Below are 1,093,975 nucleotides of genomic sequence, written 5' to 3'. Positions count from 1 at the left end.
ATAATTTTAAATAAAAAAGAACAGGTAAAAACGAGGCATTTTTGCAAATATTTTCTCAACCCTCACTCCTGCTCTAGGAGAGTGTCCCTCCCCTTTTACAGGTAAGAAAACCTGGGCTCATGGAGGTGAAATCACTTGCCCAAGATCACTCAGCTCAAAAGTGGGAGTCCGTGAAATCAACGTCCGTTCCAAAGCCGGAGCACCTGCCACGTCAGTGGAAGTGCCAGGATCCTCAGGAAGGGTGGGCGCAGTGACTGCTGGGAGGGGGGTGCGCGGGAATTAGCTTTTGAAAACGGAGTCATTAGATCACAGGTCAGATGTCACATTTACGGGCGTCTGGGGCAGCGCTTCCTGGTGGCCCAGGCGGCAGACAGCCCTTCCCTGCTCTGCACTCAAGACTCACCTCCTCCTGCAACGTCTGTGAGGATTCCTCATCAAGGACACTTCTGCAGGGAAAATTTGGGTCAGCTGCTACCTTCTAAGGGCAAATCAGCCCCATTAAGCCCAGTTCCCGAGAGAGCCTGACTACCGGGGGATAAAAGACCGGAAGAAGCGAGCTGACGGCAGTGGCGTTTTGGTCTTTTCCTTCTCTGAGGGCGTGGGGTGTAGCAGAAGTGTGGGTACAGAGTCTGTAACATGGGCATTTCTTCAAGGACCATGAGCTGAAGTGCGGACGGGGTCACACGCTGAGCTGATCTGGGATCAGAAGGTAACTCGGTTGGCATCCTCCTAGGAACGAACTTCTCCAGCCAGATCGGGCCACTGAGCTCAGGTCATCGCAATTCACCCTGGAGGAACCAGAGGGTCACCTAGAGAGTGCGACGGCTCCAGGAATGGAGACTCCTCTCCTGTTCCTGTGAGATGGCTTGTCGCTGGGGCAGAACTTGGGGGGTTCCTTGGCTCTGCAGTGGAGTCCTTGAAGCCGGCCGGGCCGAGGCTCAGATTCTGGCTCTGTGCCCCTGGGGAAGCTACCGAATTTCTCCACTGCTCAGTTTCCCCATTCATCCCACGGGGATCACAGCACTTGGCACAGTTACTGTGGTTAGCAAATAAGATGACATAAAAGGACATCCAAGGGGGGGGGGGGCCGGCACTAAGTGGGCGGCCGCTGTTACCTTTGTCCTCACTCTCAAGCCCCCAGGGTCTATGCCACGTGCATATCTAAGTACCTGGTCCGCCCCCGCTTTGTCCCTGTCCCTTTCCTGTTCTCTAGAAGGTAAGCACTCTGGGAAGGAAGCTCCACGTGGGTCAGTGATGCCAAACAGCGCTGGGGGGCAGGGGCTCCGTGGGCGTTGCACCTGTTACAGGGGAGGCAGAACGGGACAGGGCCCAGCTGCGCTACCTGGGGATACACCGTCCACCTCTCTTTCACCTCAGCTTTCACCTAGGGGTCAGCGCGACTGCTCTGGATTTTGAAGCGCTATCTGCCTCCCGACAGGCGGGGCTGGGGGAGGGGGGTGGGGGTGGGGTGCAGCAAACGTGCTGGACCCATGTGTGACCCGTGCAGTACATTTACTGGCGCTTGTATCTTAGGTTCGTCGGGGCGGTGAATCTAAATTCCTGGAGTCCTCTGAGTGCAAGGCCATGGCTCGGAAAAGCACGACAGACCACGACAATAACCTACTTTACGGAGGAGACCTAGGCTCCGAGGTGAGCAGGCGCAGGGTCACCGTGGCCCCCAGGTACTTGAGAGCGCTCTGGCTCGGTGGGGGGTGGGGGGGCGGAGCATAAATGCTGATCCCCACGGGGACCCCTGAAACTGCAGGAAACATTGCTTTTCGGGCATTCAACTGCCTTCATCCGCTGCTTCGGGGCAGGTGTTGTGGCTGAGACACCGCTTTGTCACCCACCGTGGGAAACAGACTAACCTGGTCTTTCACGGACCCCGCCCCCCCTCCAAAACTTGTCCGCATTCCCAGCCAGGCCATAAGCTCCCTGCAGGCAGGTCCTTCTTCTCCCCTCCGCCACCGTGCGCCTGGTGCCCGGGACTGTGCTGGCCAGCCCTTAGAAGAGGCGCTGACACCGCGGGGCAGCCAGCCCCTGTGGGGCGTGTGGGAATTCTGGACCCACTGCCTGACCCCTTCCCCTGATGGTGTTTAGCGGTCGTTGTTTATCCAAAAATTCAAACTTAACTGGGCAACTTGCATTTTCCTTTGCAAACTCTGACGAGCCTGTGACAGCCTCTGTGGGGTGTCCCCTCCTGTCTCTGGTCTGGTCTCTGGCCCAAGACCACTGCTCTATGAAGGTGTATAAAGAACTATTAGGACTCCCACGTACATGAAAGCGAAGCTCTATTGAAACTGATGTTTGGGGGATGGACAGCACCCTCTGCTGAATGCCCAGTGGTCATGGGTCCATCACGAGACCTTCCCGGGGGAGGGGTGGGAGCCACACGCTGGGGGAAGTCCTGGCGCTTCTTCGCTCACTTGCAGCAAATGCCAGTATGTTGCAAACAACGTGTGTGGGTTAAGTGGATTTACACGGTGTGTTATCTGCTCTTAATGAATGTAACCCTCCAAAGGGACAAGCAGCCTAACAGCATTTCTGCCAAGAAACCTGATTGAAGTCATTTCTAATCATGCAAATGTGCATAAACACGAAAATTGGCAAAGCTTGCTGATTGGAAATACCTCCGTCCAATATTATTCATAGTGCCTCTTGACCTTAGAGTTTTGGGGGATGTAAGATATTGATTAAAAATATTATATATAATTTCTTCACATATATGGGGTGTCAGAAACCTATACTGACAAGGGTACGTGGCAAATTTGACGCCACTGGTTTATTCTGCGAGCATGGGCCTTGGTTCCCAGGGGCTGCGGTCACTGTGCTCTCGCACCTACTGAGAAAGGAAGAGATTCCACACCTCTGAAGCCTCTCCTAGCCCCCCTCCCCGTTTACTTCCTCCATCAGCAACATTAGGGATCAGGTCTGACTGGGGGATGCGGCAGGGGACGTGTGGTGGGGAGATCTGAGTCCGGATTCCAGTTCTGCCTTTTCCTAGCCGTGTGACCCGGGTCCATCCTTTTGTGTCTCCGGCTTTTCAGCGGACAAGCTTACTGGGTAGTGTGGCCGAGAATCTGCAGATCATTAGTTTCTAGCCCCAAGTTCCTGGAACAGAGTAGGTGTTCAGGGGACAGTTGACTCTGAATCTTTAAGCCCTCGACAGGCCTAGTCCTACTCTCTTGAGGGCAGGGTTTGCCCAGCCTGGGGGAGAATGGGAACACCCTGGTGTATACCCCAGCAGAAGGCAGGCTTGGGGGAGTGCAGGGGGGAAGTTAGGAGAGGCGAAGTGAAATTGTCTGTGCTGGCCAGAGAATAGCTGGGATGCAGAGCCCTCGGCCGCGATGACAGAAAGCTGGGGGGCGGGGGGAGAAGCGGGAACCACTGCGCTCTGAGAAGAGCTGACTCACAATGAAAGCGTAGAGTGCATCTCCCTCTTGCCAGGATAGATAGTTCCATCAGCCTGGGTAAAGGAGTCAGGAAGGATGTCCTTTAGAATGTGGAGTGGTTCTCTTTAGGTGCTGGGATCTGGAGGTTTCTTTTTCTTTTTTCTTTTCTCTTTTCTCTTCTCTTAAAAAATCCTATGTGTTTAAATAACATTCAGTGTGCCTTTCCTCCCAGAGAAGAGAGATTTACCAAGAAAAGTGATGAAGCCAGGGAGATGATTTCCAATCTGGATTTGGAACAAGTCCATTCTAGCAGGGCGGGCCCTACGGTACCCCCAGCCGCTCCCTCTCCTCCAGTGGAGGACCACAAGGGCTAAGGGGGCTTTTACATCACTCCAGGAAGGTTCCCATCAAGTCCTTGGGGTTGGTCTTTGAAGATGGTCTTGGAACATCTCTGTTCTTTCTTTCCTGTTTTTCTTTTCTTACAACCACCGTTGAGTGTTGGCTATCCTCACTAATGTAATTAGAGCAATTTCTGGTTTTTCAAGTCAGGTCTCTGATATATGTACACGTTTGATCTTTAATTCGTGCCATTCTGCAGAGCATTTATGGTAGTCGAGTGTATCAGAATTTTTTTAAAAATCAGGCTTTGATGTTTGTTATTAAATCTGGATGAATGAAAAGTCCAGGACTCTGTGCCTTTAAATCTAAAAAGATTTGAGCTCCAGAGAACCATGAGATATTTGGGTTTTCAGAACTCGGCCTGGGACGCTACAGTTTTATGGCCTTTCGCACTGATTTAACTGCGCCGCATCCCGTCTCCTGTGCAGGGTGCTTATGTGTCACATTTATGGACACTATTTTCAAAGTGTGCCTCCAGGGGATCTCAGTGAATTTCAAACTCTAACAGAAGAAACCTAACCTGACTGCTTTTCACAGCCTAGTGCAGAGTAGGAAAGAAGTCTATCGCTTAGACCCCACGTTCAAGGCTCTCCACCAACCCCAAAGCACCGCTGAGGACTTCCAAGGCTTTTCTGAGCAGTTTGAAAGCATCAGCGATGCGATCATTCGAATCCACATATGGGAAATGTACTGAGGGGCCATCTTTGAGTTCTTCCACTTCATAGGGTCCTTGTGGGTGTCGTCTCTCCAAGCCTGCCCTTAAACACGTGCTCTGGTCCCCCTACCCACATAGTCTGTGGGCTGTGCCTTTGGTCCGGTCAGGTTCCTTACCTGCAGTCTGTTGCGGCAGCGTGGGGCAGGGGCTGGGGGCAGCACGCACAGGGTGCCTGTCCTTGCCAGCTGGGTGCTCCACATACACATGACCTCATCCTCAGATGAGAAAACAAGCCTACACTGTCCAATGGTGTAGCCACCTGTGCCTACATAAGTTTATTTTGTACATGTTTATTTTGAGAGAGAGAGAGAGAGAGAGAGAGAGAGGGAGGGTTGGGGGAGGGGCAGAGAGGGAGAGAGAGAATCCCAAGCAGGCTCCACACTGTCAGCACAGAGCCCTACAGGGGGCTCGATCTCACAAACCATGAGATCGTGGCCTGAGCTGAAAATCAAGAGTCAGACGCTTAACTGACCGAGCCACCTAGACGTCCTGTGGCTACTTAAATTTTAATTCATTAAAATTAAATAAAGTTCACTTACTCAGTTGCACTAGCCACGTTTCAAATACTCAGTAGCTGTGTGGGGCTCGTGGCCACCATGTTGGATGAGGCAGACCTAGAATGTGCCTATCATTATATAAAGTTCTATTAGTGCTGGAACAGAGGTTAAGTGACTTACTCGTTTAAGGTCAAACAGCCAATGAAGAATAGGATCCAGGAGGGGCGCCTGGGTGGCTCATTTGGTGAAGCGTCCAACTCTTGATTTCGGCTCAGCTCCTGATCTCGAGGTTCATGAGATTGAGCCCTATGTTGGGCTCTGCCCTGATGGTGCAGCGCCTGCTTGGGATTTTCTCTCTCTCCCTCTGCCCCTCCCTCACTCTTGCTCTCTTTAAAAAAAAAAAAAAAAAAAAAAGTAGAATGCAGGAGGGCAAAGAGTGAGAAAGACTAACCCTTGTGGTATTTTATTTCCAGTTATTCCTGAGCCAACTCCAGGATGGTTTTTCTTCGGTTCCCTATTTTTTTAAATACTGACCAAAAAATGAAAATTAAAAAGACTGTCTACTCTGTGAGCCAAGCACTGCTCTAAGGGCATATCACTGAACAAAGCCATCAATTCCTGACTCCATGGAATGTATTTGTTGGTTTGCAGTCACCGAGGGAGCTTCCCAGGTGAAATCGGAAACCAGCCTGTGCGTTCAGAAGGCAGGGAAAGACGGGAAGAAAGGCCAGCCACCCTGGGCTGGTAGGTGGCAGGTTTAGTGAGCAAAGGGAACTTGCACACAAGGCTTGTCTTGGGTGGCAGCAAGATGAACGGATCCTTGCAACTACTTGCCACGTCTTGAAAAGTTTATAAGGGGCCTTACCTGGGCTTGGTCACGTCTGCCATGCGGGTCTTTTCAAAACCACAACGCCGTCTCAAGGCTGTGTCCTCGGAGCAGCCTCTGGGAGTGGGAAGGCAAACAGAACCCACATTCCAAGCACGAGGGAAGGAGGTGAGGAGCCTCTGATTGTGCCGGGGCCAGCTCACGGGCAACGGCGGTCACGTCTCGTTGATGACTTCCCCCGACACTCCACTCCTCGTGACGAGTTCTTACGATCTCGCAAGCCCCACTCTTTTGCAGTGGACACCGAGTGGTCAGCAAGGGATGTCACTAGCGTGGGGTGGCTCCTGTGGCAGTTATCTGGTGCACTGGAGGCAGATGACACAGCAACAATACAGGTACATGCAAGGGAAGTCACAGATGTACACGATGACTCCCCCAAATCAGTGACAAATTTTTCTACAGGAGTCTATAAGCTGAATCCCTGATTTACCAAGTCCCCTAAGCTGGAAGTCGGATCATTCAGGGTGTTCACTTGTGTCATATGATTTAGTAAAGATGACACCTTCGGGGCGCCTAGGTGGTCAGTCGGTTAAGCATCCAACTTCATTCAGCTTGGGTCATGATCTCGCAGTTCGTGAGTTTGATCCCCGTGTCGGGCTCTGTGCTGACAGCTCGGAGCCTGGAGCCTGCTTCGGATTCTGTGTCTCCCTCTCTCTCTGCCCCTCCCCTGCTCCTACCGTCTCTCTCGAAAATAAACATTAAAAAAAAATAAAGATGACACCTTAGCAGACTCATCAGGTATGAACACACAACATTCTGTCTGGATAATGTAGTCATTTCAGTGTTCGGTAAGGACAGGCTTTGTTGGCTATTATTTAAGACTTGATAGGTCACTATAATAAGGGCTTCTCTATGTGTTCCCAACAGGACTATGGAGGGATCAAAGATGGTGGCCAAGTGATCATATCAGGCAAAGACAGAACATTCCCACCTGGCCTTGAGGAGAGGGAGGTTGGCAACTTTAGAAACGTAACCTGGTTGTACCTACCATAAGTGCTGGCCAGGGAAGGCAGCACTGCCAGAGGGGAGGAGATGAACGTGGGGTGAGATAGTCCAGACCAGGACCCCTCCCTTCTCTCTTCTTTTGGTGGTGCGTGTTCCATCAGAGAGGGTACGTTTCAATAGATCTTGAGAGCAGATCCCATTGGAGACTGAGTACTCCCCCATCACCCAGCAGTCCCAAGTAATTAGTCCATCCTGGTGGGACATCCCATTCCACTAGATAACTCCTTCCGCAGGTGTGAGGGGGCTTGGTGTTCTCGGCAGCATAGCACATTCATACGTGGTAAGAGTTGCTTAATGGCTTCCATACCTTTACAGTGTTGTGTGCCTCCATGGGGGTCTCTGGTCCGGCATATGGGACAAAAGGCCCTACTGGTTGACCATTCGAGTGTATTAAGACTGGGACAGAACTTTAATCCACCTGACCATCGTTAGTAATGTGATCTTCTTTTAATATTCCATCGTTTCTCTCTACCAACCCTGCCGCCTGTGTGTCATAGGGGAGATGGAACCGCCATTCAATGTCATGTTCTATTGCCCAGTCTTCCAAGTCACGACTTTTGAAATGTGACCCCCAATGGCTGTCTAGTTGATGAGGGTATCTACCCATGGTCGTTAGTTTTTCTCCCCTAAGGGTGGCAGCTTGGTTGGCATGGCTCCAGGGGAAAGCTTGGCTTAGGCCACATGCAGTGTCCACACAAGCCAAGGCATCTTCGGAGCCCTCCTGCAGAAGGAGGGGGCCCATATAACCAGTTTGTCGATCCCTCATCAGCTGGGAACTCTGCTGGATGGCCCCAGATTATTTTGGTAGTTGCCTTGGGCATTATTGAAAACAGGCAGGACGTGCTTCTACTGCATTAACCACGTCACAGAACTTCAAGGGCAACCTGACATCCTTGCCAACATGCCACCTTACCGGGCCATGTGGTGGCCACTCCTTCTGTGCACCCAGCCTGCTGCATCTACTGAAGAGTCAGCAGATGGGGTTCTTACCGAGTTAGGGCATCAGCTTCCTAATTGCCAGGGGATTTCAACGCCTCGTGAGCTGAGACATTGGGAACAGTGAGGACTGCCTCAGGCTCTTGCAGATGCCCCCAGATGTCTTTCTACGTAGCCTGACCCCATAGGCTTATTCACGGTCATCCATCCTGTGGACGGCCAGGGCTCATGATAATCACCAGCCAGGCCGCTCTGAGCCCAGCCTACTGGCTGCTGTGGGAGAGGCTGTACCCGGAGGAGTGCTGTGTGCACTGCCAGGAGCTGGTCCTCTATGGGGGTATGTGGGGCTCTGTCCCCTTTCAGAGCTGAGACCAATATCCTAGGGGTACTTTCTCCTTCTATGTTTTTCTCTGCCCCAGTGGCCAGTCCACACCTTCTGGAGTCACAGACCCATGTAACTCAGCGACAGCCCTGCTTGGGAGATGCCCAGAGCTTTGATCTGCTGCGCTGGTATTTTTGCTTTCTCAAAGATGGCTTGTTGCTCTGATGCCCTGTCCCATACGTGCCCTCTCTTTCCCAGGGAGCATAAGGATCAGAGGTGCTGTGCCAAGTGGGGATCAAAAGTCCTCCAAATTCCAAAATCCCTACAAAGACATGCACCTCTTTCACATTCTTAGGGATTGGATATGCTTGTACCTTACTAATCACAGCTTGTGGAACAACCCAAGTCTCACCTGACCAGACAACTCCCAGAATGTTATGGCAGTGCCTGGGCCTTGAATTTTCCATGGTTTCACTCTTCATCTTTTTTTTTCTCACAGATGCTCCAACAGGGGCCCCTGGCTGGCTCAGTCAGATGAGCATTTGACTCTTGATCTTGGGGTTGTGGCCTTGAACCCCATGTCGGGTGTAGAGATTACTAAGAAACAACAGCACAAAATGAATGGTCCAGCAAAGCCTGCTAGGTGTCCCACAGCTGAGGCAAATCCTCACATGTCTTTACATCATCCATGTAATGGGCTCACTTTCCTGGTGGGGAAGGAGAATAGGGACAGGTCTCAGACTGTGCAGGTGGCCTTGGGAGAGCACTTAAAAGGTTTATTATTGGGGCTCCTGGGTGGCTCAGTCAGTTAAGCATCAGACTTCTGCTCAGGTCATGATCTCACAGCTCATGAGTTTGAGCCCCATATTGGGCTCTGTGCTGACAGCTCAGAGCCTGGAGCCTGCTTCAGCTTCTGTGTCTCCCTCTCTCTCTCTCTCTGCCCCTCCCCTGCTCGTACTCTGTCTCTCTCTGTCTCTCAAAAATGAATAAAAGTTAAAAAAAAGTTTTTAAGGTTTATTATTATCCCTCCCACATGAGGCAAACTGATCTTAGTTATCAGAAACCTGTCAGAGTATTTTTTTATTGCATTTCCTTGAAGACGAAGCACTTTGACAGGAATAATTTCCCCCCCAAAGCATCAGAGTAAAACAGCAACTGTCTGCAAATGACAAAAGACTTTAAAATGGCTGTGGTTGGGGCACCTGGGTGGCTTAGTCACTTAAGCGTCCAACTCTTGATTTCGGCTCAGATCATGATCTCAGGGTCATGGGACTGAGCCCCGCATTGGGCTCCACACTGAGCTTGGGGCCTTCTTAGGATTTTCTCTTGCTCTCTTTCCATCTCGATGCTCTCTCACTTGCTCTCTCTTTCTCTTAGAAGAAAATGAAAATAAAATTTAAAACAATCTTGAAAATCAATGGATTGTATCATATGTCAGGAGATGATAAATGTAATGGAAAGGAAAAATTGTAAGTAATCCGACCGGGTCAGGAGGATTGGAAGTAGCAGAGGAAACAGCTGGTAAGTTGTAGTTTTATTTTTTTTTTTATTTATTTTTTTTTTAATTTTTTTTTTTCAACGTTTATTTATTTTTTTGGGACAGAGAGAGACAGAGCATGAACGGGGGAGGGGCAGAGAGAGAGGGAGACACAGAATCAGAAACAGGCTCCAGGCTCTGAGCCATCAGCCCAGAGCCTGACGCGGGGCTCGAACTCCCGGACCGCGAGATCGTGACCTGGCTGAAGTCGGACCCTTAACCGACTGCGCCACCCAGGCGCCCCAAGTTGTAGTTTTAAATAGGAGATCTGGTTTGGCCTCCGTAGGAAGGTTCAGTTGAGTAAAGACTTGAAGCCTATGAGGAAGTTAGGTGTGCAGACATCTAGGCAGAGGGAATGCAGGGGCCTCAAAGTCAGAGTGTGTGCCTGGAGTATTCGGGGGAGGGCAATCAGGCCAGGGCAGCCTGGCTGGAGTAGAGTGAATTGGGGACATTCGTAAAAGGTGAAGTCACAGTGGTGGGAGAGACCATGGGGGACTTTGTAAGGACTCTGACTTTGACTTTGAGCTGGGAGGCCGTGGAAGGTTTGACGGCCATGGAGGTCTGGAGGCCATGGAAGGAGGCACGATCTGCCTAATAGTTTAATGGGGTCATTCTGGCTGCTTTGTGAGAAGGCTGGCTGGGAGGAAGGAACAGAATCACCTCAGAGGCTGTGTAGCCATTCAGGAAAAAGGCAATGCGAATCTGGACAATTAGCAGTTGGTGTGGTGAGAAATGCGGTCAGATTCTACAGTTACATATTTGAAGATGGAACCGACAAAAGTTTCTGATGGATTTGATGTGGGGTTTTGAGAGCGACGAGTGAAGGATGACTCCAAGAGTTTTGGCCTGAGCAATTTTGGAGGAATGGAATTTCCACCGCTCCTAGAAGAACAGATTCGGCAGGACTGAGAGGGGTGGGGTAGGGAAACTTAGAAATTCAAATTTTGCTGATTCGATATGCCTAATAGATAATTTTTTTAAGATTTTATTTTTAATCTCTACACCCAAGAGGTTTTAAGTAATCTCTACACCCAAGGTGAGGCTTGAACTCATAACCCCAAGATCAATAGTTGCATGCTTCACCAACTGAGCCAGCCAGGTGCCCCTGCCTAATAGACATTTAAGTGGAGAGATCAAGTGTGCAAATAAATATATGAATCTGGAGTTTAGGGGTAAGGTTTGGGCTGAAGGTATAAATCGGGGGTGGGGGGCAGTTATCAGCATAGATGCAGCATTTAGAGCCATGACGCTAGCTGAGACCAGAAGAATGAGTAGGTCATGAGGAGACCATAAATCGAGCCCAGACACACTTCAATCTTAAGAGATCGAGGCTATCTGGTTAATTTTATGTGTCAACTTGACTGGACCCAAGAGTCCCCAGATAACATTATTTGTGGGTGTGATGCGAGGGGATCTTCAGACGAGATTAGCCTTTGACTCAGCGGACTCAGTAAAGTGGGCTGCCCTCCCCGGTGTGTGTGGGCGTCATCCAATCCATTTAAGGCCTGAATAGAGCGAAAAGCTGGAGGTAGGAGGAATTCACCCCTTTTGCTTCCTGCTTGCCTGCTTGAGTGTGGATATCTGTCTTCCCTCCTGCTGCACTGGGATTTATGCCATCAACCCCCGCCCCCCCAACTCTCAGGCCTTTGGACCTGGACCAAATGACACCACCAGCTGTCCTGGGTCTCCAGCTCACAGAAGGCAGATCGTGGGACTTCTCAGCTTCTACAATTGGCATGAGCCAATTTCTCATCTCTTTTCCTACCAGCGTCTGTACCTCCTGCTGGTTCTGTTTCCTGACTAATACAGGGCAAAGGGAGGAACCAGCAAAAAAGGTCAAGAAGGAGCAATTAGTGATGTAGGGGGAGTCTAATGTCCTGGAAGCTAAGCGAAGAAAGAGTTTCCTTCTTCCCTCTGTGCCTCCTTCGTCCATCCCCTTCTTCTATCCCAGAGGCAGGAGTTGAGAGAAGGAAAGAACAGGAGTCTTGGGCAGGTCTGTGCAAGCAGGATTTGCCTCCCCTGTCTCCCCACCCAAAGGTGTCTCCTCACATTCCGCTTTTCACTCAAAAACCCGGCAGCTGCAGGTGCTCAGAGGGGTGAATGAGTTCATGCATTCCTACTTCTGGGCTTTCTCTTCATTAAGAGGCTGCTGTCAGTGGGGGGCAGGGCTGATATCTAGTTGTCACGGTCTGAATTGCGTGCCCCACACCAAATTCATATGTCAAAGCTCTAACCACTGGGACCTCAATGTGACCACCTTTGGAGATAGATAGGGCGTTTACAGAGGTAACTGCGTTAAAGTTGGGTCATTGGGGGTGCGCCCTATCCAATTTGACTGTTGTTCTTATAAAAGAGGAGATTAGGACACACACATACAGAGGAGAAGGAAGACGGTGTTTAGATACAGGGAGAAGGCAGCATCTACAAGGTCCACTGACACGCTGATCTCAGACTTCTGGCCTCCGGAACCGTGAGAGAAAAAATCCTGTTGTTTTAGCCCCTCCATCCGTGGCCCTTAGTTATGGTGGACTGAGCTGACGAATACACCTTTGGAGAGACATCACACCCGTTCCTCCACAGGCGTGGCATGCATAGCCTCGATGAGGATCGACTCTCAGAGGGGAAGAAAAGTTAAATTCTTGATCTTACTTTCCAAAGCACACTCTTTGTACCCCTCCCCGCCCCCGTTTGTGTGTGTGCTCACATGCTCTCTCTCTCTCTCTCTCTCTCTCTCTCTCTCTCTCTCTCTCTCTCTCTCAAAAATAAACATTTAAAAAATTTTAATGTTTATTTATTTTTGAGAAAGAGCGAGAAAGAGAGAGAGAGAGAGAGCAGGGGAGGGACAGAGAGGGAGACACAGAATCTGAAGCAGACTCCAGGTTTGTCAGCACAGAGCCCAACACGGGGCTCGAACTCACAAACTGTGAGACCATGATCTGAGCCAAAGTTGGACGCTTAATCAACTGAGCCACCCAGGTGCCCCTATACAAACATTTTTTTTAATTAAAAAAAAAATAAAGTCAAGGTTTTGACTTTTAAGAGCTGGCACTCTTGGAAATCCAAAGGCTGAGCCCTGTTCTCATGAACAGGATTTGAGAAGATAAATAAAGGGCTCGACTGTCGCATCCCTGCTGGCTGCATAAAGCCTGGGGAAAGCAAGGGGAAAGGGGAGCAAAAGAGAGCTTAGATTCTAGAGCGTTTCTGTCAGGTCTTTGTGTCCCACACGATTTGGGGCATGAGAAGGCAGAGCGACTCGTTCTTGCGTCCAGGTAAATCCTGTGTAGGTGGCGAAGGTCCAAGAGAAGTGGCCCTGCACCCACAGAAGAGCAAAAGGGAAACTGAGGTCGATCTAGGAGAAAGGGCCTGAGCACCCTGGGTTTCTGGGGGTGCAGGAGAGCTCCTGATGGGACAAGAACAGGCTAGAAGCAGGCCACCTGATGGGGCTGGCCGTCAGAATGTGGAGGACACTGGGACTGGAACTGGATACGGAGACATGCGTGTGGGCAGCAAATTCTGGACCCTGCGCTGATGACTAAAAGCAACTGTGATAGGAAACCCTGGTTGGATTCCTCTCCCTCCGTGCCACCGTGCCCACACCCTGGCTCTCTCGAGCACAGGTGCCAGCCGGAGGAGGAAGAGGGAAAACCCGAGTTGACTGAAGACCTGCTAGTGGGACAGAGTCCGAGCTGAATTGGCAAGACGGGGTATTCTACCATTAGGTACGATGGCACCGCGAGAGGGCGATGAAGTTCGGTTACTGAAAATTAGTGGCATAAGATTTGCTCCCCTGAGGCTGTGGTTTATGAAATCCATGCCCATGACAGCAAACAAGAACCAGCATGGAGACAGGGTGAAGACAGGGTGAGCTGGGGAAAGACGAAAAGACAGTTTGGGAAAGGCCACGAGCACCAGGAGATGGGATGCGGGGGAGGGGTGAATTCCACTGTTTGGCTGGTGTCATCCTGGGTGGCACCTCAAAACCAGGTGCAGGCCTCTCAGTCACGCAGGCACGCGCACACACACACACACGCACACACACACACCCTTAGCATCCGGCAATCACAGCTCCCAACCCAAAGGAATTATCTGATGGTTGGAATCCGTACTCTCCTCCTAAGCAAAGTATCCCACAAAGTTCAAGGTGGATGGTGTGTAAGATCATTTTATTATCCCAGGGCAAAGGTTATGTGACACCCACTGGACCCCCCGCGTGAAGCATTAGAAGCCGACTATGCATATGTTCGGCACAGGTTGCAGGAGCTGTCCCTCCTCTAGAAGTGCCGCTTTGTGTCATGGCTAATGGTAACCGTGTGACGTGCAGGGAATGACCCTGGACGCCACGACGGGGCGAGCTGTTCTGCCCAAACTCTCCTCTTTTAGCCAGGGAGGGCCTTTTACAGAAAGCCTTGTAGTTTTCACGATGAGACGACTATGCGTTAGAGCTTTGGCCCCAAATCACCACCAAACTTGAACCGTTTTGGGTCAGCCGTGTGAAACCTGGCAGAAGAAAAGAATATGTATTGTGAAACCGTCTAAACCCCCCGGTGGCTATTTCCACACAGACGTGGCGACGAAGCGCATTCTTCTGGATTAGTAACGAAAGCTCAGAAAGCAGAGAAGAGCCACGTGGGCTTCGGCTGGCTGGCTCTCCCCTCAGGAGCCCTCCGCATCACCTCCCGGTAGGAGGGGCTTTTCACATCTCGGAGAGCCTGAGGTCGTAGGTGACCATGTTGAAGTTGTCCCAGGCAAAGAGCTTCTTCTCCAGGGGATTGTAGTCCACCATGCTGCTGTACTTGTAGCGGTTCTTGAAGGGGACGGTCAGGGCCCTGCTGCGCCCTGTGCCCGTGTCATACGCAAAGTTGATGGTGGCATCGGGTGCCGAGTAGCTGCTGACGGTGTACAAGTGGCCGCAGATGATGAAGGCATTGGCCACTGACTGCTTTCGGATGTTAGTCTCCCAGGTTCGTTCAAGTTCCAGACTCTCCGGGTTCAGTTTGGAGAGGACGATGGCGCCTTTGGCCTCCTGGGTGCTGTAGATGACCCAGAGGCCCGTCTCGTCCACAGCCAGGTCAATGTCCGTGTAGCCACCCCAGGAGTACGGGAACTGCCCGTGGTAGCCCGCCCCGGGGATTTCCTTCTCAGCCTTCACCGTCTCGGTGTTGAGCTCATATCTGATCACGGTTCTGGACTCGGCCCCCTGGAAGTAGAGGCTCCCCCGGTACACCACGGCGCCCGTGCTTTCCAGCGGCCTGGGCAGCACGTGAACCTTGGAAGGGTAGCCCTGCAGGAACTGGCTGCTGAGGTCGTACTCGAACACCTGGCGGATGTCCGTGCCCACGGTGTCGATTCGCCACGTGGTCTCCTGGGTGTAGGGGTAGGCGGGCTTCGGGTCTCTCATCCACACGCCGTACTTGCCCGTGATTGTCTCAGCTCTTCTCAGGGTGAGCGGCTCCCCTACCCAAACCAGTTCTCCGCATCCTGGTGAATGAAAGGCAAACCGACGCGTAAAACGCCTTTCCACCACCTTTCCACCACGTGGAAGCGGTAAAAGCCAGAAGGCCGGAGACAGAGCATCTGGGTTTGAACTCGGGCTCCGCCAGCGCACCTGGGTGGCTCCGCCAGGTAGGCATCCGACTTTCGATTTCGCCTCAGGTCATGATCTCACGGTTTTGTGAGTTCGAGCCCCAGGTCGGGATCTGCGCTGACATCATGGAACCTGCTTGGGATTCTCTCTCTCTCTCTCTCTCTCTCTCTCTCTCTCTCTCTCTGCCCCTCTCCTGCTCGCACTCTCTCTTTCTCAGAAATAAATAATAAAAACTTTTAAAGTCAGGCTCTGCTATCCACTGGCTGTGTGACTTTCAGGTCCCTCAGCCCCCTCAACCTCGGCTCTCTCATTTGTAAAGGGGTATAGTGTTTTGGGTAGTAGAGATGTTGGAAACTTTAAATGTAATTATACGTGTTAGGTGCTTGGCATAGAGTAAATGCCCAGTAAATATTATGTGCTCAATATGCCGTATGGATTGAACTTCTACCGAGGGCTTCAAACTGTGTTTCTAATATTTGATTTAAGCCGGGTGGGAACTCATGGGTATTCATCATACTACTGTTTATGACTTTCCTGTCTAATTTACTTCATTTTGAAAAATGAAACAAGGGGCTCCTGGGTGGCTCAGTCAGTTAAGCGTCTGACTTCAGTCCAGGTCATGATCTCACAGTTCGTGAGTTCGACCCCACGTCAGGCTCTGTGCTGACAGCTCAGATCCTGGATCCTGCTTCGGATTCTGTGTCTCCCTTTCTCTCTGCTCCTCCCCTGCTCACGCTCTCTCTCTCTCTCCTTCAAAAATAAACAAACATCCCCCCCCCAATTTTTTTAATTAAAAAAAAAAAAGAAACAAAAATCAAGTCATTACAATAAACTCTATAAAATGAAGTTCTTCAAGCGCTAACCAATGGACCACATAGTTTAGGCACCATTTAAATACAATAAAACCTGAACATAATTTTTTAAATGTGGTGAAGAAATGGTTGAAAACTTAGATTCAGTGGAAATAAATGCAACGGATCTCTGTGCTTTTCTCAATGTCCTTCTAGAAAATGGGAAGTCTTTGCTGCTCATGTCTCAGGGAACCCTACTCTGGGTATTTCAAAACTTCCCACCACCATACATGCTCTTCTGCTTGGAATAATTGTCTGTGACACGGATAGTCACAGTTTCTGAAAACCATAGTGTTTTTGCCTTAAAGTCAGGCTTTCAGGAAACACTTGGGAGAGGGGGCAATACCTCAGGACCCAAAGTTCAGAAAAGATACCTTTAGTAACAGAGCCAGTCGGTTAAGCGGTTAAGCGTCCAACTTCAGCTCAGGTCATGATCTCACAGCTCATGAGTTCGAGCCCCGCGTCGGGCTCTGTGCTGACAGCTCGGAGCCTGGAGCCTGCTTGGGATTCTGTGTCTCCCTGTCTCTCTCTGCCCCTCCCCCGCTCATGTTCTGTCTGTCTGTCTCTCAAAAATAAACATTAAAAAAATTCTTTTAAAAATAATTCTAGGGGCGCCTGGGTGGCGCAGTCGGTTGAGCGTCCGACTTCAGCCAGGTCACGGTCTCGCGGTCCGTGAGTTCGGGCCCCGCGTCGGGCTCTGGGCTGATGGCTCGGAGACTGGAGCCTGTTTCCGATTCTGTGTCTCCCTCTCTCTCTCTGCCCCTCCCCCGTTCGTGCTCTGTCTCTCTCTGTCCCAAAAATAAATAAACGTTGAAAAAAAAAAATTAAAAAAAAAAATAATTCTATGTGGCAATCAAGTGGGTGAAATAAACATATCTCTCCTCTCCCCACCACCCCTCACCCCTCCCTAAGCCTCCACCCTCTGCAGCCCAGCTGAGCCCACCCCACCCCCCCCACGTGGGTGATGAGATGTAAGGCTTTGCTAGGGAAAGGCGGACGCCTGCCAGCATGCCCTGGAAAGCTGGCAGAGAGGGGCTCTTCCTCTCCCCCCTCCCTCCTCTCTGCCAGGGCTCATTGATGACCTGCCCTCCCCCCAAAGCGGGCTGACCAGCTCTGAGCACAGAGCTAGTCACGGATCAAGACCACGTGTGTACAAAAGGGAAGAAATTTAATTTTATACCAGGGTCTCCCTCTTCACTCCTGGGATGGCCAGATGGACTCTCCTTCAGGATTCGGGAAGCAGGAACCTCAGTTAACTCTGACTTCAGTTCCTGGAAGTTGATGGTCTCCACGTTCCATTTAGAAACTATATTAAAAGAAAGAGACAAACTCGTACTATGAGGAAGAATGGCCCAATGACTATGTTGAGGATGGTATTTAAATAGGCTTCCAGAGATAAGATGATGTTTGAGATTTGTTTTAAGATAGTGCCTGGCTGGCTCAGTCAGAGGGCCTGTGACTCTTGATCTGGGGTCATGAGTTTGAGCCACATGTTGGGTGTAAAGATTAATTAAATAAAACTTTAAAAGGAGATAACAAGGGATGCTTGGGTGGCTCAGTCAGTTATGTATCCCAGTCTTGATTTCGGCTCAGGTTATGACCCCAGCCAGGGTCATGGGATCAAGCCCCGAGTCGGCTCCACACTGAACATGGAGCCTGCTTAAGATTCTCTCTCCCTCTGGGGCACCCGGGTGGCTCAGTCGGTTGAGCGCCCGACTTCGGCTCAGGTCATGATCTCACGGTTCATGAGATGGAGCCCGACCTCAGGCTCTGTGCTGACAGCTCAGAGCCTGGAGCCTGCTTCGGATTCTGTGTCTCCCTCTCTCTCTGCCCCTCCCCTGCTCACACTCTCTCTCCCTCTCTCACAAACAAACATTAAAAAAAAAACAACTCATCGGACAGCTGTCAGAACTGGGGTTCATGTTCTCTCTACTGTTATGAATGTGTGGAAGATTTCCATGATAAAAAGCTCACAAATAATACATTGCATAGCGACATGCCTAGCACAGAGTAGGGTATTCAAAATAAAATAAAGTAAGCTCGTGCCCCTTAAAATAATTCCCACTAGCGGGTCTAATTTATTAGCAGGTGATTCTGGGATATTCAGAAGGCCCTTAGCATTTTCTGGGACGCCTGAAATTCAACAATTAACAACTCCCTGCATGACATAAGGTTCTTCCTGGTCATGATGCAAATGTTCCTATAAGAAGTAATACATTCAGCTCTACATGGTCAATTGAAATATGCTGTCAGAACCCTTTCTGAGACCAGTTTTGGGCCAGGAGAAAGTGTGCAGGGCTCCTATAGGAATTTGTGGGCGGGGGCGGGGGTTGTGCATAGAGAAGGGAAGGGGGGTGTGGGAGACCCTGGTGAGACCTAAAGTTACCACACCGCGTCACACACTGCTACTCTGGGTTAGGGTTAGGGTTACACAGAGTCCCTGGATCCAACAAAAAAGCAGCAGCCACCGCGGGTACGTCTGGTGAGGCCAGCAGATCAGGAGCTGATCGCTGATGAAAAGAACTGATCCCAAGTGGGAAGGCACACCCACACCCTAAGGCCCACATGGGGAAGTGCCAGGGGTCACTCAGGAGGGAGGGGAACATGGGCAGGAGCCTTTACTGTTTTTTCCTGTGGGAAGGAATGAGCCAGGCCAGGTAAACAGGCTTAGGATTGGCTGGCGTGAATAATTTCAGCAGGCCTGGGGCATAGGGGCTGTCCCTGGTTGTCTGGTACCGGGCTCGGAGGAGACGAGGGCAGGCGGACGGTGCCCTTGACTGTGATCACTGATAGAGGCCGGGTGGGGCACGGACGCTGGGTGGGTGGGCTTGCGTGTGAGAAGCGAGCTGGCAGGTGGGTCAAATGCTGTCTCTAGGAATTGGCTAATCTGCGAGGCCCAGACGTCAGAGCATCAGAATAAAATGCTTAGAATAGTGGCCTGTTCTCTTGCTGACCATCTCAGTCAGTTCTCGGCCCCCGGGGTGACCGCCCCACTCGGGGTTCCCACGCCACTGTCCCCGAGGGCGGTCAGTGTGGTGACTGGGGCTGGGCTCCTGCATAGCGGAGAAGGTCAGGCAGACATTGTCTTCTGTCACTTGTTAGCTCAAGTTGCCTTTCAGGCACAGATTACAATGGAATGCTTAACCCTCTGGCTCTGCCACATTTCATCAGTCTTCAGCCACACATTCTTCGGTGAACGACAGTACCAGAAGGCGGTGGGGAACACTTCCTATCCAGCCTAGAAGCTCTCAGGCTTGGGGTGCCTGGGGAGCTCAGTCAGTTGGGCATCCGACTCTTGATTTCAGCTCAGGTCATGATCTCATGGTTTGTGAGTTCCAGCCTCTCATCGGGCTCTGTGCTGACAGCTCAGAGCCTGTTTGGGATTCTCTCTCTCCCTCTCTCTTTGCCCCTCCCCAACTCAGGTGCGTGCACATGCATAATAAATAAATAAACTTTTAAAAAAAAAAGCTCTCAGGCTTGTGAGGGGCTGTGTAGCTGACCTGTGGCCCCCCCTCCGGCTGCCGCCTGCCCTGCTCTCTGCCGGCCTGTGACTGTCCTGAGGGCCTGCATCCTCCTGCTTGGGTGTCCCCCAGTCCAGAGTGGGCTGTGTGAGCACTTGAGAGCCTTCAGCCAAAATGTGTGGCCAACTGAGGGCATCCTAGCTATGCAGCCCAAACTCCAGGGGCGAGTGGGGACACCCCCAAGGACATGGCAGGTCTTCAGTGTCCCCAGTCTCGGGGAGCTGCCCATCCATCTAAATAGCCAGCCCCTCCGGGACACCTACACTGCAAGGTTGTGCCGGTTGTGGAGATACAGGGTGAATGAGATACACTTGTCCATGGCCTTGAGGAATTCATGGGCTGGCTGAGGAGTCACATGGGTTCACTCCAGGCTGCTTTGGGAACAAGGTCCCCTTGGACGATACAAATGTCTCCGCGAGCGTCTTGGGAAATGAATTTGGTTCCCTGAATCTCCTTCTGTCTGCCTGAAGACCTACGGAGGTGAGGAAGCTCCTCTGCTCTTTACTCCCAGCTTGCCTTGACAGGGCAGAGGCTGATTCACTAGCTCACGGGTATTTTTCCCAGACCAACTTGGGGACTGTCACCAGTCACTCCTTCCTGTCCAGGGCTGGCGACCCCCACACTTGAGCCAGGAAATTGGTGCTGCCTATGGGCAGCATGGCAGAGGGGCGGGGTGTCTGAGGTTCCCTGCTCTTCTGTGCCGCCAGGAGGAGGTAAGAGTGAGGGACCTCTTCCTCTTCGAGGGAAGAGCAGAGCGGTTCGTAACTATTCCTGCTTCCTGGAGCACAGGCCTCCCCGCTCTCCGTCTGCCTCTCCCGCCCCCACGCCTGCTCTGTTAGGCCTAAAACACAGCGAGGGAGCCTTGACCCCTGGCTATGGGGAGCACCCCCCCCCCCCCCCCCGCCGTGCCTGGCTGACCTCTCAGACTGAGCAGAGGCAACGTCTCAAAATCAGCAAACTCCCTGAGGTGAGCTGTTTGCTTTTCCTCTGTACCTTTCCTTGGACCATCACGGACCATTCCTCAGAACAATTCCAAACTTCTTTTGTTTCCATTCATTCTCAGAACACCGGAGCGAGTGTAGGCAGTGTGAGGTGAGAGACAAATACTGCAGTGGCAGCTGTACAAAACTTCTAGAGAGTTCCCTTGCCCCACCGCAGGTCCCCACCTTTCGGCTCCAGGACCCACGGTTGCCATACTAGGGTCACTGTGAGCCACGCGGCCCCTGTGCCGGCCCCTTCCTCTGTGCATCTGGTGCACAGTGCCTTATCCTGTGAACGTGACCGGGGTGATCACGGGGCGTAGCAACTTACTGAGAAATAGACACAGGCCGAGAAAACGAAAGGGACACGCCTGCAAATCAATGAGAAGAAAATTAAGAGAAAGGCCCTCTTTACCCACAGAGGGGAGAAAGTGGGGGAAACAAACCCGAACAGGCATTCTCCCAGGAGACTTGCCCGAAGACAGCTGACATACTGGCCCTGAAATACTGAAAACAGATGCTTTGGGGAAAGGGATGATTAACAGGTATTTATAGCTCTTTCCACCTTTTGAAGCAGTTTCATATAAGTTCTTTATGTGATCTGATACTTTCACAACTTTTAAAAAAAAAAAATGGAAGAAGGCTTTAGGGCTGCAGTCCGCACCTCATGTAATTATTGCCACCACTTACTACGTGCCTCTTGCGAGCCGGGGACTGTGCTAGGAGCTCGCTGTCATTACCTCTCTTCCACTAACAGTCCTGATGTGGACGATATTCTCTTCGTTTTGCAGAAAAGGAAACTGAGGCACAGGGAGGTTAAGTAACTTGCCCGAGGCCACACAGCTGGTTAGTGGTGGGACTAGGATTTGAACCCGGGTCTGTCTAGGCCATGGCAATTGTGAACCTTTCCTCCCTGCGGTGGGGAGGTTGGTCGGTTATAAATTGATGGCCCCTCGGTGCCAAATGCACACTTCCATATATGTTTTCTGAAAAACGAGGCATTTCTCCTTTCAAGTGAGCACGATGTCAGGCTTCCTCAGTAGAGGGCGCTGGGGGGAGATTGTGGAAGGAAGTGGGGGGGGGGGTGTGGAGGGAGGCTGGGTTGGCCGTGTGAGGGTGAGGACATCTGGTGGAGTCCTGCCCCAGCCAAGACTCGGTTCCTCTGCGACCCTGCAGCCTCGGCCCGATCATGACCTTTCCACAGCCCTGTCAACACGGAACCCAGAGTCCCTGCAGAGGCCCTCCGTGCTCTGCCAGCCTCCTCTACAGGCCCCCAGCCGGCTCCGCAGCCGTCCCTGACCCCAGTGTCCCACACCACGGTCACCCTCCGGAGACGGCCATTCGGCTCCAGCCTGGACAAAGTGGCCAGCTTCTCTGCTATCCGATGGGCTGGCCCTCACCTTCCTCTGTGAGGCCTGACTCGGTCCAAGTTTGTCCTTCCTCTGGGACCTTCCCTCAGCCCGAGGGTGCCAGGTAGAGCTTACTTATTCAGCTCATATTGTGCTTTCATTCTACCTGATTCTTTCTATTAAGAGGCCCTGGTGGGGACGCCTAGATGACTCAGCCAGTTAAACATTGGACTTTGCTCACGTCATGATCTCATGGCTCATGGGTTCGAGCCCTGCATCGGGCTCTGTGCTGACAGCTCAGAGCCTGGAGCCTGCTTCGGATTCTGTGTCTCCTTCTCTCTCTGCCCCTCCCCCTCACACTCTGTCTCTCTCTCTCAAAAATAAACATTAAAAAAAAAAAAAAAGAGGCCCTGGGGCACCTGGGGGGCTCAGTTGGTTAAGCATCTGACTCTTGATTTCAGCTCAGGGCGTGATCTCACGGCGGTGAGTTTCAGTCGCCAGTCGGGTTCCCAGCTGAGCTGAGCATGGGGCCTGCTTGGGATTCTCTCCCTCCTTCTGCCCCTCCGCCACTAATTCTCTCTGTCTCTCTCTCTCAAGCATATAAAAATAAATAAATAAAAATTAAAAAATAAAATAAAAACTAAAAGGCCATGACGTAACCCGCAGCATGGAGTCTATGCCCTGACTGGACGCAGACCCGTACCTGAGGCTTTTCCAGCAGCTTCAGACAAGCTGCTCAGAACTGGGGGGAGTGACTCACTCCTGGACCCGAGCTCAGATGCCAGCGGGTGGCACGCACAGCTCCCAGGTGGCACACACTAGGGAGCCCAGGCTTCTGGCCGGCTGCCAAAGAAGAGGTGGCCCCGGTGTGTGGCTGCTGCTGAGTTCCTTTCCTGGTCCCACCGAGGTCCTCACAGCTCTGCGCAGAGGGCCCTTTTCTTCCTCCGTCCCCCTTCCCTCTCTCTCTCTCTCTCCCCTGTCTCCCTGCCCCATCCCCACGCCTCTCCTCCCTCTTTGCCAGAACCACACCTCACTTGCTTTCTTAGCAGTAAACGAGAACCATAGCGAAGCATTAAGTCAGGGAATGGCTTCCAGAACGACAGCAAGGCCCTTTCTCGGTTGGCAGGTGGGATGGTAGGCTGACAAGTCAGCTGGCTGCTTCTAGCTTGTTTCAGCCAGGAGCATCTGGCAATGGTGAGCTCCCAGGGCAGAGCCGTCTGGCATGAGGACAGAGGCCTGTGGGAGAGGATGCATGGGGGGGTGGGGTGTGCAAAGGCTGGGAAGCAGCTGTGTGAAGGAGCCGGGACTGGGACTGGGCCCGAGTCGTAGCTTCCTAGTTCGGGCTTGCCACGTCCCTGCTGTGTGACTTTGGGCAAGTTGCTCGACCCCTCTGAGCCTCAGTATTCTTAGTTCAAACTATAAACAAAATGTCCTCGATAAAAATGTGTCAAAATCAAAATTTCTCCGGAATGTTGAAAAATCGCTCATATTTCCTTCCGTACGTGGGGAGAAAACAAAAAGAGGTTATGAAAATATTAAGGACTGTATTGTATCCAATAGCTAAAAAATTTTTAGGGCTTTTATTTGTTTGTTTCTCTTAAGATTCAGTCCTTCCGTGGTTGAAAAGTTCATGCCTATTGCAAAATTCTGGAAACTTTCTGCATGCTCTGCCCTTTGTCCCTTACCTCTGCTTTGCAGACACATTCTAGGGAGCTTAAGCCAGAAACTCCCAGGAAAGCGAAGATTAGCCAGCAGACTAATGTCCCGGGTGTTACGCCAACACGTACTGTCTCTGGGATCAATGTGCATGCCAAAATATTATGTACGGGTAAACGTTATAATCATTAAACGGCGTTTTAAAACAGTAGGGCAGCAGGAGCGCAAGAAGCCCTTCGTCACGACGCATTTACTGCGCTCAGCGTGCTGCCTGCTTCTGCCCGCTACCTGTCGTCTGCGTGGTCACCCCCACAGGGGATTGCTATCTGCAGCCCTTGCCTTGAACACCTCTGGTGCTCCTCCTCCATGTCCTGCCCACCTTTTCCCAGCCATTGCCGTGGCAACCTGTCGTGTGCAGGTGTCATCGGCCGGGACCTGGCTTCCGCTGCCCTGCCCCAGCTTCTCTGACTCCACAAGAGCCAGTCTGGTGCCCACATCTGTGCATCATGGGAGCGGGATCCACGGATGAAAGCTCCCTCCCTCGGCTGCATTCTTTTTTTCTTTTTTAAAAATGTTTATTCATTTTTGAGAGAGAGCACAAGTGGGGAGGGAAAGAGAGAGACGGGGAGAGAGAGAATCCCAACCTAAGCAGGAGTTTCGCTGCCCGCACAGAGCCCGACGCGGGGCTCGAACTCACAAACCGTGAGATCGTGACCTGAGCTGAAGTCGGACACTCAACTGACTGAACCACCTGGGTGCCCTCATTCTACACAGCTCCCCGGCAGGGCTTGGTGGGGTCAAGCCTCCACCATCCACTGTGGGGACCCACTGGGGAATGCCCCCTCCCTCCTTACGTGCTCGCTTTCCTTCTCTGACTCTCTCTCCCCTGCCCCTGATTCCTGATCTCCCTGGGATTAGACCCACGTAAATCACTGCATAAAAGCCCCCACCCCAGGCTTCTCTCTGGGAAGTACAGACTGAAGCAGACGCAAAGTAAAGGGGAAAGTGGGCTTCTCTTGGGACACTGCTAACTGACTCTGAGAGATCTTGTGGTAATCTGTGTTTTTCTCTTGGGGCTTATTTAATAGGTTTCCAGACACTTTGCTGCAAAATTATTATGACAAAATTGTATATATACTATCTCAACTCTCTCACACACGCACGCGCGCACACACACACACATACACACACATGAACAAGGGGTTTCTGTGATTCTAAGAAGATCTTTTTTCTATGTAACAATTACACCATAAAGACAGTGGTGGTGACAGTCTGAATGGCAGACGAAGAAAAAGTCCACCTTCTGTGGCCTCCCTGGGCTGGGCTCCCGCAGCCTCCCCTGCCCTCACCCTCAGTTCTTGCCGCCCCTGCATCGAGCACAGCCGCACTTAACCTCCAGCTGCCCAGAAAGCCCTTTCTTTACCCTCAGATTTAAGACCTCGAAGCCTATCTTTGGTTCCAAACATTTCTTTCCCTGATGTTTAAATGCACACTTCCTGTTTTTTACCATTAGGTTCTATAAACCAGGGGTCACCTCAGGGTCCCCGAAGGGCCGCTGGACCTCAGGAAGGGGAGGAACTGAATTTGAGTTTTGGCTCTGCCTTTAGCTGGCTAGGTGGCCATGGACCAGCTCTGGGCCTCAGTTTCCACATCTGCACAAATGAGCCAGTGGATCAGATGCTTTCCAGGCCACTTTTGCAGCTCTACGTTCTTGTGCTAATGTAATTTCCTGCTCTTAAAAAAAAAAACCCATGGCTAAAAAGAGTTTCCAAGCTTGGAGTTCACTCTAATGGGCTGTTGTCCTTATTTCAAAAGTAGAGTAGCTGGAAAGAACAAAAAGAAATGTAAAATTAGAGACCACATCTCATAAATTCCCCAAGGCTTGTTAAATGACCACAGGACAATAAAAGGCTGTTTATTTGCCTCTGTTTCCACACACACACACACACACGGGTTTTTGTTGAGAATGTGACTCCATTCACTTCACAGTCTGAAATAAGTAATCTTCATAATGTTCCTATTAATACTAATTCTTTTATTTGTGCTCAAAGACTCGAGTTCAGCAAGTTTTAGTGCGACCACTGATCACCGAGCAACCCGGGGCCTTCGGGCCTCATTTTCTTTTGTTGTAAAATTTGGCATCAAATCTCTTCCAACTAGAGCGATACGGGGTCTTTAAAAATCCTTTCCATCTTAGAGTTATTTCGTGAGCCCCACAAACATCCTTCACAGTAGACATTCTCATTAGCATGTAAGGGGTAAGAAGTCAAGGTCCAGAGGGTAAAGGACTTGCCCAAGGTCACATACAGGCTTTGATGTTTGTCAGTCTCGCTTATTTGCAGACTTTGCCTTTTATGTAGAAAGCCTTTTTAGAAAATAATTTCCCATTGTTTTATTCTGATGATCTCCAAGCCTTTGGAAAAGTTGAAAGAATAGTACAATAAGTCCCCCCCTCCTCGCCACGTGCTGTTCACAGAGAGTCACCAGTTGTGAAAACTTTGGTGCATTTTTTTACCTTCCTTTCTGTCACTCTTTCCATATTTACAGTCTTTGCTGAACCGCCTGAAAGGAAATTGCAACCATTCTGACACCTTTCCCCTAAGGACTTGAGTATGTACTCTCGGAAGATACTCTCCCTAACCACCACACCATCTCTCGCCCAAGAAACTGAGCAGGCATCAATAGCATGACCGTAGAAGCAGCCGATATTCAAATATCATCAGTGATTCCAAGTCTGTCCCTTGTAGCTTTTTTTCCCCTGGATGTAGGAGCCAGTCCAGAGCCAGGCACTGCATTTGGCCACCGCATCTCTCTAGCCTCCTTCAATCTAGAACAATCCACCTGTCCCCTTTCTTTCTTGATGGTGACATCTCTGAAGAGTCTGGACTAACTGTCCCACAGCTGGATTTCCTTGCTTGTTTCCTCCCGGTTGGAAAACTTCTCCAACAGTGAATATTTGGGAGCACAGCTTCAAAAAAAGTGACACAAATACTATCTTCCCAACTAATGGGGAGAGTGTGCCCCCCGTTGCAGCCAACACTCACGGACTCACCTTTAAGCAGGGACAAGGATGAACAGCCCAGCATCTTAGAAAGAGCCACCTCAAGGAGTTGCCTGGTGACTTAAAAGCAGAGGTCCTCGGATTGGGCAAAGAGGCCAAAAATTCACAAAGACAACATATTGAGGAATCCAACAAAGAGTCACCACCTCTTTATTTTGCCAAGAAAGGACGTGAAAAAATCCCCACCGTCTATCATGATTTCATAAATTGATTGTCAGGTCATTTTAACAACAAGAGGCAGGAATCACAGTCTCCAAAGAAAGATCCACCGAAGGGGTAGTTTTCTAAAAAGCCTAGTGGGGAACCTTCTACTGATCATCTACATATACGTCTCACCTGGTCTCCTATTTCTCATTTTACCGTCACTGTGAGAACCGTCCTGGAAGCCACAAGAGCTCGGGACCGCTGACCCGAACAGAGCTCCAAGGAGCGAGATGACTAGTAACTTGTGAGGCTGATTGCTCCCCTGGACTCGTCTGCCTCGTGCTGGACGTGCAGCCTCCGGGAGAGAGGGGAGGGCGGGAGAGCAAGCCTGGACCACCTGTAACAGGTCACTATGAGCCATGCCACCTTCTGGACTCGGGGACCCCGTCACCCCACATTCTTACCTTCCCTGGAACCTGATGGCACATCCTGAGGGGTGCTGCGGGCCTGGGGACACTGGCCCCTTCTCAGCCTTGCCACCTCCTGGCTTCTGCTGTCCAGCCTCCGGGCCAGATCCTCGTTCTCTTCCCTCAGTCGCCTCTTCTCTTCCTCCAGAGCTGACTTGTCCCGGAGGAGGTTGCTGTAGGAAGCCTCCAGCTCCCTGTTTTGGCTTTCCAGCTGTTCTCGCTCCCTTCTCAGGGTGCCCAGCTCCCTCTGCAGCCCCTCCTGGGTCGCCGAGGGCCCAGCAGCCTCGTCCAGGGTCAGCTGGTGGACGAGGCCCTCCAGGGACCTGAGCCGGGCTTTGGTGGACTCCAGGTCTGCCCGCTGGGCACTGCTGTCTCTCTGCAGGTCCTGGATGGCTGACATGGCCTGGCCCTGCTCGGGGCAGCTGGACTCGTTTGGGCTGGCCACACTGAAGGTGTACTGGCATCGGCCACTCCGGTCATTGGCCTTCCGGAGCTGGGCTGTCCTGGCCCCTAAACCCCATACCAGACAGGCCAGAAGTAGCAGCTGGATGGCTGGCATCTCGGGCCTGCAGCGGCAGTGATGTGCAGAGACCGGGCAAGGCTTCCCCAGGACAGCTCTCCTCCTCTGGGAGGTGTCTGGACTGGTGGCCCTGCCGGTGCGCGCCTTGGCTTCACAGAGGTTTATATATACTGGAGAGCCACCCCTGCACTGGAGGGGGGAGGTGGCCACGTGAGGCTGGGTGGGGCCATGCACAGGGGAATTGTTTTCTCACGGCCAGCAAAAACTCTTAGAATATGACACTCCAGAAGTCTGTTTTGAATTTCTTTGAAAAAAGAACGTCTCGCTTTATGCACCCCGTATCCCTCTGACATTCTCCCCCATATCCCCACCCTGTCTTGTGCCCACGCATTCACACGCGCCTACTTCATCCAACGGGAACTACTTGTGTGTCAGTTTCAATAAGGATTTATTTCTGGTTTGTATTTCCATTTACTCTGCAAACTCTATTGAGACCTGCTCTGTGTCACGGACTGTGCTAGAAACGGGGGATGCAGACTGTTCCTAAGACACAGTCCCTCTGTCCCTGTGGCAGTGACAGAGACACCTAACAGCCAGCCAGAACACAAGGGCAGCATGCCGCCCAGCTTCAGGGAGCAGCGATCCTGTAAAAGCAGTTGGAAGCAGAATTCCTCCCTTGCCCCGAGCTTTACAACAAGTGTGGGTGTGTATTTGGGAGAACCTCCTAATTCTGGTCTCAGCACATCAGGCGCCTAAGTCAGTGATAGGCTCTAGACTAGTTCTTACCGAGTGTGTGTGTGTGTGTGTGTGTGTGTGTGTGTGTGTGTGTGTGCAAAAGCAACTCAATTCTCATTGATGAAATCTATGGAACCCTTCTCAGGAAGATGTTTTTGTTATTTTTAAGGTTTATTTATTAATTTTGAAAGAAAAGAGAGAGCACGAGTGGGGGAGGGGCAGAGAGAGAGAGAGAGAGAGAGAGAGAGAGAAGAGGGAATCCCAAGCAGACTCTGGGCTGTCAGCGCAGAGCCCAACACAGCTCCATCTCAAGAACCGTGAGATCATGACCTGAGCTGAAATCAAGAGTCGCATGCTTAACCGACTGGGCCACCCATGCCCCCAGGAAGATGTTTTTAAATGTGTAAAATTTATAGGATGGCAAAGGAAGCACAAGATATTGAAATACTACTATCAAAATATTTTGAAAATTTGAAATATGCATGTCATTTATCAACACTTAATTTTTTTAAGCAGACTCCACACCCAATATGTGGTTGAACTCACAACCCTGAGATCAAGAGTCACATGCTGTACTACTGAGCCAGCCAGCCATCTTTGTTGACGCTTTAAAAACAAGGTCTTGGGGCGCCTGGGTGGCTCAGTCGGTTGGGCGTCCGACTTCAGCTCAGGTCACGATCTTGCGGTCCGTGAGTTCAAGCCCCGCGTCAGGCTCTGGGCTGACGGCTCAGAGCCTGGAGCCTGGTTCCGATTCTGTGTCTCCCTCTCTCTCTGCCCCTCCCCTGTTCATGCTCTGTCTCTCTCTGTCTCAAAAATAAATAAATAAAAATAAAAACAAGGTCTTTTAGGGACTCCTGTATGGTTCAGTAGGTTAAGCATTTGACTCTAGATCTCAGCTCAAGTCATGATCTCGCAGTTCATGAGTTCGAGCCCCAAGTCAAGCTTCGTGCTGACAGCTGGAGCCTGCTTGGGATTCTCTCTCCTTCTCTCTCTCTGCCCCTCCCCTACTCATTCTCCCTCCCCCCACTCTCTCACACACACACACAAACACATACTAAAAAAAATTGAAAACAAAGCCTTTATCTTTTAATGTTTAGCTTATCTCTGAGAGAGAGAAAGAACGTGAATAGGGAGGGGCAGAAAGAGAGGGAGACACAGAATCCCAAGCAGGCTCCAGGCTCTGAGCTGTCAGCACAGAGCCCGACTTGGGGCTCGAACCCACAAACTGTGAGATCATGACCTGAGCAGAAGTCGGACCCTTAACCAATTGAGCCACCCAGGCACCTTGAAAACAAGCTTGGTCTTTAAACACTTTAAAAATAGGAAGGGATGTCTAATTTCAAAGTAGTTTGAGTGTAAATGCTGTTTCTCGCATGGTATCTGTACCAATCGCAATGTAACATAAAATGCCTGTGATTTCTATTGGTAATGATAATACAGGTACTGCTATTACAACTTTGGATTTATGGCTATTTCTATTGTGGAATGAAATGTTAAACCTAAAATTTAATTAGAAGGTAGTGAAAATAAAGATGAGATTTTTTTTTTCCTACCCTAGGCTAACCATTCCCTGCTTTTATTAATAAACCTAAAGAGAAAACAAACAAATAACAAATGACAAAACCCGCCGAATGTGCTAAGAGGAGGTCTGTGCAAATGAGAACGTGTGTAGCAGCCTCATCGGTTACTCAAAAATAATGTTTGCTGTTGAGCGATTTCTGTGGTTTGATACCAAAAACATCTTCAATGTTTGGCAGATTCACCTCGAGTTTGGGAGAATACATTTTGCTCAAAAGAGTCCATTCTTGGGGCGCCTGGGTGGCTCAGTCGGTTGAGCGTCCGAATTCAGCTCAGGTCACGATCTTGCGGTCTGTGAGTTCGAGCCCCGCGTCAGGCTCTGGGCTGATGGCTCAGAGCCTGGAGCCTGCTTCCGATTCTGTGTCTCCCTCTCTCTCTGCCCCTCCCCCGTTCATGCTCTGTCTCTCTCTGTCTCAAAAATAAATAAATGTTAAAAAAATTTTTTTAAAAGATTCTATTCTTATCTGGTTCTAGAGTCAGACTTGAACTTGAGACATTTACAAATGGGTGCCTGTTTACTGCTGACTAGATGGTCCTATTCTCCGTTCCCGAATCCGATAATAAACATTACCAAAATGGTTCCCGAATCCGATAATAAACATTACCAAAATAGTCAGCGAGAACTGGTTCAAGTCTGTTCGGCTCTACTCTCAGGAATGTTTTCTTCCTGTTAAGAGAACTAAGATTGTTCCTTAGGGGAGCGATCCACAGAGGAAAGGAGTTCTGGATAAAGAAAAACATTAAGTAATTTTCCTGCCTTCAGCTTGCTCAGGATCACTCTGCTTGTAAAGAAACAATAGAGACGTCGGGTCCCGTGTTCTGACTTCTCTTGGATTGAGCTCCTTTCCAGGCGACAGCACTGCCTGGTACAACCCGGGAGCGCACAGCCCAAAGTTGCCGTGCCTCTTCCCACTGGTCACTTCCCACTGCGCTTTACTGCAGCTTCATCTTTCTGGCCCACACTCCATCCTCTCCTTTCCTTCATCTCCCCTGCGCTGCAGGCCAGTCCATGGCACAAAAGTCGTGTCACACAGTCGCTGAGGAGCCGCGTGGGTGCCAGTCGGGGGGGTGAAGAGTTGAACAATCCCGGCATTTTCACTTGGTCCAACCCAGGTTTTGAACGCCAGGGGAGAGCTACCATCGGTCCCCCCACCCCCACCCAGTGCTCTTTATGGGCCCTGGCAAATGCTCAGGAAAAGAAAACGTGGCTGTGGGGTTCACATACCCCCCCTCATCCCCCACTGGGCTTCAGCTGCTGGAGCTCTGCCTGGCTGCCTGCCTTTTCAAAGCCTTCATGGGGCTTGAGCCACAAGGACACTAGCAGATGAGAAAACTAAGGCCCAGGGAAGGAGAAGATGTGCCCAGGGTCAAATTACCAACGAGCGGTAGAGCCAGACAGGAAACTGAGGTCTTCTGATTCTGAGGTTTTCCACCGTCTTGCATAAGCCACATCCACCCAAGTGCCCAGGAGTTGCCCAGAAGGTATGAAAGACTCCAGTCACTTCTTCCAGGAACTGACGCTCTAGGAAATGAGCTAGCTTCCTATATGCACATTAAATAAAGGCCTTCATGAGGGAAAACTCATGCACATCCTTCGGTTTTCACAGCTGATGTTATGAAACTGCAGTCTTTCATCAAATCAAATTACTCTCCTAAAAGCAGAGAAAGGGGCTCACTGCAGACAAGCACAGTCCCGGCCCATGAGCAGCAATAAACATCTGGTGTGCTCTTTTCACCCTCCTGCCTGTCACCACCCTCTCGGGGCCAGCGCCCCACTCCCCACCGCCCCCACCTCCTGGTATTGGCCTGGACCTGAGGCCCCTTTTCCTCCGAGGAAACACTGTGCACTCCAGATTCGCTGTTAGACTGTGTTCCACGGCCATTTCCTTTCTGGAGCCTGGAGCCAGGGAGCCTCCAGCTCAGATGCTGCCAGCAGCCAGGAAGACGCTCATGGGGTGTGTCCGCCAAGTGCAAACTGGTGTCCTTTGCTGGAGCAGGCATGGAAGGTGCGGGCCGGGGGCCTCCTGTGCAAGACGGAGGCAGCAGGGGGCGCTAGGGAGCGGCATTAGTAAGGAGCCTCCTTCAGTTCCGTTCAAGGCTGTGTCTATTTTTGTTCATTTAGTGTTGGGTTTCGGCCGGCTGGCTACTCATTTTCTCCTGCAGTTCTTCCAGGAGAAAACCTAACCCCCATGAAAGTAAGGCTGTGACCACTTTGTTCACCATTTTGTCCCCGCTGTCTGCCGGATACAAGCACTCGATACGTTTTCAGTGGATGCATGGATGGATGCAAAATTCAAGCCGGCATAAAGAGAAAGAGGGCCCCAAGGAAGGAACACAAAGCGAGTGGCACCGTCCCGAAGGCTGTTCAGGACACTCTGGGCAGCTCCCTGCTGGCAGGGATCCCCCAGCTGGAGAGGAAACTTTGCCGGGGGCACACTCCCCTCCCCCAAATGCACACAGATAGCCTCAAATGGGATTATTTCGTGGGTACCTTTCCTTCGCTACAGCTATTGATGGGTAGGATTTCCACAGGGTATTGGTAGGGGGGAGGGTATGGAGATACAAGAAGAAGCACAGAAAGAAAAAGTGAGATTTATTCAAAAGAGCAAAGAACAGCCCTGTTTGAGAAAGAGCACCAGGCCTGTGTCCCCGGGACTGTCCTATATCTGGCTGGAAGAGCCAGGGTTGGGGGGAGCAGTCATTGCTAAGGTATTGGGAGCTGGGACACAGTATCCTTGTATGCCTGACTTTACAAAATTGTCACCCATCTCTGAACTGGTGATGTATCCTATATTCATTTTATTCTTAAAATGATCCAAATTAGTTATCTCTTAAGAGTTTCCTGAGATTCCAGGGGCGCCTGGGTGGCGCAGTCGGTTAAGCGTCCGACTTCAGCCAGGTCACGATCTCGCGGTCCGGGAGTTCGAGCCCCGCGTCGGGCTCTGGGCTGATGGCTCAGAGCCTGGAGCCTGTTTCCGATTCTGTGTCTCCCTCTCTCTCTGCCCCTCCCCCGTTCATGCTCTGTCTCTCTCTGTCGCAAAAATAAATAAACGTTGAAAAAAAAAATTTAAAAAAGAGTTTCCTGAGATTCCAAAGAAAAAGTGGACTTAGAAGAGGGTCGTAGCGTCCACGCCGACAGGCTGGGCTGATTTAAATACGTGCAATGTTCTAGTTGCCTTTTTTTTTTTTTTTAATTTTTGTAAGTTCATTTATTTATTTTGAGAGAAACAGAGTGAGTGGGGGAAGGGGAGAGAGAGAAGGAGACAGAAAATCCCAAGCAGGGTCCAGCTCTGCCAGCACAGAGCCGGATGCGTGGCTCCAACCCAGGACACTGTGACATCATGACCTGAGCCAAAACCTAGAGTCGGATGCTTAGCCGACTGAGCCACCCAGGTGCCCCTAGTTGCTTTTTAACTAGATCTTTTGTTTTACTCTTTGTTCTTTCATCTTTTCTTTAGAAGGGTTTTTTTTTTAATGTTTATTTATTTTGAGAGACAGAGAGAGTGCGTGCAGGGGAGGGGCAGAGAGAGAGAGAGAGAGAGAGAGAGAGAAAGAAAGAGAAAGAGAGAGAATCCCAAGCAGTCTCCATGCTTCCAGCACAGAGCCCAACGCCCAGCTTGATCTCGGGACCATGAGATCATGGCCCGAGCTGAAATCAAGAGTTGGCCTCCAGGTGCCCCCTTTCTTCTTTTCTCTAAAGGCCGGGCTTAATCCCGTCAATCGTTTGTGTCCTGACAGAGACTGGGCGATGTTTTGAACATGTTCTACCACCTACTTGGCCTCCGATGTTACCCAGTAGTCCCCACCTGCTTCCTGCATTTGGAGATTTGGGGGTTTGCTGTTATTTTCATGTTCTCTGCTAGCCTGAGCCTCCTGAGCTCACCCCCACACGGCGATGCTGTTTGTTGTTGGTTTTTTAAAAAAATAATGATCCACTTTGGGATCTGATGAGATCACACTGTTTTTCTCATTGTTCTTTCAAGTTCATGTAGAAGTCTCTTCCTAAGGACCAGATATATACCCATTTGGAAATGTCTTTTTGGTCTGTTTTCCTTACTCATTGACCTTTGGTTCTCATCATTTTTTCCTGAAATTAAAAGCAAGGGGAAGTTTATTTTCCATCATTATTTGTGCTCCTAGAATTTTCACTTGGACAAGTGTCATAAGGCAGAGTTGTTTTCCAGTTTCTTAACTCCCCCCCCCCCCCCCATGGACTTACCTTATAGGATCTCATGCTTCTGTCGGGAACAGGGTTTGTTACTACAATAAGAGCAGACACAGCCTGGAAACTTTCCCATAGCTGGCATAACTTCTTCCAGATTCTTTATCACACTGCCAAAGACATACGTCTGAACAAGGGCCAGCAGGCTTCCAGGGCGTTTCCATAAACACCAGCTCATTGCACCCCCTCATAATAACCCCGAGGTAAGCTGGGCAAAGTTTGTAATCCCTCCTTTACAGATGAAGACACTGTGGATGAGAGCAATTGGCCGATCTGTGCAAGGTCACACGGCTGGTATGACCATGACCCGAGGGCTCTGCCTTCTCACTCCATCTGACTTCTGCAGCTACTCCTGCTACAGGGAAGCCTCAAGAATGAACTTTACAAGGTGTTTCTCTTCCACACAATCTATTGACTAGTAGCCTGGGGGTTAGATCAGCCCAAGCGTATGAGGGGATGTCTGCTTTGGGTTGGCCCCGTGGAGGAGGATTATGTAAACTCCACTGTGTGGGACCAGAGCAGAAATGAGGAGCACTGTAGCCAGGGTGTCACTGGGGAGTCCAGGACTAGCCCTGAGGGCAGTGGGAGACTCATCCTGAGGCTGGTGTGAGGGCTGCTGGCATAATCTTCCTGAGCCTGAGCAAGGAGACTCTCCTGTCTTACGTTCAAGGTACAGATTCTCTTTCACGTTTCCTTGAGGCAAAAAGCAAAAGGAGAAAGGGTGGGAGGGCACCCCGCTGGCTCAGTCCGTGGAGCCTGAGACTCTTGATCTTGGGGTTGTAGGTTTGAGCCCCACAATGGGTGTAGAGATTACTTAAAAATAAAAGCCTTTTTTTAAAGAGGAGTATTTTTTTTAAGTTGATTTATTTATTTTGAGAGAGAGAGAGAGAGAGAGAGTGAGCAGGGGAGGGGCAGAGAGAGAGGGAGAGAGAGAGAGAATCCCAAGCAGGCTCTGCACTGACGGTGCGGAGCCTGATGCAGGGCTTGAACTCACAAACTGTGAGATCAGGACCTGAGCTGAAATCAAGAGTCTGACGCTTAAGCGACTGAGCCACCCAGGTGCCCCCCAAATAAAATCTTTTTTAAAAAAAGGGTGGGGGGGCGCCTGGGTGGCGCAGTCAGTTAAGCGTCCGACTTCAGCCAGGTCACGATCTCGCGGTCTGTGAGTTCGAGCCCCACGTCGGCCTCTGGGCTGATGGCTCGGAGCCTGGAGCCTGTTTCGGATTCTGTGTCTCCCTCTCTCTCTGCCCCTCCCCCGTTCATGCTCTGTCTCTCTCTGTCCTAAAAATAAATAAAAACGTTGGAAAAAAAAAATTAAAAAAAAAAAAAAAAGGGTGGGGGTTGGGGGAAGGAAGCCAAATATGGTGAATATTCTCCTAAACTGAGACTGAAACTGGCCTTTTAAAAAATGGTCAAGGGCACTGCTCTCCCTGCTTCTCAGAAGCTGTGAGTTTCACTCATGGCAGCTCTGGTTTTTTTGTTTGTTTTGTTTTTTAACGTTTTTAAATTTATTTTGAGAGAGACAGGGAGAGAGAGAGAGAGAGAGAGAGAGAGAGCAAGCACAAATCGGGGAGGGGCAGAGAGAGGGAGAGAGAGAATCCCAAGCAGGCTCCGCACTGTCAGCACAGAGCCCCATGCGGGGCTTGAACTCACCAACTGTGAGATCATGACCCGAGCCAGAATTAAGAGTTGAACACTCAACCGACTGAGACACCCAGGCGCCCCCCCAGCTCTGCTTCTTGAGGCACCGGCTCCGTCCTCCACTTTAACCCTTATCTTCCCGCTGACCTCAGCTTTGGTCTGGCCCCTTATGGTGGCCCCAGGCCCTCGCCTCCCTCCCAGCCTAACACCCGTCAAGCCTGCTCACCGACTTGGTGTCCTTTCAAGAACACGTTCTCCAGAGAGATTTGATGGGCTGAGCTCCTTCTTTCCAGCGACCACACCATTCAGAGGTTGCCCAGGGACCAACAGAAGTTCTGTTCTTGGGACAGAAACTCAACCATAATTCATTCGGTTGTGTGTTGTGGAGGGGGGTGAGGGGGCTCTTCAGAATGGAACAGCCTATGGGAGAAGATTCCCATAGAAGGAGATGTGGGTTGAGCTACTTAGCAACTCTAGAACTACTAGAACTACTCAGCAACTAAGAACTACTTAGCAACTCTAGTTCAGTGGCCCAAAGTAATCTCTTCCTCGCCAGGTTTAGGCAGTGTTTCTTCCCAAGGAGGGAAAAATTGTGGGACACTCATACAGGAACTGTTCGAGGGCCTTCTGTGTGCCTGGCACCGTCCTAGGCCATGAGAAAGATATTTCAAAGATTGTTGGTGAAGATTGTAGGGGCGGAGGGGGCCAAGGTGAAGATGGAAACAACTTCTAGATGACTTGGGCTTCTCTTCTTACCCACACATAGAAAAAAAGAAATCATATACACGGTGGCTATGCGGCAACAGCATAGGTAAAACAGACTTTTATGGGGCTTTTGGGGGACCCTACTTATTACTTACACTTTTCTGTGGGAAACTGCTTCTCATGGCTTGCATCAAAGGAGAAAAACATACTTCTTTTGAAATGTACTCCCAGACTACACTGGAGGACAATGGGAGAAAGAGAGATAAAGAGGAGTTAGCACGTGGGGCCTTTATTGCCCAGGGGTCCATGCGTCAGTGGGCATTTTCTCAATCGATACGTATTAGAGACCCAGCAGCTGTTCACGTGGGGGCTTATGACAGTTTCTCACAAGCTAAACGTTTATGAATTACAAGCACAATCCACTGGTGATCTTTGGTGTGGAGTCAAGGCTATTTTGGTCTATTGTCAGTTGAATAAAGGGTCGGTGTGCAATGGAGGGACAGTGAGGGCCTCAGAGAGGCCCATGCCACCAGGGCAACACGGTGGGAAATCCACTGAAACCAGAGCCATTGTGGACTGAACTTTGCGTGTAAAAACACGCAAACCAAAACGTTTTGGCTTTTGAGGAAGTTCCCAAGTAGATCCATTGTTGCTTTATCTGTTTGGATAGTCCCGCGTACCTAAACATGTTTTTGCACTCACCAAGTCATTTTTATTTTGATACTTATGGCCATCCTGAGAGAGCGGTACCATTAACCCCATTTTACAAAGGAGGAAACTGTGGAAATGAAGTACTTACCAAGTTCTCAACGGCATCGCCCCCTAGAACCCCCCACGGCACGTCCAACACCACTAACCTCCCTCTTCCACCTCATCAAGGTGACATAAAATTTGTAAAAATTTAGCCCTAATCTATATTAAATTGATACTGATTTGTTTTCCTGGAAAGTATTAGGTAGAGGCTTTACTTTCAGAATGATATCTATAGGGGCGCCTGGGTGGCTCAGTTGGTTGAGCGTCTGACTCTTGATTGTGGCTCAGGTCATGATCCCAGGGTCGTGGCATCCAGCCCCACGTCGGGCTCTGTGGGTGTGAAACCTACTTAAAAAAAAAAAAAAAGAATGCTATCTATGAAGAGTTCACAGAAAAGTAGAATATTTTCCATAGACAATGATGAAAGTTTGTTAAAATATTCCCATTTTATTGTGTTCAGTCTAAGAGTGGAAGATTAATAATCAGCCTGAACTTGTTTGGAGTCATTAGTAAATAACTTACCTTAAAATTTTATTCAGCTTCTTCCAACTGTACTTTTTACTTATTCCGTTTATTTCCACTCTCTTAGGGGTTGGTGTATTAGAGCAGAAAGAGGATGGGACCTAGATTTCTCCACACAGTCTCTTCCTCCTTGTGTCGCTGGCCATGCCCAAGTCGCTCCAGATTTAAAATGCGCCTGAGGGGCGCCTGGCTGGCTCAGTTGGTTAAGTGTCCAACTCTTGATTTTGGCTCAGGTCATGATATCACAGTTCATGGGATTGAGGCCCACGTCGGGCTGCAGAGCCTGCTTGGGATCCTCTCTCTTCCTCTCTCTGCCCCTCCCTGCTCATGGTCTCTCTCTCTCTCTCTCTCTCTCTCTCTCTCTCTCTCTCTCTCAAAATAAGTAAGTAAACTTTAGAAATAAATAAATAAAATGCCCCTGAAAGTTCGTGTGAAGATGGCATGACAAAATGAGTGTCATAGTTCTCAGAGTGTGACAGCAGAAGTTTTAACGCCCGCTACTCCTCCTCAGTCCGTCTAGCGGAGCAAAGGGGCCCCTGGAGGATAAACGTATTCTCCTGAATTCACTTCACAAGACATTGTGTGTGTGTTTTGGGCGGGGTGGGGGGGGAGGGTGATACAAGGTTAGGAATCATTTCCTGATAAAAGAGCCACCATTTCTTGGGCCCTGATTATACACGAGCAGTTTTACATATAGAGTCTATCTATCCTTCCGACCACCCAGATGCCTGGTGTTTCCCCACATGACTTCTGAAGAAACTGAGTTTCTGAGTCTCAAAGAAAGACATGTCGGTGAGTATGGGAGCTGGGATGTGAACCCACCTCTTCCCCAGGGCCCGGGCTTCCTGAGTGACTGGTTAGTTCTTTATTTTACTGAAGTTTAGCAAAAGTACCAGTAGATAATACCTCAGGGTGACATGTATTATTAAGGAGAGGGATTTCATTACTGGAACATTTTCATCTATTCATTTCCTTTCTGAATGCTTTTATTCCACAGAGAACAGAAAATCTCTTTCCTGGTGATCAGTTAAATCCGTGTAACAGATTTCAGTAAGCATGACTCAAAGGGTTTTTAATTAAGAAAGCATTACAATGTATTTCATTTTAAAAGATGGACCTGCGAACTCCCACCGGCAAAATTAAGTGGAGAGAGAACGCCAAGGAGGCAGAAACACACGTTCACTGAAAGTCGGCAATTTGGCTTTAAGTGAGAACAGTTTGTCCTGTCCAAAATCCCCATTCTGGTAGGTTCTAAGCAAAGCTCAGGGCGGAAAATCGTCTCAAAAGAAAGAGCTATCTTCTTTGTGGCTTTTTGCCCCATGTGAAAGTGGAAAGGCATCAAATATGGAAAATCAGGAGATGACCTATGTCAGTGGCCCCCGAACATGTTGCCGGAAATTGTGTGCATTGAAGATTATGTGTGGATATGGTCCAGGTCCAGCGAGCTCCCTGACAGACTAAATCTCCCAGGCAACTTTTCCACAGAGTCTAGCTAGCCTGTGGTCAGGGAGGTCAGGATGATTTTACTCTTAGCACCAGCAAGACTGAATAAAAAGGTAAATCTCCTGAAAACAAAGACACATAAAGACCAAGAACATTATGCAGCCCGAGCTAAATATAACTGTTCTTTTTAAATTTTCTTTTCTTTTCTTCTTTTCTTTTTTCTACAGTGTATAACATTGCAGCATTTTGTGTTGATTCTGTACCCTTTCTGGAATATCGCTTCACTCTTGTTGCAGCAACACTGACATTCGGGGTCTCCTGTGCCCCTCTGATTGTTCCTTCTCCATCTCAGCTGGGTTCTCTTCTTCCTTCCTCCCCATACCTGGGGGTGGCCCACTGCTCCTTCCACGGATCCCTGCCTTTCCCACAATATACATAGTCACCCGGAAAGCTCGTCTGTGGTAGTCAGCCTTCAAAATGGCTCTTAAAGGGGCGCCTGGGTGGCTCAGTTAGTGGTCTCTGACTCTTGATTTTGGCTCAGGTCATGATCTCACGGTTCGTGGGATCGAGCCCCTTGTCAGGCTTTGCGCTGAGAACGTGGAGCCTGCTTGGAATTCTTTCTCTCTGCTCCTCCCCTGCTTGCACTCTCTGTCTCTCAAAATAAATAAATAAACTTTAAAAAAAAATGACTCTTAAAGATCCTGCCTCCTGATTTCCACACCCTTGTGTCTCCTCCCACATTGTACCAGGGCTGGTCTGTATGACCAATAGCACTGGCAGAAGTGATGACATGTGACTTCTGATACTAGGTTATACAAAACTGTGGCTGGGGCGCCTGGGTGGCTCAGTCGGTTGAGCGTCCGACTTCAGCTCGGGTCATGATCTCACGGTCTGTGAGTTCAAGCCCCGCGTCGGGCTCTGTGCGCACAGCTCAGAGCCTGGAGCCTGTTTCAGATTCTGTGTCTCCCTCTCTCTGACCCTCCCCCGTTCATGCTCTGTCTCTGTCTCAAAAATAAATAAACGTTAAAAAAATTAAAAAACAAAAAACTGTGGCTTCCTTCCTGGGCTTCTCAGGCTTTTCTCCCTTGTTCTGATCCCTCACTTGGGGGGAAGGCATGTTGTGAGAAGCCCATGGAGAGGTCTACCTGGTGAGGAACTAGGCCTCTTGCTGAGAGTAACATGGGTGAGCTTAGATGTGGATCCTGCGTCAACCTCCCTACCCCCCCCCCCCCCCCCCCCCCCGTCAAGGACCGCCCTGTGCTGGGATCGGGTGGACATTATTGACCCCTTAAGCATTGACCCAGGCTATGTGTATGCAGCCAGGGGCAAACTGGAGGATATGAACAGAGGGAAAAAAAAAAAAAAACTGGGCAAAATAAATAAAAGTACTATTGAAAGTCTATTACTTTTTTTAAGATGGAAAAACTTAATGTGTTTATATGCTAAAGGGAAAGAGCCAGCGGGGCAGCAGTGGAGGTATTAACGATAATAGGGGCGGACATTTACGAAGCCCGTCCATGTGCCAGGAGCCAGGCTAAGCACTTCACCAGGATTCTATTACTAATCTTTCATAACGCATTTTTAAAGCAGGTACTGTTATTAGCATGATATTTAACAGATGAGAAAAGTGAGTCTCTGTCCAACACCGCTCAACGAGGGTGATTTAAGTAAAGGGAGTTCTGCCCCGCTGAGCTCTGGAATGCAGAAGTCGGGGCCTTTCCTGGTGTGAAAGCCAAGCTTCTGTTTCCCAAGCACCTAGTAAATGCCAGGGGCTTTATTTACATTAACTCTGATGCTTACGCACCCCTGCGGGATGGCAGCTATATCGCCCCTTTCTGCAAGTGAGAAACCAGAGGCTCTCTGGCTGCTGACTTCATCTTTTCTTGACTTTTTCTTTGACTTCATCAAAGTCTTCATCTTTTCTCTTTAAAGACTCTGTCATGTATTATGAGGAGTGTGGGGCTCTGCAGTCTCAAATCATCATCAGCATTTGTTTCCAACACTTCTCATCGAGTGAGACTTCCCAACCCAGGGACATGATGCTCTGGAGAGCAGTTAGAGACACCGCCCTTCTACAAGGGTTTGACTCAACTACCGCCATGGGGACCATACTGGCAATTTCTACCTTTGCTTTTGACAGTGGAACTCTTAGTCCCACTTCCAATGACACGGCCATGGTACTGTTTACAATACTCGTTGCACTGAGTAAAGAACGGATTTTTTTGTGTTTCTTTTTTTTAAAAATGCCATGCGCCGAATAGTGTGGTGTGATCACAAACATTTTCTGAAGATAATCCATTAGTAGTAAATCATTGAAAACATGTTGACAGAGTACAGGAAATGTAAGATGAATGGGAAGCTTGGAGAGAGAGACAAAGATCACAAGTCGAAAGACAGCCACCGTGTTCGGAATTTCGTATTTAACTGACCAGCAAATGTCACCTGAGATGTTTATGCTGGTTCCCATTTTCCAAAGCACAGTGCCATCTGTATTCCTTTGCCCTCCACAACAGCTGGCACATCAGTTAAGAATGCTTTCATCTACTAGTGGCAGGAGACCAGCTTAAATAGATGGAGGCTATTTTTCCCACTTAACAAGAGGCCCGGAGGTGGCATTCTGGACCTGCTGTGGTGGCCCAACAGTGTCACCAAGGATCCAGGCTCCTCTGACCTTCCATTTCACCATTCTTACCATGCTGACCTCTCAGAAAAGTCACCCATGGTTGCAAGACAGCTGCTCCAGTCACCACATCTGTGTTCAAGTCGGGAATGAGGAAGGGAAGGAACGGGCACCAGGGATATCTTTGCTTTATGAGAAAAGTAAAAGCTTTCCCAACAGACCTTCCACTGGTGTACCCGGCTATCCTAGCTTCAAAAAAGAGTGGGAAAGTGGGGCGCCTGGGTGACTCAGTAGATTAAGCATCCAACTTTGGCTCAGGTCTTGATCTCATGGTTCGTGGGTTCGAGCCCCGCATCGGGCTTTCTGCTGTCAGCACAGAGCCCACTTCGGACCCTCTGTCCTCTTCTCTCTCTGCCCCTCCCCTGTTCATGCTTGCTCTCTATCTCTCAGAAATAAACATTAAGAAAAATTTTTTTAACTAAAGAAAAAGAGTGGCCAGGAAATTATGTGGCTTTTCCAGCCTCTCTATAGCAGATGTGAGCAAGAGCAAAGCACTTTGGCAGGGAGGTCTGATTAGCCAACCAACAGTGGGTGGCATAGTGTTGTTTCCATCTCCGGTTTACAGATGAGAAACTAACGTACATAATGGCGACTTGGTCACAAAGGGGCAGAGCTGGGTCACAAACCTAGATCGACTGATTCTAGCACTCATGTTATTTCCACTGTACTACTCAGCCTCTGAATTCTGCTATGGGAAAGTATATGTCATGAAGGGAACAATCCACAGAATTGTATAGTAACGGGGATATATTCTAAGTGGGTTGATTTTAAACCAGTATCATATGATATTTTTATCATTATTGTTTAAAACCCATTATTGCATTTTTACAAATGTATGTAACAACTAAACTTTAAAGATATTGATTGAAGCATTGTTTATAATTGCAAGACACTGTGGGGAAAACTTTACTTTTCTTTTTTTTTAATGTTTTTAAAATTTATTTTTGAAGGAGAGAGAGAGACAGAGCATGAGCAGGGGAGGAGCAGAGAGAGAGGGAGACACAGAATTCGAAGCAGGCTCCAGGCTCCGAGCCATCAGCATAGAGCCCCACGCGGGGCTCGAACTCATGAACCGTGAGATCATGACCTGAGCCGAAGTCAGACACTCAACTGACTGAGCCACCCAGGTGTCCCCAAAACTTTCCTTTTCAACAATAGGGGATTGGTTGAAAAAAATCATATGCCGTGGAATAGAATAGTCAGAGATAAAGTTTCAAAGAATTTTGGTATTTACAATATTTTATTAAATGAAATGAGCACGTTATTTTTTTCAAAGTTTATTTGAGAGAGAACATGAGTGGAGGTGGGGCAGAGAGAGAAGGAGAGAGAGAATCCCAAGCAGATTCCATGCTGTCAGCACAGAGCCCAATGTGGGGCTCGAGCTCACAAACTGTGAGATCATGACCTGAGCTGAAGTCGAACACTCAACCAATGGAACCACTCACACACCCCTCATCTTCGCATTTTTTGCAATATAAGTTAATTTGTAAAAGTCAGATTTGGGGCATCTGACTGGCTCAGTCAGTAGAGCAGGTGACTCTTGATCTCGGGGTCATGAATTTAAGCCCCACATTGGGTGTAGACCTTACATAAAAAAATTTGAAAAAAAAAAAGAATTACAGTCAGGTTTATTGAAGTATAATTTACATACAATTAAATTCATCTTTTTTAATATGTGTGATAACAGTTATATATCCACCACTTGATTCAAAATACAGAATATTTCCTTTGCACCCACCAAGTTCCCTTAGGCCCTTTTGTGATAAATCCCTTCCTCCTTCTCACTGGCCCTCGGCAACCACTGATTTGATTCTGTCCCTACAGTTTTGCCTTTTAATGTCATATAGGGGCTCCTGGGTGGCTCAGTCAGTTAAGCGTCTGACTCTTGATTTCAGCTCAGGTCATGATCTCACAGTTTGTGAGTTTGAGTCCCGCATTGGGCTCTATGCTGACGGCTCAGAGCCTGGAGGCTGCTTGTTGTGGGGCTCTGCATGGACAACACAGAGCCTGCTTGGGATTCTCTCTCTCACTCACTCTCTGCCCCTCCCCCTCTTGCATGCATGCTCGCTCTCTCAAAATAAATTAATAAACTTAAATAAAAGAATTTCATATAAAGGATAATATATGACCTTTAGTTTCTGGCTTCTATCAATTAGCATAAATGCTCTTGAGATCATTCATGTTGCATAAATCAGTGGTTCATTCCTTTTTATTACTGAGTAGTATTCTATAGTATGAATGTACCATAATGTGTTTGTTCTTTTACCAGTTGGTAGACACTCAGGTTGTTTTAAATTTAAAAAAAAATTTTTAATGTTTATTTTTGAGAGAGAGAGAGAGAGAGAGAGAGCACACAAGCAGGGGGCAGGGGTGGGGCAGAGAGAGGGGGACAGAGGGTCTGAACTGGGCCCTGCTGCTGACAACAGGGAGCCCGATGTGTGGCTCAAACTCACAAACTGTGAGATCATGACCAAAGTCAGATGCTTAACTGACTGAGCCACCCAGGTGCCCCGGTTGTTTTAAATTTTGGATGAATACTAACTTATTTGTTGACTAGGTGCCATAACAGGGTACTGCAAACTGATGGCTTAAACAATAGAAGTGTATCCTCTAACAGCAAAAGAATGATAAGAGGGGGGAAAAGTGACCAAAACATTCACTAACACAAGGAAATGGAAAGGAAGCTTGAGTTTGTCTCCTGAGAAATCTCCTGAGACATTGAGACAATCTTGAACCTTGCACATATTTGAGGGTTGAACTGATATTACCTAAGTGGTCCAGAATCCATCAAAGTGAGAAATAATTTTAGAAATCAATCCCTCACAATACTCTCGGAATGCTTGGCAGAAATTATGTAAAACTGGAAAGCAACTTTTATGGGGTTGCCACAGGAAAAATATATCCCTACTAAAGATAACTTACCAATGAAAATGTATAAAACAAGGAAGGAAGAACCCATTAGGCCCACCACCAATGTCTGCTTAAGTTGTGAGTTACACATGGATGGTGATGAGAACAGAGCCGCTGGAGTTGTGTGCTGCAGTGGCTCCCAGAACCATCTACCATCAGCAAGGACCAGCAGGGACACCACAGGGGGAATTAGAGCCCAGGAACATAGGACAGGCTTTGTAAAAATAATTGAAGACTCAGAAGGAGGACTTGAAATCCTAAGAAAATAGCAAGAGGCTATGAAATTTTCTTAATGTTTATTCATTTTTTGAGAGAGAGAGAGACAGAGCATGAGTAGGGGAGCAGCAGAGAGCGAGGGAGACACAGAATTGGAAGCAGGCTCCAGGCTCTGAGCTGTCAGCACGGAGCCCTATGCAGGGCCCAAACTTATAAGCTGCGAGATCATGACATGAGCTGTAGTTGGACGCTTAACCAACTGAGTCACCCAGGTTCCCCAGTAGCAAGATGCTATATATATATATATATATATATATATATATATATATAATGCTGTATTAAGAAGTGATATCTATTTATATATATATGCTATATTATAATATATTATATGCTATATTATATATAATACATATAATATATAATATAGCATATAATATATAATATGCTATACTAAGAAGTGATACCTATATATATATATATATATGATGCTATTATTTAAGAAGTGATACCTATTTTTCAAATTTTCTTCAAATAAATGTTCTTTATATATAAAGAACACTTATTTGAAGAAAATTTGAAAAATAGGTATCACTTCTTAAAATGACAAATATGGCCAAACTAAAAACTCAAATATATAGGTTAAACAGCAATTAGATATAGATGACAAGAAAGCTGATGAGCTGGAAGATAAATCGAAAGATATTCCAAGCTTGCACCACAGAAAATAAAGATAGAAAATGTGACAAAAATTAAGGGGGTCGGGAAGAGTTGACATGTTCTTTCAAAATGTGGCTCCTTAGCAGGATTTTCTTGATAGAAAAGAGACCATCACAAAATGATAAGTTCTTTAGTGTTCTCCATTTTCATCTCTTCATTTCGGAAAACTCTTAAACAAAAGAGCTGGACTTCAGGGATGTCAACACATAATACCCAAAGGGTCTCTTATTAGAGAATTAGAGTTAATAGCAAGATGTTTAAATGAAGAGTGTAGTTGCCGGGCGCCTGGGTGGCTCAGTCAGTTAGGCGTCCAACTCTTGGTTTCGGCTCAGGTCATGATCTCACAGTTGTGGGATCGAGCCCCAAGTGGGGCTCTGTGCTGACAGCATGGAGCTTGCTTAGGATTCTCTCTCTCCTTCTCTCTCTACCCCTCCCCCATGCATGCTCTTTCTCTGTCAAAATAAATAAATAAACTTTAAAAATAAAAAAAAAAAAGGAATATAGTTCTTGTGAAGGCAGGTGTAATGAGGGCAAACAGAAGCTCTGATGAGGCATTTGATATCCCAACTTTAAGTGGAAGAAGTTTAAAAAACTCCTTATGGGAAAATGGGAGAAATAATAGTTAAATGGTAATACTGAATGCTTGAGTTTCGCCAAAGAAGTGAGCCTAATGCAAACCTTGGCGAATATATTTCTTTAAGTCTTACTCCAAACATTTATTTATATTTAGCCAAATGGTTAGGGGGAAAGTGGGAAAATTAGATTCATATTTATTCTTTTTGTTCTTAAATCATCCTGATTAAGTCACATCTGGAGCAAGTTTACAATTGGGGGCCACTGCCAAATACAAGGAGCCAATATTTACTTGGGAATATCAAGTATAATCACAAGCAGAATGCCAAGAAGGAAATCACCGGTCTCTTTAGAGCTGACTTGTACTTTCAATTAATGCAGTACAACAAGTATCTGATCCTGATTTCCTCTCAGAAATAATATAAACTAATGGTGAATGGACAAAGGCAGGAGACGCTGAGGACCATATAGAGGATGAAGACCTTTAGCAAGAGACAACCTGTTTACAAAAATAGGACGGGGCTGTTTTGGGAAGTCATCAAGCAACAATGGCCTGCAACCAGTCTTTCTTGTAATAAAATAAAGAAGGGAGAAATCATTCCAAATTGTAAAAGTAGATTGGTAAATATTTTAGCTGCATACTTCTGGGAAAGCTATTTTCTCTTCCCCTAACCTTCCCCCTTAAGTAGGGCATACTGTTCAGAATTCGAAACCTGATGGCCAAGTTTTTAGGATAAACAAGACTTTGTGGCTCTAGAAGGAGTCCTGTCTTGAAGGCTGATTTAGTTTGAAAATTGGGGTGAAGGTAGAGGAGAAGGGGTTGTTAAATAAAAGGAATGTGGACGTTACAAGAAATGATGAGGTTCAAAATGCCTGGATTTTGTTCCTGGCGCTAGTACTTGTCCAGGCAATTTTAGGCACATATAATAAATATGAAGCCAACTTGGCTAAGCCCAGAGCTGACTGTAGACCTGAAGAAAGTTCAAGTGTGAAAGACATCAACAAGTGGGAACCGAACTGTGTGTATAGAGACAAGTTTTAGAGGACAACGTAAGCTTTTTGGCAAAGCAGGATCCTATAAACTTTTGGGGGAAAACATAAGCTTTTTAGGAAAAAAACTGAGACTACTTAAGAGACAGAATAAGAAAAATGCTCCATTGAATGGATAGAAGAATATGAGGTTAAACACCAGAGATAAAAGAAAATGAAGAGAATGGTTGACTTTGTTGTTGTTGTTGGCTGACACTTGTTGGAGCATTTAAAACTTTTCTTTTAAATCCACCTTTGCTATCCACTGATGAAAAAGTAAGTTGAGAAATGAGTTTTACCTTAACAGAAAATAAACAGGTTCAGTTTGGTGCTTACCAGCAAGATTGAAGTTTAAAGGGGAAAAGTTGCAAAACTATGATAGTTCTCCAATTTTCCTTTCTTTTCTTTTTTTTTTTAAAGTTTATTTTGAGAGAAAGAGAGAGAGAGTGCAAACAAGGAAGGGTCAGAGAGAGGGACAGACAGAATCCCAAGTTGATAACACAGAACCTGACACGGGGTTCTAAATCACGAACTGTGAGATCATGACCTGAGTGGAAATCAAGAGTCAGACGCTTAACTGACTGAGCCACCCAGGTGCCCCATTTTTTAAATCCAATTTTCTTAGAAGCCAGTGTTCAGGATGCCTGGCTAGCTCAGTCAGAAGAGCATGCGACACTTGATCTCAGGGTCATGAGTTTGAGTCCCACATCGGGTATAGAGGTTACTTAAAAAAAAAAAAAAAAAAGAACTTAAAAAAAAAAGGAAACCATTGTCTGCTGAGCTAATAACAGTAATATAAGAAAATTATATTTTATATGATGCTAAAAGATATCCTTTTTGGTCTTCACTTTATGGAAAATAAAGTACTTTGCCTTATTTTAAAAATGCTTTGAAACAGTTCTGGTGTTGCAGCAAGGTGTGGAAATTAATGATTTTTTAAAATCATATAATTTGATGTAAAAACATCAGTGGTCTCCTAAGTTTTTCTTAATGGTGCATGGTTTCCAAACCCTATAAAAGCATAACTGATCTCAGGGTTAATCAACCTCAGCACTCTTGACATTTTGACCCAGGTAACTCTTTGAAGTAGGGGGCTGTTTTCCATAGCAGCAACCCTGACCTTTCCCAACTAGATACCAGCAGCGAGCTGTGACCATTGAAAATGTGTCCAGATATTGACAGATGTGTCGGGGAGGTCACCCCAAATTGCTTCCAGCTGGGAGTCACTGGTTCGTTTAACTGTGTTAAGATAAACCACTTAAGATTCACCTTCTAATTAAAGTAGGAATAAGGTAAGCTTACTTGCTTAATTGATATCTGATATGGGAAACAAAGGCAGAACAAAATGTAGATAAAATTAAATTTCCTTATAATCTGCAGGCCATTGACAAATACTTGAGGGCGGGAGGGTAAGACATTCTTTCAATCTTAATGTTTTGCTAGAGGGAAAAACAACTTTAGCTTGACAATAGCTAGGCCTCCAGGATCCTGGGAGTCTCCTTTAGCATATGAAAGTCCTTCTGGAAACTTCCCTTGGACTTTACCTCCCCCAATTCCTCACAACCCCAGGGCAGCTCTTTCTGCCCCAGAGTCCTGTCCCCGTGCTTTAATTAAACCACATTTTTGCACCGAAGAAGACTCAAGAATTCTTTCTTGACCTTCGGCTCCGAGCCCCAACATTTCCACATCCTCCATAATAGAGTTTGACAAAGTAACTGGTGTTATGATGATGCCTATAAGGCCCCTAGGTTGGGGCACCTGGGTGGCGCAGTTACGCACCTGATTCTTGATTTCATTTCAGGTCGTGATCTCGCGGTTCATGAGTTCCAGCCCCGAGTAGGGCTCTGTGCTAACAGCGTGGAGTCTACTTGGTTTTTTCTCTCTCTGTCTCAAAATAAATACATAAACTTAAAAAGAATAATAAAGCACCTGGGCTGGGCCTGACTCTGGTTTGGTACTTAAACATATTAGTGATGATGATGGCTCCAAAGCGGAAGTGAGGGTAGGAGGGTGGGGGCGGGGAGGGGAGAAGGCGGAAGGAGGGGAGAGAGAAGATGGTGAAGGAAGGACTTGCTATGCTTTCCTTGCTTGGAAATGGGCCGAATCGGCTCACCTCTCACCGTGCACTGGCTCGGAGCCTGTGAACAGGAAAGGAGGTAGGAGAGGGCACGATCAGGCGGGAGGCAAAAGATCTGATGAGTGTTTTATCAAAATAGTGTTTTTCCTAGTTACAACGATCTCTAAGGCTTAATTCCTTCACACAGGGCATTTTCCGGTCCCAATTCCCACTGACTTGGTTTTGTGAGAAAACCAAGTGATGCATACCCATCAGACAAGTAGGATTTATTTCCAGGACAGATTAGAGAAAGTAGATCTTCTGCTAATCACTGAAAAAGTAAGCTTTAAACTTCCTCCTATTTAGATTTCTCGAAATCCACACCCGTTTTGCATACAGATTCAAAAACCAGTTATTGGCTAGGAGGCACTCAATAAATGCTGATTGCCTGCACTTTTATTAACCACAGTGAACAGTAGCAAGGATCTCCTGAGGCCAATAGGAGACTCAGAATGGTAAGCAGGTGAGTTAGGCTAATTAGGCTAAGTGAGTCTGGGATAACTTGAGTTATCTTCACTTGTGAGCGCAGGTCTTTCTTCCCACAGACCCATGGCTCTGCCACAGGTTCTCTTCATGAGCGTGGGTGTTACGGCTCAACACGGGGAGACTCGTAGCTCCTGAGAGATGGCAGATGGCAAGTTTCCTCCTCACGCCTCTTGTTCTTCTTCTCTCTTCCTCTGAAGGCGCCAGAATTCAAGAGGTTGCTGTAGAGCTCCACTCGGACCAGTCTTCTGCACTGAGGTACAACTATTCACGATGTTCTCGTTTGTTTGCTTATTTATTATTTTTTATGTTGAGAGAGGACGTGTGAGCAGGAGAGAGGGGCAGAGGGAAGAGAGAGAGAGAGAGAGAGAGAGAGAGAGAGAGAGAGAGAGAGAAAATCTTAAGCAGGCTCCACGCTCAGCGCAGAGCCTGATGCCAGGCTCAAGCCAAGACCTTGGGATCATGACCTGAGCTAAAATCAAGAGTTGGATGCTCAACTGACTGAGCCACCCAGGCGTGCCCTGAACGTTCTAATAGAGGTGATTTAATGTTGGTTTTGCACCAATCCCAGAGAGCAAGAGGGACCCTAAGGGGTGGCAATAGGTAGGATCTTGCTCTCTGGGCCAGGCTGATACCAGCCCATGGGTGCATGTGAGTATAATTGTACTGATTTGAAATTACTGATATACTTCCTTCCCTTTGGCAAATAGCCACTGCCCTGAGCTCTGGAGGGTCCCCACCCTGGTCCTGGGCCTAGTATTCCCAAATATTTAAAAATATTTTGAATATTGCCTTGCCCAAGCTAGTGCTTTCAATGCTTTTCAACTAGTGACTGAGTTGTATTAAAAAAATTTCATTGAGGGGTGCCTGGCTGGACATGTGACTCATGATCTCAGGATTGTGAGTTTGAGCCCCACATCAGGCATACAGTTTACTTAAAATTTATTTTTTTAATTTTTTAAAAAAAGGTTTATATTTGAGAGACAGTGTGTGCATGGGTGCACAAGCAGGGGAGGGGCAGAGAAGGCGGACAGATGATCCAAGCAGGCTCTGCACTGACAGCACAGAGCCCGGTGCAGGGCTCGAACTCACAAACCAGGAGATCATGACCTGAGCTGAAGTCGGACAGACGCTCAACCGACTGAACCACCCAGGTGCCCCTAAAATTTTTTTCATTGAGCTTGCAGATCATACCAAGATGGATAGAGTATTGAGGGGACAGGTTTGTCAATTGTATGGGATGGATGGCCAATAACAAATGGGAAGAGATTTCAAAGGAGTGGGATGGAAATTTGGTAATAATTTCCTTGTGCCTTGACATTTATGACAATCATCATCACTCCTCCTTGATCTCAAGAGTGAGTGGAGACATAAGAAAGAGGAGGCCTGGTATAGAGTAGGTGTTCAATAAATATTTGTGACTGAACGATTGAAAACATGACTGAGTGACAAGTGGAAGTCGCTACTGGACATTTGTTTCTCTGAGGGTTAAATAAGATAATCGTCAACGCGCAAATGTGAAACACCTGCTCTTTGGCAGGTTTGGGTGAGGATCCAGGGTTGAATCCAATCAAAGACTATTAATCAATTTAGAAGGGAAACAGAAGGTTGAGAAATGAGAAACTATCTGCAGCAAGGAAATCATGAGCCAGAGAAAAGTATTGTTTTTTTTTTAAAAAAGGAGATGAAAGTTAATGAACAGAGAATAAAATCAGTAACAGGGCAGTGGCATAAAAAAAAAATAAAGTTAGCATGACACTGGTATTAAGAGGAGTAGAACAGCTGGGCTCTGAGATAGTCCTTCTACACCACTGCAGCTTACCAAACTTATATGGGCTCCATCTTTAAAGACAGATGTTGATACCATGTAAATAAATGCCCCAGAAGAATATAGCGGATGAGCAGGGATGGCTTCGTACGGGTGTGTGATGGGAGAACTAAGGGAGATGATTTATTTTCAGAAATACCAAATAAAAAGCTGTGCTGTCTAGTTAACAATAGGTTTACAACCTATTGGAAATATGTATGAACCCAGTCCCCCCCCTCAACAATGGAGTCCCAAACCCTTAGATGCTTCACTTCCTGGTTCTTCTTCCCCTCTCTGTTTACGGGCTTATTTTTACGCGCTTTGCATTGAGCATATGCCAAAGGACAAATGGAGGAGGTAGTGAAAGTCTCTGCGTCCCCTCAAGGAATGTACATGTGTTCCAATCAGACTACTTTTTGCCTTACATGAACACAGGCGACCGGTTGAGTAAGGCTGTAAGCTCTGTAGTACTCAGCCAATGAGGAAGCAAGGGAGGGACTTGTATGTGAGCAGATAAATTGTCTGCTGTGAGTGCCCCAGTGTGCCTGTCGCTCACACATCTGTTCTGTTTTTAATTTTTTTAATTTACATCCAAGTTAGTTACCATACAGTGCAGCAGTGATTTCAGGATTCCTTCATGCCCCTTACCCATCTAGCCCATCCCCCCTCCCACAACCCCTCTGGTAACCCTCAGTTTGTTCTCTATATTTAAGAGTCTCTTGTGTTTTGTCCCCCTCCCTGTTTTTATATTACTTTTGCTTCCCTTCCCTTATATTCATCTGTTTTGTATCTTAAAGTCCTCATATGAGTGAAGTCTTTCTTCTGACTAGTTTCGCTTAGCATAATAGCCTCTAGTTCCATCCACGTAGTTGCAAATGGCAAGATTTCATTCTTTTTGATTGCCAAATAATACTCAATTGTGTGTGTATGTGCATATATGTGTGTGTGTGTGTGTGTGTATATATATATATATATATATATATATATATATATATATCACATCTTCTTTACCCATTCATCCATCAGTGGACATTTGGGTTCTTTCCATATTTGGCTATTGTTGATAGTGCTGCTATAAACATGGGGATGCGTGTGCCCCTTCAAAATAGCACACCTATATCCCTTGGATAAATACAAGTAGTGCAATTGCTGGGTCGTAGGGTAGTTCTACTTTTAGTTTTTGAGGCACCTCCATACTGTTTTCCAGAGTGGCTGCACCAGTTTGCATTCCTGCCAGCAATGCAAAAGATCCTCTTTGTCTGCATCTCGCTGACATCTGTTGTTGCCTGAGTTGTTAATGTTAGCCATTCCGACAGGTGTAAGGTGGTATCTCATTGTAGTTTTGATTTGTATTTCCCTGATGCTGAGTGATGTGGAGCATTTTTTCATGTGTCGGTTGGCCATCTGGATGTCTTCTTTGGAGAAGTGTCTATTCATGTCTTTTGCCCATTTCTTCACTGGATTGTTTTTTGGGTGTTGAGTTTGATAAATTCTTTATAGATTTTTGGATACTAACCCTTTATCTGATATGTCATTTGCAAATATCTTCTCCCGTTCTGTCGGTTGCCTTTTAGTTTTGCTGATTGTTTCCTTCGCTGTGCAGAAGGCTTTTATTTTGATGAGGTCCCAGTAGTTCATTTTTGCTTTTGTTTCCCTTGCCTCTGGAGACGTGTTGAGTAAGAAGTTGCTGCGGGCAAGGTCAGAGAGGTTTTTGCCTGCTTTCTCCTCGAGGATGTTGATGGTGTCCTGTCTTATGTTTAGGTCTTCCATCCATGTTGAGTTTATTTTTGTGTCTGGTGTGAGAAAGTGGTCCAGGTTCATTCTTCTGCATGTCGCTGTCCAGTTTTCCCAGCACCACTTGCCGAAGAGACTGTCTTTATTCCATTGGATATTCTTTCCTGCTTTGTCCAAGATTAGTTGGCCCTACGTTTGTGGGTCCATTTCTGGGTTCTCTATTCTGTTCTATCGATCAGACATCTGCTCTTGCAACAACATTGATCAAAGCTTCACTTCACTGTACTCCAAATCGCTGTGTCCCTCCTTTGATTGGGTTGGTGGGCTTATTTCTCACACGTGACACATGCTGTCACACCATGTGCTCTCAGAAGGGCGCTACACTTGGTTAAAAGCTCTGTCACTGTCTTGAAATCCTTAATTATCTTCGAACTTGTGCTTGTAAGTGAAGTCCAAATGGGCATGCGTGGATCTCCACGCCTTGCCATGCACTTGCATACAGCATTCATGACTGGTACTGCTACCTGGCTTCCACAGCACTTCCACCTGCACTTGCTTTGAGTCTCCCTGAACTCCCATTGATGGGGTTGCGGAGTGAGGGGGTCCAGAGCTGATGACCAGGAAATAATTGTTGAGCCGTCTTTGGTGCAAAGAGGTGATTTTATTAAAGCATGGGGACAGGACTCGTGGGCAGAAAGAACTGCACTGGGGTTGTGAGGAGTGACTGGTTTATACTATGGAGTTGGGGGAGGTAGAGGCAAAAGGGAGGCCTCCAGAAGGACTTTGATATGCTAAAGAGGACTCCTAAGATACTGGGGGCCTGGCTGTTGTCAAGCTAAGGTTGTTTTTTCTCTAGTAAGGCATTAACATTAAGGCAGTAAGGAGTTCCTGGAGAAACCTTATACTCTGTATTTGCCTCAACTATTTGTCAGTGGGCAGCAGGTTATAAGGAAAGTTAATTTTGCCTACCATTTCCTTCTTGTCTTTGTTCCCCACATCACTATGGAGAGGAGAGTGATAGCAGGGCTCCAGGCAACTGAGTCTATAGGTTTCTGGAGATTAGACTATTGGTAAGATTACCTTTTTTCTTGTAATTTACTAAGACATTTATAAACTGATGGAGACACAGGTCCTGCATGACTGTGATCTCTATCAGTTAACCCTTTGTTTTCCCCTTTCCTTTGTTGGGCAGCCAGGAGTGCCTGAGGGGTGTCATAATAATCTCCCAGTGGTGGTGATGGTGGGGGTGGGGTTGTTAGCTTGTGCTTTGCCCTCAGCCTGCCTTACGATCCCTCATCACTGTTTGTATCCTGGGCCCAGTGGAATTCTGAGCTTGTGTCCAAATCAGCACAGCTACAACAGCAGGGGTGTTGACAGCCCCAGAGGCCACTCTTTCCATTAGAACCAGACCTTGCTTCCAATGCAGAAAGTGGGTAATGGCATTCAAGAGCCTTTCTCTCCTTCTCATACTTTTTTGATTGCCAATATTCCATTGTGTGTGTGTGTGTGTGTGTGTGTATACACATAAACACACACTACATCTTTATTCATTCATCTATCGTTGGACATTTGGGCTCTTTCCATACTTCGGCTATTGTCAATAGTGCTGCCGTAACATTTGGGGTGCATGTGTCCCTTTGAAACAGCATACCTGTATCCTTTGGATAAATGCCTAGTAGTGCAATTGCTGGGTCCAGCAGTGCAGAGGTCATGATGGCTCTGACAAGAATAAGTTTGGTGGCGGGTGGAAGCAGACGCTCAGCTGTCCTGTTCAAGAGAATGAGTGAAGAACCACAGCAAATATGGGCGAATTCTCCCAAAGACCGTTGCCAGAAAGCGGAGCAAAGGGACGAGGTGGAAGCTGACAGGGGCAGTGGGGAGAAGAGCTGGTTGGGGTTTTTAAGAAGGAAGAAGCAACAGCCGATTTGTATGTTGCTGGGGAGGGTCCAAGAGGACACCCTGTCCCTGTCCCTTGTTGCATTGTGCTCGCAGACCCTGCATGCATCTTGGAAGACTCCTCAGTTAACAGCTAGTCCCCTCACTCAGCACATGGGTAAGCGCACTGCCCGTGGCCCCGCTCAGTTGGCTACTAGTCGGAACCCTTCCTATACCAGCAGCTGAAGAGCAGGCCGATGTTCACCTGCTCCACAGTGCTTTCTAGCACTTAATAGGCATTTTGGAAGTGTGGCTGTTGGATTCAGGTCCTCCGATACGACCTTCCTGACTGGTTCTCTCACACATTGACTGAAGTGTATTAAATACTGTCATTTTCAGAATGCACTTGCCAGGGTGCTCCCCGGCTCCCTAACTACGGCACTTTACTTGTGGAGACTATAGATATCCGGGCACAACGTGCCCCCAAATATCACCCCCCTCCCACACAGTTTTGGAATATTAAAAAGAGTAAATTTAGTGTGTAGGTGGAGGGAGGTGAAGAGAATGAACAATACTCTGGTTGTTTCTACTTTTAGAGACCGGCCGGCTGAGGGATACCTCAGGGTTTCTGACCGGGACATTTACGTCTGAGAGAAATTTCTCCTCCATCCTCTCTTCCAAGTAGACGTAACGGAGGTACATCGTGAGTATTCCACCACAGCTGAGACTCTGTGATTTTTTTTTTTTAATTTTTTTTTTTTCAACATTTATTTTTTGGGGACACAGAGAGACAGAGCATGAACGGGGGAGGGGCAGAGAGAGAGGGAGACGCAGAATCGGAAACAGGCTCCAGGCTCTGAGCCATCAGCCCAGAGCCGGACGCGGGGCTCGAACTCACGGACCGCGAGATCGTGACCTGGCTGAAGTCGGACGCCCAACCGACTGCGCCACCCAGGCGCCCCGAGACTCTGTGATTTTACATGGAGAAATTCCTCCTGGACTCCATCGGTAGGTTGTGCATTGGGCGTGGTTTTTAGAGAACACTTTGTCTCTCGTTTTCCCCTCCAGGTACTCTGTTGGAAAGCTGGGATGCGTTAAATCAGGGTGATCAGTCAGATGTTATTTTAAATGCTTTGAAGGTAAGGCAACAAGTAACACATACTGAATAAGCCAAAGTGCTTAATTTTGTTTTCTACGAAATAGTTTATTGTTTACTATGGAGGGGCTACAAATACAGATCTGATATGAACACAATGTCCTAAACTGTGTAACATTGGTGAGAATGGTGAGGAAGAACTCAGAAGCTAGAGACCAGGGCACATGGCATTTACATTTGCTCATCTCCACCATACATCTTAAAACATCAAAGGCACTTATCAAAATGGGTAAATAAGAGGGTGGAATTTCAAACAATGACACATACCCAAAGCATAAAAATCAAGTGGTTGAATTTTCTTTTGGGTTGATTTTTAACATTTTACTAACATTTTTGATACGCAATTTACTTTGTAGCCTTGAAATCTAATCATTAAGACTTCTTCAAATGAAAACCTGATGGAATACCATAAAACTGGAATTTTTCTATACCCAATTATTATCAAAGAGCACTAATATTTCCTGGTAAGTCCAAAGGCCACTATTATGCGAGTCATGTCCTCTCTATAGTGAGGGCTACAGGAGCTGACTCTCACTAGCACACTGGTGTCTTTGTGACTTCCTAGGCATACGATCTAGAAACTGCCATGTACACAGCATTGTGCTGGGTGCCATGGAGACACAGAAATATGGTTATCATCTGTGCTCTCACAAGCTTACATTTACCCACTTTAGTATATGTGCTGCCGAAGCGAGCACGACATTTACCCACTTTAGATGGGTCGGTCATGCTTTCAATTCCTACTGCCTTGTTCTAAGCAGTTTCTTCTAATAACAGGAACCAAAGAGTTTGTGTCCCCATCCCTTATTCTATTTGATTTTCAGAAAAAGAGTTAAGACCAAATCAAACTTAAAAAGATGGCCCAAGCCCTACATCAGTCCAAAGCGTGGTTCCATTTGCCTACAACATGAAAACAGCAGTGGACAGATTGAGACAGTATCTCAGCTCCACAGGACTGTCTTTACATTGCTTTGTGACAATTTCCTGCACAAATAGAAGCATGCAATGCATTCTACAACAAATGTATAAATGCTTTTGGACTGACTTTGCCCTTACTCCACACTCGCAGAAAAATGGACTTCAATCACATCTCCATGTCAAAACACAAAATTAGACTAGTAAAACAGCAGGTAGCTCTCCCTGACCTAGTGATACTCTGACTCCATACAATTAAGGACCGCTTCTAACGGCATCCCTTCTCAACATGAAAAGCTATTTCCTGAATATCTTTCTTAAAAAAATAGTGGTTATTTTTGAGAGAGACAGAGCACGAGTGGGGGAGGGGCAGAGAGAGAGGGAGACACAGACTCCAAAGCAGGCTCCAGGCTCGAGCTGTCAGCACAGAGCCCGACGTGGGTCTCAAACTCATGAACTGTGCGATCAGGACCTGAGCCGAAGTCGGACGTTTAACAGACTAAGCCACCCAGGCACCCCTATTTTGTGCATATCTTCTAATCAGTGTATACACATACAGATGTAGAGCTAAGTGTGGGCAACAACACTGACAAAGCATCAACCATGTTGAAGAGTGTACTGACAGTGAGAAATTTCTATTTCTTTTTATTCTGGCTTCCTTAATCTATACAAGTATAATTTTCAGGAAATCCGTATGCTATACAGAATTGAAAGATGTCAATTTTTGCTATAAAAATGATTTTCTAATGCAGAGTGATTGTACAGTAAGAATGTAATAAGTGGTCCACAGGAGAGCTAACACAATGTATTTCTATATCTGATGTATGCTAATTATTCTTCCATTTTAGGTAATGTTCCATTTCCAATATTCAACTTTCTTCTCATCAAGGAACCCCCAAGTTCATGAACTCTAAGTGCAACTTGCAGTGAGCTTTATCAGTATAGAGAAGCCAAAGACCACAGGTAACACTGGGTTATAATCAGAGGGAGTTAATCAGTATTACAATCACGAAATTGCTTCTGGGCGATAGACTTTGCTAATTACACGTAAATCATAAGGGTATGATTCAGGCATTATAAAAATAATGACCTGATTTCACTAGGTATCAACTAGTATTTATTAAGCTACCTGAATTTTTCTGTTGATTTTTGCTGCTGTTAAATAATGATAGTTTTGATAGTGGTAAAACTGCATTTTTCAAGTGCAGGATGATCTGAGCTGAATGAGAAAAAGAATGATTAAGGGAAGAAAGGCAGGCAGGTCTGGCATCAATTTGAACAACATATTTCTCTTCTGTTTTTGATTTTAAAAAGGCTCACGTGTCTAAGATTACCACAATAAAGTCATAAACATGCCAGCTATTTTCAGAGTCTCAGGATTAATCAGGACCAAGGAAGACAAAATGGTAAACTGTGAACCAGGCCACCACTAGTATGGAGAGCGACACACCTGCCACCAGTATTTTCGGCAGCAACATATTTAAATACATAGAGAATTAATATATACGCTATTACATAAATCCTCTAAGGTTAAAATTTTTTAAAATAGTTTTATAATTTTATTTTTTATATTTAAGAGTGGCATACTTTATTAAAAGAAAACACTGGAGATGTGGATTCTTTTTGAGAAATAATCACATAGAAACCAGATTTCTACACCTACCAATGGAAAATTAACCACTGATGAATCTAGTTCCAATCCCAAAGAGACACATACATATGTTAGGAATGATTCTGTCCACTCTGTTAAAACATTTCCATTCCTGAACTATATTAGCTACTAAAATTCTAAGATGCTCATTTTCCTGGATATCCCCTATTTTATTAAAGGATTTAGTATTTATGTTATTTACATTAACTGACATTTACAAAGAGAGACCAGTGACAGTACCCTATAGTATGTAAGACTTTTACCTTTTTTAAAATATTCTTACTGGACTATAAAATTTAGTGATTATATTTACATCTTTGTAACTTGTAGGTGTCTTGAGTATCTCTTTTTTGTTGTCGTTGTCTTAGTGTTTATTTTGTGAGAAAGAGAGTGTGTGTGCAAAAAAGGGACAGAGAGAGAGAGGATCCCAAGCAGGCTCTGTGATGTGAGTGCAGAGCCCAATGCGGGGCTCCATCTCATGACTGTGAGATCAGGACCGAGCTGAAATCGAGTCGGACGCTTAACCGACTGAGCCACTCGGGTGCCCCTTGAGTATCTCCTAATATGCTTCCTCCCTTCATATTTCTTTCCATTTAAACAGAACATTTTGCCTCTTAGTACTGAGCCTATAGAATTAAAACAAAAACAGATTCTGTGTTTCATACATCCTGAATTAAAATGACCACAGAAATAAAACCTACACAGGACCATTTTTCTTTCCTAAATACTGCTTCTTCTATTAACCCTATCTCAGATTGTTACATACATACAGTCAACATATCCATGTGCACCAGTGTCTGCAGAACCTCTAATGTTATGATAAAGCTTCCTCCCTGATAGAGAACTATGTATTTTCACTTTGACTTGTTGGCACATTTTAAAGTTAACAATACAGTTTAGTGCTGTAAAAACAGTCTTAGATTAATGATGACTCTAGCTATTAGGTTAGTGACTGATAGATAACTCTCTCCTGGCTTTTTATAATCATTACTGGTGGCTAATTTGACACTTGATTGTACAACATGCATCTCTCAGGGGATGATCAGGAATGCAAAAGTAGCAAATTCTAAGACGATTTTGCTACTTTTAGCACTTCTGGCAGAAGGACTAAAGAGGGAAGCTATCAAAGAAAACAAAATTAAGGAATAAGTTACCTGTGGATTTCATTTACTCACATCAGGATTGTCCCTCCTTATTGCAGGCTAACTGGAAACAGACTGAACCATGCCATTCATGTTCAAACACTCCAATGATGTTCTCCAAGAATTTTATTATCTCCAGTTTTATGGTGCCATACTATGCTTTTCATATTGTTTAAATTTTCCAGTTCCATAATCCAAATGCCAAAAAATTACTACACATTCCCTTATACAGTCAAAAATAGGTTTACTGGAATGTTTTAGTTATAGCTGAAGGCAGCAACATTTACAACATTTAGCTTTTGTTACGCCCATAAACGTGGAAATTGCTCGCAAAGCAACTGTAACGTGTGAAGAATCTTGCAAATACCGATGGAACGACGGTGCGTGTCTTAGCACAATGATCTGGTGCTCTCCATGGGCTTCTTTCTGGACTCCCGGTCTGACCCCAGGTCGATGCGATAATGCAGGTCCTTCTACTAACAGTCTGCAGTATCGTCATCACTGTTTAATTATGTATACAAACAATAAACTGGCAAGTATCCGGTTTCAAATTAGATCCTTGGAATATGGCAAAATAGAGGCTGGCTATCTTTGCCTTAAACATAATTTTTAAAGACACATTTTGTTAGAAGGGAAGAAGATAACTGGACATTCTCAATGCTCCAATTTGAAGTGATACTTGCCTCTTAGTTTCTTGAAAAAGAAGTTTTGAAAGTTATATACATGGGTTTCATTTAAATTATGCAGCAATCTTTTATTATTGTTGTCCCAGATCTTGCGTAATGAAGATCTCTGTCACCAAATCAAGTACGGTATTTCATGACTATAAGAACTGCAAAAGAAAGAAATGGGAAAGGAACATATCAAAATCAGATTCACATGCTATGTTAACAATAGTGCTCCTAAATGTAGCTGTGTCCACTTCTGGAAATAGGCAATGAAGAAGAAAACTCGAGATGATCTGAGATGAAAGGTAACAAATGAGAATAAATAAGCAAAAACATCATAAAACAAAGTAAATGTCTAACATTGGCCATTTAAAAAATTTATTTATTTATTTATTTATTTATTTAGAGAGGCTTGATCTCCCGACCCTGAGATCATGACCTCAGCCGAAATCAAGAGTCGGATGCTTAACCGACTGGCACCCCTGGCATTTTTTTTAAATGATTTTATTTTTAAGTAATTTCCACACCCAATGTGGGGCTCACACTTACAACCCCAAGACTAAGAGTCATATGCTCTACCAACTAATGTATTATCTAACACATGTATTTTCTATAGGGTACATCACAGCCTTCCTGAGGCTGGACAGCACTTCGGCACTACACTTGGGGGCCACTTTGAACAGTGAAATCAACAAGATGCACAAAAATGTGAGAAATGTGGCACTAAATACTTATTTTATGAGCTGAAACTAGAAAGGCAGACCACATGGCCTCACTGGACATCAGCTGGGAACGTGCATGTCAGAAGCCTCAAATTTTTCTCTGCTCTCAACACGGCTGCCAATGACTGGGAAAGCACCTCAATACTGATTTCTGGTTTACCAATCAGTGTCACCCAGTGGGTGAATTCCCAAACACAGAATCCACGAATAACGAGGATCAGCAATATTTCTTTGGGACAAACTGTTCTGTTTAAAAAGGGTATCACCATGGAATTTTTCTTTTTTCTTTTTTTTTTTTTAAATTCCCAACGGGAATTGTTGGGTCAAGGGACATGTGCATTTTTTTTTTTTAATTTTTTTTTTTTTCAACATTTATTTATTTTGGGGACAGAGAGAGACAGAGCATGAACGGGGGAGGGGCAGAGAGAGAGGGAGACACAGAATCGGAAACAGGCTCCAGGCTCTGAGCCGTCAGCCCAGAGTCCGACGCGGGGCTCGAACTCACGGACCGCGAGATCGTGACCTGGCTGAAGTCGGACGCTTAACCGACTGCGCCACCCAGGCGCCCCACCATGGAATTTTTCAAGTGGTTATTTTGAGACCCTTTCTAAATCTTCATAAAAATCCCTGTAAACATAGGTAAAGAGGCTTTGGAGAAAAAGAGATAATAAAAATGACCCGACTTTAATAAGAATACAAAGGAAAGGAGAAGACTAATGCTTAAACGCCTGAAAACAAAAAGCAACAAAACAAAAAACTATCATATGGTGAAAATTTATCTGGATTTGTCTTCCAAACATAGTACAAAATACAAGCTTCCATACCTAAAGTTAGTAATAGAAAATGGGTGTAAGAGTAGCCATATCTGGCCTCAAACAAAGAGCTTAGCCCTGTATTTGTGGGTGGGGGTGGGGGGTAGAAAGTTCTCTTTGAGAATCTGATAAAAGATATAGATTCTCTCCCATAAAAATGTACATATGCCAAAATGCAAAACTTTACATACAATTTACAAACATTGTCAGAGCTACAGATCCTAGGTTAAGAGGTCCTGACTTGGGTCAGAAGTCACTACTCAAGCCTGACATTAGTCATACTGGGTCAACTGAAAATAAGTTAAAAGGGAAATTAAAATGAACTCTAAAACAAATAATGCCCCCCACAAAATTACTAGTCCAGTAAATACTTACTGATAATCACTAGCAAAAGGGTAACAGCAACCAAAGCCATGATGGCTTTTATCTACAACACACAAAAAGGCATAAGATAGATATTAATGTTTGGTTAATAAAGTCAAGATTATCTGTAGTGCTATTTATGATACTAACTCATCAATGAACAGCGTCAATCCTTGAAAGCTTTTCACATTTTTTCTCATGTGAACTTGCTGGCTATTTGCATCTTTTTGTAAATAATCAGAGTTCCCAAATTCAAGCGTTTTGCTTGACTGGATTTTGTCCAAGGCTGTACTTACTGTACAGCAAACAGTTAACAATCAAAGCCCTCAAGAGCCTGAACATTTGTCTATGATTTCTCATGCTTCTTTCTAACAGAGACCAGGAAAAGTATGAATTTTAGCAACTCTGTTCAAAAGTGTCAGGATATGGTGAATAACAAAGGCATTTAATACAACTGATTCACTATATACAAAGCAGCATTTTTTTTTTAATTTTTTTTTCAACGTTTATTTATTTTTGGGACAGAGAGAGACAGAGCATGAACGGGGGAGGGGCAGAGAGAGAGGGAGACACAGAATCGGAAACAGGCTCCAGGCTCTGAGCCATCAGCCCAGAGCCTGACGCGGGGCTCGAACTCACGGACCGCGAGATCGTGACCTGGCTGAAGTCGGACGCTTAACCGACTGCGCCACCCAGGCGCCCCCTTTTTTTTTTTTAATTTTTTTTTTTTTCAAAGCAGCATTTTTTATGACACTTATACTCAAAGTATATGAGAATTCTGTTGGTCTTTGTTCCCTTACTCTCTTCTTGGCATTTTTTGTTTCCATTCTGAGGAATATAATTTCAGTTCTTCATGAATAACCTCATTTAATAAATGGCTTGCCTAAGGGCACTCTGTGTGCCAGTTTCTCAGTTGAGAGCAGAAAATTTTTATTTTTAATTTACATCCAAATTCATTAGCAAGAGCAGAAACCTCTTAAGATTGGTCCACAGTCAGCTGCTTAATATTTTCAGGTCACTTCTCTATAAAATGGTCACATTCCTCATTTAATCCTAACATGCATAAGCTATAAATTGGTTTGATTTTCCTGATGAATTCAAATGAAGGTCTTGTTTTCATCAAACTTTCTCAGATAGTTGATTAAAGATGGTTCATTAATAAAAAAAAAAAGATGCCCAGCTACTATAAACACATGAAACATTAGGAGTATCAGAAATAGCAACAAGAAGTAGCTATTGTTATGTTCCTGAAACATGTTTCTGGTAACATTTTAGTAGCATTACATTTATGAGAAAAGCAGAGTGACCAAGAGAAGCCATGGAAGCTCTGCAATTTGGACACCAGGTGCCTATTAACATTATGATAACCAAAAGATGTAGAAATTCTCCCTCCCCACTTGTTGGACTAATTTTGTTCACTTATTTTTAAAGTCAGATTTAATGAAATACACTTTCTCTAGAATAAAATTCACCCTTTAAAGTTCATTCTGATGGGTTTTGACAAAGATATAGTTGTCAGCCACCACCACCAGTCAAACATAAGGTATTTCCACCACTCCAAAATTCCCTCATACCCAGTTATAGTCAGTATCCACCTCCCTGCCCTGAGCCATTGGCAACCTCTGATCTGTGCTCTGTCCCCATATCCCTTTTCTCAGCCTTTCCTAAAGTTAATCGAGAAAATGGCAGTGACACAGGGACCATTCAGAAATAGAATTTAAAAATATAATTTCATTTTTCTCCTTAAAAGCATACTGTTCCTCTGATCTTCTGATCTGAAATCCAGTAAGTACAAAACCACAATTTAGATATTTAGATATGGCTAAAAAAAGCTAGTCCCAATGCACATTACGATCATCTTTCTGTGGCTACACAAATGGGTCCTGTGTACGTATGGGGAAAGTGAGTGGCTCGTGGACCCTTTGCTCTTCCAAACCAGGTTATAGAACAGAGAATTTCCATAAAAATGGAAAACTTACAAGAAAATGGAAAATTTATTCTTCAAAGGATACTAATTGACAACAAAATTAAAATTCCAGACAAGGGGAACAATGAAACATGTTCCCTTCCTCAGTTCTATTTGTGAAAGTAAGATGACCTAACAGGTAGACAAAAATAAGTAACTCCACAACAACCCTGGGAAGAAATTCTTAGCATATGGCAAAGCCAAGTTTAGAAAGTTATCACTAAACTTGAAAGTGAGAGATTAAAAACAATGAGTTTATGTCTAAGATTTTCAACAAAGCCAAAAATGACGCGTGGAATTGGGAGGAAAAAGAAAACTGCTCGCGTGACATGAAATTCACTATAAAATTTTAAGCATTTTCTGTTCAATGATTAGCAGCCATATTTAAGAGACAAATTCATTCCTATAAAATTTTTGTTAAGAATATATTAATATGTACTTTCATTTTTTTTCCCCTTGTTAAACATTTCTCTTTTATTTCTTATTTCTCTGGAATAATAAAGGATAGTGAGATTTTTTTTTAAGCCCCATTTGTCATAATGGATTCTGACATATAAACTACTTTTATTTTTCTCAACAGAAAATTCTTTTTCTCTAGCTTCCACTCCATCTTTTAAATATTTCTATATAATGCTAGAAGTGGATCCAAAAAGGTACTAATAATAAATCAGATGAAAAATGTATATTTCTTATAAGGTAATAAGTCCGCAAGAAGCTAGATCATTAATAAAATGTGGGTTACTTTCTGTGACGAAATCCATGGAAACATCCCTTTGGGAACTGCTTGATTCCTTTAGGTATTCCTGTCCCCAAAGCTATCAATTATTCAACAAATATTTACTGACTCCCAGCACATCCCAAGTTCAGGAGACAGAAGAAGCAAGGCAGCGGTGGTCCCTGCCCTCCCCCCAGAGCTTCAAATCTAGAGGCCCTATATTCTTCGAAGACCACCTGAGATGCTGGGCCACTTATCCAATAGCTTCTGACTTACTCTGCATCCACGCCACCACATTTGCCTTCGAAGTTGTTTCGATCTGTTGCTAAAAGCAGTTGCATTATCCGATAAGCTTTCTATATCACATAGAGGATGGAGAGAAGGATTAAACGACATAACAGGATTCTTTTATCTAGTCACACAAAGACAAGAAAATATTAATTTCTACTTCTGCAAATGCATTCCCTTTTAAGCACGAAAACAACATCCTCCCTCTCCTCCACCCACAAACTGGCAATCCGTGTTGGGAGAAAAGAAAGAGCACAAAAAGTGCACAAAAGTACAGGTCAGTTTGCTCAGCCCATTTTTACAGTAAGATTAAGAGAAGTCTTCCCAGGGCCCTCAATGTTTTCACATAAACATACGAGTTCTGGTAAGAAAATACTCTTTAAAAATTCAAGTACTTGATACACCTATAGAAAAAAAATCTACATGTGGAGAAGGTTAGATTCTTAGAAGATACAAAAAGAGACGGACTTTGAAGGAAAACAATGAATTTTAAAAGTGGTTAAGTTTTTTGGTTAGACAAGTCTGTCCAGGACTAATCAGGTATTTAGCTATTCATCATTGAAACAATATTTGAATACCTAACATGTGACAGCAACTGTTACAAGAGAGACTAACGTTTGTCAGTAAAGAAATGTTGCTAAGTCGCCAGAAAAAGCATAAGATAAAAACATCAGATTAAATTTGACATAAGTGTTGAAAATAAGTGATTAGACTTCCTCCCTGAGAGTATGAGAAACACAAAGCATATCAACATAATAAGGCAAAAAAATTTCTACTCTATTCAACAATAAATTTAAAAAATTTCCATCTTCAACCAAACAAATAATGCAGTAAGATGATTCAAATAAAGGGAGCTAAAATTAAAGTACTAAAATCACAAACTTAAGGACCAAATATCATTGTCCTAAATCAAGATTCCTAAACTTTGGCTAGAGGAATGTGAGGAGAAAAAAACTATCAAAACACAGATTAACAATATCAAGAAATATATGAAGTAGCTGTACCTGATTTGTCCTGTAGTTCATCTAGTCTCTCCCCTCTTTCAATTACCTTTGTAATATTTTCTTGCATGACATCAATAACTTCATCCACCTGATTCTGAACACTAGTTTAAAAGAAAGGTTTAAAAATTATTTTTTCTTTTAAGAATTTTATAATTGCTGAAACTTTCATTAGAAAACTTCCATGATAGAAAATAGCAAGTTCTCAGACAATTATTCAACTCAAAACATTTAAGGTTATATAGCAATGTCCTTCCATTTGTGGGCTTGAATACCCAGGCAATTAAAGATAAGTAAAAGTAATATTTAACTTAAAGATGGTTTGTTTTTTAGCCCTGTTCCTGCAAATTAAATGTACTGCCAGAATGTCCAGTAATTTTAGAATTTAGTCAAATAGCTTGACTCTAATCCAGTTTAATCTGCTTTTCAACAGGCTACTGGGGCATCACAGACACAGCTATAACGTACTTCTGCTGTCTTTATACACTAAGGCTAACAAAGGAGTTTGCCTAGGATGTTATCAGCTTACGAAAATATTCAGTTTCCAAAATGGAAATGTACACTGATAATCAGGGGCTATAACCATTCACTGCTCATCAGTTTTCTCATAAACAAACAGGGTTTAAGACACTGGCACACCTGGAAAGGTTTTGAAGTGGCCAAGAGCAGAAAGGAAAAATTGTTTTGCTGTTTTTCAAAATGAAAATATAATTTCCTCCTTTATGTCAGGTGATGAGGGCCTGTTCTAACCAAATTTCAGACTGTCTAATAAAGATTTAATCTTTGGGGTGTCTGGATGGCTCAGTCGGTTGAGCATCCATCCGACTCTTGATTTCTCGGCTCAGGTCATGGTCTCAGGGTCGGGAGATCGAGCCCCGTGTCAGGATTCATCTTCACTGGTTCTCAGCTGCCTGCTCTCACTCAAGAGTAGCTTCAAGTACATAAACACAGAAGCATTAAGTAACTTACAGTGTTTAGTTTTCCTCTGTTCTGTTACACAAAAATTACCTTAAATTACTTCTTAAAACTGTCATACCAGTGAAATATTTAAAAGGAGAAATAAAATGAACTCATGGTTCTTACAACTCAAAATATGTTTAAAATGCATTGGATTATATATCTCTTTATATATACTAGGTACATACACTATATAGTGTGTATGTGTGTGTGTATATATGTGTGTGTGTATATACATATATATATATATATATATATGGCATATATAAGGATATGCAATTGTTGTTTCCAGTTGGGGAAGAAAGAACTGTGTCAATTATCACAATTTCACAATGTCACAATTGTAAGGTTTTTAAAAAAAACTCACAATACACCTCTTGTCTCTGTCCTCTATTCCACACTACCCCTCAAACTAACCCATTGAGTCAGGAGTAAGGCATGGATGTGTAATTTTTAAAAAAGAGTTCTATCTCTTCCCTATCACAGAGCTGTATCTTCAAAAAGTTTGCTTTAAAATCAAAATGGAGGCCCCATTAGACATAGGTGGGTTCAGGAGTAGTCTCAGATTCAAGTAGCAATTGCTATGTGTGATGACAGTCCTTCCTTCTTACGGTATACCCACTGACTATCCACACTCAGACTCAGGGTTCACCACAGCTCCCCAGAGTTCTGTGCCTCAGATTCTACTGAATATTAGACTGAAGCAGATCCAAGCTGGGACAAGCAGAACTCTCTTCTGCCCAAAAAGATCTAACAAGTCCCTGGATCCCTAAGATGTCTTGTTGCAATTCCTAACCATCTAAACAAAGAGCTAAAGATGTTCACCCTATCTAAGAACAATAGCACAAATACTTAAGCAACTAATTAATATATCCAATAATTAATGAGAGCCCACTACGTATTGTTTCAGGCACTGAGAAGACAGTACTGAAGAAAGCAGACAATTCTGGCTCTCATGGAACTTAAGTTCAAATGTGCAAGGAGCGTACTGCATTAACTCTTAGAGCTGTGACACAGCCGGTCCCCATCCCACTTCTCCATTTAGAGCATTTAACACTAAGTGAAAGTACATACCGATTTTCTGCCTTTCCCCCACTAAGCTCGATGAATGCAGAAAACGTGCCTATCTTGTTCACTTTTGCAGCCCTAGTACCAGCTACGGTGCTCGGAGCAGATTACCCATTCAATGAACATTTGTTGAATAAGCAAACAATTTGAGTATAAATCCTGCAAAAGCATACCCAGTTACCTGAGGAAGATATAATGAGGCAGTATACCTGGAGGTCTTCATTTTTTTTTAAATGTTTTTATATTTGACAGAGAGAGAGAGAGAGAGAGAGAGCGCGAGCAAGGGCGCACATGAGTGGGGGAGGGGCAGAGAGACAGGGAGACACAGAATCCGAAGCAGGCTCCAGGCTCTGAGCTGTCAGCACAGAGCCTGAGGTCGGGCTCTAACTCACGAACTGTGAGGTCATGACCTTAGCCAAACTTGGACGCTCAACCGACTGAGCCCCCCAGGCGCCCCTGGAGGTCTCCATTTCACTGTGACAACTGTAACAGAAACACAGCTATTGTTCATCAACGACTAGTTTTGAAATACCCAGGTAGCTATTTTCAACATTTGCAGGAGATGACAATAGCCTAAAGTAAGGCGGTTCTGCAGGGTAGGAATGGACAACATGTGCTGCAGCCCTACACATGATCAGATGATGGCTCCTACAGACATTTAATACACTACACGATTCTAAAGCAAAATAAAGTTCACCATCCACTGGTATAACACTCAATCCAGCTACTATAAAACCCTTATTTAATAATGGACAATCTCACAATTGGGTTTCTGTATTTTAAGATGTTCTCATGCCCAGAACACAACTTCCATAGAAGAGAAAATTATCTATTTGTTTTAATATAAAGGGTAATTTTTTAAAAACAAGCAACAACATATTTTGCAATTACCTTTTACATTTTCACAGCAGTTACAGTACTGGGTTCTATTTGTATTTTATGTTGATCCTATCCTCATCATTACACTTCAAATGCCTTCAAAGCAGAGATTGTCCCACTTGTCCTTTTATTTCCTAGGTCATGTGAAATGCGCCCAGTAGGCATTCAACAAATATTTTCGGATCTGAATGAAATATCTCATTCATTCAAAAAACATTTATTAAGGAATTATTATGATACTATTTATTGAGGACACCAATGTGAAGGTTTTAAGTCCAGTCTTTAGAAAGATTACAGTCTACTGGGGAAAACTGGTATCCACGATTATACTACCATGTGTTAAGTGCCACAATGGAAGGAAGCCCATGGTACCAGTCATGCAGCCTAGATGAATTCAGCCTGGATCAGAGAGAGGTGGCGTCGAGATCCTGGTACTGAGTTTTGAGGGGAGAAGTATGAATTGGGCAGAGTAATGAAAGTGGTTGATGGTGGGAAAGTTCTAGGTAAGAGGAGGGGATATTTCAAGTATCAAGTGATTCACTGGACATTGGTGAAGAAGCTGGGGCAAGAAAAGGGTGCAGGACTTCTAGATTTATAATTTGAGCAACTGAGCGTCCATAGATGATGAGCATTAACTGAAAGAAAAAATTAAGAACTCAAAGGAAAAGCAAGTTTGTATAGGAGGGTGTGGAGATTTATATCATTTCCAGTTAAAGGAGAGTCGGATGGTAGAAGAAAGGACACAAGAAAGAACATACCCAGGAAAGGATAAAACATGCAGAAAGGAAAAGGTATTTCAACGTTGACTTAAGTCATCCTTAGAGTCTGACACAACTTGTATTCCTGAAACGTCCCTATTCTAATCATCAACAGGGAAGCTGCGGTGTTGTGGAGTCTGTCACAAACCTCTTGGAGCCTCATATTTTCCCACATGATCGTCTCTCACGTGTGAGAATTAGATGTAATAGTGTTTAAACGCTTAGCACAATGCCTAACCCTTAGCCTGTGCTTACTGTCAGTGTTCTTCCATTAAGAAGAGAAAAGTGCTCAGCAACAAACACTTTTCCCTTATTTTATAAAGAAAATATTTATTTTTACAGTTAACACCCCCATCTTGTGGCTTTTTAAGGTACTGTTGACAAAAGAAGGTTTAAAGTTATGCTGTATTTTTGCAACTATATTGCTGTTACATCATGGAACATTCCTTGGGGGCCTTTTTATAAAGTTAAACTGATTGGACCAAGACTATAGTTAGGAAATTCCCTACCCAGAACAGAGAATGACTGTAATCCATTAGAGTTGCATTTATAAAGCTATTATTTAACTTAAAAGCAAAGAAAACATTCCAAAGAGAATCATACATTTTATACAGGCATGTGATTACTTTAAATCTAACCAGAAAAAAATCTTCCCTCAAACACTGAAAATAATCTGGTGGCAACATGCCAATCGAATTCAAACAAAGTAATAATGTTGCTGATCCATGAGGTCAAGAGACACCCTGTATTAAAATGTTATAAATTACATGGTGATAACAGCTTAAAGAACTCACCAGTGCTAACAGCGCTAACAATTTTGGTTACTCAACTAATGCCAGGTATCTGTCCATGGGCAAGCTGTGTGGTAGATTGTGCTCTGCCATCTTGGGGCATTCTGGGCACACACATGGAGTCATGCCCTGGTTAAATAAGCATCCATGAGTCTGTGCCCACAAGGTTTAGATGACTGACCACCTTTTAAGTCTGGCAAGATTTTAGCTCTAGAGAACAATTATACTTACTCAACAATTCCTTACTTTTCTAAAATTCTGTGATCACCAAAGATATTGTGCTAATTAATATGTACATATACATATTCATGTGTGTGTGCCTGGCACTTGTTCACATAGACATATGCTTTGTTTGCAATGCCCATTTGGTACAACCAGCAATGGTTTGGGGTTCGGCTGGAAAATCATATTCAGAAGACTCAATAGGCCATACTCAGTACTAGGCTCACTCTGCAGAAGGGTATCAGAGAGAAAAGCAAGCATATGGGCAGGACAAAAAACAAGTGTGTCATCAGTGGAGTCCTCTTCTCTTAGAGCAGCTTAGGTATGAGAACTATGTGGGTGGAACAGAAGTCACTCTGGCTCAGTGTAGAGGAACAGCTCTGCCATGGCATCCTGATGACCCTGAATGTTTTGTAACCCTCCCAGGACATGAGAAGATGAATGAAGCCATCTCCCACTCTTTGTGAAGCCATCTCCCACTCATCTCCCTAGAAGACTGTCCACAGACAATTTCTTACCAACTCCCAGGTTCTGATGATGTATGAGGCTTTCTGCAGGGCGTATCTGCCGACTATAAAACCGCCGAGCTACAGTGCAGAACTGGCTCCTCTGTAACAGGGTACCCTACAACTCCTATTACAGCCATGCGGCCCCTTTTGTTTTGGAATCATCATTTTTGGTGTGTCCGAGAACCCAGAGAGTCTAGCAATTCTTCCTTTTACTGCCTACATGTTATGGACTGCCTGAATCTAAGCAGTCCTTTGTATCTTTACTGGCCAACAGAGACTTGGAGCAGCAGACTCTTCTGCTGGCCTTGAAGGAGCAAGTATCATGGGTTCTCCAACTGCAAGGAAAAGAATTCTGTCAATACTACCTGAGCTCAGTCAGTAAATGGATCACAGCCCTGGCAAAACCTTGATTTCAGGCTTGTGAGACCCTGTGCAGACAGCCCACCTAAGCAGTGACTGAACTCCTGACCCATGGAAAACGTGAGATGATAAATACGTATTGTTTTAGACTGTTAAGTTCAGGGCAATCTGTCAGACAGTAAGAGAAAATGAAAACGTCCTGTCCAGAACTCAGTTTGTTGGAACCTTGGTTCTGATTTCAGAATCCATTAGCTAGGATTAGGTGAACTACGGATATTTTTTTCTTCATACCAACGGCTACCTGACTAAAGCCCAAGTATCTTAACAGTAACTTGATTTCCTATCACAGCACCCTTCCCACTATGTGCCACCTATAGCCTGAACTAGAGCAGTGGCTATCCCTCCTGAGATCCTGAATCCATTTAGTTTACTGTCCATAGTTAGTATTCAAAACTTAGTCTGTTTCCAAAGCTGTTTCACTGCTCTGCCCATTCTGTCTCCCTTCTTGTCAGGACTCAGATCCTTCTAACATTAGATACATTTACTACCGCATTACCCATCACCCACCACCACCAACATATATAAAGGTTTAAACGGAAAATTAGTTACCCATAAAACTTAGATCAATGTATGTATTAGAATAAGTAATAGATATGACAACATTCTGGAGGGATATAAAAAACAACTGCACTTTCAAAAACCAAACCTATGATATTACATCTATTATTCTGAAAATGGGACTCAAGCACAGATTTAAACCAAAACTGACCTTGAGATTATGCTAAATAAATGCATCTGACATAAAAGTAATCAAGTTAAGAAAACCAACAAACAGGCACCAGATTCTATGATTCAGAGGTAGCTTTGTGAAAATAGAAAGTTACTGGATTTTTACAATCCTGTATTATAGTCAGTCTACATCTAGGCTCAGCAAAGTTTTTTCTGTAAAGGGCCAGACAGACAATAGGTATTTTAGATTCTGTGGGCCATAAGGTCTTTGTCACAGCTACTCAAATCTGCCATGGTAGTTTGAAAGCAGCCACTGGCAATAAGAGAATAGGCATGGCTGTGTTCCGATAAAACTTTATTTAGAAAAACAGGCAGTAACCAGCTTTGGCTCCTAGGCTGTAGTTTGCCAACCCTGGGTCCACACAGAAATACGATAAAATCACTTAAACAAATGAGTATCTCAGGAACTTACTGCTTAATTTTATCATTTCTAGGTCCAAATCTTGGTCCAGATGGTCCCCTTCTGAAAACAAAATACCAAGCACATATTAATGAGAGCATTAAAATAAAAAATAGAAAACACATACAATCAGGCTTAATTCTAAACACAGACCAGTAATTTACCCCAAGGAACCACACATAACTGGTATTGCTGGAACGTGATGTGTAATCACATCTGCACTTCACTGGCCACAACTAACCTCATTCTTCTGAATGTTAAAACTTTCAGAGAAAATAGAGTTACACACAGGTTGTTGTAATCACTAAACTCTGAAACATCGTAACAAGAGTGCCAGTGACTATGAATAGCTTTCTGATCAGTTATAGACAGAAAAAGTAAATTCACCTTTGAATTAGGTTATAATAAATGCTGATTATCAAAAATGGATACAGAAAAAAATCCATTCAAAACATTCTTTTTTGTTGCTCATCTTAAATTTATCAACAAAGCTAACGGGAAATTCAGGTCTATGAAAATACCAACATTTCTCAAACTGTTATTTGTCAAGTGTTGTATCATTTCAACCAATCCATTTTAATATTGGGGAAATAAAAACTTGTGGATAATCCATTTTGAGTAATTAGCATTCCTCTGATGATTGAGAATAAGGTATAAATTATAAAACTTAAAAAAAATAGAATTGGGGAGACTGGCTCAGTTGGTAGAGCGTACGACTCTTGATCTCAGGGTTGTGAGTTTGAGCCCCATGTTAGGCATAGCGCTTACTTAGAAAAAAAAAAATTACAAAAAAGAAAAGAAAAAGATCTCTACCAATTAATCACTAACTCCCCACTCCTCCTCCTCCTAGCCCCTGGCAATCTCCATCCTGCTTTGTGTCTCCATGAATTTGTCTACTCTAGGTACTTCATATAAGTGGAATCATATAAAATTTATCCTTTTGTGAACAGCTTCTTTCACTTAGCATAGGTTCTTGGAGATTCATCCATGTTGTAAACATATGTCAGAATTTCCTACCCCCCCTTTTTTTTAATATTTGGAAAGAGAGAGAAAGAGAAAGAGAAAGAGAAAGAGTATGTGTGTGTGTGTGTGTGTATGTGTGTGTGTGAGAGAGAGAGAGAGAGAGAGAGAGAGAGCGAGCAGGGGAGGGGCAGAGAGAGGGGGAGAGAGAGAATCCCACGCAGGCTCTGTGCACTCCGCAGGCTCTGTGCAGAGTGCACAGAGCCTGATGTGGGACTCGATCTCAAGAAACGTGAGATCATGACCCAAACCAAAATCAAGTCAGACAATTAACTGACTGAGCCACCCAGGCACCCCAGAACTTCCTTCCTTTTTAAGACTAATATTCTTGGGGCGCCTGGGTGGTGCAGTCGGTTAAGCGTCCGACTTCAGCCAGGTCACGATCTCGCGGTCCGTGAGTTCGAGCCCCGCGTTAGGCTCTGGGCTGATGGCTCAGAGCCTGGAGCCTGTTTCCGATTCTGTGTCTCCCTCTCTCTCTGCCCCTCCCCCGTTCATGCTCTGTCTCTCTCTGTCCCAAAAATAAATAAACGTTGAAAAAAAAAATTAAAAAAAAAAAAGACTAATATTCTACTATATCCATACACCGCACTTTGCTTATCCATTCACCCGCTGATGGACATTTAGGTTGCTCCATCTTTTGGCTCTTGAGAATATTGCTGGGTGTTGATAAACTGCTGGGTGATAAACCTGGATTTTGATTTCTTTTTTAAAAATTTATTTGGTTTGTCTCCTCTTCAACACCCAAACAGACCCACAGTGTGTGGAAGCTGTATTTTGAGCAAGTGTGCTAGCTGCTTGTCAGGCCCTCTGCAAAAGGTACATTATTGGGAGTGGACTTCCAGGGGTACGTTGCAGGTCTGAAGAATTAGTGTTTCTCACAAGGTATCTCGCTGACCTTGAGAGAATCATTTATGTAACCTTTTCAATACAAGGCCTTTTCAATGCGAGGTCCTTTCTGACGGGTAGCTAGTGCTCTAGGTCTAAGGCTTTTTACCATATTTGCCACTGTGGCAATTAGCTTTGTGACTCTTGGGAAATCTTGTCACATGTAGGAGGTATCTTCCCACATCATCTGACCTTGCCAAAATGATACTATTTCCTATTAATGGATTTGTTTCCTATGTTGTTCACTGCTTCATGGCTGTCAACTATTTTTATAAAATGTTTTTATGTAGGGGAAAAGCCTCTACAAAAATCTTACAAAATTATAACAAAGAGGGAGGCCAATGTTTGGGGGGGAGGGGGCACATCTGCCTACACCAATCTCTAGAGAAAACTCCTGCCACATATGTCCTCCTTCCTGCCTTTGCAAATACAACTTAGGCCTATATGATGACAGCCCTTTCTAATTATAACTGTAGATGACTGATCAGATCAATTAACTGACAAAGTATCAAGGCAATTCAATGGGAAAAGGATAATCTTTTCATCAGCTGGATGGATAGCCATATGCCAAAAAAAATAAAAATAAAAAAATAATAATTATCCTTCACCCTTACCTCAACCATACATAAAAATTTACTTGAAACAGATTACAGAGCTAAATGTGAAAGCCAAAACTAGAAAATTTCTAGAAGAAAACATAGGAGGGGATGCCTGGGTGGCTCAGTCAGTTAAGCATCCGACTCTTGGTTTTGGCTCAGGTCTCAATCTCATGGCTGGTGGGATCAAGCCCCGCACTGGACTCTGTGCTGACAGCACGGAGCCTGCTTCGGATTCTCTCTCTCCTTCTCTCTTTGTCCCTCCTATTTTCATGCATACTCTCTCTCTCAAAACAAACTTTAAAAAAATTAAAATAAAGAAGAAGAAAACATAGGAGAAAATCTTAGTAAACGTGGGTTTGGCAAAGATCTCTTAAATAAGCAAAAACAATAAAAGAAAAATGTAATAAATTGATTTCATCAAAATCAACACAAAAGATACTGTCATGAAAATGAAAAGATTAAGTCACCAGATGAAAAGTAAATGTCTGTAAAACACATCTGACAAAGAACTTGTATCCCGAATACATAAACAACTATATAAAAAGACAAATTTAGACCTGGACAAAAGACTTTAACATGTACTTAATCCAAGATATGGGGATGACAAACACACAAAAAAGAGGTCCAACATAACTTGTCATTAGGGAAATGCAAATTGAAACGATAGTGAGATACCACTACACATCTGCAAGAATGACTAAAATTTAAAAACTGACCATATATAGTACTGACGAGGATTTAGAGCAACTAGAACTCTTATACGATGCTGGTGGGAATATAAAATGGTGCATCACTTTGGAAAACAGCTGTAAATATATACCGGCCACTCGACTAACTCCTAAGCATTTTCCCAAGAGAACTGAAAGCATCAATCCACACAAAAACTTGCACATAGACGTTTACAGTAGCTTTATTCACAATAGCTAAAACTTATAAACACCACAAATATCCATCAATAAGTGAATGGATGAATGAACTACAGTATATTCACACAATAGAATACTTCTCAGAAATAAACTATCGATACATGGGATAGCGTGGATAAATCTCAAAATAATTATGCAAAGGGAATGATACCAGGAAAAAAAAGGCATACTGTGGGATACCATTTAAAAAATTCTAGAAAACACAAACTACGGTGATAGAAAGTAGACCAGTGGTTGCCTGGGGATTGGGAGAGTGATAGATTACAAAGGGTATGAGGAAATTTCAGAGGTGACGGTCACGTTCATTACTTGATTTTCGTGATAATTTCACAGGCGTATAGTACATGCACCAAAACTCATATTATATACTCTATATGCATTTTACTGGATGTTAATTATACTCCAATAAAGCTATTAAAAAAAAAACTTACAGAAAAAAGTCTTCTTCTTCATCTGAATCATCTTCCAAAAGATTTCTCTGTCAAAAAAAGAGGGGAAAAAAAAAAAGACGTGAGTTTTCAGATTCAGACGTCTTGCAAACTGTCAGGGAGGAGTAATGAAAGGAGTTCTATTCTGGTGAAATTTCTTAACTCTAAGCTTCCAGACAGAGGGAAGAGTGGTTACATGTGCTTTATCGCAAGCTGAAAGAACCACATTTGCCAACTTTCCGAAGAAAATGCTTACAATACCGGAATCCTATCACTGACAACACGGTAGAAAGGTCACTGAAACCAGCAGGGAACTGAGGAACTGTAGGCAGTCAGGAAGACATTAAGTCCCGTCTCCTTCCCCGCCTTCCAGTCTCTCTCCACTGGCAGAACCTAATAGGAAGCCACGCGGCAAAGGAGAAGTGCAGTTGCTGAGTCCAACTCTAGCATCAGACAGAAGGGTATAGAGGACAGGTTTGGAGCTGAGACACAAGGGTTTAAGAATCGGCACAGTCCACCTACTGCCTTCACAGTTCACAAATAACCTTCGACACATATGTGAACTTCCAAACAAAAACCACTTTATACTTTTACTCTATAAGATGCAACTATTTTCCTTAAAATCAAGATGATCTCACCCTCTCCCCAAAAGGGGAAGACATAAAGTTCCAAAAGGAGCCTAATGAAGAGCAGCAACCAGACTTTCCCGCATAGAAGAACTTCAATAGTACACAGCTTCTACACAGAATAACAGCTCCCCAAGACAGAAACCGGAAACCGTGACTGTTTCCTCACATGCTAAGAGGGCCTCTGCAGGTGCGACTGAGTTACAGGTCTTGAGGTGGGAAGATCAATAAGGATTATTCATGTGGGCCCAACATAATCCCAAGAGTTCTTAAAAGAGGGAGGCAGAAGTGCCAGAGAGAGAGGGAGGGAGAGAGAGGAAAGAGGGACAGACGAGTGGGGAGAGAGACGGAATAGAAGATGTTATACTGCTGGCTTTAAAGACAGTGGAAGGAGCATGAGCCAAAGATGATGGGAAGCTTCTAGAAGCTGGCAAAGAGAAGGAAACAGACCCTCCCTTACAGCTTCCAGAAGGAACACAGCCTGGCCAGAGCCTTGATTTTAGCCCAGGAAGACCCACTTTGGACTTCTGGTCACCAGAACTAGAAGATAATAGATTTGTGTTGTTTTGAGTTTGTGGTAATTTGCTACAACAGCAATAGGAAACAAATACACCACCTATTGCCTTTTCTGAGAAAATTACTCAAGGAATTGCACCAGCCCAAACAACAACAAAACCCAATTAAATCAGAGCAAAGATTCTAAGACAGAGGTCAATAAAATCAATGAACCTAATAAAATGTGTGGTCAGTTTTGAATAAATACGGTAATGTGATTGTGAACTACTTATAGCTACTGAAAAAGAAAAGGTATAATATAAGGAGAAACTTTAAAAGAGCCCCAAACCATTCTAACAAAACCTAGAAGCTGGGAGAAGAGTGAAGCAAGTAAGTAACATAACAGTCACACCTGCTGGGGAGACAAGTGGAGGCAGGGAAAGTGGGCCAGAATGAGGAAGCAAAACAATGGAAGGGACGTGGTGTTTGGTATGTTGACAGAGAAAACAGATTTAAACATCACTGTTAAAATATGAAGTTAATAACAAAAAAGAGAGAGATACAAAGGGAGAAAGGAAGGATACTTTTAAACTGCCTAGTGATACTGAGGCCGAGGAGATGAGGAAAAACAATCAATCTGCCAAAGAAGTCAGGGAAAAGAGGAAAAATATATGAAATATAATGATCTATGCATAATGATATATAACATATCACAGAGAGAAAAAATGAAAATAGGATGTATTCAATACTTTTTTTATTTTTATTTTTTTTATTTAAAAAAATTTTTTTTTCAACGTTTATTTATTTTTGGGACAGAGAGAGACAGAGCATGAACGGGCGAGGGGCAGAGAGAGAGGGAGACACAGAATCGGAAACAGGCTCCAGGCTCCGAGCCATCAGCCCAGAGCCCGACGCGGGGCTCGAACTCATGGACCGCGAGATCGTGACCTGGCTGAAGTCGGACGCTTAACCGACTGCGCCAACCAGGCGCCCCTCAATACTTTTTTTAATAAATATGTCTGAGCATCTTCTATGTGTCAGGCACTGTTCTAGGTATCAAGACAGCTTTGAACAAGACAGACAAAGTCTGAGCTCTCACAGAAAAATATTCGATGGTAACAAATGCTATGCAGAGGGGCGCCTGGGTGGCTCAATTGGTTAAGTGTCTGACTTCAGCTCAGGTCACGATCTCACGGTTCATGGGTTCGAGCCCCACATCAGACTCTGTGCAGACAGCTCAGAGCCTGGAGCCTGCTTCAGATTCTGTGTCTCCCCGTCTCTGCCTCTACCCTGCTCATACTCTTGTCTGTCTCTCTAAAAGTAAAATAAATGTTTAAAAAAAAAAAATGCTACGCAGAGAACTGAAACAGAGATAGGATAGAAAGTGACAGGGTGACTAAATGAGATTAGGTTGTCATGGAAAATCACTCTCAAGAAGTGAAACTTAAGCAGAGATCCAAATGATAACAAAGGGCCAACCAAAGATCAGGGGGAAGGGCATTCACTGGCATCAGAGGGACTGGCTAGCACAGAAAAAGCCCAAATACGTTAGTTGTTGTAACAAATGTGAATGGTATGAATGCTCCCGTGGGGGATAAGCTTAGGAATTCCCTGGGCCTACACCAATGGGTTAAGGAGGCACAAAGAAACACAAAGTCATAAAATGCTCACACCTGAGTTTGGATAACCAGATTGGCACTCCAAGAATAGGGAGGTGCAAAGGCACCCCAAAATAGGGAGGGGTGCTGAAACCCCACAAATATATAGAGAGAGGCAAAGGCCTGAAATAGAATCAGCGCAAAGGTGCCCAATACATAGGAATAACAAGATTAGATGTTCAGGGTGAAAGCACCCCAAGTTTAGTACTACAGCAGAAAGCTGCTTTCATAGAATAGGGCCAGGGCAGGTAAATTGGTGAATTGGACTTTGGAACACTGCACTGCAGGCAAAGCAGCCCAAGGTGGCTTATTAACCCTGAGGTTATTCCCCCTGTCTCATCTCCTAGGCTGGCAAAGATAAACAGGCACAGCGCCTCCTGTCTGCTGTTAGCAACCATCTACCCATCTGCCCGGCACCTGGAATTTATTTTATATTGAGCCAAACCCCAAACACTGTGTATCCTCAAAATCCCTCTTTCCCCCTCACATCCACAAGTTAATGTTCCTTGTTTCTTTGTCTCTTTATACACACCCATCACGTTTGCAAGCCTTCTGATCTGAATAAATATGGGGCAAGGACCCTTATTCGGGGCTCTTGCCTTTTTCCCGGACATTAGCCATCTCTCGTTTTAATCCTGCGTTCGCTCTTTTGCTAGACAAAAGAGAACTTTAGACTTAGAGTCTACGACATGCTCCTATTAAAAAAAAGAACTACATGTGATTGGAGTTCAAAAATTCCAGCCAATATCTGTTTACAAAAAATTCACCTAAAACAAATTATCAAATAAAGGAAGAAAAGAAGAGGTGGGAAAAAATATATCAGCAAATTCTAACAAAAAGAATGTTAGAGTTAGCAATATTAATACAAAGACGAATTTAGGACAAAAGCATTAAACAATCAAATTTAAGATTTTATAATGATAAAATGCATAGTCCACCAAAAAGATTTAACAGCAATGAATGTTTATATATAACATAGTTGGAAAAGATATAAAGCAAAAGCTGCTCAAATTATAAAGAAAGAAATGGATACATTCAAAATAATAGGGAAGATTTAACATACCCTTCAGAGATAGAGAAACTAAGAAGACAAACAATAATCTAGAACTTTATATTTAGCAAATTTTAATTTCAAATATCCAAGAAATAGATGTGCCACAAAAGAATTTTAATAAATTCCAAAAACTAGAAATTACATAGGTCACATTCTCCAGGCATAATGCAGTGGAAATTAAAACAGGTAACAAAAGGGGCACCTGGGTGGCTCAGTCGATCAAGTGTCCGACTCTTGATCTAGGCTCAGGTCATGACCTCACGGTTCGTGTGTTTGAACACAGAGCCTGCTTAGAATTCTCTTTCCCTCTCTATCTACCTCACTCATGCTCTCTCTCTCTCTCTCTCTCAAAAATAAGTAAAGAAACTTAAAAAAAAAGTAAAAATAAAACTTTAAAACACTCTTCTAATTAACACATTAAAATGTAATGGAAATTTAACAGACTATTTAGAAATAAGTGACACCAGGAACACTAGAGAACAAAATCTGTAGGTTATGGGTCATAGCAGCACTTAAAGGAAAATGCATTTATTTATGAAATCACAAAAACTGAATATATATGAAATAAGTATTTAACTCTTAAGATGGCTGAATTATTCCTAAGCAACACACAACTCCAGAAGTTTAAGAGAAAAAGATTAATGGATAACATAAAAATGTTAAACATGAAAAACTATCATAAACAAAGTTAACTGGCAAGTAACAGATTGGGCAAAAAAATCTGCAACATACTTTCAGAAAAGGTCTGACATCTGTATTATATCAAGAGCTCTGAGGAAACAATAAGAAAAAGACGGCAAGGGAGAAAAATAGTCAATGGAGAGAGATAGGCAATTCCAGACAGAAGAAGAAATGGCCAATGATCACATGAAAAGATGTTCAAAGTCAGTAACAGTCAGGGAGATGCATTAATTAATTCCTCCAACAAATATTTCTTGAATGCTATTCTAGCTAGTAAGTTTAACAGTCACTATATTTATGAAACAGTTTATGTGCCTTAAAAGATAATGACACTAATGATAAAATATATTTATTATAGTTGTACTGTAAGAAACACACATGAAAATCAATGTCTTTACACCCATTCATTGAACAAACACAAGGGCTAGTGAGACACTATCAAAAAAAGAGAACAGGACACAATGAGATAACGCTTTACACCCACTAGGCAGATAATAATAGCAAGTGTTAGGAGAAAAAATTGGTGGTGAGGAGAAACTGGTTGGTAGAAGAAATGCAGAGAAATTGGAATCCACATATACTGCTGGTAGGAATGTAAAAATTGTGCAGCCACTCTGGAAAACAATTGGGCAATCTTCAAAAGGGTGAATAGAGAGTTACTATAATACCCAACAATTCCACTCCTAGGTATTCACACAAGAGAACTGAAAACATGTTCACACAAAAACCTGTACATGAATGTTTATAACACTGCTATTCTTAATAGTCAAATAGCCAAGAGTCAAAAGCGGTATGCAAGAAGTCCTTAATATTAAAAAAAAAAAAAAACCCAAATGTCCGTCAAGTGATGAACAGATGTGATATATCCATATAACGGAGTATTATTCAGCAATAAAAAGGAATGGCATACTGATCTATGCTACAATATGGACGAACTTCAAAAACATTATGATTTAAGTCCAAAATGCCAATTACAAAAGACAACATATTGCATGATTCCATTTATATAAAATGTCCAGAGTAGACAAATCTATAGATTGGTGGTTGCAAGGTTGAGGGGATGAAGAGATGGGGGATGACTGCTAAAAGGTACAGTGTTTCTTTCTGGAATAATGAAAATGTCCTAAAATTGACTGCAGTGATAGTTGCATAATTCTGCAAATATACTAAAAACCATTGAGTTGTACACACTTTAAAAGAGTGAATTGTATGGCATAGGAATTTTATCTCAATAAACCTGTTACTAAAAAAAGTGGAATGGGCAAGTGGAATAAAACTTTAAATAAAGGTTTAAAAAGTAATTTATAGATTATTAGAACCAGTTATCAAATTTCACCATCTGGTAACTATTCAAAAGGAGGTCTCTATTTAAACAGTCAATTTTGTTCAATTCTGATTCAATACCCTATTTTTACAATAAATCATAGTAGTAATCAACCAACAACAGTTACAGTTACAAGTCTCAGTGGTGGATTGAGACTCTGTATTTTATAATTTTAAGTCTATACATAAAGTTTATTTTACAAGCAATTAGTTTATTGGTGGATTATACCTCCTTCAAGTAAAAACTACAGAAAGTTAGGATAAAGGGAAGACACATTTCCTGTATTATACTAAAAGACACTTTTAAATTGTAAGATGTTGGGCAGAGTGAATAATAGGAGGTTCAGAGCTTGTACAAAAAAGGAACGTGTAAAATGAAGTCAAGTAGACTATAAGCTCTATATGGGCCCTCCAGTTTTTAGCACAATAGCAGGTGGTCAATAAATGAATCAGTAAATGAAGGAATAGCAATGAGATAGGAAGTGAGCAAGGGCTTTAGGTTGCTGGATAAAAAAGAATACCACTAATTCCTTCCCTAATAAATAGTGAGTGCTTATTCTAAAAGCAACCTATCTACAACATTTATATCAAATGCTGTCTTCCAAAATTCAGATTTATACACATCTGCATAGAATGTTCTGGGATAAATAGGAAATTGAACATTATACAAAAACTACTCTGGACTCCGAGGACAGTTACAGAACAAGAATTCTTTATCTGCAATTTCAAAAATCTAAAAAGTTCTGAAAACCAAGAGGTTTTGTAAGTTTAGAGCCAAAACTCATTTGGAGGAAAACCTGGCGTGAACTGATGTTAGCTTTACTTACTAATCAGACATTTCTCTGAGAAATACTAACATACTTGGAGGTGCTGCTCCAGACACTAAAAAAGGCTGTTATATAATATGCACTTAACTACCTTACTAAAATCTTAAAAACTCTCAATGCCAACCAATTTTGGCCCAGAGTTCTGAATAAGATCCTGTGTATTTAACATTCTCTTTGAAAGACTAGAAAGAAGCAGTGAGCATAATCTGATCAATAATGGATGCAGGATTCAAATGAATCACCAATCTAAGGAACATACACTTTTAAATATTTACTATGAAGAAAAAAATATAAAGTAGAATACAGCCATAAAATTTAGATTTTTCTAAAACAATTTACAAAAGGAATGAAAGCATATTTTTAATCTGTTTAAAAACTGAAGATTCTGAACTTACCCTTTCACTTTTCACAGAACCAGTGACATCATCGTCATTTAGGTGGCGCTTGAACTTGGGAGGCATATTTTTTACTCAAGAGGTACTTCTCTGTTTCCCAGCAGAACAAGTATTCGCCACCTTAAGGGAAAATGCATGTCATTATATTTGAGACTTGAGGGTGAAAGCTAAAGTACTTAAATAGTGTTCAAAGCCTTGTATGGTGGAGCCTCCTTGACTTCTCTGACTTCAACCACTGCCTTCCCACTTGCTTCATTCCGGGTGATGCTGTCCTCCATGCCAGGCCTTGATACATAAAAAAGTTAAAAACTGTGAGAAAATGGATGTAACTTGTAACTTGTGAAAGAGAACATGTGGGGGAAATCAGTGATTTTTTTTTTTTTTAAATATTTATTTTGAGAGAGATGGAGCACATGTGCGAGCAGGGAAGGGAAAGAGAGAGAGGGAATCCCAAGCTCCTTGCTGTCAGTGCAGAGCCCAATTCGGGGCCTGATCTCAGGCACCGAGAGATGATGACCTGAGCCGAAATTAAGACTCGGAAGCTAAAACGACTTCTGAACTACCCAGGTGCCCCTAGTGAAAGTTTTTATAAAACTAAAGAGCAGATTGCCTAGGAGTGCGGGAAATTTGGAGAAAATGAGGCATTAAATGCTTTAAGAGTTTAACCTGGAATTAGAAGACAGAACACTCCTAGTTCTCTAATTTTTAGTTAGTTGATTAAACCATGATTCCGTTTCAAGTGTGAAATAGTGATTTCTAGGCTTCTGCATGGAGTTGGCACAGTCAATCAGATAATTCATGCAAAAACATTCTGTAAATTATAACACCCTATTCTAAAGCACAGCACTAGGCTCTAAGAAAAGGGATGTTTATTAAATACTGTGTTAAACAGAGCCAGGATGCTGTTTTGAAGGGTTTTTTTGGTTGTTGTTATTGGTTTTCTTTGGTTTTATTTCTTTTTTTCCTACAGAAAGTTTCACAGCTTTTCATATGCTAATATGCATTGTGGTTTTCCAAGAAAATGCTTGAGTATGCAGCTTATTCAAAATTTCTGGAGAAAAAGCTGACATGCAAACATGAGTTTTCAGTTTCTTGGATTAGAAGATGGATAAAAAATGAGAATAGCTACTAGCTAAAGTACTGAATCTTTTACTATGTGGTATGCACTGTGCTCAGTGACTTACATGTATTTTCTTTTAGTCTATATGATACTCCTTTAAAGTAGGCACTAAGAAGCTAAAAGAGAATTTAATTTAGGAAAAGTAACTAATATTCCCTCTATCGACTGAAACAGCAGACACATAGACCCAAATTAACCAATGGCTATGCATGATCACTTTTAATATTTATTCAATTAGCTGCCTATCAAGTTACACAGTTCTGTTCTAGAAAGACCACTTCCCTATAAACAACCCAGCAGCTCTCTTTCCCCTTCCATAAGAAATCGCCTCTAAGATCTTTAATTAGGCATCAGTTTGCTAGTTAACATATACAAGCCCAGAGTCCAGTTTCATAAACCAAATAAAAGTAATATTTTAAGGTAGTGTCCTATCAAAACAAATTGATACACTTTTCTTTGATAAGAAATGCTTCTAAATCAGAAACCTAATCACTTGTAACAAAAATCAAATTCTTGCTACCTAAGTAACAGTTCTAGAGTTCATCCCACAATATCTCTGTCATATACATCTGGCCCATTTTATTCCTCATACTTTGATTTCAGAATAATTCATTCACACAGAAATATTAGACTCCAGGAAAAAACAGGAAGCAAGTTTTCTGAGCTTTTAATTATACCTGTATGTTATTTATCTTTTAAACCCAACAAAGGTGCTTCTTTAATATCCCCCAAACAGGCAGACTTACATCTTTATGAAATATACAGTAAAGCTACAAGTTTAATGATGAGCAAACACCATAATCAGGTCCTATAATCCAAGGACCAGCCTCACGGAGACAAGAAAAGTGTCTGACAACAGAAAAGCCATCAGCAAAGCATCAGGCAAGATTAACTATGCAACTGATTTGTGTCAAATAACTAGAAACAAAGAATGCTCAGAAATCAGGCATATATTTCTACCTACACTTTCCCCTGCAAACATTACACATGAATTCAGGGATTTGTGTCTGGGTAAATATGTAAATAAGAGAGCTTTCATCATGCATTTCATACTGAGAGTGGAACACCAATACACAATTCACTCTAAAAATGTCACATCACCATATGCTTATGTCATGACCATACGTTTACAATTTCGTGTATATATATTTTTTAAGAGGCAGTAGTTTTCTATTCAATGTCTTTACATGTAATACACTTCTAACTTGTTTAGTAAACGTTGGCCTCTTTTTTGCTTTAGGCACAGAACAAAAACCCCTATGTATTTCATTTCACACAAAGCTTGAATCTGGGCAGAGGTTTTCCTTTTCCCCGCCTCCATTCCCTTCTGACTCCTCTTCCTTATCTCCATCAACAGCCTTGACTGGTGCAGTTTCACGGAAATATGTGACTTGGACACAGCTTGGAGATGTTACTCACAAAAACTATCAAACTGTAATGATTCACGTCACCTGGACGTTATAAAACACAGCAGCGTTGGCGCTCTTTCTCCCTTGACTTTAAATAATGAAACAAATCCATCCCCTCCAGCAAGTAGCTCGGTTCCCCGCCCCCCCTCCACCCCAATTGTCGCACCAGGCCTCGTCCTCCGACATCTGCTCCTAACTCTGGTCCTTTCTACCCCAAGATACCCACTCACATTCCAGGGTGCCTCCCACTCTTCTCAAACCCTCCCCACGCCCTCCACTGTTCCATCTCCCAGAGCACCCTTCAATTGCCATTCTTCTCCCCCTCTCCCCCCCCTCCCGCACACCCCCGTCCAGGTCGTCCTCCTCCACGACACCTGGCCCGAATCCAGCCTTTCCCCAGTCGGGGGTCCCTCCCGACCCCCCCCCCCCCGCCCGCCCGCCCCAGGCGGGTCTCGCCGCCCAACGCGGACGTTGGGACGCGGCGGAACAGGGGCGTCGTCTCCGTTTCCTTCCTCCTCACATCAGCCCCTCCCGTCGAGAGGGCCGGCGCCAGTACCTGAGTCTCCCGGGGAGCTCCGGGCAGCTCTCCGGGGCCGACAGCGCTGGGAGGGCGGGGGAAGGAGTGGGAAGCGCAGAAAGAAAACGGGGAGGGGGAGACAGTGGGCGCGGACTCGGCGTCGGCCGCTCCGCCGCAGCTGCGCCCCCGCTCATCGAGCCGATCGGCGCTCCGCGGCCTGGCGCCGGGCGAGGGGGCGGGCCCAGGCGGCGGAGATGGTCGAAGGAATCGAGTGAGTGGAGCGCCTCCAGGGGAGGCGGAGGAAGCTGGGAGAAGTCCCTCAGGGCGCGCGCTGTACAAGCCCGGGACTGGGGTGGAAGAGGCTTTTAGGTGATGCTTTAGACGCAGCCCATCACCCTTGGCTAAAGAAACCGAGTAGAAAACAAGGAGGATGGTTCGCAGCCCCGGAACTACTTCGGATTGTCTGGGCCTTTCCGGAAGCTCTAAGTGACCCCTTGTTTATCGATGCAGTTAGACTAGCAGGGAGATATTGAGGGTTGCGAATCCCACCTCATTTTAGACGTTAGGAATCTCTGGTCTAGATTTACTGGCGGCTGCAAGCTAGTTTGGGTAGATTTGGGACGAGGACTCAGTGCTCTTTCCCCTGTATTCTTTTTAACCTAAAATAACTAGGTCCAGACACCGGAGCCTTCAGGTTTCAGTTAGGAAATCACCCTTGTATGGCCTGTCCACTGTTCTTTTCACCCTCCCCCTTCACCCCCTCAGTATCATATTTAAACTTCCAAGCCTGAATTAGGTGGGCATAGTAATCCAAAACCATTCTAGATAATGCTTTTACGGTCCCTTGTTTCACTTAGCCATTCCTCCCACACACGCCGCTGCTGGACTGTTTTACTCATTCCCCCCACCCCGATCATTTGTGCATTACGCATCTTTTTCACTTAATACGTGTGGGTCCCTTGTTGATACAGCGTTGCAGGCATTTTTCAGTTAAAACGTACCTAACTGGAAGATGCCCTGGCTGGGATGACTCTGATTATCTAATGTTCAATCACCTGGAAAGCTTTAAAAACTACAATGCCCAAACACTACTTTGAGATTCTGATTCAATCATCCTGGGATGCTGAGAAACAGCCGTGGGTTGTCAGTTGAAGTTTCTGAAAACCTGGCGTTAGACTCGCTGTGAGTTTACTACTCAGACCCAGGCTGACTTGGACAGACACCACCCACCTAGAAGGAAAGCTTCTTACAGTTTCTCTGCTTAGGCATAATGGTGACACTACCCTAGACCCCACAGATGACCCAAAAGTTATTTCCTTCTTCCACAGGTGATTTTACGTCTGTAAATCTGCTTGTTATGGGGTGTCTCCCTCCTTTGGTGCCTTAGCCAGTTAGAGTCTGAGGCACTTACAGCATCAGCCTTTCTTACTTACACAACTTAAGAGTGTGATTGAGTTGTAGGAGCACCTCACTGCGTAACTTGTATAACTAATTCTTTTTGTTTTAACCATAATTCTTTAGTTCTGCCAACCATTTTGGTAAGACTGCTGAGGGGAGGGGTAATGCCAGTCCCACCCCTTAATCACCTGAACAAAGTCCCTTTGACTCTCCCCTATATTTTGGAAAGGGTAGAAAATGTCACTTTACAGTTACTATGAATCAGATATACCAGTAAGCCTGAAAGGATATAAACAGCACTGGATGTAAGGTCAGAACAGGGTTCCAGGCTCACCAACTTGAATTATTTGGTTATTTTCACCCTATTTTCTCTTTCTTGAGCTTCAATTAATTATTCAGATGTTCATCTTCCAATTTTCTTATAATTTCTCTTTCATCTGATATATTTATTTTCTTGAAGTAGGCTTCCCACCCAGCGGAGCACAAAGTGGCCTGAACTCATGACCCTCAGATCAAGACCAGAGCCCAATTCAAGAGTGGAAGGCCTAACTGACTGAGCCACCCAGGTGCCCCTGAGCATCTGATTGATTCTTAAACTTTCTATTATTCCTTCTGTTTTTTAGCTCACATCATGCTCAGAGTTACCTAGCACTTCTAATTCCCGAGCCTTATTTATGCAGGGTTTAGCCGTGTAAATCAGGTTGCTTCGTGGCCTGCTTAGGATTCTTGTTTCTTAAGTCTGCTAAAGTAATTGTCACTGATTCATCTACTTTGCAGGTTTCAATATTTTGTTGTTGTCTCTGTTCCCATAAGGCAGAAAAAAAAGTACAAAACAATTCTAAGCATGTGAACAACCGTTCAACATCAGCCAAAATGTAAATCAAATACCATTTTTCATCTATCACTGACCGGGAAGGAAGGAATTTACCAGCAGATCTGCAATACATTCTCTCCCCTTATAGAGGAATACCCCTAGAAAAGCAAGCAAGCATGTAATTCTTAGAAATATGGAATAACAGACCTCCTGACAAACAAATTAATAGTATTTGCTAGTAAGGAGAGTTTATCTATGGAATTCCTTCAGTAAGATATTCCTGGGCTGGGACTGTTTATGGTAAACACCCCCGAAATCTGTGGATTTGAGGTGCATGACTGGAAAATATCATGTAATTTATGTAACTCAGCATGTAATGGAGATGTTCCAAAACTGAGTTGGTTGCTTCTGTGTAAGTGAGGTGACTACATATCTTATTTAGAAACCACATCTATGATCTTAGGCAGAGATGCACCCAACGCAGGAAGAAAGGACCTGGGAAACAGCACTGAGTCCTGAACCTCTCCCTATTTTGTGCCTCTTGGTCAGTGGTATCTTTGAAATTAGTAGAGTTTAAAATGGTAAGATCTCTGATTTCTGAGTCTAATTTGAAAATTTGATCCTTTTGCTAGCTCAATGGCAAAGATTAAAAAGTTTGACAACACAGTGATGGAGATGTGTACACGCGGTATTGTGGTGTGGGAGGTGGGAAGAACAAGCTTTCTTCAACACTTGGTGGAAGTATAAATTGGTACAAATTTTTTTAAGTTCAGGGTGGTAAAACACGTCAAAAATTATATTAAGTTCCTTTTGACCTAACAATTCTATTTCTAAAATTTATCCCACTGATATACTTCCCCAAGTTGTATAAAGGCATTTTCTAAGAATATTCTTCAAAGGATTTTTGCAACAAGCATGGAAAAAAAAAGAAGCTTTAACTGTCCAGCAATAGGAAATAAGTTTGAAATATCCATTTAAGGTAACAGTATATAGTGATTAAACTGAAGTAGATATACATGTACTCACTTAGAATATCTCTATGTGGTTTTTAAAATATTTTATTTATTTATTTATTTATTTATTTATTTATTTATTTATTTATTTATTTAGAGAGACAGGGAGAGAGAACACGTGAGCATGAGTGGGGGAGGAGCAGAGAGAAAGGGAGAGAGAGGATCCAAAGCAGGCTCGGCATTATTGTGAGATCATGACCTGAGCCAAAATCAAGAGTTAGACGCTTAACCAACTGAGCCGTGCAGGTGCTTCTCTGTATGTTACCGTAAAGTGAGAAAAGGTGCAGAACAGTACATGGACTCTGTTTCCATTTGAGCATCACATACAAAAAAACCCAGAAGGGCTGAGAATCTGGCATGGAATTTGGCATGAATTGCGTCCTCCCGAACCCCTCCCAATTCATACGCTGAAGCCCTAACCCACAATGTGACTGTATGTAGAAACTGGGCCTTAGGTAGATAATAAGGTTTAAATGACGTTGGTCATAAGGGTGACGCCCTAATCTGATAGGGCTGGTGTCCATGTGTGTGTGGGCATGGAGATGAGGCCATGTGAGGCCACATTGAGAAAGTGGCTTGCAAGCCAGATGAAAAGGTCAGGAAGAGAGGTCTCACCAGAAACCAATCCTGATGGCACCGTGATTTTGGACGTTTAGCCTCTAGAAAATTTCTGTTGTTTAAGCCATCTGGTCTGTGGTATTTTGTTATAACAACCTCAACGGACTAACACAGAAAGGAAACCTTTTCTCATTGTGTGGTATTTTGTACCATTTGTATACTACAGGAGAGATTCTCTTTCCCACTGAAATTGAGACCAGATGTTCATTGGTTAATTTAAAAAGTCAGGAGGCACCTGGGTGGCTCAGTCGGTTAAGTATCCAACTTCGGTTCAGGTCATGATCTCATGATTTGTGGGTTTGAGGCCCACAGTGCAGAGCCTGCTTGGGATCCTCTCTCTCTGCTGCTCCACCACTCACTTGCTCTCTCAAAAATAAACAAACATTTAAAAAAGTCAGTTAAAGTGGTAAGGATTTAAAAAAGCAGATATACTTTAATCTTTTTATTTTGACTCAAAGGTATCATCATACATTTACTCACTAATCTTTGAAATAGGGCCAAGACCTTGTATCTGAAAATGAATCTGTTGGTTGGAGTGCCCCAGTGTCTTTATTATAAATTGCACTGCTTAAATTGTTTATAATTCCCAGAGCATGGGAATCCTCGGCTTCAACTATTATCTCTATGAAGAAGAATCCAAGGAAGAATGTATTTAAGGGAAAGGGCACTTAGGAGAAGGTAGGCATTAGAGATAGGGAGAGCAGTCCATGAGAAGCGGTTGGAGCAGCAGACATGACAAGACAGGACAGTGTAAAAGAAAAAGGAAGGGTTATTAGCATCAAACTTCATGGGTGCCTGGATGGCTGTTGGAAGAGCATGGACTCTAGATCTTAGGGTGGTGAGTTTGAGCCCCACATTAGGTGTAGAGATTAATAATAATAAAAAAAAAACTTAAAAACCCCGTTAAAAAAATAATAAAACTTCAGGGGTGCTTGGGTGGCTCAGTCAGTTGAGCGTGCAACTCTTGATTTTGGCTCAGGTCATGATCCCAGGGTGGTGGGATTGAGCCCTGTGCTGGGGCTCAGTGCAGAGCCTGCTCAAGATTGTCTCTCTCCCCTGGCCCCTCTCCCCAGCTCACGCACGTTCTCTATCTCTCTCTCTAAAATAAAAAAAATAAAAAGACTTCAGAGAAATTGGTGGGGGGTGGAGGAAAGTGGGAATGAAGGCTAGAAAAAGCCATTAGATTTGCTGACTCACAGAACATTATTGATTTTCAAGAAGTATTTCAGTAACATTGTGGATGTGGAATGCATCTTGTAAGAGTTATTTTTTAGTGGAATTGCAGATTATAGATTCCACTTCCAAGAAATTTAATTGTAAAGGGAAATGGCACACTAAATTGCAGTTCAAGCAGCAGCACAATCAAGGTACTATCAGAAATGACCAAGTTATACATAGGAATGGGGAGTAAGGAGCCACAAAGAGAGTGAGACTATAACGCAAAATCAAAACAGAAATAAGGATGGGTGATGTCCCTTGCAGAGGTGGGAGGATCAGGGTTAGAAGAGTACCAGAGGTACGTTCTGGGCAGGATGGAGAGAGAATCCTTTCTTGGAGGCAAGAAGAAAGGAAGTGACTGATAAAGATACAGAGAAATTTTGAAATGGAAAAGAGAAGAAGTTAGGGAAACTCACAAGATCACCTAGAAATGTTCAGTAAAACTCAAGAGTCAATGTGAAGGGTCAAGGAAGCAGTGTTACAGTTGGGAGTGTAAAGAAAATGGAGAAGTTTTGGAACTTAACACAGTGAACAAAAGGATGGCTCAGCAGCTGAGAAGATCCAGGCTAATGGTCATTTTGACTGCTCCTTTAAATCAAGGATGTGGACTTAGATTCCTTTTTATCCTCCATCATATCTTGCACAGTACAAGCACACAATGAATTTATTGAGTGGGTTATGCTTTTTAAAGTTTGCTTTTGAAGGAGCAAAAAGACGCAAGAAAGAAGAAAATAAGAGAAGTGATAGAGAAAAGTTTTAGCATTCCCAGGGCATGGGGATCCTACAAGCACTTAGCCTGCTGCATGACTTCACGGTCACTAACTTTCAATACCAGTTTCATTTCCCGGGCAGCAAACAAGGAGTAATCTCTGCCTCCTTATTATCTTCTAAGAATATCACAAGCTCTTAGTAAAACAATATTGATACATTCTTGTCACCTTATAAGCAATATAGAGTTTTTCCATTTTTACAGATTTGCTTTTCTCTGAACTGTTTCATTGTTATAGCTTGACTAGCAAGGAAGAGTCTGGCCTATTGGCACTGATTTTCTTTTGGCATTTCAAGGTAACAGGAGGGGAAAAAAGAATATGAGCAATGTAAGTTTGTGACTCATAAAAATAAAATCAAGAAATGAACAGAGGCAACGTGATTACTTTAAACCTTAGTCAATATCATTGCCTTTAAATATTTAAATAAATATTGATTTTGGGATTCCACAGTCATTTCAGCTCATTATTCATTCAAGTCAAGTTACACTTGAACTTCATTGGCATTTCAAAATGCATTTCTTGGAGACACTTTATCTTTGTATCTTACTTATAAAGTGTAAACAAACAAAATACTTTAATTTTAATTAGCATTAACTAGAAAACAACTTTCTGAATCATCCATAGCTTGCCATATCCTATCCAATTTTCCCCTATGTTGTGGTAGATTGCATGTCTATTTTTCATCATTAATAATAAATCAGTTTTGGGGTGCCCGGGTGGCTCAGTCAGTTGGGCGTCTGACTTTGGCTCAGGTCATAATCTCAAGGTTTGTGAGTTCGAGCCCCGCATCCAGCTCTGTGCTGACAGCTCAGAGCCTGGAACCTGATTCAGACTGTGTCTCCCCCTCTCTCTGCCCCTCCCCCGCTCATGCTCTGTGTCTGTCTCTCTCTCAAATAAACATTAAAAAAAATAATAAAGCAGTAGTTTTCCTTCTGGCTCTACTTATGCTTGTTGTTTGAGTTTATTGAGCATCCAACTCTCCCCACTTGAAAAGAAAAAAAAAAAAAAGAATTAACAGAAAAATTCACAGTATCTTTTCTGTGACTCTGAATTCATCACATCTGCTTGGAATGTATACTTTAATGTTAAGCAGTCCCAGGACTGGAACATGGCATATGGGATTAAGTATAGGATATCTGTCTGGGATCAAACTCAATGATAACCATCCTTATGGAATGTTTTAAGGAAATTCTTTGGCAATCACTGAACCCCTGTCCCCATCCTTCATAGATAGAGCAGGAAGTTTTCCAATTACTTTCTAAAATGTCATGATAGTATACTTGAAAACATACTTGTGCTTAGAATTATTTGGAGAATTCTTGAGAAATTATTCTTGAAAAAAGAATGCATCTTTATGTTCTGGAACCTATTTACTGCAACACAGTATACTTTTTTTTTTTTTTAAGTTTTATTTATTTAAGTAATCTCTACACCCGAAGTGGGGCTTGAACTCAGGACCCCGAGAGCTCTTCCAACAGAACCAGCCAGGCGCCTCAACAGTATATTCTTGAAGACAAGTGTATGAACTTCTATTTTAAAAGTTTGGTCTTTTCAGGTGCCTGGGTGGCTGAGTCAGTTAAGCATCTGACTTCGGCTCAGGTCTTGATCTCATGGTTCTTGAATTTGAGCTCTCCATCTCTGTGGTCAGCACACAGCCAGTTTCAGATTCTCTGTCCCCCTCTCCCTCTGCCTCTCCCCAACTCGCATTCTCTCTCTCTCTCAAAAATAAACATTAAAAAATTTTTTTAATTAAAAAAAAATAGAAGTTTGGTTTTTTAAAATGTGTGTACAAATCCTCTGAGTCTGCACTAGCTCTTAGGGCTTTGGCACTGACAACACGGCTCCAGAGCTGCAGCTGAGGCATATGCCCCAAAGCAATGGCAGCAGCCACGGGCACAGACAGATTTCTGCTTCCTCACTTCCCAGGCCCCCTTCACTTCAGTTCCTGTATTTTTGGTTCCAGAATTTCCATTAAAAAGTAGATTCTAAGTCTCCAGTGAAATTGTCTGTGTTTCATCTATTTTTATGAACATTTTAATCAGAGTCCTTGTCTGTTAATCTAATCCTGGATTAGTTATGGGCTGGATTCTATTGTCTATTTTTCTCTTGGTTTTTGGTCATAAGACTCTTATCTCGGCATACCTAATAGTTGTGTTTGTTTCTTTTTTTTTTTGAGAGAGAGCACATGCATTTGGGAGGAGGGAGGGAGGGAGGGAATCTCAAGCAGGCTCTTCGCCCAGCACATATCCCCATGCAGGGCTCAATCCCATGACCATGAGATCATGACTAGAGCCAAAATCAAGAGTCAGATACTCAATCAACTGAGCCACCCAGGCACCCAACCTAATAGTTTTTGATATTCAGTACTGATTATTGAGTATAAAATAATTGAGTATTAAAAATGGAATATAAAATACTGAATGTAAGAAATATTGTGTATGTATGTGATATTATCCTCCAAAATCTTCTAAAGAAGATTCACTCTCATCTCTGCTGATAAAGATGCTAAGCAAAAAGCCTCTGAAAAACAGTGGTTTGATCATCTCAGCCTCCCACCCCAAAACAGCTTTAGAATTCAGCAAAATTTTGAGGAGAAAAATATCTGAGTCCCTCAATTCATTACTGTTTCCTTCTCCCTGAGATCCTGGCTCTCTAAGATTGCAGTTTTGTCTTTCTGGTCCTGGGAAACCCCAAAGTGTCACTGGTTTGCTTGTTTGTTTTGTCCCCACAACAGTCCTCGGCCCAGGCAAAGCCCAGATGCTTGCTCAGGAGCTTTCCCTGCACCTGAAATCTGTAAGCGTCTCCAGGGCAAATGCAGACCACCTTTTCGCAGTTCCTTCTCTGGAATCTTGGCCCTTTCTTCCTGCTTAAACAGTCTTCTGACTGCTTCATAGAGATGTTTTTGGTATTTATCTGGTTTTCTATTAATTGCTAGAGGGAGCAATGGTCTGTCTCAATTTACTGCATCATACCTGAAAGGGAACTTTATCTAAGCTGCGCTTAAAGTACTGTAAAGGGATAAGCTCATTTGCTAGCAACTATGCAAGAAAGTAGAGAGGGTTTTCTAAACGGGAGAGTTTCTTAGGTCCTCCCAGACACACCTCAGTAGTCAGAAGTCATCACTTTTCATGGCTTCTGACTGGGGGAGAGTGCGCGTGAGAAGAGGATTCTGGTTTCTTCTGGCAATGAAGGCACGTTTAATCAGAGATCCTTGAACCAGCTCCCCTTCTGCCACATATCACAGATTTCTTAGACAAGAAGAATCTCCTTTTACTTCATATTTCTATCTGTACGTAGGCTATATCTAAACCTCTATATGTATGATATATATGCATTTATCATTCCTATTTTCCTTTATTAGAGTTGTGAATATTATTTTCATTTTTAATCTTTTTCTTTTAAGCAAAGAAAATTCTGCATCACTGCTCACACTCATTTCTAAGCTTAAGACACGATCCTTGAAAAGCTGGGTCTTAGAATCACAGTCACACTTCACTGAGTTAAATTAATATCACAAATCACAGTTCCCCACTTTAGATGCTATGGTCATTGGGGCGCCTGGGTGGCTCAGTCGGTTAAACGTCCGACTTCGGCTCAGGTCATGATCTTGCGGTTTGTGAGTTCGAGCCCTGCGTCGGGCTCTGTGCTGACAGCTCGAGCCTGGAGCCTGCTTCGGATTCTGTGTCTCCCTCTCTCTCTGCCCCTCCCCGACTTGTGCTCTGTCTCTATCAAAAATAAATAAAATGTAAAAAAAAAAAAAATTTTAGATGCTATGGTCACAAGTATACATGAACAGTTATGTAAAAGGAATGGAATTATATCATCCAAATACCTTTAATAGATGTATTTCAAACTTCCTTCAGAGAATGAAAAGTTAAAGTGAAATAATAAATCTCTAACAACGTTTTTCTAAAAGAATGTAATCAGGTTTTCGCTAAGGACCAAGCAAGCCTTTCTGGTTTATTCTTTGCATAATTATAGATTCAAAGCAGTAACAAAAACATAGGAGAAATTCTCTCAACCACGAAGAAACATTCACAATGCTCCTGTTAAGTGACAGGCATTGTGCACCAAGAACCTTTGCCAATCTGGTCAAGTCTAGGGACCTCTTATCAGAGTAACATTTCTAAATGCATCAAAATAAAATACACAGCGGCACCTGGGTGGCTCAGTTGGTTGAGCATCCGACTTCAGCTCAGGTCATGACCTCACAGTTTGTGAGTTAGATCCCTGCATCAGGCTCTGTGCTGACAGCTCAGAGCCTGGAGCCTGCTTCGGATTCTGTGTCTCCCTCTCTCTCTGCCCCTCCCCTGCTTGTGCTCTCTCTCCCAAAAATAAATAAACATTAAAAAAAATTTTTTTTAAATAATAAACTACGCAGAATTGCAAAGCAAGGCAATTTATAATGCTATAAAATATTTTAAAAGTGAAATTTCTGATACACTAAGGTATGTGCTTTATTAACTCCTTAAACCACAAAATCTAGTGTCATACTCAACATCTACCATGATTTTGAATTAGTAACGAGCATAAACAATATTTCAAGATATCTATTTTTGTTTTTTAAATAATTTATTATTTTTTAACTTAAATCCAAGTTAGTTAACATATAGCATAGTAATGATTTCAGGAACAGAATTTAGTGATTCATCACTTACATATAACACCCAGTGCCCTCCCAACAAGTGCGCAACTCCCCACCCAACACCCTGACAACAACCTTCAGTTTGTTCTCTGTATTTAAGAGTCTCTTGTGGTTTGTCTCCTTCTGTTTTTATATCATTTTTGCTTGCCTTCTCTTTTGTTCATCTGTTTTGTACCTTAATTCCACATATGAGTATATTTCAAGATATCTATGACTGTAATGTGATACAAAAATCTTAGTGGTTCCAATTGGTAATAAAATCACAGGTACAGCTAGTACTACTGACAGGGTTTACTTTTGTGGAGAGGGGTCTCCGTCTATAGTTGAAGGAAATGCTAAATTTGTTAGAGGTTAGCGGAAATAAAGATATAATTTTTTCCCCATCGAAGTCTACAGACCCTCTGAATTCTATTCATGGGTCCTCAAGGGTTCCCAGATTCAGAACCCCTGTTTTAAGTATTCCACCCTCTCCCATAAGGCGTGGATGGCCCTAAGGATATCGTGAGTTCTGAGCAAAAAACAAACAACTACTTCTGTACCTGTTTGTCCCAGGCATGAAAAATCCTACTTTTTGGTAAGGTTGCTCTTACTGACTAGAATACAGGGGTTCTGCTTACTAACATGCACATACTTGCCTTGCCCAGGGTCCTGTACCATCCCTGAGAAGCCTGGAGTTAGATCAGACTTGAAAGGTCATCTGGGAAATAAAAATGTCTGTCCCTAGAAACTAGAGGTATGTGCCAGGCCCTCTGCCAATACGTTACTGCATCTGATTCTCACGGCAATCCCATGTTATTATTCCCAGCTTATACAGACTCATTTGTTCACTCACAAAAAGTATACTGGACGTTTATTGTATATCTCTTACTAAATTAAGTTGTGTGCCTTAAATATAAGCACAGCTGCTGTCTTCAGACTTTATAGTATAGCAGGAAAGAAAGGCAGAAATAAATTATATGTTGTGATAAATGTTTTGAAAAGAACAAACAAGTGGCCATTTCAAAAGATAGGGCTGTCAGGGGGGATTTTTCCGGGGGTGGGGGTGGGGGGGGGTAACATTTAGGCTGAAACCAGAAATATGAGAAGGAATCAGTCATGCAAAAAGCAGCAAGAACAAAGGCTCTTAGGCAGGAAAGTTTAGTACGTGTGTGTATGCATATGTGTATTTAATTTCCTGATTTTTAAACCTTTTTTTTTTTTTAATTAATTTTTTTTTCAATGTTTATTTATTTTTGGGACAGAGAGAGACAGAGCATGAACAGGGGAGGGGCAGAGAGAGAGTGAGACACAGAATCGGAAACAGGCTCCAGGCTCCGAGCCATCAGCCCAGAGCCCGACGCGGGGCTCGAACTCACGGACCGCGAGATCGTGACCTGGCTGAAGTCGGACGCTTAACCGACTGCGCCACCCAGGCGCCCCAAATTTCCTGATTTTTAAAAAAAGTTTTTTTAAGTAAGCTCTACGCCCAACATGGGGCTCAAGCTCATGACCCTGAGATCAAGAGTCACATGCTCTACTGAATGAGCCAGCCAGGTGCTGTCCCTCTTAACCACTTTTTTATGTTTCTTTATATTTGGGGCAGGGGAATGGGCAGAGAGAGAGGGAAACAGTGAATCTTAAGCAGGCTCCGCGCAGTCAGTGTAGAGCCCAACATGGAGTTCTATCCCATGAACCCTGAAATCATGACCTGAGCTGAAATCAAGAGTTGGACACTTAACTGGTTGACTGAGCCACCCAGGGCCCCCCTCTTAACCATTTTAAAGTGTACAGTTCAGTAGTGTTAGCAATAGCCACATTACAACAGAGCTCTAAAACTCTATGTAAAACTAAAACTCTATGGCCACTGAACAACTTCCCACTTCCCTCTCTCAAAACCTTGGCAATGACAGTTCTACTTTCTGTTTCTAAGAATCTGACTACTTCAGATACCCCACTCAAGTGGAATCCTATAGTACTTGTCTTTTTGTGACTGGCTTATTTCACTTAGCACAACATCCTCAAACATTATCCATGTTGTAGCATCTGTCAAGATTTCATTCACTTTAAAGGATGATTAGTATTCTACTGTATGTAAATAGCACATTTTCTTCATGCATTTGCCCATCGGTGGATATTTGGGCTGCTTCACCTCTTAGCTATTGTGAATAGTGGGACACATGTGGCACCACTGGGTGGTGGAGAAGCCAGCAATGCCGTCAGGCAGCCAAGCCCAAATTGGGCTGTCTGCCCTCCATTTCCAGCTGCTGTCTCAGAAGGCCTTTTTGGGCTGGGATCCCTGTGCTCACGAGGCTCAGCAGGTGGCTGTGCATGGGCAGCCAGAAGCCAGGAGGAGGGCAACTGTCTGGAGAGGTGGCAGGGGAGCAGGCTGTCCCGGCCACAGGTATGTGGATAAATCCCAGATGCAGCCTACTCCAGTGTGCACACTCGCCTAAAGGGAAAGCTAGAGGACGTCTAGACTTCAGGACCGCCGCCTGGGGCAGTGTTCAACAAGAGACCCCTGGAGACCTGATTACTGGTAAGCCCCAAGCGGCCCCCATTGGCGGCCAGTCCAATGGGAGACTGACTGCTGCCTGTTGAGAGCAGCTCCCTGAGAAAGATTTGTGGTGGCTGGTGGGCTCTCTCGGGGCTGCAGGCTTGGCAGGTGGTCTGAGACCACCCTAAACTCCCCAGGCCTGGAGGGCCCAAACTGCCTTCCGTAAGCAACCTGGGTGCACACTGCGCCCCAGCCATCCACAGCCAAGGCAGAAGGGACGTGGACCTGGACCAGGCCCAGTGTCTGGAGAGGCCAGGTCGCCAGTGCAGGCTCTGAGGGGCGGGGAGGCACGTGCCTCATGCTCCTGGCAAACATAAACCTTCCCAAACGTGCAGGTTCCTCCTGGGGGCAGGGGTAGAGGAATCTGGGCTTCACACCAGGGCAGGGACTACTTCTAAAAGCCCCCAAAAGGAAACAATCCAAATACCAATAGCAGAATGGAGAAATGAATGTGGTACGGCCACACAATGACACTGCACAGCAATATAAGGTACAACTTAAACACGACACTATGGGTGATTCTCACGAACATCATGTTAATGAAAGAAATCAAAGAATATATTCTGTAAGATTCCATTTATACAAAAACCAAAAATGGGCAAAACTAAGCTGTGCTGGCTTAAGTTAGGATAGTTGTTATCCCTGAGAGGAGGATGAGTTACTGGAAGGACGAAAGAGGACTTTCTGGACTTCTGGAAATGTTCCGTGTTTGGTGCCCAAGAGTGGGTGTATTCAATTTAGGAAAATTCATCAAGCTACACACTTCTGACATGAGCATTTTTCATTTGAAAAGAAAAACAAATTTAAAGGACCCACCCCTCCTCCCTCCCCAACCTTTGTCTTCCTACCTTCAGGAGTCAAGATGCTTTTGACCTTCTGCAGGAAAGGCTGGTCCACAAAAGCCGGCGGCGGACAACTCATCCCCAGTGTTGGGTCCTTACTGTCTACGTCAAACATGATGACGCTGTAGTGGGGCCGCACTGGGAAAGAGAAGCAAACAAGGCTCTGCCTGACACCACTTACACGCTTACACCGCATCTCCCCTGTGACCTGTGGGGGCCGCAGCGGCTCAGTTAGGATGACGTGGAGGCTGTGGTTCGCCTGTAAGGGCACTGATGTCACTGTCAGGGGAGTCGCTGTCAGTCAGGGTTCTCCTGTGAGCACCCCACCTGAGAGACAGGGCATTCATCTCATCTTCTTCTACATTGGAAAGCACTTTCCAGGGGCGCCTGGATGGCTCAGTTAAGCATCTGACTTTGGCTCAGGTCATGATCTCATGGTTTGTGGGTTCAAGCCCTGCGTCTTGGAGCCTGCTTCAGATTCTGTGTCTCCCTCTCTCTCTGCACCTCCCCTGCTCGCACCCTGTCTCTCTTTCTCTCTCTCTCTCTCAAAAATAAACACACATTAAAAAAGAGGCACTTTCAAAAGACTTCCAAACACATTAATGGTGTCCTCTAGCTTGATTACTACTTGATGAAGGGTCCATTTGTACCGGTATTTTGACGTAACAGAACATTAGAGACTGGGAATGTTCTAAACACTTAGAAACCTGGGCTCCGTTCCTAATAAACTGAGTCAAAAACACTGGACAGGGAAGGAACAGACGGGGAGGGGAGATGGGAAGCTTCTGGTATTTTTCTTAAACTGCCAGGTCATTCTAAATACAGGCAGAGTTGAGAACCATTGATCTAGGCAAAGCAGCTGCCTTAGCCTTTAGGGACTGACCCAGCAAATGTCTGCAGGACGAAAACGTTCTCAAATTAAAGTTGGTATATCTTTTCTAGTTAATTGAACAACAGCTGACTCAGGAAAGATAGATTTGCTAAATGGGTGAGAAAGACCTGATTATGAACCAGATGCACTCCTTTGTATGATGGGAATGTCTTTTACAAGGGGTAAGTCTGCAATGCTACTGACTTTTAGCAAACTTTGAGACTATGATAATGATTATTCATTAATTAATAAATCTTGACTTAGGACTCCTACAAGCCTGTTAGTATCCACAGCACAGATCTCATTTTGGTTTCTTAGCAGAACATGTTGGCTCATCAAAGTCCAAGGACACCACTGCCCCCATTTGTAGCACTGAGCCCTCCAACAATCTGGAAGGTGGCTGTTAGACATGATCACCAGGCTGTTCAACACTGACCGACAGGCAGTCACAATGGCAACACATCACGCACGAAGTGCCTGCCAGGAGCCTAGCACGGTTTTAAGTGTTTCCCATGTATTGGCTAGGTTGGGCCTGGGCCCCCACACTGGCCCCAGACTCAGGTAAACTGTGAAACTCTGATATAGTTCGGTTCAGTTTGCAATGACCGTGAACGCACCATCTGTCCACCCAGCACCAAAGGACTCACCCCCGGCATCCTGATTTGCCACACCCTCCTGGGAGCTACTCTAATCCAGCGAGAGCCAGAGTATCAGGTATGGAACGGGCAGACCAGGAAGGGCGGGTGGCCTAAGCTCCCCAGGTTCCCTTAAGCCTGGACCAGCCTCACTGACTTCTCCCTGAGGGACACACACTCAGGAAAGCACCAGTCACGGGAGCCTACATGTAAAGTGGCAGAAGGACCGGAGGAGCCACTGCAGGACATTAACATGCCTTTTGTCCTCTGTCTGGGATACGAATCATTAGAGCAAAATGGAGCCTTCACTCCATCAGAATCCCCACCGAGTGGCATCTATATCAGGGTTTCACATCCTCAGCACGACTGCCATCTGGGGCCAGACGATTCTTTGTCATGGGTGGCCGTCCCAGGCGCTGTAGGATGTTTAGCAGCATCTTCAGGCTCTACTCATGCGCTGCCCGGAGCAGCCCTACCCGCTGGTTACAACCACCAAACACCCGTCTGCAGCCACTGCCCAGCGCCCCGCAGGTTTAGTCACCAGGCTACACGAATGCTCTCTCTGGCTTCACCTCCAGCTGAAAGATTTACAAAACACCTCCTGACACACACCCCAAATCCTTTTCCCCTTCTGCTCACCTGACTACAGACGTTAGGTTCCATGGGAAGGTGAGGAAGTGGCAAGGACGCAGGGTCAGAAGAGAATCAGGAGAGAAGCCCACTGATGTGTTAGTGCCACAAGGGCAGAAACGGTGTGGGGTTTTTCATTGTTGTTGTTTTTATTATTTATTTATTTATTTGGGCGAGAGAGAGAGAGAGAGAGAGAGAGAGAGAGAGAGAGAGAGTAGGGGAGGGAGAGAGGGAGATAGAGAATCTTAAGTAAGCTCCACACCTGGCGTAGAGCTCAATGTCGGGCTCGATCTCACAACCATGACATCATGACCTGAGCCGAAATCAAGAGTCAGACGCTTAACCAACTGAGCCACCCAGGCACCCCAGAAGTGAGTTCTTCTAGCACAGTATTGAGCATATGGCTAGCACTCTATATTTACTGAATCAATATGTCAACCAATGAATGAAGAAATGAACAGGCGAAAGACTGGGACGATCCTAACGCTGCTCTCTTACAGAGGAATTCTAGAAGCCCTTGCAGGTCTGCCAAGCTTGGATTACTCTTCCCTCAACATCCCTCCGAATTCTCCAATTGCAGTACCTTCTCTTCCTGCCAGGCCGGTAATATAGTCCAGGCCATCTGCAATGTGGACCTTCATCCGGTCGCTCTGGGAGAAGCCAAACCACTGGGTGGCCACTTCCAACATGGAGGGGTCGATCTCCACAGCATCAATGCAGGACTTCGGGAAATGATCGTGGACAAACAGGGGGAGGCTGCCCCCGCCCAGGCCTACCACCAACAATGCCAGTGGGGTCTCTGCAATAAAGGAAGAAAGCATCATTTTACTATCTTCTCATGAACAGTTTTGTACCAGCCTCGGGGAGAGTAAAGAGGGCAGGGGGAGTCGGATCACTGGCTCTGCCCAGAGGATACAAGATTTAAAGGCCTAGCTTCTCCATCTCATCCCAAAAACGCAGGAGCCAATCTGACATCTACATCTGAAAACTCAACCCTGGCCTCACAATCCTTCCTTTACTAGATCCAGAAGAGGAACCAGTACATGGTTCTTTGGGGACCCTTAAAGTCCCAAGGCACTCAGCTGACATCATACCAAGAGTCCCCACCATGAGCATTAGACTCCCCCTAGGAATTGAGAGGGACAACAGCCAACATCTTGCTCATGATCACAAGGCAGTGTAGATGCAATGCCCTCTGCCCAGCTTTCAACTCAAAGGCCACAACTGCCCTCTCAGACACATCAACCAAGTGAGGGCAATAAATCCAAGTTCCAGAAATCACAGGAAAACAAAGGCCCACATCCTAGTCCTAAGTACAGAGAAACCACAGAAAACACAGGGGGATAGAAGTAGACAAGAAACAAGAAAGAATCACTAAAAGGAAACGTTAAACATAGATTAACGTCTGAGGATTAAACATAAGAACTGACACTCTAGGGACATACAATACCGAGACAGGGTGTTTCAACAAGACATAGTCAGGACTCTTGGTAAAGACAGTGACAATCTAGACAGGAACATGAACATTTTTGCTACTGTGGTTAGATCCAAACCTGTTACTAGTAGTACAGCTATGATTATACTACCCACAATAAGGTTTTTTTTGTTGTTGTTTAAGTAAAAATTCAAGAAAGAATTGCATCGGGTGCTCAAATAATGCATTACCGAAAGCCAGAAATTCTCCTAGTGCAAAGGTATTTCTGGAGTCATGATTCTTAAGTGTTCTACCTGGTTACAGGAGTAGATACATATGCAAACACTCACCAAACTGAAATACTTAAAATCCGTGTACTTCACCTATCTCATTGAATATATTTCATCGCCTTTTTAAATAAACGAACAAAAAAAATTTAGACATCAACACATGCAGCCTTTTCCAGATTACAATTTGAGGGGAAAGTTACAGGAGTAGATACATATGCAAACACTCACCAAACTGAAATACTTAAAATCCGTGTACTTCACCTATCTCATTGAATATATTTCATCGCCTTTTTAAATAAACGAACAAAAAAAATTTAGACATCAACACATGCAGCCTTTTCCAGATTACAATTTGAGGGGAAAGTAACTGGACACTTATGAACTTAGAAGATGGTTGGAAAGAAGAAAGATAAGAATGTATGTGCCTTTGCTGGTCTGTACTCACTGTTCTCAGACCACAAGACAGTTGACGCTGATGACTTCTGTAACCTTACATGCCCCTACTGTCAGAGGCAGTGGCATATGAGAAGCTATAATCCTTTTCTAACTGAGGGTCCCGATACCAGGGTTCTGGCCAGCAAAAACGTCAAAGATTTGCCATTCTATTAAAGAACCTCCTGGGGCCGTTCCATAGATCACAAAACGTTTAATTCACTTTTTCTGAAAACGAGGTGAACGTATAAAGATCCCCCAAACCATTAGTGAAATGCAACTGGTTCTCCCTAAGAAAAACATGAATTTCTCAATTCCTAAAAGGACTTTCCTTAAAAGCTAGAGGTAATACGCAGGAGAGGACTATAACTATGAAGAAGGAATCTGAACAGGGAAAAAAATAACATATCCAGAGGGAAAGCAACCATTCCAAGTGTGGACAGATTTCTCCCCCCAATTATTCTCATCTTTTTTCTCATTTTTCTAAACAGGAGAAAAAAATAGGAGAAAAATACATTTTCCCCATAGACTTTTCCATTTCCCTTCCCAATCTTCACATCTATTTCTTTTTTTTAAAGACCTTATTTTTAACTAATCCCTACACCCAAAGTAGGGCTTCAACCACAAACCTGGTATCACGAGCCGCACATTCCACTGAGCCAGCCAGGCATCCCTCACATCCATTTCTTTGTAAAGACTTTCAAGAGTATTTACCAATCACCAGGGACCCCTTATATCGCAGAGATGCAGGTCCTGGAGAGAAGGTCACAAATGAACTTCCCTACAGGATCTGCATCTCTGATGGACCAACAGCAAAGTCTCAGCAAAGTCTGCCAGGAAGAATCAAACACACATTCATCTGTAAACACAAGTCAGCCTAGTGAGCAGAAGCACAGGCGAGAACCAGGGGTCTAGGTTCATTTTTTTCAGATCTGTCACTACTGCAAAGAGCCTCCAGGCACCTTGGCTTTCCTATCAGGAAGGATAAATTCCTTACTATAAAGTGCCTACAAAAAAGTCACCTGTCAACTACCCTTCTGAGCAGGATGGAACAAGACAGACAGTGTCAATGGACAACACATCACTCTTTTGGCAAAAACTTTCAGTTTCCTTACCAGTAAAATACCAGGCCAGCAATGGTAATGTCCTAAAAAAGAACCTGAGCTGTTTTGGCTCTTTTCCATTCTACACTCGATGATTCTAAAAAGCAAAATGGTCAAGGAGTGGTCAAGGCCTACACAAAGAGGGAAAAGAGAAACACAGTCTGTACAATCCACAGTAGAAAGAGCTGGAGCCTGCAAGGTGGACAGCATTTCCTCCATGCCATCTATGAGGAGTCTCGAGGCCCCCCACACACAGATGCTACCCTGGGTCTCAATGGTCTCAAGAAAAGCCACCGCTCACCTTCCTCTCACTGCCCGGGGCAAGAGAACATAAGCTCTGCCCACTTAGCTCGCAGCTGTTGACATGCCCTCCAGGAATAGACAGGGGCACAGACACTGGTCCTAGCTCCTTCCAAGACACCCTCCGCCTTCCTGGCTGCTAATACGACTTGTCTAGAGATCCGTGTATGCTGCTGCCGAAGCTCTGTTACCTGCTGCTGGGTGGGCATCCCGGCAGGGGCCAGCTCCAGGACTCTGGCTGACAGCTCGGCCTGGATGCTGTCCATGCCTTCGTACTGCTGACCTCGGTGAAGGGCCACGGTGATCAGCCTCTTGAAGCCCACTGATCCTTCAAAACTGTGTCCCAATGTCACCATCTCTGGAAAAGTTTGGTGAGAAGTGCATACGCTGGGACAAGATGGGCCTGAGTTTAAACACCCATGTGACCATACTACATGTATGACCTTGGGCAAGAAACTGGATCTCAGAGCCTCAGTTCCCATGTCCTACAATGAATGAACCTGACAGAATTTAGTATGAGAATTCAACTCCTGAACAGACACACACACACACACACACACACACGCAGCACCCAGCATGTCTGGCACATCCTCCACGAAGGTTAGTTTGCTCCCTTCCTTTTTTCCTACCTCCAGTACAATTCCATTTCTATCCACCCCGTCGTTGCATTTACCACTTGTCACTTCCGGAACGTGCCCCAGGTTTACGCCTTGCTGCTCTTGTTGCTTATGGGCTGAGCACAGTGCCTGAAATTCAGTGTGCCCACAACAACGATTTGGCTAACAGATTCCTGTGTCAGTAAAGCCACAGGTACTGTCTGCTCTACACGGATGGACGGTGACAGAAAAGCACAAGGTCTCTCTAGGAGGCCATACCTAGGTTGCCCAACTAACGAAGTCACTGTCCCAATGAGGCTATTAGTTCAGCGGTGAGCTGGGCGCTGCATGTCTGTTATCCGAAAGCCTTTACAAGAACATTTTTAAATTGCCTACTTTGGGCCGGAATGACGCGGAGAAGCCTCAAAACATGGGCCCAATTAGGGCCCTCACGCCTGTCTCTATCCACCAGGAGTAAAGTTATCATCTGCCACGTTCCCGAGCACACACTCAGGACCGCCAGGCCGCGCGTACCTTTTCCCTGGGTTTGATGTATTTGTGCAGCACGCCGCACAGTTCCAGGTAGGTTCCGTACCACTCGAAAGCTTTCTTGCCTCGCTGCTGGAAGAACTTCTCCCAATAGTCCACGGAGCCAAACTCCTTGGAGCTCTTAGGTAAGAGGTTCATATTCTCACTGTCCGACCAGGCTCGTCTCTCTAGTCCCTGTGAGGTACCATCGGATGGGCTTCCACGCACGCTGGTCCCGGCACCCTCGGTGGAATTCTTTCCACGACTAATGACCACATTGATTTCTCCCCCGCTCAAACCCCAAGGAGACGACGCTTACACACCACCCCCACGCACGACACACTGAACCAAACACACGCTCAGCCCTCCTGCCGGCTGCCAGCCCCAACCCCACGTGCGGAGCGCCTCACACTTGCCCACAGATGGGCTTCAGAACTGGCAAGCACATCCGGGTGCGCAGCGTCGCGATTGGTCGGCCACCTGGGCCCTCCCAGCGTCTCATTGGTCACTGCTTTTGGTTCCTGGCACCTCATTGGTTGCGAGTTGCACGCCGCACGCCTGCGGCAGCGCCGCAGTAGCCCAGCGTTTATCTACGCGCGGCAGCAGGGGGCGTGGCCGCGGGTGTGAGTCCGGGTGGAGGCGGTGTCGGGGCCTCGGCGGCGGGGCCTCGGCGGCGGGGCCTCGGCGGCGGGGCCTCGGCGGCGGGTTTGCTTCCGAGCGCCGCGTGGGGGCAGCCTTCCTGGGTCCCGGCTTCTCCGCCGCCTCTGAGAGCGCGCGCGTCCCGGGCTGTGTGTTCGCCTTCTCTCCGAGCCGGCGCGGTGGCCACTTCTGATGTTGAAGGGCCGAGCCGTCTGACCGAGGGACCCGAGGAAGAGGAGGCCCGGGAAAAGAAAACCCCAAGAGGAGGCCCCAGGAGCTTAGAGGGAGTGAGGGAAGGAAAGAGTACAGCCCGACCTTGGCAAAAGAAAGTAGTCCCAGCCAGGTTACCTGCTGCATCTCCCGCCTCGCCCTCCCTTAGTTTAACCACTTTACTTGTGTCATTGAGGTTTAATTTGGAGAAAATTGGCACTTGGCGGTACTTTTTCTGCACCAAAATGCAGGATCCCACTACTAATGTAATGACCTGAAAATTCAGAAGAGTAACAAGTATGTATTGAGAGGTGCCGGCTCACCCTGTACTCCCCCGAAAGCACGGTATGCAAAATGTAACCCTCCTTTTGAGAAACAGCCTTCTTAGGCTGTCGTTCTGATGTCATCTATCAGTAGGTGCTACCGCCTACTTGGTGTGTTTAATGAATAAACTTTACTTTCAGATGCGCATCTTATCCTAATGTCCTAAGGGAGTTCCTGTAAGGGCACTGGTGCCAAATATGTGCATCGCTGAGCTTTTAACAACGCTGTAAATTGCGGGGGAAACAGACTGAGCAAGGGAGATCGGCTTGGAATGAGCATCTATAGCCAGGGCTATTCTAGACCTTACTAGCATAGGTGGCCAATGTAGAGGTCGCTTTTGGGCAAACAGACTTGAGCAATGGAATGCAGAAAAGGCCATGGTGACCACCTGGCTGAATACAAACCGGCCCATGAGGCAACCCACCCCGAAATATCCATAGGCTTTAACTGACCAATGGGTTACTTACAACTATGCACACTTACCAAAGAAGGGAAAATTCCATATGTCATCATACCTCCTCACTTTCCCTCCTTAAAAGCAGCTTCCTACCAATGCCTCCTTGCAGATTGCTTCTTCGCTACTATCCTGCGACGCCCCCCTGCGGTGTATTCCATAAACTCGTATCTCCTTAGTTTGGCTCAGGTGAATTCATTCACCTCCCAAGCCACTGGCTTCCACCTTAACATGGTCCCATATTTGGAGGCCAAGAGACACCGCATTTGACACCGCAGACAAGCAGACTGTTAATTTGTTAAAATGGGCTTAAACTTTGGTAGGGGTAGTTCTCAAACTTTGGCATGCCTCAGAATCACCTGGAGGACATTAAATCAGATTGCTGAGCCTCAACCCCACAGTTTCTGATTCATCAGGTCTAATGAGGTCTAAGGATTTGCATTTTAATGATGTTGGTGCAGTTTGTAGTCTTATTTCACTTAAACATGAGGTTTTTTGATACCATCTTCAATTGATTGTTGCTGGAAAAATTGGGAAATGAGGCATAGATAATTAAAAGCAGTTCTGATAATGTGGGGGACAGAGGATGGGATAGAGCATGTGGGAGGCAGAATAACATTCCCCGGAAGACATCTCTGTCCAATTCCCAGAACTTGTGAATAAGTTAGTCTACATGGAAAGGGGAATTAAGGTTACTTGCCATCTGACATTAAAATAGGGACACCCTGGGTGGCTCAGTCGGATAAGCTTCCTACTCTTTATTTCAGCTCAGGTCGTGATCTCGCAGTTTGTGGGTTTGAGCCCAGCATCAGGCTCCGTGCTGGTGGTGCTGATGGTGCAGAGCTTTCTTGAGATTCTCTCTGTCCCTACCTCTCTCTGCCACATGTGCGCACGCTCTCTCTCTCTAAAAACAAATAAATAAACTTTAAAAAAAATAGTGAGACAAGTCTGAATTATCCAGGTGTGCCCAATGGAATCACAACAGTCCCTGAACATGGAAAAGGGAGACCAGGCATGAGAAGGATTGGTGCAGCATTGCTGGCTTTGAGATGGAGGAGGGGTTGTGAGCCAAAGAGAGGGCCTTCCAGCCTATGGGACCTGGAAAAGTCGAGGCAATTCTCCCTTAGAGCCTCCGGAAGGAACTCAGCCCTGGAGACACCTTGATTTTAGTCCGGTAAGACCCCATCAGGCTTCTTGACCTCTAGAACTGGGAGATAATCAATTTGTACCGTTTAGGTTCCTAAGTTTTGGTAACTTGTACAGTCATAACAGGAAAGTAGTACAGAGCACACCCATGGGAGGACATGTGTGGTTGGGCAGAAGGTGACAGTGTGTGGATGCAGCAGAAGACAAAACTGGGAACTGAGGTGAGCAGCAGGTTTTGAGAAGTCTTCCACTTTGAGCATTTTTTTTTAACGTTTATTTATTTTTGGGACAGAGAGAGACAGAGCATGAACGGGGGAGGGGCAGAGAGAGAGGGAGACACAGAATCGGAAACAGGCTCCAGGCTCTGAGCCATCAGCCCAGAGCCTGACGCGGGGCTCGAACTCACAGACCGCGAGATCGTGACCTGGCTGAAGTCGGACGCTTAACCGACTGCGCCACCCAGGCGTCCCCTGAGCATTTAGATTAAAGCTGTCAGGCCAGAAGATGCCAGTGGAGAACTAGGGTCATGACAGAAAGAACTAATACAAAAGATGTTCTCGGGAATGACTGAAGCATTTGACGTCTGATCCTATAGAGGGGGTATAAGACCTGAGGACTGAAAATGGCTTCCACATTGGCCTCTGGATGACTGGGGAAATTGCCTATACAAAGGAACAGGGAAGGAGCAAGGAGGTCATGTGGAGAACTGTTGCTTGAGAGGAATTTAGAGGTCATCGTGCTAGCCGTGACTGGGTAGAAGCCAGTATCCCCACCCTGCACGCCTATCCCAGGGCTCATACCCTTCTCAAATTCTGGCAGAGGTATCCAGTTGGGCTTAGTGGCCCAAGTAATGAAAATGCTTCATGAGTAGGGCATAAAACTATTTAAAGGGAATCTCTCCTTGGTGTCTAGGGAGTGACACATATAATCCTGGAAACAATTTCACACTGGAAATCTTTGCAAATGAGTTTGTTTTTCACATTTGAGAAAATAAGAATTGAATGGTCTCCTATGTCTTAGAATAATGGAAGGCAAGGATGACTTTCTTAAAGGTATTATTGACCTGAGAAGTAATTCTCAAGCTGACATTGGATTTGTAAGATTGGGATAATCATAATAGAATTTGTTAGTTTGCATAGCACTTGGGACTTGCCAAGAATTCCCTCATGCAGTATTGTGAATGCACAGGATGGACTGGACACACACACACAGACACATGGATGTACAAGCACACACACCCATTATTGAGGCAAAACTCTAATTGATTAAAAAGAAATTTAAAAGTTAAGTATGATGGAGTGAATTCAGCCATGCCTGGCTCTGAGTATTATATTCGATTCCCAGGTTTCTCCTTGTTCAATAGTTTCTTCTGTCACTGTGGGCACCTGTAGGGGCACTAGTTTCCTGACATGGGTGGACTGCATATCGACTTTGGTGGGGGAAAAGAAGGGGCATAGCATATAATGCAAGTTGTTTGCCTTTGGGGCCAGTGGGCAATAACATTTTGAAAACTAGAAAAGGTGAGGACATGGTGTTAAGGATGATGGCCTGTGCCTGGTGCATGGGACCTCTACGTGAGGAGGCTGACCAGGCCTCTTTCTGGTCCTCATCTTTGTTTTTTTGCAGCCTGGATACTGGGAAAGATTACAAGAGCACACTATTACAATGTTTTCTCCATTATTCTATTCTATTCTAAACTTGAGTTCCCTTGCAGGGGGAAAAAAAAAAACCAACCTTGGAAACCAAGTTGTTTTTTCCATACTCTAGCACTCAGCACATCTACCATGAGATTCTCATGTATCCCATTTTTATTGGATATTCTCTGTCCTCCGCCCGTAACAAAATATTTTGCTCCCATTAAAGAAAAGGACATTAAAATAGCACTTTATGAATAAAAATCCCTGAAGTGTGCCACCCTAGATAATTTTTTTTTTTTAACATTCAGGTCAAGATCCTTGAACAAATCCAGGAGAACAAAATTCCCATTATTCCAAGAAAGAAGTCCTCTGCAATCCTTCTGTAAAACTGAAACACTTTTCTTGCCATGAGGGTGCAAGAAAGTTCTTCTCCTAAGAAGAATCCCAACTTATGGTGCCAGAACTCTTTACTGCCCCTGATCTATCTCATCTCTGGTCAGTAGATCTTCATGCTGATCGTTCTGATATGAAGAAGGAAAGGAGATTTCCTCAGTCTGTCACAATTACATCCAAACAGCAGCTCTAGTGCTTGAAGGCTCAACAGAGAAATGGCCTCAGGAAACATGGTGTGAGTACTTCTGGAGATAGATGGCATGAAAGGGCACCTAAGTGGCTTAATTCAAGGCCCTTTCCTTATGTCAACCTATACAGCATAGAGGTAAGAACATGGGATTTGGAATCAAACATCTAACTGGTTGTCAGTGTGTGAATTTGGTCAGACTTCCTGCCTTCAGGTCCTTTGCCTAACGGCCTCCACTGTTCCTGCCCAACACAATCCATTTGCTACTCAGCGCCCACCGTGAATTTTCAACTATATATCTAATGGCATCTTTTCCCATTGAAATATACCTCACATAACAAAATCCACCATTTAAAAATGTGCAGTTCAGTGGTTTCCAGCATATTCACAATGCTGTACAATCATCACCACTACCTAATTCCAGAACGTCTCCGTCATCCTGAAAAAAAATCCCCTCCCTATTAGCAGTTAGTTGTATTTTCCTCTCCCTGCGCCCTCTCTCAACCACTGATCTACTTTCTGTCTCCATAGATTTGCCTATTCTGGAGATTTCATAAAAAGGAGTCATATAGTATGTGGTCTTTTGTGGCTGGCTTCTTTCAATTAACATCTGTTTTCAAGGTTCATATATGTTGGAGCATGGAACAGTAGCTCATTCCACTTCTTCACTGAACAATACATATTTCATTTCTGGATGAACAATATGTGATGTATCTATTCATCAAAATATGGCCATTTGGGTTATTGACCCATTTTGCATTGTAGTACTGCCATCAATACTTATGTACAAGTTTTTGTATGAATGTGCCTATTTTCAGTTATCCAGGATATCTGCCTAGCAGTGGAATTGCTCAGTCGTATGACCACTCTATGTTTAACTTTTTGAGGAAAACAGTGATCATTCAAACATGTGATTCTGTTTATATCACTCTCCAGTGGCTTCCCCAAGTATGAAATGGAGACTCCCTGCAGGTGTTACAGAGATTTTTTATGATCCTGGCTTTGCCTGCATCTCCAATCTCCCCTTCCACCACTCACCCCTTTTGCCAAATCCCGGGCACACTGGCTTCCTCCCTCATCCTCAAAAATGCCAGACTCCTGGAGCTGGGAAAAATGGATATCTACAATGCAAGAGAATGAAACTGGATCCTTCACCATATACAAAAACTAACTGTAAATGCATTAAAGACCTAAGCGTAAGACCTATATTATCAAACTGAACGAAAACACAGGGGGAAATCTTCATGACTTTGGATTTGTCACTGACTTCCTGCATATGACACCAAAACCACTGCAACTAAAGGAAATATACATAAGTGGATTTATTCAAACTTTGGCACATCAAAGGAAACCATAAGCAGGGTGAAAAGACACCCTTTGGGGGGGACAAATATTTGCAAATTATGTGTCTGATAAGGGGTTACTATCCAGAATATGCAAAGAACTACAATGTAATGACAACCACAAAAACCCAAATAAGCATGGACAAAGGACTAGAATAGACACGTCTCCAAACAAGATACACAAAAGGCCACCAAGCATATGAGAAGATGCTCATCATCACAGATCACTAGAGAAATGCAACTCAACATTACAATGAGATATTACCATAGCCCATTAGGACGGCTGCTAACAAAAACCAAAATAACAACAAGCACAAAACATTCAGCCAGGAGTAGAGACTTGAGAGGGGAGTGAGCCCACCTCCTCCCGGAAAAATCCCTCCCCCCCAAGAGCCCGTGTTTCAAATTGGCAGCAGTCAGTCCCCATTTGGGCATGCTGCCCTATCAGGTCTAGGGTTTCTATGGCAGTCTGGGGCTCCCAAGGAGTCTTTTATTGAAAATTTCAGCTGCCCTTGCTCTGCCCCAGAAAAGCAGGCTAGTATTTTCCAGCTGTGTGTGTGTGTGTGTGTGTGTGTGTGTGTGTGCGCGCGCGCGCGCGTGTGTTTGCAATGTGGAGAATACAAACGTCTGCATAGTTTGTGATTTAGGCATAGGTTTTGTCCACCAAAGCTGGATCCCATGCCGGGCCTCTCCACACCCTTGCTCTACTCCAGATCCTGGGCAATCCTGTCTACACTGCATACATATGCACAATAAACACCCCTTCAGCAAGTCTTGGTTCATCAGTGTCCTGAAGGTCTGGGGAGGTAGGGCCTGGCCGCAACCACCTGCCTAGCCTCCAGGTGGAGGGAGCCCAGCCCTGCTAAAAGTCACTCTTCAGGCAGCACCTAAAAATTGGCAACAGTCATTCACCAGTTAGACTTGCTGCTGATTGAGTCTCTTATTGGAGGGTTCCACAGCCAGCCAGTGGCTAGAAGTAAGGCATCCTCCAGCCCCGCCTTCAAGGGGAATATGCACATTTGTGTTCCCTGCAGCTTGCAGTCAGGCATAGACCTTGTTCCCCAAGAACTTGCTTCTGTGACCTGACCTCTCTAGACCCTTGCCGTCTTCTAGATCCAAGGCAACCCTGAGCTGCTCCGCAGAGTGTGTGCACAGTAACATTCTTTTAGGAAGACTTGGGAAGCTGGGGCCCCCCAGCTGTGGAGCTAATGCCCATTCAGCACCACCTGCATAGACTTAAGGGTGGAGGGAACCCATTCCTGAAATCTCTCTTAGGCAGCCACTGTAATGGGTGAAAGTAGATTTGCTTAGTCCCATGTCATTGAGATGGAACAGTCCTAGCAAATCATGTCCCACATCAGAGGATATTTTAAGTCTTTGATATTTGCTTTAAGGGGTCACTGTCATTAGGGTTAGGCCACATTTGAGTAACAAAATAGCAGTCAGGAAATGGTTTAGGTTGTTTCCTCATCTGGGAACTTTATTAACCACCTGGAGGTCAGATGAATCAACCCACTGAGTGGCCATAATCTTGGTAGTTGTAGAAGTTCTGGATTCCAAAACCACCAGCCTATTAAAGTGGACCTTTCTTACCGAGGTGATGAGCATAAGAGAGCAATTACCAATTATAATGTCTGAAAATCTTATGGACATCGTGCATATTAATATAGATAACTAGTAAATTGTTAAGAATATTGAGTTAAATATCTAAAGTGAAATAGAGTAGATCTAAGGAAATAAAAAGAAAACTCACATCAGTTTATCAATAAACATGATCAGGGGAGGGGCAGAGAGAGAGGGAGAGAGAGAATCCTAAGCAGGTTCTGCACTGTCAGCATGGAGCCTAACGTGGGGCTGGATCCCATGACCCTGGGATCATAACCTGAGCGCAAATCAAGAGCGGATGCTCAACTGACTGAGCCACCCAGGCACCCCTAAAGCATGGTTATTTTGAATAGAAGCAATTAAGAAGCAATAGAAGCCTTCATAATGTCGAAATATATCTCCTTTTATCAACTGTGGATCAAAGAAGCAGGGGTTGGGTGTATTGGGTATCCTGTTACAAGAAGTATAGATTCTTATTGAACTTAAGCTAATATATACATTGTCATGAATAATAAGATATTTAATAAGAGTTTCAGAATTCTGGGACGTCTGGGTGGCTCAGTTGGTTAAGTATCTGACACTAGATTTCTGTTCAGGTCATGATTTCATGGTTTGTGGGATCAAGCCCCATGTCAGGCTCTGCGCTGACAGTGTGGAGCCTGCTTGGGATTCTCTGTCCTCCTCTCTCTCTGCCCCTCCCCTGCTTGTGCTCACGCTCTCTCTCTCTCTCAGAATAAATAAACATTAAGAAAAAGTTTCAGAATTCTGGTGGGATCTGGTAGGGAGAAAAAGATAAATGTTTCAAACTTTGTCGTAAGATACAATTTACCAAACTGATGTAGGTTATAAATGGTTTAAGGGAGAAGAGAAACAGGGATCCTCTCAATCTGGAAAATAAAAGCATTAAATCAATTATTTATCCATTAGTGTTTTAGAAGTTCCTAGTTATATGTTCATAACTAAGTTCAGTGCTATGATCTTAATTTTATCAAAATCTGTGTTTTACCGTATTTATCAAAGTCTTTCCCATGAGATTCTTTGAAGATGAAGCACTTAAAAGGATAACGACCTTCAAAAGACTTAAAAATAGCAATGGTTAGAGATCTAATGAGAATTCATTATGATGTAATTGACAAGGAAATTTGGTTATTTCTGTGACACAAAACATTTTAAGATAATAACTAAAATTGTGACTGAAAACATTATACCAGGACATATCCAAATTTTAGGACTTTTATATACATTTCTAGGACACTTATAAATACACTTGTACAAATACATCATTAAGGTTTAGTATCACTTTTTTCTTTGGCAATTTTAGACAATGCTTCCCACGTAATTCGACATATCAAATAATGCTAATTAGTGTAAGATCTCCTTTTTTATAAAGAGAGGGAACAAATCTTTTGAGAAGTTCCAGGAACCCTCTGAGAATTCTTGTTTACTTTTAGGTCAAAAAGAATTTATTTAGAATTTGATTGTGGAAAGTTTGTCAAAAACAAAAGGTTTTGGACACTTGATCAAATAGGATTATAGATCATTATGAAACAATATTTAATTATCTACTTGACCAAGAGACAAGAAAAGATTTTGGAGGCAAATACAAAGGGTCACATGGTTGTAAACAAAACTTAGCTCTCTAAGTACCCAGAAGGCGCAGTATATGTGAATAATGAAAGACCTGATGAAGACAAAACATAGAATCTTTGTTTTACAGGTAGATCCCCTAAAGGTAAGTAAAAATCATTTACAATTTCTTATTTAGAGCAGACCAATAACCCAAGAAAACTTGTCCTTTTAGCAGAAAGAAAACCAAATTTTGTTGAAACACCAGTGTACTTCTGGTATTAAAACTCACTCTTTAGCTTAAATAAATCCATTCCAATCTTAGCTTGCCTATATATAAAATTCCCTTCTCAATATTCTGTTAACCTCCCTCCTTGAAAGCTACAGTATGAGATTTCGTTTGTCTCTAGATTCATCCTGCTCTGTTAGTCTGAGAATAGAAGAACAGGCAGGCAACACATTCCTCATGGTATTGGTGAAGGGGGTTGGTTGATCTAAGTGGGGTAAGCAGAATAAAGATTTGAAAAATGGGACAACTTCTGAGTTGACGGCAAAGCTATAAATCTTTGGGAAGCCACCATAGATCCCTAGTCTTGCAGGCAGTTACAACAAGTGGAGGAAGCACTAAATAAAGATTCCTGCTGGCTGCAAACCTGAAAAGACAAGGCAACAAAATATGAGTCTATCACAGAGTGATTACAATTTGGCCTTGAGAAGCTATCACCCGGTATGCACAGAAAAGAAAGGGTGGTTTTCATTGTATCGGCCTTTTCAGCTGATTGCACAGACTCTTTCGTGGATCAATTTACTGTGATTTAAGGGCAGTGGCTTTCGAGCATGTTGGATCCTTCCACAGTAAGAAATACTGTATATTTTATGGCCCAGCACACATACCTGCGTGTGTGTGAGATGCATGTGTGTGTATATGACCATATAAGTAACTGAAAAAGGCAGCTCAAGTTCGAGGCTCTGTCAGCGGAACAGGATATTTAATTAAGGTCCCTTGCATCTGCCACATTCCAAGCCATATACCACATTCCCCGGAAGGAGGAGCTGGAGGAAACTGGTTGCCTTGCCAGCCTCAGGTGGGGTCCTGGCGACCCCTGCAGGGCCCTGCTGGCTCAGGCATCCTCCACCAGGGGACACCTGGGAGCATGGATGCTGGAGAGGCCAGGAACGGGCCAGGCAGCCAGGCCGAAAGTGGAATGACTGCCCCCAGTTTAAAGATGCCTCAGAAGATTTTCTGGTGTGGGACTCCTCCACCCGGCAGGCTGTGCAAGTGCTTTGGCACCAGGAGAAACTCTACAGGCCTAAAGGGCCCTGTTTGACGTACGAGGGGTGTGTGCTGCGCATGTGCAAGCCCAGGCAGGGACACGGGGAACATGGGACAAGGCTCAGTAGGTGCTTGCATACCGCCAGGAGCTCACCAGGCCTGGAGGGCCGGGGCTGATGTCCCTGGGCCCGGGGGGTACATGGTGCGCATGTGCGAGCCGCTCACGTCAGAGGAGCCAGGGACCCAGACTGGGGCAAGGGTCTGGGGAGGCCGGGGTACTGGTTCCCGTGGTCAGTGGCCGGGAGGCATGTGTGTCATTGCAGATACCTACATTTCCAAATGCACAGGTTCCTCCTGAGCCCTGACATGGAGGAATCTGGGGGATTCCTGGGGGACTGGGGGGAGGTGAGTGAGATGTCCGCCACTCTCCGATAAGGGACACCTGGAGACACTGACCGATTTCTGGAGGAGTATGGAAACCACCCAGCAAGCTGGTCCCGTTGAGCACTGTAGGTCCCTTGTATCCAAAGGAGTCTCCGACAAGGTTTTGGCGGGTGGATTTTCCACACCGTGAAGCCATTGTGTTGGCCCTGGAGGTGCCAGAGTTTTCTGTGCCCTGGGTGCCCCATGCAGGGTGAGGGCAGCTCAGAAGCTACAGACTGTGTCTGCGGGGGCAGACTCAGCTCTGGGGATGCAAACAACAGTCCTGGGACAGGGCCGTGTGGGCTGGGTCATTTCATGGATTGGGGGCCGTGGTGGATGTCTGGCATGTGCCTCGCCCCAGGCTCCTGCCTACACGGGGTGCATATTCCTGCTGTTGGGAAGCCTGGACGGGGTCTGGACTGCTTTGTCAGGGCAGCGCTGCTACGGATGATCTGGGTGTTCTTGGAGAAACACCCGAGGGCTTGTGTGGTGGCCATGCTTGTGACCCAATCAGGCAGCCAGCCCGATAAGGGACTCTGCGCTGCAAATTTAAACCTGTCGCCTCAGAAGGAAATTTTTGCTGTGGACTTTCCCTTCTCTGAGCCCATTCAGGTGGTTGGGGTTTCCCCTGAACCCCACAAGCCCCGAGCACCTCTTGCAGGCAAAGCCAGCTGAGGTGCTGAGGCCTGCTAAAGCTCAGGCCCCTCGGTCTGGGGAGCCCCCGTACCTGGAAAAGGGCAGATGTAGGGAGAGGCTGGTCACCTGAGCCGGCTATTCGGTGTCCCTGGCATCTGCCTCATTCTAAGCCCTGTCCTACATTCCCTTTGAAGGCAGAGCTGCAGGAAATTGGGCGGCCTGGCCAAGCCGTGTTGTGCTGGTGATGTTCCGGGCTAGTGCAACTGGCCTGGGCATCATTTCATGAGAGGCACATGGGGGCGCTGATTCTGGAGTAGTCCAGGGCCGGCTCAGGTACCTTGTCCAAAGGTGGACTGACTGCCTAAAGTTCACTGCTGCCATCTCACAGGTTTTTGGGGATGGGATCCCGCCCACCAAGGAGACTATGACGATGTTTCAGCATCTGCAGGGGCTCCATTAGCCTGGAGGGCCCTGGCTCACCTCCACGGCTGAGGGAAACACACTGAGCATGCATGAGAGCCACAAGGCAGGGGAGTCAGGGCCACAAAAGGCAAGTGTCTGGAGTAGGGGCTAAGGGGTACACACATGCACCTGATTCCAAGAACTAAGTGACACCCATGTACCATTCCCCCTGTAGGTAAGGCTGAGGAGTCTGGACTGCCTGGCCAGCATGGGGCCTACGATGCCACCTGTGTGTCCTTTACCAAGAGACACCTAGGAGACTTGATGCCCGGGAAGTCTGAGGCCCCATGGGCAGCAGGTCCAAGTGAGGACTGACTGCTGTTCGTTCAAAGCAGCAGCTTCAAAAAGGGTTCTTGGAGGTGGGTTCCCTCTGGCCTGGAGCTCTGCAAGAGTCATGGGACTGACCCAAATTCCATAGGCTTTGAAGCACCCTCAGTGGGTGAAAGGTTGCTCGCTTCATCCCCCAGAGCGGGGCAGTTCAGGGGAACCAGGGATCTGGAACACACCAGTGTATGCTCTTCACCTGGGTGTCCTTTCGGGGTTTGATGCCTCTGCTCGGTTTTAAATGCTTACCTGCAGAAACGGGCACCTGCCTTTGCAGGCTGTTTTGTCTGGGGAAGCAAATTAATGCTTAGAGTGGTAGTTTCTCTTGGCTGGCAATTATTTTCACCCTCTTTCACAAGCCATATTTGCAGGCAGGGTATTGTCTTTTGATGAGGCGATAAACAAATAACGCACTCCAAACCCGTGTTTGATTAACCACTATAGAGGTTAAGCCAGTGGAGACGGAAGGAGTAAACTCCCTGTTAGGTTCCTGTATCATTCCGTGAGTTAATACTGGGGAGACGTAGCTTAGCCAAGTAGCACTCACGTCCAGCCGCCAGTACAAGAGGATAAGTGGCGTGCTGGTGAGGCTCGCTGCTATGGGACGCGGGAGCTGGTGCTGGGGGGCAAGTTGATCATTTCAGGAGGCGGCTGCTGGACAGTCACCACTGCCAGTAAGAGGGTCCTCTTTACCAGGGTAAGAGCGAATAGCCCCAGGGTCTTGAGACAGCTATTTTAGAAACGCAAAATGTACCCTTGCCCAGACTGAACCTTCTTGGAGAGTCCTCAGATGCTCCCGGTATTGATGGTCCATGTCCATTTGCTTCTACACGTTTCCATTGGTAAGCTCCCAGCGAGGCCTCTCGGCAGCTGCAATACTGAGTTCTCATGGGGTAGACCAGAGGGGATGATGGCGTCCTGACACACCTTGCTTCCTGTATCCGAGCAAATTTACTTTTAAAGACCACCCTTTTCGGTCTTTGTCTGAAACAAGTGGATTTGAAATCACCAGTGTGATACACATCCACCTACCCTGGGACTTTACTTACACCCTAATGAATAGTAAGTTAACTCCCTACACAAATCTAAGTTCACGGAAGTACCACTCCTGTGATTCTACATCACGTGCGATCTTAATCACAATCGTATTTTGCGAGAACTATTCCTTTGGTGCCCATTCTTTTCTACCATAATTTAGATGCCAGCTTGTTTAAGCAACCCTATTCCTAATAATATCAGTATAATCATCACAAAGACTCTTAACAAGGTACCATATCCAGTCACCAAATGACCAAAATTTAACCTCCTTAGGTCACTCAGTTTAACTTCCTCGTCAATGACGTTTCCAAGGAAAGATCAATTTCACGAGGAACTAGGGGTACGAGCTTGCGTAGCACTATCAAGCACCTGCTAAACTGCCTTAAGTGCAGAATTCAAGGCTGTCGCTATTTTAGGGAATGCATGTGGGTTTGTTTTTTTTTTCACTTTGAGAGAGAGAGCATGCGCGCATGGGTGTGCGATTCGGGGAGAGGCAGAGAGAGAGAATCCCAAGCTGACTCTGCACTGCCAGCACAGAGCCCAAAGCAGGGCTTAACTCAGGAACCATAAGATCATGACCTGAGCCGATACCCAGAGTCGGACCCTTAACCGACAGAGCCACGCAGGCACCCGGCCTGTTTTTATTCTCTTTCCAATTCCTGCAAAGTGAGTTTGACTTTGTCTCATTTTCCAACTGTTTCTTGACTTAGGATTTCTAAGGTATGATTTCCATTTATTAGTTCTAAGAGGTTCACTGTGAAATGTTTCTCCCATTAGTTTAATACATCCTTTGTTTTCTCTTGACCTTGAATAGCATCTTTTCCTTCTAGTGACCCTTGCATTACCTGGTCTGCATTTACCCGTTCCCTCACGTTGTGTGCCTTATTTTTCCCTTCACTCCAATGGGTTAGGCTGAGGTTTGGCTCAGAGCACACTGTCTTGGTCCAGTTTCCCATATTATAGGTCACTGGCTGAGGAGGCAAAAGGCCACAGTCACAGGTACTTGTATCCTAGGTTTAGAAAAGGTTCTACTAATAGAGACATTTTGGTTCCATTCCATGAAATATATCCTCAGGAACATGTTTTCCTGCTATCATAGGGGGCTTTTTGTGACCTGTAGGCTCCACTCTCTCTTTTGATACTGGGGAACCGCAGAAGTGTGTGAACCCAATGTCATGTGCCTCCTTCAAGTGCCAATGTCCACCTCATAGCTGTCCAAGGAATCACAGCCACCAAGATGTTGGCATCTACTTCCGGTAAGGTTGTCTGTTGTCTCGGGTGATCTGTATTGCCCTGACATTAGACCTGTTTCAACAGTATTCCATATGTCAACCAATTTTAACTGCAACAATTGTCAGTCTATAGAGAAGCATCTTTCATGTTTTTTGATGTTATTTTTAGCATTTTCTCAACTGCTTTAATGTCAAACTTCCCTTGCTCTGTTTACTTCTGTGTGAAATTCATTCATGTTTTATAATATACTACTGATTTTATCCATTTATGTACCAAAGGGTGACAAAGCTGCCATTGCGTGTGTGATTCATTGAGCTTGTTTGGCTTCAAAGAGTTTAAGTTTAGTGTGATTTGATTGAATTGCAATGAGAAAGAGCAGCTTCCATTGTTCCTCCAATAATCCTACTTCCAGTCCAACTAGGAACTATAACAGTCTTTCCTTTTGACACAATTTTTTAGCATAGGTTGTAAATTGGGCATTGACGATGATGGGTAAAATTGAGCACAATTTGGGGACCTATATGTGTCTTGAAACACCTGTATATTAAATTTCAAGGTATAGGCTACTATTGTAGGTTCCAATATGACCTAGAGAGTTTTTTATTGTGGGGGTAGAAATATGTGATCTGAGAGCGAAGCTGATGTATATACCATGAACGATAATGTTTTGTGTTCTATGCTAAGTTTCCTATATGGCTTCTGAACACCTTACAAAGTGTCCCTGTTATTTTAAAGTCTGGATATAGGGTCTATTGTTCATTTTCTAATAGGTGAATATGGATTAAATCATGTACTGAGACTGTAGTAACTGATCAATTTGGGGCCTATTTATATTCAAAGATATAATTGCCCATTCTGCACATTGGACAGTTGGTCTTTCAAAATGGTAGAACACAAAGTAAATCAAGAATTATGTTGGGTTATTTTCACAGCCTCTGCCATATGTCCAATGCTGCACTCAATTCAGTAAGAGAAAAATACAAAGGTTAGTACCTGGGTGTCTTGGTATATATGCTGGGTTATAATACCAAGTGCCAATTAGTAATTGAGGCCAATCTTCATCCTCTAAGTCAGTGTCTAATAGGGACAGTTGTTGTTCGAGACCCTCATTGATTCTTGTGGAGATTGAAGTGAAGATTTCCACTGCTTCATCAGGTTCCCGAAGTATCTGATTTCTCCATTGACTGAAGGTCTCCCAGAGAGTCGATGGTGCTGACATGGAAGGGTGGGGCAGTGCGGTTGGGCTTAGTGATGGCTGGTGAGTCCTGAGTCGTAAGAAGGCGATCAGGGTGGTGATCCATAGAGGAAGACGAGGATGTCACAGACAGTGGAGATGTATCTGAACCAGAAGGTGGCATTTTCATTCAGAACGCTGGCACAATTTCTACTACGGCAGCTGTTTGAAGAATGTCCATGCCTGCAATGAGTATGGTATCCAATAGTGAGCAACAGGCAAAACAGTATGGCCAGCAGGCAGCGTGCTGCACTGACCCACTTAGGGATATGGACAGGGTGAAAGATGCAGCAGATTCATGCCTGTAAACTAAAGACAATGTCCTATAAATTCTAATTCTTTCTTGTTGTTCTTGCCACTTGGGGAAATCTGTAGTTATGATGGGCATTATTGTCAAAATTGCCCCAAGCATAATTTGCCTGCAACATGCTAGGCTATGTATTAGGCATCTACTGTTGATAAAAATAAAAGATGCTGTTCTTCATGTCTGAAATTTTTATGGAAGCATCATATTATTTTCTTTAATTTAATGGGTCCTACAGTGTCTACTGTTGTTATAATTTTTTTAATAACCTGTGGGTGATCAGTTATGAGCTCTATGCTTATAAACCCCAGATTTCCTGTCCATCCGCAATTAGATATAAAACTGCCCAGCTGATTTTCTAAACATGACATTAAAAAAAAAGTCTAACCCTTAGGGCACCTGAGTGGCTCAGTCGGTTGAGCGTCCGACTTCAGCTTAGGTCATGATCTCATGGATTGTGGGTTCAGGCCCTGTGTCGGGTTCTGAGCTGTCAGCACACAGCCTGGAGCCTGCTTTGGATTCTGTGTCTCCCTCTCTCTCTGCCCTTCCCCCCCTCCCCCCCCTCCCCTCCGCTCATTCTGTGTGTTTGTGTGTATGTGTGTGTGTGTATGTGTGTGTGTGTGTGTGTGTCTCAAAAATAAACATTAAAAAAAAAAGTCTAACCCTAGAATCATGGTCGTCATCTTCCTTGCCTTGGCCATCCACCAGACTTCCTCTCTGAACAGATTGTACCTTATTCACCTAATGACCCTGTCCCAACCTCTGAAAGCGCTTCTTCATTTTTCCTTCCCTTTTCAGCCTTCTGTCTCACCCCCCTGCTTGTTCCCCCAAGCCTCTGTCTGTCGTTTGTTGGTTGGTCCTCTGCAGAGGTTGCTTTGCAGAGCCTACATTTTTGTTGTTGTTGTTTGGTTGGGTTTTTTGTTTGTTTTTTAATTTGAGAGAGAGGGCACGATCAGGGAAGAGGGACAGAGGGAGAATCTTAAGAGGCTCCACGCTCAGTGCAGGGATCAACACCAGGTTCATCACGGGGTTTGCCATGGGGCTCCATCCCACAACCCTGGGATCATGACCTGAGCTGAAATCAGGACATGGACGTTCAACCGACGTAGCCACCCAGTGGCCCCAACAGAGTCTAGGTTTTTAATTTTGATGCCTTCCAGCATCTGCATTTCTTTTCATGGATCGTATGTCTGACATCAAGTCTTAAAATCTCTTTGCCTGGCTCTAGGTCCCCAATTATTTCTCTTAGAATCCTCCCCCCACCCTGCTAGAGTGTGTTCTAGTTTTGTTTTCCACAGAAGCGTGTGATCCATTTTGAGTTCACGCTTGTATGGGGTGTGGGGGTTTCGGTAAAGGCTTTTTCGTTGCTTCGTCAATCTGTGTGTCTGCCTGTCTGCTTGTGTATTTTCCCTGTGGATGTCCGATTACCATCCTCCAGTTTGATGGAGAGAAGAGGCAGGCCATCTTTCCTCCCAGGAATGGCTTTTGCATATTTGCCAAAATTTAGTTGAGCTCGGACAGTCTGGTTATCAGTTAGACTCCACTGATGTCTTTCTGTCTGCCAACATCACACGCTCTTTATTACCTCTATAAACATTAAACCAGAAGTGATTGTATCACCATTTTTTAAACTGCTGTAGCAATTCTAGTTCCTTTGCCTGTCCATATACCTCTTTGAAGAGAAATACATGTACTTTAAAAAAACAATTTTTTTTTAACACCAAAGGAAGTGCTACATCTTGGTTTGTTCTTTGTCCTTAATTTCATGAAACAGTTCATCATCGACATTTACCTCTTCTCAAAATACACACAAAGTCATAGCACTGAACTGTACAGATGTCCTGGAACTGGATCTATTTAGTAAGTGGCTATTAACCTCCTCCTCCCTTCCTTTTTTTTTGGATAGTTTTATTAAGGTAAGTAATGCTAAAATCAATATTTCTATCACTACAGGTGCATCTGCACCAATGTTCCCCATACCTGTTTGTTGTCTTTAGACTTCACTGTGGTATATGCAGAGACGGATTTTGTTTAAACTTTTCTGTGGTCAGGTTTATCAGTCACCCCCCTTTCTGTCTCCTGAAATTTGTTTCTGTGCTTCAGAAAAACCTTCCCTTGAGATGGTAGGACAAACGCGGTTCCGTTGCTGTTCTGTGAGTACTTCCATGGTTTAAATTTTACAGTCCCTGCCTGCAAAAAAAGTTTTTTCTAAGCTCCCCTCCCTCCGGAAGTTCAGGGCCGGCCGATGTCCCCGGGGAATCTTCTGCACACGTCCGCACTGGCCAGCCTGGGAGTCATGTAGAGTCCACTCTCAGCCCGGCTGATGCCCAAATTTTCCAAGTCTCCCTTGGGCTGCCCTTGTCACGCTGTGCCAGCTGGGAGCTCCCAATGCAGCCGCGCCACAGCTGCACTCGATGCCCTTCACCTGCCCCAGGCCGAGAGACGAGTTCTGAGATGGGCCAGGGCAAGGGCGGAGTCCGGACGCAGGCTGCGCGCCCTCCCTGGCCCGCGATCTAGATCTGTCCCCTGATGTTCCTGCCACTTGTCGGGCGCCACCTGGTGGCCACTTTTATATAGTTTCTCCCCTCTGGAGCGCCTGTGAAGTCGGCAAGGGATGAGATTTGGCCGTGGTGCACCAGTTGAAATTACAGGAGACCAGAGACGCTAGGGTGATAATTCTGCTCGTGCCAGGGTGTCGGGTAGTCATATGCTTGCCAGAGACTGGATGTCCAGGGTTATGAGAGAGCGGTGTCGCGGCCACCCGCCACGCTCCCAAGGAGTGTTGTGGGGCCACCTGGAGGGGTGGGCCAGCACCTGCTGGTGCCCCTGCCACCCGCGGGGACCACTTGCGGCCCCTCGGAGGAATGGAAGAGGGTGTCCGGCGTCTAGGCGCCATCCTGCCTGTGGCCCTGGTTGTCGGACCTACCAGGCCACCTGTTCCTCCCCCTCCCCCCACCGCTTTCCACTGCAGTGGTGGGGACCTGCCTGAGCTTTTAGGGGAGGCCCCTGGAGGGCGCAATAGGCCAGGCAGGCAGCGGGCACGCATGGGGTCTCGGACGTGAGACTTGGTTTTCTCATCAAGTTTTCCAAGTCCTGCTGCAGAGGTGGGGACCCGCCGGGCCCTGAAGGGAGGCCCACGTAGGGTGCCACACCGCCCAGCCAGGATCTCCCATGAGGTCCAGTCCTCCGGAGCTGCCTCTGTGGATTTTTTTTTTTTCCAAGTCCCAACCCTGAGTCTGGACTGGCATGGGCCATCCTGCGAGGGCCAGGGAGAAGAGTCCCCAGTTCCAGCCGCAGTCCCCTGTGGGGCTTTGGAGGTGCCTCCGCGGAATTGTTCCCAATTCAGAGATGACCAGCAGGAAAGACGTCCTGGGTCCTATCTGCCACCACACTCCTAGGGCTGATCAGATGGCCCTGCGAGCTCCAAGGCTGGCGGTGATGGGGCAGGGCTGGGGGCTAGTAGCTGGGCCATGGCCCCAGGAGGTCCTGATGATCCACTGCAAGGCTCCCTGCCATGTGACAGGTGTCCCCCTCCCTGGGTTGTCCACTCAGGTCCCTGAGGCTAAGTGGTGGCATCATTTCCTATTTCCACCTGGGCCACGCTGTTGGTGGCATCTCCAAAGAGTAGATGGTGGAGTTGGTAAGGTATGCACTCCTGCCCCCTTTTGGGGGTGGATGCCTCATCCCACTGTGTACCAGGGGGACTGACTTGGCGGGGCCCATGCTGTGTGTTCCCTTAGCCAAGCCGTGCACGGGTGTGTGAGTTATCATGGGAGACCAAGCCAGTGATGTGGCGCATGTGTGAGCCTTTGTTCCCTTGTGCTTACTAGAAGTGCAAGCCCTCCCAGGCAACACAAGCATTTTGCTCTCATGAAATTTTGATGTGCTCAGTGAAGCAAATGGGCTGGGCTGTGGCACCACAGGCCGTATGTCCCCAACTGTGAATGTTTGGGATGCCCTATGCTTGCACCTGCTGCAGATCCCCCAAGCCCTGATGTCTTTGAAGGCATTTTTACAGGCCCAGCGGGGGTATGAATGGGTGGGGTTGATGAACCCTCGGTGAGAAAGCCTTGTCTAGCAATCCCAGAGGGTGCCTTGGGGTATTGAAACCCCCAGCTCCTGTCCCTCCTCCCCGGGTAGTGGCCACTGGTCCCTCCGGGCCTGGTGTCAGGTGTAGGGCCCCTGCACAGGAGCACATGCGAGGGTTGCCCACATCATGTGCCAAAGGGGGGCTGTCCCGGTGTGCCCTGTTCCACTCACACCTTGAGCAGCTCTCTCCACTCATTCCTGTCCCAGCTACAGCTGGCGGTGGCCCCAGGCACAGGTCAGGCCGCCTCAATGGTGAGCATTTCCCCTGGACATAACTGCAGAATGGACTGAACAGATAGAGGCTCAGACAGCCCCCACAGTGAGGGTCGCTCAGGGTGGAGGGCAGTGATGGGGTCAGTTGGAGGGAGGCTCACCAAGGCTCCTGAGGCTGGCCAGCGAGCGTCCCAGGTACCAAGGGACTGCCCTTGTGCCTGTAGCAGGGGGATCTTGGGCACGTTTACCTGGTGGCCCAGCTGTGTCTCCACTGGAGCCTTTCCCTGAACCGTCCAGCATGCTAGAGGCCCGCACCTTGAGTGTGGCCCCCCATCACCACCGACCCTGCCTCTCCCTGCCTTGACTGGTGATGGACCATCAGGGTTTGAGTCCAGAGAGGGAGCCTGAGAAATGACTACCACATCCAGGGAGGGCAGCAGTGCACAAATTACCTGACCTGGGGAGGTAGTGATGAAAGGTAATACAGGATTCTTTCCAGGCCTTGTAATTGGAGTGAGTCCACTTTAAATCCTTTAATTAGGATCCAAACCTGCTGCCGGCAGCTGGGGTGATTCCAGCTCTAATAGTGTATGTTAAAGTTGCTACAGTTAAAAAGCTCATAGTTGGATCTTGGGAGTGGGTGGGCGGTCTGCCACAAGGTGAGCCACCCCCTGTCCCTGCCACTTGCCTCTCAGTGCCCCATCAGTGCTCTTAGCTGAGTGTCCCTGGGGCCTAAAGCATTTACTTGGAAAAAATTAGAGTGTTCAAAGCAGGCCTGAGCTGCCTGGGTACTGCAGCTAGGAATAATGGCATAGGACTGCCCCCCACCCCCAGCCCCATGGCGACAACCCATTCTAACATCTGCCCTATCAACTTTTGATGGTAGTTCCCATGCCTACCATGGTCACCGCAGGCCTATTTTGTTGGTTTTCAGAACTGAGGCTATGATTCAGAGGGAGAGCACGGGGATTTGTATTGCACCGCTAGAGGTGAAATTCTTGAACCTGCACAAAACAGACCAGAGCAAAAGCATTTGCCCAGAATGTTTTCATTAATCAAGAGTGACAGTCCAGAGGTTCAGAGCTGGTCAGATACTGTTGTAGTTCTGACCACTACGGATGCCAACTGGCAAAACGGCAGAATTATTCCCCTGACGCACCAGGCAGCTGCTGAGAAACCAAAGTATTTGGGCTCTGGGGGGAGTTTGGTTGCAGAGCTGAAACTTATAGGACTTGATGGAAGGGCACCACCAGGAAGTAGAGCCTGGGGCTCAATCTGACTAAACACGGAAAACATCACCTGGCTGGGCCCAGACAGGACTGATAAACTGACAGTCTTTCTTGATTCCATGGGTGTTGGTGTGTGGCCATTCTTACTTGGTAGAGGGATTTGTCTGGTAAATTCCAGTATCGAATGAGACTCTGGCATGCTAACTAGTTACATGACCCCCAACTCTGCATTTTCAAACTCCTGAGAGGGACAAGTGGTGTTCAGCTATCCGAGATTTAGCAACAGCAGGTTGGTGATGCCCTTAGATGTCTGGGACTGCACATGTGCTACAGTGACCGGTCCCGCCGGTCCTGCCTCCCCTTTGCTGGCAGATGTGGTAACCTGTTGAACCCTGTTGGGGATGGGGATTGGGGATTGCAATTTTTCCCCGTGAGTGAGGAATTCCCAATAAATGTGGGTCATAAGCTAGCATTAAGACCCTGCCATTTGTACATACACTGTACATTGATTTTTTTTTTTTTTGAGCAAGGGGCAGAGAGAGAAAGAGGGAGAGGGAGAATCCCACAAGGGGCAAAGAGAGAACGAGAGAAGTGGGGCTCACCTGAAGTGGGGTTCCAACTCAGGAACGGTGAGATCATGACCTGAGCCGAAGTCAGACACTTAACTGACTGAGCCACCCAGGCGCCCCTACACTGTACATTGTTAATACTGATGGGATGGTTTAGTGGGGCCCTGAGATCAGCCCCACCTTAGCCCTGGAGAAGTGTGAGAAGACAGTGGCCCTTGAAGTAATAAAAGTCGTAAGGAGGTTTCCATGGGTGAGCCTGCAGGAGTTTTACTAAAGAGAGCCCCAGCTCTTTCTACCCACAGATCCTGTCCCCATGCTATAATAAAAGCACTTTTTGCACCAAAAAAAAATCTCAAGAATTCTCTCTTGACCATTTGCTCCCGACCCCACATCAACTGACACAAATGTTTTCAAGTTCGTGTGATCTGAGATATAGTCTTTCATTTAAAAAAAAAATGCTAGTTTAGGGGTGCCTGGGTGGCTCAGTCAGTTAAGCTCTGCCTTCCGCTCAGGTCATGATCTCACGATTCATGAGTTCGAGCCCCTGCATCGGGCTCTGTGCTGACAGCTCAGAGCCTGGAGCCTGCTTCAGATTCTGTGTCTTCCTCTCTCTCTGCCCCTCCCCTGCTCATGCTCTGTCTCTCTCTCAAAAATAAATAAACATTAATTTTTTTAAATGCTAGTTTAAATTTATTGGCTTAATAAAAACAGGCATGTCTTTAGAGTTATCAGCATTGAATATAATGCAGATAAGCAAGTTTTTCTACCTGGGTTTACTAATCAAAGAAACTCATACTATCTTTATATTTAAAAATTGGCAACAAAGGAACTAAGATGACAGCTATTTAATGTCTAATCCAAGTATAACTGTTCATTGCAATAATTTACATAAATATAAATGAGATCCAAGTTAATATACTAAGTTAAACTAAGTAATGGATATTTGTTGAATATCTAAATCATTATCAACTAAGGCAAACATTAAATGCTTAATATGTTTTATCTACTTTTGGCTTTGTAATTTTTTTACACAGACACATAATAAATATGTCTTATGCCACATTGAGAAAAATTTATTTTAAAAATATGTTTCTAAAAATTTTGACATAGGGGCACCTGGCTGGCTTAGTCAGAAGAGCATGCAACTCTTAATCTTGGGGTAGTGAGTTCACCGCCCTCACTGGGTATAGAGATTACTAAAATAAAAATAAATAAACTTTAAAAAAATTTTTGAGGGGTGTCTGGGTGGCTCAGTCGGTTAAGCGTCCGACTCTCGATTTTAGCTCAGATCATGATCTCACAGTTCATGAGACTGAGCCCCGGGTCGGACTTTGCACTGATAGCACAGAGCCTGCTTGGGATTCTTTCTCTTCTCACTCTCTGCCCCTCCCCCTGCTCCCACGCTCGTGCTCTCTTTTTCAAAATAAATAAATGTTAAAAAATAAGTAAATAAATAAGGAATATGAAACAACAGATTAAATTACTAACAAGTAAGGGGCGTCTGCATGGCTCAGTCGGTTAAGTGTCTGACTTCAGCTCAGGTCATGATCTCACGGTCTGTGAGTTCAAGCCCCACATTGGGCTCCGTGCTGACAGCTCAGAGCCTGGAGCATGCTTCAGATTCTGTGTCTCCCTCTCTCTCTGCCTCTCCCCAACTCATTCTCTCTCTCTCAAAAATAAATAAAACTTGAAAAAGAAATTACTAACAAGTAAAATCACCTTGACCGGGTGGACTACCGTGCTGTCCTGGGCTTTGATACACTTGAATGATCATCCAGTAGGGCCTGTTGCCAATATGCCAGACCCGGAACCTCCACTGAGGCACACAATACCATAAATGTATGGACCTTGTGAGAAACAGCCATAACCCTGCCTCTCACCGTGGATCAATGCACTATACTGCTGAGAGCGCCAAGCCCCCATCCCACCTGGGAGAGGAGTTATCCACTGGAATTTGCAATGGGATGTTCCACTGGGATCTGTGAGTTACTTTGCACCCCAGGGTGCGCTTCCCTGGGGAAGTACACAATCACCACTGGGATCTGTTGTCCTGCTGCAAGCTGGACTTGTGAAAGCATACTATCTTTGGAATGAAATAAGCGGCATTCAAAGAGGGGAGAAGGTAGGGGTCCTTGTCTGGCATTATCGCATCCCCAGTCCATCTCCTCACCCATGACGGTGCTGCCTCTACTGGCCAACATGTATGGTATATACAACTGGGTCAACTTTCTAAAGCTGCCAACCTCTCACGCCTCAAGGCCAGGTGGGCACATTCTATTTCCCATTGAGATGATCATTTGGCCACTGTCTTTGTTTCTTTCATTTGCCTGGAGGATGTTATAGCACATATAGAAGAACACATAAATTCACTCAGCAAGCCTTGAATAATAGCAACAAACCCAGTCCTTATGGATCATTAAAATGTCTCTAACGAGAAAAAGCGTCCTCCAAAATAGGATGGCCTTGGACATTGTTATTGCCTCACAAGGAGATACCTGTGCCATTATCCAAACAGAATCATGTGTCTGTTCATACTTGATGGTTCTGTTAATGTGTTGTCTTTATTAAATTATATGAGGACACAAGTGATCCAACCCCCGGCCTAGTGGACTTAATTCGTGGTTTGGATCATGGTGCTCTTGATGAAAAATTTGTGGTTGGTTTTGTGAGTCATTGTCTTAAACTGTGATTTCTCTTGCATGTGCCTACATTGTTACTGTGCCATATGCCTCCGATGCAGCCAGAGAAGTCACCTCCTGGTAACGCACACAGCACTTTGCAGAAGTTCACGTGAAATTGGAAAAGTCAGTCAGGAGGGGTGGAGTGTTGGGATAGTTCACCAAGAAGATGTGACTGTCAGGCAACCCGTGAGCTGGACCCGGGCGATCCGAGGTTCCTCCCCCTACCCCCCGCCCACCTGCCTCATTTTTGGAATGTGGTTTTCACTTGCTTTCCCCACTTTCAGAAGCTCCAAGGACATGGCCTTGAGATAGGGATGTGGTGCTGGGACCACGTGGATGGTATATGTGACTGAAGCCAGGTAAGTCTTCAATATGAACTTTTATGATTTGAGGGGGGCGGGGTGGGTAGAGAGATCTACTGGTCCTGCTGCTGCCCAGGATAGCCTTGTGTGTAAGTTCCCTTTGCTTATTTTTTTTTAATGTTTATTTATTTTTGAGAGAGAGAGAGAGACAGACAGACAGTGTGAGCAGGGGAGGAGCAGAGAGAGAGGGAGACACAGAATCCGAAGCAGGCTCCAGGCTCCGAGCTGTCAGCACAGAGCCCAACACGGGGCTCAAACCCACAAACCGTGAGATCATGACCTGAGCTGAAGTCAGATACTTAACCGACTGAGCCACCCAGGTGCCCCCAGTTCTCTTTGCTTATTAAAACTGCCTCCTACCAACCTGCAGCACCCTGCCTTTTTCTCTGGTCCCTCACTGCCCTCAGTGTGGGGGCCAGCTTCAGATTACACGTGGGACGCTCCTGAGGAGCTTGTGAACTGACATCTGCACCCCAACTGGTGACTACAGCCTCACACTTGTCCCCCTCTTTAAGAGAAAACCCTGCTGTCTTCCTTTGTCAGCCTACTGCAAAACAGGGAAACCTCTCTGACCATTGGATCTGTCACCAGAAATTCCAATCCGTTCACGGTGTCAGAGACCCCTGGGTCTTTCCTATAACTAATTTTTCAGTCCCAAATGCCACTGTTTATTATTCCCACAAGCCTATGGATATTACCTGTCAGGTTAAGTTGTTAACAACCAAGCTGTCCCATACCTCGTTTCAACCTTTCCTCAGTCATATACTGTCTCAACCGAACACTTCCGCCCCTGTCAATCGGATAACCCGTGCCTCCCGGACATTCTTTTCCTAAATACAATCTGTTCCACTCAACCCAAGGTAAATATGACCAGGGTGACACCTTTTTGTGAGGATTTTAGAAAAGACTCCTTTAAGAAGCAATAGCCTTTTATGGAATGTCATCCCATTTGCTCTCACCCATGGCTAGAAGCGGTTCAAAAAAATTCTAGCTCGTGAGTCCAACAATAACTAGACCAAAGTTGGAGGCTCCTATGCTCCATCTAGTTCATTTTGGTTTGTGGTGGACAGCATTTCCCAGGGGCGTACAAATGTTTAGACAGCTGTCAAATCAGAGGTCAACGCATATTGGGATATTTAATCATCCCTGTTAAAATCCATAACAAATCAAAAATCTCCCACTGGTCCATCTCACCGAGCCTCTACAGCTGCCTTAAATGGGAACTTCCATGAGGCACACGACTCTGGGTTTGCCTCCATAGGGAGAGCCTTTCTCCCACAGATTGGAGTAAGGGCCAAGGAGTGCACGATAAATCATCTCTCCCTAACATTAGGGAAGCTAGCCGCAACCCTACAGTAACAGCCTAACAGTGATCACTTGTTGGTTAAAGCAGTTTCAGACAATCACATGGCCCTTGATTACCCACTTACTGAACAGGAAGGTGCTGGTGTGACAGCAAATACCACCGTCGCACATGGATAAATTCCTGTGAGGAAGAAGAAACCCAATGCATAAAATCAAAAAACAAGCATATTGGCTACAACAAATTCCATCCCAATCCATGGTCTTTTTCTCGATTTAGCTGGTTACCTTCAGGTTTGGGCTCCTACTTTCAGAGCATTATTCTGTGCCTTGTCTCATTTTGTATAACCCATTTTAAACGTTGCTACATGCCAAATCTCTGCAGAAGTGATGCACCAAATAGGGTGATGCTGGCTCGGTGCTTTGAGATGATATCCACTGCTTACCACCTTGATGAGAAATAGACATCAGGGGCACCTGAGTGGCCCAGTCGGCTAAGTATCCAACTTCGGCTCAGGTCATGATCTCACAGTCCGTGGGTTCGAGCCCCACATTGGGCTGTATGCTGACAGCTCGGAGCCTGGAACCTGTCCCCCTTTGCCCTTCCCCCTGCTCACGTGCACGCTCTCAAAAATAAACATTTTTTTAAAAAATAATAAAAAAAGGAAAAATGTCTTATAAAAAAAGAAAAAAGAAATCAGGTAGTTTGTTTGAAGAGTCCTCCCTCCTTCCCTTCTTTGTTATTCAAATGTGGCTCCATGGTGTCTACTCTATACACCTTCCCTCCCCCCCCCCCCCGCCACGTGAAACGTGACAACCAGAAAAGGACTTTCCTGGCACTGAGGCGCAAAATGACTGAGTGTGGAAAAACTCACTCTTGATCAGTGATGCTTTCAAGGAAAGACCTTGGTCAAAAGAAGGACATGGGGGAACACCTGGGTGGCTCAGTGGGTTAAGCGTCTGACTTCGGCTCAGGTCATGATCTTGCAGTTCACGGGTTCGAGCCCCATGTCGGGCTCTGTGCTGACAGCTTGGAGCCTGGAGCCTGCTTCGGATTCTGTGTGTGTGTCTCCCTCTCTCTGCCCCTCCCCCCCCCAAAAATGAATAAACGTTAAAAAAATTTTTTTTAAGGGGAGAAATGGGAAAATGAAAGGAAACCTCATAAAATGGAGTTGGGAAGGCCTGACGGGGGTGCTCCCATGCTCTTACCACTCCTTGCAGCCTGCACAACCGGCAGGAAGAAGGGAGATAATTCTTATCTTGACAAGGGAGGACACATTTCGCATAGGAACCTGTCTCCTCTTTTTATGAGAAAAGGAAGGTCTCTCCCAGCAACAATGCACTAACCACCAGTTGGAGCCATGAGAAACCACCACAACCTCAAACTCTTGTTCTCCAATGAATTATGTGCAAAACAACCCTCTCCTATTTCCTCCTAAAACCTAATAAATTGTCTTTTCAGACATACCTGTGGTTTGCCATATTTTGCTGTCCTAAATTGTAATTCTTCTCCTGTTCCTGAATAAACTGATTTTACTAGTAGAATAAGTGGCTACTTTCTTTTTAAGGTTGACAGCCCTAACAGCCCCTTCCTGTGCCCACCCCCCCACCCCTCCCCAGCAGGAAACTGCCCTGTTCCAGACCACTGGCTATCATGTCCTGAGTGTCTTCAGCCACTCTTGGGCTGCAGGGGACACTCCAGATCCAACCACCTGAATTGCCTCAGGGTAGAGGGAGACTACACCCCATTAATCTTTCTGGTGGCAGTGTATAACTGGTGACAGTTTATCCCCATTTAGACTGGCTGCCTGGGGGGCCCTGGGCTTCTCCAGCTCTCAGGGGTCACAAGTGTCTATTATTGGAGTGTAACCTGGCCATCCCACCAAGGCCCACCATGGAAAAGTCTAGACTCCTCAGCTCTGCCTTCAAAGAGCATATGCCTATTTATGTAGAATAAACATTAGAATTCAGCAGATGTCAGGTCCTCCGCCCTGTCATGTGACCTAACATCACCCTGTTCCAGGTTCCTGGCTACCCCGTCTTGTGTGGCCCATGCACACACATCCACACTCTGTCAGTAACACTTGGCTGCCTGGGCCCTCCTGGCCTGTGGAGTTCAGGTAGGACCCCAACCCTTGCTAGCCTCTAGGGTGAAGAGACTTGACCCACAGAAATTTCTGAGCTTCCAGGCTAAACTGGCAACTGTTGTGATTTACCACTCGGACTAGCTGCCTGATAGGGTCCTGGGCTTCTGGAGGAATCCCAGGAATCTCATATTGGAGGGTAACCTGGTAAATCCACTTGGCCCCACTCTGGCAAGGCAGTCCAGATTCCTCTAGCTCTGCTTATAAGGGAAACATGCACATTTGTGTAAGGTACTACCAATAGACCCTCCTGTACCCAGGCCTGCCCAACATTGCCCCCTCAAATACCCTAGCTACCCTGCCCTGCATGGCTACCATAAGCACAGTCTGGATCCTGTCACCTGGCCCATGGCTACTGGATCCCCAGCAGCCTATGGTTCTCAGGTCAGTCCCCCAAAACCTGTTAGCTTCCTGGGAGGAGAAAGCCTACCACCATAAATTTTTCTGAGGCTTCAGTTGTGCTGGTAAATGTCAGCCCCCATTCGGACCGGCTTCCTGTTGGGGTCTCAGGCTTCTACAGCAATAAAGTCTCCCAAGTGTCTCTTACTAAAGGGAACTCTGGCTATTCAGCTAGCCCCGGCCCTGGAAGGGCAGTCCAGATTTTTTCAGCTCTGTCTCAAGGGGGAATATGTGCATTTATGTAGATAAAGGCTTGGAATTAGGCAGCTGCCAGGAACATCCAATGGCCTGCTCTGCTGACTTGACCTCTCCTACACTTTGCCAGGTTCCAGGCTGCCTGGACTTGTGTGGCTCACACACGTGCAGCATGAACCCCATCAGACACCGTTGGACAACACCAGCATTCCAAGACTGTGGAGCTAGGGACCATCCCCAACTACTTCCATAGGCTCCAGGGCAAAGCGAGTCCACCTCCCCCCAGCCCCGCCCCTCCCCCCTCCAAGGTGGCAGCTTTAAAATGGAACAATCAGTCCCTATTTGGACTGACTGAAGGGTCTGGGGCTTCCTCAGCACTCAAGGCTCCCAGGTTCACTTATTGTAAAATGCTCGGCCAGTCAGCCTGGTCCCAATCTGCTCTGCCTTCCAGGGGATTATAGACATTTGTTTAAATCAGTCTAGGAATTAAGCAGATGCCTTGTACCCACAGCAGCCCACTTTCATGATGAGGCTTCTCCTGACACTTTCTCTTAATGGGCCCCTGGCGATCCTGACCTGCTTGGTTCGCACATGTACAGCGTGCACCCAGCGGCATCCTTGGGCAACTGGGGCCTTCTAGGCCTATTCAACTCAGGCTGGTCCCCAACCACCTGCTTGGCCTCCTGGGCATAAGGAGCCCACCTGCCAAAATCTTTCTGATGAGGCAGTTTTAAACTGGAAGCAGGATACATGATGGCTAACAGGTGTCACTGAATGGGGGGCGGGGGGCGGGGGGCGGGGGGCGGGGGGCGGGTGGAAATCTGACCACCCAGCCTGGCCCTGACCTGGAAGCCTTTCCAGAGTCCTCCAGCCGTGCCTTTGGGGGCATATGCACATTTGTAAATGGTAGGGATTAGAAGAAAGCAGATGCTTTACATGCACAAATATTGCTCCTTCGACATGGCTTCCCCAGATCCCTGCCCGTTCCAGGTTCCTCTTTACTCTGAACTGTGTTGCTTGAGTGTGCACAGTGCAGCCTCCTTCAGATTGCCTGAGACAGCTAGTGAAGCCGCCACCTGGTCCCAAACACCTGCATAGGCTCCAGTGTGGAGTGGGTCCATCATTAAAATCACCCTGAAGCACCAGCTGTATATTGGGTACAGTGAGGGAGTCCCCATTTGGACTCAATTTCTGAGGATTGTGGGGCTGCTTCAGCAACCTTTGCTCTTAGGAATCCCTCATTGATGATACCATGGCCAGCCTGGGGGCCCCACCCTGCCAATGCAGTCCATATATTTGAGCTCTGCATTCAGGTGGAACATAAGCCAGGGGGTAGGTTAGGGCTAATAAATCCACTTGTGTAGGTACAAAATACATCCAATTTCAAATTTAAAAATGAGAATTGCTGAAAGTTTAAGTCTTGGGAGTCATTAATGAATAATCCAGATTATATCAAAGCTGACAGATCCTTCCAAATTATGCAAATGATTATATAGAACCTGTATCTAAGAATAAACTATGTATGCACCATTGTAGACACATGGTCAGGAATAGGATTATCCTATTCTTGGAGGAAAAAATGATCAAAATCTATAATCAGAGCATTAGAACTGTGGATGGCTTACAATGGTATCTGAACTATCATAAAAGCACAACATGGCACCCACTCCACAGGAAAGCTAATACAAGAATGGGCTGAAGAACAAGGTACAATGTGGAATTTCCATTCACCCTACAACCCAGCTGCCTCTGAATCAATTGAAGGTGTAATGGCTTGTTTAAGCAAAAATTTATGTTGCTTTCAACACTCCTAAATTACACTGTTTAACCCATACTCCCTACTAGAAAATGAACATAGATCCATGGACCCCGTGTCCAGACTTTGAAAGAGCAAGGACACATATAAGGTATATAGAGGACATACAGGAAACATAGTATAGAACACATTATTATCTTTCATAGTACACAGTATATATCAGGCTTCTCTCTTGCACCAGAGATCTCTATCACACGAATATGGGAACCTATGTTAATAAACCTCTCCCGGTCATACTGGAGCCTAAAATAGTAGCATATACCTTGAAATTTAATTGTTTCAAGCTGGATATCATGCCCAAACTATGCTTCATTTTATCCATCTTTATTGATGCTCAATTTACAACCTATGCCAAAAAGAGATTTGCCAAAAGGAAGGAAATATTTACAGTTCCTTGCTGGACTGGCAGATGATTTAACTGGAGAAACAATGGCAGCCATGTTTTCTCAATAACCAATGGATCAAATCACATTAAAATAAAATTTTTGAGACCAAGCAATCTCTATTTAACAGATATGAAAAGGCACCTTTGTCATCACTGGGTACACAGATGCATAGATCAGCAATAAAATGCACAATGAATTTCACATGGAAATAAATAAAACAGGGAATTCGACATAAAGCCATTGGAGAAAATGCTAAAGATAATGAAACACCAAAAAACCAGCATTTCTCTGTCTGTAGATTGTGCAACGGTACACTTCAGATTGATTGATACGTGGAATACTGTTGAAATAGCTGTAACGTCAGGGCAATACTGATCACCAGTGATAACAACCTTACCAGAAGTAGATGCCACACATCCTGATGACTGCGATTCCTTGGGAAACTATGAAATGGGACATTGGCACTTAAAGGAAGGAACATGCCATTGGGTTCCCACACTTGAGGTTCCCCAGTATCTAAAGAGAGAGTAGAGGGGCGCCTGGGTGTCTCAGTTGGTTAAGCATTGACTCTTGATTTCAGCTCGGGTCACGATCTCACAGTTTGAGAGACTGAGTCCCACGTCAGGCTCCACTCTGAGCTTGGCACCTTGTTGGTGTTCTCTCTCTCTTTCTCTCTCTCTCTCTCTCTGTCTCTGTCTCTCTCTGTCTCTCTCTCTCTCTCTCTCTCCCTGCTCTTCCCCAGATCAGGCATTCCTTTTCTCTTTCTCTCTCTCAAAAACAAATACACATTTATTTTATTTTATTTTTAAAAAATTTTTTTTTCAACGTTTATTTATTTTTGGGACAGAGAGACACAGAGCATGAACGGGGGAGGGGCAGAGAGAGAGGGAGACACAGAATCGGAAACAGGCTCCAGGCTCCGAGCCATCAGCCCAGAGCCTGACGCGGGGCTCAAACTCACGGACCGTGAGATCGTGACCTGGCTGAAGTCGGACGCTTAACCGACTGCGCCACCCAGGCGCCCCACAAATACACATTTAAAAGAGACAGAGAGAATGGAGCCGACAGGTCACAGAAAGCCCTCTATGCTAGCAGGAAAACATGTTCCTGAGGATATATTTCATGGAATGGAACCAAAATGTCTCTATTAGTAGAACCTTTTCTAAACCTAGGATACAAGTACCTGTGACTGTGGCCTTTTGCCTCCTCAGCCAGTGACCTATAATATGGGAAACTGGACCAAGACAGTGTGCTCTGAGCCAAACCTCAGCCTAACCCATTGGAGTGAAGGGAAAAATAAGGCACACAACGTGAGGGAACGGGTAAATGCAGACCAGGTAATGCAAGGGTCACTAGAAGGAAAAGATGCTATTCAAGGTCAAGAGAAGACAAAGGATGTATTAAACTAATGGGAGAAACATTTCACAGTGAACCCCTTAGAACTAATAAATGGAAATCATACCTTAGAAATCCTAAGTCAAGAAACAGTTGGAAAATGAGACAAAGTCAAACTCACTTTGCAGGAATTGGAAAGAGAATAAAAACAGGCCGGGTGCCTGCGTGGCTCTGTCGGTTAAGGGTCCGACTCTGGGTATCGGCTCAGGTCACGATCTTATGGTTCCTGAGTTAAGCCCTGCTTTGGGCTCTGTGCTGGCAGTGCAGAGTCAGCTTGGGATTCTCTCTCTCTGCCTCTCCCCGAATCGCACACCCATGCGCGCATGCTCTCTCTCTCAAAGTGAAAAAAAAAACAAACCCACATGCATTCCCTAAAATAGCGACAGCCTTGAATTCTGCACTTAAGGCAGTTTAGCAGGTGCTTGATAGTGCTACGCAAGCTCGTACCCCTAGTTCCTCGTGAAATTGATCTTTCCTTGGAAACGTCATTGACGAGGAAGTTAAACTGAGTGACCTAAGGAGGTTAAATTTTGGTCATTTGGTGACTGGATATGGTACCTTGTTAAGAGTCTTTGTGATGATTATACTGATATTATTAGGAATAGGGTTGCTTAAACAAGCTGGCATCTAAATTATGGTAGAAAAGAATGGGCACCAAAGGAATAATTCTCGCAAAATACGATTGTGATTAAGATCGCACGTGATGTAGAATCACAGGAGTGGTACTTCCGTGAACTTAGATTTGTGTAGGGAGTTAACTTACTATTCATTAGGGTGTAAGTAAAGTCCCAGGGTAGGTGGATGTGTATCACACTGGTGATTTCAAATCCACTTGTTTCAGACAAAGACCGAAAAGGGTGGTCTTTAAAAGTAAATTTGCTCGGATACAGGAAGCAAGGTGTGTCAGGACGCCATCATCCCCTCCGGTCTACCCCATGAGAACTCAGTATTGCAGCTGCCGAGAGGCCTCGCTGGGAGCTTACCAATGGAAACGTGTAGAAGCAAATGTACGTGGACCATCAATACCGGGAGCATCTGAGGACTCTCCAAGAAGGTTCAGTCTGGGCAAGGGTACATTTTGCGTTTCTAAAATAGCTGTCTCAAGACCCTGGGGCTATTCGCTCTTACCCTGGTAAAGAGGACCCTCTTACTGGCAGTGGTGACTGTCCAACAGCCGCCTCCTGAAATGATCAACTTGCCCCCCAGCACCAGCTCCCGCGTCCCATAGCAGCGAGCCTCACCAGCACGCCACTTATCCTCTTGTACTGGCGGCTGGACGTGAGTGCTACTTGGCTAAGCTACGTCTCCCCAGTATTAACTCACGGAATGATACAGGAACCTAACAGGGAGTTTACTCCTTCCGTCTCCACTGGCTTAACCTCTATAGTGGTTAATCAAACACGGGTTTGGAGTGCGTTATTTGTTTATCGCCTCATCAAAAGACAATACCCTGCCTGCAAATATGGCTTGTGAAAGAGGGTGAAAATAATTGCCAGCCAAGAGAAACTACCACTCTAAGCATTAATTTGCTTCCCCAGACAAAACAGCCTGTAAAGGCAGGTGCCCGTTTCTGCAGGTAAGCATTTAAAACCGAGCAGAGGCATCAAACCCCGAAAGGACACCCAGGTGAAGAGCATACACTGGCGTGTTCCAGATCCCTGGTTCCCCTGAACTGCCCCGCTCTGGGGGGTGAAGCGGGCAACCTTTCACCCACTGAGGGTGCTTCAAAGCCTATGGAATTTGGGTCAGTCCCATGACTCCTGCAGAGCTCCAGGCCAGACGGAACCCACCTCCAAGAACCCATTTTGAAGCTGCTGCTTTGAACGAACAGCAGTCAGTCCTCACTTGGACCTGCTGCCCATGGGGCCTCAGACTTCCCGGGCATCAAGTCTCCCAGGTGTCTCTTGGTGAAGGACACACAGGGGGCATCGTAGGCCCCATGCTGGCCAGGCAGTCCAGACTCCTCAGCCTTACCTACAGGGGGAATGGTACGTGGGTGTCACTTAGTTCTTGGAATCAGGTGCATGTGTGTACCCCTTAGCCCCTACTCCAGACACTTGCCTTTTGTGGCCCTGACTCCCCTGCCTTGTGGCTCTCATGCATGCTCAGTGTGTTTCCCTCAGCCGTGGAGGTGAGCCAGGGCCCTCCAGGCTAATGGAGCCCCTGCAGATGCTGAAACATCGTCATAGTCTCCTTGGTGGGCGGGATCCCATCCCCAAAAACCTGTGAGATGGCAGCAGTGAACTTTAGGCAGTCAGTCCACCTTTGGACAAGGTACCTGAGCCGGCCCTGGACTACTCCAGAATCAGCGCCCCCATGTGCCTCTCATGAAATGATGCCCAGGCCAGTTGCACTAGCCCGGCACATCACCAGCACAACACGGCTTGGCCAGGCCGCCCAATTTCCTGCAGCTCTGCCTTCAAAGGGAATGTAGGACAGAGCTTAGAATGAGGCAGATGCCAGGGACACCGAATAGCCGGCTCAGGTGACCAGCCTCTCCCTACATCTGCCCTTTTCCAGGTACGGGGGCTCCCCAGACCGAGGGGCCTGAGCTTTAGCAGGCCTCAGCACCTCAGCTGGCTTTGCCTGCAAGAGGTGCTCGGGGCTTGTGGGGTTCAGGGGAAACCCCAACCACCTGAATGGGCTCAGAGAAGGGAAAGTCCACAGCAAAAATTTCCTTCTGAGGCGACAGGTTTAAATTTGCAGCGCAGAGTCCCTTATCGGGCTGGCTGCCTGATTGGGTCACAAGCATGGCCACCACACAAGCCCTCGGGTGTTTCTCCAAGAACACCCAGATCATCCGTAGCAGCGCTGCCCTGACAAAGCAGTCCAGACCCCGTCCAGGCTTCCCAACAGCAGGAATATGCACCCCGTGTAGGCAGGAGCCTGGGGCGAGGCACATGCCAGACATCCACCACGGCCCCCAATCCATGAAATGACCCAGCCCACACGGCCCTGTCCCAGGACTGTTGTTTGCATCCCCAGAGCTGAGTCTGCCCCCGCAGACGCAGTCTGTAGCTTCTGAGCTGCCCTCACCCTGCATGGGGCACCCAGGGCACAGAAAACTCTGGCACCTCCAGGGCCAACACAATGGCTTCACGGTGTGGAAAATCCACCCGCCAAAACCTTGTCGGAGACTCCTTTGGATACAAGGGACCTACAGTGCTCAACGGGACCAGCTTGCTGGGTGGTTTCCATACTCCTCCAGAAATCGGTCAGTGTCTCCAGGTGTCCCTTATCGGAGAGCGGCGGACATCTCACTCACCTCCCCCCAGTCCCCCAGGAATCCCCCAGATTCCTCCATGTCAGGGCTCAGGAGGAACCTGTGCATTTGGAAATGTAGGTATCTGCAATGACACACATGCCTCCCGGCCACTGACCACGGGAACCAGTACCCCGGCCTCCCCAGACCCTTGCCCCAGTCTGGGTCCCTGGCTCCTCTGACGTGAGCGGCTCGCACATGCGCACCATGTACCCCCCGGGCCCAGGGACATCAGCCCGGGCCCTCCAGGCCTGGTGAGCTCCTGGCGGTGTGCAAGCACCTACTGAGCCTTGTCCCATGTTCCCCGTGTCCTTGCCTGGGCTTGCACATGCGCAGCACACACCCCTAGTACATCAAACAGGGCCCTTTAGGCCTGTAGAGTTTCTCCTGGTGCCAAAGCACTTGCACAGCCTGCCGGGTGGAGGAGTCCCACACCAGAAAATCTTCCGAGTGGCATCTTTAAACTGGGGGCAGTCATTCCACTTTCGGCCTGGCTGCCTGGCCCGTTCCTGGCCTCTCCAGCATCCATGCTCCCAGGTGTCCCCTGGTGGAGGATGCCTGAGCCAGCAGGGCCCTGCAGGGGTCGCCAGGAGCCCACCTGAGGCTGGCAAGGCAACCAGTTTCCTCCAGCTCCTCCTTCCGGGGAATGTGGTATATGGCTTGGAATGTGGCAGATGCAAGGGACCTTAATTAAATATCCTGTTCCGCTGACACAGCCTCGAACTTGAGCTGCCTTTTTCCAGGTCCACGGCTCAACACGCAGATGTATGCCACACTTAGCCAGCCTTGGCCTGCAGGATGCAGGGCAGGCTTGTGAGGTTCCAGGAGGACCCTGTCCACCTGAGTGGCATCAGGTTGGAGGGAATCCTCGCTCTGCAATCTTTCTGAGGCTAAGGATTTAACATGGCGACAGCCGGTCTCTTTTTGGACTGGCTGCCTGGTGGGGTCACACTTGATATGGAATAAGGCAGATGCCAGGACCCAAATAACTAGCTCCAATGACCCAGCCTCTCCTCGTAGTACCCCTTCCATGCCCTGTGTCACCATACCTGGTCAGACAGCCTGGGCCTACAGGACACACTGCAGGGCCCCTGTGGTTCTGAGAAGACCACCTGAATGGCCTCAGGGTGGAGAGAGTCCACACTGGTAAAATATTTTTGAGGTGACAGGTTTAAATTGGCAGCTGTTAGTCTCCATTTGGACTGGCTGCCTGATGGGTTTCTGGGCTTCTCCAGCCACCAAGTCTCCCGGGTATCTCTTAATGGAAGATACCTTGACCATCCTGTGCACCACTCCCCAATTCCCGTCCACCCATGCAACGTTTCCAGAGTCCTCAGTTCTCTCTTCAGTGATTATGTGCATTTTTTAAAGATTTTATTTTTTTAAGTACATTTGTTGAAGATTTTTTTTTTTTAATTTTTTTTTCAACGTTTATTTATTTTTGGGACAGAGAGAGACAGAGCATGAACGGGGGAGGGGCAGAGAGAGAGGGAGACACAGAATCGGAAACAGGCTCCAGGCTCTGAGCCATCAGCCCAGAGCCCGACGCGGGGCTCGAACTCACGGACCTCGAGATCGTGACCTGGCTGAGGTCGGGCGCTTAACCGACTGCGCCACCCAGGCGCCCCGAAGATTTTTATTTTTTAAGTAATATATACACACCATGGGACTCAAATTCATGACCCTGAAATCAAGAGCCTCATACTCTACCTACTGAGCCAGCCAGGCATCCCAGAACTGTAGGTATTTGTATAGATTAGTACAGATCAGGACCTGCATCCCAAGCGGCTTGGTGTCTGGAAAGGGCCATCCTGATTCCAAGCTCTGAGCCACACAGTGTTTATACTCCCCCTGAAAGCAATCTGCACAGCCTTTCCAGAGCTGGATTAGGCAGGCTGGCTCGGGTATCCTCCAGTAAGAGACCCCTGTGAGCCTTGTTGCTGCCGTGAAAGGTAAAGCAAAATGGTGTACTTTGTATGTCAAGTGGTTTTAAAATGTAAACCTGAGGCCATGATGCAATGGGCCCTATGCTTGTCCTCTTCAGATGAAATGAGCTTAGAACTGTGCCCATCCACAAACATTCCAAGGACTCAGCCCAAACACTTGGGACTTGGGACAGTAAGGTCTTTGTCTAGTGACAGCCTTAGGAAGCAGTTGTACTCAGCCAAGATTAGTTTCCTGCTATCACCACGCATCAGAATTCTTTGTAAAGAACACATACAAACTCTTGTTTGTCTTTGAAAGTCCTTGACTTTTGCTTCCCAGGGGAGGCTACAATTTGGGTTACTGTCCAGATCTGTTCTCTCAGTTGCAACTCTAGACCCCAAGTAAACGCTTTTGTTTTACTTTAGCTCTGCCTTGGTTCTCGGTGGACTTTTCTCATGTCAGCGGATTGGCATCCAAAGCTACACACCGTGTCAATTCGGTGCCACCGCCGGATGCAAGCATGGTACCTACTCGAGCGCTTTATGCTCCGTGCTCCGTGGCCGTGGCTCCGGATCCTGTGGAGACTCCATTAGGCTCTGAGTCTTCCTCCTTGGTTGAGGTTCTCACCTTTCTTTGGGTGTCTTTCTGGCGCCAGAATTGATAGAGGAGCAACACTTCTGTGCCTGGATTCTGTTCCACACAGTTTTTCACAGGGGATTAACACTTCTCTGTCCAGACTCTAACCTGTAAGGGCTTCTCATAAAAGACTGACACTTCTCTGTCTTTACAGTTTCTATAGGGGATTAACACTCTCGCGTCTGGCATTATCTAGTGAGGATTCTCTGGAACTTTTAATCCCAAAAATCGCCACCTAAAGGGCAGCCCCTATCTGGGACTCCAGGTGGTTTTATGTGTAAATATTATGGTTCCTCCGGTGAGCTTTTGTCACGATGGACCTATATTACTAAGAGTGATTTAAAATGACAATGGCTGGGGTGCCTGGGTGGCTCAGTCTGTTAAGCATCCCCCTCTTGATATCAGGTCCTGATCGCAAGGTTAATGGGTTCAAGCCCCACATCAGGCTTTGCACTGACAGCACAGGGAGTCTGCTTGGAATTCACTCTCCCTCTTTCTCTGGCCCCCTTCCCTCTTGCGGTCCAGTGTGCTCACTCTCTCTCTCTCTCAAAATGAATAAACTTAAAAAATATTTTGAATGACAATGGCCACTTTGGGGATCCTTCACAATTCTAAAATTTACTTAATTGCATGTGTAATAAGAACAGGGATACAAAACCAAGCAAAATGAATGAGAAGCCTATTTTCATTGGTATTTTCAGGCCTCTAAACACTCTCATGATGTGAAACTCTCTGGAAACTCTCTGTCACCAGTTAGACTCTAAGACCTGAACTTTACTGCCCACCTGCTTGTACTCACTGACCTTTGTCCTATGTTTTTCCTTAAGTTCTTCCTTCCAGCTTAGCTCTTAACTCAGGCAAATGGAAAGTGAAACCACCCCTTAAGGCATAGTGACTGCCCTGACAGGACCTCCAGCAGGCCCAGACCACCCAGACCAGTGTGAGCATAACCCCCGACTCACCCTGTGCAGATGGACCATGGAGTGACCTCTAGAATGACAGACAACTACCTGTACCTCATTATAATACTAAAATCTTGGCCCAGGGAAGAGCACGAGCCTCATTCACAAAACGTACAATGTGTACAGGCCTGTTTCCTTAAGGCGTCTGTGGGGCCCTATGCCCAGCTCTGCATCAGATGACAGGCCTTCCCTATCTGAATATTCATCCTGAGGCTAAATAAAAGGAACTCATCCACTCTTGCTCTGGGAGTCACGGCTGTGGAAGCCATTCCCCTTGATCTCTTTATTTGCTGCAAAAGAAGTGTTCTTTGTGTGACAGCTCAACCTTGGTGCAGTTTCTGTGACTCACCCAGGAGGCAACGCACATTGGTTCTGTTACAGCTTCCTTACAAGAAGTGAACTACAGGCTCTCTAAAGCCAACTCTGGCCTTTCTCAGATACCAGCCACTGAGAGCTCACTACTCCTTCTCCTCCACCTCTCCCTGTTGTCCATGTCTATACCCCAGCTTAGCTGCATCTGAAACTGTAACAAGGACCTTGAAGTTCTGCCAAGCCCCCCAGTCATTCAAGCACCCTTTAAGGTAAAACCTGGGGAAGGAGATTTAGGAACTCCCTGTCTCTTGCAACCCTTGTACTAAGGCTGATGTGCAAAGTATTATTAAGGAATTTCCTAATGCCCTGGAGGACTCTGTAGGCTTTGCTAAAGAAGTTAACTTGATCACTCAAACTTGTCAACCTGGTTATTCTGACCTCTACCAACTTATTCATATGCTTGTAGGTGAAGGCCATGCTGGGAAAGCTTTAACTTTGATAAGCCCACATGAAGGGGCACCTTTATTTTTATTTTATTTTATTATCTTTTTAAATTAATAATTCATTTATTTTTTAATTTACATCCAAGTTAGTTAGCATATGGTGGAACAGTGATTTCAGGAGTAGATTCCTTAATGCCTCTTACCCATTTAGCCCAACCCCCCTCCTTCAACCCCTCCAGCAACCCTCTGTTTGCTTTCTATATTTAAGAGTCTCTTATGTTTTGTCCCCCTCCCTGTATTTATATTATTTTGGTTCCATTATGTTCATCTGTTTTGTATCTTAAAGTCCTCACATGAGTGAAGTCATATGATATTTGCCTTTCTCCAACTGACTAATTTTGCTTAGCATAATCCCTCTAGTTCCATCCACGTAGCTGCAAATGGCAAGATTTCATTCCTTTTGATTGCCGAGTAATACTCCATGGTACATGTATACCACATCTTCTTTATCCATTCATCTGTCGATGGACATTTGGGCTCTTTCCATACTCTGCCTATTGTCAAGATAGTGCTGCTGTAAACATTGGAGTGCATTCGCCCTGAAGGGGTGCCTCTAAATAAGAGGATTTCAGATCTTTTGGATACAGTGGAATACATTCTTTGATATGTAGAAGCTTGTAATCAACAAAATGACTTCAAGAACAGTTTTGAAGGATCTTTACAGCATACAATAAAGTCGTTAGTAAATGACTTGCCCATCTGAGCAAGTAAGTTTAACTTAGTCCATCTGCCAGAAACACAATTCACACTTTTATTTCAGTTACTTACATGGTCATATGTGTGTGTATATGTGTGTGCTAGGAATATACAGTATTTCTTACTGTGGAATGATCCAACATGCTCAAAAGCTGCTGCTCTTATATCATCATACATTGATGGACAAAAGAGTCTGTACAGCCAACTGAAAAGGCCAATATAAAAAAAAAAAACCACTTTTTCTGTTCTGTATGCACACTGATAGCTTCTGAAGGCTAAATTGTAATCACCCTATGATAGGCTCATACATACTTTGTTGCTTTGTCTTTTCAGGTTTGCAGCCAAGCAGCAATTCTTTTTTTGTTGTTTTTTTTTTTGAGAGAGAGTGCAGAGCAGGGGAGAGGGGCAGAGGGACAGAGAGGGAGAGGGAGAGAGAGCGGGGGGAGAGAGAGAGAGAGGGAGAATGAATGCAGGTTCCATGCTCAGTGCAGAGCCCAATGTGGGGTTCCATCCCACAACCCTGGGATCATTGCCCAAGCCGAAATCAAGAGTTGGACGCTCAACTGACTGAGCCACCCAGGTGCCCCATCCAAGCAGCAATCTTTATTTAAAAGAATTTCAACTTCTTGTAACTACCTGCAAAGCTGGGAATTCTAAGATAGCTTCCCATATTGCCATCAATTCAGAAGTTGTCCCATTTTTCAAATCTTTATTCTGCCTACCCCACTTAGACCAACCAACCCCCTTCACCAATACCGTGAGGAACGTTGCCTGTCTGTTCTATTCTCAGACTAACAGAGCAGGATGAATCTAGAGACAAACGAAATCTCATACTGTAGCTTCCAAGGAGGGAGGTTAACAGAATATTGAGAAGGGAATTTTATATATAGGCAAGCTAAGATTGGAATGGATTTATTTAAGCTAAAGAGTGAGTTTTAATACCAGAAGTACACTGGTGCTTCAACAAAATTTGGTTTTCTTTCTGCTAAAAGGACAAGTTTTCTTGGGTTATTGGTCTGCTCTAAATAAGAAATTGTAAATGATTTTTACTTACCTTTAGGGGATCTACCTGTAAAACAAAGATTCTATGTTTTGTCTTCATCAGGTCTTTCATTATTCACATATACTGCGCCTTCTGGGTACTTAGAGAGCTAAGTTTTGTTTACAACCATGTGACCCTTTGTATTTGCCTCCAGAATCTTTTGTTGTCTCTTGGCCAAATAGATAATTAAATATTGTTTCATAATGGTCTATAATCCTATTTGATCAAGTGTCCAAAACCTTTTGATTTTTGACAAACTTTCCACAATCAAATTCTAAATGAATTCTTTTTGACCTAAAAGTAAACAAGAATTCTCAGAGGGTTCCTGGAACTTCTCAAAAGATTTGTTCTCTCATAAAAATGGAGATCTTACATGAATCACGGTTATTTGATATGTGAAATTACATGGGAAACATTGTCAAGCAGTGATACTAAGCCCAAAAAAAGGTGATATGAAGCCTTAATGATGTATTTGTATAAGTATATAAGTGTTCTAGAAATGTATATAAAAGTCCTAAAATTTGGATATGTCCTGGTATAATGTTTTCAGTCACAATTTTAGTTATTATCTTAAAATGTTATGTGTCACAGAAATAACCAAATTTCCTTGTCAATTACATCCTAGTGAATTCTCATTAGATCTCTAACCATTGCTATTTTTAAAAATGTTTTTTTATATATTTTTGAGAGAAAGAGACAGAGAGAGAGAGAGAGAGAGAGAGAGAGGGAGAGAGAGAGAGTGCACAAGCAGGGGAGGGGCAGAGAGAGACAGAAAGAGGGAGACGCAGAATCCAAAGCAGGCTCCAGGCTCTGAGCTGTCAGCACAGAGCTCGATGCAGGGCTCAAACCCATGAACCATGAAATCATGACCTGAGCCAAAGTCAGACACTTAACAGACTGAGCCACCAAGGTGCCCCTAACCATTGCTATTTTCAGTTTTTTATAGGTAGTTGTTGTAAGTGCTTCATCTTCAAAGAGATTCATGAGAAAGATTTTGAAAAATACACTAAAACACAGGTTTTGATAAATTTAGGATCATAACACTGAACTTAGTTATAAACACATAACTAAAAACTTCTAAGACATGAATGGAAAAATAATTGTTTTAATGTTTTGTTTTCCAGATTGAGAGGATCCCTGTTTCTCTTCTCCCTTAAGCTATTTATAACCCACATTAATTTGGTAAAGTGCATCTTCACAACCAAGTTTGAAACATTTATCTTTTTTTTCCTACTTGATCCCTCCAGAATTCTGAAACTCTTACTAAATGTCCTTATTTTTCATGACAATGTATGTATTTGCATAATTCAATAAGAATCTATTCCTCTTGTAACAGCATGTCCAATATACCTAACCCCTGCTTCTTTGATCCATAGTTGATAAAAGGAGACATATTTTGACCTTATGAAAGCTTCTATTGCTTCTAATTGCTTCTATTCAAAATAACCATGCTTTGGTAGAGCAGTCTTTCCAGTTTGCCTCCAGGAGAAAAAGACCTTAAACACCACACCTTATAACTTGGGGACTTCATCTACTGGAAAAGGCATCTTCAGAAAGACTCTCTTCAACCCCAATGGAAAGACCCTATTCAAGCTGTTAAACAATCCTCATGGTACCAAACTCCAAGGAACAGACTCTGGGATTCAGGGGTCACATTTAAGGAAAGTATTGACCCCTGACTGGATCTGCACACCAACTGACCTGAAAGCAGATTTTTGGGAATTGAAGCAGACAACAGCTGAAAGAGACAATGTTCCCAAGATGACTGGACCAGACCTGCAGAACATTTTCCTTGCTGCTGCTTCTTACTTTTTGTTTGTTTGTTTCTCTGTTTTGTAGAGACAACACTCTTATCTGCATTTCTCAGTAGATTAAAAGAGGGGAGACCTCTGTGTTACATCTGCCACCAGAAACTCCAATCTGTTCATGATGTTTGAAACTCCTTGGTCTTACCTATAACTAGGTAAGTTATAGGTCTTACCTATAACTTTAGTCCCAAATGTTACTGCTGATTAGATCCACAAGCCTATAGATGTTACCTATCAGTTTTAGTTGTTACAATAAGCTATTCCTATACCTTGTCTCAATTTTTCCTAGTCGTAACCATGCTAGCTTAACTGTACATCGTGGGGCAACCCAATCAGGTGGAGTCCAGCAGTGTGGGCGATGAAAGAATTCACCCAAGGCAGAAGAAAGAAGATAGAAGTTTATTGCATATTCTGCAAGGGAGTGATGGGCAGGAGAGCAAAGGAGAGGCTGCCTGCGATGAGGCAGTTGTGGGTGGCTGCAGGTAAGGGAGAAAGTGAGGAGCTATGGGAAGGTATGGAATTGTCCTTCTTTGGTACCTGGTACCTATGTCCAGGTGTAAGTAACCCATTGGTCAGTTAGGGCTAATGGATATAAGGATGTGAGGTGGGTCACCTAATGGGCCTGTTTGTATCTGGCCAGGGGGTCACTGTGGGCCCTTCTACTTTACTTAGGTTTCCATTGTTCAAGTTGGTTGCCTAAAAGCAGCCTCTACATACACCTTATAAAAAGAGCAGTCAGCAATGACTTGCATTTTGTACTTTGGATTCCATCGTATTAAAAATATGGAACTGTACTTTCCTTGCTGACTTACCAAAAAAAGTTATTTCCTGAAGAAGGACTTTCTGAGTACTGTACAAACCATGCTTTTCCTAGTAATGAATGAAATGACCTTGATGAACCAATGAACAGTAACAGATAAATGTACCCTCCAATCTCAATTCTTTTTTTTTTTTTTTAATTTTTTTTTTCAACGTTTTATTTATTTTTTGGGGGACAGAGAGAGACAGAGCATGAACGGGGGAGGGGCAGAGAGAGAGGGAGACACAGAATCGGAAACAGGCTCCAGGCTCTGAGCCATCAGCCCAGAGCCCGACGCGGGGCTCGAACTCCCGGACCGCGAGATCGTGACCTGGCTGAAGTCGGACGCTTAACCGACTGCGCCACCCAGGCGCCCCTCTCAATTCTTGATAAACTGATGTAAGTTTCTTTTTAGTTCCTTAGATCTGCTCTATTGCACTGCCACATTTATTAGGCTGCTTAAGACTTAATTCAACATTCTTAACAATTTACTAGTTATCTAGATTACTATGTGTAATGTCCATGAGGTTTTTAGACATTATAATTGGTAATTGCTCTCTTAGGCTTATCACCTTGGTAAGAAAGGTCCACTTAATGGGCTGGTGGTTTTGGAATCCAGAACCTCTACAACCACCAAGATTATGACCACTCAATGGGTTGATTCATCTGACCTCCAGGTGGCTTAATAAAGTTCCCAGACGAGGAAACTGTCTAAGAACCATTTCCCGACTGCTGCCTTGTTACTCGAATGTGGCCTAACCCTAATGACAGTGACTCTTTGAAACAGTATCAGAGACTTAAAACATCCTCTGATGTGGGACCTGATTTGCTGGGTCTGGTCCATTTCAATGACATGGGACAAGAAAATCTATAGTTGGTCAGTGATGCTTACAGAGAAAGGTCTTGATCGAAAGGGGAAATGTGAAAGGTGAAGTTAAATGTAGTCACTATGCTGACAGGTTTTAATATGGAGATGGGAGATCATTAAGGAAATGGGCCTTACCCATGTCCTCATGGAATGAAACCATAAATTTTGAACTGGGCCAGACTGCAAACGTCCCCAGGACTCCGGCCCAACACCTGCAACTTGCTACAGTAAGAACTTTTGTTTAGTGATAGCCTTAGCAACCAATTATTCAGCCAAGATTAGTTTTCTGCTGTCAACATCAATCCAAACTTTTATAAATAACACATAAACCATTCTCTTTGTCTTAAAAAACCTTAATGTTCATTCCCTGGTGGAGGACATAATTTGGGGTGCTGCCCTAATTTGTGTTCCCTGAATTACAATCCAGAGACACCAAATAAGTGTTTTTGTTTTATTTTAGCTCTGCCTCATTTCTTGTTCCACATTGTAGAAGCCAGGGATTTGAACAGGCAGTCAATCTACAGGGGGACTCACTTCCACCCATTACAGTGGCTGCCTAAGAGAGATTTCAGGAATGGGTTCCCTCCACCCTTAAGTCTATGCAGGTGGTGCTGAATGGGCGTTAGCTCCACAGCTGGGGGGCCCCAGCTTCCCAAGTCTTCCTAAAAGAATGTTACTGTGCACACACTCTGCGGAGCAGCTCAGGGTTGCCTTGGATCTAGAAGACGGCAAGGGTCTAGAGAGGTCAGGTCACAGAAGCAAGTTCTTGGGGAACAAGGTCTATGCCTGACTGCAAGCTGCAGGGAACACAAATGTGCATATTCCCCTTGAAGGCGGGGCTGGAGGATGCCTTACTTCTAGCCACTGGCTGGCTGTGGAACCCTCCAATAAGAGACACCTGGGAGGGACTCAATCAGCAGCAAGTCTAACTGGTGAATGAGTGTTGCCAATTTGTAGGTGCTGCTCAAGGAATGACTTCTAGCAGGGCTGGGCTCCCTCCGCCCTGGAAGGTATGCAGATGGCCCACGCCCTAGCTCCCTACCCTAGAGTGCCTGGACTGCCCAGGCTTGCTGAAGGGGTGTTTATTGTGCATATGCATGCAGTGTAGACAGGGTTCCCAGGGATCTGGAGCAGAGCAAGGGTCTAGAGACGCCCAGAATGGAAGTGAGCTTTGGTGAACAAGACCTGTTATGCATAATATGATGAGCGTATTCCCCCAAACACAAAACTGGAGAATACTAGACTGCTTTAGTGGGGCAGGGCAGCTGAAATTTTCAATAAAAGACCCCTTTGGGGGCGCCTGGGTGGCTCAGTCAGTTAAGCATCCGACTTCGGCTCAGGTCATGAACTCACTGTTTGTAGGTTCGAGCCCCGTGTTGGGCTGCTGACAGCTCAGAGCCTGGAGGCTGCTTCTGATTCTGTCTCCTCTCTCTCTCTCTCTCTCTCTCTCTCTGTGTGTGTGTGCTCCTCCCCCACTCATGCTCTGTCTCTCTCTAAGGTAACTAAGCATTAAAAAATTTAAAAACAAAAACAAACAAACAAAAAGACTCCTTGGGAGCCCCAGACTGCAGTAGAAACCCTAGACCTGATAAGGGGCAAGTCCAAATGGGGACTGACTGCTGCCAATTTGAAGCACAGCATCAGGGTTTGAGTTGCATTGCTCAGGGATCAGTGATGATGAGCATCTTCTCATATGCTTGTTGGCCATCTGTGCATCTTCCTTGGAGAAATGTCCTTTGCCCATGTATTTTTTGGGGCTTGTGGTTGTTGTTACATTGTAGTTCTTCACATATTCTGGATAGTGACCCAGAATCAGACACATAGTTTGCAAATCTTTGTCCCATCCCATAGGTTGCTTTTTCACTCTGTTGTTTCCTTTGATGTGCCAAAATCTGAATAAACCCACTTGTGTAAATATTTGCTTTTGTGGCTGTGGTTTTGGTGTGATATCCAAGAAGTCACTGACAAATCTAAAGTCATGAAGATTGACCCCTGTGTTCTCTTCCACTTTGATTATTTAAGGTCTTACTCTTAGGATTTTAATTACTCTTAGGATTTTAATGTATTTAGAGTTAATTTTTGCAAATGGTGAAGATAAGGGTCCAGCTTTATTCTTTTGCATGTACATGAACGTTCATAGCAGCACTATAATCACCAAAATGGGTCAAAATCCAAATGTGCATCTTTTGATGAATAGATACACTACATATTGTTTATCTGTACACTGAAAATTTATTATTCAGTGAAGAAGTGGAATGAGCTACTGTTATACATTCCAACATGTATGAACCTTGAGAACAGATGTTAATTGAAAGAAGCCAGCCACAAAAGACCACATACTGTATGACTCCTTTTTATGAAATCTCCAGAATAGGCAAATCTATGGAGACAGAAAGTAGATCAGTGGTTGAGAGAGGGCGCAGGGAGAGGAAAATACAACTAACTGCTAATAGGGAGGGGATTTTTTTTCGGGCTGACGGAGACGTTCTGGAATTAGGTAGTGGTGATGATTGTACAGCATTGTGAATATGCTGGAAACCACTGAACTGCACATTTTTTAAATGGTGGATTTTGTTATGTGAGGTATATTTCAATGGGAAAAGATGCCATTAGATATATAGTTGAAAATTCACGGTGGGCGCTGAGTAGCAAATGGATTGTGTTGGGCAGGAACAGTGGAGGCCGTTAGGCAAAGGACCTGAAGGCAGGAAGTCTGACCAAATTCACACACTGACAACCAGTTAGATGTTTGATTCCAAATCCCATGTTCTTACCTCTATGCTGTATAGGTTGACATAAGGAAAGGGCCTTGAATTAAGCCACTTAGGTGCCCTTTCATGCCATCTATCTCCAGAAGTACTCACACCATGTTTCCTGAGGCCATTTCTCTGTTGAGCCTTCAAGCACTAGAGCTGCTGTTTGGATGTAATTGTGACAGACTGAGGAAATCTCCTTTCCTTCTTCATATCAGAACGATCAGCATGAAGATCTACTGACCAGAGATGAGATAGATCAGGGGCAGTAAAGAGTTCTGGCACCATAAGTTGGGATTCTTCTTAGGAGAAGAACTTTCTTGCACCCTCATGGCAAGAAAAGTGTTTCAGTTTTACAGAAGGATTATAGAGGACTTCTTTCTTGGAATAATGGGAATTTTGTTCTCCTGGATTTGTTCAAGGATCTCGACCTAAATGTTAAAAAAAAATTATCTAAGGTGGGGCGCTTAAGGGATTTTTATTCATAAAGTGCTATTTTAATGTCCTTTTCTTTAATGGGAGCAAAATATTTTGTTACGGGCGGAGGACAGAGAATATCCAATAAAAATGGGATACATGAGAATCTCATGGTAGATGTGCTGAGTGCTAGAGTGTGGAAAAAACAACTTGGTTTCCAAGGTTGTTGTTTTTTTTTTTCCCCTGCAAGGGAACTCAAGTTTAGAATAGAATAGAATAATGGAGAAAACATTGTAATAGTGTGCCCTTGTAATCTTTCCCAGTATCCAGGCCGCAAAAAAGCAAAGATGAGGACCAGAAAGAGGCCTGGTCAGCCTCCTCACGTAGAGGTCCCATGCACCAGGCACAGGCCATCATCCTTAACACCATGTCCTCACCTTTTCTAGTTTTCAAAATGTTATTGCCCACTGGCCCCAAAGGCAAACAACTTGCATTATACGCTATGCCCCTTCCTTTCCCCCACCAAAGTCGATATGCAGTCCACCCATGTCAGGAAACTAGTGCCCCTACAGGTGCCCACAGTGACAGAAGAAACTATTGAACAAGGAGAAACCTGGGAATCGAATATAATACTCAGAGCCAGGCATGGCTGAATTCACTCCATCATACTTAACTTTTAAATTTCTTTTTAATCAATTAGAGTTTTGCCTCAATAATGGGTGTGTGTGCTTGTACATCCATGTGTCTGTGTGTGTGTGTCCAGTCCATCCTGTGCATTCACAATACTGCATGAGGGAATTCTTGGCAAGTCCCAAGTGCTATGCAAACTAACAAATTCTATTATGATTATCCCAATCTTACAAATCCAATGTCAGCTTGAGAATTACTTCTCAGGTCAATAATACCTTTAAGAAAGTCATCCTTGCCTTCCATTATTCTAAGACATAGGAGACCATTCAATTCTTATTTTCTCAAATGTGAAAAACAAACTCATTTGCAAAGATTTCCAGTGTGAAATTGTTTCCAGGATTATATGTGTCACTCCCTAGACACCAAGGAGAGATTCCCTTTAAATAGTTTTATGCCCTACTCATGAAGCATTTTCATTACTTGGGCCACTAAGCCCAACTGGATACCTCTGCCAGAATTTGAGAAGGGTATGAGCCCTGGGATAGGCGTGCAGGGTGGGGATACTGGCTTCTACCCAGTCACGGCTAGCACGATGACCTCTAAATTCCTCTCAAGCAACAGTTCTCCACATGACCTCCTTGCTCCTTCCCTGTTCCTTTGTATAGGCAATTTCCCCAGTCATCCAGAGGCCAATGTGGAAGCCATTTTCAGTCCTCAGGTCTTATACCCCCTCTATAGGATCAGACGTCAAATGCTTCAGTCATTCCCGAGAACATCTTTTGTATTAGTTCTTTCTGTCATGACCCTAGTTCTCCACTGGCATCTTCTGGCCTGACAGCTTTAATCTAAATGCTCAGGGGGCGCCTGGGTGGCGCAGTCGGTTAAGCGTCCGACTTCAGCCAGGTCACGATCTCGCGGTCTGTGAGTTCGAGCCCCGCGTCAGGCTCTGGGCTGATGGCTCAGAGCCTGGAGCCTGTTTCCGATTCTGTGTCTCCCTCTCTCTCTGCCCCTCCCCCGTTCATGCTGTCTCTCTCTGTCCCAAAAATAAATAAACGTTAAAAAAAAATGCTCAAAGTGGAAGACTTCTCAAAACCTGCTGCTCACCTCAGTTCCCAGTTTTGTCTTCTGCTGCATCCACACACTGTCACCTTCTGCCCAACCACACATGTCCTCCCATGGGTGTGCTCTGTACTACTTTCCTGTTATGACTGTACAAGTTACCAAAACTTAGGAACCTAAACGGTACAAATTGATTATCTCCCAGTTCTAGAGGTCAAGAAGCCTGATGGGGTCTTACCAGACTAAAATCAAGGTGTCTCCAGGGCTGAGTTCCTTCCGGAGGCTCTAAGGGAGAATTGCCTTGACTTTTCCAGGTCCCATAGGCTGGAAGGCCCTCTCTTTGGCTCACAACCCCTCCTCCATCTCAAAGCCAGCAATGCTGCACCAATCCTTCTCATGCCTCCAATCTATGGTCTCCCTCTTCCACTTGTAGGGCCTTTCTGATCGCACTGGGCATGCCTGGATAATCCTATTTTAATTTCAGATGACAAGTAACCTTAATTCCCCTTTCCATGTAGACTAACTTATTCACAAGTTCAGGAAATTGGGACATAGACGTCTTCGGGGGAATGTTATTCTGCCTACCACATGCTCAATCCCATCCTCTGGGCCCCATATTGTGAGGACTGCTTTTAAATATCTATGCCTCATTTTCCAAATTTGTTAGCAACAATCAATTAGCTTAATATGGTACCAAAAACCTCATGTTAAATGGAAAGTAAGAATACAAGCTGCAAATTATATATTCAGAGATCTAGATTTATACTTTTAGGAAAAAACCCACATTATTGAGTGACTTTTCTACACTGTTTGCATTAAAAAATTTTTTTGTTTATTTAAAACAAATAAACACTCAACACCCCATGTGGGGCTTGAACTCATGACGCTGAAATCAAGAATTCATGTTCTTTCAACTTAGCCAGTGAGGCACCCCTACAATCAATTTGCATTTTAAAACATACTGGTAACCACTCTGGAGATCCTAATAAAACACAAACCATAATATCTACCTGGCTTAAATTAACTATGCTAATGATAACATAGCTATTAATTATACTTATAGTCAAACCTTGAGAGAAATGTTTCAAATATAAGTATTTTAAAGGACAGACTCTACTGCTGTATCTGAAGTATTTCTGCATTAATCATTCATACACTCTCAGGAAACCTCTAGCAAGTGTTAGCTTAAAGTCTTTGGGTGGTCATTGCTTTCCTAGGCTCTAAGAAGGGAGCTGGCACAGGGGTGGACAGGTAAGTCACTTATCCTCTTGGTCTGCAACATACTGCGAACAATAATTGTATTTTTAGGGCATTCGATAAATGGCTGGTGCCTGGGCTACGACAGAAATCACTGCTTACCAACTTTTCCTATAGCAAGCCATGAACAGGAAGGACAACAGAACCAGAGGGAAGAGACCTTCATAGGGTGAAGATGCTTGGTTCTGACCTCCGTCGTGCAGATACTACTGGAACAAGTTGGGGTGTGCGGTGGTACCCAAACTGACAGATGATAGGAACTTTCTGTCCGTTCTTCAGGAAAGCCTTCTCTGGTCAGGCAACAGAGGTCTGGAAGGTGTCTGCTGTTACAGAATCTTATACTTCTCCTTCACAGCATCCATCACACCCTCACGACAGTTTGTTTTTGTCATCGTTCGATGCGTGTCTTCCACGTGACTGCTTTGCTTACCACTGCATCCTTAGCTTTATCACAAAGATTGGTTCATATTAGGCAATTTAAATGTTTGATGAATTGTGTAAATTCTCAGGGGAGAGGGCAGAGTTGTGTTTTTTGTTTGTTGTTTATCTGTTTTTTCCTTTGGTGTTGTGTAGCACTTAAAGCAAATCAGCAGCCTCAACACTCAATTAAGTCCTTTCTGAAAGAGCCCATACCTCACTCATTAGGAACCCTGCATGATGGAGTAGCTGAAGCCACCTGAGAGGCTCCTTCCGTTTCTTTTCTTGCTAGGCTTAAAAGTGAACTCAACAAGTGCTACATGAAAATAGATTTTCTTTGATGTCACCTTGTAGAGGGCTTTTAGACTAACCTTTTAAAGTTGTGGAGAGGGAACTAAATTCATTTTGACTTTTCTCTTATTTATATTTAAGACAGTAGTTCTCAAAGTGTGGTCTTGGACCAACATCATTGAAATGCAAATCCTTAGACCTCAGTACACCTGATGAATCAGAAACCGTGGGGTTGGGACTCAGCAACCTGTGAATTAATATCTTCCAGGTGATTCTGATGCATGCCAAAGTTTCAGAACTACTCTCTCAAACCAAAGTTTAAGTTCACTTTAAGGATCAAGAGTCTACTTGGCTACCTGTGACAGTAAAGCCCAGACTATTAGATGCTCATTCCATGGCCCTATGCCCTGCCTGGCCTGTATATTCCCCCCGCAATTTACAGTGTTTTGGAAAGCCCAGCAAAGCACATATTTGGCACCTGTGCCCTTATGGGAACATCCTTGGGGCATTACAATAAGATGAGCATCTGAAAGTAAAGTTTATTCATTAAACACACCAAGTAGGCGGTAGCATCTACTGATAGATGACATCAGAATGACAACCTAAAAAGGCTGTTTCTCAAAAGGAGGGTTACATTTTGCATACCGTGCTTTCGGGGGAGTACAGGGTGAGCCGGCACCTCTCAATACATACTTGTTACTCTTCTGAATTTTCAGGTCATTACATTAGTAGTGGGATCCTGCATTTTGGTGCAGAAAAAGTACCGCCAAGTGCCAATTTTCTCCAAATTAAACCTCAATGACACAAGTAAAGTCGTTAAACTAAGGGAGGGCGGGGCGGGAGATGCAGCAGATAACCTGGCTGGGACTACTTTCTTTTGCCAAGGTGGGGCTCTACTCTTTCCTTCCCACACTCCCTCTAAGCTCCTGGGGCCTCCTCTTTGGGTTTTTTTTTTCCGGGGCCTCCTCTTCCTCGCGTCCCCTCGGTCAGGCGGCTCGGCCCTTCAACATCAGAAGTGGCCACCGGGCCGGCTCGGAGAGAAGGCGAACACACAGCCCGGGACGCGCGCGCTCTCAGAGGCGTAGGAGAAGCCGGGACCCAGGAAGGCTGCCCCCGCGCGGCGCTCGGACGCAAACCCGCCACCGAGGCCGCGACACCGCCTCCTCCCGGCCTCACGCCCGCGGCCCCACCCCCTGCTGCCGCGCGTAGATAAACGCTGGGCGACTGCGGCGCTGCCGCAGGCGTGCGGCGTGCAACTCGCAACCAATGAGGTGCCAGGAACCAAAAGCAGTGACCAATGAGATGCTGGGAGGGCCCGGGTGGCCGACCAATCGCGACGCTGCGCACCCGGATGTGCTTGCCAGTTCTGAAGCCCGTCTGTGGGCAAGTGTGAGGGGCTCCGCACGTGGGGCTGGGGCTGGGGCTGGGGCTGGCAGCCGGCAGGAGGGCTGAGCGTGTGTTTGGTTCAGTGTGACGTGCGTGCGGGTGGCGTGTAAGCGTCGTCTCCTTGGGGTTTGAGCGGGGGAGAAATCAATGTGGTCATTAGTCGTGGAAAGAATTCCACCGAGGGTGCCGGGACCAGCGTGCGTGGAAGCCCATCCGATGGTACCTCACAGGGACTAGAGAGACGAGCCTGGTCGGACAGTGAGAATATGAACCTCTTACCTAAGAGCTCCAAGGAGTTTGGCTCCGTGGACTATTGGGAGAAGTTCTTCCAGCAGCGAGGCAAGAAAGCTTTCGAGTGGTACGGAACCTACCTGGAACTGTGCGGCGTGCTGCACAAATACATCAAACCCAGGGAGAAGGTACGCGCGGCCTGGCGGTCCTGAGTGTGTGCTCGGGAACGTGGCAGATGATAACTTTACTCCTGGTGGATAGAGACAGGCGTGAGGGCCCTAATTGGGCTCATGTTTTGAGGCTTCTCCGGGTCATTCCGGCCCAAAGTAGGCAATTTAAAAATGTTCTTGTAAAGGCTTTCGGATAACAGACATGCGGCGCCCAGCTCACCGCTGAACTAATAGCCTCATTGGGACAGTGACTTCGTTAGTTGGGCAACCTAGGTATGGCCTCCTAGAGAGACCTTGTGCTTTTCTATCACCGCCCATCCGTGTAGAGCAGACAGTACTTGTGGCTTTACTGACACAGGAATCTGTTAGCCAAATCGCTGTTGTGGGCACACTGAATTTCAGGCACTGTGCTCAGCCCATAAGCAACAAGAGCAGCAAGGCGTAAACCTGGGGCACGTTCCGGAAGTGACAAGTGGTAAATGCAGCAACGGGGTGGATAGAGATGGAATTGTACTGGAGGTAGGAAAAAAGGAAGGGAGCAAACTAACCTTCGTGGAGGATGTGCCAGACATGCTGGGTACTGCGCGCGTGTGTGTGTGTGTTCAGGAGTTGAATTCTCATAATAAACTCTGTCAGGTTCATTCATGTAGGACATGGAAACTGAGGCTCTGAGATCCAGTTTCTTGCCCAAGATCATACATGTAGTGTGTGGTCACATGGGAGTTTAAACTCAGGCCCATCTAGTCCCAGCGTATGCACTTCTCACCAAACTTTTCCAGAGATGGTGACATTGGGATGGAGCTTTGAAGGATGAGTGGGCGATTGCTCCATAGAGAGGGAGGCAACGACCCGTCTTTTAAGCTTGGCTTTGGAAAATAGCGGAATACCTTAGGTGGACCTGAAGGCATGAGTGGAATAGGATTTTGCCACAACTAGGTTTTCAGTAGTAAAACAAGAGATTTGAACTCTACTATATTTTGATTATGTGACTTCCTATCAGTTCTTGAGTAATAAATGCTTTCTTCAGAGAAAAGAACAAGCAGGATTTGTTTGTTTTTGCAGTATGGAAAGTCTATTTATACATAACTTGCATTGTTGTGGCTGAATGTGGTTTTCACTTGTGAGTTTCTCTAACCATTAGTGTTTCAACATAGAGCCTAGAATCACCTCTGTAACGGTGCTCCGTCCTGTGCATAGCATCTGCACCTTCTGAAAACTTGCACCAGCCAAGGCGAGACTCGATCCCGGGAAGTACGTGCAGGTCATTCCGTTGCCTTGATCACTTTCGTCTTGTTGGCTTTTTCCCTCAGGTGCTGGTGATTGGGTGTGGTAACTCAGAGCTAAGCGAACAGCTGTATGATGTGGGCTATCAGGATATAGTGAACATTGACATCAGTGAGGTGGTCATCAAGCAGATGAAGGAACGCAATGCCAGCCGCCGGCCCCAGATGAGCTTCTTGAAGATGGACATGACCCAGATGGAGTTTGCCGACGCTTCGTTCCAGGTGGTGTTGGACAAGGGCACCCTGGACGCTGTGCTGACAGATGAGGAGGAGAAGACCCTGCAACAAGTGGACAGGATGCTGGCTGAGGTTGGCCGTGTCCTGCAGGTGGGCGGTCGCTACCTCTGCATCTCCCTGGCTCAGGCTCACGTCCTGAAGAAAGCAGTGGGTCACTTCTCTCGGGAGGGGTGGATGGTGAGGGTGCACCAGGTGGCCAGCAGCCAGGACCAGGTGTTGGAAGCAGAGCCTCGGTTCTCCTTGCCTGTGTTTGCCTTCATCATGACCAAGTTCAGGCCGGGCCCTGGCTCTGCCCTTCAGATCTTTGAGCTCTGTGCTCAGGAGCAGGGCAAGCCTGTGCGGCTGGAGAGTGCCGAGCGGCTGGCCGAGGCGGTGCGGGAGCGGCAGCAGTATGCCTGGCTGTGCGGCCAGCTGTACCGCAAGGCCGGGCTGGGGAGTGTCTCTCTGGACTTGTGCGATGGGGACACAGGGGAGCCACGCTACACCCTCCACGTGGTGGACAGCCCCGCTGTGAAACCATCGCGGGACAATCATTTTGCCATTTTCATCAGTGAGTTGGGATTGCGCCCTCTCTTCCCTGGAGGGGCTGGCTCTGAGGGGCTGGGGCTTTGGTGGTGGGTATGGCTTGGCTGGTTTTATCTTGCCGGGGGTGGCACTTTAAGAAGTGAGACCAGCCAGGGCGTGAGGGAGGGGGCACAGCAGCTATCCGGCTACCTGCTTAGATTTGGGGCTTATTTCTTCACATCTCCCTTTGGAAAGGCCTGATGACGTGTGAGAATGGATTTGGTAGGGAGGACAGAGAGTGACACAGATAAGTATAAGTACGTCTCATATTGTAGAGATAGGAGTTACTTTGTCACATGGAGTCATGGGAGCGACAGAGTCCCAGCTCTGGAGCCTGTGAGCTGCGTGACCTGGGGACGTTTCTGTGCTTCTCTGTTGAATATAGGGAGAGTAGTAGCTAAAGAAGTGACTGTTTGGGTTTTAGTTCTGGCTCGGTCACTTCCTGGTGGTGTGACTTTGGACATTCCTTTCCTTTCTATGCCTCAGTTTCCTCATCTCTAAAGTAAGATCATCTGTGTTGTGTAGTTTTGAGAAGTGTAAACTCTCTCAGAATGGTGCCTTACACGTGGTAAGTGCTTTATAAACATCAGTGTCATTATTGAAGGGTGTTAAGTGATATCAGATTGGCTCAGTAATGATCAGAAGAGAGAATGAGGAAATGCCTTCAGAAGTAGGAAATTGTGGACAAAATGCAAGATTTTGAAGTCATCATGCTGGTAATTTGCTGACAACTGAGCCATTTTCCCAAGTATTCCATAATTCTACCTGTCCACCAATGAAAACAAATAATAGTACAGCGGATACAGCCATGGAGGGTCGGGCTGGACTGCCTGGGTTTGAATCCCAGCTTCCCCATTTAGTAGCTATGTGAACTTGTGCAAATAGCTTAACTTCTGTGTCTCAATTTCCTTGGAGTCGTAGTATTACTAGGAGTAATAATACTACCTGTATCTTAGACTGTTGTGAGTAATGAATTAGTTTCTGTTTGTAAATTTCTTGAAATAATGTCTGGCATGTAACAAGCGTTAGTATCATTGCTATTTTTTTTTTTTTTTTTTTTTTTTTTTTTGCACTAGGTACCTGCCTCTCTCCCCTTATATACATGTAATGTGGGACCTACCATGTGTCTGATGGCTTCTTTGCTCTGGGCATTGTGCACTAGGGAATTGATAGCCCTCACTGGGTCACAGTTGGAAGGGTTGCTTGTCCTGTGCAGGGCCTGACTCTCTGTCCTGTAGTTCCTATTGGCTGGGGCTTGAACAATTCTTCCCGGGACTTCGTGTCACCAGGTGCCTCTTTCCAGTCCCCCAGGGTCGCGAGACCGAGTGGCTCTTTGGCATGGAGGAGGGTCGGAAGCAGCTGGCAGCCAGCGCAGGCTTCAGGAGGCTGATCACCGTGGCCCTTCACCGAGGTCAGCAGTACGAAGGCATGGACAGCATCCAGGCCGAGCTGTCAGCCAGAGTCCTGGAGCTGGCCCCTGCCGGGATGCCCACCCAGCAGCAGGTAACAGAGCTTCGGCAGCAGCATACACGGATCTCTAGACAAGTCGTATTAGCAGCCAGGAAGGCGGAGGGTGTCTTGGAAGGAGCTAGGACCAGTGTCTGTGCCCCTGTCTATTCCTGGAGGGCATGTCAACAGCTGTGAGCTAAGTGGGCAGAGCTTATGTTCTCTTGCCCCGGGCAGTGAGAGGAAGGTGAGCGGTGGCTTTTCTTGAGACCATTGAGACCCAGGGTAGCATCTGTGTGTGTGGGGCCTCGAGACTCCTCATAGATGGCATGGAGGAAATGCTGTCCACCTTGCAGGCTCCAGCTCTTTCTACTGTGGATTGTACAGACTGTGTTTCTCTTTTCCCTCTTTGTGCAGGCCTTCCTTGACCATTTTCCTTCTTAGAATCCTCATTATCTGATTGGAGAATGGAAAAGAGCCATACAGCTTAGGTTAGTTTTCAGGATATTAACATTGCTGGTAAGGAAACTGAAGGTTTTTGCCAAAAGAATGATGTGGTATTGTCCATTGACACTGTCTTGTTCCATCCTGCTCAGGGTAGCGAAAAGGTGACTTTATTGCAGGTACTTTATAGTGAGGAATTTATCTTTGACAGGAAAGCCAAGGTGCCTGGAGGCTCTTTGCAGTAGTGACAGATCTGAAAAGATGAACCTAGACCCCTGGTTCTCACCTGTGCTTCTGCTCATTAGGCTGACTTGTGTTTACAGATGAATGTGTGTTTGATTCTTCCCGGCAGACTTTGCTATTGGTCCATCAGAGATATAGATCCTGTAGGGAGGTTCATTTGTGACCTTCTCTCCAGGGCCTGCATCTCTGCAGAGTCAGCAGTCCCTGGGATTCTCTTGGAAATCTTTAAAAAGAAATAGTTGTAGGGGCACTTGGGTGGGTCAGTTGGTTAAGCATGACTCTGGATATTGACTCAGGTCATGATCTCATGGTTTGTGAGTTTGAGCCCGCATGGGTTCTGTGCTGATGGTGCGGAGCCTGCTTGGGATTCCCTCTCCCTCTCTCCCTCTCTCCCTCTCTCCCTATCTCCCTATCCCATCTCTCTCTGCCTCTCCCCAACTTGTGCTGTGTCTTTCTCTCAAAATAAATAAAAACTTTTAAAAAATTAAAAAGAAATAGATGTAAAGATTTGGAAAGGTTATGGAAAAGTCTAGGGGGAAAACATAGTTTTCTCTTAATTTTTTTCTCCTGTTTAGAAAAATGGGGGAAAAGATGTGAATAATTGAGGGAAGGGAGAAATTTATTCAAACTTGGAATGGTTGCTTTCCCTGTGGATTTGTTATCTTTATCCCTGTTCTGATTCCTTCTTTCATAGTTAGCCCCCTGCTGTGCATTCCCTCTAGCATTTATGGAAAGCCCTTTTAAGGATTCCTATTGAAAAACTCATGTTTTTCTTTTTCTTTTTAAAATTTTTTTAAAGTATATTTATTTATTTTTTTAAAAAAAATTTTTTTTTTTCAACGTTTATTTATTTTTGGGACAGAGAGAGACAGAGCATGAACGGGGGAGGGGCAGAGAGAGAGGGAGACACAGAATCGGAAACAGGCTCCAGGCTCTGAGCCATCAGCCCAGAGCCCGACGCGGGGCTCGAACTCCCGGACCGCGAGATCGTGACCTGGCTGAAGTCGGACGCTTAACCGACTGCGCCACCCAGGCGCCCCAAGTATATTTATTTATTTTTGAGAGAGAGCGAGAGAGAGAGTGAGCGAGCATGGGCAGGGGGTGGGCAGAGAGAGAGAGAGCATTTCAAGCAGACTCTGTGCTGTTAGCGTGGAGCTTGACATGGGGCTTGATCCCACGAACCCTGAGATCATGACTTAAGCCGAGATCAAGAATTGGATGCCTAACCGTCTGAGCCACCCAGGTGCCCTGAGAAACTCATTGTCTTCTTAGGGAGAACCAATTGGATTTCACTAATGGTTTCAGGGATCTTTATGTGTTCAACTGGTTTTCAAAAAAGTGAATTAAGCCTTTTGTGATCTATCGAAAAGCTGTAGAAAAGTTCTTTAATAGAAAGGCAAATCTTTAGGTTCTTGCTGCCCAGAAGCTTGATAGGAGGATTCCATGACAGGATTAAAATTTCTCCTGTTTCTTGATTGAGCTGGTGTTTGACCGCATCTCTGTTACATCTTCAGGTGCCCTTTCTGTCTGTGGGTGGGGACATTGGGGTCCGGACCGTTCAGCACCAAGCCTGCAGTCCCTTGAGTGGCAACTATGTCGTCGAGGACGTGCAGGGGGATGACAAGCGCTACTTCCGGCGGCTGATCTTCCTCAGCAACAGGAATGTGGTGCAGTCAGAAGCTAGGTTGCTGAAGGATGTGTCCCACAGAGGTGAGGTGTCATCACACATGACCCTAGCAGTCATGGCATGGACTCTCCACTTGGGGTGGTCAGAAAGTGTTGGGAGCTTGGCCGAGTTGTAGGACAGACCTGGGTACGTGTGATCAGAGGCACATGGCTCTTTGAGTTGTCCTGTTACCATCTGGACTCAGTCTAAGTGACAATAAACAGAACAGAGGTGTGTTTTGTTCTTGAGCAAAGACTCTGAAATGATAAGGAGCTAGGGTGGTAGCTTACCAAATAAATGTGATTGTCACTTTAATGCCTTCAGCGTAGAGGCCATCTGTTTCGCACATTGCTCCTTATGCATCTGTATATTCATTCAGTAAGGCTCTGTGAGGAGAGCCACAAGCATGGAGGGTACAGGTGAACCCTGCCCTCCTTCACAGCACCACCCCCTAGCATGTTTTAGAGAGGGCATTAGAGTTGGTGGGTACTTAGAGGTCATCTAGTCCAGTGCTATTCAGTAGAACTTTCTGAAATGGAGGGAGGGTTTAATATCCACTTAGCTGCCCAAATGGTAACCGTTAACCATATGTGGCTGCTGAGCATGTGGAATGTGGCTGGGGTAACTAAGGAACGAATCTTTAATTTATTTAATTGTAATTAAGTTACATTTACAATTCAATGGCCACAGGTGGCTAGTGGCTACAATATTGGACTGTGAAGATCCAGGCCAGGTCCTTTAGGATCCCTTGTAAGCAGTCTCCCAGATGCCACTCAGAAACACCCACTGGTGGGGAAAATAAGAGTTTGTTTCACCTGCTATGTTTGCCAGTTGTGTATGTTTGTATTATAAAAGCAGTACTGCTCAGTGTAATCCGTTCGAAAATCAATGTATACAGTGAAAAATGAGCATCTGTTTACTATATACCAGAGGGAAGGAGTGGGGCCTTTATAGGATTTCTTTCCTTTGGTGAGCACTTGTGATTTCCTCGTCTAGCAGGGCAGTGTGTATTACTGTCTGTATGGTACAGTGGAGGGATGATAGGCGTTGGAGACAGGCAGTCCTGGGTTCACATTCTGTCTGCACCTCCTGATACTGGGACTAATTATTAACTCTTCAGATCCTCAGTTTTTCCATCTGCCTAATATGGGAATTATAAGGTCGTTATAAGAGTTAAATAATTAGAAGTTGTAGCATAGTCATAGAGGAGGTAATTAGTAATTTTAAGTTCTTCTCTAAAAGGATTTGTGAATAGACTTACCCTGTTAGTGGCCTTATATTTCTCAGGGCAAAGGGGCTAGGACTCCTCAGTTTAGTTTTCCCAGGTTTTTGGGTGTGTTTTTGCCATTTTTCCTTTTTTGAGTCTGTGGTATCCAATGGTATGTGTTAAATGTTTAACAATTGTATTTTGGGGGCAAAAAGCCCTGATGTATACTGTTTGCCAATTTCTGTGGCATAATAAAGGCCACCACAGGCAGATTTCAAACTACCAACATGTCAACCATGTCACAAAATTTGTGTATATTTAGCAGTTGGGTTCTTGAGTTGGATCAAGCTAGCTACAGCACAATGCTGCTGGTAAGTCTTGCTTTCCCCGGACTGGGGTGCTAAGCATAGTACCTCATTATCTCTATCTCTCATTTAGCCCAGAAGAAACGGAAAAAGGACAGGAAGAAGCAGCGGCCCACTGACACTCCGGAGGACCTCCCTGCAGCCCCGGGGCAGTCCATTGACAAGAGTTACTTGTGCTGTGAACACCACAAAGCAATGATTGCTGGCCTTGCCCTGCTGAGAAGCCCGGAGCTGCTCCTAGGTAAGCGGGGTGCACTGTCTCCCACAGTCGGGGCAAGTAAGCTTACAGACCACTCTGACAGCAGCCATTGCAGACCAACAAATGCACATGTATTTATATCTTTCTTCTTCCTGACCATCTTCTAAGTTTATCAGTCACTTTTCCCTCAAACTCAAATTGTAATCTTGAAATGGCTGCATGTGTTGATGTCTAAATTCTATTAGAATTCTATTAGAATTCTATTTTGTTCATTTATTTAAAATATTAAGGTATAACATATATTTGGGGAGATACGTAAAGTACACATTATAAGTATTTCAGTTTGCTGAGTGCTTGCATATGTATCTACTCCTGTAACCAGTGGAGCATTTAAAAATCATGACTCCAGAAATGGCCTTTGTACTTTAGGAGAATTTCTGGGTTATCAGTAATGCATCATTTGAGCACCAGATGCAGTTCTTTCTTAAATTTTTACTTAAAAAACCATGTTGTTGGTAGTACAGTAATAGCTGTATTACTAATAACAGGTTTGGATCTGACCACAGTAGCAAAAATGTTCATGTTCCTGTCTAGATTGTCAGTGTCTTTACCAAGAGTCCTGACTATGTCTTGTTGAAACACCCTGTCTCGGTATTGTATGTCCCTAGAGTGTCAGTTCTTATGTTTAATCCTCAGACGTTAATCTATGTTTAACGTCTCCTTTTAGTGATTCTTTCTTGTTTCTTGTCTACTTCTATCCCCCTGTGTTTTCTGTGGTTTCTCTGTACTTAGGACTAGGATGTGGGCCTTTGTTTTCCTGTGATTTCTGGAACTTGGATTTATTGCCCTCACTTGGTTGATGTGTCTGAGAGGGCAGTTGTGGCCTTTGAGTTGAAAGCTGGGCAGAGGGCATTGCATCTACACTGCCTTGTGATCATGAGCAAGATGTTGGCTGTTGTCCCTCTCAATTCCTAGGGGGAGTCTAATGCTCATGGTGGGGACTCTTGGTATGATGTCAGCTGAGTGCCTTGGGACTTTAAGGGTCCCCAAAGAACCATGTACTGGTTCCTCTTCTGGATCTAGTAAAGGAAGGATTGTGAGGCCAGGGTTGAGTTTTCAGATGTAGATGTCAGATTGGCTCCTGCATTTTTGGGATGAGACGGAGAAGCTAGGCCTTTAAATCTTGTATCCTCTGGGCAGAGCCAGTGATCCGACTCCCCCTGCCCTCTTTACTCTCCCCGAGGCTGGTACAAAACTGTTCATGAGAAGACAGTAAAATGATGCTTTCTTCCTTTATTGCAGAGACCCCACTGGCATTGTTGGTGGTAGGCCTGGGCGGGGGCAGCCTCCCCCTGTTTGTCCACGATCATTTCCCGAAGTCCTGCATTGATGCTGTGGAGATCGACCCCTCCATGTTGGAAGTGGCCACCCAGTGGTTTGGCTTCTCCCAGAGCGACCGGATGAAGGTCCACATTGCAGATGGCCTGGACTATATTACCGGCCTGGCAGGAAGAGAAGGTACTGCAATTGGAGAATTCGGAGGGATGTTGAGGGAAGAGTAATCCAAGCTTGGCAGACCTGCAAGGGCTTCTAGAATTCCTCTGTAAGAGAGCAGCGTTAGGATCGTCCCAGTCTTTCACCTGTTCATTTCTTCATTCATTGGTTGACGTATTGATTCAGTAAATATAGAGTGCTAGCCATATGCTCAATACTGTGCTAGAAGAACTCACTTCTGGGGTGCCTGGGTGGCTCAGTTGGTTAAGCGTCTGACTCTTGATTTTGGCTCAGGTCATGATGTCATGGTTGTGAGATCGAGCCCGACATTGAGCTCTACGCCAGGCGTGGAGCTTACTTAAGATTCTCTATCTCCCTCTCTCCCTCCCCTACTCACTCTCTCTCTCTCTCTCTCTCTCTCGCCCAAATAAATAAATAAATAATAAAAACAACAACAATGAAAAACCCCACACCGTTTCTGCCCTTGTGGCACTAACACATCAGTGGGCTTCTCTCCTGATTCTCTTCTGACCCTGCGTCCTTGCCACTTCCTCACCTTCCCATGGAACCTAACGTCTGTAGTCAGGTGAGCAGAAGGGGAAAAGGATTTGGGGTGTGTGTCAGGAGGTGTTTTGTAAATCTTTCAGCTGGAGGTGAAGCCAGAGAGAGCATTCGTGTAGCCTGGTGACTAAACCTGCGGGGCGCTGGGCAGTGGCTGCAGACGGGTGTTGGTGGTTGTAACCAGCGGGTAGGGCTGCTCCGGGCAGCGCATGAGTAGAGCCTGAAGATGCTGCTAAACATCCTACAGCGCCTGGGACGGCCACCCATGACAAAGAATCGTCTGGCCCCAGATGGCAGTCGTGCTGAGGATGTGAAACCCTGATATAGATGCCACTCGGTGGGGATTCTGATGGAGTGAAGGCTCCATTTTGCTCTAATGATTCGTATCCCAGACAGAGGACAAAAGGCATGTTAATGTCCTGCAGTGGCTCCTCCGGTCCTTCTGCCACTTTACATGTAGGCTCCCGTGACTGGTGCTTTCCTGAGTGTGTGTCCCTCAGGGAGAAGTCAGTGAGGCTGGTCCAGGCTTAAGGGAACCTGGGGAGCTTAGGCCACCCGCCCTTCCTGGTCTGCCCGTTCCATACCTGATACTCTGGCTCTCGCTGGATTAGAGTAGCTCCCAGGAGGGTGTGGCAAATCAGGATGCCGGGGGTGAGTCCTTTGGTGCTGGGTGGACAGATGGTGCGTTCACGGTCATTGCAAACTGAACCGAACTATATCAGAGTTTCACAGTTTACCTGAGTCTGGGGCCAGTGTGGGGGCCCAGGCCCAACCTAGCCAATACATGGGAAACACTTAAAACCGTGCTAGGCTCCTGGCAGGCACTTCGTGCGTGATGTGTTGCCATTGTGACTGCCTGTCGGTCAGTGTTGAACAGCCTGGTGATCATGTCTAACAGCCACCTTCCAGATTGTTGGAGGGCTCAGTGCTACAAATGGGGGCAGTGGTGTCCTTGGACTTTGATGAGCCAACATGTTCTGCTAAGAAACCAAAATGAGATCTGTGCTGTGGATACTAACAGGCTTGTAGGAGTCCTAAGTCAAGATTTATTAATTAATGAATAATCATTATCATAGTCTCAAAGTTTGCTAAAAGTCAGTAGCATTGCAGACTTACCCCTTGTAAAAGACATTCCCATCATACAAAGGAGTGCATCTGGTTCATAATGAGGTCTTTCTCACCCATTTAGCAAATCTATCTTTCCTGAGTCAGCTGTTGTTCAATTAACTAGAAAAGATATACCAACTTTAATTTGAGAACGTTTTCGTCCTGCAGACATTTGCTGGGTCAGTCCCTAAAGGCTAAGGCAGCTGCTTTGCCTAGATCAATGGTTCTCAACTCTGCCTGTATTTAGAATTACCTGGCAGTTTAAGAAAAATACCAGAAGCTTCCCATCTCCCCTCCCCGTCTGTTCCTTCCCTGTCCAGTGTTTTTGACTCAGTTTATTAGGAACAGAGCCCAGGTTTCTAAGTGTTTAGAACATTCTCAGTCTCTAATGTTCTGTTACGTCAAAATACCGGTACAAATGGACCCTTCATCAAGTAGTAATCAAGCTAGAGGACACCATTAATGTGTTTGGAAGTCTTTTGAAAGTGCCTCTTTTTTAATGTGTGTTTATTTTTGAGAGAGAGAGAGAGAAAGAGAGACAGGGTGCGAGCAGGGGAGGGACAGAGAGAGAGGGAGACACAGAATCTGAAGCAGGCTCCAAGACGCAGGGCTTGAACCCACAAACCATGAGATCATGACCTGAGCCAAAGTCAGATGCTTAACTGAGCCATCCAGGCGCCCCTGGAAAGTGCTTTCAAATGTGGAAGAAGATGAGATGAATGCCCTGTCTCTCAGGTGGGGTGCTCACAGGAGAACCCTGACTGACAGCGACTCCCCTGACAGTGACATCAGTGCCCTTACAGGCGAACCACAGCCTCCACGTCATCCTAACTGAGCCGCTGCGGCCCCCACAGGTCACAGGGGAGATGCGGTGTAAGCGTGTAAGTGGTGTCAGGCAGAGCCTTGTTTGCTTCTCTTTCCCAGTGCGGCCCCACTACAGCGTCATCATGTTTGACGTAGACAGTAAGGACCCAACACTGGGGATGAGTTGTCCGCCGCCGGCTTTTGTGGACCAGCCTTTCCTGCAGAAGGTCAAAAGCATCTTGACTCCTGAAGGTAGGAAGACAAAGGTTGGGGAGGGAGGAGGGGTGGGTCCTTTAAATTTGTTTTTCTTTTCAAATGAAAAATGCTCATGTCAGAAGTGTGTGGCTCAGTGAGTTGCCCCAAATTGAACACTCTTATTTATTCTCATCAAACACAGAACATTTCCAGCACCCCAGAAAGTCTACCTCTTCCTTCCAGTAACTCATTCTCCTCTCAAGGATAGTGACTATCCTAACTTAAGTTAGCACAGCTTAGTTTTGCCCATTTTTGTTGTTTATATAATTGGAATCTTATGGAATGTGGTCTTTAAGTGTTTGTTTTCTTTCATCAATATGATGTTTGTGAGATTCATCTATGGTGTTGTGTTTATATTGTTCCTTTTTATTGCTGTGTAGTGTCGTCGTGTGACTGTACCACATTCGTGTCTCCATTCTCCTGGTGGTATTGGATTATGTGGGACTTTTATAAGTAGTACTGACCATAACGTTCCAGTAGATGCCTTTTGGTGAAATAGATTTGCAGGTCTGTTGGGCATATATGAAGGCTTGTGATTGCTAGAACATAGATCACGTGTATGCTCGAGTTTTCTAGGTGCTGCCACACAGTTTTACAAAGTGAATGTAGCAATTCACATTTCCACCAGCTTGGTCACGTTAGCTACCATTTGATTTCTTTCCACATGCCCTGGACTAGGCAGAATGGTATTTCCTCTTCATAGCAGCCCATTTTCAAATGAGGAAACTGAAGTAAAGAGACTTTGCCAAGGTGACACAAAGTGACAGCTGGAGCTTCAGCCCAAGTCCTTGCGACTTGGACACTGGAGCTCTTCATCCATATGTTGACAGCCTCCAAGATTTTTTTTTTTTTTTTTTTTTTTTGGTGTCAGGTACTTGGGTGAACAGAGATATTCAGAACCTTAATTGTCACAAGTCAGGTAACATTGGCCCTCTGATTGGCCCCGTCATTATGTACCCTCCATAAGGTACATGCCAAGAACGTAACATCCCTGTGTGTGTTTGTTTTTTTCCCCTTGGGGATATTAATTCTTTCTCAAAGCAATTCTTTGGGAAACTGAGGTGTAGAGAATCATAAAATAATTTGTTAGCAGCATGGAAGAGGAAAAAATTAACTTGAAGTTTTCTCATAGTTCACATATTCCCCACGCTCTTCTCTCTTTTTATGTGGTGTGTTCTGTGCAAACTCAAAGCACTTGTGTTTTCTTAGCCCACCAGTGTCCCTGGGGCAGGAATTGGTATATTTCTAAGTGCGGAACCTTGTCTCCGACGTGTCCCCTGATCTGCAGGATGTGACTCTTTCCTTGCCACACCCTAGGTGTCTTTATCCTCAACCTTGTGTGCCGAGACTTGGGGCTGAAGGACTCAGTGCTGACCGGGCTCAAGGCCGTGTTCCCTCTCCTGTATGTCCGGCGAATTGAAGGTGAAGTAAACGAGATCCTGTTCTGTCAGCTGCACCCGGAGCAGAAACTTTCCACGCCAGAGCTCTTGGAAATGGCCCAGGCCTTGGAGCAGACCCTGCGGAAGCCTGGGAGGGGGTGGGATGACACCTACATACTCTCAGAGATGCTCAAGACCGTGAAGATCATGTGATTGCTGAGGCCGGGAAGTCTGCTCAGCTTCGTGCCGGACTGGCCTTGGGCTCCTGGCCTGTGAGAGATTGAAGAAATACAATGCACCATATTTTTTAAGCCTCATATTTTTCTTGGTTTCATACTCAGCTGCATGCGACCTCCAGCTTAGCGAGGTTGCCTGAAGATCTGGGAAAATAAAAAATGTCCTTCCCGTCTTGTCCTCTTTAGTTCCACTTGGTTGACCCCCTCTGCTTCCCTGTACTGTGTCCTGGAGCAGGATTCCCAGCTGATGCCTTAACGACTATACACCAAGCTCCTTAGGATGGAACACAGTCAACTTTGAGCGCTGGTTTGCTTTTGCTTTATCTTCCTATTGCTTCTGTAGGAATGATCTCCAGGGAGATAGCACAGCATTCTGTGCCAAAAGACTGTAAAAAGAGCAGGATTCCCATAGATGTGAGACAGATTTGACAGAACATCCACTCTGCCTCCCTCCAGATAGAACTGCCGCTGACATCCTGAGTTTTAAGAATCTGGCTAACCCGCTTTACTAAGCAGCTTTCTCCAGCTATCCAAACCTTGTAGCCTAAGCTGTTTGTTCTGTTCCCGGCAGAAGGGGTGTATACCAGTGGCCCCCATAACTGTGCATGTCAGAGACAGAGACTAAAGTCTGTCTAAACCAACTAAAGTCGGTTTACTCACCTTCGCTGAGTGACAGCTGCATGTGGGACCCAGCGTAGAGAGCTGTGGTGGAAGGAAAGGTGGTTAAGAATGGGCAGAAAACATGGATTAGCAATAAAAATTAACATGTTCCAATAACTCCTTAAGTGATTTACGTAAGCTGTCTTATTTAATGAGATAAAGGAAAGTTAAGCCAAAACTACATCTAATCCCAGATCTCACTGGAGCCAGAAGCATCAAGCTTGTACAACTGTGAAACCAGCAGTTCCGAGATTGGCTTGAAGTTCATTTCTCCTAATGATGCCAGGGCTGACTTAATGAGCAGTGCCATGGAAAGTACACCTTGTCGCCCTCCACCACCCCAGCTTGCTTCACAGGCCCTTTAAAATGGACTCTGAGCTCTTGAGGTGAAGCATATTTCAAAGACAGGGTGTCATCCAGACAAAATTGTGTCAGCCCATTGAAGAAGGATGTGAGGACAGAGTAGAATTTTTGGATTTTACCCATTATAAAAACTTGGTGTTCCTTAGGGGATGATCTACCCTGGAGCCATCCCGTGTCACGCCCCTGCACCTCAAAGGGCCCTAGTTTGGGGATCCTCCATTGTTTTCTACTCTATAAGTTCATGCAAGGTTAGGATAGGTGATAGGGGAACAGGGTCTGAGTCAAAGGGTCTAGTCTGACTGCCCTTGAGTCCTCTCTTTCTAGCTGTGCTGACTTTTGAATAGCTCATTTGGGTGGCACAGCCAAACTAGGGAATTACCAGAGTGAAGACTGGATCTCAGCTATGTCTGAGGAGAGTCGTCCTGGGAGTTAGGCAGGCTTGTTGGCGAGAAGCCTCCTTGGAGGTGGGAAAAGGCCTGCAGGTGTGCCGATAGTTGTGTTAAAAATCGGGGAAGTCTGGCTGTGAAAGAAGAGTGAAGCGGCTGATGCGTGCCTCCAAAGGCTGAAGAAAGACCAGTGGGCAGAAATCACAGTTGTGCAGCTCTCAGCCTAATTTCCTACAAAAAGCCTTGTGCCAATGGAGACCACTTTGCTCACTGGATCACGTGGTGGCTCAGGCCGTTTACTCAAACACTAGTCCTGACTCCCCTCACTGTGCTCCCTAAGTTGTGAGGAAAGGGGCTCCTGTGTACAGGCACTGCCCTCGGCCTGTATCCCATCTTTCTCAGTGGAGAGCTATCCTCTCTTTTGGGGGGGGGGGTGGGGATGAGTTTCCATTTTCTTCTTATTTTTTATCGAGATGTAATTGGCCTACCACATTAATTAGTTTCAGGAGTACAACATGATTATTTTTATATATTGCAAAATGATCACCAAAATAAGTTTACTTAACATCTAAGAGCTATTCACTTTTACATGGATGACAGGGAGATGGGTCTTTATGAGAATTTTGTCTAACTAGGCACATGAATTCTGGGGTGGGGGAAGCCCGTGAACTCAGACACCTTCCAGAACAGGCAAGTAACATGAAGTGAGACGTAAAACATAAAGGCTGGGAAGAAGCCCGTGGCAGACCAGAGAGGAAGTGCCCCCATCAAAAGGCAGCAGCTGTTCTGAGTGAGCACTGTCCTGGAGCGCTGTGCCAGCACTGCTAGATCTTTTAAGACCAGCAGAAATCCTGAATGTATCTGTGTGTGTGAATATTAAAATGTTGGCCAATCAGGAAGTATCTTCAAGACCTATTCAACCCATGGGCAGGTAATTTGCATCTTCCACTCTAGGCGAGCGTCTACAGAGCACTTGAGAATCTGGCATACACCCAGCTCTGAGTGAGCATAAAACAGGGAACAAGCTGGTGCCTGGTGGCTCAGTCGGTTAAGTGTCCCACTTGGCGCAGGTCATGATCTCAGAGCTTGTGAGTTTGAGCCCCATGTTGGGCTCTGTGCTGACAGCCAGGAGTTTGCTTCTGATTCTGTCTCTGTCCCTCTCTCTCTGCCCCTCCCCTGCTTATGCTCTGTCTCTCTGTCTCTCTCAAATATAAAACATGAAAAAAAAACATGAAAAAAGGAGGAAGATGATAGCTACCAGTCTCAAAAGTCTGTTAAATTCCCATTTTGGGTTAATGACCTACATTTTCTGTAATGGCTACTCCTGAGTGTAGATCAACTGCCATCCTTGAAGTAGTGCATAATTTTATTTTTATTTTTTGAAAGAGAGAGAGGGGGAGATCATGTGTGTGTTCTTGCTTGCGGGGGAGGGGCAGAAGGAGAGGGAGAGAATCTCAGGCAGGTTCCACTCCCAGTGCAGAGCCCCATGTGGGGCTTCAGGACTGTCGAAGATCATGACCTGAGCTGAAATCAAGGGTCAATCAACAGTTGGACATCTAACCAACTGAACTACCCGGGTACCCCTGGATAGTGTACAATTTAACTTCCCAGATCTATTGGAGGCTGAATGATAATAAATCACCTTACAACCCTCTCCCCTTCCTGCAGGACCAGTTCTGCAACAATGTAAAATTGGTGACGCTGGCTATTGCCCCTTCTCCACCCTCCCCAACACAACAATTCTTCAGTGTGCCTCCAGTCTTCCGTCATGGCTCAGCTTGCTAACTGGGCCACTTCTTGAGCCAATCTTGTGGGTAAACCAGTAGTTCTCGGCTTCACATCGGAGTCATCTGATCTGGTAATAATGGTCCCTGCATATGTCCATGTTCTAATCTTCATAACCTATGAATATATTACATTACATGGCAAAGGGGAACTAACGTAGCAGAGGCATTTGATTTCGATACTGTAAATCAACTAATAGGAAAGTATTCTTGATTATCTGGGTGGGCCCAACACAATCACAGAGGTCTTGAAATGTAGGAGAGGGAGGCAGAGAAGTCAATGTCAGACTGATGCAATATGAGAAAGACTTAACTGATGGTTGTTGGCTTTGAAGATGGAAAGTCAGCCTCTAGAAGCTGGAAAAGGTGAGAGAACTGAGTGTCCCGTAGAGCCTCCAGGAGGGATTCAAATCTGCCAACACCTTGATTTTAGCTCACTGAGAACTCTTTTGAACTAATGCATTATAGATGTATAAGATAATAAATTTATTTTGTTTTGAGCCAGTAAGTTTGTGGTAAATCATTACAGCAGTAATAGAAAACTAATATACCTGGGAAGCTTTTTTGTGTGTCAACTCTTAGTAAGTTTCAAATATGCAGTACAGTATTATTAACTATAGTCACCATGTTGTATATTACATCCCCATGACTTCTTTTATAACTGGAATTCTGTACCTTTTGACCCCCTTCACTCATTGCACCTACCTTCTCAGCCCTTGCCTCTGGCAACCCCCAATCTGTTCTCTGTATCTGTGAGCTTGGTTTTAGTGTTTTGTTTTCTTGTTTGTTTTTAAGATTCCAGGTGTAAGTGAGAGCATATGGTATTTGTCTTTCTGTGACTTATTTCACTTAGCATAATGCTGTCAGGGTCCAGCCATGTTGTCTGAAATGGCAAGATTTCATTCCTTTTTATGGCAGAATAATATTCCAGTGTGTGTGTGTGTGTGTGTGTGTGTGTGTGTGTGTGTGTGTGTCTTCATTTTATCCATTCATCCAATGATAGACATTTAGGTTGTTTCTATGCCTTTGGTATTATAAAGCCACAATAAATGGGGGGGGGTGCATATATCTTTTTGAGTTAGTATTTTAATTTTCTTCAGATAAATACCAAGAAGTGGAATTGCTGGATTGCAAGGTGCTTCTATTTTTAATTTTTTGAGGAACCGCCACACAGTTTTCCATAGTGGCTGCACCAATTTACATTCCCACCAACAGTGTACTATCTGGAAAACTTTAAAAAATACTTAGGTCTAGACCCCACCCCCAGAGATTTTGATTTAAATGGTCTGGGGTACAGCCTATGCATCAGACTTAGCAAAAGTTTTCCAGTGATAGCATGCAGCCAAAGTTGAGGAGCACTGAGGTGATGGTTATGTGAGTGGCTATGTTAGTCGGCTATGCTATTCCCATTTCTGGCTTAGCTCTGACATGCAACCAGTAACAGTCACTTGATGGGAAATGCTCTTCTCCCACCTTGTCTAAAGAAAAACACATTGTGTTTGTTTTTACTCATAACACTCTCCTACCAGATGTGTTGGGGTTCTCCCCCCCCCACACATACCAAGCAATGCTCCAAATCGCCAACACCAATGAAGTGTCATACAGTTCAATTCGGATTGGACACTATCTGCCTGGGGTTAGTGCAGACCTAGAGACTGCCCCGCTCCTTGTGTGCCAGTCTCAAGATTATAAGTCTAAGTTGTCAACTGTGCTTCTGACTAACTGGCCATAAGTCAGAGGTTCCCATGCCCCCTTCAGGTTTGATAATTTGCTAAAGCAGCTCCCAAAACTCAGGAAAACAGTTAACTTAGATTACCCATTTATTTTAAAAGGATATAATTTAGGAACGAGCAGACGGAAGAGACACACAAGGCAAGGTGTGAGGGAGGGGTATGGGGCCGCCATGCCCTTTCTGTGTGTGCCCCCAACCCTTGCACCTCCAGGTGTTCACCCACCCAAAAGCTCTCAGAACCTGCACTCGGGATTTCTGTGGAGACTTCATCATACAGGTAATAGGTATGATTGATGGTTAACTCAATTTCTAGCCCCTCTCCCTTCCCCAGAGACGAGAGGTGGGCTGAAAGTGCCAAGTTTCTAATCATGGCTTTGTCTTTCTGGTGAACAGTTCCCATCCAGGAGCCCACCTCATCAGAACAAAAGATGCTTCTGTCACCCAGGAAATTTCAGGAGATTTAGGAGCCATGTGTCAGGAACTGGAGTCCGAAACCAATTTGTATTTCGTATTATTTCACACACCTGGACACTTGTGCACACCTCAGCTCTTTGCCCTTTGAGTGGATGACAGTAGGGTGAGGAGGTCAGCTTGCTGCATAGGGTGGTTTTCTCCACAGAGCACAGCAGCCCAGTCCCCACTGTAACTGGGCCCTGAGTGAACATCCTGAGGACCGCTAAGAAAACCCAAAGGCTTCAGTAAACCATAGGTAACCCAGCTTTTCTCTTTACTCTTGTGGCTTGTCTTGCCATTTGGTTTCTACAAATCTATCCATAAGTAGTGGTTGAGAAGTAGAATTTTTGAGTTTTTATATTCAATAGGATTTTTTTCTTTCTTCTTTTTTTCTTCCTTCCTTCCTTTTTCTTTCTTTTCTTTTCTCTTTTCTTTCCTTTCCCTCCCCTCCCCTCCCCTCCCCTCCCCTCCCCTCCCCTCCCCTCCCCTCCCCGAGGCTGTTTTGTGCCAGACACCCTGCTTAGGAAAGAGATACAGCTCCTGATGTTACAGAGTACACTGACTAGCTTGCAACACATGATGAGTGTTGGAACCACATGTTTTGGACCCACTGTTTTGTTTTCCCACTGAGCTGGTTCCTATGCTTTCCAGTAGATGGCACTAAAGATCACACAGAAGTTTGGGGTGTCTCTGAATTGGCCCCCGGAGAGCAGAACTCTTTTGAGAATCCTCGTATCTCCTGTTTTTTTTCTCTTGTGCCTGAAGCCACATTCCTACCTTGCCTATTTTCCTCTCTCTTCACTCAATACCTTATCCACTCTGCTTTTCCTCTATTACCCTTTCTGTCTTCCCATCCATACGGACAGATGATTCCTTCCAATCAAGGAGGGCACTGCATGGAGGCAGGGGTCATTTTGCCTCCCATCCCTGATTTTAGAAGCATTGGTGGAAATGGAGCAACGAGATGCTGCTAATAGAATGTAAAAGAGCTTAAATCTAGGAAGCATATAAGAAATAAAAATACCTGAGCTTGCATATCAACTTTTCTGCCAAGAGGTAAGCCATTTTAGTAGTAAAATAGTACATGTAGGAAAGGTTGGAAAAAATATACTTTGATTGAAATAATTGATTTGGATTTTTTTAAGTGCCAACCTGCCTGTAGTGGTTTGACTAGTAGCCTCAAAAAAGTAATGCCCAAATTTTAACCCCTGGGTCCTGTAAATGTGACTTTATTTGGAAAAAGAGTCTTTGCAAGTGTAACTAAGGATCTTAAAATGAAATCATCCTGGGTTAGGGCAATTTTCTTTTATTTCTTTTATTTGAGAGCCACGTGGGAGGGGCAAAGAGAGAATCTTAAGCAGACTCCAGTCTCACAACCCTGAATCATGACCTGAGCTGAAATCAAGAGTCCAACACTTAACCAACTGAGCCACCCAAAAGCCCTGAGGATTAGGGCAATTTTAAATCCAAAGACAAGACCTTAGTAGGGAAAACAGAGAAGTAGGACACATAGGAGAAAAGACTATTGAAGACAGAGACAGATGGGAGAGATGCATCCGTGAGCTGAGAATAGCTAACAGCCACCAACAGCAAGGAAAGAGACATGGAATGATTCTCCCTCAGAGCTTCTAGAGGGAACCAACCCTAACAGCACCTCGACTGAAGATTTCTGACCTCCATAATGGTAAGAGAGTACATTTCTGTTGTTTTAAGCCACCTAATGTGTGGTAATTTGTTTCCGTAGCCTTAGGAAATGAATACACTGCCTAAAAGGGTTTTATCTGTGCTGTTGCCCAGAACCAGAGATTATATGGCCTCTGGGCCACATGCTACCTGCAGAGGTCTTTAGCCTTCATAGGACATTTCATATAAAATCTGGGTTTCTAGTTTCTTTTGAAACCTTGGAACTCTGGCGGTGCTGAGCTCATGTTCACACTTGGTTAGAACTGGTAAGTATCTGTCTCATATAGCCATGTTTGTTACGGTCCCCCGTGCTCCCTTTCTGTCTCCTTCCTGCCTGGCCCTGCAGGCATTAGAGTCTGTAGCTCCTGTATAGGCACCAGGATTTGTTTTAGAATAAGGGGAAAGGAGCCCCTGATTTTATAGTCAGCAGTTTGGGGAGATTTGTATATATGGCAGCACAGTGTACAAGGTGGTTTCTGGTTGCTCAAGAAAACCACCTGCGGACCATTATCCGTATATGGATTCTAAACCATATCCCAGACCTACTATATCAGAATCTTGGGTATGTGTGTGGGGTGACGGAATGGACATGGTAGAGCTCTAGAATCTGCATTTTTAAGAGCTCTGGAGCAATTCTGGTAATAAACAGGCCTTAGAACAGCTGCCAGAGGGCATTATCTTCTAGGACTAAGAAAAAGAGCCAATGTGAGTTTGTTATCCCACTGGAACTCTTTGAAGCATATTTTTATTTTTTTTTTATGAAAGCATTTATTATATTCAAAAAGGTAAATTTATATATTACGCATGAAAAACAAAGCTCAACTTTGTAGGACAGCTTCTTAGAATGTAAAGTTAAAATTACAATTGAATATACAACATTTCCTAGTGAAGTCTTTTCTCAAGAAAATTGGAATGATTTACCTTATTTTATGAAGGCAAGGTTTGAATTCATTAGGTTCTTTCTATTTAGATATCCATTAACCAAGAGCATCAAAACCAGGTAGTTCCTTTAATAAAATCATAGAAATGAACACACAATTAGTATTATAGTGATATATCTTACTTATCTAGGCAATCTGCTCATAAAAACTTTTTTCCCTCTGTTTTAATGGTGGGCAGGGACAAACTGCAGAGATGGTTGATGGGCCTTATTGACCTGCAGGCGGGGCCTGCCGGGCACCGTCTTGTGGGCAGAGTACTGGTTAGGTTGCTATTTAATTCACAGCTCTGAAATAACGGGTTTCCCCGCTTTCTTCTTTAAAATAAGGCTTGGGTCTCTACCAGTCTCCGGATGATGCTAGCAGACCGTTTGAAGGAATAAGTAAGGAAATGTGAAAGTATTCACAGAAAGTTGTTATAGCAAAATGAAGTTACCATTATTTTGATGAAGGAAGGTTACATACATCTGGTGATTCTCCAAAGCATTGCATATAGATTCAGTTCCCAAGTATCTTATTAAGTGATTTCTTTCTCTGATAAACATTTTATGGATAAACACTCAGTGCCAAAAGCCACGCACTCTTCTATTGCGCTAGAAATACTGCAGTGAGCCCGGATGCAGGGCTCGAACTCACAGACCGCGAGATCATGACCTGAGCTGAAGTGGAATGCTCAACTGACTGAGCTACCCAGGCACCCCTCTTTTTATTATTTTTAAATGTTTATTTATTTTGAGACAGAGACAGAGCACGAGCAGGAGAGGGGGACACGGAGGGAGAGAGAGAATCTCAAGCAGGCCCCGTGATGTCAGCACAGAACCCTATGTGGGGCCCGAACTCACTAAACATGAGATCATGACCTGAGCCGAAATCAAGAGTCGACACTTAACCATTGGAGCCACCCAGGTGCCCCAAGACTATCTTTTTTCTGCTAAATTGCCTTTACACTTTTGTCAAAATCAGTTCTTCAAATATGTGTGGTCTATTTCTGGACTCTATTCTGTCCCATTGATTTACTTGTCTATCTTTATGCCAATGCCACTCAGTCTAAATGATTCTAACTTCATAATAAGTCTTTCATTAAAATAGTGTTGTCTTCCAAACTTCATTTTCTTTTTTTGCTCTTCTGTCTTTTGCTTCCATATTAATTTTGAATCTGATTGTGAATATTCACATAAACAAAAGTCTGCTGGAATTTTGATTGGTATTGCATTGGATCTATAGATTAATTTGAGGAGAATTTACATAATTAAAATATTGAATCTTCTGATCCATGAGCACAGTATATCTTTTCATTTATTTAGGTATTCTTTAACTTCTCTCAGTGACCTTTTATAATTTTTAATGTACAAGTAGGATGCATCTTTTGTAAGATTTGTTTCTAAGTACTTCATATTTTAATGCAGTTGTAAATAGTATTTAAAATTTTCAATTTGTCATTCTTGCTAGGATAGGGAAATACTTCTATTTATTCATCTTATACACTGAAAGTTTGCTAAACTCATTTATTCCAGACGCATTTGGTTTTTCAGATTCCATAGGATTTTCTTCATAAACAATCATGTCACCTGTGAATAAAGAATTTTACTTTTTCCTTTTTACTTTTATACCTTTTGTGTGTTTTTCTTGCTTTATTAGACTGACCAGAACCTCTAGTACAATGTCAAACAGAAATGGTGAGATCAGACATCCTTACTTGTTCCTGTCTAGGGGAAGAAAACATTCAGCCTTTTACTATTATTAATGATGTTAGCTGTAAATTTTTCATAGACACCCTTTATCAGATTGAGGAATGCCTTATATTCCCAGTTTACTGAAGTTATATATATATATATTTTTTTTTTTCTGATTATATATATATAAGTATATATATATATATAAAATCAGAAATAGTTGTTGGATTTTGTCAAATATGCTTTCTATATTTATTGAGATTCCCCCCCTTTTCCCCTTTTCTGTTAATATGGTGAATTACATTAGTTGTTTTTTAAAAAGCCAATCATGCATTTCTGAGAAAAGCTCACATAATCATGCATTATTCTTTTAAAATATTGTTTGATTAGATTTGCTAAAATTTTCTTAAGAATTTTTGCACTGATGTTCATGAGGAATTTGAATCAGTAATTTTCATTTTTGAAAAACATTTCTTTATTTACTTTGAGAGAGCAAGAGTACCTGTGCAAGTGAGGGAGGGGCAGTGAGAGAGAGAGAATCTCAAGCAGACTCCATGCTCAGTGCAGAGCTGATCTATCCCACCAACCTGGAGATCATGACCTGAGCCAAAATCAAGAGTTGGCGCTTAAACCAACTGAGCCACTCAGGCATCCCAGTAATTTTCTTTCCTTGAAATGTCTTTGCTGGTTTTGGTATCAGTGCAATGGTTGCTTTGTAGAATGAGTTGGGAATATTCTTGCGCCTTTAATTATCTGGAAGCATTTGTGTAGAATTGGAAATGTTCCGGGGTGCCTGGGTGGCTCAGTTGAGCATCTGACTTCGGCTCAGGTCATGATCTCGCAGTGTGTGAGTTCGAGCCCCGCGTCGGGTTCTGTGCTGAGAGCTTGGAGCCTGGAGCCTGGAGCCTGCTTCGGATTCTGTGTCTCCTTTTTTCTCTGCCCCTTCCCCGCTCATGCTCTGTCTCTCTCTCTCTCTGTCAAAAATAAATAAACATTAAAAAATAAATAAAAATAAATAAAAGAATTGGAAATGTTCCTTCCTTAAATCTTTGATAAAACTTACTGGTGACTTCATCGGAGTCTCGAGTTTCCACGTGTTACAGTTTTAACTGTAATTTAATTTTAATTTCATTTCTCTAATAGATGTAGGGATATTCAGGCTTCAGAACAATTTTCCATCTGAGTGAGCTTTGATAATTTCTGTCTTTAAAGGAATTTCTCTCTTCAATGACTTCAATGATATATAACTTGGAATTCTTGAGGTTGTTCCTCAGTTCACTGATGCTCGATTCATTTTTTCCTCAACCTCTTTTTCTCTGTGTTCTATTTTTAATAATTTCTTTTGTCGTATATTCAAATTTACTAATAGGGGACCCTGGGTGGCTCAGTCCGTTAAGCGTCAGATTTCAGCTCAGGTCATGATCTCGTGGTTCGTGGGTTCGAGCCCTGCGTTGGGCTCTGTGCTGACAGCTTTGAGCCTGGAGCCTGCCTTGAATTCTATGTCTCCGCCTCTCTCTGCCCCTCTTCCCACTTACACTCTGTCTCTCTGTGTCTCTCAAAAATGAATAAATGTTAAAAAGATAAAAAAAAAAGTTTACTAATGTTTTCTTCCACGTTTAATCTGCCATTAATCCCATCCACTGTATTTTTCTTTCATCTCAGGAGTTTTATTTATTTATTGTTTTAATTTATTTTTAATTAATTAATTTTTTAAAGTAAGCTCTAAGCCCAATGTAGGGCTTGAACTCAGCCCTGACATCAAGAGTCACATGCTCTACTGACTGAGATAGCCAGGTTCCCCTCATCTTTAGTTTTCATTTCTAGGGGTTTGTTTTGGGTCTTTTTATATCATACAAATCTCATGTATATTTAATCTCTAGCTTAATGTGTGAAGTACAGTTATAATGACTTTTTAACGTCCTTATCTACTACTTGTACCATCTTTACTTTTTGTAGTTGGTTTTGATTGATTTTTTCTCCTTGTTGTGGGTTGCTTTTTTCTGCTTCTCTGCCTGCTTGTTAGTATTTGATTGGATGCTGAGCATTGTAAATTTAAAATTTTAGGGTGCTGGATACATTTGCATACCTGTAAGTATTCTTGAACTTTATTCCAGGATGTAATTAAGTTACTTGGAAACAGTGTCATCCTTTTGAGTCTTGCTTTGGAGTTTTGTTAGTCAGAAACACACAGAAGTGTTTAGCGTAAGGTTGATTTTATGCCCCACTATTGAGGCAAAATCCTTCTGAGTAGTCTAACTAATGTCCCATGAATTATGGTTTTCCACTTGGATAAATTACTCCTGATCCCATGTGAGCTCTTGGGATTATTTTCTGATCTTTATAGTCCTCTACTGAATACACGAGGAGACCCTCTGCCTTGCACATTCTAGTCCCTTGATTTGTCTGGGCTCTCCTATGTGTATGTTTAACTCACAATATCTACCTATCACAGTGTCATGGCCCAGAAACTCTCTCAAGACAGTAAACTGGCTCAGTCATAGAGCCCACCTCATTTGGTTCCCATCTCCCAGGGCTCATTGTCCTTTATTGCCTGATGTCCAATGTCTTGAAAATTATTGCTTCAGGTATTTTGTCTTGAATTTTATTTGTTTCAAGTGGGAGAGAAAAATCTGATCCCTATTACTCCATTCTGTTGGAAGTGGAAATCATAGCATGTAATTTGATCCTAATAACCTTGTTTTTCAGTGATTTTTTTTTAATTTTAATTTTTTAGTTGAGAGAGAGAGAGAACACTCATGAGTGGGGGAAAGGGGCGGAGGGAGGGAGGGAGGGAGGGAGAGAGAGAGAGAGAGAGAGAACACCCACACAGGCTCCATGCTCAGCACAGAGGCCAATGTGGGGCTCAATCCCACGACCCTGGGATCATGGTCTGAGCAGAAACCAAGAGTTGGATGCTCAACTGAATAAGCAATCCAGGTGCCCCCAGTGAGTATTTTTTACATATGTATTTCACATGAGAAAATTTTGGTTTAGAGAGGTTTAGTTCTAAGCTAATTAAAGGTAAACCCAGGGTGTAAATCTAAGTATGTTTTCTTACAAAGCCTGTGTTCTTTTCACCATGTTGGGCTCATGGGGTTGTCTGAAAGGCATCCTGGCTTCCATGATATGTTTAAGCTTAGTCCAGTCATGCAAGGTGACTCTGCCAGGGAACTCAAGGGAAACTTTCAACTATTATTCGCTAGGCCGTGACTGACTTCTCTTCCTAAAGGTCACACTTTCCAGCCTGATTTCCTGGCTGCAATTCCTTTAAAGCAACAACCTTGTCCTATAAAGTTATTTGTCTTTACAGTTCAGTACCTGGCCCACACAAAATTCCTTGGTAAATGATCATTGAATGAATAAATAAATGAGTACAGGTATGGTTGGCTGAAGAGAGGGGCACAGTTCCCTTCCTTGCCTTTTCCCCAACAACCACAGCACAAGGGTGGCAGGCCTCTGGACACCAATGAAATCACATTAGCATCAGCGATCCGGGGTCTGGCTCTGCTGGCTCAAGCCGGACCTCTAGGCCTCTTGAAACTCTTTGCCCCACTCTGTAACAGCATTTCTAAATTTTTAAGAATTCATGAGAGAATAACTAACAAATACTTCGAGCTGTTGGGGAAAAAAAAGCATTAGCTATAATTACATAAATAGAAAGTGGTAATTTTTTTGTTCCCTCAAGTCATAAACCAAAATTCTGTACTAGCTTTGGACTAGTAAATGTCACCTGTTAGTAAGAAAGCCATGTATCTCATAAAAGGACACTTTTCCTCCTAAGATACCTCCAGCTTAAACAGCTCTCGCTGACCAGGTGATGAGAGCCCCCTTCTGGCACACTCAGCCATGACCAGGAAGCCCGAGCACTTTCCTCTTAGGAAATCCTTTGCAGTCCTTTGGCCTTGGAACGCAGAGGAGGAGCCAGAATAGGAATTTCTGCCCTAGTCCCGCACATTATGAGCCTATGTCCTTCAGGCATGGTGACATCCCCATTCATTACTTGATTCTACAGAATGGTTAATCTTCGAGGCTGCTTTTAGGGCCCTTGGGAATCCAGTTAAATTTAACTGGAGCATATGGAGCATATGCTGTGTTCCCAGCTTGGTGCTCTTACGGAGGTGGTCTTTGGCTTTCTGTTTGGGGGAGGTCTCACCCCTGAACTCCTAGGTCTGAGGAGAGAACACTGAGAGGTGACACTTTGGAGCCTGGGTGCATCAGCTTTAGAGAGAGACTGATAGCTCTGAAGGCTTATGGACCTCTGATAGGTGTGCCAGAAGGTTCTTTGCCCTTTCTAAATCTTTCCCCACCCCCTGCAATACTTGGAGATGCTACAATGTTTGAAATGAGTTCAGGTAAATCCGATGAAATATGATATAGGTGCTGAGTCATGTGCATTTTAATTGCTTTTTAAAGTTCACTCTTAGAGTGGGTGTTTAGTATGTGTTAGTCACATCTAACACATAGATGAATGTTTATTCATTTCATATTTATCGATGCTAGCGTTTTCTCCATTTTCCCCAGATGTGGAAACTGGAAAGGATTTAGGCGTTTACCAGACAAATTAGAAACTGAAATTTTAGTAATATTTGGCGTGATGATTCTAGTTCCAATGCTCTTTTCACCATTGCTTTCTTTCAACGGGACCTCTTTTTAAGCCAATAACATTGGGGTTTTTTGTTTGTTTTTTTAGCTTTTGGATTTACCTGTCAGTGGTAAACAGCATAGGTAGAAGAGAAAGCAGTAACTTTGTGACATTAGATTAACCTATTTTAAGTCCTGGATCCATCACTTAAAAGCTTTGTGACATTAAGGGGCACCTGGGTGGCTCAGTTGGTTAAGTGTCTGACTTCAGCTCTGGTCGTCTCGCGGCTTGTGGGTTGCAGTCCCTCATTGGGCTCTGTGCTGAAAGTTCAGAGCTTGGAGTCTGCTTCAGATTCTGTGTCTCCCTCTCTCTGCCCCTCCCCCGCTCACACTCCGTGTGTGTGTGTGTGTGTGTGTGTGTGTGTGTGTGTGTGTGTGTGTGTCTCAAAAATAAACATTAAAAAAAATTTAAAAAAAAGCTTTGTGACATTGGGCAAACTACTTAAATTCTCTGATTCTCAGTTCCTTTACCTGGAAAGGAAGGATAAAAGCACCTGTCTTCCAGTGTTGTTGTTTTGAATATTCTGAGAGATTATGTATCTAAATGCCTGGCACGATAAATACTGAATTATCTATGACCATCCACACAGGTCTCATTGTTTTCATAATGCAGTCTCTCATTCCAGTTGAAGCTTCACCTCCATAAATCCTTCCCTTATTATTTTAGACTTCGTAAATCTATCTTTCCTCTGAGTTATAGCATTTACAACCTCAGTGTCCTAGTTAACAATTAACTATGTATTGTTCTATGTTCTTAGTCCCTGACTAGATTGGAAGCTTTGGGGAGCCGTGGACTAGATCTGAGTTCTCTGTATATTCTCTATGGCACTGAATATATTCTGGGTATGCAATACATACTTTATGCATACTTTGGGGAGTAATTCTTGTAGTAGAAAAGAAGCTGGGCTATTCCATTGCCATCAGCTTATACTAACATGTCTAGCTTATATTGTTATAGAGACAGTGAAAAGATAGAAGGCAGACTTTATAGGTCCCAGCACACCTGTTTGTGGCAAGATAGGAGACTTTGGTAATGTATCTCTTCTCCAGGTTACCCAACCCATAGTGGCCTATGCACTGAGTCAAGATGGCACAGAGACCAAACCATGAGTTTCAAAGCATCAGAGTTTCAATCTCACAACTATTCTGACTGCCTTTGGGTCCTTGAGCAAGTCTGAATCTGTTTCTTTATCTTTAAAATGGGGATAGGGTGCCTGCATGGCTCAGTTGGTTAAGCATCTGACTTTGGCTCAGGTCATGATCTCACGGTTTGTGAGTTTGAGCCCTGTGTTGGGTTCTGTGATGACAGCGTGAGCCTGCTTTAGATTCTTTGTGTCTCTCTCTCTCTCTCTCTCTCTCTCTCTCCCTCTCCCTCTCTCAAAAATAAATAAACATTTTAAAATGGGGATAATAGTCCTTTGCAGCACTATTGCAAAGATAAAATGAGATTTATTAGGTGGAAGGATTTAGTAAGTGGTAACATGCTATAAAATGTTTTTTTTTTAAATCCTTTTTATTAAGAAGAATTGGATCCTTGTTTTCACCATATGAAAAAGTTAGAGAAGAGTAAACAAAGGAAGCAAAAAGCCCATTTGGAGGTACCCAGACAATGCTCATCCAGAGTCAGGGAAACAGTGAGATAATTTCTGAGAAGGGAACCTGGGGATACTAGTAAGTTTATGAGCCAAGTGCAGAGAAGGGCCCCAGTCAAAAGAAAAAAAAGGGGGCCTTCCTTTTCCAAAGGCCTAGAACACTGAGTCAGCTAAGCATGGGTTGGAGGGATCTGAGGAGGAAGAGTGAGAGACAAGTATGATCTTGAGGGTCAGAACTAGAGAAAGTGCCTGTGGAAGGATCAGAACTGGTGTCAACCCCAGGGTCCCAGGGGGTGATGGTGACAAGATTAGCTGATATTTACCAGACATATTCTATTCCAGGCACAGTGGTAGGTGTTTGACAGGCTGTATCTCATGAGGTAGGTGATGCTGCTGTCCCTACTTTACTGGTGAAGAAACATAAGCTTAGGGAGGGTAAGTCATCACAAGACCAGCTCTTGTCCTGCCTGACTGCAGATCTTACCTCTCAGCCATTGCGTCCTACTTTCTTGAAACTTGTGAACTTACATCACCACTTAGTCTGTTTACCTCTAAACGTTTCACTTTGGAGTAAAAACTAGTTGTGTATGTGAACACACCAAGATATGCAGCAGTTTCGGTCCAGGTTGAGAGGTTGTTGCCCTGGAGAAGAGAAAGCGTTGCCCTGGAGACAGATACACATAGACACATATGCGCAGACCTCATTTTCTTTGATTTCCTGGTCATTGTGGCAGCAAAAATTTACCAGAGGCAGTGACGGAAACTCAGATTAATGGAGGAAAGGGGGAGGGTGGTGAATTTTCGGTTGGGGACTGCCCTGCAGGAGCCCCATTTCTTCTCAGCAGTGTGGCTCAAGATCACAAGCTGTTCCCTGAAGCACATTCACCTCTTCCTGGATCAGTGCTTATTTCCAGAGCTCTGCAGGGCTTCTGGTATATCCTGACTATCTCCTGAGATGTGACCCTAATATTTCACTCTTGATGCTGCTTATTAACCTAACATGACAGTGTAGTTGAATGGGATGGGCCTGTGAGTGAAAAGTTGTTTTGTTTTTTTTTAAATAGCTAGAAGGATCATTAATTTCAATATGAAGAAGAGATTTCTCAATTTATTCCTCAAATTTTTTCTTGAGTCACCTCTTTGTGGTGATCAACTGTACTAGGTACAGAGATGAATAAGCCCCTAGTCCTAAGGAGCTAATGTAAAAGTGTAAATGTGATACATTGTGATTATGACTAGAAATAGAAGTTCCAACAATTAAAGCCTCCCTCAATTAGAATAGATTACAAAACAAAGTCACAAGTTTTCCCATCTCTGAAAGTTCAAGGAGACTCTGAATAATAACCTGGTCATGACTGGATTACTGCATTGGATGTTGACATGGACCATGTCTTGACTATATGATTTGAAAATATTCTCTTCCTGGAATGCTAAGGCTGTATTATTTTATGCAGCAGTTACAGTGCTGTGGCGGTTGTGGGGTTAAGGCAACAGAAGCAATGTGGCAGATGTTCCGGGTTTCCTCCCCCAAATCTGTCCTCTCTTTCTTAAGAGAAATCCAACTTTGTCCCAATTATGTACAGCTTAAAATACTCAGCTTGCAACTTGCACAAGGGTAGCCTTGTGACACCGTTCTGACCAGTGAGATGTAAGATCAAGTCACCAAGTGGAGCTTCTGGGAAGCTTCTTGTTAAAGCTGAGTCATCTGGTAAGTTTCTTTCAGCTTTCACATTTTGCCTTTTGTCCCCTCTGCAGTTTTTATTTTCTGCTAGGAACTTGGCTGTGATGCCTGGAGATGGGATAGCCATTTTGTGACTTTAGCAAAAACCATTTGCTAAAGATAGTAGGACAGAAAAAGAGAAGGAACCTGTATCTCTGGTACCATCCTAGATTCTCTTTACCAGCCCTGATTCCATACATGCAGACTTTTTGTTACAGGAAAAGATAAACCATTATTTAGTTAGATCACTGTAATTGAATTTCTGTTACTTGCAGCCAAATATACTCTTAACTTATATACACAATATAGTGAAAAACATGACTTGGATTCAAATTGCTTTTTCATCATTTATGATCAAGGAGAAATTAGGCAAATTACATGAATCTCATGGAATGTCAGTCTCATATGTAATTGACATGAATAATGCATGAATCTTACAGAGGTTTGGAGGAGGATTAGAGATAATATGGGTGAAGTGGTCCAGCATAGTCCCTGGTACACAGAAGGTACACCTTAATAGATGTTTCTTTGATTTTTGTAGTTGGATATCTTCCCAATGGAGGCCCTTGAAATGATTAAAAAAGATGCTCATGTTATTGATGGGCAGACTCTGTAGTAGGGATGCACAGATGATTCATAGATGTGTAGAAAGACAGGATTAGAGATTCTATTTAGATTTATGTTCATCTTAACCTTTTTAACATTTCTACTTTGAGTACGTTTTATGTGTAAGTGTAGAAATACATGATATAATTTATAAATAAAAAAAATAAATGCTTGGGGTACATAATAAAAAAGGTTTGGAGACCACTGCCAAGTATAACCTACATCATCAGAAAAGATTTCTGGGCCCCATGAATCAGAAACTCTTTGGTGGGACTGAAAATTGCATTTAAAAAACTGCCTAGGTGAGTCTCACATTCACCTAAAATTTAAAACTATACCTAATTTGGAACCTAAGTTTAGAATAGGGGAATTTCTCCTTATATAACCCAAACCTGTGGTGCCAATATTTTCTAGAATTTAGGGCCCTTAATGTTTAGTTCCTTTTTTAACTGCTTATGGTAGCATAAGAGTAGTGAACTCATGATTAGTAGTCAAGATTATTAAGCCTAAATTTCAGACGAGATTGGGCATATTCAGACTGTAGATAAGCCTAACTTTCAAATACATCTGCCTGAGCCTGGAACTGCAAAGGCAAGGTAAGGAAGTAGGTAAAATTTACCTTTTTTGATCTTGTTTCCCTTGTTGCAGGGTCACTAGAGTCTCCTATTCCGGAAGACTCACTATGCTCTCATAATAACTCAGAGTTTCACAGGACCCTCCTTTGCTCCCTCTACTGCCCTCTGCTGAGATTGTATCATGCTCCTATAATTCAAGTAATTCCCTGTGGTAGTTATGGGCTATTTAGGGAGACAGTATGGAATTATGAATGAAAAGATCCGAGTTTTGGAATTTGTTATACAACAAATGCTCAGAAATATATATTGAAGTCTTATAGGCATTGTGCTAAGCACTATGGATCTAAAATTAGAAGGTAAATGGTTCTTACTTTAAAGAATGTGAAGATTAGTGTGGAAACCACATAAACCATTCATTACTGTGAAGTGACTGCTGTTGTACAGGTATAAACAAAAAACACTAGGAGTAAGAATGTGCAGGTCTGCTTGGGAGAGGCAAGAAAGTCTTCCAGAAAAGGTATCACATGAGCTGAAAGATGTAGAGTTTTACAAGAAAGAGTGTTCTGGACAAGAGGACTCAGCTGGGCAAAAGCCCAGAGCAGGAGAGAGCTGGAAAGTTCTAGAAACTTGGAGTGGTTTGGTTTTTGTGTATCATAAGTTATGTAGTGGGACTGTCAGGAGAATATGGCAGGGGCCAGGCCCAACCATGCCATACACAGGAGTCAGGTTTCATACTTTTAGCAACTTTTAGCATACTTTTGTATTTTAGAATGATTGCTCTAGCAGCAGAATGGAGGATAAGTAGGAGGGGACATCAGCCTAGAAAGTAAAAGGTTAGTTAGAAAGTCAGTGTCATTGACAGGTGAGAGATGATGAGGACCATAAAGAAGCTGGTGTTGGGGATAGAGTTGAAAGATAATGAGGGGTCCACACCAATAAGACTTGGTGATTGACTGGATATGAGCAGTGAGGGATACTCAGCTTTCTATCTTAAGTAATTAGGTGAATGGTAGCACCATTTTCCCAAAATAGGATGCTAGAGGAGGGGACATCTTCCTGGTTCTGCCATTCTCTGGTAATCTGAACTTGACAAGTTACTTGACCTTTCCAAATCTCACTTTTCTTCATCTATAAAAAGAAACTGTATGACCATTAGGTGTAAAGTATGTAGGAGGCACTTCATCCATGAAGGCTAATAATAATAATCCATGAAAACCAGTTCTTCAGATATTAAAATGTATAATATTTTACCTTTCCCAAGTAATACAATGCTTTAGTAAAAAGTGCATGTGTGTTTAGAAAGTCCTTATTTATTTGTGTATATTTGGTTGTATTGCTTTTTATCTCATAAAGAAGCAGTGGAAAAATATATACCAGATTATATGAGTACAAGATGGTCCCTGATTTATGATGGTTCGACTTATGATATTTTCACCTTATGCATTCAGGAGAAAAATTAAAACAAACTTTTTAATGTTTATTTATTTTTGAAACAGAGAGACAGAGTGTGAGCGGGGAAGGGGCAGAGAGAGAGGGAGACACAGAATCTGAAGCAGGCTCCAGGCTCCAAACTGTCTTCACAGAGCCTGATGCGGGGTTTGAACTCACAAACCGTGAGATCATGACCTGAGCCAAAGTTGGACACCCAACCAACTGAGCCACCCAGGTGCCTCAGGAGAAAACTTTTTTAAAATTAAAGTTTATTTATTTTATTTATTTTTTTTAAATTTTTTTTCAACGTTTATTTATTTTTGGGACAGAGAGAGACAGAGCATGAACGGGGGAGAGGCAGACACAGAATCGGAAACAGGCTCCAGGCTCTGAGCCATCAGCCCAGAGCCCGACGCGGGGCTCGAACTCACGGACCACGAGATCGTGACCTGGCTGAAGTCGGACGCTTAACCGACTGCACCACCCAGGCGCCCCTAAAGTTTATTTATTTTGAGGGGGGGGTGTGGCACGGGCAGAAAGAGAGAGGGAGAGAGAATCCCAAGCAGGCCCCGTGCTGTCAGTCCCACATGGGGCTTGAACTCACAAACCATGAGATCATGACCTGAGCTGAAATCAAGAGTCAGATGTTTAACTGACTGAGCCACCCAAGTGCCCCGAGAAACTGTGCTTTGAATTTTGAGTATGTACTTGGCCATATTTTTGAATTTTGAGTTGTGAACCACAGTTCCCAGGCAGCCACACAATCATGATCAAACAACCAATACACCACTTAACAGTCTTTCTGTGGCTGTACAACCATTTTGTTTTTCACTTTCAGTATAGTATTCAATAAATTACATGAGATATTCAACACTTTATTATAAAAGGCTTGGTGTTAGATAATTTTGCCCAACTGTAGGCTAATGTAAATGTTCTGAGGGCATTTAGGTAGGCGAGGCTAAGCTATGTGGTTCAGTAGGGTAGGTGTATTAAATGCATTTTCAACTTACAATATTTTTGATTTACAATGGGTTATTGGGATGTAACCCCGTTGGAAGTCAAGGAAGATCTTTAGTTACCTATGGGATGGAGATGGGAATATGGGAAGTGGAGGAGGATAGACATAGGAATGGGAACAAGATTTTTAAATAGGTATTTTGTTTTAATTTTGAACCATGATTGTATTAGCTTTTTAAGACATTAAATTAAAAAAAAGTAAGTCCTGGGGTGACTTTAATGATGTGAATATCAGACATATGTTCAGTGGTTTCCACCAAAAGTCCTGGGGCTTTTTTACCTCCCTGCCTTTGTAGACCTGACCTTTGTCCTGGAATTTTCTTCTAAATCTCCCCTACTTTTCTTTTCTAACTCCCACTTCACCTCAGGTCTTAGCTCAAGCATTAGTTCCTTCCTGTTACAGCTCTTTCTTTACTACCCCCTTTTCATTAGATTCTCTTCTCCTGTTTTCCCATGGGGTCTTGTGATAGCTGTAACCACGGCTTTTCTTCCAGTGGGCTGTAATTATTAATTTATTGTCTTTCTGACCATTATACCATGAGTCCTTGAGGGTGAGAAGTGTCTTATGTGACTGTATCACCAGCATCAGACACTACTCATAGCTTATCATAAGTGTTCAAGAGATGCTTATTGAATGATTTTACAATGTATGTGTAATGATCTCATGCCATGGACTTTTGGAGATTGTTCCTATTTCAAACATTAGGCATTAGTCAGGCCAATGCACTGATTCTTTTTCCCTTCCTTCCTTCCTTTCTTCCTTCCTTCCCCTCTGCTTTCTCGTTTTTCCTTCCTTTCTTCCTTCTCCCCCCTCCTCCCTTCCTTCCCGTCCTCCTCCTCCACCTCCTTCTTTTCTTCGTCTTCATCTCCGTCTCCTTCTCTTCTTTCTCCTCTTCCTTCTCCTCCTCTCTTTCCTTCATTTCTTTCTTCCTTGAATAAATACACAGGTTTTCACCTATCCTGGTCTCTCAGTTGCAGTTGCTGTATATGAAGCAGAAATCCCTTACCTATGAGATTAACATAAACAAAGGCAAAAATCCACTCATATGTAATACCAAGGCCCAAGGGAAACCAAGAGCCTTAAAAGGAATTCAGAAGTTTCTCTGATTAGATTGTGATCTCTTGAAAAGCAGAGACTATATTTTCCACCTTTGTGCCTGCCCCTGGCACTTTGCATAGTGGCTGGTGCAGAGTAGGTACTCAATAAATGAGTGCTAAACTTAATTGAAAAAAAAAATAATAGGGCATGTCTTAGCTTCTCTTGAGAATTTTTATCTGGAGGGGAAGAACTATGAATTTTGAAAAGTAAGTGGTTAAATATACACAGAAGCAGGAAAATGGTTGAGTATGGAACTGAAGGACAGGTAGATGTTGGCTCAGTTTTTCCTTTTTCACCAATAACTGTGTGACCTTGGCTAAATTACTTAAATCTAAACCTGTCTTCACTTGCAAAACATGCACGCATGCACACACATGCAATCTCAGATGGTTACTAAGATAATTGAATGAATTAACCAAAGCAAAGGCCTTAGCACATGCTTGTCACCTTGTAATTTACTCAGTGTTGTTTCATTGAGCATGCTTTTGTTCAACATGATATCTAGCTATTATATCAAAAAATTTTTAAGGCCCTGTCAATAGTATAGGTCTTAAACTTACAAAACCTGAAGGAATCTCAACTAAGAAAGAAATTGGGGAAGAGGCTGGATTAGAAGGCAGTCAGCTGAGGGTACTTGCCTCTCAAATTGAGTTCTTGACTAAAGCTAAAATTGGAAGACAAGAGAAATGAGACTTTGGAGTCATAGATACCATGCAGCACAAAATGATTAAAGCAAAGTGCAGTGCTGGCTTGTGGTCGTGTACCTGTTATCTTGGAAGTACAGCCCATGTGCACCTCTCTCTGCATCATTTCAGCAAATACGCTTTAGTTGTGGGTGAAGTGGAAAGAGGTGGGATGGCAGAGGGACATTGGAGGACTGTCGGAGACAATATTTGAGGATAGGACCAAATGGACTCATATTCCTAGTGCCTTGTAACTCATTGATTGCCAGGAACCTGGCTGAGGCAGAGCAATGGTTTATTCAGCTTTTATTCAGCTCAGCGCCCTGTTGACAACAAAATGTGTCTGAGTCACAGGGGGTCAAGTGACTGCAGCTTCTCTGATGAGTCATTGTCTTGCCTCCACTAATGTCCCAGCAGCTGGGTCTGACTTGTTTACTGAGAGCAAGCTACAGCTGTCTGCAGGTACAGACTGTTGTGCTCCAGATCTCACCAGCAGAGTGAGCATGCTTGGTTTGGGAGTATTTGTATTCCTGGAAGGTCTTGAAGTGTAACAGGCAGGGGCTGCCCAGTGTGATGTGACAATGTTCTTTCCTCAAAATTGGTAACCTCAAAATGAGCACCTGTTTAGATTGGGACTTCAAAGGGTTGAGCAAGAGTTAGAAGGTGTGAATAGGACTGATATATATTGCTTAGGATCTTAGCAAGGCTGGTGGCTAATCTACACTGGGCAATTGAAGAATGCTTAATAGACTATTTACAAAGGTGTGGGTGGGTTCAGGGAAACAACAAGTGATGGTGCAAGAGACCCCAGGAAAACCAGAGTGGGGAGCCATTACTGACAAAGCAGGGGCAGCAGTGGTTACTGGGGTAGGAAGGAGTAGAAATATGTGGAGGTCACCTGGGAGGATCTGTGGCCATCACTTAAAAAGTGCAATCAAATTATAATTAACCAACAGGAAGGGAGCTAGAGGAATAAATCCCAACCTCACTCTCTTTCTACCTTCTCTCCTTATGTCCTTCCACTGGCCAAATCCAACTGGAAGGTAGAGAGCAAAGGAGCTTTTGATGCTGGCCATAGAGATTGCCTCCTAGGGGAAAGGGCAGAGTGGAAAAGGTAGAGATGGGATCTGGGGGCAAACAAAAAGCTTGTGGCACACCTTGCTTACTAGTCAGGTTAGTTTCTTCTCTGGTTCTTAGTTTCATTCATCATAAAATGGAGAAATCACTCTACCCACTGTTGGCTACCCATTGTTGTGAGAATGGAATGAGATAATATAGGTAGAAGGTTTTGAAAAGCCATGAAGGGCTTCGTGAATGTTGAGTATGAAGTTGTTGAATAGCTACTACTTTTCAAGGAGGAAGGAATTACAATGTCACGTGACCAGCATTAATCCCTTACTTCCCAGTTAGTTCACCAGCCCTTCTTTTTTTTAAATGTTTATTTATTTTGAGAGAGTGCAAGTATGAGTGGGGGAGGGAAGGAGGGAGGGAGGGAGGGAGGGAGAGAGAGAGAGAGAGAGAGAAAGAGAAGGTATCCCAAGCAGGCTCCTTGCTGACACTGACAGTGTAGAGCCCAATGTGGGGCTGGATCACACAAAATGTGACATCACGACCTGAATCAGAAGTCAAGAGTCAGACGCTTTACTGCTTAACTGACTGAGCCATCCAGACGCCTCCACCAGCCCTTCCTGAGACCCTAGTAGGTATATAGTCCATACCTGATGCTGAGTGTGAGCATGGGAACAAAGGTGGGTAGGCTATATTAAAAAAAGGTGATACAGGGCGTAGCCACTACTCCTTCAAAAGCTTGTTGGAAAGAAAGATAAGAAGGTATGTGTATATTCCCATACCTACATATGAAATATATGGAAAGTTATTAAGGTATCTCTGTGAGTACATGCACATGCACACTCACAAAGTAATGAAGTCACAGATGCAAATGAAGCAACAACTTCATTGATTAGAGTTGAACAGGGACAATCAGAAGAGGTAACACCAGAAAAATGGACTCTGACTTGGAAACTGAACCTTGAGATGGCAGCCTACTGACCTATTGAGAGTTTCTTCTGTTATTTTTCTTCCAGGTTTAGGAATGGACCTTTTCAAATAGAGGATGAAATATCTGAGTTCTTTGAACTTATGTCTTTGTTTCTTCTTCTTTCTATCTCCAATGCCAGGCATAGTATTCTGAAGGTTGTCAGGAAATGTTTGTTAAATGAATCAGTAAAAAAAATATATATATATATGTGTGTGTGTGTGTGTGTGTGTGTGTGTGTGTGTGTGTGTGTGTGTGTATATATATATATATATATATATATATATATGGTATTTGTGCTACCAGGTTAAGTGAGAGAATGCCTATGATAACAGTGCCTCCCTTGAGCTGTGGTCCCTATGAGAATTCTTCCAAGGGTGTTTGAAGTAGCACTGCATGCAAAAGAGGAGTCTCTGTGAATGAGTTTAGCATACGCTTTTGATAAGTGATTTGCATAAGATTAGCCTGTGCATAGACTGCAATCTTAGAAATTTCCAGACAGAAAATGCTCTCTGGAAGATGTTCCATTTATTAAGAGCCTATGACATGCCAGACATGTTTCTTCAATGTTTCTGAGCTTCTGGGCTCAGTATAAAGTGATGAATAAGGGTGGTTAATCTCCCCCAATAGTTGTCAGGTTATTGCAAAGTTTAAAAACAGTGTCTGGAATTCAAGTACTGTTGCATAAATGTTAATAGTCAAGGACTCAAGAGTGTGACAATGAAAGGGAATGTTAAGGTAACATCGTCTAAACATTGGGCAAATATCAGTGGAAATGATATAGGCGCAGGACTGCTCAGAAACACTGCTGTGGATGCAGAAATCAAGGCTTTACTCCCGTGGGGAATAGCCCAGAGGAGAGCCCTGGAACAATGCCGAGGCTTCTTGGGCTTTGAGAGGAATACGTAAATGGTAGGAGCTCTTGAAACAGGCTGATCATTGTGGATAAAAAGCACAGCCTGCATCTAGTATCAGCTTCCTGCAGAAGAGAACATCACCTGCTCAGAACTCTGAGGGTCACAGAAGAAGGCGTGTTTCAACCCTGCTCTTTTCCAGGCTCAGGGCTGTGGGTGCACAAAGCTGACCAAGGCCCTGACAAGGCCAAAGAACAACTGTGCCCCATCTCAACCTGAAATTCAGACTGCCAAGCCCCTGACAAGGGCTGTTGGTGATGGGGTGTGTGTATACCTAGGTGTGCCCTCCCTGTTGGATTTTTTTCCCCACTTCTTTTATTGAAGTAAAATCTATATAACATAGAATTAACCATTTTTTTTCAAAGACAATTGGAATGTTTTATTTCATAAACTGATAGGATATTTGCTTTATTGCTTTATTATTCCATTTATTTATTTATTTATTTATTAAATTATAGTTGCTTAATATATAGTGCAATATTGGTTTCATAGAATTAACCATTTTATTTATTTATTTATTTATTTATTTATTTATTTTAACCTTAGAATAAAAGAAGTAATTTATTATTTTATAAAATGGGTTTCTTTTGTTGTCAACTTTAAAAGTTGTTATGTTTTGGAATATTTTTTATTTTTTATTTATTTATTTATTTTTTTAATTTTTAATTTTTTATTTTTTTTATATATATGAAATTTATTGACAAATTGGTTTCCATACAACACCCAGTGCTCATCCCAAAAGGTGCCCTCCTCAATACCCATCACCCACCCTCCCCTCCCTCCCACCCCCCATCAACCCTCAGTTTGTTCTCAGTTTTTAACAGTCTCTTATGCTTTGGCTCTCTCCCACTCTAACCTCTTTTTTTTTGTTCCTTCCCCTCCCCCATGGGTTCCTGTTAAGTTTCTCAGGATCCACATAAGAGTGAAACCATATGGTATCTGTCTTTCTCTGTATGGCTTATTTCACTTAGCATCACACTCTCCAGTTCCATCCACGTTGCTACAAAAGGCCATATTTCATTTTTTCTCATTGCCACGTAGTATTCCATTGTGTATATATACCACAATTTCTTTATCCATTCATCAGTTGATGGACATTTAGGCTCTTTCCATAATTTGGCTATTGTTGAGAGTGCTGCTATGAACATTGGGGTACAAGTGCCCCTATGCATCAGTACTCCTGTATCCCTTGGATAAATTCCTAGCAGTGCTATTGCTGGGTCATAGGGTAGGTCTATTTTTAATTTTCTGAGGAACCTCCACGCTGCTTTCCAGAGTGGCTGCACCAATTTGCATTCCCACCAACAGTGCAAGAGGGTTCCCGTTTCTCCACATCCTCTCCAAGAATTAACCATTTTAAAGTGTACAATTCAGTGGTATTTAGTCCATTCACAATGTTGGTAACTATCACCTCTATCTAGTTCCAAGATATTTCATCATCCCAAAGAGACACCCCATACCAATTAAGCAGTCATTCCCCATTTCCTCCCTCTGCCCAGTTCCTGGCAACTGGGTTTTGTCTCTATGGATATATGAATTCTGTGTATTTCATGTAAATGGAGTCATACAATCTGTGGCCTTTTATATCTAGGTTTTTTCACTTAGCGCAATGTTTTTGAGGCTCATTCATGTTGCCACATGTCAGTAGTACATTCCTTTTTATGGCTGAGTAATATTCAGTCTATGTATATGTCACCTTTTGTTTATCCATTCATCAGGTGGTGGAAATTTGGGTCATTTCCACTCTCTGGCCATTGTGAATATGCTGCTATGGAACTTGTGTGCCAGGTTTTTTGGCATACCTATTTTTAATTTGGGGGATGGGAGTAATATACCTTGGAGAGGAATTGCTTGTTGGGTAATATGCTAATTCTATGTTTAACTTATTGAGGAACCACCAAATTGTTATCCACAGCAACAGCACAAGTTTAGATTCCCACCAGCAAATGTATGAGGCTTCTAATTTCTCCACATCTTTGCCAACAATAATTTCCCATTAAAAAAAATGTTAGCCATCCTAGTTTGTGTGCAGTGTTATCTCACTGTGGTTTTGATTTGCATGTCCCTGGTACAAATGATGCGAGGCGTTTCTTTGTTCCCTGTTGAATTTTAACTCAGTGGAAATATTCTAAAGCTACACCTCTCTGCCTATGAGTGGATCTGTAGTACGATTTAGATAGCAAATTCTTGCATATAGATTTGCTTAACTCTCTATGAGTCAGATGGAATAGAAGTATTTGCAAGTAGAGCCTAATAAACACTCCTGGGCAATGGTGTGGATATGGAAATAGATGAAGAACTTTCTCAAAAGCAGTATTTATTAAAACTATGCTACTAATAGGACATTGATTTTTTTCTTTTTTTTTGCTCTGAAGTTTTATTTTAAAATCTGCCCTAAAAAAAAAAATCTGTCCCAGAAAAACAAATGAGACAAATAACAAATCTCCCACTTTATGGACTTGAGTATCTCTTAAAATGGAGCAGCCAAAACTCATGCGTTTCAATACTGCCTTTGTTGCTGAATGACCTCTGACGTTTTAGAAGACTCCTCACTTATATACTATATTAAGACATCCCTCTGTGTTTCATTTCCACTGGCTCTAGTTGGGGGGATGATGATGAACTCCTACCAGTGTTGGCAGGGCTCTTGGGAAATTCTAAGAAGAAACCCACGAGGGAACTCGGGGTGATGACGTTGTGAGGAGCTTCTAAGTAAGCCATCCATTTTGATATACCTGCCTTAGACTGGATTTCCTCCTTCATTAAGGCCATTAATGGCCCTTTTTATGCCAACTTCTTGAGGCAAATGGACAGGGTAATGTGTCTCCAATTAGAGAAAGAGAAAACTGAGTGTCCCCAGAATAGTCTCATATCACAGTTAGGCTTGTTAGCTGCAAAAATAGATCTACATCAAAATAGAGAAATGTGGAAAATGTTATGAAAATAGAAACCATATTGTGCACTACCTTTTTTGATAAGTAGGTTAGCTCTCTAGAATTCTTAAGTTTAGAAGAGATAAGAAACTAAATAATGTAGCACCAGCATTCTTTGACTGATCTGGTATTAGGTTGGGTATTGGGGTCATGTCTGTGATCAGGCTCTGATTAGGTTTTGCTTGCTGGTAATTTTTTTCTTACTGCTAAATCTCAACATCCCATCTCTAATACTTAACTTGAATGTTTTTAACTGAGAGCTGAGACTGAATCTATCAAAAAAAATTTAGTCTCACTCTTGTGAATAGTGATATTCTTCTCATTATGTCAACCATACTTAGCATTCCCTGAATTACCTAGTCAGTAGGATCCTAGCTGGAGGCCCCTTGCAGATAAACAGTGCCTGCCTGTATAAAAATTGTCAGAATAATTATTTTTCCTGGGGGTAAAGGTATGTCAAAATGATTATCTTAGTAGGGAGAGAAGATAGCTAAGGAGAGTTGATGGTATTCAGGTGGGAGGTCATGAAAAGGCTGCTAAAATCTATTGTCTCTTCTCTGCCATCTTCTATCTCCTGTTAGCAACATATAAGGTCATTTTGCCAGAGAAATAAATTAGGTCAGTAAATAGTCATTGGATGAATCTACTTTAGATGGATGAGTTACAAGGTCCTCATCTGTGATCTACAATCACACTGATCTTGAGTTGTTGGAAACTGGTCTTGAGTACTCTGAGATAGATGTTATCATACTACTGGGACATATTAAGAATGTATAATGAATATATTCTTTCTTATTTGGATATTATCTTTTCAACAGAAATGTTCTCTTCTTATTCCTGGTAGGATTTCAGGTAAATATAGGGTGACCTGTTTTGTTTTTGTTTTTGTTTTCCCTAAATCTGGCAACTCTACTTCCTGGGCACTTTCAACTCTACTTCCTGGGCACCTATCATTGTTAGGACTGGCCCATAAAAACCTCTCTTGTATGCTCCTCTATGTTCTTTTCCTTTTGTGGTTGGCTAGAATGGAGACAACTTCTAGGGTAACTGTGGAAGCTGCATGTTGAAGTTAGAAGAAGTTCTGTTAGACTGACTGCCTGGTGAAAGACTACCCCTATTAATTTGTTTACTTTTCTGTACTCTACAAGCAAAAAAAATTTTACTGTGTTTGAGCTATTATGCATTTTGTGATCTATTATATTTGTTATGTAAGTAGTTTACTTAATCAATAACTACGTCAGTTGGTTAAGTCATTTTTATTGGTAACTAAATTACTAGATAGGGAGAAAACTTAGCATGAGACAGCTAACTTAATAAGGTGGGAATTATTTATAAATTTCAAGAGCAATACTCTACAAGTGCCCCAATAGGCTTTTGCTTTGTATAAGTGACTCTGAAACTTAGTAGTTTAATATAACACCAATCCTTTTATTATCTCTCTGAGGTTCCAAAAGTCAGGAGTTTGGGAAGGATGTAGCTGAATGGGGTAATATTACAGTGCAGTTCAATTCAGTAGTGATTTAATGTGGAAACCCATCTTGTGGAAGCCATGATTTGTGCTGTGGAGAGAAGTCAGGAAAGTAGATAGCGTGATGCTGAGCATTAAGAAGCTTACAGTACTTCTAGACTTGCTCACATGGATAGGCTCAAAATCATAGAACCCCTAATTATGTTGCTAGAATCATCTATTCAGCAAATATTTAAGCATGTACTAATGCACCAGGTACTCTACTGGGCACTGGGTTTGTAACTATGAACAAAACAGACAAATTCCTTTCTTCATGGAGCTTACTTTCAGGCGTGCATGCATGCGTGTATGGAACAGATAGCAAACAAATTAAAATTTTAATTATATAGGTTATTAGAAGATAAGTGCTATGGAGAAAACTAAGAGAGGGGAGGAAAACAGAAATTGTGTATGAGGGGGTGCAATTTTGTTTTTATGTAAGCTCTATGCCCAACGGGGGACTAGGACTCATGACCCCATGAGCAAGAGTCAAGTGCTCTACTGACTGAGCCAGCCAGGTACCCTGTAGGAGTGCAGTTTTAAGTAGAATAGTCAGGCCAAGAGTCCCTGAGAAAGTCACATTTGAGCACAGACTTTTAAAGAAGGTGAGCATCTGAAGGATGCTCAGCCTCGTGACCATCTGAAGGATGAGTGTTTCAAGCAGAGGGAAGAACAAGTGAAAAGGCACCCATAAAGGAACCTGTTGATTATTTTCAAGAAACAACAGAGAAGTCTGCAGCTGTAGCAAAGTGCATGAAGTAGAGAGCTGGAGAGAAAGGCAGAGTAAGAGCAGGATGGGGAGCTGGCAGAGAGGATCAATAATCAGGGGCCTCCTAAGTCTTTTAGTCTGAGTAAGATTGGAAACTGGTGGGTGGATTTATTTATGTATTTATTTATTTGTTTATTTATTTAGCAAAGGGGTGACATGATGGGACTTATGTTTAAAAGGATTACTTTGGTTGCTGTATTGGGAATAGTTAACAGGAGTGTAAGGATGGAAGTAGGGAGGCCACATTGGAAGCCATTGTAATAATCTAGGTGCTGGGTGGTGTAATAATCTAGGTGCTGGCTCAGACGGGTATAATAGCAGAGATGGTCAGAAGCAGTCTGATTCTAGAGACATTTTGAAGATAGTAGAGCTAGTAGGATTTCTTGATGGACTGAATGTGTGGTGTGAGAGAAAGAGAGAAGTTGAGAATGACCGTGTGTTTTGGCTTGACCAATTGGAAGAATGGACTTTCCACTAACTGAGATAGGTAAGAAAAAAAATAATAGATCAAGTGCTAGAAGGAAGATAGCATGTTTATATGTTGATGGGATGGTTCAACTGAGAGGTAAAAATTAATGATACTGTTAAGAGAGAATTGCTATAATCAAATAAAGAAGAGAGTAGAATCCAGTGCCTATGTGGAGATCCTGTCTTAGAAGTTTAGATGGTCCATTTACAGAAACACCAGGGAAGGCAGAGTATATGATCTAGAAGCTGTAGGCTGGTATTTGAGATGATAGGAGCTAAGGGAATTTCTTTTCTGATTATTTCTATTTTCTTAATGAAATAGAATACAAGTCACCATTTGAGAATGAGGATGAGGGAAGAGACATGGAGGTCTGAAGTCGTCATCTAGAAGAATGCAGGATTGAATGGACTATGGAAAAGCAGTAGTATTACCGGGTCTATTTGAGGTCCAGTATCGTTAACTTGAAATGGTTTCTGTCAGTGGGTGCCTGGGTGGCTCAGTCAGTTAAGCATCTGACTCTTGATTTTGGATCAGGTCATGATCTTATGGTTCATGAGGTCAAACCCCAAGTTGGGCTCCATGCTGACTGCACAGAACCTACTTGGGATTCTCTCTCTCCCTCCCTCTCTCTCTGCCCCTACCCCACTCTCTCTCTCTTGCTCTCTAAATAAACAAACATTTAAAAAAAATTTTTTTAACATTTATTTATTTTTGAGACAGAGACAGAGCATGAATGGGGGGAGGGGCAGAGAGAGAGGGAGACAGAATCGGAAGCAGGCTCCAGGCTCTCAGCCATCAGCCCAGAGCCCGACGCGGGGCTCGAACTCACGGACTGCAAGATCGTGACCTGAACTGAAGTCGGACACTTAACCGACTGAGCCACCCAGGCACCCCTCAAACAAACATTTTTAAAAATACATGGTTCCTGTCAGCCTGAAGGTGGTTTTTGTTTTTTGTTTTCCTGGTTATGTTCAGCTTCTTGGGTGCAGGCACAGAGTAGGAGGAGAATTGGATTTTTCCAAGGCTGGGTTTTGCTAAATATGATAAATTGAGAGAGAAGCGGGAGGTGCAGGGTATGTTTATAATGATAGATCATGGCATTTAAATAAGGTGAGGGAAGTGAGGACATGGAGGGAGAGAGACAGTAAACAGATGATGGAATTAATTGATTGTAGGTCCTAGTGGGATTGATGGATTATTGCAGGTGGCCTCTATAGAGAGTGATCTTGAAAGAGAGTAGATGGAGGACAGAGTGTGGGATGTTTGGATTTGAGATCATGGATGGTTGTATATTGTGATAATAATGACAGGGACTGAGGATTGACCCTGGGGAGACAGGCAGAGAGAGATAGGGTGGAGGACAAAATCACTGGAAAGGTTAGAAGGACAAAGAGGGCAGTGTTGAAAGTAGCATCCACATGGAATTGAAATCACTAAAAATTAAGACAAGCGTGTTGTTAGAGTGAGTCACAAACTAGAATCTTTGAAACTTGAGGAGAATGAAAAAGAGACTGGTAGATGTTTACAGCAAGGAGAGGCAGGGGTGATAAGAGACTAATGATATAGATTTAAAGCTGGAAAATTTTAGAGATAATGGCTTAGAAGCAGCAATGAGGAGCACTGAGGAAACCTAGTCTACTTTTATCCTGGATTCAGGAGGCATGAGAGAGATGACAGCTACTGTTTGAGACTACTCCAGTAGAAAAAGTCTCCTCCGGGAAGAACCAGGTTTCTGTACAGTAACTTTGGAAAAAAAGTTGAGAATACAAGAGATTCTATTGGTAGTAGACCATGGGGTGCAGAGAGCACAGTGGAGGTGTTTCAGGATTGGGGGAATGGAGACAGAAGAGATACATAGCCTATGAAAATAATGAAAGCCCCGTGTGTGAGGCACAAACTATTAGCAATGGTATTAGTCCTTTCCTCTGCCTGCCTTGGACTGACTTTTCCACATATTGGGGCTCTGCCTGCAGCAAGTAGTGTGTCCCAGTTCTCAGCTGTCTAAAATGGATCTAGCTCCTGGAACAGAGAGGAGAAGCAGGTAATAAAGGAGCCCTCAGCCAATATTGCAAGATTAGACATAACTGTCAGTCAACTCTAACTGATTGCCCTGACAGAGACTTCTCTGATTTTCTCATTCTGTTTGTATTGAGACATCTGGATAGGACAGAAAAATCACTGAAGAGTCCATCTCAATTGCATAATAGACCTGGCAATGGCAAACTTCTGTCTCACTGCAGTATCTAGCCCCTTTGGATTGTGAGGGGTTTGTGTCAGTGAATGGAGAGTCAACACCATCATTTCAACCAGATCCTTCTCAAACCAGCCACTGCCAAAAATTGCTTTTAAAAAGAAGAAAGAAGAAAACAAGAAAATTCATTTTTGTTAGGATAGATGATAAATTGCTCATCTGACACATGTGCACATTGATTCATAGAAAACATAATTGTTTTTTTGCTGTTATCATGGCCTTCTTGGTGGAGCTGTTGTTTTGCAGAAATCAGTGGCCTGAAGGGGAGTGTGTGTGTGTGTGTGTGTGTGTGTGTGTGTGTGTGTGTGTGTGTGAAAAATTCCTGTTCTGCAGCAGGATATAAGTAGAGCATGCCCTAATGGATTCAGAGGCATTCAACACTGGAGTTACAGCTCAGTCTTCACAGCTGAACTTTTATTTTTCAGAACATAGTTCTTTAGCCATAAGGCATTTGGCAATTTTCATCAATAAAAAAATAAATTGCATAAAAGGGAGTTGGGGTTGAACCCGTCTATCACCTTTTTGTGAATTTTCTCTTTCTATTCTCTCAGCGCATGTCTGCCAGCATTTACATTCCTGAAATAATTTATGTGGGGATGGAAGAAAAACAGAAAAGAAAACAACTTCCTCAAACTACTCTACAAGGAGAACATTTGGAAGATCATGTAGGGAAGCACTGGAACCATTTTATCAGAGTGACAGGTCGATGGAATAGTGATGCAGTGGTAAAATTAAAGGTCTTCAGTTTTGGCCTTTTTTCTATGAGACCCTGGGGTATTGACTTTTCAGAATGAGTTGCTTTTTGGCAGTCTTGCTAAAGGACAAGCTCTTAGATCTACAAAAAGTTTTTGAGGCAAATGAGGATGATAGCCAGGAGGAGGGTCAGCAGGCTGAGGGGAAGAGGGTAGGAGTGAGTTTTGCCTGAACAGTCACTAAGGAAAGTCTAAAGAGGACTCTGCAGGGAGTGGACATTTTTGGAGATCCTTGGCTCCAGAGATACTGCATTCCTTTGCATAATTTTTCTGGAGAACCTGGAAATTATACTTGTGTCATTGGCTACCTTTATTCTATTTTAAGTTCTTTTCAAACTGTACATGGAGCACAACAAAACTTGTAAAGGGGCTAAGCTTAAGTGTAATTTCGCCATCAAATTCCATCTCAGCCCATTTTTGCTTCCTCTTAACTCATTGCTTTCTGGATTTTCTGACTTGTGCTTATTTGTGAAAACTTATTTTGCTCTCCATTACTTTGTCATGCTTGATTCCTAGTGAACCGTTACTTTTTTTAATTATTAAATATAATTTATTGTCAGATTGGTTTCCATACAACACTCAGTGCTCATCCCAACAGGTGCCCTCCTCAATGCCCATCACCCACTTTGCCCTCTCTCCCACCCCCATCAACCCTCAGTTTGTTCTCAGTATTTAAGTCTCTTATGGTTTACCTCCCTCCCTCTTTGTAACTTTTTCCCCTCTTCCCCTCCCCTATGGTTCTCTGTTAAGTTTCTTAGGATCCACATATGAGTGAAAACATATGGTAACTGTCTTTCTCTGCCTGACTTATTTCACTTAGCATAGTACCCTCCAGTTCCATCCACGTTGCTACAAATGGCCAGGTTTCATTCTTTCTCATTGCCAAGTAGTATTCCATTGTATATATAAACCACAACTTCTTTATCCATTTGTCAGTTGATGGACATTTAGGCTCTTTCCATAATTTGGCTATTGTTGAGAGTGCTGCTATAAACATTGGGGTCCAAATGCCCCTATGCATCAGCACTCCTTTATCCCTTGGGTAAATTCCTAGCAGTGCTATTGCTAGGTCATAGGGTAGATCTATTTTTAATTTTTTGAGGAACCTCCACACTGTTTTCTAGAGTGGCTGCACCAGTTTGCATTCCCACCAACAGTGCAAGAGGGTTCCCATTTCTCCACATCCTCTCCAGCATCTATAGTCTCCTGATTTGTTCATTTTAGCCACTCTGGCATGAGGTGGTATCTCTGTGGTTTTGATTTGTATTTCCCTGATGAGGAGTGACACTGAGCATCTTTTTATGTGCCTGTTGGCCATCTGGATGTCTTTAGAGAAGTGTCTATTCATGTCTTCTGCCCATTTCTTCACTGGATTATTTGTTTTTCGGGTGTGGAGTTTGGTGAGTTCTTTATAGATTTTGGATACTAGCCCTTTATCTGATATGTCATTTGCAAATATCTTTTCCCATTCTGTCAGTTGCCTTTAGTTTTGTTGATTGTTTCCTTTGTAGTGCAGAAGCTTTTTATCTTCATGAGGTCCCAATATTTCATTTTTGCTTTTAATTTGAACTGTTACTTTCAATTACACTTTCTGTTTGGTTATTTCTGGGCTCTTCTTAAGAGTGAACTCTTCCACAATCCTAATTTACCAGATTAAGGAATCCTAAAATTGATGAGATACATGAATAGTAAGATATGTGAAGATGTTTTTATCACATAGATATTTATCACATAAATCATGTAAAAATTATAGTTAATCAAGACACCCTTTCGGTAATTAATAAAATATATTTACAATCCATGGGTAGATTTGGATAATTATAAGTAAAGCATTTAATAGCCATTTGATACCATGCAGTTTCTAGAATATTTTAGTGTTCATTATTTATTTGATTTCACAATAGTTCTATGAATTAGGAAGAACAGACATTAATATACCCATTTTACAGACGAAATTAAGGGCTAGGAGGGTGAATCACAGAGCCAATAGGATCTTTAATCTCAATCTTCTGACTCTAGGTTATGACAACTGAAATAATTTGTATGAAGATAAAACGTGGTTTTGTTCACAAACAGGAATTCGCCGTGAACTTTTCAGTCTCCACTTGATCTTAGCCAAAAGGCCAAGAAGTGATAACACTTTTCAGTCTCAATATAGGTTTGGCAAATGTAAGTACTATATATCGCAAGGTTCAAGGTTTCTTTAAGGGGATGATCCAAGTATGGTATGCTGTAGCATAGCAGGCAGCATCTTTAGTAGTTCTAGCTGCGTGACATTGGCCGAGTCACCTAACCTCTTCGATTTCTCTCAATTTTCTTAACTATGAGGTGGGAATTGTATTGCCATCTGTTAGTTGTTACTCCAAAAGTAGCTGTGACATGAAAATGTTTTGTGGGTATAAAGCAGTATCAAAAGCTGTCAATGTTGTTTGTTACCACAGTCTTTGGCAAAAGATCCAGGAGGGAGGGAGTTGGGGTTCAATTGGACCTCACCGGTATGCTCAGGGCTTGGACTTTTCCAAGGTTTACATTTTTCCTGTAAAATTAAAGAGAGGAGACCATGTGAAATGGGGAAAGTTGCTTAGGACACTCTCATTCTGGTGTCTTTATGATACCCTTTCCACTCTTGTCCTAGACCCCCCCTTCCTGAGCTGACGCTGCTGGAATGTAATCTTCTCCAAGAGATAGTTTTTAATGGCTTATGTTGTTTCTTTCCCTTCTCTAAGTGATTTTCCCCCCAGCAACATAATACTCAGAGATCCCGAAAGAATGGCTCTATATTGGCAGAATTTTGGAGTCATTGCAAGCTTCTTGGGGGTATGTATATTTAATTTTGTCCTTTCAAAACCCAGCATGATTATGGCTGCACATTACTAAGGTTATCCCCAGACTGAGATGATCATACTCTGTATTACCATTACATGTCATATAGGTGTGTGTCACAAATGCCATAGGTTGTTTTTATTACAGTATAATTTATGCAAAACAAAATGCACCATTTTAAGTTTATGGTTCAATGAGTTTTGGCAAACATATTCAACCACATAGCCACCAGCACAATCAAGACAGAGATTCCACATGCCCCTTGCAGTCAATCCCCTGTCCCCACCCTTAGCCCCAGACTGCTTTCTGTCATCATCCATTAGTTCTGGTTTCTCTAGATGTCATATAAATGTATTCATACAGGATGCAGTCTTTTATGTCTGGATTATTGATACCATAGATTATGGCATGTGCTTTAAGCACACAAAATTCAGCTCATATACCTCCTTTCTATAGCTGTGGATGGTGTGCAGTTTGGGGTGCTTGGCTGGTAATATTTCCTGTGACCGTAGTGGCCAGGGCTTGTAACACTTCTGCTCCTTGAGCCAGAAAGAAATGTTTCCCACTTTAAAATCTTAGTTATCACTTGCCACTTACCAGCTGCCATTGAGTGGCAAAGGATTGGGGGTCAAGGAGCTCGTGGCCTCTCCTGCTCCTATCTGCAGTGTTATTTTAACCTTATATTACACAACACTTTTGTGGCTGACAAGCTGGTGTGTGTGTAAACCAATTATGGGTCAGCCAAACAGCATTTTTATTCAATTTTTAAATTGTAAGAGTAATACACATTCATTGTAGAAACTTTGAGGGAAAAAATGGAAAAGGGCAATAGAGATTTTCGATACTTTCTCATTGAGAATATCATTAAATTTTGGGGCACAGTTCTTTCTAGTTTTTTTTCCCCAGACAGTCTGTTATGCAGATATGATAATCCATATGTAAAATTTTATAACCTGCATTTTTCACTTAATATTTTAGTCATATCATTTCCTGTCAGTGAAAAATCTTCATAAACATATTTAAATGGCCATTGTAGCTTACCTATATATAAAAATATTAGTATGTTATTAATGATACTGTAGAATTACATATAATATGCAATTAATATGCAATTATCCCTATATATCTCTATATGTACAAGATTCATAATTCAATACATGAGAATTAAAAAGCACTAGGGGCCCTCCTTTTAAAAGGAATCTTATGTGCTTTCTGTTCCGCTTCAGTATGTATGGATTTTGCTTACAGCAGAAAAACGGCTATACCTACTTGATAGAAGGAGGCACAAACTGCTAAGTCAAATAGAAGTGATACAGAGACTTCTTCCTAACCCTTCTGTTTTAACACCTTAATCTTGCCTGTTGGTATTTTCTGCCCTGCAGGTGTGGAGATTCAGCCACGCTTCCATGAGACTACTGGTGACACTCCATCTGTCAGATCTCAAATTGACAGAAGTGATAAGGGTAGGAGACTGGAGTAGTTCTTCCAGAGTTATTTTGCTTCTTGATGACAGCAAAGGAAAAATATGGGCAACGAAATTGAGAGTCTTTACTTTCTGACCCCTGCTCTCAGCTGAAGGAGAGAAGCTCTGGGAGACCTAAGTGTCAACCAGGATGGCTACAGTATTGAAAGTCTGTGTGTCTATGTTGGATGTTCACTGGGTTTAACAGAACTTAAAAGATGCCTGCAGACAAACTGATTTGCAGTAAGATCTAAAATCCATCCAAGGGATAACCTTTGGGGAATGAACTGTAAGGCTTGAATAGGTCCTAAATTGTACACAGAGTAACATTATCATTTACTATTGGTACTCACAAAGTACCAACAGGTACTTTGACATGACAAATGCTTACAGTTTTGGTTCAGATCTGCTTCATAAATATTTACTGATTACTGAATGAGGCACTGTGGGAGATGTGGCTCTGCAGTAATGTGACTGATTTTTAAAAACTATGAATTCCTAAATCATATCTTCAAGTATGTGCTCTTCTTTCAGAGGTTAAGTGTTTTTCAAAGATGTTTTCTCTGCTCAAAAATTTCCTACCTCCTTAGAGCTTGCTTTCAGCCTGTAGGATATTTGAAAAATATATGCATACTTAAGATACATCTAAGTATATATGTTTAATTCTTAGAATTGGCCAGAAGTTATTTGGTACCAAGTCCTATGAATGTGGTAGGAAGTCAACACGGATAATATTTTGTTTACCTGAAATGATGTGTGACTGTGGAACAGAGTCTGAGTTTTTGGAGAAGATTTATTAATTTCAAAGGAGGGGTTCCACTGATACTGTGTGAAATGCAGTAGAATTGCAATTGCAATTGCATTGGTGCTTCTCACAATGACTCTGAAGGAAAATCCTCTTTTCAATAAGAGTTCTGATGTGTTCATAAAAAGTTCTAACTTCCTAGCTAGAGAGCCACACCTGAAAATGACTGTTAACCTTTAGGAATCTTCTGCATTTTCAGAAGGTGATGTGGAAACAAGTGTGTTAAGGAGCAGGAATTGGCATTCATCACTTGGTGCTGAAGCAGGGCTGAGGTGATCATATGATGCAGTCAGGAAGCAGGGGCGGCTGACCGGGCTCCCCTTTTCAGCTTTACACCCACCCTCAAAGGTGTAGGTTGTCTTCTTGCCAAGAGTTCCTTTCAGATTTTCCCCTTGGAGTTTTCCTTGCTATTTGTTTTATCCAGATTAATTTATGCAAAAAGGGTGTTGAGTGTGAGTATTAAATTTCTCAGGTTGCATGTTATTGCAGAATTGATTCTGGAAATGGGAAGTAAGAAAGAAAGCAATTAGCAAAAGTAGTTCAGGTTGGTTTCTTGACGTAGGTGGGTGGGACTGATTTGACCTAAGTTCTGGAAAACACAGATGACATGCATTGCTTCAGTGCACTTGAAATTCAAATTTATATAATGATTACACATTCTCTAAGGCATGGTAGCATTGCCTTTTACATTAGAGTGCAAGATACTCAGGGCAAGGGCTAGTGCTTCTGAGTTTTTTATATTCCTCACAGCACATAGCAGAGTGCAGGATATACTCATCAAGGCCTCCCCAGACAGAATGGTTACTCCCAGCTTCCCATCTTGTTTTCCTTTTTTTTCCCCTTTAAACAAACGTGTTATTGTGAGTCTGCTCAGGCTGCCATAACAAAATATTATAGACTGGGTGGCTTAAATAGCAGAAATTTATTTCCTTAAAATTCTGGAAGCTAGGAAGTCCTACATTCAGGTGCTGACTGATTTGATTCCTGGTAAGGACTCTTGTTCTAGCTTGCAGATGGCTGGCTTCTCACTGTGTCCCCATATGGCAGAGATAGAGTGAGCTTTTGTAAGGATATTCTATTGGATCAGTGCTCCACCCTTATGACCTTATTTAACCTTATTCTAAATATAGCCTCACCGAGGATTAGGGCTTCAACATATGCATTTTGAAAAGACACAGTTCAGTCCATACTACCATCGGAACAATTATTACATTGTGTTGTGATAATTTGTTTATGCCTGTTCCCTGGAGACTATGGTGTCCTTAGGTACTAAGCACAGTGCTAGGCATTGAGAGTCACAGAGAAGGATCTTGCCCTCAAGGAACTTATGGTTAGTTGTGTTCATTTTCCATGGCCACTCTAATGAATTACCACAAACTAGTGGTTTAAAACAACACAAATTTATTATCTTACAGTTCTGTAGGTTAGAGAAGTCTGACACAGGTCTCAGTGAGCTAAAATGAAGGTGTCAGCAAAGCTGTGTTCCTTCAGGAGGCTCCAGGGAGAGTCTGTTTCCTTGACTTTTCCAGCTTCTAGATGCAGACAACATTGCTTGGCTTGTGGTCTCCCTTTCTCCGTCTCAAAGCCAGCAAAGTTGCAGCTCTGTGATGACTCTTGTGTAGTCACATATCCCTCTGACATAGCCAGGTAAGGCTGTCTGTTCTTTAGGATCCCTGTGATCAGTCTGGGTCTATCCAGACAATCCAGCATAATCTCCCTATCACACAGATCTTAGCTTTTTTTTAAATTTGCTTTTACTGTTTATTTATTTTGGGGAGGGAGAGAGAGAGTATGTGCGCAGGGGAGGGGCAGAGAGAAAGGGGAACAGAGGGTCCCAAGTAGGCTCTGTGCTGACAGTAGAGAGCCCTGTGCAGGGCTCAAAGTCATGAACTGAGAGATCATAACCTGAGCCGAGGTCAAATGGTTAAGCAACTGAGCCATTCAGGTGTCCCCTTAGTTTAATCACATCTGTAAATTTCTGTTTGTCCTGTCAGGTAACATATTCACAGTTTCTGGGGATTTAAATGTGGACATAGTTGGTAGGGGGGCATTATTCTGCTATCACTTTATAGTGGAAGAGAGAGACATATAAATCAGAGATTCAATGCAATGGGTCAAGTGCAATAATGAAAATCTGTTCAGGTTACATATATATATGGGAAGCATGGAACAAAGTGGTTAACAAATGATAGTTATAAATGAGACACTGACAGCAAAGATGAAAAGGATGAGATGGGTTGTAGGGAGGTACAATGGGCATAATTTGGGATTCAACCTGATGTAGGGGATGAAGGAGAGAGAGAGTGAAAAGGAGTGAGGATGATTTCCAGATTCTGGATTGGGACTGGGCAGACCTCTTGCTGAGATAGGGAGCACATTGGAGGGCACAGTTAGTTGCTCTTCATGCCCTTGTGTCTTCATAAGTATTCTGGCTACAGCCATGTGGTAGATGGAAAGGTGATTCCTGAAGAAGGCATGTTAGGCAGACATCCTACTAGGGATACGATTTGGTGGAGGGGATGATACATTCATTTTTGTCTTTCTCTTTTGGTTTTCAGAAATTTTGAGGTATAAACAGTGAAATGCACAGATCTTTTTAAAAATATTGTTTAATGTTTATTTATCAAAAATTTTTTTTAATGTTTGTCTTTATTTTTGAGACAGAGAAAGAGCATGAGCAGGGGAGAGGCAGACAAAGAATCGGAAGCAGGCTCAAGTCTCTGAGCTGTCAGCACAGAGCCAGACGCGGGGCTTAAACTCGTCAACTGCGAGATCATGACCTGAGCCGAAGTCGGCCACTCAACCGACTGAGCCACCCAGGCGCCCCAGTGTTTATCTATTTTTGAAGGAGAGAGAGACAGAAACACAGAATCTGAAGCTGGCTCCAGGTTCTGCGCTGCCGGCACAGAGCCCAATGTGGGGCTCCAACTCACAAACCGGGAGGTCATGACCTGAGCTGAAGTTGGACGCCCAACCGACTGAGCCACCCAGGCAACGCTGAAATGTACAGATGTTAAATGTTTAGTTCAATGAGTCTATGAATACATACTCGCATCCAAATCAAGACATAGAACACTTCCATCACCTTACAAAGATCTCTGGTGCCTCTTGCAGTCAATCCTTACACCTCAGAGGCAACCACTACTCTGATTTCTATCAACACAGATAATTTTGCCTAATCCAGAACTTCACATAAATGGAAGCATACAATATGTACTCTTTAGTGGCTTTCATTCAACATACTATATCTGAGATTCAACTATGTTATTGCTGTATTGAATGTTCACTCCTTTTTGTTGCTTAGAAGTATGCCCAAATCATACTTGTTCATTCATTCACCTTTTGATGGATGATTGGGCTGTTCTTAGTGTTTTGGTTATTTGGACATTTTTATACAAGTCTTTCTAGGCTTCAAGGGAACTTTATAGCATTAAATGCTGAAATTAGAAAAGATGAGCTCAGTTTTGAATAATTAAGTCAGAGGTACTTGTGGGACATTCAGGTAATGAGGTCCAGGACCAGTGGGAGTAGTCAACAGTAAAGGAGAGAGAGGTGGGTTAGCAATTTAGATTCTTGTAGTCGCTAGTCATTTTGTGGAGTTAAAGCCATTGGAAAGTCCTCAGGTAGCCCTTAAAATGTGAGACAAGGCCCATGAATTAAATCCTGGAAAGCATCGATACCTATTTGTAAAGAGGAACCCTCTAAGGAGGCTGAGCAAAACACGACCATTTATCTTCATGTCTCCATCAGCCGGCACAGGACCCGTCTCAGTCTGCTAAATATAACAGAAAATGTGCAGAGTACACGCTTATATAGACCCTATGAGGAGACAGATGGGTAGGAGAAATGGCATGAAGAGTCGCAAAGGACAGAATGAGTGTGGTAGATTGAAAAGGGGGAGTGGTACGGGGTAAGCACGACCGGCTCCACCTTTGTTTAGACGGGGCTGGGAGACGGAATCATTAGAGTCGAATAATTAAGTAGGGTCAGACTACGCAGGTCCTGAAATGGATGTCAGATGGAAGAATTTAGACTCCACAGGCCGGCCCCCTTGAGAAGAGCTGGGTTCTGGAGCAGGGCGTGAGAATATGAGATCTGCTTTTGGGAAATGACTGTGGCGGCGGCGCAGTGGTGGTGGGGAGATGCTGCTACTACTGCTGGTGACAGGGCTGAGTGGTAATCGGTAGGGCTTTCCACTGGACTTTGGCTTTGTAGCTGCTGCTGACTCCCTGGCCAAGTGCTGTAACTTTGCCTCTGAGCCTTGGTAGCAGAGGACGGAGGTCGTGGCATCTGGCCGCAGCTGGGAGGCAGTGCGTGCGCGCGCGGGGCCGGGGTGTCCGGCCGGGAACCCTCAGGCGATATTACAGCCAGGCGGGGCGCGGAGGGGGCGGCCGAGGAGACAGGCCACGCCCCCTCTCGCCCGCGCAGGCGCGCTGCGGGCCGTTAGCTGTCAGGAGCCGAGCGGCTGGCGGGCGGCGGGATCCGACGTCTGCGCTGGAAGCGGCTGACAGAACCCAGCGCGGCAGGGGCGGCTAGGGCGGCGCGGCCCCCCGGCTCCCCCCGCCAGGTCGCAGAGGAGAGCAGGGACCAACGGGCGGCCGGCGGCGCTGGCAGGATGGGGAACCGGGAGATGGAGGAGCTGATCCCGCTGGTGAACCGTCTGCAGGACGCCTTCTCGGCGCTGGGACAGAGCTGCCTGCTGGAGCTGCCGCAGATCGCCGTGGTGGGCGGCCAGAGCGCCGGCAAGAGCTCGGTGCTCGAGAACTTCGTGGGCAGGTGAGCGCGCGCGGGGCGCGGGGGGCGGGGCTGGCGACCCCGCTAGCGGCCGTTGGAGCGTGCTCCGGCGGCGGCGGGGAGCCCGAGGGCCGGCCCGGGGCTGAGGAGGAATGGAGGGCAGAGCCGCGGCGTCCGCGGGGCGGGCGGGGTCGTCCCGGCTGCGGGCATCCTCCGTCCCCCCCGCGCCCGGTGGCCCTCCTGTCTGCCTTTCATCCTGCGATACAAAGCCATTTCCTCTGCGTCCTCCGGCCGGGGAGTCAGGGGAGGGGGTCCGCCCGGGATCGACTTCCCCCCCCCCTCCCCGCCCCGCCCGGCGCGCCAAGCCTCGGGCAGCCTGGATGCGTAGCGCGCCCGGGAGCTTCCCAGTCCGCGTCTCCTCTGTTTTCCCGGCCCCTCATCTCCCTCTTTTTCCTGTCAGCCTCCGGGAGGCTCTCCGGGAGGCTTCGGGGTTTTATCCCCCCACCCCGGCCTCGCGCCCCCCCCCCCCCCCACTCCCCGGGAGATGCTGTCCTTCTCGCCCCGCTTCTCCGCTCAGCTGTCTACTGTTCGAGACAGTCGTCCCCTGCTCCTGGCAGGGGAGGCGGGGTGCGAGGAGAAAGAAACCGTTTGTTGTGGTGAAGCTTTACCCAGCCACGCTTCCCCACCATTCTCCTCCCTAGGAGTCGGAGAATAAAAGGTGGTGTGTTCGCGTGTGCACCTATTCACAGCGCCAGGCTTATGTCAGAGAAACCGAGGCACACTCTCGGAGGGGGGTGAGCGTGGACTCGTGTTGCCCAGATGCCATGTCATTCCTGCATCATCTCGGGATTGACCAGCGTCTTTCTCGCACTCTCCCCGCGTGCCCCCTCCCCCCAGCATCATCCTCCGTTCCCTGAGCTCTCATCTGTCCGGCGGGTCTTCAAGAGAATATGCTGAGCCTAAATGAGAGTTACGGGTTTCTTCGTGGCTCTTTTAACACAGAAAAAGCTAGAGAATTAATTTTTGGATCGGGAATCAGCATTTCCTCCAGCGAGCAGTGCGTGGGGGATTAAGTTACCTTCACGGCCTCGCCTGAGGAGTGCAGACATTTGCCAAGAAAAGCCCATTTTAAAGCGTTACGAAAGCTGAAATCTGTTTCCTGTAGTAAAGCAGGTAGAAATGGACAGCGGCGACACGGTGGGCCGGAGTGGGGACAATCCCGAGCTGGTACTTTACTCTTTGTATGGGGCTGGCGAGTGTTTTGAGATTCGGAAGGTTCCTGTTCCTCCCGGCCCCACACTTTTTTTTTTTTTTTTTTTTGGTTAGTGTTTGGTGATAGGTAAAATTTCGATATTCCTACATCTCCTTTGGGAATTGTTAGTATCTGTAAAGTGCATAGTCTTTTCTCTCAGACGATGCTCTGTCTGATGATACTCTTCGTCCTCGTCTTTTTTTCCTCCTGTGAATTAGAAAGCTTAGGACCCCAGTAAAAAAGTAAAATTGCTGACAATTGAGTAAATCTCAATCATTTCACTTCGGTTTTATCACTTTGAGTGATGGCAAAAGTGATGGTGAAACATTTTGCATACGTCATCTCAGACTAATGGTGAAGTGAAGGATGAGTGTGATTTCAAACATACACATACAACAGCCATACACTTAAGGGTTTTACTTTGTGTTTGATTTGTCACTAAACTTATAGTGGTATCCATAGGGACAGTGAGGATTGAGGACAGTATACTTTGAATTTTCAGGCTCCAGGACGTCTAACATGGTGCCTTGTCATTTAACTACTTTTATTTTAAACAAATACTTAAAGATTAAAATTGTAAGTAATTCAAATGCAATGGCCATGTTTTTATGCATCCATCACGTATTTACTGGGATGGGGCTGTGTTATAAATGCACTGTTTGCGTCAAGAGCTTTTGAATATGTCAGTTTTATGCATGCATCTCAATTCCATTCTCCAGTTTTCAAATCCTGACACACTTCCCTTTACTAGCTGTATTCTTTTAAAATGAGAATTCCAAAAAAGAGATATGGGAGAGTAAAATATTTTAGCTTAAACATTTTTCATGATAGAACAAAAATTAGGGACATTACAAGTATACAAATCAGAGCATTTAGCAGAATACATTAGTATTGTTATACTTTTTAAAGTTGTGCCAGTAGTTAATTGCTGTTAGAATATCAAATCAAAGGAAAGGATGAACAGAGAGGGAGATCTCATTTAATAAATATATAAAGGCTTTATTATCTGTAGAGATGACACCTGCCTAGCAGAGCTTATATATTAGGAAAAAATTAATTAAAAAGGTCATTTGACTTTAATAAAGGTTTCAGTCATTGAATTATTGAGGAATCTAATTTCTAATTATAAACCAACCTTAGGGAAAAAGGAGTTCTCAATTTTGGAAGGAGATTGGTCCTAGACAGAAAAAAAAACTACTCATACCCCACTATAACCTTTTATCTTTTTATTATCCAGACATTTTGCAATAAAGATAAGATCCTTTAAGGATGAAACGTTCCTCTTTTATATGTTATCTGTTTTCATTTTAAGACTCTGGTGTATGCGCAGTTATTGAATGTAATCATAAAACAAGGGGTCATTGCCTGTGTGAGTTCTGTTTACTCATCATTTAAGCTTGTTCTCTTCAAAATAATGATGCATTTTCCTCAGTATTTAACAATCTGTGTTTAGTGGACTATTTATTTACATTGATTTTTTTTTTTTTACACCACTGAATGAATTTGGTTGTGAATGTGTTTACTTCATTTAACTGTAGCTGTAAACTCCAATTTTGGGGTGACAAGTTTGAGATTGTTATGAATAAAATGAGTCATGAATGAACTACTTGTTTGTGACTTTCTTTCTGAAGTGATGAGTTTACATATTAACGTAATATAGTGTGAGTAACCAGATTGTTCTTTTTGGTTGTTCAGATGAAATATAGGCTGGCAATGAGAGACAATGTAAGGTCTAATGAGTAGAAGCTGAGACTCATGGTGTGAATATAGGGGTGCATTAAATGGTGTGGGGTCTGCCCATTTGTCTGGTTTGTGTATGGAAGAATTGAATTTACTCAACTACTTTCATATCCATTTTTTTTTTCTTTTTTACAGTGCGGTGAGATGATGATGACGATGATAGTGGTTAACATATCCTGAGAGCTTGCTATGCATCTAGTGTTATTCTAAGGGCTTGTAATGGATAATCTCATTTAATACTTATAAAACCTCACAAAAGAAGGTACTCTTATGAGTTCCATTTTACAGAGGAGGAAATTGAGATTTAGAGAGTTTGAGTAACTTGCTGATGGCTAATTTAATTTAACATAAAAACAGTGGAGCTAGGATTCAACCTGAGGTGTCTGGACTCTATACCTATACTCTAAAACCTCTGTGTCATATTGCCCCCTCTGAATTTAGATTTACCAAACCTCTCATGAATACTTTTAACTTCTTTCTTCGATCACGCTTAAAAGCACCACCTAAATAAGTAAGAAGCTGCCACATTAATAGTATTAATCATATTTATTTATGTCTACCTTGCCTCATTTCACAGAAGATTCTTCCTTAGGAAGAAGCAACATTAGTTAAAGGGGAAGTATTTTTCTTTACTGTAGTAGACATTCTTGCGGGGAGCTCTAGCATGTAATTGGGTTGTTTAAGTATGTGTTTAGAGTGCATATAAGTTGTTTATGGAGGTGTTAAATGAAAACTGTACTAGTTGCTAATGTGCAAATGTTTTTTAATGATATACTTGTTGGAAATTTTAGTTCTTCAATGCTAATTATATAGGCAGAGAATTCCACATTATTTTATTCTAGTCTGAGTGGTAAATAGACTTTTAATTTTGTACAAATAGAATAGGTTTTCTGATTAATGATTAAAAGAAGGTTTTTAAAAAAGTGACTGTGTTGAGGGAGTGTGTTTCAGTGTGGAAGTGTCAAATGTATATTTATTTAGTTGTGATGTTTTAAAGATGGATGTTGATTATTAAATTAAAGCTTTTTTAAAATATATTTTTTAAAATTAAGTAGGCTCCACTCCCAACATGGGGCTTGAACTCACGATTTGGAGATCAAGAGTTGTGAGATCAACACTAATCTATTTTTAAATCTTTTGACTAATTTCAAGAGAGTAGTTAAAAATTGAGGGGGTAAGACTTTTCTAATTGCAAATGGGATTAGGCACAGAAGCATTTATATTAGTAAAACTTAATTCAGAAATGGGTTTGTACTGACGGAAAGTATTTTTTTAAATATCAAAGCATCTGAATTAGTGAATATTTTTCAACAAATGGCTTCCAAGTGCTAAAGTTATTAGGTAAATGGGTGCTAACAATTAAAATGCGATAATTTTTGAAAATTGAGCTTCATGGTTCTCAAGAGTCTATTTAAATAAAGTTCCAGACACATGAACTTTTTTCATCCAACAATGAATTGCTAAAACCTGAAATTACGAAGGTATTTCTGCTGAATTAACATACATAATGTACTTTAGCTTATCACAAATTCACAGTTGGTAAGATTTAATTACCACAATCAACTTAATTCTTTTTTATTAATAGTATCAGAGAAGCAGTAAAACTAGACAAACATTGACTGGATAGAAAATCTCTGTTTTGAAATTTGCTTATCATTAACAGATACTTAAAAATGCACTTGTGGGGGCACCTGGGTGGCTCAGTTGGTTAAGCATCTGACTTCAGCTCAGGTCATGATCTCACAGTTTGTGAGTTTGAGCCCCGCATCAAGCTCTGTGCTGATAGCTCAGAACCTGGACCCTGCTTCAGATTCTGTGTCTTCCTTTCTCTCTGCCCCTCCCCTGCTCACGCTCTGTCTCTCTCTCTTTCTCTCAAAAATAATAAATTAACATTAAATTTTTTTTTAAGTGCACTTGATTAACTTCTTTAGGAATGAAGTTGAGCAGGAAGCCTTCCAGAACTTTGGAGGAATGGAAAGCTTAATAGCTAGAGATTAGGCTATTGGGTTATCTACCAATGGAACATACATTTAGTATATTAGGTGTTTTTCTTACTACCTTTTGTTAGGGCTAATAAGTGGAGTTAAATTATGATGTTTTACTTGTTACTATAATTTATTTAACATTGAGGGGACTACAACAGATGATTTTTTTCTCTCCCACCAGAGCCAAGTCAAGAGAGCCCTGAACTGTACTGTATAGAATAATCCATTTCTTTTTCTGTTTGGCCAAAGTTTTGCCTTCCTCTAAGTCTGCTTTGTAATTTCTCACATTGTCAGCATTAATTTAAAATCCCAATGGGCAATATAATACTGAACACATTTTTATAAAGTGGAAGGAAGAAGGAGGCCTTACTGTGTTGCAAGCATGGACACTGTTATGTACTTTCCATGTTTTCTTTATCTTACCTGTCTTCACATCTCCATGTCAATAGGGGAGGAATCTCAGGGTTAGAGAGACCAGTAATTTGCAGAGGGTCACATGGCTAGTAAGTGGCCAACCTGAGATTAAGCCTTGGATATGACTTCCATTGGTACTCTTGAGAAATATGATCAAACGAAGTCAATGAACATGTATTTATTGAGTTCTAACTATTGTGGGTAAATATAGAAGGGAGTATGAATGCATAGGAGCTGATGTATGTATAAAAAGAGAACTGACAGCATAAGATAAGAGATCTCAACTTTCAAGTGGCTTTGTAAAATGAATGCAGTTGTGTGTAATGCAAACTGGAACAAAATAATTTATACTATGTCAATTTATTTTTACGAAAAAGAAAACAACTTGGAAAACCCATACTTCTGAAATTGAATTGGAATATAAGAGGAAAGTAAACAATATATGAGTTTCCAGTGTCATTTGGCAGCTGGTATCATTTTAACTCAAGGTTGCATGTACTGAAGTATCGATGTCAAAGTGGGGAGCGGCTATCTATGTCTCAGTGTCTGACTCGACAACAAAGCATTGAATTTAGACTATCACCTTATCACAAAGAGATACTGTGTATTGGAGAGGGCCTGAGAGAAGAGTAGGAGGAAAGAAAAAAGGTTGGAGAGATTAAAAATATAACTGGATGCAGTGAAGGCTAAGTAAGAGTGGGATGGATCAGGCCAACCAACTGCTTTATAAGGACCTCCAAGGCACTAATGCTGAAAGGAGTGGAATTCTATTTTTCTTTCTTTCTTTTTTCTTTTCTTGTCTTTTTTTTTTTTTTTTGAGAAAGGGCACAAGTGAGTGAGGGGCAGAGAGAGAGGGGGAGAGAGAGAATCCCATGAGGGGCAGAGAGAGAGAGAGACAGAGAGACAGAGAAAGAGAAGTGGAGCTCACCTGATGCGGGGCTCAAACTCATCATGAACCTGATTATGACCTGAGCTGAAGTCAGATGCTTAACTGACTGAGCCACCCAGGTGCCTCTATTTTCTTTTTTAAGAATTTTAAGAATAAGGCATTTAGGGGCATCTAGGTAGCTCAGTCAGTTGAGCATTGGGCTCTTGATTTTGGCTCAGGTCATGATCCCAGGGTCATGGGATGGAACCCCACATTTGGCTCTGTGCTGAGCATGAATCCTGCTTGAGACAGACACACACACACACTCTCTCTCTCTGTCTCTTTCTTTCTCTTACTCCTCTGCCCGCCCCCCCCCCCCCGCCCCTCTTGCTCTAGCTAGCTAGCTAAATAAATAAATAAATAAATAAATAAATAAATAAATAAATAAATAAAAGGTGTTTAGTTAAAGTAGTGAAGGAAATTGAAGACAGAATGTCAGGGAAATGTTCTAAAGGCAAACGAGAGTGGACTGTGTTGTTTATTGTTTAGAAGTGGGGGAGGATAAAGGAAGAGGGTTAGCACTAAATGATTTGCTTTTCTTGAGTTAAACACTGTTCCAACAAATTAGAGGGTTTATGAATACCAAATCGGTGTTTTATTATTTTTTTGTCATGGGTAGCTTAGCTTTGCTTTTGTTAGTAGCAAGGGCAGGCATTCCACAAGGTTCTGGAAGAAACTTTCTTCGTCTTATTTTCTTTGCTAACTTCCTGGAGCTACATCAGGATACAGAGAGACCAAGAGATTTGCCCAAGGTCGGAAACAGAATCAGAGTTGAGTTTGGAACTTGGTGTTCAGAACTGGGAGCCCTGTTCAGCTCATCATCTTCTTTTCCTCCTCTTACTGTTTGTTCTAAAGTGCCTCCCTCTTACCTCACTCTGCCTCCTCCTTTTGTATTTTGTATCCTTAGAGGAAGGCCCATCCATAGCATAGAAATTACTTTAATAATTAATTTCAACAAGCGTCAGTATAGTGTTAAATCCTTAACGTTAATTGATTAGAAAGGCAAGATAGTTGTTGAGGAAAAGGATGGTATATTTAATCCACGAATTAGGTGAATGATACAGGACTGTTTTAGATCTTGTTTTTCTCTAGCATCTCTGCTGAAAGTCCTCTGTTTTTAGAAGTTTCAAGTGTGTGTCAGTGCTCCTTGGTGACAGCATCTCATTTTCATTTCCCACTGTTTCAAGATTATGATATACCCATGAATAACACATACATACCTATTAGAAGTGGGTAGGGCTTCTGAAGGACCTCTTTGTTTCAGTGTCTTGGAATTAAAAGGACAAATCCATTTAAAGAAGTAATTTGATGGGTGACTCATTTTATTTATGATACTTGTTTTCTTAGATTCTCAAAAAGCTAATATTTGAAAAGGACTTGTCATATCCTAGTGATAGAGTGCAGGCTTTGTTCACTGGTGTTTCAGTCCCACCTCTGACTATTGTTAGTAGCATGACTCCTCAGCAAGGTGTTGAACCTCTCTGGGACTTAATTTCCTCATTTGCAGCATAGACATAATAATACAGACTTTAGTTATTTATGTTAATTTATTTTTGAGACAGAGGCACATGTGAAAATGCACGAGTGAGAGAGGGGCAGAGAGAGAAAGGGAGAGAGAGAATCTCAAGCAGGCTCCACACTGTGAGTGAGAAGCCCGACTTGAGGCTCAGACTCACAAACCGTTAGATCGTGACCTGAGCTGAAACTAAGAGTTGGACGCTTAACTGACTGAGCCACCCAAGTGTCCCAGACTTTATTTTTTTTTAATGTGCATGTGGGTTCTAAGTAAGATAATGTATATAGTGTGTGGCTCATAATATGCATTCAATAAATGATGCCTGTGATATTATGATTCATAAGAAAAGCATATATTTGGTTGTTCATACGACCAAAATATATTTCTCATATTTAAAATTTTTTTTTTCAACGTTTATTTATTTTTGGGACAGAGAGAGACAGAGCATGAACGGGGGAGGGGCAGAGAGAGAGGGAGACACAGAATCGGAAACAGGCTCCAGGCTCTGAGCCATCAGCCCAGAGCCCGACGCGGGGCTCGAACTCACAGACCGCGAGATCGTGACCTGGCTGAAGTCGGACGCTTAGCCGACTGCGCCACCCAGGCGCCCCTATTTCTCATATTTATTTGGTCTTCATCCATGGTTCTTGGCTTACAGCTCACAAAACCCTTGGAATTTCCTAAGTGTTCAGAGTAATAAAGGCTTCTTGTTATGTTAATGAGGTGACTTTTGGAAAGCATCTAAGGATGGGGGCTGGTTGCTGGTGGAACTAACCCTTCAGTAAGAGGGTTGGAGTTTTTAGTCCTATCCCCCAACTTCTTGAGAGAAGAGAGGCCTTGAAGTTAAATCAGTTGCCAACAGCCAATGATTTAATCAATCATGACTATGTAATGAAGCCTGTTTAAAAACCCAAAGTTCAGAGAACTTTTGGGTTGGTGAACACGCAGAGATTTAGGGAGTCTAGATTGCCTGGAGAGGGCATGGAAGCACGAGGTGCTTGCCTTATGCATCTCTTCCATCTGGTTGTTCCTGAGTTATATACTTTTATAACAAACTGGTAATCTCATAAGTTAAATGTTTCTCTGAGTCCTGTGGGCCACTCTAGCAAATTAATTGAACCCAAGGAGGTTCAGATTGGCATCTGAAGTGTGGGGGTGCAGTCTTGTGGGAGTGAGCCTTCAACCTGTGGAATATGATGCTATCTCTGGATATGGTGTCAGAATTGAGTTGAATTGTAGGACACCCAGCTGGTGTCCAGAGCAATGCTTGTTGGTTTGGGAACCCCCACTCCCCACATTGGAATTAGTACTAGAACTCATTTAATGGCTGTTCGTCTAACTCTTTAATTTGGACTAGAATTTTTCTGAATACAATACATAATTTTACAATTATACAGAAGTTGTATGGTATGTATAATTTTAACTAATACTGTATTGTTAAATAAATAATAAATAAATAATAAATTTAGGAGAGATGATAGTGATGCATATTTGCAAATTCTCCTTTTTGTGCATGTTGGAAAATTACAGTTGCATCAAAATACTAACTTCTAGATCATACTGACTTAGAGTATATATGGGCCTTCTTTAGAGAAAGCATTGCCCACATTTAGCATTACCATAGTATATCTTTTCTTTAAACAGCATAAAACAACATAAATCCAGTTTGTATGCTGTTTTTTTCCAAGATTTCCAAAGTATTTCTCCATTTATTCTTTTATTAATCCTTCCAATATCCCTGAAAAGAGAGTAAAGTCTTGTTTTATTAACTTCAATTTAGAAATGAGGAAGATTGAGCTGGAAAAAAGTTAAGTGACATGCTAGAGTTTAAGTGGTAATACTAGAGATAATGAACATAATAGAATTAATAACAGTGTGATAATAGAATTAAAAATGAATATTGCTGAAATTTTTCTTCCTTCTCCCAGAGAATAAATTTAAGGAAAATATTTGATTCTATGGCATGGAGTAAACCATTCTTAGTATATCTTTATCTTTTGGAAATATTAGGTGAAATTTAGGCAAAGATGGGGGTAGAGGTGAGAAAAACAGCAGAGTCCAATTGGAGAAACAGGACTACTTAGCAAGAGCATAAGCTAAGCCCAAGTAACAGAAAAGTTCTACAGCCAAGAGATCAGGAGCTAAGTCAGAAAAATAGTTGTGTCTGGTGTTATTAGACCTTAGAGAAGTACTGCAATTCTTGTAGTCAATGTTGACGTACTATCCAGTGACTATTTTCAGTGGAAAGACTCATACTCTGACCTGATTGGCATTCTTACAACTTACCACCAATTTCAGCTCTGAGCTAGTTACCTGGTTTTATTTGGAATTACAGTATCTTTGTGTTACCTTTAAATGTGCCTTAGAATATTTGTGTAAGAATAGCTTTGGGTGTCTTATCTAGAGGAAGCTTAGAACTCCGTGTGTCTGTTTTCTGGTTAATAAAACTGAGATTCATTCTTTTCATATATTTAAGAGAAGGGAAAAGGCCCGCAGTCTTTTTTCACGGATCCTAGCATTCATGATTCTGAATCCTACTTCCTGGACAGTAACCATTGTGTGGTGAAATTTTTGCATTTTCTTCTGGAAATATCAATATAACTTTTTGAATATTGACTGCAGTTCTTGGTAGATTCAATTTAAGAAATTTTACATGATCTGTTTACTTAATTCTAACAAATCATGTGAAATTGTGGGGGGAGTGGGTACTTGATTTGATTTACCTACTATGAATATTGTAATATCCCCAGGGATTTCTTTCCAAGTTGGTGAAGAAGGGACATGGTAGAAGGATCATGAGTCTCTTGCTTCAAGAACAAGAGCAGGAATGGGAAGGAGGAAGCCTTGCTTAGTTGAGTATCTACTATATTGTAAGGAGATATGAAGAAAAAACAGCTGAGGGAGTTAGGAGTATTCATGAGCTATGTAGTTTGAGATGGATGTTTGTTAAAGGATTGCCTCAGGTAAGCTGAGGTATCATGGGGGAAGGCAATGCGAACTGGCATTAGTCCAATATAATCATCACCCTGCTGGTCTTCCTCAGCTCTTCCTGTCTGATTTAGAGGCCCCTCCTTGGTGGTCCTTGTTCATACTTCTCGCACAGGGGTCTTACTGTACAATTGGTTGCGCTGTCTGTTTGCCCAACTATTTGCAGCTTGCATGAATTCAAGAGGTACATTTTATTTGTCATTTTCATTTAATGCTGTCCGAATTAGCTACGTGATTCTGTATACGTCACTTATCCAAGCTGAAGTGTACCTGATTTGTTAATAAATTGGTTGAGGGTGAATGTTGCACTAGATCCATGTTTTTCAAACTGTGGGTGTGACTTAGCAGGACAGGATATCAATATAATGGGTTGTGGCAGCTTTAAAAAAAATATCAGTACATTCTGAGTTGTAATGGTAAGTAGTGAACATTATTGGAAACTTTTGTATTAGTTATATATTTGTTATGTATATCACACTGCAATATGAAATGTATTTCTTACTATGGTTGTACTCAAAATTGTTGAATGCCTCTGGACTAGATTAAATCTAATGTTATTTCTAGTTATTTATTTGATGATTCTATATATGTGATAGGACAGATCCTTTTATTACAAAAGGCATGTTTCACACTATACCATACTATTCCACTAAGTGACTTAAAATGGAGATAATTTTATTATTTTTATTTTGTTAACTGTCTTTTAATTGAAAAACAGAATAGGTACATATGTTAAAAACTCAGACATTTCTAAAGGACTTACAGTAAAAATTGTCTCCCTCATTAAGGTTTCTGCTTTGTCAAGATGTTTCATTTACCTGAATACCTGCCAGATTATTTCTGGGTTTACAGTTTCCTTATATGGCATTTATTTGATTTTTGAGGGCAGAGAGAGTTTAATAAATTTGTTTGGTTGTAGGTAGATGATAAAACCCATTGAGAGAGAATATGTTTGAAAATTCTATTTGCAGATGGGTTTATTCATTCATTGAGTCATTTACAGTCCTATTTTGAGAGTCTCCTCTATGCCAGAAACTATGTGAGGCTCTACATATTGAGAGCTCCTTCAAAAACTTGGTGACCTAGGAGACTACAAGGGTTGATAGGCACTGTGCTGTTATTGTTAGGGTAACCAGGCTAATGATTCTTATGTGAAGCATTTGTTAAAAAGTAGTTGGTAGTGTCACAATGTTGTCTCCAAATATTTGAGGAGCTGTTAATTGGAGAGGGATTAGATTGACTCTGTATGTCCCTAGAAGCCACAAACAGATGAGTGAAAGTTACAGGCAGACAGATTTAAATGTAAGAGAGAGTGCTCAACAGAAGAGTGAAGAATGGAATGAGTTCCTTGTGAACTAGTAAGTATTCCATTACCAGAAGGATAGAGACTGGGAATTAAAGACTGACTAGCTTCTTGGCATGGTGTAGATGGGAGACAGGTTGAGAAAAAGGACTTTGAAGGTTCTTTATAACTTGAAGTCTATGATTTGGCTTGCTGGGTATCAGAGAGTAAGTAGCCTGGCTTTAAAAATGTATGTTTTTGAGATTATCTCTAAGTAGATAAAAAGTGTCAGACATATAAAAGGGTTAAGCCTTCCTCCCTGGGTCCAGTCTTTCTAGGACTTCAAAAATCAGTTGTAGATGTAAAGAAACTAGAATCTCTCACAGAAGCAGTTATGAATAAAAATGTTTTAGTAATAAATTGTATTATTCTTTGAAAAAAAACGGAATAACAGCTTGATTTTAAAATCTGCTTTAAAAATCCATCTTTTTCCAGTGGTATACTAGTCTAAAAACCCATTTTAAAAATTTACACTTAGTCTTTTTCATTTCTAAAATCCTCTTCCTAAATCTAATACATATTATAATTTCCTTATTCAGAACGTTCGTATTCTAGTCCAGGTCCTGCCCTCGTACCTGGAGAACTCAAGTATCCTGCTCTCTCCTTTCCTCCGTTTCTCATTCATCCTTCCCATGCTAACATTGCTGCTGTCAGATTAATTTTCCAACACGCAACTTTCACGTCAGTGTCCTCAAGAACTTGCAGTTACTGTTCACCTTTTCAAACCTATGTGATTTTTAAAACATTCTACCTATCTGGCTTTTGTTTCCACTCCTCTGCAATGTGTTTTCCTCTCACTTTTCTCATCTTTTCTGTGTGTAAAGTGATCATTTTTTAAAAAAGAATTTTTTTTTCAACGTTTATTTATTTTTGGGACAGAGAGAGACAGAGCATGAACGGGGGAGGGGCAGAGAGAGAGGGAGACACAGAATCGGAAACAGGCTCCAGGCTCTGAGCCATCAGCCCAGAGCCTGACGCGGGGCTCGAACTCACGGACCGCAAGATCGTGACCTGGCTGAAGTCGGACGCCCAACCGACTGCGCCACCCAGGCACCCCAAAGTGGTCATTTTTGACTACATAGGAACAAGCATGGCCGGGCAGAACATGATCTTCTGTGACCAAAAGGAATTCCAACAATCAACACATATTTGAGCACTTACTTTGGATGAAAAGGCAATTAAAAAGTATTTGCCCTCAACAGAATCTGATGTAGACTAACATAGAGTGTCCTCCAGAACTTTTGAAGTGTTGTGGTAAAGAACATTCAGTCCCTGGAGCTGGGCCACGTGCATCCCCATCCTAGCTTTGCCATTTAAATAGCTCTTTCATCTTAGGAAATCACTTCACCTCTTGATGCCTTGGCTTCCTCATCTGTATGATGGCGTAATAGTAGGGCCTACCTCCTAGAGTAGTTGTGAAGATTAAATTAGTTAATACATGTAAAGCATTTGGGACAGTGCCTATCACATAGCAACAGTTTTTTACTGGGAATGGAAGTTTAGGCAGAATTTGGGTGCCTTTAGAATTAGAGTGTTCTAGATGATTCAAAGGAAATATCTCATCTCTTTGGAGAGTCCAGGAAAGATTTCGTGAAAGAGGTAGAGTTTGAAATGCACATTAGAGAGGAAGAATTTGATAAGTTGAGAGGGCCAGAGGCAGAGGTCACAGATTGCAGCCTTCTCTGACCTCTTGATGACTCTAGAGGTTCCATGCTGTTCGACACTTTAAGGTTTCTGATTGATTTACATTGGTTTTTGGTCTCTGAGGCTGACTGCAAACTCCTTATTGGTATTCCCTACAGTATTGTGAACAATTCTGTTTTAGGTACTAATTTCTATTGAGTTTTCACTGATTAAATTGTTGGCCCAACTTCAGATGGGTTGGGACTAGGAATGAAAATTACAGCTTTTAGTAAGATATATATATGTATATATATGTGTGTGTGTGTGTGTGTGTGTGTGTGTATATATAAAAACACATAGGATACATATACGCATACATATATGCATATACACATACATACACATAGGATATATGTATATATATGTATATATATATATATTTAAGATTTTATTTTTAAGTGATCTCTACACCCAGTGTAGGGCTTGAATTCACAACCTGGAAATCAAGAGTCATACAGTCCATTGACTAAGCCAGCCAGGTACCCCAGGAGATTTATATTTTATATTTATGAGATGAAATTGTGTTTGATGAACTAGTGCTCTTAGCTTGATAAACTAATGTTCTTAGCTCATGTGCCTTAGATTTTTAGTTATCCCTTCTCTCATCTATACTTCTCTATCCATTTTTTTATTTTTTTAAAAAAAAATTTTCTTTTCAACATTTATTTATTTTTGGGACAGAGAGAGACAGAGCATGAACGGGGGAGGGGCAGAGAGAGAGGGAGACGCAGAATCGGAAACAGGCTCCAGGCTCTGAGCCATCAGCCCAGAGCCTGACGTGGGGCTCGAACTCCCAGACCACGAGATCGTGACCTGGCTGAAGTCGGACGCTTAACCGACTGCGCCACCCAGGCGCCCCTCTATCCATTTTTTTAATGATCTAAATCTATTTAGGATTCTCCCATTTTAACCTCTGCCCTCTTCAACCATTGGCTTAGCTCCTTCCTTGTCTTTACAACCTTTACTATCTGAATTCTTGCTGTCTGAACCCAAGAATCAAATCTGAATTACAAGGTTTAAATATACTTGAGAGACTGGTCCATCCTAGCATCTCCCAATGCAAGTATGTGGATATCTCTGTAAGATTTACTTAAGGGACTTGTTAAAATAAGGGATGGTGGGCTCGACTCGTGGTGACTGACTCAGTGGGTCTGGATTAAGCCAGCATAATCAGTATTTTTCTAAAGTTGTCCTGTTACTCCTAATAAGCAACCAGATTTGGGAGCTCCTAATCACCATCTTCAAAATTCCTGTGATATCTGCAGCCGTGGATAAGGAATGAAATGTGTCTTCCATTCCCATCAGTACACTGACATTGCCCTTGCCAAGGTTGCTGATGAGTTTTAAACAGCTTAATTTACTAAGTATTTCTGAAATTGATCACCTCTGCTTAATGCCTACAACCACTGTGCTCAAGTTGGCATCATTCATCTTCTGGACAACAGCAATGGACTTAATGATTTTTCTATCCATAACCCTCCAACCTAACTTTTGCACAGTCGTCACATGATTGATATGGAATTAAAATTAAATGATGTCACTATCTTGGTGAAAACTTTTCAACCTCTAATGCCAACAGCATAAAGTCTAAGCTTCTTGGCATGACATAAAGGACCTGCATGACCCAGCCTCTCCAGGTTATCTGTTGTCATTCTTTGCCCTGCACACATTCACCAGTGTTTCACATTTCTTTGCCTATTTTATGTAGATCTCTTTATAAGGAATAATGTGATCCTTCACCAGACTAACTCCTGTTATCTGTAACTCAAGTTATCTTTATCTTCTTTTCTTGGATGTCTCAGCTACCTTCCACTTTCTTACCTTTCCCAAGTTACTTGTCCTTCTAGGCATCATAACTCTGAGTAGTTCTCTAATGTTATACTTCTTGCACTGTGTTAATTTATTTTATCTACTTCTGTCATTAAAATGTGAGTTTCTTGGGGGGTGCGTGGGTGGCTCAGTAGGTTAAGCATCCGATTTCAGCTCAGGTCATGAGCTCACGTTTCATGAGTTCGAGCCCTGTGTCAGGCTCTGTGCTGACAGCTCAGAGCCTGGATCCTGCTTTGGATTCTGTCTCCCTTTCTCTCTGCCCCTCCCCTGCTCACGCTCTGTCTCTGTCTCTCTCAAAAATAAACAAACATTACACCAAACTTTTTTTTTTAATGCGAATTTCTTGAGGGCAGAGCCCCTTTTATTTGTTTACTTTCACTTCTGGTGCATAGTAAGTTTTTGAATAAATAAATATTGAGTGAATGAGTCAACAAATACAATAGAGAGGTTTCAGCTTTTGTCATACTGATTTATCTGCAGCATATGATCTTGTTTATTGAACATTCACTGTGTGCCAGGCACTCTTAGGCAGCTGAAAGACGTTAATAAGTGAACAAGCATACTCCTGGTCACTATAGAGCTTGTGGAATAGTGAAAAGATCAACAACAAACAAATAAATAATTATAAATTATAAATTTATATAAATTATATACTTATAATTAAGTATAATTATAAATCAGTGTGGTGCCATGATAGAGATGATCTTAACACAATGCTGGAGCATGACAGAGAAGAATATTATTTATAGGTTTATCAGGGAAGCCTGTCGGATCAGGTGACACTTTAGCTGAAGGAAAAGGAGTCAGCCCTGGAAGAGTTAGGAAAAAGCATTCCATGTAAAAGGAACAGTATGTGCTAAGTCTCTGTGGCATTGAAGAGCTCTGTGTGTTGGGGGAGCTTAAGGTAAGTTGGGTTAGGGGAAAGTATGGTAAGGAAAAGTGGCAGAAGGGAGTTTAGGGGGTTTTGTTGCTGTCAAAAATAGTTTACATTTTTGTCTCGAGTGCAATGGTAAGGAACGGAAGGAAGGATTTTAATTAGGATAGTGACTTATATCTGATTTATATCTAAAAAAGATCACTCTAGGAAAGTGCTGTTTAAGACTTTAGTCATAACCTCATGTGGCTAATGCTACTGAATTTACAACTTTATGTAATTTTAAACCTAAATTTAAAAGCATAATTGATTCAGTTATTGGATAACTCATTCTGTGTTTTGAAACTTTTTCAACCATAAGTTTATAACATTAAATATAGATCAAGTATTTCTGATGAAAATTAAACTTCCAAGTAGAGATGTGCAATAAGATGTAAAATACATACCAAATTTCAAAGTCTTGGTATGAAAAGAAGATGTAATTGTCTCATTAATTGTTTATATTGATTACATATATTGAAATAATTATATTTGTGGTGTGACTGGGCTAAATTAAAATGAACCGTCAGATTTAACTTGACTTGTTTCTTTTCATTTTTTGGTACATGTGGCTACCAGAAAATTCAGAATTATTTATGTGACTCAAAGTATGTTCCCATTATTGGTAGATGCTGTGAAGATAACAGACTGGAGGCAAGCAAAGTAGCATCAGGGAGATGGGTTACTAAACTTTTGCAGTTGTCTAGGTGGGTGATAATGACAGCTTTGATTAGGTGGCAGCAGCGAACATGGAGAGAAATGTCAAGGTTCTGTATGTATTTTGGAAGTGGAGTCATTATGAATTGTTGATGGATTAGATAGGGGAAGGGCGGGATAAAAAATTACTTAGAGGTTTTTAACTTGTGACTAGATGGGCAGTGTTGCCATTTCCTGAAATGGGGAAGACTGAAGAAAAAGTTGGGAGCTACATATCAAGAGTATGGGTTAGGGCATGTTAAGAGCCCGTAAGATATCCACATGGTTGGATATGAGAGTCTGGAGCACAGAAGAGAGTTTAACTGAAGATATTAATTAGAAGTGGTCAGTATTTCATTGATGTTTAAAACTTCAAGAGTGTGCAGTAAAAACTATAAAACATCATTGAAATAAATTTAAAAAGACCTAAATAAATGAAAAGTCTGTATTTATGAATTGGAAGACTTAAAAATTGTTAAAATAATAATATATTCCAAATCAACCTGCAGATTCAATACAATCTCTATAAAAATTCCCTAATTGCGTAACTTACTACAAAACTGCAGTCAGTACTCAAAAACAGTGTAGTATCTGGCATAAGGATAGACATAGAGATCAATAGAAATAAACTATTATATTTATGATCAGTTGATTTTTGACAAGAGTGCCAAGACAATTCAATGGGGGAAAGAGCATCCTTTTCAACAAATGGTACTAAGACAATAGGATATCCACATGCAAAAGGATTTAGACCCCTGTCTCAAACCATATACACAACTAACTTAAAGGGATCAAAGACCTAAATGTAAGAGCTAAAAACTATAAAACTCTTAGAAGGAAACGCAAATGTAAATCTTGGTGACTTCAGATTCAACAGTTGTTCCTTAGCTATGATATCAAAAGTACAAGCAACAACCACAAAAACATTAGATAAATTGGGATTCATCCAAATTGAAAACTTATGCGATCCCTGGGTGGCTCAGGTCATGATCTCACTGTTTACAGGTTCAAGCCCCATGTAGGGCTCTGTGCTGACGCACCTGGAGCCTGCTTCCGATTCTGTGTCTCCCTCTCTCTCTGCCCCTCCCCTGCTCACGCTCTGTCTCTCTCTCAAAAATAAATAAAAAAAAAAATTTTTTTTTAATTGAAAATTTCTGTGCTGCAAAGGGCACTATTAAGAACATGAAAAGACGACCCAGAGAATGGGGGAGATTTGTTTGTAAAGTATACATCTGAAAGAAATAGTGTCCAGAATACATAAGGTGCTCTTATACCTCAACAATAAGAACACAATAACCCAATTTAAAGATGGGCAAGGATTTGAATAGACATTTCTCCAACACTTCATGAATAGAAGATGCCTTTCCATTTATTGAGGTCTTCTTTAATATCTTTCAGTGATGTTTTGTAGTTTTTGCTATTTGATCGTAAAGTTTTAAATATCAATGAAATACTGACAACTACTGTTTAATATCTTTAAACTCTCTGTACTCCAGATTCTCATACCCAACCACCTGAATGTCTTATAGGTTCCAACATGCTCAAATCTACACTCTTGATATTCAACTCCCTATTGGAATAACTCTCTGCCTAACTCTACTTACCTTTCTTTCTTTCTTTTTTTTTATAAAGTATTTTTTTAGTGTTTATTTTTGAGAGAGAGAGGGAGAAAGAGAGAGAATGAGAACAAGAACGAGTGGGGGAGGGGTAGATAGAGAAGGGGACAGAGGATCCATAGTGGGCTCTGCGCTGATAGCAGAGAGCCTGATGTGGAGTTCAAACTCACGAACTGTGAGATCATAACCTGAGCCAAAGTCAGACGCTTAGCTGACTGAGCCACCCAGGTGTCTCCCCTACTTACCTTTCAAGATACAGCTATCACCTCTTTTCTTGGGAGCCTTCACTAAGCTCACAGGTAGAAAGTGTTCACTAATATGTGTTGAAAGACTGGGGATATTCAGAGCCCTGTTGAACTGATGAGCTCTTTGAACACAGAAGAATTATCCAGAGAGGATAATTTTTGTATGTACAAAAAGCCAAAGGCCTTTGTATTTACGTGGCTCTCTGACTTTGTTTACTCATCTGCAGAACAGAAATAATATACATGATCTCAATTCTTTTAACAAAGTCTAAAAAGTGGGTTTTAAACGTCTAGTACATAGACTTCTCAATAAATGATAGTTTAAAAAGTATTAGCAAAACATGCCTAAAAGATGATCTCCATTTCAAGAATTGCAGACACCTGCTTTATTTAAAATGCTGCATTTTTTTGCATATTTAAGACAAATTATGAAGACTTATGACTGAACGCTGTTTTTCTTTAAAAAAATTTTTTTTTTCAACGTTTATTTATTTTTGGGACAGAGAGAGACAGAGCATGAACGGGGGAGGGGCAGAGAGAGAGGGAGACACAGAATCGGAAACAGGCTCCAGGCTCTGAGCCATCAGCCCAGAGCCTGACGCGGGGCTCGAACTCACGGACCGCGAGATCGTGACCTGGCTGAAGTCGGACGCTTAACCGACTGCGCCACCCAGGCGCCCCTGAACGCTGTTTTTCTAAAAGGTAGTATTTCTTCAGAATGATGTGTATGCTTCTTGGTTTAGACCCATGGGTGGGTGAATGGAGAGATACATTTGGTATAGAAGGGAAATATGCATATTTAGACCTATCTTGCACATCTTCCATTAAGGTCTCTAGCTGCCTGAACATTAAGGAGCTGTGCCAGTGAGGAGGACAAGAACCTGATAACTGGTCTTGTGATTAAAAGGAGCTAACAGAGGACCTGGGGGCTCAACTGATTGAGCGTCTGACTTCAGCTCAGGTCGTGAACTCACAGATTGTGGGTTCAAGCTCCACATTGGGTTCGCTGCTGTCTGCCTGTCTGTGCAGAGCACACTTTGGATCCTCAGTCCCCCTTTCTCTCTGTCCTTCCTCTGCTTACATTCTCTCTCTCAAAAATTAAAAAACCATTAAACATTTTATTTAAAAAAAGGAACTAACAGAGCTTATGATAAGACTTGCAAGGGTAGAGAGCCAACTATCAGTTGTCTATAGAACAGACAGGACTTGTGGAAGCATAGTGTATTAAGTGGAGGCCCCTGAGCTTGGAAAAGGGTCTTTCATATCAGGCTGGAACCAAGACAAGCACAAAGAGGTTATAATTTAGATACATGATATGCATACAACAAACACCTCTATTTGGAATGGGGTACAACATTTATTGTTCAGTTGTCATCGTGTGGCTTGTTTTATTCAGTGGCCTCTCTTTCTCTCTCTCTCTTTTTTTTTTTAAAGTTTATTTATTTTGAGAGAGAGAGAGAGAGAGACAGAAAGGGAAAAGAGGCAGAGAGAGGGAGAGGAAGAGTAAGGGGGGAGGGGCAGAGAGAGAATCCCAAGCAGGCTCTGTGTTGTTCATGCAGAGCCCACGAATTGTGAGATCATGACCTGAGCTGAAATCAAGAGTCCAGTGCTCAGCCAACTGAGCCACCCAGGCACCCCTCAGTAGTTTCTTTCTTTCTTTCTTTCTTTCTTTCTTTCTTTCTTTCTTTCTTTCTTTCTTAAAAAAAATTTTTTTAATGTTTATTATTTTTGAGAGAAAGAGAGAGCAAGCAGGGGAGGGGCAGAGAGAGAGGGAGACACAGAATTGGAAGCAGGCTCTAGGCTCTGAGCTGTCAGCACAGATCCTGATGCGGGGCTCAAACCCACAAACCATGAGATCAGGACCTGAGCTGGAGTCGGCCGCTTAACTGATTGAGCTACCCAAGCATCCTGCTTCTCTCTTTAAAAAGTGGTATACAGGGGTGCCTGGGGGACTCAGTTGGTTAAATGTCTGACTCTGGGTTTTGGCTCAAGTCATACTCTCCTTTGTGAGATTGAGCCCCAAGTCAGGCTTTAAGATTCTCTCTCTCTCTCCCTCTGCCCCTCCCCTGTTCTCTCTCTCTTTCTCTTTCAAAAAAAAAAGGCATAAAAATTGAACATTTGTTAATCATGTTTTCTGGGGCACCTGGGTGGCTCAGTCGGTTGAGTGTCTGACTTCAACCCAGGTCATGATCTTGTGTTTTGTGAGTTCAAGCCCCACATCGGGCTTTCTGCTGTCAGCCTTTCAGTGCAAGGCCACTTCAGATCCTCTGTCCCCCTCTCTATACCCCTCCCCTGCTTGCACTCTCCCAAAAATAAATAAATATTTTAAAAAGTGTTTTCTTAATGGTTTGTATTATTATATTAGAGATGCTTTAATTGTTAGATTTTGCTTGCCAAAAGTTTCTAGTTTAAAATTTTTTTATTATGTTGCTTGAAATTCTAATTTAGAGCAAGAATCTTTTTGTATGCCTAAATTGTTTTATAATTGAAAGGAATCATCCCTTTATTTGCCTTTTAAAACACAAGCATTTAATATCTAGCAGGCTTTCTTAATTGAGGAGAAACATTTCTGTAATTCATAAGAAATTAGCTATCATCCCTGCAAATAAAACCATTTTTTAATTTAAATTTATTTATATCCTGCTTTTCCATAAAGGATTTGAGGTGGCATCCTACAAATCATATTCATTCATTTATTCATTTTTTTGCAACAAATATTTATGGAGGTACTGGACATATAAAATAAAACAATAAAGTAAAATAGAAGTGAAGAGGCAGGGCCAAGAAAAAGAAGTAACTAAGACCAAGAAATGAAGAATAGAAAATTTCCAAACATAAAGATTAGCATAATAGTAGAATTGGATACATGTAAGAATTGGATACATGTAAGCACCCTGGTAGTCAGATAGTTTTGTTATCAGAAAAGAGGAAGAAGAATATTCATATAGTTTCCTCTAGAGCAGAACAAAAACAATTTCTTATATTTTATAACTACAAATAGTAGTTTCTTTCCTCTATGATCTCACCCATTATCAGGGTTGAGCTGCGTAAGTGACTTTGGGACTTTGAGCCTGGATCCCATTCTCATATTTTCAGATACATGCTGCAATTTCTTTCAACTTAAATACTCATAGTTTTATTAATAGATTCATATATTTCCCAAATAGCTCATTTCCTATGTGTATTGATGGACTTGGCTGTTCTCACAATCAATAAACCTTGAAACTTTCATATTTTCTTCAATTCTCCTCTCCCTGTATCTACTATATTTTGTGGGTTCTACTTGAGTGATGCCTTTGTTCCCTGATGGTGCTTTTCTATTTCTGTTGCTACTGTCCCATTTCAGGACTTACTTTCCTCTTCTCTGATCTATCACAACAGCTTCTTATTTTTTCAATGGTTATTTATTTGTTTTGAGAGAGAGACACGGAGCATGAGCAGGGGAGGGGCAGACAGAGAAAGAGAGAATCCCAAGCAGGCTCCACACTGTCAGCACAGAGCCCGACACGGGGCTCAAAACCAAGAACTGACATCATGACTTGAGCTGAAATCAAGAGTTGAATGCTTAACCAACTGAGCCACCCAAGTGCCCCCACAGTAGCTTATTTTAATAGTGTGTCTGGTCAACTCCCTTCTAAATCATCTTAAATAGTCTTGCACAACCCTAATCACCACCATTCCCTTTTTCTACATGATAAACTCCTAACTTCTTGGCATGGTGTTTAAAGCTTTCCATGACCCAGCCACCAACTACTTTTCAGCAGTGTCTTCTCTTCCTCTCATTCACACACCATAGGTACCATTTTCTGGAACATTTGTAGTTTCATCCCCTTGTGTCATTACTCATACTGCTTGTTCCATCTAGAATGCTTTTTGCTCTTCTTGTTCCCCCCATTTTATTTTATTAAAAAAAATTTTTTTTTGTTTATTTGTTGAGAGAGAGAGAGAGAGAGAAAGAGATCACAAGCAGGAGAGGGGCAGAGAGGAGAGACAGAATCCCAAGGAGGCTCTGCACCGTCAGCAGAGAGCCCAGTGTGGGGCTCAAACTCAGGAACTGTCAGATCATGACCTGAGCCGAGACCAAGAGTTGGACACTTAACTGACTGAGCCACCCAGGTGCCCCTTGTTCCCCCCATTTTAATTCAGTTTATTAAAACTTTATTGTTTGCTGTATACAAAGGTTTGTACTAGCTAATGTAGATTCAGAGATGCGAATGATGATCCTTTCTCTCAAAGATCTCACACAAGTATAGAGAGGAATTTGTTGGTAAGTTGAAGTTTACATATTGCTTCCCCTATGAAGCCTTCCTAAGGTCTTTTTAAAAAAAATTTAGGTGCATGTGAGTTTCCAATAAAGTCTTTTAAGCTTTGTGTATAGCTGCACATGGAGCACAGCCTTTGAAGTTAGCAGGAACTCCACACGGTGTATGAAGAATGGTCTTCATGGAATGGTCTGGGCAGGAATAGGAGTCAGACCTTCAGTGCAGGCCTCCCCAAAGGATAAGCGGGATGAAGAGCAGGCTTGGAACAGATTTGAAGCAAACACATCCATGTGAGAGGTGATGGCTTTTGAAATTAGATAGAATTCTGTCTAGTCTTGTGGAAGTGGTTACTGCTTAAGTAATTAAATACTTCTCTCACTGTCCCTATCATGATGATTTCACTAGAAAACCTGTATTTCATGTGGCTATTCATGCTCTGAACTTCAAATATAGAAGTCCTGTCTGTACTAAGCTCTGACAGGTCACATCATGTTCATCCAGTCCATGACTCTTCTGCTAATAGGCACCCAAGTAATGTGTTATGGAGAGATGCAGGGCAGATGGTTTTCCTTTCAGATGTTAATTCTGAACTAAGGTTAGATGCTCCCAAAGTATTTTTCATATATTTATGATATTGTCACATAAATTTTTCTGCATTTCCTTTGAATCTACTTTTATTTAAACCTAACCTCTTCTTGGAATAGTATATACTTCATGTTTATAATCTACTTTAAAAATTATTAACAGACCTGCAGTTACATGCTTGAGTGTCAAAGGGAATCCCTGTTATTCTAGTATTTGGCATTTGTGGAGTTTACTTCAGTGGTATCTTTGGTCATGTATCATAAATACATATTTATATAACTGTGTTTTAACATATCCTACCATATTTTATCCATCAATTTTATCCACAACTTTAAGATGCTCCATTATTTTATATATAGCTGAGAAAGAAAAAGAAAACCACTGTCAGTTAAACACAGTGCTTTCTTACCACTTAGAATTTTTGTTTTGTACTTCCTGGAAAAGCTCTCTGACTTTAGAAATAGATTTTTATCATATGTCACTCATATGCATACATAAGTTGTAAGATGTAAATGAAATAAATTGATAATTATTCCCCAAATTTGTCCACATTGGGTTCAACTCATGAATTACTCTTCAATGCATTGATTGACATCTGTGTTTTTCCACCGAGAATCATCCTCATGCCATTAAGAGTGTTGGTGGTGAAGCATTTCTTTCTTTTTTTCTTTTCACATGTTTATTTATTTGCAAAAGAGAGAGCATGAGCAGGGGAGAGGGAGAGAGAGGGGGACAGAGGATCCCAAGTGGGCTCTGCGCTGACAGTGGAGGGCCTGATGCAGGGCTCAAACTCACAAATCATAGGATCATGCAAAGTAGGACACTCAACTGACTGAGCCACCCAGGTGCCCCAAGTGGTGAGGCATTTCTTAAAAAGGTACTTCTTGCTTGAGCAATAGTAGTGTTATTTTTTTAAGAAACAGGATCTCTTAGAGCTGACCACTTTTGCAATTCTTTGGTTCATGCCCTGGGACCTACCCTCCCTAGTGAAGGTGTCAAGTGGTGTCCTGAGCACAGCTCATGGCATTTCAAGCATCCGTCTTTCTCTGTGGTCTGCACAGGCCAAGGGGCAGAAACTGTAACGCCCTGAAGTACTTGGTGTTAAGCCAAGTGATTTTTCCTGTTTTCAACCTCAGCACTGCAATGTGTGTGTTGTGTGAATGAGTGGAAATTTTTGAGCAAGAAATAGCTTCACGCCAGATCTATTTGAAATGCTCAAATCCACCTATTTAATAGGATCTTTGCAGACATGCATAATTGAGTTAGTGATGTCACACTAGACAATTTTTCAGGCAGAAAGAAAGGAGAATTAGCTGTCTTCTAACTCTGGCTTGTTTTATTAAGCAAGAAGTAGCCTCTGTATATTGAGAAACTTAGGTTTTTATTTTCTTTCCTTCACTGATAGAGCATTTGCAATGTGAAAAGGAACAAAAGAAACTTCTTGGTGTCCATTATATAGTTACTTAAATTATAGTTGCCAGGCTAATTGTTCTTGCATGTACTTTTTTTTCTTAAGGCTGTGTATCTGAGCATGATATGTTTGATCTTTGGAAAAGCCATTTTGTGAATGCTTTTGGGCACAAACTGTTACTTTTCCCTCTGAATTAAGGTATGCAAAGACAGCTGGCACGTGGCCCAAGTGCAATTCCCTTTGCCCTCCCCGTGGGTGGTGCCTTCCACATGCCTGAGGAGTTGTCACCTGCTTGCTCAGAGCTTGGTCCCAGAGGATTTTCGCAGAGTTCAACTTTCCTAAGATCTTTTGTGTGTGATTTTCATTCTTGATTCAGTTTGTCTATTCAGAGGCATTTCCTCATGAGGGAAGCTGGTAGTTGTAGCTGTCATTTGTAACTCACTGTTGAATTGTGTTGTTTTACTCTAGAATTCCTCTTCTCTAGTTTATACTAACCATGTTTTTCCTGTACCTATATCCGTGTAAAAACGTAAGCTTTTGACCTGAAAATTTCTGGCCATTCACTTTTTTCTTTTTCCATTTACTTAATTGCAAATGGATTCATATCATGACTGATGATCATTAGTTTTCACTGAAGTATGATGCTGGGTTATTACTACTAAAATATTTTACTGCTCTGCCTTATTTTTATTGCTCAAAAAATTAATGCTCATAGGCAATAATTATTTCATGCTACCTCAAGGCAGAAATCAACTTATTGCCAATTACTTTCAGTTTACTTTTTTTTAATGTTTATTTCTTTAAAAAAATTTTTTTTAACATTTATTATTGAGAGACAGAGAGAGACAGAGCATGAGCATGGGAGGGGCAGAGAGAGGGGAAGACACAGAATCTGAAGCAGCTCCAGGCTCTGAGCTGCCAGCACAGAGCCCAATGCAGGGCTCGAACTCACAAACCACGAGATCATGACCTGAGTCGAAGTCGGACGCTTAATCGACTGAGTCACCCAGGTGCCTGAATGTTTATTTCTTTGTTTTGGCAGAGAGAGAGATAGGGAGTGAGCAGTGGAGGTGGCAGAGAGAGAGGGAGACAGAGAATCCCAAGCAGGCTCTGGGCTGTCAGTGAAGAGCCTGATGCTCATGAACCTGAGTCAAAATCAAAAGTCATACACTTAACTGACTGAACCACCCAGATGCCCCACTTTCAGTTTACTTTAACCTTCAACCAGTTAAAGGTGGAGACTGATAACTTTTACATGGACTCAAGTTAATTTTTAAATATGGAAAGTTCTGATATTTTTATATTTATTATTTATTTATTTATTTATTAAATTCTTTTTTTTTTTAATGCTTATTTATTTTTGAGAGACTGAGAGAGCGCAAGCAGGGGAAATGACAGAGAGAGAGAGGGAGACATAGAATCCAAAGCAGGCTGCAGGCTCTGAGCTGTCAGCACAGATCCCAGTGCGTGGCTTGAACCCACAAACTGCAAGATCATGACCTGAACTGAAGTTGGACACTTAACCGACTGAGCCACCAGGCGCCCCAGGAAGTACTGATTTTTTTAAAGTTTTTATTTATTTATTTATTTTGAGGGAGAGAGAGAGAGAGAGAGAGAGCACATGTGTGAGTGGGGGAGGGGCAGAGAGAGAGAGAGGGAGAGAGAATCCCAAGCAGGCTCCGTGCTGAGCTTGGCTTATTCCCACGACTGTGAGATTATGACCTGAGCTGAAATCAGGAGTCAGATGTTTAACTGACTGAGCCACCCAGGTGCCCCAGTTCTGCTGTTGTCTATAATTTTAACTATAACTTATGTCTCACATTCAGTTTTCTTCACCACTAATTTGGGTTGTAAAGCCATAATTAGGCACCATTGGTGGGAGCTACTGAAAGTGCATATGTAGTGCCTAGGAAGATATAAATGTCCATTGAAGAACTAGCCTTGCAGTCAGGGTTCAGTTGGCTTGTCTCAGGGCCTGTTTAAATACTAGTATCCTGTTATTATGTTTTCCATTATTGTGAAAATATTGAGAAATAATGCTGGTTTGTATTCCCTGATAAAAGGAAAATTGGTAACGTATAAAATTGGTAAGTGATATAAAGTAAAATTGGTAACATATATAATTTTTATGGATTCTCATTATATCCTCATTAAGAAGACAAACTTTAGGTGGAACTAATTTTAAAACTAATGTGTTTATTTTTTCATTGTGAACTAGTTGATGATCAGGGAGTCTTTTGCTCATTTGGGACTTGTAAGCCTTTGAAGTCTCTTATGCATGTTCAGTGTTCAGTTCCCTGAGATAAAATGTGAAGTTGATCTTCAGTTAAATAGGTTTCTGTTGGACACTTACTATATGCCAGTCACTTTGCAAAATAGATTATGTATCAAAAAGCTGTACAGAAGAGTTCCTGCCCTCAAAATTATGTTCTGTTGGGGGAAAGATAAGACATGAAACAGTGAGAAAACAGCATAAGACTATAAAATAAAATGCTAAACTGAAATCAATCAGGTAGCAAAACAGCCTATCTTGTAATGGGCAATTTAAGGGGAAATAGACCACTTAGAAAGATAATATCTAGGGAGAGTTTATCAAAGAGGGATCACTTAGGTGGACCCTAGAGGATGATGGGATTTGGGAAGACAGAGAAAGGTGGAAGGTGTATCTGGAGGAGGAATGGCATGAACAAACACTTGAAAACATGAAAAAAGTCTGGCATGTATAAGGAATAGCTTAATCACAGTGTCGAGTACGTGCTAAGAAGGGAAGATTCTAAATGACCTCAAATGCTGTAAGTCAAAATTTTGCATTGGACATTGTCACAAGTGATGGGGCAGAGGGGGCCATTTAGGGTGGAGGGAGATCAGGGAGGAACCAGTATAGATTGTTGGGAAATGGAGCGACCTGATACATAACTATGTACTCATCACTCTATGCTCAGTGCCTAGAACTACAAGAATGGATGGATACATTGCCATCGGGGACCTGATTTTTCAAAATGCTGAACAATTCTTCATAAAGTTACAAACAAAACAAAGTACAGTCTTCTCTCCGCTCGCATGGTAGTTTTCTTCCCTGAAAATTCCATGTATTGCCTAAATCCTTGTTTATATATAAAACAGAGTTAGGCTTCAGCTCAGATAATTTTACTTACATGAATATGTAGCAAAAGATTGGAAAATCATGCAGGATGCAGGATAATTGTTCAGTGTATAGGACTTTTCTAAGAATTCAGGATGTTTAACACTTCTGGTTCTGCAATCACTGTGAAACACCCCCACAAATTTCTCAGTAGCCCATTGATAACCACTGCTCTATTATTCTATCAGTGACTTATGTAATTTAAATAGCCTAATTTCCTCTTTTTTGTTTAGATGTTTGGTTTTTCTTTTGTTTGTTTCTTACCTGACAAAGAGAACATTTAAAATGTAATTCCCTAATAAGTCAGAGATTATGTATTAATTGTTTTCTCTAGGAAGATAAATTTTGTGGGTTTAAGAGTAGTTTTTTTTTTGTTTTTTGTTTTTTGTTGTTTTTTTTTTTGACTCCATTCAATATAGCCAACAGTTGCTAAGCCCCTACCAACTGCCAGGTACTACCATGCAGGTATGAGCTATGACCTCTGCTCTCACGTAGTTGGCTAATAGCTCATCAGGCAAGTCAGATGTATGATAGAGAGTGTGTGGAAAATTTGAGAGATGACGAAAACCTGGGAGCATTGAGGGAAGGTCAGGGAAGATGACAGAGCTTGTCAGATTTGAGTTAGGTCTTAAAGAACAAATATAATTTTAACAGGATTTTAAGAGTGCACTGCTTTGTAACAAAGTTGAATTTGAAATGAACTTCCAAGTTGTATTAATTATACAGACTTTGCGATGAATTACGAAATGCCAAGTATTTCCTGAGATGATAAAGCTTCTTTTTTGTCTCCTAGTCTCTAGATTTTTTTGTTTGTGTAGTTTACTTTTCTATTGTTTATCTTTACATCTTTCTTTCTGTTTTTTCCAGCTAGTTTTTGAGCATAGAAACTATGTCTTATACTTCACTGGATCTCCCATAGTGTTGAGCACAGAGTAGCCACTTGGTGAATATTAGGTCTTACATATTGTCAAAATAATTTATGAATGAATGATTCTTAGTTGGGAATTGTTTCTGTATATTCTCCATTAGCATTTCCTAGGAAAAGTGAAGTCAAGATGTTAGTAATTGGGGCTAAGAGGACAGCTTCCTCCACTTTTGGCATGCTGGCCAGGCCCAATTGTGCTCTGAGTTTTTAAAACCATGTTGCTTTTCTCCCAGTCCCTTTTATTAGGGAAGAGAACATTTGGAAAGCCAATATCTGCTCTGGAAGTTCTAGAAATTGCCATCAGGAGGTCTTTTTCTAAATATCTGTTTCTCATTCAGGTCTAATTTGGACAAGATTTTTTTTTTTTTTTTTGTCTTTGGAATTGGTTGAAGAACAGGATTTTTTTATAGTTTATGTCAAATTTGATAATGTTTATAAAAGCATGTTATGAAGTATAAAGTATTATAGAAATTATTATTCTTTTTCTGTTATTAAGATTAAGGTAGGAGTATAATCATAGCAAGGAGGACCAAAATCATTCCATAATTACTCTTAGGGTTTGAGTTTTGTGTTTCACATAATTTGTAAAGACACTTGATCAACTTTGTTAACTCACATTTTATTGTTGTAGTTATTGGATGGGATTGAATATTTGAAGATCTAATAGTGTGTTGACTTTAAAAAGTCAAGTCAAATCATACATTAAGATGAAAAAATCTTGAATAAGCTTTGCTTGCTGTGAAGCTACGTAATCTCTGTGACGCATTTTTCATCAGTAAAATATTATGTATTTTGTAGGGCTGTTGTGACTTTTTAAAATCGATATGAAGGACACAGCATTAATGTTTGGTGTGAAGTGCTACTAACATTTAAAAGGTTATTTAAGGGGTGCCTGGGTGGCTCAGTCAATTAAGCGTCTGACTTCAGCTTGGGTCACCATTCATGGGTTCCAGCCCCACGGCAGGCTCTGTGCTGACAGCTCAGAGCCTGGAGCCTGCTTCAGATTCTGTGTCTTACCGTCTCTCTGCCCCTCCCCTGCTCGCACTCTGTCTCTCTCTCAAAGATAAGTATTTTTACAAAGTAAAAAAAATATTATTTAAAACTCCAAATTCAATAGATATTTATTTATTTATTTATTTATTGCCCATAAAACAATAAAAAATTCCTGTTCTCCAGGAGCTCATATTCTAACTGGGGAGTTGAATAAACAGTGGACGTGATAAATAAGGAAATTATATGGTAAAGTGCAGGATGATTAGGGATTTGGACCAAAGAAAAGATAAAACAGGTCAAGGCAGATCAGGACTGTTCAGGGGGAAGAGGCACGGACTTGGAGATGACAACATTAATTGTGTCTCTCCTTCCTAGTTAGGAGTTGGCATTTCAGCTGACAAGATAAATTACTTAAATTGGGAGAAATTTGTCTCAAAGGACCAGGTAGCTTTTGGGGTGAGAAATAGACATGTCTTAAGGAAGCATTCTAAAGAACAGCTGTTAGGCTCTAGAAGCTGTGAAAATGCCTGATACTCTTAAGTGAGGTTTACATATGAAAACGTATATGCTTTTTCTTTTCCTCTCCTCAGAAAGTAAGTAAATGGTGTTCTTTTATCTTTTCTTTCAATGACAATAAAATAAGCATTCCTAATGGTATTATCAAATCTTTCCTTAGGAGCTATTTCCGTTACTTCCTAATGGGTATAGCTGTAATCCAAACCAGAGGCACATTTATGTTGAGCCTCTCATTATGTGACATTATTGTTGTGAGTGTTTTCAAAAGTAAGAATGTTTCTGTTTTTCTTTTGAGTGTCACTTGACCATAGGATAGGAATGAATGTGAGAGGGCCTCTTGCCACAGTTAAAGTATCTGTTAAATTATATTACTTAATAAATGGTAGATAATTCTTTTCCTGGAACTCATTTGAAAACATACTGTAATGTAAGCTCAGCTTTTTCAGTTCCTAATCAGAGATGGTTGTTTTCCATAGTTAAATTTTTTTTTTAATGTTTATTCACTTTTGAGAGACACAGAGAGACACAGCATAAGTGGGGGAGGGGCAGAGGAAGAGGGAGACACAGAATCCAAAGCAGGCTCCAGGCTCTGAGCTGTCAGCACAGAGCCCGATGTGGGGCTCAAACTCAGGAGCTGTGAGATCATGACCTGAGCTGAAGTCAGACACTTAACTGACGGAGCCACCTGGGCATCCCTGTTTTTCCATATTTTAAAATTGGATGTCAAATCCATATACATATATACAAACACATGTATTTTTCAGATATCTAGGTTTTCAGATATTAAAATTGGATGCCATTAAAATATGTGTATATATCATGTATATGTATACATACATAAGCATATTTTAGTGATTAAGTTAATTTGGTTAATTTCTTAATTAATTGAAAGAATTGGGGAAACCAGCAGTTCTTATAATTAAATATTAATTTAAATTAAATAATTTGTGGTGTTTGTGCAGGTCAAAATAATTCAGTGTTTCACTGGTGTCTATGATAGTTCTTACGTTCATATGTTGTAGTCAGAAGGTATACAGTGGTTGATGAAATTGGGTTCTTGAAAATAATTTGAGGACTCTGCTTTTATCATCAAAATATGACATTTGAGTAGTTCATTAGTTGTCAAATGCACATGTGTGATTTGTGAGCCCAGAGTACTTGCACTTTTTCAGGAACTTCTAGAGTTCATGACTATTTTGTCTGAATTGGGTGTACTAAGGTTGCTAAAAAAACCAGTGTTACTCCATTGGAATGTGTGCAATTGTACCTTTCTTTCTTGGTTGCAGGGCTAATAGTATCTCTTTTTAAAGTCAAGTTGAGACATAGCATGTAAAAATAACACTGTGTAAGTTATGTTTGGACTCTGAAGGAGTAAACCAAATGTTTACTGACAGCATAATGTAGTATAGTGTTTAAGACCATTGAGCTAAGTCTGAACCCTTGGGTTCAAATCCTGTTTTGCCACTTATTACTAGCTGGGCCATCTTGGGCAAGTTACGTTTTTATCTTCTGGCCTTTAGTTTCCTCATCTGTGAAATGATAATAATATCATTCTTATACTATTGTTGATTAGAGGGTAAATTAAGTTGGTATTTGTAAAGCAATTAGGACAGTGTGTGTTAGGCTCAGTCGGTTGAGCGTCTGACTTTTGATTTCCGCGCAGGTCATGATCTCAAGGTTCATGGGATTGAGCCCCTCGTCAGATTCTGTCTGCACTGCTTGGGATTCTCTGTCTCTTTCTCTCTTTGTCCCTCCCCCGCTGGAGCTCTCTGTCTCTCTCTCAAAATAAATAAACATTAAAAAAAATACCACAGCAAGTCTAAAAAAAGAGCCCTTACCTTTAAAGGAACATAGTTCAATTTTTACTGATAAAAATAGTATGCTATTTGGGATTGCTTCAAAATAATGTAGTAGGAGAGTGGGCCATGGAGTGGGTGAGAAGAGAGGTGAAATTAGATTGCTTGTGGGCTGATAATTGTTGGGGTGGAATACAGGTACATGTAGATTTATTACACCCTCCTCTCTACTTTTTTTTTTTTAATGTTTATTTATTTTTGAGAGAGTGAGAGAGCACAAGCAGGGGAGGGGCAGAGAGAGAGACACACACAGAATCCAAAGCAGGCTCCAGGCTCTGAGCTGTCAGCACAGAATTGGACGTGGGGCTCGAACCCACGAACTGTGAGATCATGACTGGAGCCGAAGTTGGATGCTTAACCAACTGAGCCACCCAGACACTCCTTTTCTCTACTTTTATGTAAGCTTGACATTTTCCAAATAAAAAGTCAAAACAAAAAAAGGGACAGTTCTCCCCTTCTTATTCTTTCTTTTTTTCTCCCTCCTTCCCTCCCTTTCCTTCCTCCCTCTTTCCCTCCCTTTCCTTCCTCCCTCCTTCCCTCCCTTTCCTTCCTTCCTTCCTTCCTTCCTTCCTTCCTTCCTTCCTTCCTTCCTTCCTTCCTCTTGTTCCTTATGACTCCTTGTCTAAATCTGGCATAAGATTTCTGTCTTTTTTGCTATTCAAATGCCACCTTGTGTAAAGTCTTCCTTGATAACCCCAGCCACATCCCATCTTTTTTCTTGTGACTAATTTAGCCCCCTGGGTCCTTTTTGGGTTTGTCTGCATACTGTATGGCTTTGTGGTTATTCCCGTTTGTGTCTTTTACTTCTCCTAGGCATAAGCTCCTTGGGGGCTAGGTCATCTTTGTAAATCTCATAGCAAACACATTGCACATCAAATCTTTGTTGAATAAATGGCATTTGTTGACTATAATCTAGAAAGAGTCAAAATAAACAAAACAGCACTCCTTTTTTTGTGTCACAGTTGTTACTAACGTACCATGTTTCTGAATGAAAGATCATTATTAAGATTTTGTAGTGGTAATTCCAAATAGGAATACTTATGGCTTTATATTGAAGTATTTTTGCTGTTTAGGCATTTCCTTTTATCCTTTCAAAGTCTTCATTTGGAAAGTTAATGTTGTTGAGGTTATTAGCTAAGTTACTGAACTATCCATCTAATCCTGGCATATTTGGAGTCTGAACATATGTAATACTTGTTTTCTATTTTATGGTTATGGAAAGTAAGATTTTCTTCCTATTCTGGGGACCCACATTATTTTTTTTCCATTTATAGACTCTAAAGAGTCTAGTATAAAATTAAAAAAAGTCTATATTGAAAACCTAAATTACAGAACTTTGTTTCGCTTCTGCATAGGCTCTGAAGCCATAGAAATAAATTTAAATAACCATAATTTTAGCCATCCAACCCTCCGCCATAGCACAGCTAAGCTTTCTTGGAACCATATGTAAGCTAAAGCATTTAGTAAGCTAAAGCATTATTCTATTTTATGTTTTAAAATATTTATTTATTTTTGAGAGAGAATGAAAGAGAGAGAGAGAGAGAGAGCACACGCACATGAGTGAGGGAGAGGCAGAGAGAGAATCCCAAGCTGTTAGTGCAGAGTTTGACACGGGGCTTGAATTTATGAACCATGAGATCATGATCTGAGCTGAAATGAAGAGTTGGGCCATTTAACCAACTAAGCCACCCAGGCGCCCCTAAAAGCATTATTAAAAAAATTTTTTTTTAGGTTTATTTTTTGAGAAAGAGAGAGAAACAGAGTATGAGTGGGGGAGGGGCAGAGAGAGAGGGAGACACAATCTGAAACAGGCTCCAGGATCTGAGCTGTCAGCACAGAGCCTGATGCAGGGCTTGAACCCACAGATCATGAGATCATAACCTGTGCTGAAGTCGGACACTTAACTGACTGAGTCACTCAGGAACCCCTAAAAGCATTTTAAACCCAAGAGTTTTATGTGTATTAAACATAATAGTAAGTGGAATATTTTTAAAGAAGAAAGACTGTTTTAGAGCAAAGAATTGTAATCAACCTCTTATTTAAGTATTTTGTAAATCTGCTTGTTATAAATTGAACTTATCCAAGGTGAAGACTCCACTCACCTTAGTCTTTTCTTCATGATAAATCTTTTTTCCTTAACTTGTTGCCTTGTAGTGAAATTGGCCTACCTTGAGTTTTACTTCAATCTCCTTTGCATTTACATCCTCTATAGAGGTGTAATCACCAGTGAAATAGTTAAGAGATGATACTAAAACAAAAAGAAACACTAAAGGACACAGATAATCTATAAGCTAAACGATTCAAGTTCCTAAAAAAATCACAGCAGGGTTCTATTGCCATGACTTTCTCACTTGCAGTGGAGAATGAATGGTCTCTGCCTTTCTCTGCTCCATCACCACCCCAGCTTCATGCTCTCATTAACCCAATTTCTTGACCTTTAGCTACTACACTGAAGAATTCAAATTCACAGAAGTGAATTGCCTCATTCATATCTGCAAGGTTCGAATCATGGTTAAATTTTAGGCGGGGCCTTTGATTATGAACTGGCGTGAGAGTGGATGTTCTTTAGTGAGGATCAGCACTTGCTAAGCTGTATTGTTTCATTCACTCATTTCCTCAGTTAGCTTTTCCATAGCACCGAGGCAGTGATTCTCCATGTAGTCATTGTGACACATTGTGCCATCTTTGGCTGACTAATGAAGTTCTGAGAGAATTTTAAAAAAGTAAAATTTTCATTTAAAAATATGCTGCATGGAATTAGTGAGAAGAATGAGGGGGCGGGTACTAAAGAAAAGCTGTCTAACAACTCCCCCAAATAAGGATCACTAATAGTTTCCAGAGGCTTTAATGATTTCTTTTCTGTTTGTTTTTTACATAGATTGGAGAGAAAAAAAAAAAAAAAAAGATGTGAGAGCTTTCCTCCCTCAGACTCCTTGGGGATAAGGACCTTGTTTTCTATGCTGTTGTATCTTTCCTTGGCAACTAATAATGCATTTTTCACAAATTGAATAATCAGGAAACATTAATTTAAAATCCCTTTAATTTTTTTGGAAGTTGATAAAAACTTGAATCTGCACATTGATAGGACTGTGGGAATTTATTCGTGAAAAAGGCTTGCAGCTGAGTCTTTCTTTCCTATAGTAGTGATGCTCCTGGTAGAAGGATCTGCTGAAGCATTTCTGTTTTTCCCATGAACTGGAGAACAAACTTGTATTAAGTGACAGAGATAAAAGTAAACCTCAGTTTATCAAACTACTTTTCTGCATAGATGGGAACCGAGGCTGTACTATTCATTATTCAGGGGAAAGTCATCATATTTTTGCATGAAAAGTATGTCATTAGTACCCTTAGGGAAAAAGAGTATTGCTTTGAGTCCTAGAGGTACTTGGTTACTGCTGGGACCTATTATCAAATAGATTCTATCTACCTTAATGAATAGATTTCTGACTTTGAAGGTCAGTTTTTTTAAAAATGGAAGAACCATAATTATACGAAAAAAACAGAAATATGCTGAAGAAATTACTTATCTGATTAGATTCTCTGTCACTCTAGGAAATTATTATACTATTCCATCCTTTATAGAAATTTCCTAAAATTTTAGCATGGAGCCTCCCCTATATTTTCTGTCAGAGTATGTGCAGTTGTACAATAAAGTTAGTGGATTTAATGATAATGTATTTAATTTGATCTGTGACATTTTCATAATTAAACCTGTTGCCCCAAATCAAAATGAATGTATTTTTGGCTTATCTGTTAGTTTGAATCATTTATATCATTCCACCCATACTCATTTGCTAACATATACTCAGGGTCTACCTTATGAAAGGTGCTGCTTTGTTGTTCAAAGAAGCAAGGGTTGGAATTAGAACGTTTTTTGTTTGGTGTAGTTTTCAAATATCAAATAATGAGTTGGATTAAAAAATGACTTAACATGTTGAGTAGCTTTGATTTTAAAATCTAGGCTTCTCTTTGTTACCGCTCAGAAAAAAAATGAAGAATTAATGATATATTTTAGTCACTGCTATCTTTTGAGAGTCTAGATCATTTTAGATTACTTTGACTATTTGGAAACATGAAAGTGTTGAGGCAGTTGTATGTTTTCACATAATTGTCTTAATATCTATCACTCAAGGGTGTGGTTGCAGATAATGGAAACCACTCTAGCTATTTAAGCCAAAAAAACAATGACAAAAGGGATTTAACCTAAGGAATTAGGTGTTTGCTAATCATTGGAAGGGCTGGAGGATTAGACCTTATGCTGGGCCTCAAGAACTGGCTGTCAAGGGAACTACTACTGTAGTTATGTTTGGGAAGCTGGAGACTTGGGAAATCTTTATGCCAACTGCTGCTTTCACCACTTTCACCAGTTCCAGGAATCCTGAAGCAACTGTTGTGTTCTGGAATATTCTACTGTGGCTGTGATTTGTGACCAGACTGCTGTCAGCACTGTTAGCTTCAAAGCTTTGTTGCCTTCTAGATCTACACCAGCAAAACAACGCCTTGAGCACTGCTTCTCTCCCGCTTAATTTGACGCTGAATTCAGGTCTTACAGAAGTGCATCTTATGGTGAAACCTAAACTGCATGGAGAATGCTAGTTACAAGAGAGTCTGGGAAGTGAAGTTGTCTTTTTGGTGTTTTTTTGCTTGTTTGTTTGTTTTTAACATTCTAGCTTCTGCAGTATAGGAAGGCAAATAAAGAGAACCAGAACAGAAGTTGAGCTAGCCACTTGCTGTATCTACCACAAATGCTCTTGTGTTATTCCCTGTGATTGCTAGAAAATAATCTTAAATTTAGAATTTGACTGATTAAATGAAAGAAACAGTTTTTGGATACAGACTGTGTATGTTGCATTTAGGTCTCCGTGTATATTTTTAAAATAGACTTTTTTGTTTTTATTATCCAAGTGCAGAAGAACATCTAGTAATCATTAATTACATGGTCAGATGTGCCAGCTGGAATAATTCAGGTATCTGTGTGTATTTATAGTTTAAATCCCATATGTCTTCTCTTCAGAACTTGGCTATCTTTTGAAATTATAACTTTTCCCACTGGTAATTATGCTAGTGCATTTAATTGAGATTATTTTTTTGGCCTACAGAGCATTAAGTAGAGTAAATGGAGCGTAAGCAACATTGGTTGAGTAAACAATAAATTAAAGAGTCTGTAAAGGTTAAATAGCATACTCTTGAATATTCTATGAAGTGAATTTTCCTTTCCATGGTGCATACTGTCAGAATAACTGGCCTAACCCAAGGTCAGAAAGGCAGAACAAACTAGGATAAAAGAAACATTTGAAATGAACATGATTTATTATTATTTTTTTAAATTTTTTAATCTTACTTATTTTTGAGTGAGAAAAGGAGAGAGAGAGAGAGAGAGAGAGCGAGCGCATGAATGGAGGAGGGGCAGAGAGAGGGAGACACAGACTCTGAAGCAGGCTCCAGGCTCTAAGCTGTCAGCACAGAACCCCATGTGGGGCTTGAACTCGTTTACCTCAAGATCATGACCTGAGCTGAAGTCAGGAGCTTAAGTGACTGAGCCACCTAGGGACCCCAGCATTATGCAGTGTCCTGACTTCTGAGGCCATCTATTAAATATCTTATTTATAAATGAGGAAAAAGATTTGTAGATTCAATTGCTATAAATGTAGCTACTATATTACCTTCTTCTCTGGAATTAGAGAGGACTTCTCAGATTGCCTTTGCTAAAGGTGCTAGGGGGTACCTCTGTTTTATTATTTCTGTTTTGTTAATCATCCTTAAATATTCTCCTAGCACTTAGCAGGATCTTATTTATTTTTGGCTATGCATCTGTCTCTGTACCTCATTAGAATGCAAGCTGCATGAGGATAAGTGCTTCGCTGTGTTCCCTGCCCCCAGAGCCTACAACAGAGACTGGCACATAGTGGGTGCTGAATGTTTGGTTAAATGAATGAATTGTGAAACTACATTGGAATAGCAATCAGAGATCCAGTGTGTCATTCAATAGGAAATTAACTGCCCACCAGCACGATGTTTGTATGCTCCGTGCTGTTGGGAGATAATATCTGTCCTGCTGAGCCTTATATGTGCACAACTGAGCATGGGACCCAGCACCTAGTAAAATTTCAATAAATATTGGTTGAATAAATGTACTAACCATGACTTTGGCCATTAGACCTTTCTTATCATTAGTTTCCTTATTTTAAGAATGACGGGAGAGGTCTGATCAGATAATCTTTAAGTCTCCTTTTAGATTTAACATTCTGTGATCCTGTATCTATATACTTTGGTTAGGTTAGTTGTCTTTTAGTTTTTTGTTTTTTGTTTTGACTCCCCAAGAAAATTTTCTGTGGTCTGTTCTGTCGAGCAAGTTAAGTATTCCATGATTTCTATTATATATATAAAATGAATTAATTAAGGACATAAAATTTGCCTTCATTCAAGAATGTTGACATTAACAATATATGCTTAATGTATAGTGACTATGTGTCTTGAATGGGACAGTACTTTATTTTTCTCTATAAGCACAATTTATTAAATAGACATTTATATGGTGAGTTAATCTCATACTTTTACAAGATTTCTTATTTATAGAAATCACAAACCAGAGGAAAAAAATGCTTTGCCATGCCGTGTGCTGTAATTTTTATCCTGAAAACTAAGGTCCTCATTGTGGCCTACTCCAGCTGTACTATAGTTGGTTGAAGATGGTTGCCCATGGACAGTAGGAAGAGATGCCTTCAGCGGGCATTTAGTTCAGATGCTCCTATTGTGGCAGCTCTGTGATTGTAGGAGATCATTCTTCCTTTAAGAAAGCTTGTCCATAGGGCACCTTGGGTGGCTCAGTCGGTTAAACATCTGACTCTTGATCAGCTCAGGTCATGATCTCGCCACTTATGAGTCTGAGCCCCACATCAGGCTCGGCAGTGCAAAGCCTGCATGGGATTCTCTCTCTCTGTCTCTCTCTGCCCCTCCCCTGCTTGTACTTTCTCTCTCAAAAATAAACATTTTTTTTTAAGCAAAAGAAAGCTTGCCCATGAAAATAATTAATGATGTTAGTGGCTTATAAAATTGTGTATGTTAGAGGAAAATGGAAACAACTAGATGTCAAACATTTGGTATATCCCAATAGACTAATATGGAGCCTGTAAACCTGATGGTAAAGAAGTATATTTAGTGCCAAAGAATCATATATACTGTTAAGTGGACAAAGAAGATATAAAACAATACGTGGAGTGTGACAATGTTGTTATGAAAATATATGTGTAAAAATGTCTGGAAAGGTCTAAGATAAAATATTAAGACATTGTTGGGTGGTGGAATTGGAATTGATTTTTTATTTATATTAAAATTTTTTTATTCAAATGAGTGCATAGTACTTGTATTATAAGAAAATGATTACCAAAAATTAATTCCATGAGTTATCTACTGGGTGTTCTATTCAAAATCCACAGGCAGAATAAATTGTAAAGTACAAAGAAGTACAAAAAATATGCTAAATTTGACAAGGTATCTTGAATTATTTTGTGGATAATTTATTGGGAAGTATTTTTTTGGTTGTGAGTAAAATTAATTTTGTTGGAAACTGCCCAAATCTCCAAGTATAATAATGATTATTGAAATTCTTTTATTAAGAGCAGTTGTATTCATGTCCTGTGACTTTTCTTAGTATTTATGTAATAATAAAGCTACATTCACATTAACACTGGTTTATTTAATTTTTCAACCAGTTCTGTAAAAAATGTTTATTTATTCTACTGACTTATCACTTCTACCACAAAATATTATTCATATGTAAGATGGAATTAATTTTTAATGATGTGGATTTTCTGAGATGTAAACTTCTTTAATTTTGTGATCATGGTATTGAATATACATTAAGTATAATGCAGAATAAACTTAAGATATAGCCCTTTCAGGAATTTAAAATATGGATAATGCTATTTAATATGAAAATTCTTCTGTCTAGTTTTATCTTTTCCTGTAGAATGAGGCAGAGGGCTTAAGGGGTGCGTTTGACGGTTAAGCAGTTGGGAAAATTTATAGGACTGGGACATTTCAGATGAGGTCATAGGAGACTCCAGGCAGAGGGCCTGGCCGAGCCACAAGTGGCATCATAGAGCCCAGCAGGGTCTGAGAGCTGGAGAGTCGGGATGAAGGCCGTGGGTGAAATATTATTCTGTGTGTGCTACTGAAATGGTAGCCTTCTTTCTGCAGTGTAGATATGCAAATGTAAGCATCCAGAGTGCTTGACTTTGATGTGTTGCCAGCACCTTTAGCCTTTAGTGGGTACTGAGTGGGAGAGATTCGAGCGTCAGCCAAGACATCTATTAATGAAGGGATTAATGAACTGGGTTAATGAAGGGATTTGTCCTTTTCCTACCTCAGTTTCTCCAAGGAGACAGTTTTGTTGTTTGGCATGAAAACGTTACATAACATTCTAGGAACCAAATCTTTTCAGAATTTTCTTTTTTTAAAAATTTTTTTTTCAACGTTTATTTATTTTTGGGACAGAGAGAGACAGAGCATGAACAGGGGAGGGAGAGAGAGAGAGGGAGACAGAGAATCGGAAACCAGGCTCCAGGCTCTGAGCCATCAGCCCAGAGCCCGACGCGGGGCTCGAACTCACGGACCGCGAGATCGTGACCCGGCTGAAGTCGGACGCTCAACCGACTGCGCCACCCAGGCGCCCCCAGAATTTTCTTTATGATAATAAATTTACAATTACCAAAGATTTTTTGTCTTTAAATTGATTTTTTTTAGATCTAGAGTTATATTTTTGGCTTTATTTTGAAATCATTTCAAATATAGAGGTGTTGCAAGAATGGTATAAAAACCTCCTGCATACCTTTCACCCAGATTCACCAATTTTTAATGCTTTGTACACATGGATGTGTGTTTTCATGTACGATGAGAGTTGCTGGTAGATCATGCCCCTTTACTCTCAAACATTCCAGAGTGTGTTTCCTTAAAAACAAGGACATTCTCTTATTTTATTTTTTTAATTTTTTAAAATATATGTTTTTAAGTGTATTTAGTTTATTTTGAGAGAAAGAGAGAACGGGAGAGATCCGGAGCAGGGGAGGGTCAGAGAGAGAGGGAGAGAGAATCCCAAGCAGGCTCCATGCTGTCAGCATGGAGCTCAATGCGGGGCTCGATCCCACAAACTGTGAGATCATGACCTGAGCTGAAATCAAGAGTCAGACACTTAACTGAGCCACCCAGACACCCCTTATTTAATTTTTTAAAAGTAATCTCTACACTCAACATGGGCTGAAACTCACAGCCCTGGGATCAAGAGTTGAATGCTCTTCTGACTGAGCCAGCCAGGCATCCCCAAGGACATTCTATTATATAACCACCTAGACATTCAGTCCATATTCAAAATTTGCCAATTGTCCCAATAATATTCTTTAGAACATATTTCCCTTCGACTAGATATCCAAGTCAAAATCACATGTTGCATTTAGTTGCTGTGTCTTTCTAATTTTCTTTAATCTAAAACACTTTCCTAGCCTTTCCTTTTCTTTCATGACATTGATATTTTTGAAGAGTACAGGCCAGTTGTTTTATAGACTCTTAATTTTGGTTTGTATGATTCAATTTTTTAAACAAATAACTTTATATTTTAGTTTGAAAAACATGGAAATATATAAGAGAAAAACATTCACCCATGATCCTGGTACCCAAGGATACTGTTGACATTTAGGCATACTTTCTTTTTTTCTCCTTTGAATTAATTTTTCTACATAATTTTTCTGCATTGTATATGCAATTTTTGTATCTGATTTTGGGAGAATTTGCCATCTCATTGAAGGCTCTTTGAAAGCATATTTTTAGTAGCTTCCTAATGTTCCTTATTATAGTTACACTAACATATATTTAAATATATTTAAATATATGTTGGGCGTTTGCATGGTTTCAGAAGCTCGGGACATTCCAGTCTTGAGTTTTGGGGCCTCTTTCTAGGTAAGGGTTTGCTTTCTCTCAATGTGCCAATCTATTTGTCTGCTCAGAGTGCTTGTCATACCATCTGCAGTGACAGTGCATTGTCATTTTCTCAGCCTGACTTTGGGGAGACCACAGGGAGCTGCATACAGCTGAGTTAAACAGATGTTCAACTTGGCTGCATCTTCAAGGTCTTATTTGGTTTTGGTGTTGATGAAGCTTCCTGGGCTCTGAGAGAGAGAGTTTTCTGGTTGAATGAACATTCTGTGGTTTCTCAGTGGAAACAGTTGCCCATGGATTCTGACTTGGTCCTGATGTACCCTCTAGGGGATTTGTGTTAATGATGGAAGAAGCAGAGCTTGGTTAAGTCTGTCACCTCCTGCAGTGGTTCTTTTCCTCAGAATAAAGGAGAAGAATATACATCATCTTCCTCTGTGATCCTTTTCCTGACAGTGCCTTGCAGCCTTCCACACGGGACCCAGCCTGGTTAATCACCCATTCCTCTGAATTATCCGGGTATCTTGTACTTAGGTGCATTATTACAGCCCTCATACTGGACTGTGTTCTCTTGTATACAAGTCTGGCTTCCCTATAAGCTTTTGAGTTTTATATCAGTTAGACTTTGCACTGCGACAAACCACATCAAAACTTTGTGGCTTAGAACAGCAGCCATTTATGTAGCTAATGATTTTGTGGAATCAGCAGTTTGGTCTGTGCTGAGTAGGGCTTAGCTGGTTTTTGCTGGGAGTCACTTATATGGACAACTGCTGGGTCAGAAGAGGCTGGCTGATTGATGATTGGGACACCTTAGTTATTCTCTTGTGGGCTCTCATTCTTCAATAGGCTGCTTGAACTTGTTGACATGACAGCCACAGGGTTCCCAAGAGCATCAAAAGGGCGAACTTTAATGTGCAGGAACTTATCAAGTTTCTGCTTCTGATACAGTTGCTACTGCCTCATTGTCTAAAATAAGTCATATGGCCAGCCCCAGGGTCAGTGTGGGAGAGAACTATCAAAGGGCATGGATAGAGGATATGTGAGCAAATGGAGCCATTACTCTAGTCAATCCACCACAGTTTCCTTGATGTTAGGATTTCATCGTACCCATCTAGGGTAGAAACCCTAGCTCATACCATGTGTTTGGCATGAGGTAGGTGCTTGGGTAATGTTGAACTGATCTGTACAGTTATTTTGACTCCTTTAGTGTGCCCCCAAACTTGAGTAATCTTTAGGATCCAGGGAGAGTGTTAAGGCAATGCTCTGGTATGCTGAGCTTAGGAGATGGCTGTTGGCTGGCTAGGAGTTGGAGGGGTCAAGGATGTGCCAGTGGGCCAGAGATGTCTCACCTAGAGATTAAATCCTGTTCCAAGTAAAACGGACTCCAAAATTCTCTACCTAGATGGCCTTGAGTTACTTTCAGGACCTGTGTAGGTCTCTTTTCTTCTTCTTCTGAAGGCAGACTGCACCAATGTGTACCTCCTAGGCCCAAGAGGTGGCCAAGGGTTAGAGAGTAGATGGATCTTGGACTTGGGTTATGGTGCCTGTTACACTGCTTTGGAGGTTCCTGAGGGTGTGGAACAGAACGGGGGGTAGGATGAGATGTAGATAGGACCCAGGCTACAGGCCCCTTTGCCTTGGACTGCAAAGGTTGGGAGGTAGCCTAATCTGGGATATTAAAAGGCTGTTGACAGTAGTGGGACTCTGCTAGGGGAGTACAGGCTGGACTGGTCTTAGCCTGAATTCTGGGAGGTTTGATTAAATCAAATGACTTCAGGAATATAATTAAATAAAAAACTGCTAAATAGCTATTTAACTTACTATGTTTTAGGGCAGCAAATGAAGTTGGTGCTTCTTTTGTGAGAGTATGAACTGAAATGTTGGGTTCATGTTAATAATATGTGGAAAAATTTTGAGATTGTAATCTCTTTTAGGAAACATGTCAAGTTGTTAAGCTACTTTTTCTCTATAAGTGGTAGAGTATTTTATTTTTAATTTAAATGATTAGTCTATAGAGCCTCCCAGATAGTAATAAAATGAATACTGGGACAACTGGCTGGCTCACTCGGTGGAACATGTAACTCTTGATCTTGGGGTTGTGAGGTCAAACAGCATGTTGGGTGTAAAGATTACTAAAAAATAAAATCTTTAAAAGAAAAGCAAAGTGAGTACCAATTTATATGGGACTTTAGCACTTATAAATTTAATGGATATAGACTAGAGGGAATGATAAAAGAAGTTCAGCATCATTTAAAATGGTTTTAGGAGATGGAAGACTCGAGGGCAGAGCAGATACAGGCATACCTCTGAGTTATTGCAGTTTTGGTTCCAGACCATTGCAATAAAGTGAATATCACAATAATGTGAGCCAAATGAATTTTCTGGCTCTCTAGTGCATATAAAAGTTATGTTTACACTATGTTGTAGTCTATTAACTGTGAAATAGAATTATGTCTAAAAAATGTGCATACCTTAATTAAAAATATTTTATTGCTGAAAAATGCTCACCATTGTCTGAGCTTTCAACAAGTTATCTTTTTGCCGGTAGAGGGTCTTGTCTTGATGTTGATGGCTGCTGACTGATCAGGGTAGTGGTTGGTGAAGGTGGGAGTGGCAGTGGCAATTTCTTAAAATAAGGCAACAGTGAAGTTTGGTGCATGGACTGAATCTTACTTTCATGACAGTTTGTAGCATGTAATGCTGTTCTATAGCGTTTCACCACAGAACTTCCTTCATAATTGGAGTCCATCCTCTCAACTAAGTTTAGGTAGTGTTCTAAATCCTTTGTTGTCATTTCAACAATCTTCATGGCATCATTATCAGAAGTAGATTCCATCTCAAGAAACCACTTTCTTTGCTTATCCATGAGAAGCCACTCCTCATCTGTTAGAGGTTGATCCTGAGATTCTAGCAATTTAGTTCCATTCTCAGGCTCTACTTCTCACTCTATTGTCTTGCTGTTTCCTCCACATCTGCAGTTACTTCCTCCACTGAAGTCTTCAAGACTTCAATCCCTCAAAGTCATCCTCGAGGGCTGAAATTGATTTCTTCCAAACTCCTATTCATGTTGATATTTTGACCTTTCCTATGAATCACGAATGTTCTTAATGGCATCTAGAATGATTAATCCTTTCCAGAACGTTTTCAGTTGACTTTGCCTAGATCCATCAGAGGACTCACTATCTATGGCAGCTCTAGCCTCATAAAATGTACTTCTTAAATAGTAAGACTTGGAAGTTACAATGACTCCTTGATTTACGGGCTGTATAATAGCTGTTGTGATAGAAGGTGTGAAAACATTAATCTTGTATTACATTTCCATCAGAGCACTTGGGTGATTAGGTATGCTGTCAATGAGCAGTAATAGTTTGAAAGGAATATTTTCTTTTGACCAGTAGGTCTCAACAGTGGGCTTAAAATATTCAGTAAACCATGTTATAAATGGATGTACTCTTATATAGGCATTGTTATTCCATTTCTAGAGCATAAGCAGTAGATTTAGCATGATTCTTAAGGGCCCTAGAATTTTTGGAATGGTAAATGAGCACTGTCTTCAACTTAAAGTCATGAGCTGCATTAGCCCCTAAAAAGAGAGTCAACATGTCCTTCGAAGCTTTGAAGCCAAATGTTGACTTCTCTAATTATGAAAGTCCTAGATGGCATCTTCCAAAATGAGGCTGTTTCATCTACACTGAAAATCTGTTTAGTGTAACCACCTTCATTGTCTTAGGTCGATCTGCTGGAGAACCTGCTGCAGCTTCTACATCCCCAGCACTTGGTGCTTCACCTGCACTTGTATGTTATGGAGATGGCTTCTTTCCTTAAACCTCATGAACCAACCTCCTCTGGATTCAAGCTCTTCTTGTACAGCTTCCTCACCTCTCTGGGACTTCATAGAATTGAAGAGAGTTAGGGCCTTGCTTTGCATTAGGATTTGGCTTAAGAGAATGTTATGGCTGATTTGGTCTTCTTTCCAAACCACTAAAACTTTCTTCGTATCAGCAATAAAGCTGTTTCACTTTTTTATCATTTATGTGTTCACTGGACTGGCACCTTTTTTTTTTTTTAAGGTTTATTTATTTATTTTGAGAGAGAGTGAGAGAGACCGAGCGAGCGAGCGCTCGGGGGAGGAGCAGAGGAAGGGGGAGAGAATCCTAACCAGGCTCCAAGCTGCCAGCATGGAGCCTGACGCAGCGCTTGATCTCACAAACCAAGAGATCATGACCTGATGAAATCAAGAGTCGGATGCCCAACCTCCTGAGCCACCCAGGTGACCCTGGAGTAGCAATTTTATTATTATTACTAAAAAAAAATTTTTTTCTAACGTTTATTATTGAGAGACAGAGAGACACAGAGCATGAGCAGGGGAGGGGCCAAGAGATGGAGAGACACAGAATACAAAGCAGGCTCCAGGCTCCGAGCCCGACGCGGGGCTCGAAACCACAAACCCCAAGATCATGACCTGAGCCAAAGTCCGAGGCTCAACCGACTGAGCCACCCAGGCGCCCCGTGGAGTAGCAATTTTAATTTACTTCAAGAATTTTTCCTTTGCATTCACAACTTGGTTGCCTGGGGCAAGAGGCCTAGCTTTTGGCCTGTCTCTGCTTTGGGCAAGAGTTCCTCACTGAGCTTAATCATTTCTAGCTTTTCATTTAAAGTGAGCAATGTGCAACTCTTTCTTTGACTTTAACACTAAGACACCATTGTTGGGTTATTAGTTGGCCTAATTTCAGTATTGTTTTGTCTTAGGGAGGCCAGAAGAGAGAGAGATTGACAGGGAACAGTCAGTCAATGGAGCAGTCAGAATGCATATGACATTTGTGGATTAAGTTTGCTCTCTAATATGGGTGTAGTTCATGGTGTCCCCAAATAATTACAATAGTAACATCAAAGATCACTGATCACAGATCACTGTAAAAAATATAGTAACAGTGGAAGGTTTGAAATATTTTGAGAATTAGCAAAATGTGACAGAGACATGAAGTAAGCAAATGCTATTGGAAAAAATGGCTCTGATAGACTTCCTTGACAGAGAGGGTTGCCACAAACCTTCACTATGTAAAAGATACAATATCTGCAAAGATACAATATCCTTAACAAAGTGAAGTGCAATAAAAGGAGGTATGCTTGTATAAGAAACAACTGGGGTGGGGCTGGTGTTACTGTGGCTGAAATGAATTTTAATGATGCTTTCTTTTGTCTCCTCCCTTCCGCTACTCTCCTTCCCCCCTCCTTTTTTAAAGAATCCCCTCAGTACCTTCTTACCTGGAAAATTTTACCCTTGCCTTTGTTATTCACATTATACTTTTAGGAATTCTGGAATGTTACGGGAGGCCTTAAAGAAGAGTTAGAATCCGAGCTTATTGTGTTCTGGCTGTGGCTTGAATTTGAAATAAGAAAGGGCAGACATAAAAATTTTAGTCTTCTAATCTGAGGATTAAGTTAAGAAGTCATTAGCATTGAACATGTGTCTAGTAATTTCATTTATAAGGCATTTGATTAATGACTACGCTATAAACATTTCTTCAGATTCACATAGCTCTCTTAAAGCTGAATTGTTTTTGCAAGTCTGCACACAGAGTAATCTTTTCTGGTTTAATGTTTGAAAGACTCATTATGCATCTTCTTACTAGAAAGTTATTTCTCATTGGTTATAGTGGAATTATATTTTAATGTGATATGATTGGATAATAACATATTATCATCAAGAGCAGGAGAAGGTAGATTTATCAGGTAATTGAATTACTGGAGATGTTATTGCTGTGAGGGAAAACCCAATTACCTGTGGGTTGTGGACAAGTGAACTTCATATTTCCTGCTGGAGATCTAAACTTATTACATTCAGGCTAGTAGACTTGTGCTGTTATTCCTGGAGTCACAGGATTTTAGAGATATTAGGACTTTAGAAATAATCCTACACCCTCATTTAAAAAATAAGGATATTCGGGTGAAAGTTTTCTTATCCAAGCACACACTGTAATTGGAACCAAGGACCGTAATATCCCTGAACTAGTGACGATTACTTCTAAATACAGAGAATGTTCCTTCTCTGTTTGTATGGGGTATATTTTCTGGAGGCTGAATCTCTTAAAATTTTGTTTACATGTAATATTTAAAAGGTTTTCTATAGTTTTCATGGATGCATAAACTTAGAAGCCAATTCTTAGCCTTTTTAAAAGTTCTTTGATTATTGTCAGGGTATAACACCTTAGCAAAATCTTCTCTTCTTAACATAGTTGAAACACAATGTTACATTAGTTTCAGGTAGAGAACATAGTGATTCAACAATTCTATATGTTATGCTATGCTCACCACAAGTGTAGCTACTGATGTGATGTGGGACTGGGAGGGAACTGTCAAGAAAGAACTCTTGATTTCAGTGCGAAAAGGCATTTTTATTAAAGCACCAGGACAGGACAGTAGGCAGAAAGAGTTGGGGGGGGGTGGATTATGAGGAACAATTGATTATATACCTTTAAGTTGGAGGAGCAGAGATAAGTTTCCGAAAGGATTTTGATATGTTAAAGAAGATTTATGTACAGGATCCTGGAGGTCTGACTATTGTCTAGCTGAGGTTGCTTCTTGCCTCTAGCAAAGCATTAACATTAGGGCAGTTGTGAGTTCCCTTGAGGAATGTCACTCAGTGTGTCTCAAGTACATTTCAATTGGCTGCAAGTTGTAAGGAAATTTAATTTTATCTACATTTCTCTTGCCTTTGTTCTTATCAACTACCATCTGTCACCATGCAGTGCTATTACTACAATGCTATTACAGTTCCAGGGACTATATTCCCTATGCTGTAACAATCATTGAATTCTTTATGGATCTTTCCCCAGTGAATTGTGGGATCCATAAAAAAGGTAAATCTTGTATTTATTTTTGTGGTGCTTTATTTACTTGGTTAAATAGGTTAAATACATGATTCTTTCACAAGATTTCTACTGTATTTTGAGATTACTTTGATAATTTATAAAAACATTTATGTAACCCCCAGATATACAAATGTGTATGTGTCCTGTCAATATTAGAAAAGATTTAAGATTTATTTCATTCTCTGCTAATTTTTTATAACCAAATTGTGATTTTAAGGTGTCATCTGTTATGTAGTTTTTTCCCATTTTCTTTTTTTTCCCAAGGATACAAATGGAACCTTTAGGGTATATATACAACCAATATTTACAATCTGATTAATTTTTAGAGGTCAAAAAGGGCTATGATTCCATTATGCTCTCTGTGACCTGTCTTCTATTTTAATACTCATATGGTCAAGAAATTCTTGGTTATCTTCTACTCTCTAGTATTCATTTTTTTATTATATTTTCCATAGTTAGAAGTTGGCTGGTTATTATCATTATATGTTAAGATGTAGAGGAATTTTTGTTTTTCTTTATGATTAAGAAAAAAATTTGCTTGTGAAATGTGAAAAAGTACAGTAATGTTATATTTGCAGTTGAGTTTGAAGCCAGTTCCCAGAGTTATACAGTGAAAAGATAGTAGAGCTGGGAATAAAAGCAAGGTCATATGAAATGCATTTTTCTTGGTGGATGGGGAAATAACATCACTTCCCCAGAGAACAAATTCTGTAGCTATTAGAAACAATTAAGAGTTCTTAATATAGATTGTAAAACTGGCATAGATGCAAGAAATAATAGGTACCTGGAACTTCTACCATCCTGTTACTGACTGGAAGTCTGATTCTGCTAAAAGAAGAGGAAGGCATTATAATGGGAAGGACAGCCAAATATGTGTCAATTTCCATTTGGCCTGTGGCCTTAAGTAAATAATTTAACTGTTTTCAGCCTTCAAGTGATAACACCCGTCTTTCCAAACTTCTAAGTTTATTGTGAGAAATCAAATGTGATAATGCACTTGAAAATATTTTGAAAGCAGTCCTGCACAGGTATGAGTTAGCATGAAGCCAGAGCTTCTGATGCATTCTTCTTTTATCTTGCCAATGGTGTCATCTCTTTGAAGATGGAAGAAGCCAGTGGAGAGAATGACAGTGCTGTATCTTTTAATGACTAATAAAGAATGTATTGGTGATATGGCCTTAAAAGGAATTCTTGGAAAGGTAACCTTATTAGAATTTATATATATATTTTTTTTATTTTTTATTTTTTTATTTTTATTTTTTTTGTATTTTTTTTAATTTTATATATGAAATTTATTGTCAAAATGGTTTCCATACAACACCCAGTGCTCATCCCAAAAGGTGCCCTCCTCAATACCCATCACCCACCCTCCCCTCCCTCCCACCCCCCATCAACCCTCAGTTTGTTCTCAGTTTTTAACAGTCTCTTATGCTTTGGCTCTCTCCCACTCTAACCTCTTTTTTTTTTTTTTTCCTTCCCCTCCCCCATGGGTTCCTGTTAAGTTTCTCAGGATCCACATAAGAGTGAAACCATATGGTATCTGTCTTTCTCTGTATGGCTTATTTCACTTAGCATCACACTCTCCAGTTCCATCCACGTTGCTACAAAAGGCCATATTTCATTTTTTCTCATTGCCACGTAGTATTCCATTGTGTATATAAACCACAATTTCTTAATCCATTCATCAGTTGATGGACATTTAGGCTCTTTCCATAATTTGGCTATTGTTGACAGTGCTGCTATGAACATTGGGATACAGGTGCCCCTATGCATCAGTACTCCTGTATCCCTTGGATAAATTCCTAGCAGTGCTATTGCTGGGTCATAGGGTAGGTCTATTTTTAATTTTCTGAGGAACCTCCACACTGCTTTCCAGAGCGGCTGCACCAATTTGCTAGAATTTATAATGTCAAGGCAAGGTGGTACTGTTTATCATTTTTAAAAAGTAGATTTTAAGAAGTTTAAAGAAAAGGGTATTTAAAGGAACTGTGACCTATGAAGATGGTTGATAATAAAAAATGAAATTCTGATGGTTTTACTCATGAGATGATTTAAACAGGAGAGAAATGTTTATGAGCAAGGTGGTTTATATAACAAAGCTAGCTATTTAGACAACTTTCTGACCACAAAGATCACAGAAAATATGGAGTGCCTGGGTGGCTTAGTTGGTTAAGCGTCTGACTCTTGATCTCAGCTCAGGTCTTGATCTCAGGGTCCTGAGAACAAGCTTGGCTTTGGGCTCTAAGAAAAAAACAACAACAAAAAACAACGGTCATAGAAAATATACAAAATATCAAGGAAGGAACATGTAACTAAGGAAGAATACAGGAGAAGCATTTATTGAAAATGTAGTTGGTGACTTTCTTCTAGTAGAATTGCTTTAAAATATGTATCTAACAATATATTCAAAAGCCACAACAGTCACTACTAGTTTCTTCCTGACTGGAGAAGAATTCATATCAAAGTTTAGATAGGATAGTTTTGGGGAGACTAAAACTGAGAATTAGCTGAAGGTTTTTTTTTATTAAAAATTTTTTTTTATGTTTTGATTTTATTTTTGAGAGAGAAAAACAGAGTGCAAGCAGGGGAGGGGCAGAGAGAGAGGGAGACAGAATCTGCAGCAGGCTCCAGGCTCTGAGTTGTCAGTGCAGAGCCCTACGCGGAGCTTGAATCATGGACTGCAAGATCATGACCTGAGCTGAAGTTGGATGCCCAACTGACTGAGCCACCCAGGTGCCCCAAGAATTAGCTGAAGTTTATGAAAATGATGAAGTTTTGGGGTGATGGTGGGGTGGTCCAGAGCCGACGGCCAAGACAGAATTCTTGAAGATGTCTTTGGTACAAAAAAGTGATTTTTATTAAAGCATGGGACAGGACCCCTGGGCAGGAATTGCTGCACTGGGGTTGTGGTGGGTAACTGATTGCGTATCCTTAGGTTGGGAGGGGGTTAGGGATAGAGTAAGTCTCTTAAGGTATTTTGGAAGCAAGGTTTCCAGGACCTTGAGGGGGTAGGTTAGGAAAATGCTCTTTATTACCATTTAGTAAAACCTCAGTCATGAGACCCTTCAGATGTATATCAGGGGGCCATAAGCTTGGAGTATGATTGCCAGCATATATCTCAAGCATATATTCCTTGAGATAAAGGAAGTTTCCAAAGGAATTAAAAAAATTTTTTTAAATGTTTTATTCAGTTTTTGAGAGAGAGAAAGAGAGAGAGAGAGAGAAGGAGAGTGCACGGCATCCGGAAGGGGAGGGGCAGAGAGAGAGGGAGACACAGAATTCAAAGCAGCTTCAGGCTCTGAACTGTCAGCACAGAGCCCAATGTGGGGCTCAGATTCACAAACCGTGAGATCATGACCTTAGCCAAGGTTGGACGCTCAACCAACTGAGCTACCCAGGAGCCCCTCCAAAGAAAATTTTTTATTGATGTATTGTATCATGCTGATTTACAAATATTGAATTACCCTTGCATCCAAGGAATAAATCCCACTTGATTATGGTGAATGATTTCTTAACATATTGTTGGATTTGATTTGACAATATTTTGTTGAGGATTTTTGCAGTATTCATCAGAGATATTGGCCTGTAGTTCTCTCTCTCCTTTTTAAGATTTTGTTTTTAAGTAATCTCTACACTCGAGGTGGGGCTCGAACTTACAACCTGAGATCAAGAGTTACATGCTCTACCGACTGAGCCAGCCAGGTGCCCCCAAAGAAAATTTTTTTATGTAAAAGTAGACTTACAGTTTCCTGGGGGGCCAGGATAATGATTCTCTTTTGCCCCTAGCAAAGTGTTATCATGGTGGCAGCTCAGCTCCTAGAGGGAGGTCAGTCTGCAGGTTTCAAGGACTTGTCAGTGAGCTGTAGGCAGTAAAGGAATTTAATTTTTTATTTGCCTTAGTTTCCCACATCACCATGGCAAGCACTTGAACCCCTTTCCTTTGTTCTTGGGTAGCCAGGAGTGTCCAAGGAATATCACACATATCTATGGGGTGGCGGGAGGAGTGCTGTTAGCCTATACTTTGCCCTCACCTTGCATTAAGACAGGAGAAAGGACTCTTGTTTGTTTTTTTAAAATTAAAACTCCTTCGAGAAGAGAGTAGAGGATAAAGTTGCTGATTAGGGAAGATGAAAAACCTCTTTAAAACTATTCTTTATTGAGGTTCCTGGGTAGCTCAGTCATTAAGCATCTGACTTTGGCACAGGTCATGATCTCACCCTGCATCGGGTGAGTGGACCCCTCCCCCCTCAGGTAAGAAACACGAGCCCTGCTCCTCTCTCCCTCTCTCTCTCTGCCCCTCTTGGGATTCTCTCCCTCTTTCCCCCTTGCTCACTTGTGCCCTTTCTCTCTCTCTCTCAAAAAAAAAAAAAAAAAAAAGAGAGAGAGAGAAGAAAAAACAGAAAAACTATTCTTTTATTTATTTATTTATTTACATCCAAGTTAGTTAGCATATAGTAAAATAATGATTTCAGGAGTGGAATCCAGTGATTCATCCCCTATGTGTAACACCCAGTGCTCATCCCAACCAGTGTCCTCCTTAATGCCCCTTACCCATTTAGCCCATCCCCTTCCCAAAACCCCTCCAGCAACCCTCAGTTTGTTCTCTGCATTTAACAGTCTCTTACATTTTGTCCCCCTTCTTGTTTTTATATTATTTTTGCTTCCCTCCTCTTATGTTCATCTGTTTTATATCTTAAATTCCACATATGAGTGAAGTTATCTGATACTTGTCTTTCTTTGACTGGCTAATTTCACTTAGCATAATACCCTCTAGATCCATCCACGTAGCTGCAAACGGCAAGATTTCATTCTTTTTGACTGCTGAGTAATACTCCATTGTGTATATATACCACATCTTCTTTATCCATTCATCCATCAATGGACATTTGGGCTCTTTCCATACTTTGGCTATTGTTGATAGTGCTGCTATAAACATTGGGGTGCATGTGCCTCTTTGAAACAGTACATCTGTATCCCTTAGATAAATACCTAGTAGCGCAATTGCTGGATCGTAGGGGAGTTCTACTTTTAATTTTTAATTTTTTGAGGAACCTCCATACTGTTTTCCAGAGTGGCTGCACCAGTTTGCATTCCCACCAGCAGTGCCAAAGAGATCCTCTTTCTCTGCATCCTCGCCAACATCTGTTGTTGCCTGAGTTGTTAATGTTAGCCATCCTGACAGGTGTGAGGTGGTATCTCATTGTGGTTTTGATTTGTATTTGCCTGATGATGAGTGATGTTGAGCAGTTTTTCATGTGTCGGTTGGCCATTTGGATGTCTTCTCTAGAGAAGTGTCTATTCATGTCTTTTGCCCATTTCTTCACTGGATTATTTGTTTTTTGGGTGTTGAGTTTAATAAGTTCTCTCTAGATTTTGGATACTAACCCTTTATCTGATATGTCATTTGCAAATATCTTCTCCCATTCTGTAGGTTGCCTTTTAGTTTTGCCAAAAAACCCCTATTCTTCACCAGAAATATGAAATACATTGCAGAGATTGACTGAACATTCATCAGATGAAACATTTGGGTTTAAGTGTCTTTCTTAAGAGAATTACTATTTAATATATCAAGTGTAGCTGCAGTGCTTGTGTAAGTGTCTACATGTGTTGTAGTCCATCCTGATCTTAGTTTAAGCCTTGTTTTGTGTTCCTCTGAGTAGGACTTACCAGTTGCAGTTTCTGGTGATAGTGAATGCTAAGAATGAAGAGATAAGAAAAAAATCGATGAGAAAAACTACATGTATACCAGCCTCTAGTCTACAAACCATCCCTAATTATTTGCAATAAGATGAATGAACCAAACGATGATCATGGATACAGTTCATGGATCTGTTCTCATTGTGGAGATCTATCAGTTACAGGACCAGAGGAAGAGAGAGCATTGAACATTAAGAGCACCTTATAATGCCTGGGGATCCCTTATCAAACTTCTCTTCCAAAGCTGATATGATATGTAGTACCTTAAAATGAGCTATTTATTTGGCTGTGCATTCTCATTTACATTTTATGTTCAAATTCTTTATAGCTCACCTCAAAAGAGAAGAATAGAGCCTGGCAGCCAACCCTTTTGTGAGGCCATATTTAAAGCTTAGTTTGATATTGTACTGTAAGAGGGATGCTAAAAATAATGTTCAGTGAATCTGTTTTTCAGTTTTATTTTAAGATTTGGCTTTTTAAAGCTATTTTCAGTCTTGTATGGAAGTACTTATTCTATGAATTTATATAGAAGTAGCATTTGTGGCCAAGTGGAAACAAATGACTAGTTGATTCATTTTCCTAGAAACCTAGCAGATGCTTTCCTAGAGATAAAACATAATCAAATTTATTTCAAATGGACTTGGTACTATCTGTAGTAAAACTGGCTTTAAAATATGCATTTAACATAACATATTTAAAGTTAGAACAGTGGCTGTCAGCTACTTCTTGACTCTCTGAATTAAAGAGTTCATATGAAGTTTTAGGTATCACTTGAATTAACTTATAAGCAACTTCCAGTGGAAAAAGAAATCATTAACTTGGTCCTTTTTTTTTTTTTTTGACACCATTTCTACAAAATAAGTTTGAGATTTATAGAGGTGACATAGTTCATGTTAGAATAGTGCTAACTCCCAATTTGGGAGAGGGTGTGTATAAATCTTTTTGGTCTTGATTGTTAGGCACTAATCACAACAGCAAAACATGCGCATGTGCGCGCGCACACACACACACACACACACACACACACACACAAACAAAAAACAAAAAACAAAACAAAACCAGTCATGCATTCTGAAATAACGATGGACACAGTTTCTGAAAGTCACTGCATGTGGTTGTTGAAAAATCTGGTTCTTAAAAATACATTGGTTTCTGAAAGTCTTTCTGTATAATTGACTTTCTCTGGTTTTGCATCCAAACTGCTGGGATGACCAACAGTCTACCCAAGAGAGGAAGAATATCAAAGTGAAAAGGCTGCAGTGACCAAAACATAAGATGTAAGAGTTTCCCATTTCCCAAGCTGGAGGTGGTTGATGCCAAAATATGGTCTTAGGGATAGGGCTGGACGTATATATTGGATAATCATCATATGCAGTAGATATCTCAACTCTTCCCAAACTACTTTTAAATATCTTTTAATTTTAGAACAATTTTAGATTTATAGAAAAATGACATAGTACAGAGGGCTCCCATATGTATACCCCATACCCAATTTCCTCTATTATTAAAATCTTAACACGAGTATGGTACATTTGTTACAATTAACAAACCAGTATGCATACATATATATATATATATTTTTTTTTTTTAAGTTCATATTATATTTATACTTCCTTGGCTCTTACCCCATGGCCTTTTTCTATTCCGGGATCTCGTCCAGCATAGCACGCTCCATTTAGTCATGTCTGTTTAGGCTCTTCTGACTGTGGCAACTTATCAGATGTCTCTTGTTTTTGATGATATTGTTAGAGTTGAGGAGTACTGATCAGGTATTTGGTGGAATCTCTCTTAATTGGAATTTGTCTGATGTTTATCATGGAGTTATATGTTTCCTGGGTGAAAGACCACAGAAGGAAATTGCCCATCATACTGGAGGTATGTACTATTGACATGACTTAGTATTGATGTTGACCATTAGCATCTGACCGAGGTATTGTTTGCCAGATTTGTCCCTATTCCTACTGTACTCTTTGGAAGGAAGTCACTATGCACAAACTATACTTAAGGAGTGGGATTTCTGCTCCTCTTCCCTGAAGGTAGATTGTTGACCTAAATTACTTGAAATTCTGCAGAGCAGATTTGCTTCTTCTCCATTTATTTATTTATTTGGTAATTTATTTGTATCAAAATGGACTAGTGGATATTTATTTATTTATTAAAAAGTTTATTTATTTATTTTGAGAGTGTCTGCGCTGGGGAGGGAGGGAGTCAGGGAGGTGGTGTGGGGGAGGGGAGAGCAGGGGAGCGGGGGAGGGGCAGAGAGTGAGGGAGAGGGAGAGAAAGAATCTCAAGCAGCCACCATGTTGTCAGCACAGGACCAAAGTGGGCCTGAAATCCTTGAACTGTGAGATCATGACCTGAGCCAAAACTAAGAGTCAGACCCAACCGACTAAGCCACCCAGGTACCCCTTGTGGATATGTATTCTATACTTTGGATTATAATCCAACACTACTTTATTTTATTGCTCATACTGTTCCCTTAGGAGTTCTTTCATTTGGCTCCTGTATCCCTTTGACAAACTTCCATCATTGTGTGTGTGTGTGTGTGTGTGTGTGTGTGTGTATGTATGTTTTGAGCTCTTTCTTTCTGTCACTGTAAGATGCTCCAGGATCTTCTTTTATATTTCCTGCCCTAGTTCCAGAATCAGCAATTTCTCTAGGGAGCCCTGGTTCCTTTTATGGAGAATAGTATTAGAAACCAAAATCCAGGGGCACCTGCGTAACTTAGTTGGTTAAGCATCCAACTTCAGCTCAGGTCATGATCTTGCGGTTCATGAGTTGGGGCCCTGTGTCAGGCTCTGTACTGACAGCTCCGGGCCTGGAGGCTGCTTCAGATTCTGTCTCTCTCTCTCTGTCTGCCCCTCCCTGCTTGCACTCTGTCTGTCTGTCTCTCTCAAAAATAAAAATATTTCAAAAAATTAAAAAAAGAAACCAAAATCCAGATGGTATAATCATTGCTAGTGGTATGTAGTTACTTCTAGGCCCTCTCAGCTGACTGAGCAGGAATATATATGTGTGTATACTAATCTGAGTGTATATACATATGTATAAATATTTCTGTATATGACATCTATATGTTAAATTAAGCGTGAGTTCATATTGATATCTCCAACTCTAACCTATTATCACATGGGTAATTCTAGCCTACTGTTCTTGCTTATCTATAACTTCTCATTCCAACATTAAGAAACTTGGCTCATGCCGTCCGTTTCTTTACTTCACTGTTCATCCAGGACACATGTATAGCAGTAACAGAATTGTTAACTTGTATCCCTGGGAGGTTACAGCTTTCTCAGCTACAGTACAGTGATTATATATAATTCCTTTTTGCCTTTGGTCTTTCAGCTTTCACTCATTTCCCCTTTCCACCTTTCAGTGAGATTGTTTCACACATTTGTAATACAGATAGACTCTTTTGTCACATTCTGCCTTCCATTCTGGGACCATTAATGATTAAAAAAAGGTATGCATTCAGGTTCACTCTTTTTGCTGTAAAGTTTTATAGGTTTTGACAATGCACAGTGTCATGTATTTATTGCTATGGTGTCATATACCCCTAATTATTTTTAATTGTTTAATTTTTGACCATTTTTGACTAAAAAATCCATCAGTTTTTGGTGATTCAATCTAATATAATTTGAAATGTAAGCCAGTATATTATTTACAGGCAAGTACATAAAGTGGCTAAAACTTAAGTAAGTTTTAAGTTGCCATAAAGATATCTGATAATCTTAAATACATAATTATATTTTATATATTTAGTAAACACTATGATAAAATTCCTATAATTTTTCTGATACAATATTCATGTTAAAAGGTTATGTTCCTTAATCCTTTCTAGATTATTTATATTTTCAAAGAAGAATAGATATTCATCCAAATATATTCTACCCAGTGTTAGGATTTTAGGCAGTGTTAATGATGAATTAAAAACTAGTAGGCAGTGTAGGGAAATCTTACTCTTTATTAAGGGCCAACCTCTCTTAATTCTACTGTAATGTATTGCTTCATTTAATTCATTTTCAAATCTTCTTAGTTCTTTTGGGCCATCTTAGAGTCATCCCCAAGCCGCACCTTCTTTATGAAACAGGGCTACATCTTCATTGAACAAATATTTTTTGAGCATTTCAATATGTGCAACATTGTGTTAGCGACAAAGTTCTAGGTTGTGGATTAGCCCTCTTGTCTGTGGCCGAAATGCTCTTGAAACCTGTGGCTCCCAGACTGCTGAATTTTATTAGTTTGAAAAACAAAACAAAACAAAAACAACAAAAAAAAAACATGGCAGTGGATGTAAAGTTGCCACCTTTTTTATTTTGTCAAGTCTGTACATTAAAGATGAACAAAGAAAGAACAAATAAGACTTTCATGAAGTAGGATTTGTTTTGCCCCCTCCAAATGTTTAATTTAAATTTCATACTCTGTTCCTTTCTCTAATTAATATAAGCTTCTCCCCCCAGTCCTTTATTTGAAGAGTTCTTTTTCTTAAACAATTTAAGCTATTATCCTATTCTACAGATGTCAAAGGTAGACCTTTATTATTACTTATTTTTTTACCTCTTATTTTTTTAAGGGTAGACCTTTAATGCGTAGAACAGATGTCAGAGATTTGACAGTAGTGAATAATCATGTCTATCTCTTGTCAGTCTTTTGATTCTAAGTAAGGGAAATGCTGTGGAGAATTGCTTCTTTGGTTGAAAACCTAAATTAGCACATGCTACTCCATAGTGAATGCTTAATAAATATCTGCTAAATGAATAATAAATGAATCTTTTCAAATCATCTAATTCATTAATGTGAAGATGTATAGAATCTAACATCTGGCAGGAACTTCCTTTAATGTTAACAATCTGGCATTTTCTACATTTTATAGATGATCTTTGTTCCAATTGGCCAGTGGTAAAATTAAACCTTGGTTTTCTGACTTTGTTACAACCTTTTTTCTGAATAAGAAATTATTTTAAAATCAGTACATTTCTTATTATTGTTTTCATTTTGAACCATGTCTTACAAGTAAGCATTTTATTGAATATACCATGACATTTTGTGGACCTAGTGATCTTACAAATCTGGCACCAACATGTGTAAGATCCAGCAAGACTGAGATTAAAAAAAAAACTATTTTAAGTCTTTAGGATATAAATAAAACATGGAATATACTTACGAAGGTTTAGAGATTTATAGAAATTAATCAAGAGATGCCCATTTAATTTTCAGAAACCTGTTTTTCCCTATTAAAGAAATACATATTCATTAAAGAATATTTAGAAAACACAGATAAAATGATAAGAAGATAAAAATCACCCATAATCTAGTCACATAGAAGGCAACCACTTTTAATAGGCAGAGATTTATCTTATGTTACATCGCATCATACTGTTGTGCTATATGATTTAAAAATGTAATGTATATATGTATTAGATATATTGTACATTTAGGTTTGTTGGTTTGATTTTTCACTTAATAGTAGAGTGATTTTTTTTCATGTTATTAACTATTCTTTTACACCCTTCTTAATGATTACTAGTGTTCCCTTGTATGATGGGTCCCCTCTTTGTGGCTGTTTGTCCCTTTTCCACGGCTTCGCTTCTGTGGTTTACGTTACCTACAGTCACCTGTGGTCTTGAAGCAAATGATCCTTCTTCTGACAGATCAGAAGGTCAATAGTAGCCTAATGCTACGTCACAATACCTGCATCATTCACATTCTTCATCTCGTCATGTAGACATTTTATCATCTCACATCATCACAGGAAGAAGGGTGAGTACAGTACAAAGGGCACATTCACATAACTTTTATTATAGTATGTTGTTATAATTATTCTACTGTGTCACTGCTTATTGTTGTTAATCTCTTATTGTGCCTAATTTATAAGTTAAATTTTATCATAGGTATGTATGTGTAAGAAAACAGTATATATATAGGGTCCCATACTATCCATAGCTTCAGGCGTTCACTGGGAGTCTTGGAGTGTATTCCCTGCGGGTAAGGGAGGGACTAATGTATTATTTTCAATCACAATTTCATTTTAACTTTTGTTAGTTGAAGAGGATTTCGTGCTATTCACTTTTTAGGAGAAGGGGGTAATGAGAGGTGTATTTGAAGGTAAAGTGAAGTAGGGCAGCAGAGCCCTCAAAGGCTGGGAACCACTGCTCTGGACTGCTTCTCTGCCCGCTTGCCTAGCTGGGCGGTGGGCTGGCCTGGGCCTGTGTGTCATTAGCCCGGCTGAGAGAGCAGTGGCCTCAGTAAGCGTCAGCAGGAACAGAGCGGGCTTCATCTCTGCTCTTTGTCTCGGGTTTGGTGCTGGTGTGCCGTCCCCGCTGCTGCCATGTGATGGCTCGTAAGCAGCACTACACACAGGATCTGTAACTCCTTTTGAAAGCTCTATTGTGAGATGCTGCTGAGTTTTAGTGCAGAGGAGGTTTTTGCTAGTGTGTTGCTTTTGGTTTCTTTCAAATGTGAATGTGCCTTCCTCTAAAGTAAGCAAAGCCCCGGTTTTAAGGCAACTAAAAGATAAAGTAATTATCCTTTACTTCGAGCCTTCTATAGCAGAACAGTAGCAGAATAGACAAGTGAGTGCTCATCTTTCTTTGTCTACTTTGCATTGCAGTTAATCACCATAAGAGATGTGAGAAGTAAGAGAGTGGGGTGGGAATCAGGGATGGCTTCATAAATGAAATATTTGGGACAATAAAGAATGGGTAGGATTTTGATAATCATAACAAATGACAGGAAGCACAGAAATGTGGACAATGGAAGATACCCAGGTTTGATTTTTTATTCATTAATTCATTGAACATTAATTGAAGGCCTGTGATGTACCAGGAATTATATTAAAATTTGGACACGTGAGGATGCATTAGACATGGTTCCTGCTTTCTGGGAGTTGACAGAGTGGTTGGGAAGATGGAAAATGGACAAGCATATCATAGCTGGCTCTATAATATAGGTTTCTACGAATATTATGGAGTTCGGAGTAGGGGTATCATAGCTCAGGCTAGGCAGAGTAACAGAAGTCTTGTAGGAGCTGATAGCTGAGCTGAGTCTTGAAGGACATGTGAGCAAGGGGAAGGGTACTCCAGGTAGAGGAAATTGCAAGAAGGCAAGGGTGCAAGAAAGAAGATGGAATCTGCAGGGCACTACAAAGAGTTCAGTGTACAGAAAAAGCAGAGACTGCCAAATGGAGGAAGATTGGCAATAAATACTTTATGAGGGCTTGATATAGACAAAGAGGTTGAGGAGGAAATCGAGGAGAACTTCCAGATTTTTACTTAGTTGGTGGTGCCATTCACTATTATAGGAGAAAAAAATCCACAACAAAAAACAAGGAGGAACAGATTGAGACAGGATGAGTTTGGGGTGTTCGTGATATATCGTTATAACAAGTAATAGTCTGGAGCTCAGAAGAGAGATTAGGACTGCAGATTCATGAGTGGCAGCCAGTAGCAGGGAGTGTATGAAACCACCAAGGGAGAACATGTAGAGTGAGAAGATGGCTGATAAAGACCTAAGGAGTAGACAAGGGAAGACACTGAGAAGGAAGAGAGGGAGGAAAAGTGGGAGGGGGTAGAGGGAGGGAGGTTAGCTGAAAAGGCATCAGGAGAGGAGAGGAGAGAGAGGTCAGCAATATCAGATTTGCTGAAAGAAGAAGGAAGATCAATTCTCAGAGTACCATTGCTTTTAGAAATAAGAAGGTCATCATTGATCTTGGTGAGGGCAACTTCAAGGGGAAAGTAGGAGATTGGCCTACATTTTAGTGGTGGAGGCATATGTTAGAAGTCAAGGACGCATGATTTTAGAATCCTCTTTTAGGAAACCTGGCTGTAGGGAGGCAGTGAGGGGTGAGAGTGAGTGGGAGGGGGTGAGAGTGAGTGGGAGGGGGTGAGAGAAACGAGGAATGGAGGAAGAGAGGGGTGGTCATTTCCTTGCTTATTTCCCCCCCCAAGAATGGAGAACTGGAATACTCTTCTAAGAGCCACATAAGAGGGGAGGTTGAAAATGTGGGAGAGAGTCTGAGAGGATGTAAATGGCGGCAAGGAGGTCTCAGAGCAGGCAGGAAGGCAGGGGGTCCTGAGCACAAATGCATAACTACAAAGATCTTACTTTCAAAGCTGTCAGAGTGATGTTACATGGATATATACCAGCACGCAGACTCTATTCTAAGTGGGCTTTTAACTCTGTCTGTGTGCATTTGTAAGGTTATCCTCCCTCCCCTCTCTCTTCCCTCTCTTCCTTCCTTTTCTTCCTTCCTTTTCTTTCTTTCGTTCTTTCTTTCTTTTTAATTTTAACGTTTATTTATTTTTGAGAGAGAGACAGAGTGTGAGTGGGGGAGGGACAGAGAGAGAGGGAAAGAGAATCCAAAATAGGTTCCAGGCCGTCAGCACAGAGCCCATTGTGGGGCTCGAACCCACAAACTGAGAGATCCTGACCTGAGTTGCAGTCGGATCCTCAATCGACTGAGCTACCCAGGCGTCCCCCCCAACCCTCTTTTTTTTTTTTAAGTAGGCTTCATGTCCAGCACAGAGCCCAATGCAGAACTCATGACCCTGAGATCCAAGACCCGAGGTGAGATCAGGAGTCAGATGCTTAGACTGAGCCACATAGGCACCCCTGTAGTGTTATCCTCTTTCTAAGTCTTTACTTTTTTCTCTTTTGCCCCCCAAAATATAAAATCTGAGCCTTTTAATTTTTCCCTCTCACCCCAACTTCCTTCATCTCTCTAGTTTAACCTATGGTCTAAACAAATACTTCCTTTCCTTATGTAAACTGATTAACCTCTGTAAAAAAGTAGAGAATAAAATTTCTTGATATATTCCTTTTAACCTATTAGGGATGTGGTCTTTGAAAGTAGTACAGATCCCCAGAGGGAGAACTTGATGTGTAAGGCAACTTCTTTGGGAGGCAGTTTTTTCTTTAGAAAAAGCTTAGGACTGGGTATCAGAATATCAAACTATAGCCCCAGCTCTGTCACTAGTGAACTCCTGTGACGGCACAAGTCCCTTAGCCTCTCCTTGTCTCTTTCTTCACTTGTAGCAGGTGAGTACTAAGAGCCATTACTTAGCTTCTTCACTGTGAGGAGAACTGAAGGCCATAGTATATGTATATTGTCAATGCTTTGAAACATAGAGAGAGTTCAGTGCATGTATAAAAGATGACATTATTGTTGTTTCACTTCACCTGGCCGGAACTCAGAAATTCAAAAAATGCTTTTGTCTTCAATTTTATAATTTTGACAGTTTAACAATATGGTGTATAATGTTGCAGAAAGCTTTTTACATCCTTGATTTTCCATATAACCCTAGGTGAATTAAATGGGCTGTGAGTAGCCAAGGTAATACAGCAAAGTCCCTCTGGGTTATCCTTAGGTGAACAATGCAGGCTGTTGCCTAGAACACATCAGTTCCAGACAACTTTCCTACATCTGACCTTGACGCCCACACTACCAAGTAGGAGTGGTTAAGAGCAGGTGCACTGGTGGCAGAGAATACTCTGATAGCACCTAATGCTCTGATAGCAAAGGAGAAGACAGGCACCTTGTAAATGCCTCCTAAGGGAATAGCAATAATAATAATAATAATAATAATAATAATAATAATAATAACAATAATAATAATAAAAGCTCACAGTTTGTGCAGGGTTTTCAGGTCTCTTTAATATCCACTGTAGGTATCACTATGTTTTAGCCTACTGTAATAATAATTGATGTTTTAAATGAAGCCTTTATTAAGAGATGTTTAATACTTGATATACTGTGTATTAAGAATGCCAACAAGAAAATATTAATTATATTTTATAGTTTTCCATTAAAATAAAATTTTGGCAGGGCATCTGGGTGGCTTAGTTGATTAAGCGTCCAACTCTTGATTTCAGCTCGGGTAATGATCTCACAGTTCATGAGATCAAGCCCCGTGTCTGGTTCTGCACTGACAGTGAGGAACCTGCTTGAGATTCTTTCTCTCAAAATAAAATAAAAAATAAAATAAAATAAAATAAAATAAAATAAAATAAAATAAAATAAAATAAAATAAAATAAAATTTGGCATTTAAAGGGTTAGCTGAAGCCTTTCTCACTCTGTTATTATTTGTGTATAGGATGCCCAAGAGTTAGTGTTTCTTAGAGAAATTGCTGAGAGAGAGCTGTGATGTGTGGCTGGTGTAGAAAACCTGGTGCTAGATGAAGGGAATGTCAAGGAAGCTTCATATTGTCAGTTCAAGTTTATATTTCTACCACATTTAAAAACATTCCAAGTCTTTATTGCTTTCTGGGATCATAGAAAGGTTAGTAAATAGTCAGTGTTTTTTAAGATTAAAAAAACTCTATCATGGGGTGCCTGGGTGGCTCAGTCAGTTAAGCATGTGACTCTTGATATTGGCTCAGGTCATGATCTCACGGTTTGTGGGATCAAGCCTCACATAGGGTTCTGTGTTGACAGTGTGGAGCCTTCTTGGGGTTCTCTCTCTCCATCTCTCACTGCTCCTCTCCCACTTGTGCTCTCTCTTAAAATAAATAAACATTAAAAATTAAAAAAAAACCTATCCCAGACTGTCCTTTGATCCTCAAGATTACATTAATTTTATCAGCTTTGGAGTAGCAAATATTCATCTCTTTTATTCTGAGATATAGTGTTCTTTCCATTTAATATCTTTAATTGAAATGGTAATCTAAAATAGAAATGATTAAAAATCAAATATGCAAGTTCCATTATATTTCTTTTACCACTTAAAAGAAATGAGTATTTTAATTATACTTTAGAATTGCCAGGGAACAAAATCAGACTATGGTACATTGGAAGTAAAAATGCTCATTACTGAATTGCAGTAGCCCTGTTGACATTCAGGAAGGACAAGCCTTGAAACCTTCTAAGATCCAAAATTCCTGACTTGAGTAATGTTTTTGTCTTATAAGTAAAAGTCTGAAATCTGGACAATGGCTTAAAATCAAAGTAATGACCTGGAATGTTGTTGACTCTGTGGAAGTGTGTTCAGGAGTGATAATCTTTGTTAGGATGAGAAACCTTTTTTTTTAATTGATCAAAGACTTAAATCTCTGATTATTTTATCAACAATTGGTTCAGTGACTGGGTTCACAGGGAACAATTGGTTCAGGGGTCTATCAGGGATAGGGGAATATAAAAGTATCTTATTGGTAAAAAGTGCTTGTGTTTTTTTGTGTTTTGACTGAAAATTTTCTACAACAGTTCTGTTAAGAAAACTTCTTTAAAGGATTGAGCTGGGGTAAAAATAGGGGAATACCATAAAGAGAAATTCTCACTGAGAGAAACAAGATGTATAATGTGACAATTTTTAAGAAAAGTCTTATATATATATATAGTTTGATGTCCCAGAATGGAGAGTAGCAAATACTGTAACTTAAAAATCAACTTATTGTTGATTTTTCCTTTGTACTTGGTTCTGTCTTTCTGAATTTTCTTGTGTTTGGGGGTAACTTTTTTTGTTAAATTTATGCTCCAAGATGGATGTTGGCAATAATACTGCCTTGCATTTTTTTCATGCTACAGTTTTTACAGAGCTTTCCCAAGTGCTGTCTCATTTAATAAAACATGACACAACTATACTGGAGGAAGGCCAGCATACTATTGCTATTTTTTGTTTTGTTTTGCTTGTTTACAAATGAGAGAACAGGTAAAAGGGGTTCAGTAACTTGTTCAAGGCCCTAGAACTAGTGTCAGGACCAAACTCTTTCTTCTTTGTAATCCATTATCTTTTAATTGCAGCACTTTGTTGATGTGGGAATTGATTGAAGAAGACATTTTCATCAGAGGTTTTAAGTGAGCTTGGAACTTAAAAATTTTACTTGTAGACATGTTGCATACTGTTAGAAAAGGGAGCTTAAAAAGAGGTAATAGCTGGAAATTTTTAAATGTTGTATTGTTTTAAATGTTCTACTGTGAGCAAAATAATCTCAGAGTTAGAATTCTTTCTCCACTAGACTTGGGTTTGTGGGTCCTACATTTATTGTGACAGACTGGTACTTGGTAGAAGAGTAATTGTGGAAAATATTTTATTGACAAAGTTTAGGATCTATCAGAAACACAGACTTAATTTTTAATTAGAGATAATGTGATGCCTTTTAATGCTGGACTAAAAAGATAATCCTTATATCTATTCGATAAATTTTGTTGTATCTGTTGTACCTAGCTATACTTAAGGACAGTTTGGTTTGTGATTGTCAAATATATATATAATATATATTTGGGCTTATATAACAATCAACTATGCATGCCTACAGTGACAATTATACCAGGTGCCTGTGATCTCTTTGGTGAAAAAGACTTAAAATTAGTTAGATAAAGGGGTGCCTGGGTGGCTCAGTTGGTTAAGTGTCTGACTTCAGTTCAGGTCATGATCTCACAATTTGTGGGTTCAAGCCCTGCATGGGGCTCTGTGCTGTCAGCTCAGAGCCTGGAGCCTGCTTCGGATTCTGTGTCTCCCTCTCTCTCTGCCCCTCCCCCCACTCAAAAAAAAAATAAACATTAAAAAAAGTCAAAAAATAAAAAAAATTAGTTAGATATATATGTAACAGGGCAACATATCAAGAATTTACTGTAGCAAGATAGGAAAATACAACACTAATGTTTGTGCTTCATCATTGAAAGAAGCATACAATCTGTTCTTGGGAATGGGAGACTCTCTACTCCATTGCTAAAGATGGAATCCTCCTTATTCCCAAGGAAGGTAAACATTCTTTGTGGTCTTAGATTCCATGGTACAAGCTTTTAGGACTATCCTATGTCTAAAGTCTTTGAGAGAAAAACTGAACCCCATTATTATTAAAAGGTTGGGAAAGAAATGCTGGTTGTCTTTAGAAGATTGCCTGATTTCTCCCAGAGAAAAAAAGAAATCTCCAGGGAGAGGAAATCAGAGACAGTTCATTTTTATGGATAGTTGAAGCTGGTACTCTAGTTGAAGCAGTGCCTTGGAGGTTCTGAAGTGAATGTGGTAATATTGGTACTAGGGAGGACTGAACATACGTTGTGAAGGTCCCCATGGTTAACTTGGTATGGAGGCTGGGGAAGGTGGCATGGAGGGTAAGCACTGGATGCCACCAAAGGAGCTAAGTCAGCAAGGCACAAGGGTATAAACAATGAGCATCTCCTGCAGGGGTCACCATGGGCCACTGACTAAAGGCCTTGACTATGTTTTTCTTCATTGCATCACCTTTGGGGTCTGATACAAATCAAAGGGTGAAAGAAGAGTCCTTAAACGTGTGTGATACTAGATTTCTTACTGATATGAATGAATGTTGGCCTGGAAATCTAAACTGGTTTGAGTTTGAGAAACAAAAAGATGTGACATTTCTTGATCTGAGTGTAGTGGAGCAATTCATAGCTTATGTGCATATATGAATGTGTACGTACACACATGTATACATTCATGTATATGTGCTTCTCTTTCATACCTCCTGGCCTTTATGCATCCGTCTTGAAAATGTCCTCATCTTTGTCTAACCACCTGGAAAATGCTTACTCATTATTAAGAATTCATGTCAAATATCACCTCTCCTTTTTGAATAAGCAGAGAGTAGGGAGTCTAAAAATAATTCTTGGCTTCCTAATTTGCAATATAGAGATAATGCTTGCCTTGCTTAAATTACAGACTGTGAGAGTTGAATGAAATGACTTTTATTAAGAAGACAGAAGATATTTAAGGGAGGGAGAGCCACAGTTGCAAAAGCCTTGAGCAGGGGACTCTGGTATACATGGAAGCAGGATCCCTAAGGAGAACTGTCTTGATGGAGCTGAGATTTATTTTTAATTTTTTGGTGCATGTGATAGGGAGGAGAATAGCCATAAAACATTTACTCAGTGCGAGCTGGGTTTAGGGGAAGATCTTCAATCAGGAGGAGGACTTTTAAACATAATGAGGTGGTTATTGAGAAGCAGCTTTTTAATAGGTGAGGGAGGTATTTCGAGTTGATTTTAACTTGGGAGTGGTACACAAAATTAATTTTATTGAAGAATGAAGAGGCTGCACAGACAGGAAAATCAACATGGATACAAGTAAATTGTAAGGGTCAAAACATGAGTCTTAAGACTGAAAATATAATGGGCTGTTTTGGAAATAGAGAGTTTTTAATTTTAGGAGGTGACCTACCTCTTCAGTTTGCAGGTAGAGTGTGATTTCAGTATGTGATGGTTGAATGAAGGGTAGATGTACTAGACTGTGAACCCTCTGAGGGAAAGGATTATTCTAGATTGTTCAATATCTTTACAGTGCCTTCAACCTCATAGCTTTCAAAGATTTGCTGAAGAAATGAGTGAAGTAGCTTGTCAAACATTACTAAGATTTTATAACTGTAGTTCAATTGCACTGTAAAGAAAAACCGTAGTTCAATTGCACTGTAAAAATTGAACTGTAGTTCAATTGCACTGTAAAGTTGTCCTTCTTTAGGACAACTTCTTTTTAAGTAACATTTTTTTTTCATTTCAGAGACCAACAGGCTCTCTTGCCCCTGAGAGCTGTTCTTGATGTTCTACCATTAAGTGGTCTTCTAATGAAATGATGAACCAGATTGTCAAGAAACTTTTGTACAGAATCTCATTGCTGATGTCCTCCAACGTGAAGGATCCGGCATGAGCCTGAATCTTCTGTTTTTGTTTTTTAATAAGAATGTACAAATCTATTTTATTTTATAGATATATAATTTATATTGTAAAAGTTATCATTTTCATCAAAAATTCTTGATTTCCATGAAATGTTCAGTGGATGTAACTTCCTGGGCCTTCTGTATTTTAAGTATGTCTCTAACAAAATTATTACAATAGGAAGGAAGAAAAGCAGCTCACATTTATTGAAGTCCTGCTATATTCTCTATACATGTTATTTAATCCTTTCAGCAACTTTTTAGAGTATGTGATGCTATTTTTTAAAATCATTGAAAATTTTTTTTGTTTATTTATTTTGAGGTGGTGGGAGAGTATGAGTGGGGGGAGGGGCAGAGAAAGAGAGGGAGAGAAAGAATCCCAAACAGGCTCCATGCTCAGCAAGGAGCCCAAGCTTGATCTCATGAACACGAGATCACGACCTGAGCCAATATTAAGAGTTGGACACTTAACTGATCGAGCCACCCAGGAGCTCCATGTGACACTATTTTTATTTTACAGACCTAGACTCTGAGATTTAGAGAGGTGAAATAAAATAGCCAAGGTAATACAGACTCAGTGAGCGACAGAGCTGGAATTTGAGCCCAAGTCTTTCTGGACACAACAAAAAATATCCTACCACATTGTGCTGCAAGGCAGAACTATTTCCGGGTGAGCTCTATTTTTAACTATGCCCCAAATTTGACCACCTTTCACTACTTCTGTCACTATGACCCTGGTCCAAGTCTCCATATTTTGCGTCTATTAGTCTAACATCTCCTGTTTTTCCTCCTTCCATCTTTGACTCCTACAGTTTATTTGTAGTAGTCAAAGTAATCCTTTTATTTTTATTTATTTTTTAATTGAAATATAATTGACGTACAGTATTATTAGTTTCAAGTGCTCAACATAGTGACTCGACCTTTGTACACATACATTGAAATTATGATTGCCTCGTACACCTGTTAAGCATCCAACTCTTGATTTTAGCTCAGGTCATGATCTTGCAGTCGTGAGATTGAGCCCTTTGTTGGGCTCTGCTCTGAGTGAGGAGCCTGCTTGAGATCTCTCTCTCTCTCTCTCTCTCTCTCTCTCTCTGCCCCTTTCCCCCACTCACTTGTTGTCTCTCTAAAATAAAATAAAATAATTATATTTTAATATATTATACTATTATAAAAAGGAAAATGATTGCTTCAGTAAGTCTAGTTACCATTCATCACCAAAGTTAATTCAATATTATTGACTGTATTCCCCATGCTGTACATTACATCTCCATGACTTGTTTATTTTCTAAGTGGAAGTTTGTATTCTTGGTCTCATACACTCATTTTAACCCCCCATATTCCTCCTCTCTGGCAACCACCAATATGTTCTTTGTATCTATTAAATCTGGGTTTTGTTTTGTTTATTTTATTTTTTGGATTCCACATAGAGTGTAAGTGAAATCATGTGGTATTTGCTTTTCTCTTTCTGACTTATTTCACTTAGCATAATAATCTCAAGGTCCATACATACTGCTGCAAACAGCAAGATTTCATTCCTTTTTATAGCTGAGTACTGTTTTATCATACACACACACACACACACACACACACACACACACACACACATCTTCTTTATCCATTCATCCATCAGTGGATTCCTTGGTTGCTTCCATGTCCTGGCTATTGTAAATAATGCTGCAATGATCACAGGGGTACATTTCTCTTTTTAAATTAGCATTTTTGTTTTCTTTGGGTAGATAGCCAGAAGTGGAATTGCTGGATCATGTGGTAGTTCTATTTTTAGTTTTTTGAAGAACCTCCATATTGTTTTCTATAGTGACTGCACCAGTTTACATTCCCACCAACAGTGCTCAAGGGTTCCCTTTTCTCTATATCCTTGCTAATACTTGTTTTTACTTGTCTTTTTGCTAATTGCCCTTCTGACAGGTGTGAGGTGATATCTCATTGTGGTTTTGATTTGCATTTCTATGTTGCATAGTGATGTTGAACATCTTTTCATGTGTCTGTTTGCCATCTGTATGTCTTTTTTTGAAAAATGTCTATTGAGATCCTCTGCCCATTTTAAAAATCAGATTCACTGTTTTTTTTTTATTACTGAGCTGTATGAATTCTGTATATTTGAATATTAAACCCTTATTGGATGTATGATTTGCAAATGTATTCTCCATACAGTAGTTTGCCTTTTCATTTTGTTGATTTGTTGGTTTTAGTTTGATGTTGGCCCATTTGTTTATTTTTGCTTTTGTTTCTCTTGTCTTTAGAGTCAGATCCAAGAAAAACATTTCTAAGTCCAGTGTTAAAGAGCGTACGTATCGCCTATGTTTCCTTCTAGGATTTTTATGGTTTCAGGTCTTACATTCGAGTCTGATGTATTTTGAGTTAACTTTTGTGTATGGTGTAAGAGAGTGGTCTGGTTTCATTCTTTTGCAGGTAGCTGTCCAGCTTTCCCAACACCATTTATTGAAGAGACTGTCCTTACCCCATTGCATATTCTTGCCTCCTGTTTGTAAATTAATTGACCATATATGTGTAGATTTATTTATAATCTATTCTGTTCCATTGATATTTGTGTCTGTTTTTATGCCAATACCATACTGTTTTGATTACAGTAGTTTTGTAATATAGTTTGAAATCTGAGATTATGATGCCACCAGCTTTGCTTTTTTCTCAAGATTTCTTTGGCTATTCAGGGTCTTTTGTGGTTCCATACAAAGTTTAGAATTATTTGTTCTAGTTCTGTGAAAAATGCCATTGGAATTTTGATAGGGATTGCATTGTCTCTGTAGATTGCTTTGGGTAGTATGGACCCAAATTTTAATTCTTCCAATCCATAAGCACATAATACCTTTTCACTTATTTGCATCTTCTTCAATTTCTTTCATCAATGTTTTATTGTTTTCAATATAGTTTTTCACCTCCTAAATTTATTCCAAGGTATTTTATTCTTTTTGATGCAATTGTAAATGGGATTTTCTTGATTTCTTTCTGTGATATTTTGTTATTAGTATACAGAAACGCAATAGAGTTTGTGTATTAATTTTGTATCCTGCAAGTTTACTGAATTTATTTTTTAGTTCTAAAAGTTTTTTGGTGAAGTCTGTAGGGCTTAAACATTTTTTTTACTTATTTTAATTTTTTATTATTTATTTATTTTTAATTTACATCCAAGTTAGTTAGCATATAATGCAATAGTGATTTCAGGAGTAGAGTCCAGTGATTCATGCCGAACATATAATACCCAGTGCTCATCCCAACAAGTGTCCTCCTTAATGTCTCTTGCTCATTTAGCCCATCCCATCTCCCACAACCCCTCCAGCAACCCTCAGTTTGTTCTCTATATTTAAGAGTCTCTTATGTTTTGTTTCCCTCCCTGTTTTTATATTATTTTTGCTTCCCTTCCCTTATGTTCATCTGTTTTGTATTTTAAATTCCATGTATGAGTGAAGTCATATGATATTTGTCTTTCTCTGACTAATTTTGCTTAGCATAATACACTTTAGTTGTTTTGAAGGGGCACATGCACCCCAATGTTTATAGGATTATATATATATATATATATATATATATATATATATATATGGTATCATGTCGTCTGCTAATAGTGACAGTTTTATCTTTTCCTTTCCAATTTGGATGTCTTTTTTTCTTTTCTTGCCTAATTGCTGTGGCTAGGACTTCCAATACTGTGTTGAATAAAAGTGGGGAGAATAAGGATTCTTTTATTGTTCCTGATCTTAGAGGAAAAGCTTTCAGCTTTTTACTGTTGAGTATGGTATTAGCTGTGGGTATGTCACATGTGGCCTATATTATGATGAGGTCTGTTCCCTCTTGAATGTAAGTGAGATCAGTAGCTCACCATTTCACATAGAGAAAAGCCAGAATCCTTACAGTGGCCCCTCTTTCTCCCTCTAACCTAATCTTTGATTTCTTCCCTTTGTTCCTTTCTTTCTAGCATGCCAGGCACATATCTCTCATATCTCTCATATCTGCTAATTCACTCACCCCTTCAAGTCATTGCTCAAATCTCATTTTTTTTCATTGAGCCCTATACTAATCCACTATTTAAAACTGCACCCCTGTGGGACTTAAAATACAATAATCTAGGATTTTCAAGCTCTTGATAAAACTCTTTAAGACTCTAAAATTCTCTGCTTCTATATTAAATGATAACAATTTTTTTATATTGAAGTACAAAATTATAATATATCTAAAATACTACAAACAATCTTACATGGAATGGGGAAGACTCACCTAGTGTTTCTCAAACATTGACTGTATCTCGTTGTAAGAAATATATTTTACATTTTGAACCACTGCATGTTTAATTTTTTTTTTCAACGTTTTTATTTATTTTTGGGACAGAGAGAGACAGAGCATGAACGGGGGAGGGGCAGAGAGAGAGGGAGACACAGAATCGGAAACAGGCTCCAGGCTCCGAGCCATCAGCCCAGAGCCTGACGCGGGGCTCGAACTCCCGGACCGCGAGATCGCGACCTGGCTGAAGTCGGACGCTTAACCGACTGCGCCACCCAGGCGCCCCGAACCACTGCATGTTTATAAAACAAACAGAAGTTTTATGAAATAATTAACATTTCCACATGTGATATGCTCAGATATTTTGCATGGAATTCTATTCCTTTTTACTATAAAAACTATATTAGTCATGATCTACAAAATTGATTTCATGATCTATTTATTGGTCACATCCCATATTTTAAAAAAATATTGGTCTATTGTATCTCAGATCTCATTGACTCAGGAGATAGGATATGAATCTTATATGTTAACTTCATGAAAATATAAACTGTGGGCAATGACAACTGAAATTACACTCTACTTTTGACTATTGACCTATGGCTATTAGTGAATATTTACAGTATTCATGTTCAGGTTAACAAAAGTAGTATAGATTTAGTTTCATAAATATATAATTAATTTAAAGTGCTGCTATTTTGTTAATGTTGTTTGCTAATGTTTGAAATCTTGTGTTAGAAATGCTGCTTTTCAGAGTGCCTGGGTGGCTCAGTTGGTTAAGCATCTGACTTCGGCTCACGTCATGATCTTGCTGTTCGTGGGTTTGAGCCCCACATTGAGGTCCGTGCTGACAGCAGAGCCTGCTTTGGATCCTCTCTCTGCCTCTCTCTCTGACCCTCTCTGGCTTGCATACTCTCTCTCCCTTTCTCAAAGATAAATAAACATTTAAAAAAATTAAAAAAAAAAGAAAATTGGTTTTTATCCAGAGATTTCTATCTTTTCCTCTCTCACTTCCAAATCTCAGTATTTTCATTTTTAATTGATTGGTGTTTATTTTTTTTTTACCTGTATTAATATTAAATACTAACAATGAGGAAAATATTCAAGAATAGAAAATATAATTTATGCTTTCTCCATTCTTAAAGTATGACAATAATTAATATGTAAGCCTGCATAATATATCACACATTTGTTTTTTAGCATCTTAATTTCTGAGGACAGAAAACATTTAATAGATATTATAACTGTAATATTCTTTAATATAATAATATTCTCTGAATTTGAAATTTCCTAATATGCTCTTTCTTAAAAGCAGGAAACCCATATTTCAAGCTGTCTTTCATCACTGTCCTCTTGAGGAGGGAAGCTGGGGCAAGCTGAGGGCAAAGTACAGGCTAAAAGCATCACCCCCACCCCCCAAGGCAGGATATGTATGATGTTCCTCAGACACTCCTGGCTGCCCAAGAACAGGGGAAAGGAAAGAAAGCAAATGATTGACTGACAGAGATCACAGTCATGCACAACAGGAGTCTCCTTCAGTTCATGGATAACTTAGTAAATTGCAAGAAAAATGCAATCTTATCCATAGCCTAATCTCTAGAAACCTATAGACTCTGTTTCCTGGAGCCCTAATATCATCCTCATCAAGATGTAAGGGGGTTTAAGTGCTTGCAGTGGTGATGTGGGATGCAAAGGCAAATGAAAAATTAAACTCCCTTACTGCCTACAGCCCAGTGACAAGTCCTTGAAACAGGCAGAGTGACCTTCCTCTAGGAACTCAGCTGCCTTGATGATGACACTTTGCTGGGGGCAAAAGGGGATCTTGGCTTAACATTATCCTGACCCCCACCAGGATCCTGTGAGTCTCCTTAAACACATAAAAATTCCTTTTCAGACCTCTTTCATCTTTAACCCCCAAGTATATGTTGGCAATTATACTCCAAGCATATGGCCCCTGATATACATCTGAAGGGTCTCATGACTGAGGTTTTACTAAGCAGTAATGAATGACGTTTTCCTAACAACAGTTAGCCCCTCAAGGTCCTGGAAACCTTGCTTCCAAAATTCTTTAAAGACTTATGCTGTTCCTAACCCCCTCCCAACCTGAAGGTATATAATCAGTCACTCTTAACACCAGTGCAGCTCTTTCTGCCCACAGGTCCTGTTCCCGTGTTTTAATACAATCACCTTTTTGCACCAAAGATGTCTTCAAGGATTCTTTCTTGGGTGTCAGCTCTGAACTCCCACCATCACCCCCAAGCCCCATCACTCTTATGTGCAGTGCTGTAGCCAGATTAAATTAGTAAACCAATTTCGTCTCGCCTTCCTGGCTTTGTGTCTTTGTGCCTTCTTGTTTCCTGCCTGCCTCCCTTTTTCTTCTTCTCTTTAATATGTTTAGTACCTGCTATGTGCCATGCACGGTAGTGGGGAGTATATAAGACATAGTCCTTACATTCACTGGACTTAAACTGGATACTAACATTCCCAGTTATGGAAGTAAAAACAAGAAGCCTTAGATTGCTTAGAAAGCCAGTGGTGAGATTAGATTCTGTGTATCTTGATTTACTTCTAGCATTCAGGGATTAATAGAATTTTGGGAGTGGCAGAGGCATCGGAAGACATTAGTTTAGTCCTCACATTTTAATGATGTAGAAACTGAGTCTTATAGATTAAATGGCCTGTTGAGGTCACAGCTGGAACTTAAACTGGTTTCTTGACCAATGCTCATTTTATACCACCTCCTTTCTCTATTTATTGTGACATTGCCTGGCCAGATTCGATGTTGTCATATACTTTTATATCTGCTTTGTGCTGTTAAAGACCTTTTTTTTCACAATGCATACACTGAACTATAGGCTTTTACCATTATTGGTTTTGTTACTTGAAATTATAATTGGAACAATTAGAGATGCGTCAGTGGAAAGGCAATGAAAGAGGGCCATTAAGTGCTAATAAATGCCTCTCCTCATGGGATTGGAGATCTTTTCTTTTCTAAGTATTTGAGCTCTTTTCACTGGTGCTTTTAAGTGGCTAGAAATAACACTTGCCACACGCTTGTGTGAATACTCTAGATGCCAGGGGGTTCATTTCATTCTGTATTTGAATTGAGCACACTGTGGTTGGAATGTGTGTTGATTCTTTTGTTGGTTTAAGCTTTCATTCCTTGTTTTGTATTAACCTTTCTCATGAAAAGCAGTAGAACAGTGGTGAGGGTTCTTAGACAATGAAGCCTTTAGGTAGCTGATGACTTTCTAGGAAGTAGTTGAGAAAGTTAAAGTTACAGGTGTTTATTTTGATATAGTTTCCTTTTCATATCACTCAAAACTTTAGATACACTATGAAAAACTAGATCTAGCTTGCCCTAAAGTCACATGCTTATGGCTAGCCAAAGATAATCACTACTTGTTACTATGGAGATATATTCTGAAACAAATTTGTGTAATTAATTAATTAAATAAATATCAGCATAACTTACTACTATTTCTTCTAAAAATCCTAATGATGACGGTGATGATGATGATGGCAGCTGAAATTTTTGACCACATACTATGTGCCTAGTATGTACTTCAGTCTTCTTGTCTACAATTTCAGAATGCAAAATTATCTGAAAATTAAGTATTATTTTTGTAACTCATTTGGCAAAACTTATATTGACCTGAACCCATTTACTGGCAAACTTGACCTGATTGATGTGAGGCTATTCATGGTGTGCTTTTATTTCTATTACTGTGAATATTCATTTGTTTTGCTACAGAAATAGTATGTTTGATTCCAGGTGCTGAGTCAGATTCCATTACACAGCTTAAGCTTCAGACCTCATTTTACCTTTCTTAAATCTGAAGAAAATTTGAGTTGCATGTCACAGTGCACCCAAAGATAAAGGATTGTATTATTCCTATTATTCTATCCCCAACCTACCTGCAATTTACAGATGAGGAAACTGAGCCAAAGAGTAGTGGATCCTGAATTCAAACCCAGGAATTTCAGTGCTAGAATCTGTGCTCTTAACCACCATGCTTTACTGAAAAGAAATGTTTAAAAGCTCTTCACAGATAGAAATATTACATATTTATCTAATAAAATTCTAGTAAAGGTAGGGAAATTCAAATTTGAATAGAGTTAATATTTCTTTGTTCTGTTTCCCATGTTAAATACTATCTTAAACTCTCATGGCCATAATTTATTAGTAGATCCTGCCAGTCTTGATTATTTTATTTTCAACCTAATGGCCTGTTTTCCTTTGGACTTCTTAAATTTTCAAAAGCTTCTGTGCTTGTTTATAAAGCATGCTACTAGGTCTCAGGAGAAAGAGAAAACATTGCTGCTGAGGCAAATGTGCTTTGTGATGCTCTCCACTCTGAACAAACAGGGAGCCACCCCAATCATTTTAGCACAACAGGTAGTTTGGACTGTAAATAAAGTGTCTTTTCATTCACACACTATCAGTTTACCGATTGTTGGTGGATGTGTAGTTTACATATTATTCTTCATATATACAACTGGGTGATATAGTTTAATTGCTGTACTCAGAGAGGTGTAGATAGAGAAAGTAATTCTTTAAGTTTACTCATCAATATGCCTTCTTTAGTCAGCTGGATGTATTAAGTAGTAAGCAAGAATTTATTGGACTCTGTTATGTGTTTCCACTGGCTACCTTTAGTACATTTTAGGACTTGGAGCTATTAAACATATATTTCTGAACCTTTCATTGGGAATATCATTTCAAGGGTAACCTTTAAGATAAGAAATAGCTAAATATTTATAATATGTATGTTATAAATATATATGAATCTATTTATTAGATATTATTAGATATCTATCTATTAGATATTAAGTGCCTTTCCTTCTTCCTTTTTCCTTTGATCTTTAAAATTTCAAGTCAATGGTACAGGATCACAGAAAAAAGAATCAACTAAATAGACAAAAGAAAATCTTTTTCAGGTAAAAAAATAAAAGAATAGATCACATACATGATACCTATATCTTTAACTATAAATGTTTGCATATTTATTTTTTAATTCTTAAAATTTGTCTTCCCAAGAAATTCACAGTTTTAATTCCTATAATGATGACTTTATTTGTGTCAAGTGTTGTGCCAAACACTGGCCTTTTAGAAATGAGGTCCTTGTCCTAGGATAGCTTCTCTAGGGGAGGGGATGTGATGGGGGTTCATGGTACCTTGGAATAAAGAGGGTGAAACATTTAAATATATTAACATTTCACGAAATGCTTTCTTGAAGGCACTGTAGTGTACAAGTACGAAAGGTCTGAGGTTTCTGTCTTTAGAGTGAGATGGGTAAAGAAAGGTGATGTCTTGGGGAAGGGCTTCTGTGGTAGAAGACTCAAGATAAAGGCCTGAAATTAGTGTGAAGTCACTTGGGAACCTGATGTTCTTGGAATAAAAGGTATGCCTGGGTAAATAATAGATGAGGCTTCTAGAGTATTAAGGGAGATTTAGATCCAAGGATCTAGTTAAATCCCTCTTTGATAATTAGAAAATCAGCTTCCCATTCTTTTTATTTTTTATAAAAAAAATTTTTTTTAATGTTTTTTATTTTTGAGAAAGAGAGAGCAAGCAGGGGAGGGGCAGAGAGAGAGGGAGACACAGGATCCAAAGCAGGCTCCAGTCTCTGAGCTGTCAGCACAGAGCCCTGTGGGGGCTTGAACTCACCAACCATGACATTATGACCTAAGCTGAAGTTGGATACTTAACTGAACTGAAGTTGGAGGCTATGGCTTTCCATTATTTTTTAGTGGAAAAACTGACTCTTTTGGCTTTAAGTTAAATACCTAATTTTTCCCCCAACATCTTAGGAAGAGCGAAAACAGATGAGCATAGTATTGACTATAGAAGTTTCCGTCTACTACTCTTTTCTTCCAGCCCCCTGCAAGGAACTGCTAATAAACAATCAGGACCAAGGACAGTAATTGGGTCATATTTCTCCAAGTCCAGTCTTGGGGCAGGGTCAATTGAAGTGGCTACCTACACTAGTCCTGCCCCTTGTCATTGGATAAGTGTTCTCTTGTCCTAGCTTCTTCTCATGAGGTGTGGTCATCTACACTTGGGCCTTTCCTACCCACTATAGTGTCAACGTACAAAGGTCTGAGTTTCATATATGGGCTTCATGGAAAAGGGGCAAAGGAGGCCTTTTAGCCTTTTTTGGTACTAGGCCTTAAGCCTGCCTCATAACTAGGCCAGATGAGGGTTCCATACAGTCCAACCCATGTTTCCAGGATTCAGAGGAGAATATGTAGGGGTTTGAGGCAAAAGCTCTCTGACCTTTTCTTTCCTCCACATATCTCTCTTAGAAACCCTGCAGGAAAGGATGACTGACAGGATGAATGTTTAGCATTCTGGGTTCTCTTATTCCTCTGATCCATAGCACATATTCTCAGTGGGGGTGAGATTGCTTCCAAGGGGCAAAAGTTGATTCTTGGGGGACAAAAGTAATCTTACTCTTCTCATGTATAAAGCACATATGTACATGCAGAACATTTACTGATATACAGTGTGTCTGTTTGTATTAAATTTAATGGGGGAAAATTTAGTGGAGAAAAATGTATAGTAAGACTCTTTAGGAGGGTAGTAAAAGAAAGAAGGTTGAGAAACACTATTCTAAAATGTAGTCTCTCTGTCTCTCTCTTTTTCTTAGTCATTTTGTTAGGCAGTATGTACCAGTCTGGGTTAGTGACTCATAATGCCATCACTGTATTAGACAGTCTTCTTTTGCTCTGCTATCCTTAGTCCATAGCTTTTATCTTCAAGGTTGCCCTGTGGCTTAAGATGGTTTCTGTAGCTCTGCTATTATGTATAATTGACAAGGAGAAGAAAGCAGAGGGAAGGACAGAAGGTATACATTAGCTAAATCAGACCTGTTTAAAGGAACTATTTGTTAACTTATGTTTTACTGATTAAACTTAGTTATGTGGATACCCCATTTGCAAGGGAGGCTGGGAAATACAGATTTATTTATTTACTTTAAAGTTGGTCCCATTGCCATTCTCAACAAAATTGGGATTCTGTTAATAAGAAATAAGGTATAAATAGATACTGGGCAGGCAACTAGCAGCCTCTTTGGATGTCCCTTTTGTCATCCGTTTGTGTGGCAATAGATCCATCCATGTGATGTGGAGCAGAGCAAGAGCCTTTTGCCTCTCCTTCATGCTGGGACTCACTAATCTGATGCTTTAATTTTTGAGCAAGCTGGCTTTGTGAAAAAGCAAATAAAATGGATTAAATATGAAGGCATTAAGTTATTGAGAGTTTCCCGTTGAAGAGAACGCATGGTATTTGTGAACTAAAAACTGGCTTCTTCATTCAGTTTATAGATCTTGGACTCAGAAATTTTGCATTTTGGATGTTGCAGTGGAAACCATTCATTATTGATTAATTAGATTTAATGAAAAACTTGCTTAGAAATTTTGAGTTTGGTGAATGAAAGGTAAATTTGAATTAAAATTCCATAAATGCGATGCACCAGAAGATGGCGGCGTAGGAGGACGCTGGGCTCACCGCGTGCCCTGATGATCACTTAGATTCCACCTACACCTGCCTAAATAACCCAGAAAACCGCCAGAGGATTAGCAGAACAGAGTCGCCAGACCCAAGCGCAGACGAGAGGCCCACGGAAGAGGGTAGGAAGGGCGGCGAGGCGGTGCGTGCTCCACGGACTGGCAGGAGGGAGCCAGGGCGGAGGGGCGGCTCCCGGCCAAGCAGAGTCCCCGAGTCCAGACAGTCTGTTCTGCTAGTCTTCTGGTGGCTTTTTGGATTATTTAGGCAGATGTGGGTGGAATCTAAGCGATCAGCAGGAGGAGGTGAGCCCAGCGTCCTCCTACACCACCATCTTCCAGTTGAGAATTCTATTCTGTTTATTTCTACTCTAATCTTTATTATTTCCTTCCTTTTGCTGGGTTTGGGTTTTATTTGTTCTTTTTCTAGCTCTTTTAGGTGTAAAGTTAGGTCATTTATTTGAGATTTTTCTTGCTTCTTGATATATGCATTTAGTGCTATAAAATTCCCACTTAGAGAGATGCTTGAGGCGAGAAGTGAAGATGGCGGCGTAGGAGGACGCTGGGCTCACCGCGCGTCCTGCTGATCACTTAGATTCCACCTACACCTGCCTAAATAACCCAGAAAACCGCCAGAGGATTAGCGGAACGGAGTCACCGGACCCAAGTGCAGACGAGAGGCCCACGGAAGAGGGTAGGAAGGGCGGCGAGGCGGTGCGCGCTCCACGGACTGGCGGAAGGGAGCCGGGGCGGAGGGGCGGCTCGCCAGCCAAGCAGAGTCCCCGAGTCCGGCTTGCAAAAGCGGAGGGGCCTGACGGACTGTGTTCCGACAGCAAGCGCGACTTAGCGTCTGGGAGGTCATAAGTTAACAGCTCTGCTCGGAAAGCGGGAAGGCTGGAGGACAAAGGGAGGGTGAGCTGCTGAGCCCCCGGACGACAGAGTTCAGTTTGGCGGGGAACAAAGGCGCTCGCCAGCGCCATCTCCCCCGCCCATCCCCCAGCCAAAATCCCAAAGGGAACCGGTTCCGGCCAGGGAAATTGCTCGCTCCGAGCAAACACCCAATTCTGTGCTTCTGCGGAGCCAAACCTCCGGCAGCGGATCTGACTCCCTCCGGCTGCCACAGGGCCCCTCCTGAAGTGGATCACCCAAGGAGAAGCGAGCTAAGCCTGCCCCCCCTGCCGCCGTGCACCTTGCCTTCCCACCCCAGCTAATATGCCAGATCCCCAGCATCACAAGCCTGGCAGTGTGCAAGTAGCCCAGATGGGCCACGCCACCCCACAGTGAATCCCGCCCCTAGGAGAGGGGAAGAGAAGGCACACACCAGTCTGACTGTGGCCCCAGCGGTGGGCTGGGGGCAGACATCAGGACTGACTGCGGCCCCACCCACCAACTCCAGTTATACACCACAGCACAGGGGAAGTGCCCTGCAGGTCCTCACCACACCAGGGACTATCCAAAATGACCAAGCGGAAGAATTCCCCTCAGAAGAATCTCCAGGAAATAACAACAGCTAATGAGCTGATCAAAAAGGATTTAAATAATATAACAGAAAGTGAATTTAGAATAATAGTCATAAAATTAATCGCTGGGCTTGAAAACAGTATACAGGACAGCAGAGAATCTCTTGCTACAGAGATCAAGGGACTAAGGAACAGTCACGAGGAGCTGAAAAACGCTTTAAATGAAATGCAAAACAAAATGCAAACCACCACGGCTCGGATGGAAGAGGCAGAGGAGAGAATAGGTGAACTAGAAGATAAAGTTATGGAAAAAGAGGAAGCTGAGAAAAAGAGAGATAAAAAAATCCAGGAGTATGAGGGGAAAATTAGAGAACTAAGTGATACACTAAAAAGAAATAATATACGCATAATTGGTATCCCAGAGGAGGAAGAGAGAGGGAAAGGTGCTGAAGGGGCACTTGAAGAAATAATAGCTGAGAACTTCCCTGAACTGGGGAAGGAAAAAGGCATTGAAATCCAAGAGGCACAGAGAACTCCCTTCAGACGTAACTTGAATCGATCTTCTGCATGCCATATCATAGTGAAACTGGCAAAATACAAGGATAAAGAGAAAATTCTGAAAGCAGCAAGGGGTAAACGTGCCCTCACATATAAAGGGAGACCTATAAGACTCGTGACTGATCTCTCTTTTGAAACTTGGCAGGCCAGAAAGAATTGGCACGAGATTTTCAGTGTGCTAGACAGCAAAAATATGCAGCCAAGAATCCTTTATCCAGCAAGTCTGTCATTTAGAATAGAAGGAGAGATAAAGGTCTTCCCAAACAAACAAAAACTGAAGGAATTTGTCACCACTAAACCAGCCCTACAAGAGATCCTAAGGGGGACCCTGTGAGACAAAGTACCAGAGACATCACTACAAGCATAAAACATACAGACATCACAATGACTCTAAACCCGTATCTTTCTATAATAACACTGAATGTAAATGGATTAAATGCGCCAACCAAAAGACATAGGGTATCAGAATGGATAAAAAAACAAGACCCATCTATTGGCTGTCTACAAGAGACTCATTTTAGACCTGAGGACACCTTTAGATTCAGAGTGAGGGGATGGAGAACTATTTATCATGCTACTGGAAGCCAAAAGAAAGCTGGAGTAGCCATACTTATATCAGACAAACTAGACTTTAAATTAAAGGCTGTAACAAGAGATGAAGAAGGACATTATATAATAGTTACAGGGTCTATCCATCAGGAAGAGCTAACAATTATAAATGTCTATGGGCCGAATACTGGAGCCCCCAAATATATAAAACAATTACTCATAAACATAAGCAACCTTATTGATAAGAATGTGGTAATTGCTGGGGACTTTAACACCCCACTTACAGAAATGGATAGATCATCTAGACACACGGTCAATAAAGAAACAAGGGCCCTGAATGAGACATTGGATCAGATGGACTTGACAGATCTATTTAGAACTCTGCATCCCAAAGCAACAGAATATACTTTCTTCTCGAGTGCACATGGAACATTCTCCAAGATAGATCATATACTGGGTCACAAAACAGCCCTTCATAAGTTTACAAGAATTGAAATTATACCATGCATACTTTCAGACCACAATGCTATGAAGCTTGAAATCAACCACAGGAAAAAGTCTGGAAAACCTCCAAAAGCATGGAGGTTAAAGAACACCCTACTAACGAATGAGTGGGTCAACCAGGCAATTAGAGAAGAAATCAAAACATATATGGAAACAAACGAAAATGAAAATACAACAATCCAAACGCTTTGGGACGCAGCGAAGGCAGTCCTGAGAGGAAAATACATTGCAATCCAGGCCTATCTCAAGAAACAAGAAAAATCCCAAATACAAAATCTAACAGCACACCTAAAGGAAATAGAAGCAGAGCAGCAAAGGCAGCCTAAACCCAGCAGAAGAAGAGAAATAATAAAGATCAGAGCAGAAATAAACAGTATAGAATCTGAAAAAACTGTAGAGCAGATCAGTGAAACCAAGAGTTGGTTTTTTGAAAAAATAAACAAAATTGACAAACCTCTAGCCAGGCTTCTCAAAAAGAAAAGGGAGATGACCCAAATAGATACAATCATGAATGAAAATGGAATTATTACAACCAATCCCTCAGAGATACAAACAATTATCAGGGAATACTATGAAAAATTATATGCCAACAAATTGGACAACCTGGAAGAAATGGACAAATTCCTGAACACCCACACTCTTCCAAAACTCAATCAGGAGGATATAGAAAGCTTAAACAGACCCATAACCAGCGAAGAAATTGAATCGGTTATCAAAACTCTCCCAACAAATAAGAGTCCAGGACCAGATGGCTTCCCAGGGGAGTTCTACCAGACGTTTAAAGCAGAGATAATACCTATCCTTCTCAAGCTATTCCAAGAAATAGAAAGGGAAGGAAAACTTCCAGACTCATTCTATGAAGCCAGTATTACTTTGATTCCTAAACCAGACAGAGACCCAGGAAAAAAAGAGAACTACAGGCCAATATCCCTGATGAATATGGATGCAAAAATTCTCAATAAGATACTAGCAAATCGAATTCAACAGCATATAAAAAGAATTATTCACCATGATCAAGTGGGATTCATTCCTGGGATGCAGGGCTGGTTCAACATTCGCAAATCAATCAACGTGATACATCACATTAACAGAAAAAAAGAGAAGAACCATATGATCCTGTCAATCGATGCAGAAAAGGCCTTTGACAAAATCCAGCACCCTTTCTTAATAAAAACCCTTGAGAAAGTCGGGATAGAAGGAACATACTTAAACATCATAAAAGCCATTTATGAAAAGCCCACAGCTAACATCATCCTCAACGGGGAAAAACTGAGAGCTTTTTCCCTGAGATCAGGAACACGACAGGGATGTCCCCTCTCACCGCTGTTGTTTAACATAGTGCTGGAAGTTCTAGCATCAGCAATCAGACAACAAAAGGAAATCAAAGGCATCAAAATTGGCAAAGATGAAGTCAAGCTTTCGCTTTTTGCAGATGACATGATATTATACATGGAAAATCCGATAGACTCCACCAAAAGTCTGCTAGAACTGATACATGAATTCAGCAAAGTTGCAGGATACAAAATCAATGTACAGAAATCAGTTGCATTCTTATACACTAACAATGAAGCAACAGAAAGACAAATAAAGAAACTGATCCCATTCACAATTGCACCAAGAAGCATAAAATACCTAGGAATAAATCTAACCAAAGATGTAAAGGATCTGTATGCTGAAAACTATAGAAAGCTTATGAAGGTAATTGAAGAAGATTTAAAGAAGTGGAAAGACGTTCCCTGCTCATGGATTGGAAAAATAAATATTGTCAAAATGTCAATACTACCCAAAGCTATCTACACATTCAATGCAATCCCAATCAAAATTGCACCAGCATTCTTCTCGAAACTAGAACAAGCAATCCTAAAATTCATATGGAACCACAAAAGGCCCCGAATAGCCAAAGGAATTTTGAAGAAGAAGACCAAAGCAGGAGGCATCACAATCCCAGACTTTAGCCTCTAATACAAAGCTGTCATCATCAAGACAGCATGGTATTGGCACAAAAACAGACACACAGACCAATGGAATAGAATAGAAACCCCAGAACTAGACCCACAAATGTATGGCCAACTCATCTTTGACAAAGCAGGAAAGAACATCCAATGGAAAAAAGACAGCCTCTTTAACAAATGGTGCTGGGAGAACTGGACAGCAACATGCAGAAGGTTGAAACTAGACCACTTTCTCACACCATTTACAAAAATAAACTCAAAGTGGATAAAGGACCTAAATGTGAGACAGGAAACCATCAAAACCTTAGAGGAGAAAGCAGGAAAAGACCTCTCTGACCTCAGCCGTAGCAATCTCTTACTCGACACATCGCCAAAGGCAAGGGAATTAAAAGCAAAAGTGAATTACTGGGACCTTATGAAGATAAAAAGCTTCTGCACAGCAAAGGAAACAACCAACAAAACTAAAAGGCAACCAACGGAATGGGAAAAGATATTTGCAAATGACATATCGGACAAAGGGCTAGTATCTAAAATCTATAAAGAGCTCACCAAACTCCACACCCGAAAAACAAATAATCCAGTGAAGAAATGGGCAGAAAACATGAATAGACACTTCTCTAAAGAAGACATCCAGATGGCCAACAGGCACATGAAAAGATGTTCAGCATCGCTCCTTATCAGGGAAATACAAATCAAAACCACACACAGGTATCACCTCACGCCAGTCAGAGTGGCCAAAATGAACAAATCAGGAGACTATAGATGCTGGAGAGGATGTGGAGAAACGGGAACCCTCTTGCACTGTTGGTGGGAATGCAAATTGGTGCAGCCGCTCTAGAAAGCAGTGTGGAGGTTCCTCAGAAAATTAAAAATAGACCTACCCTATGACCCAGCAATAGCACTGCTAGGAATTTATCCAAGGGATACAGGAGTACTGATGCATAGGGGCACTTGTACCCCAATGTTCATAGCAGCACTGTCAACAATAGCCAAATTATGGAAAGAGCCTAAATGTCCATCAACTGATGAAAGGATGAAGAAATTGTGGTATATATACACAATGGAATACTACGTGGCAATGAGAAAAAATGAAATATGGCCTTTTGTAGCAACGTGGATGGAACTGGAGAGTGTAATGCTAAGTGAAATAAGCCATACAGAGAAAGACAGATACCATATGGTTTCACTCTTATGTGGATCCTGAGAAACTTAACAGGAACCCATGGGGGAGGGAAGGAAAAAAAAAAAAAGAGGTTAGAGTGGGAGAGAGCCAAAGCATAAGAGACTGTTAAAAACTGAGAACAAACTGAGGGTTGATGGGGGGTGGGAGGGAGGGGAGGGTGGGTGATGGGTATTGAGGAGGGCACCTTTTGGGATGAGCACTGGGTGTTGTATGGAAACCAATTTGTCAATAAATTTCATATATATATATAAAAAAAATTCCATAAATGGTAGTAAAAAAAATAAAAACAGTGTTTCCCGCATATGGATTTGTAACTATGTTTTTCAAACAAAATGATGGTGGTATTTATTGAATACCTCAAATTATATAGTGACTAATAACAGAAAAATGTGATCTTTTACAAATCTGTAAATGCTAATATTCATACTGTGCTAAGAATTTAGGGGAAAAAAAGACAACTTCTTTGGAAAATTTCCAATTAAATCTGTAGATTATGGCAAAATTATTTCCTTCAACAGTTAAAGTAGCATTGTAATGGTTGGCAAAGCTCCGGGATTAGGCATAGAAGCACACAGGGATTTTAACAGCACCATTGTGTTCAGCATGTGGAATACATGACCTCAGTGCTTCTTGGGGCAGGAGGTGGGCAATATTTGGCAGGGACCTGTCTGATTTTCTCACACTGTGTCTTTCTCTATCTGTCCTTTCCCTCTTCGCCTCTCTTTCCTTCTTTTCCCTCTAATTGACTTTGAGTTTTATCATTTTAAAGGACTTCAAGATAGTTATCCTTCAGGGATTATTTTGGAACACATAAAATTATATTTTGAAGATAAGGTTTTTGGAAGAGGCATGCCTGTTTTTAAGAAATAATTAAAAAAATTTTTTTTAAATGTTTATTCACTTTTGAGAGATGGTGAGTGGGGGAGGGGCAGAGGGAGAAGGAAACACAGGATCTGAAGCAGGCTTTGAGCTGTCAGCACAGAGCCTGACATGGGGCTCAACCTCATGAGCTATGAGATCATGACCAGAGGCAAAGTCGGATGCTTAACTGACTGAGCCACCCAGGCACCCCTTAAGGAATAATTTTTAAAAGTGTATTGGCTCTGGGAGTTTTTTTAAAAAATTGTTTCCTTCAAATTCTATTCTGTGTCTTTAGGTGGTCAGTAATATTGGCCCATCTGGTATTTTGTATTTTTTACTTGGGGAAATACTGTTGGATCTTAAAAAAAAATTTTTTTTTTTTTTTTAATTTTTTTTCAACGTTTATTTATTTTTGGGACAGAGAGAGACAGAGCATGAACGGGGGAGGGGCAGAGAGAGAGGGAGACACAGAATCGGAAACAGGCTCCAGGCTCTGAGCCATCAGCCCAGAGCCCGACGCGGGGCTCGAACTCACGGACCGCGAGATCGTGACCTGGCTGAAGTCGGACACTTAACCGACTGCGCCACCCAGGCGCCCCAAAAAAAATTTTTTTAAATGTTTATTTTTGAGAGAGAGAGAGAGAACACGAGGGAGGGAGGGGCAGAGGGAGAGGGAGACACAGAATCTAAAGCAGGCTCCAGGCTCCAAGCTGTCGGCACAAAGCCCGACTCAGGGCTCAAACTTATGAACCATGATATCATGACCTGAGCTGAAGTCAGACACTTAGCCAACCGAGCCACCCAGTGCCCCAGTATTGTTGGACCTTAAATGTTCATAATAAAAATGTTAACTTAAATGACCTCAATAAATTATAAATTGAGAGTTTTCTTATCTGTTCTTTCTGTACATGTAAAATGCCACTTAGCTATCTGCTGGTTGTGGAATCAGATAGGACAGTGTTTTCCCTCCATGATATGAATATATGGGGCTATTGGAAATCTTCCTTAATGGGTAGGTAGAAAGTATTAGAAATATTTAATGCTTGGGCACTGAAGGAGGCATTGGAAAGAACACAGGCGTGAGGGAGCAGACATGTAAATAGACCAGTGTAACATGTGTATGTTAAGAGCTTAGATAGAGGTATGCGTGGGAGATTTCAAGGAGGGCTTCTAAGGGAAAATGATATGGAGGTGAGTGTTGAAGATCAAGTAGAAGTTGGCTAGAGGGAAAAGTGGGAGATGGGCATCCCAGGAGGCGAATATGGAGTGTGCCGATGCACTGAGCCCCAGATTGCAGGTGCATATGGAGACTTCCACAAAAGAACACGACTTTTTATCTGCTTTGTTGATGGTTTGAATTTCATGTTAAAGACAATGGAGAATGATTGAATGATTTAGAGTTGGAAATGATGTGATGGGACATGTCATTGTTGATTGGTTTAGATTGGGTTAGAGTATGCTCAATTTGGGTGCAGAGAAATTAATTGGGAGATTATTGTAGTAGCATATATGAGCATTGGTGGTACCTGAAGTGGTTATTGAAATAGAGAAGAGAGCTTTTTTGCATTTAAGAGATACTAAGACGGTAGAATCAGCAGGACTTGGTGACCAATTAAGAGCACGAAGACAGAGGAAAATGAAGGATGGATGCTTTCCATGTACTTCGCTTGGCTAACATATGTGGATACTGATGATTTGGAATATGATTGGGAATGAAGGAGGAAAAGCATGTTGGGTAGACGATAATGAGTTGTAGAGCTTGAGTATGAGACATCTAGGTGGAGGTAACTAAGAGGCTAGTGTGACTTTAGGGATACCTTTGATTTATAGTATTTGGCTTGCCTCTCTGTAGATCCCTTCTTAATCTGTCAGTTCTGTTTCTTTCAGTGTCCATTAAATATTGGTATTTTCCTTAGTCCATATTCATCACTCTTCTCATTCCATTCCTATTTGTGTTTTCTCTTGGATTTAACTACCTGCCCCATGGATTTCTGTCAGATTATTATCTCTAGACAGGATTTTTATTCTGAGGTCCAGTTGCTCAGTCTAACTGAGTAGTTGTCTCCATTTTGATATTCTCCAGACATCTGTGGATCAGTATGTACAAATATATTCCCTTATCTTCTTCCCCATTCCTTTACAGTGTAGTGTAGTCTAATGGTCACATTAGCACAGAACTAGATTCTCTAGGTTGGAGTTCTAGATCTGTCACTTAGTAGCTTTGTGACCCTGAGAAAATTATGTGACCTTTCTCTGTCTCAGCTTCCTCATCTGTGAAGTGAGAATAACAATAGCATCTACCTGAGGATCAAATGAGAATGGTGCTTGGCACATGATAAATACTATATAAATAACAGCTATAATTGGACCTTACTGTATTTCCTGTTCTGGTTAATGGCACCACTATTCAGCCAGCTAACCGAACCAGAACTGTGAGATTTATTCTAACTCCTCCATCTCACGTCATTCCACATCAAAATGATCGTTACGTCCTGCCTATTGTCCGTTCTCTCTGTTGTCTTCTGTCTCTTGCCATTACTGCTCTGAGGTTAACTTTTATTATCTTCATCCTCAGTGACCTGGACAAGCTAGTGACTGGTCTCCCTGTCTTTTTCTTTTTTTCAACATTGTCTATATAGTCCCCCAGGGATTTTTCTGAAATGCCAATCTGATCAGTTAAAACTCTTTAGTGCCTTAGAAGAAGAAAAAAAATATATACAAGTGGAGGCCTCTGAGGTCTGGTCCTGCCTTCTTCTTCGGACTCTTTTCTACCTCATTGTGATCTCTCTTTAATATTTACAGTTCCTTGATATTCTGTGTTACTTTGCTCTTCCATGTCTCTGTACATCCCCTGTGAGTGCCTCCTACCTTGTGCCTCTCTGAAATCGTTTCCTCCAAGCAGAATAGATTATTGCCTGATCTATGTCAATATCTCACCTTGTGTGGAGCTTAATTAATCATATACCTGTCGTGTTTGTTGTATCATTTGCATGCTATTCTCTTCTAAGACTAAACTTATTTATCTTTGAATGAATCAGCTATATGAATTAACTTCTTGGAGAGTATAAGTTATGCCTCGTGTCTTCAGTCTGGGCAGATGTTAAACGTATTTATTAAGTAAATCATCTGGTTAATGATCATTTCAACATCTATCTTTTTTTTTTTAATGTTTATTTATTTTTGAGACAGAGAGAGACAGAGCATGAATGGGGGAGGGGCAGAGAGAGAGGGAGACACAGAATCAGAAGCAGGCTCCGGGCTCTGAGCCATCAGCCCAGAGCCCGACGCGGGGCTCGAACTCATGAACCGTGAGATCGTGACCTGAGCTGAAGTCGGACGCTCAACCGACTGAGCCACCCAGGCGCCCCTCAACATCTGTCTTAAAGAAAAACTTCTCTATATTTACTTTTTGTTGCTAATGGGGAAACTTCTTTTAGCTTGGTTGATACAGCAAGTCTGCTCTCCTTTTTTTAGGCTTCCAAAGGTCAGTCATTTCGTAGTGGTCCAATAACAATATTTCTTGGTAAACTAAGTTTCTGGAAGAGCCAATAAGAAATATTATCAAGATGGTTCTTAGACCATAGAGTGGGAATTGTTCTTTACTTTTTGTGCAGAAGTCAGGAAACCATGAAAGAGCATCGATTTATTGTCTGAAGAGCAGCTATTAAGACCGTGCAGATTAATGCTTTATTAAGGTGGGTTGAGAGAGAAGGAAGGCATTTGAGTTGTAGCTGATATGTGGCATCGAGAGGGAAGTGCTCTTCCTGCCTTAAAATCTGTACAATCCAACCATAAGTACATAAATAAGACATTCAGTCAATAGAGTGAGTTAGTTAAATGGCACTTAGTCTTCAGATTACTCTTTTTTTTATGTTTATTTACTTTTTGAGAGAGAGAACGGGGGAGGGGCAGAGAGAGAGGGAGACATAGGACCTGAAGTAGGCTCTGTGATGACAGCAGGTGGTCCTATGTGGGGCTTGAACTCACCAACCAGGAGACCATGACGGGAGCCCAAGTTGCAGACTTAATGACTGAGCTACCCAAGCACCCCTTCAGATTACTCTTCTTATTTTTTACCTTGAAAGTTCACGTTGGAGAAACATGGCGTGCAAATTTTATATTTTTATATACATGACCATAAATAGAAATTATAGTTTAAATCCACAGTAACTAAAAGCAAGTCATTTTTTTCTGCATTAATTTAGCAAAGTAATTTTCCCATAAGGTATACATACAGGAGAACCAACCTATTGCATAGAAAATAGTAAAATTCAAGTGGATGGTTGCATGCAATGGCTAATGAATTATTCATAATTGTTTGTATCAGTGTCTTGACTCCCTGCTGGAGGCAGCTATAAGGAACTGAGCTTTCTGAACCAGTGCAGCTAGTCAACACCAAGGGTACAGTTCAAGTGGGGTCTGTGGCTCTTCATCTTTAACTTCCATTCATGAATGTTAAAATATTATGTGTGGAGGCTTTTTATGTATTTATTTATTTGAGATGAGAGAATACGGCAACATCAGGGAAAACATGCTGTGGCTATATTATAGCAACAATAATGGTAATAGTACTACTTTTTTCTATAGTGGTTTGGTTTTTAAAAAGTTGCTATATTGGGGGTGCGGGGTGGCTCAGTCGGTTAAGCATCCGACTTCGGCTCAGGTCACAATCTCACGGTTGGGGAGTTTGAGCCCCGCGTCGGGCTCTGTGCTGACAGCTCACAGCCTGGAGCCTGCTTCGGATTCTGTGTCTCCCTCTCTCTCTGACCCTCCCTGTTCATGCTCTGTTTCTCTCTGTCTCAAAAATAAACATAAAAAATTTAAAAAAAAGTTGTCATATGTTGCATTTCATTTGATCCATAGGGTTGTCTCAGTTTAGTAGCAAAAGAAGTTAAGGTTTAAAGAGAATTTTGTGCATTCATTGGCAGAACTGGGGCTCAAAGCCAGGCTCTCTGGGTTTCATTTGAGAGCTCACCCCTCAGCTTTTCACAGCAGCAGTGTGCTGGGCATATGGTCTTCATGCTGCTGGATCATCAGAATGACATGGATTTTCAGGATGCCAGATCAGTCACGTAGTCGTCAGAAGAGAGAAATTTCTCTCCAGTGCTTTGTTGCACTTAGATACTCTTGTGAGGTCCAGAGAGACTTCCAAATAGCAGGATTTGGTTACCAAATCTTTTGATTTTTGGTGAGAATATACGTATCGGAGGTAGGATGGAAGGGGGCCAGTAAGTATGAGTTAGTAAGAAGGGAGGTTGGATACCTGAATCCATTTATTACTTAAAAAAACATTTTTTTTAACGTTTATTTTTGAGACAGGGAGAGACAGAGCATGAACGGGTGGAGGGTCAGAGACAGAGGGAGACACAGAATCTGAAGCAGGCTCCAGGCTCCGAGCTGTCAGCACAGAGCCTGACACGGGGCCCAAACTCACAAACTGCGAGATCATGACCTGAGCCGAAGTCGGATGCTTAACCGACTGAGCCACCCAGGCGCCCCTCCATTTATTACTTTTCATGTAAAGTTCTGTTTGTTTAATAAAAAAAGTAGAGAAAAATGTTAGATGTATCTGTGGGCTTACTTTTCAGTCAAACACGTGGTAATTGTTATTTAAAATATTTGATACATTATATTTTGCTTTAATAATGTTTCAAAGGGATTGTTACTAAATCTACATTATAAATGGATGGCCATAAACATGAGTTGAAACAGATCTCAGCACGAAGGTATTAAGTAACTAAACTTCTTTCTTCCATTTTCCTTTTCCCCCTTCTTCTTTACCTCTTTTTATTTTTTAAGAAAATATTTTATTGATTCATTAAATGGCATTATTCAGGCATTTAAGATGTGAATATTTATTTGTCTTTGGCATCATCTGTTTATACATCCTAAAATCTCATTCAGAGTCCTAATAGCTCAAACAGATTCCCTCCCACTCTGTGCTATGGACTTTTGTTTTGTTTTCCCTTTATCCATATTGATTCTCAAGTTAACTTCTTTTTTCTAGGTTTTGGTTTTAGACACAGAGTAGATGCTGTCCTTGTTCTGATTAAATTTTAAGTGATTATTGAAACCATAAAAACTAGAAAATATTCTAATATAGTTCCTGGAGAATATTAAAAGGGTATTTCATTATACGTATTTAGAGATTATTGGTCTCTCTTTTCTGAACTCCAGTGTAGTTAATCTGTTCCCTTCTTTAATGGTCTTCTATGTGCATGTCTTTATCTTCCCATTAGATTTCAAACTTCTGGTGTGAAACTAGTGTAGGGTGATGCCCACAGCATCTCCCCAGCACGTTTTAGTTTCTCAGTGATTTTTTTTAATGAATAAATAATATTATTTATTTCAGATTGCCATTTTCAGGATCAATACAAGTTTGTAATTTCACTATTATTTATTTTAGTCACGTATGGTATTCCAAATTAAACAGTCCTTGGAATCAAGGAGTAAAGCTTTAATTTAGTTAAGAGGCTGTTCAGTGTCATTTCCTCTGTTAGACTTTACATGAGCATTTGCAAAATAAATTATGTGTAGTAGGGGAAATTTTAATTTTATCTCTGCAACTCTCTATTCTAAAGGATCAGTAGAGCTAAAGTCTTGGGTTCTGTAGCATTCTCACTGGACTTTGCCATTTTTATAAGCTGTTGTTCCTTGAAATCCCACTGTGTTGAAGCTCTGTTCTGCCAGATTTTCTACAAAACTCATAGTATGACCTATGCTATTATCACCCACTGAATTGTTGAGTAATGTATCCTGACTTGAAGTCAGTGTTTCTCAAACCATGGTGGACATCAGAAACCCCTGGAGTTTGTTAAGAGTACAGATACTGCAGGGGCACCTGGGTGGCTCAGTTGGTTAAGCGTTAGACTCTTGGTTTTGGCTCAGGTCATGATCTCATGGTTCATGGGTTTGAGCCCTGTGTCTGGCTCTGTGCTGACAGCTGTAAAACCTGCTTGGGATCCTGTCTCTCCCTTTTTCTCTCTGCCCTTCCCCTGCTTGCTCTCTCTCTCTCAACAAAATCGATAAACATTAAAAAAAAAAGTGCAGATACTGCACATCTTCCCCTGGGCATTCTGAATCTGTAGATGTAGGATGAATCCTGGGCATCTGTGGATATATAACGCTTTCTGGTGGTCCTGGAACCATTTTTGAGAAACATTGCCATTGAGTCAGAAGTTTATTTTGAATGGAATTTTGTGACTTTTAAAATGATGAATCTTCCAGAAGTTGTGAGGCATTCTAAATGCGTTTAGGGGTGCCTGGGTGGCTCAGTTGGTGCGTCCAACTTTGGCTTAGGTCATGATCTCCCAGTCTGTGGGCTCGAGCCCTGCGTCTGGCTCTGTGCTGATGACTCAGAGCCTGGAGCCTGTTTCAGATTCCATGTGTCCTGCTCTCTCTGCCCCTCCCCCGCTCCCACTTTGTCTTGCTCTCTCTCAAAAATAAATAAACATTAAAAAAACTAAATGCATTTAAAAGCTGTGTTATAGGTATATTAATGAATTTGACATTGCACAATCAGTACTGGTTTATGTGGCATTGCAGATGTAATTATAAAATACTTTCTTAGCTGCATTTTTTTATTGGTCTAGTGTATATTAACATGCACTTAAAACACAATTATTATTTGTTAAAAAACTCCCATTTTAAATAAACTCTCACCTATCAGGGACGAGAACAAAAAACCTCAAGCTTCAGCGTTTTTTCTGCTGTTAATTTCTACATACACAATATGTATCTCTACTTAATCCTGCATTTTATGTGTGACCTTTTATTGGAAAAAATTTCAGGATATTTACAAGGCATGGTCTAAAATGCCTTTCTTACCTCTAATAATGGTCAGTGTTTGATGGTGCTAATATTGATCTTTTTTAAAAATTTATTTGTTTTGAGAGAGAGACAAAGTGTGTTGTACACGCCTGTGCAGGTGAGAGTGAGAGTGAATGAGGCACTGAGAGAAAGATAATCCCAAACAGACTCCCAGCTGTTAGTGTAGAGCCCAAGGTGAGGGTCTATCTCATGAACTGTGAGGTCATTACCTGAGCTGAGATCAAGAGTCAGACACTTCTGTGACTGAGCCACCCAGGTGGCTCACTGAATTTTTTAATTACCAAAAGGAGTTTTCTGTATCACATGTTTTTATAAATACTGACTCTCTGAAAATGAATGTGAAATGAAAATACAAAGTAATTTAATGTAAACTTTTATTGATTACAGCTAAATGAATGAGTGACATATTCTAGTGAGGTCATTATGATAATACACCTGGATTAATATTCAATATAAGGGGCCTTCCCCCCTTCCTTTTTTTTACATTGCACATGATTCTTTTATAAAGTGGGCCTAGCATTCTTTGGACATGTGATGCATTGACAGGTTGGGAATTAGGGGAATTACTGTGGAACTTGACTTATAAATTTGTAGGTAATCAGAATTATGTAAAATGCCTTAATCTATTATTTCTTTTCTTTCTTTCTTTCTCTCTCTCTCTCTCTCTTTTTTTTTTTTTTTTTTTTTTTTTTAGGGACTTTCTCCCTCGAGGGTCGGGCATTGTAACCAGACGGCCTCTTGTGCTGCAGCTTGTTACTTCCAAAGCAGGTAATAAATAAGGATGTTTGCCACATGAGTGAGCACATTGCTGTCGTACCTGTTGCCTCCATTCCTGGGTGTTGGGTTGTAGCAACAGAAATGTTTTTGTGAACCCTCTGCTCTGGGTAGTGGCCTGCATTTCTCTCCAAATGCTCTCTTCTTCATTGTTCCTTTAATTCCTTTCATTACATCACAAGGAAAATCTATTTGTGTGTAGGCTTTTAAAACACCTACTATTTTTTATGCCAAGAAAATAATGTATATGTAATTATATATATATATACATATATAATTTTTATTTATATAATTTTATAATACAGTTTAACTACTAATACTTTACTGGTTTACTTTCTTCCACAAGTGTGTGTGTTTGGGAATTTTCTTAAGTAACAATTCAACATCCATCTAATATCTGTATTCATATGTACAAGTGTATGTGTATCTATATCTACGTCTAATGTGCTATGCTTCCCCCACTCCTTAACACCATGATAATTTGGTAGGTAAATGAGCTTTGTTTTCATTCTTATTTCTTAGCAACTGGTGATGTTAGATTTTTTGTGTGTTATTTGGTGTTTATATTTTTTTATGAATTGGCATTTTTATCTTTCCCTATTTCTTCTTGAGGATTTTACTTCTTTCTTACCAATTTCTTTGAAAGTACTCATAAAAACCACACCTCATAAATTGCAAAAACCAAAGTTATGAAGTTTTACCCCTATGTTTTCTTCTAAGAATTTTATAGTTTTCCTCTAACATTTAGGTCTTTGATCCATTTTGACTTAATTTTTATATATGGTATGAGGAAAGGGTTCAACTTCATTTTTTGCATGCGAATAGCCAGTTTGTCCTAGCATCATTTGTATGGTTTTGACACTCTTATCAAAAATCAGTTGGCCATAAACATATGTTTATTTTGGGACTCTCAATTCAATTCAACGGATCTGTATTTCTATATTTGTGCCAGTATTGCACTGTCATAATTACCCTTGTTTTGTAGTAAGTTTTAAAATTGAGAAATGTGAGTCCTGTTTTGTTCTTTTTCAAGATTGTTTTGGCTACCCTGGGTCCCTTGAAATTCTGTATGAATTGTAGAATCAGCTTGTTTTATCTCAGCAATGTAAGATTGGTTTAACATCTAAAAAGCAATTAATGTAATGTATCATATCAGTAGAATTAAAAACAGGAAATCACAGGATCATCTCAACAGATTCAGAAAAGGCATTTGAAAAAGTCCAACATCCCATCATTATAAAAACACTCAACAAAATAGTAATAGAAGAGAACTTCCTTAACCTGATAAAGGTCATAGACTATAAAGCCCACAGCTAACATCATATTTAATGGTGAAAGACTGCGTGCTTTCCTTTTAAGATTAGGAACAAGGCAGAGATATCTACTCTTGCCACTTCAGTTCAGCATTGTGCTGGAGGTTCTAGCTAGGGCAGTTGGGCATGAGAAAGAAAGAAAAAAACCCCATCCATATTGGAAAGGAAAGAGTAGAATGATCTCTATTCATAGAGGATATGATAAAATATGTAGAAATTCCTAAAGACTCCACCAAAAAACTATTAGAACTAGTAAACGAGTTCAGCATGGTTGCAGGATACAAGATCAATGTACAAAAATCAATTGTATTTCTATAAACTTGTCATGCACATTCAAAACATGAAATTAAGAGAATGATTTCATTTATAATGGCATCAAAAATAATACACTCTTAGGAATAAATTTAACAAAGGAAGTGTGAAATTTGTACTCTCAAAGCTATGGAACATTGTTGAAAGAGACTGTAGAATATCTAAATAATTGGACAAGCATCCCGTGTTCATTCATTGGAAGACTTAGCAATGTTGAGATAGCCGTGCTTCCCAAGCTGACCTACTGACTTGATGCGATCCCTATAAAAATCCCAGATGACTTTTTTGGGGGTAGAGATTGTAGATATTTTTAACCACTTTTTAATATAAAAAAAGTCTGTACTAAGTTTGATCCAAAGGAATGGACTTACATGCTATCATTTGATAAAAGTAAGTTACTTACAAATCTACAATACATCAGCCACTATTCTAAGCTCTGAGATATGGCAGTAACTAGGACAAAGTCCCTGTTCTTCTGGTGATTTAAATTCTGTTATAAAATTTTTGACGTATTGAAGTTTTACTCTTTATGGTTGTAAAATCTATACATGTATCTTTCACAAAAAGTAAATACTTAGCACACTTTTATTCCTTTTCGTATGTAAAATTATCTTTAACATTTAGTTCTCTTTTTATCTGAAATTTATTTTCATGTATACTGAACTATTTTTTCAGTCTCCTTTATCTTCTATCACATTCCTACTGCAATCTATTTATGAAGATCTTTTCTGTTTTATTGTGCCAATAACACAGTGTTTTACTTTTGTGGATTTATAATTTGCTTTAATATCCATCTGTCATGTTTGTAGTCTTCTGCCATTACCTATTTTTATTTAGGGGCTCTTTTCTATTTGGCAAAATTTAGGATAATTTTATAAAGACAAAGCTATTGCCACTAAAATTATTTTAAACCTATAGATTCATAAAGAATAATTGATATCTTTAAAATATTCACTTTTTTTCTAGCCCAGAGATCATGCTATATCCTTTCATTTGCTCAAATATTCTTTTTCCTTAGTAAAATTCTTGATTATCTTTATATAGCATCCGTGCATTTCTAGTTAGGGTATTCATATTTAGTTCATTTTGTTCTTGTCATTTGAGTAGGGTTCCCCCCCATTTTCTTTTCTTTTCTTTTTTTAAATATTTATTTATTTATTTATTTTGAGAGAGAGAGAGAAAGAGAGTCTGCATGCTGGGGAGGGGCAGAGAGAGAGAGGGAGAGAGAGAATCCCAAGCAGGTTCCATATTGTCAGTGTGTGGAGCCTGATATGGGGCTTGAACTCACAAACTGTGAGATCATGACCTGAGCTACAGTCAAGACACTTAACTGACTGAGCCGCTCAAATGCCCCTACATTATATTTTCTAATCTCTCATTGCAGATTATGTTAACGCTGCTATTTTTACTTTTAATTTTTAAATTAACCATTTTACTCTACATTTGACATTAAAGTATTTTTTTAATTTTATTTATTTATTTTGAAAGAGAGGAGAGAGAGAGTAGGGGAGGGGCAGAGAAAGAAAAGGAGAGAGAGAATTCCAAGCAGTCTCCATGCCATCAGCGCAGAGCCTGAGGTGGGGCTCAAACTCATGAACCATGAGATCGTGACCTGAGCCTAAACCAAGAGTCAGTGGCTTAATGGACTGAGTCACCCAGGTGCCCTGACATTAAATATTTTTAATTGATTCTCTTGTGTATTTTAGTTATATATATATGATATATAGTTATATATAGTTATATAGATATGTAGATGTATAGTTATATATAGATCTATATAACTATATCTATATACCTATATCTATAGATATAGTTATATATATAGTTATTTAGTTATATATAGAATTTCTTAATTTTTTTCAATAAATGCTTACCATGCAAATTCTGAGGTAGCTGAGAAAATAGATAATCTCCTTTGCACTGGGGATTTTTGGGTGAGTACTTACATGTTGAGCTTTTTTGAGAAGGTACCTCACATGCTTTTTCCTTATACCTTTTTGTTAACAGTCTCCCAATCTTGTCACTTCTAAGCCCCTGACCATTCTGTCATTAGTTAGTGAGGATCATACTTCACACACCACCTCTCTTTTCATGCAAAGTAGACTAGAAATTCTTCCCTTAGGGAAAACCTGCTGTTTTCACAATCATTCATGAACCCCAAATTGAGGTTTTTATTTTGCAACACTATATTCTAGCTGATGCCAGCTAAGAACTCTGCTTATTTTTTTTTTCCACTCTAAGTGAATTGTTCATAGGGGAATCCCACGTATGACTATAGGCTTGGGTTGATGGGGGCTAACAATGGCTGAAAGAAGCAAGCTGGGATAGATGTCACTGCTGTAATTTACTTGTGCCTTTGGCTCCTAATTGGGATCAGTTCCATAAATATTACTTACTGTTTTTTTAAGTTGATTTATTTTTGAGAGAGAGAAAGAGAATGTGTATGAGCAGGGAAGGGACAGAGAGAGGGAGAGAGGGAATCCCAAGCGGGCTCCATTCTGTCAGCACAGAGCCCAGTGCAGGGCTCGGTCTCACAAACCATGAGGTCATGACCTGAGCCCAAATCAAGAGTGGGATGCTTAACTGACTGAGCCACCCAGGTGCCCCCATAAATACTACTTTATCTTGATAGTTTCATTCATTCATTCATTCATTCATTCATTCATTCAGTGCTTATTGAATGACTCCTGTCTATCAGGCAAATAACCCTGGCAACATGGAGCTTACATTCTAGTTGGGGAGAAACCAACAACCACCCGAAAAACAAAACAAAACAAAATAAAAAAAACTCAACGCCATAGAATGTTAGATGATGAAGAAAGTGAGCATTCAATCCATGCCGACGTTTATGTAGGCAGAGGGAAGTTAGAAGATTCTAAGATAGGAGCTACTTGTGTGGTTGAAGTTTAACAAGGATGCCAGTAGGGCTGGAGTGGAGAGAGGAGGTAATGGGGAGAAAATGGGGTAAAGAGAGACAGCATTGCTGAAACAGTTGCTTGGGTAGGGTCTTGTGAGCCCGGTGCCTTGAAGGAGCATGATAGTAGGATTCGGGCCTTCAAGTAGGTGCCTCTGAATGTAAGACAATGAAATAATAGAGTGACTCAGGTATTGGTTACTGGGTTGAGATAATTCTTTTACTCATGAGGAGGATGAAGGGATACCTTTTCTATTGCAACCACATGGGAAGAAGAAACTATGGGAGAAACTAGTAGTAAGTCTGTACTTGTAGTGGTAGAGTTGTGAGATTCCTCGTGTGATGACTTTATTTTTTCCAAAAGGAGATAAGATATTTGCTAATAATGATCATTTTTTGTTCTCATTTCTGTTAATATGTCTGCTATTTCTCTTTAATGTCTGACCACATTAACCAGGAACTCCAGAACCATGTTTTGCTCCCAGTGGTGTGTGTCTTGTGTTAAATTATGCATATACTATTTACTATTTGTTTTTCCTGGTAAAGAACTATTTTATTCCTAACGTTTAAAAATGTTTATTTATTTATTTTGAGAAGGGCAGAGAGAGAGAGAGAGAGAGAGAGAGAGAGAGAGAGAATCCCAAGCAGGCTCAGCACTTTAGTGCAGAGCCGGCATGGGGCTCGATCTCATAAACTGTGAGAGATCATGACCTGAGCTGAAATCAAGAGTCAGATGCTCAACCAACTGGGCCATCCAGAGGCCCCTTATTCCTAGTTTTAAAAATATTTTAAAACCTAATAGGTAGATATATAATTTTAATGAGTGACATTTTGGCATTTATTGATATAATCATTTAAAAAACTCTTTGATATGTTCATTTATAGATTTCTTATTTAAGCATTTAAGATTCTTGCATTCCTAAGATACATTTGATTATAGTAACTTATTCTTTTATGGTACTATTAAAGTAATTTCACCAATTTATCTTAGGTTATTTACATTTATTTATATAAACATATATCTATCGTCAGGTTATCAAATGAAATCTGTACTGGTCAGCATAAAATCAATTGAGTAAATGGGGCACCTGGGTGGCTTAGTTGGTTAAGTGTCCGACTTTTGCTCAGGTCATGATCTCGTGGTCCATGAGTTCGAGCCCTGCGTTGGGCTCTGTGCTGACAGCTCAGGGCCTGGAGCCTATTTCAGATTCCGTGTCTTTCTCTCTCTGACCCTCCCCTGTTCATGCTCTGTCTCTCTCTGTCTCAAAAATAAATAAACGTTAAAAAAAAAATCAAAATCAATTGAGTAACTCTTTTTCTGTCTCTTTTGATTTTTTTCTACTAGGCTTTGAAACTCTTAAAAACCCAGTGATGCATTTTCATCTCTGTTTCCAATTAAGGAGGACTGCTAGCCTGGCTTTTTTACAAAGGAATGTGTCTTAGACTCAGGGGTTCAGAGACAGCAGCTGTGGGCAGTATGAGCCTGGGAGAGGTAGACCTGAGGCTGTGGTTGCACTGGGTCCTGAGGCATGGGATATCAGAGCACACAGGGGGTATTCAAAATCATGTGGATACTTCCTATTCTAATGCAGAGATTTTCCTGCTGTAATTCTAAGAAACTATTATAAAAGTGTAGCTAAACCCTAGACAGTTACTATTTAGAAAGCTATAACACTTAGTGGTTGCCATGTTTTGAGCGTTAGTTATTATCATGTAAGAATCTTCTGAGATAGATGTTATGATTCCCATTTTATTTTTTTTTATTATTATTATTTAATGTTTATTTGTTTTTTGAGACAGAGAAAGACAGAGCATTAGCAGGGGAGGGGTAGAGAGAGGAGACACAGAATCCAAAGCAGGCTCCAGGCTCTGAGCTGTCAGCACAGAGCCCGACATGGGGCTCGAACCCACGAACTGTGAGATCATGACCTGAGCTGAAGTCGGACGCTCAACCAACTGAGCCACCCAGGCGCCCCTATGATTCCCATTTTAGAAAAAGAGTCCCAGCAAAGTTAAGCGATTTGTCAGAGGCCACACTGTTGGTAGGAGTAGGGATTGTTACTAATGTCTTTCTGACACTAATAATATTGCATTTTAAAAATAGGAAACTTGAACTGTTTGCTTTATTTTTTATTAAGTAAACTGTATGCTCAACATGGGGCTAGAACTCATGACCCCCAGATCAAGAGTCACATGCTCTACCAACTGAGCCAGCTAGGTGCCCCTTGAGCCGCTTCCTTTATAATTACAGGATACACTTTATTTTTGTATTGGGCTATTTTTTATGTAAGGAAGCATAAATATGTGAATACTAAATACATAAATTATTTGATTAACTCATAATTATCATTTACATCATGCAACATGATGCTCATTTACTAACATTTGACTGCTTGTCTCCACCTGCTACATATTAGTTGCTAAACAAAGCCAAAAAGTTAGTTACAGACCCTAAGCCTTATTCTGTGTAATTTGTTTTGGGAAATTTAGTACTTAGTACAGGAGAGCATTCTAAGATATCACACAGTGTTGTGAGGAAGGTGAGAAAAAACTACCATCTCTGTTTTAGTAACAAAGATAACATTTTTAAATGATAAGGTCTTGATAGTTTGGATTTAGAGAGAGGGATTTCTGAAGGTTTGGCTTGGGAGGACAAGAGCTGGACAAAGCACTGATGAAGTGTTGGGTAAGGACTGGGGTGTCAAGGGCAAGCGAGTAGGTAGGGGGTCTTGCTAAGACAAGGGAACAGTTTTCAATGCCTGTGGACATTTCCAGTGCCATGCTGAAACTGACTTTTGCCAGCTCCTGAGATCTGATTATGCAACTCTCTTTTCATTTCTGTATTCGGTGACATCATGATAGTAACCTGAAGTTGGTCATGGTAGGAGTACTTACACTACGGAAATTGGCAAATGCTATGAATCAAGACTTTTTCCTCCTTAGGATGCCAGCTATTGTTAAACATTTACCAGCATGCCACTGGTTTCTTTCTTTTCAATAATGAGTCTTGCTGTTCACTGGTTTAATGACATGTCAAACTGAGAAAACAAATGTGTCTGAATATAATATTTTTGATGGTCTGCTGAGTGTGTTGAAAGTGTCACTGCTTTTTTTTTTTTTTCAACGTTTTATTTATTTTTGGGACAGAGAGAGACAGAGCATGAACGGGGGGAGGGGCAGAGAGAGAGGGAGACACAGAATCGGAAACAGGCTCCAGGCTCTGAGCCATCAGCCCAGAGCCTGACGCGGGGCTCGAACTCACAGACCGCAAGATCGTGACCTGGCTGAAGTCGGACGCTTAACCGACTGCGCCACCCAGGCGCCCCGTCACTGCTTTAAGAAATGATCCACTTGGGGGTATCTGGGTGGCTCAGTTGGTTAAGCGTCTGACTCTTGATTTAGGCTCAGGTCATGATCTCAGGGTCGTGAAATCAAACCCTGTATTGGGCTCTGCGCTGAGTGTGTAACCTGCTTGGGATTCTCTGTCCCTCTCTCTCTCTGCCCCTCCTCCACTCAGGCTCTCTCTCTCAAAAAATAAATAAACATTAAAAAATTACTTAAAAAAGAGAAATGATCCATTTGGAGTTTGATATACTTCCTTCAGGAGGGGTGGGTTTTTAAGACAGTAGAATCCGTCACTCTTTGCATTAAAAGTTACTGTTAAGGATTTACAAAAGTAAAGCCTGTAGGTCATGGTTAAGGATAAGTGGTTTTGTCATCTGGAGAACTTTTTTATGTTAAAATGCTTCTCTAAATGCCATTATATTGCTTCATACTCCTTTATTTCAATGACATTGGTATAAGAAAGAAAGATACTACAAATTAGAACTTTCAAAATGGTTAAATTAAAGTTAATTGTTCAAATTACAGAAATATTCTTTTGTGAAAGATTTCCTTGGTATTTCCTCCTTTCATGCATGTCAAATATATTCCTAATTCATCAAAATTTGATTTGCCACCTTTGTATTACATTTACTGCACAATGTAACATGTCTGTGTTTCAAAAATTGCATATGACTTATAATTTATTAGAGAATTATTACTATTCAGTTTTTTGGGGGAACTTGGAATTGCTTTAAGTGTCCATTTTAATAAAGATGTTCAGTAACAGAAGCCAGAGAACTTGTTTCTGAGACACCAGATGACTAACAGGATGAGGTGGAGACACAAAGTTCAGGCAGCAGGCCTGAGAAGCAGCAGGCACAGATCCCCATGTTCTAAGTGAGGGCTCTACCCTGAGGCCCCTCTCCAGGGCCACTCGAACAGCACTGTGAGTCTAGGTGGAACTGAGCCAAAGGGTATTGCCTCCTACCACAAGAGTCAGGGAATAGTTCATTCTAGAGAGAAATGTCACCTTCTCACAGGTGAGCTTTTTGAAGGATTCTACAGATTACTTAGACTTTGAGTCCTGCTATACGTACAGTGCCTCAGGACCTGTTTTCTCGCTTCATAAATTAGACTGATACACTCAAGTATTTTTTTGAATAACAACATTGAAAATATTTTAAAGCTATGTCTCATTCATTTTATATTTAAATATCTGAATTTGATTTGAATTGATATTTTACAATAAGATAGTCTGTTTTTGCAGAGGATTAAATGTTTATTTTTTTTTTCATTGTAACAAGTTAACCTCATGTAAAAACAAATGTGGTTCTGAAAACATTCTTTCTTAACTACAGCTTTGACCTCGTTCTGCTCCATTGCTGGTTCCCTATTGCCTTCCTTATAAAATGCAGGTTACCATATAAAGTGCAGATTCATAGTTGAAAGTCCCTTGAATATAGCTATTTTTAAATTTTAATGTGCATAAGATTCCTAAGGATTTCTGGAAACTTCCTTAGAAGTTTTGATTCAGTAGGTCTGGAGCAAAGCAGTGGGATGCATTTTAAAGAACTATTGTCAAGTTCTTCTGTAAGCTGTTGGTCTTTGATAAACACTTTGGGAAACATTCATAACAGTTTCATCTAATTCTTTCACTGGTCTTTTCTTTTCCTAACTACCTTTCCTTCTTCCCTTTAATAGGCTCTTTTTTTAGGTATTACCTATTATTATTTTTTAAATTGTCTAAATGTTTGGTCATAGAGTCTTTAGACAGGTCTAAGTGCAGTGCTTTGAACATAACAGGCACTCATTCACTGCTGACGGGTATTTTCCTGCTGCCAGGGCATCTAGCTCAGACACCAGCGTATTTGGCTCTGGTATTTGAAGAGCCCAGGGATATTTTCTTTCCAGATTTATTTAGATATAATTGACATATAACATTGTGTAAGTTTAAGGTGTACGATGTCATAATTTGATATATGTGTATCTCAGGATTTTCATAGACTGTCAGAGTTTGAGATTCTAATAACATTTAATTTTGTTGTTGCGTAACTCACTTACTTTCCAGGCATAAATATATAGAGAAAAAAAACATCCAAGTGAAATCTCTGTAACAGCAGAGCATATCCACTCAACCCTTGCAGCTGGGGTCTTCTTTGATTTCTTGATAAGCCCAGGAAGTCCCATTGACCCCTTGGACTGTCACAGTTATCAAGCATCCAATGTTAATTCTGGAAAATATAACTATCAAAAATACATTAGAATATATTAGGGTATTGGACAGTGGGGATGTTGGTTTTTCTAAGAAGTTTGAGGATCACTGGCATAGAAGGGATTAAAGGGTTTGTTTTTCTGGGGGGTGCTTTGAGTTATTATTCCATGAATGTTGGACACAATGTAATAAATAAATGAACTCCTAATGGTTGTAGGTAGAATAACATTCTTGTTAAATGGATAGACATGTAGAGACTCTATACATATATTACGACAAGACTTAGTACACATATTCTCACATTTGTAATCTATTTCATGGAGAGGTCAAATGGCTCTCTTTCAGGATTCTTATAAACCTTATTTATGAGGGAGGAAAACGGTCATTTGTGCACTTTCATTCAGACCTACTTTAAATCTGGTTTGGTTGTGTTTTCCAGATCACTGCTCTTTTAAATATTTGTATAACTCAAGAAATTTAACTGTCTTCATTTTATGCTTGGGTATTGGGATCCCACTGTGAATTACTGGGTTTTCATTTTTCTCCCCTCCCCTCCCCCCGCCCCCGCCCTGTTTCTTCTTATTTTTGCTGACAACACTCTAAAACCATTTTTACCGTTTTTCTTTTGTTGTCCTTTTTTCTTAGCTTAAATATTGGCTACACATTGATTAATAGACTTAGAAGTTCTAGTTTTCAGTTATGTATCTTCCATTATGAAGTCCACAGCAATTTTAGTTCAACTCTCAAAATTTTGAGAGAAGTCAAAAAGCTATTCTAAGCAAACCTGACTTAAATTTTATTTCTTCACAGGTAGATGGCTGCCCTTTAATGCTACATATGTTTCCATTTAGGAAGGAAATGACTAAGTTAAAGGTATTATATTTCTCCTGAAAGGAAATGAAGAAATATATATTTCAATAAAATTCCATTCTTGATCGTGAGGTTAAGACGACTTTTGAGTTGTCAATAATTTGCCAATTATTTTCCAATTCTTTAGGTCTCTTTGTCTCTATTCCATTTTAGAAGAAGGCATTGAGGCTTTTCTCAGCCTCATTTCCTAGCCAGAAATTATAGTTATCTGACCTTAGACTATGATGTTTGCTTAAAGAGGATGGATGGAAGGGAGACAAGTTCCTTCATTTTGGGACTTCTCTTTCTTTTTATGCCCCATCGTACTCCCAGTTTTTAAAAAATGGGTTGTCTTGAAATAATTGAGGTTAAGAAGACTAAAAGATACACTGTGTAGTTGTTAATATCTGTTTAAATCTGAGAGAAGGAGATGTGATTTTTATTGTAAGAAAATGAGTAGACATATTTTATATCATACCCATGACTGTAGTCAACTAATAATTACTGTTTACCTACCTCTTCCCACTCTCATTGTTTCCCCTTGAGCTTCTAACAATGGAAACTGTAGGTCACAGATGTCCCCTGCATTTGCGTTTGTTGGGTGAGTCGTAATAGTCTGGAAATCATTTTCTTGGCCTTCTCCTCCTCCATGTGTCATGCTCAGTCTTCCCTACTGCCACAGCCTGCACTCTTCTTTCTGTGAAACATTCACTTCAGCAGCCACTAGTCCAGCAGGGCACAATGAGTTATCTCACTGAATGACATGGTCCACAAATTTAAGAAATCGGTGGTTCTGTTGCGTGAATGGCATACAGTAGACCATCACTGAGCTACTCTGCTGATTTACAAGATGGTTTTGTACTAACTGAAGGTGTTTATTTTGCAAAGTGAGCTAAATTCACATTAAGTACTTTTAAAGTGATCGTGTTAGTTTAATATTAACAATATCCTGGAGTGCCTGAGTGGCTCATTCAGTTAAGCATCCGACTTAGGCTCAGGTCATCATCTCACGGTTCGTGGGTTCGAGCCCCATGTTGGGCTCTGTGCTGAGCTGAGAGCCTGGATCCTGCTTCAGATTCTGTGTCTCCCTCTCTCTCTGCCCCTCTCCCACTCCCACTCTGTCTCTGTCTCTCTCAAAAGTAAATAAACATTAAAAAAGTAAACAAAAAACAAAAAACAATATCCTGCAAGCCTGGGAGAATTTCTTTTCATTATTTTCCCAAAGTGTATTTGTTTGGTAAATTTTTATCTTTTTGTTTTTGCATTCATTCATTCATTCATTCATTCATTCATTCACCTGTTCATTAAATAGCTTTTAAATGCCTACAGTGTGCCACACAACAGAGAAGTTGCCAGTTTGTGTCCTGTACATCATGTCCCTTCAACTGTCTTCCTGTTACTATTACTTTGGCTAATATTTAAAGAGACCCTGCCCTTTTTTTTAAACCTCTGCATATGTACAGAGGATATATGGATGGAATTTTCTTCCATTTAACTTCAGTTTTTATTGTTTCATTATATAGGAATTTGGGGTCATGCAATACTTTACAAGTATTCAGGCTTAGAAGCACGTATCTCTCTAAGGCATGTCAAAAGCCATTTGTGCCTCTGTCCTTTGGAGGGTCTCAAATCTGAGGCATGTCAACTGTGATTTCCATTTTGTAATTTTATTTATTTATTTAGAGTGCATGAGCAGGGGAGGGGCAGAAGGAGAGGGAAAGGGAGAATCTTAAGCAGGTTCAATGCTGTCAGTAAACAGCCTGACATGGGGCTTGATCTCATTAAGGCACAATCATGACCTGAGCTGAAATCAAGAGTCAGATGCTTAACTAACGGAGCTACCCCACCCCCCCTCCATTTTGAATATCTATTTACTCTTGTTCTTATTCCTTATCAAAACCCGTTTTCTTGGCATGTACATGATATATCTGACTCTTCATCATTGTATTATTTTAAGTTTTCATTTTTCTGTGTACATGTCTACCAGTGTTCATATTAGGCTCTATGTAGACTTTTCCTTGACCAAGTATTAGTGCAGGCTTCAGAATAAACATCAATGACCTTAAATATAATTCAGGTCTATTTTGATTTACCAGGTAGGTATAATCTTGAGATGTCTAAATTGTTTTTTGTCTAAATTACTGCTAACCTTTTAAGTAAATCTCTCAGTTATTTTGTATCTATGCTATCAAGATTGTTAAAGTTGGGTGTTCAGAAATGTACATGGGCAAGGAATGCTTATTCAGCGGTTTATTGAGTGCCTTTTCACTACTCATAAAAGCTATTTCTTTAGGTTATTGAAGGGTGTACAAAGATGTATATGAGACAGAGTCCCTACACTAAAAGGGTGATGCTGTAGTGTCGGATAGGTGAGAAGAGCCACACCCTTAAATAATTCTGGGACAGTATAATAGCAGAGTGTAAAACTATGGGAGTGATGTGAAGCGATTATAAGACTGAGGAAAGTATATGTACTGCAATTGCCAAATGATCTAGAATAATGAAAGTGAATGTTTAGAGGTTGGTCCTGGAGAATACTTTGCACAGGAAAAGTAACATTATGTGTCAACTATACCTCAACTTGAAAATTTCGGGAATAAGAAGATAAAATGGATCAAAATGATCACTAAATGATTATACTTTAATTAAATCATGAACTATGTTAAAACTGTCCCCGTGTTGAAAAAAAAATTCTTGTGTGCAAATTCCATCCCCTTTGTAGTTTTTGTGTCTGTTCCTGCTGAATGACTTTTATCATTCCTGATTATGGCTCATATTTTCCTGCTTCTTTGCATGCCTAGTAATTTTGACTGAACACTGGACAGTGTGAATTTTATGTTGTACTGGGTTTTGTCTTAATAATTTTGGGCTTCATTCTGATATTCAATTAAGTTAATAGGCATCCAGTTTGATCTCTTTGAGGTTCGCTTTTGGAATTTATTTGCATGGCTCCAGAGCAGCCTTTAAATCAGGGCAAATTTGACCTCGTTATTGATTCTACTTGAAGCCCCAGGTATTACTAAGTATCCACTCTGGCTTCTTGGAAGCCAACTATTCCAAGCTTGTGAGCTCTGGAGTAGTCCTTTCTGGTGGTTCTTTCTCCCAGCCTTAATAGTTTCCTCACATGCATTCACTAGTCTGGAACTTTATCTCTGTGCAGCCCCTTTTTCTTCAATATTTGAAGAATATTGCTCCACTAAATTTTACCTGATGGGGCACGTGGGTGACTTGGTTAAGTGTCCCAACTCTTGATTTCAGCTCAGGTCATTATCTCTCATGGTCTTGAGATCAAGCCCCATGCTGAGCATGGAGCCTGCTTGGGATTTTCTCCCTCTTTCTCTCCCTACCTCTCTCTCTACCCCTTCCCCACTCAGGCTCTCTCTCTCTCTCTCTCTCTCTCTCTCAAAATAAATAAACATTAAAAAAAAATTCTACCTGCCTTTGTAGCAGGATGCTTGCAGAGAGTCATGACACGGAGGCTTTTCTTTCCAGGAAGCAACTTTATTCCTGCCAGCACCGCTCAGTTGGGTTTGTAACCAAAGAACTGAGTCCCGAACGCCATGTGGTGTAGTTTCTTATGTATTTTTCACTTCTTTGTCTCCCATATATGGTAACACACAAATATGCAGTGTGATTAAGTGGTCTCATGTTACAAGGTCATGAGGGATGTTGTCGCGTATGCATATATCCAGGTTGCCTTGAGGTTTTTTTCTTTCCAAAGGGAGGGGACCCTACCACATCTTGGCTTCCTTGAACCCTGAATTCTGTGCCTCCATTTCAGTGAGACTGTTGAGGTTTGTATGGATTCTCCCTTCCTGTGCTGCCACATTGACATTTTCTTGAGGCAATTGAAATACTCACCTTGTTGATTTCCCTTCTCTCGGGAATTACTGTCTTGCATTGCCTGTTGTTCAATGTAGAAACCCTGTTCTTTTATCTATTGGGTCCTATCTTCTAATTTTTTAAGGTGGGAGGGTAAATCTGACTCCTGATACTTTATTATGGCTGGAAGTGGAGCTAAGACTTTGCTAACCTTTTACTCTGATAATGGTCAACATTGAGATCACAGTAGTTTTCACTGCTCATGAAAACATTTCCAGGGTCATTTTTGGGCATTGGCTTATGGCTCTGAGGTGATGAAAAAACCTTAAACATTTATATCTCCCAGAGAAAGAGTTTACCTTAAACTATTTCTTTCACATCTCTCTCTTTTTGTAATATGTCTCCCCATTATAGAAGCTCCCAAAGAAATATAGAATACCAGATGAGTCAGTTTTTTTCAAGTTAAAAACACCAATTTGCTAAAATCTTGATGGTGCCTTCAAGCTACTATAGGGATGTGAAATTCAGACATTTTTAGGTGACAGAGGAGGCTGCCTGGTTGCCAGGTGGATGAGTTAACAGGACTTGGGTTTGTAGTTGTCACATTTAGAACTTAACCTTAAAATCTACCTCCATTAGACTCTGCAGATGGTTCCCACTGATATGGCAATGTCACCATATTAGTGGTTACCATTAATATGACCTCTTCGCAAGAAGAATCGTTTTTTTTTTTTTTTTTTTTTAGTGTTGATTTTTGAGAAAGAGACAGAGCATGACCAGGGAGGGGCAGAGAGAGAGGGAGACACAGAATCTGAAGCAGGCTGTCAGCACAGAGCCTGACATGAGGCTTGAACTCACAAACCATGAGATCATGACCTGGGCTGAAGTCGGACCCTTAACTGACTGAGCCACACAGGTGCCTCTCAACAAGAATCTTAAGAAGAATTTTGTCAGGACTGTTTATTGTTGTTTGCTTTTGCTTGCTTCATCTCTTGGAAGTTGCAAAAAAAAAAAAACACCATCCCAATGTTGGTCTTAGAAAGAATAATGGCAAGGATAATAAGGAAAGGGAAATTAGTTCATGAGGCCATCCTTACTGTAAGGATTATACATGTACCTAAAATAAGTGGCCTTGCCTCAGTTATTCCAACTGGTGGGAGTTAAATGTTAGATGATGTGCAGTCTGAGAACCTCACAAGGATAGTTGTTTAAAGGTGTAAACACATTACAGAAGTGTGGGTTCAGATCTATAATTTTTAAGTTAAAATTCAATTACCTTAACTAAATGCCTGTAATTAAATAATAAACTGAGGAAGCAAATGGATAGCCCTTCAGACTTCATAAAAGCCAACTTGTATAGGCTGTTGATACCTGTATATTTCCATAGAATTGAGGGAGACTAGTGGAGCTGTGCTAAGCTAATGAAGATTGATAAGCATCCTTTCCCTGCTGACTTGCTTTTGGCTGGATGATAATGTATTTGTGAAGTTGTGGTAAGTGTGTATGTGAATATGCTAAATACTGTGCAGTTTGGTGAAGTATCCATTGCATTTCCACTTCATTTGGGGAGAGTGGTGGGATTACCATGCAGTGACACATATCAGAAGTCAGACAAGAAGAATAGGGAGCAGCTATCTGTTACTTTGCTGGTAGCATGGAGGTAGACCTAGTGAGGTTTGTGGTTCCTGTGGATCAGGTGGCTGCATTTGGACTGAGTCTTCATTTCTTCTCTTTAAGCCTCTAGCTTTATAATGAGCTTCATAAGAGTTATAATCTATAGGACGTGTGTGTGTGTGTGTGTGTGTGTGTGTGTGTGTGAGTGTCTACTATACTGTCCTTAGGTTAATTTCTCCCAGCAGGTTTTGTGTGTATGCATGTTGGGGAAATGGTTGTATATTACCCATCAAGGCTTCTAATTTGACTGGGCTTAGATATTTTTCAAAAGCAATGCTCAGAGTTTAAATGTTTTAAATTTCATCATAACAGGCTGAGAAAAATCAGTATTTCACAGCAAATAATGAAACACTTTTATTTGACTTCACTTTCAAAAGATTATCAATAATAATTTCAGGGGTGCCTGGGTGGCTCAGTTCGTTGAGTGTCTGACTCTTGATTTCGGCTAAGGTCATAATCCCAGGGTCATGGGATCGAGCCCTGCATTGGGCTCTGTGCTGAGTATGGAGACTGCTTAAGATTCTCTTCTCTCTCTCTGCTCCTCTCCCCCACTTGTATGTTCTGTCTCTCTAAAAAAAAATAATTTCAGGTATATTAATAGCAGTAACTTTCCTTAGTATTTGTATAGAATTTCAGAGTTTCTCTAAAATAGGATATATCAGAAGTAGTTAAGTAAATTAAATTTGTTTCCTTTGGCCCTGACCTGCCGTGTCTATATTCATTTTTACTCTTTGTGCTATCTCATCTCTCCCAGGTCCCCGAATTTTCATATACACTTAGTAGCTCGAAAGCCTTTCCAAGAATATCTAGTAAGCTCATTTATACTCAGATACAAGTAATTGATACAGTTTAAAGTGTTAATACCCCATAGGCCTTTGAATATTAACAAAAAAAATTGAGAAACCTTACTTACAGAAATTAATCTCTATTACTTGAGTTTTCTATTGGAAAGAGGATGGTGTTTGTTTGATTATTTTTAATCTGTAAGGGATTTTCAAGCTCTTAAAACCATACCACTTAGGTGGCTATAGTTTGCTTCTACCCAAAGTTAGCACCTTAAGGTAATTCCATCTTCAGTAAGTTCCACGTTCTTTATAAATTATTTGTAATCTTTAAAACCCTCTATTTGTAATGAACAGACAGCATTTCAATCTGTTGACAGCTGATGAAACAAATATAATATTTTAGAGAAATAAAATAATGTACTTGAAAACACTTTGGAAAGTGTTAATACATTATATGAGCAAATTTTTATTGGTAAATCACTTAATACCTGCCAATTTAAACAGTCTCACTAATTTTTAATGAAGGTACTAATTTATAATGGATAAGGAAAGTAGAAGTTAATACTGAGATGTTTTAAGAATGAGCTGTGTTACCTAGGAATAAACCTAACCAAAGATGTGGAATATCTATACACTGCAAACTGTACAAAGCTTATGAAAGAAATTGAAGAAGACACACACAAAAAAAGGAAAAATATTTCATGTTTGTGGATTGGAAGAACAAATATTGTTAAAATGTTGATACTACCAAAGCATTCTACATATTCAATGCAATCGCTATCAAAATAACACCAGCATTCTTCACAGAGCTAGAACAAACAATCCTAAAATTTGTGTGGAACCAGAAAAGACTCTGCGTAGCCAAAACAATCCTGAAAAAGAAAACCGAAGTTGGAGGCATAACAATTCTGGACTTCAAGCTGTGTTACAAAGCTGTAATCATCAAGACAGTATGGTACTGGCACAAAAACACACTGAGATCAGTGGAACAGAATAGAGAACCCAGAAATGGACCAACCCAGAAATGGCCAACTAATCTTTGACAAAGCAGGAAAGAATATCCAAAGGAATAAAGACATTCTATTCAGCAAATGGTGTTGGGAAAACTGGACAGTGACATATAGAAGATTGAACCTAGACTACTTTCTAACACTGTACACAAAAATAAACTCAAAATGGATGAAAGACCTAAACATAAGACAGGAAGCCATCAAAATCCTCGAGGAGAAAGCAGGGAAAAACCTCTTTGACCTCAGCCACAGCAGCTTCTTACTCAGCACGTGTCTGGAGGCAAGGGAAACAAAAGCAAAAATGAACTACTGGGACCTCATCAAGATAAAAACTTCTGCACATCAAAGGAAACAGTCACCAAAACTAAACAGCAACCAATAGAATGGGAGAAGATATTTACAAATGACATACCAGATAAAGAATTAGTATCCAAAATCTGTAAAGAATTTATCAAACTCAACACCCCAAAACCAAGTAATCCAGTGAATGGGCAAAAGACACGAATCGACACTTTTCCAAGGAAGACATCCAGATGGCTAACAGACACATGAAAAAACATTCAACATCACTCAGCATCAGGGAAATACAAGTTAAAACCACAATGAGATACCACCTCACACCAGTCAGAATGGCTAAATTTAACAATTCAAGCAACAAAAGATGTTGGCGAGGATGTGGAGAAAGAAGAACCCTTTTGCACTGCTGGTGGGAATGCAAACTGGTGCAGCCAGTCTGGAATACTGTATGGAGGTTCCTCAAAAAATTAAAAATAGAACTACCCTATGACCCAGGAATTACACTACTAGGTATTATCCAAGGGATACAGGTATGCTGTTTCAAAGGGGCACATGCACCCCCATGTTTTAGCAGCACTGTCAATAATACCCAAAGTATGGAAAGAGCCCAAATGTCCATCAATAGATGAATGGATAAAGAAGATGTGATACACACACACACACACACACACACACACACACACACACACACAATGGAGTATTGCTCAGCAATCAAAAAGAATGAAATCTTGCCATTTGCAACTATGTGGGTGGAACTAGATGCTAAGCGAAATTAGTCAGAGAAAGATAAATATCATATGACGTCACTCCCATGTGGAATTTAAGATACAAAACAGATGAATATAAGGGAAGGGAAGCAAAAATAATATAAAAACAGTGAGGGGGACAAAACATAAGAGACTCTTAAATATAGAGAACAAACTGAGGGTTGCTGCAGGGGTTGTGGGAGGGGGGATGGGCTAAATAGGCAAGGGGCATTAAGGAAGACATTTGTTGGGATGAACACTGGGTGTTATATGTAGGGGATGAATCATCACTGGATTCTACTCTTGAAATCATTATTGCACTATATGCTAACTAATTTGGATGCAAATTAAAAAATAAACGAGGAAACTGGAAAACAGAAAAACCAGAATGAGCTGCATTAAGAACCCTGATATTTCTTAATTTGAATACCTAAGTTTAACTCTCATTTTTATTTTTTAGGGTTCTGGTGTTTGGCATGGAAGGGTAATATTATACACTGCCAAATGGCTAATGCCAAGTTGAAAATGTCTAATATATGTATATACTATGTATATACTATGTATATACATATACATAGGCTCACATCTGAAAGAGCTTCTCATTGATCTGATCACTTCTGGAGAGAAGAAGGAAGGCACTTGTTCACTGATAACACGGGCAATTGAAAGAAGCGCTGCCAAGGGAAACAGCTACTACATGTTGCCGGTTCTGCTGGAACCCCTGTTAACCTACTTCCTCAAACAGATGAGTTTCCTGAAGGAACCAAATTCCTAAGTGATAATTTAACCAAAACACTAAGTGACTCTTGTTCTTAAAACAGAATCTAGATAAGAGGAAGCACTAAGGTCAAGATGTGTAAACTACAACTAAATTGTGAAGATGATTCCACTTCCTAGTATTCAGGCATTGAAGAGCTCTGCAAAAAATGCAGTATTATGTGACTTCCTCAATTATGTAATTTGTTTAGGCATATTGGTTAGGAACTGAAAATATAGCTCTCTCAGATTTTATCTGTTGTTCTATTAACGAGAATATTCTTATCTGTTACGATTTTTTTTCCATAAGGGAAAAGTATAAAAGTGACTAAAAGATGAATTATGTTATCTTTGTAATTATAGGGAAACCTCAAGAATTTACTGATTTTATGAAATAAATAGCTGTGCCATTTGTAAAATGTTATTAATATGGGGAATTATAGAATTAATTAATTGTCTTTATTTAAATGAAAATATTTTAAATATTATAAGCAAAATATTTCTGTTGTACCCTAATGGAAGAACATTACCTCATAATAATTTGCCCTAGTTTTAGCTAATGACAAATGACAAGTACATGAAAATATGCTCAACATCATTAGCATTAGAGAAATATGGACTAAAACCTCAACAAGGTAATTACTATACACCTATTAGAATGTCTAAAATCAAAAAGAGTGACTCTACAAAGTGTTGACTAGGATGTAGAGGAACTAGAATGCTCATACGCTGTTGATATATAATGTAAAATGGTACACCACTGTGGAAAACAGTTTGGAACTTTCTTAGAAAGTTGAACATACACCTACCATATAACCAGCCAGTCTAATCTTAGGCATTTACCTAAGAGAAATTGGGCATTTGTCTTCACAAAGACTTGTACACAAATAGCCAAACACTGGAAACATTGCACATGGTCATCAGTAGGTGAAGGGATAAACATTGTGGAATATTACATACAATGGAATATAGCTCAGCAATAAAAAGACGTGAACAACTGATACACACTGAGCAATATGGATGAATCTCAAAATAATTGTACAGAGTTAAAAAAGCCAGACAAAAGGAGTATATGTATTGTATGATTCTATTTATATAAATTTCTAGAAAATGGAAACTAGTCTGGAGGAAGGGTGGAGAATGGCAGGAGGAAGGGATTACAAAGCAGCATGAGGAAACTTCTGGATTGTGATGGCTATGTACTTGATCACAATGATGGTTTCACAGGGTTTACATGGATCAAAACTTACCACACTGAATGTTTTAAGTATGTGTGTGTTATTGTTGTGATTGTTAATTTTATGTGCTAAGGAAATGTCCAGAGAGCTGGGAGAGCATTATTTTAGGGTGTGTCTATGAGAGTGTCTTCAGAAGAGATCAGCATTTGAATTGATAGACTAAGAGAATCACCCTCACTAATGCATGTGAGCATCATCCAGTCTGTTGAGGGCCTGAATTTAAATGAATGAACAAACAAATGAATGGCAGAGGCAAGGTGGGTTTGGCTTCACTGCTTCAGCTGAAACATCCATCTTTTGCCCTTGGGCATTGGTGCTTCTGGTAGTAGAACCTTTGGATTCAGATGGGGACTTACTACCTTCTCCTCCATGGTGTTTCAGGCTTAAATGGAATTATACTACTGGTTTTCCTGGGTCTCGAGATTGCAAATGGCAGATTGAGGGACTTCTCAGCCTCCATAACCATGTGAACCAATCTCTCGTAAAAAATCTCTTTCTATATATGTGTATATACATGTATATCTTTATATCTTTTTATCTACCTACCTACCTCCTACCTGCCTATCCATCCATCCATCCATCTATCCATCCATCCAACCATCCATCCATCCATCCTACTGGTTCTTATAATCTAGAAAACCCTGAGTAATACAATTCTGTATCAATTACACCTCAATAAAGCTGTTAAAATACCATTTGTCCATCTACCTAATTGCTATGAATTTGTGGCTTAGTTATATATAGAAACCATTGCTTGTTTCTGGGGTAGGGGAATGAGGATGTGCTATACCATCTTGCTCATGCTTTGATTTTTGTGCTCTGTTTCCCAAAGGTGTTAGATAATAAACAGTGTGACTAATCACATACACATTTTCCTAAGGTTAAATTCTCTTTAAGATATTGTAAACTCTACTAGCCTCATATTTCCTGAGTTCTTAGTTCAGATAATGAAACTTGGTGGTTGCTCTATCAATTGTAAGGATCCTGGTGACTGTTGTGCCCTCCTGTTTTTTTACTTAAAACATGATCATAACTTTGATAAAACTTACATTTAGATCTCAAGGCAGGTCATATCTCGACCTCTTTTGATAAATGTAGGACTTGGTGCCTACTTGGTTATCAAGTGGCAAAGTATTAAAATAGAAACCAGATTTTGAAATATTTTACATGCAATGCTTTGGATTATAAAAGCCTAATTTGTCATCCACATGGCTTTTCTGTCCCTGAAGTGTGCTTATGTTTGGGAAAAACATTCTTATGCTCTAAAGTTTTAATTTATTAGTCAAGGAATATATTTCTGAATAATCAACTTTCTAAAGAGGCAGATTTTCTGCTTAGGCAGCAAAACTGAGTGTCAATAAATGATTTATTGTATGGCCTTGGCCAATGCATAGCCTATTTGGTCTTTAGTTTTCTCTTCTTTGACGTATATATGGTGTCCTAAGCATAGCACTTATAAGCTGACATTGTGAATCCCTAGGCAGTAGTTTCCTAAAGTCTTCTTTAATTCTTTCACTGCTGGATTGTGCATTCTTCACTTGGACAGATCTCTCCTCGTGTTGTGCCATACAAGGATGGCTTGGGTGATAATGACAGTAATGTTTAACTAGAAGTAAGACATTAAAATAAAAATTTGATGTGCTCTAAAATTTAGAAGAATCAAGATTTTCATGTTTTTTAAAAGATTAAAAACTGTTGTTCTCTGCTCCCAATGCCAACCAAAACTATTTATTTGACACATTACCAACTCCATCTTGTACAGTTTGCATAATACTTGCAAGGCCTGATGGGCATATAGTTGAAGTAAAAGCCTTAGTTCCTGTATGGGGAGGCACAGGGTGGAATTGACAACTGAGTGATAAGCTGTGCAGTTGTGACTTTCAGTGTAGAAGGAGTTCAAGGAAAGGAGAGATCAAAGTGGGTTTGAGGAGGTGGAGAAGGCACAGTGGAGGCCCTGATGTGATGTAAACTTCAGAACAATAGAAGGCAAACTGGGTGATGATCTAGGTGGAGAGTCAGATTTGAAGTTAGGTCTTGAGAATGGGATACACAGGAGACAGTGAGCAGACCTCTCCTTCCGCTTTGGTGATGAGGCTGAGTTGGTACAGGGTGAGGCCTGATTAGAGAGAACATTGAAAAGTTGATAGAGGAATTTGGAATTTTGTGGTGAAAGACAGAGTGCCATTCTAGATTTCTGAGCAGGGAAGTATCATGTGTTAAGAAAATGTTTTAAGAATTCTATCTGGAGGACTGAGGCGCCTGAGTGGCTCAGTCAATTAAGTGTCTGACTCTCAATTTCAGCTCCGGTCATGATCTCACAGTTCATGCAATCGAACCCCCACATCGGGCTTTGCGCTTAGCATGGAGCCTGCTTGGGATGCTCTCTCTCCCTCTCTCTCTGCCCCTCCCCTGGGCGTGCAGGTGCTCTCTCCTCTCTCTCTCTCAAAATAAATAAATACTAAAAAAAAAAAAAAAGAATTCTATCTAGAGGACTTACTGCAATGCAAGCTCAAGTAATAGAAGGGTTGACAAGGCAGTGGGAAGTTGTTTTACCTAAAATGTAAATATAATTTAGGATTTAGGATTGCTTAGGTTCCTGGATATTAGTATTTTCCCCCAAAGCCTTCAAAGTTTCATTTCATCTTTCCAGTCTCATTTTCTCTGGTGTTTTTCACTCAGTCCTCTACAGCAACAGTAAATATGGCATTCTTCAGGCTGTTCTTTCTGTCTGGAATTCCTTCAGTCATTTTCTTTTTCTGATGTACTTCTGTTCTCTTGTGAAAAGGGCTTCAGCCAGATGCCACCTCTTCTATAAACCTTATCCAACACCCTCCTTACCTTAATTATTTGTGCTTTTCCTAATATTCCCCAGCACTTTGCATAGACTTCTCTAATAACACCCATCACTTTGTTCTGTAACTTGGTGTTTATCTGACTGCCTTGTCTAGTAATCAGTAAGCTTCTGGAAGGCAGAGATGATTAGATTTGTAGCCAAGCACCTAAGTATAACTCCTGTAAAATGGTAAACAATCATTTAAGTGCTCCTAGAATGACTTAATGGGTTCTTCTCCATCTCCACTGAATGCAGACTTTGAGATCTTGTGAGATCTTACCAGTATAAACTTTAGTGGGTGAAAATACAGTAGAAGTTTGTATTCCACAAAAATTTAATGTCATGAAATTTAGCATGGGCAAGTTAAATGGATAGACCAGTAAATTTATTTGCTATTTTGAAGAGTTATTTTACAATGTGAATTATCAAAAAAAAATTATTTGGTTGTTTCTTTGCTGCTCTTGTAGAAAGCAAAGGAGTTTCTACTACTATTATAGTAATACGTCTACATTTAAAAATTATGGTTCTTTTAGAGAGCTAGACTTTGTATTTATCATCATTAATAGCACTGATTTTATAGTCAAAATATTAATAAAACACTGTCCTGTTTATTTTATTTTCTTCATTCACAGAGGTAGTTATATCATGGTAATTATATAAATGGTTATTGATTCTAGGCATTTAATAATAGTCCTTTTGTGGAGAAAAAGACTTCAAACCTTTAAAACATTCAAGTTTTAACTATTAATAAAGATCACCAGATAAGAGATGATCTGCTTATTTAGTTTGTATTAGATGCATATATCTAGAGGACTAGCAAATTTATGACCTTACACTCATTTCTAGTTCTTGAAGATGTATTTCTTTCAAACTTCATATCCTAGCTGAATGCGATATTTACTATTATCTACAGATTACAAACCTGGCTATTAATTTCCCTTGTAATTATATGCCATATTCACACCCTCAATTTTGACAATTATTTGTGGTTTTAGAAGTTTAGGCAAATTATCTTGCACTTTCAGTGAAGCCAGTTATCCGAGCTTTAAGTAGATGGGAACTTAGGGAAGCATTCAGTGTACCCTGTGCTCTATTTTTTAATTTACAGTACCTTTCTGCATCTTCATTTTTCTTACCTCATTTAAAAAAAAATTTTTTTTTTATTTTTTTTTCAACATTTATTTATTTTTTGGGACAGAGAGAGACAGAGCATGAACGGGGGAGGGGCAGAGAGAGAGGGAGACACAGAATCGGAAACAGGCTCCAGGCTCTGAGCCATCAGCCCAGAGCCCGACGCGGGGCTCGAACTCACGGACCGCGAGATCGTGACCTGGCTGAAGTCGGACGCTTTAACCGACTGCGCCACCCAGGCGCCCCTAAAAAATTTTTTAACTAGAGGAATGCTAATAGTTGGGAGTGGAGTGGTGTCGAGAAGGTTTAGTTTTGAAAGAAATGTGTTCAGAATAAAAGGCGTTGAATCTCTGTTAAGTTTTTGTTTTAATTTTCTTCAGGAAAGCTTTGAATGTGAGGTTGTGTTTCTTCACTATTGTGGTTATTATCCTTTTTCATACATTCCGTGTTTTCAGTAAACACCCTGAAGGATCATATCCAAAACTGTATGTGATACCTGTGTGGTCTACCCAGCACATTATTCTGAAGGACAGCTGCTCCTGTGTTTAGGACACTGAACTACAATGAATGCAGTCTTAGATCACAGCAAGTTCTGGGTAGGGGTGTTTTCTTATTGGTTTATATTGAACTTGCCATCTGCTATGATTGCCAACTCTTCTTTTTTGTACTTTGCCCGGATTCTCTATTTGCAGTCCTGATTTAAGAGCAGGACTTTATATTTATTATGATAATAAATTTCTTTTGTTACATTTCACTGATGATTTCAGCCTGTTGAGAATTTTGGGTCCTGATTCTTTTTTCCAGCTTGTGTCATTCTTCCTCTGCATAATAAGGTTACCATTTTACTTTGCTCAAATGGCAGGGGAAAACAATGCTTCTCAGAACTGGGTCTGGAACCTTCTGAGGTAGCAAAGAACCTTGTTTGTCCTCATACATTTCTTAACCTTCTTTGGTTTCTGGGTGCCTAGTATTATTCCTTGAAATCTTCTTAAGATAGCAAAGTGACTGTCAACGTTAATGCTCTTAAATCACTGTGCTGCTTAGTATTCTCACTGTTGAAATTCAGTTCCCTCTGGGGGCAGTGACATTTTATATCTGATCACCTTTTATTTCAATTAGTGTGCTTGCTCATTTCTACAAGGGGAGGTTTAGTCCTTGGAAATGAGCCCAGAAAATTCTGAGCCACACCAGTAGAAAACACCACCAGAAGAAGGATGATTTTTAATGAAAACATTCTCATATTGTGGCATTTCAAATAGGATAACTACAATTGAGGAAACTGGGGCAACACTTTATTATGCAATTTTTTTGAGATAGCTAAAAATATATTCTCAGCAGAGAATTAATGAATTAGAGTGATTTTATGCTAAGCAGATTGGTTTTAATTAGGGATATTTAGCTTACTAATAAAATGTCACCACAATTTGAAGGTAGAGAAGTTCTGTTAGAACTGCTTAAATTGATATGATCTTTTTAAAACACATGGTTCAGCATGTTAAAATAACAATTTAAAGTACATATATGAATATACTATTATGTGATAGCAACCTTCAATTTTGAAGTTCTAGCTGGATGGACTCTTGGGTTTTACTCTCTTGAATAGGTGAGTTGCTGAATAAATGTTATCTCCTAATCAGGGAGACGTTAAAACAAATGTATTATTTTCATGAATACGTTGGGTAATGAACTGCTTAAAAACATGGAGGCTATGTACTGCTGTGCTTTAGAAAATTTTACAAATATTTGGGGTGTCTGGGCGGCTCAGTTGGTTGAGCATCTGACTCTTGATTTCAGCTCAGGTCATGCATGATCCCAGGGTCGTGGGATCGAGCCCTGCGTTGGGCTCCATGCTGAGTGTAGAGCCTGCTTGGGATTTTCTCTCCCTCTCTCTCCCTGCTCCTCTCCAGCTCAAGTATGCATGCATTCTTTCTCTCTCTCTCAAAAAACAAACAAAAAAGAAAATTTGACAAATACTCATTTATAAAACATGATAGATCTGATCATTTCCAAAAGAAGATAATGTTCTAAAATAAGATCCGGGGTGCCTGGGTGACTCAGTCAGTTCAGTGTCAGACTCTCAGGTCATGATCTCATGGTTCGTGAGTTTGAGCCCTGCGTTGGGCTCTGTGCTGACAGCTCAGAGCCTTGAGCGTGCTTCAGATTCTGTGTCTCCCTCTCTCTGTCCCTCCCCCACTCATGCTGTGTCTCTCAAAAATAAGTAAATGTTAAAAAAAATAAATAAAGTAAGACCCTAACTTTCATAGTTACAGAGAACAATTAAGAAAGGACTAATTTTTGGGATGCCTTGGTGGCTCAGTTAGTTGAGCACCCCACTCTTGACTTTGCCTCAGGTCATGATCTCACAGTTTGTGAGTTCAAGCCCAATATCAGGCTGTGCACTGACTTCTTGGGATTCTCTCCCTCTCCCTCCTCCCCTGCTGGCTTGTGCACTCTCTCAAAATAAATAAATAACTTTTTATAAAGGAAAAAAAAGAAAAATATTTTTTTCAGTATTTACTGAGTGTAATGTTTATTTTAGTCTCTATGGCAGATAGAGAGGAATCAGAGACGAAAGCAAGATAGTCTTGGACCTAGAGGAACCCATAGACCAGAAGGGGAGTCTGAAACTTAAATAGCAAATGTGGCCAATGAAATGAGAAAGCTACTATCATAAGCACAATCATTACGATAATCATAACTATACCTAACATGATATTTTAGAGGAGAGATACCTGATCTCACAGGCGAGGGGCATGGGTAGCATCACACGAAAACTTTGTTGAGTAGATGCTCATGCTGAATCTGAATGAATAGTAGCTAACCAGGTGACTGTGTGTGTGTGTGTGTGTGTGTGTGTGTGTTTTGTGCAGTGATGTGTGTGAATGTGTGTGGAGATGCCTGTATATTTGGAAGAACAAAGAAAAGGGGTGGGAAGTAAGTTGGAATAAAAGTTTGGAGGTGAGAAACACACTGAAGTTGCTGGAGTGTATAGTGTTTGTGTGAGTGAGAGACTGGGGTGGGGTACATGAGGAGCTGTGGACAAAAGAGAATTTTCAAAGGCATTTGGGCAAGGGGATGGTATAGTCATCTTTACATGTTAAATGGATTGCTGTGATGATGATGGGGAAGGTAGACTGAATGGAGAAATACTCAGGGTGCAACTGTGTGGTAAGCTGCCCAGGTAAGAGTTGATGAGGGCTTCCCTCACTTGGCATTGGTGGTAGGGATTTGAGGGTAGTCAAGAAATTTTAAGAAAGTAAAGTCAGATAGATATACCTATCTGACATATCTTTTGCTAGGTTTGTTTCTAAGCATCATATAGTTTCTGATGATATTGTAAATTATGTATTTCTAAAATTATGTTTCCTAATTAATTCTCACGATGAAATAGTATGTAGAACTGGCGAATTGCATCACCATTAACATGGTTAATTGCATTAACATGAATGAATCTTATAAGTGTAATGTTGAATGAATAAGCAAGTCCCAGGGGAGTGACTTCATTTTTATAAAGCTTAAAAACAAGCAAAACCGAATAACGTTTAGAGATACATACATATGAAATAAACCAATATTGAAAAGGAAAAATTAAAAACAAAATTAAGGATGATGATTATCTTCCATGGAGGAGGAGATGAAGGAAGGGATATGGAATGGGGAAGTACATAGGAGGATAGAATGGTATTGGGCGGTTTTGGTTCTTGTGTTGCAAGTGGGTGTATGGGTGCTAGAATTATTATTGTCAGTCATTATATGGATGCCATTCATCATATATGTTTTCTTCTGTATTATTAAACATTATAGTAAAAAGATAATAAAGGAAAAAGTAGATATCCAGGTAGAAATAAGAACAAGGTATTTCCAGATTTCTAGCTTGGATTACTGGGTCAGTGATGGTGATGTCAAGTAAACAGAGACAACTAAAAGTTTATTCAGATAAAATGATGAGCTTAGGTGCTTGAAGCATATTCAAGCAGATGGATATTCAAGTGTGCAGCCTGGGGGGGAAATCTAGGCTAGCTCTGTGGATTTGGAAGTCATAAACATACAGTTGTGTTTCAAACCCAAAATTAGAAATTTTATCTAGAGAAAGACAGTGAATAAGAAGGGCATCAAAACAAGCACCAGCATAATGTCAGGAGAAAAAGAAACCCATGCAGAAAATAAATGGATAGCAAGAATGTGGGGACTAGGGGTTTCGCCACTAATTTTTTCAAAGAGATTTTATAAATGGCATCAGTTATTCTTATCCTTTTATGGTTGTATTTTCAGAAGTGTTAAGGGGACCCAAGAGGTCAAAAATAACTTCTGAGATATTTTCTATGTCAGTTCTTCCCATGATGTCAATGTCTTCCTGAAGATTTCCACGTGACTGTGGCAGCGTGGTATGGTGAAATACACTAGGGACCAGGAGTGAAATCATCTAAATTTTGTATTTCCACCATTTTTTAGTTCTGTGACTTTATAAAGAAATCACTTAGGTTTTTTGATGATCACTTTCCAGAAAATGGTTTTGAAGATCGAATCACCTACGGCACATACAGGTGCTTTGAACACTATACGTGTGCTATACATATGCAAAATGATCTGTTGTTAATTCAAAGGACCTTCACTACTGTTGAGGCTTCTAATGATGCTGTCATTATGAAACTCAGAACTTACCATGTTTTTCCTCTAAAAATATCAGTCTCAAAGGATTGTTATGTTGGAATGAAAGTCCATTCTTATGTCACATTTGTTTACTAAGCTACACTGAGGAAAAATAAGTGTCAATTTAAATACTGTTTTTAATTTTCTATTGGGAAAATAAATGATTGCTATATCAAGGTAAGTTTCAAATACCAAATACAAACTGATGCTGTTGATGTGTTGCCCAAGCATGAACTTCGGTGGTTACAACTGGTGCCTGTGGGAACATTTCTCAGATTCTGCCTGCATTTGGGTCATTTAGCTTTGATAGAGAAAAGCTTTATTTCTAGTTATACAGAAATAATAACTTTTATTATAATTATTTTATTTTGTATATTTCTTAGGTGTTTATTTATTTTGAGAGAGAGTACATGCGTGCATGCAAGTTGGGGAGGGGCAGAGAGAGAGACAGAGAGAGAGAAAATCCTAAGCAGGTTCCAGGCTCAGCATGGAGCCTGACATGGGGCTTGATCTCAAAATCACAAGATCATGACCTGAGCTGAGATCAAGGGTTGATCACTTAACCCACTGAGTCACCCAGGTGCCCCATCATTAGTTTAATGGCAATATTTATATGGCACTTAGCATGTACATACTTACCAGCTACTTGTCTAAGTACTTTGCATATATTGACTTATCTAATCCTATGAGGTAGGTGATATTATTATTGTTTCCATTGTACATAGTGGAAACTGAGGCACAGAGAAGCTATAGTTCACCCAGGATAATAATACCTGCTTCCCAGGGTTGTTGTGGGTGTTAACCTGTGATATGTGTGTCTGCTTGTTAATAAAAGCTTGGTGTATAACAAATTCTCAAGTCATTTAAAATTGAATGCAAGGGTTAAAAGCTACTGATTACACAGTCATCAGTATAATCTTTGGGACTTGCACTGGGGCAAAACCATAGATTTATACTGAAACAAGTAAAAATAAGTACTTTTTAAAATTCGGCCTGTGTAGTTTCTTTCTGCATCCTCCTCCTGTTTTCGCTTTATAGTGGAAACAAATAAAAATCATTATATCTTTAAATAATTATTTAAAGGAATCTAATAACAAACTCAGAATTATTAAAGAATAGTAAATATAAGGTAATATATATTAAAGATTTTAAGGGTAGCACTTTTAGTAAACCTTGATTTTGTGTAGCCTTTAAGGGATATCATCATTATCATCATTATCATCATCATCATCTTCATCATTTTAGTTAGGAAACTAAGGCCTAGAGAACTTGTAGTTTAGCTGGGATAGTAATACAGACTTCTTTTTAAAAAAATTTTTTTTAAATGTTTACTGTTGAGAGAGAGAGAGAGAGAGAGAGAGAGAGAGAACAAGCAGGAGAGGGGCAGAGAGTGAAGGTGACACAGAATCCGAAGCAGGCTCCAGGCTCCGAGCTGTCAGCCCAGAGTCCGACGTGGGACTCGAACTCACGAACCGTGAGATCATGATCTGAGCTGAAGTCGGACGCTTAACCCACTGAGCCACCCAGGCACCCTAGTAATACACACTTCTCAAGATTGTCATGGGTATTAATAGGAGTTCATGTGTGTTAATTCATATCTTAACTTGTACAACAGATATGTCCTAAGAATATGTATGTAAGTTTTGGATTCAAATTCTGTTTTAAATGTGATAGATGAAAATATTTTTGTTGATGTATAAATTACACTTGGGGTGCCTGGGTGGTTCAGTCAGTTAAGCGTCCGACTTAGGCTCAGGTCATGATCTCACGGTCTGTGAGTTCGAGCCCACATTGGGCTCTGTGCTGACAGCTGAGTCTGGAGCCTGCTTCAGATTCAGTGCCTCCCTTGCTCTCTGCCCCTCCCCTGCTCACACCTTCTCTCTCAAAAATAAATAAACATTAAAAATTTTGGAAAAAAAGATGTGTAATTATCCTCCAAATTTTCATTGGAGTGGGTGCCAATACACAGTTCCATCTTACACTGATACTGCATTCTAAAATCATTTTTTAAGGCCAAGACAGGTTTTAGTCAAAATCACTATTAGGACCATAAATTGCAATCCTATATATATAGTTCTGTGTACACAATTATCATTTCTTCTAACCTTCACTGCTCAGTTTTTACCAATGGCTTTCAATTAGTTCTTGAATTTCTATTTTGAAATTTATCAGAATTCAGTTTTGTTTTCTGTGTAAACTTCTTTCCCCAATAGGTTTTAAAAATAAAATGAAGTATGAGTCAAATTTCAGGCACTAGTTTTATTTTTTTATTTTTTTATTTTTATTTTTTTGTCATCTAGCATTTATTAAGTGCTTTCTTTTTTTATATATATATATGAAATTTATTGACAAATGGGTTTCCATACAACACCCAGTGCTCATCCCAAAAGGTGCCCTCCTCAATACCCATCACCCACCCTCCCCTCCCTCCCACCCCCCATCAACCCTCAGTTTGTTCTCAGTTTTTAATAGTCTCTTATGCTTTGGCTCTCTCCCACTGTAACCTCTTTTTTTTTTTTTTCCTTCCCCTCCCCCATGGGTTCCTGTTGAGTTTCTCAGGATCCACATAAGAGTGAAACCATATGGTATCTGTCTTTCTCTGTATGGCTTATTTCACTTAGCATCACACTCTCCAGTTCCATCCACGTTGCTACAAAAGGCCATATTTCATTTTTTCTCATTGCCACGTAGTATTCCATTGTGTATATAAACCACAATTTCTTTATCCATTCATCAGTTGATGGACATTTAGGCTCTTTCCACAATTTGGCTATTGTTGAGAGTGCTGCTATAAACATTGGGGTACAAGTGCCCCTATGCATCAGCACTCCTGTATCCCTTGGGTAAATTCCTAGCAGTGCTATTGCTGGGTCATAGGGTAGGTCTATTTTTAATTTTCTGAGGAACCTCCACACTGCTTTCCAGAGCGACTGCACCAATTTGCATTCCCACCAACAGTGCAAGAGGGTTCCCGTTTCTCCACATCCTCTCCGGCATCTATAGTCTCCTGATTTGTTCATTTTGGCCACTCTGACTGGCGTGAGGTGATACCTGAGTGTGGTTTTGATTTGTATTTCCCTGATAAGGAGCGACGCTGAACATCTTTTCATGTCAGGCACTAGTTTTATATTGATTCTTAAAAAGAACTGTAAGAGTCATAACAATAGCCTACATTTTTTTGGATTGTATCTTTATTATTTAAAACGTTTTTAAAGTTATTTATTTATTTATTTATTTATTTATTTATTTATTTATTTTGAGAGAGAGAGAGAGAGAGAGAGATTGAGCAGGGGAGGGGCAGAGAGGGAGGGAGAGAATCCCAAGCAGGCTCTGCACTGTCAGCACAGAGCCCGATGCAAGGCTTGAACCCACGAACCATGAGATCATGACCTGAGCTGAAACCAAGAGTCGGATACTCAACTGACCAAGCCACCTGGGTGCCCATGTCCCTTTATTATTGTATACTGTACTTTTTTGTCTCTTGTTACAGTTTTTGTTTTAAAATCTTTTTTTGTCCAATATAAGGTAAATATTCCTACGTTGGCTTTTTTTTTTTTTGACTTCTATTTGCCTGATAAATGTTTCTGCATCCCCTCACTTATAATCTGTAGGTGTCTTTAGGTCTGGAATGAGTCTTATAGGCAGCATATAGATGGTCTTGTTTGTCCATTTGGTCATTCTGTGTCTTTTGATTGTAGTGTTTAGTCCCTTTACATTCAAAGTAATTATTGATAGATATATATTTGTTTCCATTTTATTACTGGTTTTGTGGTTGTTTCTGAAGATACTGTTGATCCTTTCTTTTCTTTCTCTTTTTCATGGTTTGCTGGTTTTTTTTAGTGATATATTTGGAATTGTTTGTCTTTATTCTTTGCATATTTATTAGTGGTTTTTGATTTGTGGTTACCATTAGATCTGTATATAATCTTTTCTGCATATAGAAGTCTATATTAAGTTGATGGTCATTTAAACTGGAACCCATTCTTTACTCCTCTCCTCCCCATATTTTAGGTATATAATGTCATATTTTACATCCTTTTACTTTGTGAGTTCCTTGACTGATGTTTTACAGAACTATTCATTTTCACTGCTTTCATGTTTCTTACCTTCATACTGTCATTTTGGTCTTTCCTTTCCACTCAAAGAGTTCCGTTAATATTTCTTGCAGGGCTGGTTTAGTGGTCATGAACTCAGCTTTTGTTTGTCTTGGAAACTTTTTGTCTCTCCTTCTCTTCTGAGTGATAACCTTGCTGGATAGAGTATTATTGGCTGCAAGTTTCTCCCATTCAGCACTTTGAATATATCATACCACTCCTTTTTGGGTTGGAAAGTTTCTGCTGAAAAATCGCTGATAGCTTTACAGGATTTCCTTTGTATGTAACTGTCTTTCTTTGTCTTGCTGCTTTTAATATGTTTGATAGCACTATATTTTGACATTTTAATTACAATATGTCTTGGTGTGGTCTGCTTTTGTTGGTTTTGTTTGGGGTTCTCTGTGCCTCCTATATCTGGATATCTGTTTCCTTTCCCAGATTATGGACATTTTCATCTATTATTTCTTCAAATAAGTTTTTGGCCTCCTTTCTTTCTTTTCTTCTTCTGAGACTCCTGTAATATGAATGTTATTACCTTTGATGAAATCACTGAGTTCCCTAAGTCTACTTGTTTTGTGTAATTCTTTTTTCTCTCTTTTGTTCAGCTTGATTACTTTCCATTACTCTATCTTCTTGGCCATTAATTCATTCCTCTGCTTTTTCCAGCCTGTTGTTCTTTTGATCAAGTGAGTTTCTCATTTTGTTTACTGAGCCCTTTATCTCTGCCTTATTTCTGTGTTAATGGTTTCACTGTCTTCCCATCTTCTCTCAAGGCCAGGGACCTATGACCGTTGCTTTAAATTCTCCATCAGGCATGTTATTTGTTTCTGTTTTGCTTAAATGTCTGGCTGTGACCTTGTCCTGTTCTTTCATTTGGGACAGATTCCTCAATCTTCTCATTTTGTCTAAGTCTCTGTGTCTTTTTCTCTGTGTTGGGAAAGTCAGCTATGTCTCCTGTTTTTGAGGGTAATGGCTTTATGAATAAGTGGTCCTAAGTGCCCTGCAATGTGGTATCTCCTGTTCCCCAGGGCCTAGTGCTTCTAGGAGTGTCTCTAATGTGTGCTGTATGTGTCCTGGCCACTTTATCCTTCAGGCCAGTTGTCTTCAGAGGCTCTCTTTGCCTATTGTGGGCAGTGTTTGGTCTCTGGCCTGTATGTGATGAGTTTTAACTAGGTACATTCTGGTCTGCTTGTAAAATGAGAACTGTCATAATTGCTGCCAGAACTTAGGTCCTACAAAACTCCTGGGTTGAGACACAGTGTGGGAAGGGGTTTGGTTGGTCTCCTGGGGGAGGGGCCTGCCTCACAGGGACTGAGGCAAGTGTGGCTGGGAGGGGCAGTTCTTCTGGAGTGAGGAGGGGGGGCTTGATGTAAGCAAGTTAAGTAGTGAATGTTGGTGCTGTGTTGGTTCACAGGTAGCTCTGTGTTTATGCTGAGGGAGGAGGAGGGAGAAGGCACCTGCCAGTTTCTTTGTTCCCAGGGGGTCTCTCTGTGAATGCTGCCTCTGAGACATGATCTGAGAAGAGCAAATAACCTCCCCACCCTGTGCCCCAGGTGCTCTTCAGATTGCTGTTTACACCCTGTATGTCCACAGGCTGTTTGCTCTGCCTTTTCTTCAAGAGCAGCTCCAATGTCCTCAGTTCTCCCAGAGCAGTTTTAAAACTGTAGGCTTTAAGCTCCATTGGTTATAAGAACTCATGAAACCCAGGCCCTCTTGCTTTCCAAGAAATTGCTATGGGGGTTTGTTTTCCCCAAGCACTACCCTGTGTGCTAGTCTGTCTCTTGCTCTTCTACAGACTGAGGCTCCCTCCCAACTCCTACAGTCACAATCCATTTCTCTGGCAAACAGGGTTTCCACACTACCTACCTTCTTCAGTGTGGCTTCTTCGCTACCTTTAGTTGTGGAGTTTATTCTGCCAGTATTCAGATCGATTTCTGGGGTATTTAGGATGATTTGATAGTTATCTGTGTTCGTGGAATGAGGAGAACCTAGGATGCTCCTACTCTGCCACCATCTTTCCTTCCTAATAGCCTCCATTGTTTACATGCTTAGTATGGAATGAACATTGTGCAAAATGCTTCATGTGGAACATTTCATTCAACATTTATCCACAAAGAGGTGTGCATTCTGTCTCTTATACTCCTCCATAAGTGCCTTACGTTTTCATTCATTCCACAAATATTTTTTAACTGGATATTTTGTTATTATTTGCTGAGCTGATTTGTCCCCAATTCCCATTTGCCTTTTCACTTTGGTAGTTTTATTATCATTTGTTTGTAGTTTTAAATGTTCTCTTTTCTCTTATTGGTCAAAAACCCAACTCTGTCTATCTTCCTAAATCTACTCAGATTCACTTCTTTCCATAAATCCTTTACAGACCACCCCAGCCCAAAGACCCTTCCTTTTGGTAAATCCTCATAGCATCTAAGTACTCCATTGTTTACCAATTATGACAGTGTTTTCTATCTTAAATTTTAAGCTTTTTAGATAATTTCTATATGAAATTTTATTTAAATCTTTTGCTTAATTTTCATACCTTTGTCTTCTTTTTCTAACTTGGGTCAGTTGTTCAAGATTGTGAATGACAGCTTTAACACTTTGTGTCCCCTACAGTTTCTTAATAAGTAATAGATTTTTGTCTGGCCAGAAAAATCAACTCTTATTTGAAAGGATATATTATATTACAGAATGGAAAACAGTCACAGTTCTGTAACCTAAGAAGCACAATGTGTAATTGAAGACTTGTTCACAAGGAAATGGGAAACCTTATCACAAAAGCCAGAACATGTTTTGGGAGACTGAAAATATAATATTTTCATGGTATTAAACTTCTTACTAAAATGAAGTCCAGGGAGCAATAACATACTCTCCAGAGTCTTATCCAAGGCTACTCTCTAACTGATTAGAGAATGGGAGGAGATGGCTCATAAAAAGGTCCTACAGAGAATGTGCAGAAAAAGATTTTGCTCCATAGTGCTGATTCATGCTGAATGCGGAAAAAATACTAGAAATTCTAAAATGCTGAAATAGACATTCAAGTCCTCATGAGTCTTTGAAAAATAGTGAATAGCAGTTTAAAGTCAAAAGTATCCATTCTTTCACTGATTTTTGAAAAATTATTTCTGTATCCTTAAGGGATGTTACACTGAAGATATAGAAGGTACAGTCCCTACTCTGTAAGTACTTTCATTGTTGCATTGGAGATAAGATATATAAACAGTGACTATGCTGTGTCATACATGCTATTTGAATGTTCTTAAACATTGAATGGAGATTCTTTAAGGTTCTTTCTGCCTGTAAAATCACATGAGTAGTAGTACATTCAGAGAACCCTAAAAATTTCAGAGGAGAAAAGCATTTCTCATAGTCAATGAAGTGGTCAAAGGGAGTTTTTAGTAGAAGTGATTTTTAAGTAGGGACTTGTTAGGTAAGCACAGATTATAATCATGAGAATGATACAAACCATTTATTGTTTGTTATGCAGGAGCCAATACTAGGTGCTTTAAGTACACCTGTGAGGAAGAGGGTGGAGTTATCTGTGAATATTGTAAAATTATCCCCCAATTTTTGTGTATATGTAAATTTGTACATTTTTATTGGCAAAGGTTCCAGGGTCCCCAGAAACATGAACCATGGTAGCACATGTAATTTCTGGACTTAGAGAAATGCCCACCTAGGGGGGTGGTAGGTGGAAAGAAGGAACTGTTGAGAATAAAGAAGCTGTGAAAATCTGACAATTGGAAGCTCCAAGGAGGAGAGAACTTAAAATAATGAGAAGCAATTGGGATAGGATGGTTAGCACATTGTCCTTGGGAGTCAGAATGTTTAGATTTAAATCCTGGACTGCCACTCCTAGCTGTGAGACCCTGAATTTATTTAATCTCTAGACTAAGACCTCTGCCATCTAGATTAGCTGTTACATATTCATTTAAAATTTCTTTGAATATTTTTAAGAGAGGTTACTATGTGTCAAATCCTTTAATTCATTTATTCTTTGATGTAATACAAGTTTGTTGAGCTCATATAACCAGCCACTGGGAGAACTTTGATGAAAGAAGCAGAAATGGCCATGCTCTTTTCCTCACAGTAACCTGTGAAAGAGACTCCATTTATAGAGATGGGAACTGAGGTGTGGGCAAGTTAAAGTGACTTTCCAAGTCACGTGATAAAGAAATGGTAGAACCTTCAAACTCAGGTCTGACTCCAGAAAGTCTTAATCAGTCATGTTCTCGACTACAGAATACTGTATAGGCATAGCTAACTCTGCAAGAATGTTAACAAGGGGGAAACTTACTTTACTTTAGGGATGGTTTACATGTAGATTGCTTGGTTTAAAGAGGAAGGATACAGGTATTTTGGATGGGCTCTTCTACCATAATGGAATTACTAAGAGGGGTTTTCAAATAATATAGCATATTTCAAATCAGTTTTCAGTATGATGACACACTTGGATGGTCAAATAGTCAATACGTCGTTATTGATATTGTATTGTTCATTGTGATCCATGCAATGTATTCATATTCCAAGACCCTCTAAAACGAGTGCACTTGTTTTCCAAGCCAGATAATTTTTTTTCCTCACATATTTTTTTATTGATTGTTATTTTTTCAACTCCTTTAATTTTCTGTTTGGCAAAAGTAATTGATTATCCCCATGTTTGAACTCATTTTTAAAGGATGTGAGAAAGTTTTCTATTATTTAAGTTCCTATTGAGATAATTGGTGACTGTTGTAGCTAAATATTAGTTTATGTGCAATCTGAATTATAAAAACCACAGTACTGAGTTTTGGATCAGAACTTTATTTTGTTTTTCTCTGTAGGTACATTTCTGTTAGCATCATTTTAGCTGACCACATAATGCATTGAGTTTTGCTAAGTGCTGGATGATCTTAGAAAATCCCTTAGGATTAAAAAAAAAATCACTTAAGGAAAGCCTTAAAATAGTTTAAATTTATTTATCTTCATTTAGATAATTTATACACTAATCAACCTGTTTTATTAAGTTTTCTTCATACTAGGAAAAATTTTTCCTTTTTCCTTTTTCTTTTTTTAAGTTTTCAAGAACTTGTTGGATTGACTATTGTCTGAGTTGTAGAATAATTTCTGCAGTTTATGAAAGAAAGGCATCTTGTCAGTGGAAGTTACTTTGCAGTTTAGTTTTATGCCATCAATTGTAAATACAAGCATACCTTAAGAGATATTGCAGGGTTTGGTTCCAGAGCACTATAATAAAGCAGATATCACAATAAAGTGAGTCAAATGAATGTTTTGGTTTCCCAGTGAATATAAAAGTTAGGTCTGCACTATACTATTATACTACACTATAGTCTATTATGTGTGCAGCAGCATTATATATTAAAAAAACCCATATCTTAATCTGTGCATATCTTTTTTTTTTAAATGTTATTTACTGTATATTTTATTTACCATTTAATTTAATTTTTTTTAAATTCACTTCCAAGTTAGCATATAGTGCAACAATGATTTCAGGAGCAGATTCCTTAAACCCCTTACCCATTTAGCCCATGCCCCCTCCCATAACCCCTCCAGTAACCCTCTGTTTGTCCTCCATGTTTAAGAGTCTCTTATGTTTTGTCCCCCTCCCTGTTTTTATATTATTTTTGTTTCCCTTCCCTTATGTTCACCTGTTTTATATCTTAAAGTCCTCATATGAGTGAAGTCATATGATATTTGTCTTTCTCTAATTTTGCTTAGCATAATACCCTCTAATTCCATGCATGTAGTTGCAAATGGCAAGATTTCATTCTTTTTGATTGCTGAGTAATACTTCATTGTGTGTGTATACACACACACACACACACACACACACCATATCTTCTTTATCCATTCATCCATTGATGGACATTTGGGGTCTTTCCATACTCTGGCTATTGTTGATAGTGTTGCTATATACATTGGGGTGCATGTGCCCCCTTCATACCTATATCCCTTGGGTAAATACCTAGTAGTGCAATTGCTAGGTCATAGGGTAGTTCTATTTTTAATTTTTTGAGGAAGCTCCATACTGTTTTCCAGAGTGGCTGCACCAGTTTGCATTCCCACCAGCAGTGCAAAAGAGATCCTCTTTCTTTGCATCCTCGCCAACATCTGTTGTTGCCTAATGCCTATTGTTGCCATTCTGACTGGTGTGAGGTGGTATGTTATTGTGGTTTTGATTTGTATTTCCCTGATGATGAGTGATGTTGAGTAGTTGTGAATTCCCTTTTGTGATTTCAGTAATAATTTTCTTTTTTTAAAGATATTTATTTTATTATTATTATTTTTAAATATTTATTTTTGAGAGAGAGCATAAGTGGGGGAGGGGTAGAGAGTGAGAATCCCAAGCAGGCTCCACGTTGACAGCAGCAAGCCTGAAGTGGGGCTTGATCTCACGAACCGCGAGATCATGATCTGAGCTGACGTCAGACATTCAACTGACTGAGCCACCCGGCACTCCTCATTTCAACAGTTTTCATGGCATCTTCACCAGGAGTGAAGAAACCACTTTCTTTGCTCACCCATAAGAAGTGACTCCTTGTCCATTAAAGTTTTGTCATCAGACTGCTGCAATTCAGTCACATCTTCAAACTCTACTTCTCATTCTGATTTTCTTGCTATTTCCATCACATCTGCAGTTCTTCTGTCACTGAAATCTCTAATCCCTCAAAATTGTCCATGAAGGTTGGAATCAGCTTCTTCCAAACTCTTGTTGATGTTAATACTTTGTTTTCTTCCCATGAATCATGAATGTTCTTCATGGCATCTAGAATGGTGAATCCTTTCCAGAAGGTTTTCAATTGACTTTGCCTAGACCCATCAGAGGAGTCACTATCTATGGCAGCTCTCACAAGATGTATTTTTTTAATGTTTGTGTATTTATTTTGAGAGGCAGGGAGGGGCAGAAAGAGACAGAGGGTGAGAGAGAATCCAAAGCAGGCTCCACACTGTCAGCACAGAGACTGATAACAGGGCTCGATCTTAGGAACTGTGAGATCATGACCTGAGCTGAAATAAGGAGTCAGCTGCTTAATTGACTGAACCACCTAGGCACCCCACAAAATGTATTTCTTAAATAATAAGACTTGAAAGTCAAAATGACTGCTTGATCCATGGACTGCAGAATGGATTTTGTGTTGGCAGTCATGGAAAAAGCATGAATCTTGTCTAACATCTCCATCAGAACTCTTGGGTGACCAGGTACGTTGTCAATGAGTAGTAATATTTTGATAGGAATCTTTTCTTCTGAGCAGTGGGTCTCAACAGCGGGCTTAAAATATTCAGTAGCCCATGTTGTAAGCAGATGATATAGTGTTGTATAGGCTTTGTTGTTCCATTTTTCGAGTACAGGCAGAGTAGATTTAGCATAATTCTTAAGGGCCCTAGGATTTTCAGAATGGTGGATGCGCATTGTCTTCAACTTAAAGTTACCAGCTGCATCAGCCCCTAATAGAGTCAGTGTGTCCTTTGAAGCTTTGTAGCCAGACATTGACTTATCTCTAGTTATGAAAGTCTTACATCACATCTTCCAATAGAAGACTGTTTTGTGTACACTGAAAATCTGTTGTTTAACGAAGCCACCTTCATTAATTATCTTAGCTTGATCTGAATAATTTGATGCAGCTTCTACATTAGCACCTGCTGCTTCACTTTGCATTTGTATGTTATGGAGACGGCTTCTTTCCTTAAACCTCATGAACCAAACTCTGCTGTCTTCAGACTCTACTTTTGTAGCTTTCTTACCTCTCTGGGCCTTCACAGAATTGAAGAGAGCCTTGCTCTGGATTAGGCTTTGGCTTAAGGGAATGTTATGGCTGGTTTGATCTTCCATTCAGACCACTGAAACTTTCTTCATATCAGCAATGACACTGTTTTGCTTTCTTCCCATTCATGTGTTCACTGGAGTAGCACTTTTAATTTCCTTTAAGAATTTTTCCTTTGCATTTACAACTTGGCTGTCTGGGACAAGAAGCCTAGCTTTTGGCCTGTCTCTGCTTTTGGCATGCCTTCCTTACTGAGCTTAATCATTTCTAGCTTTTGATTTAAAGTGAGAAATGTTTGACTCTTTCAATTGAACCCTTATAGAGGCCACTGTAGGGGTATTAATTGTCCTAATATCAATATTGTTGTGTCTCAGGATATAGGGAGGCTCATGGAGAGGGAGAGACATGGGGGCGGGGGGGGGGGAAGGCTAGTCGGTGAAGCAGTCAGAACATGCAGTGTTTATGGATTAAGTTGGCTATCTTTTATTTCTGTGGTTCATGGCATGCCAACAATTACAATAGCAACATCAAAGATTACTGATCACAGATCATCATAACAAACATAACAATAAAGAAAAAGTTTGAAATATTGTGAGAATTACCAAAATGTGACACAAAGACACAAGTGAGAAAATGCTGTTGGAAAAGTGGTACCTATGAACATGCTTGACAGAGGGCAGCCACACAGCTTCAGTTTGTAAATAGCAAATCATCTGCAATGTGAAGTAAAGCAAAGCATAGTAAAATGAGGAATTTTCATATATTCAAAATAAAATGTTTATTTTTATTTGTTCGGACTTTTGTTGTAAAAATATGTCTTATCATCCTCAAGCTATACCATATTGACTAGTTAGATAGTGCTTGGGCCATAGCTGATAAATATTTTTGTATGGCCCCCCAGTAACATTGAAGTGATTGCTGTAATGAGACAGAATTTAGAGGAGATGCACCTCCCTGTTTTAAGAATCTGTTATTTTACTAAAGTTAAACGCAGTTAGCAGAGCAGGTGTTCAAAGGAAAATTCTTATACTTTTAGCTATACATGCTGTATGTATATACAAGGTTGGGACAGAGGAGGAAACCTTTTCTGAGTAATGTTGTGAAGACTGCTAATTGGCAGAGATTCAAATATTACATTGTTTTGTAGAAATTGACAAGCTGGTTCTAAAATTCATAGGAAATGCAAAGGAGCCAGAATAGACAAAACAACTTAAAAAAAATGACAAAGTTGGAGAATGAACACTACCTGATTTTAATACTAATTATAAAGCTGCAATAATCAAGATAGTGTGACATTGGCATTAAAGAGAGACAATGAGGCCAATAGAACAAAGTCTAAAATGGGCCTACAGAGAGGCACCTGGGTGGCTCAGTCGGTTGGGTGTCTGACTTCAGCTCAGGTCATGATCTCACAGTCCGTGGGTTCATGCCCCACATCAGACTCTGTGCTGACAGCTCAGAGCCTGGAGCCTGCTTCGGATTCTGTCTCCTTCTCTCTATGCCCCTCCCCTGCTCATGCTCTGTCTTTCTTTGTCTCAAAAAGAAATAAAAACATTTAAAAAAATAAATAAAAATGGGCCTACAGATAAATAGACAAGTGATTTTTGTTAAAGATATAAAAGCAATTCAGTGGAAAGAATAGTATTTTTAACAAATGGCATTGGGTAAATTGACTATCCATATGTAAAAAGTGAACTACTATTCATACCTTTACCATATGCAAAAGTTAAGTTGGCTGTGGTTCTAGCTGACCCTTCATGGCTTTCAAGAATTTGTCATGAAGACGTTTAAAGTGCTTACCTAATACGCTAAGATCTTTCAAAATATTTAGATGGAATACTGTTGCTTACAACTTGTGCGTAGAAGTGTATACTTACAGAAAAGGTTTTTTTGGTCAAGCAGTTAAGATATTATAATATGTATCCAGCAATGTATATTATAGCTCAAATGTTTTCTTGGAGAATATTTTTTTAGTTACATGTTTATATACTTGTAATTCTGGTGTGATTACTACTAAAATCTCATTTATAAGCTTCATTCCTTGTGTATAAGATTTTATGTGAAAATAATGTTTTCATTTTGTAAATTAGACTTTGAATTGTATTTTTTGCATTGAAATCCAGTTATTTGAATTTTCATGATAAAGTCTAGCCATTTCACTTTTTAATAACTCTACAGGTTTTTACTTGGCAGATCACTTTATTTTTTGTGTTATTAAAACAAGGAATGACATTGCATCATTTGCTGTTTCTGAATTTTTATATTCAATTATTCTTAAATATCATTGTAATAACATATTTATTTGAAAACCTCTTTTTTGTATTTTCAATTTCTAAACTTTGCTGATTATTGGAAGGAGGCAAAAAGAGCCTTTGGTAGTCAAAAGTAGTACTACAAAGTTTGTGATCTAAAGCTCATGCATTGTAGGGTCATGGCCTTATTGTGGGCTTTTCTGTTTTTTAGCCTCAGACCATATATACTGAGTTACTGGACTAGAGTCCAGAGTAGTCTACTCAGTCTAGAGTAGAATACAAAGCTACAAGTTAGAATGGGAATATTCTTAAAAGCAGAGCATTGCTAACAGTAAGAAGTGACAATGACAGACCTGATAGCAAGAGAAGAGACACACACACAAGAATCATAAAAAAGATAAAAGAGTACACTGAAACCAATATAACACTGTATGTTAACTTCACTAGAATTAAAATTAGAAACTCAGTAAAATAAAAAAGGTAAAACAGTTTTTAACTAAGCAATCTATAGCAAAAATCATTGAAATAATAAATATGCCAAATGACTTACAGAACACTGTTTAAGGGTACAGGAAACTATATAACACATGCTCAATTTCTGTAAATTCCTGTAGCCATTTGTCAGTACTTACCTTGCCCTTTCAACAGCTTTTAGCATTATCAATTGCTCCTTTTCCTTGAACCATATTTTATTCTTTTGGCTTCCATGATGCCACATACTTCTGGTCTTCCGTCTATCTCTCTGGCCGCTCTGTCTCTTTCATTGGATGCATTAGCTTCTACCTGGCCTCTAAAGTTTGCACCTACCCAAGGATCCTTTCTGTGTCATTTCATATACTCCCTTAGACAATCTCTTATGTGTACAACTTATGTACCTGTGACTCTCGCATTTATAGCTCCTGGGCTAAACTCCAAACCCATGTTTCCAGCTGACTTCTCGACACTCTACTTGAATATTTCAAAGATGTCAAACTCATTATGTCAAAAGTTATTTACAATCATTTTCTTCTCTGCATCCTCAAACCTCATGTCCTCCAGTGTTTATATGTTGATTCATTCACTTATTTACTCATTCTCTTTATTTGTTCATTAATTCAACAAATACGTATTGAGTGCCTAGTAGATGCAATTCACTGTTTTAGGCACTTGGGAGTTTAGCAGCTAATGTTCCTGTTTTCATGGAGCTTATATTCCAGTGGATAAAGAGAGGCAGCAAAAAAAACAAGAAAAACTTCAGTTCATTATTATGTATACTAAGAAAACAAATTGGATGATGTGATAGAGTGTGACTGAGCTGCTGCTTTTCTTTGACTGCCTGGTCAAGGGAGCCTCACTAAAGAGGTGATGTTCTGAATGAGAAGTAAATGACAGGGAGGACCCGACACATGCAGAGGTCTGGCAGAAGGGCATTCAAGAAGAGGAGCAGTTTGTAGAGAGGCCCTGAGCTGGGAATGGATTTGGTGTGCTTGAGCAGAAAGGAGGCTGTTGCCGCTGTAGTGATTTGAGCGTGGCAGGTGGGGATAGTGTTAGGTATGGAGGTCGACAGGGGCCAGACTGTCTAGGACTTGGAACCCCAGGGTAATTAATTTGACTATTTCTGACTGCACTAGAAAACCAACAAAAGGTTTTAAAAGGGCAGAAACACCGTCTGACACAGGGTTTTAGAATGCTCTCTCTAATTGATTGGTGGAGAAGGGATTCACTGGAGCAAGACTGGTGTCAAAAAAATGAGTTGGATGCTTTTATGGTAGTCCAGGTGAGAGGTGGTGCCAGCTTAGTAGGAGGATGGCCACAGTGGAGGCAGTGAGAAGATGTTTGGGAGAGAGCCGAGGAAAAGAAGGATGCAAAAATAGTTCTGTTTTTTTACTTGAGCACCCTATTCAGTGGTAGTATCAATAATTGAAATGTGGAAGACTGTGAGGAGGAGCAGGTATGGATGACGGGAGGAGAACTCAGTGGGGAATTACAGTTTGGTTTTGGACATGCTAATTTTGAGATATCTATTAGACATCCAAGTGGAAATGCTAATTAAGAATTAGAATTAGATACAAGAAGTTCAGGGGGAAAATGAGTGCTTGAGATGAGTTTGAATTTATATGTATGAGTAGATGAGAGAAGATACAGATGACAACGAAGAATGGAAGGTCTAGAAGGAAGTCTGGCAGTCCCTGATATTTGGAAATGTAGAAGAGGAGGAACAATAAGCAAAGAACATGGAAAAGAGCATTTAGTGAAGAAAGAGAAAAGTCAGGAAAGTTGGAATAATGGGAGTCCATGAAAGAGGATGTTTTGAGGTAGAAGAGGAAAATCATGTCAAAGGCTGCTGACACTTAGAATAATTATTCACTTTGCAATTTTTTGGCCAAGAGCTTCACATGCTTCTTATTGGGTTTCTGTATTTGAAATACAGTTTATCTCTTGTGTGTTTTACATGGAAACTATGAGGATGGAATAGAGTTGATTTTTGGTATACTCTTTGAGATCCTTTGAAAAAATATGGAACTAAGTTGGGCTATTTAGCTATTACAGCTGCTGATTCTGAGTATTTTGGACACTTGTGGTGGAATATGTCATATGGATTCCTATTGCTGGTGGGACTTCTGTCAAGTGCTGGCTGGCTTTGGTTTCATGTGCCAGCACTAATTCAGTTATCTGGAGCCACTTAACTTTCACTAGCAGGCTCAGCCTAACCCAGGCTTCAGAACCAGCTCTGCTCTTAGGCAAGAAAACTGTAAAGCCATTATTGAGCTGTAAATATCAAGGCAGCATTGATATTAACTTGTCTTCACCCTAAGGTCTGTGTAAGTGGCTTTGGCTTTGTATCCTACGAAAAAGTCTCGAGTTTGCGTCTTGGTTTTCTACCTGGTATCCTCTGGCTCACTTGGGTCTGGAGTTCTCTTTTGATCTCCTCTGCCTCTGGAAGTACCAGAACCCTGATCCTAAAGGGTAGATTTGCATCTGATCTCTGATACCTGCTCGGCACCCACCTTTTTTTCTACTATGAAATCTTGGCCCTATTTATTCCCATCCCACCCCAGAGTTGTTGTTAACTCCTCTTCTTCTTCTTCTTCTTCTTCTTCTTCTTCTTCTTCTTCTTCTTCTTCTTTTAATGTTTAGTTTTGAGAGAGAGCGAGAGGGAGAGGAAGAGAGAGAGAGAGAGAAAACAAGAGAGAGAGAGAGAGAACAAGCTGGGGAGGGGCAGAGACAGAAGGGGACAGAGGATCTGAAGTGAGCTCTGTGTTGACCGTAGAGAGCACGATGTGGTGCTTGAATTCACGGAACTGTGAGATCGTGACCTGAGCCAAAGTCAGACACTTAACCAACTGAGCCACCCAGGTGCCTGTTCTTAACCCTTCTCCTGAGACTTTCACCTTTCACCCACTGCTGAACTCTCTTAGGTTGTTTTATTTTAGATTTCCCTTTTTTTCCTGATTGCTAGACTTTCCATGTTTACCTTAGGGACACAATTGAATTTTGCTTCAAATCTGGGTCTATATAATTCATATCTAACTCACCCTGTTACTTATTTAACCACATTTCTTAGGATCTTGTCTTCAATTTGGAATGACTTGAAGCGTTAATGGAAGCATTTTTTTTTTCAAAACTGATACTGATCAATGGTATGCAAAGTGGACTGCTTTGAAGAAGAAGGAAGGAATCCACAGATGTTCTTTACTCTAAATAAAGTAGGCATTAGGGAAACACAGATGAGTAAAATGTAGCCTCTTTTCTTGAGGAAATATGTTTTTAAATATAGTCCTACATAGATACTTTACAGCCAGTGAATTCAGCTAGTCACATTGAAAACTATTCCCTGTTTATGCGACCCACGTACTCTATTTTCAGTGGAGCCCTATGCTCACAAAACATTGCTATTAAAACACTTCAGAAGTAAGACCCAGTTAAAGTATTGAGGACACCAGTTCTTAGAATAAAGATTGACAAGAGGTTATGTGCATGTGTTCCATAATTATTCTTTACTTAACCTTGATTAATTGCAACATATGCGTGTTTTTCCACATGGAAGGGGCATATTGGAAATATTTAAATTGTTATGGTCGTGCTGTGCTTTTCACAGATGATTGGAATGCTGCCCGGCATAAACCATCTCATCCTTCCCCCAAACAACTTGTCAGTTGTTTAACCTAGCATAATTTGTTTTTCATGACCATTAGAAATGACAGTGCTAAAATGTTTTACAGGGAAATAAAAATAAAAAAGAGTGATAGCTCTGATTTTTTAATACTCTTCTTTTTTTCCCACATTCTTTGATATAAAAATGTATCTTAACCTTTGCTTCAAATGTTGTCTATTTTCTTTTCTTTTTTAAAAAAATTTTATTTAATTTATTTTTTAAATTTACATCCAAGTTAGCATGTAGTGCAACAATGATTTCAGGAGTAGATTCCTTAATGCCCCTAACCCATTTAGCCCATCCCCCCTCCCACAACCCCTCCAGCAATCCTCTGTTTGTTCTCCATATTTAAGAGTCTCTTCTGTTTTGTCCCCCTCCCTGTTTTTATATTATTTTTGTTTCCCTTCCCTTATGTTCATCTGTTTTGTATCTTAAAGTCCTCATATGAGTGAAGTCATATGATATTTGTCTTTCTCTGACTGACTAATTTCGCTTAACATAATACCCTCTAGTTCCATCCACATAGTTGCGAATGGCAAGATTTCGTTCTTTTTGATTGCTGAGTAATACTCCATTGTATGTGTATGTATGTGTGTATACACACACACACACACACACACACACACACCACATCTTCTTTATGCATTCATCCATCAGTGAACATTTGGGCTCTTTCCATACTTTGACTATTGTTGATAGTGCTACTATAAACATTGGGGTGCATGTGCCCCTTCGAAACAGCATACCAGTATCTCTTGGATAAATACCTAGTAGTGCAATTCCTGGGTTGTAAGGTAGTTCTGTTTTTAATTTTTTGAGGAACCTCCATACAGTTTTCCAGAGTGGCTGCACCAGTTTGCATTCCCACCAGCAGTGCAAAAGAGATCCTCTTTCTCCGCATCCTCACCAACATCTGTTGTTCCCTGACTTGTTAATATTAGCCATTCTGACCGGTGTGAGGTGGTATCTCCTTGTGGTTTTGATTTGTATTTCCCTGATGATGAGTGATGTTGAACATTTTTTCATGTGTCGGTTGGCCATCTGGATGTCTTTGGAGAAGTGTCTATTCATGTCTTTTGCCCATTTCTTCAGTGGATTATTTGTTTTTTGGGTGTTGAGTTGGATAAGTTCTTTATAGATTTTGGATACTAACCCTTTATGATATGTCATTTGCAAATATCTTCTCCCATTCTGTCAGTTGCCTTTTAGTTAAATGTTTGCTATTTTTAACACTGGGTAGACAGGAATGATTTTTAAAACTAGGAGTCTTATTCTGCAAAATGAAAACATACTATGAATTTCAGCAATACAGGTTATACTGAGACCATAGAATTTCATGGATGCATTATCAGGGTTTCAGTGATAATATGCACATAAACTTCATCCTTTATATGAGCCTGTGGCTAAGTTGGGCTGAAGTCTGGAATTGTTTGAGGAAGAGACCATTTCATGTACCCAACTACCAAGCATTTAGAATAAAAGGAACACTGAAAACATGCCAAGAGAAGGTGTACCACTGGACACCGTATCTTTCTATGAAAAAGAATATATCTCAACCACAAGATAAAATTGTTAGGACTTCCGACATATTAGTTTGCCACAGTGTAAAAGTCTCAGGAGACACACATTTACTAGCTCTTAAAAAGTCTAGCTGTTGATCAGCTAGTATAGCCTGTTCTGTAGATTTTGGTTTAGGTTTAGAATTTTCTTCATCCCCAAACTCATATGAACATTCTCTTAGAGGTGAGTATAGTAAGTGATGCATTACTCTTGTGATAATCCTTTTAAGATTTTCATCTACAATTGTATTTTTGGACAGCAGAGAAGTAAAGCTGTCATCTTTTAAATTCTACATTGCTAATAAAGATTTATTTAGGATTCTGTGATGATACAAGCTGACTGATAATCCTCCTCAATAGCAACTGTGGTCAGTTGTTCAAAAACATTCATGCCACCTCTGCTATCCACCTGTTTATGGTCCGCTTGGTAGGGAGCAGGGATCCCATGACAGTACTGGCTTATCTTGTTTCTTTTTTTAAAAAAAATTTTTTTTAATGTTTATTTATTTTCGAGACAGAGAGAGACAGAGCATGAACGGGGGAGGGGCAGAGAGAGAGGGAGACACAGAATCGGAAGCAGGCTCCAGGCTCTGAGCCATCAGCCCAGAGCCCGACGCGGGGCTCGAACTCACGGACCGCGAGATCGTGACCTGAGCTGAAGTCGGACGCTTAACCAACTGAGCCACCCAGGCGCCCCTGGCTTATCTTGTTTCTAATAAGACATACCTTATTGGCAATATAAACCTGTAGCTATGAATTGTAACATATTTTTCTAATGAGGAATTAGGATGTGTGATCTGACTATCACTATACTGTTAGATGCAAGGGGACATAGACCTGGGAGTCTCCAGAACTGGGTAGGGATGGATTGCAGGTAGCTTCCTTCTGGCAGCTCAGAGTAGGTTTTGCCTGAATTCCATCCTGTAGGATGAATTGCCTTCTAAGAGGTTCCTGGGGACCCATAGAAAAGAGGATTTTGTGGGTATTGCCCACTGGTTCTTCTGATATGCTGGGCAGGTATGAATCCCAGTGATGGACATAGATTAGACCCAGTTGACATCCCTGTTATGGTTACTCTTAGGTCACTCATTTTGGATCACTGTGTGTGTGTGTGTGTGTGTGTTACATTTTGTGGTAGAAATAATAGGGTTTGTAGAGTTTAACCAGTAAGAATATATACAGAAATGTTTTTTTTTAAGACATAAAAGGATTTTACACAAATATGGTAAGTCCCTACTCTTACCTAATGAATTTCACCACCATCACCTCTACTTGTTTGTCAACTCTCATTGTTCTGTTTCTTTTCTGTTCCCTTGGAGGAATTGGCGTATTTGTTTCTAATTCCTTTTGTCCCTTCCTTAAGATATCACATCAGCACTTGTTTTTTTCTCAGTTCTGGATTGCCAACTTTTCCATGGTATGGATTAATGCCATCAACCTATGAACATGTTAGTCTACCCATCTTTATAAAGCCCTCCCTTGACCTCACATCCCTCTCTAGTTGCCCTCTCACTTCTTCCTTCTCCTTTACAACAAAAAATGAAAACAATTGTCTACAATCAGTCTCTACTTCTTCTCCTCCCCTTCTCTCTTAAATCTGTTCCAGTCAGGCTATCAGCCACCCCACTCCACTGTAACAGCTCCTGTCAACCTCCTGAAGGACTATCAAGTTGCTCAATTCTGTGATCCATTCTTAGTTCTCATCTTACCTGACATGTTGGCAGTATTTGATGGAGTGGAAGGTCTCTTACCTTCATGAAAAACCCTTTCTACTTAGCTTTGGGTCACCTCTTTTTCAGTTTCCCCCCTATCTTGTTAACCACTCCTGCTCACTTTATCTCCTGACTTCTAAACATTGGAACACTCAGGGCCTAGTGCTCTGGCCCCTTCTCCATCTAACTCTCGCTTAGTGATCTCATCTCTTGTCTGACTTTAATGAATTCCAAATATATATTTCTAGCTTTGGACTCCTCCCTAGATGAAAGACTAATGTGTCTAGCCCCAAAGGCATTTTTGTGCTAATTAGAAAAAGCTGCTCTTTTCCTCAAGCACTTGACTGCCATCTTCTGGAAATTTTTCAGAATAAATAAACACTTAACACATGACTGCAAATGTGAGTGGTATCTCTTACAGCTGTGTAATCCTCAACCATTAGCAGCAGTTCTGTTTCTCCACTTGGGTGGTGTATAGTGGGCAATGCAAGCTTAATAGGTCCCCAGTCAAACTCCTGATTCCCAACCCCCATCTCCCTATCCTCTTCCTTTCAGTCTTTTCTATTTCAAAATTCTTCCTATTGCTGAGGTCAAACTCCTTGAAGTTGTTCTTGATTTCTCTCTTTTGCCTATACCCCATCTTTAATTCATCAGCAAATCCTATTGTTTTTCCTTCAAAGGACACTAGAATTTAGCCACTTCTCACCCCTCCCACTGCTGCTTCCCTAGTCCAAGCTCCATCATCTCTCACCTCCATTATCCCAGTAGTATCCCAGCTCAATAGACAATAGACAATAGAGTCCTTATTGTCTATTCTCAACACTGTAGCCACAGACCTAAAACCTAGGTCATGGGGCACCTGGGTGGCTCAGTCAGTTGAGTGTCCAACTCTTGATTTCGGCTCAGGTCATAATCCCAGGGTTGTGGCATTGAGCCCTGCATTAGGCTCCCTGATGAACGCACAACCTGCTTGGGATTCCCTCTGCCCCCTTCCCCACTCACACGTGCATGCTTTCTCTCTCTAATATGAAATAAAACCAACCAACCAACCAACCAACCTAGGTCACATCAGGTCTCTCCTCTACCCCAAACCCTTCAAGTGTTCTACTATTCAATCAGAGTAAAATTTAAAGTCTCACGGGCTTCACACAATCCAGGTCTGTACCACAGCTCTGACCTCATCTCTTTTCTCTCTCTCCCATATGCTCTGTGATCCAGGCATGTTGACCTTGCTCTTGTTCCCAGATGCTTCCAACTTCACGTATTCTGCTGGGATGTTCCTATATAAAACATTGCTTGCTCCCTTCTTTTCTTCAGTTTTTGCTCAGATATCACTTTGTCATATCAGAGAAACTTTCCTCAACCAAAGCATATAACGAAGCAATCCTCCTGCCCTAGCATTTGATGTTTCCCTTACTCTTCACTTTTCTCCATAAGACTTATCATCTGGCACACCCACATTGTTTACTGTTTCATCTCATGCAGATTTAAACTTTGTGAGGTTAGACACTTATTTTTTTTCCTCCTGCAATTTCTAAAATAGTGCTTGGTGAGTAGTAAAAGCTCAAAATATTACTTGAATAAATAAATGAATACCAGCATCTCTAAATCTTTCTGTGGGACCCTATCCTTAAAAAGACACAAAGGTTTGAGAGTGTCCTGCACAATTCTAATCTCCAAATTTCAAAATAAAAGCATTTTTATAGGAGTCCAAGAATGAATTTAAATATAATTTGAAACTTGCATTGATTTTGCCTCTTTCTTTCTGGAAGGGCACTGGTTTCCTATGGAGAAAGCAGGTAGGTGCCCTCTAGTGGCACCGAGAGAAATCTACATTTGTGTCACTTGAATTCTTGATAGTAACATAATTGAAAATATAGTCCCTGATCCAGAAGCTTATTAATTTTATGAAAGTAATAATTATGATAGCCATAAGTCCTCAAGTGTGCATTTAACACAAAATTTGTTGAACTGAAAAATTACAGTTCCATTTCTTATAAATTATTTATGACTCATTTTTACATATTAATTTTTGTTTTCTGAGATCTGACATCCTTTGTTCCTCTTTATTTTTCTTATTGTTTTATCCTCTACTTATCTCTAACCTCTTATGTTCACATGATACTGGCCAATCCCCTGAGTAGATAAATGAAATAAAGGCTCAATTTTCTGGGAATTTATATGCTAATAAAAATGGTACCTGTGAGGGCAAACATGTGAGAGAACATGCCCAGTGATGCAGTAATCTCCGCAGGCCAGAACTCTGAAGTCTCTTCAACCTTTACTGTGTATACTTCAACCATTGAGGAATGAACTCAAGCCTTAGCTGGCCATTTTTTCAAAAGTGACACATACTATATGGAGAAAGTAAGAAAGAAAAATATTCATGTTCACCTACATTGACAGTAAAGTCTGAAATGAAGTAAAGTCTCTGATTATCATTCTAACTTTTGAAACGTTAGGCCTTTACAGTTCTTTGGGAAATTAAAACTTAAACTAGTTGGTCCAATTCAGGAGCCATGACCTTTCCAGTCCTGAGTAGCAGGGGTGGCTCTGGGAAACCCATGTCTGACATCAGGAGGCCTGAGCAATGATCAGACAAGCATTTTTGGAAGGTGGTAAGAAAAGCTCAGGAAGAAGATGAACTCCTGGTGCTAGAGCTCAGAATAATCCTGGCCATTTTACAGGGAGGAGACTTTGTCTGAATAGTTAGCTCCAGGGGGCAAAAGTTGGACAAAGGAAATACGATTAGAAAGCAGATTTCATACCATCATTAAGAAACGTTTTCCAGGGGCACTTGGGTGGCTCATTTGGTTAAATGATGGACTCTTGATTTCGGCTCAGGTCATGATCTCATGGTTCGTGAGTTTGAACCCTGCATTGGGCTCTGCACTGACAGTGTGGAGCCTGTGCTGACAGTGTGAGCGGGGGAGGGGTAGAGAGAGAGAGAGGGAGAGAGAGAGAGAATCCCAAGCAAGCTCCACATTCAGTGCGGAGCACCAGGAGGGCCTTCATCTCATGACCATGAGTCTAGAATCCCAAATCAAGAGTCGGGTGCTTAACCAGCTGAGCCACCCAGGTGCCCCCAAATGGTAATTTTTTTTTTTAAGTCTAATAGTGTCAGCTTCCTTTTTGAGTTGTGCTATCATATACCTGACACATCTGGAGGTACGAATAGAAATCAATAGCACAGCAGTTAGTAAGATGTTACTGAAACTCAACCCAATTTTCCGTTATTACATATAGTTTAGAGTTTTTCCTACTTCCTACTAATTTTTTTTTTTAGATTGCAGGTAAATATTTTCCTTGATCTAAAACTCTATTTTTGGCCATCTGGATGTCTTCTTTAGAGAAGTGTCTATTCATGTTTTCTGCCCATTTCTTCACTGGGTTATTTGTTTTTCGGGTGTGGAGTTTGGTGAGCTCTTTATAGATTTTAGATACTAGCCCTTTGTCCGATATGTCATTTGCAAATATCTTTTCCCATTCCGTTGGTTGCCTTTTAGTTTTGTTGGTTGTTTCCTTTGCTGTGCAGAAGCTTTTTATCTTCATAAGGTCCCAGTAATTCACTTTTGCTTTTAATTCCCTTGCCTTTGGGGATGTGTCGAGTAAGAGATTGCTACGGCTAAGGTCAGAGAGGTCTTTTCCTGCTTTCTCCTCTAAGGTTTTGATGGTTTCTTGTCTCACATTTAGGTCCTTTATCCATTTTGAGTTTATTTTTGTAAATGGTGTGAGAAAGTGGTCTAGTTTCAACCTTCTGCATGTTGCTGTCCAGTTCTCCCAGCACCATTTGTTAAAGAGGCTGTCTTTTTTCCATTGGATGTTCTTTCCTGCTTTGTCAAAGATGAGTTGGCCATACGTTTGTGGGTCTAGTTCTGGGGTTTCTATTCTATTCCATTGGTCTGGCACATGAAAAGATGTTCAGCGTCACTCCTTATCAGGGAAATACAAATCAAAACCACACTCAGGTATCACCTCACGCCAGTCAGAGTGGCCAAAATGAACAAATCAGGAGACTATAGATGCTGGAGAGGATGTGGAGAAACGAGAACCCTCTTGCACTGTTGGTGGGAATGCAAATTGGTGCAGCCGCTCTGGAAAGCAGTGTGGAGGTTCCTCAGAAAATTAAAAATAGACCTACCCTATGACCCAGCAATAGCACTGCTAGGAATTTACCCAAGGGATACAGGAGTACTGATGCATAGGGGCACTTGTACCCCAATGTTCATAGCAGCACTCTCAACAATAGCCAAATTATGGAAAGAGCCTAAATGTCCATCAACTGATGAATGGATAAAGAAATTGTGGTTTATATACACAATGGAATACTACGTAGCAATGAGAAAAAATGAAATATGGCCTTTTGTAGCAACGTGGATGGAACTGGAGAGTGTAATGCTAAGTGAAATAAGCCACACAGAGAAAGACAGATACCATATGGTTTCACTCTTATGTGGATCCTGAGAAACTCAACAGGAACCCATGGGGGAGGGGAAGGAAATTAAAAAAAAAAAAAAAGAGGTTAGAGTGGGAGAGAGCCAAAGCATAAGAGACTGTTAAAAACTGAGAACAAACTGAGGGTTGATGGGGGGTGGGAGGGAGGGGAGGGTGGGTGATGGGTATTGAGGAGGGCACCTTTTGGGATGAGCACTGGGTGTTGTATGGAAACCAATTTGTCAATAAATTTCATATATATATAAAAAAAATAAATAAAACTCTATTTTTCTTGAGAAATTGTCTTTTCAATTACACAAATTGGTGTGGTATCTTGAATAGTATATTTTAAAGCTAAGATATTCCATATATTGTTTATCTTTAAAGAATTAAGTAAATTTTGTTTCTAAACCATCTTGCCTTCTAAAGGTATCTTTATATAACTTAGCATTCCCTCTTAATAAAATGGTGATATGAAAAAGGACATGCTAATAAGATTAGTAATAAGATTAGGTAGGCTTTGTATGTACCCTAGACTTAATTTCTTTGACAATCAGATGCTGTTTGCTTTATCATTTGGAGGGCCAACATTCTCTTTAAGTCATGCTTAATTGCTTATCTGAAAATTAGCAAATTTAGCATTCTTAGCATTTGTGCTATGTTTGATATTTCTAAAGTGTTAGCTGTGTTTCTTAGTAACTGCTATATTCTCTCATTTTATTTATTTTTTTTTTAATTTTTTTTTCAACGTTTTTAATTTATTTTGGGGACAGAGAGAGACAGAGCATGAACGGGGGAGAGGCAGAGAGAGAGGGAGACACAGAATCGGAAACAGGCTCCAGGCTCCGAGCCATCAGCCCAGAGCCCGACGCGGGGCTCGAACTCACGGACCGCGAGATCATGACCTGGCTGAAGTCGGACGCTTAACCGACTGCGCCACCCAGGCGCCCCATATATTCTCTCATTTTAATGGCTACAGAGACAATATTGGATACTTTGCCTTGTAATTAAAGAAACATTGTTTCCTTATAATTATTGCAAGAATGCATAGATTTTAAGTTGTGCTAATTTGTCTTTTGTAGAGTATGCTGAATTTCTACATTGCAAAGGAAAAAAATTTACAGATTTTGATGAAGTTCGCCATGAGATTGAAGCAGAAACAGATCGAGTGACTGGAATGAATAAAGGCATTTCCTCCATACCCATTAATTTACGGGTCTATTCTCCACATGGTAAGTAAAATAACAAAATTCTAAATTTTTTTCCTCAAAAATCTTTGCATTAATTGACATGCATTATTTGTGCAGAAGATGGTTTGTTCTCTCAAAAAGTACTGGGTTTCTAGGATAGTGTTTGGATACTACCATAAATGGTATGATTCAAAGAGCTCACAGATTTATGGGAAAGCAGGAGATGACTTTTAAAAAGATCAGAATTGAGTAAGTCACTTAAAATTTTTTCTTTATTTTAAACTCTTAGACTTTCTAAGAGGTATGCGTGAAAACTTCTATTTTTTAATATCTTCAGTTTTAGCAAGAATCTTAGAGGTACATGGATGGTACTGTAGTAGAGTCTTCTGCTATTGGATTTTCTTATAGTGCTATATATTTCTATTTATTCTCTTCCTGAGGCATCAACTCTGATTTTTTTCCAGACTATCAGAAGAAACTTATAAATTACATAACCAGTTCATGGCGTATGATATGGAATAACCTCTATCCTGACTAAATTTTCAGTGGGGCAGATTTTCATGTCGGTGCCACCCCTGTCGTGTGCAGAGAACGATAGCCAGGCTGCTGCTGGAGTCACTGACTCAGGGGTAGTTTCCTGCCCTCCTGGTGGTACTCCATGAGTCTGGGCACATAGCCTGCACCGTAACCTCATGGTACCACAAATGACTAACAGCTGTCCAGTAGGCTGAGCGGCTAACCCTCTCTAGATAATATATAATGCTTTTGAAGGGAAGGACAAATCTTACCCTAAGAATTTTTACACTATTTGAAGGCAATTGTACAAGACCAGCAGCCAGCGTATGCACTTTATTGTTCAGTGTTTGAATTATAACACACTAGTTACAGATATGACAGCTCTCTCTTAGATATGCAAATCAGTGCCTTTCAAATTATGTTAAGATAATTATTTGGCATAGCACAATCATGTCACAAAAATAAAGAAAACTAACAAAGCCATTTTGTATTCTGTGCTTTCTATTCTACACACATGAGTTGGAGTTAACTCAACACACAGTATATAAAGCTGAGCTTGTTTTACTTCTACTGAAGAGACTGGTGATTTTTCATTATTGATATTTTTTAGCATTGAGGGTATATGTAAGACTCCTTTTTTTTCCACACAGTGTTAAATCTCACACTTATCGACCTACCTGGAATTACTAAAGTGCCCGTGGGAGATCAGCCACCAGATATTGAGTATCAGATCAGAGAAATGATTATGCAGTTCATCACGCGGGAGAACTGTCTCATTTTGGCTGTTACTCCAGCCAACACCGATCTTGCAAACTCAGATGCATTGAAGCTAGCTAAAGAAGTTGATCCTCAAGGTGAGTGTGTGGCTTTTAGGATGGAAGAGAATTAGTTTAACATGTCAAGAGTTTGGGTATATTTCAAGGTAACACAAATTCCATAACTTAATTTCATTATTAATTTAATTAGCCATTATTAATATTGTTAGATTTTTTTAACTTAAGATGCTGAAAGAAAAATGACTAGGGGATATAGTCTAAACCTATGTAAATAAATGTAAGATTAAGTGAGATCCAAGAAAACAGATATTTCTAATCCTTATGAACTACTTATTTTAAAAAGCAAATAAAATAAACTGCTGGTACAGAAATCAGATAGTCCCCTCAGTTATTGAAAGAGTTACCTGAATATAGGGAGGGAGGGGCATAGAGAGAGGGGACAGAGGATCTGAAGCAGACTCTGCACTGATGGCACAGAGCCCAATGTGGGGCTCGAACTCACAAACTGTGAGATCACAACCTGAGTCGAAGTCGGACACTTAATGGACTGAGCCACCCAGGTGTCCCTAATGCATGTAAAATATTATTTAGCTTATAATTACTTGAAATAAGCACATATTGTAAAAGCAGAGATTTATCTTATTTATGCTGATGTTTTGATTTTTTTCTTTTTGGGAGCTAACAATAGTTTATCTTCAGAGACCCCAAAATGGGGCTCTGTGTGTGTGTGGTGTGTGTGTGTGTGTGTGTGTGTGTGTGTGTGTGTGTGTGTGTGTGTGTTTAAAGTCATTATGGAAGGGCACTCAATGATGTATCTATTCAGTGTGGAGATACATGTTCCCCAATTCTAGGAATTATTTTTGATAACTAATTGCCCCTACTTTCTCTGTTCTCTTTATCTGGAATTCATATTATTAGTATGTTAGAACTCCTGGATTAACCTTATTTTAAAAAAAACCTCCTCTTTTATTCTTTGTCTCTATGTTCTACCATTTGCAAAATTTATTCCTCTAATTAATTTTTCATTTCTGACATCATTTAAAGAAGTCCCAACAGCATTTTCTCATTTTGTGAATGTTATTTTTATTTTTTAAAATAGCATCATCCTCTTGGTTTTGCAAGTACACTATCTTCTCTAAAGATTTTAATGAGAGATCTTTTGAAGCTTTCCTTTTGTAATTTACAATGTCTCTGAGTCCATTTTTTTCTGGTCATTTTTCTTGGTCACTGTCTTTGATGTCACACCCTTTTTTCAAATGATTGGCGATCTTTTGCTGCTTGCTCAGATACAAGAGTAGAGCACTAATAAGCTGACAGAAATTCTGTATGTGTCTGCATGAGATTCATTGACTAATGGGCATTATCATAGGGTGACTGGGCTGGCCATTTTGTTGGGAGCCTTCCTCAGCTGCTATTAGATGCTACAAGTATTTCCACTTGAGCTGGTCTGATGTAAACCTAATGTCCAGTGTTCTCAGATGGAAGAGGAAGAATTGTTGTCATGGCGACATGGGGTGGTTCTCGCTGTTTAGCATGTAGACTCCTAATGAATCCTTCCGTTTTCATAATGGCATTCCTAAAGGTCTTCCTCAGTCCACAGTCCCTCTATCCTCTTCTGAAAGTAAATCTTCAGTATTCTGCTGAGGTTAAGGAGGAGTAGCTATGTGGTTATGCAAGATGGGGGAAAGGGTCTGGAGGTCTAACAACATCATATAGACATTTTCAGCAAATTCTTCCATTTTTAGCTCCTCTTGCACCCTGGCCTTGGTGCATTTAGTTTTTAAACCTTTCCAGAGTTCTTCATCAGTGATTGTTTTACTTCTTTGTGGCTTCCTTCAGCATCTCTGACATTGGTGCTTGCAACCAAGGAGGTGGAAGTTACAGGTGGCTAGATGGGGACCATCACCAGGGCTCTCCAAAATCAGTGGCGCGGGAAAGCCAGACTAAGGAGTGGGGCCGGGGTCTAGTTATAAAAATGATGCTGTAACACCCCTGTCTCAGCAACCTTCTTGTCTCACAGAAGACAAAGCCATCGATATCTTATGGGAGCAGAGGTAGCAATTCTATCGGTGGATTCTAGCAAGTGCAGCACAATCACATTCCTAAAAAGTCCCCTCGAAGTTGAGATGAAACTTCATGGAGAGTACAAATGATATCCCCCAATCTCTGATTCTAGTTTTGTCAGTCTTTGGTTTTGTCTCCTTGGAGGTGGTTCTTTTCTCAGATCTATTCTCCTCACAGGCGGCAAGATGCTTGCAGTTGCCTCTGCCTTACATCCTCACAACTTCAAATATAGTAGAAGAGCCAATTGGAGAATCTTTTGTTTTTACAAATTCTGAATTTTATGAGAAATATAAACTAAAAGAAAATTGGCCAAGTAATATGTCCTGTAAAGTGTCCTCAATTCTTGAGATTCATTTAACATATTCATGTTCTATTTAACTCCTTTTGTATTGAAGGGATTGTTATTTTTTTTAATGTTTATTTATTTTGATAGAGCATGCATGTGATCGGGGGGAGGAGCAGAGAGAGAAAGAATCCCAAGTAGGCTCCGTGCTGACAGCTGCCCCCAACACTGGACTCAACCTCATGACCTGACCTGAAAGCAAGAGTCAGACGCTTAATGGACTGAGCCACCCAGGCCCCACTGTGTAGAAGGGATTATTAATGGCAATGACTATATCTCACTCCTCAGCCTCCTCAAAAGAAAATTCATTTATGACCCAAAGCAATAACTCTCATGTGATGGCATAACATTAGGTAGGAGCAATTAATATTGGTGGAGGGAATCATCAGTTTACCAGAAAGAAATCAGTCTTTACAATCTGAGAGTATTAACAGTGTGTTGTTACAGCATAAGTGAAATACATCGAGTTTTAGTCATGGATTTGTAATAGTATGCTACAAATCTGTATCCAGAAGGTTAAATTTGAACTTTTTTTCTAATTTAGGCCTGGCTTATTTTATAAGCCTGTTGTTATTAGGTGCTACTTAGAAATTGCCATCTGAATGTTCATGGACTTACCAAAATGAGCGTCATTTCTTATGGATCAGTAGAAGTCCTGCTTTGTCAAAGACAGACCTTCCTTATACCAGTTTTTCATATTCTATATGTGGTAGTTCTGAGGACAGATTTTTGTAAGTTTTGCAGATAATTGGAAGATAATTTTGCAAGTAATTAATAATTTTTCAGAAAAGAGAAAACATTCAGTGCTACTGTGTGCCATTTACTTGTCTGACTGATTCCTTCATGGTGATTGCTAAGAAGGACAAATTAATCCATTGCCTGAAAACTCTTAATAAGTATGATTCTTGCGTTAATTACTAAAAGTTCCTTGCTAGCCTCAAGGCTTATAATTTGCTTTCACATCTCTCTTTAAATTCCGTAACACTGTTACGCTCAGGAACCCTGAGAACTATCCAAAGGGTTTGCATGATGATCATGTCTCCCTCAGAGATCCATTTTGGTGTGTTGCTAACCTGTGGCTTTGACTGGTCCTGGACATCATTGAAGCTCCAAAGGAAGAGGGTTAATTCTTTCCCAAACCAATAGAGTTCAAATTCTATGTTTTCATTAGTGGTAGAAGAATTAATAGAGAAAGGAAGAAGCTGGAAAGGCCTTAGAATGTGGTGAATAGGGCTATGTTGTATTGGGATTGACAAATAGAGACTTCCATTTACTTTCTGTGCCTTTCTAGTCATTCTGTGAGTATTTTTTAAATATCTGACTCAGAGGTCTAGTTTTCCTTATAATTACCACTTTGGTAAAAAAGCAGTGACATGTGTTGTTTAGATATGTGTTGCTTAATTTCCACATGTTGGTAAAATTCCAAAATTTCCTTCTGTCATTGATTTATAATTTCATTTCATTTTGCTTAGAGAACTTACTTGGTAACATTTCATTCATTTAAAATTTGAGACTTGTTTTACGGTTTAACATGTGACCTGTCCTGGAGACTGTTCTATGTGCATTTGAGAAGAATGTGTATTCTGCCTTTGTTGGGTATAGTGTTCTGTAGATACTTGTTAGGTCTATTTGGTTTATAGTACTACTCAAATACTGGTATTCTGTCTGGCTGTTCTAGTATTGAAATTGAGACATTAAAGTCTACCACTATTATTGATGAGTTATCTATTTCTCCCTTCAATTGTGTCAGCTTTTGCTTTATGTATTTTGAGACGCTGTTGTTAGGTGCATTTATACTTGTTATGTCTTCTTGATGGATTGGCCTTTTGATCATTACAAAATGTCTTTTTTTGTGTCCAGTAACAATTTTTTTTTAAATGTTTATTTATTTTTGAGACAGAGAGAGACAGAGCATGAATGGGGGAGGGGCAGAGAGAGAGGGAGACACAGAATCGGAAACAGGCTCCAGGCTCTGAGCCATCAGCACAGAGCCTGATGCGGGGCTCGAAATCACGGACCGCGAGATCGTGACCTGGCTGAAGTCGGACGCTTAACCGACTGCGCCACCCAGGCGCCCCAACAATTTTTGTCTCAAAATTTATGTTTGATGTTAGTATAACCATTCCAACTCTCCTTTGGTTACTGTTTTCCAGGTATATCTTTTTCCATCATTTACTTTCAACCTATATGTGTCTTTGAACATGAAATATGTCTCTTGTAGACAGCGTGTGGTTGGATCATTTTTTAAAACCCATTTTCCAATATTTGCCTTTTGACCAGAGTGTTAAATCCATTTCCATGTTATGTAATTACTGATAAGGCAGAATTTATATCTGTAGTTTGCTATTTGTTTCTGTATGTATTATGTCTTTTGTTTGTCTATTTCTTTATTAGGAGTAGAGAAATAATTTTTTGTTAAAAATATATTTCCTGCTGTACCATTTTAATTCCCTTGTCATTTATTTTAATATTTTTAAAGTTATTTTTTACAGGTTGCCATGGAATTATAATTAACATCTTAACTTCTAACAATATAGTTTATATCTAGTACAACTTAATTTCAACAGTCCACAAAAATTTCCTCCCATGTAGCTCCATTTCCTCCCTTTGTTATGTGCTGTAATCACTACCTATCAACACAGGCATATAACTATTTCTTTATGCAGCTGTCTTTTAAATCAGAAAGGAGAAAAAAGAGTTACAAACCAATAATAACACATTTATATTTTCTTTTACCTACATAGCTACTTTCACCAGTGTTCTTTATTTATTTGTGTGGATTTGAGTTACTGTCTAGTGCCCTTTCTTTTCATCCTGAAAGACTCCAGTTAGTATTTCTTTCTTTTTTTTTTAATGTTTATTTTATTTTTGAGACAGAGAAAGACAGAGCACAAGTGGGGGGGGCAGAGAGAGAGGGAGACACAGAATCTGAAACAGGCTCCAGGCTATGAGCTGTCAGCACAGAGCCCGATGCAGGGCTCGAACCCACGAACTGTGAGATCATGACCTGAGCCGAAGTCGGATGCTTAACCAACTGAGCCACCCAGGCGCCCCCAGTTAGTATTTCTTATAGGGCAAGCCTCCTAGTGTGGGATTCTCAGTTTTTATTTATCTGGGAATGTATTAATTTATCCTTAATTTTTGAAGGAAAATTTTTAGTTGTCTTCCCCCTCCCCCGCTACTTTTTGAGTATGTCATCATCTCATTACCTTCTGACCTCTGTGGTTTTCTGATGAGAAATCAGCTGTTAATCTCATTCAAGACCCCCTTGAATATGATGGATTTTTCTCTCTTGCTGCTTTCAAGATTTTCTCTTGGTTTTTGAGAGTTTGATTATGATATATGTAGGTGTGGATCTCCTTGATTTTATCCTATTTGGAGTTTGTTGGGGTTTTGAGATGTATAGATTAATGTTTTTCATCAAATTTGGGACATTCTCAGGCATTATTTTTTCAACTATTCTTTTTTTCTCCTCTCTGGCTCCCATGAAATGTATGTGAACATGCTTTATGTGTTTCACAGGTCTCTGAGGCTTTGTTCATTTCTTTTTTAAAACATTTTTTTTAATGTTTTATTTTTATTATTGAGATACAGAGAGACACAGAACGTGAGCAAGGGAGGGGTAGAGAGAGGGGAGACACAGAATGTGAAGCAGGCTCCAGGCTCTGAGCTGTCAGCACAGAGCCCAATGCTGGCTCGAACTCACAAACTGTGAGATCATGACCTGAGCTGAAGTTGGTCACCCAACCAACTGAGCCACCCAGGCGCCCCTCACTTATTTTCTTTATTATTGGTTCTTTTGTTTTTCTTTTCTGTTTCTTGGGTTGGAGGAATAATCCCGATTGACCTATCTTCAAGTTTGCTGATTCTTCTGCCTACTCAGATTTTCTGTTGAATCTGTCTAGGGAATTTTGTATTTTTATTATTTTAATTTTCACCTCCAGAATTTCTATTTAGTTCTTTTTAAAACTAATTCCGTCTATTGATTGATATTCTGTATTTGGTATAACATTATGCTTGTACTTCTAAAAATTATGTAGATATGGCTTTTTTTAAGTTCTTTGAACATATTTAAAATAGCTGATTTAAAGTCCTTGGCTAGTAAGTTCAATGTCTGGGCTTCCTCAGAGATAGTTTCTATTGAATGCTTATTTTCCTGTGTATAGGCCATACTTTCTTTGCATATCTTGTAGTTTTTTCATTGAAAATAGGACATGTTAAGTAATATAATGTGGTAACACTCAAAAATCAGATTCCTCTCCTCTTCCAATGATTGTTTTTGTTGCCATTTGTTGTTGCTGTTGGTATTTGTTTACTTAGTAATTTTCCTGAACTAAATCTATAAAGTCTGTATTCTTTGTTGTTATGTGGGCATTAGAGCCTTTGCTCAATTTTCTTATTAGTCAGCTAACAACTTGACAGAGATTTTCTTAAGTGTACAGGGCAAATAAGTCTCCCAGCATTTGGTGAAGGTCTTGGTGTGAATTTTGGAATATGCCTTCAATAGCAGGCAGTTTACAATTCTGCCTTAACTTTCACTTCCTGCTTGTGTAGAGGCTTAAGTTTAGCCAGAGTTTGGGGTCTTTTCAGATCTCTCCTGAGAATGTGCACAGCCCCAGGCATGCATGTAGCCTTCTAGATGCTAAATTGTACATATATACAAACCTCAATGATTCTTATCGCCACCTCATTCCCAGCTTTTCGTTTAAATTTTTTGGTCAGATTCTTCTGCCCCAACTCTTATTGCTGCTTAAAGTAGCTGTGATGTTAAATATTGCCACTGATTGTTTTTGACATGCTTCCTGGGTAAAAGGCTGTTGTGCTGAGTATACTCTGAGTCAGATCAAATAAAGAAAAGCTCTATAAATAGGTGTTTTTAGAGGATTGCTAGAGAGGTTAAATAATTACAGTTCACTGAAAATGTTATTTTTGGTGTATTCCAATCCTATTCTGTCCCCTCCAGTGGCTTCTGGCTGCTAGTTTTCACTGTGATTTGGGGGGATTTTCATTTTCAAGACTACTGTAGAGCTAAGGAGAGGGGAATGGGAATTGGAAAAGTTCAAACACCACAAATCTTGCTGATCTTACTGAGATTCAGTCATTTTTGTTGAACAAATGCTCCTCAGTTTGTTACAAGCATTCCGTTAATTTGAGAGTTCTGAAAAGTTGATTTTGACAATTTTTTGCCAGTGTTTTTGTTGCTTTTATGGAGAAATAGCCTTCCCCCTTATTCCATTCCATTATTCTTCATTCTGATCTTATGTAACTTTAATAATTGGGAAATTGTCATATAAAAGACATTTGAATTGGGATGCTGAGGGCAATCTGTTTGTGACATCTGTTACCCTGTTGGTCTTTAGGATTGATTTCACTGCCTATGCAAGTAGCCTATTTTCACCACTTCATCTTCAGCTTTCCTGAAGTTTTGCCCTTAGCTAAAGTGACCTATTTAGATAATAGAGGGCAATTCTTTATTCAAGGTACCTGAAATATAATCTTATCCACCGATGTACATAATTATATAGTTTTCTGAGAGATGGTCTAATTTAGGCAGTCACGATTTTGTACTAAATTAAGCCTCTTTGACATAGATAGGTCATTTTCAACTGGGCAGGACTTGGGTATATTTGAATATATAGTTGGGAAGTTTATGTTTGCCTAATGATATTAAAAATAAAAGCTTTTATAAAATGAATATTACTATAATGCTGGGATGTATTTGTATATGTCTTATATTAAAACAAATGTAATGGTGAATTATTCTCCCTGTATATGTAGAATGTAACACATTTGTGACTAGAGAAAGCTCAAGCTTATCTTTTGTATCATTTGTGAAAAATATTTTTACTGACTAAATGAGGATTTTTAGTAAAACTTTAAGGGGATTGGCTATACTATTTACAAGGTCAAATTCCTAGTCATTAGAACTAAATAATGTTTTACATATAATTTTTCCTGTATCATTCATTGTCTTATTATTTTAAAGTGCTCTTACATACTCTTAGTTTCACCAGAATACTGGGAGGTTCGTTTGTTGAGAGGTCCCATTTTGGGGTGAAGAAGTTTATGCAGATGTTGGTGATTTACACTATTGAATAACATGGCTGTGACCACATAGTGCACTTGTGGTAGCCCCACCCTCCTCATCTAGAGGTAGCCCCTCTACCTCATTAGACCACTTCTCAATTAATTGTTTTATTCAGTGGTGTACATAAAAGAACACAGAGCTTGGAAGGCCTGTCACTTCCCAGCTGTATGTTCTTGAGCAAGTCGTTCAACTTCTTCGAGCCTTATTATCTCATCCAGAAAATAAAACGAAGTTATCATAAACCTTGGCTCAAAAAGTTGCTATAATAATTAAATAAGATAAATGTATCTGTAAAGATAACTCTAAGCTATTAACCAAATGCTAGAAATTATTTTCCTCTTGAAAAGATTCAAAGGACACGACTTTGTTATTTTATTGTACGTAATTTATAGGGATAAGAAACCTATAAAACAATCACTAGCCTTCTGTAACCCAAACTGCTGCCTGTACTAATATGAATTAATGAAGCTTGATAACACATAGAATTATAATAGAATTATTTTGAATATTTTAATATTGTAGCATAAAAATAAAAATAATTTCAGATTCGTTTACAAATTGTTAGATTAACTGTAGGTGAAAGGAGATTTTAGCTGGGTCAGGTTGGAGCTGGGGTAGGGTGGAAGGAGGGGTCTTTACTTTGGCTTGATGGGTTTAAGGCACTGTGCCAGCTACCGCTCATAGATTTAGAGTAAGAGGGCAGACTAGGATTCTCAGCACAGTCTCACAATGATTCCTCTAATGAACACTTCCTCTAACTGTTAGGAATTTCTTCTACTCAGCTACATTAAAAATTCAGTCACTGCCTTTGTTAGTTCACTAATTTCTTGTTCAACAGACATTTATAATTCATCTTTTGAGCTAGGTAAAGTGCTCATGGTCAGTAGTATATATTCTATATGCAGGACCACCTGGTAGGAAACTGGACTATATAGATGCTCAGTATATATTTCTTTTTTTTTTAATGTTTATTTATTTATTTTGAGAGAGAGAGAGAGAGAGTGTGTAAGTGTGTGCAAGCAGGTGAGGAGTAGAGAGAGGGAGAGAGAGAATCCCAAGCAGGATCCATGCTGTCAGTGAAGATCCCAATGCGGGGCTTGAATTCATGAATCATAAGATCTTGATCTGAGCCAAAATCAAGAGCCAGACGCTTAACCAACTGAGCCACTCAGTCATATTTTTGATACATATATCAGCCCCTCAGTATGTATTTCTGATAATTTTTGTACTTTCCACTATTTAAAAAAAAGCTACTTGTTTGCATGGCATCTTTTCTTATGTGTGAGGTCATAGAAATCCCCAGGGAAAAGTATTCCAGAAGATCTGCTTTATGAACTGAACATTTTCATATTTTAGGGGATGTAATTTGGTTCACAGCATATGTCAGTTCAAGTGAAATGAGTTGTGTAGTAACACCATGTCATATGTTATAACCACAAGTGTCCTGTCAAGCAGGTGGCATTACTCAGTTTATATAGGAGGAACTGAGCTTAGAGAACTTGCTCATAATCAAACAGCTGGTAAGTAGCCGAAGCATGATATAAGCCCACATATCTCTGATAACAGCAGGTCTGGTTTGCCAATGTATCATCAATCTTTCTCACACCAACTGTGTTATAGACACTGTATTCAAGGATAATCATGAATACTTCTTAGAATTTTATAAAATTGAAGTGAAACCTGTTTAATGAAGTATTATGGTAGTAAACACAGTAAAACATTGCCAAAGTTATATTGAATTAGATTTTGCCTTACAGTTCTTTTGTAAGGCAGGTATCTATTGGAATATCTCTGCATCAATATGTGTAAGAAATAGACCACTTGGCAAACTTAAAAACTGAACTCTTAGAGCAAATATTATAAATGCTGGAGAAAGAATTGTTTTGGAAGAGTTCATGTTTACATTATCACGTGAATGCTTTTTCATTATTTCCCAAAAGCATTAATGAGCATTATTTTCAACTGGTTTCATGAGATTTTCATTTTTCATACCAGTTTTTAATATGGCTATATTGCTTTAATTTTAAGAGATCATTTTAGTTGCTTTTTCATTTATTCTACACATAGTTAATAAGCAACTACTATATGCCAGGCACCATTCTGAGCATCATGAGAAAATTGGTAAGCAAAACAAAAATTTTAGGCTTATGGGGCTTATATGCTAACAGAGGGAAGAGATGAAAGATAAACAATTATTTTAATATCAGGTTAATATAATGCCAGACACTGATGAGTACTATGAAGAAAACTAAATCAGAATAAGGGGAGAGAGAGAGATTTGGAATGCTATTTTAGGCTGTGGAAGATGCATTTGAGCAGAGAACTGCTAAGTGAGGGAACAAGCCTTGTGAATATCTGGAGGTGGAGCATTCCAGGCAAAGAAAAGAGTAAGCACAAAGGACTGGGGTGGAACTGGTTTGATGTGTTAAGGAGCCACCAGGAGGCCATTGAGGATGGAGCTCAGTGAGAAGAGAGCAGCAGATTCTAGAATCAGAGAGGTAGGCAGGGCCCTTGTCATATGGGTTCTTTTACATCACAAAGACTTCGCATTTGTTCAAAATATAGCTAATGGACGGTTTTGAGTGTAGAGGGACAAGATTTGATTTATGTTTTCATAGGTCAGTCTGGCTGCTATGAGAAGAAATGACTAAAAGAAGGGCATGAATAGAAACAAAGAGATCACTTAGCTTATTCCTATAAAGAGATCCTGTGGGGAGACAGAGGATATGGCTTGGAATAGAGAGGAATGGTACAGAGTGAAGAAGCTGTCAGAGTCAAGATATATTTTGAAAGTAGAGCTGAGAGAACTGATGGGTTGGAGCCTGAAACCTGCTTCAGATTCTGTGTCTCCTCTCTCTCTCTCTGCCCCTCCCTTGCTTGTGCTCTCTGTCTCTATCAAAAGTAAATAAACATTTAAAAGAAAGAAAGAAAGTAGAGCTGAGAGTGTGCTGATGGTTTGCTGTGGAAAAAAAAGAGTCAAGGATGACTTCAAAGGTTTTAACCAAAGGAACAAGTTAAATGGTAATGCCATTTGCTAAGATGGGGATTGTTAAGAGAGAGGAAGATGTTTGGGGGAATCAAGAGTTCTATTATGAACATGTAAAATTTGAGATGTGTATTAGACAGGTAAGTAGTGATGATAGAGACTAGAATTCAAGGGAGAGTTTCATGCTGGATTTAAGAATCTGGGAAACATCAGCCTAGAGGTGGTGTAGTGAGTTGAACTATATCCCCCAAAAGATATGTCTAAGGCCTCATCTCCCATAACTGTGAGTGTGTCCTTACTTGGGAATAGGATCTTTGCAGATGTAATTAAGAATCTTGGGATGAGATCATCCTAGATTGAGGGTGGACCCCTAAATCTAGTAATTAGTGTCTTTATAAGAGAAAAGAGAGGGAGATTTGGGAGAGACACACAGGGAAGGACATGTGAAGATGGAGGCAGAGATTGGAACTATGCTATCATAGCCCAGAAACTCCCGGAGTCACCAGAGGTTGGAAGAGGCAAGGAAGGATCCTTCTCTGGAGCCTCTTATGGGAGTGATTGTAGCACTGCTAGCACTTTAAATTTCAGACTTCTGGACTCCAGAACTATGAGAAAATAAATTCCTGTTGTTTTAAGCCACTAGTGGTCATTTGTTGCAAGAGTCATAGGGAACTAATTCAGATAGTAATTCCTTGAGACTAGTTAAGATCATGTAGGAGATGAATATAGATAGGGAAGAGAAGCATGGTCAAGGAAATAGCTCTGGGGCTCTCCAAGTCTATTTTAGTAGTGTTGGAAGGGAGGAGAAAAAGCAGATGCCACTGAGAAGTGATAGAGAGCCAAGTGAACATGGTACTCCAGAAGGTACAGGAAAAGAGCATTTTGAGAAGGGCATTGTGATGGATGTGCTAAATGCTGCTGACAGATCAAGGAGAATGATTTGGTAGGTCAAAGCTGAGCCTACTGTGAGGAAGCCCAATAACACAGTCAGAAATGGAACACAGGACTTGGTAACTACGGGGTAGTGAGATTTCCCTTATATTGTAATGAAGTGGTACACCCAACCTAATGGCATAAAAGGCAGGGCACCCATATGTCTTTGCCTCTCTGGCTTGGCAGTTTACCCAGTCCTGACAGGGTATATTCAACTTGAACCTTATCGTGCTCCTCTGTGAGGAACCAGGGAGGTGCTGGAAAGCTGCATCCATTCAGTCACTTGTATTCTTAGCCCTGAATTCTTCAAACTTGGTGCTGGAAGATTCAGTAGTAAACAGAAGGAAAGCAGCTTGAACTAGGTCTAAATCATCATTACCTCCAATCTTTGTATCTAAATCAGACTTTTATGTTTTCATCTAATAGAGACAAAGGTAGAGAACTGACCATTGGATGGCTTTGATAACAAGGGCTTGGTAGGGCAGTCTCCTTAGAGAAGGTTCAGAAGGGACTTGAATGTGAGGAAGTAGAGACAGTATATAGGCAGCTCTTTCAAGTTTCACTGTAGAGGGAAGCAGGAAAGTAGGATACTAGTATAAATTCAAAAGAATGTTTTTGAAAGATGGGAGATATTAATAGCATGTTTGTGTGTTGATAAGAATGAGGCAGAAGAGAGATAAAATTGGTGAAGGACAGAGATGAGATAAATGTAGAAGAAATAAGATAAAGATAGGATAAATAGATGAGAAAAATCCTTGATTTTCTCAGGGAGTGGGAATATAATGTAGGGCACCTGTGGGTGCCATAGATAGGAGAGAATTAGATTGTCTCTCTATTTTAATAGTAGTGAAGGTAGAGGATATGGATGCAGATGAGGTTAGTTGGTTAGATTGATTGGTAGGGAGAGCACTTTTTTCATGTTGAGTTTATTTATGATGGTATAATACCCATCTATCCTGGTTGGTTTTAATGGTCTTATAATAAAGACACCATGTTTACACTGCTGTTCAACATCTGCATATTTTTATAGACACTGCTATACCCTAGCTGACAGTTCACCATAAAGAGACACTCACATTTCCTGTAAAGAAAGCAGAGGAGTCAGTCCCAACAGTGGTATTGATTTATTACTTGAGCATGAGTTCATTACCCATGAAGACTCTCATTGTGCCTTTTATTTTCTGGGCACAGCAGTATTTTAGCATTACCCATCAAGTTTGTCGTCTACAATAGAGCACTGTTCAAAGGCCTCACTAGGGAGGCAAATGTGTCTAGAAATTCCCTTCATGGTGATTTATTTCACAGCAAATGAATTTCATTTCTAAATCTAGCATGACCAGAGGTCTTCCTAGAGTATAAAAACACTCCACGAGGACTGTAAGACCTCTGGTTGGGAAGAGAGTAACATCTTCTCTTGAGATGAAATTTGTGAATTGGGTCAGAATTTACCATGAAGCTGGCGGTAGACTTCTTTATTTGTTTTCTGGAGGTGTGTTCAACCAACATCTTTAAGCTTGTGCCTTTCAACAAGTCTCTGTCTTCAACCTAGAAAAAGTTAAAGTCCATGGGTGATGTAAGCTGATATTGATTGACCTTTAGCAATATTTAGCAGACATTTACTTTTCTGTCTGGTCATGGAGGTGCTGTTAACTTGAACAGAAGCTTCAAGCCTCCAGGCATTAAATCAGCATTCAGAGTATGGTGACTGTGTTTATAAAATACAAGTATAAGAGCAATCCATGGAGAAAAACCCATTTTTCAGGCAGTGTATCTTTCTCTGTAGGTATTATTTTTCCCCAGTTGGATTCTCATTTTACCTTGAAATTCTTAGCATAAATATTTGACCATATTAAAAAAATTAATAGATGTTAAATAATTGCATTAAGAGTCCAAATACCACCTGATACTAATTGAATCAATTAATATGTGTGAAGATATCACTCTTTAAGAAGAAATAACTCAGTGTGTATCTCATAGAAGCCATGTTTTAACTTCTTAAGGATATAGTTTTGAGCTTATTTCTAACATGAATGCAACTCCTAAAATCAATCAATGTTTTGTTTTTTTTTAAATGGACAAAGAGCTAAGAACAGAGGCTGAAAACAAAAGCATCTGTGGTCTTTGAAAAAGTTGATTTATATCAGTTCTCTTCAATCAATAAATCTTTTAAATTGAGAAGCACTAGGTACCAGGCTTGAACAATGTCTAAGTTAGACAATTTACTCTTAAGAATTAGGACCCTCAAGTACACATGATCTTGCAGTCCTGATCAAAACTTTGATAGGAGGCTTATGGAGTATATCATCATAATATTATACTCTGAAGTCTGAGAATTACAAATGCACATTTCAAATGCATGTTACTATTTTGCATTGTATGTACTTCAATTTTAAAAGTTACATGCTGGGGCGCCTGGGTGGCGCAGTCGGTTAGACGTCCGACTTCAGCCAGGTCACGATCTCGCGGTCCGGGAGTTCGAGCCCCGCATCAGGCTCTGGGCTGATGGCTCAGAGCCTGGAGCCTGTTTCCGATTCTGTGTCTCCCTCTCTCTCTGCCCCTCCCCCGTTCATGCTCTGTCTCTCTCTGTCCCAAAAATAAATAAACGTTGAAAAAAAAAATTTAAAAACAATAAAAGTTACATGCATATGCAATTCAAGTAAGTTTGCCAATCTTATGTTAGAAATCAGCCCCTTTGCAGAGAGAATCGTGCATCTGTAGATTGGTTAAATGGGCTTGCCAAAGTGTACAGAACTTCCATCTGAGTTTTAAAAAGTTTGTTGAGTCTTAGAACTATATCTAAGATTTATCTACATATATATATATATTACATATAATTCTTTGTATCTATATTTATGTATAGAAATAAAAAGTATGTTGAATCTTAGAATTGGAAACATGACCACAAAAATACTTATCTTACAAGGCTTAAAAAAATCTTTTTTATAAAAGTGTATATTTTTCATATAGAATTTTTATTAGGAAAAATAAAATGGCCTGGATTATAAAACTTACCATCCAAAAGAATAGGTTTAGAACTTGAATATGCATATGTATAGATGACATTTGAATTCTTTAAAAAAAATAGGAATAAAAGAGAAAAATGAGAGGGCATTTTGGCAAAAGTGAATACACTGTTAAAATGTTATTATTGTCATCAAGATATTATCAGTGTAACAAGCCATGGAGATATGGATTCCTAAAACTGACACGTTCATCCCTTTTGCCACTTGGGGTCACTGTAAAGACATTACTTGAACAAATCTCAAATTTCCCAGAGGTGCTCTTTGTGAAATTTGAATGAAATTTGAATGTGGAGAAAAACACTATGAGAATGACTAAAAAAATAAATAAGAAAGCAATAAAACAATTGAAATTAATACCTAAAGGAGCTAAGCAAATTAGAACAAAGCCCTAAGCCAGTAAAAGGAATGAAATAATAAAAATTAGAGCAGAAATAAATGAAAAAGAGACTAGAAAAACATAGAAAAGATCAATGAAATCGGGTACGTGGAAAAGATCAACAAAATTATAAACCTTTAGCCAGATTCATCAAGAAAAAAAGAGGTCTCAAAAATAAAATCAGAAATGAAGGAGGAGAAATAACAACCAATACCACAGAAATAAAAAGGATTGTAAGAGAAGAGAATATGAAAAATTATATGCCCAAAAAATGGACAACCTACAAAAAATGGATAAATTCCTAGAAATATATAACCTTCCAAAACTGAATCAGGAAGAACCAGAAAATTTGAATGGACCCACTGTTAGCAGTGAAATAGAATCATTAACCAAACAAATAAAAGTTCAAGACCAGATGGCTTCACAGGTGAATTCTACCACACACTTAAAGAAGAGTTGATACCTGTCTTCTGAGTGCTCCAAAATATAGAAAAGGAAGAGAAGTTTCCAAATTAATTCTATGAGGCCAGCATTACCTTGATACCAAAAGCAGATAAAGACACTACAAAAAAAAAAAAAAAGAAAGAAAGAAAAGAAAACTACAGGCCAATATCTCTGATGAACATAGATGCAAAAATCCTCAACAAAATATTAGCAAACCAAAATCAACAATACATTAAAAAAATCATTCACCATGATCAAGTGGGATTTATTTCAGGGACATAAAGGTGGTTCAGTACTCACACATCAATCAATGTGATACATCACATTAACAAGAGAAAGGATAAAAACCATGTCATCACCTCACTAGATGCAGAAAAATCGTCTGATGAAGTACAACATTCACTCATGATGAAAACTTTCAACAAAATGGGTTTTGAGGGAACATACCTCAACATAATAAAGGCCATTTATGAAAAGCACACAGCTAATATCATAGTGGTGAAAAAACCAAGAGCTTTTCCTCTAAGAGCAGAAACAAGACCAGGGTGTTCACTGTCACTACTTTTATTCAACATGGTATTGGAAGTCATAGCCACAGCAATCTGGCAAGAAAAAGACATAAAAGGCATCCAAATTGGTAAAGAAGAAGTAAAACTGTTACTATTTGCAGATGATATGACACTATATATAGAAAACCCTAAAGAATCCATGGAAAAAACTATTAGAACTGATACATGAATTCAGTAAGGTCTGCAGGATACAGAATTAATATATAGAATTATGTTGCATTTCTATACACTAATAATGAAGTAGTAGAAATAGAAATTAAGAAAGTCCCATTTACAATTGCATCAAAAAGAATAAAATACCTAGGAATAAACTTAACCAAGAAGGTGAAAGACCTATACTCTGATAACCATAAAATACTGACTAAAGAAATTGAGGATTCCACAAACAAATTCATATTCTATGTGCATGGATTGGAAGAACCAGTATTGTTAAAACGTGCATACTACCCAAAGCAATCTACAGATTTCATGCAATCCCTTTCAAAATACCGATAGCATTTTTCATAGAACTAGAACAAATATTGCTAACATTTGTATAAAACCACAAAAGACCCTGAAGAGCCAAAGCAATTTTGAGAAAGAAAAACAAAGCTGGAGGTATCAGAACCCTAGAGTTCAAGATATACTAAAAACTGTAGTAATGAAAACAGTATGGTACAGGCACAAAAGCATAGATCAGTGAAACAGAACAGAAAGTCCAGAAATAAACCCATGCTTTTATGGTCAATTAATTTACAACAAAGGAGGCAAGAATACACAGTGGGAAAAAGATAGTCTCTTCAACATATACTGTAGGGAAAACTGGACAGCCACATACAAAAAATAAAACTAGACCACTTTCTCATATCATACAAAATAAACTCAATGGATTACCTCCTACAAAAATAAACTCAAAATGGACTACAGATCTAAATGTGAAACTTAAAACCTTAAAATTCTTAGAAGAAATTACTACAGGCAGTAATTTCTTTGACATTGGCCATAGAAACATTTTTCTAGATATGTCTCCTCTGGCAAGGAAAACAAAAGCAAAGATTAAACTAATGGAACTATACCAAAATAAAAATCTTCTGCACAGCAAAAGAAAACATCAATAAAATGAAAAGACAGTCTACTGAATGGAGAAGTTATTTGCATATATTACACCTGATAAGGTGTTAATATCCAAGATGTATAAAGATCTTACACAACTCAACACCAGAAAACCAAATAGTCCAATTAAAAATGGGCAGAAGATAGGAATAGACACTTTTCCCAAGAAGACATACAGATGGCCAACAGACACATGCTCAAAATCACTAATTATCAGTGAAATGCAAATCAAAACCACAATGAGATATCACCTCACACCTGCAAGAATGACTAAAATCAAAAAGACAAGAAATAACAAATGTTGAAAAGGATGTATAGAAAAATGAACCATCATGCATTGTTGGTGGGAGTCAAATTGGTACAGGGACTGTGGAAAATGTTATTCAGTTTCCTCAAAAAATTAAAAATAAAATTACCATATGATCCAGTAATTCTACTACTGAGTATTTACCCAAAGAAAACAAAATCACTAATTTGAAAAAAATGTATGCACTTTTATGTTTATTGAAGCATTATTTACAATAGCCAAGATATGCAAGCAACCCAAGTGTCCACCAATGGATAAAGAAAATGTAGTATATATATATATGCAATGAAATTGACTCAGCCAAAAAAAAGAATGAAATCTTGCCATGTGCAACAATATGAATGGACCCAGAGAGTAAAATGCTAAGTGAAATTAATCAGACAAAGACAAGTATATGATTTCACTCACTTGAGGAATTTAAGAATTAAATGAACAAGAAAAAAAAAAGAGAATCTGAAGGGAAGACGGTGGCATAGGAGGACGCTGGGCTCACCTCCTGCTGATCACTTAGCTTCCACCCACACCTGCCTAAATAACCCAGAAAACCACCAGAAGACTAGCAGAACGGATTCTCCAGAGCCAAGCGTAGAGGAGAGGCCCACGGAAGAGGGTAGGAAGGGTGGAGAGGCAGTGCTCGCTACACGGACTGGCGGGAGGGAGCCAGGGCAGAGCAGTGGCCCGCCGGCCAAGCAGAGCCCCCAGTCGGCTGGCAAAAGCGGAGGGGCCAGACAGAGTGTGTTCTGACAGCAAGCGGGACTTAACATCTGAACGGTTATAAGTTGACAGCTCTGCTCAGAGAGCGGGAGGGCTGGAGGACAACGGGAGGGAGAGTTGTTGAGCCCTGGACGACAGAGCTCAGCTTGGCAGGGAGCAAAGGCGCTCGCCAGCGCCATCTCCCTCACCCATCCCCTGGCCAAAATACCAAAGGGAACCAGTTCCTGCCAGGGAACTTGCTTGCACTGTGCAAACACCCAAGGCTGTGCTTCTGCAGATCCATCCCTCCCAGTGCCACAGGGCTCCTCCCGAAGCGGATCTCTGAAGGAAAAGTGAGCTGAGCCTGCCCCTCCTGCCCCTGTGCACCTTGCCGATCCACCCCAGCTAATACTCCAGATCCCCAGCACCACAAGCCTGGCAGTGTGCAAATACCCCAGATGGCCACGCCACCCCACAGTGAATCCCACCCCTAGGAGAGGGGAAGAGAAGGCACACACCAGTCTGACTGTGGCCCCAGCGGTGGGCTGGGGACAGACATCAGGTCTGACTGCGGCCTGCCCACCAACACAAGTTATTCAAGACAGCAGAGGGGAAGTGCCCCGCAGTTCTGCACCACTCCAGGGACTATCCAAAATGACGAAACGGAAGAATTCCCCTCAAAAAAAACCTCCAGGAAATAACGACAGCTAACGAACTGATGAAAAACAATTTAAGCAATATAACAAGTGAATTTAGAATAATAGTCATAAAATTAATCGCTGGGCTTGAAAACAGTATAAACGACAGCAGAGAATCTATTGCTACAGTGATCAAGGGACTAAGGAACAGCCAGGAGGAGCTAAAGAATGCTATTAATGAGCTGCAAAATAAAATGGAGATGACCACGGCTCGGATTGAAGAGGCAGAGGAGAGAATAGGTGAACTAGAAGATAAAATTATGGAAAAAGAAGAAACTGAGAAAAAGATCAAAAAACCCAGGAGTATGAGGGGAAAATTAGACAACTAAGTGATGCACTAAAGAGAAATAATCTACGCATAATTGGTATTCCAGACGAGGAAGAGAGAGGGAAAGGTGCTGAAGGTGTACTTGAAGAAATAATAGCTGAGAACTTCCCTGATCTGGGGAAGGAAAAAGGCATTGAGATCCAAGAGGCACAGAGAACTCCCTTCAGACGTAACTTGAATCAATCTTCTGCACAACATATCATAGTGAAACTGGCAAAATACAAGGATAAAGAGAAAATTCTGAAAGCAGCTAGGAATAAACATGCTCTAACATATAAAGGGAGACCGATAAGACTAATGACGGATCGCTCCACTGCAACTTGGCAGGCCAGAAAGGAATGGCAGGAAATCTTCAATGTGATGAACAGAAAAAAATATGCAGCCGAGAATCCTCTATCCAGCAAATCTGTCATTTAGAATAGAAGGAGAGATAAAGGTCTTCCCAAACAAACAAAAACTGAAGGAATTCATCATAACTAAACCAGCCCTACAAGAGATCCGAAGGGGGATCCTGTGAGACAAGGTACCAGAGACATCACTACAAGCCTGAAATCTACAGAATCACGATGACTCTAAACCCATATCTTTCTATAATAACACTGAATGTAAATGGACTAAATGCTCCAACTGAAAGACATAGGGTATCATAATGGATAAAAAAACAAGACCCATCTATTTGCTGTCTACAAGAGACTCATTTTAGACCTGAAGACACTTTCAGATTGAAAGTGAGGGGATGGAGAACTATTTATCATGCTACTGGAAGTCAAAAGAAAGCTGGAGTAGCCATACTTATATCAGACAAACTAGACTTTAAATTAAAGGCTGTAACAAGAGATGAAGAAGGGCATTATATAATAATTACAGGGTCTATCCATCAAGAAGAACTAACAATTATAAATGTCTATTATCTGAATATGGGAGCCCCCAAATATATAAAACAATTACTCACAAACATAAGCAACCTTATGGATAAGAATGTGGTAATTGCAGGGGACTTTAATACCCCACTTACAACAATGGATAGATCATCTAGACACATGGTCAATAAAGAAACAAGGACCCTGAATGATACATTGGATCAGATGGACTTGACAGATATATTTAGAACTCTGCATCCCAAAGCAACAGAATATACTTTCTTCTTGAGTGCACATGGAACATTCTCCAAGGTAGATCACATACTGGGTCACAAAAGAGCCCTTCATAAGTATACAAGAATTGAGATCATACCATGCATACTGTCAGACCACAAAGCTTGAAATCAACCACAGGAAAAAGTCTGGAAAACCTCCAAAAGCATGGAGGTTAAAGAACACCCTACTAAAGAATGAATGGGTCAACCAGGCAATTAGAGAAGAAATCAAAAAATATATGGAAACAAACGAAAATGAAAATACAACAATCCAAATGCTTTCACAGGAGTGAAGGCAGTCCTGAGAGGAAAATACATTGCAATCCAGGCCTATCTCAAGAAACCAGAAAAATCCCAAATACAAAATCTAAAGCACACCTAAAGGAAATAGAAGCAGAGCAGCAAAGACACCCCAAGCCCAGCAGAAGAAGAGAAAAATAAAGATCAGAGCAGAAATAAACAGTATAGAATCTGAAAAAACTGTAGAGCAGATCAGTGAAACCAAGAGTTGGTTTTTTGAAAAAATAAACAAAATTGATAAACCTCTAGCCAGGCTTCTCAAAAAGAAAAGGGAGAGGACTCAAATAGATGAAACCATGAATGAAAATGGAATTATTACAACCAATCCCTCAGAAATACAAGCCATTATCAGGCAATACTATGAAAAATTATATGTCAACAAGCTGGACAACCTGGAAGAAATGTACAAATTCCTAAACACCCACACACTTCCAAAACTGAAACAGGAGGAAACAGAAAGCTTAAACAGACCCATAACCAGCGAAGAAATTGAATCAGTTATCAAAAATCTCCCAACAAATAAGAGTCCAGGACCAGATGGCTTCACTGGGGAATTCTACCAGACATTTAAAGCAGAGATAATACCTAACCTTCTCAAGCTATTCCAAAAAATAGAAAGGGAAGGAAAACTTCCAGATTCATTCTATGAAGCCAGTATTACTTTGATTCCTAAACCAGACAGAGACCCAGTAAAAAAAGAGAACTACAGGCCAATATCCCTGATGAATATGGATGCAAAAATTCTCAACAAGATAGTAGCAAATCTAATTCAACAGCTTATAAAAAGAATTATTCACAATGATCAAGTGGGATTCATTCCTGGGATGCAGGGCTGGTTCAACATTCGCAAATCAATCAATGTGATACATCACATTAATAAAAGAAAAGATAAGAACCATATGATCTTGTCAATCGATGCAGAAAAAGCATTTGACAAAATTCAGCATCCTTTCTTAATAAAAACGCTCGAGAAAGTCGGGATAGAAGGAACACACTTAAACATCATAAAAACCATTTATGAAAAGCCCACAACTAATATCATCCTCAATGGAGAAAAACTGAGAGCTTTCCCCCTCAGATCAGGAACGTGACAGGGATGTCCACTCTCACCGCTGTTGTTTAACATAGTGTTGGAAGTTCTAGCATCAGCAATCAGACAACAAAAAGAAATCAAAGGCATCAAAATTGGCAAAGAGGAAGTCAAGCTTTCACTTTTTGCAGATGACATGATATTATACATGGAAAACCTGATAGACTCCACCAAAAATCTACTAGAACTGATACATGAATTCAGCAAAGTTGCAGGATATAAAATCAATGTACAGAAATCAGTTGCATTCTTATACACTAATAATGAAGCAACGGAAAGACAAATCAAGAAACTTATCCCATTCACAATTGCACCAAGAATCATAAAATACCTAGGAATAAATCTAACCAAAGATGTAAAAGATCTGTATGCTGAAAACTATAGAAAGCTTATGAAGGAAATTGAAGAAGATATAAAGAAATGGAGAAACATTCCGTGCTCATGGGTTGGAAGAATAAATATTGTTAAATGTCAATATTACCCAAAGCTATCTACACATTCAATGCAATCCCAATCAAAATTGCACCAGCATTCTTCTTGAAGCTAGAACAAGCAATCCTAAAATTCATATGGAACTACAAAAGGCCCCAAATAGCCAAAGTAATTTTGAAGAAGAAGACCAAAGCAGGAGGCATCACAATCCCAGACTTTAGCCTCTACTACAAAGCTGTAATCATCAAGACAGCATGGTATTGGCACAAAAAGAGACACATAGACCAATGGAATAGAATAGAAACCCCAGAACTAGACGCACAAAAGTATGGCCAACTCATCTTTGACAAAGCAGGAAAGAATATCCAATGGAAAAAAGACAGTCTCTTTAACAAATGATGCTGGGAGAACTGGACAGTAACATGCAGAAGAATGAAACTAGACCACTTTGTTACACCATTCACAAAAATAAATCAAAATGGATAAAGGACCTGAATGTGAGACAGGAAACCATCAAAACCCTAGAGGAGAAAGCAGAAAAAGACCTTTCTGATCTCAGCCGCAGCAATTTCTTACTTGACACATCCCCAAAGGCAAGGGAATTAAAAGCAAAAATGAACTGTTGGGATCTCGTCAAGATGAAAAGCTTCTGCACAGCAAAGGAAACAATCAACAAAACTAAAAGGCAACCAACGGAATGGGAAAAGATATTTGCAAATGACATATCGGACAAAGGGCTAGTAAAATCTATAAAGAGCTCACCAAATTCCACATCCGAAAAACAAATAATCCAATGAAGAAATGGGCAGAAAACATGAATAGACACTTCTCTAAAGAAGGCATCCAGATGGCCAACAGGCACATGAAAAGATGCTCAGCGTCGCTCCTCATCAGGGAAATACAAATCAAAACCACGCTCAGATATGCCTCATGCCAGTCAGAGTGGCCAAAATGAACAAATCAGGAGACTATAGATGCTGGAGAGGATGTGGAGAAATGGGAACCCTCTTGCACTGTTGGTGGGAATGCAAACTGGTGCAGCCACTCTGGAAAACAGTGTGGAGGTTCCTCAAAAAATTAAAAATAAACCTACCCTATGACCCAGCAATAGCACTGCTAGGAATTTACCCAAGGGATACAGGAGTACTGATGCCTAGGGGCACTTGTACCCCAATGTTTATAGCAGCACTCTCAACAATAGCCAAATTATGGAAAGAGTCTAAATGTCCATCAACTGATGAATGGATAAAGAAATTGTGGTTTATATACACAATGGAGTACTACGTGGCAATGAGAAGGAATGAAATATGGCCCTTTGTAACAACGTGGATGGAACTGGAGAGTGTGATGCTAAGTGAATAAGCCATACAGAGAAAGACAGATACCATATGGTTTCACTCTTATGTGGATCCTGAGAAACTTAACAGAAACCCATAGGGGCGGGGCGGGGGAGGGGAAGGAAAAAAAAAGAGGTTAGAGTGAGAGAGAGCCAAAGCATAAGAGACTGTTAAAAACTGAGAACAAACTGAGGGTTGATGGGGGGTGGGAGGGAGGGGAGGGTAGGTGATGGGTATTGAAGAGGGCATTTTTTGGGATGAGCACTGGGTATTGTATGGAAACCAATTTGACAATAAATTTCATATATTAAAAAAAAGAAAAAAGAGACAAATAATAAAACAGACTTTTATTTGTGTATTTTAATGTTTCTTAATTTTTGAGAGAGAGGTAGAAGAGAGAGAGAAAATATGAGTGGGGAAGGGGGAGAGAGAGAGAGGGAGACAGAATCCAAATCCGGCTCCTGGCTCTGAGCTGTCAGCACAGAGCCCAATGTGGGGCTTGAACTCATAAACTGAGAGATCATGACCTGAGGTGAGGTTGAATGCTTCACTGACTGAGCCACCCACGCCCCAGTAAAACAGACTTTTAAATACAGAGAGTCAACTGGTGGTTACCAGAGGGAAGGTAGTTGGGGAGAGAGGTGAATGAAATAGATAAAGGGGATTAAGAGATACAAACTTCCAGTTACAACATAAATAGGTCACAAGGATGAAAAGTACAGCATAGATAATATAGTCAATAAGATGATAATAATGTTGTTTGGTGACAGATGGTCACTATACTTGACTCTGGTAAGTATTAAGTAATATATAGAATTGTTGAATCATATTATACACCTGAAACTAATATAACACTGCATGTTAATTATACCTCAATAAAAAAAGAAAAAAGAAAGCAATAAAACATATTTTCCCTTAATTATAATTGCATACTCATGATCTGAATCTTTTTTTTCTCACGAATTCTCTTCATATTAATATATGGATGAATGTTGCATTGCTAGTCATGTCTTCTTTGTTCCAAAACTCAAAGACATTTAAAACACAATTAATAGTAACCTGTACAATTAAATCTGAATCCCAAATTCTGATAGCATCATGAGCATCTAACATTCTCGTAACATAGTAGTTTTTTTAAGTTGCTATAGAAACATATTCTATAAGCCATTCTCAGAATGTTTATCTAAACCAGATCTATATAGTTATTTTGTGGGCAATATAAATAAAATATGACCATTAAATAAAAACAAAATTCTTCTAAATTTTTGTAAGAACTTCATTCTCCCTGTCTTTCCCTTTCCTTCCTCCCTCTAGCCTACCTCCCATCCTTTCTCTTCATTCCTTTTTTTCTCCTCCTCTGCAACATCTCTTGAATGTTTGCTATGATCCATGAGTAGGAGAACCATTTCTTCCACAGAGACAAGAGTGAAATAAGAAAGTGCATGCAGATAGAGGCTGATTTATATCTGGAGAGGCATTTGAAGAATTTATTGCCTGTTAACATAGATTTTTCTAAGTCAGAGCAAGCCTGTTGGCTGAGAAAGAACTGGGAGTGGGGTGAGGAAGGAGGTTAGGAGAGACGGGGTTGTGTAAGATGTTTGAGAAAAGAGGTATTTTGAACAGCCACTGTGGAGAAAGGGAAAAGGAGAAAGTGGGCCAACAGTAAAGAACTCCACTGAGGCCAGAGTCGATCTGCACCAAGCTTCAGGCTTGTGTGATTCCCAGAAACATTCAGAGCAAGGGGGTCAAAAGAGGCAAATATTTTGATTACTTTTGAGTTAGAATTTTGAAGGGTTAGTTGGATGGAAGACAAAATGCGCAAAAGAGTTAAGGATATTGGAAAAATAATAATTGGGGAGCTAGACTGTAAAATCCTTGCAAGAAGGGAAGAAAATGAAGCCAAAAAGACCTGTAAATTTGGGGGGAATTGGGTGGTTCAGTGATGGAATTCTGGATGAGATTGGAGAATAGCAATGCATTATTCATAGTAGGTGAATAAAAGAATTGGAAGACTAGGAGTTTGTGGTCTTTAGAGTATTGGAGCTTATGATTTACAGCTGGAACAAGTCCAGGTTATAAATGTCCAGGATGTGGTCATGGGAGGAAATTGCTAAAATGGCATGCAGGTGAAAATCATTGAAAAGAAGATCTCAAGAGACTCAATACAGCAAGAGAACTAGCTACATCATCCTCACATACACTGATGCTGCCCAGATAATGGTGGACATAAGGGTAGTAAGAAGTACCATGATTCTAAAACCTTCAATAAAGTGTGTGTGTGTGTGTGTGTGTGTGTGTGTGTGTGTGTGTGTGTGTGTGTAAGATGGATGTCTCGGCATTTGGTAGAAGACAGCAACAAAGTGTAGTAGAGGGTGCTGTAACCAGATGATGTAAAGCTCCAAAGCAATGTTTTTTATGTGAAGGTAGAAGATTTTGGTTTGGAGCAGCACTGAGGATTAAGAAAACTTTATTAGCCTTCATTCTCTTCTCCAACCCTGGGCTCCGTGAAGCCTGGAAGAGTATACAGTTTGCAGTCTCCACCTGAGACACATGAAGGAGAGATCTGGGTTTAAATGAAGGCAAAGAGGTGAGAGCTATTGTTTAGATCAGAGCATAAGTGTGTTGGAGTAATTTGATGACAAAGATGGTTCAGATGGCACAGTGGAAAGGATTGGCAGAAAGGCAGCAAGGGGAGGAAGCGGGAAGCATGTTGGAATGAAGGTACATGCTGTTCTGCTGAAATAACCAAGAATGTTCTTAAGAAACTTTGCCTTAAAAAGAAATTATTAATAAAAGCATAAGACATATGCAATTATATTTTAAAACAGTGCAACCTAGTGGATAATAGCAGAAACTCTGGAGCCAAGCTGCTTGGATTTGAATCCTGGCTCTACAAGTTAATAGCTGTGTCATCTTGGGCAAATTTCTTAATCTATCCATGTCTGAGTTTCCATATGTATGAAATGGGGATAATAATAATACCTTCCTTATTGTTACAAATTTTAATAAATAAATGTCTGTAAAGTACTTAGAAAAGTACCTGTCACATATTAAGCTCTATAGAAGTTTTACATAAAATTAATTTCTTTCATTGATTAAAAAGTGGGGTTGTGGCTGTTGAGTTTCAGGCTTGCAAAGTCATTTTTTTACTGCAGGAATTTCTGTTATAAAAGACCTTTAAAAATCCATAGATAGTTGTAGTATTTTCAGGAAGTGTATAGATGCTAAATTTAAATTTCACTCAACAAAGTTAACCTTTGCTGTCCACTTCCTTCTTGCCTGTCTTTTCTTATGGTTGTCAACATTATCACTTGTCAAAGGTTCCTTGCATTCACGTGTTGTTATCTTTATAACCCATTATGATGCGCCACCCTTTCAAAAAACAGTTGTATTACCTATGTAACTGTGTGCATGTGTGTAAACCACAGTTTTTGGTAATGGTGCCTCTAGCTGTCTATATAATGCAAATCATGTTCCCCGTTTAGTAGATCCCAGCAGAGCAGAAGGAGTTAATGGAAACTTTTGCTGTGGGAGAAATTCTTGTTCAGAGGAGCTTGGATTTGGTTTGAGTGTGAAGAGTGACATTAAAAAAGAGTGATCTGGTGCTTTCAACTAGTCCCAAGTTAACCAGCTAAGATTCCAGTTAAAAGAGTGTCCATGCTGTTGCCAACAGAGTCCCTGGATGGTGTTCTGGGCCAGATCATTTTGTGGTCAGCAGTCAGCAGTCAGCAGTTTGAGTTATCTGTTCAGGATGCCAGATAGATTACTAAGGGCTGTGTGCAGAGCCTGATTAGTTGTTGTCTACAGTAAAAACCATAGGAGAAAGGCAAGAGTAGAAAATACATAATAGTCCCAGGACCACGCAATGACAAAATCCTGCTGGGCAGACACTGTGAAGACTTTCAGGTCCTACCCTGGCAGTGAAAGAAGTTTCTTGATTAAATCCTAAGTGTGCTTTCTTGGAGGAATGCCCTGGTACGTAGTCCATTGTTCTCCCAGGACTCCTCCTTCTGGGAGTTTGTTCTTTGTTTGTTAACCTCTATGACAAATCTGACAAATCTGAAGTGGAAATGAGGGATTTTGACCTACTCAGGAAATGCACAGCTTTTACATCCTGCTGTCTACTTGTAAAAACTTGGGGCCATAAATATTGCTTTAAAGACGAATACTATCAAAATCTCTTTTAGGCCAAGCTTTTTGTTTCTTTGGGAACATAATTTCTTTAAACATTCAGTCAGCTTCACTATCTGTTTCTAGTTAATTCCATGTACAAATAATTCTGTGTACAAAACTTCTTCCTAGACATAAATCCTGAATATATACTATTTCTTTGTTTCCTTGCCACCAGTACCCTTCCCCCACCCCTTTCTTTCTCTTTCAACTTACTGGGGTTACCTTGAGGCTACCTGAGACTATAGGCTTGGAAGGGGAGGTGTGCATTTTAAGTGTAAAGTTTGATGAGTTTTGACAAATATATACACTCACATAACTACCACCACAACCAAGATAAAGAATATTTCCATCACCTATAAAGGTTTTCTTGTATTCCTTTTCATCGTCTCAGCCTGGTCCCCCACTCCTTGCTGCGGGAAAATACTGATCTGCTTTTTGTCACTATAAATTAGATTTGTCTTTTCTAGAGTTTCATATACAATAGAATCATATGGAAAATACTCCTGGTGCCTGACTTCTTTTGCTTAGCATGTTTCTTGATATTCATCCATGCTGCTGCATTTTTCAATAGTTCATTCTTCTAAATTGTTGAATACTATTTCATTATATGGACATGTCACATTTAGTTGATCCATTCACCTGTGATGGAATTTTAGTTTATATCCTAATAGGTGATTACAAATAAAGCTGCTACAAATATTTATAAATAAGTTTTCTCTACTCATATGTTTTCATTTCACTTGGGAAAATACAGAAGAGTGGAATTGCTGGGTAAGTGTATGTTTAGTATTTTCAAGAAACCCCTAACCTCTTCTCCAAAATGATGTACAACTTTTCTTCGTAGCAGCAACATATGAAAGTTTCAGTTGCTCCACATACTCACCAACACTTGGTATTTTTAGTTTTATTTTAGTTGCAATCACTGTAATGTCTGTGTCATAGTATTGATTTGCATTTCTCTGATGACTCATGATGCTGAGCATCTTTACATGTCCTTATAGGCCATTCATAGATTTTCTTTTGTGAAGTGTCGTTCAAATCTTTTGCCTATTTTAAATGATCTGTGTTCTTAGTATTGTTATGAGATTTAAAAAAATATATTTTGACCCAGATCTTTTACCATGTACTATAACCATTTCTTTGTTTATAGCTTGCTTGTAAATTATTATTTCACCATATCTTTTAAAGAATAAGTTTTATTTATTTGTTTCTTAGAGATTTTTATTTTTATTTTTTCAAAGAACAAGTTTTCAATGATGTACAATTTATTAATTTTTAAAACATGATCTACATGTTTTTATCTTGTGGATAAAACATCCTTTCTATGAAATCTTCATCTTACTGAGGTTGGCAGAGATTTTTATTCCTACATTTTATTTTAGAAGTTTTATAGTTTTAGCTTTAAATTTGGGTCTGAAAAAACAAATTTAGGTCTGTGAACCTTTTCTTGTGGATGGTGTGAAGTAAGGGTGGGTCAGAGTTCATTATTTTCCATATGGATATACAGTAGTTTCTGCACCATTTATTTTGAACAGGCTATACTTTCTCCATTGAGTCAAATTGGCATCTTTGTCCAAAACCAGTTGTGTGTGTGTGTGTGTGTGTGTGTGTGTGTGTGTGTGTAATCATTAATTCTGGACTCTTTTCTGTTCCATTTATTTATGTCTATTCCTATACCAATATCACAGTATCTTAATTAGTGTAACTTTATAATAAGCCTTGAAATCAGATAGTGCAAAATTTTACATCACTGCTTTGGTTATAATAGGTACCTTATCTTTTCGTTAAAATTTTTAAATCAGCTTGTCAATTTCTACAAAAAACTTAAGAAGATTTTATTTGGTGTTACATTAAATGTATAGCATTGCTGTCTAATATGCTAGCCATTAGCAACATGTGGCTATTAAAATTACAGTTAAAATTAATTAAAACAAAAGAAAATAAATTAGTTTCTCAGTCACACCTCATTTCCAGTGCTAAATTACCACATGTGACTAATGGCTTCTGTATTGGAAAGCCTACATAAAGAACATTTCCATTATGGCAGAAATGTGATTTAAGCTAATACACTTATTACTTCTGGTAGCCTTTTATAGTTTTTGAGAGAGATAGAGTGTGCGTTGGGAAGGGGCAGAGAGACAGGGAGAAAGAATCCCAGCCAGGCTCTGTGCTTGGTGCAGAGCCCTATGTGGGGCTTGATCTGACAACCATGAAATTGTGACCTGAACTGAAATCAGGAGTTGGATGCGCAACTGACTGAACCACCCATTCTCCCTGCCTTATAGATTTTCAAAAATATTCTACATTAACAGTCTTTCTGTATGTGAATAGTTTTACTGTTTTCTTTATAACCTTTGTGCAATTGAATCAATTTGTCTTTCTTTCACTGACTAGGACTTCCAGTAGAAGGTTCAGTCAAAGAGTGAAAGTAGACAATTTTATTGACCTTTTCAAATAATCAGCATTTAGCTTAATTGATTATATTTATTGTTTGTATTCTATCAAATTTATTTCTACCTTTTATTATTTTCTTATTTCTTCTTACTTTGGATTTAATTTGCTATTCTCTTTCTAGTTTCTTGAGGTCGAAACTTAGATTATTGGTTTTAAACTTTTCTATTTGGTAATAGTAATATTTTAAAGTTACAGGTTTCCTTCTATTTAATTAGTTGTGTACTACAAATTTTGACACATTGTGCTTTTATTTTATTCAGCTTAAAATATGTTTAAATTTCCCTGGGACTTAATTTTTGACCCATGGTACTTTAGAAATATGTTGTTTAATTTCCTAATTTTTTGGAAATTAACTTTCTGATATGATTTTATTGCTTTTATTTTATCATTTTTTAAATGTTTATTATTTATTTTGAGAGACAGAAAGAGAACACATGAGCAGGGGAGGGGCAGGGAGAGAGAGAGAGAGAGAGAGAGAGAGAGAGAGGGAGAGAATCCCAGGAGGCTCCACACTTAGTGTGGAACCCAATGTGGGGCTCAATCTCACCACTTGAGCCAATATCAAGAGTTTGATGCTTAACTGCCTGAGCCACCCAGGCACCCCCGACTTTATTCCTTTTAAATTTGTGGAGATTTGCTTGTTTGTAGCACATACGTTCCATTCGGATAAATGACCAATGTGTATTTAGGAAGGATGTGTATTCTACTGTTGTTGAATGGCTTGCTCTATAGAAGTCTTATAGACATCTTCACATAGACGTCTTCTTTTTATTTACTCATTATCTTCACATTTTATTTTATATCCTTCAGCATTTTGTGCATACTTATAACAGCTTTTTTTAGCATAGCCTGTGAATTCCGCTGTTTCAAAATGAGATACTGTTGGAGGATTTTTCTTCCCTCCTGATTGTGGTTACATTTTCCTTCTTCTTTGTGTTTCTAGTGATTTTTGTTTGAATTTGGATATTTTGAATTTTACTTCATTGAGTGCTGAGTTTTATTCTTTAAAATGTGTTGGACTTTGTTTAAGTGAATAGGTTACATTACTTGCAGATAGTTAGATTTTTTTGAAGCTCATTTTTAGGTTTTTTAAAAAAGTGAGTCTGGAGTAACCTGTGCAGAGGTTTGACCCTTTTGGTGCTTCAAATCCAGCAGATCTCTCCACTCTAGCTGGTGGGACTGTAATGACTCTCAGTCCTGTGTGAACTCTTGGAATTGTTTGGTTTAGAGCTCCCTGAAAGTTGTTTTTTGCTCAGCCAGGTGGAATTTTACCTTAGGCATGCATGCATTCAAAGACTCAAGGAAACCCTTAAGCCCATTTCTAGAGCTCTTTCTATTCATAGCCCCCTTTTATCTGGCACACTGTTATGTATATTCTAGCTGTCTTGGTCTCCTTGAAATCCAGTCTGTGTCTCCTCAACTATGCATGACTGCTGGGCTCTCTTTGGAGTTTTCCTCCTTAAACTACAGTCCAGAAATTTTCTCCATGCAGAAGTTGGTTAATTTTATGGTTATGTTATTTGTGTCTCTACTCTCAGGTATCACAGTTCTGTGCAACCCATTGTTTCCTGTCTGAAAACAATTGTTGCATATATTTTATCAGTTTTCTAGTAGTTTACTAGGATAAAGTCATGTCTGAACTTGTTACCTCTTTTATAGCAAGAAACAAAAATCACTGAGCTCCTTAGCTTAACTGAAAATTATTAGTGACCTTTTTTTTCCTGAGCCTTTTCAGTCTATTCTATTGTTCAAGTTACAAGAATAGTTGGCTTTTTCAAACATTAAAAGACCCAAAGCTCTACCTTCTCTCTAATCCATGCTGTTTCTGCTTGCAAAATGATAAATTTCTTATGTGAACTCATCTGTTTCTTAAATTCCTTGCTTTAAGCAACAAGGAACAATCAATATGAGTTAACACTTTGGCTCTTTCTAATAGCTTCTCCTCTCAGTAGGCACTTAGTCTGCCTCACAAGGTATCACATGAAGCAGCCTTACAAAACATACAGCTATTGCATGACATGAGTCTTGATCTTTTGGACTTGCTATATTTGTTTCCTTGCTACCTAATCTTGGTAAGTTAAGTTTTCATTACAGCAACTCTCTTCTGCAAAGTACCACTATTTTTACTAATATACAGAAATAAGTACAATGAAACATGTAATGGTGCAAACAGTAGAAACGTCCATCCTGGGCAGATTTTCAGGGTAGTGTGGTGTTTCTTGTCTATGAGATAATTCAGATACCCGGATAGTTGCATTTGTTATCCTTCGGGACAAGGTTTTTGCTGGTTTGCATTTGTTACCTTTAGGTGCTTCCTATGGTTAGATCTATCAAGTGGAAGGTGATAGAGCAGGCAGGCGTACATGTGAGGAATTATACAGACCAAGTCTAGAAGTGGCACATATCACTTCCGCTCATATTCCACTGCTTAGAACTCAGTCACAGGCAGATTGTAAGGGAGATTGTAACTCAATTTTAAGGGAGATTTGGAAATATAGTTAAGCTGTATGCCAAGGAAGACGGAAATGGATTTAAATAGACAAAAAATATATGGATTCTTTTTCTTTTGTTTTTTTCATGCCTTAGTCTATTTTGCAGTACTCTATTTCTAAATTTTCTTATCTTTGGAGTAATTCCTTCTCCATTCCCTCCTTATTTTCTTTCTCTCTTTGCCTTCTCTTTCTCTTTTCCCTTCCTTCCATAAATACTAAAACTTTCAAGTATTTTTCTAAACTCTGGGCATACACATTGGTGAGCAAGACAGTCTATGCTATTATGGCAATAGTAATTTTTATGTTTTCTATTAAAATTTAACTTAATATTTTACCTAGTATCACATGTAATAATATTACCTGATGGCTTAAAAATGAAAACAGGGGCGCCTGGGTGGCGCAGTCGGTTAAGCGTCCGACTTCAGCCAGGTCACGATCTCGCGGTCCGTGAGTTTGAGCCCCGCGTCAGGCTCTGGGCTGATGGCTCAGAGCCTGGAGCCTGTTTCCGATTCTGTGTCTCCCTCTCTCTCTGCCCCTCCCCCGTTCATGCTCTGTCTCTCTCTGTCCCAAAAATAAATAAACGTTGAAAAAAAAATTTTTTTTTAAAAAAAATGAAAACTGTTACTCAGAATTGTTGGAAGTAACAATCCAATAATGTTAATGGAAACTTATAGGAGGAAAAAAATGAAACTATTCCTATTCATCACTGATTGCTTTCAGAAATAAAAGATTCCATAATCTTTGCCAAACAGAAACAACAACATTTACTTCAAACTCCCCCCAATCCCACCAAAACCCAAAACAACAACAAAAAAAAATGCATTAACTGAAGGACATGTAATTTCCTAAGTCTGTTTTTAATTTTGCCATATATATGTTTACACTAAGCTTTTCATGGATTTTGTTTTTCATTGCTGTTGTTTCAGTGTACACTGTGTTCTAGATTACTTTTCTGGCAACTGCTAATGTGGTTCGTGGCTTGGTGTTTTCCCATTTCTCCATTAGATGAAACAACACACTACTTAAATTTAGTTGCATATATAAATGAAAGAAATGGCAGTGCTCTTATAGGGAAATTATCATATTGACAACAAACCTAGATAACATGGTAGAATGTTATCATATTTCTTTTTTGAAATTTATATTTTAATTCTTGTCTGAACCTAAGAGAAATAAATATGCTTATTTTTACTCTCATTTATTCATTTAATAAATAAACATTGGCTGAGTTTCCACTCTGTGTTTGGCACCTATATGAATTGCAGGAATGTGTAGAGTAGACGTCGTCCTTATTCATAAAGAGATCATGACCTGCTGGGTGAGAGAGACAAAGAAGCAGATCCTTTCATATAAGAACTATAATTTCAGTGTATACAGAGAGCCTTGAAGGCACAGAGAAAGGGCTCCAAACTTACTCATGTGGGAGGCTGATTAAGGATCTGCAGGACAGGCCTGTAGGATATTTTGAAGGATAGGTAGTAGTCATGGGCTGGGGAGATGGAGTAGGAGGACCCTAAGCTTACCTCATCCCACAGATACAACTAGATAACACTTGCATCAACCTAAGCAACCCAGAAAACAACCTAAAGATTGACAAAACTAACTCCACAACTAAAAGTAGAGAAGAGGCCACGTAGAAGGTAGGAAGGATGATGACACAGTCTGGAAACAGACTGTGGCCATCCACAGTGGGGAGCGAGCTGGTGGCATGGAGAAGGATGGAAAACAGACTTTCACACTGGGGAGCCCACAAATGGGGAGGATGAATCCCTATAATATTTGCCTTTGAAAGCAAGACAGGCCAAATTTCACGAGTTCTTGCAACCAGCAGGACTTAAACCCTGGAATTTAAAAAAATTGGCAGGCTCAGCTCTGGGAGAGCCTGGAGGGTATTAGGAAGCAGAGTCCTTGCCCTTAAAGAGAGAGCATGACAAACAGCCTGTGAAGATACAGTGTAGAACCAGCAGTGTGAAAAATGCTGGGGGAAGATGGGAGGGAGACTGATTTGTTCATTTCAGAGCATGGCCCAGAGAGACATGGATCACAGGGAGACCCCTCCAGGAACAAAGGAGCTGGAAGGTGCCATTTCCCATCCCTGTCCAGCATAAACAACGGCCACCTGTGGGAACCAGCACAGCCTCATCACTCCTTACCTAACTTGCTTGTACCAAGGCCTGCCCTACTGTACTTCACTGGATCCACCCTTACCAGTGATGCTGGCCTCAGTCCCAGCACTGCAGGCCCTCACCCCCATAAACCCCACATCTTTCTACCCATGTGTTTTGTAGGACCTCAATTCTGACAGTGGGGGCAGGTCTTGTTTAGTAGGCATACCACAATACACCTTGTAAAAAAAAAAGTGCCCCACCCCTGCTGGGAACCAAACACTGCTCACAATAGGCAGAGAGAGCCTCTGAAGACAACTATGCTGAAAGAAAAAGGAGCTAAGACTCAACAGCGGAGCATACGCAATACTCATAGGAGACACTTCTTGAAGTGCCAGGCTCTAGGGAACAAGAAACACTACACTTCAGGGCACTAAAGGACCTCTTCATCATAAGGCTATTATCCTTAAGAGCAAGAGAAGTAGCTGTCCTTCCTAACACAGAGAAATAAGCTCAGAAAGTCAGACAAAATGAAAAGACAGAGAAATATCTCCCAAATGAAAGAACAGAACCAAATTACAGCAAGAGACCAAAGTGAAATGGATATAAAAAATATACCTAATAGAGAATTTTTTTTGAGAGAGAGAGTGAGAGAGCAAGAGAGTAATCAAGCAGGGGAGGAACAGAAAGAGAGGGAGAGAGAGAATCCTAAGCAGGCTCCATGCTGTCAGCACAGAACCCAACATGGGGCTTGACCACAAGCACTGTGAGATCATGACCTGAACTGAAATCAAGAGTCAGATGCTTAACTGCTTAATTGATTGAGCCATCCAGGTGCCCCAAGCTGATAGAAAATTTAAAGTAATGATCATAAAGATACTCACTGGACTGGAGAAAAAAGTCGAGGACATCAATGAGACCCTTAATACACAGATAAAAAAAGAACCAGTCAAAGATCAAGAACATAATAAATGAAATTAAAAATACACCTGAAAGAATCAATAGGCTAGATGAAGCATAGCAACTAATTATCGACCTGGAAAATAATAGTAAGTAACCAAGCTGAGCAAAGGAGAGGTAAAAAAAGTTATGCAAAGTGAGAATAAATAGTCTTAGGGAGCTCAGTGACTTCATCAAGCATAGTAACGTTTGCATATAGGGATCTCAGAAGGAGAGAGGAAAGGGAGCATAAAACTTATTTAAGAAACAATAGCTGAATATGTCCTTAATCAGGGGAAAGAAACAGATACTAGATATAGGAGGCACAAGGATCCTCCCAAAAATTCAACCCAAGGAGGTCCACACAAAGATACATAGTCATTACAATGGCAAAAAGCAGCGATAAAGAGCAAATTTTGAAAGCAGCAAGAGAAAAGGAAGACAGTTACATTTAAGGGAAACCCCAGAAGGCTATCAGTGGATTTTTCAGCAGAAACTTTGTAGGACAGAAGGGAGTGGCATAATATATTCAAAATGCTGAAAGGGAAAAATCTTCAGCCAAGAATATTCTATCCAGCAAGACTATCATTCAGAATAGAAGAAGTGATAAAAAGTTTCCAAGACAAAAACTAAAGGAGTTCATGGCCACTATACTAGCCCTACAAGAATATTAAAGGGGACTCTATGAGTGGAAAGGGAAGACCGTAAGTGAGAGTATGAAAAGTAAAAAACACAAAAGCAGTAAAAATAAATATTTATATAAAAATCAGTCAAGGGGTTCATAACATAAAAGTAGGCAAAACATGACACCATATACCTAAAATGTGGTGGTGGGAGTTGGGGGGGAGAGGAGTAAAGAAATGAGTTTAACTTAAGCAACCATCAACTTAATGTAGACTGATATATGCAGAAGATGTTGTATACAATCCGAATGGTAATCACAAATCAAAAACTAGTAACAGATGTGCAAAAAAGAAAGGAATCCAAGTATATCACTAAAGAAAGCCAACAAACCCAGAGAAGAAAGGATCAGAGAAAATCTATAGAAACAAGCCCAAAATGACAAAGTGACAATAAATACATATCTATCAATAATTATTTTGAATGCAACTGGACTAAATGCTCCAATCAAAAGACAGAGGGTGACGGAGTGAATGCAAAATTTGACCCATCTATATGCTGCCTACAAGAGACTCATTTCAGGCTGAAATATACCTGCAGATTGAAAGTGAGGGGACAGAGAAACAATTACTATGCAAATGAATGTCAAAAGAAAGCGGGGGTAGCAATACTTACATCATACAAAATAGACTTTAAAACAAAGACTGTAACAAGAGACAAAGAAGGACAATATACAGTAATAAAAGGGACAAACCAACAAGAGGATATAATAATTAAAAATATTTATGTATCCAAAATGAGAGAACCTAATTACATGAAACAGTGAATAACAAAGGAAATAATCAATAGTAATACAGTAGTAGTAGGAGACTTTAACACCCCACGTACATTTGATGGAGATGGAGAGATCAGACCAACAGACAATCAACAAGGAAACAGTGGTTTTGAATGACACACTGGACCAGATTGATTTGAGAGACATAGTCAGAACATTCCATCCTAGAACATCAGAATATGCATTTGTTTTGAGTGCACACAGAAAAATCTTCATAATCCTAATTTCACATATTAGGCCACAGAATAAATCTCGACAAATTCAAAAACATTGAAGTCATACCATGCACCTTTTCTGACCACAATGCTATAAAACTGGAAATCAACCACAAGGAAAAGTCTCAAAAAAGCAGCAATATATGGAGATTAAATAACATGCTACTAAACAATGAATGGGTCAACAAAGAAATCAAAGAAAAAATAAAAAATTACATGGAAACAAATGAAAATGAAAACACAATAGTCCAAGATCTATGAGATGCAGCAAAAGTAGCTCTAAGTGGGAATTTTTTTTTTATATATGAAATTTATTGACAAATGGGTTTCCATACAACACCCAGTGCTCATCCCAAAAGGTGCCCTCCTCAATACCCATCACCCACCCTCCCCTCCCTCCCACCCCCCATCAACCCTCAGTTTGTTCTCAGTTTTTAACAGTCTCTTATTCTTTGGCTCTCTCCCACTCTAACCTCTTTTTTTTTTTTTTTTCCTTCCCCTCCCCCATGGGTTCCTGTTAAGTTTCTCAGGATCCACATAAGAGTGAAACCATATGGTATCTGTCTTTCTCTGTATGGCTTATTTCACTTAGCATTACACTCTCCAGTTCCATCCACGTTGCTACAAAGGGCCATATTTCATTTTTTCTCATTGCCACATAGTATTCCATTGTGTATATATACCACAATTTCTTTATCCATTCATCAGTTGATGGACATTTAGGCTCTTTCCATAATTTGGCTATTGTTGAGAGTGCTGCTATGAACATTGGGGTACAAGTGCCCCTATGCATCAGTACTCCTGTATCCCTTGGATAAATTCCTAGCAGTGCTATTGCTGGGTCATAGGGTAGGTCTATTTTTAATTTTCTGAGGAACCTCCACACTGCTTTCCAGAGCGGCTGCACCAATTTGCATTCCCACCAACAGTGCAAGAGGGTTCCCGTTTCTCCACATCCTCTCCAGCATCTATAGTCTCCTGATTTGTTCATTTTGGCCACTCTGACTGGCGTGAGGTGATACCTGAGTGTGGTTTTGATTTGTATTTCCCTGATAAGGAGCGACGCTGAACATCTTTTCATGTGCCTGTTGGCCATCTGGATGTCTTCTTTAGATAAGTGTCTATTCATGTTTTCTGCCCATTTCTTCACTGGGTTATTTGTTTTTCGGGTGTGGAGTTTGGTGAGCTCTTTATAGATTTTAGATACTAGACCTTTGTCCGATATGTCATTTGCAAATATCTTTTCCCATTCCGTTGGTTGCCTTTTAGTTTTGTTGGTTGTTTCCTTTGCTGTGCAGAAGCTTTTTATCTTCATAAGGTCCTAGTAATTCACTTTTGCTTTTAATTCCCTTGCCTTTGGGGATGTGTCGAGTAAGAGATTGCTACGGCTGAGGTCAGAGAGGTCTTTTCCTGCTTTCTCCTCTAAGGTTCTGATGGTTTCCTGTCTCACATTTAGGTCCTTTATCCATTTTGAGTTTATTTTTGTAAATGGTGTGAGAAAGTGGTCTAGTTTCAACCTTCTGCATGTTGCTGTCCAGTTCTCCCAGCACCATTTGTTAAAGAGGCTGTCTTTTTTCCATTGGATGTTCTTTCCTGCTTTGTCAAAGATGAGTTGGCCATATGTTTGTGGGTCTAGTTCTGGGGTTTCTATTCTATTCCATTGGTCTGTGTGTCTGTTTTTGTGCCAATACCATGCTGTCTTGATGATGACAGCTTTGTAGTAGAGGCTGAAGTCTGGGATTGTGATGCCTCCTGCTTTGGTCTTCTTCTTCAAAATTCCTTTGGCTATTCGGGGCCTTTTGTGGTTCCATATGAATTTTAGGATTGCTTGTTCTAGTTTCGAGAAGAATGCTGGTGCAATTTTGATTGGGATTGCATTGAATGTGTAGATAGCTTTGGGTAGTATTGACATTTTGACAATATTTATTTTTCCAATCCATGAGCAGGGAATGTCTTTCCATTTCTTTAAATCTTCTTCAATTACCTTCATAAGCTTTCTATAGTTTTCAGCATACAGATCCTTTACATCTTTGGTTAGATTTATTCCTAGGTATTTTATGCTTCTTGGTGCAATTGTGAATGGGATCAGTTTCTTTATTTGTCTTTCTGTTGCTTCATTGTTAGTGTATAAGAATGCAACTGATTTCTGTACATTGATTTTGTATCCTGCAACTTTGCTGAATTCATGTATCAGTTCTAGCAGACTTTTGGTGGAGTCTATCGGATTTTCCATGTATAATATCATGTCATCTGCAAAAAGCGAAAGCTTGACTTCATCTTTGCCAATTTTGATGCCTTTGATTTCCTTTTGTTGTCTGATTGCTGATGCTAGAACTTCCAGCACTATGTTAAACAACAACGGTGAGAGTGGGCATCCCTGTCGTGTTCCTGATCTCAGGGAAAAAGCTCTCAGTTTTTCCCCGTTGAGGATGATGTTAGCTGTGGGCTTTTCATAAATGGCTTTTATGATCTTTAAGTATGTTCCTTCTATCCCGACTTTCTCAAGGGTTTTTATTAAGAAAGGGTGCTGGATTTTGTCAAAGGCCTTTTCTGCATCGATTGACAGGATCATATGGTTCTTCTCTTTTTTTTTGTTAATGTGATGTATCACGTTGATTGATTTGCGAATGTTGAACCAGCCCTGCATCCCAGGAATGAATCCCACTTGATCATGGTGAATAATTCTTTTTATATGCTGTGGAATTCGATTTGCTAGTATCTTATTGAGAATTTTGGCATCCATATTCATCAGGGATATTGGCCTGTAGTTCTCTTTTTTTCCTGGGTCTCTGTCTGGTTTAGGAATCAAAGTAATACTGGCTTCATAGAATGAGTCTGGAAGTTTTCCTTCCCTTTCTATTTCTTGGAATAGCTTGAGAAGGATAGGTATTATCTCTGCTTTAAACGTCTGGTAGAACTCCCCTGGGAAGCCATCTGGTCCTGGACTCTTATTTGTTGGGAGATTTTTGATAACCGATTCAATTTCTTCGCTGGTTATGGGTCTGTTCAAGCTTTCTATTTCCTCCTGATTGAGTTTTGGAAGAGTGTGGGTGTTCAGGAATTTGTCCATTTCTTCCAGGTTGTCCAATTTGTTGGCATATAATTTTTCATAGTATTCCCTGATAATTGTTTGTATCTCTGAGGGATTGGTTGTAATAATTCCATTTTCATTCGTGATTTTATCTATTTGGGTCATCTCCCTTTTCTTTTTGAGAAGCCTGGCTAGAGGTTTGTCAATTTTGTTTATTTTTTCAAAAAACCAACTCTTGGTTTCGTTGATCTGCTCTACAGTTTTTTTAGATTCTATATTGTTTATTTCTGCTCTGATCTTTATTATTTCTCTTCTTCTGCTGGGTTTAGGCTGCCTTTGCTGTTCTGCTTCTAGTTCCTTTAGGTGTGCTGTTAGATTTTGTATTTGGGATTTTTCTTGTTTCTTGAGATAGGCCTGGATTGCAATGTATTTTCCTCTCAGGACTGCCTTCGCTGCGTCCCAAAGCGTTTGGATTGTTGTATTTTCATTTTCGTTTGTTTCCATATATGTTTTGATTTCTTCTCTAATTGCCTGGTTGACCCACTCATTCGTTAGTAGGGTGTTCTTTAACCTCCATGCTTTTGGAGGTTTTCCAGACTTTTTCCTGTGGTTGATTTCAAGCTTCATCGCATTGTAGTCTGAAAGTATGCATGGTATAATTTCAATTCTTGTAAACTTATGAAGGGCTGTTTTGTGACCCAGTATATGATCTATCTTGGAGAATGTTCCATGTGCACTCGAGAAGAAAGTATATTCTGTTGCTTTGGGATGCAGAGTTCTAAATATATCTGTCAAGTCCATCTGATCCAATGTCTCATTCAGGGCCCTTGTTTCTTTCTTTCTTTCTTTATTTTTTTTTTTTAATTTTTTTTTCAACGTTTATTTATTTTTGGGACAGAGAGACACAGAGCATGAACGGGGAAGGGGCAGAGAGAGAGGGAGACACAGAATCGGAAACAGGCTCCAGGCTCTGAGCAGTCAGCACAGAGCCCGACGCGGGGCTCGAACTCACAGACCGCGAGATCGTGACCTGGCTGAAGTCGGACGCTTAACCGACTGCGCCACCCAGGCGCCCCAGGGCCCTTGTTTCTTTATTGACCATGTGTCTAGATGATCTATCCATTTCTGTAAGTGGGGTGTTAAAGTCCCCAGCAATTACCACATTCTTATCCATAAGGTTGCTTATGTTTATGAGTAATTGTTTTATATATTTGGGTGCTCCGGTATTCGGCGCATAGACATTTATAATTGTTAGCTCTTCCTGATGGATAGACCCTGTAACTATTATATAATGTCCTTCTTCATCTCTTGTTATAGCCTTTAATTTAAAGTCTAGTTTGTCTGATATAAGTATGGCTATCCAGCTTTCTTTTGGCTTCCAGTAGCATGATAAATAGTTCTCCATCCCCTCACTCTGAATCTAAAGGTGTCCTCAGGTCTAAAATGAGTCTCTTGTAGACAGCCAATAGATGGGTCTTGTTTTTTTATCCATTCTGATACCCTATGTCTTTTGGTTGGCGCATTTAATCCATTTACATTCAGTGTTATTATAGAAAGATACGGGTTTAGAGTCATTGTGATGTCTGTATGTTTTATGCTTGTAGTGATGTCTCTGGTACTTTGTCTCACAGGGTCCCCCTTAGGATCTCTTGTAGGGCTGGTTTAGTGGTGACAAATTCCTTCAGTTTTTGTTTGTTTGGGAAGACCTTTATCTCTCCTTCTATTCTAAATGACAGACTTGCTGGATAAAGGATTCTCGGCTGCATATTTTTGCTGTCTAGCACACTGAAAATCTCGTGCCAATTCTTTCTGGCCTGCCAAGTTTCAAAAGAGAGATCGGTCACGAGTCTTATAGGTCTCCCTTTATATGTGAGGGCACGTTTACCCCTTGCTGCTTTCAGAATTTTCTCTTTATCCTTGTATTTTGCCAGTTTCACTATGATATGGTGTGCAGAAGATCGATTCAAGTTACGTCTGAAGGGAGTTCTCTGTGCCTCTTGGATTTCAATGCCTTTTTCCTTCCCCAGTTCAGGGAAGTTCTCAGCTATTATTTCTTCAAGTACCCCTTCAGCACCTTTCCCTCTCTCTTCCTCCTCTGGGATACCAATTATGCGTATATTATTTCTTTTTAGTGTATCACTTAGTTCTCTAATTTTCCCCTCATACTCCTGGATTTTTTTATCTCTCTTTTTCTCAGCTTCCTCTTTTTCCATAACTTTATCTTCTAGTTCACCTATTCTCTCCTCTGCCTCTTCCATCCGAGCTGTGGTGGTTTCCATTTTGTTTTGCATTTCATTTAAAGCGTTTTTCAGCTCCTCGTGACTGTTCCTTAGTCCCTTGATCTCTGTAGCAAGAGATTCTCTGCTGTCCTGTATACTGTTTTCAAGCCCAGCGATTAATTTTATGACTATTATTCTAAATTCACTTTCTGTTATATTATTTAAATCCTTTTTGATCAGCTCATTAGCTGTTGTTATTTCCTGGAGATTCTTCTGAGGGGAATTCTTCCGCTTGGTCATTTTGGATAGTCCCTGGTGTGGTGAGGACCTGCAGGGCACTTCCCCTGTGCTGTGGTGTATAACTGGAGTTGGTGGGCGGGGCCGCAGTCAGTCCTGATGTCTGCCCCCAGCCCACCGCTGGGGCCACAGTCAGACTGGCGTGTGTCTTCTTTTCCCCTCTCCTAGGGGTGGGATTCACTGTGGGGTGGCGTGGCCCGTCTGGGCTACTTGCACACTGCCAGGCTTGTGATGCTGGGGATCTGGCGTATTAGCTGGGGTGGGAAGGCAAGGTGCACGGCGGCAGGGGGGGCAGGCTTAGCTCGCTTTTCCTTAGGTGATCCACTTCAGGAGGGGCCCTGTGGCAGCCGGAGGGAGTCAGATCCGCTGCCAGAGGTTTGGCTCCGCAGAAGCACAGAGTTGGGTGTTTGCTCGGAGCGAGCAATTTCCCTGGCCGGAACCGGTTCCCTTTGGGATTTTGGCTGGGGGATGGGCGGGGGAGATGGCGCTGGCGAGCGCCTTTGTTCCCTGCCAAACTGAACTCTGTCGTCCGGGGGCTCAGCAGCTCACCCTCCCTTTGTCCTCCAGCCTTCCCGCTTTCCGAGCAGAGCTGTTAACTTATGACCTCCCAGACGCTAAGTCGCGCTTGCTGTCGGAACACAGTCCGTCAGGCCCCTCCGCTTTTGCAAGCCGGACTCGGGGGCTCTGCTTGGCTGGCGAGCCGCCCCTCCGCCCCAGCTCCCTCCCGCCAGTCCGTGGAGCGCGCACCGCCTCGCCGCCCTTCCTACCCTCTTCCGTGGGCCTCTCGTCTGCACTTGGGTCCGGTGACTCCGTTCTGCTAATCCTCTGGCGGTTTTCTGGGTTATTTAGGCAGGTGTAGGTGGAATCTAAGTGATCAGCAGGACGCGCGGTGAGCCCAGCGTCCTCCTACGCCGCCATCTTCACTTCTCGCCTCAAGCATCTCTCTAAGTGGGAATTTTATAGCACTAAATGCATATATCAAGAAGCAAGAAAAATCTCAAATAAATGACCTAACTTTACACCTAAAAGAGCTAGAAAAAGAACAAATAAAACCCAAACCCAGCAAAAGGAAGGAAATAATAAAGATTAGAGTAGAAATAAACAGAATAGAATTCTCAACTGGAAGATGGTGGTGTAGGAGGACACTGGGCTCACCTCCTGCTGATCGCTTAGATTCCACCCACATCTGCCTAAATAATCCAAAAAGCCACCAGAAGACTAGCAGAACAGACTGGAGCCAAGTGTAGACAAGAGGCCCACAGAAGAGAGTAGGAAGGGCGGAGAGGCGGTGCACGCTCCACAGACTGGCGGGAGAGAGCTGGGGTGGTGGAGGGGCAGCCCCCCCCTGCAAGGCAGATCCCCAAGTCTGGCTTGCGAAAGCAGACGGGCCGGACTGCGTGAGTTCTGATAGCCAGTGGGAAACATCTGGAATATTAAAAGTCAACAGCCCTGCTCTTGGAGAGTGGGGAGAGTGAGAGGGCACCAGGAGGGAGAGTTGCTGAGCCCTGGAAGACAGAGCTCGGCTTGGCGGGAAACAAAGGTGCTGGCTAGCACCATATCCCTCTCCCATGCCCCAGCCGAAATCCCAAAGGGAACCAATGCCTGTCAGCAAACTTACTTGCACCGTGCAAACACCCAACGCTGTGTTTCTGTGGATCCATCCCTCCGATGGGTCTCCCTTCCTCCTGGTGGGGACGGCCAGGGCCCCTCCCGCAGGGGACTGCCAACAGCAAAGCGAGCTAAGCTTGCTCCTCCAGCTCCTGTGCACCTTGTGGATCCACCCCATCTAATATGCCCTTGGCCAGATCCCATCAAAGCAGCACCACAAGCCTGACAGTGTGCAAGTAGCCCAGACAGGGACCACACCACTCCACAGTGAGTCCTGCCGCTGGGAGAGGGGAAGATGAGGTACACACCAGTCTGACTGCGGCCCCAGTTGTGGGCTGGAGGCAGACATTGGGTCTAAATGTGGTCCCACCCACCAACACAAGTTACTCCGGACAGCACAGGGGAAGTGCCCTGCAGTTGGGAGCCACTGCAGGGACTACCCAAAATGATGAAATGGAAGAACTCTCCTCAAAAGAAACTCCAGGAAGTAGCAACAGATAACGAATTGATCAAAAATGATTTAAGTGATATAACGGAACAAGAATTTAGAATAGTAGTCATAAAATTAATCACTGGGCTTGAAAAAAGCATAGAGGACAGCAGAGAATCTATTGTTACAGAGATCAAGGGACTAAGAAATAGTCATGAGGGGCTAAAAAATGCTATAAATGAGGTGCAAAATAAAATGGAGGCGACCATAGCACAGATTAAAGAGGCAGCGGAGAGAATAGGTGAATTAGAAGATAAAATTATGGAAAAAGAGGACGCTGAGAAAAAGATAAAAAAAAATCCAGGAGTATAAGGGGAGAATTAGAGAACTAAGTGATGCAATCAAACAGAACAATATTCGTATAATAGGAATTCCAGAAGAGGAAGAGCGAGAGAAAGGGGCTGAAGGTGTACTTGAACAAATCATAGCTGAGAACTTCCCTGATCTGGGGAAGGAAAAAGGCATTGAAATCCAAGAGGCACAAAGAGCTCCCTTCAGACATAACTTGAATCGATCTTCTGCACAACATATCATAGTGAAACTGGCAAAATACAAGGATAAAGAGAAAATTCTGAAAGCAGTTAGGGATAAACAGGCTCTAACCTACAAAGGGAGACCCATAAGACTAGTGACAGACCTATCCACTGAAACTTGGCAGGCCAGAGGAATGGCAGGAAATCTTCAATGTGATGAACAGGAAAAATATGCAGCCAAGAATCCTTTATCTAGCAAGTCTGTCATTCAGAATAGAAGGAGAGATAAAGGTCTTCCCAAACAAACAAAAACTGAAGGAATTCATCACCACTAAACCAGCCCTACAAGAGATCCTAAGGGGGATTCTGTGAGTGAAATGTTGCAAGGACCATAAAGTACCAGAGACATCACTACAAGCATGAAACATACAGACATCACAATGACTCTAAACCCATATCTTTCAATAATAACGTTGAATGTAAATGGACTAAATGCTCCAACCAAAAGACATAAGGTATCAGAATGGATAAAAAAAACAAGACCCATCTATTTGCTGTCTACAAGAGACTCATTTTAGACCTGAAGACACTTTCAGATTGAAAGTGAGGGGATGGAGAACTATCTATTATGCAGCTGGAAGTCAAAAGGAGGCTGGAGTAGCCATACTTATATCGGACAAACTAGGCTTTAGATTAAAGGCTGTAACAAGAGATGAAGAAGGGCATTATGTAATAATTACAGGGTCTATCCATCAAGAAGAACTAACAATTATAAATGTCTACGTGCCAAATATGGGAGCCCCCAAATATATAAAACAAATAATCACGAACATAAGCAACCTTATGGATAAGAATGTGGTAATTGCAGGGGACTGTAATACTCCACTTACAACAATTGATAGATCATCTAGACACAGGGATCAGTAAAGAAACAAGGGACCTGAATGATACATTGGATCAGATGGACTTGACAGATATATTTAGAACTCTGCATCCCAAAGCAACAGAATATACTTTCTTCTCGAGTGCACATGGAACATTCTCCAAGATAGATCACTTACTGGGTCACAAAACAGCCCTTCATAAGTATACAAGAATTGAGATCATACCATGCACACTTTCAGACCACAATGCTATGAAACTTGAAATCAACCACAGGAAAAGGTCTGGAAAACCTCCAAAAACATGGAGGTTAAAGAACACCCTACTAAAGAATGAATGGGTCAACCAGGCAATTAGAGAAGAAATTTAAAAATATATGGAAACGAATGAAAATGAAAATACAACAATCCAAATGCTTTGGGATGCATTAAAGGCAGTCCTAAGAAGAAAGTACGTTGCAATCCAGGCCTATCTCAAAAACAAGAAAAATCCCAAATACAAAATCTAAAAGCACACCTAAAGGAACTAGAAGCAGAACAGCAAAGACACCCCAAACCCAGCAGAAGGAGAGAAATAATAAAGATCAGAGCAGAAATAAACAATATAGAATCTAAAAAAACTGTAGAGCAGATCAATGAAACCAAGAGATGGTTTTTTGAAAAAATAAACAAAATTGATAAACCTCTAGCCAGGCTTCTCAAAAAGAAAAGACAGAGGAACCAAATAAATAAAATAACGAATGAAATGGAATTATTACAACCAATCCCTCAGAAATACAAGCAATTATCAGGCAATACTATGAAAAATTATATGTCAACAAACTGGACAACCTGGAAGAAATGGACAAATTCCTAAACACCCACACACTACTGAAACTCAAATGGGAAGAAATAGAAAATTTGAACACACCAATAACTAGTGAAGAAATTGAATAAGTTATCAAAAATCTCCCAACAAATAAGAGTCCTGGGCCAGATGGCTTCCCAGGGGAATTCTACCAGACATTTAAAGCAGAGCAAACACGTATCCTTCTCAAGCTGTTCCAAAAAATAGAAAGGGAAGGAAAACTTCCAGACTCATTCTATGAAGCCAGCATTACCTAGATTCTCAAACCAGACAGAGACCCCCACAAAAAAGGAGAATTACGGGCCAATATCCGTGATGAACATGGATGCAAAAATTCTCAACAAGACACTAGCAAATCAAATTCAACAGCATATAAACAGAATTATTCACCATGATCAAGTGGGATTCATTCCTCGGCTGCAGGCCTGGTTCAATATTTGCAAATCAATCAATGTGATACATCACAATAATAAAAGAAAGAATAAGAATCATATGATCCTGTGAATGGATGCAGAAAAAGCATTTGACAAAATTCAGCATCCTTTCTTAATAAAAACCCTCAAGAAAGTCGGGATAGTAGGAACATACTTAAACATCATAAAAGCTATACATGAAAAGGCCCACAGCTAATATCAACTTCAATGGGGAAAAACTGAGAGCTTTCCTCCTCAGATCAGGAACGTGACAGGGATGTCCACTCTCACCGCTGTTGTTTAACATAGTGTTGGAAGTTCTAGCATCAGCAATCAGACAACAAAAGGAAATCAAAGGCATCAAAATTGGCAAAGATGAAGTCAAGCTTTCACATTTTGCAGATGACATGATATTATACATGGAAAACCCGACAGACTCCACCAAAAGTCTACTAGAACCGATACATGAATTCAGCAAAGTTGCAGGATATAAAATCAATGTACAGAAATCAGTTGCATTTTTGTACACCAATAATGAAGCAACAGAAAGACAAATCAAGAAACTTATCCCATTCACAATTGCACCAAGAATCATAAAATACCTAGGAATAAATCTAACCAAAGATGTAAAAGATCTGTATGCTGAAAACTATAGAAAGCTTATGAAGGAAATTGAAGAAGATATAAAGAAATGGAAAAACATTCCGTGCTCATGGATTGGAAGAATAAATATTGTTAAAATGTCAATACTATCCAAAGCAATCTACACATTCAGTGCAATCCCAATCAAAATTGCACTGGCATTCTTCTCAAAGCTAGAACAAACAATCCTAAAACCTGTATGGAACCGCAAAAGACCCTGAATAGGCAAAGTAATATTAAAGAAGAAAACCAAAGTGGGAGGCATCACAATCCCAGACTTTAGCCTCTACTACAAAGCTGTAATCATCAAGACAGCATGGCATTGACACAAAAACAGACCCATAGACCAATGGAATAGAATAGAGACTCCAGAATTGGACCCACATATGTATGGCCAACTAATCTTTGACAAAGCAGGAAAGAGTGTCCAATGGAAAAAAGACAGTCTCTTTAGCAAGTGGTGCTGGGAGAACTGGACATCAACATGCAGAAGGATGAAACTAGACTACTTTGTTACACCATTCACAAAAATAAACTCAAAATGAATGAAAGACCTAAATGTGAGACAGGAAACCCTCTGTAAGCCTTTAGGTAAGTGTGCTTTTCCTCTCCCAATCTCACTTCCTCATCTGTGTAATTGAGATAATAGTACCTATCTCATAGAGTTGTTTCAAGTGTATGTCCACCACATAATCAAGACTCAATTCATGGTCTCTATTATTATTTTTATCTGAGTGTTTAGATTCCCAGTGAAGTGCTTTGGAAACATGCTGCCTTTGAATCTCTTCTGGCAATGGCTTTTTGAGTGTAGGTCTTGAGTCCACCAGCAGGAGTTCATTGATTATTTTTTAAGCTGCCTATTTGTATAACTAAATGTGAAAAGAAATAATCTCCTTTGCTATCTCCTTTGCAGTACACCGCTAAGCATAGACTTCTCTGCCTTTGCAGAAATAAAGGAATAGTAAAGAAAAAACTTTTAAAATTTCACTTTTATTTTTATTACATTATAAATATACATAATTAAAAAAATAAGTTCCAAAAATAAGTTCCACGCTTAACAAAAACTGTTAGTCCCTTGCCCACTCCTCATGACTCTTGATTACTGATTTGTAGAGTCTATCACTTTCAATCCTTTTAGCTTTCTTTTGGTATTTACATCCATATTTCTGTGTAATCTGTTTATACTACTGTTTCTTCATTTTTTATTTTTAGATATTCACTTTTGACTCTTTACTGTAGAGAAGGATTTAGCTGTCTTATGTCTCTCTCCCGTACCCACTTATACTAACCATACACATATACACTTACCTTCCTGTGTTCTACTAATATAATTATATTTAAATATTTATGATTCTGAAAATATCATTTGCAGCTGAGCCATGTGTCAATTATGATTACATTTCCTTTCTTACATGATATTGCTGTCTTCAAGGTTGATAGTTGTCTCTCTTTTTGTTTGTTTGCATAGTCTTCTATATATCCATCACCAGTGCTTTCTCCGTCTCTCCGTCAGGAGTCTATATCTTTTAATACCTTAAAACATTGTAGGCATTAGGTATTCTATCACCTTCATTGTTTTTTTCTTGGTGGGGAAACACATTTTTTCAGTAATCTGAGCCCTCTCATTCTAACAGATATTGATTGTTCTTCTAGCCTAGTACTGGGGTCCACACCATCCTGAAAAGTCCCTTCTTTTCTTGGTTATATTATATTTTTCCTTCCTAGATCTCTTTACTTCTCTGTCAGTTTGCTTCCCATGTTTGGTGGACCACACCTTTTAGTAGTTTCCAAAGAAAAAGAGAAATGGAAGTAAAATATTTTGATATTCTGCAAGTCTGAAAATATCTTTTTCTACTGTCACATTTATTGATAGTTTAGAATTCCAGGCTAGAAATAGTTTTACCCTCAGAATTTTGGAAACAACATTCTATTGAGTTTTAGTTTCCAATTTGTTGCTGGGAAGTCGGATGCTGTAATAATTCCCAAACTTTCTTTTGTCATGCTCTCACCTTAAGTTCATTATGAGCTTATTAGGATATTTCATTTGTTGCCAGCATTTGAAATCTTATACTGATATGCCATATTGTGTGTGTTTTTCATATTGTGTTGGACACTTGATGGGTTCATTCAATGCATAATTTCATCTTTCACTTATAAGATATTTTCTTGAATAGTATGTCCCCACCCCACCAATTATTTCTGTTTCATCTTCTCTGTTTTTCTGGAATGCCAATTATTCCGATATTGGATCTTCTGGATTATTTCTCTAGTTTTAAAGAAGTTTTTCTTTTTCTATTATTTACTTCTATTTCTTTTGTTTTCTGGAAGAGTTTCTAACTTGGTCCTCCAACCATACGACTAACATTTTTTAAAATTTCTACTCATACTTTTAGTTACTGAGAATCTCTTCCGTTTGTTTGAATGTTTCCTTTTATGATATTCTGTTCCTATTCAATGAATACAATGACCTCTCCTTTCTTTCTGAGGATATTAATAAAAATAATAAAGTTTTCTTCCATGTTTTGCATTATCTTTGTTTTCTCCTGTTCTGTTTTACAACTTTTGTTTGTTTTGGTCTCAAAGACTCTCCTTGCTATCCACTCACGTTTAAAATTATTTTTTTTAATATTTATTTTTTATCAAAGCATAGTTGACATACAATATTGTATTAGTTTCAGGTGTACAACATAGCGATTCTACAATTATATATGTCACAGAATGGTAAAATAAGTAAGTCACATGAATGAAAAGTACAGTGTAAGGAATATAGTCAATAATATAATAAATTTGTATGATGACAGATGGTAGCCTACACTTACTGATTTATATTCAAAAGTGAAATAGTAATAGATGATTGGAAACTCTCTGTGGGTGTGCTTAGCCAAAGGAGTTAGAGGCTTTGCAGTAGGATGATTTATTGGGCTGTCTTGATCAGAGTTCCTCTGAATTTCAATATCTATGTTTTCCTCTTAGAATGGTAAATTTCCCCAGACCGAGTTGTTCCAGTTTCCTGCTTGGGGGGTTAAATTCTGCCATCCAGCTTTTTCTTAAACTGGACTGAGGAGAGAGGTCTCGCCATTCAGTATGTGGAATTTCACTTAATCACCCTCTTTTAATACCTGACGCCCTCGAACTGGGCCAGGTGCCCATTAGTTCAGTTTTCCATAGTTCAGTGTTTCCAGAGAGTAAATCTGTGCTCTCCTGCCAAGATGGACCAGGGTGGCTTTTAGCTGTGTTATCCATGGAAATCTTAACTGCTTTCATCCAGCGCTCTTGTTTTCAGCCTCAGCTGCCACCACTGCTCTCCATTATTGTCAGAGCTATTCGTTTCCCTGAACCTTTCTGAGAGGCTGTGATGTAAATTATCCAGCTTCTGGGCTTCTCCTGTCATTGGCTTTCTTGGATGCAGTTTTCCTCTTAGGCTAATCTGTTAAGTTAGTTAGCAGTCATCCTGCTGGGTTTCCAGTTTCAAAATTTTTCTTCAGTTCTCTCCCATTTTTTTTTTTACTTTCTTGTTTTAAACGTTTTTTATTTTTAAAATTCTTTTTATTATGAGAGGCAGTATATTGCATGGGTTCTGGATGCCTAGACCCATGTATGACCTTGAGAAAGTTACTTAATCTCTTCCTGCCTTAGTTTCCTCATCTTAAAAAAATAGTAGTTGGAGTCCTTTTTAAGATTAAATGATTTTTTTTAGAGTAAATGATTTAAGACATGTAAAGCATGTAAAACCATAGCTGACCTAATAAATATTAGCCATTTTAGAGTGCTTTCAGGTAAAAAGATAAAGGTGTGTGTTCACCTTATCATGTTTAACTGGGAGTCCAAAGAATGCACTTAAAGATTTGAATCACTAGGCAAATATTGTTTATTTTATCTAGTGAAGGGAGCAATGGGCAAAGACAATGTATCTGGTGTGCTACGTAAAATGTCTAGGTTTTTACATTATTTTATTACGTTATTTTATTTTATACCTTGGAAATTGTGGTTTCCAACTCTTTATATTATAGATGAAGAAAACTGAGACCCAGAGAAGAGAGTTAAGTGACTTTCCTTGAGACTAGAATCCAAGCCTCAGGATTCCTAGTTTGGTCTTCTTTCTGTTAAGTCATATTTTTTTTTCTGAGGAACAGGGAATGCTGTGAGACTTGAAACTTTATTCTTAGTGATGACACTATCCTATACCTAATTTTCTTATAATTTGTGTGTCAAGTGCTCAGAAATGGATCAATAATCAGCTTTGATTTATGATACACTCTCTTCATTGGTCCATGTGTAGCCTACTTGTTTGTTTTCAGTAAAGTAATACATAAAAAAATTAAAGCACCCATATCATGTGCAGGACCTTGGAGGAAAATTTTAAGTGTATAGTTTCCATATATACATGGTACAAAAATAAACTCATATATTTAAAATTATTGTGGTGATATTATGAATGGGTGGTTTTATTTTATTTTATCTTAAATGTTTATTTATGTTTGAGATAGAGAGAGGGAGGGGCAGAGAGAAGAAGAAGAGAGACAGAGAGAGAGAGAGAGAGAGAGAGAGAGAGAGAGAGAGAATCCCAAGCAAGCTTTGTGCCACCAGCGCAGAGCCTGTTATGCAGGGCTCGAACTCACAAACTGTGAGATCATGCACGACCTGAGCCCAAACCAAGAGTTGGATGCTTAACCAACTGAGCCACCCAGGTGCCCCTGGATGGGTAATTTTAAAACTCTCCTGTTCATCACATCAAAATCTACCAGACTGGGATATCAGTGGATCAGAAAACAAAATAAGAGAGAGGAACAGGAAAAGGACCAGAAATATGAGTACCTTGCATTTAGTCTTGGGACATATATGTCTCTAAAATTTGTTAGTCTTCTGCATACTGTGTAATAAAGTGGGTTGGTTTGTGCTACAGGTTTAAGAACCATTGGAGTCATCACCAAATTGGATCTTATGGATGAAGGAACAGATGCCAGGGATGTTCTGGAGAACAAGCTTCTGCCTCTTCGCAGGGGTAATGTACTGTGTCCTATACAGGATTTGCTTTGATGATGTAGCAGAGAAATGATTGGGAAACCAATGCAAAGCTTGGCTTTATGCCTTCACAGTTGTGAGGAATAATGTATTCATGATTAGTTATACTTTTTATGGAGTGGCATAATGTTCCCAAGTGATATATTAAAAATGATCCAATAGGAGAACTATTTCTTAAAATAATAGGAATAGGAAAACAGGAAAAGGAAGGGTTTGAAGGGGGGTATAAATATTCATCATAGACTGCATAAATATATACTGTTCTAAGTGTGACTTATTTACTTGCCCACCATATGACAAAACTGCTAAGAGACACACTGTATTAAAATGTACAGAGCTTTTAAGGGCAAAAGACATTATTGTGTTAATGCTAAGAAATTATCATTAGCCACACGAACCAGCCTTTGTTAAATACTGGTGTCTCAAACTGAGTTCATAAAGGGTTCAATTCTTCAGTCCTTAAAAATAATTTTGCCTGGCTTATTCAGCCTCAAGAGCCTTGAAATCTTCCCAGAATAAACAACAAAAAGTATTCCAAACCCCATTGTATGTGTTGTGTTTCAGGTTACGTGGGGGTGGTAAACAGAAGCCAGAAGGACATAGATGGGAAGAAGGACATTAAGGCTGCCATGTTGGCGGAAAGGAAATTTTTCCTCTCACACCCAGCTTACAGACATATTGCTGATAGGATGGGGACCCCACACCTGCAGAAGGTCCTGAATCAGGTAAAAATGTTTTCTCAAGCAACAAGAACAATTATGAAATATGTAAGTCACTATTAGAATTCGTATTTCATTTTAATATTCATTTTTTTCCAAAATAAGACATTCAGCTTAAATGATATGAATTAAAAAATGAATGTAAATATTTAGTTCCACATTCCTACTGTTCTCAGTGAGTAGAATCTGCTTTAATGTTATTCAAATAATACTGCTCAAAGCAGAAGTATATACTTATTTAGGAACAGTAAACAAGGGTATACATCAGCGCCCATTTTACTCACAATATGTAGTTATCTTAAGAAATTAAACTTGTATATTTCTGAAAGGTTGATTTGTTGGGATCTGGTTTCAAAATGTCAACATGTAATAGTTAGCTTAGATTTCCCTAAGTTAGAAATCCTTGTAAGCTCATTGATCTCCATTCATCTAAGAAGTTTTTCCAGATTAACCCCTTTCTCTGCACAGATAGACTTGGGTCCCCATCTTCCAACATTCCATGCGCTTACATACTTCTTCCATAAAACCTCAGTACATTTACTTTTTACTTTTTTTTTTTCCATATATTCTCCATCTCCTGGGGAAGTTAAGCATCATCCTTAGTGAGTGCAGGGCTTCCTCCCTGAGTTTTGATTACATTGACCAAATGGTGAGCAGCTGTTCTCACCAACAGAATTATAAGATATGCTTTAACTTTTATTTATGAGTTTTAACAGTCAATTAATCAAGTCATTATTGCATGTTCTGATTGTTTGCTCCTAGAAGGTGTCAGTAGAGACTAACACAATAGCAGGCTACTTGTGACATTGGACCTGAACCATTTAGGCAAAACAATTGAACAAGTTTTAGGAAAAAAAAAAAACAGGCAGTGGTATACTTCTATTTTTTGTGACATAACATAGACTAATGTAAAATTTGTGCTTTTTACTTATGGGTAGATGAGTATTTAGAAGCCATGAGGTGGTGCTGTGCTTGTGTCATTTAACAAATATGAATGAATGTATTTTAGAGAAAGAACATTAGTTTGTCATGCAAAAACCCTAATAGTCCACAAATATATTTAGTATTGGTAAAACTGTCTTTAGATTATTACTTTCATGCCTGGATTTATCTATGAAAAACACAAATAAACTGAAAAAAATCTTAGAGAAAAATCATTAGGATGATTAGGAAGATAAGGTTGGAAATAAATTAGGTTGTGAATACTAGAAAAATAGAAAGAATATGATTGGCCATTTTGTTTTACAAATGACCCCTAAATTATGACATAATTGGATTCTGGATGACTGAAAACTGAATGAATTTTGTACTGAAGATCTCTCATTTCTTGGATAATCACCTTCTTTTTTACTGCTTCAGGGATCTTCAAACTGTTTGAAAATAGGATACTTTTATGGCTGATTCACTGTGTGCACCAGTACCTTGGGCCCTGGGGAACAGTTTCTATGGTGAAAAACTGGAACAGAACATGACACTTTTGAGGAATTCAATGTCATTATGGCTGGAGGGCAGAGAATGAGGGAGTGAGTTATAAGAGATGAATTTGGAGAAGTAGGCAGAGGCTGGATCCTGTAATGTTTGTAGGCAAGTTAAAGATTTTTGTTCTTATCCTAAGAGCAGTAGGGAGTCATTTAAGACATCTGAATAGGCAAATTACACACTTGTATTTGTGGATTAACAATGATCATGGAAGTTGCAGGTAGGAAGATCAAGACTAGACATGAGAAGTTAGGAGTCAAAATGAGAAATGATAGTAGCTTGGTCTTGGTTAGGGCCAGTGAAGATGAAAAAAAACAGAATTGAGAAATGTTTAGGAAAATCAAGAACTTGGTGGTAGATTAGCTTTGGTGAGTGATAGAGAGATGAAGTCAAAGATAACCTCCAAGTTCCCAGGTTGTTATGATGTCTCCAAGATGGAGAGCTCTGAAAGGAAGATTAGGTGCTTGATTTCAGACATGCTGGGGTTGAGGTGTCATTGACACATCTAAGAGAAGTAAAGTCCATGGTCTAATACATATGCCTATAGCAAAAATAAAACGTCTGGTCTGTAGATAACACCTTGGTAGTCACAGTTGTTTGGATATTTATTAAAGCTATGGGTGGAATAAGATTCCTTTAGGAAAGAACAGAGTGTGAACAAAGAAGATTAGGAATCAGATTTGAGGAATGTTGGTATTTACAGGTCTGGTGGAGGGAGATGACTTGGCAACGGAGATGAAGAAGGTACATCCATAAATGTTAGGATCTAGGGCCACAAAAGCCAAGGAAAGAAGTTTTTTAGGAATCTAAGAGTGGTCCACAGTGTTGCTTTGCTGTTGAGATATCTAAGAAGCAAAAAGTGGAAACCATGTGTTTTTATCATTTACCACTCACATGGCAGACAGGTGGCTACTGGTTTCTCGTGGTTACTGTTACTCTTAGACTTGGGGGTTTGTGATGTTGCTACTGGGAATGCAGTCCTCTACATTCTGCTTCAGAGCTATAACAATAGCACATGCTGGGTAATAACATACATCATACTGTGTGCAAAGGTATAATATAGTTACGAACTATCAACAATTAAATAAGTATAGTAACCTCAGATAAACATAAAAAATGATTAAGATGGTTTCTTCAGTCAGTCTGGGAATATTTATTCCCCTTACTTTTTTTAATGTTTTTTTTTTTGAGAGAAAAAGAGAGAGAGGCAAGGCAGAAAGAGAGGGAGACAGAGGGGCCAAAGCAGGCTCCTCGCAGAGAGCCCAAAGTGGGGCTCAAACTCACAAAATGTGAAATCATAACCTGAGCTGAAGTTGGACACCCAACTGACTGAGCCACCCAGGCTCCCCAATTCCTCTTACTTTTAATTTATTAGTCTTTTTCCTGCATTTCTGTGAAGTTGACATTCTCTTTTTCTTTTAATTCCAAGTTTATTAACTGATTCAAGAAGATTATCTTTTTTTCTTTTCTTTTAATTCAGATTTTTGCTTAACTGCATTGTAATAGAAAGAACATGAGGCAGAGAGCTAGCCAATCTGGGTTTATACCCCACATTTTTTTTTGAGAGAGAGAGAGAGTGAGCGAATGTGGGTGCACATGAGTGGGGGAAGGGGAGAGGAAAAGGAAGAGAGAATCATAAGCAGGCCCCACACACAGCACAGAGCCCCATGTGGGGCTCAATCTCACGACCATGAGATAATGACCTGGGCCAAAATCTAAGAGTTAGATGCTTAACCGACTTAACCACCCAGGTGCCCTTTTTTCTTAATTAATTTTCTTTTTTCCTAATTAAGCTTTTTTCTTAGTTAATCATGTACTCATAGACAATCTCTCAGAGAATTTTTCACCCTGCTGAGCTGGAGGTGCCAGCAGATGACCTTCAGCGGCGAAACCAAGTGGATGGTTAGGTAGAGATAGCAGCAGCAGCAGCAGAGAGAGCTTTCCTTTGCTAGTCATGGAGCTTTAATATGAAAACCGCTAAAGGCAGAAGCCCCTGAACACCCACCACTGCACTGGTGCTAGAGGCAGGGCAAGAGGAAACACTGTCTGAGCTGCAGAGTTTAGAAGTTAACAACTGACAGGTACCTATGAGTTCCACCAGTATGGTCCTGAAAACATCCAGCAGCACCTAGAAGTCCCCAATTCCTTCATTTCTAACTAAATTCTAACTTAAGGTTCCATCTGATATATTAATTCATGCAAAAATGTTATTAGGCAGCCTCATTATTAACATTGTGTGCATTTTAACAAGGGTGTTTCCAGGCATAAAGAGGTAGCCCAAGTGAGTGACTCCAACTGAAGGCATTTTGAGCATGTCCTTAAGGCCATGGAGGAGAGAACTGGAGCTTCTTCTCATTATTTACCTACAGAGTTAGTCTCTTCTAAGTTTTGAATGATTAGGGAAACAGTAAAGGTCAATTTTTATCTCATGAGTTAATCTTTAATCTGTTATATCTGTACGATTTTGTTTTGTTTTATTTAGCAACTTACCAACCACATTCGAGATACCCTGCCGAACTTCAGGAACAAACTACAGGGACAGTTGCTCTCCATTGAACATGAAGTGGAAGCCCATAAAAACTTCAAGCCCGAAGACCCCACCAGGAAGACCAAAGCGTTGTTGCAGTGAGTCACCTTTCCCTTCCCTTGTTCAGCATTTGAAACTAATTTCAGTTTGCTTTTGCCTCAGTCTGTTTGTCATGCTATTTTCTAGGTGTAACAGAAGAACCAAGTATATGACACTTGGTGCATGTTAGACAATGGGCCTTAGGTCTTTATGTGGTCTTGAAGAATAATTGTGGATCTTCCTCTCTTACTATAAATTTACCAATTATTCATCCCCATGTCCAATTTCATTGTACTTTTATAACTGGATTCCAAAAATGAGTAAAACCAATAATGATAACTCAGCAGCGTTTTTCCTCTTAGTCCTTAGAAGTGGACAAAGGTCCTGTTGAAAATGTCATTTGTATTGTACAACTCTTTCTATTGATGTCACTCGTACTTATTATCTTTTTATTATTTTAGTCATTTCACATGATTTATCCGTGTGCATTTTTCAGTGGAATGAGAACCAAGGCTTTAATAATAAAGTATGGACAATAAGGGCACATTTAGATTTCTTTTTCCTTTTCGGTTATGATTTTAATGTAGCTGTTTAAAAATACAAATGTGAAAACTGCCACGTATCTTTTTACTCCTTCATGGTCTTTCCATCTTACCCTTGGATTACTAGGTTTATCCCTGAGAGGTCTCAGGTGGTGCAGCAGAGTTGTTAGAGAATTGCCAGCTCCTGTGCCTTTTATCTTTATTCTCTTTTTTTGGCCCTTCCTAGCCTCACCTGCCTTTTTATTCCTGTGCTGCAACTTAGGTCAGGTTCCTCTCGACCAGAAGACTTCCTGCCCAGCTGATATTCTAGAACATCCTAAGTCCATTTACAAAGATAATGCTTGCCACCTCTTATGGCCCCCTTCTTCCTGTGCAGGCTTGATCAAGATACACCCCCCCTTCATTTGATGTTTAAAATTCATGACATAATTCCTGTCTTTGTAGAGATATTTCTAAATGCTCAAATTATTTAAGTAAGATTTTAATGCAACATTCTATGTTTCCCTATTTAAAAATATTATAGGATCATACAGAGGAAAGAGTGGATTCAACTCTTTCCTAGTTGTTTTTTTTTTTTTTTTATTCCTGGCTTTGGTTAAGCTCCTATAAAAACTCTTCAAGTTACAGAGAAAAGAAAGCTATTTCTGTGTAAGCCGTAGGTCATTATCTTAACATCCACCTGAAACTATTCTCCTTACAAATGCTGGTCTTGCCTCTGACTCCATTGGACTCAGATTACAGACTTTTCTATATCTAGATTCTTCCCTTGTAGGGAGCTAATCAGTTCCTTCCTCTCTCCCTTTCTCCTTTCATTCTCCCCTTTCTGCCTACCTCTCTTCTTGCTTTCCTCTCATCTCTTTGTGTTTCACTTGGTGTCTGGTTCTCTGATACCTACTGGAAAGACTTTTGACCTCAAGAAGAGGCCACAATAGAAAGAGGGAAACAGATCTATAAGCAACTGTGTTAAAATCTGATAAATGCCGTATTTCTGGTAAGTATAAAATGTTAAGGGAGCCCAGCTGAGGAAGCAGTTACAGGTGAGGAAGGTTGTGAGTTCACGGAGAACAAGATATTTAATGAGACACTGATGTATGGGAAGAGTTTGTCAGATGGAAGAGGAGGACCAGAGAATAGTGCGAACTCGGGTATGGTTTGTTGTAGTGGGCCAGGGGGCTGGAGTGTAGGGTATGAGGAAAGGAGTGGCCGGAGGTAAATTTTCTAAAATTTCCCAAGGTTTCAGTGCATGTGTCATGTCTATACCTTCTCAGGTGGTTAAAAATTAGCTTAACATTGGCAATGTTGGCATATGTGTAAACATAGCTACATCAAATTATATTCTGAATTTTGTGGCCTGAATAATTTGCAATTTTAATTTATCCAGGATTTCGTTAAAAGAGAATAAAAAGTACGAGTTTTAGATGGTTTGAATTTTTTCCTATGAAATTTTAAATTTGGAAGTAGTACTAGTATATCAAAATTAGTTTCTAAATTTAGTAATCACAAATATAAGTGGTTATTTTCTCCCTATATTTCTTTGTTTTTTACCAACCACCTTAATTCATTCCTTCATTGAAGTTATTGAGTACCTCTCATATTGAGAAGGGAGAGATCAATGAAATGCATGGTCCTTGCCCTTAGGAGAGAGACCGATAAGTGAACAGTGGTGATGTTCTCTGCTAAGCACTATGCTGAAAATAAGCTGAAGAAACAGAGGAGAGGCCCTTCGTCTGATGGCAGTGAGGAGGGGTGGTGGATAGGGTCACGGAAGTTTTCCTAAACACTGATGCTTGACCTGAGTCTTGAGGGACAGAAAAATAAGCCAGGCAAGGAAGCAAGCGGCAGAGAAAATGGTATTCTGAGCAGAAAGGAAAACAGGTGTAGAAGCACAGAGACGTGGTGCATGTAGGGAGCTGCCAATTGCTTCTTTATGATTGGCTTAGAGGTGAATGCGGACTAGTAGTGAGAGATGGAGTTCCAGGGCCAGACCACGGAGAATCTTGGGTGATGACTTCAGGAGTTTTACTTTTATTATTAAAATGTGGGGAATCCTTGAAAAACAAGGCTAGAGCTAGTTGTGGAGGGGATGGTGGTCACAAATTTGCATTGTTCTGGCTTCGAGAGGTCTGTGATCCTGGGGGTGGGGAAGAGAGTAGCTCACAGGGTAATGAGGGGGCTCAGCTGGAGCAGTTAGGACATTAGATGAGTGTGATTCATTTTGATTCTTCTATGCAGTTTTATTGTTTAACTTAGATTCTTATTTTAAGTATTTTTAAGTATTTTAAGTATACTTATTTTAAGTATTTTTAAATACCATTTTATGATTTCAGCTAATTGGACAGAATGCATCTAATGACATAGATATTTAAGACATATATTTTAATTATACACCTCAAATAAATTTTGATAGCATGTATTTCATATAGTTACATTTTTGAGTGCAGGGATCATTCTGCCAGTAGGTGCCACTAAGAACACTAGGAAAAGGACTCTAAGGGATAACCACAGCAAATTGGAATGAGAAATGCAAAGCCTTATAACTTTAACTTGAATTTATTTCTCTTTTACAATTATAGGATGGTTCAGCAATTTGCTGTGGACTTCGAGAAGAGAATTGAAGGGTCAGGGGATCAAGTAGATACGCTGGAGCTCTCAGGAGGGGCTAAAATTAACCGTATTTTCCATGAACGCTTTCCTTTTGAGATAGTAAAGGTTTGTACCAAATATTATTTTTTTTCCCTTTCACTTCATTTCGTTTCCATGTTCTATTCTATATAACTATTCGTAAAATGTTATGTGAGTGATATGGGACTAAGAGAGTTTTTTGAACAAAAATCTCCATACTCAGGTGATGAAATTTAGGAGAGAAGTATTTTCTTACTGATGGTTCTGATTGTATTTAATGGGATCTAGCAACATTTCAACGTATTTCAACAAGTACTAACTGAGTTCCTATGATATTTATTTGTTGTCTAATTAATTTAAAAATATTTCTTGAGCACCTATTCTGTGCCAAAATTCTCGATGCCAGTGATCAAGACAGAGGCACTGTCTGGTGGGGAGTGGCAGAAAATTTTTACAGATAGGCAAGGTAAGAAAACATCAAGTGTTATTATGTAACATAATGTTAGAGGGGTTGGGTGAGCCACTTTTGATGGGATGTTTCAGGCAAGGTCTCTCTGAGTAGGGGACACTGAAAGCATGATCAGAATGGCATGAAGAGGTCAGCTGTAAGGATCTCGGGGAAGAGGGTCATTCAAGGCAAGCAGCCGAGGATGAGGCCCTAAAGCAAGCGTCTGTACAGTGGGTAAGGAATAGATGAAGCTCGGGCAGAGCTGAGGAAGGGGAGCGGGCATGCCATGGATTTAGAGGAAGGAAGCTCCCAGTTTACGTAGGGCCTTCCAGGTTGCAGTGAGGCATTTACATTTAACAGAAATTAGGGGAGAGTTTTAAGAAAAGGTGGACCCTATTTGGTTGATGATTTTGAAAGGAATGCTTTGCAGGCTGGATTGTAAAGGGGCAAGAGTTGTTTCAGGGAGACAAGTAAGGTAAGTTCACCAGTACAGCCAGAGCGGGAGGAATCCACTTTCTGTGGGGCCTAACGTTTATACAGTTTTTTTTTTTTGGGGGGGGGATGTTGAAGAAGAAGAATACAAAATTATAAATACACAGGCACAGGGTCTTGGAAGGTGCTTATGCAAGAGACAAGCCCTGAAACTTAATCTTCTTAGCTTCATAGTCAAAATGCTTCAGAAGAGAGGATAGAGAGAAGTGGATGGATTTGTGATTTTGGTGGTAGGGTCAGTAGGGCTTGGATTGATATGGGGGATGCAAGAAAGAGAAGATTCAGGATGACCCCTAAGGTTTTGGCTTGCACAACAGCAAATGTTAGTGCCCATCTGATGAGGGAAACTGAATAAAACCTGAGTTTGTGTAGAGGTATGAACCAAGAATTTTGTTTTGGATATGTTTAGTTTGGATTGCCCAATAGACAGCTGAATAGTTTTAGAGACTATGCTCCTTGCTTCATATACAGAGGAGGGTGCTTATATCTTGGTGTGGGAGGGAAATGGGTAAATAGTTTCGTTAAAATGTGCTAAGTAAAGTGATAAACTTCAGTACAAGGTGCTATGGAAACACAGCCTACGGACCTGATCCCTGTGTGAGTGCATGACGGAGCCTGGCTTCTGAGCTGAGTTTAGAAGGATGAGCAACTAGTGAAGCAGGAGAAGGTTTGGGGCTGGAATTGTTCCAGACAGAAGGGAGGAACGGTAAAGGCTGAGCTGTGGGCCACAGGGTGTGGGTAGGGAACTAAAGCAATTTATCGTTCTGTGGTATAAAGTGTGAGGGGGGAAATGGATAGACAGGCTGGAGAAGCCAAATCTGAGAGGTAAAAGGCTGAACCAAATGTGCTCTGATATCCCTTTTAGGTCTAAGCTCCATGACACTTTGATCTTAATTCCAAGTAAATTTAAAGTACCTAAAGCTTCTGGGAAATTTTTATGCAGCAATCTGTCCTGCATTGGATTGGTAAAATATTATTAATTTCCTCTTGTAAAGAGGGCTTGAATGCAGGTGGTTAAAATGGCCAGGGAGAAAAGACAGCCATTGTTAATCTCAGCACAGCTGGACTGCTGTTGCATGTCAGGTGACACTTATTTATGCATTTGTCTGTGAATACATTTACTACATTCAGCAAAAGAATGAAGTATTGTATATTTCAAATGAATGGCCAGATTTATGTGCAGAAGGCATCTTTTATGCATAGTACTCCTATCTATAAGAGAGTTAAAATCCACTGCACTAAAACTCTCAGAAATCTCCAATGTTCTACGTTGCCTTGAACTTTATATAAACAGATGTTTTGACCATCTGGGTTTAGGTTAGGAAAGACATAGTATACATTTATTAATAACTAATTCAAGTTATCCTCATATTTTAATATTCAACAATATTATTATTCAAAGGAATTAAGTGTTTTAACTGTGGCTCATTTTGCTTCTGCAGATGGAGTTCAATGAGAAAGAATTACGAAGAGAAATAAGCTATGCAATCAAAAACATACATGGTATCAGGCAAGTAATTCACATTTCCCTTGTCTTCAGTTCAAGCTACTAAGAGAAAATTAATGTTTATAAATGGCTAGTGAAGTAGGCTTTTCATCATCTGAGCAGAGTAGAATACAGAGGTGGGAGTAAGAAATAAGACACTCTAGTTTGAGTTTCGTGCTAATTTCCTGTATTGTCATACTCACAAAAGAAGACTTTTCAGTTAAAAAAGCAGAAACGCTTTCTGCACTCACAGCATTGTGCTCTGCACAGGGATTTTACCAACGAGCAAGATCTTGTTCTCCAGAGGCTGGCATGTTGGGGAAGGAGGCCTGACATGCTCAGAAGTAATCGTTACGTACACAGAGACAGGACAGATACATTTCGGCTGGAGCTGTAGAGTAAGATTGGGAAAGATTAATGAAGAGTGGTGACTTTTGAGTGGAACCTTGCCTGTTTAGAGAACAAGAATGATTTCAACAGGCAACAGTGTGCTGTGTGTTTACACGTGCGTGTGTGTAAAACCTGAGAGTATGGAGATTGTCGAGGCAGGAGGATTAAAGAAAGTACTGAAAGTGGGAGGAGTATTGGGAACAGAGGCATAGAGGTGGTAAAGCGCAGTGTGGAGTTATGGAGCAGAGGGCCTGCTTTTTGACTGGAGTCAGGGATGTAGACAGGAGCATGGTGGGATCTGAGGCTGGGAGTAGAGCTTGTACCTTGTGTGGAAGTTTCCCTTGTATGCAACGGGATTATTTTCATTTAGTTTCTTTAAAGAAACTCAAGACACACATTTCTTGAGTTCATGTACAGAAGGCTAAACAAAATTTAATGGCACATATAGTGTCCTGAATTTAAGGTATTGAACTTAGGATGCCTACTTCATAGATTATCTCCTGTGAAGCAGGTGTCCCCTGTCTATTGGCAGCTGTATCTCAGCTTCTGCCACAGGGTTGAGTTGAGACTATTTTGGGAACAGAGCCTGAGAGGGCAAAGCTTGACGCTGAGTGTACATGTAAAAGGAGTTATGACATTTGAATTATTTATCATTTTAAAATTCAGACATCTGCTCTAAAAGTTGCAAATAGGATAGGTAAATATGCATTCACAAAATAAAAGGGAGAAAACATTCTATAACCAAATCCAGTATTTTTCTGTTACTATCAACAGGATTTCTAAGTTCCCTATTAACTCTATTCTGTCTCGCTCAAATCTAGAATGCATTTGGTATGGAAACCATGTCTTACTCTTGAGCTGGGCAGAGCTGGTATCCGAAAATGTCAATCTGCTAGGTGCAGTGAAACCAAATCACATGTTTTGGGTCATGAAGTATTTTTATACTTACTTTACTGTAAAAGTAAGACATAGTACTTTTACTTGGCTTTTAAAACTCCTTACCAGGGGCGCCTGGGTGGCTCGGTTGGTTAAGTGTCCAGCTCTTGATTTCAGCTCAGGTCATCCATGATCTCACGGTAGTGAGACTGAGCCCTATGTTGGGCTCTGCGCTTTCAGCGTGGAGCCCACTTGGGGCAGTGTCTGTCTGTCTGTCTCTCTCTTCCCCTCCCCTGTGTGCACGCATGTGCTCTGTCTCTCTCAAAATAAATAAAACAAAACAAAAACCCCCAAACTCCTTACCACATACATTTCTGTTGAATGTAACTGCAAAAGCTCAGTAATTCCGTTTTGAAAATTTCTGATTTACTTACATACCAAAAGGAGAGATTGTTATTATTCTGGAGTTAATTTGCCTATAGGATGATAAGAAGTACACAGTGTCCTGAGAATAAGACACACCGATGGCATGATTATTTAGCCTCTTAAATACACTTCATTTGACAAGTTTTGTTTCCAGTTGATTCTGTTAGACATTTGAATAGAAGCCATCTTTGTCCACTGCAGACCTGTGGGTCCTTCTTTGTTCTGCAAGCGCCGTGTGCCGTTGGCGAGCAAGGGAAGAAGACAGCCCTTGTGGGGCAAACAAAGATAAATGCATTAATGCCCTGCCTACCCGTGTAGTAATGGGACTGTGTGTGCTCAGACCACTGCAGTGCCAAATGGGATGCTGGGGTTCAGAGAAGGAAGGCCTTGTCAGTGGAAGGACTGGAGAAGGCAAGCTGTAGGAAGTGGTTGCTTTTGATCTGGGCTTTGAAGCACAGGTGGGATTCGGGACAGGCTGAAATTGTGGGGAGGGTGAAATGAACATCACGGACGAAGGCAAAGACAGGAAACGTTGGTATGAATATGTTTGTGGAAAGGCAAATGGTTGGGTTTGGCTGGAACTTAGGGTGCATGAAAGGGTGGAGGCAAATAACTGCAATGGAAAATCAGGGTCAGACGGGGGAAATGTTTAATATTAGACCAAACGGTGTGGATTTTATTCTATGTCCAACGTGGAGAGATTTCAAATTACTGTATAATATGATCACTATAGTTAGAAATAGAGGCGAACATAGGGTGCTAAGTAAATGGTTAGGAGGGGCAGTATAAAGCTGCTGTAAGGGGAAGTGTTAAATTTCCCAAAAGAGGTACCACAGAACTGAGTGGTCAAGGAGGAGAAGTTAATCAAAGAAGAAGTGAGAAGAGCATGGCAAAAGCATTGTTAGGACACCAATTTGAATTCATTCCAGCTAAGTGAAAAGATACTTGCTATTTTGGTTATCATTTGTTGTTTTTGTAAGTTCATGATTTAGGCATTCTGTGTCCCAAAGTTAGTTCCACTTAACTGTCTTCCTTTTTCCCTAGCACCCCAGGACCTCAGACTGGGAACCACTGAGCTCACTATAATACAGCTCTCCTAGGAAGAATAGATTGCATAGTCAGGAACGCTACCATTTCAGCGCTCACAAAGTGAGGATTATTTTCTGCTCTCTGAAGGGCAAGAGAGGGTTGCTTTTGGAATACTTTAGGAATAGAAATGTAAATTTAGGACCATTTTTATTGTAGCAGTGCTTTTTATTGCTGTGAAACTGTGAGATGAGACAAATTACAGTCAAGTGTTAGTTAGAAGTCGTATTATTAGAGTCCATGAAAACATTTTGGAAACTGTTTTTAGGTAATGCTAGTCATCTATAGATTGGGATTTATTAAGGAATTGTAGTATTGAAAATGTTATTACAAATGATACTGTCTATAGAATAAATCACTATGTAACTTTCAAACTTGGGCATTACATGCTTGCTTTAGGTGGCATGCCAATTGAAACCTTTTTCAAAAAAGTACTGGATATTACTCAATTTAAAAAATCTAATGTGCTGCTTTATTCCTTACATTCAGGACGGGGTTGTTTACTCCAGACATGGCATTTGAAGCAATAGTCAAAAAACAAATTGTAAAGCTTAAAGGACCGTCCTTGAAGAGTGTAGATCTGGTAATACAAGAATTAATCAATACCGTCAAGAAGTGTACCAAAAAAGTAAGTTTGAATTATTTAACTTTCCAACAAGTAACTATTTGGTTTACCCATCTTTCCTATCCTGCTACGTGCCTCTCTTTTCCTGACCCTCACTTCGTTGTGTTTGTCCAAGAGGAAGGAATGTGAAAAGTACTGAGTGGGAATTGCTTTCATGATTGATTGGCAGAGATATTGTCTTCTATGACCCATGTCCGATAGGTTTGCCGAAGCCAGGAAGAGTATATTTAAGTCAGCTATTTTTTTCCTCGTTGTCTTAAACAGGTAAACATCACTTTAGAATAATTAGGTGAATGCTCTAATTTTTCTTACCGTGTGTAGATGGGGATAATGCCAGAGAAGGGAATTATTGACATTGTGTATATCAATGAAAAAATTCTTCTAAATTGTAAATGAATACCACTTGAACCTGGACATTGTGGGAAGCAGCAATGTGGAGTAGTAGTTAAGACCTCAGGCTCTGAGGTCCAGGTGCCTAGATTCAGATCCTGGCTCTGCTATTTACTTTCTATGTGACCTTGAGTATCATACTTAATCCCTTATAGTCTTGTTAATTTATTTGTGAAATGAGGGTGATGATAATAATACTACCACCATGAGAATTAAACAAGATGATGCCTCAAACCCATGGGGCACTTTGCACATTGATTAACCATAGCAAGTGCTCAGTAAATGGTGGCTAATCTATAAATGGCCATTTTAGTAGCATCCAATATTCTCTACCTTGTGATATTTATTGAATCTATGATGTAGAATGATGAGGGAGACACTCTTCGCCAGGGGACTCCTCACTGAGGAACGTGGAGGAATTGTGCTGGATTTCTTCTATTTCATGACTTTCTGCATCACATTAAAAACAATCTTTCAATAATCTTTTACTGTTAAAAGTAGTAACAACAATAACAAAGCCTATTTACTACCTTTACTACCTTATTCTCCTTTTCTTCATGTCCAACCTTCTTGGGGAAAAAAGTAGTCTATGCTTGCTGTCTTTATTTTCTTATCTCCGGTTAATCCATAACCCTCTAAAATGTGGCTTCCATGCCACCACTCTATTGAGTAATTATGGCAAAGATCAACCAGAAGCCTGATTGCAAGATGTAATGCATACTCATTCCTGGTGCTGTATTCTACCCTCTTTTTGAAGCTGACACCCCATTCTCATGGGTTCTCTTCATCTTTCTCATGATCCCTCCTCCATCTCCTTCAGGAGTTTATCCACTTTCCCTGCCTCTGAACACTAGAGTCACACAGAGCTTGCTCCTGGCTTTCTTCTCTTTGCACTGTTCTTTCTCCCTGCCAGATCATATCTCCCATAGCTCACCTACCACTTAAAATGTTGATCCTCAAATCTATAGCTTCAGCTCAAGCCTCTTTACTGAAACCATCTACTCCACAGTCTGCTGCCATTACACTCTTCTTACTTATGTCCCCGCAGATATTTTTTGAACTAAATTACTCCAGAGGACTTCTAACTGGTTTTTCCACCTCCAGTCTGGGCTCCATCAAATTCATCCTCCCCACTGCTGTGAAAGTAGCCCTTCTAAAATGCATCTATTTTGCCCATTCCCTCAAAATTATGCAATGGCTCCTTATATCTTGAGAATAAAGTTCAAATCATTTATGGTTGTTTTTAGTTTCACATCTGATCTCTGAATCCTTCTTTAGCTATATCCGGTGTCACTTTGTGCTTGCTTCTGCCATTCTAAGTGATTTGCACCATTTTCACAGATTTTTCATGCCTTTACCATTTGCACATGTGATTCCCTTTGTTTTGAATGTCTCCTTTTCCTCTTGTCTTCACCTTCCATCCCCTCTTATTTTTTATGATCCAGCTCAATCATCATCATTTTCCTAAAATATCTTGTACGGCCTCTGTGAATCCTCCCCTGATCTCCATCCTTGCTCCCTTTTCAGTGCTTCACTTGACACCCTATGTTTACTTTTATCAGAGCATTTATGATATGGGATTGTAGCTGTTTATAATTTATTTGTTTGGGTAAATAACCTAAATAACCTATAATCTCCTCCTGTTGGTTCTAAACTCCTTTTAAAAAAGAGCTATTTCGGTGCCTGGGTGGCTCAGTTGGTTAGGTGTGCAACTCTTGGTTTCAGCTCAGGTCATGATCTCATGGTTCCTGAGTTGAAGCCCCATGTAGGACTCAACACCACTGATGTGGAGCCTGCTTGGGATAGTCATTCTCTCTCTCTCTCTCTCTCTCTCTCTCTCTCTCTCTCTCTCTCTCTTCCCCCCCACTCCCTCCTTCCCTCCTTCCCTTTCTCTCTGCGCCTCCCCTGCTCTCTCTCTCTCTCTCAAAATAAATAAATGTAAAAAAATAATAATAAAAAAGAGCTATGTCTTATCTTCTTATTCTTGGTATCTAACGTAATGACTAACCCTACAGAAGAGACACTCTATAAATACTTTATAAATTAAGAATTGAGATATTCTAGGGGCACCTGGGTGGCTCAGTCAGTAAGCAAGTTGATTTTGGCTCAGGTCATGATCTCATGGTCGTGAGATCAAGCCCTTGCATTGGGCTCTGCACTGACACTGTGGAGCCTGCTTGGGATTTTTTCTCTCTCTCTCTCTCTCTCTCTCTCTCCCTCCCTCCCTCCCTCCCTCCCTCCCTCCCTCCCTGCCCCTCTCCCAATTGCACATGTGCACTCTGTCTCTCAAAACAAATAAATAAACTTACAAAAAATTTTAGATATTCTAAAGTTATCCTGATGCTAAAGAAATCTGTACTTTAAAAGAATATTTTAGTTTTGACTTCTATTTTTTTTTTTAACTTTTTGTGTTTATTTTTGAGAGAGAGAGAGAGAGAGAGAGAGAGCGAGCACAAACAGGGGAAGGACAAAGGGAGAGGGAGACACAGAATCCGAGGCAGCCTCCAGGCTCTGAGCTATCAGCACAGAACCTGACACGGGGTGCGAACCCACAAACCACGAGATCATGACCTGAGCTGAAGTCATCTGACTTCAGCCACCAACTGAGCCACCCAGGCCCCCCTAGTCATTCCTTTTTAAATGATAAAATTTGAGCAGGTTTTCTTTTCCTTATTTCTCATTTTGATGTTCTTGACTTTTGCCCTTGTTATGTCTACTTTCAAGTTCTTTTACAAGCAAAATAATCTTGATTAAAGTTGAGGATACCTGGCTTTATTACTTGACCCCTTTGAATATGAGCCATAGATAATGTGATTATATTATTTATCATCCAACATAGGACTCTTTTGAGATTGAAAGGGGGAGCTATTAATACTTTCACTGGAATAGGAGTAAAGCAAGACTTCTCCAGGCCATCTGAAAGGCATAGTTACTCTAGCTGTATTGTGAATGTATATATTCACATGTATTCTTAAAACAGTATTTTCATTTACAATGTTTCTCATGTTGAATATCTTATGTGTAAAATACTTAATTTTTTTCTTAAGCCACATAAATAAACATCAGTGGAAAACATGGGATTTATGTGTGTTCAAGTAACAAAACACAAAGCTAGACTTCTAACCTGGGGAAATGCAGTCTTCTCGTGTATTTTCTCACTGTTGTCTCTGGGCCACTGGAGGACAAGACAAGAACATTAGAGCTTTATGAGTGTTTGGCTTCACTCCAGAGACGTGTCAATTTCAGAATTTTTCTTGTGGGTATTAGCTCTCAGCTGCTTTTCTTTACCCCCAATTCTCCAGTGCACCATTGCAGGGTCCTGAGTTTCTTTCAGGAAGCACTGAGAGGAACATCTTGTTTTTTTAGCCACAGTTTAGCAACTGTGCCATTTATTGGCCTCTTGGGAAACCACATTCTTGGATTGCCATCATACCAATTAATTGATTTTTTTTTTTTTACCCTGTTCAGAAAAAGGAAAAAAAAAAAAGAAAAAAAAAGAAAAGCTTTGCAAGGAAATAGAAAAGATGCATTAGTTGGCTGTTAGAAATATAAGGAAAATTTTTTCATTAAAAAGTGCTATTAGAAGAAATGCTGAATTTTGTGGCATGTTAGGTGACTCAATATCTTGCTTTGAGTACACATAACTAATCAGGTGAATCTAAAGTCCTTAGCATGGCTTTCAAGGCCTACATGATCTTACTCCTTTTCACCTCTAAGCTCCTCCCACTTTCCCCTCCCTTGGTCCATTCCAGCTACACTGGTCTCCTCGTTTCTTCAACATGTCAAGGGGATATGATGGCAGGGCCTTTGTACTTCTCATTCTCAGTGTTGGAAATGCTCTGCCTCAAGATACTTGTGCAGATCACCCCCGGCTTCCTTTCAAGTCTCTCCTCAAATGCCATTTAATCAGTCTTTCTCAGATTCTCCTATCTACAGTTGTACATGCCTTCCTTCAAAATGGAGACATACACACACATACACGTAAGTCTTCATCTACATACCAAACTTCATTTTTCTTTGTGGCACGTATGACCACGTGAATTATACTATGTATATCTTTTGTTTTTCTTGTTGTTGGACAATAAAGGGACTTTGAGAATATAAGCTCCATGGGAGTAGGGATTTGGTTTATTCAGCACTCTATTCACCATCTTAAAACAGCCAGATTTTCAATAATAATTATTGAATGAATAATTGAAAGAATAAGTGAATCATGTCTTATTGATGTGGCAGATAATGATGAGTTTGACTGAAGTAGCCACTTGATTACCTTCCATGAAAGTCTATAGGTTGAAGGAGGATAGCTTCAAAGCGTCATGCTCAGATAGGGCTCTTTTAGGTCTGGATAGATCTGCTGTGGTTTTCTGTGAACAAAAAGACTCACTTTTCACCTTCTCTGCCAGTTGGCTGTCAGTCTAACAAACTGCTATGTTCTGCATATAATAGATGCCTCACATAACTCATGTTTCAAATCAGGCTGATTATTAAAGTTTGAACCTCTCATTGGGTATTGTAGAGAATTCAGGCCTGGGACTTAGCTTTTAAAGAATAGGAATTTCACCTTTTTGTTATTGTTACTTGTTTTTAACCCCACCCCCACCTATTTTATTGAGGCATAATGGACATATTTTGTTAATTCCCAGTATATAACATAATGATTCAATATTGTATACACTGTGAAATGATCACCTCATTGGGTCTAGTCAACAGCCATCACCACACATAGTATTAAAAAGTTTTTTCTTGTGATGAGAACTTTAAAGATCTATTCTCTTAGCAATTTGCGAATATGCATACAGTATTATTAACTATAGTCACCATGCTGTACATTACATCCCCAGGATTTATTTATTTTTTAATGATAAGTTTGTACCTTTTGAACACTGTCACCCATTTTGCCCGCTCCTTGCTCCTGGCAACCACCAATCTGTTCTCAGTATCTATGAGCTTGGTTGTTATTATTGCTTTTTAGATTCTACAAGATTCCATGAGTGTGATCATGCAGATTCTGTATGACTTATTTTGCTTAGCCCCTGCCCTCAAGGTCCATCTAACTTGTCCCAAATGATAGGATTTCTCTCTTTTGAATGGCTGAATAATATTCCAGGAATTTCACCTTTTCATCTCATAATTCACTAAAGAATTTATGATCTTTATAATTAATTCTTAATTTATAATTTGCCCTGGCTTCTGCTTTTCCCCTTGATTTTTCTGTTTTTCTCTTTTCTTTTTACTTTAGAGAGAGAGAAAGAGCATGAGTGGGGGAGAAGGGCAGAGGGAGAGAGAGAGAGAGAGAGAGAGAGAGAATCTTAAATGGGCTCCATGTTCAGCACAGAGCGTGACCTGGGGCTCGATCCCATGACCCGGGATCATGACCTGAGCCGAAATCAAGAGTCAGATGCTCAAGTGAGTGAGCCACCCAGGCACCCTGATTTTTCTTTTTAAGCTGTTCATTAATACGTCTACCAGAGATAAACTTGGAAAGAAAGGAAATCTGATTATTATCTTCAGGTGTTGTTTGGGGACAGTGTCAGCCCCACCCTGGGCTCCTGTTTGGGTGTGCTCTGAATTACTTCGTGAGGCTCTCTCTTCTGATTATCTTTCAGCCTTATTTCACTCAAGGTTGGACTTTTGTTTTTATTCTTCAGCATTTGCTAACATTGATGTTCTCATTTCTCTGCTTAGATGAAATGTTATGGTGAGAACATACCAGTATAACTTACATATTCTTCTATCACATATGCACCAATTGTAGAAAGTATCTGAGGTGTAGAGATTTGGGATTTGCCCACTTGGAGGAGGAGGGCCAGCAGCATTTCTTTTTCTCTGACCACTTTACCCAAGGCCACCTCAATGGGACCTGGCTCCCTTCCCCTTCTAACAACTTTACTTAGGTCTTCTAAGACTTCCCATGTGCCACTTCTAAAATACAGAACACTTGATAAAAAAATTTTCCCATTTACACTTGTGCAATCTCTTGACCTCTGTACTAGAATTGTTTCTCACCTTTGCAGATGTTACTGCTTCTGTTTTACCTTTTGTCATAATAAATGTCTTATTTCATAATAATAAATAAATATTTTCTCCTTTCCTGAATGAATCCAGTGTTATGCTATAAACAAATAAAGGATTTCTAGGGACTTGGGGGCAGGTTTTAATTCACAGAAATGGAATAAAATTATTATATGCTTTCATAAGCAGTAAAATCATTACTGTTACTCAGTGGCCAACATTGGAAGGTTTATAGCTTTTGTATCAAAACAGAGTCCATACCTTTAGGTTAGCCAAACCAATCAACTCAAGTCATGTGCATTAAAAAAAAATTGATCTGGTCTTTAGTTTATTTTCTCCGTTTGTGTTTGGTATGGAACTATGAACAGATGGTTACCTAATAACCTGAGTCTTTGCTTAAGGCAGCAAACTAGTTACTCTTGAAAGTGTAGAAATCTTGCCTCATCCTGTGTCTGTTCCAAGAGAAACCTAATAGCATGGCTCTCATGGTCTGATTAATCAATTGTTAGTAAATTTTATAAGTGTGTAACTTTTATTGCATAGAAAGGCCATTCAAGTAATATTTTTTCCTTTAGGGGAAAAATGTGGTCCATGCTTAAAAGCAAATTTTATATTGAAATGCCACCAAAATAATTAAATGCTGCCATAAGTAACACTTAAAATATTGAATTTTATTAAAACATGTTTTGTATTAAAAAATATATGATGCTATTTTCTCTCAGACCATAACTAAAATTTTCTCTCAGAATTACTTCATATATACTGCATTGTTTCCACATTGGATATTCCTTATTACTTAAGATTATTCAGTGTAATTTTAACAATAAGCTGTTTAGGGGCACCTGGGTGACTCAGTGGGTTGAGCGTCCAACGTCGGCTCAGGTCATGATCTCGCAGTGTGTGGGTTTGAGCCCCACGTTGAGCTCTGTGCTGACAGCTCGGAGCCTGGAGCCTGCTTCAGATTCTATGTCTCCCTCTCTGTCTGCCCCTCCCCTGTTCAAACTCTGTCTCTTTCTCTCTCTCTCTCTCAAAAATAAATATTTAAAAATAACAAAACAGTAAGCTGTTTAGAAATAATTTGTCATTTGATTAATGTCCTGCTCTGTCTGGAAGTTTCATTGTTTTGATTTTAAGCATCAGATCCTCTGAGGTCTTCTCTGAGCAGGTTTAGCCATTTATTTTTCATGTGTTTTCTCTTGATTTTTATAAAATATTTCTCTCTGGTGTGACAATATATCTTTGTAGTCAACCTGCCACTCAAGACTGTTTTTAACATCAGGTAGTTTGACAAAAACTGAGTGTTGAGCTGGCTTATGGCAGTTGCCCAATGAATCTTTGTTAAATGAATGACTGATGTGAAATAAATTAAGGAATATAAAATTAATATAATCAATAGCAAAGCTTTAATTCCTTGATTCTGTATTAATCAATTTCTAGAATATTTAAGTAGTTAATAGGGGAATAAATGCATAAAAATGGTATCCTCTAAATCAATATTATTTTGGCATACATAATTACAACTTTGATGATTTGACAAAGTAAATATAGTCTTATAAATGCAAGCTTTCAATTTGGCATTCAGAGCAAAAGAGATAGGAAATTATAATGGTTAATATGGTTGAGGAAACATTGTGCCTTAAATAAGAGACCTAGAAGAGAGGTGAGGAACTGAACTGGGCAATCAGAGTGAAGTATTTTTTAAAACAAAGAAAAGGGTTATGCAAACTGAGCAGGAACTGCCATTGAATGAGCTAATGAAATGAGTGGCAGAAAGCCCGATCAGAAATCAGAAATGATTCAGAATATGAGTGGGACTTTTTTTTTTTTAACTTCTTCCTCTATATATTATGAGAAGAATTGGAACTGGAGTATTATATTTGAGAGCCAGCAATTCAAGCCAACATTTTGATTTTTATACTCCTACAGTCTTTCCAGATCAACCAGCTAGATAGAAACCATACCAGCTTCATTACTGCCTTCCAGCCATGTCTAGGTCCTACACTGCTTAGTGTCTCCTTCAACATTTCTCCTCCTTTGCCTCCATGGGGGCGGTTCTTACAGTGTGTTCTCTTTCCCTTTTCTTCCACTTAGAAATTAGGCTCATTTACTTCCAGTTGTCTCAGTTGTAGGTACCAAATTATGGCTCTGGTGGGCTCCTTTCCTGGTGAAGTTAAGCCCATGGGTAGTAAGTTTGGAAAGATCAGGAGATACACACACATAAAAAATCAATCCTCCCCACAAGGCCAGTAGTGGGAGTGTTCTTAGATGTTTCTGCTTCTTGGAGTACTCTTGTCATTTTGGCCTTTCTCAAGACTTTAATGATGGCTGCATACTAGCTTGGGAACCTTCAGCTATCAAGTATTTTGTTTCTGAAAAAAAATATTTATAGTGCCATTCCTTGGTGTTTTAAAAATAACCTTCTGCTGTCATCCATTTTCTAAATGCTGTTAGAGGCTTGACTTTCCTTCTCAGTAGACCACTATTCCTTGTGTTGTCGCTTTTCTGCAGGAGGACAATTCTATATTTGTGCAGCTGTTGTCAAAAAGCAAAGGTGTGCCGTTAGCTTGGGATGCTCTGAGTGCAGAGGAGAAACAGTTGCTCTGGTGGCCTAGGACAGGCTAGTGGTGACTGTCACATGTACCACCCGGGTTTGCACTAGTGAAGAAGAACGACTGGTGTTGATCAGCTATCTCTTCTCTGCTTAAAACTTTTTACAGGATTCACAAAAAATAACTTACAATATTCTCAGGTATAAAAGGGCTGCTGGGATAATAGACTTTTCCTGGGGAATGTCTCCAAAACTTGAAGTGGAAGTTTCATTTGTGCCTTCAATTATTCATGAAATAATCCCCCAAATGAGCCATACATCTCAGGATTCAGCTAAGGATTTCAAAAAGGGAGTAATGGTTTGGTGATCTCCTGAAGAGACACTGGGCTGTGAATTTTGAAAGTAACGAGGCAGCCAGGTCTCTATGCTTTTATTATGATGCTATGCTCTATGGTCACTGTAGAAAAATTTGGAGAAGGTAGAGATGTAGATAGAAAAAAATGGAAATTATGCATAACCCATGATTCCAAGAGATTATTCCTATTAACATTTTGTAGTATTTCTATAGACCTTTCTCTGTGTGTGGACAGTAGACTTGCAGCCTTAGAGGTTGAATATTTATGTATGATTTGTGATTATGATGGTTCCATGAAGAATTACAGTTTGTTGTTTAGCTAAGACACTAATGTGCATCATGCATACTATAAAGTCGCTGTGTACAGTGACCTTGTTTGACCATGGGGCAGCTATATTTCAGGGAGGTTTAGTTCCAACTGCTTAAAAATTAGGAGACATGTTAGGTGCTACAATATTACCCAAGAATTTTGAGATTTGTAAGATCTTGGATTGTATCCTTGAAGGATATCAAGGGTATATGGTGGCCTATGACTATGTGTATATGTGTGTATGCTTATGTGTAATCACATTTATATATATGTGGTCTGATTTTCTTCACTTACTGTCATAAACACTTTACCATGTTTTTAGATATTATTTAGAAATTAGATAGAATGAAAAAATTAGGTAATGGATATTTTTTGAACAGGTAATTATATCCCATTAGTGGATCTACCTTAACTTATTTAATATCATTACACATTTAGGTGGTTTAAATAGTTTTATTTGTTTATCTTATTGTTGCTATCCCAAGCAATGCTGTGATGAATGTCCTTATTATTTTATCTCAGAATCCTGTGAAATAATTAGGTTGACAGATAAACAGAGGGTTTTAAGATTTTTTTTGATACATATTGCCAAATTGCTTTCCAGAAAGATTATTCTCATTGTCGCTTTTTCAGCAAGTTTAAACTGCTAGTTTCAGTATACCTTCATCTAGATTAAGTCTCATAAAAATAATTAGAACCATTTGACAACATGAGAGTTATTATCTTTCTTTGCATTACTTGGATCATTTATGCAGTTTAATATTTTTCTTTTGCTATTGATCATTAAATTTCTTTTTTAATAAAATCATGTCCTTTGCCTATTTTGTGGGATATTATTATTATTTTCAGGTGCTTTAAATGATCATTGAATTAGCATTTGCCTGTCATAAGCCATGAATTTGCACACTTTTCTCCATTCTATTTCTGCTATCCCAGTACACGTCACCAGCATTTCTCATCTAAATTGCTTCAGGAGACAAAATTCATTGCAGGTCTGCAAGGACCCTTCTGATCTGACCTCTGTTACCTTTCTACTTTCACCATAAGACCATCCTCCTCACTCTCTGCTCTGATCTTTCTTTACTTCTTTTACCATTCATTGTCCCTGTCCCGCATTGCCTTCACACTGTTCTGGGGCGTGGAAAGCTTCATTTCCCCCACAACTGTTCTACACAACTTTACCCAAGTCCTTCTGGATTAGGCCTCCTTGAATATTCTCGTAGAATCCCATTCTTCTTCTTTCTTACATTGAAAACAACTATGATTAATTCATTCCTTTTTGCAAATTAAATTTTTGACAATTACCTGCATAATTTAGATGGGATAAGTGATTGAAATGTATTATTTCTATAGTTTTGCCAAAAAGTATGTACATGCAAACATATCTGTTAGGGAAGAATTAAAAAAATTATGTCAGGGTGCCTGGTGACTCAATCAGTTGAGTGTCCAACTCTTGATTTCAGCTCAGGTCATGATCTCACAGTTGGTGAGATCAAGCCCCCTGTCATCGGACTCTGCTCTGAAAGCGTGCAGCCTGCTTGGGATTCTCTCTCTCCCTCTCTCTCTGCCCCTTCCCACTCAAGTGCACATGCACATGTGTACTCTCTCTCTCTCTCAGGATAAATAAATTAAAACTTAAAAAAATTGACCTCTGTAGTTCATGGAATAAATCATTCTCAAAGAGTAGTGGACAGGACAATGGGCTCTGGAGTCCCAAGGGCTTGGGTTGGAATTCTAGGCCCACCAATTCTGAGCTGTTTACTCTTGGGCAAGTTGCTTAACTTCTCTATGCTTCATTTTCATCCTCTATATAATGGAATTAATAATAAAATCTATCTTTTATGATTGTTGTGGATTTTGAATGAGATAACTCATGAGGTGTTAAGCACACAGCCTAGAACATGGTAAGTACTCTCTAAATGTGAGTCATTGTTCTCTTTTTCATCCTCATTTCTATCTTCTTTATCTTTGAACTTTATTAAGTGCCAACTCTGTAGAGCATAGTACTAGATGGTATTTGGATTTCTGTTTTTGTTTTTGCAGGGAATTTCTCTACTGGTTTTGAAGTGTTTCCTATCAGATAATGTAGTTATTTTGATTATTGTTTGTGGAGCCCTTTCTGTCACTCTGCCATTCTTCTTTAGGATATTTTACTTTCGCTTCTAGATTTGCAATATGTACCTTCTATAAGATAACATATCTTTGCTTCTTTTTTTGCAGTATAACTTTTTGTGTATTAACTCAGATGTTTCTCTTAACAGCTGGCAAACTTCCCCAGACTCTGCGAGGAAACAGAAAGGATTGTTGCCAACCATATTCGCGAGCGAGAAGGGAAGACAAAGGACCAGGTGAGGGGAGGCTTCCTTGTTGAGCAGGGTCTTTGTCAGAAGTGGAAGTTCTCCAAGGCTGTCTGGTGGTCTCCAACAGTTGGCCTTTCTCTGAATGGCAAGAAAGAACACAACCACATATGTTTATTTTTACTTATTTATGAATTTTATACATGTGTTGCTATACTAACATCTTGTGTATGTTGAGAATATAAACGAGTGTAAAAGCTTTGAAGGATGACGTTTAGAAAACAGTAATAGGAATTACTTTTACTCTCGGTGCCCCATGGATTGTCATGTGCACCCCTGGCATGTATACACTCCACTCTGAAAGCCAATAATCCAGAAACATTCCACATGTTTTCTTTAAGCAGAGGTTCTTAGCTTTTAATGGGCCGACAGATGGGTATCAGGATATTCATAAATTCCTAAAATGTCATGAAGAATGTCAGTTTTTTCCCCCTAGGTGAATGGAGAAAGCTATTCATCAACTTATCCATGGAACCTGTGATTAGATACTTAAGTATCTAACTATTTAAACAGTTTGTTTGTCTTATTGCTGCTATCCCAAGCAATTCTGTGATGAATGTCTTTATTATTTAATCTCAGAATCCTGTGAAATAATTAGGTTGACAGATATACAGAGGGTTTTAAGATTTTTTTTTTGATACATATTGCCAGATTGCTTTCCAGAAAGATTATTCTCATTGTCACTTCTTCAACAAGTTTAAACTGTGCTAGTTTCAGTATACCTTCATCTACATTCATTTTCATAAAAATAATTACAGAAAAAAATGTTTAAGAACAGTTCTTTTAGGGCACCTGGGTGGCTCAGTCAGTTAAGCATCTGACTTCGGCTCAGGTCATGACATGGGTTCGAGCCCCACGTTGGGCTCTGTGCTGACAGCTCAGAGCCTGGAGCCTGCCTCCGATTCTGTCTCCCTCTGTCTGTCTCTCTCTCTCTGCCCCTCTCCCTCTTTGACTGTGTGTGTGTCTCTCTCTCTCTCAAAAATAAAAAATAAACATTGAAAAAAAACAGCTCTTTTAAACATTTCTATTTAGTGAATATATATATATATGTATATATATGTATATATATATATGTGTATATATATATGTATATATATATGTGTATATATATATATATATATGTATATATATATATGGCTTGTAAGGAGTGACCTTAAAATTATCTTCTAATCCTATTTAGCTCTTTTAATTCAAAAGGTTATTTTATGCGAAGGTAATTCATTAGAAAAAGCTAAGGACTGTGTGTAAATAGTAAAAGCTTCTTAAATTTAGGTGGATTTTATTCTTAGTTATTTACAAAAATGTTATAATGGGAAGCATGAAGGTTTTCAAATGCTCTTCAATTCCAGGACACAGCTGTGACAGCATGTAGAGGACACTGGACTCAGGCCATGTGTTCTCTACAAAATAACAGCATGTTCTTGTGGAAATCACTTCTCAGGACTGTTGTTTTCTCATGTACAGCTTTGGGATGTTGGTCTATGTCATCTCAGAAGTCTCTCTAAGTTAGAATTCCAAGATTTTGTGCCTCTTAGAATTCCAAGATTTTGGAAAGGCGGAGAGGGAAAGCCAGGGAAAAAGGAGAAGGCAAAATAGAAGAGAGAGAGAAACCACAGGGAGAGAGACACAGGCAAACTGCCACAGAGGGTGCGTGTAGGGGTGGGGTGGGGTGGGGCGGGGTGGGGAGGGTGGAAGGAGAAAGTGAAGAGACAGGATGGAGGCCCAGTAGGTTGGGATATTTGTGACTCAGTAAAACTTGACTATCAGCTTGAGCTGTGGGATTCATTGCTACTACTTTTTATCGTTGTGCTTTGAGAGTTAATTAACCATTATTCATAGTTTTCACTTGTTTTCCAGCTTCCACACCCTTGGATAGCTACAGTAGCCAAAAAGAGGAGAAAATAGGCTTTCTGACTTAGTGGAGATAAACAATCAATGTTAACTCATGAGCCAGTGAAATCAAGCCTGGGGCCAGATATAAAATCCTGACACCAGAAGTTCCCCCACACATCTAATGTCATGGCTGCAGTTGGACCAAGAAAATTGAAGTTCTAGTATCAACTGTACTCCTGACCTTAAGTCAATAAGATAACAATTTTAATTTAGTGTCCATATTTTATAAAATTCAAAGGATAATATTATCCTACTTAACTCTTAGGGATCCTATGTAAAAACAATATTGAAGTAGTACAATTATTATCTTAATTACCTTTGTTTTCCTATCTAAGCAGTTGTTAGCTTCATGTTTCCTGTTTCAGAGTTTTGCTTTACTGAAACAATGTAATCAAACTTAGCACTGTTGTTAAGATTGTGGGCTTCAGGTTCAGACTGCCTGAGTCCAAATTCCACCTCTGCCATTATTTTCTGTGCAAATAATAAGGTGCTTGACATCGTATACTTCAGTTTCCTCATCTTCAAGTGAGATAATAATGGTAGTTAACTCATAGGAATTTTATGAGGATGAAATTAAGCATCCAAATGCAGTTCTGAGTTCTTCATTAATTTTAGTTGTTTTCATTGTTTTTCCTACAGAGCTGTGGTACCTAGTATCTGTGAGAAAGAATTGCGTTTTTCTGATTTTAAGAGAAATTGTCTTTCACCTGCAACTCTGATGTAGTGATCACTTCATTCCCCAAGTGGGAGATAAGGGATGGAGCAGGTGTCTCTACTAAGTGGCCATCTCAGGTGTCCTAGTCTGACAGTTCATCAGCCAACCACTTGAAGAAGCTGGTGCTTGGCACCTATAGTACGACCTGTGCGGTGAAAACATTCATGTTCTTGGACATGTGAAGGTAGCAGTTTGCATAGATCTCAGGTTTGAGTTCCGAACTCCGTGCTGCTTTGGGTTGTATGATGCTTCCAAAGTAGCTGGCCAGAGAGTGACCCATTTTCCCAGGCCTTTGTACCAGAAATGCTTTGAGGTGTTCTTGTAGTTATTTTTCAGTTAAAAAAATTTTTTTAATTTTAATGTTTTTTTTTTTATTCTTATAGAGAGAGAGAGAGGGAGGGAGGTGGAAGAGGGGCAGAGAGAGAGGGAGACACAGAATCCGAAACAGGCTCCAGGCTCTGAGCTGTCAGCACAGAGCCCAGTGCAGGGCTCAAACCCACAAGCGGTTGAGATCATGACCTGAGTCAAAGTCAGTTGCTAAACTGACTGAGCCACCCAGGAGCCCCAGGTTTTAAAAGTTTTTAAGAAATTATTACTGACCTCTGCTCTGGAAGCCTTGTGGGGGGGGGGAATTCTTCAATATTAAACATATAGACAACCATAAATCTGTGAGCTTTTTTCTAAGACATAGGTTTTTTAAAATGTGTGCCTGCTATCATTCCAGGTGCTTCCACACATGTAATTGCATGTTAAAGGGACTGACTTTGTGGGTGATTATTGCTAGCAGGGGTAGCTTTACTTTTTCTTTAACTAAATATTCAATAACTGTGGGTAAAAAGGCAGTGAGAAACTCTGAGAAAGTGAAAAAATGAGAAAAAAATGTACTATTTTCCTTTTCATCCCCCACATGCGACCTGGCTCTTTTCCTAGGATGAACACAGACTCCCAGTTTCCAGGAATATGAATGAGAGCAGCCATAGTTTTTATTTTTTTTCCCACTTTTTTCCTATACTGCAGTCCAAGTTAATGTGCATGAACGGCCAAGATATTCGTGACAACCTTTGGCAATGCTGAGAATTATGTAGATATTTTGCTCTTTATGGTGGCAACAATTTATTTGTGCTTAAACATTATGGTTTATTGATGCAAACTCCTGGCCAAATGGATTTGGGAGTATAACGTTTAACAGAATCTGGCTTTATTGTCGGGAGAATAGAGGCAATACCACAGACAAAGTAATAATGATGACCCCTCCTAACTCTAGAGTTTTGTTCATTAGGACAAGAAATGAAACTGTATCTGAGGATACGAAACTTTTTCATAAAAGTATGACGTTACTGACCTAATAGTGCCTGTACCGTGACTTTATATTTGGTAGTAAGGATGGATTTGGGTGATGCATTAATTTTTTTTGGCCAGGTCCCCTTGGGATTCACAGCAAGACGACCAGCTGAGATTAGCCATAAAAGCAAACCCTCAGAGCCCATAGCATTGGGTAGTGACAGAGAGACAACAGTAAGCGGCCATTTACTGATTATGTGGTAATAAATTGCTCCCTTTAAAGCAAAGTCTTATTCAAGGCTGGTAGACAGTTATCAATTTATAGCCACAAATATTTACTGGGCACCTACTACGTGTATCATGCTACGTTCTGGGGATAAGAGGTGAACAAGACAAATATAACTCCTGCTTCCATGGAGCTTACTTACAGTCTTTTTAAAAAATGTTTATTTATTTTGAGAAAGAGAGCAGGGGAGGGGCAGAGAGAGAGGCAGAGAGAGAATCCTAAACAGGCCCCACTCCCAACGTGGAGCCTGACGCAGGGCTCAGTTCCATGACTGCGAGATCATGAGCTCAGCCGATATCAAGAGTCGGACACTGAAACAGCTGAGCCACCCGGGCACCCTGAGCTTACTTACAGTCTTGCGAGGAAGCAAAACATCAAACAAAATATACACAAAGAATTAATTACATTTGTGGTATATACCACAAATAAAAAGTATAAGGTGCAATATACATACAAAATATAATACAATATGTAGTCTATATGACAGTATTAGCATGATCTAACCTGGTTTGGGGTGAGCGTATAGGGTGAGGATCTGGTAAGCCTTTCCTGAGGAAGTACCCTCTGGGGAACATTACATAGACCTGGTCAGTGAACTGTTATCCTGAGGGCTCTGATGCATTCAAATTCATCTCCATTGAAGGGAGGCAGCATGAACATGCTCATCACGTTTATCAAAAGTTCGTTCAACAAAGTCAAGGTGCAGAGCTCTGGAGGTATGTAGGCAGGGTTTCTGGACTTTTTTTTTCTTCCTATTAACAAGCATTCTAGAAAGAGAAGGGACACACAGTTGGGAGAACAAAAGGAAACTTAGGAAGGGGAACTCAGTTTTGAGTATCTCTGGGATAAAACTCTCTCACAGTGTCTGGTTGGTTGCTCTACCCTCTCTTATCTCCTATTGAAGAATATTTTCTGCAGAGGGACTTTCCAAACCTCTGACTTAAAGTTTCTAAGTATCTCATGATTAGAACATTTTCATGTTTCATGTTTATGGGAACATGCATTCAGTTCATTCCTTGACAAATCTTGATTGAATGTCCATGAAGTTCAAGGCACTGGGGATAGAGCATGGATACAGCAGATGGGGTCTGTATACTGAATAAGTAAAAACTTACTATGTCAGCTAGCGGTAGTGCTACAAAGGAAAATAAGGCGGTATAATAAGGTACAAACAGAGTGCTGGTTTATTTATTTTTAATTTTTTTAAATGTTTATTTATTTTTGAGAGAGACAGAAGAAGCATGAGCAGGGGAGCTGGAGAAAGAGGGAGACACAGAATCTGGAGCAGGCTCCAGGCTCTGAGCTGCCAACACAGAGCCCGACATGGGGCTTGAACTCATCAACTGCAAAATCATCACCTGAGCCCAAGTCAGGCCGACTGAGCCACCCAGGCGCCCCCAGAGTGCTAGTTTAGATAGTAGGGAGGATCCCTCTAATGAAGTGATCTTTTAGCAGAGACCTGACTGAAGTTTTGCTTTGATAACCAGGCCTGTTGATCTTGAGGAAGTTTTCTATTTATTTGTATATTGCCTTTTTGAATTGGTTGATGAGATGTTACTCCTGCTTGCCTAGAAGGAGCTTAAAGAGGTAGAAGAGAAGAGGAAAAACAAGAGATAATATTGTTATTTCATGGCTAATATATAGTGCCTACAGGAACAGGAAGCTCTGAGCAGCCCGTCATTGGTACACATGTATCCTTATTTTGAACATTATGCCTACATTTTAGAGGACTAGAATAATCCTGCATTCTGTGTTAAATTAGCAGAGTCCATGCCTATAAACTATAAACATGTTGTCTTCATGTGGGACTCAGACTTTTCATGTAGATTTTTAATTTCTGAATTTAGAGTAAAAATTGTGAGTCTAATGAAAAAAAATTAATGCAACTTCTCATTTTAACTGAAGCATCCTTTTAAGAATTAAATAAAGATAAATAATTTGTAGGCAATTACTCAGTTCTGTGTTTGAGAATATTTATGATCAGTTTTCACTGAAGGGTTTCTCTTTAACTTATAGGTACTGCTACTGATTGACATCCAAGTCTCTTACATCAACACCAACCACGAAGATTTCATTGGATTTGCAAAGTACGTAAAACAGTTGATTGCCACATGCTTTCCTCCTGATGGTTTGTCTAGAATACACATTGTGAGTTTCCTACTACAACCATATCTCTTTTTGAGAGCACATTCTGTGTCAGGATTAACTCTGAGTCAACCACGTAGGAGGTCTGAGCCTCATGGCCATGAGGCCATGTTTTCTCGATAAAGTAGTTGGCTCCTTCATTGTGCAGCATGTGAAGTCATATGTGTCTTAGATATTCATTGTTTTTGGATGGTGATCTGCAGTTTGTACTTGAACTCTCATAGATAAGCAGTAACAGATGCACATTTAAAATATGTTTGGGAACACTTTCTCACATAAATTTGAAACATCAAATGCAATTCACAGGATACAAGCTATTTTATCATCTCTAATTCAGAATACAGAGGCCTATTTTTTTTTAAACTCTCCTTTGTAAACTTAGATGGAATCTTTTTAGATGAACATTCTCTTTTCTACAAACTGTGTACACTATATAAACTTGTCTATATATTGCTATTCTATCATACATGTATTCTATTATATTCTAATATTCTATTGCTGTTTTCACAGATACTGTCATGTAGATATCCTTTGTTATTCAGGGTTGGTTATTCATCATGTGACATTTTCAAGACCCTGAATTCACCATTTTTCCTGCCCTTTAGTGGAACAAGTTTTTCTTTGCTTTTAAGGAATTTTGATTCTAACTCTAAAATATATTTGGGGCATGTACAGGGTTCCAACTTCAGGTACATAAAACGTCTATTTTATATAAAATATAAGGCAAAGGGGCCTATGTACTGTTACTTGAACCATATATTTAAGAATAAGGACAAATAAGAAATACAACACAGCAGAATGTAAAACAAATTTATTTAATTACACTGACTTAGAAGCAACGCTATGTAGATTATGTGATGTAAACTAAACATTGGCCTGAGGAATAATTTATAGACATGTTTTAGGGAGCAAAGGCCTAATTATCCAACAGACAGTTGTCTCATTCTAAACTTGGCTGTCCTTGTGATGGCTTAACCAAGGGTTTATGTATATTTTGCATCCATTGTGTGGTAGATTAGTTTTTCTCAACTATTTTCTGTCCGTGACCTGTGTGTAAAGTTGTTAGAACACAGTGATTAATATGTTCCTTTGGTCAGTTGTCTTTTTAGCCACACTACCAACTCCAGCTTCGAGATAGGTATTTTCTCCACAGGCGCTTCACACAGACCTGTTTCCTTCCCTTTTAACCCCTGTGGCTGTCACCATATGTACTGCTCAATTCCTTCTGTGAAATCACTGGTGGGAAGAAATCGAGACTCTGATACGCTTCTCTATCCCTGGACTTGGAGGGGGAACCTGAGAATTTCTGCCCGGTTTCCAGCATAGTCTGTGAACTCCATGTGGCCTGTGCCAAGCTCTACACTAGTTGCTAGGGGCAAAATATATAAGAAAAAGAAAAATAATTTTTTTTTTGTTTTTAGGAGCTTGCCCAATAATTGAAAAGTAGAGAGAAACACATGTAAAAAGTTATGCTGACACATTCTCCACTTACTTCACTTGCTTCTTTGAGGAATCAAAAAGAACAGCAAACCCTTGAGTCATTTGAAATAATGAGAATGCTGCCTTTAATATTGATTTTTATTGGTTACAAATGCCAGTTAGGTTCTTATGAAAATGTAGCAGATGTAGATGTAAACTTGACACCATAACTTAAAAGTGAAAAGGATGTTGCAATGCTGCCCTGTTGTGGTACCTGATTTAAGGAGGAAACGTAAAAAAAATCATGAGTTTGGAAGGATTCACGTTTTTTTGAACAAGTTTTGTAATCAGTACTATGATTTAAATTTCACCCCTATAGTCTTCTGGAACCATTTCCCCCTAGATTACTCTTTTATTTATTTTTAAAGATAAATGGTCCAGTGTTTATTTTCTCCAGTAAATTTCAGTATTTTCTACCTCAGAAGCTGTTCAAATACAGTATTATATGGACTGGATTTTCAAAGGCATGTAGTTTTACAAATGTAAATACTGTCAAATTCAGCCTTTTGATGCAGTCTCTCTGTAATCCAGTGACTGCCCCACTTTTCCAGCAGTGACATAGACTATGAACATTTATGATGGAGAAAAAAGAAGCATTGTTCAAACTGCTTTAGAAACCTAGCAACTTTGCACATTTTTCATCTAATTTAAACTACACATCTAAACTTTCTTTTAAGGGACTGATCTGGGTATCAACAGTCTGGATATTTTTCCCAGGGTTTGTCACTGGTGAGCTTTGGGTTTTGGCAAGTCGTTTAGCCTTTCTGTATCTCAGTTTACTGCTCTATCAAATGGAGTAATAAGTAATCCCTGTCTTGTGTACCTTTTGAGGGTTGTTGGAAGATCAGATTATTGAAGTTATATGAAAGTGCTTTTGAAAACTGTGATGTAGCCTGTAAAAGTGAGAGTTACACACACACACACACACAGAGAGTGAGGGAGGAGAGCAAGAGAGAGAGAGAGAGAGATACACAGAGGAATTTGATTACTAGTTGTACCATTTTACTTTATTATGAAATTTATGATGCCTGGAGTATGATTGCTACTGGAATTTTTTTTAGTTGCTGATATTGTCTCCAAATGAGACTCAGAGGTAAATGTTCTTTCCATTTGTATGCTGAGCTGGAGTTTATTTCAGTGTGACATGGGATAATTATGAATATGAAGAAATGTTCATTTCAAAATCACTTAAGAGGTTGTGGTATTTTTTTGTACTTTTAAAAATTAAAAAAGTATGGTTGTAGCTATAAATTTTAAAGTTGGCAGGAATGCTGTTTCCATCAAAGAAGAAAAGTCAAGCCATATTTGAAGACAATTATGTAAGTATTTTTAAGTTCCAAAGATAGAAAATTAAGGTCTGGAGTTGAGGAAAAATAAGCATTTATTTCATGAGATTTTTAGAGAGTTGCCAAAAGAGGGGGGCACCTCTCAGATTTATAGGATGGTGATAGACATAGCATTTTACACACACACACATATACTTTTTTTCAACTGGGATGACTGTTGTTCTAAAAATTAAAAAAAAAATTGTTAAAACTAGATTAACAGAATATTAGTTCTCAGAGTAGCATTCAGAACATCTCAAACTTCTCCCTTCTGCTATAGACCTTATTCTGCTCTGCTGAATGTGTGGAACTTTTTTTTCATCTCCCAGCTATTTGTTAAACGTGGACCGTAAAATATGTACCATGTGTAATGTGTCCAAGTAAGCACTGCTGTAGGCTTGCTTTGGAATTTCCTGATTTCTGAAAGCTTGATCTTTCAACTGTAATATAGTTTCTGAACCTAAAAGTCCTATATTTCAGGAGAAAATGTCAACTTTCCTCATGACTTAAAGATTTTAACTTATCATTCTTCTCTGTTGGAAAAAAAACCAACCCTACATTCTGTTTTTTTTTTTTTTAACACAATACTAGTTCTTGTTATTTAAGAAAGCAAAAGCTAGTCCAGTTGTTCTTTTATTCACTTCTTCTCATTTTCTGTTATCCTGCTATATTTGAGTAGAAAAGCAAACGTGTTGGCAGAATGCCTTGGGGAGTGAACTTTCACGTTCTTGTGTTCTTCTTCGTTTGTTCTATGGGCACAATTTGCCTTTCTGAGTTACTGAGACTTATGAAGTTCAGTGGTTTAAGAGAAAAATGGGCTCCAGATACAGACCGTTAGAGTAATATCTCTATGCCACCAGCAGCAGCCCAAGGTTTGTTTTTCAATCTGCTGGGTGGGTAGATCTCAACACCTGTTTTTTCATGGTTGAAATGATATAGTGTGCAGATTTCAGTTCTTGTTACATGAGTACCATGAAAATTCTGTTGGTTGTAATATTCATTTTATCTCTTTCTTGATCCTCTGGAATGTCTCTGTTGCCATTTTCCTGAAGGTGGTATATGGGAACCTTGTCATCAAATTCCAGAGCAATCTGGGTTTTTCCTTTTTTGTTCTTTTTTTCCCCTCCAACACATAACTGCATTCTATCATAATAGGGTTTCTAGTTCCTATTCTTACATGAGAATGTTCTCTCGCTTGTGGAATCAAAATTTAGGTATTGTAGCAAGATTGTTCTTTTGATTCTTATGCAAATTCAGGAATTGCTTGCTTACTGGGACTAGTACCAGGTAGAAATACAGGGTTGAACAACTCATAAGGGCATCATTAGTATCACCAATTCAAATAAGTTATGAATTCTGTTTCAAGGACCATTTTAAAAATAAGCAGACTTCAACTTTGCTCTTTCATTCTCAAATCTGTTATGTTGAACTTTATCTTCATCCTTAAAATGGATCTTAAGAGGGGCGCCTGGGTGGCGCAGTCGGTTAAGTGTCCGACTTCAGCCAGGTCACGATCTCGCGGTCCGTGAGTTCGAGCCCCGCGTCGGGCTCTGGGCTGATGGCTCGGAGCCTGGAGCCTGTTTCCGATTCTGTGTCTCTCTCTCTCTCTGCCCCTCCCCCGTTCATGCTCTGTCTCTCTCTGTCCCAAAAATAAATAAACGTTGAAAAAAAAATTAAAAAAAAAATGGATCTTAAGAAGTGAGTCATCCTTCTTTGATAAGCCCCCAGGTTCTGGAGGGTGTTCTTGCATAATATTTAGCTTGTGATGACTTCACTAAATACCCTGCAGGGGGAATTGACATCATGTAGTTTTCTTCTCCTTTTGGCTTCAATCTGATTGGATGGAGCCAGGCTGGCATGTGATAAGCTGCACTCTTGGGACTCTCAGCAAGTGTTCATAATCTTCTTGGGATAATGTAAAAGAACATTCTGAAAGAGCTTCTTAACTCCAGAGTGATGTTGTCCAATAGAACTTTCTGAACGGGTGGAAATACTTTATAATCTGTGCTGTCCAATACAGTAGCCACCAGGCACGTGTATCTATTGCATAGCTTAAATGTGGCTCACAAAACAGAAGAAATAAAACGAAATGAAAATTAAATTAAATTTTAATTAATTAAAGTTTTGATTTATATAGCCACATGTAGCTACCAGCAACTGTATTGGATAGTATAGTCCTAGAGTATGGTGAATCCAACTGATTGCTCTGAGTCCTTCATCAGTGAGCCATACTTTATTGGTGGGTTGGTGGTGGTACAGTGGTAGCTACTGGAAGAGAAGAAGGAGATAACTTTGTTAGCTGCTGCTAAGCAAATCCGAAGTTTTAGGAGTATGCAGTCAACTCTTTGAATGCTCTGTCACCAGAGTGTAAAGGATGGGCCTTTCCCTTAAACTGCTTTAGTCCGTATGTTGCCATTTTACTAGTATTTTTTCTATCATCATTACTACTAAAGTTTCATCTAATTCCAAGTCTCCTCTACAATCTAAGCATAGTGGTGCAGGGAGAGGCATACCCTAACATTTGCCATGGAATCTGTGTCTCTGAGGGACTCCATTTCCTTGATTCACTTGAACCCTCTATGGATTGACTTAGAGTCAATCTTTGACTGCGACTCCCCTTTTCTCTTTCTCACTTCTTTTTCACTTTTCAGCCTACTGCAGTCCTGTTTCTACCACACTACTCTACTGAGACTGCTTTTGGCTGAGACAAACAGTTAATCCAATAGAAAATTCTGAGTCATTTTACACCTTAACCATTTCTTGTTGAGGTCTGTCCCTTTGCTTCAGTACCCCTCCACTGGCTCCTGGTTTCCCTTTCTGTTCTAGCCACTCCTTCTCAGTTTTATTTTGGAGCTCTTTATCCTCTGATCATGGCTTAAAAACTGTTTTTTTTTTAATCACTATTTTTTAATAGATCTTCTTTTCTCACTGCACCATCCCTGACCGATACCTCCCACTACAATGGTTTCATTTACCACCTTTTTCTGATGATTCTAAATCTAGAACTGTGTTCCAGAGCTTTTTCCTGGACCGTGTACCATATTCTACTACATACTAGGCATCTTTACTTGTATAGCCTATGGAAACCTCAACCAAATATTCCTAAATTAAACTCATCATGTGATCTTAGAATTTACTCCTCCTCCATTGTTCTTTCTCTCTGTGGATGGTACCTCCCAGTTGTTCAAACCAGAAACCTGAGCATCTCTCTACTCCTTCTTCTCATCTTTGTTTCCCACCATCTTTACCAAGTCCATTTGATTCTGCCTCTGTAATAGCTTTTGAATTTGTCTATTTCTTCCTGTCATCATCACTAATGTACTAAAGTTAGCCTTCTCTTGCCTGGGTTACTACAACAGTCTCCCTGCCTCTCGTCTTGTTCATTATCATTCTTTCTGGGTCGCCCTGTTATTTTCAGAATAAAGTCTAAATTCATTAGTTTGGTTTCCAAGGTCCTGTAGAATCTATCTTCTGATTACCTCTTGAGCCTATTCTATTGTCACTATTTCTCTCTATCCTATTCCCTAGCTCTGTGCTCTAGCCAGACTGACCACTGTGTACTGTACTCTTGCTGCAGCACATGTCTGTGGCACACTTTGTCAAATTATTTAAATTCCCTGTTGCAGAAAACCATTAATAATCTAGTTAAAAATAACCTTGGTATCAAACTATGATTTCATAAATATTTCATAAGAAACCACTCTAAACACTGGGCTAGGTAATGTCAGTGGTGAAAGAGGTAAAGATACTAAGATCTATGCAACACACCATCAGCCATCAAGGAGCATAAGTTGTTGGAGGGGAGTTAGAGACCTGCCTATAATGAAGTCCTGTTTATATAATTCAGGCACAGACCAAGAGCTTTCGGAGTTCCTGGGAAAGAAAGATAACTGGAACCTTCTATGAAGGCATAATCCAGAAATGGTACCTGATTGACAGTTATTGTACTAGATGGCTTTTAAGGTCATTTTACAAACCTGAGTCTATGATTATATAATTCCACCATAATAGTTTTACTTTCCACAACTTCCCTACATGCCTCATTTTTCTACCTCCTGGCTTTGCTAATACTACTCCATTCTCTTGGAATGCATTTGGTTGTCTTCCTTTATTACAGCTTAACCTCTTTTCAAGTTTTCTGTGAAAATCTTAAGTCACATTAGACCAAAATAATCTTTCTTTTCTTTGAACATTTGGAGCAATTACTATGCATAGGACTTATTTGGAAAATGGTCACACGCCCCCTTGGCACTCTCTTTTATTATTTGAATCTTTTATTGTATGTGTATGTGTATAGAAATGAATATGCAGAATAAATTTTGAGCTAAAAGGTAATATGGGTTTTTTTCTTTCAGTGAATTTCATTGTACTCTCATTTTTACAAAAAAAATTTTTTTTCAAAATACAGATATATTTATTTATAAATATTAGGTACACAGTTTATAAAAGACTAAAAATCCTCTCTAGGACACAAAACTATTATAGAACAAAGATAGGTGCTATTGTACAAACGGAATGAGTGAACATAAGACTATGTGATTCTTAAGCACATTTATATTACACACAGTTTTAAAACTAACATATCTTTGAAGCTGTAGAATTGGTAGGCGATGTATTTAAGAATTAGTTCAGAGACTTATAAAACAATTTTATTGGTGATACTTATGTGTGGGGAGAAGAAACTGTTTATCGCATATAACTATCACGTTTCAAGGGACATGACTTAACAGGAAAGTTTTTATAAGAAACTATTATTTTAGAAATTCTACCTACATTAGAATAACATTATATATTCCTGCTCTAATTCCAACTATATCAAGTGAAATGATAAAATTTAAAATTGTAGCATTTTAGATAGTCAAGTTACAAAAGGAACTAAAGAAAGAAACTCAGATTGAAAGTTTCAAATACCCACTGAGTTCGACACCTTTTCTTTCTTAGTACAAAGTATCTGCTCTTAGACATGGGGTATTCAGTTAATTACCCTTCCTGGTGACCTCAGCTACAATAAAAAAGAAAGAAGCCAACAGAGACCACAGACTCAATAGCACTGATGGAAAGCGATAGTGAAGAGCCAAAGCACAACAGACCACAGCAGTCTGGGTAACAACAACTGGGTGGAAAAGCAAGCTAAATCTTCCATGTCTTCACATTTGAAGGGAGTCACTCTACACATTACAATTACTGACTTTTCGACTGATCTATAGAATCAAGGGAAGGCAATGAAAAGTCAGCATTCTGTTTAAAGGCTGGCATGTATATTATACATTTCAAGAACAAGCCTATGCAAATATATCAATTTTATCTAGAACACCTTTTCTGATGCAGCATTACTGTACTTATACTGTACTTATAATGACTAAAAATTTATCTCTAACTTAAGACGATTAAAAGTGAACAAGTCAACATTATGATGAAACCTGTTTATAGCCAAGGAATATAGTAAACTACTTGACAAATTTACCATCTTAGAAACTCCCTCTGCTAAGATCGAAAAGGTAGGATTAGCTCTCTGCTGCCCAGAAGGCAATACCTGCTATAAGGTATTGAACATCAGTAAGAGAGCTTACTGCCATGAATACTTAGGTACTTGGCCCACTCCTAAGAGACATACAAAGCCACAACAAGCAAACAAAATACCCCAGGAACAATAAAAACCCCATTTCTCATCATCACTTTATTTCTCTTCTGCTGTTCCAGGCTCTGAGAACATCGGGCATAGTGCTGAATTGGGACGGCATACGAAAGCATCGGTTTCACCTCCCAACTCTGTTAATTGTTCCAATGAAGACACACAAGGATAATGGTCTTTTAACATATCTGGCAATTTAGAAGTCTTCTCTTGAATACGTCGAGAATGTCTCACTGGTGTTAGAAACTTTAGCTCTTTAAATGTAGAATCTGTATTGTCAAACTGTATCTTCTTTTTTACACTTTGTAGGTATGGTGTAGTAGACACATTATATTTAATTAAGCAACTCCCCCTGGTTTCTGTACTGGGGGTTTTAACATCATTGGTTGAATCGTTTATTTTGTCATCTTGCTCTTTCTCATCATTCTGGAATACCACATTTCTAGTTTTCTTTTCCATTTCTGGTTTTCCTGACTCTAGATTAACCCCTCTATCTTCGGTGCTGACTTCATGGATGTATTCCTTGGTTGCACAAGCCTCCTCAACATTTTCTCCATATTTAACTTTTTCTTGACTCTTCATTGTCAGAATATCTGCTATGGTATGTCGCATCTCTTCAATAGGCTGAGCGCCCGCCAGAATGGCTTTCTCATAGATTGTGATAATGTTTTCAATAGGACTTGTGAGTGGTTCAATACGTGCAAGGCATATCCAATATTTAACAAGCTTTTTTGGCATCCGGAATATTTTTAATCAGGTCATTCAGTATGACCAATATTTCTTCTTTTGGGCATCCCTCACTAATCAGGTTTAGGCATTCAGAAAATGTCTTGTTCACTTTTTCGGTAAATAATCTTTGTTCATCTTCTTCTACCATGGTAGTCCAAAAGGACCCAACTGGGTTTTCGTGTTGCTCTTCAGGCTCCGGCTGGGTAACTCCTGAGCTAGGAGGCCTTTTCAGGACTTTCCTTTTGCCAGCTTTCTACTCACTCAGACGAGCTTTTCTCTCGTCTGCTGTTTCTTTGGGCTGAGCTGATCTATCAATAGTTGCTTTTGCTATTGTATGCCTGCGAGGGTCAACGTTTTTCGACTTTTCTATCAGTTTGGTGTTAGAAGATGAAACAGGCCTGGCTACGATTTCAGACTTCACGCTTCTTGTTAGTGTCTTCTTTCTTTCTATATCCTGAGAACCGGTTTTGGCACTAGATGAAACTGTGTTTAATTGCACTAACTCTTTCTCGCGAGGTCCTTTCCGAATCGTAACATTGGCCGAGCTTCTACCGATGCCTGGTCTCACAGCGTCCTGAGCATTGTCGCGGTGACTTCTAATAGGAGGTCGCAGAAGCTGTCTGTTCTGAATTGTAGTGCTCACAAGTTTAGTGGTAGTCGTCACGTTAGAGGCTCTATCGCTTTTCGCTGTCACACTGCTGCTGTTTGTGCGCAGAGGCTCTGTAGCTTTAGGGACTGTAGTCGAAAGTTTATTGCTGCAGAACTCTCATCTCTGATTTGTAGAGGCTTTCTAAATGAATTAATCTTAGACTGAACAATTTGGCCACGGTAAGATCCACGCACAAGCTTCTTGGACATGTTAGCATCTTGCTTTGGCTTTTCTGTCATTATTTGTTTCTTTTTATTGTTGTTTTTAAGATGAAACACTTGGCTTAATATCATGTGTTGACCTGGAGGGTCACCTTTAATTTGTACCAACTGCCCAGTTTGATTATTATCCTCAGAATTAGGTGTATCAATTGCTATAGTTGAATTGGTTAGTTCATTAGAAGGCCTTAAAGGAATACAATTTTTTTCCATTGTTATATTATTTTTGCTCCCGGGAGGTCTACTGACATTTTCTTTACCAGCCATTTTTCTTTTAAATTTCAGAACTTTTGGGGCGCCTGGGTGGCGCAGTCGGTTAAGCGTCCGACTTCAGCCAGGTCACGATCTCGCGGTCCGTGAGTTCGAGCCCCGCGTCGGGCTCTGGGCTGATGGCTTGGAGCCTGTTTCCGGTTCTGTGTCTCCCTCTCTCTCTGCCCCTCCCCCGTTCATGCTCTGTCTCTCTCTGTCCCAAAAATAAATAAACGTTGAAATTTCAGAACTTTTGTCTCTTCATGGACCTGGCCCTCAGAGGTCATCACTTTCTGGTCTCTACTGGATATGTGATTTTCCTCCTTGTATGCAAAAAACGTTTTTCTTTTTAACATATGTTCCTTGAGTTTCTGTCTTCTTTGTTCTCTGAACTTGGGGCTGGGCCCTCTGGCTCGGGGGCAGTTGTAGCTCCCGGGGCACTGCTGGGGTGCTCATGGCTGCTGTGGGCGGAGGACGCGTCTCGGCCCTGACAGTCCCGCACTGCTCAAGCCAAGGCAGCGGCAAACTCTTTTACAAAAATTTAAACCTCTTATTATACCATTTTAAAATCATTAGGTCATAGAAAATTAAACTGAATAAACCTAATGTGTATGTTTGGCAAAACCTTCCACAATGACTTGTGTGTAATAGAAATTTATATAATTAACAACAAACACACACACAGAGTAAGAAGATATAAGGTAATTAATATCCTACATTTGGAACAGAAGCTTTTTTTTTTTTTAGCTTTCTTTTATATCTTCATATATTTATTCTTTTTTTTAAATTAAATTCTAGTTAACACAGTGCAATATTGGTTTTAGGAGTAAAATTTGGTGATTCATCACTTACATACAGCACCCATTGCTCATCACAAGTGCCCTCTTAGTACCCATCACCCATCTAGCCCATCTCCTACTTGCCTCCCTCCATCAACCCTCAGTTTGTTCTGTATCATTAAGGATCTCTTGTGGTTTGTTTCCCTCTCTTCTCTCCCCCACCCTTTACCTATGTTCACCTGTTTTGTTTCTTAAACTCCACATGTAATAAATCATATGGTATTTGTCTTTGTCTGGTTGACTTATTTCATTTAGCATTATATATTCTAGCTCCATCCACGTCATTGCAAATGGAAAGATTTCATTCTTTTTGATGTCTCAGTAATATTCCCATATTATATATTATATATATACACACACACATACACACACACGCATGCACACACGCATCTTCTTCATCCATTCATCAGTTGATGGACATTTGGGTTCTCTTCATAGTTTGGCTATTGTTGATAGTGCTGCTATAAACATTGGGGTGCATGTACCCCTTTGAATCTGTATTTTTGTATCCTTTGAATAAATACATAGTAGTGCAGTTGATGGATCATAAGGTAGTTCCATTTTTAGTTTCTTGAGGAACCTCCATACTGTTCTCCAGAGTGGCTGCACCAGTTTGCATTCTCACCAATCGTGCAAGCAGGGTTCCCATTTCTCCACATTCTTGTCAACACCTGTTGTTTCTTGTGTTAATTTTAGCCATTTTGACAGGTGTGAGGTGGTATCTCATTGTGGTTTTGATTTATTTTGTCCAGCCATCTGGATGTCTTCTTTGGAAAAATGTCTATTCATGTCTTTTGCCCATTTCTTAACTGGGTTATTTGGTTTTTGGACATTGAGTATGGTAAATTCTTTACAGATCTTGGATGTTAACTCTTTATCAGATACATCATTTGCAAATTATCTTCTCCCATTCTGTAGGCTGCCTTTCAGTTTTATTGATTGTTTCCTTTGTAGTGCAGAAGCTTTTTATCTTGATGCAGTACCAATACTTCATGTATTTATTCTTATAGAGCTTATTCTATGTTATTTGTGTTTTGTGTATGTATCTCACTACCTACGCTAGGAAAATTGGAGGCTTTTTCATGTTTATATCTTCTAGAGTGCCTTGAAGATAACTTGGTGCCCTAAAACTTTTGACTTACGTCAAATTAAAGAATTATATATAGGTATGTTTTCAGTATTGCAGATATAACCAATTAAGGTACCTATCACCAAGAATATCTCCAAAGGCTTAAATTAACTTACAAGTCCTTACATGGTTTCTCATGAGTACATTTTAATTTTTATTTATTTATATTTTTAATTTAATTTAACTTATGTTTTTAGTTTATTTTTTAAAATTCAAGTATAATTAGCATACAGTATTATATTGGTTTCAGGTGTACAATTCTGTACATTTCTCAGGGCTTATCAAGATAAGTGTACTCTTAATCCCCTTTATCTGTTTCACTCATCCCCCACCAACCTCCTCTCTGGCAACCACCAGTTGGTTCTCTTTATTTAAGAATGTTTTTTATTGTTTGTCTCTTTTATCTTTGTGTGTTCATTTGTTTTGTTTCTTAAATTCCATATGTGAGTGAAATCATATGGTATTTGTCTTTCTCTGCCTGACTTACTTCAGTTAGCATAATACCTTCTAGGTCCATCCATGTTGTTGCAAATGGCAAGATTTCATTCTTTTTAATGACTGAGTAATGATCCAGTGTGTGTGTGTGTGTGTGTGTAAAACATCTTTATTCATTTATCTATCAATGGAAATTTGGGTTGTTACCATATCTTGACTTGTGTAAATAATACTGCAATAAACATGAAAGTGCATATATCTTTTCGAATTGTGTTTTTGTTTCTGTTGGGCAAATACCATTTAGTGGAATTACTGGATCATATGGTAATTCTATTTTAAATTTTTTGAGGAATCTCCATAATGTTTTCCTCAGTGGCTATACCAGGCTGCTTTCCCACCAACACTGCATGAGGCTTCCTGTTTCTCTACATCTTCACTAGTACTTATTATTTCTTCTGTTTTTGCTTGGAGCCATTCTGACAGGTGTAAACTGATATTTCATTGTGGTTTTGATTTGCATTTCCTTGATGATTAGTGATGTTGAGCATCTTTTCATGTGTCTGTTGGCTATCTGTATATCTTCCTTGGAAAAATGTCTAATCAGTTCCTCTGCCCATTTTTAAATTGGATTATTTGGTTTGGGGTGTTAAGTTGTAGAAGTGCTTTATGTATCTTGTATACGTACCCTAATAAGATATATCATTTGCAACTATCTCTTCCCATTCAGTAGGTTTTCTTTTCATTTTGTTGATGGTTTACTTTCTGTGCAGAAGCTTTTTATTTTGATGTAGTCCCAGCAGTTTAATTTTACCTTTGTGTCCCTTGCCAAGGGACACATATCTAGAAAATGTTTCTATAGCTGATGTCAAAGAAGTTACTGCCTGTGTTATTTTCCTGGGAATTTTATGGTTTCAGGTCTCACATTTAGGTCTTAAAATCATTTTGAGTTTATTTTTGTGTATGTTATGAGAAAGTGGTCCAGTTTCATTCTTTAACATGTAGTTGTCCAGTTTTCCCAACACCATTTGTTGAAGAGACTATCTTTTTCCCTTTGTATTTTCTTGCCTTGTTTGTTGTAAATTAATTTAACATAAAAGCATGGGTTTATTTCTGGGCTCTCTTTTCTGTTCCATTGATCTATGTGTCTCTTTTTGTGCATGTACCATACTGTTTTGGTTATTACAGCTTTGTAGTGTAGATATCTTAAAGCCTAGGATTGTGATACTTCCTGCTTTGTTTTTCTTTGTCAAGATTACTTTGGCCACTCAGGGTCTCTTGTGGTTTCATACAAATGTTAATATTATTTGTTCTAGTTCTGTGAAAAGTGCTATTTGTATTGATAGATTTGGATTGCATGCAATCTGTAGATTGCTTTGGGTAGTATGGATATTTTAACAAAATTCCAATCCATGAGCATGTAATATCTTTCCAGTTGTTTGTGTTATCTTTAATTTCTTTCATCACCGTTTTATAATAATCAGAGTATGGGTCTTTCACCTCCTTGGTTAAGTTTATTCTTTGGCATTTTATTCTTTTTGGTGAAATTATAAATGGGCTTGTTTTCTAAATTTCTCTTTTTGCTATTTCATTATTAGTTGATAGAAATGCAACAGATTTCCACATATTAATTTTGTATCCTGAGTCTACTGAATTCATCTTTAGTTCTAGTAGTTTTTTGTGGATTCTTTAAGGTTTTTTCTATATAGTATCATGTCATCTGCAAATAGTGACAGTTTTACTTTTTCCTTACAATCTGGATACTTTTTACTTCTTTTTGTTGGATTTTTTTGTCTGGGTAGAACTTTCAGTACTATGTTTTTCGTTTTGGTTTTTTTTTTTTAAGTTTATTTATTTTGAAGGAGAGAGAGAGAGAGCAGGGGAGGGGCAGAGAGAGAGAAGAGAGAGAATCCCAAGCAGGCTTCGTGCTGTCAGTGCAGAGCCCTATGTGGGGCTATAATTCATGAAATATGAGATCATGACCTGAGCTGAAGTCCAGAGTCAGCCGCTTACCAACTGAACCACTCAGGCATCCTCCAGTACTATGTTGAACAAAAGTGGTGAGAGTGGACATCCTGGTCTTGCTCCTGCTCTTAGAGGAAAAGCTCTTGGTTTTTCACCATTGATCGTATTAGCGGTGTGTTTTTCACATAAGGCCTTTATTATGTTGAGGTGTGTTCCCTCTAAACCTACTCTGTTGATAGTTTTTATCATGAATGGATGTTGTAGTTTCTCAAATGCTTTTTCTGCATGTATTGAAATGATTATATTGTTTGTCTCTCGTCAGTGTGATGTGTCACATTGATTTATTTGCAAGTATTGAACCACTAGAATAAATCCCACTCGATCATGGTGAATTTAATGTATTGTTGAATTTGGTTTGCTAATATTTTGTTGAGGATTTTTGCATCTATGTTCATCAGAGATATTGGCTTATAGTTTTCTCTTTTTGTGGTGTCCTTTTCTGGTTTTAACATGAGGGTAATGCCGGCCTCAGAGTGAATTTGGAAGCTTTCTTTCCTCTTCTATTATTTGGAATAGTTTGAGAAGAATAGGTATTAACTCTACTTTAAATGTTTGGTAGAATTCACCTGTGAGGCCATCTGGTCTTGACTTTTGTTCGTTTTGAGGTTTTTGATTCAATTTCACTGCTGGTAATGGGTATGTTCAAGTTTTCTATTTCTTCCTGACTCACTTTTGGAAGGTTATATGTTTCTAGGAATTTATCCACGTCTTTTAGGTTGTCCAGTGTGTTGGCATATAATTTTGCATAATATTCTTAATAATCCTTTGTATTTCTGTGGTATTGATTGTTATTTCTCCTTCATTTCTGATTTTATTTATTTATTTGAATCCTCTTCTTTTTTTGATGAGTCTGGGTAAAGTTTTATCAGTTTTGTCAGTGTTTTGTCAGTGTTTTCCAAGAACAAGTTCTGGTTTCATTAATCTATTCTATTGTTTTTTTATCTCTTTTTCATTTGTTTTTGCTCTAATTTTTATTATTTTCTTCCTTCTACTAGCTTTGAGCTTTGTTTTTCTAGCTCCTGTAAGTGTAAGATTAGGTTACTTATTTGAAATTTTCCTTGCTTCTTGAGGTAGGCCTGCACTGCTATAATCATCCCTCTTTGAGCCACTTTTGCTACATCCCAAAAATTTCGGAACATTGTGTTTTCATTTTCATTTCTCTCCATGTATTTTTGTTTTAATTTCCTTTTTGATTTCTTGGTTGATGCATTCATCATTATTTAGCCTCCATGTATTTAGGTGCTTTCCACATTTTTTCTTGTGATTGATTTCTATTTTCATACCATTGTGGTCAGAAAAGAACCATGATATGATTTCAGTCTTTTTGAATTTGTGGACCCTTGTTTTGTGGTCTAACATGCGATCTTCTCTGGAGAATATTTCATTTGCACTTGAAAAGAATATGTATTCCACTGTTTTTAGATGGAGTAATCTAAATATATCTTTTAGATCCATTTGGTTTAATGCGTCATTCAAAGACACTGTTGCCTTGTTAATATTCTGCCTAGGTGATCTGTTGATGTGAGTGGGTTGTTACAGCTCACTACTATTGTTGTATGACTGTCAGTTTTTTCCTTTATGTATGTTAATGGTTGCTTTATGTATTTAGTTGTTCCTATGTTGAGTGTACAAATATTTACAATTGTTATATCCTCTTGCTGGATTGTTGCCCTTATCATTATGTAGTGTCCTTCTTTGTCTTTTTTATAGTCTTTGTTTTAAAGTCTGTTTTGTCTGAGAAACATACTGCTGCCCCAGCTTTCTTTTTGCTTCCATTTGCATGGTAAATGCTTTTTCCACCTCTTTACTTTCAATTTGCATGTATCGTTAGGTCTGAAGCCAGTTTCTTGTAGTTAGCCCATAGATGGGTCTTACTTTTTTTTTTTTTTTTAACATTTATTTATTTTTGAGAGACAGAGAGAGGCAGAGCATGAGCAGGGAAGGGGAAAGAGAGAGAGATACAGAATCTGAAGCAAGCTCCAGGCTCTGAGCCGTTCGTTGGCACAGAGCCCGACACAGGGCTCGAACTCACGAACTGTGAGACCATGACCTGAGCTGAAGTCGGAAGCTCAACCGACTGAGCCACCCAGGCACCCCGATGGGTCTTGCTTTTTTATCTGTCACCCTGTGTCTTTTGATTAGAGTCCATTTACATTCAAAGTAATTATTGACAGGTATGTACCTATTGCCACTTAGTTACTTGTTTTATGATTGTTTTTGTAGTTCCTCTCTTTTCCTTACTTCTCTTGCTCTCTTCCCTTGTGATTCTATGGCTTTCTTTAATAATATGCTTGGATTGCTTTCTCTTTTTCTCATATCTGTTCCAGGATTTTAGTTTGTGGTTACTCTTCAGCACATATAGAACATTTTACACATATAGCAGTCTATTTTAAGTTGATGGTCACTTAATTTTGAACATATTCTAGAAGCACTAAATTTTTACTCTCCCCTCCCATGTTTTATGTATATGATGCCATATTTTACTTTCTTTTATTTTGTGAATCTCTTGAACTGATTTTTATAGATATAATTTATTTTACTGCTTTTGTGCTTTAACCCCCATACTAGTTTTATAAGTGATTAATTTTTATTATGTTTGTATTTTACTGTGAAATTTTTCCCTTTCACAATTTTCTTTCTCCTGAGTATGGGCTTTTCTTTGTACTCAAATAATTCTCTTCAGTGTTTCTTGTAAGGTTGCTTTAGTTGTGATGAACTCCTTTAACTTTTGTTGTCTGGGAAATTCTTTATCTCTCCTATTCTGTATGATAGCCTTGCTGAGTGTTTTTGGTTATGGGTTTTTTCCTTTCAGCACTTTGAATAAATCATGCCACTCCCTTGTGGCCTGCAGAGTTTCTGCTGAAAAACCAGCTGATAGTCTTCTGGGTTTCCCTGTATGTAACTGATTTCTCTTGTTGCTTTTAAAATTCTCTCTTTATCGCTACTTTTTGTCATTTAATTATTATGTGCCTTCATGTGTACCTTCTTGGGTTGATTTTGTTGGGGGCTCTCCGTGCATTCTGGAATCAGGTATCTGATGCCTTCTACAGATTAGGGAAGTTTTCAGCTATTATTTCTTCAAATAAATTTTCTGCCCCCTTTTCTCTCTCTTCTCCTCCTGGAATCCCTATAACGCAAATGTTATTATGCTTGATGATGTTGCTGAGCTCCCTTAACTTATTCTCAGTTTTATTATTCTTTTTTCTTTTTACTGTTCAGTTTGCTTTCCAGTACTCTGTCTTCCAGCTTTATGATCCATTCTTCTGCCTTCTCAAAGCTACTATTGATGCCTCTAGTGTATTTTTAATGTTATTTATTGAATTCTTCATCTCTGATTGGTTCTATTTGTTTTCTATCTTCTATCTTTTTGTTGAAGGTCTCACTGAGAGCCTCCATTCTTTTCTCAAGTCCAGTAAGTATCTTTACGACCATTACTTTGATTTTTTTTAATCAGGCATATTGCTTGCCTTTGTTTCATGTAGCTCTTTTGCTGTGATTTCGTCTGTTCTTTCATTGTGACATATTCCTCTGTCTCCTCATTTTGTTTCACTATCTATGTTTGTTTCCATGTATTGGGAAAGGCAGTTATGTTTCCTGGATCTTGAAAGTAGTGACATTATGAGGAAGAGGTCCTATGGTGCTCGGTGGCACAACATCCTCTGTTCACCGGAACCAGGAGCTTCAGGGGTGTCTCCTGTGTGGGTTCCATGCACCCTACTGTTGTGGTTAAACCTTGTTTGCCTTCAGTCCAGTCAGCTGCAGTGGCTCACTTTACCTGTTGTGGGCAAGATTTGGTCCCTGTGCTGTTAGGAGGCCAGTTGGAGGTCCCCGTGGACTTGTAGCTGGGTGATGTCAGCAGTCAGGCCAGAGGACTGTTTGTTAGGGCTGCAAAGTAACCTCAAACTGCAGGGCTCTCTCCTCGCGCTGCCTCTTTGGAGGTTTTTGTGGTGGGGGGTGCTGGCAGTGAGACCAAGACCCTCTGCTGGGGCTGCAGATGCACTGATCAGCAGGGCACTCTGTCCAGCCTGCCAGGGGTAAGGCCAGCTGCTGGGGCTGCAGTGGGATTGGTGTGTGTAGTTTCTTCCCCTCTCACCAGGGCAGGAGTCACCTTGGAGTGTTGCCAGCCCCTTTTGCGGCCGCTTGCAGGATGAGATGCAGGAGGAGCCACTTTGGAGGGACCTCTGGTAGAACGAGGCAGGTTGGATGGGCTGAATCCACAGGAGAATGCAGGGGTGAAGTGCACGGTGTCAACAAGATAGGTGGAGGGTGCTCAAGCTGGTTTCCACAGGTGTCTGGCTACCTAGGCTTGGGCCAGGGGTTGGCGGGGCAGTGGGAAGAAATGGCACTTGCCAGCTCTTTTGTTCTTGGAGAAGTCTCCTAAAGCTCTCTGTCACTCCAGCATGCATTCTGAGATTACTAAATAACTCTCCTGCCCATAAACCCCATGCGCTTTTCAAACTGCTGCTTCTGTGCTATATCTTGGTGGGATTGTTTGTTGTCCTGTCTCATTAGGGCAGAGACGCAGTTTCTTATTGCTTTCCACATCTCCCAGAACTAAGCCTGCCGACTTTTAAAGTACTGGAGTTAAGCCCCACTGGTTATAAAAAAACTCACGAAGTTAAGCCCCACTAGTTTTCAAAGCCAAATGTTACGGGCACTTGTATTTCTAGTGCAGGTCCCCTGTGCCTGGGGTGCCTGGGATGGAGTCTGTTTCTCTACCTTCTCCGTGCTTGTAGTGTCCCTCCCATCTGTGATTAGTCTCACTGGGAGTTTGGTTTCCCACCATGTCTTTGCCCCTCCCACCTTTTTCTGATGTGGCCTCCTCTCTACAATTAACTGTGGAAAGTCTGTTCTGCCATTCTTCAGGTCATTTTCTGCTTTGGTTGTGCTGATGTGGCTGTTATTAGGTATGTTAGTTGGACCAGGTGAGGTTAGGATCCTCCTCCTCTGCCATTTTCCCAGAAGTCTTCCCATTTTTAAATAAATATTTTGAAAAGCTTTCAGTTCAATCATCATTGCATATATAAGAGTTAAGATAAAGAATGTTTTCTAACTAGACAGTTTGGTTTTTATTATGTTGTTTATGGGGTAACTTCAAGTACCTAAATGCATCATTAATAAGTATTTTTATGGGGCCAGTTGCTGTGAAAAGATTATTCTTTAGGTCAAAAGTACAGTTAATTTAGTGTTTGTTTTAACACTAATATTTGAGATTGGCTTATAAGATAAATCTCTTTTTCTTTTTGCATATTCTTGGAATATGGTAGATCCTAACTAGGATTGCAGAGTAGATAAATTTCTGTCAGTGCAAAGTCTCTTCACCTAATGTCGGTCATAAGCTTCTGAAAATAACTTTGCATCTCAAGGAATCTTGGATGTAAAAGAAACCTAAGAGGTGCACGTGGGTGGCTTCAGTCTGGTGAGTGTCAGGCTCTTGATTTTGACTCAGGTCATGATCCCAGGGTTGGGGGATTAAGCCCCACGTTAGGCTCTGGGCTAAGTATGGAGCCTGCTCAAGATATTCTCTCTCTCTGTCTCCCCCTCTGACTCTCTCCCCTGCTCATGTACATGTACTCTCCCTCTCTCATTAAAAGAAATAATAAATAAAAGGAACCTAAGAAACAGCTACTCCAGTCCCCCCACCCTTTGTTTCTATCTATCTATACATGCAAATACACACACACACACACACACACACACACACACACACACACACACACTATAAGAGCCATAAGAGCCATATTTTTTTTTATTAAGGTAGCACAGGGAGTCATCAACAATCTCTGGCTTTTGCTTTATGTTCTGTTTTGTTCTCTTATGTGATTTAAGGGGACCTACACATAATTCAAAGGTCCCCAATAGTTTGCCTACTTTAAACACCCATGGACCTATCATAGTTTGAAATGATCATAATAGTCAGTGATTTATTTTAAAACATTTCCCCTTAAGAAAACCCTAAAAGAGAATTATGGTGGTTGGAATGGATGACCATTGCCAGGAAGATGGCATAGTCATACTACAGTAGTAGCTGTCCCAGTTCTTCCCAGAAGAGGAGAAACCTGCAGTCCCTAGAGAAAGAAAGCATCCTAGAGAAAGAAATCTGAAGCCCCAGAGGAACAATACGTTCAGACACACTCCATGCTTCAGGGCCTGGTGAGAAGCCAGGAGTCAGTGTGGAAGCATCAGACCCCTGGCCACAGCCTAACACAAAGTTTGTCTCCTTTAAAATTTCACCACAAAAACCTGAATAATTTAAATTTGGATGATGTAGAGAAATGGTTGGAGAGAGATGAATTTCATAGTGATTAAGGGAAGCAAGCATTTAACTAAAAACTAGTAAAATAACAATAATGAGGAAAGAAGAAGCTGAAACCCTGAAATTAGCAAATTGAAAAACAACTAAAAATACACACATAATATCTTAAGGAATCATATGCTGTGTGACCTTTTATCACTGGTGCCTTCCCCAGACTCATTTGAATGCAGTATATATTTCTTCACGAGTTTGAGTAAGGAGAAGCAGTTTAAGAAGAACTGGAGATTATAAAAGATTGCTATTTTGAACAACTTTTCTGAATGTGTGATTTGTGCTGTGCTCCTGAATCATAATATCCCATCACTTTAATTTTTTGTTTGGGGTGCCTGGGTGGCTCAGCTGGTTAAGGTCTGACTCTTGATTTTGGTTCAGGTCATGATCTCACAGTTTGTAGGTTCGAGCCCTGCATTGCACTGTCAGTACAGAATCTGCTTGGGATTCTCTCTCTCTCTCTCTCTCTCTCTCTCTCTCTCTCTCTCTCTTCCCCCTTCTCCCCTCCCCCACCTTCACTTTCTCTATCAAAATAAATAAAAATAAATAAACTTAAAACAATGTTGGGGCACCTGGGTGGCTCAGTCGGTTGAGTGTCTGACTTCGGCTCAGGTCATGATCTCGCAGTTCATGAATTCGAGCCCTGAATCGGGCTCTGTGCTGACAGCTCGGAGCCTGCTTCAGATTTTGTGTCCCCCTCTCTCTCCACCCCACCCCTGCTTGTACTCTGTCTCTGTCTTTCAAAAATGAATAAACATAAAACATTTTTTTAAATTGTTGATTAATGACTTTAATCTACTTTTTCTCTGTTTTAGACTATTTCATCAATCTCCAAAACAGCTTCTATAAACTATTAAACAACCAGTGAGAGGATTCAGTTATTACTAGTCTTCTCAGAATTACCACCAATGACTTGTGTTTTCTTGTATCAATAGGTGTTTACTCATGGATTAGCTGAAAAGAAAGCCTTCAATTCTTTTGACAGAAACAGTAACATCACATATAAATATCTGGGCTCTGGGGTTAAATTGTCGGGGTCATATCAGGCTCTTAACGCCTCTTTGCTCATGTTATAATGATATCAGTCTCATTGGACTTTTCATTCAGCAGATATTTGTTGAAGCCAAAGTAGTTTCTAGGCACTGGGGATATGGAACAGGCAAAACCCTCTGCTTACAAGGAGCTTACATTCTAATGGAAGGACACAGAAAATAGACACACAAATCAGTAAACTATATAGTATGTTTGAAGGTGAAAAGTGCCATAAAGAAAAATAGAACAGTATAAAGAGGATGAGAGTCCTGGAGGAGGGAGGCATGCAATTTTGAATAGGGTGATCATAGTAGGTCTCACTGAAAAGATAAATTTGAACAAAGACTTGAAGGAGGTGCTATCAAGAGCCATGCAGATGTATGGGGGAAGCATATCAAGGCTTCAGGTGGGAGTATGCTTGGTGGGCTCGAAAAAAAGAACGGAGTCGGTGTGGCCGGACCTCTCCAGTGAACAAGGTGGGGAGAGTTGATGATTCAAAGAGGCAGAGGGCGGGGGTCAGTTGAGTAGGGCCTGTACCATTGTAAGGACTTTTACCCTGAGTAGAATGGTATTGCATAGTAGTATAGAATGTTTTAAGCGGAAGAGTGGCAAGGATCCCCTTTTTAAAAGGATCACTCACTCTGGCCTCTGTGTTGAGAATCAATGTTAGGGGGACAAGTGTGGAAACAGAGACCCGAGTAAGTGATCACAACCACACAAGTAAGAGATGACAGTGGCTTGGACCAATGTGCTAGCAATGAAGGTGGTAAAGAGATGTTGAATTTTATTTTATTTCTTTTTAAAAGACTTTTGTTTTTAAGTAATCTCTACATCCATCATGCGGTTTCAACCTATAACTCCAAGATCAAGAGTCTCATGCTCCACCACCTGAGCCAGCCAGGCACCCCAAGCTGTTGAATTTTATACATTGTTGAATTTTAAATACATATTAAAAAGTAGAGTCAATAGCATATGCTCGTGATTGGATATGGAGTGCGAGAGAGAGAAGAATCAAGGATTTTGGCTTAAGCACTTGGAAATATGGAATTGCCACTAATTGAGGAGGGGAAAACTGTGGTGGAGCAGGTTTTAGGGAAGAGATCATAAGTTCAGTCTTGGCACATTAAGTTTGAGATGTGCATTAGACATCAAGTGGAAAGCGTGAGTTGTCAAAAACATTTATGTGTCTGGAGCTGGGGAGAAAGGTCCAAGCTAGAGATCACTGTAGGAGTTGTTGGAATGTAGAATTCAAAGCATTGAGTTTGGGTAATTTCACAGAGAGTTTGGGATCTGGAATCAGACTAATTGGTACTTATTAGCTGAGTGACTTTGGGAAAGCCACTTTGCTTCTCTGTGACTCATTTTCTCCATCTGTAAAATGAGAAAAATAATAGTAACTATCTCATGGGTTAAAATTGAAATTTAAATCAAAATCACTAATACCTACAAAGCACTTAGAACATGACATTTATTTGATATGTATATTTAATAAGTGTTAACTGTTAATTTTCAGTACAACTATTCTGTATACATACTAGGACATCACAAATACTTGCACAAACTCCTGTCACTGATGTAGCAATACAGCTTTTTATCCTGTGGTGTTATGTTTTTGTTTTGGGCTTGTTAATTGGTACTAATTCCCCTTAGTTGGTTTTGCTTCCAGAATTAAACTGCTTCCAGAATTTCCTTCCTGGAGTTTTGGTATTTGCTCTGCTTCAGTTGTTGATATATTTTGAAAGCCTGTATATATTTTAATATCTGTTACTTGTTCCTAAAGTTTCTTCAGTGCTCTTCTCCTTTGCTTTTCTTAGTGCTCAGCAGAGGAGCAGTCAGGTTCACAAGAAAAACACAATTGGAAATCAGGTAGGAATTTTTAAAATAATCAGTGCATGCACTCTCCCCAAAGTTTGAACTCAGTCGCTTGATTGACTGCTTTTTAATGCAAATTAATCATGTGCAAATCTTGCTGAAAATGCAGCTTTTTGTTTTGTTTTGTTTTGTTTTTGCTTTTAAGGTTTTTGGAGTGTGTTGCATTTTTTTTTTTTGCTACCTTATGCACTTAACTTTATTGATTTATTTTAAATAACTTTTCTGCTACTTGCTCTGCTTTTCAAAATTGACTCCTTGTGTCTTACTTTGCTTGCTTATGTTACCCCTAAATTTGATTTAACATTGAATCTGTGAGTCAGTTCAAGGTTAAAATATGGTGAGTAGTTGCATGAGCTTCTGATGCTGCTGACTAGTTCACACATTTGCACAGCTTGGTAACAGTGAAGGGACAGCTCATAAAAGAAGGCAGTTGTTGGATTTATCGCTGCCATACCAAATTTTTGTTGGTTAATGAAGATGTTAATTCCTAAGAAGATCTGATCTTTTGAGTTTTTGTGTTTTGGGCTGACCAGCTGTCTCTGACTAATAGCGCTCTGCAGAGATTGCATTAACTCTGACAGTTTGCTGTTTCTTTTATGTTTTATGTGATAATGAATATTTGCATTGTTATTTCTTTTCAAGTCAAAACAATGATGATTTTATAGGTTTTTTTTTTAATTCAGAGGTACAATTATTGAACAAATTGAAACCTCTGCTCTAGAAGTTTTTCCATTGTTTTGAAAGGAGAAGAGGTAATAACAGACTTTATTTTAAAAACTTTTTTCTGAACTAAAGCATATAATTCTTTGCTATTTCAGGGAACCAATCTTCCGCCTTCAAGGCAAATTGTACGAGCTAAGTTCTGTAAGCTTTACTGTTGCTTTTTCATTTAGCTTCCCAAGGGCAGAGTTTGTCTTTAACTGATTAACTCAACTAGCGCTTGCTACTAATTTTTTTTTAACTTAGGTTGTCTTGTCCGTAACACTCTATCATTGATATAAAAATCCTCTTAAGAGGGTTCATCCCTTCACTGCTAATAACTTGCTGTGATTGAAAGGTATGAACTAGTAAACTCTAAAATGCTGTAATAATAAACCCTTAACCTTGTGGGTGCTTTGATTATTTCTCTAATTTTAATGGGCCTTAAAATAATTAAAATCATTAATGATCTTCATCTCTGTCCCTTTATGCTCTGTTGTTACAAGGTGTAAGCCTTTCTCTACAGCTTGTATGATAATGTTTCCAATAAATGTAGTTGGTGCTTGTAAAAGGTGGGTATTAAACCCCTGGTTTTCGATGTATTTGTTATAAGTCAACTTAATTATAATTATTTGGATTTATTTAAAAAAATAAAACAAAACCAAAATTACATCAATTCCTATCTTACATGGCTTTAAAGTTGAATCTTTTAAAACCAGATATTGTATCTTCATTTTATGGAAGTGTAAAGATACTGTCAAATTTCTGGCGTAGACATTAAAAAAAGACCAAAAAAATTACACTCTTATTTCTACCATGGATGAAGCAGCTTTAAAGTCTTTCTTCCAATTGTGCTCAAGTTGAGACTGAGATTGGAGCGTGGGCCAATTATTTGCCTCATGATGTTTTGGAAGAAACAAACTTTGGAACTAGACATTCCAGAGTTTAAATTCTGCTCTGTCACTTAGTAGCCATGTGGCCTGGGACAAACTGAACCCAAGTTTGCTCAGTTGTGTGATGGGAAAAAGAGAAAACATTTCTGTAGGATGATTGATTCTGATGAGAATCAGAAATAATTTACCTAATGAGGTTTGCAGCTGGATACTGGGTGTATGCCTGCAAACAGTATAAGCCTTGCTGTTAGCAGGTAGGTACTGTTCTTGAAACTTCAGGGAGAAAAAATATAAAATCTAAGAAAATTACAAAAGTTATAAAATGAGAACAATTAAACACTTGGGAAAATTAGAAGCTGTGGCAAATTATTCTGAAGCTTGCAATGCCCAGATTAAGGCTAGATGTGTGGTATAAAGGATTTATCCATAAAACCTTCCTCATGGTCAGAAGCGCTAGCTCGTAGAAGTTTATACTTATTGGAAAAGCGAGAGTATAGTGGCATAAATGCATATTTTAAATCAGATCTGAAAGGAAACTCCAAACAGTTTTCAATTATAGATTGCTTCCAAATGCTAAAATAATGCTAATTGTGTTTCTGTGACTTACTTTCCCTGAGTACTTAAAAGCCCATACGTTATGGAAGTTTTAAAATTCAAGAAAATAGAATTGAGTGAGTGTTATAATAGAATACAGATCCCTACCCAAAATCCTTACAGTCAGATGTACCTTTAATGCCAGAACTTTTTGGAGTTTAGAAAAAAAAGTATATTGCATATTTCCTATATTACCCAATATCCCTGTGGGGTCAGAGACAGCACCCTTTAATTAAACACATCACGGTTCTACAGTAAAACAAATGCATACTCCCACTAAGTAGATTAAATGAAAGATAAACATATTTTTCTGTCAGGTTAGGTTTCGCTGCTTCATTTTTGTTTTGTTTGTTTTAAAAGAAAAACCTTTTACTTTGCAAGTAAAGTGTTATGAACCTGTATATCTTATATATCAGGATCAAATTCAGTCATTGAATGCAATATAGTATATTTTAGAGAATCTTTTATTGTTTTTAGCTGCTGAGCAGAAATGAACCATGATTACTTGAAATCATTTCTTTATGAATCTGAATGTCTGAGGTTGATTTCAGTTTCTACAAAAAGTTTTGGCCTATCAAAAAGCTCAAAGTCAGGGGCCATTGGAGCCCAGACTGTTAACTGATCCTGGAGTTGATGGGGCTGAAATATCCTGTGCTATCCTAGCAAGTGTTTATCCATTCTGATATTCCCTTCAGGCTCCTGGTTGTAAAAGATTCTAATGTGCAGAATCTGCTCTGAAATATTTTAGAGGGATTTAAGGAAAGTAAAACTCCTCTTTAAAGTCAATCCCATTAGTTTTTGGCTTCCTAGAAATTTGTCATCTTGGAAGTTCCACAAGTTGATGTCAACATATGTACAAAAAAATGTGAGCACACAATTAGCCTAAAGTTGCACTGCCCAGTAATTTAACTGTAACCTTCATTCATCCCTTCACTCATCAAATATGTATCCAAAACTTAAGAGTACCCAAACCTGTGGTAGATGTTTAGAATAGAATGATGAATAAATCATGGGTCCTATCCTCAAGGAGCTCACAGCCCAGTGGGGATGATGGTAAGTAAGCAAATTGAAGTTGGCCTCCTCTTTCAAGGTTAGCTCCTTCTGATCCTTCAGGTCTCACTGAAATATCACTTCTGGAATAGGCTGGCCCTGAGCACGAAGATCTAAAATCACCATCCCGCCCCTCCTTGTTGACATCATCTATTATCTTGTTATCTTATTTATTTTTTCATATTCCTTCACTAGGAACTAAGCTCCATTACAGCTATTTTGTGTGTGTGTGTGTTGCTGAAAGCCGTGGAGTATCATTGTAAGGTTTTAAGCACAATCATAACATCTTAGAAAGATTATTCTGCCTACATGTGAAAGGTTTTGAAGAGAGGATGAGATTAGAAAAAGACTAGTTAGAAGGCTGTTGCAGACAAGAGATGATGGTGATCTGGGCTAAGCTATGTGTGATGGGTTTGAGGAGAAGCTGATGAATTCAGGACATAATAAACAGGAAGAGTCTAAAGGATTTACGATGAATTGGATGTTGAGGAGAGGGCCGGGGATGATCCCCAATGATGTTTAGATATCTGATTTAGGCACAGATGAAAGGAGATGCTGTTCATGGAGAAAGAAATATGGTAAGAAACTCAGATTTGGATTCAGCGTTAGGAAGGGTAGATATATTGAATATGAGTCACTGTGGGAGACAGGAGTAAAAATGTCCAGAGGGACGTTTGATAAAAGTGTCTAGAGTTGAGAAGAGATGGAGAATTATTTATTCCAAAGGTAGTAGGGAGCCATTGAGATATCCAGTAGGAAAGGGATGTCATCTAACTTGTATGGTAGAACGATCTGTGTGTCAGCCGTATGGGATGATTTGGAGGAGTAAAACTAGAGGTTTGGAAATTGGTGGAGATGTTTTTGAAATAATTCAGGTAAGAAAATACAAATGTTGGTAGCAACAGGTATGTGGAAGTGACAGATCCAAATTATATTTAGAGGATGGGAAGAGTTATAAATAGTTGTGTAGCTGGAAGGAGGGAGTCATCTTTCCAGGCTATGGCTAAGGGGATCCATTGACCAAGGGGGTGCAGGCGAAGGAAAAGCAGATTTCAGGGGAGATGGGAGAAGGTGGTGACTTCAGCCAGATACATTTTTTGTGCCTATTGGAAATATCAGGAGGGTTGAGGTTCAAGACTTGTCTAGACTGGAGATATGTTTTATAGCTGTCAATGTATGTACATGGTAGTCATGGAAGTCATGGGAGTAAATGAGGTTGTCTCCAATGGATAAAAACAGAAGAACATAAGGGATTTAAAGGGTAATGGAGAAATAAGAGTTAGGGAAGAACGAGGAACTGAAAAGCAGTCTAAGAAGTGAAAGAGGTAGGAAAACTTGGAGAGCAGTACAATGAGAGCCAATGAAAGAGAAGGTTTCAAGGAGGGAATGCTGATTAGTATTAGATGTTTCCTAGAGCTCAAGAAACATAGGGGAGGTTGTCAAAATAGGTGGACTGGTAGTGTTGGGGATCACCTGAGGTAGTACCAGTTCTTTTGGTCTTATGAATTACTCTTCTACCTTATAGCTAGAAGGTAGCATAAAGCTTAGAAAGCAGACAATGGAATTGATATCCTGAGCTGAGTTTGTTTTTCCAGGAAGGCAGCAAATAAAGTCAAGAGAACAGAAGGGTTACAATTTTGAAAAGACAGGTTGAAATAAAAGATTGTATAATCTCATATGAATAGTTTTGATTGATGTATTAGGACAAGTCAACCAAGTAACAAACAACCCCAGAGTTTCAGTAGCTTAATACAGTAACAGTTTAATTGACCCTGCTGTAACAATCCACTGAAGGTCATTGAGATGCTGGTGGTGAGAGTAAGGGGCATCTATCCCTGGTTTACATGGTCAGTCATGGACTTTAGAATCTTCTTTATCCTTCTAACAGATGGGAAAGAGAAAGAAGCCTGAGTGAGGGAAGTTTTTAAGGACCAGCCTGAAAATGTCACACATTTGTTTGCATTTCCATTCCATTGATTGACCAGAACTCAGTCATTTGGCCTCACCTAACTGCAGGGGAAACAGAAAAATATAATCTGAACTTGTGCCCAGGATAAAGAAAAGAGGAGAGATGGTGTTGACTGAAAATCGAAAGGAGATGGGCAAGCCAGAGCACTTGGGGGGTGGGGGGGAGGAGGTTTACTGAAATTGGAGAAAATGTGTACAGTAGTCCCCTTTTATCTATGGGGGATACATTCTAAGACCCTCAGTGAATGCCTAAAATTGTGGATAGTACCAAGCCCTACATATGTGTCTTTTTCTATACATACATGTGTACATACATACATACCTGTGATAAAATTTAATTTATAAATTAGTCATAGCAAGAGATTAACAATAATAAACTAATAATAAAATGGAACCATTATGGCAATATACTTAATAAAAGTTATGTGAGTGTGACCTCTCTCAAAATATCTTATTGTACTCATCCTTCTTGTGACGATGGGAGATGATAAAATGCCTACGTGATAAGATGAAGTGTGGTGAACAACACAGGCATTGTGGCATAGCGTTTGGCTACTGACCTTGTGATGATAAGTCAGGAGGATCATCTGCTTCTGGGCTGCAGTGGACATCGGTTAACTGAAACCACAGAAAGTGAAACCTCAGATAAGGGAGGACTAACACACCAGGATTAAGGGGAAAAGGTGGTAGGTTGATGGTTGAAGTCTGTGAGTGGGATGCTGTATCTCAAGGTGGGCAAGAGAATGGCACCTGAAAGAAAGTCAGAGATGTTATTGGAATAAGAAAGAACAGACGCTGGAAGAAGGGAAGGACAAATGATAACTACAGATATTTGTAGAGCATTGTTTGTCTTCAGAGGGTGTGGGCAGCTGAAGAGAAATGGAGACGAAATTTCCCAGATTTAAGGTCTAGGATATATTGAAGCCAGGAGGATCACATGATTGTTAATCCATTCCTTTAGTTATAAGAATCTGGGACAGGAAGGCACAGCTGACATGCTCATTGGTCCAGACTGCACCCAACTGTGATTGTACAATTAGAAGGAATTTTTCCTTAGGCAGGAAGAAAGGCAGCTACTTACAGGGGCTTGCATGTCAGGGCACCTTCTGGTCCTGGGCTTATTGTTTTGTTTTCCACCATTGTGCCTTCTATTGCTTTAGATTGGAGTATGAAATTTAGCTTTCCCAAACCTACAAGGCTCTGGATAACTGGATTCGCAAACTTCTTGAATTGTTGGCCACAAGCAGAAAAGACCTTTCTCCTCAGAACAGATGGTGATCTCATCCCTCCCTACTTTCTTGAAAGCTAGCTTCTTTTCTGTAGGTCTCAAAAAATTATCGACATACCCTCTACAGGTCTCAAAAAATTACCCACACACCCCAACATCCTGAAATTTGCCTACTAAGTCCCCTAGTTATTCAGCTGCCATGAGTACATGGTTTGAGACCAATGTTACAAGAGGTGAGAGTTTACTCAGCTATTTTATAATGGTTAAGAAAGATTGACAACTCTTAGGCTACAGTAGAGGGCGCTGCACAGCCCCTCCTCCTCATCCCTCCATTCAGCTTATTCTACCTTTCTGGGTCTGCTGCTCAACTCCCACCCTCACCTGACTTCCCAGGTACTATTATCTATATCAGGATTCTTTCAGGTGTAAATTTCAGAAAAAATTAACTTACACGACCTTGGGAAAAAAGTGAATTAATTCGTTTACATGTTTGAATATTTCAGAAATAAAGTTAAGTACTCTTTAACCCATGGTTCAAACAGTATCAGAATGAACTAGATGAACTCTTTCCATTTTTTGGTTCTGCTTCTTTGCTGTTGGCTCTACTCTTAGAGTCCAAAGGACTGCAACATAACAGCTGTCAGCCCCTGGGGGATTTCCTTCCTACTTTGAATCCAGCAGAAATAAATTAATCTTCCTCCCGGAGGTTTCAAAAAAACTCCTGAGGTTCACTCTGAGTGAATAGGCTTGGATCTGTGCTTATTCCTGAGCCAGTCACTATGGCCAGAGAATGAGGTGTACTGATTGCCTTAGGCCAGACCACCTGGGCTTCTTCACCTTCTTCTGGGTGTGGGCTCTTCACCTCAAAGAGCTGTTGTTGGAAGAAGAGAAAATAGACCCTGGAGGTTGTGTATCAGAGATGATGGCTACAGGTGCTTGTTGAGCATTGTTTGTCTTCACAAAAGTTTAATTTGGATAATAGGATTCTTAATGTATGTTGTCTTCTTAAAGGAATATAAAATGGTTAATACCGCATTATTAAAACCCTATGGTTCATTTACTGATTAATGATTTTTTTTTCCAGTTCATCCTTTGACTTTCTCCCCCCACTTCACCTTCCTCTTCCTTTCTTTTGAAAATACATTTCTGTGAACTATATTAAGATGAGGTGGTAAAGTGCAGTGGTTTTTCAGAGCTGGAGCTCTGAGAAGCCACTGTGTGGCCAGGAGCAAATTATTTAATTTCCTGTTCCTTAGGTATCTAAAGAAGCTGATAAAAAATGGTAACTGCTTCATGAAATTTTTGTAAGTATTAAATGAGATAATACAAGTTAAGTACCTACAACAGGGCCTGGCTGATAATAAGTCCTATATAAAGTGCTTGCTATTATAATGGTTGTTGTTGTATATCTATATTATTTTGTTAGTCTTCAAGAAAGATAGTAAAATAATTGTTTTTATTTTCTAATTGATCCTTTTCCTCCCTTGGAAGTGGGAAGACTGCTACAAAACAACAATGAATTCTGTATATCCAGTAACGATTCATGGATTAATTTTTGAGGATAGATTTCTGAGTACAGAACAAAGAAAAAACTCCCTACCCCAATATTCTAATAAGCAGTTAAATGTATTTTTAAATAGATATTATAATTTTTTAAACCAGTCAACACTTCTTTATCAAATTGTCATTAAAAGTACTAAAAAAACATTTGTAGGAAGAATTGAATTTTTGTTCTACCTCTCTATTGATCTTCAAGGTGGCCAGTTTTAGTGAAAACTCTGTCAATGCTATAACTAGTGCTTTGTTGTTGTTGTTTTTATAGAAATAACTGAATAATTAAAAATTATCAAATATTTGTAGGAAGGTAGAATATATACCTTTAAGAATGTATGATGCGTACCTGTATTCATTATGCATTACATAGATGCCCCTGTCAGCAAAGAAATATTAATGTGATTTTTACTAAGTATACTGGATTGCATTTTAGGAAACATTTTTTTTTTTTTAATTTTTTTTTCCACGTTTTTATTTATTTTTGGGACAGAGAGAGACAGAGCATGAATGGGGGAGGGGCAGAGAGAGAGGGAGACACAGAATCGGAAACAGGCTCCAGGCTCTGAGCCATCAGCCCAGAGCCTGACGCGGGGCTCGAACTCGCGGACCGCGAGATCGTGACCTGGCTGAAGTCGGACGCTTAACCGACTGCGCCACCCAGGCGCCCCTAGGAAACATTTTTAAAATTGTGCAATTCAAGTCAGTGGGAATATAATTTGTTATGCCAATACATGCATACATCACAACTGCTTTCTCATGTATCATATGTGTAAAATGAGATCTGTTGTTCCTAGCTGTGTTTCTTTCCTGTTAGGAGAATACAGCATTGTTTGTTGCCACTTAGTGTGACATTTAAATCTTCAAGTTTATAAATGAATTCTGAGACTGCCATTTTCTGTGATGTGTTAGTTTCCTGGGGCTGTCATAACAAAGTACCACAAACAGAGTGGCTTAAAACAAGAGAAATACATTCTCTCACAGTTCTGGAGGGCTACAAGTCTGAAATGAAAGTGTCTTTAGGTCATATTCCCTGTGAAAGTTCTAGGTAGGCACCTTTCTTGCCTCTTTCTGGCTGTTCATGGCTCTGCATTCCTTGGCTTGTGGCAGCTTGACTCTAATCTGCACCTCCGCTTTTCATGGCTGCTCATGCTCTGTATGCGTCTGCTTCTGTGCGGACGCCAGTCATTGGATGCGGAGCCCACTCTAATTCAGTATGACCTCATCTTAACTAATTACATCTACAAAGATCCTATTTCCAAATAGAGTCACATTCTGTGGTTCCAGATGGAAGTGAATTTTGGGAGACTGGATTCAAGTCACTACACCTTGGCCACTTGTAGATTTTTTCTTTTTCCTTTTTTAAAAAATGGCTTACTATAATAAGACTTTATCTGGAGTTTAGCTATACAGTATGCTGATGTACTTTAATGGTTTATTAAACTAAGAATTTATAAATTGGACCATTGGAGCTTTAAAAGATATTTTCTTTATTCTGTTTGGAGAAAAGACTAATACCTTTTGTTATTGACATAAAGTGGTGCTATTCTTCTGCATGGTACCATTAAAATCTTGTGATTAGTTGCTGTTTTTGTTTTTTTTTTAGGATTGCTTCTTGGGAATTTATCTGTTTCTCTAAAGTTTGTGGCACACAGATAATACATCATGAGGAAAAAAAAGGAAACACTGAACACTTTTAAGTGATAATACACAAACTCCCTTTTTCCTCATTCTTGTTCTGCCTCATCTAGTCTTCTCTCCAGTCTTACCCCCTCAAGAAAGGGAAGAAGTTGGGGGAGGAGAGGTAGAGAGAGAGAACCAAGAGTCAGACAGACAAATATGGTGTGGAGCCATAAATCCATCTTTAGATTTGGGAATTTGCATTTTCGAAACCTACCAAGAAGAAAGTTTTTATCAAGTATTTACTTAAAAAAATAAAAATAAAAATAAATGGATAAAGGGACGAATGGCTGTCCACTCCCATCGGTTCTATAGACATCCTAACAATTAACATTGATTACTTACAGTGTTTCAGGTACTTCATACATTAACTCATTAACTCCTCCCAAGAACCCTGTGAGATAGGTGCCCTTAGTATCTCAGTTTTACAGATAAGGAAACTGAGGCATGGATAAGCCTAGTAATGTGTCCAGTCTTACAGTTTATACATGACAGCATCAGGATTCAAATCCAGGCAATTTGATTCTAATCTTTGTTCTCTTAATTACACTGTTAAACCACTGCTTCTAATAGTTTGTAAATTGCGTCAAGAATCTCAGTCTCAGTTGTGGCAAATCACATTACTTAAATCCATTCACTGTCATTTTTATTTATTACTTAAATTGTTTCTTAATCTAAATCTGATTGATCCTGAATAGAATGAACTTAGGTTTGTATAAATTAATCTGATTGTGGCAGTCAGTTTGGGCTGCTGTAACAAAATACTGTAGATTGGGTGACTTAAACAACAGACATTTATTTCTCACGATTCTGGAAGCTAGAAGTCTGAGACCAGGGTGCCATTGTGGTCGAGTTCTGGGTGAGGGCCCTCTTCCTGGTTATATTCTCACATGCCCTTCCTTGGTGCAGGAAAAGAGAGAGGGAGAGATCCTGTGTCATCTCTTATGTATGTATGTATTTATTTTCAAAGGAGACCCCAGGCCCAATGTGGGGCTTGAACTCATGACCCTGAGATCAAGAGTCACATGTTCTACTAACTGAGTCAGTCAGGTGCCCCTCTTCTCTCTCTCTCTCTCTTTTTTTTTTTTTAGTTTATTTTTAAGAGAGTGTGGCCCCAGGTGTGCACGGGTGAGGGACAGGGGGAGAGAGAGAGAGAGAGAGAGAGACAGAGAGAGAATATCCCAAGTAGGCTGGAATCTCACAAACCAGAACCAAACTGTGAGATCATGACCTGAGCTGAAATCAAGAATTGGGTAGTTAACTGATTGAGCCACTCAGGCGTCCTTCTCCTCCTCTCTTTATAAGGGTATTAATACCATCGTGGGGATTCCACCTGCATGACCTCATGTAACCCTGATTGTCTCTCAAAGGCCCCACCTCTTAATACCATCCCATCAGAGATTAGAGTTTCAATGTATATATATTTGGGGGGAATAATAATGTTCACTTCATGGCACTGATTAACAATGAAAAACTGTAATAGCTGTTAGAACGTGTTTCCTTTTTTCCCTCAATTCCATGGAAATATCTCCAGAGAGGCCAATCAACAGCTTATAAAATACAACAATCTTTATTTTAATAAAATAGAGGATGGAATCTGTGAAAGCCACACTTAGCAAAATGTATGGCCTTCTAAATTGTTCTGTATCTTTTAAAATCTCGACTTCTATTTGGAATAGCACTTAATGTATGCCTCATCATTTTTTCCAGAACATACACAGAGGTGCTTACTGTATTTTTATGGCCAAGTTGCATTTTAATTGAAGGTATAGGGCTTAATATCAGTGAGGAGCAAATCCTATCTACTCAAAATTACCTTGAAAAATGCCTTCAGTGGACAGAATCTAGCCCTGCATTTCAGCTGTGGTCTTTTAAGAATTTTATTTATTTATTTATTTTTTAACATTTATTCATTTTTGAGAGACAGAGAGTGAACAGGAAAGGGGCAGAGAGAGAGGGAGACACAGAATCCGAAGCAGGTTACAGGCTTTGAGCTGTCAGCACAGAGCCCTACATGGGGCTCAAACCTGATCATGACCTGAGCTGATGTTGGACGTTTAACCGACTGAGCCACCCAGGCAGCCCATCAGCTATGGTTTTTTTCTTGGGGCAGAAAAGGCCTGGTTTTGTTTTTCCAGGGAAAAGGGTACCTGGGAGAACTAAGGGCTTCTCCTTCCTCTCTCCTACTAGCTAGTTCACAGCTACCCCTTTCCTCCCTGCTTCCTTCTTTTCCTCCCTCTGCCTCTTTATTTCCTCTTTCTCCTGTTTAATTGCAAAGCATGATGTGTTTGATTCCAGGTAAGTTCAGTGCCTGGGTGAGTTGAATTCTCTGGAATTTTTGTAACATTTAAACATTTTGTTTTCTCTCACTATTATTTTATCAACCACCATAATTTCAGATCTGAATGTTCCCCTGAACTAACAGATAAATGACATCTTAGAGTCTTTCCATCTATGACTAATTTCAGTATTTATGGACATTGGGGTTGTATCATTTCCCAGGTTCTCAACAAGTAGCTCTCACTGTTTTAATTTCTACTTCTTTAATCTCTATTCCACATCTCAGAGAAGTTTCCACTTTATTCCTACATACAGGCTTGTGATGGACACACACTGGTTGCCCTGCCCTCCTACACACATCCCTTCCTGCTCTTGGTGTCTCACCCACTGCACCCCTTCCTGCTCCTGGTGTCTCGCCCACTGCACCTCTTCCTGCTCCTGGTGTCTCGCCCACTGCACCCCTTCCTGCTCCTGGTGTCTCGCCCACTGCACCTCTTCCTGCTCCTGGTGTCTCGCCCACATCTGCTGCAGCTTCAGGTTGCTCTCGTTTCCATTCCTCACCAGTTAAATCATCATCTAGTCCCTTGGCCACAGACACTTTTTAAGTAGTTTGTCAGGATAGAGTTGTAACTCTAAAAAGGCAGAGGGGTGCCTGGGTGGCTTAGTCTGTTGAGCGTCTGACTCCTGATTTCGGTTTGGGTCATGATCTAATGAGTCATGAGTTTGAGTCCTGCATCGGGCTCTGCAGTGTCAGTGTGGAGCCTGCTTGGGATTGTCTCTCTCTCCCTCTCTTTGCCCCTCCCCTGCTCATGCTCTCTCTCTCTCTCTCAAAATAAATAAACAAAAAAAAAACTTAAAAAAAATAAAAAATAAATAAAAAGGCAGAAATGGCTCCTGAAGTGTTTTTTTTTTTTTTTTGCTTCAAGCCTTCCCTTGTGTGCACTACATAGCTCATTTGTAAGTTTCAATGTAGTGTTTGATTTTGAAGTTATAATGTTCATTTGTTACATAAGAAATATAGGAACACATTTTCATTGTGAAGAAATTACATAGTGCTGAACAAGTAGATATATGCTTGACTCTCACTCGATCCCACTCACTTCCATAGATATAACCTCTCTTGTCATTTTAGAGTACATATACATGCATACACACACACCCAAACACATGTGCACGCACATACACACACACATGGTTTGGGATTTTAAAAAATAAAAGTGGTCGCAAATATTGTACGTCTTTTACACTGTAGTTATAAGCTCCGCAAAGGCAAGGACTTTTTGTCTGTTTTGTTCGTTCATAGATCCGTAGCACTTAAACCTGGTGTATGGTAGACGCTTAGTCGATTTTTTTTGAAGTAACTTTAGCCACTTAATGATGTCTTAGAGATTTTTCCATGTAAACACACAGACAGAAGACAACTTCTTTAACTGGTATATAGTATTACTGTATATTGCACAGTGTAGATGTGCCATTGTTAATTTAATGATTCCCCCGAGGATAGGATTGTTTTGTTTCCAGTGTTTCCTAAAAAAAATACAACAGCTGAACCAGTTTATAGACCCCTACAACTATATATGCAAGTACCTGAATTCCCAACACTGGATAATTATATTTTATATAATTTTGGATAATTTGATGGGAACAATAATGTATTATTTTGATTTTCATTTCACTTATTGAAGCTTATAAGGCATCCTTTAAGACATTTAAGAGATATTTATATCCCATCTCCAGTGAAATGTCTGATTGTGTCTCTGCCCATTTTGAAGGGACTGTTATGTTATTTTCTTATTGTGCAAGTATTTTCTGAGTGTCATTTGATTTTATTGTATATTATGAAACAAAAATTGTAATTTTGATCTGGACAAATTTTTCAATTTTTGCAGCATTTATATTTAACTTGCTTATATTTTCTTCTGATAGTTATATGAAAACGAAATTATTTTCTTACTGCTCACATACTTCTATCCTTTAAACCTTAATCATTTATGTCTATAATTTACTAGTGAGAGAAATATTTTTCATGTGTTAACCACTAGTATTCTTTTTTGTAATTAGCTGCTCATGCCTTTGCTAATATTCTCTATTAAATTTTTTGTACTTTTTGATTCATAACAAATTTTATACAAAATGACATTGATAATTTGTTGTATTGATTAGCAAGTATTTTTTTCATTAACTCTTGTATGTTTTAATTTTACTTACAAAGTTTTTGAGGTAAAGTTTAAAAACACGTTTTGTAGTAATACCTATTGCTCTTTTTTTTCACTTTTTTCTACTGCATTTATGTTTAGGAAGGTAGTGTCCACCTCAAGAGAAGCTAAATATTTACCCATGTATTTGTAGCATTTTTATGAAGCCTTTATTGTAATTTGTCCCTGTAATTCATTTGGGATTTATCATAGTAGAAAGTAAGGCAGGGGATGCCTAGGTGGCTCATTCGGTTAGTGTCTGACTTTGGCTCAGGTCATGACTTCACGGTTTGTGAGTTCAAGCCCCGCATCGGGCTCTGTGCTGACAGCTCAGAGCCTGGAGCCTGTTTCAGGTTCTGTGTCTCCCTCTCTCTCTGCCCCTACCCCCCCCCCACACTCTGTCTATCTCTCTAAAAAATAAGCATTAAAAACAGGGTGCCTGGGTGGCTCAGTTGGTTAAGTGTCTGACTTCGGCTCAGGTCATGATCTTGCGGTCTGTGAGTTCTAGCCCTGCGTCGGGCTCTGTGCTGACAGCCCAGAGCCCGGAGCCTGCTTTGGATTCTGTGTCTCCCTGTCTCTCTGTTCCTCCCCTGCTCATGCTCTGCCCCTCTCTGTCTCAAAAATAAATAAAACATTAAAAAATATTTTTTAAATAAACATTAAAAAAATTTATTTTTTTTTAATTAAAAAATGTTTTTTAACGTTTATTATCGAAAGACAGAGAGAGTCAGAGCGTGAGCAGGGGAGGGGCAGAGGGAGAGGGAGACGTAGAATCCGAAGCAGGCTCCGGGCTCTGGGCTGTCAGCACAGAGCCCAACGCGGGGCTTGAACTCACAAACCGTGAGGTCATGACCTGAGCCAAAGTCAGACACTTAATCGACTGAGCCACCCAGGTGGCCCCCCAAAAAAATTTTTTTAAAAGAAAGTAAGGCACTAACTTGGGGAGCAGAGTGTAGGTGTTAAAAGCATGATGGATTATGAAGCCTGACTGTCAGGCTTCAATATTTGGCTCTGCTACTTGCCAGCCATGGGCAAGTTACGTAACAGCTCTGTGCCTTAGTTTCCCCATTTGCAAAAGGGATGTGATTATTGTATCTACCTCTTAGAATTAATGTGATTAAACGCATTTGTGTGTGTAAAGCACTGAGTACTGTGCTTTATACATTATTATTGACAGTGACAATAAGAATATAATAATTATTGTTAAAATTTTATTCCAGAGGAGCAGATGTCCAAATATAATTGAATGATCTATCTCATCACTGTTGATTTGCAACACTTCCTTGATCATATAATAATGTCAATAATAATAGTAATAATCATAGCAGCTCATAGTTCTTGAGAGCTTCCTCTATGGCTACGTATTGCACTAAGTGCAATCCTTACATTTCTACAACACCTTATAAAGTAGGTTGCATTGTTTCTTCTGTTTATAAATGATGTAACTCAAGCTTAGAAAAGTTAACTAGTCCACTCTAGGTCATACAGTGGATAAATGGCAGAATTCTGGCCCCAGTCCAGGTCATAGATGAGCTCTTATCCTAGGATCTGTATCTGGGTTTTGTATCCTGTCCCGCCATTTGTTGATTTTTGTACAGTGACCTACTTTTAAATTATTGCAGCTGTCTAATACATTTTAATATCTGCTAGGTCATTTCCTTTCATTACTCCTCTTTTTAAAAACTGTATTTTCCTTTTGTACATTACTCATTCTTTTAGTTGAAGATTAAAATCTTGTCATGTTCCAACTACAATTCTATTTGAATTTTGATAAGATATTTGTAAAGCCTATAAATTACTATGAGAAAAAATCCTATTGTTTCACATTCTTTTATCCCATCCAATCAGATGGTGATTTCTTCAGTTAATTATTATAATTTCCTGTTTTTTCCCTTAATGTAGGTAAATACACATTTATTGTTACAATGTAAAATAATGTAGAAATACCCTTATGCTGTGATTATGAAGGAAATGTTTTTTAAGTATACTAATTATTTATTGCTATGTGATACTATTGATTTTTAAGCACTTATTGTGTATCAGTGGGAATTGACTGGATTCTCTAATAATTTTTCATTTAATTATAATTTTTATCTTACCTGTTTGTAATGGGAATGTTTAATAGGAATGAATGTTTGTTATCATTTGATTTTAGCTTATAGTTTAAAATAGATTTATTGTGATAAAGAAATGAATTCATCTTTTTCTCTGTATCTGACATTCTCTTTCAGAAATGAGCATTTAATTGAGATTATTATGCTCTTACATATTGAACAAGTTATGTAATGTATTATTTACTAACCATCCTTGCTTTTCTAGCATAAACATGATTTCATCATTAGGAGGTGATTCTTTTGCCACTGAATTAGTTTTCCTGCTATTTAATTAAAGATTAGTATATTCTGCCTATGACATAAAGTTATCCTTTAAAAAATAAATGAATATGTTTAGAAATTAATGAAAAAGAAGATGAGTGAATATGCAATACTATTGAAATTCCTACTGAAAGAGAAATGTCACAGAAATTCCTACTGAAACAGAAATGTCACAGAAATTGAGGAGAAAGGTTGTTATGCCTTATTCTTGATCATCTCAATTTGCTTGATAAAACAGGAAGCTGGGGTGGTTGTTAACTGCCTGGGGAGTGGCAGTTACTTGGGAGCTTTAAGAAGATGGTGAATATAAACCACAATTTCTTTATCCATTCATCAGTTGATGGACATTTAGGCTCTTTCCATAATTTGGCTATTATTGAGAGTGCTGCTATAAACATTGGGGTCCAAGTGCCCCTAGGCATCAGTACTCCTGTATCCCTTGGGTAAATTCCTAGCAGTGCTATTGCTGGGTCATAGGGTAGGTCTATTTTTAATTTTTTGAGGCGGCACCACACTGTTTTCCAGAGTGGCTGCACCAGTTTGCATTCCCGCCAACAGTGCAAGAGGGTTCCCGTTTCTCCACATCCTCTCCAGCATCTATAGTCTCCTGATTTGTTCATTTTGGCCACTCTGACTGGCATGAGGTGATATCTGAGTGTGGTTTTGATTTGTATTTCCCTGATGAGGAGCGACGTTGAGCATCTTTTCATGTGCCTGTTGGCCATCTGGGTGTCTTCTTTAGAGAAGTGTCTATTCATGTTTTCTGCCCATTTCCCGGAAGGTCTTTTTGAAAGGATGTCACTGGTTCGCTATCACAGTGAAAATAGAAAAAGAAGTTGAGAAATTTTTGTATATATTTCCAATAGAGCTCTTTTGTTGTTTTTGTTCATTGCCTCCCATATTGAAATCAAATCTGCTCAACATAAGTATGCTCCCAATTCACCATGACCAAGACAAATTGTAGTTTCTGTCCCTGAAGCATGAATCTTTTCATACTCAGTGCAATAACATTATAGAACTTTTCCTTAGTTAGTGTTTAGCCCAAGATCCTCAAAATACAGAGACATCCTTACATTCTCAAGATATTTCACCAAGAGAATGCTGAAGAATGCTGAGAATGCTCCTAGGAAAGAAAGCTGATGTTGACCATGTCAGTTTAGATACAGGAGGATCTGTGATCAGCCTGTGGGCTCCTTTCTAGGCATCAGTACAGACTTGCTTTATCTTGAACCTCGTTGTCAAGCTACCTAAATGTCAGAGCATTAATCCCAGCATTAGTGTAAATTGCTGGGACATTTTATTGTAATTTTTTTTAAATGTTATTTTGTCATGGGATAATCCTATGTGAGAACAATTTTACTTTTTTCTCAAAAAAGTAGATGAATGGATAAAGAAGATGTGGTTCTTTGGAATATTACTTGGCAATGAGAAAGAATGAAATCATGCCATTTGCGGCAACATGGATGGAACTGGAAGGTATGCTGAGTGAAAGTGAAATTAATCAGTCAGAGAAAGACAGACATCATATGTTTTCACTCATATGTGGATCTTGAGAAACTTAACAGAAGACCATGGAGAAAGGGAAGGGGAAAAAGTAGTTACAAACAGAGAGAGGGGGAGGCAAACCACAAGAGACCCTTAAATACAAAGAACAAACTGAGGGTGGATGGGGGGTGTTGAGGGAGAGGGAAAATGGGTGATGAGTATTGAGGAGGGCACTTGCTGGGATGAGCACTGGGTATTTTATGTAAGTCAATTTGACAATAAATTATATTTTTTAAAAAGTATATATCTTCTGATCTTAGGGTCTCAGATTTCCCAGATTATAGCTATACATGTCAGTTCAAAATTCTACTTGCCGTAAATCCCTTATCCCTTTATGGATTCCCTCCTTTTCTTCTCTCTCCAGACATTTCAATGAGCAGGTCTCTTAAAGCTTCTGTGGAATCATATTAACTTTCCCTTGGGAGTAGTTTGCATGGTGATTGTAATTTTTTTTAATATTGAAATTTCATCTTTATTTAAAGTCAGTGGACATAGGTTTAATAGCATACATTGGTCTCTCATGTTAGTTTGTATTATGTGAAAGGCCAGAGCAATTCTAAACACTAATGTGGCATAACTTTGTTTGTTTGTTTGTCTGTTTGTTTAAAGACCAGGAGGTGTTTCAGTTCAGTGTCTTCTAATGATGCTAATGTTTAGCATCTATTGAGTGCTTTTAGGGGCCAAGCATTAAAACCAAGGTTTCTATGTTGAAATACCAAAGTATTCTTGTTGAATACTTTCAAGAGCTTTATGAAAGTTTGGTTATCATTGTCCCTATTGATTGATGAAGAACGTAGAGTCGCAGTCTTAAAGTGACTTTCTTAAGGTTACTTCATTGCAAATGATAGGGCTGGGTCTTTACTCTGACATGACATTATGAAATTTGCCAAATATACAGAAGAGCTAGAAGGATAGTTCTGTGAATGTCCATATATACTTACTATCTAGATTTAGCAGAGGTTAACTCTTGGTCATGTTTGCTGTATCTGTGTGTGTGTGTGTGTGTGTGTGTGTGTGTGTGTGTGTGTGTGTGTGTGTGTACTATTTGTAAGTAAGTGGCAGGCATCATGACAATTCATCTCCAAATACTCCAGCCCCCACATTTCTTAAGAAAAAGTCATTCTGCTTTATGTCCAAACCACTATTTTCTCAGCTAAGAAAATTAATAGTAATTCCTAATACACTCTTTCATCCTTGTGATTTAATTGCAGTGGTCCTAACAGCTTGAAAGACTTAATCCTGGGCTCAGATTTATCTGAAAACTCCTGGAAAGATCAATGTGGTTTATTTGTTTAGCAGTATATATTTCCTAATTATATAAGTATATAATTATGTAAGACTTTTCAGCGGTGGTCTCTTAACCAAATTGTAAACATATAGAATCTTAGCAAAACTAAGAAATAAAATGTCTTACCCCTAAGGTTCCTATGAAATCTTTTTGACTCAATAACCAACCCATTCCTCTTCTTAGTAGGGAATTCTGTTAGGCTGAATTCTACAGGGTGAATGTTCCCTCTTCACGAAATGAGTGTCCTAGTTTCATAAATGAATCTGAATTCCTTGAAGCTTTGCACTGTGCGTTTGCCTCACCAAATAATTGGCCGAAGTTTTCGTCCTGACTCTGGTGAGGTTATTTACACTCTTAGTGCATGATGGATTATTCCTGTGGGTAGATTTTTTGATGCACTGCCTTTTCTATTGCCTGAACGGAGCACTGCTTGGGAAGAGTGTACATAAATAAAAATGAGCTTGGGAAATGCAAATATGAATCTGAAATGATGTCGTCATCATAATTTAAGTCATTTCTAATACCTATGGTTATTCTTGGTCTACAATGCAATATGAAATCTTTATATATGGACTTCTACCACCGCCAGCTCCTTTTCTAAGTTTTAATTCAAGTCCTTATTGACTTTTCATAAATGTCTTTTATGAGTAAGCACTAACATAAATAAAACCTTAGTATAATAGTAACTCACTTTCTTGTTTCCTGCCCCAGTCTACTAAAAATGATCTTCTTAATTAAGGTAAGGAAGTGTTAGCATACATTTGTATTCTCAGTTTTTTTCTCTTCGAAAGTTTTTAACTTCTCCAGCAACTCTGGTCTTCCTGTTGACCTGCTGTAAAGAGGAGGAGGGGAAAGGAAAAGGAGGATTTGTTTTTGAGAACTCAACTATCTATAAATGACTTCCTCTTGTTTGGTACATCCACTTGTAGGGTTTCATTTTCAAATGCCTGGTTGCAGGATCCACGTCCTAGAGGAAGGAACCGTGTCATCCTTCAGTTATCCTGTGCACATAGCTCGACCACTGCTCCGAATATTATCTCCTATCACTTCTGGTATTTCTTGTACTTCTCCTCTTCCTGAAGTTCATAATTCATGTCACCGATTTCCGGTGCATACGGAGTCAGGTTTAGAAATATGAGACAATTTTTAAATTACACATGCAAAGCCTAGCTGTTTGAGCCAACATCTGCAACTAGTTTACGGGATTAAGCAAAATAGCTGCTCTGGATGACTGATATTTACCAGGGCCTCTCCATTTCCCATCAGAAATCAAAATGCCTGTTACTTATATGTTCTTTGGTTTTCAGTAGAAATCAGGATTTCATCTGTTAGATGAAACTCACTTTATTAAGTTCTCTCACAGAGTATCTTCAGTTACAGCCAATTTTCAATTTGCCATGTTTAAGGAGATCAGGAATAATATGAGTTAATTAAAATCCACAAATAATTATAATTAAAACACTTTAACCAGAATCCAACACTCTCCTAAAACTTTTTGCTGAAATGACAAACGAGTAAAACATCAGATGTTGTTTTGCTTTGTGTTGTTTTGTTTTGTTTTGGTGCAAACAAAAAAAATCTGAATATGTCACACCCTTGCTTACAACCACTCAAAAGTACTTTTTCTTTACTTTTAGGATAAAGTCCAAACTTTAGCATCCATTTTTCTATCCCTTGACTACTTCTAGCTCCTTCTCTTGCCACTAGCATTCCCGAATTCTGTGCTGCAGCAACAGTGACCTTCAGTCAGTGCCCTCAGTGGTTCTGACTCTATCCCAGGTGGGGCTTTAGATGTGCTTTTTTTCTGTACTTGGAACATCTTTTCCATTTTTTGCCTGAATAATATCTTGTTATTTTCCTTAGTTTAAACATCGCTCCCTTAGGAGTAACTTCCCTGACTTCGGCACTATTTTCAGTTCTCTCCTATATGTTTCCATAAGAACATGTATTTTTCTCACCCAGTGTCTGTACTTTTCTTTGTTTAATCTTCTCCCTCACTTGCCCTTAAAACCTGAGATCAGGGGCTGTAGTTGCCATTTTCTTTGCTAAATTCTCTGTGTCTCACTTAGAGACTGCTCATTATAGGTGTCCAAAAAATAACTGTTGAATGAAAGAAAAAGTTACATGTTTTAAAATCTAGAAGTAAATGGTCAGGGATGTAAATTACCTATAAAATAATGACTTATAAACGGTGAGGTTGACATGCAGAAGAGAACATGTAGAATATATCAAAACTCATTAATTTTAATTTTTTGCTAAATTTATTTATTTTTGAGAGACAGAGCGAGACAGACCATGAGCAGGAGAGGGGCAGAGAGGGGGGCCACAGAATCCAAAGCAGGCTCCAGGCTCTGAGCTGTCAGCACAGAGCCCGATGCGGGGCTTGAACCCACAGACGATGAGATCATGACTTGAGCCAAAGTCAGACACTTAACCAACTAAGCCACCTAGGCGCCCCCAAACTGCTCATTAATTTTAAACATCACTTTTTGTCATCCTGAGGGGGAAAATGGATCTTAAGAATGTAGTTGTTACTCACAGTTGTCACTTCAGGCTTGCCTAGAATGACCATTCAAGTTTCCCACCTAAATATGCCACCAGAAAAATAATGCATGATTTAAATTTGATTAACATTTAGAGCTAATCACCCAATTATGGATTGTATTTAGACTCCAGCAGGTGCTATCATCATTTTAGATGGAAGAGCTCTTCATTTATCATTCTTGACCTTTATTTAGTAGATGTCTCCCAGACTGCACTGTCTACCTGTTATGTGTTTACAAAAAGCCCTTGGTGTTGGGTTTGCCCCTGGTTTAGAGCTATTGTACCAATGATTTATTTACTAACCTATGATCTGAGGAAAGTATAAGTATTCCAAAGGAGCATAAAGCAAAATTATGTTACTGGGTCAACCAAAGTGGGTGTTCTCCTTGGTGAACTATAGATATAGACATAGACTATATGAGGTGGAGTTACCTCCCAAGATTACTTTAATTCTACAAACAAGGTAATCACGGGGAATCATGGCCAAAGCCATGACTCCCCCAACAGGGGAAAGCAGGGTCTTTTTATTAGGGTTTGGGATGAACATCCAGAGGGGGATTTTATTATAATGAGTCTGAAATAACTGTTGGGCACTTCTGGCACCTCCTGATTCATCTGCACAGGCGTCATCCTCAAATATTTCTTTTTCGATTATAGCAGTTAGTTAGTTTCTAAAAGGTGAGGTTGAGGCTTCTACTTAGAAGTTTCCTGAATTCTGGGGGTCAGGCCAGTGATAATCTCTACTTCACAATGATATCTACCATTTATTGAACATTTATCAGATCCCAGACATTCTACTGATTGCTTTATGTATATTCATCCAGTACTCACAGTACCTACTTGAGTTAGGACTCTTAGCTCCAACTTTCAGATGAAAAAAAATGATTTGTTAGAGTAAGTACGTGGCCCAGGTCCATGCAGCTAGTAGACAGCAGAATTGACACGCAAACCCAGAACATCCATGCTTTCAGCCAAGCTGTAATCTAATTGGGAAAATGGAAGCAAGGTAAACACGATCGTAAGTAATTCAAGACAAGATGCTATAAGTGCTAAATTCAGATAATGAACAAAATAAATGTCCAGGGAAGGAAGAGATTCTAATAGAACTTAATTATTCACTAAAATAGTATCATAGATTGACTGCTTTTTATTTTTCTCTTAAAGTGTATTTATTTTGAGGGAGAGAGAGAGCATGAAATCAGGGGAGGGGCAGAGAGAGAGGAGAGAGAGAATCCCAAGCAGGATTCCATACTGTCAGCATGGAGCCCAATGAGGGGCTCGATCCCACAGACCATGAGATCATGACCTGAGCCAAAATCAAGAGTCAGATGCTTAACCAACTGAGCCACCCAGGCATCCCTTGATTTCTTTTTCTTAGAGTGTTATATTACCCAGGAATTGTTATACTTCTACCTATCACTCTCTGGCATATTTTTTTATAATCTTATTATAATAATAGCTAACACTTTTTGAATGGCTGTTTTGTATAAGGCAGTGTGTCAGGGGCTTTGTTCTTCAAAACACTTTGGCCTGACTGATTGAATAAAATCCATCTTGTTGCTTCTCTTCATGAGAAAATTTCCAGGAGGTTTTTTTTTTTTTTTTTTTTTGTAATTTTAAAAAATGTTTTATTATTTATTTTTGAGAGAAAGAAAGAGAGCCAGAGGAGGGCAGGGGAGGGGCAGAGAGAGAGGGAGACACAGAATCCAAAGCAGGCTCCAAGCTCTGAGCTGTCAGCACAGAGCCCAACGTGGAGCTTGAACTCATGAACTGTGAGATCATGACCTGCGCTGAAGTCAGACGCTTAATCGACTGAGCCACCTAGGCACCCCACCAGGAGCTTTTTTTTTTTTTTTTTTTTTAAATTTTTTTTTTTCAACGTTTATTTATTTTTGGGACAGAGAGAGACAGAGCATGAACGGGGGAGGGGCAGAGAGAGAGGGAGACACAGAATCGGAAACAGGCTCCAGGCTCTGAGCCATCAGCCCAGAGCCTGACGCGGGGCTCGAACTCCCGGACCGCGAGATCGTGACCTGGCTGAAGTCGGACGCTTAACCGACTGCGCCACCCAGGCGCCCCACCAGGAGCTTTTTAATATATCTCTTTGATAATGTTTTCTTCATTGGACAATTCTTTTTTTTTTTTTAATTTTGGAACAATGTTTTTCTGCATTTAGAAGATGTAAAGGTATGATTTATCAATATGAAATCAGGGTTGCCTGGGAGACTTTCTACTCCATCACTCATGCATTTCAGTCTGGCAGCTTCCCCTCTCCCCCAAGCCACACAAACAATGCTGGGTAAGGTTGTGCAGCCAGCATGTGTTTATTAGTGGAACCACAGTGGTTGTTCAAATATTGAAAGCTTTTATACCAGTTATTTCGCTGCTTGCTCCCCCAAGTGCCTGTCTATTATCAGAGACACTGAGGCTTCTTTCTCAGAATCCCCCAACTTTCCTCTTTATTTAGAAATTAGAGGCAAAGATCAGGTACAGAAGGAGGTCTGCAGTGTTCTGCTCCAGCACTGTGACCCCCACACCTTTTCACATTGGTCAGGATGATCCCATACTGGTTGTTAAATATTTTGAGTATTATCTCTTCAGTAACCTCCATGTTACCCAAATCAATTTTGGGGGGTATTTTCTGAGTATTTTTAAAATTTTGAATTTCACTTTCTCTCACAGTGGCATTTGACCTTTTCCATCCATTTGTCATATTAAATCATTCATTTGATTTCTGTGGGTGCAGTATCCCCTATTTTGTTCTCCCAGCTTCTAGCCACTCATGTCTCCTTTGTGGGTTCATCTTCTCCTCCCAGACTTTACATGTTGGTTTTCCTCAAGCCTCAGTCCAGGGTCGTCTTCTTTTCTTACTCAAACTTACACTTTATGTCATTTTTTTCATACCTATAGCTTCAATCACACCCACAGTCAACAATTACAACTCTGTGTATCTGATCAAGACTTCTCTATAGCAAATGGTTTATTTTACATGTTCACATTTTGACATGCCCACACTGAACCCATGACTTATTTCCTCCATAAAGATGGCTCTTTTACTCTCTCTCAGTGAACCTGCCTCCATAGGCTGTCCAGTTTCAGAAACTTAAACCTTGGGTGTCGTCCTCGACACCTTATTCTCTCCCTTGACACCTTATTCTCTTTCATCTTCCATCTCCAGTTTATCATTGTCGCATTGCCTTTTCCTCCTATATATTCCTCAAATCTGCCCACTTGTCTTTATGCCCATTTCTGCCACTGTCATCAAAGTTACCATTGTCTAGAACTTAGGATTCTATCCACTTTCCCTGCCTCCTTTCTCCTCGCTCTAATCTCTTCACCAAACCAGAGCTAGAAGGGAAATTTTCATGATGCAAATCTTATGTTGCTGCCCTACTTGAAACACTTCAAAGGCTTCCCGTTCCTCTCAGAATAAAGACCAAATCTCTTCACATAAATCACACAACCATGCATGGTCTGCCTCCTTTCCAGGCTTGTTTTGCAAGGGCCCGCTCTTGCTTTCTGTGCTGTGGCCACCTGATCCCATGCTCCCACCCCAAACTCTTCAGATTTTAGTGTAAGTTTTAAAATTTTCAAGTTCATCTCCTCGCATACCCCGTGAAGGTCAGGGCTCTTAAAGTACTGAACCAATTCCTGGCAGCACCAATCACAGCTGTGATAGTACATGTGCCTGTGCGAGTCTTCGCTTAGTGTCTATTCTCCCATTTTTGTATAAGCTCCATGAAGTTCAGGGACTGTGCCTATTTTTATTTTTGTATTGGGGGTGGGTTTATCCTTATATTTTCAGTGTGCTGACACATATAAATTACTCAGTAACTTTCTATTAAATGACCCAATATTTACTAAGGTGATTTCTTCTTTTCTCTCTTAAAGAAGCTCTCTGAATTATTTTTAGTAAAATATCCCTAATTCTACTCAGACCTTGCTAATTATGAGGTATCTTTTCCTTTATGTGTGTATATTTTTGTCCTTGAATGGGAGAAATACATGACGAGCTTAGTTCCCATTCTGTTTTGTATCATTTGGAATCTTTTCCACATGGAGGGCTCCTATTAACTTCAAAGGAGGCTCTGCACATGGAAAAAATACGCAGGAAAAAAGTGAAAAAAGTAGTGCCCTGATTTTCATCATGGTTAATGGCTTAGATCTTGTAGAGCTCTGTTTAGGTAAGTAAACTCTGAGAATAAACAGCTGATTCTTAGTGAACTCTTCAGAAATAGTAGTGCATGTTGCAGAAACAATGCATAAACAGGCAACTGAGAAAATTCAGGGATATGATGAGAAGAGAAGAAATTCTTCATGAGTAATTTTGAGAATCAAGAAGGTACAGTAGCATGCTGAGCCACAAAGGCATGAAAAATGCAGTCGTTATGTGAGCAAAGGCTAATGTTCTGGAAGTGAGACTCGGTGAGAAGAAGTTTAAGGTGTTTTAATGGGGTGAGATGAATGGAAGATTCATGGAGGCCATCCAATGGAGGCACCGTAGAAGTAGTCCTTGTAGGTTTGGGGGGTCCAGAAACAAAATGGAAAAGGGGATCGTCAAGGTTATCTTTGTGAGCTTATTTCATAAAACAATAACTTGGAGTTCAGCTTAACTTAAAAAAAGATTTTTTTTTTACGTGGTTAAAATTCAAACTCATGCCAGTTTTGTTAGGTAAAGGTTGGATTTTACAGAGAAACCAGAAAGTCATTATCTTTTTGGCACCTTTATCTTCATATAAAAGAGGGATTTGATACAGATATTAAATGACATTTCCTTATTTTCAATCAGTTTTATTGTACACTACTAATATGTTCTTAGTCAATCAAATCAGTTCCTTATTTAAAATAGTCAAGCTTCCTTCATCATGGTGATTTCCCATATAATATTCCAGAATTACTTCTTTTTAAGTTGTGCTATAGTTAACTCACTACGCACTTGTTTATCATCTGCCTCAGTTTTCCAACATTAAAGGGAATCTCAAGAAATTGCCTCTTTTAAGCAAGCAACATGTGATGGCAACTTGCATCTTTAATATATTTGTTTAAGTGTATTTATTTTGAGAGAGACAGAGACAGTGGAAGCGGGGAGGAGCAGAGAGAAAGAGGAAGAAAGAGAATCCCAAGCACACTTCGTGCTGCCAGCACAGAGCCCAATGTGGGACTCGAACCCACGAAAGTGTGAGATCATGACTTGAGCCAAAATGGAGAACTGGACACTTAACTGACTGAGCCACCCAGGCACCGCTGCAACTTGCATTTTTAATAGCATGAATACTGTAGGAACAAATGGAGAATATAGGAAGACTGAAGGAGGAAATAAATATAACTTTATATCTTACCACTAATTTTCAATCACAGTTAACATATGGTATATATGTCTTTTTTCTGTCCTTACATTAAAAAATATAAATGAAATAATACACATATAATAATATTAGTAGGTACTGATCTAAGTCCTTTACATTTGTTAACTCATAATTCTCACAAAAACTGTGTTACAGTTGTTATTATAACCCCATGTTACATGTGAGGAAGTTGAGGCAGAGATTCGCACAATGTTACCTGGCCAGCAGGTGTTGGAGCCTGAAGACAATCCTGAACAGTATGACTATATAGAGTCCTGTCTCATATGAGCACTCTTTGACGAAACTATTTTCTCATGTCTTGCATTCAGTGTTTTTGCTCAGCTTATTTTTTTTTAACCATAAGAAACCTTGAGAATTTATTAAATTCCTAAAACAATGGAGGATAGAAAAACTTCAAATATCATCTTATCTGGTTTTAATTAACACCTAGAGTAAGTGCAAAAATTATTGCTATTACTATAATTACTGTATAGTATATATAGTATAATACTATATACTATATATACAGTATATATATGTGTGTGTACTACATATACTATATATATATATATATATATATATATTACTATTATTATTATTATTTTGTAATGTGACTAACCAGGATTGGGTACATTCTGCAACCACAGAACAGAATGATGAACCCATTGGTTGAAATAGGGACTGAACCTTTGACCTTGACCCTATTCCTATATTTTTTTTTTTTTAGTATAGTCGTCACACAATATTACATTGCTTTTAGGTGTACAGCTTAGTGATTTGACAAGTTTATACATTATGCTACCATCTGTCCTATTACATTGTTATTACAGTATCATTGACTATACTCCCAATGCTGCAACTTTTATTCCCAGGACTTATCCATTCCATAACTGGAAGCATATATCTCCCATTCCCCTCCACCCATTTTGCCCAGTTCCCTCAGTTTAACGTCAGATGTTTATATCATACTCTAGTAGCCAGTTTCAATTTAGGCAAATAGGTTGTTTCCGTTTGCCTGCTGTTAGAAACAATACTGCCAGTCAACATCCCTGTATATGTTGTGGGTTAAAGCCTGGGGCTCTGAGATCAGACCACCAGAGAGACTTTCTTTTATGCAAACATTAAGAGGCTGAATCAAGTGGAGCAAAATAGACAATGGTGCCTAAGCTCCTATGAGGAAGGCCTGTTGGCTACAAGGAGGGGCTTGGCAGTAAAACAGGAGCCTGAGTGCAGTTTCCTCATTGGTCGTATAAGGAAAATACTACCTTCCTCAAAGGATTATTCTGTGGATTAAAAGAAATAATAAGCGTGATACTTTTAGCACAGTGCCTGGCTGTGTTTAGTAAATGTTATTATTGTTATTATCCTGGAGTTCCAAGAAATGGAGTCAAATTGTATTCCTAATTTTGCCTATTTTAGATACTTGTGAAATGCTGTTCTGATTTCCTAGAAAGTTAAAACCATGAAAGGAACATCCAAACATACAAATGTCACTAAACAATTTGTCATAAAATATTTGATAATTTCATGTCTCAGTTTGATTATTCTTTCAATATGCTCCACCTTATTTGCTTGTTTCACAGCTTCTTTATCCCAGTCATGAGATTAGTTCACCGGATGTGAAAATCAGTTTGTTACATTGTCAGCCCATGGTAAGACATATCTGGGCGTAGTCACGGTGGTCCTCATTTGTGATCATGGGGGCAGGGCACATAGCACAGTGCCTGGGCCATCAAAGGTATTCAGTAAATACCAGTTGACTGACTTATGGAGTGTCTTAGGTGAGAAAGACCTTTGAACATGGTTGCTGACTTAAACTTCCTCTTAAAACTACAAGCATAAGCCCCTTCTTTTTCTCTCTTAGGTGTGTGTTGTCTGTGGGCAGGTTAGCTCCCAAGATGAATAGGGGAGACAATGGGAGAGAGAACAGTCCTGACTACACTTCCCTATTTGGCCTCCTAGATAAAGCAATCTGAGAAGTCACTTTACTCCTGTGTGTGTGTGTGTGGGGGGGGACGGAGATGAGTGAGTAGACAACAGGAATGCCACCCCACCCCCTACTCTGCAGTACTCTTTAGCTTTCTTCATCTTCTGTTCCATTGGGTTAAAGGGGTAGGTCAGTGGTTAACCAGGAGTGTGGCTAGCCCCCTTTGTGGGAAGAGATCAACAGTCTACTAGTCCTGCTCCTGCTTCTTAAAGCCAGTCCTCCCACACTAACCATGACTTTGGCGTCCTCCAAGCACCTGTAGTGGATAGAAGGCTCTGAAATGGGTCAAAACAGTACATCAGTAAAATTCAATCCGGGACCAGTGTGTACTTAAATGTTTCTTCCTCATCTTGTTTTCTGTTTCAAATTACATCCAGTCATATTGTAGCCTATAGAGATTCTGCAGTGATCATATAGCATCTTAATGTATTATAATGTATTAACACTCAGTAATAAAATATCAACAAAATAGACATGTCCTTAATGCAAATATGAACTCGCTCCTGCTATGAAGTTGTCAGAAATTACAGTCCACAGATTACATCACTGCAAGAGTTTGTAAAGTCTAAGGGACTTGTGGAACATCAAGTTCAAGTACATCCCCAGTGCATACTCTCTGGGCTTCAGGCTAGGAAGGTCTTGCCTCAGTGGAGTTGGGGTTCCTCCAGAAGCTACACTCTGAGCCAGCCTCCACAAAAATGGGTTGTTCTTACTGGACTTCTGAAGCTGAAATCATCTCTTGTGGCCCTTACTTCAGAGATAGAGCAAAGGTGGGCCATGAAAGATAATCACAGCACTAGCTCCAAATCAACCAGATTTATTAAGACAAATAGATTCCTTGGTCTAAAGCAGTTATCCCAGGCTATATTTATGTTCCTCTACCCTTTCTTTTCTTTTTGGTTTGAAGCTGCTAAGTACTTCATATTTTTTATTTCAGTATCATTAACATATAGTGTTATATCAGTTTGAGATGTACAATATAGTGATTCAACAACTCTACATATTATTCAGTGATAGTGGTTCATGATAATTATACTCTCAATCCCCATCACCTATTTCACCCATCCTCCCTGTCCGCTCTGGTAACCACTAGTTTGTTCTCTATAGTTAAGAGTCTGTTGTTGTTTTCTCCTCTATTTTTTTGTTCTTTTGTTTCTCAATTACCACAGATGAGTGAAATCATGTGATATTTGTCTTTCTCTGACTGACTTATTTCACTTAGCATTTATCCTTCTAGATTCATCCATCTTGTTGCAAATGACAAGATTTCATTCTTTTTTATGACTCGGCAATATTTCTTTGTGTGTGTGTGTGTGTATATATATGTGTGTGTGTATGTATATATATATATATATATATATATATATATACCACATCTTCTTTATCCATTCATCTATGAGTGGGCACTTGAATTGCTTCCATATTTTGGCTATTATAAATAATGATGCTATAAACATACAGAGTGTATATCTTTTTGAATTAGTGTTTTTGTTTTAATTTGCGTTTTTGTTAGTTTTGCACCCAGTAGTGCAATTATTTGACCATACAGTAATTCTACTTTAAATTTTTTGCGGAACCTCCATACTGTCACAGTGGTTGCATGAGTTTGCATTCCTACCAACAGTGCATGAGCTTTCCTTTTTCTCCACGTTATCACCAACACTTGTTTCTTTAATATTTGATTTGAGCCATTCTGACAGGTGTGAAGTGATAGCTCATTTTGGTTCTGATTTGCATTTCCCTGGTGATGAGTGATATTGAGCATCTTTGCACGTGTCTGTTGGCCATTTGAAGGTTCATGTCTTCTGCCCATTTTTAATGGGATTATCTGTGGTTTTTGGTATTGTGGTGTAAGTTCAAAATATATAATTTTGAATACTAACCTCTTATCAGATATACCATTTGCAAATATCTTCTCCCATTCAGTAGGTTGTCTTGTTTTGTTGATTGTTTCTTTTGCTGTGCAGAAGCTTTTTGATTTTGGCGTAGTCCCAATAGCTTATTTTTGCTTTTGTTTCCTTTGGCTTAGGAGACATACCTAGAAAAATGTTGCTATGGCTAATGTTAGAGAAATTACTACCTGTGCTATCTTCTGGGATTTTTATGGTTTCAGGTCTTACATTTTGGTCTTTAATTCATTTTTTAAATATTTATTTATTTTTGAGAGAGAGAGAGAGAGAGAGAGAGAGAGAGCGTAAACAGGGGAAAGGCAGAGAGAAAGGGAGACACAGAATCTGAAGCAGGCTCCAGGCTCTGAGCTGTCAGCGCAGAGCCTGATGCGGGACTTGAATTTATGAACCCCGAGGTCATGACCTGGGCCTAAGTTGGAGGCTTAACTGACTGAGCCACCCAGGCACCCCGGTCTTTGAGTTTATTTTTGCATATGGTTTGAGAAAGTGGTCCAGTTTCATTCTTTTGTATGTTGCTGTCTAGTTTTCCCAACACCGTTTTTTGAAGAGACTGTCTTTTTCCAATTGGTATTCTTCCTTCTTTGTCGTAGATTAATTGATCATAAAAGTATTGGTTTATTTCTGGGCTCTCTTCTATTCCACTGATCTGTGTGTCTATTTTTGTTCCAGTACCATACTGTTTTGATTACTACTTCCTGTACCCTTTTGTAGCTGTGGCCATTGACTACAACAGACATTTAGGGGTATCGGGAAGAGAGAGGGTAGACAGAGGAAACCTTTCTGGTTTCAGCCCTACCAGGCTGTCAAACAGTTTTTTTCTAGTTGTTTGTGAACCTATAAATTTACTGGGGGTAGATTCTCTCCCTAAGAAGTTATTCTTGCCACTGTGCACTTAGCCACCAAGGGCAAAGCCATCTGTTCACGTAGTCTGAGAAAAGGACACTGAAACATTGCTGTCTGTTGCAGTGTTCAGGACTCCGCAGTGGTGGCAACCCTAGTCCCCAGGTCTTAGTTGAGTTCCCTCCCTCTACTGTGCAGTGTATTCAAAAGCTCAGAATTTTTCCTATGCCTTTATGTTTCCCTTCCTGCCTCTTGTTACATCATTTCTTTTTTATTAAAAAAATTTTTTTTTCAACGTTTATTTATTTTTGGGACAGAGAGAGACAGAGCATGAACGGGGGAGGGGCAGAGAGAGAGAGGGAGACACAGAACCGGAAACAGGCTCCAGGCTCTGAGCCATCAGCCCAGAGCCCGACGCGGGGCTCGAACTCACGGGCCGCGAGATCGTGACCTGGCTGAAGTCGGACGCTTAACCGACTGCGCCACCCGGGCGCCCCATTGTTACATCATTTCTTGATCTCAAAGCCCTGGCCTTGTAAGGAGACTTTCTCCTGCCTGTATAATTAATCCAGAGCAGGCTTGTGAACTTGTGCTGCCATGAAGGGTGACCCTTGAGTCTGTAAATAAGCCACACGAGTCAAGGTTAGTTCTCTACAGTTTGCCCTGACCTCAGATAAAGAATGGCATTGAGGGAAGCTCACTGAACACTTCCTACTTCCCACCTGGGGCCTGAACCTGGTAAATTAAAGCTAGAACCTCAAGAGGGCTCTGTGATACACATGGGCCTCAGCTGCCTTACAGTTTAGAAGTAGTAAATTGAATTCTCCCTCTTGAGGCCTACTAGGGCCTATATGCAGAAAGACTCTTTTCCCTAATATTGAATCCTTGCCTCAGGCACACCTGCTTAGAAAAATCTCTGCCAGCCAAATTCAAGAAGACTATATCCTGAAGATGCCTGTGCTTGCAAAGGCACATCTCTTCCAGCCAGCTGAGCAACTGGCCTGGCCTGTGCCTTTGCTGGGCCCATGTGTTTGTGCAGCATTTACCCAGATAGGCCCTGCGGTGTATATACACTACCCTTACAGAAGCAGCTACTCCTCTGTGGGTAAAGCCTATATATAAGCTTTTATAATCAGCCAACATCAAAATATGGAGCAGTTGATGATATGCAAACTTTTCTTAGGCTGCAACAGTTAAAAGCCAGCTGCAGAGCTGAGAAAAACTTGTATGGTTTACCATAAGCCAAGGCCAAGGTTAAAATGCCCTGCTCACAAAAGTTCAAGGCCCAAAGCCTTGGCCACATTAGAAGTTTTCCACATGTACTTTTTTTTCTCCCCATAATTTTATTCCTTGTCTGGGTATTAATTTTATGATCCAGGGTGCTGGCCAGATGCTGAGGTCCAAACTCATTCCTGACATGTAAGTTTTGCCATCCCTGACAAAGCCTGAGTTCTTATAGCATGGAGGGGACTGGCTAGAGTAGGAACTCTCTAGAGTAGGCTTGCCGCTAAGAGAGGGCCTGGGCTGTTCTTCTCTCCCCATTACTGGTCTTGCAGTTGCTTTCACAGTTTGTGTTTGGCAAAAGGAGCTTGGGTGATATTGTACGGCAACAATTTTTTTAAATGGTTGAATTCAAGCCTTACAAATATGAACACGCCCTTTCAGCTCTGAAGGTCCCTTCTAGTCATGTAATTATGAGCCTTCTTGCTCTTGTTTACTTGGACGCTCAAAACAGAATTTGATGTTCAAACACCAAGAGGCTGAAAATGGTTACTCTACCGAATGTTGGTAGATTTTTCTTTTGTAATTTTAAATTTGAATGCAAAATTAACGTATCTTTCTCTATGAAAATAATCTACAATCAACCCCATTTGTCTTGTCATTCGGTTCAAATGTTATTATTTTATTTAGTCTTTGTCTTCTTTTTCTCCCATGTTTTCCTTTGTCTTGTTCTTTTAATTTCCCCTCACATTCTTACCTCTTATATTCTGACCATTTTTCCTGAATGCTTGCCTTTTCCTATCTTTTTCTGCTGCTTTACCTTGATTTCGTGATTTCTCTCACCCCTCAATTCTTTTGTGAAAGAGTACTTTAGGAATTGCCTTTCCTTGATTCTTATTTTGACTGTCATTGGGAAGACAAAAAGCCCATTTGTGGCAAATATGCTTCCTTTTCCAGAAAGGGCTGGAAGTGGGCCAGAGCTTCTTAAATATTTTATGACAGCAACTTAACTTGCTGACAGCATTTGGTACTGACACACTTCCATGGGTGCCTGTGAAGGAATGTGGGCCATGTGCATTCACAACATGCTAGCTGTCATTCTCTCTTTTTTTTTCTCCAAATGAGAAAGCCTATTGCAATGCAATGACTGTCGTTTCATAGAATGTAATATCTAATTATTTTTGTCAATTCTTTGCAAATTTCATTTTAACTGTGATTAGTAACTCATAATATCCATATAGCACAATTGAATATATCCACTGGACCAAATCATGTTTTCTAAGTATCCTATTTAGCTATAACATTCAGCACTTCTAGAAATAGTGGTGCATCCTTGAGAGATTAATCCAATGGTGCCAGTAGGATCAGGCCAGTTATTACTTCACATCATCTTAAATCCCCAAAACTCCATTCGTGTCTTCACTTACATGGTGTGCACATTTTTTTAAACCTCCTTAGCATCTCCAGTCTCTTCATCTTTCCATTTTCTACCTTTCTATTAGGCCCCTCCTGGTCTCATTTCTCTGCCTGGGCTGGATTGAATGGATGATCACCTGAAGTAGTCCTTTGCCCCAAATCTTCAACATCTTTACACCCATGTACTTAGATCACGTGGACCTAGAAATTCAGAACGCTAGATCAATTTCCATTTATCTTCTCTTTTTCTGCTTCTAGTGTGTAGAGCACTGCTGGCGATGATAATACAACTATGCACATTGTATCCCTGCAATCTATGGCCTTCATTCTCAGCTTTCCACCATTTGTTTTAAAGAATTTATTTTTTTATTTTTATTTTTAAAATTTTTAATGTTTATTTATTTATTTTTTATTTGTTTTAATTTTTTAAAGTTTATTTATTCTCAGAGTGAGAGTGAGTGGGATACTGGTGCAGAGAGAGAGAGAGAGAGAGAGAGAGAGAGGGGAGAGAGCGAGGATCCCAAGTAGGCTCTGCACTGTCAGTGCAGAGCCTGATGTGGGGCCCAAACTCACAAACCATGAGACCACAGCTTGAGCCAAAATCAAGAGTCGGATGCCTAATTGGCTGAGCCACCCAGGCGCCCCAAGAATTTGTGTTTTTAGAGAACTTTTAGGTTTACAACAAAATGGAGTCAAGGTACAGAGATTCTTCATACACCCTCTGCCTCCACGTATCCGTAGCCTCCCCTATTACCATATAACTCATCAGATTTTTTTTTTTTAACCAGGGATGAATGTACATCCTCACGCAACATACATAGTTACCTTAGGGTTCACTCTCAGAGTTGTACATTGTATGGGTTTGGAAAAAGGTATAATGATATATATATCCTTCATTATAATAGCACACAAATTCGTTTTAACCCTAAAAATCCTCTGTGCTCTGCCTATTCATCACTTCCCCCACCCTTACCCTCATCCCTGACAATAGCTGATTTTTTTTATTGTCTCCATAGTTTTGCCTTTTCTAGAATATTCCATTGTTGAAATCATATACTCTATAGCCTTTTAATTTATTTTATTATTTTATTTTTTAACATGTTTTTTTAAATGTGAAATTTGTTGTCAAATTGGTTTCCACTCAACACCTCAGTGCCCATCACCCTCTTTCCCCTCCCTCCCACCTCCCATCAACCCTCAATTTATTCTCAGTCTTTAAGACTCTCTTATGGTTTGGCTCCCCCCTCTCTAACCTTTTTTTTCCTTCCCCCTCACCCTGCCATGGTCTTCTGTTAAGTTTCTCAGGATCCACATAAGAGTAAAAACATATGGTATCTGTCTTTCTCTGGATGACTTATTTCGCTTAGCATAACACTCTCCACTTCCATCCACGTTGCTACAAAAGGCCAGATTTCATTCTTTCTCATTGCCACATAGTATTCCATTGTGTATATAAACCACAATTTCTTTATCCATTCATCAGTTGATGGACATTTAGGCTCTTTCCATAATTTGGCTGTTATTGAAAGTGCTGCTATAAACATTGGGATACAAGTGCCCCCATGCATCAGCACTCCTGTATCCCTTGGGAAAATTCCTACCAGTGTCTATAGCTTTTTTAGATTGGCTTATTTTACCTAGTAAAACGCATCTCAATTTCCTTTATGTCTTTTCATGGCATGATACCTCATTCTTTTTAGTGCTGAATAAAATTCCACGATCTAGATGTACCATGGTGTGTTTATCCACTCATCTACTGAAGGACATCTCATTTACTTCCAAATTTTGGCAATTGTGAACAAAGCTGCTATAAACATGCATGTGTGTCCATAAGTTTTTAACTCCTTTTGGTGAATACTAAGGATCACGATTTCTGGATCACATGGTAAGAATATATTTAGTTTCATAAGAGACTGCCAAACTGTCTTCCAAAGTGGCTGTACCATTTTGCATTCCTGCCAGCAAAGGTATGGGAGTTCCTGGTGTTCCACATCCTGCATTTGTGGTTGTTAGTTTTCTGGATTTGGGGCATTTTTATTAGGTGTGTAGTGGTATCTCATTGTTTGAATTTGCATTTCCCTGATGGCATACGATATGGAGGATCTTTCTGTATGCTTATTTGCCATTTGTATGAGGCATCTATTAAAGTCTTTGGCCCATTTTTTAATCAGGTTGTGTGTTTTCTTATTATTGAGTTTTAATATTTGAGTTTTGTATATTTTAGATAACTGTCCTTTATCACATAGGTTTTTTGCAAATATTTTCTCCCAATCCGTGACTTGCCTTCTAATTCTCTTGAAATTGTCTTTTACAGAGCAGATGTTTTTTAATTTTAATGATTCCAGCTTATCAGTTATTTACTTCATGGGTTATGTCTTTGGTGCTGTATCTAGAAAGGCATCACTATACCCAAAATCATCTAGATTTTTTCTCCTATGTTATCTTTTATGAATTCTGTAGTGCTGTGTTTTGTCAGCCATATTTTACTAACTCTTGTTATGTTCACTCTCTTTCAATTACTGAGGAATTGTTTCATGCTCTCATTAAGCCTTCTTTCCAACTTCTCACCCTCACTCTCCTACAGATAATTTAGTCTCTGCTCTTATCAAGAGAAATGGGAAGATAAAATATAACCTTCCCAAACTTTCTACCCTTTTCCTCACAAAGGACGCACATCTGCCTTTACTCTCCCAACCTCTCCAGGTTCACAAAATGAGGTAGTCCCATTTCTGTTGAAGGACAGTCCCTTTCTGTACTCTTTATGCTTCATTCCTCTTCTTTATATTATTTTTTTTTATATCACCAATCTCTTATTCTGTACTGTTATTTCTCTTCAACCAATAAATATGCTCAGTACTTGACTATCCTTAAAAAAAAAAAAAAAAGAATCCAAAACAACAATAAAATAGCAGCAGCAGCAACAATGCCACCACCTCCTTTGCTCCTGTGTCTGATTTTAACTGTCTTTCATCCTCCTCTGGACAGAGCTCTTTTCAATTATTGTCTCCATTTTTTACTCCCCATTCACCTTTCAATCCAATGAACTCTGATTTATCCTGTCACAGCACTGCAACCGGCATGGCTGAAGACACCATGATGTCTGCATTGCACTTTACACATCCCTCTCTGTGTTGAATTTGACACTTCCAACTACACTGTCCTTGAAGTTCTCCTTGCCTTTGGCCTCCATGACCTTATTGCTATTATTTCTCTGACATTCCTTTTCAGGCTCTTTTCTGACCTCTTCTTAAATGTTGGTATTTCTCCAGGATTCCACTGTGAGCCACTGCTGTTTCACTCAGTTTTAACTGACATATCTGTATCTATCTATATCTGCCTATATCTATATCTATATCATCTATCTATGTCTATATCTATATATCTGTATTTATATCCAGATGTAGGACTTGGAAGTCTTCATTTCTACTCCTAACATTGCCATTTTGCTTCAGAGGTCGGGTCCCTTCTATGTGTGTTTTCTACAGGTACGTCAAATTCAACATGACCTTGGCTGAATTTATCCTCAACTCCTCTACTTTCCAACACTTGGCTCTTCTCCTCTGTTCCTTATAGGTTGGTAGCCCCAAGAGTTTCAAAATCATTTTAGAACAGCACAACGTCCAATAAAAATATAATGTAAACCACATATGTAATTTAAACTTTTCTGACAGCCACATTAAAAAATAAAATGAGGGGTGCCTGGGTGGTTAAGTCAGTTAAGTGTCTAACTTCAGCTCAGGTCATATCTCATGGTTCATGAGTTGGAAGCCCGTGCCAGTCTCTGTGCTGACAGCTCAGAGCCTGGAGCCTGCCTCAGATTCTGTGTCTCCTTCTCTCTCTGCCCCTCCCCAACTCACGCTGTGTGTCTATCTCTCAAAAAATGATAAACATTGAAAAAACTTTTTTAAATAAACTGAAACAGTGGAATGAATACTAAAAACCAATTTTATTTAACCTAATGTATTCAACATAATATTATTTCAATACATGATAAATCTTAAAACAGTTACGAGGTTTTTGTTTTTGTTTTTGATACTAAGTTCTCAAAATCTAGGTTGCATTTTACACTTCTTGAACACCTGAACTGAAACTAGTCACTAGGGCCCAATGACCATGTGTGGCTACTGTAAAGTACAGTTCTAGAGTCTTTACATTCACTAATCTCTCTCTCATCTAGTTATAATTCCTGTTGATTTTATTTCATGGGTATTTCGCCAGTAAGTTTATTTATTTTCATCCTTACTACATCATGGCTTTAGTTCACACCTTGGTCATTTCTCATTTGAGTTATTGCAATAGCTTACATAATCTAGTTTCTCTGTCTTAGAGAGAGTGCAAATCCACTAGAATGAAGGAGGATATAGTAGAATAACTCCTTATATGTACTTTTATCTAGAAAATAAGAAAGCAATTCGGACCTATTAATATTTAATATACATATTGATGCCAGCACCCTTGCTCTGTATTTTTGAGAAGTAATAATAAAATGTAAATGTAAGACATAAAGTACATTTTCCCCACAAAATAAAAAACTTTTAGTATGGTTGATTTTATCTTCATGCAGACTTTCAAATTTCTCTGTATATTTCTATATGATGTACATAATTTATTAATACAATGGTTACATATAATTTAAAAATAAATTTATATATGTACTTGAAATTTATTTTAGTACTGCCAGGAGGAGTGAGATCAGTAAAATTTAGAGTCTCATGGAACTGGATCCACTCTGACTTTACCCTACCTGCCTCCCCGACCTCAACTTCTTCATCCCCACCACACATTTTCTGTATTAAGTGGCTCTTTCATATTTTGTTCCTGTTTGTTCTTCATACAGATAAACAAATTCCAGTAAAACCTTGGTTTGTGAGTATAATTCATTCTGGAAACATGCTTGTAATCCAAAGTGCTTATGTATCAAAGTGAATTTCCCCATAAGAAATAATGGAAATCCAGGTAATTCGTTTCACAACCCAAAAGTATTTACATAAAAATTATTATAATACCATAATATAATACAAAATAATAAAGAAAATACAAAATGTAAAGAAAAATAAACAAGTTAACCTGTGCTTACCTTTGAAAACCTTCATGGCTGGTGTGAGGGAGACGAGAGAGGAGGGTTATTATGTAGGACAACTTTCACTATCACTAACAGATCAGTGCTATCTATTGCTTCAATGGAGTCTTTTTCTTTTCGTGCAGCTTTAACAAGGAGCCTATCCAATGACACTTGCTCTTGCCTCCTTTAGAGGATTTCACGGAAATGTGACATTGCATTGTCATTAAACAGGTTCATCGCTCGCACCGCTCCAACTTTATTTGGGTGGTGCTTTTCTACAAAATTTTGCACCGTTCCCCACATTTTACACATCTCCCTAATCTCATTTGAAGTGAGGGATTCCTCCATCTTTTTCTCCTCTTCCTCTGTAGACGAGATGCAGATGTAGACTTCTTATAAAATCTTGCAATTTTAGCCACTCACATACCTCATTTGTACTGCTCAATGATTTCCTTAACTTCCACTGTAATCATCTTCTTACTGCCTTTCTTTTCCACCTTTTCCTGCATGGAGGCCATTGCATACATGGATGTTGACTACAGTACAGTATTGCATGGATGTTGACTACAGTACAGTATTAATAAACTCTTGTCATATATTGTATTTAATGTAACTGGCAATAAGGCAGCAGAGGAAAGGGTCTATGTCTGCAGGCAACCTGACCTAGAATGAAGTAAAGTATCCCTAAGCTTACTCTTGTACGGAAAAGCAAAGGACCTTCTATAGGTCCTTTGAAGTGACAAAAAATACACTAGTTCCAGTTGTGGGCACCTTCTAATGTTCTGAAAAATCACTGATTTCTGCCAAACACCATGGCCTGAGACCAAGCATCTGAGCATGGGAGACGATCACCCACAATTCCACAACGAGAGAGAGAGAGAAGAAGCGTTGGCTCAATTATGATCATGTGACATTCAGCATCACGTACTACTTGTATTGCAAGACACTGCTCTTTATCAAGTTAAAATTTATTAGAAATGTTTGCTCGTCTTGCAGAATACTTGCTGGACAAGTTACTTGCAAACCAAGGTTTTACTGTACTCCCTGACCTGGCATTCTGTTTCTCTTCCAGACTCTTCTGAGATACCATTTCTTCAAAGAAAGCCTATGACAACTTCCTAAATTGTGTCAAGTGCCCCTTCCCTTGCTTGACATACATTTCTTATTATACTATTAGATTGAAATTAAATCTTTATGGATCTGCCTTCTCTACTAAGCTGTAAGATTCGTGAGGCAAGGATTGTGGCATCATCATATTTTTTCATCTTGACATATGATAGGTTCTTTAGAAATGTTCACTGCACTACTTTCATGCCTTTCCTTGTTGGATACAGCCTGTCCTACCAGGAGTGAAATAGCGATTTGCTCATTGCAATTTATGGAGTAACTGAAAGACTTCCATTCTATCCAAAGATGCACGAAAGCATACTTTCATTTTAGTACTGCGATTAGTATGCTATTTGTAAGAACCTCATAGGGTCGATAACAATGTTAGTGTGAAATAATTTGACCACTTGCTTCTTACTAGAAATTAGATGAGATTACTTGCTGTAGGAGAGTGAAGTTTTGACTGTATGTGTACAAGCAGTGGCCATCAAACTTCACTATGAATAATAATCACCCTGGACACATGTTTAAGTGTAGACTTCTGGGGTTTCATATGTACATATTCTGATTCATTTGGACTGGGGGTGGCCCAAGAATCTGTGTTTTAGAAAAGCATCCCGATGGTTATAATATAGTCGGTAGAAACCATACTTTGAGAAGTATTATTTCCTTCTTTCTGAAGTAGAGAGTAAGAGGCAGGAGTAATTTTGAACAATTGAGAGAACTGCCTCAGTCAGAGATGGAGTGAGGTTCTGTGTAGAGGTTTACAGAAGTTACAGAGCATTAGAAAGGAGAATGGACACCTGGGAAAGCTGAAGCAGGGAATCAAGGGTGGCAAGGACTGAGGGTGTGGAGAGAGTCTTGAAGATCAAGAATAACAACTTTGGCTTATTTCACAATTTTCCCTAGGATTGACTTTTCTTCTTTAGCAAGAAAACTTATTATCAATAATTTTAAAAAATCTATTCAGGTAATTCATCTTCATTTAGGAACTGACACTCAGTAGTCATTAAATAAGTAAATTTTTTGCTATTTCAGGGTCTCTAGGATATTGATTAATTTAGGTATAGGATGATTATTGATATTTAGAACAGTGTCATGTAACTCCATACAGTATTTCATTTTTGGTTCTATGACAACAAAAACTATCTGGCATAGGGGAGATGGTTATCTGTGCCCTGTGAAAAAGCAGAACTTAACTTTGCAACTCTGAGAAAAAGTTAGATTTTCACTTAAAAGCCATTTATAAATAATTTCTATCAGAGCTATAATCTAAGTTATTAATATGTTTTAAAATTTAAAAGCTGTTTATAGGTTTTTATGAGGATGCTACATGCTTTTTAGCATGACAAATAACAACCAGAAGTAGATGGATAAATCTAGATCATTAAGAAGCTCCAAACTTTTAGTTTTTGCTTATTGTTTCAGCTTTCTTGAACCTCATTCAGTTTTATTTAGAGTGGTGAACTGTTAACAAGGAACTAATTGGTTGACTTGAGTTTCTTCTTTTTACCATTTGGTGGCCAGTCTCTGGTGAAAAATCCTAATGAGATGCAAACCAGACAAACAAATGGACCAGTGGACTGGGAGGGGGGAGAGAGGCAGTGGGCCTGGAGAGTTTATTATTGTTCACCCAATCAACTAAATATGTTTTAATTATAGCAGCAATGCCATAAATAGGCTGAGCACAAGCCTATTAGTCTGCCTCATTCAATTCTTTTCTGTTTCAGTTGCTTTGCTTCCACCATCCATATAAGTCTGCAATTTTAGTTTTGTCCATTTGATGGGAGAGATTTCCCTCTAGTTATCTGTAGTTTGGGAAGATAAATTGTCTTAAATAGCTCAATAGAGGGTGAGCTTTGGGGAAACAATGTTGTTCTTAGTGCAATTTATATCTTGTTTTTAACTCCACTTAGTACAAGACCTATGCTCTCGATTGGTTCACATTAAATTCAACATCTCTGCCAATCTGTGCTCTCTTGTAGGTGATTCGTAAGGGATGGTTAACCATCAGCAACATTGGCATCATGAAAGGAGGCTCTAAGGGATACTGGTTCGTCCTTACTGCTGAAAGCTTGTCCTGGTACAAAGATGACGAGGTAAGTCACAGAGAATCACAATTATTTTATTAAAGTGTTTCCAATTTCCAATTAATTGATATTATTGTGATGTACAGTTCCAAGACATGAGTGATTCTCTTTCAGTAAGACATAGCTTGGGGTGTTTGAAGAAGCATTGTTTTTTCTTCATAGATTCTTAATTTATAATATTCCCCTCAAATTTCTTTTATTGCTCTGGTATAGTCACATGTTTGCTAACCCGAAGAAATGGAGTTAGGGGTCAGTAGTTGGAAATTTCCTTCTTTGTAATAATGATGACATACTGATATAGGGACAATTTTCATTAAATAATGTGTTGAAAAAACCCAGGGATATAGAGCATCTTAAGAATGAAATTAATAGCACTGATACAGAGTTAATAAAGAATTTTGGAATTGTTGGCTGTGACATCTGTTTCAAATGGCAGGCTTTTGAAAATGTCCAAATCAATAGTCTTCAAGCAAGCCCCAGGTAATTGTTTATATGAATTTTGTTGTTTGAAAATTTGATATCTATGTAAAAGCCTGAATTATGGTAATTATGTTCTCTGGCTCATGTTAGATGTTAATCATTTTGGCCCTGTGACTTACTACTCATTTTAATCTGGTAGCTTTAAAAGTGCAAAAAGTCCTATCAATCTTGTGGACCCATTAGAGTGCTATCAAGTGATACTGCTAAATTTGGGAGGTCATGGATGAAATTAAACTATGTTTTGGAAATTTTAAGAGCTCTGGTCTGACCTGAGCTATTTTTGGTGCTTATAATGCAGTCCACAAACATTAGATAAGAATACTTTGTGATGTAGAAAGCTATTTACAGGTAAGATTGCCTCAATTTTGTTTGGCTGTAAAGGGCATGTATTTCAGAGTTAAAAGTCCTTCCAATCCTGGCTTGGTATTCTTTTTGAAAGTCCTACAAGGTGCCTTTGTCAGTTGTTAGAGTTCAAGTTTCTTGTCTTACATAGTTCTTTCTGCTTCCTAAGTACTTTGTGAACAATAGTATATTAATCAGATGATCAGTTGATGGCCACTAAGTTTTCTTCAGTAAGGGAAATAGAATATTATAGAAATGTACAGAAACAATTTTTACACAAAAGCTTTACAATATTTTTTTATGTCATATATTTCACTGACTTCAGTCAAACATGGAGTGGTTGTTGTAAGGGTCTGAGGATTAGCAATGGTTTCTTTCCTTTGCTGGCTGCTCAGATAGCCCTGTCATTCCGTGGAAAGCTCCAGTCTTCAAAGACCACAGCTTCGGGAGCTCTGAGATGCCTGTCTAGATAGAAAAATCAGTAAATAGAGTGTCTTCTTCTTTTGTGTTCATTTGCCTTAAGAGATCTTCTCTTAGATACATTTTGTTTCCAAGGACTTAGAGGATTATTTATGTACATTTAAATTCATATTGGTTTGGAAGCTTTTATCAGTTATTCTGGGGAAAGCAAAAGATTTTGCTGAGGATTCATAATAATAATAGCTGGTGTTTTTTTATAGGTTAAAACACCTATATATGGTCCTATATGGACTCATTCAGTCCACATTGTAACCCTAAGGATAAGTACTGTTGTTATCCCCATTTTTCAGAGAAAAGTAAACAAACAAACAAAAAACCCCAACTATTCAAAAAGTCCTTTCTGTAGGACTCAGTTTCCCTTATTGCAGAATACTTGGTGTTTGTGAGCATAACTAACTTCCCAAGGTCACATAGCTAGTTGGTGGCAAAGCAGAAATTCAAACTCAGGCTATCTGGCTTCTGAGCTCATGTCTTCAATCACAAGTGTATGCAAGAATCCCAGAGATGCTGCAGTTGTCCAAGTCAACCTTATCCCACAGAGGTTTTATTTAGATAAGTTCCAGGCATATTGGCATTGACCTTTTTGTGGGTGTTAGTATGAGGGGCTCTGAAGATAATAGGAGTAGCTACTGTTATTGGAATATGGCTTTGGGGTTCTCTTGTCTGGCTATGTGGGCACTGAAACAAGGCCATTGGAAGGCACGTGATGCCCCCTGTAGGGAAGAAGAATCTTTGAGAGCTTTGTAAGTTAATGATCAGTAGTCATCCCTTCCATTCCTCTAGAAACTCAAGATAACTTTTTACAAAATCTCTGCTGCTGAAGCTCCCTCATGAGCATTTGCTTACAACAAATAGAAAATACATGTGTGCAATTATAATACTAACTGAGTGCTGGAGACATTTTATTAAAGGTATTTGGGCATGGGGCGGTGGGATGGGAATGACCCTTGAAATATGATGGAGTGATCTGGATGAAGAAGGTTTAGGAGAGGATTGTTTTCTTAGTTTAGTCGATTTCAAAAAAGAGAAAATGACAAAGTTGCTGCTTTGTGGAATGAACAAATAGACAAATAATGCAATGGTAAGTGCTCTGAAGAAAATAAAATGGGGTAGTGAGCTAGAAAGTGATGGGGGAAGAACCTGTAGATTGGGTGTTTGGGAGGAAGTAACATCGAATTAGAGGCTGGGATGATGAACTGTGTAGAAGATTTTATCGAAGAAAATTCCAGCAAGAGGGCATCATAAGTAAACCCCCACCCCACCCCAGGATGGCAGCCAGCAGGAATACTGTGGCTGGAATGTGATAGCATGGGAGAGAGAGGTAGGAAATAAAATCAGAGGTACCAGTGGGTGGGGTCTTATCAGACCCCATGCACTAATTTGGATTAAAAAAATTTTTTAATGTTTATTTATTTTTGAGAGAGAGAGAGAGGGAGGGAGGGAGACAGGGCATGAGCAGAGGAGGGGCAGAGGGAGAGGGAGACACAGAATCCGAAGCAGGCTTCAGGCTCTGAGCTGTTAGCACAGAACCTGACGTGGGGTTCGAATCCATGAACCACGAGATCATGACCTGAGCCTAAGTCGGATACTTAACTGAATGAGCCACCCAGGAACCCCCTAATTTGGATTTTATTTCAAGGATAATTGAAAACTATTGGCTTGTTCCAACGGGATGTAACATAATTGGATTTATGTTTTAGAAAGACCACGCTGGCTGCTGGGTTGGGCATAATGCGTGGGATGGAATGTGTATGTGGAAGGAGGGGAGTGGTAAGAATGGAAGACGGGAGACCAGCTAGCTAGGAGACTGTAACAATGGTCCAGGTAAGAGAAGATGGTGGCTTATACTGGGTGGCTTGAGAAGAGCTCTTGAATTCAGGGTGGCAAATTGATGGGCCACATACTGCAGCCATTAGCTACTGTTACTCATTAGAACTCTGCTCCAGAAACAACATAAAATGTTTTCAAAATATTAATGCCTGACTCACAAATGGCCTCTATCTTTAAATTGTTTGTGTCAGTGGGGCAGAGCGTTTTTCCACTGGAGCCATCCTCATTCATCCCCACCTCACCGTTCCTTGACCACCACCACTGTCATCCTCTACTCTGCTTTATTTCTCTTGCGAGAGTTTCCTACCATTGCAGACCACCTTTGAGCTTGCTGTCAGGGTTAAAGGGAGAGTACAGCACTGTTCCTTGATTTCTGCTTGTATTCAACAAATAGTTATTAGTGTCAGCTGGAAGCAGAAGCTGGAAGGGAGGGTGTGGAGAAAGGAGGCCAAGAAGAAACATCAGGAGGGTTGGGCTTAGAAGTAGTGACGAGTCTCTGGCCTCTTGACTTTGTACCGTCTTTTAGCAGCAGTGTTTTAAATGATACTTAGATTCCAAAGAAGTCTTACTGCCATCCTTCAAACTTAACATGATTCTTTGGGCAACCTCGAAAACCCCAATTTAGAGTATTGCTTTGTGAAAATAAGCCTAAATTCTAACTCAACTTTTGGAGTCAATTTGTTGGTAAATTAAATGCTCGTTCTTTATTCCCGTGGTATCCCTCTATACCCACATCAGCATCTGCATACTTGTAAATCCTGTTATATGACAATTTATCTTTCTTAGTCAAGCAAATGTGACACAGTAAATATCATTAAGTTAGTTATAGATTCATTCATTTATTCAATGACAAATTTACATTCAAATTTTCATAGAGGATTATCATTGTTTTTTCCGTGTTCTGCCATCTTCCTACTTTCTTGTGTAATTAGACTGGTATGTTTTCATTATATCTAATTGGCTGTTGAATAAATAGCATATTATGCCATATGCTATAGGTATGATTTTATTTAAGTCATGACAAGTTTGTAATAATATAAATGACTTATGAAATACATTTGAGATGAAGAAAAATGACTCAAACTTTTTCCAGGATCACACTAATTGAACAAAAGACCCTATGGACTGTATGCTTGGTACAACAAAGGCAGTGAGGTATGAAGGACATGGATTTGCAATGGCTAATGCCAGTGTTGGAACAAGTCCGTCTTCTCTGGGCTTCTGCTTTTCTTTTCATTTGTTGCATGGGGACCTTTGCTGAGCAAACCACCTGAAAGAGATTTTCTAGGGTTCTAAGAAATCATTTATTAATAAATACTTTTTTTAAATTTTTTTAATGTTTATTTATTTTTGAGACAGAGAGAGACAGAGCATGAATGGGGGAGGGTCAGAGAGAGGGAGACACAGAATCTGAAGCAGGCTCCAGGCTCTGAGCTGTCAGCACAGAGCCCGATGTGGGACTCAAACTCACGGACCGTGAGATCATGACCTGAGCCGAAGTCGGACACTTAACCGACTGAGCCACCCAGGTGCCCCTATTAATAAATACTTTTATAAACTTTTAGGTATCACATTTATATATTTATGCTTGCCATTGCAAGTAACAACGGTGCCCTCCCGTGTAAAGCCATTCTTTGACTCACATGTCTTCTAATTTCCAATTTTTTTGTCATTTCATATTGTGAGATAGGATGTATAATATTGGGTTTTGTTGTTGTTGTGTGTATGTATGTATGCATGCATGTATTTATTTATTTTGGCAGAGAATGGTAAGGTTTGGATTCTTAGAGGGAACTCATATCCCATTTCTTTAGTGAGACTTGGTATACTGCCTGCCCCCTAGCCTATGGGTTCTCTCACACCTCAGCCAAGAATTGGAGCTGATGATACAAAACCATGTGATTTCCTATCCAAGCTGGCAGAGGCAATAGCATAATGACCCTGTGTAATAATTTTAAGCTAGAGTTGGCATGACTGTAATGGTAAGTCCCCAGTATTTTTCTTACTTTCTTCCTATGCTGAACAGATTTATTCACCCTACCCTTGAATTTTAGATGGATCACGAACACTCTCAAGCATCTGTGGACTGCACTTTTTGAACCATTACTCTATATTATAATAATGTTATTTGCAATGTTACTGATAGATGAGCTTAACAGAGAGGTTTCCACCTGTGTCCCAGGCAGTGTTTTTTCCCACATGTTACCTTCAAAGAGTCTTTACAATACAATGTGGTTATAGTAGGCATGATTAATCTATGTATATGACTGTATGTTATCCTCTAACATTACTCTAAGATTGGGGCTTTCTGTAACACAAAAAGAAATAAACCATCTTCATACAGGGTTAGACAGTTTATAACTAATCACCAAGGGGATTTGCTCAAACCTGGCTGTCCTTCTAGATCATGTTCTAAAAGGACAGTACCCTAGACTTGGAAGTTTCTGATACAGGTGGTCCTGAGCTCTTTTCTAGGGGGCTCATAGGCCTTTCCTGGTTTCATCCTCCCCAGGGCATTCTGCCAATGTGTGTAACACATCAAGAAAGATCTGTTTATGGGGGTAAGGATAGTTTGGGCATGCAGGCTTGTATGTCCACATATATTCCCTTGTATTTGGGATGGATGATACTTAGATCCTTTGATTTCTATCAAAACAACAACATGAGGATATATTTAATACTTTACTAAGGATTTAGGGAAGCAGTACAACAACTCAGACAGCCTCAAATGCCTCTGTACAACAGTTTTTATCCAGTGGACACACACTTGGGTATGTTACTGGCTGCTCTAACCCTGTGCTGGCCCAGCCCAATGACAGTACATTGGCTTCTCTCTTTCAGTCTCGCCTCCTATTTCTTCCCTCAATGCTGTTAATATGGATTGCCCCCAAATCAAGGCACTTCTCCCTCTGTTATATACATCCATTCAGCTCTTCTTAGAATCTAGTTCAGCCTTTGCTCCAGCCTCATTTTTGTATATCCAAACTAGTCAAAATGCTGAACCAAACCAAATGGACTTCCAATTAGCAAGATGCTCCCTAGTTTGACAGTAATTGTGGTTGTAAATTGTATTCCACTATTTATTCTCCCTGTTTAAAGTCATGAAGGCCAGCTTTCAATCTGAATGATAATCTTGATGATGATCATTGTCATCATAATGGTTAACATTTATTGAGTATATATAGTTTCCCAAGCGCTGAGCTAAGTCAGTATTTTATTTACATTCCCCATTTTATTTTTATTTATTTATTTTTTAAATTTTTTTTTTTACATTCCCCATTTTAGAGATGAAGACTGAGACACAAAGAGAATGAGTAATTTAGCAAGCTACTCAATATTGGTGCTATGCTCTTAATTGCCTGAACACTTCCTAACAAACATTTTCTGGACACCTGTTATGCACTAGACTCTATCCTTTAGTCACTAAGGATAAAATGGTTAGCAAGGAACTCATGGTACCTGCCCTCATGAAGGATATTTACCAATAAAGAAAACATATAAACAAAACAAAACAGGGAACCCTATCAGATGTAGATTACAAGCTATGAAGAAAATAAATCCAGTGATATGTTTGACTTAAAAGGTGTCTGGGATGGGGATTACATCACTGGGGGGACACTGAATTGGGTGGTCAGAGGTCTATGTTAATGCTTTGAGGCAAGATTGAGCCTGCTGAATTTAAGAAACTGAATTAAGGCCAGTGTAACTGGAGCAAAAGATTAAGGATTTTGACCCTAAGAATGATGAGAAGCCTTGGAAGTTTGTAAGCTGGAGAGTCACATAAGATCTGACTTTTTTACAGATCCTTTTGGTTGCCTTGTAGAAAAATGGATTGGAGGAGTACAAAACTGGTTTGGGGGTTTGTTAGGAAGGTATGGCTATGGACTATCTAAGAGATAATAGCTTGGGTTGGGGTGGGTTGATGGAAATTGATAGAAGTAGATAGATTTAAGAGATTATTTCAGGTGGTGAAAATTGACAACTCTTCACCCATGATATGTAGTGGTTCAGTGTTTAAGTTCCTGCTAAATTGTAAGCCTCTTGAGACCAGGAGCCATTGTCTTATTTACTGTTCTACCACCATGAACATGGCACTAGCAGGTGACAGTAAATATTGGTTGAGTGAAGATGTGATTAAGCAAATAAATAATATTTATTTAGTACAGCCTAATAATTCATCTTGTCCTCTTATCTCAGGTACCTAAACTAAATTATTTAATTACAGGGTAAACTTAGAATTTGAGGTTGTCTTAAAATTTTCTTAATTTTCATTATTGAAGGTCAATGGACTTTTTTTCCTCCTCTGACTATATAGCTTCCTGAACTGAAATCATTTAAGCAGAAAGTAAATTTCCTAATGTTATTTTAAAACATTATAAATATATTTTGTACAATTCTTAGAAATGATTTAGAAAAGGGCTAGGTGTAGAATTAAAATAGAAAGTGGGATGCTGGGGTGGCTCAGTCAGATAAGTGTCCAGCTCTTGGTTTCTGTTCAGGTGATGATCTCAGATTTAGTGGGTTCGAGCCCTGTGTGGAGCTCTGCACTGGCAGTATGGAGCCTGTTTGGGATTCTCTCTCTTCCTCTTTCTCTGCCCCTCCCCTGCTCATGGTCTCTCTCAAAATAAATAAATAAATCAACATTAAAAAAATTTTACATGGAAACTTTCATTTCAAAAAGGATTTTGGGTTTAGATAGTTTTATATTAATACTTTAAAACCAGGGGCACCTGGGTAGCGCAGTTGGTTAAGCATCCAACTTCAACTCAGGACATGAACTAATAGTCCGTGGGTTCGAGCCCTGTGTCAGGCTCTGTGATGACAGCTCAGAACCTGGAGGCTGCTTCAGAATCTGTCTCCCTCTCTCTCTTCCCCTCCCCCACTCACACTCTGTCTCTCTCTCTCTCTCTCTCTGTCTCTCTCAAAAATAAATAAACGTTAAAAAAATTTTTTTAAATAATTAAAAGAATACTTTAAAATCAGATCTGGAAAAAGAGGATGGCTTTTATTTAAAATATGTATAAAATATGAATTTTAGAAGAATAGAGTCTGATAAAGGGAGAAAAAAGCCATTTTTCTCTTAATGTCAATGAGAAATATATGAATGATAGTTAAAATCTCTGAAGGGGATTGCTAGTTTATGTATAATGGTAGTGTGTAGCCAATATTTATTCCATTTTTATCATCCAACATGAAGATTAAAATCATAACAGAATACTCAGAGGAAGGTAGGGTAATTGAACAGAAGTATTCCCAGTGAAAATGTGCTAACCTTATACTATTGAAGAAAATCCAAAATCTGCATTGAAATAAGAACATTCTTTGGACTCTTAAAAAATTACAGGCCTCACTTTTGTGGGTTGAAGTATTTGGATAGCTTGATAAAGAGATTACATAATTCCTTTATAGGGATAATTACTTAGTATTGTTTTTATTATGTAGCTGTAACAGATGACAAGTGTAACTTAGGTAATAGAAAACAAAATGACAGCTATATCCCTGGATGGCCAAAGTTGTGAGACCAATAAGTCACAGAAATCTTCAGCTATTTCCATTTTCACTTAGACTTTCAAGATTCCGCCTGTTTCCTCTACGTCTGCATGATCCTCGCGATGAGGAGGTCAGGATTAACCCTGTGAACACTATTTACACTCCTTGCTGAGTTGTTTTAGTTAGCTAAAACTTAGATATTTTTTACCAAAAAAAGAAGTCGAATAAATATTGAACTTTAAAACATTTATGTTACTTAAAATTCTTCATGATTTTAGTTGTGTTTTTTCACATATGTAGATTTTCAATGTAGGATTATTTCATACAAATATTTCCACATTTTGGCATTATCCAAAGGTTTATAATTTTGAAAAATATATACAACAACCCATAATGGCAAATGCTATTTCAAATTTATTAAGTATATTTAATAGACCCAAACCCACTCCCCTAAATGTATTTTTTATCTGACTTAAAAGTTTATTCTAGAAGAACAATATTACTCTTTACCAGAAGAGTGCAATTTTTAAATGTGCTTCATGTAATGAATTTAAATAAATATAACATTCTTTCATTCTTTCAGGCATTTTTTGAAAGCCTGAAATGTAAAACTAAAATGTTAACCTCAAAGTTTAAGGGAATATTATTTGAAACGTTTTCCTGGAGTGGCTCACTTAAGGATGACTTCACTGGCCTCCTAGCTTTCCCTTTGGAGTTTGCTGGAATGGAACAGTCTTCTTTATGTTCTGACCTGCTATCATTTCATCTGGAGAGGTCCCAAGCCCTGTCCTGGGATTGCCTTGTAAGGGTCCAGTAGAGTGATCCAGATGTGGAGTCCTCTCGCCATTTGCTGCTTGTCATATCAAACATTTAAAATTGGGCGGTAATATGTAAATATCTTGTGAGACATTTTTCTGTCGTCTTCCTGTTTATATTTTACATTTTGTGAACTATTGGTTAGTACTTTATTTGCTAGTAATAGGACTTTCATTTGAGGTAAAAACCCTCATTGCTCAGTGTGTTTAGCATAAGTATATTTTGCAGATGACCTATTTCCTAAGGCCCGTTGCATTTAGCCTTAATTATATTTTTACTTCATAGTTTTGCCCGCTTTTTTCTTTTCTTTTTAAAGAAACTATAGTGTCATGTTTAGTAAAATAGCACAAAATCCTGTAAATTTTTAACCTCATGAGATTTTTAGCCTTAAGACTAAGTCTTTTATTTTAAAAATGAAATAGCTGAATAAAAATAGTTTTTTAGTCCAAAATATATCCCTGAAATATTTAGTTAAATTTTTAAAAAATTTTATGTAGCCTGGTGCCACATTTTAAAAAGTTTGACCAGAATCTAAGGAAAATAAAATTGATTTTAAATACTGAAGTTAAAAACATTTAAGTGAACCAAATCAAAGTTAACAATTTTCTAATTTTATCTATCTCCCACCATTTTGCCCAGCAGTGTTTGAAACATTCATATACATAAGACAACCCTGATCATTTCACTGCAGTTCACAGTATGTAAACTGAAGTTTTGGCATTTCCTCAAAAGACATGGTAAAATATTGTATCACCATTAATCCCTTTGCTTGCTCTTTTTGAAAATAATTGAATTGCCTGAACATCTCAAGAGTTTCAGAGTTTACAGTGAATGGGAGCATGTATTCCAAGTGAATGTGTTGGTCTGGTAAATTCCACCTTTCGAACTGTAGTGTAATCTCCTTCTTAATTAAACAATAACACAGTAATAAATCTTGATGTGCCATGACACCTGGGAATATCAGAGCTTCAATTTCAATTTTCAATATATCGGCAGAGGAGAAGCAACTCTTTTATGTTGGAAATACTCTTTTCACTACGTTTTGCCCAGACCCAAACTGGTAGTTTATTAACTCAAAATACATGATTCCCTAGAACATTCTGTCTTCCCTCTTCTTCTTTTTCTTTTCTCCTTCTCTCTCTTAAAAAGTCATGATACTTTAAGAAACTAGAAACTTTAAGAAAACTAAACTTAGTTTTTGGAGTAGGATTATTAGAATCATTTGCTCTCTGTCAAGCATCAGACTGAAGTTATATTGTTTTGTCATATTGATTATGGGGTGCTGCAAAGCTGTGTACAATAAATGTCAAGGGTAGTAAGTGACTGACAACAGTTAGGAAAAGAGAACTATAGAAAGCAAAGGAACATTTTCAAAAATGGGTTTTATTATATTTCATAGGCACCACTCACTTTACTTTTGGTGGGTTTCAATATTCGAATCAAAATATAATAATAATAATACATACGAATTAAGTATTAAACCAACAGATTAAAACCCCAGGCCCCCGCGCCCCTCATTTTGGTTGTAGTTCTTGGTGTAGATGCTATGGTGTGAGGGCTGCTTTCTTTCAATGGCTGGTTGTCATTCAGGCTGGGTTGTCGTGTGACTGCCTGTCTGTGCCTGCTGTACAGGTGAGCGGATGTTCTGCACAGCAAGTGTAGACAGGCAGTCACATGACAACTCCGTCCAGCCAGGCCCTTGGTTCCTTCGGGCTTCCTTTGCTCATGGGCAGATACAATCAGTCTGTTTTCCAGATTTGGTGATTTTGGAGGGTCAGGGGAAAGGGAGAGAAACACACAATAGAATTAAACATTAAAACATTATGGAACTAAAACAAGTTAGACTTTTGACTTTATTCAGAATGTACATTTTTACATTTGTTCCAAATGTGCTAACATGGATAATTGACGTGACAGAAAACTCACATCGAAATTTTAAGGAAAAACAAAACAAAAGATTAAATATAAGGTTTATTCTTAAATCCAATTCATATTATTATTACTGGCCCACATGCAGTCAGAGTTCAGAGTAATTGAACCAGATGTTTTTCCTCTTCACAAAAACTCTGCATATTTTAATACTGAAGTTAAAGATAAAGACTATGTTTATACATGTTTCTTGTAGTAGATAAGTACCATAGCCCATGAAAAAGAAACTTGTCATTTACATGGAAACGGCAGCCATTTTCAAAATAATTTATGAGCCTAATGTATCTGGCAGTTCAACCAGCCAACTTTGGTATCTGATGCTTTGAGAGTGGGATTTTACATGGGAATGTATTTTTGCCAATACTCCATAAAGCAACAGGAACTTATTTAAATTTCTCATATTCTTTTTAATGTAAAGTTTTTAAGTATGGATGTGAAAACCAGATAAAAAGCCATTGTGAGCTTACGTGCTTCTCCTAATTAACTACAGCGCCATGCCATGAATCAAAAGGGTATAAACTAAAAGTTGTTACACACAGTGATGCTCAGAATGTGTTGTGGACATTGATGGTACCATACAGTTACAAAATAATACCTTAAACACAGAAAAGGAAACTTCATTTCATATCCAAAAAGTAGAACCAAACCCTTTGGAAAATTTTCTTGTACTTTGTGTAAGAAAGAGTTAATGGTGTTAAACAGAGAAATGTAATTCTGATGACTCAAGAATAATTCTGGCTATTTTAATATAAATGATCAATTCACATTCATAGAGGTATTTAACAAGTTCCCCTGCCCTTTAAAAACCAAAATATTTAGATAGTCAAAATTCCAGTAAGTGGGATTTCTTCAAAAACAAAACAAAACCTTATTGTCAAGGAGTATGTGCCTTGGAGTTTTTTCAAAGAATTTTAAAGAAAACACATAGTTTGTTATTTCCCTTTAATGATAAAATTATGAGAAAATAGCAAGTAGAAGCTTTATGGAGAGGAAAATGTTTGTAGAGACTTAAAAAAATCACAGTTTCTACACATCTGAACTTTTATGCATTAATTAGATATGGTACAATTAGTTGATAAGTGAAAATTTCCATTTATTTGATTTCAAGAAAATAAATGTCTGATTCTGTTTCTGGTCATCATTCTGAGTAGAGAATTTTTTTTTTCTGATAGAATCAAAAATGTCAGTAAACTTGGCTGCTATTTAGATAATTACAAGGTCAGAGTATGCAAAAACAAATACCTTAACTATTTTGTTATTGTTGCTTCATTCAGTGTAACAGAAAATATTTAGAGTGATTCACTTACAAAGAATATATTGGTGGAAATTAAAAATTACTGTAATTCTGTATAGCTTTCCCTCTCTCTCCCATAAATAATTTGATCCAGTTAACTCTGCTCAATTAAAGGAATGATGCATGCAACCTGAAAAAATAGAAAGAAATATTTGTGAGTTTATATGCTATATTTTACTATGAAACAGTTCTATTAAACCAAGATATCCAAAATATTTGAGCCTGAAAAACCGTTAACTTTTTTTCAAGGAGAAAAAAAATCTTGCTGAAAAATATGTACTCTATTCATAAGACTTTTAGATAATTCATGTTTCTAATAGATTTTTAAACTATAATTGTAGTAAGTATGTTGCATATGCACACTTTATAGTGCTATTGGACCTGTCTTTAACCTTGTTAAAAACATGAAAGGCTGAAAAAAACATTTAAGACTTTTTTCCAATCTTCCAAATAGAGTGAATATCAATCCACTATCACGTAAAATACTAGCTAAAATATAAAAGCGCTATTTACATTATTATCATAACATGTAATTTTTAATATGGTTATTACACCTCATTTTCTTTTGTCTTCTATTTATTATCTTAAGGAAAAAAAAATGCATTGAAAGAATTATCTTCTAAGTCCTTTACAGCAAAATTAAGCCAAAGCAGCTTCAGGAAACTGGCTGTCACGATAGGTCAGGAAATTCAAAAGGAATATTTAATTATTTTCTTTAATTTACCTCATCATCTCTATTTATTAAAACTGATAATGCTTGTTAATAAGAAACTTTCAAAAATGGATAAATATTTCTATCTACATAGTTTGTAGCACATTAAGGTAAAAAGATAGAAGAAACCAAGTAAGAAAGTTTCTGTCTTCACTGAAGACAATTTCCTGTCTCCACTCAGGTTAAAGTCTGACCTTCTAATTATTTTAAGTTGAGATTTCTGAGTGATGGTCGCTTAGTTATTATTTGGACATTATTGTGATGGGTGGGATATTCTCTTTAGAAAAGAGAAAAAAGGGTTGTTTTTATAGAGAAAAATCTCTTGTAGAGTAATTGAAAGCTTTGGCTTCTCGTTACTAAGGATAGACACTGGTGGATGAGTGAACTTTTTCTCATTATCAAGTTGTAGTTTTTTTAAATTTCCTTAAGAACAAAAAAGGAAAAATTCTTTCATTAGAAGTTTTATGCCTAAACTTTTTCCCACGGCGTGAAAAACTTGGGTGGTCTGTAAGGCGAGAGGTGGGGGTAGACAGTATATTTTGGTCTTTAAAAACATAAACACATTATCTGGGCCGAAAGACAGAAATGCCAAGCAGGAAGGATGTTAAACCTATTGACTAATTGCAAGAAAGTGATCAGTGTGAAATTTCGTCCCATTGTAAACAAACTTTCTTTGATTTTGAGATCTTTGGCTTAAAAAAGGGAGTGAGGTTTTGAAAATATAAACTTTTATATTGATCCTCTTTCACTTAGGAATTGATGGTATTGAGTCTAAAGCCCTTAATTTCCTTTCTCTTAGATGCTAGAAAAAGTTTTCCTTTTAACCCAGTACCTAGCCTAACTTACCAGTCATCCACGCACTAAAACAAAAAATAACTACTCAGCTTCAATGAACTGCAGTTTGGACAGACCCCTGAAAACATTTTTCTCTTTCTGACAATGTACAGTGTTTAATTTTAATACTCACCATCATATCCAGGGGTAGTTTTACTTGAAGATGTCACTGTTGGTTAGTTTCCTCTGGAATAGATCCCATGACCTCTAAAATATTTGTATATCTCCTTATAAAGTAATATCAAAATAAAGTTAAACATTGTTCTAATTACTCTGGAAATAGACACGGTTATTTTATGATATGTGTGTATACGTGCTGGTATATATACCACTGCTTAAACTACCATCCTTGCCTTCAGTCAGCAGGAGTTTATAAAGTGAGCTTTTACTTTGGATCTGTAATTTAGCTCATGCAATTTAAAAGTAAGTGTGATTCCTTTTCATTTGTTTAAAGCTTGCATCAAAAATGGGTCCTCAGGACTCCACCAACCACTTGCAGGCACTCCTCGGCTACCCCCTTACAAATTAATTCTTATGTTCCTATTCCTGTATTTATGCCAAGGACGCAATCGAGTCCTCTCTGTCTCCAGACTAAAAGTCATCCTAGGGAGAAATTTGGTGGGCGACCAATTGTGGTTGGTTTCGTAGAAACAAAAAGGCGATTTATTATGAAGACAGACATTTAAATTGAATATACGTGAATGAAGGCAAGTTATGAAATTCTGTCATTTCTACAGAGTAAAAAAACGAAAACCAAAAACCAAAAAAAGCCCGTTATAGCTATCTTTCTTCTTTAGTAACTGCTTCAGTTAGTAAAAATATATATCGGAGAAAATAAGCTCTGTATTTACCTAATAGGTTTTTTTTTTGTTTTCTTATGTAAAAGAAACTATATAGATTTTAAATATCTCTTGTTCTATTAAAAATAATTAATATGGAAGCCTCTAAGTCACAATAGAAAAAACAAAGGAAGACTTTACTATATCATCTAAGTGGAGAAGATAACTAAATTTATCCATGCTTTTTATATTTTAACTAAAAACTATGAATAAAAGGTTATATGTTCTTTACGCCAGTTTGAGGATGATCAAAAGGGTCATTTAAAAAAGCAGATTGTTTTGACGAAAGATAACTTGGGGAACCTTGTTTAATAAAATGGGTCGCAAAAGAGAACTTGTGATAATTTTGAATTGTTGCAAAATGTGTAATTTAGAAAAGGATTTGTTCAGAAATCACTGTAATTTTAAAAAATTTAAAGGAGGACAAAAAGGGATCACATCCACTTTTTCATAAAAAACTATAGAACAGATGTTTTCATTATATAGAATTGTTTGGGAGTAGATATAAATGGGGGTTGAGGGAATTAGGGGTGAGGCAGTAACATTTTTCCAGAACTTTCTTTAAGAGACCCACCTTTAAAGTTCAGCAAGGATCATATTGCAACCCAGACTTTCTCTATTATTCTCTCTATTGGGATTTCATTCAGCTTAAGGGTTTTCCTCCCTCCCACCTTCCCCACCCATCCCCCTTCACCTCCAGGACAGCTGGAAACTGACCAAAGAAAACTTTGCCTTCGTTTACAAATTCCTTTTTTATCAGTGGGTTTCTAGACAAAGTACCTTATCATTTTAAATGCTCAGAGAAATAGAAGCATTGTAAAATATAGGCATGAGGTCTCAGCTGACCAGCAATTATCAACCATTTTTTGATTTAAAAAAAAAATGTGACACAGATGTATATTGGGATATCTGAAGACAGAGGTTTCTTCTATTCTGTGACTTAATCAGTTGCTGACTCACTAGGTTCTGGGTTGGCGCTCTTTTCTGGGTCAGTCCCATTTGTATTGTCTGGTGGGCAAGAACTTGGCAGCCTCTTCTTTTATTGTTAGATATTATCATGTACGTAAATTTTCAAAAAAAAGCACTCTTCAGATAGCATTGTAAAAATAGCCAATATTCTTTACTTTGAAGCAAAATGGATTCAATCCCGGGGAGGTTAAAAGTTCTACTACAGCCCTTATTCAAGTAAGTTTTTAGGTCTTTGTATTATTAATTTCAACAATTAAAAACTAGCCTCATTAAGTTATTCTTAAGTGTCTGGAGTCTTTTCATATTTCATTTTAAAGGAGGAAAAACTTTAAACTTAAAAATATACTTGACTTCTAGATCTTCAGAAATCAACTAACATAGAGTAAATCGCTATATACCACATATTGTTACTCTTTCAAAACTAAATGCATTGCTTCGCATGACACATATACCTCTGTTTCTCTCGCACGTGAACGCAAATCATTGGCTCCCCACCTCGCCTCTCCTGGGCACAGACCAGGTGAGCAGTCAAGGAGGCCTTACCCACAGGTCTTCTTTCCAACAGTCCTCTCTCAGCAGTGTCCCCGAGGGCTTCTTGGTCCCTAGTGTGCAAAACCTGTGAAGAAAAACACTGGGTATGAGATTTGAAAAAGCAAACAGAAGTCTTCTCCTTGGAAACAGCAACTTCTGTCCCCAGCCGTCCGTGGCGTTGCGCTCCCCTGCCCAGTCTAACCAATGTGCAGACTACTGTACAACGGCATTGTCCTGAACAGGTAGTCTGAACACTGGGGCGACGGAGCAGGATCTCCAGAAGCTTCCATCTGTGTACTTAAAATCCTGTCCCAGTCTTTGGGAAAAGCCTCCCTTCCTGCACCAGGGGTTGCATTCGGCTATCCCCCCTGAATTCTGCTGCACTGACTGAGACACACTCAAGGGCTGTGATTTCCAGTCTTGACGTGGCACATTTGCTGCAGACTGGGGAACTGGCAATGAATTTAGGACCAGGAAAAGGGGGAGGGCTGGGCTGGAGAGTCCATATATGGGATGATGTCACCCTGGGGAGGTTTGGGTATGCGCGGTGCCGCTGGAGAGACCGCTAGAATCGCCTGCTCTCAGACATGGGTCTGTGCATAAAATGGTACCAGATGTTTTAGTGTAATGTTAAGCAGTCATTTCATCTTCAGGCCAGATTTTTTTCCTCAACTGGGCAGGAAGTGGGCCTCAGTATGGAAAAGCTGTAAAAAAAGAGTCGAGATGTACAGTTCTGCTGTGGCCAACTGAAAGTGAGCTAGTGGAGAAGTACAAATCTGCTGTCCGATCCAGACTAGAAAAGTAATTTGAAGATAGAGGGTAGATTAAAAAAAAAAAAAAAAAAGTAAACAGAAAGTTGAGCACTGGAAGGGAGGGCTCATTTGCAAACTTTTTTGAGCTGCCCTGTGGCACTTTATTTTCTGGTATTTCACTCGTCAAAAAGGGCAGATAAGTTCATTTTTTTTCTCTCTCTCTCTCTTTCCCTCCTCCTCCTCGTCTGTTGGATCTGTCAGCGGCTTGCAGGCTGCTCTAGACTTGAACAGTAATTATAGCAACTTCCTGAAAGTGAAGCCCCCATGAAAAGTCTGGAGAAATGTTCTTTGTCATGGCCTCTACATGAGTAATTAGTTCCACATGTGGCCTTCCTCATTTCCCTCAGCGATTTTGGCTGGCTCTCGGAATGCCGTGCTATATAGTCCGACCTAAAGAAACTTTAAAGTTTTGATTTCAAACCTCCGCTATGAAATAACAGCCTCAGTCTCCTAACAAATTGCCTCTGGTAGATCCATCCTCTTAGGTCCAGCATTCTTTTTCACTGGGAATTCTTGATTCTGTGTTAATACTTTTGTTTTAATGGTATGCTATTGCTCACTTCTATCTCTGGTTAACTAAGTCTGTTGAAATTTGCCAAGTACCGCTTGACCAAAGGTTATAACGTATCAGCCCACTGGCATCTACTTCTCTTTTCCTGTTGTTGCTGTTTTCAATTATATATACTGTTGAATATTCCAGGTATATAGCCCTGTGACTTTCCCTCCATAGAATTCTGATTAAAGTTTGAGTTACTTCAAACAAGAGCTTGATTAATTGCCCTTCCAGAGATCAAAATGTGAGAAAATTCCTAGGTAGCTTCCAAATATAATTTGAGTAGCCAAACTATGAAACTTAGTAATCTTTAAAGAATTACTACTAAAGCAATTCATTTCTACTGGATTTATGCAATACTTTTTAGAGGCAGAAAAATCTACCTCTTTTTTAAATAGATTGCGTTAAATATTTTAAGAAGCTTCAAGTGAGAGAGAACTGCCTTAAAGCCTTCACTTATCGTGAAAGGTCTTCTCGTGAATTAACATACCATTAATGGGATCTACAGTTATGACAAGCCCTGGTCACCTGGGGAGGAAGATTAAATAAGATAAAAAGGAATTATCCAGCAGGTTAGGATGGAACAGAGAGATTAGCATTGGGTACATCATTCATAGAGGGATTTAAACTATCAGTGGAAATCAGAGGGATTGCTTCCTATCCCTGTACTTGTACTTCCAAACTGGTGTCTCCAGGGCCTCTCCTGTAGTGTTTGAGCAAGTCCAGGATGCCTCAACTCCTTCCCCCCCCCCCCCGCCCCCCGTCACTGCTTGTAGAATACTGGAAATAGGCAAGCGTGACTTCATGCAACCTAATAGTCTCATTACATATGGATGCCAACTCTGTCATTGTTCAGTGTCCATATGTTTGTTCACAAGTCATCATAGAGGAGTCATGAGCCAATGGGACAATAGTCAGCCAGGAATCCAGCATTCCAGGTGTGGGTTTGTTTCTGCCACAAATAGTGAAAGCCTTTCCTCTGCCTTCTTCTATTTATATCGATGACACACGCCTTGGAAATTTTAGGTAAGGCGGAGGAAAGGTGGTTCTGATCGTACTGCTCCATGATTTCATCTTAGTTCGCACATCTTATAGTTTCTCAAATATAAGAGAGATCCTCTCTTGAATAGGGGATTTTATGAAGTTTTACTCAAGGAACGCAAATTTATAATTGTCTTTACAGCTTTTGAAGCATTTTAAATGACCTCTTGTGGAATACAACTGTACAGGTCTTGCCCTTCTTCGCACATGTACCTGCCTCATTGGGCTTCCAGTTGACTAACACTTTTTAGAGTTCTCTTTCCTTCAAATAGCTCAACAAATATATATTATTGCCAACTCATATTCTGGTCACAATGCCAGGGACTGGGCATATAAGGGTTAAGAAGATATGATTCCTGCCCTCAAAGAGCTCACACTTACTTACAATATTAAGAATGCTAATCTGTTCCTTTCCAGAAAAAAAAAAAAAGAATGCTAATCTATTATCAAACTCAATCTAAAAAAAAATCTTTCATGCCTTTGTGGAGAGTCTGTTGGTATTCATTTGGAAATGGCCTGAGGACTTTTTCTATGTCTGTGAAGTTATCAGTTAAATACCTGAAATGTGATGGGCTCTAGAAAGCACAGTTACGCACAACAAAGACTCGCCTTTGAGAATTAATGTTATTTAACTTGCTATTTCAAAGCACATGGACCAAAGTGATTGTTTGAATCAGTGGATAGTTTGGGGTGACTATAAAATTTGTTCTATCTTAAAATGTCATGAAAGGAAACACTATTTCAGTTGGTTATCATTCCCAAGCTTGGCAAATTTTTATGACTTTAGAAATTCTCAAATTGAAACCAGGACTTGTTTTGTTTCTGTGTACTTACAGAGGAACGGGGTTACTAGTGTTTACAATAGAGTATTTTGTGACATCCAGATATGGTGTCACAGATAGTATTTATACTCTCTACTTCAGATAGTATTTATATAGCTTTAATTTTTGTGTTACAAAATTAGTGCCACGGGCACTATAAAAGTTCAATCAATAGAAAGTATGTAAAGAAAAAGTTAATCATGTTCCCTTCCAACCTCCTAACGTTTCTGCTCTCCCAAATTAATGGTAACAGTTTTGGGTGATTCTTTTTACCACGTTCCTCAATGGCCATTTATGGCTTCTTTAAAGATTACAAAATCTTTTCACAATGTGTCAATTACTTATAATAATCCTATGGGGCAGATACTATCATCATTCCCATTTTATTGATGAAATTGAGGCTCGAAGTTAAGCATGTTACTTTGTGGAATTACAGTAAGTGACAGAACGCATCTTTTCTCTAATTCAAACACCTGTGCCCCGAAGCATATTGTCAGCCCTCAGAGACCATTTTTTCCCCTACAGAATTCTTATAGCACTTATATTTCCTGTGATTCATTTGTTAATTATCTGCTGCCTTCTCTTCGTTTTGTACTGAAATGTTACCAAATATTTCACATATATGGATTTTTCCCCAAATAGAATATAAGCTGATTGAAGGCAGGGATGGTATCTTTATACTTCAATTTGCCTGTGGTAGGCCATTCAAAAACTTGAATGAATAAAAGCTACGTAGTATTCAGGTGGTTTCTGATCAAACATTTATCCTGACAATAATTCAAGAATTACAGCATCTTATTTTCTAAACTTAAATGGAAAATATGGATGCAGTTGTAACATTTCTATTGGTGTACTGCAGCTATGTATCCGATAGCGCTATTTTTTTATAAATAAATGTGAACATTGGGCCAGCCATATTTCCTTGCTTATTTTTGGCCTTGTAATCTTCTGGAAGCATCCTGTGTAGCTATCGGTCATATAATCTTGTGTGAAAAGCAGGATCTAACCAAGTTGTGGCGTTTCCTTTCTTGTTTTCTCCTTCCCAGTTTGTATTTGAGATAAAAATCTAGTTGACCCCAGTTCGTTCCAAATTAGACAAGATAGCCCCACTTGGTTTGGCTTTATGTGATGTGGATTAGCACTTGTTTTTTGTTTTGTTTTGTTTTGTTTTGTTTTGTTTTGTTTTGTTTTGTTTTATTGGAGGCAATGCAATCCCCTAATCGCCAGTATTTCCTATTTTGTTAGGGCCCAAAAGGGCTGGGAGATTTGTTGTAGCAAAGCTTTTCCCTTTCTGTCCTTCCCTGACTCTCAAATGGCTGCCTTCAGATCACTGCAGTGAAGTGCCCTTTTAGGCAGAGAGATGCAAATCAGAGGCTGTGAAATAGAGGAGAAATAGTTCAGAAGAGTTAACAGATTTTCCTTCAACAACCGAAAAAGAAGTGAAATTAGAACAGCTATAAATCATAAATTTAATGCAACTGACTTTACAATCTTCAAAAAGCTTACGAAAGGCGAAGATTGTGGGAGAGTTGATTTTAAAGCGTACATTTACTAATGCATGTTTTGTTTTGCCTGTCTCTAGAATTTCCATTGCTGAGTCTGTTTATTTAGAAATCAGCGTCTAACCAAAAGCAGTATATATTTTATGAACATTCTTTCCTCAAATCAATTGAGAAAGATAATGTTACGCCTTTGAGTTTTACTAACCACTGGCGTGCACAGCAGCCATTTCTATATTTCAGTAACATAATACATCCGGCAGACAAACCTTAAAAACTCTGGCTCTCTTGAAAACCAGTCGCAGGAAGGTAAATATATGATTTATGACTCTAGTAAAATTTGAAGCACTGTCTTGAAATCTTCAGGGGAAGGCAAGATAAAGGGATTGGAAAATTGGTGCTGGCCTTTCTAGGCAGATTTTAAGTGAGAGCGTCCTAGGAATGCAGTCTGCTGCCTGCTTCAACCCCCAAAAGCTGATGAGCATCATCTGAATGCTATGTGCTATCTATTGAAGCGTTCTATTGAATTCCACGTTACAATCAGACTTTAAAATGAGAGCTAGCTCACTTGGACCAGAGAAATATGGTGTCCTAGGGTCACTGACAATTTTAGAATATTGCCTCCTGATGTCTTTTGGCATCATCGATATTTTATTTCCTTAGTATGACTCAGAAACGAGCATGTATGATATCAAAAAGGAAAAAAAATCTCTGTATACATCACATAAAAACTTAGAAACCACTTTTTTGCAGGTGTAGAGAAAGTGTCCCTTCTGTGGCCAGAGGGTCTAGTGAAGCATATTGGCTACAAGGAAGCATGTGTGTGAAAGGAAACTTTCTCCTTTACCCCAAATACCTGCAATTATGTAGTAGGTCGTTTTAGAAGCTCCAAGTTTTTAAGTGATGATAGGCATACTTGGGTAATGTAGGACACTGTGTCTTTATTTTAGGATTTATAATCCTCTGGTATATTCAAAAGGGGAAATACAAATTATATGAATTGCTAAAAGGGTTTGATCCAACATAAATCTGTTTAGTTGAGTATATTGTAAAATCGCTAGCTTCTTGATTCTGTTCAGACTCCAGAGAATTTATTCAAGCGACATATGAGCCCATATTAAAATACTTCTATTCATGCCACCATGGGAATGTGCTTTACTTTTACAGGCCCTCTCCCCACCCCACCCCCCTACCAAAGCACTTAGTGTATAAATTAGTTCATGTTGAAAGGTTATTTACATGTTGCCAATGAGTATTAATCGCATATGTTTATAAACACTTATATTATTTGCATAGTAAACAACCAAAAATGGCTTCAGTTTGCCTTACAGAATCAGATTATGTAACTTCACTGACATCCAGGCCTATAGTGGAAAAGCTGTAGAGAAGGGAAGTATACCGTTTTCCGTTTTTAAAGGTTTGTTTTGTTTCTTTAATACCTATTTTGAGCACTTATTTTATCCCAGGCGCCCTGTGCTGGTGTTTTTCACAGGTACTATAATATAATCCAACAACCCTGATGGTAGGATTTCTCCATGGTCACAGATGAGGAAGTGGGAGCTCCAGGAGGCAGTGCAGCGTGAGGGTTCCAGAGCTACACCATGTGTGTTTGAGTCCTGGCTTCACAACTTGTTATGTGAGCTCAGCAATTATTTAACTGTTCTGGGCTCTGGTCTCCTTATCTGTAAGATAGGGTTTCTTTGAGGACTAAAAAGGCTAACGTGTGATAAAAGCTTGGAACAGGGCCTGGCCCAGAGGTGGGCCTCATTCGGGTTGGGTGCTGCTGTGAGGGCAAGCCAGGCCCCCACGTGGCTTCAGTTACTGACCCCTGATTCCAAGTCAGGTACCATGACTCCAAAGCCCAAGCAACAGCAAGTACTGTTCAGAAACAAAGTGTATTATTTTCCTCAAGGTGTTTATAATCTCACTAGGTTATTAAACCATGTACATGTAGAACTAGTAAAAAACAGAACTAAATACTTGATTCTAATAGGAAGACGATAGGATTGTTTTGAAAACACTGCAGTGGTAGCTGGCTCCTTAAGATAGCCTGTTGGAAAATCTTTTTGAAAAGCCCATAAGTTTATCCACTTTTATTATAGTTCTGTATGTGTATATTAAAACACACATATGTATCTAAATGTGCATGGATGTGTGGGTACAAATGTGTGTGTGTGTGTGTGTGTTTAAACTAAACCAGATTTTATGAGAATTACCAACATCAGAATCACTTCTTTCCCTTTTTAAAGAAACCTATTCTTTTCAAGGCTAGAGCATGTTCAATATTTTTTTGTAATCCTAGACATTAGTTTTAGTGTGTGCACGTTTCAGTCATTTTTTAAAAATTGTGCCCATCAGAGCTTTACAGGAATAATTGAAGGTTAACAAGTGTAAATTAGATGGGAAATGCATTCATAATTTTGCAAATGCAGTGTTTTAAGGGGACTGATTTCTGCAGAGGCGCAGCTATTGCTGCTTGTATTTGAAAACTGCACACACACTTTGTGTACTCCTGGTTCAGTTTTGTTAGGGAGAAGTCTACCCCCAACCTCTGCTTTGTAACAGAATGTATTCCTCTGGTCTAGTTTATTTCCTTTCCGTTTCACCTTGGTTTTTTCAAGAAAGAGCTAGTCTTGGATTTCATTGGCCAGAGTGGATGATGATTGCTTTTGAAATGCTGGCTTGTTTTGCTGGAGAACTAGTAGAATTTTAAATAGTTTTCTGGGTTTTTTTTCTTTTTTCTCTAAGAGATCTGGACCCCACTGAAAGTGTTCGGGGGTGGCCTTAGGTGCTACCTGGCCCAGTGTTTGTGTCACCTACTGGAACCAATGCCTAGAATTCAACTTGCATTTTCAGGGCCTACTGAAATTCTATTATTGAGAAGTTTACTAAAGAAGTTCAAGTCTTCTGAACAGAGAAAACAACAGGAGCCATAATAAGTGGCCTGAGAAGAACCTTTTGACTTTTGTAGAATTGCCTTTGTCAGTAGTGAAGCCAGATTGAGGATAGTGGACTTCCCTCCCTTTTTTCGTGATTCCAGACCATGAAATTTTCAGTACCACATTTCAATTGGTTAATTTTTGGAAAGTTTAGTCCCTCATTTTTTTTTTAACCTTTAACAGTACAAGAAAGCTAGTGGGAGGTGATTTTACAGTAAATTTTGTCCTATCTGTTTTCTAAATCAACCTTAATTTTAGTTCCATCTTTGCCTTCACATCATAAAATAATCAGTGTTGGTCACGCAGTAATGCTAATACTGGTTAGGTTGAATCTAATTTGTTGATGTTGATTCTAACTGTACTTTATTATTGTTTAATTTGATTTTGTTTAGATTGTATGTTGTACATTCAGACTTATTTAGATGAAGAGCCATTTCTGCGGCATCCCTCTACTGGATCATTTTCAGTGTGTTTCTCTGTGTATTATATGTAGGCAGGATTTCCTGAGTATATAAAAGTTCTCCACTTAAAACTACCATTCCCACGGTACATGATACATACCTCCTTCACATTCAATGTAGTAGAGTTTCGGTGAATTTTTGTGTATGTGCGTGCTGATGGAAACTGGAAAGGCCATGCTGAGGACTGTTTTAACAGTGTACGATAATTTTCACAGTACAGTTCCCTTGCTTACCGGTGTATACCATGACCATGAAATAGAGGTTTTGAATTAACATTCACAGTAAAAACACTAAAGCCAAGTCACTCAGTGCCTAGGGCAGAAGATGTTTGGTGATTTAACCTTTGTACAGATTTAATTAATTGCATTTGATTTCAAATTTTCATCTGTTTTGAAGAGATTTCACTTCTTTGAAGTTAAATTAAACCTTTTTTAAAAGAGGTTTTTGTTTTAATTCCAGTTACTTAAAATACAGTGTTATATTAGTTTCAGGTGTACGATATAGTTAGATCTTTGTATTGTTGGATACAACTGAGGTATAAGAGAAGGAGCACCAGAATTGATTGGGTCTAGCTCAGTTCTGCTATTTTCTTATTTGTCAAATGAGGCATGGTTGGGAGGAGGTTATTGGGAGACAGCCTGAATTAAATGATATGGATAAAACAAACTGAGATACTTTTGAAAACATTCTGCAATAATTCATATGGCAATGGTTTGGAGAGTTGTCATGGTGGTACCTTGGGGCAGGTGGTTACAGTGCTCTAGCAGAACTGTTTCTACCTGATGACTTATGTGGTGGCCCTGCATGTTTAAAAGGAGGAAATTCAACTAGTCATTGTGTCAAAAGGCAGTGATAGGTGTCAATGTCCCTCCATGATTACATGCCAGTGTATCTCCACCAAGTGATCAAAAGGCATTCAATAAAATAGGCTTACTGCTCATTTTTATTCATTTCTTCTCCTCCTCATTTCTACTTTTCCGTCTTCCCTCTACACCCCACTTTTGCTCAGTGTGAGACTTTCTCTTGCTCTCCCCTCTTCTCTCCAGCCTCGACTCTTCCTGATTTTTCTTCAGAACAAGGGATTGGAATTGAGCAACCAGTGAAAATAGGTATTCAACTATTTTAAAAGATTTTGTTTTTTCTCTTTAATTTTTCAATCAGATGAATTTAACCCTCTGTATGCATTGCTTAAAACAAGTAATTCCTAAACTAAATTACATTGCCTTTATACTTCCTTGTGGCCTTTAAAATAATTGTCTTATGAGCCAGTGACTTTTGATTTAAAACAAAACAAAACAAAACATTAAATGCCTTTGGAACGGAAGAGAGAGAATGTTAGAGCTTTAGATAGATCGTACTGTTATACTTTAAATCAGCTTTCTCATGGCTCCAAAGAATATTGCATGCCAAATATTTTCAGATAACCATACAGACTGTATTGTGTAGTCAATTCATTCTTTCATCCATTTGCTGATTCTTCTCAGACTGTTGTTTGGCTTGTTCTGATATTTATATTTCTCCTTTCACACTTGATTCTAAGCTCCTTGAAGGCAGGGGCTACAACTGTAGATTCTGTCGGCTGCACAATGGCTTCTCATATTGAATCAGGTCAATAAATACATAGTGATCAATCTGAGTTTATCCTGAATGTGAAGAGTCAAAAAAGGGGATTCCTTCTTAAGTAAGAATCAAGACCACTAAATATCTTCTTCCTAATTTACATACATAGCATTTCTATTTACCTTTATGAAGACTTTAAACTGCAATTAGAATGCTATAATACATAGGCCATTCGTAGTACATTTGAGAGTGTGCTTAGAATGTGCTACAAATGCTACAGATGCCATCTTACTTAAAAATCACAAGGAGGAATTTTTTAGTTGAATGTCTGCTGGGAAACTACTGCCAGGAGAAATGTGGAAACCACATGAAATTCACTACATAAAGAAATCTGGTTTCCATTTCTGCACTGCATTTTGTGCTAGCAGGAAGAAGATAAACAAGCTGTTTGAAACTAAAGTGAATGGCAAAGGGATTAAAATTTTAAAATCCCGTATCGTAAATGTATTCTGGAATTTGTGAAATTTAATCCCATCACATAGGATCCTTTAAGAAGGGAGAAAATGTGTTGAGTCTTTTACTTTTAGATATCTCAGTGGAATGGATGAGTAATTTTGCTTCCTGTTGATGAGTAGTAATACAGCCATAACATTTACTTCAGTTGAGATTAAAACGAAAGTCTCATGCTAGTCTTTAGTAGGCAGACATTATTTTCAGAGTGAGAAAAGAGAAGGAAGCAGGAAAACTCCCTTCTTCGGGGTTGGTTTTAAATCATCCCTTCTAGAGATGGCAGAATTTTACTCTAACGTTTTAAGTTAGCTATTTTTAAAACTCTATATGAAAAGGTATATGTGTGGGGCAGATCAAAGGGGAAGGATTGAACTGTTTATTTTCAGAAAAATAGTCTGGAGATTCTTTTTTTATTTTTCTTATTAGTGGCCCTTATACAATTTAAATATGTTTTGAAGTTGGTATTTAAAAAGGAATAAACTCGATTAAGATAAAATGGATTGTGAATAATAAAAATGTTGGCATTTAAAACATAAAGACCAATCATTCCAATTGTGATTTCCCTTTAGTAAATGTAACCAGATTGTGCTTTCCCATGTTTGGAAGTAACAGACATGCATTTCTAAATTCAGGGGGGCCTTATGCTTTGAAAAAACCCGTGAGATCAAGATTATAACATTAAGTTCATCATATATTTGAGTGGATTAAAACTTTTCCTCACACAGCTCAATTCCTACTTTATGGTAGAAAAGGAAGGCAGAGTTATTTAAGGTTTATTTTGATTACTTTTGTTTAACATGGTGGTTTTGTTTGTTTGTTTGTGGCTGCTGTTTTACCATTTTAACTTCCAATCTGAAAACTTTTTGCTGGCTTCTCTTAATAACTAATACATAATTTGTCTAAGCCTGCATTCATAACCAAGGTGTCCTGTGTCTTTGGAAAGTGCCATTTTTCAGATCACACATAAAAAATAAACTTCTGGTCACTCCATTCATTTGTTCACCCATTCACTCATTCATTCCTAAACGTTTGTCAGACTCCTACCATGTCACAGACACTGTGCTAGAGACGGAAATAATGCAAAATGCATGCCTTCAAGAAGTTTGTTTGGGATGACTTAAGGGGCAAAAGCCATTGTTGAGAAGAATGAGTTGGATAAATATATACTTATATAGATGCTCAGGTTCATCTAACAGTAATAGACGAGGGAGCTAGAAGGCCTGGGTATGTGTCTGGTTCTACCATTTTGCTGTGTGGCCTTGGGAGCATTACTTGCCACCCTTGTGATTTGGGTGTGGTTATGAGGATTGCATGAATTAATTTGTGGAAGCTCTCAGCATGGTGCCTGGCATTTATTAAGTGCTTTATAAATGTTAGCTTCAGGGATGATTTTCAAGATACTTCACAATAAGTACAGTAGGGGCACCAATCAATTAGAACCGCTATTGGCTGTAAAAATCTGATCAGTGTATGGTCTGGATGTCAGTTCAGTTAGCCTCATTGGTATTATTGTTTCTTAAATTTTCTGAACCAATATTGTTTCTTAAAATTTCTGAACCAAGCTTTATGCCTCACTCCTACCTCATCCTGTGAGCCAGGCTCTGTGGCACTCATAGACCTGGGTGCCTGCAATTTGTATTTTTGAAATCTTTTTAAGTAGCTAGACTTAGTATGGACCTTTTTGTGTGTTCCAGATCATTCAGGATGTTTTTCTTAACTAATACCTTCTAGAAGACACTAGAGCCAAACCCTGGGTTCTCAATTTCTTTCCCCTAATGTTGGTTGGTAATTGTGATAGTAAAGATAGTAAACAATTTCTTCATTTGTTTTCTTCTTTCTCTCCTCTTCTCCCTCCCATCCCTCCTCGTCCTCTTCCTGCTTATAAGAAAATAATATCTAAAGCTAATTGCCTCACATTCTTTTTTAGAAAGAGATATATACCATACATAAATTCACTCTTTACAGTAAGCGGTCAGCAGTTTGTGGTAAGGATAGAACCTATATAAGAGCATTTGGAGGAAGTTAAAAGACATGTGAGGTGTGAAAGAGTTTCGTTCGTTTGTAGTCAGAACACCTGAGTCCCAGTGCGACTACTTACTAATCACTTACCTACATAGCTAATTTACTTGACTGTGTGTTCCATTTTTCCATCTGTAAACTTGGGATGATAACAGAACCTTTCGCATAGGGTATTGGGAGGATTAAACAACATATTACTTATTAAGCACTAAGAACATAAATTTCAATGAATTTATTTAATTTGTATACTTATGCTCTTAGGATGTAATTGGCATGAATTTATTCAGCAGATATTTAAAGCACTTATATGTGCCAGACACTATTATAGGCACTGGGAATACAACAGTGAATAACAAGACAAAAACTCTTGTCTTCGTGACTGTCCAGTTCAATGAAAAAAATTAAAGCAAGAAAAGAGAGTAGGGAATCTGAGGTTGCAATGTTAAATAGGGTGGTTAGGAAACAAGAGGTTTGAGAAAGTATTTGCAAGTGGTAAGGATGTGAACATGTAGACTGCTGGCTAAAGAACCTTTCCAGAAAGGGAGAATAGCATATGCAAAGGCCCTGAGGCTAGCGTATGCCAGGAGGCCAGTGGGGCTGGGATAGGGTGATAGGAAGAATAGGAGAAGGTAAGATTGGTGCCAGAGACCTGCTTAAGATCCAAGTGATACAATGACAGACATAGAGAGGGATATCAGGGACCAACTGATGAAGGCTTATTAGAGGAGAAGGTGGACCTTGAAAGTGCACAGGCTATGAAGAAACACATAGAAAAAGGAGAACATTCCTGTTAAGGAGAACAACAACATGCACAAAAGGAACAGACAGTGGAAGAGGTGGGCTTGGAACATATCCAAGATAGCTTGTCCAGAACAGAGAGAGAGCAGTGGGGGAGGGAGGGACACAAGATTGGATAGAGTGGGGTTGGGTGACATCCTTCCTCGAGAGCCAGGGAGAGGACTTTTCATTTCTGCTGATTTAAAAAAAAAAAAAAAATTCCAGTCAGTGGAAGCAAATCAATGGTAAGATATTACAGTCCGAATTTAAAATCCAGGGATACACTATATACATAAAATTCTGTGAGGTTTGTTTTCAGAGATAAATAAAAAAATATAAAATGTAAATGAGAGTTTTGATGTATAATAAAGAAAAAATATTTTTCTTTTAAAAAGTGCTAACTAGAAAATAAAAGATTTCCTAACATTCAAACATGTGAGGTACAGTTATAAGTATCATGATTTGATAAACTAAATATTGTTTTAAATACTAAAATCATAATCCTTTGAATGAATAATCTTGGTGTTGATAGAAACCAGGGATCTCGTCCTAAAGGTTCTCTTCTTTATGCCCCTGATCAAGCTTTAAACAGAAGGGTTGTTTGGCAGGCTGCTATGTGTACACAATGACATGCTCACAAACACGGTACAGAAATAAAGGAGACAAGTGACTCAAGTCATTTCAGCGGTCGCACACTGCCTTTGGAAAATTATCTTGCAGTTTGAGATGTACCGGCACTAGTTTTTCATTCATTTCTGCCCTTTTTCGCATTCTATTCCCTGTCAAGCTGCACACAGACGTAGTAGGATGGGGCAAAAGGAAAGAACAAGCACCCTGCTAGAGTCATCAGACTCTCACGTGTCCCCGTTGGCGCATGCTGTGTTCAACGTAATCTCTTCAAAAGACGAGCTCTTACTTGAAAATAAGTTTCCATCATCAAATGACTTCTGTTGCTGTGTTTCTGCCAGACAGCTCCTCTCACAGCGAGGTACAGCCCAAGACTGCCGTGCTGACTATAGCCTGTCTCACATGGAACTAAACTTATTTTTCACGTGAATTCGTCCTCTTCAGAAATTGAGCAATATGTACAAATAAACATGTTTCTTTACCTTCAAAACATGAACAAGATTCAGTTTTAAGTTGATGTTCATGAGATCTATTTTAAGAAATAGATGATGTACTCATCAGTTGAGTGATACAGCCCAGAATACTATTAGGAAACTTGAGACTCTATTTCTGACTTCACCATTCTCCTGCAGCAGGAATTTGGCTCCCTGTTGATGAGTTTCCTGAGTGTCTCTGTGAAACAGATGCAAAATATCAGCTAATGCACCCAGTAGAATTTCGCTGAGGGATGATACAAAGTAATTGGTCTGGTGTTTGCTATAAAATGTGAATTACTTTTAAAAATCTTAGCAATTCTTCTATTAATAGGTTGAAACACTCTGTTTAAAACAGTATGAATGTATTAAGTTTGGTTTGGGGACTGGATTGTTTACTCTTTTCATCAGTGATTTTGATGACAGACTCCAGAATAAGTTCATTAGTTTTGGATGACACTAAATTAGGCGGTGATGTTAACCTTCTGTATGATCCAAATACAAAGTGGCACTTGCTGTGCAGTCTAACAATGAATAAAAAGTGGAATACAGCTCAGGAAGAACAAATGAATGGTACAGGGCTAAAGAGAACAAACCAAGACCTGAATGTTAACCATGACCCATTTCTCAACTTAACTTCAGTATTGTAGGACTCTTACTAAGAATTAAAAAAAATTTTTTTTTCCACATTCCAATAAAAAAATAGAGATGTGAACTAAATCAAGAATGTTGCTGGAATGTGAGGGGAAGACACAATAAGTATCACCTGAGAATAACGTTTCCCCCATGCTTGGCGTTAGTCATATCTATTTAAGGAGACATGTTCAGATTCTATGAAAGATATGAAAAAGTAAAGGAGGGTACGATAGATGAGCAACTAAAATGATTCGGGGTTGGAATGTGGCAGTATGGTGGGCAGGAAGAGGGGGATTGAGTTTAAGAAAGAAGGTGGTATTTTGACGGAGGAAGAAGCTTAAAATCAACTTAACTGTCTTTAAGTAAATTAGATTTCAGTGGAAGAAGGATGTTCAGCCACACTTCATCTTCCAAGGGAAAGTAAACAAGATAAATTAGTGTAAATTGCTACCAGAGACCTAGATCGAGCAAAAGAGAGCACTCTGTGGAATTGATTGCTGTTAAACTCCAGGGGGTACTACCATGATAGCTTGTGGATTTTCTCTCAGTGATTATTTTATAAAAATGGGATTTATCCACTTTGTTTGGATGATTGGTTATCTTAATTTCCTAAAAGCATGATTCTCTAAGGCAATCTTTTGGTTTAAGTATATTTGCAAAGGAATCGAAAAATTAGTTTTGTCTGTCTCCATCATTTTGTGAAATTTCTTGCTATTCATGTACTTCAAAGAATTTACTCAACAAATATATATAGGGCATGGGCTTATGTTAGTAAATGTTTTTATAATGGTAGGAAACAGCAATATATGCTATCATTGTCACTGAAAACAATGCATAATTTCTTGCCTAACCTCTGCTTTTGATTATTTACATGGAGTTTTATATAAAGAACATACTTCAAAACTGGTATAATACAATGGCATATCTGTTGTTGCTTGATTATCAGCTTTGAGGTTTCCCTTAGAGAATTCATGATTTTTAAGCTCAAAAAGTATCATTCCAAACATTTAGCAATAAATTCTGATCTGATTAATGTTAAGTAGCTTAATATAAGATGTTGTCATGGTGACAACTACTCAGAAACATAAATGAACATGCAGGACAAGAAAACAAAAGAGAAAGAGAGAGATGACTTTCTAATGTATTTCTCTTGCTTTAAAAATATTCCAGCCAACGGTGAGAAAGAGACTTTTTCCTTAAACACCTTTTTATATTTTTTCAATTTTGAACTCTGTGAGAATGTATTGAAACCATTATAAATGTTACCTTAGAATACTAAACCTTTTTTTTTTTTTTTTGGAACAGAAAAAAAAGAAAGTCAGGTTTCCCAGAATAATTTACTTCAGTCTTTTAAAGCTAGTCTGAGATCATTAGATGAGAATGTTTAGTTACTCTTCATTGTTTTCAGGGCTTCAAGTAAGGAGACCTTGAGTAATGGATGCAGAGGGTGTTTTGAGAATGAATCCCTGTCTAATCTTTTAAATATTCCTTTGATACAGAAGCATGAATCTTTTTTAAAGCACTTAACATAAGCAAGTATTTGGTAAGATTCTGCCTTTTCACACAAACAGGTATCCTTGAGACTTCATATTGAATTAACTACTTTTTCAAGTAAGAAAACAAAATACAGTTAGAAACAACTGAACAGTAGCTCCCTACTTTCTGTTATCTTGATGCAGGGATCAAAGGAGAGAATTAGCTTTTTTGTTTTGTTTTGTTTTTTTTGGTGCTACTATGTACCAATATAATAAAATGCAAGTTAAAGCAATAGCCAGTGTTAAGGGTTGTGATTAGCTTAGGGTGCTATTAAGTATTATGGCCAGAGGACCAGAAATACCCATATCCTCTGGAGACTAGAGCAACCACTCTCCTCATGGTTTCTGAAGAAGGAATAATGGCAAGGAAAAGGAAAATAGCACCTCATTATTTGCTGGGGATTTGGCCCCACACCCCAGTGCAAAGAACTCTAGCTGCCTGGGCCGGACCACCTATATGCAGCAGTCACTTCTCCTGAGGTGATGAGGCCCAGATAGTTTCAAACCAAAGGGACCACTTCTATACTCACATCCATACCTACAATTTTTCCTTCTTATCGCACTCCTACCACATGTAACAAAGACTCAAGTTAGAGTGACGTGTTTGGGGATGGGAGAAATGAGCCTTGGCTCTGGAAATGCCAAGCACAGGGAAGACATAAACCAGAGGAGGAGCCACACCTGTGCATGCTGCTGGATCCCCATCCATCACTTAGCAAGGGTGGCCCAACCTACCGAACCACAGCAATTCTTCCTCCCGGGGTGAGGATGGTGTGTGAGGAAGATTGTGGGTAGATGGTCTTTGAAGGGCACTTTCTCCCGAGGACCACCGACAGGGCAGCGCCGACCCACGGTGGAAAGTGGATGAGCCACACTGAAGCTCTGCTCTGCTTTGGTTTCAAAGCCCAGGGCATGCGTCCCTTGTGGGTATGCTGAGGGCACATGCAACTCTTTGTCTGGAGGCTGAGGACTTAGCACAGAGGCAACCGAGTCATTTCAACCAAGTTTATAATGTAGGTTCATGATCTAGTGTCAGCAGTTGGCCATTTTTAGTCTATCCAAAGAAGCAATCTTAGTAAATCGGGTTATATGTATCTATGTGTTAAAGACCTAACTGGTCCTTAACCCAATTAATCTTTCAAAAATACAGCTTTATTGGGTGAAGTGTAGATGGGAAGGAACTCTGTACTGTCTTCCCAACTCTTTGGTAACTCAAACATTATGTCAAAGTAAAAAGTTTTTTAAAAAGTAGAAAACAAAAGGGGTGCCTGGGTGGCTCAGTTGGTTAAGCATCCGACTTTGGCTCAGGCCATGATCTCGCAGTTTGTGAGTTCGAGGCTCTCATTGGGCTCTGTGCTGACAGCTCAGAGCCTGGAGCCTGCTTCCGATTCTGTGTCTCCCTCCCTCTCTGCCTCTTCCCTGCTCATGCTCTGTCTCTCTCTCTTTCAAAAATAAACATTAAAAAAAAAAAACTTCAAAAAAAGTAGAAAACAAAAGACCTAAGACTATAATGCATTTCAGAAAAGAAATAAGTTAAAGTGTATGTTTGTAAGGGAATAAAGATATTTCAATATGTTTAATATATAAAAATATGTATAGCTTTTATGTTACCATGCTACTCAAAGGCTTTTGGTGGTTTTCTATAATTTATAGGATACAGTTCAAATACTTGAGCCTTAGTATGTAAAATCTCTTAAATCCAGTCCTGGTCTATAAGTTATGTTATCTGCCCCATTCCAAATCTCTAGCTAAACTGGTATCCTCACGGACCTTCAAAAGTGATTTCCCTACAGGATGCCCACCATTCTTCTATCTCATGAAATTTAGAGCAATCCTGCAAGGCTCCTTGTTTCTTCCGCGAAGCCTTTCCTAACCACTGCCAGGCCAGGGTAGTATGCCTTAAAGCAAATATTGCATGTAAACCTTGCTTTTATTTAGTAAAACCCCTATTTGTAATATTAATTTTATATGTCTTTGTAGCATTTCTCAACTAAAATTTTTTTCTCTACTAAAGTTTTTAATCTGCTCCAAGCCATCAATTATATATTTGTGATTTCTTCCCATTGCTAAGAATATTTATTTATTCCACAAACTTTTATCAGTTACATTGTATGTGCTAGGCACATTTTATGTGCTGCGTCTTTGGAGTATGGAACAAAATCAAATGATTTTTTTTAAGTTTATGTATTTATTTTGAGACAGAGAGAGAGAGAGAGAGCGAGAGCGAGAGTGCACAGGAGGGACAGAGAGAAAGGGAGAGAATCCCAAGCAGGCTCCTTGCTGTCAGCACAGAGCCTGATACAGGGCTCGATCTCATAAACCCCTAGATCACAGCCTGAGCCATACTCTGCTGTATTGTTTGTTGGATTGTGTGTCAGATTCCTCCTTAAGGATGGGCATCCGGTCTTTTTTCATCAGATCTCCAGTAATCAGAATAGTGTTCGATACATGTGCGCTGAATGAGACAAATGCTAAAATACTGCAGCTGAAGATTATGGTTGATTGGTGGGACAATTATGACTGAGGCCGTCACTTAGAGAGGTCTTTAGCTGCCTGAGAATCACATTCTTGTGATTTTGTTGTTGTTGTTCTTTTTCTTCTCCACTTGATACTTTTAATCATGCTGTATGTATGAATCATCACACATGTTATAACAAAGGATTTGTGTGTACTGTCTGCTATCATAGTAATTATTTTACATACAGAATCTACAGATACACATATAGAAAGTTTTTTGAGTTCCAGGAATACGTGCTGCCAACTCTGTAATCTCTAGCAACAGGTATCAAGTCAGCATTAGACCTGAATACCTTCAAAGGTTTTGACCCATCTTTGTATTTCAAGTGTCTGGCACAAGCAAGGTACCTAGGACAGAGTATATGCTTAAAATATGTTTGTGCAATTAATAATAGGAATAATCACGCTTCCTCTCCCCACCCAGCGTCTTTTTTTGCGAGCCATTTTTAATCTCTTACAGTTTTATCAGAGCTGCTTAAAAAATAGAACTCACTGATTTGAATTTCTTTTTAACTTTCCCCTACCTTCATGCTCTAAAATCCTGACATGGCTAACAGTGGGAGCTCTGAGACCGAAAAGGAACAAGAAAGATTTATGTCATCTAGAAGTTCATTTTCAGGTCCATGAATGGCAGAGAATTGATTTCATACAGAATTTTAAACTGAAAACTGCTCATTACTTACTAAGAAAGAAAACCTCATGATTCTTTTACGTAACTGAGATCCTCAATTATATTACACAGAACAAACAGGCACAGAGTTTACCTTCAAAGAATTTATCAAAATCAGCATACTGAAACTTTGAAGCCAGTTAGTTATTCAGCTCACATTTTTCCAAAATATCTCATAAGAAGTTCAAGTAGAGAGACTCTAAAGTTTTGAAACTTGTCTTGATAACTTATATTACCACAATAAGATTTTTTTTTTAAGTGCAATTTCCTGCAAAGTGGAGATTAATTCCTGATGCTCTGAGAGTTTGGGTTCTTTAGATAAAAGACTACAAAGGGAAAACATGAACATACCATCTCCGGGAGTAATTATACTTGTTAGATTTCATGGGTGTTACGTAGTTTTCCTGACCATTAGCACAGCTTTGCTCTATTTCAGAATTAAAAAAAAAAATCCTTATGGTTTTAACTACCTATATTATAATTTACTTTACAATAGTTTGGAGGGGGTGGAGGTGAATCCTTTTTAAATGAATGAATGTCTTTTCCATTAGTTGTTCCATGCAGTCTCCCTCTCATTGTATCAGCGTTTTTTTGAAAGGTTAACTGCACAATAATGGGAAAATATGGAAGCACATCTATTTCTTCATTATGGTCCATTACTTCTTCCTGTATGAGTTAACACAGGGTAGAAGGAACCTTGCATATTTTAACAAAAGGTTCAATGGTGATGGCAGGATAGACGCTTTAAACAGGACTGAGTATACAGTTGTTCTGTTATCAAGACATTGCCTGATTGAGAACAGCTCTCTGGAAACATTCCAAGTATGTGTCTGGAGTACCACAGGGTGCTGGAGTGATTAGAGTTGCTCATGAGCAACCAAATGCCCTGGCTTGTCTCCACAAAGCAATTGAAGTATATGGGATCCCTGAGAGACATGGCTTAGTTGAAAGTATTCTCTTCCTGTTCTAGCCTTCTTTCCCTCATTGGAAGTATTAAATGCACAGCAGATCTCTGCACAGGAAGCCCTAATGCAGACATTAGATTTGCAAGGTGTCCCTGGCCGACTCCACATGACATAGGCCCCTCCCACAGTCTTATTGCTTGTCAAAACCTGTATTGATGACATTTTATCTTTTAAATGTTTATGCATTTATTTTTGAGAGAGAGAGCACAAGCAGGGGAGGGGCAGAAAGAGAGGGGGAAGAGAGAGACTCCCAAGCAACCCCATGCCATCAGCGGATCACAGAGCCCAATGCAGGGCTTGATCTCCTGAATTGTGAGATCATGACCTGAGCTGAAATAAAGAGTCAGATGCTCAACCTATTGAGCCACCCATGTGCCCCACTTCCTAGACATTTTAAAATTAGGTATAGATTATCAATTCCTGCAGGCCAAATTGCAATAATGATAGGTGGATGGATCCACAAATAAGGGGTTTACACTATTGCTTCAAGAGATGAAAATTGGCATACATTTTTGGGATGAATATGGTTCTTTTGCATTTAAATTTTCATAGGTCTAGTGGTGTAAATGTTTATTAGTGATTGATAAAGTCAGGGATTGTGAAAATTGTACTAGTCTTTGGATATATTCATTAGCTTTTTCTTTTAAACAATTATTCACATAGTTCAGGTTTCACCATAGTTTGTTTTAGTTACTGTCACCATCCAACTCCTGTTACAAGGCAGATTCCTTCTCTATTTCTGCACGTTGTCTGGGTAGTATTCTGTAATGAGTGGCATTTTCCTTCACTCCAGAAACTTCTTAGTAGAAAAGTCTCTTCCAGTTTTCCAGCAACCAGAGTGGGCTAAGATTAGGCACTCCCAGAGCTTGAATGGGTTCAAATACTCCTTCCTCTATGTGTCATCTGGATTCTGGGGCTACTCAAAGTCCAGTCTTCCTAGCTACATTTCTGTGACTGCTGCTTCTCAGAAGAAAAATAGTAATTGTGTTATTTTCATTAAGCCCTGAAGAATCATATAATCCTTTCATCCTCTCTTCTGGGCTTTAGGTTTCAGGAAAAACAACTTTTTGCCTAAGGGTATTTAGTTTTCAAATGGTTGAGCCATCCACTGACTTTTTGGCTTGTTAAGCTCTCTAAATGTGACCACTAATGGCCAATGAGTCTTGACCAAGTAGTCTTTTTAAACTATTCTGGTAAAAAATATTTTGGTAGCTTGAGTCTTAGGAACAGGAAATTAACTTGGAGATAGTTAACTTGAACTTAGGGATAGGAAGAAACCTTAGAAAGATCTTAGGTGATTTAAAAGAAAACTTCCCAAGCAAACTTGACTTGTTAGAAAGTGTATTTGCAGCTATGGACGTGGACTCATATTCCATTTTCTGGCCGGATGACATTGGATTAGTTATTTGATATGAACATCAGTTTCTGTAACCGGGAAACAGTTTGTTGTGATATTTAAGTGAAATACCCATTATCTTGTTTCTTTTTTTTTCTTTTGCAGAAATTTGACTTCCAGTTTTAGTAGCATCATCAAAGAACTGAGAGCAAAACTCATAGCAAAATGTTGGGTTTTGCAGTATGTGAAAAAAAAATCCCTTGCAGCTCTGTTTATAAACTTAGCTGCATTTTTTCTGAGTATGTTTAAGAAGTAAGTTTGGAAGGAGCTAGAAATCTATGCACTATAAAAGCAATTTAGGGGGCGCCTGGGTGGCGCAGTCGGTTAAGCGTCCGACTTCAGCCAGGTCACGATCTCGCGGTCCGGGAGTTCGAGCCCCGCGTCAGGCTCTGGGCTGATGGCTCAGAGCCTGGAGCCTGTTTCCCATTCTGTGTCTCCCTCTCTCTCTGCCCCTCCCCCGTTCATGCTCTGTCTCTCTCTGTCCCAAAAATAAATAAACGTTGAAAAAAAATTAAAAAAAAAAAAAAGCAAATTAGCTTTTACATAAATGTTTTTGAGGGAAAGGATCACACAATAGAAGAATATCACATGAAGAGAAATCAGAGTTTTTTGGTTTTGTTCTAGTTAAGCTTTAAATTCACATACTTTAAGTATGAGATCTATGTTAAATGCACTGTTTTTTACATCTTCACAACAACCTTTTCAAGTAGGAGTACCATTAATATTCTTCTTTGATAGATGAGGAAGCAGGCTTGGGAGGTCAGGTACCTTGCTTCACATCTCACAGCTAATAAATGGCAAAGCTGCTATTTGAGCACAGGTGTGTTGGACTCAAGCTTTTAACAACCAACTGGGAGGGCTGTAGTGAATGGGGGAGACTCTAGAGCTAGGCTGCCACTTATTAGCTGTGAGACCTGGGGCCTTAATCTCTCTGCCTCCTCAGTGAATGAAAATAGGATTAAATGAATTCATATCTGTAAAGCTCATAACATAGCACCTGGAGTATGGTAAGGACTTCAGTGTTAATTGGTGTTGTCATTGTCAGTATATTATAATTATTTTCTAAAGATGGTCGCTTAGGCTAATTTTCTTAGAGTTTATGGATGGTACATAAGAGTATGTTTAGTTTTAGTTTTGTTTTTTTGTTTGTTTGTTTGTTTTCTGGCTGCAAGAGCCAGGGAACATTTGGGTCTGCGTTCTCTATGTCTGACCTCCTCTAGTCTGGCTAACTACCCTGACGTGAATTCTTAGAGTCCATGTTTGAAGAAAGCTGGTGGATTGTACCTTTTGGTAACCAAATCATAAGGAAGGAAAATTGAGGGGCACCTGGGTGGCTCCGTCCGTTAAGCATCTGACTTCAGCTCAGGTCATGATCTCGCGGTCTGTGGGTTCGAGCCCCATGGGTTCTGTGCTGACAGCTCGGAGCTTGGAGCCTGCTTTGGGTTCTGTGTTTCCTCTCTCTCTTCCTCTACCCTGCTCATACTCTGTATCTTTCTCTCTCAAAAATAAACTTAAAACAAAATTTTTTTCTCAAAAGAAGGAAAATTGAATTTGTGAGTTTGTAGGGATCATGCCAGCCCTGTCTTCATTTATGTTAAACTAAAAATAGAAAAAAAAAATCTAACCAAGGTGATGTTTCCACATTGTTTGGAATAGTGATACTATTTTTCTTCAGCCTGAATTTTAACTTCTGTCCATCATTGAATTCACAATCTCTTTCTATATCCTGGTTCCTTTTCAACATAACTTCTATCAAATAGGGATTAGTTTTGTACTTCAAAGGTCATACCTCCAGTTGTTCTAATAACTCCAAAACAAACTGTGAGGAATAGCACATAATTTCAAGCAGAGGAGAGTTTGTAACTGGTATGAATTAACTAGTGGTATTGACTATTTCCCCCACCGTACTTATTCTATATTGTCTTCCTTATTCATCTTCAGCTCTTTTGATTTGGGATTTTGTTTGGGAACAAATAAGTATAGAATGGTTTCTCTTTAGTCACCATGAGCATGTTAGTGAGTAATTTATTACATTTAAAAAAAAATAGAATTTGGGGCGCCTGGGTGGCTCAGTTGTTTAGGTGACTGACTTGAGCTCAGGTCATGATCTCACAGTTCGTGAGTTCGAGCCCCACGTTGGGCTCTGTGCCGACAGCTCAGAGCCTGGAGCCTGCTTCAGATTCTGTGTCTTCCCCTGTCTCTGCGCCTCCGCTACTCACACTCTGTGTCTGTCTGTCTCTCAATAATAAATAAATGTTAAAAAAAATTTAAAAAATAAGTAAAAATAAAATAAATAAATAAATAGAATTTAATGTCATATGATAAAAGTATAAGAGGAGAATATAAGAATGAGATTACTTGAGTCATAATTTACCTCCTGGGGAGGTATGACTTCACAGAAGGAAGGGAAGTAGATCAGATGTGTATTTTGTCTGAAATTCTTATTTACTTCTTATTTTCCATTTAAAATAATCAAGTAGTAGAGCTGTATACTGTCTACCCTGCTCTGCAAGACCTCAGGGCCAGCTTCTCCTTGGTGGTGAGTGAGGGGATACAAACATTCTTTGCAAACTGTGCTGATTTCAACCTTAGACAGAAGAGTTAGGCTGATGACAATATTGAACTGTGTTTGTCAAACTGACTTAACTAATATTTATTGTATAGTCATCTTGGGTTGTGCTGATTTCTGTATCCAGATGATAGATATAAATAAATAGAACAGTGCCAAAAAAAAAAAAAAGAAAAAGAAAAAGAAAAAAAACCCAACTCTGTAAATAACAGTCCTTGAATTTTTATTCACCCTGTTGTTGAGGGAGATCTAGAAGAGGGGATGTGGAATTGTATTCCAGACACAAGAAATGTCAAGTATAGAGGCTTGAAAGCATGAAAGAGTGATGTATTTAGGGAACTTTTACATGTGACCAGAGAACAGCACCTGGTGAATAAGAGGTACTTACTATCTATGAATGAATAAATATTTGTTGAAGGAATAAACAGGGTCCTTGAGAAGAATGATGGGAAACGTGTGTGGAATGTAAAAGGGCGCAGATCAGGGAGACTGCTAAGGAGCTGAAACTTGGTCCTTCTGGTAAGTGGTTCATAATTGGGATATTGCTGCTGCCTTGTAAGGAAGACCAAGCCCTTCATAGGGAAGCTTCCAAGATTTCACTGTTTCATTTTTGTTACATCTGTCCATGCATACTGTCTGCTGATACCTGTCACCGTTAAGCTGAGTTGTAGGTTTATATGATGCAGTATAGAGAAGAGTACAGCTATGTACAGAGAAAGATGGTGAGCTATGGTTATAGGTGGTGGAGAGTTCTTGAAGGCAATGGGCTTGTGTGTTAGAGACATTATTCTAGTAGAGGTGTGGAGGGTGGCTTGAAATGAAGAAAACTGTGTGAAGGATGATGGATGCCAGAACTAAGGCACTGGCAGTGAAGATGGAGAGAAAGTGAAAGAAGGAAGATGGTAAAGTGGTAATCGTGACAAACTTTTGATTGAGCAGTTTGATGAGAGAATTGAGAGAGGGGGATGATCCCAAGGTTTTTGTTTAAGCAAGTGGGCAGAATGACAGTATCAATAACCAGACAAGGGATCCAGGAGAAGGTGCAGGTAATAGGAATGTTAGGGATAATAATCATTTCAGTTTGGGATACGGTGAAATTCACAAGTATGTGAGCCATGCAGACAAAGATGTCTAATTGAAAATATAGGACTTGATCTCAAAAGAGACCTTTTTAATCCTGAAGTTAACCAGGGAGAAGTCTATACCAAGAATGATTTCAGGATAAATTAAAATGGAATAAAACTATGGCTAGATTTACTTGTATTTAAAAGTAGTAAAGTTTAGGGTTAACAGTTAAGATGATTATAGCATTTATGTTTGTCTGTCACAGGTTTAGTATGCATTAATTTTGCTAGGTTTCCAGTTTTATGTACAAAATGAGTATCAAGGTGGATTCATGCTTAAGTGAAGGTACCTGCAGACTAAGTTTTCTGGATCTTATGGCCAGGACCAAGCTAGCACAACAGTATTTAGAGTCCACATACCTAAGAGGAAATGAGCATCTTAAATGCTGAATTTGAAATCATGATGAGGCAATAGTGGTGCCCGTAAGCTATGTTCTGAGAAAAACCTAATCTGTTGATTTAACTGACTAAAAATATTGAAAGTGATACAATTCCTTAGAGCATATGCTTCATGGGAAGTGAAGGGAGACTATTATAATTTCAAATATTAGAGAATATTTGTCACAAGTACTATAGTTGAAACTTAAATATATTTAATGATTGAATATAGAATGAGTTTTTTTCTTTTTTCCTGGGCTTGAGTCCATCAACTCAGGAAGGAAATATAAATTAATGGAGCGTAAGTTTAAGTTTTAAATACAAGGTTTTGAGACCTTTCCTGCTTAACTGTGGGTCCATTGTCAAGTGACTATGCTCCGTTTTGAAATAAATGTGTCCATAAGTGAATAGAGAAGATTTGAGACCAAAAACACTTTTTTCCTTGGCAGCATCTGAGACTTGGACACCAACTCTTGATTTTTACTGTTTGGTTTAGAAGGGCCTGACAAGTTACACCTTGGTAATTTATCTTCCTTGGCTGACATTTTTGAACAAATACCTTAGTGTTTTACTTAGAGCTGGTGTCGTACTTAGTATTTCCTTTTTTTACTGTTTAATATAACTTGTTAATGTACCTTATATCAGAGAAAGGCCGCTAAAGTTTCTGGTAAGAGCAGTGTCTAATGACGAAAGGTTGGTAGACTATCCTATGGATGGCACATAGACTGCAAATAGATAATTTATTTTATTGTTATGTGTTTTCATAAATGACGAAGGATATAGCTGTGCTTCAGGTTTATTTTCTAATATTAAAGGTACCTAAAATAAGCATTCATTATCAATATTAAGAAGCATTTTCTGAATGAGATATCACAAGAAGTCTCAGGAAGGTGCCATTTGTCTAAATTGCTTTATATCTTTTAAGAAGAGACATTCAGAGTGCCTGGGTGGCTCAGTCAATTAAGCGTCCAACTTTGGCTCAGGTCGTGATCTCACGGTTTGTGAGTTTGAGTCCCACGTCGGGCTCTGTGCTAACAGCCCAGAGCCTGGAGCCTGCTTCAGATTCCGTGTTTCCCCCTCTCTCTGCCCCTCCCATGCTCATACTCTGTCTCCCTCTCTCTCTCAAAAATAAATAAACGTTAAAAATTTTTTTGTATAAAAAAAGACACACAGTAAGATCATCATTAATTTGTGGAAGTACTAGTTCTTAAAAAATTATCTTCTCCTATATGGAGTAAATTTAATTAATTAAAGCATGCTGTGTTCTGATAAGACAAGTACAGGGGAATTATATTTACTTATAATAACAGTTGATCTGTTTCATTGCTACACACTCTCTCCTGTCTTTGCTCAGGTATCTTCCAAATTGTTGTCATTGTTTGCACAGGAGACAGGGTAAAGAGCATGACTGGATCAGCACAAATATATTTCCACTTTTGGAATAATAATAGACTGGCTGTAAATCAGTACTATCTTTATTTGCAAACAGCAACCCTCTTACCCATGTGGGTGCACCTTGATTTTTGTCTTTAATTTTTAAAAGTGATTACAAGTAAACTGATGTAGGAGGGAAATCTTATATTTCACTGAGTCAAAACCCATTGATAATGATTTATTCATTAATAGTTATTGAGTACTTATACTTACAGGTTGTGCCTTGAGAAAAATTGAGTAAAGATGTAAGGTATAGTCCTCATTTCCTGAAGATCTAACAGTATCATATGGAAGTCTCCATTCATATATTTAATTTCAGTGACATTAGAAAAGTCATATTATTTGAAACCAAATGAGTAATGTACATAATGAGTATGAATAAGAGACTGAAGGAAAGAGAATCCTCTGACAACTAATAGAACTATTTCATGAAGCTAAGGCTTCATTTTCTCCCATTTTATTTTGAAAAGCATTTGAAAAGGTGAAGGAAATTTACAGTGAATAGTAGGATAAATGTTATCCTTTGTAACAACAATTGACCTTTTGCTATACTTGCTTTATCATGTATAAGTAAAACTTGGACAGGTCCAGCTAAAAGGATCAAAGCGTGCTCAAGATTGGGACAATGTGAAAGATAGGTTTTGTGGTAGCCAGCCCCCAAAAATATCTCTCCACGGATCCTTGTATAATCCCTCCCTAACATTGTACCAGGGTTGATTTGTGTGACTTTGGTAACTTCAATAAGTGCCCCACTCCCTTAACACAAAGATGTGCATGTCCTGATCCCCAGAACCTGTAAATATGTTATATTATATGTCAGAAGGGACTTTGAGTGTGTGATCTGTGAATAAATTCGAGATTTTGGGATAGGAAGATTATCTTGGATTCTCTGGGCGAACCCAACGTAATCACACGTCCCTATAAGAGGGACATAGTAGATTTAACATTAGAAAAAATCTATAAGATTGGAAGCAAACATCAGAGAGGAGAGAAGATGTTACCCTACTAGCTTTGGAGGAAAATAGAGGAAGGGACCACAGGCTAAGGAATGCAGGTGGCCTCTAGAAGCTGGGAAAGAAAGGAAATGGATTCTCCCTAGAGCCTCCAAAAGGAATGCAGCACCTCCAACCCATTTTAGACATCTAATCTCTAGAGCTATAAGATAATAAATTTGTGTTGCTTTAAGCCACCAAGTTTGTGGTAACTTGTTATAGCAGCAATAGGAAACCAGCACAGTGACCAGCAGACTATGGCAGAAATGAAGGTTTGCCACTTCTGAGGCAATTACATTATAAAAGACTGTAGCTTCTCTGTTCGACTCTTTCCTTCTTAGGTCATTCACTGTGGCAGAGGTCAGCTGCCATGTCATAAGGATACACAGGCAACCTAGGGAAAGGCCCATGTGGCAAGGTACTGTGGTTTTCAGCTGATGGCCAGCAAAGAAATGAGACATGTCAGTCACCGTGTGAGCGAACTTAAAAGCAGATCTCCCCCTTGGATGAGGCTTCAGAGGACTGCAGCTCCACCTGGGAGCTTGATTGCAACTCATGGGGGACCCTGAGCCAGAATCACCTGGCTAAGCCAATCACAGATTCCTGGCCCACAGAAACTGTGAGATAATAAGTGTGTACTGTTTTGGGGCGCCATTTGTTATACAGCAAAAGATGACTAAAACAGAGTTGAAATGGTAGTTTTAGAGGAGATTGTAGAAGGTTTGAAAGCTAAACTAATTCACCTCTCAGTAGGGAACCCTTGACAGTTTTGATCTGGGAAGGAACCAACTCAAAATAAAACAAGTTTTATTTGTTTTGATATATTAGAGAACAGGGAGATTGGAGGGAAGGAAAGCAAATGTAATATTAGGGATAGTAAAATTAGATATAGCACTGAAAACCTGCTCTAGGTCTGTGAATATAGAGAGGGACAGCAGAGGATATAGGTAAAACTACAAAAGAAACTCAACAGGACCAGGTGACCAAATGGACTCAAGGGAAAGGGTAATTGAAAAGTGGAAGCTGGTGTTTTGAGTTTGAAAGAAAAATGGTATAGTTCTGAAAATGGGACATTTACAGTAAGAACAAGTTTTCAAAATTTTCTTATACTCTGTGAAATTTAGTTGCGTAAGTGAAAATGTTCAAAACAAATTTAGGATAAAAGACTTCATTATCTTCCTTGTGGAGGCTTAGAAATATAAGTGAGGGATGAAATTGGGACGTGGGGCAATAAGAGTATGAGACGTGATGTTACAGGCTACATAATTGTGTGTATAGAGCCCTGTACACTTTGGCTCTAAGTGTCCTCACAGAGGAAATGCTGACAATAACATGGCTTCAGTACCAGTAAGACTAAAACATGTCTTCCTGGTGTCTTAAGTACACACATTCTCAGCATTACCCTATGGTGAGTACTATAATTTTAATGAGAAGAGGTAAAAATAGGCCACTGGGTTTTATTATTAACTGATCATCAGTGATATTTAGGATTTCACTGTCGATATGATGGTAAGGATATACGCAAGATTGCAGGAGGTTGATTTATCTGGAGATAAAGTGGAACCAGCAGAATCTAAGTTATTCTTCAAGCTCACTGGGGCAATATCACTCTACATCTCAGTCCATAAAGTAGAGCAAAAATAGTGATCTTGTTTTAGCCTAAAATATAAAGAGTGCTTTAAGCTGCTGGTTAAGAATTCAGTGTAAACCCAGGATGTTAACAGCAGTCATCAGTATGTACTATGAATGAAATTGAATTTGAGGGTTGATGGCCAACATGGTTAGTTTATGGAGCCTACTTTCAGATTGTCACCCCTAGTTTTGTATTTATAGAAAGCATCCCCTATCTGGACTGGAATTCAAAATTTTCATTTATTGCTAGTGGTGCCTGATTGTCATTTGTGACCTTTGGTTTATATGTGAGGAGGTAGAATTTGGTAAATAGTGGTCTCCCAAAACTTTTCTGACCAGCCCTGCTGGGTCTCAGTTTTGACAAGTTGTTTCTCCCAGTAGGTTTTAATCAGATGTAGAATGTAAGGTGATGTTAGTACTCTTAACAGTGTCATTCAGAAAACCAAAATAAAATGATAGATAGGAAGATGCCTTGAAAAGTTAAAGGAACATGTAAGTAGTAAGTATATTTATCATCATTATTAAGATGATTGGAACTGTTATTATATTAAAATAATACTACATCTTCTGAATTCAACATTAAAAAGAGAGGGAGAAATATTTTGTTATGGTTTATTTCAGCTTCTGTAGAACTTCCTGTGAGCTTTCTGAGAAAAATATGTGCACAGGCAATATATATAAATATACGTGTGTTTTAATGATGCTATACTTAAATCACTTGGATTGTTTGTAGCCTTATTTAACTCTGGACTTATTTTACCAGCATAGTTTTGGAAATATGAATTCAATAATTCTTAAGATATATCCAGTAAAAACAGGATGACCAGTATGTGAGAAATACTTCTTCATATCTTATCTCTTAATCTTCACAAAAACCATGTCAGGAGGTATTATTATCTTTTTATGTAGAAGGAAACTATGGCTCTGAGATATTTATTAGCTTTTTGCCCATACTGTGTGTAGCAAGGATTTGAATAAATAGCTAGAGCACCACAGTTAGTTAGATATAAGCTCAGCAATGAAAATAAATTTGCTTAGATAAAATATAATTGCATTTATAAGTACTGTGTCAATATTCATATTATGTCTCTGAGTCAAATTTACATTGTTTTCAAAGCAGCCATTGCCTTCTGTTAACAGGCCTCTCTCATGTTATGTTAGCATGAACCCACGAGTTTGCCAGGTAGAAATCTATGCAAATGTGTTACCAGTTAGTCTTGAGTTTGGTAACCTAATTTATATAAAGAATAAGCTGTGATGTATTTTGGGTTTTCAGTGTTGAGCCGTCAATAGAATAGAAGATGGTGAATAATGTTTTATGGAGTCCAACATTTGTTTGTACTTCATGGTTTGCTGATTGCTTAGCCATTCTTTATCTTACCCATTTGATCCTCACCATCACCTTGCGCAGTAGATAGGGCTCATGTTATTCACCTCATTTTTCAGGAGAAGAAATCAAGGACAAAGGAGAGTGTGTAATTTTTTTCCAGCAAACTTCAAATATTATCGATGTAAAAAAGATTCTGATAAATAGTCTAAGGGCAAGCGGGTCCAACGCAATAACCGCAGTACCTCTTGCTGCTTATGTAACGAGGAGTTTACTGCTAGGTTATAGTTTGATTTAGGTAAAACTTCCCATCGTATGGCATATTTGGAGATAAATAGGTGGATACAAATTTTCCTTCTGTCTTCTTCTGTGGGGATATCACACCACTTATTTTGGCCCCCGTTGTTACGCGGAGGAGTGCTGTACGCTTCTCCACTGGCTGTGTGTTTTTGTGGAGAGTTAAAGAAGCTGCCCATATCCTTCCCACAGCGATATTGCCCATCCTAGAACCTTGACCCGGAACAATCTGCTGGGTTATGTATATGGAAATTTGCCTTGTGGTGGCTTGTGGTGTTTACTTGTGAAAAAGCCACAACATCTGATAGGTTTGTTTCCTAGTCATGTATGTAATGCAAGATTATGTCAAACAAGAATAAGTTGTCTCATTACCAACATTTAACAATAGTTCTTTCATCGCTACCCAGCGTTTATCAAGCCCTTACCTAGCGCAGCTGCAGTGCCAAGCTCTGAAGAACACAGCTCTTCACTCGGCTCATAATCTAGATTGTCAGGTCCAAACATCAAGGCAAGGAGTTTCCAGTTTCACTTTTCATATATAGCAGTTGTCTTAGTGTGTTTGGTCTGCTGGAACAAAAACAGTAGACTGGATGGCTTATAAACATCAGAAATTTATTTCTCACAGTTCTGGAAGTTGGAAGTCCAAGATCGGGGCTTAGCAGATTCAGTGTCTGGTGAAGGTCTGTTTCCTGGTTCATAGATTACCATCCCTCTGTATCATTACATGGCAGAACAGGTATGGAAGTTCTCTGGGGTCTCTTTGATAAGGGCACTGGTCCCATTCTGGAGGACTTCACCCTCATGATCTAATCAGTTCCCAAAGGCCCCACCTTTTAATACTATAACATGGGGGTTAGGTTTTAATATATAAATTTTAGAGGACACAAACATTTTATTTAAAACAGTAGTTTGGAAAGCATGTGAGTTTTCTCAAAGTATAAATAATTTAAAAAAATGCTTTTACACCATGTCTGAGATAAATTTGTTCTTTGGCAAAGGTGATTTTAATTGGTGGCACTTTCTAGGACTAGGAAAACAATCTATTGACGCGCCTCTCAGAGTGATCAGATGAAAACAAGAAACACATATGCCCAGCCACACGAACTCTCCATTGTACTCTTGATGAATCCTTTCTTATGTTTAAAGCTGTTGAGTTTTTATATATATATATATCTTAAGAGCAGGGCAATTCTCTAAAAGACTACACTACTTTCTTTATGTACAATGTCAGTGCCACAATATTAAACAGAAATGAAATATGTGGCTGTGCTTTTCAAAAAATGTGAATATATTTCTCTATAGAGTTGTTTTGTAGCTATATTGCTATTAAAGTGGTGCCCAACTCCAGGCCTGGAGACTGCTGACACACAATTAATCTCACAAATTTATGAATGCCAAAGCATGGAACAAAATGAAAACAACTGGGGGAATGTTTAAAGGAAATAATTGGACTGTAGCCAGATGTGCATGTGTAAAACATCACCCCTTAACTCCTCCCCCATATCCTGTCTGAAGACAGGATTTTTTTTCCTCAAAAATAAATGGGTTATTTGAAAGAAGCAGTGGTCTCTGACTGAAACTGAATAGGCAAAGCCAGACTGAACATAATTGTATATGTTCTTGGTGTCTTTGTTTTTTAATTAACTCATTGGGTGCTGCTGAATCAATCTGCCTTACGGCTGTTCTTGATGGCTCTCGCCACAACGTTACACACTCCACTTGAAGATAATATAGAAGGGTTTTCAAGAATGTCAATTTTCTTGAGTTTTGGGCTGTCATGAACTGTAAAGTTTTACTATTAAAAATGGACATTAAACTGTCCAGTGTGGAGGAAGTTAAGATGAGAAGTGAGGTCCGGTTAAGAGGGAGAAGAAAAGTGTGAGAGCATTTGTTTGTTTAATTAGTCTAAGATAGCTACAGGTGCTAAAAAGAAAAAAAAAAAAAGAATTTCTCCTAGGATGCTTAGCTCACTAGGTAAAACCTAAAAATCAAGGTAATATTGACCTTGCATGTATAAAGTTAATTTGGACCTGGCATCATTGGGATATGAGAAACTAGAGGTCTGGGTGCTGAATAAGAACCTTCCATGTTGGTGTCCAACCATCATAAATATTTTAAATGTACCAGAGAAGAAACGGTAAGGCACATTATTTACTTAAATGTCAAGAAGTACTTCCTTGAAAACAAGGTAACCAAGTCCAGCGATAACATCCAAATAATTTCAACAAAGGAGTTTTCTCCATAGACTTGCTTTTCTCTTGCTCTGCATAAAACGAAAAATAAAGATGAAATTAAATTTTAATGAACCAGCTTAGAAATACTCAAGACCTTTTGCCCCACATGCCCCTCCCTTTATGCTCCTTATGCAGTTACAGAGACTTTCCCTGGGATTAGAATTCTGAGCCTTATAAGGCAAAGTCTCAAGATTGGATTTCTGTTCTTATGCTGGGGGAGAAACAAAAGTAGAAACATTTTAAATGTCCAATCTTTTATCCCACTTAAGGAAGGATTAAGGACACCAATTCTTTTTTTTTTTTTTTGATTTAAAAAAAATTTTTTTTACACTTTTTTTTTTTTTGAGAGAGAGAGACAGAGCACAAGTTGGGGGGACAGAGATACACACACACACACACACACACACACACACACACACACACACAGAATCCAAAGCAGGCTCCAGGCTCTGAGCTGTCAGCACCGAGCCCAATGCAGGGCTCAACCTCACAAACCGTGAAATCATGACTTGAACCAAAGTCGGATGCTTAACCCACTGAGCCACCCAGGTGCCCCAAGGACACCAATTCTTGATGTTTCTACAGTTGGTGGCAAATTGCACTCTTCTAACTGTGAAGATAATTATTCAATTTAAAGCCTAATTTTAGTATCATAATTGTTGGACATAATTCCCACAAAAAAAAGGAATTAGTCTATTTTCCCAATTCCTTTTCCAAAGGGAACTGGGTGGAGAGAGGCATTTTCCTGTGCCAGATGCCAGGGTATTAATGAGAAGTGATGAATGCAGAGAAGGATAGCCAATGAGAAGATCACTTGTTTTATAAATATATATACACAGATAGCAGTGTCTCTGTGCGATGGCTGGTATTCCCCTCCTTATTTGTCTCCATATAATGCCCAATAGAATTGTATTTCAATTAGCCAGGTCTAATTTCAAGTGCAAATCATTTCTGGGAAAGTTATATATTGGTTTTTACCCACTTATGAATATATAATTTCATGATGTTGAAAATAATCTATATTATCCAAAGTTTAAAAAAGTTAAATTAACATAAATTAAACCTTGATGTCTTAAGCAAAAAGTTGGTAAACAAATACTCTAGAATTATTTGTGTGGTCATTTAAGGAAGATACAGTGATTCTGGATTTCAAGGCATAAATACAGTAAACATTATCGACTTTTTTAGTAAAGGGTGTGCTTGGTCCAACAGATGATAAAATCCTTAATTACTAGAATGTCAAAATTCATCAGTTGCTTAAAATTATTTGGTAATAGATTTGTTTTCTTGCTAGAAAATGAAAGCCATGTAGTAGGAATTTCTAGACTAGCACTTAAAACAACAGTGACCAAAACAAGGTCATTGTGAAGGTCATTACATTCCTGCAGTGCTCCCTCCTCCTCCCCACTACTCTCTTGCAAACCAGCTCTTTCTCTAATCTTATCCATCTGGAAAAGACCACCTTTATCTACCTTTTTACTCAAGTCAGAAAGCTAGGAATAGTCTTCCATCCTCCCCTCATCATAGCCTTTCCAATCCATCTCCAATTCTTGCTAATTCCATCTCAAAATAGATCTCCAGGGGCACCTGGGTAGCTCAGCCAGTTAGGGGTCCGACTTTAGCTCAGGTCATGATCTCACAGTCAGTGAGTTCAAGCCCTGCATCGGGCTATGTGCTGACAGCTCAGAGCCTGGAGCCTGCTTCCGATTCTATGTCTCCCTCTCTCTCTGCTCCTCCCCTGCTCATGCTCTGTCTCTCTCTGTCTCAAAAATAATAAAATAAAAACATTTAAAAAAATTCAAAATAAATCTCTAATCTGACTCCTTCTCTTTAGTCCCATGGCCACTTGCCGGTCTAAGCCAGCATCATAGCCAATCCAGATGGCCATAATGCACTGCTACCTGGCGCCTTCCTATCTCTTTGCCTTCATTCCCTTCTTTGCTCCTCCCCCTCCCCACGCTGAGGACTCCCCTCTTGTCACACTGTTCCTTTTTCTACTATTCCTTTGAGGAGAGCTCCTTCCAGTCAGGGCCTGTATCCTTTCAGCCTTAGGATTCAACGGAAATGTGACCTTTTTCAGAGACACTTTCTCTGACTTCCCTTTCTAGTCTAAATTACCTTCCCTTGTCATACTTGGTAATGGCACCTTCTTCTTTTTCCTTGGAGCATTTATTCTAATATATAGTTACATATTTATTCTATATCTGTTCCCTAATATAAGACTCAGGAGGCCAGGAGCCGTATTGCTATTGTTCACTGCTGAATCTAGAAGATAAACATATTTCCTTGGCATACAGAAAGCTCTTGAATGGCACTCTACCAAATTTTGCTAATGCGAAGTTAATTTTGCCACAGTCCCTAGCCTCAAGTTGCTTACAGTCACTTTATTAGAAAGATGAACAAAAATTCTATAGCGCGCTCTCTCTCTCTCTCTCTCTCTATATATATATATATGATTTTTTTAAGTTTATTTATTTTGAGAGAGAAAGAGCATGCGTGGGGGAGTGGCAGAGAGAGAGAAAGAACCCCAAGCAGGCTCCATACCACCAGCACAGAGCCTGATGTGGGGCTTGAACTCAGGAATGGTGAGATCATGACCTGAGCCAAAACTAGGAGTCAAACACCTAACTGACTGAGCCACTTAGACGCTTCCAGAGAGATTTTTTTTTAAATGACTTTTAAGATCAGGGAAAAGAATTTGTAGTTGAAGTGATCATACAGAAGCATTCTCCTAACTTAGAATTCTTTAGGTTGGCAGGGGCGTTAACACTTCAGGTCATTAATGGGTTGCTACTCCTATAGACAGGAGCTTCATTATATATTTAGAGTGGAATCTACAATTAAACCAGAAATTTTGGTAGTTTGTATTAAGAATTTCTTGATATTTATTCATTTTTTATATGTACATTTATATATGTATCCACTGTGTATAAAATTTCTATCTAGAATGGTCTGTCCTGTGAGAGGGAAAACATCCTTTTTGGTGAATGTTTCTCTGGCTTCCAGAATCTCTGCAGAGTACCAAAGGGGAATGCAGAGATAAGGGGAGATATTGCAATCTCATATGGATATAGAAATAGATAGAAGGAATAGATTAAAGGGTCATCTCTTCCAATATAGAGTATGTATAGAGGGAAGTGGGCAAAGCTATACAGGTCTTTGAAACCGTTTACATTATCTTCCCATTAAAGGATGTTAAGAATGTCTAAGCACCCAAATGCTTCTAACCACACGGATGAGGGAGTTAGATATGCAGTCCAAATTTAGCATGAGATAACATGAATTATTTAAAAAAATTTTTTTAATTTAATGTTTATTTACTTTTGAAGGAGAGAGAGACAGAGTGTGAGTGGGGGAGGGGCAGAGAGAGAGGGAGACACAGAATCCAAAGCAGGTTTCAGGCTCTGAGCCGCCAGCACAGAGCCTCACGCGGGGCTCGAACCCACAAACCGCGAGATCATGACCTGAGCCGAAGTCGGACACTCAACTGACTGAGCCATTCAGGTGCCCCAACCTGAATTATTAATAAAGAAAATGGTCCCAAAACAAGTATGACAAATACCATTACATTTGTAACAGTTTAAATTGCAGAGCTTTTCTAAAACATACCTACCACATAAAATAAAACCCAATGGCAGGAGTGCAGCAATTTTTGCCACAATTTGGAAGCTGGTCAATGAAAAATAGGAATTTATAATTAATTTTGTTTAGAAGTGGAGAAATTTTGAAATGTTTATTCTCCCTTCTAAAGATTACCCTCAACACAGTATTGAGCAGCATGTTCGGGAGAACCTGGCAATACCCCAGAACACCCCCCCCAGGCTAGGTGCTGAGGGCTTAAAATCCCTCTTTTAGAAATTCATTGTTCTCTTGGTTAAACCTTGCTCTCTTCACATGGTCCACTTTAAAAGACAAACCCTTCAGGGAGGTGTTAAGTCTGGACATAGGAAAGGAGGAGAAAGCATATTAGAATTCACTGAATCTGGGTCAGGGACTTGGTATGTGCATTCTCCTTACAGTCCTGTGTTTTCTCTGTTTCACAGATGCAGAAAGCAAGTCTCAGAGAAGTTTAGTAACTCTCCTTTATGTGAATGAATTGTAGAGCTGAGATCTGACCTCCCAGTTGGTCTACCCGTAAACCCACGTTCTTTCCTTTACGTGATCTGCATCTTACAGTCATTAATTAATGTGATGCTTTTCTCGTAAAGGCTGCGGATCAGAAGCATAAAAGTGTGCTAAGAATCTGGAGGAGAAGTAGTGATAAAAGAGAGGACAAGAGAGCAGGAAAAGGAGGCTGGAGAGCCCCTCAGTCAGTACATAGGGAGTAGCTTCTCTGGGCCTCGCTTATCCATAGATTTTGCTTCCTGCCTCAAGAGGTTTGGAGGGACTGGGAACCAAAGCCAAAGTGACATTGAAGGAAGCTCCTAATGCCTCCTTCTTTATTTGCATCAGCAACGAAGTCCACAGGCCCCTTCGGTATGTGAACACCTGAAATTAAAAGACTACAAATATGCATTTAGACTGTTTACTTTAGGTTTCCTGTTTACATTTGTTCCAATTTTATTCTCTCACTGGGAAGTAAAATTGGCATGAAGGGGGAAAAGGCGAGCAGATGCAATAGGGAAGCGAAACCCAGTTTTGAAAGTAGAACCATTTTTACATTAAGTTAAACTGTGGGTTTAAACACTCAGCTCTCTATTGGAAACCATTGTGGGTGGAGAGCGTTTGCAACAGAGCTTCACCTAATTCATTCTATATGCTTGGCAAAGGAAAGGCTGAAATAAGAGCCAAATTCCAAAGGTCTCTGAGGGAAGCAAGGTCACACTGCATTCAGAATTATATAGCAACCTGGCCTGAACAGAGGATTTTTAATGTGTTTGTACACTTAGGAATCATTCTTCTAGAATATTGTAATTGTTTAGCCATTTTGTGAGGTTCTGTTAGAAATGTATTACAAACACTGCTTCACAGCTAGATAAAAAAGACTATCAAATAATTTAATCAAGTTAAGTCAGTTGATTTTCTAGCTACTTTTGAAACTGAAAATAAAATAATGTGGAAGGACTTAACTGATTAGTCCACTATCGTAATAAATTTGTAGAAATGTCTAAGAAACCATATTTTGCTTTTTTTCTTTTTTTGGCCTGAGGAATTTGGCCCATCCTCATATAAAAATTATGCTTTAATTCCAAGGCATCTTATTATGAACAGTTGTTGAATTTTACATTGTTTTATAATTAGTTCTGCTCTTTAATAAAGCTCATTTGCGAGGTAAAAGGGCAAAATGTGAGAAGCAAGGAAACCAAAAGTTGTTCATCAGCAATTACAATAAAAATAGGAATAAGCAGAAATGTCATTTTAACTCACTTTCTGGGAAGACATTCCAGAGTTTGGGGGTTGACAGAACATCTTTTGGGTGCTTAGGGCCCAAAAGGGAGTAAGGACTTCAGACTTTTGAAGTTGTTTTTGCTTACAACCAAATTTACCTCAAAGTGCAGAGTGCATAAGAGTTCATTTAAATGTCGGTTACAAATTCCAAGAAATGTGGAGATATAAACCAGAAAGACAACATGACCTGAACAGGGGTTTGGGAATGTGGACTCTGATGTTGACCTTGTGTCATTTTTTTTGTTTGTTTTTGTTTTTAACTTTGTAGTGATGAAATACAGCTTCTATTCTGTTGACCCCCTTAAGGTAGTACCAAACACAGATAAAAATGGAGCATACTTACTTCTCTTTTCCTGGGGAATAATATGGAAGGACAATTCCTCCCTCTTCTGAAGATGATATGGGCTTAGAGCAAAGTTTCAGCCATTTCTGAGAGCCCAGGTCCAGGCATCTGGGTCTTTTGATACAAATGTTGCTACTTCCCACCTCTCCAAGGGACTTCTTGCCCTCTAGTCCTGGTCAAGCCAGCTGAAGGAATCAGAATCAGTTGTTGATAAAAGTTTTCAGGGCAGCTTTTGCCAACCTTGAAATGTACTCTGTCTATACCAGTGGTTCTTAAACTTTAGGAGTCATAAACCCATGTAAGAACATGGTAGAGTTATTGACCTCTTCTAGAAGTATTGCACACATATGGCTTCCAAAAGTTTTCCAGTCCAGAGGCCCAGTCATGGACCATGGGTTATAAACCCTAGCTCTGCAGGGTTAGTTTCCCTAAGTTCTGAAAACATTATGGTCCACGTTGTCCTCTCTAAGCAAGGAGCTACTCCTTTTGGCCATTAAGTCACCGTATGGAGAGAGCAAATCTATTCTCTTCATATCCTACCCATCTTAGAGAAGAGCTCTGAGGTGACAGAAGACCTGTACATAGGGACCTAACTATTTTATGTCACTGTCTTTTCCAGTGTCCAGTTTTAAGTTTGAGCAGATCTTTTCTTCTTCCTTTCTTTACATCAGAATCCTACCCATCCTCATAACCTGTTCTACTCTCCTCTCCCACCTTCCTTCCCTCACCAGCAGCCCGGAGTGACCACTCTTCTAGTGATTTCTAATACCACTTACACTTGGTACCAGCCATATAATGTTCATTATTCTCTTTTTGCTTATTTTTAAATCCTTTTTTACTATGAAATATTTCTAATGTACACCTGTGAATGGAGAATAGAAATACTACCTGTAAACCTTAGCCTCATGACATACTTGCATCAGATCCTTAAAAATAATAATTGTAGTTGTAATGAAAATCTTCTACACTGCCTTGGAACCCCTTTCTCTTCTTCTCTCCCAGCAGGAACCACTGTCACTTTCAGGCATGGCACTTTACTATTAAAAAAAATTTTCCCCCTCAGTGTAGATCTGATTCCTCCAATGATACCATAATTCCTTGAGAACAGCTAATAAATAGCCGTATTCTTCTTTTGGTTTGTCCCACGGTGTTTGACTCAGTGCTCCAGGAGTCCTTAAAAACTGACTCTAGAGGGGCGCCTGGGTGGCTCAGTCGGTTAAGCATCCAACTTTGGCTCAGGTCATGATGTTGAGGTTTGTGAGTTCGAGCCCTGTGTTGGGCTCTATGCTGACAGCTCAGAGCCTGGAGCCTGCTTCGGATTCTGTGCGTCCCTGTCACTCTGCCCCCTGTACTCACTCTCTCTCTCTCTCTCTCTCTCTCTCTCTCTCAAAAATAAATAAACATTAGAAAAAAATTTTTAAAAAAGGGACTCTAGATGCATGCATGTGGGGTTACTTGGATGTTGGTACTTTTTCACTTTAAGGTTCTCCTCCATCTTCTTGTCCCTCAAAGATCCTTTGTATCTTTTCTCCAAAATGCAGAAGACCATTTACTCTCATTTTCTATTTTTTCTCTTCTTTCCATGGAAGAAAACTCAGATTATATTAAATTTTATGTTCCTTTAAATATTCTGTTGCTCTTCATTTCTCCCATTTCCTTATAACAGAAACAATTCTTAGTCCTTGTGTCTCAGTTCATTTATTTGTAGGTTTGGGGAAATACTCTTGCTTTAGATAACCTTGAACTTTATTCAGGTAGTATAAAATATATGTGTAATATGTGAGTAAAAGGCAAATTCATTTTCCCCCCAAATGTTGTCATTTGATGTATTTATACACTTGAAAGATTCATCACTTTGTCCATCTTAGCAGTCCTGATATCACCCTCTGTTTCACAGGTAAGGAAACCAGGGCTAGGAAGACCAAACAGCATTTCAGGTCGCAGAGCTAGGGCAAAGGGCTCTAGATTTCCATTCTTTTCACCTCACCATTATGCATTATTATAGTATGATTTTAAGAATAGCAGCTATTAATCTTATTGGATGATTGGACATTGTTTGGGTCACTTTACACTTCCACTAATTCTTATAATCAACTTAAGTTAGGTGGTTTATTGTCCTGTATTACAGTTACCCAAACTGAGGCTCAGAAAGGTAAAAGGAATTCTTTTAAAGTCAAGCTAGTAATTACTCCTGGTAATAATGACAATAATAGCTCACACTTTTTTAGCCCTTATCAGGTACCAAGCTCTGGTCTAAGCTCTTTATGTAAATTAACTCATGATTGCATTTTGGGGCACAAACTCTATATCTTCACTCCATAGATAAAGAAAGTGAGACTGAAAGAGGTTAAGTAACTTGGTTAAAATCACTCAGCTAGGAAATATCGGAGGGAACTTAAAAGCCCAGTAGCCCGGTGCCAGAATCCATGTGTTCCCTCCCACCAGCAGAAACAGGATTCACATCTCCTAAGTGGGTGTGCTTTTCATTATGCTTCCAAACTCTTCTGCAGTATAATTCTTCTAATTTGTTATAAATGTAGAAATATTTACTCCAATTTAGAGTCCAATTTCTTATTCTTTTGACCTGGAATGTCCTTTACCAAATGAATAGCAAAATCCAGTTCGCCCTTCAAAATCCTGCTCAGCAGTCTGTTCTCTTTCTTCCCTCTCCCAAAGAGTTAAACACTCTGGTAGAGATTCTGCCTCTGAACCATGTTTTGACATTAAAAAAAAACAGACTTTTAAAAATAGTTTTATATCTATAGAAAAAGTGGAGCAGATTATACAGAGTTCCCATATACCCACTTTCCCTGCTCATAGTTTCCCATATTTTTAACATCTTGTATTAGTGTGGTACATTTGTTACAGCTGATGAGCCAATATTGATTTATTATTATCAGCTATATATTTTTTAAAATTTTTTTAATGTTTACTTATTTTGGGGACAATGAGAGAGACAGAGTGCAAGCGGCAGAGGGGCAGACAGAGGGAGACACAGAATCCAAAGCAGGCTCCAGGCTCCGAGCTGTCAGCACAGAGCCCAACGCGGGGCTCAAACTCACGAACCGTGAAATCAAGACCTGAGCCAAAGTCGGACGCTCAACCGACTGAGCCACTTAGGCGCCCCATTATCAGCTATATTATTAACAACTATTATTATTAACTACAGTCCATAGTTTACATTATGGTTCATTCTTGGTGTTATGCCATTCTGTGGTTTTGACAAATGCATAATGCTTTGTATTCACCATTAAAATATCTTATAAAATAGTTTCATGGCCCTAAAAATCCCTGTGCTTCACCAGTTTACCCTTCCTCCACCTCCTTCCTCTAAACCCTCGACAACCACTAATCTTTTTGCTCCTTTAACAGTTTTGTATTTCCAGAATGTCATATGTTTGGAACCATACAGTATGTAGCCTTTTCAGACAGGCTTCTTTCACTTAATAATATGCATTTAAATTTTCACGTGTCTTTTTGCGGCTTAATTAAAAGTTTCTTTTTATCATTGAATAGTATTTTGTTGTGTGGATGCACCACAGTAGGTTTTCCAGTTCACTTATAGGAGAACATCTCGGATGTTTCCTGTTTTGGCAATTATGAAAAAAGCTTCTATGAACACTGTGTGCAGGTTTTAGTGTGAACATAAGTTTTCAACTCATTAGGGTAAATGCAAAGAAGCATGATTGCTGGATCATATAGTAAGAGTATGTTTAGTTTTGTAAGAAATTACCAAGGTAGCTGTTCCATTTTACATTCCCACCAGCAATGAGAGTTCCTGTTGTTCTTCATCCTCACAACTATTTGTTTTTGTCGGGTTTGGTTTTGTTTTGCTTTGTTTGGATGTTTGCTATTCTATTAGTGTGTAGTGGTATTTCACTGTTATTTTAGTTTGTGATTCTCTAACGACATATGATGTGGAGCTCTTCTCAGATGCTGATTTGCCAAGTGTATTATCTTCTTCGGTGAGGTGTCTGTTCATGTCTTTTACCCATTTTTAAATTGGGTTGTTTTCTTCTTGGTAAGTTTTAAGAGGTATTTGTATATTTTGGATACTAATCCTTTATCAGATTTGTGACTTGCAAATATTGTCTTCCGGCCTGTGCCTCATCAATTCTCTTAACAGTGTCTTTTCACATAGCAGAGGTCTTTAACTTAATTTAAAAAACTCATCAGCCAACCCAAGGTCACTAGATTTTCTCCTATCTTATTTTCTAAATGTTTTACAGTTTTATGTTTTTCTTTCAAATTTATGACCCATTTGGAGTCAAGTTTTGTGAAATGTGTAAGATCAGTGTATAGATGCATTTTTTCTCATCATGTGCATGTCCACTCATTTTGGCATTTCAGCACCATTTGTTGAAAAGATTATTCTTTCTCCATTGGATTGCCCTTGCTCCCAGTTAGCTATATTCTGGGTTTTCTATATGTTCCTCTGATCTGTTTATCTGCCTATTCTTTCACAAATACCACACTTACTTGATTACAGTAGCTTTATAATATCTTGAAGTTGAATAGTGTCAGACCTGTAACTTTGCTCTTCTTCAGTATTGTGTTGGCTATTCTGGGTCTTTTGCTTTTCCATATAAATTTAAGAATCAGTTTTTCAGTGTCCACAAAATAACCTAATGGTATTTTGATTGAGATTGCATTGAATATATAAATCAAATTGAGAATGGACATCTTAATGAGTCTGAGTTTTTCTGTGTGTGAACATGGAATATCTTCCCATTTATTTAGATGATCTTTGATTTATTTCATCAGTTTTCTAGTTTTTCTCATAAAGATCTTGCACCTATCTTGTTAGATATATAACTTAGTATTTCTCTTTTTGGTGTTAATGTAAATGGTTTTGTCTTTTTATTTTTTTTTTTTTTATTTTTTTTAAAGAACTTTTTTTTTTTATTTTTAAATTTTTTTTTTCAACGTTTATTTATTTTTGGGACAGAGAGAGACAGAGCATGAACGGGGGAGGGGCAGAGAGAGAGAGGGAGACACAGAATCGGAAACAGGCTCCAGGCTCCGAGCCATCAGCCCAGAGCCTGACGCGGGGCTCGAACTCCCGGACCGCGAGATCGTGACCTGGCTGAAGTCGGACGCTTAACCGACTGTGCCACCCAGGCGCCCCTGGTTTTGTCTTTTTAATTTCAAACTCCAATTATTCATTGCTGGTGTATAAGAACACAACTGTTGTATACTAACCTCCTATCTTGCAACTTTGCTCTAGTCACTTATTAGTTCCGGAAGTTTTTTTGGGTTAGTTCTTTGGTATTCTCTATACAATCATGTTATCTGCAAAGATAGTTTTATTTCTTCTTCTACAATCTGTATGCCTTTTCTTTCTTTTCTTCTCTTATTGCATTATCTAGGACTTCTAGCATTATAATGACTAAGGAGTAATAAGAGGGGACGTTTTGCCTGGTTCTGATCTTAGGAGAAGGCATCTAGTTTCTCATTACTAAATATGATGTTAGCTCTAGGTTTTTTTAAAGTTTTTTGTAGGTGCATGTTACCAAGTTGAAGAAATTTTCCCTCTATGCCTAGTTGGCTGAGAGTTTTTATGAATGGGTGTTAGATTTTTGTCAAATATTTTTCTGCATCTATTTATATAATAACATGATTTTTTTTGTTGTTGTTCTTTAACCTGTTGATGTGAAGGATCACATTACTTGATTTTGAGAAGTAAACCAACCTTGTATACCTAGAATAAATCCCACTTGGTCATGATGCACACTTTTTTAAATCCATTCTTAGATTTGATTTGCTAACATTTTGTTGAGGATTTTGTATCTATGTTAGTGAGTGATATTGATGTTTTGTTTTCCTTTCTTGTAATGGCTTTATCTGGTTTTTATTTTAGAATAATGCTGTCCTGATAGAATGAGTTAGGAAGTGTTCCCTCTGCCTCTATTTTCTGCAAGAGATTATAGAACTAATATCATTACTAACTTAAACCTTTGGTGGAATTCACCAATAAAACCATCAAGGTCTAGTATTTTAATTTTTTTGGAAGGTTATTCATTATTGACTCATTTGATTTAACAGAAATGGGCCTATCAGATTATCTCTTTCTCTTTGTGTGAGTTTTTCTAGATTGTGTCTTTCAAAACATTGGTTCATCATTCTTTTACATGTTCTGTTTCCAAACCATACGTCTACTTTTATGTGGCATATTTCATAATTTATTTGTGTGTGTTTTCTTCTACTAAATGGTGGAGTTTTTGAGAGGATAGACCATGTTTTAAAATTTTGCATTATTGGGGCGCCTGGGTGGTGCAGTCGGTTAAGCGTCCGACTTCACCCAGGTCACGATCTCGCGGTCCGTGAGTTCGAGCCCCGCGTCGGGCTCTGGGCTGATGGCTCAGAGCCTGGAGCCTGCTTCCGATTCTGTGTCTCCCTCTCTCTCTGCGCCTCCCCCGTTCATGCCCTGTCTCTCTCTGTCCCAAAAATAAATAAAAAAAACGTTGAAAAAAAAATTAAAAAAAAAATTTTGCATTATTAAGATTTTGCACAGTGACTGGGATATTTCATGGAAGTTGAATGATAGGACCTGAAGTTGTTCAAAATATCAGATGGATATATTTATGGCAACATCAAAGCTATAGGAAGAACATGAGATTTTTTATAAATGTTGTAAACTTTTTTACTTTACAAAGGACTAATCCACCTAGTCCTTTTAACTGGTTTGGTTCTTTGGTGAATTTTAATATTGAACTATAAGCACTTTACTGTTTGAGAGAAGGCTGACCAATAGTGAGTGAGAGAAATCTGAAATTAAAGGATTTTAACCTAAAATGATGACATTTGTCATTGGAGAAAGTATTAATAGAATTATAAGAATGTGATTTATCCCTTTTCCTATTTCTAGAAATTATCTGGTGCATAAGACAGAACACACCTGACTACAGACAATAACCATATAACCTGAGCCCCACTCGGGAGAACTGATCATTAAAAATTACAAAACAGGAAGTTAGACTTGTAATTTAAACTTCTGCTTAGTCTTTGGCTATGATTAAATATTATGTTCAGGACAAAGAATGAGCTGGAGGGTCTCTTTAATCTCTGCTCTGATCTGCTAACTGCTATTGTGTAACTGAGGTACCTCGTGTTCCCCAAAGGGTGAGCCACAGGCCACTTTCTTCAGACCCCATGTTTAGATTGCTTGCAAGCCCTCAAGTGCTACATCCGCTGAGATTCCGTGTTGCATTTCATTGATGTGTTCAGGCTCTTTTGGTCAGTGAAACCGAAGCATAAACATTGTGCTGACAAGTCCGGGTCACGGAGCGGTTTTGGTCGCTGAACTGCCCAAGCAGGTTATTAGGGAACAACAGTGTAGCAGCAGCAGCAGCAAGTTGTTTATATGATATCTGATCTCAGACGTTTTGCATGTATTTAACACTATATGAATCTGTTTTTGAGATTTTTGATGATTATGGTAAACAATCAGATTTCCTGGTGAAGTTGACTCTTGTGTTATTTCTAATAGAATTTACCACATTATTTATCTGTATTTCTTCTCTATAGTCTGAGAAGTTTGCTTTTGTATAACAGCGGGTTATTTTTAATAATCCGTGCATGTTAAAAAATGTTTACTTCCAGTGATTTATTAAATAATAGGGATCTCTATGGGTTTGGTATCAGAATAAAATGTGTTCAGTTCCTCAGTTGCAAGACTGTGTGATTTAATGGATAAATTATGATATAAGTTTGATTACTAACTTGGTTATTTATGTGGTGTGTGATATTTGCAAGGCTGCTTGACCAATTTGATTCTTGATTTCCATCACTATAAACTGGATAAAATATTCTGCCACATTTTTAATGGTCACAGAGACCTTTGATATTTTTCAACAAAATGCCTGTGCCAAGGGTTTTGTTGCCATCAAACATGCATTTAGTAATAATAAATAAGTTTGACATGAGGCTTTTAAAAAGAAATTAATTGAATTGGGGCTTGTGCGCCAAATTTTGAATGCTTATAAATTTAACATCTCTCCACTCAGATGTTATGGGCATTTGTGTCCTTTCTCCTTAGATCTCTACAAAAAATGAGCGTAGCACTTTCTTACAGTTGTATCATAAAGTATTTATATCCTTTTGCATGCTGAGGTTTTATTGTCATGAAAAAGATTTTCTTAGCAGTATGTAACATCTCCCAGTGCTATGGCACATGTTGACAGGGACCATATGCGCTGCCTTTTTTTTTTTTTTTTTTTGGTATAGTGAGCTATGTTGAGGAAACTTGACAACATAATGGCCTTTGCAAATTTATTTTGAAACTTAAAACTGGTATATGTTTTAAAATTTTTGTTTTTAGTGACAGTGTGTCTTCTAGGATCATAGTTACTTTTCATAAATTTATACAGTGTATTATTTGTACTCATAAAGAATACACCTGATGGTGTTAATGCAGGACTGAAAGGACTAACACAGTGCCCCTGAAATGGCAGTATGGAAACCTAAGGTCAATTATTTTTATATTTTCAGACTTGAATCCTTTCCATTTCAATGGCATCAAATTTCTGTTCTCTTCTTGGACATCACTACTTGAATGAACTTGAAATCCAGCCCATCTTAAATTCAATTTATTTATTTCTGCCTTCACCTCTATGCCCTGAAAACCTGTTATTCTCCTGCATGTTGGATCTTACTAGCCTCAGCAGCTGCACAATTCTCCCAAATTACAAACTTCCTCAGAGTCATCATGGATATATCTTCTTATACAAGCCCTATATCATCTTGCCTTCAAATCCTAATAGTCATTTTTCTCCCAAATACTGTCCCTCCTCTCAATCCTCTGGCTAAGGTCATATCCTTACCATAACTCTCCTGGACAATTACAACAGCCTCCTGAATGTTTCACCCTCCACGCCACATTGCGATTCTAAAAGCACAAATGTGATCATGTCACTTCCCTTGGCAAAACATCTGTTGCCCCTTGATTCTCCATTACACAGAACAGTACTTTAAACATTACAGGTTGCAAGCTATTAACAAGTAGTATATTCAAATTAGTGACTTGCACTGAACTTTTAAAAATTTAATAGAAAATAAAATAGAGTACATCACAGTTTGTAAAGGTATTGTTTTGTGAAGGTCTGCTCTGGTTATATTTATCTATAAAACATAGATGTGTTTGGGTACCGTTTTATGTAAAATGTATGTCTGCCCATGGGTTATGGTCATGAAAGTTTGAAAACCATTGGTATAAAGGATAAAGTTCAAACTTTTTCACGGCATGGAGTTTCATTTATAATCTGCCTGGTTAAACTTCTTACCATCCTCTCTCACCAACTCTTCAGAGAAGCCTATGCTGATTTCCACTTCAGGAACTCACCATATTTCTCTTGCATGATCTTTGCTCTTATACAAACTAGTTCTTTTAAACAAAGTAGTAGTTCTCAGACTTCTGGTCTCAGGGTCCTTTTAAATTCTGAAGGAAGTATTGAATACTTCCAAAAAGCCTTTATTTATATAGACTATAGACTATACATATTGATATATAATACACTAGTAATATATGTATATATAAAATACTATAATATACAATTAAAAATGGAGAATTTAAAAATATATGCATTAATTTATTTAAAATTATAACGAACCCATTATATGTTGTCCTAAGTAATATATTTTTGTGAGAAATAACTGTATTTTCCCAAACAAATAAAATTAGAAGAGTGACATTGTTTTGCAATTTTTCAGATCTCTTTAATGTTTGGCTTGATTGAAAAAAGATTCTTGTATCTGCTTCTACGATCTGTTGTGATGTGCTGTTTAGTTGAAGGATTTGAAGAAAATCCAGACTCTAACAGAGATGTAGTTGGAAAGGATTGAGTATTTTTTTTTAATTTTTTTTTTAATGTTTATTTTTGAGACAGAGAGAGACAGAGCATGAATGGGGGAGGGTCAGAGAGAGGGAGACACAGAATCTGAAACAGGCTCCAGGCTCTGAGCTGTCAGCACAGAGCCCGACGCGGGGCTTGAACTCACTGACCGCGAGATCATGACCTGAGCCGAAGTCGGCCGCTTAACCGACTGAGCCACCCAGGCGCCCCAGGATTGAGTACTTTTTTTTTAATTTTTTTTCAACGTTTATTTATTTTTGGGGGGACAGAGAGAGACAGAGCATGAACGGGGGAGGGGCAGAGAGAGAGGGAGACGTAGAATCGGAAACAGGCTCCAGGCTGTGAGCCATCAGCCCAGAGCCTGACGCGGGGCTCGAACTCACGGACCGCGAGATGGTGACCTGGCTGAAGTCGGACGCTCAACCGACTGCACCACCCAGGCGCCCCAGGATTGAGTATTTTAATAAACTTTTCAGATAATTGTGTATATATTCTCCTTTAATACTACACCAAAAGTCAACAAGTAGAAATTTCTTAAAGATTAGTTACAATGTAGATCTGAAATCATACCAATTAAGTTTTAATAATCTATAACATTAAAATTCATGTTCTGTCTTATTTGCACTTTGGATAGATCTTTTACCCATGCATGATTTTGCAATATCATGCACTGGCCATTTGGGAAATATTGGTTCTTTGAATGTAGTGTAGATCTTCCAAATGTTTATCAATGTCATCAAATAATATTTAAAACTACATTGGTTAACATTGGCATGGATTGCATCAAATAAATCTATAAGCATTGGGAAGCTGGCAAGTTTTCCAAAATTTTAATTTTCACATAAAAGCTCTAATTTTATGATTGGCAGCTAATCTGGTGGTTGGTTGTTTTCCTTGAAATGTCATACAACTGAATCAGAGTTATGTGGAACTGTAGCCTCACAGCATTCGATACATTAGAATTTCTATAGTTTGTGATTCTTTCAAGTAAAAATGGAGTTCCATGAAATAAGCACAGCTCCAACATTACATCAGTGCTTTTCCTTGAAACAGCCGTTGAATTATAGGATATAGAAAAAGTGTTTTATGTGTACTTCTCCATTTCATCATATACAGTATTTAAAAGGCAATGTTTTTAGGGGCACCTGGGTGACTCAGTCAGTTGAGCATCCAACTTCAGCGCAGGTCATGATCCTATGGTTCACGGGTTCAAATCCTACATCAGCCTCTGTGCTGATAGCTCAGAGCCTGGAACCTGCTTCAGATTGTGTCTCCCTCCCTCTCTCTGCCCCTCTCCTGCTTTCTCTCTGTCTCTCTCTCTCTCAAAAATAAGTAAACATTAAAAGAAAAATTTTAAGGCAATTTTTTTAAAAATTAATAATTTTTATTCCTTTGTCAAGGATATTCTTAAGCAAATCTGACTTTTTTTTCTTTAACTGCAACAGCTTGGCATCGGAGAATATAACTACTAGTGCAGTTTAGTGCCCTTGCCCTGATTTGTGCTAAGGCACCGGCAGTTTTACTACCATTACTTCTGAATCATCAGTGCAAATGTCAACATAGTGAAAAAGACAAATATTGCATTACTGTTATTATGAAAATAATTTTGACCACATGAGTCTATCATGTGGGCCCTCTGCAAAGGTATTGCTGACTCCCAGGGGAACATGGTCCACATTTTGGGAACTGCTGACTTGAAATCTTCCCTAAGCTCATTTTCTGCTTGGAAAATTTATATTCAAATCTTAAGATCAAGCTCAAAAGTCATGTATGGTTTTTTTAGATTTAATTTAATTTAATTTAATTTAATTTAATGTATTTATTTACTTATTTTTTTGTGAAGCCTTCCAAAGTACCCCAGGCTAACTTGTCACTTTTCTGGGTTCCTGTGATAGCCTGTGTCATATTTACCTTTGTCCATGAAGTCTTACTGGTAGGTGTGGAGTCTTATTTCTTCACACCATCCTACAATCACTGGTGGACCTCAGGATTTATTAATGAGCAGCAAGCATGTTCACCCGGTTACATATATTGGTTTTTGTCACACATGCACACACTACACACACACACACACACACACACACACACACACACACACACACTTTATTGGTTTTGTTTTTATAGGGAACCCTGACTGATGTAACTGACTCGATCACATTTTTGCCAAGCTTATGCTCATAGAAGTCATAATAATGTAACATTTTCATATCACCATATAGGTTTCAAAGCACCTGCACATTTGTGCCTAATTAACTGTTTCTCTAGAAGTACTCAGAAGCAATGAGCACTACGGATCCATGGGGAAAAGAAAATATGTTGAACTACATAGATCCTGGTAGAAAGGAAGTAACTGGTGGGAGAAATAACCAGGAGAGAAGGCCCTATTATGAGATGAGTTGTGTCCCTCCCAACCCCACCAAAATCTTGAAGCCCTAGCCCTCAGTAACTCCAAGTGTGACTATATATGAATATAGGGTCTTTAAAGAGGTGATTAATTTAAAATGAGGCCATTAGGGCAGACCCTAATCCAATACAAGTGTTGTCTTTATAAGAAGAGGAAATTCGAACATACAAAGGTACACTAGGGATACATGCAGAGGAAAGACCATGTGAGGACACAGAGAGAAGGTGGCCATCTGCAAGTCAAGGAAAGAGCCTCAGGAGAAATCAAACCTGATGATACCTTGATCTTGAACTTGGACTTGGACTTGGACTCCAGAACTGTGAGAAAATGAATTTCTATTATTTGAAGCACCCAGTCTGTGGTATTTTGTTATGGCAGCTCTGGCAAACTAATACAGGTACCAAGGGTGAGCAGTGATGACTTTTCAACTCTGCCTGGGGCTGGACATGATTGTGGTACATTAGACATTTCTGTTCATCCAGAAGCCAAGGCAGTGGATCTGAAGAACTGCCTTGGATATGCTGGACTCATTCATCTTTTACTGGCTTAAGAGAGGCCAGTGTATTGTTGCTATTTGCATTAAAGCAAGGAGGAGACTCACACCCCTTTCAAGAGCCCCGCAGTAGCCTAATGCTATATTTGCAGTGCTCTTGCCTGAGTCCTTGCCTGAAATTCCAGAAAAGTCTTGCCATCTTAGGCAACGGCATCTCATACAGCCTAGTGATTTTTTTCATCCTAATGTTTCTAAGGCTGTTTTTCATCACCTGGAAAATGCATTTACTGAAGTCTGTTTTAAATAGCTAAATAGATTTATGAAATAACGTTTTTTAAAATGTTACTAATCATGAGATGGTATATGACACAACCATCAAAAATGCACTAGTAAGACTACTTATTTGTCTGATGCTTTGCAGTTTTAATAATAATTATATAATAATAATAATATTGTAGCTAACACTTATATAGTATTTACCATGCACCAAACACCATTCTGAGCTCTTTACAGATGCTACCTTAGAAGTATTTTGACATAGACTATCTCATTTGGCTCTTGTAATAAAGCTCTGAGTTAGGCAACAAGGTATATTATTTCCATTTTGTAAATGAAAAAATTGAAACTTAGGGAAGTTCAGTGATTTTCTCAAGGTCACTCTGCTGATAAATGGCAAAGTTTGAAGCATAACCCAGTTCTTCAATTCCTAAATTAGTGCTTTTTTCAAAACCACCTCTCTTGTAAATGGCATGAAATATTTTACATTGTGTTTTATATATATATATATATATATATATATATATATATAGTGTAATATTTATGTAATTTTATGTAATATTTATGTAAAATATATGTAAATATTTTACACTGTATTTTATATTACAATGTAAAATATTTATATTATGGGCAAGCAAGCATGCTTTTCTTCACCTGTTTAGGTTCCAAACAAATAAATGTAAGAATCAGTAAGATAGGGAAAATGACAGTTGCCTCCCTAAAGGATCACTGACTTTTAGCCCCTTGCAGGAATGATTGGAATTGAAGAATGGAGTCCAAGAAGCACCTGTTTCTCACACCAGGAGCTGTATGGATTGGAGAACAGAGTAAAATTGAGCTGGAACTTAAGCAAAAAGGGAATATTAAGCCACTATAAAAATAACAAAGTTTTAAAGTTGCATCTGAGCAAATCAGGAAGCTATAAAGGGAACCATGATATAACATGAAACAAAAAGACAAGGAAAACTTTTTCTTTCATGTATTTATTTCATTGGTAAGATGAATTCGATTTATAGGAGGCACAAAATGTGCCCCTCCCCCTCCTCCCCGCAAAGTTATATTTTTGAGACAGAAGAAAGAGGGTAATATATGTCTATGGAAAATGTTTGGCTGTAGCATACATCAATATGTCCTTTCATATATAAACTGTGTCAGTTTCTATACTCGGATTTCATTCCTAGACACAGGAAAAACCCCTCATGAGGGAAGAGTTTAAATCTAAACACGACAGAGAAATAAGTGGTTAAAGAGGGCTTGTTAAATCCAGTGATTTCCTCCCTTAAGGCATAACTCCCGAGCAAATTTAAGATTGCTCATATAGCAAAAGGGCAGTAAAGAGGGATACATCTCATTGTTTATTTCTAAATATTAGAAAATAGTATCATAATATCCTTTGGTGATTTCAGTATCTGGGATGGGATAGACTCTACCCTGCATGTAAAGACACTTAGGAAGCAAATTTGTATTATTGCTTAACCAAAACCATGATTAACTAATTAAAGCTGCAGACAAAAAAAGACAGGGGGGCACTTTTCTGATTATCGTCACTCTATAATTACTAGTATTTTCCATAACCTAGGCAACTCGGCTGTCTAAGAAACAAAATCCAGCTGAAACTGAACCTTCAAAAGTTTTCCTTCTGCAGTTTTTTTCAAGGCCCAGAGCAGGATCTCTGTCATACTAAAGTTCCTCCTGGATGTCTGGAAAAAGTCTTAGAGTCTGGGAGACATTCCAAAATATGTGCAGTGACCATTGCCACAGGCGCGAACTGCTTAATGCATTTTGCAGAAATCTCCACCACAATGCAACTGATTACTGTCTGAAGGGATTTTTTTTTCCTTTTTCAAAATAGCAAGCTGCTAAAATATGCTTTTTTATATTTTATTACATCCTTAAGTATCTCATGTGGACTGAATATGACTGGAGGAGAAAGTTGTTGCTCTGAGTTTGACACACAATGTCCAGTTTAAACAATTTTTTTTTTAATTGATGGGTTAGGTGACTGAAAAAAGGAAAAACTCTGGACCTATGGAGACTACACATACAAAGTTGTATACTCATTACTGAAACTTGAGTTTCTGTCCAATTCTGTCTATTTCAGTAGATACTGAAATAAGGTCAGAGGATTAACGTGAAAAAAGGGCTCTTTAACGAACAGGTGGAAATTGAAAAGAAAATGGAATCTGGAGTTTTATGAGTGTCTCTGCCTTATGGGGATGGTATTTTTGAGGCTAGGGATGGGGGTTGGAGGACTTGTAGTAATATTTCTACATAATTGAGATCAAATTGTTCACATTCTTTAATTCTGTTTATTCGTTGTAGTGAAGCAAAGGAATGAACTTGTAGTTAACAAGCAGCGGTTTGGTTTTGGTTCATCTCATGCAAACAATTGCAGCAGGGTTCTTGCCAGGCTGTTTCTAATGTCACATAGAAAAAGTCTGATGAATCAGAGAAGGGAAAGTGCAGAGAAGATATTGGAATCATAATAAAGAAAGGACAGAAGGGACATCACTTACGAGATTTCTACTTCTTGTTCTCATGGCAGTTTCCATATTCTTGCTTGAAGGTGAAAGGTTGCTCTGATCCTGATATCAATCCTATCTTATCCTGACAGCAAACTGAGGCTAGTCACTACTGCTGGAAGATTTCTTGCTGACAGTGATTCATGTGAGCCAATTTTCAGAGGTTCTTAAATAGAAGCCAGTGTGTGTCTTTTTCTGTTGCATAGTCACTGAAGATATTTCGTATGATATAAAGTAGCTTTGCGAAAAAATTTATTTGCGCCATATATTTGAACAAGGCCCACCTCAGAAGTTATCTAGTCATTCACAGGCATCACATTTTGAGCATTTCATGTTTCATGTATATGTGTGGTGAAATTCCTATTCTTGTGGTACACAGGTTACCACAGGAGGAGGTGTGAGATGCTATTTAAGAAGCCCAAACCTTTTACTTTGTATTGTCATGGGAGACTGAAAAAGAAAAAGTAGACTTGTGGATTTAACTTATGTATGGTCTTAGGAATTATTTATTAACATCATAAATTACATAAGAGGGGATAATAGAATGATTCTAGGAACAGGAAAGTAAAGGACAGACAGATCGGTCCTGATGGAGAGAGAACATACTCACTTCTGTACCTTCTGATGGGTTTATACCTCATCTGTGCATCCAAGCCTCCTTCCATATGAAATCATAACATTTTTTGCTTTGGAACAAAACTTAGAGACCACATAGTCAAACATCTTTTCTGGTAGATAAAGGAAACAAAAGTCTAGAAAAGTTAGCTAGGTTGCTCTAGGTCAAATAACTGGAGGAAGAAAATCTGAATCTCAAGAAGTTGGTTTTGCCGCCTACCAAGGCCAATGTTCTTTTCTCTTTTCCCACACAGTGTCCCTTCATCTAGCTCTTCTTCCCCTGAACGACAAGAGAGCAAAAGCTGATGACTCAACGGTCAACCAGGCAGGAGAGTGTTCACTTGTAGAGGCAGCCCGTTGCGTACAAAATAGCTATGCTTCAGGCCAACAGAACTAGAAATGGCAGACTAGTCCTGGTTCAGTCTATACCTGCTCCAGTATTGCTTTTTGTAGAAACCACTTTGACTTGGTGAATTAAAAGGCATCATTAGATGAGGGCACAAGGAGGGGGGCTTTTGGGGTGCTTGATGATGACGTTTCTCCATCTGGTGCTGGTTACCTGGGAATGTCGACTTTGTGAAGATTCTGTGAGCTGTGCATTTTGGGATACTTCAGAAAAGTTTTAAAATTTTTACAGAACATTGGGGCGCCTGGGTGGCGCAGTCGGTTAAGCGTCCGACTTCAGCCAGGTCACGATCTTGCGGTCCGTGAGTTCGAGCCCCGCGTCAGGCTCTGGGCTGATGGCTCAGAGCCTGGAGCCTGTTTCCGATTCTGTGTCTCCCTCTCTCTCTGCCCCTCCCCCATTCATGCTCTGTCTCTCTCTGTCCCAAAAAAAATAAATAAACGTTGAAAAAAAAATTAAAAAAAAAAATTTTTACAGAACAATTAAAAATTCATTGTTAAGGAAAGCATGTTGGCATCAAAGAAATTAAGTACCTCTAGGAATTATTTTGCAAGTTTATTTTTAAAATTTAAAACAAACTATTAAACAAAAACAGTCATTGTTTGGCATGACCAGAGTTTTTATTGTAAAGCAAATCTAATCTCCTCCTTTAGGTAGAAAGTTTTTCTGGATCCTGGGTCTTTTCCTTCACATTGCATAACTACTTAAAAGAATCCTTTAAAAAAAAAAAAGACTATGAGATGGAGCACCTGTGTGGCTCAGTCAGTTAAGTGTCTGACTTTGGCTCAGGTCATGATCTCACAGTTTGTGAGTTCGAGTCCTGCGTGGGGCTCTGTGCTGACAGCTCAGAGCCTGGGGCCTGCTTCTGATTCTGTGTCTCCCTCTCTCTCTCTGCCCCTCCCCTGCTTGTGCTCTCTCTCTTTCTCTCAAAAATAAGTAAACATTAAACAAAAATTTTTTAAAAAACAAAGGCTATTGGATGCTTACCACGTCTTCACGCTATGGGAATTATTCTAAATTAGAGTTAAAGCTTTTCTTCATTCAAATTTGTAATGGTCTTCATTTGAAGTTGTAAAAGAGCATATTCAGTAACTGCTTTATATGGTTGGTACATGTGATTGTGTGTGTGTGTGTGTGTGTGTGTGTGTGTGCGTGTGTGTGTATACGTTTGCCCAAGGGGTTAAGTTCCATTTATAAAAAAGAAACATTTATTGACAGGAATTAATCATCTTTCTCTAATTTGACCTTGAGCATCTCTGAGTAACTTTAACCTCTGAATTTAGAGACCAAGAAGATAAACTTTCAGCTTCAGATATAGTCTGATGAGATGAAGCCTTTGTCTGTCACCATGGTTATACTCAGATTTTAAGTCCAGGCTAAGCCAACTTTCCCATCTAAATATTTTCCGTCTGTAATTAGATATGTAATTAGATATAGCAGTGGATTCTAAAGATGACATTAAAATGTCATTTCACTATTAAAAAGCCATAATTTATTTTTTTTTTCATCAGCTCATTTCCAAGATTCACAAGAATCTCACTTTATTAACCGAGGTGACACATCTATGATTATTTGTTCCAACAGAAATGGACTCCTAAGAAAAACAATGTTTGGATTAGGATTGCAGTCCGTAAGCACTCTCGCCCGTATGGTGATACTTCTAGATGTTCTGACACCAGCATCCTTACACCCATTCTTGAAACATCACCACTGAAATATGGAGAGGGAGAGATTTATTTCTAAGCTTGAGAGCTTCCACTGACCCTTCCTTTGCTGCTGCTACTCTGTCTTACAGGAGCAGCGGTGCTGAATATCCGCAGCCAGTGTGATTGGTGGGAAACCACGAGTTTGGTGCGGTTGGGGCCTGCCAACCAATGGTGCACAGTCCTTTACTCTCTGAGATATTTGAAAGCTCTGGTGGCTCCTGGGTGTAGAAGCCAGTGCAGGTTCAATAGGACAGAGCTTTAAATATGCTGGAGACCCATTCTATGACAGAGGAGTTGCCTGATTGAATCTGGGCTTCACGCTTTATTTTCCTCTGCTTCCTGCCTATTACACATCACTTGTTGGTTTTGTTTTCATTCTTTCTTTTCCTTCTCCTGACTAATTTTGTTTCGGAAAATTCAATTCAATTATTTTAGAATATACTGTATACCCAGCAGTATTCTATTCTTCCCTTGCTTTTTTCCCCCATAGCCTATCAATCAAACTTTATTCTGTTGCTGACTCTTCCTTGAGAAAAATTCTGAGGGAAAGAAACAACTTTTTTTAAAAGAAATTGTGAGGTGGTGGCGGTGCTGGGATGGGGGATGAGCTCACAGTACTGCATTTGGAAAAATACACAAACTACCTGTCTTCGGATGAGTTTTTTTGTCATATTTTAAACTAGAATAGTCAACAGCTATATATTGCTTGAACTATAATAAGGTAGTTATTTAGTGAATAGTATTTTATATTTGTTCAGCATCTTTTAGGTATTGGGCTGGGAAAAATCTCTAGAGTATTTTTATTATGCCCGAGACACATTGTGAACTATAATTATAACATCTGGTTGTCTGCTTGATTGAAATTGAAATGATTCCTTTATGTTTGAGGGCATCATAGGTATCCTTTAACCTCTGAAAGTTTCTTTGTATTCTGTAGACACAATCACAGTGGCATACCATTACAGAGGTCCTTAGTGAACAATCAAGTAGGAGGAGGGTAAAAAAAAAAAAGGACAATAGCATTTGGGGCCAGCTTTTACTTAAGAGAGCAATTAAAAAGAGAACAGTGGTATAGCCCAATCAGAATTAAATAGCAAGATTGATAGAAGATAAATAATTGGATATTTTGGCTTTGGATTAAGTACATGAAAAAGTTTAAAAAGTGAGAGAACTGACTTTTGTTACTCTTGTAATATTTATTAATCAGAATAAGGGTAAGGAGGACTGAGCAATTGATGTAAGCTTTGGGTTCATTATAACAAACTGAAGAACACAAATTTCAGCAAATTTTTTGTTGGCAAAACCTGATTTGCACTAATACGAAGTTATTTCTAATCTTTATATATTCCACGTAATGTGACTGTTTGCATTATTAACTGTGGAAACACTCATGTGTGGGTTTGCAGCCTATAATGTATACACAATTTTACTTTTGTGAATTCTGAAAGAAAATCAATTCTGAGACATATGTGCTTCTGAGGACTTCCAGAATTGTGAGCTTGCACAACCCTCAACCACTGGGAAAACTATAAGGGAGATTATGAGTGAGCTAAAGCCTCCTTTAATAAGAAGAGTTGGTACCTAGTTTGTAAAGTTTGTAAAGTGGTTAAATCAAGAGGTAAAACTCTAAGCATATTATATAGGGTTATGCACCAGAAGATCTATATTAGAAATTCAAAGAAATATTTTCTTCAAGTGGAGAGGGATGTGGTTTTCATCACATGCTCTTCAAAACTCTTTGAACTGTTATCACATGCATATATTACTCTGGTTTAAATAAACTAAATTAATTATTTCAACAAACTTCCTTTGAGTTTACAGTGTGCTAGGTACTGTATATGGAAATATAAAAATTAAAACCTTTATGAATTGTAATATAGAAAATAGACTGTGAACAACAAAGCATAATGGAAGAGAAAAGTGATAATTCATCTACTCAAGCAGAGAATAGAGTGTCTACTCTTTTCTAGAACTAAGAGAGAGCATAAGTAGATGTAAATGACTGTGTGTGTCTATGTGTATATGGAGGTGATGGGCCTCAAATGAGAAAAATCCTCTCACAGTGGTGCTGTCTCTGGTCAAAACCCAATGGCCTCAATCCAAGAGAAATAAGAGGGAGATGGGAATGGAGGCGAAGATACAGAAGAGTTCATAACAGAACACTTTTCTGTGCCCTCCCTGTTGTCAGGGAAAACCAACCTGCAGCTCCTTAATTTTGGCCTATTTTCCCTGGCAAAGAGGAAGCTGTTCAGATAGTTTTGTTTTGGTTTTTGTTCTTTTTTTTTTTTCCTAGGGGGTAAGGGTGGAGGGGGAAGAAGGTACATTTTATGTGAAAAACCTATGTCTTAATCTTACTCTGGAAATAGAAGACCCTGAGAAAATACACATGAGCCAGAAATTTTTTCTAGAAATTCAGCATAAAGTTAACTTTTTCTAGATTACAAATTAGATGTATGGAGTAAGTAGAACATGGCTCATCTGACCAGGATCCTAAAGTAGATGGGCTAACTAAATCTCACAGGTGGTCTTTAAGGATATCCCTAAACCCAGAATTCATTGCACTAATCCAGCCTAATTATTTTAAGGGCGTGAACAAATATGATGAGGTCATTGAAGAGAAAGGATTGTTTGCTTCCATACTCATCTTGGCAGCTGTAGCAGCTGTGGTAACTCTTCAAATACCCAGATTATAGGTTAAACCCTAAAGTCGAGCCTTTGAGTTTTAGGACTAGATAGAAGTTTCTTGAAATACCCAGTTGGCAGCAGAAATGATGTCATAGGAGCTGTATGCAAAATGATGACAATGGGGAGTAATCAGATACATTGTGAATAAATGCAATATACAAAGACTTACTAGGAAAAAAAAATAGAGAATGAAGAGAACTCTCCAAAGAGAGCTCAACAAGAGAAGTTGGTATAGAGTTAAGAGTGCACATGGGAAAGGCAGTGAGGCCTCTGACAGGTGGCAGGGGAAGTACGTTGACAGATGAGCTTTACATTTCTTGAAAACTTTGTCTTTATCTCAGAGTTCACAGAGATGGATGGGAAAGGAACAGATGTCAGAAACAGCAGTGCTTCTCAGGGAAGATTAAATGGTAGAGGAAATGGAGATCGCATTACCAAATAAGACGAGAAAGGAAAGTAGTATGTCTAAGTGGGACTGGATGGAATGGCCAGGTGGAATTTGGATCTGAAGTTTGAGGAGATATCATATTAAAACATCAAGCTATCACAGTATAGCTGGTTGAGATTCCATTAATTGATGACAATGATGGATGTTTCCTTTATTTGTTATTAAACTAGTGCCATAGAGAAGACAAAAATGAACATTTTAATTTTGGGATATGTGATCGGTCCATTTCAGAATTTTGGTGAGAAATTGAAAGTATTGTTACAATGTATTGGAAAGAACTAGGATTTAGAAAGATTTGGGTTTATGTGAAAGATGGTTGGATTACATGATGTTACTTTTCATCCATTTTTTCTCTCCCTCCCTCCACTTCTCTTTTCTCCCTTTATTTCAGCATTTTTTCTCTTTGTTAGGACATGTGGAAGTGTGGGAACTCACAAGCAGTATTTACTGTTAAGGATATTGCCCCCATTAGTCTGAGTACTTATTCACTAATAAAACATTTATATGAAAAATGTAATTTGAAAAAAAAATGTAATTGTTTAGATTTCTGGTTCACATATTAAAGATCTTTTCAGCTGAAAGAACTTAAGGCTGGAGTTTAGAAGGCCTGAGTTTTAACTCCAGCCTACTCGTAATTAGCACTCTGACATGAGGCAAGTCATATGCTCTCCTCTACCTCAGTTTCTTCAGCTGTAGAGAGGACATTAGATCATATCAAGAATGAATGTTCTTGGTGGTTGTCTTAAGTGGTGATTCTAATTAAAGCACACGACATTTACTATAGTAACAGGAAGAGAAGGGATGGTTCCAAGACAGAAAATCACTTTGGTAGAGCACTTCCTACATGTTTATTCGTTCATTCTACTAATGCTGATTACACGTCTACTGTGATTTCCTGTATCTGGAAATGCTTTTCTTTCAGGTATCGACATTGCTCATTTCCTTGTGCCCTTTAGGTCTTCACTCGATCGTCTTTTTATCAGGTTTTTTGTCTTCCCCCCCCTTTTTTTAATGTTTTATTTATTCTTGAGAGAAAGAGAGACAGAGCATGAGTGAGGGAGGGGCACAGTGAGAGAGGGACACAGAATCCGAAGCAGACTCCAGGCTCTGCGCTGTCAGCACAGAGCCCGATGTGGGCCTCGAACTCAACAAACCGTTGATCATGACCTGAGCCGAAGTCAGACGCTCAACCGACTGAGCCACCCAGGCGCCCCTGTCTTCCCTTTTTAAAATTGTGCTCGCTCTCTCTCTCTCTCTCTGTCACTCAACCTCACTCTCTCTCTCTCTCTCTGGAATTCTCTATTCTCCATTTCCTGCTTTATTTCTCTCCATAACAGTCATTATTTTCTAGTACTCTAAAATTTTTACTTATTTATTTACCTTGAAGAGTGCTTGGTAAATAGATCTAGGCTAACAAATTATTTCCTACTAGAAGTCCTCAACGTGCATGCTAGGAAGAATATCAGTTGTTTAGAATGGCACTTTCAACATACTGGAAGATTATTTGAAGACATTTAATCTCTTTCCTATATCTTATATATCTCTTCACTTTGCCTAGAAAATACTTTCTTTAGAGAATAAATCAAAAGTAAACTTTTCCCTGGCCCTTTATTAATGTTGTTCCATTATACTATGTGTTATTTTCCACTAATTTAACAAACTCCACTTTCTTTGGAACTTCTAAGAGAAAAACAGATTTAAATACAACTTATTTATTTTGTTATTTATATTCTCCACTTAGAAAGTAAGGCGAGGCAAGAATTTTGTTTTGTTCAGTGTTGTATACTTAACACATAAAATAGGCCTTATCACATATTTGGCCCTCAATCAAGCTCAATTATTTATTTACTTATTTATTTGTTCATATTTTTTAGAGAGAGTATGTGAGCAGGGGGGAGGGGCAGAGGGAGAGAGAAAGAGAGAGAGAGAGAGAGAGAGAGAGAGAGAGAGAAATCTCAAGCAGGCTCCATGCTCAGCATGGAACCCAACGCAGGACTCAGTCCCACTACCCTGGGACCATGACCCGAGCCAAAATCAAGAATCGAATGCTCAACCAACTAAGCCACCCAGGTGCCCCAAAACTCAATTCTTAATCATCAAGTAGCTGAGGGATTCTAGTCTGGTTGTGAGTGTATTGTCAATGTGGGAATGGATAAGGAGACTGGGAAAGTCGGAAGTGGTAATGGATCCATGACCACAATTTTCAAGTGTTTTGAGCAATGTGTTGCTTCAGATGAAAATACATAGAAGCCTCATATGAAAAGAATAAAGCTCAGACCTAATGCGCATATAGCAGGTGAAAAGAACATGGCTCAGCCTGCTTTTTTCCTGCATCTTCAAGATAGTCCCTGAAGAGGCTCTACACAGATTTTTCTCAAATTTACCTACTCTCACAAATTACTTGGGACACTTATTAAAAATACAGATTCCCTGGCTTCTTACCTGGGAAGGAATGAGAATCTAGTAGGCAGTTAGTGAAGGGACAGAGGTTTGTAAAAAAGGAAATTGACAATAGATATTAAGGAAGGGCAAGGATTTGGAAGGCACAGTAGAGAGATAGGTTAGCAAAAGGTCAGCAGGGTCTAGTGAGTAAAGTAATTTTAATGATAGTCAGTCACTTACACTTGTCTCCCACATGAGAAGAAAAACTTGGAATTTGGTTTGGGCTGAGAATCAGATATGTTTAAAAAGAGAAAAACAAAGCCATATTTAGGGTTTTGTTTTGTTGAATTTTATTATTGACAATGGCGCCAAAGAACCAACATATAACCACTTGAACTAAATAGAACATTAACAGAGTTCTAAACATTCAAACATGTGATGGGGAGAAAATTCCACTCGTCAAAGATCTCAGAAGAGACATAACTCACTCATTCATTAAGCACTAGTAAACAAACAAAATCTAGAAAAAGACCTATTCATATTCTGTGGAGGGTTTTTTTCATATTAAGTATCAATTTCTTTTTCTAACAGCCAGAGTATAATCAAATTATCTAATTTAAATTGTGTCTCTCCAGACACCTCTGCAGGCCACACTGTATACCTATTCTTTTGTGAAAAATTACCATATATTCTATAATTTTAACCCATTAATTCTTACAGTTCTTTGTATTCATTGAAATCTAACTTTCTGGGGCACCTAGGTGGCTCAGTTGGTTGAGCATCCAACTCTTGATTTCAGCTCAGGTCATGATCTCACCATTTGTGAGTTCGAGTTCCACACGCCCTCTCTCTTTCTCTTTCTCAAAAATAAATAAACATTTTTTAAAAAATCTAACTTTCCTCTGAGAAAACCATATCTCAAATAGAGGACACTCTTTTCCCCATTACCCTAGCTCCTTTTGGATGTCTCAGATTCCTCAGTATCAGAATACCCAAAATGGAATTCACAGTTTCTCTGAACCTATGAATCATCTCCATCTATTGTTCCCTATCTCAGTGAATATCATCTCCATGTCCAATCCATCACTAAATCCCCGTTAGTTTTACCTGTAGCTAGTTTTCAGAAATGCATGCTCTTCTCCTTCTACTTTCTAACTACCTTAGTCCAAGCTCCCAGTTGTCTTCTTCCTTGACTCTAGAAATTGCTTCCTACCTGTTCTACCATGTACATCTGGCCATTCTCCAAGTTCTTGGAAGTCTGCTCTAGGTGTCGCTCCCTTAATCACTTTCTTGATATTTCCACTGCCATCATCCTATTTCATCGCCTTTTTATCAGGACAGTGAAGCACCCAGCATCCTAGTTCCCTTCTCAGTTTTTAGTGTCTGCCTCCTTCTGTTTACACTGTGTTCTAATACCAGCTTAATCTTAATAAAACATACATGTTCACCAACTGTCACATTGCTTATTGAGTTAATTCCAAACTTCTTCATCTAGCATTCTCTTAACTAGAAATTACCGTGTCCTCATACTTATGCCTATCAAAATCCTGCCCAGCTTTTAAGACTCTGAAAACATTTCCTGACATCCCCTCCACCGATGAGGCACTTCTTTCCTTTGAAGTCACATAGCTCTGATGCTCTTCCCAGAGAGTCTAGATTTGAGAGCAGGGTCGGTCTTTCTATCACCAGATACACCTTGCACTGTCCATTGCATATAGTAAAAACTCAATATGTTTAATGAATTTTAGTTTATTTTAATTGAGTGTTTTTTTAGACTCTGAGTCTCTGAAAAGAGCTAGATTACTTTATCCATTTTAGTATTCTGGAGTTCCATAATAATCAGATGGAAAACACCCTGCATTTGAAAGCATAGCTGCACTCTATTTGTTTTATTTCAAAGTGGGCCAGGTCCTTTTACCACCAGAGAGGAAGAAAGGGGATTAAGCTGAAATTAATGTTTTGATGAAGATGAGGCAGATGGTAAATTGACCCAAGGGAAGCAAAAAAAAAAAAAAAAAAATCAACTTGCCACATGTTAGCAACAGAGGCTCTTCATGATTGATGTTCAGTGACTTGGAAATTCTCTTCAGGGCAAACTGCATTTTCACTGCTTACTTACATACATTGTGAAGGATAGATTAATTTCAAAACAAGAACTTAAAGCTATAAGGAACCTCAGACATCAGCTTTAGTTTGTGGTTTTCAAACTTTTCTCTCTTGTTTTTGTTTCTAAGCATTATAACTCTTTATTCAATCAAAATCTTCCTTGAAATCCCATTAGATAAAATGAAGAAAAATGGAGTTGTTTTAGTGAAAGCAGGGTGGGAGCCCAGGATCCAGCCCTCTTGCCTTGGGGCCCTCCAGCTTCTGTGGACCCCTGAAACACATCCGGAAAAGCCCTAGAATGCTGGTGACCTAAGTTTGAAAACCAAGGATCACATCTTACCTTTAGTTTCTTACATGAATAAACATAACATGCCCAGAATTATAGTACTGGCCAGTGACGGAGCCAGAACTAGAACCTGGGTTTCTTGCCGTCTAGTCTAGTGTTCTCCTCCCATTATATATATCATGCCATTTTCTTTGGTTTCACATACCTCCTTCTAGTCACCTCAGCTTAGTGTTTCTTTTTCTCTAGTGCATCACGTTATGAACAAAAAGGCTTTCTGAACTTCTTTGAGTGTTTTGATAGCTTCTACTCTCAACTCTGTAACTAGCAACTATTACTAAATGGCCATATCACTGTATTTTCACATAAAAATGCATTAACAAGTTGTAGCATGTTGACTGGCAATTCTAAGAATTCTGCTTCATCCCACATTTAGGGAACCTTGGGATAATAAAGGTAAGTAAGTGTAAAGGGCTAAGAAATCTATTTTGAAGCCTAAATATAGAGGTTTAAAAAGAGGGGAGATATATAGGACTTGTATAGGAGAATCAAATGGAACTTAGAAAAAGCCTGATTAGCTTTTCATTTCTCAAAATGAAAAATACTTCATTTTTTAGGTTTGCTTTTATTGCAGTAAGAACACCTAACATTAGATCTAGCCTTTTTACACATTTTATGAGTACAATATTGTTAACTCTAGGCACAACGTTGTATAGCAGATCTCTAGAATTTATTCATCTTGTATAATGTCTATTGATTAGCAATTTCCATATCCTTCGCTGCCCAACCTCTGGCACTGATCATTTTACTCTAATTCTATGACTTGGACTATTTTACATTCCTTATATAGGTGGATCCAGTAATCCCTTTTCTGGGTGTGTATCCAAAAGAATTGAAGTCAAGATGTCAAAGAGATATTAGCACCCCAATATTTATTGAGTTACTATTCACAATAGCCAAGATGTGGAAATAACCTAAATGTCCATTGACATATAAATGGAAAAGAAAATGTGGTATACATACAATGCAATGTTATTCAGCCTTAAAAAATAAGGAAATCCAGTATCCAATATCATGGATGAGCTTGAATATATTATGCTAAGTGAAATAGAGGGACAGATAGTGGATGACTACACCTATATGAGGCACCTAATTTCTTCATTTGAAGAACAATTTTGTGTAAAAAGTTAAAGAATAGGAAGTTTTTTAAAAATCCAATATCTCACTTTTAAGAAAAAGCCACTGTTAACCCTTCCTTTAGATATCTCTCTTTTGAATGTAAAATATATGAATTTTATATCATTTAATATGAATATAATTATACTATGCATGCTATTCTACAACTTGATTCTTTCAATCAAGAAAAACCTTAGTCCTTTTTTCACTGAATTTAGATGTGTCCCTTTATTTCATAGTCACACTGTTCTTTTGTATGGATTTATCATACACACTCATTTTTAAACTGTGATGAATAAGTTCATAATATTGGGAGGATTAAATGACTAAATATATGATAAAATGCTTAGAAAAACAAGCACCCGATAAATATTAGCTATTACTAATAGGTACCATAACTTTTTAGTTAGTCTTCAGTTGATAGACAGTTCAGTTTTTCAACAATAATGAAGCAAGTAACATTTCATACATGTACACTTGTGCAAGTATTTTTTTAGGCTGTGTTCCTAAAAAAGGAAATGGAATTACTTTAGTCAAAGGTTGGACATATTTAAAATTTTGATATTTTAAAATTTGATATTTTCACATTCCCCAACTCTGTGCTGATTAACATTCCAATCAAGAATGTATAAAATATCCATTTCTCCATATATGATCAATATGGGATACTGATGTGCAAATATTCACACACATGCAATTTGAGTGTGCATTCCTTTTGATTATTAGTGAAGTTTGCTGTCTTATGTTTTATTGTCTCTTATTATCTGAGAACTGCTAAAACTACACTTCTCTATTAGTGTTGATTTGTATTTTTAGGCAGAGTTTCAAAAAGCCCTCTAGATATTATGGTTATTAACGTTTAGCCATGTATTCTGCCAGCAGTTTTTCTCCACTTGCCATCTGTTTCCCAGTTTTGTCCGTTATTTTGTTGTGAAGCATCTCATATCCATGAGATTTTTATAGCTGTAAGTTTTTATGTGAAATGTCAAAAGTTTTTTTAACTCCAATATTACCAAAACTACCACCTAAATTATACTTTGGGATTTTGAGTTTTGACCCACCTAAAATCGATTTTGGGGGGGAGGAGGGATGGAAGCCAATTCTCCTAAAATTATTTATTCAAAAGTCTGATTTGTAATGCTACCTTTATCACAAACTAAATTCTCATTTTTTGTTTCATTATTTCTATGCTGTTTTCTATTCAACAGATCTGTCAGTGGACTTCTACAACAGGCTTCTGATGTGTCATTTTTATATTACATTTAAATTTTTTAATCTTTCTGATTACATAGGTCATTGTGGGTTTTTTTCTTTTTTAGAATTTTCTTGGCTACTCTCACCTGCTTGTTCTGTTAAATAAAATTTAGGATTATTTTGTCAAGTACCTCTCATAAAATTTTATTGAAAAATTTCCCTGAGATTATATTTTAGTCATTTAATCTTAGGAGAATTTACAGCTTTAAAGAGTGGGTTTCTTATTCAAGATCTGTTTCTCAGTTTAGCTTTGTCCTTAGCCTAATTTTATAAATTTATTCATATAGGCACTGCATATTTCCTGTTAGTTTATTCCCAAGTATTTTCTATTGAATCCCCTAAATTCATTTAATGATTGATTTGGAGTACAATCCCATAACTTGAGCATGCAATGTGAATATAAATTTTGAATATTTCCCATCAACAGCTGTCACTGAAGATCTCTCCCTTTGCCAATAGCTGATATGGAGCACAGTTTTTAAACACAGCTCAAACTGTACCTCAGAATCCTTTAAAATACAGACCATCTCTGAATAACATCTCTCACCTTTATGCAGTTTCCATAAAAAGCTTGTTTGGCCAAGATTTTACTATAAATTACTCAAAGAGCAAGTTTTTTTTTTATTATTTTTCTTGTCTTAACCTAAAGAAGGGAATCACTTAATTTGAAGTCTAGGAGTATACAAACTCACCAGGGTTAATAAATACTCCAAATTCAAACAACCATTATGTTTAATTCTCATTCATTCAGCAAACAATTATTGAGCCCTATTATGTTCAAAGTTCTAGAAGTAGACACATTTCCCTATTCACCAGTGACTTATTATCTATAGGAAAGATATGTTTGAATAAAATAATTGAAATACATGTTCTAAAACAAATCTGACAAAAGCAGTAAAAGCTCACAATGAAATGGCAATTAAACACCTAATGAGTGTGTGTGTGTGTGTGTGTGTGTGTGTGTGTGTGTGTGTGTGTGTATCTGTCTGTCCGTCTGTCTGTCTGTGTCAACCTGCATCAGTAACACTCTTTTGTAATGAATAGCACAGCTACACAGAAATATGTCTGGCTAAGGCAGGTTTCTATAAGGTGTGATTGTTAACTCTTCTGTCTATGTACAAAAATGTTGTCAGTAATAAACAGGTTACACCTATGATATTTATTAAGTTCTAACTCTAGCACTAACTTTTGGAGTTTTAAAACTTAAGTGATTAATGAAAATATTATAGGAGAATGACTGAGTCCATGGTATGGAATAAGAAATATATCCTTTTTTATTACATACACATATATGTATATTACAGCAGGGTATAATAAACACACTCCAGCATGCATGTTTGAGTTCTTAGGTAAACTTCCAGCTTCTCCTCACTAAGAAACTAGTAAGGGGAATGCTTCTTTCACTGTCCAAGTTGTGTGGATTCTTTTTTGTGTGTGCCTCAGTGTTCTTATCCTATACTTGGATGTGCTAGGACATCATATTCTTGTACAGAAAATTCTTATACTTGTTTTTGCACTGTTCAAAGCTCCCTCTCTGGTGTTATTAGAGGTTTGTTTTGCCCTTTAATTCCTTCACTGGGGAAGTAAAAACTGTCATCCTGCTTAACCTGTAACCCTGGTGATGGCTCTGCCATGTTGTGATGTTTCTTGGTTGGTCTCTGTTCTGAGAATATTGTGTTTCCTGAGCTCTGCCCCCATGTGACAATGAGCCAGATTTTTTGTTGGGGCCAAAGCTCTTGATTGGGATACAAGCTAAAAATACACCTTTCCTTCATTGGACAAAATTGTGCATGTGATAACATGCCTGTGAAATTCCATTAAATTATAGTCTCCACTATAGAAAATATAGTCAGTGGTATTGTAATAACATTGTATAGTGACAGATGGTAACTACACTTGTGGTAAGCATAGTGTAATGTAAAGTTGTTGAATCACTATGTTGTGCAACTGAAATTAATGTAACATAGTGTGTCAGCTATGACACAATTCAATTAAAAAAAAGAAGAAGAAGAATTATAGTCCCCTCTTCTTCACCATAGCAGGAGCTCACGGTATATTGTTTCAGGAAACCGATTGCTTTTCATGGAGCCCCTGGTGCTGTATTGACTCCAGGAAAGGACCCTTCGTTTAACCGCTTCACCCCCACTATCCTCTAGAACACATGCTATTTGAAAAGTGGGAAAAATACACGTGCTAACAGAGTGTTTTAACAGTTTGAATGTTTTTTTCAGTGAATATTATTTGCTTAGTACAGTTTCTTTTTTATTACAGCTTGAGGGTTTAATGTTCTGTGGGAATATCTCTTCTTGGCATGTCTATAGTAATTCCTCATTCTCTCTTTAACCCACTTCAACATACTTCAAGAGGCTCTGTTCTCTCCCTCCACCAAAACGGTGCTTATGATGGTTATCTATTTCCTATACCTTGACACATGTAATGGTTACTCCTCTATCCACATCATCCTGTATTTCTTAGAAGTAGTAGATATAATTGACCTCTCCCTCCATCCTGGAATACATTTTTACCCTCCTTAGTCTCTTCTGGTTCTTTCTCTTCTCTTTTACCTCTAAACATTAGAGTGGCCTGGGCCTTCTCCTCTTCTGTCTACACACATATTCTGTAGCTGAACTCATCTATAGTCCTTTGACTTTAAATACCATCTGTATGCCCTATGTCTATGACAACCACAATTATATCTCCAACTCTGAACTGCAGACTTAGATATCCAGTGACCTGAACCTATATATTTAAATGTTTAATTGGCATCTCAAATTTAACTTTCCAAGACAGAACTCAACCTATATGTCCATAGTTTTCTTTATCTTAGTAACAGTCACTACCATTACATTCAAAACATGAAAGCCCACCTTTGATTCCTTTTTTTTTTTCCTCACCAGCCCCCTCACACCCAGTTCAGTTGCCCCAACTGTCATTGTAATACCCAGATTTCTTTCTCTATTGTTGGCTTTTCATAATGCTCCATTGCAAAGTTTTTCTTTTCATTCGGTCCTTTTTCTAACCATTCCCCCAAAGAGATGGATTTCAAAATGCTTATAGTTCCTAACATTTTAAATATAAGTAAATCAAGATAAAATATAAGTTCTTGTAAGAGGAACTTATAATTGAAGTTTACTGTAATATCAATATATGGGGTTGTATGGAGGAACAGGTGGGTTGCAAAAATGGTTTATAAAGTCTTATACACTAAAAAACAGTGATTATAATTTTGTATTTATTAAGAAGTTGATGTTACTAGCACCACTGAAAATGAATTTAACGTATCATCTATTCAATCATATCCAATAGTTATGGAGCATGTGTCTTGTACAAAGCTGGGTGCCATAAATACTGAGAAAAATTAGAGCTACTCAAGGAATTCACTGCCAAGGAGGGGAGGCAGGCATATAGAGATAAATAAGTGTGATAGTGAAAGAAGTACAACAACAAAGCATGAATAAGATAAAGTGGAGGTACCCAAGAAGGTATGATTGGCTGAAAGGAGAGGCCATGTCTATCACACAGCTGCTTGAGCTAAAAACACAGGTACTTCCCCTCATTCTTGTCTTCCCCTCATCCCTCCCTCCAGCCAGTTTGATTTCACGATCTGCTGACTCTACTCCAAGGAGTTGTCAAACTTTTTCTGTAAGGGACAGATAGTGAATAGTTTAGGCTTTGAGGGGCCATGTACAATTTCTTTCACTTACTCTTCTTTTCTCTTTCTTTTTTCATCATCCTTTAAAAGAGTAAAAATTATTCTTAGCAATATGAGCCATGAACACATAAACGAAGGCCAGAGTTAGCCCCCGGAACGATAGTTTGCTAACCACTGCTCTCCTCCAAAACCTGTTCCTGAGCCAATCACTTCTCTCCCCAACTACCATCCAAGTTGGAATGACCACTGTCTCTTTCCTGCATTACTGCATTCGACTCCTGTTGGGTTCCTGCTCCTACTCCTGGCCTTCCCTGATTCACACTCCACACTGTGGCCAGGTGATCTTTTAAATCATATATATCACTCCTTATATCAAGGAAGGTTCCCCTGATGAACCCACAAAATATAGTATCTTGCAACATTTCTGTTATACTTAAAAAACTGAGGTTGGGAGCCGGGAGGGCTGATGCTCTTGGAAGGCCAGTATGGTTCTCACCATTCTGGTTTTATTTTAAATACATGCTATTACTTGCTAATGCGGGCAGTTAACATAAAAATGGAATCTGAGAATTATCATTTTATATAATTGTGACGGCTTTCATATTGAAATCTAATTATTCTGAATAATGAAACAGGAATTGATTAAATTTAGTTGTAAGTTGTTTAAGCTTATGGAGTGTAAGAAAAGGAGGAAGGGGAGAGGAAAGAGGACAGTATAAACTCTGTCATCTGAAATGGGATAAAGCTCAATATTTACATTTATATTGTTTATCTCTTTGAGCTGCTCTGGGTCTTAACTGGCGAAGCACTGGGGACCTCACTGGATCCTATGTTCAACTTTTTCTGTGTCATTAGCCAGATCTGGGTGTGAAAATCTCCCACTATCCCTACTTCCTTGCTATTATTTTCCATCAGCTTCATGATATTTTTTCTTCCCATTGGCACAGCCTTTTTCTGCAGCTCTCCCTTTTCTGTTTCATCTTTTGTTCAGGGCCCAACCTTACTGTGTTTTATCCCATGTATCCGTCATTCTTCCACAGCTCCATTTTTGAACCACACAACTCAGCATTTTACCACCCTGGCTTCTTAAAGGAAGTAGATAATTTGCAGCAAAAATTAAACATAGGTTCAATTACACATGTCAGTATGAATTAGACACATATTGTTGAGATATTTTCAAGAGTTCCCCCTTTAAATAGTACCTTCTTTTCCTCAAAAGATGAAAATGCTTTTCCATCTATTGCTTCTTTATTCCCATAAAGTTAAGTTTATTTTTTTTCATTTTTAAATTTAAGGATTGAGTTTGGGTATTATTATCCCTGCTTTACATATGGTGAAACTGAAGCACTGAGCAGGAAAACAGTCCCCCCAAGGACACTCAATGTATGCTCCAGCCGTGGCTGGGCCTCCCAGGTGCTGAGGGCCAGGCCTGTGTTTTTTCTCCTGGTCTTGCTGAGGGCAATTAGAAGTTGAAGCAATTTCTAAGCTCTCCTCCAAATTATTTATAAGTCAAGGTCATTTGCTTTTACCTACTTTGACTATGTCAACCCTTTCAAATTCCAGATACACTTTTTCTATACCAATGTTTCTCAAACCCAGATAATATGCAAACAACCTTTAAAGGAAAAGGATCCTCATCAATTATGAGCACATGCAAACTATTTTAATTCATAATATTACTTAAATATGTAGAAACAGAAAATCGTTATATTTAACATAACTACAAATATGTAAACACGTCATACTGTTGTCATTCTACATAAAAAAAAAGTCAAAGTCAAACAAATTTGTACTACCAAAAACTTCAACTGATCAACATTAATGTGAAAGATGATGTCCTTTTAGGAAACATAATTGACTAGTCAACAGGAAAATATATTCTGGCTCCCAAGCATAGGATCTTTTGAGATTGGCATGGCTGGGCTAACTGTGCTGTAAGACCTCACCATCCTCCTTCCACTTTTATCCTATTGGGATGAAACACCCATCCACCCAGGGCACTGTGATGTCATTAGAGGAGAGTACATAACTGATGCGTTGATGTCTCTTTCTGTGCTCAGTCTGCCATGAACAGAGTACTACTACTCAGTGCAAACACAAACATGGGCACTAAAAGTTTTGACTGCCAGTGCTTACTTATAAAGTGGTTCCGCAGACAACTCAGAAAATCCCTTATACTAATTTTATTAAATACTACACAAAATTTCTTTTTCTCATATTTATTTGTCTATTTATTTTGAGAGACAGAGACAGTATGAGCAGGAGAAGGGCAGAGAGAGAGGGAGGGAGAGAGAGAGAATCCCCAGCAGGCTTCACACTGTCAGTACAGAGCCTGACACAGGGCTTGAACCCAACGAAATCACAAGGTCATGACCTGAGGTGAAACCAAGAGTTGGATGCTCAATCGACTGAGCCACCCAGGCGCCCCCCCAATTTTTTTTTGAATTCTCACAAGACCTTACAACTCTGGGAATAAGGGGACTCCAAACTTACTTCTTTAAGACTTGGAGAAGCAGTCAGAGTTTTCAAGTCCAGCTTTGGACTAGATACCTGTTGGAATGATTTAAGGGCAACCTGAGGATCTCACACCTACCAGTTTGCTAAAGCAGGAGGGTGACTCGGTCAATTCAGGCAGAAGGATTGAAGGACCTGATTTAAATGCAAATATATTACCTGAGGACAATAATTAATAGCAATTGATTCTCTTGCTGACATTAATTTATTATAAACATAATCATGCATGAAGACAAAGCCTAGCAGAATGGGACATAGCATAGGTAAGTTTGATATCATCATAAGTCATCATGTATTAAATGCCTACTAGTCGGGGCGCCTGGGTCGCCCAGGCAGTTAGCATCCAACTTCGGCTCAGGTCATGATCTCAGGGCTCGTGGGTTCAAGCCTCTCATTGGGCTCTGTGCTGGCAGCTTGGAGCCTGGGGCCTGCTTTTGTGTCTCCCTCTCTTTCTTTGCCCCTCCCCCTCTCACATTCTGTCTCTCTCCATCTCTCAAAAGTAAACATTACAAAAAAAATTTTTTTAATGCCTACTAGTATCAGGCATCTGTACAGGTAAACAGAGTCCCCATTCTTGGTTTTTAAAACACAGCTGGTAATACAGGACGAACGGAGCGAGAAGGGGAGCTTTCCTTGGATGCAGTAGAGGGAGAAACTTACAAACCAGGCAGTGGCAAAAGCCGCCAACTCAAGGCCATCTTGGTTTGGAGCCAGCAGAAAAGCGGAACTGCCCGAATGGAAGAGGTTTGGAGAAGGAAAACAAACTTTCTCTGCCTTTTAGTTTTTTAGCCAGTCTTGAGACTCTGGCTTATTTTTTAAAAGTATAAAAACATATCTATAATAAAAAGTAGATGATTCTTTAATTATGGAATTTTCATTTGTATATTTCTTTGAAAACTTTCATCTCTTCTTAAATACTTTCCTTGAGGTTATTCTGTGCAATCCACTGTGGGAGTGAGGCAGAGGAATTAATACCACCTCTTAGCCCGTCACATTTTCTCTCTCTCTTTCCATGGCTATGGACACAGTTCCACAATTCTGGAGTTCTTACAAATCTCCCTTGAATAGGAAGCCATAGTTTAAAGTTGTTTATATTGTTTCATTGCTTGCCACCCTCCCGGCTTGGTATTGTTCATGTTTAATGTGTGTTTATCTGGTGGGCATGTAATTAACTTCCTATTTTCCCCTCATAGCTCTATAGCTTACAAGTATAAAAGCTTACTATTATAATTACGTTGAAGAGAGAACACCTTCCTGTGTTTATGGGTGGGAAGTAGATGGTTAAAAAAGGTTTTCCCCAAGGAAAAGCAAAGGAACACTTATCAGAAGTCTCTGAATTCACAGCCCTCTCATTTAAGAAGAATGCACATAATCTCATTTAATCCGATACCCCCTAAGAGGTATTACTTTATTTATTATTAATGAATTATTACTTTATACCAAGATAAGGTAAGACTCAGAGAAATCAGGTAAGTCGCCTGGGTTCACATAGCTGGTGTCAGAGCTCATATATGAGCCCATGTCTTAACCCCAAACTACATGTCCTTTCCCCTTACCACACTGCCTGTCCTGGGAGTCTCCTCACAGTGATCTCTGTCTCCAGGAGACTGGGATAGGGCCACCTGAACTTGCAATGAAAGCAGAGGGTACTTTTAGTGTGGGTGGCTGTAGTTCTTTCCCCCTTATAGATAGGTCACTTCACTCCTTTCTGTCTTTCTCTACCCCCTCCTTTATCCTTCCCTGTGCTATTTTCTTTCTTCTTCACCCTTTCCACAGAAAGCAGTCAGCAGACATGATTAGGATTGATGGAGAACTACTCCAGTTCTTTTTCCCTTATCCAAAGCCCTGTTTCTGTGTGAACCTGTATTTGAGCCAATAACGGTACACAGACCACCAGCTGTGCTTAGAGCAATTCAGCCAAATGTCATCTCAAGTCCAGGGCTGCGTCCCAGAAGGTGCATGGAAGGGGCCCCTTTTTCCCTATTCCATCTTCAGTCCGTGTTCTTTGGAACACAAGGAGAAGGGCGCTGACTCAAGTACAAAGGGCATGGTACTCAGCTCTCCTTTGCAAACACTACAGCGGTCTCAGAAAGACCCTCAGTGCATTATGTTACTATCGTGGGGGTGGGGGGGGGGAGGTGGCTAGCTTACTAGTCAATGCAAAGATCTGCTAGCTTACTAGTCAATGCAAACTAATTTGTTTGAATGCTCAGTCTTGTTACTTTTCTTCATAGTGCTGCCTCTTTTTGAGTGTTCCTTCACTGCAATGATAGGAGAGAGAGGGGAAAATTCAGCTTTGATTTTTATTCCTAGCTTTGTGACAAATGATGGGGGTAAAATTTAAAACTGTTCATCTGCTGAGTTCTGGGAATTGCCAGAGGATTTTGTTTGTACGTGCCTTCCTGACCCCCATTTTCTCAGATAAGTAAAAATTATGTTGCATTTGTAAACAAGGCACTTTTATTGAGTTGAACTTTTACAAATGCATGGTATACTTAGCCAAAATAACACTTTTGTTTCACACAGGTACACTCAAAGGGCTATACGTGTAGAATTTTGTGTGATTAATATGCACTTGAAAGCTGTTACCAAGTAAGCATAATTTCAGAGTTTGTGGGGTCTCTTAAATTCACTTTGTAATTTAACGTGCAGCCACCGAAGCCAGAGTTGAGGGATATTACTACCAGAAATCTGTATCCTATCACACACCTTTTCAAGTAAACCAGTCACTCTTCCAAACTTGAAAGGTTCTCTTTTTAAAAAAAATATAAGTTGTGTTGCCTTGGAACACAGAAAGAAATGAGGAAATGAGACCATTAAACATTTGAAATATGCTCATTTTAAAGTGCTTGCCGTATGTTTTGCCGTGCTGAGTAAATTTTTTCCTGCTTTAGTAACTGAGAAAGTATAAAACACAAAGCCCCTGTACTTTGCTTACTAGTAGAGAAAATTTAACCCATGAAATACACTGCTATTACCGTGGTAGCTTATAATAGTCTCTGAACATATATGCCACTGGAATTCATTCTGTTTTATTCACATGTTGCCTTATTTTGTTTCTTGCAAAGCCACTCAAATTCTATCCTTCTTACCTACCCTTTTAAAATTTCTTAGGTATAAAATTTTTTATTCTGGTTAAAGACTGTTTCCTTAAGTGCAAAGTCCAGGAAATTCATAACTGCACAAACCATCTCCCCCCAACTCGCTCACTCGCTTGCTCTCTCTCTCTCTCTCACTCACACACACACACACACACACATGCTAATAAGCAGTTCATTTTTTAAAATGATGAATTACTGAGAAATGCTGTTGTTCTGCTTTACTGACTATTCATTTTTTCTGAGACACAATAATATATAATGACCAGATACAGCTACTGTATTTTCTGAGTTCTTAGTTGTCAACAACAGAATCTACTGTAGCTGGTTTAAGTCGAAAACATTTACTGAGGGGTTTAAATTGCTCGAAGAACCATTGGGAGGGCAAAATTACAGAATTAGGCTGGCTTCCCTGGACTGGTTCTCCAAACTGAAGTTCAGAATTGGGGTTGCCAGGGAGCTGCTGACTCCACCAAACTGGAGGCTGCAGTCAGGAAGCCACCCCACGTTCTAGCCTCTGGATCCAGGGCCAAGAAAACAGGTGCCACATCCTCTGCAGCTCAGTGATGGGACTCACTTCCGAACCAAAGTCTGGTATGGGTATGAATACATCGGATTGGCTGAAACTGTATCTCATCTGGAGCCCTAGCTACGAAAGCAAGATTGGGCAGAGAAAGAGAGTTTTGAATTGAACTCAAACATTATAAGGAGTTGGGACTGGTCATAGAGATAGCCCATCCTCAGAATCCACTTAATAGCTGTGATATTTCTAATCTATTAAGAGCCTGTACCATTCAGCTACTTGGAAACTCTATGTATGTGTGAAGCTTGCTGAATATAGGCCCTCTCTGTAAGGGGAACAGGTAGCAAGCTTCTCTTTTCATTGAAAGGTTAGAATATAGGGCATTTTCTCTGAAACTATTTAGCTCCCCAGAGAAGAGCAGTCCAATATCCTGCTTGGTGGGGGCAGAGAAATACATCTGGTTGTTAGCCCTCTGGAGTAAGGCTGCGAAAGGGGCCGAGGGACATTTCCATATGAAGACTTTTACTAAGTTTTCTTCTTTTTGTCCCACTTTTGCTATTCAACCTGCTCGTATCTCTGGGCCCCCAAACTTCTCTTGTATAATTTTCTTTCTAGGGAAAAAGCCTCTGATCTCCTGCTGGGGGTAGGAATGGGCTGCTATGCATTAAGGAGGTGACCCTGTGTCATTATTTGATCTTTGTACTTATGTATACACACTATCTGATCCTGCTGTCTTAGCCCCCAAACTACCCCCTCAGGTGCCTCCAAAGAACAGGACAGGATGCAGTTGGGTGGCTTCTCCTCCATTCTCTCCTGCTGTAGGAATTTGGAAAAATTAACTCCTTTCTGTATGCTAAGTCAATGAATCCTTTTCTGTCTGCCTTCTCTCTTTGAAAGCTTTCAGGAAATTCTTGTCTACTGTTTTCTCCCTTCTCATTTTCTTTGTCCTTGTGGATCAATATCATTTTATTCTTTTACTATTATCAAATGGGCTTGGGGGAGGGAAAAGAGAAAAGTATTTATATAGAGATTAAATATTTAAAAATTGAGATATAGTGTTTAGTTTTCTCACTTTACAATCACAAAAGTCCTTTTTTGGGGAGGAGAGGGAGTCCACATTTGAGGATATTAGAGGTACCTGGAGCTGTAGGACAATATATACTTTTTTGCCTCCTTTTTAATCAAGGCTTTTTAACATGGAACATATTTCTTGAATGAAATGGAAAGTTTCCAGTCCACTGAAATGTAAACCACCATACATACAATACCTGGCAGGAAAAAACAAAAGAGCAAGTTAACACAATCCCTGTAATGGCCATGCCCTTATTCGTAGATGTTTCCTCCATCTACCAAATGTGTTCTGCTGGATACGGAGCTCAGCATGGCTTCTGGGGTCACACTTAGCTGAGGCTGCAGTCCAAAGAGCACTCATCTGGCTGGGCCATGGTGCTGTTGGCTCTGCTCAAGCAAAGCAGTCACCAGCACATTCAAACAGTGAATCTCAAAGTGAGAAACAAGAAGGCAACATCATAACGATATCAGAAAGATGTTAGCAAGTGCAAAAGAAAAAAAGAAGTGGTATTGCCCAGGAATGACAAGAGAATGGAGGAGGGAGCCCTCCAGTGGGCTCTTATGGCCAGGCAGGCTTCCTGGAGGAGGTGGAAATTGAATTGGACTCTGAAGAGACAGAAGGGGCCAGGAAGAGTAGGGTCTCCAGTTGGGTAATGGCGAGCATTACTATTTTTCTCTTACCCAATGGGGATATGCCAATATATAGCTCCCTTTAAGGATCTGAGTGAGTGCAGAGGGGGCAGCCATGAAGCCAGTGGCATAGCCATTGGGTTTTCTTGGGCCTACTCTGACAGCCCATCAAAGTCTACATACACATAGGCAGTTTCCTCAGTGTCCAAGGGAAAAATATAAAGAAGCACTTTTTACTAGCAGCCTCCTGGCTCACAGATGCTGTTTACTACTCAAAATGTAATTCTGATTAAAGCCGGGAATTAGAGCTCAAATGAAAAGATGGGTAGTTTGTATTATGAGTTTCATACGTGTACATCTCTCTAGTTATAACGTCTTAATAGCAATAAACACCAGACTCTTCAAAAGCATGTGGAACTAGTATTCTGGTATTTTCAATATTTTTATAGCTTTTTCTTTTTTTCTTTGATATTTTGATTATTTTATAAGTCAGTCATCATCTCTGAATCCCCAGTCTAAGTAAAGCACTCTGCCAGGCCGTAAGGGGACTCAATCATATGTTCATTAAACACTGTGTGTGATGAATGTCAACTATGCAACTAAAGCTAAGAAGGAAACAATTGCTTCCCTCAAAGAGCTGATGCATTGACAGGGAAGTCAGGAAATAGTTACAGAGTAGCAGAGGAGCAAGACACACACAATGATGAACAACCACAGAAATGATGGCAATAGTAGCAGGTTTGTTCTTTCCCTGGGCACTTACCTTGTAGTTGGAAACGCAGGGTCTAGGCACACTTAGGTGAAACGGTCAGGAAACTTACTTTTTCCTCTTGGAAAATAAGAGGGAAAGTAAACCAAGCATACAAGTGCTGTCAAGTGATCAGACCGGGAGCAGAGAAATTCTGGTAATGGTTGAAGACACCTGAGTGCTATGTCTGGCCACAGCAGGGATTTCTGATGGCTGGAGAGCACTGTATCCTTGAGTGAATTTCTGGGCACATCACACTGCCCAGTTAGTCAGACGAGGGTATGACAGTGGTTTGAACTGGAAGGATTTGCTAAATCATATCCATGGTTCTAAGAGATCTGTTTACTGAGTTAGAAGTCACAGGGAGCTTGGGGCGCCAAGTGGCTCAGTCGGTTAAGCGTCTGACTTCGGCTCAAGTCATGATCTCATGGTTCATGAGTTCGAGCCCCGGGTCGGGCTCTGGGCGGACAACTTGGAGCCTGGAGTCCGCTTTGGACTCTGTGTCTCCCTCTGTCTGCCCCTCCGCTGCTTGTACTGTCTCTCGCATTGTCTCAAAAGTAAATAAACATTAAAAAAAAACTTTTTAAAAAGTCACAGGGAGCTAGATAGAGCTACTTGGTGTAGGAGACTTAGACAGATGAGGCCCATCGAGTTCCAGACAAACTGGGGTGAGAGCAGAGCTATGGGAACACCAGGAGAGCAAGGAGATCCAGGCCTGTGTACCAGAGTCCTTAGGTGTTCAACTGCAATTCATAGAGGTGACATCAGAGCTAGAAGATGAGTCTAATGGGCAGGTTTTCTCATAGCCCCACTCTGACCTTAATCAGAGGAACTTCACTTTTTAATCTATCCAATAGAATTAGCTTTGGTGTCAGATTTTTTTTTTAAGGATCCCACTGATTTAAAAATAATAAGTCTGCAAGTGGGATGGAGAAGGAAAAGAAGACAGAAAAAATGAGACCTGTAATACTTTAAGAAAAAAAATGTGCACTAGGTCTGAACTAGGTGGAATAATCTTTTGCAGGAATTTTGCGAGGAGGAGAAGCAGAATGGCAAGTAGGCAAAGGTATTTCTAGTGGAAGAAATAGTACAGAAAAAGAAAAAACCCAAGGAGATATGATTAGATGTGTTCTGTATGGAAAATAAAAATGCATTGATTTTCCTGGAAAGCAGGAGTCCTGAGGTTGGCGCAGTGGGCATGTTGAGAAATTTGAATTTACTCTGAATGGCAGTACCGTTCATCTTGGAGAATGAGGTGGGGGTGAGGAGCATGATGAATATGTATGCTTACATAACTCTTGTGTAAGTTACTCAAAGGATGAAAGGTTAGCATTAATTTACGGGAGCATCATATTTTTCTTGGCCCAGATACCCACCCCCAAACCCAGGATAATGTCCTTAGTTTCCCTGTTTGTAAACCTTCTGGCCTGGTCTAGGTTAGTAAAGCTTCACCTTATATGCTATAGCAAATTCCTTCAAAATCAATCTTTCAGCCATTAAAAATAAGTGTTTAATGTCACATCTGTTTAATTTTTAACATAATAGTATCGACATTAGTAGAGATAATAGGTAGACATGGTAGCAAAACAGTATACATACAACATAGTTGTAGAATTACATCATGTTGGCATTTTGTTTCTGCTGCATCCTTAAGTCAAAAGTGTATTAAACAGCATGTGTATATGCAGCAGTGTGTTACTATTAAGTGTAAACACAAAAGAATTTTAACATAAACCTTGCCCTCAAGGAGTGTCCAACTTATTTGAAGAGGCATCTGAGCATAAATAAGAAACAGCATCCTATGTAACCTAGGACAAAAATCATGGAAAATGTGGGCGCTCTCAGAAAAAGACATGTATGACATACCATAATCAGGGTAGGCTTCGTGGAAGAGATGGCACTTGACGTAAATTTCAAGGCCACGAATATGTGCCTTCTTGCAGAGAAGAAAACATTCCTAACAGGTAGCAGCCATACAAGCAGAGGCAGAGAGAGTAAAAAACATGGCAATCAATCTAAACTTTGTAAACATTTAATGATTGAAAGCAGTGCTGGGGCACCTGGGTGGCTCAGTCAGGTAAGCGTCTGACTCAGGTCATGATCTTATGCTTCGTGAGTTCAAGCTCCATGTTGGGCTCTGCACTGAGAGCACGGAGCCTGCTTAGGATTCTCTCTCTCCCTCTCTCTCTGCCCCTCCCCTGTTTGCACCCATGCATGTTCTCTCTCTCAAAATAAATAAGCATTAAAAAAAGGAAAGAAAAGCAGTGCCAATCAGTCAAGCATCTTGTACAGGTTTTTTTCTTTCCCACGGAATTTTTATTTGATTCTCAAATATATGTGACTATCACATATTTTACTCAACATTTGGCTTTGGTTATCAGACATTTTCGAGTTAATTCAACAAGTATTTATAATATGTGTATAAATTTCAATGGCCAACACTCTACTAGGCACTGTAATGCATACAAATGAAGAAGTCATTGTCTTATCCTTGGATATTTTGTTGCCTTGCTAGTGAGAAAATGTATGTACAAATAAGATTCAAGGTAGTTCGTCAACCCAAGGCCACACAAAGATTCCCCAAGTTATGAAACTCCCTACGTATAAACCACCAGTGTATAAAGACTTTGCAATGCTGTGCATCCTCAGGAGATATTCCTCCCCATGCCCAACCTTCTCCTCATACCCACTGTAGCTCCTTCTAGCAACCGAGTTATATTGGCGGTGCTCTGCCAGCTAGAACCCCATCATTGGCCCCATCTGTCCCTCATCGATCCTTTCATTTCCTTTCAAGGCCAGTGAACATATCATGTAGCCATCATATAATTACCACCTCCTTCTACCTTAATTCATCTGCCTTTTACCACTCACAGCTCACAGTTCAGTTATTTCCACCTCATGCAACACTTTTTCACATATTTAATGCATCCTTTTGGGGGTCTGCCTTATTTCTCCTTCTTCTAATACTTGTCAAGTTACTGCAAGGAAAAAACACATTGTCTCTCATGTCCCCTCTTTGAACAAAGAATTCCCGGATGCCTCCCATACAGGTAGTGCTGGTAACCATTTTGTATGGAGGAGAGCAAAGTTACCATGTTTAAAAAGGAAAAAATATATGTTGAATTAGTGACATCAGCTTCTAAAGCTTTTTTTGCAGAAGTTTCTTTCTGACTCTCCATGGGAAAAACCTTTCTCTAAAATTTTACAAGTGCTTCCTCCAAAAATGTCTATTAAGATAAAATGTTTAAAGTATCAAATTACATCTTATTTACAAATGTTGCAAAACATTTTCTGCTTTTTATTTTTCTTTGCAAACGTAACCTACTTGAACAATAGAATTGATTGAACATTCCGAATTCCAAATGAATAACCTTCACACAGATTTGTTATGTAATATGCATTTATAAGATGAGCATACCTTATATAACATAGAACTCAAAATGAGTAGAGGGCACCTGGGTGGCTCAGTCAGTTGAGTGTCCAACTTTGACTCAGTTCATGATCTCATGGTTCATGAGTTCAAGCCCCACAGCGCGCTCACTGCTGTCAGTTCAGAGCCTGCTTTAGATCCTCTGTCCCTCTCTCGTTGCCGCTCCTCTGCTCATGCTCTCTTTGAAAAATGAGTACACATTTAAAAAAAGAAACAAAAAACCCAAGATGAATAGAATAAACAATACCTATTATATGAATTGAAAGGAGAGAGGTTGGGGAGTGAGAAAGAGAGAGTCATAAACTTTGGAAAACTTTTTGCACAGAACGTTGAACTTGAACTTGACTCTAAATAATAAACTGATGTGTTAGGGAGAAGTTGAAAGGGTATCTCAAGTTGGGAAAAGACTGTTGACAAAGGTGTGTTTGATTGAAATGGAGACTTTTATGGAAGCGTAAAAGAAATATTCACAAATCAGGATTGGACCAATTTGTATGTGTTTCATGTGACAAAAATGACCAATGTCACGTTAAGGAGTTTCATGGATTTTCTCCCATAAATGATAGAGAGATGTGAGCATTTGGAAGGACTGTAATGAATTAGACAGAGTAGTTTTAGAAAATTGGTGATATTTGAGGAATTAGAAAGCAAGGGGACTGGATAGCAGACCATGTAAAACCACATGCTTGTGAGATGTTGGAGGCCTGGACTAATGTGGTGGGAATGTCATATAAGTGGAGCTCTGACAAATGCTTCAAACAGAATGCAACATAGTCTTGATGTAATAAAGGGGGTGAAGGAAAACTATATGTCAGAAATGATAGTGAGGTTTCAGAGTGGGTGATGGGGAGAATGAAAAATAGACCTAATGGCAGAACCAGGGAGGTTAGAGGAGAAAAATTGGGTGGATGAGAGGAAGGAAAGTGATGATAAGTATATGGGTCTCAATGCCATCAATAGAAAGTTAATATTAGCCACATATATCATTTTAAATAGTCTAGCAGCCATATGCAAAACACTAAAAATAAACAGATAAAATTGCATTTAATAATATTTTATTTGCCCTAATATATTCAAAATATTATCATTTCAACATATAATCAATATATTTTTAAGCAGTCTCTACACCCCAGGTGGAGCTTAAACTTACAGCCCTGAGACCAAGATTTGCATGCTCTATCGACTGAGCCAGCCATGTTCTATCAACTAAGCCAGCCGCCCCAACATATACTAGTATGAACATTGCTGAGGGGGCATCTGGGGTGGCTTAGTCAGCTGAACATCTGACTCTTGATGTTGGCTCAGATCATGATCTCATGGTTCGTGGGATCGAATGCTTGGGATTCTCTCTCTCTGCCCCTCCTCTGGATGCATGTGCGCGCTCTCTCTCTCTCTTTCAAAATAAGTAAATAAACATTAAGAAAATATTGATGAGATCATTTACATTCTTTTTCTCACACTAAGTCTTTGAAATCTGGCATGTGTTTAATGCTTAGAGCATATCCCAATTTAACCAGCTACATTTAAAGTGTTCGACAGTGACCTGTAACTGGTGGCTACCATATTGCACAGTGTATTATTAGACAGTTTAATAGAACTAACAAAGATTATGTAGCAAATGTCTCAATTAAGCTAAGTGCTAAGACTCACTGTATTTTGGCACTCACAGTGCTAAGACTCACTGTATTTTGGAAATTATAATTCTGTTTATTCTTTCTCCCCCTCAATTCCTTTTGTTTGTTTTAGCTGCTTCGTATTAAAGATGTTCTTTTAACAGAACATCATTCTTTCCCCAGAGCACCAAGAATTTTAGAAATATCCATGATAGAGAGTTTTTCATGGCTGTAGTTCTTCACTTGACTTACAACTTTAATTGAACAAATCAGTCTGAATCTTCTTTTTCATCTCCCTTTGTCAGTCTTAAAACTCTTGATTATGAAATAATTTAGCAATATGTCCTCAAAAACCATGGATAAATGACACTTAGTATTTTGGAAATGAAGCTACATTTTTCATGTTCCCCTGTCTGCATATGTGTGTATTTCTCCAGCATTTAATGTCTGACGTAAACTTGCTGGATTTTTGGTCTTCACTATAGGCTAAAGAACGCAATATGAAAGGGAGCCTACTTCTATAGAAAACACGCCAAGGACATTGTGTTCCTTCTTTACAATGAAATGCAGATTTCCCATTAAAAGGCGAATCCATCATTTCAAAAGGTTGAATAGGATGGTGCGTTAAAAAAGTCCAGCTGCTTAAATTTAGGGCATTGAAAAACATCCAATAAAAAAATGTTCCCTGGGTTTCAAGCATTTTCATTTGATTATGTATTGGATAGCTTTTCATTCAATCTGTGATCTTTCCTGTTAGAATTCTATCCTAAAATAGTCTGACAAGTGTTTCAAAGAAGTTAGACTCAACTATGATACTTCAGTAACTTAAATTATGTATTTTGCTATTTAGAATATACTTGTGTTTGCTGAAATATTATTAATTTTTGTACAAGAAATGTTGGAATTTTCTTTCAGCGCTTTGCTTTTTCATGTTTATTCTTAGGCTTCTCTCACTTCCATTTAGTTTCTTTTATGTTTTTTTGATCTTCTTTGAAGACATGACATTGTCTGCCAGGACAGCCATTTTGTTCTCCAACGAGCTTCCTTCAACTGATTTAGTCATCTATTTCTCTCTGCCTCACTAATCTGATGTGTTCTGCCCAGATTTTTTCTAATTAATTTGAGAGTAATGAATGGCAAAGCTGATTCTCCTGGCAATAACTCTCTGTGGGGTCTGCAGACAACATGGCTACCACAAGCTGGCTAGAGAGCACGTGCACGCACACACACACACACACACACACACCCACACAGACATACACACACACACACACACAGACACACACACACACAGAGTTCTGCTCCACACTACAGAGCCTAGTGCTGTAGGAACCAAAAGACTTATGTCAAACATGTTTGTACAGCACATGTACTTTTCGACAGGAAATACAGTTAACAGTTGTTTATTAAAAGTTGTGAGTAAGTCTCTATGCTTCCCTCCTCTGGAGTCTAGTCCTGCTTTTTCTTAGGACCAGCACAAGAGATATAGGCTGGGGCCATACACAGGGCTACTGTTGAACAAGGACTGTGCTAGAATACCCCTGGTAATAGATATTGAGTAGGTTTCTTCAGCTGAGTGTTTGGCTCTCTCCTCCTAGACTGATCGTTAGGCATTTATACATATGATAATATTGCCCCTGGGCCAATCCCTAAATGTAAATGTTTCTCATAATTCTTTAGCATCCAGTATGTTTCACTAAGACCAGTTTGGCCCCATTTGCAGACCTCCCTCCCCACCCAATGTCCATTTTCTTCCTAAAGAATTGTTAATTTTAAAAGAGAATTTATTCTAGTTAATATCAGTCTACTTCTAATGGGTTCTTTTGTTTCTCAAAGAGGTCAACAATTTAATGGAATCACTTTTTTCTGGACCCACATTTTATTCCAGACCCAAATGAAGGAAATATTTTGCTGTGCTTTATCTAGTTTATAGGGGGTATTTCATACTGGGGTCCTGTGCTTCCCGTCCCTGCCAGCACTGGCTATCAAAACTGCTTAGGCTGCAAATAAAATATGAAATGAAATCCATCTGGCATTTCTCATTGAATTAGGACCAGAACATTTTTGCTAAATATTAACAGATGGCTAAATTCTTAATATCAAACTAACATTTTAAAACATCTAAGGGGACCCACATGAGGAAGAAAGGGTGGAGGACCATGTATTCTCTCTATTACTGAGGCCTTCCTTCCTCCACACTTTTCCTCCCCTCATCCTTGCAACCCGTGTGTTGAGAATCATTGGAGTCTCTTTTCTCAGATAGCTTTTATTCCTTGGTAGCTGGTATCAAAATATTGTAATCAAATGTTGGACAACTCAGGTGATGAGTTGCCCTTGGCAGCCTTCAGGATCTTTTATTAAAGCCAATTCTCTCTCCATCTCTTTCTCTCTCAATAGGAAAAAGAAAAGAAGTATATGCTTCCCTTGGACAACCTGAAAGTTCGGGATGTGGAAAAAAGCTTTATGTCTAGCAAGCACATCTTTGCACTTTTTAATACAGAACAAAGGTAAGAAAATGAAGCAGCTTCTGTCTTCAGATTTTTTTTTACTTGAATTTCTGTGTCACCTAGAGACCATGTTTACAAGAGTTCCTTTGGTCCCACCTGGGAACTTGTTAACTCTTTGGTTTTCCTTTTATTTTGTATGTTTAGCTTTCACCATAGGTTATGGGTTCACAGGATTAAAACTTAGAATAAGAAGGATCTTCAAGTATTCCCTGTTCTTCCAGCAGGCACCCAAATCATGCTGCTTTCATTCTTAAAGTAGATTTTATTATTTTAAAGTCTTTCTTGTCCTCAATTTATTGCATACATACTTGCAAATTACTCAGTTACAACTTTTGATAGTGTCTGTCCGACATGGATGGATATTACTCAAGACCTTATATATTTTGGGAGGGCATTTTTGCATTGGTGAGTAGAATGATTCACTTACTATAAATACAGATATGTAGTACTTCCCAGTTTTTCAAAGCACTGTGCATGTTCATTGTTTGATTTTTTTAAAAACAGTTTCTCATAAGGTAGAAAGATAGAGTAGTGTGGTTACCATTTCATAAAGTAGAACTGTAGTTCAGAGAGGTTAACTGACTTTCTTAAGATCATAAAATTAGTATATGAGAAAGCTTAAAACTGAAGTAGGACTACTGTGTCTAAATCCACTTTTCCTTCCACTTGTGTCTTATTATTGTTGTTTGTTTTTTACTGCCACTCACCTACAACATCGAAACTTAATTTGGGGCTGATTATCATGGAGTGCCACGGTTACTCACTGAAGTTAAGCGGTAAAATTAAATATAAACAAATGGAGAGGTAACAGAGGATGGAATAGAGAGATGTAAAAGGGCTACAATGAGACAAGGATAACAAGATCTTTTCCAAATGGCAATGTTATAGGAAAAAGCTAATTAATGTCTATGAGTCAGTTATTAAGAGACTGAGTCATTAGGTGACAGGGTCTAATTTTAACCTATCTCTTCAGGCCTTTTATCTTTATTTAGCAATGAATGAAGTTCCTTGATTGGGTTCAATGACTGTCCCAGGGTCAATCACACAGTACATTAAAATAGCAAAAGAAGTCTTCTTCCTACATTCCCAGTCAGTTGCTCAGAGTGACTCATTATACAAAAATACCTAGAAAAACCACAAGAGCTAGTCATTTAAAGGATCAAGGGGAGAGAAAATTAAATATAACTCCCCTACCAAATACTGAGATGGGAGTTTTTAAAGACCTAGTATTATTTGAGAGTAGCTTATGAAAAAAAACACTGTGATGGTAAAGAATAAAAAGATTTCCTGGAGAGAGCAGTAGGGTGTCCTCATACTAGGGCCAAACAGTACTGTTTACATACTTTGCTCAAAGCAGAGGGTAGCTGGGAGGTCCTGAAGGAATCTTTACAGAAGTGCTCGGCCTTCCTGCCTGGATGCAGGGTCGAAGTGTGACTACTACATAGGAGGTCAATTTGAGTTCTTCATCAACCTGGAAAGTTCAGGTTATAAAAGGGCTTGGTACAAAATTTAAAAAAAAATTCAGACAATGGTAGAGTAGCTTTTTTAGATGAACTGCAACTTATATTTTAAAAGGAGTAAAAGACACCAAAATAAGATAACTCTGGACCTCTAAAATTCTGGGTATTCTGGAATCCTAGGGTTCTTGGAAGGTATTGAATTCTTCAGCCACTTCTCAGAGACCTCTGTGAGTACGAGGATGTCCCATCTCCAGGCATATTTGCTGTTGTCTTATGGCCTGAAATCTTGATTATTTTCAATTAGTTTTGTACTGGCCAGGACCTCCAGTACAATGTTGAATACAATTGGGCATCCTTGGTTTGTTTCGTATTTTAGGGAAAGTTATTTCATAATTTTATAATTAAGTACTTTCTGATAGGTAACTGATATCAGGTAAAGAAGACCCCTTGGGTTCCTAGTCACTAAGGTTTCTGTTTCTGTTTTTATCATGAATGGATGTCGAATTTTATCAAGCGCTTTTTCTGTGTCTACAGAGATTGTATGATTTTCTTCTTTATCTGTTCATGTAATGAAATATACTAATAGGCCTTATAATATACTTAAACCATCCTGATCTCCTGAGATTAAACTAGCTAAATCACGAAGTAGTGTTCTTTATGATGTGTTCCTGGCTTGTTTGCTAGCATTTGCAACTATGGTTATAAGTGATATTGGCCTGTAAATGTCCTTTTTTGTGCTGTCCCTGCCTGGTTTCATATCAAGTTTGTGTTAGCTTTAAAACTGAAGTGGGATGAAGTTCTCATTGTTTTTAGGAACATTCTGTATAAGATAGGGATTAACTGTTAATGGATTATGTGGTAGAACTCACCCATAAAATCATCAGGGCCTAGTGGACAGTTTTGGTAAGTAAGCTTTAAACTAGTGATTTAACGTATTTAATAATTATGGGTTTGTTAGGTTTTCTATTTTTATCATGGGTCAGTTTGGACAAACTGTATTTTTCCTAGGAAATCATCCATTCTGTTCATTTTTCAGTCCATTAGCCTCAAGTATTTCTTAAGGTTCTATTTTTTCAAATTTCTGCTGTATCTGAAATTTGACCCCTTTTTATTTTAATATTAAGTCTTTTTTAACATGATCATTCTCGCCAGACTTTTACTTTTTCAAAGAAGCAGCTTTTGACTCTTTTGATCCTTTATTGTGTATATTTTTTCTATACACATAGATTTTTTTCTATACACAGAGATTTCTATAATCTCTGCTCCTTTCTTCAATATTTTCTTCCTTGTATTTATGTTTATTTTGTAGTATTTTTTCCTAACTTCTTAATTTAGATGTGTAGCTCATCAATTTTTGTCCTTTCTTTTTCTTATATATGTATGTAAATCTATAGATCTTCCTCTAGGTAGTCTTTAGCTGCTTACCACAGATTTTGAGGTATAATATTTTTTATTATCATTAAGTTCTGTTTTCTTCAATCTTCTGTTTCTTCTTTATGATTTCTTCTCTGAATCATTTAGAAGTATGTTTACAGTTTATAGTGCATGGACTTTTATTGGTTTGCCGTTGTTGATTTCTAACTTAATTGTGTTGTGGTCAGAGAATACAGTTAGCACATGGTGAATTTTCATAAATATTCCATGTGTACTTGAGAAGAATGTATTGATTTGGGAGTGTGGGGTTCCATGAGAGTCTACTGGATTATGCTTGTTAATTACATTATTCAATCTCTATAGTTACTATCTTTTTTTCATATTAATTAAAACACTCAGCAAGTTTATATTAGGCAGCCATTATGTGCTAGGTACTTTTCTATGTACTTAAAATACATTGCAAATAAAATAGACAAAAAAGATGGTACACTGTAGATTATGTTCCAGAGAAGGGTGTTGGCAGGGAGACAGATAAAAGAAAGCCATAAAGAATCTCACTTTATCAGAGGGGTATTAAAAATCTCACTTTGTGATTATGAGCTTGATTATTTTATTAGTCTGTCAATTTTTGTTTTATGTATTTTGAGGCCAATCTATGTTATTGGTTCTTGCAAGTTTAGAATTGTGTTATCTTCCTGATGTCTCTCTCTCTCTCTCTTTATATATACTTATATATGTATATATGTGTATATAATATGTATATATTGGTATATGTACTGTATATATATACTATGTATATAATTTTGTGACAACCCTCTTTATTCCTAACAGTGCTATTTGCCTTAACATTTATTTTGTCTACTCTTAATATAACTATACTACCTTTATTTTAGTTAATATTTTCTTGGTTTATCATTTTTTTGAAAAAAATGTTTATCCATTTTTGAGAGAGAGGGAGAGCATGTGAGAGAGCATGTGGGGACAGAGGATCCCAGGCGGGCTCTGCATTGCATGTCTTGAACTTACGAACCATGGGATCATGACATGAGACAAAGTCAGATGTTTAACTGACTGAGCCACCCAAGCACCCCAGCTTGCTTTATCTTTTTTACCTTTTTGCCATCAACCATTTTGTATTTTTATTAAGTCTTCTCTTATACTAGCATGTATCTGTATTTGTTTGTTTTTAATCTGATGTAAGATCTTTTTCTTTTAACTAGTGAATTTAGTCCATTTATATCTTTATAACTGATTTATTGAATTTATTTGAACATCTTATTTTAGTCTCTCTCTTATCCTGCCTTTTCTATACTTGTTTTCCACCCTCCCCACTTTTTTTCCTGAGTTCTTCTTTTTTTTTTTTTAAGTTTATTTGTTTTGAGAGAGAGAGAGAGAGAGAGAGAGAACACATGTATGTGTGGGTGAGCGGCGGAGGAGCAGAGAGAGAGGGAGCGAGAGAGAATCCCAAGCAGGCTCCAGTGCTGTCAGTGCAGAGCATGACTCAGGGCTTGAACTCACAAATCATGAGATCATGACCTGAGCCAAAATCAAGAGTGGGACACTTAACTGACTGAGCCACCCAAGTGCGCCCTGACTTCTTTTTCTTTAAATTCAGGTTAATTATTTTTCTCCTTGCCTACCTTAGTAGTTATATTCTTTATTTTAATTCTTTGTTTATACCTCATTTTTATTTGAGTTTGAAGTTAGTCTTTTCTACTCTTTTTCCAAAATGACCTTGAAACTCTTTAAGTTCACTAACTCTCCTGATTTCCACATTATTGTTACCCAGTATTTGAGTTCCATCTTACTTTCTTACTACCTTTTTAAAATTGGTTCATATAGGAAATGTTTGTTTAGATATATTAACACAATTGTCAATTCCTTTGTTCACTTTTCTTCTTGCATCCTAGTGTTTGATTTTGGTTCATTCTCCATGCCAAAGTGCATCCTTTAGAAATCCCTTCAGTGTGTGCCACTTGCTTGTAACTCTCAGGTGTTTATTTTCCTGAAAATGTTTTTATTTTACTCTCATTTTTGAATAATACTTCTGTTGGATATTAAATTGTATATTCATGGTTCTTATCTCATAACTTTGAAGTCATTTTCCCCCTGTAGTCTGGCTTCAGCTTTTAAGAAATAATCTGTTGCTCCTTTTTATAGTTAATCTGTATTTTCTCACTGAATGATTTCAATATCCCTTTTGCCTTTGGTATACTGAAGTTTCAGTATGATGTGTTTATATGTGTTTTGCTTTATATCTTCTGCTTGGGATTTGTTGTGTTTCCCAATGAGGATTCATAATTTTCATAAAGTTTGAAAAACTGTATATCATTCTCTTTTGTCTCTTCTCTGCTCCTTTTTGTTATTCCAAAAATACCTATTAGACATATACTAAGCCACTTTATCCTATTCTTTCTTATACATATATGTCTCTTTGTACCTCATTTTGGGTCATTTCTTTAGTGCCATCTTCCAGTTCACTGATACTCTCTTCATCTGTGACCAGGCCAAAACAACTTGTCTGTCATCTTTGCTAATGGACAGATTTTTTTTTCTCAGTCCATTCTTTTTCTGAGAATGTGGCCTTTGGAGAGTGCTGGCTGTCACATAAATCCCAAGATCTTGTTTCCCATTCTTTTGGGCTACCATAGTCCAAGCCTTTTGGTTACTGAAAATGAGACCACCTAGCGTCAAAAGTGACAGTCTTTGTTTCCTCTTAAGGACTTCTTTCATTTCAGAAATAGGTTAGGCACTTAAAATAATGTTTTTCAGCAGTATTTGATTTCTTGTAGGAAAGAGTTTTAAAATTTTGTAATCTGCCATTTTGGTTAAAATGGCATGGCCTTTCATTACCATTACATTGTTGAAACACAAAACTATGTTTCTGAATCCCCCAAGAAGTAAAGATTATGATGAAAGTGAACCTGGAAGGACAGTCTGGGAGTTCCCTGTGTTTACAAACATGAATGTTTTTACAAACCAATTAGAGAAAAGCAGCTGTTATTCTCCTGTTCTCCTGTTTATCTCTCAATAAAAAAATATCTATTCTTTTATTCACTCCAGAGTGTTTATTAGGCATTTCCACATTATCAGCTATACATGTCAGTATTGGTATTTTAAATGAAATACAAGATGGATCTTGTTTTGCATGACATTTGTAATCACCAATGAGTGTCATACAACATTCATTTTTTACTAATCTTTTTTTAATTTTTTTAATTTTTATTTATTTTTGAGAAACAGAAACAGAGCATGAGTGGGGGAAGGGCAGAAAAAGAGGGAGACACAGAATCCGAAGCAGGTTTCAGGCTCTGAGCTGTCAGCACAAAGCCTGACAGAGGGCTCAGACCCACGAACCATAAGATCATGACTTGAGCCAAGGTTGGACACTTAACCAACTGAGCCACCCAGACACCCCTCACTTTTCACTAATCTTAAGACAGAAAATGTAAGAATCAATGAAGAGGTAAAAAAAAGGGGGGGGGGAAGAAAAGGTAGTCTAGTTGAAAGAATATTATACATGAAACAAATGGGTTATAGTGTGTAAGGAAACATTTAACCAGATCTATGAAAACATATTTCATTCTAGTACTGAAGTCCCACAAGCAGTAGTTAGCAGCATGGCAGGTGACTTCTATTGGGTCTTGGCATGAATTGATGGAGAGGAAATTGAACAGAGTATCCCAAAGAGGAAATAGTATTAGTCAAAGCAAATGGTTGGGAAATGTTGCTTAATCTGTTGCCAGACTGTTCTGGAGGAGAAGAAGCTAATTTCAAAGGCAAGATGAGCCCTAGTTTAAAAAATAAAAACATTCTTTTTTTTCCCTCCACGGAGTTTATTGAACTGGACTTTCCCATGTAAGTTTATGTATTTTAATATTTTATGTAGATGGAAAACCCTGCATCTCTCAAAAGCCCATATGCTTAGCATAATTCTATCAGCTATACTTAAACGATATTCTTTTCACCACTGAGGGTGATTCTGAGGTTATGTTCCTATTTTTTTCTTTCTTCTGAGACATGATCTTATAAGGAAAGTTCTATTCTTGCTTTTGGTAATTTATCCATGTCAGAAGAGATGTACAAGAGATTTTAGAAGAGATTTTGTAAATGCTTCTGTTGATTTGTATGCTTCATCTCTGTCTTCCACTGCAGCGTTTTGGATCAATTTATTCAGCCGTTCAGCAGACCCATGGGAGATGTATTGGCTTGGAGCTAACAGCTCCTGTGTGAACACTGGGGTTATCACCAATGGATTTGGGATATCCATGATAAAATGTCATGGATTTCTAGGGTTCTCTGAGACCTTAGAGATAATCTTGTCTGTCCTCATCTCACAGGTTAAAGAGTTGACACCCATAACAGTTAAATGCCTTCCCCATGTCACAGAAGCCGTTAATGACAGAGACAGAACTGGAACCCGGGCCAGGTGTCTCCTGACCTAGGGCTCTTTCTGATACCACAGTTTGATATTAACTATGGAACAGGAATTCTACCTAATATTTTAATTGGAATTGTTCCCAAAAGAGCAGGGATGAAGAGATTTTTAACTTCTCGTGGAGGTATTTCAGTTTGTTCTTAGGTCTTACAGATTTCCATGGAATGCTTTTTAGTCTCATTTGCAAAGCCCAACATAGACCTGACCGGTACCCTTGCTATAGTTCTTAAAAAACTATATTAGTCATTGCTACTTGTACCACAGCATTATTCCTAAGAGCTCATTCAGTTGCTATTTCAATTTTCCACTATAAAGTTTTAAAACAGTTATTCTGTAATTCCCAGTCATCAGGTGTGTAAGAATTGATACATTTAACATCCTTCTTTAAAAAGCCTTCAGTGTCCTGGTGAATTAATATGATCTTTATGAGTCTGGTGACCAGATTTTTGAGCCATTCTAAACAGTGTTTTAGTGCTTAGATTTTTATAAATGGAAGGAATTGTTACTAGTTGCAGTGACTTCAGCGCTTGAGGAGAGTGAATTTCACACCTAGACTGATTTAACCTCCAAAAACTCCAGGTAAGAGTGTGCAGCCCCCAGCCCTCCTCTGGGGCTTTCAAAGAGCATATCCCAGATACCTGGGAAGACTGATAAATTATAATACTTTGTTCTCACATTCATCACATCGCCAAATCATTTTGAAATCTAAGTCTTAAGATTCCTAAACTTCTTTGTGGCAGGATCTAAACTAAGATTGGAATGTTCCCCCCAGGTTTTTGTTCCATTTGATTCTGTTAGAAATGTCATGTTTTCTCTGGTAGAAGCATGTCTAGATAATGACTTCACTGTGCTGGTCTTTGCTCTCCCCAGGCAGACCTTCACTTTTAAGGTCATGCTAAGGCCCATTTGGTCCAAGGTATGTCAGCTCTGGTAACCAGCAGAGATCTGTGTCTGTCCAGGGGGCTTGTAGGGCAGCCACATGGTATTTTCTGAGTACCCCTTGGGGTTGTCCAGCTCTGTTTTCTTTTAACATAAGGCACTTTTTTACTTGACGCTGCTTTGTAGCTTCATTTCAGGATATGGTTTATCAACATTGCCAAGTGTTTCAATTCACCTCCTCCCCCGTTTTCCTACAAAAAGTGATTTTAGGATGTCTCACTACTCCACTTAGTCTCCAGCACGTTGCTGACACTCAATAAATGTCACTATAGCTAGTGTATGCACTTTAGGCATTCTGTAAAGAATGGCTCTTTATTCTCATTGTTGAGTGGTATATTTTTCCACTTGTTAGCTGGAAAGGAATTGGAGTCAGGTTTTCCATTTATATACCTTTATAGCTATGTTTCTATATTAAGATGTGCTTGGAGTTTAAGTTGTTTCAAAAAGTACTTAATTAAACAAATATGCTGGGCAAAAGGTGGTACACAATGCCTTGTCTAAGAGGTCATGTCTCACTTGGATGTGGTGGAGTGTCAAATCTATGTTAAAAGGGAAACAATTACTCTTCTGTAAATAGGGATGGCAGAGACTCAAATTTATTGGAAATTCAGTAGAGTAAAAATATGCAGTGTTTCATAATAGGAAATAAAGTATTGTATAAGGAATACAGTGCAATGAAGCTTGTCTTTGGGACATAAGCCTGACACCCGAAGAAGTTACTTTATTTCATTTTATCCCACAGTTGTCAAAAGAATGTTCCAGGCATTTCTTCTTGCCTCATAGAATACTAAGTGAGAATTGTTTATCTTCTGAATACTCTGATTCAAGAAAATTTTTCTTTGTCAGATGAAGATTCAGTCAGTTAGTAACCAGTCTTCCAGTCCAAGCTGGGTAATGAAATGTGTGTTATCCTACCTTTCCCCATGCAGTGTTGGTGGGTCATCTTTGTGTGTAGGTGTGTTTGTAATACCCTCTATGAGTACCTGATAGATTTAAAAAAAATCAATTTGATAGTAAAAACTCTTTATCACTTTCACTTATCTTAGCCAGTTGATTGCATTCTCTCTGTAACTTCAGGTAGGATATAAATGTGTGATTTTCCCCATACTGTATTCTTAGTATCAAAACAATGCCACTCGATATGAGACTAACTGAAGTCTGATTCATTGTCTTGAGAAGCACATAAAGCAAACTGGTATTAATCAGATGTCAGTGATATTGCTGTGAGAACACTTAAATAATGTGTTTAAGTAATGGAATGTGCTAAGTCAACATTTTAACAATTTATACTACTTTCTCATTTTAACACAATGACAAATACATTTATTAATTTAAATGTAATCATGTGACTGATACTTGTCTCCACTGCTGGACTGCTTTCTCCTTTTTTTAAAATAATTTATTTATTTTTTAATTTACATCCAAGTTAGCATATGGCGCAACAATGATTTCAGGAGTAGATTCCTTAATGCCCCTTACCCACTTAGCCCATCCCCCCTCCCACAACCCCTCCAGCAACTCTCTGCTTGTTCTCCATATTTAAGAGTCTCTTATGTTTTGTCCCCCTCCCAGTTTTTAATATTATTTTTGCTTCCCTTCCCTTATGTTCATCTGTTTTGTATCTTAAAGTCCTCATGATTGTGAAGTCATGTAATATTTGCCTTTCTTTAATTAATTTTGCTTAGCATAATACCCTCTAGTTCCATCCATGTAGCTGCAAATGGCAAGATTTCATTCTTTTTGATTGCCACATAATACTCCATTGTGTGTGTGTGTGTGTATACATCTTCTTTATCCATTCACCCATTGATGGACATTTGGGCTCTTTCCATACTTTGGCTATTGTCGATAGTGCTGCTATAAACATTGGGGTGCATGTGCCCCTTCGAAACAGCACACCTGTATCCTTTGGATAAATACCTAGTAGGGCAATTGCTGGGTCGTAGGGTAGTTCTATTTTTAATTTTTTGAGGAACCTCCGTACTGTTTTCCAGAGTGGCTGCAGCAGTTTGCATTCCCACCAACAGTGCAAAAGGTTTCCCCTTCCTCAGCATCCTTGCCAACATCTGTTGTTGCCCAAGTTGTTAATGTTAGCCATTCTGGCAGGTGTGAGGTGGTATCTCATTGTGGTTTTGATTTGTATTTCCCTGATGATGAGTGATGTGGAACATTTTTTCATGTGTCGGTTGGACATCTGGCTGTCTTCTTGGGAGAAGTGTCTATTCATGTCTTTTGCCCATTTATTCACTGGATTATTTGTTTTTTGGGTGTTGAGTTTGATAAGTTCTCTGTAGATTTTGGATACTAACCCTTTATCTGATATGTGCTAGACTGCTTTCTATGAGGGAGAGATGCTGTTTGCCTTGTTCATTGTTTTATCCCCAGGGCCTATTAGGGTACCTGGTAATTATGGGAGCTGAATAACATAAGTGAATGAATAAATGTGTGGATATTAAACTTTTCTTCTCTGTTATATGGAGAAGATATAAATAACACCAATTGCCAATAAAAAGTATTCTGTAGTTAAGCCCTAGAAGCCTAGCACCTCAGATCTGGGTGGGCTGAAAATGGAAATATGAAGGAAAACTCCTAGAGAAAATGAACACAAATCTTTCATTTAAAAAGTAAGAACCAGGGGCGCCTGGGTGGCTCAGTTGGTTAAGTATCAGACTCTTGATTTCCGCTCAGGTTGTGATCTCACCCTTGTAGAGTGCCGAGTCGGGCTCCACACTGTCAGCATGGAGCCTGCTGCTTGGGATTCTCTCTCTCTTCCTCTCTCTCAAAAAAACAAAAAAACAAAAAAACAAAAACAAAACAAAACAAGAAAAACCCCTGGGAATTTGCAGTTTTATACAAACTATATAAATAAGTTTTGTTTGAATTTAGTAGAACAATATTCCATGTCATTGTACTGTAAGAAAAAAATAGAGAGAATACATGTCTTATTGTAAATTCTTTGTTCCCGTGTTACCTTTATTATTCAGGGATGTTTTGTAGATATCTACATTTGGCCTTATAAATCTTCACTTCTTTAGCTGGAGCAAGGTCTTAACAAATCCCAGGTCTTCTATTATATATAGAACTTTGGAAAGTAAAGGAGGTAGAGAGCCAGAAGATAGGATTTTAGTTTTCTATTGATAGGTTTTTGGTCCTTCTTGGTTCTGCTAGATCTATTAAGTTCACATGGGTCACACAGAGATTTGAGGCCTTTTGCAGAGTTACTGATTGCGAGTTCATAAATGACAGTAATGTTTATTTCCCACTACAAATCTAAAAAGGTAAACCCTATGCTTTCCTTGTCAAGGAGTTGAATAGAAATACATGTTTAGCAAGTCAATAAAAGGAAACTTTATATCTTGAAAGCTGTTAAATGCAAATCTTTGAATCAGAGAACTCTGTTTTTGTGTCTGCTCTCTTCCTTTGTTCCAGTCTCTCACTGCAAAGATATTTGTTGTCATATGGTTCTGATCCTGCATATTACAATAGTTTCCCAGTTCTTGCTACTGCATCTTTTCCCTTTTTGAGTGTCTCTCTGGTTGTGAAATAGCATTGTTAGGAAATCCTAGGTACACCAGAGGGGAGTGGTGAAAATGTTTTCAAAGGGGGAGTCTGGGGAGAGTTGGATTAGAGAACTAACATTGTCTGCCCATTTGATTTGATTCACCGACTACACCAAGACAGAAATCAAATATGATTTAGTAATATTTTTGTGAACTAAGTCTGTGACAATTGATTTCACAGCTAAGATAAATTCTCATGAAAGCCAACATAGTTGCTTGGGTATGAAATGTCTGTGGCTTGAAGCAATCAATTTAAATTCTTCTCTTATTGGTTTTCAAATTAAACTCTCAAGTGAAATAGAAGTATGATGCCCTACTTGGATGACTGTTTTTGCCTTTTCTGAGGGAGAAAAATAACAAGTTGGTGCTTTTTAGCTTTTTCAAATGTCATTAAAAGGCTTTGGAGACATTCTTCATGCTTAAAACACCTGTGTGTAATCCATACCCATTTTTCTAGGGGAATTAGACTTTGTGCTCCCTTTGAGTATTTCAAACAAAGGGACTGATAGGATAGAATCAGCAACTTCCATTCAGTTCCTTTCTTCCCAAGGATTTAAACTGGGGTTGTATTTTAAGCCATTAGTAGCGCCAGCAGGGATCTTGCTCAGTGTTTGAGGCATTCATGTTCAGGAGGTTTGTGTCCAAGGGCACTTGTGATGAATGAGCCCACTACGGCTGTGTAAAGTTCAAGAACAAAAAGAAATTATGTCCTTCACAGCAAGTTTACTTTTCTTCTAGGATTTCAGAACAAATACATTGCCTGCTCCCCACCTACTTCCTGGAATAACTATTTGCTGATGGGCAATCCCCTCCCCCCTCCCACCCCTTCACACAAACACTGTGGCTTGGGACAGCCTCCATTTGGGGACCATAAAATGGCCCCAGCTGTGTTCATTAATGATAGGGAACAATCACTGGTTACAAACATGCTACAGAAAAATATGTGCTCTGTTCTATGATACAGTCTTTAAATGAGACGCTGTAGTGTTTAGGTTGCAAGAGAAAGTCTGACAGATCATCATTAAAAGAGATTGGTACTAATGATCCAATATCTTTAAACATGTGATTGTTTATAAATAAGGTTGTATTGCTAGTCTTGGCTGAAAAATTAGCTTTTCTTTTTGAAAACGAATTAGTCGTTCTAAATCACCGTATCAAGATATTGACTGGTTTGTCTCAAGCTTTTATTTTAAAGAGTGAGTTTACAGTTTCATTTTTTGTGGTAAGAATAAAATTAAAGTGAGTTGTGTGCTATGGCTTAAACTGCAAAGTGGTGATTCTGTGACAGCATACCTCCCCCCAAAGTAGAAGCCAGCAGGGAGAGAGCCAAGAGTGCCGGTCTTTCAGTCAGCAACCTGCCGGGAAGAGCTCTTAGGAAATGAATAAGCAGGGGTGTGAAAATTTCCCTCCCTGGGTTGAGCCTGAGGGAAATTTCTAAACACCTAAATTTCACTTGGCAGTCTTAGAGGCCTCCGAAGAACAAAAATAAAGAAAATTAAAGGTATGTTTTACTAACTATTGGAATAATCAGGTTTTTAGAGATGACTTATAGAATATTGTAAAACAATCTGCATGTTGACACAAAAAACCCTATGTGAAATAGGAGAATAAATAGAAATAAGTCCAAAGAGGGTTATTAGTCAAATCTGTTGCTGTTTAAATCCAGTTATACTGAAGAATCTATCCATGGCACTCTCTGGCAGGCACAGTGTTTTCCATTATTACTAGTGTCACCATGTACTATCCTGATTTATTACTAAAGCAGTAACACCTTGTCTCAGAGTTCTTGAGTCTGAAAAAAAAGCCTTTAAATCAAACTAACACAGAGATATATAAAGCTTTATGAAGATCACTGAACTCCCTCAAATCATGCACTCAAGAATATTAATTACAAGCCTGGCTTTTTACAATATCAATTTACAAATCAGGAGTTTTTGGGGGACCCAGTGTTGCATGTGTGACATATTTTTATTTTTCCTCAGTTGATTTACTGTGCAACCAACTTACCCATAAAGAATGTCCTTAGTGACTGTACCTGCTGAGAGAAAATATTATGAAGGTTTTAATTATATACCTTGCATATAAGTTATGAATTATATTATTCTGCTTCTATTTGCTGCATTCAGAGGGAAACTATTTACTGGCATGTGTAATTAATTTTAATTAACACATGCAGCATCAGTAAAGAGAACTGACACGGCACAAGTTTGGTAGAAAATGTTAGTCACACTCTGCAACTAACTCTGAGCAGATGCATGGTTTCATAAAGAAAATATTTGCAGAGACTAACTGGAGCGAATTTTTCCTTTTCTTTTCTTTTTCTAATTTTGCAACTGCCTATGTTTATTTCTTAGAATCTGAGGAAAATACTGTTCATAAAAAGGTACAGTCCCCAAAAAATGCGATTGCAGAGAGTAGTTTGGACTACTCAAACACAGTATCTGCCTTTGCTGCCAGTGTGTTTGTTACACCCATACCTCACTCCATACCTATAAATCTCTTACAGGCCAAAGTATGAGTTCTATAGATACTAGCGTGTACTTGTTTTAATATCATAGGATGATTTTGCTTTGGAAATTGGTAAATGCTTGCAACTTTGGCTGTTCTATCAGCGCAATAAGGTAGTTAAAATATTTCTGTGATTTGATGGTTATATTGTGAATTTCAAAATAAATTAGCCACATAAGATCCATACCCAGTGGCTCTCAACTTTTTTGGTTTGAGGACCTCTTTCTACTCTTAAAAGTTGTTGAAACCTTTAAAGAGCTTTTGTTTATGTGGATTGTGTGGATTATATCAGAAATTCTGTGAGCTAGTTGGCTTCACATTCTTGCTTAAAATTGGCTAGTGAGAGATAGTTATTCCATGGAAATTGACAAATTCTACAAACCATGTTTTTTTTCCTGGATAGCTAGTTGTTAAATATTTATTAGCATACTGCCAATTATATCCATTGTCAGAAATTTAAAATGAGAAATTTTAAAAAATATTTATTTATTAAATCATTTAAAATAATAGTAAATCTATTTCATGTTAACATAAATAGTATGTTTTTATGGGGAAAATATATATTTTAAAATATCAGTGAGAAGTGTGGCTCTTTTTTTTATATATATAACTTTGCAGAACTCTTTAATGTATGGTTTAATGGAAGACAGCTGGATTCTCATATCTGCTTCTGCTTTTAATCTGTTGCAATATGTTGTTTTGGTTGAAGTGTATGAAGAAAATCTGGTCTCACACAGACATGTAATTAGAAAGGAAAGAGTATTTTAATAGTATTTTCAGATAATTATAGATTTTCTTCTTTGATACCTCACCAAAATTTGACAAGTGATAGTTTCCAAAAAGTTAGTTGCAGTATGGAATTTGAAATCATAGCAATTAACTTTTCATATTCTGCTGCATTAATCCATTGGTCTTCCAAGCATTTTTTTTGTAGTTTTTTTTTTAAGTGTATTTATTTTGACAGAGGAGGGGGGAGGAAGGACAGAGAGAGGGAGAGAGAGAATCCTACGCAGGCCCCATGCTGTCAGCGTGGAGTCCAATGTGGGCTCGATCTCACAAACCATGAGATCGTGACCTGAGCTGAAATCAAAAGTTAGATGCTTGACAGACTGAGCCGCCCAGGTGCCCTTTACATGCAATTTAAGGGGATCTTTTACTTATGAGTGATTTCACAGCATCATGCATTTGTCATTTGAAAATATTGGTTCACTGATTTACATTAGATCTTCTCAATGTGTACACATTTTGTTATATACTATTTAAAAATTGCATTTCTAATATTACCACCAATATCATCAGAAAGGGGGAAGCTTTCAAACCCATGGTGGAAATACACAGTTTCCAGAATTCTAAATCCAAATTTCATCATGGGTCATAAACACTGTCAGTTGTCTTCCTTTATTTTTTTTTTTTAATTTTTTTTTTCAACGTTTATTTATTTTTGGGACAGAGAGAGACAGAGCATGAATGGGGGAGGGGCAGAGAGAGAGGGAGACACAGAATCGGAAACAGGCTCCAGGCTCCGAGCCATCAGCCCAGAGCCTGACGCGGGGCTCGAACTCACGGACCGCGAGATCATGACCTGGCTGAAGTCGGACGCTTAACGGACTGCGCCACCCAGGCGCCCCTCAGTTGTCTTCCTTTAAGTGACAGGCTCATTTTGTCCATTTTTGAGAAGATTTCTGCCAAAAACTCAGGCTTCCATAAGCATAGATGGACTATCAGTCAGACTTTCAAGTAGAAATAGCATCCCATGTAAAAAAATTGACTCTAACTTGCAGTTGAATTGCCTAAGTGCCTTCACTCGGGACAGTCACCTCGGTAGGCAGCACAAGTGCGAATGTGTACTTACCGCTTTGTGATATAGAACATTCAAAAGATGCATGTACTCAGCCTCTAGGTTTAGTAACATGGATATTTATACTGCTTCATCAAGATACCCTTAAGTGAAGGTGGCTTTTCGAAAAACTGTGAGTACATAGCAATGAAGAATACAATGACTATCAATCCAGCTTTATGACTTTGTCTTGATTGATGCTAAGACACTTTTACTTCTGCACCATCAGTGCAAATGTTAACACATTTGCTGCAAGATAAACTGTGAAACTAAAAAAAAATTATTCTGCACTTTGACTATTTTAACAACACTTGTTTGTTGGTAAGCATTCGTTTAAGTGAAGGTCTGTGAGGATTACTTAGTACTGATGCTGGACAAATATAATCAAGACAAGTATGGTAATTCTTTAGATTTGTCCCATCTTAAGGCAAAAGTGTAATTCTGCAGATGAGATTTTTAACTCATGCTTCATGTCGACAGCTAAATCTTTAATTAGACAAGTTACTCTATCATGGGAAAATGACAGTGTAATTTCTTTTTACTGACTTTTTATCCAACAGGTATTCATTACTGTGAAGTGTAAAATGTCTTTATTTATTAATCTCTTAGCTACAGTGCACTTCTCCAGCCATTGGCATACAAAGACTTATCCCATAAGATGCTTCAAGGGTTTTTTCATTTCTGTTTTGGAAAGCTCTAACAATCCAAAGAATGCATTATAATTACGTTTAAGACATATGATTCCTTTTTCTTTAAGTGTTCAATGAACATTCTCAAAGGATGGTGTGATTAGCTGGCATTATAATGCTACTCAAAAGTATTCAGGCACCTTTTGGGATGAGCACTGGGTGTTGTATGGAAACCAATTTGTCAATAAACTTCATATAAAAAAAAATAAAAAAAAATAAAATTAACCTATGATGAAAAAAAAAAAGTATTCAGTTGCACTAGAAAAGAAGGTAAATTATAAATATAAGTAAAGCCAAGAGAAAGGAAGACCTTTCATCCTAGTTTTGTTTCATATTTATAGCTCTGTCCTGTTTCTTTGCATCAGGTTCCTTCCTTCCAGGAGTCAGAGTGCTCTGTGAAGTGTGAGTCTTCATCTTTTTTAGCATCTTTAGATGTAGCTGTTGCAGATAAAGGTTGACAAACTTAATCTTCAAATGTCTCCCTTTTTTAAGCCAATGAGCCATCCTTAAACATAAGAAAAGTATGTTACAAATACATTTTCTATTTTAGAAAAAATCATTAAACTCTAAAATAGTATTTTAGATAAAAAATCTTCAATTTAGAAAAAGTCTTTTTTTTTTGAGTGAGGTATTGCAAAACAAGACAGAAATGTATGCCTATATATTTGTTTGTCTCCACATGAGCAGAGGTAAACTTCAGGATTTCAAGTAGCGATTTATTAGATGGTGATGAGGTTACAGAAATGATAGCAGCAGGTACAAATGAAAATAGTTATTGGGAGCACAGTAGAAATACTAAGAATGAATGAGTTAATCTCTGAAAATGTACAAGCCGCCTTTGAAAACTCCAGGAAACATGACAGTGCACAAACTCACTTTCCATTAACTGCCTAAGTGATGATAGCTACATGTAATGTAACTTCTAGAAAGCTCCTCTGTAGACTCATAACAGAATGAAAGCTAAATGAGCAAACTAATATTATTACGAAAATAGTTTGACTTTGAGAACCGCCTGAAAGGGTTTCGAGGATCCCAGGAGTCCCTAGACAATGATTTGAGAACTATGGCAGTTAGGCAACACATGATGTGATGATTTATTGGTGTGGCATCAGTTTAAGGTTTATTTTCATGCAATGATGGAGATACTTGTTGCACCAGTAAGTCTATTGGTTGCATCTCTGGGTTTTGAAGAACCAAGAATCTACTGATTACCATATTAGATTTTTATATGTTCTACACACTGTCTTAAAGTAGAAGGTGAAAACAGAACACATCTGGAAAGACAGACTCATTTGGGGGCACGATAGATTTATTCTAGCAATCAAAACCGTGCCATTCTGTCCTGTACTAATTACACCTAGAATAAAATCTAAAACAGTTATGGAATTTCCCAAGCATTTGTTTACCCACCTTATCTTTTATTATTCTTTTATCATTGATGATGCTATTGTAGATGGGTGTCAGCAAGAGAAATCATCAAATAGCTTAGAGTTGGAAAAGAGATGAAAACTTTGGAAATGTGTTGATTTCCAAAAAGCAAATATGGAAATGCAGATGTGACTAAAGAGAGTAACCCTATTTTACCAACAAAGGGGAAAGGATACAGAGTCTCAATCTCAAATGGGAGACCTTCCCTTTAATAGTTTGGGGAAAAGATACATGCATTTCTTCTACCTTCCCCTCCACTGTGATAGGCTTGGGAAGTGATGAAAGACAGGAACTCCTGAACTATGTTAGATGGGTTTTTACTAAATGGAAAGGGTTATTTGGGCAATAGCCTTCATCTTGAATCAAAACAGAAGTTTAAAGTAGAGAATTTTCTCCTCAAGCACTGCTTTTCAAACTGTTACGGTAAAGATTTTTTTTTTAATTTTTCAAATTGTTCAATGTTTCAAATTTTTCAAATTTTTCAATTGTTTCAATCCCTTGTGCAACCAGTATATGACCTGAGCCACACGTGACTCACCTTATGAGTTCAACACCACCTAAACTGGTCCAAACCCTATTCATTAGACTGGTATCTCATGGCTTCGATGTCATACAGTGTCAGACTGCTATAAAAGCTTCCAGCGGCTTCTGTCAGTTTCTATACCTACATACTTGTAGACTGGTAACGAGCAGTTCTCAGACCTCAAGTACTGCTCTGATGTTGGCCATTACAAACATAGGGTTGAATTTGTCAAACACACTTCCCAGCAGTGGGTAATTGTTCCTAGACAACTATGGCCTGTCATTTGTGTAGCTGTTGCCAGATGCCACAGTGGAGCTGGTTACAGTTGTGTGGGCTCAACAGGTCGAATCATTTACATCTCAGATTAGTACCCAGGGTCCAGATACTGATTTTGGCCTTTCCTATAAAATACAGAAGGATATTAAATTCTTAGCTAGGTCACATGCATGGCAATTAACTCCATCTCCATTTTAACAAAGAAACTATCATCTGAATGAGTATTTATTAAACAAGAGTATACAGACCCTATAACATGTAAGCACTACCATTAATTCTTTTCAAAGTAATTAATTAATTTTAATTAATTTCTTCTGCTACCTGGAAAATATCTGAATTTTACTGCAGTGTGGAATCTCTACCCTTTTTATATGGCTTCTTCTTATACCTGAATTGCTGAGGAGGAAACCTGAGAAAGAAGCAGTGATTGATATTTCAACTATCTCGTTTTTTTTTTTAATTTTTTTTTTTTACTTAATGTTTTTAATTTATTTTTGAGAGAGAGAGAGACAGAGTGTGAGCAGGGGAAGGGCAGAGAGAGAGGGAGACACAGAATCTGAAGCAGCCTCCAGGCTCCGAGCTGACAGCACAGAGCCCGACATGGGGCTCGAACTCACAAACCGTGAGATCATGACCTGAGCCAGTCGATGCTTAACTGACTGAACCACCCAGGCATCCCTCTAGTTCTTTTCAAACCACTTTACCCTGCTGATTTCTTTTGCCTCTCTCTACAGAGCAGTTTTTTTCTTCCATGTGACTTGGCTGGTATAAAATTATGAAAATATATATTGGTTTCCAACCCGTGGGAACCCAGATAGTGCACTTGAGTGAGAGACCTGAGAAAGGCAATGATCAGCTGCTGTTATTTCTTTAGAGCTCTCATGAAAACACCTGTAACATAGTTCCCTAAAAACCATCTATTATTGTATCATAATATTTATTCTCCTACACACTTCTTCTCAAAGAGTGTTTCCTTACTGAGCCATTTTATGTTGAACTATTTATGTTTAAGGAAGGCATGGCAGTTGTCTTATGGAGTTGAAGGACTCACATTCTGTAGTGTCTTTACAGAGGATCAAATTAGTAATGGGTACAAGGGACTCAGAAAAAGATGGAAGCTCATCATCAGAATGAGTTTTTAAGATTTTATATTTTAATAATTCTGTATTTCCACTCTGTCTTTTCAAAACTAGAATGGGCAACTTGTGGGTTATGGAGCCACTCCATCAGCCAGAGCACTTTGAGCAGAAGCTAGATATCATTGTATTGACAGGGTAATCATGACTTGTCATTTACTCTTGAGGATAAAAGGGGGCCACTGTTAATGATTATGCTGATACACTTGACAATAAACAGAGATGATCCAGGCAAAAAAGGATGAATTTTACCTGCTAATGATGATAGAGGAGAGTCCTGCTGAGGGGAATTTGGCTTGGGTGACCTCTATGGTACCTCCCAACTTAACCAAATAAAACCTGTTTTGTGCACAACTATTTCTTTATACTTTTTTATGATTACTTATTTTGTTAATATTCCCCAAATAGGGTGAAGTCTGAAGTGCATTATTAAGCATTAGAGCTTAAATTTTGTTTGGCAAGATTCACAATATGTAAATTGTGTTATAATTTTTTTAATGTTGTAAACACAAATTACACATACACTCAAATACACGCATTCTAATTTATACATAAACTAAATTGCTTAATATAACGTCCCATTCCCCAACTGTCCTTGAGTGAGAGTTTGTGTTATTTACAAAGACAGTCTCAAATGTGATACTACTATTTATTATTGACACTTTCAACTTGTCTCTGGGATTCTTCTTATGAATTGGAGGATCAGCATATTTCCAGAAATATTTCCAGAAACCTTTGGGAGGTTGAATATATGGCAATAGAGAATAATCAATGGATATCTACATATTTAAGTTTTCAAATTTCCATTAGCAGAATTTTACCATGAAGTTAATAGAATTGAGTTTCTTTTTTAATGTGGTTAGGATGCTCTCTTCAAGAAAGCAGGTAGAGGGTAGAAATCATCCAACTTGTAAGTATTTTATTGAAAACTTATTATGTGCTTATGTCTGCGATAGAGCTAGTCTGCATTACGATTTTCATAGTATAGAGATAGAAAGAGATGGGCATTTCTGTCAATGGTATAGTATAATAAATGAGATTTCCTACCATCTTAATTTCCTAAATACCCAATGCACAAAGTAGTCTTAACATCTGTGTAAATAATCCGAAATACATTACAAAAACTCATACTTTGAAGGTCTGTCTCCTTTGGGCAGGGAAAAGACAATCTTCAGAACACTTCACAGGTCTTTTAGTAGCAAGTAATTGCAATGTGGAAAAACATAAGATGTCATATACTTAGAGGAAAATGGTCCAAACTCTATTGAAAACTGAGAATCTGGGGGCACCTGGGCAGCCCAGTTGGTTGAGCTTTCGACTTCAGCTCAGGTCATGATCTCACGGTTCATGAGTTCGGGCCCCACATCAGGCTTGCTGCTGTCAGTGAGGAGCCGGCTTTGGATCCTCTGTCCCCTTCTCTCTCTGCCCCTTCCTCACTCACTCTCTCTCTAAAAAATAAATAAACGTTAAATAAAAAGACTCAGAATCTGCTTAAGTGCGCTGAGTGAAAAGGATCTCAGGGTCTCTGTATACTAGAGTTGAAGTATACGGTTGAAAGTATCTACCCAGTGTGTTGATGTGGTCAAGTGGACACATCAAGAATAGAAAACATCGTGCTTTTATACAAAATCCTGCCTGGTGTTTTATCACCTAGAACATTACATTAAAAACCCCTCAGTCAATTGCAAGAAGAGGTATAATATGACCAGAGCAGATTCTGAAGGTGAAAATTAAAACAACTGATAAGGTAAGAGAATTACCTTTCATGATCATAGAAAAAGGATTAGGATATTTCATTCTGAAAAAAAATGAGAGATGCTTTTGAAGTGTTAATGTCATTTGATTATGTAACTATGATTTTGTCCCATGAACTTTTAAACTGCTAGAATGAGGAGGGACCCTTGGATAAAAATAGAGGATGCACTGCAGTTTTGTCAACTACAGACTTTAATAGCCTACATTAACCTTGAGAGGTGGTGCAGATCTTCCTCAAGCTATCTATATGAAATTAGCATATACCTGAAGGAAAGCATCTCTGAGCTCAGAGACTGATTGCAAGGAAGACCTCTTTTCCTTTGTTCATGTGTTTCCTGCTTTCTCTCTCACATACGGAATACTGTTGTGATGGATCCTAAGATTTGACCCAACGTTATACTTTTTTTTTTACCCTGTTGAAAGTAAAATAGAATTAAAACAGCAAAGTGCTCTCAAAAAAGTGCTCTGTAGTCTATTTTCCTTAGATGTATAAATGGCTCTGTTCTTTGCTAAGGGTGAATATTTCCTAAATTTTTATCACAATTCATGATTTATAGCCATTTTGCATGGGTGCCTGTTGACATTAGTGTTTTATAAGAGGTAGCAAATACAGCTGCCTTCAGGGAGATGTTCACTACTCATTCTTTGACATGCCATGGAAGAGAAGCCATGTTTCTGTGATTCATTATCCTTTTCCTCATAAACACCCCTGCTTTGTCCTGCCTTCTGTTAAAAATCAGGAGTATCAGCATGTGACTTATTGCATAAGTATACAAACAGCCTGTGTCACATTGCACCATTGACTTCATTGCCTTTAACGCTCTCCCGTGTTTCCGTAGTAAACCCCAGCACATGCTGACTGGCTTAGAACCCCAGCAGACTGTAGTGACTGATTTAATTTGGAGGTTAAAATGTTCTTTCTCTGGTAGTTTCTGCTATCACTGTGACTTTTCCTAGGCTATGAGATCAGTCTCCCCGTGCTTAACCCAGGGAGGTGGTCCAGTTTTCTTATGGCTGAAATTTGCTTTGCTTATTTTCACTAGCAATCTGGTTTTATAAACATAATCCTGCCAGACTGTATGTCATTTTTCTCCCTTTGGGGTAGGAAATGAATGAATGTGTGTGTGTACAGGAAAGGACTGATGCTTTGTCACCTTTGAAGGATGCAATGCAGTTATGAGAAAGCTTGAACATAATCATTTTATATTGGCTTGAAAAAAATTAGGAGCATCTTTAATTCCTTTTACTACACTGATGTGTATACTAAGATACACACACTTTAAATACACACGCTTATAAAATATTTGAGTAACTTTGGATAGTAGACTAGTGTAGTAAATACTCAGTGCAGGGCCTTTTCTGTCACCACATATGCACAGTTTAGCGTGTGGCTATTTGTACTCGAATAATTCCCAAATCAGCACAAAACCGTTCGCAAACTTATTACCTTGGTCCATTTCTATTGCTGTTGTCAGATCAGGCTCAATCTTCAGTGAGACCCTGAATACCTTGATCACCACAATCACCACGTGAAAATACTAAGAGAGTGCCCTTGCTCCATCTATATGCTGGGGATCCCAAATGTACACATCCAACTCTACTCTTTGTCCTGGGCTTCAGATTTGTCTCCAGTCTACCTACCGACCCCAAGTTAGAACTGAATTCCGGATCTCCCCTCCTCCAATCTCCCAGCTGCTCATGCCAGATACTTCAGAATCACCCTTGGTTCCTTTCTTACTGTCACTTTCTATGACCAGTTCCTCAGAAAAATATGATTGCCCGTGCTCGGAAGAGAGCTATATATTTAGAATTCAACCTCTTCCTGCTGCCTCCACCTCCCTGGGCTGGGGGCCCTTTCTGTTCTTGCTACACTACATGCTACTGTGAGTGTGCTCTCCACACAGGAACCAGAGAGCTATTTCAAAAGAAGTAAATCGGATCCTATTACACACCTCTGCTTAAACTGCTTCGGTGTCTTTCCAGCACACTCAGGACAAAGTCCAAACTTATTGTGTCCTATGAGGCCCTCCATTACCTGGCTTCCAGCTACTCATTTCTGACAACTCTTCATTGTTCACCCTGCTCCAGTGATATTGGCTTCCTTACTGTTTCTTAAATATGTTGACCTTATTCCTATCCAAGGGCCTTTTTTTTTGCCAGAAATGTCCTTCCTCCAGAAATTTCCATGAATCATCTCTGTCTTCGTTTCATGTCTCTTTTCAAATGTCACCACTTCATCTTCTGACTGTTCCCTCTAAAGAGGCACTTCTGCCATTCTGTCCCCTACTCCTGTTCAGTTTTGTTCGTAACACTTATTACTTCCTGATATGTTTGTTTATTTTTTGTTTGTTTTCTCTCTTGCCTGTTTAAGTATAAGTTCTATGAAGGCAACTTAATCTCATTTGTTCAGCGCTTGGCATATAGGAGCTATTCAGGAATGAGTGAGTGAAAAAGTGAGTGAATAAATGAATGAATTTTGGCATGGCTTATTAATATCCTTGAGCTTGCTGCTTGATGGATTTTCTTCCTCAGGCTCAAGCTTACTCAACATTTACTTAATGGTAACTGCATGTTCTGTAAGGATATAAAAAATGGTACTGAACAATCATATAGAACTTCATACAGTAGTCCCCCCTTATCCATGGTTTTACTTTCCATGGTTTCAGTTACCCATGGTCAACTGCGATCTGGAAACAGATGACGCTCCTTCTGATGTATCATTAGAAGGTTAATAGTAACCTAAGGCTAGGTCACAATGCCTGCATCCTTCACCTCATTTCATCTCATCACGAAGGGATTTTATCATCTCACATCATCACAAGAAGGGTGAGTATAGTACTGTATTTTGAAAGAGAGACTGAGAGACTGACTATATTCACATACTTTTATCATCGTATATTGTTATAATTGTTCTATTTCATTATGTTATTGTGGTTGTATCTTACCGTGCCTAATTTATCAAACTTTATCATAGACATGCATGTATAGGAGAAAACATAGTACATCTGGGGTTCCGTGCTGTCTGTGGTTTTTACACATCCGCTGGGGGTCTTGAAACATATGCCTTCCACAGGGCATATGAAGTGGGGAGACTACTGTACTTTACAGTTCATTTTTACATATATTATCTTCCTGTGTTAAACATTTAGGAAGCCATCCAAAAGAAATTCCAGGTTAATATTAGGAGAGAACAAGAAAAACATTCATGAAAGCTTATAAGGACAGCCACTAAACTCAAAATTATGGAAATTAATAGTATCCAAGTTTTACACACACACACACACACACACACACACACACACACACACAGAATGAGACAAGAGGAGTAGTTCAATCCAAGCTGCATTAATTAAGCTCTCCTGAAACACTGTTGTGAATGGGCTGAAAGGACGTGGAAGTGTTATTCCACATACGAAGACTGGAATACTGGACGTCATAGTCAGAGACAGAAAATTGTGTTCAAAAATTGCAAGTTTTGTTTCTCTGGACAGAGGTGATTGATACATAGAAGTTCTGAAAACTTTGTATTTTCTCTGTGTGTGGTGATGGAAAGGGAGAATGTTTTAGCAGAAGTAAGTAATGGGAATTTTTGAAGCTGGTCTGAAGAGTTTTGGAGCTAGGGAGCAAGGAACTCCTCCAGATTTTTAGAAGGGAGCTGGCAATCATATGGAGAGGAATTTATCTATAATGAACCACGATGGGACCAAAAGGAGGTGAGGTGAGATACACAGAAAGGAGCCGGGGAGGTTATAGAAATGTTCAGAGAAGATAAAATGACAGGGTCCCAGATGAACCATCCACTTGAAGTTGGGTTTCTTTTCTCTGTGGTCCACAAATAGCAAATCTCAAGAGGAGAGTCACCAGGAAAATGGTACCCAATTTGAGATTTGGTAAGCCCCCTAATGTTAGTCAACATCCCCATTTTCCTTAATGTAAGCATGCTTAAAACATGCCAAGCTAGAAGGTGACACATTCCCTGGGTCAGCTCTTTGCTCCCACAAAGTGGTTTGGAGCCCAAAATGTTGGTGCATATTGTTTAGCACTATAAATTAATTTGTAGACAGCTATTGTCTTTAATATAAACAATTATTATTCATTTTTTAAATGTTTATTTATTTTGAGAGAGGGAGCACAAGCAGGGAAGGGACAGAGAGAGAAGGAGAGAGAATCCCAAGCAAGTTCCACACAGCGCAAAGCCCAATACGGGGCTTGATCTCTCGACCATGGATCATGTGACCTGAGCCAAAAGTCATCAAGGGCATCAAGAGTCAGATGCTTAACCCACTGAGCTACGCAGCGCCCCACAATTACTATTCATCTTAAACATATATTAGCAAGTTTAATCATAGTATCTTATGAGTCAAGCTGGTTTGCAGACCCAACTCCATAATTTACAGTTCTGTTCTTAAATGTTAGCTTTTTTTGTTTGGCAGTATTGTGCTTGTTTCTTCCTCACCGATACTTTGAAAATCTAATGTGCTTTTTGATCATCCCATTTCCTTGCTCTGAAATTTTAAATTACATAGTAGTGTTGGAATTGAAAGGGACCAAGAGATATCATATTTCACCTCTAGGCAAAACTATATCTAAAATATATTAGCAAGATGAGAATCTGTTTTACTTGCCTCCATGACTATTTATCCCAGGGTCTTTACCAAGCTCAGGGCACAGAGATGGAGAAGCAGGAGTTTGTGATTGATCCTGGCCATTGTTCATCCTCATTGCTTAAATTCTGTTCACCTCCTTCTTACTTACTTTCTCAGTTACATCATGGGGAAATTGCTTTGTGAGCTAGTAACTTTCTCCAGGAAAATTTGCATTTGAATAGTAATTCCTACCCAGCAGGATGCTAAATGCTCTGCATATATCAAATCCCTAAATACCCTCTCAGATAGTACTCCCCTTATTTATCAACAAGTAGGTTGAGGCTCTGAGAACTTGAGTAATTTGGCCAAGTCACAAAACTAAAACATAATTAACAAATTCCAGAGTTTGAATTTCTCTGATTCCAAAATCTATGCTCTTTCTGTCACATCGTGCAGATCTTGTAAAAAACCTAAAGCTCTCAAGACTCCAAAGAATGAAACTGCCAGAAACATTGACTGGTAAAAGTTTTGAGAAGGGATAAGGATATTATGGGTAGGACATAGCTGCTAACTTACTCCACATATTAAAAGTCTCTCTGAATTTATTGGGAAGCATCTTTTGTTAGACCGCTGGGGTGCTAGGCTTAACTCTACTTGGAGATAGTCTCAGATGCCTTATTTATAAATACAGTTCATCCTTCTTATCTGGTAACTTCACCCCCAGTGGAAACCGATATGTGTCCCTCAAATGGAGGGAGAAGAAAAGTACAGTCCTCCAACCCCTGTACCCCAAGAGCTTCTGCGGCTGTCTCAGGCTTTAGCCTTCACCTTTGGGTCAGACCTGTTTTTATGCCTACTCAGCTCCAGCAGCATGGCATCATCCTGCATCGGTTTACTCCAGACTTCCTTCCTTCCCAGGTACTAGCCACCTTAGATCCTTGGTAGCCACCTAGGGAGATCTGATTATCAGAGGTTTGTTTGAATTACCGGAAAATTCTTCCTCATGTCTCTGGGCCTTGTTGTTAGTTTCCTTTCATTTTTTTCCCTCAGTGGCAATGGCTAAAAGGAAGGGGCTTCATACTTTTGACCAACAGTGCTTTGCCTATTAGGTTCATCTTCCCTGGCCTTTTAACTTCATCTGCCTCTCTTTTAGTTACTTCGGAGGCTCCCCCCAGCTCCTTCATGAATGAGCCACATCTCTTTAGTTGGATTCCAGAATTGGGCACAGTGGTTGGCAAGACTTGACCAGTAAAGAGTACAAGGCAGCACCTACTTGTATTCTTCATAACCAATTCTCTCTTGCTACTTCCTGAAGCCATTTTAGTTAATACTTTCTATTCTTCTAGGAAACCAGGCTCACCTTGTTTTTATTGAGACAGAGTGGGTCATTTTCTGAGTTTAGCAAAGAAAGAGGTAAATTTCTGAGTTTAGCAAAGAAAGAGCTAAGCTGTCTTCTTCCCCAGCTAAAAAGAGATCTGGGGTTGCCTTTGTGTTCCTGTAGTTAAAAAAAAAGCACAGTTGCTTGTTTTGCAATAGGTTTTGTTCTGTGTTGCATGCAATTTTCTCTTTTTTATCTTTTTTTCCCCCTTAAAATTAAATCCAGTAAAATGTGAAAGAAAGAGAAGTGCAATAATCTCCACAGCTGCTGAGTTTTCCTGGAAGGCAAAGACATCTCAATTTTAAAGTTAGTCTTAGAACATGAAATCATGGTTCTTTGAAACAGCTGTCTGGTCAAAAACTTCTTTGTAGTGTACATTTTTAAAGAGCAATTTTTTAAAAACCACTAGGAGCTTTGTAAAGATTTCCTTTATCTGGGTTATGAATTATTTTTGGTCTTTTGAGTAATTGTTAAAGTGATGACACTCACTAGAATAAAACAGATGTCTGTTTTTTGTTTTGTTGTTCAGGGGGAAGAGGGAAATGCCGTCGGGACATTAGGATTTACTTGATACCTTGACAGTGGAGTCTAAATAATTGATTGCTAGTGTCTTTGCATTCTGTTCACTATCAACTTTTATACATAGTGCCAGAATACAAGCAAGGGAACTTGTCCATCTTAATCATCATGTGTCCTTCAGGGCCTAGCACGATTCCTGGCACATAGCTTCTCAACAAAGATTCATTAAATCAATCAATAAATGAATACTGTAAGTGCCATTATATAGAATGACATGTCGTGTAACCAGATACATAATTCACCCATTCTTCTGTTATCTTTTATGGCGATACCTGGAAAGGAAGTTTTCCTTAATACAGACTTTGAGGTTGAAAGGTGTATTTCAAAGTCTCTCTGGGGCGCCTGGGTGGCTCAGTTGGTGAAGGGTCCGACTCTTGATTTCGACTCAGATCATGATCTCATGATTTGTGAGTTCAAGCCCCAAACTGGGCTCTGCGCTGAGGATGTGGAGCCTGCTTAGGGTCCCCTCTCTGTCTCTCTCTCTTCCTCTCTCTCTGTTTCTCTCAAAATAAATACATAAACTTAAAAACTTTTTTAAAAATCTCTCCTGTTATTATCAGTCCGTTATGGGTCTTTCACCCATGTTTTGATATAAATCACCTCTGACATTGTTTATATTTTTGCCAACTCTTGGGAGTAATAACTTTCATAAATAGAAGGCAGTTATAGTTCAAATCAAAGGATGGATAAGTAGGGCATTATGGGAGCACAAAGGAGAGAGTAATGTCGGCAATTAATGCTACCTGGGAGAAGACTCAGAGGAGGGAACGTATGAGTCAAGGCTGCAAGGATGGGGGAAGTTCTCCAAATGGCGATGAAGACAAGGGGGCAGTGGTAACATGCGTGGGAAGGCCCGAAGGGTGAAATGGCATGAGATGGACCCCTGGCCATAGAACCATTACCATCACCTTCATCACTGTTGTCATCATTATCATCACCACCACTTTCTTCTTAAACGTTTCTCTTTCACTCAAGATACAGGTTGCCATTGAAGTGCTAGATTTTTTCCAGTCTGATTTATTTTCTTTGAAGAGTCACTTCTATCCATTATGCTGAGTGTACCTAAAATGGCATCCACAAACAAGTCACTGAATAGCCAAGCTTCCTGCAGACCAGATCTTTACAAACTGTTTGCAATAAGAAGACTGACGTGTGTGAATGGATTTGGGGACTTAAACAATTGTATTTGATTTTCACTGTACACTGCTCACCCTAATCCTGGTCTCACTGAGGGGGAACCAGTGAGGTGCTGCTGAGCCAGAATGTGGGCAGTGCTGATAGCCTGGGGAGGGCCAGGGTGTCAGAGCCCATCTCCCGTGGCCCTGTTCACAGAGTGGCCCAAACTTCCCCAGTGCACCCAGGACATCTTTTTTTAGCCTCAGACAGAACAGAGGCCTGAAAACCTTTTTTTTTTTTTTTACATGATAAAGATACATATAAAACTTTCCAAAATAACTTCAAGGAATTGACTTTGATAGAACTTGACATCATCATCACCATCATCATCATCATCATATCAACAAATAGTCATTTAAAAATAATTTGAAAGGCTAATTTTGTGGAGAGCCATTATGTAAAACCATTCATACCACAACCATGCCAGCCCCTTTCATTTTTTTAAAAATTCCTTCTACCCTGTTCACTTTCGCAGTATCTCCATACTGATAAATTTACACCAATATCCTCAGCCTAATCCTAGGTTTTAAGAATTCTCATCAAACTCTCTCTAGGTGTTACAAGGCTAGCATGAATTCAGAACTCCATATTATCTCATAGTTGTTGGGGTTTTTTGTTTGGTTTTTGGTTTTTGGTTTTTGGGGTTTTTTTTGGTTTTTTGGTTTTTGTTTTTTTGGCTTATTGATCAACACTCTGCCTTCTGGAATCAGGTGTCACTTCTCCTGTGTTGTTGGTTCCTCATAAATCTTACTCTTTAGATCTTTCAAAATGAGTTCTTAAAAAATTCATATAACAATAATTATTATTAGTTATTCAGTAACTCAAATGAAAGGTCCCACAGCGGGTGACTCTCAAATAACAAATGCTGAAGGGAATGAGGCCAGGCTAATGTAGACTGGGCAGCAATCTTTCCTAGCCCATGATAAGGCATGGCGTGGAGGGGTCAATAGCCACTCTATACTTATTCCTCAGATTTTAGAAATGCTGAGCTTAAGCAGATCATTATTACCACAACCTCTTCTGACCTAATAAATGAGACAGACTGAGAATAATTGTGGTTCTCTCTCTGCTTTCTTCACCAGTTGCCTTTTATTCCCTTCTAAAGTCTTTCGTTGCTCTGGGCTAAATGAAGTTTGGATTGCAACAACAATTTTTTTTTTAATGATATTGTAATACTGGCTCATTTGCCTGCTATTGGTTATGCCCAAGTGGACACAGGACCTGTGGCTGTTTGGTTGTTCTCCTATGGGAAAAGGCTTAACGAAGCTAATAAGCTGTATTAAAATAAAATAAACAAACTCACATGGCACCCAGCATCACAGCCACATGTAGTATGCTTAGTATTCATTATCCCGAGACACCAGTTCCACATCCCCAACTGCCCACTGGGCATTTTCACTCCTAAGGCCTTCTGTCACTTCCTGTTTAACCCATCCAAAACCAAATCCAGTACCCTTTCTTCAAAGCCACTCCTCACTGTTGGAATTTTAAGGGGTCAATAAATCGCACACTTTTCTTGCCCTCTCTAGTTTAAATGTGCTGTTGTTGCTGTTCTCAGAGGCCCAGAAAACAAGCAGATAAGGCATGAACAAACGGCTGGAGATCTGTGGCCACATGTCTTGCTAATAGTTCAGCCCCCAGCCATCACAGCCCCAGCGGAGCAACCACAGGCCTCCACCACAAGGCAGCACTCAGCACAGCTTCTTGGAACGGGAGAGAAATGCATGTGTCCTGCGGGCGCAAGCTTGCTCAATTTCTCTTTTATAACTCACTAATCAAACCAGTCAGTTCTCCTCCTCTTTTGGGGAGGAAACAATGAAGTCTGGAGAAAAGAGGCCAGGAGCCAAAAACCCTACAAGAAGCCAGGAGATCAAGTTCCCACTAACAAGTCACTGCAAACCTTCCTATTTTTACTTTGAATACCTTCTTAATTTATGTTACATCAGAATTACATTAGCATCTGGGTGTGAGGAAGAATATTTAGGTATTAAATATTCTACATCGTAAGAATTTCCACCGCTTAGATTGTAATCTGCCTTATTTATGATCTTTTTCATCATAAATAAGACCCCACACTTACAACCAAAACTCACACATTTAGCTCTTCGCTCATGACTGTGATTAACGCTGACACAGACCTGGCGCTGTGGCCATTGGCAGCCAGAGAAAGTCAGGACTGGTGGTGACTCAGCTGATTCTGCAGCTGCACTTACAGTAAATGTGTTTTGCAACGCTCTTATGTGTTAAAATATTTTTTTCCTTAAAAACTAAAACAAAAATTTTTTTCAAATTTTAATTAATTAATTAGCTCTTTACTATGTCGAGAAAAGGAAGTATCGAAAGACTATCAAGTCAAGTCAGGCTAAAGGAACTTGTCCCTTTGGCAATGAATCATAACACTTTGAGTCAATAGACAACAGCCAAACTCCAATTTAAAATTGTTGCATTGAGGGGCATCTGGGTGGCTCAGTCCGTTAAGCCTCTGACTCTTGGTATTGGCTTAGGTCATGATCTCAACCTTGTGAGCTCAAGCTCTGCATTAACAGCGGGGAGTCTGCTTGAGATTCTCTGCCTCCCTGTTTCTGATCTTTGAGGCTGATCTTGAAAGCCAAAGACAAATATGTTTTATTTTATTTTTTTGGAATTCTCTCAAGTAATTTATTTTTATTTTTATTTTTCAACATATGAAATTTATAAGACAAATATATTTTAAGGAAATGAAGGGCTCTAAGCTATTCAGTCATTGGTGGTTGCTTCAGTAAGCTATTCAGTCATTGGTGGTTGCTTCAGTCATTCATTCCTTCATGCATTCACAATTATTTACTGAGAATATTCTATGTACTGGGTGCTATACTTAAGTTCTGTGAACAAGAGAAATATGTTCTCTGTTCTCGTGGAATTTACAGTACAAGGAAGGAGACTGATAGCAAATAATTACTTACTTACAACTGTTAATGACAACTTCTGTGAGAATTTATAATAGAGTGACCCCAGCATTTGGGGAATTTAGGAGTGGTTAAAGCTAACACTAGAAGACTAAAAATAGAGACTAGGTGAAGGGAGAAGGGACGATTGTTCCAGGCAGAGTAAACAGTATATACCAAGACCCTGAAGTAGGAAGAAGCTTTGTGCGCTCATGTAACTGACAGCTAGAGCCTAACATGCAAGAGGTCCAGGTCATTTACCACCCTATAGGCCATTTTGAGGTTGGTGGTCTTTATCCTAATGCAGTGAGGAGCCACTGATGAGGTCATGTTTGACTGTAGAATGGAGACGAGGAATGGAGCAAATACGTAAGTTAGGAGGTTTTGCAGCCATCCAGGTGAAAGGTGATGGTCACTTGGACGTACACAGAGGTAGTGGAGATGGGGTAAAGGAGGTTTATTAGGGGGTGCACTGACAGAAATGATTGCTTGGAAATGAGGTGGGAAAGAAAGAGATGTCAGAAACGACACCTAGGTATCCAGCACATGCACCTAGGTGGGAAGAGATATCATTTACTAATACCAGGAAACTTTAGAGGAAAAGATCTAAGAGAAAACCAAGATCTGAAAATAGAAATATCCAGAATGCAACGATAGCTTAGAAGGGAACTCTGGGATTTGTGAGTGGTCGGCTTATACATGGTGCTGAATGCAAGTGGTCTCTTGATAGTACTCCTTATAGAACATTTTTTTAGGAAAAACCCTACATAGTCGTGGTAGCTGGATTTTTGTTCTTTTGAGGTATAATTGACATATAACGTTACATTAGTTTCAAGTGTACAACATAATTATTTGATATTATGTAACAAAGCGATCATAAGTTTAGTTAACATCTGTCACCATATATAGTTACAAAATATTTTTTCTTGTGTTGACAACTTTTAAGATTTATTTTCTTAGCAACTTGCCAATATGCAATATAATATTATAACTATAGTCACCATGATGTGCATTACATCCCCATGACTTATTTATTTTATAACTGAAAGTTTGTATCTTTTGTCCCCCCTACACCCATTCCCTGTGCAGAGGAATATATGCTTCCATATCTTGGCTATTCTAAATAATGCTACATTGAACACGGAAGTGCATATATCTTTTTTGAGTTAGTGTCTTCATTTTCTTTGGATCAATTCCAGAAGTGAAATTTCTGGATCATATGATAGTTCTATTTTTAATTTTTTGAGCAATTTCCATACTGTCTTCCATAGTGGCTGCAACAATTTACATTCCCACCAACAATACGCAGAGGTTGTCTCTTCTCCAAACCCTTGCCAACACTTATTTCTTGTCTTTTTGATAATAGCCATTCTAACAGATGTGAATTGTTACCTCCTTGTGGTTTTGATTTGCATTCCCCTGATAATTAATGATGTTGAGCACTTTTTCATGTGCCTACTGGCCATCTGTATGTCTACTTTGGAAAAGAATTCAGATCTTCTGATCATTTTTTTTAATGTTTATTTTTGAGAGAGAGAGAGAGAGAGACAGAGTGCAAGCAGGGGAGGGGCAGAGAGCAGGGGAGACACAAAATCCAAAGCAGGCTCCAGGCTCTGAGTTGTCAGCGCAGAGCCCTATGTGGGGCTCTAACCTATGAACCACGAGATCATGACCTGAGCTGAAGTCGGATGCTTAACCAACTGAGCCACCCAGGTACCCCTCTTCTGATCATTTTTTAATCAGATTATCATTTTGTTTTACTGCCATTGAGTTTTATCAGTTCTTTGTATATTTTGGACATTAATCCCATACCAGATATATGATTTGTGAATATTTTCTTCCATTCAGTAGGTTGCTTTTTCATTTTGTTGATGGTTACCTTTGTGCAGAAGTTTTTTAGTTTGATACAGTTTTGTTGTCAAATCCAAAAAATCCTTGCCAAAAGCAGTGTCAAATAGCTACCTACAACCCATGTTTTCTTCTAGGGTTTTAGGTCTTGCATTCAAGTGTTAATCCATTCAGAGTAATTTTTGTGTGTAATGCAAGATAGTGGTCCAGTTTCATTCTTTTGTATGCAGCTGTCCAGTTTTACCCACACCATTTAGTTAAGTCCTTTCTCCTCATTGTATATTCTTAGCTCCTTTGCCATAAACTAATTGACCATATATATGTGGGCTTATTTCTGGGATCTCAGTTCCTCTGTTCCATTGATTTCTGTTATCTTTAGGCCAATGCCATAGTGTTCTGATTGCTGCAACTTTTTAATATAGCTTTGATCAGGGAGCATGATGCCTCTAGCTTTGTTCTTCTTTCTCAAGATTGTTTTGGCTATTCAAGTTCATATTTTTAAAAATTTTGTGACATTCAATTTCCAAATATATTTTTAAAAAGATTTATATTTTCATTTATAAGTGAGATTGGCTTATAGGAACATATCCCAAAATTTGTTCTTAAAAATGATAAATTCAAAGAAAAAAGGATCCTAGGGTCAAGTGAGTTTGGTGAGTCATGCATAACAGGTTTATTTCTTGGAGATTTATAATGTGTACTGGTCTGTTAATATTTCTGACATGACCTGCATAAAAGTATCTTTCTCTTAAAATTTGTAAAGAAAGACCAATAAAACTCTCTGAGATCAGAACTATTTTGAATAAAAGTTTTAATTTTGTTTCCAATTTATCCTGTGGATATTGGTCAGGTAAGATTTTATAATTATGATTTCATATTATTTTAGAAATTATATCCAACATTGATACTTTATAAATCCACTATCATAAAAGTATACTCAACATCTCTAAAAAGTTTAATCTTCTCTTTGTTAAATCATATGTATCATCTCTAATTTTGATTATTTTTATCTTATTTTTACTATATATGACAGAGCTGTTTCATTGTTTGATTAATCAAAGAATAGACTCTTAAATTTATCAATGATAGTTTAATTTTCCATAATTAGGTCCTAACTTAACTATATCCTGTATTCTGCTTTGATTAGTTTTCCAATTTTCTAACTCCTTAAAGTCAATGCTATGTATTTTTGCCTTTTTTTTTAAATAATAAAACATACATGACTGTGATTTTGCCTCTGAATAAAAGTTTGGCTGCATGTTCTGAGTTTCAATCCAGTGAGTACTGTTATTTTGTGTGTTTAGTAAATAATGTCTATTATAATTTTGAGTTGCAATTTGACACAAGTTTTGGGGGAAGCTTTACTTTATTTTAAGTGGTTTTGTGGTTTAACTTTTATCATAATTTCTACTTTAACTGGAAATTATATCATAATTTAACTTTTATCATAATTTCTAGTTTTAGTGCAGCGCTTTTTTATCTTCAGTACAAGAAATCAGGAATATTTTCTGTAAGATATAAAAATAATTCTGAGCCCTATTTTATTAAACTAGTATTATTGAATTCACAGGTTTGATTCTTAATTTATGATAATTTATCATCTTGGTATCATTAATTCATTGTCAACAGTCTTTGAAGTATTTTGGATGTTGACAAAAGGCCTAAATAGTAGCCAGTCAGCCAACAAATGTTATTAAGTACCTACTGTATGATGTAAATGCCAGAAATACACTGATGAACATTTAAAGTTCCATTATTGAACTTATATTGCAGTTGGAGGAGCATAAACAAGGGAAGATGAGGGTTGGAAAGATAAATCAGTGGTTAAAAGTTTGAATTTTTTCCTACTTACAGTGCACAGTCATTGGAGGATTTTAAACAGTGTGGGGATATAATATATGATCATGGTGGCTTCTTTGTGGAGAGTGGAGCAAGAAAGATATCAAAGAGATGTCATCCAAATGAGAGAAGATGGTGGCTTAGATATAGGAGTCTGTAAAGATCTGGAGTTATCTTCATGTCAATAGTATTTAAGGTTCCCAGATAGGGAAGATCACCTTGGCAAAAGCACAGATTGAGGGAAGTAGACCACTGAAGGAGCTTGGGGCACTCCAGAATTTAAAAGTCTAACAAAAGAAGAGGAGACATCAGAAGAGATTAAGAAGCTATAGTCAGTGATGTAGAAGTATGGAAGTCAGGAAAGTGTGGTATTACAGAAGTCTTGAGAAGAAAATGACTGAAGACAGAGGGAGTGGTCAATATATCAGATGCTGCAAAGTAACATGAAGATAGGGAATTGAACATTTGCTGTGGGAAGATGTAGATCACATGACCTTGATAAGACCTGTATCTATAAAGTAGTAGGATCACAAATCTCACTGGGGGGAATTGAGGGGGAAATGATAAAGGAGAGAATAGAGAAAATGATTCAAGATAACTCAAGGAGTTTTGCTGTAAAAGCAAATAGAAATGGGGGCAATTCTTAGGGTGTGGAAAGGGTCAAGAGAAAGTGTGTGTGTGTGTTTTAAGATGCTTGCTATGCCATATGAATGATCCACTAGTAGAAAAGAGGCAATTGTGGAAGTAAAAGAAAAAGGGAATTATTGTAGGATGTTCATAAAGACATTAGAAGAGAGGGAACTCAGTATATAAGTTGAGGTTTTGGCCTTTCCTTGTACAAGAGAAAGACAGAGTCTGTGGTTGCAAATGCAGGTAGTCTGGTGTATTTGGTGGAAAGAATATAGATCATTCTCATCAGATTGTATATGTTTTTCCTATGAAGTATGAAGCAAGATTATCAGCCAAGTGTTAGTGGCAAAGGGCATATTATAGATTTAATGGAAGAAAAGTTATGTAGTAATTATCTAGTATAGTGATAAACCATTTTGACTACAGAATTATAGTAGGGAGGTCTGGGAAAGTTAGGTGCCCATTTGATATTTGTAGTTATAAATTTGGAGTGCAATAAGCACAATTGTATAGTTTTTCTCTTGCATTATTTAGAAACCTGGATGTGGGAACTCAGTAAGGAAATAATTCAGTCAGAGTTTTATTAGGTAAGTAAAATGGTGAAGGGAAACACAGGAAAGGGAGTTAAAGGTTTGCAAGATAGTACTTATAGTACTGAACTGAGTCTGCACAGAAGTAAAGACATAAGGAACCTGATGATGAGTGGGAACATGATAGATCAGTGGGTCAGTAAAAGCCCACAATGGAGGTGGTTTTTCAGATTTTCAAAAAGGATGACCAAACGGAAATTTTGATTGATGAGTTTGTCATCAGTGCCCTGCTCTGCAAGTTGATAATTAATTGTAAAATTGATAGTTAAGTATTTAGAAAGGAAATCAGTGGTCAGTAGGAACTTGCTTCGAATCTTAAAAAACAAGTTGAGCCAAACTGACTTCAATTTTTAATAGAATTTAGCAGACATGTAATTAGATCTTGATATACTCTTTTGGAATATACATGAGAGAAAATAGAGGGACATGACTTGGTAGTGTAGTACAAATATGATGGATTTGTGATTAAGTGTCATTTTACTGTTGATACCAATGGGTACCAGTTAGCAGAACATTAACTCTGGCATGGGATCTTTTGACGTCTGTTTAGTTCTATAGTATATCTTTGATAATGACATGGGAATATTATGTTATTATAAATATACAGATAATACAAAATTGGAAGAATTGTGAATCTGATAGTTGCCAGAATTGTAATTCAGAACATCTGAGCAAATTGGGAAATGTGCCAGACTAACCAAATGAAATGTAATAATGCCAAATATAAATTATACTTTATGTTTTTTTTTAAAGTCTGTACGTATTCAGTACAGGAGAAGTCTGGTTTTATAGGAGGTCAAGCCCAAAGGACCTAAAGGCCGTGAGAATAATGAATAATAGTAGTTTTTGTATTGTGTATATTTTGCTTGCATATTTACCTGATTCTGGGCACTGTGTAAATAAGCATGTCACACTTGTAACCTTATTTTATTATCATTATAAGCCTGAGATAGATGCTATCTTCCCCATTTTATAGATGAGTACATTAAAACTTAGAGAGGTTACCTTACCCAGTGTCATATAGGATAATTAATGGCACAGTCTGGATTTCAACAGGTGTTTTCATGGTCTTTACTACATTCTGCTACATGCTATTTGCTTACTGTCCAGAAAGTAGGGGAAAATTCCACCAAATTTCTTCCTTCCATCTGGATAATATTGTATCAGGAGATTTGTGATCAGTTGTGGGCACATCATTTTCAGAAAGTCCTTTTTAAATAGAGCAAATCCACAGAAGGGTAATAAGAGTGTTGTGTTATCTAGAAATGTCTTCATATGAGAAACATTTGAAAAAATTGGCAGAAAGGTCAGCTTGGAGACTTAGAAGACTTGAGGGACAGATAATATCTGGTCCCAGATGTTTAAAGAGCTGCCATAGGTAAACAAATTAAACTTTATATTTTTAATACCTAAAGACATTCTTAGGACATGTAAATGAAAGTTATACATCTAATCAAAACACGGACCCATCATTTGGTCATGTTGTCTTCAGTGTAGCACTTAAAAACCTTTTACCTATGGGATAAAATTTCTCATGCTCATTTTTAATGTTGAGGTAACTTTTATTTTTCAAACTATAAAACACATAGTTAAGCTTGATTTCGTAGTGAAATCATTCAGAAGCTCATATCTGCATGATGGTAGTTGAAATAGACTAAACAAAAAAATTCAGTCAGTACAAATTGCTGTGGGTTATCTATACAGCTACAGCATGTGGTGAGAACCTGGAAGCTACATCCACAGAATTTATGAGACTTCCAGTAAATCAGCTCCGTTCAGTGTTTTAGACCTGTATCCAACTCTTCTTGGATGTCTAGACACAGCCTAACATGAGGCTTCAAAAATGGGTAAAAATGAAGCAGCCAAAGCCACCAGAAGCCTTTGACCCTCTTCTAATGTTTCAACCAGATAATTATTTTCCCTCTCAAGAATTTGGCTATCCTTTGAGGGAAAAAAAAAAATCAAGATTTTTCCATGTGAAGAGCCCCTGAAAGAAAATACTCTGGAGAAAGGTCAATGACAATGGGCCAAAGCTGAATTCTTCAGATCTGCTTAGAGAATGTGGAAAGTCTGCACCCTCGCTACTTTCTGTGCTTTCCAGCTGGCCAGGAACCCCCATGGCATTTGTCCAGATTTGCCTTCCCCATACCTTTTACATCTTAAAGGGAGTCATACTGTGCAGTGGAAATGCCTCAAATGGAAACTTAAGTAGTAGCTTAAAAGCTATGGTAGAGGTAATTAGAAAATTAAAAACTGGTGAATTTTGATTTCTATCAAGATAATCTATTACCCTTTCTGCCCTGTAGCAAAGATACGACCTTTCAAATTTTTCAACAATAAACCTTCGTACTTGGAGACTATATTTCCTTTAAATATGTCCCACTTTTAATTAAAAGTACTCATTCTGCTGGTTGTGCTTTGTCCCTTCAAACTTCTTTATCTTAGGTTTTCTGTGGAAAGGTAAGGATTCTATCAAACATTAAAAAGTTGGTTTTAAAGATAAACACAGTCCAAGTTCATTCCATAGTTCATTCGTTCATTCATTCATTCATTCATTTATTCATTCATTCCATTCATTTGACAAATATTTGTTTTGCGGAGGCCATATGCCAAGGACTGTGGTTGGCCTACATTGTGCCTTTTGTATGCTATGTGATCTTGACTTAATCTCTTTGAATCTCAGTTTCCTAACTGTAAAACAGCTCTGTTACCAACTTTGCAGGGACTAATGGAGTTTAAATGAGATGACTTCTCTTTTTAAGACAGTGAAAAATTAGAAGCTTCTCTTTTACCCTTCTCCATCCATTGCTATATCCAAAAGATCATATACAACGGAGATGGAAAGTAGCAATGTTAATCAACTATTTGCAAAACTCATAGGAGCGAACTGGATTGAAATGTTATGAGTAACCACTGCATGCTTTATCTTGATTAAGAAAAATGGGGCTAAACAGGAAGATAACGAAAAGAAACTTCTATTCTCCTTACTGAATCAATGAAAGAAATGTGGATACTGTGCCAACACAAAATCCAAATAGCCAACTCTACTTTGAAGCCAATTCAAAAAGTGAATCCAAGTAAGAATTTACAAATGGGGAAGTCCAGGTGGAAAATGCCTGATGATAAATATTTATTCAAGTTAAACATATAGAGCTCCATTTAAATAATTGCTTAAGTGTAACAAAATAAAATACTAAAACAAAAACAAAAAGATTCTTTTTTTTATTTTTAAAAAAATTTTTTTTTTCAACATTTATTTATTTTTGGGACAGAGAGAGACAGAGCATGAACGGGGGAGGGGCAGAGAGAGAGGGAGACACAGAATCGGAAACAGGCTCCAGGCTCCCAGCCATCAGCCCAGAGCCTGACGCGGGGCTCGAACTCACGGACCGCGAGATCGTGACCTGGCTGAGACCGACTGCGCCACCCAGGCGCCCCAAAAACAAAAAGATTCTTAAAGAGATGTGAAAACAATAATTCAGAAATAATATTCTAGGTCAGTATTTCTAGGTAGATTAGCAAATGCAGGAGATAAAGTGGCAGGAAGTAAATACTTCTAAATTCCTCAAAAAGGAATTTATATATATTATATTTATTTATATTTATTTATATATTAATATTAATATTTATATATATTTATATATTATATACAATTTATATATATTATATATATATATAATTGAACTCAGGAATGATTTGGAAGACCTAAAGATAATTAGTTTCCAAAGAAAGAAAGAAAGAAAGAAAGAAAGAAAATAATCATTTACTTGTAGAAATGAAAGCCACTAAAAAAATATAGAAGCCAAAAAGACAGTTCATTAATCAACATATGCAACGGAAATAGTAAGGAGCATTTATCAAAATGACAAAACTAAAACCAAGCATACAGCAATGGCAAGAAATAAACATGATTCAAACTTTCCTAATCATAGGCGGTGCTTTTCAGATTGAGATGAAAAATAAAACCCAACTATACTGTTGGCATTTATAACCAATATATCTTTTTTAACAGTAAAGCAAATGGATAAAAGTAAAAGAAGGGGCAAAGATATGTCAGGTAAATGGAAATTAAAAGAAATCATTCCAATAATAGACAAAAATATGTTTTAATGAAATCAGAACAAAGAATATCACTGGCATAAATGTGTAAAAATGCCCACCCCCTTAGCAAAAATATTAAACCTTGATGGAAAATCACTTTTATATTATAAAATTTGTAAAGGTATTTTAAGGATGATGGTCAGTATTTTTATGGGTGTGATGATATTCATTATTCAATAAATATTAATTGAATACCTACTAGCACTGGTCACTTTGTAAGAGCTAACAACATAGAGTAATCAAAACAACACAGTCAAATATGACTTTCCATTTATGAAGATCTTATTTTATGTTATTCATTAAGATTTTTCCATTTTCTTAATTTAAAAAATGTATTCCTATGTTGTCTATAGGCTTTCTCCTAACATGAATGGAATATTCTCCCATATCTAAGTTATTGGAAGTATAGCCTAGTAGTGTTTTGTAAAAGCCACTTGGGTTTTGAGTTAATTTTGGTAATATATTTTTTCGAGTATTATTAGTTTCCTTTAGGCTCTTACTTTTGCCATAGGTTTTTTTGCATATAATATTTGATTTTTTCCATCTCCTCGATTATTTGTGATTATGTATCCTATCCTTTCTTATTTGTGATCTTGTATACTTTTGTTTTCTCCCTTAATTAGTGTTATATTATCTATTTCTAAGGGGAAAATTCTTGTGGACGTCTTTATCTTTTATGTTATTTTTATATTTCCTATTAATTTTGGTTTTAATCTATGTTAATTCCTCTTCTTGGCTTATTTTTTTATCATAACTTTATAATCCCCGTAGATGAATATCAACTCTTTTTTGAATATTGACTTTTTTTCCTCCTCTCTCTAAATGATGAAAATATTTAAGGCCTTAAGTTTTCCTGTAGCCTTCACTGTGTTCCATTAGTTGCATACAATGTGTTTATATTTTTTATTGCTTTCTAGATAATTTTGTAATTTTAATTTTGGTTTCTTCTGTAATACAAGGATTATCTAAGAATATGTTTTAAGGGGTTTTTTTGGTCTCTTTTTTTAGAAATTCTTTTTTTCTTTTTCTTTTTTTTTATTTTTTGATTAAAGAATGTGATCTATATAATCTCTCTTTTTAAAAGTTTCTTAAGGTTGGCATTGTGTATGTGTGTAGGTGCAAGTGTAAGAGTGATTTTTGTAAATGTTTTATGGCTAATGAAAAATCTTTATCTTCTATCTGCTTACTTTGGTCCATTACATTTGCACAACTTGAAAACAGTCATATTAGTTTTTTTTTCTATATTTATATTTTAACTAATTGTATACATATAATAACTACAAGTTCATCTTGCAATTTTAATAGCATTTGCTTCCTTTCCTTACCTACTATGTAACTTGGTGCAAAAAAGGTTTATGAGTATTTTCCAGTCTTCACAAATTGTGTTTTATACTATTGTATAATAATATTTCTATTAATTCTGTTTAGTGCTTTTAAACTACTTATCCTGTTCAGTGCTTTTAAATTCCATCTTGTCTGTTATTAATATTGCCATTCTTGAATTTGTATTTCTTTGTTTTGTGCCTGATTGCCTGTTTCTTTATTTTTCCAAATAATATGTAACTTTTATAAACCTAATTTAACTGACTAGCTGAAAGATTTCAGTCTACTGTCATTAATTTCATAATTAATATACTTAAATTTATTCCTGCCATCTTATTAAAATTTCTTATTTTGTTACCTTTTTTTAATTTTTTTTACTTGATCAAAAGGCTATTAATTTCTCCTTTTTTTCTGTACTTTTTATTTCATTAACATTTACATTCATCACCAGTGCATAGCCCTATTATTCCATGAGGTAAATTACCAAATATTTCTCCTCCAAACCCTTCCTTCTCCTACTTCCCCCCACACCCACTTTTTTTTTTTAATTTTTTTTCAACGTTTTTTATTTATTTTTTTGGGGACAGAGAGAAACAGAGCATGAACAGGGGAGGGGCAGAGAGAGAGGGAGACACAGCATCGGAAACAGGCTCCAGGCTCCGAGCCATCAGCCCAGAGCCTGACACGGGGCTCGAACTCACAGACCGCGAGATCGTGACCTGGCTGAAGTCAGACGCTTAACCGACTGCACCACCCAGGCGCCCCCCCCCACACCCACTTTTAACAGTGAGACCCCTGGGATCCCTTTGCTGCCCTACTCTCTGCGCCTGCACCCATCAGAGAAGACCTGGGGAGCATTTTTGATTTCCTCCTACCCTCCCCCAACCTTTAGACTATTTGAATTCCTGTTGCAGTGTGTCTCTTTTACTTTAAGAGTCTTTCGTTAGCCCTTACACTGCATGTTCTCAGATGGGCTATCATTATTTATTTTTATTTGACTCTGTGGATGTCGCCAGTGCTGTTGCTCACCACTGTTTTTCTCCTCTTTGTCTTCCCTCATCTTGAACACGCTCTGCGAGTTCATTTGGTGCTGTTGTAACTTCATCCCTGCTTAGGCAACTCCCACAGGTGAGGTGTGTGGTGATAGCCCAGCCAGTTGTAGGTCTCTGCAGCCTCTTAAGAGTCCATGACTGTTACTTCATTGCCTTCTACCTTTTGAGCGTTCAGTCAGTGCCAGTCTAATTCTTTCTTCTTTCTAAGCAACTTGCTGTCTCTTTACAGAAGACTTGAACATGTTTTCTTTATCTCAGAGCTCAAGAATTGTATTAACATATGTCCATGTGGTATCTTTGCTCATCAGGTATACATGAAACAGCCCTTAAAATGTGTAGATTCAGATCTTTCTAAAAACCAGGATAAGATTCTTTTATAAACAGTAGTTTCTTTTTCTAATTATTTTTCTCCCCTCACCTTCCTTTTCTTTTTCTGAATCTCCTTTTATTTACAGGTTAGATGTTCTGGGTCTTTCCTCCACACTTTCATAACTTCTCTCTCTTTTCAGTTTTTAAAATTCTCCTACTAGATCGTGAACCCTACCAGTTCTGGTTTCAACATTCATTATCCTCTCCTCCATCTACTAAATATTTTAACTTAAAATCTTTTGTCTAGTTCCAGGAAGTTTTTTCTTAATGTTGTACTTCTACCTCTTCAAATACTATTCTTCTGCTTCCCCTGACAGTTCTGTATTGATATACTGTTCTGATTTCTCTCTTCATTCATGCTTTCTCTGGCTATTATACCTCCTTATTAGATGTCTTTTTATTTTCCTTTGTTCATTGTGGTGCAGGTCCAACTGGTGGATACTTCAAGTGGACTGGTCCTATGAAGGTGGGAGGGCACAGACATCTCAGTCATCATGGCCCAAAATATGCAACTTGCCAGTTACCCATTGAGACACCAGGAGGTAGCCTTTCTTCTGCATTAGGGTAGAGAAAACTCAGGCACACCCAGGATCCTGTGATCATTGAAGGACAGCCCTACCAAAGAGCTCCTACGTGCTGGTCCTTGCCTTAGACTTTTCTTGCTGTGGCCCCACAGCTTTGTTCAGCACAGAGCAAGAAAATACAACTATCTAGTTCACACCCTCTACCTGAATACCAGTCCTGATATCTGCTTGACTTAAGAAAAAAGGATGTGTTTGACCTAAGTTAGAAGTGGAGAGGAAGCAGAGCACAATTAAGTCATCATCTTTCCAGAATCCCCTGGGAATAAAATAATAAACATGAAAATGATACATTCCCTGTCCTAATGTTGCTTGTGGGCTAGTTGGAAAGATAGACAATAAATACATACATACATACATACATACATACATACATAAAATAACTCCTATAATTCTGAATTCACAACTGTAATTAATATATGAAGGAAAGGTGAATAGAAATATGATCTGAGATTCCAAGAAAGAATAAGCATTAACTGTGCAACGAGGGAAGAAAAAAAGAACTACAGGCAGAGAGCAGTGTATTCAAAGACCTTGGGAGTAGGCATGGCACATTTGAGGAAGCCAAAGACAGTCAGCATGGCTGGAGCAGAAAAAGCAAAGGAGAGCAGAGTGTGAAAAGAAGCTGGAGAGGAAGGTAACAGTAACGGGCCAGACTGCAGGGTTTTATAGGCCATGATAGAGTATAGTCCTTCCCTAAAAGCAGGTGACTAATGGAGCGTTTTACTCCATGGGTAAAAATATCTGATTCACATTTTCAGGGGATCACGAGGATTCCGTGTGGAGAGCACTCCACACTGTTTTGTTTTTGAGAGAGAAAAGGAGAGACAGAGCACAAGTGGGGGAGGGACAGTGAGGGGGGAGACACAGAATCCGAAGCAGGCTCCAGGCTCTGAGCTGTCAGCACAGAGCCCGACTTAGGGCTTGAACCGGCGAACTGTGAGATCATGACCTGAGCTAAAGTCTGACACTTAAACTTAACCGACTGAGCCCCCTCAGGCGCCCCAAGTGTGGAGAGCAAATTTAAAGGAGCCATGTGAGGAGGCTACTGTAATGTTTGAGGGAGGGTGGCAGTGAGATGGTGGTCAGCGTACAGGAAGTACACTTTTAGGTGGTTTATGAAAGAGGGTATAAGAGTGTGGAAGGTAGGGAAGTCAAGTTAAAATCACCAATTCAGTCATTCATGTCAATGTGCCCTTGAGATACTCAAGTGGAGGAGTCAGTAAACACTGTGAATCTAGGGCAGTCCTGGGCAAAAGAGATAAATTTGTTAGCTATCTGAGTTTCAGTATAAACTAAGGCTCTTAGGCATAAGTGAGAATACCTTGGGATAGAATAAGAAGAGAAAAAGACTTTAAATTTTTGTATACCACTAATATCCATGTAAATTGGATGATCTCTGCTGGAAAGGTGATTGATAATGCATATGAGTATCTTAAAAAATGACTGTAATTTTGATCCTGTAACTTTTTTATAGGAATCCATCCTCAGAAAATAATATTAGTAGATGTGAAAAGCTTATGGATAAAAATACTCACTTAAGCATTATTTATGATTATAAAAAAAGAAATTACTTAATTATCTAATATTTAAAGAGGTTAAGTAGATTATCATACATTTATATTAATGAATATTATACCATTCTAATTTGATGTTTATGAAGATGTAATGGCATAAGTAAATGGCCATAATGTAATAATAGTAATAAAGACACAAAATTGAGAGAGAGAGAAAGGGAGACAGAAGTGGGTAGAGGAGACCTCAACTGTGTGAAACATTGATAGAACAAGAGTATAAAGAAATGTTTATCTATCAACAGTGGAAAATGGATGATTGTCACCATTTTTAGACTTTTATCTAGTTTCCAAATCTTTCTAAATGGGCATGTATTTCATCTTATGTATCCTTTTATTGTTAGGAAAAGAAAGAAAATTACAGGATTGTCCCAGTTGTAAATATGCACTTTATAGGCATTTCACTCTGTTAAATACTGGTTGATGTTTTGTTTTTTCTTTTCACAGTATCGATGAGCCTTTCTGTTTTGAATCGAATTTAGTGTTTTAAGTTTGTAAGATTATTGCCATACCTTTTACAGTTTTATGAGCCATTTAGACTTATAAAATAGTTTCAGAAAATTGATTAATCACTAGGCAACAGCAAATCCATTCCCCTGGAACACCTCTCACTTGGCATCCAGTGTGTCATATTGAGAGCATTTGCGTTTCCTTCACTGCTTATTGCTTAGCAGTACAAGGGGCTCTGAATTCCTTAAAGTTTAAAAAGGATTATATAATAATATAGGAATGTGCTAATTATTTTAAATACAGTGAATTGTTTTTGTTTTCCTCCAGTGACTGTCAGAGAAGTATCCACGTGGACTGTCATTTGTATCATCGTTGTCTGCAGCGATATAAAATCATTTTGAATTTGGTTCAGAACTGAAAGTATGATTTTTTTTTAATTCCAGGAATGTATACAAAGACTATCGCTTCCTTGAGCTGGCATGTGACTCACAGGAGGATGTGGACAGCTGGAAGGCATCTCTACTAAGAGCTGGGGTTTATCCTGATAAATCTTTAGTAAGTTGCATATAACTATTATTTTACAATTATGAACCATGTTTAAGAAGACATAATTCTACATACTGTATACTGGAGAAACTAGTTCTCTTTTGACTTAATTCGCTTCATATTTCTTTTTCTCCCTTAGGTTCTATTTTAAGAAGTTTATCAATATACTTGTTAGAGAAAATGTCCTACTCTGCCATAAAACATAATATATCCAATCTCAGACACAGAGTTTCTCTGTTTTAATTTAAAATTTTATTTTCCTTATATGGCTTTTTTATGGTTTTCCACAGTTGTCCCAGTAGTCATATAGTGGATTATAACATTCTTCATATAGCCATGGCATATATATCATGTCATAACACTATTTCATAGCCTTAAAAATATACTTATTTTTATAAAATTCCTTTCACTATGTCTGTAGTACCTGAATCCAAAATTATATCTGCATTCAAATTCTGACTAATGGCATTTGGAGTGTGAAAGAAGAAAAACATTATATCGCAATTCCTACTTATCTTTATAAATACACTTCAAGTATTTGAAGTCACTTCTCTCGTTCAAGTTAATAAACAGAATTTGTTTGGAAAACGTCTGGATTTAAATTTCAAAAGTCCCACCCAACATATGTACACACACCATTAAGCAGACTCTGCGAATGAGTGGCTCTCACTGCTTACTCACTGTTCCCCTTGAGATGCTGCACTATCCAGGTGTCTGCTCAGAACAAAAGTTCAGAGACTCAGCCTTGGGGATTTAGTCCAGCTTGACCTTTTGGTGCTTACTTGGCTCTAGATCAGTTTATAGGACAAGTCAGGTCATTTCTAGGCCCCAAATACGAAGAGTCTTCTCAGGAGAGCCTGAAATATGGGCACCGGTGGTGGGGGGGGGGGCGGCGGAAATGAGGCGTCTCTAGGGGAACTTTAGACTTGACCACATCCCTGAGGTTGCATTGGAATTTAACCAAGTTCCAGAGGTAAGTGATTGAGGATTTATGCCAAAATGTTCTTCTCATTGATGTTATTTAGCTCACACATAGACCTCTTAACCCTATCCCAACCTACCTTTGTCTGGTTAGCACCTAAAACAATGACCCTTCCCCCACAATAACCCTATGCTCTCCCATGTGAAGTGCAACAAGCCCCTTTCCTAGTGATATCCAAGTACAGAGGTATCTATATGATTTCCATAATTGTCCAAATTTTATCAGTTGTGTACATACATATTTACATAGCTATATGCTACTCTAAAAACTGCACATGAGAAATCATTTGTAAAATCAGAGTACCACTTCTACTTTTGTTGTTAATTCTGATCATTTCTTATTACTCTTCCCTATCCATTGATGGTAGTGTGTTCAATTTCACAAACATTCTGTATTAAAAATGGACATATACTTAATTTTTAATTCATTCATTCCACAAAAGCGTATTGAGCACACTCTTTTTGCCAGGCACCACTCTAGGCAGTAGGGCAACAGAGGTGAACAGTAAGGTCGTACCCCCAAGGAGCAGACATTAAACAAGTGAATGGATAACTGTATAACTATATAGTGGGATTTTAAGAGCACGATACAGTCTGTAAAAAAAATAAAGAATATTAAAGGGACAGACAGTAAGAAAAGGGCAGGCAAGCTTTATTTTAGTAAAGATGATTAGAGAAGGCCCCATGTGAAGAGTTGAGTAAATGAAATGGAAGTCTGAAGAAGAATATTTGTGGAGAGGACTAACAAGTGCAAAGCCAGCTCAGTGTCTTAGAGGAGCAGCAAAAAATCAGTGAGTCCGGAACACAATGAGGGAGGACAGAAGTGGTTGATAGTTTCCAAGAGAGTGGTCAAGGGCAGATTGTATTGGCCTTGAAGGAAGTGGTGAGCATTTGATTCTATTTTGAGTGAGATGGGAAGCCATTAGAGGGTTTCAAGCCAGTTAGTGACATAAGATTTACATTTTTAAAAGTCTTATAAGGCTGGGTACTATGAGAAGGTGTAGAGCATGTGTGTTCAAGCACAGGCTTTAGGGTCAAACTACCTAGACTGAAATTCCAGAAATTCACATAGAAGCTGTGAGATCTTAGGAAGGTTACCTAGCTTTTTTAGGTTTCAAAACTCCCATTTCTAAAATGGAAATAGCAAGAGTCCCCTATAGCTTGGTTGACAGGATAAAGTGAGAGAATGCAGGGAAAGCACTGAATATGGTGGACACAAGCAAGCACTCTTTTTTTATTTATAATAATAATGATGGTGGGGCACGTGGGTGGCTCAGTTGGTTAAGTGTTAGACTCTTGAGATTGGGCTCTGTGCTAACAGCATGGAGCCTGCTTGAGATTCTCTCTCTCCCTCTCTCTCTCTCTGCCCCTCCCCCTTCTTAAAATAAACAAATATATATTTATAATAATGATGATAATTATCATTTTCATCACAGCCTACTAAGATGAGAGCTAAAACACTGTAAATATTATAATGTAGCCCAGTGAGATCATAAATAGTTTATGCTGTTTTCTATCTACCAAATAATAGAAAATTGGTTATATAAAATATTATATTGGTTATATATTTGTGGTGTGTGTGTGTGTGTGTGTGTCTTCCTACAATGCAATTGTAATGTTTGTGAAAATGTTTTCTTCAGTCATGATTTTGCCAAACTTATCTTAAATATACTAGACAATTTTGGTATTTAAAGAAATTATGCAATACATCTCTTATGAGGGAAAACTGTCTTGGCAAAGCAAAATTACCTATCCCTGGTGAATTGTTTTTATAAATTGGGATTTTCATGTATCCATAGCTCTACAGAAAGAAGACGCTCAATGAAACATTTGCTATTTTTTATCAGAATGCTCAATTTTAAGCAAATCTAGGGTTGTCCCACATGATCTGTTTGATTCTTTTAATATCATTTCTGTTTATAAGTACACTTTTGGTACAGTTGCTTGGACGATCAAGACAAAGGGGTTTTTTACTGTATGCCAAAGACATGACAGGAAATTAAACTTGGCAGTGTGCCATGAACATTGCTTTTCTCAGTTTTCATCATAAACAACATTTGCATTTCTTACGCACCATGTAGTTGTAGAGGTTATATTACACGATTGCTTGACTTTCAGATGTTTAAATGGCAGCTAACTACTGAAAGCAATCTAAGTAGAATGCTTATGTAAACATTCATTTTGTGAACATGCTTAGATTTGGAGGGATGGATACTTTTAGCTACAGTTATTCCTAACTTAGATTTGATGAAAAAGTCAGATTAACCTAGTAACAGATGTCTCTCTGTAAGTAAATTTTTAGGACTTCTGGAGGGTCATTTGGGTTTTGTATCAATAAACCATTGAGTCGACAGCAAATCAATCTCTATTCTAATAATGAAACATTTGTCATACATGGACATAAGTCAAGACTCAAAACTTTCTGCTTTTTATACAAGATTTTTATTGGAAAAAATCTACAAAGATTATTTTTAAAAATTGGGTAATTTCAGCCTCATTTAGATAAACAGCCATCCTCCACATTTTGTTTTTGGATACATTTTTTTTCCAACTAAGATTGCACACTTTTTTATTACACGCTTTTCCCCATCATATCTTTTCTATCATGTCCACATGAAGAATATTTTTATGTCATTCATATCATAATGTTCTATTACCTGTTTTTTTCTTTTGGAGTTTTCTACAGATTTTTTTTCTTTCTTTCTTCCTCTTCCACTCTCTTCTCTCCCTTCTTCCTTCCCTTCATCCATCACCATTATGGTGGTCTCTAGAAATTCGAATATAAAAAACATGCAGTTCTTACTTTATAAGAGTTTCAAGTCTAGTGGAAATGAGGGATGCAACTAAATAATTACAATGTGGTAGAAACTATAGCGAATATATAAAATGCAACAGCCCATCTATATTCCCATGTGGATTTTCTAATTACCTTTTGCCCCTTAATCGTTCTGGATCCAAAGCAAACTGTAGACTTCTTATTTGAACAGTATAATATGTGACCCTCAATGAGGCATCCTGGATTCAGTTTCCCAATATGACACTGAACTTACACATAACCTCTCTGAGCCACGAATTTAGCATTCTACCAGTCACCTGATCTTTTTGAGAAGCCACAATACTTTAAAGATATATGTAAATCTGAATTTGGGTTTAGCGGAATTTTATTTCTTTAACTTCTATTTCCTTTGGCCATTAAATTGAAATTATAACCACTATAAAATTTTATATTGTTAAATAATTAAATTGTACAATTTCAAATTAAAGATGTTTCTAATGGAATTAGTTAATAGTATTTTGGTTTGGTTTCTTTTTTTTAAACTGATGAAACAGATAAAAAGTATGTGTATATCAGTATTGTAGGCTACAATTAAAGAACTTTTAAAAGTTATTTTATAGTAAAAATTTATGTGCATGCATCAGTAAGTGTGAATACAAATAAATGGAAATTTGATTAAAATCTAAAGAACAAGGTATAAAAAATGACTGATCTTTTGGCACAGTTTTGTCAGCTAATAGTAGGACTTAAAGTATAAATAACATTAAAGGATTCCAAATTCTTTGGAACATTTTGTGTGCAGTGAAATGAAGTAGATTTTAAGTCAGATCTATCTCATATTTGAATCCCAGTCCTTCTATTTATTAGCCCTGTGGTTCAGGCAAGTTACTTAACTCGTCAGTTGTGTATTCTTTTTTAAACTCAAAATAACGATACCTTCCTCTGCGTGATTTTATAGGATTGAATGAGAACTATTGCATATCACATCTAGCTTGGTGCCTGCAACTGAGTGAATGTGTTCAATGCCACGTAGCCTTTATTATTATTGCTGAAAATCATTAATGGTCCATGAAGCTGCACTCCCCAGTTTAGTAGTTACTTTTTCTTTGCAAAGGATTAGTGGGACTTAGGCAAATGAGGGAGAATTTCCTTACCTGTTGGTTAAGGAAGCAGAGTTGTTGTTGTCCATAGGGGTCATGTTGCCCTGTGGACAGGCTGGCTTAGAAATCTGTCAGTCAGGAGTGAGCCCGAGGGGCTGTCAGGGAAAGTGAGAATTCACAAGCCTGCCCTCAGATACTGGCCAGCTGGCTATCTGAAAGCAGCCAACTGTAGAGTAGCGGATGCCCTGGAAATAAATTTGGTGCAAATTCAGTATTGCCTATTTGTTAAATTAAATACTGCAGAGCTTCTTAAGAGACTTCCATTGACTGTATAGATAGATGGTCCTCCCCTAGAGGGTATGATTTCTGTTCATTTTTTTTAATGTTTTCTAACATTTATTCATTTTTTGAAAGACAGAGAGACAGAGAGAGAGACAGAGTGTGAGTGGGGGAGGGGCAGAGAGACAGGGAGACCCAGAATCCGAAGCAGGCTCCAGGCTCTGAGCTGTCAGCCCAGAGCCCAATGCGGGGCTCAAACCCACGGACCACGAGATCATGACCTGAGCCACCCAGGTGCCCCTCTGTTCTTTCTTTTTTTTTTTTAATTTTTTTTTCAACGTTTATTTATTTTTGGGACAGAGAGAGACAGAGCATGAACGGGGGAGGGGCAGAGAGAGAGGGAGACACAGAATCGGAAACAGGCTCCAGGCTCTGAGCCATCAGCCCAGAGCCTGACGCGGGGCTCGAACTCACGGACCGCGAGATCGTGACCTGGCTGAAGTCGGACGCTTAACCGACTGCGCCACCCAGGCGCCCCCCTCTGTTCTTTCTTTAAAGTTTATTCATTTATTCTGAAAGAGAGAAAGCACAAGTGGGGGAGGGGCAGAGAGAAAGGAGAGAGCAAGTATCCCAAGCAGGCTCTGCACCATCAGCACGGAGCCTACGCCTGACGCAGGGCTCAAACTCACAAACCGTGAGATCATGACCTGAGCCCAAGTCAGAAGCTTAACCAACTAAGCCACCCAGGCGCCTGTAGGGTATGATTTCTTAAGTGATGAAAAATGGCAGTAGAAAGTGAAACACCTGAAACTTCATATACCCCTGAATTCAAGACTTTCCCAGTTATAATTAATAGGACTGCTCTGGAAGTTGAAAGCATTCAATAAATGAAGTCTTTGGGAACTTCAGAAATTCCTTTTGGATAGACTCTAAAACTGAACTTTTCTCCGTGGCAAATAACAACTGGGGGGAGGGTCTCTGTGTCATTCTAGGGAGAGAAGAGGAATGCCCCCAGACCTCCGTAAATATTTATTAGTACGGGATGACCACTCCTATGCATTTATTTATTCAGCCATCTAATAACACAAGACTGACGATGCCCGTGTTGAGTCTCACTACACATCACTTTATTCTTAGCTTATTCAGCAGTGCTTCCCACAGAACATCGAGCGGCCACATGACCAATTCTGAAGAGTTTAGTTTTTCTTCAGTGGAGGTACTTGCCGTGATCTAAACCTAAACTGTTGCCACACGGTGTAGTGGAAGGAATTATAAAACATTTATGGTTCACCATTCATGACTGTTATGCCTCTCTCAGAATAGACAATTGGGAAATGATTGAAGGAAACAAGAAATGGCAAGGCCACACCATGTCCTCCACTTGGATGTTTCTCATATTTAAGGATCAAGGCCCCCTACTCTGTGACATCACTGTTGCCACCACAAACAGAACCATCTGCCTTCGAGCAGAGAAGCCAGTCATTCCCTAATGTGCAAAAATACTTGGTTGAACTCCTGAAACTTATTTGGTAGATCAAAAGCTGCACTGCTGTGGAATTCAATAAACTCCATCTGTTTGAGGTATTTTCAGCAATATTGCACTTCTTTGGAGAACCGGGGTCTTGTTATTCTCTAAAATAGTATTTTATTCCTGATAAAACTCTGTGGGGATCTTTACTGCATTATTGAACGGTTGGCAGATTCCTTACAGAGACTCTTTTCTCCCCCCTTCATTCATTCTTATACCGTTATTTATGTCTCCGTAGAAGCCAGTGATGTTAACAGTTATATCATGGCAACTCACAATGCCAAGAAGCTTCTCTACACTATTGTATCGGTGTCTTTAAACTGATATCATTGTTAAATATGATGGCCGTGATGGTCCTTGGATTAGACATTTCCCCAGGGTCACCAGTTGGCATTGCCCCTCTCCCGAAAATTTCTGTGTGGAGTATTTCTCCCTCCACATCCTCTTTTAAAAGTAAATGCCAGATCTCCAGCCCAACCTGTTACTGAAGCCTGTGTTCAGCCTCCTCCACAGATGCACACACTTTACTACCAGCTCTCTTCAACTCCGCATCTCAGCGAGAAATTCCTTTTGGGCCCCTTGTGAGACGAATTCAGATCTGTTCCCTGCCCATATCCCGTCACATCTTCCCCACAGGATCTGACCCTGCAAGGACTCGGCTGCCCTGGGAGTAATGAATCACCATTTTATTTTTTTAAGCCATATGTGCGTTAAATTGTTTGATATAAATCATACTCTTGCAGCTCCAGTTTGAAACAGGAGACCCGTTTGCCCGCCGCCTGTCGCTGGCTGCTCTCTGTGTCTCTATCCAGAGTGTCTCTTTTAGAAACGACTACATTTTTTGTGACTAACCTTTCCAGACCCATTTTCTTGAATGTGGACCAGTGTTTATTTTGGCCACATCCCCACTATACAGCTTTCACTTCCCATGCCAACCCAAGACAAAACGCATAATTTATGAAGTAGAGGAATGGTACAGATGGAGGTCGTAACTTGGTCTGCTTACCCTGTCTCCCCAGAACCACCCACTCCTTTCCTCTGCTCTCTTTTCCTTTCTTTTTCCACCTTCTTTGAAACCAAGGATGCAGTGTTTGTTTAAAAATGCATTGGCTGATGAAATTTTCCACTGCTTGGCATGTTGGAGGAGGGGCTGTCAGGAAAGGGCAAGCTGACATACTATTTTGCCGTTCATGCTAACAGTTCACTTATTACCAATTCAAACCAGTGCTTTTTGGCCAGGTCCCCATACTCCAAGGATTCCGAGCAGAAAGAAGGGGGGAAATCTCTGTCATAATTTTCTGCTGTTATAAATACATGATTTCATTTAATATAAGTGGATTCTTTGACTTGTCCATGAGCTCGGGGTGCTGTGTGTGTGTCTGGGATGTCAGTGAATAGTTAAATTATTTGTTTTGATTTTGCTCTAGCATGAAAAACCTTACAATTTTTAAATAAGTTTATGTTTAACATATTTCTTTTTTGTTTTTTTCCTTGCGGCTACGTGCACAGGGGAACAACAAAGTAAGTTCTTTGTCCTATCGCAGCTCCTCTTTCTCTCCAACCCCGCCTCCCCCGCTGCATGTATCTTGGCCAGAGCGTTTCTGTGCACATTGAAATGACTGTTGTCTGCGACAGTGCACAAATGATACAGGGTGTGCAAAGGAGAAAACATGCATAATGGCGGTTCCGTTTTGACCTTTTGGAAGGGAAACGTTACGCTCTTTAGGGTTGGTTATTGAATGGTAGTTCAGAAAGGTTGATGGTATGAGGAAAGAGGTCGACACCGAGAGCAAAGATTATGAAGATTTAATAATAAGGACTCTTCTGCAGAAAGGGTACAACAGTCTGATGAAACCCAGTGCAGCTGAAGTTTCTGACCAAAAATCAAAGCTCTCATGTTAATGTGCAGTTATAAAAACCCCAAACTGGAGTCTTAAATAGCAGGATGGCTGGCTTTGCTGGTGAAACTGAACTAGATCAGTGCTCTGGCTTTGAAGGTGCCTTAAAATGGATGGAGGAGGGTGGGGTTCACATTTGACTTGGCTTCTGCACCCTGATGTATTCCAGCTGGACGGAAGTGGGAGGGTGTGGGGGATGGAGGAGGAGACTGAGTGTGCACGATAGATTTGTGAGACCAGGCAACACACACCAATGGTGAAAATTATCTTAATGTTGTTATTGTAATTAGATAAACGAGCAATTGAGTCATTCATAAGGTTGCTGGCTTGTTTAAATTTAAATTCAGTTCTTCCAAAGGATTAGAACTCCTTCTCACTTATATTAGTTATATGATAGTAACATAGTTAGGGAAGATGGTCTTAAGTTTAGCAGGGTGATTTGTTTTTCATTTTTTCTGTGGAGAATTATTAGTGTTTTAATCCTACCAGGTGGCCCACTTAATAAAATGGGCCTCATTGAATACAATAAGAATTGAAAAGATCTGTTCTATAAGGGGCTGCCTGCATATCTAAAGCAGCTGGAATTCATCAAAATTGCTACTCATAAGCCATACATATAGAATGTAAAACAAATGTGGGAAATCTTGCAGCTTAATTTGATGGAATGTGCTGTTATGGAATACGTTGAAGTAAATGGTTGGTATTGAAAATGTGTCACTTTATAAATTTATATCTGGATATGACTACTTATGGCCCAAGTAATAATATTTAATAAAGTTAAAAATAATACAAGAAAAGTACAAGATAGACATTTGTGAAGAAGCAAGGTGGTGAACTCAGCTCACTAATAGGTCACTTTTTAAATATAGCAGGTAGCTTACGAAATTAATTAGAGATTTCTTACACAAAGTTAAGGATAATATTCTACCTAATACTACCACTACTAGAAAAAAACCTTTGGACAAAATATAAAACCCCCCAGTTTAGTGTTTATACCATATAATGTATTTCAGCTCTTGAATAATAACCATGCCTGGTCTGGTCTGTTCACTTACATTGAGCCTCTATCTAGAATTTCATATGCTGCATTTCTTGTTTGTTTGTTAAGTACCACGAGCTAATTGTGAGTGCACGAATACCCAGCCTGTGCATGCTGAAGATCAGGGAACCAGCTGCTGACATTTGGGGGGAGGTGCTAACCCTTAGACCACTGGAAAAGCATTTATGATTTGCCTCTTTCACTAGTGACTCACTGATGACTTAAAGGCATTTGTAAAATTCCCCAAAGAAAACACTTCTCCATAGCAGGAGTTCTCCGTTTATTGTGTCTTGCTTGGTCAAGTTCTTCTGGGCAGTGTTCAGTTTAATAGAGTTTACTGATTTTAAATAATTATAATGCAGTGAGCACTAAAACCCCCAAATTGTAAGTCTGCTGCTCATAAGGGAGCTTCTAGGAGGAAGCCGCCTTCATCCTAGAGGGTCTTCAGGCACCTGGAGCCACCACCTGCATCATGAAAACCTGGTCTAATGCTGAGGAAGTATCTTCAGGTGCCAGAGTGTCAGTTGAAGAGCATTAAAGATGCAAGCCCTGACTGTTTTGATTTTTAGTTGAAGAGTGGCTACATTGGAGGTGCTGGTAGTTATTGCCCTTAGGCCTTAATTTTTAATTGTTTATGTTAGGAATAAGTGATAGTTTGTGAAAAAATGTAATGCTAATACTTTTAAAATATGATCATTATACTGACCATGTACTCTGGCACGAAAGAGCCTCCTCGAATCACAAACAGCACATCTGCATGCTATTTTCCTTTAGCTTAGAGTTTCAGTATAAATGGAAAACACTGGAATACAAGCTGTGCTGTCTCCAGAGTATAGGTCTGGAGTCTTCAAAAGGAGAATATGAGATTCTTTTTTCCCTCTAATTCTGGAATGCTTATTCTGAATTGTCCCCAAGGCAACATACCTAACTTGTTGCCTGCCATATACGTGAGCCAGCTGCAAAAGGTGACTCATTTTAGACTCACAATGGCTAATTGTTTATTTATGGAATGGCATTTTATTATTTATCATATTAACCAGACTCTAAAGAGAATGAAGTCTGCTAAATTAATGTTTCTTTAGATGAACAGGATGAATGGATTCATCTTCCCACGTACATTAGATGTAATGCACACACATCCATACACACATCCACACATGTATATTCTGAGGTGTATGGAACAACTTTACTATTCATTTTCTCAATAACAACTAAACTGATCTGCTTTAGCCGCGTTTAGATTATGCTTAGAATTTGGGAGCTAAACCTGTAAACTCCAGGAAAACAAACTTTTATAATAGATGCACATTTAGATTTATATCATGATGGAATGAAACACCAAGGTTCACATTTCTCTTTGAACAGTTATATGTATTTTGTTATTTTTCCTTAAAAAGCAAAGCAAATTTTCCTTTCGTGAGGAGATCACAGTTGCTAAAAAAAATTTCCTTACAGGCCCGTTACTTATTTTTCCTTTTGAAAATGTTTTCCTGTTGGCATAGTGATACTCTACATCGGTTAGGGTAGAGTCTGTCTCCTCCTTAGAGGGGTTTCCCTGAACCATGGATTCCAAGTCCATGTCTTCATGAGGGAGACAAGAGTCTAGGATTTCCTGAGTCAGTTTTGGGAATGTGAAGAAATACATACATTAACAGGGGTCGTTTTTGTTCTTTTCCTTAATTTGTTGTACACAAATGTAAGTCAGAATGTCATTTGCAGAACAGAGGCCTTCAGGTAAAAAGTAATCTCCATGGTTTGTCCTAGAGAGTAGACATTTAATTTCCTTCTTTAATTTGATGCGCTGTCTTGGCAGGCATTTCAAGGAATTTAAGAGACTTAAATTTTATTTCTGTATTAAAGACTTTGTTAAATATCTATGATATTAGGCAAATTGAAGGTAGAGAAATAATAAAGAATAAAATTGTATAACAAAAGCTTTCAAGTTTTTTAATGATGTTGGTACAGAAGCATAAATGAAAACTAATCAAAAGAATCCTAAGTTCAGCAATGAATGCTTCAAAAAATTTTAAGTTATGTGGAGAAACTATATTTAATCTCTTCTCTTATGAATATTTTATTACCTTTGAAAGAGAAATTTACTCCCATTTTACTTCAGTCTTCTTAAAGTAAAGGATTCTTAAATTTCTCCGAGCATAAGTATTAAGTTGACTGCCTTGACTAGAGAGAAGGAGTAATTGAAAAGGAGAAATAGAACCAAACATGCTAAAACAATTTTTTAAAAACTAAGTCTTTATTAACTCCTGGTTAGGTTAAATGCAATAATGTTGTACACATTGGAGGGCTTTGCTATATAAGAAGAGAAGAAAGAAAAATCAGATTTAAACTCTTGTTTTACATTTAAGTACTTTGTCTAGTGATTTCCTAAACATTCAGAAGACAAGTAGACAATGTCTAGACATTGTTGGTCTCCATTAATGGGAAAAGTAGTTACTACCTAGAGTATTTCTTTTGGTGATCCACTGGATTTTAGCAGTCATTTACAAAGATAGAGTGTGCCAGATCAAATGTCACCAAAATATATCACACTGAAGAACATAGATATTAAATCCATGATAATTTGCCTCGTCTCCTGTGCCAATCTTCAACTCCTAAATTTTTGCCATAGGTCATATGTGAGAGACTGTACATAGGCACTGAAAACCCATTACCAAACCTGTAAGGAAGCAAACAGTACAGTATCATAATGTACATTTCCTTTCTAATATTTAAAATGCATAAGTGCAAATCAGAACACTCTAAGTGTAGATATAGTCAGCTCAATTAGGGCTGTTTATTTTCTTTGAAAAATGTATATGCTTTCCTTGATTTTCTTAGAGAAGCTGATTAGCGAATGTATTTCCCTAGGATTTAAGGAGAGCCCATCAAATTTGCTTAATTTATGCATAACCCAATTAAGAATATCATTAAAATGAAAAGAACAAATGAAAACTCACTAGCCTCAAAGTGTTAATTTCAGTTCCATATGCATCTAAAAATGAATTGTCTGTTTTAACCTTCGCAACACCAATAAACTTTTGGTTCTTTTTTGACAAACCTGTCTTAAAAGAGCATTGCTTAATGCTTAGTTTTTGAACTCTATGACTTTAATCTTAATCCATTGGATAAAAGGGCAGTTCAGTTGGAGGTAGAAGACTTTGAAAGTGAGTTGGAATCTATGTTATGTTCCCAAATTTATTGATCTTGCCAAATAGACTCACAGAAAAGCAAGAATTGTTCCGTTGCTCAGAAAGCTCACAAATAGAACACGGACTTCTGAAGTGTTCTTGGGGCTTATTTATATATTTTATTTCCTCTGTTGTGTCCAAAATAAGTGACTTCACTCTAGTTAATGAGGAATGAGAATAATTTTGTCTTCACAGCTTTGACATATTTTCTCTCACAGTATTTTATTTTTTTTTTAATTTAATTCCATTGTAGTTAATATACAGTGTTATATTCATTTCAGGTGTACAATATAGAGATCCAATATAGTGATTCAGCAGTTCCATATATTACTCAGTGCTCATCAGTTTAAGTGTATACTTAATCCCCTTTACCTATTTTCACCCATCCCTCTACCTGCCTCCCTTCTACTAACTACTTGTTCTCTTATAGTTAGGAGTTTGTTTCTTGGTTTCATTTTGTTTGCTGTTTTGTTTCTCATTCTTTTTATGGCTGAATTCCGATGTGTGATATTTATATATATCTCACATCTATATCCATTTATCTATCAGTGGATACTTGGGCTGCCTCCATAGTTTGGCTATTGTAAATAATGCTGCAATAAACATAGGGGTGCATATATCCCTTCAAATTAGTGTTTTCATGTTCTTTGAGTAAATACCCAATAATGCAATTACTGGATTGTAGGCTAATTCTGTCTTTAATTTTTCGAGAAACCTTCATACTGTCTGGCACAGTGACTACACCAGTTTGCATTCCCACCAACAGTGCACAAGAATTCCTTGTTCTCCACATCCTCATAGACACTTGTTGTTTCTTGAGTTTTTGAGTTTAGCCATTCTGACAGGCATGAGATGATATCTCTTCATGGTTTTGATTTACATTTCCCTGATGATGAATGATGTTGAGCATCATTTCATGTGTCTGTTGGCCATCTGTATGTCTTCTTCCATTCAGTAGGTTGTTTTTTACTTTGGTTGGTTTTTTCTTTGATGCACAGAAACTTTTTATTTTGATGTAGTCTTAAGAGTTTATTTTTGCTTTTGTTTCCCTTGCTCAGGAGACTTATCTAGAAAGATATTGCTATGGCCAAGGTCAGAGAAACTACTGCCTGTCCTCTCTTCTAGGATTTTTATGGTTTCAGGTCTTACATTTAGGTCCTTTATCCATTCTGAATTTATCTTTATGTACAGTGTAAGAAAGTGGTCCAGTTTCATTATTTTGCATGTAGCTATCCAGGTTTCCCAACACCATTTGTTGAAGACAGTCTTTTTCCCCCATTGCATATTCTCGCACATTATTGAAGGTTAATTGAAGAGTATTGAAGAGTATTGAAGATTAATTGACCATATAGTTGTGGGTTTATTTCTGGGCTTTCTGTTCTGCTCTATTGATCTATGTGTCTATTTTTGTGCCAGTACCATACTGTTTGGATTACTGCAGCTATAATTTTGTAATATAACTTGAAGTCTCGTGTTGTGATACATCCAGTTTTGTTTTTCTTTTTCAATATTGCTTTGACTATTCCAGGTCTTTTGTGGTTCCATACGAATTTTAGGATTGTTTGGTCTAGTTCTATAAAAAATGCTGTTGGTGTTTTGATAAGGGTTGCATTAGATGTGTAGATTGCTTTGGGCAGTATAGACATTGTAACCATATTTGTTCATCCAGTCTATGATCATGGAATACCTTTTAATTTTTTTGTGTCCTCTTCCATTTCTTTTATCAGTGTTTTATAGTTTTCAGAGTACAGGTCTTTCACCCTTTAGTTAAGTTTATTCCTAGGTATTTTATTATTTTTGGTGCAACTATATATGGGATTTTTTTCTTAATTTCTCTTTCTGAAGCTTCATTATTAGTGTATAGAAATGGAGAAGATATTTATACATTGACTTTGTATCCTTCAACTTTACTGAATTCATTTGTCCATTCTACTAGTTTTTTGGCGGAGCCTTTAAGTTTTCTCTCTATAGTGTCATGTCATCTGCAAATAGTGAAGGTTTTATTTCTTCCTTACCAATTTGGATGTTTTTTATTTCTTTTTGTTGTCTGATTGCTGTAGGTAGGAGTTATAGTACTATGTTGGCTGAAAGTGGAAAGAGTGGGCATCCTTGTCTTTTTCCTGACATTAGGGGAAAAGTTCTCATTTTTTCATCATTGAGTATGATGTTAGCTGTGGCTTTTCATATATGGCCTTTAGTATGTTGAGATACGTTCCTTCTAAACCTACTTTCTTGAGAGTTTTTATCAAGTATGGATATTGTACTTTGTCAAATGCTTTATCTGCATCTATTGAAATGATCATATGGTTTTTATCCTTTCTCTTAGTGATGTAATGTTTCGCATTGATTGATTTATGGATATTGAATTACCCTTGCATCCCAGGAATAAATCCCACTTGATCCTGATGAATGCTTGTTTTAATGTATTGTTGGATTTGGTTTGCCAATATTTTCTTGAGGATTTTTGCATCTATATTCATTAGGGATATTGGCCTGTAGTTTACTTTTTTGTGTGGTACCTTTATCTGGTTTTGTTATCAGGGTAAGTCTGGCCTCATAGAATAAATTTGGAAGTTTTTCTTCCTCTTCTATTTTTGGAAAAGTTTGAGAAGAATAAGTATTAACTCCTTTTTATGTGTTTGGTATAATTCACCTGTGAAGCCATCTGGTCCTGGACTTTCATGTGTTGGCAGTTTTTTCATTACTGATTCAATTTCACTGCTGGTAATTGGTCTGTTCAAATTTTCTACTTCTTCCTGCTTCAGTTTTGGTAGGTTATGTTTCAAGAAATTTATCCATTTCTTCTAGTTGGCCAATTTGTTGGCATATAATTTTTCATAATATTATCTTACAATCCTTTCTGTGGTGTTGGTTGTTATTTCTCTTCTTTCATTTGTAATTTTATTTATTTAAGTCCTTTCTCTCCTTCTCCCTCCTTCCCCCCCCCCTTTTATTTTGATGAGACTGGCTAGTAGTTTGTCAGTTTTGTTAATCTTTGCAAAGATCCAGCTCCTGGTTTCATCAGTGTGTTCTATTGTTTCTTTTACTTTCTGTATCATTTATTTCTACTCTAATCTTTATTATTTCCTTCATTCTGCTGATGTGGGGCTTTGTTTGTTCTTCTTTTTCTAGCTCCTTCACATATAAGATTAGGTTGTATATTTCAGATTATTCTATTTCTTGAGGTAGACCTGTATTGCTATAAACTTCCCTCTTAAAACTGCTATTGGTGCATCCCAGAAATTTTGTACCATTGTGTTTTCATTTTCATTTTTCTCCATATAATTAAAAAAAAATTTAAAGTGATCTCTACACCCAATGTGGGTGGGGCTCAAACTTATGACCCCAAGATGAAGGGTCAGATGTTCTACTGACTGAGCCAACTAGGCACCCCTCCATGTAATTTTTTATTTCTTCTCTGATTTCTTGGTTGACCCATTCATTGTTCACTAACATGTTTAACCTCCATGTATTTGGGCTCTTTCCAGACTTTCTTGATTTCTAGTTTCATAGCGTGGTCAGAAAAGATGAATGGTATGACATCATTCTTTTTAAATTTGTTGAGACTTGTTTTGTGGCACAATATGTTATCTCTTCTGGAGAATGTTACTTGAAATGAAAGTATATTCTGCTCTTTTCGAATGAAATGTTGTGGATTTATCTGGGTTTTGTTTTTTTTTATGTTTATTTATTCTTGAGAGAGAGACAGAGACAGAGCAGGAGTGGGGGAGGGGCAGAGAGAGAAAGAGACACAGAATCTGAAGCAGGCTTCAGACTCTGAGCTGTCAGCACAGCTCAAACCCACGAACTGTGAGATCATGACCTGAGCCAAAGTCAGACGCTTAACCAGCTGAGCCACCCAGGCGCCCATGAATGTATCTGTTAAATCCATTTGGTCTAATGTGTCATCCAAAGTTACTATTTCCTTGTTGATACTCTGTTTGGATGATCTGTCCATTGATGTAAGTGGGGTGTTAAAGTCCCCTACTGTTATTGTATTACTATCAGTTAGTATCTTTATGCCTGTTAACTGTTTTTTGTATTTGGGTACACCCATTTTGGCGCATATTTACAATTGTTACATCTTCTTATTGGATTCTCCCTTTTATTATTACATAGTGTCCTTTGTCTCTTGTTACAGTCTTTGTTTTAAAATCTATTTTGTCCGATGTAAGTATTGCTACCTGGCTTTCTTTTGATACCCATTTGCATAATAAGTGTTTCTTTATCCCCTCACTTTCAGTCTGCATGTGTCCTTAAGTCTGAAATGAGTCTCTTGTAGGCAGCATGTAGACGGGTGTTGTTTTTTTAATCCATTTTGTCACCCTATGTCTTTTGATTGGAGTATTCAGTCCATTTACATTCAAAGTAGTTAAGTATATGTTTATTGCCATTTTGTTACTTGTTTTGTGAATGTTTTTGTAGTTCTCTGATCCTTCTCTTGCTCTCTTTCATGGTTTGCTGGCTTTCTTTAATGATATACTTGGATTCTTTTCTCTCTTTACTTTGCATATCTATTACTGGTTTTTGATTTGTAATTACCATTAGGTTTGTATATAACATCTTCTGCATATACTTGTCTATTAAGTTGATGGTCACTTAAGTTTGTGCCCATTCTTTACTCCTCTCCCCACCACATTTTTGGTATATGGTGTCATAATTTACATCCTTTTATTTTATAATTCCCTTGACTTATTTTTACAGATGTACTTATTTTTACTACTTTGGTACTTCCTACTTTTTTTTACTTTTACTTGTGGTCTTTCCTTTCCACTCAGAGTCCCCTTTAATAGTGCTTGTAGAGCTACTTTAATGGTCATGAATGCCTTTTGCTTTTGTTTGTTTGGGAAACTGTGTCTCCTTCTATTCTGAATAATAGTTTTGCTAGTTAGAGTATTCTTGGTTGTAGATTTTTCCTTTTAGCACTTTGAAAAGTCTGCTGATAGCCTTATGGAGTTTCCCTTATATGTAACTGTCTTCTTTTCACCTGCTTCTTTTAAAATTCTCTCTTTATCGCTACTTTTGGCCATTTTAATTACTATGTGCCTTGGTTGATTTGGGGTTGATTTTGTTGGTGGATCTCTGTGACTCCTGTGTCTGGATATCGGTTTCCTTCCCCAGATTAGGGAGGTTTTCAGCTATTATTTCTTCTATTATTTCAGTTTCTATTATTTATATTATTATTTATTTCTTCCAATAAATTTTCTGTCCCTTTTTCTCTTTCTTCTTCTTCGGGGATCCCTATAATGGAAATGTTATAATGCTTGATGGAGTTGCTGAGTTCCCTAAGTCTGTTCTCATTGTGCATAATTTTTCCTCTCTCACCTGCTCAGCATGATTACTTCCCATTACTCTGTCCTCCAGGTCACTAATGCATTCCTCTGCTTCTTCTCGTCTGCTATTTATTACATCTAGTGTATTTTTAGTTTCATTTCTTTTGTTCTTCATCTGTTTCTTTTTTACATTTTCTGTCTCTTTGTTAAAGGTCTCACTGATGCCCTCCACTCTTTTCTTAAATCCAGTAAATATCTGTATGATCATTACTTTAAATTCTCTATCAGGCATATTATTTTTGCTTTGGTCTTTTACTGTGGCTTTGTTCTTTCTGTTGGGTCATACTCTTCTGTCTCATTTTGTCTAACTCCTGTGTCAGTTACTGTGTGTTAGGAGAGTCAGATACATTTTCTGCTCTTGAAAGTAATGGTCTTATGAAGGAGTCCTATAGTGCCCCTCAGTGCAATGTCCCCCTATTCACCAGAACCTCATGCTTCAGAGGTGTCTCCTATGTGTGTTGCCTGTTCCCTACTGTTGTGTCCTAGCCACTTTTTCCTTCAGTCCTGTCATCTGCAGAGGCTTTCTTTGCCTGTGTGGTCAGTGTTTGGTCCCCAGGCCATGTGGGGCATGTAGTTTTAACAAGGTACAACCTGGCCTGTTTTCAAAATGAGACCTGTAGTTGCTGCTGCAGGGACTGGGGCTATGTGGGAAAGGCAAGCAATTTTAACAAGTTACACCCTCCCGTAGGGCCTACAGCCACCACAGCTGCTTCCAGGACCAAGGGCCCTGTAAAATACACTGGTCAGGTCTTGGTTTGGCAAGATTTGCACCAGTCTTTAGGGGGAGGGGATCGTGCAGTCCAAATTGAGACAAAGGTGACTGAGAAGAGCAGATCTGCCCAAAGTGCAGTGGGGCAGGGCTTGGTGTAAGCAAGTTAGATAGTGAGGTGGCTGAGTGTTTATGCTCCGGTGTTTGTGCTGGGGTTATGCTGGGTGGGGGAAGAAAATGGCACCTCCCAGTTCCCTTGTTCCTAGAGGGTTCTCCCTACAATTCCTGCCTCTCTGGGACAGGCTCTGAGGTGAGTAAATAATTCTCTCTCCCATATGCACCAAGCATTTTTCAAACTGCTGCTTCCATGCTGTATCCCTACAAGCTATTTGTTGTCCTGTCTCTTTAAGGGTGGGGACTCAGACAGCTTCCTATCACCAGTCTGGGCTCTCCCAAAGCCAAGCACTCTGATTTTTAAAATTCCAGGATTTATGGCTCACTGGTTTTAAGAAATCATGAAATTCAGCCGCTCTAGTTTTCAAAGCCAAATTTCTTGGTGATTCATCTTCTCTGTGTGGGCTCCCTGGTGTGATAATCCATTTCTCTCCCTTTTCCACTATTGACTGAGGCTCCCTCCTGCCCACAGAAGGTCCCACTGCAGTCCATCTAGCTCCCTACCACATGTCCATCCTTACTACTCTCTTTGATATGGCTTCAACTCTATCTTTCGTTGTTGAGTTTGTTCTGCCAGTCTTCAGGTCATTTTCTGGGTTATTTGCACCGATGTGAGTGTTATCTAGTTGTATATATGGGGTGAGGTGATCCTAGGGCCCTGTTACTGTGCCACCGTGCCCCCCCCAATAGTGTCTCTCACAGTGTTTTAAACATCTTCTCATATGAATGGAATTGATTTAACACTGCCCCAAAATAAAAGAAAGTTTTTATGCCTCTCTTTTGAAAACATGTTATGATCAAGTATGATTTTAGAAGTTCCAATGTGGTTAGTTTTATTTTGAAATTTAAGACCTTACAGAAGCGTTTTTATCAAAAAGTACAAATTAATTTTTTATTTATCTTTATGTGATTATCATATTGTACAGTGAAATCATACCAGAATCATTGTAGTTGTAAGAGTTTAAAATTTTTCTCCCTATCCTTGGCAGATCAACTGGACAAAAACTAAAATTACAAAGAATATGATTTCTGTAAGAAATAAGATTGATTCAAAAGATATGTGTGTGTATATTTTTTAAATATATAAATATTTGCTATCTAATAAGCTACAGAAAACTATGTATACATAGCAAATTGTAAATAATTTTTTTAATGCTTATTTATTTTTGAGAGAGAAACACAGAGTGTGAGCAGGGGAGGGCACCTGAGCCAAAGTTGGACGCTTAACTGACTGAGCCACCCAGGCACCCCCGTAGCAAACTTTAAATGTAAAAGCTGATCTTTTTAGGAATAAGAAAATACACTCCAAAATGGATCCAAATGGAAATAAATACTTAATTAACAGACTATTTGGAATATAATAACAATGAAAACACTAAACAGGAAACATTATAAGGTATACCCAATGCTATACACAGAGAAAAATTAGTAACTTTAAATGGATTTATTATTTTTAATGGAAGTGAATTAATTTAAAAGTTTGGAAAGAGATTGGGCACCTAGATGGTGCGGTTGGTTGAGTGTCAGACTCTTGATTTTTGCTCAGGTCATGATCCCAGGGTTGTGGGAACAAGCCGGCATAAAAAAAATACTCTCTCTCCCTCTTCCTCTACCCCTCCCCCACTCTCGCTCTATTAAAAAAAAAATTAGAAAGCGAGCAACACAAAATCTAAAGAAAGAAAGAATTAATGATTAAAGTAAAAATTAATGAACTGGAAAATGATGAAAGAATAATATGAAAGCTTAAGCTACCTACAAATTTAAACTTTGTGTGGAATAGAAGACAGTAAACAATTAAAAGGCAAATGACAAGTTAGTAAAATATGTCAGCATGTATAACATTGAAGGGATTAAATATCGTCAAAATAGAACTGTTTCTATTTGATTCACTTAAAACACAACAAAAACCTAAGAAGAAAGAAAGCTGGCCAAATCAATAGACGTTGATTTAATACCCAAAAAGAAAAAAAAAAAAAAAAAAAAAGACTGCTATAAAGTCCAGTTTCACTAGCAACCAAGAATTGTAAATTCACATAGCCAGCCATACATCATTTTTGACCCTTTAGATTATGAGAAATGTGAAAGAATGGTCATGATATGTAGTATTGAGGAAGCTGCCCTTGTGCACTACACGTGGCGGAGTGTATACACGGCCCTCCTGGAAGGTGGCCAGTTTGGTGTTACGTATCAAATGCTTTGGTTGTGCGCCAACCTTCTGGCCAAGCAAGTTTGCTCTTAAAAATGTATTTTTGTCAAATAATTCAATAATTGTACAAAGGTATCTGTTCATAATTAATTTTAAAACACTGTTCATAATTACGTATTTAAAAACAGCATCAATATCTGTCATAAATAATTGGTTTGGTAGAGTATGGTACATCAGTGAAATGCTTTGAAGCACATTTTTAAAAAGTATATATCAACTGCATTGGAAATTTTCATGAAAAATTAGCGGGAAAAAAACCCACCATGGATAACATAATCCCATTTTTGCTTTAAAAAACTTATACAGGATGATATTTATATTTATATATTTGCACATAGAAATCCTGATAAGATACACACCAAAATGTTAATAGTATGGGCAATTTTAAATTATGTTCCTGTATCATTTTCTCATTTTCCTTGATAACTGTCTTCTGTGCAATTTTCAAAAAAAAGGTTTTAAACACACCTTAATCTACTATAACACTTTATGTCTACTATATTTCAATAAAATATTTTTAATGAGAAAGAGATTTTAAATGGAGGATGGTGAGAAAGAAACAAATATAAAATATTGAAAATAATATTCAGAAGGAAAAATACTGAATATAAGTGGATTAAACTTTATAGGAAAGTCAAAGATAATATAAATGATGGAAATTAGGCATCTGAAACTCTACAGATGTGGTATAATTATGTAATCCTGTCTGTTATTATATTTGCAATGTTATTTTTTTCACTAATATTGCTGAAGGACCATGCTGTGAGTCTCTGATACATTCCCTCATTGCCTGCGACCTTCAATCATGTCTTTCTTTCAGATGTTCAAATTCCATGGTACCCACCCTCCCCCATATTTCTGGACCAATCTTTTTTCCTTCAATTCCATGTTTATACCTGTCAGCACCATTGCCCACTATGACTATGCTGTGTGTAATGTACAAAAATATATAATATCCGAGGATTGTCAGGGAGTCATTTCATGGCCTAATTTCTGACCCTTTATCTTCTACTATTTTAGGAATCTAATTGAGGTTTAAAAATTATAATATATAATATTAAGCTAATGAAAAGAATTCTGTAAAACTTAAATTTAAAAGTTGATTCATTTGCCTTGAATTTATTCATTTATGCAACAAAATGTATAATCTGAAAATTGAAAAGCAGGATGACAGTTGAAGTACTGAGATCAGAATTAGAGTCTCAAGAAGGGGCGCCTGGGTGGCGCAGTCAGTTAAGCGTCCGACTTTAGCCAGGTCACGATCTCGCGGTCCGTGAGTTCGAGCCCCGCGTCAGGCTCTGGGCTGATGGCTCAGAGCCTGGAACCTGTTTCCGTATCTGTGTCTCCCTCTCTCTCTGCCCCTCCCCCGTTCATGCTCTGTCTCTCTCTGTCCCAAAAATAAATAAACGTTGAAAAAAAAAATTAAAAAAAAAAAAAAGAATTAGAGTCTCAAGAAATACTCCTCTTGGGGGAAAAAAAAAAACCCTCCTTTTGGTTTCAGAGAGTCATGTTGACTATTGAGCAGTATGTGTTTACTAGTTACTCTACTGAGCACTCTAATCTGATTAAGCCTAATGTCAATTAAAACCAGTGACTTAATCTGACTCTGAAGACTGAGCCAGATTTGGGGCGCCTGGGTGGCGCAGTCGGTTAAGCGTCCGACTTCAGCCAGGTCACGATCTCGCGGTCCGTGAGTTCGAGCCCCGCGTCGGGCTCTGGGCTGATGGCTCAGAGCCTGGAGCCTGTTTCCGATTCTGTGTCTCCCTCTCTCTCTGCCCCTCCCCCGCTCATGCTCTGTGTCTCTCTGTCCCAAAAATAAATAAAAAACGTTGAAAAAAAAAATTTAAAAAAAAAAAAGACTGAGCCAGATTTATATTTAAAAAGTTAAAATTGAAAATGACATTTATATAATACCTATCACAGACAGAGTTAATATCTTATTTGCCAAAGTTTAAAGTGTTTTTACAAATTAATAGTAAAAGACAATAATAAAAACAAAAAATGGGAGTGGGGTTTATAAGGAAGGTCAGGAGGCTGCTGTGTTGGTTCAGAGAGAGATGATGGCTTGGGTTAGGGTCACAGCAATGGAGATACTGACAATCAGTTGAATTTGGGATGTACTTTGGTGGTAAAGCCAATCCTTTAAGATTTACTCACGGATTAGACATGGATAGTGACAGAAAGAGTAAAATGAAAAAGGTGATTGAGTCTTACAAAACAGATACATGTTAGTGCCATTTAAAAAGATGAGCAAGGGGCGCCTGGGTGGCTCAGTCGGTTAAGCGGCCGACTTCGGCTCCGGTCATGATCTCGCGGTCCATGAGTTCAAGCCCAGCGTCGGGCTCTGTGCTGACAGCTCAGAGCCTGGAGCCTGTTTCGGATTCTGTGTCTCCCTCTCTCTGACCCTCCCCCATTCATGCTCTGTCTTTTTCTGTCTCAAAAATAAATAAACGTTAAAAAAAATTTTTTTTAAATAAAAAATTAAAAAAATAAAAAAGATGAGCAATATGGGAAAAGGAGAAAATGGGATGGGTCATTTGTTTTGACCATGTTTAATTTAGGATGCCTCAGACATATCAGTGTTTAGTCAGGATAGGTTAAGTTATACTGCTGCAAAAAACAATCCTCAAAGTCTGGTGGCTTCAGACTACAAGATTTATTTCTTCATCATGCTATATACCCATCTCAAGTTGTCTGGGACTCCACTCCTCGTTATTCTCACTTTAGCACTCAGGTTGGTCATATTATTGCTGATCACAGGAAAAGAATGAGTGGAGATTCACACACTAGCTGTTAATGCTTCTGTCTAAATGTGATGTGTCATTTCCATACCCTTTTTATTATCCAAAGTGAACCACATGGCCACATCTAAGCTCAAATGGGCAGGAAAGTACCATGTTACCAAGTCCTTGGAGGAGAACTGGATATTTGAATGACTATCTCAGCATCCAATTAGAGATATCTTCTAGGCAGTTAAATATGTAAATCTAAGTTGAGAGGAGAGAGCTTCAGACAGAGATTTGAAAGTTGTTAGATATTTAAAATTTGGCAGGTAGGGATTAAATGGAGAAACCAAAAAGAAGATTGCTGAGGACAGAATTATCTGTCCTTTTAAAGTATAGTAGAGGAAGAGAAACCATCTGCAGAAACTGAGAAAGATGAGCCTTGTGTATGTGCACGTGTTTCTGCATGCGTTTATCTGAGCACAATGAAAGGTGTAGGAAATGGACTTGAAGAAAAGTTAGAGGCTATTTGTAACCTTTTTAGACACCCATGTATTAATTGATTTGTTAATGTACTCATATATTATTTTAATAAACTTGGAAATCCAATAAGGTAAGGAAGATACTTATACAAAAACTGTGTGTTGAAGTTGGGGGAGGTGCAATAACATTTAAGTAGGCTGAACAAGCAGGTATACGGCCCTTTATGGGAAGCTAGAAGGCCATGTGAGTGGATGCCTGAACCCAGTTGGTAATGATAATTGTTACATAGAAGCCATACACTTGTATTTAAAAATTAAATAATCTGAATAGATGGAGCCAGTAGATAAGTATCCCAGAACAAAACCTAAAATAAGTTACTTATTTAGGACTCTTTTTTTTTTTAAAGAAACTGCACAGAGGGACTAGAATATTTTAATTTATAACTGTTCTTTTCTAAAGCATATTCATTGTGTTTGTCCCAACTTGATGCATATTATTTTAGTCCAGAGTGAGGAATGTATTTCTCTTAATTATTAGGATAAGCAAAATCTAATATACAAAGTTCTAAAAAGAAAACAGAATAGTATTTAAATAAGGCTTTAGGAAATGTTTTTAGTTGTATACTAACTGAATTAGTTGCATACAAACTGAATCAGCCCTAAATTCGAAGACTAATATTACTTAGGAATATCTAATTGTATAACAAAATAGGATATTAAATACCAACTTTACATAAAAACAACACATATTCTGCAGCACAATTATTGTTATTGACCAAGTTTTAAGTGAAGAAAAGTTCTGATTGGGACATTTTCATTTTCCTCTTTGAAGTAATTAGCCATTAGTCTCACAATTTTTTTTTTAATTTTGTGTCACATGGCTTCAAAGAATTGGTGACACTTCAAGGAACTACGCAAAACAGACAAAAAAAGACAATCTTATGCAAAGAACATAATATATCTTAAAAAAAAGGCTTAACCTGTTGAAGTCCTTCTATCACTGTAATTATTCCCTCAAATAAAAAACCAGAAAAAAAGTATTATTTCCACTTAGATCATTGGTTCTCAAATAGGGATGATTTTGCTCCCCAGGAAACATTTGGCAATATTTAGAGACCTTCTTGATTGTCAGATTGGAGAGGTAGTACTGGCATCTAGTGGGTAGAAACCAACAGCCTCTTATTTATAGGACAGCCTCCATAATAAAGAATTTTCCAGTCAAATGTGTCAATAATGTCAAGGTTGATAAACCCTGACCTATCTTGAAATAAGTATGCAAGATCCCCCTATAATAAAATCTAACCTGTGAAGATTTGAACTTATGATCTTCAACTGAGCCCAGTTTACTTAGGATTGGTTGAAGAACTGGAATCTGTTCAGACTGCAAACTCTGAACATATGCAGTCCACACTTTCCATTATGCCTCTGCAGTATCTGCTTCATGTGAAGAATATTCCCTGTCCTTTGATTTGCTGGTTTGCCTTATAAAGTATGACAAAAACTGAAGAAATTTTCATACTTAGACTTGCATACTTGGTCAAGAGGTTCAGGGTCAAGGATTGTGAGTGTTACAAAGAATTGCCTTTACTAATGTTTTTTGTTTTTTTTTTTTTGGTGAATGTATGTCTTTCATTAAATAAGTAAAACCCAATTTTTATAAAGTTGGGTAACTATGTGTTTCCACTAAAATCCAATTTCAAAATTAGAATTCCATGAAAACAGAAAAGTTAAAGTATTTCTATATTTAAGCATTATAAGATATAAAAATAAGATATAAAAATGAGCCTTTATTAAAAAAAAAACCCTTTCTAATGTCCCAACCTAAACATCATCATTCGTCCCTTTCCACGTGGTCCAACGTTTCAACTCACACATTGTCAAAGAGAAAACTTTCTTGACCAAAGTATGGAATGTATTGTGTATTGTCTTCCAATCAGGATTTTTTTAAAAGTCACTTTAAGGTGGCCAGTACACCTAAACCCGAAGATAAAGCCACCCACATCTATTTGCTCAGCCCATTTAGAAGTAGAGTTTTTCAGTCATTGATAAATAAATTTGGATACTTTGATTTTCTTCAAATGTGACAAAATTACTGAAGTCAGTTGTTGAAGCCAAGTCTTATGAAGGCTAGTAACAATTTTATACTTCTAGTTCATGGGAAGTGCTGAGAGGGTTATAATTATGTATTATATAAAATTGTATAAGTAAAATTATGAAAGTATTAAAGTATACAATTTATAGTATTATATAGATTTATAGAATACAAGTATCACATCAGGGAGTGGTGGATGTCTAAATTTCAGCTTGGATTCTATAAAATGACATAGTGGTTGTGGTCCCAGAAAAGATCTTTAACAAACACATTGTATTACAACTGCTTAACAAATAGGAAGGCCTCCCAAATGGTGAAAAAGCAGTATTTAAGTTTTTAGTACTAGATAGGAAACATTAATCCACCAACACTTGTTATTTCATATCTTTTTTATGCTAGCCATTCTAATGAGTGTGAGGTGATGCCTCATTGTTGTTTTGATTTGCTCTTGGATTTCATTGTCTCCTACTGGCTTTATCTCCTTTGCTTATACACACACACACACACACACACACACACACATACTTAATGGCTTTCTCATTCAATACTGTTTATTTCTCTCTTTCACCATCAAGTATCTTTAAATTAGCTCATTGAATCCTCACAACAATTCTGGAAGATGGTGATTCTCAACTAGGGACATTTTGCAATATCTGGAGACATTTTTCACCATTTGGGAGGCTTTTGACTGTCACAACTGGGTTGAGGGGTGCTACTGGGATCTAGTGGGTAGAGGTCAGGGATGCTACTAAAAATCATATTAAGGCTCAGAATTAAATGTCTAAATGTCAAGATTCCTGCTGTTGAGAATCCCTGCTGTAAAGTAAACATTATCTTCTCCATTCTGGAGATGGAGAATATGAGGCTTAGTAAAGTTAGCAAGGTAGCCAAAGATCACATATTTAATACGTGAAGGTATCGGGATTTAATTCAAACCTAGTGGTGAATCTAGAGTTGGTGAACTTTCTAATATATGCTCAATTTCAACAAATTTTTTGTTATATGCAGGTTTATAGTAAACATCTTTGTGCGTGATTCTTCCTATGCACTTCTGATTATTTCCTTAAAGTAGGTTTATAGAAGTAGAATTGGTATCAAATAGAATGAATAGAGTTTTTGATTTATGCCACCAGAGTACATTCCTTAAAGCCAGAGCAATTCACATCTCCCCTAACCATGAGGAACAATGAGCGTTACAGTTTTCAATTAGCTTCTCTAATCCTTGCCAGTTTGCCTTTCCTAAGGGGGGGGGGAAAATATATCTATCTACCTATCTAGATAGATAGATAGATAGATAGATAGATAGATAGATAGATAGATTTTATATAGATATATAGATATAGATTTTATATATATAGATATAGATATATAGATATAGAGATATAGATATAGATATATATTTTATATATATAGATATAGATATATAGATATAGAGATATAGAGATATATAGATATAGATATATCTATAGATATCTATATATCTATCTATAAATATATCTATATATCTCTATATCTATCTATATCTATATATCTATATATCTATCTATATCTATATATCTATATATATATATCTATATATCTATCTATATCTATATATCTATATATATATATCTATATATCTATCTATAAGTATATCTATATCTATATCTATATATCTATCTGCTGCTCAGTTTGTCTCCTTTAGCTGCAAACCTATTAACCGTTCTGATTAGAGGGAGTTGCAGAGTTTTAAAACTCCATTCTGAATTCAAATCCCAGTTCTGCCACTTAATTAGCTGGGTGACTTTGTGCAAGTTACTCTGAGTCTCTCTCTTCATTTGTGAAATAATAATCTCTACCTCACAAAGACTAAATGAGGCAATCCTTGTGATGTATGTAGAATAGTGCTGGGAACAAAGTCGATTCTCCAAAGGTGTTGGCTGTCTTCAATATCATTATTTTTTGTATTGGCATTGTCTTTTAAGCTTTGTTAAAGTGCCATGTTTCTGGACCCCAGAGTTGCTCTGATTCCCAATTATCATCCTCATTCCCCAAATAGCATCTCTTTTCCAAGCTCAGTGTTTACCAAGGGCCTTACCACTTGCCAACAGTCTGAAAGGCATCAATTAAGCTACCTATTGCTGAGCCACTGCGTGGCTTTTACATTCAGGATTTGTGTATAACCTGGCATCTTTGCTCCAGAGCATTCTTAGGTACCCATGTCAATCTAGGTATTATTATCCTTCTCAGTAGTTCTCTGCTTTTATATTTTGTGGCATAAAAGTTCTAGATAGCAGTATTTCCAAAGTATGCTCAGCCTATTTAAATAAGAAGACTCAATTATCAGAAATGTTTGGGTTCCATTGTACTCTGTGTCTCCCTTCTGGTTAGACACAGCACATTCGCCTTTTTTTAAAATTTGAGAGTACTGGAATGTGAATGTGTTTGACACTGCAATTCTTGAATTTATTTTCTCAAATAATAACACCTCCCCCTGCCTTATTTTTTAAACAATCTCTGTCACCATCTAGTAGTATCAGTGTTCAGTGGGAAACATTCTTGCAGGATGGGCAAAAGAAGGGGAGCAGCCTCTAGCTCTGGGTTTCTCAGTATGGTCCATTTGACCTGCACGAGACACACCCAGATTTCTTGTTAAAAATGCAAACTCCTGGTCCATCCCCAAGTCTTCTAAATTAGAATATCCTGGGAATATTCATTTCAAGTAAGCTGCCAGGGTAATTTTGATAACCTGAAGGATTTGTAACTACTACTCTCGGTACTAACAGTAGCCATAGAATAAGGTACAAAAACTATTAATGTATCCATTCTGTCACCATTGAGGGAGAGTTTACACCTGTAGCCATGGACTGTATTGTGAGATAGACTGAGGGAATGCTAAGAATCTTGCCTTAGGTCTGGGTTTACTAGAATTCAGCTTTCTAACCATCCCCCCTTCTCAAGTCCCTGCCAACCGTGATCAATAGCAAATCATTTTGCTGGTAGTGAGGGAGCCTGTGAATGGACTCAGCTTGCAACTCTGACGCTAGTGGTGGGGAATCATTCTCCTTCCTCATTGAAAACAACTGTTGGCGGTCCCCAGGCTGGAAGGATGATCTAGAGAGGCCTAATACATTTCTTCATGGCACAGGATAAGAGCAGCCACAGGCCACCGGGTGTGCCCTGAGAGCTCAAACCAACTCACTTTTTTCTGTATATTTGTTTGTTCAGGGAAGTCATTACCATATCTCTTTGTACTTTTGTGCTAAGAAGCTCTGAAAACTTCCATGGAGTGTTTCAGATGAGCCTCAGTGTATAGCCAGTACTTTATTTTGGTTTTAAATCCAGAGTGAAAGTAGATCTGAACTTGACACATATAAATGGTAGAAGGTTTATTTGTACAGGTTTATAGTTTTAGGGTTTTTTCATCTTTTTTGCTTTTTAGAACTATTCTGCTTTATAATATTAACTTGTTAAGAGGTATATTCACATTTTCCTTGTTTGGAGATTTTCTTACGTTGTACTCTGCCAAGTTTGACCATGGTGTTCATTGACATTTGTCTTTCTAAATAGAAAATAAAGTTTGGTTGCTTTTAAAGGAGAGTTGAGGGTAATCTCTGGCTGTGAAATATTTTGGTGTTAAGTTGTTCCCTTTCACTGTGTAAGAGACTATTTCATTCTTGGGACTATTTTAGAGTCTACCTTTAACTAAATTTCCTTCCTGACTTGTGACAGTATTGAAGATTTGCATTTGCTACCCTTGGGCAATAGGGAAAGGGTAAAGATGCTGTTCTTGAACATTTTTACCCAAACCATATTATCTATTTCCATCTGTTTTGCCACCATTCTGTTTCTAGAACATTTGCATTGGTTCATACTGCCTTAGAAACCTCATCTCTGTCAATCACTCTTGCCAGTTCCCTATTTTCAGCATTAGTCGTCTGCTCAGAAACCAATGACGACCTGGCCTGGCAGCTTACCTGCTCAATCAAAATACTGTGGTTTGATTATGCCGTGCCGTGCTTATAGGCCAAAGCACCCAGAGGTACAACAAACACTTGATGTTCAGCAACATTTTAGGGCAACAGCTTCCTGAATCTTCCCCCACTTTAGGGAGCCATTCTACTTTCCTGGATTTTCCCAGGTAACCTCCAGTCTCTGATAGGTGAATGCAATCTGTGAAACCAACTTCTTTCATACATCATTCCTGCTTGTCCTGTCTGTTGGAGTTTGATGTTCTTTATTGTTTCTCTCATTTCACTTCAGTGCAGTTCAACAAGCCTTTATTAAGCACTTGCTAGGTACCAAAAATGCAAAAATTACTAAGTGATCCATGATTTCTGTTTTTAAAGAGCTCACTATCTAACAGAAGCTTATAATAGAGGGTGATAAAAGGTATGTTCAGGGTTCAGTGGCTCAAAAGGAGCACCTGACAGCCTGTGGCATGGGTGAGGAAGGCATCCTAATGGGTAACACCTGCTTTGTTTAGATCAGACATGGTGGGACTTCTACCTAATCAGGCAAGGGATAGGTCACCGAGGATGATATACTTCATCCTATGCCATCAAAATGCTATGAAAGATCAGAGCAATGTTTTAGACTGTTTAGTCTAGCAGCATGTGAAGGATGAATTTAATGGGAGGCCAGAAGACCTGTCAAGAGATTCTCATGGTAGTTAAGGAGAAAGGTGGCAAGGGCCCGAACAAAGGAGAGTTTTAAGGAATAGATGATGATGTAAATGAAAAATGTGCCCCTTTCCAATCTTTTGGGTTAGATTCATTCTGGGAATTTAGTGTGCGATCAGAACGAGATGTAGGTTGACACATTCACTTGCATTACAAGTCATGGGTTGCCAGCCTCTCCTCCACAGGAGAAGCACCTCTCTGTTCCCATTTCTGGTCCCAACTTCTGTTTGTTCCTGGCTCCCAGATGGTCTCCTGCCTAGCATCACCAGGCTGCCCTATAGCTATGACCATCAGGGATTATGTTGTCCATTCTAATGCACTTTCCCTAATTACAGTCACTGACAGACATTGAACACTTAATGGGCTTTACCATCCATATGACAGAAAGTGACAAATAAATTAGAGGAAATTGTTTTAACCAATTTTTGATGAATTTTTGGTGGGATTTTTCCTCAATAAATCAATGAATTGGAGCATTTCTGTGGTTTAAAAAACAACAACAACAAAAAGCAAGCATGGAGAAGTTGCGATCTATCAGTCGTGTTCTGTGTCTTATCTATTGTCTCAGTAAGCTGCCCCCCCCCCACCAGCCCATGTAAGCCAGTTCCTTTGTTCCCTTCCTTTTACATTTCTTCTTCTCTTTTTTCTTACCTTTTTGGTGTATCAGGAGAGAGTGTTTTAAAACGGGAAATTCTTTAAGAAACCTGCAAAATGTAATTTCTCCATTGAGTTAAAAAAAAAAAAAACTCCATAGCAATAAACTTAGTTTAATGTGGTCAGTTTTATCACAGATCAGGCCTGCCCAAGGCAAGGGAGCTCAGCCAGTAATTTGGGAAGGCTTTGAAGCCACATGAACATGTATACATTAACCTCTAAAACTAACCATAATTTTAATTAACATAAAATAATCTAAAGACATGCTGATTAGGCACCGTGTGGCTTGAACAAAGCATTCTGGGCAGGGGACTGGAGAATAGAGAACTCTGACCATTCCTATCCCCAACAAACAGGGCTTTCTTTAATCATTTAGAAGCACATTTCATTTTGCTCAACTTTTTTTTCTTCCATGATGTTCTTGGAGACCAAAACAACAAAATTCCAAAAGCTTTTGCTAATTAAAATGAGAGGAACTGAAACTGTTGTAGATTATGTCAGTTAAACCCCAAATTAGAAAAAAAAAACGTTCAGACTCCAGATCTCTTTGAAAGTATATGATTTACACCATATTCCAGTAAATTGATGCAGGCCGAAAACTTTTCATTCATTTCTCTTGTGTGTCATGTGGGGCACACTTAGAGCGGTTGGTTCTCCTAGGGATAAAGCAGGAAGAATTAACTCGAGCCAGTGTTGCTTTTTATGATATGTGGTTTTGAGTTTCAGAAGAGTGGAGTGCAGTGTGAATCATGGAAGCACCCGACTGAAAAATCCTCAACTCTGTAACAAAAAGCAGATTTTTTTCCACATTTCTTCCAAGTTTTTATTTCACATGCGAGTCTGAGATACAAAATATTCTGTAAAACTGTAAGGAAGCCACAGTAGTTCTTGCTGTTTGGGGGTTTCCCAGAGAGAATCGTGTTCAGAATGTTCCTTTTTTTGCCAAATGGTTTATTATGTGGACTGAACGGCCCAACAAAACAGACAACACCATCTCCATTTTATTATACATGTTATTTACTGGGGTTTCCCTGAAGAAAGCTTAAGAATTCTTTCCCCATGAGTCACTGACCAAGTGATTGTTTTTTTAAAATATAAACTTTCCTTCAGCTGGTCAATTTGGAACACAGTCTTCTCATCTTCTGTTCATTTCGGGGCTGCTTCGCCTTCATCTGTAAATGATCATGTCTATAGCCAAATCGAGTGGCTTAAATGTAGCCAATTTCTTTCCATTTAACACTGAAGTTTAAGAAATCAACAGCCTGGTCAGGCAAGATTCAGAGGACACTATCTTCTGAACGTGACCTACATGATTATATTTTCACTGTTTTGGCAAAATGCCTCTCCTTGGTTTAATTTGTGCTGAAATTAATGGGATGGGGAAGGTCACCCTTTCTTACCAAGAATTGGTGGTGGGTTACCCTTTTACCTTTGTAAGTGAGTTAGAAGGTGTTGTCCTCTACTTGTTTTCTTATTAAATAAAAATCTGTAATAATCGTCTTTGCTGGTAGTCGAACTTTCCAATTAAATATTGACACCTTAACAAATGTGTCGATATGAATGTTAATCAAAATCAACTTTTCTTTCATGAAAATAGCTCTATAATTGCAATCATCCATTCTAAAGGAACAATGTTATTTTAGAGAATATTTCTGAACCCCTTCCCACCCACTTTCCCAGTGGCTATAAGAAGCCTGCTGTTGCCAACTGAGTGGTCTAGAGTCCCTGCTAATTACCTCCTTCCACAGCTTTTGATTTTGAGCCCAACTGATGGCGCCAGAGGCTGAACCACAGTCAGATCTACAGGCCTCTGATTTGCCAGATGGAATCTATGCAGTTTGTTTCCTTTCTCACAGTGTTGTTATGATGGACTCAGCTCAAACTGGAAATAGAATAGGAATTACTTCAAAATATTAATGGCTGATGGTTTAAATTTTGAAACAAAATAGCCATGGAATTCTAATTTTGTTGCCTGTGTGTGTGAGCTCACAAAAGGATACATGTAAACATACCACAAAATGTGTTTTTCCAAAGATGTTAGCATTCTTTTCATTATATTCCACAAAAAGCCTTCAGATTACTTCACATTTTATATCCTTATAAAGGCTTTATTCCATTGCCTATTGATGACTAATGTGTAGGGTCTCATGTCCAAATCAGATGTGTCTAGAATGTTTGCTAAACTGGCATCCTTTAAAAACCTGAACACAAAGGTTTAGTTTCATCAAGTTTAAAAATGTTTGTTTCTCAAAAAGTAATTTCTCAGCTAAATCTTGCTTTCTTATTTGAGGTTCCTTCAGAAAGAGACATTGATTATGCTAGAGAAAATAATGTTTGTGGACAAAACCATCTCAGACAACTGTGAGTTGAAGGCTTTCTAAGTGAATTACTTTTCTCCCTATTAATCTGGTTCCAAAAGCATTTGGGGGTGGGCAGGGGGAATGGTAGTAAGTTAAGCATTTCAAAATCTATAGGGCACAGTGAATGGAAATTTAGCCCTCAGTTTTCTTTATCAATGGGAAGTCAGAAAATCGTGTGTAATTTTAGAGAGCAGATCATCTAAACCACGCATCACACATAACATGTGTGTGCACGCGCACACACACACACACACACACACAGGCTGTTAATCATTAGAATAAGTCTTCCTTGTCAAAGTTACCATACTTTTAAGTGTAGTTGTGCCCACTTAATTCACTTATTATTCTACAGACATTTAATTAGCACCTTCATTGTGCTAATTAAGCACTATGCTTAATGCTAGGTATATAGCAGGAAAGAGTCCCTGTCCTCAAAGAGGTCCCAATCTATAGGGGAGACTGATAAGAAAGTCACTTATCATCACCATGTATGATAATTACTATAATAATTAGGAAGTAAAGATGAGAGGTACCTAATTATTTTTTTGACAAGCAAGAATGGAGATCAGAAAATGCTTTGGAAAGGAAGTGACTTTTGAGGTAAATGTTAAGGGTAGAAGTAAAAATCTGGGAGAAGGCTGGGGAAAGGGAAGCGGATCCCAGGCAAAGGAACGATACATGTAAAAATTCAGAGAAATGATGGTGTATTGAAGTAACTGAAGGTGAATGAGGGTGACTACATAAAGTTGGTTTGAAGACGTGTAGGGGAGGCTGAGGGAAACAGGGTGTTAGACAGGTGGTGTATCTTGCTGAGCTCTACACCACAGGCGATTAACTAATTAGCAATATAAGTGAGAGAGATTGTATATTGCTTACTCTTTTTTATGAAATTAAAAATAAAAGATAAAATAACTCTTTAAAACTACATATAGATGCAATAAAACAATAATAGAAGGAAAGTAAGGTAATGATGTTTATTCTCACTGATCCTTACCTCAGGTGGTGGCAAAGGCAGGGAGATGACGAGTTGATTGGTGTAAGGTACCATACGAATAGACGTAGCGTATTTTAAAAGTCCTAGCTTTGGGGTTTGATAATGAATTCACTGGTGCTTATTTCATTCTAAAGATAACTAGCGTTAAAAATCTAAATAATAAAGGGGCGCCTGGGTGGCGCAGTCGGTTAAGCGTCCGACTTCAGCCAGGTCACGATCTCGCAGTCCGTGAGTTCGAGCCCCGCGTCGGGCTCTGGGCTGATGGCTCAGAGCCTGGAGCCTGTTTCCGATTCTGTGTCTCCCTCTCTCTCTGCCCCTCCCCCGTTCATGCTCTGTCTCTCTCTGTCGCAAAAATAAATAGTAAGTGTTGAAAAAAAAAAAAAAAATCTAAATAATAAATAAGTAAATAAAATTGGTCTGTGCATTGACCAATGTTGAAAGTGTGCCATGAACCAAGAGTTATGGTTAATCCAATTCTGTATACTAGAAGTACCCTGGGGGAGACAAGGCAGGCTGAGAATTTTTTAAAATTGTTCAAGTCCACTGATTCTTGGATTCAGGAAACATAACAAGTCCTAAATAGGATTAAATAATAAACAAATACATACCTAGCATATCATAGTGAAATCATGGTACACCAAGGAGAAAGAGATCTTAAAAGAAACCAGGATGGATCCCCTACAAAGGAAGTAAAATTAGTCTATTGATCAGTTAACCTGTAAGTATCATTGTATAAATAAATGGTAAAGCCAGGACTCAGGTTCATATCTTCTGATTATTATTCTCATGTTTTATCATATTTTATCAAATTTATCACACATCCTTGTATAGAATATTTTGTTCACTGTAATTAATGCAAACCAGAAAAATAACAAAATCAAGGAACTCAAAAATTTTAAAAGCTGGGAAAAAAATTAGTAATCTGTTTAACATATGAAAATTTCAGTGAAACTTAACTAAGTACAGAAGAGGGAAGTAACATTTGCTTAATGCCTCAATATGTGCCAAGCATTGTGCTAGTGTTTTTAAAATGTCATCAGTCCTCACAATGTATTTATGATATCACAACAGATATGTGGTGTCAGAGATCATGGCTGGGAGAGGTGAAACAACTTACCTGAATTCACAGCACTCGTAAATGGTAAATTCAAACTCTGGAGAGGTACCATCAGCCCTGCCCAACCCTCCCATCTTCTCAGTAGCATTTTTAATAAATGAATAATGCCATTTATGTTAACTGGTGTCACCAAACAGAACACTTTCTGGCTAGCCCCCCAATACTACCACTCCCAATATTGGGGGTCCTCACCCTGCACACACGCCAAGGGATATCATTTCTTCCTTTGCCCTTCTCTACACCTTTCCCCTTGGACACTTCACCAGTTCCTCCACCACATGTTTGGTTATCCATCTAAAGTAGACTGGCTATTTTCTAGTGGTGCAAAGGTTTTGACTGCTGGCTCTTAACACTTTCTGGACAAATTACCAAATACATTTGAACCTCAATTTCCTCATATGCAAATGGGGAAATGACACACACCCCTCGAGGATTACTGTGATGATTGAATGAGAAAATAAAATCAGTAAGGCCCTTAGTTCCATCCCTGGCACTTAGAAGTTCTCTGTAAATGCTTGCTGCTGCCAACTTTAGATCTGTTACAGGTACAGCGAGAGCTTGTACAAGCTCAGTGCATTTCATTTTCCCTTCCTCATTTGCCTGAGAGTAAGTGACCCGTCTTTATTCAGTCTGCTGATTGTGTTATGATTTCGTATCAAACCTAGTTGTTATTAATTTTAGATCATTTTAACAAGAAAATAATCATAAAATATTCTGTTTTGAATTTCACATAAAGGTAATATAGATAGATATAGTAGTAATACATTACTAAATACCCATTTTCTAAACTGAGATGAAAAAAAAAATTCCCAAACATTCATCTTCTGAGTCAAATCCAGTAGAATGGAATAAATGAAGACAGTGTTCATTAAACTTCTAAAGAATACACATGTGGGGGGGCGCCTGGGTGGCGCAGTCGGTTAAGCATCCGACTTCAGCCAGGTCACGATCTCGCGGTCTGCGAGTTCGAGCCCCGCGTCAGGCTCTGGGCTGATGGCTCGGAGCCTGGAGCCTGTTTCTGATTCTGTGTCTCCCTCTCTCTCTGCCCCTCCCCCGTTCATGCTCTGTCTCTCTCTGTCCCAAAAATAAATAAACGTTGAAAAAAAAAATTTAAAAAAAAAAATAAATAAATAAATTAAAAAAAAAAAAAAAAAAAAAAAAAAGAATACACATGTGGGGCTCCTGGGTGGCTCAGTTGCTTAAGCGTCTGACTTCAGCTCAGGTCATGATCTCAGGGCTCTTGAGTTCGAGCCCCATGTCAGGCTCTGTGCTGACAGCTTGGAGCCTGGGGCCTGCTTCAGATTCTGTGTCTCCCTCTCTCTGTGCCCCTACCCCACTCATGCGTGTGCGTGCCCTCTCTCTCTCTCTCTCTTTCAAAAATAGAATAAACATTAGAAAATAAATTAAAAAAAAAAGAATACACATGTGATTTAGGGCATTTTGGCCAAAGAGTATTTCTGCATTCAGTATTTATTATACTGAATTAAGTGATTGTGCACAATCATTTTAATGGTAGAGTGATATGTTAAGAGGAGTACTATAGTGTCAGCAGTTAGAAACACAAAGCACCAAATCCACATGTATGTAGACAACTTGTCCTGAGGCCAGAAGAGAGAGGAGAAGAGGCAGAAAAAACACTGTACTAAATCAGTAAACATGTACATCGGGTGATGCATGTACATGATACATACAAAATGCTAAATTGGTATAGATTTCTGAAAATAAAAAGACCTGTTGTTTTCTCAGATGGTCCAAATGATAACCCTAGTGGATATTTTTATATTTTACATTACAAATAATCACTCCACCATTTTTTTTCAAACAAAGAAGATAAAGCTGGTATAGAACATCTTTTTTCTTCTGCATGTTGAGTGGCCATTGACTTGGCCTTTCCATTCTTAGGGCTTTCTGGTATGGTGGTAACATTGTAAAGTTGCTCACATTTTTCACACCCTTCCATTTTATCTCATTAGTGTATTTCTTGTAGGTGGAATATTCCTCTTGCTAATGACTTAATATGCTCATGAATCTAGATGGGTGGATTTTTTTTTTACTTTGCAAAACAACACATTCTGTGCCACTTAATTATTTATGCAGCATTCAGACATTTAGAAGATTGCTAACTACCATGGCGTAACTAGAAAGGAAGAAAGGAAGTGCTTAGCTTTGGAGAAAAAAAATGTAAAAACAGTTTTCCAAGGAGCACAGCAATGCAGTAAAGTGTCTAGATTATGTATTAGACTGTCAGAGACGAGAGTTTGCTAGAGACCAACAGGGGAAGAAAAAAATTGCAGTTCTTACTCATGTTATACTTACTTTGTAAAAAGGATTTTGCTCTCTTTTACACAAGACACAATTCATAAGATCTTTTTATATCAGCAGGGAACTCTTCCATCTGCATATCCATGGAACTTGCCAGCTGTTAACAGCATAGCATAACACTGCTGAACAGTTCAGGATGCAGGGATAAGGAATATCATTCTCCCATTCCCAACTGAAACAACATCAGCAAATGCAGGCAAGCTAAATAGAATTCTCCAAAATGGAGCCTGTCTGAAATTCCAAGTCTCCCAGAGACAAAAGTACTATTCACCTCTTCTTCCTTCTTATGGCTGAGATTCATTTGCATCCACTGATGTCCTTTAAAATACTACCCTCCTGGGACAGTCCGAACCCCCTGTAGAATACTTATAAACATTCAGTTGCTTCTGATCAGATGTATGTAGTTTGTAGTTTGAGTCCTCTGACTCATATTTTAAAATACCAGGAAAGAAAAATCACTGCCACAAATTTAGCAGATGTTTACCATCTAGATTCTCTTGGTTTCGGGGACTTCTTGCAGCAGTTTTAAAATTTTCTGTATCTGCTTTATGCTTTAAAGGTCATAATTTCTGAAGCCTGGCTCTTATCTGGCCCTTTAGAATGATGAATATAGAATTTCTTGTGCCCAAAGAAAATGCAAAATAAGAACTAACAAGTTCCAAAAGTTAGCGACAGAGTAATTAATTGATGGCTTTCTCCAAATATCTGTTAAAATATTAATATAATAAATCATAGGATTTTTTTTAATAAAATTATTTAGCAACAAGAATTTAGCACTTTCAAAGCAGCCACATGGGCTGTTGCCCAGAACTCCCTTAAAGATTGCTTTGCTGAGGCTGTTCGACATCTGTCAGCGTTTTCAGCATAAACCATCGGCTCAAAAAAATTCTTCAGGCTGAAACTTGATATATCAGGTCTCAGCTCAGGAGTTTTTATGTGTATTCAGGAAAATAACTTCAGCTGTTTTTAGGTTAGAGCTATAGAAAAAAATGTAATATCAAGACACACAATTAGTTTAGACATAAGTAAAAAGAAAATGGATGTCTACCAACTAAAAATGAATGGAAAACATCCAAACCATTTGATAGTTGTGAAGTTTTCTTTACACCGTATTGCTGAAACAGGATGTCTTTATTGGAGCTATAGTGACCACATTCTTAGTAGGATAGTGTATGGAACTCTGCCCAACTTTAATTCCAGAGGTCAGAATGCGCCCACCTCTTGGCAGCTGAGGATGAATGGCTTAAGTGACAAATTCCAGTCGTTCAGCTTTCCAGATCATTGTACAGCCAGAGACTAACACAATAAACAGCATTTGCCAAAAGGCATCGTGATCCACTGGTGGGTTGTGGTTTTGCACAGCTTCGACATACATTATCTTGACGTCTAAAATTACTTCTCAGAGTACAGCTGTGTATGTGATACTGGACTTCATTCCACTGGACGATCCCATGTAGTCTAGTTACAAGAATGCACTTTTGAACCGAAAACTGTCACTACAAATCTCACTGAGAGTGCAAGAATTCATGAAGAGTCCCAGTTTACTGGTTTGTAAGGATTTGCCTGTGAAGGTACAGAGACAGTGTCTGAAAATTGTTATTGCATTCAAAATGAAGAAGTCATTTTAATGAGTGAACTACTGATTTTTTTATGTGAATGTTAATTGGAAATAGAAAGGCAGGGAATGAGCAGGCCGTTAGCATACCAGTCCTCTGTACCAGTATCTCTGTTGTAGAACTTCTTTGAACTAAACATTTCCTAAATCACTATAGCATTCCTGAGGGTTACCTCAGGGGAGAAAAAAAACACCTCAAAAACATATAAATGATTAAAACTGAACTAAAATGGAACCATGCTTTACAAATGTATATCCATGTGGCCCCCCGACCTAGTCCCGGAGTCCTCTGTTCCAATAGGATTTTCTTCCCCATAGAGATGGGGAAATGCCCCAGTTTTTCTGATTGATCTGTGCTGATCACACTGAACTTAGAGCTTTGAAAACTGACTTTCTATTCTACCTCTTCAACTTCTATTGTATGGCCTTGGAAAAAATCATGCATCTGTTTTGACTCTTGGTTTCTGGAAAAGGAAATAAATCTAAGTAAGTCTGTCTATGTGAAAACTCAAAACCTTGGGGTGCCTGGGCGGCTCACTCGGTTAAGTGTCCAACTCTTGCTTTCAGCTTAGGTCATGATCTCAGGGTTGCAAGATTAAGCCTCACGTCAGGCTTTGTGCTGAGTGTGGAGCCTGCTTAGGATTCTCTCTCTCTCTCTTCTCTCTCTCTCAAAAAAAAAAAATCAACTCAAAACCAATTATATAAGTAAAACAATTTGAAAATTGTATACCTCTACTCTATACAAAGTATATATTCATATTCATAGGAATAGTACAAAGGATTGTTACTAGCATCAAATGAATCCTAGGGGTCTAAAGTACTTGGAACCCAAGTAAAATTTGGCAAAAAAAAAAAAAAAAATTGGTGGTTAGGATGTAAATTCCTCTGAGTATCAACCTCTGATTTCACTTATTCATGGTTTACAAAGTGTTTTGCAAGGCTCAGTAGCTATTCTGAATAGCTAATAATAGTGTCAGCACATCGTAGTACTTAATGTATAGTGTGTCGATGGGTGTGTGTGTGTCTGTCTGTGGGATATAAATGTTTTGCTATAGAATATTTTGAAGTAAAAGAAAAGACTTAGCACCAATCAGAGTTCTCAAATCTTTATAATTCTAAATTGTTCTAAGCTTAGGAAAGGATCTTTTTTACAGGCACGCGGACTTTGATTTCAGCAGTTTTTAGACTAGCTGTCTTGACTTCAAAACATCTAGAAATTTTGAGGACAGTGTGAGAAGTGCTCTTTTAAATTTCTAATTGAGCGCACAAGAAAGATGAGAAAACACTGTGGTGGCCAAAATAAAGAGGGAACAGGAAAGTAGAGGGTTAAGACTATGGTGAGGCCACAGCTGTCCTTGGGGTGTTTGCCATCACTGTACTCAAGAGCTTTTGGGTTTACACAGTCGTATGGGTTTAGGGGAAAAGATGTCAGCCAGAACAAGTTGGAAAATTGAAACCAAGGCTTCTGCAGTAAGCAGGACCCTCCAAGATATACCCCTGCTAGAAGAATCTATCTGCCAGGAATGGAAGAAAACAAAGTTATTTATCTCACCCTAAATGCTGGGTAAACAAACATCTTTGAGAATCCATTGTTAGAGAATCCATATGATTTGGGGGTCAAGTTTGTACCACTTACATGGGCAAGCAGAATGAAAACTGAGATATTAACGTAAAGTGGCCCTGGGTGGAAGCCATTCTGGGAGCCCACAGAAACATAAATACTCTCTGAAGGTACACAGCCTCACACCAGTCCTAATAGGATTCACACAAATAAAGCCCAGTTGAACCTAAATACACAATCCAGCATTTAAAAGTACTCGGAAGGAAGGAAGGAAGGAAGAAAAAAGAAAGAAGGGAAGAAAAGAAAAGAAAAAAAAAAAACAAGGCAAGACAAAAGAGAAAAAGAAACCATCATGAGTGAGTCAAGAGAATAACAAATTGGAGTGCCTGGGTGGCCTAGTCGGTTAAGTGTTTGACTTCAGCTCAGGTAATAATCTCACGGTTCATGAGTTCAAGCCCCACATTGGGCTCTGTGCTGAAGCACGGAGCCTGCCTGAGATTCTCTCTCTCCCTCACTCTCTCCCTCTCTCTGTCCCTCCCTTTCCCTCCCTCTCCCTCTCCCTCTCTGCCCCTCCTATGCTCTTTCTCAAAATAAATAAACTTTTAAAAATCTATTAAAATAAGAGAGAATAACAAACAATAGAAAAGAGTTTGGATTATGTTTAAATGTTTAAATAGAGCAAATCACAAACTTGAGAAAAGAACAACTTTTAAAAAAAGACAATGTAGGGGCGCCTGGGTGGCTCAGTCGGTTAAGCATCCGATCTCGGCTCAGGTCATGATCTCGCGGTCCGGGAGTTCGAGCCCCGCGTCGGGCTCTGTGCTAACAGCTCAGAGCCTGGAGCCTGTTTCAAATTCTGTGTCTCCCTCTTTCTATGACCCTCCCCTGTTCATGCTCTCTCTCTGTCTCAAAAATAAATAAAACGTTAAAAAAAATTAAAAAAAAAGACAATGTATATTTTTTGAAGAACCAAATAGAACTTTTAGAAATGAAAAATGGTGATTGAAGTTAAAACTTCACAAATAGATTAAACAGCTCAAGAGAGACTAAGTGAAATAGATTGTATACAGTAGCATGCTGATAAATGTTTAATAATTATTTCTCCAGGGAAGTAGAAAAAAGTCCCTGTAATTTAACATTGCCAGTTTCTATTCTGTATCTACTCCTACAATGGCCAATTTAAATCACCAGTGTGATGATAGTGAATGCAGAATTGGGAATATATACTGTCAATTGGTTCCCATATGCTGGCACATGCTAGTTCCTACACACGACTGGCTGCATAACTGAATAAATCACCCAGAATGCAGCATAGAGAGACAGAGAGATAGGAAAGATATGAGACATGAAAGATGGCATGAGAAAGTCTAACACATGTTTAATCGTCATTCTAGAAGAGAATGGGAGAGTAACTAAAATTTTTCCAAAATTGATATAAGTCATGAATTCCAAGATCTAGGAAAACCACAGATAACATACAGCTATACGTTGTAATGAAACTGCCAAACACCAAAGACAAAGAGACGATCTTAAAAGCATCCAGAGAAAAAGGAGAGATAAACTTCCAGGGAACAAAAATTAAGGCTTCTTAAGAGCAACAATGGAAACCAGAAATAATGGAATAATTTTCAAAGTACAGAGAGAAGAATATTGTTAACCTAGAATTGAATAACCTAATTAAAGCATTATTTTAAAGTGAGGGTATAATAAAGACATTTTAAACAACAAAACAGCATTTACCACCAACAGATGGCACACAAAAAGAACGTCTTAAAGAAGTATTTTAGGAAGAAGGATAATGATCCATAAGAAATATGGACAAAATGGGGTGCCTGGGTGACTCAGTCAGTTAAGTGTCCAACTCTTGATTTCAGCTCAGATCATGATCTCACGATTCATGGATTCGAGCCCTGCGTTGGGTTCTGCACTGATGGTGTGGAACCTGTTTGGTATTCTCTCTCCCTCCCTTTCTCTACTTGGGATTCTCTCCTCTGTCTCTGCCCTTCCCCTACTCACTCGCTCACATATACTTTCTCTCTGTCAAAAATAACTAACTGTTAAAAAAAAGAAAATATGGACAAAGAAATGGATAAACGTTTAGGTAAATCTAAGCCAACATGAAAACAACAATAATAATAATGTCTGGTAATTAAAAGCCATGTGAATAGTGAGTTTTATTTCCCCACAAAACTAAACAGTTTATTATGTACTTAATTATATTACCACTTAGTTTTAATTGTCTTTTGTTCACCTGTGCCTTGTAAAACAATCAGAAAAACAATGTTAAAGCACTTTAGTAAAAGATTTACTTGTTTTACTCCAAATTATACCATGGTAAGCATAACAAAAGTTGGGGTGGGTTTTTAGTTTACAATGAAATATCCATAAGTATCTCTAAGAAGAAAACACACTCCTCTGTGCACGTCCTCTACTCTCACACAACTCTGCTGCACATCACTGCATCTGAAACTAGATGTGTGCATTTTCCACCCATTAAGCAATTCTGTGACACCAGATTGGTCCTACAATTTAACTCAATTCTGACACTACCTTCCAGAAGATGGCACGTCAGACCTCACAGATTAAGGGTTCGGTTCCCTAAGAGTGCTCCACTCTCTCACCCAACTTCAGACACCAATCAAAAGTTCAGGTTGTCACCTGTGCTTCTGACCCACCTGCCAAATAATTCAGAAGTCCCTACAACCCCCTGTTATGGTTTGATAATTTGCTAGAGCAGCTCAGATAACTCAGAAAACAGTTTACTTACTAGATTAGTGGTTTACTATAAAAGGACTTAACTCAGGAGTAGCCAGATGGAAGACATGCACAGGGCAAGGTATGTGGGAGGACACCAAGTGTCCTTGCCCTCTCTGGGCATGCCCCTTTCCCAGTACCTGCACGTATTCACCAACCTGGAAAGTCTCCAAACCCCACCCCCTTTTTTTATGGAGGTTTCATTACAGAAGCACAATTGATTAAATCATTGGCCGTTGGCTATTGGCGATGAACACAATCTCCAGCACCCCCCACTTCCCCAGAGGTGAGGGGGATGAAGCTGAAAGTTCCACTGGTTGGTTCCACTGGTAACCAGCCCCCATCCTTAGGTGCTTTCCAAAGGCCTCCTCATTAATATAAACACAGGTGTGGTTGAAGGGGCTTGTTGTCAATAACAAAGGACACTTTTGTGTCTGACTCTTATCACTTAGAAAATTCTAAGGGTTTTGGGAGCTCTGTGCCAAGAACAAGACCAAGACCAAACGTATATTTTTTTATTATAAATCACAATCTCACAATACTTCCGATTTCAAAAAATATATATCTTGTTGATCCTGAGCATTCAGTTATGTGAGTTCTATTATTTACCAGGGATTTCCAATTTAGGGTGAAGTGGGAAAGACATATTTTATTGCAGTTTATAGTTGTGAAAATTTTATCCCCCAAAACACTGGAGGTTCAGAGCCTTTGTTTCTCCCAACCCACATGGTGGTGACTTTTTACCACTAGGAGACTTATGGACCACTCTGACTGACAAGCAAAGGTAGAATTATTTTATACTATTAAAAAAATTTTTTTTCAATGTTTGTTTATTTTTGAGAGAGAGGAGACAGAGCATGAGCGGAGAGGGGCAGAGAGAGAGAGGGAGACACAGAATCTGAAGCAGGCTCCAGACTCCAAGCTGTAAGAATAGAGGCCAAAGTGGGGCTTGAACTCATGGACTGCAAGATCATGACCTGAGCTGAAATCGGACGCTTAACCGACTAAGCCACCCAGGCACCCTTATCCTATTTTCCCATTAAAGGAACTGACAGCTTCTTGGAGAAATTCAGGACTGGAGAAAGTACAAAAAGACCGCAGAATACCTTATGTTGTCAGAAAGTAAAGAAAAAATGATGGGAACATATTTAAGGATACAGGAGACAACTTGAGGGAGGCTTCTAGTGACTAAATCTGGGACAATGTCGGCAACAAAAATTATGACCGTAATGGATTATAACCCATAGAATAAAATAAGAAACTATACTTCTGTAAATCAATAACTGAATAACTAAATGAAGAAGGGAAAGCTCTTCCTTACGTATAATTCCAAGTGATACTATTAGAAGAGAAGCTAGAAAATCCCCATTTGCAAAACACCGTAGTAGTAATTGTTTCTCTCAAGACTCATCAATGGATGCTAACATTAGTAGGTGAAAGTATGATGAGAAACAGGATAGTTACATACTCTCGAAGTAGCATGCAAATAATACTTCTTAATTCTAGAAAGGAAAAGAATAGAAATGTTACAATGGAGGAACCTGGTATACACCATCTTAACCATCACTAGCAATAGGACAGACTGATATCACGTGTCTCCTGATGTAATGCATTGAGAAGGATACATCATTTATGTGGCTTTAGTAGGGAAAAAAATGCATAACCTAAGTTTAATTATGAGGAAACATCAGATAAACTCGAACTGAGAGACACCATAAAATAACTGGCCAATACTTTTCAAAATTTCCTGACTGACCATGATTGTGTGGTTTCAGACGATGTTAACGTTTAAGGAATCTGGGTCAAGAGTATACAGGAATTCTTTGTATTAGTTTTGCAACCTTTTTGTAAAACAAATTCTTTCAAGATGAAATTTATTTTAAAAAATCAAAGATAGGGTTGTGATAGTTTTCCTAGGCCTCTCCATCCTCCCTCATTCTCAGAAAGGCCATTTATTAGTTACCTCCTCTGTCCAGAGATATCAGTGTATGGCTTCAGTAGAAGAGGGCCAAGTGCAAGGCTTAAAAGGAAGGAAACAGTTGGAGTCTGAAGCACAAGGTCCCTACTGTGTTGAATCCGTGTAGTAGAGGCTATTAAAGTGCCTCCCTCCCACCCCCTCTCCCTCTACCTCCATACTCCACTCCCCAGACTGCTTTTAATCCTATTGGGAGGATATACAGGGAGAAAGGAAGAAAAAATAATGAATGGCTGTATTCCTTGGCACATGAAGAACAGTTTCCCTTTCGGGGTTTCAAGAATAAAAAATGAGAGGCTTTAAATCTTGCTAACTTGTGCAAGAATGCGTGTGTGTGTGTGTGTGTGTGTGTGTGTGTGTGTGTGTGTGTGTAGGTAAAATGTAAACTACCACTGTGGAAAAGATAATGCTGATTTTCAAAATCTACCCAAGCACAGGAAAGCGTCATTCCAGAATAAGGTATGTTAGAGGCCAGTGGGAAAAAAAGACAGCAGATGATTTTGTTTAGCGTGGGGTGAATTAGGAAATACCCTTTTCATAGCTAACTCTGAAGAGATGAGCTGTTGTTGCCAAGATGTGTTTATCAAATGTCTAGGCTATCTCACAGGATGTGAGAGTTGGTTTAGCTGCGTAAAATAGTTCTGTATTTTTATTTTAGCCAAGGTTCTCAGTCAGCTCCCTCCCCACCAAAAGTGAAAAGGCGCAGCGGCAGTGAGGAGGACAACAACAAAACCTGATTGAATGTTGGCAGGAAGCCTGTTGCAATCCAGCCTTGCTTTTTTAAAAGGAATCTCTCCTAGTTTGATGCGTCTTGTCTCACCAGTGAGCTGCAGACTGCTTTTCTTAAGATAGATTGGAGTGAAAAAAAGAGTATTGCCATTGGTAATTCCTTCTACTTCAAAAAAACAAAAACAAAAAACAAAAACAGAAAATGAGTGGGCAGAACATCCATGCTGTTGTTGACTCCCTCCCGGGAGCAACAGGCTATGGAAATGGTGCAAGGAAAAGCCACAGATAGAGCAGTAGGGTGTGAATTCAGACCACATGCCTCACTACTGGTGCTGCTTTCTGGAGCGGTTTTGTTTTCGGTAAGCTGGCCTCCTTCCGGTTGATCCCTTGACATGCTGGGATTGCACCAGGTCGCCCCTCTGTGACTCAGACAGGGAAGAGGGCATCACCGAATTTACATTAAAAATAAGATACGTGTCTGGACACCCCACCCCCCACCCCGACACACACTTCATCAGCATCAAGTTGTGCCGTTCCCTCTGTAAGTGATGGGCACTGCTGGCAGTCGGTGTTGTTTTTGGCTTGAGGCCTTACAGACCAGCCAGCCGTTGTGTAAGCACGGTCTGTCTGAATTGCTCTGGGGCTAACTGCCTTCTTAGAAGTTCTCTCGCTGCTCATTATTCTGCCGGCAAGACATTACCATTATTAATTTAAATTCCTCCATCTACGTTTTCTGTACTAGAAGATAATGATCTGTAGAGAATTCTAACTCTGTAAATCTTCAAGATTCTTTTGGTCTTCATTTCTATAATTTGGGATTGGGGTTTTAAACCAGGGTAGGACTTGTAAATTTGCTAAATTTAAACCAGAATTTGGGGGTGGGGTTAATAACTAAACTATTCTGCTAATGCTGTTTTTAAAACTTCTGGTGTGTGTGCCTTTTTATTTTTTGCTCATCATATGGTCTATTCAGAAAATTAAAAAAAAAACACTAAGTAGCTCTTGGCAGAAGGTCAAAACCAGCATTGCAGGGAAGGTATTTAAAAGTCTTTTAAGTGTGGCTATTTGTATAAGCAATAACTGAACATTTCTTATGACTAGGGAGGACTATTTTCACAGTCTTTCATGGAAATATTTCTAGATGATTTCTGTGGCTCTTTTCCTTGAGCTCATTTATTTGCTTTTGCTTCAGAACAGAGCATTTTAATGAGCAGTTTTATGAGCCTAACCTGCGTTCTGCAAGCTTTACATGACTGGATTCCTGTTACACATAACCTTTGCCCTATTTTCCATTAAAACACAAAACTTTCCTTTAATCAACTTCGTACTAAGACCTTGGAGGAAAAAAATGCAACAGATAGTTTGGTTTACTATTCGGCCCACTAAAATTAATATGTTTTTTAAATACTTATTGTTTCCTTATAGTTCCAAAAATTACACATATTAATATTTTAACCACAAATTTCTTTATTTTCTAAGGTGCTTATTTCCTAAGCATCTTAGGTAAATAACTCAGTTAGCTGTCTTTAAAATCCGTTGAGGCAAGTGCAAAGACAAGATGAGCCCCAAATCATTCTGGAAATAGGAATTTTTAAGAAATGCATAGTTTTCTCAGTCCTACATATAACTGCCAGTGTCGGGAGCTTCCTTCTCATGGCAAAGCTGAACGACCATCTGATGCGTGCCGGTTCCTTCTCTTTGTGTTTTAACTCAAATGTAGAGCAACTATTTTCCATTTTATACGTCATATCCTAGATCCGTTTGTATGGAACAGTTTTCTTTTCTCTAACCAGAAAAATCCACAGTTGTTGAATTTTTCTTTCTTTTCCAGTGATTTAATCAGTATTATTGATATCTGCTAAACATTCAAGTTCTCCCTTTCATTTGAGCAGTGGTGCCCCAAACAGGATGCAGAGCCCCTGGAAGGGTCTAGGGGGTTCTGAGAACAATGGAGCCATTGTTGTGTGGCACACTCAGCTCCCCTCTTGGTCACACATTCCAGCCATGTTTGTCTTTTAAAACTATACTTCGGATTTAAGGTAGTCTGTGGTTCCTTATAACACCTAGCTCTTTTTCTGCCCTGCTTACTTCAGCCAATCTGTCCTCATCTTATAATCCTGTTTACTTTTTCTTTTTAGGACAAGGAGGGCACTCTTTAAAACACAGTGAAGTAAGTTTAGGGAAAATGAAAGGAAATCTACTTCACACAGCAGGTTATAAACTTATGGAGCTCTTTGGTCCCAAAAGGTGGTGCTGGCAGGAAATGTAAATGAATTCAAAAACCTCTTAGCCAAATTTATGAATGAGAGCCATAAATGGCTACTAAGAAAACCAGGGCTAAGCCTGATTTTTACAGTTGGAGTCAGAGAGGTGCTCCAAGGCCTCCCACAGGAGGTCTCTTGTGATCAGCTGAAATGACTGACCTTGGGTCTGGCCAAGATGAGATTTCCTGAGCATCCTGTGTCCTCTCGGCACTTGTCTCTCCTCTGTCGCACGTGGCCTCAGAAAGACCCTGCAAGTCTGTTGTGGGTAGGCAACTTTCTTTTTGAAATAACTTTTTTTTTTTTGTAAAGTTTCTTTTACCGTTCAACCATCTGCCTACCACAGTGCCAATTATGACTGTCAGGGAATAATGACGTCTGTCCAGTGGAAACTAGCTGAGATCACATTTGGATCCTAAAACATAGATACTTTCTTTTATGTAAAGTCAGATCCTTCTTTTTCCTGGGAATTTTCAGACCTGAGACCATAAATAGCATTTTTACTTCATCCTGTACTCTATCCTCAGTAGAACCTTCAGTCCCCTAACCCCTTCTGCTTTTCCCCATCTGTATCTCCTTACTGCAGGGTTGCTCACCTGGGGACACTTTTAAAAACACAGATGCTCCAGGCCTCAGCCCAGATCAATTAAATCACAGTCTCTGTGGGCCGGGCCCAGGCATCAGTATCCTTCAAAATCATACCAGGCTATTCTTGGCAACCGAACTGAGAACCTGGCCTGACAGCTTGTGTTAGTTTCTTTCCTCAACCTGAACGCCGGCTCATCATCTCAGTGTCCTCTGAGGCATCATTGTGCCACACCCCCACTCTCCCATGTTAAATGTTTGTTACTGAATATGGTAACGCTCACTGCACCAGGCATTGTGGACTGGTCTTTATGCTGTCTTCTTTCTCTGTCCTTCCAACTATGAACTCCTAAAAGAAAACTTGCTGCAAAAACCTGGTCCTTGCAAATTTATGGTACCCAACATTTAAAGGAACTTTTCCTCCTCTTACCTCTTTTTGACTCACCTGGCACCTGCTCCAAATCCGATCTTCCCTTCACATCCATCCCTCACTTTCCTTCTAGGCAGGCATGTCACCTCTTTCTCTGGGAGAGCACTGAGGTGAACCGGATGAAGCTGCCAATACCCTTATCTTCATTCTTCCCCATTCTCTTCTTGGCCTTCCCTTAAGCCTTCAAGAAGAAAGATGCCGCTTTCATTTATCGAGCACCGTAGAATAGTAACTGCAGTGCATTAAAATACAGTGGAAAAAGCCTAGTAGAAAGCAATCAATAATATTCATGGGGGAAAAATGTAAATTTTTAAGAAAAACATTTAAATAAGCTATGAATATGTAGGAAGGAGAGATCAATTTTAATTAATTTCTCTAGGGAAGGTTATATCACACAGGCGGTGACATATAGACCAGACCCTGAATAATAGAAAGATTTTAGCAGTCAGATTTTTAGGCAAAAGGGCATTCACATTCAAGGGGCAGCATGGCCAAAGGCGCCAGGTTGTGGTGTGTGTGGTTTGATCTGGAAATAGTGAATGGCTAGATATAGCTGGAATATGATATAGAAGGAAGATCTTTCTAAATATTCCTCCTTTACCAATACACTAAATCTCATTTGCTTTTGACACCATCTAAAATCTCATGTATACAACTGCCTTCTCTGGTATCTTTCACCTTTTGTCTACTGGCTCCCTTTTTTAACTTCATGTTAAACACATGTCTTTCCTCCCCTATAAGAAACATTTTGTGACCGGGTACCTGGATATATACATGCCATTTCTAACGTAGACCGTAATTGGCCTCCCTGCTTCCAGTCCTTCCCTCCTTACATAAATGTAGCCTGAAAACGGCCGCCATAGTAATCTTCCTAAAACACCATTTGATCATACCCTTTCTGGTGACATTGCATGCCCACCATGTCGCATCTCCTCTCTTTGGCCTAACTTGAACTCTCCACAACAGGCCACTCATTTCACAATTCAAATATGTCTCCTTCCACTCAACATGCTTTTACCATGCACTCCCAAATATTTCCCCAAATAGATCAAGCTAATGTCTACCTCCATTCCTTTTGTTCCCCTTGCCTGCATGTCTTCTGGATGTCTGCATGTCCCAATACAACCAGGCCAAGTCTCACATGCTTTCTCTCTGTCTGGCTCCTGAAAACTCTAGAATAATCACTCTTTTCTTGGAAAACTGATTACACTAAGAGGCTTTATCATAGCACTTAGCATTTATTGCACGCTGTGATTAGGACACCTTGTGTCCTGCCTGTTAATCTGCTCCTCCCCAAATAGATGGTAAACTTCTTAAGAGAACAAATTGTGTTGTGTTCCTCCCTTTAACTTCTCAGGGCACCTAGTACATTTCTCATCCTATGTTGTATGCTTAATATATAGCATAGGTTAAGTGTAACAATTATCTATTTAATAAACCAGTTTAGACCAAGATAAATACTCTACAAAGAGGACAACAGGAAATAGTGTTTATGCTGTGTATAAGGGGCTCATTTTCTACTCTACAATATTAGTATCTAGTCTGCATATCAATTTTGAGGTAGTTTCCTGTCCCTAACTCAAAAAGAGTCACTTAAAAAGTAATAATTGAGTAGGGGTGCCTGAGTGGCTCAGTCAGTTAAGCGTATGACTTCAGCTCAGGTCATCATCTCATGGCTCGTGAGTTCAAGCCCTGCATCAGGCTCTATGCTGACAGCTCAGAGCCTGGAGCCTGTTTCTGATTCTGTGTCTCCCTCTCTCTCTCTCCCCTCCCCCCCACTCACACTCTCTCTCAAAAATAAATAAACATTAAAAAAACTTTTTAAAAAAGTAATAATTGAGTCTAGAGATTGAAGTACCACATTATAGGAAACACAGGCGGTAGAAGAACCCATGAAATGATATCCAGGTGGATTAAATATGTCAAATCCAAACTGGGAAGTTGGGTGGAATCTACAGGACAAATGACCTACTCCCACTCCTCCCGCCTTTTTGAACAAAAACAATAGATTTCAAGGCAAAAAGAAAGAGAATGAGTTAGAGGAGAAGCCTATAGATTAAAATAAACCTAAGAAATGTATCTACCCCTCATAGTATATGGACTTATTTGGATTCCAGTTCCAACACATAAACTTTAAATCAGTTTTTTCAAAGACAGTTGAGGAAGTATACTGTGAACACTGGCCCTTGAACAAAGTGGGGTTTAGGGGAACCATGCACCCTGTGCAGTATAACTCTCGACTCCTTAGAAACTTAACTACTAATAACCTGTTGAGTAGAAGCCTTACCATTAGTATAAACCATCAATTAACACATATTTTGTATGTTCTGTGTATTATATACTTTATTCTTACAACAAAGTAAGGTAGAGAAAAGAAAATATTTATTTTTTTTAATTTTTTTTAAAGTTTATTTATTTTTGAGACAGAGAGAGACAGAGCATGAACGGGGGAGGGTCAGAGAGAGAGGGAGACACAGAATGTGAAACAGGCTCCAGGCTCTGAGCAGTCAGCACAGAGCCCAACGTGGGGCTCGAACTCACGGACCACGAGATCATGACCTGAGCCGAAGTCGGACGCTTAACCGACTGAGCCACCCAGGCCCCCCAAGAAAATATTATTTATAAGGAAGAGAAAATACATTTACAGTATTCTATACTGTGTTTATAAAAAAAATGTGTATAAATGGACCCACATTGTTCAAACCAGTGTTGTTCAAGGGTCAACTATGTTCGTAAAGTTAAGAAATGATTAATATTTTTCGGTGTGATAATAGTATTGTGGTTATGTTTTCTAAGGGTCCGTTTCTTTTAGGAATGCGTACTGAAATATTTACAGATAAAATGACACGATGTTGGAGTTTACCTCAGAGTAGTTGGGGAATATAGAGGGAGCAAGGACAGCCATGTGGCGCATTGTTGAAGCTGAGTAATGAGCACCTAGAGGTTAATTTCTGTTATTCTCTTTACTCTCTCTACTTTTACATATATTTAAATTTTCCCAAATGAAAGGCTTAAAAAGTAGTCACTGATGTTAAATGATTCTTGTTAAATATTTTTTGTGTGGCAATGGTATTAAGGTTGTTTTTTGAAAAGGAGTCCTTATCTTTTAGAAATACCAACAGAAGGCCTGTCCGGGTGGTTCAGTCAGTTAAGCGTCCAACTTTGGCTCAGGTCATGATCTCATGGTTCATGAGTTCAAGCCAGTGTCGGGCTCTATGCTGACAGCTCAGAACCTGGAGCCTGCTTCGGATTCTGTGTCTCCTCCTCTCTCTGCTCCTCCCCCACTCATTCTCTGTCTCTCTCTCTGCCTCTCAATAATAAATAAACATTAAAAAAAAATTTTAATTGTTTTAATAAAAATGAATTTAAAAATACTAACTGAAATATCAATGTGTGAAATGATAGAAATATATTTATAAGTTACTATGGTTTTTAAAAAATATAGTAAACAAAAACACAAAATGTTTACATTGTCACTGAAAAAATTTCTTTTTTATTTATTTTAATTTTTTAATGTTTATTTATTTTTGAGAGAGAGAGACAGAGCATGAGTGGAGGAGGAGCAGAGAGAGAGGGAGACACAGAATCCGAAGCAGGCTCCAGGCTCTGAACTGTCAGTACAGAGCCTGACGAGGGGCTTGAACCCATGAACTGTGAGATCATGACCTGAGTCAAAGTCAGATGCTTAACCAATTGAGCCACCCAGGCGCCCCTTGAAAAGATGTCTTATCCCCAGGAACACATCCCTAAACCCCAAAAGTCAAGAAACAATAATCCTTTAGGTTATATAAGGCCTGTCCTGTTTTTACCTAAAGATTACCCATTTCCAAATAAAACTATGAGTTATGCATCCTGTAGATGAGTACATACAGAAGAGTAAAAACAACCAAACACTGGGCTGTGAGTACTCATAGTCCTTAAAGGTACAGGATTTGTCACAACAGTAGTGGCTTTCAAAACCATTTGTTTTTTTTCCAGTTAACAGCAGCCCTCAATGGCTGTGCATTGAGACATGCGTAAACAGTCCTATGGTTTTTAAAACCTTCAAGCTTTCCCCAATACCAGTTCATCCTTAGCCCTCTGACAAACTTTTCAATGAACCATGCATTATTAGCAAACTTATCTGATTTGGGGAAGAAGGAGATCTTGTCTCTGTGATTAAGATACTCATGAGCAACAAAATGATCATTAAGCTAATATCAGATCCCAGCTGAAGGTCTGGAATATCTGTAAGTTAGAAGAATCGTTTGTGCAGGGAGAAGAATGACGTGTGCTACCAACACCATCATCATTTCAGGTGGATTCCTGTAGAGCATATAACTCTATCTTCTTATCATCCTAAAGTCATAAATGTTCACTGAAGTTTGTCCTTATACTGACAATATCTCAGTCAAAATTAAAATTCGCTGTACAACCTATTAATGAGATCATTTTATGGTCTCTCAATATCTCATTTGATGCCAAGACCAAAGGAAAATACAAATCTGAACACTTACCTAGGAAACATAGGATTTATCAGGTAGCCATTCTGAGAATATGAATCTAATGTAAACATTTTTATCAGAATGAATCAGCAATATTGTTTTAGCAGTGGAATTGGAACTTAAGAATAAGATTGTTAAGTAATCATTCATAAAGTTTTTAAAAATAAACATGTATTTTTTTAGAACTTAAAAAACCATTTTATATAAAAGATATAACATCATGTTGCTACTCCGTACTTACACTGTCCAGGGCAATAGCCACTAGCTGCAGATGGTTACTAAACCCTTGAAGCATGGGTGGTCCATGTTGAGATATGCTTTAAGTACCTATTTGATTTCAATACTCTGTACCAAAAAAAAAAAAAAAAAGGATGTATCACATCAGTGACTTTTATATTAATTATATATTGCATTTGTGTGCTAGAGCTGCTGTAACAAAACACCACAAAGTGGCTTCAACAACAGAAATTTATTTTCTCACAATTCTGGAAGCTAGAAACCTGAGATCAAAGCAAAATATCAGCAGGGATGGTTTCATCTGAGGCCTCCATCCTTGGTTTGTAGATGGCTAACTTCTTTCTGTGTCATCACATGGCCTTCCCTCTGTGTACGCCTGTGTCCAAATAAGGACACCAGTCATAGTGGATTATGGCCTACCCTACTGGTCTCATTTTAATTTAATTACCTCTTAAAAGATCATATTTCATAATATAGTCCCATTCTGAGGGACTCGGAGTTAGGATTCGAACAAATTTGGGGTGGATACAACTCAGCCCTTAAATATGTCAAAAAGGGGCACCTGGGTGTCTCCGTTGGTTAAGTGTCCAACGTCAGCTCAAATCATGATCTTGCGGTTTGTGAGTTCGAGCCCCACGTCAAGCTCTGTGCTGACAGCTTGGAACCTGGAACCTGCTTCAGATTCTGTGTCTCCCTCTCTCTCTGCCCCTTCCCCTGCTCGTGCTTTGTCTTATTCAAAAGTAAATGAATATTTAAAAAAATAAACATTATAAAAATGCATTTCACTTGCTTGTTTTACTTTTTTTTAACACGGCTACAGAAATGTGACTTGCGCTTTATTTCTACTGGACAGTGCTGTATTTTATCTCTTTGGGATGTTAAAACACTATCATTACCTGTTGGAGGAGTAAGAAAAAGTTCTAATTTTTAAAAATGTCTCACTTTCTCTTTAATTTCACTTTTAGTACTCAGTTTCACTGAGAAATTGTTAATGAGCAAAAGCAGTGAGGTAGTGTATAAAGAGCAGGAAATATACACAGAGGACATTTCAGTCTTACTATCTGTTTCAGTCTTACTATCTTTATTATCTTTAGGCACATCCTTTCCCCTCTCTGTATTTTCATTACTTCTTCCTAAAGAAAAATAATAGCAATGGCTGACATTTATTGAGTGTTTATTATGTGCCAGGCACTCTTCTGAATTTCTACACTGGCAATTTATTTAATCCACTCAATACTCCTTGAGAGGAAATAATTATAATAGGTACAATTATTACTCTATCTGACAGAAAACTGAAGTACACAGAGATTAATCAACCTACCCAAGTTCCCAGGGTTAACAAGTGATGGAACCAAGTGGTCTCTGTCACATCCTTTATTCCCTCATATGCTTCTATTTCTGTAAGATTCTTTTGAGGACCAGTTGAGATGGTGTGTGCAAGCACATTTAAAAATTATTGGCCATTAATTGTTTTGCCTTTTCATAGAAATATTACAGAAAAAGCTATTGTTTTTCTCTTTTGACTAGCGGATCTACTTATCTTCTTTGACTGCCTGATAATTTTAGAGCTAAAAGAAGTGACTGTGTCTGTGTTTTTGACACATTATTGAATCACAGAATCTTTGGAAGGATTCTCAGAAGTCATCCATTCTAGCTCACCTTGCTCATTGTAGCTCTGGTTTTTTCTAGCATGCCCAGAAGAGTTTGCTTGAATTCTTGTAGTTAATAGGTGCTCCCCAGTCACATGACATTTCTGAATGGCTCTGACTGCTTATATTAAGCTTACGTGCACCTTTCTTTCCTTATGGTCACAGAATGTTAGAGCTGAAAGGGCTTCCAGAGAGGAAGTCAGTGATTCTCATACTCAGGTAGGCAGTGAAGGACCTGGCGCATTTAGTCTAATAAGCCGACAAATATTTATTGGTAAGATTGTAGCCCAGTTTCTCTCTCTGTTTTAGAAAACACTCTCAAAGAAAGAGTTTGCAGGGCAATTTTTGAATTTTAAAAAAAATTTTTATGTTTATTGATTGTGAGAGAGAGAGAGAGAGCACGAGCAGGGGTGGGGCAGAGAGAAAGGGAGAGAGAGAATCCCAAGCAGGTCTCACACTGCCAGCACAGAGTCCAATGTGGGGCTCAATCTCATGAACCGTGAGATCATGACCTGAGCCAAAATCAAGAGTCAGACATTCAACCAACTGAGCCACCCAGGCACCCCTGCATTTTTTTTAACCAAGCTCGTATTTATGAATTGTGTAACCTCATGTAAGTCATTTATGTCATTTACATCAATTATCTCAAGTTACACATTTAATTTCTGTTGAGCACTTAACTGTATGTCAGGCACCATGCTTAAGTACCTTTTCTATGTTACCTTATTTGGTCTCTACACCTGCTCTGCCCTATAAAATGTGTTTGATGCTAATATTACCCCCTCTCATGGAACAGAAATTAAGGCGTAGAGAGGATGACTAACTTCTTAACTTTAATTTTACCGAAGTCACAAAGCTAATTAGTGACAAAATCAAGATATGAATATAGGGCATCTGATTCCATAGTTCATAGTCTTAATTGCAATTCTAAATCATTGCTCAAACGGAAGTGGTTTGGAAACTTGGGGTAATCTACTAGAGTCAGGTACATTTTTTTAAACTTGTATTTGAGGAATGCTACAAACGTGTGTTTGATCCAGATATTTTTCTTGTGGTTCCTTTGATTTGGGAGTTCTATAGACTTGGTAGAATGTGTTACTTACAGTCATATGGAAACTATGGTTAAATCAGAAAAAAGTTTTGTTGAAATGGCAGGAATTATTATTCAGAATTATTTCATTTATTTTAATGCCCTTTAAATCTTAATCACACATATCATCTTGATGTTGTGTAAAGCTATCTTTAGATGCTACCTTAAGCCATGTGCATTCAGTTTTTAGCTCTCCAAAAATTGGTATCATGCCTTTTCCATTTTATACATATTCCCAGATATTTTATAAGCAATTGTGGAATATTGCTAGAAATTGTATTGAATCAGATGGATAATGTTGCCACATCTCTTTTTGATGCCTTTGGCCACCAGTGTAGTATGAAATTTCATGATGATAATTTCAAAGAGGTTTTACTCTTTAATTCAGAAATCCTTATACCTATTTTAATTTGAAAGAATTTCTGTGGATTGAGTAGACATAAACAATTGCCAGGGGCAATATTATAGTCCTCACTAATAATAACATTTCTAGGAATTTTGAAGCCATGGTTAGGAAAAAAGAAATTTGGGGGAAATTGTGAATACATGCAGTAATATGTTTTCTTAACAATATTTACATATTCAATCTAAAGTTACCTTGTTATTCTATACAGGAACATCTTGATCTCGTCATAAAAAGGATTATTTGAAATTATAATCTCATCAGTGTTTAGTAGTGGTTATAGTCTGATTTCTGCATCTAAACTACTTTAAAAACAGTCTAGAGGAAGAAAGTTTTTAAGAAACCACGTCAACTTTTTCTCTTATACCTCGAGTCATATTTACAAATTTTATTAACACAGCCCTCAGTACAGTCTTATGTATATAAATTTTAAAATACTACAGATTTTCTTCTAATAATAATTGCACCTACCAAGGTTACCTTAGAGTACTTTTGATTTTTATTATAAATGCTGCCATAAGTTGCTGGTCTTTAAGCAATCTTGCCTTTGTTAATTTTTACCACGTTGTGAGAAGTGGGCATAATTTGAAGCAATATATATTTGTTTTCTATATATTACATCCTCCATATGGTTAAACAGGCAATACACACACACACACACACACACACACACACACACACACACACATACACACCCCCACATACATACACACACAATTTCAAGAAAAGGATAGAAAGAAGTAAAAAAATAAACTCCAGACCCAATGGTTATTACTTCCAGCATGTAGATCTCTGTCCTATCAATCTTATTTTCAAAACTCATCTTCAGTATATTTTGATCTTACCATCTTCATGAATTTCTATTTTATACAAACTAAAAGTTTGCCTATAGTGAAACAAATTCCTTTACATTTTAGTTTCTCTCTTAATTGGGAATGAGTATTAGGAAGACAGAAATTCTATTTCTGGCAGCTTTGGAAGTACATTTCCAGTTCTAGGGCACATCCATGCTGGCTGTTTGGTGACCCAGAACAGATGTGGTCCAGTGCTATCACCAGAAATATTCTCTCTTTGAATATTAGAAATAAGAGGTTGAATATTCTAAACAAGAGGTTTAGAAACAACAGCTCAACCTGGCAAATTTGTTCTGATTTTACATTAATCTTTCTTATTAACAGAAATGAACCTAAATTTTCTAAAACAGTTTTTATATTTTTTATCTGGATCATCTGGTAAGGCCATTGGGCCCTGGAAAGCCTGACAAAGGTGTACTCACTAATTCATGTATAGGGATGGCTGAAAAAGTTATTTTGAGAATTACTTGGGGAATTCTGCAGTTGAATCCAGATGACAGCTTTGTCAACTACAGTGCTCAGAGGACCTTGGAAAAATTAAAACCCTTGAATATAGCTGCTTATTTAAAAGCTTCATTTTGTTTCTCTACTCATGAAACAAGTAATGATTCTACCCACAGAGTTTTACCCTTGTGTGTTTTTAAGCCATTGCATTCTTTTGTTTTTTTACTAAGAAGTTTTGGCATGCAAAGCAAGTGATACTGTATTTGCACTGAACTTTGAAGGATTATCTACCTCAAGAGCCTTTCATTTTTGTTAGGGAAATGGACATGTGTACACCTAATTACGATGCAAGACAAAGGAAACGTTCAGATGCAGGAAGAACAGGGGCTGTATTTTAGCTGCGGCATCCAAAGTTGTGCTCCATGCACTAAACCAGGAAGGACGAACAGATGGAGTTGGAAAAAACAGTTTTCGGTTGCAAGAACGTCCTGAATAAATGATTTATTCATTTGAGCTCTTTAGGATAGCGGCAACAGAAATTAAATTCAAGCCAACCCAACTTTTAGAAATAACGGAAAACAGTTTACTGGCTGGTGTAACTGCACAAGCCAGAGGCAGAGACGTCTGCACAGCCAGATGCACGCGCTCGAATGACGTCTTCAGATATCTGCCTCTCTCCATCTCTCAACTGTGCTGTTCTCTTTGGTGACTTCATTTGCACACAGGTTTGACTCCTCTTCATTTTGAGGCAAGCCTGCACTCAGGCCTACTTACAAAGTTTTCATTCCTAAATGAAAGGAAGCTTCTCCTTCCTAAGAGTTCTGACAGATGTGCTGTGATTGGCTTTGCTTGGTCACGTGCCATCTGTGTCATCACAGAGATTAGCCTGGGTGGGTGGATAGATCAGCCTGATCTCTGAAGCTCCATCTAACCAACAGGACTGAGAGTGGGGGAGAGGAGGCTGTCTAATGTATCTTCCCCTACCCACAGGGGAAGCATAGCAAGACCTTGTGATAGAATAAGGAGAGTAAAGATGGATTCTTTTTTGACTCACCTCTCTCTCCTTTAGAGAATGCTGTGAAGTAAAGGTAAATAATTAGAGTAGGACCAGTGTTACTCTCCATCACAGCCCTTCCTGATCCTCTGCTTCTCTGAACTCTTACAGCACCTGTGAACTCCACTAAGCAATGTAACATTGAATCACATACTGCTTTATGATCTATAGAGGGGCTGTGTATTTATTAGTCAGGCTTCTCCAGAAAAGCACAATCAATAGGGTGGGTGGGTGTGTGTGTGTGTGTGTGTCTGTGTGTCTGTGTGTGTGTGTGTCTGTGTGTATAGACAGATACATAGATAACATAGATAATGATTTTTTATATGTAATTGCCTCACATAATAATGGAGGTTGGCAAGTCCAAAATCTGCAGGTGGGCTGACAGGCTGCAGACCCAGGAGAGCTGAACATTCCAGTTTAAGTCCAAAGGCAGTCTTCTGTAGAATAGGAAAGAGCCACATTGCAAATGAAGTCCAAAAGCAGTCTGAAAGAGAATTCTCTCTTGCTGGGGAGAGCCAGTCTTCTTGTTCTTCAAGCCTTCACCTGATTGGATAAGGCCCACCCACACTATGGACAGCAATCTGCTTTACTCAAAGCCCACCAATTTAAGTATTAATCTCATCCAAATATACTCTCACAGAAATACCTAGAACAATGTTTGTACCAAATATCTCGGTACTCTATGGCCCAGTCAAGTTGACACATAAAATTAACCATCACAAGTTGTTTTTATATTTATCCTTATTTTATTTGATCCTATTTTCTGGAAATTTTTTCTCTGGAAATATTCTATTGCTTGTTTTGCTACTGCAAAGAAATGTTGTGATTTTTTTCCCACTAAAAAGGACATTTGTATCAGTTGATTCTAATTATAGTTCTTTTTAGAAAAGGGGTTTTCTTTTTATTTTAATTAACAAAGTTAAATTTTAAACAAATATTTTTGCCAGTAGTCAATACTTGCAAAATAATTTTGGCCCTTTCAAAATTACTAATATTATCTGAAACCAAAAACTGTGGTCAGGCAAGTGGTTATTTTTAAAGAAACCCATTTAATTGTTCTGCTTAGCCCATCTATTGTTTAGACAAAAGGTTGTTATGCAAAACTCAGTATACAAAGATGAAAATTTTTCTTTTTTTAAATTTTTTTTAACGTTTATTTATTTTTGAGACAGAGAGAGACAGAGCATGAACGGGGGAGGGTCAGAGAGAGGGAGACACAGAATCTGAAACAGGCTCCAGGCTCTGAGCTGTCAGCACAGAGCCCGATGCGGGGCTTGAACTCACGGACCGCGAGATCATGACCTGAGCCGAAGTCGGCCGCTTAACCGACTGAGCCACCCAGGCGCCCCAAGATGGAAATTTTTCAAAAATAAATATTCATAAATCTAGAGAAAATTCTCAGTTAAGATTGTTTAAATAGCAATATTCAATAATGTGTTTAAAATATATGAATATTTAATATTCATGAACTTATCTGCTAGCAGGCAGTACAGGCCTTTAGATAGAATACAAACTAGATTGGAGTTACTATAACTTCTAGGAGGACATCAGGACAGAGTACATAAGTTTTCAGATTTCTCTAAGAATCTTCATATCCACATTTGTTTTTACAGTTGCAGATAAAAGCTATTGTTTCAGTGCATCTTAAATGCAAATTCAGTGCCTGTCAGTTATACGAGAGGCACTTCCTCTTATTCCTCCAGATCCCAGTTATTCTTTGCTGTTATCATCCAAGTTGTTTATTGGAGATGTGGACATACACTGGTACCACACAGAAATATACTATTCGCAGCTATTGGGCTAAGTGAGAGTTAGAAACATCAGAATTAAGATAGGGTTATTATTGTTGTTGGTTATCAAGTAAGTATCTTTCAAATCCTGTGTGTGTGTGTTTTTTTTCTTAATGGCTGTTTAATTTCACAATATTACATAGTTTTGTAATTTATTATGATGTCATGTAGAGATGAAAGGAGAGTAAAAGCTGTAGGGAGAATAAAAAGGTAGTAACAGGTAAAGGAGAAGAGGGAAGGAAGAAAAAAAAATGAAAATAACCTAAGCAGACAAAGTTGGGTCCTGCCTGCTTTGGCTAGTAGATCACCACTAACTGGATCAGATGAGGTTCACTGTTGTTTTGTTTGGTGGGTTGGTTTTTTGTTTGTTTTAAAACGTTTATTTATTGTTGAGAGAGAGAGAGAGAGAGAGCATGAGTAGGGAGAGGCAGAAAAAGAGGGAGACGGGATCCGAAGCAAGCTCTGCGCTATCAGCATACAGAGCCCATGTGGGGATCAAACACACAAACCGTGAGATTATGACCTGAGCCGAAGTCTGTCCCTTAACCGACTGAGCCACCCAGGCACCCCAAGCTTCAGTGTTTTGTCCTGTATTATGGATATTTCTTACAGAGTGCAGATGTAAATAGATGCCAGCATTTGATTACAATCACAGCTCCGATCTGTAGACATCCTTCGACAGAGTCATCAACATCTTTATAGCAACTAAAATCATTCTGGATACAGATAGTCATTTATCCTGCCCAGACCAAGAAGCTCTACATGGAGAACTCAGTTCTAGGAATCCAAGCAGTTATTCACATTCACCATACAGCAACACCTCAGTGACCTGGAGCTCAGTCTCTTAGGTTCTTTCAAAACAGAAACCTAATCCCTCAGGAGGTGGCCTGGGTTAGTTTTTTCTTCATTAATTCCACAATATTTACAAAGCTCCTGCTATAAGTAGGGCACTGTGCTAAGCACTAAGGATAGAACAATGAGCATATCCCCTCAGTCTCAGTCAGAAATCTCACCCAACATTTACGGTTCGTCTCTACTGTGACCATCCCTGAGGACTCCCCATGAAGCCCACCGCCCTTGAACTCATACTTTGACTTACCAACGCATCTTACACTGGATCCTCCCCATCAGAGGATAAGCTCACAGGCAAGCCCTGTTTTTAGACTTCCTTTGTACCTCGCACAGTTCGCCTGAGACACTAAACAAGTATTTGTTGAACTAATTAATGAAATACCTGTCACCAGGCACCAAACTGCAATCTGTACTACTCTCAAAGGCTTTCCAGAGCGTGCTTCTCCCATAGATACTTTTTTTTTTTTTTTACAAGTTTGGTTGCCTGGCTCTGCAAATTAGCCTCTAATTAGCCTCTGCAAATGAGCAGTGCATGACTGGAAGTGGGGAAAGGTTTTCAGTGAGACATTCTTCATAATGTGAGGCTGGAAAATTCAAAGCTGCATTACCATGGTAACCCTATTTTCATAATGATGACCTGATTCACTACGAAAAGGTTAAACGATATTTTCTACTGTTTGTTTAAGGTAGTAGAGAATTGAACAACAAAAGTAAGGTGCTTAGAAAGGGGCAAGCATTGCTTATCTGTAAAAATCACTTGTGTAGATCTGTAGCATTGTACAATGCTCTCCACTGGCGAGAAGAGATTGAGCAATTAGCCAGTATGTTTATGTGCATATTTTTGCCAGGATAATGTGCGTTTCTGTCATTCCACTTTAAAGAGTTGCAGTCACCTTAATGTGGATCCTGAGAAACTTAACAGGAACCCATGGGGGAGGGGAAGGAAAAAAAAAAAAAAAAAAAAGGACGTTAGAGTGGGAGAGAGCCAAAGCATAAGAGACTGTTAAAAACTGAGAACAAACTGAGGGTTGATGGGGGGTGGGAGGGAGGGGCGGGTGGGTGATGGGTATTGAGGAGGGCACCTTTTGGGATGAGCACTGGGTGTTGTATGGAAACCAAGTTGTCAATAAACTTCATATAAAAAAAAAAAAACTTTGGCTAAATCTATGATAATCTCCATAAAAATTTCAATTAAAAAAGAGCACAGCATCTGCAAAAAAAAAAAAAAAAAAAAAAAAAAAAAAGAAAATAATCTTATATGGATGGTTTCAGTGATCTTCCAAGAAACCTATCACATAATTCAGTAAGAAATTTAAGGAAAGGAAAGAGACAAAAACAAAACACATGAAAAATAAATATCCCCATAAAACCCAGATCTTCTATAATGGCTGCTTTAAGGTATGGTGGGAATTATTTCCAATTCAACTATTTCTAGTCCTCTCACCTGTTAAAGTAGGAAGTCTTTAGGAAAAAGCTTTTAAATTAAAATTTTGTAAAACAGACTGTTTTTTGAATACTGTGCAAGTAGTTTCATAAGAAAGAAAATTACAGTATTGTTTATAAACAATTTACAGTGCTGAGTTGCTATTTTTTTATTGTTTAAGTTGCATTAGATTTCACAAAAGCTATTTGGAAAAAAAATTGCAATAGGAAGGCCTGTCCATTGTATTTTTCAGAAGAAAGCTGGTTTTCACAATATTATTCACATTTTGTAAACAGCATCAATGAACCTGCACATAAAAGGTTAAATGTTTGCAGACCATTCTTTTTTGCCTCAAAGATCAGAGACAAATTACTATTTTTATTTTACATTCCCTTGATGAGGATAATGATAAACAGCTGTCACTTCAGTGCTTGGACTGCAAAGAATCCTATTGCAATCCTATAATTTAAACAAAGAAAAAAACCATAGTCATACTCAGTATACATACAGAAAAGAGCACAACAGAGAATTTGATTAGAACTGGGTCAGGGAAGAAGGAGTATTTGCTGTCTGAAATTACTCAGTTAGAAGAGAAAGGCCATGTATGCACATTTTCCCCATTTATCTTAGACGTATTAGAGAGGGTAAGTGTTTCTTCTTTCTTTCTAAACTCAGGAAAGAAATTCAATTTGCGTTGTGAATTTCGTGACTCCCATCATGTCCGTGGTATTATCAGAGAAGTTCAGGTTTGCATGTGACCGCATGTTTTTCCAAAAGCAAAAGAGAATTTCAAATTGTTTTATGGGTTTTCTGGAATACTTCTCTCTCTCTCTGTTTTTTTTCCGTGTTGAGAATTAAACCATTCAGTGTTCTCCATTCACTCCGACACTTTCCCTTATTAAGTGCATCTGGTTTGAAAAAGTGAAAGTGAACGTCTTGTGCATATTTTGATGTGCAAAGAGTAAAGTAAAGCTAAATGTTAAAAAAAAAAGTGTGAAATGGGAAAATTCAGTGTTTCTATATCAAAGTATGGATGATGATGTAACTTTCTTAGTGTTTCATATTTCTGCAGGTTCTTCTAAAAATACTACTTATTCTACTTTCCTCTTTTGTTTCAATAATTTGGTTTTTTATAAATATCACTACTTCACTGACACCTTTTTTCCTAGAAACACTTTTTTACATTTATAATTTTATCTATGAAACTAAGTTGATGTACTATGGATGTTTCACTGTTTCATAATACTTCTTGATTTTTTTTATACTTAAGGAAAAAAAAGAAATTTGTTAAAATTGAATGCCTCTGACATTTATTGAACAAATTTCAGCTCTCAGAGACTCAGCATGCTCTTCTATAGGTTGACAATAACAATGGCCCCTCCCTCCTAAGGTAGCAGTGTGGGTCTTCTATATAAAGTGCTTAGCATAGTACCTAGAACACAGCAAGTGCTCAATAAATGTTCTTGGGAGAGGTGGAATATTGAGGCTAGAATGTCATCACCTCTGACTGTTAAATACCATAACAAAATCCCAGTATATTTCAGATCAGAGAGACAAACTGAATTGTATTTTATCCATTATGGAGGTTTGTATTGTTTTGTATAAAAGGTATTTTCCTCACAAGGCTGTTGGTCATCTGTTCTCATATACACATATATATATTTATATATACATACACATCATATACACACATATATATTTATCTCATTTATATATATATTTATATGTAATTATATATATATTTATATAATATATAATTATAGTATATATTATATATAACATATATTATATATTATATTATAATTATATTTTTTTCATAATCATTTTATCATTCCCACTGTTATCAAGTCATAATGGATCCCAGCTCATCACCCTGGGGTTTCTCTGGTCTCCAATTCCTCTGACACATGGGCAGGCACACTTGGATACCCTGAAATGCACCAGAGCAGCCTCCTTGGTTTCGGTGAACCCTTTTGCAGTTGTTAACTCCTCCTCCCATGCATCAGGCTCTGTGCCGGGTGCTGAGAAGAGAAAGATGAATAAGACCCCAGAGCCCAGTAGGGGGAGGAGCATAAAACTAGGCTGGATATTAAATAGTAAAAGTGAATACAAGACACAGAGGAAGCACAGAGCAGGGGAGTGCTGGGGGTCTGGGGGCCATCAGGAGCTTGTCCGGAAGAGGTGATGATGGAGCAAGACTCTGAAAGATGAAAGTTCTTCACAGGTGGGAGGGAGGGTTCCAGGCAAAGGGGACTAGCTTGCAGAACACATGGAGGTGTAAAAGAAAAAATACATTTTCCATTTTTATATTGCTTGAATTGAAAATGTTTTATGCTCAAATTTTTCACCTTGAATTTTCATAACGTATGTTGAGAGTCCAGCAGCTCTCTAACTCTATTCCATGAATATTGAGAAAAGAAAGAAAGAAGCTGACATTCGTTGAGGCCCTTGGCTAGGTCATCTCATATGTGTTATCTCATTTAGCTTCCACAAGTTTTCCAGGGATGTGGGTCCCCATTTTAAAGACAGGGAGGAAGCCAGGTTTTAATTACATCAAGTAACTGAAGTGTGACCACACAACCTGTACACAACAGAGCTTGAATTTGAACCTACAGTTTTCACTTTCACATACAATATCCTTAACGTGACATTGCAGTTACCACTGACTCTGACAGTTTGAGCTCAGCATGGAGCACATTTGCAGTGGTTTTTATGCCCTAGAAAGAAGTTTGGGAACATGACTGTTTTTTCATTGCCATGGCTAACCTTCCCTCTATCAGCCCTCTATCACTTTATGGCCTTTTTTTGCCTATTTATCCCAGATCCTATTGTGCTTATATATCGCAAATTAATAATAAAAATAACTACATAAGACTTGATTTAGTTCTTTCTTTCATTGATCAAAGACCATTTAAAACAACTGTCCATTTTGAAACTTCCTCTTCCTTGTTGTAGTAGAGTCAGATGCCTCAGAAATGTCCTCAAACTATCACCCAGAAGCATGGGGTCATACTCTCAGGACTGGAAAAATGACTGTTGTGTTTTAGACTGAGTACATTATTTTAATAATTTTTAAAAGTACTGGATATTTCTGAGCCAGAGAAGCCTATATAAATGATTAGAACCAATTTCTATCTTTGTTATTGTTGACTTTGTGGTGTACAAATATGCCTTTCACACATGCTTATTGATTCAAAAGTAAAGTTTGTCATTTATACATCCATTTAAGCCATTTAGCACAGTGCTTTGCCTAGAACTGATTGGATGATTGAAAACCTGGCAGATCAAAGTATGTACATTTCCAAAGAAAAGTACTTCGTGTCTACAATGGAAGCAATAAATTATCCCCCCCCCTTTTTTTTTGCATTTGTAATTAAATCTTTCCAAATGTTAGAAAGTACCCAGACCACTAACAGTATTTGTATCATGTTCTGGGGCTTAGATGCTCCAACCTGACTTGAAATGGAGACCATTTGTTCTAAATTGATTTCAATGCCAAGCCAATAGGTCAGCCCTTAATGATGAAGATGCCATTTCAGCCCAGCCTCTGGTGGATAAGCCAAAATTAATTAACTCAAGTCCCATAGTATAGAAAACAGATGCTTCTCTCATGTTGCACAAGTAAATTCTTTGTGTATAGATGTGTTCTGTTTTATTCAAAGAATAACAAGTTGGAAGTTAAAATTGTAAGTTTTCCACAATGGAGCCAGCCTTTAGTAGTGATGACAGAAGCATGAATTTACAGAACAAATTCCAGCAAGTGCATGGAAAAATGAATTATTCTCTATATCTCTTATTTTGGCCCCGGGCCAGGCTTAGGAGATTTAGTTTTAAAACCTGGGCCGATCCAAATGCTGATCCATCCCAGAACAGACCTAGGAGTTCCAGAACAACACCAAGGTTATTTCTAATCTATTGAATCCCTAAGAGACCGCTCCCAGAGGTTTACATCCGCATCATTCACTTGGATTCAGTTCTTTGGCCAGCTTGCAAATGGCTTAAGATTAGATTGTTCTCTAGAGGTATGTTGTTAGGTGCACTGTTTATCTGGTTATTCATCTCAGTATTCACTCAGAACTAGAATAGTTGCTTTTCCTAGGCTGTGGCTCGCCGAAAGTAGAATAATAACTTCCTGGTTCTGATCTTTTTTCGGAATTAATGGGTATGTTTAAGATAAAGATGTTACCATCTAGTAACATAACTCCAAATATAGTCATCAGAAGTTGATCATCTGATAATGTATGGTATTTTTTTCTTCTGAATGAATGTGAAACAATCCATGTTTTCTTTCCTTTCTGTTAGACTGAAAATGATGATAATGGCCAGGCAGAAAACTTTTCCATGGACCCACAGTTGGAGAGGCAAGTGGAGACCATTCGCAATCTCGTAGACTCCTACATGTCTATCATCAACAAATGTATCCGAGATCTAATTCCAAAAACAATAATGCACCTTATGATCAACAATGTAAGTGACTATAAACTGTCTCATTTTAACTTCTAACCTATCTTAGTATGGAAACTGCTCATAGTCTCATCAGTTTCTTTATGCTATTTTCTGGATGGTTGAAATACCTATTTTACCCAGGTTCATCATTTTCTATTACAATTGGTTAAGTGACTAACCAGAGAAAGAGGATTCAGGAAAGCAAACATGAAACTTCTAGCCACGGTGCTGTGGTATTTCCTACTGCCTCTCTCTTGAAAAGTATGCATTTGCTCACAATAAAGCAGAGCAAGAATACTGTAGCTATAGTCGGGGCGTAAGTTAATTGCAAAGGCAACAATAAAACCAGATGCCCCGGCTCCTAGATTTTGAGATTAAAGGCAAAAGATATTTATTTTTTTCTACACACATAGACATAAAATATATTAACATGGTTATTTTTTCACCTTCTAAAAGCTATGGAATGCTATTTTAACCTGGGAAATGGCTTTTTGCCCTATCCCCTTGGATTAAAAGTCAGTCAACTTCTCTAAAGTAATGATGATATTGCCACAGATCTTAAAGTGCCTGCTACACTAGCCCTCAATCGATCTGTATCATGTAGAATCTCTCCTTTTTCATGGTTATTTTTATAGTAGTCAGGATATGATACTTAAATTATGGTCTAGTTTGGTTCTCTGGGTAGCTAGTTTATTAAAGTACAAGTTATATCCCAAGTTATTTGAGAAATTATCTTTTAGATAAGATAGGCTGTAATAGGGTGCCTTATAACAGGCTTTTCTGACTCTTGAAAAGGAGATACCAGCATTTTTAGTTCTAGCAATCTTCTAGGGGCACCTTTTTATTTAAATCAATGCTATATTATGAGCATTTGCTTGTAACAAATAAAAATTAGCTGGCAAAGGTACTAAAAAGAACCCCTTGCTAGAACTTAGGAGAAACCTGTATTCTAAGCCTGGCTCTGCTACAAACTCTGTTGACCTAAAGACAAATCAGTTAACTTCTTTGCATCTAGGTCCTCCATATGTAAAACACTAATCATAGAAAAAGTACCCGGCTTAGGGATTTATTCCAGAAGATAATATATATGGAAATACGATGGAAAATATACTTGTAAGAAAGCAGTGTGGCTGGCTGCCTATATAAGAACTATAAAAAGCCTTTATCCATATTTCAGGATTTATTTCAAAATTGTGTTTGTAAATATGACCTTCTGTTGTTGTTCATGGTCTATTCATTCCTTGAATAAAGGTTTCCTTGAAGAAACCCCTTGAAGGAAACCCTTCTTGAAGAAACCCTAAGCACCCATGGTTTTTACCTAACTCCATTCCCAGACACATTTTTGCATATTCAACCAAGGTTAGTAGGATACTTGGAAGTATCAGCAGTAGGTAAGCAATATATTGGACATTTGCAAACTATGAATTGTATTCTTAAGCTTAGTCAGCAGCCTACTGTGTGACCTGAAGCAAATTATTTGGGCCCTCTGAACTGAAGTCAGTCACTTCTAAAATTACAGTAAGAACAAGGAGCTGCTTCACTGTATTGTCAGAGAACATAATAAATGCAACTATATGCCATTTTGAAAAATATAAAGTACTAAACAAATAGTCTGTGTATTTTTAAAATTACCCTCTTAACTTTGCTTAAATGAGTTCAGGTTGTTTTGCCGTGGTATATCCAGGCACTTGCTTATTTAAACATTTTCCTGATTAAGTATCATTTATCTTTTCACGATTTTATCGTAAGTCATTAGTGCTGCCATCAGTTCAAACACTAGGTTGCTCTGCGCTATATTAAATCATCAGCACAGGAAATAGCACTTCCTGTCTAGAGCTGTAAGGAGTAGCCTGACACTAATTAGTTAAAAGGAGGAAAAAAAAATGACTCTCTCACAAATCCATCCTACTTTCACCTTCTCAAGAAACACACACACACATACACAAAGAAATGTGGGAGTAATTGCCCTCACCCCTCACCGGTGTGCTTGTTGGCTTTAATGAAATGGCTAAACCCCCACTTCAGGGCATAATCCACGGAGGCAGAGCTCTTGGAACTGTCTTGAGAGAGACCTTGCAGAATGATGAGAACGAAGACTTCAATTCTGACCTGATCGGCACGGTCAGACCTTGACATGGAGATTAACAGGAATGTGGAGAAAACGGAAACATCATGTAATGCCAGATTCTTACGAAATTATGGTTATCTTTCTTTGAAATTTAACTTTTTGGATCTGTCAGAAAATAGTTTTACGTATCTCAGAAGACCACTTTTCCTTGAGTATTATTTTATCTGTGTTTTTACTGTGTATATAAGAATATATAGTTTTTTATATATTTGATCATTATATATGTAAAAATGTAAAAAAATGGCTCTTTTTAAGTGCCATATTCTCATAGCATCTTTTTGTGCAGAATTTCTGAGCCCTTTTTGTTCATTCTGGAAGTGTTCTATTGAGTACAGGGAAGAGAAACATGGTGGACGCCCAGCCCCGTGTCGTGCACATGTGTTGATTTTTTATTCACTTTAAGGTGCAGAGGTCTTCAAGGTAGAGAATTAATCATAGAATCACAGCTAGAAAACAAATACCTTGACTGCTCATTCTAAATTCCATTCACTTAACCCTGCTGTTTCTGGAAATGGCTTTGGGTAGACGCTCCAGAACCGATAAATGCCTGAAACGGGGTCCTCTGCCTGTGGACAGTCACCATGGAAGGTGGTGCTGTGGCCTTTCCTCTTTGAAATGCGAATGGCTGCTCTGCCTTCTGAAAAAGAATATGTTTCAGCCAACTTTTGTAAAGTTCAGAATTTGGTGGGCAGTTTCCTTTGAAAGTTTACATTAAGTGTTCTGCCACTCAAGTCTCCATATGGAATTATTTAAGAAGTTTAAAGCCAGCAATAAATGCCTTGCCTCAGACATACTGTAAGCCTTTGTCTATTGAAGGGCAGCAGCTGTTTCATTGCTTAAGCATACTAGGTAACAGCGGCACAAAGAAATAGCACGTTTATGACAGCCGGTCCTTCTGGTCAGGCTACAGTCGAAGCAGCAGACTTTTGTTCAGGACACACATTAACACCCCATGGCAAGCACAGTTTGATGGCCTCTCCTCCGCAGCTCACTCCACCGGAAGATTCGCCATCAGAAAATCAAGAAAGGGGATCCAGCTTGATTGTAAAAGTGTGACTGGCAAAGTGGTCCACAATTCTGTGTTGGGACCCATAGGACAGCCACCCACTGGGTACCCATTATTTTGCCCAGATTATAAATGAAGAAACTGAGCCTCCGAGAGGTTAAGTGACTTTCCCAGGGTCACACAGCTGGGGCTGGCAGGGTCAAGATGAAAATCCAGATCCTCCCATTTGCAGTCTGAGGGTCTGTCCCTTTTAACGTCCGTTAATGCATATGGCGAGGTTAGGAAAACTAAATACAGCTGAACCTTCTCAAACTAGGGGACTCCTATCCCCACAGCACATACCTGGTGTATCTTCCCAGAAGGTTCATTTACTCAAAGATTTCATTAGGGGTTGTTTGCATATGAGAAGCAATGTTTTACATCTTAACCAAAAATTCAAGCAAACCCAGATAATACAAAATAGAACATAAAGTTTTTATGAAACTTTTTAAGAACCAAATATGAAGCCTAGAGGCGTTTCACACTTGGAGTGTGTGCTGCTCCTGGACCCCCGGAGATCCACATCCACTCTCCTTGGCCATTGGCACTTCGCTGGAAAATTAGTAACATGTGCCCTAGTTTCAGAACTCACTGTAACTTTCGTGTGTATGAAGTAGAGTGTTATTTCAAATGTTCATTATTTGAGGTGAAAGTACACCTTAAATACCAGGACACTGAGTTTGTTTCCGCGGGTCAAGAACTCAGCATCCTGCTCAAGAAACAGATCGGGACCAGGGTCCAGAAGCCCCCCTCGTGTTTCCCCTCCCCCCCACCCCCATTACATACCCCCCCAAGGGTAACTCTCCTGATTTTTTACAGCATAGGGTGCTGCCTGTTCTCGAACTATGGAATCATATATAGTGCGTGCTTGTTGGTGTCTAACTTCTTCTGCTTGACGTTATGTTTGTGAGTCAAAGGATGTTGCTTTTTAAAGAAGGGAAACGTCATTGGTCTCTAGCAGAACTAAATCCCTGAGAAATGGAAAGGAAGCTAAAGCAGACGTGAAAGAACTGTGAGAGCTCAAAAAATCACAAGCTTGTCACCAAGCCCTTTTCCCAAAGTAAGCACGTTTACACTTCTCAGTTACGTTTTTTACATACTTACCCGTGTGACCGCGAGCAGTCACAGACTGCAGCCCTCCCGTCTAGAGACGGAGAGACCTTAAGGAAACGGTCTTCTTAGTAACAGAATCGTGTGACAATTCTGGGAATGTCCCTTCCATTTGTGAAGGTCTTAAAATGGTCTTAGTTATGAAGACAAAAAAAGGTCTAAGATGCAAACCTATCACAGGTTGATAGAGAGGGGTTAAAGTAAGAAAGAGGGGAAAACATGTGGAAGGTTTTTAATGACCTCACATTCCTCTACACTGAGCAGAACGACATGGCACAGTCATGCCTGTTTATCTAGCATGTGGAGTCTGAACTGCAGTGAGGTTTTGTGTATGAGGATTTTTTTGTGGACTGTGCCAAGATGTATAGGTTATAAGGTGCTATAATTAATTAAAAACATAAATATTATTTCAAGTCTTACATCCAAGTATAATTCGTCTATGTCACCTTCTGTGAGGTACATTCCAAATGCCATCATCTCAAAGGGATCTACTTGACCTCAATTGTCGTGCAGAAAGAATCCTTGATTTACATATTTGTACCAGGGACACACGGACTGCTCAGAAAGTCCCTGAAGTGTCTGGAAATTCCCTGAAGTACCCCCCTACCTTTGTTCCAGTTGTAGCATCACCGCACTAAGCTAGCACATGAGCAGAGGCTAAAGTTTTGTTTCAGTGCAAAATATAATGTTAACCTGCATACGCTCTGTATTGAACTCTGTATGTCACTTGATGCCTGCACTATTGCGATAGCTTGCTCTTTTGTTCTTGCGCGTCTGCTTACCTAACGCCAGTCTGGCCTATGTGCTTTAGCAAGAATAGCTTTTGTGTGCTGAGCACTAACGAAATGCGAGGCATTGTGCGAGGCAGTTTATGATCCTCAGGACAGCCCTTGACGCAGCTACAACCGCTGCCCTCATTCTGCAGATCAGGAACCTGAGACTGACAGAGGTTGCTATTTGCCCAAGAACGGGAAGCGTGGGAGCTGGGACTCGGATTCAGAGCTGTTTGCTCCCAGAGCCTGAGCTCTTGACCACTGTGCTGCACCGCCGCTTTCTCCCATGCTAATCATACTCCTATGAATTCAGAGCTTTTGCCAAATCTTTGGGATAGTAGGCAAGTTTTGGTGTGTAACATTTGATGTGGAAGAGTTGATTCAAGGCAGATCTTTTATCAGAATGCTGAAACAAGCCCTTATTATTTTATTTCGTGGTTTGTTTGACAGCCGCTTCTTACTTCAGACCTGCTTTAAATCTATTCTTGGAAGGACCTTCTTTTAAATTACGTTTAATAGATTCTAAGTGATGCTCCAGTTAGAGGTAAAGCTTCAGACTAGCTGAACCCGACTGCTGTTCAATGCCAGGAAAATTGTCTGGTTTTGAGTTCTGAGCTGCGCCATGTATCTGAGTGCACACACACACCCAGCCGTGGAAGATTTGTGTGAATGTCCCTGACTCCTTGGGTACTCCTTGGGACTCCTGCAAGTGTGCTGAAAAGTGAATAATTCTCCAAAAAAGGGGGAATGAAATATTCCCGAAGCTAACTTTACTGTCTTTCCTCGAAGTCTAACTTTCCTTCCTGACTTTTGATTTTCTGCTCTTCGACTCACCCAAACCTCAGTGGTTGAGGTGTCCTTGTTCCTTTCGTTCTTGCCCTGTCACATCAAAACAGCACCAAGTCGAGTTGGCTTTTCCTTTATAATGTAATTTAGCTGTGCCCATCTTTTCTATTCCGCTGCAATCTTGCTAGATTAAACCCTCACCATCTCATAAATGATCTATTAGTCTTATAACAGATTTCTTTATCGCTGTTACCACCCTTACAAATTCTTTTCCAATCACAGACTAATTTCCCTAATCTCTCTTTTATCATTTCACTTACTTGCTTACAAGTCTTCCGTGGCTTCCCATTACCAAATGGATAAGGTTCAAATAGTTTTCCTTGGCATTCAAGGCTTTCACATCTGGCCCTAGGTGACCTGGCCACATTTACCTTCCACAACTATCACACATAAACCTACCCGACTAGACAGTTGTCCAAATACATCCTGTCTACTAGATTACTTCCATATTTGAGTTACTCTTGGTTTACAAAATATGTGCAAAGAACACTTTTTATTTCACCACAGTGAAGCTGTGATTTACCTGAATTTTCTAAACTATTTACATAGTTTGATACCTTTAAAAAATAATAAAGCTATGTGTTTTAGACTCTTATCTCTTGGTTATGTATTTAACCACCACCCAGGAATTTTGAGCATCTGACAGCTATTCCGTTGTCTGCCTGAATTTGTAACAATTAAATATACTGGCCTTTGCTCTTTCTTAGAAAGACCCAGTGACTCTAGATAAGTGTTAGTTTCATTTAACAGAGAAACTGAAAAATCCGGTTGGTTTATTTTTCTAGGCTTAAGTCAATTAGCATACTTCCTTGCCGCTCTAAAATAATGATGCTTAAACATAAATTGTCTTTTCTTTTTTTTTTTATTTTTTTAATCTTTATTTTTGAGAGAGAGAGAGACAGAGTGTGAGTGGGGGCGGGACACAGAGAGAGGGGGACACAGAATCCGAAGCAGGCTCCAGGCTCTGAGCTGTCAGCACAGAGCCCGACGCAGGGCCCAAACTCATGAACTGTGAAATCACAACCTGAGCCGAAGTCAGATGCCCAACCGACTGTGCCACCCAGGCACCCCACAAATTGTCTTTTCTAAGCACTCAAAGTAGGGAAGAGGGTAATGGAAAGAGCACCAGACCTTGAGTCAGAAGATTTGGGATTCAACCTAATGTTATGTGATTTTGGGCAACATAGTTAAACTTGAACTTCAATTGCTTTATCTGTAAAATTGGGATCATAGGGGCCCCTGGGTGGCTCAGTCAGTTGAGCGTCCAGCTCTTGATTTCAGCTCGGGTCATGATCTCACAGTTGGTGAGGTCGATCCCCATAAGGGGCTCTGTGCTGACAGGCGTGGAGCCTGCTTGGGATTCTCTCTCTCCCTCTCTCTGCCCTCCCTGCTCATGCGCTCACTCTCTCTCTGTCTCTCTCTGTCTCAAAAATAAATAAACATTAAAAAAATTGGGATCATAATACATTTCCTAAGTGTGTGGTGAGAATTAAATCAGAAGACTTCTGAAGGCACTTGGGACACACCATATTCCACTGGTCTTCACATTCACTTACTCCACATTTAATATTTCTGACGCCGAAGATGCATGTCACACTCAATGGCATCTTGGCATTCTGTCATAGTTTACTTGATGGTGTGTTCTCTTTGTGGCCCAGAAAATTATGGTGTCTTCAAATTACTGGTATCTTAGACTTGAAGAAATATGGTGGCCAGTGCTCTCTCCCTCAGTGTTGTGCAGTATATGCATCCTCTCCATTCTCATTCTGCTACAAAATGCCACTCCCCTAAGACTCATACGTATTGTTGGTACTTAAGTCTTTTTTCATGTATCTGCTAACTATGGAAACTCATGCCAGTTCTCATTACTGTTAAGTAGCTTCTACTGGAAACTTCTAGAAAGCAGAGACTCTCACTTTTTTTTGATAAATCAACTTGCATAATTATATAAGGTTCTGTGTTTAATAAAAATTCACTTATTGGTACTAATTCCACTTTTGAGATGACATTGCATCCTGGGATCTTGCTAGTGTTTCAGTGATTTTGGTAAGAGCTAGGAATACCAAGGAGTGGATGGCTTGTGTTATTATATAGGTTTCTTACATCAGTGTTTTCTGTTGAAAACACTGCTTCTTGGGGCGCCTGGGTGGCGCAGTCGGTTAAGCGTCCGACTTCAGCCAGGTCACGATCTCGCGGTCCGTGAGTTCGAGCCCCGCGTCGGGCTCTGGGCTGGTAGCTCAGAGCCTGGAGCCTGTTTCCGATTCTGTGTCTCCCTCTCTCTCTGCCCCTCCCCCATTCATGCTCTGTCTCTCTCTGTCCCAAAAATAAATAAACGTTGAAAAAAAAAAAAAAAAAAAAAAAAAAAAAAAAGAAAACACTGCTTCTTCCCTCCTGGTACCTGCCTCGTCTCTAAGCCAAGCAGCCTCAGACAACATAGCGGAAATGCTTACGTAGCCAACAGGCCCTGCTCTGGCGATGGCAGGGTTTAGCCCTCTTTTCAACTAATGTAGGTTTTCCTTTAGTCCACAGCCATGAGACAGAGGGAAAAACTGTTCCTGCACTGGTGCTGAGAACTGGGAGGGCAGGAGGAAACTAGGAGTAAATAGATGCATACACACTGTACATCTTGCATACCTCACGCATCATGCACCTTTTCCCAGAGTGGGCTGTTGTAGACTTTGTCCACGGCCTCTGAGCCAGTTTATGCCATCTGGCCGCACGTGTGTTCCCATTTTTATTTTTCTGTGGTGACCTGACAGGTTAAAGATTTCATCAATTCGGAGCTCCTAGCACAGTTATATTCTTCGGAGGACCAGAACACTCTGATGGAGGAATCTGCTGAACAGGCGCAGCGCCGGGATGAGATGCTTCGAATGTACCAAGCCCTTAAAGAGGCCCTCGTGATCATTGGTGACATCAACACCGCCACCACTTTCACCCCTGCACCGCCTCCTGTGGATGACTCCTGGATACAGCACTCCCGCAGGTAGGAAAATGGCCCCATGTCACCGGAGGCCTGCCAAGCTCACCCGGTGCCATTTTCTGAGTTTGCTTCCAATATGAACCTGAAGAAAAAGGATAATGTAAGTCCAGGAGTGAAAGAGGAGGTCAGATTTTCTCAACCCCCTTCAAAAACAAGCACAAAACATCCCTACAGTGGAATGTTATGTGGCCATTAAAAAGAATAAGTTCTATACTGAAATGAAAAGATAGTCAAATTAACGTGAAGCTTTAAAAAAAAAAAAAGTAAGTTGTAGAATGTTGTGTTCTAATATGTACAAAAAAGGAATTTAGAGAGAGAGAGAACATTGCATTATATGGCACTGTATTTTATTGTGTTGTATTATAGAAGGTATTTGAAAAGGATACACAAGAAACAGCTACTGGTTGTCTCCACAGAGTGCACGGTTGGGAGGAGGGAACCTCCTCTCCACCATTGACTCCTTGTATACCTTTTCTTTTTTTAAGTTTTTTTTAAAGTAATCTCGACACCCAGCATGGGGATCCGACCCAGGACCCTAAGCTCAAGAGCGGCATAGTCCTCCCACCAAGCCAGCAAGCAGTCAAAGTGTAATTTTTACAAAGCAACCAGGAAGCTATAAAATACTCTCTTAAAGATGAATTCAGACAGAAACTGCTCTGTCTCTCCCCAGGTCACCCCCTCCGAGCCCCACCACCCAGAGGCGGCTGACCCTGAGCGGTCCCCTCACGCGGCCCGCATCCGGCAGAGGGCCCGCGCCGGCCATTCCCTCTCCCGGACCCCACTCGGGGGCGCCCCCCGTGCCCTTCCGGCCCGGCCCACTGCCCCCCTTCCCCAGCAGCAGCAGCGACTGGTCCGGAGCGCCCCCGCAAGTGCCCTCCCGGCCCACCAGGGCCCCGCCCAGTGTCCCCAGGTGAGTGCTCTGCGCGCAGCACGAGCCGGTGTGTGCTCTTCGGTTCTCTTCTCATAGCATGACAGACAGAGTTTATTTGGAAAAGAAAATTGCAAAGATATTATCCTACACATTTGCGATTTTCACCCGGGAAGGGTATCGTGGGCAAAGGGTGGAGCCTGTGACACCATTTAAAAACCAGTATGTGGTCCAAACCTCTCCTTTACCAACTGGCACACACTTAATGAGACTACAGAAAACTGGGTCCAAATGAATGACATTTGGGCAGCTGTTCGTAGAATCTGAGAGAGCACTTTGAAAGGCAAGAAAGAGCTGTGGCGGGGTTATTGCAAGCTGTGTGCGCCATAGGTCCCGAGAGTATCAGGAGCTAAGGCCTTGCCTTCTCTATTACCAAAGGAGTTCTAGAAAACCACTAACTTCAAGGAATATTATCCATCTGCCCTCTGACCTATAACTCTTAAGCCCAATATTATTAACTTTAATGTAGCCTGAGCAAAAACTGGGCTGATTAGTTTGCAACTTTTTTTTTTAAACTACGCATAGAAATTTTAACACACACATGATGATTGCTGTGTGCAGTCACTAACCATACATGAGATGGAACTTTGTACATTTGAATAATACACCTTGGCATGTGTAAGCAGATTTTTCAGGCTTGTGAAACAAAATCCTGAATAAGTAAACGAAACTTGAAACGTATACAGTTGAAGCTATATTCTCACTTTTGTGCGTTTACAGTCAAATATGTACAATGTGTACAATTAGAGATTTTAAAAATAGAAGGAATTAGGAGGTTTTTTCCTCAACATCAGAAATTTTCAAAGGAAAGAACATTAGCCCATACAGAAATGTAATTTTTTTTAATTCAATTCAGAGGATTAAAATATTTGTATGCTTAATGAAGGAAAACCTTACTATGCATGTACCATAAAACAGAAGTGACTTCCTCCGACCCACGAAGCCTGAGTCACCTCACCCTCTGATTGCGGGCCTTACATTCATTCTGATCTTCATACTTTGGGGTGAAATGAAGAGAAGGGGCACCTTAAACATGTAAACAAAGGGTGGTGTAGCAGGAATGGCAGAGGATGTGAAATCAGAAAACCTTGTTTGTCACAGACCTCGCACAACTCATTAAACTCTGAGCTAGGGGTTCCCCATCTATGAAAGAGGAACGATTTCACCAAGGTCGTTGCCCACGTCATACGAAATGAGGTGTTTGAAAGAGCCTGATAAACTGCAAGGCACTGTGGTTGTTAGGGTTATCATCACTTTGGTCCCAATCAGAAAGGATATATGTACTCTCAAACCTATTTTTTTTCTTAAAAATAGGTTCAGTTTAGAACTCATTTGTGACACAGCTAAATTTCTAGTAATAATAGTAAAAGTGATAGCTAATATTTATTGTGCTCTCATTGTATGCTAGGCACTGTCCTAAGTGCTTTGCAGGTACATTTTTGTTTACTGCGCACAGCAACCCAAAAGGATAGGTTACTATCCGCTTTACAGATGAGGCACAGAGTTCTAAACAACTTGCCCAAGGCTGCTCAACCAGACCCGAATGGAGCTGGGCTTTAATCCCAAGCAGTCTGACTCCAGAGCCCAGTCTCCTGACCACAATACCAGGGTTTCTCAACCTCGGCACTGCTGGCATTTTCCTTGTGGGGGGCTGTCCCACGCACTTCAGTATGTTTTGCAGTATCGGAGCCTCTACCCAGTGGATGTCAGTCGTACTCCTCCCCTCCCCCCCAGTTGCAACTATAAAAATGGCAACATTGCCAGCGTGTTTGGGGAGGTGGGGAGTGGGGTGTAAAATCCCCCTCTCCTTGAGAACCACTGCACTACGGTATTTCAGAGATTTTTCCCTTCCATGTAAAAAATAAATTAAAAAAAAGATCATTGTTGAGTCTCACTGCAAGTCAGATTAAATTACTGTTTTAGGAAACTTCAGATGGACTGGGAAAGTGTCTGCCATTGTGCCAGGAAGGTATGGAGGCCACTGGGCAAGGGCGTTGAGAGTGGGAAGACAGGAGTCCCATAAAGAGTCGGCTATTTTGTCTGTTTTGCTATAAGAAGGAACCAGAGCAACCTGGCGGTGCCTTTCCTCAGGAACGAACATGCATGTCTTTGTTTGCTTGCTTGGCTTTTTTACCTCTTTGTTTCAGATAAGCTGGCTTGCCAATACCCTTCAGAGATTCTGTTGAATGCTGAATCGGTTTGTTAAGTGGGATGGAGTCGCCCTTGGTATTCCCAAGCTCCTGTGCACAAGGTAGCAGGCAGGAATTGGTAGCTTGCGCTAGAGAAGGGGAATCACCAGCTTTAATGCATCTGTGTTGGGGAATTTATAGGACAGCAGTTGTGTTATTCAAAATTTCTAGAATATTCTCAGCTTGGAGCCAGATCTAACTTGCCCTGGCCTTGAAAAGAGTCTCAAATGTAAAACAGAAATGAAAGTTCAGAGTAAAAGAGGAAAGTTGGTTTTTGTGCTGAGCCTTCAAGTTTCAGCGCCAGTTCAGCACAACGGGAGGGAAACCCCTCTGGGGGGGTGGGGGGGTCACCTGAGAGGGAGCAAGAAAGACTCTGTCAGGATCCTTATGCCTATTAAAGTTTAGCTTTAGATGAAGAATTCTGACCACATAAAGTCTGTTTTTAATAAAAGCCAGAGCAGGAATCCTACCAAATGCAAGCCAGAAATGGGGTTTAAGATTTCAAAAAAAAAAAAAAAAAAAAGGAAAGAAAGAGAAAAAGAGACGACGAAGATGGAAAAAGAAAGAAAAAAGTTGAGGAAGCTCTTGTTGAAACTTCACCTTGTTCTGTTTATTTATATATTCTGATTTCCCTCTATGAGTTGCCTCCATTTTCTCTATTAAAAACTTAAAAAAAAAAAATGAAATGCCATTATCCATCATCTCCAGGAAAACAACCCTTAGCTTTCCGAGAAGGAAGTTTGATTTTTTTTCCCCTAGCTCTTTACTTTCTTAAGGGCCCTTTCTCGTCCTTTATCTGAAACCAGAAACTCATAACGTGACAAGACAGTACAAACCATGTCCCGCCGGCTCCCTGTTGGGCATTAATATTACAGAGGCAGTAACTGAACTTTTAGAGGCAAAATATTCCGCCATTCGGCATGTGCCTGCACGTAGCTTTCTTCTGGATAATTTGCAACTTCATTAGCAAGTTATGATTTTGACTTTTAAGAGCATATATACTTTTAACCCTATTCAAAGGTAATGAAAGCACTTGCAGTTGGACAGAAACCATGAGCGTTCTTTTTTTTTTTAATTATTATATATTTCCATTCCAATGTAAAGGAAGAGGAAGGAGAGAGGCGGGTGGAGTCATTTTTGGCCCCACTTTTCTCAGCTGCTCAAGCTGTTCTGGTTTATGTGTGTGGAGGCTTTCGGTGAGGAAGCTGGAAATACTGCGAGCTACATGCCTGTTTTAATTACTTCCACCTGAGCTGGGGGGCATCTCTGTCCCAAAGAGACTCACCAGTAGGGATGCTTCTGTCATTAGTAAGTTCAGTGTACACAAATCTGATTTGTGGAACATTTTCTACCGCCAGGATATCTGACGTGCCCCTCCCCTCTCGCCCCACTCAACTCCTCTGAAGGGGCTAAAGCCCAGTTTGAAAATCCCAGCCAGTTGTGTTCTTGTTTAGCAAGATGATCTTAAGCAGACATCACCACCTCTTTAGGGGCCCTATTCTCTTACTTGAAGATCCCGATCTTCATCAAATACTAACGTTGGGGCTGATGTAGCTATTTTCAGTCACAGCTTCTTAAAATTAGTTAATTGGGAATCACAGCCTTTGACATTAACAGAACAAATTAACTGAAGCAGAGCGTGTTTTTCCTGGCAACAGCTGATTCTGGCATTATTTTACTCATTTGTCTTCTCCCCTCTCCTTGGACTAAGCTATTTTGCAACAGTCAAAAGGGGATAAGGGTGGGAGGAAGGGTCTCTATCCAAGGAAAAGCAAACTTCATTTGCCTCGTCACTCAATCCTCTCTTTAAAAAAATATATATTGAAAAACTGAAGTATGTTCTTTTAACTACCCTTGTCACCAAGTCTGATGGTGTCTTTTAAAAATGGCAAAACTGAATCATAGGAAAGGATTTGGCTTTTACCCCAACTCCTCCACATGACAGAAACGCAAGATGGAAACCAAGAAACGCTCCATCAGAGGACTCTCTGATGAGTGCCATCGCGAAACTGGCACCCTGCTCTGCGTGCGCAGTCCCGGAGGGGCATCAGCACTGCCACAGGGTTTCCCACTCGGACCCATTCCGTGACTTATTCATTTCCCCCGACTTGACATGGCACCCTTGTGCCACGGCACCTTCCGGTCCCCCAGTCTCCATAATTTACTGCTAAACCAACCATAGCAAAAGATACATAAATCCCTCTACACAAGGAGATAATTGTTGCACTCGTGGTCTTTTCTTTAAGGAAGTAAAAGCCATTTGCTTCTCTTTACAATTTAATCTTGTTTCAGACATTTGACGTTGATACCCTGCTGTGCTATATCTCTTTTACATATTTTATATGTTGATTTAATTGACAGTTGACACGGAACCCCTTTCACTTAGGGATAAGGTCTCCTTGTTTTGTTTTGTTTTGTTTTTCAGCCAGTCCCCCAAATTTTGAGTAAGGACAAACCCACGATTCTTATAAGTGTGTCTTTGCATCCCTAACATGAAGGTTTGGTGCCATGAAGGATGAAGCTGCTGAGAATTGAAGTCATGGGCTTAGGGTACATGGACAATTAAGCGACTTTGGGGACTAGCCTGTGTCCGACTCTCCCGCAATCATGTCCTGGAAACATCCTGATTTGCTCCCTCTTCAAGAGCCCTCTAAAAGTATGACTTCTCTTAGCAGCTGAGTGTCATTTGGACAAATGATGAATTCGCCTTGTGATTTCTGATTTCAGCCATGAGGTTTCTTTTTTTTTCCTTACTGTCCTTCCCCTTTAAAGAACAAATAAATAAATTTATGATTAGGTAGTCTGATTTTTCAGGGAACAGTTTTTATTTTTAGCGACTGGATTTAAAAGTTAAGCAAAAAAAATTTTTTAAGTATAAATGCCAAGAATAGAAACAACTTTGAGGTATTCTTTCTGATTCTTAATACTTAGTGCATTTCATGAGGCTGCTGTGTCACAAAATTTGTTACTGAAATCCCAAATGTAATTAATAATTTGTTGCAGGTTTAACATGAGTTGTCATGATGCTTCATATATTTTAATGAAAACAGAAATGCGGCCATAAACTGTTCACTAAATAAAATATTCAATTTAATTTAAGCCCCTCAATTAACTATCCCATCAAAATCATTCAAATTCCACAACGATTCTGGTCGTAACATAATATTGCACTGAGGTGAATCGATGGTTAATGGCAAAGTTTTTCATTCTTCAGTCTTGGTTTCAATCTGGTTTAAGTGAAGGTAAAATTAGTCTGGTGGTTTCCTTCTTGGGTCTAGCAAACTTGAGTCTCCTTTACACAAACATCTCCATCCTGCCACAGTGCGAATGACGGGCAGCGTGTGTAGGTGAGGCCCGGGCACAGAACTGTAAGGGTTCTGAAGGTCAGAATCTGGGAGTTTTGCAGAGGTGTTGAGGCGGACTTCAGATTGCCTTTCTGTTTTGGATGTGTCCCCTATCTTACTTTTCCAAACATCCGATGTGGCAGGAGGATAGAAGAAAAAAGAAAAGAAGGAAGGATCTACATCAAACTAAGTACAAGCAACATAAATGCAGACAGGCTGCAGGCAGTGGTAAATATAACAATATGCCGCTGTTAGCCCAGTGGTAACTGGCATTAAGTTAACGGAATACAACTGTTTCCACATCCCATGACAAATAATAGCAAATAGCTCTGTCATTGTTCTCTCTGGGGTTCTAAATTGCTAAGCTTCAGCCATTGCAGGGAAAGCCCTTCTGAGTTTCAAGATACCCAGCCCTGTCCTGGGCTTCACCTGATTGATAGAGGAAGACAGCCAAGACGGGAGTCTGGCACAAGAGCCACTGACCAGTGAAAACTGCACAGTAAATGATGATTATTCTTCCTGTGGCCAGTCGGCAGCAAACTGTCACCGGTTGGAATCTGCTGAATGTTCCTCTATACAAGTTGATGTCAGCTCAAAAAAGAAAAGAACAGAGCAGAAGAGAAAAGAGAAAGAAAAGCGAACTGCACCCGGTGTAAGCAGCCAGGCGCACACAAGCTAGTACTGCTCTTTCATCGTGCCCTCTTTTGTCTCCGTCGCTGTGAGAGAAGAGTGATTTTCCAGGGAAATCCTTCACATGCAGACAGTTCTGGTTAGATGGCATGTTTTTCAGTGACTTCAGAGATCCATAGCACGAACAGCTCATTCTCGGAGTGTGCTGCTCGGATAAAATTTAGAGGTGAGAGAGCCACAATTCATGGCTCTGAGCTGCCGGGTGCTTCTTCCTCCCCTCTGACTTATCAGCTACTGTGAAAGACTAGAAGCGAAATTTAGCTTACAAGAGTTGCTTTAGCTGATAAACAGCCAGGAAATTAAACATGAAATTGTAAACACTGCATCTTTCACTCAGAATGTGCCTTAAATGCTTACCTCCAGCAGTATGAGAAAGGGAGTTGAGGACTTAGCTGAGGGTTTGATGGCTTTTGTCTGCCTGACATAACTTTATTGCTGCTTAAACACAGAATTTTTAAATGCCCAACACTGAAATCCTTTATCTCACCAGAGCCAACATACTGTAACCATTGTCTGGGGGAACCTCTGAAGCTAAACACGTATTTACACCCTTTAGTTGCCAAATGAAATCCATCTGGCTTACTAAATGCTGTTGCCAAAAGAATATTACACTTTTGGTCTGGCCGGTATTTTCAAGTGTGGGGGGAGGGGGACAGTGTTGGGAGGGCATTGGCTTGAGAGAATCTGTATGTGTATTGATGCCCTATTACCTGTACGTGGATGAAGCTGAGATCACTTGGCAACTCTGATCAAAAATAGAAGAATTCCTACCTAGGGCAAAGTCTAAAGCCACAAGGTATTTAGGCAGCCTCATCATGGTATGGTACTTTCTTTTCCTTCTGGCTGCTTTTTAGGCATCAGAGCCACATGATAAGCAAACCCACAAATAGTGGGTACCCTAATTTCTGGAATTATTTTTTTTAATGATTCCCATAAACACTAGGAAGTGTGTTCCTAGTGTTCCAGCCAAAATGATCAGCTCACATGAACTGTAGAGAGAACACATTCCATCCAAGGATCAGAAAAAAAAAAATGGTTAATCAAAATGGCAAGTGGCAAAATTCTCAATCACTCATGGTCAATGTCAAGGCTGGGCCTTCTTGACTTACTTCAATTGCTCAGACATAAGGAGAGTTCCAAACCTTCATCAAGTCAATGTTTTCCCCCATTGGAATTAGTTTCACACCAAAAATTAGGAAACAGTGTAAATACTGGGAACCCAGTAAATGTGCAAGTTAATATAAAATTTAGAAATAAGCTCCATTCCCGGGGCGCCTGGGTGGCTCATTTGGCTAAGCATTCGACTCTTGATTTCAGCTGAGGTCGTGATCTCACAGTTCGTGAGTTGGAGCCCCGCACTGAGCTCTGCACTAACAGTGCGGAGCCTGCTTGGGATTCCCTCCCTCTCTCTCTCTCTTTCTCTCTCTCTCCTTCCCCCCCCCCCCATGCACTCTCTCTCTCTCTCAAAGTAAACAAATAAACTTTAAATAAAAATAAACAGAAATAAGCTCCATTCCTCCCCTGCTTCCTTTGCGGAAGGGCTGACAACCCAGTGGAGAGGGAGACTAACGAGACCTGGATAACCACAAAGTAGCCGCACCGCCACACAAGAGTCCCCAGGCTTCTGTGGCAGGTCTGAGAACCAAGAGGAAGTGAGACTGTGTGAGAAGAAGGCTTCAGGTGGTTTTGAATATGATCTGGGAAGTGATTTTATTTTATGGTCAAATATAGCAGTTTTCTCCACCACGTAAATATTACCTATATTTGGTTTCAGATTTCCATGAGGCAGCATTATCTAAATTTATTTTGGTCAGTATATATGACATTGATCTAGAATGAGACCTCTTGTGAGAGTAGATGAGAAAGACTTTCAAAGGTATTTTGCAGCCCAGAAAGTCTAAAATGAAATTATTTCACTTGGGCATGGATGCTTATATAAGATACATTCTGTACCATGTGTATTTTTTTAAGGTTATATTAGGATTGTTCTCAAAGCCAATTTTAAGAGTGAATGAAATTTTTCCCTCAAATAAATCTACCCTTAGCATCATGCTCAAGGGACTTTGCCAGAAAGTCTATACACTGCTCCACCTTTAGACCACCATTCACGGAGGAAAAGCTATAAAACCTGAGGAAAATGTCTACTTATTTTTAAAACAACTAGAATTTCTTTTTTGCTTCTTGGTAGTGTTGGAAAATATTTTAATAACTAAAATAATAAAACTTCATGTGAGGCAAATTCTACCTTAATTATTGCCTCTTGGGGTGGAAAATTAAGGAAACATTAGTAAATGTGTTAACTAGAGAAACCACCACAGTAATTTCCCTCCACATATCTGAGTCTAAGGTCAAAATAAAACCCATGCTACACATATTATTTGAAAGAAAGCAAACTTCTAGTTTTAGCTCGACAATAGCAGTGTCAGAGTACTCAGGACTGAAACTAATGGACCACAAAAATCCCTGTGACTCATCATTAGACACTGATTAACTTACTTAAATGCCCTATTGTTCAGTGTAGGAATCTGTAACAAGGCATGTTGATATGATTACTTGATTTTTTTTAATATTCCAGACACTCTAAATTATCCCATTACCATCTTAATACTTGAAAACTCATTTTAAAGCACAGTATCTTTGAATAGACATGTTGAAATAGTGCCTCTCCTTTTTGCTTAAAACTTTGGTGTATAATTGACTGCATCTTATAAATTTCCTTCTTTTTTTTTTTTTTTTTTTTTTTTTTTTTTTTTTTTTTTTTACCATACTTGCCTCCTCCAACCCAGGACCTTTTCTCCATATGTAGCTATTTGATGTATGTTGTTCATTCACCGTCCTCTAGGTGACTGAACGACACATGGGGCACTCGTGCCAATAGCCACTGTTACTGTACTGTTCCAAAGTCCCCTTCCCTGTTGAGCAAGAAGAAAATGTGAGCGTCACAAGGAGTCCTTGCAACTTGTAAATACTTTCATAATCTCCACAGACTGTTCAGCTTTCAGTTAAAGTGTTGTTCTTTTTATGAGTAAAGCTTGCTTTTCTATACTTTTTCCTACGGAGTTCATGCTGCTTATTAAGTGTGCATTTTGAGAGGTAAAAATACGAAGCCAGAACAATGAAGGTAGCACTGACCACTGTCTCCAGTTGAGAAAGCAATATTAAATCAGAAAAGCGAGGTCTTAGAACCTTTCTCTTTGCTGCATTCTCATTGCACTCTTGCCTTGTACCCCAATCCTGAGTTCCCTTGTCCCTCAGGTGAGCCCTACATCCAACAGGACAGTCTTCCTTTAGTTACTTATGTCGGACACCTGCCTTCTAGCTTCTAGTGTTTGGCAGGCCAGCAGGATGAGGTAATAATCAGAAGAAAATGTTCTGGTTCTTTGGCCTCATCCACGTACAACATTATCCAAAACAGTTTTCTGTGAGTGAGAACAGAGTGGCTTTGAGATCCCTTGGCCTAACGTTCTGTAGGAGTGTGGAGGAACAAACTAACTCTTTTGATCCCTTCTAAGATAATGGAAATATAAATTATATCTTCCTTTGCCTGTCCTTTCCGTGATGTTTACAGACAGATGTATGTAGAAATGAGAGCCTTTCACTTGTAAACATGTTGGCTTCACTTTCTCCAAGTCAAGCCGTCTTCTTAAGCACAGCTCCGTGGTCATTACAGCAGTGTTTTCCTAAAAGCATATTTTGTGAACTATTCCTCCAGGATGATGGCAGTTTTTGTAAGACAGATGCCTAAAAGACATATGGTTTTCATAGATTTTTCCGTCTAGACTAGCTTTATTTAGTGACTTTTGGTCTGAATTGGTCTAGTTAAAGTTTCTGTAGAAGCTTGTATAAAAATTTTAAATGTGGGCATACCGTTAAGGTGTAAAACAAAAAGTTTGACTTCTTATTGGCAATAGATTAAAAGGGATTGGTTGAAAGTTTCCTTCAGGTTAAGTAATTCTGACCATCCTCTATGCCCACTCGTCCACTCCACTCCCACAACACTGTCCAGAATGGAAAGGCTTACCCCTCAAATCCTATAACTGTTAAATTCATATACTTTTCAGTTTTCTTGAGTAAATTCTTTGTGTTCCAGTTGATGTGTGTGCGTGTGTTAGAAAGCTATAATTCTTTCTGCAGACTCTTTACATGGCCCAGGGGACATATGATTCCTTGCCCTTTTAGCACCAATTTTTACAAACACAGCATTTCCCTCATTTAAAAAAAAATAAAAGTAAAAAAAAAAATAAAAGCACCCATCAAGCCGTCGAGTAAAGGAGATGGAACATTTGGGAGTTTTTGTAGTACCTTCAGCCACTGATAAAAATTCTGTTTTTCAATGCAGTTTCGGAGCCAGCATCAAAGACTCGTTTAGGAACAGTATGACACTTTAAGAGGAAAATAATTACTTGTAGACTTGCCTAGAAATCGGCCTTTTGCTCCCTCTTTTGTGAGAGCTAACGCCATGGCTCAATCCCAGTCTAGCTGTATCAGAACGAGGAGGCTCGTGGAAGGGGGAATGTTGGCCACTCTGTCTCCACCAGGATCATCACCTGGCTATGCGCTAAGCATTTAATTGGACTTAGTCACATATTTGTTCACTGACATGGCAGCTTGTGAGGCACACTGCCTCTCTGTTTTCCTGTTTGCTTTAAACTTTTTTGTTTTTCAAACTTGAGCTCTAAGGCATGTTAGAGCTCCTCCTGCTGGATTTTTTTTTTTTTTTTTTAATCATCCCTGGGATTGTAATTAGTAAACCGGTAACTCTTTGTCTCCATTTCTGCCACTAGGACTTATAGGTGTAAGTGGCCAGAAAAAAATATCACGTGGTGCTTTTAAAACTGGCCTTTTAATTCACCAGGTATCACGGTCAGGCAGAAGTGAAACACTGGTGCAACAAAAATCTTCCCTAAGTCTTCAAATTCCTTGATCTCTGTTTTTTTGTTACTAAAATAAAAGGAATTAGTTAACTTTTCCATCAATATTTCTAGTCACATATTTGCCCTGAGGTAAGGCCCCAAGTCAGATACTCATGGCTGCAAGGCTCTTGCCCTCTGTCAGAGAGGGACAAAAAGCCTTTTCTGTCTTTCCAAACCAGAAACAAATACTCCAGTTCTATGTAGAGATTCAAAGGGGCGCCCCTTTCCTCCCATCCCTGCTTCTTTTTCCTCTTCTCACTGACTTGAGATGACAAAGGAATGTGCATCTCCTCTCCCAGTAGCTGGTTCTTAGCACCTCCTTCCCAACCTCTCCTCCTTCCCCCAAATGGCGGAGTTGGCCAACCCCTTCCCCTGGTGCCTGGGGTGGGAGTGAGGGGGAGGGCAGGGAGAAGAGGACAGAAGAAGATGAAGAGGGTTAGACATAGTTGTGCCCCAGCAACATCAATGGGACTAGGTTTCTACATCATGTAAGTTCTTGGAGATCTCTTTGGGGATTTCTCAAAAGAGAGAGAGAGGAGGAGGGAGGGAGGGAGGGAGGGAGGGAGAAAAGAGGAGAGAGGGAGAGAAATGGAAGAAAATCATCGGAAGGGACACTGCCTAACTTCATTCAATAGCCATGTGCGTGTAAAACTCTTTTCAAACCACATCCTTTCTTTTACCACTGTATCCCTCTCACCTTCTGCTTCTTTGCAGATCTTTGAGTCTTTCCCTCCACCCAGCTTTTCTGTTGTCAGTGATAACAGTCCAGAGGCTAAACCATGGGGTTTTTTTAATCTCAAAAATAATGCTGTTAAGGAATCATATTGTAATACAACCCCAAACCCTCTAAGTTCTCCGTTTTATGAATTAGGACTCAGAGCAAAACAAGGAATTTTGGCACTTGTGATAAAGAACAAGACAACATTTTGTTTCTCAAACTGACAGTGCTTTTTTTTTTCTAGCTTTCTTTCCTTCACACATACTATTTCCTATTTCTTGGGCTGCCAGTCCCCTCAACTTCCCTTGCTTTCTGGAAGTCCTTCTAACCCCCTAACCTTCCAATCCCAGGCTAAGACTCCAGGTGTCCCTGAAACTCCTGAGGCACAGCCCTGTCAGAGCACTTACACTGTTGCCCCATCTCGAATAGAAACTCCTAGGCAGTGATTATGTTTCCGTACCTCTGACTTAACACAGCACGTAGCACATAAACAGGGCTTACTGGGAAATGAAAGAATACAAAATGAGTTGATGTGCAGCACTTAATCGAAATTTATTTTGGAATTAACGCAATATTTAGTGTACTGTAGGAAACAATTTAGGGGCTCCTGGGTGGCTCAGTCGGTTAAGCATCCGACTTTGTCTCAGGTCATGATCTCGTGGGTTCGAGCCCCACATCGGACTCTGTGCTAACAGTCCAGAACCTGGAGCCTGCTTCAGATTCTGTGTCTCCTTCTCTGTCTGCCCCTCCCTCGCTCGCATTCTCTCTCTCTCTCTCTCTCTCTCAAAAGTAAATAAATATTTTTTTAAAAAATTTTTTAAGAATTTAAACACAAATACTTTCTCTCTTGTTCTGTTCTATTCAAACGCTTGCCTGCCTGAATGCTATTATAAAATTATTTTGTACAAATCACAAAGTGAGCAGAGTTAATGTGGGCAAATCATCCTTTAAGCTACTTTTTTGCTGGAATCACGGAAGTGGGTATATCTGTACTGTCCCTATGAATGAAATCCATGTGGGGAGGGAGATTAAAATTACCATTTATCTCAGGGACTAATTTATACAGGATATTAGATGTTTATATCATCAAATAACAGTTGTGGGCTATTTTTCCCCTTATGTTCTTACTTCAGATTCCATCAACTGATTCATACTTTCCCAATGACATATGTTATAAAATCATGGGTTCATTTTCACAGGGGAAAGAAACTGGCTCTAATATGTAGCACGAATCATATTAGAGAATTCTTAAACCCTTTAAGTGGACTCCAAGTTCTCTGTTCTTTCCAACATCTACTGTAAACTATTCTTGGACAGTATTGGCTCATTGTGTTGCTAACGCTGAAAAGGCCAAAAATATGCTGGATAGCAGCCTATATTATTTTTTATAATAAATTACAAACTACTATCTTCCATGTGGTCAATATCCTGACCGTTGTAGCATTTTTTAAAACAACCTCATAGCTTATAGATATGCAAAAATCTGAGCATTAATAAATGCTCAAAATAAGAAGCAAAGCACAAACGCAACTGTGTTTAAAATACTGTCTCATAAGCTGGTAGAGCAGACATTTGCAAGAGGAAGGTCCTAGTTAGTTGCTGTTCCATTTCACCCAGAGGTGCTCTCCTGAATTGTCCTTGGCATATTCATTCATTCCCATCCACTGAACTACTGGTTGGGACACTGCCCTCTGCAGGTGCTGTGGAGGACTGTCAGCAGGATAAAGAATAATCTTGGTTCATTGGAAGTTTATTAATGTCATTTAGATGATGAACTATGTATAAACTATATATACATGCCTTAAACTGTGAAAAACAATGCAAGGATGACGTAATTCAGGAGGACCGTGGAGAGACAAGGCATTACAGTTCCCAAGGGAGAGAGACTATGGACACCCCCGACTCAGCTGATCCACCAGGGCCATGTTTGCCTGGGGCTGCTTTCGAGACAAGCCCAGCAGAGCCCACTGTGGGAGGTGCTCTTTATGATTTTAGAAAACTCAGAAGCAGTTTTTGTTTTAGTTCTATTTTGTTCTGTTTTCTAAGAAATTCCCCAGATGTAGCCTTACTTCTTATGGTTCAGTACACAAAACCCTTCATTTAAAAAAGGGTGTTTTTGTTTTTGTTTTGTTTTTTACCTGTTTCATCAATAAGATAAACAAGTTAGGCAAGTTGGTATCAGATCCTGTGACTCCTAGAAACTGGGATGTGTAAGTCTACCATCATCCTAATGTAATTCTATGTAAATTGAATTTTTGAGACAGAAGTATTTTAAAGCCTCAATTATCTTTAATAAGGAGAACTTGTGGTATAAAGAAGCCTGTTGCATATCCTTTTCTAGGCAAATACTACCCTGGTAGGCATATCTCATTCCTCTAGATGTGTTAATGTTTGTATATCTTTTTTGAGTGTTTCCTTTTTGGGGGGGGGTGGTTCACCTAGCTAATTTAGGTTGGATTTCAGTCTTAACCCTCTCCAAAGATGACAATTTGGAATGCATGTTCATAGATACTTACTTTCTGTACTTACTGACATTATCATAAGCAAATACAAGCTTCCCTAAGCAAGTATATCCTTCTGGTGATGACTAACAAGAAAACTATCAGAGATATAGTATCTTGGTCTTTACAAAATAAACCTAACACCTCTCTGACCCATCTTACATCTAATTCTCAAACGTGTCAAAGTATTTCTATAATCATTTCTTCATCCTTCTTAAGAGTTTTTTTTGGTACTTTCTCTTTTTGCTCATACTTTATCTGCAAGTGAATTGAATTGCTAATAAAGTAAGACCAAAATCACTTATTATACCTTAGAACAATGGTTTTCAGAGCCTGGTCCCAGGACCAGCAGCATCGGCAGCATCTAGGAACTTGCTAGAAATGTCTCACCACATTAGAAACACTGTGTGGTACCCAGCAATCTCAATTTTCACAAGCCCACCTGGGAATTCTGACTTATGGTCCAATTTGAGAACCATTGCCTTAGCACATGCTAATGTAACTGTCCAGTAGAAAGAATCCTGGCCTGGGAGTCAGGAAATCTTAGTTGAAACATAGAAGAGGAAGGAAACTGAGCTGCGTAGACTCAGTCTGGCTCATACATTTACCAGTCTCATAATTCCCACTTCCCATCCCAACAAGGAATAAAGGCAGGGGCAGAAAGACCAAGCCATTTCAACAATCAGTGTTATGGTACCTGGTGGCAAGAAACTAGAGGAACAGTCATTTATTTCCACCACCACCCCACACTAAAGCAATTTGCCCTATAGAATTCTCCCCCAACCCCTGTTAAGATAGGCCTCACATCATGAATACTCAAAACCAGCTAACCCAAAGCAGAGCAGATGAAATTTTAGTTCTTCCATTCTTAGAAGAGAACTGAAAGAGACAGTAAGACAAATAATGCATTTTTCTCTTATCAGTAAAGCCAGTCCCCACCCCACCCCCGCCCTCAATGCCACCCACCCTGCATGAGCATTGGACTTTCTTACAAAAATTGTCATTGTCCAAAAGACTGTAAAAGGTTCATCCCTGCAGCTACAAATGCAACTGCAAGTATTACATCTTTCCCTTTGATTTGGAAGCAGAAACATGGCTCTTCTATCATAACCATAAACCGCCCACACACAACACAGTGTTTCAATAAACACTAAGTGATGCAAGATGCTCCAGATCCATGTAATGGGTTACTTAATGAAGCCCATCACTAAACAAAGCAACTGAGCAAAATTTGGTACAAAACAATTTTGCTTTGCCCAAAACAAACTGTCTTATGAGGTGAATGTCTTTGGAAACTCTTTGAATGGTTAGGAAGTAGACCCATGAAATGGCCTTAACAGTAAACCTTAAATGCATTTCTGGTCTTCAAGTTGGCAAACAGCACTGCTTATTAAGAAAATCACACTGAACAACTTAATGCTCCTCCTGAATTGCTTCCTAGTAGAGTTTTCTTGTTTTGGAAACAAAATGATGCCTATTCCTTCTAGGAGGGTGGGGAGGGGGATCTTTCAGGATTTTTAATTACTAAGCATAGATAGATAGATAGATAGATAGATAGATAGATATAGATATAGATATAGATGTTACTTTAACCTGAAATGGTGCATATTTTAAAGATGTCACAATTATTTTGAAAGCACATGATGGAAATTTTGTCCTTTATCCTTTTAGTCATTGATTCACCACGCAGGTATGCAGTGCCTATTTAATGCAAGGCCCTAAGGGACGCTTTTAAAGAGCTCATAATGGAGAGATTCTCCTGATTTCTTTATTAAAAACCATGCCACGAGCCAAAGATCTTGCAAGTTTAACAAGAAAAGACAAAAGTGCCAGCACAGAGCAGACAGTTACATTCCCCTAGTGTCCTGCCTTGCTTCCTTTCTGCACTTGCCCATTACCGTTGTCTTTTTCTTGGTCCATCAGCATGATCCAAAACTGGGGACGAGATTAATGAGCAACAGTTGGGCCATCAGAACATTTAAATCTCTCCCTTCTCTATACCCATGATTGAACTCCTCCCTCCCATCCTCATCACATAATTTCTAATTTCTTATAACCTCATTATAGACCTACATTCTCTTACGTCTTCCAAGTTTTATACATTGCGGTTGAAATCATATTTGCCCCTGCTTTTTCCACTTGAAATGAGGTGCGATAGTAAAAACCACTTGCATACTTGTCTATCCTGTTCATCTTCCACTCTGAATAGATTCTGAGTTTTTAAAAATCATGCATCATAATGCAGTCCACATAGTAGACGCTCAATAAATTTTGCATGCAACGTATAACTAGAAAGCATGTTATAGATCATCTAGTCTGAGTCTCCTATGCCTGTGATGGGGAAACTCAGGAAGTTCTCTAAAGAACTTCCGGTGGTTAGTGAAGGTACAAATTGGCAGTTGGAGCTAGAATTCATGTCTCCTGACTCCAGATCTAGTACTCTATCAGCGGAAACTCGCAGATAAACACCTCAAAATTATTCTTGGCCCCATTGGATCTGTCCCCTCTGATCTGGCCTGTACTCTAACCTAGCCAAACATCTTTGTTTAGACACTTTTCAGCCATTCATTTGTACATTATTTAATAAATTTTTATTCACTGCCTTCTTTTATTCACTGCATAATCACATTATGCTAAATGCTGAATATACATAATAAATACACAATATGTGGTCTCTGCTCTCAAGGAATTTATCAGAAACTATAGACAATAATCTAGTGAATAATAATTACAAACAGGATTAAGTGCTATGAAATACACAAATACCATGAAGTGACTGGGGGCAGGGTGGTTGGAAACTATAGGATGGTCAGGAAGGACTGAGGAATGACATTTCAGCCAAGAACAAAAGGATCAGAAGAGAACTTAGTTTGTATTCGTTTCTCCCTTTGCTACAATCCTTGGTGCAAGCTATCATGCATGCAGGAAACAGTTACCAACCCGCCATGCCATGTTGTATCCTGCCTCTCACTGAATTTGTAATTTAATATCCACTTAAAAAAAAATCCCCTAATTAAGTCCAACCCATTATTGAATCTTCTGGTAGAGTTTCCTTCCTTCAAGTTCAAATTCTGGCCAACTCCCTCCCCACCTCCCAGAACTGCTTAATTGCTAAGAATACATTTCTATGGGTTATGTGACTATTTATCAAACTCGCTGAGGACAGGAGGCCTATTATTTAATACTTACTCCAAACATCTATTAAAAAATTGAGTATATATGTTATAGGTAACATTTCCAAAGGTCAAAATCCTACATGTCACTGTAGCTTTTTTTTTCTTTCTGCAGCAGCAATGATTGACTAACAAATATCTTTATGTAATGTAAAGATCAGTGAATACTCATCAATTGCTTCTCTTTTTACTTTATTATTATTTATTTTAAGAGAGAAAGAGACACAGAGTGCAAGCAGGAGGAAGGGCAGAGAGAGAGAGGGAGACCCAGAATTCAAAGCAGGCTCTAGACTCTGAGCTGTCAGCACAGAGCCCCACGTGGGGCTTGAACCCACAAGCTGTGAGATCATGACCTGAGCTGAAGTTGGATGCTTAACCAACTGAGCCACCTGGACACCCTGTATTCATCAATTGCTTCTTACTTCTGGGGATAACTTTAATTTATTCAGTTGTCAGTGGTCAGTTGTTTAGTGGCTGAATGATAAGCACACCCTGTAAAAATAGGAAGATGAGTAAGATACAGCCCGTTTCTCATCAGTGGAGGTAAACATACAAACCTAATTAGGATTCAGTGTGATGGTTATAATAGAAATATGCTGAGATGCTTTCGAAGCAACTGTATCAAGATGGGGGAAGTAGGTCAGAGAAGACATCACAGAGGTGAGTCTTGAAGGATGGATAGCAGGTCTAGCAGATGAACAAAACAGCACTGAGGACGTAATTGCATGTAATATCACGCTCAACACTGTATGAGGCCAGTTAAGTGGATGTGACCTCTGACCTCTAGAAACTTCACATCAAAGGAGAAAATGATTCAGGTTCAAGATTCAGGACATAAGCTAAATAAATATGGTCCTTTTAAATGAAAACGAGCAGTATGGTGGTGGAAAGGCAGGTGCTTTCGCATGGTCTGGGAGGACTTTTCCTAGCAGGGAATACTCAAAACATTTCAGGTGGTCATGGTAGCCAGTAGCCTTTCTGGAAAAAAGAGGATTTATTTGTTTACTCAAATTAAACAACTAGTATTGAACAGTTTAATTTGGTTACTGTGCCTGTAAGGAATCTCCAGTTACACTTTAAAAAACTGAGTCCCTGGGGACACCGGGGTGGCTCGGTCAGTTAAGTGCCCAACTTCCGCTCAGGTCATGATCTCACAGTTCATGGGTTTGAGCCCTGCATCTGCACTGGTGGCACGGAGCCTGTTCGGGATTCTCTGTCTGCCCCTCCCCATCTCTCTCTCTCTCTCTCTCTCTCTCTCTCTCTCTCTCTCAAAATAAATAAACAATAAAATTAAATAAATAAATAAATAAAATAGAGTGCCTGCCTAATGATAAGACCAGCATAAGAGGTTAAATTGGAGTGCACCTTCCCAAGGAAATCTTTCCTCTAAAGCCTCTTGGACATTTTTCAGGTGCAGGGACCATAGATATCTGCCAATATCTATGGGTTTGTGCCTAAATGGTATTTATACCACTGGTCAACAATATCTCTTCTGCTTTTATTTTTTCCTTGACCGTCTAGTTTTATTTTATAGCTTTGTGATTTGTAAACATTTTATGATTGTTTTCTTTAATTTTTTTATCTTCACTTCTTCACACCTGAGAAGGGATGTTTGATTTAATCATGCTAGTGTTTCCAATGCGGAAACAACTGCAAGACATGACTATACTTCAGAAGGAATCTTTCTGAAAAAATCAATGGGAGAGTTTTACCAAGAAGAAAGGTTTATCTTTGGAGAATTTGTTGAATTTTGCTGGTTACAAAAATTACTCCCCAAGATACTACATACAAAATCAAGTCCACACAAAGTTTACTAATACACTTAGGAAGTAAATGTAGGGGTTCAGGAAATAAAGAATATTACATGGTAAATTTGAGATTCTCACGTACAGTAATATTTCATTATCTGGAGTTTATTCAGCAACCTCAGCTGACCTCAGAAACACCATTACTGACCAGAAACTGAGTGATACTCATCCTGAGCCTGTTTACACTTATTGTAGAGAACTCGAAAACCTTGATCCTCTGGTTTTCTAGGTCCCTGCAAATTAGGAGTAAAAGAATAAATTGGAGAATTCTACTGCTAAAGGCAATGAGAAGTGATAACTAACATTCTGACAGTGAGAGAAAGGAGGAAGAATATCATTTAAAGGGAAATAAAAATTCAAAACCCAGAATTCCCTGAAGCCTAGTATATCTTATAAGTTCCTGGAGTCGGCATAACCTAACAGAGTTCACCCTATGTAATCATTCTCTATTGGCGAAGACACGTGCAGTATATTTCAGATAGCTTTTAAATGATTTAATTATTATTTTAGTATTGGGAGGGACAGCCTCAGTTTTGAGAAAGATTTGCATATGAAAAAATTAGCATATTTTTGTTTAAAAATGCTCGATGACTGAGGTGACACTGTTAAAATCATTACAGATGGCAACCACTCCTGCTGGCCTGTCTGTGCATGAGCATGTGTGCCATGACTCTCTCAGTGTCTTTGGGACAGCCTTCTGCTAGATATTCTACTTGTTTCTTTACCTTTCTCTTTCTCTCTTTCTAGCCGGAGACCACCCCCATCACCAACTCGTCCCACTATAATCCGTCCACTAGAATCCTCCCTGTTAGACTAAACGAAGTGTCTGGCATGGCAATTAATTACTAATGAATTATGCGAAAGCAACATATTTGATCAGTAAATCATGAGTAGTCGCATGTGTGGACATCAGTAGGCAAGTAACCAGTTTTACTAATGCATTATTGCTCATCTTCTTTGCTCATGGTGTATCAGACCTTTGGAGTTTGACTCTTGAAAACTGCTAACCTTTCGAGGCTTTATATGTCGTATATTGACCAAGGGTAGGTTTGTATAGCAGCCCAGTAGTGGGAGACCATTTGCCTACCCTGGCATATATTGAAATTGCTTTGGACAAGTTCCCAGGTTATCCACCAGGTAGCCCATTAAGTATAATTCTTAAGAGCTATGAGATGGTGGGCTTAGACCTAAGCCATACATACTTATTTTCCCACATTCTGTTTGGCTGACAAAAATTATGTTGTCTATTATTAATGTTTCCTCCTACTCTATAATTACCCATTATAGATCTATCCTCTTTCCTTTTGCTTTATTTCATAGGACTGCTAGGAAGTGTTGTTTTGTTTTGTTTTTTTTAATTAAGACTCCTTAAGAATAAAACTTTTCCAGAAGCACAAGGTAGTTTGCAAAGGAAAAGTTAATGCATTGCTTGCTCTAGAGAGCTTTTCCTCATACCACTGTGTTTTGCTTCATGCTAGAAGCATATTCAACAGTGAATCAAAGCTTAATTTTTTGGTAGTCAGTGAGTAGATTTGGCTAGTTTCAGAGTTCAAGGAAGAAGCAAAATTTCACATCTCTAGAAGTGTCTGGAAATATGTAATTTCTTCATTCACAAATATATTCACCTCTTTATAGATTACAGTGAAGGTTGACATGGAAAATATTTAATTTTTGTACTGATCTCATTTTAGGCATGGCTAACTACACTTTGACACTAACTCCGGTTTGTTTATTTATTTACTTGGTTGGAGCAAAAATTTCTCTTTCCATACTAATTTGTAATTCTCCCGTGTAAGAATTTATCCTCCTTTTAAAACCTGTTTAATGTAACTTCCTATCCATTCTAGGCTTTCTCAATAGATCTTGAGATATGGTTATCTGGGATAACCATTTTTAAAGGGAGCCCTAGAATGAAAATAGAAGTCATTTAGTAAGAGATGCCATGGTTTAAGAGCAGAGCTCACACTTTTACAGTTGTACAACTTCAGAGTCTCTATACCAGTCATTCTAAAAAAAAAATTTTTTAAATGGTATTAAGACATTGAAATCTAAAGCAACTTGGCAAATGCTAATAACATTTCTAAAATTTACAAAATCAGTTTAGCTTGGGGGTTAATAGTTCAGTCTTGAGGCTGAGTTTTGGACCATGTAGGACCAGATGATTAGCATGTAGGAAACAGCCAGAAGCCAAGTGGAATTCTGTCTGCTAACTGTTCCCAGACAGCAGAGCAAGTACTCACTGAATAGTGGCGTCCCATGACACTATTTCATATTCTACAGAAGTAAATCAGATTTCACCAACTGAAATGTCTCCCTTTGAAAGCAGCAAACATGATTTGTATGTTAACTTAACTTTAATTTCCTGTGTAGTTTATACCCAAAGCAGACACCCATAAACTATGAAGTAAAAACTTTCAACCATTATTAAAAAGAGAACTTGCCAAGTTGAATGGCATTGTTCTGAGGTTATTCTAAAGGGTTACAGCTAGCCCACTTACAATGGGGAAAAATCAGAGAATACAAGATTTACAAAAAGAACATTTCAACTTTTAAGTTACAAGTGATTGTATAAAGAACACCACCCTAAATCTTCTCACATCTTTTTTTTTTCTCTTTTGAAAAAAATCTTAACTCTTTAACTCTTGTGAATGGAACAGATGTGCAAGATACATAATGTATTTTTAAAATAGCTGCAGCTAAATGGAAATGTGTTAAGTAAATGTCCACAGTAAAACAAATTATCTACAGTGAGGTCTTTTCATAAAATTCCCTCTTTTTAGGATTTCCTTTGCTTCTTCCTTTGAATTCTCTAAAATAGGCAGCTAACGGATTATATACTTCAGGGTTTGGCTTTGTGCTAAATGTGGTTTTGCATTTTGCTGTATTTCAAAAATTTCCTTCTGTTAAAGGAAAATATTGTGGATAACCACTGGTGTGTTCTTAGATCAGCACAAACCATGTCAAAGAAAATTGGAGATGTTTTTCCAAGTTTCTTTCCACTGATCTTATATAGTCATAAACAATGGCATTTGTCGCCTTTGGCTTTTGCTCCCAGATTATAATCCTACAGTTTCACTGTCCCAATTGTCTCTCTTTGTAGGCACATTTTTGTTCTTTTACTTGTGAGTTATTTCTAACAGAGGCCAGCTTCCCTTGGAATTTCAGAAGTCATGTTGGAGAATACTTTCAGTTTGCTGCAGTACTGTGTCATACAATTAGTATGAATACCATGTCCCCAAGGTTTGCATCCTGCTAAAAGGAGATGTCAGTGTGAATGAAGTCAGAAGCTCTAAGAGGTGGGGAAAGTGCACTGATACCAGGCCTTAAGGTGGGAATGTAGCCTAATGAGCTGAGAGTTTTCCGTAGCACCCCTCATCTTTTGTGTAGCTTCCTCCTAACTGATTGCTCTGATGTTGTCTACACAGTAGATGCCTAGCATAATCAGATAAAACATAACAGTATTTTTAGGATTTGGAAAAATAAACTGTGTATGTTTGTTTGATAGGTATATCACTTCTTGTCACACGCTAAACCTTGCATGCTTATTGACTCATTGGAATAACCGTTTACTCAATTGTGGACAGACTATTGAAATAGTATTGATTTAGGACAGATATATTGCATTTCCAGAAGTCGTCTACCAAGATTACTCTTCTGAATATTAATCTTAGCTGTCATTTATAACACAGAAGAGCAAGTAGGGTCTGTTATTAGCAAATTGCCTACCTGTTCAGATACAAACTTGTTCTATTCCAAAACATTCTAAGGAAACCAGTTCCTGTGATATAACTGTACGCCTTCTAAACTTAGAATTGAAAAGTAGTCATGTAGATTAATTTTATGACTTTTTAGTATAGACTGTAGCCATAATTCACAAATATGAAATGGGACCTAATACCAGTATGTGATAAATGTTGATGTTTTCTGTGTACAAACGTATTTTCTATGCATGTGTCTCTGTGTGTACAGTATATACATGGTAGGTTCATTTCTGTAAGTACATGTGTCTTGTGCCCCTTTGGGTAGCTAGGTTTAAGAGCACTTGTTAAAATGCCACAAGCATGTGTGTGATTGTTTGTGCATTGTGTATATATGCTATGTATGGGTGTAAATATGTGTACACGTGCTTGGTGTGTGTGGGTATGAATATATTTTTTAAACTGTGTTAATACAAGAGCTCGCTTTGGAGGGTCTGCCGTAATATGTGATGGCAGTGGTTCATATAACTGTGATAACATACATGAGGTCTACAAAAGTTTTTCCAGGAGAGGCACAAAGCTCAGAATTACTGTGATAATACGGTAGAGTAATTTCCACAGATATTTGGACCTAAGTCCACAGCACTGCTATCTAAGAAGAAATTACTTTTGCCAAATGTAGTGTAAGATCTGGAAACCCACTTTTAAGGTCTGATTGGAATTATAAATTATTCTTGGATTGCTGAGCTGAACCTTAAAAAAAGCTAAATTGGTCTACACAGTCATTTTTTTCTCTATAGTAAATGTCAAAAAATAAAGTGGAGGGACAGCAATATAATAAAAATAATGGGCTTTTCTGAGTAAATTTTCTAGAAATGCAGGGAAGAAGTTAATACTTCAGAGATAGGTCATCCACCCCCTCTTTCAGGTAAACATTTCTCATTTTGTAAACGAGATATTTGAAATTGACAGTAATGTCCTTACCACTGAAAATAAAGCCTAAATAGTAGGTCTCTGAACTGAGGAACCCAGTGAAAGGAGATAATATATGAGACTCAAGCCTAGTGTTTTAAATCATTCCACCAAGAGGACTGCTACCTGCGAGCTCAGAGTTTAATGTGAATAAAACTAGATGATTGTAGAGAAACGATAATTAGTTTGCTAGATCACTCATTCCTTTCTTAAAAGCTCAAATATGTCTTCTAGATAATCTTAAGTCATCCTGTCTAGTTGGTATGCTTAAAATTGCGTGGTGCTCTGTATCGTGAAACTTGAAGAATATTTTGAAACATACGTAGTATATGCTTTGCTATCTGTATATATGTGTAAGAATGCGCATATGTGTGAGAGCAAGAGAGAGGGAACTCAAACAAGAGTCTCCTGTTTGTCGTAAGACCTGTTCATACTGGTATACTGGTGAGACTTCTCACCTCTCTGGTCTGGAGTTTCACACATGGCTCAGCTCAAGGCATTCTTTTTTTTTTTTTTTTTTTTTTTTTTACCCTTGAATTCCTTAAACTTTGCTCATTGTGTAATGTTTTAAAAATTATGGTAAAAATTACTTGTCAACCTCTTGCATTGTCTGCTGCCTGTTTGATAAAAAAAAATTATTATTCTTGTCCAGAAATTTCACCATTACTTGATGTATGTTTAATTTCCTATGAATAGCCTTTGTTTTGCTTGTCTGTTTCTTTTCTCTCCCTCTTCTGAATCAAATTCCTCTTTTGCTTTTTTATGAAGAAGCAGTGTATAGAAGCAAAATCTTAACCTTCTCTACTGATTCTTTAATTAATTTGAGCCAGAATACTTTCCACTGTCTTCTTGGCACTTTCAGGATTTCTTAATGCTGATATATGGATGGACTCTGTGAATGGAATTTTTGAAGCAAGTTTCTCAAGCCTGTATCATTCTTGAAGGTCACATGTACCTGTTGTGAAAATGTGAAGCTGTTATTTCTGAACCTGAAATAAATGATAACATTTGAAGGACTCCCCCCTTCCTCATTCTTGTATAATATACTTGAGTCATATCCATGCAAATCAGTAAAATGTGAGGCTTCTAAATACTTATAACCCTTTTGATCAAATTAGCCCAAAATTAACAAAATGGAGAATAACGTTTGGCATTACTGTCAGTAATTTGGGGAAGGACAAGATTTTTAAAGAGAGCAAATTGGACAAATCAAAGGCAGGAGAGTAGGAGACATTTTATTTCTGATTCAAAGTCAGTGTTGAACTAGGTTAAAAAAGGACACAAGGCTTAGACAGTTGGAGGATGCAATGTGACCGTTGACAAGAGGCACCATCTTATTTTGCTAATCAAAAGGAAATGTTCATGAGAAACCCTGGGAAGCAGAAGGAAAGAAAATATTCTGCCCAAATGTTAGATCCACAGAAGGCATTTCTTACAAGAAAAAAAATGAGCTCTTGACTCAACAGTTGGCCTCCATTGTTTATTCATTGGGCATTGAGAGGAGAAGTTACCCCTTAAGTTTCCCTAATATTAAGAAAATGGAATAGGAGAGTACTAAACAGTAGTAACTAAACTCATCCTCATCTTCAGTTTCCAGAGCATAGAGACTCTTTGTTACAGAGTTTTGATGATATGTCCTGTATCAACGTACATAGTCCCAGATTGAACCATTCGCCCAAAAACAGAAGACAAGAAGGGAATGGGAGAAGAGGCATGTTGGTTTATTTCCTCTCTGTGTTCAGGATACATTCATTGTGAAAAGATGAATTGCAAAAGCTGTTGTATTAATTCATGCTTTCCTGTTGTAATTTCTTTTTCATATCTATACATCTTGCATGAATGGAGACATTAGTGCCTTCAAAGGAAACTCCTTACTGGAAAAGAGAGGATGAGAATCATGCTGTACACTTGTGGGGTGTGTGTGTGTGTGTGTGTGTGTGTGTGTGTTACTGCATGATTCTTTATTCCAAATCATTTCTAACTAGAAATTATCAAAACCAAAGGACCTGATTTGGCGAACTACTTATTCGGTAACTATTTGGCAAATTACCATTTGTAGTCTTAAAATAGCTCTGGCACAGGGGCGCCTGGGTGGCTCAGTCAGTTAAGTGTCCGACTTTGGTTCAGATCATGGTCTCGCAATTCATGGGATCAAGCCCCATGTCGGGCTCTGTGCTGACAGCTCAGAGCCTGGAGTCTGCTTCTGATTCTGTGTCTCCCTCTCTCTCTGTCCCTCCCCTGCTCATGCTCTGTCTCTCTCTGTCCCTCAATGGTGAATAAATGTTAAAAAAAAAAAATTTTTTTTAAATAGCTCTGGCATCAGTGTAAATAACTCCTCAGTTTTCAAGATTGTTTTTCTGCTTATTAGCAGAATCTTTAAATTTCATACTGAGAAACCTATCTGGCATTTGGGTTGGATGGATCTCATACCCTACTTCCTAGTACTTCAACACATACCTGGCATTGCCACTTTTAAGACCGTTTGTTAATGTTCTTTGACACTGTGGCAGCCTAATAATTAGAGTACATACAAGAGATGTTGACTAAAACTACAGTATTAATTCAGAGCTTCCCAAAGTTCATTCCGTGGGATTTTAGTAGGCATTACACAAACACAAGGGTTTCTTGGTTAAATATACTTGGGAAATGATGATTAAAAATTAAATGTTTCTTTACTAAGATTTTACAGAAGCTTTAGTATCAGATTGCATTGTGAATCTCTAAGAGTGTCAGTGTCTACAGGTTTCTCAGGCTCATCTGACCATCAATGCTTTGTTCATAAAGCACCTCACAAGACTAGTGTTGTGAGGACTGTTTCAGGGGCTTTAGGTGAGAGAGAAAAGGCACCGAGTGAGATTAGTCCAGTACAGACTGTCACTAACACAAAGTCAGGTGGTAAAATCAAATGTAAGAGCACCCAGAGTTCCCAACCCATGACCACCTTTCTGGACTTGGTCAGAGCAGTATACTGGACCCAAAGAGGAAGGTCCCATCAGAGCAGGAGGCATGAAAGCAGACTGGAGACATACATGGAACAAGTCTTGGTAAGCCTGTGGAGGACTCAGCTAACTTTCCATATTAGCTTTTTTTTTTCTCTTTCACTCTCCAAAAAAGAGCTTCTTTAAATTAATTACATGACCCCATTATGTTCTTATAAAAGAATGGATCCAGGTTGATTTAAAATTAAAGATTAAAGAAAAATAGGAATGGCTGTCCTTCTTGACTTTCCTGTCTTACTTTCCCAAGGCTTCAGACTCACCCACTGATCTCAGATATGAGGTTTATCTAAATGACAGGCAAAGAAAGCAAGCAGAGAATGTTTGGTGAGATTGTAACAGAAATGAAAAAAGTCATTAAGACCTTCCCAGGAACCCCGCCAGAGGAATGTCACCCTAGGAAAGGATTGTAGCATTGAGGTAGGTAGATCCAAGAGGATATGGGTAATTCATCACTCTTATTGATAATTGAGTCTTTCATATATGAATTATGCCCATGTTTCATATATACTTTCCTGCCTCCTTACCCTCCTGTTCCTTCAATTCTTTGAAGTTATTTTTCAGAAAACGTAAAGTATAACCTGAGACTACAATCTCAGGCAGATTTGCTTGTATGGTGACTAGTGGCATGTTGACCTTTAAAATTTGTTAGCTACGCAGTATTTCAGCTCCGTGTTCCAATTCAGTATTCCAACTTCCATGTCAGAAGCAGCAGCAGTATGAGGTACTATGTTTAAAGCTCTTCATATAAAAAGCCCAAATGTGTTCAGCGCTTGCCTTCAGGCACTTCAGCATTGTGTAAGTAATATAGACAATTCTGGAAAGGTAGTGAAAACCCAAACCTCCACGATCCGTGATAGAACTCACTGAGCCACCGCATGGTGTCATCATTGACAGTGCTTTTTTGGCAATGAGAGGGAAGTTGGTCCTGGAAAGTAAAGAGGAAAAGAAAGGAGCTGCCTGAGGGAATAAATGTCACTCTGATGTTGCAAGCCAACATCCTAGCTGTCAGGTGAAATATATTCCAAGACATAGAGTTTCTGATCCTGTTTCTGGATTAGAACACCAAACGAGCTCAAACAGGAAAGTGCTTTGGCATATGTTAACAGAATGGCTCTTGAGCACTATGGACTTGCTGTTCAGGTTAATGGCTCACCTCCCCACCCTGCTGAGGTAATTAAAGTGTTCTAAAGCCCCTTTAGAACTCAAAAATAGTTTCTGTTTGCTGGGCGGGTGATAAATCTCATTGAGCCTGACAGGAATTTAATTACACTTTCTTCATGAAAACACCAGGGATACCCATTACCTGGATCTCTAAAGCTAAAGGCTTGCAGACCCCCCGCAGTTGAAAGGTTACCAAAAACAAGTTCTTCATCATTTAAATGGATGAGAGGCCTCCTTAGCGTAGCCCGATTAAATTGGACCAAAGAAAAATTGGTCTCAGACTTCAGGGAAGGTAAGATTTTTTACCACTGCTCAGAAATAGAACAGTTTTGCTCCATTAACATCTCGTAAGAGATGAAAAAGAAGTTTTTGTTTTTGTTTGTGTTTTTTGTAGAATTCATTGCTCCACTCACTGAAGTCTTATGAGAGTAAGAGGGAAGTGTGCGTGTTGTCCGACACCTGGATGAATAGCCAGAGAGAAGTCCCACAGCGGGTAGGGTACGGAGCTCACCTCACAGGTCCATGACTTGCCGGAATGTTGAGTTCATTACCAATTTGGTTAGAAAGAGGAAATTAAAGTACAGATTTCTGCTGGAAACCAGGGGGAAAGTTTCATTTGGCCTGCTGTTTTCCTACTTACAGGGCTGTTCAATGCAACGTAGAGTTTACTTTCTAGCAGCAAATCATCCAGAGAGGCTGATGTCAAAATGAAGCACAACTCTGGATCCTTATTTCACAACCACAGGCCTGACAAGATGCAAGTCAGGCTAGGGATATGGAGAAAGATCTGGCAAACTCCATCTCATTTACCCTGGACCCAGTTCAGAATAAATCAGAACTTCAGTTGTATACAACTCTGAGACGGAATCCCAGGGTCCCATGGACCAGGCCTAGCCTTGTAATCTCCCTTCGCCTGGAAAGGCTATCATACCAGGATATTCACCGGGAGCAGATTCTTATTTACAAGTTCAACCCCTGACATTTTCTGCATTATGATTACATGGCTCATTTGATCTTGTGACTCCTTCTAATTTCCCTCATCTTAAAAATTTTCTTTTTTTTTTTTTCCTATCGTATTTCTATACCAACTCTGCTCTCCCTATGGAGATTTTATAACATTTACCGAAATCTTTGGAAGGAACCAAATGTCACAAAATCAGGGCTCAGAAACAAAATACTTAAGGTTATAAAGGTATTTTGCTCTGGTACTATTTCCAGTTCTCCTGAATATGATTGCATGGGTTTATCATCCCATGGTACAAAATCATCAGATTTGGGGGTGGGCTCAAATGGTTCATACCTAGCACAATGTCAAGAGCCAGGAAAAGTCCTGGGAACCGCGAACTTTGCCGTGTGGTGTTTTCTCATTTCCCCTGCACGTCTGCATGTTTTTTGTCTGACTTGAATTTGACTTTTGTGGGATAATTTTGCATGCTCTTATTTGGATTTCTTTTTAATTTAAACATTGTTTTCTTCCTCTGCATCTGTTTGTTGTTGTTGTTGTTATTTTGTTTTGTTTTGTTTTGTTTTCACTAGGCGACCCCCTCCTGCCGTTCCAGGACGACCATCCTAACCCCCATGATTCATCTCCTTTTGTTTCCAACAACATATCTATCTGTGGTATTTAAAAGCCTTTCATTTGCACTACGTGTCATATGTACATAAAAACTTTTATTTTTGATCCATGTCTATAATAAAAACAAAGCTTATTCTATATAAAAATGAAATGTGTTCTGTTTCATTTTCTAAAGAAGACCCAGATGAAAATAATTTTCAACTAAAACCAGGTAAGGTGAAAATATGTAGTTTGATCTTGTAAGGAATTTAACTGAAAAATACTTATGTTTAAGTTCTTAAAGCATGGTTATTTAAGATGCTATTTGGTGGAGAATAATTATCTTCAATTGAAATGTCTGTCCAATGAAAGCATGAAAAGATAGACACAAGTGTTGGCGAGGATGTGGAGAAGAAGGAACCCTTGTGCACTGTTGGTGGGAATGCAAACTGGTGCAGCCACTGTGGAAAAAGTAATAGAGGTTCCTTAAAAGGCTAAACATAGAACTGCCCTATGACCCAGTGATTGCACTACTGAATATCTACCTAAAGAATATGAAAACACTAATTTGAAAAGATATATGCACCCCTGTTTATTGTAGCAGTATTTACAATAGCCAAACTATGGAAGCAGCCCAAGTGTCCGTTAACAGATAAAGAAATATGGTATATACGTACATACTATGGAATATTACTCAGCCATAGCAAAGAAGGACATCTTGCCATTTGCGACAGCATGGATGGACCTAGAGGGTATGATGCTAAGTGAAATAAGTCAGTCAGAGGAAGACAAATACCGTATGATTTCACTCATGTGGAATTTAAGAAACACAACAAATGGACAAAGAAAAAAGACAAACCAAGAAACCAACTCTTAACTCTAAAGAGCAAACTGGTGGTTACCAGAGGGGAGGTGGGCAGGCGGTGGGTGAAATATGGGATGGGGATTGAGGAACGCACTTGTGATGAGCAACCGAGTAAGGTAGAGAATTGTTGAATCACATATTGTACATCTGAAATTAATACAACACTGTATGCTAACTATACTGTATTTTTTTAAGTGCAAAAAAATGAAGTAAAACTTCTAGAAATCTAGAAAAGACACAGAAGACATAATTGCAACCTGCCTCCAGGTATCTCATTAATAATTGTTATTCACCAAAACATTTTTTCCTGTTTTTATTATTTTTCTAAACACTCTTTGTAGGAGATAAATTATGTAAAATCATGGAAAATTTTATAGGTCTGAAGCACAAAAACCTCAAACATTCTAGTCAGCAAATTCAGGGAAAAAATATATTATTCAGAATAAAAGTGCAAGGAAATGTTGCCACCTTGAGAAGAAAGATTTTTTAATGTGTCAGTAAAGTACTGGAAGAATGGAATCTGTATGAGTTTGGAAGAACAGAACTTTTTTTATATATTAATCCTCAAATAGTGATTCCAACACTGAAATTTTAAGCTACATTAAAAAAAAATTATCCAAATAAAGTGTTTGTTATTAAGGTAATACATCTGCCAAATTTGTGATCTCAGATTTTAAAAAAAGATTTAAGATTTAATTCAGAATTTTCTCTTCGAAGATTTATATGATCTAAATTACAATTTACAACTATCTCCTACTAGGTGAGAACACTTCTGTAGATGTCTCACTTTACCATATTAAGACAGAAAAATGCAGGATAGGAAAGTAAAAAATTGTTCGTCAGGAATAGGGGTTTCCGTGTACTTTGTGTCTGACCTAGGCAGGCCCCAGCGAGGACAGGCAAAGCAGATGTGGACAGGACCCTCCAATTAGAAAATGGAGACCCCTCACTCACAGTGCTCTCCCTCTGGACCGTGAAAATCTTTTATAAGCACGATGCTCTCCACTCAAAAATGCGAAACTAGTTTCTCTGATTAAAATTGCACAAAGCACATTCCATCAATTTTTACTGATACGCCAGGTCCAGTGACTGTGAGTTAGAAGCACTGGCAACTAAGAAACTTCAAAGGCCCCCACGCAGGGAATCAACTGAGGCTCAAGTATTCCTGGGGGTGACTGGGTTGCTGCAGAATGAAGCACAGTGTGCAGCCCTTGGCCTTGCCTCCACCTCCAGCCCAGCTGTTTGAGTTTTTAAATAATATTGGCCAGCATCCCCATCCCAACAGTGACAATATTCCCTGATTATTTCATATCACCTCAAACAAACAAAAAAGAAGTTGGCAACGGGAAGGTTTTTCACCAATTCATCTTTTTTAGGTTATTTGGTACTTTTCCACTTTGTCCTAAACATGATCTTACTTTTATGTACAGTGTTACACAGTTTAGATGTTTAAAGCTTAAGTTGACCTGATGAACAATGAGAAAGGAAAAGCCAAATTATAGAATAAAATGATTCCCTAGGAATCTTGCACAGTCTCAACAAAAGTGCAGTCCCTTCCTCACATTGAATAGGCAAGAAAAAAGGGGGTGAGTGGAGGGTAGGGCTGGGGGCAGAAGCAGCCTGCAGTAACATTAAACCGTGGTAAGGTTTGTTCATATTTATTTACTATCCTTAGTGTTTCTGTGTTTCATGATGTACCCTTCCCCAACTCTCCCTGCCCCCACCGCCACCCTCAATATTTGATAGGGTTTAAAAAGTACTGCGTTCTTCAGAGTTGAACATAACTCGGGATCATCATGAGAAAACGTTTTACCTTTTACAAACACACCATCTCTTAAATGTTCTCGTCCCGATATTTATGTGTCAAACATTCCTTGGATTCATAATAGTGTCCTATTAAGTGGTCTGGGAGCACCCAGCGAAGTAACAGGATAAAAGTAACAGTATAAAAAGCTGGGAGCACCCAGCGAAGTAACTTACAAAATAGCAGTAAGCTATTACTGCATGGTGCTATGACAGGAGAAAATGTGAGTTATTTTCCCAGGGAGAACTGTTACTGACTTCAGTGCTGAAGAAGCCACTTAGGTTCTAGAACCGAAATTATCCAGTGCATGCTAACATTCCAGAACATGGTGACTCTGACCTCTGACAAAGAAAGGAACAACAGAACTAATTTCGGCCAATCAGAAACCAAAGTTTTCATTTCTAAGTGTTGGCTGAGGAGAGGCCAGTGGAATTGAAACTGAAGTAGTCCGTGCCCTTTGCCTTGGCTTCTGACAGAAAGGCTTTAGAATCAGAAGGCAGCACCCTTACTGGAAGCAGTGAGGGAGGTCCCCCCCAGTCTCCAGCTAGAAGAATCCAGGACATCTGAGAGATGGAGAAAAGAGAACTAAAGGTAGGAAAAAATAAAACTTCCAATCCTTCCCTTGGGGAGTTTCACTGGTAAATAAATGCAGACCACATATACACGGAGGGGTATTTCACCAAATGGCCTTGACACTAGAAGCCAAAAGGAGATGAAATAACGTCTACTCTTCCTTTACAGACACAGATACTTTCGGTGGGCTTGGAGCAGGATACATTTTGATCCTCTTTTAACGCAGAGTTTGAAAATTGTTGTAACATCTGTTTCATAACTCCGCATGAAGTAGGATTAAAAAAAAATAAAACCCTCAACTGATACTGGGGTCTCTCATACAGCGCCATGAGATTCTGAAGTAAACTTTTACAACTGAGAATCCGTTTTAAAAACATGAACCTCACCCACCGGAAGATAAAGATTGCTGAAAAAAGAAAAAAAATAATAACTTCTGTATCCCTTTATAATACTACAGCGTCTCAATCTGCATAAATCAAATGGAGCTGGTGACACTCCACTACCAGATGCCCCCGTTTACAGGACATGTTAGCCAGCATTCTAGACCCACAGTTTTGGCTTATTATACCATAAGATACTATTGAAGTGGATTAGATGGCTGGCTGTGGGATGAGCCGAGACTAATCTGCTACTCCCGTACTGTTTCTAATCAACTCGAATTTCACAGTACTTTATACCAGATCCCGATTTCTAGCCCCAGTCTACATCCTCAGTGAACCTCAGGAACAAGAGCCCTGGGCAGGCAGGGAGGAAACAAAGCCTTAGCAAACTCCCCGGGGCGTCAATGAGACTTAAGGATCCTCAAGACAGTAATGGGGAAGTCACTGATGTGGGTTTTCTCCCTCAAAACAGCTGCTAACAAAGTATATTTTTGAAGCTTCATATGACACTTGAAAAACCAGGCGTTCTGGCTCTTCGGGTCTGTATCTTCTCCCAGCTCCTATCTCTGCTGCGGGTGCGTTTCAGAAGGCATCGGAGAGCAAGTCAGAGCCAAGGAGACCGCTCCTTCTGCCTGCCGCCTTTTTCTCTTTTAAAGACAAAAATACTCTCAGCTTGCATACACAAAAGCCGCCCGGGGCCTGAAGATCTGTTTATTTTGCAATTTACAAAGAGTGGGAGGCCCACAGTGTTCTCACTGAGCAGAGTCCAAATGTTACTTGGGCTCCGCACAAGGCCACAGGGCCGGCCCAGAGTGGGGACCGGGGAGCCCGCAGAGCTTGGGAAAGCAGAGGCAGCCACCGAGCCAGCTTTTTACGGGGACCCGAGGGACCACAGTTTCCGTCGACCTCGGCATTGGCAAAATCAATCCGTTCCATTGTCCCGGCAACATATGGTCAAGGGATTGTAGAGCAAGTCTGTGTAGGGCACAGGACCTCAGGCTGATCCTGGGTGTCATTTGAACCCAGGTGCCAATTGGTGCCACATGGTGGCAGGAAAAACCACTTGCCCGTGTGAGCCCCTTCCCCGGGCACTTTTGCCCCTGTGTCACCTGATGGGAGTGAGGGGCACCACGGTGGTCCCAGGCCCCTGGTGCTGAGCAGATGCCGGGCATTTGGGAAACAGATGCTTCCTAACTACCTCATCTCAGGGGGATCCCTCGTCAATCACAGTGATGTATCTAGGAAGGAAATGGTATTTTGGTTTGGTTGGTGATTGCTGTGGTCTCCCAAGGTAAACAAACCACCATTAATCACACCTGTGAGCTGGCAAAGACAAAAACACCAGCCAGAAGCATGAGCCTGGTGGAAGCTAGCTGCTCCTACAGGTGTTCAGTGGTTTCTGCTCCGCCTGTGCCCCGCTGCTCAGCTGTCCAGAGCCCTCCCCATGGTCACAGCAGGGTGCCGCCTCAGGCCCGACTGTCCACAGGACCTTGATCAAACTCTGGCTCACTTTACCCAAAATCAAGCTTTCTTTTTTTTTTTCTCTTTTTTTTTTTAACATTTTATTTATTTTTGAGACAGGGAGAGACAGAGCATGAACAGGGGAGGGTCAGAGAGAGGGAGACACAGAATCTGAAACAGGCTCCAGGCTCTGAGCTGTCAGCACAGAGCCCGACGCGGGGCTCGAACTCACGGACCGCGAGATCGTGACCTGGCTGAAGTCGGACGCTTAACCGACTGCGCCACCCAGGCGCCCCAAAATCAAACTTTCTAGAACACTACAAATGGCACCACCCCACCGTCGGAAGTTGACCCAGTTCTCAGGAGGTTCGTGTCATTACCCCCAAAAGGCTCTTGCTAAAATGTGCCATTACCTGGACAATTTGCACATTAATTCCATTAGCAAGCAATACTAACATGTTCACGATGACATGAGGAAGCCTGTGCACTAAGACCGCACCCCCTTCAAGGTAAACAGGAGCCCCCACCCCCAACACATGCATTCTCCACACCATCTGTCTTGAACCCACGAGGACTCTCATTATGGGTCCTTTACCCAGCCTACCTCAGTCTTCCAAGACGGCCAGGTCACCCCCCTCCCCAGCACTGTCCACACAGTTCCGTACACACCCATCCTGTGCTGCCCTCCCGCCCTCCTAAACCTTGGAAACCCTTATACCGTGCCCTCTGTAATCTGCTTGCCACGGTCAGCAAAATCCCCTGTATCTTCAACCTGTTGTGTGGATGTGCCTTCCATCTTCTTGCTCTAACACAACCAGAATCTCTTCTCAGGGCACGGCTCCCCCTGCAGCCCTCTCGTCTCCCACAGCCCCTCACACTGCTGAACCTGAGTGGGGTAGGCACTCCTGTTGTCCACTTTTTCTTTCACCATCTTCCTCCCTCCTCCCTAAAACCCTTAGCTTTGAACCTCATGGCATCAGACTATCGCACATACTACCCTTCACTGTTCCTCTGACCCACCGGCCCCTAGTTTGCTTTCCCTGATTCCCTGATGATTTTAACTCCTGTTGCCCTGCCACTGTCTCCAGTACTCTTCCTGTCTTCATTCTTGGGGATTTCACATGTGTGTAAATTATCCTTGCAACATCCCACCCCATCCATCCCGCCTTTTCTCTTGGTCTTAATTTCTCCATTGATATTGTCCTTCACTCTACCTCAGCTACTCACTCCCAAAGTTAAAACCTTGTCTTTATTCTCTGATCTTCACTTCCTATCCTTCTAGCTGCTTGAACTTCCAATTCATCGACCTTCCCCGTCCCTCCTCTCCCTGTCCTTCGCCCCTGTTAAGGTTCACTCTCCTTCTTACCCAACTAAAATGCCACGGTCAATCGTTATAATCATGCTCATGCACATATACTTTTTCTCCCTTGTCCTTCTCTCAATTTGATAAAACCACCACCCCAGAGACATTCAACTCTCCATCCACTCTGGTTTGCACATGGTCTGGAAAACACACACAACACCCTAATTGGTTTCACTGTAAAGTCATGATCTCCATGCTCAAGTGAGCCTTTAATCCTGCTGAGCAATGACACTAGCCATCCCTAGTTCATTCACTGCCCAGAAGTACTAAACTATTTCCTACCTTCTCTCTCCTCACTCCCCCATCATTTTGTCCCTCGTTCTCACTCTCAGCTGATTCTGTCTCCTACTTCTTAGGAAAATTGAAGCACTCAGAAAAGAACTTCTGGAAATCCCCATCACCTCCTGTACCCACTTAGCAGCCACCCTTCCACCAGCGTCTGTATCTTATGTACTCTGCCGCCCACCTGTTACCATAGTAACTATCTTGTCCTCTGTCTGAAGCCAGCCCCCCAACTGGTGCACTAGACCCCTTCTCCTCTCAAATGCTCACTCGTAATCCTACCTTTCCCACATCAACTACTACTTCCTGTTGTTTCACTTCCATCAGCATACAAACATGGTATCATTTCCCCCGTCTTAGGAAACAAAGTTTCTTATCCTCACCTCTTGCTTTCAATTTCTGTCTGGTTTCCTGGCTCCCCTTTGAAGCAAAACTTCCAGAAAGTTGCCTATACTTGCCTCTGCAACTCCCCTTCTCCTTTCTCACTTAACCCCACCCGAAATAGGTTCTTATGCCCCCCACTCCACCAAAAACTGTTCAAGGATACCAATGGCTGCTTCCTCGCTGAATCCAACTGTAAATTCTCAGCCCTTATCTTACTTGATTTACCAGATTTTCTTTCTTTTTTTATTTATTTATTTTGAGAGAAAGAACACAAGAGGAAGAGGAGCTGAGAGAGAGGGAGAGAGAGAACCCACAAATGCAAACGCAGGGTTTAATCTCACGAACTGTGGTATCGTGACCTGAGTTGAAATCAAGAGTCAGACGCTCAACCAACTGAAGCACCCAGGCTCCCCTGATTTACCAGATTTTCATCTGATCACAGTTGACCACCTACCCCCCACCCCGAGTCCTCTGCACTTGGTTCCCAGAACTCCCAACTCTTGATTTTCCTCCTGCCTCAATGGCTGTGCCTTCCAAATCTTTTTGCTTCTTCCTCTCTCCAACCTTTTAATTTGGAGTTCTCCGTCCTCTTGGTTTATATCAACTTCTTGGATGATCTCATCCAGTCTCATACCATTTAAATACCAGTGATTACCAAATTTACATTCCCATCCCATACATTGCTCCTAAAATCCTAACTCCCCTCTCTGACCCCCTGCTCAACATTTCAGCCCGGATATCCACAAAGCATTTCATATCCTATATGCCTCAAACTGATTTTCTTCCCCCAAATCTCCACCTATATCCCCTTTGCACCCAACTCAATTGATGGCATCTCTATCTTTCAATTTGCTCAGGCCAAAACCCTGAAGACTCATTTGTGATTCTTCTCTTGTTTTCATATCCCACGTCTGGTATGTCAAGAAGCCCTTGACTAAACTTTCAAATTATATCCAGAATGTGACTATTTTCCACCACTTCTGCTATCACTCTGTTCTGAACACCATCATTCCCTGCTTGGATTATCACAAGAGCTTCTGAATGCTTTTTTTTTTTTTTCTTGCTTTTTTTTTTTTTTTTTTTTTCTCTGAATGCTTTTTTCTGCTCTGGTCTTGCCCCACAGCAACCACAATGAGCCTTTCAAAGGGTATGTCAAATCATTCCCCTCTTTTTCTCCAAGCCCCTCTAATGGCTCCCATCTCAGAGTAAAAGCCAGAGTCCTTCTAATAGCCTGTAATGTCACACATGATCCAGCTCCCACGTGACCTCTTTGGCCTCATCTTCTGTTCTCCTTGGTCACTTCAGCCACTTCTTGTGACACCCCAAACATGCCAGGCAGTTTGGGGTCTTCTGCTTGGACTTTTACAGCAGCTCTTGCCTCTGCCTAGAATGGTTTCCCCCTGGGAAATCTGGATTATTCATTTACCTCCTTCAAGTCTTTGGTCAAATGCTTCTTTTTCCATGAGACCTACCCTGACCCCCTTATTTAATATCATTGCTACTTTTTTTCTTTTTTCCCATAGCGTTTACTTCCACTTATGTTGTCTGTCTCCTCCTGCTAGAAGATAAGCTCTACTAGGTCAAAGAACTTTGTCCACTTTGTTCATAGACATATTTCAAATATATGGAACACTATGTCCTACAGTTAGTGCTCAATGAATATTTGCTGAATGAATAAATTCCTGAGGCCAAACATCATAAAATGTGAATGGCAGAGACTAGAGATCAGCCTGGGTGGACAATAAATATTTTGCTAGATGTTGGGGGTAGGAATAAGGGATAAAAGAGATGATGAGGGATATGAGAAAGCATTAAAAGCAACTGCTTACCAGTTAGCCTTTGGCCCTGGATCCAGTTCGGCTGTCAGGAAAGCAAACCATCAGCCCAAACTGGCAATACAGCATGAGGCAAGTTCCTGACTCAGTATGAGTCTCAGTCACCTCAACTGTAAAATGAAAATAATACCTGAATTACAGGATTGTTGTAAGTAAATAAGATAGTGTATATAAAGTGCCTAACACAGTGCCTGGTACACACTGGGTGCTTGAAAATGTAGCAATTATAATTTATCAAATCCCAATGTGCTATCTGTATCCCGAATTTATGGGGACTTCAAACGGTGTGGTTATTTCTCAAACCACAACTCATCAAGAATTCCAAGACTTTGTTGAATTTCATCGCAAAAAGGAGTATCGATAACCTCCACAGGACGGCACTGTGTTCCAGCCCTGTTTCCCTGCATTCGATGGGTTTGAAATATTGTAAAATTGTGTGACTGATGCCCTCTGCTGGCTTTTGTTTTTCTTGACCTTGGGCCTTTGGCTTAGATGATGTTTAATGGCTCCATGCTTCCTTGAAAATGCTCAGCATGGATTCTTATATCCACAATTTAAGCCAGCTGCCCAAAGCCTCACTCAAAGTTTATGGTACCGACACAGCATGCAGGCATCCCACTGACACCAATCTGGCCACCACGCAGAACCAATGTGCTGCTGTCCTCAGATCCCTGCACAGCCTTCTAGCTGCCTGCCAATCACCCAGAAGCCACATCAGGCCACAAAACAAAGCACACCTGCTGCTCTACAGCTCTACCTCTCCCTGATCCCTTCCATTCCCAACTACAATCCCTGGCACCATTTTGGAAGGACAGGCAAAGCTGCCTCCCCATTCCTCCTTCTTTGCCCTCACTTACCACCACCACCCACCGTCCAGCATATCTACTGAAAGGAAGATTGACGGGAAGCAGAGCCGGGAGGAAGGGGTGCAGGGTGAGGAAGGCTGACAGTTTCCTACACAAACGAGATTTTGTTTGGGATTTTAATTCCAATGCTACTGTAATGCCTTTTCCTTCCATTCCCCCCTTCCCTTCCCACACACACATCATAGTATTCTCTAAAAGTCTAAATCATTAACATTCTGTTTGCACACTTTCAGTGTTGTTTAAATTTCAGAGACTGACCGCATCACGTTACTTAAGTGATGAGTAACTTTCCCAACAACTGTCACACAGGTCATACCAATCATTATCTAGGCCTGCCTCCCTATGCCGCCAGCAGTAACCCAAAGCAGCGTGCCATAAGTAAGCCTCATCATCCCGCAGTGAGCTCTTAGTACCACTTAAGAGCTTGGAGTTTCTTAACATTTTCTTACAATATATTTATGGCTTTTTTATTTGCATTTTACCCCAAAACTTTTTGGAATCCATTTACATTCTTGGTCTGTGAAACTTCTTGGAGTTACTGCAGAAAGTGTATAAAATTGTATTTTCATTTGTCTTAAACTTGCCTTGCTCAAATTTCAAAGGGTGTCTTTTGTAACTCATGACTTGGTAAAGAAATCAAGGTTCACTTCGACCCTTTATAGTTTTACAGGTGATGATGTTGTATCTCTGTTGAGCCTTCCTTCCGGGCTGTGGTGTTCTATTCTCTAATCTGTTTTCATAGGGCCAGTCTTTCCCTTTGGTTCCTTACCATTTTGATTTTTTAATTATCTTTCTGTGATCCATTTCTAATTCCACTATATTCCTGGTTATGAGGCAACCAATTCTGTACAAAGAATTCCAAGTGCAAAAGCACTAGATTCTGTTTAGATCTCAATACCCTTCCAGATTACGCCCGGAATTTAGAACCAACGTCCTCCAGATACTACAATTACAACACTTAGCCTGAGTGTACCATCTCAGGCACCTCAAACTTTACATGTCCCATTCTTATTTTCTTATCTACTTCACCTCCAAACCTGTTCTCACTTCTGTCTTTTCATGGTACACAAATCCACTCAAGGCAGAAGCCAGTCATCCTCCAGTCCCTTCCATTTCCCAACATGAGTCTACCAAGTTCTCTGACAGCCTCTCTAATCAGGCCTCTCATCTCCACACCCATCGGCCTCACACCCTTAGTCCAGACGTTCACTCTTCACTATTGCCACAGAGCTCCCCGGGCTCAGCCCGAAAACTGGTGCCAGAATTGTATTTATATATATACATACATATGCACATACATAGAGAGATATACACACTCATGAAAGTGTGTGTGGTGGAAACCTTGTCTCCCTTTTCAAAACCTCAATTTACACTGACACTGACTGCAGAATACGAGAATTCAAAGTACTCAGCACTCTCAGACCCCATACCCTCTCCCTGTAGCCCATTTATCCTGTGCTTCTGTCCACTGCCAGGATAAATCAGGTCCCCGTGCACTTTGAACATACTGTTCACTCTGGTTGGAATATCCTTCTCACCACCTTTCCACCTGAATTGAGTTGGCAGCCCCACTCTACATCATCCAACCCTCAACTCTCCGTTCCCCTCCCATTTCCACAACCACCAAACCAAATATGGTCAGGTCTTGGGGGGCTCCAAATACTATACACAGTGTGACAGAGAAGAGCTGAAAAATGACAGCACAGCACATTAATTCATCCCACTGAAACTGTTTTTGAAAGTGGCTCAAATCTGGGGAACTTTCTGCTCATTGACACAGATGTGGCTGCTTACGTGAGTTCCCTAAAGCTGATAATCACATACCTATTCAAATAGGACAAATGTATTAAAACATAAAAAAAAAAAAAAAGCACAATCATATACAATTCTTTACTACCTCCAACCACTGGTGCTCTGTTCCTGATGTGAACTACACAGTAACTACGAGCCAGTTCTGCCCACTCACGAGGGGTGAAATGGCCACACCCGATGCAGGATCCATGCTTTGAGCTCCACAAGTCAGTTTCCAAGATCCTTCTCTCCCCTCTGGCCAGTGTCCTTGGGACTAGGAAAGCAATCTAACTGGCCCTAAGGAAAACTACCCATTCTAATGAAACACTATTCTCATCAGTCCAAAGAGCTGAAGACACTAGTTCACAGTCCTGTTCGAGACATTTTTTGAGAAATCTATGTTCAGAGAAATACAAGCATTACTTAGTTTCTGACTTGAAATTAATTTCTAGTGAGAAGGGATTGCCCCAAACAAGTTATGTCATGAGTTACCAGATATTCTGGGAAGCACCCGATGCATCTTATACTTCATCTCTGTCCCTCTTCAAGTCGTCCTAGAGATCAACCTGATACAGCAGTAACGGCGAACATTACCGTTCCTCTGCTACGCGCCCAGAGTTCCTCAAAGCACTCATACATCTCATCTAATTATCACAATTCTAGAGGTAAATACTTCCATTCCCACTTTACAGATGAAAAAACTGAAACACAGAGCAGTTGCATAACCCAAGATCCAAGCATTTGCTCCCTCCTTAGATAAACTGGATTGCTCCCAATGACCTGTGGTTAAAGCCCAAATTCCTGAATATTCACACCCCTACTTGTTACTCAAACCTTCCTTTCCAACTTTCCCTCAAACCCCCAGAACCCTGATCTCCCATGAAACACCTTCCCACTTTTGTGCTTGTCCTAAAAAACAGACGTGGCCCAAAGGCAGCCACATGTTGCATGCGAGTGTGGCTTTTGTCCAGATTCAAATCTGACAGAATTTACAAGTCAGATTTCACATTAAAAATCACAATTACAGCTACTGAGACTTCATTTAGAAATCATTAGAGGTCATCAGAGATCTGAAGCTCTGCAGCCAGGCCTACGCTCTGATTAGAAACACTCAGCTGGAGCAGAGTAGTGATCGCCCTCCCTGGCCGGGGCCAAGCTCCATCCAGTTTTCAGCTGCCATTAGCCACACAAAGTATGACTCGTGTGACTTGTATGCCTTGATCAGATCACTGACCTGATTCCTAAAGGCCTTTGCCACCTTGCCCTAAAACCATCTTTTACTTACTTAAATCTCACCTAACCACCAAGACCAAGCTCAAATGCCATCTCCTCTAATAAATATTTCCTAGTTTCTCCAATTCAATTTGGCCTCCAGCCTCTGAATTCCCTCAGCATTCTGATTATGTATTGCGACACATCACATCCGGGTCCCAGGCAGTTAGTGTGCACGTGCCTCACTAAGAACTACGTAGAAACTCTGAGTGAGGTAAGGTTAAATAACCAATTCTGTGATCTTAGGCGACAAAATGTCACAGCATCTAGGATTGTAGGATTTGAGATCCAGATAACCAAAGGAGAGAAGTGACTTGAACACACACACATACTTTCATTCTCTTCATGCCCCTTCTGTCAGCCTTCTGATTACAGAAAAATCATGGGACAACTTAATGGATGTGTTGTTATTTTTTTAATAGAAACCACATCACTTCCTTTGTTACAGCAATAATGAGGCAGTAATTCAAGAGGGTCCCAGAAAGCTTTTTCATCCACAAAGTAACAGAAAGAAAAACACCTTCATCACTCACGCCCTTGGTTAGCTTCTTCTTTTCATCTCTGTTCCCCCACCCACAATAGTATGTTGCTTCCAGAATGGGATTCTGCCTTCAAATCTTGTATGAGCCGGGAAGATTAGTCTATCAGCTTCCCTTAAGAACCGAATGGAAGTCCCTAACTCAGCTGAGAAACCTGGACAAGTCTTCTTTGATTTCAGCCTCATCCCAAGGCCCATGAATGTTTTCTTTAAAAAGCTGCAGGCGAATGAGGTAGAAAGGGCAGAGACAAGAGATGGAAAACAGCAGAAGGGCAAAGAGGATGGCTCCCACAGCACTAATGGACAGCAGGCCTCCCAAGGCTGAAAATGCAAAAAGCAGCGTGACACCCACGTAGCTACGGGGAGTACATGCCTTCAGTTTCTTCTGCAACATGGGCCACAGGGCAAAAATCTGGATGGCAAAAGTCACCATGATGAAGGCATGCAGGGAACGGGGCAGGCGCGAGGCAAGGCAGACAGAAGCAAAGATGGCCATGTTCAAGGACAGCGTGCTGGATACAATGGCAGCATTGGCGCCATAGTCAAAGAAAATGAGGTGGCCCAAAAGCATGAAGACTGACATGGCATAGATGGTGTCAGTGCTGACAGACTCCGTCAGGGTCTTCAGCACTGGGGAAAAACCGTAGGTGAAAGTAATGAAAACCAGGGCGCTCTTCAAGTCAGCCCACCGGGTCCGCCCACTCTTCTTCCGTCCTTCACCTCCGTCAATGAGATCGAACAAAACATAGCCAATCAGTGAAGAGGCCAGGCCGGTCCCAAAGAGCCACTGGGGGGCCAGAAGACCTTCATCCATATACCACCAGATGACCACAAACACACAGACGCTGCACAGCTGCTGTATCACCACGCTCGACTCGAACACCACGGCCCAGTACTGGTACTTCCGGGCGTGGATGTTTTTCCGGAGCTCTTCCAGGAAACGCCGGTCCACGTAGTTATCGGGAAACGGCTGTCGCTCGTACAGGACCTTCTGCCACTTGGCCTCCTCAGTGTCAGCTACAGGCTGGGGCCCCATTATCCTCTCCCTCAAACTCAGGCCAGCTCAGTCTCCCTCGCAGAAGTCCACGTGGTTCTCGTTCCTTATAAAGTTCCGAAATAAGACCTCTCTGGAAATCCCATGCCGGGTGGTGGCTGACACTGCACCGACCTGCCTCGCTTTCAAAGGCGGCAACCCAGGCTAGGCCAAGTTCCTGGAAAAAGACACACCATGAACCTCGGAAAGCTGTGAACCGTCCGGGAAGAACAGAGTTAAAGTCAAAGCAACCCAGTTTGTTAGAAGTCTGAGCAACATGTGTGCGGTGGCCATTTTATATCCGTGGACATTCAACCTCTGTTTCAGATTTTAAGTTATAATCCCACGGATGATAACAGACATCTGGTAGCTAGTACGTACTGAGTGCCTACTCCGCGCCAAGTGCCTCTGGAGCTTCTTTCATTTAATCCCCGCATGCTTTCAAGTTAGCATTAGCTCCACTTTAGTTAGTAAACAACAAACAACCTGAGATTCAAAGTGCTTAAAGTAACTTTAGCCCAAGTTAACAGTGATAAACACTGGAGCCAGATTCAAACCAATGTCTGACCCCAAAGCCTGGGCCTCACATCACGTCTCCCTCTAAACCAGTTAGCTCAGGGGTTCACGTATCCCCGAGGCTTCACCCAAAGCCCTCCCTGTCGCTGTATGCTTGTAGCTGCACTTAGTGCAAATTTCTAGGGATAGGATCCAGAGCTTTTATTTACGGAGTTCTCAAAGGCATGTGTTATAAAAAAAAAAAAAAAAAAAAGAAAGAAAGAAAGAAAAGGGAAAAAAAAGAAAAGAAAAAAGAAAAGAAAGAAGGTACCAAGGACTCAAAGATTCTTAATCCATTAACTGAGCGTAACATCCTTTAAAAAGTTATCACTCCACTTATAACGGAAAAACTCTTGGGAGGTTCGAAGACAGCGACCCCTTTTTCACAATGAAAACTTAAGAGTCAGAAATACCAGGGTCATGCTGCAAGTCTGCGAAGAAAATTCTTATTGCCGACCTTATTTCTTCCATAGAGCCCGCGCTAGGTTTTGCTTCACAAGCGAGACACCCTGGGAGCCCCCCTCACTGCAGCAAGGACCCCGGCCCCAGGAGCTCACGGCTTCGCCCCGGGTGGAGGATCCGCGGCGCCGGAAAGGGCAACGCCCCTCCGTGGGGCCGGGGGTCGGGCAGGTGTCCCCGGGGGCGCCCCACTCCCCCTCCGGGGCCTCCCGCGCCCGCCGCCCGTGAGGATGGCGGAGGAGAAAGAGGCCCGCAAACACTGACTCCCGCTCGAAACCCACCTGCCCGCAATTCCTAGGGCTGCGCGGCCGGGAAGGGCGGCCGCTCGCCTCCTTCCCCATCCGGGGCGCCGGGGGGTCGCGACGGCGGCCGAGCGCTTCCGGGTCCGCCACAGCCTCCGCGGCAAGAGCGCCCTTCCCCGGCTAGAGAGACTGCGAGGTCGCTGCTGCCCCCTCCTGGCTGCTCAGAGGACCTCCCGGCTCCCCTCTGAGGACGCACCGCTCAGAGTCCAGGAAAAAGCCAGTCCCCAGCGGGATTTGGCGTCCGAACAACGCCAGGGGTAGAGGCTGGGCTGGTAACGAGAGATTATAAAGCCTACTTTTACTGAGCTCCGGTTACTAAGGCCCTCAACTAGGGACTTCCCATGCATCCGTGAATTCATTGGACACATACAGGTACTGTATTAGGTGCTCCTGATACAACAGTGAATGAAGACGACAAAAATCCCTGCTCTCCTGGAGCTTTGTGTCTTGTGCATTGACCTGTAAAGTGATGATAGATTTCCTCACAGAGGACAAAATTGAGGCTCAGAGAGGTTGTGATGCGTCCAAAGCCACACAGCTGAAAAATGGGTTCGTCAAGATTAACATCCAGTTGTCTGTAGCTTCCAAGTGTGGTTCTCTCCTCTTTGCTGCCTAGAAGGAATTGGGGTGGAGGACACTGTGGCTGAAAACAGCCGGAGACTGAACGGGAGGTTGCTGAGATTCAGCTGACTTCGTAGAACTCTCAGAGGATGCATAAACAGATGGAAGTAATAAAGCAGCAAAGGGATAGAGATAGTAGAATACAAGATATAGGGGGCACCAAAGTCAGAAAACGCGAATCCACTCACTAGCTGTGTGACTTGGCAAATCATAATGCCTGAGCTCTGATCTTCTTCGTCTGTAAAGTGGAGATAACACTATTTACTCTTGGAGACTTTACGGGAGACTCAAAAGACTCAAATATAAATCATAAAAAATGTTTTGGAAAGTGCTGGCATTTGTAGAGCTGCCATTAGCCGACTTTGGTCCTGGTTTTGATGGCAATGCTCAAACGCAATAAATTCTGCAAACCGATCTCTTTCCATTTCCCTCCAGGTTTCTGTGCCAAAATTTGACAAGATCCCTTGGCTTAGTGAGGCCAGCCGCAGCAACAAGCCACTGGTGCTCAGCCTTCCCGAAAGGTAACAGCCCAGCCCCTGAGGGCAAAGGTTTCTTTTTTTTTTTTTTTTTTCAACGTTTGTTTTTGAGACAGAGAGAGACAGAGCATGAACGGGGGAGGGGCAGAGAGAGAGGGGGACACAGAATCGGAAACAGGCTCCAGGCTCTGAGCCATCAGCCCAGAGCCTGACGCGGGGCTCGAACTCCCGGACCGCGAGATCGTGACCTGGCTGAAGTCGGACGCCTAACCGACTGCGCCACCCAGGCGCCCCGAGGGCAAAGGTTTCAACAAAGTCCTCACGGAAGGTGATTGCTGGGGCAGTTCTCAGAGGGGCAAATCTGGTCGGTTGAGAAACCCAAATTGAGAGCTCTAAAACCAGAAATGGCCTGGGTTTCTCAGACAAAAGTGGGCACTGAGGATAGTCTTGGCAGGGGGACGAGCTCTTAATTAACCTCCCTCTCTGCAACCATCACGCAGCAATACGGAAGAATTTTGCCCGTGGATGGCGTTCTCCACACACTTCCCTCCCCCTCGGCATCTTACTTTTTCTCCTCAGCTTTCGTTTGGAATTTTCTAATTTTAACCACCAAAAGTCTAGAACCATAAATTCCTGTCTTTGTAGAGTAGCAGCTGCCTGTGTAGCACTTTGAGACACTCTCCAATCTCACCAAGCCTGACACGTCCCAACAAACTGCTATGGAACATGTTTCTCTTTTTCGAAATAGGAGGTGCCTGTGTGTTAGCAGCATCTCAGTGCTGACACGCGGAAAGAGTGGGCTTCCTCACTCCTCCTGCATTTTTGGTCCCTGGGTGTGGTGATATACCCAGCTCTGGGGAGGGGAAGGGGGAGTGTGAGGCAATGTGGGGCTGAATAGTGAACGGGAGCAATCAGAGGGAGAGTAAGGAGAGAGCAGGTCAGGAGGCAACTTCGAAAGCACTTCGTAGGTGAAGAGGGCCGGCTCTCTGGCACGTGCGACAGTTGGCTAAGGAGGTTGGAGTCTCGAAAGGAGTTTTTCCTCCTGTTGGTAAGGGTCACATACCTTCCAGCCCCGAGATAAGCGACCGCCATGAGGGACATTCTCCCCACATCCCCTGTTCAATAACATGTACCTTTGCTTTATCTGCTGCCCTTTTTCAAAGCCACACTCTCCGCAAAGAGACAGATGTGTGTGTTTTCAGAGCACCTATGAAGTGCTTGTTCCGATCTGCTATTTTTACTTTGTATCTAAACTCTGGCTCGTGTCTCGCTCATGTGAAATGGCCCGTGTTTGACATCTGATTAGGGTAGCAGTCCACCATTTCCATACCACCCTCCTCCTCGTTCTCATTAGACCTGCCCCTGCAGCCAGAGGTAACGCCTCCCCGGCGGGGCTCTGTCACCCCAGCTGTCTTAGTCCCTGACTATACAGTTTGGGGTACCTACAGGGGTAGGGGACAGGAAGGGGGCTTGAAAAAGGCAGACCCAGAATACAGCTGTGCACCCCCAGGGCCTGTTCCCTTTCACAGCCGGGGCCTGGAGTGTCAGAAGGGCCAGACTATTGGCAGCCAGCTGGGAAGGGAAGGGTCAGTTTTCCCTCCGGCCAGCTAACCTCAAGCTAGTCACAGGGAAAAATGACCTAAGCGGTCAGCGAAGCTCTACTCATTTCTAAACTGGGAGTGTTTGGGCAGCAATCTCAGCCCTTTGGAAGAGAAATGATGCTTCCCCACCTCCAAAGACGCTGACTGGACAACAGCAGTGTGGTGCCCTGAGCCTTCAGGAAGACAACAGGAATACAAAGTCTTTGAAAGGATGGTTGGTTTGAGTAGCACCAAACAATTCTTCAAGATCAGCAACTCTTTCTCTGGCTAAAGCCCTGGGTTCCAAGCTGTTTATTTCCAGCAAAACCCTCTTCTAAGATCTCGGTAAGAAAGTTACACATGTGCTTTAAGTATTAACCTACTTTGGGACGAGCAGTTCTAACATGGAACAGCCTAAAAAAGAGGCAGAAACAGCTAGCAAAATGTACTCTGCGCACCCCCATCCGCAAACTCCTGAAACGCACCCGCAGGGCTGCAGAGGGTGAGGCCCGGCTCCCCGCACCAGTGCCTGACCTGAAGCCAAACTCATCGTGAGTCTCGAGAGCCCTCAGGTCACACTGAGGCCCTACTTCTTTGAGATTGAGTGTTAAAGCAGTTCTAAGGTGTCTCTTGGTCAGCATTTGCGTGTCATGCTCAAGCCCGGCTGTTCACAAATCAAACAAAAGGCAGCAAAGGAGCTGGGTCAGACCCACCTCCCCTGCTCTCCCAGGGCCCAGGGAAATGGTGAGGAGAAATGAAACCATAAATGCCTCGGGGACCCCAAACTCCTTTCACGTGCCCGTGTTATAAATGAACAATGAACAATGAAATCTTTCCTCATTAGAGAGGAGAGGTGTTCCTGGCATTCCGAGTTTCCATTTCTGGAATGCCAGGGGCATGCACAGCGCTGCATACACAGGCAGTTTATGATGTGCAGGCCCCCTGCTGGCCTTGGCCTCTTACACTGTAATAAAATGAACCACAATAGCTGCGAGGCAGGTCACACCTGTGAAGAGAACAGATACTATCCCTGCAGCTTCACGGCTTCACCCCCTGACTAGAAAGAAAGAATGTTCCAGAGCGGTTGGAGGAAGAATATGTTCCACGGGAAGAAATGAGTGGATTCAGCATCCAGGGACACAGACTCCAAGGAAGCAGTCCAGGCATGAAAAAACCCTGCACTTCTCATGAATAATTTCTCCATAGGTCTTTTCAAGAAGGAGATCTGGGGGCATTTCACCCATTACACATCTGCTTTGCTGAACAATTTTTTAAAGCATTTCGTTTCATTTCATAGAGAGAGCAAGTGTGAGTGGGGGAAAGGGGTAGAGGGAGAGAGAGAGAAAATCTTAAGCAGTCTTCATGCCCAGAGCAGAGCCGATGCAGGGCAGGATCCCAGAACCCATGACCTGAGCCTAAATCAACAATTGGACACTTGGGACGCCTGGGTGGCTCAGTCGGTTAAGCGTCCAACTTCAGCTTAGGTAATGATGGGTCTGTGGGTTGAAGCCTCACGTCAGGCTCTGTGCTGACAGCTCGGAGCCTGGAGCCTGCTTCAGATTCTGTGTCTCCCTCTCCCTCTGCCCCTCCACCGCTTGCGCTCTCTCTCTCTCAAATGTAAATAAACATTAAAAAAATTTTTTTAAAGAATTGGACACCCAACTGACTGAGCTACCCAGATGCCCTGAACAATTTTTTTCTGCCTTAATTTGTACACTGTCTCTGACAATCCACAAGTGGCATTGGTTAGTTCAATACAAACAGGACAGAGAAGCCAGAGTGACTTAAAAGGGCAAAGCCATCTTTTAAAAGCTGCCAACTGGCCTGCACCCTTTAGGACTTGGATGGAAAACAACTTCTCAGGGAGTCCCTTGGTTTATCTCAGTTGGAAAGGAAAAAAGTGTCCTTTATTCTTCAAGTTTCTTCTGGCTGGTCTGAGACTCCAATTGACATAAGACATATTAACAAGAGAAAATCAAACTTAATTTTTTACATTCAGGAACCCACATGAGATTCCAAAGACAGTCACGCCAAATGAGGTATATATGTCATCCTGAACCAAGGAGAAGGAGGCAGGGGTTGGGGATTTCAAAGGGAAGGAAGACAATTCATAGGAAGAATGGAAAGAGTAAATGTTCAGTAAACAAATGTTTGAGGGGCCGTCCAGAAACCATGGGACACGGAGATGAATTTTAACAGACTTTGCCAAGTTCCTGCCTGTCTACCTCCCTTAGTTCATATTATACTGTAGGTATCTATGGTGACTGTGCTCTTCCTGGAGCAGGGTCTCTATCTAAACTCTTTTAGGCGCTTAGGGGGAAAGTCAAAGTTTCTTCCTGAGTCTTTTGGGCCTTGACTGTTATTAGCTCAAAATAATCTATGGGCCAAAGTGGCACATTTTGGGGCTGCTCATTCGGACCCCGGCATCTCTGAAACAACCAACAGCTTGACTCTTCAAATCAGAGACTATGATCTAACTAGCTCTTGTTTTATTACTTCAGATCTCCTCACGCCTCTGCATTTCTGGTTTCATCTAAGAAGGATACGCATTTGCCTATTTTGTTTCAAGTTCCAGATGTCTTATCTAAGGTACTCAATTTTTTTTTTTAATTGAAAAGAAACCCTTAGTGGTTCTAGGATGACATAGAATGTAAATGTAAAGGCATTTCCTATGTCCCTAGCAGATCGTGAGCCTGGAATGTCATCACTGTCCCATAGATATTTGCCGAATGAAACAAATAAGCACCACCCACTGACCCCACCTTAAGTGAACCAGCACTGAGAATAAAGGTTACAATCATCAAAAAGCGGCGGCGGGGGGCAAATCCTATTGAGAAATATGCCCTGAGGCCTTCAGGACTTCTCAGCTGGTGTCCAGAGCCAGTCCCAGCGTCTGGAGCCTCTGACACTGTCCCATCACCGCCCTGGATCCCTCATGTGTCCCACCTACAACAACCTACACCCGTGGACTTTCATATTGTCCTCATGGCCCCTCCACCTCACAGAAATCAACTATGACCGGCTGCCAGGCGACACTCCTATAAGCCACCGCCCAGAGGGTTCCTATCTTAAAGATGCGGGTGAAGTCAGCGGCGCCCTGAGACCCAGGGAGAGAGCTCCCCTGGCGTCCCAACGGTTTCTCAGCTGAAAAGTACACGTACCCACGGGGCGGCTGCTAGCGTGCCAGGGCGGGATTCCTGAGCACTTGGCACAGTGCCCCACTCGTGGTGACGCGCACCGTGGTGACAGCTCCGCTCTGCGAGCCACCATTGGGTCGGCCCTCGAGTCAAGAGGTAGACAGCTGCTTACGGAGTTATGTGGTTGAGCGCAGATAGGGAGAGGAGTGAGTCAGATACGGCCTCCGCGAACGGTGCGTGGACGGCACAGGTGCACGGCCGCCAGCAGAGGCGGGCAAAGTCCCCGAGAGGCGAGGCGAGGCGGTGGGAGGGAAAGGAGGGGTGAGCCGACAGCGCCAGGGAGTGGTTCCAGAGGAAGTGGCGTCCGCATGCGATCTGGAAGGTACTTCCACAGTGGAGGGAAGCGCCCGGGGAGCAAAGACGCGGGGCCTGAGCGTGCAGAAGGGCTTGTAAACGTCAAGGAATCATGCCGCAGCGGCGGGCTTGCCGGGAAGGGAACCAAGCAGACGGGTGGGCCCAGCGGGAGGGCAGCGGGGCCCAGGGCGAGGAGCAGCGAGGAGACGTTGCAGGTTTTCGGCGCGGGACCGACAGGGACAGGGCTGTGCTTGAGAGTCACTGCACTAATCCCCCAACACGCTGGACAGGCATGTAGGTACGAGTGACCCCATGACATGCGCCGGGGGTTCTGAGCGGGGACAGGATCCACCTGACAATTGCTGCAGAACCGGCAAAAAGCCTTCCAGTCACTGTCTCTTTGAACCTCTGATGTAGACAGGCTTTCTCCAGCGCCTCCTCATCCCACGTTTGCTCTGAGTCTCTTCCGAGGCTTTAAGACTCTAAGCCCCAGACCCGCTGGCCGGGAAAGGCGGGAGAGGAAGGCGTTGATAACGACCGGGGCAGGTGGGAGGCCAACCTTCTGCAGGGCTTAGAATTTCGTGCCTGCAGTACTCAGAAGTGGCCACTAGAGGGAAGGCAAGAGCAGGCTGAGCCAAGAAGGCCGGTCTCAGGCAGCCCTGGGGGTTCACAAATCCATCAGTCCTGCGGGGAAAGCAAAACGCCCCCGCTGCTCCCGCTCCCCTCCTGTGTCTGCGTGTGAAACACAGTTGCCAGTTGCCCCTACAGATTAGAAAGGCAAGTAGGTGTAGGGAAGACAAATCGGACCTTTTGCCGTTTTAGGGGTTTTGGCTGCGCCTGAGAGTTAAGTTGATAGGAGAAAAGCATATAAATCTATTTAATAGACGTTTTACGTGACACAGGAGACCTCACAAGGAAATGAAGACCCAAAGAAGTGGCAAAACCTGAATGTCTTGTGCTGTGTTGAACAGAGAGAGCCAAACGCGGGAAAGTACCTAAAATAGACGGGGAGGCTAAAGGAAGATAAAAATTATTTCAACGAGGTCTGTGTGCACAGGATTGTACAGAGTTGGCCACCACCACGGGGGGGGGGGGGGGCAGCACGTGTCCCCTGTGAGGTGAACCCGGGCTCAGCCGCAGCTGCTCCTTTCTGGAAAGAAAGTATCTGGTGGGAGTGGAATGCCCTGTGGACACTCTATCGCTTCTTTTATCCTCTAAATCAGGGACCCGCCAGGAGGCTGCGGTGGCCTTACAGCCAACTAGGGGCCCTGGCCTCTGGGCACAGGTGCAAAGGTCCTGCCAACTGGCTCCCTTCTTCTTCCAGTCACAGGTCAAAGGGCAGAACTCTGAACTTCCACACTCCAAGTGGCCTTCCTGCCCTGCCCAGGGGCAGTCCTGGAGCAGATGCCGTGGTCTGTGTGTCTGGAGCAGTTCTCACTAAAGAGAGACAGAAAGGAAACAGAGGCTTAGAGACTGAAAGACCCGGGAAGAGGAAGACAAACAGCAAAACAGAAACAGAGGTAGGGAGGGGGACAAAATACCAGAAAAAGGAACCACAAGAGGAGAGGCAGAGCTAATAAAGAAGAAAAGTAGAAAATGAACACAAAGAAAGCAGCCTCCACACGGCCCCATGTAAACATCCTCCGTGGAGCAGGGTCTTTACAAGGCACGACTTTCACCTGCCATTTGCAGGCATCCACTCGTGACTCCTCCTGGTGCCGTGGGCAGCCAAGCGTATTCCAGTAGCTGGACAACTGAGGCCGAGAGGTCCTTGCTCAGAGCTCCCCGCAAGGCAGAGCAGACGGATCGGGACATCTGGGGACTCCAGCTGGGGTCCCCCTGGGACCCCTTGGCCTACTTGCTGGGCTGGGTGTCACCGAGCTCAAGTTCTTGGTTACCAATGGAGCAGAAAATGCCACCCCAGTCTCTCCACGCCTGCCCCCCCACTCCCTGTCTCCTCTCTTTGATCTGGGTTTGCTGTTCTAGCCTAATGAGTCCGAGTCCAGACAAGAGCAGTATCTCTTTTGCTTTTAGCGGACCTGTGACAAAAAGCCCCCGTTAAAGACACTGTAGCAGCAGAGACTCAGCTGGGAGAATGTATAGGAGGGCAACTTACGGTTTTCTTACCACCAAGGACTCGTTTGAGTGTTTCTTTCTCACTGAATCTTAAATTTTGAAAGCTTGTGATCACCACGGAAACTACTTTGCATACTCCTAGGTCCTTTTCCTCTTTATTTTTTTTTTATTTTTTATTTTTTTTTAATTTTTTTTTTCAACGTTTATTTATTTTTGGGACAGAGAGAGACAGAGCATGAACGGGGGAGGCGCAGAGAGAGAGGGAGACACAGAATCAGAAACAGGCTCCAGGCTCTGAGCCATCAGCCCAGAGCCCGATGCGGGGCTCGAACTCATGGACCGCGAGATCGTGACCTGGCTGAAGTCGGACGCTTAACCGACTGCGCCACCCAGGCGCCCCCCTTTTCCTCTTTATATTGATCAAGCACATGTAACAACAAAAAAAATGATTTTAAAAATGACACCACTGACCTGAAATAAAACCCAAAATTAGTAAGTCTGGACAGTAGGTGCACAGTTGTTGACAATATTTCATGTATGTTTGAAATGTTTCCTAGTCAACCATATGAGTGTTTTAAAAACCATATTCAGCTTTATTTTGGGGGCGCCTGGGTGGCTCAGTCAGTTGAGCGTCCCACTTCGGCTCAGGTCATGATCTCGCAGTCTGTGAGTTCGAGCCCCATGTCGGGCTCTGTGCTGACAGCTCAGAGCCTGGAGCCTGCTTTGGATTCTGTGTCTCCCTCTCTCTCTGACCCTCTCCCGCTCATGCTCTGTCTCTCTCTCTGTGTCAAAAATAAATAAACATTAAAAAAATTAAAAAAAAACCATATTCAGCTTTATTCTCTAATTGAGATGGCTGTTATTATCAGATAGCAGGAAAATGTGTAATTATCATAGGTTTTTTTTTAATATTGAAAATACCTCTCTGATCACCACCTTTTTCAAAGAGATCTAGGAATCATTACACCCTCATATGGGTCCTAAGAGTCCACTTTCTCCCTGAGGAAAGATGGTCTTCATTTGACCCTTTATCTAAGGAAATTCTGACTTACTGAAACTAAATACATGGGCTGACAAGTCTCTTAACCCTTCTGGACCACAATTTCCTCACTGCATCCATTGAAAGAGTTGAACTAGAGGTGACCAATGAGGTGTCTCTCATTTAAGGCAAGAGCAGAAAGGAGAAAAGGAACAGAGGTGTCAAAAGGCAGGAAGGTTGGAGGCAAATTTGTCAGTGCTCCTCAGACATGCTTCTGATAGCTGTTTCTAAAATGACCATCTGGTGCTTACATTTTTGGTTTTTGTTATGTGGAGAGGTACGTGTGTGTGTGTGTGTGTGTGTGTGTGTGTGTGTGTGTGTGTGTGTGACACACACAGAGAGAGGGAGAGAGAGAGGTGGAGAGAGGGAGAGGAAGGGAAACATACTTCTCTGTTTCTTTATCAAAGATTCAAGGAGGCCAAGGACTTGGGGGATGAGCCAGAGCTTAGGAAACTCACCAGATATTAACCTCCAATATCAGGATGTGTCCGGTTGTGAAATGGGAAGCGGGGCTTCTGGGCCTCAACCCAAGGGTGCTTCATTCCTCAGCCGGGCTACCGAAGGTTGCTCTCACTTTCTCATCACAGCTTCCATCTGCTATCCTGGGGACAGCTGCCTGGAAAATGAGAACCCCATTAACATTTCAGAGCTGCTTTTCTTGGTGGCTCTGGCTCCACAGGTGACATAACCAGGGGCCTGTGCTCCAAACCACCAGACAATTCACTCTCCAGTCCTGCTACTGCTGCTGAGCTGGCCTTAAGGAGACCAAGAGTGAGAAGCAGATGCTACAGAAGCTTCCAGGGCTAGGAAGGAAAGCAAGGCAGGAAGGAGGAAGCTGGGGCCTACAGGGCATGGAATCCCAAATTGTTTGGGATTCGAAAACAAGGAAGTTTTCGACTTCCTTGTACACACATATGTGTATGTATAGGTGATACTTTAAAACACTTACAGTGATTCATCCATTCAACCAGCCTGTGTTGAATGCCTACTGTGTACCAGATTCTGTGATGGGCTCTAGGGATGCAAAGATCTTTGACACATGTTTTTGCTTTTCAAGAACTCTCAGCCTGGTGGAGGAAATAAGCCTATTTAAAGAAAAATAAGCAGAAGAAAGAAAGAAAGAAAGAAAGAAAGAAAGAACAACAGTACAAAATGCAACAAAAAGCAAATATGCACCCAAGTCGGAGTGCATGGGTGGCTCAGTCAGTTGAGTGTCCAACTCTTGATTTCGGCTCAGGTCATGATCTTATGGTTTGTGAGATCAAGTCCCCCGTCGGGCTCTGCACTGACAGCATGGAGCCTTCTTGGGATTCTCTCTCTCAAAATAAATTTTAAAACATTAAAAAAAAAAAGCTATATCAAGTCTGTGACGGAATCAGAAAGGCAGGCACCCAACTCACATTAGGGTATGCAAAATGGTAAGAGGGTCAGGAGAAGGACTTTCTGAGAAAGCAAACACCAAAGCTATGTCTTAATGGATGAGGAGCTAACAAGGCTGGGCAGGACAATATATAAACCATTTTGTCTTCAGATTCTAGGGGATGACAGTCATCATGGTTATGGAACTCTGCAGTCACATCTGCAGTCGTCATTAACCTGGCAAGACCCTGCTATGCACCTTCGAGATCTCTCAAATATGTTTGTTGCTTGATTTGCGATGAACTCTAATGTAGAAGCCAGAAGTCTGGAAAAGGGGAAGGAATGTCCTGTGGGAAAGACAAGAGTCTGCTTATAATGCCACCAAAAACAAACCTGCCCAAGGATTCTCCCTTTCCCATGCCCACCTGTGCATACTTCCTTAACCCTTTAAGTGCAAATGCCACTTCTTAAAGCCTTTCCCCATTCCTACTATGGGACGTGGTCTCTCTTTTCTGAAGGCCCAGGAGTATCATCGCTGCTTCTGTGATATCTAGTGCGTCCAACCTTGGATCACAGCTTCAGAGATGCGTCTGAGTCTCAGAACTCACAGATGGGAGGGAGGGAAGGAGGAGCCCCCAGAGGTACCACCCCCAGGGTCTCAGGGAAGATCTGGCAGAAGGTGGAATCTGCCAGAAGCCCAGAAGTCTCTGTGTCTCTGGCCCCTCTCACTCCCCACTCCCCATACCAGACAGCAGTCCACTCTCAGCTAGCCTCAGTTCCCCAAACCAATCTGCTAGGTCCTTCTTCCCTGCTGTTGTGGTGTTTCCTGGGTTGGAATGCCCTCCCCACACCTTGTTCACCCACCAACACCTACCCAAGAATTGCCTGCTCCTTTAGCCTGTCTCAGCCCTTCCCTCTATGCCCCACCCCACCCCCATCCAGGTGAGCTCTATGGATTTTTTCAGTTTCACTGTGGCCTCAACATATTTGTCACCACACCCTCCACACCGTGTGCTTCCTTGAACACAGTCTGCAGAGTGGTAGGCCCCTTGAAGTCAGAAGCTGTGTGTTATTTGCTTCAGGGACCCTGGTACCTAACGAATGGACAAATGAATGAATTTGTATTTTTCCCTGGCCTTCCTTAGGGCCAGAAAATGTCTTATTCATCTTTGTGGCCCCAGCCCAGCACCCTCCACAGGGTGGCCTCACAATAAATGTCCGTTGTTGAATGAATGAATCGAGTTGTTCACACTCATGCTTTAACATACCAACCCACAACATTGTAATACTCAGTTGATTCTTTTTAAATGGCCTATAAAAATGAAATGTATTTTAAATATTTGTCAAAAGAATCCAACTTTGTCCCTAGTTTTCAGTCCTCAAACCTTCAGTAATAATGCCTTGTCCAAACGCTTTGTGTCTCTCAGAGGACGAAGCTACTTGTGGACCAGTCCACTGAGGGTCTTAGGAGCGCACCCCAGGTACCCCCCTACGCTGCATAGGTGTATTCCTCCTCTTCCCATTTCCTATCCCTCCCGGCAGCAGGAAGGGGTCAGGGCACGGTGTACACACACGTACTAACAGGTCAACAGACAATCAAATGACAGGAAAGGGTGTCAATTCATAGTCATTTTCTGTTTGTCCCTGTGACCCCTCTCCCCCATATTATACACGTTCTGTGAACCTGCCTCGTGACTCTGAGGTCAGTGTGAGCGAAAAAGGGTAAGCTGTGCCTGTACTACTGTATGCAGGGGTCCTGAGGTCACGGACTAGTCTGTGGCTCACCCCCCTGCCTCAACTCTTTCTGAACCTACCAGCTGCAGCCAAGCCTGGACTCCATGTCCACCCGGGATGGGGCTGAGACCAGAGACTCCCTCTCTGTTTTATGGAAGGAATAACTGTTACCTCTCTTACTCCTCCACCCCTTTCCCCTTCTTTGTTGCCCCAGATACCCCTACCATTTCCTTACCTCTCTCTGTTTCTCTCTCTCCTCAGGCCAGGAGGGACAAGAGTAACCCCATGCTGATCAGAAGCAAGCAGCTATGCTCCACATGTCAAGAAATAAAAATGGTAGGTCAGTGGGATGACAGAAGGAGCTGGGGCATCCCAGGGCACAACAATATCCCTTCCCCACCGGAGCCCAGTGATGTGAGACCATGCTTTTTGCAGGGAAGGCCTTGATAAGGGCTGCAAATAAGTACCTGTTGGCCCTGGGGGCACTATTACCTGACATAATATGATAAACCCTCCCCATTTTCAACAAACCAAAAGATAAATTAAGGCAGATGAGTCAGAGGGAAAGAGATGAGTTGAGTCACTTTACTTTGAGATCCTAAGGTAATCTCACACCTATAGTGGTTCAGGAGATTGTGGAACTTCTCCCCCCTCAAATTTCCCCAACACAACACAACATAACACAACACAACACACACACATACACAATCTGCCTCTACCATTACAGTCATGAAACAAGCAGCTTAATCTTTGGGTCTATCAATTCAACCAGCACCTCAGCATAAAGGCTAAGGAGAGATTCTATAGTAGTTTCTAGCTAGTGGGAGGTGTCTGTAACTGGGGATGCAGAATGGTGGGGAATGAAGGAGTATTAAGAAAAGAAAGAGGAGGGGCGCCTGGGTAGCTCAGTCCATTAAGCATCTGACTCTTGATTTCGGCTCAGGTCATGATCTCATGGTGCGTGAGTTCCAGCCCTGAGTCAGGCTAACACGCTGACAGTGCGGATCCTGCTTGGGATTCTCCCTCTCCCTCTCTCTCTGCCCCTCCCCCCCCCAACAAAAATAAACTTAAAAAATCTTTTTAATTAAAAAGAAAAGAAAGAGGACAGCAAGGGGAAATGGAGGACACAAGGACAAAGCCCTACCATCTGTCAGAGCTGCCGCAGAAAGAGGCCCGTGTCCGCACCGTGTCCGCACGGATGCCATACAGGTCAAAGTTAGGACTTGGGTCTGTTTAAGGGTTAGGGTTAGGGCCAGTCCGGCTTGGGTCAAAGGTTAATTTTACTAAATGGTTAGGTTTAGGGTAGGAGTTGAGCAGGGTCTCTACAATTCTGATATCCGATGATTCTCCTTTGACTCTGGGCTGATGTGCAACAAGAGGAGGGGCCAGGAAGTGGAAGACAAACAGGTGACAGGTGACAGGCTCCTTCGACATGTTAATGGCGAAAGTGCTTTGACTACTGGGATATGAAAGAGACCGGCAGTTTTGTGAAATTTTTGTGTGGGATTCGGAAATGTAACTGAGCTACCAACAGAAGTGTATCTGAATGTTACAATCTGTGTTCATGTTCTACTTCATGAGGATCACAGTGTTCAATGTTAGCACCACCAGAATCTGGGAGACTGGGACTGGGACTTCTCCTGGTCTTATTCCTGGAATCACTGTGTCCACATTTAGAATGCACTGACCCTGGGGCCCCAGCCGGCTTGGCCAGCTGGCTCACTTGGGACTTCGGCACTGTTCTCTTTCTCAAGACCTCTTTGACCTTTGCCCTTGCCCGGACCTGACTGGAGTAGAACCACACGCTGTGGTTTTACCATTTGCTGCAGATCCCCAAAAGAAGGACCTCAAACACGAAAGTCAGAACCAGTGCACGCACATCTGGTGGGAAACTATAGAAAGTTAGAAAATGAGCATGAAATATCCCTGCTTCGCTATGTGCAATAGAGCCTCAAGCTCCTCCTGGGGTTGGGGGTACTGCATAGCTGCTGGAGTCACTGAGACCCCCACCCTCCTTTCTCAGGAGGGGGTTGGGCGTAGATGCTGGGGTAGATAGAGAAAGAGTCCTAGAAATAGAAGCAACTTCCTTGACCTGATAAAGTGCATCTCTGGAAATCCCACAGCTAACGTCATACTCCATGAAGAAAGACTGGGTAGTTTCCCCTTAGATCAGGAACAAGACCAGGATGTCCGCTCTTGCTACTTCTGTTTAACGTGTATTGCATGTTCCAGTTAAGGCAGTTAAGACAAGAAAAAATAAAAAATAAAAGGCAACCAGACTAGAAAGGAAGACATAAAACTATATTTGCAAATGACATAATTTTATATACATAAAGTCCTAAGGGACCCACAAAAAACAATTAAAACTAATACATGAGTATAGCAGAGTTACAGGATACAAGATAGTATACAAAAATCAATTCTATTTCTATATATTAGCAATCAACAATTCAAAAATGAAATTAAGAAAACAATTCCATTTACAATAGCATCACAAAATTAAAATACTTAAGAATAGATTTAACAAAATAAATGCAAGACTTGTACATCAGAAGCTATAAAATATCATATAAATAAATTTTAAAAGACCTAAACAAATGAAAAAAAAACATAATTACAGATTGGAATGCTTGGCATTGTTAAGCTGGCAATACTCCCAAATTGGTCTACACATTCAGTGCAATCGTTCTCAAAATCTCATATGAGTTTTTTGAAGAAACCGACAAGCAGATCTTAAAATTCATATGGAAATGCAATAGATGCAGTATAATTAAGACAATCTTGAAAAAGAAGAACAAAGTTACAGGACTCACACTTCCTGATTTCAAAACTTACTATAAAGCTACAGTAATCAGGACTTTGTGGTACTGGCCTAAGGATAAACATATAGATCAGGGGGACAGAATTGAGAGTCCAGAAATAGAACCTTACATTTTTGAACAGTTAAAAAAATTAACGGGAGAAAATCAAATTTAATTACATACATCCGGGGTCTCCATAAGAATTAGAATAAGAGGTCCCAAACAGCTAATTTTTAACAAAGGTGTCAAGACAATTTAATATAAATGTAATTTACGTTTACATAAATTAATGTAGATGGTACCTAGACAACTGTATATTCACATGCACAACAGCGAAGCTGTGCCCTTCCTCACATCATATACAAAAAATAACTACAAATGGATCAAAGACCTAATTGTAAGTGCTGGAACATAAAACTTCTAGAGGAAAACAGGTGTAAATCTTCATGACCTTGAATAAGGCAATGGCTTCTTAGATATGTTACCAAAAGCACAAATAACAACAAAAATACATAAATTCAACTTCATCAAGCTTAAAAACTTTTTTTCTGCAAAGAACACCATGAAGGACATGAAAACACAACGCACAGAATGGGAAAAAAAATGAATCCAAAATATACCCAAAAAAACCCTATTTACAACTCAACAATAAAAAACAAACATCCCGATTTCAAATTGGACAAGAAATTTCAAAAAACATTTCTCCAAAGAAGATATATAAATGGCCAATGAACACATGAAAAGATCCATAACATCATTAGCCTTTAGGAAAATGCAATCAAAACCATAATGAGATATTATTTTATATCCACAAGAGTAGCTGTAATAAAAAAGTGGACAACAACAAATGTTGACAAGGATATGGAGAAACTAGGACCCCCACACATGGCGGGAATGTAAAACAATGCAGCTGTTTTAGGAAACAGTTTGGCAATTCCTCAAACTGTAGAGTCACCATACGACCCACCAATTCCATCCTAGATATATACACAAGAGAACTGACAACATATGTCCATACACAAACTTGTACAAGGATGTTCATAGCAGCGTTATTCATAATAGCCAAAAATGAAAATACCTCAACGGTCTATCAACTGATAACTGCATAAACAAAATGTGATTCAATCCATACAATGGAATATTATTCAGCCATGAAAAGAAAGTACTTCTATATGCTACAAGCTTCAAAACATTTCGTTATGTACAAGAGACCAGGCAGTAAAGGCCACGTGTTATATTAATTTCATTATATGAAATGTCCAGCATTGGCAAATCTATAGAAATAGAAAACGGGTAATGGTTGCCAAGGACTTGAAGAATGAGTGCTAATGAGGACAGAGTTTCTGGGCTGATGAAAATCTTCTGGAAGTAGATAGTGGCAATGGTTGTCCGACTTTGTGACACTACTAAAAACTACTGAGTTGTACACTGAGATGGTGAATCTTATGGTGTCTGGATTTACAAAAAGATGAGCACTAGAAAAATATTAAAAAAAATAAAAGCATAAAGTGGATGAATACCAAAAACAGAAAAATCCTAAACAGGACCTGGCATGTATAAACTACTAGTATACCTGCATGAGTACCCCACACCAGGAGCTCAACTATTTAGTGTGGAAGTAACGCCTACTGAAAGTTATGGTTGTGAGTCACCAGGGGTATCCGCCTAACTTTTATGTAAACTGTCTCTTGCCACTTCTCTGCTCCAAACAGCGGAGCTTCCCCTTAAAACATCTATTTTGTAGTCCTTCTGTTATCTGCATTGTTCTCTAATACACGCTTTCAAGCCCCTTCAAAGTAGGATGTCAAGGTGAACATACTGTAGGAAGTTAGAGGCATTCTCTAACATATGTAAATTAACTGGTTTCAAAAGTCTATGTAATTCAGTTCATTGAAACAAATATGTATTGATTGCTTACCATGGGCCAGGTGCTTAGGCTATGAAGGCAAAATAAGTAAATAAAAGAATAAGACATAAGCCTTGCCTTTAAGGAGCCAACAGATAAACAAATAATGACAATAAAATGATGAATAGAAACAGAAATGGACCCGGTGGGCCGAGCATGGAAAGTGGATATCCAGGAAGTCTTCCAAGAAGAAGGCCATGCAGGGTTTTCAAGACTGAATAGGAGTTGACCACATGACGCACTTCTTCTCAGGGACAAAATGGTAGCTTTGTTCTGGGGGAGCCCCTGTAGCCCACTCATGCATACAGTAGTACTAGCTGGATTTAGGGGCTTTTGAAAAGGGGTCATGCTAATCAGGAGAAGGTAGAGAGTTTCCTCCATATTTCTTTGGAACGGAGCCAACTTCAGAAGAAAATTGGAAAAAAGCAGTGTGTCTCCTTCATTCTCATCCCTTCTATGTATCTAGAAACCTCTTGTCAGGTTCTCACCGAAGTCTTTGCTGCCCTCACCACTCCCAGATGCTCCGGTTACCGGATCATTCCTTCTTCCCCCTCCCCTCACTTTCCCTCAACTAAAGAGTTACAACAATCTGCTTAAATACCGTAGGTGCTTGGCATTTCTATAGATTTAATATTCAGATTTTTCTCTATTTGCAAGCACTTCTGAAGGTCCTTAATTTGCAGTTTTGTTGTGTCATAAGTTTATTTTTTTAGTTTTGAGAGAGAGAACGAACACAAGCAGGGGAGGTGCAGAGAGAGAGGGAGACACAAAACTGAAGCAGGCTCCAGGCTCTGGGCTGTCAGCACAGAGCCGGACATGGGGCTTGAACTCACAGACCTTGAGATCATGACCTGAGCTGAAGTTGGATGCTTAACCACTTTACCACTTAACCGCTTAACTGACTGAGCCACCAGGCACCCTTGCTCTGTCATGAATTTAAATCACAAGTCACTCAATGAGTAGCCCAGCTGAACATCTGCACTCACATTTTGTTACTGTCTTTTCATTGTCATGGCTACAATACCTTTTGAGAAATAATGGGGGGAATATGATTCTCGGTGAAAGCCTGAGCCCCAAAAGAAAACCAATGTCTAGTGCTAGTAACAAACCTGGAAAAGTTCAAGAAAATAATGTCTTAATCGGGAATACTGTAACCGTATAATTTATTTTAGTCCTATGTGAAGGACACACTTAAAACTTTCCAGTGTGCTTCAAAAGGGGTTCATTCATTTCACAAATTTGATAAACAAATACTTCTTAAACAGTCACTGTGTTAGGACCTGGAAGTACAAAAACAGAGACATGTGGTGAGGCTGAAAGTCTATGAGGGAAACCAGACATCAAGCAAGTAAATACAATAAAAACCTTAGGAATATTCTGATAGAGGAAGCCTAGGGAACAGTGAGAATGGAAGGCAGAGGACTACCTAACAGTGGTCCGGGAGTCAGTGGTGTCTGTGAGGGGCTGACAGGTGCTCTGAGACCTGAAGGATATTGGAGGTGAGCTCCACGAAGAGAATGGGAAGGTTTACCAATCTTGAGGTTTCTAACTTTAAAAGCTGATAACCTGGGAAGAGCATAGACCTTATGAGTTGTGGGTAGGTGATCCCCTCTGGTTTATTCATGTCACAAAAGAATATGTGAATGATTCTAATACTAGATACAACTTGAGTTCGCTAAGGTGGTGCATTATTTATTTAAATTGGAAAAGAGGTTGGGGCACTGCTCTAAATGAGATTTTCTTCCTCAGGTACAACCAAGAACTTTGATAATCCCTCATAATCTGAAGCTATCCTTTGAGAATTTAATGAGTCATAGGTAAGTCTAAAATTTCAATCTGGACATCATTTTAATTCTTATTACATCAGTTTGGGGACACAGGACAGTGGATTGAGAAACATAGGAAGTAGAATGTTCAGGGAATGCTTAGAGAATAGGCTTCTTGACCGGTTTCATTTCCTGTTTAAACAAGATAGTTAGACCAAAATCATTGTTTTCATCCTTTTGCTTGAACAACTATTGAAATTATGGTAGAAAGTATAATCTGCCTTTCCACCTCCCCAAGAACAGTACGAGGGGGAGGAAAGAAGATTCCTTTGGTAACTCAGGCAGAACTGAGTACACATTCTCCATGCAGATGACTTCTGTGTTGAGAAGATATGGGAGATCCCACATAATCTGTTCTCAGTCCAGGACATCCTCTGCTACTTTTTACTGAAAAAAAAAAAATTGCTGTCATCAGTTTGTGTGGTGGTCATTTGCTGCTTTCTTAACAAGGTCAAGTACATAAAAAATAAAATCCAGTCAGATTTTTGATGAGTTGGATTTCAGGGTGGTTTTTTTTTTCTTCTGTATTCAGCTGTCAGAAAGGGAAGAAAGACTCCATTTTTACTTCATTAAAAAACTCAAACTGCAAACTCATCCTGGAAAAGGCACCAATATAGGTAGACTTGCTTTACAGTCATAGTCAGATTTAATGTGACCAATCAAAAAAGTTATATGTGATCTAATGACAATCTTCAACTTTTTTTCCTCATATAGAAGGAAATAATATGGGAAAACAAATAGTTGTGGGTTTTTTTGGTTTTTTTGTTTGTTTTTGGTAACCTTATGTTGGACAGCAGTAGATGCTATGATTATTTTTATGAAATTCACTTCAAGCTGAGATGTGGACTCAGAGGCATGAAGCCCATGTCCTGGGTGCCTGGCCCCAAGAGATAGGGTCAGGGAGGAAATGGGTAGTGTATTTGAACTCGACAGGCTCCAGCACTGATAACATTGACCTACACTGACTCTATACTTTTAAAAGGCTCCTGTGAGACCATAATAAAAGGAATTCGACTAAATATTATTTATCAACTTTAAATGGAAAACTGAAATATCTAAAGTCTGAGATTTCTGAGCAAAAGTTTCACGCTCCAATGAAAGAATTTTTGAAATTTGTTGCCCCAGTTTATTTATCTTGCAAGTTTGGTATTTTAAATAAAGTCCCAAATTCCAGAATCATTAGTTGATTTTAAACAATTAGCTGATTTATTCTTTTTGAGCTAGACTAAGGGTTGAGCCAACCCTAAATTCATGTCAACACTAACCTGAAGTATCATTAGGCTCGTCATTTTTTTTTCAATGTATTGAAGGAAAACAGACCACTTCTGTTTGAGATTTAGCTAGTGTGACTATAAAGGAAGATCCTGGTTCTGTCTGTAGCTTATTAAATTGGTCCTCACAGTTTATGAGTCTTAGGTAGAATTGTACTTACTGAAAAAATAGTTTTTAAAAAGTGACTTTAGGGTGCCTGGGTGGCTCACAGTTGTTAAGCATCTGACTTTGGCTCAGGCCATGATCTCACAGTTCATGAGTTCAAGTCCCACATGGGATGAGCTTGAGTCCTGCTTTGAGTGAGCCCCGCTTCTCTCTCTCTCTCTTTCATTCTCAAAAAAAAGGTGACTTAAATTGTAACCATTGTAAAAATTAAAGGATGTGTGTAAAATGGAAGGAATGAAGGAAAGGAATGAAAGAAAGAAGGAAGAGAGGGAAAAAGAAAGACAGAGAGGAAATATTAGTGGAGGGATATATATTTGTTGAATTATAGTGCAAACAAACCTTAAATTATTCAGTCTGACAAATACCACCTTCTGGTTTGCTCAACATGGGTGATAGAAGGGATTTTTTTTCTTAGTCCCACTGAATCCTCCAATGACAGTTGAGTAAAATAAACTGGCCAGATGGGCCATATTTTTGGTAACAAAGTAAAAATAATCTTGGAAAATCTTTGTAGAAATAGAAACCATGAAATGAGTGTAGAGACTTAGATATCCCATCAAAGTTTACAGATTTGTCAGCCTTTAGAAATTAAGCAATTTAATATAGAAATGGTTTGGGCTCATATGCGTTTTGGTCGAGGGTCACTTCCACAGCCTTAGCTGCCGGGAGAAATAGGATGTGGTGAAGACATTTTCTCTAAAATTGGAGGGTGAAATAGGGGAGGAGGATTAAAGAATGCATTTGTTGTGATAAGCACCAGGTGATTAAAATAAGAACTTTAAAAAAAAAAACCTAAAAAAACTGTAAAAATCTGTATAAAATTTTACTTAATCGAAGTTGGATTAACAACAAAGTGTTTCCAAATGGTTTCTGTTTTGCTTTAGTAACACTCAATAGTAGAGAAATGAGTCAAACAGAATTATATTGATGGGAATAAAAAGGGATTTTTAAAGCAAAAATACATGAAATGAAATGAAATGAAATGAAATGAAATGAAATGAAATGAAATGAAATGAAATGAAATGAAACGAGATGAGATGAAATGAGATGAAATGAAATGAAATACGAAGGTTCTAACCAAAATATTCTGCTTTGCACTTGGAGGGTAGATTACTGATCTGGAAGAGTTGTTATGTTTTCTGGACACTGGAGGATTCTTGGTTCCTTCTGTTTTTAGACCATACATGTTCTGACAGTGAATAAGATATTTTTTTCAATGAAGTTTTTATCAAAATCCATAAAGCAAGAAGAACCTGAGATGCAGCAGCCTCTGGTCCAGTCATCTCGCACTGCGGCCAAGCGGTCTAAGCGCCAGGTTAACAGGTGCCAGACTCAAGACAGCATCTGTGTTTTAAAATGTATAAAGGTACATTCCTTTCCACCGAGCTTTGGTCACATAACTAATGTGTTTTCTTGCTTCTTCCAAACAGAATGATGAGTCGTCCTCCACCCAAAGCCAAGACTGAATCCAAACATTCCTGTAATGACATCTCAACAGGTTTGCATTTTTAGAGTACTTGTATTGGGGGACATACAACCCCCACAGTAGTAGGATGAAAAGTTTAATCCCTAAAATAGGTTCTAAATTATCTGAACACGTTCCCACTGTCTGCCCCTTTCTCTTTTCACATGCTGCTTATGGCCTGTTTCACATGCTGCTTATGGCCTTGACATGCTCCCTTCACACCAGCCCACCTGTCCCCTCCCCAGGCTTCACTGGCCTTTATCTATGCCATTTTCCTTCCTCGGTCCTCTCCATGCCATACGGCCCTGCCTCATTCTTTCTAAAGAGCCCCATAATATACTTGCTGAAGAATCTTCATGGAAATGGGGCACAAAGTAGATCATCCCATCTCAGGCAGTCCTAACAGTACCAGTTAATGTGGGGAAGGAGTTGCATGCCCACAACCCTGGAATGGCCTCGCCGAAGGCCTGAACCTTCCACCCCACAGGCTTCCTAAACCACCTGCCTTCTCCTGGCAGCAGCCCTGCGTTATTCTTATGTCCACTTGCTATTAATAGAAAAAAAGGATACCATCTAACTCCAGCTTCAGTGTTGACCTGTGTCTCATCTTCTAGAGAAGCCAACACTGGGTTGGTGAAGGTGGGTGTGGGTCATTCCTTGGGGTGGTACAACTCAGGGGTTTAGTGCAGCATAGGCTATCATTTTAGCGACTTTATCCATCGTCTCACATGCTCCCGTATTAACTGAAGCTACCTCCAATTTTTCTTTCATTTGATACACACAGTAAGGCAAATCAGGGTCACTTTCTATGCTTATTCAAATGGAAAAGTCTGAGCTCCGTCTTGGGAGGCTTCAGGGGCACTAGAGCCAGAACTGCCTGAGAAGGCATCCAGAGACAAAATGTGAAGATAGAAGGGGGATCCTGCTGGGATGGTAAAAGGTAAACAGCTGAGGTTTGGAGACATTCATGTGAGTGCGGCCAAAGGCTGCCAAGTCCCAGTGAACCCCTTCTTAGGTAGCCACAAATACCGGCCTCGGTCATGGCTCTCATTTAGCCCCAGGGTCTGAAGGGCCTCGAGCTAAGAGCATCCACCCAAGGAAAGCGCACACTCTGCTGTTCACCGGTTCGCAACCACCTCATTTTCTTGAAGCCAGAAGAACACTGGGTGACCGACATGTACAGCCGGTCACGGTGTTCTCTGTTCCAGTCACACACTCGTTCTGAGTTTACCCTGAACCTGGACTTTTTCAGGCCTGCCTCACAAAGGAGTAATACACACACACACACACACACACACACACACACACACACACTTACATGCCCTTTCCTCAGCAAGAATGTTTATTTTGTAATTCTATAGGGCAGTGCGATAAGATGCCTTTCATCAATTTATTAATGCTGGGAGCGTATTTCAATTACCGATGTAAGAGCCAGACTTTGTGTACATAACATGAGCACATTATGTTCTTGGACGTATTATGGCTCTTGCCCCTAGAGTCCATCCAAGGGCAGCAGTCTTGGAGGAGGACTTCAGGGAGAGTGCTTACGGAGCTGGCTATGAGCTAAAGCCTGGTGGACCTACTGTGACATCTCTAAGCTTCACTTCGGTTATTCTAACCTTCCCCGAGGTGTTTGTAAAAGCACCAGCCTAGAAGCAACGAGGCCTGGCTTCAGCGCCTCGGCTTGCTGTACAGAACTGGCCAAATTGTTTAAACGGTCTGGGCCTCCATGTTCCCACCTGTAAAATCAGAGAAGCGTTCTGCCTGCCCACCACCTCGCCCCGCACCTGAGAGTCAGACACTCAGTACAAGCAGCCTTCACCTTTGATCAGCCCAGAACAACTGTTGACAGGGCTCTGTCCCCAGCGGTTTATAAAGCTGAGACGTGTCCCTGCCAAAGCACTTGCTGCTTGCTGCCGAAGCTGCCGCCCGCCTGTGTGACACCGCCTGTGGAAACGCTCCAAGTGCCAGAAGGCTGACTCATCCCCGTGAACGTTCCTGCTGGTCACTGCCTAACTCTTCTCATCGATGACAACCGCGACTTCTAGTATTTTTCTGGAGTCAGCTAACCTTTATATGTTATCAGTAATTATCGGTAAGAACCAAGTAAACGGAAAGAGCCTATCTCTGTAAGTGATGGGGATTTCTTCTAGTTCACTTACATTGACTCTGGCGTTTCATGACACAGGCTCTTGTTGTCGGTAAACATCGGTAGAGATGCAAACCCCCTGAGTTGGCCGACCACCTGGCACAGTGAGGGGACACTGAGCTAGGATTAAAGAGAGCTGGATTCTGGTCCTCAGTCCATCAGTGCCTGTGACCCTGGACCTCTGTTTCCTCATTCCAGTGACGAGACTGAACCGGATCCTAGGTCTGTGGTCTTGTGACATCTCTTAGCTCTCACTCAGCTGGAGCGAGGAGCTTTCCAGAGAATTCAAGACTCCCAAGTCCCTTACATTCAGTGACTTCCAATAGAAAGATGTTATTTCATGCACTAATTTACTTTCCTTCAAGCAATGTGTCTTTTGGAAAAGTTGAAGATTAACCAACTTTTTTTGTAACTAGAATCACGTTTGAAGAAGAGGTCAGGATGGTGAGGAATTTAAGGAACCCTAAATTAAATCATTTCATAAAATGAAGGTTCGTTTTGACATGCAAGTACTATTGCAACTTTTTGTAAGATCATGTGAGTCTGTTTGTTTGAAGACAGAACCATATAAGTGTCCCTGAAAAGTCTTCTAAGCATCGAATCCTTTTTCCTTTGACTCACATTACAACTGCAGACACATTTTATATTCACTTTTTATTTAATTGGCCACAACTTTTAATACTTGAGTTTTGCTTCTAGGTACTCTTTTCTGACCTCCTTGACAAGATTTGTAGAAGCTTAAAGATGGTTCTCCTAAAAGGAATTCTTATGTGAACTTTGAATCTGTTTTATAAGGTTGAACAAAAGCCTTTGGTGACCTTTAGATACTTTGAATTTCTTTAAAAATAGATTCTAAGAAGCCCTTGCTTTTCCTTCTTCTTGCACCATCCCCCAGAGAGCATTCACTACAGACTGCCCATTCTGGGCCCCAGGACAGCTGTCTTCCACGGACTGTTGGCAGATACCTACAAATCTCTGCGGGAGACACAGCTCTCTTCCTTGCCCGGAAAGGAGCCGGTAGGCAAGACAATGAGGCAATGAGTGGTTGGAGCTCATCCTCTTCCAGACTCACCAAGAGAAAACAAGTTAACCAAGCCTGTTTCTGACGCTAGCGCATTCTCATAAATAGTCGCCAAAAAGGTGACTCACTTTTGCCTTCCTGGGAGTTGCTAGAATTCTAGCTCTTGACAATCTTCTTCTCACTTTTCCTAAAGACAAGTGGTCTAATTTACAAGATGATAAAGACTTGCTGATTCAAGTGGAACATTTCAAGTGTCATCCATTTTATTTTTTTAGGATTCCTAATTGTGGTGTAATAGACAACACCCTTCTGTTTCTAAGACGTGAATTTCCTGTGAAAATTATTTCAGCTCTTCTTCAGAGCAGAGGGCTGGAGATGGCTCTGGGAAGTCCCTCAATGGGTTAACCTATTATGAATACATAATGAAAGGGAAATGGAGGTCACCTTTCTGTCCTTATCTCTGTCAGTTAACTGGCAGATGACAAGAGGATACTGTGATGCAATGGGGAAAATGGCAAGTGGTTAGTGGTTGCAACCGTCAAGGACAGGAACCGTGCCTTGTCTTGCCCCGCTCACGTGATGTCATTTAGCGCCCTGTGTGTAATCAGATATTCATCTAATCTTTGCTCCATCGTGTCTAAACCATGTGCTTGTATTTTGTCATTTTGTTACTTTGGTTTGAGAATGTACACCTTCAGCTCTGTCTTGGTCCATGTGTCAGCAGTGTGAGGGAGACAGAAGAAAACTCTAGGCTTACAAATATTGTATTTATAGGCACAAGTGGTCCATACCCACCTTCAGGCTCATATATAAAAGGTCCCTTCCCTTCTTTAGGGTGCAATAGCCTTGTAGAATCCCCAAATCCTGGCTAAATGGACGCTGGGCCAACATGTGAGAACCAACCTCTGTGCTGACTGTATTTGAAGAACAGGCTTCAGGAATCTTTAACAAATGGCCTGGTACCTAAATTGACCTCATTTCTTATACACACACACAAACCCCCCCAAAACCAGTAAAACTTGATCGATTGCCCTATGTTTCTGGTAGGCTACGATTCTTGGTTTCAGTTCAGTTAGGGTTCAGTAATTCCGGAAGTAATACGCACTTCCTCTCAGAGCACACATGAATCATGATTCCACTTCAGATCATTGCCAAAGGACAGACAAACCATGGATAAAAATGTTTCCTTCTTCTTTTTTGCTTTGCAAATGAACATATCCAGTAAAAGCATTTGGGGTATCTGTACCCCTGAATTAGGGAGAAATACATGTCCCAAGCACAATTATTTGGAGTTTTTGAGGTAATTTGAATATTATATGCTTAGTCAGATAGACTGCTTCCTAAATCTCAAGAAGTCCCCATCTGGAGTACAAGGGTGTTTCCAAAATCTCATCAAGAAGAATAACGTTCTGGTGTTTGCCAGTGTTCTAGTGTGGTGACTGAGAACAATAGTCGATATCAGTGGTTCTTAAACTTTTTCATCGTAGGAAACTTTTACACTCTTAAAGACTGAGAGCCCTAAGTACAATCCCTGTTTCATACATGTAATTCTTGTCTCTCTAGAAAAATGTATCACTTAATGAGGATGAGAATGATATCTCATGCTAACAGCATATCCCCACAGGAGTCTCCCAGATGCATATTTGAAAGATATTTACAAGAAAAGTCCATTCCCAGTTGCCAAGCAATGTGAGAAAATAGGAGCTTGAGTTCCCTGAATTGGGGGCAGTGGTATTAGGTATTAGGAACTTGTTTCCATTGGAGAAATAACACAGAGAGACATAAATGAAGAGCATGTGGATGGGCCAATATGTAAATAAGCATGAGTTACTCTCCACTATAAATCCCCAGTGATACCAACAATAGTATATGACATGTAATATGGTGCTCCATAGCACCAGCTGCCCAGCTCTCTGGACAAGAACAAAGATGCAATTGTATAACTTTGCCGGAAAAGTTGGTCAGAGAAGAAATAGCCATATTTACCCCCACAGATGTTATCTTTCCCTTGCAAAGTCTTTGGCGAGGCATTTCACTTCCTGGCCAGTAAACTGCAGCATATCAGAGTTAGGCATTTGCTGGTGTTTGCTGTTTCAAGGAATACTTGTTCCTAAATCCCTTGGGATTGGCTTCTACTTGGTCCTGTGTAACAGAAAGCATCTTATGGGTCACATAGCCAAAGAGTCAGGAAACCCTTGCTTCCTAGACTCTCACATTGAGAAAATTAGGTAAAGATTAAGGCATGCATGCAACAACAAGATTTTGGCTAACATTAGTTGGCTCTGAGGAGTGGGACTGTATGGCTGGAGCACAGAAATTGGCAGAGGGAGGAGATATTTCATAGTATTCCTTTATTCTTTGAATAAATAATTTTATTTTTATTTTTTAAATTTCATTTCTCAGGTTATTTATTTTGAGAGAGAGAAAGCATGAACAGGGAAGGGTCAGAGAGAGAGAGTAAGAGAAAATCCCAAGCAGGCTCCACACTGTCTAGCCCAACGCAGGGCTAGAATTCAAGAACCGTGAGATCACGACCTGAGCTAAAATCAAGAGTCAGACACTTAAGTGACTGAGCCACCCAGGCGCCCCTATTCTTTGCATTTTAAACCACATGAATGTTTCACTGACTCAAAAACAAAACAAGATGGAACAAGCAAACAAATAAAAACTTTGAAAAGTGACCAGGGCTATCTAGCTTTGGATAAACTATCAATGTAATTATTTGTCTTCGTGAACATGGACAACACAGTGCTTGCAAACGGCAAACGTTAGGCAAGCATCCAGCGCAAAGATAAATTTTATCTCCAGCCCTTGGAAATTTTGCTATCAAAATGCTAGTACCAGCAAATAGAAACCTTGCTTCAGCTTATGTAGCATTTCAAACTTCTGAAGAACTTTGTCTTGTTTTTCCTTTCTCTTTGTCTCAAATTTACCATTGTTCTCTTAGCGTGAAAGGAGAGCGATGAACGATGAACGGTGCACACGATGCTCTCCATTTAGCAAAGGCAGTCCTTCCCTGGCATCTTTACAAAAAGTCTTCATTTTATTGTAACAAGTGTACCTGGTTCTTTTTTATGAAGCTGCCTACACAGGGCTAGTCCGTCTTGCACAAAACCCATGAAATATTTGATGGCACCACCCATGTTCCTCTTAGTCTTTTTTAAACTTCTGATCCTGAGGTTCTTTGGCCAATATGACACGACCCAGCCACCCTCTCTGGACCCACACAGGGCCACTCAAAACAAGGCACTCAGAGTGGAATCTCAAACTCCAGATGCGCCTGGCCCGATGTGCCTGAGGGACTCTCAACCCCCCTCGTTTTGGATTATCTGCTTCCAGAAATGCAGACTGACCTGAAATTCATTTTCCTGACAGTTGTGTGACTTCATTCTCACAATGACTTGCCACCAACTAACGCTTTTTTGCCCTTTTGGTGAAAATTGCTGTTCTAACAGCTTTTCTCAGGCTGTTCATTTTTTCAAGCCCGTACACACGACCCTACCTTCTTCTTAAGGTTCCTTTAGCCAGATTCCAGCCAGTGACCATCTTGCCAAACCTAGGTTTCAGTGAGTGTTAGTCCTCCCAGTCTTTGTAAGGAACAGGGCCAGGAACCAAGCCCCGTGGAACAATTCTAGAGCCCTCCCTTTGGATCAGAGCTTCCCAAGGGCCTCTTCTTTCATGTGTAATTTATTCTGAGGATATTCAAACAGACAGAGAAATAGAATAATACCACAAAGAACACCTATATACCCTCTACCTAGAGTCTGCAGTGGTCAATATTTTGCCACATTCCCTCTATCTACAAATCGCTTTACTGAACCATTTTAAAATAAAGACATCATGACATTTTACCACTGAATAGTTCAGCATGTAGCTCCAAAGTAAAAGAACTTTAAAAAAAAAGTATTTTTTTAATTAAAAAAAATTCTCCTTTAAAGGACAGTTTCTGTTATCACACACAACGAAAAGTGAATAATAATTCCTTATTTTTATCTCCACTCAGTCCATATTCAAGTTCCCCAGTTTGTTCCCAACATGTCTACTATGGCTGGTCTTCTCAAAGCCAAAAAAAATCAGGGAGGACATTTTGCAGTTTTGCTTGTTTTAATCTAAGCGAACTGTACCCCAACTTTCTTTTTCATGACATTGACCTGCTGCAAAGGCCAAGATAATTGTTTTATAAAAAAACCAAAACCTGTTTAAATACCACCCCTCTTCACGTTGTTCGTTTCAACTGCTGCTATCAAGTAAAGGCCATTTACTGAGTAATTATTATTTTTTCTTTTTTGTTCATCAAATTTGTATGTAACGACATATTAGACCTTCTGATGAGTATGAGATAACATTCTTACCATATTGGGTTGATGCAACTGCAGAGATAAACCCAGAATTGTGATATTTTATAACTGTATAATTTTGGTCAAGTTACTTAACTTCTTTGAGTCCTGGTTTCCTGTGCCACATAATGAGGATAAACGTATCTGTCTTAGTAAAAGCAGCACATGTGCTAAAATTAGAAGGACAGAGAGAAGATTAGCGTGGTTCCTGCATGCGAATGACATGCAAATTTGTGAAGTGTCCCATATTTTTTAAGCTAAGCTCATATGTACATTTATTGGAAATTGAAAAATGTCCCTGCATAAGAGTTTTCTAATTTATATTACCACTACAAATGCATGCATGCGCCTATTACTCTCAGCCTCAACAACGACTGTAATAATTTTTATTTTAAAACTAGTTTTAGAGATGAAAAATATCTCTGTGTCGTTGAAATTTTTAGTTCTCTAATTATGAGACTGAACTTGTTTTCATATGCTTAACGGTCCTCATATATATTTTTTTGTGATTGTTTAGCTTTTAAACCCATTTTCTATCATGACCCATTAGTTTTTAAAGAATAAGATGTTTAATTATTCAGATGGCAAAAAAAAAAAATCTTATAAGAAATGATACAATTGTGCTCAAGGTTTCCACTTAGAGTCTCTGACCACAGGAGCGAACACATGTTTTCATTTAACATTTGGAAATCTGATTAACATTTACCAACCTCATACTGGATGCTGATAAAGAAGGTAATCAGATAAGTTTTTACTGTGTTCTCTACTACATGGTCAACACTGTTAGTGAATTCACATTTTATCTTTACAATAACCCTTCAAAATGGTTAGGGTTATTATCTCCAAATATGAGTGAAGAAATTGGGTCTCACAAAGGCTAAATAACTCACACTTTGGAACTTGAACTTGGGTCTTTCTGAGCATGTAGTCGGAAATTGAACTTGGGTCTTTCTGAGCACATACCAGAAGCTCCTTCCTCTATCCTACTCTGCCTCTGATTGTGAACAGTGTCCATCTCTTAGTCAACACAATATCTAAGATTTCCTATCAACCGATCACCTCAACCTTGTTAGAATTATGTTCAAAATAGCAGTTCTCTCCATGGAATCCTCTACCATCTGAGGGATAAAACTGGCTTCAAACCAAACAAAACCCAGCCTCATCGTGTTGGGTTTTCCCAGAGTGGGAAATGACACGTGCTGGCATCAAACAGAGGCCTTTCTTCTTTTAGCCTGTTAGACATTCGAGGTTACTGGATTGCGTCATGTCTGTGGACTGATAGCGCAGAGAGGAGCCAGAGGAGGTAGGTCCTGGTGTGAAGCTTGCCCACCGGGATAGACAAGGCTTCAAAGGTGGGTGGTAGAGAGTAGGAAGGCAGACTAGACCCAAGAGAGTGGCAAAGGCAGTGAACAAGTCTTATGCCTGTCAGCCCTAGAGTTTTGGTCAGCAATTGGAGTCCTAACAAAGTGGAGTGCAGCAGTAGAGAGGGAGGTAGAGATGTGTGTGGAGATGGGGAAAGAGATACTTGGAAATGTCAAGAGCAGGAGTTCAGTATCTTGGAAGTCTGGTCATCTGTGGTAAAGCCCAGTCACGAGGCTGCCTGAGGAAGGGGCTGACCAGAGCAAAACTGGGAAACCCAGGAATTCTCAGTGGAGCCATATCATGATCTCTGGGGGTAGAGAGGTGCATTTAGAAGTTGCATTCAGGGCACCTGGATGGCTTAGTCGGTTAAATGTTTGACTTCAGCTCAGTTCATGATCTCACAGTTGGTGAGGTTGAGCCCCACATCAGGCTCTCCACTCTCAGTGCAGAGTCTGCTTTGAATCCTCTGTCTCCCTCTCTCTCTGCCCCTCCCCCCTCTGAAAAATAAACATTTATATATTTATTTTAATATGAAATTTATTGTCAAATTGGTTTCCATACAACACCCAGTGCTCATCCCAACAGGTGCCCTCCTCAATACCCATCACCCACCTTCCCCTCCCTCCCACCCCCCATCAGCCCTCAGTTTGTTCTCAGTTTTTAAGAGTCTCTCATGGTTTGGCTCCCTCCCCCTCTAACCTTTTTTTTTTTTCTTCCCCTCCCCATGGACTTCTGTTAAGTTTCTCAGGATCCACATAGGAGTGAAAACATATGGTATCTGTATTTCTCTGTATGGCTTATTTCACTTAGCATAACACTCTCCAGTTCCATCCATGTTGCTACAAAAGGCCATATTTCATTCTTTCTCATTGCCACATAGTATTCCACTGTGTATATAAACCACAATTTCTTTATCCATTCATCAGTTGATGGACATTTATTTAGGCCCTTTCCATAATTTGGCTACTGTTGAAAGTAGGCATAAGTGCCCCTATGCATCAACACTCTTGTATCCCTTGGGTAAATTCCTAGCAGTGCTATTGCTGGGTCATAGGGTAGATCTATTTTTAATTTTCAAAAATAAACATTTAAAAAAATTTTTTTGAAGAAGTTGCATTCAATATTGAAATATTTTGCATATATACACATGCATTTAAAACAAACTTAACTACGTTAATAGTAGAAAATAATGAAAGTCAATCTGAATAAAGTCTTTTTAGCTGGTGAAGATGTGCAGAAACTGGACTGTAGCTAAAAACTATTATCTGTTGCATATTAGTGATTATCAGAGGGGCTGTAAAATTTTTATGTTAAAGAGGGCATCAGTTTCAATATTGAGAAACAGAAGAGAAATAGAAGGTGTCCAGTTCTGGGAGCAGGCCTCTGTGCCCCCTAGGGCCATCAGTAAGCCTAGGGCTTTTCTCCATTTGATTTACTTTAATTTAATAAATATTTGCTGAAAACGTACCAAGCAACAGGCATCACGTTGGGTGCTGTAAATACAACCCAATTAATATAATCATTTTTTGTCCTTGAGAAGTTTGTGATCTAACTGGACAGTAGAGGTAGGCTGACAGATAATCACAATGACATGTTAGAAGTGCTGTGATGGAGGTATGCACAGGAGAGAGGAAGGGGTCTCTAGCCTGAGCTACAGGGTTTCCTAGAACAATTGTCCATAAGCTAATTTTAAAGAGCCGTTGCTACTGTCTTTAGTGCAAAGGGGCAGCCTCTACGGGGGGATGAACCATAGTGGATACAAGCATGGGCACTGCGCTCATGTTGGCGGAGTTCCCTTGGGATGGTACTTCCATCTTGGTACATGATGGTACCAGGGCACAAGAATGGATAAGACGGTACATCCATCAAGATGGTGCTAGTGTACCTACCACATAGGGTTGCCGTAAGGATTAAGTGGAGTGATTATGTACAGCACCTGAGCACATAATTATCAGTAAATATTAGTTATTAACTAGCTGTAAACGTAGTATGACCTGACGGATCTGAAACTGTGCTTGGAATGCTTTTAGTTAGGGTTCTTTCTATGCTTAGAGATTCCCTTCCAAAGCTGGTCTAAGGTTTTCTGTGTCTCCACTTGTAGAATATTACACAAGAGTCAACAGGGATAATGTATTAAGCAGCTGACAAAGAAGTAAGAAATGTGGCAGTGTTGGTTTTAAAAGGAGTTAATGTTTAACAAGAAGGGATCTCAGCCCAACCCAACATTTGCTTTCATTCATTAACTATCTCATTCATTCTTTGAGTTCCTAAAGCATACCAGACTCTATGCTTCATGGAAGCCTTACAAAGATGATTTATAGATAATAGTTTTTAGTTAGAACTCACAGTCTAATGAGAGAGACAGATATGCAAACAAAGCATTACAACACCATATGATAGGTGTAATCATAAAGGCACGTACAAAATACCAGCTATGATATTATGTGGATGTGCAATACTTACTCAGCAGGCTGAAGAAAAACATGACCAGAACTGGGTTTGAGAAACAAACAGCTGAGTGGAAGGAGGAAAGACCAGTTGGAAGGAGACCAGGTAGAGGCTTTTGCAAAAATCCAGGCAAGATTGGTAAATCTTTTTAACTTCTAGCTGAATATACAGTTGGACCCTATGAAGAGAGACTAGACTGGAGGTTCATTTCTAGGAGTCAACAGTCTGACGGTGGTATTTGAAGCTAATGATATCAGTGAGATAATTCAAGGAGACGGTATTGTGCTGCAGTGTGTAAAGAGAGGGACCCAAGTGGGTAGGCTTGGAGAATGTCAACAAAGGATTAGAAAGAGAAGGTTGACAAACTGAGAAGAAACCAGGAGAAAGTGTCCCAGAGACCAAGGGCAGAGTTTTAGGAAATAGGAGGTTCCCAAGGGGTGCCAGATAACACAGGGAAGTCCAACAGGAAAGGAGTGAAAAAGAGTTACCAGATATAATTAAGATGCTAGTAAGCTAGTCACAGCACTGGGGGCTCCAGAAGAATTGGGACTGCAATGAGTTACAGAAAGAAGGAAGTTTGGTGACGAGGAGCAGAGGCGAGGATGAGAAATAGATACCTCTGATGTGGGAGAGAAAGGAGCCTAGGTGGAGCCAAGCCCATGGGCACCTGAGCATTCTACTGCTTTGTCTCTGAGTTGCTTTTACTATAAGACATTTTGTAAAAAAAAAAAAAAAAAAAAAAAAAAAATTATGGTTTAGGAATTTCATGGGCAGCATCTTAAAAATGTATCTTCTTGTGTTGCCTGCAACCTGGCTACTCGCCCCGGTGCTCGCTTTTCTCCCTGGCCTCAGCACACCCACACCAGAGGCTCAGGGACCACAAGGAAGACTGAAAAGAAGCCTGCTCTCTAGCTCAGGGAGCTCCTCCAGTATCCTTTCCTCTGCCTGCTCTACTCCTCACACATCAGCTCCTCTCCTTTCTGACCCACTTGGCTTCACATCTTGGCTCCTACTTCTAGCGTCTCTGTACCTCTGCCTGTTTGCTTTGGGCCCGTCACTGCGAACGCAGGCCTGAGCCCCTGCATCACCTCTAGCAGGTGCCAACAGTGACCTATATTTGTTAAGCCCCGAGTATAAGTCAGAGACGTGTCTAGGCATTGGAAGACACTGATGTAGAAGAAAGCTAAAATGCCTGCCCTTGCTGGAATTTACAGATAGTAGGGGAGATAAAGAATAAATAAGTGATGGGCAAGGGCTCCCAGTCACCTTTCTTTCAGAAAAAGAACTTGCCGCCCCCCCCCCCACAATGAACCATAAGAGTGTAAACTCTTGGATCCCCTCTCCTAGCTGTGCTTGGGACTCTGATGTGCTACCCTAAGGTCCAAGGTCTCACTGGTGTCATAGCACATCCTCAGGCACTCAGGCCCCAAACGGTAGCCAATAATCACAGTGCTCTATCAGTGAAGTCAGATTCTGATTCTTCTCTGAGTGTAGATGATGAATTAGTCTCTTTGTTTGTTCCCATGTCCCTTTTCAGTGGCTTTCTCCCTCTGTGCCACCCTCATTCCACATACCCATCTTGCATTTTATTCCCAAAGGTCTAGGCTTTCTAATTAATTACTAGATGCTACTCAATCTAGAATGCCATCAATTAAAAATGTGCCATTATTTTATGCACTAATTAAGAAAAAAATGTCCAGGATGAGGAATCAAATGGGGGGACCCCTACATAAAGCTGAGACATCTAAGGGCTATGCCTTCAGGGGTGCCTGGGTGGCTCAGTTGGTTAAGTGCCCAACTCTTGATGTCAGCTCAGGTCATGATCTCACAGTTCATGAGTTCAATCCCCACATTGGGCTGCATGCTGACCGTGCAGAGCCTGCTTGGGATTCTTTCTCTCTCCCTTTTTCTCTGCCCCTCCTGCGCTCTCTCTCTCTCTCTCTCTGTCAAAATAAATAAATATACTTTTTTAAAAAGGGGGCTATACCTTCACTATCGAGGTAAATGAGAAATAAACTCGCCAAACAGGGAGAGACAGCAAAAACAATCTGGCATGTTTCTGTCATGGCACTGGTGGAGAAAGGGTGAGAAACATCTCATCTGAGAAGTTAAACTACAAGCTGGCACTCACACAAGTGGTCGAAGTTCACACGACTAGCGTAGCTCAAATGTTCTCAATCTGAGAATTTAATCTGAAGTGGTATCAGGGTGACTGGCGGAAGCAAAAGTAAATCTTCAGAACCAAGGTTCACAATGCCCGTGTGACGGCCCACCTATTCTAGCATTAGTCAAAGTCAGTACATTTCTAATGCGACCAAAGGACACCAGGCATCTGATAGACTTCGTTGCATAGGAATTTGGCCTCTGATCTCTTTCTTATGAATTTAAATCATAAAGACAATATTGTGTATACTGTGACCACTTCAAAATTACAGATGGAGAGGGGCGCCTGGGTGGCTCAGTCGGTTAAGCATCCTACTTCGGCTCAGGTCATGATCTCACAGTCCGTGAGTTTAAGCCCCACGTCGGGCTCTGTGCTGACCGCTCAGAGCCTGGAGCCTGCTTTGGATTCTGTGTCTCCCTTTCTCTAACCCTCCCCCGTTCATGCTCTATCTCTCTCTGTCTCAAAAATAAACATTTAAAAAATTTTTAAAAATTACAGATGGAGAAATTAAGGTTTACATAGCATATTAACCATGGCACCAGGATGCTATCTAGTGCTCCCCAAAACCATTTATTTTTCCCTGAAAGATCAGAACCTGTCTCTGTCTGGCATCTTGGGCTCTTTCTGAAATGAGGGAGGGCTAGATGGTATCATAAGCCGCTGGGGCCAGGAGTCCTAATTATTGACAGAACCTCCCTAGGGACTAACTCTGGGCTCTACAACCAGTAGTTATGCATGTTGGCAAAGGTTTTGAGAGGAAACATAAAAACTGTTGTAAAAGAGAAACTAGGCGGAAAGGGTAGAATTCTAAGTTTTTCTGCTGAAAGGAACCCCAGAGACCATCCAGTCCAATTCCTTGGGCCATCTGGCAGGGCTGCTATCACATTAGACTTTGCATGGCTCAACCTTTTGTGTAACTCAGGTCTCTGTTTAAATGCCACCTCCTCAGAGAAGACCCCTTGCTTATCTCATCATCTATAATAGCCTACCTACAACCCAGGATGCTTAATCCTTTATTCTGCTCCTTTTAGTTATAACAATTATCACTATCCATCATCGTCTGAAATAATTAGTTAATTGTGCATTTGCTTGCTTTCTGTCCTCCCACCAGAATATAGAAACATTGTTCGACTTCATAAACCCAGAGCCAGGACAGTACCCAGCCCCGAATAGAAACTCAAACCTATGTGCTGAATGACTGAACAGTGAATGAATCAATGAAGAAAATAAGGACAATAGCTGTAATAATTTCAATCTCAGACAAATGAAATTCTATTATCAGGTTTAGACTAGACTTTAAGTAATTTATTTTCACGAGGGATCTAGTTGTAATATTTCTATATCCCAGCCTTTAGCATGGTGCCTGCTTTATACAAGGCTCTCAGTAAATGTCTGCTGGATGGAACAGTGTACATCATATGTCTCTTAATGATGAGCTGCTTGAATTCTCTGGAAAAGGGAGAAGGCTAATCATCAGGGGACAATGATAAATGTGATATAATTAACCAAAAAAAAAAAAAAGTTTGGGAAATCAAATAGATTTTAGATGGTATGAAAAATTGAAAGAGATGAAAGAATTAAAGATTTAAAATAATAGCTTAAAAATGAGAAGTGGAGGGGCGCCTGGGTGGCGCAGTCGGTTAAGCGTCCGACTTCAGCCAGGTCACGATCTCACGCTCCGTGAGTTCGAGCCCCGCGTCAGGCTCTGGGCTGATGGCTCGGAGCCTGGAGCCTGTTTCCGATTCTGTGTCTCCCTCTCTCTCTGCCCCTCCCCCGTTCATGTTCTGTCTCTCTCTGTCCCAAAAATAAATAAAAAACGTTGAAAAAAAAAATTTAAAAAAAAAATGAGAAGTGGAAAATCATCGAGACTAGGAATGGAATACAGAAATTTAAGGGAAAAGGAGATGTTCAAGATGTCATGATTATCCACGTTCTTTTCATCTGCTTTGTTAAATCATCAAGGGACTTTATAAAATCTTCTTCCAGGGGGCTTTAAAACCAAGAGCACTTTCTCCCTGGCTGGGGTACCTGTGAATTGGCACCCAGAATGAGAGATAAACCAAAGGGCCTTTCTAACATCTTCAAGTCTTATGGCATTCTGAATTTGGAGTCTGAAAATCTGCACATTCATCACTCAGCAAACATTTACAGAGTGCTGCTAAATTCCAGGGAATAGTCGAGATCCTTTTGATTGCAGGTGACAAAAACTCAATGTATACCTTAAGAAAAAATGGAAGCACACTTGAAGGATCCTGGGTTTTCTCCCAGAGCAACCAAACCACAAAAAGGCCAAAGATGCAACAGACCTCAGGAACCATTGAAGGCAGGGACCTAATACGGTGTGGATTCTTTCTCCATCTCTTTCTTCCTGGGAGTTGTCTCTCGCCCTCTGCTGTTGCAGACCATCTACTTCCATGTGGTGGAAATCTTTTACCACTACATGCATAATGGTATAATAATAACTACACACATCTTCTAATATTTACCTTCACAGTTGTTAGCCACTGTAATTCCAAGCCCCAAAATCCAGGACCAGGCACCTAACCCAACTTGGAAAGGAATCTTATCATCAAGCAATCAGTTATGACCACTGGGGTAAGATTAAATAAGAACTCCATAAAGATAAAAGCAGTGGGAGGAGAGAGACACAGTTTTTAAAGGCTGGGTGGGGCTCAGTGTGTGATACCATACTCGCTCATCAGGTCCTGTCACTGTATTAGACCCTGGTTAGCCCTTGTGAAACAAAGGTGGCTAAACTCTGATACCTGTAAAAGCTGGTGTCCTCAACTGCTGCACTACACAAAAATGCTGTCAATGATCTCAGAGAGTCTGAATGAAATGCTGTGTCTAGGAGCAGCGGAAACTGGCATCTCTTTGACAAGGCTGCCCTCGTTTTCTTTGCACAAGGCACATGCTGTCTGTACAGTTCAGAAGGCTCACCTGTCACTTACAGTTAGTGATGACTGTGGAGGTGAAGGTGATACTTGGGGAACTGGTTTGTCAACCCTTGGGCGTCTGGAAAAGAGGTCAATATGACACTGCCTGGGGATGGCCAGGATGAAGTAGGAAATAAGCAGAGTAGATGGACAGAAGGAAAGAAAGAAAAGAAAGAGAAAACAGGAGAAGAGTGCTGTTAATGGAGTTAATGAAAAATTAATGTAAAATGAATTTGAAAGTTCACTTCCTCTCAGCTCTCCATGTCTTCCGCCATTCACAAATGAGAACGATAGGCTCTCCCCAAAACTGCTGAGAGATAAAGATTTCTGATCCGGGACTCTCCGATCACACACTGTCCCTTTTGCTCTGCGGCTGTCTGCCCAGCATATCCCCCAGAGCAGTGCCTGGTGTGAAAGGGGGTACGAGACTGAATGAGTTATTCATGCCCTAGCTTTGTTTCCATGACAACTGATCCTCAGGCATTGCATTTAGGCCCTTAAAACTTACAATTTCCCAAGGAGAAATTTGTATGTTTCAGAAAGGGATGGAATGGATTTATGATCACATAGCTGGGCTTTTCAGAGATTTTCCAAAGGGCTGACATTTCTTCTAGAGATATTTCCATGTTCAGTGCTTAAAGTAATAGTGATTCTTCCCTGATGACTTGAAATCAAAACTCTTCACCTTTCCCTTTAGAAAATAGCCGAAGCCCAAGGCATCTGGCTGGCTCAGCTGGAAGAGCATGTGACTTTTGATCGTGGGATCGGGAGTTTGAGCCCCATGTTAGGTGTAGAGATTACTAAAAAAAAAAATCAATTAAATAAACTTAAAGAAAGAAAGAAAGAAAGAAAGAAAGAAAGAAAGAAAGAAAGAAAATGACCATAGCCCAACAACTCCCAAATAGGCCTTAACATCACAGGCTAGAGTGTGCCTAGTCATTTGTTAGTCAAATGGGAAAGTTAAGTAATGGATTGGTGAGAACTGGTTTAGTCAGATGACCCACATCAGGAGCCATCTCTCATCTCCCTGGACCAGAGTAGCTGTGTAGAATTGGACCATTTCAGGGGAAGATGTGTTTTAGGATGTCCTACAAGTCAAAAGATGCATGTGGCAAGAATCACGGAGGAGATGGAGGTATTCAGGGAAATGAAGACGATAAACACCCACATTGTACGAGTATCAGTGACTGACTTTGAGCAACTCTATTAGGCACGAAGGAGGAAACCACGACTTAACCATCTCTGTATAGCTAGCCAGCATGGTGTCTGGCACATAGCAGGTACTTGGTAATTTGGGTTGATGACGGAATAAAAGTAACGTTTGATTATTTGCAAGCATATCTCAGGTGCTGTGCATAATCTGGGCCTTCCTAAAGGTACGAGGTTGGCCCTCTAGGAATGAAAGAAATCCTTTTTGCTTTTTTTTAACTATCCCTCATTTAACTCTGATTTGATTTTTCTTAATTGTGCTCCTCGTTAACAAGGAATTTGGTTCTAAAAAAACTGGCCCCAAGTGAAATAGAGAAAAGGAGGAGTAACTTATTCTGGGATCTAGAAACTGAGCGTAGGCTAGGCATTCCTGGGGATTCCCAGCAAAACTTGCGATTGAAACAATGGGAAAATGTCTTGCAGAGTTATCTTCACTGAGGAACTATGTGATCACCATAGAAGGGCAAAAAGTCTAGTCAATGTGGACTTCTCTGTGCATTCCTTCCAATTTGTAAACTCCCTAGGCCTTATGTAATAGAAATCTGGGGTTTCTCAAAAGGAGAGACCCCTTGCATATGCATGGGGATTGCTGGGGTAAACTGGCTTCAAGTTGAAAAACAAGAAGATAAACAATGAGAATTACATTGCATTTGTGACTGAAAAAAAGCAATATAAGATATGTTTGTGGCTTGGCAGCTGAAAACAGAGTCTCTGGTGGTGTCCTGGCTGGATTTGTATCTTGACACTACACCTTACTGCTGCCATGTGGCTTTGAGCCAAGACTGTTGTGGCACTGACATGCGTCACGTCAAGAAAAATACCCCAAATTTGCCTGGCACATCATAAGTGCTCAGCAACTATCAATGAATCTTATTATTCTTATTTTAAAATGCTTTCTAAGTCACAGCTGTAATAAGGCTAAATACTGCTAAAATACTTCACTGGTTCCTCGTTATTCCCCTAGCTAAATTGCAAGTCCTTTAGCATGTCCTACAGAACATTCCAGGGCTGGCCTCTACTTACTCATCTCCTACCACTCCTCCCTGATCAAACCCTAAGCTCCAGTTTTACCTAGAGCTCCTCGAAGTATTTTGTTCCTTTACATCTCTACACATTTTCTCTCTCTTCTGCTCGAAATATTGTTTCTCCATTCACTTGCCTGGATCGTGTCTATTTGTCCCTAAATTAGCCCCGATCCCACCTCTTCCAGGGAGCTCCCCCACTACCATGACTAGCGTGGCTTAGGGACCCCTCCCACAATCCCCGAGTTCTAGTGCATCATGTTTCCATCTTGGCTTCTCTTCCCCACCTCCCCTGCTCCCCCCCCCAACCAAGGATTGTGTGCTCCTTGTCAGGGAAGAAACGACATCTTGTTCTTCAGAGTATCTCCAGCATGTATCCCAGAGAAGGTATTCCAAAAAATGCTCAGTATCTTTATAATAGAGGAGGCTTACAAATGAAATATCCTAGAAATATCAGCAGAGATAAAGAACTGAAGCCACGAGAGATGGAAATAGAGAAAACAAAATTATGTAATGCCCTTACCTCTTACCCCACTTCTGTACCCTCACACGTGAGGGCCCAGGATTCTCCTTTATTGTTTTCCATTCTCAAGTTCCCCTTAAGGGAATGTTGTCAGGAGTCACATTCTCCGTGACCCAGGTCTTTGAGGCTGTTACCTGACCCTGCTTCATTTCCTGGGAGCAACCACAGCGTCAGTGCCGATCCTCAACAGGAAATTCTGAGCACTCACAGTTTCAAGCCTTTTTAAGCTGATTATGGTTCTTAGAAGTAAGGGATCCAAGGCTTTCCATAATCTAGACAATGCAGAGCCTGTCTTTTAAACTATCCAGTACTGGATAAGTAAGAATTAATTGCCTTTACCTTTTCTAAAAAGCCTCGGGGGCCACAGCTAATCCTTTAAATGTTCCTGTGGTTAGAAATGCCATCCTGTTGCACACTTATTGGGAAAGTGATAGCTCAAGGTCACTCAGCAGAACCAGAGGGTCAGACCAGCTCCAGCCACAGGTGAACTAGGCTGTCGTAACTCAAATCAGTCTATTTTTTCCTTTGGCATTTTTCATTCTGGACACAACCATGGAATTCAACTGGAACAGGAGGCAAGATAATGATGAGAAAATCATATATTTGAACAAGATTTAAAAAATAAACAAAAGATTAGTAGCATTTATGAAATCTCTATGAACCTGTTCCCAGAAATCCGGAAGGTTCTAGCAAAAGCAAATGCCTTGCACTACCCAAGGGAATTTCTGTACTATGTTCCTTTCTTTGGCGTGAAACCCCCCAAGGATGCAGGGTAAAAGTTAGGAAAAGAGATAGAGGAAGAAAAGTATTTCTAAAGAGATAGGGGCTTGATTTTTTCTGTCATTTAGTAAAGATTTCATTTTCAGATGAATTGCTTACAAGCTCCTGAAATACCTTTGTTAGGATGTTTGATCATGACAAATGGGAGAGATTTCAGAATATTTCAATCTTGGATCTCCTGGGTGGCTCAGTCAGTTGAGTGTCCAACTCTTGATTTTGGTCAGGTCATGATCTCATGGTTTGTGAGTTCAAGCCCTGCCTCGGGCTCTCCTCTCCTTCTCCTTCTCCTTCTCTCCTTCTCCTCTCTCTCTCCTTCTCTCTCTGCCCCTCCCCTGCTTGTTCTCTCTCCCTCTCTCTCTCTCTCAAAATAAATAAATAACGTTAAAAAAAATTATTTCAATCTCAAGTGCAGATAGACCCAAAGCTTCTCATCTGTCTTAGCAGTAAGTAGAAGGATGGTCAGGGAGTGGTTCAATGAGGTCTCTCTGATCCAGAGATCATGTATCACCTATCATTAGGGCTCTTATAACTACTACAAGATCTGTCGTTTAGTAGATGTTCACCAACTTTAGCTGAAAAAAAATTGTGAATGCATGGCATATCCAGAGAAGGAATCATGGTCTCTTATTTTCAGTTCTCAAAGGGAAAAAAATTTTTGTAGAATTTGCCAATGGTGTAAATACTCCGCACATGGCCATTTTATTTTTAAAACTTTTTAAAGTTTATTTATTTTGTGAGAGAGAGAGAAAAAGCATGAGCGGGGAGAGGCAGAGAGAGAGGGAAAGAGAGAGAATCCCAAGCAGGCCCCCCACTGTCAGTGCAGAGCCCAATGTGGGGCTGGAACCCACAAATTGCGAGATCATGACCTGAGCCAAAGTCAGACGCTAAACTGACTGAGCCACCCAGGCACCTCACACATGGCCATTTAAAAATCATTTTTTTTAATGTTTATTTATTTTTGAGGGTGGGGATCAGGGGAGGGGCAGAAAGAGAGGGAGACACAGAAAGCAAAACAGGCTCCAGGCTCTGAGCTGTCAGCCCAGAGCCCGATGCGGGGCTCAAACCCACGCACTGAGATTATGACCTGATCTGAAGTTGGATACACAACCAATTGAGCCACCCAGGTGCCCCACGCTTGGCCATTTTAAAGCTTAACAACAAGCTTATCAATTTTCTAAAAATTTAACCATCAGCTTTCATGACCAGTAGGAGTTGTTTCCAGCACACTTGTGGCAGTACGCTCTTGGCTCTCTTTGTACACACAGGCAGGGCAGAACTGAGTGTTTTCAATGTATTTGGCTCTCAGAGGGGAAAAAGAGGGTCCTGGATTAAGTTGGGGGTGGCTTGCAAACAGAAATTCTGCAATATGATGATGCATCTTGCATAGAAAAGCACATCGGTGGTGTCCTGTGGAAATTGCCAGGGGTCAGAATAGTTTTCTGTCTCAACCTACTAGGAAAAATTGAAGAAGTACTTATCGACCCCTACTCTGCACGCTGCCTGCCTCCTCCTCTAAGCAAAGAAGAAAGGAACCTGAGAATTCACAAACCCTCTTCAACAGGGCTAAGGTTCATGCGAACAAGTAAGAAACCCTCATCATCCAGGTATGAGTGTGCTCAAATCACAGTCACCAAGTTAAAATGTCTTTGTAATGTGGAGGGTAGACCAAAGAGGGTTGTTTCTTATTACCTAAACAGTGTATCAATACCAGGAATACTTTCCTTTCCTCTTTGGTAATAAACATTCTTCGTTAAGACAAATAGATAATTATTTCCATTCTCCCACAATTTACATCACTCATAGAGTTTTTGTTCAAAGTTTCTCCATTTCTCATGTTGCTAAGTTAATAGGTCTCCTTGCTTGTGAGTGCTTAGGATGGGTGTCCTGTGGGATGTGTTTGTTAGAGACACACATAGTCAGCCACCGTGAGTCCTTTCAGCCAATACATCTTCTCCACTGCCCACCGGATGGATCTGGAGCCTGATGCAGGGGTTTTGGTTATGGAGTGCACAAATGCCCCTGGGCCCACGTTCTACCTGCAGCACGTGTACTTTCTCCCCAGTTCTGTCCTGTCTGGGAGGTGGGAGCCCTGGATGGGGTGGGAAAGGTGAGAGCCAAGCCAGCAAGGCTCTGTAAGGCACATACCTTCCCTACCACACAAATAAGCATCATGTAAAAGACAGGTCTCACGTCAACTATGCTTCAGTTGAAACAAAAGAAAATAAAACTGGACAGGTCTCAGGCTACTTTTCTCTTTACAGATTCTCTTCTACATCACTCATCTCAATCAACTTTTTGCATGTCACTTGATCCCTGGAGATCTACCCTTGGTTTTCCTAGACTTCACTTTACAAATTGTTCTCTTTCATTTTTTCCGAAGATCATTCTTTGGAATCCCCCTGCCACGTTTGGGTTGGCTCCTCTCAGTTTGGCAAAAGAGATAACAGAAGGATCTGAGAAGTCAAGGGGTATGGGTTTGGCCCTTGACCCTTTCACTTGCTGGCTGCATGACTTTGGGCAAGCGACTTGACCTCTCTAAGCCTCAGCTTCCTCATCTGCAAAACAAGGTCACTATGAGTCCATTTCTTACAAGTGGTGTCAAGCAAAAGTGAGAACACATGTGCCAAACTCCTAGCAAATATCTCTGTGGCAGACACTTAAATATGTTAGCCCTTCATGATGTTACTTCTGTCCTTGACACTATTGTTCTCATTGGTAGAAGTGGAGTTTTCATGGCACAACGTTGCCTCAAGTGTCTTGGGTGAGACCCATACCCCAGCCCTAGCCTGGCTCTACCTCCAGAGATTCCCATGGCCCACATCCCCGAGCTTGTAGAATGGAGGCCAAATGTACCTCCAAGCACAGAGCTGTGTGATAATCTGTCCCTTGAGATGTTCTGCGAGTTTATTTTGGATACGAAAATCCTTAATGATCCTTTTATTTTGTTTGCCCTGTGCTCTGTTATTGCTGATATGAAAGTATGTCTAGAAAATAGAAGCCTTTTCTTCAATTTACACTTGAGAAACACTGACTTCTTTTTTTATTGTTATTATTTCTAATGTTTATTTATTTTTGAGAGAGAGAGAGAGTGTGGGCAAGGGGTAGAGAGAGAAGGAGACACAGAATCCGAAGCAGGATCCAGGCTCCGAGCTGTCAGCACAGAGCCCCATGTGGGGCTCAAACTCATGAACCGTGAGATCATGACCTGAGCCAAAGTCTGACACTTAACTGACTGAGCCACCCAGGCACCCCTCTATTTTTTTTAATGTTTTATTTATTGTTGAGAGAGAGAGAGACAGAGACAGAGCATGAGCCGGGGAAGGGCAGAGAGACAGGGAGACACAGCATCTGAAGCAGGCTCCAGGCTCTGAGCTGTCAGCACAGAGCCTGACTCAGGGCTCGAACTCACAAGCTATGAGATCATGACCTGAGCTGAAGTTGGACGCTTAACTGACTGAGCCACCCAGGCAGCCCCCCTTTTTTTAGTTTATTTATGTATTTTGAGAGAGAGAGAGAGAAAGAGAGAGTGAGAGAGAGTGTGTGTACAGTGGGGAAGGGGAAGAGAGAAAGAGAGAGAGACAGAGGAGAGAGAGAGAGAGAGAGGATCCCAAGCAAGCTCCTCACTGTCAGTGCAGAGCCTGATGTGGGGCTCGATCCCACAAACCATGACATCATGACCTGAGTTGAAATCAAGAGTTGGACACCTAACCAAGCCACCCAGGCGCCCCAATAAACACTGACTACTTGGACTTTAAAATGAATGATGGCCATTATAACAATGACAATAATGAATGGTTTTATTATTTGTTTCCCCTGTAAGAAGCTGAATTAGGGATAGGCAAGATGGCCTCTTATACTTCTTGTAATTAAAGGAGTCTAGAGCCCTGCTGGAAAGCCCTACCTGTTTTACTTTTCTCCATTTGTTCTGGGGAAATAGCCAAGCTCCTAAAATAGGACAGATGCTGCCTGGATTTGTCAGGTCTGGATGCCCTTGAACACTGCAGCCGGACTCATCTGTCAGGAGCAGAGTTTTGAGCTTACCTTCAAGATCGAAAATGCCCTTGGATTTTCCAAGTACATGAAAAGAGATTCCATGTACGCAGTCGTGTATAACCCTGTATGTCAGGAATGAAACCATACATTCTAGGTACTCTGACAACAGACTCGAGAGGCATTTGAGAGACTGGAGAAGGCAGGGGACAGCCAGGAAGAAAGGCCAAGAGGAATACCTGAGGTTTTCCAACGGCAGGAAAGGTCACTGCCCAGGTCACCAGTGTGAGGGCTTCCAGCAGCCCCTGCAGCACTATGAACTGTTCATTGCTCTTAGCCCGCAGCCTATCTCCTCCCTGTCCCACACCCAGCCCTTCCTGTAAGTCATGACCCTTCCTCAATCTCTGGACACTCTGTTCTCTTCAGTACCAAATGGGGGAAGGAGTACACTTGGCAAAGGGTTCCCACAAGCTTGACACAGGGTCTGTGGTCCATTTCCCTCTGAGACTTCTTTGGTCACATGTTGGGACCTGCCTGTTGCTATAAGGGCTGCTCAGAGCTGGTCCAATATTCCCATGGCCAAGTCTTAAGTCCTCCACCTGACCCTCGAGCAGCGAATGTGTATTTCACTGTTTCAAATTCAGCTTTGTGGTACGGCCTTAAGGAGTATGAGCTGGAAACACAAACGGTAAGATCTGAGAGATGGAAGATTCTCCGAAGTCATCTTGCCCAGTGCCAGAAACCATGGCCCATTTACAGTATTCCCTATGGAGAGTTGTTTGGCCTTTGGTCAAATACCAGGTAAGAGAGGTTGCCTCTTCAGAAGAAAAAAGAAACGGGGCGCCTGGGTGGCTCAGTCGGTTAAGTGACCGACTTCCGCTCAGGTCATGATCTCACAGTTTGTGCACAGTTTGTGAGTTCCAGCCCCGCATCAGGCTCTGTGCTGACAGCTCGGAGCCTGGAGCCTGCTTCGGATTCTGTGTCCCCCTCTCTCTCTGCCCCTCCCCTGCTCGAGCTCTGTCTCTCTCTCTCTCAAAAATAAGTAAGCCAAAGAAGAAGAAGAAGAAGAAGAAGAAGAAGAAGAAGAAGAAGAAGAAGAAGAAGAGAAGAAGAAGAAGAAGAAGAAGAAGAAGAAGAAGAAGAAGAAGAAGAAGAAGAAGAAGAAGAAGAAGAAGAAAGGAATGTCTGGGAAACGGGGAAGAAGGAGACTAACGCTCATATAGTTTTGCTCATTTTGAATTCCATCCTGTGGCATTTATTACCTGTTCAAAAAAGTATATTAAATATTTCAAAAATGCCTCATTACCCCACAAAGCAGCCCATTCCATTTTAGATGGCTGGGATTTGTAGAAATTGGCCCTCCCGCTGGGCTGAAATCGCTCTCCATGAGGCTTCTGCCTCTTAACCCTCCCGCACAGTAAGTAGGGCAGGACAAGTCCACCCCTCTCCAGTATCATTTTTTTTTTTTCAGATGTTTCAAGACAACCGACTTCTTTTCCTTCAGTCATTTCTTCTTGAATGCCAGACAGGTCATTTGCTATGTCAGGTGTCTCAGCTTGAAGAGCTGGAGGAAAAGCAAAGTAATTTTAGTGTTTGTGGAAAAAAGGAAGCGTTCCCGGGGATGAGTTTGCCTTGTGCTAGCTTGCTGAATCTGACTGGCTTCCACTGCTCAGGGAAGGGTGCTGATTGGTAGAGCCAAATTTCACTCCAAAATGAAGAAGTAGATCCGGCCTTGGTTAAGTTTGTCACCTGAGGGGAGGGAGAAGGGGGCTCCCCTCAGCGGATGCCTGAGCTCCCTAGCAGCCTCTGAGAAGCTTCACCAGTTTCCTTAAATAGGCTGCAACACATTTTTTGCTAGGGCTTGTTTCCATATTATAGAAGTTTGACACAGGCTTGTGTCTCGAAGTTTATAAAATCAGGGGACTAAATTTAGGAGCATTGCTTTTGGATTGGAAATATGATGGATAGACCAGGAGTTTTGTGTCCAATGCCTTTCTTGATTTTTATTGTATTTCAGTAAGTACTGTCTCTCCTCCTCCCTCTCTCCCAAGTCCCCAGAACTGTGCTAAAGCACCAGAACCTGTACCTGCCCTCAATGAACATGTATTCATCCTAATGAAGTAAGAATGCAAAACTGATTAGACAGAGAGTCAAAACTGATTGGACAGTCACCAGGGGCAGTGCTAAAGACTACAGAGTCCTTCTGTAGCAAGTGCACACATTGGACCCCTCCGCAGACTATCTGCCTTCCCAACAAGAGGGCCCTACTGACCTATTAGGAGATGACCTTAGAGGTATCTGTCCAGTTGCAAAGACGTGTACCCCACCCACCCAAATACCTTTTTAATCTTGATTCCCCTTATGACCAAGGGTTAATATTTGGGACCAAACAACTGGAATAGGAAATAAAGTCTGCAATTATGGGGTTTGAGAAGTGGGCCCAGAGATCTCTGTCTGCCAGGGATATCTTTAGACCAGAATAATGCTTGCCCCTACAAGATGGCAAGTCCTATAGTGCTTGCTTAGCCAGCCTGTGGCACTCCTAACCGCTTCATCATGGTGAAGGCTCTCTGGAAGGCTGGTCTTATTAGATTTGTGAGCACAAGAGAAACTAAGTATCTAGAAGGCCATCAAACTGGACAGTGAGGCCTGCTGTGTGAGCTTGCATTCTCTCGTCTCAGCTCAGACACGTTCTCGTTCATCTGTCCACTTAGGAAAGGTTCACACACTGGGCAGGTGCCTCTTGTTTGCTCAACTCAACCAATTCTCCCTCGGTCCAGGCTGGTGCACGTCAAACATGTTTCCACCTCAGTGTTTACCGCTAACCAAACTGGATTAGTCAGAGATCGTTTCCTGCCTTTCATTGTTCTCTCAGAGTGAAGAAATCAAGCCTTCCCCTTGCACTTAGCACGGCAAGGAGAGGGTGGGTGTGCACAAAATATTTAAATATTTAAATGAGTAAATATTTAATGGTTATCTATTACAGCTTGGTGCCTGGGAAATCGGAGCGAGTGAGATGCACGTGTCTTCGTGTTGAGGGAAGGAGGCAGACAAGTCAGGGAGCTGTAGGGCAATAATGGGATAAGAGGTGGGTCTGTGACAAGGCTGAGAGTGGGCACTGCATCCAGCTTGGGCCAGGGTGGTGCCTGGGAAAGGGAATCAGGAACCATCCAGGAGAGGCGACATGGCAAGAGTTGAGCGGGCCTGAGCTGCTCCAGAGGCAGGCCAGAGCGTGAGGTCAGAGGGGAGGCTCAGTAACCCGTGTAACTACTGGGAGGCATAGATCACAGGTTAGAACTAAATGATGAGAACTTGTATCTCAGAATATTTTCTCGTTGCTGGAAAGTTCCAAAGGTTTAATCATCACCTGTCCCTTCATTTCACGATGATGATTAATACCAATTCGTATTCATATTCGGCCTAGGTTTAATGAAAACCCTCTGTCCTGACCTGTGAAAAGAAAGCTTAAAATGTGTTGAGGTCAGGAAAAGCAACGGCCCAGTCTCTGTCCCCTCCCCTCCAGCTCTGGTGCGAAAACAAAGGCCACTAGCAAGTGTCAATCATGCTGGAATGTGCTGGTGCAGCTCAGGAGCTTGGGGCGTTCTCTCTCTTCTCTCTTGCTCTCCTCTTTTGGTCTGGTGAGCTTGCAAACTGTCTGCATTCCCGAGAGCCATCCCTGTCAGATCTCATACGGGACTCCCTGCTTACCCAGGCGCACACACACCATTGCTTTCATGTAGACTTCCTCCTCACTGCCCCCCTCATTCCCACTTCTCCACCCACGCATGCCCTGGGGCCCTTAGGACTGGGGCAGCTCTCAGGAGACAGACAGTTTGCAAGCGTGGAGCACCATCTCCTGTGGGAAAACCTCAAGGTGGGATAGGTTGACGGATATGACTGTCTTGGGCAAATCCTTAAAACTCTCAAAAGAAAAGGATAGGACCTTCAGATCCTTGCTTCCGTAATAAAAGTAACTAACATTCTTTGATGTTCAAATGGCAGTTTGACATGAATTATCTCACTGAATGCAAATAATAATCTCATGAGGCATTTACTATTATTATCCCTCTCTGTGCCTTAACTTACTCATCTGTAAATTGGGGATAATAGTAACACCCCATAGTCTTATAAGGATTTAAATAAATAGTGAATACATTAGAACCGTGCCTGGCACATAGTAAGCTCTCAGGAAATATTAGTAGTTGACCTTGAACAACACAGATTTGAGCTGCATGGGCAGGTCTATATGTGGATTTTTGACAATACCATACTATGAATGTATTTTCTCTCCCTTATGCTTTTCTTTTTAAAAATCTTTTTTATGTTTATTTATTTGTTTTGAGAGAGAGAGAGAGCACAAGCAGGGTAGGGGCAGAGAGAGAGGGAGAGAGAATCCCAAGCAGGCTCTGCACCATCAGCACAGACTCAGGAACCATCAGATCATCACCTGAGCCGAAATCAAGAGTCAGACGCTTAACAGACTGAGCCACCCAGGCGCCCCACCTTATGTTTTCCTTAATAACGTTTTTCTTTTCTCTAGCTTACTTTATTGTAAGGATACAGTACATAATATATGTAACACACAAAATATGTGTTGTTTATGTTACCAATAAGACTTCTGGTCAACAGTAGGATATTAGTATTAAGTTTGGGGATTTATACCTGGATTTTCAACTGTGTGGGGCATCAGCAACCCTAGCCCCTGCATTGTTCGAGCATTGGCTGTATTTACTACTGGGAGGAATCTAGGGTCCAGAGGTTAAGTGATTTGACCAGGATTACACAACCTATAAACGGCGGCCGAGAATCAAACCCAGGCAGCCTGACCTCCTCCTAATGGCGGCACTATCCACCCAGCCTCTCAGCTCTGCAGAGGAATGAAGTAGTGACAAGGAACCAGTGACTCTGGGTTGCTAGAGAGAAGCTGGAGAATCCCTTTGGTTTGGAGAAACCAGTGGGTCTCAGAGCAGCATCCTCAGCATTTCCCAGGAATGGAAAGGTATATTCTCAGGGCCACTCCAGTCCTCCCGAAGCTGCAACTCTGGGCTGAGACCCAGCATACTGTTTGCAGGAGCCGTCTAAGTGATTCCGAGGTACCCTAAGATCCCAGGAGCACCAGCATTGGCTCTCAGCTCTCATTATTTCTTGGCTACCATGTGCTCAGGCTCCACAGATAAATATGATTTGCAGGTTGTTTTCACCACATTATGATGTTCTTCAACCCCTCTCTCACACAACTTGGGGAGGGAGGTTTAGAAAAGAATTAGGAGAGGGCCTCCTGGCTGCCCTCAATGTTTTTTCTGGGAGCAGATGGGACTTTCTGGGGTCTCACCTTCTCTAATATTCCCTCCACTGGTTAAAGAAACAATCCTCTGAAGAAACAGACATGTAAAAATGGAAGTGATTCAGCCTCATGGCTACATTATTTGGAGACCTCAGTTTTTGAAAACACTAGGTCATGCATGGATAGAAAAAATAGATTTGGTACCTGGGTTTTGGTGGTGGTTAATGGTCCCCACCTACCCACCCAAAAGCCACCGAAAATAGAGTTTAAGGGCCAGAAAAGCTAAAAAGCAATCAAATGAATTTTGCCCTTTAGAGTGTGTATCTGTGAGGTGTGGGGGTCGTCAAGGTACATATCAGGTCACCATAGCCTTAAGTGCTGGGTCAAGTAGGAGATCTACAAGGTCAGAGAACAATTCTGAGGGTTCATAAAGGTAGTTACAAAAGTAACACAATTTCCCCCAAGGATCACCAAGCGGAAAGAATGGCACGTGGGTGGGGATGGGGAACGGGGCTGAATTACATATTTTAGCAATTTAATGTTTGTCAATGCCTTCTACCTGGCTCAGTCTGTGGCAGCAACTTTCCAGAGGCCTGTAAGGAACCTTCCTGTGGCCACTAAGTACCGTCGTACTGTCATTTATGGAGCACTATGCCAGACCCTATTCCTTTTGCGTGTCTTAACTCTTAATTCTCATAGGTTTTGGAGTTCATATCGTTTCGCCATCCTTCTATTATAGATGGATTTAAGGATGTTGAAGCACAAAGAAATTAAGCAATTTGCTTAGGGACAAAGAGCTACCCAGTGGTGGACCCGGGGTTAGAACCCTGGCTTTGTTGGAACAGAGCAAGTCTCGTGATGCATTCTGCCTCTTTGTCAGGGGTTAAGTCCATGGCACAAGAGACAGAAAAAAGGAAGAGTAGGGAGGACGTTGTCAGAAACACAAGGCTCTCGGCTCATTCTGGAGCCAGATCCTCTCAGCCCAACTCTGCTCTATCAGTCTTCTGGCCCGGAGGGTGACACCCACAGCCTGTTTATCAGAGCCAAGCAGCGATGACACATCCAGGCCTTTGCCAGGCAGCATCCTGATGTAGGTATCAAAGTCCAGCCCTCCAGCGCTGTGTTGCATAGACCCAGCTGAGACCAGAGCTCCAGAAGACACCAGCGGGGTTTCCCTGGCCACGGAGAGTTTGGCTCAGGACCTGCCTGCCTCTCTGCTCGGTAGGCAACGGGCTCTGAGCGGGCATCCCGGCCCGAGGGATGGGCTGGTTGTTCCATGACGCCTATTTCAGCTAAGGAGGCTGGGTCGACAGGTGTAACCGGGTTTTCCCCCAGTGCCCACCCTTTCCTAGCAGACAATCAGAGGGAGAGAAGACCACCTTTTGGATTTCTCTGGGTGAAGGAAATTCAAAGCCAACAGGTCTCTCTCCCTGGGAGAGTGGAGGCACCCGCCAGGCTTCCCAGGAAACTGCCAGCTCAGCCTACCTGACAAATAACCTCTCCTGACAAGTGGCCGATTGACTCAAAACAGCAGCGCCACTGACGAAAAGTAAGTTGCCTCTTTTTGAAAAGCACAAGGTATTTCATATGTGGGATCCGATCCCCTTCCCTCTGCAGATGCAGGAATATGAAGAGCTGGGTCACCCCTTCACAGTGGAGCTGACTCACTTTTACCCCCATGCGAATGCCCGAGGGAATTGGCAGCTTGAGGTGGGCACAGGACCTGTGGTGACTGTTGATGCTTCTGCACGTGGGAATACCTACGATGGATCAGCTCCACAGCTGGGCAGGGCCCAGGCTTGTAACTCCTGGCTTCTGAACAGAGTGTGTTTTGTTTCCTTGTTTGAGGCCAGCTTTAAACTTAAACGTATGTAGGAGAAAAAAAAGATCATGTTTTTCCCTATTAGACAATCTTCAAAAACCTGGCAAGGATACAAAGAACCCTTGTTCCCTAGACCAGGATCTGAGGAAAGATTCCATACCCACAAGAGGACTCTGGAATACAACTGTCCCTTTGACCAGGGCTGACGTGGTCCCCACTGAGAGCTTCAGGAACAGATTACTAGGAGCTGAGGGCTCCACACAACCAGTGAGGCCTTCCAAAGTTGTCAAATCCAACCAGGGGCTTCGTCCTCCCACCAAAACCATTCCAGGTCAATTGGCCTAAAATCTGTCTGTTATAATTCCCCTCTCCTGCCTCCTTGTGGGAGGATATTTTCCTCAGTCAGTCCCCAGTCTCTGCCTTTAATTCTTGTGAGCTTGCTTTTCACCTGGGTGTTAAAGAACGCCCATTTGCCCATTGGAGAAGGAGGTGGTCAGGCTTTTCTTCACAGGCTGCAAGGCCTGATTCCCAGCCTACACCTGGAAGGACCCTCGGTTAACCCTGAAGCTGCAGGTGCACTCATTCATTGAGCAAATCTTGAGGGAGTGCCTTCTATCGACCAGGCCTGATTTAGGTCCTGGAGATAAACTAGTGAGCCAGACAATAATCCCTGCTCTCAGGAAACCTGCCTGTATCCTAACACGTATAAATAAATAAAATACAAATTTTAAATATGGCATTTTGGGAAGTGATAATTGCTATGGGGGAAAAAAAAAAGCGAAACAAAGGGAGACAACCAAGAAGGCTGGTAGAGATGTGAGGACCCAAAGGGACCCAAATCAGGAGAAGGTCACTGGGTAGGGTTGCCTTCTCCTTCTTTTTTTAATTTAATGTTTATTTCTTTATTTTGAGGGGGGTGGGCAAAGCAAGAGAGAGAATCCCAAACAGGCCCCGTGCTGTCAGCCCGGAGCCTGAACCCACTAAACGTGAGGTCTTGACCCGAGCTGAAATCAGGAGTTGGATGCTTAACCAACTGTGCCACCCAGGTGCCCCGGGTAGGGTTGTCTTCTGATGGGAACACCACCGCTCCCCTCACGCCCAGCCTCTACACTTTGACCAAGAGCTCCTTCTAATGCCCACCTCTCTTCTTTTGATCCTTCTGTTCCTCTCACTCCTTCTAACACCAAAAACTGTGTCTCTTCCTCTATCCTTCACATTCTCCTGATTTTTGAGGTCCAGCTCAAGTCAGCCTTTTCCCGGGTCCTCTGAGGTATACAGAGCTCTTTCTTCTCTGAGCGCCATAGAAACATTAGGCCATACAATTTGCTCACTGATCTTATCTCCTGTAGCATTCTGAACAGACCTAGACCTAGACCTCGACAGAGGAGGCTTGAGGTCTCAGCATGTGGCTCTGAATCTAGGATGCCAGTATTCATACCAGGCAATCACACCAGCAACCTTCAGTGCTGTTTGGTAAGAGCTGACTCCTTGGTTCCAGGAAGTTCCAGGAAGCTGCAGCTTTTTCTTCTTGAGCCATGAACCACCTCCCCTCCCCATTCTCTCAGTAGCAACCTTGTTAGGATCCATCTGAAATGAATTTTCTGTTTTCTCTCTTATCACTTCAAAATGTAATGAATATTTTCCCCATCTCCCTCCTACTTTAGAAGAATTCATGCTAACTCTTGTCCAAAACACACTTGCTCATCGTGGCCACTCACATGCTCTCAGATCCTGGGGTGGTTTTTTTTTTTTTTTTTTTTTTTTGGAAATTTTCAGAAATCCGTGTTTATTCTCTGAAGGTCTTGGCTTCCTCTTCTTAGCACCCAATCAAGTTGAAGCCTTCTCCATTAAAAATAAGAAAAAGTCCTGATGCTTCTTCCTCAAGCTACTACCAAACCATTCCAAAAAAGAAATAAGTGAGTTAGAATAAGGACTTTTGAACGAGATTGCCTACAGCTTTTTTGTTTTGTTTTGTTGTGTTTTTAATGTCAAGGATTCCTTCAGGGCATATTTACTTTTAATTTTTTTAAGATTTTTATTTTTATGTAAATTCTACACCCAACATGAGTCTTGAACTCGAGAGTCACATACTCTACTGACTGAGCCAGCCAGGTGCCATAGATTGCCTGTAGTTTGAATGCCAGTTCTGCTGTTGTTAACAGTGGCTGTGGACAACTTACTGAACCACTCTATGCTTCAGTTTCCTCATGTGTAAAAGTGGAGATAATAATAATAACTATCTCATCATGTAGAGTTGAAAAATTAAATAAGTGCATTTTTGTTTTTTTTTAATTTTTTTTAACATTTATTTATTTTTGAGACAGAGAGAGACAGAGCATGAATGGGGGAGGGGCAGAGAGAGAGGGAGACACAGAATCGGAAGCAGGCTCCAGGCTCTGAGCCATCAGCCCAGAGCCTGACATGGGGCTCGAACTCACGGACCACGAGATCGTGACCTGAGCTGAAGTCGGACGCTCAACCGACTGAGCCACCCAGGCGCCCCTAAATAAGTGCATTTTTGTAAGCCACTTAGGACAGTGCCTGACACATAAATGCTATGGAAGTGTTTGTTAATTAAAATGAATAATGTTAAGAATTATCTATTATTATTTCTTTCATTCCCTGGGTCCTGTTCCTTCTTAGAGCTACTGATCCGTCTGTTGTCCTTCGTCACCAAACTTGTCACATGGATGGTTTCCAATGCACATTCTCCATTACTTGCCTCTATTTCCTCATGTCTCTTTCGTCCTTCAACCTGCTACTGAAACCATCCCCTTCAAAGCTGTCAGTGGCCTATTAAGCTGCCGACACAAAGTTTCTTCTCATTTCATTTGACTCCTGGTATCTGCCTTGGAATTTCTTCCTCCCTTTGGTTTTCCTGTCAGTCCAGCTTCTCCTCATCTGTCTTCTCTCCATGGACTCCACATGGACCTTCATGTAGACCTTCCATAGAAGGTCTTCCATAGAAGACCTTCCATAGGTTTTTCTTGGCCTCTTCTCATGCTATACCCACTCCCTGGCAGTGTCATCCATGCTCCTTTCTTCAGCTATTGCCTCCATGCCATTGACTCTCACACTCATTAAGCCTGGCATTTTCCTCTAAGCACCAGCCCAAAAGTCCAACTGGCCAGACAACTATCTTATCAAATATTCAGTTACAACATGTAAATCTTCCCTCTCTCATGCATTGTTTCAAGTCTGTTTTGGCACTCAGTCACAAAAGCTAGAAGCTATAGTCTCTGCTGTTCTATACCTGTATGTGTCTTTGCATTTTACAAATCAGTCGTCACATCCCTTAGTTTAATCTGCTCCTCACAATGACCTGGAGAGCATTATTTGATTAAGTGATTTATAAGTCTTCATTTGGATGAGTCTTCTTTTCCTAGACTGACAAAATATGCCAATCCTTTTAAGAAAGGGTAATACAACTCTTTTTATAAAGGAAGAAAACATGGCTTATGGAGATTAAGTAATTTGTCTAAGGTGTTGGAAGGGTCAAATGAGATAGCATGTGTTATGGAAGCTTCAGAGACCATAAAAGATTATGTAAATGTATGTAAATGCAAGGTTTTCATACTTACTAATAAACTATGAAATTATTGGTGACACAACAAATTCGGTAAATGTCATAAGAGTAGTACTAAGTGTATAGAAATACAAAGGAGAGGAAAATCAGTTTAGTTAAGAATAATAAAGATCTTGGGAGAAGCATAGGATTTTAAAAGATGGACCACCCTCTCAATGTCTCATTCTTGTCCCCCATCTTTGCATTTGTCCTGTGGGCTTGAATGATCCTTTCTTAGCACTTCCATGTAATGGCTGGAGATTTCCTCCAAAAGTGACAGATAGATGGGAAGCACCTTTCAAAATGACATTTGGGTACAAAGTCAAAAGGTCACCTTCTTCAGGGGCAATAAAAAAGTCATCTAAGATTGACAAAAGCTCACACCACACTGCCTGCCACGTGGACAGCAAAAAACACGGAAGAGCATAGGACAGTGAATTGTAGAAGCTTCAGTGGCATTTGGGCAAAGCCCAAGTGTTTCTGAGTTGTGAAACCAGAACCAACAATAAATTCCTCAATGGGTGGTATGATGACAGTTAGCTCAGGCTCATGTTTCTGGAGCATGCTGTTTGGGAATCACCTTGCATGCTGCAGTCGATGTGGTGTTGAATGGGTCTTAAGGAAATATGAGGATGTTTTCTTTTTTTTAGGAAGCCCATGGCTATTAAACTGGAAAGCCATCTTTGAGAAAAGAAGGAATAGAATAGAGGCTTTTAGCCCACTGATGTCAAATCACTCTATTTCCCATAAGTCTAAGTTGAGATTTAGTTGGATTGGGCTAAATCAGGTCCTTGCAGACTTCTTGGGTACAATAAATCAGGGTATTGTCCAACGTCAGGAAGAAGGTAGCTCAGATGGTTTCTCTACTCTGTAGCAGCCATTACCTGTACCTAAAAGATCAGCCATTCTTCTGAAGCTTGGCTTCCCCAAAGCCACCCCACTACTATCACAATGGTACACACAGTATATGTAGTTTCTATTCTGACCCTTCCATGGAGATAGAAAGACAGAGGTTGTAATTCTCCATCAAAATTAAGTGAATAATGTTTGAGTTAGATTTCAGTTGGATGGTCTTCTAAATGACCAGAGGCCATGTCTAGAGGTTGCCAACTTGATTGGGCCTAGAGGGGATGTACTCACAGACTCGGTCTCTGTCTCCTTGGTTTCCCAAGTGCCACCCTGTCACTAATGGTGCCTTACTATTATTTGACTGATTGAGTCAGTCTTAATTTACAAGTCTCCTATTCCCAGACTGGCAAAATGGACTTATCGCCAATTCTTTCCCAGAACTGTTGTGAGGATTAATGATATTTCGCTTGTACAGGGCTTGAGTTTCTGCTAAGTGGAACACTGGACAAACAGAGTATAGTAATTATTTAACTCAGCTGAAATTTCTTTTCACTGTTACTCGTGACCAGTGATGTCATGAGAACCAGTCCTGAAACTGGAACTGCTATGAGCTATCGAGCCATGAAAGTCAGTGGGTGCTCCTTTACCTAAAAATGCGATCACAGACGTAGATCTTGCCAATCTGCTCTGACAGTTATGAATAAGCTATGTCACATCTAAGTTCAGATCACTAAGAGGTCCTGTTTCCAGTGGATAGGGAGAGGCCATCAGAGGGTGTCCAGGCAATGACCCAGCCTGGGAAGTTCTGTCCCAAGATGATGGAAAAGACTAGAAGTAATAGAACTGATCCCAGCTCCCAGGAACTTCACAACCTGTTGAAGATGTAAGAAAGCTTTATTGCACAAAGTGCAGTGTTTCAATTAAAATGTGATGAGAGGCCTCTTCAAGGTCCCTAAATTGGCCATGTAGGCTGCCGTGGAAATAAGGGACTGGGGATGGAGGGAGGAAACTGAGTCACTAATAGGGAATAATTCATTTGAGTCTCTGGGTTTGAGGCTATAAAGATCCAGCATCTTTGTGTAGGACCTGCTGGTGTCAGCAGTTTTTCTCAGGTGTCTTCTGTTCCATGCTTCTTTGAGCACTAACTCTCTTTCCCCTCCTCACATCTAAGGAACACTAACCTGGAACAACAGGGTCAGAAGAAACCCCTAATGCTTCTCCCAGGGTGGGGTGGCTAGAGAGTGAATGGCCAGCTGGAGAGGGCCTCATCTCTACAGCCAAAGTGGGGTATGAGGGAGGAATCTGCAACAAAGTATAGCTGGAAAATGACAGATACTTGCCTTAAATTTGTTTACCACTTGCTTCCAGTTGAAAAGGGAAACCTAGCCTATGATATCAAAACTAACATCATTCATAACTGTGTAGGGAGCATCAATGACTGACAACCCCAGCTGCTGCCCATCTGGATCCCCCATCATGTTCATACTGAGGCTGCACTTCCTACAGACTGTTGCTAGCCACTGAGGAAGCACAGACCTATTCCTGCAAGATTTGGGACTCTCCCAATAGGTGGCTCTGGCTCAAGGACACCCTATCAGCTTGGCCAAACTTCCCTGGAATTGTGTTGCAGTCAGATCTGCATCATGGCCTGAAAGCTCTCCCCACCTTCTCCTGCACCTCCCCCTTTATCCTTCATAGGCATTGACCCCAACACAGTTCTTGCACATATAATTCATCCTTGGATCTGCTTCTAAGAGGACCTGCACTAGCACAATCATTAGCAAAAGCAATACGTTCTTCTCAGTAACAAGAATAGATCTATTGCATTCTCTGTGGAGGGTACTATACAAAGGTTGAGGGACAGAGGAAGCATACAAAGAGATATAGGCCACAGTCCCTACTGGAATAGGTAATGTGAGTCTCATAGATACAATGGCAAACAATAAAAAGTATATGCTTCTAACACAATACTGTAATTATTTATTTATATGACTATTTCCTCTTCTATATCTCAGCGGGACTAGTGTTACTTAAACTGTGAGTCAAGACTCATTAGGAATGTTAAAATCATAGCAGTGGGTCACAACCAGAATCGTTTAAGACAAAATAGAAGATATTAGAAGGCAGCATACATAGACATTGTATTGTCAAACGTGTGTGTGTGTGTGTGTGTGTGTGTGTGTGTGTGTATAAAGACACAAATATAGATTGTGTGATGGATTATGTTGTAAAATATATTTCTTACCTCAAGAAATTTTGAAAGAAACTGAGGGAGACCAGGAGCTTCCTGAGGACAGTGGCAGCGTCCTTTCTTAGGGCTACATCCTCAGTGCCTAGAGCGTTACCTACTTATATGTAGGGACTCAATAAGTGCTTATTGACGATGTGTGCTTTAGACGGTTATTATTACATGTCAGCTTGACTGGACTAAGAATGCTAGATGGTTCGTAAAATATTTCTGGGTATTTCTGTGAGGGTGTTTCCAAAAGTCATTAACATTTGAATTGGTTGACTAAGTAAAGATCTCCATCACTAGTGTGGATGAGCATCATCCAATCCATTGAGAGCCTTAATAGAACTAAAGGAGTGGAGGAGTTATAAATTTGGTCTCTGCTTGAACTGGGATATCCATTTTCTCCTGTCCTCAGACACTGGCATCTCTGGTTCTCGGGCCTTCATACTCAGACCTGGACCTACACCATTGGCTCCCTTGGTTTACTGTCACAGACTATGAGTCTGGAGTTCTCTCTTGTCCAGCAAGAGAGTGGACACAGAATTGAATACGAAAGAGGCTAATGTCTGGGAGGAGACAAAATCCCCGAACAGGGGTTTCTTCTCCATATTTATTGAGCTCTCAAGATATTACCCACATGGTGAATGTGAAGAAAACAAGATCGTACACACATGAACATGGAGAAAACAATCAGACAGTAATCATTAACTTGTGTGTATAAGAAGCAAAAGGTCTGGGGGGCAAGTGGAGTTTGTGATCAAGGTACATTGCCACAAGATGGAAAGTAATTTCCTGCAGGTGATATAACAAGTCACTCATGATCCCATTACAATATCTCACTAGCTAACCTCAGACGCTTTCACCTTGTGGTGGCGGCTTTCTGCCCTAAGCTTTTTTCCAACCCATTTATGTAACTAGAACCTATTTCCCCACAGTTTGCAGGCCTTTGGGTTTGGACTAGAACTCCACCACTGGATTTCCAGCTTTGTAACAGTAGGCTGTGGGCTTTCTCAGTCTCTGTAATCACATGAGCAAGTCCCTTGTAATAAATCTCTTTCTATATACTTTGTATATCCTATTGGTGCTCTTCTCTAGAGAAGCCTAACTAACATGGTGCTGAATAAGAAAAAGAGACAGTCATGAAACAGAGGAGAGGAAACCTGAGTTAGACTTTGGAAGAAGTGTTTCAGAAAAATGGAGAGGAACAGAAAGAAAATTCAGAAGGCACAACGTGAGCAGAGAATCAAAGGTTAGGATCCTCATGATATATTAGAGAGGTTGAGTAGACCAGTTAGATTGGCTTAATGTCCATCAGCATGGAAAGAAATCAGGGAGGAAGATGAACTCGGCCATAAATTGATGTCAAATGGCCAACACACTTCTCTAAGCATGACTTTCTGCAGTGATAAGGTAATAATGATAATGACAAAATCATGTCCAGTACGTACAAAAGGCATCTTTCAAAGATCTCAAAGTATGTTAATATGCTGCATTATTCATATTTTTGATAATTCTATGAGGCAGCTTCAGGGAAGCTATCATCATCTCCATTATATAGGTAAGAAAACCAAAATAGAGGGAGTGAGAATGTCTTAATTCCACATCCCACTAGTGAACTAGCTGGAATTCTCTACCTCAGCTATCTCTTCTAGAGCCAATCCTTGTTGTTAACATCTGCCCCAATTCCCATTCTGTGTAAGTCTGTACATGTTTATCACTTTCAGGGAACTAACTGGATTTCAAACTACTTCACCTTTTTCCTTGGTAAGACGGACCAGTTATATCTGCCCTTTTAGTGTTACACAAATATTTCTCACTGATGCCTAAAATGAAATCTTTGTGTCTAAAGGTAGCAGAGCCAAATGACAAGTGGGTCTTAAAGTGAATTTCTAGTCTAATATAAGTTCATTCCATTTGTCTATTGGATTCTTCTGCCTTCAGATTCCATCAATTTCTCTCTTTATTCTGTTCCTCTCCCCACCACATGCACCAATAAGACACGATGTATAGTCCCAGATAATGATTACTGAAGGCAACTGAATAGTCCACAAACCTCCTCAACTACTACTATTTCCTTTTGTTCTTCATGGCCCACTGTAACAGACTGATCTCCTGCCCCAGAGCTCCTTAGGGACAATTTTACTTACCCTGAAGGCAGATGCAAGGGTCAGTTATGGTTTCAACTGATTTTCCCAGAGCTCAATTGACTAGCAGCTTATGCTTTGACTTCTTCAAGGTCGCCTGAGCTTGTTAAGCGTTTCCAGGTCACATTGTACTTCTTCCTCCTTTCCAAGGCCAATCAATATTTCTTCCAATGATTGGATGTAGACGTCTATTATGTCAGGCTCATTCAGGTTCAGATCTGCAAAATCATGATTGTCCATGGCTTGTACTTTACTTCGTAGCTCTCTCTGAGCTAAATTGGCTGTGTTTAGTGCCAAAAGGGCAGCATAATGTATAAGAAACAGCATAGACTCTAGAGTTCTACAGACCTGGGTTTCCAGTTCTGCTGTGCCTGCTTGCTTATAACCATGGACTTGGCCTTTAGGTAATCCTTTTGAGTCTCAGTACACTGCTTTAGTCTTTGTCTCCAGTGCCTAGTAGAGTCCTAGACAAAAAGTAAATGTTAAGTTAGTGCCCGTTGACTTGATTTGACTGAACTTGCTCATAGGACATTTCATTAAGATTAAAACCCATCCCTCTAAGCTATATCTAGGTCAAAGCCATCATTGATGGAAAGATACTGGCCATAGGAATGGCTTCTGTAGTAACCGAATACTGTTGATACTTCTTTCTTCTTACTGTTCTCCCAGACGTAAAGACTTCCTCCTAAATCTGGAGTTGAATGAACTTATAAGCTGCTCTGGTATTGGAAGGTGGGTCACACCTCTTAGGGAAACCCCTGAAGATTATATCAGATTATATCCCTTATGACACCTACATTGACCTAGGAAGCATAGGAAGAAATGGAAAGCTGAAAAAACAAACAAACAAAAAAACAAACCAAAACAAACCAAACCAAACCAAAACAACAACAACAACAACGACAACAACAAAACACCCATACCTCTAAAGCCTAAAGCCAAATGAAATGGTCTTTTGGGACCACCTGGTATGTAGGTAGGGGAGCAAGGGCCTGTGGCAGCTGCAAGGGTGACAGCAAGGTCCCTCTCTTCTCACCACTCTCCCACCACTTCCCTACATATATTCCAAAGTCCACACATACAGAACTATTTGCAGTTTCCTGAAGTGCCTGCCTTTTTTTTTTTTCCGCCTCTAGGCTTGTATAGATGCTAATACTCTGTCTTCCTAGAATGTCTTCCCCTGCCTGATCTCCTGCTACTTATCCTGGGGGCTCAGCTTGGTATCAGTGCCTCTCTTTTCAGGAGTCTTCTTCCTCATCACTGGCTCAGATATTGCTTTATAGTACCTTCTCCCTATCCTCATATGTCACATATGATACTGTAATTGCTAATTTACTTGACAGTCCCCAGGATGGTGATGACAATGACAATACAGATGCCATCTATTGAATGCTTCCTATGTTCCAGCTTTATGTCATTAATTATTACACCAACCATGTGAAGTAGTATGATTCCCATTTTATAGATGTGAAAAATGAAGCTCAGAAAGACTTTATCCACATTTATGCAATTAATAAGAGGCAGAGTCAGGATCAGAACACAGGTCTATTGACTTGAAATCTGATTTTTCACCACTACACCAAAATTTTCACCACGACCCAATGTGAAGGCACAGGTCACACTTTCCATCTCTGTATCCTGTGTCTAGCACAATGCCTGGAATGATGTAGTTCCGTGTAGTTGCTGTTAAATAACAAAAATTCAACTGAGTAATTTTAAAGATCAAGTTGGCTTTTTTCCAACACTTCATGAATCAGGAAGCCTCCCTAGCAAAAGGAAGAAGTTTTACAAAGCTGTAGAGAAGGAAAGGTTTTTAAAGGCAGAAAGGAGGTGGGAAAAGGAAATTATTAGCACACAGTGCATTGTTTCAGGTAAAGTTGCCTTCCTACGGGAACAGAAGGGGTCTACTGGGTGGATTATGTCACTAGGGTTGACCAAGTCTTTCCATGTGGACTGATTATAGGTTACATTTGGGCATGGGGATTGAAACTGCACTTAGGTTAGGTACTGAGTCTTGATTTGCAAACATGCGATTTAGCACAAGTGACTCCATTACAGGCCTATTGTCTCCTTTGTAACAGTGCTCAATAACATGTTTGCTAAATCAATGAATGGAGTCAGTCAGCCTTAACTTGGTCCTGATAATCCCAATATTTACTTCCTGGCCCTGGATATTCATTTGAGAGAGTCAGTTAAGTTTGAAGTAAAAAGATATTTCAAGGACAGCAGCAAGAGAATATTTTGTAACTTGGCTATGAATATATTAGACATGATTGGACTGCATGAGTTACTGGGATAGATAGTTATATAAAGCAGGTCAAGCATGCAGTGATGAAATGGCTACAAATAAATTGTATTTATCCCCAAAACTCCCACAAAGGGCTTAACAGAGTTTAGCATTCTGCTGAGGCAAGGCCTTGGGCAAATACCTTGGCCTTATTTGTACAATAAACAAGTGGTCCCCAGTACAAGGTAACCTCAGCCAGGCAGGCTGCTTGGAAAGCAGTTTGGGGCTCAGAACAAGTTTGAAGCAGTTTCTCTGTTGGAGTAGGAGGAAAGAATAGGTCACTTTCTTCAAAAAACCTGCAAAGAGGCCTAGAAAGGCTTTGTCCACATTTATACAGTTATTAGGACTCAGGGTCAGGATTAGAACACAGGTCTGATTTTCTCCACTACATCATGCAGCCATCCCAAGTTAAACCATCCCTGGCCACCAAAAGATTAATGGCAGAGTCTGGGCTAGAACCTTCCACATTCTCCTTGCTTCACACAATGGTTCTCTGTAGAGACCAGACCTCAAGGAACAAGATCTTTGAACTTCCTTGTTGAGCAAAGAAGAGATTGTTTCTTCTTGTTCCTTGGGGAAATTCTTCCTATACAAGAGAAATATACCATTATTGACTCTTCATTGAATTTGAATTTCCCATCCTGGCTGGGTCCTGAGCCTCCTTTTACCACTGACTTCCATCAAAATTAAGCACAAGTAGGTCTTTAAAAAAATTTTTTTTAATGTTTTATTTAGTTTTGAGACAGAGAGAGACAGAGCATGGGGGGGGGAGGGGCAGAGAGAGAGGGAGACACAGAATCCGAAGCAGCCTCCAGGCTCTGAGCTGTCAGCACAGAGCCTGATGCAGGGCTCGAACTCACAAACCATGAGATCATGACCTGAGCCAAAGTCAGACGCTTGACCGACTGAGCCACCCAGGCACCCCTAAACACAAGTAGGTCTTTACAAAACTCACAAAAGTGCAATCTTCCCCACTTGGGCAAAATAAGAGGTGATGTACTAAAACTACCTAATTCTTCTCGAGCAGAAAATACACACCAATCTCAGAGCATACCAATTGCTATGGTGCTTGTCTTCTCTTTCCAATTTTCTCTATAGGCAGAATTCTTCCCTTGGTGCTCTTTGGTTTTAGATACATTACATGTTTTCTAGTCATAGCTGAGCCTACGTGTATTTGCGACTATGGTCTTTGTCAGAGATTAAATCTATCTTGATGTTCTAATCTATTACCCCCCCTAAGTTTGCCATTGTATTGCTCTTAGATTTTCCTTACTGAATTATAATTATTTACATAGGGGTTCCAAAATTACAGGCAATTATAAAACCCCAAGCTTGGAAGTTAGGAGGTAGTTAACTGGTGGATCTGGAAGTGAACTTCTATAGATGATAACTAAAATTGTGAGTTCATTCATTCATTTCAATATTTATTGAGTATATAGTATATGCCAGGCAGAATGCTACAGGGCTGAGTATATAGGGAAATAAAACATTTCTCTGCCCTTAAGGGGTTGTAGCTGATGAGGAAACATAAGGCAAGCTGATAGGCCACAAACATCCCTGCTCCCACTCCCAGGTGGGATATGTGTGATATTCCTAGGACACTCCCAAGAACAAAAGAAAGGGGAAAACACAGGGTTAACTGATCATAGTCCTGCAGGACCTGAGTCTCCATCTATTTGAAAATATCATAGTAAATCACAAGAAAAAGGCAATCCTGGAGCTGCGACATCCCCCCATCCACAGTAATGTGGGAAACAAAGGCAGAAAGAAATGGCAAAAAGAACTAAGTTTCTTTATAAACCTGCAGCCCAGTGACAAATACTTGAGGCTGGCAGAGTAAAACGTTTCTCTGGGAACTCCCTACTGTCTTAATGTTAATGCTTTGCTAGAGGGAAAAACAACCTTAGCTTGACAATAGCTAGGCCTCCACTATCCAGGGAGTCCCTTTTAGCATATGAAAATCTCACTGGAAACTTCCCCTGGACCTTACCTGCTCCAACTGCATAGTACATAACCAGTCTCTCCTCATGATCCCGGGGCAGCTCTTTCTGCCCACGGTTCCTGTCCCCATGCTTTAATAAAATCACCTTTTTGCACCAAAGACGTCTTCAAGAATTCTTTCTTGGTCATCAGCTCTGGACCCCACAAACCCCACTGTCACCCCAGAAACCTCATCAGTAGCCTACTGGAAACTTTAGTGGAGTTTCTTCAAATGTCATTTGGTGCTTACCAGGGGCTGGGGAGTGGGGAAATTGGGGAGATGTTGTTTAAGGGTACAAACCTACAACCAATAGGTGAGTCTTGGAGATCTATTGCACAGCATAGAGATTGTAGACTGCAGTGCAATTTTTTTTAATGTTTATTTATTTTTGAAAGAGAGAGAGCACACGCGTGCATGAGCCGGGAGAGGGGCAGAAAGAAAGGGAAATACAGAATTTGAAGCAGGCTCCAGACTCTGAGCTGTCAGCACAGAGTCCGACGCCGGCCTTGAACTCACAGACTGCGAGATCATGACCTGAGCCAAAGTCAGATGCTTAACTGACTGAGCCACCCAGGCGCCCCTACACTGCAATTTTTTAAACTTCAAAGTTGCTAAAAATCTGTATCTTAATTGTTCCCACCACAAAAAAGAAAAGAAATAATTATGTGACATAATAGAGGTGTTAGGTAACCTAAGGTGGTAATCATATTGCAATATATAAATGCATCAGATCAAGACATTGTATATTTTAAACTTACACAGTGTAATATCAATCATATTTCAATTTAATAAGTCACTTGACGGGCATCTGAGTGGCTCAATCAGTTAAGCTCCAACTTTGGCTCAGGTAATGATCTCATGGTTTGTGAGTTTGAGTTCCTGCTGACAGCTCAGAGCCTGGAGCCTGCTTTGGATTCTTTGGGTTCTGTGTCTCCCTCTTGCTCTCTGCCCCTCCCCCGCTCATGCGCGCGTGCGCTCTCTCTCTCTCTCTCTCTCTCTCTCTCTGTCTCTCAAAAATAAACATTTAAAAAATTAAAAAAAAAAGTAATTTGATTTCGTTTTAAATCAAAATACATCCAACAACTGAGGTTGCCTACTTGGACGATCAAATTCCTGCTGTGAGGTTTGGATACAAATACATTTATTTTCATAAAAGAAGTTCCCCTAAAATCTTAGGGAAAGTATAAAGCAATTACTGAGATACAGAATGAATACATCAGGTAAGCATTAGTTACATCTTTCCACTTACTAGAAAGAACTGGTGGAGTTGGTGCATGGAATCTTGGTGGTTCATTTCTGTATTGACAGCAGATAATATTTACGAAAGTGCCTTTTCATTTGTAAAGGGAAAGCATAGCTGTTGTTACACACTGACCTCTAAAGATCTATGGCCGTGAGAATTTCATGTGATTGGATAGAAGTCTGGAGGCCGACTATACAGCCACTAGAAATAATCTTGTGGAATTTTCTTGACTGTCTTAAGCTTTAGACTTTTGCTTGTGAAATGGGGTTAGATCTAATCTCTCTACCTCACTGAGTGGTAGAGATGACCAAATGAGAAAATGAGAATTGACAATGTAGATGCTATCTTTCCCCCCTTACCCCATAATCAGTGTCCCCATCTCCCAGTTCACAGAAAGTATGTTTAGAGGGAGGGAGGCGAGGTGAGGGAGACTGCTTTCCTCTGGTGAGTCCTGTGAAGAAAGAGGAAGAAGTGGTAGGTAATGTGGTGTCACTGGCTCAGCATCCCACTAAATACGAGCTCGGTGGTTACAAAGGCGGGTTTTTAAAGAAGCCCCATAGCATATTTCCCTGCCTCTGTCCAGAACATCAGACATGTATTAGGTAATTATCTCATGAAAGACATTGGGCTTCAGCCTGGGTGGCTCAGTTGGTTAAGCGTCTGACTTCAGCTCAGGTCATGACCTCATAGTTTGTGGATTTCAGGTCCCCATTGGGATCTCTGCTCTGAGCATGGAATCCACTTCAGATCCTCTGTCTTCCTCTCTCTCTGCTCCTCCCCTGCTTACTCTCTTTCTCTCTCAAAAATGAATAAACATTTAAAAAAATTTTTTTTAAGATGAAAAAAGCATAGTCCTGGGGCGCCTTGTTGGCTCAGTCGGTTGAGCATGTAGCTCTCGATCTTGGGGTTGTGAGTTTGAACCCCAGGTTGGGTGTAGAGATTACTTAAATAAATAAATAAATATTTATAAAAAAAAGTACAGTCCCTACTCTCAAGGAAAACTGCAGAGGAGAAGTGACCCCTTTCAGAGGTTTCAAGGATAAAACAGTTCACAAGACGGACAATGAAGGAAGAGAGATCTTTATTAGTTAATTGTATCAGGATGAAGAAACTTTAGATAACATGTTTAAACAAAGGCTGAATAATTATTCCCATCACTTAACGACGTGTGTGAGGCCTCATTTCTCATAGAGTGATACAATAGATCGCCCAGAATAAAGGAGCTCCTTGCTCACGTTGGAGATGCCTTGAATTTCATTCCCAAACTTTCTTAGATGTGAGGTTCCAAGAATAATCGAGTTTGCAGTAAGACATAGAAAAAAAAAAAGAAAATTTTAGGGGTGCCTGGGTGGCTCAGTTGGTTAAGTGTCCAACTTCAGCTCAGGTCATGATCTCATGGTTCATGAGTTTGAGCCCCATGTCAGGCTCTATGCTGACAGCTCAGACAGCCTGGAACCTGCTTTCGATTCTGTGTCTCCCTCTTTCTCTCCCCCTACCCTGCTCAGACTCTGTCTCTCTCTCTCTCAAAAATTAACAAATATTTAAAAAAAGAAAATAGAAAATTTTAGAGAGACACTGGAAAATAACAGAAATGGATGCACAACTTCAGGAGGATTTGTAATGGAAGACATATGGCAGATCAACAAATGAGGACTGGACTAAATAAATAACCTAGGTATTCATTCTACAGCAATTATGTTACTCATCAGGGTAAAGGTAATCTAAACAAAAAATCTAAAAAGCTAACATCTAGATGGATCTCAAGTTTTTGACCATTGTGTTATTAAGTTTATTTAAATCTTCTTTTATAATATCTAGTTATAATTTGGCCAAGATTAAGTCTGGTGATATTAAACATTGAATGGATGAAGCCTTGTCTGTTACATTCTTCTATAACCCCTTTTAGCCCTTTGCTCCACTATATCTTTGAGCACCAAACAAAATCTGCCTATCTTGGTGAGAAATCTGTGGTCTGAAAACCTGCCCAACACATGCCTTTAGCACTTGGGTTCTGGCTCCAGTTTCAACATGGCCCTGCTTTCCACTGATGAAGAGAACCAATGAATCAACAGCAGTAAAGCCTCCATTAGAGAAGAAAATGAAGCTTCTCAAGAAACAGAGAAGAATTTAAGAGCTAAGAAGAGAGCCAGAGAGGTTAAAGGAGGAGTGAGATGCCAACAGGAGATGGTGAACCAGGAGGCCAAATGCTGAAGAGAGGTCTGTGACAGCTGAGAAGAACTGGGATCAGGGATTAGAACCGGTGGGCAGAGCAGACTGGGAGGAGAAAAGACACAGGGCAGCATGTTAAGGGGAAAAAGAAGCCTGGGCAGAAATGGAGACCAGGTTATGATAATACTGATGACAACCAATGTTTATTGGGGAGTGTAGCTGTGCATTTAGAATTCTGTGAAACACTTGGCCTGTCTTACCTCCTTGCACAGACCCTATTAAGTAGGTAGTATTATTATCTCCATTTTACAGATGAGCAAATTGCAACAGAGACTGGACAGTTGTAATTTGTACACATTAATTTGCTATATCACATTACTGATAATCTGAAACTGATAAAACTCCGATGAAACTTAGATCTGTTCAGGTTATTGTGCCTCTTACTCTAGGTTTGTTTGATTCGGCAGAAAGAAATAGTTTTTATCTGTATCTCAGGAAGAGAATGTGGGTAGGGGGAGCTTTTATTAAGGCAGGGAAGGCATAAGGACACCGGGAGCAGAGGGCAAGGGAGCAGTGGAAATGGAGGCAGAAGATAGAAACAATGAATCTAACGGATGGAAACTTGCAAGTAATGGGGTAAAATTTCCCAAGGAACAGAAAGGGCTCTATAGACACAGCTGGACAAGTTAACTTGAGACATAAGAGAAGGAAGAAAACAGTCACTGGGTTCAATGGTTAGGAAATAATTTTGTTTGAAGTAATTTAAAATTTTTGGATTTTGCAGAGGAAGTCGGTTGTTAACAAATATTCGGTTCTTTCTCTTATGAGTTGTGCACCCTGTCAAATAGAGTCAGCAACAGCATTGCTTGTCATTTCTAATTACTTTCAAGAAATGGATTATAATGCTGAAAAAAATTATCTATCAGTGCTCCATCATGTAAAACATTTACATTGCTCCTTTCGCCTGAGGAATTCTTCAGGTTGTTTCTGGATACATAAAGCAGGTAAATTGGAATTCTTTTGATTTCAAGAGTCAGAAACCCAACTTGAACTACTTAGGTAAGAGAAGATTGCCTTGTCTCACACAGACAGACCTCAGGAAGGAGAGAGATGTAACCACCTTGGGAAAACTGGAACCCCCAGTCTTGACTTGATAGGATTTTCTATCTCTTACCTCTGCTTCTGTCTGCTGCTGACTTCATTTGCTCCCACTCCAGGCTACAAGCAGCCCTATGTCAGTCTCCATCCCTTTTTTACCACACACACACACACACACACACACACACACACACACACACACAGAACTTCTCCCAAACTCCAGTTTGAAAATCCCAGGGAAAGACTCAGAAAGCACCAACTGGGTCCTGTGCCCACACATGGGATCAATCACTCACAAGGAGGATGTGGTCAGCTTGCCCTTGGGGCAAGGTGGGGGGTTTCAGTTTCCTGACAAGGGAATGCTATTTCGGAGGAAGAGGGACTGATGGTCAGAAACAAATACGAATCTACGTAAGTGTAGTCAGTTCTTTTACAGATGGGGAAAGTGAGACACAGAGACATTAGATGAACTCAGTCTGTGTGAGTCAGAACTAATAGAGTCGGTTCTATTACCAATCTTGGTACTAAATTATTCTAGTTACCGTGTTAAGAATTGGATTTGGTTTCTGGTGTAATTATTGCTGTTCTTCAATTTTATTCTTTGTAGACAAACCAATAGCAGTTTGAGACGAGGGGTGTTCCAGGTACACGCGCAAGACGCAGCTTCTCCTCCCCACACAAAGTGGTAGGGAAATACTCAGAACAAATTTACCTTGGAGCAGCAAGACTGTGCTTGCTTCAGCCCTGTCTTCACCTGGATTACTCATGGTGATCTCGGGAGGCCCTGCCTGCAGAGTCATGGTGAGTGAGCTGAGGAACGGGAAGCTTGAGCTCCAACTGGTTGGCTGACACAGCCTTTGAGCTATCATTTCATCTTCCATGGTTCATTGAAAGTGAGGACCTGCTTCCTCCCCAGCCCTGAGAATGTGGACATCTAGACACCCTAAAACATAGACATCATATGTCCAACTGGTATCTCTCAACTTTAAATATTTTAAAGGAATTAGCACATTTCCCCCAGGTTAAGGATATTTTTCTCATTAATGAAAGGAATTTGCAAAAGTAGTTGTTGAATGCTTAGAAGTAAAGCAGAACATAAGGATGATCATACAGGCAGTGTTCTTGGAAGTACATGTACATGGAAGGAAGGCAACATGAACTTAAAGAATAATGCTTATGTCTAATTTATTGTGTGCAAATCTTAGCAGGAATGCCAAAAAGATTCAATGGAAAAAGCTCAGCAATTCATTGTTTTATTGTTGAGAAAACAAAGGGACTTTACTAGTAACCTCCAGATTAGTAAGTACAACACACAAAACATGTTCCTCAGCTAACAGAAATGCTTTTAGGATTAAAAATAGTCCTGATGGGTGTTTTTCAAGTATTTTGTGTTCTTTCCCACTCACTGGTTCAGAATCAGATTCAACTAATGTTCACGAGTGCCTGCCCTGTGCTGGACACGTTGCTGACCGTTCCTATGACTTCATTTGATTCCTGCTTCTCCTTCAGAAGAGTCTAACTGGTCTCATTTTACAGACACCTGGAGAAACGAAGATCCTTACCTACGACCTCCTAAGTGTTGAGTGAGGAGCTGGGTTTCTGGCATGGTAGTCTGGGTTTCTTTTCTGATATCACGGCCTGTGTTGCTTCTACCGACCCTTGTCTCCATGTTATCAGAGTCAGTGAAACCCACCAACACTTAGATGTTAAGTAGCAATGAGGGTAAGAAAAAAAATACTCTTCTTTGCTAACTTCAATTTTATAAACAAAAATCAGGCAGTTGCATACAGATAATAGAGAACAGAGCAACCCATAATTTGAGTAGTCATGAGTCATGATCTTATTTAAACCCATGTCTTTATGTGTGTGTGTGTGTGTGTGTGTGTGTGTTCAATTTTTTACAGTGTAAACAAGATCTCCATGTTACAGAAAGGTGTGAAAGGTGAACACAGCAGATTTGAATTACAGAGTATATAGGTGTGGGCTGTCCCCCAGCTCATGGGATTTCATCAAAAGTCCTATGTAGCATGTGTCCAAAGACAGCAAACAGTGTCTTGGCAGAAGCCATGTCACATTGGTGATATCAGGGAGTCACGCACCCACGTGGGACCTAAAGATAAGAAATATTCCCGCATAGTCTGTCCCAATCAATACAATATGTGCCAGCTTCACATGAAATGTCCTTTTGGCAAATACAAAGGTTCTCTTAGGGAAACATAGGATACACCCATGCTGTTATTTTTATCTAACATTAAAATAGTCAAGTGCATTATTAAAGAACAAAAATCAATTATCCCTAATACATCACCCTACTAATAAGGCTAATTTCACTTTTGTGTAGACCTTCCTGAGGACATCACTGTCTTTAGAATGCATCATTTTGGCTCCTGTGGTCTCTTGGTAAGTGACAATTTGCAAGAGTTGGAATAACCTAGTTTTGCATTTTATTTTGCAAGACTATGGCCCTCAGGAGCATGATTGCATGGTGTTTGTCTGTCCTTTTATGTACTCCCTGATGGTGTTTGGGTGTTCAAACAAACATACTAAGAACAAAGTAAGTGTTCTAAGGAAGACCATCTCTCCGCCGCCTGGCTCACCCCAGCCATTTCTGGTACAAAAGGAAGAACCCAGGGAATGCTTCCTGATTATACATTTTCAGTTTCTTAAGCAACTGCAAGAGGAAGGCTGGGACTAGGCCTTATTTCCTCTGATGCAGTGTGTTTATCAGCCCACTGCCCCTATCACAACTCAGCTTCTAGTTTTTCCATTTTTAATAAATTCCTCTTTTCTTAAAAAAAAAAAAAAAGTCACACCAAAAACTGCACATTCAATGCTGCCAGTAAAATCAAGGAGAAAGGAGAAAGATAGAGGATCTCTTCCACCATTCTTGGGGCTTCCTTCACTATAGGTCAACCCTTCAAATATGGTTTTTCTTGGCCCATGAGGGAGGACAGAGACGTGGCTTCAAGGGGTCAGCACGATGACCGTAAAGCAGCAGGACTTGTCATGTTCCTCTGTCACTCCCTCCTCTTCTCCAGCAATTCCTTCTCTCCTCTTTCTCTCTCCTTGCCCCTTGCTCTTATTCTCCCTCCACCCCTTTTATCTGGACAGGTTTTTAAGGTGGTGAGAATATTATGTTTAAGGAAATCATATCTGAGTGTTCTGATGACCTCAGAGGAAGGTTCGTTGGCTTTCCTAGTTCTCTGATGACTAATTTCTTCTCTGGGAGGAAACCGTTCGTCAGTCAGGCAAATTAGCTCTCCTCCAGTGCAGTGACCATCTGCTGGTCTTTGAGACGTAAGAGACTCATGAGGTGCTTTTTTCAAGATGAAGGCTGAGAATCTGTGTCGGCTCCTCTCTGGAAGGAAATAGAAGCATCTCTGCCCAGGGCTCTGCTCCTGGACAAGGAGAGAGCGGGAGGAGTGTGGGGAGCTGACAGGGCAGTCAAGGCCTTCTTTACGCTGCCCCAAATTGCCTTTTCAGCCTTGTCTTCTAAAACTCCCTGACCTGTATGTAGCCTTCTCTCAAGGTAAATTGATCTTTCTTCTCTGTTGGTAAAAGGGCATGCCTCAGACCTTAGCTTGTTTGCCCTTCCCATGGCCTAGAGCACCATCCCACACCTGAACCACGATTGGCACACAAGGGAGGCTCAGCTGCCCCCTACTGCTGCCTCCTGTGTGAGAAAAATGCATCTGTCCTTTAGTGGCCCAGGCCCAGGCCCATCCTTCCTCTGCTTCCCTTGAGGAGTTCGGCTTACTCCATCCCTCCCTTTCTCCTCCCGACACCTATAGGAGTCAGGCAAGAATTAATCTCCATCACAAAAACACACTGGAGGGGCGTCTGGCTGGCACAGTTGGTGGAGCATCAGACTCTTGGTTTGGGCTCAGGTCCTGATCTCGTGGGTGGTGGGTTTGAGCCCCGTACCCAGCTCCATGCTGGCAGCACAGAGCCTGCTTGGGATTCTTTCTCTCATCCCCTCTCTCTCTCTCTCTCTCTCTGCCCCCTCGTGTGCATGTGTGCACGCTCTTTCTCCCTCTCTCAAAATAAATAAACTTAAAAAAAAGAAAACAAAAAAAAACACACTGGAGCTGAAACTGGATACAATGCTTTTGATAAAATTTAGCAGGCTTTGAAAAAGTGTGCGTGTATGTGTGTATGTGTTTGTGTCTTAGAGAGCTAAAGGCAGATAACTTGGCTGAGAGGGTGGTGAACAGAGGTGATAAACACAGAGAGGGGCGCCTGGGTGGCTCAGTCGGTTAAGTGTCTGACTTCGGTTCATGTCATGATCCCACGGTTCGTGGGTTCGAGTCCCTCCCCTGCTTTCACTCCCCAAAATAAATAAACATTAAAAAAATTTTTTTAAAACCACTGAGAGAATAATTAAGTGAGATGATGAACATAAAATATCACCTTCTGGTCCTAATCACGTATCCTACAGAACCCATTTCCACGAACTTTCTCACACAACTGTGTTAATTTTCCACTCTCTCCACTTTGGCCTTCATCCTGTAACTGTCAGTCTTATAAAGGCTAGACACACACCAAGACTTCCCAAACTCCAGTTCAATATTTAAAAAACATCTATTCAATTTGGAGAGATCACCACCTCTCTCTCTCTCTCTCTCTCTCTTTCTCCCCAAAATGACAAAATGTCCCCTAAATTGCATTTAACCTCCTAAGTGTTGCTTTGGGCTCCTCCTGTATGCTCTTGACCAAAACAAAAAACTGAATAGTTTATAATCTCCCTTCCCTTCTCCAGCCCTTTCCTGAAAGTTCTAACTTGGTATGAAAACAATTTCAGACAGTCTCCATCTCATCCTGCGGTTTGCATGTACACCAAAACCTTTGACACGGCAAACAAAGCCTCCAAGAACCTTTACTTTCTAATCATGTATGTGCATACTCTTAGAATGTTGTAATAAAATACTCCGTAAATAAAATGTGGGCATTAAAAAAGCAATTGTGAATACCTGAGTTGGCATCTATAATAAAGTCATATTTGTGAAAGATAATGGAAAAATTGTGGACCTTGTAATACCTTTTCCAGATAAAATCTGAGAGATATGAATATATATATATATATATATATTCATAGGTATACACATGTCAAATATATGATAATAACTGGTGTTGTTTTGAGATGAAAGAATTTTGAAATAAATTGAAAGTATTAGAAATAAAATCTTCCTCCTCTTTTCTCTCAATAAATATTTAGTGTCTTCTAAGTATATATTTAATGGTGTAGGGACTAGAAAGATTAAAAAAGGGGCCTCTGCCCTGAAGTCACTTTCAATTTAATTAGGGAGATAAGGTATAATGGAAAAGATTATACGAATGATAACAGACATCTAAGGATACATACATACAATTTAATGAGGCAATATGTGATTATGCAGCAATAAGTGCTGGCAATTAGAGCTACAGTTTTGAGGTAGACATCTCTGTGGGTTGGGTGGTCCTGGAAGGCTTCCCAGGGGAGGAGGATCTCCAGCTGTGCAGGAAAGAGAAGCACAGGGCCCTTCTGACGGAAGGAACTAAGCTAAGAAGACGATGAAAAGACTGTATGTTATTAAAATTTTGCATCAGTAATGGAATCTTGATCATGTTTAAAACCAGATGCTTAGAGAAAGAAAAGAAATAAAGAAAAATATTCTCTGTGGATGGTTTTGAGCAGTGGAATTATTGTTTTCTTGGTGTTTGTATTTTCCAAATTAAGTATCGCTAATTTTAAAAAATAGTGTTTAATAAAACTTAAAATAATGTATCAATTTCCTATCAGCATTTGGCTCATAAACCTTCTGGTGGGAAGACAGGATTATCTCTCCTAGCTAATGCTTACAACACAGCACTGGATTATTATTTTTGTTTTTCTCACAGAAATGTGGGGGCATATTTCCATGATTAATACTTTGTTCGGCAAAGGTTAGGTAACCTTTGTATTCTGTTCCTTTTATCAAATTAGCCACTGTTCCCATTACCTTCTGTATGATAAAATTATCCCAAAACTTTGTTGTGTAAAACAATTATGCTTAAGGGTTTTGTGGGTCAGGTGTACAGAGGGCACAGGGGGATGGTTTGTCTTTGCTCCATAATGTCTGAGCCCTCAGCTGGAAGATTAAAAGGTTTGGGGTAACTTGACAGCTGGAGGCCGGAATTATCTGAAGGCTCATTCCCTCACCTCTGGCAGGAGATGATGGCTGTTGACTGGAACAGAAACTGAGGCTGTCAGTCAGAATATGTACATGTGCCCTTTCCGTATAACCTGGGCTTCCTTATAATATGGAGGCCATTTTTGAAGGGTGAGTGTCCAAGAAAGAGACATATCCAGGCAGAGCCGTATCTCCTTTTATGATCTTTTAGGACTGAGCTTTGGAAATCACACAGCCTTTCAACACATTCTATTTGTCAAAGGAGTCACAAAGCCCATGCTGCCCCTCCTCTAGTTTCAAGGGGAGGAGAGACAGACTGTCTCTTGATGGGGAAGTGACAAGGTTCCAGAAGAGCATATGGGACTGGAAAATTTTTGGTGAGAATTTTCGGACAACACAATCTACCACAGCCATTGTCACACTTTCTCTTGCAACTAGGCCAGTTGCACCCAGTGATTGCCGGAAAGGCCAGATGAGCCACAAATCTTCAGGCCCAGAGTTGTTTCAGATGGCAAGAGACCTCTTGGTTCAGTGACACCAAGTATCTGCTGCAAGTTGCTTTCCCACTAGAGAATGACATGTCCCACCTTCATCATTGAAATGGTTTGGTTTATAGATTGAGAAATACTGTTTATTTTATTAATATGCTGACCAAGACAAGAAAGTTTTGCTGAGAGAGTGACTGTCTCATTGAAGTTGACATTCTATATTGGTAAATAAAGCCATTACTTGGGTGTGAGAGGACAAAACAGACTCAACAGAAGGAGATTGGGGGGAAAAAAGCAGGAGAGAAGGAATGCATGAGGGAGAGAGGACTGATGGCAAGAGCTTTTCTAGTATTTTCTATTCACCTTTACCAAGTGAGAAATCTTGGATGATAGTAGTTGGGTCTTGGTGGGCAGAAGATAGCAGAGTGACCTCCACGCAACAACAAAATGAATTCAGCCAACATAGTTGTCATTAGCTTCCTGCTTTGTCAATAATATACAATTTGATTTATTTTTGACTCAAGAAATACATATTTCACACTTACTATGTGCCTATGTTAGGTCTGTGAGGAGCACAGGTGAAATAAAAAAATGATACTCTGCTCTCACAAAGTTTCCTTGTTGGGGTGAGGGAGTCAGAAGAGATCCATATATATAATACGTTTCATTTTTTCACCCTAAAACGTGAATGTGAGTTGTCAATCAGAGCAGTGGTGCAGAATAAATAGTGTTTACTGAGCTTTCCTGTAGCCACACTTTTAGTCCAGAACAATGAAGATGTTTTATTTAGTCTTGTAAAAATATTGTCTCAAGGAGACCAGAGGAATGTTTCAGAACAGTATTTCCTAACTCATCTGACGATAAAAGTCATCTGTTAAGTAAAGATTTCCCAGTCCTTCTCCTGAAGATTCTGATTCTGTGGATCTAGGGTGGGGTTAGGAAACTATACTTTTACAGAGGATTCTACTATAAGGAAAATATGGGAAATTGAGATTTAGGAGAAATTGCAATTGACCACAGTGGAGCAAAAACCAAAGAACTACTCGTGCAGGTAAAAGAAAAAAAATAGGTAATTAGCTATTAGCTAATAGTTAATTAGGTATTTTGTGCACCTTTCACAGATTGAATCTACACTGGCCATATTGCAATGTAAAAAAAGAAATTAATAAAGTAAAATTAATAAAAAAGAAACTACTTTAAAATATTCCGTCCATCTATTAAGGGTTTTTTTCCCAGCAAACATGAGTCTCTGACTGAAGAGTAGATATAGTTTATTGTAATTATGCAGATAAATGCATCACATTAAATTTTTAGCTTATTAGTAGGTTCTGAAAAAAGGTGAAATTAGAAATATGTGATGTTTAGGGGTGCTTGACTGGCTCAGTTGGTAGAGCATCTGACTGTTGATCTCAGGGTCATGAGTTCAAGCCCCATGTTGGGTGCAGAGATCACTTTAAAAAAAATAAAAGCGTGCAATGTTTAAGATTAAACAAAATTATCTTAAAGAATGTAAAATTTAAATTCTACTTATAGTGATCACAAATCACTTCTTCCCCATCCTTATTCTTCAAAATAAGCATTTGTTTTTCCTTTCAAACTCCTTAGGCTGTAATTTTTCTTTCCCATTGCATCTTGGGAGATGGGACTATAACTACTGACAATCCTGATAAAGTCCAATTAGGGCTGAATGTTTCTAAGCATTCAAATACGTCAGACTTCAATATCCCATCTCACAAGTTATATAACAAGGATTGTAGTGCTCAATTCTAGAATTAGGGTTTTTTGGTTTTAGTTTTGAATGAACGAATGCACATAAAAGCTTTAATTCTGTGTAGAAGATGCTCAAGACACTTAAATATCCCGTCTCTTGAATCATCGCCATCACGATCATGATCATCCTCGCAGTTACATTTGATTGAATGGCTCCTTTGTGCCAAGAATAATGCCAAATGCTGTGGAGGATACAGAGATGAAAGAAGATACATTTCCTGTCCCTCCAGGGGAGGACACACTAACCGTAGTGCAAGCGAGAAGATAATAATCCATGCTCCGGAAGTTCACAAAACGGGAGGGGTTGCAAAGGAGGGTTCTGCAACAGGATCAGACTTCATAGGGAAAGTGACTTTCGAGTTAGCTTACACAAAGTTTCTGTATTCTATATTCTCAACAGGTTCTCAACCTTCCCTAGAAACGTCACTGTTACCCTTCATTAATTATTTGGTGATGTGAAATGATTAATGTTTAATGCTTTCCTATGGGATGGACTTTCCCAAAGAGTTCAATTGTTTGCGTGATTTCAGTGTAAGGAACTGAAAGTTGTACAATGGAAGGAAACAGCAAAGGCTCTTTGATGGCAGTTTACCTAAAATCTCAGTCATGCAGGTCCTTTAACGGTTTCCAGACTGATACACTTTAATATCACATTCTCTCCCTGTGCAAAATGAAGGGTAAAAATGACTTGATCCATATAATGATTTTCACACTTCAGGCCCCAAAACAGGATATTGACTGAACAATTGGAGGCAAAGTAAGTGTTCCTCAATTATCCAGATAATTGCTTCACTTTATAGAACGATTAGAACGATGATTTTAAAATAGGTGTGAATAACAGAGGGAAGAAGAAAGTATCGGGCAAGGAAAAGATTACATATTAAACATTAAATAGGTGGTTCTGAAGGCAGGGGCAGCAAAGAGAGTTCTAGGAACTCTCTTATTCTGAAAGAGACAAGTAATCCTTAGAGAGGTGTCCATTTGCCCCACATCTCCACATTTTATTCACTTCTCACATTCTCTTCCAATTTTCAAGTCTAGTGACTGAATGGAACAACTGGAAAATGGAAACATCATAGCAGACTTGTGTCCTCTGTTCCATATATTCAGTATAGATGGACAGAATGGAAAAATATTAAAACATTTTAAAAAGGAACTTAGTTCTCTATATCTTAATTTGCAACCCCTTCCCCACTACCACCATCAACAAACACATATACCTTTAACCTCACGTCCAGTGGTACTTGGTGCTATCATTTCCCAAATTAGCTTTTTGGGGATTCTATATCTCAAGTTGGGTCAGTTTTTGCCATTTCCTATTGCTAAATTAGGACTCAGTTTCTCATGTCTTCTGTGTTGAGAATGATTATATTATTTATTGTTCAAACCAGAACACATTTGAAAGTAAAAGCTGATACTATTATTAATTATTCCAGGACTATTAATACGGGTAAACCAGGATTGTTCTTGGAAGATGAACATGTGACTACTTTAGGAAGTCGTTTTCTATCTGCTTTCCAGCTTGAAAGCCTTGTTCTTCTAGTCCCTTCATCTGCTTGGCCCTGTTCTTATGGCTTTATCTGCAAACAAACAAACCTTTTCCTGTTGTTTTATGAGCGTTTTGAAAGTAAAAGTAATGGCTCACTTGCATTATCTCTACCCAAGTTAATTATCTTAAACTCACTTGCACTCTGTACTTGCACCATACTTTGTTATTTTAATGTTCTTCGATGCCTTGACTTCTCTTTAAAATCATCACATGACCTAAAGTGAGGCATTTTATAGGAGTTTAACAAATATCTATTTATTTGATTTGATTAGAGCTCACCATCACTGTTTATATCATACAAAATACCAAATAAGTGTCAAGCAAACAAAAATAGAGGGTGTATGGAGCACCTGGGTGGCTCAGTTGGTTGAGCATCTGATATTGGCACAGGTCACGATCTCGCAGTTTGTGAGTTCAAGTCCTGCATCGGGTTTGCTGCTGTCAGTGCAGAGTCTGCTTTGGATCTTCTGTTCCCCTCTCTATTTCTGTCCCTCCCCACCCATACCCTCACACCCAAAAATAAATAAAACATTAGAAAAATTAAAAAAAAGAAGACATATGATGATTGTTAAGATAGTTTTTAATTAGATTCTAGAATGTATTGTTCTCCATACTTGAGATAGCTTCTCATATATCTGTGAAAATTCTAGTCGTCTGTCATGGTCCACCTCAAATCTTCCTTCTCCTTCAAGTCCTTCTTATAATTTCCTCAAAAGAAAAAAAAAAGGAGTTTTCTTTTCCCCTAAAATCTTGTGACACCCACAATTTATATTATAAACAATTTATATTATACACACGCATATATATATCATTGAAGCAAGAGTACCTGAAAAAATACTTCCTCTTACTGAGACACACTCTGATATTTTTTAAATTATTGTCTTTTACTTTTTAAAAAGTACTGATGGGCTTCCTAAAAATTGATTGCTTTACTCTCTAATGAATTGTAACCTACAATTTAAAATACATTGCCCTAAGGGCCCCTGGGTGGCTTAATGGATTAAGTGTCCAACTTCAGTTCAGGTCATGATCTCGCGGTCTGTGAGTTCAAGCCCCACATCCAGTTCTGTGCTGACAGCTCTCTCTGCCCCTCCCCCTGCTTGCACTCTGTCTCTCTGTCTCTGTCCTCTCAAAAATAAATAAACAGTAAAAATTTTTTTAAATTAAAACAAAAACAAAAGCTTTGCCCTAGTGGAGTGCTTCCCAACCTGGGATCCGTGTATGCAATTCACTGGTCCATGAACTTGGGTGGAAAAATAATTACATCTTTATTTTCAGTGACTTCTTGCTGAAATTTAGAATTTCCTCTTATAAATATATAAGATAAGTAATCTTAACAGTATTAACAATATCTATAGCTTTGTCACTAATAAAAACTCAGATATTTTCATATCCCATTATACATATTATAGGACGCTTGAAATATCTTTTATACTCATCAGTGTTTTGGAATTATTGAAGTTATTAGACCTGCCGCCAGGTCTTGTTATTTAGCATTTTTAAAAAGCATATATGTTGCCATGTCACAAATTTGTTTTGTAATATTTTGATAATTATATTTCACTATAATTGGTTTCACTTGTAATCTATTATTTTATTTTACACCTTTATAAGCATTCTGAGAAGGAATCCATGGGCATCACCAGAAGGTTAAGAAACCTGCTAAGGTACTGTGAATTTCCTGGAGGCAAAAACTGTTGCAGTACCTTTCACAGGAGAAAGGCTCAATAAATATTTGTTGAACACATTATTTCTCCAGGTTATTCAGGGGTAATTTAAACCTGAAAAATTCTAGCCCCATACAAGTCAAACAGTGTTATGCTAAAAAAAAATAACTTGGCTATTTGTAGTGGAAGAGATAGTTGGCTAGGGGCTAGTTTGTTACATAGTTGCCTCAACCTTCCCATCCTAGGGGCTTGCTATTCACAGGAATTCCAACTACAGGGCAAATTGTAATTCAGTATGAGTAGGCACAGGAAGTAATAGAAGTTAAAACGTATTTCTTGGGCTCCTGTAATAAAACAAAAATCGTTCTGTTTTATGTATATATAACACATGACCTCTTGCATAAGGAATTTATATACTGTTCAGAGAGATGGAACGTCATGAGAACAGAGAACACAGGTGTTTCAGGAGATGGCAAGCAGTAGAGTTTGGTGAGAAGGTTGAGACACAAAAGGAAATAGTGGGGGGATAAGTCTTGAACCCTCAGCTGAGTTGGATTATGGAAAGCTTCAAATGCCAGGCCAAGAAGGCAAGACTTTATTCAAGAGATATTTAAGGGGCGCCTGGGTGGCGCAGTTGGTTAAGCATCCGACTTCAGCCAGGTCACGATCTCGCGGTCCGTGAGTTTGAGCCCTGCGTCAGGCTCTGGGCTGATGGCTCAGAGCCTGGAGCCTGTTTCTGATTCTGTGTCTCCCTCTCTCTCTGCCCCTCCCCCGTTCATGCTCTGTCTCTCTCTGTCCCAAAAGTAAAAAAACGTTGAAAAAAAAAATTAAAAAAAAAAAAGAGATATTTAAGATCTGAGGGAGATTTTTGTTATCAAAACAAGGACGTGATGTAGGTAATGTTTTAGGAAGCTTCATCTGAGACGTATTCAGCAGGTACTGAAGGACACAGCAGCGAGAGCCCCCAATATGTTGTCTTCAGTTGCTGCTTTTCTCTCCCTCTTTGGAATCTTGTATTTGTAAACTCTTTTTTTTTTAATGTTTATTTATTATTGAGAGACAGAGACAGAGCACAAGCGTGGGAGAGGCGGAGAGAGAAGGAGACACAGAATCTGAAGCAGGCTCCAGGCTCTGAGCTGTCAGCACAGAGCCAGACGCAGGGCTCGAACCCACAGACGGCGAGATCATGACCGAAGTCGGACACTTAACCGACTGAGCCACCCAGGCGCCCCTTGTATTTGTAAACTCTTGCTAAATACTGTACCAGAACTCCAAATATTCAATACTAAACTACCAAACTAAACTTCCCTGCAAACCTGCAACTCCCCACTTTCCTATTTATGTGAAGACCGCACTCTGTCCTAGAAACCATCTTTGATTTCTTCCTTTCTATCACCCACTTCCTGAGTTATCCTTCCTCTGGCTGATTCCATTATTAGCCTACTGAAACTCATGTACCCTCAAAATAGACACATATTAGCCAGTGATAGAAGATTAAATTTGGGATCATAAAGTAGAATATTTTTTAAAGGGAAATGTTATATTCTGTTGCTTGCAGTATAAACAGAAGTGAACAAGCCAACATTGCAGTTTTTGATTCCTCTATCTGTTAAGGGACTGAGTTCTCAGGTTGTCCTAGAGAAGGAGTTTATTTAGTTTATCTTCCTCCTAGTTCTACCTTTACCTCCTGAAGCGGCCACATTGTCAGTGCTTTGTTAAGATAGATTTGACAAAATAGTTTAGGCTCTCTTTAAATAAGGAGTAACTAAATAAAACAGGTATAAGGTATTTTGTGCACATGGCTACACACACTCAAAGAAAGCAGCAACAAATGGAGTGGGGACAAACAGGGAGAAAATTCTGTACTGTATCTACATGTAGTTAACATCTTAAGTGCTGATTGCCACATTCATACTTCTTTTCAACTGGTTTAGTCTCCCTTATTGCCTATTCGTCTTTTCTCAAATCCCTGACCTTTCTTTCACTGATTTCAAGGGGACTTTTGTCCTAACTGGCTTTCACTCTGGAAGCAGCTGATATCATTGAGCCTCACCTGTTCCTCTTAGAGATACATAGTATCTCAGCATTGAAAGAGGCAGACAGCACTTCAATTCAAAAATATGCCATGGCTCCCCTATCGAATGTCACCAACTTAAACTGGACAAATATCTTTTCTCAGGGGCTTCTTAAATATGATTTACATGTGAATAACGGTAAAGGGAGATGGCCAGAGGTGTTGGCTCCTTTTCTGAGATCTGCTTGTTCTTTCTCACTATCAGCAGAGTATCTGATCTTTTATCAGGGCAGAGACTTGAGCTGTCCAGAGTTTTTTGGACCGTGTTTAGGAATGAAGAACTCATGTTCATCAGGCAGTTTAGTTCTTAGTGACTTCTGGAATAATCCTAGGATCTGCCGTGCACATGCGTGGTCACTTAGTTACAGGCTTTATTGACTTGGGAGATTCTGTTATGGCAGAGTTTCCTCAAGCTTTGCCCTTTTGACTTTCTGGGCCAAATAATTTTTTGTCTTGTGCATTGTAGGATGTAGCATCTCTGATTTCTATCCCTAGATGTGGCACTTCCTCGATTGTAACAACCAAAAATGTCTCTAAATGTTGCCATTCCCCCACACCCACCCCAAGGGGAAAAATTGCCCCTGGTTGAGTACCTTTGTGGTATAGTTACCAGGTGGTAGACGGTGGTTACTTAGCCCACGTCTTAAAGATTACATACATGTTTTCTATATTCTTTGCCATTCTTTGGCGTATGTTGTGCTTTAAATATGGTAGCATTTTTCTATACTAAATTTATTTTGTAATTCAAGTTAATTTTCTTGTTATATTTATCTATTGAGTCATATTTTTTTCCTTTATTTAACAACCATGTAGAAAACATCCAGTTTTTCAAAGTTCACCTCCATGGAACTTCACTTATTCTCACTATCTGAAGTCTTTTTTTTATTTAAATTTTTTTTTGAATGTTTATTTATTTTTGGGACAGAGAGAGACAGAGCATGAACGGGGGAGGGGCAGAGAGAGAGGAGACACAGAATCAGAAACAGGCTCCAGGCTCTGAGCCATCAGCCCAGAGCCCGACGCGGGGCTCGAACTCACGGACCGCGAGATCGTGACCTGGCTGAAGTCGGACGCTTAACCGACTGCGCCACCCAGGCGCCCCACTATCTGAAGTCTTAAAACAAGGACAAACTATCATAAATAGAAAATCAGGTGAAGAACCTAATTTATGGGGAAGATGAGTTCTATTTTATTGAGGGAAATTTGCAGTTATGGTAGAATATCTAAATGTCATGTCCAGCAACTACTTGAAGAGAGGTGGCTATAGACCTGGGAGTCAACAGTATAGCTAATAACTGGAATTATGAAGTATCCAAAAAAAGAAAAAGCTCAGAGAACTGAAGACTATGCCTTACCACAGAGCTATGGAAATGAAACAGGCAGAAAGAAAAAATAATATTTATTGATTGAAATAAAGCTAATGATTGAATAGGTGAAAGGCAACCCTGCCACAGGGGTATCAATAAAGCCCAACAGTAGGAATAGGAAGAAAGAAGGAAGGAAGGAACAAAGTAAGGAAGGAAGGAAAGAAGGGGAGGAAAATTCTGTCTACCAGCTGTATATTTTAGAAGATCATTCTAGGGGGGCGCCTGGGTGGCTCAGTCAGTTAAGCATCTGACTTCGGCTCAGGTCACGATCTCACAGTCGTGAGAGTTGGAGCCCCATTTTGGGCTCTGTGCTGACAGCTCAGAGCCTGGAGCCTGCTTCAGATTCTGTGCCTCCCTCTCTCTCTCTACCCCTCCTTTACTCACACTTTGTGTGTGTGTGTGTGTGTGTGTGTGTGTGTCTCAAAAAAAAAATAATGAATAAAAACATTTAAAAAAAAAAGAGGAAAAAAAAAAAGAAAAGATCATTGTAGGGACCTGTGGAAAAGTAGTGGGTGGGCTTGTGGTTTGGAGAAAGGGGATTGAAAAGGTGCCTGATAATTTGCCAGCCTCGAGATAAGCATCTATTCTTTTTTTTTAATGTTTATTTATTTTTGAGAGAGAGAGAGGGAGAGAGAGAGAAAGACAGAGCATGAACAGGGGAGGGGCAGAGAGAGAGAGGGAGACACAGAATCTGAGGCAGGCTCCAGGCTCTGAGCTGTCAGCACAGAGCCTTATGCAGGGCTCGAACTCACAAACCGCGAGACCATGACCTGAGCGGAAGTCGGATGCTCAACCGACTAAGCCACCCAGGCGCCCCAAGATAAGCATGTATTCTTATAGGACTTCCTTGGCTGTACTCTACTGAGGATCACCTGAAGAGCAACTGTTCCTTATCCTGAATAAATTCCTGGAACGAAAGGAAAAGGGTGCCCAACATGCTAACGAATGTCAAATAATCCCCATCTTTCTGTTGTCCCTATCTTCTTTTTAACTTTCATATCATCATTTGCTACTGCTCTTGAGCAAATAAATGCACACCTATTGTAAGGAGAAATAGAGACGAAAGGATCTTATTGTTATATACTAAGAGTGGTATCAATAGATCATTGGAACTGCCACCTAATTATTGCCAGGAAAATTAGTTTAGGGTAAACTCCTCTGGAAGCAAATCCCCATTTATAGAATTTTTTAAATACATCCAGTTGACTTATTTCAAGTCTCTTAGAATGGGTTAAATTATTCAGGTCCCTGGAATACAATTAACAACAATTCAACTTAAAAGGTTTATAAGGAAATTTCGTGGCTCAAATTTAAGCATCAGAAGGGCATTTTACTAAGGTGTTTCATGTTTTCCCCTACGACACATGGCAATATGTGTGGCCCATGTTTTAATAATATCTGCTTTAAGGGGCACCTCTGTGGTTCAGTCAGTTAAGCATCCGACTCTCTATTTCGACTCCTCTGTTTCGGCTCAGGTCATGATCTCACCGTTTGTGGGTTGGAGGCCTGCCTCAAGCTCCGCAGTGTCAGTGTGCAGAGCCCACTCGGAATTTTCTGTCTCCCTCTCTCTGCCCCTCCCCTTCCTCAAAATAAATAAGTAAACAAACATTAAAAAGTAATATCTGCTTCAAACATTTTTTTTACACTAAACCTTATGCCATGATCCACAGCACAGACAGAGCATTTGGCTGGGTGCTTTCTGGGGAAAACAGTTTTGAGTCTTCTGACAGCCAAAACAATAAAAAGGAAAACACTACTGAGTTATACTTTTATGTCTTTATCTAATAAAAGAAGTATCCCTCAGTAGAGACTAACTTCCTGTCAGTGTCAGTCTGAAAGCAATATATCACCTGAGAGATGAAGGAACACATTAGGCCAGCGGCCAAACATCGTCTTCTCCCCTTTGCAGAAGCTAATACTTCTTCCTCTATACTCTGTGCCATGTAAGAGAAGAGAGCTACAAGAGGGTCTTGAGACGAAAGGCGGTCAAGCATTTTGGAGTTTCAGGCAGAAACCAGCTACCGAGAGATCTTTAGGGACCCCAGTGGCATAAAAATCCAGGGTGGGCACACTGCTCCTTACTAAAGATTGAGAACCAGACACTTTTTTGCTCCGCACAGTAGCAATACGCGTGTGTACGTGACCGCCTTCCTCGCTCTCGGTGAATTCCAACTCCCTCAACAGGAGCCCAAGTTTTCCTTTCAGGCTCTTGCGTTGTGCACCCGAAGCACGAATCCAACAGAATGCATACCAACCCCACCGGCCCCAAAAGAGGAATCCAGGACGGTGAAATTTCCCTGAGGCAGAGAAGAAGCGAGAGACTTTCTGCCCAACCAATCAGGTGAGAGGGGATCTGGGCACACCCCTTTCTTCCTACCAATCAGCACCTAACTCGATGGGCTGGGCCCATCGACACCGGGAAAAACACCTTTTAAATTTTATTAGTATAGCTTTTTTTCCCCTCCGTCATTCTAGGCCATCCCACGAACTGTGCTCAAAAGAGGAAAACTGAGTGTAACAATTCCAAAGCTGGTCATTCTGGCGGTGAGAAGTGAAACTATAGACCTCTCCATCAAAACTGTGATTCTATGAGGACTAGAGAATGGGAAAGGAGCGTTCCAGAGGACAAACTACAACTCCCAAGGCGCCTTGCGCGGACTCGGCACGCCCTGGGCGAAGGGGCGGACCAAGGCGAAAAAGACAGCTGAGGGTCCCGAGGGTCCTCTCCGACTTCCTGAATGTGAGCCACTGACCGCGCGGACTTTGAGGTGGGCGGGGCGGCGGCAACACCGGCTCTCGCGCTGTGTGCCCTCCCCGCTTGGGCTGCTCCGCCTGAGACGTCGGAGGGGGCGTGGCCCGCGCGGAGGCTGGTGGGGGCGCGAGCGCCGCGGGACGTGGGTGACGCGTCTTCTTCCAGCTCAGCGGTGTGTGAGGTGGCGCGGCCCCGCCGGCGATTGGCTGTTGGGAGACGAGTACGCCGCGGCCGTTGGTCGCCGGCAGCACGGAGGGAGAGCCGGGGCGGGCGGGGGGGATATGGGGCGGCCGTGGCGGCGGCGGCGGCTGCAGGAGGCGGGCGCGGACGAGCCGGCGGCTGCGGCAGCAGCGGCAGTCCCAGGAGTCCTCCTGTGAAGCGCCCCTGTCGGCGCCGCCGTGGGCCCCTCGGAGAGGGCGGCCAGTACGCGAGCCGCTGAGGAGCCGCTCCCCGAGCGCCTCAGCCCTAAGGACTCTCGGTCCCATCCTCGCGCTCCTGCTCCGGCTCCTCCATCTTGGCCTCGGCAGTGGCGGCTGCCGGGAGGATGTGCCGCCTTCTGGCAGGGGGAAGAAGGAGGAGAAGATGAAGAAGTACCGGCGGGCCTTGGCCCTGGTCTCCTGCCTGTCTCTGTGCTCCCTGATCTGGTGAGTTGCCGCGACGATATGGGAGTTTCCCGTGAGGGGCGAGGGGAGCAGCCCGGGTCACACCCCCCCCCCCCAATCGTCTTGGCTGTTAGGGTGCGGGTCTCCAAGGCCCTTACGGAGCGACACACGGATTACTTCGCGACTCTCCCGCTGGCCGGCCTGGCTGTGCTCTGGGAGATGTTCACGGTGTGTTTTAGAATGTGCAAAGTGGGAGAGAAAGGTGCCTGAGCAGAATGGACCACCTGAGTGCCTTTGTACTCAGTGACGGTGCCGCTGGGAGACGGTGGGGCGTTTGGGCAGTTCTCAGACAGACGCCAGGTAAGTTGCTCGGCTTTCCTGCCAGCCACTCGCTTTCGTAGTGTGAGAAGGGCAGAAAGAGTGTCGGATGTGGTGTGTTCCCGACGAGCGATTTTAAAACAACGTGATTGTCACGAGGGTGAGAGTAATGTACAAGCAGTAGTTTGGGCCATTTCTTGCTGTCTTTGGCCTCGGGTGCACTTGGGGCTGCTGTTCTGGAAACTTTGGGGGACATTATGAAGCACTTTGTCAAGAGGTAGATGATGGAAAGCCGTTGGTTCAGTAGAGTGTCTTAGGTGTCGTGTGTACAGCAGTTTCTGCTGATGTCCCCTCGTAATGGGACGATAAGCCCTGTGTTTTGAAGGCGGGAAGGGTGCTTTGTTCCTGAAGTTTATGGAGTTTCTGTTGATCCTTGGCGTATTGGGGCGTCTTTGAGGCGCGGAGAGCGTGTCAGTAAAAGGGTTGCTGTCATCGTACTGGGAAAAGACATTTCCCCCCTCCGACGGAATTTCTTCAGAGTTGTGTGACGTTAGCTGACTGGAAAGATGCTTCTTCAGTCAGTGGTTTGCTGTTTATTATATTAAAGTCGAGATAAACTAAGTTCCTTGTGTTGTTTATTTCTGGAAAACACCAACAATGTCTTCATTTTTACCGGTGCCCAATGGATTCCAAAGATTCTGAGGTTGGAGAGTTGTTGCTCACATCAAAAAATAAATAAGAGGAAAAGGAAAGCCCTTGCCTGGCTGAGGAATTTTGATTGGAAGATTGATAGAAGTTTTAGAGAATAAAACATTTGGCCTTTTGACTTTAATTCCAAACGCTTTTAACAGGAGCACTGTCCTTCCCTTTTTCTGCTTGTTAGTATCTTGTTGGGTATGAAGAAGTGCATGCAGGAGATGAGTCCACTCACCGCATTTTAAGTTTAAATTTGCAGGTGAGATACCAAGCCCTTTTGCTCCTATCCACCTTTTCCTGGGGGCTGCTTGGTAGCGTATGGGTTATACGTCATTTCTTTCCTCTTTGTCCTTGATTTTGCCCATCTTTATACCGTGTTATTCTTCACCAGCACTTTCTGAAACGGCTCCTAGGACAAAGGGTATGCTTTTCATTCAGGTTTAAAAATGTATCAGTATCTCTGATTTTTTTTAATTGAAACATATTTGACACGTAGCATTGTGTAAAGGTGTACGTTTGTATATTGTCGTTTGATTGCCATTGTAGTGATGGTTACTACATTTATCCTGTCCTGTAAAATGATCATTTCTTTTTTGTGGTCAGAGTAGTTAAGACCTAGTCTCAGAGTAAGTTTAATGATTGTCATACAATATCATTGTCTACATGCACTATATCCCACACCAAATCTTCAGGACTTAGTTATCTATTAGTTGCAAGTTTGTATCCTTAAACATGATTTTTTTTTCTTCAATTTTAATGGATGGTAGAGATGAGATCAAACATTACAATGTATTTTCTAAAATCGTTTGTGTATTTAAATTAACCATGCTTCTGTTACTTGGTGTAACTTTTGGCTATCTTTTGTTTAGGCTTACTTCAGTATGGTTTCTCAGCTTTATTCATTAGCAGTAGTGAGAATATCATGACCTGTCAGGGGGAAAAAATCAGTCAGCTTAGTATTGAAAGTAGTAGTCATAAAGTTCTGTAAAGTTTGTTGACTCTCACAGTGAAGAATAGATGTTGAGGGTTTCAATAAAGAGTGAAAAGTTTAAGAAAGTTTAGGTTAAGAAACAATTGAGGTAGTATATTTTGAGATTAGTTTGGACTGCCAAATTTAGGGATGTTTTAATTATTCTTTACTGAAGCCATTAAAGGGGCATTGAAAAGAGGACATTTAGACTTGAGATTTTCTTGGTAGGGTGATGATGCGATTGGAGAAGAGCAGTGGTACATGGTAGCGATGGGCAGAGGGTATGTTATGTCTTTGAGACATAATGAAATATTGAAATTATTGCACTGATTGAACTGAAGGTCTAATTCTTGCTACCATGTGGTCTGTGTGTCATTTCCCAACATCTCTATTCCCCCTTTACCAGTAATAGATATGGTAAGCCATTGTGGTGTTCAACAGATGTTTACAGAAGAGTTAAGCTCCTCTTAGTAGCCTTTTTTGTCTTCTTTGTCATTCATAAATTGTCTCAAATTCTGTGATCAGTTTCTTTTTTACATTGTATCATTTTGTAATTTATGAATGCTGTGTGCTCATACTACAGTACTCTAGTTTCTAAGGTTCTCCTCCCTCCTCCAACCAATATAGCTGAATTTTGTTATCTCCTTGTTTATACTCTCACATTTTTATAGGTCTTGATTATGTCGCCCTTCTCCTTTTGTCTTTTCAGCCTAGAGTCCTAACCTTAGAGTACTTTCACACGAAACCCATCCTTCCATCTTACCATTCATTCTGGTTGCTGTTTTTTACTTTTGCATATATTATGTGGTTCTTTATCAAGTACTACAGAGTATTTTAGGTATAAATGTACCGTAGCTACAGTACAGAGTTATAATGATAGCTGATATTTATTGTCATCTATCTCTGTGTCTAGTTTATGATGTGTACTTTACACATTTTAGCACATTCACTCTTCACAGCAACCCTATGAGGTAAGTATTATTGTAAACCTCATTTTTCATTTTATAGTTAAGGAAGTAGGAAAGTTAAGTAATTTGGCAAAGTTAGGCAGCTATTAAGTTTAGGAGCTTAGATTGGAGTCCAGGCAGCCTGACTCGCGGTAGAGGATCCTGACTGTTGTCAAAGGTCAGAAGGCCTGTATTCCAGGTATGGCTCCATTGCTTACTAGATATGTGTCCTTACACATTGTATGCAATTTCTTTGAACCTTAATTCATATATCCTAAAAGTAGGAAAGTAATTCATTCACACCTCATGGGATTGTTAGAAGGATGAAATGAGATCATCCGTATGACAGATCTTTATAAAATAGTAAGGGTATATTATCTATATATTTCATCATAAAATATTCAACAAAGATTTTTCTCATGCTCATTATGTATCATACATTGTTATGGGCATTGAAAACCTCAAAATAGGGTAACCAACTTAATCCTGGTTTTCTCAAAGTCTCATGTCCCAGGAATTCCCTGTATGATTTCCTACTGCTGCTGTGACAAGTTGTCAAAAATTTAGTGCCTTAAAACAGCATACATTTATTATCTTATAGTTCTGGGGTTAGAAGTCCAAAATAAGTCTTTTTTTAATATTAAAAATTTTTTTTAATGTTTATTCATTTTTGACAGAGAGAGAGAGAGAATATGAGTGGGGTAGGGGCAGAGAGAGAGGGAGACACAGAATCCAAAGCAGGCTCCAGGCTCCGAACTGTCAGCACAGAACCCGACGCGGGGCTCGAAATTATGGACCGCTAGATCATGACCTGAGCTGAGGTCAGACGCTCAACCGACTGAGCCACCCAGGCACCCCAGAAGTCCAAAATAAGTCTTAACTGGGCTTAAGTCAAGTGTCAACAGAGTTGGTTCCTTCTTAAGTCTTTGAGATAAAGAATCTGTTTCTTGGGGCGCCTGGGTGGCTCAGTGGGTTAAGTGTCCGACTTCGGTTCAGGTCATGATCTCACTGTTTGTGAGTTTGAGGCCTGTGTTGGGCTCTGTGCTGACAGCTCAGAGCCTGGAGCTTGCTTCAGATTCTTGTCTCCCTCTCTCTCTGTTCTTCCCCTGCTCGCACTGTCTCTCTGTCTCTCTCTCAAAAATAAAGAATAAAAAAAATTAAAAAGAAAAGAAAAGAATCTGTTTCTTGAACCTTTTCAGCTTCCAGGGCTACCTGTGTTCTATGACTCCTTCCTCATATCATCCTAACCTCTAGCTTCAGTCCTCACATCTGTTGTGGACTGATCCTCCTGCCTCCTTTTTCAAGCATTTTTGTGATTATATTGGGCCCACCCAGACAATCCAGGATTATATCCCCATCTCAAAATCCTTAATTTAATCACATCTGCAAAGACTATTTTAGCACGTAAAGTAACATATTCAGGGATTAGGACTGGAATATCTCTGGGAGGCATCTTGCAGCCTAATATATTGGGCCTGGCAAACTGAAGATTGATCATTGTCCTATAGGGGAAAAAGATTTAATCTGTGCTTTAAGCAGTGGATATTCAAAAATTTTTTAGTGTGCCCCTCTCCCAGTGAAACCATGTGCATGCACCTTTAATATGTGCTTGATTGTTTATAAGTTATATGCGTGTGCCAGTATGATATTAGTATAATAGAATACTAATAAGTTACATAAATTAGATGTTTAAAAAAGATGAGAAAAATAAACAATCTTAATACTTTCTGTTAATAGTACTTTTTTATTCTCAAGTAATAATTTCTGGTCAGAGCGTTGTGATTGACTGACTAGATTATTTTACATTGTGATGTGGTTGAAGAATAGCTTGTACTAGTTAAGAGTCTTAGCCCTGCAATTTGTTGGCTTGTACTTGTGTAGTTATTATTGTTGCAGTCTTTGCAGGAATTTTTTTGAAGCTACTTCTCCATGTTGTGAGAGTCAGTTTAGTTAAAACTAAATAATATAATCCCTAACTGTACTTAATTGGGCACGTGTAAACACCAGTGCATCACAGTGTGTTGGAAGTAAACCCCACTGTTTGTGAAACTTCTGTTTTTTCCTTAGGTTTCTGACTACATAATCCTTGCTGTTATTGACGTGTGACCAGCTGACCTTCAGAACAAGTGTGAATCCTTATATTAAACTTAGTAAATCTTGATTAATTAAAAAAACCACTATTTTATAGAACCATTTTATGTTCACAGCAAAATTGAAATTGAGTAGAAGCTACAGAGATTTCCTATATACTCTGTCCCCACCCATGCATAGCTTCTTCCATTAATCAACATCCCTTACCAGAATGGTTTGTTTTATTTTATTTTATTTTATTTTATTTTATTTTATTTTATTTTATTTTATTTTATTTTACTTATTATTGTTGGGCTCTGTGCTGTGTGTGAGAGAGTGTGTGTGTGAGCAAGGGAGAGGGGCACAGGGGGAGAGAGAGAGAGATAGAGAGAGAGAGAATCTTAAGCAGGCTCCATGCTCAGCACAGAGCAGAACACAGGGCTCGATCCCACAACCCTGGGGGGTCATGACCTGAACCAAATTCAAGAGTCAGACACTTAACCAACTGAGCCACCTAGGCACCCCTGATTTATTTTTAAGACTAAAAAAAAAAAAAAAAATCTATTCTTGCACCCAATAGGATCTTCTTGGAGAAGTTCATATTTAGTGCTAATGAGAAAAATCTGACATTTTAACATGCATCTAACATATATAATAGTTACAAAAAATAGTTACAAAGGTCTTTAGGAACACCAAGGGTAGAATTTGTATTCTAGATATGGTTCTATCACTAGCTATATGTCGTTGGACAAGTTATTTCTGTGAGTCTCAGTTCACCTGTAAAAATGGTTTGCGAGATGGATAGTTCAAGATGGAAGTATTTTGTTTCAGGCAGAGGGAAGATACCTAGAGTATATGTGGGGCCAGATGGGAAGGGAAGCTAGGCCAGGTTTTGGTGGGATTTGATTATTGTGTAGATGAACTTACTGTTAAACTGGCTAAGAGGATGAGCCAGTGTAGTAATTTAAACAAGAGCAGGAGGTCAGATTGATCTTTTAATTAGATCGCTGTGGAGATAGAGTAGATTGGACATGACAGACTGTGGAGACTGGGAGCCCTAATGTGGCAGTCACACTGGAGAGACTTGATAAATATTTAAATCAAGGTTGTCTGTTTTGGTGGCTTTTTTGGACTTAGTAGAAATATTTCTGAGTGTGTCATCCAGTTTTCATAGACTTTAGAGGTGATATTTCTTGGTTTGTGATTTTCTGTACCTCTTATCTTGCTTTTTCTCTGATAATTTTGCTGGTTTCTTGCTCATTTGTTAATATGCATAAGTGAGCAGAAATACAAGAAACAAGAAAAATATATAAGCAGTTTTATCATTTTTAGGATAATGATTACAAATACCCTTGAAAATCACAACTCTGTCTTTCATCTAGAGAAATTATTTTCTTTGTTTTGTTTCTGTAACTTTTTTTTAAGACCATAAGTCTTTTCTGAATAAAATAATAAATATTCAAAATAAATAATAAAAACTCCCTGTTTAAATCATTGGATGACATTTTTTTGTAAATAGTCTTTCTTGCTTGTGACTCTAGGTAATGATACTCTATATCCTAAAGCTGCTAAGAGAATAGGTCTTAAAAGTTATCACACACACACACAAAATTGTAACTGTGTTTTGTGGGTGTACTTTGTGATGATCATATCACAGTCTATACAAATATTGAATCACTTACTATATTGTATACCTGAAGCAAACATAATATGATATGCCAGCTGTATCTCAATTTTTTTTTTTTAATTTTTTTTTTTTTAACGTTTATTTATTTTTGGGACAGAGAGAGACAGAGCATGAACGGGGGAGGGGCAGAGAGAGAAGGAGACACAGAATCGGAAACAGGCTCCAGGCTCTGAGCCATCAGCCCAGAGCCTGACGCGGGGCTCGAACTCACAGACCGCGAGATCGTGACCTGGCTGAAGTCGGACGCTTAACCGACTGCGCCACCCAGGCGCCCCTGTATCTCAATTTTTAAGTAAGTCTCTCTTGTGGTAAACTTTGGGAAGTAAAGTTTATCTTTGCTCTCGGATATACATTCCAAAGAAAGTGGCACTTAAAAGAGGTATGGGGTTATTAAAAGCAGTGTCAGATCTTTTCAGGCAAGTTTTTAGATGAATCCAGATTGCCTAAGGGAAAAAATCTGTGAAAGAAGATGTGACAGGGAGGCACAACACCTTTGTTAAAACTCCAACACTTGTGTCCAATAAAAAATGGCAAATACTTTATTTATAATATCCTTTGAATTAGTTTTAAAAGAGGTGGATGCATTTTATAACAACTTCTTTAGATTGTTAAATATTTGAGGATATATTGGAATGGATGCAGGTAGTCGAGTTGGCTGGCAGTGAAAACAAGCAAAAGATACACCTAACTTATCTTTGGACATTGGTTATTTCATTTTTTCCATTGTTCATGAACTCCTAAATTACTCTTTCCCCTTTTTAACTGTCTGAATAGAGAAATAGGTCAATACATAGAGCTAACATTCTAGTGCACGTAATGAAAGGGGAGAGAACATTTTATAAAAAATTTTAGTGCTTTATTCTTTCAAGCCTTCTTCAAGTAGAAACATGTATGGGATACTTCAGTAGTTTATACATAACTGGAACCCTTTATTTGAAACATAATACATTGCAGATTACACTTTAGTGCCAATTGTATGTTATTTGTTTTGTTTTTCAAGGCCATATTTTAAAGTAGTTTCAAAAGATAAAATTGTTCATGTTACAGAGAAATGAGAAATTACTTTTGAGTGTTTGCAGTATCAGAATGTTAATCCCTTGGGATAAACTTACTTCATAAATGCAAATTCTTTTGAAAGAAAGTTTGATTTTATTTTAGGACTTTATTTTGTAATGAATCATGGTTAAAATGGTTTTATACTTTACACAGAAGTAACTTTATACGTTACATAGAAATGTTTTATGGCTCATAGGTACTAAGCTAGTTTTGTATTTCTTGTTATAGGATATTTGTAATCTAACAGGAGAAAATATGTAAAGTGCTTAAAACAGTGGCTTGCTCATAGTAAACACTGTTATAGGAGTTCTTATTATTCATTCTCTCTGGGTGCTTTGCTACAGTTAGAAGGGCAGAGGTGTCAGGGTTCAGAAATAGGAATCCATAAATTCATTCAAAGTGTTATTTGGTTACCAACAGTGTATATGGTGTGGTGGGGAATACTGAAGAGGCAGGAGACCTGAGCTCTGCCCTCGGGAGTTTACAAGCTGGTTGTCAAAATACACATACACAGATACTAGTGTAGTGGAGAGGGAATAAAACTAACTTAGACCTCAGTTGTAATACTTTTTTGCATTATTAATAGTGAGTCTGGTCTAAGTGTTTAATATCCACTAACTTATTTTATCCTTATTACAACTCTTTTGAGGTAGACACGCCATTTTAAACATGAAGAAAGAGAGGCACAAAAAAGTTAACCAACTTGCCCAAGTTCTCACAGCTCTTAAGGAATGAGCCAAAGCCTGAGTAGGCGGAGTCTGAGCCTGTGTTTTTACCACTACACTGTGCTGCAGGTAGTCTGGTAGATGGCCTTAAGTAAGTTTCTCTACCTTTTCTTTGTGTGTTAGTTTTCTTATCTGAAAATGGGCTGACTGGATTGCCTCAACTAGGAATGGACATTAGAATTATTCATGAAGCTTAAAAAAAATACACATGCCTAGGATTCTTACCTTGGGGATTCTGTCTCAGTAGGTTTGGGATATTTTTGTTCATTCCAGTCATTATTGCTAGATTAGATGAATTCCGAGATTGTTTTGTACTTTTAACCTTCTGAGTTATCTGATTTGAACATTTGCGAACAATACATAAAGCTGAATTGTTCGGTTGGTGCTTAAAGAAGGGAAAAATTAGGCCTGGAGTTGTCGGGAAAGACTTGAGTTGGGTTTAAGAGAATATGATGTGTGGCTCATAAACTTTGCTTCTGTCAAATGTAGGTGGTTCATGAACTGAAATAAGAAGTACTTGTGCTGCTAATATGAATTATGGTCTTTTCCGTGTGTGTGTGTGTGTGTGTGTGTGTGTGTGTTGTGGGTAGATACTACTTCATTGTCAAGGAGAAAGAGAATAAATGAGATAATGTACTTGATATAGGTGGGCGTGATAGTAAGCAGACAAACCTGAGTAGAAACTAAAAGCTATATTTCGGAGATTGTGATAGGTTTTACAAGCCAACCCAAGGAGTTAGACACTAAAGATTCAGCAAGAGAAATGGAGTTCCAAGAATGGTATTTCGACATCATTGTGCTAGATATATTTCAGAGAAGAGTGAGTTGGAGGGATGAATACTGAAAACAAGCAGTTAGAGTAATTGAAGTTTGTCACAACAAGGACTTGGTAGTAAAAACAAAGAGGGTGCATTGAGCAGAATTTTTGAGAAAGTAAATCATCTGGTTTGGTGGTAGATTGGCCATTGGCAGTGCAGTTTAGTAGAAATAGCATTGGTCTAGGATTCAGAAGAGAACTGGGTTTTAGTTTGCCTCTAACAAGCTCTTGTTCTTCAGTACCCCCTTTCTGTCATCCTTAGTGTCAAGAGATAAGTTTACTGAGGCTTCTATGTGGTGAGTTCTGTGCAGGATTCTGGTGGATAATACAAAGTAGCTGCTTTCTTAGAGCATACTGTAGTTGAGAGAATACATGCTAGGATCTCAAATTACAAATCTGTGCAATAAAATTCAAAGAGAGAAGAAAAGTTATTTATTTTTTAAACTGGGGCAAGGAGAATAATTGGACATGGTCAAAAAGAAATGGAAGAGTTGCAAACGATTTGATAGGAGAAGGAACTGTTGAGACAGAGTGGAATAATCCAAGTGGAGACATTGTATAGGCACTTAAAAATGTAGACTTGAGTGCAGATAAGGTTTGGGCTGGAGCTGTCCTCATAGAGGGGATCATTTTTGAAACAGCCCAGTTGACTAAACATGGAGTTCTGCAGATACTTAGAATAAAGAAAACTGCCAAGCAAAGTAAAGCTCCTCCTTTCCCTGTAGAGCTTTACTTTAAAATGAAAGATGGAAAGAGGTTTAAGGAGGCCATTCGAGTGGTCAGCAATATAAAATGTCTCAGATAAGGCTGAAAAGCTTGAAAACTAAGAAAAGGGTCTTGTTTTCAAAAGAGGGAGGTAATTGGTAAAAGTTTATGGGAGTGAAAATAAAAGACATTTGGAGAGCTGGTAGGCGTGAGTTCTCAACGCGTTTGTTTGGCAGCCAGGGAGATAGGCTAGAGTAGTCTCATACTTGTATGCTTCACCCCATTCTACACAGAGCCACTAGATTCATCTTACTAACACACAACTTTGATTATGTTAGTCTCTTGCTAAAACATCTTTCAAAGGCTCCCGTTTTCCTGAAGAGTAAAACGTTGAAACGTTAACCCTTACATGAAAGGCCTGAAGTCTGACCCAAATCTACTTTTGTAGTTTTATTTTTCACTGTTCTTAGATAGGCTTTCTGTTATAGCATGGCTGACCTGTTAGCTTTGTAGTAATTTCTGTGGCAACTGTCTTTGTAGTTTTGAGTTGAAAATTAAGGTAGCAAAGGTATTGTGACTTGGTTTTATAGGCTAAATACATACCCGTTGAAAGTTTCTTAAAATATGTCATTATCAAGTACGTTTAGTATATGATTATTTTCAGCAGCTTTGAGGACAGTTGCATTGGCTGAATTTCTAATGGTATGTTAAGATGTAAAAAGAGGACATACTATATTGTTTAATAAGTGCTATCCCATGCTGGATCCATGAAAGTACAGGCAAATTTAGTGAAACAGTCCTCTAATAGATTTTGATACATGGGATAATTAAGCTAAGAGAATACAAGACCAATCCTACATCAGAATGAAGATTAAAGATCAGAACTTTTGAAATTCAAAGGTTTGATTAGAAGCAAACATAGAGTTTTCTTCAGCTAAGCTCTATAGTTCCATGTGATATGATTGGAGATTGCTGCGGTAGCCAAATAGAATAAAAATTGGGAGGAGAAAGGGGCACACACAGTTTGATTTCTTCCTATCAGCAGGTAGACCTAGCAGAAGAGAAGCAACCTTAAAAGAACTCCCAAGCTGATAACAGATTAAGAAGAATATCTGTCTTTTAATACGTTGTAATTGAAAGAAAGGAGGCTTATTAAGCAAAAGCACTGGAGGCCCAGTGATCTTTTGGTCTTTTTGGATTCTGATCAAAATGGCTTCTGTAATATTTACCCATTGCCCACAAGTCTCCCTGTATTTAGAATTTCAAATTTCCAGGCAGTAATGTTCAAAAACCGCAATTTTCACTGTTGCCTGAAAGTTAAGTTCTACTTTCCCACCTATTTGTTTCATAGGTATCTTTCCTGGAATGCCTTTTTGGTTTGTTTGTGAAGGAGGATGTGGGCAGGGCATTACTTTAACCACACTGCCATAATTGAATGGCTGGCACTATGTTTTCATACTAGGGATTAAATACATACTTCTGTATTTAAGAAGCAAGTCTTCATTGCCCAGTTCTGTTTTTTCTTTCACCATAAATTCTGTGATTACTGGGCTCTCTCCCTTTTCTAAGCTCTTATCAAAAGCTGTTCCAATCCATGGTCAAAGGAAGAGCTCAGTAGATTGCTGTGCTGAGAACAAGGCAGTAAGTTCTCTGTCCTAAGGTGCTCAGTGTCATGTGAGGAATAGAAATGTAAACAGTTAATTTCAGTTCAGGGTTGTAGAAAGTGCTCAGACAGAGATATGCCAAAGGGTTGTGGCCAAACCCTAGATTGACGAAGGCACGAACGTGTCCTAATCCCTAACTTGTTCCTGCCCCCAGAAAAGAGAATAAGAATTTAGTCAGGTTTTGGATGGTGAGGAGTGGGCGAAGGGGCTGAACAGTATTAGAAGAGGGAGCAGCATGAGCCAGAGACTTGGAAGCATGAGGCAGCATGGCATGTGTTCAAGGAACAACTACTAGTAATTCTGTATCACTGAAGCATGATGTGGGAGGCGAGGAGTGGCAGAAAGTATGAAGCTGAAGACTTAGGCAATAGAAGAATTTTAGATATTTAAAAATAAGCAGGGAAGCTTGAATTTTGTCATGGAGAGTCAATAAAAGATCTTAAGCAGGAGAACGGTAGTCTGACAACTTAGTGTTAGGTTCTTGGCGTTCTGAAGGGTTGATTTGCAGAGGTGGTAAGATCGGAGTTAGGGAACTCTGTTAGGAGATTGCTCTAAGTAAGACATGAGGGCTTGAGCTAAGGGCAGTCATAACGGATGGAGGAATGGATTATAGAAATTTGAGGTAAAATTAACTGGAGATAGTGGAGTCAGGGTGAAGGAAAAGGAGTAGTATAGGTGTTTTTCAGGTTTATTTTTTTTTAATGTTTATTTATTTTGAGAGAGAGAGAGTGCACATGAATGGGAGAGGGGCAGAGAGAGTGAGAGAATCCCAAACAAGCTCCACATTCAGCACAGAGCCTGGTGTGGGGCTCAATGCTATGACTGCAAGATCATAACCTGAGCTGAAATCAAAGGTCAGATGCTCAAGTCGACTGAGCCACCCAGGCACCCCTGTTTTTCAGGTTCCTAACTTGAGAACTGGGTGGATAGCAGTATCACATGATGAAATTAAGGATATATGAAGGGGAGATTTGGAAGAGGAAGATTTTTGTGTTCAAGTTTGGATTTAGTTGTTTCGGAGATGTCTTGGAACATGAAGGGAGAGAGATTCAATTTTTAAATGAAGTTAATTTTTTTGCAACATTAATATAGGTATCATTGAAGGGTTTTTAAGAAAAGGACCAGTTTGAAGAAGATAATAAGGGCTGAAGATAAAAGTAGCCATTAGCCAAAAACTATGAGAGTAAATGCAATATCCCTAGAAATGAAGTAGAGTATAGACGGAAGAGTGAGAACGGAACCCTGGAAGCACCAGACTTTAATCTGTAGTCAGCAGAAGCAGCATATCAGCAGTCTTCAGAGAGGGATGAGAAGCAGTCATGTGTAATTTGGCAAACCAGAGGAGAAGAGGGTTTCAATGGAAGCAGCAGAGAAATCAAAAAAGGTAAATTCTGCTGCTACCATACTCATTTCAGTAGTTTAATGAAGGCAGAAACTAGAATTCACCTGGACGAGGGCTAAGTAGAAGGTAAAGAAATTGAGACTACAAGTATAAACGACTCTGGAATTTGATAAGTAAAAGAAGATAGATAGGACAGGAGCGCAATAGCTGATAACAGTAGCTAACATTTGAGTGCATATTTTATGCCAGGCTAAGCATAGCACATGCATCATTTAATTTTCCTCATAATAACTCCATTTTAGAGTATCAGTATTGAGGCACACAGGTTGTATAATTTGCCCAAGAACATACAACTAATAAATGGAGGACCTGGGAATAACACTTGGGGATCTTGACTCTTAGGTCCATGTCCTAGTCACTGTGCTGCAAAACTTCATATTTATCTCCTGTTGGCAAGAGAAGTAAACATTATTCCTCTTTTGGGATCGTTCTTATATTTTTGTTACGCTATAACTGACCTTGACTAATACCATCAATTGTTGAGTGAACAGATTGTTATCTCACTTTTCTTTTATCTGTTGACCAGAGAATATGAAATATGAAATACAGCAATAAAGAAAGATGATAGGCTTTGGAGAGGGAGAAATCCAGGTTTGCAGTGACAAATTGAATAACTTTGGGCAGCTTAACTGCTGAGCTTTAGCTTCTTTATTTGTTTTTTTTTTTTAATTTTTTTTTCAACGTTTTTTTTTATTTATTTTTGGGACAGAGAGAGACAGAGCATGAACGGGGGAGGGGCAGAGAGAGAGGGAGACACAGAATCGGAAACAGGCTCCAGGCTCTGAGCCATCAGCCCAGAGCCTGACGCGGGGCTCGAACTCACGGACCGCGAGATCGTGACCTGGCTGAAGTCGGACGCTTAACCGACTGCGCCACCCAGGCGCCCCTAGCTTCTTTATTTGTAAAAATTAGACTACTACTTTCACCTAAAAGTCTGAACAAACAACAAAACAAAACAAAACCCAGGGATGCTTGCGTGGCTCAGTCACTTGAGCATCTGACTCTTGATTTTGGCCTAGGTCATGATTCCAGGATCGTGAGATTGAGCCCTACATCAGTCTCCGCACTGAGTGTGGAGCCTGCTTAAGATTCTCTCTCTCTCTCTCTCTCTCTCTCTCTCTCCCTCTGTCTCTCTCTCTCTCTCCCTCCCTCCCTCTCCTGCCCCTCGCCCGCCCCATTCACGCATACACGCTCTCATAAATAAATAAACAAACAAACAAATAAATGCATGAGTTTTTTCTCGAGACATCAGGTGCTTAGGATTGGATTGCTTATACTCTGTTTATACAGAGTTCTGCATGGATCCCCTTTTTTACTCTATTTTACATGATTACTCCTTCAGTTTCATTCATTCCTCTTTTCCCCCATTTTAGCCATTTACCTTAGAGTATATATGATGTCTTTCCAGTCAGCTTTCATGTATTTGATATGTTTTCTTCCAAAATAGTCTTGTTTTGCTTGTATATTATAAAATTCATGCAAATTTTGGTATGGTATGATACCAAATGGTATGGTATGATGCTGTTAATCTCATTCTTTTTTCTACTTGTCCTTTAACACTTTTATTTTTACTTGCTTTAGTTCTTAGAGTCATCATTAAAATGAATTCTAAGTAGTTAATGTTGTGGCAGATGTCCTCAGGAAAGCCTGTTACCATTCATTCATTGTGCATTTTGTGTGTAGACTTCTAAAGAGAGACTATATATCAACAAATGCATTTAGGAGTATTCTGTTCCAGTTGCCTGTCTTTTGTTATCCTAGTACTGTAGTCTAATTAAAGTGGTTTTGTAATAAATTTAATTATCTGGCAGGGTGAACCACATGTCTTTGCTTTTTTTGTTAATTTAGTTATTCTTGGGCCACTTTTTTTCTATATCATATTTAGAGCAATAGGATCCTTCACGTATTTTGATAGGAGTCATATTTGAGTGATGAATTACTATCTTTACATTGCTGTCCCCAGCATTCCATTTATGAACATATTGGATCCTCATGTATTTATGATCATTACTAGAGTTAAACATTTTTATCTGTAAATGATTGTGTATTTTCTTCAGTTAATTTCTAAATTGTTTTATAATATTTGTTCTTGCTAATAGCTTATTTTCTGTTTGGTTTTTGCTGGGAGGAAAATACAGACTTTTTTGTTTCTTAAATTTTTAAAAAAAAGTGTATTGAGAGAGAGAGAGAGAGCACACTTGTGTGTGAGCTAAGGAGGGGCAGAGAGAGAGGGAGAGAATCCCAAGCAGGCTCCACACTGTGAGCGTGGAGCCTAATGCAGGGCTCAAACTCGCGAAGTATGGGCTCATGACTTGAGCCAAAATCAAGAGTCAGACACTTAACCAACTGAGCCACCCAAGTGCCCCTGTTTCTTAAATTTTTAAGTTAAGATAATTTACATTGAAATGCACATATATTATGTGAAATTCACATAATTTATAGTGAAATGCACATATATTAACTCTGTATATAGTTGGATCAGTTTTGACAAATCCATATATTAGTGTAACTCGCACCCCATCAAAATGTAGAACATTTGTATCACCTCAGAATGTTCTCCATGTCCTTTTCTAGCGAATCAGCTGAAGCAACCAGTGATTTGATTTCTGTCACTGTGGATTAGTTTTGCTAATTCTGGAACTTCATCTACATGGAGTTATACAGTATGTTCTTGTGTCTGGTTTCTTTCACTCAGCAAAGCATAATGTTTCCAAGATTTATCCATGTTGTTTAATTAATCAGTAACTCTTAGATTTTTATTAGGAGTGCATTGTATTAATATACTACAGTTTGTTTATTTCACTGCTTTTGGACATCTGGGCTGATTCCAGTTTTTGGCTATTAGAAATAAAACTACTGGGGACATTTTTGTATAATGCTTTTTGTGGACATAGTTTTCATTTCTCTTGAGAAGTACCTAAAAGTGGAATTGCAAGTGCTGAAACAGATGGGTATCGTATGCTTCTGGAAAGACACAACATCACTTATTATGGAGGATTCTGTCCTGGAATACATAACCTGAATCTGGTCATGAAGAAACATCAGACAAACCTCAAATAAGGACCCTATTATTTAAAAATAAAAGGATTGTGTTCATCAAAAATGTCAGTGCCACATAAGGTAAAGGCCAAGAACTATTCCAGGTAAAGGAGACTCTGAAGACACATGATAAGTGCAGGACATGATCCTAGACTCAATTCTGTACTTCGGTGTAGTACAGGGGAAATGCTGTAAGGACATTATTGGATTAATTGACACAATTGAAAATATGGATGATAGGTTAAAGTATTATGTCAATGTAACATTTGTTGAAATTGACAACTGCACTGTGTTTATGTAAGAGAATATCCTTATTCTGTGGAAATACATACTAAGGTATTTAGAGATAAATTACATGGAGGGAGAGAAAGGAGAGTGTGGGAAGGAGGTTGTGAGAGTATGCCATGAGCAAGTGACAAATGATGGAAGAAATGGGGCAAAATGTTACCAATAGTTTGATATGGGTAATGAGTTTGTGGATGTTCTTTGTAATGTGCTGACAATTCTTTGGAAGCCTTGAAATTATTTCCAAATAAAAAGTGGAAAAAAAAAAAAAAAGAAGAAAACAACCCTGGGTTGGGATTTTTCCCTTTCCTATGTGCAGTATTGGTTAATCCACTCAAATTTCCTTAATTATCATTAGTTTATTACAATTATTACTTTGTGCCAATTTTGCTATTTTTCTAGAAATATCTATTTCTTGTGAATTTTCAAATATATAGGTATTTATATAGTTTGTAATATTTTACAGTTTAAAAAATCTGTTTTGTCTGTGGTATTTCATGTTTTTGTGCCATGTTAATTCATATCACCAACTCTCCTTGATTGGTTTTGCCAGAAATTCATCTTTCTAACATTTTCTTCAAAGAACTAAGTTTTGTTTTTCTTAATCTTTGCCTTTGGTCTTTATTTCATTGATTTCTGTCCTTGTAGCCTTCTTTCTTTTTTTTTTTTTTTGTAATTTTTTTTTTCTCCGATTTACACTATTATCTCTTTGAGTTGAAAGATGAGCTCTTGTTTTGAAACTAGCTCTTCTTTGGAAATAAAGTTTTCCTGCCGTTGTCTTATCTGCATCCCACCAATTTGTCTTATCTGCATCTCATCCTACCAATAGTAGTCCTCCACTATAATATTTCCTAAAGTTTCTCATTGTTTCCTCTTTAATGGAAGGATGATTCTGCTGCATAATTTTTGTTTCCAGGCTTAGGATGTTGTTGGGAATCTTTTTGTTACTTCAAAAATTGTTGCAGGGTAGTTGGAGAGTATAGTTTATTAGATCTTCAGCCTTTGGAATTTGAGTCTTCTTTTGAAGTTTTAGTGTATGGTTAGTATTTGGGAGATATCCCATGTGTGCTTGAAAAAGAATGTTTATTTTGTATTTGTTATAAAGTTATATATATTTGGTCAAGCTTGTTTCTTATATATAATGTAAATCTCATGTTTTCTTAGATTTTGTCCGTGTATTATTTTGTAAGAGATAATTTAAAATAGGCTACCATAATTTTTGATTATTCTGTTTCCACATGCAGGTTTGGGGGTTTTATATATTTCGAAATGATATTTTTGGGTGCATATATGTTTATAATCATTGTATCTTTTTATTAAGATAAATAATAAATCTGTTAGTGACGTAATGTTTATCAATTTAATTCAGTTTTGTCTACTTTGTTTTTTTTAATGTTTTCTCAATGTATCTTTACTGAAATTTTTAATGAGTTGAAAATTATACCTAACATTTCCTAATAAGCTTCTGTATCTAACATAATATCTGGTATGTATTGGTAGTCTTAAGTGCTGATATAGTTTCTTCAGTATAACTCAGAGAGAAACGACATGAACTCATTTGAAAGTTTAATAGACTTCAGTTTAGTTTTGTCCTTACCTCTGCAATTATTAGGCTTGGCTCATTTGCATATTAGCATATTCTTTATTGCACATTAATGTGTCCTGGAATTCATTATTACATTATTTTGCTAGATTTCTTTGATAAGATTATAAAAAGTAATTGTAAAGGTAGCTAGTTCAGTATTTCTAAACTAGGCAGTTGTAAAATAAGCTTCAAGGCTTAATTTAGTTGCTGTATCCTACAGAAAAAAATTCCTGAGTCCTCCTCCTGTTCCCTTTGTTAAGAGTTAATTGATGTTCCTTTACCCTAACATTTAAATCTTAACAATTGTTTTTTGAAATATATAGTTGTAACATACCCTTGAAAATAGCACAGTGCCTGGCAGCATTAAACTGTAGGTTCCCACTGCAAGAAAAACTTCACCCACTGCATATTCAGGTTGAATCTGTCCATTAAGAAAAGACTATGTACTGTCATCTGGATGCAGACATTCATTCCTTCTGTATTGTGGTACTTTTTTTTTTTTAAATCTATAACCATTAAGACCATATCTAAAAGAGCTTTTGTGGAAATTATAGGCAAATAACAAATATTTGTCATTAAAATAGATGGATATATGTTTAATCTATTAATATATGGTCAGCCTATTTTTGAAAGTGAACAAAAAAAGATTACACGTATTAATGATGTAAATAAGAAACTAAAATGGAGTGCTCAACAATTTGTAATGTTTCTGTTGCTTTTGAGCTCTATACAGCTTATAATTTATGCATATGATTTTTGTCCACTTTGAAGAATTTTATTCTGGCAATTATACCCAGGCAGGTATTACAATAATATATGTTGCAAATAGATACAACATTGAATTATTTTTTTCTTTCTGTTTAAAAGTGGGCAGAATTCCAAAACTTGTTCTTATGGGAATTTAAAGACATCAAATTGTAGAAAGGCGTGCAATAGGCAGGCACCTGTTGCCTAGCTTCAATAATGATCAATCTCTTGTCATTCTTGTTTTATTTCTCTCCGCTCCACTTCTTAAAACAGCTTTTTCAGGGGCATAATTGGTATACAATATACTACATAAATTGGACAATTTGATACCTTTTGGTATATGTATACATCCATGAAACTCTCACCAAAAGCAACTTAGCAAACATATCCTTTACCCTCAGGAATTTTCTCATGTCCCTTTGTAATCCCTGCCTTCTGGCCTGCTTCCTGCAGGCAGCCACTGATTTGCATTCTGTAGCTGTAGTTTAGTTTGCATTTTTTGTATTATATAAATGCATTATATTTTGTATTATATAAATTCCATTATATAAATGGAATCATGCATTATATACTTTTTTTTTTGGTTTGACATCTTTCACAGAAAATAATTATTTGGAGAGTTGTCCAGGATGTTGTGTTTCAGATCAATATCTTTTTATTGCTGAATATTATTACATTACATGTCTATAGTATAAATTGTTTATCTGTGTACCTGTTCATGGATATTTGAGGTTTTTTTTCCCCCCAGTTCTTGACTATTACAAATAGAGCTGCTGTGACCTTTTGTGTCTTTCTCTTGAGTGAATACTTAAGGGTGGAATGGCTGGATTATTTGGGTCTGTTTCACTTTTAAGGCAGTGCCAAATTGTTTTCCAAAGTGGTTGTACCGTTTTAGATTCCCACCATATAAGAGTGCTTCTATATTGTTTGCAACACTTAGTATGTTCAGTCTCTTAAATGTTAAGCCATTTTATTAGGTATGTAGTGGTATCTCATTGTGGTTTTGATTTGCATTTCTCTAAGAATAACGATGATGTTAAGCATCTTTCACATGTTTATTTGCCATTCCTAGGTTTCCTTTGGTGATATGACTATCAAAATCTTTTGCCTGTTTTTTTAAAAATTTGGTTGTTTCTTAATTGAGTTTTGAGAGTTCTTTACACTGGATACAAATTCTTTATCAAGTATATGCTTTGTAAATATTGTTTCCTAGTCTGTAACTTGCCTTCTCATTTCATAAGTGTGTTTTACAGAAGTTTTTAATTTTGATGGTTAGTTTATCAATTACTTCTTTCATGGATTCTGCTTATTTTTAAGAGAAACTTATATTTTGGAATGATTCTAAATTTATAGACAATATGCAAAGGTAGTACAGAGAGTTAACCACATACACTTCACCTAGCTTCCCTGAATATTAACATTACATGTAATCATGTTACATTTGTCAAAAGAAATTAGTACAGCACATGGACCATGCTTTTTACATCACACATAAAAGTTCTTTGCCTAGCAATTTTTTTGGGGGGGGATCAAGTAGTGGAATAGCATTAAACTAAAATGTCCTACAATTGTACTTATAAATACTTCAATAAAAGTGAACACATTTTTTTGAAGGCAGTTGTGTGGAGGTATTTCCATATGCAGGATGCCAGCCTAATTGCACACTGATTTAAATTCCTCAGTGTAATTCTGTTCATGTTGGTTAGAACCCAGCATTTAGGGGCGCCTGGGTGGCTCAGTCCATTAAACATCTACTTCGGCTCAGGTCATAATCTCACAGTCAGTGAATTTGAGCCCCATGTCGGGCTCCACACGGGCAGTGCAGAGCCTACTTGGGATGTTCTCTCCCCCTCTCTCTAGCCCATTGTGAACACGCTCTCTCTCTCTCCCTCTCTCTTTCAGAATAAATAAACCTAACAAAAAAAGAACCCACCATTTAACAATATAATCAAGTGAACTGACCAAGAAATCATGTGCAGATGATAAAAAATCTCCAAAGTGTTTTTTTGACAATTTTTTTAAGTTTATTTATTCTGAGAGAGAGAGAGAGAGAGAGAGAGAGAGAGAGAGAAGCATGGGAGGGGCAGAGAGAGGGAGAGAGAGAGAATCCCAAGCACTGTCAGCATAGAGCCAGCCCAACACAGGGCTTGAACTTACAAACTGTAAGATCATGACCTGAACCGAAATCAAGAGTTGGATGCTTAACAGGCTGAGCCATTCAGGTACCCCAAAGGGTTTTTTTTTAATTAACTATTTATTCAAGGTTATAGAACTTAGAGGATAGGATAAATTTTGAGTGTCAAAGACATTTTGTAATAATTTTATATCTGATCAGCTGTGGGCAAGAGATGAAAGAAGATGTTAGGGATAGTTCAAAAGTAAAAATTAACATTCTACATCAGTTTGTTATTGTCACTGAACCATGTTCCAACCCCAAAATACCTGTTTTTATTCTCTTAGAATTAAAATATTTTTTGTTTTAGTAAGCATAATGCCTAATATTGTGTTTACTATGTGCTGTCACAGTTCTAAGGGCTTTAAGCTAGCTCATCAAATTCTTATAACAGTCCCCTCAAATAGGTAATACTATTTTGAGGAAATAGGCACAGAGAAATTAATGTTTATTTAATGAGCTTGCCCAAGATCATACAGGCTGTGTGACTCTGGACCTCATTCTTTTAACCATTATGCTAGGCCAACTAGCAAATTGTCACAGTCGAATGTATCTTGTAATATTATGCACCTCTGCACATCTTTGCCATATACCCCCGTTATCATGACCTCCTGAAGGAATGGAAAGATTTCCATTACTACATCCCTTCTATGAAATTTTATTTTTTTTCTCCACTAATAATTATAATGACTATTAAATTCAACATTGGTGGTCATGACTTGAAACCTTGCCTGTAAATTATAGTAGTATTTGTAATTTTACACCATAACATAACTGATGTAGTGGAGATCTTTCAATCTATTGCTCTATCTATCTATCTATCTATCAAGGCTATGACTTTTTTAGGCCCTTTATCAGGAAGTTATTTTTTAAGTTCATTTTATTTGAGAAAGAGTGCAAACATGAGCAGGGTAGGAGCAGAGGGGGGTGGGGAGAGAATCCCAAGCTGGCTCCACAGTGTCAACACAGAGCCCGAAGCGAGGCTTGATCTCACAAACCTTGAGATCATGACCTGAGCCAAAATCAAGAGTTGGATGCTTAACTGACTGAGCTGCCCCAGGAAGTACTTTAATAAAAGAAGGTCCATGAAAGATAGCCACACACACACTAGGCATGTTCTTAACAGGAATGCTATCCCAACTTAAATTTTATTTCTATTATTTTTCACCTCCCATCAGACACTAATAATTATTTGTTGAAGTCCAGAGCTTTTGAATTCGTTGATGTTTAAAGGTCTTGAGGAAATTATGTGGCAATTTCAGCTCTTAAATAAAATTTTAAATTTTTTTTTTTTCAACGTTTTTATTTATTTTTGGGACAGAGAGAGACAGAGCATGAACGGGGGAGGAGCAGAGAGAGAGGGAGACACAGAATCGGAAACAGGCTCCAGGCTCTGAGCCATCAGCCCAGAGCCTGACGCGGGGCTCGAACTCACGGACTGCGAGATCGTGACCTGGCTGAAGTCGGACGCTTAACCGACTGCGCCACCCAGGCGCCCCTTAAATAAAATTTTAAAAATCAGGTCATTCTATCAGCTGAAATTTGATCTCATTTTGGTTTTGACTAAATTTTTATGAAATTTGTTGATTGATTTAATGGTTCCTGTAAGTTTTTCTTCATGTTTTAAATTTTGGAGAATAGTACTAATCTTTGGTAATTTGGTCCCCTGTTTACAAAACTTTTTTTTTTTTTAATGTACAGTTACTTGTATAGATAAAACTGATTTGTTATATTTCTTAGTTCTTGAGATGCTGTTTGGGTTTGTGCGTGTGTGTGTGTGTGTGTGTGTGTGTAGTTCTCTGTTAAAGATAACCTAAAGCTAGAGAACACAAAGCTAGATTGATGGTATTTTTACCCCTCCCACCCTCACCCTCAAAATTCCTACCCAGAAAATGATTTGTTTTCCATAAGAATATTCTACATATTCAGTGTATGTGTGTGTGTGTGTGTGTGTGTATATATATATGTGTGTGTATGTGTATATGTATACACACACACATATACATATGTGTATGTGTGTATATATATATATATATATATGAACATATTTATACACATATTTTTAGTTGAAAATGGTTTTTAAAAAGTTTGGAAGAAGAAATCACTTGAGTATTTATTGACTATTTGCCATATGCCTTTGCTAGGTTTTCTAAGTATATTGATTGGTTATATCATTTAGATTAGAACATCAACTACATGTAAAAGGAAATGACAATTTGATTGGCAGAACATTTGTGACACTACCATAATGATAAGATAATAAGTACATAAAGTTACCAAAAAAATTCCTTTTCCAAGTTTGCGTAAACAAAAATTTTAAATTTAAAATCTGCTTAACGTAAGTTTTCTTTTAAAGATGACTTTTCAGCCATGTAGATTCTACTTTGGTTGATTTTGTTATAGATTTACTGTTTTTAATCCTTTAAACATTTTTCTTGCTCAAGATGTCAGATGGTCATTTTTCTTTGAAAAGCATGCACACGCACATACTTTATAACTACTGGTACTTGTGACTAGTAAGGCTTTCAGACTGGATGTTAGTGAGTATTTTCTGTAAGCATAATAACCAGCATGTATGATACTCTTGTTTCACTAAAGTGTGTAAAGCTTGGTATCCTAAATGGCACTCAAATGTGATTTTTGTTTAATCATACAGTTAATACCTTTCTTTATGAATGACAAATCCATGCCACATTGGTAGGGAGAAGCTGACAAAAAAGGATAAATATCCTCTTAGTCTCCAGACTCTCTTTTTTTGAGTTTATGTGTGTGGTGAAGTGGTGGGTGGATGAGTTTGGGGAGTGGTAGTGGTGAGGTGACATGGTGATGGGAGAGGAATAAAAAATGACTGAATTTCCCTCTGGTGTGTGCTACAAAACAGTTCTCCACAGACCTTTCATTCATTTAACAAATATTTATTAAGCACCTTATATTTGCAAGTTTTGGCTTTGTGGGGTGAGGTTAAAGTGGTTAGGAATTGGTTCTCAAGGAATTTATGTTTTAAATGTTTATTTTTGAGAGAGAAAGAGTGCTCATGTGTTTGCGCTCAAGTGGGGGAGGGGCATAGAGAAGGAGAGAGAATCTCAAGCAGGCTTAGAGCTATCAGTGCAGAGCCCTACTCAGGGCTCAGTCTTACCAACCGTAAGATCACATGACCTGAGCAAAAATCAGTGCTTAACTGACTGAGCCATCCAGGCACCCTTTATGTTTCTATTTAATTACAAACTGCCAGTTACATAAATCTGTAGTTAGGATTTTCAAAGACCTGTCAGGTATGCCGTCAGTTTCATCCTCTGAAAGAAGGTTCTTCTAAGAGTTTCTCATTACCTCCAATTTAGACAGATTGCCCTCTGTTCTCTGTGTATAGCTGTCATCCTAGGATTTCTATTTCCAGTCACCCTGGGGATTCCCTTTCCCCCTCTAATCTCAGTACCATATTGTTGTAACCATTGTGGTTTCACAGACATCTAGTTTCCTCAAATTAAAATCTTCTTGACTATTCTTACTGTTTATATAAACTTTAGAGTCAGCCTGTCTCCTTAAAAACGTCTTTAGCTCTTAAATATCTTTCAAATCTTCTGTATATACTAACTTGAATCATATAATTTGACTTTTCCATGTCAGAGAATTGTCAAATATTGGCAATTTGAAGCAGTTCTACTTAATAGAACATTTCTTGCTAAGTTTATATTTTATTTTATTTATTTTTAAATTTACTAAATCCAAGTTAGTTAACATACAGTGTAATGTTTCAAGAGTAGAATTTAGTGATTCATCACTTACAGATATCACCCAGTGCTCATCCCAAGTGCCCTCCTTAGTGCCCATCACCCATTTAGCCCATCCCCCCACCCAGTACCCCTCCAAAACCCCTTAGTTTGTTCTCTGTACTTAACAGTCTCTTAGGGTTTGCCTCCCTCTCTGTTTTTATCTTATTTTTCTTTCCCTTCCCCTATGTTCATCTCTTTTGTTTCTTAAATGCCACATATGAATGAAATCATATATTTATCTTTCTCTATTTCGCTTAGCATAATACATTCTAGTTCCATCCACATTGTTGCAAATGGCAAGATTTCATTCTTTTTGATTGCCAAGTAATATTCCAGTGTGTGTGTGTGTGTGTGTGTGTGTGTGTGTGTGTGTGTGTATACACATCTTTTTAATCCATTCATCAGTCAATGGACATTTGGGCTCTTTCCATAATTTGGCTATTGTTGATAGTGTGGCTGTAAACATTGGGGTGCATGTACCCCTTCATATCAGCATTTTTGTATCCTTTGGGTAAATACCTAGTAGTGCAATTGCTGGGTCATAGGGTAGCTCTATTTTTAATTTTTTGAGGAACCTCCATACTGTTTTCCAGAGTGGCTGCACCAGTTTGCATTCCCACCAGCAGTGTAAAAGTGTTCCCCTTTCTCTGCATCTGCTTATCACCAACATCTGTTGTTTCCTGAGTTGTTAATTTTAGCCATTCTGACAGGTGTGTGGTGGTATCTCATTGTGGTTTTGATTTGTAGCTAAGTGTATATTTTAGTATTGTTTCTTTACAAATGGGTATTTTTCTTCTATTTCATCTTGTAACTGGTTGTGATGGTTTTAGTAGAGTTGAGTTGATTCTGTTTGTTTGTTTATTTATTTTATTTATTTGAGAGAGTAAAGCACGTGAGCAGGGGAGAGGGACTGAGGGAGAGAGAATCTTAAGCGGGCTTCATGCTCAGTGCAGAGCCTGATGCGGGGCTAGATCCCACAACACTGGAATCTTTACCTGAGCTGAAATCAAGACTTGGACGCTCAACTTACTGAGCCACTCAGGCACCCCTGATTCTTAATTTTGTACCTAAGAATATAATTTTTATACCCAAGATATCTTTTAATAGGTGGTTCTTTTTAATTTTCCACCTGTATAAACTCATTATCTGCAATTAATGATGATTTTATTGTCTCTTTTTCCATTTTTATATCCTTTATCATATTATGTAATACTAGCAATAATGGACATTCTTGTCTTGTTTCAGATCTAAATAGGGTTATTTTTAAGTTGCTTCACTAAGTTTGGTACTGACTTTCAGGCTTGTGTATTATGAATATATGTTTCCATGGTAAACATCTGCTTTTTCCTATTTAAAAAAATCTTGATGGATGTGTAAGTTTATCAGATGTCTTTCAGTGACTATGAAGATAATCACATTTTTCCTTGATATTTTTTTGCATGGTAAACTAAATAAACAGATTCTGTTATTTCGACCACTTTTGACTATCAGAGCTAAACTCTACTTGATCATAACAGTGGTATATTATTTCTTTGGTATGTCCTTAAAGACTATTTTTTTTTATTGTTTCATTTAGACTTTTCGTGTCCTATTTCCTAAGGTGTATTAACCTGTAGTATTCACTTGTGTGTGCTCTTTCTCTTAATTTTGGATATCACTACCATGTTCCTATATAAAAATATTTTGGAAGCTGTACTTCTGTGCTTTGAAATAGTTTAGGTAGCTTGGAGTTATCTCTTCTTAAGTATTTGGTAAAATTTCAAATATTATTGGCATCTGGTACTTTCTGAGGGTGTTAGCCCTTTGACAACTTTTTCTGTTCCTTTTGTGATAATTTTCAGACACTCCTTTTGTGAAGGCCTTACTGTTTCACCTTTATGAAATTCATAATGCCTTAATTTGGGATGCTGATAACACACTGTTTATGGTTTTTGTTTTCAGGGCATTAAATAAAAACCCTCGTCTTATGTATATTTGTCTTCATTAAATTGTTAAGTTCTTTAGGGCATTAGTGTAAGAGCCATCTATTTGTTTATTGCCTCAAATTCTAGCCCGTGGTAGGGAATGTGTTGGCTTAACAACTTTTCCCTCTTTCTTTCTTTTGGTGGTGGTGGATGTTTTACAGGCTTCCCAGTTGGCGTGTATGTTGTAAAGAGAGTTCTTCAGCTTCATCATATTACTCTCAAGATGACAATTGTGCACTAGAAAATGAAGATGTACAATTCCAGAAAAAGGTACCTTAAATAAAGTTGACAATGTAATTTGTGTGTCAGCTTTCTAAGACTTCCTCAAAACATTCGGAATAAAAGTAATTTCAGAAATACTATGTCATAATTTTTGGTGATTTGTAATTCTCACTGTAATCTGAAGAGTTACTCAGGTAATTCTGAAAGTAAGCTATCTCTGAAATATTTATATGTTTATTCTTTTTGCTTATGTTTAGAATGTTCTAACATCCTTAGTCCTAGAGTAAGGAGGAAAATAATACCTATTCAGAAAACTGAAAACCAGTGGCTCACTTTTTAATGCTCTAATTAGTTAAAGGGTTTCAAAAGAAACACCAGTTTTATTATAAGAACTTAGAAATCAGGATTATAGGGAGAGTCTGCAGTCAGTGGTTATGTAGTTTTTTATATAATTTGATGGAGTGAATAGAGAGTCCAAAAAACCAGACCAGATCTGTAAATCATTTATTATTGTATCATTTTAAATGAAAAAGGTGAGTATTGACTAGATTTGGCTTCCCCCTATCAATATATATATTTTAAAATACAGTTGACCCTTGAATGACATGGGCTTGAGTTATGTGTGTCCATACTAATATGCAGATTTTTTATGGTACAGTATTGTAAATGTATTTTCTCTTATGATTTTCTTAACATTTTCTTTTCTCTACCTTCTTTAAGTCTGTCTTTCTTTCTTTCTTTCTTTCTTTCTTTCTTTCTTTCTTTCTTTCGAGCATGCTTGTGTATGAGTGGGGAAGGGGCAGAGGGAGAGAGAGAATCCCAAGCAGGCTCCGAGATGACAGCGTGGAACCCCCACATGGGGCTCAAACTCACAAACTGTGAGATCATGACCTCTGAGCTAAAATCAAGAGTCGGATGCTTAACCGAATGAGCCACCCAGGCACCCCTTCTCTAGCTTTTACTTCATTGTAAAAATGTATACTGTGTATAATATACGAAACATGTGGTAATTTACTGCTTATATTATTGGTACAGCTTTGGTCAACAACAAGCTATTAGAAGTTAAGTTTTGGGGGAGTCAAAAGTTATAGAGAGATTTTTGACTGTGCTAGGGCTTGGTATCCCTAACCCCTGCATTGTTTAAGGATCAACTGTATAGAAGTCATTTATACCAACTATAAAATATTTATGTTTATATTCTATTTTCCTCTCCAAAGGAGCCATAATTTACTGTTTCTTGTGAAAAGATTGAGACAGTTTTTTTGTAGTTATCTATATGCCATTATATGGCACACAGATTAATATTTTTATTTTCCATGAAATGTCACATTATAAATATTCTACAAATTGACTTTTCCCTCTGCCCCAGTAATATCTCATGGACTCCTTTTTATGTTATATTCTTTTTTTTTTTTCAACGTTTATTTATTTTTGGGACAGAGAGAGACAGAGCATGAACGGGGGAGGGGCAGAGAGAGAGGGAGACACAGAATCGGAACCAGGCTCCAGGCTCTGAGCCATCAGCCCAGAGCCAGACGCGGGGCTCGAACTCACGGACTGCGAGATCATGACCTGAGCTGAAGTCGGACGCTTAACCGACTGCGCCACCCAGGCGCCCCTTTATGTTATATTCTTATAATGGCTACATTTTTATTCATTCATATAGATATTTCATAATTTATTAAATATTTCTTTATTGACAAACTTTTGCATTGTTTCTCAGCTGTGTATATGCACATGTGCTTGTGTATGCGTGTGTGTGTGGAAATACAGATTTATAATTACATGCCTGGATGGTTGGCATGACATTTAGAGTGGATTATGCAAATTTTGGAGTTAACGAGGATATATTTCTGTGGTGGAGCGTTTAAAATTCTGAAGACTGCTGCTGAATCTCTATTTTTTTTTTTAATTGTAAATGTTTTTATTTTGAATGCTGTTAGTCCCTCCAGTTAACTAGAGGGGTAAGAGGAGAGCTCTGGAGGAGATAGATGTATTTACAAGAGTGTCTGGCCACACAGTCACTGTTCCCTGTGAATTGGATATTAAAGACATGCTTGTTTTATTTCATATTCTCATGTTTAGTCATTTTTCTAATGATTCTTAAAGATAACTTTAATCCGAGCCCACGAATGAGAGTCCATTCTCCCTGTCCAAGTTGGCATTTCACACTTGTTGCTCCATAGTCCCACGGTATTTTCCCATATTGGAGCCTATATTCACCCAAGAATGATCAGTCTCCTCTCTGAAGACTACCTTTTATAGGGCCAAGCAACTTTTTAAGATACTAAAAACAAAAATTCTTATTACATACTTCATCCAGAGTAATGAATGCCCTTTTTCATACATCGGTATAACCAAAAAGACCTCTCAAGAGAGCCACTGGAGGACAAAGGGAGTCATTTTTCTTTAAAAAAAAATTTTTTTTAAATTTTTTTTTAACGTTTATTTATTTTTGAGACAGAGACAGAGCATGAACGGGGGAGGGTCAGAGAGAGAGGGAGACACAGAATCTGAAACAGGCTCCAGGTTCTGAGCTGTCAGCACAGAGCCCGACGCGGGGCTCGAACTCACGGACCGCAAAGATCATGACCTGAGCCGAAGTTGGCCGCTTAACTGACTGAGCCACCCAGGCGCCCCCCAAAAAATTTTTTTTAACATTTTATTTATTTTTGAGACAGGGAGAGACAGAGCATGAACAGGGGAGGGTCGGAGAGAGGGAGACACAGAATCTGAAACGGGCTCCAGGCTCTGAGCTGTCAGCACAGAGCCCGACGCGGGGCTCGAACTCACGGACCGTGAGATCATGACCTGAGCCGAAGTCGGCCGCTTAACCGACTGAGCCACCCAGGCGCCCCAAATTAAAATAATAATGCTAATATTCCCTTATTTCTCTCTGTAATAAATAAAAATAAAATTGAGGCAAAATTATTTTTTATGTGTGCTTTCTGAGTCTAGTAGCAATTATCAGGAAAAAATGGAACTAAAATTTTGTAGAAGAAAAGGGAGATGATTTTTCATAGAGGAATAAGAGGTAAAGTAGCTGAAGTTAACTAAAAACATACCTTGGACTTCTGTGTCCAAATATCCTGTTCTGTGTGAGAGAGTGTGTGTCTATGTGTGTGTGATGGAGTGATGTTTGAGAGCGGTATATCAGAATGTTGTTATACGCCTTTTAATAGATGAAGTTATAATTGTCAAAGATTTATGAAAAGCAACTATTTACCAGTCCTCATTTTCAGTTCTTCTGTATTAAGCTGAATATGTCAAATAATGAGTATCTCTTTAAGAAGAGTATAATTTCATACTTTCACCCACAGTCTATGAGACTTTGATCTAATCTCTGACAAGAAATTTGAAGACTTAAATGTTGTGAGAGTAAATATAAGCAAAACATTTAGGGGGGAAACATAACTCAGCAAACGTTTAGGTACCTGGTATATATTGTTTAGATAAACAAAGAATATGAACTTTGCTTTTATGAAATGTATAGCTAAAAAATATATTTAAACCTGAAATCCTAACTTGAAAGTAAGTGTCAAAAGAGATGGCACAAAGAGCTGTATGTACTTTCACTTATTAGAGATCCTGCCACATACATAGTGCTGGGTGGTAGGACTAAAGTGCTTATTAAGAAATCAAATGAGGGTCTTGAACTCATTTAGTGTCTGTTTTCACTGTGGTGGCAAGGAAGGGGATGCAGGAAGATGGACAATAACCGTGTAAACAAATAAAAGTAATTACAGTCAAGTGCATACAAGACAGTGTTGTGGTTGTAAAGTATATAATTTTGCTTAGGACTGTTTTGTGAGACAATTTTATCAGTTAGCCTTTTTTCTTTGTTGCGATATAGGATGAAAGAGAGGGACCTATCAATGCCAAATTATCGGAAAAAGTGGGTTCAAACTTACCTATTCCTCCAGAAGAACATAAATTGAAAGATGACTCTGCTGTGGATGTACAAGTAAGCTATGTTGCTTTGATTTTTGATGATGTGTCTTTTAAAACTACTTTACAAGATAGAAAACTTCTGTTTGGTCATCATATTGTGAATTTTTATTTTTTCTTTTTGAATTGTCGTGCTGTTGGCCTTAATACTGTTCACCTGTTAAGAGTACTGCTTTTGAGAAAATGCAAAATTGCAGATTTAATAATAAATGTGACCATTTTCTTTGTAGTAAAAGTTTGGGTCTAAGTTCTCATTTCTTTTTAGGTTCCATTTTGGCTCACTGTAATGTATCTTTGTCTCTTTAGATTTTTAGATGTCAGGAAATTGTTTTCTAACTTAAAAGGAAGTATTTGTATATAAAACAAAGAATGTTTTTATACCAAACTTTTGTCACTCAGTGTGGAATATGAATTAATTATAGGTTAAAATATGTTTTCCCTTTTCCTTTTATATTACATCATGAATATTATTTTCTATTTTATATGCCAGATTTTATGAAAGATATTAAAAACTAGACAAGAATATAAGCTGACTGGAATGCTGAAGCATCTGGAACCCATTTAATATCAGGAATAGCTGAAGGAACTAGGGATATTTGATCTGGAGGAAGAAAGACTCAGGAAAAACTAAGTATCTCAAGTAGTAACAAAAGCAAACTTCAGCTCAAAATGAGGGAGAATTCTTTTTTTTTTAAATACAGTCAGAGTTATTTTATGACTTAATTGGACTAAGTACAAGTAGTGTTTCATTTTATTGGATTCTGGAAGATGTTTGTCAAATGTTTGTACAATAGAGTAAGAAAGTGTTCTCTGTTACCCTTCTGGTTATATGACTATTCCTGAACAGTCCTGCCATTGTTCATTGTCTAGAATTTTTATCATGGTGTAATCATGTTCAAATACTTTGAAGTGCTTACTGCGTCTTATAGACCTGTGTTGTTCAGTATAGTAGCCACTAGCTACACGTGGCTCTTGAGCACTGGAAATGCAACCAGTCCAAATAGAGACTTGCTATAAATACATACTGGATTTTGGAGACTTAATTAAAAAAAAAAAAGTATAAACTATCTCATTGATTTTTTTTTAATTTTTTAAAATTTTTATTTATTTATTTATTTATTTATTTATTTTTAATTATTTTTTTTTTCAACGTTTATTTATTTTTGGGACAGAGAGAGACAGAGCATGAACGGGGGAGGGGCAGAGAGAGAGGGAGACACAGAATCGGAAGCAGGCTCCAGGCTCTGAGCCATCAGCCCAGAGCCTGACGCAGGGCTCGAACTCATGGACCGCGAGATCGTGACCTGGCTGAAGTCGGACGCTTAACTGACTGCGCCACCCAGGCGCCCCTGATTTTTTTTTTTTACATTGAATACATATTAAAATGATAATGTTAATATTCCTTTTCTCAAGGCCTCCACCATAAAATACAAACTATTTGTATTCCTTTGTGAATTTTTCATTTCAGTGTAAATAATTCCCCAAATGATCATATTTTGTATTCTTTGGACTCTATACCTTGTGTTTCCTTTCTGCTCCCATATTGGTCCTCTTTTTCTTTACAGTCCTCTTTCTTCTAGTCTGTAATAGTCCATAGTTTCTGTTTTCTTTGAACTGAGCTTGAGTACCTCTCACTTGATACTTAATAAGCATTAAATGTCTACTGTGTGCTATGGAACATGAAGATCAAGAGAACACAGTTCTTACTCAAGATGTTTGTAGTATACTTGAAGAAGAAGAGACATAAATAATGCAATTGAGGTGTTTGAGGTGCTGTATAGAAGAGAATAGTGGAGGCATAGAGGAAAGGGAAAGGTTAATTCTATTTAGTATTGGTTGTGGGAGAGACTGTGCTGATAGAGGTTTCAAATATGAGTGGTATTAGGTAGATTTCAGATTGTGTTTTGGAGGGGTGAATGGCCCAGAGCATCATTGCTCACTGAAGGAGCAGTGAGAATCATGTATTGCATTGTAATTGTACTTGTGTACTTGTGTGTACATGCTCTGTGTTGTTCTTTATTTATGCACGTTATCTTTTTTTTTAATATGAAATTTATTGTCAAATTGGTTTCCATACAACACCCAGTGCTCATTCCAAAAGGTGCCCTCCTCAGTACCCATCACCCACCCTCCCTTCCCTCCCATCCCCCATCAACCTTCAGTTTGTTCTCAGTTTTTAAGAGTCTCTTATGCTTTGGCTCTCTCCCTCTCTAACCTCTTTTTTTTTTTTTCTTCCCCTCTCCCATGGACTTCTGTTAAGTTTCTCAGGATCCACATAAGAGTGAAAACATATGGTATCTGTCTTTCTCTGTATGACTTATTTCACTTATATGCACGTTATCTTCTAAACTGCTGTAGGGCAAGAAGTATGTATTGTACTATTTTTCATATTTACATATGATTTCTTTGTTGCTGCTAGCATTAATTACAGTAAGAGGGAAATATATGTGGGCCCTGATAGAAAATAGGAAAGAAGGAAGACAGGTTTCTTTGTCCTAGTTTGTGAAATGCCAGGAAAAATGGCTAGAGCTTGTATTTTAATATGAAATGTATTCCTTGGGGGGTAATGTTAGAAGAAAGGATTTTTATAAAAGTACATTCTTGGTACTGTCACTTTTGAGACATAATTTTATAAAATCCTGTATAGCTAAAGAGATAATTTATTAACCTCCACATTTAATGTAACTTTTTTTTTTTTTAAACAGAATGCAGAGTCAAAAAAGTTAAGTCCATCTGTGATTGAGACACTCCCTCCAGTTGATCTACATGAAGATTCTTCCAGTGTAACTGTGGACAGTGAAAACATTGAAAATATTTCCAGCTCATCTACCTCAGAGATCACTCCAATCTCAAAGCTTGAGTAAGTCATTACAAAGAAAAAAAGAGAATCTCATTAGATTAATGATGGAAAAATGTCTTATCACATAAGGCAGCTTGAAATTCAGATTTGAAGTTTAGGCTATGTAGCAGACCTAAGTTATGATGCCTTGTTTTGCATAATGATTTTATTTTAATGTAATGGTCTTATGATATAACCAGTGTTTATTCTGCTTCCAAACTCAGTGAAGTAGATCCTAGCTATGAAATCTACATCCCATAAAGTGAGGTTCTACTTGTTTAAGTAACTGCTTATTGAGTAATCTTCCTTATAATTATCAGATTCAAATGTCAGATTATTCACTTCCATCAGGTATTACTGCAGCATTCCATTGGTAGGTCTGTCTTTTTGCGAATAGCTCCCTTGTTCAAACTTGATAGTAAATACTCAGAATTTGTAGATCTAAGGTTTCTTTAATTTAGAAAATCGATTATGTACTCTTCTAGCTCCTTACAGCAACACTACAAAGAACAAATTCCCTTCATACTGCATTAATCATTTCCTATATCAAATGAATTATATATATTTAAAAATTGGATAGGGTAATATCTGGTACATAGTAAAAATATATGTGTCAGTTAATATTATTATCATTACTTTTTTTTCTTTTTTTTTTTTTTTTTTTTTTTTCAACGTTTATTTTATTTTTGGGACAGAGAGAGACGGAGCATGAACGGGGGAGGGGCAGAGAGAGAGGGAGACACAGAATCGGAAACAGGCTCCAGGCTCCGAGCCATCAGCCCAGAGCCTGATGCGGGGCTCGAACTCACGGACCGCGAGATCGTGACCTGGTTGAAGTCGGACGCTTAACCGACTGCGCCACCCAGGCGCCCCTTATCATTACTTTTTTTTAACTACAAGTAATTTTATTTTTATTTTTTTATTAAAAATATTAAATTTTTAAAAAATGTTTATATAAATAAGGCTCCAGGCTGCGAGCTATCAGCACAGAGCCCGTCATGGGGCTCGAATCCACGAGCAGTGAAATTATAACCTGAGCTGAAGTAGGACGCTCAACTGATGGAGCCGCCCAGGTTCCCCCCCCCCCAAATTTTTATTACTGTTTATTTACTCTTGAGAGAGAGAGAGAGAGAGGGAGGGAGTGGGGGAGGGGCAGAGAGAGAGAGGGAGATAAAGAATCTGAAGCAGGCTCCGGGTTCTGAGCTGTCAGCACAGATCCTGTCATGGGGCTTGAACTCACAAACTGCGAGATCATGACCTGAGCCAAAGTCGGACTCTTAACAGACTGAGCCACCCAAGTGCCCTATCATAAGTACTTTTAAAAACACTTATTCTTCTCAAGAACTTAGGGGGCTGGGGTGAAGGAGTTTCACTTAAAGATGTTAGAGTTTTCATTTAGTTGTTTATCCTAGGTAAGGAAGAAAGAAACAGAAGACAGGCTTAGAAATAATGGACAGTATTTAATAATACTTATTCCAGAAAGAATTTAAGGCTAAATATTATATATATAGACAGTACATCTTATTTTCCCTTTATCCTGAACATGACTGCTTCGTGAATTGGAAGTGAGTAGCAGAACATATTAGGGTATGTGTTTTTTAAGTGAAATTCTAAAAGTGTCTTAAGAACTTCAGTTGAAATGTTAATAGAGATAATAGATTATTTTTTTGATACTATAGGCAACAACTAATATTGGTAGAATATACTAACCTGGAAAGGACCCATTAGGAAGATGCAGTTAAAATAAATAATTTTAAAATCTTATTTTTTATGAGACCAAGCACTAATGTATGATATTTTGTTTTAAAACTTAGCAGTTAGCTATTTAAAGGCCAAGGGCATTAACAGATCAAGAGTCAGCAGTTGACTTTATGTGATTTGAAATAAGTGAACTCTTGAAAACAGCCTGCCAAACTGTAAAGAATTCTCCTGTCTTAGATTATGTTTTGAAAATCACTAATACCATTTTTAACTTATGCCACATTATGTTCATTGAATTGCCAGATTGTATTTTTTGTTTCTATTTTTAGTGAAATAGAAAAGTCTGGTACTATTCCTATAACCAAGCCAAGTGAAACTGAGCAGTCTGAAACTGATTGCGATGTTGGTGAGGTTCTTGATGCAAATACTCCGGTTGACCAGCCTTCCTTTGTTAGTCCACCTGAAAGGTGGGTGTGAGCCATTGTTTTCCCTTTTATAATTCTGTAATAATAGCAGTGTCATGTTTGAATGGACTTTGGTGCATACTTAATTCCACTTTATGATTGAGAGAAAGCTAATCCCTTTGTGCTCCTTTCTTGGTTTACTTTGTACATGATAGTTGTAACAGATTAGATTGCATAAACTTGTTATTCAGCTGAAATTTTTTAATATGTCTTTTTGGTTTCAAATAGCCTTGTTGGCCAGCATATAGAAAATGTGTCATCTTCACATGGCAAAGGAAAAATAACAAAATCAGAATTTGAATCAAAGGTTTCAGCAAGTGATCAGGGTAGTGGTGATCCAAAATCTGCATTGAATGCTTCAGATAATTTAAAAAATGAGGTAGGTATATAACTTGCACTATTTCCTACTTTATTATATGTATTTTTATTTTTTGTTAATCTTGCAATTTGCTAACCATATTTGCCATAAAAACAGGGATTATGTAGTTAATGAGGAATATGGAACTGAGGAGTGAGCTGTGCTTTCTGAGAGCAAGTGGTCTCCAGTATATTGTTCATACATGAAGTTGTTCCAAATGTGAAATGTCTTTGGTATTTTATAATTAAGTGGTTTTCTGCTACCATCAGCTGTTTGATACCAGATATATAAAGTCCTCATTTAAGCATTTTCTTGGAGAGCTATATAGAAGAAGGTATGATTGTTAAATTCGAGTATCTTCAGTATATAAGCTTAACTCCATATACAGTGTTACATTTAGGCTCTTCAACAAGAATTATTAAAAAAAATTTGTTTTTAATATTTATTTACTTTTTAAGAGAGAGAGAGAGAGAGAGAGAGAGCGCACGTGCATGTGCATGAGCAGGGGAGGGGTAGAGACAGAGTGCAAGTGGGGAAGAGACAGAGAGGGAGACACAGAATCCGAAGTAGGCTCCAGGCTCTGAGCTGTTAGCACAGAACCTGAGGTGGGGCTTGAACTCACAAACCGTGAGAGCATGACCTGAGCCGAAGTTGGACGCTTAACCGATAAAAGGCTGTAATTTTTAACTGTATTAATTACCTCCTAAATAAATTAATATCCTGGAAAAAAGTGTCTCAGCTAGCTACATTTTTATAAATTGTGTTCAAAGTAGGTTTTTATTTAATTTTTAAATTAAATTAGTGGTAATACTTTTCTGCTATATATATTTTTAATAGCCACATACTTTATTAGTCAGTTAGTTTGTTCTGCAAAACACTCCAACACAGAGGTTGTATGGGAACCAGTTTGCTAACTCTTCCTTAGTATTTGCAATATATGCAACCGATAAGGATTACTGTCAACTACAAAGACTACCTACAAATCAGTAATGGAGGAGAGGAACAATATATTCAGCAAAGAAACTATCTAAAATAATCAAGAGATTATGGGTATTTGTATTTGTGTAATTCTAATACTCTAGTGTATTAGTGTAATTCTAATATACTAGTGTCAGTCCTTAAAAGTTTGCTTTAATATAGTGAGTACTTGTATTAGGGAAAATGTGCCCTATACCATATAGCACATGTGTACTATATGAGACTTGTGGTATTTGGCAGAGTAAGCTGTCTAAAGAAATATTGTGCACTTCTCTAGGAACTGTTTGTAAATATGTTATGCATTGTTTTAGGAATACAGAAATAAATAATGGAATGAACATCCTTGCATACATTATTCAGCTTACAGAAAAAAATTACAAATTGAATTTTTGCCTTTCCCCAGTTATATTTCTTCCCCTTCAGATAGAACACGTATCTAAAATTCAGTGTGTGTGTGTGTGTTTAAGAATGTGTTTTTAAACTTTTTCCAAAAGTATTATTATAAACAATACATACTATTAGTTGGCATATTTTGAAGCAGTATAAAATGGTCTCATTCTTAACTATTATGTGACTCAACATTGTTTTTGAGATTTGTCTGTCAATTGTTTTCACTGTTGTATTTCACTACCACAATTTATCTGTTCTTCAATACATGGGTATTTAGGTTGTTTCTAATTTCTGGATGTTATAAACAGTGCTGGCATAAGCATTCCTGCATACTTTCTTAGCCACATGCGCATGTTTTCACTGATATTAATACATAAGAGTGGAATTACTGGCTCATAGAGTATGCACATCTTCAGTTAATATTGCTAAAATTTTTTTTAAGTTTACTTATTTATTTAAGTAATCTCTATATCCAATGTGGGGCTCTTAACTCATGACTCCGAGATCAAGGGTCACATGCTCTTCCAACTGAGTCAGCCAGGTGCCCTCAGTACTGCTAAATTTAGAACTCCCTTCAGCAGTCTAATAGGTGTCTTATGGTTCAACAGACATGCCACACTTGAACCTCCATCAGATTGGTATAATTTATTGTCTCTGGTTTTCATTTGCATTCCTTGATTATCGATTATTTTATATTTTTTCTTTGCTAAATTTATTGTTCCTCTCCATTATTGATTTGTAGGTAGTTTTTATATTTGGTAGTAATCCTTTATTGGTTGCATATATTGGAAATACTTCTTCCAGCTTGTGACTTATTGTACCATGTAGTTTATGGTTTTGTGATATGTTTAATTTAAAAATTTTAATCCAGCCAAATGTATCAGCCTTTTTTTAATGATTTATTCTTTCTTCATCTTGTTAAATCCTTTTGTATATGAAGATTTTTCTTTAGTTTCTTTAAAAAGCTTTGTTTTTCTTTAGATTTTTTTGTGTTTCTTTATGTTTTTAAATCCACCTTAAAATTTTTATGAGAGTGGTAATTCCTGTTAAGGAATTTTTAGAAACAACATGCTATATCTAAAATTAGTTAGCTTTCTTTAATGCATATATTATTTTAACTTAGATTTTAAGGTGGATGCATTACAACTATAGTACTTACTAATTTGTATGGTTTATGTAGAAGTAATTGTTTGCTTAGGGTATATTATAAAGTTTTTTACAGCCTAGCTTATATTGCAAATGTGAAGAATATATTTTGTGATGCTTTGGTAAAAGATTTCAATTTTTTCAAGAGAAACTCAACTTTTAAGTAAACCAAACCTTTTCTTTTTACATTTTTCATTTTTTTGAAATATTGTCTATCAAATATAAAATTGGACTTTAATTTCACAAAAACATTTGTATACTCTTTTATGACTTACTGTTTTTTGTGTATTCTTTTGCATTTTTTTTTCAGAGTTCTGATTATACAAAACCAGGGGAAATTGACCATACATCTGTAACAAGTCCCAAAGACCCAGAAGATATACCAACGTTTGATGAATGGAAGAAGAAAGTTATGGAAGTAGAAAAAGAAAAAAGTATGGAAGCGTTGTGATTCCTTTTTTTTTTTTTTTTTTTTTTGAAGGGGGAGGACTGATTTAAATGTGCATTTCTGTCTACAGTTGGTAAAATAAAGCTTTTGAAAGCCTTTTAAAGGTGAAACTTACCAAGATACTGTTGGTTTCACATATATAATTTACCTGTGTATAATTATATAATTTTAATCTTAATTAAAACCCATTCTTGTAAATTACTGAATGAGGATAAAATAAGATAAAGTAGGCAGAGCAGTGGTGTTTATTTCAATTCATAAGGAAATTTGAGGCATGGAAACTTTTGAGTTATAAAGCTTTAAACTGTAAATGGAGTTGGACTAAGTTATTACACTTTCTTTTGGCTATTTCAGAGTTAAAAATTCTTAATGTTAGAGATAGAAGGACAACATTCATCCTTAATAAAATATGTATGCACAATATTTTGATTCTCATGGATAAGTTTCATTTTGAGAGTAGACATAAATCAAGTAATGTGGATTTTTGTAATTTGTTTTTTAGAAATATTTTAAAGTATTAAAGTAAAGCAGTTTGAATTGCTTAATGGGTTTTGAAAATATTCTCTTAAGCATTAAAACCTGGTCTTCACTAGACAGCAACTTACTGCTTTTGTGATCATTGTTTCCTGGGAGTATTTTTAATCATAATCATCATATATATATGTTTATAATAAGGTTTGTCTGCAGGTCAGTCAATGCATCCATCTTCTAATGGAGGTCTACATGCGACAAAAAAAGTCCAGAAAAATCGAAATAATTATGCCTCAGTAGAATGTGGTGCCAAAATTTTGGCAGCTAATCCAGAAGCCAAGGTACTTAACTATAAATTTCTTATATATGTATATATAAGAAACTACTAACTTGATTAAATAAAGGCAACTGTTTGCTCAGAAATATCTATCTATATATTATTTTGCTGAGAACTATATTTTAATATGAGCTATTTTTCTGATTCACTAATAAATGCAGGATTATGCTTTTAGAGACATTTTCTTGTATGAATTCTTCTGTTGGTTGATACATTGTACTTTTTTTTCTTTCAAAGACTTTATTTTCTTAGAGCAGTTATAGATTCACAGCAAAATGGAAAGAACGGTAGAGATTTCTCATATACCCCTTACACCCACACATGTTTAGTCTCCTCCATTATCAACATACCTCCCACCAGAGTGAAACATTTGCTACAGTTGATTAACTTACACTGACACATTATTATCAGCTGAAGTCCATAGTTTACCTTAGAGTTCATCTTACCATATGGTTTTTGGGTTTGGGCAAATGTGTAATGACATGTACCCACCATTATAGTATCATGTAGGGTATTTTTACTGCCCTAAAAATCCTCTGTGCTCCACCTATCATTCCTCCTCCCCTCGACTCCTGGCAACCACCAGTCTGTTTAGTATCTTCATAGTTTTGTCTTTTCCAGAATGTCACATAGTTGGAATCATACCATATGTAACCTTTTCAGATTGACTTCACATTTTTAGCACTGAATAATACTCTGTTGTCTGGATGTGCCACAGTTTCTGTTCATCTACTGAAGGGCATTCATCTTATTTTTAACTTTTAAACCTGTTTGAGATTTTAAAAAGGAAATAGCTAATAGAAAATCATTTTTCCTGGGGCGCCTGGGTGGCGCAGTCGGTTAAGCGTCCGACTTCAGCCAGGTCACGATCTCGCGGTCCGTGAGTTCGAGCCCCGCGTCAGGCTCTGGGCTGATGGCTCGGAGCCTGGAGCCTGTTTCCGATTCTGTGTCTCCCTCTCTCTCTGCCCCTCCCCTGTTCATGCTCTGTCTCTCTCTGTCCCAAAAATAAATAAACGTTGAAAAAAAAATTTTTTTTTAAAAAGGAAAATCATTTTTCCTTTATGGTAACAGACATTTAATTTTAAACATTTTGTCATAAGGCTAACTTAACACTTACAGACATAACTGGTAAACTTTAGCCATTTTTATGCCTTCTTCTCAAATGAATGTTTTAGAATCTTAGTATTTGAAGATCTAAAAATGTAGAAATCCTAGAAGTCTTTAGAGTTGAAATAAATATTTTCCCATAAGTAATTTATTCCCTTCCCCCCTTTTAAAACAGAGCACATCTGCTATTCTTATAGAAAATATGGATCTTTATATGTTGAATCCTTGCAGCACTAAAATTTGGTAAGTAATATAAAATTTAATAAATTATGTACTTTAATCTATATATGTATATAGATTATGGTAAGCTTTTATGTTAGGATTAATTTGTTCATGTAGTCACTTAAAAAGCATTTATGATTGACAGGTGCTGGTAGTATAATTATTTTAGGTCCTGGAATACAGAACTGAAGATAAAATGCCTTTCCTTTTAAGGTCACACCCACACACAAAAATAAGTCTAGTTAAACAATTATGAAATAGTGTAAGAAGTATTGCTGAAAGGTTATTGTAGGAACAGAGATGATATATACCTGTGAGAGAGGATGAGAGGGTTTCCTAGAAGAGGTAATTCCTGAGCGGAATCTTGACGGATTCATAGGAAGTCACAAATGAGGAAGGCAAAGGCATTCAGGAACTGTAAGAATAAGGAGACATGCTAAAAGGAGCATATTTCTTTCTTCTTCTTCTTCTTCTTCTTCTTCTTCTTCTTCTTCTTCTTCTTCTTTTTTGAGGGAGAGAGAGAGAGAGAGAGCGCACAAGTGTGTGTGAGGGGCAGAGGGAGAGAGAGAGAATCTTAAGCAGGCTTCACGCTGACTGTAGAGCCCAACACTGGTCTTGATTCCATGACCCTGGCTGGGATCATGACCTGAGACAACATCAAGAGTCAGATGCTCAACCAACTGAGACACCCAGGAGCCCCTTAGCTTAAAATTTTTTGAAGTTTATTAAAGACCACAGAGGTCAGTGTTTGTTTTAAGTAAGGAAGTAACGTGAGATCAGTGGTGTCTTAAGAAGGCTTGTCCTCAAAGGATGGCCTATAGCAGAATGCAGTTGGGAGCATGGAAACCAGTTAGGAACCTGCTTTAATTAAGGCATTGGCAGTTCAGATACAGAAGAGAGGGGGATATGAAAAATATAGCAGATAAAATTGGCAGCTCCTGGTTAGTAACTGGATGTGGAGAGAGTTATCTCGGAAATCTCCCAGGATTTTGACTACTACTTGGTTCTATAATTCTGCTGTTAACTAAGAACATAGGCAAAGGAACAGATTCATGGGGGGAAATAAGGTGTGCTCTACCAATAGTTTCATTAGATTTTTTTATTTAATTGCTCAAAAGCAGCTGTTCAAAAAAGAATTGAGTAAATCACCATCATACTGATTTACTAAAAATATTTTTTTTCTTATTTTAAGGAAAAACTCTTTAAACTTTAAAGAGAGTGCTTATTTTCTACTGTCGGCCTTTGCTCCTTTTGGTACATTTAGGTTCATTTTGAAAATGAACACCAGATTATTAAAGTGTTTTAAGGGATAATTTTAAAAGCTCATTTTTCCTTATGTCATATATTAGATTTGAGGAAATGATTGTCTGCAATTATAATTAAAATGTTATTTGGGGGTTTTGTTTTTATTTGTAAGAGCCTCTGTAGTCAGTAACAGTAACAGACAGCTTAAGTGTTTATACTCCAAAATTTTGAATTTCAAGCAAAAACATGTTGGGATGAAGTTGTATGAAGTAGTCATAGCTACCCATTTGTATTTTAATGTTTCTGCCAAACAGCATGTATTGAAGTATATGTGTTTATTGCATATTTTGTGTTTGCTCATTCACGTATGTGTCTTTTCATGTAACTTTAGAACACCTTTAACTGATTTCACCTGATTGTAAGTAGGTTACTCCTCCTAAGGTATATTAAGACCACACAGTCTCACTGTAGTTTTAGAAGTCTTAATATCTGGTAGAATAAGTTTATACCTCTATTTATAGAGGTTATACCTCACTATTCTTGTCTCTTTGTTTTTTATTTTAAAATTTAGAGTCATCTTCTTGAGTTCTGTGAAAAATGCTGGCATTTTTATTGGTTGTATCAAATCTATAGATGAATTAAAGGATAATTGACATTCTAGGATTTTGAGTCTTTATTCATTTGTTCATTCGATTATTGAGCATGTTAGGTTGAACATGTTAAGTGATGCTGCTGGTGCTGGAATAACATTGTTTCACAACATAGGCCGAGATCTCTGCCGTTGTGGAGTTTTTATCCAGAAAGATGTCAGTCCCTGATCACCAGTGAGATTGAGCATATTTTCATGTACCAGTTTTTCCTCTCCTCTGAAATGCTTATTTTATCCTATGTTTTCTATTGATAAGCTTTATTTTTTTAACTGGTTAGTAGAAGTCTAACTTAGCAGTTGTTTATCTTAGAAAATGGATACAATGTAACATTTTATCTTAGCTCTGGATGGAACATATAAATTATATATGTTGCACATATTTTCTCTAGTTTGTGAATTATCCTTTCAGTTTCTTATCAGTGTCTTGATGAATAGAAACTTTTAATTTTAATGTAGTTGTACTTACCTGTCATACAATTTTGGATTTGTTATATGTCAGATTTCTTTGGCATAAAAAAAAAAGATAACTCAAATTTTAAAATTCTACAAAATATTTGCCTTTCACATTTAGGTTTTTAATCCCAGTTGGATTTTTTTTAATATAGTATGGAGAAGGGACTCATTCTTCCCTCACCATTTTGCTGTTTAGATAATTGTTTATTCTGTAGTTCACACTTTCCCCTCTGATTTACAATGTACCTTTATCACAAAGTTTCCTTCTAAGCATGGGTTTGTTTCTCTATTCCCTGTTCTGTTCTGTTGGCCAGTTTATCCATGCCTGTAGCAACACCACACTTCCTTTTGCTTTATGGATCTCAGTACCTGGTAGAGCAAGTTTTTGCCTCATATTCTTCAGGACTGACTTGGCTGTTCTTCTGCTCTGCTTTTTCCTATAAATCTTGGACTTACCCTGTTGAGTTCCCCAAATGTCATGTCAAATTTTGTTTGGAATTTTATTGAATCTTGAGATGACTCAGATTTTGAGTTTTCTTATCCATAAATAGGACATATTTTTCTTTGTCTCTTAATGTCTTTCAGTAAGATTATTTTTAAAAATTTTCATGGTTGTATATCTTTTATTAAGTTCATTTCTGGGAAGCTATTTTTTGTTGCTATTGTAAATATATCTTAAAAATTATATTTTGTTGTGTATAGATGTCCAGTTTTTTATATGTGGATCTTAAACCCAGCTACCTTTTTATATTCTGTTTTTCTAATAATATGTGGATTATTCTTTAGGATTTCTGTATAGAAAATTGTAGCTTCTCTGCAAATTTTTCTTCTTTAAAAATTTTTTTAATCCCTTTCATTGTATTTTACTTTCTTTTTGTCATCTCATACTGGCAAGTTCCTTGAGAAAATTGTGAATAGAAAGATAGTAGGCAGTATCCTCCTAATCCTTATTTTGAAGGCATTGCATCTAACCTTGTACCATTGGATATATTCTACGTTTGGAACTCAACTATAAACTCATCTGGGCCTACGGGAAGATACTAATTTTCTTTCAAGCATGTGATTTGAAAACTAAGTAATACATTCACATGGTTCAAACCCAAAAAGGATAAAGGAGTTACAATGAGAAATATCCTTCCAATCTCTGTCATCCATCTTCTTATTCAGTGTTAAATTTTTAGATATCTTTTCAGTTTCTTTATGCAAATATAGACAAATTTATACAAATATAGATTTTTATACATCTTTTCACAGAACATAGTATATTATGCACACTATTTTTCACCTTGAGTTAAGTTTTAACTTAGTATCTGGTCATCTTTCAATTTTGTTCATAGAAAACTTTTTCATTCTTTTTGATAGCTGTATAAAATTTCATTATATGGTTGTACCATGACTTAACTAGTCTTCTGATGTTGGATATATGGGTTGTTTATAATCTTTTGCCATTGCAGTGTTACTGTAAATAAACTTGTGCATGTACAATTTTGTACTGGTGTGAGTAGATGGCATGTAGTTTAAATGTTTAAACTACATTTAAAACAAATAGTTATATGACTAGGTTTTCTATTTATTCTTAAATTAGTTTTGGTAAATTATACTTTTCTAGGAATTGGTTTAATACATTTTTAAAGTTTTTATAATAAAGTTATTTGTAGTATACTGCTTTAAAATTTTTTTTAAATCCTAATATTTTAATTTATGCCTCCTATTTAATCCCCACATTCTACTTTTACTTTATTGATTCCTTCTATCATACCTTTTTATTTTTTCCTATTTTATGGATTTCTGTTTGAAACTTTATTATTTTATATTTTCTTTAAGTTTAATCTATTGAACTAAATTCTTTTGAGATATGCACATTTAAGTTTATAAACTTCCTTCTTAATTATATCAACTAAATTTTGATACATGGTGTTTTATCACACTGCTTTTGTGTTTAGATGTCTGATCTTTTTTTTTTTAATTTTTCTTCTTTAGATCTCAGATCTTTTAAAATTCCTGACCTATAAATAATTAAAAGAAGCATGTTGAAATTAGATTTGTCAACTTTTATATGTAGTTCTGTTAATTTGCGCAGAATATTCTCTGCTTCTAAGAAAACATAAAAGATGAGGCATAAAAATGAAAAAGCATTTTAAAATCAACTGAGGAATATTTACAACCTATTTACATTTTATGTATCATGCGGCTATTTATTAGGTGCATACACATGTTAGAATTGTTAAATCTTCTTGGTGAATTTACTTTTTTTTTTTTTAACATTTATTTATTTTTGAAGGAGAGAAAGAGTGTGAGTGGGGGAGGAGAAGAGAGAGAGGGAGACACAGAATCTGTAGCAGGCTCCAGTCCCTGAGCCGTCAGCACGGAGCCTGATGAGGGGCTCGAACTCACAAACTCACAAACTCACAAACATGTGAGATCATGACCTGAGCTGAAGTCGGATGCTTACCTGGCTGAGCCACTCAGGCACCCCTTTTAAAACTTTTTTTTTTATTGTTTATTTATTTTTGAAGGAGAGAAAGCGCATGAGTGGGGGAGGAGCAGAGAGAGAGAGGGGGAGACACAGAATCCAAAGCAGTGAATTTACTTTTTATACCTGGTAATATATTTGTTTGAAAGCTTATTTTTTCTGATATTAATATATAGCTCATGTCTTCTTAGAAGTGGAGAACATTGTATACAAAAGAAAGAAGTGGGGAGAATTAACTTTTTATTTTCTTCTTAATACTCTTTCAGAGTACTGTCATTGTAAATAACAAGTAAAGTCTCAGTTTGATTTTCTTTAGTTCCCTCTCCCAAGGTTGTTTTGGTGGTATGGGAAATGTTTAGGCTTTGGAACCAGGTGGATTTGGCTTTTGACTTTTAGCTTCACTGCTTGTTGGCTGCATGACTGTTAGGGCTTTTGATTCTGCTGCTTTAACAGAGACCGTGGAACTGTGGTTTAAATAAGAGATTTAATTTTCTTTGATGTAAAAGCTCAAGCTGGTAGGTAGTGCAGGAGTGTAAAAGAACAATGAAAGGACCCACACACCTTCCGTCATGTTCCTTTTCCTCCCCTGCAGGTGTTGACCCTGCCTGGGTTGCTGAAATGAGTTATTCCTCCCACATTCTCATTACAGCCTGTAAGGCAGTAGAAAGCAAATGGAGAAGTAGCAGCTCCCGTTTAAAGGCTTGACCTGAAAATTGCACTTGACACTTCTGCTCACAGCCCATCCTCCAGAACTAAGCAGTATGGCCAAGACTGAGAAATACAGTGGCCATAAGAGCTCAGCTACATCTTGGAGGAGAGGTTTCTTATTAAAAGATAGACGAGAAGAATGTGAAGTAACCAATTAGTGTTTATTGAATTGTTTTATAAAATGGAGATGATAGTCTTTGCAGTGTGGTTGTAAGAATTAAAGGATGGATGTAAATCATCTAACATAGTGTCTGACCCAGAGTAAGCATTTGGCAAGTTAGTTTGCTTCTCTTCATGAGCTTTTCTCTAAAACCTGATCGCTTTTGCCATCTCTTAGAACTTGGCTCTGTTGCTCTGTCATAAATTAAACACAGTATGTTAATTTTAATGTTTTTGATTTATTTCACTGTCAATATATATAATAACATTTGGTATAGTTATTACATTATAGTAATATAGTAATTATAGTATAGTAATTAGTATTGATTAGAGTGCTAGATGTCATGAGTATTTCTCTTCCCCAAATGCCATACTGTATGCAGTTTTATTTTACACACATGATACCATACTTTTAATTTTTCCTAAGAAGCAGTATTTTATGGCATTCTTCCATGTTTATAAGTACAGGTCACTAGCATCATTTTTAAAGAATAGTTTTATTGAAACGTAATTGACATAAAAATATATATACACATGTAAAATAAACTGCAACATGTCAAAATATGCAATATGATAATTTTTGACATTTATACATCTGTGAAATTATCACCACAATAAAGATAATGCACATATCCACCTTCCTAAAAAGGTTTCTCATGCTCCTTTGTAACTTTTCCTTCCTAAACCCTGCCCCCACAATAATTAAAGATCAGTTTTCTATCACTATAGTTTACATTTCCTAGATTTTTATATAAATGGTATGTATAGTTTCTAGTATCATTTTTTTTTAACGTTTATTTATTTTTGAGACAGAGAGAGAGAGAGAGCATGAACAGGGGAGGGTCAGAGAAAGAGGGAGGAGACACAGAATCCGAAACAGGCTCCAGGCTCTGAGCTGTCAGCACAGAGCCCGACGCGGGGCTTGAACTCCCGGACCGCGAGATCATGACCTGAGCCGAAGTCGGACGCTCAACCAACTGAGCCACCCAGGCGCCCCTCTAGTATCATTTTTAATGCCTGTTGGTATTTGATTGTTTAGGTGGACCATACTTGAATTCTCTATGCAAAACATCTAGGTTGACTTTTTCCCCCTGTGCCTTGCTATGTTACACTGTATATACGTACAGGGGTGAATGTTTGGATCAATGTGTCCTTAGGATAGATTTCTAAAAGTGTATTGCTAGATCAAAGGCTGTGTTACCCTTTGAAGCCACGTATATGCCAAACTGCCATCTAGACTAGTCAGTTGACACTATTACTAACTGTCCTTTGTGAAGTCATTCCTTCTCCAAGAATGTGCTTTGTCACTGAAATATTGTTATCAATATCTTGTGTTATTTATAGTCAATATAAATATTTTGTGTTATTTATAGTTACCCCACCCCCCCAACTAATGATATGCTAGAGAAATAATGAGTAACTTAGTGAAAGTCTATTTTATGCAAACTCTTTATGTTTCATATGAACTGTTATTTGGGTTGGTTTATCTCAATAATTGTCTTGTGTTCTTTTTAAAGGTTTGTTATTGAACTTTGTGAACCAATTCAAGTAAAACAGCTTGATATTGCAAATTATGAATTGTTTTCTTCTACTCCGAAAGACTTTCTGGTTTCTATCAGTGACAGGTAAATTCTAAAGCTGCCTTCTACAGAGTTTGTTAGATCTCCAGAATAAAAATTTTTAAATGAGTCACTTTTTTAAAAACTTTAATTTTATTTCTTTTATTTTAATGTATCAGTTTGTAAGAACAATAATACTATTACCGTAGTATTAGGCACTTGTGAATCAGGTTACTTTCATTAATTCATATAGTTTTTATAATCATCCTATGATCTTATTTATAATCATCCTATGATCTTATTCCTTTATAAGATGAGGTTAAGTAGTTTGCCTAGGTCAGGTGACTTATTCAAACCTAGATGTGTATGACTTCAAGGTCTTTTTTTTTTTTTTTAATTTATTTATTTTGAGTGAGAGAGAAAGAGAGAGAGAGTGAGCATGAGAGGCGGAGGGGCAGAGAGAGAGAGAGTGAGTGAGTGAGTCCCTAGTAGGCTCCACTGTCATAGTGCAGAGCCAAACAAGGGGCTTGAACCCAGGAACCTTGAAATTATGACCTGAGCTGAAATCAAGAGTCAGATGCTTAACCAACTGAGCCACCATGTGCCCCCAGAGCCCTTATTTTTAATTATAACCTGTTGCTGCCAAACATTTCTTTAAAAAGTTATTAAAAACATTCATGAGTGGGGCGCCTGGGTGGCGCAGTCGGTTAAGCGTCCGACTTCAGCCAGGTCACGATCTCGCGGTCTGTGAGTTCGAGCCCCGCGTCAGACTCTGGGCTGATGGCTCAGAGCCTGGAGCCTGTTTCCGATTCTGTGTCTCCCTCTCTCTCTGCCCCTTGCCCGTTCATGCTCTGTCTCTCTCTGTCCCAAAAATAAATAAATGTTGAAAAAAAAAAAAAATTAAAAAAAAAAAATTAAAAAAAAAAAAAACATTCATGAGTGTTTCATTTTTTATCATGAAATGTATTTTTGTTAAAGTATATTTTAAAAGCTTTGTGTTGTGTGTGTGATTATAAAAGAATAAACATGTATTATAAGGAATTTGGTAAAGAACCACAATCTAATCAACCAGAGATAACTTATTAGCATTTTAATTTATTCTTTCCAGTCTTTTCTATATATTTACTAATTGTATTAAAAAATGAGTTTTTACTGCTTACATCCTGATAACTATCCTTGTCTTTTAAAGACACCATTTAAAATTCTTGATTGATTGATTGATTAAGGTATAATTAACATACAATGTTGTATTAGTTTCAGGTGTGCAACATATTGATTCAATAATTCTATACATTAAATATACCATTTTTAATGAATAGTTTAAATTTTCCCCCCACTAGGGGTATTTATTAATTCCATAAATACTTTGAGTGTCCCCAATGTGACATGTAGAATGCTATTCATTTAAACATTCTTCTGTAGTTGATCATTAGTGGTTTTATTTTCCATGCTGTTTCTTCTCCCATCTCACACTCAGCACTGCATATATACAGTTATTGAAGTTAATTCTTAAGACCTTTTGAATTCCAACCATTTTTCATATAATAACCTTGCTCTGATCCCTTCTTTTTCTCTAAGCTGTAATTTTAAGAGCATTCATTACTTGGAGGGATTTTTAAAATGCTGTAATAATAAAAAATAATACCTGTAGGTTTTTATGTTAGATTTCCTTTTAAAGAGGGGGAACAGCTATGTAAGATCTGTGAAATTCCAATCTAATGGTAAAGGATTTTTTCTGATTCCCTTTCCACCAGTACTTTTACTTAGACTTTATATCATCACATACGTTTCAGTACGTGAAAAGTAGAACCTCCTTCTTCCAAAATAATCTCTTGGTTACTCTTTATTTTAAAACCTCCATTGTACTTGGATAGAAGCCCAACAAACAGTTTTGGTTCTACCTTGTCTTCTCCTTTTCTTGCTTTCTATAATGGTGTGATTTTCAAGATACTCTTCCCTTGTAAAGAGGAATCTGTCAGAGTTTAGTTGGAAAAGGAAATGTATTTATTCAACCCAATATTTTACTCATATTTAAACTATGTTAAGTGAGATGTTCACCCAGAGAGGGGAAAAAAAGCCAAACAGGATGTATTTTGAAGATGTGATGGAACTCTCAATATGTGGTTTATGATTTTTTTTAAAAAATGTTTCTATTTCCTAGATATCCCACAAATAAGTGGATTAAGCTGGGTACTTTCCATGGAAGAGATGAGAGGAATGTCCAGAGTTTCCCTTTGGATGAACAGATGTATGCAAAATATGTGAAGGTAAAGTTTATACATACAGGACTATGTTTTTTAATGAAAACATACCTATTATTTATACTTCTTTGCTCCTCACCCCACCTTTTTAGAAATCATAAACCTTAAGAGGAAATTTAATGCAATATTCTTTTTGATAAAATTCTTACATGGATGTTATTTTATGAGACAAATATTAATACATTCCCTTTTGTATACCTGGAAACTTAGGCCAATTTTTTGATATTTGCAGCTCTGATGAAATTTAAAATTGTATCAATATTTTTTTTGAGTCTTTATGTAAAATGTCATCTTTATAGTATCATATCTTTATTTTTGAGAGTGTGTGTGTGAGAGAGAGAGGGAGATACAGAATCCAAAGTAGGCTTCAGGCTCTGAGCTGTCCACACAGAGCCTGATGTGGGGCTTGAACTCACGAACTGTGAGATCATGACCTGAGCCGAAGTTGGACGCTTAACCAGGCACCCTATAGTATCATATCTTTATTTCAAAGCCCAGATTATTGTTAGTCACTGAAGTCTTTAAGCAGGTCTGATTTTCTTTTTTAGAATCTGATTCTTAGATTATTTTAATTTTAATATTATAACTTTTGCCTTTTCTATTGTATATTCAAGTGAACTATTCTGTGTCCAAATGCCAATTTTAAATGAACTTTTAAAAACACTTATATTCAGTATTCTTGCTGCTTCTTCCACAATGTGGAGGTGGAAATCTCTACCAAATAGAATTCTCACTTTTGAATTGGATTTTAGGCAAACTATGGGAATTTCTTATACCTCTCTTCCTCTCTTTTTTTTTCCTTAAAATAATAGCATACCTTAAAGTATCATTGTGTTTGTAATATGACCTTTTGGAATGACAGCAGCTCTAATTTCTGTCTTTTCTTCTTTAAATGTGTATCTTTTTTAAGCATGTATTAAATTGGCTTCTATGAATGGGTAAACTTGTAGTATTCCTAGTCTCAATCTAAAAGTGCTAAATTCTATTTTTAAAATATAGTTAATAAATAGTTCAACAGTGTTCAGAAAAATGAAGGTATATTTTCAGTTTCTTTTAAAGTGAATTCTGAAATAATTGTTTAATGGCCTTTTTCTATAGCAGTTTTTATACTAGGAAAAGGAAAAATTGTAAGAATTATTTGGCAGGTGATACAGTTGCATTTAATTTTATAATTAAGACAATGCACATGTTATGAAATAGTTCCAAGAATCATTCTTCATACCAACTACTTTATTAATAATGGCAGAACATTTTATTGGTGGTAAAAAAAATGCCAGCCCCTACTTTGTGTTTTTTATGGTGGGACACTATGGAGCATTTTGATGATTAGCTGTCTAAAATGCTCTTTTTGGTAGTAGTCTAAAAGCAAAAAACATTTAATTCTAAGTCCAATGTTAACAAATATTATGTAAGTTTACCTGGGTTTTCCTTATCCCCAAATAAACCCAGATGTACAAACTACTTTTTAATAGTTTGTATTTTAACAGTGGGTTGATACATATCTTTTAGTTCTGTAAGTTATACTTGAAATAACATAGCATATGAAAAATTCATGCTTTCCCTAAAAAAATTTGTATATGGTATTATATAAGAATAAATATTATTTTGTATTATGCTAATATTTTTATCATTATGTATGTATATGTGTATATCCACATATGTATCAGTATATAAATAATATACAGATACATATATGATACGTATCTATAATTTTGAATTAATATAAGACACAGGCTGTTTCTAGATCCTCTATTACTTTTATGTATTTTTTTAAGTTTATTTATTTTTGAGAGAGAGAGAGAGGGAAGGAGAGAAGGAGGGGGGGGGGGAGAGAGAGAGAGAGAGAGAGAGAGAGAAATCCCAAACAGGCTCCATGCTATCAGCGCAGAGCGCCATGTGGGGCTGGATCCCACAAACTATGAAATCATGACCTGAGCCTTATTCAAGAGTTGGATGCTTAACCAATTTGAGCCACCCAGACTCCTCTCTTTATTACTTTTAGAATGCTTTTATTTCTGACAGATAAATAAAACAGCAGCAATGAATTTTAGCTTAAGCAACATAACCTTAAAGTTAATTTAGTTCATTACAGTTCAGTTATACTTTCTAGTTGTGATGGTAAGAATTTAAATCATTGATTTGATTTCTGCAGAGAAATAAGAGTACTACAATGTTATCCATTACAGTACATTCCTTTCTATACTTTAATTATACAGTATAATTTACAAATATTAAATGTTGCTTATGGCATGTTATCCAGACTTTGGAACTGATTTCTTTTTCTTTTCCTTTCTCTTGCTTCAGATGTTCATCAAGTACATAAAGGTTAGCAACCTTCTCTTTTGCAATATTGAATAACAAGGCATGGCATATTACTGCATGGCAAAAAAGCAAAATTTTACCATTATTGATTTTTGGGGAAATGAGGACTTTATTTTTAGAAATGTTATAATGAAAGAAACTGAATACATTGCTAGATAATCTCACATGCACTGTGCTTTTATTCTTTAGGTGGAGTTGGTATCACATTTTGGATCAGAGCACTTTTGTCCATTAAGCCTTATAAGGTATTAAAGAACAACATACATTTACTAAGTGATTAAAAAAAGAAAGTGATACACAAAAATCCCAGTATATTTAGAGTGAAGAAATAATTTCCTATCTTGTGAAGTTAATACTATAGAAATATAAGCTGTTAAACCTTTCTTGTTCCTAAATCCATTTTAGAAAAATGTAAAAATATGCTCTGAGAAAAAATAACTATTATATGTGTCTGGCTTAGCTTGCTTGCTATTTTGCTATGATGATAATATATGGAAAATCTTAGACTGATATCAAAACTGGTCATTAACATTTTTAAATGTCTTAAAAGCATTTTAATGGACACAGTGGATGGATAACTACAGTGTAAGAAACAGCCATTATTTTGAAGTCTAAAAGCTAATGACCCTCAAAAAATGACCAAAGTTAATGTATTTTGTCATTTGTAATGAAGAGGTGAGTCTTAACTCTGTTTTGTTTTGAAAGTCTTTAATGAAATTGTTGTTAATAGGGTATTTGGCACCAGCATGGTGGAAGAATATGAAGAGATCGCCGATTCCCAGTATCAGTCAGAACGTCAAGAACTGTTTGATGAAGACTATGGTAAGTGGCTTTAAGACATGTGACTATTATGTATGGTTTTTTTGTTTGTTTGTTTTTTAAAATCTAATAACCTGAAGGGGTAGGACAAGGTTTTTTGACACCCTCCATTTCTACTTTATCAAGTCCTTGTGTTTTGCTTTTTTCTTTTTTTTAATGTTTATTTTAGAGAGAGAGAGTGCAAGCAAAGGAAAGGCAGAGAGAGAGGGAGACACAGAATCCAAAGCGGGCTCCAGGCTCTGAGCTGTCAGCACAGAGCCGACGCAAGGCTCAAACTCATGAACTGCAAGGTCATGACCTGAGCTGAAGTCGATGCTTAACCACCTGAGCCACCCAGGAGCCCCAAGTCCTTGTTTTAAGATGTCTTAAACCATAGTCTGAAAAACTGAATTTTTCCCTTCCCTAATTTTCCTATAAGCAAAATGAAAACATTTACTAAGGGTTGGTAAAGTACATGGAAAGCTTGAATAAAAAGTCTTATAAATGTGATTAAAATTTTGGTAAGCAGTGGAATTATTTTCCTTAGTTTACATCTGTTTGATAAACGGCTTCTGAATCTCATGAACTTTTTGTGAATATATTTTAGATTATAGTGAATATTTATAATAAAATATGCTTTAAATGTCAGCCGACTTTGATAGGGATAGTTTTAGTTAATTACCTTCATTTTCTCTTTAAACAGATTATCCACTGGATTATAATACTGGGGAGGATAAATCCACAAAAAATCTTTTTGGTTCTGCTACAAGTGAGTATTTGGGGATTTTCCTAGACACTACTAAAGTATTTCCCAACTTTTTTTTCCCCTGAAATATGTGGATATTTTGTTGTGGTATAGTTTAGGAAGCTCCTAGTCCCAATATTGAACTTGAGTTGAAATCAAAGATACTGCCTTTGAAATTATTTCCATAGAAATAAAATAAGCGTGGATGAAAAGAAAGAGAAGAGAAAAAAAATGCAAGCACAAGTTGTTTCTTCTACCCTAAGTGCTTATGTTGATAAGCGGATTCCTTGGAAGAATGGGCTGTGAATTTATGGGGGGAAAGAATTATTAAAGAGATCCTAGACCATATGCGTAGAAGCATCTGGATAGTCATGCTAGATGGGAAGGGAATTTGAATGGTAGTTGCAGAGGTAGTATGTATGAGTGAAATCCTAGCAAACAAGGGTTTATTTATCTATGGATATAGTTTCTGATGTAATTACAAAATATAAAAGCTGTTCTTACTCATAATAATAAAGATTCTCAAGCAGTAACAATAATAGTAATAATAATATACTCTTTGTAAACTGAAGAAATAATGACTAAGATATATTAGTGCTTCGGTTTTTGTCATGCCTGCCTAGTGGTAGGCTGGCTAAGGAGACTCTCGGAAAGACCATTACCAACTGACACTTTATTTTTACTGTTATAATGCAGGTAGGTATATTTTAATGCTTGTTATTTTTGGCTATTCCTGAAGAATATAAAATACTGGAAGGAGTTTTCTTTTTATTTGGAGATTAATATGGTAAAAGTAAATCTTAGCAGAATAGATGACTGGTTTCTTGTGCATTTCCCTTGTTGCTCTTAGTAAGTAGAGTTCCTTGCATCCCAATCTTACGGTGTATGTTGTCTTTATACCTTTTGGGATACTCAACCAGTAGTTTATATACTTAAGTAGATATTTTGTATAGCTCCAGTATAGGAAGCTAGGAGTCACGTCGGTTTTTTTGTTTTGTTTTTATCTTTTTTCTTCTCCCTTCTTCCCCTTATGCTCTCCATAGAAAACTGTAGTCTTCAGTAGACTTTTTTTTTTTAATTTTTTTTTTCAACGTTTATTTATTTTTGGGACAGAGAGAGACAGAGCATGAACGGGGGAGGGGCAGAGAGAGAGGGGGACACAGAATCGGAACCAGGCTCCAGGCTCTGACCCATCAGCCCAGAGCCTGACACGGGGCTCGAACTCACGGACCGCGAGATCGTGACCTGGCTGAAGTCGGACGCTTAACCGACTGTGCCACCCAGGCGCCCCTTCAGTAGACTTTTTAAGGCATAGGAAGAAGAATGTTAAAAATACTTGCATAAGAGGAATCCTTTTTTTTTTTTTTTTAATTTTTTTAATGTTTATTTTTGAGACAGAGAGAGACAGAGCATGAACAGGGGAGGGTCAGAGAGAGGGAGACACAGAATCTGAAACAGGCTCCAGGCTCTCCCAATGCGGGGCTTGAACTCAGTGACCGCGAGATCATGACCTGAGCTGAAGTCGGACACTTAACCGACTGAGCCACCCAGGCGCCCCAAGAGGAATCCTTTTATGTAGTATTTAACTTTGTTGCATATTAACTCAATATAATTTTTTTTCACTCTACTGCTAGTCAATTGACTTTCTAGATATTAGAAACTACTTTTAAGTAGAAAACTTAGCTATCTAGTTGATGATGGAATTAAAAATAGGTGCTTCGTTCACTGCTGTGGGACATAGTTTTTTAGGAGTGAAAAACATGATGCTGTTTTATCTATGTGGATATTCATATTCATGTCCTTAAATCCATGTGAAAAATTCTGATATGTAGTAATCATCATAGCTCAGTGATGCTATATTAGCTATGAGGCAGCGTTATTATTTTATAGAGTCAGAAAATAGCCCCAGACTGAAAGATCTCTCGCTTCTGATGGTTACTGGAAAGGAAAGGGGCACCTTAGGGCACCTTACCATAGTATTAGATAAAGGAAATCTTGTTGATATTCTTGGTTTCTTTTTCTATATTCTTAGGGGATTAACTGCTAGACACCATTAAAGCCCAGTTATATCTCAATGGAGGACATTTCCCTATTTGTAATCACTTCTCTGACCAAGGTATTATTTGAATTAATTAGATATAGAATCTTCTTTATTTATATCCTACTTTGGGATCTTCTTCCTTGAAGATGTGTTTCTTGGTAACATATTTAGTTTTCTTTTTATGGATCTCTGGAAAGGTAGTCTATTTACCTTCCTGTGTTCTAGTGTTAAAGAATTTGTTTAGTGAGACAAGATGGGTGGGAGGATGTCAGCTAAACCTAAACACAGAAAATGGAGTTTAAAAAGATGTCCATCTCTTGATGTTTCAGAAAAAAGAGAGGCAATAGTACCTGACTGATAAGACTTTGGTGTCATAAAGCTTATAGACATGACCTAACACTGCTGTCGTCTATACCTGTTCTTCCTAGTTTTCTGTGAAGAGTCTGGGACTATTTCTGAGCCTGACTTTGCTACTACCTCCAAGGTGGTATAACATTTAAGGAGCAAATAACAGAATGGAATCAGGCCAAAGAGCTAGTCTCTGGCACTAGAATATCTGAATTTAACTGTTCTCATCACACGTTGTGAATTAGCTTGAAGTTGGCCAATTTTGAACCTGACTTACTTTTTATATTTACATAGCGTCTCCAAAACAGAATTCTGTGGCTTTAATCTTAATAGAAACTCCTTTTTCCTTTTGGTATTGAACAGTTAGTTAGTAGTTACAGGAAATACATGTCACCAGAGTACATTGCATCTATTAGGACTTGGTTATCAAAGAACATACATACCATATATTTGGACATTCTTGATATAATTTTCTTAATTGCCAAAAAGGGAGAAACTACTATGTTAGAGCAACATTCTTGATTTTGTGTATATGCCGGCTAGGCAGCTCTTCTGCCTGATTCTTTTATTTACATTTTTGAACCAGAGCATTTAAATATTTTACATCAACAAAAATTCTTCACATTACTCTGCTTTTTTTGTATTTTGTCACATGGATTTTCCAGACCACTCTCCACTTTAATATTCTTGCAAGTATGCCTTTACTCCTAAATATGGTCTGCATTTTGTTAGAATCACTTAAAGGCCAGGTTTCTGTGTGTATGTTTAAGATAGTATACAGTTTTTGGTTTCTTTTACATCAAAGTATTTTTATGAATGTATATATTTTAAGGACCTAGCAAGAGAAGAGAGAACAAAGGTGGACATGCAGCAGAGGTATCTGAATTCACATGGGAGGAAATAGTTATTTTGTTGGTTTGTCTTGTTATGTGGTATCATAGGTAGTTTGTTTCCTGCATCCAAAAGAGCCAGAGTGTGCTGGAGACTAAGGATAACATGTTGATGATCCCTGGGAGAATTTCATTCCTGAGGGAATGAGATTGGATGAATAGTGCCCAGCTCAAAGATAAAGGAGTTGGCTAATCTGGGAGACATTAAGGACAGGTATCTAGTTTGGTACTGTATTCCAAATTATTACTTTAGCTTATTCTGAAGGATTTTTAGTGGTCAGATGATCATTGTGACAAGCTGTCACGTGTTTGGATACAAATTGGGAGTGGTCAGAATTGAATATTCACAAAGCTGCTTTCTCTCAAAAGACAAAGTAAGACTACATTTGGCAGTGTTCTGTGAATGTAGCAAAATTATTTCTTATGGATTGGATGGGCTGAGAATGTAGAAATTTGCCAAATTTTGCTTTTGTTAATGAATTCTGTAACAATAAATGCCCCCAAATTTCAGTGCCCCCAAAATTTTGTATCTGAGTTAAGATTGATTTTAGAGTATAGATTTGACTCCAAAATTTGGAATGTGTGAAGCAGTCAGTTTTAACTGAACTTTGGCTGGCAGACCAAGTAGAAGATCAGATACTATTGCAATATTGGTTGATATTAAAAGTGGGTTTATGAGGAAATAACAAGAGTTTCCATTGCTCCTTTATCTTGGTTTGTGAGGAAATGTGGTGTTTCCATTCCTGGGTGGTTTTTTTTTTAAGTTTTTATTTAAATTCCAGTTACTATACAGTGTAATTAGTTTCAGGTGTACAGTATAGTGATTCAGTACTCCCATACAACACCTGGTGCTCATTACAACAAGTGTACCTAATCCCCGTCACCTATTTTACCCATCCCCCCCATGCACCTCCCCTCTGGTTACCATCAGTTTGTTCTCTATAGTTAAGAGTCTCTTTCTTGGTTTGCTTCCCTGTCTCTTTTTTCCCCCCTTTGCTCATTTGTTTCTTAAATTCCACATATGAGTGAAATCATATGGTATTTGTCTTTGTCTGACTTTTTTTCGCTTAGCATAATACTTTGTAGCTCCATCCATGTTGTTGCAAATGGCAAGATTTCATTCTTTTTTATGGGTGAGTAGTGTTCCATTGTGTGTGTGTGTGTGTGTGTGTGTGTGTGTACTTCATCTTTATCCATTCATCAGTCGATCGACACTTGGGCTGTTTCCATAATTTGGCTATTATAGACAATGCTGTTACAAACATTGGGGTGCATGTATCTCCTTGATGTAGTATTTTTGTATTTTGAGGGTAAATACCCAATAGTGTGATTACTGGATCATAGGGTATTTCTATTTTTAGCTTTTTGAGGAACCTCCATATTGTTTTCCTGAGTAGCTGCACCAGTTTGTTTTCCCACCAGTTTGCAAGAGGGTTCCCCTTTCTTCACATCCTCACCAATACGTATTGTTTCTTGTGTTGATTTTAGCCATTCTGACAGGTGTGAGGGGATATCTCATTGCAGTTTTGATTTGTATTTCCCTGATGATCAGTGATGTTGCACATCTTCATGTGGTCTGTTGCCCATCTGTAGGTTTTCTTTGGAAAAAGGCCTATTTCAAATCCTCTGCCAGCATTTTAATTGGATTTTTAATTTTTGCTGTTGAGCGATAGTTCTTTACATATTTTGGATATTAACCCCTAATCAGATACATGATTTGCAAATCTTTTCTACTGTTGGAATATTGGTTGATGTTAAAAGTGGGTTTATGGGAAATAACAGAATTTCCATTGCTACTTTACCTTCGTTTGTGAGGAAATACGGTTTTTTCATTCCTGTTTTTTCCCATGAGTTAGCCTAAGAATCAACCCTGCTTCTTTGTTTACCAATTTGTCAGGTTGAAGGGCAAGGGCAACCTATAATCCTAGACATTTATAAAGCAAGTACAAAGCTTTTGTGTGTTATACTAATGATTGGAAACAAAGTACCACTCCTTTATTGTCTTTCATATATAGAACCATAATTATGTAAAGTTCAAAATTTATGACTGTCTACTAGTCATCACTTTTCAAACTGTCTGAAATTTCCTACTACTTTCTCCTGCCTTAAAACATATATCTACATAGGATCAGCTCCAGATGACAGTGCTTGGCTTCTTCTCAACTTTCTAGATAGTGTGCCAGCTTTCCTCCCTTACAGCCTTTCCTGCTTACATCTGTGGTTTTCGCTGAAAGTGTGACGAAAACCCTTTGGATCTCTTAGGAAAGGAAACCAAGGCAGAAATAACTGATGAGTCTTAATATGTAGCCCTTGCAGATCTTAATATTTTAATAGGAGAAATACCTGATACTGGTGAATTAACTTCTAGTGGAATATCCAAGATTAGATTGGTATTGGAAGTTAATGTTCCTTAAAATTACATCCTAGAAGGAAGCCACCTGTTCTCAGCACCAGCTTTTTATGGAGTTAGGTATTTTGTGGTACACCTGTACCTTTGGCTGCTTATTCAGGTACTAAGGTTTGTACCACTTTACTCATCATCCAAATATCGTCTTTAGAAAGAGAGGCAGAATTGGCAGGTATGCAGATTGCTTTATGTATAATGCTGAAGGTGTTGTGACTTTGACTTCACCTGCCAATTCCCATACCCACCCAATTCACAAAAGAATTGGTACCATTTATTATCTATTAAACATTATTAAAAGTTATCAAAGACACTTGTTTCAATGCAGTCACGTTGGGATTTAACCATATTATCAATAGATATGTTCATAGTTGAAAATAAAATTTTTCTGCTGTCCTTCAGATAATAATCTTCCCATTTTGTTTATTTATACCTGTAAAAATCACCTGTTGAGGGAAACTGCTTCTTCACGCTTTTTTTTTTGTTTTTGTTCTAAACTGTAAAGCCTTTAGAAAAGTAAGTTTTTCTGTACAATATTAATTTTGGTTGTCACATTTTTTTCCCTGTCCAAATCCAGGCTGTATGTTGAATTTTACTTGAATTTTGTAATATGCTAAAGATAGTGTTTTGGCAGAAGTTTCAGGGAAGCTTTACCAAAAAAGTATAATTAAGTTTCTGAACATAAAAATTCAGATTTATACTTTCTGGCTGAAATTTGTGTCCTATGTATAGGACTTATATAGTAAGCTGGACAAAAAGGTAATTAATCCAGAAAATGCAAAAAGACCATTATAAATGGTTTTTTGACTATCTGATATTAAGCTTTATAAGAATATTTAGGTGTATTGGTATTTTTTCTGATTGAATTTTGTTTTAGATGCCATTCTAAATATGGTGAATATTGCTGCTAATATTCTGGGAGCAAAAACTGAAGACCTGACAGAAGGTACCTCATCATTTTATGGGTCTTTTAAATCTCTGATACTCAAGGGGTCATTCTTGTTACGAAAATTAATTAATAAGCCAAGCAGTGTGATTTTTCATTTAGAAATAAAGAGATGATGCAAAGGAACTTACTAGTCTTCTGTTATTCATTGTTTATATGAGTTTCACAAATTCTTACAATAAGGATCCTCCTGTTTATATGAAATTCATGAATTTGTTTTTTGACTCTTCCCTGCTGTAGAAGTAATAATTTTATCCCTTATTTCTTTCCTGAGGTTTTGATGCCCCAGTGGTACTTCATGCATGCTTTTCTTTTATTTATCAAACAACTACCCAATTTAGAAGGTGATTTTTTTCCCCCTACAGAATGCCCAGTAAGAATGTCAGTAACAAGGAGAAACCATCTTGCTTTTTTTTTGCTCTTAGAAAATACTTAGTTCCAAGTGCAAACTTAAAATGACCCATACGTTTCTTTTCATTCTCTTTCGTAACTCCTTTAGGTGTCTAGAAGTCATGTTAATCATATAAGATTACATGAAATTAATAGTCATTTGACTTGCATTAATTATCTGAGAAGTTGAGAAAGAATATGCATTATTTGTAGCTCTGACTTTGTATGATCATTTCTTTCTAAAAGAACTTTGATGGAAGAAAATAAAGTCTGCAGTAGCAAACCTGTTTGACTTTTTTTTTTCTTCCCCGGAAACTAAAGTTCTTTACTTGTTATAGTGAAACATCTTCATGATATAGCTTTTTTAAACTCAACGTGGGTATCTTTCTTAAAATAGGAAATAAAAGTATATCTGAGAATGCCACTGCCACAGCTGCACCTAAAATGCCCGACTTAGCTCCTGTTTCAACTCCTGTTCCATCACCTGAGTAAGTTCTATTGTGATATTAGAGTTCTGTTAAAATGGAGAGCTAAGTATACATAGAAAGATACTTTGGATTTGTGTGTGAAATGATAATCTATAGAAAGCTCTGAATCAGAGGGCAGGCATTCCACAACCACTTAAAATATCGGTGAGTTGCCTTTTGGGTACTGGGAATGCACTTTACTCCAGACCACATGTTTGTTGTTTTGAAATTATGTATTACTTTTATTATTCACAACACTAAATCTTTTCCTTATTACAAATAATTGGCCTAATTCTACAGGTATAGGTTTGAGGACAAATTTTAAAAGCTTGTTTTTATTAAGTTCAAATTTAAAAACATTGATTAAGTATATGTGTTGTGCCTAGAAAGCTATAAAGGGTACCCTGAAATACCTAGAGCGTGATTCTTAAATTACGTGTTTGTCACACAGCAAACTCTTAAGAGTGTTTAGTTTCTTAAATTGAATTTGATAGAGGTCTTTCCCCAGGTTGCAGTGGGGCACCTTGGGCAGGAATATTTGTCATGTAGTTAACATAAAATATCCTCATTTTTTTAGTCTTTTCTACCAAAGATGATTAAGGGTTTTTGCCACCTCTACTTCTTATCTATAACAGATAGGCTCATAATGACTGGATAATTGGGCATTGTTTCTGTAAATTTTGTATATTTCAGTAGATGTACTCTCTCAGAACTCTGCTTAACAGGATAAGATTTTTGAACAGGAATTATGTAATGAAACCTGCAGTGGGTATGGTTTGAGCTGTAATTCCTAAATACCATACTGATACAGAAATGAGATTTTTTGTGCTTTGAAGGGCACAGTGACAAATTTGTATCTTGTGTTCATTCTGAAAGAGACTAAAGATATTTATTTATTGGATGACTAGAGAGAAAATATAGCATTACTTGTCATCGATTCCTAGAAGATACTAAGAAATCTACTATGATTGCTAGTTCCAATTTTGTAACTAGGCTTCTTCAGTTAATAACATATAGTATGTCTTTATTTTTCAAAGCTAAATGAAACCGATTTCATTTTATATATGTACACACACACACACACAGACACACACACACACATGAATGTTGAAAGATACCACATCACACTAATGTAGTAGTTTTTACTTTTATATATTAGAGTTTGATTTTAATAGATTTTTTGTATAAAATCTATTTGCTTTTAAATTTTTTTTTATTTGTTTTAAATTCTTTTTTATGATTATATGGCAATTTCTTTGAAGAAAATAAATGAAAATGAAAGAATCCATGATAGGGTGTCATTGTTGAGTTACTATGAAAAGATGACTGATTTTCTTTTTCCAGGTTTGAGTTTTTTAAAGTATAGCTCCGATTAGAGCATGTACAGATGGTATATAATTTAATTTGTACCAAATTAATTCACTTTAGCTTTTCTCCCTCCCCTTCTTCAGATTCTGCTCATTTTCACTGTCATAATTTATATGGTACATAGTAAGCAGTAGAAGATATTTAGAGATTATATATCTATATATCGTCTATTTAAAGGAACATAATCTAATTTACTGTTTCACTGTCAACAAGATGAAAATCTAGCTTTTTAGGTACTGTTTCATTCCTACCTTTGCTATTGTGATATTAGTCTATTCAAAAACATTTCCTGGCATTCTTAGTAATTTTTCAAAGTAGGAAAATTGTATATGAAAATGTTTCTTTTGGCATTCAAATTGCGTTATTTGAAAAAAAGATTGTACCTTTTGTGCTGTAAGGGCTACACCTGGAAATTCATTATTTTTTTTCTGGAATGAACCACAGAGATTATAATTTACAACACTGTTCCCACCCGTTCCACCCCACACACTCCCCTGCCTTACATACATACGCTAGGGCTTAGAGATGGGATTGAGTTACAGATGGGGCACTATTATTATTAGCCAGGATTTTCATTAGAGTGATTAAGTATTTGCCTTTAAGTAATAGATAATTAGCCCAGATGATATTAAGATCATTTTGGGGAGTTGGGGAGGGAGGGATGCAGATAATCGTGTGTGTGTGTGTGTGTGTGTGTGTGTGTGTGTGTGTGTAATGCTACCTTAGAAATCCCCTAATCATCCACAGAAAAATTTTCTTTGAGAAATCTAGCTACCTTTCAAAAGTATGATACCTAAACACAAAGTGCGTTCATAAGTATTTAGAACCTTGGATTCTAGTTCTAGAATCCACGTACAAGCAATTCTTAAATAGATATTTTTAAAAAGTAAGTTTCATTTAGTAAATATGGTCATTTCAGTCATCTGGCTGATCTCTGATAAATGAATGGCCTTTCTGTCACCATTTGTGAGTAATACTTCTTTTTATAATGAAAATGATTTGTAGGGAAAAATTCATCCAAAAAACTTTCCGGTTTCTTCTGTATTTTCAGCCTTCCTTTTATTTTATGAATGAAACATTGATTTTTTTAACGCAATTTTAACTTTAGATTTCTAATTAAAGTGATGTGTAATTATGATACATATTTCTAGGTTTGTAACCACTGAAGGACACATACACGATACAGAGCTATCATCACCAGAGACTCCAAAAGAGAGTCCCATTGTACAGCTAGTTCAAGAGGAAGAAGAAGAGGCAAGTCCATCTACAGTGACCCTTCTGGGTAGTGGTGAACAGGAGGATGAATCATCACCCTGGTTTGAGTCAGAGACACAAATATTTTGCAGTGAACTATCTACAATTTGTTGTATTTCTAGTTTTTCTGAATATATATATAAATGGTGTTCAGTTAGAGTTGCTCTTTATCGGCAACGTAGCAGAACTGCTGTAAAGAAAGAAAAAGATCATCTTGTCTCAGCTCAACCATTACCGCTACCTGCAGAATCAGTGGATGTTTTAGTCTTGCCACCTCCAAGTGGAGAAATGGACAGCAAGAATAATGAAAAGGAAGCTGAAACTATTGTTCCAGGTGACTTAAGTAGTATGCACAAAGGTGATTTGATTAATCACAGTGCAGATGCAATTGAACTTGAACCAAGCCATCCTCAAACTCTTTCTCAATCTCTTCTCTTAGATGTTACTCCAGAAATCAATTCATTATCTAAAATAGAAGTATCTGAGCCTATTAAATTTGAGACAGGACCTACACCATCTCAAGTGATCCCCCTGGAGAGTTCTGTTGAGCTTGTTAATAAAACAGAAAAAAAGTCTGAGAGTTTTAGTTCTATAGAGAAGCCAACTGTGATCTATGAAACAAATAAACTTAATGAAGTAATGGATAATATTGTAAAAGAAGATATAAACTCCATGCACATTATCACAAAGCTATCTGAAACAATAGTGCCACCTGTAAGCACTGCTACTATGCCAGACGGTGAAGATGGGGAAGCCAAAATGAACATAGCTGACACACCAAAGCAAATTTTGACTCCCGTTATGGATTCTTCTTCATTACCTGAAGTGAAAGAGGAAGAACAATCTCCGGAAGATGCCCTTTTAAGAGGGTTACAGAGGACAGCTACAGACTTTTATGCTGAACTGCAAAATTCCACAGATCTAGGATACACTAATGGAAATCTTGTACATGGATCAAACCAAAAGGAGTCAGTATTTATGAGACTTAATAATCGTATAAAAGCCTTAGAAGTTAACATGTCTCTCAGTGGTCGCTATCTGGAGGAGCTTAGCCAAAGGTAAGCTTTATCATAATTAGCACAGTCCACTTTGCACTGTGAGGTAAGAGGCATAGTATGATCTGTGACTAGAGGAGGAGAGGATTAATTATCTCATGATATAATAGTAGTCAGTGCCATTTTAGCTGGAGAAAGAAAGTTATTTAGATATTGATCAAGGACTTAATTGATTTTTAGAAGTACTAAGTGATGTAATATCTATATCTATATATCTATATCATCTATATCTATCTATCTATCTATCTATCTATCTATCTATCTATCTATATTAGGGTGACAACAAGTTTGAATTTAATCAGTTTCTCCTTTCTTCTGTTGTTTAACTTCAGCCACTTTTACTGTTTGGTTCCCACAGTACTCATGGGGACATTATAGTATTATATAACATGTGTATCTATACTGTATATGTAATACCTATATAAACTATGGATGTTGCAGTTCTTAGTGAAACTAGATAAGATATCAATTAAGAGTTTAAGTAAGTGAAGACTAAAGTGGACTGAACTGGATGATTAGGCAACATTTGCAGTCTTTCATGTCTTAGAATCTTAGTTCTAGTTGTGATAATTTATGCTCTTGTGCTCATAAGTGCCAGAGTGCTTATGCAGTGATTAGAGCCCCAGTCATAGTTCTTCTTTTTCCCTGTACTTGTTTGCCCTTTTTTATCCCTTAAGTGTCTGGTTTTCTCAGGACTTCTTTTCCAACAACACCTAGGCAATAAATGTCCAGAGTATCTGAAACACCACCTTTCCCTACTCCTTTTAAATCAAGATGCCTCTAATGAGATGTCACTGAGGTCATCATTCTGTCCCAATGGGTTTCCTCCTAATCCATATATACAATTTATTGGCAAATTGTTTGTGCATGTGCATGCATGCCCACATAGGTAGGTACCTCACACCTGCTTCTCCCTGACCCATCAGCTGCCTTAAGGGAACCACAGAAATTACTAATAATTTTTTTGTTTTTAATTGAGATATAATTAACATTAATTTCAGGTATACAATGTAATGTTTTAATGTTGCATATATTGTGAAATGATCACACATTAAGTCTAGTTACTGTTCACTTACTACATAGTTACAAGATTTTCTTTCTTTGTGATAAGGGCTTTTAAGATCTGTTCTTAGCAACTTTCAGATATACGGTAGAGTATTATTAACTGTAGTCATCATGCTGTACATTACATCCCTATTACTTACTCATTTTATAACTGGAGATTTGTACCTTTTGACCCACTTTATCCATTTCTCCCATCCCCCATCTCCTACCTCTGGCAGCCACCAGTTTGTTCTCTTGTATCTATGTGTTTGAGGGTACTGTTATTATTAGATTACACATATAAGTGAGATCATACAATATTCTTCTGATTCATTTCACTTAGCACAATGCCGTCCGGTTCCATCCTTGCATTTGTGCAAGTGGCAAGATTTCCTTTTTTTATGGCTGAAAAATACATTGTATACAGATACCACATTTACTTTATCCATTTATCCTTTGGTGAACACTTAAGTTGCTTCCATGTCTTGGCTATTGTCCATAATGCTGCAGTGAACATGGGAGTGCAGATATCTTTTCAGGTTAGTGTTTTTCATTTTCTTCAGATAAATACTCAGAAGTGGAGTTACTGGATCATATAGTAGTTCTATTTTTAATTTCTGAGGAACCTCCCTACTGTTTTCTGGAGTGGCTGTACCAATTTACATTTCCACCAACTGTGCACAGGGGTTCCCTTTTCTCTACATCCTCACTAGCACATGTTATTTCTTATATTTTTGGTAATAGCCATACTGATAGATATGAGGTGATCTCTCATTGTGATTTTGATTTGCATTTCCATGATGATTAGTGATTTTGAGCATCTTTTCATGTACTTGTTGTCCACCTGTATTTCTTCTTTGGAAAAAGGCCTATTCAGATCCTCTGCCAGTGTTTTAATTGGGTTGTTTAATTTTTTGCTATTGAGTGGTAGAAGTTCTTTATGTATTTTGGATATTAACCCCTAATCAGATACATTATTTCCAAATTTTTTATCCCACTTGGCAGGTTGCCTTTTCATTTTGTTGATGGGGTTTTTTGCTGTGCAGAAGCTTTTTAGTTTGTTGTGGACTCCACGTGTTTATTTTTGCTTTTGTTGTCTTTGTTTTTGTTGTCAAAGCTGAAAAACCATCACCAAGATCAGTGTCAGGGAGCTTACCACCTGTGTTTTCTTCTGAGTTTTATGATCTCAGGTCTTACATTCAAGTCTTTAATCCATTTGAGTTACTTTTTGTAGATGGTGTAAGAGTGCGGTCCACTTTCATTCCTTTGCCTGTGGGTGTCCAGTTTTCCCAACACCATTTATTGAAGAGACTGTTCTTTCCCCATGGTATATTCTTGGTTCCTTTGTCATAAATTAATTGAACAAAAACGTGACTAATCTTGGATAGCAGTGAGATGCATAGAATTGATGTTAAGGTAGCAAATAGCTCAAGGAGCTTCTTTATTTTACTTTTATAAGTGTTCCAGGCCTCAACAGTCATTTTCAAAAAAGTAGATTTATCTCAAATATTGAAATCAGAAGTGTGTTTGCAGTAATAAATTAATAAATAAGAAATTAAAGCTAATTTAAATCATTTCTTACTCCACAGGTACCGAAAACAAATGGAAGAAATGCAGAAGGCTTTCAATAAAACAATAGTAAAACTTCAGAATACTTCGAGAATAGCAGAGGAGCAGGTTGGTCATCTTCAAGCCTTATTTACTTTTTATATAAATTTCTTCCGAATTCTGTAGGCCCTTGCTGGTAAGAAGAATAAATAGTATTTGTTCATTTCTTCACCCTGATAGGTGTTCATTTCTTCCCCTTAAGCCTGTTAGAGGATGTCATGTTTGGGAAATTACCTAGCTATTAGCATCTGCATCTCTCTCCTATAGAGAGAATTTTCTTGAGCATTGTTCCTATTACATTTCAAAATTTGTGTGTGTGTATGTGGTAGAAGTGCAGTGGACTTTGTTAAACTCAAATCTTCTGTGGTTTTCTACACAGACAATCTGACTGATTGCAGATGAGAACAGCTGTGTTGCTTCTTTTTTAATCCTCATATCTTTTCATTTCTTTTTTTCTCTATCTCTTGCCTGGAGCTATGCATTGATGCCATAGAATAGTGGCCATTGCCTTGTCATGTTGATTTTAAGGAAACAGTTTCAGTATTGCAGTATTCAGATGTTTATTAAATGTTTTTACAGTGTGTTACTACAATGAAGAAACACTATATTTTTCTAAAGTTTATCCCGGACTAGGGGATGATGAGATGAGGTGAGGAGGCCTGAGGTTTCAGAATTTAGTAGCACCTTACTCTCAGTTCCTGACACATTACAATTGTGGTTCCATACAAATTTCCTCCTTTAGCAGTTTTTTTCCATTGAAGTTTGAGTTACTTACATATTTTGAATACAAGTCCTTTATTAGAGATATGCTTTGCAAATATTTTCTCTCAGTTCATTATTTGTTTTGTCATTTCTCTTAAAAGTATCTTTTGAAGAGCAGAAGTTTTTAATTTGTTGAAGCCTATTTACCCATTTTGTCTTTGCTCTATAAAATCTTACCTTAACCCAGAGTCATAAAGATTTTTTTCCTCTCTTTTCTTCTAAAAGTTTTATAGCTTTTGTTTTACATTAGGTTTATGATTGATTTTAATTTTTACGTGTTGCAAAGTAAGGATCAAAGTTATTTTTTGGTGGGGATGGGGATGGAAAAACATGAATATTCCTTTATTCCTTTATTTTGTTCTGTTCATCTGTCTTTATGCTGATACCAGACTGTTAACTATTACTGTATCTTTATAGGAACTTTTGAAGTCACATAGCGTGAATCTTCCAACTTTGTTCATCTCTTCCAAAATTGTTTTGGCTAATACAGATTTTAGAATCAGCTTGTCAATTTCTACAAAAACAACATGTTTACATTTTAACTGGGATTTTGTTGGAATTTATAGATCAGTTTGGAGAATCGACATCTTAACATACTGTCTTCTGACCCGTGAACACAATATTTATTTAGTTCTTCATTGATTTTAATGGTTGAAATGATTTCCCATCTGTATTTTCTCTTTACGATATATATAATATCTGTGCCTTATGTCTCAAAGACTTATTTAAATACTTTTAAATAATTTGGGGCGCCTGGGTGGCGCAGTCGGTTAAGCGTCCGACTTCAGCCAGGTCACGATCTCGCGGTCCGTGAGTTCCAGCCCTGCGTCGGGCTCTGGGCTGATGGCTCAGAGCCTGGAGCCTGCTTCCGATTCTGTGTCTCCCTCTCTCTTTGCCCCTCCCCCGTTCATGCTCTGTCTCTCTCTGTCCCAAAAATAAATAAACGTTGAAAAAAAATTAAAAAAAAAAATACTTTTAAATAATTTGTATATTATTATTTTTTTTTTAATTTTTTTTTTCAACGTTTATTTATTTTTGGGACAGAGAGAGACAGAGCATGAACGGGGGAGGGGCAAAGAGAGAGGGAGACACAGAATCGGAAGCAGGCTCCAGGCTCTGGGCCATCATCAGCCCAGAGCCTGACGCGGGGCTCGAACTCACGGACCGCGAGATCGTGACCTGGCTGAAGTCGGACGCTTAACCGACTGCGCCACCCAGGCGCCCCTAATTTGTATATTATTAACAGTATTAAAGATCAGTCTTGATGAGAAGTGTTAACTTACTAAATTTCAAAGTTTTTTTTTTCTTTAAATGTTTGTAACTGTCAGGAATTTATCAGTATTTGTCAAATGTGAGTCAGAAGATACAGTTTAATGAATTACCTTTAGCATCTTAAAAAGATGGAAGTAGGATAGAAAGTACCAGTGTATCACAGTAAGGGAAGTGAAACTTTTTGTTACAGTTTTATACATCCATCTCCCCCAAGCAACCCCCACCGCCCCCCAACACAGTTGAGATTTAAAATGTATTTAAATCTAGTTTTTTATTGTTTTATTTTTTGAGAGAGAGACAGAGACAGAGCACAAGCAGGGGAGGGGCAGAGAGAGAGGGAGACACAGAATCCGAAGCAGGTTCCGGGCTCTGAAGTGTCAGCACAGAGCCCAACAGAGGGCGCGAACCCACGAGCTGTGAGATCATGACCTGAGCCGAAGTCAGATGCTTAACTGACTGAGCCACCCAGGTGCCTCGAAAAATTTATTTAAATCTAAATTCGAAAAACGTACTCTGGAATGATAAATGGTTATATGGCTATTTCATACAGCATCCTACAGAGTGTTAGATTTCTTTTACTTTCTGTCCTGTTTTCCTCTTCCCCAAATTCATTAGTAAGTTGAAATTTTCAGTACAGTGTCCCTGATATAGGTTCCTGACCATGAGTATGATGCATATTTCCCTAAAATATACATGCAAATGATATTTTAAATAAAGACATGTTTGTTGATTATCTAAGCTGGAAAGATAGGTGTTTTGATTGATTTATTTTCATTGGGGATTAGTTTAGCATTGACAAGCTCATCAGTTGTGGGTTTTTGATTATGTGACATCCTAAGTTCCATCCTAATGTGCAATAAAATAGAACTTTTAAAAGCTTGCTGTGAGCCTGCTTTATATACAAAAACATTTTTCAAAAAATTTTCAACATGTTTTTGTGCTTTGGTTGAAAAACACGTATTTGACGAAATGTTTTGCATATAGCTGAGTATATGCTTGTTTATACATATGGAGCCCAAATTAACTTGAAAAGTATTTTATTAACTTCTATTAGACAGTATTCTACATGGTAGCAGTAAATGGCAACATGATTTCTTGGAGGGAGAGGGGAAGGAGGGTTCAACAATCTCAGATTCTTTTTTTGTTTTGTTTTTTTTTATTTAAAAAAAAAATTTTTTTTTTCAACGTTTATTTATTTTTGGGACAGAGAGAGAGCATGAACGGGGGAGGGGCAGAGAGAGAGGGAGACACAGAATCGGAAACAGGCTCCAGGCTCTGAGCCATCAGCCCAGAGCCCGACGCAGGGCTCGAACTCCCGGACCGCGAGATCGTGACCTGGCTGAAGTCGGACGCTTAACCGACTGCGCCACCCAGGCGCCCCCTTTTTTTTTTTTTAATTTTTTTTTTTTTTCAACGTTTATTTATTTTTGGGACAGAGAGAGAGCATGAACGGGGGAGGGGCAGAGAGAGAGGGAGACACAGAATCGGAAACAGTGTTTTGTTTTTTTTTTAATTTCTGGTTACACTTTACCATATTCATTCATTAAGAGCTTGCTATTAATATGTTTTTTTTTTAATTCTTGAGGAACTTAGTAATTTTTCCAGGTGTTTTTACTTGAATTTACAGCATATTTAAAGTACAGATGAAACTTGCACACACTCAAAAATAATATTTCTTTCTTTATCATAGGATCAGCGGCAAACTGAAGCCATCCAGTTACTACAGGCACAATTGACCAACATGACACAGCTTGTTTCAAACCTATCGACAACAGTAGCAGAATTACAACGTGAGGTAATTGTTATTGCTGCTGTTGTAAGACAAACTGCATATGTAGAGGTTGTCATAAAGACAAGATTCTTAAGAATGTAGTGTCTAAGATCTTTAACCAAACAAAATTGTCATTTATAGAGAACTTGTTCACAACACCAGAATGTGGCATTTTATAAAAATTTTTTTTTAATATTTATTTTGAGAGAGAGAGTACAAGCGCAGGTGGGGCAGAGAGAGAAGGAGACCGAGAATCCGAAGCAGGCTCCAGGCTCTGAGCTGTCAGCACAGAGCCCGACATGGGGCTCAAACCCACGAACCTCAAGATCATGTCCTGAGCTGAAGTTGGATGCTTAACCGACTGAGCCACCCAGGGGCCCCCAGGATGTGGCATTTTAAAGTTTATATATTAATAATGATAATCTTTTTGGAAAACAAGGCATTCATAGTTTAGGTCTTACCTAAAATATGGTTATAAGTCAATTCTGTTAGGCCTTTTTCAGACCACTGATACTTCATTTTCAGCTCAAAAAGTCTTCTTCAGTTGCTTAACAAAGCAAAAATTTTGTTCAATTATTAAGTATTTATTGAACATCCAGTGTATATGAAGTGTGAGCTATGTAGTCCTCGGGGCATACAGCAGTGAGTAGTCCCTGGCCACATAAGTGCCTCTCTCCTGGGGGAGAGAGAGAATATATATAGTAAATATATGTTAGGGACAGTAGGATAGAAATGAAATGTGTGCGTGTGGAGTGGCATGGCAAGGGTTGCTCCTTTAGCTAGAGTGATTTTGGAAGGCTTATTTATCTGAGGCGGTGGTGTTAGAACTTGAGTACTCAAGAAGACTTAGCAGCCACATGGGCCTAGGGTCCGAACAAACCTGTTACTAGCAGAACTAGGGCAAAGGACCCACGATTAGAAATAGTGTAACATGGGGCGCCTGGGTGGCTCAGTCGGTTAAGCGTCTGACTTCAGCCCGGGTCACGATCTCGCAGTCCGTGAGTTCGAGCCCCGCGTCGGGCTCTGGGCTGATGGTTCAGAGCCTGGAGCCTGCTTCCGATTCTGTCTCCCTCTCTCTCTGCCCCTCCCCCGTTCACGCTCTGTCTCTCTCTGTCTCAAAAATAAATAAACGTTAAAAAAAATTTTTTTTTTAAAAGAAATAGTGTAATGTGACTCCGTTGATCAAGTGTCTGACTCTTGATTTTGACTCAGGTCATGATCTCATGGTTCGTGGGTTCAAGCCCTGCTTTGGGCTCTGTATTGACAGTGCAAAGCCTGTGTGAGATCCTCTCTGCCTCTCTCTCTGTTCCTCCCCTAATCGGTCTCTCTCTCTCAAAAAAATAAACTAAAATTAAAAAAAGAAAGAAAGAAATAGTTTAAAAATTTTTTTTTTTCAACGTTTATTTATTTTTGGGACAGAGAGAGACAGAGCATGAACAGGGGAGGGGCAGAGAGAGAGGGAGACACAGAATCGGAAACAGGCTCCAGGCTCTGAGCCATCAGCCCAGAGCCCGACGCGGGGCTCGAACTCACGGACCGCAAGATCGTGACCTGGCTGAAGTCGGACGCTTAACCGACTGCGCCACCCAGGCGCCCCTAGAAAGAAAGAAATAGTGTAATGTGTCTTAGGGTAGAAAGAAAGCTGGCATGGTTGGAGCGGAGTGAATGAGGGGAAGGAGGGTCAGGGATCCAGTCATGTAGGCCTTAGTAGGCAATGTAGAGTTTAAATTTTATTCTGATCATTGCAAGTCATTGGAAAGAATTAAGAAGTGACGTGGGTCGTCTCACTGACAAAACTTTGAGAAGCTCCCCATTTGTTGTCCTGTGGAGAATTGCCTCTTGGGGAACAGCAAGAGCAGAAGTGAGGAGGAAACCAGTTAGGATGCAGTTTCAGTAACCTGAGTGAGGTGATGTTGGTTTGGACTGAGATGTTAGAAGTGGATAACAGTGTGAAGTTGTGTTCAGGAAATATTTAAGAGAATGACAAGCCTTACTGAAAGATTGGATGTCTGGGACGAGCAACTAAGGATGATCCCCACGTTTTTGGCTTAAATAACTGGGTGATTGCTGGTTCAGTATTGTAAGACGACAAAGACTGGGCAGGAGCAAGATTTTTTTTCCCTCCCTGAGGAAATAGTACAGATGGAAAGACACAGCAGATGTGGCAAAATGTTAACTTTGGTGAACATAGTGTGAAAGGCATGAATATGCTCATTGTGCTATTTTTTAAAGTTTTCCTTAGGTTTGAAAACGTTCAAAGAATTGGGGGGGAGAAAGAAGAAAAAGACATTGCCTCACAGTAGTACGTTTTCTAAGAACATGCCTTACATTTTATCATTTGGAAATACATTTTAAAAATGTTAAAAATGATTTGTCTTTTGATTTTTATATCCCACTATATTTTTTCCTAGTATAATTTTTATACTATAATAATAATATAACAAAATTTAATGCTAATATAATATTTAATAATATATAAACTATGTAATAATTATTAAATCCTTTTCCATCAGGTTTCAGATCGACAGAGCTATCTTGTCATATCTTTGGTTCTCTGTGTTGTCTTGGGACTGATGCTTTGTATGCAGCGCTGTCGAAACCCCTCTCAATTTGATGGAGATTATATTTCAAAACTTCCTAAAAGTAATCAATATCCAAGCCCTAAAAGGTAATATCAGCATCTTATTTCACATTTTTTACTGTGTTTTTTACATTTTTGAGAAATTTGACAGAATAAAGGAATACTGAGATAATTTTTCCCCCATATGATTGTCTTACAACTGCAGTGTTAAAACATCATTGGAACTAGAGAGATGGTCCTGTACCTGGAAGGTTCTGTAGCCCAGATTAAAGAGAAAACACTAATAGGAAGTGCATACCCTTGAAATGTTTTGGTTGTAAAGGATGCTCGAATGTGGAATTCAAAGGGAGAGGATAATAGATATTTTAATATAGCACCTTTTAGAGAATGACCTTTAAAGTTTTTTGTTTTTGTTTTTTTACACATAATAAACAATAAGTGGAGTGTTACACTAGAGATCAGTATTCTGGGGCGTGTTTAATTCTCGATAGCTTCCATCAAGCTCCAACTGCAGAGTAAATTATATGTAGTTTACCCTGTTCTCAGTGTTGGTTTTTCTTCATGTTTTAGGTGTTTCTCTTCCTATGATGATATGAATTTGAAAAGGAGAACCTCATTCCCACTCATCAGATCCAAGTCTCTACAGTTAACTGGCAAAGAAGGTAGATTTTTGTGTAATATGTATACATACACATGAATGTGGCTTACTTCTGGCATAAGTATAATGTCAGTGTTTTGTTCGAAACCATCTGCAACAGAATAGTGGGTACAAGTAACCTTTGTGTTTGTGCTGTGTCAAAGCTGCCTTATCATTTTCACACTTTATATATATATATATATATATATATATATATATATATATATATCTTTGTTCCTAAAAGCCTAGAGGGTGGGGAAGGGGGGCTTAGTTTAATTAGCCATTGGTAGCTTTATTTGCACCTGCTCCTGTTTAGAAGTATTTCTTTTTAGAAAGGGATGTTTGAGAAAGTTCAACAGATTTGGAAAACCTGAATGTGCTCCCATAGCATCCTGTGCTTATCTGCCTCCTCTTCTTGTACAGGTAGGACCCCTTTTGTCTCTAGTTTAGGACCATGAGGCACTTTCTGAAAAAAAATCTAGTCTACCTCTTATTTATAGGCCAGGGTCTATAATAGCGTTCCATTGTCTGACACTCAATACTTAAATTCAAATGAATGAATATGTACTGAGTGGCTGTTTTTCTGTATCTGTTCTTTTGTAATTTGTACTTATTATTATTTTTTGTAATTAGTACTTATTAAGAGACTTATATTTATAGCAGTATTAAAATAACCAAATTAATTGTATATTTCAGTTAGGAATGCTTTCTCAATTATTGGCTCCCCTTTCTTTAGGACTTAGTATGCAGCAACATGTTTCAGCTGACTAACTCATTTGAGTGATCATTGCTGAGCATCACTGGTTTTACTGTTATCACAAAGCTTTACTGATTTAACCCATTACATATGTGCTTACTTACGATTAGTAAACCTCTTCTTTCTTCCTGCCTTTTTCTCTTTTTCTTCTGTTGGCTGATTTTTTACTATAACTGAAAAAAATTTTTTAATTTATTTTTAAGTTTATTTACTTATTCTGAGAGACAGAGAGAGAGAGAGAGTGTGAGAGTGTGTAAGCAGGGGAGGGACACAGGGAGAGGGAGAGAATCCTAAGCAGGCTCTGCGCTGACCGTGTGCAGCCCAATGTTGGCCTTGAACTCACAAACCCATGAGATCATGACCTGAGCCGAGATCAAGAGTCGGAAGCTTAACTGACTGAACCACCCAGGCACCCCTAGAACTGAAATTTTTGATTGAAGTGTTACATGTAAGAAAATGTAATTACAGGGGCGCCTGGGTGGCACAGTCGGTTAAGCGTCCGACTTCAGCCAGGTCACGATCTCGCGGTCCGGGAGTTCGAGCCCCGCGTCGGGCTCTGGGCTGATGGCTCAGAGCCTGGAGCCTGTTTCCGATTCTGTGTCTCCCTCTCTCTCTGCCCCTTGCCCGTTCATGCTCTGTCTCTCTCTGTCCCAAAAATAAATAAACGTTGAAAAAAAAAAAAAAAAAAAAGAAAATGTAATTACATGTAAAGCTTGGTGAATTTTCTTTTTTTTTTAATTATTTTACTTTATTTTTTTAAAATTTACATCCAAGTTAGTTAGCATATAGCGCAATAATGATTTCAGGAGTATAATCCAGTGATTCATCTCCTATATATAATACCCAGTGCTCATCCCAAATGCCTTCCTTAATGCCTCTTGCCCATTTAGCTCATCCCCCACCAAAAACCCCTTCAGCAACCCTCAGTTTATTCTCTGTATTTAAGAGTCTCTTATGTTTTTCCCCCTCCCAGTTTTTATATTATTTTTGCTTCCTTTCCCTTACGTTCATCTGTTTTGTATCTTAAATTCCGTTTGAGTGAAGTCATGTGATACTTGTCTTTCTCTGATTAATTTTGTTTAGCATAATACAGTCTAGTTCCATCCACGTAGTTCCAAATGGAAAGATTTCATTCTTTTTGATTGCCGAGTAATACTCCATTGTGTATATATACCACATCTTCTTTATCCATTCATCAGTCAATGGACATTTGGGCTCTTTCCATATGGCTATTGTCCATAGCACTGCTATAAACATTAGGGTGCATGTGCCCCTTTGAAACAGCACACCTGTATCCTTTGGATAAATACCTAGTAGTGTAATTGCTGGATTGTAGGGTAGTTCTATTTTTAATTTTTTGAGAAACCTCCACACTTTTCCAGAGTAGCTGCACCAGCTTGCATTCCCACCAGCAGTGCAAAAGCGTTCCTCTTTCTCCGCATCCTCACCAACATATGTTGTTGCCTAAATTGTTCATTTTAGCCATTCTGACAGGGGGGAGGTGGTATTTCATTGTGGTTTTGATTTGTATTTCCCTGATGATGAGTGCTGTTGAACATGTTTTCATGTGTCTGTTAGCCAAAGCTTGATGAATTTTCATAAACCAAATGAACACACCTGTATGACAATACCCAGATTAAGATGGAGAACTTAGGGTGCCGGATGAATTTTATTACTTTATGTACCTCATGGAAATATATTAATCATAAAGTATTTGTTTTTCTGTGACTGGTTTTTTTCACTGAACATCATGTCCTCTGGGTTCATCCACGTACATGCGACCAAATTTCCTTTCTTTCTAAAACTCAGTAATATTCTGTTTTCAGATACACCACAATTTGTTTATTTCATCTGTTGATAGGCATTTAGATTGTTTCCAGCTCTTGGCTATTGTGAATATTGCTGATATGAACATGAGTCTGCAAATATCTCTTTAAGACCTTGCTTTCAGTTCTTCTGTATGTATACTCAGACATTGGATTGCTATATCATCTGGTAGTTTTATTTTTTTTATTTTTTATTAAAAATATTTATTTTAATGCTTATTTTTAAGAGAGGAAAACAGAGAGCACAAGTAGGGGAGGGGCAGAGAGAGATGGAGACACAGAATCGGAAGCATACTCCAGGCTCGGAGCTGTCAGCACAGAGCCTGACGCGGGGCTCGAACTCACAACCGTGAGATCGTGACTTGAGCTGAAGTCAGACACTTAATCGACTGAGCCATCCAGGTGCCCTGATAGTTTTATTTTTTGAGGAAACTTTCCACTGTTTTCTATAGTGGCTGCCTATTATACAATCCCTCTAGCAGTATACGAGGGTTACAATTTTCTCCACATCCTCACCAACACTTGTTTTTGTTTGTTTGTTTGTTTTTGTTTTTTGGATAGTAGTCATCCTAATGGGTGTGGTGAATTCTCATTGTGGTTTTGATTTGCATTTCTCAGATAGAAATGTTGAGCGTCTTTTCATGTGCTTGGTGGACATTTGTAAATCATCTTTGGAGAAATATCCTTTGCCCAGTTAAAAAACTTTTTTATTTGATATTTTTCTTTTTTAACTTTATTTAAATCCAAGTTAGTTAACATATAGTGTAATCATGGTTTCAGAAATAGAATTTAGTGATTCATCACTTATGTGTAACACCCAGTGCTTATCCCAGCAAGTGCCCTCCTTAATGCCCATCCCCCATTTAGCCCATCCCACCTCCCCTCCAGCAAGCCTCAGTTTGTTCTCTGTATTTAAGAGTCTAGGGGCACCTGTGTGGCTCAGTCGGTTAAGCGGCCGATTTCGTCTCAGGTCATGATCTCACAGTTCATGGGTTCAGTCCCTGTGTTGGGCTCTGGGCTGACAGCTCAGAGTCTGGAGCCTGCTTCAGATTCTGTGTCTCCCTCTCTCTGCCCCACCCCAGCTTGCTCTCTCTCTCTCTCAAAAATAAACTTTAAGAAAAAAAAAGAGTCTCTTATGGTTTGCCTCCCTCTCTGTTTTTATTTTTCCTTCTATTTGGATTTTTTGTTAATTTCTTTATATATTCTGGATATTAATCCCTTATGAGATACATGATTTGCAAATGTATTTTCCCATTCCTTGGATCATTTTTTCACTCTCGATTTTGTTCTTTGATGGACAAATGTTTTTAAGTTTGACGAGGTCTCATTTGTCTGTTTCTGCTTTTGTTGCCTATACTTTAGATGTCATATCCAAGAAATCATTTCCAAGTCTCGTGTCATGAAGTTTCCCCTATGTTTTCTTATAGGAAGTTTATAATTTTACACCTTAGATCTTTAATCCATTTTGAGTTAACTTTTATATATTGTGTAAGGTAAGGTCCAACTTCATTCTTTTGCATGTCAGTATCCAGTTTTCCCAGTACCATTTGTTGAAGAAACTGTTTTTTCCCCCATTGACTGGTCTTGTTACTTTTGTTGAAGATTATTTGACCATATGTGTAAGAGTTTATTTCTGCGTTCTTTATTCCATTGGTCTACTTATCTCTCTTAGTGCCACACCGTTTTGACTGTAGCTTTGTAACACATTTTGAAATCAGGGGTGTGAGCCCTCAAACTCCATTCATCTTTTTCAAAATGGCTTTTTCTATCTGAGGTTCCTTGAGATTCAATATAAATTTTAGGATGTATTTTTCTATTTCAACAACAAAAAATATTGTTGGGACTTTGGTGGGGATTAGGCTGAATCTGTAGATTATTTTGGTAGTATGGACATTGTTTAGTATGGACAGTATTAAGTGTTCCAGTCATGAACGTGAGATGTCTTCTCATTTGTTTGTATCTTCCTTAATTTCTTCCATCAATATTTTGTACTTTTCTTACACATTCTTAGGCTTATTCCTAAGTAGTTTATTCTTTTTGATACTTTTATCAATGGAATTGTTTTCTTAATTTCCTTTTTGGATTGTTCATCATTAAAGTATAGAAATACAGCTGATTTTTGTGTTGATTTTGTATCCTGCAACTTTCCTAAATCCATTTATTAATTCTAATGTTTGTTTTTTTTTATTCTTTATTTTGAGGGAGGGAGGGAGAGAGAGAAAAAACACAAGTGGGGGAGGGGCAGAGAGAAGGAGATTCATATACATGATTGCATCCCATTTCAATATTGTATAGTATTTCAGTAACTGACCAGTTCACAGTGTATTTATCCATTCTACTGCTACTTACAGTTGGGGCTATTATAGGTAATGCTGCTGTAAACATTCCTTTGTATACTGGAACATAGTTGTATGAGTTTCTCTAGGAATATTACTTATATTTAACACTGCTGGGTTGTAGGTCATGTTTATCTGCAAATGAACAGATAATGGTAGACTTTTCCAAAGTGGTCATAACAGAGTATGCTTCTACTAGTGCCTTGAGAATTTCCATTATTCTACATTCTTGCCAACAAACACCGGATTCTCAGGTTGTAAAGTGTTCGTTAATCTTATCACAGTTATAATTTGCATTTGCCTGATTACTAATGAAGTTGAACAACTTTACTTATGCCTTTTAGTCATTTGACTTTCGTGGACAACTGTAAGTTTTTTGCCTGTTCTTCTGTTAGATTGTTTATCTCTTTTGTACTGGTTTATAATTTTTAAGATTGTAATCATACTCATTGGTTGGTTAAATATGTTGCAGATATTTTATTTCACTTTGAGATTTGTCTTGTAATTGGAGTCTTTTAAATAAGAGAAGCTCCTCTTGATTTCAATGTAATCAAATATATGGGTTTTTCCCCCCATTCCTCAAAAAATGGTGGTTAGTGCTTTTTATCTCCTGTTAAACAGAATTTTTTTCTCCAGGTTTATGGATGATACTGTTATAATTTTCTTTTAAATGTTTACTTCAGTTTTTATTTTTAGTTCTTTAATCTACTTAGAATTGATTTTTTTGTATGTGACCTTCGGTAGGAATTCCAACGTAAAATTTTATATAAATATATTCATTTATTTTGGGTTTCTTGGCCATTATTGACTGTTTATGTTTTCATATAAATTCAGAATTATCTATTAAATGTTTCATCACAAACAAAATTTAATTGAGATTACAGTAACTGAATATCAGTTTGGGAAGGATATAAGCATTATCTCTGTTTACTCTAAAAAGGTCAAACTTTTGGGAGCTTTATTCCTAGAGTATTTTTTGATGCTGGTAAATGGTATCGTGTGTGTGTGTGTGTGTGTGTGTGTGTGTGTGTATTGCTGGTATGTAGAAATACAATAGATTTTGGTATTATTGAGATTAGCTGTGTGCTTATTCATTTTCCCTGGATCTGTCCATTTCTGATAGATAGGTATTAAAGCCTCTACCTATATCCTCTTGCAGTATTAACCTCTTTATCATTATGAAATGCTGCTCTTTATCCCTGATAATTACCTTTTTCTGAAATCTGCTCGGTCTGAAATTAATATTCCTAACTCTGCTTTTTTTTTATTTGTGTTAGCATGGTATATCTTTCTTTATCCCTATACTTTTAATCTATACCTTTATATTTAAAATGGGTTTCTTGTGAAAATAATCCCATTTACAATTGCACCAAAAATAATAAAATACATAAGAATAAACTGAACCAAGGAGCTAAAAGACCTGTACTCTGAAAACTATAAAACACTGATGAAAGAAATTGAAGATGGCACAAACAAATGGAAAGATATTCCATGCTCATGGGTTGGAAGAACCAATATTGTAAAAATGTCCATACTACCCAAAGCAATCTATAGATTTAATGCAATCCCTATCAAAATACCAACAACAATTTTCACAGAACTGGAACAAATAATACTAACATTTGTATGGAACCACAAGGATCTGAAATAGCTAAAGCAATCTTGAAAAAGAGGAACAAAGCTGGAAGCATCACAATCCCAGATTTCAAGATATACCGCAAAGCCATAGTAATCAAAACAGTATAGTTATGGCACAAAAATAGACACATATGTCAATGGAACAGAGTAGAGAGCCCAGAAATAAATCCATGCCTATATGGTCAGTTAATATATGACAAAGGAGGCAAGAATATACCATGGGGAAAAGACAGTCTTTTCAACAAATGGTGCTAGGAAAACCAGACAACTACATGCAGAAGAATGGAGGTGGACTACTTTCTTACACCATCCACAAAAATAAACTGAAAATAGAGTAAAGTTCTAAAATGTGAGATCTGAAACCATAAAACTCTTAAAAAAAATATTTTAAAAAGAACATAGGCAGTAATTTCTTTGACATTGGCCGTAGAAACATTTTTCTAGATAGATAGTCTAGATAGGCAAGGGAAACAAAAGCAAAGTTAAAGTATTGGGACTACATCAAAATAAAGAGCTATTGTACAGCAAAGAAAACCATGAACAAAGTGATAAGGCAACCTACTGAATGTGAGAAGATATTTCCAAGTGATCATTAATTTGCAAAATATATAAAGATTTTATACAACTCAACATCATGAAACCCAAATAATGCAATTAAAATTGGGCAGAGAACTTGAGTAGACATTTTCGCATAGAAGACCTACAGGTAGCCAACAAACACATGAAAAGATGTTCAACATCACTAATCATCAGAGAAACGCAAATCAAAACCATAATGAGATAACTGCTTCATACCTGTCAGAATGGCTAAAATCAAAAGCACAAGAAACAACAAGTGTTGGCAAGGATATGGAGAAAAAGGAACCCTCATGCACTGTTGGTGGGAATGCAAACTGGTGTAACCACTGTGGAAACAGTATGAAGGTTCCTCAAAAAATTAAAAACAGAATTACCATATGATCCAGTAATTCCACTACTGGATATTTACTCAAAGAAAATGAAAACACTAATTTGAAAAGATATATGCATCCTTATGTTTATTGCAGCATTATTTACAATTGCCAAGATATGGAAAAAAACCTGTGTCTGTCCATAGATGAATGAATAAAGATGTGGAGTATATATATACATGGAATGTTACTCAGCTGTAAGAAAGCATGAGATCTTGCCATTTGCAACAACCTGAATGGACCTGAAGAGTATGATGCTAAGTGAAATAAATCAGACAGAGAAAGACAAATGCCTATGATTTTACTCATGTGGAATTTAAGAAACAGAGAAAGAAAAAAGAGACTCTTAAATATACAGAACAAACTGGTGGTTGTCAGATGGAAGATGGGTATGGGGGATGAGTATAATAGGTAAAGAGGATAAAGAGTATACCTGATGAACACAGAGTAATGTATTCAATTGTTGAATCATTATACTGTACACCTGAAACTTATATAACACTGTATATAAATGTTTTAAAAAATTAAACCAGGTTCTTGAAAACAACATATAGTTGCATCTTGTGTTTTGATCAGCTCTTACATTCTTTGTCTTTAAATTGGTGTATTTAGACTGTTGATGTTTAAAGTGATTGTTGATATAGTTGGATTAATATTTACCATGTTTATTATTTGTTGTCCTTATTCTTTGTTCCAATTTTGTCTTTCTGAATTTTTAAAAAATGTTTATTTTTGAGAGAGAGAGATAGCATGAGCAGGGGAGGAGCAAAGAGAGAGAGATAGACAGAATCCGAAGCAGGCTCCAGGCTTTGAGCTGTCAGCACAGAGCCCAGTGTGGGGCTCGAACTCACAAACCGTGAGACCATGACCTGAGCCGAAGTCGGGCGCTTAAACTGAGCCACCCAGGCGCCCCCCCACCAATTTTGTCTTTCGTACTTTCTCTGCCTTTTGTGCTTTTAATTCAGCATTGTACATATTTTCTCGGTTCTATTACTTTTCCTAGTGGTTGCCCTAGAGTTTGCAATATACATTTACAACTAATTCAAGTCTACTTTCAAATAACACTATACCACTTCATGGGTAGTACAACTATTTTATAATAACAAAATGTTTTTTTTCTCTTTTTCTTTTTTTGTCAAAATATTTGTAATTTCTCCCATCCATCCCTTGCTGTCATTCACTTCACTTCCATGGAAGCATATATATATATACATAAGCATATTCAAATACATTTTTGCTATTACTGTTTTGAACAAACTGTTATCTGTTAGATCAATTAAGATTAAGAAAAAGGTTGATTTTACCTTTAATTATTCCTTCTTTGAAGCTCTTCCTTTCTTTATGTAGATATCAGTTTCTGACCTATATTGTTCTCTAACTTTCTGAAGAACTAATTTTAACATTTTTTTGCAAGGCAGGTTTATTGCAACAAATTCCCTCAATTTTTTGCTTGTCTGAGAAAGCATTCCTCCCTCACTTGTGAAGGATAATTTCATAGGATATAGAATTCTAGATTGGTTTGTTTTTTCTCTCAATACTTTAAGTATTTCGTTCACTCTCTTGCATGATTTCTGAGGAAAAGTCAGATGTAACTTGTCTTTGCTCTTCTAGTGAGGTGTGTTTTTCTTCTGACTTTTCAGGAGTTTTTCTGTATCTTTGATTTTTTTGAAGTTTGTATGTGATATGTCTAGGTGTAGTGTTTCGGCATTTTTTCTGCCTTGTGTTTTCTGAGCTTCCTAGATCTGGGTTTTGGTGTCTGGCATTAATTTGGGGGAAATTCTCATTCTTTATTACTTCAGATCTTTCTTTTCCTTTCTCTTATTCTTGTCCTTCTGGTATGCTCATTACACACATGTTACACATTTTGTAGTTGTCCTGCACTTTTTGGATATTCAATTCTAGGTTTTTTTTTTCTTTTTTTTCTTTGCTTTTTGTATTTGTGTGTGTGATTTCTTTTTCCAGGATTTTATTTAAATTCAAGTTAGTTAATATACAGTGTAGTGTTGGTTTCAGGAGTAGAATTCAGTGATTCATCACTTACATGTGACATCCAGTGCTCATCCCAGCAAGTGGCCTCCTTAATGCCCATCATCCATTTAGCCCATCCCCCCACCCAACACCCCTCCAGTAACCCTTAGTTTGTTCTGTGTATTTAAGAGTCTTTTATGGTTTGCCTCCCTCTCTGTTTTTATCTTATTTTTCCTTCTCTTCCCCTGTGTTCATCTGTCATGTATCTTAAATTCCACATAGGAGCAAAGTCATATGGCATTTGCCTTTCTCTGACTAATTTTGCTTAGCATAATACACTCTAGTTCCATCCATATTGTTGCAAATGGCAAGATTTCATTCTTTTTTGATCGCCAAGTATTATTCCATTGTATGTATACACCACATGTTCTTTATCCATTCATCAGTTGGTGGACATTTGGGCTCTTAACACACTTTGGTTATTGTCAGTAGTGCTGCTATAAACGTTTGGGTGCATGTGTTCCTTTGAAATAGCACACTTGTATCCTTTGGATAAGTACCTAGTAGTGCAATTGCTGGGTCGTAGGGTGGTTTTATTTTTAATTTTTTGAGGACCCTCCATGCTGTTTTCCAGAGCCGCACCAGTTTGCATTCCCAGCAGCAGTGCAAAAGAAATCCTCTTTCTCCGCATCCTCGCCAACATCTGTTGTTGCCTGAGTTATTAATTTTGTTTATTTATTTTTAAAATGCCGTGTAATTATTTGTTGAAAGGTGGGGTATAACATAGTGGTGAGGTGTGGTGGTAAAGGAAGCATTCTGTAGTCCTATGATTAGGCCTCAGGCTTTTGGTGAGCTCTTGTTCCTGACTGTAAACTTCACCAGTGCTTCTCAGCCTTCCCCTTTCCCTTAGGCAGGTTAGACTCCAATAAAACACCAGTAGGTGCGACTCTACTGAAATAGATCTCCTAAAGTCAGACCTTGTTAAGAAAAACAGATGGGGTGCCTGGATGGCTCAGTCGGTTAAGTGTCCGACTTTGGCTCAGGTCATGATCTCGCAGTTCATGAGTTCCGGCCCTATGTTGGGCTGTGTGCTGACAGCTCGGAGCCTGGAGCCTACTTCAGGTTCTGTGTCTCCTTCTCTGACCCACTCGTGTTCTGTTTGGCTCGCTTTCAAAAATAAATAAACATTAAAAAATTTAAAACCTCACAAAACTGTGGGGGCTCCCCTCTTGGAGTCCCCCTTGGACTTTCTTTTTTTTGTAATTTTTTTTTTAATCTTTATTTTTGAGAGAGAGAGAGAGAGAGAGTACAAGCAGGGGAGGAACAGAGAGAGAGGGAGACACAGAATACGAAGCAGGCGCCAGGCTCCAAGCTGACATCAGAGAGCCTGATGTGGGCTCGAACTCACAGACTGAGAGATCATGACCTGAGCCAAAGTCAGAAGCTTGGCCAATTGAGTCACCCAGGTGCCATCCCCCCTGGGACTTCTTAACTTACAGATATATCCACACTGAACATCCAGCAATTTATCAATTGTAGTTCAGGTTTTCCTACCCGGGCACTGTTCCCACAGAGGTTTCTGCCCAGGCAATTTGTGATTGTATCTGCCTATCTCCAGGTTTTGTGACAGCAGTTTTCCTTGTGACCTCACTTCTCTGAAGTATCTAAGAAGAGTTATTTTTCAGTTTGTTCAGTCTTATACTTGTTGTTATGACAGAGTGGCAACTTCTGTGAATACAGGCACACCTTTTGAGACTAAAGAGAATTTTGTTTCTTCCTTTCCAATCCGTGTAGTTTTTATTTGCTTTGTTTCCCTAACTGCAGTGGCAGTTTTTTAAATGTTGAATAGAAGTGGTTGGTAGGCACCTTTGTCTTGTTCCCATTCTTAAAGGGAAAACTCTTAGTGTTAAGGATTATGTGTGTCATAGGTGTTTTGTAGATACCTATTATCTAAGGAAGTTCCTCTCCTGTTTTTTTTTTTAAAGTTTATTTTTGAGAGAGAGAGAGAGCGCGAGCACAAGTTGGGGAGGGGCAGAGAGAGAGGCAGAGAGAGAATCCCAAACAGGCTCTGCTGTCAGCGTAGAGTCTGATGTGGGGCTCAATCCCACGAAACTCTGAGACCATGACCTGAGCTGATACCAAGCGGCAGAGGCTTAATGAACTGAGGCACCCAGGCACCTCCCTCTCTCTTCTTAGTTTGCTGATAGTTCCTCTCCGACATGAATCTCTGTTTAATTTTACCAGATACTTTTTCAGCTTCTTTTAAGATGATCGTTTCTAATCTCTTATTAAAATTATACTAATTGATTTTCTGGAGTCATACTCTTATTACATTCTTAATAAATACAAGTTGGCATGATATGTTATTTACATGTGTGTTTTTTGTGTCTATATTGTTAATTTCATGTAATTCTGTTTGATACTACTTAGGAATTTTGCTGTCTATTGTTCATGAATAAGATTAGTGTATAATTTTTTATTTCTCAGATTGTTGGGTTTTGTTGTGTATAAAGCTTATATTATAAAACCAGATGGCCAGTGCTCTCTTATTTTCTCAGGAAGAGTTTAAAATTATAATTATTTCTTTTTTGAATTATTAGTCACATAGGTCCAGTCCAGAATCTTCTTTGTAAAAGGCTTTTAATTCAGGTTATAGGAACCTGATTTTTTTTGTCAATTTAAATTAAAAATTTCCATGAACTTTTCCATTTCGTCTAAATGTTAAAATTTATTAGCATAAAGTTATTCATGTATCTTTTATCTAGTGACTGTTTTTATTATTCCTCCCTTTCCTTGAAACTTTTTGTTAGAGAAGAAGGACATTCTTTTTTGCTATCAGTAGAATAGAAGTTGTGCATTATTTTTAACATTTTCTGGTACCTTAGAATTTACAAGTACTCATCGAAGTCTGCAGTTAACCCGTTCTTTCACCTTTTCTTGAATAATAAAAAGATCTTTTATCCCCAGCTTGATATATATGTTACTGTTTTGTGTATTTATTTATTTATTTATTTATTTATTTATTTATTTATTTTAATTTTTTTTTTTCAACGTTTATTTATTTTTGGGACAGAGAGAGACAGAGCATGAACGGGGGAGGGGCAGAGAGAGAGGGAGACACAGAATCAGAAACAGGCTCCAGGCTCCGAGCCATCAGCCCAGAGCCTGACGCGGGGCTCGAACTCACGGACCGCGAGATCGTGACCTGGCTGAAGTCGGACGCTTAACCGACTGCGCCACCCAGGCGCCCCTGTTTTGTGTATTTAAATTCTGTTTGTTTTGCTTGGTATACAATTATTATTTTTTACACTAGCGTTCATTTACATTTATCCACAGATATACTGATTTCTTAGTTCTTCAGTTCTTTGAATCTCTCATTTAGTATCTTTTTATCAATAGTGGGAAAATTGTTGTTATTGTTGTTTTTTGAGAGAGAGTATGCTCCTGTGCTTGTGTGCGAGTTGGCGGCGGGGGCGGGGGGCAGTGGGGAGAGAGAATCTTAAGCAGGCTCCATGCCCAGCACGGAGCCCAACAAAGGGCTCAATCTCACCACTGTGAGGTCATGACCTGAGCTGAAATTGAGTTAGACGCTTAACCAGCTGAGCCACCCAGACACCCCAATACTGGAAAATTCTTAACCACTTCCCCCCAAAATATTACCTCTACTTCATTCTCTTTTAGAGTCTCCATTTAATTAAATCCTTCTCAGTTTATCCCCCTTGTCTCCTAAACTCTGTTCTTTTTGCCATTCTGTGCTATATTTGGATGATTTCTTCTGATCTCTTTTCCAGGCCACACATTCTTCAGCTATCTGTAGTCTGCTGTTAAATTCTTCCATTAAGGTTTTAATTTCAGTTATTACATTTTCCATTTCTAGGAATTCTTTTAGTATTTTTTTAAACATCTAGGTCCCTTTTGTGTTTCCTGCAGATATTTTCAAGCTTGTTTTTTATTTAAACATAGTAAGTATAACTGCCTTTGTGGTCTGTGTTTGATAATTCTAATATCTTAAATCTTTGTGAGTCTGTTCATTAATTGTCTCTGCAGCCTCTTGCTCAGGTGCTTAGTGTCTTTCTGTGCTTTGTGTTGGTCCTTCTCTTTGAAAAATTATTTGTAGGGATAATTTGAGAGCTAAAAGGTAGGTCTTTATTCCAGAGAGAATTTGTGTTTGCTTTACATTCACAATACTTTATGCCATGAGGTTACTTGGACCACCAGGTGGTCCCTGCATCGCATGGGTTAATTCTTTCTCTGAGGGTATATAGGTCTTTAGAGTCCCAGCTTACTGTGAGGAGAGTCAGGGTATCTTACTAGACTGTTACTTTGGGTGGGTCCTAAGGTTTGATTTCTGATTCATTACCTTGATACCATTAGACCTGAAGTTCACATACTCTTGCATTGGCAAATGCCGTCAGGACAGAAGTGACTTTTGTGTTCCACTTGACTATCGGGATTCCTATTTTTCATTCACATTTGGAATGGAGATTACCTACTTGATCTTGGCTGCTCTTCAGAGCTTTTAGTGTTTTTTGTTTTTTAAAATCCATATTTTAGCTGCATTGAGCAGAGAAGGTGATCTGAGTAACAGTTAACAACCATTTCTAGAAGTAGGTGTCATTTTTTTAAAAAAATTGACTTGAGTAAGATTAGTAATCTGATAGAAATGACTAAAGAGGAATGTCTTTATACTTTTGGTATATTTTTATGAATTTGATATAGTTTATATATTTTGATACTTTTATGTATTTGATGACTTTGTCAATAGATTTCTAAGACATAATGTAAAAAAACTGTAATTGGTTGAATCATGTCATTAGTTAATTTGCAGTATATGAAGTTTTATAGTGAATTTTGCAACTTCTAAACTTCTGGCTCTGTCAGACCATACATTGTTTACTTTTAACGGGTTGAATGAGTCTGAAATCTCATTTATCTTGTCAGTCAAATGTCTTGTCAAGATGTGTATCTTGTCAGTGTCAGAATGGTATACAGCTGTCTTGAATGTGCTTAATGAAATCTTAGAAACCTAAAATGAATATTTCTAATTTACTCACCTTGCCAGAAGTATTTATTCATTATTGTTTATGATTATATTCATTATTATAATTATAATTATGTATTCACTATTGCTTATAATTTATATTGCATGCTTAAGCTATTTTTAGATTTTGGAGTTTATAGTTTCAGTCACAGTAAAATACAATTAGAAAAAGTGTCTTAAATCTGTTTTTTGTGTGTATGCTCTTTTAACTGGCTTTCATACCTGGTCACAACTGCTTGTTGTACATGATTAACCCACATTTGTGACACAGTGTAGTTTAGTCTTTTAGGGAAATACTCAAATGATCTGTACGTTTGTTATTAGCTTACCTGGTGATGTTATACTTCTCATCAGGTAAGAGGTTAGGGCTGGGCCCAAGGAAGGATCCTTACTGTGTTGGCTGATAGCTAGCTGTCTGTCAGTTAGAAACTTAGGGAAGTTATTTGAAGGTGACCAGTCAAGCCCAAAATAAGAATGGTACCATCTCCCACCTTGTTACTTTTCACTAATTTAAAATGCATAAATATATGCTTAATCTGGTATAATTATAAATTCATTGGATCTGTTAGGAAAATAATCACTAAAGGATAATATGTAATATTTTATAGTGTTTATCATGCATAATCTACTTTACATTTTAAATCTTTTTTTAAAAATTTTTTCTTATAGTAGACCCAAATGATTTGTACATCGTAGAACCCCTCAAGTTCTCTCCAGAAAAAAAGGTAATATTTTGATCCTTTTTAAGTATATTGTATTACTTGGTACTAGACGAGGAAATAGCTTGAAAGGTTTGATATAACTGGTCCTTAAATTCTACTGTTTATTTTCAATTATAGTAATAACACAAATAAATGTTACAAAGGTCAGCAAACTATGACTCACAAGCTGTATCTGGCCTGTGGCCTGTTTTGTATGGGCCTGGAGCCATCTTTAAAGGGTTGTAAAATAAAAAAAGAATATGTAAGAGAGACAGTATGTGAAATACAAAGCCTAAAATACTTACTGCCTGGCCCTTTACAGAAAAGGTTTGCTTTTCTGTGAAGCAAGTTTATGTGAGAAAGCAAGTTATGTGAGAAAACTGAAACTCGGAGATTTTGTCTTCTTGGAATGATCCATTAAATGAGTAGCAAAACTCAAAATAATACTATGATTTTTTCCGTTTTGCCTCTCAAAGTAAGTTGTACTCTTTTTGATTAGAGGTGATGGTCTCTAGGTGAAAGAACTTGGACTTGAGAGACAAATAAACCCAGGATTCAATCCCAACCTGGCCACTTGTTGTGTTGTAACTTGAGCAGAGAACCAAACCTGTGGACCTTGGTTTTCTCATTTAGTAACCAGGGATAAAGTACCCCCTTCTCAGGGTTGGTAAGGAAGATACACCTGAAAGCAACTTGTGTGGTACCTGGTGCTTAGTAGGTACACAGCTGTTAGTTATCACCCCCTAAGTCTATTGTCAGAGGTGGCAGCTAAGAGGGTTTTTTTTTTTAATGTTGTGTTTAGTTTTTGAGAGAGCCTGCGCAAGTGTGTGCTAGTGGGGGAGGGGCAGAGAAAGAGGGGGACAGAAAATCTGAAGCATGACAGGGTGACAGCAGCGAGCCCAGTGCAGAGCTTGAGCTCACAAAGCGTGAGCTCATGACCTGAACCGAAGTCGGACGCTCAACTGACTAAGCCACTCCGGCACCCCAAAAGAGTTTTGACTGAGTGTATTTACAAAATGAGAAGGTAATGGTGGTATCTATGCAGAACATAACAGGACGTCACTCTGTTCATAATGCTGTTTCACTTTTCACTGGGAGCTGGCACTTTCCTCCATTAGTTCAGCTCTCCAGGTGTTTTGAGAGGTTAACTATTGGAAGTCTAATAACTACCCTTTTTAAAAATTTGTGTTCTAGAAAAAACGCTGCAAGTACAAAACTGAAAAAATTGAAACCATAAAGCCGGCAGACCCACTGCACCCGGTAGCCAATGGAGACCTAAGAGGAAGGAAGCCCTTTATGAACCAGAGAGACTTTTCTAATATGGGCGAAGTTTATCACTCTTCTTATAAGGGCCCCCCATCTGAAGGAAGCTCAGAAACGTCATCACAGTCTGAAGAGTCTTATTTTTGTGGCATTTCAGCTTGCACAAGTCTGTGCAATGGACAGTCCCAAAAGACAAAAACTGAGAAGAGGGCTTTAAAACGAAGGCGATCTAAAGTCCAAGACCAAGGAAAACTGATAAAAACTCTAATACAGACTAAGTCAGGATCATTGCCGAGCCTGCATGACATAATCAAAGGAAACAAAGAGATCACCGTGGGAACATTTGGTGTCACAGCAGTCTCGGGACATATCTAAAATGAAGAGAACTTTTCATACTGGAGACTTTTTTTTGTTGTTCTTTGAAGAACAGTCTGTGGTATTTGAAGGGTTTGGGGGAGGGAGAAAATATTAATGGGAAAAGTATTCAGAAATTATGGTTTCTGCCTTTTTAAAACAGTAGGTGGGATTGTGTCAATCTTGGTTAATGAGCTGCAGTTTTACAAGGCTGATCACTTCCTACAGGGACAATGGTAGACATTTTATAAAGATGTTTTTTCACAGATTAATTACTGGGACAAACATAATTTGGAAGCCCAGTTCCTTTGGGTGGGATAGGAATGAAAGCCTAAACCTCTTCCTTTAGCTTTGTTCCTATTTCTTGCACCTTCCCATATTTATGTGCCTTTCGTCTATTTATAACGCCACTGGAAGAGGAGGGAGAACTTTTTCTGTCGTTTGATTTCTTTTATAACTTTGTTAGTTTTTTGAAGCTGCAAACACTACAAGGCTTTAAGGTGATCTGTGCCTGAAGTTCAGTAATGTGGGTCAGACAGTGTAAAGTTCCTACAGACTTGCCGACTAGACTTCTGTTTAGCAAACTCACTGGAAACAAAAAAATTGCTGGAATTTTTAAGTCTTACTCTTTTCGGTAAATGGCGATACTGGTATTTTCATTTAACTTATTCACACTAGTTTTTCTCTAGTTACTAAATGAGAAAAAAGCCTACAAGATCTTTTCTTGCAAGTGACTGGTATTTGCAAATAAATTTTTTATAAATTCACCTTTTAGACACATTTAACCATTTGTAAAGGATTTCTTTAGCTACATTACATTTTAAACATTCACAATGAGCACTAATCCTCCAGACTTTCTGGTCAGTGTTTCCTGTTACTGCAGATGGAACATTTGAAGGTTTGTCAAATGAGCCCAGGTCTCATGTGATATAATCACTGCCTATGTCCATATACCCGGAACCAGTTAGTGAGTTTGTCAAACCTTGTCTAATTGGTCAAGTCTAAAGGAATTATTATTCCTTGATGTTTGCTTTGTATTGGCTACAGATGTGCAGAGGTATACATGTGCGATGTCAATGTGTCTGTCTTCATTTTGTCTTTTTTTTTTCTTTAAAAATAATTGGCAGCGACTGTATTTGAAGAAAATGATTTCTTAGTGTGTGTTTGTACAGTAATGAGTGAAAGTGGAAAGTTTCTTTTTGAAAGGGAGCGAATTGACCATTTTGTGTTATAAGATTTAAGTTATAACTTATTGAGCACTTTTAGTAATAACTGTTTTTAAATCTGTCTAATACCTTTCTGGGGGTATTGTTTGTAATGTGACCTATTTAAAGCCTTTTTTGTTTGTTTAAGTTGCTGCTTTTAGGTTAACAGTATGTTTTAGATGATTTAAATTTTTTTCCAGTCTGTACAATTAGCCATTCAGAGCAAGAGGGCCTGATTGTATAGAAACTCACTGAAAAGAGGTCCAGAGGGGAGCGGAGCGAGGGCGGGAAGTTCCACATCCGTGTCAGCACCCAGTGTTGTGGAAAGATGACTTTCAATATGTAACTACAGAGCTGTAGTGCCATTAGAAACTGTGAATTTCCAAATAAATCCGAACACTTGTCTTTATTAATTACTGGCTCTTCTGTTCTTTGAAGGCGAACTTAGAAATGTATTCACCCTGAACACAGATTGAAGTTTTGCCGCTTTGAAAACTAAATACAGCAACATCCCATTACATAATTGATCACATTTAAGGCAACTCTAAACTGACTGAACTTACACATAAACATTTTGTTCCCTGTACAATCAAAATTTCACCATTTGAAACACAAAAAGGACAGTTTTGATCTTTATTCAGGGGAATACATGTCTGTGTTTTCCTCTTATCAGGTGCCATCTTGAGGACGATTAATTTTTCATTGTTTCCACATTTTACAATTTGGGGTTTATTTTTCCTCTCTGAGGTTAGGCCCATATGAGGAGAAAAAAAAGTTCTTGCCATTTGTAGATTTGCACCTGGTAAGAAGCAGTGTATACATAATAAGCTGTCAGAGGTCCTTGAGAGTCAACCTCATTCTATTTTATTTCTTGTAACATTAGGCATTAAAACAGCATACAATGAAAGGAAACTGGGGAATTTTAAGAGCAAAGATGCCAAGTAAAGCGGTTCCTTTAACTGGATTTTTAAAAACACTGTGTTACACATACATACAATTTGAGGAATTAGTTTTTTGTAAGTCTTGTATGGGAAAACAGCGGTTCTCTACTCTCTGCCACTACACCCACCCACCCCCCCCCCCCCGCCCCACCACTGCCTTTCCCCACCAAGGATTGTTTGCTTTGCAACAGCATCCTTTTCAGCTCTTGTCTTATTTTACCACTTAATGGTTTTCCAGTTTAAGAGGTGTTCTCAGTTTGAATATATAAGCTTACATACATGAATATGAAGTAGATCTATTTGTTAACCTACTTGGACAAACCTGCGTAAGATTGCAGTATATGAAGTAACATGTCAATTTAGAAATACTGCTTTTCTAAAATCTGTATTTTCATAGGGGGTGCCTGAGTGGCTCAGTCAAGTGTCCAATTCTGGATCTCAGAGTCTTGAGTTCAAGCCTTCCATTGGGCTCCACGCTGGGTATGGAGCCTACTTAAAAAGGAATGAATGAATGAATCTGCATTTCATAGAACAAATTTATTAAAAAACCTCATGTTTTTCCCCAGCTTTTTAATTTGAAAATTTTAAAATCCACAGAAAAGTTGAATATCCATTCACCTTTACCCAGATCCAGCAGTTAACATTTTTAGTTTGTTTTTTCTGTGCGTGTGTCTGTGTGTGTGTCTATTTGCATACACAGCCATGCACAAAACATTATTTTGGGTGAACCATTTGAAAGTCGGGACACTATGACCCTTCACCCCTAAATGCTTAAGCATGTGTTTCCTAAGAATAAGGACATTCAGCTATGTAGCCACAATACTAGTATCATGCCTAAGAAAGTTAATAATTCCAGAATCTAATACACAGTCTGTAGTCAGATTTTTCCAGTTGTCTTCTGTGGACACTTTTGTTTTTTTGGTCCAAGGTCCAGTCAAGTTCATTTGGTTGTATTGTCTGTTTAGGTTTTTTTTTTTTTTTTAATTAAAGTTTATTTTATTTTTGAGAGACAAAGAGCACAAGCAGGGGAAGGGCAGAGACAGAGGGTGTGAGAGAGAGAATCCCAAGCAGGCTGTGCACTGCCAGGGCAGAGCCCAACACGGGGCTCAAACCCACAAACCGTGAGATCATGACCTGAGCCTTAAAGTCAAGAGTTGGACACTTAACTGACTGAGCCACCCAAGTGCCCCTATTTAGGTTCTTTTAAGTCAATACAGATGGCTTTATGACTTTGCATGTCTTCCTTGTGCTTATTTTCTCTGAATCATTCCAGTTTTAGTGTATGGGCTACCAAAGTGGGCACTAAGAGCTTTTCAAGTGATGTGTTCATACTGTTACTAAATTTTATCCCAACCCACAAGTATCCGTTTGTATAACATTAAGACATTAAAAAATATCTTACGGGAACATGTATTCATGACCGCTGCATCATACCCCACTTAATAGGTTACTTTCAAAATTAATCTTCAGAATATTTGTTTCCAACAGAGTTCATCACTTGCAACTGTAAAGTCATACACCCTAGACTACCAACTGAGGGTTACATTTTTTAATAAAGCATGTATTAAAACCCACCAAATGCCAATTGTTAACATGAAGTAGATAAATCTGAGCAAACATAAGCATTTGTGATTTTTATTATTCTCCCCTTTTTAAAATGTTTTTTATAATTTTATTTTTTTAATTTACATCCACATTAGTTAGCATATGATTTCAATAGTAGATTCCTTAATGCCCCTTACCCATTTAGCCCATCCCCCCTCCCACAACCCCTCCAGCAACCCTCTGTTCTCCATATTTAAGAGTCTCTTACGTTTCATCCCCCTCCATATTTATATTATTTTTGTTTCCCTTCCCTTATGTTCATCTGTTTTGTCTCTTAAAGTCCTCATATGAGTGAAGTCATATGATTTTTGTCTTTCTCTAATTTCACTTACCATAATACCCTCCAGTTCCATCCACGTAGTTATAAATGGCAAGATTTCATAATTTTTGATTGCCGAGTAATACTCCATTGTGTGTGTGTGTATATATATATATATATATATATATATACAATATACACACCACATCTTCTTTATCCATTCATCCATCGATGGACATTTGGGCTCTTTCCATACTTTAGCTATTGTTGATAGTGCTGCTATAAACATGGGGGTGCACGTGTCCCTTCGAAATAGCACACCTGTATCCCGTGGATAAATACCTAGTAGTGCAATTGCTGGGTTGTAGTTCTATTTTTAATGTTTTGAGGAACCTCCATACTGTTTTCCAGAGTGGCTGCATCAGTGTGCATTCCCACCAGCAATGCAAAGGAGATCCTCTTTCTCCGCATCCTTGCCGACATCTGTTTGTTGGCTGAGTTGTTAATGTTAGACATTCTGACAGGGGTGAGGTGCTATCTCATTGTGGTTTTGATTTGTATTTCCCTGATGATGAGTGATGTTGAGCATTTTTTCATGTGTCGGCCATCTGGATGTCTTCTTTGGAGAAGTGTCTATTCGTGTCTTTTGCCCATTTCTTCCCTGTATTATTTGTTTTTTTGGGTGTTGAGTTTGATAAGTTCTTTATAGATTTTGGATACTAACCCTCTATCTGATATGTCGTTTGCAAATATCTTCTCCCATTCTGTCAGTTGCCTTTTAGTTTTGCTGATTGTTTCCTTCACTGTGCAGAAGCTTTTTATTTTGATGAGGTCCCAATAGTTCATTTTTGCTTTTGTTTCCCTTGCCTCTGGAGACATGTTGAGTAAGAAGTCGCCGCGGCCAAGATCAAGGAGGTTTTTTCCTGCTTTCTCCTCGAGAATTTTGATGGCTTTCTGTCTTACATTTAGGTCTTTCATCTATTTTTAGTTTATTTTTGTGTAGGGTGTAAGAAAGTGGTCCAGGTTCATTTTTCTGCATGTCACTGTCCAGTTTTCCCAGCACGACTTGCCGAAGAGACTGTCTTTATTCCATTGGATATTCTTTCCTGCTTTGTCAAAGATTAGTTGGCCATACTTTTGTGGGTCCATTTCTGGGTTCTCTATTCTGTTCCATTGATCTGAGTGTCTGTTCTTGTGTCAGTACCATACTGTCTTGATGATTACAGCTTTGTAATACAGCTTGAAGTCTGGGATTGTGATGCCTCCTGCTTTGGTTTTCTTTTTCAAGATCGCTTTGGCTATTCGGGGTCTTTTCTGGTTCCATACAATTTTTAGGATTGTTTATTCTAGCTCTGTGAAGAATGCTGGTGTTACTTTGATAGGGATTGCATTGAATATGTGGATTTCTTTGGGTAGTATTGATTTTTTTTTTTATTTTTGGGACAGAGAGAGACAGAGCATGAACGGGGGAGGGGCAGAGAGAGAGGGAGGCACAGAGTCGGAAACAGGCTCCAGGCTCCGAGCCATCAGCCCAGAGCCTGATGCGGGGCTCGAACTCCCGGACCGCGAGATCGTGACCTGGCTGAAGTCGGACGCTTAACCGACTGCGCCACCCAGGCGCCCCATGGTAGTATTGATTTTTTAACAATATTTGTTCTTCCTATCCAGCAGCATGAAATCTTTTTCCATTTTTTTTTGTCTTCTTCAATTTCTTCATAAGATTTCTACAATTTTCAGTGCATAGATTTTTTCACCTCTTTGGTTAGATTTATTCCTAGGCATTTTATGGTTTTTGGTGCAATTGTAAATGGGATCGATTCCTTGATTTCTCTTCCTGTTGCTTCATTGTTGGTGTATAGGAATGCAACCAATTTCTGTGCATTGGTTTTATATCCTGCAACTTTGCTGAATTCATGAATCAGTTCTAGGAGTTTTTTGGTAGAATCTTTTGGGTTTTCCATATAGAGTATCATGTCATCTGCAAAGAGTGAAAGTTTGACCTCTTCCTGGCCAATTTGGATGTCTTTTATTTGTGTTATCTGATTGCAGAGACTAAGACTTCCAATACTGTGTTGAATAACAGTGGTGATAGTGGGCATCACTGTCTTGTTCCTGACCTTAGGGGGAAAGCTCTCAATTTTTCCCCATTGAGGATGATACTAGCATTGGGTCATTCATATATGGCTTTTATGATCTTGAGGTATGATCCTTCTATCCCTACTTTCTTGAGGGTTTTTATCAAGAAAGGATGCTGTATTTTGTCAAATTCTTTTTCTGCATCTATTGAGAGATCATATGGTTCTTGTCCTTTTTTTTTTTTTTTTGATGTGATGAATCACATTGATTGTTTTGCGGATATCGAACCAGCCCAGCATCCCAGGTATAAATCCCACTTGGTCATGGTGAATATTTTTTTTAATGTATTGTTGGATCTGGTTGGCTAATATCTTCTTGAGGATTTTTGCATCCATGTTCATCAAGGAAATTGGTCTATAATTCTCCTTTTTAGTGGGGTCTCTGGTTTTGGAATCAAGGTAATGCTGGCTTCATAAAAAGAGTATGGAAGTTTTCCTTCCACTTCTATTTTTTGGAACAGCTTCAAAAGAATAGGTGTTAACTCTTCCTTAAATGTTTGGTAGAATTCCCCTGGAAAGCCATCTGGCCCTGGACTCCTGTGTTTTGGAAGATTTTTGATTACTAATTTGGTTTCTTTCATTTATATGTATATATATATATATATATATATATATATATATATATATATATATAATTTATTGTCAAACTCGTTTCCATATAACATCCAGTGCTCATTCCAACAGGTGCCCTCCTCAATGCCCATCACCCACTTTCCCCTCTCCCCCAGCCCCCATTAACCCTCAGTTTGTTCTCAGTATTTGTCTCTTATGATTTGCTTTCCTCCCTCTCTGTAACTTTTTCCCCCCTTCTCCTTCCCCCTGGTCTTGTGTTAAGTTTCTCAAGATCCACATATGCGTGAAAACATATGGTATCTGTCTTTCTCTGCCTGACTTATTTCACTTAGCATAATACTCTCCACTTCCACCTACGTTTCTACAAATGGCCAGATTTCATTCTTTCTCATTGCCAAGTAGTATTCCATTGTATATATAAACGACATCTTCTTTATCCATTCATCAGTTGATGGACATTTAGGCTCTTTCCATAATTTGGCTATTGTTGAAAGTGCTGCTATAAACATTGGGGTACAATGCCCCTATGCATCAGCCCTCCTGTATCCCTTGGGTAAATTCTTAGCAGTGCTATCGCTGGGTCATAGGGTAGATCTATTTTTAATTTTCTGAGGAAACTCCACACTGTTTTCCAGAGTGGCTGCACCAGTTTTCATTCCCAACAGTGCAAGAGGGTTCCCGTTTCTCCACATCCACTCCAGCATCTATAGTCTCCTGATTCAGTTTCTTTACTGGTTATAGGTCTGTTCAAATTTTCTTTCTTCCTGGTTAAGTTTTGATAGTTTGTATGTTTCTAGGAATTTGTCCATTTCTTCCAGATTGCCCATTTTATTGGCATATACTTGCTCATAATATTCTCTTATTATTGTTTTTATTTCTGCTGTGTTGGTTGTGATCTCTCCTCTTTCATTCTTGATTTTATTCATTTGGGTCCTTTCCTTTGTCTTTTTGATCAAACTGGCTAGTGGTTTATCAATTTTGTTAATTCTTTCAAAGAACAAGCTTCTGGTTTCATTGATTTGTTCTACTGTTTTTTTGGTTTCAATAGCATTAATTTCTGCTCTAATCTTTATTATTTCCGGTCTCCTGCTGGCTTTGGATTTTATTTGCTGTTCTTTTTCCAGCTCTTTAAGGCATAAGATTAGGTTCTGTATAGGAAATCTTTCTTCCTTCTTTAGGAAGGCCTGAATTGCTATATACTTTCCTCTTATGACTGCCTTCCTGCGTCCCAGAGGTTTGGGGTTGTGGTGTTATCATTTTCATTGGCTTCCATGAACTTTTTAATTTCCTCTTTAACTTCTTGGTTAGCCCATTCATTCCTTAGTAGGATGTTCTTTTAGTCTCCCAAGTATTTGTTACCTTTCCAAATTTTTTCTTGTGGTTGATTTCAAGTTTCATAGCATTGTGGTCTGAAAATATGCACGGCATGATCTCGATCTTTTTGTTCTTGTTGAGGGCTGATTTGTGTCCCAGTATGTGGTCTATTCTGGAGAACGTTCCATGTGCACTGGAGAAGAATGTATATTCCACTGCTTTAGGATGAAATGTTCTGAATATATCTGTTAAGTCCCTCTGGTCCAGTGTGTCATTCAAAGCCATTGTTTCCTTGTTAATTTTTTGATTAGATGATCTGTCCATTGCTGTGAGTGGGGTGTTGAAGTCCCCTACTATTGTGGTATTACTGTCAATGAGTTTCTTTATGTTTGTGATAGATTTATATTTTTGGGTGTTCCACATTTGGCTCATAGATGTTTACATTTGTTAGGTCTTCTTGGTGGGTAGACGCCTTAATTATGATATAAAGCCCTTCTTCATCTCTTGATACAGTCTTTATTTTAAAGTCCAGATTGTCTGATATAAGTATGGCTACTCCAGCTTTCTTTTGTTGACCATTAGCATGATAGATGGTTCTCCATCCCCTTACTTTCAATCTGAAGGTGTCTTTAGCTCTAAAGTGGGTCTCTTGTAAACAGCATGTAGATGGGTCTTGTTTCTTATCCATTCTGTTACTCTATGTCTTTTGATTGGAGCATTGAGTCCATTGACATTTAGAGTGAGTACTGAAAGATATGAATTTATTGCCATTATGTTGCTTGTAGAGTTGGAGTTTCTGGTGGTGTTCTCCAGTCCTTTCTAATCTTTGTTGCTTTTGGTCTTTATTTGTTTGTTTTTTCTCATCTTTTCTCCCCTCAGAGAGTCCCCCTTAAAATTTTTTGCAGGGCTGGTTTAGTGGTCACAAACTCCTTTAATTTTTGTCTGGGAAACTTTTTATCTCTCCTTCTATTTTGAATGAGAGCCTTGCTGGATAAAGAATTCTTGGCTGCATATTTTTCTGATTCAGCACATTGAATACATCCTGCCACTCCTCTCTGGCCTGCCAAGTTTCTGTGGATAGGTCTGCTGCAAACCTGATCTGTCTTCCCTTGTAGGTTAGGGACTTTTTTTCCCTTTCTGCTTTCATGATTCTCTCCTTGCCTGAGTATTTTGTGAATTTGACTATGAGATGCCTTGTTGATGGTCGGTTTTTGTTGAATCTAATGGGAGTCCTCTGTGCTTCCTGGATTTTGATGTCTGTGTCCTTCCCCAGGTTAGGAAAGTTTTTCTATGATTTGCTCACATAACCCTTCTACCCCTATGTCTCTATCTTCCTCTTCTGGGACCCCTATGATTCTAATGTTGTTCCTTTTTAATGAGTTATTGATTTCTCTAATTCTTAAATTGTGCTCTTTCACCTTAACTTCCCTCTTTTTTTCTGCCTCATTATTCTCCATAAGTTTGTTCTCTATATCTCTGATTCTCTGTTCTGCCTCATCCATCCTTGCCACTGTGACATCCATTCGAGATTGCAGCTCAGTTATAGCATTTTTTATTTCATCCTGACTAGCTTTTACTTCTTTTATCTCTGCAGAAAGGGATTCTATTTTCAACTCCAGCTAGTATTCTTATTATTGTGATTCTAAATTCTGGCTCTTTCTTGGTTAATTCCCTGGCTGTCGTTTCTTCCTGCTCTTTCTTTTGGGATGAATTCCTTCATTTGGTCATTTTGAAGGGAGAAAAGGAATTAATGAGGTAAAAAAATTAAAATTGAAAAAATATTAAAATTAAAAAATTAAAAACAAGCACACACACACACACACACACACACACACACAAAGTCTAATAAATGTTGTTAGATCCTAGGTGTGTTTTGGTCTGGGTGTTGAAAGGGGCTTGATTAGAGAAAAAAGGGGAAAGAAAAAAAAGGAAAGAAATCATTTGAAAATTTGACACTAAAGTAGACTAAAATGAAATGATGGAAGTAAAATAGAATTTGAAAAAAATTTACACAAAAGTAGAAAATATAGTAGAAAAAAAATTAAAGAAAAATAGTTTTAATAAAAATTGAAAATAAAAATGAATTTTTTCTCTTTCTGTATTCAAGAAAATGAAAAGAAATGAAAAAGAAAAAAAAAAGAAAAAGAAAGAAAGAAAATTGAATAGATGGTCCAGCAAACAGATTGAAATATGACTGAAATTACTTGGTTTTCCCCTAGAAGTCAAACTATGAAGCCTTTTATAGTCCATAAACTAAGCAGGTGGAGACTTGTGTTCCTGAAGAGCGAGGTTGGCCCAGTTGGGTGGGGCTTAGTGTAATGGCTCTGTACTCCACTAGATGGTGCTGCTAGCCTACTGGGGCGGATTGTTGTGGCGCTCGTAGGTGCGTGTGCGCACACATGGGAGTGGTGAAAATGGTGTCACCCAGCTACCCAGTCTCTAGTATCTGAACTCTGTTCTCCCTCATTAGCAATTGTGCACCCATCCTTTGTCTTCAGCTTCCTTCCACTCCCCGCTTTTACACAGTCCATGACCAAGCCCTAGGTAGAACCTTCCTCCTGAGTTTTGTCTCAGATGAGGCTGTGCTTCTCGACCCCTTACTTCTGAGGGACTGTGGCTTTGACCCTTTCTGCCCCTCTGTGGAAGGTCCCACTGAGCAATGGCCGGGTGCTGGCTGCACCCAGGAACATTTGTGGGACTGTGCTGCTGCTGACACCCAGAGACTGCGCCTGGGTGCCAGCCCATCCCAGAAAAAGTTTGCACGATTGTGTAGCAGCAGCATTTCAGGGAATATGGAAAATCACATCACACATCTGGCACCAGGCTTCACCCTCAGTGACCTCGTTCCAGCACCAGCAAATGTGGTTTTCTCCTGGGTCCACTGGGGTCTTTGCCTGTGCAGGGGCCACACAGCCTCTACCATGTGTCCTCCCAGCAAGGGAACCGCCTCTCCCTGTGTGGCCTGAAGACTCCTGGACTCCACTCTACTCCTGGGGATTCACCCTTCCCACCAGAGCACCACCGGGTATTGAGCTGCAGAGTTTCAGCCTCTGTGCTCCCCTGTTTATAGTTTTAACGGAATTTAAACCCTCTCCTTTCTCCTTTCTCCCTCTTTAGTTCAGTCCCTGTGGCTGTTTCCACTTTCTCTCCAGCTGCTTTGTGGGGGGGGGGATACTTTTCCTGTATTCTTCCCCCCCATCTCAGCCCTCTCTCCTCATGCAAAAGTGGCTCCCTGCCTTCCACGGCTTCTCTCTCCCCCAGTTCACCTTTCCACACCACATACCTGCTGAGTTCTGTGGTTCAGGTTGTGAAGATTATTGTGTTAATCCTCAGATACGTTTTCTAGGTGTGTAGGATGGTTTAGTGTTGGTCTGGCTGTATTTCATGAACATGAGACACACAAAAAACTCCCATGTTGTTCTGCCATCTTGGCTCCTCCCTATTTCCCCCTTTTTTATTGAAGTATACTTGACACACAATGTTATGTCAGTTTCAGGTATGCAACATGGTGATTGGATAACTCCATGTACTGTGCTCCCCACAAGTGTAGCTGCCATCTGTTACCACACAGCGCTATTACAGCACCGTTGACTACATCCCCTGTGTGGTACTTTTCATCCCTGTGACTACTCATTTCGTAACTGGAAGCCTGTGTCTCCCACTCCCTTCATCCATTTCGCCAATCCCTAACCCCCACTCCTCTGGCAGCCATCAGTTTGTTGTCTTTATTTATCAGTCTTAATTTATAGGTTTCTGCCTATTTGTTGTGGTTTTTAGATTTCATATATAAGTGAAATCATAGTATTTGTTTTTACCTGACTTATTTTACTTAGTGCCATACCCTTTAGGTACCCAACCATGTTGTTGCAAATGGCAAGATCTCACTCTTTTTTTTATAACTAATATTCCATTGTATGTATGTGTATCTATCTGTCTACCTGTCTGCCTGCCTATCTATGTATCTATCATCTATCATCTGTCCCACATCTTCTTTATCCATTCATCTCTATTGATGGACATGTAGGTTGCTTGCATATCTTTGTGTTAATAACATAATAGTTATAGGGGTGCATGGTATCTTTTTGAATGAGCATTTTTTTGTTTTTTGTTTTGGTAAATACTGCATTTGTGGTTTTTAAATGAATAAGGGATAAAAAATAAGTTTTAAACCCAGGATGGCTTAAAAAGTTCCCCAGGTAAGTGAGGCAGTTTAAGAGCAGACTGTCTAGTTTCATATTTGCTCTCCATCTCTCACGATGGCACTGGACAGATCACAATAAGTTGCAGTCTCATTAAGCATCAGAATTCTCACCTGTTAATAGGTATATAGCACTTCCCTGAGAGGATCATTCTGAGGATCAAGTGTGCTAATACATGTAAAACTATCATGTACCCAGTATATACTACATACTCAATGTTAGCTATTAACGTCTGGATGCTCAAAGTTCTATCTCTTCCCTGGTGTCTGAGTATCTACCAGCAGGTCAAGAGAGGAGCTAGCTTATGCTTGGTTAAAATTACCTTCTCCAGCCTCAGTCTACACCACCTAATGGTGTAATGCAGGATCAGCAGGGAACTTTGAGCCTAATGTGCTTGGAGTAATGCCCTCAATGCTTTCATCACAGGGGTCAGTAAGCCACTCCAGACTCTGCAGGACACTTGGAAAGGCCTTGTCACCTGTTTCTACCTCTTGGTATAAAGCCTTGCCACAACTTTCTTCCTCAAAACCATTAAGGCAAATTTCACATGCCCTTGACTCCTGTTAATTTTATCACTGCAAGAAGCCCTATAAAGGTGTCTGGGTGGCTCAGTCGGTTAACTGTGTGACTCTTGATTTTGGCTCAGGTCATGATCTCACGGTTTGTGGGTTCAAGCCTCCTCACTGACAGTGCAGAGCCTGCTTGGGATTCTCTCTCTCCCTCTCTCTCTCTGTGCCCCTCCTCTGCTCATCACACATACTCTCTCTCTCTCAAAATAAATAATAAATAAATCACCTTTGGAAAAAAAATCTCCATATCGCTTTTCACATTCTTCCTTCTGGAATATTCTTCCATATTCCCTCACCCACTCCCAGTCATTTCCACTATGCCCTCTGGAACTCAAAATCAATCAACAATAAAATTTCCTAAATCTTTAACTTGTTTCCACCTTTCTTTCACCTCCTTATTCTAGCCAAAACTACTTCCCTCGAATCCTTTCCAGGTCAGTTTTCTCTTGCACCCCTCACACTGCTCAGCTTGGAGAGAGACTAGACAGTCCCCTTAATCTTCCATGCCCTAAAAGTCACTCTCTGAATCTTACATCAACAAACCATATCATCCACTATTTCTCCTGGTTGCAAATGAACCCGTTTTCACTTGCCCTCTCTCATCTTTACTCTTGGGGTTCCTGTCATTCCAGGACTGCTTCTGTCACAGCTTGTGAGGATTTCAATGTCCATTTTACATTATTTTTTTCTAGTTTCTCAGGTCCTTGCCTTCTTTCTCCAATGATCTTGTTCTCCAGCCTATATCGGCCACTTATTTCCACTTAAACCCTAAGCGTTTTTTGTTTTAAAGATTTTTTTTAAGTGTATTTATTTATTTTGAGAGAGAAAACATGAGTTGGGTAGGGGCAGAGAGATTGGGGGAGGGAGAGAATCCCTCCCCTAACACTGGGCTAAAACTACAAACTGTGAGATCATGACTTGAGCCAAAGTTGGAAGCTTAACAAACTGAACCATCCAGATGCCCCTCAATCCTAGTTTTTGACATTACCAATATCCATAATCCTGGGTACCAATTTTAAGCATCCAGCTCTGACCCGCATCGCCTACTCTCCCAGCTCATTCCTCTCACGCCCTAACTCTATTCTTTGCAGGCCTTTTGGAGAGTGTCCAACCCAACCCCACCAGATGGCGGTCATGTGTGGTTCATATTTTGTCCCCAGAAAACATGCCTCAGCCACAAACCCTGGGAATGCTGTTGTATCCCAACAGGTCACAGACACTTTGCACACACCATCAGAGCCTTTAGCAAGCCAGTCTCTCAACTTTTTAATTTTCTAGGTGGGATTCAGTCACAAGTCTTTTGTGCTCCTTCCCCCAACTTCAGGGGCACATACTCCTGGGGGAAGTGATCTTATTCCCAGATTAGAGGTAAATATTGGTTAGTGTGAATCAATCATGGCAAACCCATTCTCCTCACTAGCAACTGGTGTAGGTAAATGAAGTCTGCCAAGAGAGGGGCTTCTTTGCTGTTAAAAATCAAGTTGTAGTAAAAGCAGGACATTTTCTCTCTGGGCAATCTCTTGTCTGGATGATATACATAAATTTCTCATACACGATGGCAGCCTAACTGAGGAAAATCTGACATGCTGAAGAGTAGAAAAAGAAGTTGCTCATGATATCACTCTAAGTCACTGAACCAACCAGTCCTGGAGCCATCCTATCTGGGGACTCCTTGTTAATTGAAAGAATAAATCCTCATGTTTAAGCCATTCTCAACTGGTTTTTGTGTTACATCTTGCCAAAAGTCTCCCATGTGATAGGAGTTGTTCTTACTGGGTGCCAACACCAGATCCTGTATACATATCCTCTTCTTTAACAATCTGTAAGTACTGTTATTGTGCCAGTTTTAAAATGAGTAAACTGAGGCACAGGTCACAAAGTCAGTAAGTGGGAGAGCAGGGTTCAAGCCCATCTGTCTGTAGGACTTCAAGGCCTAGGCTCTTAACCACCACACTGCAGCACCTCCTGGTGGAGACAGGGGGACACTACCTGAGGAACCCTCTGAGGAACCCAGAAGGTGGGGACCACTCACTGAAGCACCCCTTTCTGGCACCAGGCTGGTTGGACTTGTCCTGTAAAGTTCTTATTTTGTACTCACAGCCTGGTGAGACCTAAGACTCAGAAACGCATTAACTTTATACTCTCTACACCTATTTGGGACAGAATGTCACATTTAGTATCTGTCTCAGTATTACTTTAAATAAAAAAACATTAGTTATCATAAAAGTTCCAAAGTTATGTTTTCCAGTAGTTCTTGGAGGGAATCAAACCCATAATACTCTTTGAAAAAATTATGGGTACCAAATTTCTTATGGAAAAGTGGTAAAAATTTTGATTTCTTATAACTATGAAAGGTGACAGACTATTAATTAGACATATTGTGGTGTTCATTTGCAAGCATAAAAATATCAAATCATCATGCTGTACATCTGAAACTAATATGGGGTTGTGTGTAAATTATACCTCGGTTTAAAAAAAAGTTTTGGTTTAGTCTGGGGAATGGGGAGCCTGAAGTATGTTCTTTAAAAGAAAAGGTCCAATGTAGAAAAAAATGTGCCAGAAATATGTGTAGCAGGTAGTTATCAGATAAAAGTATGTTAATCCTTCTTTCAAAGATGTGTTTTGGGGGCACCAGGGTGGCTCAGTCAGTTAAGCATCCGACTCTTCGTTTCAGCTCAGGTCATGATCTGTGGCTTCATGAGTTTGAGCCCTGCATCAGGCTCTGTGCTGATGGTGTGGAGCCTGCTTAGGATTCTCTCTCTCTCTCTCTCTCTCTCTCTCTCTCCTTGCCTCTCCCCTGCTCACACTGTCTCTCTCTCAAAAATAAATAAACTTAAAAAAAAAAAAACCAAAGAGGTGCTTTGTTCAGTGAGGTAAAATAAATACTTTATGAACACTATTGATTAGGTGGGAATGGCCACAGCCCTTAACCTCAAGGGGTCAGGAAGTCTACACAATCCAGTTCCAAGAACCAGGGGGCAATGAGGAGAAACAAGGAGTATTTGTATCATTGGTATAGAAATTTTGTGTTCTCCAAGAGCAGGCAATCAGTATTTTTATTTATTGGGGTTTAAGGAACTTTAAAAGAGGAAGTATAAAAATGACTCAAAATCCCCACATGAAAAAGAATATTGATTTGAGGGAGCATGACATGCTAATGTACAGCACATCAAAGAGGCTCTGTTTTAAGAATAACAACTACTAGCACAGCAGAGAACGGAAGCTGTGGCTCTCCTCTTCCCCCAAGACTCTAAGATCTCCCCCCACTGCCCCAGAACACCCTTCACATGAGCCCCACCCCGGCCTCATGAGCTCTGATCGGTTTGTCTCTGTATCCCAGAGCCACTCGGCTCATTGAGTTGCTCAGAAATACCTGAAATATTTACCAAGGGCCATATTGCCTATCCAAGGCTCACTCTGGCACATTGCTGTTTGCCTAATTATAGTTATATCAAATAAATAATGTTGGGCATTTTAGAATGTTTATTATGGGGGCGCCTGGGTGGCGCAGTCGGTTAAGCGTCCGACTTCAGCCAGGTCACGATCTCGCGGTCCGTGAGTTCGAGCCCCGCGTCGGGCTCTGGGCTGATGGCTCAGAGTCTGGAGCCTGTTTCCGATTCTGTGTCTCCCTCTCTCTCTGCCCCTCCCCTGTTCATGCTCTGTCTCTCTCTGTCCCAAAAATAAATAAACGTTGAAAAAAAAAAAAAAGAATGTTTATTATGGTCTACACCATAGTGTAGATCAGTTTAGAGCTGTCTCCGCTGGCTATTTGATTGAAAAGATGAGTGAGCCTCTTTGGATGTTATCAGGAGTGACAGTCCAAGCCTTTAGTCATTCCTATGGTGACTATATTGATTCATAAACTTTTATTTATGACAAATTAATCGTCAGCCCATCTTTGAAAACCGATTGTGGTTTGTATTTCCATTCTGCAATATTTGTGAAAGGGAAGTCACGTAACTAAAAGACAATTCAATGAAATTTAAGGAAATAATTCCTCATTCTCAAGATTTCCACTGAGGAACATTATTGCTAATCTATTTTGGACCTCCTATAAGAGGAATTACAGGGGCATCTTGGTGGTTTGGTCGGTTAAACATCTGACTTTGGCTCAGGTCATGATCTCATGGTTTGTGGGTTGGAGACCCATGTTGGGCTCTGTGCTGACAGCTCAGAGCCTGGAGCCTGCTTCGGATTCTGTGTCTCCCTCTCTCGGCCCCTTCTTCATTCATGTTATGTCTCTTTCTTTCTCAAGAATAAGTAAACATTAAAAAAATGAAATCTAAATGAATCCGGGTTATGATCTTGACTTGGCTATTTACAAACTGCTTAGAACTACCTGCTGTTTGTACCTACTGCTTGATAGTAGGCAAATTATTTTTCATTTCTAAGCCTGTTTCATTTTCTTTTATTTACTTTATCTATCTCTATTATTTATCATTACTGTCATCTATCATTTCTATCTATCCATGTATCCATCTATGGTAGACATTAAAGTAGTCATTAATATCTATTTCCTTTTACTTCTAGGCATTTAGGATGATCATGCGTGTGTGTGCGTGCTCTCACACACACACACACACACACACACACAGAGCTACACATGACCTGCTCTGGTCAATGAAATAGGAGAGAAGTAGTGACTTGTATCTTCCAGCATTTAAGACAGGGTGTCAATTTTCCATCTTTCCTCCTCCCTGCTGCTGTGATTGGCAATGTGAATGGTGTGCCTCAGCTGGAAGAATCTCTGAATGAAGGCTCTATGGAGTCCAGCAACTAAGGGCTGTTGTGAATAAGAAATACACTATTATTGTGATAAGTGAATGTGATTTGGGGATTGTTACTTAACCTAACTTAACCTGACCAATACATCATCTTCCCTTTTCCCAAAAAGAAGTTAAAGTAGCTGAAAGAGATGTATTGTACAATAGGATAAACAAGTGTCTGAGTAAGTTAAAGATAACATATAATAACATTTGCCTTACAGAATCATTGGGAGAAAACATATATATCCACCAGTGTGATTGATAATCAGTAGATAGAACAATATGAGCTTCCAGCTGTTTTTTATGTTTGGATCCTTCTATATGATGGTCCCTCCCCACCCCAGAGTTCTTTGCTCACTTTCCACCATGCTCAGGGAGGCCTTCTTTTGACCTACTTACTTACAATTACAATCTAGTTTCTCCCATGCCACACTCATTACCATTCTTAACTTTTTTTCCATTGTACGTATCACCATCTGCCATACTATATATTTTACTTACTTATTTGTTTGGTATGTGTCCCTCGACACTAGAATGGAAGTTCCATGAGGAAAGGGGTCTTTATCTGTTTTGTTCACTGCTGTATTCCCAGATCACCTAGAACAGTGCCTGACACAGTCAGTGCTCAATAAATATTTTTGAATGAGTTTGGATTAATGAATTGTGATTTGATAGGACTCACCAGAATCCTTAGTACAGACACCAAAATGAAATAAATAGCCAACTGCCTGGTGTTTCAGAGTTTGGGATATCAAAATATACACACCACCCTGTCTTCTACATGTATACCCTCCTTGACTGTCATCTGTCCATCAGTACCTTCCCTGCCTCCGCTCCCTTTTTGGCATGCTGGTTTTGAGAGATAACTACCCACCATAGTCTTCAACAACAATACTAATGAGAACTGAAACAAAATAATGATTAACATTTATTAAGCACTCATGACATGCTAGCTTCAAGGCTAAGTACATTCCATTCATGACCGAATTTGAATTTCAAACAACTCTGAAGCAGTACGATTATCACCATTATTTTAAAGATGAAAAAAATTGAGGCTTAATGATGCTAAATAATTTGCCCCAAGCCACATCCCTAGTAAGTGGTAATGTAGATATTTAGTTCTCTATTGCTATGTAACAAGCCACCCCAAACATGGTGGCTAAAACTAATTTGTTATTGTTTGTCATGATTCTGTGGGTCAAACGGGCTCAGCTAGGTGGCTCTCTTGGAGTCTCCCATATGACTGTATATTGTTGCAGGTAGGTGACAGCTGACCTGTGTGTCCCAGATGGCTTTCACATGTCTGGCATCTCAGAAGGGATGCCTGAAACACTTGGGGACTGCCCAGTCTTCTCTTTGTCTATACAGCCTCTCCACACTGTTAGTTTAGGGTTGCTTCCAGCATGGTAGCCTTGGCATACATAGACTCCTGACTGTGGTGACTGGCGTCTTATGAACTGGCCTTCGGAGTCACAGTGTCACTTCCCTCACATTCTATTAGCTATACAGGACCAGCTCAGATTCACTGTGGAGGACATAAATAATGGAAGGCGTGTCTCATTGGGGGATTATTTTGGAGACTCACTATCATGGTGAGATTTTTAAAAATATTTATTTTTGAGAGAGACAGAGAGCGCAGGGGAAGGGCAGAGAGAGAGGGACACAGAATCTCAAGCAAGGTCCGCACTGTCAGCACAGAGCCCTATGTGGGGCTCAAACTCATGGAACTGTGAGATCATTACCTGAGCCGAAATCAAAAGTCAGACACTTAACCGACTGAACCATCCAGGTGTCCCTATCATGATATGATTTTTATCCAGATATTCTGAACCTAAGCTAGTGGTTGTGATGTGGAAGTGTTGGGATTCAGAGCCAACGGCCAAGAAAGAATTCTTGAGACATCCTTGGTGCGAAAAAGGTAGTTTTATTAAAGCACAGGGACAGGATCCAGTGGTAGAAAGAGCTGCACTGGGACTGTGAGGGGTAACTGATTACATAAAACTTTGGTTTGCGAGCATAATTAATTCCAGATATGGAATGAAATGGAATGAAATTCATTCCATTCAAAGCACTCATATATCAAAGCGAATTTCAAGAACCATTGGCTTGGTTGTGATCATGTGACATTCGGTGTCACATACTACTCACATTGCAAGACATCACTCATTTATCAAGTTAAAATGTATTAGAAATGTTTGCTTGTCTTGCAGAACAAATTCCTTGTAATCCAAGGTTTTACAGTATATACTTTCAGGTTGGGAGGGGGTCAGAGACTGCACAAGCCTCCAAGGTATTTGGAAACAAGGTTTCTAGGACCCTGAGGGGGCTAGCTATTGTTAGGAAAATGTCATTTATTACTGTTCAATAAACCCTCAGTCATAAGATCCTTCAGATGTGTATCGGTGGGCCATATGCTTGGAGGATGATTGCTAACATATATCTTGGGATGAAGAGATAAAGGAAATTTCCAAAGGAATTTCTATATTTTAGAGTAGACTCACAGGATCCTGGGGTGTCAGGATAACGTTAAGCTAAAATCGCCTTTTGCCTTGCAAAGTGTCAACCTCAAGGAAGCTGAGCTCTCAGAGGAAGGTCACTCTGCCTGCTTAAAGGACTTGTTAATTGGCTGTATGTTATAGGGACATTTAATTTTTTTTTTTTGCCTTTGTTTCCCACATCAGTTTGCAAACCCATTTATCTAAATGGAGGAGGCAGGTGACATATGAGGAAGGAAGCCCTGATGCAAGACAGGTGCCGGAGGAGAAGACGAGGTGAACAAGACAGCACAGGTCTTATGAAAGGACCACCCGCTGTCAGCACTAGCAACTTTGTCTTTCAAGACTTCAGGTCCCCAATTTCTGCATTTTAAGGGAAGCCAGATATATTTATAAAATATCCTATTTTTTTATTTTTTTTATTTTTGAGAGAGAAAGAAAGAGCATGCTTGTGCAAGTAGGGGAGGGGCAGAGAGAGAGAGAGAGAGAGAGAGAGAGATGGAGGCAGAAGATCCAAAGAGGGCTCTGCACTGCCAGCAGAGAACATGATGTGGGGCTTGAACTTATGAACAGTGAGATCATGACCTGAGCTGAAGCCAGATGCTTAACAGAATGAGCCACCCAGGCGCCCCAAAATATCCCAATTTTCAAACCACAGTACACATTCAAGCAAAACACGCATGTGTTTTGTCTGTGTGCTGCCAGGTTGTAAACCCTGTCTGTGCTGGATCTCCAAGGTAATGTTCACACTCGCAAGCATAACACACAAGGCCCCAGTGTTTGTGGGGGCCACTTTACCTGAACTTCCCAGCTTCGTTTCTCACTCCTCTCCAGCATGCATGCATTCAGCAACATCTATTGATTCGTACTACATGCTAAGCAAGTTCTAGATGCTGGGGATATATAGCAGAGAACAAAACAAAGTCCTGCCCTCAGGGGACTATTCTATATTCTAGTTGGCAGAGACAGCCAATACACATATAAAAGTATAAAATGTCACATGGCACTGAGTGTCATAGAGAAAAATAAAGCAGGATGAGCCCCCAGCATGGTTGGTTACAGGACATGCCTTTGCTTTCCTGTCATGCTCTTCTGTCTGCCTTGAATGACTCTCCCTCCCTTGTAGCCTAGTTGCTTCCTACCTCTCACTGGAGACTTACCTTGAGCATTACAACCTTGCGATATTTTCTCTGTGCCATAAGACTGGTGACCCTCCTCCTGGCTCCCAGGGCACTTGTGCCTGCTCTTACTGTGAGGTTATAACTGTTTCTTAAGTTGGTATTTACTTTTCAGTATCTCCCACCAGACAGTGAGTAAATTGGGGGGGGTTCTGTATTTCTTTACATTTTCTATAAATCTTTGTTGATCAATGGAACATCCTCTTTGTGAAGATCTTTCCTGAGGAAGCTGCTGAGGGGGAGACAAATGCTCCTGACTTGTTTTCTTCTTTCCCTTTCCAGTAAGAAAAGTGCTTCCCTCTGCTGTTGAAGCACAGAACTGTGCTTTGGTGACTTGGAAAACGAAGAAGGTAAAGGATGTTGTTTATGTCCTTTGGTTTAGGGACAGGTTATTAATGAGTGTGAAATACTGTCTTAGATTATCAGTGAGTCAAGGAGCCAAAGCTAACTTCAAAGCTTACTTTACTTGGTCGTGAGAAGATGCTGATATACTTTCTATTTGCATATTCATATATGCATATTTGCGTATTCATGCACACATTCATGCACGCAAGATGAAGAATATATCCCCTGTGTGTACAGACTTAACCACGTGCACTTGCTCTAGGCAACTTAGGCAAACAGGATGCACACTCACAATCGACAAGCATCAAACACCAGAAGCTGCTCCTGGCACAGCCCGATCACAGACCAGCATCTCTGACTTTTCTGTTTGCCGGGCTTCCGTCTGGCTCCTGATGCCTGCGTTTTCAGGGTGTTTCGCTTCCATTAAGATTCTGAGGACACCAGCGGCCTGGAGGCTGGCTCGGTTTTCTAGAAGACCCATGGCTGGGGCTCCCTCTACGCCCCTGCGGCCGCCCTGTGGAACAAGGTGAGGGCTGTCACTGGCGGGGCGGTGGTTGGGGAGCGCACATGTTCCACTGCGCTCGGAACACGCAAGCTCTCAGCCCAGCCCGCACAGGGCCGTGTGGGCACAGCAGCCTCTGATGTGTCTCAACTCTGGAAACCCTGACTTTTCAGGCTGTGTCAGAGCCTCCCCCAAACAAAGTGACCAGGCTTGCAGCCGCGCCAGGAGACGAAAGCCCCAGGCAGCAGGCAGCTGCTGGCGAGTGTGTTCCCGGATGGAGCAGCCCTGGGGGTCGTTTGGAGGACGACAATGGGGCTTGGGCTCAGGGACAATTCTGGGAGTGGGGTGGGGTGGAGGGAGTACTCTGGGCACACTGAGCAGCGGAGATTCAGTCACACACCTGATGACAACTTCTTGCTAATTGCTTGCTAGCTTCATTCAAATGATCTTTCCATGGAATGGGCCCAAAGGTTTTGCTTGCTTGTTTTTTTTAATATGAAATTTATTGTCAGATTGGTTTCCATACAATACCCAGTGCTCATCCCCAAAGGTGCCCTCCTCAATACCCATCACCCACCCTCCCACCCCCCATCAACCCTCAGTTTGTTCTCAGTTTTTAAGAGTCTCTTATGCTTTGGCTCTCTCCCTCTCTAACCTCTTTTTTTTTTTCTTCCCCTCCCCCCTAGACTTCTGTTAAGTTTCTCAGGATCTACATAAGAGTGAAAACATATGGTATCTGTATTTCTCTGTATGACTTATTTCACTTAGCATAACACTCTCCAGTTCCATCCACGTAGCTACAAAAGGCCATATTTCATTCTTTCTCATTGCCACGTAGTATTCCATTGTGTATATAAACCACAATTTCTTTATCCATTCATCAGTTGATGGACATTTAGGCTCTTTCCATCATTTGGCTATTGTTGAAAGTGCTGCTATAAACATTGGGGCCCAAGTGCCCCTATGCATCAGCACTCCTGTATCCCTTGGGTAAATCCCTAGCAGTGCTATTGCTGGGTCATAGGGTAGGTCTATTTTTAATTTTTTGAGGAACCTCCACACTGTTTTCCAGAATGGCTGCACCAGTTTGCATTCCCGCCAACAGTGCAAGAGGGTTCCCATTTCTCCTCATCCTCGCCAGCATCTATAGTCTCCTGATTTGTTCACTTTAGCCACTCTGGCGTGAGGTGATATCTGAGTGTGGTTTTGATTTGTATTTCCCTGATGAGGAGTGAGGTTGAGCATCTTTTCATGTGCCTGTTGGCCATCTGGATGTCTTCTTTGGAGAAGTATCTATTCATGTTTTCTTCCCATTTCTTCACTGGATTATTTGTTTTTTGGGTGTGGAGTTTGGTGAGCTCTTTATAGATTTTGGATACTAGCCCTTTGATATGTCATTTGCAAATATCTTTTCCCATTCCGTTGGTTGCCTTTTAGTTTTGTTGATTGTTTCCTTTGCTGTGCAGAAGCTTTTTATCTTCGTGAGGTCCCAATAGTTCATTTTTGCTTTTAATTCCCTTGACTTCGGAGAATAAACCTAACCAAAGATGTAAAAGATCTGTATGCTGAAAACTATAGAAAGCTTATGAAGGAAATTGAAAAAGATATAAAGAAATGGAAAAACATTCCGTGCTCATGGATTGGAAGAATAAATATTGTTAAAATGTCAATACTACCCAAAGCTATCTACACATTCAATGCAATCCCAATCAAAATTGCACCAGTATTCTTCTCGAAGCTAGAGCAAGCAATCCTAAAATTTGTATGGAACCACAAAAGGCCCTGAATAGCCAAAGTAATTTTGAAGGAGAAGACCAAAGCAGGAGGCATCACAATCCCAGACATTAGCCTCTACTACAAAGCTGTCATCATCAAGACAGCATGGTATTGGCACAAAAACAGACACATAGACCAATGGAATAGAATAGAAACCCCACAACTAGACCCACAAAAGTATGGCCAACTAATCTTTGACAAAGCAGGAAAGAACATCCAATGGAAAAAAAGACAGTCTCTTTAACAAATGGTGCTGGGAGAACTGGACAGCAACATGCAGAAGGATGAAACTAGACCGCTTTCTTACACCATTCACAAAAACAAACTCAAAATGGATAAAGGACCTGAATGTGAGACAGGAAACCATCAAAACCCTGGAGGAGAAAACAGGAAAAAACCTCTCTGACCTCAGCCGCAGCAATTTCTTACTTGTTTGTTTTTAAACATACAGTTGAAATAAACAAGAAGAGCTAAATTTTTCAAGCCCCCTCTCTGTCCATTCCCCCAACCTCACTCAAATAGGACTTCTCTCCCTTTCACCCCAGGGCTAATTTGGAGGCATCTACAGTGCTTGCCATCCTTGGTCTTGCAAATCAGTTACAGTCACGTGATGACTCCGTTGCTTCAGTGCCCTGTTCTGATTGGGCCACCTGCTCTGAGGTCTGGAGGCAGCGCAGAGCTTGGCCCCAAGGGTCTCAAATATCAAATGTAGAACCAAGGACGCCCACACTCGCACCTTCCCCCTGCCCACTCCCAGTGACTGGCAACCTGCATTGGTCACACTCTGGGAAGGGAATTTTGCCAGATCTTGTAAATGTGTTTTGAATAGATGAGGCCAGATAGGTAGAGCACACAGCATGGCATGGGCTTCAAAGAGGTGTTGTGTCTCTAGCCTGCCCATTTTGCAACGTGAGAGCTAGAAATAAGTTCCCCTCTGATGGTTTGCTGGGTAAAATCCTTGAGGACAGGGGATATGGTGTGTTCCACTGTATCTCACAGTGGTGTGTGTTGCCTGATGGTCAGCAGAGGTTGGTAGAATGACTGATTAGCTCCTGGCTGTGTGGTGGCACATTAGTCTGTAACGTACCTACTCTTTCCAACTCTAGATGGGAAGGAAGGATCAGCAGGAAATGTACCAGGAAAGGCAACAAGAAATCAAAGCATCTACTCAAAAGGTAGGATTTGCAGTAAGTCATGAAGGTCTAATACTGTACTTTTGTTAAAGGGCCGATGTCCACCCTATTTGTGCTGGACGAACACGGAGAGGGACAGCAGTCACAGAGAAAGAAGGACTTTGGGGTTAGATGTCTATTATAAATGGAGGAAGCTTGGGTTTCAGCAATAGAAAAAAGTGTGGCTGATGATGAACTCTAGTTTGGGCATCTTTGGGTGCCTCTAAATGAAAAATTATATTCTGGGGACCCGGAAAGCACTGTAGGAGTCAGAGTGGGTGAAACCTCATCAAAAGCAGTTTCATATTCTCACCCTGAATCTCACTGGAAGGTTAGGTGGGTGGAGGACTAGATGTCAGCTCAGGATGAGCTCTGCTATCTTGGTGAGCTGTGCTGTGGCACCAGGGCACCTCCTTAGGGCCTGCACCACACCCCCATTTGGGTGGTGCTGAATTTTCCTTCTTTCAGGAGCTAGCAGGATTCAGGCCAGGTGCCCAAAAATATTGTCACTACCCTTTCACTGAAGCTCTCATTCTCTTTGACCACCCACTCAGTGTTCTTGCTGTGGGTTCATTAGGTAGGTCTCTTTTGGTTCCAAGTGACAGAAACCCAACTCAAATGGGCTTACACTGAGAGAGAGAGAGAGAGAGAGAGAGAGAGAGAAAGAGAGAGAGAAGGGAAGGGAAGGGAAGGGAAGGAAATGTTATGACTTCCATAACTTGTAAAACATAGGAGTAGGACTCCAAGATTAAGGCCCTGCTGGATTCAGATACTCAGATGATGATATCACCAAGAATCTGTCTTGGCCCATCTCTCAGCTCCAATCACTGGGGCCAGTGGGATTCATGGTTTTAATGACTGGTCAGGAGGGCATCTAGGTGGGATCAGCTGCAACTGAACCACTTGGACAGAGAGGGAGGGCAGGTGGTCCCTCGAAGAAAATTGGATTGTTGTTACCAACTATGGGGCAGTGGGGTGGGGGGGCAAGTTTAGATTTCAGTGGGCAAGTACCGTCACTCTATAAGGATTTTTGCATCCTTCCTACATGTAAGTGGTCCTATAGAAACCCTTCTCTCTGCCTAAGCCTTAAGGGCTGGGCTCCTAAGTTGGGTCTCCCCATTTCCACTCCCTTCACGGTTCCATTATGAGAGCTGGATGTTGGTGGTTTTTGTTTTGTTTTGTCTTTTGTTAGAAATTTGGATATTTTCTCGTGGAGGGAAATCATCCAGAGGGCAAATACCATTTCACTTTTTCCAGTCCAGCAAAATAATCAAGAAATCCAATCGCTACTCCTAGATGGGGACAAATGTGAAGTTGCTAAAACCAATTACCTTGGGGACAAAAGAACACGATAGATTTGTCTGAATTGAACTAAAATGTCACATGGTTTGAGCCACATCGCCAGAGAGGTCAGGGTGTTCTCAGCCTGCTGTGGGACACAGCTGACCTTGACTGATATAGGGAGAATAGAGGTTTTGGCCCTTGCTCTGCCACTAGCAACCTGAAGGAGGCTAACTAACTCACTTTTTTCCCTGGTCCTCAGTGTTCTCCTTAGGTTTGGGGCAAGGTGTTTTCTCTCTGGTATAGTCCATTCCCTTCGTAGCAGCTGATTTTTAGCTGATAGTTCAAATCCTTAATGATATGGGTTGTACCTTCCCCAAGTTTTAGGTGGCAGAATTTAGGATTAAAATAAAACTAAGAAGCTTTCTGCCTGATTCAAGAGGAGTGTCAGAGTGACAATAACATTTAACCTTCCTTTCAGGATGAGAGGTGCCACATGGCACATGGATATTTTAGCGTGGACTGGACTTAGTTTCTTGGGACACAATCAACTATCAGGTGTCCACTGACTTTGTGCACGAAACTGCCTACCAATGCAAGAAGATGCCCCCTGCATGCCTGAAGCGTTGAGAACATGAGGCAGGAAAGGAGACATCCACGCACGAGAAACCTGTGACTATAACATTTTTAATATGTAATTGCTCTGTGAGATTTTATTTTTGGAAATGCTATGCCACCAGCCAAGAGTTGCTCAGTGTGGCTTGGGAAGGTTCTTCTCCTCAGATTTCCAGCTGGACAGACAATGAGGAGGTCATGCTGCATGGTCACACTGTGTGAAGCCCAAGGGCAGGGTCTGTGCCAAGGGCACATGGTGGATGCCGAGTGAACACATGAACATGTGGGCGAGCAGAGAGCTGAGTGCTAAGAGGTATTCCAGCTCCCATGATTGTGAACACAGGGATCTCCCACCTGGAAGGAAAACTCCACACAGGTACAGGAGGATCTGAAAAAATGGACAACACAAAAATGTGCGTCTGTAAGCTGGAGAGAGGGGCTGTGGGGCAGGAGAGATTTCGGATGGAGATGTTACGAGGCTTCGCTTCTGCCCTGGAGGCCTTGTGTGAAAGGAAGCGCTCTCTGCTGCCCTCTGACCACTTCCTCAGGACCCGCTTCACCCTGTGGAGCTGCAGCTGGAAGTGAATCAACCCAGGGAGTGCTAGGAAAACGAAGCTGCTTTAGTGACCACAGGTACTGGCTCATCGGCATCTTTCTTCTCTGCGCCTGTCCCCACAGGTTCCCCCCTGCCCTGCGTGGTGCAGCGGTTAACCGGAGCGCATCCGGGCAAGAGGTCACACACACACACACACACACACACACACACACACACGATGCGCACATGGCAGGCTGCAGGTGTGGGAGGAGCACTCACCTCACAGCCATGAGGAAGGTGCAGAGCTGTGAGGTAAGGGAATTCAGAGCTGCACAGTGAAAGACCTTTAATCCCACAGCTGAAATCCATCCCCCGCCCCCACCTAGAGGATCAGAGTCTGAGAAGGGCCAGACCCAGGGCTGAGATCTCCCTTTCTTTACAGTCAAGTAACCGTGGTAAGGGAGCCATGCAAGTGTAAGCTCAGTGTAGGGCGGAGGGTGCTCCTGGGTTCGATTACAGTGAAGAAGCTGATTCAGCCATCTGTCAGTGGCTGCCTGGGGATGCATTCAGGTCTCAGTGTGTGTTCAAACCAGCTCTGTGGGGGGAAGGACCGAAGAGATGTGGACAGCAAGATGCAAAGGTTAACCTCTGTAGTGGTGATGGGGGCGGGTTTCTGAAGCTGGCAATCAAAGGGCAGGCAGGCCCGCCTCCACAGCAGTGAGACGGGGCAGGAGACAGCTGGGAGGTGCCTGGGTAGGCTCGCCCGGCACCTGTCCTCCGGCTGCCTCAGGGGCACAGGCACAGGTGCCAGGGCATGACACAGGGAGGAGAGCCTGGGGCAGGTGAGCGAGACTTAGAAGACAGGAGTGTGCAAAGCAGGGCCTGAGCGGAAGAGGAGGGGACATGTGGGCAGGGATTCTGGGATAGGGGATAGGGGAACAAGTCTCCATTCCTGGATGGCACTGGGTCATGGGCGCTGGAACTGGTTTAAATCTAGACTGGGGTGGGGAGGGGGGGGCACCTGGGTGGCTCAGTTGGTTAAGCATCTGACTTTGACTTCGGCTCAGGTCATGATCCCACTGTTTCTGAGTTTGAGCCCCATATTGGGCTCTGCACTGACAGTGCGGAGCCTGCTTGGGATTCTGTCTTTCCCTCTGTCTCTCTACCCCTTCTCCCCAGCCTCTCAAAAAATAAGTAAGTAAATAAATAAACTTTAGATCCAGGCTCTGCCACTTAATAGTTGTGTGTGTAATTTTGGAAAAATTATTTAACCTTTCTGAGCTTTAGTTTCCTTATCTACCGGTGATGATATTTATTGGCTTATTTTGAGGAGTCAGCATGAGAATCCACATAAGGGTCTGCTTCAGTGTCTGGACATAATGGATACTCTATAAACATGACTACTCAGCTACTTTGTAAACGGTCCTGGGGCACCAGGTAGCTGTGTGTTGGTAAGAACAGGGAATGAAGGTAGAGCAGGATCTGCAGCGGAAGTCACATGAGTACAGGTCTCCTGTTATTTCATGTCTGGAAGGTGGACTGGTCCCAGAGCTCAGCCAACGGTTCACCGCCTGTAACATGCAATATGTTTTGGGAAAGGGATGGGTTCTGAAGCCAGTGGTCACCAGAGCTGGGGGTGGGCTGCCCTCTGCAAATTCTGTTGTACCGGGCCTGGTGCTCCTGACGTGTCGACTCAGGGTTGGCCAGGCTGCAGCATGTCAAGAGGAGCCGGATGGCACTGGGCAGTAAGGCTTTCCCTGTGTTCCTGTATGGCTTGATTTTTGTCAATTGCAACTGATTTTCTAGGATTCAGGTTCATGTTTCGGTGGAATGGGCATGAAATCCATTTCTGGCTGATTTCTTGTCGCAGTGGCTTTCAGCATGTCAGCTTTAACATTCTCTATGACTCCTGCTTCTGGACTAGCGGGGGTCTCATGCAGCTGGTCATGATGGTGTGCAAGCACTTCCCTGTGGCTAATGAGCCCCCACTCTCTCACGTTGTTCTTCCATCCAATCTTTCCAATCTCCTCCCTTTCACCAGTGTTCAGCCTCCCTTTCCTCACGGACCCTTTATTTTCCACCTTTGTGCCTCTTTCTCTTCCATTCTTCTGCATCTACTTTTCCTGTCCGTCTTTTGATCTATAAACCAACCTCTTGCTCACCATGGAACCATCGTCTTTGGGGCTAAAAGGGAGCTCAGAAATACCTTGTGCAGCTGCCTGCCCCAAATCTCTGTCAAGGCATCAGTGACTCTGTCAAGGCATCCAGTGCTTAGACATCCCCTGGAATGGGGAACTGATCATAGCCTGGGGTGGCTCATTCTGCATTTTTAGCACTTGGACTGTTGGCACAGTGGCAATCCACTGATGGAAGAAGTTGTCTCCCTGCCCTTGAGGAACTTGGAGTCTAGTGGAGCAGAACCTTCCACTGTTTGGTTCTAGTTCTACCCCATCAGGTATATATAGACAAGCAATACTCAGGAAATATTTACTGAACATTTCCTGTGCATCAGTCTCTAGGCTAGAGATTGCAGATTGCAAAACTGACAAAGAAAAAAGTGTCCCATTAGTGAAGATGCTTGAGTCTAGGAAATAGGAGAGATTCCCAGTGACTTTCTGTGTTGTGTTACAATAGACAGGCTGTGGGTACCTTGAGGATGGAGGGATTCATTGTACCCAGGGAAGGCTTTCACAAACTGGCTATTGTCTGAACTGACTTTGGAAGGAAGAGTTCACCAGGAAGACAAAAGGACATTGCGGGCAGATGATATTCCCAGGTGTAATTTGGAAATATTGGGCTAAGCTAAGCAGCTAGAATAAGATAAAATAGGATTAGCTGTGAATGAAAGGGAACAACCCAAGCAATGGGCTGGAATGATGGAGAAACCCCAGGAAAAGGGCATGAAAATCACATGTAACATGATATGGGAACCACACACAGTGTGGTGCAGTGAGGTCTGGCAGCAGAAACCCTGAAGAGTGGAGGTGTGGGCTGGGCAGGGAAATCCTCCTGGAAGGACAGCCTTGTTGGGCTCTCATGTCCTCTTCTGTCAATAGAGGAGTTGACAATACCTGGGCTGCCTGTCTGGAGGTGAGGTTGAGGAGAAGGGGAAGGTGGGGTCTGGGAAGCCTCAGTGCCTGGAATACAGTGCCTTGCGGGGGCAGGGGGTATAGCTAATGGTTGAGAGTGTGGCTTCACAGGAAAGTAGATGTTATAAAAACAGGAGGGGCATGGAAGGGTGGGGTGGGTGGTAGTGTGGAGATTGAGAAGTGAGAAGGAAGACCTTCAGCTTAGAATTCAGGTTCCCTAGAATGACAAGGCAGGATTTTGGTGTTATGTTCTGGGGGAGGGGAACTTTCTTGTCAAAGGTTCTTAAGGCGTGTGAGCATCTGAGGGGACCGGAGGACAGCTCAGGGAAGAAGAGAAGGCTAAAGAGTGACAGTGTGGTCTGGTGGAAGGACCTGAATTCAAATCTAAGCTCAGCCACTTCCTCAGTCCATCAACTTTTCTTAATCATTTGGAAATGGAAGTAACGGTACTTATCTTAGAAGGTGGCTTGAGGGGGCGCCTGGGTGGCGCAGTCGGTTAAGTGTCCGACTTCAGCCAGGTCACGATCTCACGGTCCGTGGGTTCGAGCCCCGCGTCGGGCTCTGGGCTGATGGCTCAGAGCCTGGAGCCTGTTTCCGATTCTGTGTTTCCCTCTCTCTCTGCCCCTCCCCTGTTCATGCTCTGTCTCTCTCTGTCCCAAAAATAAATAAACGTTGAAAAAAAAAATCTAAAAAAAAAGAAGGTGGCTTGAGAGGCAAATACGAGAATGTATAGAGTGCCTGGAATATAGTAGTCTCGAGATAAATGTTTCTTTCCTTCTCCTCTTCCCCACCAGCCATCCCAACACAACAGTGGGTCAGCATTTTGACTACGAGGGCCAGGAAAGGCTGGTGGGGATTTGAGGGAATATGAAGACAGCAGGGACATCCCACCCACCGAGGCACTCCTTAAGGAGCTGTGCCATGGTCACAGGTATGTCTATGCACCCTCCATGGTGCTTTGCATGAACTGGTGCTCAGGAATGTAGAGATAGAATTGGACAGAAATAAATGCTGTTTTTTCCTGTCCAGGTATTTACAACATGGTGGGGCAGTGGTCAGGAGACAAGACAGGTTTGCCGTAGTCTCGGGAGAATCCTCTCACCGCTGGAGCTCAGGCCCACATCAGTGAAATAAAGGGCATAGCAGGATGATCGCCACATTATTCAAGCCATGCGATTTGAGAGCCGTGTAAAGGCTTGGGGTTGGTACGACAGTATTGCAGCTGGTTTGCAAACAAGGCTCAGAAGTGAGAGCCTCATTTGTAGATTGACACACTGGTCCTGAACTCAGGGCTCTTCACTCACTGGACTGAGGTTGACCTCTTCCTGTTGTCCGAAGGCCCAGGCAGCAAACATATTCCAGACTCAGAGGCTGTGTGCCAAAGGTTGCCCCTCCTGAGACCCTGAGGATGGAAGGCTCTCGAGGTATCCAGCTGCACAGCCCTCCCCAACATCTGCTAGACACCCAAAGGAAGCAGTGGGTGACAAAAACAACGACTTTGACATTTGAGTCAGTCTTTGGTGCATCTGCCTTTCCCACAAACCCACCATGACATGTGTTTTTGCGATGAAGCTTTTCAAACATCAATAAGGGGTTCATAAAAGAACCCACAAGACCCAGGCATTTCCAATCTTTTTTAAAAAATATTTTTAAAAATATTTATTTTTGAGACACACACACACACACACACACACACACACACAGAGTGTGAGTGGGGGAGGGGCAGAGAGAGAGGGAGACACAGAATCCGAAGCAGGCTCCAGGCTCTGAACTGTCCTCACAGAGGCTGATACGGGGCTCAAACTCATGAACCGTGAGATCATGACCTGAGCCCAAGTCAGTCCCTTAACCAACTGAGCCACCCAGGCATCGGATGGTGTTTTTAATCTTAATAGATGTTGTTTAGGGTGTGTCCCACACCCTGTCCCACCTCCTCACTGCCCTAGAGGCAGCAGGCTCCCAGCCCTATGCACCTGGGGGCGCTACTCATGGAGTAGTCTCAAGCATTCTTGTTTCCTAATCACTTTCACATTTTGCCCTTTTGGGGTTAGAATTGTGGCTCAAATACCAATAGCTGTGTGACCTTAGGCAAGTCACTTAACTTATTTGTGTTAGTTTTTAATCTCATCAACAGATATTTATTGAGTGCCTTTAATACCAGGTTCTATTCTAGATTCTACATTAGCCATTTCCTTTTCCAATGGTCAGAAATCCAGGCAATTTAGTCACTCACATGATTTAGTAACCAATATTTCCAGTGGTTCCAATGTATTATTGTGCTTGCATACAAGGACTCAGAAGAAAAGATGGTCAGTCTGCTTATACTACAAAGCTGTAGTAATCAAAACAGTATGGTACTGGCACAAAAATAAACACATAGATCAATAGAACAAAATATAGAGTCCATAAATAAACCCACACTTGTATTGTCAATCTACAACAAAGGAGGGAAGAATATACAGTAGGGAAAAGAATATACAGTCTCTTCAATAAATGGTAAAATTGGACAGCTACCTACAAAAGAATGAAACTGGACAACCACTTTCTCACACCATACCCAAATATAAACTCAAAATGGATTAAAGACCTAAATGTGAGACCGAGAAAATAAATAACCCAATTAAAAATGGGCAGAGGACCTGAATAGACATTTTCCAAAGAAGACATACCAATGGCCAACAGACATATGAAAAGGTACTTAATATCATCAGGGAAATGCAAATTAAAATTATAACGAGATATCACCCCACACCAGTCACAATGACTAGAATAAAAAAGACAAGAAATAATAAGTGTTGGTGAGGATGTAGAGAAAAAGGAACCCTCATGCACTGTTAGTAGGAATGCAAATTTATGCAGCCACTGTGGAAAACAGGAGGGAGGTCCTCAAAAAGTTAAAAATAGAAATACCACATGGTCCAGTAATTCCACTACTGGTTACCCAAATAAAATGAAAACACTAATTTGAAAAGATACATGCTCCCACGTGCGCGCGTGTGTGTGTGTGGTGGAATATTACTCAGCCATGAAAAGGATGAGATCTTGCCATTTGTGACAATATGGATGAACCTAGAGGATATTATACTAAGTAAAATAAATTTGACAGAGAAAGATAAATACTGTATGATTTCACTTCCACAGGAAATCTAAAAGACAAAACAAATGAACAACAAAGAGCAAAAAAAGACCCGTAAATACAGAGAACAAACTGATGGTTGCCAGAGGAGAGGGGATGGGGGGATGGGCAAAATGGGTGAAGGGGAGAGGGAGGCATAGGCTTCCAGTTGTGGAATGAATAAGTCACCAGAATAAAAGGTACAGCATAGAGAATATAGTCAATAGTATCGTAACAACATTATATGGTGACAGAGGGTAGCCACACTTGTAGGGAGCACAGCATAACATATAAAGAAGTTGAATCACTATGCTCTACACCTGAAACTAATGTAACACTGTGTGTCAACTACCCTTTAATAAAACTATAAAAAATAAAAAGATGGTCAATCTGCTGAGCCGCCACCTAAACTTTATCATGTCAGGGTTAACAGGGTTCTAACTGCAAGCAACTTGGTAAGTCTCTTGAAAGAAACAGTGACTGCACGGGATGGTATTAAAACTTTTGAGTCAGGAGGGAAGACAGACTTTCCCTGTCTTCTTGGGACATGCCTTGGGTGGCAAGGAAGTCATCTGGAGGCAGAAAAGACCAACGGCTGCTCTGAGATCCAGTTGGATTATTGACAGGATGGATGGCTTCAGTCTAAGCCTGTGTGGTTTTTTTCTAATGTCTTCTGACTTGTCTCAGGGTTTAAGAGCCAAAATTTGATGAGAAATTGAGAAAGTGAATGAGTTGTAATTTGAGAGTGCTATCAACTATCGTAGGGGGTGTCTGGTAAGAATTGTTTCAACGTTTATTTATGGCATGCACATTAGTTATCAGGCACCATGCTGGGCTAGATATACAATAGAGTGCAGAAGATAGACATGACTCTGTACCTGTATCTATTTATGAAAATGGGATAAGTACCAAAAATGTTTACGAAGCCCATAGTATTATAAGAGAGAATACTACTGGGATTCTCTCATTTAAATGGAATGACCAGTGAAAACCTTTCTGAAGAAGTGATATTCAGTTTAGAACAGAAGGATCCTGGGAGCTGGTCATATAAAAGTAGGGCAGAAGTGGGTTGCCTGGGTGGCTGATTCCGGCTCATGTCACGATCTCACAGTTTGCAAGTTCAAGCCCCAAGTTGGGCTATGTGCTGACAGCACGGAGCCTGCTTGGGATTCTCTCCCTCTTTCCCTCTCTCTCTCTGCCCCTTCCCTGTGCTCTCTAAATGAATGAATGAATGAATGAATAAATAAATAAATAAAGTAGGGCAGAGGTGGGGTCAAGAACATTCCAGCCAATGGCAGCATCTCAGGCAAAGGCCCTGAGGTGGGCAAGAACTTTTAATGAACTGAAAGGCCTGTGTGGCCACAGTGTGTCATGAGAGGAAGAGAGTAGAGAGTTGCAGAGGAAGGAAGAGCCCAGATAATGAGGGGCTTGGAAGTCAATCTAAAGATACCGGACTTTATTCTAACGGCAATGGGAAGCCACTGAAGTGTTATTTTACTATTATTTCTTATTTTCTTTAATGTTTATTTATCTTGCAAAAGAGTAAGAGAGCACAGGGAAGGGGCAGAGAGAATCCCAAGTAGGCTCCACACTCAGCAGGGAGTCCCACTCAGGGCTCAATTCCACAACCTTGAGATCATGACCTGAACTGAAGCCAAGAGTCGACTGCCCAACAGGCTGAGCCATCCAGGCTCAGTCTTATTTTATTTATTTATTTATTATTATTTATTTATTTATAAATATTTATTTATTTTTGAGACAGAGAGAAAGCACAAGTGGGGAGGGGCAGAGAGAGAGAACAGAGGATCCAAAGTGAGCTCTGTACTGACAGCAGAGAGCCTGATGTGGTGCTCGAACCTGCGAACCATGAGATCAAGACTGGAACTGAAGTCCCATGTTTGACGACTGAGCCACCCAGGCACCCCCTGAAGTGTTATTTTAAAAACAGACGGACACAATCTGAATTACATTTCTATCAATGGCAACTGAAGGAGTGACATGGCTGGCCTCAGAGAAAGGAGGGGAAAGGACAATGTTGCTGTGCTCCCCCATGTCAACAGCAGGCCAACAACACCTGAAGAGTATCATCAGGAGAAGGAACACACAGCATCACTGAGTGAGGTTCCAGAAGAATCTTAATTCCCACAGGAGTCCTGTTTCTGACTTCAGACTCTTCTGTATTTATTAGCTCAGCGAACATGTTTCTTGAGTTTTCACCCAGTGATAGTGAACAGGATAGACCGTGTACCACATGTAATTTGTTAGTACTCAGTTATCCCTGTCTTTTTAGTCTTTTCCCTGTCCCCAGGGAAGAGTTAGCTGCTGTCCACCATGGAGCTCTCTGGGCTACTGCTGAATCACATCTAGAGCTTCAGGCCACAGTCCACTGAGTCAGCTCTCTGGCTTAAACACCGGAAGGCCAGAAAGAAGGGTCCCTTCTGCTTCCTGTTCTGTCCTCTTAACCTCCATGTAGCTAACATGCCACACTGGGGAACGATCATTGGAATTCTTTTACTAAAGAGTCAGGACAATTTCTGAAGAGAATTACAACACTAGAGGGACCATCATTAACAATAATTTGAATTTCATCTAATGAGGTAAGATGCCTATAAAATTCTAACAACTTGTACAAGGAGCGTTCTCTGATTTGATTCTGCACTTAAACTTGCTCTCAAGTTTCACCCACATCCCATTAAATCTCTACGACTGGCAATCTTACCTTTTTCTGAAAGAAATCCCAGTTCTGAATCTTTCTCCCCCATCCATCCTCAAGGAACCCTGGTTCCAGAATCAGAGATGCTGCCAGAGGAAGTAGGAGGGATAAGGTGAGGATGAGAAAGTTCCTCAATTAGTTTCCCACACATGGGAGCTGCCAGCCTGCTGGCCCTTTGATTTATTTATTTAGTGCATCTTTTGTTTTTTAAGTTTATTTATTTTTAGTAATCTCTACACCCAACATGGGGCTCAAACTCACAAACCTTGAGATCAAGAGCTGCATGCTGTAACGACTCAGCCAGCCAGGCATCCCTCCAGTGCTTTTCTTTCTTTCTTCCTTCCTTCCTTCCTTTTTATTTATTTATTTAATTTACTTTTAGTGTTTATTTTTGAGAGAGAGAGAGAGCGCACGAGAGAGCACGCACACGCACAAGCGGGGGAGGGGCAGAGAGAGGAGACACAAGCAGGCTCCAGGCTCCTAGCTGTCAGCACAGAAACCGACTCGGGGCTCAAACTCATGAACCGTGAGATCATGGCTTGAGCTGAAGTCGGATGCTTAACACACTGAGCCACCCAGGCGCCCTCAGTGCATCTTTCAAAGGCAAATATGTATGTTCCCCCCCCCCCCAGCAATCTGGTTTGAAAAGATTGTTTCTGCTAATTAGCAAGGTTCTAGTAGTACTCCCTATGATGAGTCCCTATTCTTGTTTTTTAGGGTTTTTATTTCTCCATGATTTTGTGGACATACGATGTTTGGTGGCATTATCAAAGAGCAATAGTGGTGTTTAAAGACTGCTCTCGGCCTCTATTTCTGTTCAGGTTCTCCCAGGATTAGGGGTCATTGGGTGGGTCGGGGGCAGATATTATGATTTTTATTCCTCCTCCTATTACAGAATGAATCAAGAAGCAGGGCAGAGGGAGATGTGAAAGTATAGCATAATTCTGATAGAAGAATGCCAGAAGTTTCTGTGGGAGTTTGAGAGAGAAGAACAAGGGGGATCTTAGTCTGAAACAGAGGGTTCCATCAGTCCATCAGTCAGTCCACCAGTAGAATCTCCAGATACTGATTGTTGGGCATCGACTTGTGCTTTTCCCTGCAACCTGTCTCCACCTTCTTTTATCTTTAGTGGAAGACCATCAGTTTCTTAAGTCTACAGATGAATTACATGTGGGAAGATTTCCTACATTTACAACAATATTTGATAAGAGCTTACTTTGCTGCTAGGGACTATTTTAAGCGTATCAAATGCTTTGGCGCATTTCGTGCCCACAATGCCCTATGAAATAAGTACTGTTGCGATCATGCCCAATTTTTTCAGTGTTTATTTTGAGAAAGACAAACAGCGTGAGTGGGGGAGGGGCAGAAAGAGAGAGAGGGAAAGAGAGAATCCCAAATAGGCTGTCAGCATGGTGTCCAACTCAGGGCTCAATCTCCTGAACTGTGAGATCATGACCTGAGCCAAAACCAAGAGTTGGATGCTTAACTGACCGAGCCACCCGGGCACACCTGATCATGCCCCTTTTTTTAAATTTTACTTTTTTTAAATTTACATCCAAATTAGTTAGCATATAGTGCAACAATGATTTCAGGAGTAGATTCCTTAATGTCCCTTACCCATTTAGCCCATCTCCCCCCCACACCCCCTCTAGTAACCCTCTGTTTGTTCTCCATATTTATGAGTCTCTTATGTTTTGTCCTCCTCCCTGTTGTTATATTATTTTTGATTCCCTTCCCTTATGTTCATCTGTTTTGTCTCTTAAAGTCCTCATATGAGTGAAGTCATATGATATTTGTCTTTCTCTGACTAATTTCACTTAGCATAATACCCTCCAATTCCATCCACATAGTTGCAAGTGGCAAGATTTCATTCTTTTTGATTGCTGAGTAATACTCCATTGTATATATATATACACCACATCTTCTTTATCCATTCATCCATTGATGGACATTTGGGCTCTTTCCATACTTTGGCTATTGTCAATAGTGCTGCTATAAACATGGGGGTGCATGTGTCTCTTCGAAACAGCACACCTGTATCCCTTGGATAAATGCTTAGTAGTACCATTGCTGGGTCGTAGGGTAGTTCTATTTTTAATGTTTTGAGGAACCTCCATACTGTTTTCCACAGTGGCTGCACCAGCTTGCTGACCATGCCTATTTTTATGATGAGAAAATTGTGGCACAGAGGAGGGACAGTGACCTGTCCAGTTCACACAGCTAATAAGTGGAAGAGCTGGAATTTGAATCCAGGCAGAACTACAAAGCTCTAAGCATCATGCAACACTTTCTGTCCTCCCCAGAGGACAGAAAAATAAGTGTGTTTTTTCACTTACTTGAATCTTTGCCATTTTTAGTAAAATTTTTACAGTTTAAAAATATGACTCTACAATTTTTTTGAGTTATTTCAGGATACTTTCAACATTTTTGTTTGTTGGGCTTTTTGTTGTATGTATGGTGGAGTTCTTAAAATGATATATTTTGATGATTATGAACTTTAAACTTGCCATTTTTAATGACTATGAATAAAGCCATATGTGAGTTTGAAAGCACGTTAACCCTACCCACCTCTGAAAGATAGTGAGAACCTTGTGCGGTCAGTTCTGCTCTTACCTGTCACACTGTCCCATGGGCAGAGAGTGGGATGTGGGCAGAAGTGTTTGGGGAAGAGGCAGTGCCAGCTGTTGGAGTCTAACTGGAAAGAGTCCATGCATGTGTCACGCTAGGGAATCTGGACGACTTCCGGTATCAAACCTTCCAACAGAAGGTTTTAAGCAAGAAAGTGAGATAATTGAGTTTGTTTTCACAAGCATGATTCTTGCCTCAGTTTGCAGGGTGATATGTGCTTGGGACAGCTGGTGGGAGGGAGAGCAGTCAGGGTGCCCTTGCACTATTGCAGGTGAGAGATAATAAGAGTGTGACCTAAGGCAATGACAGGAAGAATACAGGACAGGGTGTGCCTATGTGAGAAGCAGGTTGCGGGGAAAATCAATAGTCCTGGCTTAAATGTTGCAGAAGAGAAAGAGAGAGGAGTTGAAGTTGTCACCAGAAAGACAACTTCAAGTGAAACAAGTTGAAACAAGTTTCAAGTGAAACAGGTAGTATGGGAACCCAGGTGGGTGGGCAGAATGTGGCCGGGAAATAAGTTTGGTATTGGTTTGGCACAGGTGGAGAGTCAGAATAGTAGCCACAGCAATGTCAAAGCATGATATAAATGCTAATGAGATCTGAAACGTGGAGCCTTCTGGTAAAATGGAAAATAGGTTTTGTGAGAGGTTTTTATGGGTTATATGGGAACATGATTGTGACTGGAGCCAAGCACTTGGGAGTTACTGGCATTTCAAGAGTCTTTGAAGGGGTGTCTGGGTGGCTCAGTTGGTTAAGCATCTGACTCTTGATTTTGGCTCAGGTCATGATCTCACGGTTTATGAGTTCAAGCCCTGCATTGGGCTCTGTGCTGACAGTGCAAAGCCTGCTTGGGATTCTCTCTCTTCCTCTCTCTCTGCCCCTCCCCTGCTCTCTGTCTCTCTCTCTCAAAACTAAATGAATAAACTTTAAAATATATATTAAAAAATAATAAATAGTATTTGAAGCCAGAGAAAAGGGTGATGTCAGTCCAGGTAGAGTTCCCATCTTTAGTAAAAAAACAAACAGGACAATTGGTTACATTTTAATGTCAGATAAACAGCAAATAATTTTTTTTGTGTGTGTAGCCCACATTGTATATGGATATACTGATCCTAAAAATTATTTATTTATGTGAAATTCAAATTTATCAGGGCACCAAGTACTACATCTGACAACCATAACACAGGCTGCAAACACATGCATGCAGGGGCCAGGAAGGCCATTTCACAGGGTGAGGGGGGTGTGAAGCATGGTGGGGAGGGGAGCAGGTGGCCAGCCTAGAGCAGCTCTGTCTGTTCTGAGAGTACCGCAGTGGTGCAGGTCTGGACGCCAGTATTGTAATGTTTCAAAACATAATAATAAAAAAATGTAGATTTTAATGTGGAATATCCAATTTTATTTCATATTTTTTGATGTTTTTATTTTTGAGACAGAGAGAAAGCACAAGCTGGGGAGGGGCAGAGAGAGAGGGAAATAGGAACTGAAGCGGGCTTTGCACTGACCGCACAAAGTCTGACGCAGGGCTCAAATCCATGGGCCTGGAGATCATGACCCGAGCCGAGGTGGGTTGCTCAGTCAAATGAGCCACACAGGTGTCCCTGGAATATCCCAGGTTTTAAAAGGGGACAACAGTGAAAAGAAACAAAAAAACATTTTGAGGCATGAACAAAGCAGGTCAATGGGGTCCAAAAGGCATATCAGCCACGGGGTTGCCACCTGGGGTCTAATCGCTAGGGAGGGGGTGGGGCAGACTTTTACCCCATGAGTTACAGTGCTTTGCAGTGTGAGTACTTGGGTGTGGGGAAAGGACAGCAGCAAGGGAGTGAGTCCCTCATGTGAAAGGTAAGATGTGCAAGCAATTCCTCTGGCTGAGGCTCCACAGTCTTGCCCTTGGGGGCCTGGACAGACCCCACTGGCTACTCTCCCTGGCGCTGGGCAGTGGACAAACCCCACGGGGCTACACCCAGTACCACCTGCTCTCGCAGGGCCCAAGGAAGACAAGGCTCTTCTACAGGCATCTCAGGGAACACAGCAGCAGCCGCTGGGGCCTTGCAGGCTTTCACCAGAAAATTGTGGGCGGAAACTTCCCGGGGTTTGCTCTGAGCCGGTTTGAGGCTTCTCAGCTTCAGATGCAAAGTGAGTGGGTGTCTCTTTGAGAAGCAGAAAGACAGAAGGAAAGAGAGAACGAGAGAGGTGTTTCCCTTGCCTATGGAAACTCTATAAAGACAGAGCTGGCTTTTCTTCCCTGGAGCAGTCAGAAACAGCGGTCCTGGTCTTGACATCTTCACTGGGGACCAGCCCGAGGAACAGGCTGCCATGCAGCAGCCCCTGAATTACCCATACCCCCAAATCTACTGGGTGGACAGCAGGGCCAGTTCTCCCTGGGGCCCTCCAGGGTCGGTCCTCCCTTGTCCATCCTCTGTGCCAGGAAGGCCTGGACAAAGGAGGCCACCACCGCCGCCACCACCAACACTACCACCACCACCACCGCCACCACCGCTGCCCCCACTGCCATTGCCACCTCTGAAGACGAGGAGGGACCACAACACAGGGCTGTGTCTTCTTGTGATGTTTTTCATGGTTCTGGTGGCCCTGGTTGGACTGGGGCTGGGGATGTTTCAGCTCTTCCACCTCCAGAAGGAGCTGGCTGAACTCAGAGAGGTAAGCTGCTGTGTGGACTATGCCCTGAAGCCATGGGGCAGGGGTGGGGGGGGACTACCGGGGCCCACAGGGATCATGGTCTCACTTGCAAAGTATTTAAAAAAATTTTTTTAAGTATATTTATTTATTTATTTTGAGAGAGAGAGAGAGAGAGAGAGAGAGAGAAAGTATGAGCAGGGGAGGGGCAGAGAGAGAATCCCAAGCAGACCCTGTGCTGTCAGCACAGAGCCCAATGCAGGGCTTGAACTCATGAATGCTGAGATCACGACCTGAGCCAAAAACCAAGAGGAAGGTGCTTGACCTAGTGAGACACCTAGGTGCCCCGAGAAGTAGTTTTTAATCCTTTTTTTTTTTTAATTTTTTTTTTCAACGTTTATTTATTTTTGGGACAGAGAGAGACACAGCATGAACGGGGGAGGCGCAGAGAGAGAGGGAGACACAGAATCGGAAGCAGGCTCCAGGCTCTGAGCCATCAGCCCAGAGCCCGACGTGGGGCTCGAACTCACGGACCGCGAGATCGTGACCTGGCTGAAGTCGGACGCTTAACCGACTACGCCACCCAGGCGCCCCTTTAATCCTTTTTTTTTGTCTTAGAAATGGATCATTCTAGGGGCGCCTCGGTGGCTCAGTCAGTTAACTGTCCAACTTGATTTCAGCTCAGGTCAGGATGTCACAGTTCGTGAGTTCAAGCCCCATGTCAGGTTCTGTGTTGGAAGTGCAGAGCCTGCTTGGGCTTCTGTCTCTCCTCTCTGCCCCTCCCCTGCTTGTGCATGCTCTCTCTCTCTTTCTCTCAAAATAAATAAATAAACTTAAAAAAAAAAAAAAGAAATGGATCATTCCAGTGATTCTATTCTGTAGGCAGAGAAATGGAAGCTCCAACGAGTGAAAGGAATACTTTCTATACTGGAAAGGATTGGGGCCAAAATAGGACTGGCAGTTCTGGTTCTTTCTTTCTCAGTGGGCAAGTTAGTCTGCTGAACCCCTCCCTCCCTAGAGCTTAGTGATTCAAAAAAGAAAAGGAACTTTGAGGTCTTGCTTAGAAGTGAATTCGTTTAAATGACCAAACTAAATTTCCTTGTAAATACCTAAAAATATTAGAACTATTCCAAATCACACACATACACACACACACAAATGGAGGCATGGTAAGACACAATTGCATGGCCAAAGTCTGAGTTAGGAAAGGTTCTGAGGTATTTAGATTCCCTTCTCAGGTTTATTTGGTTTATTTGACAATTTTGCTCCTTAAGCATAAAGAACTTCATATTTATTATATATCTTTTTTCTCTCTCTCTCTCTTTTGCCAGTCCACCAGCCAAAAGCATGTAGCATCATCTTTGGAGAAGCAAATAGGTGAGTTCTTTCATGCATGTATGTTGAGTTTCTAAAGACAGCCCTCATTGTTGAACCACGTTGGTGGAATGCCTTGAATTCCATCTCATTCTTGGATAATTGTATACTACAAAAGGAATCCTAGCTAATTCTGAATCTCTAGTCATTTTGGTTCCTTGAGCTGCCCTAAACATGAAGTGAATTTAATCATTCAAAACCAGTATAATTGAATATTGCACACAATTCAAAATAATTTCCATTTGGCTTTGGAAAGAGACACACATATACAACTTTTGTCCCCTAAGCAGCTGGCTCCAGGCCTGTCCCCTTCCTCAGGGCTCCTGCTTTTCGTGAACAGGGCAGTGGCTATAACTCATAGGGAGAGGGGGGCAGGGTGGGGGAACAGACAGATGTTTCTGGGAAAAGTCTTCTCCTCTTTAAATTCTCTGAGAGTTTGCTCAAGAGTCAAGCTTTATTTAAAAAAAATTTTTGGGATATATTTTATAGGATATATATAGGATATACATTCTATAGGATATATTATATAACTAAGCTTTTATTTTTATTTTTATTTTAGTTTTTAGAGAGAGAGTGTGAGCAGGGGAAAGGGGCAGAGGGAGAGAGAGAGAATCCTAAGCAGGTTCCACACTCAGCATGGAGCCCAACTTAGGGCTTGGTCTCATGACCCTGGGATCATGACCTGAGCCAACATGAAGAGCCGGATGCTCAACCAACTGAGCCACCCAGGCGCCCTTAAGTTTTTTAAAAAGTAGGCAATTAATTATCCACATTGGGGTTGATCTTTTGCATTCACTGGCAAACTTGGGGAAAGACTTTAGGCATTTTTCAAAGGCTAGTCCAACTTCCCCCAAAAAGGCAATCATGAGCTACCTTCAATAATAAAGGAAAGTCCTTTATGTGAGATTCAGAGCAAGGGAGAAGATGAAAATGTTGAACACTGACCTTGTGAAATTTTGGGATATAGTTTGGAAACTATGGACAGGTAGATTTAGGATGCTCTGGTTTATTAAACCAAGTTCACTGAACTTTGGATTTGGTAAGAGTTGGAAGGGAGCTTGGAGCAAATCTAGTCCAGTCATCTCACTTCTCAGAAAAGAAACAACATACCAGACAGATTAGGGGATATGCCCAAAACCACAGGCGTAGAACTGGGGTTGAAGGAAAGGAACACAGGCTCCTGATGCTTTGTCAACTACAGGGCTTTCCAGTATATAGACTGGCGCCTTATGAAATAGGGAAACTTCCATCTGTCTATGACGGCCATGGAATGAGAAATAAAGATGAGAAGCAAGATGTGTCTGCAAAGACAATAGGTAAATCTCATCCTTAGAAATTGGGAAGACAGCACTGGCCATCCAATGAGGGGAGGCTGTTTCCAAATTTTCTTATGTGTCTATCGTAGGTGACCCAAGTCATCCTACTGCTCCAGAATGTAGGCTCTTTAGGAGCCATCCTTTGGATGCTCTGGTCTCTAGTTCTAGGTCCAAGTCCCTAAGTGTTAGAAAGTCCAGGTGTATTCAAGCAGAGTAGAAATATTTGGTAGAAAAATGAAACCTTGGGAGGATTTCTAAAATAAAATAGCTTTGAAAATCAGTGGAATGTGGCTGGTGAAACAGGTCCCTAATTACTCATCTTTCACCCACTCTCTGGGATCATTTTAGTAACTAAAAGTTAAGTGAACAGATGAGTCAGGTCTACCTTTTCCAGTAAACAAGTATCTTCTTTACATCAACCCAGATGGGCCAGAGATTGGTGAATTATCCCACGGAAATCAAATTAGCAACTTTATTAATAAGATAAGAGATGCAAATTAAAACAAGAGGATACCCATTTTCATCCATCCAATTAGTAAAGATAAAAAAAAAAACCAGATTGGCAAAATGTGAGAGAAAGTTTGCTTAAACATTAGTTGACAGCCAGGGAACAGGTAAATTGCTATACCTTATCTGAAGAGCAGTTGGAAAAATGTACCAAAAATTTAAGTGTTAATTTGCCATGCAACCTCATCACTAAGAATTTATCTTGATAAAATAATCAGAGATAATACCTAAAATCTCATAGATAAGGATGTTCATCACTTCCTTATTAGGCTATTTATAATAAACAAGTCAGAAGAAACTTAAATGCCTCTTAACAGATTAAATACATTATGGTGTATTCAGAGCTCCTAATACGCAGCAACTAAAATCCATATATTAGAAGGACATTTAATGTCATGGAGATTGTGCATTCTATGTTAGACAAAAAAACAAGTTATAAAACAGCATGCTTAGGTTAATATTGGCTATATAAGTGCATATGCATATTTTTTATTCTTAGTAAAGAACTAGAAGGACTAGTTATTTAAACATTCTTATTTGCTCCTTTTTCACTTTCCATTTTCCCACAGTTAACTCATTAAGTCTTTTATTCATTCACAAATGTTCTTGGAGTGCTTCATATGTGCCAGGTTGGGTGCTGGGTGCTGGGTGATGATTGAAAACAAGAGAGACAAGGGTCCTGCCTGCACAGAGCTTTTAGCAAGCTGGAAAAGATAAACAAAAGCAAGCAAGCCACGGCATAATTTCAAATTGTACTAAGTGCGACATAAGATAGAGTGGTCTGGAAAGTCCCCTCTAAGAAGGTGTTTTGTGTGTGTGTGTGCATGTGTGTGTGTGAGTGTGCATGTATGTCGGGTGCAGTGGGAGGATAGAGGAAAACATTCCAGCAGTGAGAATGGCATGTGCAAAGACCCTGGGGGCAGGAAACATTCATCACTGAAGCGTAGGACATATTTCCAGTTTATTTCAATATTTATCCAGAAGATACTTTTATCGAGTACCCTTTATGAGAATAACACTGTACAAGGCTCTGTGAGGGATATAAAGATACGCAACATGTGGTTCTCTGTTCCATTTCCTGTCAGCACTTGGCTGAATGTCAGACGAGTTGCACAGATGGTTTGTGGTATAGGAATGTAGAGGAGACTCAGTTTTGCCTTTCCTGTTCACTAACACCTCATTCATTGTGGGTGGTCTTGGGTGGCTAGAGAGGTAATGATTAGTCAGGTAACATTCTGAGTTGACTGGGGCATTCTCATGCCATATGTGAGTCTTACAGGCTAATCACAAGGAACTTGATGTGGATGAGTGCCTTTCTATGAATCTTTCTTGAATGCCTTAGCTGAATTCATTAGCTAAGTGGTAGCTCAGTTTGATTAAAATACCTGAAGTCAGAGACACAATGTCTACTTTGGGAACTATTGTCTATTTTAACTCCTCCAATTAAATTTAACAAATATTTACTGGCTATATGCCCTGTGTCAGAAAATGAGCTAAGTACTCTGGTAGATTAAATATATAGTAAGAAATTTGCCCTTTATTTGAGGGGAATAAGACAAGTTACACAGGCACCTCAGAAACGGGGAGTCAGAACTGACAAGAGAGGTAAAGACAGAGTGATTCTAGGTTTCAAAGGAGGGAGAAATATTTGATTAAAAAGGCCTAGGATGGTTTCCCAAAGAAAGAGGTGTTGTAGGTGGTATTTAGAGGGTTGATAGGAATTTGCCAGAAGGATCTGTTTGGAGGGCGTTTTGGGCAGACGGAACAGCATGAGCAAAGGCACAGGGGCTGGAAGCTGGGTGTGTTCAGGTTATATCAGAACTCGTGTTGTGCAGCCTTGGCCAATGTGAGCAAGTAGAGGAGATGAGGCTGGTCAGACAGGCAGAGATCGTGTGGCTGGGGAAACTTTTACACAATTATATATTCAATAAGGAGCTATTCAAGGCATTTGAGATCTGAGGATGATTAATTTGGGCAGACTGTCAAATGCCACCTGGGGGGAGACCTAATGGCCAGGAGGTGAAATCACAGTCTTCTTTGGCCTCTGTCCTGAGGAGTGCTACAGACAGCAGAACCAGAGTAGAAAAATCCTAATTTGGAGTCAGGAGACCTGAGTGTCTATCCTTCTCTGATATTGAGTAGCTGGGTCAGTGCCACCCAAGTTCTAAGCTCATTTAGCCATCTATAAGGTAGAACAATAACGTCTACTTCAAAGGGTTGTGGCAAGTTCAAATGCAGTAACTGATCTGATAGCTCTTTACAAATCAACCTTTTTCTTGTTTTATTGTGACATTATAACTATGCACATGTCTATTTCAATTTGGTTGAATTTGGCTTATTTTGGTTCAATTTGGTTTATTTTTGACCTCTTTGTTTCTGAAATACAGGTTCCTGTGAGTTCTATGGTTTGGATTTGCATGATTAGTATATGTCAGACTGTTGTCATTTATGTTTTTAAAAAATCACTTTTATTTAAATGACCTGTTCAGAGTCCCAACAAAAGAATGGTTGGTGTCTCATTTTTACGTGTATTTTTCATCTCTCTATGATACAGGTCAACTCAATCCACCCTCTGAAAAAAGGGAGCTGAGAAAAGTGGCCCATTTAACAGGTCTGTATCTGGAAGGTACATGGGGTTTGGGAAAGCCTTTGACAGAAAGCTGCATAGCTGGTTGGGTACTGTGCTCTGAGGGAGTTGTTACTTTCTGGTGATAGTATTTGACACCCAAGAATGGTCCTATGTTTCTAGTCAAGTCAACCTCACACGCAGACTGAACCCCTACCGCGGTCTAGGCCATATTCTGAACTAGAGAAATGGAGCTCCACCAGGAGCCCACTCTTCAATAATTCCAAAGAATTGTATGTGATTTGGGGCATGGGCATAAGAGGTGAGATCTGGGAAGGTGGGGAGTAAGTGCTTTTCTGGTTTTCTGGGAAGAGCCTCACCCTGCTTTCTGCAAGAGTAGAACTGGGAATGAAGAGAAAGGCCCAGTCCTGGCACTGCGGGACTTCCTGCATGTGGTCATGTAGTAGAGTGAAGTGATTTGATAACAGTGTGGTATGGGCATTTCCAGGGTGTAGTCCATTAACATCTGAAAGTGGAAAAGTATCACAGAAACTGATGTGCCACTGCCCCTGGAATTATTTAGGCAGAGGCTGTAGAATGATCCAGTTTGGACCAACAGATATTTATTGAACACATGTTGTGTGTCAAGTCTTGGGGACATGTAGATGAATAACACATGGTTCCTGCCTTCAAGGAACTTAAGGCCTAATAGAGAAAGACAGGTACATAAGCAGTAATTTAAGTAATGGGGAGTGTTCTCTGGTGAAGGTATGCATATACAGCTGTGGGGACATAAAAGAAAGGGAATTTTAGCCCAAAGTAGGGGACTGAAGACTCCTCAGTGTAGGCAAGGAGTTGGACCTGGTGATCCCTAAAGATTCTTCCCAACTTTAGAATTTCAGAGTTCCTTGGGTTTGGCTTTCCTCCTCACTGATGGAACCTCGAAGCCTAGAAGTTTTGGTGTTAGTTCTGACGACTATAGAATCTTTGTTCCAGAGAGCTAAAATAATCTCAATAATGTCCCATTGTAATTGACTAGCATATATATTATTGTCCCAGTTGTATAGATGATAAACTGAGGCAAGCAATTTAATAGAGGTGTTGAAGGAATTCAGTAATGGATCAAGTCTGACCCATTGGCCTGTTCTATATGGGCTATGTCACTTTGGTCATCTGCTCAAGGAAAGGCCCACAGTTTTTGCCTTGGAAGCTTCTTTTGTTGGATACATGAGCATTCCTGGCTGAACGCTCCTCTCTGATTTGATTTCAGGCAAGCCCAACTCAAGATCCATCCCTCTGGAATGGGAAGACACATATGGAATTGCCCTTGTCTCTGGGGTGAAGTATAAGAAGGGTGGCCTTGTGATCAATGACACTGGGATGTACTTTGTATATTCCAAAGTGAACTTCAGGGGTCAGTCCTGCAACAACCAACCCCTGAACCACAAGGTCTACATGAGGAACTCTAAGTATCCCCAGGACCTGGTGCTGATGGAAGGGAAGATGATGAACTACTGCACTACTGGCCAGATGTGGGCCCGCAGCAGCTACCTGGGGGCAGTATTCAATCTCACCAGTGCTGACCATTTATATGTCAATGTATCTGAATTATCTCTGGTCAGTTTTGAGGAATCTAAGACATTTTTTGGCTTATATAAGCTCTAAGAAAAGCACTTTGGGATTCTCTCCGTATGGTTCCTTGTTACAGGCACTGAGAATATGATCTTGAATGAGAGTCTTCTTAAGCCCACTTGAGGTCAAGTGAGAAGACATGAGCCAAGTAGACCTTGAGACTACAGGGTCCAGCAGGTCTACAGTTCCTCATCTCACTGTAGATGTCCATCTGTCTGGTCCATGTGCCAGACAGGAGGGGGAATATGACTGAAGAACGTGAGACTCTCGCTGCCATGTGAAGATGCAGAGGCAGGGAGAAGCAGCTACCAAGATGTTCTACACTCATCTTAAGTGGCCAAAAGCATTTTGGCCCATTGGAAAGGACAATTAACTCACCTCTTGGGGTGAGTTTACTGTCTACCTCAGGGGAGGCTGCCTTTCAGATATATGGATGTGACATGAGTGTATAAGGGATGGAAAAAGAAGACTAGGCTTGCATGATAAGCTAAAGAGACGAAAAGGCCAGTGTCCCATTGGCAGCATCTTTCTTTTTTTTTTTTTTCAAAATTTTTTGTAACGTTTATTTATTTTTGAGACAGAGAGAGACGGAGCATGAATGGGGGAGGGGCAGAGAGAGAGGGAGACACAGAATCAAAAGCAGGCTCCAGGCCCTGAGCCATCAGCCCAGAGCCCGACATGGGGCTCGAACTCACGGACTGCGAGATCGTGACCTGAACTGAAGTCGGACACTTAACCGACTGAGCCACCCAGGCGCCCCGGCAGCATCTTTATTTCTAAATGCATAGCCTAAGCTACCAGGTGATGCTAACAGAATAGAAAGGGGGATCTTTTGGGAAGTTGGTCCATTCCCTACACAGCATGTACATTTTCAGTGCAATTGTAGAGGTGTGTATGTGTGCACACGTGTGTGCATGCGTGTGTGCATGCATGCATGTGCACATGTTCACATGCATGTGACTGGAAGAGTTACCTAAGTAGGGACAATGTGGAGATTGGGAAGGACATGTTAGGAAAACATGGGTCGCTTCAGTGGTAGATTTTGAGTACTTGGCAACGAACTCAGCTGTCCTCAAAATAGTCCTCAAGACTCTTTGATTGTCAGCTGTTGATGCTGTTTTCCTATAATATAATCAGTATTTATATACATTTTGTGTATTTTAATGAAAATAATACATGTAATAAAAATTATATTTTAGAATACAGATAAACATTATGAATGTGCTTTTTGGAAATCACTAAGATTTGGATTTTTTCCTTATTATTTCTCTCCTCCATGGCTTCCTCACATATTTTGACTTAAGGCCAAGTTAAGAAGAACTCACTGGGGTGAGAAGAACTGTGGAGCAAATCTGTCATTGCCAGACATCCCTCTCCCTCAGCCTCTTTCCCATTATCCAAAGTTTTCATTACCTATGCTATTGCCAGTGTTAAGCTCATCCAACTTGCAATAGATTTGATGACACTTTCCCCCCACCCCCCAGGGGGCAGAGCCATACCAGAGTGGAAGGGGCAAGACTTTGGACTGAAAAACCTGAACTTGAATTTTTGTTCCTCTACTTACTAACTGTGTAATCGCTAGGCGAGTCACTTGACCTCTCTTGGACAAAAATGGCTGATATGTACATAAAGTATTGATACATGGCATCTGTCTAAACAATGGCATCTATCTTTATTAATAAGCCACTCCGTGAGAGGCACTTCATGCTCCAGAAGAAGCCATTGACCTGAGGGATCCATCCAAACCCCTGGTCTCTTACACTGTTCTGTTCTTCACTCACAATGACCTTTTCCTATTTTTTTTCAACTATTCACTACCATGGCTTCTCCTTAGACTTTGTTGTTGTTAAAAATTATGGTATTTCTTGGAGTGCCTGGGTGGCTCAGTCAGTTAGGTGTGCGACTTTGCCTCAGGTCATGATCTTGTGGTCCCAAGTTTGAGCCCCGTGTCAGGCTCTGTGCTGACCGCTCAGAGCCTGGAGCCTGTTTCAGATTCTGTGTCTCCCTCTCTCTGACCCTCCCCCCGTTCATGCTCTGTTTCTCTCTGTCTGAAAAATAAATAAACATTAAAAAAAAAAACTTTTAAAAATAAAAAAAAATTATGGTATTTCCTTTACAATTTGATTTCTTATTTTCACAATATCACCTCTTATTATTACAGCTCAATTGCTTCAACGTTTTATCTCCTAAAATATGTATATTTTTACCATATTGAGGCCTCTAATAAACTATCATTCCTTACATATCCATCAGCTCCTTCTTTATCTTTACTCCTCTCTCTGATAAGCTTAGATTCTACCCTTATCAGGACAATCATTATCTTGGAAAAATTTTCAACTCCAGAATATTCTGCTTCCTTCACTGTATTCTCCTTGCAAAAATCCCATTTTCTTTAAGCTGGCATCCTAAAAGCTGAACATTGCTGGAGAAAAATTACCCAAATAGACAGATTGGTTTATTTTTTATCTATTGTCTACTTAAATAGATTACTCTTTATCACTGATTTATTTCTATCTTTTGATTGATTTGAATAAGCAATACATGGATATAATACAAATGTTAAATAAAAGGCACACAAGGGTATAAGAATGGAAGTAAACCCTCTTTTCATTGTGCCCCGTGGTCCCATTTCTGCCCACAGAGTGTATCACTGTCTCCTTCTGTAGCTTCCCGGAGATGGTCTATATGTAAGTATGACATCACCTTATATCTGGGTTTCCCAACCTTGGTTCTATTGACATTCTGAGCTGGATAATTCTTTGTTGTGGGGGTTTTCCTGTGCACTGTAGTATGTTTAGCAGTATCCATGCCCTCTATCCACTAGATGCTAGTAGCATTGCTCCCTCCTCCATGTGTGATAACAAGAATATGTCCAGACAATGCCAAATGTTCCCAAGCTGGGGTGGGAAGACATAATCAGCTCTACTTGATTGAGAACACTGCTTTGTATTCGTGGTCACAGATCATTTAATCCTGCCTAGAACTTTTTCTTCTGTTCCCTGCCAAGCACATTTTTCCACTGTTTGAAACAATTATGTCTTATCTTTTCCTCTTGCAAACCTGCCATATCACCTTCTCCCACCATGGAACCTCACTTATACCACCAGAACACAAATCACCTGCATCTGCATGATCTCTTTCTTTTATCCTTATAGTGGAGGAAGAGGGCCATCTTTTCATTTGTGTACTAGACCCTTTTCCTCTCCCCTACTTTGCCTCTTTAAAATTGTTCTTTCTTCTGGATTCTCAAACCATCACTGTCTATGAAATGGTTTCCATCAGCATGTACATATGTTCAAGTATCCTTTTTCAATAAAAGACAGCCCAACCCAAACTAAAAAGATCCCAAACCTTTCTTTACCTTTCTTCTTCTCCAGTGATGGCTGCATTTCTCATTATCCTGGTAGAGACAAACATCTGAGAAGGTTGTCTCCACATACATGGGCTCCATTTCCTTAGCCAGGAATGGCCTTCAGGCTCTTCATGTGACTGACTTCTTATCGTTCAGGTCTTAGTTTAAATGTCACCTCCTCAGACCATTTCTAGAACCTCCTCTTTTTCTCATTGTTTTATTGCTCTCTAGTTCCTTCTTAGTAACTAGCATAACTTGTGGTTATGTTCTTTATTTGACAACTTTCAAAATATCTGTTTTTTCCAGTAGAATAAAAGTTCCAAAAGCAAGACCTTTTCTGCTTTGTTTACCACTGTAACCTCATCACCAAACCCAGTGCCTGGCATATATTAAGAGCTCAATAGATAGCTGTCGACTGAATAACCTTAATTATAAAGCAAATATTTCTCAGTTTGGGGTATATGTGTATGTTTCTCAGCCTAATGAATATATTCACTACTAGTCGTAGTATTGTCTCATGAATGTATGTGAGTGTTTATCCAGCTTTGAGTAGGTTATCTAATGGGAATTTGAGGCTACAGATGGAAGAAATAGTGCATCCTAATTCTTAGCACTGGAAAATGAGAAAAACCTATTTGGTGTGTGGCATTACCAGGAGTTATTCAGGAGACTGTTGAGGGAAAACTGCTGGGTAACTAGAGCTGAACTTGTCCCTTAGAAGATATTCAATAAATATTTGTTGAATAAATTAATGAACAAAACCAAAGATGAATGCTGAAGTGTGTCACCTGCTCTCCTTAAAACTCTTCTGTTGATTCATCTGCTTCCTGACCAGTACGTCATGGAGAAAGTAAGGGAGGTATTTATTCACCCTTCTTTTGGCGGCTTGTCTGTATTCCTAGCCCTCATGATGAAACCCTCCTTATCCCTTTTCTCCTCTTTTGGCTCCAAGCATCAAGTACACCAGTTCTAAGCGTAATGGGAAGTTTACTGGACCTTTTTTTTTTTTTTTTTTTTTAAATCAATGGACCCTTCTAGATAATGGTACCAGAGCAAAAAGGAAGTAGGAATGGCACTGGGGCATCCTGAGAAAACATAAGGCCATCAGCTAGCAGTGGTATTACTGGCACTTTTATCCCTCCAAGTCTGAGCTCTATTAGGATACCTTTGGGATTTTCTGAAGATAAAGCCATAACTTACCATGGTTTAAGTTCTTGTTCCAGGAAAGAGATGCTAACAGTTCCTTCAGGAATCTTGAGTTATTTTTCTTTACCTCTGTAGGAACATAAGAATGCCAATATATATATATATATATTTTTATTAGCTCACTAAAATGGGATCTGCCATTGTTACTTTGTGAAATGATAGACTCAAAGTAGAACACTTAAAAAAAAAAAAGGAGAAGATGAAGATTACTTCTGGTTCAGTAGTTTGAGGTTTTCTTTCTTTTCAAACAACCAAAACCACACAAAACCCGTGTTTTTCCTTAGCCCCCCAGAGTGGTGACCTTGTATTCTCTGAAGTAGGTTTTGACTTACCACAGCTTAGTAGGAAAATAGCTCTACCAGGGACCATCATTTTTAGTGTGGCTCATTTGAACTGATAGATCATTGGAAGAAGAGCACTAGAGAGAGAAGCCTGACTCCTTCGAGCCAGACTGTAAGATTTCCGTAGGGTTAAGCCACAGATATTTGCAGGTCCTTATCTGAAAGTGTGCCAGGGGGCACCTGGGTGGCTCAGTCAGTTGAGCGTCCGACTTCGGCTCAGGTCATGATCTCCCGGTCTGTGAGTTCGAGCCCCGCGTCGGGCTCCGTGCTGACAGCTCGGAGCCTGGAGCCTGTTTCAGATTCTGTGTCTCCCTCTCTCTCTGACCCTCCCCCGTTCATGCTCTGTCTCTCTCTGTCTCAAAAATAAATAAAAACGTTAAAAAAAAATAAAATAAAATAAAAAATGAAAGTGTGCCAGTTGTATGTTAAATTACATTTTACTAAGGGGTCTGTTTTAGTTCTGGTATTAGTAGAGATAAACTTTTTACTTTCTGGTTTTCTGTTTTGTTTTGTTTTGTTTTCCCCTTTGCCAGGGTTTTGAGTCATCCAGACAGAATGAGGTGATCCTAGGAAAGTAGAATTAGAACCCCATTCCTTAGGGTCTTCAGACTGAGAAATGAACCTTACACAGAAATATGTTTTTTAATTTTTAAGAAGTTTTATTTATTTATTTATTTTGAGAGAGAGAGAGTGCACGAGCAGGGGAAGGACAGAGAGAGAGAGAGAGAGAGAGAGAGAGAATCCCAAGCAGGCTCCATGCTGTCAGCACAGAGCCCAACGCAAGGCTGGATTCCAGGACCCTGGGATCATGACCTGAGCTGAAATCAGGAGTCAGACTCTTGGGGCGCCTGGGTGGCTCAGTTGGTTAAGCATCTGACTCTTGATTCTGGCTCAGGTCATGATCTTGTGGTTTGTGAGTTCAAGCCCCATATTGGGCTTGGAACCTGTTTGGGATTCTCTCTTTCCCTCTCTCTTTGCCCCTCCCCTGCTCACAAATGCTCTCTCTCTCTCTCTCTCAAAATAAATAAATAAACATTAAAATAATAATAAAAAAAGAGTTGGCCACTTAACTGACTGAGCCACCTAAGCACCCCCAGAAATATTTACACTATTGATGGTAGCCAGGAGCCTTTGGGATTCACCTAAGGGCCAACCAGTTTTGGAAATACAGACGTCTAAGTGGGTATTCTGCTCCTTACAGCTCACCCAGAAGATAGGAAAGCATCGCCTCAGTGATGACTTTCTCACTGTTGCCAAAACTTCCTCCTTCCAACTGTTCATCTTCAGAGAGAAACACAAGGCAGATATCTCTTCTATCCCATTTGGAAGCTCCTTCAGCTCTATGGGATCATCTTTTCTTCTACATCTCAATTGAATAACATGAAGTCAATATCACATTCTGTGGGAAGTCCAATCTTCTTTCCAAGTTTTCTGAGAATTTCAGGGAGGCATTGTCTTGGGCAGCCCACATTATAAAAAGTCTTTTACGAATAATATAAAGCAACTGCTCTTTCAAGGCAGAAGCTTTCATAGCCACATTTCCAACAGTTGGAACACATTTCTAACACATCCTTAATTTGGAAACTTCCTGGTAAGGGGCTTGCTGAAATGTAAGGGAGCCTATAACTGCACTGGACTATACTACATTTTAGAAAGTTCTTTTTCAGATTTAATTGAAATCCTTTGCATTGTAAGTTCCCCACATTGGTCACAGTTCTTTCCTGATTAATATTCCTATAGTATTTTATAACTTATAAAGTTTCTCATGTACCTTATCTTGTTTCGTTTTCATTACAACCTCAGAAGGTAGATAGTTGTCTTCATTTTATACACAAGAACAACTGAGACACTGAAAAGTTATAAGCCTTGCTTAAGGTGACATGACGAATTAGTGGTGGAGCTGAGGCTAAATCCCAGTTATCTAAAACCTTACATCTTATGTTCTTTCCACATGCAGAGAGATTTCTTAGCACTGATCATGGCACCCAAGATGAGTCTCATTAATTTTCAGTGACTCCTTATCACTTTGCATTTTAGTTTAAATCTCACTTTGGTTAATGCCCACATTCTGCATAATATAATAAATATAATATAAAACATCTTTGATACCACAACCCTAAAGAGGTCATAGTTGAAATTGTTCTTAGATTCTTTTTCTTTCATTTCTTCTCTCTACTGTCTTTTATCTGAATCACCCTTATTGCTCATCTGCCATCAGTGGCCTCAGTTTTAACAAAGTGAGAAGGAAAGAGATTGAACTTGGAGTCAGAAGGCCTGGGTTTGAGTCCAGCCTCTGCTACTCAACTAGCTATGTGTGTGACCTTGAGTAAGTGACAGGGAATATCTTGAGATTCAGTTGTGTCCACTTAAAATGAGGACACCAATTCCTATTCTCATGATTTTATAGGAATATTGTTAATGCTAAATGGAATGAAGCCACTTTGTGAGGAATGGCACTTCTGAAAATAGGTCAGTTGAGTTGTTATATTCCTCAGCAACTCTCCTGATAAACTCTTTACCTTTTGTTTTGTTTTGTTTTTAAAGCAGGCTCCATGCCCAATGTAGGGCTTGAATTCATGACCCTGAGATCAGAGTTGCATGCTGTGCTGACTGAGCCAGTCAGCCATCCCCTGATAAAGTCACTGTTAAAAAAAAAAATTCTTACTTGCTGTTTTAGTTTGTACAAAATCAATCACCCATAATCCTATCATATTATGTATGAATGCCATCAAACGTAAAAACACCAGTTAGAAACAACAGATAGATAAAGATTCTGAGGTATAAAAATAAAAGTATAATATCTTACATTTTCATAGCCTTTAAAACTTTTCTCACATGACTTTTGCTTTTATTTTTTTTAAAAATTTTTTTTTCAACATTTATTTATTTTTGGGACAGAGAGAGACAGAGCATGAATGGGGGAGGGGCAGAGAGAGAGGGAGACACAGAATCAGAAACAGGCTCCAGGCTCCGAGCCATCAGCCCAGAGCCCGACGCGGGGCTCGAACTCACGGACCGCGAGATCGTGACCTGGCTGAAGTCGGACGCTTAACCGACTGCGCCACCCAGGCGCCCCTGCTTTTATTTTTTTTAAACATATAACGTAATACACATGAAAGCAGTTGGCATGTGTCAGCTTCTCTAGAAATGTTAACTAAATATATTGAATACCTTCTGTGCTCATTATATTTACAGCCTTGTGTGATGCCATTTTGGTGCCTATGTTTTAAATCATGACATATAATTAAATAGGGTACTGTTTAAACATTTGCCTGGGGAGAGAGAATACTTTATGTTCTTTGTTGTCCTTATATATAGTTAAAACCCCCAGCTTAACCTGGGCTTGTCTTGGGAGATATGAGCTGCTTAGGGAATCCCCCCTCCTCCAGCTGCTGATTACAGAAGGGATAGAACTTCTTGGTTCTCATGTCATAGCCTTGGCTTTCTGTGGGTAAACCACTTCAAAGAGTGTGAGTTAGTAAGAGGCACCCTTGATGTTATCGAACTCTGAAAGTGTCCACACATGTAAGGCACCATATACTAGATAAGCACCTTTGCAAAGGAGACTGGAGAGTCAGATGGGCATCTATTGTTACCTCGAATACTTCTCTGGGTAAGGATCTTTTAGTTTCACTTGGTTTAGGTCTTAGTTTTCTCACACACACAACCCTAACACCACACCCGCACCACTTCCAGTCTGTGGAAGGGAACTTGGTGCACATTTTCTGGAAGGGAAGGTTCTAGAACTTGTTCCTGATTGGAAGAGAAGGCAGGTGGAAGATTCAGGAAGCTACAAAGGTCTCTGGCCTTAAATAAATGAACTACGATTCTAGAGCTTCATAACAGAGATTAAAGATTGTAGACTGAAGAAATTGGAGGTTCCAGTAACATGAAATGTGTTCTATTCTCCTCACTGTGTCTTCATTGAGAAGAAAAAACAGCTTTGACTCAGTAATGAGCAAGAGACACAGAAGTGTTAAACAGAACTCTAAGGTGTGAGCTGCAAGGGAAGATATTTCAAACCTCAGCATCCTCTTTGCATCGTTTGGGTGGGTTGTGTTCTGGTCTCTAAGAAAGTCTGGAGGCTGCTGCAGAGTTCTGGGAAGGTGGCAAAGAAAAGACTGCAATGCAGGGAACTTTAGCACTCTGTTCTTGGGTTACTCGATCGTGTTGACTGGTATAGCAAATTGGCTCTTTCTAACTTTCCAGAAGAATGTGAAAAGACTTCTCTGCTCTGGGAAGGGAGTGGGGGTGCAGTCAGTAGAGGAGGTGGCTGGATCCACATTTGAAAGGAAGGTGAACTTGGGGTATGTTTTTTTCTGCCCTACCTCCAAGCCTACATTGCCATACTTTATGGCTTACAAAATGGGTAAGAATATCAACTTATTTAAAAATAACGGGACATTTATTACAGGACTTATTCCTGCCCTAAGCCAAGCCATGAAGTCAATAAATAACAATAATAGTTGCAATTTATTGACTCCCTTTTTGTAAGGATTATGCAAAACATCTTAGATTTATTTTTACTAATCTTCAGAACTCTATAAGTCAAGTGTTACTAACTCCATTTGGTAAGTGAAAAAACTGATTTAGGTTCAGAGAAGTTAAGTAACTTTCCCCAGGTCACAGGGTAGCAGAAACAGAATTCAATACCAGGCTTTTTCTGAACCAAGGAAACTTACCTAAATCAGGTTCATACTCCCCCATTATAATGTCAATATTCTTTTTTTTTTTAGACTCTGTAATTGAATCAATGCATTTTTATTTCATAGGAAAAAGTGACTATCTTTCATGAATAGGTATCAGATCATGAATTCAGTACTGTTACTCTTTTTTTAAAAGTTTATTTATTTATATTTTGAGAGAGAGAGAGAGAGAGAGAGAGACCAGGAATGGGGCAAAGACAAAGAGAGAGGATCAAAAGCAGACTCCCCACTGTCAGCATGAAGCCTGATGCAGGGCTAGAACTCATGAACTCTGAGATCATGACTTTGAGTTGAAACCAAGAGTTGGGTGCTTAACCGACTGAGCCACCCAGTTGCCCAGTACTGTTATTCTTTTTTTTCCTGATAAAAGCTTGAGATGGATATTAGACGCTTCACAATTTATGATGATTAATTCTATAACAATAACTTGTCTTACTCCCATTTGTGTTTTTAATTTTCTATAAATATATATGCTTATATAGCAATGTTTAAAAAAATAATAGGCAACTATCACAAACTGTATGCCTTTTTTTCGGCAGGTGGAGAATTCTGTTCTGACAGAACTGATAATGTCAACATTCTTCATTCATTCTACAAATTTTTATTATCTTATCTTATCGAGAAAGAGAGAGAGAACATGAGCAGGCGAGAGGGGCAGAGGCAGAGAGAGAAAGAGAATCTCATGCAGGCTCCACACTCAGTGTGGAGCCCTACTGGGGGCTGGATCTCAGGACCCTGGGATCATGATCTGCGCCAAAATCAGGAGTCTACTGCTCAACCAACTGAGCCACCCAGGCACCCCTCTACAAACATTTACTAAGTACCCACTAGGTGCCATGCTTTGTTTAGGGGATACAGTGGTGTACAAGACAGGTAAGTTCCCTGTTCCTTTAAACTTATGTCCTAGTTAGGGGCAGGGATGGTGGTGGTAGTGGAGAAAATTAAAAAAAAAACAACAAAAAAAAAAACAAGCAAAAAAATACACAAATTATCACTTGATAAACACAATGTAGGGAATTAAAATAAGGTATTGAGATAGAGACTAGATAACTACATTAGAGGGAAGGCCTCTCTGAGGGGGTGCCATTTAATATGACAAGAGACACAAGAGGTGCCATTTATTTTTTTTTTTAATTTTTTTTTTCAACGTTTATTTATTTTTGGGACAGAGAGAGACAGAGCATGAATGGGGGAGGGGCAGAGAGAGAGGGAGACACAGAATCGGAAACAGGCTCCAGGCTCCGAGCCATCAGCCCAGAGCCTGACGCGGGGCTCGAACTCACGGACCGCGAGATCGTGACCTGGCTGAAGTCGGACGCTTAACCGACTGCGCCACCCAGGCGCCCCAAGAGGTGCCATTTAAAGTGACTCTCGATCTCTGTGGAGTTTGAGCTCCACCTTGGGCATACAGATTACCTAAAAAAAAAAAAAAAAAATATATATATATATATATATATATATATATATATATATATGTATATGAAATGACAAGAGCCAAGAATACAAAGATTAGGCTAAGAAGGTCTCGGGCAGCGATGACAGCCTGTTCATGTTATTTTGGACAAAACAATGCACAATGCATTACTGTGCAGGACTGTAATGCACATAGCAATATGCATAGCAGTTTTAAGTGCTTAAGGGCCATTAAGTTCCCTCATTACTGAGACAACTGTCAACCCAACTGAACAGGTAAACTCACACAAATTCAAGTCTGCAGAAATACAGTTGATTGCAGAGCTGCAGAGCAATGGCTATTGTCAAAGGCGTGCCGCACCAAGCTCCAAGCGGTCCTTTCAGAGTTTGAGTCAGGCTGCATTTATGGGGCAGAGTGCAAAGAGCGGGAAGTCCAGTCAGAGTCCAAGCAGTACGTTCATTGGCTTAAGGATGGGGAGAGATTCTTGGCGGATGCTCATTGGTCAAGAGGTAAGCGTCAGTCTCCCATAAATCACGCATCTACGAACCTCAGTCTCGCGTGGTCTTAGCCGCCTCCTGAGGGCTCATGCTTGAGATTCCGTGTTTTTCTATTCTTCGGTTCAATTTGACTTCGAAGTCCTCTCGGGCTGAAATCCTTTGAGGCAGCCGGATGTGTCCCACATACATTTCCAAACTTGCCACTGAGGGTGGCTCTTTCATCCCTCCGTGTTGAAAGCCCCCAGGCAGGCGCCGACCTCCAAGCAGGAGCAAGTTCGGCGTGTAGCACAGAAGGAGCGATGGCCTGTGAGGCGGAGCGTGGCAGGGGAGCTGCTGGAGATGTAGACTGAGCCTGAATCAGGTAGGGCTCTCTGAACTGGGCTGGGGGCTGTGGAGTTTCTGGTCAGTACTATGGGAAGCCACTGAAAAGCATCATACAGGGGAATTGGAGGGAAGTGGAAACATTTGATCTACACGTTGGTAGTAAGAATTTTCAGGCCTGTTGATTGGGTGTTGGGTGCATGGAAAAGAGATGAATCAAGGATTACACCCACTATTTTCTACTGTTTCCTTTACAGCATCTATTGTAATTATTTCCTAGTCTTTTTTTTTCTTCCTTTGTGTATTTTTCCAGTTAGATCCATGTCTACTTTTCTTCTGGTGCTTAATAAATATGTGTTGAGTAAATGATTGAAAAGAGCGCAATGAACACTCCCTTCACCCCATAACACAGACCGACCTCTTGCTCTCTAGTGGCTGTGTACAGAGACCCATCACCACATTGCTGAAGTCATTTTTCTACTAAGGGACATGTAGTTCCTTCCCAGAGTTTTGCTATTTCAAAAAAAGGCTGGAAGGTCATGTTTATGTATGTGTCTGTGCATTTCTGCTAGTATTTTTCTCCAGGATCGAAAAGTAGAATTGGAAGGGCTAGTCTTAAGCTATATGTTATTATAAATTTAAATGGGTATTGTCAGTTTGAGTTCTAAAAAGGTGTACAACTTACATTGCCACCAACACCATGTGAGTGCCTTTTCTCTGTACCGTTTTTTGTTTTTTTTTTTTTAATGTTGATTTATTTTTGAGAGAAAGCATGAGCCGGGGAGGGGCAGAGAAAGAGGGGGACAGAAGATCCCAAGCAGGCTCCATGCTGACATTAGAGAGCTCAATGTGGGGCTGAAACTCAGGACCCCTGGGAGATCATGACCTGAGCTGAAGTTGGGGGCTTAACCGACTGAGCCACCCAGGTGCCCCTCTCTGTACTGTTTGTATTAGCATTTGTGAAAATTCTGCAACTAGCAGGCAAAAGATTGTCATTATAATGTACGTTTCAAAAAATATTTTTAAAGGTGAAACTCTTTCATTTTTAGTTTTATTTATTGCCATTTATATTTCTCCAGTGAATTACCTAAAACAATTTATTCTTTAAAAAAATTAAGCTGTTGTCTTTTTATTACTGGTTTATAGCAACTCTTTTTTGGTATGAATGTAAATCTTTGTATGTTACATGTAATATACATATTTCTTCCCCTGTCTGTTATCATCATTCATTTAGAAATGTTTGATTTAAAAAATGTTTTTAAATGTTTATTTATTTTTGAGAGTGAGATAGACAGAGTGTGAGTGGGGGAGGGTCAGAGAGAGAGGGAGACACAAATCTAAAGCAGGCTCCAGGCTCTGAGCTTTCAGCACAGAGCCTGATGTGGGGCTCGAACTCATGGACCATGAGATATTTGATTTTTTTTTTAAAGCAAATCTGTTGTTTTCGTCTTGTCACACATAGATTTCTCTCACCCTCTAAGTGTATATTTCTCTATTTTTTTCTAACATAAAATTTTCATTGTGCTTTAGCTCCATAATGTATTTAAAAACCCACTTTTATATACTGGTAGGTAGGTAGTAAGCTTAACTTTTTCAAAATAGATAACTGATAACATTAACAGTACCATCTTTTAATTTACCACTCTGTCAAAGTGACAGTGCTAGTAAAGTTAACTTTTTCAAAATAGATAACTGATAACATTAACAGCACCTCCTTTTAATTACCACTCTGTCAAAGTGACAGTGCTGTTTTAGCCTAAGCCTTCTCTTATGCTTGGGTTTCATCCTAAACTCCCTCTTCTGTTCTCTAGATCTCTTTGTATTGGAGTCATGACTATTTTAATAACTGTCTTCATGACCATTGTTCTTCAAAATGTTGTTGGCAATTTTTGTATGTTGACTCTATACATAGACATAACCAACTCATCCAGTGTTCCCTCCACCAACTTCTGTGCCATATAGTATTGGACTTTTGATTGGAATTGATTGAAATTACATACAATTTATTATAGTTTAATTGGGGGGAAATTTGACCACTTTCCACTACGTAGTCTACCCTTATAAGAAAATATGGTATGGCTCAGCACTTACTGATTATTTTATATTCCTTCAGGAAAGTTACAGTTTTCTTTTTTTTTTTTTTCCCACGTATTTGACATGTAATATTGTGTAAATTTCAGGTGTAGAACAGGTTAATTTGAGATATTTACTTATTTTATTGAAGTGTAGCTGACATACAGTATTATATTATTTTAATGTGTATAATGTAGTGATTCAGTGTTTAGTATATACATTATGAAGTGATCACCACTACCATGTTACTATATAAAGTTGTTACAATATCATAAACTATATTCCTTATGCTGTACATTGCATCCGTATGTCTTATTTATTTTATAATTGGAAGTTTGTACCTTTAAATCCCCTTCCCACATTTTGCCCATCTCCCTACCCATCTCTGGCAACACCAGATTCTCTCTATGAGTCTGTTTCTGTTTTGTTTGGTTTTTTATATTCCATATATAAGTGAAATCATGCAGTATTTGTCTTTCTTTGACTTATGTCCCTTAGCATAATAACCTCTAGGTCCATCCTTGTTGCCACAAATGGCAAGATTTCATTCTTTTTTATAGCTGAATAATATTCCATTGTATATTGGAATTGTACGTGTATATGTATACCACACATGTATACCACATATGTATATGTATATCACAACTTCTTTATGCATTACTCTAACAGTGGACACTTCGGTTGCTTCCATATCTTGTCTATTGTAAATAATGGTGCAGTGAATATAGGGGTGCATATATCTTTCGAGTTGGTGTTTTTGTTTTGTTTGGGTAATTACCCAGTCATGGAATTACTGGATTGGTTGGTAGTTCTATTCTTAATTTTTTTGAGGAAGCTCCATACTGTTTTCCATAGTGGTTGCATTGTTGTGCTTTCTTTCCTACCAGCAGGGCACGAGGGTTCCCTTTTCTCTTCATCCTCACCAACACTTGTTATTTCTTGTCTTTTTAATAAGAGCCATTATGACAGGTGTGAGGTGATATCTCATTGTGGTTTTGATTTGCATTTCCCTGATGATGAGTGATGTTGAGTGCCTCTTCATGTGTCTGTTGTCTATCTGTGTGTCTTTGGAGAAATGTCTGTTGAGGTCCTCTGTCCGTTTTTTAATTGGATTGTTTGTTATTGTTTTTATATTGAGTTGTATACAGATATGTTTATGTCTTATAATTACTGCAGGTTTTTTATAAAGGCTTGTGCATTTCTCAACTTTTGTCTATATGTTTTATAGTTTTATATCCAGCTACGTTATTGAAACCTTAGTTCCCAATGGGCTAGACTTAAAACAATTAGTTTTTTTTTTTCTCTTACTCTTTGATGCTTTTATCTCCTTTAGCCGCAACCATCCAATACTGCTTTGTCAAAGCTACAACCATCCAATACTGCTTTCTCAAAGGGTTCTGCTCTCAGGCTGTTATCCAGAAACACATAATAAAATATTAGCCGTTAACTAAGGTGTTGGCTGATAATTGGGAAGTTAGATAATGGCATTCATTTCTTACCCTATTTGCCCTCATGCTGAGTGCTCATTTCCTCTGCTTTGCCTTGACCCTTTCAGGCTGCATTGCCCAGGCTTCTGGGGCACTGGTGAGAGACTGGAGGGAGGGCTGAGGAAGGAAGAAGTCATTATAGGTTACTTGTTTTTACCTGTGATGCTACTGCAGTCCTCGTGAAGGAGTCCATCTCCCGATTTTGTCATAGTTTTGCTTTAACGGACACCTTCCCTTTCCTATCTCTATTTGTCCATTTCCTAAACCATTGCAATGGTTTTCTTTTTAATTTCAACCTACATCAAATTTTTATGTGGAAAATATGTTAATTTTAAAAGCTACATATCATTCAACAGATCTGCTTTGAGCATCTACAGTGTGTTAGGCATGAAGATACAGAAATAAAAGAAACTGCTCTTGTTCTCAAGGGGTTCACAGGTTAATGATGAGGTGCTAAAATCCAGCACCTAGCTAATTCCTTGGGACAAATGCTGGGAAAAGAGTAAACGCAAATACTGTAGCAGCACCAGTAAAGAGCCCCTAACTTAGTGGTAGTGGGCAGGGAAGGCTTAATAGCGAGGTCCAGTTGAAGCTACTTAAAAAGTTGCTTGGGAAAGAAAGGGTAAAAACATGAAGAGGTAAGAGAGCATGACCCATTGTGGTTATTGTCAGCACTGTGTAAGGCTGGAGTATAGAATATTTGTGGGGGTAAACAGAAGGTAGTCTAGAAGTAGGGTATCTCATGAAGGGCTTTACATAGTATAGTGAGATAGCATTTAGTTACACATTAACTGATGTGCTACCTTCCCCCCCTTTCTAGAGCCTAGGAACCATCCTTCCATGCTACAATCATCTAGGATTGTCTGTGTTTACTGCCCTAGGACAGGCTGTTCTAGAAACAGGAAAATAAGTTTCCACCAGACTCTAATCTGTTTAAGGAAAGGACTTATCTCCAGGTGTCCCCAAAGCCTGCAATAGTTCCTATTTGTACTTAATCAGTGATTGTTGAATTGATGAAGAAAAGAATCAGATTCTTGGTGGTTGTGTTTCAAGAGCTTATTTTGAGTTCTAAGGACCCGTGTTCTGAAGTTTCAATAGCTCATGTCCCAAAGGCACAGGTCATCAAGTTAAAGACAAATATTCTAGATTTGGAAAAGCAGAAGTCAGTTAGAGATAGTTTTTTGTATACCAGACTAGATGATTGTTTTACCTTTGAGGAAATGATGTACCCTGATGGAAAGCAGTGATGTTCACTGGAACACTAAATGCTGATATGTGTTTGTGAAAAGGGACCTTTTCCATACCCCTCTTCAGGCACAGTCTGGAGATGGGAGGAACATATGATAAGAATCTTATATGAAGTCAGGGGGGTCAGAGAGCAGATGGTAACTGTGCTTACAATCTCAATGGAGACAGGAGTAGTGACTGTTTTATAGAAGTTTCCCTCCACTCTGCATAGTATGGGTGTAGTGGAGTAGACAGGACCATGTGCAATAGTTAAGCAGAAAGACCGTGTAGAATTTCCTTTTGCCCCATAAATCATGTGAAACAACTACATATGTTCTGGATGTAGCTGAGAGAGAGAGAGAGAGAGAGAGAGAGAGAGAGAGAGAGAGAAAGAGATACTGACAGACAGATGGACACCAACCTGAGGAGACATAATAGGTAGGGCAAGGAGAATGTAGCTGTGTCCTATTATAGCCCAGCAACTATAAATTAGATGGAATTGATGGTGTCTGAGCTGATGCTAAAGGACCCAAGTGAACACCAAGGGCCAGGTTTTTCTCCTTCGCTTCCCCTTGCCTTGGTACACTTTACAACCTGAGATACTTAGATGTATCCAGGTGGAAGGGTGGGAAAAGAAATCCTGAATTAACTGAGAAAACCCTGAGTTAAATTAAAACTAAATTTCCTGCAGCACTGGAATGAGAACACAAAATAAACATTGAGATGAATGAATAAAATAAAGAAAGGTGTATTTGCACACTCCTGCATTTTTAGGCTGAGATTTTTATCATTATTATGTTATTAAATATGGGCTTACGTATGCACAAGATGGTGGCTATCATTCCTTCATTCAGCTTTTACTAGGTACCACATGTAGAGAGTGAGGTGAGGTACAAATATGAATAAGACAGACTCCCTGACCTCAAGGGTTGCACAGTAAAGTTGGGGAGAATAGCATGAATAGAGTTACAGAGGGATATAATGGGATCTTGCAAGAGTGGAGCAGAGTATAAAATTCATGGGAGCTTTAGATAGTGTTTAAATCTATTAGAGGGATTCAGTGGTGGCTCTTTGGAGGAAAGAGCTTTTAGCCAAAACATAAGAGATGAGTAGGAGCTGGGCAGGTGAACATTTAGGTGGAGCAACTAGCATGTGCAAAGGCACTGAGGCACGAGAGAGTATTGGTTGTTGAGAGATGTACAAATGTTTTAGTGTTGTCTGAATGAAGATGTTGTGGTGGTAGCACAGGGTGGGTAATGCGTAAAGACAATACAGGGCAGGTCATAAATGAACTTGTTAATCACGCAAAAGAATTTCATTTCGTTAGATAGAAATCAATGAAAAAATTTCAGCAAGGGGGCAACACAGCACCGTAACCAGATCTACCTGTTGAAATAATCACTTTGGCAAGGTAAACCAGACTTGAAATTAAAGGCAGTGAGATCAGCAGGGAAGACTTTTGGACCCCTAGTACTTACAGCCATGTTGCAGATTGCTGTCATTTATGAACTTCTACCTTTTTGTCAGGCACCTTACACATTTGTTCCGTTTTTTCCTCATACCAGCCTTATGGGGTGGCTAGACCTACGAGTCAGATGATCAACAAGTTTCCAAAATTGTTATCCTTTCCATTCAAGTATTCGTCTCCACTGTCAGCCCAGGAGAAGGATGCTGAAGGCCTGGATGATAGTAGTGGAGAAGGACATGAGAAGCCTGACGTGGGAGATATTTAGGATTCAGTGATTAATTGGATGTGGGGATAAAGGGAGAGTTAAAGCCTGGGCATATAGCCACATTTCCTGTTAGGGCAGTGGGTGGGTGGTAGAGACATTTGACAGGAGATAAAAACCAGGAGAGGAGCAGGGTCTCTGGGGAGGGTGTTGAGTTTTAGATATGTGCTTTTTGGTGTCATTCATGACATAAAGAATGGGGTGATTAGAAGTCTGCGTAAATTTGGTGGAAGGATAACTGCAAGGGGAGATGGAGATGCTGAGAAATTATGCCCCAGGCCACTAGACCCCTACAGTCTTAACTGATGAGATCTGTCTTCATGAGATACCTCTCACCCTCTGGAGTGCATGTGTCTTACCAAGGCTTCCAAAATACTTGCTGTTTCTTGGCTGATTAACTTGGTGCCATCTGTAGAATAGACTAAAGTGATATTCTGTGGTGTGCTCAGATGTGCCAGCCCATTCAGAGTATATTATGACAGAGGGAGAGTTATAGCCTTGGGGCAAGGCCATACACAAAGACTGTTGTCCCTTCCATATGTGAATGTGAACTGTGTCTGATCTGTTGTCTTGATTAGACAGAAAAGAACTCATTGCCCAGATCAATAGCTTGTACTTTGTAGCTGAGACAGCACTAACCTGCTCTAACAAAGCTGTGGTGACCTCACAGTTGTCACCACAACTGCACTTAGAGGTAGTATTGATGGAGTTTATAGCAGTCCATTGTCATCCTCCAGGATCCACATGGTTACTTCAAGAGTCAGACTGGTGAATTAAATGGAGATATGATGAGGACTGCCACTCCTGCCATTGTTCCCAGCATGCAGTAATGTTTCTGATTTACTGTCTTGGCTGAAGGGTGATTGGTGGTGGAGTTTGGCCTTCCCCACTATAATGTGTTAGGTTGCGAATGACCCTAGTTATCTGTCAGGTGGCTAGGAGGGAGGTGGAAGTAAATTTTGATATTTGCAAGTGTTTTCTTGCAAAGCAGAGGCCTTTGTGTCATCTTCAAGCAAGGGGAATGTTAACTTTTAATAAGGAGGAGTAGGCCTCTTTTAGGCCCAGAACGGGCCTGGGAATCTGGTGTTTTGAGGTTTTTGAATGCCTTAACCCAAGTGTCCCATTTCCCAGTCTCAGGGTGCCATTTTTTTCCAACCTGGGTCCTTGCTCTGGCATAGTGGACTTGCCAGAGTTGAGATTAAATTTCTCTGGAGCCTGTTAACTTAGACCTGATGTTCAGATGGCTCTGTCCTCCAACTTTAGGGGTTAGAGTCTCTTTGATGCTGCCAAGAGGCCTCCTGACTTTCTCACTCTTCAGCACTATTAATATTTTGGACACGATCCGTCTTTGTTGGGGGTGGTGTTGTCTTGTGCACTGTTGGATGATTAGTAGCATCACTAGCATGTACATACCAGAGCCAGCAGCACCCCGTCTTCTCCCCAGTTGTGGCAACCAAAAGTATCTCCAGAGATTACCAAATGATTGCTCATGAGGGCAAAGTTGACCCTGTGGAGAACCACTGCATGAGATAAAAGGTTGTTAGGGTGGAGCAAGGTGTTATGTGCTTCAACTGTCCTGATGTCATATGCCCTCCGCCCTCTCCCCTAATACAAAAAAAAAAAAAAAAAAAGTGAACCTGATTCTGTTCAAACCTTAGAACACATTTAACAGGTGTAGTGGGTAATGTAGTGCACTGCCCACATTTCCCTTCAGGACTGAGGTAATCATTTCCCAGCATCTAAAAATGTTGGCCACGGAGGGTTCACAGCTGAAGAAGATTGCCCTCAGCTGAAGGAAGCTGCCTCATGCACGGTTTCACACCCTCTTTGTAGGCACCTGCATCTAGTGACCGCTTAATAGGATAGTATGCTATCTCTTTGCCACAACAACTTTAAAGGGCCATCCTACCTCCAGAGCTCCCGTGGGATAGGCAGTGGCCTTTGCTGCAACTTCACTGCAGTTCACTTTCTCTCTGTGTAGAGTCTAGCTTCTTTCACTCAAGTGTTCTTCCTGAAAGCAAACCCCAATAAATAGATCTTCCACACATCTTTCTCTTAATGTCTATTCCCAGTGAACTCAACATAAGAGAGTTGGTCTGAGGAAGCAGACTATAAAGTAGAATTTTAGAGTGGAATAGCTCACCAGCCAGCTGGCACTAAGGATCCCATGACCAGTGGGAGGGGAGTTCTAAGACCTGGCATGTCATAGTAGTGCAGTTGTTAAATCTTTTGCTGGTGGGGAACTGGGATGGGAAGCAGTTGAAGGGAATGTGTTGGCAGGTGCAATATCTCAAGCATTTGAAATGTTCAAGGGATGTGAAATCATTAGGATGATGGACTTAGATTGCCAAGTGCTGAAGAAAGACAGTTAAGTCTGATGATGCAAAATGTTAGTAATGCTGAGGTTTAGAAGCCCTGATCTGATGAGTTCAAATATTTATGAATTAACTGTTTCATTAGGGTGTACACATTCTGTAATTGTGTCCACATTTATTAGCTGGAATTCTGTTTTTAATAAAGGAACTTTTTTTTTAATTTGTCATTATCTAGGTTTCCTTGATTATTCTAACATTTTCATTTTAGGGTAATAGAATAGCTATGGAAAGGGTCAGTAGGAAGTCAGGGAATCATTACAATTTTTTCTGCAGGCCTAAATTAAGTATAGATAATTGCATAATTTAGGAATGAGAACCAATAAGATTTGGCAATAAATAGTTACTGAGGGCATGCAGAAGTTAGAATGACTCTTGGTTTTCTCACTGGGTAGATGACAATGCCAGTCATTTAAAAGAGAAAAACAAGGCAGATGAGAGATTTGGAGACATTGAGTTTGAGAAGTGTAGTAGATGAAGTGATCATTCAGCAGGTCTGCACTTCCTCTTTCTTAGCTTCTATGAGAAAACTACTTCTCTGAGCCTTTGGTGTTGTGCTTGGCTGCATGACGTGCTTTCACTAACAGAATATGGATAAAAATGATAGTGTGCCCTTTCAAAGGCTAAGCCATAAGAGGAACTCTGTGTTTCTACTCAGGGAAGGAGCATCCAATCCCTACCATGAAAATAAAAGGTCCCTTCAGTATGGGACTCAGAACAAGCACATATGGAGTGGATCTGAGCCAAAACCACAGCTTAGAGCAGAGCTGCCTAGTTGAGCCCAGTCTAGGTTGGGTGAATTGCAGTCAATCTGCAAATTCATGAGCATGAGAATCAGTGTTTTTTGCCATTGAATGTGTTATGTGTTATTGAATGGTAGTGTGTTATTTGGGAGTAGGATGGAAACAAAAACCCTGAGGGTCACACAAATGAAAATATGTAGTAGGGAGTTGTTATGTGCAATTCTCAAAATTAAGTGAAGATCACAAAGGGAAAATGAATAAGGGCCAAAGACAGAACCTTAGGTAAATATTCACATACTGACCATTTGTCATTTGGACATGCTCAGTTCTGAGTATTGAAGGTATTTCTTTATTCTGTGATATTATGTACTTTAGGATATAAATGAGGGTATGTATTACTATAATAATTCCCTGTATATGCCACCCAATCACTTAGAGCTATAATATGCACATGGATTCTCTGGATTACCTAGAGAAGATAAAATAGCAATCTGTACATTTCTTCCTGAATAAAACGCTTTCCCTCCCAGGGTGGGTCTTTCATTTGATTTTGAAGGGAAATGGATCCTAATTCTCTTGGTTTTCCATTCTAGCTTGTTTTCTTGGCGGGGTTCTGCTTCCACAGCAAAACATCTCTTCAGACTTGTAGGTCTATTTCCATCAGAAACCATTCTGTATGTCAGTCTTAGAGACTGATTAGTCAGTTTCTATCCATCTTTCCTCAATAGCCAGTTGAGAAAATTTTATTTATTTCCTTTATGGCATTGAAAAGTCAGTTGTATTCTTCAAGGGTTAGTTTCCATTTTTATGTTAGTGCTCTCTTTTCCCCTCTCCCGCTTCCCCACTCCCTCTTGTCTCCTTTTCTTCTCATTAAGCCCTTACCCTCTCACCCCCCAACTCTGCCATTCACTGCCATTGGTAATGACATTTTCTGATTCCTTCAGGTACTATGAAGAGGATTAACTGTTGTTTTTACTCTTGTGTACCAACTCTACAGGTACATAGATTTTGTTTGTTTGTTGTTATTGTTTTCCAGTAATATAATGTTCCCCTTCCTTTTAAATACCACAGTTCCTGTTAACTGCTACAACCACAGTAGCATCATTGACCACAAAAATGCTTTTATTCTGGTGGGGCCTGGAGCCTCTGCTCCAAGTCTTGATGGAGACAGACACAGAATTATATTTAAACCAACCTCATGAAGTGGGTTGCAGATGCTCTTTCTCCCAGACAACCCTTCAGAGCAACTTCCTGTTCTCATGAGGAACAAACCCGAATGAATTACTTTATGCAGAAAAGACAGAAAAAAGAGAGTGTCATTTCCTCTGCTGAGATTACGACTTGACACTCATTCATTTAAGTCAGACGTTTAATAGAAAGGGGGAAGTTCGGACAGACAGCTAATTATGGAGAAGATGATGCGTTTAATTTTAGAAACACTGAATTTCAGTATCTATGGAGGTCAACTAGTATTGGGATGCATGGTATTAGTTTGTCTTTTAGCATGCTGAATTTGAGGTCTGGGGGGACTTTTATGTAGAGGTGTCCAGTTGACAGGACTGACACACAGGGGAGACGTCAGGGTCACCGTTACAGATTTGGGTGTTATTCTTGTTTTTAAAGCTCTGAGAGGTGGTAGAGAAACACATGGACTGATAAAAGCAAAGGCTGAGGATTGAGCCTTGGGTTGCACCCAATTTAGCAGAAGGAAGGAGGAAGTAAAACCAATGAAAGAGAAAGATGAGCATGTGTAGTAGGGAAATTGTGATAATACAGTCTCTTGCCTGCTAAGGCGGATAGAATTCTGCGAGTGTAGGCGTAGTTGTGAGTGTCTCTGGCTAATGAGAGACCGGGAGCATGAAAGGTGAGCAAAAGCCATCTGACTTGGTGACCAGGAACCACTGGGGACAATTGAGAAGCTAGTTTCAGTGGACTGGCATGAACTGGAACTGAGTGCCTGTGATTAGGGAGAGATTTAGTAGTGAGTAAATGGGGGAGAGGGAGACAGACAACCTTTCAAAAAATGCAGGCAGGAAATGAAGAAAGAAAAAGAACTCCAGGATTAAAGTCATTGTTACCAAACTCCGGTGAAACGACTTCAGGGCTCTTCACTGCTCTGGCCCTGGGATGCCTTGGATTTTGTGATATTTGTTGGCTTAGTAGGCTCCACACCCAGTGTGGAGCCCAGTGTGGGGCTTGAACTCAAAACCCTGACTGAGATCAAGACCTGAACTGAGATCAAGAGTCGGACGCTTAACCAACTGAGCCACCCAGGCACCTCTGATATTTATCAGCTTTTAAAAAATCTGCTGTTTGTTATGATTTCTCATTCTAAAGAAGTGTTCACTTTAGTACCTTATTTCATGTTTGTCAGTTTATATTCTTTTTCCTAAAAGATGCTACTCATATCGCCTAAGCTTCTGGTCCTCTGGAAGCTTTGGGTCCTTCCCACCTTTGGATCCTTCCCAGCAAGAATCTATGTTCATGTAACAGATTCATCAGTAAGGGGATTACTTCTCTCTTGTCTTCTTGGGTCCAAGAACAGTTTTGGTAGAGATGACTTCTAACTTATGTTAGAACATGTTAATATGGTGGTCATGAGCAAGCACAACAGTTAAGTTGTCCTGAATATTGAAAGGGTACTTTATTTTGGCTCCTCTCCATGTTGGCCTTTCTTCCTTTCCTTTAACCTCCTATTAGCACAGACTGGTTGAGCAGGTTAGTTGCTAATACTTTGGAAGATATCTTAATGGGTGTGATTGAATGAACCTTTGTCATCTTGAAGTTCTATATTTGTTGCAAAGCATAGGACTTCAAGGATAAGGGAGGCAGGGCTGGAAGAATCAATTAGTATCTGGGACAAGGCAGGGGAAGTGGCGGCAGAGAGAGAATGGCCATGGGGAGGAGGTGAGTAGCTCTAAGGAAGAATAAGTGAGCCAGCCATCATAGAGGTTTTGTCCAGGTAAGGGGTCTGGAGTGGGGGTGGCTGGATTTTCTGGGATTGGCCAAGGACACGGGCCCAGACTCATAGGACAAGGGAAGAGTTGAAGTTATATGGGGAGGATACACAAGAAAGAGACAGAAGTGCAGAAAGTGAGGTGATGTCAGGGGTGAGTGTGGCTGCCTCAGAGACACCTCCAGAGCACCCCGCTCACAGGAAGAGCTTGTTTGATCACTGACTCATTGTGGGCCTGCTCTTCCTGTGCTTTAGTTTCCCCTTCTGTAAGATGAGAAGCACCACAAAGGGCTGTGCGGAGGAAAAGCTAAGAAAAATAGACCCAAAACACTAGTGGTAGATACATTCTCCTATGGTTTCTATGGCAATAATCTTGGGCTGAAGTTTAAAAAAACCATATAAAGTGAGTAAAATACTTGTCTACTTGTTAGTAAAGTGCATTTCAGATTGAGATTTTTCTCTTATGAGGGGTTGTCGCTAAAAGAGATAGTTTTCCTCAAGAAAACCCCCAGTCTCAGGGTCTCTACTTTGTCATTGAAATGCAGAAGCTGAATTTGGCACATATTTTTTGCTGTAATGAAAGAGATGGTAAACAAATATTAGTTCTCTCATGTCAAATAATATCTATTGAGTACCTACCATGTGCCACCATGCCAGCATTGTAGTTCTATCTCTGGTGAGGCTGCAGATAGAAAGGGTAGATTCAGCCTTAAATAAGTGTAGCAAGGGGTACCGCTAATTACAGTCACATGAGACTAAGGCTCTGTGTATTCCACAGGTATGCTCTGACAGATCAGACAAGGAACGGGATCGCAGGGTACAGATGTCAGACAAGTTCCACAAAGGAGCTGACACACGAACTGGGCCATGGAAATGTCCAGTGAGGAGGGGCTCAGGGAGCGAAATGAAGGGCAGGAAGACTTGGGAGGAGGATTTTGCACTTTGGCATTACATCTCAAGTCAGATTATTAGAATGATAATTTCTTAGAAGCTGACACCATATCTGATTCATCTTTGCATGTCCCAGTGACTTTTCCTAGACCTTTGCCCCCAGTGGAGCCACAACAATTCACTCTCTGGTCTAAAAATGATTCAGGGGGCGCCTGGGTGGCGCAGTCGGTTAAGCGTCCGACTTCAGCCAGGTCACGATCTCGCGGCCCGTGAGTTCGAGCCCCGCGTCGGGCTCTGGGCTGATGGCTCAGAGCCTGGAGCCTGTTTCTGATTCTGTGTCTCCCTCTCTCTCTGCCCCTCCCCCGTTCATGCTCTGTCTCTCTCTGTCCCAAAAATAAATAAACGTTGAAAAAAAAAATTTTAAAAATGATTCAGTAGCCTTCCATTGATTATGAATGAAATCCAGTGCTTTCTTCTGGACTTTGAAGCCCTGCATGAAATGTGTCAGTTTTGAACTGCTCTTTCCTTCTTGCCATGTGACTCTAACACTTGTTTTGTGATTGGCTGTTCTCCCTCTCCAGGTTTCCATGTTTCCTCAGAGGGGTCTTGTTTGACCAGCTTATTTAGGTAGGCTCCTCATCCTCTATCATGATTTTCTTTATTGTTGTATCCTATTACTAAAATATTTATTGAATAAATTAAATGTTGATTCAAATAACAATAATGATATTAGCAAAAGTTAATATTTGTTGAGTGCTTATTAGATACTGGGCATTATGCTTTTTTTTAATTTTTAATTTTTTTGTAACTTTTTTTGTGGCAAGGATACTTTAGATCTATTTTTAGCAAATTCCAAGTATATATTATTAAGTATAGTTACCATGTGGTACATTAGATCTCTAGAATTTTCTCATATTGCAACAGAAAGTTTGTATGTATGCTGTATGCTTACTTTATTATAGATACTACCCCATTTAGTCCCCAGAGTAAACTCATGAGGTAAGTAGTATTATTATTTCTATTTTACACAAGAGGAAACTAAAACTTGAGAGGCCAAGCAGATTGGCCCAGGAAACACAACTAATGATATAGTGACAGTTTAGAAATCAGGAAGTCTGACCTCAGAGCCTGTGCTTTTAAACATATTTACTTAATACTTTTAAATACTACTTCTTGAAAGTGTATAACTGCACAAAGCATTAGCAAATGATTACTATATATTTATTTCAGAGCAGCCTTGTATTCTGTGAATTTTTGTTATTCAAAAATTGTTTTAAATATTTATTTATTTTTGTGTGAGAGAGAGTGTGCACAGACACACACACACACACACACACACACACACACACACAAGAGTGGGGGAGGGGCAGAGAGGTGACAAGATGATCTGAGGCAGGCTGTGTGCTGGCAGGAGGGAGGCTGATGCAGGGCTCAAACCCATGAACCATGAGATCATGAGCTGAGTCAGTCAGACGCTTAACTGACTGAGCCACCCAAGTACCCTTGTATTCTGTGAATTTTTAAATGATCAAGGATATTAGTTTCGAATATTTTGCTACAATTTCTATTATCATCCATGGCATCAAATAATATTCTTTGTTCATTAGCAAAAGGAAAAATGAACTGAATTCTCTCCTCTTTACTTCTCACATTTTCCTTGCCCACAATTTATGTGATGCTAATGGGCTTGTATTCAGTGGAGAGTTCCCAAGCAAATGCATCTCAAACATTTCTGTGCATAAGAATTACCTGGGGATCTTATTAAAATGCAGTTTTTGATTCATTAGGCCCTGATAGGGTCTGAGAGTCTGCATATCTAATAAGCTCCCAGGTGAGCTGATGCTGTTAGTTGGGGGTCCATACTTGAGCAGCAGGGTTCTAAGGAATGAGTATAACATCAAATACTTGGGTGTTTTTTTTTCTCTCCTCATCAGGGGAAATAAGTTCTGATAATTGGGCATCTGGGTACTGATGTTGGTAAGGACTGAGGATTAGGATACATAATTATACTAGAATTTAATCTCCAGGAGATCAGGGTTCTTTTCTGTCTTCTTCACCAATATGTTCTGAGTTCCTGGCACAGAGAGCTCCATAATTGTTGAAAGAAGAGAATTTGTCCTTGCTTGGCGAGAGTAGATAAGAATTTATAGCCTCATTCTCCCATTCCTTCCCAATTTTGTGGTTGAATGGAATCTACATACCTTTTCATTTTTTTTTAGGAAAGTGAAAATCCCTTCCTATATAGCTACTCACCTGAAGAGAGGCATAGGAGACCTATGTGGGAGAAGGAGAGAGAAAATGGGATCCTAAGACTTGAACTTCTACTTTGATTAGTAGTCAAGTCCCTTTTGGATTTGTCTTTTTTCATTTAAAGCCATGTGCAGAGATGGTTCCCTAATGCTCTGGAATTGAGAGGGTTCCTGAACACATTCATTCATTGTGTATGTGAAAGCACCATTCTAGGGACTTGAGATGCGTTGGTGAACACACAAAGAAAACTTCTATCCTCATGGAACTTTTATTGTAGCTAGTGGAGACAAATAATAAATGAATAAGTATATGTGATAAGGAGATAAATGAATAGGTGATAAGGGGAGATATCGATCAGGGTAGACAAAAAGACAAAAGGACAAAGGAAGTGTAGATCAAGGTAGGAGAGTTAGTTACAAGAGTATGAGGTGGAGGGAGGTCATAGTATTAAGGGCTTCGTCTGTTACCAAGCTGAGGTGACAACTGGTGCAAAGGGACCTGAGGTAGCAGAGTTGCTGGCATATTCTCAGGATAGCAAGGAATTCAGTGTCGAAAGTGAACTGAAGAATGAGGAGAATTATAGGAAGTAAGTCCCTCATCTACTCCCCTTTCTTTAAACTGTCCTGGTGATTCAGGATGATGGTGCCTGTTCTTTCGCAGATTTATTTGGAACTGATGGCCAAATAGTTTCCCCTTACAAATATGGGATTCTGATTGGTTGTTCTTGGTAAGGGAGTACAAGGGTAGAGAAGGAATCAATTCATTTAACAGCTTGTAATTTTTTTTTAAGTTTATTTATTTTGGGAGAGAGAGAGAACAAGTGAGCAAGTGGGACAGGGGCAGAGAGAAAGAGAGAGAGAGAGAATATCCCAAGCAGGCTCTGCATTGTTAATGCAGTGCCTGATACGGGGCTTGAATTCATGAACCAGGAAATCATGACCCGAGCAGAAGTGCTTAACTGACTGAACCAGCCAGGTGCCTCAATCATTCAACAGTTTAGAGTAAAGACATGGATTGGTAGTGGGGGGGATGAGGCTTAAGTTCTGGTTGACACTGTAACCTTGGCAAAACACCTCACTTTTACCTTTTATTTGTAAAAGGAGATGACTGGATTTGATAATCTCTAAAGAGCTTTTCTCATAGTGACATTTACTTCTAAGAGTTACCAAAAGCCCTCTATTAGCACAGTCAGCACTGTGCTAGGTGCTTCAAGCACCTTCAGGAAGTTTGTAGTCAACTTGGTAAGACAGGATCTATATATAAAAGTGAAAGTTCCATGGGCACCTGGGTGGCTCAGTTGGTTAAGTGTCTGACTTCAGCTCAGGGCATGATCTCACAGCTTGTGAATTCGAGCCCCGCGTTGGACTCGGTGCTGATGCCTCAGAGCCTGTATCCTGCTTCAGCTTCTGTGCCTCCTTCTGTCTCTTCCCCTCCCCAACTTTCTCTCTCTCTCTCAAAAATAAACATTAAAAAAAATTTAAAAAAGTGGAAGTTCCAGATCAGCCCTGTGAGATGAGGTGGTAAGAACCATTTCTAGGAAAATATCTGGGTCCAGAGCTGGATTCACATCCCTTTAGAGATGGACAAGTGGAGCTGGCAGAGAGACATGGACAAAGGCAAGGAATGGTAATGTTATTGGTGTTCTCACTATAGCTGAGCAGATGTTTCATAGGGGAAAGTTTGGAAACAAGTTAACGGACGGGGCCTGTACATCTTTTTAGTATCTTATTTTAGTCCATAGCTGTGATACCCCCCTCTCAACAAACTATAATTTTGAGTCATTGAGAAGAAACAAAACTAAAAAATTATTCATCCTTTTGGAGGTAGCCACCCTACCTCTTCCCTGCTCTGGGTAGTACTTACAAAGAGGGTACACCCAGAGATGGGCAAAGAGAAAGAGAGTATGAAGCACTGTTTAGATAGACACGGTCAGACTTCAAGGAGAGTGCTCCTTGGTCCTGTGCCGTGGCTTACGTGTCTTCCCTGTGCAGGGGGAAGGCATTTTTTGTAGTATTCACTTGGATAAGTCCCCTTATTAATTAAGATATCCATAGCATATGCAATATGTACATCTTCTCTCCACTTCTATAACTTTATACCTTGCATAAGGAGAAGGAATACAAGAGGAGCTTGCTGGCTTACCCAGCTCAGAGCCACCCAGACAACTCACAGGTGAAACGCTTGTTTCCTGGGAGAATCTATAGGAACAAGCACGTGTGGATGTGGAGGGCTGCTGAACAAAGGGGCCATGGTACAATGTACTGAATGAAAAATGCAAAGAGAGCGCCTTGGCTGTGCCCCCTTCCTCAGCCACTTTCCCAATCTACATGACATTCTTTCAGTGATGTGCTTATGCCCTGCATCCTGGCCCCTTCCAAGTACACTTTGTTACCTTCCACGACTTCACTTCAGGAGACTGGCCTGGGCTTGTCTAATGTTAGGGTGAGCCAGTTGTTAAAACCAGTCCTCCAGCTCCTGACCTTTCATTCTCCTAGCTTTACCTGTCTGAGCTCTCATTCCAAGACACCAAAAACCCCTTTCCTTCCAGAAGAAAAGAAAATTGCTTTTGTGTGAGTCCCGTTGTGTGAAAGAAAACACACTTCCTGGCAGAATGCTGTGGTCTGATCTGAAGATGGCTTTGGTTGAGGTTTCAAGAATTTTCATAACGAACAAGGGCTATAAGTAGATGAGCCTTAGACCAGAGTTGCTTTTGGTAACTTCTGTTAACTCCTAAACAGACATTTAGGGGGATGGATGATTCATCTCAACATGTCCTGGTGCCGTTTTACCATAATTGCAAGAGGCTATACAAAAAGAGGAAAGCAGTGAGGATTATTGGAGAAATCAATCATAGTCAGACAGTCTTTCCTGTCTTAAAACGCTGTGGTTATAGCCACTGGACAGAAACAGTTTGTTTTGTTTGTTTTTCATTTGATAGACTTCTTCCATGAAGCCAGCTCCTCCTTATCCAGTCCAAAGGGTGGGGGGAAAGGAAAAAAGAAGAACACAAAACCCAAAACTGCCCTCCCTCCCCACCATGACTACCACGTTAAACATCCAATTATATTCTAAATTTTATATGCCATAAATAAAGGACACTCCCTTTAGATGACTTGGTTAGAGGAGTCTGTAATAATTTAACATGGTTGTTGGTTGTTTTCAATCTTTTTCTTCTCAAGGAAAACATAACTCAGGTCATTTGCTTGTACCTGTACCTTGTATATAGTGATTAATAGTTATTAAGTATAGATATAGCAGCAAATATAAATGAAATAGGTTCTCCCTGGTTGAGAGTATAGACATGTTATTTAATTGTGCCAGTGAATAAAGTCCTCTATCTGGACCATATTAGGGCCAATGAGGATCACATGTTGAAATGGCCTACAGTGCCCCCTTGGGAGCAGAATAAACAATGATTGCCAAGATGGCGTGACCCTAATGGAGGATTACCTGCATTGACGTGAGGAGCACAGGCAGTGGGGTAGAAGCCTTTTTTCAGTTCAGTTTTATTTTTGTGACCTCATCGAAGATCATCTCTAGTAATCTCAACAGTACATTGTGGTCATTTTATGGGCTTCAGGAAAGAGGAGAAAAATGCAACATTATATGGGTCCCCACACCCAAGTAGGAGTTTAGGGTAGTTCACCCAGCTGGAAAACCACAAGGGTCAGGTGTGTGTGTTGGTCTTAAGCCCTCAGTTGTGTGTATAACTATCTCAAGTATCTAAACTCAGTGTTGTAAATTAGGTCCCAAGATTTCTGAGCCCACTTAAATCTGATCAACGTGTTTTTTCTACAGGGAGAGTAAACTTTGCTCTCTCTCACGTACCTCAAAATGAACGTTCCTCAAACTAAACTCATGGTCCTCCTCTCCCTCCCTACCACCAATTCTACTTTTCTTGTCCTGAATTTCAGTAAATGACATTGTCCTCCACCCCTCTGCGTAGGCCAGAGATCTTTGGGTCCTTTCTGATTTCACTTCTCCTTCACCCCTATATCCAACCCATAGTTAGGTCTACCACTAAAATTCTCTCCATCCTCTCAGATGTCTTCCCATCCTCATCCTTTTTCACCTGTCATTCTGGCCACACTCTTGAACTCCAATAACTCATTTGTCACCCTAATATTGGAATGTTCTTTTAAAATCACATGATTGTGCCACTCATTCCTTTGCTATGGGTTTTCATTGACTTAGTTTAGCCTCAGATTCTTAACACAGCTTACCCCTACTGATTTGTCCTCTACCTGTATAGATACACTGACTCTGTTACCCCTCCAGCCCCAGTTGAACCTCCTGCTTGCTCTGCTCCAGTGTTACCTCATGTTTTTCAGTTCCTCAGATACAGCAGATGACACATAGTCTCCTGCTACCTCCAGGCTGTCCCTTTACCTGGAAACTACCAACCATTCCTCCCTCCTTTTTCCCTCCTCCTCAGCCACACATTTATACGCACACACACGTTTGGCTTAAATAACCTTCATTCACTACTCAGCTTAAATATCACTTTATTCAGGAAGGTCGTCTCGGATCCCCCAGACTTTATTAGGTCTCCTAGTTATAAGCTCTCATAGTCTCCAATGTTTTCACACTAGAAATTTCTTAATTATTTGTGTTCATGTATTTCATGTGTGTCTTCCCCACTGGGCTTTGCACTCCATAAGGGAGACTTTTTCTTTTCACCACAGTGGACTCAAGTGCCTTGTGTTGTGCTTGGCACATAGGAGACACCCAAAAGACATTTTCTGCTTAATGCTGACTCCCTGTGTCAGGATGGTTTTGCCAGCAAGTAGCAAAATTCCCAGACTCAAATATGCCTTGAAGATAAGGTTTGGAATTCTTTCACTTCTCTGAAAGCTCAGAGGCAGGACAATACTTCTTGGTTAGTATGGATTTAGCAGCCCAGTGGAGTCCTGCAGCCCTGCAGTCCTGCGGGGTCCTCTGCTTTCTACTGTGCTGGCTTCTTGACTCACTTTCCCTGTGTGGTCATCAGATAGCTCCCAGAGGCTGCTGCACTGCCCATCCAGGCTGAGAAGGAAGTGACTACATTCATGGACATGTTACAGAGAATCTAGGTTTAGGGTCTCCAGAACTAAAACAGCCCCAAGCGTGCGTGGGCTGTGGCATTCCCTGCCTCCTGGTACCACTAATTCAGCACTTTTAAAGACCCCCAAGATTCCATGAAAACCAGCACTTAGGTGATGTTCTTCACTTAAGATCTTTTTTTTTTTTAATTTTTTTTTATTTAAAAAAAAATTTTTTTTTCAACGTTTTTATTTATTTTTTTGGGACAGAGAGAGACAGAGCATGAACGGGGGAAGGGCAGAGAGAGAGGGAGACACAGAATCGGAAACAGGCTCCAGGCTCCGAGCCATCAGCCCAGAGCCTGATGCGGGGCTCGAACTCACGGAGCGCGAGATCGTGACCTGGCTGAAGTCGGACGCTTAACCGACTGCGCCACCCAGGCGCCCCAAGATCTTTTAAATAAAATGTTGGCTGTTGATTAATTAACTGGCCTCTGTATACAGAGAGTAAGGAGAGACCAAAGAAAGAGGCAGGCCACTTTTTATTGGGGAGTGGGGAGGAGCCTACAGTGACCTGGGTCCCTCCGGAGGGTCAGCCAGTGGTCATGTCCTCTTAACAACCTCCTCCAACATTGGCCTGCTTCACCTTTTCTGAAATAGCTATGAAGGCATCTTGAATGTTTGGCTGTTCTAGTACCTTTTGAAATACCACCTTATTTTCATTTTGGAATAACATGGAGATGCTTAGGTTCTGAAACTAAACAAGCAGTCCTCATGTATATATTCTCCTTTAGGTAATAGGCTTGAAGTATACTGAGTTTTAACTTAATGGTTAATTAAAAAGAGTCTAAATACCCTTCCAGGAGTCTGTTGGAACCAATTGTTAACCTTCAGATCCTTTACTTTAACACAACATTTAAACTTATATATATATATATATATATATATATATATATATACACACACATGGAGAGAAAGAGAGTGGGGGGGGGGGGAGAGAGTATAGATTTTGAGAGTAAATAAATCAGGAGTTGACTTTTGGGAGTAAGAGAGTGGCAAGTACTGTGGCCAGGGCTTAATTCATGTTGAGTGAGGAACTCTTGGACAGTTGAAGTAAATCAAGGTCCTTGGTTGGCTTCTTTTTTTTAGTATTATTATTATTTATTTTGAGATAGAGCATGCGCACATGTGAGATAGAGAGGGAGCGAATGAGCATGTATGGGCATGTGCACTGGAGTTGGGGAGGGGGCGTGTGGAGGATCCCAAGCAGGCTCCAGGCTACCAGCTTGGAGCCCAACATGGGGCTCAATCTCACGAACTGTGAGATCCTGACCTGAGCCCAAATCAAGAGTCAGACACCCAACTGACTGAGTCACCCAGGTGCCCCTGGTTGGCAGCTCCTGGCCAGAGGCATGACAATGAGGTTCCAGTGTATCTATATTAGAGCTCATTCTCTGTGATATGTCTATTTTTTATTTTTCTGCTTATGACTTGATTAGACCCCATTGTGGTTCTTTTTTACCAGTATTTATTTTGTTGCTCTTAAAGCGACTTAGCACTTTAAAGATATTGGGGAAATTTGTGTTTTTTTCAAGTAAAAGTTTGCTCTCCGAGTGGGAGGAGGGGGCGGGGGTCACTGTGGGTATTCCCTCTCCTACTGATTTCTGAGTGAGAAGACACCTACTTTAGCTGACAGGCTGAAAACAAACTAAACAGCTGGAGCTTGTTCTTTTGATCTCTGCGATGTAGTATTTCCCCATCGCGTGTTTGCTGAGCATTGATTTCCATGGCAGATATAAGATGTCTGAGCATGTCAGTCACTCTTTCCCTTTGTTTGTCAACTTTTACTTTTTGTTTAATCAGGCAACCCCATGTGGGTGGAATCTTATTCATTGTTCCAAGTTGTGCATAATCAGACCACTTCAGGGTGTTTGCAGAGTTCTTGGTGCATAAAGTAATCCTGTCTCTGGGGGCTCCTCAGCTGCTGATCTGATGGGTATTTTCCACGTTAGCTTTGCAGGCTGAGCTATCTCCTTTGTGAGGATGGGAGACAAGGTCTGGGGGAAGACATGAGAAAACTGCTTTTCTCTTTCTGCTAACCTAAGCATTTGTCTGTAAGATAGCTGCAGAAAGCTTGAGGGCTAATGTGGGCATTAATTTGGAGTTGACCCAGCAGACTGGCTGATTGGGATAACTTCTTCCTTTATCTTTGCTTTGTGTATGCCCTTTCTGAAGTTTCAGTATCAACAGAAGAGGTTTCATTTCTTAAATTTTATATATTTATGAGAGAGAGAGAGATCAAGAGGGAGCTAGTGAGTGAGCAGGGAGGGGCAGAGAGAGAGAGAGGGAGAGAGAATCCTAAGAAGACTCCACCCTGTCAGTGCAGGGACTGACTCGGGGCTCCATCCACAAACTGTGAGATCATGACCTGAGCTGAAATGAAGAGTACGGTGCTTAACTGACTAAGCTCCCCAGGTGCCCAAAGGCTGAATTTCTTAATGAATGAGCTCCATTCAGTAGTCAAGAGTATTTGAGTACTTTCAGGTTGAAGAATGAAAGAATCAGAAAAAGGCAAACTCATTTCATTGAGTAGAGAATGACTCTTCTTTTACACTTGCCACTTATGCCCAAAAGATTGATATGATAGAGTAAAATTACTTTATACACTTGAAAAACTAAATTCAATCTGAAAGGGTTTAATAATGGCTTTTAAGAGAGAATCTGGTTTACTTAGCTCATGTGTTCCTCCAGTTCTATCCCAGAAGCCAAATTGATCTTTAAAACACATAAATTAGATTACACTATTTCCTCGTATTAAACCCTTCAATACCTTTCTATTGCTCTGAAGATAAAATCTTAACATGGCCTTTCTGACCTATATTGTCTGACCTCTGCCTTCCCCTTCCAGCCTCATCTCATGCTAGCTTCCCCATCACCTACTATGTTCAAGTCACACTGCCCCTTTAGTTCCTGGAACCACCACACTCTCTTACCTCAGGGTCTTTGCACACACCGTTTGTTCTTCTCAAAATGCTTCTCTTTACTTGTGGGTTCTTTACATGGCTGTTTCTTTTCACCATTTGACTCTTAGGCCATCTTCTCAGAAAGGCCTTCTACAACCACACTAATAGGACACCTCCATTATTTTCTATTACTGCACCACAAGAACTGTGATTCACAAGGACTGTGCTTGTTATTTTTTTCTTTTCTCTCTCTCTTTTGAGAATAAGCAGATGATCTAGAAGAAATAATTATAGATTATTTAAAAAATTATGGTAGAATTTACATAAAATAAGGAGGAAATACTTGAAATGTTCAGTTTGATGAGTTTTGACAATATGTATGCCCACGTCATCACCACTTATAATGACATATGGAATATTTTCATCATTTGTGAAAGTTCCTTCAGGGGTGCCTGGGTGGCGCAGTCGGTTAAGCGTCCGACTTCAGCCAGGTCACGATCTCGCGGTCCGTGAGTTCGAGCCCCGCGTCAGGCTCTGGGCTGATGGCTCAGAGCCTGGAGCCTGTTTCCGATTCTGTGTCTCCCTCTCTCTCTGCCCCTCCCCAATTCATGCTCTGTCTCTCTCTGTCCCAAAAATAAATAAAAACGTGGAAAAAAAATTAAAAAAAAAAAAGTTCCTTCATGCTCCTCTCTGATTGATTCCTCACCAGAGGTAACCACTTGCTGACATATGTTATCATACACTTAGTTAGCCTGTCCAAGAACAGGCAACACAATGCCTGAGATTCATTCATGTTTTTGTAGATATCAAAAACTTATTCCCTTTTATTGCTGAGTAACATTCCATTGCATGAATACACTAAAAAAATGGTCCTCCATTTTCTTATTGCTGATACTTTCGGTTATTTCCAGTTTTTGGCATTATGGGTAAGGCCATTATGAACATTCTTTTTTCAAACACTTTTTATTATTGAAGTATAGCTGACATACATATAATGAACATTCTTGTATAAGTACAGTAAAGCCTTGGTTTGTGAGCATAATTCATCCCAGAAACATGCTTGTAATTCAAAGCACTTGTATATCAAAGCGAATTTCAAGAACCATTGGCAGTCAGTTGTGATTATGTGACGTTCAGTGTCATGTACTACTCATATTGCAAGACATTGCCTGTTTGTCAAGTTAAAATGTATTAGAAATGTTAGCTTGTCTTGCAGAACACTCGTAGAACAAGTTAATGGCAATCCAAGATTTTACTGTATTTTTATGTACATATGTGTTCATTTCCTATGGACAAGTACCTAGAGATAGGGTTGCTGAGTCAAAGGTTGGATGTATGTTTAACTTTCTGAAAAAAGACCAAAAAGCTGTCCATGTTTGTTTTATTCACTAAAATATACCTGATTTCTATTTCAAGGCCTGACTCATAGTAGTTATTTACTATCTCTTTATTGAATGATTTAATGCTCTTTTTAGTGTTCTGATTTCCTGAGAAGTATCTGTCCATTTCTCAAGGATGGCATTTTTATCGTGAAATTATGATTCGAGTGTAAACTCAAACTATCATTATGATTAAACAGACTTTGGCAAAGGACAGTGTGTAAGATCAGTTTTGAAATTTCAGCCTCAGCCTCAGCATTTTGGTTTGTTTTGTTTTGCCTTCACTTCCTTCTCCTCTTCCTTCTTCTCCTTCTTTTCAGTTGACCACTACTCCCTAAGCAGAAAACCATTCTTTGCTAGCAGAAGTCAAGCCCTTGTGTAGGTTGTGGTTATAGTTTTTCCTCTCAAGAGATCAGAGTACTTTCTAAGGAGTAATTCAATCATTAGCACCTGTTGAGAAACCAGTGGGTAAAATATGCCTAGGGTCTTCAGAAGGTCAAAGGCAGAACTGAAGTTAGACCACTTAGCTCTCCTTATTCTTTATCAGAAACTCAGTAAGAAAACTCATTACTTCCTCTCAATAGCAGTGAGTCAGGCCAAAATCAACATTTAGTGGGTGGAGACAATGGGTGCTTCATTCAGAGTAAAGTTTCAAGGAGTCTCATTCCTGATTTAAAGTGACCTACGTGGGTTCACTCTTCTCTCTCAGAACGTTTATTCCTTTGATTTTCCTGGAAGACTTTGGGAAGCCTTGGGAAGCTTCTGGGAGTTTCTGTGACGTGAGTGTACCTGGATTGTGGGGGGATGGGCATAAGGATGAAAGAGGGAAGAATAGTGTGGTGGGTGGGTGGGTGGCAATTACATTGATTAAAAAAATCAGATGCTGGTTTGGTGAGTAGCTTCTTAAAAGGCAAAGTCCCTCTGCAGTTCATGAATATTTGCATAACCGCTCGTTAATGCTTGGGAGAACTGAATCACTGGGATGTCATGGGACAGCTTATTTCTATTAAGGCTGGCGGAATCTTTCTGTGGTGGGCATGACCTGCCTGGGCCCCCATAACAGCTTATAACATCCGGTGCAGAAGCTCCTTCATTTCTAGTAGTTGATTAGGGTTGTAGGGCTCATGAACACTAATGACTCAGAAAGCTTCTAGAAGTTAGATGGGGGAAATAAAGATCCTATCTCCCAAGATAGGAGAGATAAAGGAGATAAAGGAGATAAAGATCTCCCAAGATAGGAGAGAACAATATCTAGACAATATTTAGACTAAAGGACTTTAGTATTCTTCAAAGCCATTAAGAATAACCTCTTCATAATTCCCACTCTTCCTACTTCAAAAAATGTTTTATATCAACTTGTAATTAAAAAAAACCCTATAGCACAGGATAGCTAAAACAATATATCAGAAACTATTTTAAGGGAAGGGAAGGTAAACAGGTTTTTTTTTTATGTTTATTTATTTTTGACAGAGAGAGAGAGAGAGAGAGAGAGAGAAAGAGGCAGAGCACGAGTGGTAGAGGGGCAGAAAGAGAGGGAGACAGAGAATCCGAAGCAGGCTCCAGGCTCTGAGCTGTCAGCACGGAGCCTGACGCGGGGCTTGAACTCATGGACCCTGAGATCATGACCTGAGCTGAAGTCAGATGCTTAACCGACTGAGCCACCCAGGCGCCCCAGGAAGGGAAACAGTTTTACACCAAAACTGGGATGATATTGTCAGTAATATCAGATACTACGTTTAGCTCTGTTCCTCCTGGCAGCTTTAGCAAACCAACAACTAAGAACACACACAAACAGAGACATAGTTCTTAGTATTTAATAAAGAAAATCATAAAAATCTATTTGTAGTATATTTTTATGACATTGAATTCTGAAGAGAAATTAGTGGGTTTCCTTATAAAGGATGATGAGTAAAGAAACGGGCATACCTGCAGAGACATCCTATGGGTAAATGTCTTTTACTTTCATGATCATTCAAAATTCAAGGGCTTATTAAGCTGTGGTCACTGAACGTATTCATATGGAGACCTAAGCTAGTATATTGTGTTTAAAGATTATTTAATTTGACACAGAATTAGGGTATTGAGAATTTATTGGAGTTCTTACCTTTCTTATGCTGTGGACCTCTTTTTTAAAATATTTGACAGGGGCTCCTGGGTGGCTCAGTTTGTTGAGCGTCTGACTTAGACTCAGGTCATGATCTTACGGTTGGTGAGTTTAGGCCCCGCATTGGGCTCTGTGCTGACAGCTCAGAGCCTGGAGCCTGCTTCAGATTCTGTGTCTCCCTTTCTCTCTGCCCCTCCCCTGCTCTCTCTCTTTCTCTCTCTCAAAAAAATAAACATTAAAAAAAAAATATTTGACATACAGGAAACAAAGTACATAAGGTTATAAATAAGGAAATCGATTATATTGAAGTACAGATACCAATATATTTGAACAATTATAATAGATTAATATATATTAACACATTAAATAAGATATATCAGCTGGTCTACAAGCTATCATAGTTTAATATAGCAATGAATGTAAATGCTATTTTAACATATTTTTACAACTGTAATGTAATAAGAAAAATATCTGTGATTGTTATCAGCAGTCACAGATACTGCTAGTATTACTGTAGTTTATTTATGACATTCATAAAATAAAAATATGTTACATACCAGATTGAAGTTAGTGAAAATCAATATGCATTTTTTCCCCCCATCCAAGTTCTTGGAGCCTCTTGGGATCTCCGGACACTAAGTTAATAACCAAGGATTTACAGAAAGGAAAATAGGTAAACTAACACATCTTCATTTGTTTTTATTGAAAACTTGAAGATTGAGTGACCTAAGTAAAGATATCCTTTGTGAATGAAGGGAGATCCATTAGCTTTAGAAACAAAGCTTTAGAAACAAAGTTGATGTCATATTATGAAAATATATTTCAGTCTTCTATTTGATTTTCTTTGATTTCTTGATTTTTAATTGTGGAACAAGTGTTCAACAATGAAAACTTTGTTTTATTTAATTTTTATCTCATGCTCTGGAAAAAAGATAAAATAGTTGTTGATGTTAGAATAAATGGAAAAATGAGTGAGCAAATTTGTTCTTGATATTCTTTTTCTCTAGCCTTTGTTCTTCTGGTGAGTCTCTGAGCTGCTAATAAGTAATAAATAAAATAGGTTAGACTCAATTTCCTTTCCTTTTACCTCTCCAGTTGTTCCCTTGTGTGGATTCCAAAGCATTCAGTAATAGAAAAAGAAAAGAGAAGTTGTGGATCTGTAAAATAAGGAAGTTGTATCATCAATACCTGACTCATGGAAAATTCTTGAATTTAAGAAGGCCACTAACATGTGATAGTCAGTGCTCAGAAAATCAAGACAAGTAAACCCTTTTCTTCTGCTACCTTTTCTTCTTTACCCTTTCTTCTGCCTGTCCATGATTCATAGCTGAAAATGCAAAGACAGAGGGGAAGGAAACGGTAAAAAAGGGGAAAGCAGAAAGGGTGGTGAGGAGGAGAAGTAATACTCAGAGGAGGGGTGGGGGAAGAAGAAAAGGGAAAATAATTCTTATTTGTGCTGAAATTTTATTTCATCACTCACATGGGTTATTTGGAGCTATTCTCTGTATATCAGTGGGAGGTGGGTGGGGTTTCTAGAATGGGCTGTCTCAAAGTGTGGACCCAGGACCACCTATGGTGTTTGTTTCATATGCAGTTTTCAGGGCCTCTCTCAATCCATTCAGTCAAAATCCTGTGGGACCCAGGATTGTGCATTTTAACTAGCTTTCCAAGTGGTTCCAATGCCCCTTAAAGTTGGAGAACCAGTGATTTTTATGAGAGCGAAAAACCTGGTTGACTCTTGCTAATCAAATTAAATCTAATTCTGTTTACCCCAACTTCCCCCTCAGGCAGGAAAGAAAATCTGTTCCTTAACTCACAAATATTCACACTGCACTGGTATTTGGGGGTTTTGCCATTTGGCCAAGCAACAGGTTAAGTGTTCTCTTCATTTTATTATTAGGTGATTGTTAGCAAGGAAACATGGTAGACAGCACACTTGAGTTAATTTGTAGAGGCCTCATGCCATCCTCTTCAGCTTGTAAGAAAGAGAAACAATAGAAGCAAGTTCGCCTGCTGATCCTGAGTGTATGTGTTGGGGGGGAGATTTTTACCCATGGGTATCTATTGATCATTCTTGAGTGATAGGGAGTAGAGGCAGAAGTCTATATTTTAGAATACACTTATATTACCCAGAGAGAAAGAGCTATAAAACCAACTCCCGAATAATTTATATTGGTTTTCAAAAGTCTCTAGCAATATTACTGGTTTTTTTTCCCAGCAAGATTTACTTTCACCAATATAAAAATCTATTTTTCCATTTCATGAAGACATTCTGTGAGACATGAACTAAGTATTATGGAACAGCCTTGCTCACCACAGAAATTTTCTAGAGCATTTTTCCATGCTATTTTTAGTCAACATATTTCTGTTAATTCCTACGTCATCCCAAACTACACAAAAAGGATCTCTCCCTATCCAGCCATCTCTCTGGTCACATTCCAAATACCATGATCAGAAACAATGCATACCTTAAATGTAAATTTAGTCGATATGACACTCTTTGAACACACAATGAAATTCACGAGACAGAAATAAACTATCTGAACTTCCTACTAGTAACAAATAAGATTTAAAAACACAACACTAGACTTTGAAAAAAATTTTTTTCCTTGAAACCAAAATACTTGACATTTTTAGAGTTCCTCTTTGATCTCTTTCACCTACAAAGTGAGCATTTAAAACCATACGGAGCTGGAGCTGGACTTTCCCACCACCATTAAGCTTATCTTACTATTAGACACAATGCTATGGACTTGTCACATGAAAAGCATTTTTGTTGACATTTCAGTAATTTAAAAACTGGCTAAGGCCTAAATCCTGGAGAAGCTATCTATTTTAGGACAATGATAGTTTCATTCTGTCATCTGAATGGTCTACTCATATTTTTTCAGGGTAGATGCTTGATTCTAAGAATTAGTTGATCCACATTACCTTGTAAATTTTTGTTATTTTGTTGGTTTAATGTTACAGCATCACTTCAAAGTCTTGAAATGTGACTTACAAATTTAGTATCTGTAAACTGGCTGGAAGGGACATTGAGAAGTCTACCAACATCCATCCTTTTATACACACTGCCTGGATCATGCTTAGAGATGGATATCTGTTTTTATTTTAATAAATCCTCAGAAGCTGATAGCCTCACTCTTACTTACTTCTTGTATTTCATGATGTTCACAGTTTATTTGAGAAACGACTTCATTAATCAACTGCCTAATAGGAGCAACTTTTAAACCACACAAAAGTGATGAGCATCTATCTTAAGGACTATTGACTGCCTTCTACTTTTTTCTTATGATCTCCATAGACTGCCAGTTCTGCTTGCTTATCTGGATTTAGTTGGTCTCGAATTGGAATATTTCCAAAGACAATTGAATATTAGTCCAGTGGATTATAAATTTAAGTATTTTTACCCTTTTGGGGGTAAACACTGGAGAGAAGGTAGAAAGAGTAGTTGTATATTGCTGACCTAAATGTGGTTCAAGGGGCTGCTCTGTTGACTAGAATAAGGGAGATGATCTCCTTTCTGTAGTCGTTAGACTATACTTGGAGCTCCGTAGTTAGTTCATTAAGTCCCATATGGGAGTGTGTCCTGGACAAACTGGCATGTCCAGTGCAGAATGATCAGAATGCATGATGAGATTTGAAACCCTCAGGTATGTAGAGTGTTTGAAAGAACTAGAGTATACATACAATCTGGAGAAGAGTAGAGTAATGGGAGACATAAATATCTTCAAGTAACTACAGGGACCATGGCATAAGAAGGTTTCTCTTTGTCCCATGTGACCCCAGTGCAAAACTAGGGCCCATGAAAGTTTCAAGGAGCCAGATTTCTCTTTGGTATAAGGAAGAATTTTTTTTTTTTTTTTTATCCAATTCAAACTCTCTGTATACAGAATATTTTACTTTGTGGGCATAATAAGTTTGCCATCACTGAGATTATTCAAGCACAAATAGGACAGCAATTAAAAGTTATGTTATAGAAGAGATTCCAATAAGGGAGGTTTGATTAATTGACCCCAAGTTCTTTTATAAGAGATTATATTGAGATTATGTTTTAGGAAATTTAGTCTTGTAATCTGATTTGTAAAAATTTGTGAAAACTGATGAAAAGAAGCAAAGCATGGTGGGAAAAAAGTGGTTCTGTTCCTTGGTCTTTAATATACTGGGATTGTGACCTTACTCATGTAACTTTACCCTTTGGGGCAACTGGAAAGTAAGCCTTTTGAACTAAATGACTTCCAAGCCTGCTCAGCATTAACACTGTGATTGTAAGAAGGTGTCCACCCTGTCTTTCTCTCTGTGTGAAGTCTGTCTCCCTAGGACCACCTCTCCATTGGTCATCTAGGGGCTTAGAGGCTAAGCAACAGTGACTTCTCCTGATGGTTTCCTTTGTATACCTCCAGGGAGACACCTCAGCAGCAGGTCTAAAACATTAGTTGGTTGCTGCTTCAGCAGAGTAGGGCTCTACAGAGAGCTAGGAGGGTCAGAATAGTCCTGAAGGTCATTCAGGAGACACAACCTACTTCCAGTGTTTGTTACTAAAGGTTTTTTTTTTTTTTTTAAGCTTATTTTGAGAGAGAGAGCGTGAGCAAGAGAGAGCATCTAAGTGGGGGGAGGGGCAGAGAGAGAGGAGAAAGCGAATCCAAAGCAGGCACCATGCTGTCAGCACAGACCCTGATGTGGGGCTTGATCCCACGAACTGTGAGATCATGACCTGAGCCAAAATCAAGAATCTGATGCTTAACTGACTAAACCACCCAGGTGCCCCTACAGAAGTTGTTCTTCAAGTCAACTGATGCCCATTGTTCAGCAGTTGTACTTAATATGCTATAGTAACTATTCTTCATAGGGTATCAGTCTATGTGAGAATTAAGTCACTGATTTGTAGACTTTTGGACTTAACACCTAGAGACTTCCCCTCCCTGCCAAAAGGCATGATTTCTTTCCCTTTTGGTATTAACTGTGTTGGGGCCACTTAGAGCTTTATTTTTCAGTCTTCATCTGCTTGTGCCTCTGCAGGGTTTCCTGCCCTTGCTCCTCCTGTCCTTCCTTGTGACTTAATTTGCTGTAATGTGGTGGAAAAATGCAGAGAGACTCATCTTGTTTTGCCGTGGTCTGAGGAGACCTATTCTCAAGTACAAACAGAATTCCAAATGTAATGATTGAAAAAATAGTTGAAATTATTTTGAATAGTCAATGAAAAAAGCCCAGCAGTTGGGATATACCTTTCAAATTCCATTAATTGCAGAGGCCATGTATAGCAAGCGGGGTCATGAAGTGGGGACATGTTTAAAGGAAGATAGAAAAGGTCAGAGTAATAGTGAAGAACAACAACAACAGAAAAAGTAATGTGAATAACAAGTTTGAGATAGTGAGACTATTTCCATCACAGAGACTAAAGAGCTTATCTTTATAGTCATGTTACTTTGTGAGAAGATATTTTTGGAAAGTCTTTCTGGTGGCTCTCACTGGAAAGTCACTGCGAAGTATTTGGATGATTTTCCCTTCCTCCATCTCTCCCTCCCGTGGTGTTTTTTGTTTGTTTGTTTTTTAGAATTATTAAATTAAATCCTGCAGCTCCACCTGGGTGATTTCATAGGTTTTTTTTTTTATTTTTTTTATTTTTATTATTTTTTTTTTAATTTTTTTTTCAACGTTTATTTATTTTTGGGACAGAGAGAGACAGAGCATGAACGGGGAAGGGGCAGAGAGAGAGGGAGACACAGAATCGGAAACAGGCTCCAGGCTCTGAGCCATCAGCCCAGAGCCTGACGCGGGGCTCGAACTCACGGACCACGAGATCGTGACCTGGCTGAAGTCGGACGCTTAACTGACTGCGCCACCCAGGCACCCCTCATAGGTTTGATTAAGTGGGCAAAGAGCTATCTGAGCACAGTTGGGACTGGGAACATTTGGGAATCTTCTCCAGGTGGAATCTGAGTGGAGACAGAAATTCAAAAATGGCATCACATAGGTGGTCCAATGATACTATGGGTTTATTTGTGATCAACCTGTCACCCTCTTGGCAAGTGTACTATGAGCAGTATGTTTACAAGGCCACATTGTCACATATTTTGCTTGGACTCTGCTCTGCCTGGCAATGTCAATGACTAGACAGATATTTCTGTGATGTCACCAGAGATCTGGAAATGATTGCATCTAGGTAAAGGGAACAGTTGAAAATCCTCTTTGAAGATATGTGATCAGTTTCTAGGCTGGGAGTCATTATAGTATCTCACCTCTGAAATCAAATAGAACCATCCTGTTTGCTTCTGTGAGCTCATATGGTCAATCTAGTCATATCTTAGTTCTTCAAGTGTGCATTTAGATGAGGAGATATAGAAAGTGTGATGATTAAGGGACAGAATTTAGCAAGCTCCAAGCTAAAGCCAGAGGGCAAAAGGCATTTTCCTCCCTTTGGAATGTTGGTGTGTGAAGGCTAGGATTTGTGATTAATAGCTAAGGTTTTGCAGCCGGGGAGTTCTGGGTCAAATTTTCTTACAAATGGGCAACTTTCTAAGTCCCCATTTTCTTACATTTAAGACAGAGATAATACTAGTACTTCTACATATCAGTTTAGATGCCTTTGGTTGTAAAGAACAGAAAGCTCAAGCTAGCTTAAGGGAAATGTATTGACATGTGTATCTGGAGTCTTCAAGTAGGTTTGACTTCCAATGTTTGATGTAGACACTTAGAATGTCATCAGGCCTCTAGTTTCATTTCTTTAGGGTTCTCTTGCCTGGTCTTCCTTCTTTTATGAGCTATGCCCTCAGGTTGTCTTGCCTCAGGGAAGCAACAATGGTTGCAGTAGTTCTAGATTTAACACCTTTATATCCCATTATCCCAAAGTGGGAAGCTTTTCTTCTGGTAGTTTCCATGGAAGAAAGAAGAACCTTTCCAAAAAGTCCTTAGCAAATGTCTTCTTATGCCCTCAAAAGCCTGAATTAGCTTGTGTTTATACTCTGAACAATCTCTGGGCCAGAGGGGTGGCATGATAAACATAAGGATCACTTCTAAGAGGTGAGGGTGGGTCAAACCCATATCAACCACCATGCAAAGAGTATAGGAGAGGCAATTCCCCAAAGGAAAAAATGCATGTTGTTCCAGAAAGAAGAGGAAAAATGATGCTAGGTGACCAACAACAGTACCCCGTAGAGTGGTTCTAAGTGTCTTAGCAGAGTGCCCAACCCTTGGAAGGAGCAGATAAACAGAAGTGATGATTATTATGTTAGTCACTGTTATTATAGAGTCACTGTTTCTGCCTCGAAGTGCTACTTCACTTTTTCTTCTTTCATCTGAAATGCTGGCCTCTCCTCTGTAGCCAGTCTGGAGAACTGGATTTCCACCTTAGCTCTGTGTCTGACTTGCTGGGTGGACCCTGCCAGACTTGCTTCCTGTCAGGCGGATGTGAAGTTTGGATGAAAAATTGGCTGAGGCACCTTCCTAGAAATAAAGAGTTTTTTTTCTTTCTTTGGCCCCCCAAAAAACCTCACATAAAGTTCTAGTCATGATTCAGGGACCCTGTCTGCCAGTTTCATGTTTTAATTTAAAGACAAAAGGCTTTGACAGCAGATCTGGATTTGATTCTTAGCTCAACTAGTGCTATGCTTGTGGGGAACTTCATTCTTTGAGCTTCAACCCTCTTTGCTATACAAGGGAAGGGGTGCTAAATAATACCTGATTTTCAAGCTTGATTTACATGAATGTGAGAGTTGGAAGGAAGCACGGGTTGAAATTTATACAGTGGTAGAGCAGTAGAGCAGGGACTTGCATTCAAAAATATATGTTGATAATTTCATCTGCCCTCATTTTTAATGTCTCATCACTTGTCTGATGACTATATATATGTCCTTCTCAGGGATATAGAGACATTAAGTTGAGGGCTCGGAAAGTTAAATTATGAGGATATGTGTGGGTGTATCAGAATATGAAATTAGAGGGCGCATTTCTCTCTCCCCTGTCAGGCTGATACTCATCTCATATAGAGCTGCTATGAAGAATAAGTAAATATTCAAGTAATGTTGGTTCTATCCATTCCTCCTGTTTCTTTTCATTTTTTTCCTGCCCCTGCGTACACTCTTGGCTCACTGGTGCTACCTAGTGGCAACTGTAGGTAGTGTAGTCTCCCCTTACCGTGGTTTTGCTTCTGTGATTTCAGTTAGACCAGGTCAACCATGGTCCAGAAGCACATGATCCTCCTCCTGACAGATGGTCAGAAGGTCACTAGTAGACTAATGCTACATTATAATGCCTGTCTTCATCTCATCTTGTAGGCATTTTATCATCTCACATCATCATTACAAGAAGGGTGAGTACAGTACAATAAGATATTTTGAGAACACATTCACATAACTTTTATTATAATGTATTGTTATCATTGTTCTATTTTAGCATTGATTATTGTTAATCTCTTATTGTACCTCATTTATAAGTTAAACTTATAGATATTTACAGGAAAAACACGATATATAGGGTTCAGTACTGTTCTTGGTTTCAGGCATCCACTGGGGGTTTTGGAATGTATCCCTGCAAGATAAGGAGGCACTACTGTATTCTTTAAGCTTGATAGTGACATTAGTCTTTTTTTTTTTTTAAATACTTTATTGAGGTATGATAAAAAGCTGTATATTTTTAATATATATAGTCTGATGAATTTGGAGATAAGATTATACCCATGAGATCATTACCACAATCAATGCCATAAACATGTCCATCACTTCTAAAAGTTTCCTCCTATTCTCCTTATTTATTTTTTATTTTTTGTGATAACGATACTTAACATAAGATCTACCCTTTTAGCAAATTGTAAAGTATACAATATGGTATTGTTAACTGTAGGCACTATGCTACTTGGAAGATCTCTAGGACTTACTCATCTTGTATAACTGAAACTTTATACTCTAATACTTCTCCGTTTCCCTGTCCTTCCAGCCCCTGGCAGCCACCATTTATTCTCTGCTTCTTACATAAAGTTTGACTAACTTACATAAAGTTTGACTATTTTAGATTTCTCATGTAAGTAGGATCATGTAATATTTGTCCTTCTGTGTCTGACTCATTTCACTTAGAGTAATATTCTCTGTTTCACCTGTGTTTTCCCAAATGGCAGTATTTCCTTTTTAATTTTTATTTATTTTTATTTTACGTTTAAATTATTTTATTTTATTTTATGTATTTATTTTTTTAAAATTTTCTTTAATGTTTATTTATTTCTGAGAGAGAGACAGAGCATGAGCGGGGAAGGAGCAGAGAATCCAAAGCAGGTTCCAGGCTCTGAGCTGTCAGCACAGAGCCCGATGTGGGGCTCGAACTCACAGACCGTGAGATCATGACCTGAGCCGAAGTCGGACGCTCAGCTGACTGAGCCACCCAGGCGCCCCTGTTTAAATTATTTTAAATGTTTTATTTATTTTTGAGACAGAGACAGAATACGAGCGGGGGAGGGGCAGAGAGAGAGGGAGACACAGAATCTGAAGCAGGCTCCAGGCTCCAAGCTTGACGTGGGGCTCAAATTCACGAGCCGCAAGATCATGACCTGAACCGAAGTCAGATGCTTAACTGACTGAGCCACCCAGGAACCCCTATGTTTATTTTATGTTTAGAGAGAGAGAGAGAGAGAGACAGAGAGAGAAAGTGCATGTGGGGGAGGGGGCAGAGGGAGAGAGAGAATCCCAGGCAGGCTCCCCACTCAGCACAGAGTCTGATGGGGGGCTCGATCCCATGACCCCATGACCCCAGGATCATGACCTGAGCTGAAATCAAGAGTCAGATGCTCAACCAAGTGAGCCACCCAGGAGCTCCAGGATTTCCTTTTTTTAATACTGAATAATATTCCATTGTATGTAAATGTCATCTTTATCCATTCATCTGTCAATGGACATTTAGGTTGCTTTCCTGGTTGGCTATTGCAAATAATGCTGCGGTGAACATGGGAATGCAGATATCTCTTTGAGATGATTTTGTTTCCTTTGGATATATACTCGCTAGTTGGATAATTAGGAATAAAGTTGATCAAGGAGGTGAAAAAGACTGGTACACTGAAAACTATAAAACATTGAAGGAAATTTAAAAAGATACAAATAAATGGAAACTCATTCCATGTTTATGGCTTGGAAGAATTATTTTTCACATACCCAAAATGACCTATAGGTTCACTGCAATCCCTGTCAAAATCTGAATAGTATTTTTTTTTTACAGAAATTAAAAAAAAAGTTAAATTCATATAGAATCTCAAAGGATCTCAGACCAAGCAATTTTGAGCAAGAACAAAGATGGAAGCATCACACTTCCTGATTCCAAAATATATTCCAAAGCTACAGTAATCAAAATGGTGTGGCAGCAGTCTTTAAAAGAAGTGTCTGATCCCTGAAGCCAGAGTTCTGAAAGTTGAGACTTTACCTTCTTCCAGCTCCAGAGCATCAGAAATGAGACTCAATGCTGAGGGAGGCAGAAGAACCCTAAATTCCTAGCCTCTTGGAAGCTTCGTGGGCAAAACCAGATTCTGGGGACTGGAATTTTGTAACAAATTAGTAATTTTTACATTACACTAAGATGATCTGTTGAAGAGGAGTCTGAGAAAGTGAGGGGAGTATGAGATAGAAAGCAGGGGTTACTGAGCTGGTAGATGAGATTGACAGGATAGCTCCCTAGCTCCTGCAGAACAGGGACCATTATCAGGTTCTCAGATGCAACCATGTGTCTGAAAGAAATACCTCAATACTTTGCATGAATGTAAACATTCAGTAACAGAAGGAACCTCTGAAGACTGAAATAGTACCTGTTTATGGCATTCCTATCACTTTTAGGAACAGGAATAAATCCTTCCCAAGTCCAGGAACTTCAAGCACTCCTCTGAGGGTGCAGGATTGCTCTTGTTTTCAAAGACAGCGCTTGTTTTTGCACCCTAGAGGGCAAATACAACAGAGGGAAGCGTGCAGTGAGGGTTAATTCCCTCTGAGCTGGAATCAGCCTGAGCTGTCATGCTGCAGTTCCTGCATGGCATGAAGCATATTGATTACTGGTGTTGCTCTGAGGAGTTTTGGGGCAGGTTGTACTGGCCTGTTAGCATTTGATAAGAGTGGGACTGATGATTTGCACCTGGTTTTAGTGAGATTTTTGGATGGCTGTGCTGTTGTGGTTACATAGCAGGAATATATGCCCAGGCAATCAGCAAAATATAAAAAAACCTCAGTTGAGATTCCATTTTGGGCTTTCTAGTCCCAAGTTCTCTGCATTTGCCGTCAGAGGGAGGACAGTAGGAGGCTGTACCTGACCTCTCCAGACTACTTCCTGTGAGAATCTATAGCAGTGATGTAGATCCCTTCAGTAAAACTGTCACAACAGTGTATCCTTTGTGCAAGCACTGTCATTTTGGGTCCTATAAATTTTCTTTAGCAATCCAGTCTAACTGCCACTGTTAGTGAAGAAGTAATATTTTTCTATTGTTGTACAAAATGCCTGGGATTTAAGGTAGTGCTACTAGTTATTAGCTTTGTAACCTTGGGTAAGTTATCCAATTTCTGTAGCTTAGGGTTTTAAGGCTGTGAAACCAAGAATGTAATATTATCTGTTATATTTATTTAACATAGTTATTCTAAGAATCAAATGAGATATGTGTTAACTTTAAAGCTTAATGTAATTATTTTCACAACTATTCTTAAAAGTATTAGTAGTAGTAGTCTCAGTAGTAATACTTGGAAGTGATTGCAGAATGATTAGCTGGGGTGCAGAGTATAAAAAATACCTCGAATTGAGGTGCATGGTCAAGAAGTCACCTGTTGAAAAAGAAAATAACAAAAAAATAACTATACCAAAAGGATGTGATGAGAGCGATAATAAACTTATCAGCAACACATATGCTTTGGGAAAACATTTGAAGAGAGTGTTTATTCTTCCTGAAGGGGGTTAAGGAAGACTTTATGGAAAGTCTTCTCATGTATACAATGATGATCATTTTCAGAACCCCAGTATATTACAGGGAAAGCTCCCAGGAGTCTTACTAGTATGGTGACCCATGGTGATGACAAATGTAAAGAGACCTTGGTTCTGAGCGCCTGGGTGTCTCAGTTGGTTAAGCATCCAACTCTTGATTTCAGCTCAGGTCATGATTTCACAGTTGGTGAGTTTGAGCCCCAGGTCAGGCTTTGCACCAACAGCATGGAACCTGCTTGGGATTCTCTTTCTCTCTCTCTTTCTCTCTCTCTCTCTCTCTCTCTCTCTCTCTCTCTCTCTCTCTGCCCCTGCCCCCATTCCTGCTTTCCCATGTATTCTCACTCTCACTCACTCTCTCTCTCTCTCTCTCAAAATAAATAAATAAGTAAGTAAGTAAATAAATAAATAAATAATTTTTTAAAAAGAGACCTTGGTTCTTGGGATATTGAGATGGAAATCCTCAAAAACAGAATTGAGACAAAGGCTATCTCAGTAGGGTAGTAGCAAATTCCTCAGGGTGGTAAGTAAATTACCCTAAGGATGTATAGAGAGAAGACATGGGTTTTGTCTTGGGATACCTGTTCTCTGTTAGTAAGCAGTGCCTTTCAGGATGGTTCTACGGGGTCACTTGAATCTCTTTCAGCCTCAAACCCAGGAATTTAAAATTCTTCCACATACTAGGCTCTATCAGGTAGGAACTGAAAGGAAGAAATGCCCTAGGAAGGAAAGTAACATTTATTGTGGCCATGTATTGTGCCAGATTCTTTATATATGCTATCTTACTTATTTGTCACAAAGCTTGAGGTAAAGTTAAGTCTGGTTTTACTGGAATTCCAGCCTTCCTTAAATTCCTTTTCACCATTTACTCATTTTATGAATGCTTTTGTGTGTGCTTCTCTAATTCCTCTTCCTGAACTAGAACTTTGTTAAGAACCTTTAGGAAACTCTTCCTTAGCCAGGATCTTAACTTAAGAAGTTAGAAATGACCTGTATGTCTATCAATAGAGAAATGACTGGGTAAATTATGAAATACTGAGGGCTATCAAAAATAAATACTGACCTGAAAACCTAACTATGATATATTTTTAGCAATTTCAGTCCAATATGCATAGCATAATCTCATTAAAAAACTTTATGTGCATCTTTCTCTAAAGTTATACAACTGTTAACCATGGTTTCTTTAGGGGATTAACTTGGATCAGATAGGGTTAGGGGCAGTCTAAAAGGGTGTCAGGAATGGGAGAGCCTTCATTTAATTATATAATTTTCTTGTGATGAAATTATTAGTGGCTTTTACTTTCCTGTTGTGTACTTTTCAATTAAAGTTATAAAAGTCCCCTTCATCCTCATTTTGTTCCTTGGGTTTCAAATCAGAATCCTTTGTACTCTCTGTGTAATAGAGATTTGGGGGAAATGATTTATCTATCTGTCTGTTTGTTTATTTATTTATTTATTTAGCCCTCTCTTTAATGTTTATTTTTGAGAGAGAGAGAGACAGAGTGTGAGCGGGGTAGGGCCAGAGAGAGAGGAAGACACAAAATCGGAAGCAGGCTCCAGGCTCTGAGATGTCAGCACAGAGCCGGATGTGGGGCTCAAACCATGAACCGTGAGAACATGACCTGAGCCAAAGTTGTATACTTAACTGAATGAGCCACCCAGGTGCCCCAATTTAGCCCTCTCTTTATTAGAGTACTCCTCTCACTGACTGTGGCATGACTGGTCACCTGATAAACAGACACGCATTTCTGTCTCTCCAATCTTCCTGCCTCTGGACTAGGCTCAGGCAGATGGACCCATTTTGTCTTCGGATAACTTCCTTGCCTTGTATTTGAGGTTACTCAGTGGATTCTATGGATGTACTCAGACAAAACTGATTTTCAGGATGAATGCAACTAAGGCTATTAATGTGTGACCTCAGTATGGGTAAATGGATAAAACAAGAGTTAAAGTGGAATAAGATGGGTCATACAAAACCTTATTTTTGATCATTTTAGTGTTTAAGTTCTAGGTGATTTTGTCTGAGTTATATTTATGACAATGAATAGGGGCAGTTGTTAAATATTGTTGCTGATTTGACTTTAAAATAAAAGATTAAGACTAATAAGATTTTAAGTGCCTTGATCAATTTAATTGAAGTGATTCTGAGATTTTAATGTGAGTTGTTAAAATGTGCAGCTGCTCCTCTGTCTGATTTGGTTTCTAAAGTTCTGGCTTCATCAATGTGTGAGTTTTGTAAGTTTGACAAGGCAGTTATTTGTCTTCTCTGGGCTTCAGTTTTCTGATCTGTAAATTGAAACCTTTGAACCAGATAATCATCAATTTCTTTTTTTCCCTCAGTAGGCTGTCTTTTTATTTGCTCAACAGTGTCTTTTGCATAGCAAATGTTTTTAGTTTTGATACAATCAAATTTATCCATTTTTTATCTTTTTTGGTCATGCTTCTGGTGCCACATCTATGAACTCTTTGCCTAACGTCAGGTCACAAAAATTTTCTCCTAAATTTCTTCTAGGAGTTTTATGGTTTTATATTATACTTTTAGGTCTTTGATCTATTTTGAGTTAACTTTTTTTTTTTTAAGATCTAGACAAGGTTTATTTATAAGAAATGGCCAATTGTTTCCAAAGTGGCTATACCATTTTGCTTTCTGACCAGAAATATATGAAGAGTTCTAGCACATGGAACTCTTGTGCTGGATATTCTCAATATAACTCAATTATATTGAGTTACATAACTCAATATAACTCAATAATAACTCAATTATTATTTTTTAAATTTAGGATTCTAATAGGTTGATAGTGATATTTTGTTTGCCTAATGACTTACAATACAGAGCATCTTTTCATGTACTTATTTGCTATCCTTAGAAATTCTTTGGTGGAGTGTCATCAAATATTTACAAAAATTGATGGTGGTTGAATTTTACCTGCAGGTGATAGTTTGCTGACCCTTGATCTACTTTGATGAATGCTCCATGTGCACTTGAAAAAAATGTGTATTCTCCTGTTGTTGCATAGAAACATCTTTGCTTTCCTGTAATAAGGCTTTCTTGTTGATGGTATATTATCCTTTTTATATGTTTCTGGATTTGATTTGATTATATTTTGTTGAGAGTTTTTGTGTCCATGTTCATGAAAGATACTGATACTGGGCTGTAGTTTTTCTCTCTTGTAATATCCTTTTCTGGTTTTGGTATCAGGGTAATGCTGGCATCATAAAATAAGTTAGAAAGTTTTCCTCCCTCTTCTATTTTATGGACAAGATTATATAGATTTGGTTTTATTTCTTCCTGAAATGTTTGGTTGAGTTTAGCAGTGAAGTCCTCTGGGCCTGTGCTTTTCTTTGTTAGAAAGTTTTAAACTACAAATTCAATTTCTTGAATAGAATAGAATAGAATAGAATAGAATATTCAGGTTAATTCTTCTTAATTCTTCTTGAGTGATTTTCAACACTAAAAAACACTAAAAAACATTTTAGTTTTCAACACTAAAAAACATTTTGTGTTTTGTTCACTAATAATTAAAACACAAAGTGAATAGGAGATTAGTAGCTTTTACTTCTTTATTGTATACTTTTCAATTAAAGTTATAAAGCCCCCTTCATCCTTATTTTGGTCCATGGGTTTCAAATCAGAATCCTTTGTACTCTCTCTATAATTGCAGAGATTTGGGGAAAATGATTGATTTTTTTTTAAGCCTTTCTTTATTAGACCCCTCCTCTCATAGACTGTGGCCTGACTGGTCACCTGACAGACAGGCACACAGTTCTGTCTAATCTTCTGCCCTTGTTTAATTTGCTCTTATTTTTTTAGTTTTGTAATATGCAAGCTTAGAATATAATTTGAGATCGTTTTCCTTTTATAATATAAGCACTATTGCTATAAATTTTCCTATAAGTACTTCTCTAGTTATATCCTCCCAGAAAATTTTAATGTATTTGCATATTTATATAGATTACAATATTTTCTAATTGTCTCAAGAGCTCCACTTTGGCCAGTGGGTTATTTAGAAGGATGCTGTTTAATTTCCAAAAATTTGGGAAATTTTAAAATATCTTTATTATCAGTTTCTAATTTAATTCCATTATGGTCAGAGAATATGCTTTGTGTGTTTTCCATTCTTTTAAATTTGTCGTAGACTCTGTGTCTAAAGTTCTTTCTTGTCTAAGTGGGACGCAGGAGTAAAATTCAAGAGATGGCTAATGTCCAGGAAAAGACAAGAGCCCCGATTAAGGGTCCTTGCTCCATTTTTATTAGGATCAGAAGGCTTACAAACATGGTGATGGACATGCACAAAGAGACAATAAATCTGTGAGCATTAACTCATGGGCGTGAGGGAAAGGGGGTTCTGAGGATATCGTTGTTAGGGGTTTAGGTCAATATAAAACAAAATCCTGGCATAGGGCAGATGGATGTTAAGAGCAGACATGAGGCAGACGGAGGCACCAGTGTCTGTTTGTCTTAGCCAGTCTAGGGTATAAGACAGATAAAGCATGCTGCCTCAGGGTCAACAAGGCACCTTTCTTTTGCTAATTAGTTCCGCTTTGGGCAGCTTCACCCCACAGGGGTCTGTAGCCCCATTTATCTGTTTACCTAATTTGGTCCTTCCTGTGAAAGCAGCTTTCTGCTATAGTACTAAATAGGGGGGTGTTTTCGCCCTGGATACCTGATTTTATTTACCTCCTACACCATTGTATTGGGGCCTTGGCCCCACCCTCTCCATCCTGGGGCCTTTGCCCCACCCTCCCTATCCTTATTTACCTAATCTTGTTTACCCAAACTTGGGTGTGAGCATCCTATGGCTTTGTAATTCTTTATGCCTTGTTAACCCATCGGGTACAAGCCCAGGGAATTCCTAAGTTTATTCCCCACATAAATTCACTGTGTTTCCTTATTATTCAGAACCAGAGGTAGGTAGCTTTTTTGTAAAGTGTCAAATAGTAAATACTTTTTGCATTTAGGGCCATACTCTTGCAACTACTTATCTCTGCCTTCGTTGCACAAAAATAGCCACAGACAATATGCAAAAAAATGGGCATAGGTGTGTTCCAATAAGACTTAATGATGGTGGGCTGAACTTGGCCTCCAGGTGATAGTTTGCTGACCCCTGATCTACTCCATGTGTATTTGAATGCTCCATGTGTACTTGAAAAGAGTGTGTTTTCTCCTGTTGTTGGGTGGAATACTTTATTAGTTAGGTCAACTTTATTGATGATGTTGTTCAAGTCTTCTCAGTCCTTGTTGATTTTCTGCTGTTCTATTGACTAATGAGAGGTGTTTTGATGTCTCTAAGTATAATTGTGGATTTGTGTTTTCTTCCTTTTAGTTCTATCAGTTTTTTGTTCATGTATTTTGAAGCTGTGTTGTTTTTTACATACATATCTGGAATGTTATGTGTTCTTAATGTTGATCCCTCTTTCTCCCTGGTAATAGTCCTTGTTCTGACATCTACCTTGATATTGACATAGTCATTCTCGGTTTCTTTTGGTTAGTGTGATTTCATGGTTTATCATTTTCCATTCTTTTACATTAATCTAATATCATTATATTTAAAGTGAATTCTTATAGACAGCATATAGTTGAGCCTTTTTGTTTTTTCAGTCTGACCATTTCTGGCTTTTGGTTGGTGTTATTGAGGCCATTTACTTAAAAATATTTTTAATGTTTATTTCTTTTTCAGAGAGACAGAGAGACAGAGCATGAGCAGGGAAGGGGGAGTGGTAGAGACAGAGGGAGACACAGAATCTGAAGCAGGCTCCAGGCTCTGAGTTGTCAGCACAGAGCTTGATGCAGGGCTTGACCTCACAAACTGTGAGATCATGACCTGAGCCGAAGTTGGACGCTTAACCAATTGAGCCGCCCAGGCACCCCTAGAGATCACTTACTTTTAAACGGAATTATATATATATGGTTGGATTTAGGTCTACTCGTTAATTATGCATTTTAGACTTTCCTCTCTCTGGTTTTGATTCCTTTACTTACCATTTTCTGCCATGTTTTAGATTATTCTAGTATTTTTATATTTATGTTTTATCTCTTGGCTTTATACCTTTTTTTTTTCTTTTTTAGTGGCTGTTCTAGGAATTATAATATACATACCTAGCCTTTCATAGTTTACTTAGAGTTAATATTTTACTACCTAAAGTAAGGGTATAGGTTTTAACCATGTAGTTTCCTTTATCTTCCCCTCCCCTTATGTTAAAATTGTCATATGTATAACATTTACGTGCATTAAAAAATCCCATCAGTGTTATAATTTTATTTTCAATAGTCATACCTACATTAATGAACCCAAGAGGAAAAAAAATAACCTATTATATGTATCCATTATCATTTATTATGTCATTGTTTTCCCTTAAATCCTGAAGTTCCAGATCTCCCTTTTGTATCATTTTCAGCTAGCCTGAAAAGCTTACTTTAGCATTTTTCTTAGAGCAGTTTTGCTGATGAGTTACCTTAGCTTTTCTTTATCTTAAAATGTTCTCTTTTCACCATAATTCTTGATAGATATTTTGGTAGGCATAGGATTCTGGGTTGACAGTCATTTTATTACAGCACTTTAAAGATGTTCCACTGTCTTCTGGCCTCCGTAGTTTTGATAAGAAATTCATAGTCATTTGAATCATTCTGTATGTAATTTATCACTTTTCTCTGACTACCTTCAAGGCTTTGATATTCTGAAAATTCATTATGATGTATCTGGGTATGGTTTTCTTTGAATTTATCTTGTTTGGTGTTTTCTGAGCTTCTTTAATTTATAAATATATTTCTTTCACCAAATTGGGAAGTTTTTAGCCATCATTTCTTGAGATAGTTTTTCTGTGCCAATATCTTTTTCGTATTTTTCTGGGATTCCAATTACACGAACATTAGACCTTTGATATTTTCCTATAGATTCCTGGGGTTCTGTTTTTTAAATTTTTTTCCAACATT

At 39.9% G+C, this 1,093,975-nt stretch overlaps 8 protein-coding genes, 2 long non-coding RNA genes and 1 other non-coding gene across 20 annotated transcripts; 7 read left to right on the top strand and 4 right to left on the bottom strand.

Moving 5' to 3' along the window:
- Positions 1 to 13,836: 13,836 nt before the first annotated feature.
- Positions 13,837 to 27,956, bottom strand: MYOC (myocilin). Its single transcript, XM_047076440.1, has 3 exons — positions 27,300 to 27,956; positions 17,305 to 17,430; positions 13,837 to 15,167 (listed from the first exon to the last, which is right to left on the bottom strand). The coding sequence occupies exons 1-3, from the start codon at positions 27,859 to 27,861 to the stop codon at positions 14,383 to 14,385; spliced, it is 1,473 nt and encodes a 490-aa protein (XP_046932396.1). The 5' UTR covers positions 27,862 to 27,956; the 3' UTR covers positions 13,837 to 14,382.
- A 32,577-nt stretch (positions 27,957 to 60,533) lies between these two features.
- Positions 60,534 to 108,658, bottom strand: VAMP4 (vesicle associated membrane protein 4). 2 transcript variants are annotated; one of them, XM_047077000.1, is made up of 11 exons: positions 108,313 to 108,658; positions 107,374 to 107,540; positions 104,227 to 104,442; positions 101,514 to 101,645; positions 84,611 to 84,730; positions 77,555 to 77,601; positions 73,706 to 73,756; positions 66,964 to 67,064; positions 65,948 to 66,027; positions 63,003 to 63,054; positions 60,534 to 61,257 (listed from the first exon to the last, which is right to left on the bottom strand). In XM_047077000.1, exons 5-11 carry the CDS (start codon positions 84,674 to 84,676, stop codon positions 61,229 to 61,231), a joined length of 426 nt encoding a protein of 141 aa, XP_046932956.1. In that variant the 5' UTR covers positions 84,677 to 84,730; positions 101,514 to 101,645; positions 104,227 to 104,442; positions 107,374 to 107,540; positions 108,313 to 108,658; the 3' UTR covers positions 60,534 to 61,228. The 2 variants fall into 2 exon arrangements, with proteins under 2 accessions (XP_046932956.1, XP_046932955.1); XM_047076999.1 differs by lacking the exons at positions 101,514 to 101,645; positions 104,227 to 104,442; positions 107,374 to 107,540; positions 108,313 to 108,658 and adding an exon at positions 87,696 to 87,869.
- A 53,915-nt stretch (positions 108,659 to 162,573) lies between these two features.
- METTL13 (methyltransferase 13, eEF1A lysine and N-terminal methyltransferase) lies at positions 162,574 to 176,601 on the top strand. Its single transcript, XM_047076998.1, has 8 exons — positions 162,574 to 162,960; positions 164,253 to 165,012; positions 166,330 to 166,529; positions 168,674 to 168,869; positions 170,471 to 170,638; positions 171,899 to 172,114; positions 174,683 to 174,814; positions 176,135 to 176,601. The coding sequence occupies exons 1-8, from the start codon at positions 162,808 to 162,810 to the stop codon at positions 176,407 to 176,409; spliced, it is 2,100 nt and encodes a 699-aa protein (XP_046932954.1). The 5' UTR covers positions 162,574 to 162,807; the 3' UTR covers positions 176,410 to 176,601.
- A 44,202-nt stretch (positions 176,602 to 220,803) lies between these two features.
- On the top strand, positions 220,804 to 780,570 carry DNM3 (dynamin 3). 4 transcript variants are annotated; one of them, XM_047077322.1, is made up of 22 exons: positions 220,804 to 220,964; positions 318,219 to 318,292; positions 375,193 to 375,342; positions 376,467 to 376,670; positions 430,469 to 430,567; positions 431,152 to 431,312; positions 435,268 to 435,410; positions 438,467 to 438,602; positions 440,898 to 440,965; positions 444,209 to 444,347; positions 456,221 to 456,307; positions 462,508 to 462,578; positions 486,496 to 486,547; positions 487,372 to 487,401; positions 529,317 to 529,430; positions 633,777 to 633,886; positions 681,253 to 681,364; positions 689,529 to 689,540; positions 750,461 to 750,625; positions 759,266 to 759,492; positions 760,160 to 760,399; positions 762,341 to 762,440. In XM_047077322.1, exons 1-22 carry the CDS (start codon positions 220,804 to 220,806, stop codon positions 762,438 to 762,440), a joined length of 2,655 nt encoding a protein of 884 aa, XP_046933278.1. The 4 variants fall into 4 exon arrangements, with proteins under 4 accessions (XP_046933278.1, XP_046933280.1, XP_046933279.1 ...); XM_047077324.1 differs by lacking the exons at positions 487,372 to 487,401; positions 762,341 to 762,440 and adding an exon at positions 780,501 to 780,570; XM_047077323.1 differs by lacking the exons at positions 689,529 to 689,540; positions 762,341 to 762,440 and adding an exon at positions 780,501 to 780,570.
- On the bottom strand, positions 471,064 to 473,373 carry LOC124510461 (cytoskeleton-associated protein 2-like). Its single transcript, XM_047077326.1, is given in 5 exon segments — positions 471,064 to 471,804; positions 471,806 to 472,554; positions 472,557 to 472,955; positions 473,153 to 473,315; positions 473,317 to 473,373. Coding segments are annotated over 5 exon segments (2,055 nt in total). The 3' UTR covers positions 471,064 to 471,117.
- A 22,840-nt stretch (positions 780,571 to 803,410) lies between the features above and the next one.
- PIGC (phosphatidylinositol glycan anchor biosynthesis class C) lies at positions 803,411 to 805,971 on the bottom strand. 2 transcript variants are annotated; one of them, XM_047077320.1, is made up of 2 exons: positions 805,881 to 805,971; positions 803,411 to 804,763 (listed from the first exon to the last, which is right to left on the bottom strand). In XM_047077320.1, exon 2 carries the CDS (start codon positions 804,586 to 804,588, stop codon positions 803,695 to 803,697), a length of 894 nt encoding a protein of 297 aa, XP_046933276.1. In that variant the 5' UTR covers positions 804,589 to 804,763; positions 805,881 to 805,971; the 3' UTR covers positions 803,411 to 803,694. The 2 variants fall into 2 exon arrangements, with proteins under 2 accessions (XP_046933276.1, XP_046933277.1); XM_047077321.1 differs by lacking the exon at positions 805,881 to 805,971 and adding an exon at positions 805,554 to 805,707.
- Positions 805,972 to 835,365: 29,394 nt separating this feature from the next.
- Positions 835,366 to 835,472, top strand: LOC124510555 (U6 spliceosomal RNA). The gene has a single exon (XR_006961751.1). It is a non-coding gene; the product is annotated as a U6 spliceosomal RNA (small nuclear RNA).
- A 22,556-nt stretch (positions 835,473 to 858,028) lies between these two features.
- On the top strand, positions 858,029 to 881,467 carry LOC124510220 (uncharacterized). Its single transcript, XR_006961647.1, has 4 exons — positions 858,029 to 858,486; positions 876,936 to 877,129; positions 877,743 to 878,728; positions 881,088 to 881,467. It is a non-coding gene; the product is annotated as an uncharacterized LOC124510220 (long non-coding RNA).
- A 12,998-nt stretch (positions 881,468 to 894,465) lies between these two features.
- On the top strand, positions 894,466 to 988,659 carry SUCO (SUN domain containing ossification factor). Of its 4 annotated transcripts, none has more exons than XM_047076996.1 (24): positions 894,466 to 894,788; positions 921,528 to 921,636; positions 925,442 to 925,552; positions 928,242 to 928,396; positions 930,406 to 930,543; positions 930,769 to 930,919; positions 933,723 to 933,846; positions 934,536 to 934,672; positions 935,951 to 936,018; positions 943,202 to 943,309; positions 945,405 to 945,510; positions 947,809 to 947,829; positions 948,016 to 948,071; positions 948,557 to 948,648; positions 949,328 to 949,393; positions 955,930 to 955,998; positions 956,786 to 956,876; positions 959,375 to 960,535; positions 963,166 to 963,253; positions 966,909 to 967,013; positions 969,503 to 969,657; positions 970,141 to 970,232; positions 985,393 to 985,448; positions 986,619 to 988,659. In XM_047076996.1, the coding sequence occupies exons 1-24, from the start codon at positions 894,727 to 894,729 to the stop codon at positions 987,060 to 987,062; spliced, it is 3,765 nt and encodes a 1,254-aa protein (XP_046932952.1). In that variant the 5' UTR covers positions 894,466 to 894,726; the 3' UTR covers positions 987,063 to 988,659. The 4 variants fall into 4 exon arrangements, with proteins under 4 accessions (XP_046932952.1, XP_046932950.1, XP_046932951.1 ...); XM_047076994.1 differs by having other exon boundaries at positions 894,638 to 894,788; positions 934,548 to 934,672; XM_047076995.1 differs by lacking the exon at positions 947,809 to 947,829 and having other exon boundaries at positions 894,638 to 894,788.
- A 20,309-nt stretch (positions 988,660 to 1,008,968) lies between these two features.
- Positions 1,008,969 to 1,019,286, top strand: LOC124510217 (uncharacterized). Its single transcript, XR_006961646.1, has 4 exons — positions 1,008,969 to 1,009,151; positions 1,012,010 to 1,012,078; positions 1,013,838 to 1,014,604; positions 1,018,390 to 1,019,286. It is a non-coding gene; the product is annotated as an uncharacterized LOC124510217 (long non-coding RNA).
- Positions 1,019,287 to 1,023,257: 3,971 nt separating this feature from the next.
- Positions 1,023,258 to 1,036,388, top strand: FASLG (Fas ligand). 2 transcript variants are annotated; one of them, XM_047076993.1, is made up of 5 exons: positions 1,023,258 to 1,023,307; positions 1,028,303 to 1,028,712; positions 1,030,020 to 1,030,065; positions 1,034,440 to 1,034,496; positions 1,035,722 to 1,036,388. In XM_047076993.1, exons 2-5 carry the CDS (start codon positions 1,028,368 to 1,028,370, stop codon positions 1,036,114 to 1,036,116), a joined length of 843 nt encoding a protein of 280 aa, XP_046932949.1. In that variant the 5' UTR covers positions 1,023,258 to 1,023,307; positions 1,028,303 to 1,028,367; the 3' UTR covers positions 1,036,117 to 1,036,388. The 2 variants fall into 2 exon arrangements, with proteins under 2 accessions (XP_046932949.1, XP_046932948.1); XM_047076992.1 differs by lacking the exon at positions 1,023,258 to 1,023,307 and having other exon boundaries at positions 1,027,584 to 1,028,712.
- The last annotated feature ends 57,587 nt before the right edge of the window (positions 1,036,389 to 1,093,975 follow it).

This window comes from Lynx rufus, unplaced genomic scaffold (assembly GCF_022079265.1).
Source record: "Lynx rufus isolate CCGP_SWC_20201006 ecotype Redwood Valley unplaced genomic scaffold, mLynRuf1.p SCAF_15, whole genome shotgun sequence".
In the NCBI taxonomy this organism is placed as follows: Eukaryota; Metazoa; Chordata; class Mammalia; order Carnivora; family Felidae; genus Lynx; species Lynx rufus.
This window is presented reverse-complemented; position numbering and strand designations above follow the sequence as displayed.

Excerpts from the sequence above, each read along its gene's own strand:
- VAMP4 (XM_047077000.1), bottom strand. The coding sequence starts at position 84,676 with ATGCCTCCCAAGTTCAAGCGCCACCTAAATGACGATGATGTCACTGGT. Across the intron at positions 67,065-73,705 it reads AGAAATGATAAAATTAAGCA|TGTTCAGAATCAGGTGGATG; the intron begins GTAAGTTCCTGA and ends CTTTTAAACTAG. Across the intron at positions 61,258-63,002 it reads CCTTTTGCTAGTGATTATCA|TTCTTATAGTCATGAAATAC; the intron begins GTAAGTATTTAC and ends TTTCTTTTGCAG.
- METTL13 (XM_047076998.1), top strand. The coding sequence starts at position 162,808 with ATGAACCTCTTACCTAAGAGCTCCAAGGAGTTTGGCTCCGTGGACTAT. Across the intron at positions 170,639-171,898 it reads AAGCCCGGAGCTGCTCCTAG|AGACCCCACTGGCATTGTTG; the intron begins GTAAGCGGGGTG and ends CCTTTATTGCAG. Across the intron at positions 172,115-174,682 it reads CGGCCTGGCAGGAAGAGAAG|TGCGGCCCCACTACAGCGTC; the intron begins GTACTGCAATTG and ends TCTCTTTCCCAG.
- FASLG (XM_047076993.1), top strand. The coding sequence starts at position 1,028,368 with ATGCAGCAGCCCCTGAATTACCCATACCCCCAAATCTACTGGGTGGAC. Across the intron at positions 1,028,713-1,030,019 it reads AGCTGGCTGAACTCAGAGAG|TCCACCAGCCAAAAGCATGT; the intron begins GTAAGCTGCTGT and ends CTCTTTTGCCAG. Across the intron at positions 1,034,497-1,035,721 it reads AAAAGTGGCCCATTTAACAG|GCAAGCCCAACTCAAGATCC; the intron begins GTCTGTATCTGG and ends ATTTGATTTCAG.
- MYOC (XM_047076440.1), bottom strand. The coding sequence starts at position 27,861 with ATGCCAGCCATCCAGCTGCTACTTCTGGCCTGTCTGGTATGGGGTTTA. Across the intron at positions 17,431-27,299 it reads GCCATCAGGTTCCAGGGAAG|TTTCTAAATGGAACGTGGAG; the intron begins GTAAGAATGTGG and ends CTTTTAATATAG. Across the intron at positions 15,168-17,304 it reads GAGTGAAGAGGGAGACCCTG|GATGCGGAGAACTGGTTTGG; the intron begins GTATAAAATTAA and ends TTCATTCACCAG.
- PIGC (XM_047077320.1), bottom strand. The coding sequence starts at position 804,588 with ATGGGGCCCCAGCCTGTAGCTGACACTGAGGAGGCCAAGTGGCAGAAG.
- SUCO (XM_047076996.1), top strand. The coding sequence starts at position 894,727 with ATGAAGAAGTACCGGCGGGCCTTGGCCCTGGTCTCCTGCCTGTCTCTG. Across the intron at positions 945,511-947,808 it reads TGTATGCAAAATATGTGAAG|ATGTTCATCAAGTACATAAA; the intron begins GTAAAGTTTATA and ends CTCTTGCTTCAG. Across the intron at positions 947,830-948,015 it reads TGTTCATCAAGTACATAAAG|GTGGAGTTGGTATCACATTT; the intron begins GTTAGCAACCTT and ends TTTATTCTTTAG.
- DNM3 (XM_047077322.1), top strand. The coding sequence starts at position 220,804 with ATGGGGAACCGGGAGATGGAGGAGCTGATCCCGCTGGTGAACCGTCTG. Across the intron at positions 435,411-438,466 it reads AAGACCAAAGCGTTGTTGCA|GATGGTTCAGCAATTTGCTG; the intron begins GTGAGTCACCTT and ends TTACAATTATAG. Across the intron at positions 529,431-633,776 it reads CCTGGTACAAAGATGACGAG|GAAAAAGAAAAGAAGTATAT; the intron begins GTAAGTCACAGA and ends CTCTCTCAATAG.